General features: G+C 42.5%; 10 protein-coding genes and 1 long non-coding RNA gene across 51 annotated transcripts; 7 read left to right on the plus strand and 4 right to left on the minus strand.

Moving 5' to 3' along the window:
- Positions 1-32346: 32346 nt before the first annotated feature.
- Positions 32347-252561, plus strand: RBMS1 (RNA binding motif single stranded interacting protein 1). 5 transcript variants are annotated; one of them, XM_072121900.1, is made up of 14 exons: positions 32347-32617; positions 178536-178708; positions 204536-204594; positions 210499-210590; positions 226315-226472; positions 226683-226762; positions 233467-233573; positions 234623-234681; positions 235369-235462; positions 239718-239768; positions 243551-243661; positions 244520-244600; positions 245114-245198; positions 249945-252561. In XM_072121900.1, exons 1-13 carry the CDS (start codon positions 32543-32545, stop codon positions 245189-245191), a joined length of 1218 nt encoding a protein of 405 aa, XP_071978001.1. In that variant the 5' UTR covers positions 32347-32542; the 3' UTR covers positions 245192-245198; positions 249945-252561. The 5 variants fall into 5 exon arrangements, with proteins under 5 accessions (XP_071978001.1, XP_071978003.1, XP_071978000.1 ...); XM_072121902.1 differs by having other exon boundaries at positions 32348-32617; positions 234623-234669; XM_072121899.1 differs by having other exon boundaries at positions 32350-32617; positions 233467-233582.
- Positions 95579-101922, minus strand: LOC140074818 (uncharacterized). Its single transcript, XR_011849287.1, has 3 exons — positions 101836-101922; positions 99231-99366; positions 95579-95800 (listed from the first exon to the last, which is right to left on the minus strand). It is a non-coding gene; the product is annotated as an uncharacterized lncRNA (long non-coding RNA).
- A 5772-nt stretch (positions 252562-258333) lies between the features above and the next one.
- Positions 258334-375632, plus strand: ITGB6 (integrin subunit beta 6). 4 transcript variants are annotated; one of them, XM_072121906.1, is made up of 18 exons: positions 258334-258349; positions 260674-260855; positions 262394-262510; positions 309929-310010; positions 313825-313904; positions 321519-321735; positions 322040-322286; positions 323575-323740; positions 325324-325485; positions 327707-327802; positions 342908-342997; positions 354834-354968; positions 359590-359998; positions 361323-361545; positions 363769-363884; positions 365869-365988; positions 370693-370856; positions 372523-375632. In XM_072121906.1, the coding sequence occupies exons 4-18, from the start codon at positions 309950-309952 to the stop codon at positions 372604-372606; spliced, it is 2370 nt and encodes a 789-aa protein (XP_071978007.1). In that variant the 5' UTR covers positions 258334-258349; positions 260674-260855; positions 262394-262510; positions 309929-309949; the 3' UTR covers positions 372607-375632. The 4 variants fall into 4 exon arrangements, with proteins under 4 accessions (XP_071978007.1, XP_071978008.1, XP_071978009.1 ...); XM_072121907.1 differs by having other exon boundaries at positions 262397-262510; XM_072121908.1 differs by lacking the exons at positions 258334-258349; positions 260674-260855; positions 262394-262510 and adding an exon at positions 308995-309182.
- A 17708-nt stretch (positions 375633-393340) lies between these two features.
- Positions 393341-436196, plus strand: PLA2R1 (phospholipase A2 receptor 1). Its single transcript, XM_072121909.1, has 28 exons — positions 393341-393505; positions 396860-397018; positions 398214-398324; positions 398836-398979; positions 399072-399260; positions 400666-400826; positions 403056-403157; positions 403913-404019; positions 404550-404719; positions 405613-405821; positions 405911-406056; positions 410018-410099; positions 418170-418302; positions 419885-419920; positions 420539-420696; positions 421837-421898; positions 422621-422736; positions 423658-423806; positions 424482-424587; positions 426071-426201; positions 426689-426809; positions 428112-428350; positions 429968-430136; positions 432224-432352; positions 432441-432554; positions 434208-434378; positions 435366-435401; positions 435676-436196. The coding sequence occupies exons 1-28, from the start codon at positions 393421-393423 to the stop codon at positions 435879-435881; spliced, it is 3741 nt and encodes a 1246-aa protein (XP_071978010.1). The 5' UTR covers positions 393341-393420; the 3' UTR covers positions 435882-436196.
- Positions 436197-447362: 11166 nt separating this feature from the next.
- Positions 447363-501839, plus strand: LY75 (lymphocyte antigen 75). Its single transcript, XM_072121937.1, has 35 exons — positions 447363-447508; positions 449907-450275; positions 458934-459104; positions 460161-460325; positions 465766-465876; positions 467773-467916; positions 468011-468199; positions 469368-469525; positions 469842-469952; positions 471534-471622; positions 471704-471870; positions 472222-472418; positions 473150-473292; positions 473694-473778; positions 476201-476269; positions 478454-478577; positions 479004-479039; positions 479419-479609; positions 480779-480846; positions 482155-482228; positions 483840-483982; positions 485022-485127; positions 486534-486694; positions 486780-486909; positions 487891-488117; positions 488204-488366; positions 489334-489486; positions 489610-489732; positions 490186-490380; positions 490696-490919; positions 492043-492214; positions 492556-492714; positions 493936-494058; positions 495261-495428; positions 496129-501839. The coding sequence occupies exons 1-35, from the start codon at positions 447421-447423 to the stop codon at positions 496290-496292; spliced, it is 5160 nt and encodes a 1719-aa protein (XP_071978038.1). The 5' UTR covers positions 447363-447420; the 3' UTR covers positions 496293-501839.
- A 1930-nt stretch (positions 501840-503769) lies between these two features.
- CD302 (CD302 molecule) lies at positions 503770-514683 on the plus strand. 2 transcript variants are annotated; one of them, XM_072121941.1, is made up of 6 exons: positions 503770-504035; positions 507665-507772; positions 508469-508591; positions 511148-511315; positions 511917-511943; positions 512549-514683. In XM_072121941.1, the coding sequence occupies exons 1-6, from the start codon at positions 503909-503911 to the stop codon at positions 512722-512724; spliced, it is 729 nt and encodes a 242-aa protein (XP_071978042.1). In that variant the 5' UTR covers positions 503770-503908; the 3' UTR covers positions 512725-514683. The 2 variants fall into 2 exon arrangements, with proteins under 2 accessions (XP_071978042.1, XP_071978044.1); XM_072121943.1 differs by lacking the exon at positions 511917-511943.
- A 1569-nt stretch (positions 514684-516252) lies between these two features.
- Positions 516253-539710, minus strand: MARCHF7 (membrane associated ring-CH-type finger 7). Of its 3 annotated transcripts, XM_072121940.1 has the most exons (12): positions 536243-536389; positions 533454-533620; positions 526617-526775; positions 524858-525041; positions 523275-523421; positions 522017-522937; positions 521839-521917; positions 520716-520885; positions 520263-520372; positions 519624-519737; positions 518134-518182; positions 516253-516290 (listed from the first exon to the last, which is right to left on the minus strand). In XM_072121940.1, the coding sequence occupies exons 2-12, from the start codon at positions 533610-533612 to the stop codon at positions 516256-516258; spliced, it is 2127 nt and encodes a 708-aa protein (XP_071978041.1). In that variant the 5' UTR covers positions 533613-533620; positions 536243-536389; the 3' UTR covers positions 516253-516255. The 3 variants fall into 3 exon arrangements, with proteins under 3 accessions (XP_071978041.1, XP_071978040.1, XP_071978039.1); XM_072121939.1 differs by lacking the exon at positions 536243-536389 and adding an exon at positions 539571-539710 and having other exon boundaries at positions 521839-522937; XM_072121938.1 differs by having other exon boundaries at positions 521839-522937.
- Positions 539709-810233, plus strand: BAZ2B (bromodomain adjacent to zinc finger domain 2B). Of its 24 annotated transcripts, XM_072121912.1 has the most exons (40): positions 539710-539799; positions 543512-543626; positions 577129-577255; positions 631291-631330; positions 717580-717726; positions 735127-735306; positions 741916-742074; positions 742402-742586; positions 743308-743496; positions 745966-746358; positions 750822-751434; positions 754196-754468; positions 755174-755234; positions 763462-763570; positions 766682-766783; positions 775514-775724; positions 776798-776890; positions 776979-777040; positions 778376-778441; positions 781219-781284; positions 789066-789110; positions 790693-790725; positions 792815-792880; positions 794319-794459; positions 794582-794836; positions 795596-795810; positions 795904-795978; positions 796770-797004; positions 797783-797845; positions 797959-798103; positions 798640-799295; positions 800171-800450; positions 800962-801117; positions 801980-802137; positions 803561-803871; positions 804264-804399; positions 805257-805403; positions 805808-806076; positions 807163-807306; positions 808491-810233. In XM_072121912.1, exons 5-40 carry the CDS (start codon positions 717582-717584, stop codon positions 808642-808644), a joined length of 6591 nt encoding a protein of 2196 aa, XP_071978013.1. In that variant the 5' UTR covers positions 539710-539799; positions 543512-543626; positions 577129-577255; positions 631291-631330; positions 717580-717581; the 3' UTR covers positions 808645-810233. The 24 variants fall into 24 exon arrangements, with proteins under 24 accessions (XP_071978015.1, XP_071978013.1, XP_071978014.1 ...); XM_072121914.1 differs by lacking the exon at positions 577129-577255 and having other exon boundaries at positions 539709-539799; XM_072121913.1 differs by lacking the exons at positions 539710-539799; positions 543512-543626 and adding an exon at positions 691594-691709 and having other exon boundaries at positions 577000-577255.
- A 5479-nt stretch (positions 810234-815712) lies between these two features.
- Positions 815713-829925, plus strand: WDSUB1 (WD repeat, sterile alpha motif and U-box domain containing 1). 3 transcript variants are annotated; one of them, XM_072121944.1, is made up of 11 exons: positions 815713-815850; positions 817941-818348; positions 820735-820919; positions 821228-821320; positions 821404-821497; positions 823268-823301; positions 824887-824927; positions 825395-825501; positions 826588-826767; positions 826851-826991; positions 829368-829925. In XM_072121944.1, exons 2-11 carry the CDS (start codon positions 817951-817953, stop codon positions 829532-829534), a joined length of 1440 nt encoding a protein of 479 aa, XP_071978045.1. In that variant the 5' UTR covers positions 815713-815850; positions 817941-817950; the 3' UTR covers positions 829535-829925. The 3 variants fall into 3 exon arrangements, with proteins under 3 accessions (XP_071978045.1, XP_071978047.1, XP_071978046.1); XM_072121946.1 differs by lacking the exon at positions 815713-815850 and adding an exon at positions 815964-816194; XM_072121945.1 differs by lacking the exon at positions 815713-815850 and adding an exon at positions 816222-816924.
- A 1780-nt stretch (positions 829926-831705) lies between these two features.
- TANC1 (tetratricopeptide repeat, ankyrin repeat and coiled-coil containing 1) lies at positions 831706-970584 on the minus strand. 6 transcript variants are annotated; one of them, XM_072121948.1, is made up of 27 exons: positions 969885-970584; positions 921537-921604; positions 907065-907253; positions 893469-893573; positions 890975-891105; positions 887902-888091; positions 882319-882579; positions 874832-874957; positions 874082-874363; positions 872867-873018; positions 872468-872699; positions 872025-872191; positions 868985-869592; positions 866715-866823; positions 864306-864428; positions 859832-860068; positions 857372-857557; positions 854465-854543; positions 843072-843205; positions 840552-840675; positions 839355-839530; positions 837961-838093; positions 836445-836536; positions 836069-836215; positions 835592-835663; positions 835306-835406; positions 831706-835143 (listed from the first exon to the last, which is right to left on the minus strand). In XM_072121948.1, the coding sequence occupies exons 2-27, from the start codon at positions 921592-921594 to the stop codon at positions 833844-833846; spliced, it is 5514 nt and encodes a 1837-aa protein (XP_071978049.1). In that variant the 5' UTR covers positions 921595-921604; positions 969885-970584; the 3' UTR covers positions 831706-833843. The 6 variants fall into 6 exon arrangements, with proteins under 6 accessions (XP_071978049.1, XP_071978048.1, XP_071978050.1 ...); XM_072121947.1 differs by having other exon boundaries at positions 907065-907256; positions 969885-970583; XM_072121949.1 differs by lacking the exon at positions 835592-835663 and having other exon boundaries at positions 907065-907256; positions 969885-970583.
- A 46333-nt stretch (positions 970585-1016917) lies between these two features.
- Positions 1016918-1021778, minus strand: DAPL1 (death associated protein like 1). The gene is made up of 4 exons (XM_072121955.1): positions 1021619-1021778; positions 1020410-1020503; positions 1018734-1018794; positions 1016918-1017127 (listed from the first exon to the last, which is right to left on the minus strand). Exons 1-4 carry the CDS (start codon positions 1021674-1021676, stop codon positions 1017008-1017010), a joined length of 333 nt encoding a protein of 110 aa, XP_071978056.1. The 5' UTR covers positions 1021677-1021778; the 3' UTR covers positions 1016918-1017007.
- Between the last annotated feature and the right edge of the window lie 1551 nt (positions 1021779-1023329).

Here is a 1023329-nt window from a genome sequence, read left to right on the forward strand (position 1 = left end):
ATTGTCACAGAAATGGATTACCCTAAAGAGTTCTGTCATATCTTGTCTAATCAACACATTGGGGCTCATTTACTAAGGGTCCGAATCGCGCACTTTCGTTGGGTTTCCCGCCGGTTTCCGTTTTGCGCTGAATTGCCCTGGGATTTTGCCACACGGGATCGTATTTTGGCGCATCTGCACCAGCTTTCACACGACAGGCCATCGGACAACCCAACGGATTGGGAAAACCCACGGAATTTAAAAAAGGATTTGTGTCACAAGATCAGCACTTACATGCACAGGGACGAAGTAGGTGAACTCCGGCGGACTTCAGCACAGCAGCGACACCTGGTGGATATCAGGCGTACGGACCTTAGTGAATCACGGCAGACCCGAATCCTCGTCGTTGGATTGCGACTGGACCGGGTAAGTAAATGTGCCCCAGAAAGTTGCAACAACAGCAACCAAGAGTGTTCCCTATTTGATGTGTTGGAGTAGTTGTCCAACAAGCTTTCTGCCAAGTTATATATAATAACATTGTTCAAGAAATGAAATTAAAAATAATATATCTGATACCAAGTAATAAATGAGAGGGTTGGTCTGAAACATGCCCAACATCTTGAAAGCCGTCGTAATGGATCAGGGAAGGTTTTTCCAATGGGAAGGTGGTCATGTAGCAAGTGAAAGAATTGTCACAGATATTGATTACACCAATTACCTCTGTAATATCACTTGTGATTCTAAAGTTATCAACACAGAAAGATACAACAACAACCAGGAACGTCTCCTGTGATGCACAGCTATTTGATGTGTCAGAGAAGTTGTGGAACAAGCTTTGTGCCAAGTAATATGTAATACAATTATTCCAGAAATGAAAGAGAAAATTACATATCTGATACACAAAAGTAATAAGGGGTGGGGGTGGGGGGGATTTTTCGGCTAGGCCACCATTTTGAAAGCTGACATATTGGACCAGGGCAAGTTTTTCCATTGGGAAGGAGGTCATGTAGCATATGGGAGAATTGTCAGAAATTGATTGACCCAATGAGCTCTGTAATATTTCTTGTGATCAACACAGAAAGTTGCAACAACAACCAAGAACGTTCCCTATGATGCACAGCTATTTGACGTGTTGTAGTAGTTGTCAGACAAGCTTTCTGCCAAGTAATATATGCAGGGGCCAAACTGGAAGTGTTGTAAAGAGTGTGGTTGGTTGCATATCTGATTACGTGTTACCCGAATATTTCCGATTTGCGACGATTTCCCCTGAATTGGCCTGGGATTTTGGCGCACGTGATCGGATTGTGGCGCATCGGCGCTGGCATGCACGCGACGGAAATCGCGGGGCGTGGGCGAACAAAAACCCGACGGATTCGGAAAAAAATGCTGCATTTAAAAATAAAAAGCTGTCGCGGAGCTTGCACTTACCTTCACTCAGCCCGGCTCGGTGAACTCCAGTGCGTTCCGATGCTTTTCAGTGCAGCAGCGCCACCTGGTGGACTGCGGAGGAACTACCTTGATGAATCCCGGACGGACCCGAATCCAGCGCAGAGAACGTGCCGCTGGATCGCGAATGGACCGGGTTTGTAAATATGCCCCAATGTATCCTTATACTAATATGGTGGCCTTCAAGGAGGCGGCCATGCTACAGACATAGCCCTAACGAAAAGTCCCTTCACTCATTACTTGCTGGGGTATCAGATATGTAATTTTGCCTTTTGTTTCTGAACTTAAATGGTGTTCTGGTGTCAGTGTGTACTTTTTAACAGTAAAGTTGGGAGCCACATTTTATATTGGGGGCCAATAGCTTCAGTATTGTACGGCCAGGTGGGTCTATAATAAGATGGAAGTAATATAAGTAAAGCACTTATAATGTTTATTTTGGACAGGGGGGGGGGTTCATATGACTTCAAAAAGTGCATTTTGTACCTCAAATAGTCATTACTATTATTTTAGCTGTAAAAAAAATCCAACATATAATTTTAGCTGCAATATAAAAAGCCAACGGAGGAAGAAGCGATGACGTCAGCAGGGTTTGAGGTTCATGGCAATTTTAATTTGTCACCACCTTCACCGTTGTGGAAAAATTCAGAAATACACCGCTGTCTAGACACCAAGTCTGTTATCTTCCTGGACTTTTTCCACTTTCCTTGACAAATCCTGGTGATCAATAACAGGAAATGTACCCCCAAGCATCCCATAGAACGGAAACATTCAAGAGGAAATAGAACTTCCTTTATCAGGGCCCTGTAAGTACGGACACCATGAAATTCATAAAAATATCCATGGATGTGTTGGTATATAGACGCGACAAAGTAGTGGCCTCTAAGCTGGGCATGCTGGGAGTTGTCGGTTGCTTTAGCAGAGGTTGGAGAACATGTCCATAGACCGGTCATGAAAAGTTGGACCGTTACGTGTCAAGTGAAATTAATGTGAAGCATTTGGCCCGGACACATCCATAACCCTGTCATTACACATCAACACCTCTCATCATAAGCCTGAAAAATTATCCCTGATTCCCTGAAAATAACCTGAGGAACAAACATCCAGCGAGGAAGTCTACACACGTTTGCTGTATTAAATATTAAAGGTCTATTTGCCTGGTAAAGCCTTATGTTGCTCGTGTAAACATCATAGAATGGAAGATATGAAGATGGATACAGCCAAAAGTAACTGACTTAAGAGCTACAGAAATACCGCAAACACAAATCCAGGCCCACAGGGTTTAGGCTGATCCAGCCACATAGTAATAGGGATTAACAACTTTTGCTGCTGGTATTTGTATGGGAAGTTGTGAAGCCACAAGCGACACTATGGGGTCGAACTGCTGGTCCGGTACAACCTTTATGCACCTCTTTTATTCATTTCCTAGCATGGTTTTCTCACTGACCAAGTGGCTACCAATATTAAAGAATAAAAAGTATGGTTTTTATACTACTGTTTTGCAAAAGAAAGGGTTAAGGTTAAGGGTTAACAGTGCAAAATTTTGGCACCTTCTACATTTCGATACAGTTGAAATTTGTTTTCGAAATCCCATCGATCCCGAGCAACCACTTCTGTTAGTTGTAGCGCCCGTTATGCTTATTAGACTCTCTATTGTCAACTGGGTGGTGCCTGTCCGTCTCCTCCTGCTCGGGATCACCCACTTGACATAAGGGGTGTCTAATTAGCATGTTGAAAGTTAAAACTTAAGAAAATTTAAACTGCACCAAAAAGAGTCAGTTGGAATGGCACTTGTACATGTTGAAGCTGCTGATTGGCTGGGAAAGACATTGGGCTGTCTCTTGTTAATTTTGAAGCTACTAATTGGCTGAAGAAGTCATTGGGCTGTCTCTTGTTTGATGGTGAAGCTAATGATTGACTGAAAAAGTCACTGGGCTCTCTCTTGTTAATTATGAGGCTATTTTGAAACTGATGATTGGCTGAAGAAGTCACATGACTGACGATTCTTCTGGGAAAGTCGGGAGTCAACTAACCAACAAATCAAGGTGCAGGAACAAGAGGCAAGAGTAGGGTCAATAGACTTTAATCTTCGTACAAAATTGATTAATCCTCCACCTCTACGTTCATCCACTCCACATTTAGGAAAAAAGGTGCAGTACCTTTCCAACCAGAGATTTTTGGTACTCACGGGGACAGTCCTTAGTCCATACCCAATGTCCTCAGCGTTGCATGCCTAGGGCATGAAAAATCCTCATACAGGGTAAGGCATCTCGGCACGGCGTCCCTCCTGGGGATTCTCAAGGTAGCTCGTAGCTTCAGTGCTACTCCTAATTGTTCCCACCCGGGAACTTGTTCCTCCACTACTCGTTCCACTTTCTTCGTTCCTTCTTCTAATTACTATTAGATTTGGGAAGAGAAAGGAAAAAAACGATGGTGCAGTACTTTTTTGATCTTAAAAGTTGTTTTAATGGAAATACTCACAAGAGTAAAGATTAAAAAGGCCTTATGGATAAAACAAACACGCTCGGTATACCGCCCGACTCCGAGTTTCACCTGATATGGCTTCTTACGGGGCTTTAATCTTCAACCTCTCATATGGGCCTCTTTATTAGCTTTGTAGTTGCTCCATAGTAATGATTGAGCTGATCAGAGTCCATTCATTACAAAGCGTCCTAAGGTGACCAATGGCTGCACAATGTTTTTGGTAAAACCTTTGTTTTATGACCAACACATGGTCATACCCCAAAACATCCTCTCTCCTCTATGTTTTACCAAACCAACATGCACAATAGAGGAAAAACTGGAGCTTTTCCAACCAATCAAATCCCACCCCTCATTTTCCAATGTCCCTCTGGAAAATGAAAGAAGTGACGTAACTGGTTACAACTGCACTTATCTTTTGCTCTAATTTTGATCCATGTCCCCTATGGAGCTTTTATCAGTAGGAATACTAATTCTACTATCGGAGCTTTGCCCCCGGATGTGCAGCGCTAATAAATTCCTGTCTGATCACAGCTGCCTCTTATTTATGGGCACATTTTAATTAAAATTCAATATAGGAAGGTTAATTAATAATATTAAATAAGATTTTCTGATTTATTATCGGAGGCCTGTGGATCCCATTTGCTGTGCTGCAAAAAAATAAAACTGATGTGTCGAGTGACCGCTACAATTCTTCTATCCGAGGAGGGAAAGGTTAGGTGGGTCTGAAGTATCTGTGAGTCATCCCTTTCGGAATTACTCAACGGAGCCGGGCTGCAGGAAATCTCGGACAGAGGATGTTTATTGTAACGCAGGAATACATGGAACTTTACAGGGAATGATAAAAAAAGGAAGTACACATTGTAACTAGAATAGACTGGTTACTAATAAAAACTGCCATGTGGTCATTGTAAAAATGCCGTCCTACCACGATGACTTGTCAAGTGGTCCACGTACATCCCGATTTGTCATCTTGGCCTTTAACGATAAAATATGCTTTCTCAACCCCTGTAGCCATTAATGTAGCAGTCAAACTGCTGCTATACAGTGCCCCCTTACTAATTTATATATAGTGCCACTCCTGCCATACAGTGCGCCCTCATTACAGCAAAGCCAAATTGAACAATGCCCCCTTACTAATTTATATATAGTGTTGATCCTGCCATACAGTGTCCCCTTACTAATTTATATATAGTGCCACTCCTGCCATACAGTGCCCCCTCACTAACTTATATATAGTGCCACTCCTGCCATACAGTGCCTCTTTACTCATATATAGTGCCATTCCTGCTGTACAGTGCCCCCTCACTAATTTATATATAGTGCCACTCCTGCCATACAGTGCGCCCTCATTACAGCATAGCCCAATTGAACAATGCCCCCTTACTAATTTATAAATAGTGTTGATCCTGCCATACAGTGTCCCCTTACTAATTTATATATAGTGCCACTCCTGCCATACACTGCCCCCTCACTAACTTATATATAGTGCCACTCCTGCCATACAGTGCCTCTTTACTCATATATAGTGCCATTCCTGCTGTACAGTGCCCCCTCACTAATTTATATATAGTGCCACTCCTGCCATACAGTGCCCCCTCACTAATTTATATATAGTGCCACTCCTGCCATACACTGCCCCCTCACTAATTTATATATAGTGCCACTCCTGCCATACAGTGCGCCCTCATTACAGCATAGCCCAATTGAACAATGCCCCCTTACTAATTTATATATAGTGTTGATCCTGCCATACAGTGCCCCCTTACTAATTTATAAATAGTGTTGATCCTGCCATACAGTGTCCCCTTACTAATTTATATATAGTGCCACTCCTGCCATACACTGCCCCCTCACTAACTTATATATAGTGCCACTCCTGCCATACAGTGCCTCTTTACTCATATATAGTGCCATTCCTGCTGTACAGTGCCCCCTCACTAATTTATATATAGTGCCACTCCTGCCATACAGTGCCCCCTCACTAATTTATATATAGTGCCACTCCTGCCATACACTGCCCCCTCACTAATTTATATATAGTGCCACTCCTGCCATACAGTGCGCCCTCATTACAGCATAGCCCAATTGAACAATGCCCCCTTACTAATTTATATATAGTGTTGATCCTGCTATACAGTGTCCCCTTACTAATTTATATATAGTGCCACTCCTGCCATACACTGCCCCCTCACTAATTTATATATAGTGCCACTCCTGCCATACAGTGCCCCCTTACTAATTTGTATATAGTGCCATTCCTGCCATACAGTGCCCACTCACTAATTTATATATAGTGCCACTCCTGCCATACAGTGCCCCATCACTAACTTATATATAGTGCCACTCCTGCCATACAGTGCCCCTTTACTCATATATAGTGCCATTCCTGCTGTACAGTGCCCCCTCACTAATTTATATATAGTGCCACTCCTGACATACAGTGCCCCCTCACTAACTTATATATAGTGCCACTCCTGCCATACAGTGCCCCTTTACTCATATATAGTGCCATTCCTGCCATACAGTGCCCCCTCACTAATTTATATATAGTGCCACTCCTGCTATACAGTGTCCCCTTACTAATTTATATATAGTGCCACTCCTGCCATACAGTGCTCCCTTACTAATTTATATATATATATATATATATAGTGCCACTCCTGCCATACAGTGCCCCCTTACTAATTTATATATATAATGCAATTCCTGCCATACAGTACCCCCTCACTAATTAATATATAGTGCCACTCCTGCCATACAGTGCCCCTTTACTCATTTATATATAGTGCCGCTCCTAAACTATACAGTGCCCCCTCATTACAGCATACCCCAATGTACAGTGTCCCCTCACTAATTCATATAAAGTGCCGATCCCGCTATACAGTGCCCCCTCATTACTTATATCCAGCATACCCCAATTTACAGTGCCCCTTTACTAATTTACATATAGTGCCAATCCTGCTATCCTGTTCCCCCTCATTACAGCATACCTCAATTGAACAGTGCCCCCTTACTAATTTATATATAGTGCCGATCCTGCTATACAGTGCCCCCTCATTACTTGTCTACAGCATACCCCAATGTACTGTCCCTCCTTAACTAAAACTGCTCCCATTGCTATACAGTGACCCCATCATTAATTGTCAACAACATTCCCTGCTATACATATATAACGTTTCACTCTGAAAACAAAACCTTCATCAAAACGGGATTGCCCATGGGAGGAGATATCCATTGGACCACAAATCTACTGGATATCTCCTCCCACAGGCAATCCGTATCTGATGAAGGTCATGTTTTAAGATCGAGACGTTATATTCAACTCAGTGGCTTAACTAGGAGAGGCAGGAGCCCATTGCAGACTTCAGATTGTGGCCCCCTTACTCTTAAAAGATGCATATTACACTTATATATATATATATACAGACATTTATATACTTATACACATAAACATACAGTTCCTCACTAAGGACAAGGTCTGACTACAGGGGTTTTATTTGTAGTCTGTAACCATGGACACACAGAGGTCACAGCAGTCTTTTACACACAACTGTGTTAACACTTTGTATAGAAAAGCCTTATTTGTTGTGTTATATGTAGGAGTAGAAAATTGCTGTATAGGTGAATATATTTAGTGTACACATTGAAAATATTCAGCAGCAGGTGATTCCAGGGAGTTTATGACTACGGCCGATACACAATAAATGTAAAGTTGGTTTATTTATGTGTTGGTTTGTATATTTAAGGTGTAAATGACAAGTTCTGTTTTAGTGTTTCGGATGCTGAGCCAAACGCTGTTGTACAAATGATGTGTTCCCTGAACTATTTATTGTACATCTGCCAACAGCACAGTATATTCTGCAGGTACGTCTGGATGTTGGGAACATCAGTCATATCAACACTTGGGTAGGAAATACATTATATATTTTTTTATGATATGTATATACATGTAGCTGTGCATTGCTGGTGAAAATTGCTAGTAATAAATCAATAGCACAAAATATACAATACATGAAGTACAAATAAATACGTCTGTATTATTCTCTTACTTTACAGTTTAGCGTTGAAGTAGAAGTAATACTAGGAAAAAAGAAAACTTTTGTGTTCATTGTGATGTATATATATTGGAAGATTAATATTAAAACTGTGAACTACTTGAACCCCCTATCAAGGTCCGTTATCAACATATCTCCTTGCATAAAATTTGTGTTTTCCCAACAATACCCTTTTTTGTTTCCATTTTTCCATTTCCATTTTTCCAATTACATATTTCCCTTCTTCCCATTTCTTTTCTTTAAAAATCCAAGACTTTTTTTTTATTTCTCTGTGTATGGCACCAGGGCTGTCTCCAGCTTTCAGTAGGCCCCTGGGCGACAGAGCCTCCGTGGGCCCCTTTGCAACTCACGTGGCGGCATTAATAATTAAGAAATTAAAACAGTCTCCTTCCCTAAAATATTCCCTAGTTTATTATACCAAATAGCCCCCTCATGGTTATCTTATTTACAGCCCCCTCATGTTTATCTTATATACAGCCCCCTCATGGTTATCTTATATACAGTCCCCTCATGGTTATTTTATATACAGCCCCCTCATCCTTATCTTATACACAGCCTCTTGGGGTTATCTTATATATAGCCATCCTGATAGTTATTTTGTATAAAGCCCCTCATAGTTATTTTATATACAGCCCCCTCATGGTTATCTTATACACAGCCTCCTCATTGTTATCTTATATACAGCCCCCTCATGGTTATCTTATACACAGCCTCCTCATCGTTATCTTATATACAGCCCCCTCATCGTTATCTTATATACAGCCCCCTCATCGTTATCTTATATACAGCCCCCTCATCGTTATCTTATATACAGCCCCCTCATCGTTATCTTATATACAGCCCCCTCATGGTTATCTTATACACAGCCTCCTCATTGTTATCTTATATACAGCCCCCACATGGTTATCTTATATACAGCCCCCTCATCGTTATTTTATATTGCTGGTATATTGAACTTGATGGTGGGCTCTGTTTTTACCCCGCTCTATGAGCTCTGACCTAAATGCTATTGAGCATCTGCGGAAGGAGCTGAAAAAGGGCTATTGCATCAATGATTTTGGTCTGACAATCTTGGTCCTTGAGTTTGGACATGGGTTTGAGCCATTGGATACTTGGACCAAGTTTTTCGGACCAAAAATTTCTTTGTCTGATATCACTAACATAAAAAACATGTTTTCTATGAACTATGTCTCAATGATCCGTAGAATTGTTCCCATAGTCCACAGAACAGTGACCATAACGTATGTCCAAGTGTCATGGGGAATAAAATAAAGACAATTTTTATTCTACTTTTATGACTATGTATTTTGGAACCAAATGGTTTCTCTTGGTATTTCAAGGACTAATGGACGACATTAGACCTTTCCTTCTGAATAACGTGGACTTATTACCATACGCCTTCTGCTTTCCATAGACAAGCCAAAAAATATGTGTTCGGAGATGGAGAAATAAAATTAGCCGTGCTCTCCTCTGTAAATTACATGTGTAATTAGTATGGAAGGGAATGAACCCGCCGCGGTGGAATATTTATCAGGTTGTAAATTATTCTGTATCAGTTTACTATTGCACTTCTTCCCGGATAATAACAGTCGCTGTGTTACTCAAAGACATGAGAACCCAGTCTGGCATTTCCTCCACCACTAACATATATTGCTCCCATCACTTGACCTTTCCACGTAATAAAATAATGCTCAGTGATCCGAATCAACTGTATACATAAACCATAGAACGTTTACTGAAGGAGGAAGCTGTGGATTTACATTAGAGAGATCGTCCCGGAGCTGAATTAATATTTGGACATTAGAATGAGTTAGTATCAATGTTACACGTACTTGGAGTGTATTGCATTATTTACATGGATGAAACCGGATAGATAGCAGCCTTGTATACAGAAGTGGATTATAACATAGGCGGTATGGGCAGTAGCCCAGGGCCCAAAGCTTTTATGGGGCCCATGGCTTCCCAAACCACCGACCAAATTTTGATACTGAGAAGGACGTTCTACCCTCCCTCTCAGTGATTTCCTCTCCCTCTGCCTGATATAATCTCCCACAGTGGGAGAGGGAAGTGCTCCTGTGCAGTGTAATACCCTGTGAAGTTACAGCACAGAGGTGCTTTGGTAACACCCCCTGGCATGGCGTAGGGCAAAAAGAACACTAGCTGCAGCTCTATTTTTGGCATTAAAAAAAACGGCTGCACAACTGAAGTGAAATTTGCTTACATGCAAGTCTATGGTAGTAAATGGAAAGTCTACCATGAGTTCTAGGTGTTCATTAGAGTAGAGTAACGGATGTGATGCACGCTGGTGTAAACTTGCTTTGCAAGTCAAGAACAAGTCCAGAAAAACCCTCTTTAAAGATGCAATAAGACTGCAAAAACTATGCCGTTAACACAGGTTAGTATCTTTTACCTGGCCATAGTAAGGCGGCCCATGTGTGTGCGCGGTGTACTGCAGCCAGACGCCATAGACGTCCCCACAACGGAAGTGTGAAAGGGGCCTAAAAAAAATGTATATCTTTAAGGTGGAGAAAGGAGCTTGTGTCATAAATCTCATTTCACCAAGTAGGATTACAGAATTTACAATACTTAATGCGGTATTCTAGGAATCCGCATAATTCATATACAAATGGGTCCTTAAAATATAAGCTAATATGTAATTAGATGTTATTTAAAATTTTGCTCCCTTAAGCAGAAAAATGCAGTTGACATACAATGGGGCAGATTTATCAAGTGTCTGAAAGTCAGAATATTTCCAATTGCCCATGGCAACCAATCACAGCTCCCCTTTAAAATATTCATGAGCACTGGTGAAATGAAAGCTAAGCTGTGATTGATTGCCATGGGCAACTGGAAATATTCTGACTTTCAGACTGCTTGATAAATCTGCCCCAATGTAATGAATAATTAAAATGCTCCTGGCCCTTTAATCAGTCCAGTTATTTTCTGACACAGGACAGAAGATGGCCGCTGGTCACATGTCCACATCATATGTCCTGCACCTGCCTGGGCAGGTCATGTGATCCCCACTGGGTTTGGCTGCAGTTGTTTGGTTGCAGTGCATCCAGTATGACCAGTGTTGTGGTGAAACGTCATCTCAGTGTGTAATGTGCAGGGATGGCAATTACACATCATTACAATGGTGACAGAGCAGGACAGCCTGTTACATCATCACTGGGGGCAAAGCATGAGAGGGAGGAGGAGTTACTGACAAATAAAGGATCATGGGACTTGTAGTTTCCAGTGGCAGCCATCTTGGTGATAACTCTGGCTACTTTAGAAAGCCCATAACATTTTGTGAATCATAAAATCAAACTATTTAAGCTCCATTTTGTAACTAATGAGATTGAGTTTTGTTATATTCTATAATTTATATTATCATGGGTTTTTGTAAGAGTGTTGTACAACGGCTTGAAGGCCCCCATGGCATCTCTGGCAATTGAGACCTCTATAGTTATGCCACAGTGGAGCACATTTACTAAGGGTCCGAAAGCCGCATTTTCGGGTTTCAAATTTTTTTCCGTTTTGCCCTGAATTGCACAGGGGTTTTTGGCGCACGCAATAGGATTGTGTCGCAAGGGCGCCGGCTTGCATGCGACACAAATCGGGGGGCGTGGACGTCGGACAACCCGACTGAGTTGAACAAACCGCGGAATTTAAAAAGCAAATTGTGTCGCAAGATCAGCACTCACATGCACCAGGAAGAAGAGGGTGAACTCCGGCGGACCTCAGTATGGGAAGCGAAAGATGCAGGAAATTGGACGCACGATCTTGGTGAATCATGGCAGACCCGAAACCTCATCAGACAACGCACGGCGGGGATCGCGACGGGACGGGTAAGTAAATGTGCCCCAGTGTGATAAGACTATCTCACAAGATATTGGATAAAGTGGTTTATGTACATAGGTATAGTAATTGCAGTTTTAAATCCTCAGTCCAGTCCACTCGTCACAATTTAATACTTGAGATCATTGGTGGCGCCAATTGCAGATGTTGAGCTATCGGCAAAGCCCTGCTGGCAGTGTCTTTGTGCCGTCACTGGCACCGGCAGGGAAGAACCCAAATGCTGAACCTGAACCTTAGACTGACATCCAGTTTTGGGGACCTGAACCTGCAATGTTCATCACTGACCTGCGGTTCGGGTTCGCTCATCCCTAACAGATAGTAATGCAGTACATCCACCATGGAGTGTTGTCTCCGCTTTTGAGATCTCCTCCCTAATACATTACAGTCTATCTGAATAAATCATAAATATGCAAACTGCGTTGTGGACCTTTCCATAAAACAATTTCACCGTGTCCAGCAATGGCATTTATTTTCTTGCTTATGATGATGTTATAATGGGATTCACACATTTACTGGAAACAAGTCTCAGGAAATTAAAAACACAGCTCTTCTCCCGCCAGTTGCTTTCTTATTTTTCAGACTCCTGGTGACTAAGTCATTGCAAAATTATTCTGAAGTGTTTAGGTGCTGGACCCCGTCCATGTGACTTTTACAACTAGGTTATTCACGTAATGCTGAACCCAAAAACTGGCAGCTCCCAAAAAAGAAAAAAAATCCAATTTCTTGCCAGGTGAAAGTATTCTCGTCATCGAATAAACAGCTGTGTGTATTTAGACCAAGAACAAGCCGGTGCTAGTCAATGTATGCAGCGATAGTTCCTGAATAAATTCCCTGTCCGTGTACTGAGATCTCAATATTTTTGTACGTTTTTTGGAATTTACAAACCATAACATTATTAATGACATTCACTCCCTCGTCTCATTGAAGGCGGATCTTATTCATGTGAGAGTTTTCATTGCTTATTTAATGTCAACATGGAGAAACCATGTGTGAAAATGTATAAGGCTTGTACGGGCACGTGGTGCGGATATCTACAAAGGCAATTCCACAACTTAATGGAAAACAGTGTGAGCCCGGCATTGGGAATGGGGAGTATGAATGGTTATCTCCAATGAGGACAAGATACAACGTAATGGTATTGAGGAATTAGGGTGTAAGTCAATGAGACATATTTACTTTCCGGTCCGAGGAGTTCACAGAAACTGCATTGTCCGTGTATAATACATCTGCCGCGATTCACTAAGATCGTGCGCCCGATATCCTGCATGTGTCACTTCCCCGCTCAGGTCCGCCGGAGTTCACCTTCTTCTTCCTGGTGCATGTAAGTGCATTGTCTTGCGGCACAATTTGAAAGTTAAATCCCACTTGCGCACTAAGTCCGAATCAGTTGGATCCTCAGACAGCATGCCTCTCGATTTCTGTCGCATGGAAGCCAGCGCAGCTGCACAAAATCCGATCGTGTGCGACACATTCCCAGCACAAAACCCTGTTAAATACCTGTCAAAGCCGTGCAAACCCCAAAAACGTTGAACAGTCCGACGGAAGTGACCCTTAGAAAATAAGCCCCAATGCGTCCACATTTCACCATCAACTATTCATGTTCTTATTGTTAAAACAACATTCCCGGTAGTCCGCGTCGACATTGCATAGATAGTTTCATAGTTGATGAAGGTGAAAAAAAAACATGACTCCAATTTCTAAGATTCTACCATGATAATCCAGAGGAAGGGAAGAAATAATCAGAGCATAAGGAATGCCCCAAATTTTTGCCATTATTTGGAATACTGAAACAACAGTTACAATACGATATGATAAAAGTTTAATTATTGTGTCCAACGACATAAAACCTATCACATAGTTCAACATGAACCCTAAATTTTAGACTTTATTGATGCCTCATCAACAAAAAGCTTTGGATGCACTGAGGACATCAAACAACTAACTTAAACTATTATAATACCTGTTATCAGATTCACGGCTTTTAAGTATTCACACTTCTATTCAGTGTTTCTGCCCTTCCTCCGAATTGAAACACATAGGGCCCCATTTACTTACCCGGTCCATTCGCGCTCCAGCGGCGGCTTCTCTGACGAGCGTTCGGGTCTTCTGGCGATTCATGAAGGTCCTGCGCCCGATGTCCACCAGGTGGCGCTGCTGCGCCGAAGTCCGCCGAGGTGCCCCGGAGTTCATCGTCTTCATCGTGGTGCATGTGAGTATGGCCCGTGCAACCAATTTTTTTTTTTTTAATGCGGAGGTTTTTCCAAATCCGTCGGGTCACCGTTCGGCCACAGCCCCCGATTTCCGTCGCGTGCATGACAGCGCCGATGCGCCACAAACCGATCATGTGCGCCAATATCCCGGGGCAATTCAGGGAAAATCGCCGCAAATCGGAAATATTCGGGTAACACGTCGGGAAAACGCGAATCGGGCCCTTAGTAAATGACCCCCATAATGCAGAAGTCAATGTAGACAGGAGCCCCTGAGGCTCATTTGCATAATTTTAAAAGACCTTTTTCTCAAATATGAATTAGAGGCAAAAGGAAAAACGGATCCTGTTTCTGGAGGTACATACCAGCATGTAAGTGTGCTTGGTTTAGAAGCACTGCACCCATGTGCTGTATTTCCTTTCATTCAACCATCCTCCCCTTTAAGAAGGTGCTAATATACAAGATAGGTTTCACAGGTTCGTTCTTAAGTTGAATTTGTATGTAAGTCAAAACTGTATCTTTTATCATTGTAGATCCAGACAAAAAAATTTTTTGCCCCAGTTACAATTGGAGTTTCAAAAATTTTTGCTGTAATTGGACCAAGAATTATCAATAAAGCTTCATTACAGACACCATACAGCTGATCATTGCAGTCTGGGACTATAGTAAAGCATTAAGAGAGCTTCACCAGAGGTCACAGGGGGCAGAGGGGCCGTCTTTAACTAGGGGTTGTCTGTGTGTAGGGTGTCCTTAAGTAGGGGACCGCCTTTATATGGATCATTTTTTAGTTGTTTTTCAGCAGCAGAATGAGAAAGGCCTTCGACGCCCAGGTGGAAAGTTACCCTATTACAGACAAACTACTGATCTGGTGTAGTTTCCCAGGCTTTACATGATGAATAAGGGATCCAGCTGTTTGGAATAAGGTTCTTCAAGTGTAAGAGAAATCAGTCAGAAGAATGTGGAGAGAACCGAGCATCGTGCCAACATCTCTCCTCTATAAACCAAAGCTGGAGCTTGTTACTATAGAGCTAGAAATACTCCCGCTCCAATGCTGCGGATTGCAAGAAAAGAAAAAAATGCTACAAAAGTTCTTGTGGGTTGTGGGTAAAACATTTACAAGACAAGAATAAATCATTACATGTCAGCAATGCCAAGTATGACTCTATAAGGCGCCTACAGTACAAACTTTCACTTGAAAAATATACTATGAATTGGAAGTATTTTTTGAAGTAGGCCCCTGGGCGACAGAGCCTCAGTGGGCCCCTTTGCAGTGAACTCATGTGGCGCATTAAAGATTCAGCAACTAAAACAGTCTCCTGTTCCCTAAAATATTCCCTATTTTATCATACCAAACAGCCCCCTCATGGTTATTTATTATAAAGCCTCCCCTTCCCCTATGGATTTCTTATGCACAGCCTTATGTGCCCCCCCCAGCAGCCCTAGGCCCTGGCACTTGCCCAGGTATACCCAGTGCTTCTGCATGCTTCTGTATGCCGGCCCTGCTTCTGCATCAGAAAACTGGTAGAGAAACCACATGAATCTCCCCCTTGCCACCAGTTTTCACACTTCTCCAACCCGCACTCTACTTTGGGTGGGCCAGGGGCATGAACGCCCAGCCCACTAGTTTTACTAGAAAAAACAACAGAGAGTTTAGCAAAAAACTCTTCCAGTTCAAGTCCAAATTGGTGGAGTTTGCCCCCCGTACAGCCAAAGGTACAGGTGCCAAACCGGCAGCGGGGGAACTTTAAAGGGCATATATCACCAGCTTTAAAAATTATGCAAATGAGCCTGAGGGGCTCCAGGCTCCAGCAACACCTATGGAGCTTTGGGCCCCTCAGGCGCAATTGCATAATTGTAAAAGCCTTTATTTGTAAAAAACAGGACATAATAAGCTAAAAGATGAGCAGATCCTGCCAGAGGGGACACACATCAGTGTGTCAGTGTACTTGGTTTACAACCCTTCACCCTGGTGATAGATGTCCTTTAAAACTGGTCGTTCAAACCGCCCGTCTTAATGAATTCTCCCCATTGAACACTAAATACTCCACATACTACAAACATAAGTAAGGAGTAGGCTGTGGGTTAGAGATGAGCAACTCCTCCAAGATTCCATTTATAGAAGATTTGTCCAAATTGTCAAAATTTGCATCAGGTCCGAATTGGTCTGATCCCATGGTGCTCCAGTAGTCCTAGAAATAGGTTTATAATCCCGTCTAGTCCTCTAAAACAGGGCTATAGTACATGAATGACAGCAGTAGCTATTCATCCAAAGTGAATCATAAAATATTCAGATTCCATTTGGTGCCAGAAAAATGCCAGATTCTTACCAAATCTAGTGACCGTTAGTCCTTCCAGATTTGCTGCTTGCTAAGTTACGAGTAGCACGTTACTTGATGGTAGATGTGTATCACGGAAAGGAAAATTCATGTCACTCTTAAATTTGCTCGAATAGGGAACCAACCCGTATAAAATTAATTATAGAAATTCGGCACTCTGTTTTTGGAAAGTACAAAATTTTATTTGTGATATACAGGCGATCCAATGTAATAGTGTGTAACGTTTTTGATCCGTCGACGGATCTACTTCAGACACGGATTACGAGGAGAAATGTGATAAGGAATAAAAAAGGAGCTGCAAAGAGTTTGTATGTTCTCTCCGTGTTTGCGTGGGTTTCCTCCGGGTCCTCCAGTTTCCTCTCACACTCCAAAAAACCATACTGGTAGATTCATTAGATTGTGAGCCCCATTGGGGACAAGGACTGATTGGCAGGTTCTGTGCAGTGCTGTGTAATCTGTGTGCGCTTTATAAATAAAGGAATTATTATTAATTTGGCACAGCTTTTCATGGCATTCACCATATGGGATAGATAATCTGTTATAAATGTGTCAGTACCAGTTGCAGGCACTTGGTAATCAGCCATTGTATTGGGACTTGGGACTACCCGATAAAATTATTCTTTGGGCCTACCTTCCATAAACCTCTAGGGAGTAGACCTTAGTAGCTTTCAAAGTGGGTTAATAATAATAGTAATAATAATAATCTTTATTTATTTAGCGCTTTACAGATCATAGGGGACATATACAAATATAATATTACATTACAGAGACAAACATTCATATGGAACAATAGGAGTGAGGACCCTGATCACAAGAGCTTACAGTCTATGAGGATGAGGGGGTGACACAAGAGCTTACAGTCTATAAGGATGAGGGGGTGACACAAGAGCTTACAGTCTATGAGGATGAGGGGTGACACAAGAGCTTACAGTCTATGAGGATGAGGGGGTGACACAAGAGCTTACAGTCTATGAGGATGAGGGGGTGACACATGAGCTTACAGTCTATGAGGATGAGGAGGTGACACAAGAGCTTACAGTCTATGAGGATGAGGGGTGACACAAGAGCTTACAGTCTATGAGGATGAGGGATGACACAAGAGCTTACAGTCTATGAGGATGAGGGGGTGACACAAGAGCTTACAGTCTATGAGGATGAGAGGGTGACACAAGAGCTTACAGTCTATGAGGATGAGGGGGTGACACAAGAGCTTACAGTCTATAAGGATGAGGGGGTGACACAAGAGCTTACAGTCTATGAGGATGAGGCGATGACACAAGAGCTTACAGTCTATGAGGATGAGGGGGTGACACAAGAGCTTACAGTCTATAAGGATGAGGGGGTGACACAAGAGCTTACAGTCTATGAGGATGAGGGGTGACACAAGAGCTTACAGTCTATGAGGATGAGGGGGTGACACAAGAGCTTACAGTCTATGAGGATGAGGGGGTGACACATGAGCTTACAGTCTATGAGGATGAGGAGGTGACACAAGAGCTTACAGTCTATGAGGATGAGGGGTGACACAAGAGCTTACAGTCTATGAGGATGAGGAGGTGACACAAGAGCTTACAATCTATGAGGATGAGGGATGACACAAGAGCTTACAGTCTATGAGGATGAGGGGGTGACACAAGAGCTTACAGTCTATGAGGATGAGGGGGTGACACAAGAGCTTACAGTCTATGAGGATGAGAGGGTGACACAAGAGCTTACAGTCTATGAGGATGAGGGGGTGACACAAGAGCTTACAGTCTATGAGGAGGAGGGAGTGACACAAGAGCTTACAGTCTATGAGGATGAGGGGGTGACACAAGAGCTTACAGTCTATGAGGATGAGGGGTGACACAAGAGCTTACAGTCTATGAGGATGAGGGGGTGACACAAGAGCTTACAGTCTATGAGGATGAGGGGGTGACACAAGAGCTTACAGTCTATGAGGATGAGGGGATGACACAAGAGCTTACAGTCTATGAGGATGAGGGAGTGACACAAGAGCTTACAGTCTATGAGGATGAGGGGGTGACACAAGAGCTTACAGTCTAAGAGGACGAGGGGTGGACACAGGAGCTTACAGTCTATGAGGATGAGGGGGTGACACAAGAGCTTACAGTCTATGAGGATGAGGGAGTGACACAAGAGCTTACAGTCTATGAGGATGAGGGAGTGACACAACAGCTTACAGTCTATAAGGATTAAGAAGTGTCACAAGAGCTTACAGTCTATGAGGATGAGGGAGTGACACAAGAGCTTACAGTCTAAGAGGATGAGGGGTGGACACAGGAGCTTACAGTCTATGAGGATGAGGGGGTGACACAACTTTTATAATGGTCCAGCTATTCTTTAAAAGGGAACAGAATAAAATAATTTCATAAATAAAAATTCTGCTGCTTGAACCATCAGCCGCATCTTATATACAAAGTCCATAGAACTTCAGACAAACCTGCAGCTTGATATCTAGTGTTTTCCATATAATATTAGTTTTTTATGGGTTTCAGTTGTAAGAAATTGGCAGATTCTCGAGATGTTCTTGAGATACATACGGCAAGAGCGAGCAAGTGATTAAATAAGTGTTAGACAGCTAATATTACAGTATTGGGTTAGAGCCTGGACCCACCAGATGGTCCACTATAAGGCTACATTCACACTAACGTATGGGGGACGTATATACGGCCGACGTATATACGGCCGATATACGTCCCCCATACACTTCTATGGGCGCACGGCACCCTGCGGCACACGTGCGGCACCGTACCGTTTCCGTACCCGGGAAAAAGATAGGACCTGTCCTATCTTTTCCCGTAATACGGCGACGTGCGCCATAGGTTGCTATGGAGAGGGGCGGGGGTGAGCTGCGCTCACCTCCTCCTCCTCTCCCCGTACACTGCCGTTGCCCGCTACGGTACGGTACGGGCGGGCAACGGCAGTGTGAATATAGCCTAAGGTTGTATTTACACAAACGTATACTAATAGATAGACATGATTAATATTAGTTTAATAATATTGAAAAACAAGCCAATCCTATTACATGTATCGTATGAATTCCATTTCATGTTAATGGAAATATCAAATATTATAATAAACAATACTCTGATTCATACACTTTATCCCGCATCCATAATGTATATTTCATATGGCTTTGGACAATACGATTTTTTAGTACGCAGTCATTTCCCGTACATCCAATGCAAATGAATGACCTAAAAGCCTCCCCATCAGTATGAACTGAGCCGTGCGGAAAGATGTCATGTCCAAGTCCTGTATTCTCGCTCGTTTTTATTAAGAAAGATGCCGCAATATCCGTCTGATTTGTGGCTCCTATTTAAAAAGATAATGCAAAACTAACATGGATTTAACGCCGAGATGATGGAGGTAATTCAGATGTGAATAATCAATGCATTCGGAGGCGCGGATGATGCAGCTTGGATGAGGCGCAGGGGTGTTTTATGAACAATTCATTCTATTGAAGTCACAGATCATTAGAGATTTTACCCTCAAATGTAATATTACAAATTAAACATATATTTGCAAAATAATGGGAAAAACTTTGAAAAATTCGGTTGAAACAGAAAGACTTGGTTGAGGCTTCATTCCTTGCAGCGCTTTCATTCGTTTGTTGAGGTTTGTAGGGTCAAAAATGAAGGCACATGAGATTAGGTTATGAACAAATAGTTAGGGTACAACACCCGGTACTCCCTCCGCAATGCCCCCGGTTGACACTGACCAATGGATAGACCCGGAGTGCTTTAAAGCGGTTGTACCAAGTTATATACCTTATCTAATCTTTCAATCACAACAATGGCGGGTCCCGATCTTAGTAATTGATGGAGTAGCAGGTCATGCATGCATACTGCCGCTCCATTCAATAGGAGTGTCCGGCACAGTGCATGGCTATCTCCAGTACCTCCATTCTATTTGCGGGAATGGCTGTTCAGCCAACAATCTGGCAATATGTCTGGGTCACGTAGTCAAACCCCAGCGTTAGGTCCACTCATCTCTATCTATGAGAGTTCAGGAGGCAACTTCCGGAAATCTCATAGACAGTGAGTAGAGCGTCAGGATGTACAGTTCAATTAATGAATGGGACCTCATTCTCAGAATTTGTTGTTAGCAGTCAGACCCGCTAATCAGATTTGACTATCAACAAAATATTATGTTACCGTAAAGGAAATATAACATCAAAGTCAAGCCTGATAAACCACCGTGACTGTGATCCTCTTATATGTGTTATTCATGGCCTCCTTTCTTCTAAAATTAATTTATGCTAATTATACAAATAAGTCTGAAGGGCTCCAGGAGGTGTTAACAGAGCCCTTGCTTGCTGTAGTTTCACAGGCTGTTACCCTGTGCTTGAGCACTTCCCCGTGCTCCCTCAGTACTACCCCCTCCCAGTGAGTGCTGAAACCTCCTCTTCTGCTATGAGATTACTGCAGAGGGAGCAGAGGGGAGGAGGAGCCAATGTTAGAGAATTACATGTTTCTAATTTTTATCGCAGGGGCTAAAGAGCCCCTACATGCTGCAGTTTCACAGGCTGTTATACATTCTCATCCTCCATCTGCACTCTCAGCACATTCTCCTTCCTATGCCTGTTATAATCTCATAGGAGCATAGGAAATTACTGCACACATTGGGAGAGGGGGAGTGCTCCTGTGCAGTGTAACAGCCTGTAAAGATGGGCAACATTCAGTGAGGGTAAGCCCTTGACATTCTCCCAACCGACCAAGATGGCAGGACAGAGCCCAAAACTCGGGACTGGCGTGCCGAATCCGGGATGGTTTGGAGTCATGTAGATGCCATGAGGGGATATAGCTCATTCCTATTGTTTCATCTGGTTATGTAATTACTCTGTAATGATTTGTAAAGTTGTTTGCAATATGATGATGATACATAAATAAAGATTATTATTATATGTCCCTATATGACAATGTATTTACTTTGTAATGTCCTATTTTATTTGTACATGTCCCCCATAATTTGAAAAGTGCTATGGAATATGATGGAGCTATATAAGTATAGATTATTATTATATATATTGGTAGATTTCCTTTAAAGGCGTTTGCCAATTAAAGAAGGTTCTCAAATTTTAATCCTATAGTGATTTCCACAATCAAAGATCAGTTTTGTTGCTGCTTTTGCTCCTATCACTCAGTGATGGTCAGTGTAAGATTCAGCAGTGTTTCATGATTTATCCATTATACAAGATCCTGTGTGCTGACAATGTGCTTAGATTACAGGGTACAGGGTTTATCTACTTTTATTTAGCTTCTGAATATTCTACAAATTTTTGACAAATAGTGAAAGAGAGATGAGGCAGATCAGATTCATGAGATGGATATAAAACACAACGGGGCAGATTTACTTACCCCATACCCGCAGTTCACAGAGAGTGCATTGTCCAACAATAATGCACTGCGCTGCCATTCACTAAGATCGTGATCATGAATGGGTCGCTTCCCTGCTCAGGACCGACAGAGTTTACCATCTTTTCAGTGGGCTTGCGACACAATTTGAAAGTTAAATCCTGCGCTCAGTCCGAATCAGTCGGATCGTCTGACGCCACGCCCCATAAATTGTGCCGCATGGAAGCCAGCGCAGCTGCGCCAAAAAAGGATTGCGTGCGCCAAAATCCAAGCACAGACACTAGTTAAATACCTGTGCAAGCCGTGTAAGTGAGAAGTGCCACCCTTAGTAAATGAGTCCCAACTACACACGCTCTACTACCTCACCTAATCAATAAAACAAACAGTCAGCACTGCTATGCCTGCAGCTCCTAAATGATCCAGAGCTTGTAGAAATGAGTCGTTCATCCAGGATGTGCTCAAAAATTCTGAAAAAGTAAAAAGGAAAGCTTGTAAATATATGTACAATAAACACAATTCATTGGGGCTCATTTACTAAGGGCCCGAATCGCTCATTTTCGTCAGGTTTCTCGAAAATGACCAGTTTGCACCGTTTTGCCCCAGGTTTTTGGCACACGCGATCGGATTGTGTCGCACCAGGTTTCATGCAATGGAAATCGGAAAACCCAACGGATTTGGAAAAAACTCGGTATTTAAATTAAAAATGTGTCGCTTGACACGCAGGAAGAGGATGGAGGACTCCGCCGGACCTTGGACCTTGGAAGACCTTGGGGCAGCAGCGACACCTAGTGGATATCGGGCGCACAACCTTATTGAATCTCGGCACGCTCCGAATCAACGCCGGATAACGTGCCGCGGGATCGCGCATGGACCTGGTAAGTAAATGAGCCCCATTGTCTATATTTGGGTAACACAAGTGTCTTACGATCTCCAATATCTCCCTGTACAGGCCGCGTAGCTTCGGTTATTTTTTTTCGTGGTTGACCTGTAGCGACCTACCTTAAGACTGGGGAGAACATTAAAAAAGAAAATATTTTCGAGCAGTTGGAACACGTTCTTTGAATAAAGTCTTTATCCGTGACTCAGAGCGAGGACTCTACTCGTGGTTTCAGAAAAACGGGGGAAAAAAAACATAAACTTTACAAATCTATAGGTGGAGTTTGGCCAATATTCGGCATCTCCGCTGCGTGTACTGTGGATGTGCTGGGAAACACAATCAGCCTGTGCAGAGTTCATATAAAAATAGATAACTCCTATCGGCCATCTGTCCTGTCATTGTCAGCGGACGGCTGTCTCCGATGATGAACCTGTTAGAATGTGTGCGCCGGATAGACTCCTTGTGTAATCCGCATTGTTCAGGACCTGTCACTAAACAAAGGAGCCGGTAGAGCGGACGTGTCCATGGACGGCTGAAATCAGGGGAAAGGAGAAAAGAAATTGGGGGGTTTGATGATTTGTAACTAAAATTATTTTTTTGTGGCAGAAAATAATTGACACTATAATGTTTTGAGTTTGTCCCTTGATCCTAAAATGTTTCCCTATTTGGGAATACCGTATATACTCGAGTATAAGCTGACCCAAGTATAAGCCAAGGCCCCTAATTTTACCACAAAACCTGGTAAAACCTATATTTTTTTTACTCGAGTATAAGCTGAGTTTTGTGTTTTCAGCACATTGTTTCGTGCTGAAAAACTAGGCTTATACTCGAGTATATATGGTAATTAGCTACATACAGGAAGCAAATGAGTGCATCAAGGATTAACTAAACTTTACTACAAAAAAAACACATGTAGGTGGACTGTATAACATTATATAGTTTTCTTAAAGAAAAGTCAAAGTCATCAAAGTCAAGTATGATAAACCATGGACACTTACTCATAGATCCACTAAGCAGGGGTGGATTAAGACACCCATGGGCCCTGGGCTGTATGAGTATTATAGCTCCTACAAGTCTGGAAACACTTCCTACATATGGCACTAGAATCAGCTTCTTGGGGAAGGGAGGATGTGTCCCTTCTGCCTTCTTTCAATCTGTGGTTTGAGGACCTTTGGAGGACCTTAAAAGGCCCTAAAATGGCTCTGGTGTACATGTGTATTGAGAGCAGGAACAGATCTATGAGGATTACATGGGTGAAGATTCTTCTCATTATATAATTTGGTGGGCGGTTTGGGTGGCTATGGGGCCCCTAGAAGGGCTGGGCCCCGTCTACCACCCAAACCTCTTACGTTATAATCCACTACTGTCACTAAGGGGTGTAGTTAGTTAGCAGAGCAGCTGTGAGGAAGCAGAGGGAACTCCATCTCATGAATCAATTTTCCCGTCTACTTGAATTTATCTTCGGGACAAGAGAATAGAAATAAAACTGAATTTCAGACGAATGGGGCAAGATATAAACATCAGATATGCAAGAATTGGAAATAATTAACATGCAGAACAAGGTTCTATTTGGGGTACGTGTGTCTTTCTCAAGGTGACAGGTTCCATTTAAGACTCTTCTTAAAAGGGCTCGGCCTCAGAAAAGGCCTGTGTGCCAAAAATTAAGCTAAATTTTTCATAGTTTTCTGCCATAAACTAACCCAACTAATAGGAGGTGCTAAATACGACTAAACACGGTGGCTGAGTGAGCAGCACTTCTGCCTTGCAGCACTGGAGTCCTGGGTTCGAATCCCACCCAGGTCAACATCTGCAAAGAGTTTGTATGTTCTCTCCGTGTTTGCGTGGGTTTCCTCCGGGTCCTCCGGTTTCCTCCCACACTCCAAAACATACTGTTAGGTTGTTTAGATTGTGAGCCCCATGGGGACAGGGACCAATTTGACATGCTTGTGCAGCGCTGCGTAATCTGTGTGCGCTATATAAATAAAGAATTATTATTATTATTATTAAACAGACTCATAATAGGACAGATTTATCATCCAGCATCAGACTCTTTAATCTGGCGGAGCATAGTCTAGCCTTACCGTACGCTGACACAATTGATAAATCTGCCCATAGTCGCCAAATAAAAGGAACAAAACAGCAGGGAGGAAGGTTGTGGAGTGATGGAGACATCAGAGCAGGGCTGCACCATCTATGAGGTGAGTCGAGCCTCTTGCCTCAGGCGGCACCACCTGCAGCAGAATGGGGGGCAGCATCCGAGGCACAATCACCTGCTATAAAGCCAGACTTGACACCTTAAAATAGTGAAGCACAGCATGGAGAACTCACTTACTAAAAAAATAACCTGATATATTACGGCTGGATGGAGCGGAGAGGGCGACGCTCTATATCTTGCCTCAGGAGATTCATCCCTGCATCAGACACATCTGTGGCATATTAGAGGAACCCTATCACACCCTGGTTATGCTATAAATGAAATGTAAGGACAAAACAGTAAATCCATGAACTGAACCCCCCCCCCCCAAGGTTCCAATGTGACCACTGATATCACTGATGTACAGCGCGCTGACACTTGGCTATTGTAATGTAGCAGCAATTTGGGCATCTCCCTGCTCCGCAATGGCGAGTAGTTACAGAAGTTGAGAACTAATTGGACATCCTGAACATTCAAAGAACACAGCAATGCCCATTACAAGCCTCCATTAGGGAACATTAGAGCCCAGCTCTGGAATAGCGGGATATGGGTGAGATGGCACCGCTCCCAGCATTGCAAAAGTGCATTATTGCTACATAAATAAGTAATTGCCCTATTGCACAGTTTTCAGTATTTTTTTTTCTTTTTCTTATAATTGTCGTCTACTGGGTCTCGTTTATTATGTTATTGTATTTCTTGCTGTGAAACTAATAAAAGTCGGAGAAGTCAGATGATTTATTGAATGTTCATGTTAAGAAGTATCTTGACATCCCCCTTTTCACATGGTGCCGAAGTGGGGACTACCCTCTAATATTCAGTATCTCCAACTTTGTCGCCAATGCGACTCTAGAATTTTAGTCAATTTCACCAATCTAGATAATTTAGTGGCTATGCTGGAAAACCTTATTGGGCCAGGACATGGGTCACCAGTAGTGGATGATAAACTGATAGCTCTTGTGTCACCCCCTCATCCTCATAGACTGTAAGCTCTTGTGTCACCCCCTCATCCTCATAGACTGTAAGTTCTTGTGTCACCCCCTCATCCTCATAGACTGTAAGCTCTTGTGTCACCCCCTCATCCTCATAGACTGTAAGCTTTTGTGTCACTCCCTCATCCTCATAGACTGTAAGCTCTTGTGTCACTTCCTCATCCTTATAGACTGTAAGCTCTTGTGTCACTCCCTCATCCTCATAGACTGTAAGCTCTTGTGTCACCCCCTCATCCTCATAGACTGTAAGCTCTTGTGTCACCCCCTCATCCTCACAGACTGTAAGCTCTTGTGTCACCCCCTCATCCTCATAGACTGTAAGCTCTTGTGTCACCCCCTCATCCTCAAAGGCTGTAAGCTCTTGTGTCACTCCCTCATCCTCATAGACTGTAAGCTCTTGTGTCACTCCCTCATCCTCATAGACCTTAAGCTCTTGTGTCACCCCCTCATCCTCATAGTCTGTAAGCTCTTGTGTCAATCCCTCATCTTCATAGACTGTAAGCTCTTGTGTCAATCCCTCATCCTCATAGACTGTAAGCTCTTGTGTCATTCCCTCATCCTCATAGACTGTAAGCTCTTGTGTCATCCCCTCATCCTCATTGACTTAAGCTCTTGTGTCACCCCCTCATCCTCATAGACTGTAAGCTCTTGTGTCACCCCCTCATCCTCATAGTCTGTAAGCTCTTGTGTCACCCACTCATCCTCATAGACTGTAATCTCTGGTGTCACCCCCTTATCCTCATAGACTGTAAGCTCTTGTGTCACCCCCCTCATCCTCATAGACTGTAAGCTCTTGTGTCACCCCCTCATCCTCATAGACTGTAAGCTCTTGTGTCACCCCCTCATCCTCATAGACTGTAAGCTCTTGTGTCACCCCCTCATCCTCATAGACGGTAAGCTCTTGTGTCACCCCCTCATCCTCATAGACTGTAAGCTCTTGTGTCACCCCCTCATCCTCATAGTCTGTAAGCTCTTGTGTCACCCCCTCATCCTCATAGACTGTAAGCTCTTGTGTCACCCCCTCATCCTCATAGACTGTAAGCTCTTGTGTCACCCCCTCATCCTTATAGACTGTAAGCTCCTGTGTCACCCCCCTCCCTCATCCTCATAGTCTGTAAGCTCTTGTGTCACCCCCTCATCCTCATAGTCTGTAAGCTCTTGTGTCACCCCCTCATCCTCATAGTCTGTAAGCTCTTGTATCACCCCCTCATCCTCTTAGTCACCCAAACCACCCACCAAACTTTATACTGAGAATGACAGTCACACATGAAATTCTCAAACAACTGTTCCTGCTCTAAATACACATGTACACAATGAGGCACATTTACTTACCCGTCTGGAGGAGTACCCGAAAGTGCATTGCTACGACAACAATGCACTGTGCCGCGATTCACTAAGATCGTGCGCCCAATATCCTGCATGTGTCGCTTCCCCGCTCAGGTCCGAGCTTAGTGTGAGCTTAGTGTGAATCAGTCGGACCGACCGATTGCCCCCCAGATTTCTGATGTATGCGCCAAAATCCAATCGCGTCCGACACAATTCCCTTGTAAATCCCTGAAATCCACAAAATGTCGGGAAGTCCGACGGTAATGCGATCCACGGACCCTTAGGCCGGCACCACACAGGGCGCTTTGTTTCCATAGAAACGCCGATGCGATCGGGCCGAGGCCCACCCCGGTGGGCGCGACTTTGTCTGCGTTTGCGTTTGCAAGCGCAGACAAAGCGCCCTGTGTGGCGCCGGCCTTAGTAAATAAGCCCTAATGTGTACCTTTGGAGACCCCAAATGGAAAACAGACAGAAAGGACACATCCTCCATTCCCCTAGAACAGTGATGGTGAACCTTTTAGAGATCGAGTGCCCAAAATGAGACCAAAAACACACTAGCTCTTCCCAAAGTGCCAACACAGCAATTTAGGCAGTAATAAACTTATTGCTACCAGAATCTTTGAGCTCCAATCCGACCCTGTCCACATCTTCTCACTCTTCGGACAGGACCAAGCAGCACAGGATGGGTCACTTTAAAATAGCAGGGCACTACTTGGACTGCCTGGAAGGAGCCATGTCTGGCAAACTCTGAGACAGCCCGCGTGCCCACAGAGAGGCCTCCGAGTGCCATCTCTGGCACCAGTGCCATAGGTTCGCCACCACTGCCCTAGAAGCTGATTCTAGCACCAGATGTAGGAAGTGATTCCAGACTTGTAGGGGCTATAATATTCATACAGGCCAGGAGTCACTCTTTGCATACAAGGTGCTCTGCAGTTTCCCAATGACACCACTACAAACAGAGTATAAATAGAGCTGACTGTGCCTTCTCCTCCAGCTCTGTTCTCTGAATTATTTGAAAAGGTGCGTGTGATACCACATTTCTCCTGTAGTGGGTCTTGCAGGAAAAATGAGCAAGTAGAATCAATTGGTTGCTTTGGTCTTGATAGCTGGATCCATGATCAGATCCTTCATCAGGTATTTGCTGTATCAGCACTTGATGAGCCAAACAATTAATTCTGGAAGCAGGTTAAAAAAAATTTGTTTTTAAATATTAAAAGTTTTGTAGAGACTTGGATGTTTGCAGTACCATCAACAACATAATGTGGTCCACACAAATATGTGCAGCCCATGGGAACAGGCCATATGTGGACCCAATTCCACAGACGGAACACGTTCATGTGTATGAGTTCTAACACTGAGTTCTCAGATGGGACCACCGGGGACACTGGTATTTATCCCTCATTGACCTTGACTAACAATAAATCCTTCACTGGCTTGGACCAATAGATATCCTTCCTCTGAAATAACCCCCATCACTGCCCCAGGTAAACCAATCACTACCAGAGATCTCTAATTTTCTGTGGGAACATAGATTCTGACCCATAAGTTTTAATTATTTTTAATTATCTGAAGTCAATGGAGTGCAGAGGACTTCTAGAGTAGATAAATCTAGAAGTCCTATTCTGTATGAAGCAGCACTTGGGGCTGCCAATTGCCAGAGATCCAAGCAGTCAGACACCCCATGAGCAGACACTTAAAGTATAACTGTAAAGTATAAAAACTTTTTCCTAACTCTGCATTAAGCAAAAATAAGCAATTCTCTAATTACTCTAATTAGCTATCTGAGGATGTTTAGCAGGTAGCAAAGGTTTTACCTCCTTTGCCCCCTCAGGCTAATCTCCATTTGCCATGCTTCCTGGTAACCATGGGAAACTGTAGAGAACAGCTGGAGACTACAGGAGGCTTGTCGAGAGAGGCAGTAGTAGAGGAGTGCCAAATAGGACCTGGAGTGATGTCACAAGCATGTGACTCATCACATGCTTCAGATCGGCCAATTACAAACATTGGGGAAGATTTATCAATTTACCAATCAGAGCTCAGCTTTAATTTTATAAACAGCTGTGGGAAAATGAAAGTTGAGCTCTGATTGGTTGCCATAGGCAACTAGAACAGTTCTGCTCTAAGAGACTTATGATAAATCTCCCCCATTGTGTCCTGATTCATATGAGTGCCCTCAGTGCTGCCCTTAGCTGATGTCACAACCAGGAAATGCCGTCCACTTCAGGAATAGCTGAATATGATACGAGATATGATGATAGATATACCAGACTGTATCTACAGCTAGGAAGAAGGCAGCACCATGATACAGGTATTGTTGGAATTGTTGTCAAAGTCTCTCTCCAACTGTGCTTAATCTATTTTTTTGTCAGTAACTATCCAGTTACGCTTTAAGCTCCGTCTTGCTGTTGGTTGGGTTAAAAGGAGTTTTTCCCAAACTCTACATTTAGGCCACTTTCACACAGTCAGTATTTGATCAGTATTTTGCATCAGTATTTGAAAGCAAAAACAGAAGTACTGACCAAATACTGGACACAGGATATGAAAAAGATGACTGATTATGGGTCGTAGGACTGACGGAACCCCCAATGGGGGACTTTTAATTGAAAATGACAATAATTGTAATCAATTGTAATCGACAATATGTTCGTCTTTAAGGTACATGTACCATTGATTACTGGATGTTACTGCTACCTGCACCCTCTGTGTGACCTGCAGTTCCATTGGCTCAAATCAATGTGCTGGGCTACATATATACTGGGGGCATGTGTTGAGCTACCTATATGATGGGTGGACATGTGCTGCCTTTCATGTATATCGAGGGCAGTGTGCTGGATGCATATATACTGGGGGTGCAGTGTGCTGGCTTACATATATACTGGGGGTGCAGTGTGCTGGCTTACATATATACTGGGGGTGAAGTGTGCTGGCTTACATATATACTGGGGGTGAAGTGTGCTGGCTTACATATATACTGGGGGTGAAGTGTGCTGGCTTACATATATACTGGGGGCATACGCTGGGCTACCTATATACTGGGGACATGTGCTGGGCTACATATATACTGAGGCATGTGCTGGGCTACATATATATATATATATATATATATATATATATATATATATTGGGGGCATGTGAACCCCTACATATATACTGGGGGCTTGTGCCAGGCTACATATATACTGGGGGCATGTGGTGGGCTAGCTATATGCTTAGACGAAAGTGCAATCTGCAGACCCTAAGTAAATAAGCCCCATTGTGGACATTTTAAGGAACATATAGCTGTTATCTAGGGTTCATTACAAACTGTGGCTTTCTTTAGGGACAGAGTGTGGAAATGTTCTCCAGAGTCCAGAATTCCGCAGTGATAATTCACAAATGGGAGAAGTTGCCATGATGTTCTCTACCTGATGGAGAAGGATTGCCAACTAGGATGAATCTGCCAGGAACAAGCATGGGATGGACCATGCCAGCAAAGACATAGAATATTTTACATTGTAAGTGATGGCTATGCAACCCAGCTGTGCAGGACATTTAATGCTGGTATATATAAACATGTGTGGATATTAACTGCTGATATATATATATATATATATATATATATATATATATATATATATATATATTTGTGCTTGAGGTATATTCATTTTTTGGTATATATTTATATGTGTGGCATAGTTACAGTTATATATTTATATTTGTGGTATATACATTTCAGATATATAGTTATATGTGTAGTATTTTCGCTGGATTTTCATAGATTAATCTCCTCAGGATCACCCCTGATTCTGATGCTTTTTTGCTTGTCTGCCTAAGGCCCCAAAATGCCTCCTCTCAGCCTGACTTCACCCTCCATCTAACAGTCCTGTGATGCCAACTTCCAGCATCGGCTCATCCTGTACGACATACCTGAAGTCTATTGCACTGTTTAGGAGTGATACAGGTCACAGGACGAGCCAGTGCCAGAAGTTGGCACTACAAGGAAGCTAAGGGGGGCTTGGGGTCCCCCAATCAGCAGACATATTGGATGTCCAACTATACATTGAATATGGAATAAATCCAGGGTGTAACTACAGTGGTAGAAGCCATAGCAGCTGCTATGGGGCCTGCAGTGTCAAGGAGCCCTTACATTCAGGCATTGGGTGTGTATATGTTTTATTCGTGTATATGCTGTATGTCTATATATGGTATTGTATGTATGTATGTGTGTGTATATGCTATATATCTATATATGGTATTGTATGTATGTATGTGTGTGTATATGCTGTATGTCTATATATGATATTGTATGTATGTATGTGTGTGTATATGCTATATATCTATATATGGTATTGTATGTATGTATGTGTGTGTATATGCTGTATGTCTATATATGATATTGTATGTATGTATGTGTGTTTATATGCTATATGTATGTATATATGGTGTGTAATAACTGTGTGTGATTATAACTCCCATGTGTGAACATACAAATATGTATATTTTCTTTACTGGGAAGAGGGGCCCCATTCAGAAATCTGCTATGGGGCCCAGACTCTCCTTGTTATGCCCCTTGAAATAAATATTGGTTATGGGAACCCCCTTTATTTTCTTCCTTTTAAACATTTCTCATTAAAACACTCTTTGATGTATTTACCGCCGACGTTCCCTCCACAATTTTCCCGTATCTTCTGCTCCACTACATTCGCATTTAAAGAAAAATAAAAATAATTTTTTAAAAAACGTGTCCAGTCCAAACGCCTCCTAAAATCCCTCCGCATTGTTTGTTATTCATTAAGGAAAGTGTAAATAAAAATCCAAGGAACGGCCTCCTCCGCATCGCCCAAAATCCACGCTGCGCACACATCATTTGCATTTCAGTTTTATATGCTAATTCCTTTATCAACACATTCTGTCAATTTAGGACAAGTTATGTCAATCAAATAGTAACTCCCCCCCCACACACGAAATATGAGTCGGGAAAAACCTAATTCACAGGAGATGTAGCAGAGCTGAGTTTGTCATTTTGCTCTTATATAGGTTTTTGGATGTGTTATAGATTCATCTATAGGAGAGTTGGCATCACAGTTGGCACCACTGGGATGCAGCGTGCAGAATCCACACCTCTGGGTTTCTAATTGAAGCAGCCACTCCTATCTCCCAGCCCCCCGGTTGCCAGTTGTTCTCCCCGCTGCCTGTCACTGAACGGAAAGCTGCAGACTTTATTGATTGTTTCCTGGGGGTTTGCTTGCTGCATGAAATCAAACAGCATTACCTGCCCTGTGGAGAAACTCCTGAGAGAGCTACACTCACACTGGCTGCCAGGAGGGGAGGGGGTCCGCCAGCCCTTTCTCCTTGGGTGAGGTTTGTGTTGGCAGAATAGCAGATACCAACCAGCTGCTGCTGCACTAGGACAACCACAGAGGAGAACTTGGGATTTGGGATCTGCTCTGCGCTGCACCTTCCTATCTACATGGGCAAAGTGTGGAAACAGCAGATGTACCCTCACTACACCACCTACTACTACCCCCAATATCTGCAGGCGAAGGTAGGAGAACGTCGCTACCTGATGTTACCGTAAACCTTAGAATAGAGCGGCATTCCTGAAAGATGACATTTGGGCCAGGGATGACTATCGCGCCCCTCGCATAGGGGGGGGGTGGGAATGAGGGAGGGAGTAGGGATTGGGAAATAAATGCTTTGGCTGTACGTGGGATTTATGTCGTGTGTCATGAGGCTTATTGTCAGGGGGGTTCGTGAGAGCGGCGTGCGTTTGGCGTTTCAGAGTAAAAGTAACTGACTCATGGATGATGCTGAGGCTGCAAACACTCCGTCATCCCCGCCTCAGAAGCATCAGCTGCTGCAGAACTTCTTGGAAAAGGAGAGACGGCACTTGTCACACTTGATCACTATAGAATGTTATTTCCTGAGACATCTTCTGCTTTTGTTATATCTGTCCCTAGGAAAGCTGGGTGGCTACCAATATAAAGCTCCAGTCTGGTGACCCAGAGTACTAGCTCCATAGCCATAAACCCTAGCCACAGCACAACGGTCTGTACTACTTACCTCTAGGGGTTGCACTATCCACAATATGGACTGGACGCAATAAGGGGTAGTTGCACATAAATAAAAATACGTAAAAATACAATAAAATTAGTTGCTCCTCCTTCTGATATATATGGATCAAAGGTTTCCGTTTTCTTACAGCACAGCAAAACGAGACAAATGTACCCTTCAGTTTTCTCTGAAATCCAGATTCGAACTCGTAGTAATTATTATTATTATTTATTATAGTATCTGCAAATTTTGATTAAAAAAAGTCAGAATTATGCCGCATCATTTTACTGCGAGGGGCATGAAAGATAAGGAAAGGATTTATGGAATTGCTCTTTAGGCAGTTTTCCAGTGTAATCTTTGACCACAGCCCTGTACACACAGACACACACGCTTCTCCTTTAAATGACCCTAATCCATGGTCATGAGGTCGGCCAGCAATGTAAGGTCACAGTCCACCCTGTCCCTGTCACAACCCACATGTAAATGCAAACTTTCTGTAACCCTTTCCCTGCCTTGGGCTGGATGCATACCTACGCTCTATGCTATTCCTTTGCCGTAGCTATAGAAGGTATATAGGGGGTATGGAGACGTGGCACTAGGGCCCAGGAGCTCCTTGTACCCGCCTGAGATTGGCTTCTATTTGATAAATGATAATACACAGTCCTGGCCGGGTTGTCATGCCCAAAATTAAATTATTCAGAGAATGATGATTCAAGTCTTCCTGACCTTCAAACTAAGCCACATGACTTGTGGTGGATGAGAAACTGAGTTATATAGGAACATCTCCTACAGATTGCCGTAGTCCCAGGGCCGCCTCGCCCAGCTCATGCTGCGGGGGCCTCGCTCTCGCCCACTTTGATTTTGGCTAATGCAGCATTAGGGAGCATTGTTCATATCAGCTGCCCGGCCGCTACAATGTATTCACTATTTTCTATTGTCCGTATTCACAATGACACATTGTGGAGCTCGCCGTAGCTTAAAGGGTCCTATGTCCTATGTGCAAAACACGACTTTACTCTTTGTGTAGCATCTACATAAAATACAAAGTTGAGTAACTTTGTATCTACACAATAATAGTTACCCTCTACTGATCATTGTGATGAAGCCTGGATAATACATTTATAGTACTGCTGCTTGTTGTCAGACATTCCCCTTAAAATCAGCATAGCATAGGCTATTTGAACCTGTCACTAGCTAGAAATGACATTCCTGCTGACAGGTTCCAATAGCCTATGCTATGCTGATTTTGAAAATGCCTTTGTTAGCATTCTGAATCATTTCAATACTTTTTAATGTTTTCTTTCACATTACCTGGCTCCGTGCCAGCAGTGTGAGGTGAGACATCATCCTCCTCCCTCCCCTGCCTGCTCAATGCACATAACAATGGGGAGGAGACCGAGACACAGACACACAGGGGCAAATTTACTTACCCGGCCCATTCGCGATCCAGCGGCGCATTCTCTGCGCTGGATTCGGGTCCGGCCGGGATTTATGATGGTAGTTCCTCCGCCGTCCACCAGGTGGCGCTGCTGCGCTGAAGTCCGCTGGAATGCCTCGAAATACACCGGCCTATCCTGGATGAAGGTGAGCGACACAATTTTTTTTTTAAATGCGGCGGTTTTTCCGAATCCGTCGGGTTTTCGTTCGGCCACGCCCCCCCGATTTCCGTTGCGTGCATGCCGGCGCCGATGCGCCACAATCCGATTGTGTGCGCCAAAATCCCAGGGCAATTCAGGTACAATCGGTGCAAATCGGAAATATTCGAGTAACACGTCGGGAAAACGTGAATCGGGCCCTTAGTAAATGACCCCCACAGTCTGCTGCAGCTGCCTCCTCCACACCCCTAGGACTCACCAGACACTGCAGGGAGAGAGTCAGGTAATGTGAAATAAAGTTTTATATAGTAGGGGCAGTATTGAGAATGGTGACAAAGGTATTTTTAAAATCAGCATAGACTATTGGAACCTGTCACTAGCTAAAATGACTTTGTTTCTATAATTTAGTGGGACAGTTTATCCACATGATATTATTCTACACTCCCAAATTGTCTTCCTATGAGGTGATCACCAGATAATGAGCCAGCAGGGGGTGCTGGATGGACTTAGCTCACTCAGGTGAGCAGAGTTATAAAGGTAGATGTAGATCTCAATGGACCTTAATGTTATGCTTAAGAGGTTTCCCCACATCAGATTGTTCTACATGTCCATAACAGACACTGAACCAGCAAGGGATGCTGAATGGATTGAGCTCAGAGGTGAGCAGAATTATTAAGGAAACTGTAGATATAAATAGACTTTGCCTTGTGTTGTACTGTCATGTTCAGAGGTTTTCTAGAGCCCAAGGGGCAGTATTTCCCCCCAATCAGTAGAATGAAGGTGTCATTGCATAGCTATGCGTCACCCATGCCTTTCTATAGGGTGCCAGCCTACAAGGGGCATGAACCAGAAGCACCTGTTGAATTGTATTGTAAAGGGGTTCTCCAGGAATTGCTCCCGCTACCAAACCAAAGTGACTCGGGAGATGGAGCAGGGTAAGCCTTGGGTTTTTTTTCACTGTACTTGCTACAGCCCCCTTTAAATCAAATTAAAGCTGCAAGGGTGCCTTATAGGGTGGCTCTTTTGTGATGCAGGTGGCATATTGACATCATTGTAGAGATACCAAAGATACCGGAAATATGAAAGTGACTCGGGAGATGGAGCAGGGTAAGTAAGCCTTGTTTTTGTTTTCTTTCCATACCTTCCCCAATCCCTATGGAGTTTCTCAGAATTCCTGGAAAACTCCTTTAAATGACATTTAAGGTGCAAGGGTGCCGTACGGGGTGGCTCAGCTGTGATGCAGTTGGCACAATGACATTGTTGAACCATTGGTGCAGGAGTATGACTACAACAAGTTGTCTGACTGGATGATGCTAACAAGTGAATATTCTCAGCTGGGTCAGAAAGGGGCTCCTTGTTTTATCCTGGGCACAGGTTTTGTTATGGGGGGGGGGGGGGTCAAAGTGGGGGCATTGTAGTCTTTATAAACATGTGGCCACCCATATCCTTTAACCCCCCCCCCTCCTTCACAAGCTAATAAATTATATTAATTACATAGTTCCATTAAAAATACTACTCATCCTGAAAAAACAAGCTCTCATGCAGCATATTTAAAAGTGTAAATTAGATATGAATCTTGGAATTTATATTTTTACATACATTTTTTTAATGATGCCTGGGGGGGGGGGGGAACCAAAACTGGATTCAACACAGGACTCCAGCCAACCTATGGCTAGCCCTGCTTATAGCACCATGTACATGAATGTGGCTATGAAAGGTATTGCAGGTGATTTTCATTCACTTTGAAGTTGGACCACCAGTGATCAGTTATGATCTAATCCTCCATCCATTGGGGGGTCTCTGAAGATCATCATAGAGAGTGACTATACTGTAACCCCTTCACTGCCCTCTTTCCTGTCCGGTCCAGTGGAATCAAATTTTCATGAAGATCTTTTAAAGGTCTGAACTAAGTGGATTGTTTTAATATTTAAAATCAGTAAAATATTTCATTGTTTATTTATAAAGCGTCAAAATGTCTCTGGTTACATGGGATGGGATTACAAAGAAATCTTTCTTTCTGTGTAGGGTAAGATCCTTTAAGGTCATCATACAGAAGAGAAATCTGGCTCAGACATGTGGGATTTAATGCAATATTCCCGAATCATATAAGGTTGTCAGAAATATCAGCAGTTTACTCCCTTCTTCTCTTTATGGACACATGCATGCTTGGTCAACTTCCAGAAAGGCATCAGAAATATCCGCAGGTTACTCCCTTCTTCTCATTATGGACACATGCATGCTTGGCTAATGGATTGAAAGGCATCAGAAATATCCGCAGGTTACTCCCTTCTTCTCATTATGGACACATGCATGCGTGGCCGACTCCCAGAAAGGCATCAGAAATATCAGCAGGTTACTCCCTTCTTCTCATTATGGACACATGCATGCTTGGCTGACTTCCAGAAAGGCATCAGAAATATCAGCAGGTTACTCCCTTCTTCTCATTATGGACACATGCATGCAACTAATTTCATTAGTTGGAGAAAACAGCGCCACACCTATCCACAGGTTGTGCATGGAACTGCAGCTCATTTTCTTCCCTATTCTCTTCTGTAGTGATCAGCTGCAGGAACAGACATTAGATATATTCTAGAAAAATATCAGCCATAGAGATCTCTAATTCTTTTAAGGGGTATTTTGGCTTCACAATACTGAAGCCTGCCCTTAAAGGGGTTGTCCACTTTTATCAAATAATAGATATTGTTTGTGTAATTAAAAGTCATCCGATTTTCCAATATACTTTCTGTGTCAAATCCTCTCTGGAAATTGTACAGGAAGCTTCATTGTACTTTCTGTGGGTAAAATTTGTTCCATAGTCATGTGATATCACACGTGCACACGGCTCATTATATCTCTGGTCATGTGATGTCACACAGGTTCACGGCTCGTTATATCTCTGGTCCTGTGCTGTCACACAGGTGCATGGCTCATTATATCCCTGGTCATGTGCTGTCACACAGGTGCACGGCTCGTTATATCCCTGGTCATGTGCTGTCACACAGGTGCATGGCTCATTATATCCCTGGTCATGTAATGTCACACAGGTGCACGGCTCATTATATCCCTGGTCATGTGCTGTCACAAAGGTGCATGGCTCATTATATCCCTGGTCATGTGATGTCACGCAGGTGTATGGCGTGTTATATCCCTGGTCATGTGATGTCACACAGGTGCACGACTCGTTATATCCCTGGTCAAGTGATGTCACGCAGGTGCATGGCTTGGCTAATGGATTGAAAGGCATCAGAAATTTCTGTGGTTTATTCTGTTTTAGCCATCAGATACCTATATGCTTAGATGACTTCCAGAAAGGCATCCGAAATATCATCAGTTAATCTTTCTACTTATTATGGACACATGCATGCTTGGCTGACTTCCAGAAAACCATCAGAAATATCAGTGGTTTACTCCATTTTACCCATTATGCACTCATGCATACTTGGCTCATGTCTATAAAGCCGACCTGAATTATCATCTGTTTATTCCCTTCTACCCATTAAGGTCACATGCATGCTTGCCTGATGATAAATATCAGCAAATAACTTCCTTTTACCTATTATGATGTCAAAAATATTAGCAAATTACTCCCTTAAACCCATTATACACACATACATGCCAAGCTGACGTCTAGAAAGGCATTTACAATAGAAGTTTATTCCCTTTAACCCATCAGAGACACACGCATGCTTAGCTGACTGCAAGAAAGCTGCCAGAATTATCAGTAGTTTACTCCATTTTAAAAATGATGCCTTTGCCTGGCTCAGCACTTCTCTGCTTACACTGTTCAGGAGAATGATGTAATCACTGACAGGCAGAAGTAATCAATGGCTGCACCATCCCCTAGCTGCTGTGTATGAGTGATCCAGCTCAGGTTGATTAGTCCTGCCTGGAACAGTGCAGACAGCTCGTGTAATGTGTTTATGTACTGCAAGAAGCATGCAATCCAGCTTTCCCAAGGCCCTGAATGTCATAGTTGTTTTTTCAGCAAAACCACTCAGTTCAGGGATTAAACAAGATATGTTTCTGCATCAGTGTAGCTACAGCATTCTCAAGGTATATTTGCTTCATAATGCATCAAATGAAATAGCAGATTTCCTTTAAGGGGACTAATAGTAAATCCTGGTGACAGGTTCCCTTTAAGCTTTCAATATCGAAACATATTTTGCTGCGCTTCCAGAGATTCTAGCAGATCCTCTTTGAACCTCGTACAATCTACTTAAAAACAGGCTGAATATTTTATAATAAAAGCAATAATCAGATGACTACAAAGCGTGCCAAAACCGCTGCTTATAGATATTTATCAGATTTGAAGGAAATGTAATGGGCCCTGGGTGCGGCTGGAGATGTCTGCGGTGCCGTACCGTGCCGCCATTAGATATGCCTCGGCATGCTCCCGGTATCAGCATATTGGCATTCATATGTGCTGCCCGCCAGATATGGAGCATTTTGCTGAGAAAAGCAGAATATTCATTGTTAGCGTGTAATGAGGGCTGTGTATCTGATCCCCCCGCATGTTTTAATATTTTCGCCTCCACGCATGGGGAACCTTGCGCGCACCTAGACACGGGGCGAGAAGAAAAAAAAATTTACAATTCAACAATGCGGCGCGGTATTGGAGAAGCATATGTCGCTCATTTCTTTATCCTCAGATCTTAATCATATCACAGTTAATAAAGGAGGCGAGATGATAGAACATCGCCCCTGGCGTTTTACATAATTAGTTGTATACGGAGGGGAAAGTGCAGGAAATGGGAATTGCCGGCCATGTGATGCATCGCTAAGTAGATGTCCTTGAAATTTAACGGCGGTCTAATGGTAAGGGAAGATTACAACGGATCAGGATCGCTCATTTAAATATCATTAAATTACATTTCATTAGTTGGAGAAAACAGCGCCACACCTATCCACAGGTTGTGCATGGAACTGCAGCTCATTTTCTTCCCTATTCTCTTCTGTAGTGATCAGCTGCAGGAACAGACATTAGATATGTTCAAGAAAAATATCAGCCATAGAGATCTCTAATTCTTTTAAGGGGTATTTTGGCTTCACAATACTGAAGCCTGCCCTTAAAGGGGCTGTCCACTTTTATCAAATAATAGATATTGTTTGTGTAATTAAAAGTCATACGATTTTCCAATATACTTTCTGTGTCAAATCCTCTCTGGAAATTGTATAGGAAGCTTCATTGTACTTTCTGTGGGTAAAATTTGTTCCATAGTCATGTGATATCACACGTGCACACGGCTCATTATATCTCTGGTCATGTGATGTCACACAGGTTCACTGCTCGTTATATCTCTGGTCCTGTGCTGTCACACAGGTGCATGGCTCATTATATCCCTGGTCATGTGATGTCACACATGTGCACGGCTCGTTATATCCCTGGTGATGTGATGTCACAAAGGTGCATGACTCATTATATCCCTGGTCATGAGATGTCACAAAGGTGCAAGACTCGTTATATCCCTGGTCATGTGATGTCACGCAGGTGCACGGCTCGTTATATCCCTGGTCATGTGATGTCACGCAGGTGCACAGCTCGTTATATCCCTGGTCATGTGATGTCACGCAGGTGCACGGCTCGTTATATCCCTGGTCATGTGATGTCACTCATGTTCACGGCTCGTTATATCTCTGGTCATTGCAGAGAGTAATCAGAGCTGAGTGATATAATGAGCCGTGCACCTGTGTGACATCACAGGTTTTTATCCACAAGTAAATAATGAAACTGGACCTTAGGGGAGATGCTGAAAGCTCTGAGTTGTAGAAGGTGGATCCACAGGTTTAGCAATCACTTGCAGATGAGTGTGTGGTCTTCACCGTTCTCCGGGATGGAACAGCAGGTTGTACAGCTGCTCCATCCATTTCTATAGGGGCTGTAGGGGTATCTGTGTGCTGTACCTGCTATTTCTGGAACCAGTAGCTGGGACCTCTCTCTGGGACCAGGTTTAGATCCTCTGATGTATCAGGATTCATCAGATCACATCATTGGATCTCCTCGTGCCAATGTGCCAGTACTTCTGATTAGAATTCATTGCACTGATCCAAATGAGCCTTATGGCACGTCGGGGAGGCTGATGCCAATATTCACAGACATTAAAGGAGAGATAAAGCTTCCAAAAATCGCTCTCCATGTGCTGTAAAATGCATGACCTCATCTTTCCTGAGCTGACTGACAAAACAGCTGTGTCAACTAAGAAGCGCTCTCCATAGTCCTTCTCCTCTGTGTCTAGGACATTGCATGATGGGTCAGGGAAAGTATTTTGTGATTCCCAAGTCTCGTTTTTTAACACTCTATTGTTCTGCGCTGAAAATAGCAAATGTCAGCATTGGGTGTAACTAGCAGGGTAGCAGGTATTACAGCTAGGGGGGCCATGGAGTGAGAAAATACTTTCCAGGTGAAGGAACAATACGTACCGGGCCAGGCTTTGGGAGATGCAACCTCTGGCACATTGTTGGCTCTACAATTGAAGGCGCTTTTCTTTGTACTCACAATAAGAAGCCTCGTTCCCACATTTGGTGCCTGAATTCAATAGTTGTGTTACTCAAGCTAAATGTATTTTAAAACAGACAGATCTATAAGGATTTCATGGGTGATGGTCCTTGTGAGTATAACATTTGGGGTGTGGTTTGGATGGCCATGGAGCCTCCTAGAAGGTTGGGGCTCCGAGCTACCGCCCAAACTGCCTATTTTATAATATGGGGTTGTGTTCGGCCTTCGAGGAAGAACAATCCTTCCCGACTTCTTATCAGCATAAAACCTTGGATAACTGAATCATCTATAAAAATCAAGAATTGAAATATATTTAGAGAAAAGCAAATGATCCAAAATATTTTAGATTTGGTTTGCTACCATTGCCCTGGAAATTAGTCTAGAAGTCTGGTCCTCTAGTCCCTTACAACATAGTAAGCTTGTTTCATGAATTTTTTAATTCTCCTACACTGCCCTCCCTCCATGAACTCTAGGTATTATCTAGCCGCCATTTTAAAAGATGTGTCCGAAATTAAGCAGAAAAGATTCAACTCAGATTCAGTGCCTGAATAATGGCAAAACCGTACCAGATCTATGAAGCAACAACTAGATTCTCTCATGTGTATTCACAATGTAATGTCAAGGGAGATATTAGCGAGTCTCCATCCATGCCGAGTTCTCCAATATGTCTGGAACAACCTCCCCACCGAGTACCTTCAAAACTAAATAACCCTAATTCAGGTTTCTGGGTACTGTAGTTCACTAATTGCTTGTATTACTTTGGTTGCCCACCTTTGAACCCGCTGAAGCTTTTCTCTGTCCTTGGTGCCTAAAATGGTGCACCCTATTCCATGTCTGACTAAGAATTTTTGTGGCCGGACTCTACTTGAATCATGTGCCTGTGTGCCTTAGTTGACACTGTTATTTAGGCAATGTTCTCACAATGTATAACATCTTATAACAATATTATTTGGTAAGGTCACCCCATTATTTGATGGTTCCCATAAACACCCTTGGGAGTAATTCTGTCCACACTATAAGGGCCAGTTTTCGATATCAGTAAGCCCCAAGAAGATAAAGTCACAGTGGGCCTATTGCTTACTCCACTCTTGATCTGGTGTGCATTGAGATCTTACCGACACTTTAGGACAAGTCTGGCAAATTTAAGATGGTTGGCAACTGTGTAGCTTGTTCCCTTGAAGATGGGCAACAGCCGCGGTAGATGGGTACAAAACGAAAAGTTATAGCGAGTCGGCAAAAATAGGTCAGGGAACCTTATGGCCGTGCACATGGGGGGGGGGAGCACTACCGGTGGGAGGCCAATATATATGGTTTAGGGGTGTTTTAGTTCTGGGCATATAGATGAAGTGTACATATTACTTTATGTAGGTCTTTTTTATGTCCTAAAATCCCCTTTTTGTAAAATGTAATTTTGACCAAATGTTCAACCTCTTGAATTTTTGGCATTCTAATATGGAATTGATTTCCTGTATTACTTTTATCGACACACATAAAATGCCTCTGATTTCTAGAGCTGAACACCAGCCAAGTGCATAATAAAGCCAATCCATTCTCACGTTCAGAATTCTCCTGGCCTCCAGGCTGCAGAGAAGAATAGCGAGGAGGGTCTTGGTCGCCCGCCACTCTTTCTTAGTCTGGGTCTGTTCTGAGCTCACTTCAGTTTATTTGAGTACGAAAACGTCTCGCTCCAAGAAAAGTCTTTATGTTAACACCTTTCTTGGAACCTCGTGGAATAATATTACTCTACTTTCCCGTAATAGGAATGAAAACATCCTTAGTTCAACAATGAACCTTTTGCTTCTCAATCCGTGACCTAAATGTAATTGTCTTACTAATTTTCTTTTATAGTACTCAATTATTGAAGTGTACCATGGCTTAATGGAACAAAAGACCTAAAAAATTGGTGTAGCATCTTTCCCTACCTTGAACTTTGCCAAATGGCCTCTGAGGCGAGACCATTTTAGGTCCCAGTTGACCCAGACAGATCAAGAATCACCAGTGCGATGCACCAAATTTCAGGTGGGGCACAGTCAAGACCCATGGAGGTGGGCCTCAGCATGGAACACGGATTGACCTGGATGGATCAAGAGTCACCAGTGTGATACACCGGATATCAGGCAGGGTATGGTCAAGAGCAAGCCAAGGTCAATCCTTGACCTACAAATAATTGTCTTCCTAACCTTCTTTTATGGGTCTCAGTTATTGAAGTGTACTATAACTCAATCTTCCCCTACCTTGAACTGCACCAAATGACCTAGTATAGGTCACAGCTGACCGAGATGGAACCAGATTCACCAGTGCGATGCCCCGGATGTCAGGCAGGGTATAGGCAGGAGCAAGCTGACGTCGGAGATGTGGGACTGTTGGCAACCTTGAAGCTGAGCCTCAGCAGCCCGCAGTTGAAAAAGTTTTGACTCAGGCAGATCAATAGTCCCCAAAACTAGCTTAGTGTCAATTTTTTTTTAAAGTTTCTTGTAGATGCAAAATTAGCTATGGCATGTAAAAAGTTAAAAAGAAAAATGATGAGTGAAGACTCACTACAGCCCTCCAGGACCTTTCACACAGCTAAACAATTCATAGTCTCTAGGCTGAGACAATCAAAGACAACACACAATGATATGCATAGTAGGGGAAAAGTTGGTAACAAGGTGAAGGCCGGGGGGTTTTACAGGCTAAAAATATGAATTACCCTAAGAATAGGTCCTCAAAATCAGATTTGGAGGGGTCTAACTGTAGAGGCCACTGAGATAATGGAACAGGCAGGAGATAATTCTTTCCTTTAAAGTGGATGAATCAAGTCACCACAGATCAACTTGCCTTCAAATGAGAGCTGATCTGTAGTACTATGTTCTGACCACTACACAGCATAATGGCGCTATCTGCTTTATAGTTCATTCTCTGTTTAACAGCTAATCTATGTGTTGAAGGTTAGACCCCCACGAATTTGATATTGAAGACCTACCCTTATGACAAGTCATCAATATTTTTTCGCGTACCTAGCCCTTATTTGGATCAATATAAAAGTCAGTAGGAAAGGGTTTTTTTGGAAAAATAGTGGGACAGATCAAAGTGTCTGATGCTGAATGTTGAATAAACTTGTGTAGTTTTAGATTAAAACTTTTAACCTCCTATTATTTGGCTTAGTTTACGGCATAAAAATGCACCAAAAAGTTGGCACATGCTCCTTTTCATATAAAGCCACACCCTTTTATTTAGACCACACCCCTTTCATGGTACTGATAGTAAAAGCTGATTAAAACCTGCAGGTACTTAGACCGCTGTCAGGCACAAATGTTAGAACATTCTTTGGAATAGTCGTAAAGAGATTGATACATTTTCAAAACACCAACTTTTTTAGCCAGAGAAATTGTTACTAAAGAAAGTGGAAACCCCCTTTAAACACAATAACATACAGCTGATGCCCTGCACTGATTGAGAAATACGGGCCGCATCTGCCATGAGGCGAGATGAAAATCTCGCTTCAGGCGGCAGAATGCGGGTCCCTGTAAAGGGCGGCGAAATTCGCCGCTCTAAAGTGGGCGATTCGGGCGTCCATTAACGCCCGAATCGCCCACTAGCTAAATAAATCGCGCCTGTCTCTTTAAGACACAGGCGCGATTTATATGCGGAGCGACGCAGCGCCTTTCCGGCAGCTGCGTCGCTCCGTTCTAAGCAGTGACACAGGCGTCATGACGTCACGCGCCTGTGTCACTGTGCGGAGCCGGGGCTGCCGGAAGCGCCGCGTGAGGACGGGACCCGCGCGCCGAGGGAGCAGCTGCCTGCAGGTGAGTATGATTTTTATTATTTTTCATGTATTTAATTAATTAAATGTGGGTAATAATTAATAGTGGGGGGGCGCTATATATATATCATATGGGGCCAGAATTATTTTATACTGGGGGGGGGGGGGGCTTGATGGAATGCTATGTATTTTATTTGGGGCTATAATTATTTTATACTGGGGGGGTGGGCGCTATATATATCATATGGGGCCAGAATTATATTACACTGGGGGGGGGGGGGGGGATGATGGAATGCTATGTATTTTATTTGGGGCTATAATTATTTTATACTGGGGGGGTGGGCGCTATATATATCATATGGGGCCAGAATTATATTACACTGGGGGGGGGGATGATGGAATGCTATGTATTTTATTTGGGGCTATAATTATTTTATACTGGGGGGGTGGGCGCTATATATATCATATGGGGCCAGAATTATATTACACTGGGGGGGGGGGGGATGATGGAATGCTATGTATTTTATTTGGGGCTATAATTATTTTATACTGGGGGGGGGTGCAATATATATTTGTATTATTTGGGGCTATACCGTGATTATTTTATACTGGGGGCAATGCTACATATATTATTTGAGGCTATGATTGTTTTATACTGGGGGGATGCTATAGATATTATATGGGGCCAGAATTATTTTATACTAGGGGCAGGGGGGAGGTTCTGTATATTTTATTTGGGGATTTGGGGCTATACTTATTTTATACTGGGGGGGGGGGGGTGTTATATATATTATTTGGGGCTATACTTATTTTATACTGGGGGGGATGCTATAGATATTATTTGGGGCTATAATTATTTTATACTGGGGGGGATGCTATAGATATTATTTGGGGCTATAATTAATTTATACTGGGGGGGGGGGGGATTCAGTTTATATTATATGGGGCCAGAATCATTTTATACTGGGGGGTGCTGTATATATTATATATCACTATATCACTAAGCTGGGGAGCTGTATATCAGGTACAGTATATTACTAAGCTGCAGGGGCTGTATATGGGATACAGTATATTACTAAGCTGGGGGGGGCATATAGCAGGTACAGTATATTACTAAGCTGCAGGGGCTGTATATGGGATACAGTATATTACTAAGCTGGGGGGGGGCATATAGCAGGTACAGTATATTACTAAGCTGCAGGGGCTGTATATGGGATACAGTATATTACTAAGCTGGGGGGGGCATATAGCAGGTACAGTATATTACTTAGCTGCAGGGGCTGTATATGGGATACAGTATATTACTAAGCTGGGGCTGTATATGGGATACAGTATATTACTAAGCTGGGGGGATGTATATCAGGTACAGTATATTACTAAGCTGGGGGGCTGTATATGGGATACAGTATATTACTAAGCTGGGGGGCTGTATATGGGATACAGTATATTACTAAGCTGGGGGGATGTATATGGGATACAGTATATTACTAAGCTGGGGGGATGTATATCAGGTACAGTATATTACTAAGCTGGGGATGTATATGGGATACAGTATATTACTAAGCTGGGGGGCTGTATATGGGATACAGTATATTACTAAGCTGGGGGGATGTATATGGGGTACAGTATATTACTAAGCTGGGGATGTATATGGGGTACAGTATATTACTAAGCTGGGGGGATGTATATCAGGTACAGTATATTACTAAGCTGGGGGGCTGTATATGGGATACAGTATTTTACTAAGCTGGGGGGCTGTATATGCGATACAGTATATTACTAAGCTGGGGGGATGTATATGGGATACAGTATATTACTAAGCTGGGGGGCTGTATATGGGATACAGTATATTACTAAGCTGGGGGGATGTATATGGGATACAGTATATTACTAAGCTGGGGGGATGTATATGGGATACAGTATATTACTAAGCTGGGGGGCTGTATATGGGATACAGTATATTACTAAGCTGGGGGGATGTATATGGGATACAGTATATTACTAAGCTGGGGGGATGTATATCAGGTACAGTATATTACTAAGCTGGGGATGTATATGGGATACAGTATATTACTAAGCTGGGGGGCTGTATATGGGATACAGTATATTACTAAGCTGGGGGGATGTATATGGGGTACAGTATATTACTAAGCTGGGGATGTATATGGGGTACAGTATATTACTAAGCTGGGGGGATGTATATCAGGTACAGTATATTACTAAGCTGGGGGGCTGTATATGGGATACAGTATTTTACTAAGCTGGGGGGCTGTATATGCGATACAGTATATTACTAAGCTGGGGGGGGCTGTATATGGGATACAGTATATTACTAAGCTGGGGCTGTATATGGGATACAGTATATTACTAAGCTGGGGGGCTGTATATGGGGTACAGTATATTACTAAGCAGGGGGGATGTATATGGGATACAGTATATTACTAAGCTGGGGGGATGTATATGGGATACAGTATATTACTAAGCTGGGGGGCTGTATATGGGATACAGTATATTACTAAGCTGGGGGGCTGTATATGGGATACAGTATATTACTAAGCTGGGGGGCTGTATATGGTATACAGTATATTACTAAGCTGGGGGGATGTATATGGGATACAGTATATTACTAAGCTGGGAGGGGGCTGTATATGTGGGGCAAGATTTTATCCCTTTATAATGAAGGGATGTTTTATATGTGGGGTAGCATGCGGACAGTTGTGTTGTGAGGAGTATATATTATTTAGGAGCACAGTGTTGTTATCCAGGAGACTTTATACTGTAAGTGACTGTGGTATTTTTAGGGACGCCGGGTGGAGATGCTGCACGGAGCTGAAGATATCCGGCCATGAATTCAGCAGTGATACGTCATGGATTGGAGAACCCGGAATAAAGTCCTACTGATGGAAGAGATTGTCATCTATAAGGTACTAGATGTCACTAATGCCTCTTAGAACCTGTAGTCAGTCACACAGTGTCAGGGAGCTGTCTGTAGGGATGTTACTTGTTAATAAAGTTTAAGGATTTACTTAACAGGGAGCGGGGGGGGGGGGGGCAGCATTTTAATATTCGCCTCAGGCAGCAAATATGCTAGAATCGGCCCTGCGTAGCAGTGCAGGAGTCACATCTCTTTGTAGATGCACATTTGCATTTTCCCGGGCAATTAGGATTTTGGCTGTGCCTCTTTGCATTGGTTTCTATCTAATGCATTGGCAATTGGCTTATGTGTTGTGTTAATAATTGAGAAGGGAGATAGTCCCTAATAGCCCGCGCTGATAATGACGTGAGGATTCACAAAAAGGTTTAAGGGCCATTTCTGAAAGTCGACTTCCTGTGTAAAGTATTTACTATTGATCCCTGTTACAGTCAATGGCATCTTGAAAACATATCTTGCACTTTTTTCTCTGCAATTAGGATATCTTAAATTACATTATTCTGTATCCTTGTTACAGTGGGGAAGATTAAATGCCATGGACAGAAGCTTTGTCCTTCAAAGAAGCTAAAATTGAATGAAAATGATGTATACTGTAAAGATCTCTTGATAGTACATTGTGCTCAGCCATAGGGCATATACTTGTGAGGTGTAAAATGCGTTACAGAAGATAGAGTAGCAACTTATATATATACATATATCTGACAGTCACAATCAGAGACAAATACAGAGACAGTCAGAGACAACTACAATCAGAGACATCCACAGTGTCAGGATCCAGGGGTAGTGGACCACCACGGACAATGATACAAGCCAACACCTGGGACCGGAGTCTAGGTGGCACCGGGTCTTCACTAGAGCCCGCCGCAAAGCAGGATGGTCTTGCTGCAGCGTGGTGCCACCAGGTCATCGCACGGGCACAACTTTGTCCAAGGTGATGGCCAAGGCAAGGTACAGAGTCAGTAGGCAAGTTTGTGGTCGGAGATAGGCAGGAGGTCAAGATAGGCGGCAGTGGTTCAGGGTCAGAGACAAAGCAGAAGGTCAGGACTGGCACTGGAGGAGTGTAAACGGGAACAGGTCCATTGTCACAATGGGAGATCAAAACACAGGCCTAAGCCAAAGATACAAGCTTTTTCAACAGCATAGAGCACAAAGCAGGGAATGCTGGGAGACGCCAGCTTTTAACCATTTCCTGAAAGGACCAGCAAAAATGGCCCTTTAAATCTTCTAAAGCCGGCACGCGCACCCTAGTAGGCAGGAACGTGCGCAGGGCCGCCGGACAGGAGTCAGGAACGAGGAGAACTGAGATAGTAGTGCGGGGCACAGGAGCACACGGAGGATCACAGGTGAGCCCGGGACCTGAGACGTGGGTCACAGAGACAGACAGTGAAAACAAGACTCAGAGACAGACACAGACACAGAGTCACAGAGAGAGATAAATACATATAAAATATTTTTTGTTAACCCATTGTATTTTGTTATAGCTATGAGCAGTTATTTCCTATCCCAGGCAACGCCGGGTGCTACAGATAGTACCTATATAAAAATGCTTTTAAAAAAAACAGCACCACCCTTGTCGATAGGCTGTGTCAGGTATTACAGCTGATCTCCGTTCAAATACTACTAATCCATGGATAAGAGCGGCACAGATCCACTGTGAATCCCTTTCCCTGGCTACTAAACAGCATTTCTTATCCCGCCGTTCCGTTTTTGCTTAGCTAAGGTTAATTAGTTTTAAAATTAATTTCATGTACTTATTTTTAAATCGTGCTATGGAATATTGTATAATGGGAAATGGTTCGTTCTCATAAGCCTAAACCGTCTGCTGCCAACATAAATCTAGCAGCGGTGGCTGAGCACGGCCGGTCCTGATAACCCTTCGCCGCGCTTCGTGTCTTCATTTATATAGATGTATCATTTAATGCAGTCATTTCTTTTCATGCTGCCAAATTAGATTATGTGCAAAATGTTTAACAAGTGCAAGTAACATTATCCTCAATTTTACACTCCTCTACCTTCTTAAACATCCTCTTTAAAATGAAAGGCCGGGCAAATTACCCTTGTCTATTTGAATAACTTCAGAATAAACAGGAGAATTTCCTCCCTGGAAATGTGATTTCAGCACCCATGACCGTGATGTTCCACCACCCGAGCGTAGGGCCACCGCTTCTAAACCGCTAGGACATGGCTACGCTGCTAGCTGCATGGTAATATCTGGAGCCGGAGATGTGTAGAAACTTACTTTTCTGTCGTGCAAATTATTTTTTTGATGCTTACAGGGAATGTACAAGCTCCCAAATCTTCCTAGGAGATGCTAATTTTCTTTTATTGCAAAAATGAAGAGAGTAGGCAATGATAGTAAACTGTGTAATATACATTGTTAAGTAAAGCAGCTTCTGTGTGCTTTGTTCTGCTTCTTTCTCCTGTAGTGAGCAGTGTATCTGAAAGCTTTCTTAGCTCAGTCTACTGAAGGCAGATAAGGAGACTAATGATTAACTCTTTCCATACCTGGAGAATATTTAGCTTGGTGATTCCACTCAGGACAGAGACCAATTTACACACACTGTTTAAATATAGAAGAAAGGAAGGTAATAAAGAAGGACATTACAGTATATTAAAGAAGTTTTCACACCAAACAAATTAGGCCCTATCCACAGGATAACAGGGCCTAACTTGCTGATCGATGGGGGTCTCAATGATGAGACCCCCACAGATCATGAGAACGGGGGGTTCTATGGATCCGAGGTACCTCCGTAGGACCAATTGTCGCTCCCCGAATTGAGTGAAGCAGATGGGTGCACATGTCAATTCTGCTCCATTTACCTTGGGGAGTGACAAGGGGTCCAACAGAGGTACTCCATCGTACCCCCCCCCCCCCCCCCCCCGTTCTCGTGATCTGTGGGGATCTCATCACTCATCTGCAATATTGATTTATAAATTTCTTTCAAACGTTCAGTTACCCTTTAACTTAGCCATGTGTAGGGCACTTTATGAGCTTTTCCGGCATACCTTTCCCATTTCCCACTCATTTTAGAGAAAAGTTTCTTATTTTTATGCAGATACATTTTTCAGTGCACTAGGGTCGGTGCATGTGTTTTCTAATTTGTATGCTGTTTAACATCACTGAACGCCATCCCTTTACACAATGATTGATATCTCCCATAGAAAGAAGGTATAGAAAATAAGCCCCACCCCTCCCACTAATAAGTCTCTAGATGCACTAGGGGCGGAGCTTTGTTAGCTAGTGCACATTTTCGATTTTCTCTGCTGTACATCACCTAGCATCACCCCTTTACACTATGAGTAACACCCCTTGTAGAAACAAGGGACAGAGACATATAAATGGGTGCACCTGCAGTTTTAAATCTACCTCTTCTACTAATTAGTCTCCCAATGCATTAGGGGCAGGGCCTTGCTTGCTTGTGGTGCAGCTGCTATGGGGCCCGCAGTGTCAGGGGGCCGCGGCATCTGGGGTATTGGGTTTGTAAGTGCAGTATGTTTGTGTGTTGTGTGTATATGCTGTATGACTGTATATGATATTGTATATATGTGTGTATTTGCTGTGTGTGTGTGTATATATGATGTGTATATGCTCTATGTTTGTGGATATGTCATGTGTATAAACTAAGGTAAAACTGTGCCAGTTGCCCATGGTATCAGCGTAGCTTACATTTTATAAACAGCTGTGGGAAAATGAAAGCTGAGCTCTGATTGGTTGCCATGGGCAACTAGAACAGTTCTGCTCTCATACACTACTCATAAATCTCCCCCTATGTCTGTGTATATGATGCATGGGTCTGTGTATTGTGTTTATGCTGTATATATGTACTGTATGTATATATGGTGTGTGTGTGTATACTGTGTGCGATTGTAACTCACATATGTGAGTATATACTTATGTATATTTAAGATAGAAGGAGGCCCCATTAAGAAGTCTTAAATGGGGCCCTGCCTCTCCTAATTACACCCATGCTCTATTTCCTAAACTGACCAATATCACTGAGCACCGTCCTACACTTTTAGTGACATAAACGTGACATAAAAGTGACATGGGGTAGAAAAAAAAAATGGTTACGCCCACAGTTTAAGTCCCACCCCTTCTGCACTGAGAAAATGGAACAATTTGACAACTGGGAGTTCCCATTGTTCCTGTCAAAGTGACATATCCATACACAGTTGAAAAGTAGCACAGCATCAAATTGTGTAAGATCCAGTTATCAATTTATATATATACATTTCCAGTAGGAATAACAGAGGAACTGTACAATTCCGTGTTCTAAGATGTCCAGATATATTATGGAGAATTCATTTACTAAGACTAGGAGCTTTCCAAAGGTCACCGGTGGGGGTCCAACTTGTAACCTAACCCTTTACCCTATAAACACCTTCTTTTGTATCCCGTATAGATTCCATGTAATTCGCGGTGACTGCAGGTCCCTGTTATGACAGGGACATTAAACAAGGGATTCCTAAAATCATAATCTAGATGGCTTATATGAGAGTGCAGAACAGTAAATGCACCATTATTAATGTCCTCGGAGCGCACCATGTATACATTTCGTGACGTTCGCAGCAGCGCCATTACCCGGCGTGCCTCGCCTATGCTCGTTCTGCAAAGTCATGGAGGATTATCTAGATAAATGGAAAGAAATGGAACTTTCACATTTTAAACCCTCAGCCCTAAGCTTTATGCTTTATTTATAGAGAAAGGAATTCAGAGCAGACTCTTGGTCTATACCTCTGCACCGCATTCTGGAAAGGGGGGGGGGGACATTATGGACTCATGTAATTTCTCTATTATACATAAATATAAAAGATATTTCCAAATAATACAACCTTTATGATGGTAGAGATCTTCATCAAGAATAACCTCAAAATTATGCTAAAGGGGTTCTCTCCTCCAAAGTCATGCGAGCTGAGAAGAGTCACATTTTGCTTGAGATGAGTCACTGTTAGAGGCTGCAGGGGGACTATCACTTCAGTCCCCCTATATTTAGTAGTATAGTATGTAGAAGTATGCATTTGGTGTCAAATAAAGATTATGATCTTTAGCATCAGGTTTCCGTGATCTGAAACAGGCAGTTAGAATCATATTAAAAACTGCGAGTTGCAGATAAAGATCCAGTTCCCTCCTATTTATATAACTGACTGCATGACCTTTTCTTTAGATCACAGAACCTTAATGCGATCTTAAAGATGAGATTCTTTTCTTTATTATGACACTAAATGCATGTTTCTAAGTGCTATAAAATGGAAGATATGGGCATCTGAAGCTTCTAAAAGTGACTCATCTCCAGCAAAATATGGCTCTTTTCTCATTTTCACATGACTTTGGGGGAGATTTTTTTTAAAGGTCAACAGGCGAGATTTCACATAAAAGAGGGAATTCTACAAAAGACATTTCATACCCTACCTGAGGGGGCTAGTTTAATGGGTTAAAATCGGGTGAATTCCTTTAAATAGATAGCTGCTTCAGTGAGGCTTTTGAGTAAGTTAAAAATAAATATGGGACTTACTTTTTAGCTCTTAACTCACCAAAGAATATAACAAGTTCCCTTACAAGGTCAGTACCGTGACCGTCCCTACTCCTCTAGTGCCCCCTGTCACCTCCCTGATGCGTTTCGTGTAGAACACACTCCTCAGAATTGATGTGGGAGTATCTTCCGATCAGGTGACTAAAATAAGTTGGATGCTCACACACATTTTTTACTCCACAGTGATGGAGGTGTGAGCTCATTCTTCCATGTAGACCTGGACGCTAATGACATTAGTGTCCTGTGTGCTGTTTTTTATTCCATTTCGACCTGCTTTTAGCAGTGTGTATAAATCAGCCTTACATCCAGCCATAAGGAGCAGCAGATAAAGTTTCAAATGAGTTATCTCCTTACAGACAGTCTAATCTCTTTGCAGAGCTGAATTATCAAGTGAAATAATCTCTAGGTGTGTGAGGAGATAAGCTTTGGCCTCCTCTCCTTATCTATCAGCCGTGTATGGATTTTAAAAGGCTTTCCGATACACCATTTCCTACAGGAGAAAGAAGGAGCAGAAAAAAACTTACTGCTAGGCAAGTCTAGTACAAAGTTAACTATTTTCACAAGCACTAATCATAAGATATGTGAAAAGTTTAACAAATTTGCTTCATATCAGCAAATCCATATATGATTTTAAAAAAAAAGTTGGGATTTTTCCATTTCACTCAAGGCATTTTTGAGTGGCACCGAGAATATCTACTCGGCTGACTGCACTCTGTCTTGGAGGGACATTATTCAACAGATACTTGAATTCTGTCTCAAGAATTTAATTACACTTGTCTTCGGCTATGAATATTTCCCCTAGAACGAGACAATTACATGGCTCCAGTAATTATTCATGCTCGGATCCTTGAAGACTCCTAACAAGACCTCACGCTGCGTCGTCTTCTTATTTGTTCAAAGTTGTTGGCATGGACCTATTATACGCATTAGACATAAAAGGGATTCCCTGCATCCCCCATCCGGGTGGGGACCCACCTCCCTTCATACATTAACATTCATAAAGCTTCCTGTCTGACAAAGTATGAAAAGGGTCACTCTGCATAAATCATATAAGCCGTAGTCTTATAGGGGAAATTATTATAATGTGTGACCCGCTGGCTTCATCAGATGACTAATTGTATGCTTAGAAATGTAAATGACTGATAGGAATATTCAAATATACTTGTATCAGCACAACTAGGATAATGGAAACTAGGTCGATCATAAATGGCTTTTCTGGCCCTATACTTCCAATGACCCAGCCATAGGACAGGTCATTATTAGGATAGGAGGGGAGGAGACTCCGGACACCCCCAGCCCTGACCTCCCCCAGCATTCAGCTGCTATACCTTAAGGTCAAAGTTGGAAATAACCTTAGTGGGGCAGATTTACTTACCCGGTCCTGTCGCGATCCCGTGGTGCGTTGTACGACGAGGATTCGGGTCTGCCGCGATTCACTATGGTCGCGCATCCGAGTTCCTGCATCCATCGCTTCCGCGCCAAGGTCCGCCGGAGTTCACCTTCTTCTTCCCGTTGCTTGTAAGTGCTTAATCTTGCAACACATTTCTAAATGTTAAATCCCGCGCGGTGTCCAAATCCTTCGGGTTATCCAACGGCCCGCCCCTCCGATTTCTGTCGTGTGCAAACCGGCGCCAATGCATCAAAATCCGATCACGTGCGCCAAAATCCCGGCGCAATGCGGTGCAAAATGGAAATCGTCAGGAAACCCAGCGAAAATGCGTCCGACGGACCCTTAGTAAATGAGCCCCACTGTATTCACTCTTGTTTGATTTATAAAATCCACCTTTAGAGATAACGATGGATTATGAGATCGCTGAAGGATCAGGTCACTGCTGATCATAGTAGTCTATGGAAAAATGAGATTGAGGAAGAGGAAGCAGCTGTAGAGAGCTGAGACTTAGTCATGCAACAGCTTCTAGTAAGTATTCTATAAAACCCAAGAGATGGATTATCAGCAACACTGCTCACTACTGCTCTATAATGCCTTATATTATGCTACTGTCTTTTCTGGGCATGTGTGAAAGATATAGGGAGATCCATTGGCAGACATAGCACCACCGTGGTGTAGAGCTCAGGAGAAACTGGTAATAAAGGTTATGTGGTTTTATGATCCACCACACGTAACAGGATGTAATTAAGATTTAACTGTAAGCTCCCTTTTTCTGTATAACTTCTACTGAACTCAAAAGAAAAGTTTTATACATCGAAATGAATACATTTATACTGCATGAAGTTATGAAAGGAATGAGAAACTCTTGGTGACCCATGTGAAAAGAACTTTTGCACTGTCATGACAGTTGTGCCGAAAGTTCCATAGATGTGAATTGAGTGGCGAACAAGCAAGTGTACCAGAGCTCTGCTGTAAGTGTTGCATAAACACAATGTACACACATCTGAGTGCATGCGGATTCCTGTGCATATCATTTGTGTGCTCACACATGTCATGTGGGTCCATACGCGTATCATCTGTTCGCATACGCCTGTCATTTGGGTGCATGCATGCATCATCTGGGTGCATACGGATATCATCTAGATGCATGCATCATTTCTGCGTTTACGTGAGTCATCTGTGACCATGCATGTGTCATCTGTGTGTATACGTGTGTCATCTGGGTGCACACACATGTCGTCTGTGCGTATACATGTTTCATCTGTGACCATGCATGTGTCATCTGTGTGTATACGCGTGTCATCTGGGTGCACGCATGCATCATCTGTGTGCATTTGCGTGTCATCTGAGATCATGCATGAGTCATCTGTGTGCATACTTGTGTCATTTGGGTGCATGCGTGTAGCAGCTGGCAGGGCCGGCTCCAAGTTTTAGTGGGCCCCTTTGTGGGCCGCCCTCTAGTGGACATACTGAACCCCCCCTCCCCCTGCGGACACACTGACCCCCCCTCCCCCTGTGGACACACTGACCCCCCCTCCCCCTGCGAACACACTAACCCCCCCTTCCCCCTGCGGGCACACTGCCCCTCCCCCCTCCGGGGAAAAAAAACCTCACCTTTCCTGGATTCTCCAGAGCAGTGCCTTGCGCACCTTCTTTCTTCAGCCTGGGCCTCCCGTACACGCCAGCACTGATCTGATGACGTCATCATGTGCGCTGGCTTCAGAGCCTTCGCATACCATGCAGAGCACCGCTTCGAGGGAACGAGGAAAGGTGAGTTTTGGATACTGCTCCCGACGAGCGCAGCATAGAGGCAGAAAAGTAATCGATCCGGATAGTGATCATTTGTACCAATGTCTTATAGCGACACTGGTACAATTGATCCGGGGGCCCGAGTAGGTCTCTCCAGCACCCCGGGGCCCCGCCTCTTGCCTGGATTGGCCGGGTGCTGGCGTCGGGCCTGGCAGCTTGCTTCTAACACGCAGTGTGCTGCTCTTGGCGTTTTAAAAGCTGGAATCATCTACCCAGAATCATCTACCGCATTACCACACAGCGCATGCGCTTCCTCCTCTTTGGAGGAAGAGTAAAGTAACCATCATGGGTGAATTTTACAGCAGGGAGGCAAAGTGGATGTGGAGAGACTAAAGACTACACAATTCAGCAATGAACAGGGGGAGTAAAAGTTGACTTTTAACATAATACAGCAACTCCGAGCGATTACTTGAGGTTGGATTGGAAACTATTAATGAGCTGGAGGAGGTAGTTGTTGTTGTTCTCACTTCACCTACAAGGTCATTTATATGATTACGGAGATGCCAGATTCCCTATTCCCTATATTTTGCACATATTTCCTCTAATTTTATCTCAAATAGGTTAGATTTCTATTCCTTCTGCGATGTAGGCATTTTTCCAGCCCGAAAAACCCCAGAGGCGTGATGTTCACCAGTGTCCAATGAGGTTTCCCAATAGACAGGCAGCTCGCCAAATATGCAAGAGTCTCAACTGATTGCCCTTTTACCCTGGTATAGAATTCGGAGGGATGGAGTTCAGCTCCTGCTACTTTGCATTCCATTGATAAGAGTTCTTGCAATTAGCACTCGGCTTGGAAAGGCCATCTTTAAACATTCCAGTGCAGTAGAAAAAGCGGCTTCTATGAAGGGAGATTTATAGGAATCAAAAAAATCCAGAGAAACTGTAAAATGGCCAAATCTCAACGCTTTAAAGAGCAGCTACTCAAGTGATGTCCTTAAATAAGGCCTCCTTTGTGATGTTCAGCCTAGCAGTTGCTGATAACAAGTCTCCAGATTGTTTGACGTTTCCTGAATCCCCTTTTGTGCATGAGGTTGATTTGGTGGAAATATCAGCAGATGTCTTAGCCTGTGGTTGGCGATGGAGGTAGAAGATACCGATAAGCTCTGTACATCGAGGTAGGGGTGTAGCTATATAGTGTGCACCCTAGTCCCAATATGGTCCTATAGTGCTCCATGTTGCCCCATATCAGTTTTACATATCTATCCGACTAAGAACCTTGTGATCATGACTGAGAGCCATGGGTCATGGCTCAAAACGCATAGATCTGTAATTTTTTTTGCTTGTGGTTGTACATTACAACTTTTATTACGCTTCAATAGAGTGAAGTTTTTAATTTTTATCATCTGAAGTGCTGGAGATCCCTTTTTGTTACTCTGTTATAGCTACTTGACACCAGCTAACTCACAGATCTCATGTCAATATGGACATCAAGCTCAGGTGCAAATATTTGTTATTTTCTGTATGGCACATAAAGTTCAGAGTCACGAGATTCACTTCAGCCAACTTGGACCACCTTGGACCACAGGATTCCTCTGACCATGGGAGGTCACTTCCTTTGACCATGGGAAGTCACTTACTTTGACCATGGGAGGTTACTTCCTCTGACCATGGGAGGTCACTTCCTCTGACTAAAGGAAGTCACATTCTCTGACAATGGGACATCGCTTCCTCTGACCATGGGAGGTCACTTCCTCTGACCATGGGAGGGCACTTCCTCTGACCATGGGAGGGCACTTCCTTTGACCATGGGAGGTCACTTCCTCTGACCATGGGAGGTCACTTCCACTGACCATGGGAGGGCACTTCCTTTGACCATGGGAAGTCACCTCCTCTGACCATGAGACGTCACTTCCTCTGACCAATGGACATCAATGCTGATTAGGCCACTCATTGACTGAAGCCGTTACTGTTACCTCTAAGAATTTCTGGCTGGTCACAGGGGCAAAAAACAGAAGTGCTGAAGCGATATGGAAACCAGGATCTGTAGCAAGGTAAGTGCACATTCTTATATTTTGCCAACCCTGCCTAATCTTAGTTTATCCTGAGTTTCCCTTACTCTACTGTATTCTCTGGTCTATCATGCTCTACCACCTAAAGGGAAGCTTCATGTTAACAATTGATAATACATATAGTGATTCCATCAACAGAATGATGGTCATTGTTGACAGCTTCACATGAATGGTACGCCAAGTAATACATAGTCCTGTCAAGTCCACAAGTTTTATTTATAAAGGTGGACTAAAAGCTTAATAAGATACCTAACGTGCAAGGAAGTTATATTATTTGTCTTCCTAGTGCCAACAGATTTTGCAATGCCATACATTGTCAACATTACTGTTTTTATTTGTAAGGCTTTATAGGAAAAAGAAAATAACACTTTGCAGGTCTTTACCTTGTTTAGAATTGAACCTAGGTAACAGTGCTAACCACAGAGCCGCCCTATACATCATCAGTAATATGCAGTACTTCTATGATAAACTGTGACATCATCTATTGTCAGTAGTGATGTAATGATGGGTCTGTGTTATCTATATAGAGGTCATTGTACAGGGAGGGGGAGGGGATAATCTGTGACATCATCTATTGTCAGTAGTGATGTAATGATGGGTCAGTGTTATCTATATAGAGGTCATTTTACAGGGAGGAGGAGGAGATAAGCTGTGACATCATCTATTGTCAGTAGTGATGTAATGATGGGTCAGTGTTATCTATATAGAGGTCATTGTACAGGGAGGGGGAGGAGATAAGCTATGACATCATCTATTGTCAGTAGTGATGTAATGATAGGTCAGTGTTATCTATATAGAGGTCATTGTACAGGGAGGGGGAGGAGATAAGCTGTGACATCATCTATTGTCACTAGTGATGTGATGATGGGTCAGTGTTATCTATATAGAGGTCATTATATTATTATTATTATTATCATTGTACAAGGAGGGGGAGGAGATAAGCTGTGGCATCATCTATTGTCAGTAGTGATGTAATGATGGGTCAGTGTTATCTATATAGAGGTCATTGTACAGGGAGGAGGAGGAGATAAGCTGTGACATCATCTATTGTCAGTAGTGATGTAATGATGGGTCAGTGTTATCTATATAGAGGTCATTGTACAGGGAGGGGGAGGAGATAAGCTGTGACATCATCTATTGTCAGTAGTGATGTAATGATGGGTCAGTGTTATCTATATAGAGGTCATTGTACAGGGGGAGGGGGGAGGGGATAAGCTGTGACATCATCTATTGTCAGTAGTGATGTAATGATGGGTCAGTGTTATCTATATAAAGGTCATTGTACAGGGAGGGGATAAGTTGTGACATCATTTACTGTCATTAGTGATGTAATGATGGGTCAGTGTTATCTATATAGAGGTCATTGTACAGGGAGGGGGAGGAGATAAGCTGTGACATCATCTATTGTCAGTAGTGATGTAATGATAGGTCAGTGTTATCTATATAGAGGTCATTGTACAGGGAGGGGGAGGAGATAAGCTGTGACATCATCTATTGTCACTAGTGATGTGATGATGGGTCAGTGTTATCTATATAGAGGTCATTATATTATTATTATTATTATCATTGTACAAGGAGGGGGAGGAGATAAGCTGTGGCATCATCTATTGTCAGTAGTGATGTAATGATGGGTCAGTGTTATCTATATAGAGGTCATTGTACAGGGAGGAGGAGGAGATAAGCTGTGACATCATCTATTGTCAGTAGTGATGTAATGATGGGTCAGTGTTATCTATATAGAGGTCATTGTACAGGGAGGGGGAGGAGATAAGCTGTGACATCATCTATTGTCAGTAGTGATGTAATGATGGGTCAGTGTTATCTATATAGAGGTCATTGTACAGGGGGAGGGGGGAGGGGATAAGCTGTGACATCATCTATTGTCAGTAGTGATGTAATGATGGGTCAGTGTTATCTATATAGAGGTCATTGTACAGGGGGAGGGGATAAGCTGTGGCATCATCTATTGTCAGTAGTGATGTAATGATGGGTCAGTGTTATCTATATAGAGGTCATTGTACAGGGAGGGGGAGGAGATAAGATGTGACATCATCTATTGTCAGTAGTTATGTAATGATGGATCAGTGTTATCTATATAGAGGTCATTGTACAGGGAGGGGGAGGGGATAAGTTGTGACATCATTTACTGTCATTAGTGATGTAATGATGGGTCAGTGGTATCTATATAGAGGTCATTGTACAGGGAGGGGGAGGAGATAAGCTGTGACATCATCTATTGTCACTAGTGATGTAATAATGGGTCAGTGTTATCTATATAGAGGTCATTGTACAGGGAGGGGGAGGAGATAAGCTGTGACATCATCTATTGTTAGTAGTGATGTAATGATGGGTCAGTACTATCTATATAGAGGTCATTGTACAGGGAGGGGAGGGGATAAGCTGTGACATCATCTATTGTCAGTAGTGATGTAATGATGGGTCAGTGTTATCTATATAGAGGTCATTGTACAGGGAGGGGAGGAGTTAAGCTGTGACATCATCTATTGTCAGTAGTGATGTAATGATGGGTCAGTGTTATCTATATAGAGGTCATTGTACAGGGGGAGGGGGGAGGGGATAAGCTGTGACATCATCTATTGTCAGTAGTGATGTAATGATGGGTCAGTGTTATCTATATAGAGGTCATTGTACAGGGAGGGGGAGGAGATAAGCTGTGACATTATCTATTGTCATTAGTGATGTAATGATAGGTCAGTGTTATCTATATAGAGGTCATTGTACAGGGAGGGGGGAGGAGATAAGTTGTGACATCATCTATTGTCATTAGTGATGTAATGATGGGTCAGTGTTATCTATATAGAGGTCATTGTACAGGGAGGGGGAGGAGATAAGCTGTGACATCATCTATTGTCATTAGTGATGTAATGATGGGTCAGTGTTATCTATATAGAGGTCATTGTACAGGGAGGGGGAGGAGATAAGCTGTGACATCATCTATTGTCAGTAGTGATGTAAGGACATATATGTATATATAATGACATGCAAATATTTTTTTTTCTAAATTATCATCAAGAACTTGTGGAAATGTGGTTAAAACATCATTTTCTTTTCTTTAACGAATTGGCTTCAAAGAGTCTCTATGAATATTCATGATTGTTATTTAAGCCCCATTTTTCAGTAACCTTTAAAATCTTTAGCATAGGACTAGAATTCCCAGCATGCTCAGCCAAGCACTAAGAGCCGCCATGTCATGCTGGGAGGAGAATTTCCATAATGACTAGAAGCCGCAGATGATTTACATGCTGAATTATACAATCTATAGCGGAGACGGAGTATAAAATATATCGCAGCGTCGCTCCGGTTCTAGCTCATTTGTTACTGGGAAAAAAAATTGTGTTTAAGTGTAAATAATTGTCAATAAATTGTGCTGACAAATGAAAACGGAGAATTTCCACCCCGCTGCCGTATGGCGGCCGCACTTGACAGAGCGCACAATGTTTACAATACGGCTTGGCCCGTTGCCTAGCATTGGGGAACACACAATTAAACTGCAATGCTCAAATGCTCTTTCAAGTCAGCGTGATGCTAAAAGGCCCCCATTGTACCCCCGCGCCAGTCACTCCTGAAAGTTTTAATATAAACAATCCGGGGGCACATACATTAGTAACTGTATAGCGTTTTGTCTGAGCCCGCAGACAGCGCCAATTCTCACACTGAAGTTGATGGGGAAAAAAAAAAAAAAATCAGCCAATTCTGCTAGAACACAGTTGTGAATTAAGGAAAGCAATTACGGACTCATTTGTATTACCGTACTTAAGACCTTCATTCTTACTTTATTTTATCTGCAAAGTGGAAATTGCTATCAGGTAATAAAGTTCTTATTTTTCCGCTAATATGGAAAATGTTCCCGTAATCCAAATATTGAAGGAATGGCTCAGACCCAGAAATTATTAGTATTAGTTGCTTTGTGTCAGACTTTTGTTTTTCCCGTCATAGGGGGAGATCCATTATGTCTCCTCTGCCTGAAGCAAACGAATCTCCGCCTCCCTGACAGTTTTTGGCAGTGTCTTAACTAAATGTCTGTGCCAGGCCCCCGACTATAATGTATGGTTTATAATACTACTTTTCTCATATGGGAAAGTGATACCATAAGGGCCCCCTGAACCTCTTGGGCCCTGGTGCGACCGCAACCTCTGCACCCCCTAAAGTTATGCTCCTGGTGTTTGGGCTTCTCCGAGCACTTTGGGTGTGTCGGGGGCAAGCAGTAGTGTTAACGCCCAGCCCCCCACATATACTATAGTCTCCCTCAGCAGAGACTAGCTGGTGGAGACTAAATTAGCAGAGACTATAGCAGAAATTTTAGGTGTGGTCTACAGGTCTGAACTGGTGCTGTTTGTGCCTGTATCCTCTAATAGGCCAGAGCCTCATAGTAGACAGGGCACCAGACCCCCAAAGGGGGGAGCTATGACGCCAGTCTTAAATTAGACATGTGGAAATAGTCTGAGGCCTTAGCTGGCCCATAGATTGGTAGTTGACATTCATACACAAGCAGGGTCGGCTTCAGTAGGCCCCTGGGCGACAGAGCCTCAGTGGGCCCCTATGCATTGAACTGACGTGGCGGCATTAAAAATTCTGAAACTAAAACAGTCTCTTGTTCCCTAAAATATTCTTTAGTTTATCATACCAAATAGTACCCCCATGGTTATTTTATATCCCCCTCACACCCTATGTATTTATTAAATACAGCCCCTTTACCCCCATGGATTCCTGATGTATAACCTTATGTGGGCCCCCCCAGCAGCCCTGGGACCCAGCATTTGCCCAGGTATGCCCAGTATTGGCGCCGTCCCCCCCCCCCCCCAGTAGTTCTGGGACCCAACACTTGCCCAGGTATGCCCAGTATTGGCGGCGTCCCCCCCCCCCCCAGCAGTTCTGGGACCCAACACTTGCCCAGGTATGCCCAGTATTGGCGCCGGTCCCCCCCAGCAGTTCTGGGACCCAGCATTTGCCCAGGTATGCCCAGTATTGGCGCCGGTCCCCCCCCCCCCCCCCCCAGCAGTTCTGGGACCCAACACTTGCCCAGGTATGCCCAGTATTGGTGGCGGTCCCCCCCCAGCAGTTCTGGGACCCAACACTTGCCCAGGTATGCCCAGTATTGGCGCCGGTCCCCCCCAGCAGTTCTGGGACCCAACACTTGCCCAGGTATGCCCAGTATTGGCGCCGGCCCTGTACACAAGCATAATCATAATAAGAAGAAGAATATCTGCTCAGTCACATATACCTGTAGGATAGGTGCTCCCCTAATAGGATTGGTTGAGCTTTTGGATAAATACTAGTCTCAGTGGTGGTGGAAGATGCTGACAGTGCTGAGAGGGCAGCCATAGCAGAATAGGTTCAACTCGATTAAGTTGTTTCTGGGTAACTATAAAGTGGTAAATTGGGGAGCACTTGATGTCGAAATAAAGACAGGAACAGGCAACGTAAAGTTCATTTTACTTCAGACTTGGCAGTTACAACCTTCCAGGAGGCACAGCACACTTTACAGCTCAAAGTCTCACATAATCTACATATTGAAAGAACTACTGACCTACATCTGACCTTCTCCTCAGGCCCCTTGGAATATGGTGCTTCAATCCAGAGCCCCTGCTCTCCCATTTCACTAGTCCTTTACTGAAAACATGAAAAATCCTCCATATTATCCCTCACCTGCTACTGATATTGTAGCTTAGTTCTATAAACTCAGACAAGGTGATGCTATAATACCAAATTCCAGGGCAGGCGGCAGCACTCGGCATACCCGGGCAAGTGCCAAGGGCCCAGAGCTGCTGGGGGCCCCACATAAGGAATCCATGGTGGTAAGTGGAGCTGTATATAATGAATCAATAGGGTGTGAGGGGCTTGTATATAAAATAAACATAAAGGGGATGTTTGGGATGATAAACTAGGGAATATTTTAGGAAACAGGAGTTTTTAATGCCGCCACGTGAGTTCACTGCAAAGGGGCCCACTGAGGATCTGTTGCCCAGGGGCCTACTGAATCCTGTAGCTGACCCTGCCAAATATAGCCAAACACAGTAAACTTTTATTTAGTAATTTCACACTTCCCCTTTAAGAAAGTGTATACAGTTTCATGTCTTTCTATCATGCAGTAAACTGGTAAGAATCTCGGATTACAATATTGTTTTATCAATAGCGCTCTCAGACATAGGACTCTGTGTGAGTTTATGGATAGCTGCGATTGTTCTTGTTTATATCAGTTTTATGTTTGTTATCGGGCTGATGGTTTTGCCGTTATATTTTATGTGCAGAAAAAAAAAAGATTGTGATTCAATTTAGTTTTTGCAATAATATTGCAACGTGAAAGTGGTGAAAAATCAATATAACGCGACATAAAATAAGATTCCTGCTCTTAGTGTTTATTTCTGCTTGTCATCTCATTACCTCTAACATATGCCTGATCTCTATACTGAGAGGACAGATGGGTGACATGGTGGTGGTGATCATCAGGCGGGTGACATGGTGGTGATCATCAGGCGGGTGACATGGTGGTGATCATCAGGTGGGTGACATGGTGGTGATCATCAGGTGGGTGACATGGAGGTGATCATCAGGTGGGTGACATGGTGGTGATCATCAGGCGGGTGACATGGTGGTGATCATCAGGTGGGTGACATGGAGGTGATCATCAGGTGGGTGACATGGTGGTGATCATCAGGCGCGTGACATGGTGGTGATCATCAGGTGGGTGACATGGAGGTGATCATCAGGTGGGTGACATGGTGGTGATCATCAGGTGGGTGACATGGTGGTGATCATCAGGTGGGTGACATGGTGGTGATCATCAGGTGGGTGACATGGTGGTGATCATCAGGTGGGTGACATGGTGGTGATCATCAGGTGGGTGACATGGTGATGGTGATCATCAGGTGGGGATATGGTGATGGTGATCATCAGGTGGGTGACATGGTGATGGTGATCATCAGGTGGGTGACATGGTGGTGGTGATCATTAGGCAGGGCGGTGGTGGTCATCAGTTGGTTGAAGTGATGGTGGTGATCATGAGGTGGAGGACGTGGTGGTGGTGATCATTAGGTGGAGGACGTGGTGGTGGTGATCATTAGGTGGATGACGTGGTGGTGGTGGTCATGAGGTGGGTGACGTGGCCTATATAGCTCATACCAGTATCTAGTGTCTAGACTAGAGGACCCACATGTTACATGTATTCATAGGGTCCTCTATCCGGCTACATGCAAATATTACCTGTCTTCCCAATAGATGTTAGCCGATAGCTCACCCAGAACTGCCGCACTGCCAGGTCCAGCACTGCTACATCTGTACAGCAACAATCAAATCAGAAACAAAGCAAATGTTGTCATTAGTTCTGTGGGTTCAGACCTGCACAATGTAACTTCCATTTGTGGTGAAGGCTGAGCAGTGCAGAGAATATAATTTGTACTAATTGCTCTTCGGTTTTCTCTTCGGGGAAGTGCAGTCTCTGCAGATTAGGAATGACCCATTATTACAGGTGAGGCTGCGGATCCTCAGTAATGGCAGCGATACACTAGATAACCTGGTGTCCTCTAGGGGGCAGCGTCCCAGGTGCATAGTTGAGGATGGTGTAAAATTTGTGTAACCTCAACGTAAAGATTTGAGTTTGTTACAATGTGTTATGACCGCACTATAACGCTGCACAAGAGGCACAGCTCTGCTACATCACTGTGATGTCATCAAGGGGGCCATGTGGTGGCATAATAGACATTGCAATGTCATAATTTGTAAATTATAATCCGGCATTATGATGTTGCAATGGACCAGTGCGATGTAATAAATAAGCAATGTGCTGTCATACAGGGAAATTATGATGTCACAATGGGGCGCTGTGATGTCTCAAGGAGACACTAGAACTTCACTTCCAAATTGTTGTGTCTACTAGTAGATCTTTAGGGCCCATTATAGTATATGTGCTGGTATTGTCATGGGACAGCCAGACCCTGATTGATACAATATTTGATCATCAGTTTGGGAAATTTGGGAAAACTAGATGAGGCCACTACTACAATCACTGCAGCCGCTTTCATTGGTGCACAACAAACTTCTTTGCAGAATCATTTTGCTTAACTGAAACCCCCTTTAAGCCCCAATCTCCAGTCCACAGACCAAGACCTGGCAGTGGAACACCTGGTCCCATGCCACGGCCGAGCTCTGTAAAAAAAAAAAAACAATACTCACCTTCCCTGTTCCCCTGCAGCAGTCTTCTCTTCCTTTACTTAACTTCCATGTTAATGCACAGCTCTATTGACAGTGTGCATTGTGATGTCAGCATATCATGTCTACAGACAATAGAACCATGCCTTAATGCGGAAGAGAAGACTGCTTAAAGGGGTTATCCGGGTGTTAAAAATACTGAGTGCTGGGGTGGGTTAGTTAAACATAATAAACAGGTACTTAACTCGCCCGGCGCTGCCGATGTCCCGCGCCGCAGTCCGTCTCATCTGTGCGCTGGTTTGTATACAGGGACGCACAAGGCCGGCTGGAAGCTCCCATCCGACACCATCTCCCAGCGCTTACAACGCTGAGAGATAGGGACGGATGGGAGGAGCCATCCACATCGCGGACTGGAAGCTCCCTGTGTGCGGCTTCTGTGCCCCTGTAAACAAACAGGGGCACGGATCGAAGGTACCGTGGCGCGGGACATCGGCGGCGCCGGAGGAGGTAAGTAGATGTTTATAATGTTTAACTAGCCCACCCCAGCCCGGCCCTAGGTAATTTTTAACAGCCGGATAACCCCTTTAAGGGTAATGAGGAAGGTGAGTATTTTTTTATTACAGAGTTCAGCTGGGAAAGGGGACATTGGAAGCAGAGGGTGGGTGGCAGCCAATGGAAAGGGGACATGTGAGGAAGACATGATGCAGGGAAGGAGACATGGGCATGCATACACAAAAGGGGCCAATATAAGTGAGGGGTGCTTCTTCAGGAAAGGGGACAATATAAGTGAGGGGTGCTTCTTCAGGAAAGGGGACAATATAAGTGAGGGGTACTTCTTCAGGAAAGGGGACAATATAAGTGGGGGGTGCTTCTTCAGGAAAGGGGACAATATAAGTGGGGGGTACTTCTTCATGAAAGGGGACTGTAAAAGTGGGGGCGCTTCTTCAGGAAAGGGGACAATAGAAGATAGGCACAGAGGGAGTTATGGTGGGGTATGCAAACATACATTTTTGGCTATGAAACTAACACCACCCACCCACCGGTCCCTGGAGAAAATTTATGTTTACACCCTGTCCCTGGGCAAAAAAAGGTTGTGGACCACTGGTGTATGGGATTTAGCCCGAAAGGACTGTATACATTGGTTTCTTCTTGATTGCATCAATTGTGTCTGTTAATATATGAAATAAAGTCAGATTTTTATGAAAAGAACGGTGGAACATAGTAGTAACATAATCGCTTGGAGTAGTTCCCTTGTTTGAGCTGGGAGGTAATTATCTAGTCCAGTAATGTAGTGTAATGAAATTGTGGTATTTGAAGGGGTGTTTTTTTTCCTGTTGTCTTTAATTTCTGGATTTAGTTTTTTAATTTTTTTAGTGACATCTTGAAGGCAAATCACAGCAATAAAAGACCTAAAGATTGTGTATTGGGATTATAACATTAGAGGACGGTATTACTAGTTATGCAAGTGGTAGGACATCCCTTGGACCTAACAGATCTCGTACAGGATTTCGTATAATGTGTAAAATTGCTGCATTGGTGAAAAGATCATGCCTGCTCTGATAACGTTTCCCCCGGGGGCTCGCTTGTTCCATTTTCTTGATGCTGTACCACACTGTGCAAAACCATCACTATCTGTAGCTGTCACTGCAGATCTGCAACTATCCCGCTCTGTGGCTTCTGCTGCAGATACTGTAATTGTTGTAATGTAGTTGTAATGTTTGGTGCTTTATATACAGTATCTTATCTTTGATACCTGTGTGTAGCTAACATCAGCCTTGGGTTTACTTTTTGCTCTACTTTACACTTTAATCAAGTCTAATGTGCGCGTGGTAAATAAAAGACAGAGCAATTGTAGATGGCATGACAGAGGGGAACATTCCAAATTACTATGTCTTCGGAACCGTGAAAGCTAGGAACACAGGTCTGGTTCTGGTGTCATTTTAAAGAAGGGAATTTCTCCTTTAATATTGAAACAGGATTGTGTTGATTGTGTTGATATTTCCATTGACCCGGAAATATCCACCGTTAAAGTTGTGTCAAAAATTAACTGTAACTTTAATATCTGCATATCCACTGGGGGATTCTTCTCTTTAAATGTGTGAACAGATCCTAAACAAATGTCATAACTCTACATTTTACATTTTTTATTGTTTAATCACTATGCAAGAGAACCTTTCACAACTTCTACCAACTCCAACACTTTGCTATTTTATTAGGTTCCACTGCTCTGCTCCCGGAACAGTTGGAATGTTTGTTCTAGTCCCTACTGTTCCTGATAAATTAGTGTCACTATTCAATTTGGGCTCTTTACTGTCTGGTGGGAGGTGCCAGGTTGTCAACTTCAGCTCAGGACCACCCATCTGTCATCTGTCTTATGGAGAGTTTACTAGTTACGGTGCAGGTGTGTGGAGACTTATAGCCATTGATGCTCCACTAGGGAATTCTGGGAAATATGCAAATAGGATTTCCTATATAAGACAAGGACACCTCCTTTTCTTCCTTGTAAGGTAGACCCATTACATCAAGCATGACTTACTGAGAATCCTAAAGTAAAGGGCGTTATCAGTTTCCCAAACTGATGACATTAACTGCTCGAGAACTGAGGGGCTGGAGAAAAAACGCTGCAAAGAGCTGGAGTTGGGAAAAGATAATTTTTTAAAATATACAGGAAGTCCCCAAGTTATATAGAATATAGGTTCTATTGGTTTGTTCTTAGTTTGAATTTGTATGTAAGTGTAACTCAAGTCAAATAATTTTTGTGTCCATGTGACAATTAGATTTAAAGAATTTTGGGTTAACAATAAAGTTTTTATTGCACACACCTTGTAGTTCATAAATGCAGCCTTGGGCTAAAGTACAGTAAATAAGCAACATCCAGAGAGCATCCCAAGAGGTCATAGTGGACAGAGAGGTCGGGTTGTGACTAGGGGTCGTCAGTGTCCTTAGACAAGTCTCTGCATATATATGTACCAGTACCTTGGCTTCCTGTGAGAGATTCAGCCTTTCCCTGTTCTTCCCATGCTGCACTCTCTCTTTTAATGTCTGTCCTCATTAGCATATACAGGAAGAGGAGAAAGGGACAGAGCAGGATGAGTCATAACTCTACTGCTGCAGTCCCTACTATTCATCAGAGCTCAGACTTGTAAACAAAGAATTACGGAGAGTCTGCAAACAATGCAAAAATAAGTAGCAGGACTGCTGAATCACTTGATAAACATTCAGTGATTATTATAAAGGCCGCAAAGGCACATGGGCAACTTATGTAGAAGAGAACCCCTTTATGTTGGGGATTGCCTTTAAAGGACACCTGTCATCAGGTCTGTGTCACTATTTCTGTCACCACTACCTGTTGGAGCAGCTTACAAGGATCTCATACACACAGGCTGCAGGGGGCGTGGCCAGCACCAGGAGCCATTACACCATTATACCTCACATCATTATACAAGCTGTCAGTCATGTGTATAGGAGTATCTCATACACACACAGGCTGCAGGGGACGCCAGCACCAGGAAGCACATGGAGGAGCCATTACACCATTATACCTCACACCATTATACAGGCTGTCAGTCATGTGTATAGGAGTATCTCATACTCACAGGCTGCAGGGGGCACCAGCACCAGGAAGCACATGGAGGAGCCATTACACCATTATACCTCACATCATTATACAGGCTGTCAGTCATGTGTATAGGAGTATCTCATACTCACAGGCTGCAGGGGGCACCAGCACCAGGAAGAACATGGAGGAGCCATTACACCATTATACCTCACACCATTATACAGGCTGTCAGTCATGTGTATAGGAGTATCTCATACTCACAGGCTGCAGGGGGCACCAGCACCAGGAAGCACATGGAGGAGCCATTACACCATTATACCTCACACCATTATACAGGCTGTCAGTCATGTGTATAGGAGTATCTCATACACACAGGCTGCAGGGGGCACCAGCACCAGGAAGCACATGGAGGAGCCATTACACCATCACACCTCACACCATTATACAGGCTGTCAGTCATGTGTATAGGAGTATCTCATACACACAGGCTGCAGGGGGCACCAGCACCAGGAAGCACATGGAGGAGCCATTACACCATTACACCTCACATCATTATACAGGCTATCAGTCAAGCACTGGGGGTGTGGCTGTGCCTCCCACTCATGAATAGAGTGGACAGCTTGAATATGCTAATGACTTATTGGACGTTTCACAGGTCATTTGCATACAACTTTAGGACCTCACTGCAATTATTCCTAATAGCAGTTTATGAAAATATATTTCGTTTAGGGGGTTAATTTGCATGACGGGTTCTCTTTAATACTGTATCTGAATATTAAATTCTCGGATTTTACATTTGCTTTGTTTTTTACAGCACATCATGTGCATTTTGTGAATGGCAATTTCTTGTTGGAATTACTCTTTAAACTCTACGAAAACTACACAATTCCCAGTTCATTCGTGCTTTAGCCTCGGAGCTGTTTTAAATTTTGATGAGTTGTTCATCAGATCCCCCCCCCCCAATACTCCCACACGACGGTGGATTTTATATCTTCTTTACCTGTCACATATCATGTTTAAAGACAAAAAGAAAGAGAATCACAACAAAGCTTTTCCATTTTCATAGAAATGATTTGGCTCTGGGCGCAGGCAGCGCAGTAGCAGTCATGCTTACAGAGATTATTGTGGCAGCCAGCGAGCAACAAACGCTGAGATCGCAGAACTGATGTCATTCACTGTATATTATCATTTGTCACTTTCCAGTCTAAAGATAAGATTTTTTTTAATCTGGTGTCAAATATATATATGTATATCATTTTTTCATATTTATTCTATACAAATGCTAAAAAGGAAGTAACTTTAAGACCCGAAATGAACCCTTTGAAATAGGATACTGTATTGTATTATCTATGGATACACTTCCTGGTACTATCTGCTTCTTAGTGATGTTGGCTTAACAGTTTTATACAAATGCAATTTACCGTATCTTAGAAAAGTAAGTGAACCCTCTAATTTATTAACTTGTGGTTCACTGTTAGCAGCAATCCCTTTTATCCCTTCCCTTAAGTTTTGTACAAGGTTAAAAAGTCATTTTGGAATATTTCTGGGATGCCTTGCGTGCACGTCTCTCTTCAACTTATTCCTTTAGTGTTTTGGTGATCCAAAAAACACACATTTTCAATTATTCCTTAGGAATTTTGAGTTTTCAGTCATTGGGGGGGGGGGGGGCATATATGGTGCCATGTATACTAGTTTTCTGGCATATAAGGCATGTAAAATACCCAATTCCTGGCTCCTACTTCACCTTCATGCCAAGTGGGCATGACAGGGCAGGGCTTTGGGTAGGAATAGAGATGAGCTACCTACTAATAACTAATACCATGACCAGGTATCCCCCCTAGCCAATCACAGCCATGACTAGTAGATAGGGGCGTCAATTTGCCGGAGTGGCTGGATGGCCACCAATCCGGCAATATGACTGGTCAGCGCGGGACGTAGTCGATGCCCGGACCCAAACTTAAAAAGAAATCCCGCTCATCTCTAGTAGGGAAAGCCATGCTTTTTTTAGCTACCATGTAAGGCAGCTCCCTTTCCTTTTCCCATCCTGGAAAACTATTTGCATATTTTTCAAGAATCCCATAATGGAACATCAATAGTACTACTACTCTTACTTCCCGACTCATCTCTAGTAGGGACATCCTATCCTGACCCAGCAAATTTACTATATCCTTCTCCAGAATCCTAACACAGGTTATTGCTGAATTCTACGCCGGGAAGGATCTAGCGTACAACTCATTTAGGCACACTGGGACACATTTATCATATACTGGCACTAAGTGGTGCCATCGTTGCTAGGTTTTTCAGTACCGAAGCATTGTGTGCCTTTATGTAGTGAAACCCGCGATGCAGCTGAAGATAGAAGAGGGGAGAAGAGAAGCCGCATTGAGTGCAGGAAAGTGAGTACTCTTTTTTTTTTACTGGGGCAGTGGGCTGGTGTTCATCGTTTCTTCCACCAGGTTGTGCCGATGGCCACCGCCCGCTACGCCCAGTAAAAGAAATGGGCCTGGTTCCCACCTGCGTCGAGGTGAACGGAAAGACTCTGGTTACCTAGTTTTCCCCATAGACGTACGGAAGGCTATAATAGCGGCAGCAGCAAACTTTTTCCGCAATTTCATAATGGAAGCATGAACTGAACCAGCCGAATTTAAGCTTAGACAAGTCCTTGGTACGTTTTTTGGAGTGCACGTTTTTTGCTTTATTAGAACCGCGTCTAGGATATAATACAGATACTAAAATTCATCTGCATTACACCAGGCCTTAGGCAGCTGACACTGCACTATCACAAAAATATAAACTGCGACTCTACAAAGAAATGGTTCCATAAACTCCTAAATTCTAATACTTGTTTAACCACCAACACTGATATTTGTGAAGGCCGGAAATTGGTTTAAAATCTGATTATCATTAGAAAACGCAGTAGGAACTGTTTTATTAGCAGCAGGAAATCTATACTCATTAGACAGACAGAATGCAGATGAAACGCTGCTAAGAGAACATATTATTCCAGTAATGAGTATGGATAGACTCGCAGTGAATCTAAGTAGCAGAAAATCACGGGAAGGACTGAATGTTTATAAGCCATTATTAATAAACTTCATCTTAAAGCCAGCGGTCGCTTTAGCTGCATTTGTAGGGATCTGCTATAACTTGTGTCTTTGATTTAAAAAAAAATAGTATCGGGTGGTGTAGGACTGGAACACTGGAGGCCTGGGCCCTGGTGGGCACAGCGGTAATGAGACCTCTTCCTGTGCCCTGTCCAGGCCTTCAGTTTGTGCAAGTAAATGATACTGTAAATGATAAGTAAATGATTCTGTTGTCCCTAAATGATACACAAATTCACACTTATAGAGAGTATTTAGGAGAAAGGTTGGCTGGCCCCGCCCCCGGCCATGTAGATTATCATAAACTAAAATGGCATAATATAGTCGACATAGAAGATTATGGTTCACCACATTGAGGGGGGGAAATTGGGGAAACTCCAATCCCTACCAGTTTCCTGGATTTTCTGCCCCCCCTTGCCATTTTGGGTGTGACGTGGAGAGGGGTTGGATGGGGCCAGACGAAGGCAGATGGCCTACAGCTGTGCCCCTTAGGTTTGTTTTCCTTTGTTTGCACCTTAAAAGTGAAAAATCTAAAAAATATTGAAAAATGTAGAGAAAGAGTGAGAAGAGGACCTAGTTCTATAGGATTTTATGACTTAGTATTCTTTAAATAGTAGAATTTATCCAAATAATTCACATTAATTTAGAAAAAGATAGAGTAAACCAGAGATACATTGACAGCTTTCTACTCTTATTATGTGCCGAATGGGCTCAAGTCCTCAGTGTTATGGTTGATAGTGATGCACTACCTGACTCCATTTCATTGTATCCTATTTTCCTGAAAAAAAACGGTTTATTTTTGTTCAGCGAATTGTTGTGTTAATAATACATTGGTTGCTAGAAATCCAATGGGGAATAACATTTTCCTAGAAATTCCATTGGCAAGGAAATGTCCAGCCTAGTCAGCGAAATTATGATTTATTGTGACTCATGGAAAAGAAAACAGATATTTGACTTGGGTCTTGGGTATGTTCACATAGAGTTATTTTTTTTCTTGCTAATTGCACTCAGATAAAGTGCTTGAAATAGTAGAGAACAGCTCCTCGAATCTCCTACATCGTTTTGTTTGTGTTAGTGATTAGTGTTGAGCGGACACGGGTGGTTACCAAGCTTTGGAGGTTCGGGTTTTACCAGGCTCATCTCCGAGCTTCATTAGAAGTTCAGGGCCAAGGACGGGTTCGACTCAAACCTCCCCGCTGTTTATGGCTACGATCGGCCTTAAAACTACCCGCAGACTCACTTCAGTGCAGGGCACAACCATTTTGGTGAAAAATTGTTATTCCCCGATTACTTCATCAGGAGAAAAGACCCCCTCCCCCCAAAAAATGGTTTGGCAGCTGGTAATTAAAGTGCTGCATTTAGGCATTTAATGCCTATGATTAGTGCTAGCACTGGTTGGGGTCCAGGTTAACTCATTTCTGTTATTGACCAACAGTTTTTGAGCATGTTGAGAAAATAAGTATCTCGACATATTTTGCTGTCATTTTAGTACTGGAACAGAAGAGACACCATGGTCGGTAGCCGCACAAAAGTGTCAATGTATAGTTAAAAGCATAGAAAAAATACATCTCTTGTTCTTTTTTTTGTAATTTTTTGCTTTAAGCATTGTTGAAACTATATAGGGTAGCCATATCCTGATAATGTTGGGCTAATCAGTGTATGGAGAGTCGTGGTGGCCCTCTTCAAGTGGACCACGGATAGACCATCCAACTCTACTTTTGGCCAATAGTTTACATCTGAAAATTGCACTCTAAGGTTCGGTCATTAGTAGGGCACACAGCTTAAGCCATGTCCACTATTACAGATGTCACTCCCTCTCCTGGGTAGTTATTCCCCTTTTTTGATACAAATGTCTAGCCTACCTTTCCCGTTGGCAACGTCCTGTGCCACCACTAGGAAATTGGGGCCCCCCAACTGGCAAATGGAATGATAACCGAATGATAATCCGACCCTGACTACACAGTAAGTTCCGTGCACCTGGGAAGGGAGGAGGGTTTTCTCTGAATTGGGGCCCCCTCTGCTCCTCAGGGCCCCTGAACACCTGAACACAGCCACACTAACCCCCCCCCCCCACACCCCCTGATGGCAGCCCTGGCAATGCCCTAAAGCTGGGTAAAGTTTTGACCTAAAAGAGTAAATTCCTAAAACTCTTTTACAATTGTGCCTGATGTATCAGTGCTGATACCGTTGCACCCACCAATAAGTTGTCTCAGTTTGAGACAAAATTTTTGGTGCAAGGTGACACAACTAAGGCCACACCCACTCCCTGTGAACCAGCCCCTTCCTCTGAAAGCCACTCCCATTTTTGTAGAAGTTGTAATATTGTCTAAAAAGTAGGAAAAGGCATGTTTTTTGACTGAAGTTGCCATATTTTTCCTATTATATCCCTGATAGAAACTATTAATAAAATCCACTTCTCAAGAACGATAAAATAACGTTTGTTACTAAATACCCTGTGAGCGCGTGCCGGTGGCTGAGGCTGTGTGTACTGTTGTTATGACTAAGCATTATAATGGCAGCTATTACTCGCAGCTGTGTTAAGCACTTGTATTTTCTGATTGCATTATGTATTTGCTTATACAGTGAAATGTAATCATGGAGAATCTCTCATTGAAGCTGAAAGTAATTCTGCAATCACACAATCTGCTGCAAAATCACTGCTACACCTCTCCCCGGTCAGTGTGCACTTCCATAGGTAAGAACTGCAGCGCAGAAAGAAAAAAGAAAACATAAAATCTTAAAAATAGCAACCTCATGCCTGCCAGACGCTAAGTAAACACTGAAGAGCCCTTTGCTAGCCGCTTCAAGACCTATTACCCAGCAACCCAGAGAACAGGGCGGGTAGTGTGCAAGGCCTGCTCACAAGCGTTTCCATTAACTCATGCAGCTCATTATCCCAGCATTCAGCTCCATTTCCTAAGTGCTACCAAAATTAAAATCTTAAAGGGGTTGGTTTGACAATTACAATAATTACATAGGGGGAGTTTCTAATTTTTGAGGTTCCCAATGGATTGTAATGGACCTCTTAGCTCTCCTTGACGTATATATATATATATATATATATATATATATATATGTCATGGAGTGTTAAAAAATTATGAAGAGTTAGTCCTTTTCATAGAGACATGTGGTTTGCTGCATATTGCAGCAAACACACACCGCTAACACCTGTGATCGGTACTTGCGCCGATCGCGGGGGATAACCTTTTGATTGCCATTGGCAAAGACGGTGGTGTGTGGGCAACTCCATCTTTGTTTTGCTTGATGCTGTCGTAATGACAGCTTTGGGTCTTTAAAGGCAGATCTGTTACAATGTGCAATTTGCACATTGTAATAGATCATGTGGGAAATTCCCATATACTGCCATGTACCGTAGTATGGCAGTAGCGAACAAACAAGTTTGAGGAGCAGCACTGTGAATGGATTCAATCCAGATAGGGTGCAAGCTTCAAAGAGATCCGACTCAAGATCCTATAAGTATACAATCCTCGATGTGGAAGCAGCGCTCCAGGGTTATTGAAAAATTCTTTATTCCACCAGTGGAAATATACAACATTTCGGCTGATTCTAAGCTTGAGAATGGCTGCATAGAGTTAGCCAAAACGTTGTATATTTCCACTGGTGGAGTAAAGAATTTTTCATTAACCCTGGAATGCTGCTTCCACATCGAGGGTAGTATGGCAGTATATGGTAGGATCAAGCAGACAAACCAAGGTTAAACTACCCGAAGGGGTCTGAAACACAGTAAAAAAATAAATAAAAGAATAATCGTACCACCCCAAAGAATAAAGGGTTGGTGTCATTTGGACCGCACAACAATTGTAGTAAAAACAAAGCCCAAAAGTAAATAGTGCGACTGTATTATTTTTGCCAATTTCTTTGCATTTGGAATTTTTTTCCTGCTTCCCTGTACATAGAATATTGAATGGGTTGTCCGAGGGTATAAAAAATACCCATTGGTGCTTGGGATAGGATGGGTTAAAAAAATAAACATGTACTTACCTCCATGGTCCCTCCCAGCCTCCAGCGCTACGATCTCTCTGGTCCGTGCCCCATGTAAACAAACAGGGGAACGGAAGCCGCACTGCCTTCAGCTTCGCCAGCCACGTCCACCTGTCCTGCATGATACAACGCTGGGAATAGGACAGGTGGGTGTGGCCGGCCAGTTGGGTGCAGCGCAGCTTCCGTACGTGGGGCACGGGTCAGAGAGATCGCAGCACTGGGCGCCATGCACATGTATGTTTTTTTAAGCTGCCCCTTCCTGGCCACCCTTTAAACATTGCTTCTAGAAAGAACAATTTGTCCTACAGTAAAAAAGCCCTCATGACTTTGTAACTGGACAAATGAAAAAGTTGTGACTTTTGAAGATGTAGAGTAAAAAACAGGAACACAAAAAACAGCCTGGGAGCCTATGGCTTCTCGCTCTACTGCAGATTTATAGGATACCCACATCCCGTTTGTACAGTCCCCAAGTATAAGGCACAGAAGCTACAATATGTTATCTATTTATTTTAGGTATCTTTCCGATGTCCAAAACTTATGTTTTCGTTTATGTATATGTATCTGTGTGCGGGATTTTAGGTTTTGCCAAGAACAAGAACATGTCTTGTAAGATCTGTTTTGGTAATTTTTTTTTCATGAATTTTTTTTTTCTGCAGACTCCAAACTCCTTTTAGCTAAATAAACTTTCTAAGGAAAAATAAGCCGCAAAAACAACTGGGTAAAAATAAAAGCAATGTGTAGGTGCCTTCCCGATACTTATCCCTTTAATGGAATGAAAGGCGACATTTGTGCCCCCCATTATGCGGTTTGGACCACCATTGGTCAGGAGGATGTGTCTATTTTCCTTTGTTTGTTTCGAATGGGGAAAGTGCAGAGAGATTTGACTTATTTCCATTGTGAATTGCATCTTGGGGACAGAAGTTCAGAGAAATGTGTCCAGCAGTGACCGGTGTAAAGCGATTATTGAGTGTTAATGATAACTGCTCAGTGTAAATGGTTTGTAAATCGTCTTTTATGACTTTGTGTCCAGAGGCGTCTGCAACACATTTCACTGTTTGCAAAAACAACACTTACTGGAAATCCAAATGTCTTGGAAAAGTCTTTGATGTCTAATATGCGGAGTCCTCAAGTCAATGGCTTAACACCCCCCCACCACCACCACCACCAAAACCCCTAATGACCCCGCAGTTAACGACATTAATTAAGCCCAGAGCCAAGGACCATATGTTTGCTTGGAGAAAAACAAAGGTATACTGTATACAACAAAAGAGATAAGTGCTAAAAAACTAAGATTTCCTGACCTTTACATTTATACACTAGGATCCAGCTTCCCCTTCCTAATCCCCCACCAACCATCACCACCTTCCAACCATCCAGTTCTGTTGCATTTCCTATGAAATTCCTGGTGCATCAAAGGCAAGACTTAAATTTGGGTGAATGGGAATGAGCTGTAATTCCTTACACTGCCACTACTATGCGCAAGTGAGCAAAAAGAGGAAGCCATACCCTGGGACCCTGGATGAGTGTAACCAGAGCCATATAAACGATCATAAGGTCAGGGGGCTGCAGATACTTCAAACAGATGACATCCGCCCTCCCTGGGTGTGGAAAGGTCATCAATATCCTGAACCTAAAAAAATCCCTTTAGCCCAAGAGCATATGGTTGGAAATCACCGTCATTAGTAGCAGGATAATGGATAGTGGCTTAAATCCCATCAACATTATGAATAAATTGCAGGTGAAAGCTGATGGAAACCAACTTTTTTTTGGGAGTTTTCTTTTTTGCAATGGCAGGATGCATCGATCTACTGGTCCCCACCAGTCTTGTGTCCTACAATGATGTCTTGTGATATACTCATGTGATTATTGCAGCCAATCATTTGGCATTAGTAAGTTGAAAACATATATACAGGCACAACCACCTAGACTAAAAATATTATTGGAGGAAATCCCTCTAATCCATGGACCTCCATCCATGAACCAGACTAACTACAAAGAGTCTGGAGAACTTACCACTTTCACTACAGGGCGGTCGCCTACTTAAGGACACCCCTAGTTAAAAACAGACCCCTCTGCCCACTGTGACCTTTGGTAAAGCTCTCTGGATGCTTTACTATAGTCCCAGACTTCAATGATCAGCTGTAAGGTGTCTGTAATGAAGCTTTTTTGATAATCCTTGGTCCCATTACAGCAGAAAATCTGAAACTCCAATTGTCACGGGGGAAAAAAAGAAATTTTGTCTAGAACTATGTCACGGGTGCTCCCGCGATCCCTGTCTCGGATTGCGGACGCACCTATCTTCCTCCGTGCACCCTCGCCTAGGCAGCTCCGGACATACCGTCCTGCCTCAGGCTTCCATGTGTGTGCGTTCCCACCTCCTAGGGCGCGCGTGTGCTGGCTGAAAACCTCCACCTTATAGTCCGCCACCTCCCTTCCTGCCCTGTCGGATCTTTGTGCCTCACAGCCATAGAAAAAGTTCCTCAGCGATATTCCTGCGTTCTGGTGTCTCCTGCGTTTCTGTGTCTCCATGTATCCTGTGTTCCGGCTCTTGTGTGTTCCTGCTCCTGAGTTCCCGTGTCCTAGGTTCCCGTTCCCATCTGCCTGGACCCACCCCCCCGTTGCTGAACCCAGATTGGACTTGACCTTGCATCTCTGCTGCCTGCCCTGACCCTGTGCCTGTACCTGACCCTGAGACCATCTCCTGCTAAGGTACTTCAACCTCGGCTGCAAACGTGGGATAGTCGCACCTCTGGAACGACCAGGTAGCACCCTGCAACAGCAAGTTCATCCCACTTTGTGGCGGGCTCTTGTGAAGACCAGGTGCCACTTAGACTCCAGTCCCAGGTGTCGACTAGTACCTCCACCTGCGGTGGTCCAGTGGATCCACGCATCCCGTATCCTGACAAACTACAATGATAAAATATACAGTTTCCACTTACAAACAAATTCAACTTAAGAACACACCTGTGGAACCTATCTTCGACGTAACAGGGGGATTGCCTTTTTAAGAGATCATCTCTGGGGCAGCAATTCACCCTGCAATCATTTTTATCAGACTCTTCTAATAATAGGGGCTAAAAATGAAATGTAGATACCAATCCTTAAAGAACATGAACTGTGATGCTAGAATCATCTCTATCCATTACCTGACATGACATCTCTGAGAACCACAAGAAAAAAATTCAACATTGAATGAGGATTTCATTTTAATGGGGCCTAACATCACAAAATCCATTACGATAATTTAATATTAACCTAGAATCCTCATTATGGCTCAGTCTAATTCTCCATGTAGGTCATTAGACGGAACACTTTTTCTCTTGTCTTTTTTGTATGAATCAAACTCCTGACAATATCCGTGTAGATTATTCGGTGAGTGCTGGGGACAAGCTACAAGGACAATGCTAATATGAATCGAGTGGGGGCCTATATTGGTATATTCATAAAGTTCTGGAAACTTCAGGGGAGCCTGTCACCAGGTTTTAGCCTCCCCCATGATCCCACAGACAATTATTAGCACATCCCTAAACGGTTATTCTCAAAATTCTGTCCTTTGTTGATTAAATGAAATCTAATATTAAACTTTACCTGGCTCTCTGCCAGCTGTGTCATTTGGTAGGAGGGGCAAACAGTGACTGGGAGGAGGGGCAAGCAGTGACTTATAGGAGGGGTAAGCAGTGACTGGGAGGAGGGAGGTAGTTTTTTTTTTCAAAGTGAAGGAAGAGGAGCATTTTAAAAAGGAGGGGTCGGGGCTCGGCTCAGTGATGAACACACCCAGGGGACTCAGGGGACACAGCTGGCAGGGAGCCAGGTAAAGTATAAAATAAATTATTAATTGATCATCAAATTAAAGAATTTTGATTAAAAAAAGTTTGGGGTGTGCTATTAATTGTCTGTAGGGGCATGTCGGAGGCTTAAAAAGGGATCTCTTTTGGCAGGTTCATTTTAATTTATTGTAGGTGCTGAGCCGCAGTCAGACAACTTTTAGGGATCTAGCTAATATAGGCATGTACTCTAATTACGTTTAGAGATCTGGTTTGAGGTCTAAAGTCCAGCACCCATGGTTCTGATGGCCAGTGACAGTTTATGATGGCCAATAATACCACATCTCCAACAGAGAGAACTTATAGTAGGATAAATGGCATGTTATCGGGTAGTAACCTATTCCAGTGGGAGACAAGTTTGAGACACGTTTCCTTTGAACTAAGTGAAGCCCATATGCTCCAGTTCTCTACTCCTCCATCAGTACCGAGTCAAGGTCCATAATTCATTGTTGTGTTCTGATTTAGTTTCCGAATAGGATTAAGAGATTAATGGGATCACTTTTTAGGATCGGTTCCGTGGTTCAAGTACGGACCGCCATACCCAGACAGTTCATTGGATTGATGGCTGTGCAATTGTTGCCCCTTCCTTCTAGCCATAGCTGTGATTGTCCAGGGGGTGGGGTGTACACCTAGCAAATCACAGGCATGGCTTGTAGGTAGGGACGTCTATTTGGCGGATTGGCTCCACGGCTGTCGTTCCGGCAAAATGGACGGGTGACGTGGGACGCACCCGAACCTAAAATTCTGGTCCGCTCATCTCTAATTCTGATCCATGAAAAGCGTAAAACTACTACACTGCTTACAATATGACCACGCTCCAAAACAGGTTTCTCAGACGAAAATTTCCTTTCTGTTCTCATATACCATAAAATAGATGCTACCGATAAATGTCAGAGACAACTCAAAAACAAGTCTGACTTTTTGGATGCGAATTTTCCTCCGAGTCAGGTACAGCCACCGACCTCTTAGAAATAAATAGAATTAATGGATGTAATTAGGTTTGGGGGAGGGCAGGGAACATTATAAATTGTGGCACAAATGAGCTGTAGGAAGCAGCCAGGCATTAATGTAGATCACTGTGGCTAGTCTGAGTAAGTGCGGAGATAAATCATTGAAAATGTCTCTTAATTGTTAGAAGTATGTGATTAAACACCAGTATACACAGTAGTTTTGTTCAATGACAAGAAAACTTTGTCAACAGGTTTGGTTTCAATATAGTCTCCACTAAGTGATATCCGAGCAACCTGAAGTTGGAGTGCGTCCATGAATTTTGTGCCTTGGTAGAATCCAACATCATACAGTACAGTCAGCGGGTCGTTGCCCTATTTGGTGAGCACTCCCGCTATTGTCTTGTTTTCCCCTCCACTGTACAGGTCTCCCAGTGTCCGACTATAGCAGGTCCTGGCTAGGTCCTAAGGCATGCACGCCAGGTTTACAGATTTAAAGGGTCTAGCTGGCTAATCTTGTGACACCAAGAGGTGATGACCGGGAACCTTGGCATGACCCTGATCTGTAGCTGGCTGTCCTGACCTATAGCTTGTACATTGAGCTCTACCTGATTACTGCTTGCCCTGACCTCAGCCTGTTTCTAACATTCTCTCTCTGACCCTCCACATCTAGGTCAACTGTCACAAGTGCTGGGAATACACCAAAAGGTTTCGGCCTTGTGATCATGTTTCAGATCCCTTTATGATAGAGTGAATTGATTTGGATAAGGCCATTGGATTAGCCATAACTTAAACCAGCCTGCTAGCTCCCTGGGTCCATGTTTCTGTTCTTGTTTTACATCATTTCTTGGTGATGGACAATGGTGTATTGTGGAGCTCAGCTGTGTATTTACAATGGGGCCCTTGGAGAAAGAGTCCTGATTCTTGGGTTATTCTTTTCTCACCCTCATATGGTAAAGTTCTACTCTTTCTCTTTTTAAAGAGTTCTACAAATCTTTTGTGCACTTTTGCATTCGATGGGCACAATCTTGGTCACAGAAGATAGCCAATCTGTTGGCTATCAAGAAGTTTATCAAGAAATGGATAATTGGCTCACTTACTTAAGTAGGTTTCCCCACCCATAATTTAGGATCTCCACAGCTTTTAACTAATTCATTGGGGCAGATTTACTTACCCGGTCCATTCGCGATCCAGCGGCGCGTTCTCTGCGCTGGATTCGGGTCCGGCCGGGATTTAATAAGGTAGTTCCTCCGCCGTCCACCAGGTGGCGCTGCTGCGCTGAAAAGCATCTGAACGCTCCGGAATTCACCGAGGCCGGCTGAGTGCAGGTAAGCGCGTCCCGAGCGACACATTTTCCGTTCTTAAATGCGACGGCGGTGACTGTAACTGTGGTGTAATGGTTCCAGTATGGCACTCCTCTGCGTCAAGTAGGCGGGAGAAGTTGTGGATCCAGTCAAGCTCCCCACATCCTCATGACTGGACTGGTTGGTAAAATCCACCCTTTGGCATGTCCCTTGTGACAACCCCCAGCTCCATGTCACTACATCGTGGTTCCAGCCATTCTCCGACGTACACATTGCTGATGTCCAGTGGACTGCCTACTTCTCATACGCGTCACACATGTTACTAGAACAGTGCACCACTGGAGTCGGCCTGATGCTGAAAACACAGTACCACCATGCATGCACAGAATCTACAAACCAAGTTGTAGTGACATGGAGTTGGGAGCTGTGGCAACGGGTGGGCAGAGGGAAGCATTTTACCAACTATGAGGAGGCAGGGAGCTTGACTGGAACCAAGAGCTCTCCTCCCTCATTAACTGGATCTCAGAAGAAAATGATGGGGAATAAAAGTTACAGTTATATTCACCTATAAAGTACTGTTCAGGGTTTATTGTATGGTTTTGAGTTGGCAGGTTCCCAGTACATAAGGCAGCTCCTAATACATCAACGCCTGACTTCCAAGAAGCCTAGTGACATGACGTGGGATAGTAGCCAAACTAGTAAATCTTTTCCAAAAGAAAAATACCCCAAACTTTAGAAAGCACCACTTCAGTTTCATTACTCCTCATCAGTACAGTTTGGGGAACAGATTTGGCTAGGTGAGAGGCCATCAACATAGGATATGATTCGTTCTTTATAGAGATTACTTTTGCAGGACACCTTTTCAGGCATTCCAAGTCTTAAAGGTCATTCATGACGTGGGATAATATCCACCTAACTTTAGAAAGCACTGTGTCAATGTCAATACTGCTTGTCAGTACTGTTTATGCGATTGAGTTGGCTAGGGGAGTGACCACGGATATAGATAAGGAAGGACATCTACCACCAGGATGAAGGATTGTAAACCAAGCACACTGACATACTGGTGTGTGCCCCCTCTGGCAGGATCTGCTCTTCTTTAAGCTCCCTATGCCATGGTTTTCACAAAAAAAAACACGGCTTTTTAAGTTATGCAAATGAGACGGAGAGGCACCAGGTCCCATAGATAGAGCCTGGCGCCCCTTAGGCTAATTTGCATAACTTTTACTCCTTATACATCAATTCCTGACTTTCAAGAAGGGGACTGGGAGTTCTGAAATACAGCCGATCAAGCACACTGGCCTTTTCAGCTTGCAGAATCAATTTTGTTTCTGTTCTAAATTTGAGTCTCTGTTCTATCCATTGATGCAGGTCCACACTGTAAACTGTGAATATGTTCTAAACGTCTAAAGTCGGAAACCTATTGAAGATTTTAAGAAAAGGCTGCTGCACAAATCTGGAGTATTTCGGTTGAAATTTTTATTCCGTTTTGTCTTTTTCTTCAAGTGTTTCTTGCATTTACTTTTGGGATTCATTCTTTGTATAGTTAAATCCATTAGAAGATAAAGAACTTAAAAAAAGTAAGGTAAAGGTTAAACTGCCCGTATAGAGGGGCAAGGTCTTTGGACAAAACAATGGAACACCCAGTAAATAATAGATGGTTTTGGTTTCCATTCCTCCTGTTCCTGAACTCCTTCGATGTAAATTCTGGAGTCTCTTGTGGTCTTGATTACTTCCTGTGATTTTAGCTTGTGGCATTTCCTCTGCGGAGGCCCCATTCCCTTCTTCAAAATGCAGAGCAGTGTGAAAGAGAGTTCCTCCTACGGCAAGTTACACAAGTAGAGAGTCGGCTCGTTACCGAGAGCCGGATAGATTTATCCGATTAATTCTACGTATAACACGGAATCATAATAATAAACACATTTCAGTGGGTATCAAATAGAACAATTTTCGTGATTCAGTATATTTTTTATTTCGGGGAAAAATTTACTTTCATGAAACCACATGTGATTCAGCAACGGAGACTGGAAAGGTTTTCAAAGCGAAACCTGATTCCGTAATTGTGAAACATTTTTTTGTGTGTTTTGAGTAGAAATATTTTGAACATATGTTCCGAAAAAGCTGTCTTGGAACTTTCATGATTTGGGAAAGCTTGACATTTAGTGGGCAGAAGTTGCTTAGTTTTTGGAGCTTGGAAATTACAACTGAATGTAATTTACAACTAGACATTTTCCTCCCTTAGTCAAACATATTTCATGTAAAGTATTAGTTTGCACTTTTTGGTAGGGACTATGAAAGGATCTTGTTCTCAGGATTTTCTTTCTTGCTTCGGTTGTTGATCCACAAATGTGTTTATGAAACTAATTTAGTATATAAGATATTTGTAACAGGAGAACAGTCAGATCTGCCAAAGAATTTTGTGGTGGTATAAAAGCCACAGGTTGAAAAACCTTTTGAAGATTTTGTAATTTCATACTTGCCAAGTCCCTCTGGTTCATTTGGGAGACTTTAAATTAAATTAAAACCTCCCGAATTCTCAGCAGAGAGGACTAGTCTGACACACAGGGCTGAAGTGTAATGTGAGTTCACATATTAAATTATCATACTAGATTGGGTCAAAAAATGACATCTATCAAATCCAACCTAAAATCCTAAAATGTTTGTCTAGGGAGAAAAAAATAAATAAATGCAAATTTGCTGATAGTATGAAAAAATTCTTTATATGGCAGTCACAAGTAACAATCGCTACTTTAGTTAAGGAGGACTTTAAAGGGAGCCTGTCATCAGGATTTCCCATTTTCAGCTAATAATTATTATTACTGGCTCCCTGCCAGCAAACTTCATTGAGCCATGGGGGAGTCCCTGTGACATCCCTGGGGACACTCCGCCCCCCTGATTTCTGTGCCAAAATCCGCTCGCGTGCAACATAATCCCCTTCTAAATACCTAAAGACGACAATGCGATCCGTGGACCCTTGGTAAATAAACCCCATTGTGTCAGGCACCAGGGGTAGTGGACCCACTGGACCATCGCGGACAATGACGTAAGCCGACACCTGGGAGCAGAGTTTAAGTGGCACCTGATCTTCACCAGAGCCCGCCGCAAAGCAGGTTGGACTTGTTGGGGCGTGGTACCACCAGGTCGCTCCACAGGCGCAACTTTGTCTACGGTGGCGGCTAAGGCGAAGTATACAGAGGTTGAGCAGAATCGTAGTCGGGGAAAGGGAGGAGGTCAGGACAGGCAGCACGGGATCAGAGTCAGGGACGAAACCAGGGTCACAATGGGAATTCAGAACACGAGCACAGGGCATCAGGAACAAAGCTTTCTCTAAGGCTATGAGGCACAAAGATCTGGCGGGGGTGCAGGGAGAGCCTATGTTATGAAGGATTGTGGGAATGGCCAGCACCATTCAACGGTGCAATGGCCCTTTAACTCTTCGGGAGCTGGAAAAGGAACGGGGACAGATGAGTGAAGCTGCGGCTGCGCTGGAGCACGGAGAGGGGCCTGATAAATGTGCAATGTGTCATGGATGCTCCCAAGACCCATGTCTCGGCAAATTTTCTTTTTAAATTGCTATGAAAACCTGTCATTAGATGAAAATGTGAAATCCTGTTGATAGGGTCCCTTTAAAACCACCTCAACGAACTTCAACTCTTTCCATTCTTTAATAGGCGTTTATCTGATAATTCTGTCTCAGGTGGATTCTTTTCTTTAGTCTATAAGAACTAGAAGAAGTGCCAATAGTTGCAGGGTGAACAGGGTCAAAATGTGGTGTCAGAAACCATTCAACATAGAACAAAGCACAAATTCAGTTGTAGGATTAAATATATTAGGGGTATTTGTTATGATTTGCTTTTTATGCCAGTCATATGATTCCCACACACTCCTGCCCGAAGCGTACCTGGTCTACTAATCTTTTAGTTGATCAACACTGAAGACACACGGAAATTGTCGGAGATTGTAGCAATAGTCACTGGCCCATATTATAGTACGTAGATTGGGAGGAGGCATTGACAATTAGAAAAGGGAATCATTAATAAATGGAAGAAACACTACATGGCTAGATGACTCAATCAAACTTGATCTGGGCTCCATGCAAGATCTCAAATCATGGGGTAAGGATGATACAGGAATCAGCCCAGAACTGGAGGACCTGGTCAGTGACCTAAAGCCAGTCTCAAAGATTACCGTCACAGATTAAAATTATGGAAGGTCCCCCTTATCATGTCCACACATGTCCGGGCCCGTTTGAAGTCCCCCACTGACCCTCCGGATGATGAGGAGGTCATGTTGTCAGATAAGACCAAAATAGAACTTTTTAATATCAACTCCACTTGCTGGGTTTAGAGGAAGAAGAAGGATGAGTACAACACTAAGAATACCACCCAAAAGGGGTGGAAACATCATACTTTAGGGGTACTTTACTGCAAAGGGGACAGGACGACTGCACCATATTGAAGCAAGGGTGGATGGGGCCTTGTATCTAAGATTTTGGACAAAAACCTCCTTCTCTCAGTAAGAGAATTGAAGATGGTTCATGGTTGGGTTTTCCAGTATGACAATGACCCAAAAGACAAAGCCAGTTCAACTAAGGAGCAGCTCTGTATGAAGCATTTCAAGCTCCTAGAGTGGTCTAGCCAGTCTTCAGACCTGAACCCAATCAGAAATCTTTGTAGCGAAAACATTCTTTCTAGGAAATCTTAAAAAAATCAGCCTGGGATCAAATACTTATTTCCGCTCATTGTATATAGTCATATAAATAGAAGATCTGATATCAATATTTTGCACATTATTGCATTTTCTATTGAAAATTGGTAAAAGTATTTTGCTGCTGGTTGAATCAAAAACTGCACATAAAAATACAAAATTTATTATACATAGTATTATGTTAGTTTTGAGCAATGGCATTTGACACGTGCAGATCCTCCTCAGGTGTCTTCCTTCTTAATTAGACATGCTGAGAAAGCAGACCCCCTGCTACCTGACATAATTACACCCCAGGAGACTAAAGAAAATGCAGTCGGAGAAATTTATGAAAGAAGTAAAAAAAAAAAATGTGCCCAATCAGCCTGAAATATTAAAATAACTATAAAATTATTCCTTTATTACCTTCTGGATTCTTCATCACCTCCTCCTTGTCCATCACAATGCTCATGGGGAAGGGAGCAAACACAAAACAAAATTGTACCCAACATGGAAAACGTCTTTGTTTTCCGATGGAAAATACTTTTTATACTGGGAATTTTATAACTATGCATTCTAAAATTGTAATGATCCATGACCAATAGAAAAATCGATAACCAATGTGTTATTGACCTGGAAAAGAAACTTGTAATTGTCAGGCCCAATTATTTTCAGTTAAAGAGCTTGGTATAATGTTGAGATCCTGCACCCCACTTCCAAATCCGGTCCAGGTTCCAAATTTAGTGGTTAGCATTACAGCCTTGCAGTGCTGGGGACCTGGGTTCAAGTCCCAGGGTCAACATCTGCAAAGATTTTTTATGTTCGCAGGAGTTTGCTCCGGGTCCTCTGGTTTCCTCCCCCACTCCATAACATACTGGTAGGTTGATTAGATTGTGAGCCCCATTGGGGACAGGAACTGATTTGGCAAGTTCTGTGCAGCGCTGCGTAATCTGTGTGTGCTATATAAATAAAGAATATAGCGAGAGAACATACAAACTCTTTGCAGATGTTGACCTGGTTGGGACTTGAACCCATGACTCCAGCGTCATCTGAGGGGGGTGATAGTTTAGTTGAGTAAAATCTTGTGGCAGGTTGTGGACTAGTCTCATTGTATGAGGAAGAGGCTCCTTAGGAACCCCCTAGGCTTGCTGGGACCCCTTATTTTACGCCTTTGCTCACTCAAAACTCAATAAATACTCTGTCATTGACTCCCACTAATATTTATGGTAATTGTAGCCTTTTCCCATGTCCACAATAACAATGTATAACAATACAGGCAGTCCCCGGGTTACGTACAAGATAGGGTCTGTAGGTTTGTTCTTAAGTTGAGTTTGTATGTAAGTCGGAACTGTATATTTTATCATTGTAATTCCAGCCAGAACTTTTTTGGTCTCTGTGACAAATGGATTTTAAAAATGTTGGGTTGTCATAAGAACCATGATTAACAGTAAAGCTTCATTACAGACACCTGTGATAACTGTTACAGCTGATTATTGTAGCCTAGGACTAAAGTACAATAAATTACCAATATCCAGAGGTCCGTTTGTAACTAGGGGTCGTATGTAAGTTGAGTGTTCTTAAGTAGGGGACCGCCTGTAAACCCAAAGCACTAAACTGGAAGCAGTTCTCTTATTTTAACACTTAGATTTAGGTTTAAGCTAAATTAAGATTCCGAAGATGTAAAAAGTTTTTTTTTTTCTGTACAGGGGGACCTGGGAGGGGTTAATAAGAAAACTGTTAATTCAACCCGCGAGTAATTAGCCGCCTGATTACTAACAGCCCCCCCGCTGTGGTAATTTCTCTCTAATAGTCCATAATTAATTTCCTGAACTATTTTCTGAGTTGGTGACTTAATGCACCAATATCCACACATGTGCTCAAATAAAACAGCGTAAGAGCACGGGCCATTATGGCTGCATTTCGTTAATTGGACGGGGAAGGGGGAAGAGGATCCTGGTTTTAGTTTTACTGAAAAAAACTGATTCTAAACGGGGAATTTAAATCACCACCAAACATAGAAGCAGTGAATGTATAAAGATGTAATTACCGCTCATTATCATATTCTAATGAGGACAGGTATAACGTATGTATCCCATTGGCGGAGCGGCTGTGGTCCTATGAGAGATGGACATATTTGGAGAGGGGCAAAATCAGCCAGTTGGGTAAAAAAGATACTTAGTTGTGACACCAAAAAAAGACTTTTTTTAAAGCAAAAACTTTAGTACTTTTTGTACTAAAAATCTATTTTCTAAGAATTTATTCAATTATTTATTTTAAGTTACATTGACTATGACATAATTGTCAAGCATTTTACCATAAATTAAAAAAAATCCAACATTAATTTAAAGGGAAATCAGGTTTTTCCAATTTAACCTGATGACAAGTTCCCACAGAATTCTTCTCACAGTTTCCCGTTCAGTTTTTATTGTGAAAATCATTAGCATAAATACATTTTTAAAAAGCAGCTGGCATCTTGCCTGGAGATTCACCAGGTCACAGGGGGCTTGTTTTTTCTTCTCACTCAGCTCCCTCATTTCCCCCTCCCTCAGAAATGTATCTTCAGCGAGTCGCTGAGTGACTCATCCAACATCTCTATCAGCTCCCTCCGGAATGTGGAAGTTGATGAAGATGTCTTCTGAGTCACACTATGGGGTACATGCATCATAAGTCTGTCTTTGTCCGTCTGGTTTTTGAAACTTTTCTTGGCTTTTTTGCTGGTCAGATGTATCTTAGCAGTTTTCCTTATTGATACAGGTGGTGTTTGGTCTTGAATGAATTTGCAAATTTTTAAAATAAAATCAAAATCGCAAAAAGTCTCCAAAAGTTGCAATCAACTCCAAACTATACTCTACGCCTGGTCAGGCATAAAAAAAATGTCTCGACTTTCACATCTGGATTCAGGTGATAACTCAGGGAAAACTGCAGAAAACTAGACAATGGTGAATTTTAAAAAGAGACTGTTTTAGGTGTAAAAAAAAAAAAGTCGCAAATGAGTGCAAGTACCATGAAAAGTCTCAAACATTATAGAAAAGGGCAAGACAAAAGTTTGATATATGTGTCCAAAGTGACTTGCTGAAGAGAATTTCCTGAGGGAGGGGGGAAGGAGGGAGATGTTGAGAAGAAGAGAAAAAACGCCCCCTTTGACTCAGTAGCCTAGCAAGGTGACAGCTACTTTATTAAAATTGATTCAATAAAGATATAAATAAAATCTGAAATGGAAACCATGAGAAGACTTCTGTGGGAACCTGTCATTAGGATTAATGATAACAAGTTCCCTTTAAATTAATTTTAAAAGTATTTATAAAAAAAAATGTTAATTCCTGAACAAAAAAGGAACTATTATTTACATAAATCTTTTAAATGGTCACACAAAAAAACTTGGAAAAAATCTATAGCACAATTGACTGCAAGAAACTTTGAAATATATGTTATCACAGGAAAATGTTTCCTTCTCCACTTACTTTGGCACTTATCATCCTTCCCCATTCCTAACCTCATTTTCACTATGGAGTCTCTACTGAATTGTATTTTTCAATCAGGATGGGCAGAAGCTCCCTCCTCCTCGAGGTGTCAGATTATACATAGTGGGGAGGAGGAGCAGCTACATCTCTGACAGCTGTGAAAAGCCATAGACCTACATGACTTCTGCAGGCAATCCCTGGCCCCTGTGGTGATAATGCCATGTATCGCACATAGGCACTAATGTGAACAGTAAGGAATTTATTAGGTAAGTATTGTTTTTTTTATTTTTGGTATTTTCTTACATTTCTGACCTTTATTATAGCAGACATATTGGGGCACATCTACTTACCCGGACGTTTGAGTTCACGAGGTCCGGAGTGTCCGGCAATCATGCACTCCGGGGTGATTCACTAAGATCGTGGGCCCGATTTCCTGCATGTGTCGCTTCCCCGATCAAGTCCGCCGGAGTTCACCTTCTTCTTCCTGGTGCATGTAAGTGCTAGATCTTGCGACAGAATTTGGAAGTGAAATCCCACGCTCAGTCCGGATCAGTCAGACCGCACACACCCCAGTTTGTGTTGTATGGAAGCCAACGCAGCTGCGCCAAAAACCAATCACATGCACCAAAATCCCAGTGCAGACACTTGTTATATACAGGTGCAAGCTTCGGAATCCCCCAAAAAGTCAAACAGTCCAACAGCCCGCCACCGATTTATGTCGCATGAAAGCCGGCATGATTACTACACAATCCAATCGCATGTGACACAACCGCCTACTAAATACCTGTCCCAGCAGCGCAATCCGCGAAAACATCGCAAAACCCAATGGAAATGCGGCTACGGGACCCTTAGTAAATAAGCCCCATTGTGTCTACATTTTTGATGCAAAAAGTTTGTATGTTCTCTCTCTGTGTTTGCGTATTTTTCCTCCGGGTCCTCCAGTTTCCTCCCACACTCCAAAAACATACTGGTAGGTTGAATAGATTGTGAGCCCCATTGGGGACAGGGACTGATTTGGCAAGCTCTGTGCAGCGCTGCGTAATCTGTGTGCTATATAAATAAAGGAATTATTATTAATTATTGATGGCACATTCTTCTACACATGACACCTATTACTGTACACAAGTTTTCACTATAGACCATATGGAATATATATCAGTAAACGTAAGTCATTTTTAATGGCCCATGCATGGTGTTTTCCGGTTCTCCAGACACCAAACATAAAACCAGGCAGTTCCTCCCCATCTTTTATTAGTTCCTACCTTCCACTCTGTCTATATTAACAGGTCCACAGCTTGTTCCTACTTTCAAAGCTTTCTTTGTGCTGTAGGTCTCTCCCATGGGAAATGCAATGTTGACAAGTCTGAATTAGCACCATTAATTATTTGACCGGCTTAGAGTATTTAGGTAAACATTATAAAAGGGCCATTTGGAAGTCAATGTTTTATTAGAAGTCTTGGGGTGGCTTCCGAGAGTTTGGTTGGGAACATGTACGTATACAGCTTCCATTAGAAACCTTGAGTGTCTTTCACTCAATTTGGTGGACCCTTCCTTGTGTCTTGGATTGACTTCCTTATTAATACTAAAACCTGGTATAGCAGAATCATAAAGGACCTTTCCTTTTTCATAGAATAAGTTAAAATATATATATATTCAGTTACTGATCCTCTGAAGGTTTGCAGGTTTCCCCATTTGTTGCTACTTCCTGTTCCCGACACAGCAGACAGGAAATGACTTCTTATATCCTCTCAGCCAATCAGCCTGAGACAGGTTACAACTTTAAGAAAATAGACACCTGGGGTGTAATCTATAAGAAGTGTTAAAGAACCGAACTATTTTATTTACAACAAAGGAGAGTTCAGCTTTTATTTTCCCACAGCAATTTATAAAATGAAAGCTGAACTCTGAGTGGTTGCCATAACCAACTAGAACAGTTTTGCTCTGATTAAAGTTTTCTTATACTTTTCCTTTAGTATTAGGGTAGAGCTTGGGCTTAATTTTCATACTTTTTTTTACCTTAGGGTAGATGATTAGTCATATGACTGGGAGGAGTTCAACACCTAGACCCCACACCAATCAGCTGTTCCAGCTGTCTATAGGCTCCAAAGCTCCTCCCCTATGCCCATATTGAGTGCTGTAAAATTTAACAAAAAATCTACTGCAACTTTTACTCATAGATCCAGGCACCATGACTGTGGTTATCTTCTTATAATTGTTATACATGGCCTCCTCCCTTCTAAAATCAACTTTTACAATTATGCTAATGAGCCAGAAGGGCTACTTAGGGTGGTTCCCAGACCAACATGTTGCAGATTCACAGGCAGCCTCACCTTCTACCCTACCCGCTGAGCACATCCCCCCTCCCTCTATCTCTAATCTCTCTGCAGCAAAGAAAGTTTCAGCACACAGGGGGAAGCAAAAGTGCTCCTATAAATCTGCAGCACAGAGGGGGGAACCACCCTAGTAGCCCCTCAGGCTCATTAGCATACGTTTAAAAGTTGATTTTAAAATGAAGGAGGCAATGGATAACAAATATAAGAAGATTATCACAGTCATGGTCCGTGGATCTATGAGTAAGTGTCTCTGGTTTATCCATGCTTGATTTTGATTCTAGATTTCCTTTTATTACAGAGAGCAAAGAGCACAGCAGTGTGAGGACACATTTCATGTGCATCAAGTAAAACTACACTTTTGGACTATAAATACATTATGGCCCTGTCTTAACAACACACACACACAGATATGGGTATTAAACACCTCTGCAGGGCCAATACCTAACACTAAATGCAGTTTTGCATGACCAAAAAAGCTCATAAATTCTATTTAAAGGACATTTACCATCAGGATGAAGGTTTGTAAACCAGGCACACTGACGCGCAGGTGTGTGCCCCCTCTGGCAGGATCTGCTCATCTTTTAGCTTCTTATGCCCTTGTTTTTAAGAAATTACGGTTTTAAAAATCATGAAAATGAGCTTGAGGGGCTCCAGTCTCCATTCACATCTATGGAACCTGGAACCTTTCAGGTTCATTTGCATAATTGTTATAACTTTTTTTTCTGTAAGAGCAAGGTCATAAGAAGCTGAGAGAAGAGCAGATCCTGCCAGAGGGGGCACACACCAGTATGTCTGTGTGCTTGGTTTACAAACCTTCATCCTGGTGGTAGATGTCTTTTAACGGTTACAGAGTTTTCCAAGATAATCCATAAACAAGTAAGAAGGAACAATAAATAAATTATGGAAAAGGTGTGATATAAAAGCAGTCGGACATGTGCTCTCCTTGTAAGTAAAAAAAGTTGTATATAATAACCTAAACAATGGCATCAGCAATAATAGCCATAACATATAATAAAAGTAACAATAACAATAATAAATATTTATTTCCTTTTTTTAAAAAAAAATCCCCTCCTTTGTGTGTGGCCGCCATTGGCCTTTTGCTATTCTCTTAGTTTTCTAAGAAGAAAGATAAACATTCTCCAGATTATTAGTCGGTGAAAAGACCCTTTAAAAGAAAATATCTAGTAATTAAGTGACACTTAATTAACATAATGCGGAGCTCGTCACGCCGTCACTCCCTTTGATGTGTATAATTGCCGTCCTCTGCAATTTATTTGCAAAAACATTGAATGAGAAGGTGCGAGGCAGACTATGGAGTGAAATGTTTTTAATGGTTTCCTACTGGGTAAACTTAGAATCCGACATAATTAGGCAATAAGTCGCAGGCATGTTTCTGCTTTTCCGGTTGAAGTGCACATTTTTGGCATTCCAGGATAAAATTGTGAAGGGGTGAGGGTTTGGTGCAGAGCTCCGCATTCCTTTTTGGTTTTGTACCCTCCCCCCACTGTGGTGGTTCCACTCCCCCCCCCCTCCAGCTGGTAGACACTAATTAAAGGGATGACATTGTGACCCCTGTCTGTTTAGTAGTCACACGGAGGAGTTGTCCATGTAGGAGACAGAAATGCTCAAATCAAATGAAGTGCATCCTTGTCTGTGGTTTTCTTCTGTTTGATGTTTATGGGTCTTGCCAGGAGGACTGCTGACTGCAACAAATGCTACCGGCCTTGTCAATGGAATTCAGTTCTTGCAGTTGCGTAATGGTCATTCATTCCCCCTATATATCCTTAGGATATTGCCTGGAAAACGATACAAAAAATAAAATTTGCATGCAAAATGCAGCATGAGAATGTGGTCTTTAAGGACATCTAACACCAGGATGAAGGATTGTAAACCATGCACACTTACATAATAATAATAATAATCCTTTATTTATATAGCGCCTACAGATTACACAGCGCTGCCAAATTGGTCCCTGTCCCCAATGGGGCTCACAATCTAATCATCTTACCAGTATGTTTTGGAGTGTGGGAGGAAACTGGAGGACACCCACGCAAACATGGAGAGAACGTACAAACTCTTTGCATATGTTGACCCTGGGACTTGACCCCTGGTCCCCAGCGCTGCAAGGCTGTAATGCTAACCACTAAGCCACCGTGCTGCCCCATGCTGGTGTATGTCCCTCCTGGTAGGATCTTCTCTTCTTTTAGCTGAAGTCTTTGTTTAAAAAAAATGCTTTAAAAATTATGCCAATGAGCGTAAGGGGCTTTGGACTCCATAAGAGTTAATGGAGCCTGGAGCCCCTCAGGCTCATTTGCATAGCTTTTAAAACATTTTCTCTTAAAAATAAGAACATAAATAGCTAAAAGAAGAGAAAATCCTATCATAGAGGGCCCACACCAGCACATAAAATTGTGCTTGGTTTACAATCCTTCATCCTGGTAGATGTCCTTTATTAACAATTGCTTTATTTATATAGTGCACACAGATTATGCAACTCTGCACAGAACTTGCCAAATCACTCCCAGTCCCCAATGGGGTTTACAATCAAATCAACCTACCAGTATGTTTTGGAGTGTGGGAGGAAACCGGAGGACCTGGAGGAAACCCACGCAAACACAGAGAGAAGATACAAACTCTAGGACTTGAACCTCGGTCCCCAGCTTTATACTCTAGCAAAAGTTTCATCCATATCCAAATGCCTTTATCTTATGCAACCTTGTAGATATTACCTTAGGGTATATTTGTGTATATATATATATATATATGTATTTCAGTGTCATTATTTAGTGCCAAAAAACAAATTTCTTAAAGTCGAAAATTTCGCAAAAAGTGTTATGTGAATCCTTTTGCCTTACTTACTCCTAGATCCAGGCACCATGACTGTGATAATCTTCTTATATTTGTTATTCATGGCCTCCTCCCTTCTAAAATCAACTTTTAACTATGCTAATTAGCCTGAAAGGTTTTTTTGGGGGGGTGGGGGGGTGATAACAGAGCCCCTACCTGCAAGCTTTCCAGGCTGTTACACTGTGCAAGAGCACTTTTGCCCTCCCATGATTCCAGCTACAATAAGGGGCAAAAAACTTTAGTAATTTTTTGTATGCAGAGTAGGAGAAAAAAAATTCTGACATTTATATGTGCAAATATATCATGGGTATTGACCGAGGTGTCGGGGGTTGTCTAATGTGACATTTAACACTGGCGCCATTCTGGCCACACTGGTGCCAAGGCACAGATATTTCGGCCGCTCCATGGACGGGCTTCTTGGTGGGTTTTTTTTTTCCTTTGAAGTCTCCATTTAGTCCATTAGCTGGAGCCTCGAGAATAACTTAACTAGCAGCAGTAAATCTTCCACCTGGTGAACTTCATCCTCATGTGTCCCTCCTACTTTCAATGTGTGAAACCTTTAGGGTGTCCTTCCATGTTCTTGTAAATGGCAGTTGTGTGCGTCTTGTACAAGGTAAATAGTAACTCATTGTAGTATGTAAACTGTATCCAGGAAATGCGGGACATAGACCACAACAATCTCCAGGGTTAGAGACACCAAGCAAGAGGAGGAAGCCTTCACAGAACAAGTTTCAGAGAAAGTTTCTGAACCCTATAGTTGTAAATTTGGGTTCACACAGGACCGGTCCACTGATGACTCTTGTTCAGGTGAGAAAATTTGGAAATACAAAAAGGACCAAAAATTGTTGCATGTAATTTTGACATGGAGTAGTTTCCGGAAAGAAAATACCGGAAGGTCCTAATCCCCGCTAGAAAAGAAAAAACAAATTTCTATATCCTTTTATAAACCAGTGAAGAGAGTCCTTAGGAAAAGCGACCTTAATTGACAAATTCTCCGTATGGAGAACTCTTACTCCCTGACCCTAGTCAAAAGCATCTCACGCTAAACCAGTTCCCTACACTGTACTGAAGAGATGCAACCAGGTCATAACAGGGCTGTCTACAGATGGCAATCTGTTCCTTCTGGAATAGATATACTGGTTTGGCGATAATCTCACATCATGTCATTAGGCTGAAAGTCATGCTTGATGTCAAGGGGTGTGGTTTTCCTTGTCCCGTCTAAAAAAATGTATTTGCATATTTCCTAGAATCCCCCAATGGCGATAGAGCTCCACAGGCCTGCAAGGCGGCCATAATTGATAAACTCTCCATAAGGAGAACTCTTATTCCCTAAGTCTCCTTTTGACAGATTGCTGAACAACCCTTTGAACAAAATGTTCTGGGCTATTAACAGTTTTATAAAAAAAAAAGCATGGGGCTATGATACATTAAAGACGACACCTTATTAGGTAGATACGTGATGGTAGATTTCCTTTAAGGAGGTACATTCCCCTTCCTGACCTATGCCTATGGCCTCTCACCTAGGCAAACAAGTTCACTACACTGTACTGATGAGATTCAATGACATTGACAATTGAGGTATTATTGGGTATTATTAAGACATAGGCTTATTGAAAGTCGCCCATTGATCTATAGGGAGCTACCTTCTTTAAGGTAGCACTAGAGGTCGAAATTTCCATTCTTCCACCATGGAAAACGTATTTGCTTGTTCATTCAGCAACCAAATGATTTTAATTTCTAGTTTTTCTGTTGCCGTCAGCAATGAGTAAGTCCAGGCTGTGAATTGGGCCCCAATCCAAGAGTCATTATAGGGGCCCCTTAATTGCATGTTCTGTCCATAAAAGCTCTTATAACATTTTTTTCCTGGCCATGGACCTCTCAGCTTCAAATTCTGAATTGTTTGTGCTCATTTATAAAAAAAAAAACATGAAAAAAGAGAAAATTCTGAAAGGAAACTGACTAATAGGTTTGTGTAGCATAAATATATTATACATGACTGACCAGACTGCCATGGATTGGACTATGTTGGATGGAGACACAATGGAGAAGATAAAGACAAAAGGCACATCAAGGGCCTACAGTTCCGCAATACAGAGCTGAAGGGTCTCCATGGAACCTCTGTGGTTAGGCCTAAATATGGAAAAATTATTTTTGGGGGTAAAAATATAAAACATATATGCGATAAGACAAATATTTCAAAGGGATAGCTAAAGTGGTTGTAATTGCCATTGTATGGTGTGTCTAAAGGTCTCTGCCATGTAATAAACCAGCAGGGGCTCATAAAAAGTTGAATCCATGCCATGGATTTTTCATTAAGGCCTAAAAGTGACCCTCCACCCTAAAAAGTATGATATTTTTAAGCATGAATAGCCAACAAACCTTGTGTCCTCCATTTGCCTGGCGATGTCTCCATTACTCTAGTGTCTACTTCAGGGAATCGGTCACAGACAAGTTTCCTCCATAGTTCCAATTCAATGTAGAGGAAGGGGCCTTTTCTGCGATTATAGGCAGTTTCCTTGTAGAAAAAAGATGCCACATCAAGACAAACCCAATGAAGAGCTGAGAAGCAAAAGGAGCTCCATCTGCAAAACCGGAGACCCCAGATACGGTGACTATTCATTCCTGTATGCTCCAAAGATATTACCACCACCCCATCGATGAGTTGAAAAAAAGGTTATAAAACCACCAATAGACTCCTTTGAATATCTCCTTTAAGAACCTAAGGTTTGGGTATGTTGGATTTCCCGCGTGTTTTCTAACACCTTCTATTGTCGGAAAGTTGGTAGGCCAACATTAATCTCATATGTTTGGATTGGCCATCCTAAATTCTTCTATGGAGTAATCTTCTGTTGGATGCAGTAAAGTTAGGCTGGATTCACACCTAATTATTGCCTTAGTTTGTAAGGACACATCAGTAAGATTCCCAACGTGTCCTTACAACGTGGAAACAGATATATCCCACATTAAGATTATGCAGTGGGATACACCACCGCCTAGTTCAGGGTGTCTCTCGTGTGATGTCAATGTCCTTATGTGGACAGTGGATTACAAAAAGTGGACCAATTGTCACGGCAGGGGATTTATTACATAAACGGACGAAAACTGCCATCGGCAGAAGAGATACCCATATCCGGACAAAAAAAAAAATTTGTGTTTTATCATAAAACGTCACTTTTATTGAACATCAAATTAAAAAGGAGCAAAGTGTGGGTAGAACCATTGCTACAATTGGCTTTAAAGAGTGAGATTTAAAAGCACAGTAGAGTGGGCTCAATGGGACGATATGGGATATTCACTCCCTATTAATGTATTGCATTAGCATATGCATGTAATCTGGGATCTCGCGGACACAGTTATGGCAATTGGGCAGAGTGTCAGACTCAGCTGGATTTATAGCATATGGGGTGGCTATGAGGTAGCTTGGTCTCAAGTGTGAAGTAGGTATTCGCCTGACCTCAATTCTCACAAGGATGGTATTATATAGGTTCAGATAGAAATCTCACTGATCCCTAAATATAAAAATAGATGGACCAATTGCTACTATCCCCCTATGGGTGTATATGGGTTGGTCATATACAATGACCAAAGCCCTACACAGCAAGAGTCAGTAAGTAGATCAGCAGTACAGTTAGGCTCTGGGTCAAATCTATAGCATACAATTAGTCAGCATGTACCTCTCAGTTACAACACAGTTTGGTTAGCACTACGCTATCTACTTACTGACTCTTGCTGTGTAGGGCTTTGGTCATTGTATATGACCAACCCATATACACCCATAGGGGGATAGTAGCAATTGGTCCATCTATTTTTATATTTAGGGATCAGTGAGATTTCTATCTGAACCTATATAATACCATCCTTGTGAGAATTGAGGTCAGGCGAATACCTACTTCACACTTGAGACCAAGCTACCTCATAGCCACCCCATATGCTATAAATCCAGCTGAGTCTGACACTCTGCCCAATTGCCATAACTGTGTCCGCGAGATCCCAGATTACATGCATATGTTAATGCAATACATTAATAGGGAGTGAATATCCCATATCGTCCCATTGAGCCCACTCTACTGTGCTTTTAAATCTCACTCTTTAAAGCCAATTGTAGCAATGGTTCTACCCACACTTTGCTCCTTTTTAATTTGATGTTCAATAAAAGTGACGTTTTATGATAAAACACAAATTTTTTTTTTTGTCCGGATATGGGTATCTCTTCTGCCGATGGCGTCCGTTTTCGTCCGCTTATGTGGACAGTGACATCACTGGGGTAGCTCACTGGGTGTACGCTCTGCAGAGGCCGGGTGAGGATTTAGTACTGTTGCATCCGTCCCCCTACGGGTGCAGCCACACGTTCAGTTTTTCAGATGCAGTTTTTGAAGCCAAAAGCAGGTGTGAATCCTAATGAGTGAGGATTATCATTGAGAATTGTTACTCCTCCTCTATTTTTACTCCATTTCTGGTTTGGGCATCAAAAACTGCATCTGAAAAACTGAACTTGCGAACGCATCCTTAGGCTTTAGCGGCCTGCTCTAAGTGTACATGTTACTCAGCAGGAGGGATCAGAATGGAAAAATGTTGTACCCTGTGCAGACAGAGGCCAGTATATGTCTATGTGTACACTCACACTTAAAAGACGTATACACTGAGCACATCAAAAAGATGAGATGTGAATGTAGCCTTAACCTCCATGACTAGAGGAGAGGTTCATGGAGGATGTTCTCTTAGATAAAGTCTTTTTTTGCTGATTTTGCTTTCCTAGGAGATGTTGGTGGCTCCTCCTTAGTCTAAGACCTTTGTAGTTCCTGACCTCAGTGTCCCTTCAGCAGTTCTCTGCTTCCACCCCTCTCCTCCTAAAAAAGGCTGAGTTGCAAATTCCCTGTAAAAAAAAGCAACATTATCTGACTTGTGATATTTGGCAAAAATGCAAAAAAACTATGTTGCTTCCTATGCCAAGGCCTGGATTAGGACAGCGTTATCGTCTCCTCACCACCAGTAGGAAGGTAACTGAAGTAGCTGCTATATCGGCCGTCTAGGTTTTCCTCTCGCTGTTTTTGGAGCCTCTTTTCTCAGTAAAATGGTTTTCATCAAGGAAATGACTAAAACGGAAGCTCAGAGGAACTGAGGCATGTATGTACTCCGCCGTAGTATAGGCTCAGAGTCACCCTCTGAGGAATGTGTAAACTGCACAGGCGACACGGGTTTGCATTTCTAACATTACGTTGCATTGTTGTGTGTGTGTCACTCACAGTAGTCAGGCAGATAAGGTAACCTAAAGTGAACGCTGGAAGTAAGCGATTACTTTCTGCTATTTCATGCCTTGCTGCCCAGGACTGACTCACAGATGAAGCACTCGGGCTATGCTACAGTGTGACATCCTGCGCTCTTATGTCTTAACGGAGGGTTTCCAAGAAGAAACAAAAATGGAGCACAGCATATAAGTAGGGGGGTTAAAAAAAAGTTTTGTTTGCCAAAAATGGAATTATCTTTATAAAGTGGATTCACATTTTCCTGAATTAGAATTTTTCACATGACATGACGCAGGATAAAGGCCAAACTGGAAGCAACAGATTTCCAACTGTAGACAGCACTGTTTCAATTTGGTTGTATCTCTTCAGTACAGTATGGGGAACTGTTTAGCTGACTGAGAGGCTTGTGACTACAGTCAGGAAGTAAGAGTTCTCCTTACAGAGACTTTGCCAAAATAGGCCATCTTGCAGGCATGTGGAGACTTATAGCCATTGATGCTCCACTTGGGGATTCTGGGAAATATGCAAATATGTCTTCCATGATGGGATAAGGAAAACATTGCCTCTTAGCTACCTTAAAAGGAAGCCCCCCCTTAACATCAAGCATGACTTTCAGGAAGCCTAATGACATGATGCAAGATAAAAGCCAAACCGGAAGCAACAGATTCCCAACTGTAGACAGCGATGTTTTGATGTGGTTGTATCTCTTCAGTACAGTGTAGGGAACTGTTAAGCTGAGTGTGAGGCTTGTGAGTAGAGTCAGGGAGTAAGAGTTCTCCTTACAGCGACTTTGCCAAAAAAAAAGACCACCTTGCAGGTGTGTGGAGACTTATAGCCATTGATGCTCCACTAGGGGATTGTGGGAAATATGCTAATATGCTTTCCAGGATGGGATAAGAAAAACATTGACTCTTTTAGCACAGATATATCCGCAATCTACAGACAAACTCAATAGAACTTGTTCCCACTACATAATATCGATCAGGGGTCTGTGCCCCACCAGTTGCGGTCCCCTTTAATATGAACATATATTGAGACTAGGTAAACTTTAAATCGGGGTACACATTTAGCTTGCAAGTTTGCAATGGCTGAATGTTGCCATAGTGCCAGATAAACTTAAGGGTTACGCGGTGCAGGTCATAGGCGACAGTTGTGTAGCTTGCAGAGTTGTACGAGTCCTGTTCTCATTGATATGAGCTCCTCTCCTGTGTACACAGCTTTAGCAGGAAACTACTCAGGCTGATTACAGTTATCTTTACAATGAGATAAGAACTTTACAGTCTGCTGCATCCAGGTGCTGCCAAAGTATCACCTCTGAGTTGCTTTTTGCGCAGCGGAGTCCTGTAGTGACTAGTCCAGTGGTATTTCGTGAGTTTTTAATATGCAGATGTTCATTGCATAAAAGTATTTTAGAGAAGCTGCCGAGTCAAATGGTCACAAGAACCAAAATAAAGATATCACTATTTTTGCAATAAAAAATATCAGACTAACTCTTACTGGCCCTATGGACAGCTACGCTAGTAGTGAGTTACAGATTTTTGCTTTATTATAAGTGATGAGTGGACCCGTAAAAATGCAAATTTTAAAAATGTCTACTAGTTCAGGTTTCGGTACTGAACCAGTCCTCCACTGGTCCTCCACCGGTGACAACTGCTATAAGTGCTATCACGGGTGATTACTGTTTAAATGCTGCTGGAAAAGTCCAACGGTATTTGAGCCAAACCCACAACCTGTCCAGAACTCTAATGAAATTCCAAATCAGGTCTGGGGAACCAGAACTTGAAAAGATCAGGTCATTTTATCACTGATTATTATGTGTCTCAACTAAGTACCGTATTTTCCGGACTATAAGGCGCACTTAAAAGCCTTGGATTTCCTTGGAAATCCAAAGTGCGCCTTATAGTCCGGTGCGCCCTATATGAGGGCAGCGGACCCTACTTACATAGGTCCCCGCTACCGGAGACAGCAGATCTCCAGCGGGAACTGCAGACCACGCGGCACGAACAACTTCTGCCGCGTGGTCTGCAGTTCCCGCTGGAGATCTGCTATCTCCGGTAGCGGGGATCTATGTAAGTATTCTATTCTTTACCTCCCCCTCACCTTCCCCGCTCACCTTCCCCGCGTTCCGCGTCTCTTCTCGGCGTCGCGTCCCGTCGGGTCTCCGCTCCGCCCCCGGACCTCCGCCACGCCCCCGACCCTGCGCCTTATAGTCCGCTGCGCCTTATATATGGAATTATTACATATATAAGGCGCATCGGACTGTTGCGCCTCTAATTCCGGTGCGCCTAATGGCCCGGAAAATACGGTACTTTGAGTGCACAAGGGTGTTCTTATTGGGTTGTCAGGCTGCATTCACACCATGTTTTGCCCTCCATTGTAAGGATACATTGGGCAGATTCTTGACTTGACCTTACGACATAAGGCATATCCCACTATAGGCACATACAATGTTTCCTCTGAAAGTGGAAGGAGGAGAGAATATCTGGCTGCTGCTTATATATGGACAGTGACATCACTGGGGACTTCCCTGAGCATAAGTTCAACAGAGGCCTGGAGATAGATGCACTACTTTGTATCTGCCCTCCATTGTCTCCAGTGGCCTCTGCTGAACTTGTACATCGTTCAGCAGGAGGGAGCAGGATGGAAAGATGGAGCTTGCTGCGCCTTTGCTTCCTGTGTTTCCCACAGGATACAACATATACTGGTCAGATGGATACATCCGCTTTCCTGGTGTATTTGAACACAGTCTATGGTCATCTACACTAGAACTGAAGTCTTAGAGGGTTTTTTTTAGGTATAGTATTTATGAAAAATCCATAATAAACAGGATATGTCATAAATTCATAAGGTGGAGCCATGACCGCCACTAGGAAGTTTGGGGCGCTTGACTGGCAAATTTTGTGACTCCACACCCCCAAATAATGATAATCCAGCCCTGTGTTCACACTGAGTTCCCTGCACATGGGAAGGGAGGAAGGTTTTATGTGACTTGGGGCCCCTTCTACTCCTTGGGGACCCCTTGTACACAGTCACACTTAAACCCCCTGGTGGCGGCCCTGGATGCAGGTCTCAATTCTGGGAAACAGGCGTCAACTGACCCCTTCATCATAGCAGAGCAGCAGGGAGAAATAGCTGCACATCCGCCGCCATTCTCCATTCAAGTCTATAGAAGCGGGAAGAATAGTTTACCTGATTGGAGAGTGCCCCTGCCTGAATGCCACTTCTACATTCAGTTTGGCTGCGGGAAGAGGGTCAACAAACCTTTGTTTTAGAATATCGATTGTTATCCTTTAAATGAATTCTAACCAGGGTCGGCACCAGCACTGGGCATACCTGGGCAAGTGCCGGGCCCAGAGCTGCTGGGGGGGCCCACATAAGGCAGGAATCCATGGGGGTTAGGGGGGCTGTATCTAATTAATCCAGGGGGCTTATGTAAAATAACCATAAAGGGGCTGTTTAGGATGATAAACTAGGAAACAGAAGACTGTTTTGGTTTCTGAATTTTTATTGCTACCACGTGAGTTCACAAAAGGGGCCCACTGAGGCTCTGTCGCCAAGGGGCCTACTAACCTGGAGCCGATCCTGATTCTAACCCAGGATTGCTATACACCTGGGTCTTCAGCGATGTTTTGGCTCCCTCTTCCAGCTTCATGTGTCCCTAAAATGTGTAAATTCACCCTTATTGGGTTATGGTGGATTGTTGAGAATAGGTTTCACTAAGTATTCCTTCTTAAGAAGAACATAATTGTTGGTAACCAGACTTTCTGTAACTTTATTTCATGGACGCCGGTGAAACTCTCCTTCTCCATAAACAAAATAACTTTTGCCATTTGGTTCTCGGAGAAGTCATTAACCCAATCGTTGGCTTCTGTTTGCTCCCTTCACGGTAGATGTTTACTCAATGTGCTATAAACAGCACAATCGTTTGTGTGTTAGTAGTTTAGTTCCATTGTGTTCCTCTATAATGCAAGAAATCCAGCTAATCCTAAGGGGTTTCTCTTCTTTGTAACAATATAATAAAGCAGGTCCAAGTCAAAGCCTCAATATCTGCTCTGGATACGACACGTCTGAGAAAATAAAGAAGAGATTTGTGGTTAACCTAATAAACAGCGCTATCACCCTATCTTTTTGCATAGATATTGCATTGTTCATTCCATGAATTATCGCATCCAGAGGTGAAACAAGTCGCAACAGCCACTCACGATGGAAGACAGTGAGCCTGGGAGAAGGGTGTTGCACCTTAAATGATGCAATTAGTGCACCCAGTCGCGCACATAAACAAGATTAAAAAAAAACTCAACCCAATAAAGTTTCCTAGGCCTGTACAAAATCAGATGAAACCATCTTAGTCTGCGTGGGAGCTCTTTGTTGGAAACATTGGGGTACTGTAGGCAGGGGTGAACCTGTGTACTGCCTGAGGCTAGCTATAGAATGATGCCCCCTTTGCCCCATTCCTCCTTGGGGCCCCCTGAACACAGTCACACTAAACCCCCCGGTGGCGGCCCTGGATGCAGGTCTCATCTTTCAGGTTATTTTTTAGTAAGTGGGTTCTCCATGCAGTATCTCACACCCATGCTGACATCAGGTATAAAGAGATACTATTTTTAGTGGCAGGTCCTGTAGTAGATAGCAGAAAACTGCTACCCGCCCACCCCATCCTGCTGCAGGTGATGCTGCTTTAGGCGAGAGGCTCAACTTGCCTCATGCCTGGTAAACAGAGTGTAGAGTTGGCTGCACACAAGCTATGAGAATAATAAAAAAAGGTAATACTGCAGGTCGAGCTTCCGAAACTCAAACCAGTGGCTGTCTATGTGACGGGATATCCATTTTTAAAACCATCACATCCTATTATTTTTCCGATTGGAAATATTTTAAAGCAAACATGTCACCAGGAAAGTCATTTTTAGCTGGTGAAAGGTTCCAATAGCCTACTTATGCTACGCTGATTTTAAAAATGTCTTTTTCTGCATTCTAAATCATCTTCGTACTTTATAAAACTTTATTTCACATTAACTGGCTCCCAGCCAGGATTGTTTAGTGAGTCCCGTTAAGGGGTGGCTACTGCAGCTTGTATATCTGTGTTAGTCTCCTCTTCTCCACACTCATCTAGCTTCTTCTCCCTTCTGAAAAGGCAAGGGAGGGTCTCCCATACTCCCGGGACTCGCCAAACACTACTGGCAACGAGCCAGATAATGTGAAATGGTGAAATAAAGTTTTATAGCGTGCTAAAATGATTCAGAATACTGACAAAGGCATTTTTAAAATCAGCATAGCATAGGCTATTGGAACCGGTCACCAGCTAAAGATTACACAGAGAAAACAGATATCTCCTGTATGTACAACCAGACAAGACAAATGTTTGGTTGTCAAAATTTTAGTTGCCAGACCTGCATTAATCAGCTGATCACTGATTTTTTCAGAAGAATACCCCTTTAATCATTGAATAGGGTGTTATATATCAACCCTTTGGTTTCTTTTTATATTGCACCCAGGGGTGTAACTTGAGGGGGTGCCGAAGGTGTGATCGCAACCGGGCCCAAGTGGTTTAGGGGGCCCTATGGTGTCACTTTTCCCATAAGAGAAGACTAGTTCTATAAAACATACATTATAGTCGGGGCCTGGCACAAACTTTGCACTGGGGCCCCTCAGCTTCTAGTTATGCCACTGATTGCACCTATTATTCTATGGTCCTTTACAAACTCCAGGTGACTTGTGAATGAGTTGATTCTACAAACTGAACTTTTGACTTGTTATTACATCAGCCAAGAATATTCTGATGTGATTTATTACCTTTAATTAAAAGGAGATTTTAATACAATATTCTGCTTGTAAAAATGTGCCTATAAGATGTCACACCCGGCTTTAGAGGTGTGTTTACTCTTTAATTATATCTTTAGTATGGAAACTAAGGAAGTGCAATGACAGCGCATTATATGGATGGACGTCTATGACGTCTAAAAAATGCATTGAAATACCTTACATTGTGATCTGGAATAGTATGTGAAATCTGCTTATACCCATTCATTTGAGTAGGACTGGGCAAACTTGTGATGCTCAACTTTCCTTCTGCCGATGCACAATACCCCCCACCTCCCCCCAGCATTCAAGAGGGAGAGGGGGTCATCAGGCGACGTATCCCACTATATAGGCATACAATGGGATACGTCTGTGCCACACAATGTAAGGACACGTTGATCTTCATCAATGTTCACTCCTCCTCCCACATTCTGGGTGGGCCGAGGGATTGGAGGGAAGATCCCTCTGTATAAGAAAACAGTGGGATAGGTCCTAGACGTATGTTTGAAGGACATCTCAGGAATCCTGAATAAATGTATCATGAATCCAGTCTATTTAGAGGGGAAAAAAAAGTTGCCAAAGTCTATAGTTTTCTTCTAGTAGCACTAAGATAAGAGCCCATACACTGTACTTTCTGCTAACATTTCATGCCTGTGCTTAAAAGGAGTTTTTTATAGGAAACTAGAAAACCTCAAAATCCCAAGTTGGGCCACCTAAGGACTTTCATTATTCTACAATGCCTGGCCGGAAGATCTAAGGTGGTTACCATACTCTTTTACCAATAAGAGTCCTTCTTGTGCCTGGGCATTTGGGCAGTAGCCGGGGGGCTCAAGCCTTCCAGGGGCCCATGTCCACTCTAACCACCCACCACATTTTATACTGAGAAGGACTTTCACCCATAAAATCCTACTACATCTGTTTACCCATGAAATCCTCCAACATCCTCATACAACCCTAACCCTGAGCCATTTCAGGACCTTTGATGGTCCTCCAAAGGTTCTGAAGAAGGGACACGTCCTCCATTCCCCAAGAAGCTTGATTCTAGTACTATAGGGAGTAAATTTCACACTTGTAGGGGCTATAATATTGATACAGCCCAGGGCCCGTGGCAGTCATAATCTGCCCATGGTCAAGGGAGGTAACTTCCCATGGTCTCAGGAGGCTTTTCATAGTCTGAACTTGGCATTGAACTTCTGGCCAGGCAAAAAACAAGAAGTATCCTAGTGATGTGGGAACTGGATGTTGCAGCAGGGTGAATATGCTTTCGTTTTTCCCCTACCCCGGACCTGCACCCTGGGGGTTTTCCATTTTTCTTCAAAACTCCTTAAATATCCAGGACTATGGCTGTAAGAGAAAAGAGAGGTACATATTAACTCAACCCCCATCTTTCTTCTCACTCTGGCCATACTGTTATATCCATTAATTCAATGGACAAGAAATGGAAAAGTATTGGGGTTTCCATTTCTGGGAAAGGGCTTCTTAAAGGGGTTTTACCATGTTATCAAATAAATATAATTGTTTGTATAATTAAAAGTTATACTATGTTCCAATATACTTTTGGTGTCAATTCCTCAGCTTTCTAGATCTCTGCTTGCTGTTCTTCTATAGAAAGCTTCGTGGTTCATGTCCGGTGGACAGAAATCTGCCCATAATAATAATAATAATTCTTTATTTATATAGCGCACACAGATTACGCAGCGCTGCACAGGCATGTCAAATTGGTCCCTGTCCCCATGGGGCTCACAATCTAAACAACCTAACAGTATGTTTTGAAGTGTGGGAGGAAACCGGAGGACCCGGAGGAAACCCACGCATACACGGAGAGAACATACAAACTCTTTGCAGATGTTGACCTGGGTGGGATTCGAACCCAGGACCCCAGTGCTGCAAGGCAGATGTGCTACTCACTCAGCCACCGTGCCGCCCTACCCATGGTCATGTGATGTCACACAGGTGCACGGCTCATTATAAGACACAGCTCTGATTACTTTCCATGATTCTAACGAGCCATGCACCTGTGTGACATCACATGACCATGGGCAGATTTCTATCCACTAGAAATAAACATAGATCAGAGATCTCGAAAACCATGAGGAACTGATACAGAAAGTATATTGGAAAATTGTATCATTTTTCATAATATAAACAATAAGGTTAATTTGCCAAAATGGGAACACCCCTTTAAGCCACCATTCCCCACACTGAATATTGAATACCCAATGGAGAGAAGGGGGCATATTTACTTACCGGTCCGACAGAGTTCACAGAAAGTGCATTGTCCGACAAGAATGTACTGTGCCGCAATTCACTTAGATCGTGCGCCCGATATCCTGCACGTGTCGCTTCCCCACTGAGGTCCGCCGGAGTTCACCTTCTTCTTCCCGGTGCATGTAAGTGCATTCGCCTGCAACACAATTTGAATGTTAAATCCTGCGCTCAATCTGAATTAATCGGGTCGTCCAACGGCCCGCCATCCCCCGCCCCCCGGAAGCCAATGCAGCTGTGCCAAAATCTGATTGCGTGCTCCAAAATCCTAGCGCAGACACCTGTTAAATACCTGTCCAAGCTGTGTAATCCCCGAAAAAGTTGAACAGTCCGACAAAAGTGCGATTCGTGAACCTTAGTAAATGAGCCCCAAGGTTTGTGAGTCTATTGAACAGTTGAGGGCTGTAGTCAGGCTTCTTCTTCTGACTCGAAGGGGGAGATTTATCCAAAGTTTCCTAGAGCAGAACTGTTCTATTTGCCCAGGGCAACCAATCAGAGCTCAGCTTTCATTTTCCCACATCTAGAACTAGAACAGTTTTACCTCAGAAACTTGATAATAAATCTCCCCCAAAGCCTCTAAATGGGGGTAACACATGTTCTTGACACTCACTTCAGTCAAACCAATTTTTAGAGAAGTTGTGGCTTAGGATTCCCTTTCTTTGAGATTGTGGCATTTCAGGGGCAATATTCCTACATGTGCAAAGCCTTCAAAAGAGGGTCCATTAACGCCTATGAACCATGATCCCTCCCAGCGCGTCACCAGCCACGGCGGATTCAGAGAACGGCCATTCCTGGCATCAAACTAAGACTTATTCATCAATGTGCCAGATGGTGGAGCTTAGGTCATCATTCCAGAGTACAATAATGTTGTGCTTTATACCCGCCAATACCCAGTATAATACATCATGGCGCTCTGAGGCTTGTGTGCAGCTGCTCCGTCAAGGAAACCCTGTCCACGGATCCTGACCAAGAGTATTTTGACATGTTACACGCTCCTGCACTCAGCATTTTCATTCTGAGCTCCACTTCTTCACGGCTGAGCTGCTTTCTCCTAGTTGGTTTCACTTCACAAAAACAACACTTACAGTAGAGCGAGGTCTAGCACAGCAAAAAAAAAAAAACTAAAAAATTGGTAGATTGACTTTCCAGAAAGGTGGCATCTAGAAACCAGAGCACGTCACTGCCTAATTTTGTCTTTATAATGTTTATGTCTTTATGAAATTTTGCACCTGTGCGAAATAGGTGATAAGAAGGGTCATTTACATTGTTGTAGTCCTTTAATACAGACATAAAATCCAGAATGTGAAGCCATATGGAAGGAATATACAATAGATACCCAAGGTCAACATCTGCAAAGAGTTTGTATGTATTCTCTGTGTTTGCGTGGGTTTCCTCCAGGTCTTCCGGTTTCCTCCCACACCCCAAAACATACTGATAGGTTGATTAGATAGTGAGCCCCATTGGGGACAGTGACCAATGTGGCAGCTCTGTGCAGCCTTGCGTAATCTGTGCGCTATATAAATAAAGGAATTATTATAAATACTGTTGGGGTAGACTGTAGACATGGGATGCATACTTAAAGACATAGAAGGGCTTCCATCAGCATGTAGCAGAATGGAGAACATATGACCCTTATGGACACACATAACAGAATCACTGTAGAATATTAAAGGAAATCTACCATCAAAATCCATCATGATAAACCAGGGACACTTACTCATAGATCCAGGCACCGTGACTGTGGTAATCTTCTTATATTTGTTATCCATGGCCTCCTTCATATTTCATATTATTCTAATGAGACAGAAGTGCTATAGGGGTGTTACCAGAGCCCCTTTGTGCTGTAGCTTCACAGGCTGTTACACTGTGCAGGAGCACTCCCCCCTCCCAATGTGTGCTTAAATTCTCTGCTGCCGTGAGTTTACAGGAGGCGGAGGTAGGGTTGAAGTGCTGAGGGAGCAAGGAGACAGTGTAACAGCCTGCAAAGCTACAGCATGGAGGGGCTCTGTTAATGCCCATCAGAGCACTTCTGGTTTATCAGCATAATTTTAAAAGTTGATATTTAGAAGGAAGGAGGCCATGGATAACAAATATAAGAGTAAGTGTCCCTGGTTTATCATGATGGATTGCGATGGTAGATTTTCTTTTGCCTTTACCTTATAGCGTCCTTACAATCTCACATTCTCACATTCTTGTTAGTTTTACATTATAAAGCGCCTACACAAGCTCAATATCATTCCAGTTTCATATAAAAAAGACTTTGTTTCCAATGCATATTCCTGCTAATTTTGTTTTCTTTAGATGTTAGATTTTCATGTCTGGGCAGGACCTGGATTTCCCATTAGACACTATAGACACATGCTTGGGGGTGTTTGACTACCGCTATAGCAACTACAGTGAAGCTTGTTGCATCAGTACTGTGTGTCTTTGTGCTGAACACAATACTGGAATCTCCCCCTGCTCATAGATGACGCTTATTAATATTGAAGAAAGGCGCTGATGCAGTCATTGGTGCGGGGGACTCGGTTTCCTATATGGGTTCAGTTATTAGTCACCATTATAAAGCCATGAAGAGAGGTCCTCTGGCATCTTCATGCATTGCATGGATAGTCCATTTAATGATAGGAGGCTCATTTTAATGCAGATCAAATAGAGAAGGGGGCCTCAAACTCATATTCACCTGGGGCCATAACAGACTCATGGTCAGGGTTAACCAGCTGCCAATTTCGACAGTGCCTCCCCAGCAGCCAGTAGTCACAGTGCTTCCATAGCAGCCAGTAGTCACAGTGCCCCCACAGCAACCAGTAGTCACAGTGCCTCCCCAGCAGCCAGTAGTCCCAGTGCCCCAACAGTAGCCAGTAGACACAGTACCCCCACAGGAGCCAGTAGTCCCAGTGCCTCCCCAGCAGCCAGTAGTCCCAGTGCCTCCCCAGCAGCCAGTAGTCCCAGTGCCCCCACAGGAGCCAGTAGTCCCAGTGACCCCACAGCAGCCAGTAGTCCCGGTGCCCCAACAGTAGCCAGTAGTCCCAGTGCCCCGACAGCAGCCAGTAGTCCCAGTGCCCCAACAGTAGCCAGTAGTCCCAGTGCCACCACAGCAGCTAGTAGTCCCAGTGCCCCCACAGCAGCCAGTAGTCCCAGTGCCCCCACAGTAGCCAGTAGTCCCAGTGCCCCCACAGTTGCCAGTAGTCACAGTGCCCCCACAGTAGCCAATAGTCACAGTGTCCCTACAGTAGCCAATAGACACAGAGGGGCTTATTTACTAAAGGTCCGCGGACCGCACTTTCTTCTGATATTCCAGACAGGTTTTGGGTTTCGCACGGCAGGGACAGGTATTCAAAAGGGGATTGTGTCGCACACGATCGGATTTAGGCGAAATCGCACCGGCTTTCATGTGACAGAAATCGGGAGGCGGGCCGTCGGAGAATCCGACGGATTCGGACTGAGTGCGGGATATAACCTTAAAATTGTGTCGCAAGACAATGCACCGGGAAGAAGAAGGTGAACTCCTGCGGACCAGAGTGGGGAAGCGACACATGCAGGAGTTCATTATCGTCGGACATTCCAGATCGGGGATTGTACCAGGGATGGGTAAGTAAATGTGCCTTAGTGTCCCACAGCAGCCAATAGTCAGAGCCACAGAAAAGGGGGCATTTAATAGAGCATTTTCTCTCATGTATGTTTCACTCACCTTTCCCCCACACCCCTGAAGCAGCACCAGTCTTCTTCACTTTGCATCAGTTTTACGCGGCTCTGAATCCGGCAGAGACAAAGGGGCTTATTTACTAAGGGTCCCACGGCCGCATTTTCGGCGGGTTTTCCAACTTTTCGGGGATCACGCCGGGGATTGTGTTGCACTCAATTGGATTTTGGCGCAACAGCGCCGCCTTTCATGCAACACAAATTGGGGGGGGGGGTGCGTCGGACAATCCGATGGATTCGAACTAAGCGCCGGATTTAACATTTAAACTTGTGTCGCATCCAATGCACTTACATACACCAGGAGGAAGATGGGCGGACCTGATCGGGGAAGTGACACATGCAGGAAATCGGGCTCACAATCTTCTTGAATCGCGGCAGATGTGCATTCCGGCGGACATTCCGGATCGGGGATCGCGCAGGGACCGGGTAAATAAATGTGCCCTAATGTGATGACATCAGCACATCTGCTGCCACACACAAGAGTAAAGAAGAGGACTGGTGCAGCTTCAGTTGACAGGTGGATATCAGAGAACCCTAGATCATATGCTCCTATACAGACTAGGCCAGGGAGACAGGCCAGGACAGGATAACAAAAGGCCTGTTTGAGACCCTTCAGATAGACTAATCATGTTCGGTAAAGATCCAAATGGGTCATAACTTGGGTGTGGTTGCTACTTGGTCCTGGAGCTCTAGGAGGGGGGGGGGAGGGTTATAAGGTGCCTCTTCACCCTACGAGAAAATGAGTAATAGAAATAATACATTATAGAGTTGTTGGAGGACCTGGTTCAGATTTGTTTTGGGGTCACAGCAGCTTCACATTTTGACTTTTCTTTTTATTTCTGGTGTTTCATAATCTTACCTGGTTTCCTACAATTGGACATGTTAAAGGGAACCTACCACCCCTGGTAGCTGCGTGCCCTTGGCCGTGCAGCCGAAGGCCGAATATGCCCCAAATGTTCTTTCCCCCAACATCACCTGTCAAGGTAAAATTGCCACATCTCTAAGCTCATAAGCACCAACTGGTCCCACCAAAATCTGTAGGCTCGGCCAAAAGAGGTTCTTCGAGCAGCCATCTGTTATCTTCTAGCTTATACCCAATACTGTGCATAAATAATTGGTTATAATGCTCCAAAGAAAGCCGTTCAGGTGAGATTCATACATTGCAGGACCACACAAGATTCAGGTAGTTGAGTACGACATGTTCTATGTGGTCTGGAATATGTTAAGCTCCAGGAAACGATCCTCACCCAGTAGGTAAACCTTATAGATTTTGAATGAGTGAAAACTGAGTTAAAAAAACGGAGTCCTGTAAGGTTAAACAGTTTTTTTAGTTTTTTTGGCATACATTTTGATGCAGTTATTGAGCCAAACCCCCGTGTGGATTCAGTAAAAAAGGACTAGTATAAGTCTCTTCTCTATATTTCCATTTCCAGTTTTGAAAATAGACCTTTTCCGAAAGTTTTCTGAATTCTCCAAGCCACATCCCACTTTGGGCATGTCAGGTCCGTACTGGGAGAGTTTGCACCCTATTGTTGAGCTAATATTTTTGTATGTTTTATAACTTTTTGTTAATAGGTTGCTGTGGCCAGTTCCATGTGTTACGCAGTGTCTGTGTTGGTTATTGGGGCTTACTGAAACCTGGAACCGACCCTGGAGAGGTTGGTAGAAGAGGGGGAAAGAGAGGCGGAAAGAATGTAAAGGGAAATTGTCTTATATTCAACTGATCTGATCAAGTACAGCGCTCGGGTATCTCCGACACACACTTAGGCAGTGAACAGGAGTGCCGTAGATACCGGAGGGCTGTGCTCGACAATTTCCAACATGCCATACTATTGAATGTAGCAACAGGGTACATGCTCAACCTGTGCTCCATCCATTAACCCTCCAATCGGCTTGTTAGCATAGGAAATAGCTTGCAAACTTGGTACAAACCCCTTGCTTTGTATGTAAGGTACTCTTTCTACATTTAGAAATAATAATAATTCTTTATTTATATAGCGCACACAGATTACGCAGCGCTGCACAAAGCATGACTAAGTGGTCCCTGTCCCCATGGGGCTCACAATTTAAACAACCTACCAGTATGTTTTGGAGTATGGGAGGAAACTGGAGGACCCAGAGGAAACCCACCTCCAGCACTGCAAGGCAGAAGTGCTAACCCAGTTATCGAAAATACTCCACGTTTTCTGATGTACAGTTCTACCCACTTGCACAATAAACTGCTTTTTCAGTCAATAATCACCAGAGGTGACAGGGCTTTTTTTTACTATGAAAACTGTCAATCTTTAGAATAGCTGAGCTCAGGCGCTGGTCACAGCAGGGACAGCAGAGAGCTTCAAGAAGGGTCTAGATGCCTTTTCACACCTAAATAACATTGCTGGTTATGTTATATAGAATTGTTTCCCCTAAATCCCTTCCTCATCCAATCCCTTCCCTTCCTATGTGTCTTTTTTCAACCATATATATGTAGTACATATTTTTATACAAATTTTTTTCTTCCAAGGCAAATTTGCCTACGTACATTTCTAAATAAATCCTAAAGGGTTACCTCAGCCTCATAAGTCAGTCAATGCTCATTCATAAGAAGTTTTTCAAAAACTTTGAGAACATTGACAACTTTGTAGTGGGTTAAGCTGAGGTGGGCTGGAAGCGTTTAAATGTAATCAGCACCAAACTTTCCCGGGTTGTGCTTGAGGGGTCTTTTTCTACTCACGGCCGTGAAGGTCTGTTATTAAGGTATAAGGTAACCGACTGGACTTGATCTCTTCTCATCTGTATGACTTTGGTTTGGGGCCTGCATCACATCAGTAAATCTCCAGTAAGATTTGAGAGGAGGCACTCAGTGAAAGTGTTTGACGTGAACATATTTTCCCACTGACATAATGTGAGCAATTCTCATACGAGTCAAGTTACAGTCTGCTCGTATTTGGGAGCAATTAGGACCTTCTTTTTTTTTTTTTGGGACTGGGTTCCTGTTACATTGGTTAACATGCATCACTAATAGATTGCATGTCGTCTGTTTTATGCAACCAGGAAAAATTGTAGTTTCGTAGAATAATAATTCACTTTATATCTGATATGTTTACTTTTTTTTTTTTACGTTATACAGCAAATCAGTCATTAGTGTGCCGGCTGATTATACAATTTCTGTCATTTTTTCCATTATACTCTTTTTTATGGACTTTTTTTCCTAGTACAAAATATAAATATACAAATATGAAAAAAAAATACATGCCACCACACCCCATCCCCTTCCTCAAGTACTTTTAGATTCCCTTGTATCACCTTTTATTCTCTGTCCACTTACCGTACTTGAAAATCCTATCTTTGGAATGGATTTCTGCTTTTTAATGGTTAAATGGGTAGCACAGTGGCTGAGTGGGTAGCACTTCTGCCTTGCAGCGCTGGAGTCCTGGGTTCAAGTACTACCCAGGTCAACATCTGCAAAGAGTTTGCATGTTCTCTTCATGTTTGCATTGGTTTCCTCCGGGTCCTCTGGTTTCCTCCAAAACTTACTGGTAGGCTGTTGAGATTGTGAGCCCCATTGGGGACAGGGAGCAATTTGGCAATCTGTGTGCACTACATAAATAAAGAATTATTATTATTATTATATGTCACTATTTTTATTGATCAACTCTCATTAGGGCAAATGATCTATATCAGATCAACATCAGACAATGGGGCATATATACTTACCCGTCTGGAGGAGTTCACAGAAAGTGCATTGTCCGTGCCACGAATCACTAAGATCTTGCGTATATCCTGCATGTGTCGCTTCCCCGCTCAGGTCCTCCGGAGTTCATCTTCTTCTTTCTGGTGCATGTAAGTGCTTGGTCTTGCAATACAATTTGAAAGTTAAATCCCGCACTCAGTCCGAATCTGTCAGATCATCTGCCGGCACACCCCTGATTTCTGTTGCATGGAAGCCGGCGCAGCTGCGCCACAATCCGATCGTGTGAGACAATCCCAGCGCAGACACTTGTTAAATGCCTGTTAAAGCTGCGCAAATCCCAAAAACGAACAGTACGACAAAAATGCAATCCCATTGTAAATAAGCCCCACAGCCCTTGGTAGGGAGTGAAGATACCAGCAAGCTCTTCAAAAAACAGTCTCTTTAAAGGGGTTGTCCTGAAGTTGGTTGGTTGTTTTTTATTCCAAAAACAGCACCACCATCTGACCATGGGTAGTGTGTGTGGTATTGCAACTAAATTCCATCCATCTCTATCCAGGTGAGCTACAATACTGGCACTATCCATGGTCAGGTGCGGCATTGTTTTTGGAAGAAAGCGGCCATGTTTTTCAACCTCAGGACCACTCCTTTAAAGAGACTGTAGTTTTTGGAAACGTTTGCTGACATCTTGACTCTTTACCAAGCACATTCTCTTCAATAGAAATAAGCAGCAAAGAACATGTGACCAATTTATGCAGCATAATGTTGAATATTCCCAATTAGGAATGAGCAGACCCAAATAGCAAAGTTTATTAGAAGTGTCCAGGTCCAGCTCCGAATCCATAACTTTAGGGAGGTATAAGCTCTCCCCAATGATGTCAAGTGACGTTCCTCCACAAAATGGCGGAACAATTTAAACATTTAAACAGTTAACATCTGTGATCATTACCAGCACCCATTGTGGGTGTGACTGGGTGCATGGTCCTGCTCTGAGTTAAATACTGGAACAGGATTTTTAAGTGGGTCTGCTCGTTCCTAGTCCCAACTACTTCAATCAGTAGTGGATTATACTATGGACTATTTGGGCAATAGCCTGGGGCCCATGACAACCCACCAAATATTATAATGAGAAGTATTTTCACCCATGAAATCCTCGTACATCTGTTCCTGCTTTTAATACACAAGTGCCATTTTAGGACCTCCAAAGGTCATGAAAAAGTGGATTAAAAGCAGACAGAAGGGACACATCCTCGATTCCCCAAGAAGCCGATTCTATACTATATGTAGGAAGTGACTTCTGGACTTGTATAGGCTATATTATTCATGCAGCCCAGAGCCCAGGTCTTAATCCACCCCTGACTTCTATTAGCTGTTTGGAAGGATTGTTATCCTCTAATACCAATAAGTTATCCTCCCCTGTGACATATCCACACAATCCTTTTGCTCCTGAACTATAACCTTCATTGGTTGAAGAATGTTTTCCTAGCCCTTTCTTGAGGATATTATTCCATGCAAAAAACCTTATTGAACTACTCATATTTCACACACACACAATTACACACACACATACACAAACAAACACGCATACACACAGACACACTCATACACATGCACACACACACACATACACACACGCATACACATACATACAACCACAGACACACTCATACACACACATACAACCACAGACACACACATACACACACATACACACACATACACATACATACAACCACAGACACACACATACATACACACACATACATACATACACACACACTCATACACACTCATACACACACATACACACACATACACCCACAGACACACTCATACAAACACATACACACACGCATACACACACGAATACACATACATACAACCACAGACACACTCATCCACACTCATACACACACATACACACACACATACACATACATAGAACCACAGACACACTCATACACACACATACACACACTCATACAAATACACACACACATACACCCACAGACACAGTCATAAACATACACACACATACACACACATACACACACATACACACTCATACAAATACACACACACATACACACACATACACACACATACACACTCATACAAATACACACACACATACACCCACAGACACACTCATAAACATACACACACATACACACACACATGCAATAAAAAAGATCACAATTAGAGTTTGTAATCCTCCTCCTTACATTTTCTACTTGCAGAACAATTTGAAGTCCAACCTCTGGTCCACCAAAGGGGCATCCACAAAACACTTCATAGACCACAGTTACTTGTGCCCCATTCTACTGGACAATTTGTTAGAAAAAATTACTTTTGGTTCATGAGTTAAAGGTACATTGAACTATCTGACAAAAACATTTCAAAATAAACAAAACTAAAAAAAAATGGATTTTAACAAAGATCAGTTTTAAGGTCCAACAGTTGTCGTCGATAGTGATGATAGAGCTCTTTTAGATCTTTTCATTAAATTGGAAGCTACCACTCCCGTCGCTGAGATATGTGCTGAACCCATGTTCTTTTATATAAAATGCGCTACCTTGGCCAAGAAGATTAACCCTTTCTTTTTATAGTTTTGGAGACGTTCTGAAATTCCTCAATAACTAAACTCACTGATGCTGGATACACACGTACAAGACAGGTCAGCTGCAATGAGCTACTTGGCTATAAGTTTTGAGCATAAACTTACACACCTGGATAAAAGTCACATTGAAAACCACATCTCCCGCTGGATCAAAGGATCCCCAAACATCTTACATTGAAGGGCTCCATATACATTACAGGAAACCTACCATCAACATCAAACATGATAAACCAGGGACACTTACTCATAGATCCAGGCACCGTGACTGTGGTAATCTTTGTATATCTGTTATCTATGTCCTCCTTCCTCCTAAAATCAACTTATGGCAGTGAGCCAGAAGGGCTGTGGAGGCTGTTACCAGAGCCCCTCCTTGCTGTATCTTCACAGAATGTTCCACTGTGCATGAGAACTTCCCCCTTTCCACCATGAGAATACATCAGGGGTAGAGAGAGGGGTAAGTGCCAAGGGAGCAGGGGGAGAGGGAACAGTGCTCCCGCATAGTGTAACAGTGTAACAGTCTGTAAAACCTCCAGAGTCCCCTCAGGCTCATTAGCATGATCTTAAAAGTTGATTTTAGAAGGAAGGAGGCTGTAGATAACACATATAAGAAGATGACCACAGTCACGGTGCCTGGATCTATGAGTAAGTGTCCCTAGTTTATCATGATGGATTTTGATGGTAGATTTCCTTTAAGAGATTTATAACAATTTGGGGTACATTCACCACCAATGTCAAAATGTTGAATGAATTTTGGGGGGTGTTTATTGTCCCAAATTGCCCTGAAAACTTCGCTTTAAAATAAATTTACAAGCAAAATCAAGCATAATTAACCAGGGACACTTACTCATAGATCCAGGCACCGTGACTGTGGCAATCTTTTTATATATGTTATCCATGGCCTCCTTCCTTCTAAAATCAACTTTTATAATTATGCTAATGAGTCTGAAGGTCTCCTCCGTGCTGTAGCTTTACAGACTGCTACACTGTCCCACCCTACCCATGCTCCGTTGGCATTTCCTCTTCCTCTCTCTGATGTCATTTCACACAGTGGAAGAGAAGTGTTCCTGCACAGTGTAACAGCCTGTGAAGCTACACCAACGGAGGGGCTCTTGTATCGCGTCCCAGAGCACTTCTTGCTCATTAGCATAATTTTAAAAGAATGTTTTAGAAGGAAGTCAGCCACAGATAACAAATATAAGAAGATTCCCACTGTCACCGTGCCTGGATCTATGAGTAATGTCCCTGGTTTATCATGATGGATTTTTTTGGTAGATTTCCTTTAAGCCAATTCCTCTTAGAATAAGAAAAGAGCTCTGTCCAGCTAAACCTGGAAAATAAAACAGATGTGGATGTATAGAATCTCTTTAGGAACATATAAAGTAAATATGGTTGGACATCGCAGTATATACAAGCGCAGCTGTTGATACATTTACTGGAAAGAAACTTTGTATCCATTTTTCTCTTTGCACACAGTTTTTTTCCCGCCTCTCTTTTTCTACCTATTTAATCTCTGATACATCACGGAATAGTTCGGAAGACTTCTTATCCCAACTCCGTCATTCACAGACCCGAGAAAATTTCCTGTAGAAGGGCAGAATGTTATCTTCCTCTATCCTATCATCGGATAATAAAGTTTGGCGCTCTCATCGCTCTCTATCAGCGTCTTCCACATGAATATGTGATGATTTTTTTTTAGTGCTCTCTGATTATTAAAGCTTCCTGGCAAAAAAAAATATCTCCAAATGTGAATAACGTTATATTTGAGCCTTAGGCTCCCGCTGTGCATGGGACCATATGTGTAAACTATGCGGCCAGTTTTGTGTTGTATTTCGTAACACAGCTGCAATTGTCCCCCGGGAATCTCTCATGAACAGGATGTTGCCTGGGAAGAGACCCCTTTCAGGGAGGGGAGGGAGAGGAGGGGGGATACTTTCCTCAATCAATCTCGCTGCCAGCAGCACTACAAGCATTCCTGCTCTTCTACATCCTTATTAGCATAAGAAGCTGTCCTACAGATGTTCTCCAACCTATAATGTCACTGCCGAGCGAAGGCTGGATACACTAATGAATGTGGATGGAGGAGGCCTTCTGCAATTAGTGATGCTGCACACTGTTAATTGATACTATGGGTTCACCACATCTGCATAACATCTACTATGCAGAATATATGGGGGTTAAAGAGCAATTCCTAAAGGAATTCAGGAAGTAACATGCGCCATGACTAATTGCAGAGCATTCTGGATTCTAGTGATTTGCGGCTTCAAATGGTTGGCAGTTTTTGATACCTACGGGTGCTTGGTATCCATGACCATGGTGGCTTAAAGAGGACCTGTCACACTTGAAAATGGCACTAGGAGCTGATTATTAAAGTAATCAGCTCCTAGTGCTACAACAGTCCCAGCAGTGTTACACTGTTGGCGTTATCAGAAACCTCCAATAACGCTAGCAGACACTGCCGCAGACCGCTCTCAAAGTGGTCCGGCATATTCATGAGGGGGCGGGATTAGGTGCGGTGACGGTCACCGGTGGCCTATGGAATGGGCAGGGGGCGGTGCAGGAAAGGGGCCGCCCCCTCATGAATACGCCCAACCGCTTTCAGAGCAGTCCAGCGTTTCTACTGTACAGCGCGGCAGTGTCTGCTAGCGTGTAACACTGCTGGGGCTGTTGTAGCACTAGGAGTTGATTACTTTAGTAAGCAGCTCCTAGTGCTGTTTTAAGGGTGACAGGTCTTCTTTAAAGGAAATCTACCATCAAATTTCATCATGATAATCCAGGGACCGTGACTGTGGTGATCTTCTTTTATATGTTATCCATGGCCTCCTTCCTTCTAAAATCACTTTTAAAAATTATGCTAATGAGCCTGAGGGCCGTCTGGGGGGATTACAGACGCAAGAACACTTTTGCTCCTTCCCCCTGCTCCCTCAGCACTTACCCCTCTCTTTACCTGATGCATTCTCTTGCAGACGTGCCAGATTCATGGAAAAGCCCCCTCAGTTAGGGGATGGAATGTCCTTTTGAAAATTTTGGAAAAATTCCCTCTTATATTTCACATCTCATGTGAAAATGATCATTTTTCCTAGAGGAGAGTAAGGTTCGGAAGCTGGAGGAGGAGCATCACTTTAGATGAAAGCACATCAGGCTCGTAGTTCTGTGATCTACAGAGCCAGATCTATGGGCAGGTAAAGTCATAGTTGGAAATGTGAGATAAAGATCCAATACCTGCCTTTTGCTTTAACTTCTTGTATCTCCGATTCTGTAGATCAAAGAACCCCACTGTTTGCAAGAGAAAATTCTCTTCTTTAAAATGATAATCGAACCGTGGCTGTAGTTGCTATAGGATCCAAAATATAGGGATCCAAATTAACACACCCTTCCAACTTCTCAGCCTGACACTTCTCTGGAAAAAGATGACTCTTCTCTGCTCATTTTCACATGACTTTAAGTTTTTTTCTATAAAGAGGAAATTCTGGAATGGACATTTCATACGCTGCACAAGGGGGTTGCTAGTTTAGTTGGGTAAAATCTGGTGATAGGTTCCCTTTAAGAGGACCTTATAGTGGGGCGGCACGGTGGCTGAGGTAGTCGCACCTCTGCCTTGCAGCGCTGGGGTCCTGGGCTCGACTCCCACCCAGGTCAACATCTGCAAAGAGTTTGTATGTTCTCTCCGTGTTTGCATGGGTTTTCTCCGGGTCCTCCAGTTTCCTCCCACACTCCAAAACATACTGGTAGGTTGATAAGATTGTGAGCCCCATGGGGACAGGGACCAATTTGACATGCTTTGTGCAGCGCTGCGTAATCTGTGTGCGCTATATAAATAAAGAATTATTTTTACTTATAGTGTTAGGGTCTGTTTGCACTGATAATATGAGTCCATTCAATAAGATTTCTGATACCTCTCATAGGCAGTATAGTATAATCTTCTGGGACCTTGTACTTGGGGGAGAACAGAATTTTGACAACCCCCATTAGATGACAATGGGGTCTGGTATCAGAAAGAAAACCAGATCTATGCATCACCCTGACATGGAGAAAACCTTATATAGCAAATATGGAATATTGAACAGGGGGCTGGGGGATGCCACTTTTTGCATTATTCTGCAGCAAATTTAAAAATATAAAGACTAAAGCAAAGGGTCAAGATAAAATGTCTTAAACCCGTCCATTTTCTTATTTAGGTTTCAGGCAGGAAAGTAATGAGGTCGGTTCAGCTCCTAACCTTGTGCCGGCTGATGTGAGATCTAGAATAGCAGAGGTCACTTCCAATTGCTGACCTTATGCACAGCACGGCGGCTTCTGACTTATGAAAGGAATTGGTTATATATTTTTGTTTTTACTGTAATTCCTTTTCAGGAGGATTTTTTTTTACCAGGCAATGGAGCTACAGGTTACAAGATCCATCAGTGATACATTAATTAAGAACTTGTCTCATTTCGTCTTTTTTCCTAAAATACTAAAGTAGAGGGGTGTTCATTTTATTGCAGGAAAATGATCATTTGACAAAAATAAAAACTTTATATGGCCATAGGCTCCATATACCTCTCGACCACTCTCAGAGTTACCAATATTCAATGTGGCAAATTTGGGGAATTTAAAGGAGTTCTTCCACAAATTCCTTAAAGGACATCTACCACCAGGATGAGGGATTGTAAACCAAACACACTTACATGCAGATGTGTGCCCCCTCTGGCAGTATCTGCACTTACCATAGCTTCTTATCCCCTAGTTTTTTTTTAAAAAAAAGGCTTTTAAAATTATCCAAACGAGCCTCAGGGGCTCTTGGCTCCATTTGCATAATGTTTAAAGCTTTTATTCATAAAAACAAGAACATACACAGCTTAACAGACAGATGGGATACTTACCTGCATATAAGTGTGCTTGGTTTACAATCCTTGATCCTGGTGTTAGATTTCCTTTAAGACAGGGAAAAACCGGATGATCACTGTGGGTGCAGCTACTGGGATCATGATAATGGGGTGCAATAAACCCTATGAAGTGTTCTATGTGTAGAGAGTATAGGTGCACATGCCCGGACTAGATGCCATTAATTCCTACGGAACTGAGGGATAAAACTGTGATAGAAGTCCCACAAAATTGCATGGAACACAAGTTGGACATATATACCCCTTTACTTCTTATTGTTGGCGTCCAAGTAGTTGCCCCCCTTCACCCCTACACCAAAACCAGACACATAATGTGGATACTGTGTATACAGGATAAGTTTAATTCATGGGACAACCCGTTTCCGCCTCGACCATGGGGAATCCCATCAACCTGACCAGAAATGGGTCACTTCTAGGTGAAGTTTCCGTATCCTCCACCTTTGTAAAGCTCAAACAAACCCGAATTTGCCAGAATGGTCCCACCAATTCTGGATTGTAGACAAACAAATAGTAAAGGCTGTAACTGACTTCTAGACAACTCCAAGACGGACCTCTCTACCGACTGGTGAAGCTCTCTGGATGCTTGTAATTTACTGAGCTTCAGCTTCCGACGGCAAAGATCAACCGTAAGGGTGATCCAAGGCATCTTGTTCGTAACCTGGGAACTGTCTGTATAAGATTGGAATGTCTTCCCGATAGGAAGAGAGCAACAACCCAACATCAGATACTTGGCGGGATGGATGGATCTTGCTTGAGTTGTTGGGTCAAAGTCGGGACATTCTCACATACAATTAATTGTTTATTAAGTCCGAAAATGATCTAATGTGTTTGGTCACAATTAGGATGAGACAAAAATAATCATAAATCTTTCACTCCTGTTCCAAAAATATCAGAGGATGTTCTTCTGTTGATAATGGCCTGGGGTTACTATGAAGAATATCTCCGTGTCCTCACTGAAGATGACTATATTTATGTTTTTGCTCACTTCCCATTAGTCATATAATTACTTTCAGATTTCAACAAGTGGTGGAGGGGGATCATTAAAGCCTCTTCTTTCAGCGGTTTTCAGTGGTTTCATAGATGAAACATCTAATTGCTGTTGGAATCATGCGGATGGCCTCCAGGCCTCCAGGTTCTTAGCAATATTGGGCTGAGTGGTATTATGGGTAATGGAACACAATCTCTCACATTCTCACTTTTTTATATTACAGATGATTTCTTCGATGATGATTTTAAATGATTTTTTGTGATTAAGTTACTAAATAAGGATAAACTTCATATGTAGTTAGATTATTTTATGCTACATGATTTTTAGTTCCATCTACGCAATTATATCATGTTATTTTTTTATGTATGAATCTGATACTTTCCCGTTGAAGCCATTGGGACATCTATAACTTTTGTAATCTACTTATCTAAAATAAATGTTATGCAATATTAATTATTTTTTCTCATCTGCTTTTATTTCTAGTTTGTATATTTCACGTTCTAGTTTCTATATATATAATTGTCTGGCCTAAATTACATACAGAGATAACCTTTTTGGGCATGTCACTTTTTGGGCATGTCACTTTTTGGGCATGTCACTTGAGCTCATTGTGCAGGGAGGGGAGGAGTGGATGAGGGGTTCCCAGGATGTCCTTGGCGCCAATCACTCAAAGTAGCAACTTTGTATCGATCAAACTTCTTCATTGGTTTGTACAGTAAATTGTGTTTCGAGCCCGGTTCGGGCTCTTCATCAGTTACATAAAGCCATAAAGGGAGGGAAGGTGAGTTGTGACCGTTACCTATTGTGAAGGGAGGATCCTGTGTTATCCATCAATGGGTGTTATTTTTCACTGTAATCCTGTGTGTAGGGATAATGAAATAATGAGACGGCTGTTAAGTGATGTCTATAGAACAGATAGAACAGGTGTCAGTCTGTTATTGTATAGAGAGGAGGGAGATGTAAGATGTATACGTCACCTATAGTGAATGTTGTGATCCTGTGTTACCTTTACATACATATATATATATATATATATATATATATATGTAATTTTTCACTGTATTCCTGACTGTAGTGATAGGTGAGATGGCTCCTGATCTCCAAAGAACATGAGGTTTCAGCCTTTTATGTAACCAATTACCCCAATAAAGATCAGACCTTCAGAATATTCCTCGAAATTATCTGAATCATCTTATATGCTGTTCTATTGCCCTGCTGGAGTGGAGTGGAATGGAGATAAACCATTAAGTTTTTAACTTCTTGGCGAGGTGGATGTTGATGAGCATCCCAATAATTTTCTTAGACTAATAGTATATTATACATTTCCTTTAATAGACTTGTTAATAGAATATCCTGTACATAAAGGAGACAGCATGAAATTCAGTTTGCAATGCAGTCTAAAATACAATGTATACTACCAGTAGTTATGTATTTTCCAACGTCAAAAACAGGCAGACAGGTTTGTATAGGTACAGGGGCAGTCTGCTCCCCCCCACTTTTAAATGGTCCCTTTAATATAAACTAGACACAGGTCTTCATACACCACAAACCACCAGTGACCAACTGTAGGAGGAACCCGTCTTCAATATTCTATCCAATATTCATCGGGTGGCTGGGCCTGGGGTGGAGCAAACAGCTTGGCACCACCTACCTGACCATAGAGAGACTGATTAGCATATTAGCAGAAGCTGATTATGATATAGGTGTTATGGGCAGTAGCCCAGGGCCCAGGTCTTCCAGGGGGCCCATGGCCACCCACACCGCCCACCAAATTTTATACCGAGAAGAGCTTTCACCTATGAGTCCTGCTCTTAATACAGATGTTAGCAAGAGTCATTTCAGGTCCTTTGAAAGTCCTTCAAGTATTAAAAGCAGACAGAAGGGACCCATCCTCCATTGCCAAAGAAGCTTGATTCTAGTATCATATGTAGGAAATTACTCCAGACTTGTAGAGACTATAATATTCATATAGCACAGAGCCTCTGGAAGTCTTAATCTGCCTCTGCATATCAGGTGCTCATATGCGCCAGAACAAGCGTGTGTGTGCACTGGGAGTGTATGTATATGGTGTGTGTGTGTGTATATGGTGAGTGTATGTGCTGTGTGAGTGTATGTGGTGTGTGTGTATGTGCTGTCTGTGTGTATAAGGTGTGTGTGTATTTGCAGTGTGTGTATGTTCTGTGTGAGTGCACATGGTGTGTATGTGCTGTATGAGTGTATGTGGTGTGTGTGTATGTGCTGTCTGTGTGTATAAGGTGAGTGTGTATTTGCAGTGTGTGTATGTTCTGTGTGAGTGCACATGGTATGTATGTGCTGTATGAGTGTATGTGGTGTGTATGTGCTGTATGAGTGTACATGGTCTGTGTGTATATGCTGCATATACCGTATATATATGCAGCATGTCTGTATATACTGTACGTGTGTATGCTATACTGTATGTATACTGATCAAGCTACAGCGAATACAAAGGTATGGGCAGGTCCAAATGTCAGCATGGGCGGGATCAGCTGTCGATAGGATGATGTCACTAATCTATATTGTGTTTATTGATTTTTTTACGTTATTTTTTAAAGAATTTTTATTTTATGATTCACATTGTTACTATGATTATATAGTCACACTGTATATACATGTAAAGAATTATTATTATTACATTCTGTTTCGTGCAGCTCTGTGTAATTGTGAGCACTGCTTGTATACAGTAAATCCCCGGGGGAGGGGGGAAATCATATTTATGCACTACATGTGATGTGCATTTATTTTTCCGATTTTTTTTTTTTGTTTGTCGATTAAAGCCGGAGCCATAAATAAAAATACTGTTAGTTATGGTGCTATATATTTTCCTTGACGTTTTGACAGCAGGGCTGATGTTGGTTTCTATACATGAAGCAGCTGCTGCACTTGATTGTAATTTAATCAAATGGAGATGACTGCTGAGTTATAGAAGAACTCCGGACTGGAGCCAGTGAACCATAATTAACGGTTACGGCACGCTGTGGTGGAAGGAGACATAACCGAGTCTCTCCCTGTGACTGAAGTCCATATCTGCAGGTGACAGCTCTACTATATCATTCATCATATAGATATAAATGAGACATAGCTTCAGTCCCCACATATTGAGTCTAATCAAGTTATCCTCAACCTGTCGTATTCCAGCTGGGCACCAGAATTCCCAGAATGCCCTGCAAACTCTATAAAACTTACTATTTTTGTAGAGTTGGTTCATGTTGCTTCATTACTGGCAATATTATACTTATTTATGCCTGGGACTACTTTTATCCTTTACTGTATGTTTATGTAGTTTTTTTTGCTGATATATAGCACATAAGGTTATTGGATAATTCAGTTATTAAGGTGATCAAACACATAAGACTTGGAGAGTTTTGGGTGAGGGTGGGCAAGGAGTCCACTTACCCGGCTCCAGCTTCCAATTTGTGGTGGCCGTACCTTCACCGACACTCCCAGAACCAGTCCAGAAATTTTGGGGATCATGGGACCTGCTGCAGCCAAACAGTGGCCTTAGTGAGACCATTTCAACAGGAATCCAGAGCACTTATTTTTGCTAACCCCTTCTCCAGTGGTATAACTAGGAGAGGCAGGGCCCCATAGCAAACTAGTGAATGGGACCCCACTTACCTCTTAAAAAAATATACATTCATATATTGTTAATAGACACCATATATACATACATACAGTATCATATACACATACACAATTATAGCATATACACACGTACAGCATTATCAAATCCAATACCCAAGATGGTTGGTCCCCCAAACATTGTAGACCCGATGGCTGCTACCCCTGTAATTACGTGCCTGCCCTTCTCTGCTCCCCATAATGTTTTCCAGGATCCCTGGAAAAAACCCTTAAAGAGGACCTGTCACCCATAATTTCGGCACTAGGAGCTGCTTACAAACACCGCAAAGTGGTCCGATGTATTAATTAGAGGGCAATCCGAGGCGCTGCCTCTTCCCCGGACCGCCCCGCTCGCTCCATAGGCCGGCGGTGACTGCTGCGCGTCACACTGCCCCTAGCCACGCCCCAACTTCGCCCCCTCATGAATACATTGTACTCCGCCGTAGTGTTAGATACCAATACCGGAGGTTTATAGTAACGCTATCCTTCTAACACTGCGGCGTTTGTTTAAGCACTTTAGTAAGCAGCTCCTAGTGCCGAAATTATGGGTGACAGGTCCTCTTTAAAAGAACTTAAATAGAACTTGTTATCAAGAACAGGCACTGTAAACGTTACTCACTCCCCCCTCCCTTCCTTCCAACTGTGCGTTTGTTAAAATGTGCAGCGCTTGCGTCCAAGCTCAAATCGGCCTCCTCCCACCTGTAAAATCAGTTCCTGAACGTTTATCGCCTCGTCTATGTTGGCCGAGCTGCAGTGAGAGGGACATCATTCTGCTCAGGGCAGGAGGTTAACAGGTCAAGATTTGCAGAGACACTGAGTTGTCAATCAAAAGAAGGAGGTGTGGTTCACTGTCAGACCGGGAGAAAACGTGACTCTTCTCTTCAGAAGTTGACTTTTTTTGCACATCAGATAAAGGGCAGTAATTAAAGCACAGTGCCTCAGTGGCAAATAATTTAGGTAATATTTGGAGGGCTTCAATTCCTCTTTAAGGTCCTGAAAGTAAGCCCATGTACTGTTAATGTGCAAACAGCCATTTAATAGATTAGCACATGCAAAATAAAATGCACAGGACATCGCCCCTGATGAACTTATGGCGAGAAGTGACCTATTAACCTACTTTAATAGAGAAATGTACCAATCAGGTGATGGGAATAATAATAGCAGCAGAGGAGGAGTGTGCTGGTCTTGGAGGAGGCAGTGACCTATGGACTTCTGCAATTATGTAAGTGATCACAAGAATCCATGTGATAGACAATAAGATCATTGGAAAGGGATAGAAAATGTTGTAGGGAGGTGAACGGGATAATAACATCAGCAGAGGAATAGTGTGCTGCTCTTGTGGGAGGCAGTGACCTGTGCACTTCTGTGATCATATACTGTATTTACTTATCTGGTTATATATAGGCAGTTTAGGTTTGTACTTAAGTGGAATTTGTATGTAAGTTGGAACTGATATATTTTATATATTATATTATATTTATATTTTTTGGAGCTGGTGACAATTGGATTTTCCAACTTTTTACAGCAGATTATTGCAGCCTGGAACTAAAGTGAAGCACCCTGAGCACTTCACCAGATGCCACAGGGGGCAGAGAGGTCTGTTTATAACTAGGGGTCATCTGTAAGTCAGGTGTGCTTAAGTCAGGGATCGCCTGTGTTGCAATTATATACTGTAGCCCAGGGGCGTAACTACAGTGGTAGCAGCCATAGTAACCGCTATGGGGCCCACAGTGTCAGGTGGCCCCGGCATCCGACCAAACACACTAAAGAGTGGAGGATGTGCATCATTATATCCATATTATGCTGCTTTGTACATCATAATATGTATATAACGTATATGTGATGTATATATGCTGCATCTGTGATGTGTATATGTTGTATGTGTATACGGTGTATGTCGTCTGCATATACTGTATGTGTGTATATATGCTGTGTGTTTGTAAATGTCACTGTATGAGCGTGTATATGCTCTATGTGAGTGTGCATAAGTGTATAATTGTGTGATTGTAACTTGCATGTGTGAGTATACAAATATGTATAATTTTTAAGTGGGAAGGGGGCCCCATGCCGAAGCCTGCTATTAGGCCCTGCCACTCCTAGTTACGCCTCTGCTGCAGCCCTTTACAGTTTTGAGGTCACCTTCATAAACACGGGCAAAACATAGAAACATCCAGATATTACCTTTGGTCAGATCAGACCCAAGAACTCAGCTCTGGTTAACAGCTTAACCACCGAGCCAACCCCATTACGTAGAGCGTAAAAGAAACAAAAAATGGAAGATCTTCTGCTCCCCATAGATTTTAATGGACTTTCTCTTACGCATCCATTGTTAAAAGCTTAAAAATGATGAGCACTTTTGCGCTACTTTTTTCGCTACGAATAACGGAACGTGTGACGGAACTAGCGGAATGCAGGTGGGATCTTGCCCTATGGGATATGCAAATAAGCCCAAACCTTGCTAGACAGATATTAGAAATGCCTTTGCATAAAATATATTCTGATTTCCATAACAAAGCATTTAAAGGATGTCCTGATTTTATTGGCTCATTAAAAAAAAGTTCTTTAGTTTACAATAATTGCAATCCGGAGTCTCGTAATTCCATTCATTGTACAGGGAATAAAGTGGCTAAAAATAACCCAGAATCTGTAGATCACACACTCCTCAAAACCATTATGGTAAAATGTGCAGTGAACGGAGAACAGGATTCAATATACATTATAATTAGACATATTACATGGAAAAATGGGAAATTATTTTTCTTATATCAATTCATTGTAATCTAAATATAATTCAGGGGGAGATTCACTCAAAATGGATCTATTAGTGGTGTAGTACAGTGTTCCTCAATCACTGGGCCATATACCATTAGTGGGCTAGTAATGGTGGCAGATAAGGCAAGAGCATGGTGGCTCAGTGGTTAACACTACAGTCTTGAGGAAATGGGGTCCTGGGTTCAAATCCCATCCAGGTCAACATCTGCAAAGAGTTTGTATGATCTCTCTGTATTTGTGTGGGTTTCCTTTGGGTCCTCTGGTTTCCTCCCACACTCCAAAACATACTGGTAGGTTGATTAGATTGTGTGCTCAGCTTGTCAGGTTACTGCTACAATCCATCACTTCTGACAATCCAGGAGAGATTTAGAATATAGCACAGATACATTGCAGCTCACCGTTGCTTCCAAAAAAACCGCCTCCGTGTTTAAGATCCCATCCAGACCTGGAAGCAGGAGGCACTTTTATAACCTTAATGATCCAGCAGCGGTAACGTTCTTGTAATACAACGTAACTCAAATGGTGACACATTTGATTAAAATGACATTACATCAAAAGCCTACGCGTTTTGAACACTGAAATGCGTTCTTAGTCATGACTGACCGCCATCCATATAAACTTTTAAATATTTGTGGATCACTAATAACGCCAACCAAGACTACAGGTTTTATTTGTTTTTATATATGTTTTTCGCTAGTTTGGTGGGGGGAGGGGGGGTTGTGCTGAATTTGTATTTCTTGCAAGCTACGCTAAACAGCTGCACAATGATAGGCGCTGACTCTCAATAATAAAATATAAAAAAGATTATACATACTTCTTCAACTATTTTTCTACACTGAGGGACACTGTTGATTAAATATGTCCGAATATTTGGTGTACACAAATGTAGACTTACATTGCCATTTCCATACCTTCTGATGAATATGGTATTATAATATAGGTGGTCAGGCCTGGAGGCCATAGCCCAAGGTCTTGAAGGGGCCCGTGGTCCCCAAACCAACCACCAAGTTTGATACTGTCCCAAAGAGAAAATAAATAGAAGGACCTTATACATGGATTCCTGCTCTCAACATATGCATGTCCTTACAGGACTCCTTTGTAGGTTCTCTAAAGATCTCCAAAATGCAAAACTGAAAGAGGGCGGAAGGGAACCCTCCTTCTTTCTCAAGTAGCTTGATTTGCTGCCATATGTAGGAAGTAAATTGCACTGAAAAAAATTGACTTTTTTCGGACCTATTATTTTCATACAGCCAAAGGCCCATGGCCGTCCTAATCCACCCTTGCTACTGATCCAGCATGTATGCATTATTAGGCTAAATTCACACTACCATATGGGGGACGTATGTACAGCCATAAGCATGCGGCTGTACATACGCCCCCCATAGACACGTAGCGTTATGATGCCAGACACGTGTGTCACCATACCGCTTCGTACACAGGAAAAACATAGGACATGTCCTACCTTTCCCGTGTTACGGCCCGTACGTAGTGCATTGCTACGGAGGGCGGAGGGGTCGTCCCTCCTCCTCTCCATGGCGCCGCACGTATGCCCACCTGGCTACGGTCCGGCGGGCATACATTGGTGTGAATACAACCTTACGTTTACTCTGTACCTGCTTCTTCCTAACCCACAGAAAGAAGAAAATGGAACACATTAACGCATGACAGTAGGATCAGACTACACAGAAATTTGTTTGTAGTCTGTTACCATGGAGTCAGTTTTTCACAAGGCTACTTGTAATGTTATTACGCGAAATGTAGTCATAAAGTGGAAAAATTAATCATACCTATTAAAGTCTTTTAAGATAACACCGAACAATATACAATCTTGGCTCAATATACACTCAGTGTTGTTCTCCAAATATCAGATCGTAGTGTTGGCCTCGTGCCTGGTTTGAACATGTTGGTTCAGAGCTTCCAGTTCTGAATTTCAAAGGTTGGTCTACGATTTGCATAACTTTATGCGGCTCAACCAAAAGCTTCACATTTGTAAACGTGACTTCTAAAATGACTGATGTATACCAGAAAATAGAATTTGGCAATGTCTCATTTTTGGTGTGTTTGTTTGGTAACAGTCCAGCTTCTTTCATGTGTTAGGGGTGGAAATGAAAATACAGGCAGTCCCCGGGTTACGTACAAGATAGGGTCCGGAGGTTTGTTCTTAAGTTGAATTTGTATGTAAGTCGAAACTGTATATTTTATAATTGTAGATCCAGACCAAAAAAATTTTTGCCCCAGTAACAATTGGAGTTTAAACATTTTTTGCTGTAATGGGACCAAGAATTATCAATAAATCTTCATTACAGACACATTACAGCTGATTATTGCAATCTGGGACTATAGTAAAGCATTCAGAGAGCTTCACCAAAGGTCACAGGGGGCAGAGGGGTCTGTCTGTAACTATGGGTTGTCTGTAAGTCGTGTGTACTTAAGTAGGGGACTGCCTGTACATCTAATTGGATGAATGTAGCACTGAAGGGTTATCTGCTTAACCAGGTCTTTAGTCGAGATGAGTGGAACCGATGATCGGGTTCGGTCGGCAGAGCCAAACATACGGTCAAACAGCCAATACAGCAAATTGAGGCCCCTGGCAAATCATAGCTATAGCTCGTGATTCACTTTGCCAGATTGGCAGTTCGCCTGCCAATCTAGCAACATGTCTGGGTCCGGGTTTTCGGGCCAGCTCTTCTCTAGTGTCTAGCAGCCGGATAATAACCGGATAACTTTACTTTCAACTTTGGTATCTTTTTTTAATTTTAGCCAAAAAAAATTTTTTGCCCTCTTATCAATCCATAATATCAATTCAAAATTATAGCGCCAATGGCAGAGATGAGGTTAAAGGGAACCTGTCAGGATATTTATGGGGCCCCTACCATGGGTAGAATAAAATACCCCTGAGCTTCTAATTAAAACTATATGTAACTTTGAAATGTTACATTGTGTCAGTAAAAACAAGAACCTGGAACGAGAAGAGTCGACGTGCATAAAAAAATGGCCCCAAAGGGTTAAAAAATACAAGTAGTGATTTACTAATGCACGACTACCTCTCCCAAGCATAGTAATGGATCTGAGGCAATACCAATGAATTGTCAAACCAATCTTCATTATAGAGATTGCAAAGGGGATTCCTAGTAGAAGGTGGAGAAACTCTGCCCTACGATTACACCACCACTACCCTGGGGCTGTACTAATGAGTCATTCATTATACATTACAACTGCTGCAGAACCTCTGGGATTTCGGCAGAATGCACGCTAGCATGAACATTTTGATAAATGATTGTGGTGTTCTGCATTCAAGATCATGAAACTACAAGTGCAAATTGCTTCTGAGATAGTTGCAGGCCAAAAAAACCCCCAATCCTGATACTTATATGAGAAAAATTCAGGAATTGATTTTTAATATGGCTGGAACACATGGGCGAATTAGACAACATCCAGGAAGTCGCTTCAAAATTACTTTCTCTTGCTCAATTGCGAGTACAGTATAGATCAGTGATTTTCAACCTTTTTTGAGCCGCGGCACACTTTTTATACTTTGAAAATCCTGGGGCACACCACCAACCGAAATAGCACAAAATGACACTAAAACAGTCATATTATACATATAGTTAATACTATAGATTCTAAACCTGGGCCTGTTTCGATAAACACAAAAGGGATATCCTGGCAGGAATGGTGGAAAGACACACACGAAGCTCTTCCCCAACAGTTCTCAGTTTCTCTGTTTTTAGTATATGGTGCTGATTATTATGTGGCTCATATACTGCAAAATAAAGGGGTACAATGAGAAGTACTATGGCCATGAGGCCAGAGTACAAGTGCCGGCTTATATACTCAGCATGGGCTGGTACTTGTAGTACTCCAGCCTCATGACTATAGTATTTCTCATTTTACATTTCTCTGGGAAACAAAACACAGGGGGCACCATAGTTTGGGGAACTTTCCCCACGGCACACCCGACCATGTGTCGCGGCACACTAGTGTGCCACAGCACACTGGTTGAAAATCACTGGTATAGATACTGGGACCATACTGAGTCCTATGCATGACTCCTGGATCCACTCTATATCTGAGGTCAAGTCTCTAGTTATGTGTCTTTTCCGGCTCTATCAGAGAAGACAATGGGGCACATTTACCTACCTGTCCCGCAGAGTTCACAGAAACTGCATTGTCCGTCTATAATGCACTCTGCCGCGATTCACCAAGATCGTGCGCCCGATATCCTGCATGTGTCACTTCCCCGCTCAGGTCTGACAGAGTTCACCTTCTTCTTCCCCGGTGCATGTAAGTGCATTGTATTACGACACAATTTGAAAGTTAAATCCCGCACTCAGTCCGAATTCCGCGGATCGTCTGACGGTCCGCCCCTCCCCGATTTCTGTCGCATGAAAGGCAGTGCAGCTGCGCCACAATCCGATCGAGTGTGGCACAATCCCAGCGTAGACCCCTGCTAAATACCTGTCAAAGCAGCGCATATCCCGAAAACCGTGAACAGTCCAACGAAGTGTGATCCAAGACCCTTAGTAAGTAAGCCCCGATGAGTCAGTGTCACTGGAGTTGGACAGAGACTTTCTCCACTTGTTACAAAAAACTTTCAGTCAATTTGAAATGCAAAACTTTATTATGGCATGTGTATGGAAGGCCTAGGACTCCTGTCTATGGTGGAGAGCAACTTTAGATTCTGATGGATAATGATTTTCAACAGCTGATATATTTATGAAAAAAGTCATGGTAGACTAAAACATCACCAAATGGGTTCTACGACGGGATTCATACACATCACTAAAGCGCAAAATACTGGATTTCTTGTGTTGTTTTTGATGTTGATTTTGTTCTGGTCTAACAGTGCAAATACTATTATAATGTCCACAGTCAAATATCAAAAGGAAAAACTCTACTGCTAAGCATTTTGATATGAAATGTTTTCCTGTAGTTTTGTCCATTGGCTGCTTACGTGTGTTTAAAATGCATGTAAAAATATAATAAAAATCTAAAAAGAATAACCGCAGCAACTAATCCTATCAGGGGTGTAAAGATTGGGCCCCTGGATCACCACACAAGCCAGTAAGAGAGAAGAGAAGAAGACGCCGGGACAGATCACAGGAAAGTTAAGTATATATTTTTTTATTTTTAAACCTGTACGGGCATCATGAAAATGGGCAAAAGGAGAGGGGGCATCAGGAGAAGGGGAATCATTAGAGGGAGCATCAGTAGATGGAACATCAGGAGAGGGAGCATTAGTATGGGGGGGGGGATCAGGACAGGTGGTATCATAAGACAGGCATCAGGAGAGGGAATATCATGAGGGGGCATTCGGAGATGGAGCATCATGAGAGGGGCATCAGGAGAGGGAGCATCAGGAGGGGGCATCAAGAGAGAGGGCATTGTGAGAGGGGCATAAGTAAAGGCGGCATCATGAGAGGAGCTTCAGGAGAGGAGGCATTATGAGAGGGGCATTAGGAGAGGAGGCATCATGAGGGGTACATTCGAAGAGGGAGAATCATGAGAGGGATCATCAGAAGAGGGGCATCAAGACAGGGGGCATTGTGAGAGGGGCATAAGGAGAGGGGGAATCAGGAGAGGAGGTATCATAAGAGGCACATCAGGAGAGGGAACATCAGAAGAGGGAGCATCAGGAGAGAAAACAACATAATAAAGGATTCAGGAGAGGGGGCATAAAGAGAGGGGAATCAGGAGAGGAGGCATCAGGAGAGGGAGCATCATGAGAGGGGCATCAGGAAAGAGGGCATCAGGAGAGGGGGCATCATGAGAGTAAAGGATGGGGGAGGGAGCTCCATTAGGAAGTTTGTGCCAGGGCCCAGGGGACTCTAGTTATGCCACTGAATCCGATCTATAGACTATTGATTTTTTTGGTGTTTCTACATGAAAATTTTATTTATTATTTTTTGTATTTTATAAAAAAAAGTATATATATATATATATATATATATATATATAAAAATGCAAAGAGGTGAGGCAGCACTCGGGAAAAGTTGTAAACTCGGGTGCAATTCCCAGGACCTGAACTAAGGTCCATCCAAACATAGAACAGCAAAAAGACGGCAGCACTCCGAGGTTTGTGAAAATCAGAAAAACGTACTCGTTTATTCAAGGCTACGTTTCGGCTCCTTAGATCTGGAGCCTTTATCAAGCTTGAGAAAGGCTCCAGATCTAAGGAGCCGAAACGTAGCCTTGACACATGTGTGAATAAACGAGTACGTTTTTCTGATTTTCACAAACCTCGGAGTGCTGCCGTCTTTTTGCTGTTCTATATATATATATATATATATATATATATATATATATATATATATAATGTTGTAGAGTATTTGTATTATAGTATATACATATTGAGTGGTTAAATATTTGCCGTCTCATATTCTTAAGCACACGGATGACTTGAATACTTATTACTAAGGAGAGTGTCTCCAGGGAGGGAGTCTTCTTGCAGCATTATATCCTAGGGAGTTGGAGCTAAACTTAGTGGGTGCTAATTGTTAGGTGAGTTAGTGCAGCCGATCCCACTCTCACTGTTTCATCATCCATTATCCATAAACAGTTGTTTTGTTCAGTGAGAAATCAACCGGTGACTGATGTCTTATTTCTTTTATGTCTTTTACCTTGTCTTGCATCTTGGTTAAAACAATTTTATTTGTGCATATGTACATTTTTTGGGGGGGGAATGTTGACTGGAGCAGTACAGTGGGTTGTGATCTTGAGGTCATGGGTTTTTAAGCAAACTAGTGAAGCTCCCATCTAGATTATTCACATTCTCCATGTGTTTGTGTGACTTTGCTCCAGGTTCCTCCCCCCAGTTCCAAAAACATGTTGGTTAATTGAGCTAATATTTGTGCCAATATAACAGCATTCCCTGAACAGTGATCTGTAATATATATGTCCTTGCCTCAGTGGTGACATTGAGGCCAGTGACAGGTTGCAGGAATCACCTGAATCATGAACAAGTTGTCTTTGCTGCAGGGATGGTCAAGGACCTTTTACATGATACATAAATCTTTGCCTCTAGTGACACTCGAAAGGGGTTTTCCCAGGATAAGGATGAGGTTTGGATCCCTGAATCTCTTCCCACCGCTGAACCAAATGTATAATTTGTCCCCCATGTGCATCTGCCCTCCATTCAAGTCTGTGGGAGTGATGAAAGAGTCGAATGTAAAGGATTAACCGTTTTTCAGGCTTCCCTAGACCCAAATGGATAGTCTGCTGCGCATGCGCGTCCACTCTTCAGTTGTCTCAATCGCAGAACCCTGTTCTCAACATAGCGCTTCCCCGTATTATTTATAAGAAAAACCTTATGAATGTCATAAATGGAAAAACCTGGTGGAAGATGTCAGCTCCTAAGAATATCAATGCCTGACTTTCAAAAAGCCTTGCAAAATATCTTGGAATAACAGCCAAACCAAAAGAAACAGACACGTAACTGTCAATGTCATTGCATCAGAACAGCAAAAGGGAACTAGTTTTGGCTAAGACCATGCAACGTCATGGACATGGGTCAGGAATAGAATCAAAAGAAATGATTTTAACCAACACACTTATAAGCTGGCATGTGCCCCCTGAAACAGGATCTGTTCTTCATTTAGCTACCAATGGCTTATTTTTTAGTGAAAATGACTTTTAAAAATGTGCAAATGAGCCTCAAGGGCTCCTGTGTATGTTACAGAAGACCCGTCTGGCTCCACCACACCTTCAGCATTCCTCCTGCCTCCTCCCACCGTTCCCCTGCCAGAGAGCCAGTAACAGTACACGGAGCAAGAAGGGGCTTCTGTGGTGTACAGAGAAGCCCCTGAGGCTCATTTGCATATTCCTAAAATTCTCTTTTCACAAAAAATAAGCCATAAACAGCTAAATAAAGGATGGGTCCTGGTCCTGGTTTAAAACCACTAAATCCATTTGGCTAATTTCCTTTAAACTCCTTATGGAGATTGCTGTTTTCCTTTACTCACCCTAGAAGACTTATTTGCATATTCCTTTACCGGAATTCTCACCGAAGCATGTATGATCTTTATGGCTCTATGGGAGCATGTAGGAGACAATGAGGTACTATACATATCTATAGCAGCTTGACTTTTATCTAAAGAGTGAGTTATTATTGGTATTGGGTCCTAGGGGTGTGTAATAATCCTGCAGAGGTCTCCATAGATTCTTCCCAATATTAGGACAGGTGCATATTCCTGCAGCAGACATTTATGCATCCTATAAAAATATGAATTCGGGATTCTTACAGCAGAAGGCTGCAGAGCTGGAAGATTAATAGTTGCAAACTGATTTCCTTTTAGCATGCGACACCACAGGTATTTTTATTACCATATTATTAATATCTGACTGTGTGCGCCCATACTGTACCATTCATATCACGCTGTATTGAGACTAATCTAATTTCCAGCTTCAGTGACCTTATAAGCTCCAATAGGTCTGCTTACCAGCCTGCCCATTGTGTCTGTGGGTTTATTTTTCATGTTATTATTTATGTACTTGTATAATTTGGAGCTACATTTCTTTAACTTGCGGCATATTTTTTATTATTATTTTTTTTTTCCGGACGTGCTCCTCGGGCCACGAGCTCCTGGCAGGTTTTGGATTTGGTATGAAAGGAAAATAAAATCCTTTTTTTTGTCAGTGGATTTTACAGCGCAGCAATCCGTGTGACCTCTACTAGGGGATGGCGTGCCCTTGACAACTGATCCCATAAATCCATTTTATCTAGTCTATCCCTTATGCAAATTAAAGAATAGATCCGTCTCGGAAGAGCGGAATTGGTTTTGTTGTCATCCGCTCGGACAGGAGAGGGTTAAATTTTTTTACACTAGAAGCAGAGGCATTATGTTTAATGGCAGGTAAGTCCCTAACATATGGTGGGGAGCATCAATGTAAAGTAAACTGATAAGCTCTGGGTGACCAAGGGCAGGCTGTCCTTGGTGGTCACCGTCCCCTCCTCTGCTAAGCTAGTGGGAATTTTTTTTTGTACAGTTAGGCCCCCATGAAGACCACGTGTCAGGCACAAAGGTCAGGACAGATATTTATTTACAGCTGCTGCTAAGGTTTTGGGACATAGCTCTGATGCTATTCTCTTAATCGCTGGTTACTTTTAGGGTTAAAGATACCCTTAGGGTTAAAATTATACGTTAAAGGGGTTCTCCAGCCATAGCAAGTTAGGCCCTATCCACAACATAAGACCAAACTTGCTGATCGGTGGGGTCTCAGTGATCTGTTGTACCCCCGTTGCACTCGAGGTGCTGAGAGCAGCCGGACGCGCATGCGCTGACGAAGATTACCTAGTACGGGGCGTGGCTATCTCAATCAGCACCATAGAGATGAATGGAGCAGCTGTAGCATGCGCGACCGGCTGCTCATTGCATCTCCAGCACAACGGGGATATACAACGAATCATGGACACCCCAGATTTAACAAATTACGCCTTATCCTGTGGGTAGAACCGAACTTGCTTTGGCTGGAGAACCCCTTTAAATCCTAAAAGTGCAATATCTAACAGCTCTGTCTCCAAATTACCCTCATGCACACCAACATGTGTGCATAACGGGACGCACAAAGGCCCCTTTCAGCCAAATCCTCACCCGACCAAAACCGTGCACAATAGACCTCAATGGTGAACCGTGAGCTAGCCTAAAATATGGTCTACAATCTCCCTAAGAATGTAGAGAGAAGTTGCTTGTCATACTGGTTGTCATTTTTTAAAGACTTTTCCATTTAAAGCCAATTCATTGGATAATACATGGTCCAGGGCCTGAGGGGAGGAGCATGACTCATTTACCTTGCTAGAACCTAGAGTCAAGCTCCTCCCTTCAGACCCTGCACATGGTATTATTCAAAGAATCAGCTGTGACCTAAGTGTTCCTTGTGGTTGCAAATGTTCTGCTCATGTGTTTTGAAGCGCATTAAAACCAGAATGGGGAGGGGCTTGTGCCAATCGCATCTGCGCTTCAAAGGAAACATGTGATTGGTTACTAGTACTATGCGTTTTGTATTGTTTATATGATCTCATGAGCTTCAGTTGAAATGCATCTGGGATCGGACAAACCACTCCCCGTTCTGGATGAATTGCTTTTCAAATCTCAACGTAACTTAAACCTGGGACACTAATGGTGGTAATGCCACACATGGCGTTTTTGGTCCGTTTTTAAGCATGCTTTTTCAGTCCATCTAAAACGCATCAGTTTACCATGCGTTTGGCTGCTTACAACCTGTTTATCTATTAAGATAATTGGGAAAAATAGACAAAAACAGTCAAAAACTGATGTGTTTTAAAAATGCATGCGTTTTTTTAAATGGACTGAAAACGCATGCTTAAAAACGGACCAAAAACCCATGTGTGGCATCACCCTTCGGTTTCTGTCACACGATGCGTTCATGGTCCGTTTTTAAATGGACTGAAAACGCATGCGTTTTTGCGCTTTGCTGGTTGCATGCGTCTTCAGTCCGTTTAAAAAGTGTGATGGCACCCTTACTCATAGATCCAGACACCGTGACTGTGGTGATCTTCTTATGTTTGTTATCCATGGCCTCCTTCCTTCTAAAACCAACTTTTAAAATGATTCTAATGAGTCTGAAAGGCTACTGGGGCGCTTCCCAGAGCCCCCCCATGCTTCAGATTCACAGGCTGTTACAATGTGCTAGGAGACCGTCTAACAGCCTGTGAAGCTACAGCACGGAGGGGCTCTGGGAACGCCGCTCTAGAGCCCTTCAGGATCATTAGCATAACTATAAAAGTTCATTTTAGAAGGAAGGAGGCCATGGATAACAAATAAAAGAAGATTCCCACAGTCACGGTGCCTGGATCTATGAGTTAGGCCCCTTCCACACTAGCGAGTGTGATGCGATGAACTCGCATCACACTCGCAACGCAAGCTGCCGGGAACGCACGGCCCGAACGCTGCACCGCGGGAGTGAACTGACATGCTGAGTTCACTCCCGCGGTGCAGCGTTCGGGCCGTGCGTTCCCGGCAGCTTGCGTTGCGAGTGTGATGCAAGTTCATCGCATCACACTCGCTAGTGTGGAAGGGGCCTAAGTGTCCCTGTTTTATCCATGATTGGTTTTGATGGTAGATTTCCTTTAATAAATTTATTGATTCAGATCCATTGATCATTTAACCATAGCTGTTATTACTATTCACCTTTATGGGAATTAGGGAAACAGCATAGAACGGGCCAGTACAAAGTGCTGGTTCTTTGCAGTGAATGTTGGAAGCCTCTTCTGATTATACTATAGAGCAGCGGTTCTCAACCTGTGGGTCGTGACCCCGGCGGGGGTCGAATGACCAAAACACAGGGGTCGCCCAAAGCCATCGGAGCCACGATTTTATTGCATTTTTTGGCATGAATACAATATTCTTGTACATGGTTTGGGGTCACCACAACATGAGGAAGTGTATTGCGGGGCCCCAGCATTAGAAAGGTTGAGAACCACTGCTATAGAGGGTGGGGCCAAGCAGGAGGAAGGGGCATGTGACCATTTCTTTGATCTCTCCTGCTCCTCCCCCTGACCCATCACCATTCACTAGTCAGCACCGGGGCAGTGAGCCAATAGTATATCTAACCACGCCCCTTATAACTGACTCCTCCCCTGAACAGAGACTCCCTATAAAACTTTTAATAGGGAGCTGTAGAGCCGGTTCTTTTTAGTGAGCTGATAATTATAAGCCAGCTCGCTAAGAAGAGCCGGACTGCCCATCACTAGTGGCAGCTGTTGCAGCTGGAAAACGTATGTAAATGAGCTCTCCTTCAGAAGACGGGAGCAAAGTTTTATCGGTTTTCTTATACAAATGGGGTTGGCAAAAGCTGAGATATATTTGTGGATAAGGAAGCATAAAAGCAATGCTTCCTGGGAAAATGTATGCAAATGAGCTCTCCTTCAGAAGGCCGTAGTAAGATCCTATGGGAGTCTCTTTAAGTTTGTTTAGTACCAGATACAATTAGGGGAAAGGGAAGGTCCTGTTTTCCATGTGGAGACATATTTGGTATAAAGAAGCTTATATGCATTGCTTTCTGGGAAAATGTATGCAAATGAGCTCTCATTCAAAAGGCAGAAGTACCACTTGATGGTTTTCTTTTTTAAAAATGTTGTACTAAACAAAATTGGGGAAAGGATGGGGGGGGGATGGTTTACCCATGTGGATAAATATTAGGTGGAGGAAAGCTTGTAAGCCATTCTTTCTGGGAAAGAGTATGCAAATTAGCTCTCCTCCAGAAGGCAGTAGTAATATTTTATAAGTTTTCCATCAGAAGGCTGTAGTAAGAAATTAATGGCATTCTTTCATATTGGGCGTATAGTTTTTCCATTTGGACACATATTTGGGGTAGGAAAGGTTACACACTATGCTCTCTGGAAAAAAAAATTATGTTGATTAGCTCTCCTTCAAAAGGCAGAAGTAACATTTTTTTTTTATTATTTGCTTGGGGGAAAGCAGGAGGATAATATTTTAACACATGAAAATTTAGGAAAGTTTACATGCAATGCCTTCTGGGGAAAAAGTATGCAAATGAGCTCTCCACCAGAAGGCAGAATAGTTTATGGATTTCGTTCAAAAATGTGGGTACTGGCCGCTATTTGAAAAGGGAACGGGCGGTGTTTTTCCATGTGAAGTTTTGGCATGGGGAAACAATGCATTCTGGGAAAATGTATTCAAATTAGCGCTCAGAAGGAAGAGTTTATGGGTTTCCCTCCAAAATGTGGGTACTAGACGCCTTTCTAATAACTTTACATGTTATAAAACCCCTCCATAAACTTTAGGAAGTCAGATAAGTGAAGTTTGTGAAGAAGTTCTGCAGCAGCTGTGGAGTTGGAGGACTGCCCTGCTCTGTAGAGTGGAGGAGACTAAAGGGGACGCCCTAAATATTCCTATCTCTGTCTCCAGTCCAGTGGCAGCCATTGCCCCCCTCACACACAGCCGCCGCCTGCTGCTGCTGCTCTCTCACTGCTCAGTACAGGAAGGAGGTGATGGCTGCACTGAGGAATGTGTGGTATGCCTGCCGGGAGATACCATGCACAGCCGCGGGGGTGCCGGGGACTGCCTAGCGAAGCTTCACACGGGTTTGTCAGGGAGAGTCCGCGCTTCTTCACAGCTCTTCTAATCTGTTGCGCTATGTTAATGTTAGAGCGTAATAAAGATATGGAGTGAGGGATTAGCGGGTGAACAAAGGCCGATATTGTAAGTGACGTCCCCCCCGGCGATGTGAGGTGGTACATCCCGTGGTAGGTGGGATCGGCTCTGCGGGGAAGTCTCTGGCAGATCAATGAAGTCGCTTTGATGGCAGTGTCGGCCAATTGAGCGGAGCGCCAGGGGCACACACGATCATCATCATAATAACAGGGGCTTCCATTTGTCACCCGGTGTAACGTGCTGTGACGGGGGGACACAGCCGGGTGTGCTGGACGCCCTGTATCCCGGGCTACACGGAGTTTGGGGAAACTTACACACAAAGTTGCCTTTATATCTTCTGGAGGATACCCACGGGCACAGCAAGGGCACAGGAGCCGAGCACGGACCAGGAATGATTTTTCCAAGTAGCAGTAACCCCGTGAGAACCCCGTATAGGAAGCAGGTAAGACAAAAATCTGCCGATCTAGTCGTACAGATGTGATCTGCCGACCTGGTTGATTCATGGACTGCTTATCTCGTTACACGGATGTCTTTAAGCTGCAGAGAGGATTGTGCAGGAGGGATATCTGTGGTCTGATTGTACCAGATCTGGTTGTACAGTTGTGTTGCAGATCTGGTTGGAGGTGAATGATCTAATGGGATCTTCTGTGCTAGTCGGTATGGGGCACATCTGTTACTACAGCAGTGAGGTCATGGATGTCTCACAGATCTTATTGTACAGATGTGATCTTCTGGGGTTGGATGGGGATGAATGGGCTGTGGATGTGAGTATACTTGTACATCTCTCATCTGGATTCTATAAGTCTCTATTAGTATGTTTGGCTTGTATGGGATGTCCTATAGTGTGCGGGTATATTTTCATGTGTTATATATGCCTTTTGGGAGTCTATAGGTTGTTCAGACCTGAGGTCCTGATTGTATGGGGTCTGCTGCAGACCTGTGGTCCTGATTGTATGGGGGTCTGCTGCATATAAGACACAGCAACTTTCTGCATCTACTTCTCCTATGATCTATAGTGATGATGCTGCACAGGATATGTGATGCCCATACATCTATAGGGACATGTATGTGGAATATATGGTCTGTTGCACCCCATGGGATATATACAGCATATATAGTATATATGAGTAATATTGGTCTTGTATGTGGGACATGGAGTCTGCTCTCCTGGTTGTACTGAGTCATTGGAAAATCCTTGTGATCATATGTCCTCCTTGCTGGGTGGTATCTGATAATATTCATTATAGGAATAGAGGAGGTTGTAAGTGATCTGATACCCCCTAATGTATGTGAACAGTGATTAATATACATCTCATTATCCTGTATATGGGGCATCTGCTGCGGTCACCTTGTTCTCTTTATTACAGCATGGGGTATTATAGGCTGGCATCATGTATAATATGTCATTGGTGAATCCAATCCTGGCCAGATCCAATGCAATCTGCTACCTGGTCAATAGTATGACGCCATGCTATCTATCTATCTATCTATCTATCTATCTATCTATCTATCTATCTATCTATCTCTGTATATGTGTGAGCGTCAGTGAGATATTTTGTTGCATTCTTTAAAAAAATACAAATAAAAATTTTGTTGATCATCCTATCGCAAGATTATATCTAGACACAGCAGTCGGATTTCTCATCTATTTTAAATACTCATAATATTTAGAAAAAAATTATTTATTTATTTCTACTTTTATACATTGTATATATTTGCCTCTCTTCTATTTTGTAGATTTTATTTATTTTTCTCTCCATTATCTTTTCTTCTCTCTCTCTCTCTCTTTGTGGCTTCATTCAGTGCAACAAAGACAAAAAAAAGCTATAAAATGAATGTATGGAACACACCCTGCTCCTCTGCTGCTACAATGTAAAGGCCAAATTGTTAGTCTGGGTTGTACACACTGTTTTCTCACTCCACCTGTAACTCTTAATGAAGTGGTTCACCCTTTTTTTTTTTTAGGTTGTGGATGTGCGTGTGTTTGTTGTCAGCGCACCACAGGGTGTTAAGAATTGAGATGCAAAAAAAAAAACCTGAGGGTGAGGCCTCTTACTGGAAGGGCTGTACCGTGTGCGGATGTGAGTTTTCTTCCTAGTCTTGTGTATGCAGATAAGATTCAGAGAGCAGCACACACAGACTTCCCTATATATATTTTTGTTCATTCATTGCAGCGTGCAGTAAGTGAACGTGCCAGGGTACGAGTATCTATCCCAGGTTTGGATACAACTGTATCCTATTGACCTGCGTTTGTTGCAACAATGTAACATCCGCCGACACGTGTCCTGTTTGATACATTATATTTGATTGATAGACAGAGGATTCTGGGAATACTTGTGTTTATGTAAAAAAAAAAAAAAATGAAAAAAATTAAATCATTGTAGATATTTTACTGGCAAAAGTCACTACCTGGATATAATGGTTAATAGTAAGCGTTCTAATGTGTGTATAAGCGCCTGTTCTATTTTAGAAGTCTCCGTGCATGCGTTTCATCATTCAGGGAGAGAGAGGTGACAGCTTTGCCCTGTGCACCGCGCCTGGGAATAATGGGGAGGTCTCTGGTGACTGCTCAGATCTAAGCCATACCTACTGGAGAATGTAACAAGGCTCCAAAACGATACAATCAGCGTTATACTGGGAGGTTTAGGAGGAGTGACGCATTTCGGAGGCGACATAAATGAGGTTGCAGTAAAGGGTTCACTTTCTGGACATTATGGGTGTTGTAGGTCCTGCGGGAGGTATCAGGTTACTTTATAACCCTAATATATTGGCCCTTTTGTCTGTGGCGGAACATAACGGGTTTGATGGATAAGGTGTCCTACCATGACAGGTGCTGAGCTCGCACCAGAGGCGTCAAAAATTTTAGGGTTTAATAGCTTGTTAGCGAAATAAGAATTTAGATTGTCACATGAAGTTTCCACATATTATCCAGACAGTATTTCACTTGATTTTTGTAGACCTGTAAGTGAAATCTAAAACTTTTTTGCATGACGTACTGTAGTACTGGCTCTCGACTCCCAGAATGCAGATTGTGATGGGAATAGAGTCGTCATCCATTCCTGGAAAGACTTGTTGACCCCTTTCTGTTCTGTAGGATTTCCTGTCTTCCTTATTGATAGGAGCATATGGTTACATGGTTTCTAGTGTAAAAAAAAAAAAAAAACCTAGAAAGAAAAACATAAAAAAATATGAAAGCTAAAGCGATTTTTATGAGCCACGTTGCGCAGTTTCTATTTTTACTTTATAGCTCAATAATATTATTATGATTTTTATGGGGTTTAAAAATCTCCTTGTATTTTTTGTTTCTTTCTGTTGTTTTTAAACCTTAGTATATACAAGAACATTTTTTTTTTTTTTCAGTAAATCACCTTTTTCTTCTCCATAATTTACAATATTGTGAAATAATTGGGTAGAATTGAAGCAAATCTTGTAACATTTATTCAAACTTTCCAAAATGTACTTTTTCATTAATTTTTTTTTTTGCTATCCTTCTAGAGCAACGGTTACTCGTTTTGTTTATTTGTTAGTTGCCTAGTTGTAGATGCATAGAATTTTGGACACATGAGGTGACCCACCCCCTTAATGGGGCTGGGACCCTGTAAACATTTTGTTTTAATATTTTTTTTTTTTATTTATCCTAACCAGGATTGGATACAACAGTTGAGTTGAGAAGTACAACTTTTTGTTATGTAAAAAATTTGTACAGAAGGGTTCATTTGTTTTTTTTTTTTGTTTTTTTAACATGTACTTTTTGGTTTACTGTAGTAGTCAAGGGCAGATGGTGCCAAATTTGATGAATATAGTATATCTATACATGTTTGTGTGTATGTACAATGCTTAGATCTGTAAAAATTAACCCAATACAGGCAGATAGGGTTAATTAGGTCTGGAGGTTTGTTCTTAAGTTGAATTTGTATGTAAGTCGAAACTGTATATTTTATAATTGTATATCCAGAAAAAAAATTTTTTGGCCCCAGTGACAATTGGAGTTTAAACATTTTTTGCTGTAATAAGACCAACGATGATCAATAAAGCTTCATTACAGACGCCTTACAGCTGATCATTGCAATCTAGGATTATAGTAAAGCATTCAGAAAGCTTCACCAGAGGTCAGAGGGGTCTGTCTGTAACTGTGGGTTGTCTGTAAGTCGGGTGTCCTTAAGTAGGGGACCGCCTGTAAGTCAATTTGTTAAAAGTTAAATCAAAAGTGTTGTTTCTTTTTTTTTTAATAAAGTTGCCCTATAGATTTTTATTTTTTAGTATGTTTGATTGTTTTTTTTTTTTTTTTTTTTTTTTTTTTATAGCAAATACCTAACTGTAGGGTCCTGAAAAAAAAATGTCTGTGCATTCTGCCCTGTCTCTGTCATTGGGATTTTTCAGGAATGTACAGAGCAGGGAGTGACAAATGTAATTGCACTTATGTGTCCTACTCATCCCATTCAGTGATTTGCCCTGAAGGGCGTGAAAAATCTCCAGTATATCATGAGGTTACATCCAGGGTGACAGAGAAAGACGTCTACTCCCACCACTCCCCCTATTCAATGTCCCAGCTGCAAATGAAGCAACTGTACTCCGAGTGACTTGAGTTAATAGACAAAATATTCAGTGTCCATAATTCTGTCCCACCAGGGAGGGCTGGCGGGAACATTTGTTTGGCAGTAAACATTTCCTTCCTATACAAAGCTCTTCATACTCAAAATCCATCACTTGACATTCACGTTCGTGCGATTTTTTTTTCCAGGGAATCCAATTAGAGCATTGAGGGGGTCTAAAACTTTTGCAAACACGGGAAATGAGGTCTGCTCCATCTGTTTTTCCCTAATATATCCTTCACTCCTTTGTCGCCCCTTGCAAACATCCACTGTTACATTGGATTCTCTTTGCTCTGTAGTCTGTTTGCTTAGTTGCTGATCCCATGATGGGGGGGGGGGGCGGGGTTCAAAAGAGGCGATGAAGAGGTAAACTCGAGTAGATTGCAAAATGAAGGCAAAAACTAAAGAACGAGAGCAAAAAAATCCTGCACTAACTTAGTTTTTAATCCCTTTTTTAAAATAGAATGTTAGAATGTTGATGCTTTCTTTTATTTTGTTACTTTTTGTTTATGTTTTCTGTGTGTTTTTTTTTTTTTTTTGGCCTGGCTTTTAAGCAGATTAGCTGGGTGTCGCCACACGTGAGGAATTTAGCAGTATCTTCTAGTGTTTGGCCCTGATAGAAACTGATGCACTAAACTGTTGAATTAAGCCTTTCACACTCCCCTCCCCCTCTCATTCACAATCTGTGCCCTTCTTTAGTCGTCTTTCTGTACACACAGACCAGCATGGAAATGCTTTATTTTTATGCTTTCGAGGCAAACTGGAAGTGTTCTTGAGGTAAAGGGTGCAAAGGCCATTACAGCTAAACATTTTATTTTTTATTAGAAAAAGTTTAATTAATTTAATGATTATATTCTAATATTCTAATATTTTTTTTTTCTTGTATTTAAATTCTTTTAAATAAAAATCTAATGTTATGTTCCAATAATACAATATTTATAATATTTTATTTTAAAAAAATTTCACGCAGGATTCCAGTTGAAATTTAAAAAATGTCTAATTCTGAGAAATTATTTTTCCTCCCATATTCTATTTCCTTTTACACCAAGCTATGTATTTTTTTTAATACACAAAACTTTTTACTGTTTTTTTAATATTACTGTTTTTGTATTTATATTAGAACAATACAATATAATACAACTTTATTGATCCCTGATGAAAAAGCAATTTTAGAATATTTTATCCTTTAGTGAAAAGAGAGTAAAAATATTATTATAGTATATTTTTTATCTTGTATCTTTACGTAGAGACGACCAACTACATTGGAGGCCAATGTTTTTGAGTTGGAAGTGATTCATTATTTTTTTTTTTATGGCCCGACGTGCAATTTGTGTAAAAGCCATACAGTATTGTTATCCGATAGTTTGCTCAGCTTTGTGTGTATTTGAAATATTAAATTCCCGGGAAGTTATAATGGATGCCTCCCCAGTGCCCTATGCAATTTGTAGTTCCTATGGTAACCTGGGGCAGCAGAGAATAAAAATGATTTGTAACACTGAAACCATAACATTTAAAGAGGCAGGGAGCAGGAAATACTCAGGGCAAGACCCTGACATGTGTGTTAAACAGATAAGGGCTTTTAGGGTGGTTTACTGTGTCCGGATGTTCCGCATCTGACTAGGTTAATATTGGTATCCTGTAGTAAAGTCAGAGTTTTTTTTTTTTCTAAGGCCGCGTCCTTCTTGGAGAATATTGGTTATACAGGAAACGGGTAAGAATTGTCATAGTGTGGCTCTAATATATAGGGGTCGTAAATGTCTTTGACAAAATTAGTCTGAAGAAATTCCTGTCCTTGTCAAACTTTTCTTAATAAGTCATCCACAATTCCCAAAAACATGCCAAAAAATTGTGGCTCAGCTTTAATTTCTCATGTTTTATCCATACTCTTCCAAAAATAAAGATATAACTTATTTGTCTAAGGTTTTAAGGGAGACTACATCATTGGGGAGGGGGGGATATACCACCTTGTTGTCAGCTTTCTTGTAAAACTTTTTTAGAGATTTTTTTTGGGTGAGACGTGTCTCGGTTGAGAAAAAAAAGTATTAGTGCGGACAAAAAGAGATGTCCAAATTGGCACAAGGAACCAGACAACTTGATGATGAATCCACCGTTCTCGTTCGCTTTAATATTTCATTGACATTGGACATGTTTTTGCGGAAAGTGACCTAAAGAATCCCAAGCTGGGGGTTCAAATATATAAAACAAAAAAAAAACTCTAGCCGTTGATGGGAGTCGGTGGACTTGTATTTTTGAAAGGTGAACACACACTTAAAAAAAACAATCCAAAAAGTTAGGTCAAATTTCCAGGTCCATATGCTCCAACAATGTGTCCAAAACCTTTCTCACTGGACTGTATGCAGGACCCATTTTGTATAATTAAAAATTTAATTGCTTTATGAGTAAAAAAAAAATACTGTATATATATTTTGAGAGTTTACAATGATTTTTTCCAAAAAATTGGAAAAATTTAGTGTAAAGTCTTTTTTGTGAAAACACTTTATGAAGTCAGTTACACTCCAGGGGGGGGGGGGGGCAACTGCACCAAAAATTCTAATTGTTGGGCAAGAGAAAACTGGGTCACTATGGAAGCTCTTCATGTGATCCACATTTTGAGGAGGGACTCGTACGTCTTCCTTTCCTCGGGATTGGCTCGTTTTGTCGTCGTGTAATAAAGTTTTTTTTTTTTCCTTTTTTAAATTTCTTTGGTTCTGAAATTTTTTACTCTTCTTCTATCTGCAAAAGAAAAAATGTGTCCAAAGGTTTAGATCTAAAGCTCTGTTTTCTCTTACGTTGTGTAATTGGGGAACAGATGTTGGAAATCTCTCTTCAAAGCAGCTGGAGTTCCCACCCAGAGCAGATCATGGAAGTCGTTCCGGTCAAGAAGACCTGCAGTGTACAGAGAATTGTTTGTAGAATTCCCATAGGACTTGGCTAAAATGTTCTCATATGCAGCTTTTCCCGGAACAAGATTTTTTTTTTTTTTTTCCCAATTTGCCTTGTGAAGAAGGGAAAGGATCATCAGTTTCTCAGATACTTTCTATTCCTCAGATACACATTGAAGTACAGAGCCTTTCGTGACAATGATTTATGACGCTGTGGGTAGATACAGTACCATTTTTTTTTTTTTTTTTTGCCTTATTGTGAAGGTTCCTACTGTTTCTTCTAGACTGTGTCGTTGACTGTGCATTTTGTGCAAAAAAAAAAAGAAGAAAAAATTGATGCAGTCTTTTTTTTTTTTTTTTTTGCCTAAAGTGCATACCGTAATATATTATATTTAGAGTTGTGGAATTTGCAAGTTCCTCTTTTAGAATGATCGTTAACTTTATTGAAAATTGGCAATGAAAAACTGGAATAAAAAAAAAAAGTTCCCTTATAAAATCTTTTTCCATAAATCTTGGTTATAAAGACCACCCACATCTTCTAACGAAGATGGCCATAGTACGATAAAAAGTGGAAAATTTGTCATAAGAAAACCAAACCTAATAAGGATTCGGACTTTTCAAAGAAGTTTTATTTGTTGTTAGTTCTTAATAGTTTTTAGTGTTTTTGGCACATTTTATACCTTCTATAAAATTTTTTAAATAGTACAAGGGATGTTGTATAAATCAGCAAATCTACTTTGTAGAAATCTTTGCTGGTAGTTAATTTTGGAAACTTTTTTTCTGTTGATGTTTTATGGGGTACAAATATTATTCCCCACTTTTAATAACTGCTGCTATAGACCAGGGATGCAGGAATTACACAGAACGTTGGGTTCCACCCGCACCGTTCCAGTTCAGTAATCCCTCCCATCGTTATCATTAGAAAAATCCTAGGCATTTTGTATATCTACTCCTTGAATTTGTCAAGACCTGCCTTAGATTTTGGGTTAGGAGAGAAACTTGAGCTCAATAATGTGTCTAGTTGTAAATGGTTCTCCTGGATGTTGGGTGGCCTCTAGACTGAAGATGGTTTTGAATGGTAGAGATTTGTTTCCTTCACACAACGCACATGGCCCATTGACCGCTTCTTGCTTCTGTCAAGGATCATGAGGGTCTACTTGAAGTGAACTTTGTATCAAAAGCTTCTATGGCAAGTTTGAGACTTGTTGACACAGTAGAAGTTGATGTTGATGTAAAGGGAATATCGGTAGGTCAGGAATTTAATGGTGTTGGCTTCCCAAAACAGCTAACCTTTCCATGGGTTGTATTTGGTAATACAACCCATACCAGACACAACCACTTATGTAACGCTGGTTTTGGAATAAAACTGGTAAATCCGTTCAATATCTTTTGGGTCGCCAGGTCAAAATCTCAAGGAATAGTAGACTTTTTATGTCAGTGGAAGAGCGCTCCGTCAACCTTGCAACGAGAAGTGATCTGTTATTTAGATCAATCAGCAATCCAACTCCAACATCCTAGATTATACAAAAATATCCGGTAGAAATGCTGATAATGGGATTATATTATGTATCTATTGTGTCCACATCTGCGCATTACCGAACGTCAGGACCGAAATAATGACTAATCAGGTTTTCGGATAGTGTCTCATTCTTGGCAATCATTTTCCATTTTTAAGGATTACAGATGTAACCGATTGTATATAACGTCACCGGTGGAACTGCCTTGGCATCTTTTCAGAAGCGAAGGAGAGGGTTTTGTAAATGATGCCTGGAATCTGAGATACTTGGCAGTGAAAATTAAACCTGAAATAAGATTCTGTATGTAAAAAGTTATGGGGGCAAGGCATGTGAAATGAAGAATGGTTGACAGTCAGTAGGTAGGACTACGACTCTAAGTTATCCAAGTTCTAAGGAACATACTTCAGCCCAGTCCTATGGGTGTTTGACCCGTGCAGTCACATTGGGGGCATTACTACTGATTCGGGATTTTCGTACTCTAGTAATCCAGACTTGCATCCTTAATCCCATAACATTTTTGATCACGTTAGTAAACCATCAACAGAAAGTTCTTCACAAGTCTACTATGGACTTAAAGGGAACCTACCACCACGAATCTACCTATAAAGGTAGATCGGGTGGTAGGTGGATGTAAGGGACGTGAGGAGAGCTCTTCTTACAGCTAATCCTCACGTCCCCGCTAACTTTTGGGAAACTTTATTAACCTAATATGTAAATGTAGTTATGCGGCTACTGGGGTGTGGAGTAGCCGGCACGAGGCTACACAGCGCGGCTACTCCACGCCCCGGTAGCCACATTACTCCTCCTACCCTGTTGTGGGCGGCGCGCAGCTCCTCGTAGCTGCGCCCCCTCGTCTGACAAGCCGGCTACTGCGCATGCGCAGTATCTCCGACCTCGGAGCTGGGACTGCTCAGCCGGCGTTCTGCGCATGCGCAGAACGCCATCATATCGGACGAGGGCGCGCAGCAACGAGGAGCTGCGCGCCGGACACAACAGGGTAGGAGGAGTAATGTGGCTACTGGGGCGTGGAGTAGCCGCGCTGTGTAGCCTCGTGCCGGCTACTCCACGCCCCAGTAGCCGCATAACTAAATTTACATATTAGGTCAATAAAGTTTCCCAAAAGTTAGCGGGGACGTGAAAATTAGCTCTAAAAAGAGCTCTCCTCACGTCCCTTACATCCACCTACCACCCGATCTACCTTTATAGGTAGATTCGTGGTGGTAGGTTCTCTTTAAGGCCCGTCTCATAGATTGCCTACTTGGGTTATTTTAAGACCCCTGACCATGTTGTATGTACATTACATTGTATCAATAGCCACTTTTGTGTTACCTTCACAAGAGAGAGGTATCTAATGATAAACTGCAGAGAATTACGGCGTCCCCCACCCTTGCCCTGCAGCAGAACTAAATATACTGACTACTTCCACCGTGCATTCTCTTCTCGTAAAGAGCATGTACTGCTGTAATAAGATATTGGGAAATGGCTAAATATGACATCTTATGTCATCCTTACAGGTGTGATGACACATTGCCAGGTAATGTCATCATTTCTTGACTTGTGATCAGGTCCTACGTGAAGGACCTACTGATCTGTATGGGTAAAATTGAAGAAGCTCTGTATTGTAGGTGATCATTGAGGATGTGCCGATTTATGAAATGATGACACAGTACAACAAATCTTCTCCATAGTTACATATCACTTAGAAGGGGTTCTCCAGCCATAGCAAGTTAGGCCCTTTCCACAGGATATCTGCAGTGATGGGACCCCCGCGGATCTCGAATGGGAATCCGTTGTACCCCTGTTGCGGTTGAGATGCAGAGAGCTGCCGGCTGTTCTTCTCATCTCTATGGCAGTTGGCTATCTCCGTCAGCGCCATAGAGTTGAACGCTTCCTTTTATCTTGAGCGCAACAGTGGTACAACAAACCCCCGCACTCGAGACCACCCTAAAAAAGGACACATTTTTACCATACCAGAGATGGGCTGATAGTTTTTAAAGGGTTAAAAGCTGTTGAAACATTCACTTTAATGATGGTTCATCAAAAGTAGCTTTTCATAGGCTCCTAAATGGCTGACAATGGTCACAATTTGTTGTCTCCCATCTTTTAATGTTGCTTGATGGAACAGAATGTTAATGAATTGGAGAACAGGAGCCTTCATGATGATATGTTAGGTTCGTTTTCATCCAAATAAAAGTATATTTGTTTAGTAATAGATTATATATATTGATACAGTATTACTAATATATATCAAACAAACAAAGTATGGATCCTTCTTCTTTGAAGGAATAATGTACCTAATATTTCCATTGCAAGAATCTGCTCCGCTCTCCATTCTGGAAATGTAGGAGATTTTTTGATATACTTGGAATTGCATTAGGGGAAAATTACTATTACATCTTTTTGAGTCTGGTATAGGCAATTATGTTGTCTCCGGAAATGCTTATTGGCTTAGATGATTTCCATAGTAAGGAGCTTTCTTTGACTTGAAGAAGGATGTTTCTACAGTACAAATGTTCAGTACAACATGGGCACAACATTGGAAATCCGTGGCAGTATGTACAAATACCTTGACTTACAAAATGCTTCTCAGGTGATATTCAACCACAAGACGATTTGTGACAGATCTTGTTAGATGTTGCTTGAGGCTTATGTCGTTGGAAACAGAAGAACCTTCATCCCCCCCTCGTCAACCAACCCCAAATACATTTGTGTCCTTAGTCCAATTATTCTGTCTCGGGCGTCTGCTGTTCCCGAGAAAACCGCTGTTCTAGTCAACACCCACTACTTGGGCTCACTAATCCCGGTGCCATGGTGTCCGATCCAGGAGAGAATGTTGTCCTCATTATTGTATTGGGGTATCCAGGCTATTGGTGCTGGTTATTCGGGATGGTGGGGAGCAGAGCAAAAATCCCAAATGTGTCGATATCCATGGTCATCTCTTAAGTTGCTAACATGTTTTTTGTTGAGGTGATGAAAGGTGAACGCATATGTGGTCGTATTATTGTCTCCATGAGTTAAGGTTTTTATGTTGAAGGCAATTTTTGTTGGTTCTCTACATTTATCTTTTTAGTGGTTTAGTTGGATCTTCATAACACCACACACTGGTGACCTAAAGGCCAGACTAACTCTAAATGACTAGAGGTTAGCTTTGGCATGTCTACAGACTAATTCATTTGTTTGTACACCCAAGCCTACCAGATTTGATTTGGGGTGCAGTTTGTGCCAATACCCTACCTCCCCCCCCCCCCACCTCACTGCTTCTACTAAATTATGTTTATAGTATTGTAGGTATCTCTTGTCTGCATTGCTTCAGTAGGACTTAATTGGATCTAGGACTTGCAAGGATATGGAGATGGGTATGATATGGCGATGTAGAGGCGGCGTGACTTGTATAAGAAACCTTGTACTTCTCCTACTTTTTGGAGGCATTGCACGTTTATGAATTTGCAATTTTGTATTGCCGTCTTTTCAGTGTCATAAATGAAATATTCAAATCAAAAATCTGTCCCGTCTATGTAATCTAGGTTTCGTTCTGAATTGTCGAAAGCACATTGAGTCCTGGAAACTCCCAGCTTCCTTCCTGCTCATGCTTTTTTTTTTTGCAAACTAAAGTCCTCCACAGCAGTGAAATGCTCCTAGAGAAGCCGAATTTCCCACTCGTTGGATAATTGTTGCACGACGAGCAAGCTGGAAAAACACGTAAATATTTCTTTCATAAATGATCGGCTTGACGCCCACGCCCTCAGACTGTAGGGCTAAACATGTCCTAGCCCCGGTAGAAGAATGAAACAAATCTGCATCATCTCCTTACTAATTGCTTATTCTTCTGCCGCATTACAGGCACAATGATGTCATTAATATCCGTGTGTGGCGCTGAATGCAGGGTGATGTCATCTGTGTCATCTGTTCCTTTATACTGGGTTGATGCGATGACAAGGTTAAGATCGTGCTGCTTCAGCTATTGATTTTCCAAGGATGGTGTATAACTCATTTTTCTCCCATGTCGGTTACCTCATGTAGCATCTCGTTCACCGGTTTTATTGCCGAGCTTGGAAACTGTTACTGATAACAAAGGAATAAGGTGGGGTGGACGATCTGAGGATTTCTGCTTCCATGACCTGTGTCTCTCCTAGTGTAGAGGAACATCAACTTTCATTATGCCCTTGTTGAGGGCCCATACCGTATAATCTTCCAAAGATCAGGATCATAACAGATAATTTTGGTAGGCGGGACCTTACCTTTCCCTATCTATATGTAAAAATGGAAGCTCATTATGCATGGCTCTACTGCATTGCAGCAATGAAATTATGGATTTTATTCCAATCAGGACATGGCGTTGGGAAGCTCTCCTTATCTCGCGTGGCTTTACTATCGATACTCTGCTTTGCACAATGCATAAACATATTTAGGTTAATTGGCCTCCTATGACCTTAGCCTGTTTGTGCCTCAGATTGGGAAATGAACTTGGAACAAGATCAACGTAACTGTACTGCTGCAGAGAAACGGGATGTTAAAACCATATACCGTATATACTCAAGTATAAGCCAACCAGAGTATAAGACGAGACCCCTTTATTTTAACACAAAAACTGGAAAAACCTATTGACTCGAGTATAAGCCGAGGGTAGGAAACTCATTGGTCGCAGCCCCTGTGGTATATAGGCTGCCAGCGCCCCAATATAGTTCCTGTAGGAAAAAAACAAAGTGTACTCGCCTTCCGATGCCCCTCGCAGGTCCTCTTCTATCCATTGTGGTCCGGGCATTGGCTCTGTGTTCCGTCGCAGGCATCATGACGTCAGCCGCATGCTGACATTCTAGTGTGTGCCGTCATCGTTTAAAATTTTTAAAAACCCACTTCTTTGCCCGTTTACCTAAATGCACATATATGTTCGTTCTGTCTCTAGACCAAGTGGTCACCCTTAGTTGTCCAAGTCATAACTTGATAACCTTTGATACTATGTAGTTTGGTTACTTGGAGAGGCCACTGGATGAAACGATAGTTACTCATCAATGCCACAATCTGGCATATAGCATCCTTCTGGAGGTCGACCTAGGATGGTATTTTAGGTGAATAAGCTTTTACAAACTTGTGCGTGTATTCTCCTACAATGAGAAATGTAAAAAAAAATCCACAGCACCTCAATTTGTTTTGAAGAATTTTTTTTTTTTCCCATGGATTCCAACTTTTCTATTGTACTAGAGGTTAACAAAACACACAAATTAAAAAGTAAACCAACAAATCTTCCATGTTACAATTGTGGTTTCGACGCAGGAAAATCGGACGTGAGGAACTTATCTTCAGTCCCCCCCCCTACTAACTTAATCCCATAAGCGTTATTTCTCTATCACGTCTTGAATTGCTGTAGGCATATGGTAAATTCTATTCAGGGATTGTGTGCTGTAGGTGTCACCTCTTTGGATAGGGGCCATGTTGACAGTCATATTCTCCATTCAGAATAGTCATGGGTGGTCAGAATCCATCTCGGCATGTGGCCATTGATGTCCTGTTCTAGTTGTTGTGGCTATCCTTAGGGGTTTTTTGTTGTTTGGAGACTATTATGTTAGGTCTGTTGTCCCTGGAAAGTCTTTTTTAAATCTATTTATTTTATTTTTGGCTCCTTCTAGCGTGTCTTCTGTTGAGAGGTTGGTATAGATACCGGACTCGAGAGATTTCATTGAAGATTTCATGCAAAACGGATGTCGAAAAATCATGTGAATTGAAGGGAATCAAATTGACTTCATTAGTTCTATATTACGATCCTTTCTTAAAGGAAAAGTAGTGTCTGTTTCCGTCTACTCCAACATGTTCTTCTTGATAATCCATCTGAGAAGGTATGTTGGGTAGCACGGCACGTCTACCTTTCGCCTTTGCCTCCCAGGTTCTCGGAGAATCACAGCTTTGGTGCCATTGTATAAAAATTTTTGGCATGGATTTTATCATATGTTTGGCTTTATGTTATGAACTTTGCCGGCACAGTTTTGTCTACAATTAGAGCAAGCATGAAAAGAATAAAAGAGCATAAAAAAGAAAAAATGTGTTCAATTTGGATCTTGTAACCCTCATGAAATAAACATGTCCACCAGATTTGCTCTCAGAACAGGAATTTTTGGTAAAGTGTGGTAAAAAGTCACTATTTTCTATTTTTGTAATCATTCTCTTCAATCAAACAAAGAAGCAATGGGTAATTCAAGCTGAGTCTTTCCCTGTCTGGCCTCTAGTGCCCAAGATCTGTCTGTAGCAGCATAAGCCGGATATAAAATTGTCGTGTCATCCTGTATTCTGCTGATGGATTGAAGGACCAATGGGAAGATTTTTCAATCCATTAGTAGGAGCTATTTGGCTTTTTAAAAGGGTTTTCGGAAGACTTGCGGAACATGCAAAGTTCTTGAGATTAGAAAATATTCTAATACGGTCACACAAGGGGAAATGGGAATTTTCCTGAGCATGGAAATTGTGTCCAAATGAACGTTACTTACCTTGTTGTAAGACTTCTACTATACTTTTTATTTATCATGTTTACAAAAACTATTCACCAAACTATTTCTACCTTTTTTCTAGGTTTCTAATGCTATATATACGAAGGTTGATTGTGGGTAGATTTCCATTTGCATCAGTTAATTGGTGCTGCTCCACCGATTCTGGTGTAGTTGTAATTCTCTCAGTAGCCCCCAGCATTCCTGAATAATCTGGGTCGTTATTTTTGGATCTCTGTCCGATGGGTGGTCATAGGCTGGAGCAAAGAACCTTATTAGCATACTGTTTACTATGAAATAATGCTCATTAGGCTCTCTACCGTGAGTTGGGTTGTACTAGGGTGGAGCTTATGGCTTGGCACCACCCATTTGACTGTAGGAAACTGAAAATATTGTTATTATTTGCTTAGGCATGAGGGAGGAGGGGGGGGGGTTGCAGAAATAATTCCAGCTGTGCCTGAATCTGTGGAACAATGCCTAGTAGAGGATGTAAAGATTTGGGTTTGGTTGAGGTGGTGAAAGCTCTTCTTTAAATGATGTGTGTACGTTATATGTCATTGTATATTGTCATCTGAAGGCAAATGTCAATGTTTTTGCTTTTTTATTTTTTTAATACATTATGTATAGTCCTTTATTTTAAGAGCTTGACGTATGCCTGGACATCTCTTACAATTTCCGACTAAGGTTACTGGTTATTTCTTTTGTAATCTGCTTTTAAACGTTCACAATTGGTTACTCATTAAAGATAATCCCTAGGCCGGGTACGTAACAGTTCACCCTTCTGTATAGAGTGATCTGACATCACACATTGTGTACAATCCTTAACAACAGGTATGTGTGTACATCACTACTGACGCCACATTCCTTTCGAGGGCTTTGTTCAGTATTCAGACTATTTTTAACATTGCTTGCGCAATCCAGTTGGCTAGTAAACAAATTGGGTGGATCCCTTGTAGTAAAGCGGTTCGGGGCAGCCCACGTTCCTCAGAACACTGAAAAGTAATTTTTAAAGTCAGATACCATTAGTTGTGTAACCCTTTAAGTACAAGTAAGTTTCTTGGTGCTTATTGATACTAAATGTTATTGTTCAATCATTTTTGACCCAATATGAGATGGTTGGGTCGTTCTTCGTTCAGGACCCTTTGTGTCCATTGTTCTCAGTGTGTACTTGAAAGTCAAATGATTTCTGTGAGCACTATGTAATGCTTCATTTTACTTTTTGGTGGTGCTGCAGGAAAATTAACACTTTGCTGCTTGATCGAGCTGTGATCATAACATTTTGGGAACCGTCTAATGGAAGTCCTACAAGTTGATGGTCGAATTCATTGATTGCTTGCCCATCTGATGACACATGTTTTTTAGACCAAGTTCAAAAACTGCAACCGAAAACGCATTTATTTATTGAAATGCTCCAATACCGATACCATTGAAAGAATGAAGGGAAGTTCAGATTATCATTCTAGCTCCACGGATAATCTGGCCGTGTCTTCACCTTCTTAGGCCACCACTGGTCTTGTTAGTGATAAACAGCTATACTCCGCTTACTCTTTTTAGTGGTTATTACAATCAATTACACTGTAACTCTGAGTAACAAAGGTCAAAAGTTGGATTAGGAGACTAGCAATTATCAGTCTAAAATTTTAGACATGGCTGACTCTCCAGATGGTGTTAGTGTCAACATTTTGGCTAAAGCAATCAATCATTGCCAAATTTACCCTAAGAAATGTTAATCAGTTTATGACATTTGGTTTATGATCACCCTAACAAATGGGATTATCGAAAGCTAGAATTATTTTAATACGTATCCTTACTTCTCATATACCTGTGATCTTATGAATGAATATTGTCTCTTACCTTGTTCCCACCACTACCACTGCCACAACCCAAATGGCCCCATGCATCCAAACCTAGAACCCCATCAAACATCCATTCCACCAACATCTGGAATCCATCAACATCCTGACTGAAGATTGGAACTCCATTATGTATACCACCTCTTATCTCATACGTGCTACCTCTAGTATCCAAAATGGCTAATTTTACTAAACCTTGGCCACCATTTTTTTTTTTTCTTAAATAGAATTTGACATTTCGGGTTGGACTGTTGCTTTCATATTGTAGTGTTTTTCGAAATGACATTATTCTTCCACTTTTATTCTTGGGCCGGTATTTCATAAAAAGTAGCGCTTCGACCTGTTGTAGTGGGGAAATTGTAGACGACTTCCATCCGTTTTGTGGTTTTAGATTCTTAGTGGCTTTATAAAGTGTTAGCACTAGGGAATGTTCATGATTTATTAGGTCTTCTTATTTTTCCCACGCTGGTGAGTCCGTCCTCTTACAATATCGGTCTGTATAGTAGTGTTCTGGAATGCCCAAGCTCCAGTGTTCCCGAAATTCCCCTGGCATCAATATTCTGGAATCCCCCCCCCCCCCCCCCTCCCAGCTTTATCATACTTTAAGCATGTGGGGCATTTTTTTTTCCTCTATATGCCAAGTTTTAAACGAGGCGTAGAGTAAATATTTGACACTCGTCCAATCAACGTTCCATTGTGGTCTACTATCAGGCTACTCTTTGGAAGCCCAATATATATGTGGCAGTTTTTCCAATGTACATCCCAAGAACAAAGATCGATCAAGTCATTCTTATAATATTATTCTTTATAGTGGAACATCCGTTGGGTGCAGTTAAGGTAATAGGTGTAGAACAATTTGGGTTATCCCTGGGTCAGAGAAGTTATTGGATGTAGAACCTCCATAAAACTCTTATACTTCTATATATGAGAGAACTTCACTCGTTCTGTTAGAAAAAAAAAATTCTATTCAAGAGGTTTTTTTTCCCTACTTTTGGGCATGTTTGTTATTTTTGTGAAGTAACAATTACTTAACATCCCACTATATTTACCTCTGTTTGGCCTCACAAATCAAAGACGCGGGAGCCCTAACCCTAGCTCGCTCCATCCTGACTTTTTTTCATCTAAACTATCGGTAGATGGAATTTCATGTTGCAGAAACAAATCATTAGGAGAAAATTTATTCCGAGTCTCTGGTAGCAGATTCTTTTGACAGTTGTTCCATGTTGTGAGATCTTAAAAGAAAAATGCATTCCAGCTTGTTTTCTGACTGTGCTGCTGAACACTCGAGTAAATGGATTCACACTGTGACGTATTAGACTGACCATAAAGTGGTCGCTCTGCTCAAGTTTAACCAGTAACCAGCTGGTTGGTTGGAGATTTATTTTTATGTACAGTATATGTTTGGGGAAAAAAGCAAAAAACATTCTTTTTATATGGACTTTTTTTTTTACTATTTTTCCTTTTTTTTGAAGGACATGTGTTTTGACTGAAGTTACACGTCCAATTTCGAACTTTGTTGGCTAAACCCAATAATTTTAGACTTGGAAGACTTCCACGGACAGATGAAAAAAGGGTCCAAAAAAGACATCCTTGATACTTTGCCATATATGTTTAGGAGCTACTCCCTGATCAAAAACATAAGGTCGTCAGCTGAACCAGGACTTGTGATGCAACTTTATTTTCCACCATTTACATTGTCATTGTGACTATAATTGTTGCCATTTTATTAAAGTAAGACCTGATAGAGTGAGAGACGCTGCACTCGGAGATATATAGGGTTCTATGATTTGGGTTTTAAGGTTAAGAGTAAATCCCAACAGGACTCCTAGGAGAGAAAGTAAGAGTCCCGTTACCTGGGCTAAACCAAATGATTAACGGCCTTCTTTGTACACACAAGGATACAGGGAAAGCTATTAATCACTGTGTGCATATTAATATTTAAGTTGGGATTAACACCCCGCCCCCTCTCTACAAGAAAAAAAGTCACTATGAAATTTATTTTTGGCTCTTATCTTTTTGGATTGTTAATGTTTATGGCGACTAGTTATGTCTTGCATTGTCTCCTAGCCACAAATTTACAGTATTATGGGGAGATTTATCATATTGTACACTAATTTCTGTCATAAAATTATGGTTTAAGTGGCAAGCAGCACTTTTCTTGGCTCTGTGGCCCTCATTTTTTTGGGAAAAGTGGGAGTGTCGAGGCATAGCAGAAGGCGGCATACCTTATCGTGGTGAGACGGATTTGCTATAATTTATAACAGAAAGTGGGGTAAAATGTGCCTCCAATCTATGCCAGGTCCTATGTCGGGTAGTTTTGAGTTTGTGTGCCCCTCTGGACAATTTGGGATACTAAGCAACAGGTTCTTATGAAGTTTGTGCCCAATTGACTGCAACCACAATAGCTAACATACTTGCCTCGATCTTGGGTTCTCCAAAGCCTGCAGGGTGAGTCAATTAAGCCAACGTGATACTCAGACTCTTAGGTTAGTGTAATCTTCTCCTTTTTTTTTTTTTTTTTTAACCTGCCATGGCCATGTATGTTGGTTTATTATGCCAAATCAACACAAAAGGTTCCCATTAAGGATTTCTTCTCTCCAGTAGAGTGGAGGTCGATACGGTTGTGAATTTCCTTATCTTTCATGTTCGAGGTTTTTGAAACATCCATATTCAACCCCAACCCACTGTGATTCTACTAAACTAGAAGTCCATCTTGTGATTCTAGGTGGGTGAGACTGCATAAGTCCAAGTGAGATGTGTGTATTATAGACCGTGTTATTGGAAAAGTCTATTTTTATTTCTAGATGACAATGCAAAAATCAACCCCAAATAGATTTGCGCAATGGAATCGTATGAAATTATGATTTCAGTTTTCCTTTGATGAGGGACCTCATATAGTCTACGCAAGCAGCGGCGTCCTGGCACTCTGTAATTGTACCATCTGAAGCAATCCATTGGCACTCGCCCGCGAATCTCGCTAATTAGTCTCTCAGCTTGGCTCTTGGTGTTTTCATGTATTCTGATAACAGATGATGTTGTCGGCTGTTTAATGTTTTCTCCTTTACTTACATATGCAATGAAATGCCAATATGGGAATGACGCTTTTTTTTTTTCTGGAAATATCCAGCGAAAGCCAAGTCCTTAAGTGGCATCCTAAGTTTTTTTGTGCGTTTCATAATGGATTTCCATCCAGTCCATGCATGGGGAGAATATGATGAGTCATTGTGAAACTTTATATATTGTATTGTTCCTAGGTATCAACTATTTAAACCATTTTATTATTTTCTCCAAGATCCACACCCATAACTATTCTAGCTCACACAGAGTCCATGTTACTCCCTATTTACTGATGCGGCTCAACAGACAAAAACTGCACAATTTATGACTGGATGATGTGGGTCACCACTATGGTCAGTGATGGATGAGTGGGCATTTTCTTCAGGATGGGACCAGGATTTTGGCCTCTTGTCCACAAGCGAGTGTAGTTCGCTGTCCGTTGAAGGGATCTCCTGACTTAAACCCCTGATCGCTGGATTGAACAGACATGGAGTTCATTCCAGTGATCAGTGATTTTCATTGGCTGCACTCGCTTGTGAGCAAAAGGGCCTTACATACCACCAGGGACCCGACCAGGCTTCAGATCATGAGGGCCAGGTAGATAACTTTACAGGGACGGTTTGGCTGGATAAATAATTTAATTGTTTTCTGATGATACACATCTCTTCTCAAGATGGTGATGGAAGTCTTCACCATGTACTGTCCGTAAGTTGGTCTTCTAGGTGTAGAAAACATACATTTTTCATTAAATCTGTAGATTATAGACTATTTTATTAGTCAAATATGGCAAAGTCACAGAATTTTTGACACGCCATATAAAAATCCCCATTACTCGGCATCCTGAAACCTTTGGGGACATGGGTAATAGCATATTTACCATAAAAGGGTCTGTTGTAATAGGGTATGAAGACATGGTAGTCCCCACTATAGAAGAGTCTGAGAACCCGTATGTAACAAATTATGGAAAAGGCTACAAATTTGACTTGGTCTGGGACAGAAATGAATCCATTATATTCTACTGGGGTCTGCAGGCCGCCATTTTACACATAGAAAATTAGATACTTGCAGGTACAAATACTGACAAGTCATACATGAACAAAATCTCAGCTTTGCATTCCACCCTGTTGGAGGCTTATACATATCAGATTGGCATAATTTTTTTTTTTTTTTTTAAATGATGATGAGTAGGAAATATATTGTCAGCCAGAAAACCCATCTGTGGCCTAACCCTATGACAAACAACCATCAACAATTACAGTGACACCAGTACACAGTCTCCTGCCAAAGAACCAGATGCTCTGTCTGAGGGAGATCTTGTTCATCAGCACACTTGTTCTGTTCCTGATAGTCACAATGTATCAGGAGGAGGAGGATATGGATGGGTTGGAATGGCACCGTAAATTGAAACTGTCCTCACGCTAATATTGTCTTCCAACTTGGGCAATAGGAGGTTTGCGAGGTCAACATTCAACACAATTATATTGGGATTTGTTCGCAACGATTGTGGGTTGTTGTTCCTTCTGTAGATTGTTTATTGCCAGATTTTCCTCTTCATATATTGGCATCGGGCTTAAATTGGACTGTGCAGAAGAAAACTCTGACAACTTGAAATGCCTAATACTGCATTCAAAGAATTTTGCAATGTGGTCCCTCTCCATGGGAGAGGTATCAAAGGAAGATATCATAGAATGAGTATTGGCCACTCTTGCAGCCAAGAAATAAAAGACCATAGAAAAGGGAGACACTGTCCATATAGAACTTGGAGAAGGCTATATATTAATTCCAGTCACAATAAGTGGCCCCCTACCCACTGGAGGGGATATAACTTGCTAATCAGTGGGGGTCCTTGTGGAGTAACCCCACAAGTCAGTAGAGCGGGGGACTGCTAGTACCCCAAATTAATAGGGCATCAGGTTTGGCATGTGCTCTGTGTCTCCATTCTGTATCTATGGCACTGATGAACTCAAGTACTGCGTTAGTGCCATTAACATACTCTATTAAATTTGCCTATGCAAAAACCCCACTTCTGGTGATCTATTGGAGTCCCAATGTGGAGACCCCTATCGATCAGCTTGTTATTCACTATCCTTTTCTAACATTGACTTCTTATTCTTTAGATGGAACGTCAATGTTGGGAACCAACATGAACACCTAAAAATTAGTCCTTAGATCTGGGACATCAGTCCTATAGAAGTGGATGCACCCCCATTCTCAAATTCATAGTTTACTTAAAAACTCAAAGAATTTTATCTAATTGGCCCTGTGTGTCCATATCATACTCGTTTTGCAACAAGGACCATACAAAGCTGGTGTTTAGAAGTAAAACGTTGATTTCTACGGGTCGGAATTGTTGGCATGATCTTTAGTCATGGCCTGTTGTAAGTCTATGGTATAGTGGAATGGATCGGGCTCTTGTCCTCATGAAGTCGGTTATCTTGTGCTTGGACGAATGGTTCACAAAAGCTTCCATGGATGATGGACAGATGATGGCCAGAGGTTGAGGCTGATGACTGTTCACCCATCTATCCTGGAACTACTTTCTTGGCTGTTTTGGTCTTTTTATAGGCTATGCTATTACTGTTTAGTGGATCCTGTACTAAATAAACCATTGGTAATCATCCTCATCTCTCGAAAACACTGGTTGACATCTCAACCTGCATTGTTACGTGACTTCTCCAGGACTGGTATGTGAGTAAATGTAAGTCTGGTAGATTGGTATTCCTGGCATTCTATTCATGAAGCGTAGTCTCTGTGATCTTCACCAGATGGAGTATGATGGGGTCCATGGATTGTGGGAGGATGCAGGAAAAAAAATCTACGGTAGCTCTTACAATACAAAAATGTAAAGTCAGGTATTTTTGTCCGTGCTATAGTTGTCATCTTTATTGTCTTGTTTGCAAGTAGAAACACGACCATCCGAGCAGTTGAAATGCAGTTTTTACCATCAATCTTAATTGATTCTGTGCCAGCTTAGCGTTTGATCTCCCCCCATTGATCTTTGCGGACCTTTTTAAACAAGTTGTCATTTGTCCTTTGTCCATTGTATGTTTGAAGGCTAAACCGTGTTGAGGAAGGCATGGCCACACATCAATGGGATCATAATCCTGTTCACCCGCAGCCGCTTATCTGGAGAGGAGAATTAATCAAGCTCTTCTCAAGGCCACTAGCAGCATTTGTGTAGGCAGGAGAACTCCACTCTTCATAGGCCCTGTAGGTAGGATTTTCTGCAGTCAATTACATTTTTCAGGAGTGTATTTTCTTATGTTCCAGTTTTCCGACTTCATTGTGTGACCTTCTCTCCGATGATCTGCTCTGCAGGTGACAACTCCTAGTATAGCACAGGAGCATATCATATAGCCTTTATTTATTATGTATGTAAAAGTAATAAAACAAGTATACAGCAGATTTCTAAAATTTAAAACTGTCAATTACATTAATTATGAATGACTTTGTAATTTTAAAAGGGTTTTCTGTTAATGAGAAAAAGCCCCGGGGGACCAGGGCAAGTTAAAATAAACAAAAAATGCAAACTTGCCCCAGTCCAGCTCCCAGTTACTGCTTTGCCTGATTACTTTCAGTTTTAGGTCCTGTGCCCAATCGTCACTTCCTGGGGACCCATTTTATCCAATGGCTATCTGCCAACACAATTCGTTTTATCCTTGTCTGAGAAGGCCAGTTATTGGCTAAAACCTTAGCCCATGATGCCCAACTTCCGGTTGGACACAGAACCCAAAACCTGAAGCCCCACAGTGACTGTTCCAGGAGCAAGAGATGGGTAAGCACAGACCCATGATGCCCAAGAACTTTCGGTTGAACGCAGGACCCAGGAGTAAGAGATGGGTAAGTAGGGGTCCATGATGCACAAGGACCTCCGGTTGGATGCAGAACCCAAAACCAGAAGCACCACAGTGACTGTACCAGGAGCAAGATATGGGTAAGCACAGACCCATGATGCCCAAGAACTTTCGGTTGGACGCAGGACCCAGGAGTAAGATGGGCAAGTACGGTTTCAAGATGCCCAAGAACTTCCTGTTGGATGCAGGACCCAAAACTGCAAGCACTAGGATTAAGAGATGGGCAAGTACAGGTATTTATTTTTTTATTTTTTTCCTCACAACATATTCAGGGAAAACCCCTATAAGTTTTTTTTGTACAAACTTTTATTATACTATTATGATTTTACTGTTCTCTCATAGTTTACATTTTGAATTTTTATGTGATCTGCACCTATTTTAGTGCCTTACAATACATTTTTTTTTCTTTCCTACATTCCCAGTTCAGTGTCTCCTAAATGAGTATGTAACAGTGGGGGATCCATTGCAGTCTTGGAAATGATAGCTATTATGTTATTGATTCGTCACTGGGACATGCAGTAATTCCTACTCTTGTATCCCGTTTGTCGTGTCCTGGTGTCGGTAACCGGATAACATGATGTCATATAAATTCTAGTTGTATATAAGATTTCTGTAAGAGGAAAAAATATATTAAGCTCTTCTAATTGTCCTCCGTGAGGCTGAGACTGAGTAATTTAGTCATATGACGCCCGTGATTCTCTCAATGGAAGTGACTCATAGAAAAAAAAAAATTCCTCGGAAATAAATGTCCTAGCAGAAACTATTTAGCCTGGCAGAACCCTACAACAAAGGGCAGGCGTTTGTAGGTGGATTTCATTACTGCCCAACTAGGACCTTGTTAACGTGGAGCAGATGCTTTATAATCGGACCGTCATGCTGTCAATCATATGGCCGCCTTTGATGCTGACTATTCTTGGGAAGAAACATTTGGGGATGAAATTGAGTGTCTGATCTGCTCCTTTGTTAGGTATCTGGTCCTAGAGGGAAGGACATTAATATATGGGATTTACATGAACACGTTTTGATTGTCCTATGAATTGAATTTTTTTTTTCAACAATTTTTAGTGGGTATTTGAATCATCCCCTCAATTGCCTTTATTATGTGTTATTATTATTTTATTACTTTTTCATTCAGATGTCTGAAAGATGAAGACGCTTTCAATATATATAATATATCCAAGTCACTGTATAATGCAATATTAGATAATAACCCTTTTAGATCCTATATGGTATCTGCCCCTCGAATGATTACAGTATAGTTGGAATAGTCTATGTACCCATCACTATGGCCAATCTGTTAGTACCATTAGTTTTGGTGTCTAACGCTTAGGCTTAGATGGGTGGTCTTGGGTCACCAACCTTAACCTCCCAATGCCTAATTAGCATATCAGGACACAAACTTCTCAGGAATGCTGGGGAGGCTAGAGAAGACATCCCGACCACCCTAGTATCAGTGAAGCCTATTAGAGTATGCTGATGGTTGGTGGAGCTGATGAAAGGTCGTCTTTTTAGGTTGTGAGAAGATCCTACAAGTTTCACTGGGATGTGTTATAAGGGACTTCAGCACAATTTGTTAAGCTTAGTGCTTGTCAAATTAAATTTGGCCTCAACATGACAGGACCACCAGGTTTATTGGGATATCTGTTGAAACTTTTTTCTCAATGGGAGTAGAACTCTATTAATATAACTGTTCTTTGTTCTTGAGAGTTCTCCAAACATGTTTGTTCTGTTGTGTGTTTAGGTATAGCTTTGTACTCGGTCAAGCAAATATATTCATTACAATACAGTAAGTAAATCTATTCCGTTTATTGACCACAAGTGGTTTCACAACACGTAGTAGTCGTATAGTGGTCAGGCTAGAAGTTGGTTGGCCTTCAGCAGATAGGGCAGGTCCATGCGTTTTAGTCATGGTTCTAAAAGACTCCAAGGTATCTATCGATCTTGACAATGAGCGTGACATCTGATATATTTACACCGTACACGCCCAAGGACACACCTTAAAAACCTTATGAATTTATGATGCACACCCTCAGCATACTCTCACATGAAGCAACATAAAAATGATGACTACTAGAGTACAGCTACGACAAATAAAAATCATTTGAAGACTTATTTGAGTTATTGCTATAATAGTCTCTCTATCCGGACCATCTACTTTCTATGCAATCTTAGAGAGTCATTGTTTGATGGTCATTAAGCTTTAGTTAAGCATTAATAACCGTTTCTAGGTGGATAGCTTGTGTTAACTTTTTTTTTCCCCCTTCATGAGAGATTTTCTGTAATTTTAACATGAAATTTTGCAATTCCTTGTCGGAATCATTGATCCCTATATTGGATCCGGTCTTTGCTGCATTTTTTTTCATAAATCGTACATAGAACACGGGTCACGTAGAGTGGAAGCACGTGATATATCTGTAGCCTCAAGAGGGAAATCAATAGACAAGAAGCCTCGGATGTGGTTGAAGCCGTGAGTCTGCAGAATCTCATTTATTTCTATAATTTTTATGTCCTTTATTTCCATAGATTTTGTTTTAATGCCATTTTGTTTTTGTGTACTTTTTGTAGCAAGAACTGAAGCTTTATATCTGCGCTCCCTCTACTGACGGCATTGTTATAGACTTTATCATAGTTTTTTAAAAAAAGATGCTGTTTTGTGACTTTCCATTGTGCCAAATGAACATAGGACAGTGCAAAGCCACTTTGACGTAAACCCTACTTTTAGTACATTTTTATAGATTGGTTTTGACAAGAAGACTCAATTCATGATTAGCGACTCTTAGGCGCAAATTGACGCCACACCTTGCACTGGTCTATATTCTGTGACTTTTAAGGTCTTTTTGCAACTTTTCATAAGACTTGTCGCAAATATCATCCTCCATAGCATAAGACACTGCCAGCAGACTTTACTGAGCTCCATATGGTCTAATGGTAAATTGCCCCAAATTTTTCCAATATTTGCTGAAACCGTAGACCTAAATCTCACCATAGACGTCATCCAAACTTTGTTGTACACATTGGGGCAGATTTACCTACCTGATCCTGTCGCAATCCCATGGTGCGTTGTCCGACGAGGATTCGGGTCTGGTGCGATTCACTGTGCCACGCGTTCCTGCATATGTCGCTTCTGCGATGAGGTTCACCTTCTTCTTTCTGGTGCGTCTCTTGCAACACAATGCTAAATGTTAAATCTTGCGCGTTGCCTGAATCCGTCGGGGTGTCCGACGGCCCGTCCCCCATTTTCTGTTGCGTGCACACCAGTGCCGATGCGCCAAAATCCCGGGGCAATTCGGCGCAAAATGGAAATAGTCGGGGAAACCCGACAAAAATGCCTCCTACGGACCCTTAGTAAATGAGCCCCAAAGTCTACTTGTCCCCGTACACATGAATGAGTTTGAGCAAGTCTACAAGCTCCTAAATCGCCATACAAGTAAACGCAGGGTTGTGTAGGACACTTTCCAGACCTTTCATGTCAAATTTGCTGAGCTTCTTAGTGCACCAGCGGCATGACCTCAAATACCGGTGTACCCATTTTCTTCACCCTTCGCCTATTTCTATGAGGATGTCAATCGTTGTATGAAGAGCTGGAACTGGTTTCTTTGGTCGGCACTAAAAGTAGAAAACTAGTGAATCAATCGGCGAGACTCCTCCCTACGTGGACCAATAAGGTAAGTATACAAAGCTTATAAAGAGACCTATGCTGTTCATGTTGGGTGATTTGGGAGTTGGTAGGATCTATGTCTTAAAGAGAGCCTACCAAAATAAGCCTTGGTGATATCTAGCCAAAACAATTGAGAATTATTGCGTTCCGACAACTTTTTTTTGACGGGTTGAGATAAAGAACTAATGTTTGGCCAACAACTTTTATTTATTCGTGGACAACTTTAGTTTATCCACCGATTCCACCACATTTTCTAATGGATCTGCCAACAAGCCTCCTATTTTATGTTTTCTATAAATGTTGAACACCTCAGAAATGATGTGGACGTTGTAAATCGTGATGCCGATGTCCTTCACAACCCTAGTTGTCTCCAGCCTTCTGCTCTGTCATATCGAGTAAAATTCTAGACGTATGGGATAGAGAAACCTTTCCTAGTTCATCATGTTCAGCAAAGATTCCCATAATAGCTCATCTGCATTTACCATGGAAAGCTATTCCTAAAAATGGAAGAGCCCCAGGCAGTCATGTCGCCCCTTGGGTCTCATCATGTTGTGTTTGTAATCCTCTCTACTCCAAGTAGCCGAATCGTTTTTTTCTCCCTTGAAGAGAGGCCGCGTTGTAGCATTCATTGGCTTGTTCTGCTCTGTGATTTCTGGTAATTACCGTTAGAAGAACCGGCTGATAACGGCAGTACAAAAAAAAAACCTCCTCCCGATAGTGTTTGTGATTAAAGTTCACACATGCTGCGTACTATTCTAGTGCTCCTGTTGAATTTGTATAGGATTAGAGTTTTATCTGTCGTCTCGATTCAGTTGTTCTTCCTTTTTGTCTCTTTTTCGGTTTTGTGGTTTATCATAGGATTGTGTGAAAAATGTCTATTTTCTTGTAAGGGTTGAGGATTTATACAGCACAATCTTTCACAACTAATTTTATATTGTAATTTCTTACTTTAAGATGTTAGATTTCCTTTAAACCACTGTATCCAAACTTCTAAATCCATCTTGACAAACCACTTATAGATCCGGGTACCTTGATTGTGGTAATCTTCATATATTTGTTATCAAGGCCTCCTTCCTTTTAAAATCAACTTTTAAAGTGATGCTAATATGCCAGAAGTGCTATGGGGAGCGTTACCAGAATCCCTATGTTGTAGCTTCACAGGCTGTTACACTGCAGAAGCACTTCTTCCTTCCTCTGCCTGCTGTGAAATCATGTGTAACATCCTGTGAAGCTACAGCACATAGCTCTGATAACACTACCCATAACACTTCTGGCTTAGCATAATTTTAAAAGTTGATTTTAGAAAGCAAGAGGCCGTGGATAACAGATATGAGGATAACCACAGTCACAGTTTCTGGATCTATGAATAAGTGTCTCCTTGGTTTATCATAATGGATTCTAATAGCATTCGATACACTGAATGTGTATTTTTTTTAATGTTTCTCTTTGGGCGTCCTCCTTCTTACATCTCTATAGACGGGGCCTACTTTACACAGACTTTTATATAGGGAGTCCAGTAGGTCCATTGGTTCCTCAAGGCTAGTTCCTTCAGGAACATTTATAGATCTGTAAAATTCCAGCTGTAGAATTTTGTGGATTTTTTTTTTATAGCAGCCTCTATTCCCCCCCACCCCCCCCCCCTAATTTTATTTATTTTTTTTTTTAATTCCATTTAATATTCCACATTCCATATAACATACATTTTTCCATAGATGCATTGCTCATAGGGATAATGTTAATGCCTGGTTCTGTAGGTTTGTTCTTAAGTTTGAATTTGTATGTAAGTCAGAACTGTATATTCTATTATTGTAAACCCAGACAGTTGTTTTTTTTGTCTGTGACAATTTGATTTCAAAATGTTGAGTCGTCATAAAAACCAGGATTAACAATAAAGCTTCATTGCAGGCACCTTTCATAACGGTTATAGCTGTTAGTTATAGCCTAGGACTAAAGTATAGTAAATTACCAACATCAAGAGGTCCGTTTGTAACTAGGGGTCGTCTGTAAGTTGGGTGTTCTTAAGTAGGGGACCGCCTGTATATACATGTAAAGGTGTCTGGAGGCCAGCTGTACTTTTTCTTAGAAATCTATAATTTTTTACAAGAATCGGAAACTAAGTTCCATGAGAAAGTTCAATGCCCTCTAAGAAGGTTTTGCTAAATCATTGACTGACGCAACTGGGATAATTGAGAAGTTCTTGAAATTTGTTGTGTAATTATATTTCCGTGTTTTTTTTTTTTTTGTTTTTTTTTGAGCAGTATCAAAGGTTGGATACAAAGGATCCGCGGTGCGGTTTTGACATCATGTACCCAATTTCTATTGCCCTTGATGTGCACATATACTTGGTGTGGGGCTTGTAGTCCACTTCCTTCTTCGTTTCTATGCTAGGACCTTGCTTTGGCAGGAATACATGTCAGCAAAATCCTACTTGATGGGATCATGATATTTGTCAGCTGGTCTGGAGCGCCTCCGGCTGCAAAGGTTCTGGTTTATGGTAATGTGGGACACTTTAGTCTATTCAGTGAATGCTACTCGTGAGACGCATGTGATTACAAGAGTTTCTAGTTAAAAAAAAAAGTAGTAATTTAATGAACACACGTTATGGACCGCTAGGACATATTGAACTATTACTAATAGGGGGATCAGAAATTATAGGGGTTCATATTGGAGGATCTAAAAATAAGATGATCTTAGGGTTTCTTGTTCCTCTGAACCCATCAATCCCGGATAATCAGTTGGAAATCTGGTAATTGGTGAAATGATTATTCTACCGTGTCTATAGGATGTAATGATGAATTACATGGACCATATTGGAATTGATTAGTTGTTCTTGTAATACATGGACATGTCTGGTTCTCTAGAGAGAAATGTTTTTTTGTAGTCTCCCTCTACTCTTGGTGTAAGGTAGAAATGAGACCCTTCTTCTGTAGACTAGACTAAATTCCGTTTGTTTGGCTTCTATTATGGTGCCCATTCTTTTGCTGGACTAAAATGTCCTGCTTATCAGTTTTTTGGGTTTTTTTGCCAAGATTTTTCATGGGGCTTTTTGAAGCTCTTCAGAGTCTCCAATTGTTGGGGGGAACAATGTCCCATAATTATCTTTTAAGATTTCAACAAACCAGTCATATGGTATGTAAAGTTACGGTAAGTGCACCCCTCTGTTTGGCAGCTTCCATCTTTCCTTTTAATTATTTATAGCGGGAAAAATAGTGTTGCAACTCTTATTTCTTCTGTAATATAATAATGGAGGAAGGGAAGGTGGACAGAAGACCTTCTGCTTGTCTTCTGCATTTTCTGTGTACCACCGGCGCAAATGTGAGCTGGGCCTTACAATGGCCAAAGATGTCTGACATAAATGTCCGAAGAGGCTTCTGCACAATTGTCTTTGTGGAGAAATCCTCTTTGCAGTCTTCACGATGACTCGAGAAAGATCTGATGACTCTGTGGTCTTCTGCTGTATGAGTCGTGGTTTTCCATTCTCTGATAGAGGAGGCCAAAAATGGCCTTTTATTGATGTGATGGATTCTATACATGAAGGTCATATTAGGTTAGTGGGCCATAGGTGATGAATTTATTCCAACATTCTTGCAGTCTTTTAATGGAGGCCCCTAACTGAACCTGTCATGTGGATAACACTTTCTGGCTTTTTAGGTGTGTATTGGACTGGAGAAACAATAGGCATCTATAGATTTTGTTGGTTGTTTTGATTGACTGAAGATTCTATATGGTCTTCTCATTGGACCTGAAAACTTAATATGCTTCATGGATTTCAATTGATATCAGCTGCCAATGACCTCCTACAGACCAGTAGATTCTATTACGGAAGATACCATTTTAGGTATTTAACCTCTAGAATATATCCAGCCTTTCGCCTCCCGATAAAACATCTACTGCATATTTTATGGCCACATTAGTCATGACCAGCTTCCAGTAGCCAATTTGTCAGAGGTTTTGCTTTGCGGTCACGTAGTAATGACTTAGTACCTATGACACAGGGCTTGCAGAAATCTTTGATTGAATTTAATTTCATTTTCCAGACCTTTTTCTTCCCATAGTCCTCTCCTTGAATCTATGACATTGCGTAGACTAATGAAGTAGCCACTCTGTATAGAGCTCATACATTAAGCTTTTGCTTGAGCAGAGATCCGCTCCTCATTTCCTATCAACCATTTCTGTATTTGGAAACCTTTAAAATGGATGTGCTCTTTAGCTATGAGAAGGGCATTGCTTTTATAGAGTGGTACACAGTGTCGTTATACGTGATCGTATATCGTTTTCTTCTCATCTACTAAAGATACTACATGACTCATTCATGTTCTCCTCTTATCCTTGTAGACCTTATAGAGCTACCGTATACACGGTGAGGGCAAATAATCTTGGAGGTGTTAATTCATTGCATTTGAGGTAGCCATTTTGGAGTCTAAAGTACTATTCCGTCTATGGTCATAGGCTCTTAAAACACTATAACGAGTGGTACAGAGTGCCTTATGTCTTATTGCGGCTGTTTGAGGACTCCTTTTTGTGAGGTCACTGACGGCAACACATCCTTCCTTTGTTTCGGTTTCTTCCACTATTTCGCACATCATTGTAGTCGATTGAAACGTCTTATATATCATCATATCAAGGACTCTTCCTTTTAAGTCAGTGCAATGCTTTGGTAAGGTAGGAGTATTGAAAGAGGTGGCCATTGTAGTCTGTATGGAGATTCTATTTTCTATCAATTGTTGCAATGTTTGCCCTCCATTGGATTTGGGTTGTACTTTTGTGATGTAGATGGTATCATATATATACCAATGGCCCTTACCAAATTTTGGTTTTACTCAGATGCAGGTGGATGTAACTTGCCATTGTAGCTCCCAACTTACCCCATCATCTTATAGGGTGGCCTTGTGCATTTTTGTTATCCTTGTAGAAAACTACAAGGTCAAAATTGTGAAAATGTATTTTTTAACAAGAAATTGTTTTTGTATCCAAACACGCACTAAATATTGGTAAAAAAAAAATAATATATATATATATATATATATATATATATATATAATATTTTGAACCTTTTCAGTTATATAATATATCATGTTTTTTGTTGTTTTTAGCAACCCATTGTGCCTGCTCACCCCATGGCTCCTCCAAGTCCAAGCACGACCAACAACAACAGCAGCAGTAGCAGTAGCAGTTCTGGTTGGGATCAATTAAGCAAAACAAACCTGTATATTAGAGGACTTCTTCCAAACACCACAGACCAGGACCTAGTCAAGCTTTGCCAGCCGTAAGTATTGCTCATCGTTATTTGCCAAAACCTGTGTTTGTGAATGAAAATGCTTCATAGTGGATTTGCCAGAGCAGTGAAGTTGACCTTGGTGGCATGTAAGAATAGTGACGAAAAATGAGTTGCCCTACAAATCTCACCATGTTAAAAAATTGAACAATCTAATTGTGGTAACTATTGACGCAGTTGGATCCAGTTGTAAGTCGATAGAGTTAGTGATGTCCCTCATGAATCGAGCAGAGGATTGAAGAAGATGAAGCCATCATGTAACAGAGACCATCGCCTAAGGGAGGTTGAACTTGAGAAACACGTGTGTATGGTTACCTTTATGTATATAAGTGCCCTTAAACTCGCACAGTATTGAATTTCTGTCAAGATAAGTTATGTCGAGAGTATCTCTCAACACAAACGCTCTACTCTTACTGAAAGTCAATGGTAGAGTTGTTTTTGGTGAAGATGCTAAATGGCAGGGTGGTGTCTCTACCCATGGTGCTGGTTTTAATTTGGTGAAATCTCTAGATTCTTGTTCCTTTAGGTTTGTACATCTAAAAAGAAAAATGAAAAACATAGGCTAATTTTCCAACTTGATCACCCTGTACTTATTCTATCTAGAATCTTCTTCAACCATGATGTTCACAATACAGATGTAGACCACCTTATGAATCCAGCACTGCTCGGAGTCCTATTCCGACGCTTAGTCTTGGTTCGCGTATGAATCATTTTTCCAGTCTTTAACTTCTGGAAAGACTTTTTCTGTGACATGAATGAGTCAGAGGTCGGTTCCACTTGTTTACCTGGGCTGTAGATCCTCGCTCGGCCTTACAAAGCACGTGTTCTTCTTAATTTGTTTGTCTGAAATTTTATATTTTATTCCCAGTCGGATGATGTCATGTACCTAAAATATTTTATTAAATAAATATGAATCCAATTAAAGAGCATATTTGCCAAGCTGGTACAGGAACTTGCACATTTCAGCTCCACAAAAACGTAGTGGTGACTAGAAAGAACGGGATAATTCCAGTAGTACAACTTTATTTATTTGAGGGATAAAAAATGTGGATTAAATATTTTTTAGGAGTGAATATCAGCAGCAGACACTGATTGGCAGCTGCCAATGTTCAAGGCTTTTTCCTTATTTGGACAGTAACATCACTAGGGAACCTCCTTAAGTATATGCTCAGCAGAGCCCAGGGGAAGGATGCAATACTTTGCATCCATCCCCCATAGGCTCCAATGGCCACCGCTGAGCATGTATGTTGCTCAGCTGAAATGAACAGGGTGGAAAGACATTTGCTGTATCTTTGTATCACGCGTTTTACACAGCACATGACATACACTAGGCAGACAGACGAAAACGGATGCCCCCATCTTTCAATATATATCTATGTTCAGCACATACATGGGGGGGGGGGGCTTCCTTGTGTGCATACAAAAGACGTGATGTGAACGTAGCCTAAAAAGTGGAAAGGCAGAAGGAATAGGTTTTTAGCCTGACAAGTTCAGTTAACCTTATGGACTGCACATTTATTTTTGGGTGGCTAAGATACCTTTCTAAAAAAAATTCCTGAAAAATCTTAAATTGCTCCAAGAAATGTCCCAATAAATTGTGTTGAGATGTGTGATATTTTGGCACCCTTAACTAGCAATAGAAGTTGATAGCCGTTACCCATTTGGGAACCTATAAACTTTTATGGGGACCTAAAGGGGAAAAAAAGTCACTAACATAATGGGTGCACATTTTAGAAACATATGGTTAAGTGGCTATGAGCGTGGACTTTGTTACGGAGAACCGTCCTTTGTTGAGGTTTTGCAAAGGCTTCATTCACTTTTTTTTTTTTTTTTTTTTTTTTATGCAACCAAAGCAATAGTGATTTTATAAATTAGACTAGGAATAATAATCTTTATATAGCGCCATCAAATTCCGTAGCACTTGATAATCTTCTATATCCTTTTCAAAGTCTTTACTTTAAAGGTTTGTATGACATAGAAAACATATTTTTGTGAAAAAGGATCCCCTGAAGAGAAGCAGGTTTTGTGGAGCGTCCTACTTCATGAATCCTCGGGGATCAGCTATAAGCTCCCGATTCTGGAAGCAAGCTCTCAATTTTGTGACGGCACCACTAGAGGAGGAATGAAGCATTACATGGCTTCATTTATAGAAATGCCCTTGGTAGCCATTATTTCAAATAGCTTATTGTTCAAGGTACCAAACCAGAGTCCTGCTGGGTCGTCCATAGACCCTTCAAAGGGCTGTCCACTCTAGCAGGCCTCAAACCAGTGAACGCCTCTACCGCCCCCCTTTAGCATCTCAGAATGCCTTAATACAGTTTTTACTCGAGCAGACATTGGTTTTATTATAAGTGAAGTGCAGTCTGACACTTTCTATTGTTTTTTGGCCACAGTAGTAGGATGTGAATGTGTGTGGTCTACCCTTTAACATCGCTCTACAGTCTGGGAATCTCACATTTTGTCCTGCTTTGTGCATCTCTGTTGATGTTGAAAAATGTCTTAATTTTTTTTTTTATCATTTTCTGACAATTTAGGAGCTTTGTGTGGTTTTTGTATTGGTGTAAACTGACATCATTTGCATGGTATAAATTAAAGGACATCTACCACCAGATTACAGGTGGTGGAGTGTCCCAATTAGGCTGCTCGTTCCATCGGATGGGGAGAATGGTTTTTACAAGTTTTCTGGCATTTTTCTTAACAAAATATTAACTTTGTAAAAACAGCCTGATGCATGGAGGGAGTGGGGCATCTGCTCTCTCCTAGTTCCCTGGCCGGGAGCAGGAGGAGTGTTACAGAGGGAGGGTGTGCATAAATTAAAAGCTAGGGAAGCTGAGAGCTTAACAGAGTTCATATTTGGTTATTAAAGATGCATGAAAACTTGTAAAAAAAACAGTCTTCCCACCCCATCCCCTAGATGGAACAAGCAGCCTAATTCGGACACTCTACCACCAGTAACCTGGTGATGGAAGTCCTTTAACAAATCAATGTTAGAATCATTTAAGATTTTTATATGAAGAGCAATTTTTCATTGAAACTCCAAGAATAATTGTTCTACTTTTTGCATTTGAAACATTTTTGTGCTCCTATATGGAAAAAAAAAATTATTTCTGTACCAGAGAATCAGAATTTTGTCTCCCTTGGCAAACTTCAATTAAGATAATCTCCATTCGTTGTAATTGTAAGAGTGCAGAAGGAAGACATTTTGTTTGGCGATTAGTGATTGAATTGGTCCAGTGTTGTGTCACCTGTGTATAGTGTCTTTGTGAAAAAAAAAAATGTTTTTCACAGAACTGAAACTGATGTTTTCCTTCCAGATACGGTTTTGCAGTTTCACTTCTCTTTTAATAAATCCTATGTCAATAAGCTGTCTTCCTCCATGTGCTATACGGCTCTGTCTCGTATAAAACACATCAGATTAAATATTGAGGTTTTAACCATAGCAACCAGTTTCCCGTTACCTTTCATTTTCGAGGGGACCCGTCATCAAGATGAGAATTTCGAATTAACATGTATCTAAAGCAGCTTACTGTATAAGAAAAAAAAACTTGTCTCTCCCCGATTAGCCAGTGATTGGATGATGGGACACCAAACTGTTTCTGGATCAGAGTGGTGGATGATTGGAGAGAGGAAAATGCCATATTTGAAATGCACATTTAGAGGGGTTAGTTGCTATTAACTAGCGATGAGCCATCATTGGGATAGGCCATCAATAGTTGAGCACAACCATTTCCCTATTTTCGTCCGGTAGCTGTCATAGCTGCTGGAACGCGGACATGGAGCCAACTTCTCCCAATTTTATTCCCTGTCTTTTTACATGGACCCAAAGAGCTGATCCCTAGAGTAGAAGGTGCTTTCCCCCAACCAATTAACAATTGATGGACCATGAATAGTTAGCCCTTTCAAGCACTTTAAGAGTCAACTCCGAAACATTCTTCAATATAAAAGCATGTGATATACAGGAGCCACCACCATAGGCTTCATTAGATACTAACCTATAGACCCTCTTGTTCAAGTATCACCTTGGATATTCATTCCATTGCTATTTTGGGTACAGTAGGGGAGATTCTGGATGGTGGCGTAGATATAATCAAGACCATCCAGGTCCACAATATGTCCTACAATATAATATTTCACACACCATGTCAAATAAAAAATATTTTGATCTGTGTGTGTGTATATTTTTGGTGTGAGGGGGGGAAAACCAGAGTATCCGGAGGAAACCAAAGCAGAACATACAAGTTCCATTCAGATGTTGCTTAAGGTTGATTTATACCCAGGATCCCAGTCATGTGTTACACTGCTCCATTTTTCATAGCTCACATCATAAAATAAAAAATTACCAAAATTGGTAAAATATTGCAGAATTTTGGCCTTGCTTTACCACGTTCCAAAGTCTGAAACAATTGGGAATCATGGAAAAATGACTTCATAGAGCGTCTACAGCGGATGACCTTGCAGTTCGTCTAGACAGATAAATACGATGTTACATCCCGGCTAACACTTGAGAATTAATTTTTTTCCCTGTCTTTGCATTGCTGGAATAAGGATAATTTTTCATTTGTAATTACTACATCATAAGGGCTCGTAATTAAAGGGTCAGGAAATCATCACTCCCCCCCCCCCCCCCCCCCCTTATAGCACTTCACTAAAGCAAACAATAAATCCACCATAGACCTCAATGACAATAAAAGAAAATGAGTTTTCTCAAATTATGGCCGATACCGTCAGGTGCATGATATACGAGCGAGAGGCCAGTTCTATCTGTGACTGTTTAATCAGAAAGTCAATTATATGATTTTTTTTTTTTTTCTTCCCTTTTCTAAATCTACAACATTTATGGGTAGAGTATACAAATGGTGGTGTCATTATAAGAATGGAATTAATTATTCATATTTCCCCCTATGGAATATAATGATGTCACCTTCAAATCCTATTACTTTTAGAAAGGGGCGTGAAATATTACAACTTTGCCAGTCCTGTTTTTGTAATTTTTTATTTTTTTTTTGTAGGGGAAGTTGGGGGGGGGAGGGGGTTGTATGGTGGCCAATGCTTGGAACCAAAGGATAAGTGATGCATATCTGCAATAGGACCCCTCCAAACACAAGAGTATGGGTCCTATTAACCCCATTTGAATGGGGCACACATGTTGCCGATAGCGGAAGTCGCTACTGTTCTCAAGCATGCTTGGCCGCCACTTCAAAGAAAAGGGGAGCCTAAAATTTCCACTGCTTTTGGTTGTTGGAGATTCCTTAATTCCCTTAAGGGACCTTTTTTATTTTCACGATGGGGTCATTATTTTGTTATAAAAAGGCAAATTAGAATTTAGTTTTCCTGATTTTGTTCTCATCATCATTAGGGGCAAGTTTTGATCCTTGGACAACCCCTTTAATTGAGTTTTGCTGTTTCTGATATAGTCATGAGCTACAGTGCCTCCACACTTTAATTATTCCCACCAGTACAAATAAGGCACATGCTGGAAATCTGTGTAATGGGTGTCAAGGACTCCAGGTCCATCTGGTGCATTGTGAGGAATGTCCCCTTTCCTTTGGTTTCTTATCTGGATTAAGCAGGGATGCAATTCCCTACAATACTGATTTCCTGTAATATAAAACAGGCATTGAATGGTCATCCCATTGTTCTTCCAAAGCCATAAAGTCACAATCTGCTCCTTTAACATCAGGGTGAGTGGTTGTCTGCACAGCAGGCCGGATATTAATAGGCATCTGTCTTGGATGAACCAACCAAAAAACAAATCTGCCAACCTCTTTGGGTGAAAACTTTGAGCACTGCTCCCTTCATTAACCATTTGCAGAATATAGGCCACCTTGGAAGCAACATCGATGAGATCCTAACTGCTGATCTATTATCCATAAACTGTTCCCACAAGGTCTAATTTTTTGTACTCAATATTGATATAGAGCTCTGAAGGTAGACCTTCCCAGATCTCCATCAAAGAAGGGGACAATTTCCAACTTTTTGGCTCCCATCCTACCGAATACAAGCTGAAACCCAAGAACTTTAAACTTGATACACTATGGAGCTACTCCTTTACCTGGTACAGAAAAAGAATCCTCTTCTTGAGTTGGAAGACCAGAAACCCCTCATAATATCCATCTGCTGATGCCTAGTGCCAGCTACATTGGGACCCTTAATTGGAAATCCTAAAATTCTCCATCTGAACCATCTGCCAATACAAAGTGGTGTCAATACGAGGCTATTGTAGGAATCTTGTGGAATATTTGCTATTGTCATACCTTGTTCCTTGAGATATCAAGACACTTCACCCTATCAATGAACTTTGTGTACTCATTTACTTGTGGCTAGTCTTTCCGAATACACAGACCTTTTTCTCTAAAGGACATCTTGAGAATTCCAGTGATTTCCCATATTTACTTAGAGGTCAGGCATGTAGACACTCTACAGTGATTGTATATTGAAGCCCCAGGTAGGCATGGCTGAATATCGGAGAGCGTATTGAAGAGGAACCGGTGCTTGTGACCTTACCATGAAGCTCTTGTCTGATCTCAGCATTGCTGCAAAGCTTCCCTATTCATCCCATGTTTGCTCAGCTGAATAAAATGCCAGCTCTGACCCGCACATTCACTGCCTCCCTCACCGCAGTCCCGCTACACTTTATTATGCCTTTGTTAGAGTAAAAAACGACTGTCAATCTCTCCTACTGTTACAGCTTTGTCTTTGGTCTTTCAGGTATATTCATGAGCTTGCTTAGCCTGGATGCTTCTCTGTAAAGGTTACAAAACTCGCTAGTTAATCTTGCCGGCTTCCTTCCGAGATGTATAGGTGGAGAAACATGAATATAAATCTGCCAATCCAGGGTTTAGCTGAACAATTACTCGTATCTTCCCTTACGTTGTGGGGGCCCAGTTGTCTTGAGAGCAGTCAATATCCTTCGTCAAGTTCTGGACCCTCCAGTCGGGACCGAGGCTTGTCATTTTGTAAACTTTTGGGTTGATCATTTTTGTCGTTTTTGGTATTTATTGTTGATGTGTTTTGGCCACAAATCCGTGCACGTAAAAGGACAAACACAATGGGATATCTCCTTCTGGCTTAATTCTGCACCATAGTCCAGGTACATGATAACAAACTTGTTGTAAGATGTAAATGGAAGCCTGTAGAGATGAGTTTTTTTAGTGCAACATTTTGTCTTGGAGAGGACATTCCAGGCAGTTTTTTTGGCCGAAATCCTCATGACAGGTTCCCGGAAAGAAACACAACCTTCCTTTCAATGGAACTGCGCTACGGCCCATTTGTTTGAACTGTAAAGCTACAGTGTTGGTCTCAACCTGCAATTTCTTGGTGGCTATTGTACCACGGTTGCACGTCTCATGGAAACTGGCTTAAAGCTGTCCCATGAATGGAAATGTTGGGTAGAATGAAGTGGCATTTACTGATTTGCTGTTTCATTGTGGTGCGCAGTGATATACAATAAATTATTTCTATCATATTCTTCTTATGGGGAAATTTATAATCTAGCAGTTCCCTAAATTTCCAGTTTGAGCTCTCATGTACCTGAAATGGCGATGTGTACTAACCTTTTTTTCAATGGCTAGCATACATCCCTGTTTACTTCTATAGGCTCACAGCACACAGCTATAGATTACTTGGCCCTATGCATTAGCCAACTACCTGAGCCGCAACTTCGAGCCAGGATTAGTACAGGCTAAGGAGTCTTTTTCTATTGTAATCGATGTATGAGTGCACCTTACGTGCCGAAGACCGTCTAACTAGAGGTGAGCAGACCTGCCGTCCCGATTTTGCATTCGGGCTTGGGCGCCCAACATGGATGTATGGCCGGATTGGCTGTTGTACAGCCAGTCCGGCAAATTCAATCCCCTAGCTGCTAGCCATGGCTAGGAATGGCCAGGAGGTCAAACCGGGAAGTCGGGTTCGCTCATCTCTACTGTCTGAGACTGTCGTTTGCAGCTAGGCAGTTGGTTATTTCTTTTGATAACCCAATAGACTTGGCCACTGTCCATGTTCACTAAATAGATTTTCCTATGTGCAATATACATTTATTCACCTATTGCTAAAGAAAAAGTAAACTATCAAATCAGTGTCTGATCAGACCTTGACGGATAATAATCGTATATATTCTGTTTTCCGATAAAGTAGCCCAGTAGCCAATACTTTGCTTGAGCTTATGCTTTTTGCATGTTGCTTTATCACTGCAGTGGGTAGAAGATAGTCATTTAATTGGATTAAACTAGGACAGCTGCTGGTTGAAAGTAATACAATTAGAGATATAATTACCCCTGCAGACCATTGTGCTGTTTTAGGATGGAACATTGAATCTTCATAATGCAACAAAAGTCTTGCCTGGTTATTGGATTTCACTATATTACAGGAATAAAGGTCTCTCTGTGGTAATGTTTGCTGTCTAAGTTCATGTCTCTTCCATACTGAGAGATTTGCATAATACATTTGCGCAGTTTCGCAGCGATTTGTCATTTATCATTCTGACGACTTGTTGCTAGAAATTAAGACTAAATTACAGCAAATATCTGTAGGAGAAAGATCTCTGAACATCTGCAGGTCTTTAGTATATACTAAAAGCGCAGGAGGCGGCCATATTCAATGCGCACATATCCCGGAGATCATATTTGATCTTGAATGGGTTGAAGAAAAGAAGGAAAACTGTTTGATATATAGTTTCTGAAAACTGTCTTTTGGAAATTCTGCAATGTATACAGGGGTTAAACGTTGTGCCTTCTTGGAAGGCATCTTGAAGGATATGGAAAACCTAATAGGGGCCGGGAAAGAGGTCAGAAAAATAACCTTACTTACCCTGGTCCGGTTCCCGCATTGCTCCGTAGCTTCCAATTTTCAGCGATGTGCCTAGCCAGAAGTTCTGGGAGACACCTCTCCAGACATGTCCAGACGGACAAAAAAACACTGTGGTGGCACATCGTTAACTGAAGGAAACCACTAATTAGCCAAAGCGGGTCCCGTGATCCAACCTGGAACTTCTGGTAGGCCACAGTACCATAAGGAAAGGTGGGAACCTGGAGCAGGTTAAGTAAGCATCCCTTAATTCCCCCACCACTGCCCTGGCTTCCAGGGAAGCCATCAGCAGCTTTCCAACCTAGAATATTGATAACCGTACCAAATTGAATGGAATAAGACTTTTCCACTTTATGGCCCATCATGTCTCCATCATCCAGAAAATCAACTTTTATATACAAATTGTCTATATATAATCAAGGAGATGGTAGACCTCAGCATGGAAGTCAAAATCTGCCTGCCTCTGATCACGCCCTTTGACCGAACTGATGTCACTGAATCCAGGGTTGTCACCAGCCAGCAGGGAGAGCTTGACTTCTGGGAGGAGTTCTCCACCTTTAAGACTTCATACAGCTATTTTCTTTAGATGATGCCACCAGAAAGGAATATGATGGAGAAGGTATTTAAACAGCTTGATCATATTATGGTTTATTAGTTTTATTTCTGTTTACAGGTTCCCTTTTAACCTGAGGAAGTGCTCAAAAGTGACTTTCCTCCTTCGTATCGCTCTTTATTTTTTATACTGTTGACCTGTCCCCAGAATAAGTCATCAGTATGTGATCATAAGCAGTCTGTTACCCAGTACCCATACTTGTATATCCAGGGCCGCAACTAGGAAGTTCGGGGCGCCTTACTGGCAAACTTTGTGGGCCCCTTATCCAATAATAATCCGGCCCTGTGTGCACAGTGCGTTCCCTGCACCTGGGAAGGAAGAAGGGTTTTCTGCGACTTAAGTCCCTTTTCTCCTCCTTGGGACCCCTGAACACAGTCACACTAATACCCCCCTGGCAGCCCTGCATATATCCAACAGCTTCTTGCACCCCTATATTGTGTATGGATCCTTTTGTCCACTGTACAGTTTCCTGTTTCCAATGGCTGCCAATGCATCTGATTTTATCCTGGGATTGAGTATTGGACCCTCATGGATCACAAACCAATGACCCAACTTGACAGCCTCACCAAAACCTCCTACAACACAACTTGGTCAGATCTAACATGACAAAGGTCGGGATGACCGAAACATCGTAAATTTGATCTGTTTCTTGTGAAAAATCCTCACTGATTTGTTGCTTTATGGTGAAGGCTTTATCATGTTGAAAAATGAAAAAAGAGAAATAAGAATATAGAAGGTGTGTGTGCCATGTTTTCCGATTGGATACAGTTTGGATTGAGAATCCCACATTGAGCACCACCACTAGAAAAGAGTGTGCGGTTTCTAGTGTCTTGGATACCAACTTGAGAAAAGGTCAACAGTATAAAAAAGGTGAACCTGGAAAGCCGCTGAAAATCGATTAGTCTCCTACATCTAGAAGTGAAGGAGGCTGCTGCTACAGCCACTTAGAGCAGCATGGGGGGGGGGGGGCATGAGCTTCTGCAGTATATATATGAAATTACTTTATATACCTTTTCAAATTGTTTTTTCTTATATGAGATAAAATGGGATAAAAAGTGATTTTGTGGTAGAGGTCCTGGGATACGCTTTGCATTCCTTTCATCCAGCCATGTGCATAACACCCTACCTTCTACGTTGGCCTGGAAATGTGCCCAGCTAGAGTCTCCTAATTGGTGGGAAGGATCATGAGAAATACTAAAAATAAAAACTAAGCCTTCGTCCATAGGAAAATACCGTAATTACGTATAGAAATTAATTAGTTGCCAATAGCGACTTCTCTTGGCCACCAGCGTCCTCGGAGAGCTTTGCGCTAGTCCTATGGCCTGCATGTGGCATATCCCGACTTGTATGTGTTTCATAGCATCATCCCCCTCTACTCCCTGTCATTATGAAGGAACGTCTTGAGTAAATATTGTCTGAATTAAAGGCCCTAAATTACCGATGTGATATTCAATGACATTTAGTAATGTTTCTTCAGGGACAATTAAATTCGGCTGTATCTGCTGAAACTGTTCTTTACCCGAGCCGCCCCCACCAGTGCTTGTACTTAGTTATTAATGGAAGTCTCCGACACCCCCAACTCCTCCTGTCTCTGGCTATTATCCTCATATATTATTTACGACTTTATGCCTTTAGTGGACAACCAGGAGCTTTGTTGCATTATTTAAAGTGAATATATTGATTTCCGTATCAGAAGCACCCATTTGTTTAAAACCGGAGGGAAGAGAGAATCTATTGCGTAGCTGGGCAAGCAGTGATATACTGGTGGCTTATGACTTTGTGACGTCCTTTATGAAAAATGATGAGGTGACGGCTCATGAAAATTAAAAAGTTGCCAAAAGTTCCCTCTAAGATCTATATGGGCCTTTAAAATAATAGCCCCGGTCCTAACGTAGGACAAGAGGAGGCGGAGCATGACACAATGGACACTATGCAGTATATATACCATCATTTTCTCTTAATTTATGCAAAAAAATATTTTTAAACATTTTTACGGAAAAGGTGTGTGGTCTTGGGTAATAGGGGAGTGGTTTTTCTAGAAGGGACATGGAGACATTGCATGCCATTAAGAGTTTTAACATACAGGCGGTCCCCTACTTAAAGGGGTTTTCCCATCTGGGCATTTACATTTAACTAAATTCATTTTCCATATGGAAACATTTCTTCAATTGGATGTTATTAAAAAAAATGTTCCTGTGTGAAGATAATTTCTCATAAATGTAGTCATGTTGTCCCTTAGAAACGAGATAGCTTCCTCGGATACGACCACGTCACACTCTGGCAGCGGTGGTTAGACATGCGCTATAGAGCCCTGCCGGACCACCAGGATTCAGCAATCATTACCACAGGACGGCTGTGCGACATGTAGTAACTCTCGGACGTTACATATAGAAAAACCTTTTGTTTCTTTGTGCAATCTCTCCAGCAGAGGTGGCCGTATCCAAGGAAGCCATCTGGTTTCTAAGGGACAACATGGCTACATTTATGAGAAATTATCTTCACACAGGAACATTTTTTTTAATAACATCTAATTGAAGAAATCTTTACATATGGCAGATTAATGAATCTGTATGTGAGTGCCCAGACGAGAATACCCCTTTAAGAACACCTGACTTACAGACAACTCCTAGTTACTAATGGACCACTGGTAATTGGTAAATTACTGTACTTTAGCCTTAGGCTACAATAAATAGGCTATAACACTTATTAAAGGTGTCTGCAATTAAGATTTATTGTTAATCCTGGTTCTTATGGCAATCCAACATTTTTGAAATCCAATTGGAACAGAGGCCAAAACGAACTTGGCCGGGGTTACAATTTTAAAATATATACAGTTCTGACTTGCATACAAATTCAACTTAAGAACAAACCTATAGAACCTATCTTGTACGTAACCCGTGGACTGTCTGTGTGTATTTAAAAAAAAAAAAGTTGGACACCGTAAAGTTTAACCCACAGTCTTCCACTGCTCTAAATTTGGAAGCCATGCCCGTCTTTTTCTATTATTGTTATTGACCTCGCTCACTGACACACAGGTCGAAATTTGACGCACACAGTGTCCTGTACTTCTGCGCAAATCTAAGTCCTGCTATATTTCACAAATTGAGCAGATATCTGCCACAGTCTAAAAGAAAAATGGCCCTTTTCTGGATGCCCATAACAACCAATCACAGCCCAGCTTTCATGTTTAAGTTGCAGAGTTGAAAATGAAAGCTGTATGTTCATTGGTTGCTAAAGAAAACCACAACGATTAGTGTTTTTTTTTTTTGTAGACCTCTCATAATGTCCTATGCCATACGTCTGCTTCCAGTCTTGACAGCAATATTTTTGGCTGTACATACACCCCAGCTGGGGGCTTTGTGGGCAGAGAAGTCCTGTGTGCACTAAGCCCTATGTTTGCTTTGTGTGCAGCCCCTCCGTAAGCAGGCAGGGTTGTAAATTAAATTTCACTCCGGATGATTCACGTCCCAGGCGTAAAACCTGCATGGAAGGAAAGATGGGAACATAAATAACCTAGAGCACAAGATTTCTAATTAGACTCATCAGATATAATAAAGAAATGGGAGGATACACGACACATAATTGTGATTCCGCTTACAAATGACGAAGGGAGGACGTGTTTTTATCGAGTCTATTTGAGTCATTCATTAATTCTCTCATCGGGTTCATGTTGTTCATTCATTGCAGCGATTGCTTAAACATATGAGATGTGTTAGAGGTTCTGTCATTGCTGTCTATAAGTTGTATTTGGTCTGTTGAGCTGCAATACCACACACCACCTGTGCACAGGCGTGGCGCTGTTTGTGATAAAAAGCAGCCATGTTCTTCTTATGCCCCTTTAAGCTTTGAAGACTTGTCTTTCTACAGTAAAATTTAGATGTCTGACTCCTTGTACCCCCATTTCTGATGGTAGATGCCCAAACTTATATGGCTGATACATTTTTCTGGTATCGGGAACAGCTTTTCTAATCTCCCGGAACTGCATAAAGCATCTGAAAAAAAAAAACATATAAAAATATACTAAAGAGTGGTACACGCCCAGCCTCCCCAACCCCCACCCCCACCCCACTGATCTGCACAGCTGGTGACTGCAACGATGGGCGGTACCAGCCAACAGGGTCAGCCAACCTGAGCGCCTTAAGCTCATTAGCATATTTTATATGCTCTCTTTTTATTAGCCGCGTCCTGCAGTTCCTGGATTCTAGAAAAGCTGTTCCTGGTACTAGAAAGTGCATCGGCCAAGTAAGTTTGGGCATCTACCATCAGAAATTCAGGGGTATAACTAGGTTTGGCAGGGCCCCAGCAGGCTTCATAATGGGGCCCCCCCTTCCTTCTTAGAAATGTACATATTGCACTCCTATATACACACACGTAAACGTACATCACATATCTGTTATACATATTATGCTGTACAATGTGAAGCATAATATGTATATAATGGCGCACTTCCTCCTTTCTTTAGTGTCGGGTCAGGTGACGGGGCCCTGTGACACAACGGGCCCCATAGCAGCTGCTCTGTCTGCTACCGTTGTAGTTGCATCCCTCTGTCCTTTATTGGACTATCCACCCCTGGCCTAGAACCAGAAGCAAAAATATCCTTTGTTAATGAGAAAATTTACTGCAAAAAGTGCTGTATGTGACATTTTTTTTTTGTACTGAATGTGACAAAATAGGATATACAGACGACAGACCCCTACTTAAGGACACCTGACTTGCAGACGACCTTTAGTTAAAGACAGACCCCTGTGACCTCTGACACTCTCTGGATGTTACTTTAGTCCCAGACTGCAATGATCAGCTGTAAGGTGTCTGTAATGAAGTTTTACTGATAATCCTTGGTCCCATTACAGGGAAAAAATTTTAAACTCCAATTGTCACTGGGGCAAAAAATTTTTTTGTCTGAAGCTACAATTATAAAATATACAGTTTCGACTTGCATACAAATTCAACTTAAGAACAAACCTATGGAACCTATCTTGTATGTAACTCGGGGACTGCCTGTTTGTATTGCTCTCTACCTCTAGGGGTACCCTGTGTAATAACGCCGCCATAATCTAGCCTGTGCCTAAGATCTCACAATGACATTTTCTATTTTTTTTTTAATTTATTTTTTTTGCCCCCGTGGAGAAAACTAAAATCTAAATTTTGTTATTTTTACCACTTCTGGAATTTTTCGGACGTCATTTTTATTTCTTCACCTGTTTTTCATCTATGGTTTTTTTTTTTTTCCTTTTCCATCTGGGATGCCAGCTCCGTCTGCATTTTTACCAGAATGCCAAAAAGAGCAGTCCTGGCACTCCTGGATTAAAGCCTTTCCAATATGTAATGAGCCGCAGACCCGCTGCACAAAGCTTTTCTATAGATGTGCAATTGTACAGTTTGTTGTCCATGTTCGGGGGCATTGAGCGTCTTTTGTTATTCATTGTACGGCGAGCTGACACATTTGTGTCATTGAAACCATTCAGTGTGTTAAATGTGTACACTCCGGTGGCTCACTAAATACACACTCGAGGCTTGAATAGGCCTATTTTGCAGTGTTTGTGTTTGATTGACAAAGAGCTTTTGGTACTGGCAATGTTCTGTAACCCTTTCAACGTGATCGCGTTAAAAGAAATTAAATAGCTAATTTACTCTGCTGTCCCCAGCTGCAGAATGTCCCTTTCTCTTATAGAGGTTTTTTTTCTATCTGTAGTAGTTTTTTTCTTGGAGAAGGAGATGTCTAGCATGGGAGATGAGAAACTCTCCCCAATTATATAAAGCCGTAATATTCCATATTATATGGCATCGAAATTTAAAAATTGCACCGAAAAAACAAAATTCTAAATTCCAGGAGTCCTTCCTTAAAGTGGACCCGTCTCCTATGTCTAGTGCTACTTAAAGGGGTAGTCCAGTCACAACAAGCTATCTCCTATCAATATGGTAGTGGGTAACTTTGCCGATTTGATAGGGGTCCCCACTGATCACAAAAGCAGGGGCTTATTTTTGCCACAATGAATAGAGCATCTAGTCGCAAACCCTCCCTATAAATATTCGTATCGAGATAGTCGATCTGAATATTTAGTCATATTGGGAGATAGTCGTGCACAGTATTTGGCTACTTCCGTCAATGGCAGTGTGGATGCTCGACCTGGCGCTCCATTCTTTTGGATTACATCCAACTCTGATTCTCCAGATCCGTTGGGGGTCCCATCGCTTCGACCCCCCCCTCACCAATTCAGACCACTATTTTCTAGAAAGGGGATAACATGTCACTGTGACTGGAATAACCTTTTTCAATGTGCATTTCAGTTTTTAAAAAGTTGTCACCCATCCTAATTTGAGATTGGCTACGCCCACCACCAAACAAATTAACTTTTTTTTAAGGATCTCACCAGAATTGTAACCCAAGCACACTGACCTACTGATCTGTGCCTACTTCAGCAGGATCTGCTCTTCTTTTAGCTTCCTTTACAAAAAAGGGTTTAACAATTATGCAAATGAGCCTGAGGGGCTCCCGACTTCATAGCTGTTAATTGAGCTCATTTGTATAATGTTTAAAGTATTTAAAAAAAAAAAACATAAGGACATAAGAATCTAAAAGAGAGCAGATCCTGCCAGAGGGGGCGCACACCAGTATGTCAGTGTGCTTGGTTTATAATCCTTCATCCTGGTGGTAGATTTTCCTCTTTAAGTGCTTATGAAGCTTTAACTTCTGCTTTACAGACCAATGACTTTGCATTTATCACCGCCCTTTGTGCAGCGCAATTTTTGGGGCTAAGCTGCAGCTGATCTGCAATACCAAGCGCGGCCAGTATACTATACAATTTTTTTGCCCCTGTGGTCTTTTCACAATCCATGTACCAGACTTTCTGGGTGAAACATATTGATGACCTGTCCTTAGCTTCTGTGAACAGCTGTTTGGTTGTCGTGTTAGGTGCCAGACCCCCCACTGATGTGTCTTGTCTCCTCTTGATAACATTGAGGCATCTCTGTTTTTCTGTGCCCCACAGTGAAGTCTACTCTAAGTTATTTGAGACAATTGTGTTAAGTTTATTGGGGTACAAGACCCATTGTGGTCATTCCATGGGTAAGTTGACCCATAGCCCCACATTGTGTCATTCCATGTGTAAGTTCACATTGGATTCGGTGATTTCCCCTTTCCTTCCTCACAACCTACGTTTTCTATGTGTTTTTTTTTTTTTTTCCTTTCCCCCTCATCTAGAAGACCAAAAACCCTAAACGCCCATCAAAAATGTAAGGAAATGGAACTGCATTCTTTGCTGAGTTTCGAAATTATGATATTCATGTTTTTAAAATGGAACATTTTTTTTTAGTTCTTCATTTTTGCCCCCCGCGGATCTGATATTGCCTTCCCTTAATAATATTGTTGAACCTCTGTTGATCTATGAACTTGTAGTCTATGCCAGTTTTCAGATCCCCATCTCTCTCTCTCCGCCCCTGCCATGCTCATTAAATAAAAAGTGTCAATTACAGAGCAAAGGGGGAGACCGTTACAATTTTTGCACCAAGTGGTGACGTGTATCAAGCCTTTACACTGTAAAGTGCACGCATTCAGTTTTTTTTTTTCTATTAAATCATTTTTTTTTTTTTTTAGATATTTGTATCTAAATACATTTTTTTTTCATAGTGTTTTTTTTTAATCATTTTGATTTCCTATTTTGATTTTTTTGCACACCGTTATTCATTTATTTTCCTCCCTCTCCCCCATCGCTATCGGTGTACTCTTCAGCTGCCTTGAACTTAGTGCAAATGTGGTTTTACGATTCTTTCCAAATCTCCTTCACCACATTTCATAGCGGAATAGGGTCTATTTTGAATCCTTTTTTTTTTTTTTCTATTTTAATTGCCATGGAGCAGGTGGCATTTACATTTTTCCACATTTCATGTTCTCTAAATGACTTGCTTACATGCTCAGATGTTCTTTACTGTTTGTACTCGAGAGCAAAGGAGTCAGTCTGTTTACTGTCTGAGCACAAGAGACAGAGTGGCTCCCAGCCCTTCCTCCTCCCAGCAGTGGTTACATGCAAGAATGGCACTAATGTTTCCTAATGAAGGATATTGTGCATGGAGACGCGTTGGGTTGGGAAACAATGCACTTCTTGTGTCCAACATGGGTTGCACCAGAGAGCACAAACACCCTTCACTTTCACTCCCGCCCGTGCACTCGAGCTTGGCATCTTTGTACGGTTACGGGTGTGGTCGCAGAAGGCACCCACTGATTGTTAGGGCTGTTAAATTTAGCACAGTATGTTCACGAGTGCTCCTAAGCCATTGACTTCCTTCTTAGTTAGGGGAGTTTCTTAAGAATTCTGCAGTGATTTATGGAATCTTCAAGAAAGTTGAAGAATCCGTCAACAGGGATCTAGTCTGGGGATAACCCATTTGGATGAATCAAGGGTTCAGAAGGTTTTTCTTCTTACAGCTTAGGCAACTGTGGGCCGTTTAAAGGACATCTACCACCAGGATGGGAGACTGCATGCAAATGAGCGTGAGGGGCTCCAATAACACCTAACAGGCTCATTTGCATACAGTCCTTCATCCTGTTGGTAGATGCCCTTTTAAACTCTCTGGGCCAGATGTGCTCAATTTATAGATCATTCATCATGCAATAGATTTTTTTTTGGGGGGAGAGCAGCACTGTCGCAGCAGGCTTAGCAACTACCATATATGCAGAAGTGGGTGATCCTGTTAAAGGGAACCTACCACCACGAATCTACCTATAAAGGTAGATCGGGTGGTAGGTGGATGTATGGGACGTGAGGATAGCCCTTTTTAGAGCTAATCCTCACGTCCCCGCTAGCGTAGCATAAACTTTATTGCCCTAATATGTTAATTTAATTAAGCGGCTACCGGGGCGTGGAGTAGCCGGACACGAGGCTACACGGCGCGGCTACTCCACGCCCCAGTAGCTGCTTTCCCCCGCCTACCCTGTGATCTTCGGCTGGCAGCTGCGCGCCCTCGTCCGAGAAGCCGGAGTTCTGCGCATGCGCAGTAACTCCGGCCAAGATGCGCGATCTCGGGAACGAGGCCGGAGTTACTGCGCATGCGCAGAACTCCGGCTTCTCGGACGAGGGCGCGCAGCTGTCCACGCTCCGGTAGCCGCTTAATTAAATTAACATATTAGGGCAATAAAGTTTATGCTACGCTAGCGGGGACGTGAGGATTAGCTCTAAAAAGGGCTATCCTCACGTCCCATACATCCACCTACCACCCGATCTACCTTTATAGGTAGATTCGTGGTGGTAGGTGCCCTTTAACCCTCAATAGGGTTACATACATTGAAACAAGTGGCCATCGGGTGAGCAGCATGTCTGTTCTTCATTAGCTGTAAACCTCCTGGCGATATTACCGGAGGCGCTGTCCTCTGTGTATCTGTTCCATTTTTTTTCTTCTGATCTGGGTTGCAAGAAAACCACCTGGTCGCTACCTCTTGAAGAAGTCTTTGTTGGGTTTCAAGGCAAGTGGATTGGAACCAGTGAGGTTTAAATTCCGATAAACCAGTCATGGTCAAAGCACAGGTAGTATGAAAAGACATTAGCTCCACAGAATATATTCTGATTCGATCCTCTTGGTTCAGGCACCTTTTTGTGGAGAAAGGTGCTGGAAATGGGACAACGATGCAGGAAATTGACCAGGAGCACACAGCAAGGTGTTCAAGTTTGTAGAGGTCAGAGCACCCTATAGGTAAGGAGTGTGGAGCACAGCACCCTTGGCCAAGAAGAACATATGGGAGATCCGAAGTGTCTCGGAGCAAAACTGTTCTAGTTGCCCTTGGAAGCCAATCAGAGCTTAGCTTTCATATTCCCACAGTGGTTTGTAAAATGAAACCTGGCCTCTGATTGGTTGCCATTGGTAACTAGAATATTTCTGCTCTGAGAGACTTCTAAGAAATCTCCCCCATTTGTGTTAGGAATGCTCAAAAAAATATTAACTGCATAATATACTTGTGCACGTGTGAGGAGCCATGTAGGCCCCTTCCAGCTACACTGATTCACCGCTCAACGTCTCCTTATGTCCATTTCTGCTTCCTATTTGTTTTATCACCCGTCATTGCCCCCTCGCTCCCCGTTTGAGGGTATGCACTTCTGATGACTCATCCCACTCATGAATACGTAGGTAGGCCTCAGACGGTTTCCTGTTCTGGGAAAAACTTGAGTGAAAACATTCTCTTGTGGTGATACATTTGGACACATTTGGAATCGCTGCAGTATACGTCCACGCCTGCTTTTTATTTTTCATTTTAAGGGTTTATCTCCGGATTTTTTTTTTTCTTGTTTAACCGCTTAATTACAACACACCCTCCCTTAGCTATAACTCTGAATTTATGAGAAGTGATGAGCTACCTGGAGGTCCGGTGGGCGAGCCCCATTAAGATGACAGCAGAATAATAATTCTTAATTAGCAGCGCTTGCCAAGCAACATTGCCCTTAGGAGAGTCATATGGGTGTTTGCCTTTTGTAGTAATGTCTCTGACTGTGGTGAAACAAGGCAAACAAAGTTGTACTGAGAACAGCAACCATTCATACAGTCCTCCCTGTGTTATGGACAGAAACGGAAGACAAGTTGTTGGTTTCACGATTGTTCAGATGTCATCATCCCCAAATAACCTCCCAAGAGCTTATTTTTATGGAGGAAGGCACAGGATCGGCTGCCGGATGCCTTTGGCACTGCTCACCACCTCAAATTGATCAGGCTAAAACACATCCTACGATTTGTAGAACCCACTTCATGGACCCTATTCGGGAGTTCTGAGTTATTGGCTCAGGTTCCTCTTGCTCGAAATGGAGATCAGTTACAAAACCTCCCCCTATGGTTTTCTATGTTCTTGCAACTGGGGGCGTTCTGCATTGGTCAGCACCAAATTTGCAGCCACGGTTTTGTATATATCCCACCTTTGTCACTGAACTATTAATGAATGGGTTACACAATACCTCAGAAGATGTCCTGTAGTAGCTTGCACCAATACCTTTTAATAGAAGATCATTTTAAGGTTAAAGATTTAATGGACTTTGGTCACTTTACCTCCTGTTTTTTGTAATGTATGTGTTAAGACTGGGCGGGAGAATATTAGGTCATTTACCAATATACATCGAGTAATAGTTCTGCTCCGCTTTCTTGATATGTAAAGTGAAGCCACTGGTCTTTTACCTCATCAGCCAGAGATTCCTGACCATAAGAGTTAGAGATCACATGACCCTCCATCTGCGGCCATTTTATGGTCAGGAATGTCTGGATGATAAGTTAAAAGACAGGAGGTTTCACTTTACATATCAAGAAAGCGGAGCCAACACTTTTAAGTGGTCTGAAGAGAAAATAAGGTAATTTTCAAAGTCTGACACCTATGGGTAGGTTTCACCGTGTTTCCTCAGTTTTTTTTGACCACTTATGGTACCCATCCAGCAATACGTCTGTCACATGGCTCAACGCCGAACCCAAACTAAAACTATGGGTCCGCTCATCTCTGGGTATAGGTCTCCATTCTGCTGTTTGGGAGATACATGGTCCCAGTCCTTCATGGTTGAGTCCTAAGCCCCATACTCATAGGATGATGATCAGTGGGATTGACCTTCTTATGTGTATGGGTCTTCCTGACTCTTTCCTTCCAGAGCAGATGTTAATGCACCAATCACATACAAGGTAAAAAAAAAAAACCTACTTGTACATTTACATGAGAGAAATGTAAGATGTAGTGGTCGGCCTACAGCTTGTTCAGTCTACAATAATTTTTTGTGTATTGTTCAGATCCTGTATGTTTATTTAGCATTCCTTCGTCGTGTTGTTCTTCTCTTTGGTGTTTACACCTTGACACAATTTCTGTCGTTTCCTAGAATTTGCAGCACACAGATGCCATTGTTGGTAATATGCGGCTCGTAAATGTAATGTAAATAAATCTTTCACGTTTCCTGCCTGAGGGGAGATCAAAAAGTGAGAGCTCGTACATATGACCAGAGGTGAATCTAATGAAAGAGCCCAAGGCTAAAATGTGTGGTGGACATGTGTTAAGAGGTATTTTTCAGTAACAGGATCATGATCTTTTAAATATGGTTATGATTTTTTGTTACTTGGATTTGTGCAACCAGGAGGCAAGCTGTAGATTTTTTTTCTTCTAAATGGGGAAGACCTTCATGCCTATATTGTTATATTCTCTGGGCCCACTAATCTAAACTTGCCATAAACGGAGAACTTCGATCAACTTTCCTCAAATACAAAGATGGATTTGTAGGGTTATGTTGTAGGTGCTTTGGGGGGGTGGGGGGCAGGCTACCATGATCCTTCCAGTTGGAGCTTTCTTTGTTGGTGGGTTGGCAGAGAGACCCTGCTCTTCAAAAACTCTGTAAAGTTGCTGGGTTGCACTCTTTACTTTCACCAGATTGGGCTATGGACTAGAAACGGGTCTGCAAAATCTTTCATACAAAACGCTCTTTCAGTCAATGGACACTCTTGTGGTTCTTGTTGGACAATGAAGAGCAACAGGATCCGTACCCTCTAAGGGTTCTTCACAATTTCTTCAAAATGTTATTCTTTAATGGGGCTAGGGCAGTGATGGCAAACCTATGGCACAGGTGCCATAGCTGGCACTCGGAGTCCATTCTGTGGGCACCCAGGTTGTCTCCCCAGGACAAAGTTCACCAGAAAGGACTTGAATCTTCCTGCAGTCCCAGACAACTTTAGATGCTGCTCCTAATGCTCTTTTAAGGTGACACATCCTTGACTGATTGGAACTGCAGGAAGAGTGAGAAGGTATGAACAGGGTTCGGAATATCTTTAGAGGTCCGCTTGATGGCCCCATGATTCTTCCTATATAGAGAGACCCTGGAGAGCATGTTGTGGAAGAACAAGGAGCAATAAGTTACTGTATAAATTGTCATGTTGGCAGTTGATGGTAAATAAGTGGGTGTTGGTTGTAGTTTGGGCACTCGTTCTCTAAAAGGTTCGTCATCACTGGACTAGGGTGATATCCAACTGGTATTTTAGACCATGGCTACATTTTTATTTGTATAATAATGATGTAAGGTGGTAGAGAGTGGCCCAATAAGATGCCAACCAGTTACATGATCCCACAAGTGGCACACAGTAAAAATGTTTAGTGGAAGGTCTAGAATATTTACGGTTTGTGATCTAATACATTGCCAAATTCATCCTGAGTGTTAGTGGTGCCACAAACTACCCCAGACCTTACGATACTTATTTTATTTCATGTTCTATATGGTCTCCCATGACAGAGCTTGCAAGATTTGTTTGCAGGTTTCTGGCGAGTTCCCCCAAAATGACTGATGCTGTTCCATCTATGAGACGGGTCTGATGCATTTGTGATCTTTTGTTACTGTAATATGATCCCTGGAGGAAGGAAAAGGTGGTTTTTCCTATGTGTGTTATCTTGTTGGTCCTTGTGGCCTGGAAACAGGAGGCAGGTGTGCCCAGCTATCAATGAATCCAGCTGCAGCGGCCTCCAAAAAATCTGAGCAGGAGCCATACTCGGATGCATGGAAATGTCTGATAATCCAGAATATTTAAGATGACTTTTGCGCCGTAAAAAATGTTTATATTGAACACCAGGACAGAACTTGTCGGACTCTCTCATTAACATCCATCCCCGTATAAGTGTTTGTTTTTAAAGGGGCAGGAATTATGATGGGATTTATATTCTGTAGAGGTCCAGTACGGTCTTTTCTGTCAGCATGTGTGGTACCTGGCAGTAACCTATAACCCTCTTCCTATCCAGACACGCTATACAACGCAGTTGGCCAAATCTAGCATTTGTGTTTTGGGTTGGGGGTTATTAGAGGGGGTAGCTCTCAGCTGAGCAGGGAGCTTGAGCCAGTACATAAATAGATCCCAGTTCACACCTGCATTGGGGCTTTTTATATGTGCATAACGGAAACTAAAAATGAAATGTAAACAGAATGTATAACATTCAACTCCCGTTCCCGGTAGACTTATCTTCTATAGCTTCTGTGACGCATCCGTTATTTGTCATGGAAAAAAGGAAACCATTTCTTCTGCAATTGATAATGAAGAATGGAACGCTGGTGTGAACCTAACACATATAGCAGTAGTGGATTATATTATAGGTGGTTTGGGCAGTAGCCCGTGGGTCGATAGTCACCCAAACCACATTTTATACTCAGAAGGACCTTAACCCATGAATTATTCATACATCTGTTTCTGCTCACAATAAGTATGTACACACGAGCCATTTCAGAACCTTTTGAAGGTCCTCCAAAAGTCCTGAAACCGCAAATTAAAAACAGACGTAAGGGCTTTGTCCATTTCCAAGAAGCTTGAATCTGGCACCATATGTAGGAAGTGAATTCCAGACTTGTAAGGACTATAATAGTCATACAGCCCGGAGCCCATGGCAGTCTTGATCCACCCTTGTATATGGTCTTCTTAAGGGGGTATTTGGCTTGGCAGTTTGGAAAGCTATGAAGGTTACGAAGATGATCCAGGTGGCTGGTTTTACAGATTGTAAGGCTCAGCTCCGAGGTTTCGGTTATGACTTCCATTGTAAGAGCGTGTAATGAAAACTAAAAACAGAATATGAAAGGAAGGTCCAATCACCTTCCGTTCCTCGTTGACTTTTTTGTATTTAAAGTTGCCTTCCATTCTACTTTCATCATTAATAGTGGAAGTTGTATTCTTTTTGCCATTTGATAATGGAAGAGGGAACTGAACCTGCTGAACTCAGGTGTGAACTTGGCCTAAGGGCACAGGGTGCTTTCAGGTCTCGGATGAGGATGGGCAGTGACAACTTCTCCAAGCACATTTCTGCTTTAGCAGTGGTTGAAGCTTTTATTGTCCTACATGTTTCGCGCACACACAAGGACGTCGCAATCTCCTCCTTTACGGCGTCTTTGCAGAAGAGAGGAATGTGATGCTCGCATGGTTTGTTTGAATGGGCAGATACCCGAGCAATGTAAACAGCCCGATCGGCTTTTCTTATTGTCGTTGTATTTTAAGCAAACATTAATCACTATTGGTTTCTCCGGATTATCCTGAGTGTGGACAAGTACAACCGCGTACAAGCCATGTTCCTGTCAGTGATATAATCCAGAGTGAAGCGGCGGACATGGGTTGGGCGGCATGCCGTGGAATTTAGGGCCGGGCCTTCTATCTTGCTGAGGAGGGGTAATAAGAGGAAATGAAACCTACAAAAGGCATTGTTGATAGATTTAACCATTTCATGATGGGATGGCGGCTGCTTCATGCCGGAGCAATGTGCATTTTTTGTTTTTAGGATTTCCTTGACAGCTGTGAACATAGTTGGAATTGCTGTGTGTAGAATAGGCCAAAAATAACAGCGAACAATGAAGTTATATTTTAAAATAAAATGTGGTTATATAGTCATAATGGGTCGCATTCCAAATCATGTTAAAGCACAAAAACCTCTACTTCTCAATAGAAATGAAGTTTTATGAACATGTTGCAAAAAATCTACATGGTCCATTGGATTGGTGGACCTTCATCAAATCTGAACGACCACCATAAGGACATACTCGCATCTAGGCGAAATCTCCGAACTTGCCGCACAAGCCTCTGCTTGTGCGGCAAGTTCGGAGATTTTGCATAGATGCGAGTATGTCTTTATGGTGGTCGTTCAGATTTGATGAATGGAATTGAATTTGAGTCCTTGAAATTTTTGCAGTGTGTGAACTTGCTATTTTTTTTTATTCATATATGGTTTGATATTGGCTCTTGTTTTACATCATGTTTTAAAATTGTCGGATCCCCCAATTTTTAATTTATCAAATGTCCGTTCTGTTAGAGTAGGACCGTTTTCTCTAACCGTGTGTACAATAAAAGTCGATGGGTCAGGGGAAAAAACAGACGGCACTGTAATGGCATCTGTGAGCCGTACATAAAGAGTAGGGTTACTAGGGTACACTTTTGGGTGGGGAAACATGGAGCAACATGGTTGAAACTTGCTACAAATTGACACTCCTATCTAAATTTGATGCCAAACAGATGCAAATCAGCTGTGAAAAACAGACATTTTTCATGGCGAAGATTCTACTCTGTTGTGGGCATTTCGCCTTAGACCCTCTTTCCATGAGTGTATTTAGTTTGTAATACACAGACCCAGTGGCAGCCATATTTCCCAGTCTGTTCCGAGCCTAAACTTTTGCCATCTATGATGGTGCAAGTCTCTCCCTCCCCACGGGGCTTCTGTCCTCCACTAGGGACTTACGGTAAGTCCCAAGTGGAGGGAGTGGCTCCTCGGGTGGTGTCCATTCCATGAAATATGGAGAGACGGCCAAACCTATATATGGCGTAAATGTAAATATTATTACCACTAAGCAGTTACTGCGATCTCCATGTTTCTTTATTCAAATTATTTTCTATTTTAGGTATACATTGCCGTTTCCCAATACTGATTTGGTTCTATTCTGTTTTAATTCTAGATATGGCAAAATTGTTTCCACAAAGGCGATTCTGGATAAGACAACAAACAAATGTAAAGGTACGTCATCACAGTGGGGATAATTTGTAACGTTTATAGAATTTTTGTGAAAGAAAATTCAAGCGGGAATTACAAATCTGATTCTAAGGATAGAATGTAATGTAACACTTTTATTTTACCACATTCTGCAGACACTTGTCTAAAGGCAACACCAGGTGACATGGAATTATAGGGCCGTTACAGCATTGGTACATTTTCGTTCACAAAGGGGGCGACAAGCCAACCCACCTGCAAGTAGGAGGCTAGAGGGTAATAAAACCTCAACATGCTCTGCAGATGGTTGAGGCACACTAGACCAATGAAACCTGAATACTGATTTCCCTAAATGTAGACGTGCTATTTTATTCCATCAAATGAAAGCTCCAAAAGATATTCAGAAAAATAAAAAAAAATTCTGTAGCCGTTCTCTTCCGACCAAATATGAATTTGGCTGTTTCTTAGCCGCATCTGTTTTGTGGAGAGGACCATTATGGCTTCAACAGGGAACGGACGTCTAGGATTTCCAGACCCGTGAACAAAACAATTCTGTCTAATTTTGCAGTCATAAATTACTCCAGTAAATGACTTAATGGCGCCCATATCCAGCAAATTTTTAACAGAACGGAACAACTTAATAACCTAAAAGTTAATTTGAGAGATTTTGTGTCATCAAAGTCACCTGTGCCATAATTTTATAGAATCTCTCCTACAGACATGACTTTTTGGGCATAAATTATGGGTTCCATCATCAGGATTTCTGACTTATTTTAATATGGATTCATGGAAAACTTACTATAAACCATTCATAAATCATCCACCATCTGGATATCATGAGTAGGAGCCATGATGCACATGTGAACTGAGCCTTATATACAACTCTTGGGAGATGTAGAATATTTGAGTTTGTTTTTGCCAATTCAGACAGATCAATGCAATGTTTTCCATCAGTGGAGCATTTTAAATTTGTTTAGTTTCCGATATACATTAAAATAGTATATACCGTATATACTCGAGTATAAGCCGACCCAAGTATAAGCAGAGGCCCCTAATTTTACCACAGAAACCTGGTAAAACCTATATTTTTTTTGAGTATAAGCAGAGTTTGGGTTTTTAGCACATTTTTTTTGTGCTGAAAAACTAGGCTTATAGTCGAGTATATATGGTACTTTTGGTACAAATTGCTGAAATAGTAAATTATACACTGTATATACTCAAGAATAAGCCAAGTTTTTCAGCACATAAAATCTGCTGAAAAACTCAAACTCTGCTTATACGCGAGTTAAGGAAAAAATAGTCAAAACTCATCTTACCGGCAGCCCTCGCAGTAGTCTCTCCTTCTGTCGGCAGCGGCAAGTCCATGCGCAGCGGGCGTGCAGCTGTGACATTAGCCGCTGCTGACATCATAGCGTGCGCTGGCTTGGCTGTGTGTACGGACCCGTAGCTGACGTGGTGCTGAAGCAAGAAGAGCATCTGCCTGGGGTGTAGGAAAGGTGAGTACTCTGTTTATTTTTTTTTTTTTTTGTGCTGGGAAAACTGAGGGCTGGCTATATACTACACGGGGCTGGCTGGCTATATACTACACGGGGCTGGCTGGCTATATACTACACGGGGCTGGCTGGCTATATACTACACGGGGCTGGCTGGCTATATACTACACGGGGCTGGCTGGCTATATACTACACGGGGCTGGCTGGCTATATACTACACGGGGCTGGCTGGCTATATACTACACGGGGCTGGCTGGCTATATACTACACGGGGCTGGCTGGCTATATACTACACGGGGCTGGCTGGCTATATACTACACGGGGCTGGCTGGCTATATACTGGGAGGTTGTGACCAATGCATTTCCCACCTTCAGCTTATACTCGAGTTAATGGGTTTTTCTAGTTAGTGGTAAAATTAGGCACTTCGGCTTCTACTCGGGTCGGCTTATACTCAGGTATATACGGTACTTTAATACATTTGTTTGCTGAAAACATCAGACTTTGGTGATGTTTCTACAGGACTAAAATGTTAAAGATTTTGTGCGAGGTTTCCATCCCAAAAATTTTCACCCTTTAATGGGAACCAGGAAAGGTGATATTTTTCAGAAATCTTGTCTACGTGCTACAGTAAAAATCCATATAGAATCTTGACCTGTGGTGGAGACTTGAAATCCACAAAGTACATGCAAGAATTTTGGAGCATATTGGTGGCCATGACATACTACGATTTATCAAATGTATCAATTTCTGCACTGAAAAAAAAAAATCTGCATCGTGTACGTGTAACAAGACGATTATTGACAATGAAAATCGTCAGTTTTCTTCAATTTTTTTTCACGGATCCTCGTAAACTATAGTTTAAGAGTTATCTGTGAAAAACTGTTCTGACTAGGACATGATTGTGGCCATAGGCAATAAAAAAGATGGTAAGTGGTCGTGTACATGGATCAAATCTGGAACATTTTGCATCAAATGGTATAAGGTGCAATCTCCATCCTATGGGATTACGGCTAAACATGATGCACATTTGGCCCTAAAGATTCTTTATGTAAATATATGGAAATTTAAAAAATTAAATGTTATTTTTTTAATTTTAACTAATAAATTGGATGCATAGAGAACCTGACCACATACGGCACAGGCAGAGGGTTTTGCCGGTTCCCTGTCTCGGAGCCCGTTTAGCCGTATTAGGAATCTGACAGGATTACACATCGTGTAAATTGGCTGGGCTAATTAGGAAGGGGTCAATTTAAGCACTATTTAATTACAAGCTCAGACTCTACATTGCTGTTATGTTGTGTTCCTTAAAAGGCGAGGCAGAGGGGTATCTCCGTATCCCGACTCTTGTAATCATTCCCGACCTCTCCTTTCCCGGGCACTCATCACGTGAAAACCTCCGCATTAACCCGCTGCTCACTTTAACCATGTTTTAAAACAGATCTTGTCACAGTGACCCGGGAGGGAGACAGAAATCTGACATTGTAAGGCGTCATGTTCCTGGCTGGCTATTTGTGTCACTGCAGTGGGAGAGGGTGGGGGGGGGGGGGGTGACTGGGCAAAGGAAAGAATTCAGTCAGATGATTCTGATTTCGCCATTTACCCGTGAGTAAGCAGAAGACGTTCCAGGGGGCATCGCTGATTTATGTAGAATTTATTTTTTGTTGGAAGGAAATGCTGAATTTGTAGTGATCGGCAATAATTCTAGGTGACCAAAAAGGTTATCCCCGTTATATTATTCATGTCCAGGGCCCGTTTGGTACATTTCTTATTTTGTTCTGTATTCGATGTTTTCAGTGCAGAAAATCTGCATATTTTTTTTATACAAAATTTCCAGATTTTCTGGTTGTACCCTAATTTATACATGAGTGCCCCCAAATCAGTCCAGAAGATGTATTATTTTGTAAACCATGTAATAAGACTACTTGTGGTGATCCTTCCATGTTGCAGCTAAAGCAGCTCCATCTTCTCAAATAGCTCCTTCTACAACCATTTCTTAAAAACCATTAAGACTTTGCCGTGTAGAAAAGTGTTGGCACTTTTGTTACACCTTTATTATGGTTACTAATGATCTCTTCTGCATAGGTAGTATAATTCTCTCAGCACTTACTGCGGGAGAGATCAAGGGTATAACTAGGAGAGGCAGGGTCCCATAGCAAACGTCTGAATGGGAGCCCCCCTGAACCCCTTAAAAATGTAGGTTTTGTTTAGCATGTAACATGTAAGTTACAATCGCACACATCTACATACATACAGCATATATACATCATGCATACAGTACCGTGTATACCTATGCCTTATATACACAGACCTACAGCATATACAAATCACATATGCACACACATACAGCAAATATACACATGCAATGTCATTTACAGCATAAACACACACACACATACAAATACAGTACATACACAATACACACACACATCACATTCACACCCAATACCCCATATCTGTGGGCCCCCCCTGCTAGCCCTGTAGTTACGCCCCTGGGAGAGTTGCAGGCACACAAAGACTTTGCTGAAGTTAAATAGTAAGGTTCTATCTCGCCCCAAGTGCTTTATTTACATTTATGCTAGTTATGACTTCTGTAGAGTTTCCTTTATGACCCTGTATATGCCTCTGAATTAGAGACTTGGACTTCATGCCCACAAGAGGGTTTGGTCTGAAAAACTCTCTCCATGCACTTCTGAATATCAATTCACTGGACCGAACTCGCCATGTCCAGTCAGTTTGGGAATTTCCATGGAGCGAGCTTCTAGGGTGCAGTTGGCCTTCTGGAGCAGATTTGCCTTTCTCTGTGCTGAGAATGGGAGACATTGTAGTAGCCAGTCACCACCCACAAGATCAGGGAGGATAGAGCTAAAATTACTGAATCCATGTCTAATAATGTTTTATGCAAACGTAATATACTATTTTTTTATGTTAAAGTTTGTTATAATGTGGGTACTTTTTAAATGTTGTAAATTTGGAAGGGGACAAATCTGTTTTGACCCATTTATGGAACTAATTTTGGTCAACATAAGTGTAAGAATGTAAAGGGGTAAGTCGTGGGGGTAGGTTCCATTTTCTTTTAGTTTTCATGCCCTTCCAGTGGACAGCGGGGGCTTGGGCCAGTCTCACAAATTTGCCGTTGGATGTGGCACTGTATCTTTACCCGTGAATTGCAATGGATAGCGCACTCACCCCTCCTCCTCTCCAGCGCTTACCCCTTGTGCTCCTTCGGGCTAGTGTATTATGTTCCTTTAAAGCCAAGATGATAAAGTAAATGAAAATTTCTGGAACTTCAAGGACTTGTACACAAATACAGTTGCTTGTTTTTTTTGTATATGAAAAAACTTGTTGGGAATAGACAGCCGAGGCGGCAGATTTACACTTCCCTCTGCAGTAAATTTTCCTTTTAATTGGAATCCTCCTCGGCACCGAGATGTATTGCAGCATGTCCGTTTTCTGAGAGGAATGTTAAATATGAAGCTGCAGCTCTACCCAGCCGTATAGAGTTGGCTGCTGTCCTTGGAAATGACAAGTAATTGGCACTATGGCTTTAATTGACCATGTCAGCACCGATCCTGCAATTATTCCTGACAGTGCCTCCGCGGTGGCTTATCTTGGTCACATACATAGCCGCTCATTATGGTTGTTAGTGCTCCGAATTAGGACTCTTATGTTCCCTCCCAATATTTAGTATTTTAACTCTTTGCATGGTTATTACATGGCACGGTATATTGATTGCCCAGCTAGATCTCAATGATGACTACTGTGGTCCCCGTTCGCCCCTATCCACTAACAGTCTTGTATTTAATGGTTATTCTAACATTTTATTTAGACCCATATGTGCAAACTCAAATTCTGAAAAAATTAACCCCACTACCGGTGCTGGTTTGACCTAAATACTCAGCTATATCCCATTGGATACACAGGAAATGACACCTCAGCCAATCACTGGCCACAGGGGTGACCCAACCAAGCCAAGGATTGGTTGACTTGCATTTCCTGTAGAGTGGAAATAGGGGTCAGATGGAACTCATGCAAGAGAGAAGCAGAATCGAATTTTATAAATTAAATTATGGGCCGGTAAAACCCTATAATTGTTTACATTTTGTTTACATTTTTATACAACACCAATTTTGGAGCATTGTGCTTAACCTTTAAGAAAAAGGATCCTCATGGCCATTTGGTTTTTGTGATCCTTTCAATTGCCAAGTTTCTGTCTTCTCTCCCCCTGGCTCTCATTTTGGAATGCACTCGATGTGGGGCAGGTGTATGGTAAGTTACTCAGAGGGTCCATTTATTTTGTAGATTCGGGAGCTGACTTGTAATAATTTATTCTGCCTGGGTCTGCTCCGTCAGCCGTTAGAATTGTGATGCATGGAGCATCTGTGTGCACAGTTGTCTGCCTTTGATAGGTGTATAAATTGTCATGTTTATGATCCGCAGGTTATGGATTTGTAGACTTTGACAGCCCGGCAGCTGCTCAGAAAGCGGTCTCGGCTCTGAAGGCGACTGGAGTCCAAGCACAGATGGCAAAGGTACCTTTCAATAAGTGTCGAGATCTTTTCCTGCTGGAGAGGTGTCAGGGGATGGAGTTGCCTCTGTTTTCTCTGTAAACATGTCTCTTTCCTTGTGTTTCGTTCCCAGTCGACCCTTTTTAAATGATGTTAATGAGAGGCTCCAGTTGTTGGAGTTGAGGCTCTGTCGTTCTTCTTACTCTTCTGACTCTCCTGTCTTCCGAGATATATGACTAGTAGAATGGAAAGACGTTTGATTTTTTTTTTTTCACTGCTTGATCCATTCTCCCCTTCCGCTGTCATTTCCTACATGGATAGCAACAAGGGAAATGGATCTCGCCCTTTCTAAAGCTTTGCCTTATACTTCTGCAGCTGTTCTAAAACTACAACTCTCATCATGCCATGAAAGGCGCTGGCCAACAAGTTTGGGAGCACCTCCCCATGTCATATTTCTTGGTTTGAGCCATCACCATTGAAACATGATACACACTGGGTGCCTTCTTTATCGGTATTCGTTTTTATCCTACCATTAAAAAAAAATTGATGTCCAAGGAAAAAAATCTTCCCAACTTTTCAACTTTTCCTAATAATATAGGAAGATGAGAGCTAATCACTCCCACAACAACCTGAACCCAATGTGCACCATATTGTTTCCCAAACACTGAATATTATTAAACATATCCACAGAGCTGTGGGGAGAGAAGCCGGGGTTTTGTGGTCAGCTGTCTCTGTCTGTCTGTCTGTGTGTGTGTGTCTGTGTGTGGTCAAGCTAAACCATTGTCCTACCAAAGACTGAATGTATTTTTGGGCTATACCTTTTCTCAAAAAAACTTTTCTACATGGCTTCTTTCCTATAACCCACTAACATTCCTTAAATATGTTTAGATGTTTAGATATTCTTTCCTGTACATATATTTTGGTTTGAAGGGTTGCATCTCGAAATCGGGGGGGGGGGGGGGGGAGAAGAATTCCCTTGGTTAGATCATGTGTATCAGATCAGGGGGAGGTTAGCCAGGTCTTTTGAACACGATGTGTAGTAGAATTGTTTGTTCGATCAGTTCTTGGTTTTAAGGACATGAGGACGACCTTTGTCTATACACCCTAAAGTACATGGATATCTTATGAAATGAGTCCTCTTCTTTGGACAACCCTCCACTAGTCGGAGATCCTAACCCTTCCTTATATCACATTGATGGGCATAGCATACATCTGGATTAGTACATTTCCCATGCAGCAGCTCCTACTGTAGAGAATCTGACGCTGATGTTTGACAGGGTCACCAAGATCAGATCCCTCTCACCCCTCCCTCAAATTCCAGGTACCTCTGAGGTTCTGCAGATGGTTGGTGAATATCTATTGATGGGATTTTACATCTCTAACCAGATTTGTTGCTTACACATCAACGTACTTCTAAGCCCTTTTATTAAAGTAACCTGTCAGGTACCTACAGAATATACAAGTACCACCACCCCATGGGGTACACATAATAGGCAGAGAACACATGAGACAAGGAGAGAAAAAAGTCACAAAAGACCTCCCTCCCACCCGATTCAACTTATGGAACAGAATTATAGAGTGACTCATGTTTTTTTAAGCTCTCTATTACTTGTGTCGTTTCTTTTCATCGGAAGTCTATGTCATACATTTGTGTTGGTACGCAAAGTGTTAAGCCTCTAACACAAGAGGCATCCTTGGAGATCGGCCAAGACTGCAGAAAAGAGAACCATATGTAAGTCACTGGGAGAGGAGGCCTAGACAGATAGACTCGGATACGTGAACCCTACAGATGTGAATGCTCAGCTCTGCATTCTGCAGCCTACAGCCGCCATCTGGGGGTAATAAATCAGGGGTTGTTGTACTGGACACCGGCCTAACTTATAACAGTGGTGTGTTGTGAGATGTGGGTGCCCATCCATCTGTAAGGCAGGATCCCAGCCAGCCAAGATCTATGGTCACTCCATATATAACAATATATCAGCAGTCGCTGATTTCTTCATCTTTCCTTACTGTCAGGTTTCTAAGTGAAGGAAAACATGTTATGAACATATCTGTAATGCAAAAAGCACTTGGCATTGGTGACGTAATAAAAGAAAAAGGGCTTAGCGCCACACTTGTCCAAAGTCCATGTGTGGTATTACACCACCGCTATAATTCCTTGCTGCTTTGCCATAATAATGGTGGCCATAGAGATTGGTCCCCTCCCAGAGCTCCCATTAACCTGCACAATTGGCTCTGGGGAGACAAGCTGCTGCCAGATCAATTTGGCAGCTGCTTATCTCCTGGCAGAATAAAGAATCAGAAATATTGGAGAAGATTTACCAACAGTGTCCAAAAATTAGACGAGACAGTCTTGTATTGCTCCAGATTTATCAGCTTCTTTGGCAGAAGTTGGTCAAGCATGGACATTTTCCATGAAGCAATGATCTCAAAGTTTCTTACACTCTACCCATAATGATATAATGTGTATGGGCAGCTCTGGGTAAGGAATATGAAAATAAGTTTGCCTGACCTTTCAGAAGCCCAGTGACATGACATGGGATAATGACCAAACCAAGTTAGTCTCTTCCAGAATAGATAGACGCCCAACTGTAGACGGCACTGTTTTGTCATTACTACTTGACAGCGCACTGTAGAGAACTAGTTTGGCTAGGACCATGGACATGGGTCAGGAAGGAATTCATTCTCCTGTGCTACCCCAAAATATCAAAATGTTACCTCTTCCTGATTCCTTGCCCTTCTGCACTTCACATTTTGGTGCCTCCCCACACAGGAAGTGTTATGAGCTGCCAACTCAGCCAGTCAGTAACCATTCTCTGAGCCTGTCAGGGATGTTGGGAAACAAAAATAGGAGCGCAGTGGGGAATAGAGCAAGGTCTAGACCAGAGCATTATGGGATCAGGGAAATTCGAAGAAAAATGTTGTACTCTCAGACCTTTTTGGATTCCCTGGGAAACTCCCTTAATTAACCCATTATAGTTCAGGGCCAAAAATATTGCTGCAGAGGTGGTTCACTTCCAGTATTCAGGTTTTTTTCTTGTAATTTTTTTTGCTGTAAGATTCTGCCCGTGTCAGCATTTCCTGAATGACGGTAGTAGGGTGACCTAAGGATATGCAATCACTTCCTCCTTCTTAAGGGAATAAATGAAGCAAAAAAATTAAAGGGACCTGTAGTTCTTTAAGGAACATTTTTGTTCCTTGACACATTAATGATGGTTTTTGGTTCGTCAAACAAACAACAATCTTAACAAGCAACGCTATCGGTTGGGGGCAGCACTAAATGTCAAAGACATTGGTCGGGACCTATCCGAGTATATGTGCGGGCATGACATCTGTCTGTAGATCTCCATCTGTAGTGCAGTCCAGTGTTGCCGGTACATGCCATCATAAAGAAGTCACCAGATGCTCGTGTACAAAGCCGCTTCTCATTATATACTCTATATGTCGCTTCAAAGGAACAGCTTCAAAGTAATTGTCTGATAAACAGCAGAAGAGGAGGAAAAAAAAACTTCACTGTGCAGCACCTTTCAAGTACAAAAGTACTATTATTTCACAACTACAAATGAGTCTGTTACAGAACAATTTGTCAGAGACCACAATGTGACTGAATCCATGAGACCGCAGGCTGCAATTTCCCACCAATACAGTTTTTATTGAAATAATGCCACTTCTAGGCAACATGATTGGTGCCATGAGCCTTCTGACTCTAAGCAGGGGTGGGGCTAGAGGTGCAGTCACACCCTTGCCTTAGAGGGCACGCATAGTCTCCTGCTCAGGTTAAGAGATCGCCTATTATCTATGTCAAAAGTTGATTGGCGATTGATCTATACCTTTTTAGCTCTACTGTTTCATATATTGAGGAGTATTTCCTTTATGAAAAACTGGTTACCCGATACATTGAGTGAAGTTGTGAGTGAGAAAAGGAATCGAAATATTCAACTGATCTTGATTTGTTCCTCATTCAGTGTGTTAGTCTAGAAAACACAAGCTCAATAAGCACCAATTCCTATGTTTGATGTATTGATTTTGATGAAATTAATGGGTCAATGGGTTCTAGGCACTGGAACGCGGGTTGCAGTCGTATAGACGTGTATGTTGGATATGGTCCTGGGCACATAAATACCACACAACACGCATACTGCACAAATACAGACCAGTTACCCACTTTTTGTCCCATATCCACTTCCCATAATAAGATTTTTGTTGGTTTTTTTTTTGTTTTTTTTATCTTGTATCATTTAACGTTATCCTCGGTAAATAGTTCACCTTGTGTAGGATTTCTTTGTTGCCATTGGCAGTCTTGTCCTGGGAACCATTGGTCGGTAAACATCACACTTAGACACAACATTGCAGCTTTGTAATTTGGCCGGAGGAATGACTTCCCAGCGAGAACATGGCCGAGCAGTTTGTTATGCAATCCCATTGTTCTTCCAGAATACAACACTGAATTTGGTGGGAATGTAATAAACAACTGGAACCGCTAAGTGTAAATTCACTGTTGGCTGAGAAATCGTCCTTCCCCGCTCCACCTTTAACCTACAATCTGCTGAGTGCGGCTGATTATTTCAAGGATGGGAGATTAGTACCTGCTATGCGCTTATGCTGCATATCTTTGAAAATATAAAAAGATTAGACGGTTTCATTGTATCTCTTGGTTTCGGTAGATCCAGATTTTACCTACACCATGATGAAAAGAATCATCTTTTGGTTAAAAGCTGAAAACCTTCTGTGTGCCCCTTATTTTGAATCAAGGGGCAAGAAACTGCAGCCGCATCCCCCTCCTCCCCCCCCCCCCCTTCCCATCTATACCTCTATACCTTTTACTTCTTGTTTTACACAAATTATAATTTTTTTGAAGACTGTTTCTGTAAAAATTTGAAACTCTTTTCGACAGCGTAGACGGAAGTACAGACTGTTAGAAAGAGAAAGTATCTTCCAACACATATTGCCAAATAATGTTACTTTATTCCACTTAAAGGGAACCTATCATGAGGAGTCTACCATCAGAAGTAGATCTAATGGTAGTTTTCTCCTGCCTCTGCCCTAATCTGTAATTTAATAATCCTGGAACCTAACTTGTTAAAAAACCTTTATTTTAGTAGTAATAATATAATAATAATTCTATATAGCGCACACAGATTACGCAGCGCTGTACAAAGCATGTCAAATTGGTCCCTGTCCCCATGTGGACCCAGAGGAAACCCACGCAAACATGGATATGTAAAGTAACTACAGAGGCTACAAGGGCGTGGAGTAGCCTTGGCTCCCAGTGCCCGGCCAGGCTAGTACATGCCCCAGTAGCCTCTGTAGTTAACCTACATGTTAAAAACCTTTATTTAAGTAATAAATTAGGTTCCTGGATTATTAAATTACAGATTAGGGCACAGGCAGCAGGAGGAATCTACCATCAGATCTACTTCTCACAGTAGGTTTCCTTTTAAACGTGACTTTCATACAAAAGTTCCTTCTTTATCTCTAGTGATGGAGTCTCCCCCCTTCCAAATAACAGTGGCCATATATCTAAGACTGGACTTTGCTCTGTGACTTGTAATCCTAGCATTGTAAACCTTTGTGATGCTAGGAGCCCCTGCATTCCATCTGCCCCATAGTGAAAAGTATAGGTGACAGTAGTCCACAGGGGATGCAGGGAATCTTGGCATCGTATGACTATGAAATCAGGAGTCTTTTTCCCAGATTGAACACAACCCCCGGGAATTTGAGTCCTTTACTGAAAATTTATATGGGGCAGTAGTCCAGCAGGACTACATATACTTTGAAATCAGGATTCCGATTCCCTGGTCTGTGATTCTTATTTTACGGATTACAGCTGTTATACTGCAGTAAGTTTTTGGAGCATTCAGTTTTCAGCAATTTCCCGATGTAAATGTTTTGACATTTAGCGGCATAGGGAATTCTGGTGGAGTGATATTTTTTCACTTGTAGAATATCCCTGTTGCATAAATTAGAAGCAGACCTGTTTAGAGGGGAAGCATATTTTCGGTGTGAGAGCAGCAGACATGTCTCTTATCTCTATGGGATCTTTTCGGAGATGGTCCTCACAGGGGCCGGTAGTGATCTGGTGCTGGTGACCCTACTCCCTGACCTACTGGAAGGAGATGTTTTGCATTTGTGCCGAGTCGTTTTTTTCCTCTCTTCTTTTCCCTGTGTTTTAGGATCCATTCCACACGCACAGGGAGGTTCTGTTAATTTCTTTCAGATGACTGAGGATTATTTCTTTTTTATGTGCCATGTTGGTTCCTCCTCAGAGTGTTATCCAGAGCCATGGAGTTTCAGCTTCTTATTCTAAAACGATGATTATGAGAATATTTGCTTAGGTCTGTTTTTAATTTTTTTTTTCTTCTTGTATTATTTTCGGCAATTTTCATGACTGATGACCTTTTATCATGTTCTTCCACAACTGATGGTAGAGTAAAAGGGTGAAGGTTTTTCCCCCAAACTCCTTTACTACATATGGTTGGAGATGAGCGGACCCAAACTTTATGCTCCGCGTCCTCCATTCAATAGCTCCTCCTAGCCGAGACTCCGTGTTTGATGGTGTGTCCACCTGGCCAATCACAGCCATTCCTAGTTGCTATGGACGTTAAGCTGCCTAATTGCGGCTCTACAGCCAATCAAGTAGTGATGGGTCGTTCGCGAACGAGCCAGCTCTTTCACGTGAACAAAGCGAGTCCTCTCTCCTCGGTGAGCAGATGGCACAATAAGCCCTGCCCCTAATCAGCTGACCACACCCCTTAAACCCGATAAAATCGTGTTAAAGGTGGTGTGGAATGGGGTGACTGTCTGGCCTCAGGCTCCCTTACATACATTTAATAGGGAGCTGTTCAGGAGCCAGCACTACTTAGTGAGCGGAGACTAATGATCCAGTTCACCGGACTTCCCATCACTACCATCAAGCAACACGTCCGAGTTAGGTGGAGCTGCTGAACGGAGGACTCCGAACCTAAAATTCTGATCCACTCATCTCTACTGCAAATTAATTTGTAGTCGATTGGCAAGGTACAACCCCCAGCACAGCAGCCAATCAGCTGCGAGAATATTGGAAGTAGATGAACCTATAGAAAAGCTGCTGCCTGATTTGATGGTAGCACATCGGCATGCCGAAACGCTGCCCTAAGCTGATTGGCCGAGATGCTGAGCGTCTCCCTCCCATCGACCAGCTATAATGACCTATCATGGTGGTGGGGAGAGCTCCTTGTAAAATAAGATTCATATTATGGCTAAAGTTGCCAGACTGAACACAAATCCATTCAAATACCCCAAATACTTCTACTCGTTCGGTGAGGACATTTTGGGAAGATCTGGAGCTCCCATTCCAGAAAATAGTGGGAGTAACATCAGTCTGACATATTTGGTACTCCAAAAAGCCACCTACATGTCCCAGACCCTGATCAGGTCCTTACTCTTGGGGCATTGGGTTCTCTGCATGTTTGTCTATGAATGATTGGGTTATAATAACATTGATTCCTAGATGTTATACGTGGAAGGTTTTACTAGGGAAACCCTGCCGAATTCTTGGAAATCTGATCCCTCAGATGATTGACAGCTAGAAAATGTCCTCTGCTCTGAAGTCTTAGCAGATGAGGTCATACAATGAAATTGCCAGTCACTATGGAGGCGTCAGGGTTGTGTTTTATGTCTCGCTACCTTCATGTTCTTCTGTGGACTGGATAGAATAACAAAACGTTATCTTTTAAAGTAATCTAGTCTTGGTCTATACACAGTTCTGTCTGTGGGTAGCAAGTGAGAGAAGAACAGGAGCACTATGGACATCTATCTAGGCTAAGGAGGGTCTTTAAAAGAAACCTTTAACAAGGAATATGGAGCCTGATCTGCAGGCAGCATATTATACAGCAGGAGGACCTGAGCAGATTGTACATAGTGTCCTATCTGCAGGCAGCATGTTATAGACCAGGAGGACCTGAGCAGATTGTACATAGTATCCCTATATGTAGGCAGCATGTTATGGAGCAGGGGAGCTGAGCAGCTTGTACATAATCTCCTATCTGCAGACAGGGCGCTATGTATAATCTGCTCAGCTTCTGCTGCGCTATAACATGCTATCTGCAGGCAGCCACTTATAGAGCAAGAGGAGCTGAGCAGATTATATATCCTGTTCTATCTGCAAGCAGTATGTTATAGAGCATTATAAACTGAGCAGATAGGGCACTATGTACAATCTGCATGCAGTATATTATGGAACAGGAGGAGGTGAGCAGATTTTACATAGTCTCCTATCTGCAGGCAACATGTTATAGAGCAGGAGGACCTGAGCATATTGTACATAGTGTCCTATCTGCAGACAGCATCTTATAGAGCAGTAGATGCTGAGCAGATTATACATAGTGTCCTATCTGCAGACAGCATCTTATAGAGCAGGAGGAGCTGAGCAGATTATATACAGTGTCCTATCTTCAGGCAGCATGCTATAGAGCAGAAGAAGCTGAGCAGATTGTATGTAGTGTTCTATCTGCAGGCAGGATGTTATAGAGCAGGAGGACCTGAGCATGTTGTACATAGTGCCCTATCTGCAGTATATTGTGCAACAGGAGGAGCTGAGCAGATTGTACATAGTGTCCTATCTGCAGACAGCATCTTATAGAGCAAGAGGAGCTGAGCAGATTACATACAGTGTCCTATCTACAGGCAGCATGCTATAGAGCAGGAGGAGCTGAGCAGATTGCTGTGTAACCTAGTGGAGAAGATTTAGTCCAACTTGTATTCTCTAAAGTCATTACTATTTCTATGCTGAGGAGTCTGGTGGGTGGTCTGTAACTCGGGACCACCAACAAGACTAAAGTACAGCCAGAGCAGTGATTTAAATGAATATCATAAAAATTATCCTGAGACTGTAATCTGCCTCACTTGCTCTATACTATGATCCCTGCAGATCAGGTTTCTTTGCTATAATAGATGTATCTGTGCAGTCTATATGTCCCTGCTGTCAGACTCTTCAGGCTCGGGCTGTGGTCCTGATGTTCTTTAATGGATTTATCAATAACAAGTTCATGAAAATCTGCTTCCAATTGTTACTTTTGTCTGACATATCCGCCAGTTCTGAGAACCTCCCGTAATATGGGAACATAATAGTAATACTCTCATTACTGCAGGCACAATCCTAGCTATGACATGATGATACAAATTAGTAGAAAAACCTGTAAATACCTAAATTGCAACCATATCCTGCCCCCTGCTGGTAGGACTTGATGGTCAAGTGTAAACGGGATGACCACAGCTGATGAAGAATTCTTTCCTAATCGTACAGTTCAAAAAAAAATTTATATTCTATTTGTTGAAATTTTTTTTTTTAATATGGGTGTGGTCACGATGTTTTTGTAATACAAGAGCAATGAGTCAGGCTCTTTAAATCTCGGCATGTTTTCCAGAGGTGAGAGACTCCGTGTTTTTGTGGCTTGGCTCCCATCCTGGCAGAGGTTCAAAGCCCGCGCTTTGAAATGCTCCACACAAAGTTTAACACTTTTTTAAAACTTCAAAGTGAAGGAGGCAGTGACGCTCTTAGGACGACGGAACATGAACTGAGCTGAATCACTTGTATTTTTTTTTAATCTATTCCCGTCTTCTCTGCTGCTTCCTAAGAAAACACCCACGTAACTGTCTGCTGTTACGCTTGTAGCAAGATTGTGAATGCAGATTTGGAGCCTCCATTCATTTTAAGGGAATTTTTCTGCCTAATTTTCATGAAACAAAAATTGAGACAACCCCCACCCCACTAGAATCCAGGATCCATAACCAGATTCCACTAAATCCACAGAAAAAAAAATATTTTTTTCCGATTTTTCCAGTCTTCAGACCTGAAGTATAATGTGCAACCTCCTGTAGCCATCATATAATTTTTAGCATGTACAAGACAAGATCTTAAAAGAAATAAGGACATTTTATGCATTTTTATTTTTAGCTGTATTCTGTAAACTCCTTAGCTCCACCTAGTGGCAAATATTGGTAGCTAGAATTGTATCATTTCATGTATCTATGCAGAATAATTAAGCTCAGTGCATTCTTTATAGAGATGGCGCCACTGAATTGGGAGCAATTTCTGTAGGCCACATGGTTTTGTTGAAATTAGTGTTGTTTTCGGGCGGGCATTCTGAGGCTAGATTAGACAGTCTGGCACTTGTTTATAGCATTTATCTGTCCATGTGCATATGGTGAAAGATCATCTGAACCTCTGTAAATGTTAAACATTTTGTTTGTTTTAGTGGGGTTTTCACACATTTAATGGGGACAGTTTTCTATACCTTATGCATAGCACTGCACTAGATGTACCCCAGCACTGCACTAGGTGCACCCCAGCTCTGCACTAGGTGCACCCCAGCTCTGCACTAGGTGCACCCCAGCTCTGCACTAGGTGCACCCCAGCTCTGCACTAGGTGCACCCCAGCTCTGCACTAGGTGCACCCCAGCTCTGCACTAGGTGCACCCCAGCTCTGCACTAGGTGTACCCCAGCTCTGCACTAGGTGTACCCCAGCTCTGCACTAGGTGTACCCCAGCACTGCACTAGGTGTACCCCAGCTCTGCACTAGGTGTACCCCAGCTCTGCACTTATCCAGGTGGTGCTGACATTGCAGAGCTCAAACCTTCCTAATATGGGTGCGGACTTGCTCTGATAGAGACAAATTATCTGCCACTCCTACGTTTTATCTGCATTTGCTAAACAGTGGCCTCCGCTTTCACTTCTCTAGACGAATTTTTAGGGTTCTTGAAATTTGTTTTTTTTCCTTTAATATTTTTATCTGGAAATGCACTTCAATTGGGGAGTTCAAACATTTTCATCTCTGCTTTTCCGGTTTATGAGACAGATGTTCCAGCAAGGACACCATGTTGGTTTCGGGCATCAAACGAACTCGTGGGTTATAGGCCTTGAACTAATTTTTCACACCACTTGTTTGTTGCTAATTATAATTTCTTTATTTATATAGCGCACACAAATTATGCAGCGCTGCACAGAACTGCTAAATCGGTCCCTGTTCCCGGTGTATCAGGAGGAGTAGTAGTAGTAGGCAGATTTAAAAAGAGAGAGCGGGTGTGACCCCTTCCCCCTCCCCCCCCCCCCCCCCCCAAAAAAAAAAAAAAAAAAGAAAAAGGTTGCTCTCCTTATGCAACTGAAAGAGTCGATTATAATGTGACATTAAGGCATTGGCCTGGTGTTATCAGCCGGCAGCAGTGCAGATTTTGGATTCAATGAAGGTCAAGAACTGGTAGTGAGATGCAGAAACGGTTGTAACCACAAGTGTTTGATTGAAAGAGATTCCCTCCCCCCCCCCCCCCCCCCCCTCCCGAGAACATTAGATTATCGCATTGGTTGCATTGTTCGAAATGTTACTACTTTGGCAGTTCTGGTTGGTTGAACCATTGTACAATGACTGCCGAGCTTGGCCAACAGAAGTGGCCTCCGTATTATAGAGACGATTAGGGTCAAGGAGATGTCCAGTTGGACATCGATGTGTTTGGATTGATGAGATCATCTATCTACTGCTGATGTAGGTTGTCTAACTTTGCATTAACAGAAGACAATAGGGAAAATAATGATGGAACCTGTGGAATTTCAGTGTTTCTTACATTACTCTCTTCCCTTTAAAACATATACATGTATGGAGAAGCCAAGTGGAATAGTAGAGAGGGGACCTTTACTGGCAAACACAACATGACTGAACCCCCAGGACATGGAATAAAAAAAGCTCATGCAATAAAGGTGAAAACTGTGGCACTACTACCCTGTCTCCCCGAAAATATGACAGTGTCTTATATTAATTTTTGCTCCTTAAGAGGCACTAGGTCTTATTTTCAGGGGATGTCTTATTTGTCCATGAAGAAGAATTTACATTTATTGGTGAACAAAAAATCATCTTCTAAAACATCCTCATAGCTCTCCAAACACTGAATTATTGGAATATTTGGCCCTAACCTCTCATATTTAGCAATAGCACTTTCCTTAAATGACCACTTCATGTCCAGTAGTTGCTTGTATCTTATTGGTCCTGCAACAGTCAGTGATTTTATTCCGCAATTCTTCACCCATGTCACAACCTATTGCAGCATCTAAAAGATCTACTAATACTAATATACGGCTTGGGGGGGAGATGTAGCAATGGCTGCCACTAGGTCTTATTTTCAGGGGAGGCCTTATATTTCTAAGATTGAACAAAATTGTACTAGGTCTTACTTTCGGGGGATGTCTTATTTTAGGGGAAACAGGGTACTAGAACTACAACACAAACTGTTATAAATTTGGGTTAAAAAATTAAAATGATGCTCAACTCTCTTTTTCCAAAAAAGAAACGGTACTTTCCAACAAGTCACTCTTACCGCTCCACCATGCTCGGAAATTGATCCATCGATCCATTCACCAGCGGTAGTGAGGTCCACTCTGTCAGCATCTGTCCACTTTGTGTCTTGATATAAATTAGGACTTGTAGTAGTAGTGCCAACATATTTTTTACATTTTTTTTTTTTTTTTTTTTTCGTTCTGGGTTGAGTTTTAGCACCTATATAGTTATACGAAGCAAAGGGTGCGCCACCTGCAACCAATTTTTCACATCTGTTTATTTTAAGGACAGAACGCATTGGCAATACTTTTTTCTATGGTACATTGCCCACACCCATTGTTTTGTTTTGTTTTCGTTTGTTTTTGTCTGTCCAATTAAAAAGTAGAGAATGTCCTTGCCTGAACCGTTTTTTTTCACCGACCGCTCATGGCACAGAAGAAAACGAATCTGCTCAGTCTTGAGAATTCTTTACGTATTTCTCAGATATAATTGTCATATGAGACAAAATGGGATCAAAGAGAGTAAAGAGATTAGTGCAAGAAGCTGGGTTTTTTTTTTTTTTTAAAGTTTTTTTTAATCTTTCTTCTGCTGTTAATTCATGATAAGACGGATAACGACATAAGAATCTCTTGTTTGAGAAATAAACAGGGCCTGTTTCCTCTTATGTCCTGCGCTTTTTCATGATGACCCTCTTTCAATCCTGTAAAATGTAAAAAAAAGATGTATTAGTTATTGCTTGGTTTTTTGCCTTGCCATGCATTTAGCTGTAAGAGTGAAGAATTGACAAATTTATGCAAAGCGAAAACCGCGAGAAAATTATATATGAATTATTACCGTATATTCTCGAGTATAAACCGACCCGAGTATAAGCCGAGACCCCTAATTTCAACACAAAAAACTGGGAAAACCTATTGACTCGAGTATAAGCCGAGGGATGCATTGGTTAGAGCCTCCCAGTATATAGTCTGCCAGCCCCTGTAGCATACAGCCTGCCCAGCCCCCTGTAGCATACAGCCTGCCCAGCCCCCTGTAGCATACAGCCTGCCCAGCCCCCTGTAGCATACAGCCTGCCCAGCCCCCTGTAGCATACAGCCTGCCCAGCCCCCTGTAGCATACAGCCTGCCCAGCCCCTGTAGTAGGAAAAAAAATAACACTGTACTCATCTTTCCGACGTCCCCCATAGGTCCTCTTCTGTCTCAGACTGTCTCAGACAGAAGAGGACCTATGGGTGACGTCAGAAAGGTGAGTTTTGTCTTTATGGTTTTAGTTGACTCGAGTATAAGCCGAGTTAGGGTTTTTGAGCACAAATTTTGTGCTGAAAAACTAGGCTTATACTCGAGTATATAAGGTATATAGAAATACCATTCACATTCTAAGGGTAAAAAACATTGAAAGTAAAAAAATAAAAACACAAATATAAAAATATGTGTGTGTGTGTGTATATATGTATGTGTTTGTTTGTTTTTTTTGTTTTTTTTTTTATCACATCAATTTTTGGTGTCGTTCCCTATAACACTTATTCCAACAAAGTTGTTTTAGTGCATCAAAATCATTAAGTTGTTTTAGGTAAATCTCCTACTTTTTCTCTACTTTGTACAAGATAAATCTGTTTTATAGTTTGAATATATACAGAATCTTTATACTAAGCAATGTGATTCCAGAGACCTGTGTCTATAACACAAACTCCCCAAACCTGTTACGTGGTTATTGATCACATGCTGGTATGTGTAGTCTAGAAGCAACATTTATCTCCCTAAAATAGAAATGACTGACAGGTTATAGATTCCGTATAATAAATGTGACATTGTCACCATGGATGTCATTGCAGACACGGCAGCTGTTCACATGAAACATAATTGAATTGCTTTTGATGTATTTTTTGAGATATAATAAATGCAGAGGGGCAGGGCACTCCCTCACTTTGGACGACCATCTATAAACCATAAGCAACCATTTGCCTATTCTGGTTAAGGGCCAACAACGGCTGTTGAAGTCAATGGACACTGACTGATTTTGTAGTCCTATAATAATGGGTGGTGGTGGGAGAGGTGCAGGGTGTTGCAAATGGTCAAAAAAAACGAAGAGCTTACACTTGCTTTCACTGAATTCCCAACCCAATGCCTACTGCCCTCACCTCCTGGACAATAAGCACACATTAGATATCATCCAGGTACCACCATGGACAGATGTTAAATGTGCATTGACATTTGATTTGGCTCCATCTCACACTTATGGGTACTATTACCTTGAGCTTCCACTCTTCTTCTATGCAATCAGTGGACAAATTGAGGAAAGATGACATACAAAGATCACCTTAAGTCTTGAGAAGATCTTTCCATTGACCGTTTTTTAGACCATCCTATGATTGAATTCGGCCATTGCCTGATTACGCTAGGCCAGTGGTGGCTAACCTATGGCACGGGTGCCAGAGGTGGCACTCAAAGCCCTTTCTGTGGGCACTCAGGCCATCACCAGAGAGGACTCCAGCTATCTTCCTACAGTCCCAAACAGCCCAGGACTTGCTGTACACAGAGCTATTTTAAAGTGACAGTGCTACCTGGGACTACTGGAGGAGTGGGGAGGTGTGGACAGATCTGGATTATCATTCTATAGCTCCTACTCCGGCCCTGACAATTCTTCCTGTTTATGGGACCCTGCAGGGAAGCTACAATTGTCATCCAAATTTTTTCTAGCTTCTGTCCTCAGGGTGCTGATATGAATGAAAGCTGTGACTGAGCAGGGAGGATAAATCACAAATTAAATTTCTGTGTTGGCACTTAGTGATAAATAAGTGGGATTTGGTTGTAGTTTGGGCACTCGGTCTCTAAAAGGTTCGCCATCACTGCGCTGCGCTATGCTGTTAATTCCATCATGAGGTAATCAAACGTTCCATCATGAAAAGTTAGCTTGCCTTCAGAAGCTTCAAACTGGAGAAACCATCCTCAAATTCTTAAATTATTAATGCAGCTGCGGAAGGACTCCAGTTTTTTTTTTTTTTTACTTAAAACCTTCACGACCTACCAAACCAGACCCTCCTACTTACTCCAACCTTACTCATTTCCAATCTTAGGTACCCTACCTAAAGACCAAGGAATGTCCTCAAAATGACCATAACCTTCCTCCCAATGTAACCTGATTTTGACTGCCTCTAGGTTGTTTGAATACGTTCTACTCTTTGTACTTCCCTATTACATTTAAGTGTTGTAAGATTTAATTTGTTTAATTTTTTTTTTTTGTTCTGCATCCTGAAGCCGTGTATTTGTTGGCTAGTTTCATATGCGCTGTAACCCATTTGTTATGTTGTGTTTTTAAACTTAAAAGAATAGATTAAAAAATGAGTTACATTTTTGAATTTTCATGGCTATTTTTTATTTTTATTTTCCCTAAAGTAGGTTTTATGTAGTCACTAATCCCCTTTTTTTTTTTTTTTTTTTTCTCCGTTTAGCAACAAGAGCAAGACCCAACAAACCTGTATATATCCAACTTACCGTTATCGATGGATGAACAAGAGCTTGAAAATATGTTGAAGCCATTCGGACAGGTTATATCTACAAGGATACTCCGTGATTCCAGTGGTACAAGCCGTGGGGTTGGCTTTGCCAGGTGAGACCTCATGACTAGTGGCAGAGAAAAATGTAGAAATATATAAAAGTAGAAAATGACGGATGATATATATTTCAATATTCAGTTTATTGACGGTGCAATGTATTTGTTACAACCACATTATGAGAGATGTGTGACAGTTTTGCTTCGTATTTCACATTTTTTTGCTTCTACAACTTGATATTAGTTTTGCCTTCTCTTCCCTTTCAGGATGGAATCGACAGAGAAATGTGAAGCCGTCATCAATCATTTTAATGGAAAATTTATTAAGACACTTCCTGGTGTATCAGGTTTGTATTCTCCATCAATTATTCTACATTATTATAGATTCTAAGAGACGAACATGCAAAAAGCTGAACTAAACCGGATGAATTCATAGTCCATGTTTTGTTTTAATATGTGGCACTTGTCCCTTCCCCTTGCATAGGAACACGTGCTTGTAAAATGCATCAACTGAATGTGTTGCTATAGTAACAGACTACAAACAAATTCTATGAAGTCTGATCCCCCTCCCCCCTCCGATATATGAACATCTTTTAATTGACTAGAGAATGACTCCTAACTTCAGACTGGACAGAGTATGTGGTCGCAACCTACAAAAGCGTTGTATACAACCAAAGCTGTAGACCCAAAGAGTAGGATATATTTGCAAAGCTGCTTTGTGTTTTTCTAATGGTAGATAAATTGTTGCAAATAAGAACTTTTTAAGATCTTTAAATATTTGAGTCAAAATTTTAAAGATTTCAAAGAGAAGTCATCAGTTCATCCTCTGGTACCGGCCCATATAAACTAAAGCTGCAGAGGGTTCAAAAAAGAGCCAGCAAAATAAGGGGCATGGGGGGGGGGTCTCGGTTATTAGGAAATATTACAAGAATTATATTTATATAGTCTAGGAAAGAGCTGACTAAGACGGGACATCATTTATTTCAATTTTATAAATGCGCCATACAAAAAATACGGTGGGAAGTTGTTCCAGATTAAATTACATCAAGGGGGCGCTGTCTCCGTATGGAGAAAACAACAAGGTTTAACCTCCAGAGTCGACAATGCTTCTTTACTGTAAGATCTGTGTAATAGCTGAGCTCAGGAGCAGAGCACAACAGGGACAGCAGAGAGCTTCAAAAAAATGCCTTTTTACAGTAAAGTAACATTGATGGTTAAATGGTTAAATCGATATTATAGATTTGTATTGCATTACATCCCTTCCCCAGCCTATCCCTTTTCTTTCTTGGTTCAACTTGGATGGATATATGTCTAGTGTTTCAAAAGGAGGACATCCTAGCCTGAATACGCATATGTTCATCTCATATGTGACGTAGGACCATAGTCTTAGATATTTCATGATATAGAGCCAATTTAACGATAACTAAAATTTGGTACGAGGATAAATCAGATCATGTTTAGTTGATTATCAATGAACTGGTGAATGCGAATGTGCAGGCGACTTTGGCAAATTCGTAACATGTGGAACCTTTCCTCGAAGAGAGGAATTTGAGTGTTTACATTGCCAAGTTGATTTTGCACATTCTTCAAAGTGTTAACTCTATCATTTCGACTGATATACTTGAGCTTAAGCGAAGAGGTTACCCATCCCAGTCCAATTCGACACTGTACAAATGCTTTACGGGGCTTGTTGGGCTTCTAGAGGGTAGGAGTCTATGCACTGGGCATTCTTTCCTTTGTGAATTTTTGCAAAATCTTTTAGGATCAAACTTTATATCCAGAATTTATTGAGAGACTGTGAAGACCCCAGGCACCAAATAGGAAGTCATTTTCATATACCCTCTTGGGCCTCTCCAGATCTCCAGACCTGAACCTCTGATCACTGGAAAGAACTCGGCATGTCTCTTCATTCCACCAATCAGAGATTGGGGTTGGGAGATCCCTTCAGCAAATGGAGAGACTTTTACTGACTGCACCCACCCATGGGCAAAGAGGCCTTAGGGATGTTAGAGCGATGACTGGTTTGGGCTATTAAAGTACTATGATTGTTTTACATTTAAAGATTAACCATGTTCATGCCTTACATTAGCAGCTTACTGATTGCAGGGTGATTAGTGTAATACTTCATTTCACCTTCGGAGGCGCTGCAACTGAATAGAACACAATGGGGGTCATTTACTAAGGGCCTGAATCGCGTTTTGCCGTCGGTTTTCCTGAATATTATCGTTTTGCGCCGAATTGCCCCGGGTTTTTGGCACACACGATCGGATTGTGGTGCATCGGTGCCTGCATGCATGCGACGGAAATGGGGGGGGGTGTGGCCGTCGGAAAAACCGCCGTATTTTTAAAAAAAAAAAAAAGTGTCGCTTGACACGCACTTGCCTGCACCCAGGCTAGCTTGATGAACTTCAGTGAACTCCGACGGACTTCAGCGCAGCAGTGACACCTGGTGGACATCGGGCGCACTGCCTTTGTGAATCCCGGCCGGACCTGAATCAGCGTCAGAGAACCCGCCGCTGGATCGCGAATGGACCGGGTAAGTAAATCTGCCCCAATATCTTATAGAGTTCATCTCCTATGTTGTGACTGGGGAAAATTTTTCCAAATGGGATTAATGGATAATTCCCACTACACTCAATCAGATTATTATAATAAAATCCAAATCCGACATGTTAAAATAAAAAAATAAATTAAAAAAAAAAAAAATTCTCAATGGAACATGATTTTTTGTATGTTTGCACACCTTCCTCATGTCATTGACAAGGATATTTGTATCATGTGTTTCTCAGGTCTGTGAATCAGCAGGAAGAACGATGTAGAAATAAATTTAATTATATATGATTCACCACAGATACATCAATAGGCACACCTCCCAGACAGAGAGCCTGAGCTGCCAGTAATTATAGCCGGAGCCGGGGAAGGGGGAAGATTTATGAGCTACTCGCAAAAAAAGGATATGAAGCATCATTACATTACTCTTAGAATCACTATTGGCGTTACCCTGTCATACTGATAAGGGGTAATTTATATCGGAATTATCGCAGGACGACCTTTCATGTTTTAATACAGGTCGAGTATCTGCAGACACGCCTCTCGTGATGTGGAGATTCATATTTTAGGTGTGTTGGATATATAAAAGCTTTATAGAGTTGCTCTTATATCCTTTTGGTGTGGTGAAGCTGCTAATAATTGCACATAAAATTTTATACGTTTGAACTAGGCTTCCTATAATTGAAAGGTCATGAACCCTAAAGGGCCTTGTGCAATCTCAACAATCTCTTATCGTGATCACAAAGTGTCCCACAGCTTTGAGCTTTTTTTGTAGTGCAACTTGGTAGTAAGTATTTTGTTTCGCAGTGCCCCCCGAGGAAATGTAGAATGACACTGTTTCCATTGAAATGATAAAGTTTTCTAGGGAATGTAGAACATGACGGGTCCTCCACCACTCAAACTGGTCCCTTAGGCCTCTTGTACACAACTGTATGCCTTTTTTTGGTCCCGTTGTTGCGTCTTGTTTTCATCAGCCAAAATGGCTTGTGCGTCACTTGTATCTAACCAATAAGTGAGCTGTATCCACAAAAAGATATTGTGGTCTGGCCCCAAGTGACATGGTCTACTGGGCAACCCACCACAAAAATGGGCCACATGCAGTGGGCAACACTGTATGCAACCCATTCTTTCCTTTTTTTTTTTTTTTTGGTTCCCATAGACTACTATGGGGAGACCATGCTGTAAAACGTAAAATTATAGGACATGTTTTATTTTTGCATTGTGGACTCGTGGTCAGTCCACGGTGCAGGGAAAAATCCGGCTGTCCTATAGATAGTTTCACATATAAGTCAATAAGGCCGTGTTTTAAACTCAAAGTTGTGGTGTCCATTTCTGTGTCTAAAAAAAAAAAACAAAAACCTGTTGTGTGCACAAGGCCTTAAAATGTAATACAGACTAAGGTCACATTCACATGTCCGTCTGGGGGGCGTATATCCGGCCGGCATTATTTTTTATGGAGAGGGGAAGGGTCACCCCCTCCATCGTGCTGTTGTATGCCTGCACATACGTCCATGTGAATGTAGCCTTAGTCTGTCCCTTGCCACATTCAAGCCTAAGTGTATTGGAGTAGACACAGCCCTTGGCCAATGAATTTGTTTGGTCCAAATTTGGGATGGTGATTGTTTCTACTTCCAAAAACATAATCTTAGGGCCTATAGGTTCTTGGCTATGGGTCTGCCTTTCTTGTTGTATCCTATTGCCATAAAGATATTGTAAAAATGGATAATACTTAACTATAAAATAGTAAACCGATACCTGCCTAGAAAGACATCTGGTATGTATATGCAGTAATAACCTAAGACAATGAGATTCTAAATCGCAATTGACCTCCTTTATCCGATAATTGTTTTTGCACCGCCTCCCAATATCGGTAAATTGGAGCAGCTTTGTATTGGGCCGCAATCTAGTAATACACTCATATGCTACCCTGAAGACACAGTATTCATTCCCAGCTGCCCCTCTTGCCAATAAGAGCGGGCTCTGACTGAGCAGCCATTAGGAACGCATTGTTAATAAGATTGCAGTGGATTTTTTTTTTGTTTCCGTCGTATCTAGCAGAGCTTTAATTGTGAAGCTGTATCTGAGTCAGGATGTAGACGTCGTCTCTTCCAGGCCTTTGTTAGGAAATGAGCTTGCTCGAGGCTGCGGTACATTCACTGAGGATGAACGGAGAGGAGATAAAATGGAATAATAAGTCTGGTTGAGTTGCTATCTGCTCCCCCCGGTACACCGCTCAGCAGGTATACAGGGATCATTTCAGGAGCATTCTGTAGATGTCAGCTAAAGACTAGAGAACAGGGACGGCCGGGCGCAGGGCCGCAAGCTCCAAATTAGCCCCAAAGAGAACTGCAGTGCGTTATATGAAATAATCTTTATCACCGGCCCCCGTAACGTCAACAATTTCCGCCCACATTGCATTTTGCAAGATGAAGAATGGGTTAGATTTCACTTTTCACCCTTCATAATGAATAATGGATCACAGCTTGGTGCTGGATATTATGAGATTTATTTTTTTAGTTTTTTTTTTTTTTTTTTTTGCATATCAGTTGGCAAGACAAGTCCTAACATGATTACAGACTCTGGGAATTGACTGATGTGTTAATTGACTATGTAACAATTTTGAGTCTGATGTCAAGGGAAGCTTCTGCTAACTGACTGTAAACATCATTAAGTATGGTGACGGGCGGGCCGGCTGAATCCTACTGTCATAGTTGTATCCTTACCATGGGAGCCTCGAGGCACACAGTCCTTGGGAACCCAAACCACACATTGCTATGACATCTCCTTCAAAAAAAAAAAAAAAAATCACTCATTAAGACTTGTTTGTGTGAATGGCTCTTTAAGAAGTGCCTAGGCGAGCTCACTAACAACCTGTTAGAGATTTATATTCATATTTAAATCTCATAGGGTTTTGAAACCCGAAAGGTTTTTCCACCAAGTGATTGGCTCAGACCCAGATTGGGTTCTTATCGGATACTTATCAGTCTATATTTCCGACTAACAGGAAATGCCTCCTCGGCCAACCCCTGGTAGCAGCGTCTCTTGTAGGTTCCTGTAGTTGTAAATACTCAGGAAATGGAGACCGGGTAAGAGTCTGATCAGGATCTCTGAGGGTTTTAATTTATTGTAGAACCCACTCACACTCACTCGATAGAATTTTGTCATCAAAGACGTTAATCCATCAGATCTGGATATGAATATACACATACGTTGTTATTGAGCTAGCCTAGGCTAGAGTGGGCACTATGGTCTTAAAGGGGTTATCCGGGTTTAAAAAATTTCTTCTAGCCGGGCTGGGGAGGGCTATTTAAACACAATAAACATGTACTTACCTCCTCCGGTGCTGCCAATGTCCCACGCCGCGGCCCGTCTTCTCCGTGCGCCGGTTTCAGTACAAGGGCGCACAGGGAGCTTCCGGCCGGCCGGAAGCTCCCATGCGCACATCTCCCAGCGCTTACAACGCTGAGAGATAGGGACGGATGGGAGGAGCCGGCCACATCGCGGACCGGAAGCTCCCTGTGCGCGGCTACCGTGCCCCTGTAAACAAACAGGGGCACGGATCGAAGGAGGTAAGTACATGTTTATTATGTTTAACTAGCCCACCCCAGCCCGGCCATAAAATTTTTTTTAAACCCGGATAACCCCTTTAATGAGCCATTCGCACAAAGTACCAAAATCTGAGATCCGTAAACAGCATCTTGTTGATGGTTTATAAAAAGCAGATGTAAAAAAAAAAATCTAAAGAACTAAAGAATTGTGAAACCAGCAATAAAAGGTCATTAGTATATGGTAAAAGGAAGAGGGACAGATCCTATAGCGCTTCTTAGAGGCGGAACTTGAATTCAAAGAATAACTCCCGTGTAGACCATTAAAAATCGAAAAGGAAAAATTTAAAAAATCTTGCTTATATTTGAAAATGGCATAACTCTTTTTAATTATGGATTATTTAAATAAACAAAAACAAAAATCTCCTATCATGGCATGTTGTGCATATGATATATTTCCTTGTATTCACACCTATTCCTTTTGCAGTTGTCTGTGAGTAATAACATGGCAAAAAGTTACGCCTATGTCTAAAACTAGTACAGGATCTTTAAGTAGAGATGAGTGGACGCGCCCTGTGACCAGTCAGGGGGACACCTAGCTGCAAGTCTAGTTTATTCTTCTCATTTTTCTGAGAAGCTAGGAAAATGATCCAGCGCTCGTGGAATGGCTTGTACGTTAAAATCCTCAATCCTATATTAGTAGTAGTAAAATCCTTAACTAGCATGGTGGACAGAAGACCAATGCGTTTTGACCTTTAATCATGTCTACCGTGTGCCATATGGGGAAAATATAACGAGGGGGGTGACAATTCTCTAAAGCTACCAAATGACTTCTATCAAAGTAACCTGTGGATAGTCACATGTGGGGGAAGGGCTATGTCTTGCTATGCTGAGCAGTACAGATGAAGATATATCATCGATGGGTTATCTTTTACACTCCCGCTCCTGTTTTGCAGCTCCTACAGAAGCCCTGCTGTGCAAGTTTGCTGATGGAGGACAGAAGAAAAGACAGACCCAGAACAAATACGTCCAGAACGGAAGAGCCTGGCCGAGAGAGGGCGAGGTGAGACTTGTAAGTCTTTCCATAAAATTTAAGGGTGGGAGCATGAATGAGTAGCTTAAAACCATGACTCACACAAGACGACTTGGCTTGGAGCGAGCATGGCTTGGGTGTGTGACAGGCTGGTGCCCTTCTCTGTGCAGCTGCTAGCGCTGGGGATTTACTTGTGCTTCGCTTTCATGCTCATCCTTGACCTTTTCACATCAATGGCGGTACAAGTCTCCAAACCAGAACTCGATGGTCTGTCCTGCTCAGAGTCCTCTCGACAGGTTCACGCTTGTAGAATGAAGTGCAATACATCTATTTAATGTTACATTATCACAAATTCTGGATAGAAAATCATCTCTGTTCTTCAGCAATGTTGATGCATCTCTATTTTAAAGGGTCGAAATGATTGAATATTGGTTGGGGTGCAACACCCAGCATATCCAGATCCATATCCGGAAAAGATCAGCTCTTCTCCGAGATGGAAGCACAAACACTGCTGTTCTTGTTGTAGTGGCTGAACCAAGTCACTGCAGCTTAGCTCTTATTAAAATCAAGATCTTGTAGTAACCTAATCTGACCACTACATAGAGAACGGCACTCTGTGCTTGAAACAAATGATCTGTGGTGGCACATGGTGTAGTACGGCGGGCATATATGAACACCAGGGAGAGGAGGTGGTGCTGCTTGGCCCCGTCCCTCTCCATAGAGTAACATAGAGGCCGGTGACATGTTCCGTAGAAAGATAGGACATGTCCTATCTTTCTACAGGCTACGGAACGGTACGGTGCCGCATATCCGTATCTCTCCCGCAAGGCGTCATGAGGCCATTGCGGTGTATTGGGGACGTATATACGCCATATATACGCCCCCCTACGTTCATGTGAATGTAGCCTTATACCGGTGGATCAGCTGTAGAGATCAGCTCTCCTTTGATCGTGATCGTACAATAAACCGCTGGCTACATATATTTGAGAACATCTATTGTTAAACAGACGTCTTTTTTTACATCATTTATTCCTGTGTTTGTTGCAAGATGGTCAAATGAACCTGTTTCTTCTTCACAGGCTGGAATGACGCTGACCTATGATCCCACTGCTGCTATTCAAAATGGGTATGTCAGAAGGTGATTTTCCCAACTCTCAACTTTTTATTTCATGTTTGTTTTGTCCATATAGTAAAGTACTACATTCACAGTGTATTCGTATTCACTAGACAAAGTCGGAAATAAATACGGTCCCGCATCTGCTTTATATCACCAAGCCCCTTTTATATAAAGCCCCTCCCCCTTATCCCATATCAGAAATATTAATCTATGCTTAAAGGGTATTTAAAATTTTATTTTTATTAGAATTTATTTCTTTGATTACAATTGTGTTTAAAAAGCCTTTAGTGGTGGTTGAAGATTTTTCGTAGGAAAGTTGGTTCCACCTTCACTGCACTTGTAGGCTGATTTGAATATGCAGGAAACGATAATAATTATCTCTACTTTTATTTATTGTTATGTGGCCACAAAAATGTTTTCAATCCTTTTCAAGACTCTTAACACAACTACATACGCTATATTATATCTCTGAGCAGGCTCCGCGGGGGCGGTACATTATATAGATTTTCAAAGATCACCAATAAGAAAATCCCTGTCTCAGACACCGCCCCCTAGGAACTTGAACTGGATGCAACACTAGGCCTCACCTAGAGGGCTCCTTTATAATATTTAAAGCACTTTGATCATCCTTCTTTTGTACATTTTAATTTCTTAAGGAGTGACGCATTACTTTTATTTGAAATATTTTTATATTTTTTTTAATTACAGGTTCTATCCTCCGCCTTACAGCATTGCCACAAACAGGATGATTACCCAAACGTCCATCACCCCCTATATCGCATCTCCCGTCTCTACGTACCAGGTGAGCTGAGAGACTCCATGCGCTTCAATGTGATTGCTAATTTCTGCTGGGAAAACAAAGATCACTCTCATTAAGTCTGATGGGGCTGCAGGATTGAGTCCATTATCACTTAAATTGGTATAATTAAAGATTCGTGTCTTGTGCATTGTAGTCCTTCACTTTGATCTATTCCATGTCCCTGTTTCCTATTTCCAGAGGTATTTTTTGACCAATCTCTGACCCTCAGTGTTTTGGCTGACAGCCTCTTCCTGCGTATCGACAATTTTTCATTATTATTTTTAATAATAATTTAATAATACCGTATTTTCCGGGCCATTAGGCGCACCGAAATATCAGGCGCATATATGGAATTATTCCATATATAAGGCGCATCGGACTATAAGGCGCAGGGTGGCCGGGGGCGTGGCGGAGTTCCGGGGGCGTGGCAGAGCGGAGACGGAGCGACCGGAGAGGTGAGTGGGGAAGGGGGTCCTTTCAGGGGGGAGGATGGCAGCGGACCATACTTACATGGGTCCCCGCTACCGGAGACAGCAGATCTCCTGCGGGAACTGCAGACCGACGCGGCAGAAGTTGTTCGTGCCACGTGGTCTGCAGTTCCCGCTGGAGATCTGTTGTCTCCGGTAGCGGGGACCTATGTAAGTAGGGTCCGCTGCCCTGCGCCATACATAGGGCGCACCGGACTATAAGGCGCACTTTGGATTTCTAAGGAAATCCTAGGCTTTTATGTGCGCCTTATAGTTCGGAAAATACGGTAACCTTCATAGTAATCCTATAAACTTGTCCACAATAAGAGGATTTTATTCCTATTCATTTCTGACATATTCATGCATTTTGCTGCCTTGTATTACTAAGTTTATTTTGCTGCTGATACTCCAGTCACAATTTCACTATTTTTGCTAAATATCGGTCCTACATAATCGCCTGTTTCCACAGTTTCTCTGAAGCCAGATCTTAGATTTAAGGTTATACGCCAAATTGCAAGCAACTTTCATCATATTCTTCCTAAACAATTTTGCCACCACACAACCTGTGTAACTCCTTCACGTAGCTGGCTTTCCTGCTGAATTTAATATAAAAGAATGAAAGAATACACAAAAGGGTTTTTGTATGATATGGTGGGTGAATTATCTAGGCTGTAGCGAGTGTAGACCAACCCTGATGGCTGAAATGTCCACTTCCCAGCATTTGTGACTGTCTGGATAAGGGAGTAGAGAGACACATTAGTGGATTATAATATAGGAGGTTTTGGCGGCCGCCCAGGGCCCCTGAACACCTGATCTGAACACAATACTTGATACTACCATGTAGAGATAATAAAGAGAAAGACCTCAAGCTATGAAATCTTCAAGCTCTCAACACTTATGTATACAAGGCTCCCTCCTGGTACAAGGGACCTTTAAAGGACCTCCAAGGGTCCTTAAAATGCACAACAAAAAGTTGACAGAAGTGATCCTCCTCCTTCTCAAGTAGCTTGACTCTATAACCATATGAAGGAAGTAAATGACATTAAATAGCTTTGTAATGACCCACAGTTTTCACACCGCCCAAGTCCCACCTCCATCATGGTCTGTAAAGGGAGAAATCTGCACAGAAATCTCTGCTGCTGCATTGTAGCTAGTCAAGGCACAAACGCATACATATACCTCACATTAAAATGATTATCTGGATTTTGAAAGACATGGCTGCTCTCTTTAAAAAAAAAAAAAAAAAAAAAAAAAAAAAAAAAACAGCGCCACACCTGACCATGGTGTCTTCTGGTATTGCGGCTCAGCTGTAAAGAAATGAATGGAGCTTAGTTGCAATACCACAGACTACCCATGACCAGGAAAGGAGCATATTTTGAAAAATGGAGCTATGTTTTTGATCCTTCGGCTGACGCCTTCAAGCGTCTTCGAATGGAAGATTTCAACAACAAAAAAAGTTGGAGCATTTTACCTAAATATTTGAGGGAATGAATATTTCAGCCAGAACCTATAACCTGAAGAAACAACTGGGGAGGTGGAACCCATCACACAGAACGAGACATATCCATATGTGCATCCAAGCCTCCCCCCCCCCCCCCCTAGGGATCACACAATAATGACCTATCCTAATCACAGACTATCAGTCTGGATTCCTGGAAAGCCCCGTTTAGGAATTCCAGACAATCCATTATAGGTTACATTATGTGCAGCCAATCCAGCGATTTGATGTGAAGTGTCGATCTGATGACACAATCTTCTAAACTCTACAAAGATATGCAGAGCACGTCTTCCAGAAAACTGCATTTTCTTCAGAATTCCAAGAAGCTTCAGCAGACAATAGATGTGATTTGCGGATCTCTAAATTCAATCTCACAAAATACTGGAGAAAATATTCTTACACAAAAAAATAGTAACACTGTGAAAGCAGAGAGGGGCCTCCAAAAATTCCTTCTCGAGCCAAAACGAGAAACGTTTGTATCTGGTACGAAGACATTTCGTCCTGCCAGTTGTTGCGCTTTCAGAACTTTTTTTTTTTTTTTCTTTATAAATGAAAGCTTGAAATATTGTGCATATAAAATAGTGAAATTTAGAAAGAAAGAAAAATATATAGAAGTAATGCCTCCAAGCAAATTCTGGGCTTCAATAACCAGGCAGCTCATAAAACGGGAAACTCGTTATTCTCTCCGCTTGGCAGAGCCGAGTACATCGGGTTTTGCTCGCAGTCGCTTGGTTTGGCCGGGAATTCACGTGGTCGTAGCATGACTGAAGTATCTGGTTATGGACAATGGCAATTTATGATGTAGATGAAAAACTTCCAGAATATTTTGGGGATATACAAATTAAATTAAAATGTGGATTCAGGGATTGGCCACAGACGACCAGTTATATGTATATTTAGGGCTTCAGCCAGAATCCTTCTCATGAGACTGGGAGTTTGTCTGTGTCCTAAACTGGTGGAACTATTCTTTTGGCTAAAGTTTTTGTAGTATTTAGGCTACCTGCTATTTACCCTGGGACATCGACACCTAGAATTTAGTAATAGATTCATAACCAAAAGTATGAAAAACTGGTGGTTGCTTGTAGTTTTATATTGGTCATGGTGTTACTAGCAGTATGTAGCCTTTGCATCTGCTGGGCTGCCCCACTTAATGCATGCATGAGATTTGTGCAGTTTCCATTGAGTTCAGTTTCACCTGTATTCAATTTAAAGCACTGAGCTCCCCCTAGTGGTGTCTTCAAAGAAGCCAGTTGTATCACTGTGCTGGAAATGGGAGTTTTTGGGATAAGTGCAAAACCCTTAACCCTTAGAGCTCTGTGCTCCAGACTGTGACCACCCACAGAACAGTAGAGAGCCCAATGGCAACACAGACTGTTCGGGAATGGAGGGGTTTAAAGATGGGGGATGGGATGCGGTCCCCATACGGTCATGTGAATGGGGCCTTAATAATGCTAAAGAAGTCGTTCTAAGCCTCTTAAGAGACCTAAGGTGCAGTTCACACTACATAAAACTCCAGGGCAGATGACCTTTCCTTATGCACTACCAACAACTTTAACTTTTTTTCTGGTGTTGTTTTTGTCTGCCGTCCTAGTAACATCACTTTTTGTCTGTTATTATGACATGGATCCACATGTTGGAAACCCTCCGCTCTTTGCGTTCATTCTTTTTTCTGTATGTTTTTCCCATCCCTGCTTCAGAATCACAAAATGTTCTGTTTACCGTGTCTAGACACCGAGCAGACTCCATTCCTTCTGTTCCTCCTGCGCTATATGATCTCCAAAACAGATGGCGGAGCAGAAACAATGTATAGTGCGGCGTACATTAACACCAGGACTCCAGCGCTTCAACATTAAATATTTGCTACTATTATTGCCCATGAATTTTTATATATTTTTATAGAAATTTGACTTTTTTTGTTTTTGTAAGTTTATTAAATAAACATAATACATAATAATGCAATTCCATATTGGAGATTCCCCCAAATAGCCGGATCACCCACATACGACATTTTATATTTTAACACTGTTTAGAGACACTGGATTTACTATCCCTGCCTAAATTTAGACTAGACGGTCTTAAAATTGCACCAGATTTATCACTTGGATTGGTGCTGGATGATGAATTTGTTACACATTTAGTCCATTTAATCTGTGTTTATACCTCCTATAACTGGAATCCGCTTAAAGGGGATGTCCAACTCCGACACGTTCCTGCTTCATTGTTAGGATGACGAGAGAAGAAGCCGTCAAAGCCGTGGACTGAATGTAACCGTATGTCTTGTTGCTTTTTCTAGGTGCCAAGTCCCTCCTGGATGCAGCCTCAGCCATATATCATGCAGCATGCTGTAAGTTTTTTTTTAGAATTTTTTTTAAAGTGACAATAAAGTAATGATCCCATGTAACATAATAGCTGTAACAATGTATGTGTCTCAATGAGTTCTAATAATATCATTTAATTAGGGATCAGAGATTTAATGCTTGGATATGAATGATTCCTCTAAATCATAGATTATACTCTAGTCACATCCAGAGCTGCATTCAAAGAATTGTATCCCTACTTGGCATGCAGCATCTACTATATAGCATTACTTTAGCTTTATGCAGTGTGATGGCAATACAGCGAGGAGGACAGATGATTCGAGCGTAGGCTCCCTTACATCGGGCGCAGAGCTTAGTCCTGGATATTAGATACTATGTAATGAGGTGATGAACTGGCAGCGGGATCCCTTGTGACAGGTTCTCATTAAGGGCAGACGCAGGTGAAGAAGAATTCCCAGAATGCACCTGACGTAGGAAGGAAAACAATGGCACTGCCTCGCCCTTCACAATACTCAACATCTGACAAAGCCGTCCGCTGGCTGCGGAGCACACCGTAAATTAGGCGATTGTTTAATCTGCCCGGGATCTGTTATTTATACATGCGTCCCCTTTGTGGAGCGCAGGTTCCACACCTCTCTGAGTAAACATCATCTCCATATTTATTCATTTAGCCTCAGGACCAGTCATTCCTCACATCTGTTCTATTCGCTCACTAGAGCTAAACGATCTAAGATGGATTCTCTGGCAGACTATTAAAGGGCGACTCCTTTCCCTGAACAATGCGGGTGAGGAGGGGGTAGAAAGTTTCAGTTCAAAAGTAAAAAAATATATACCCCGTTTAGGGGGGGGTCGTCATCGGGGTAATTCTCTATCATGGCATATAGAAATCATAGAAAGACCAATATCACCTCTCTATGCACCTATAGGTCACCGGGTGGCTAAGCGGAGAGCTGCACTTTTGCCCCGTCAAGCACTTATCTTGGGTGCGGCAATGTCTTTGCATCATTTGCGGATTATGATACCCGCGGTTTTTGCTTTTGCAAAGCATATGGTCGCCCCAACCAAACACCAAGTTTAATTCTGCTCTGTAGATAGAAGTAACAATACCTCTGCAGCCCATTACTTCTCGTGTGTGTCGATACCTGACACATTTGTTTACAGCTGCCATATCAGAACCATTAAAAGGTCCTCCGAGCCGGACCCACTTCCTCTGCTTTTACCAATGATTTTATCAGTTTAGTTCTGAGACCAGACATAGACAGTAAGTGTTAAACCATTTTTCAAAAAGTAGATGGGTCGGGGCCCCTCTATTTTCATACTGCCCGGGGCCCATGTAATAAGAGACAACTATGAGGGGACATGATTAATTTATATAAATATATCAATGGTCCAAACTTTGGTGGAAAGTTGTTTGAGGTTAAATCAAATCAAAAGATAAGGGGAGCACTGTCTGCATCTGGAGAAAACCAGGTTTAATCACCAGAGGAGATAAGCCTTTTTTTACTGTGAGAACTGTCAATCTTTAGAATAGCCGAGCTCAGGCGCTGGTCACAGCAGGGACAGCAGAGAGCTTCAAGAAGGGTCTAGATGCCTTTTTACATCTAAATAACATTGATGGTTATGTTATATTGAATTGTTTCCCCTAAATCCCTTCCTCATCCAATCCCTTCCCTTCCTTGGTTGAGCTTGGTGGACAAGTGTCTATTTTTCAACCATATAAATTATGTAACTATTTGACCTGGCAGATGATAACATCAGAGCCCCCTTCACCCCCCCCCCCCCCCCTACTTCAGACAGAAGGCGTTCACTTATAGTGGAACTTCCAATACGAGACCAAATCTTTAGCTACTCGTATCTTCCTGCAAACTTTTTTCATCAGAATTCCCCTTTAACTAGTTCCTACAATCGTGTATAAAGACACAATGGTTGTGTGTGACGAGCTAACACTTGCATTTTACAAAATCACAACTTCTGCATCTGGATATTCCTTTGCATGAAAAAAATTCCCCCCTGCCCCCCTTCTCCCCCCCAAAAAAAATTAGTCGCTTCCTTTCATTCTAGACGCCAGCTTCACCTTGCATCACTAACCGCAAAACCAAGAGTTTGTTGATTTCCTTCTCGAGAGGAAGTCTTGAAGAACACAACACACAAGTATCTCGGGCCCCATTCTATAATTCTAATATCAATTTTTCTTTTCTATTTTGTGTTTCTTCTTTGGTGGAGTTACTGATTTGAATGACAAGTTTTGGTTTGCACCCTGCGGCTAATTAGCCTAAGCTTGTAACGAGTGATGCAAGAAATTCTCTTAAAGCGATAGGAAACAAACATTACAGCAATTCCCAGAACTGGTCTCCGTTATTCTGTCATATCTGTATCCGAAGACCGTGATGTCGTCAGAAGAGTATTCTGAAATCTATCGACCGGCTCCTCGCGACTAATGAGACGCAAACACTGACAAGTCACTCGCATGCAGCAGATGTATTGATGAGATAGATTGGGGGGTGGGGGGTGGACGAGCGCCTGGTGGAAAACTTTACTAGGAAGATTTTGAAAACTCTTTCTAAATTCTAGAAACTTTTACCGATATGCAGTGGGTACGGAAAGTATTCGGACCCCTTTAAATTTTTTCACCCTTGTTTCATTGCAGCCAATTGATAAGATTATTAATATTGCTCTTTAATGTACACTCTGCACCTCATCTTGACAGAATAAAACAGAAATTTGAGATATTTTTGCTAATTCATTAAACAAGAAAAACTGAAACATCACATGGTAACAAGTATTCAGATCCCTTTTAAGGATTATGGAGGCCACTGTGCTCTTGGGGACCTTGAGTGCTGCAGAAATTCTTTTGTAACCTTGGCCAGATCTGTGCCTTGCTACAATTCTGGCTCTGAGCCCCTTGAGCAGTTCCTTAGACCTCATGATTCTCATGTGCTTTGTGAGCTGTGAGATCTTATATAGACCGGTGTATGCCTTTCCTAGAAAAGTCCAATCAGTTTATTTAAACACAGCTGGACTCCAATGAAAGCATCTCAAGGAGGATCTGAAGGAAATGCACAGCATGTGAATTTAAATATGAGTGTCACAGCAAGGGGGCTGAATACTTATGGCCATGTGATTTTTCTTGTAATTTTAAGGGTTCTAAATACTTTCAGTATCCACTGTATTTGTTGATTTTTTTGGGTCTTCAGCTTTCATGCACTTTTATAGCAGTCTTCACCCTTCAATGGGAAACCACTTGTGTAGTGATGTGACTCCATTCTTGTAAAGTGCCATGGACCAAGTTTTTTGGATCCTTTTAAGCCAATGAGCTGAGGCTTAACCTGCTCTTGTTGGTTCTCCAAACACCATCATAGCCTTAACCTAGCTGTATAAAAGCATGCATTTAGCTCCCCCTAGTGGTTGCTGGACACGGTCAAAATAATATGATAGGAAATCTACCATTGGAAACCAGGGACCCTTACTCATAGATCCATTCACTGTGACTATTGTAATCTTCTTATATTTGTTATCGACTTAAAACATTATGCTAATGAGTCGGAAGAGGGCTCGCCATTTTTTATTTACTGCCTTCTAAGGTCCTGAAATGGCGTGAACAGATTTGCAAGGATTTCATGGGTGTGAAGGTTGGTGGGTGGTTTGGGTGGCCATGGGTCCCCTAGAAGGCTTGGACCCCAGGCTGCCTCCCATACTGCCTATGTTATAATCCACTACTGGATCTATTTTATCTAGCCACAACAGTTGCTTTTTCACTCTGTAATTTCTTATTTTGCGTGGTGTGATTCCTTGTAATTTTCTTGTGCAGGGGGCCGTGTTAACACCCTCCATGGACCATACCATGTCACTACAGCCGGCATCCATGATCAGTCCTCTGACCCAACAGATGAGTCATCTGTCACTAAGCAGCAGTGGAACAGTAAGTATCCTCCGAGTCCTCGGTACTTACAGTATGTGTTTATCTATAGGACAGTGCCCCCGGTGGCCACTTCTAAAAAGCTCAATTCCATGTGTCTGGCTTCCAGCTCTATCTACGCACTAATTCACTCGACACAGACGGCCTGTTTCTGAGCCCATGCTGGATCTGCTGCATATTTTAAGTTTGGGAGAAGAGGGATTTATGTGGCAAAAGGATCCATGAGCTCAGTTTCCAAAATAAGTCAGCTCGGAAATGATCAGAGCAGACGTTGTACCGTGCCTGCCGGTTTTATGACTTTTTTTTAATGCACGTTGAGAGAGGGAATCGGATAATAGGAGTCTAACTAAATTCCTCGTAACTTCCAAAATTAGACTCGCTCTCTAAGTGCCATCCAAAGCTTATCATTGCGATACCCCCTCCCCCATCTTCATGTGAATATCATCACGGCATCGGCAAGAGAAAAAAACCTGTTCGTTCTTAATAATAATAGAAATACAAAATTTCATCATTTTTGCTTTATTTTATTTTTATTTCTCTTTTATAATATCTGGCGTATAAATCAAATAATAAAAATCTGGCAATAAATTACAGCTACTCATTCCAGCCTGTAGGTGTCGCCACTTGTATAGTTATCTCATGCGCGGTATACGTAGGATAATATATTCATGGATGTTTTTGCATGCAGTGACACCTACAGGTTGAAGGAGGAATTAATAATCCTATAGAACTGTGAAACCCCTTTAAGGGTCACTGGTATTAATGAGAATTCTGATGTTTTTAGGTATTTATGACGCTATTTATTTTTGCCAAATTATGCACCAAAAAGTAATTTTTTCTCTCTCTATTTTTATTTTACAGTATATGCCCGCAACAACAGCTATGCAAGGAGCGTACATCCCACAATACACACACGTCCAGACAGCTGCAGTATCTGTCGAGGTCAGTATGGTAATTTGAGCTGTAGCAGTACAGGCCGTCCCCGGGTTACGTACAAGATAGGATCCATAGGTTTGTTCTTAAGTAGAATTTGTATGCAAGTCAGAACTGTATTTTTTTTTATAGTTGTAGCTCCAGACAATTTTTTATTTTGTGCCCCAGTGACAATTGGGGTTTCAAATTTTTTTGCTGTATTTGGAGCAAGTATTATGAATAAAGCTTCATTACAGACACCTTATAGCTGATCATTGGAGTCTGGGACTATAGTAACATCCAGAGATCTTCACCAGAGGTCACAGTGGGCAGAGCGGTCCGTCTGTAACTATGGGTTACTGTAAGTCGGGTGTCCTTAAGTAGGGGACCGCTTGTACTGTTATTGCTGTATTAACTGAAAGCGGATAAACTTAGTACCTATGTCCCACTAATTATTTGAACCCCCTAACACATGTGGATTGTTTTACATTATTCACTTTTCCCAACCAAAAAAATAACTTTTTTTTTTAAAACTTTTTGCAGGAGCCCAGTGGTCAGCAGCCGGTGACGGTAGAAACCTCTAGTGATCATTCTCAGTACACCTATCAACAAAACAAGTAACTCTAAGGTTAGGGAAGATGTTGTGTCATCCATTATGGGAACTGTTGTTCTAATGGTTTTTTTTTTTCTTATATAACGTGCCCTGTACAACAGTATAAGTTATAGTATACCTGATATGTGGATGAGACCAAATGGCAGGGAGGTTATGGTATTTCTTCCCTGTGTTGGAAATGATATTCCATAACATGAACCCTCCCCCTTTTAAAAGGGTAGTCCCAATTTTCATTAATATTCCCTATCTGCTGTATAGTGTATGACAGTCTGTGGGGGGCCCTACTGATTACAATAACGGACTGCTAGAGAGGTGGTCCTGTTTCTTACAAATTGATGGAGTGGATGATTGTGCTTCCACTCTCTTCAGTCTATGAATAGATTTGTGAAAACTCCTTTAAAGGGAACCTGTCACCACATTTACACATGTACAGCTAATGACAGGTTCCTACAGAGCCTAACTAACAGACACCCTTCTTTTAACTTGTATTTCCTGGCATCAAAGAAGGCTTGTCCTTCTCCACCAGCCACACCTATCTACTCCTGCCCATATCCCATGCCTCTTCTCAGCATGTCATGTGACCAGTAACATTACAGGTCCTTTAGCCACCTAACATTTGCAAACTGTACACCATGTATATATCTGATGGAATCACAGCAGCCTCCATGGACTTCTAGTCCTCTCTATCCATCATGAAGGCTGCTGTGATTTTATGTGATCAGATACATCTCTCTTGTGTATGTAAGAGGACCTTAGATGATGTCATACTGGACACATGACTTTAAATGCCCATACAGAGCTCTCTCTTAAACCTCCATAGAGCAGATTATCATAGCACTTAGACATGTCAATGGGGAACAAGGAGGCGGGGCAATATAAGTAAATTTTAATATGCGTGACTCAATTAGTGTCATGGACTCACATCAGCTGAGTTACAAACTTTTTGTAACATTGCAGCCATGGAAAGGAACCATTCAGGGGTACGGGCAATGCTTTTATAACATGGTTTTTTTAATGAAGTCTTTATTTTTGGTGGGTTAATTTGCATGACGGCTTCTCTTTAAACACCACATATCTCTAGAAATGGCACCAGGAGGAACCTCCTAATCCCCACAAATGTTCTGTTCTCTATCAGTATAGCTATAAACCATATGACATCATCTTATAGCCTGTGTCCTATATACAGTTAATGGACGTCTGTATCCTGCTGATTGATAACAGGGAGATTGAAATCCCCTAGGGGCCAAGTGCTGGTTACAGATCTCGCTCTAATGTTAGTGTTTTGGAAATAACACTTTATTGTCAAGTAGTTTCCCATTGTAGGAAGAGATTTGGAACATGGCAAGGCTGAATAGTGACAGCAACATATTTCGATCATCAATGTCTGATTGGTGGAGGTTCCATTGCTGGGGCCCCCACTATCAAAATAGAACCCTTGTGCCCCCATCTAAATGGACCCATCCTAACTCCATTTAGATGTATTGGGTAGGTGCTGTGCTCTACTTCATTGCAGTGGTGAAGGGACAGGAAGCAAACCTGGTCAACCACCGCTCCCTTATCAAAATTGGCTTAAAAGAAACCTACCATAAGGAATCTACTATCAAAAGTAGATCTGATGGTAGACTCCTCCTGTCCACCTCTGCCCTTATCCATAATTTAATAATCCCAGAACATAACATAACTTGTTAAAAACGTTATTTCAGTTATATGCAAATTAACTCCAGAGGCTACTGGGGCGTGTACTAGCCTTAGCTCCCAGTGCTCTGCCAGGCCAGTACACGCCCCAGTAGCCTCTGCAGCTAATTTACATATTAGCTTCCGGTATTATTAAATTACAGATTAGGGCAGAGGCAGGCAGGAGGAATCTACCATCGGATCTACTTCTGTAGAAGTAGGTTTTCTTAAATATACTCCGTTCTCCCAATTTTAGGCTTTCCGGTTGTTGAACCCCCGACGATCAGACAACTTGTACAGCTTAAGGTTTACAACACAACCCCATTAACTTGGCAGGGACCATAGGTCTATGGTGGCAGGCATCAAAATGGACTTTCATTCTTGAGATTTGAAGGATCACAGAGGTTAACTTCTCCCCACCAGTCTCGGGCCCAGCTCACATAAACATTCATGGTGTCCGTTGTTGAATTTGGCAAATTGTTGAATTTAGATTACCAGGTGTCCATTATTTTGTTCTAGAAAAGACTAACAGACACCATTACTAGTAGGGGTGTGGACGCCTTTATCACATAATCCAAAAATATTCACTAAAATTACGTGATGGTGGAGCTAGGTGAGGCCTGATATTGACTGTTGAGATGACCGGGCTACCGTATGATGTCACTGCTGATGTCAGATGGGCTCGTAAAAAGCCGGAGCAGCCGGTTCTGGAGAGGGCAAAATTCTACGATTTCTTTCTGCTAATGATTAGTATTAAAAAGAAATTAGACACCCCTTTAATGTAGTGAGTGCCACTTTAAGGCGGTTGCTTCTGCATGGTTGTAACTGTCAGCAATATATTCATCTAGGGACGAGAGGTCAGGTGAGTTCAGACACGGCTTATGTGAGCAGCATTGTCGGGATGCCTTGTACTTGATAGCTGCCGCCCCTCCTCTCGCCGCCTCTGTCACAATGGCAACCATCTGTACACAGTCACCCAACACGGCCGCTCTGTAAATAGCTGTATTACTCTGGATAATGTGAGCCGCGATAGTCTGTCTGTTCTCAGACGTGTAGTAATCCATTTATCAGGCCTGGGAGTTTGCAGCAGCAGAAAGCATTTCCAGTAAGTGACATCAGGATATCCAGCTGCTCGCCAACACCGCTGCATCATACACTGTGCTGGATACATGACATTTACTGTCTTAAAGGAAAATCCTGCTTTTTAGTCTGTATAGAGAATCAATTTAATAATCCTGGAATCTAACTTGTTAAAAAACATTATTTTAATAATATGTAAATGAACTGCAGAGGCTACTGGGGCGTGTACTAGCCATGCCGGGCACTGGGAGCTAAGGCTACTCCACGCCCTAGTAGCCTCTATTTTAGTAATATGTAAATGAACTGCAGAGACTACTGGGGTGTGTACTAGCCATGCCGGGCACTGGGAGCTAAGGCTACTCCACGCCCTAGTAGCCTCTGCAGTTCATTTACATATTACTAAAATAAAGTTTGTAACTAGTTAGATTCCAGGATTATTAAATTGCAGATCAGGGCAGAGGAAGGAGGAGAAATCTACCATCAGCTCTACTTCTCATAGTAGATTCCTTCTGGTAGGTTTCCTTTAATTACAATAGAGGTGTCACGAAGCCTTCTGCCGAAATTGTTTACTTCGCGACACTGTAAGAATGAGCTACAGACAAATGAAAATGCCAATTTATTATATGATCTCACTCCAACAAATGATTGAAAATTTGAAAATATTTATGTAGATGGTGACAATTTTATTTTTCATTTAACCATTTTAAAGAATTTTAGAATAAAAACATCAGCAGCAATAATTTCATTTAAATTTTTAATCCCGTTAAGACATTTTTGTGGATGCACATAAAAAGATGACTTCTTAATTTCATTTGCAAGACAGATGTTATCGTCACAGAGAAGATAAAATAGTATTGAATAGAAGTCAATATTTTTTCCCCTATTTCAATGTTTCATTGTGAAGTTAAAAAAAAACATTTTATTGATTTAAAAAACTAATGCATTTAGAGAGATACTGTAGATGCCAGTGACGTCGACAGGGGGTGCTAATGTTCTGTGTGGGGTTCTCTTTAAAAGTTCATTTCTGAGGATTTTCATTTGTAGAGCATTTTTGGGTGTATGCCTGTTTTTTTTTTGTTTTTTTTGCAAAAAAATTGTTAGCAATACAGTGCCATCTAGTGATGGAATCCCTCTGCATTAAAAGGGTTTTGTTGTTATTTTTTGGGGGTAGAAGGGCTGGAGAGTGGTTGCCAGTATGATTTTTAGGGCACATTTCTGTGTTTCGCAGGCACCTATTGTCTATTTTATGGAGGCCAAGTGCATGCTTTAAAAAAGTATAATAATTTCGTTAGCAACATTTTTTTTTGTTATTTTATATAACCAAGAACTAGCCTTAGTACATAAGCTGTGGACTGTAGTGTGAGTGAGGTAATGAAAGAAAAAAAAAAAAGAGTGAAACTTGCCTCACAAATTCCCTGCTGTCCCAAAATGTCTTTGGTCCCTCTCGACATGCAGAAAATGGCCATCGACTGAGGTGGGTGAATGCTGTTGCAAGTGATTGAGCGTTCAGTCACAATCAGGGAGCCACGGGGAGGGACTAGCAGGGAGCCACGGGGAGGGACTAGCAGGGAGCCACGGGGAGGGACTAGCAGGGAGCCACGGGGAGGGACTAGCAGGGAGCCACGGGGAGGGACTAGCAGGGAGCCACGGGGAGGGACTAGCAGGGAGCCACGGAAATGGAAGTAGGTATGTGCAGAGACCGGAAAAATATTGGAACTGTACAGCCAGGGAATTGGTCTAGTAAATATGTTCAGAATTAAAAAAACAAAAACAAAAACAAACAGAGAGCTTGAAGTAGAGACTAGTAGGTCCCCAAAAAGCACTGTAAAAGTAGCCCCAGGGAATTACTACAGTAATTATTACTTCTTTTTGAGATTTTTATTTATTATTTAATTGGCCAATAAAACCTTTTGGTTGGACAACCTACATGACCCGTCGTTTTAGTAAAAAAAAACTGGATATTAAACATTTTTCTAATTTTTTTTCTCTTTTCTTTTTCTCTTCCAGATAGATGACGACCTTGATTGGGGGAAATGAGGTTCAGATGCTGAAACAATCACGGATTTTTCTGAACAATCAAGCTTTATGAATTGACAGTTTTGCACAGGTTCTTGGGGAAAAAAAATTGTTATTTATAATGAAATCAACTCGAACTATTTTTGCTATAAGTTCTATGAGGTGCAGAAAAAAAAAAAAACCTTCAATTCATCTAGTGGCTGTTCCCCTGAACAGGTTTATTTTATTATGAGATTTTTTATCAAGTAACACAAAAAGAAACAGACTATTGAGTTTATATCTGGATATGCACAGGTGGCCATTTCTTTGAATACATGTGCATGTCGGAGATTTTTTTGTGTTATTTTTTTATTTTATTTCCCTTTTTTAAAATTTTTTGATGCGATTCTTTGGTTTTTAACTTTTAAGAATGTGTTTATTTTTTTTTCCTTCTGTTTTTGTGATTTTTATTTTTTGTTTCGGAAGTTTAACTATTTTACTGGCAAGAGACCAGGGAAAAGCAGGTCATTGCAGAAACGAAATATTCCTGGTTTCTCCAAATTTTTTTTTTTAATTGGTTACAATTAAAAAAATAAAAATAAAAATAAAAAAAATGGCGTCTTTTCCGGCGCCTCTGTGCTTGCAGTGTGAGTGTTGCTGTAGTGCAGTGTTGCAGTTGCTGTCCGTTCCGACTCCTTGTAATTTTTTCTCATAGCGTGAAGTGTCTTATCTTTTTCTCAATGAATTCCAATTTGCCTTAAAACTTTTAATGCTGTAGCTTTTTTTTTTTTCCTCCTCGTAATAAAAAAAATGTCAAAAAAAACTTTAAAGAAAAATCTAAAAAAAAAAGTGTAGATTTGCTTTTCGGCCAAGTAAACTGGTCAGTTCTGCCTTGTAAAACAGCAGCATAGGGCTTTTAAAGGTAGTCAATAAAATTGCTGAAAATTTGGCTTTTTAATGTGTAGATGTTTTTGATTATGTTTTTTTTTTTTTCACGTAAACATGTATGGTAGTGGAAAAGCTGCGGGCGGGCGGGGAGGAGGGATAATGTTTTGTGTGAAACACATTTTCTGACTGGGATGTTTTTAATAGGATCAATTTGTTTGTAAGGCCTTATGCCAATAAGTTTCTCTGGTAGTCTAAAGCGATTTTTAGGAAATCTGCTGTAAGATGCAATGTAAAAACTTTTTTGCTCCCCCCCAACTCCGAGATAACTTGATGTTTTAGTGTCGGTAGAATATAGGAAATGGGAATAGGGGGTTTGTCAGTGAATGTGTTTTTAAAAAAAAAAAAAAAATTGTTTTTGTTTTTCCTTCTCACTCTTTTTTTTTTTTTTTTGTTTATACAAAAAATTAATGATAGTGCTTTAGATAGTTGATTGTGCTCAAACCAAGCAAACAATAAAGTGCTGTTACAGCATCGAGGCAAAAAGCTAAAGGACTTTAAAAAAAAAAAATAAAAATAAAAAAAATAAAAGCTGAGATATAAGTGGAATTGTCAATGCATTGGGTACTAGCTCTCTATTAGGTGAAAAAAAACAAAAAAAAAATAATAATATAATAATAAAAAAAAAGACTGGGCACTTTTTAAAGGTAACATTACCAAAGAACAAAGAGCCAGTAACCAATCGTTCCAGATTATTCTCAGCGCGACATTTTTTTTTTCTGTACTCTTTTATTTTTTTGCCGGACCAGTTTGCTGTTAGGAGAATGTGCCTTTTTTTGTACATTTGCATTTTTATTTCTTTTTTAAATAGTTTTAGTCGATGTATGGACACGATATAATTTTTTTTTTAAAGAAGCATGAAGGAAGACTTGGATCCATGCAGTGCCACACTTCACGTCATCACTACAAGTATTAATTGTAAAAATAAATTTAAAAAAAAAAAACCTGTTTTTTTTTTTTTTTGTTGTTTTTTTTTTTTTGAAACTATGAAATTTCTGATTTGGCCAAATACTGCATTTGAGATATATATATATTTATGTGTGTGTGTATATATGCACAGACATATACCATTATATAGGGACACATTAGATCAGTCACTGCTTATATAACGGCTTTTATGGTTTTATTCTAATATCATATGTAAAGGAAAAAAAAAATTATGTTGTCTTCCAAAACTGTGTACTTGCCTGGTCAGCAGTGTGATCAGTTATCTACCTCAAAACTTTATTTCCTTTTTTTAATGGGACAGGTTGCTGGCACTGCCTGTTTCCACTGACCAAATCCTCCTAGCTGGAGCTAGGGCTAAGCAGTTTTAAGGACAGTTTTTTTTTTTTTGGTTTTTTTTTTTTTAATTTTTATGATTTTTTAACTACTTTTAAAAATATTTTAGTATTAAAACTGCATGTATTTGACTATAGCCAGTGGAGACATTTCATAGTTTCAAAAGTAATTGCTGCTCTAAGTTTTAGATTTTAGTAAAAAAAAATACATATTCACATGAAGTGTATTGCGTTATTTTTTTTTTTTCTTAATTTTATTTTTTTTGCAGAGGAATAAATTAAAAAAATAATAAAGTTGTGGTATAATTGGTTCAAAGCTCCCTGGTTTTAAAATTGCTTTAAAAAATTTAAAAAAAAAAAACACCTTTGCTGCTTTTTGGGGGGAAAAGTTTATACATACAAAACCCGACCCCTTAAACGGTAAAGAATGAACGTTCAGACGTGCAGCAACTTTTTTTTTCTTTTTTTATTAAATCTTCTTCTAAATTTGGTTTTAAGGGGGAAGACTTATTAGAAGTGTTTGAGAGTAGAACTGTTTTAGTGGCAACCAATCAGAGCTCTGATTGAGGTACAACTGTTCTAGTTACCCATGGAAACCAATCAGAGCTCAGCTTTAATTTTATGAGGCCTCATGCAAATGACCGCGTGCAAAGGCCGTTAGCTGGCCGAAAAAATGGCGGCTAAGTCACGGCCCTGTAGTCTTCTTTTGGGCATGTACATAACGCGGTGCATACATCGGGAACATGTTGACTGACCACACCGCAAACGATAGGGCAGGTCACATTCCTACCCGTCTTTGCACGACCCGCAGAGACTTCCTGCAGACATCGGTGGAGTGGGTGGAGCTTACCCAGCGATGTCAAACGTGCCACGAGCAACGATACTTGACCCGTGGCTTGCGGTCTATAAAAATGCACACGCTCGTTCAAATGAGGCCCAACGAGGAGACTAAAATAGTGCTGCAGGTGTCTGAACAAGGTGCCATACTTTGTGTCTGGGTAAGATTTGGAACACAAACATAACCTCTGTACATAAAAAACTAAAAGTAATCAGTTAAACATCACATAGTAGACAGCCATTAAATTATAAAAAATTAATTTATGAAGAAAGACCTTTTTGTACAGATTGAAAAAAAAAAAAAAAAGATTTTCATAGAGATATCTATATGATCAAGAGAGTTAATTTTTTATTTTTGTTTTACTAGTGCCACAAACTTGCCAGTGGTAACTTATTTGTCCGGTTCAAGACAACTCTGTAGTTATTGTTAAACGCCAAAATAAAATTTTTTGAACTGTAAATTTGATTAGATTGTTAGCTTTTTTTTCTGTTTTTTGTTTCTTTTGAAAACTTTTGAATAAAAAAGATCCAAAAGGAAAAAAAGTGTGTGTGTGTGGTTTATTTACAGAAATCTTAATATTTCCCACAGCATCTTTTACATTAGTACACTGGTAAACGGAATATACTTGTAGACTCATAGGGGGAAATTTATCGAACTTCCTTTCACCACATTTATTAAGGGTTTAGGAACATTTATGAGGAACTTTTCCAACATGCCTAAAAAAATGGTCATGGCCTCGGGAAATGAGAGTGACCTTACAGCAAAAAGCCTTGTGTGCAAAAAACTACTACTCATGTCTAATCTAAAAAAATGTAAACAAATAGCTCATTTGATATGTATAAAATATGTAAGTGCCGATCCTCTTTTATGAAGAAAAAACAATTGCATTACCGTATTTTTTGAACTATAAGGATTATAGGGATGAATGACCAGCAGGTGGCAGACCTGTGCACAGCTCAAGGCAGCTGTTGTCTGTAAGTAAGGTTCATATATAAAGTGCACTGGACTATAAAGAGCAAATCAAAGGATTTTTTTGTGCCCCGAAAAATATGGTACTTCTAATTTAATTTTGATAAAAACTGTGTGGTACTTAAAGGAAATCTATGTCTCCCAAGTTTATCATGATGGATTTTGATGGTACTCATAGTTCCAGGCACTGTGGAAATCTTCTTATTTGTTATCCATGGCCTCCTTCCTTCAACTTTTAACATTGTGCTAATGAGCCTGAAAGGCTCTGGGGGTTGTTAGCAGAGCACAAAGGTGGGGGCTGAGAGCTGAGTAGTCTGCAGCACAGACAAGTCATATGTTGTTATTTGAAAGTCATCCAAAACAAAGCCAACCCCTGGGACTACACAGAGGATTCTGTCAGGGTGCAAGGTAAGTTATAACACACAATTATATTGTAATGCAAATGCTTAGAGAAAGCAGATTGAGGTTGACACAAAATCATAATATGTGATCCTCTCTACATCCAAAAGTTTTACTAAATCGATCACAAAACATTTCATATAATACTCTGCCATTCTTGAGTAGTAATGAGCGGACCCGTTAAAATTTGGTGTCGGCCAGAACAGAATTTTAAAACCATGTTCAGGTCCTGTTCAGTACTGATCCCGAACACCCCCTCACCGGTGACGCCTACAATCAGTGTTTACTGGGGCGGCGCACATCGGCTCTCCCATGCCTGCTGCCATTTTGGGGAGGATCGTCACTTATGATCCTTCCTAAAGTGTTGGCGCCTTGTTGACGGTGGAAAAGAGTAATCTTGAGTCTGTTATAATAAGACTCTTCTAATACTAATTCTGAACTTACACAATACAAACAGAACAATAGAGAAACAGTCAAAAATTTTCAGGTAGCTTCTGGTCGATGGGTGTATGTAAAGGGTATTACATGGCAACGTTATGGTACAAAAAGTGATAAATTAAATTACTAAAATCTGAACATATGGGCGAGGTATTTACGCCCCCCCCCCATACACCCCAATGGCCTCACGGCTCCGTTCCATAGCAGGGTAGGAATACGGCGCCTGGCCCTATGTTACTCTATGGAGAGGGGTGAGGGTGAGCGGCGCTCTCCCCCTCCCCCTCCTCCTCTCCCCGCCGCTGATGTATGCCCGCCGTGCTACGGTACGACGTGCATACATTGTGTGAATGTAGCCCAATTTTATTTTACTTGAGTACAATATACGTGGTAATTTGACATGCCCTAATCATTCAAGATTCAATTTGCTGAAATTTTGCCACATTTTCAGAACATTTTAATGTATGTGGCCGGACCTAATGTTTTTACTATAATTCTAATAACGGACAATGACGTAAACCATTGAAAATTACAATGAAATCAATGGGCGTTTTAACAGATCTCAGACTTTTATTGTATATGTAAATTCATCCAAAGGGAATTAGAAAATATTCAGATTTGAATCGAGCTGGAAATTGCCACTAATCTATAAAATGATTTGATTAATTAATTTGCTTATGTGTAGTTCAGGTGTAACATCAAGGATGAAGTGTCAGGGTTGTACTCAAAGTGAGGCAGATCGGGGCGGAAGGTCTAAAAGTAATGACACTTTTTGGACACTGGGGGCTGCAAGAGACTTTCTGCTTTGTATTAGTTGAGGCGGAGATGACAGGTGCTCCTGGGTGAGAACACCAGCTGATCCGGGGGTCACTGAACGTCTCGGTTACTTTCAGGACTATAATAATTTTAAATTTTTTATGTTGTGCAGTAAGTGTCAGTAAAGAGAAATGTAAAAGTTGTAAACAAAGCAATAATTACAACTGAATATTCCATAAGAAATCCTGCAATAAAAAGGAATAAAATGCTAGAACATTTCTCTATATGGTGCTAAGACATGACAGAGGTGATATCAATGCAGGATAAGGGCAAATAAAATCAATGCTGTATAGAGATGAGAGAGAAATACATAAGAGATTAGATAGAGATATACATGGGAAAGATTAGAGATAGATATGAGAAATATAGTGTTACTATATGATGCAGGTGATGCCACAACAATGCAGAATAAGGACAAATGAGATTGATGCTGTATAGAGGTAGATAGATTAGATATTGATGCTATATGACAGGTGCAAAATAAGGGCATGTACAATGACTGGTGTATAGAGCTAGATAGATAATAGATATGAGATCATCATAATAATGATCAAAAAAAATCTCCATTATTAGCAGATAGAGAGGGATTATTTTACTTCTATTTATGGATCAAATGATGCATCCGAAAAAAATGGACATCCTGGTAATGTGACTGTAGCCTAGAAGATAACAAGACTGAATATGAGACTCTTTCCATTTGTAGCTTACAGTCTAAACTATCCTGATACCTCCAAACTAATCGGCCAATACCATCCCACACGCAATTATAACAATTGCTGCACAGAACTTGCCAAATTGGTCCCTGTCTGCCTGGGGCTCACAATCTAATCAACCTACCAGTATGTTTTGGAGTGTGGGAGGAAACCGGAGAACCTGAAGGAAAGCCACGCAAACATGAAGAGAACATGCAATCACTTTGTAGATGTTGATCCTGGGACTTGAACCCAGGTCCCCAGCACTGCAAGGCTGTAATGCTAACCACTAAACCACCATGTCACCCCATAATCTCTGTTCCTCACAGGACCTTCTTCGCCACTGTTACCATCCGCTCTTCTTACCATCGTCTCCAGGATTTCTCCAGTGCTTCCCCCATAATCTGGAACTCTCTACCAAATTACGTCACTGTCCCCCTCCTTCCGAACCTTCAACCGTAACCTGAAAGCCCTTCTGTATGGGATCACAGACTGGACTGTAAGCCCTCACCGGAGGGTTCTCCTTCCACTTGTTTCCAGATCTCTGTAGTTTGTATATTTGTACTTGCCTTTATATATGCGTAATCTGTGTGCTATATAAATAATAATTCTTTATATAGCGCACACGGATAATGCAGCGCTGCACAAAGCATGTCAAATAAAGAATTATTATTATGTATGTGATCCCCTTACTGATTGTACAGCACTATGGAATTAATGGTGCTCTAGAAATCATATATAATAGTAATCCAGATCATCTGCTACATAACCAGATCCAATGCCAGCCGGCTCTGATATCCTGGTGGTAACCTAATGACTTAGAGGGAATGTCTATTAAATTCTACATTTCTCTGCTTTCCCGGCGCTGTATTATATACCTTTTCACAAAAAGCAGATAGAAATCTCCATAAAATAGAGATCTGGTTTTACAACCTTGTAATATGAGCCATAAATGACACATATGGACGTTTCTCCTCTCCATTTAGAGAGAGAGGGAGAAGCTTCTCCACCTGTTTAAGTTCTAATAGAAATCTATACAGAGATCATTGGAATGAAAGCTATAGGACTTTTCACTTTCCCCTTCCTCTGTGGGACGTTAGTACCGGTAGTTGTATTGTCTTATTCCTTACGTTTCGATAAAGTTTTAAAAAGTTCTTTTGTTCGTTTCGTTTTCTCATCCTATCAGATGTTCCTCCCAGTCACTTTGTCCCCGCAGCTAATCCTATTGTGCTATAGTACTACATGGTCCTTTGATGTCTGACCTATAGCGGCCCTATACATGGGATGACACTGGAGGATTTCGCCAGATATGGCGGCTATTTCTGTCACTTTTGTTCAGCTGTTCTCGTTTTCATTTGAAGTGTCCACGAACATCTGAAACCTTCTCCGCTCATCTAGTTTTGTGCGTAGCAGCTACAGGGGTCACACTATATAAAAGACTATTAATCATGACACAGGGACATTAGAAAGTAACCAGATATGAAAACCACACACCCTCTGTAGGAAAGTATGTACAGGGGGGGGGGGTATTTAGTCAGCCACCAATTGTGCAAGTTCTCCTGTACTTATTTTCCACAATGTCCATAATTTGCAAATAAAATCAGAAGTGTCTGAGGTAAAACTGTTCTAATTGCCCATGAAAACCAATCAGAGTTCTGCTTTTATTTTCCCACAGCTGTTTATAAAATGAAAGATCAGCTCTGATTGGTTTCCATGGGCAACTAGAACAGTTTTACCTCAGACACTTATGGTAAATCTCCCCAAATGTGTTTTGCTGGAGTTGTTTTCCCATATTGTCTCTCATAGTTGAGGTTCTACCTATGACGTTAGTTACAGGTTTAAGTGGTGGCTGACTAAATACTCCCCCCCCCCACCCCCCACTGTATGTAGGACAAAGGAGTGGACAATATGGTGGCACGGATAGAAGTATTCCTGACTTCTGGATATGTCAATTCAGTTTCAAGAAAAGATTTTCCTTCAGTGAGGTAGAGGGACCTTAAACAAGTCTTTTTTGGCTAACTACAAACCAAAAACAATAAGCGGGTACCTATGAGGCGTATTATGTCAATTTAGCATCAGCTGAGCGTCTGGTGTTCAATGGTTATAGTGACCTGATCCTGTTCTGCTGGTTGAGGGGACACTAAATCCAAGTCGTTGGAGGCAGATGTGTTGATGAGACAATGCAGCACATTTACTAAGGGACGGAATCACGTTTTTCTCCCGGGTTTCCCAAATGTTTCCAATTTGTTCCGAATTGCCCAGGGATTTTGGCGCACGCGATCGGATTGTGGCGCATCATCGCCGGCTTTCACACGACAGAAATCGGGGGGCGTGGCCGTCGGAAAACCCGACAGATTCAGAAAAGCCGCAGAATTTAAAAAATAAATTTTGCCGCAAAAATAGCACTCACATACACTGGGACGGAGGAGGTGAATTCTGGCGGACTTCATCGGACGCACGACCTTAGTGAATCTAGGCAGAACCCGAATCAGCGTCGGAGAACTCTCCATTGGATCGCGACTGGACCGTGTAAGTAAATCTGCCCCAATATATAAGACCTAAGAGTTACAGAAAGTTGTATGGCACCTCACCAGCACTGGGAGGCACATGTAGGTGGCACTCGAGAAGACATACATTGACTGAAAGTACTTTAGGCACTTTGTGTGGAGAAAACTGTAAAATGCAAGGTTGCTACTTTACGCTATTAACCTGCGGCACCGTACCGCTCCGTACCCGGAAAAAGATAGGACATGTCCTATCTTTTACAGTAATACGGCGCCGTGCGCCATTACTTCCTATGTAGAGGGGCGGGGGTGAAATACAAAGACAAACTAGGCCCAAACCAGAATCACTGCTACAAGGCAAACTCTGGCGAAAAAATTGAGCAAATAGCCCAATGCGCTCAAAAAGTCACTGAAATACAACCAAAATCAGACTAAGATAAATCTGCTCCTCTAAGTTAAAGGTGCACAAAAAAAGTTGGTGCACTTTCTTAGAGCAGTGCAGTGGGTGACACAATTCCTGAATCTGGTGCCCTCTGCACTGTTTTCACAGTTTTTGAGAAATGTGGGCCATTGTGTGCATGTGGATTGAGAGCAGGAAGAGAGAATTTCATGGGTGAAGGCCCTTCTGAGTATAACATTTCCTGGTGGATTGGGTGGCCATGGGCCCCCTTGAAGCTTTTGGCCCCCGGGCTACTGCCGAAACCGCCTTTATTTTCATCCACTACTGCAGAAAGCATCTATTGTATCTTCTCTGTTCCCCCCTGATGTGGGCATCTTTCTTGTCTAGAGCATCAGTCCTATGACTACAGTTATAATAGTACCTACCTCCAGACCCCACCTAACGCAAGTTCTTATATGGATTTATACATTCATGGACAATGACCACCTGTCTAGAACTTGTGATGTAACCTGCAGTACGGGAGATAAAGGAACTGGTGATTTCCAGTGAATTTTACCTCACAATTTCTGGATTTTACTGAGATTAATGTGTGTTCCTATCTGGCAACAAATAATAAAGATCTTGTGTGTTCCTCTCTAAACTAATGCAAATCCCATTATGTGAGTCGGCTCATTGGAGATTTTACATCCGAGGAGGAAGTCACGGGGATTTCCCTGAACCAACAGGTACACCTGATAAATACATATTACCTCACAGCATGTGTCATCACACAATCGCTCAGTCACTGGAATTTCATTAGCTTCTAGACTGATATATTATGGGAATCGAGTGTCTTCAGGTAGGTCCCAAAAGGAACAACCCCAAAGGTCCAGCAGAATACAAGATGTTATGGGTTATTTACTCCCATACATGTTGAATAGATGTGACTGTCCAATGGCCCGTGAGTATTCCCCCTGCCAGGACCTTAAATTCATGAATCCTATCCAAAGGTCCTGGCAGGGTGATTACTCATGGACAGTTATAAATCACATGACCCTCCATGTTCGGCCATTTTTTGGACAGGAATGTCCGACTGATGAGGTAAAAGACAAGAGGCTTCACTTTACATATCAAGAAAGCGGAGCAGAACTTTTAACACACATATATATATATATATATATATATATATATATATATATATATATATATATATATATATATATATAGTTAAATGACCTAATATCCTGCCCCCTTACTAACATACACATCACTAAATACATGAGGTAAAGTGGCCAACCCCCTTTAAAGCCCCCTATGGCCACAGCAATATAATATATTTGACATATTTCATACTAGCCAATGGGGTGGTAACAATTTATTTTCCCTGGGGGGGGGGGGGGGGGTCTCTCTGTGTTCTGTAAAAGGTTACCCTTGGTTAGTACGAGCGCACATATAAATCTTGTTTTTGAAAATGCTCTCTGCAGCAATTTTTCAGTGAAACATCAAGGAGAAAAGAATAGAAGTGAAGACGTGTGATTGATTGTGAGCAGAGAGCAGAGCTCTTACATCACACCAGGAGGAAGCAGGACCCGCGGATTGCTTCATCTCCAGCCCGATAAGCAGCGGTTAGGAATGCGCCTCTTGTAGCAGACAGGTGGACTTAAAGGTTTGTATGGAGAAGAATGATATTCTCAGGTGAAGGGGCTACTGCAAAAGAAACCTGTCTAGTTATTTCTGCCGCCCTGATGGAGAGCAGGATGTGATTGTGTGTGAGAAGCTGAGTTCTGTGATATATGGGTTGAAATGGTTTGGAGAAAGTTTTCCATGTAAAATGCATTGTAATTACCCTGCTCACACAGTGATTGAAAGTGAGAGTCCTGATTACTCCTCCCACACACAGTGATTGACAGGGAGAGTCCTGATTACTCCACCCACACACAGTGATTGACAGGGAGAGTCCTGATTACTCCACCCACACACAGTGATTGACAGGGAGAGTCATTACCCAGCCCACATACATTGATTGACAGTGAGAGTCCTGATTACCCCGCCCACATACATTGATTGACAGTGAGAGTCCTGATTACCCCGCCCACATACATTGATTGAAAGTGAGAGTCCTGATTACCCCTCCCACACACAGTGATTGACAGTGAGTCCTGATTACTCTGCCCACACACAGTGATTGACAGTGAGAGTCCTGATTACTCCACCCACACACAGTGATTGACATTGTGAGTCCTGATTACCCCGCCCACACACAGTGATTGACAGTGAGAGTCCTGATTACCCCCCCCACACACAGTGATTGACAGGGAGAATCCTGATTACCCCGCCCACACACAGTGATTGACAGTGAGAGTCCTGATTACTTCTCCCACACACAGTGATTGATAGGGAGAGTCCTGATTACTCTACCCACACACAGTGATTGACAGGGAGAATCCTGATTACCCCGCCCACACACAGTGATTGACAGTGAGAGTCCTGATTACTTCTCCCACACACAGTGATTGACAACGAGAGCCCTGATTACTTCTCCCACACACAGTGATTGACAGTGAGAGTCCTGATTACTCCTCCCACACACAGTGATTGACAGTGAGAGTCCTGATTACTTCTCCCACACACAGTGATTGACAGTGAGAGTCTCCCATGTCTTTTTCATACTGATTGTTAGTGGTCTGATACTTGGACCCCACATGAAGAGTTATTCCATCCCCATTGGGGCACCGGATCCCATACAGTTGATGCTGCCAGAAGCAGAAGTCCCATTCATTGAATAGCAAAGGCAACTGAGTAGCAGATATAACTGATCAATGTGGGGTTTGGGTGTTTGGCCCCCCACTGATGGCTAAATATATGGGGACCAGAAATTAAATTAGCTCTCATAATCTATGTTATAAATAAGCTTTCTCCATGTTCCTGGTCTTACATTTCCAGATCTTCTCCTGTCTGACCCTGGGGGAGGGAGATAAGGGGGCTCACGGGAGGAGTCTAGTTCACTAGGTTGACATAACTTTGCCATTTGTCAGTCGGTGGTTTCTACTCTAGTCTAATTTTAACAGTGCACTTGGCCTGGTACTGAGCATGCATTTACTGATTCACTTGTACTTGATCCCCGCAGGCTTGTAAATGATGTGTTTTATCACCAAATCGCTCAGAAGTGAATTAAAATTAATCTGGTTTTATCTCAACTCTTAGTAGCTGAGCGCGATTAATCTGTTTGCATCAAGGTTGGATAAGAGATTACGCCAAGGAAAAGCTCAGGATGGAGACTCCGAAAAATCTGCCTCTTTTCTGATATCCGACAACTTGAAGGTAAGGTGGATCACTCCGTTTTTAATATTGCTGACGCTGCATCATTGATACCATCTGGATAGGATTTTGGCAGATACATTTTTTTTAGCAGATTTATACATTTGTTATATGATGTTAATAATAATAATTTTTTTAATTAATATTATTATTTTTATTATTATTTGATATATGATGAGAATAATATTTTATTATTGCTATTATTTTTATTATTTGATATTTGTAGAATTTTTTTTATACTAATATTTTCAGAAATCTTGTTTTTTTTCTATTTTATATAAATGTTACATTATTATTATTTGTTTTGGTGTTGGTACCAAAATACAATATTATTTGTATTTTTTTTTAATGATGAATGTAAATATTATTATTTTATAACTCCAATCCTTCTTTGGTTGAACTTGATGGACATGGGTCTTTTTTCAACCATATGAACTATGTAACTTTTCCATTTTTTACTTTTTCTATTTCTTTTTTAATATATGAATTCATACAGAATCATTTTTTTACTGTACTATTATAGTTATTTTCTGTCTGACTTCTTCTCCCGTTGCAATTTAAGTAGGAGGGTTGTGACTGTGCTTTCCTAGTTACTATGGGTGTGACTAGATGTAGGAGTGTCATCCCTTTATGTAATCCTCCATGTAGGCACAGGGTTGGGATGACAATATTAACCCTTACAAGACTGTAAACGTAAGTCGAACAGAGTGTAAGGATTAATGCCAGAGTAAAAATGAGTCTATGTTTCACTTTTAATGCATGAAAAATGTCTATAGCATATAGTATATATGTATATATTATATACTATATATAGGGGGTCATTTATCTTAGTCTGATGCCCTTTTAGTGACTTTTTGAGTACATTGGGGTATTTGCGCAATTTTTTGTGCACCTGATCCCAGATGTTTGCGCCCTATTTAACATTGATTTGCGCCTTTGCAGGCACAGATAATTGTGCAATAACACGCCAGTCCAGACCATGCTTAGGAAAGGCAATAGTATGATTTGTGCCAAAAAAATATTTAAAAATTTGCTTCTAATAAGGCACAATAAAACTTTATTTGACAAAGAAAAATTATGTGCAAAAAATAGACTCACAAAAGAGCTCAGAGAAGGGGGACATACGATAAATGGCCCCGATAGTATCGAAATGTCTCAAACCTAAGACTACGAATGCCGGCATATGATGAAAACAGCAACCGTTTGCTGTAGTGATTACTCCATATCTGGCCTCCCCCCCTCACACCCCTCTACATATAACCTTAAAGAGAACGCCAGCTTTTATCCCACTAAATTACTAGTCTGCTCAGGTAGAGGATGAAATGTCCTTTCTAAAATTTCTTCTTTTATGTGAAATCTCACAAATTTACCTACAGTAAATCTCTCCCAAATTCAGGCAAATATGACTCTTTTTACCCCATAAATGAGATGAGTCAAGTTTAGTGGTTGCAGGGAAAGGGTTATTTTTAGATGCCCCTATCTTCTGCTCTATAGCACCCAGAAGCATGCTGATGGTGTCATATTAAAGATAAGAGTCTCATCTTTTAGCTCACATGGTTCTCAGGTTTGTGGTTCTGTTAGCTACAGAATTAAACAAACAGACAGTTAAAAAAGGCAGAACTGGATCTTTATCTGGTACTTGCATTTCCAACTATGTCTTTAGCTGCATCCAGTTAGGTAGCTCACAAAGCCTGGTGTGATCTGTAAGATTAGATTCATATCTTTAATGTGATACAGCATGTTTTTAGTTACTATAGAACACAAGAGGTACGAAAGAACCAAAGATAAGGGACTAAGAAGTAACACTACCTCTGTGATCACTAAACTTGACTCATCTCACATGAATGCAATAATAATTCTTTATTTATATAGCACACACAGATTACGCAGCGCTGCACAAGCATGTCAAATTGGTCCCTGTCCACAGGGGGCTCACAATCTAAACAACCTAACAGTATGTTTTGGAGTGTGGGAGGAAACCAGAGGACCCGGAGGAAACCCACGCAAACATGGAGAGAACATACAAACTCTTTGCAGATGTTGACCTGGGTGGGATTCGAACCCAGGACTCCAGTGCTGCAAGGCAGAAGTGCTACTCACTCAGCCACCGTGCTGCCCTAGGGTAAGAAGAGTAATTTTTTCCTTGACTTTGGGGGTGATTTTTTTTTATAGGTAAACAGGGGAGATTTTACATGAAAGAGGAAATTCTAGAAGAGACATTACAGTACCATGACCATTACCGAAACTACCGTACCTGAAGGGGCTGGTATTTTATTTGGGTAAAACCTGGTCACAGGTTCTCTTTAAGTCAAAACCTTAGCTTGGACTTGGGTTTGTGTATGGAGGTCGTTCAGTTCTCCTCAGATGGTGGAAGTCAGCTGAAACAAGGCTCCTTTTATCTCAAAAATGTCTAGCGGTGGTTTATTCCCCTTCACCAGTATCGGACTTGAGTTGCTTGGGCACAACAAATAAAGTTATTCATTACTTCCTATAAAAAGAACCTAGTAACCTCTTAATTGGGTTGCTTTCTGTTGGATCTCTGGGGTCCATTATTGCATATAAGCCTGAGCCCACCTGATCCTCTGGTTCTCTGATGGGCCAGTCCAACCATGTTCTCCCTTGGAGACTTGTGCACTTGCTACCATGTTTCGAACTAGGCAAAGAGTATCCACCGCCTCCTCTTATTGGTAATTTGATAATTTAGGATGGTGTATCTTGCTCAACTAAGCTCCCTTCTCCATCATAGCTAATACAGAGACACAGAAAGGGATAGGCTTAGATGAAGAACACAACCAGCCGGCCCCTTCATCAGGTCACCAACACTAAGAAGGAACCCTCAACTTGTGTAGAAGCTACCCGAAGTAGAAAATATATCAGAATTGAATGTGATTAGGACCAACACCACATTTTAAAATAAATCCCACCTTTTAAACCCATCCGCCCATCAAAAATATCCCTAAAAATCAGAGGGCTTTCTAATATGGTTTCTGAATAGAAAGTCCTCCCAAAGGGTTCCACGTACTTCCCAGTACCGGCAGTCCCCGGGTATAAATACAAGATAGGTTCCATAGGTTTGTTCTTAAGTTGAATTTGTATGTAAGTCGAAACTGTGTATTTTAGAATTGTGGTTCCACACAAAAAAAATTGCCCCAGTGACAATTGGAGTTTCTAAATTTTTTGCTGTAATTGGACCAAGGATTATCAATAAAACTTCATTACAGACACCTTACAGCTGATTATTGCAGTCTGGGACTATAGAAATAGCATCCAGAGACTTCACCAGAGGTCTCAGAGGGGTCCGTCTTTAACTCAGAGTCGTCTGTAAGTCAGGTGTCCTTAAGTAGGGGACCGCCTGTAACATGTCCTAATAACTGAAATGGAGAGAATTTAGTTTTGGTGCTGACATTGAAATAAACCCATCACCCAGCAAGTACCTTGTTTGCTTATGTCTCTTGGTGGCCCCAAACTCTATTCTCTTGTTCCACCACTGCTACTAGATTAAACTACTTACCAGAGGAGGGAGAGAATGAAACAGGGTGAAGGAGACTATGAAAATACAAAACAAGACAGGAGAACGGAGAAAGTGATGGATTGTAAGTGGCTCTGTGGATGATGAGTAATGACTTATGTTGACTCATTGTAGAAGACAATGGGGCACATTTACTTGCCCAGTCCAATCGCGATCCCGCGGCGCGTTGTCCGACGAGAATTCGGGTCTGCCGGGATTCACTAAGGTAACGCGTCCGATATCCAGCAGGTGTCGCTGCTGCGCCGAGGTCCGCCGGAGTTCACCTTCTTCTCCTCGGTGCATGTAAGTGCTGATCTTACGACACAAATCGCTTTTTAAATTCTGCAGTTTTTCCGAATCCGTCGGGTTGTCCAACGGTCACGCCCCCGATTTCTGTCGCATGAAAGCCGCAAAACGGAAATATGCGGGAAACCCGACGAAAGTGTGGCGTTCGGACCCTTAGTAAATGAGCCCCAATGTTGTCACCACCTGCCATGAGATTGATACTGTCAATGTACCACGGGATCTCTAGATGGTTTTTTTTTTTAGGTGAGCGAAGCAATTGCTGCTAGTTCTCCCAGTTACTACAGGTCAGAGTGGACGTAGCATTAATAGTAAAACTGGTGTAAGCACCTGAGTGCACAATACACTGGATGACCCATGATGTATTGTTCAGTGTCGGCACAATTTCCTCGCTGTGTACTTGTTGACCTTCCATCGTAGGATCATTTTAGGTGATGGCATTTCACTATTTTATCGTAACTGCTGGAGTCTGACTTTTGGGACACATAGTTGGAGCTGGTTTAGCACTTCATCCTTTTCTAAAATGCTTATACCTGCATGTGATCCGCTCATATGTGGTAGATGGGTAGTATAGGGGTATCTATATGGCCCCAGATTTTACAGTGTTTTTCCATACAGCTACTCTGATGTTCAGGATCGAATATGATGCCACCTGACACAAAACTAATTTTGATTAGTTATGGTACAGGGTCATAAAACAAAATTGGTGGGAACTTGGTGAGAACAAAAATTGGTTGGAGAACAAAAATGAGACAGACAGGCTACATGAACAGCCCAAAATTTAGGCTACTACTCTGACATGGCCATTCCATCACATGTATCGATTTCATTTATGGTTGGTTTCCTTGCGTGCATTGGCTTATTGTCTTGTTGATTCATAAAGAATTTCCTCATCCTGAGTTCATGCAATGTTCTCCTTCCTCCACACATGGACATAAGATGTTGTAGTTTGTCATGAAAAGGTCTTTTGCTGTTACCATCGCGTTTTCTTTCATCACTTTAAGGCCTCTTCCACACTAGCGTTGCGTTTCACGTCAGGGTGCAATGCGTGAAAAACTGACGTTTTTGGCTGCGTTTTTGTTCCATTTTTCCTTGGAGTAATTAGTGTTTTTGCTTTTTTCACGCGCGTGTTGTTAGCGTTTTTTTGCGTTTTCGGCGCATTTTTCACGCGCGATTCAATGGGAGACTCGAGCATTTTTCAAAGGGACCATGGTTTGGGATTAAAATGTGTTATTTAATTGAAAAATAATGTCTTCTGATAATTTGCAAACATCTGCGATCTATTCTTCACTGTTCCGCGCGTATATTATCTCCCGACAATTTAGCAGATGTGAAGAACAGTGAAGAATAGAATAAAAACATTGAACACAGTGAACACAGTGACCACAGGATCATTTAAGAGAAAAACACAGTGCAGAACACAGTGCAGAATAGATTACAGATGTTCGGCACATCTGCTTACTTGTCGGGAGATACGCGCGTAACGGCGCGAACAAAATAGCATGTGAAGAACAATATATATGTGTGTGAAGAACACATTGCAGATGTTTAAATACATCTGCAATGTGTTCTTCACACATATATATTGTTCTTCACATGCTATTTTGTTCGCACCGTTCCGTGCGCATCTCCCGACAAGTAAGCAGATGTGCCGAACATCTGTAATCTATTCTGCACTGTGTTCTGCACTGTGTTTTTCTCTTAAATGATCCTGTGTTCACTGTGTTCACTGTGTTCACTGTTTTTATTCTATTCTTCACTGTTCTTCATTGTGTTTTTTTAATTAAATGCTCGATCGCGAGCAGGGAAAATAATGTTATTCTGGTCACCTAGCAACCCTTACGTTTAAAACGCATTGCACTCGCATTGCACTTGCAATGATTGCGAGTGCAATGCGTTCTTGATGCGTCTCCATAGACTTGAATGGGGCGTGAAAAACGCGCGTGACACGCAAAAATAGAGCATGCTGCGATTTTGACGCGCGTGAAAACGAACGCAAGCACGCGCGTTAAAACCAACGCTAATGAAGAAAGACCCATTGAATACCATGGGACAGAGTGCAATGCAAGTTCTGCGCGTCAAATGCACGCGCAGAACTCGCGCGTGAAAAACGCCAGTGTGGAAGGGGCTTAAGGCTTGTTGTTGTGATCTTTAGGGTGACCACACCTGAGAAGAGTCACAGTCCTGAATTTGCTTCATTTGTAGGCACATTGTATAACCATGGGTTGGTGTACACAAGGTCTTTAGCGATGCTTTTTTATCCTTTTATCCCAGTTTCATGACATGTCCTTGGGATCTTCTGAAAAGCTCCAGACTCTCTTACTGGTTTTGCTTGAGAAGAACAGATTTGTCAGTAACCAAGATTTATGTGCCGACATTATTACCTTCATTAAAATATCCTTTACCTGTTAGATCTTGGAGAAGTCTTTGACACATTGATATATAGAAAATCTACCAGAAAAAATCAAACATGATAAATTAGGGACACTTACTCATAGACCCAAGGCACTGTGACTATGATAATATTCTCATATGTGTTATCCATGTCTTCCTCCCTTCTAAAATCAACTTTTAAAAGTATGCTAATGGAGGGGCATTACCAGAGTCCCTCCATGCTGTAGCTTCAGAGGTTGTTACACTGTCTCCACCTCCCCTCAGCACTTCCCTCCTAATTGTGCATGCTGTAATCTCACACAGTGTAACAGTCTGTGAAGCTGTAATAACTCCCCCCAGAGCCCTTCTGGTTAATTAGCATAATCATAAAAGTTCATTTTAGAAGGAAAGAGGCCATAGATAGCAAATATAAGAAGATTACTGGATCTAGAGTAAGTTTCTCTGATCATGATGGAAGATGGACATCTACCACCAGGATGAAAATTGTCAACCAAGTACACTGATATACTGATGTGTGCCCCCTCTGGCATGATCTGCTCTTCTTTAAGCTTCCTATACCGTTGTTTTTAAGAAAAAAAGGCTTTAAAAATTATGCAAATGAGCCTCAGGGGCTCCAGGCTCCATTAACACCTATGGAGCCCCAAGCCCCTCGGGCTCATTTGCATAATTGTAAAGCCTTTTTTTTTAAACAAATGCGTAAGAATCTAAAAGAAGATTGGATCCTGCCAGAGGGGGCACACACAAGTATGTCGGTGTACTTTGTTTACATTCCTTCATCCTGGTGGTGGATGTCCTTTAAATTTACTTTTTGGCATTACTCAACATACATAACATGAACATTACAATTTTGTGTGTATTATTGGTTTAATCATACTGTTTGTGTCTATAATTAGATAATAATTAGTTTAGTTATTTCTGATAAATAATTGTAAGTGAGATGAGCAAATCATTCAAGATACATGCACTGATATGTCGCCACATTTTATTCGGGTCCTAACCTATTTGGTCTGTCTGAACCGACATTGCTTTTAATTGACCTGGAAATTGATATTTAACCCCCTCTAGTCATCTCAAACACAGGTTTTTACAGAAAGCTCCTCTTTTGTACATTTTGTCAATTTTCAATTCCAACTAAAACGATAATAACGGAAACCAAAATTTTAACAGATTTGTAGACTTCACTTATTCTTGCATAAACATCAATTCCGCACTGTGCTTGACAGCTACATTGATATTTACAAAGGGGCCATAATACCATAATATCAGGGAGCTTAGGGGTTAAAATTGACATTTATTACATTTTGATTTCTTTTTTGCTTTTGCCTCTCCCCTGAAAATCAGAAATTACGCGGATTCCATTCGGTCGCCCCAAAAAATCGCCGGTTTAGTACGGAATCTACGAATCGACATATAGATTCTCATCTATAATGAGAATGTTTTTCCATTTCTTCCATGTATCTGAGGGATTTAGGCTTTTGGCTATAACTTCAAAAAAGGTTCTTATAATGGAGGAGTCTATGGAGCATGTCGGGACTGATGGAAATCTGCGCCAGTGGGTGCATAATGGGTCCTTCTCTCATCACCTCTGCAGCCACAACAGGTGTTCAGTTACTCATCAAAAACAAGTGGTTTTAGTGAGTGCCCCCTCTTCCCATGAGCTCAGGAGAAGCCGTGTCTACCCAGTCATCCCATGTTCCGCTTTCTTCTTGTTGACTCATGGTAACTCCTACTCCTCCACTCACTTTTCTATCTCAAACCGCAAAACATAAAATCTGCAGTGTCCTTAACCTGACAGCTACATTAATATTTACACAGAGGCCATGGGATATATCCATGGGAAGAAGAGTAAATACAATTAAAAAATTTACATTTATTACTCTCTCGTTTCATTATTGCTGCTGCTACTCCCCTCAAAATGGTAAATTATATAATTGGGGGAAATTTAAATCAGGATTTTATTGACCTGCTGTAATGTCTGAAAATATGTACCATCTCCTCCTGCTCTATAACATGCTGCCTGCAGATAGGACACTATGTACAATCTGCTTAGCTCCTCCTGCTCTATAACATGCTGCCTGCAGATAGGACACTATGTACAATCTGCTTAGCCCCTCCTGCTCTATAACATGCTGCCTGCAGATAGGACACCATGTACAATCTGCTCGGCTCCTCCTGCTCTATAACATGCTGTCTGCAGATAGGACAGTATGTACAATCAGCTCAGCTCCCCCTACTTTATAACGTGCTGTCTGCAGATAGGACAGTATGTACAATCAGCTCAGCTCCTCCTACTCTATAACATGCTGCCTGCAGATAGGACACTATGTACAATCTGCTCAGCTCCTCCTGCTCTATAACATGCTGCCTGCAGATAGGACACTATGTACAGTCTGCTCAGCTCTATAACATACTACTCAGAGATAGGACACTATACAAAATCTCCTTTGCTCCTCCTGCTCTATAACATGCTGCCTGCAGATAGGACACTATGTACAATCTGCTCATCTCCTCCTGCTCTATAACATGCTGCCTGCAGATAGGACACTATGTACAATCTGCTCAGCTCCTCCTGCTCTATAACATGCTGTCTGCAGATAGGACACTATGTATAATCTGCTCATCTCCTCCTGCTCTTTAACATGCTGCCTGCAGATAGGACACTATGTACAATCTGCTCATCTCCTCCTGCTCTATAACATGCTGCCTGCAGATAGGACACTATGTACAATATGCTCAGCTCCTCCTGCTCTATAACATGCTGCCTGCAGATAGGACACTATGTACAATCTGCTCATCTCCTCCTGCTCTATAACATGCTGCCTGCAGATAGGACACTATGTACAATCTGCTCAGCTCCTCCTGCTCTATAACATGCTGCCTGCAGATAGGACACTATGTACAATCTGCTCATCTCCTCCTGCTCTATAACATGCTGCCTGCAGATAGGACACTATGTACAATCTGCTCAGCTCCTCCTGCTCTATAACATGCTGCCTGCAGATAGGACACTATGTACAATCTGCTCATCTCCTCCTGCTCTATAACATGCTGCCTGCAGATAGGACACTATGTACAATCTGCTCAGCTCCTCCTGCTCTATAACATGCTGCCTGCAGATAGGACACTATGTACAATCTGCTCAGCTCCCCCTACTTTATAACATGCTGCCTGCAGATAGGAAGCTATGTACAATCTGCCCAGCTCCTCCTACTCTATAACATGCTGCCTGCAGATAGGACACTATGTACAGTCTGCTCAGCTCTATATCATACTACTCAGAGATAGGACACTATACAAAATCTCCTTTGCTCCTCCTGCTCTATAACATGCTGCCTGCAGATAGGTCACTATGTGCAATCTAAGCATTTGGGGTTTGATCAATCACAACAAATCAGTTCCTGTATTCATTTTATAGATAGGGTGTCTTGTTCGGAATGGTGGGACACCCCTAATTCAGACAATGATCCCATACAAGTAGATAAGTGTTTATTCCGGGATAAGACCTTTTTATAACCCTTCTACTCTTGAACATGATACACAAGTTCTCCTTAATGAATGATATAATCTTTCAGTAGTAAGACTTCAGTCATGGGAGTTTATGTTTCTCGTGGTCTGGGCCTCATTATCTTGGAGCGTGTCGGGGTGATGGCAGGAGTCTCCCCGGACCCATGCGCTGCTCCATTCACTGACTCATCCTCACTCATGTGGGAAAGTTTGCAGCCCCACAGATTAATATTTGATGTGGTCAGGTGCTTTTGAGAAAACTTCTCCTGGAACACAAAGATTAATCCTTGAAAACATTTTCACTTTCCCTGCCAGGTATTTTCTGGATTATATTTGGCAGCGAGTGTTTCATTCAGGTCTGACACATCCATGTGTCACACACACGTATGGCTGTCATTGTATTCCTCTAAGAGGCACTTACTGCTTATTTATGGAAAATCCCACAGAATACGTCATCACATTGGATTATACTGGGCCAAATGGCGCTGATTCCTCCTGGTACCAACATGCCAGGTCTATTCCAAGTAGACTTACATCCATTTGGATGATATGCAATGAATAAGAAAAAAGTAGATATACTAAACAATATGAGGAAGAAAGCAAATAGATGATAGATAGATAGATAGATAGATAGATGTTTATATCTAGATAGATAATGTATATGTATATATATATATATATATATATATATATATATATATATATATATATATATATATATTGTGGGAGATTTGGCCCAGTAGAGACCGTGGTAGCGGGGTGCTGTGATGCAGTTCAAGACAGTGACACCAAAGTACAGTCCAAAACAGGTCTCGCCTGCGTTTATTGTAGCAGCAAAATAAAACAGCCTTTACATTCAGGCATTAAACAAACAAAATCCTACCCGTCAGGGTGCTAACTATACAGGTGTTCACTAACTCACCACTAACAAAATCACTTGGCTGCTCCAGGCACAGAGGTCAGGGCTGTGTGCTCTCCAGCCTCCTTCCAGAGAGAGACAACACTTCCAGCTCTGCTGAGCAGTTTAAAAAAGAGACTGATTGGGCTGCTCCCATCACCTGTGTCCAAGGTGCTGGACACCCAACCGCAGCACTAAGGCCTTGCATAATAGCAAAACCTAGGGGAAACATACCGCCCATCCACAGTTAACCCCTTCAGTGTCTCACATACCCTCCCCCTCTGTTTGACCCTGTGGGGGCGAACACTTTTGGCCATCAGACAGTGGGTACGGGATAGGGCATCGGCATTCCCATGCAGCTTTCCCGCTCGATGTTCTACCGTGAATTTGAAATTCTGCAGCATTAGGAACCACCTTGTGACCCTGGCGTTCCTCTCTTTGGCCTGACTCATCCAGGTGAGGGGAGAGTGATCGGTCACTAGTGTAAACTGTCGCCCTATCAAGTAATACCTCAGGGATTCCAGAGCCCATTTGATCGCCAAGCACTCCCTCTCAACTATACTGTAGTTCTTCTCCGGAGGTGTGAGCTTGCGGCTCAGGAATGTCACGGGATGTTCCTCACCCTCAACTACTTGGGACAGGACAGCCCCTAAGCCCACGTCAGAAGCGTCAGTCTGCACAATAAATGTCTTGGTGAAGTCAGGGGTGATCAGTACCGGTCCCTTGCACAAAACCATCTTAAGTCGCTGAAACGCCCCCTCAGCCTCTTCACTCCACTTTACCATCACCGCCCTGCTACCCTTGGTCAGGTCAGTCAGGGGTGCCGCTATGGTAGCAAAATCGGGGATAAATCGTCGATAATAGCCCACTATGCCTAGGAAAGCCCTCACTTGCTTCTTGCTCATAGGTCGTGGCCACTGCTGGATCGCCTCCACTTTATTTACTTGGGGTTTGATGACACCTCGCCCAATACGGTACCCCAGGTAACGGGCCTCTTCCAGACCCAGAGCACATTTTTGGGGGTTCGCTGTCAACCCTGCTGCCCTCAGGGAGTCTACCACTGCTTGCACCTTGGCCAGGTGACTCTCCCAATCGTTACTATAAACTATGATGTCATCCAGATAGGCCGAGGCATATCTCCGGTGAGGTTTTAGCACGAGATCCATCAACCTCTGGAATGTGGCGGGAGCCCCATGTAGCCCAAAGGGGAGTACCACGTACTGAAAAAGCCCATCAGGGGTAACAAAAGCGGTCTTCTCTTTGGCCCTGTCAGTAAGGGGTACCTGCCAATACCCTTTCGTCAGGTCAAGGGTGGAGAAGAACCTAGCCTGTCCAAGTCGTTCTATCAACTCGTCAACCCTGGGCATGGGATAAGAATCAAATTTGGACACCTCGTTCAACTTCCTAAAGTCATTGCAGAACCGTAGGGAACCATCAGGTTTGGGAATCAACACAATAGGACTCGACCAGTCACTTTTAGACTCCTCGATAACCCCCAGGTCTAACATCTGCCTGACTTCTTCGGATATGGCTTTCCGGCGCGCTTCCGGGACCCGGTAGGGTTTTTGGTGTACCCGGATGTGGGGTTCGGTTACGATGTCATGCTTGATGACTGAAGTACGTCCCGGTAACTTAGAGAACACATCCACATTTCGGAGCACAAACTCCTTCGCTTCCTGAATCTGGGCCCTGGAGAGGGACTCCGGGATCTGTACTTCAGGCACCTTGGCATCGGGTACACCTACCTTCGGTGTCACCTTCTTGGGGACAGACGCTTTTTCTACTCCCACGGCTATCAGGGACTCTCTTTCCCTCCATGGCTTTAGGAGGTTCACGTGGAATATCTGTTCGGGTTTCCTCCTCCCCGGCTGAGATACCTTGTAGTTAACCTCCCCCACTTTCTCCATGACCTCATATGGTCCTTGCCATTTTGCCAAGAACTTGCTCTCAACGGTGGGCACCAGAACTAGCACTCTGTCGCCTGGGTTAAAGGTCCTGAGTCTGGCTGACCTATTGTAGACCCTAGACTGGGCCTCTTGTGCCGTTGTCATGTGCTCCTTTACAAGGGGCATTACCGCCGCTATGCGGTCCTGCATAAGGGAGACGTGTTCTATCACACTACGGTGGGGGGTCCTCTCCTGTTCCCAGGTCTCCTTGGCTATATCCAAAAGCCCACGTGGGGAACGGCCATATAACAGCTCAAAGGGTGAGAAACCCGTGGAGGACTGGGGAACTTCACGTATGGCAAACATCAAATAGGGCAACAAACAATCCCAGTCCTTCCCATCCTTGCTGACCACCCTCTTTAGCATCCCCTTCAAGGTCTTGTTAAACCTCTCGACTAGGCCATCTGTCTGAGGATGATACACAGAGGTGCGGAACTGTTTAACCTGCAGTAACTTACACATCTCCTTCATTACCCTAGACATGAATGGGGTACCCTGGTCAGTCAAGATTTCCTTGGGGAGGCCTGTGCGTGAGAATACCTGGAACAGCTCCCTAGCAATATTTTTGGAGGAGGTGTTCCTTAATGGAATCGCCTCGGGATACCGCGTAGCGTAGTCCAGGATAACCAGGATGTATTGGTGCCCCCTTGAGGATTTGACTATCGGGCCAACCAGATCCATTGCAATCCGCTCAAATGGCACCTCTATGATTGGTAGCGGGACCAAAGGACTCCTGAAGTGGGACACCGGGGCAGTAAGTTGACACTCAGGGCAGGAGCTACAATACCGGTTTACCTCCTCCCACACCCCGGGCCAGAAAAATCTCAGCAGGATCCTCTCCCGGGTCTTCTCAGCACCTAAGTGCCCTCCCAGCACATGTTTGTGTGCCAACTCTAGCACCAGCCTACGGTGAGATTGGGGTACTACAAGTTGCTCAACCTCCTCACCCCGTATCTGGTCAACCCTGTATAACAGCTCCCCAACAATCACCATTCGGGGGTATATTTTGTCAGCCCCTGGTATTTGGAGTACCCCATTTATCACCTTAACATTCTCCCGTGCTTTAAACAAGGTAGGGTCCTGTAGCTGTGCAGCCCCAAAATTCTCACGGGAAAACTCAAGGTCCGGCATGTCGGCCACCTCCTCGTGGCCCTTGACCTCACCAGCTAGGACCTCTAGGGGAGAGAATTCATCACATGGGGTCACCCCTACTGCTGGTGTGGGTACATCGGCCTCAAAGGGTTCAGGGGCCAAGGCCGGACATACCTGACGTCCATTATCTGCAACAGCACCTGAGGTGGGTCTTCGTCTCCAGAGGTCCCAAAACACCGGTAAGTCTCTGCCGATAATAGCCTCATGAAACAGGGTCCCCACCACCCCCACTTCATGGGTAATAGTACCACAAGGTGTATGTAGGTTGATGACAGCAGTGGGATATTCGCGAGTGTCCCCATGTATACACAACACTCCCACTTTACGCCCACTGTACAGTCCAGGATCAACCAAAGTTCCCCGCACCAGGGTAACCAGACTCCCTGAGTCTAGCAAGGCTTCCACCGTGTGACCACCGATTGTGACCATACACACTTGGGGTTCTGCATCCGTGACTGACTCGGCAGCCAGAACCGGCCGGGCAAACAGTGACATTCGCCGGGTCTGGTTGCAGTCCATTGGCTCCACTGACAGGGGACAGTTGGCAGCAATATGGCCCATTTCATGGCATCGCCAGCACTGGATACGGCTATGACCTCGGTCACGAGCCTCACTGGGTTTCTGTGTATCCAAGCCCCCCAGTGTACCCCCTCCCAACCTGACCTGTTTCCCTTTTTCTGCAGTAGCAGTCCTACCAGATGGTTTAATGGCCTTGTCACTGGCACTGCTTCGTGTGGGAGGGATAAGTAGAAGATCCTCCGTAGCCCGATATCTCTCTACCAGGGACACGAGTTCCTCAGCATTTGTGGGACCGGCCTGTCCAACCCACCGCTGGAGCCGAGAGGGCAGAGAACGGGTGAACTTGTCAAGAACCACTCTCTCGACCATCTGTGCTGGGGTGCAGTCATCGGGTTGTAGCCACTTCCGGACAAGATGGATCAGGTCATGCATTTGGGAGCGCGGGGGTAGTTTTTCAGAGTATGCCCACTGGTGGACCCGGCTGGAACGAACTTGAACGGTGACCCCAAGACGAGCCAGAATCTCCGCCTTTAGCTGGGGGTACTCACGGGCCTCCGTTTCACTCAGGTCGTAGTAGGCCTTCTGCGATTCGCCGGTCAGGAACGGTGCCAGGACATCTGCCCACTGCTCAGCTGGTAACTCCTCTCGCTCAGCTACTCGCTCGAACACAGTGAGATAAGCCTCCACGTCGTCGGTCGCCGTCATCTTTTGTAAAGCCTTCTGCACTGCAGCCCGTGCGGAGCGCTGGACAACCGGGTACCCTTGCAAACCAGTATGGGACCCCTCAGTAGTCGTCGCTTGCGGTGCTGCCATAACGCCAGAAAACTTCTCCATCATCAGCTGGAACATGGCTCGGGACTCTGCCTGCTGTTGCTGTAGCATGGCTTGCTGCTGGCGGGACCTCTCCTCCTGCTGCTGGAGCATGGCTTGCTGCTGGCGGGACCTCTCCTCCTGCTGCTGGAGCATGGCTTGCTGCAGCTGTCGATTAGCCTGGGACTCTTCCTGCTGCTGCTGCCGATAAGCTCTGGCCTCCTCCTGCTGCTGGCGGGATCTCTCCTCCTGCTGCTGGAGCATGGCTTTAATAAAGTCCTCCATCTTGGCTTTATCCTGCAATTTGCCTGCTGCTTTCACCCAGGCCATGCAATGTTGCAGGATGTAGCGAGCCTTTCAGGTGTGTGTCTTTTTGAACTGCCCGCAATCCGAAGCACCATATGTGGGAGATTTGGCCCAGTAGAGACCGTGGTAGCGGGGTGCTGTGATGCAGTTCAAGACAGTGACACCAAAGTACAGTCCAAAACAGGTCTCGCCTGCGTTTATTGTAGCAGCAAAATAAAACAGCCTTTACATTCAGGCATTAAACAAACAAAATCCTACCCGTCAGGGTGCTAACTATACAGGTGTTCACTAACTCACCACTAACAAAATCACTTGGCTGCTCCAGGCACAGAGGTCAGGGCTGTGTGCTCTCCAGCCTCCTTCCAGAGAGAGACAACACTTCCAGCTCTGCTGAGCAGTTTAAAAAAGAGACTGATTGGGCTGCTCCCATCACCTGTGTCCAAGGTGCTGGACACCCAACCGCAGCACTAAGGCCTTGCATAATAGCAAAACCTAGGGGAAACATACCGCCCATCCACAGTTAACCCCTTCAGTGTCTCACAATATATATATATATATATATTAAACCATCACTTGGTAGAGTGATAGATGGGCAGTATGTCCCTTCAAGGCTCCTGGTCTCCATGTTATAGGGGCCATGATTTTGTAACTGGACTTTATATCCAGGGTTTAGATGTTGCAGGGTTCCTGCCTTGATTGCTCCTCTCCATACTCCATGACCTGTTATATACCTGGCCCTTTAGCTGCAGGTGTGGGTGTTCAGATTGTTAAGGAGCAAATGGACAGAGGCGAGAGTTGCTGGGTGCTGTTGTTCTAAAGAAAAGACCAACTGCAGGTCCTGGACTACACAGCGGGAGCAAAAGCCTGAAAAGCTGGGTGAGGGCCATTGTTGGACTCAGGGCCGGATCATAGGCGGGGCTCCCCGGGACCGAGCCCTGGGGCCCCCACCATCTTGCCCCCCCAGGGGGCCCCCACCAGCTGAGCATATCTGACACTGACTGGGAGCGATGTCCAGCGGCGCTGCTGCAGAGCATCGCTCCCAGACAGGCAGGGAAAGTCAGCCTCCCACATGTAGCTGTGTTACTGGGGGCGAGGCGGCTGTATGTAGATGTGTTACTGGGGATTAGACGGCTGTATGTAGCTGTGTTACTGGGGGCGAGGTGGCTGTATGTAGCTGTGTTACTGGGGATTAGACGGCTGTATATAGCTGTGTTACTGGGGGCGAGGTGGCTGTATGTAGCTGTGTTACTGGGGAGGAGGCGGCTGTATGTAGCTGTGTTACTGGGGGCGAGGCGGCTGTATGTAGCTGTGTTACTGGGGGCGAGGCGGCTGTATGTAGCTGTGTTACTGGGGGCGAGGGGGCTGTATGTAGCTGTGTTACTGGGAAGGAGGCGGCTGTATGTAGATGTATTATTGGAGGCGAGGCGGCTGTATATAGCAGTGTTACTGGGGGCGAGGCGGCTGTATGTAGCTGTGTTACTGGGGGATTGAGGGGGCTGTATGTAGATGTGTTACTGGGGAGGAGGCGGCTGTATGTAGCTGTTTTACTGGGGATGATACGGCTGTATGTAGCTGTGTTACTGGGGATGATATGGCTGTATGTAGCTGTGTTACTGGGGATGATACGGCTGTATGTAGCTGTGTTACTGGGGAAAAGACGGCTGTATGTAGCTGTGTTACTGGGTTGAGGTGGCTGTATGTAGCTGTGTTACTGGGGAAGAGACGGCTGTATGTAGCTGTGTTACTGGGGTGAGGTGGCTGTATGTAGCTGTGTTACTGGGGATGATATGGCTGTATGTAGCTGTGTTACTGGGGATGATACGGCTGTATGTAGCTGTGTTACTGGGGAAGAGACGGCTGTATGTAGCTGTGTTACTGGGGGATGATGTGCGGCTGTATGTAGCTGTGTTACTGGGGGATTGAGGGGGCTGTATGTAGCTGTGTTACTAGGGAGGAGGCGGCTGTATGTAGCTGTGTTATTGGGGGCGAGGCGGCTGTATGTAGCTGTGTTACTGGGGGATTGAGGGGGCTGTATGTAGCTGTGTTACTGGGAAGGAGGCGGCTGTATGTAGATGTATTATTGGAGGCGAGGCGGCTGTATATAGCAGTGTTACTGGGGGCGAGGCGGCTGTATGTAGATGTGTTACTGGGGAGGAGGCGGCTGTATGTAGCTGTGTTACTGGGGATGAGGCAGCTGTATGTAGCTGTGTTACTGGGGATAAAGTGGCTGTACGTAGCTGTGTTCCTGGAGGCGAGGCGGCTGTATGTAGCTGACAGACAGATGGATATCAGTAAAGTCCAAGTACGCATAGCTTGACTACTCCTCAAAAGGAGGGGTGCAGCGCCCCCACAGGTCCTGGCGGGGACCCAAATAAGCAGAAGTTGTAAAAAGCGTGTGGCACTCCAATGGTCCAAAATTCAAAAAGAGGTGAACTTGTGGCGACGTCTGGCATCAAAACGTTGGCATAATTTCAAAGTTCACCTCTTTTTGAATTTTGGACCAAAAATAAAATAGTGGTGGGTGCTAAGACACAGAATCCTTTTCTGTGAATCCTTAATATAATCCTGACAAGAAGAAGACGTTCAATATTCATAATGTGAAATTAGCAATACTTTATTCCATGTGAAAATCTGACGTTTCAGTTACAAAAAAAAACCCTTTTTCATACATAGAAGATTCAGATAAGCTTCTTATGTAAATAGATAGATAAACAGATGCTTTAGATAAATGATATATAGATTGATTGATTGAGAGATAGAGAGATTTAAAGTTTTAAAACCTTTTGCATGCAGGTTTTTACGCAAAACCACGCCAGGTCAGACTGCTGCGCGCTGCTTACACCTCTTGATGTATTCGGTGGGACACATAATATATTCCCCTCCATAGATGCTAAAATATAGATCAATGATGTCAATGGATATAGAGAGGAAAATAACCTAGAAGAAGACGTAAATCTATGTAAAAATACATAAACTAGAGATAATAGAGGTCACGCTCTCAGCAGCTGCTGCGGCCCAGCAACGGTTAAGTCATCCATGGATAAATCCTGGCGTTCATTGTTCTCGCACCTGTCGCTGAACATCTTTCTTAGCACCTACGCTACAAATTATACCGCAATATAGTGTTTATCAACTGTGTGAGGGGAAGCCTGATACATCAAAGCTGTAGTGTTACTGGTGACTTGTCTGTCTCTGAGCTGGCAGGATGATAGACTACTCCGTCATACGGCTGTCTACGGCTTATCAGATGCAGGAGCAAGAGGAGGCATGACCGGGAATGTCACCAGACTGGTTTCTGGATGCGATGTGCTGCAGTGCCTGTGCCATCCCTGTACTGAGGCCAGTGTATGATATGCATCTATCTGTGCTCTGCTCATCTCTGCACAATGCCTTGTATTACTTGTTGTAGCTATTAGGTAACAATGGGGCAGATTTACTTACCTGGTCCATTCGCGATCCACCGGCGCGTTCTCTGCGCTGGATTCGGGTCCGGCCGGGATTTATTAAGGTAGTTCCTCCGACGTCCACCAGGTGGCGCTGCTGCACTGAAAAGCATCGGAACGCGCTTGAGTTCACCGAGCCGGGCTGATTGAAGGTAAGTGCAAGCTCCGCGACAGATTTTTTTTTTAAATGCGGCGGTTTTTCCGAATCCGTCGGGTTTTAGTTCGGCCACGGCCCCCGATTTCCGTCGCGTGCATGCCAGCGCAGATGCGCCACAATCCGATTGTGAGCGCCAAAATCCCGGGGCAATTAAGGGGAAATCGGCGCAAATCGGAAATATTCGGGAAACACGTCGGGAAAACGCGAATCGGGCCCTTAGTAAATGACCCCCAATGTGTTTAGTATATTTTATTTATCTATGTAAAGAACCATAAAGAGAGATCAAAGAATACAAACATTCAGAGCGGAGACATGAGATACTACTTGTATGGAGGTAGGTGACACTGAAGGGGTTCAGGCCTAAGAATATTGAGGGTTTCTTAATTTGAATAGAAGCTGATCTGCAGTAACCTGGTCTGACCACTATGCTGAGAATGGTGCTGTCTGCTTCCTGTTCCATTCTCTGTTTATCAGCGGCTTAGAACAACAAATCTTCTGTTGCGCTAGGTGTTGGACATAAACCAATGTGAAGTTGATAACCTGTCCTTATGATCCATTACTATTTGTAACCTGGAAACCCCCTTTAAGATGTCTGCACTAAGCCTGAGAATGGTTGTAACATCTTCAGTTCAGGGATAATGCACACAGTCATGTGTCCTGACACACATTTCGCACACCTCAGCTGCTTCTAGACCCATAGAAAAAGCCGCAGTGACTCGGACACATCAACTGTTCTTGGAGTTAGGAATAGAGTAGACAATAAGGGACATTTACATAAAGTGTCGGTGTAATACACACAGTGATGTCACAGCACAGGAATAATACACACAGTGATGTCACAGCACAGGAATAATACACACAGTGATGTCACAGTACAGAGATACTACACACAGTGATGTCACAGTACAGAGATACTACACACAGTGATGTCACAGCACAGATATAATACACACAGTGATGTCACAGTACAGGAATAATACACATAGTGATGTCACAGTACAGAGATACTACACACAGTGATGTCACAGCACAGATATAATACACACAGTGATGTAACAGTGCGAACATAATACACACAGTGATGTCACAGCACAGGAATAATACACACAGTGATGTCACATTACAGGGATAATATACACAGTGATGTCACATTACAGGGATAATACACACAGTGATGTCACAGTACAGGGATAATACACACAGTGATGTCACAGCACAGGAATAATACACACAGTGATGTCACAGCACAGGAATAATACACACAGTGATGTCACAGTACAGGGATAATACACACTGTGATGTCACAGTACAGAGATACTACACACAGTGATGTCACAGTACAGGGATAATACACACAGTGATGTCACAGTACAGGGATAATATACACAGTGATGTCACAGTACAGGGATAATACACACAGTGATGTCACAGTACAGGACATGGATAAATATTGGCCCATATCTATTATTTAGTTATTTTTATTAGTTTTCAGTCGTAATTTGTACTGAAAAAGATCTTGCACATGTATTTAAGAAATGTCTGCGCCAGTTGCACCGTGTCCGACGAAGAGAAGAAATGACACCTAAAGGGGCTGTTACTGCTTACTCTGAGTTTGCAACACATGTAATACAGTGACTTTTGGGTTTTGCATGGCTATGACAGGTATTTAACAGGTGTCTGCGCTGGGATTGTGACGCAGCTGCGCCGGCTTTCATGCGACAGAAACCGGGGGCGAGCTGTTGGACACTCCGACGGATTCGGAACGAGCTCGGGATTTAACTTTCAAATTGTGTCGCAAGACAATGCACTTACATGCACCAGGAAGAAGAAGGTGAACTCCGGCGGACCTGAGCAGGGAAGCGACACATGCAGGATATTGGGCGCACGATATTAGTGAATCGTGGCAGATGTGCATTATCGTTGAACAATACACTTTCAATGAATTCTGCGGACAGGTAAGTAAATGTGCCCCTGTATGTTAAAGATGGTCATACTATGTGACAGTGGTGGCGAACCTATGGCACGGGTGCCAGAGGTGGCACTCAGAGCCATTTCTGTGGGCACTCAGGTTGTCACCCCAGGACAGAGTTCACCAGACAGGAACAAATCCACCAAATCTTCCTGCAGTCCCAGGCAAATTAAGAGATCCTGCTCTCAGCACTATTTTAAAGCGACGCTTCATTGGCCATTTGGAACTGCAGGAAAAGTGAAAAGGTTTGGACAGAACTGCATTATCTTTGGAGGTCATCCTGCTGGACCCACCATTCTTCCTGTACAGAGACCCTGGAGAGAAGCTACAATGATAGTCTGAATTTCAACTGTATTGGTGGCCTCAGGTGGCCGATACAATTGAAAGATGTGTAAAAACAGGTAGCAATACGTTACTGCATAAAATGCCATGCTGGCACTTCATGGTAAATAAGTGGATTTTAGTTGTCGCTTGGGCACTCGGTCTGTAAAAGGTTCGCCATCACTGCTATATGAGCAACGCCAGATAATTGACGTCCTGCGCCAGTATTCACCCTGCATATTTGTAAGGCAAACTGCATCTGGGCCAATATATATTGAATAGAAAATGTAAAAAAAGGAAGCAAATAATAATAATTCTTTATTTATATAGCGCCTACAGATTACACAGCGCTGCACGGATCTTGCTAAATTGGTCCCTGGAGACAAAATACAAACTCTTTGCAGATGTTGACCTGGGTTGGACTTGAACCCAGGACTCCAGCGCTGCAAGGCAAAAGTGCTACTCACTCAGCCACCGTGCTGAAAACATTACTTATAATGTAAAAATACATCAACTCAATTTCCATGCAATAAAAAATTGTTGTTTTGCAAAAAAGAAAGAGTTGTCACAACATAAATGTGTTGGGGTTGCTGTCAGGGATGTTTGCTATGCTCGCCCACACTTATTAATGAAGACTTAAGAGGATGAGAATGTTAATAGGAATTCAGAACACGGGAGCGGGAGGCAGACAACTGGTGGGTGTTCAGACACGACTGACTGCCATATGGCTACTGTATGAGAATGGCTCCTGGATGGATAATCAGCATGAGATACATACATGTAGGGTGGTGTCACACCCAGGGGTCATCAAGTGTCATCTATACCCCCAAATAAACTTTCCAAGTGAACTGATTGTAAAGGGCTAGTTCACTGGTTAAGGCAATTTCATTTGGTATCTCGATCTTAGATGCTTCTCTGCCACTCGGTACATCCATAAGTTCTCCGTGCTCCGGAATACTTCATGCGGCTATGGATTTATTGCTTATCCATCAACTTAATTGCATTGGTTTGGTAATTAGGGATATTTAGGTTCCTCTACCATAATCATCTGATAACCTCAGATTTTTAATCACATTAATATTATTTGGACATAATACTGAGATATTTTGTCTCCATATAAAAGATACTTCAATCTATTCATCTATTTTCTGGGTCAAATATGAATAAAAAGTATAAATATTAAAGTTAACAACATTTTTTTTGTGCCAAATAGATGCAGAGGCAGGAATAGCGGGGAATTGTGAAGATTCAGCTTCAGCCAATCATTGCAGAGCAGGAAGTGATGTCATATTAGCGGTGTAATTGCTCTTTCCCATGGTGTTAGGGAAATATTTGGTTATTGAAAGACAAATAAATACAATGGGGGAGATTTATCATAAACTGGATAAACTAGATCTGTTCTAGTTGCGCATGGCAACCAATCAGAGTTCAGCTTTCATTTTCCTACAGCTGTTTATAAAATTAAAGCTGAGCTCTGATTGGTTTCCATGAACAACTAGAACAATTTTGCCTCAGAAACTGGATGATAAATCTCCCCCATCATGTTACATGTAACAAACCATGGGGGAGAATTATCATCACGTTTCTGAGGTAAAACTGTTCTAGTTGCCCATGGAAACCAATAGGAGCTCAGTTTTAATTTTCTAAACACAAAATGAAAGCTGAGCTCTGATTGGTTTCCATGGGCAACTAGAACAGTTTTACCTCAGAAACGTGATGATAAATCTCCCCCATGGTTTGTTACATGTAACATGATGGGGGAGATTTATCATCCAGTTTCTGAGGTAAAACTGTTCTAGTTGCCCATGAAAGCCAGTCAGGGCTTAGCTTTAATTTTATAAACAGCTGCTGGAAAATGAAAGCTGAGCTCTGATTGGTTGTCATGGGCAACAATAACAGTTGTGCTCTGAGAGACTTATGATAAATCTCCCCCGATAACTTTTGATTAGTCATTAGAAAATTTTCCCCCCGAGTTTCACTTTAAATTTGCAGCTTGTACATTATTGATATCAATGACCAGTCCTACATATAAAGAGACCATAGATAATAATCATTTAGAACATTTAACAGAATAAACTGTGAGACAAGTATTTAATAACATGGAAGCCGTCGCCCCCATCCCTCCAGCAGCACGTAACCTCATGAACCCGCAGAAATCACACGCAGAATTATCTAAAATAACACAAAGTGAACAGCTGCAGCCATAGGATCCCCACAAACGTATTTTGGTTGAATTAACCGAGCTCAGCAAATGCTCAAAGTGGAATCAGGAGGCAAAAGTAGCGACGCCCCGGCAGCTATTTATTCTCAGAAAACCGATAAGGAAATGTCACGAAAAACGAAATAAACTTTTGGGGGTTATTTATCATACGCTCGTGCATCCGGCTCCGGACTCTTTATTTCCCAGTGGGCGGTGGCTTAATTTTAGTAATAATAATAATAATTCCTTTATTTATATAGAGCACACAGATTCTGCAGCGCTGCACAGAGTTTGCCAAATCGGTCTCTGTCCACAATGGGGCTCACAATCTAATCAACCTACCAGTATGTTTTTGGAGTGTGGGAGGAAACCGGAGGACCCGGAGGAAACCCACGCAAACATGGAGAGAACATACAAACTTTTTGCAGATGTTGACCTGGATGAGACACGAACCCAGGACCTCAACGCTGCAAGGCTGAAGTGCTAACCACTGAGTCACTGTGCTGCCCATATTTGGTGGGGGCCTGCACAGCATTTATTTCTAAACCAGGCTCCACCTGGGGTAGAAATAAATGGAACACCCCGTCCGGCCCACTACCCGCTTGCCACGAACACCCCTGGCCGACTGCCCCTCACATCATGTCCCTCCACACCACCTGCCGTGGGGGTGGCGGCAAGGAGGAAATAATCACAAGTGCAGGCATGGCAAAGAAGCCCTGAAAAATACCTCCCTTTGACTTTGTTTCTGAACCCTAAAAATTTGTTAGCGATCAAATATAGATGACCTCAAGTTACAGGCGACCCCTAGTTAGAGACGACCGCTCTGCCCTCTCTGCTTCACTTTAGTCCCAGGCTGCAATGATCAGCTGTAAAGTGTCTGTAATGAATGAATAATGAATCTGAAGCTACAATTATAAAATATATGTGTTCCAACTTACGTACAAATTCAACTTAAGGACAAACCTAAAAAACCTATCCTGTATGTAGCCCGGGGACTGCCTGTATGTAACAAGCTTTACAGTAAATACCATAAACTCCACTTTACTCTCTTATCGCCCTCACTCCTTCTCTCTTACTCTGCTGATTACTCTGAAATTTCTTCTGAATTCTCTCTTGCTAGTAAAAGACTGAACTTCATTGAGATGTCATATTACATGAAAGATCTACCTTGAACTTCACAGCCAAGGCTGCAGGGAGGATGGAGAGGGACTGGAAAATGGAGAGTTTAAGTCACAGAGTGGTCAGAGAGTGATTTCTCATATGCACACACCGGACTACTGATTTCTGAAAAACTTGTTGAATTATGATCTATGCATTAAGGGAAATCTACCATTAAAATCCATCCTGATAAACCAGGGACCTTACTCATAGATCCGGGCACCGTGACTGTGATAATCTTCTTATGCTTGTTACTTCCTTCTAAAATCAACTTTTGAAATCATGCAAATGATCCAGGGGTGTTGCTGCAGCTTTACAGGCTGTTACACTGTCACACCCTCCCCCCTGCTCGTTCAGCACTGCCCCCTCCCTTTGCCTGATGTAATCTCACACAATGGGAAGAGGGAAGTGGTCTTGCACAGTGTAACAGTCTGTAAAGCTGCCATTCTGGCTCATTAGCATAATTTGAAAGGTTAAGGAAAGGAATCAGTATTCCAAATCTTCCAAATTTGTTTAAAATGATGTAAAATTATCAGCTTTACCCAGAAACTGCTCTTCTGGTCTCTAGTGATGCAGTTCCCATGTTCCCAAATCTGATGCTGTCACAAGTAAATAACACAACTGAATGATGTCAGGAACCCCCATAGACTTTATGACACAAGCCTGACACCTGTATAGTAATTCATACACACAATTCTATCTCACTGTATTTACAGATCAATTGTATCAAAGTGCAACAATGTGTCTCAAACATGAACCATGACGTCTGGTCTAGATCTGGAGGAAATCATAAAAAAGGACAATATCAGTGCCAAGATACGCTGCTCAAATAAAGACGAGACCGAGGCGCGGATTAGAGGAACTCATGAATCTACCAGCATCCACCCACTTAGTTCCCCTGTAACGTAGACGGTGACTCACGCCTTGAAATCTCATGTTAAAGGTGAATGGATCATTACAAGGAGTGTCTTACCTGAACGTTATCCACCTCCTTACATCAGATTTAAAGGGCAACTGTTATATAAGCATATCCCAACCCAAACCTAACCTGCACTGCAGATTCAGAGGTTGTTACACTGTGCAGAAACATTTCCACTCTCCTGTGTGAGATTATAGCAGGCAAAGAGAGGGGAAGGGAGAGACACAGTGTAACAGCCTGTGAATCTGAAGAATTGAGGTACTCTGGTAACACCCCACAGAGCCCTTCAGGAATATTAGCATCATTTTAAAAGTTGATTTTAGAACGAAGGAGGCAATGGGTAACACATTTTAAAAGATTACTACAGTCACAGTGAGTGCCAGGATCCATGAGTAGGTGTCCCTAGTTTAGCATGATGGATTTTGATGGTACAGTTCCTATAAAGGGGTTGTTCCACTGTAGACCCATGATCTATCTACAAAATAGGGGGCAAGTGGCTGATCATTTGTGGTCTCATGTACACACCATGAATCGAGTGGTACTGTTAGGTCACAAGAACAGGGTTACTATATGCTCCATATAGACAGATCGGTACCGCCAAGTCTGGACCTGACTATCTCTAGTAGCCCCACAGAAGTACATGGAAGTTAACTAGTATTTGTGAGCTGTGGCACCATTGATATGGACACAACAGACCACTGTGGGGGTCTTAGAAACCTATACAGTATCCACTGGATCTATAAAGAAGACCAGAAATATCTTCTATGTATGTAAGGACTTCTGTTTCCCAGAATGTAATCAAGATTTACACCCCAATGACAGGAGGTGATAACATCAAGATATGATTGTATTTATACATTCTAAGACGGAATAACAGATGGGGGGGAGAGTTTTGGGGTATATATTGTTATTTCATAGGGAATACAGGTATTTACTAGAATTAAGTGAGCAGATGGGTCTTATTTCTAGTAAATGATATATAAAATGAACCAACAAAGCTCATACAATGTAATAATATCCGTACTTGTACATAAGCATTTTGAGTTTTTGACCCTAAAAACGACACATGATTCGGCGTCCTAAAGCTGTAAGGGCTCATATGCCGCTAATATGTGTTTCATATTAACATAAACATCTAAAAACACTATCCCTAATACTACCCGTAACACTAAGCTGCTTATAAAACAGCGATTTTCGATCTTATTTAGCTAATGCATATGCTAGACATTCCGGCGGATCACATAATTCTTCACCCAGTAGAAGCACAATGCATTAGCTGAAGCCCCCGCTTATCTCTGGGGACCTGTCACTCCTGTCTCTGCACGACTCTGATGTCTGAGAAGACTCTGTTACAGAACGAAAATTCTTAGTGATCTTTATGATAATGGAGGCGCAGGGAAATAGACGGGAGGAATATGTTAATGGGCTGAGGATGAATAGGCATGTCCATGGTATTGATGTACAATTTATTGTGCTATGATATGGCTATAAGGGGCCCAGGCAAATAATGGGTGCAAACTTATGTGCGGGCTGACCCTTATCAACTACATGCCAGTCACTGTCTGGGAGTGTGAAATCTTGGCTTATAACATAAAAAAGACTCTGTATAATGTGCAAAACTTTGTACCCACTATGGTGACATCTCTATAGTGCCCACCCCCTTCCTCTATATACCCACTAAAAATATTTTGGAATAGCCAGGCTGCAAAACATGATAATATTCCTTCTTATCTTATGCTCTAAGCGTGAAAAGAGTCAATCTTTAGCCTCCTTATCTGTCTGAAGAAGGCAGACCTTAGTAGACTTTCAGATACACTGCTCACTACAGGAGAATGAGCAGAAAAGGGTTGGGAGAAGTATAGATGCAGCAGATGATTATTATCAGCACCAGCTCAATTCAATTTTGAATAGTTATTATTGAAGGCTTATTTTGGCTCTTTGAGCACTCCCTATTTCCAGCCTTCAGTTGTGTCAGGAGACTATCTGCTATGATGTCTCCCATGCACTGCACACAGAAATTGGCGAAAAATCTGATTTATAACACTCAGTAGGAGCACATAGCATATAACAGTGATGTGAATAAAGCACTTGGGGTAAAATAGAAACTTCCTATTTTCTCACCTCACTCACTCTATAGACTTTTATGTAATCTGATGCCTCTAAGAGCTACACTCCATCTTACACTAGGATGTATTGGAGACTTCAGAATATAAGTCTATTTTGCAGCTCATAAAAGTTTCTTATCTTACAAAGTTTGTTGAAAAGTTAGTGACTATTTAAAGTTTTGGAGCTTCCCTTTAAATTTCGTTTTTCTGGATGAAAAAAAAAAATTGCAGGCAGTTTCCAGGACACAACAAACCTTTCTAAATCCTTCAGCTATTTTTGCATCTTCTATATCCCCACAAAGGCAACAAATCAGGCAGACAAAACACTAAAAGCGACTAGACCTCCATAGTCATTGACTCTGACAGAGAGATATGGGAGCGTAATGAAAGAGGGGGGTGGGTTATAGATGAGACTCAGACAGGTAGACTGCTCTTTAGCCGCATACTTATTCATGAGCTGGGACGCCATTTCCCTGAAGTGTTTTAGAAGACTGATGGATTGCAGCAACCATTTCTCACATTCTCCACTCCTAATGCTGTGGTCAGATCCATTGATTGTCTCTTTAGCAGTTCAGCAATGAAAAAAGTAAGGTCAAGGCAATGATGGCTGCGCGTCTCTATATGGAGAAGACATGGCTACGATATAGAGCTCGTACTAAATGAGGCAGCAAAACCCGAAGCATTGCCCCAGATCGATGCTTTTAACTTTTTGAGCATAAAATAAGTGTCAGGTCGGTAATTAAGTCATCAGCGAGTCCAGAGCTGAGCCGCTAGATGGAAAGCATCCGAAAGACATCATATGGCTCTGCCAGAAATAAACCCAATCCACCGTGACTTGAAGTTGTAATTTTACAATGTGAACTATAAAGAGACATGGATCTGGGGTTGTGGGTGTAGAGCCTTAAAGGGAACCTGTCAGGGTTATTTAAGATACTAAATCAGCACCAGGTCCTCCTGGATCAGTGGTTAAGTGCCCCTAATTATCTTATATTGCCATGTATCCAGATTCTCCGTGCCCAGCGCCAGTCACATGGTTCAGTACAGCTGGAATATAATTACCCCAACTTCAAGCGTTGGCGCCCAACTTTAAGCGCACACACAGTTACTCTGATGCACACTTTCCTGGCTACAATGAAACACCATGCAGATGCCACAGACACCAGATGCGAGTGTGATGTGACGTGTCTGCTACCTCTATAGCAGTGATGGCGAACCTTTTAGAGACCGAGTGCCCAAACTACAACCAAGACCCACTTATTTATCGCCAAGTGCCAACACAGAAATTTTATTTGTTATTTATACTCCCTGCTCTGTCACTTTCATTCATACCAGCACCCTGAGGACTCTAATTAAGCAGAAAATAGGTTAGTTGGATGATCATTGTAGCTTCCTTCCAGGGTCCCATAAACGGGAAGAATTGTCAGGGCCGGAGCAGGAGCTACAATGATAATCCAGATCTGTCCGCACCTTCCCACTCCTCCAGTAGTCCCAGGTAGCGCTGTCACTTTATAATAGCTCTGTGCACAGCAAGTCCTGGGCTGTCTGGGACTGCAGGAAGATACCTGGAGTCATCTCTGGTGATGGCCTGAGTGCCGACAGAAAGGGCTCCGAGTGCCACCTCTGGCACCCGTGCCATAGGTTCGCCATCACTGCTCTATAGTATGTGTTTGGGTCTTATTTATGTGTACATTGGAAATTACCTAATATCCTGTCCCCCAGCACTTACAAAATGTGAGGAAAAGTGGCCGCCCCTGTAACTTCTTAGATTTATTATACTCAGATTATGAACTGTTGGGGCCCAATACATGCCAATGTTACCAGCCACCGCCCATTGGTGGATTTGGAATACTTAGTTGACACAGATTTATTTTAGTAGTAACTGCTTCCTAGCCCTTGTCTAGCACCGTTTTGGTTCTGGAATCCCTGTCAGTAACCTGCTGACTGGCTCTTGTTTTGTACCATTTTGGTCCTGGAATCCCCGTCAGGAACCTGGTTTCTGGATCTTGTTTTGCACCGTTCTGGTGCTGGAATCCCTGTCAGTAACTTGAGGACCAGTTCTTGTCTTCAAAAGGTACAAGGAATCTCGGCACTCACATAAAGCCACCAGGTTTGGTTTAAATAAATTTCTTCCTCTTCATTCACATCTCCGGAACAAAATGCAGTTACAGCTTAAAAGATTGACGCGTTTCGACGCTTGTGCGTCTTAGTCATGATCAGTTACTGATCATGACTAAGACGCACAAGCGTCGAAACGCGTCGATCTTTTAAACTGTAACTGCATGTTGTTCCGGAGATGTGAATAAAGAGGAAGAAATTTATTTAAACCAAACCTGGTGGCTTCATGTGAGTGCCGAGATTCCTTGTACCTTTTGCTGATTTGGGACCGGCGGTGGTCTTTCCTTTTTCCTGCACCAAGGCTGATACCAGAGGACTGTGGACCATCACACTGTGGGGTGAGCTGAACACGCACCTGTTAGGGTGCTATCTGCACATGTCTTCAGTTCTTGTCTTGTGCTGTTTTGGTCCTGGAATTCCTGTCAGTAACCTGCTGACTGGCTCTTGTCCTGCAATGTTTTAGCCCTGGAAATCCTGTCAGTAAACTAACAGGATTTCCAGGACTAAAACAGTGCAAGACAGGAGATAGTTGCTGAATCGCTCTTGTTTTGTACTGTCTTGGTCCTGGAATCCCTGTCAGTAACCTGGTATTGTACTGTTTTAGTCCTGAAAATGCTATCACTAACCTAATGACTGGCTCTTGTCTTGCACTGTTTTTAAGTCCTAGAAATCCTGTCAGTAACCTGCTGACTGGTTCTTGTCTTGCATTGCATTAGTCCTTGAATCCCTGTCAGATACCTGCTGACTGGCTCTTGCCCTGCATTGTTTTGGTCTGGGAATCCCTGTCAGTAACCTGCTGACCGGCTCTTGTCTTGCACCATTTTGGTCCTGGAATACCTGCTGACTGGCATTTGTTCTGCACTTTTTGGTCCTCAAATCCTATAAGTAACCTGCTGACTGGCTCCTGTCTTGTACTGTTTTGGTCATTGAGTACCTATCAGTAACCTCCTGACAGGCTCTTGCCTTAGACACTTGCCTTGCACTGAGGCCCAGGCAGCAGCAAGAATATTGGTGACTGGATGTAGAGTTGTCCAGGGATAAGGGATACTATACATTATCATAGTCACCCAGTACAACTGCAGTATAAAAGCTAACTGGGGTCTAATCTACCCATCTTATTATAAAAATACACAAATGGTTAAAATCTTGTTAGCTGTAGGGGCTGGGAGCCCACTATTGATCTATAGGCCAGTCTGAGTCTAGTAGCATGAACTTTAATGGTGTAAATAGCCTTTATTACAATTTTTGCCATTTCTTCCATTGTGTCTCGAAGTTTGCAATTACAAAAAAACTATCCTGTCTCCTTCAAACTCTAATATGTGACATCTGTGAACTCTGGAGAGCAGCTGACACATGTCCATTTTTTCTCCTTACTGCTCCAGCATTTGTCAAAGTGAACCTGACACGCAGAGTTAAATGTGTTGGGTTTAGTCACTGATGCCTTACGGCACAATGGTAATGTTCGTCTGCGCGGCACAGTCATCCGAATGCACGTATCCAGCCAAGAGACTTCTAATATGAATGAAATGTGTGTATACCCTCTGCGCTCTGTCCCTGAAAGCAATAATGAAGAGACTGCGGCGTCTCGTACCTAGGGGAGGCCCATCGATCCATCAAATTTACAAGCAAAGGAAAACCTTATATGTGTGTTCATTACTCCATAATACAGATATATAAACCCCCAATCTATATGATAGAACCTTTGTGTCCTAAGCAAAATAATAACTTTTCCAATGTTATTCTAAAGATATGCAACACCCCTGCCAATGCATAGGCAGATAGGTAGTTGCGAATAGCGCCCTCTCCCTGTCAGGATCTATTTGGTGAGCCTGTGCAACTCACCCAGAAGATAATGCTAGGAAAACTTAGTGTAAATTGCAGCTGTAGATTCTGCCTGGAAAGACAACAGTTAAATTGGTGTAAGTAATTATCCAGTTATATGGCTGTATTGTTAGCATGAGTGTGATTGGAGAGGTGCTCCCATCTGACCAGGGGGAGTATAAAGCCCCTGTGCAGGGGGAGCACATGATCGTTCTGTCTTTTTGGTCCTGGTCAGTCAGAGTGAAGAGAGAGACTGTGTGTGCAGGACACCTTCAGTGCTGCCACAGATACTGATCCTAGGTACTAAGTCAGGAGCCTCAGCCTCCATCTAGTATCAGGGTGGCGCACCATTCTTGCGGACCACTCTCCATGACCACTACAGTACCAGAATCTGATGTTAATCGTGTTTGGTCATTGCCTGCTGTTTGAAGTTCAATAAAGAACTATGAGTTGATTTGCACAACGGTGCCTCCGTCTGATCCCTGGATATGGCTGTCTACCACCACCGGCTCCCCATCCATTACCCAGGGACATATCTTACAGACACTCAGGGGTTGCCGCAGGGAGAACTAGTACATCAGCCTCATCCTCCGTATTTCTTGCACACACCACCTGCTGGAGAGCTTCCAGGCTGTAGGTCAGCCCTCTGATCCCCATACCAAGCACCATGACCACATCATGCCTCCATCTGATCCCTGGATACGGCTGTCTACCACAACGGGCTCCCCATCCATTACCAAGGGACCTATCTTACATACACCTCAGGGGTTGCTGCAGGGAGAACCAGTACATCAGCCTCATTCTCCATATTTCTTGCACACGCTACCTGCTGGAGACCTGCCAGGCTGTAGGACAGCCCTCTGATCCCCATACCAAGCACCATGATCACATTGTGCCCAAGACCGCAATCGCCAGCCACTCCGGTATTCTGGGCCCTCCAGGCCCCAAGAAAGGGCTAAGCCCTGGTGGGGGATGTTGCAGATACAGTATCCCAGCCCCTCTGACCTTCAGGGGACCCTAATCATCCAATTTTGTCCTCCTTTTGTAGCTCTTCTATTGACCAAAGTGATAAATGATTGCCATGATATAAAGGCCATGACAGCAGGGGCGTAACTACAGCGGTAGCAGACATAGCAGCTGCTATGGGGCCCTACGTATCAGGAGGCCCTGTCATCTGAACTGACACACTAAAATGTAGAGGATGTGCTGCACATTACACAGCATAATATGTGAATGATATATATGTGTGTATATATGCTGTGTGGTGTGTGTATATACTGTATGTGTGTATATATGCTATACCTTTGTATATGACACTGCCATATGGTTCCATAGTACCTAGAAAAGATCAGCATCTGCTCTCTACAGAACTGAAGATCAGCCAATTAAAGTCATAGGGATGATTTATCATATGTTGGAGGACGTGCGTATGATTGTCCCCAATATGAAAGATCAGATTCTTATCTTTAAGAAGACTCTAAAAGCAATTTCTAGGTGCGATGGACCTAAAGATAGAGGCATCTAAAGTTACTCTTTTTTAGGATAAACATTTTTATTGTTCAATCCCTTTTTTAAGCAGTTCCTTAAATACCAGCAATTTCTCTAGCCAGGTGGAATCAGGTACCAGGGGGTAGCAAAGTGCGGCTTGTGAAAGTCTGGTCTACTCAGTGTATAGGAAATTGCCTATAGTCTCTAAACTTGACTTATCTCAGGCAATAAATGACTAATTTTCACCTGATTATGGAGAAGATTGTTTTTATAGGTAAATGGGCAATATTTTCCATAAACTAAGGAATTCTAGAAAGAACACTTCATAACCTACCTGAGGGACCGGTAGTTCCATGGCTTAAAATCTGATGACAGGTTCCCTTTAAGATTAAATTTGGACAAAATAAATGATGAGAACCTGCCATGATACTGTGGGATGGTACGGACTATAATACATACATCTGTTAGGTGCTGTTTGGGGCTTTTTACTCAACATCTGTGTAAACATCATTTATAATGCAGACAATATTGGATATTTCTGCTTGATAAACATATTTCGCTGTGCAGAATTCCGACAGCTGCGGCAGTCGGCTGCCCCAAACGTCGACCTCTAACTTCCGACAACCTTTATGAAAATGTAAAATAAAATGTCCTAGATTCAGAACAGCGATTATGACTGATGTTGGCAGAGCCTGAATCCAGGTACAAGCTCACAGTCAGTGCCCATGAAGAGCAGGAATTTTAGATCTTTTAAAATACCTAAATATTCACTAACTTTCCAAACTTTGCAGAAATCAAGTACAGGCAGTCCCTGGGTTACATACAAGATAGGGTCTGTAGGTTTGTTCTTAAGTTGAATTTGTATGTAAGTCGGAACTGTATATTTTATCATTGTAATCCCAGCCAGAACTTTTTTGGTCTCTGTGACAACTGGATTTGAAAAATGTTGGGTTGTCATAAGAATCAATATTAACACTAAAGCTTCATTACAGACACCTGTGATACCTGTTACAGCTGATTATTGTAGCCTAGGACTAAAGTACAAGAAATTACCAACATCCAGAGGTCCGTTTGTAACTAGGGGTTGTATGTAAGTCGAGTGTTCTTAAGTAGGGGACCGCCTGTACAAGAAACTGTGTAATACATCTTATCAGAGCAAAGTGCTTCTTTCTCTACTTATTTTGTCTCTTATCATATTCACTCCTAATCTGTGTCAGACACCACCGCGGACGATGTCATAAGCCGACACCCGGGAGCGGAGTCTAAGTGGCACCTGGTTTTCACCAGACTTGCTGGACTTGCTGCAGGTGGTACCACCAGGTCGCTCCACAGACGCAAATTTGTCCACGGTGACAGGCAAGGCGTAGTACAAAGTCGTGAGGAAGAATCGTGGTCCGGGACAGGCAGGAGGTCAGGACAGGCAGCACTGGATTGTAGTCAGTAGCGGAGCAGAAGGTCAGGGCTGGCAGCAGAAAAGTGTAGTCAGGAGCGGACCGAGATCACAACGGGAAATCAGTCTAAGCGCACACGGCAAGGAACAAAGCTTTCACAATGGCTAAGAAGCACAAAGATCTGGCATGGGACCCAGAAAGGGGCAGGCGGCTGTCCAGCACCAATTTTTGGCGCACTGACCCTTTAAATCTTACAGAGCCAACGCGCAGGGACTGCCGCTGGAGCCAGGGAAGGTGAGTGAGGCCACAGACTTGCTCCAGGGGGCACAGGGAGGCACACGGGTACACCTGCAACCCGCTGTTTTGCACTTTCTTCTCCTCATTGACCTGACTATAGCCTTGTCAAAACCCAGAGAGAAGGATTATACTAGATAATTAAAACTGAGCAGCTGCAGGGGGACTGTGTGTGGGAACATGAGGGTAGACTGAAGACAGGACAGAGCAGATATGAAGGAGCTGTTTCCTGTAATCTTAGCAAGATGACCCCAAGTTAATTGATGAGTCTTATTAAATAGTAGTCTGTAGAAGAGGAACAGTGAATCGCAGCAGCAATGTTCTCAGAAATAACTGCTAATCATAAATACAGTCCCCCTTTAACTACCCTGTATTGAAATCCCATGGAAGATGCAAAGAGACTTCTGGAGAGGCTCACAGTATGAGGACTTACTCTGTCCCTCGTTGTACTGATCAGTAGATCCCCTGTGATGAGACATTTATGCCCTATCCTGAGAACAGGGGGTACATGTAATTCTGCAAGGAAGGTAATGTAATAACATTCACGTTCTTGCAGTTGCAAGTTATCCAGTTAGTTATATTCCGACTTAATCTCTGCATTTTTACATCTCCACACAAACTACAGATGAAATGAACCATGAAGAGAAATCAACATAATGGAAACTTATTTCCTTCTGAGGGGCAATCCAACAAAATAATATTTGTAACTGATCACATAGTAAGAAATGAGTAAAACAACTTATTGAGTTAAGCAACCCTTATTGCTGTATTTAAAAAAAATTCTGAATAATTGCTATCAACAGAAGGAGGAAAAATACATGGGACATAACTAAGTTAGTGGGTAAAATTGAGCTGCAAAAGTTTTTACAAAAGAAGAGAGAGGGGGGAAGTGTTGAGAGAGCAGGGGGTGTGGGGGTGAGACAATCCGCAACACAGAGTAGCTCAGGTAACACAACCCAGAGCCTTTCTGACAGCATTATTTTAAAAGATGATTTTAGAAGGAAGCCACGCATAACACATATAAGAAGATTACCACAGTCACGGTGCCTGGGTCTATGAGTAATGTCCCTGGTTTATCATGATGGATTTTAATGGTAAATTTCCTGTAATCTACAATGAGATGAGTTTGGCTTCTATCTCATGGGTTTGGATAAGCATTGAATTATTGGGTCTGTACTGAAATGGATGAACGTAATATATTACTATTTTATCATATCGGGCCACAATATTACTACCACGTACAGCTTGCATAATAGTACTTCACTGTATACAAGAAATGTACAGTATCCAAATTTGGCTTCCGTAAACGGGTTTCCTCCTAAAGTATCTTATTCCCTATTCACAGGATAGTGGATAGGCTACAGATCACTTGACTTAAAGTCCTCCTGTGAATGAAGCACCGTCTTACACTTCATTGACTTCTGTGGATCTGCCTGGGTCCAAGGAAACCTTCAGACCAATGTTCAGTCAATGGATAGGGATCCAAATGGTTGAACTATCAGTACTACATGTATCTCGGGATAGCCACATTTTACTTTGGCCCTTGGTAAGACTTGTGTTGTGGATGCTGATGGACACCACTGGTCCTAATAGAAAATATAATAAGTAAAAGTAATATGTATGTGTAATGGTTCCCCTATGTTCCCTGGTATAGAGACTATTCATTATTACTTCCACATAACAGCTCAGCCAAATGAACAGCTCATGGATGCAAATAGTGGCTTTCATCCCGCATCATATTATGTTCTAGTGTGTAATCATTGCTTTGTTCTCATAGGGATTACTCAATATTATGCCGTTTTTATGAGTTGGAGCAGAGAACTCATTTGGGTGTTCCCTATAGTATATAAAGCACAATAACAGGCGGTATACTGCAATCTTCAATCATTCATTTCATATAAGTAGTAAGGAACAGATCAATCTACACATATTTATGTAAGAAGGTAAAAAACATCCATGTACTGATCAAATATACAAATGTAAATTGGCCAGGGGCTAGCGGAGGCTCCAACACTGCGAAGTCCCATTCCCTGTACAAGGGATCAGACTACATCCCTGGAAGTAACCAAAACCCATCTGGTTAGGTGGCACAGTGGATTAAGGAGAAAATCAGGCAAGTGAACAGTGAATTAATGAATGGTTAAATAGTTTGTATGGTTATATCCATATGTCATGTAAATCCCATAGATTTCTTTGAGTTAAAAGAATAAACTATAATATCACGGTTAAAGAAGCCCATTTGGAGCACTGAACAAAATTCAATACTAACTTCTTTCTTTCTGCAGCCACCACTAGGGGGAGCCCCTTGAATACAGATAAGAAAAAATTGTGTTAAGTACAATAGCATAGCCATAAATTTGCATGTTGTTAGCGCCCACTGGTGGCAGCGGAAGAGAACAGTATAACCTCCATAACTACCTTTCCAGCTTCTTTTTTTGAGTTGTTAGTCCCGCCTATGGAAATACCCCAGAACAAGCTACCAATGTCCAGCTTGTTACCTGCTTTTGGGGAAATGTGGAATAAAATAGGATGCTTGTAAGGATTTTTCACAGTGGGATCACTATAGGGGGCGCAGGGGTTGCAGTCACAGGCAAATTTGGGACATTGATACAGGTTTTGCATTGGGTCCCAGGTGTGTGATCATATTACCTTTCTACTCTCCCCATTATCTAGATCTGATCAGATCTGCTCCCTCTTCTGTTCTCACACTACTGAGGAGGGAAATTAAATATTTTTATTTCCATTGAAGTCTCATTCAAGCTTTTTACCTGAACCGTGACGCAGCGTATTATGTAAAATGAACAAGACCATCTCATCTATCAGTGTCTCCTCTCGTCTATAAACACCGCCATGTTCTCACCTTATCTGCGTTGTATATCGCCTCATACGACATGCAGCCACCAGTCAGATGCAGTATGTGATGTGCACACACCATGTATCTAACCCTATCATATTCTCATATTCTGTGGATGTGAAAAACCTATGTTTATTAATTAATTACATTTATTCTAATGTATTGTATAATTTTAATTAATTAATTTATAAATTCATCTATTAAACTCATCAGCAATCCAGTACTTTGCAGGAGAGCTGTGTACCCTATGTATTTAATCTCCCATGTACTTAGCAGTATAACTGAGGTAAAGTAGGACTATGTTGTTGGCTGCCAGAGGGGGAGGAGATTAATTCTGTCCATAGCTCGATAGGTTGCACAGAGAATTAACAATTTTAATAAAAAGGGTTTTATAATGCAAATTTAGCAATGTTTGTGAAATCTAAATGTGTGCTAAAATGTCGAAAAAGAGGATATTTTGTTAAATACACATCAGATCCAAAGTCTGAAAATAGACATATACAATATTTTCTGAAAAGCTGTCCAATGATACCAAATTTGTGCAAATAATGTAGAGCATTCGATATTTGAAAAATTTGTAGGAAACCAAAAAAATCTCCATCTTCAGAGTTTATGATCTGAGAGATCATTACGCCACCTCCGATGTGTGAGAGGCTGAGACTCACATTATACCAGCGCCCAATGTGTGAGAGGTGGGGACTGACATTACACCAGCCCCCGATGTGTGAGAAGCAGAGACTCACAATACACCAGGCCCCGATGTGTGAGAAGCAGGGACTCACATTACACCAGCCCCCGATGTGTGAGAGGCGGGGACTCACATTACACCAGCCCCGATGTGTGAGAGACGGGAACTCACATTACACCAGCCCCCGATGTGTGAGAGGCTGAGACTCACATTATACCAGCGCCCAATGTGTGAGAGGCGGGGACTCACATTACACCAGCCCCTGATGTGTGAGAAGCAGAGACTCACATAACACCAGCCCCCGATGTGTGACAGGTGGGGACTGACATTACACCAGCCCCCGATGTGTGACAGGTGGGGACTGACATTACACCAGCCCCTGATGTGTGAGAGGTGGGGACTGACATTACACCAGCCCCCGATGTGTGAGAGGTGGAGACTCACATTACACTAGCCCCCGATGTGTGAGAGGCGGGTACTCACATTACACCAGCCCCCGATGTGTGAGAAGCAGAGACTCACATAACACCAGCCCCCGATGTGTGAGAGGCTGAGACTCACATTACACCAGCCCCCGATGTGTGAGAGTCTGAGACCCACATTATACCAGCGCCCAATGTGTGAAAGCAGAGACTCACATAACACCAGCCCCAATGTGTGACAGGTGGGGACTGACATTACACCAGCCCCCGATGTGTGAGAGGCAGAGACCCACATTATAACACCCCCGATGTGTGAGAGGCGGGTACTCACATTACACCAGTCCCCGATGTGTGAGAGGTGGGGACTGACATTACACCAGCACCCAATGTGTGAGAGGCGGAGACTCACATTACACCAGCCCCCGATGTGTGAGAGGCGGGGACTGACATTACACCAGCCCCCGATGTGTGAGAGGTGGGGACTCACATTACACCAGCCCCCGATGTGTGAGAGGTGGGGACTCACATTACACCAGCCCCGATGTGTGAGAGACGGGAACTCACATTACACCAGCCCCCGATGTGTGAGAAGCAGAGTCTCACATTACAACAGCCCCCGATGTGTGAGAGGCTGAGACTCACATTATACCAGCGCCCAATGTGTGAGAGGCGGGGACTCACATTACACCAGCCCCCGATGTGTGAGAAGCAGAGACTCACATAACACCAGCCCCCGATGTGTGACAGGTGGGGACTGACATTACACCAGCCCCCGATGTGTGAGAGGCAGAGACCCACATTATACCACCCCCGATGTGTGAGAAGCGGGTACTCACATTACACCAGCCCCCCGATGTATGAGAGGTGGGGACTGACATTACACCAGCCCCCGATGTGTGAGAGGTGGGGACTGACATTACACCAGCCCCCGATGTGTGAGAGGTGGAGACTCACATTACACTAGCCCCCGATGTGTGAGAGGCGGGTACTCACATTACACCAGCGCCCAATGTGTGAGAGGCGGGGACTCACATTACACCAGCCCCCGATGTGTGAGAAGCAGAGACTCACATAACACCAGCACCCGATGTGTGAGAGGCTGAGACTCACATTATACCAGCGCCCAATGTGTGAAAGCAGAGACTCACATAACACCAGCCCCCGATGTGTGAGAGGCTGAGACTCACATTATACCAGCGCCCAATGTGTGAGAGGCGGGGACTCACATTACACCAGCCCCCGATGTGTGAGAAGCAGAGACTCACATAACACCAGCCCCCGATGTGTGACAGGTGGGGACTGACATTACACCAGCCCCCGATGTGTGACAGGTGGGGACTGACATTACACCAGCCCCTGATGTGTGAGAGGTGGGGACTGACATTACACCAGCCCCCGATGTGTGAGAGGTGGAGACTCACATTACACTAGCCCCCGATGTGTGAGAGGCGGGTACTCACATTACACCAGCCCCCGATGTGTGAGAAGCAGAGACTCACATAACACCAGCCCCCGATGTGTGAGAGGCTGAGACTCACATTACACCAGCCCCCGATGTGTGAGAGTCTGAGACCCACATTATACCAGCGCCCAATGTGTGAAAGCAGAGACTCACATAACACCAGCCCCGATGTGTGACAGGTGGGGACTGACATTACACCAGCCCCCGATGTGTGAGAGGCAGAGACCCACATTATAACACCCCCGATGTGTGAGAGGCGGGTACTCACATTACACCAGTCCCCGATGTGTGAGAGGTGGGGACTGACATTACACCAGCACCCAATGTGTGAGAGGCGGAGACTCACATTACACCAGCCCCTGATGTGTGAGAGGCGGGGACTGACATTACACCAGCCCCCGATGTGTGAGAGGTGGGGACTCACATTACACCAGCCCCCGATGTGTGAGAGGTGGGGACTCACATTACACCAGCCCCGATGTGTGAGAGACGGGAACTCACATTACACCAGCCCCCGATGTGTGAGAAGCAGAGTCTCACATTACAACAGCCCCCGATGTGTGAGAGGCTGAGACTCACATTATACCAGCGCCCAATGTGTGAGAGGCGGGGACTCACATTACACCAGCCCCCGATGTGTGAGAAGCAGAGACTCACATAACACCAGCCCCCGATGTGTGACAGGTGGGGACTGACATTACACCAGCCCCCGATGTGTGAGAGGCAGAGACCCACATTATACCACCCCCGATGTGTGAGAGGCGGGTACTCACATTACACTAGCCCCCCGATGTATGAGAGGTGGGGACTGACATTACACCAGCCCCCGATGTGTGAGAGGTGGGGACTGACATTACACCAGCCCCCGATGTGTGAGAGGTGGAGACTCACATTACACTAGCCCCCGATGTGTGAGAGGCGGGTACTCACATTACACCAGCGCCCAATGTGTGAGAGGCGGGGACTCACATTACACCAGCCCCCGATGTGTGAGAAGCAGAGACTCACATAACACCAGCACCCGATGTGTGAGAGGCTGAGACTCACATTATACCAGCGCCCAATGTGTGAAAGCAGAGACTCACATAACACCAGCCCCAATGTGTGACAGGTGGGGACTGACATTACACCAGCCCCCGATGTGTGAGAGGCGGAGACCCACATTATAACACCCCCGATGTGTGAGAGGCGGGTACTCACATTACACCAGTCCCCGATGTGTGAGAGGTGGGGACTGACATTACACCAGCACCCAATGTGTGAGAGGCGGAGACTCACATTACACCAGCCCCCGATGTGTGAGAGGCGGGGACTGACATTACACCAGCCCCCGATGTGTGAGAGGTGGGGACTCACATTACACCAGCCCCCGATGTGTGAGAGGTGGGGACTGACATTACACCAGCCCCCGATGTGTGAGAAGCAGAGACTCACATAACACCAGCCCCCGATGTGTGAGAGGCTGAGACTCACATTACACCAGCCCCCGATGTGTGAGAGGTGGGGACTCACATTATACCAGCGCCCAATGTGTGAGAGGTGGGGACTGACATTACACCCGCACCCAATGTGTGAGAGGCGGAGACTCACATTACACCAGCCCCCGATGTGTGAGAGGCGGGGACTGACATTACACCAGCCCCCGATGTGTGAGAGGTGGGGACTGACATTACACCAGCGCCCAATGTGTGAGAGGTGGGGACTGACATTACACCCGCACCCAATGTGTGAGAGGTGGAGACTGACATTACACCCGCACCCAATGTGTGAGAGGCGGAGACTCACATTACACCAGCCCCCGATGTGTGAGAGGCGGGGACTGACATTACACCAGCCCCCGATGTGTGAGAGGTGGGGACTGACATTACACCAGCCCCCGATGTGTGAGAGATGGGGACTGACATTACACCAGCCCCCGATGTGTGAGAGGTGGGGACTCACATTACACTAGCCCCCAATGTGTGAGAGGCGAAGACTCACATTACACCACCCCCTGATGTGTGAGGGGCGGAGACTCACATAACACCAGCCCCTGATGTGTGAGAGGTGGCGACTGACATTACACCAGCCCCTGATGTGTGAGACGTGATGACTGACATTACACCAGCCCCCGATGTGTGAGAGGCAGGTACTCACATTACACCAGCCCCCGATGTGTGAGAGGTGGGGACTGACATTACACCAGCCCCCGATGTGTGAGAGGTGGGGACTGACATTACACCAGCCCCCGATGTGTGAGAGGTGGGGACTGACATTACACCAGCCCCCGATGTGTGAGAGGCAGGGACTCACATTACACCAGCCCCTGATGTGTGAGAGATGGGGACTGACATTACACCAGCACCCAATGTGTGAGAGGCGGGACTCACAGTACACCAGCCCCCGATGTGTGAGAGGCGGGGACTCACATTACACCAGCCCCCGATGTGTGAGAGGTGGGGACTGACATTACACCAGCCCCCGATGTGTGAGAGGTGAGGACTCACATTACACCAGCCCCCGATGTGTGAGAGGTGGGGACTGACATTACACCAGCCCCCGATGTGTGAGAGGTGGGGACTCACATTACAACAGCCCCCGATGTGTGAGAGATGGGGACTGACATTACACCAGCCCCTGATGTGTGAGAGGTGGGGACTCACATTACACTAGCCCCCGATGTGTGAGAGGCGAAGACTCACATTACACCACCCCCTGATGTGTGAGGGGCGGAGACTCACATAACACCAGCCCCCGATGTGTGAGAGGTGGGGACTGACATTACAGCAGCCCCTGATGTGTGAGAGATGGGGACTGACATTACACCAGCCCCCAATGTGTGAGAGGTGGGGACTCACATTACACTAGCCCCGATGTGTGAGAGGCGAAGACTCACATTACACCAGCCCCCGATGTGTGAGAGGTGGGGACTGACATTACACCAGCCCCCGATGTGTGAGAGGTGGGGACTGACATTACACCACCCCCTGATGTGTGAGGGGCGGAGACTCATATAACACCAGCCCCTGATGTGTGAGAGGTGGGGACTGACATTACACCAGCCCCCGATGTGTGAGAGGCGGAGACTCACATTACACCAGACCCAGATGTGTGAGAGGCGGAGACTAACATTACACAAGCCCCCAATGTGTGAGAGGTGGGGACTCACATACACCAGCCCCCAAAAAGAACATAAAATTACTTGTATGTCCACGTTGTTGTTATTGGGTTGCACTCAATGTAGTTTCTTTCCCCACTAGGAATAGGGGGGAACTCAGGTTCAACTTTGCTATCATTGGATAGATTTTTAAGTTTTCAAATTTTTTTTTTTCAATCCGATGTGTATTTCTCGAGATATCCCCATTTTTGAACAACTTGTTTGATTTTCGGCGATTACATTTGTCAATGAACATTGGGTTGCCATTTAAGATTTTCATAGTTGCCCCCAGCCCCACCCCCAGAGGGTGGAATAAGTGGTCCGATTTTGGTACCATTGAATACATTTTTGTAAAATATTTCACACATATATCTTTAGCTTTTTGATCCAATGTATATTTCGCGAGGTATTCAACCGACCCCACCTTTTTGTTACACCCTGTATTTAAACCGATACATTGTAAAATTGTGCACATAATTCTTTAGGGACTTTTAATAAAACAATCTGTGTCTTGTGTTCCCTTGCATGAGCGCTGACTTTCTAGCGATGTCTTTCTTGTGAGAAACAGAGAAAGGTAACTGTATCTCATCCCACATGCTACAGAAAACCATTAGCCTTTCATCTTTATATCATTACCATCAGCCTAAAAGGCCTCACAACGTGACAGTCTGTTTCATCTCAGATCATTTACTGTTTATCAGCTGACAAAAAAGTGAATGGTCATCTCAAGTGAGAACATACTTGTTTCAATGGGTTAATCAAAGTTACAGCGAGTTCCTTTCTCCAAGCTGTCTTTAAAGTAAAAAGAGATCAAAATGGAGAATAACATTGTGAGGATTGACAAATAGTATCCAATCACAGGATAAAATACACTGTAGTCCCTCTAGACTGGAAGATTGACGGAAAGGGTAAATAATAGACCAGAAATACTATAGTTATGAGAAGAGATGGGACATGACCCCACTTTATTTTTATGGATTGAACCAGGGTTCGGTAAAAATAAAAGAATTTGGTGTAAGGAGCATAAGATAACAGAAAAGGTTTATATTGTGAGATCAGCAAGGCACACCAAATTTATCAAGAGATTCTGGCCCCCTACTGGAGCACACCTGTCACTTGTCCTTTTCCGCTGGTGACAGGTTTCTATGCTGATTTTAATGCTCTTCTGAATCATTTCTGTACTTTATAAAACTTTATTTAACATTACCTGGCTCCCTGCCAGGAGTGCATGAAGAGTCCCAGGGGTGAGGGGCAGCTGCAGCCTGTGTGTGCCTATGTTAGTCTCTCCTCCACATTCATCCAGCTCCCTCCCATCATCCTGTCATGAACATTACCTATAAAAAATTTCATTTCACAGGTCCTGAAAGGAAAACAATACATTTGTGTTGGGAGCCGGAACACACATGTATTACCATAGAGAGCAGAGCAGAGCAGCACTAGTCCCTGCATACAACTCAGTGTCCTAGGGACACAGACAGAGCTGAAAGCTCCTCATTCGGTCCCAAAAAGTTCCTGGGCCCTGGAGCCACTGCTCTCCTGGTACCTAAGCCTGTTTTAATAGATTTTTAAAAATGTAAACTTTTTGTACAGAATAAAAATCTTAGTTTTTCCATATTCTGCCACTAAAAACTCTTTAATACTTTGATGTATGTTCCTGTGTAAGGTGTCATTTCTTGCAGGATGAACTGATGTTTTCATTGCTACCATTTTTGGGACTAGGGTGTTTTTACCATTTAGGTGTTAACCGCCGGGAATATTGCTTTTATATTTTGCTAGACTGATGGACGCGGAAATGCAGAATAGGATTTTCTTTGTTTATCTGTATTTTTGGTCTGGGGAAAGGGAGTGATTTTAACTATTATTTATTTATTTTTTGTTTTCTTTTTACTGTTTATTTGGCCCCCTAGGGAATCGGATCGCTCATTCTACATACTGCAATGCAGCTGTAGTGTAGTATATGGTAAAAATACTGCAGATCTTTCTCTGTCTGCCATAGACAGATGAGTCTAAATGTTTCAATTAGACTCTGGGCTGACATGGAGACGGTTCGCTGCACCCATCACCCCTCGATGACACCATGGGGGAAACAGTCATTAGCTAAGATAGGGGTGCCCATGCACTGCTGACATTTATGCCTAACATGTGTATGATTTTATGTGTTTATTTTTATTTTTGATCTATGGAAATTTAATGATTTTCACTCTTATTTATTTATTTTTATGTTCCTTTTTTTTAGTGTTTTTAGGCCTCCTAGGTTATCGCAACTCTAGGGGATCTGATTGCTCATACCATATATTGCAATACAGCTGTATTGCAGTATATGGTAAAAACACTGCAGATATGTATAGGTCTGCTATAGACAGGCTGTTACAGATCTATCAAATTGACAGTCTCACATAGACTCCGGGCTGTCGTGGAGATGGATCTTCACACCCCTCAATCCATGATGATGTCACTGGGGCAGCAATCATTGCCAAGATAGGTGCACCCATACACTGCTGACATTTATACCTAACATGTTTATGATTTTCTTTGTTTATTTTTATTTCTTTTTTATTTCTATTTTATTTAAGTCTTTTTTTTTAATGTTTTTTAGGCCCCCTAGTGTACCTGAACCCTAGGGGATCTGATCGCTCATACCACATATTGCAATACAGCTGTATGTATGGAAAAAATACTGCAGATCTGTATTGGTCAATCTCACATGTGACAATGTCACATGGACACCAGGCTGTCATTGAGAAGGATTGGTGCTCCTCTACTGATGACATCAGGGGGTGGGGGTATGGGCTCCATGTGCCTCTGGCATTTAATTGCCACCAGATAAGTTTTTACCACCGAAAAGGGTTTTGAGGAGGCTAGTAGTTTAATGGAGTAAAAAGTGGTGACAGTGTCTCTTTAAGCATTACCACATATATAGCAACAGGTAAGAAGTGAGTGGGTGGTGGGTGGCAGCTCACAGGTAAGTTTTGGCCCTAATTTTCTGGTCCATTGACAGCAGTATCATGTTCACAGCCCTGATGAAGGCTGACGGAATGATAATGGTAACTTCTTTATCAGCTAAGCCTTACACACTGTATCATTTACATGCAGCTTCATTGAGATACACTGTATATGTATCAGACTTGTGGTTGTTTCATTATTATGCGCCGTGTAAACATGAACCAAGGTCTCTGTTATTATACAACTCATTGGTCTGGATGAAATGTGGCTGTGCCCGGGCAGGGTGAGGCGTAGACTCTCAGTAACTCGCAGTATCTCATGTGCTTGGTATCAAGCGGATCCCTGTGTATTTGGGCAGCGTACAGAGATCGTATTAACAACGGGCATGACGCCATCTCCAAATTAGAGCGCCATCTATACCTGGCACATCCGCTGGATAAAGGAAAACAGTAAATATCCCCCTAATCTTCTTTGGCGTATCTGTTTATACACATATTCTCGCCCGGCTCCTGCGCCATAGAGCCATCTTGCAGAGAATTAAATTGATCTGCATCACATGTTTGGGCTTATTAAATCTGGCAGGCACGGAAGCAATCATAATAGATTCATGTGCATCGCTGCTCAGGGCTTGGTAAGGGGGGGAAAAAAAAATAATATCCTTCAACATCTTGGGTTAGGGTTCAGTCTGCAAGGCGAGCTTAATGTTTAACCCTTCGTCTCTTGAAATCCTCGTCAAGTGAAAAGCACCAAAAAAAAAAAATTCTGCATTCCTACCGGGATTGTGCGGATGAAAGTGGTGTAAGAACAAAAGTTTTGACTGTGCTGATTGAAATGTGAGCCGGAGTCTTAAGACTGTGCCAAGAGGCAGGTTGAGGAAACACATGTAGTCTTTAGGACCGTGAGAAGTGTCCTTTTACCTGGCCGAGTGTCCCCACCTTCTTTAGGTAGCGTACCTGGATCCTTATAAGGAAAACGAGGAAGTGGTTACGTCCAGGTTGAAAGGTGTTTGTACCTGTTTAGAAAGTTTCATTCCCTGTAAACCCACATTCTTAGCTCCGCCAACCTGTCTGCTTAAGGGACGTTTATTTCCTGATACAAGGAATGTAAGTAATAGAATCCAATAGATACTACAAGAATATTCTAAAGACCATTGACATCTTATATCTCTTTCTTATCTCTCCATATATTTTCCCAGCCTGAAGTTAAAAAAAAACGAATGGGGATTGAATTGATTTGGCTCTTAGCTTTCTTTCTGCATGGAAAAACTCATGTACAAGGTAAGACCTGGGGGGGGGGGGGGGATAATGATTAGAGTGATGTGCTGTAGTGTTATAGTGTCAGGTACCGATGCAGCAGAGCTGAGCGGGTCATGTGCTACAAAGTTCAGCATATGTTTCCTGTGTTCTTACATAGGAATGAAGTTCTCTTGAATGGATCAACTCATTCAGCTCTGCTACATCTGCTCCCAGACTATCTCTATTCTTGACATCATAATCACCATTACTAATAAGAAGTTTGTATGGGACTGTCCCTTTGCGGTCCCACTTCTAGGAATGTAACTAGAGAATGTGAAGGACCTGACATTCTAGAATGCAGGGGGAATTTGCTAAAATAGATATTCATGCTATAATGTTTTTGCGCAAGGCAATAATAAATAACATAATGGGGTGTGTTGGAAAACTACTCTTTAAAAACTTAGCAAACTAAGAGACTTTTTTACCTACTCAAGACAATATAACCTGCATGTAATACGGCAGTACATTGTTATGCTGTGTATATTCACAGAATTGAAACATATCAAATACAGTCATCAGCATGAAGGAAAAAAGCAACAGCACTGAACAGCTCCGAAATACAGTACTTACATGATATCCAAGTAATAAAAGTGTATACAAAGTACACAAAAGTGTGGAATACAGTGCTAACCTTGTGCTGCTAAATATGCATGTTATATAATACTAGAGTAGTTAAATAAAGGTGCCATACAGTATTTAAATAATAGTGTCATACGATTGTTAAATAATAGCGCCAGGCAAGGAATGTAATAGAGACATACACTGAGTAAGTAACAGCATAATACGTTTTTAAATCATAGCAAACTACAGTGCCCTACAGGGTCCAAAATACCCATGTACTGTTTATGTTTTTAATGGCAACTATATTTTCTGTATATAAGGTAATTTACCATAACCATACAGTCCTCAAATATTAGTGATGTTATAATACTGCCATATAGTCCCAAATACTAGTGATGTTATAATAGTGCCATGGAGTCCCAAATACTAGTGATGTTATAATAGTGCCATAGAGTCCCCAAATTCTAGTGATGTTATAATAGTGCCATAGAGTGCCAAATACTAGTGATGTTATAATAGTGCCATAGAGTCCTCAAATACTAGTGATGTTATAATAGTGTCAGAGAGTCCCCAAATACTAGTGATGTAATAATAGTGCCATCGAGTCCCCAAATAAGTGATGTTATAATAGTGTCATAGAGTCCCCAAATACTAGTGATGTTATAATAGGGCCACACAATCCCAAATAATATGTTCCCATGATAGAGCCATACAGTCTCCAAATAATAGTGATGTTATAATAGTGTCACACAGTCCCCAAATAATAGTGATGTTATACTAGTGCCATACAGTCCCCAAATAATAGTGATGTTATACTAGTGCCATACAGTCCCCAAATAATAGTGATGTTATAATAGTGCCATACAGTCCCCAAATAATAGTGATGTTATACTAGTGCCATACAGTCCCCAAATAATAGTGATGTTATACTAGTGCCATAGAGTCCCCAAATAATAGTGATGTTATACTAGTGCCATACAGTCCCCAAATAATAGTGATGTTATACTAGTGCCATACAGTCCCCAAATAATAGTGATCCTATAATAGCGCCATACAGTCCCCAATTAAAAGTGATGTTAAAATAGTCCCATACGATCTCCAAATAATAGTGATCTCATCAAAAAACCACACTGTCCCCAAATAATAGTGACCTTATAAAAATGCCAAACACTAGCTGAATAATAACACCATAAAGTGTATAACAAACATATACTGGTAATAGTGCCATACAATGATTGAAATAAATAGTACAACGCAGTGATTGTAGAAAAGTTTTACACAGTTGATGAATAATAGTGTCGTACAGTGCCCTAATAATATTTGATCACATGATGGCCATTGTGGTGTCTATATAATGACTGGTGTTTCTATAATGTAGCATAGCACAGTACCATTGCTCAGTGTAATAGTCTCTCGGGGACTCATGCATGTCTGCACGTCTGATAGGAGCAGGAAAACACAAACTTGTTGTTTTTCAGTGCGGGAGTAGCACATGATGCAGGTAATGAATCATGCACCTAGAGGCCACTATATGGTGTAGTAGTACAATGTATATTGGGTGCAGTATGTATGGAGCTATTTGTTCGGAATCTGTCATAAAACATTGTTTCTTTACTTGTTTCTGTATGAAATCCTAGACAAGCGGAGATACAGTAGAGGCCAACCCCACTTACATCGCCCTGTGTTACAGCCTTTGTATTGTATTTTGTAGGGAGAATATTTGCACTGAACAGGAAGTTCCATCTTTGATAAGTAGAAAATAAATAATAGGCAGAGATTAGGAAGTTGCAGACCAACCCGGAACTACAATTTGTTTTCATGTAGAGCAGATAAATTCTCAACACATCAATAAATGTGTGTGGCAGGGACTAAGGGACTGGAGAAACATTAGTAATCCATGAGCAGTGAGTGTGGAGTATAGAAATCATGGCTAATGAATAACTCTGTAATAAAGATATGAAAAATATTGTACATAAAAAAGCGGCGGCCTTTCATCTATCCAGGGTATAATAAAGTATAATAAGTTTCTTATTGGTTGATTGTGATGACAAGGTCGTTTATCACTTAATGAGAACCCATCGCCTGTTTTTTCCCTACTAAATTACCAGTCCCCTCAGGTCGGGTATGAAAAGTAATTTCTTCATTCCCTCCAATATGCTGCATGTCAAATAACAACACTAGACTTGTCTGTGCTCCTCACTCCTCAGCTCTCAGTCCCCACCTTTCTGGGGTTATCTACTATGATACTATGTGGTCAGGGAAACCAGGAATACTTTGCCATATACTGTTCTCCCTCCATGAAATTTGATACAAATAAGCCAATCAGGGACTGGTCATTTGCGTGGTGGTCATGGCTGCGGCCTGTGATTTGCTGTGGTGGTGGTCACGGCTGGGCTCTGTGATTTGCTGCGGAAGTCGTCACGGCTGTGGCCTGTGATTTGCTGTGGTGGTGGTCACTGCTGTGGCCTGTAATTTGCTGTGGTGGTGGTCACGGCTGTGGCTTATGTTTGGCTGTGGAAGTCGTCACGGCGGTGGCCTATGATTTGCTGTGGTGGTGGTCATGGCTGTGGCCTGTGATTTGCTGTGGAAGTCGTCACGGCTGTGGCCTGTGATTTGCTGTGGTGGTGGTCACGGCTGGGCTCTGTGATTTGCTGCGGAAGTCGTCACGGCTGTGGCCGGTGATTTGCTGTGGAAGTCGTCACGGCTGTGGCATGTGATTTGCTGTGGTGGTGGTCACGGCTGTGGCTTATGATTGGCTGTGGATGTCGTCACGGTGGTGGCCTATGATTTGCTGTGGTGGTGGTCATGGCTGTTGCCTGTGATTTGGTCATGTAACGCCCCTTAGCCATGCACTAGGCATATCACAATGTGTCTGTTTTCCTAAGGGCTCATTCAGGTGGCCGTTATTGGTGAGCTGGTTGCATGATCTGCGTCCAGATCACGGCCCCCATAGACTTCTATAGCTCCCGGTGTGTCACTGTGCTGTCGCAGAGTCGGGCATCCGACAAGCAGCCGCTCGTCTGCCAATGGAGGATGGAGGGGTGAAGAGCGCTCACCCCTCCCACCTCCTCCTCCCGAGCCCCCTGCTTGCCAAGGATCTGGTCCTGGCCTCTTCAGTGTTAATTCAAAGTATAAAATTCATCCCGCATCTTCGGAAATGTTCTCAGTTGGCTTTCAACTACTATTGCTGTGGTTTCTTCATCTCACGTTTATTAGTCCCTCTCCTCTCTCTTAGGCGCTTGTTCGCTGAAAAGTACAATGACTTGTGAAGAATGCCTGAAGTTAGGACCACACTGCGCATGGTGTTCTCAGAAGGTAAATCTGTAAGCCGCTGTAGCATGACAAGAATTGTACTTTTAGATTCTGTTACCACCAGACGCTTCGGGCTCGACCTCTTTCTTTCTGTCAGCTGTCCTAGGTGCTTCTATTTTTGCAGAATCTAGATGAAGCAGAGTGACCCACAGTCTGTAGCCTCTATATCTCATTGTAATGTGTTTTAACATGTTATATATTCACAACAAGTAAACACAGGTCTCTTAACTTCTTTCATGACTAAGCCGGAAAAAAGGGCAACATTTTATCGATTTTGCTGACTTGGCTTCCCCCAAAAAAATGTTTGCATAATATTTTTTATTTGATCATCCGCAATTTTTTATTTTTTTTATTTGAGGTAAATTTTATAAAATCTAAAAATATATTTTAGGGCTTATTTTCTTTTATTTGCAAATTGACATTGTGAGGGATATATAGAAGTATACAGCAATGGCACATGTGGGTGGCACATTTCAGGACTCCAGCAGGTTTCATTAGAGGTGTAACCCAGGGAACGACTGATGGTACCCTGTATGGTCAGGGCAGGGGAATCCATTGGTGTTGTGGAGGTTTGCCATCAGCTTCTAACAGACCAACCAGCCCAGCCATCCGGCGACTACCGGAAGGCCCCACCGGCCTTCCAGTAGTAGCTCAGCAACCAGCCCAGGAGGAGTCCATTGCCAGTCCATCACATGGACCCCTGGGACCATACCCCAACCATCAACATGTCATGACTCCCTATAGGTGTAATAGCACAGGAGCCAGGAGATTGATATGGTGGGAAGTTGGGGGTCATTCAAGCCTCGAGAGGTAGCGGGTGGGCACAAGGGGAAACAAAAGAGTGCTGTCCCCTAGTATCCACTAAAGGGGGCCTCTGATGAATATATAAAAGTAGACAGCATGGGAGGACACATGTCAGGTCTTTTCATGTATCTTTTCGAATATCCCCCAACCTTATCCTAAATGCAAGCCAAATTACGTCCATGGAAGGTGCGAGTCAATTCACTCTTTGAGCAGATGTATCTGCACAGAGAAGTACCAAGGTTATATGCACAATGACTTCATGTACCAGTTATGGAATTATAGGTCATCCCAGCCAGATATCAAATGAGTTTTTGGGGTTGTGATAGTGAGGAAGTCAATTCTGGGGTCATGGATTGGAGCATAGTAGGTGGGTCATGTTTGGTCTCAAAAGACACAGGAGATCTATATGGGTGTGATGACACTGGAACAGTAGTCCTATGACCTCCCATTGAGAAGTTAAAATTCACCCCTGGCCCTGGATCTGGTCCAAGTAGGATGTGTTCCGAAACCCACCTAGGGGTGGAAGAGGTGTGTCTACACCAACCATAAAAGCAAATCAACTCCTTGGCTATAGTTTTAGTCCTGGGGGATTATTACAACACAAGATCACATCAAAAAGTAAGGAAGAATCAAAAAGTTCTGGCCATCTTATCACCATTGATGCAGCACAAGGTAATTGACTTTTAATTGGATTACTTATATTGTACTCTGCTTGTAATTTAACACTCTCTGTCAACTGTACATGTGTTCCCCTGTGTGTTTTTTTGTCTTGTGGACCCTGATGGTATTTAAATATATACATTCAACCTGTGTTGTTCTTTTATCTCGAAACATGTATCCCCACATCCGTTCTCAGTTATATATACGCTACCTGGGCTGGCTTCTGGCCTGACATAATCCTGATAGAGACCGGGCTTACATCTAACAAGAGCAGGTGGCAGAAACTACTGTGATTGATAGGGCTCTGTTTCATTGAGGCCAGTGAAAGGGAGCTGTCGGCCATTCAGGGCTGTGGGAATGTATCATAACGGAGGTGTGGACAACTCTTTCTTACTCCTTGTCCCTTTTGGAACCCAAGCTTTCAGGGAGTGAAAAACACTAACTAATTGACCTTACGTGTCTATAAGGCGACCGAAATGTCACAGACACCAAAATATATTTTCCTTATATATAATTGTGTAGTGTGCTATAGGGGAGACTATGGCAATTGTTTATGTTGTGGTGGTTGTTTTGCTTTTGTCGTTTGTGTATGTATATACAGGGTTAAAAACCCCAGGGTCAAAAGTTGCAGAAAACTTATCCTTACCTCCTGCAACATTCTCGTTGTCCTGGACCACCTCCCATCCCCGCTTTCAACCAGCTGCAAAATGCAGCAAACACCCACTGTTAGCACCAGTCATCAGTGCTGTCACTGACTGCGGGTGTTAAAAAGTAACTATAAAGTTACTTGTATGCTCTCTCCATGTTTGGGTGGGTTTCCTCCGGGTCCTCCGTTTTCCTCCCACACTACAAAAACATACTGGTAGGTTGATTAGATTGTGAGCCCCATGGGGACAGGGACCGATTTGTCATGCTTTGTGGAGTGCTGCGTAATCTGTGTGCGCTATATAAATAAAGAATTATTATTATTATTACTTGACAAGAAATAGTTTTAGCACAGCTGTAGAAAGCTTTTGACAACAATTCCAATGATACCTATAACTCATTTCTGGCATCTTCCTATCCTGAGATATAGGGCTAATAGATATATTAGACTATCTGTAAAATCTCAGGCAGGGACCTTCAGACACCATAGGATTCTAAATGACAGTAAAATAAAAAAATAAAAAATGAATAAAAATGTAAAATCTCAAATCTCCCTCCCCTTCCTTAGAACTGATATAAAACTAAATAAACAAATAAAATCCTAAAAATGTTTTGTGTTGTTGTGTTCCAAAATGCCTGATCTATCAAATATAAAAATTGTTATAAAAATGGTTCCTGGCAGTGAACCCCGTAACAGAAAATAGCGCCAAAATGTCCAAATCGCCACTTTTTTTTTCATTTTACAAAACACAAAAATTTTAATAAAAAGTGATCAAATCTTTGTGCAGTCTCCAAAATGGTAGCAATAAAAACATGATCTCATCCCACAAAAAAGCCACCTTAAACCAACATAGAATTATTGACCTCAGAATATGACAAAATGAAGATTTGGTTTTGTACAAAAGATTAAAAATGTTTTAAAACTACTAAAACCTAATAAAACCTAAATATATTTGGTATCTCCATGATCATACTGATCCAGAGAACAAGGGAGAGGTGTCATCGGAGCATACAGTGAAATCTGTAAAAATAGTGACCAAAAGAAAATGGTGCAAAAGTGTTTTTTTGTCAATTTCACCGCATTTGAAGTTTTTTTCCCGCTTCCCAGTACACGGTATGGAATATTAAATACCCTCACTAGGAAGTACAATTTGTTACACAGAAAAAGGCCCACATACAGCTCTGTGTGGAAAAATGAAAAGTTATGGAATTTCACAAGTGGGGAGTGAAAAATGGAAATGCAAAAACATCTGTTAACCTTTTTGTCCTCAAGGGGTTAACAGATTAGTATACAATACAATACTCTCATTCTAAGATTCTAAATCCATCCTCATTACCACACGGTATTCTACTTCCCAGAAGTTCATTCAAATAGCTAAAAGTAAGTTGGCATAGTGTGGACATGCTCTGGAATCGGTGTCAAAAAAACGTTTTTTATTATACTCCTATAAAAAGTAATAAAACTGCTGGACTAAAAAGCATGTTGGAATAGGGAGTAATGCCACCCAGCCACCCGACCCAGGATTTTGGGCACCGCTACAGCGTTATACCCTGTGGCAATATGATATTTCGATAAGCTGTTTTTATTACATTTTATGTGAGTATAATAAAACTTTTTAATTCCGGAGTTTGGTACACACGTTTGGATTATTCTTGCTTATAGCTATTCACATGAGAAGCCGGGAACTAGTAAACGTATTAAGAATTGGTACATTGTTCCTAATTGTGGTAAGAAGAATAGAGACTTCTTTGAAGGCATCTTCTCTCCTGACGATGAATTTAGGTTGTAAGAACAACCAGAGAGTTTTTGCTTAATATCCAGTGGCGTAACTAGAAGCTGATGAGCCCCAGTACAAAGTCTGTGCCAGGCCCCCGACTATAATGTTTGGTTTATAGTAATAATCTTCTCATATGGGAAAGTGACAACATAAGGGCCCCCTAAATCTCTTAGACCCAGGTGCGATCGCAACCTCTGCACCCCCCCTGCACGCCCCTGCTAATATCTATCTTTTTGGTCATGTGTCTGCTCTACCCATCATCACAAGTCTGTGTGGCAGCCGATGAAGGTAGCTTATAATGATGTACTCCGCCCATGGGGGGTCAGGCCGGTGTTGCTCTTCTCAACCTCTGTGACTCCTTAGGTCATTTGTATGTAGTCATTTATGCTGCATAAGGTGAAGTTCATCCTCCACTTTTATCCAGTAGGGATTTGAGGACTTACCCTTCACCTACAAAGAACAAGTTCACATCTAATCAGATATTTGTGAATCTTCTTTTATTTAATAGACTCCAGTAGAAGTGATTGGCTCTAAAGTTATCTCCAAGCCAAATTGTTTCCTGCTGGACCTTCGGGATGCTCTTCATGGGTTTCTCATATTATAATACCAATATTCTGTACATTTATCTAGTGGCACTGTCCAATATTCACACAATACTCCCGCTGACTGCAAGTTCTCCGGCAGGAAGCTCTTGTTACAGCATTTTCTGGCCGATATTACGGTGAATATCTTCAGTCAGACAAAACAGTAGGATGAATTCATTTCGCCATTTAAGGGCACTCAATGCGAGATTTACTTCCTGCCTCGGAAAAAAACATCCATCTAATACAACTGAATTAGACTTTGAGATTGCTTTAGAGATAAATGGAAAATGAATCAATATTATCGTCTGGGCGGAAGTCAAGGAGTGCCCCCGAGATGTCCAGACCTCATCAATGTAAGATCTTACCATCTCCTTGTTCTGCTGGGAAATGAGTTATCAAGGCTTGGGATTCCCTATGGCTATATAGAATATGAACATAAAAGCCTATGATCACTGAGGAGAGGTTTTTTTTTTTTTTACTTGGAATTTTGGGTATGAAGCAGATATATTGTTTTCTTTTTTTCTCCAGGAGCTCGGAATAACTTTCATATTTGTTGCCAACTCTACTGCTGCACATAACTTCACAAAATCATTGAAAATGTAGAGACAAAATAATGTAGCAGTTTTGATGCTGATACATCTCCAAGTCTTGGCGTTGACCAAGGTTATGATTTATTGTGTAACTTTTCACCTTCTTACTTTTTAAGAAAAAAAAAACGAGAACCCGTTCTCCAAGTTATGATCTACAACTCCTGGCATGGTTGTGGCGATAAAGATAAGGAAACATCAAAATTATGAGTAAAAGAGGCTGCCCCTTCCTTGAAATTCCTCTGCTTTTCACTAAACCAGACCAGGATGCTTGTGCCATAAACCAGGATCCACAGGAACCAGATACGATTATCAAACCGACCAACAGAGATCAGCAAAAGGTGGTGTCCTGTAGAGCTGAGGTCACATCTAGAAACCCTCATCTAACTGTACACAAAGAAATATGTGGCAGCAGTGTGAATAAGCGCCGCGCAGCCGCTGTGGGTGCGCCGCATCGCAGAGAGCCGGCAGCGATTGCACAATATATGCACTGCTGCTGGCTAGTCTTACAGGTCCCCAACTGACAGGGGCGTGGAGGGGCGTGGAGGGGCGTGTCGGCCGGCCCCCTCATGAATATGGCCGACTGCCAGGGGACCTGTACGAGGATCCGACCTCTTATTCGGTAAGAGGTTGGATCGATTAAAACAAAGTTTGCACACACAAATTTTAATAAAAATGTAATAAATATAAAGGGGCTGGGGAGAAGATTAGGGGGAACATATTTGGTGGAGGTATTTTTCGGGGGTTAGAGGTCCTCTTTAAATAATTCCCAAATTATTCCTACTGTTATCATATTTACTATGTATGTGGGACTTTATGAGGGAAAAGATGGAAGTAAGACCGAGCTCCAAGGATGCCCTCATGGCAAGATATCCTCTTTTAAAGATTTTGAGGGATAAAGGTGTTGGTCGTAATAGAAAATTAACATACACCAAGCCTTCCCATGTCATCACAGGCAGGAGGGCTGGGGGGGAGGGGAGGTCCATATAAAAATTGTCATTCTTTGGGGATCCCCAGCGGATAGATTGATTTTGTATTTCTGCTCCCCTAGGCACCAGATTTATAGGGGCACATTTACTTACCTGTCACATAATGTATTAAGTTCTGTTTTTATCCATTTTATTTTAACAAACTGTTTATTTGTTGCATTGTTCGTACATGTCTTTTGATTTTACATTATCCTTTTGTATTATGATCCCTTTGTAAGCTCTGTACTTTTTGATACTAAAACCTCAATTTAATAAGAGCTTTCTTGTGTTCTATCGACGTTTCATGTACTCAGATGAGACACAATTGATTGCCTAAATAGTGAGTGTAATATTGTATTTGGGCCTAGTCTCTGCTAGGTGTTTTGTCAAAGTGGTGACATCTAAAATATGTGAGACACTGAAGGGGTTAACTGTGGATGGGCCAAATGCTTCCCCTGGGTTTTCTTATTATGCGAGGCCTTAATGCGGATGTGTTTGTCCAGCTACAAACACTGTAAATCCGGGAAGTACGACTCAAACAAGCTATTTGTTGGAGCGGTTGTTTAAAACTCTCCTGCGCAGGATTTATACGGAATGGATTCTGAGGCTGGTAGTGGGGCGGTCCATTCCACTTCTCTGTTATGCTTTGTCAGGTTTTGTGCCGTCCAGCACTTTGGACACAGGTGATGGTAGCAGCCTAATCAGGCTGTATATAGCTGCTGAGCAGAGCAGCAGAGAGAGAATGAAAGGAAGGTGACAAGGTGTGCTACAGCCCTGACTTCCACGCCTGGGATGATGATATCCCTGATTTTGTTAATGCTTTATGCCTAAATGTAAGGGCTATTATTTTGGTCCTGCTGTTGGAATTAATGCAGGTGAGACCAGTTTTGGACTGAACTTTGGTGTCACTGTCTTGAACTGTACCACAAATCTCCGTAACATCAGTCTCTACTGTGCTAATTCACCACAAATAGCTTAGGTTTTGGAGGGCGGAGAGCTGTCAGAGGACAGTCCTATGTGGTCCAGCAGGTTCCCTTCCTGAACCTAAGTCTGTGATCCTGACATTTTCTGAGATGGGTAATAAAATGGAGACAATTTTATGTGTTATACCGTGTTGGCACACGAAGACTATACAGGGAATATATGACGGTTAGATGGTTTAGCATATTCTTCCCCTTACTAGGAGCTTCCTCCTACAATGACACAGAGGTAGGAAGTAAAATGTTTCATCCTGTTCTAAGGAGTACCTTAAAACTGGCAACTAAAGTTTTGCTTCTGGTGCCATTTGAAAGCTAAGATTATGGACTCTAATGTAGCTGTTCCAATTTTTTATCACGATAATGTATAACATGACTGTGAATGGGTTAATTCTGCAGTCTCTGTGCTCCTACTAAGAGTGTATGTGCACCTTTTAATGATTAAAAAAGTAAACAGCAAAGTGCTCAAAAAATATACCAAAAAGTGCCAAAATATGTTGGAAGTTTCTTCCGCTTGATAAAACATCGACGTGAACATACCCCAAACCATTGATCTCCGGTGGCACCTGGACTTAGTCTCAGTTTTTATCTTAACTCTTTATATTGGTTTATAGGTACTTCCACAGAATTTTTCATATCCTCACGAGGTCCCGATTCGGTGTGACACTCCGGAAAGGCTTCTTTCTAAAGGATGTACAGCAAACCACATTGAATTTCCAATATCTAAGCTAGAAACCCTCAGAAACATTCCCCTAACAGAAGGAGTACAGAAAAGCCATGAGCATGGGACCCAGATCACTCCACAGAAGCTTGTCCTAAAACTCAGGCCAGGTAAGCGATATCCAGGAGCAAAAGTTTGGCAGAACAGATGTACAATATCTCTAATATGTCCAGAGTAATTTTATCTTCCAGCTCCAAAGATGTCATAATAATCACAAATAATGTAACAATTTGCATTCATCCAACATTCCAGAACATCAAATAATCCAGATGTGGGACTTGAGAACAAATATTCCATAACCTCTGGTCTCATTTATTCCAGATTAAACACATTTTTATTGAAGTTGACTATTATTATGGAAACCTAAAACCGATACAGTTACTATATGATTGAGCTCTCCATTAATTCCTCCAGGAAATGCGGTTACATTTCAAGTCGATGTCCGTCAAAGTGAAGATTACCCAGTTGACTTATATTACTTAATGGACCTCTCTGCCTCCATGAGTGATGACTTGAGAACCATACAACAACTAGGATCTACACTTTCTAAGGAGATGTCCAATCTGACAAGTAACTTCCGCCTGGGATTTGGGACATTCGTAGAAAAGCCAGTTTCTCCCTACATAAAAACTGTTCCTGAGGATATTGACAACCCTTGCCAGTAAGAAGCTTACTCAGCTTTAGTCATGATGTTCCTATAATTGCTGACTGTGATTAATCAGAGGAGCGTATAATGTGTTACTCATCTGTGACTTATCGAATGATGACAAAATGAACGCAAGGCCCAGCGCCAAAAAGACATCATTACTATTCCTCTAAATAGACAAAAAAAGAGCACAAATATATTTTCCATATGGACTATAAATTACTGATACAATTGACCTTACAGTTTAGTTATCATAAAAGGAATATTATTTTATTATATATTATTATTATTTATAATTATACAATTTTATGATCATTTTTAATTATAATTTTATCATTTTTATTATAATTTATACAATTTTATTATTTAGTGCTTATTGTACTTACTATATCATATTACAGTAAAAAAAAAAAACATCAATCCAGCGTAATAGATTTTTACACAGTTATAATAATACATTATAAAAAAAAATGCCAGTAAGAGTAAGTAACTTTATGGTATAAAATACTAAATCAAATTTTTTTTATACTTTTCTGTACTGTTTTGACTTTTTTACTCTGGTTAAATTGCATCACTTTGTAGGAAACGAGTCTCTGTATTGTGAAATTCAGGATTACATTAATTTTTATTGTGTTATTAAACCAAACTTGTTACATGTCTGGATCAAGGATTGTAAACCAAGTACACTTACATGTTAGTGTGTGCCCCTTTTTTTAGCTTCTTATTCCCTTAGGTTTTTTTGTTACAAAAGGTGGCTTTAAAAATTATGCAAATGAACCTAAGGGTCTCTGGGCTTAATTAACAGTTTTGAAACCTTGAGCCCCTCAGGTTCATTTGCATAATTTATAAAGCCTTTTTTTGGTAAAAACAAGTGCATGAGAATTTAAAAGAAGACCAGATCCTTACTACCAGCATGTAAGTCTGCTTGGTTTACAATCCTTCATCCTGGTGGTAGATTTCCTTTAAGGTAACTAATTGAACTCACAATATACCAATTTTGAGTTATCTTTTCTCTTGTTTTGCTGTTTCTTCTATTATCCCACCTAAAAAATTATGAGTAAACTATACAGGAACACCCACTTTCTTAACTACTCATAAATTTCTAGGAAGAATTAGACAAGGAAAAAGATAAGAAATGATGACCCAGAATAGTTGTTTGATGGGAAATAGAAGTCTTAACTAAACTGATTTGTTAGGAAAACAGTAGGATTCTTGTTTTATTTTTATGGATTTTTTTTAGTATTCTCATTTTTAGAGTTCATGATCATTGGATATGACTAATACGAGTGTCTCCATTTTACAGTAGAGAGTCCGTGGACTGCTTACCTACCTTTGGGTATAAACACGTTTTATCACTGACTCATAATGCAGCAAATTTTAATGATATTGTGCAAAAGCAAAGAATATCAGCAAATATTGATACGCCCGAAGGAGGGTTTGATGCCATTATGCAGGCAGCAGTTTGCAAAGTAAGTCATTTTTTATTATATTAAATATTTGCTAAACCAGAGTGCACAATGGGGAAAACGATTTACAGGTGAGAACCTGTGAAACCTGAAGATATTGTAATATGCATGTAAGGGTTGATGCCCATGAATGTAGTTTTTGACCCTGTGCTGGCAGTTGTTTCAATGGAAAGCACATGGCCCCATGTTTTTCTATAGACTCATGCACACTGCCGCAATTTCCATAACCCCATGTGTGAGCTGACTGCCTCAGCCGGGAGGCAGGAGTCTTTTCTACTAACATTTTTGTGTGTAGCAAACCTCACACAATGATGACACAGGTGCTGCAAACACTGGTCCCAGGAGCAGCCTTTAGGCATGTAGCCTTAAACGGGTTGGCTGGTCTTTCAGAAAAGATGCCTGTGTGCCTTTACTGCCTTTAAAATAATCCCTGCATGTTCATTAAGTAATTGAGCACTCCTGCTACTTACTTTTGTGCTGTGTGCAGACTCTCCTTGATTCTTTGTTTACATGTTGGATAAAAAGGAGGAGCTGTAGTAGGAGAGTTATTACTCATCCTGCTTCACCTCCCCCAAACGCACACACACACTCTCTGTGAGGATGGACATTGAAAAGAGAGACACAGTGGGTGACACCATGAGGAGGGGCTGGAGTAGTGAGAGACAGGAAATTGTGTTTATATGCAGAGGGCAGCATGGTGAGAACTGGGAAAGGCTGAAACTGTAAAAGGAGGCAACGGTACAGATGGAACAAATTTATTGAAAAGTGGCCGACCCCTTTAGAGGGTAGCCATAAATGTGACACCTTTAAATAGATACAAATAAGCCAATAACAACTTCAGATGCAGTTAAATGTTATGAAGAATACACCGCATGTTGCAGCTTACTGTGCTCCCAATCACTGGGACCGGGCTCTACTTAATAAAAAATTTCTACAAATTTGATTTGACTTCATTATATGATGATATCCTACAAGCATGATTATATTTTCCATAGGGTCTTCACCTCCAAAATGAAACAAAACCTTGACATTATGGCTTATGTATATACAGGAAGCTTTGCATACAAATTATCTACTCCCTATATTATTTGGATCTCTGAGTTCTGGCCCAGTCACTTTTGTGACCGGGTTCTGAGATCACATGCATGTTCCGCCCTTTCCTTTATTCACTGCTGGTTAAGAAGTTTCTTGTCAGCTCTATAACTGCCTGGTGATCTGTATTCATGATTTCTGATTTCCTGACTACTGTTGTGACCTGGCTCGGTCATCTCCTCTTATCTGTTTGTTTTGTTTTGTCTGTGTGTCCGTGTTTTGCCCTTTGGCATAGGGATAAACCTATGGCCAATCACCAATTAGGGTGGACTGAGTAAGTAGGTAGGGCTTGTTTGGGGTTTCAGAATCAAGGCTCACAGTTCGTGAATCTGCTGTTACATCTGTGTAACGGACCACCATTTATCCAATTGTCCTGGTGTCTAATTATATTATAATAGTACTGGAGGTAACAGATCTAAAATTTGCACAAAATTGTTTTTTGAGCAACTTTTATGTGGTACAGTAATATATCAAAATGTTTCCTTTTTCTGAAGGATCGAATTGGATGGAGAAACGGATCGATGCATTTGCTGGTATTTGTTACGGATGCAGATTCTCATTATGGCATGGATAGCAAACTGGCCGGTATTGTGATTCCTAACGATTGTCAATGCCACCTAGACAGCAATAATGAATACTACATGTCGACTGTCCAGGTATAGTACAGTTGTATCACCTTGGGGTCTGGCTAAGTAATTAGAAGATTTGCAAAGTGATTGAAGCTTTACTTATTTAAATAATAGACAACACCAATAGAAAAAGGAGATGAGCATAAATTGTAATAAAAATGCAAAAATTTATTGAAGTAATTTTTTTAAAAATAGAACATAACAAAAGGGTAGTGTAGTTTTAGGTGCTGGGCAGCGAGCACACAATGGCTGACAAGGAAGTAGACAAATTTAAAGTGCTTAGTGCATAGCCAAAAGGTGCTAATTACATCACAGAAGCAGGTAATGTAGAAAAATATCACAATGCATAAACAAGGAGCGCACAGAGGGAAATAATGACCTGTACCTGACCTGGTGGGTTTGGAGTATGAGGGCGCTGAGGAGAGGATGCTGCCCAGCACCTCCCCGACACGTGTTTCGTGCGGCAGGACTTTGTCAAGGGGTGGTGCTGGGAGGAGGCTGGAAGGTTTAAATGCTGTTGGCCGGCCAATCAGAAGAGACAAACTAATTACACACCTGAATGAGAGCGACGTGTGGAGCTGAATCTCAGTGGAGCATGCTCGGCGGCATGGGCGGAGACACGAACCAGGGGGCGGAACAGCAGCAACACCCAGAGCACATCACGTGATCTGGATGATGCGGTGACCGACCCACCAGGAAGTGCAAACACCCAGAGGTCATCGGGCATGCACACACTCCTCCAACACATCAAGGCACCATATTTGTTAAGGGCAACTGTAGGGCAAAGCAAAATAGTGTGCCAGTGCAAGATGAGTTAAACAAGCATTAACATGAATAAGTGTGTGCTTAGGAACGATGTTGTAAGTCGCCAGCAAGACATGAATGTTGCTAGACAGCAACAATAAAAATAAAAATAAAAATAATAAATGAATAAATAAATGGGTGAAGTGGTGAATGGGGTATGTGAATAAAAGAAATGTGTATGAGTGGAATTAGAATGAATGAGGATGCCGTATATATAGGCAATTTTATGCGAGTGAGAAAAAGTTATATTAGAACCAAGAAAGTGTATGTATTGTTGTTACAACTGTGAATGAACGGCAAAAATGTCGATTGGAGTGAACACTGCACAAAAAAAAAAAAAATATATATATATATATATATATATATATATATATATAAAAATGTGTGTCAAAAGTGAGAAAATATACAAAAAGCTGTGGAGTGCAAAAAAGTGATTAATTGGACAATAAGAATATATCAGGTGTCAAAAAGACACTAAAAAAGTGAAAAAATGAAAGAATGGGGGTGAAGATCCGACAACTCTCTAGTTGTCATGCCCACATAAATCATCTTACAGGGACATGTGGCGTAATAAATATGATAAAGATGATTTTTTTAAAAAATGACTTCAATAAATGTTTGCATTTTTATTACAATTTATGCTCATCTCCTTTTTCTATTGGTGTTGTCTGACTTTTGAGCATCTTTTCAATATTTGTGTCCTCCTTGCATTGCATTGCGCATGTTTATGTATATGTAAATGGTCCATTAGTATTTATAGGTTTTGTGTGTTATTTAAATGTTACACAAAATTAATCCTGCAGCCATTTGTAGACGTTGAACTATAATTGTTACAAATGGACAATTTCAACTGTGAGAAATTTTTGGAGTGTAAACTTTAATGACAAGCAACATTTGTCCAAAAGATCTTCCTGTTCTATTTTTCCATCATGAAAAAATTATCCTAGAACAATCCCAATCCCAATTGTTCCTAGGGCAGAGGTTCTGGTCTCCTATAAGTATTTTGTTCACTTTCAGTTCACTGCCAGTTATAGCCCGGTTATCTTGACCTGCTCCATACCTTAATTGTGAGACACTGTTTTCTGGTGTTTTTATCTTGGCTACTGTTTAGACTACTCTTATACTTCTGTGATCTCTGTTGTGACTTAGCTTGTTGACTATTCTTCCCTGTTTGTTTTGCTTGTCATGTTATGTGTTTGCACTTTTGTGTGGAGAGTAGTTGTCCTGTACTATTTAGGGTACGTGAGGCAAGTAGATAGGATCTTGGCAAGCACTGTGCAACGCTGCGGTATCCGTTGGCTCTATATAAATAAAGGAATTATTATTATATTTTGGGGGGCTGGAATTTAGGAATTCATCCACATTACAGTGTCAGTGAAAATGTATGGCCATATGATCATTCATAAAATTGTTCTTGATTCATCATGCTGTTTGTTTATCCTAGGAATATCCCACCCTTGGACAGCTGATAGAGAAGTTGGTGGAAAATAATATTTTGGTAATTTTTGCTGTAACTCAAAAACAAGTCCCACTTTACCAGGTAAGTGCATTACATCTGTGAACATTAAAACTTGCTAAATTAAATATTGAGTATTCTACACTGAAGCCAGATACTTTGAGATTAGCACATTGCCAGCACCTGGGGGCCTAAAATATTCAAGTGGTCCCAATTCGGGATAGTTTCAATAGGGCTGTTTGAACCTTTGTAAAGTTCTATACAAATCCCTCAACAAAGATGGTGAAATCCGCAAATAAAAAATCAATTTCCTCTCTGCCAAAATGATACAATTTCTATTGCCATGCTCCCATTCTATGAGATATATATATATATATATATATATATATATTTCTGCATTTCAGTAATTTTGTCATTGTATCCTATATCTCCATAATATATAATATTACCATTTCAATCCTATTTAGTTGTGTGTATTTTTTCAGAAAATTACAGGAATCCTTTCTTTCATCTAGAGACCCCCTGTAGGGATTCATCATATCAGACACTAGGCTTCCTGGATAATTCAACTGTCTGGTCCCCACAAACTCCTGCCACGGTTGCTACTGATGATTTAGAAACACTCCTGTCACAAAGTTATAGTGCAAAAGATGACTAAATACTTATGATCTGTAGGTTGCTCTAGAGAAATGTATAACCACACTGTCCTCCCAGCAGGCAGAGATGGTCCGGTCTCTATTTGTTCTTCAGGGACATCATGGGATTAATAATATACTGCACAGAGGTAACAAAATCAAACAGTTAGGATAGATTTTGACCAAAGAAGGTCAATGAGTGTCTCTATATATTGCAATCAAAGAAGGAACTCAGGGATGGAATATGTTAAAATTTTAAGTAAGTAATTCTAATTCTGTATGGTGCCTTGTAGAACCGTCTATAGACTCCTTTACAACAGTGCATATGCGAAGTCTCATATACATAGAGGTCTGTATATGGTGGTATATATGATATAGCACCAGAACAGGTCCTGTTTATGTTCCTTTGTTTGTTTTTATGCAAAATATAATTTTTTTTCTAGCAGCTTTTTGCACAGTTTCAGAATGAGCCTTGATACTAATGGTTGGTAACCTAGATTTTGTAAGCTGTACATTATGTATTCTGTGGGGATGAATACAGTTGTGTTTCGTGAGCTGCTCTGGTGCTTCCAGCCTACACACTGATTTAATATGGAGAATTGCATTAGCCTTTGATTAATGGTGTTTTTTTTCCCTGGGACAAGCTGGGTCTAAACTGAAATGAGAATATAATGAGCAATATTTCCTGTGTCTCTGTAATCACTGGAGCTGGTCTGGGCCGTGTAGAACAAAGAAAAGCAAAAGTACAAACAAGCAGGAGTCTCATGTACATTCACAGGATTGGGCCAGGATTATAAATTGCACAGGATAAGTGATGGGTGTCTGGTTATCGGGCTCAACCTTTGGGACCTCCAATAATATATATATATATATATATATATATATATATACAGAAGAATGGTTCTTAAACTCCATTCACAAATGCATAGACAGCCTAATATGGCTACATATGTCCTAATGGTACATACCCCTGCAGATGGCATATGCATAGATATCATGACAGCGACCCACCTCAAACACCCAGATTTTGTAAATTTCCAGTTCTGTGGCACCTAGAAACACATTTCTGGTGCAATATTACAGGGAGATTCTCCTCTTTAATATGACACTAGAACTTATTTCTATCTGCCACAGTTCAGTACCCCAATAGCCTGTCAGCTGAATGCAGAATAGAGAAGAAGCCACAGGGAGACAGAGCTGACAGTCTACAGAAGTCCATGTTCACCTGGGGAAGGATTGACATCATAAATATTTTTAACATATTTTGGTAAAGGTTTTTTTCAATTTCACTACTCATTAAAGAAGTGTAATGGGAAAAAATCTTGAGAAAGCATATTTTTTGTTATTTTAGTAATTTGCAAATTCTCTAAACAAAAACATGTGATAAAACTATGAAGACTTGCATGTCATGAAAGAAAAAAACTAACTAAAAAATGTGACTCGTGGTCATTAAATGGTTAGAAAGTCCTTGATCTAAGGAGTTGCCATTAATTTGAGGAACATAATAAATGTTAAGATGGCTTAAGAGGCCTTCATGGTCAGACCCACATTAATCAAGCACTTTAGATTGATCAGAGACACAAAGATTGACAGTGAGAGTCCTGATTACTCTGCCCACACACAGTGATTGACAGTAAGAGTCCTGATTATTCCGCCCACAAACAGTGTTTCACAGTGAGAGTCCTGATTACTCTGCCTACATTCAGTGATTGACAGTAAGAGTCCTAATTACCACACCCACACATATTGATTGACAGTTATAGCCATTTAACAGCCTGTCAGCTGAATGCAGGATAGAAAAGAAGCCACAGGGACACAGATCTGACAGTCTGCAGAAGTACCTTAGCACCTGGGGAAGGGTGATGGATTGATATCATACATACAGAATGATTGAGAATAAGAGTCCTGATTACTCTGCCCACATATAGTGTTTGACAGTGAGAGTCCTGATTATTCTGCCCACATACAGTGTTTGACAGTAAGAGTCCTAATTACCTCACCCACACATATTGATTGACAGTGAGAGCCCTAATTACCCCGCCCATACACAATGATTGACAGTGAGAGTTCTGATGACTCTGCCCACACACAGTGATTGACAGTGAGAGTCCTGATTACCCCACCCATACACACACAGTGATTGACAGTGAAAGTGTTGATAACTCCACCCACACACAGTCATTGACAGTGAGAGTCCTGATTACTGCGCCCATACACACACAGTCATTGACAATACAAAATACAGGTCAAGATAATTACTTCACAATGAGACAATTTACAGAAAAATTATGAAAACATTTGTATGGCTTACATAAACTTTTCTGATTTGATTAAAATGGGTCAAAGCAACACAATAATCAAACATATATATTCAGATTGATCAAAATTAGAGATGAGCGAGCACTAAAATGCTCGGGTACTCGTTATTCGAGACGAACTTTTCCCGATGCTCGAGTGCTCGTCTTGAATAACGAGCCCCATTGAAGTCAATGGGAGACTCGAGCATTTTTCAAGGGGACCAAGGCTCTGCACAGGGAAGCTTGGCCAAACACCTGGGAACCTCAGAAAAGGATGTAAACACCACGGAAATGGACAGGAAACAGCAGGGGCAGCATGCATGGATGCCTCTGAGGCTGCATAATCGCACCATTATGCCAAAATTATGGGCAACAGCATGGCCATGACAGAGTGACAGAATGAAGCTAGATAGCATCTAAAACATGCAATAATTGACCCTGACACTATAGGGGACGGCATGCAGAGGCAGCGGCAGCAGGCTAGAGAGTGGCATGGCGACATACCCTAAATGGACTCAGGCTTCAAACCAATGGGTGGCAGAGAGGAACCAAAGGAGGTGAGCAAGAAGCGCTCAAATAATATCGCTACATGATAAAAGTTTGCCAGTATATTTTGTGGATTACACAGCAGGGTGGCGACAAAGTTAACATGGAAGCCATGAAAACAACCCAAAATTCTGCCTGACACAGCTCGTTTGATAAGGGGACCATGTATGGAGGCAGTGAACTAGTAGTAGATTAAAGGTGCTGCAGTTAAAACTATGTTAGTTGGATCTTGGCATGGAGCTGGCGCTCCGCTGCCAGGCGAGCTTTCGCCAATCCAAGCCCCTGTCTCTAGGCTATTCCCCAAACAGCACTTCTAAGAACCTTTTGTATAAGATCAAGTGTAGTAGCGTTCTTATAAGTTTAGGATATGCCGGGTGAGGGGAATGTAAACAGATGCGCAAGAAGCGCTGAAATAATATCGGTAAATGATAAAAGTTTGCAAGTATATTTTGTGGATTACACAGCAGGGTGGCGACAAAGTTAACAAGTTTGATGTGGAATGCCCTGTAATAGCTCTTGGGCGGTGTGCTTTTTATCGCCTAGGCTCAGCAGTTTGAGCACCGCCTGCTGTCGCTTAGCGACGGCACTGCTGCTGTGCCTAGAGCTACCGACTGATGGCGGCATGCCCACGGATGGTAATTCGGAGGAGGAGGAGGGTTGGGAGGAGGTATAGTAGGCCTTTGAGACCTGGACCGAGGTAGGCCCCGCAATTCTCTGCGTCGGCAGTATATGACCAGCCCCAGGGTCAGACTCGGTCCCAGCCTGCACCAAGTTAAGTGTAGTAGCGTTCTTATAAGTTTAGGATATGCCGGGTGAGGGGAATGTAAACAGATGCGCAAGAAGCGCTGAAATAATATTGGTAAATGATAAAAGTTTGCCAGTATATTTTGTGGATAACACAGCAGGGTGGCGACAAAGTTAACAACTTTGATGTGGAATCCATGAAAACAACCCAAATTTCTGCCTGACACACCTCGTTTGATAAAGGGACGATCTATGGAGGCAGCTATATGGACGACTTTTGGAGGTAGCAATGGAGACAACGTGTGGAGGCTGCTATGGAGACAATTTAATTTGGATAGTGCCTGTATGTGGCAGTCCCAAACATTTTTCAAACCAGAGGAGCAGGTAGGTGGCCCTCCAGTAAAATGGAATAGATTGAGTGCCTGTATGTGACAGTCCAAAAAAATTTTCAAACCAGAGGAGCAGGTAGGTGGCCCTCCAGAAAAATTGAATAGATTGAGTGCCTGTATGTGGCACTCCAAAAAATTGTTTAAAACAGAGGATCGGGTAGGTGGCCCTCCAGAAAAATTGAATAGATTGAGTGCCTGTATGTGGCACTCCCAAAAATTGTTTAAAACAGAGGACCGGGTAGGTGGCCCTCCAGAAAAATTAAATGCATAAAGTACTATAGCTAGAGCCAGTGGGCCCTGTCAAAAAATAGCCAGTTTCCTCTGCTTTACTGTACAAAGAGGAGGAGAAGGAGGAAAATGAGGAGGAGGAGGAGTGGATCAATTATTCAGGTTGAGCTTCCTTCACCTGGTGGAGATTGGAAATTATGAGAAATCCAGGCTTTATTCATCTTAATAAGCGTCAGCCTGTCAGCGCTGTCAGTCGACAGGCGTGTACGCTTATCGGTGATGATGCCACCAGCTGCACTGAAAACCCGCTCGGACAAGACGCTAGCGGCAGGGCAGGCAAGAACCTCCAAGGCGTACAGCGCCAGTTCATGCCACATGTCCAGCTTTGAAACCCAGTAGTTGTAGGGAGCTGTGTGATCATTTAGGACGATGGTATGGTCAGCTACGTACTCCCTCACCATCTTTCTGTAAAGATCAGCCCTACTCTGCCGAGACTGGGGACAGGTAACAATGTCTTGCTGGGGTGACATAAAGCTGGCAAAAGCCTTGTAAAGCGTACCCTTGCCAGTGCTGGACAAGCTGCCTGCTCGCCTACTCTCCCTCGCTACTTGTCCCGCTGAACTACGCACTCTGCCGCTAGCGCTGTCAGAAGGGAAATACTGTTTCAGCTTGTGCACCAGGGCCTGCTGGTATTCATGCATTCTCACACTCCTTTCCTCTGCAGGGATGAGAGTGGAAAGATTTTGCTTGTACCGTGGGTCCAGGAGAGTGAACACCCAGTAATCGGTGCTGGAATAAATTCTTTGAACGCGAGGGTCACGGGATAGGCAGCCTAGCATGAAATCTGCCATATGCGCCAGAGTACCAACGCGTAAGAATTCACTCCCCTCACTGGCCTGACTGTCCATTTCCTCCTCCTCCAACTCCTCTTCTTCTGCCCATACACGCTGAACAGTGAAGGACTCAACAATGGTCCCCTCTTGTGTCTCGCCAACATTCTCCTCCTCTTCCTCCTCATCCTCCTCCACCTCCACCTCCTCCGATATGCGCTGAGAAACAGACCTGAGGGTGCTTTGGCTATCAACAAGGGAATCTTCTTCCCCCGTCTCTTGTGACGAGCGCAAAGCTTCCGACTTCATGCTGATCAGAGAGTTTTTCAACAGGCCAAGCAGCGGGATGGTGAGGCTGATGATGGCGGCATCGCCACTGACCATCTGTGTTGACTCCTCAAAGTTACTCAGCACCTGACAGATATCAGACATCCACGTCCACTCCTCATTGTAGACTTGAGGAAGCTGACTGACCTGACTACCAGTTCTGGTGGAAGTTGACATCTGGCAGTCTACAATCGCTCGGCGCTGCTGGTAAACTCTGGATAACATGGTCAGTGTTGAATTCCACCTCGTGGGCACGTCGCACAACAGTCGGTGAGCGGGCAGTTGGAGGCGGCGCTGCGCTGCCCTGAGAGTGGCAGCATCTGTGCTGGACTTCCTGAAATGCGCACAGATGCGGCGCACCTTCGTGAGCAAATCAGACAGATTGGGGTTTGTCTTGAGGAAACGCTGAACTATCAGATTTAACACATGGGCCAGGCATGGCACATGTGTCAGTCTGCCGAGTTGCAGAGCCGCCACCAGGTTACGGCCGTTGTCACACACAACCATGCCTGGCTTCAGGTTCAGCGGTGCCAGCCACAGATCAGTCTGCGCCGTGATGCCCTGTAATAGCTCTTGGGCGGTGTGCCTTTTATCGCCTAGGCTCAGCAGTTTGAGCACCGCCTGCTGTCGCTTAGCGACGGCACTGCTGCTGTGCCTAGAGCTACCGACTGATGGCGCCGTGCCCACGGATGGTAGTTCGGAGGAGGAGGTGGAGGAGGGGTGGGAGGAGGAGGAGGCATAGTAGGCCTGAAACACCTGGACCGAGGTAGGCCCCGCAATCCTCGGCGTCGGCAGTATATGACCAGCCGCAGGGTCAGACTCGCTCCCAGCCTCCACCAAGTTAACCCAATGTGCCGTCAGCGATATATAGTGGCCCTGCCCGGCAGCACTTGTCCACGTGTCCGTGGTCAGGTGGACCTTGTCAGAAACGGCGTTGGTCAGGGCACGGATGATGTTGTCTGACACGTGCTGGTGCAGGGCTGGAACGGCACATCGGGAAAAGTAGTGGCGGCTGGGGACCGAATACCGAGGGGCGGCCGCCGCCATGAGGTTGCGAAAGGCCTCGGTCTCTACTAGCCTATAGGGCAGCATCTCCAGGCTAAGCAATCTGGAGATGTGCACATTAAGGGCTTGGGCGTGCGGGTGGGTTGCACCATATTTGCGTTTCCGCTCCAGCGTCTGGGGTATGGAGAGCTGAACGCTGGTGGATGCTGTGGAGGATCGTGGAGGCGACGATGGGGTTTTTGTGGCAGGGTCCTGGGCAGGGGGCTGACTATCAGCTGACACAGGGGAAGGAGCAGTGGTGTGCACGGCCGGAGGTGAACGGGCTTGTTGCCACTGAGTGGGGTGTTTAGCATTCATATGCCTGCGCATACTGGTGGTAGTTAAGCTAGTAGTGGTGGAACCCCTGCTGAGCCTGGTTTGGCAAATGTTGCACACCACAGTCCGTCGGTCATCCGGTGTTTCCTTAAAGAACCTCCAGACTTCTGAAGATCTAGCCCTCGCCGCAAGAGCCCTCGCCACGGGAGCTTCACTAGTTGACACATTTGGCGCTGATGCACCAGCTCTGGCCCTGCCTCTCCGTCTGGCCCCACCACTGCCTCTTCCAACCTGTTCTGGTCGAGGACTCTCCTCCGTCTCAGAAGCACTGTGTTCACCCGGCCTCTCAACCCAGCTTGGGTCTGTCACCTCATCATCCTCCGATCCCTCAGTCTGCTCCCCCCTCGGACTTCCTGCCCTGACAACAACTTCCCCACTGTCTGACAACCGTGTCTCCTCATCGTCGGACACCTCTTTACACACTTCCACTACATCAAGAAGGTCATCATCACCCACAGACTGTGACTGGTGGAAAACCTGGGCATCGGAAAATTGCTCAGCAGCAACCGGACAAGTGGTTTGTGACTGTGGGAAGGGTCCAGAAAACAGTTCCTCAGAGTATGCCGGTTCAAATGCCAAATTTTCCTGGGAGGGGGCAGACTGGGGGGGAGGAGGCTGAGGTGCAGGAGCTGGAGGAGTGGCGATTTCGGTGACATGGGTGGACTGCGTGGAAGACTGACTGGTGGACAAATTGCTCGAAGCATTGTCAGCAATCCACGACATCACCTGTTCGCACTGTTCTGGCCTCAACAGTGCTCTACCACGAGTCCCAGTAACTTCAGACATGAACCTAGGGAGTGTAGCTCTGCGGCGTTCCCCTGCTCCCTCATAAGCAGGTGGTGTCTCACCCCGGCCAGGACCACGGCCTCTGACCCCTGCAGTAGTTGGACGCCCACGTCCCCGCCCTCGTCCTCTACCCCTAGCCCTCGGGTTAAACATTTTTAAAATGAGAGTTATAGCTTTAATTTTTTTTTAACTTTTTTTTGTGTTTTTTTTTTTTTTTTGTGTTTTTGAGTTTTTAAAACCAAACGATGCTATCCTATTGCTATGGCTATTTTCTAGCCAAGTATGAAAGCACACTACTATGCCAGATGAGATGACACTGAGTTATTAAACAAAATAAACGTAAAATAAAAAAGGACAAATGGCAGACTGTGCCTAATTGAAATCCAACCCCTACTAAATTTTCCCACTTCGGTCTTTGCAATGGATATGTGCGTCACTAAGCGCAAAACACAGCGGTCGCAAGTCTCACTACAAATTGCTCACAATTGGCTAGTAGATGCACTGCAGCAAGTACAGCCACCAGCAGATCAACCAGAAATCAAATATATAACGCTACTGTAGGCGTAAGTAAGCCGTTTGGATTCTCCTATGGCTATTTTCTAGCCAAGTATGAAAGCACACTACTATGCCAGATGAGATGACGCTGAGTTATTAAACAAAATAAACGTAAAATAAAAAAGGACAAATGGCAGACTGTGCCTAATTGAAATCCAACCCCTACTAAATTTTCCCACTTCGGTCTTTGCAATGGATATGTGCGTCACTAAGCGCAAAACACAGCGGTCGCAAGTCTCACTACAAATTGCTCACAATTGGCTAGTAGATGCACTGCAGCAAGTACAGCCACCAGCAGATCAACCAGAAATCAAATATATAACGCTACTGTAGGCGTAAGTAAGCCGTTTGGATTCTCCTATGGCTATTTTCTAGCCAAGTATGAAAGCACACTACTATGCCAGATGAGATGACGCTGAGTTATTAAACAAAATAAACGTAAAATAAAAAAGGACAAATGGCAGACTGTGCCTAATTGAAATCCAACCCCTACTAAATTTTCCCACTTTGGTGTTTGAGGTGGATATGTGTGCCACTAAGAGCTAAACACAACGGTAGCAAGTCCCCCTGCTAATTCCTCACAAAATGGTACTAGATGCAAATAAAAAAAAAAAAAAGTAGAACGTTATTGTAGCCCTAAGAAGGGCTGTTGGGTTCTTGGAGAATCACTCCTGCCTAACAGTAAGCTAATAGAACACCCTAACGCTTTCCCTGACCAGCAGCAGCTCTCTCCCTAGCGGCATCCAGACACAGAATGATCCGAGCAGCGCGGGCAGCGGCTAGTCTATCCCAGGGTCACCTGATCTGGCCAGCCAACCACTGCTATCGACGTGTAAGGGTACCACGTCATGCTGGGTGGAGTGCAGAGTCTCCTGGCTTGTGATTGGCTCTGTTTCTGGCCGCCAAAAAGCAAAACGGCGGGAGCTGCCATTTTCTCGAGCGGGCGAAGTATTCGTCCGAGCAACGAGCAGTTTCGAGTACGCTAATGCTCGAACGAGCATCAAGCTCGGACGAGCATGTTCGTTCATCTCTAATCAAAATCATTAATGCTGTTTCAGGTACACAGAGGTGCGACCTTATGCCCCGGGTTAATGAGTGGCACACTCTGAACTTAGTGAGAGCCTGATGAAGTGTTTGTTCAGTGACTCAGTAATAATAAATTCGCCCACACACTACATTCGCTTACCTACTCCATAGGTTTCTGCTTTGTCTAGTCAAAACAAGGAGACGCAGTGTCCCAAATAATACACAGCGAGGAGAGACATTATTTCTTCAGGCATTCATCCAATTAAAGAAAAAAAAACATATTTGACTTTCTAATACATTATAGAAACAAATAAAAACTTCCTCTTTCCTCTGCAGTCTAAAAAAACCTCTCCCATTGAATGACATATGGAAGTGGCTGCGCGGAGCAGCTGTGATGTGAACACTCGTTGTCATGTTCAATTTCTTTTAAAGAATGTGAAACAATAATCAGAGAAATATGGTTCACGTTTGATATGTCACATACTTGGCAATTCACAATACAGAATTCTAGCTGGTTTTGTTTTTTACATCTGTCGCTGTTTCATTTGCCATTGTATGAAATCTTAGGTGAAAAAAAAATCCTTCTTCTTTCTTAAGTTACTTTTGTGACACAGTTTCTGGTTTTGTTTCATTGTTCCAAATGTGCCATTGTTTCAGAACAAAGAGTTAAAGAAAATCTACCATCAAAATCCATCATGATAAACCAGGGGCACTTACTCAGAGATCCAGGCACCGGGACTGTGGTAATTGTTTTATATTTGTTATCCATGGCCTCCTTCCTTCTAAAATCAACTTTTACAATTATGCTAATGAGACAGAAGTGCTAGGGGAGGTGTTACCCAAGCCTCTTCTTACCCCGTCGATTACCCTGTAACATTTACAACATCTGCCTCATGTATGTATCTGATCACATGAAATCACATCGTGCCTCCATGGAGGATGGGGAGGAGTGGAAGTCCATGGAGGCACGCTGTGATTTCATGTGACAAAACTTTTGGTAGACATTGCAAATCTTACTGGGTAAAAGACCATAACCGTGTTTATATGACTTGCAGAGAAGAGGCATGGGACATGGGACATGGGGAGGGGCTGCAGCCTCACAGGCTGTTACACTGTACATGGGCAGTTCCCCCTCCCATTCTGTGTGACTACAGCAGGCAGAGGGAAAAGTGCTGAGTTAGAAGACCAGGGGGAGTAGACAGTGTAACAGCCTCTGAAGCTACAGCACGGATGGGCTCTAGTAACACCCCCAAGAGACTTATTAGCATAATTGTAAACATTTAGTTTAGAAGGAAGGAGACCATGGATAACAAATATAAGAAGATTACCACAGCCACGGTCCCTATATCTATGAGTAAGTGTCCCTTGTTTATCATGTTTGATTTTAAAGGGGTTGTCCAAGTATTTAAGCTAGTGGCCAGTCAACAAGCTAGATAATAAGTGTTTGCTCATTGGATAGCCTTTACTTAGTCCCAGTACTGATTTCTTTTGGCCATTTCTAAACAAAGCGAAGGTCTTGAAGCTATAACAAAGGCCACAGCTTGTATATAAGGAAACAGGAGCTGCCAATGTATTTGCCACTTTCAGATACATATAGGACATGGAACAAATTATTCTTTGACCCAAAGCCTCAATAATACCTGGACATCCCTTCTAATGTAGAGCTGCTATGTAGGGAATAAGGGCAGTGACCAGGGTCGGCTCCAGGTTTCAGAAGGCCCCTGGGCGACAGAGCCTCAGTGGGCCCCTTTGCAGTGAACTCACGTGGCAGCATTAAAAATTCAGAAACTAAAACAGTCTCCTGTTCCCTAAAATATTCCCTAGTTTATCATCCCAAACAGCCCCCTCATGGTTATTTTATATAAAGCTCCCCTCTCCCCATGATTTTTTTATGCACAGCCTTATGTGGGCCCCAAGCACCTCTGGGCCCTGGCACTTGCCCCGGTATGCCCTGTGCTGACGCCGGCCCTGGCAGTGAGTCATAACATTGCTGTGTCTTAGTGGACTTATGTCACCACAGGTAGAGTGGTGATCTTTTTGCCCAGATGTTTTTTATGACATTTTGGGAAACATACAATATACAAAAAAATTTACAAAACTCAGTAATAAAAAATATATATTTTATAATAGGTTTTTTCCGATTGTCTGCAATGTCCATTGGGTGTCTGCAAAAAAATGTTTCAATATTGTGTCTGTGTTGTGTCCATATTACAGGGAACCTGTCACAAGGAGACCCATTTTTGGCTTCCCACTAGTCCCCTCAGAGCATAGTACATACACAACCAAATAGTATTTTGTATTTTTACAGAAAAAAAGATATGTTATATTTTCCTTACAATGCCATGTGAGCTGTTGCTAGGCACTCGTCCTCTGGGCGTGGCTATAGAGGAGTGGTTCCCCGCCCACGGTGGTTGGAACATCTATGGATGACATCTGCAGGGGGGAAAAAAAAGGGGGCAGAGTTCAGACGGAAGGTTTTTTTAATTTGAAAAAGACACATGGAGGAGAGGTTTCCCAAGGGTGGGTGGGGGAACCGGTCCTCTTTAGCCACTCCCAGGGGACAAGTGCCTAGTCACAGAGCACATGGCATTGTAAGACAAAATATAACAAACCTTTTTTTCTGTAAAAGCAATTTTTAATACAAAAACTGTTTGGCAGTGTATGCACTATGCTCTGTGGGGACTGGTGCAAGCCAAAAATGGGTCTCTGGTGACAGGTTCCCTTTAAATCCACATCCATTTTGTTCATGTCCACAATAAAAATGTATGGTTGCCTAATATTAGATTTCAAAATACCTAAATAACCAGCATCACCTGAGAAGAGAAATGGTTTTATTTCTGCAGTCCATTGACTTCTATGGATGTTCATGGTCTACAGGTGAGAATAAATTAGTACATGCCGCCATTTCTTCCAAACGTCTGGGAAAAGAAACGACATGTGAATAGCCACATAGAAAACAATGGGTCAGCCATGCTATCCACAAAAATCACAGATAGCATAAAGACGGGTAAAAAACTAGTCTGAATTTCTGTGTGATTACATTTTTTGGGGGGGAACCATACGATACATAAGCTCAAAAAAAATTAAAAATTTTTTTACAAAGTAAAAAAAAATAGTCCAAAAATATCAGACTCATATCAGTTGAAACAAATAAGACATACTATAAGTACCATATTGTACTATACCGTTTCAATATCAGAGAATTTAGAATTTCCCATCACTGATTTTTGAAGCATCTGCTTCATGGAGTCAACATTGTTTCTTTGCCAGATTGAAAGGAGCTTAACAAAAAAAAAATAAATTAAAATACAAACTTGATGTATTTTATCTCCGGCGATCCCTACCCTCATAGCCTGGCGGATGACACGCTATTATATATTAAGAAATATTTGTATTCTCAGAGTAACTTGGAAATAACTTCGGGCAGAGCTCCAAGTCAAATAGTAACAGTGTAGTTGGGATAGAATTCAAGGAATGTTGGCAGAGACAAATCCTCAGGTATTACTAAAGAGACCGACATAAGATATTTCTTTCCTCAGAAATTCTTCTTTCACAGCGATGACACTTCTTCCTCTAACTCAGGACTATGCAGAAAGCCCAATTATGTGACCACAAAGCGAACTAGACTTCACTCCAATGCAGAACCTTATCAGATATAATACAGGCCTTTCATACTTCCTTCCTAAAGAAAACCTGCCATTTACATGAACCCACCCAAAATAAAGACTTCATTAAAAACTATGATTAAAAAGCATCAACCTTATCCCTAAATGGTTCCTCTCCATGGCTGCAATGTTAGAAAATTGGAGATAGTTCTGTTACATCATTGAGCACTTTATGTCATGTGACCGGGGTGATGTCATCTAAGGTCCTTTACCCTGTAACATTTACAACATCTGCCTCATGTATGTATCTGATCACATGAAATCGCAGCAGCTTCCATGGAGGATGGGGAGGAGTAGAAGTCCATGGAGGCTGCTGTGATTTCATGTGACCAAACTTGTGGTAGACATTGCATGGTCACACAGGTACATGGGACATTATAACCTACAGCTCAGATTAGTCTCTATGATACTAATGAGCCGTGCACCTGTGTGACCATCACATGACCAGGGTCATATTTCTGTCTACTGGAATTAAACATAGAAGCTTCCTATAGAATGACGGCAAGCAGAGATCTAGAAAACCATGAGGAATCAATACAGAAAGTATATTGGAAAATTGGATAACTTTTCATTAAACAAACAATAACATTTATTTGCTGAAATGGGACCACCCCTTTAAAGGAAATCTACCTTGAAAATCCAGAATGATAAACCAGGGACATTCATAGATCCAGGCACAGTGTCTGTGGTCATCTCCTTATATTTCTTATCTGTAGCCTCTACCCTTCCTTCAAAAATCGACTAATTTTTGCTGAAATGAGAATACTTTTTAACCCCTTACCGACGCGCGGCATAATAGTACGGCAGGCGGCGGGTACATGAAGAGGGCTCACGGGCTGAGCCCTTTCCATAGCCGGTAAGTCTTTGCTGCATACTGCAGCAAAGACATACCACTAACACCAATCACGGGTGTTATCCCATCGATCGCCGCCGGTGGCTTCAAAAAGTAAAACAGTAAAAATCATAAAAACATCTATCAAAATATAATAACTGTTTTTTACTGCGTTTCACCCGTAACGGAAAATAGCGCCTAAAGTCGAAAATGGCACTTTTTTTCCATTTTGAAAAATATTTAAAAAATTAAATAAAAAGTGATCAAAAGGTCGTACAGTCCTAAAAATAGTAGCATTGAACCCGTCATCAAAATTCACATAAAATGACACCATCTACAGCTCCGTAGACCAAAGTATGAAAAGGCTATTAGCGCCAGAATATGGCAAAATCCAAAAAAAAGTTTTTGTACAGGAGGTTTTAATTTTTGTAAATGTATGAAAACATTATAGAACCTATACAAATTTGGTATCCCCGTGATCGCAGCGACCCAAAGAATTAAGTAGACATGTAATTTGGGGCGCACAGTGAAAGCCGTAAAATCCAAGCCCACAAGAAAATGCGTTTTTTTTCACCATTTTCACTGCATTTGGAATTTTTTTTCCTGCTTCCCAGTACATGACATGGAATATTCAATACCATCACTATGAAGTGCAATTTGTTATGCAGAAAACAAGCCGTCACAGAGCTCTTTACGTGTAAGAATAAAGTTATAGATTTTTGAAGGTGGAAAGTGAAAAATGGAAATGAAAAAATAAAAAAGGGCCAGGTCGTTAAGGGTTTAAGGTCAGACTTGCCCACTATATGTCAAAATCATCAGAATACCGGATCGGCATTGGAATCTCATCATAAAATTTCCCCAGATTCTGCTGCCCAGCAACTCAATATTACAAAAACTATACAGTCTGTGTTTCACTGTAGAATTATTATGTTTTCCTTGTTTATTACAGAAATATGCGAAACTTATACCCGGAGCCACCGTGGGACTACTGAACAAAGATTCTGGGAATGTATTACAGCTAATTTTATCTGCATACAAAGTAAGGTTTCAGATTCTTTGTATTATTATCTTGTCCTGATGTGATATTGTTTTCTCATGGCTGCTGCAGAATGGCACATAGCTTCAGGGTGTGTTGTGGGTAAGAGCTCGAACAATTAAATTACTATATTGCTGTTTTTTTTTTTTTAATGTAGTAATAGCGGGAAACAACATAAAATTAATTAACAAACCTTTTCATTAAAATATCATTTATCATTTCAAATAAAATATAAATTATCTGGTAAATCACTTGCCACACTGTGATCCCTGCCAGTCCACCAGAGATGGCTTGCCGATCACTGATCTGAATTATGATGCCGTCATTTCCAACACCTCCGACTATTTGCACTTGTCATTTGTAGAATTTTTTGGCAATTTTCAGGCACCGAATCCAATGCAATTTTTTCCAATTCGTCTCAAACCAGTCTTCTACATACAATTAAATTGGAAGTTAAAAATCTGTTAAAATGTCTATTGATTCTGATGGACTTTTGATGGTTTCCGTGTTTGTCCGATTCCGCCACAACAACTAGACTTCTGTTATTATAAGTGGAACCTGAAAATGAAATAATTTGTAAAAAAAAGTTTTAGATGACCTGAGGAAGTTATATGGCAGTTTAAAGGGCAACTAAAGCCGTATCGGTTCGGACCAAATAGATTTGTATTGAATTAAATCATAAAAAATTTTTTGCAAAGTTTCTATTAAGCAAATTTTGAATGAATCCACCGGTGGACCCCTGAGTTAGGTGGCTTCCCAACCCTTGCATGAACAGTGCATGGCAGAAGTCTTATGCTGCATGTGCATGTATTTCTGATTCACATAGGTAAGAAGAAGTAAGTTAAAGGGAATCTGTCATAAGGATTTCCCATTTTGACCTAATGACAGGTTCCCATTTTTAAAGGGAACCTGTCACCAGGAGCCCTTTTTCTGGAGAATAGTGTGCAATAAGTTAGATACAGGTTTACCTTTTTCTCTGCAGAGAAGTGTCCATTGTCTCATGGGAGTGGTCAGCGAGGAGCGGTCCCCCACCCCCCCACCTTGGGAAACTGCACCATCATGCTTCCATTTCCAATTTAAAAAACATACATATCCCTTTTATTTGATATAGGCGCACAAAAGAGCAGATTATTAAGGGGGCCACACTCATGGGACACAGGAAAGGTAAACTTTCATCTATCTTTTCATTTTAACAGAAAAAGTCAGTTTAATTATAAAAACACGTTTGGCAATGTGCTCACTATACTTTATAGGGACATGGGGGGAGTCAGAGAAAGGGCTGCGGAGGTTTCCCTTTAATACTAATTACACATCTTTTTTTATAATTAACATTCTTGGTTCCATTCCGTTTTATTAGTACACAAAAGTATACCTGGCTCTCTGCCAGCAAAGACAATAGAGTCATGTGGGCTTCATCATCATTATCTTCTCACAGCATTCACAGCTCTCCCTCCTCCCTTCCTCCTGCTCCCTCCTGCAGACATGAGCTGACTTAGATTTGCTTGCAGCACGAGGTCGGCTCACGCCTGCACGAGGGAAGAAGGAAGGAGAGCTATCTACCAGAGCTGTGATGACACAGGATTGTAATAGACACCTTCATGACTCCACCTCATCGCTGACATTGAGCCAGGTATACAAGATAAACCAGGTATACAGGTACATTATTTTAAATCTGAATGGAACTAACAATGTTAATACTAAAAGAAGATTGGTTATTACTATGAAAAGCCAATGGCAACATGTCATTAGGTCAAAATGAAAAATCCTGATGATGGGTTCCTTTTAAAAGAACCAGTCTGTAGGTTACTGATGGGCTCCTGGGACCATAACAGTCTGAGGGTAGGGATCTTCTACTGAATTAAATGTGTGAATGAGTTTTGGGTAATATTTGCATGTAGCTGTGTTAGGCACCAATAACGGATTTATAGGTGGGCCATGGGTATCCCAATTGAACACAGATTCTAGCTTTTAACTGGGTTTTCCCATATGAGGGACACTTTACAACCTTCACATTATCAAGGGACTATTCCGACAAGCAGACAAACCCCTTTAATTACAGATAACTGAGAATTTTCTACATTATAGTCTGTGAACATCCTCACATAATGGGATACAGATTCTTACTCGCACCATAAGTGTTTCCGCCGCTATAACATAAGCTAAAATGTTATCTCAAAGGATACATAAGGCGATATAATAGGATAACACAAGACAAATGTTGCTTCTTCCGCTTACGGTCGGACGAGCGCTCTGTTATCCTACGCATTGCTATGCTCATCACTTTGGTGAAAACTGGGTTAAAAACTCCATTACTGGACTATTTGGTTTCATGTGGATCCAGATGATACAAATCGCTTTTCTGTTTAAGTGCTACAGTGGCAAAACCAATATAGATACGTTGTATCACGCAGCGCTAGTAATGAACTCAAGCCTTGCGCGGTCCGGGCTTACATTAGCCACCAGCCCTCTCTCCTTCCTATCTTGGCTATGTAATCACATTTGACATTAATGGCTGTATAATATGACACACTATTTTATCTGCCGCAGCTGCTTAATGGGCCAGACTTACAAAATAAAGGCGGCCATGACTAAGACTATTATAATGCTGTTAAGTCAGTATGAAGCCAGGGAGAGGGGAAATTTAATTTAGCAATGCAAAGGAAAGTCACTTCTGCACAAGAAGAAGGAGAAGGGGACATTAGGCGGCTGAGTCCTTTCTCCCATAGTAAGTGTCGGAGATGTAGGAGTTGGTTTTAGAAGAGTTCATTAAATTACTTAAGTTGTAGAGCCCCCAGGTTCCTGCCATAGAACCACTGGTAAAAACCTACAATATTAAGAAATAAATTCTTCATGTCTTAGTCATTTGCTGAAGCACTGGGGTTTGTTGTAATGCACTCGGCACTAGGAACCTGTCCATAACTTTGCGGATGCTTTTGAAAACAGGAAATAAATTTTATTTTGCGTCCACTACAATTTAACTCCTCACTGAATGCCAATACGACTTTTCACCTTTTTAAAGGGGTTTTCTAGGTCCCCTTTGATGAAACATCCTTCATCAGGCTCCGTTCTGTAGCTCACAGAGCCACCACCCTGGTGCAATTTGGAAGATGAGATTCTGAGCTTTAATATGATACCAAAGCTGCTGTAGTCTGCAATGTTGGGGTACCGGAAACGATTTTCCCATCCCAGCCTCATCTCGGATGAGTGACTCATCTCAGACAAAAAGTGACTCTTTTGCATATGACTTGGGACTTTGTAGTGTAAAAAATTTGGCCCTTTAGTTAGATGCTCATCAGTAGCGTAAATTGAAGCTGTGCAGTGCAAAATGTGTGTCAGGTCCCCAATTATAATGTATGGTTATATAGTTCTAGTCTTCTATTATAGGAAAAGCAAACCATATGGGCCCCCTAGATTTCTTTGGCCCTTTTGCAACCACACCTTCAAGTTACGCCCCTGATGTTCATAAGGATATTATTTATTTGTTGTGAGAATTTGAATGTTTCGGTCCGCATAGAGACAAACCAAAACGTTACTGTTTTTTGGATTGTCTAGTCAAATTATCACTATGAATGGATGGTAACTAACTAAAGTGACAAATGTTCTTTACTATGAGTGGTATCCTAGTTGTACCCCCTGAACTTCATGGAGTGATGTGCATACCTTATATACTCGAGTATAAGCCTAGTTTTTCAGCACAAAAAATGTGCTGAAAAAGCCAAACTCGGCTTATACTCGAGTCAAAAAAAATAAATATATCTAAACTCACCTTTCCGGCGACCCCTGTATATCTTCTGTGCGATCTGTCCGGCAGTGGCGGCAGGCTATATACACTGGGGCAGGGGCTGGCAGGCTATATACACTGGGGCAGGGGCTGGCTGGCTATATACACTGGGGCAGGGGCTGGCAGGCTATATACACTGGGGCAGGGGCTGGCAGGCTATATACACTGGGGCAGGGGCTGGCTGGCTATATACACTGGGGCAGGGGCTGGCTGGCTATATACTGGGGAGACTGTGACCAATGCATTTCCCACCCTCGGCTTATACTCAAGTCAATAGGTTTTCCCAGTATTTTGTGGTAAAATTAGGGGCCTCGGCTTATACTCGGGTCGGCTTATACTCGAGTATATAAGGTAACTATTTATACTTTTTATATTGGTAAACTGGTTCCTTTTAACATAAAATAAGGAATTGATATTTCATACGTTACCTGGTTGAGTCATGTATAAGAGCTGCTGACAGGCCCTCTTTAAAGGGAACCTGTCATGAGGATTTAAACCCACACCTAATATCATCCTGATATGCAGGACAGAGTCACATCACAATGATGTCCTGCCATATTCTGCATGATTCAGCATTATGCAGAAATAGATCTTTGAACACGGTATTCAGATGACCTGTAAAGGGTCACGGGCTGGAGAAGAGTCATACTGGGATGTCCCCACTTGGCTTGTTTGATGGCCAGGTACATCATCACATGTCTAGGAGGCAGCTGTTGCATGTAGCTTATTAGGATGTGCTTGTCCTATTGTACATCAGTCAGGCCAGCATGGGGCAGTATATGTGACTCCTCTCCGCCCCCATGACTCCTTTATGTGTTCAAAGTCCTCTATAATACTGAATCTCTCAGAAAGTAGAAGGACATCATTATGACCCGGTCACTGTCCTGGACTACGGGTTCCCTGCACAGCTCAGAGATGAGTAAACAAATAAAGAGGACCTGTCACCTCTGCTGACTTGTCTGTTTTAGAAAATACTTGTATTGCGCATACAATATAAATTCTGGAACGTCCTTTCCTCTAACTCTGCATGTCTCTTATTCCTATTAGATAGTTTTTACCAACGTTACTACCAGGGTCGGCTCCAGGTTTCAGAAGGCCCCTGGGTGACAGAGCCTCAGTGGGCCCCTTTGCAGTGAACTCACGTGGCAGCATTATAAATTCAGTAACTAAAACAGTCTCCTGTTCCCTAAAATAATCTCAATTTTATAAACATCTAACTTATGATTATTTTATATAAAGCCCCCCTCACCCTCATGGATTCATTTTGTACAGCCTTATGTCGCCCCCCGCCCCAGCAGCTCTGGGCCACGGCACTTGCCCGGGTATGCCTAGTGCTGGTACTGGCTCTGGTTACTACCGTATGTTACCAAGGACTGATTGGGAAGTGTCGATTTATTTTTAAATGTCCCTCAGAAACGGAACAATTCTGAGAATTGTTATTTCACAGGGTTCTATTTACTAACAAAAACATCTCCGGAGCGGTCACAGGTCCTCTCCACAATTACAGGCTCCAACAGTAAAATACTGTAATAAACTAAGATTTTACCTTTTACTTACAGTTCGACAATCATAAAGTTGGATTCACCTGAGAAGGAAAAGTACAGGAGGCCAAAATATTTGTGTAGTGAGCAATGATAACACATGTTGTGAGTGTGAGTCACGGCCTGATCCCAGCACGTTCCCCTTGGCTGACACCAAAAAACAACTCTGACATTATCAATTGAGAGCAATTTTTCTTTTTTTTAAGTGGCGTGTGTGTATAACAATCTGTAGGTAACAAGATGTCCAAGTTCACAAAATACTGGATAGGAAAAAATAATGTACTACCGGAACGCTCCAATGGGGACCTATTTTCTTAGGGTCGCTGATCGCACTTTCGTTGGACTGTTCGCTGTTTTCTGGATTTGTGCAGCTTTGATGGGTATTTAACAGGGGTTTGCGCTGGGATTGTGTCGCATCTGATCAAATTGTGGCGCAGCTGCGCTGCTTTCATGCAACAGAAATCGGGGGCGGGCTGTTGGATGATCCGACTGATTCGGACTAAGTGTGGGATTTAAATTTTAAATTGTGTCGCAACACAATGCACTTACATGCACTGGGAAGAAGAAGGTGAACTCCGGCGGACCTGAGCGAGGAAGCGACACATGCAGGATATCGGGCGCACAATCTTTGTGAATCGCGGCAATGGATAAGTAAATGTGCCCCAATATCTCATTTGTATGAAATTGTGTTTTCCATGAATGCAAAAAATAAGAACACATACCTACCCTTTATGGCTCCCGATTCCCAAATGGTTCCAGTACATCCAGTACCCGAGCGGAAGGTCACAGCACCTGCTTCATTCACTACCCAATCTCATTGGACCAGAGGAGGTAAAGTCTACGTGTAAGGCGGAAGTAACGTCCCATGTCTGAGGAGGCCAGTCAGTGGATGGAGCGGGTCCCATGACACCGTGAAACTTCTGATTGGGTACAAAGCCCAAAACTACAAGTACTGGAGCAACTCAGTAATCGGGACCCTGACTGCGGTAAGTATGTGCTCTTTTTTTCCTCGACCCCCATGAATATGTAAAACCCCTTTAATAAATCTTATAGTCATAGTCTTTTAGTTTTATGATGTTCAAGAAGATAAAAAATGGTCATCTGTGTGATGAATGGATTATGGATACATTGGGTGCTCCATGGGGAGAGCCACCGATGGTGATCAAGACAATGGATCCTACCATTGGTAGGTAACTACCGATGGCTGCCTAGTGCAAAAGGGGAGGCGGTGTTGTGCTGGCGCCAGGAAGCCCTAGTTATGTGGCAGGAGGGTTTACTTTGAGGTGCACTCTATCTATCTTCATACCTGCACAACCAATGCAGTAGGGAGTAGACTACTCCGCACTGTTTATGATGTGGACTACGAGGCAATGACCCATCTGCTAGATTAGAAGCCTGGTAATAATGTCCTGTACACAAACGGAAAACGGGAGATTGTAAACCTATCCTGAAAGGGAGACAAAAAATATGACTTCTCAATAGATCATCATGTCCGGGTCTGGCTAAACCTTCCCCCCGTCGACATTAACAATAAATCCCACCGGCAAAATTTCTGCCGCATGCAGTCATTTTGGGGAAGATCAGCGCTCACCACTGACTGCTCTGGCGCCATTTAAACAGTTAAAGGGGTATTTCCAATTTCAGCAAATTAATGCCATTGATTGTAAGATGTAAAGCTATACAATTTTCCAGTTTACTTACTGTATCAGTTTTTTTTTACAGTTTTCTAGATCTCTGCTTGCTGCCATTCTATAAGAAGCTTCTATGTTTTCTACTTGTGGATGACAGTAATCTGACCATGGTCACAGAGGGGCACGGTTCGTTATACACATATCACATAGAGAGTAATCAGAGCTGTGTGATATAACAAGCCGTGCACCTGTGTGACCATGGTCAGATTTCTGTCCATTTGAAGCAAACGTAGAAACTTCTTATAGAAGGACAGCAAGCAGAGATCTAGAAAACCTTGAGGAATTGATTAAAAAAAAGTATATTGAAAAATTGTATAACTTTTCATCATCCAAAGAATAAGATGTATTTGCTGAAATGGGAATACCACTTCAACTCCCACAATTGGGGCCAAGACCGTTCATGGCTGTTACTGGGGACATGGACCTGGTCTTGATCCGGGTTCGGTACTGGACTCAAAGAGGAGTTTTAAAGGGTTTTTTTGGCCGTATCTGATCTTACGTTGGTCTGTTCATCCCTAGATGTAATATATCTACACAAAATCTGCCCACATAATATTTGTCCATAATTAGAATTATTTTGGTTAGTTGTGTTTGTACCTGCACTTTGTAGTTGCACTTTGTGCAGTTAATGTGACTCTTCTCCAGGGTTGTACTAGGACTCTCTGTGCTGTGGTTAGCGATGTTATCAGGCTCCCTGGGGAATGTCTCATGTGTAGTCATTACTATTCTATATTTGTTATCTCTGATAAGATAAGAATTGTTGTTCTTTGTGCCATCAGGTAATGAAGACATTTCCATGTATTTAGATGAAAGGGTATATAGGTGTGATGTGCTACATGATGCAAGTGTATTAGATACAAAGAAAACATCATTTATTACAGAACCAGCAGTGTAGACCCAAGATCCAGGCGTGAAATGTAAGAGTAAGCACTCAGCGCCTGAGCCGTACAGGAACCATTAGGTGTCTTTTCCATATAATATTATAAATTATACACAATAGTTCTAGGTCCTTCTCCATATTTGCTTCAGTAACTTCAAGTTACCCTACTCTCCGTATGGTAGATCTAGTAACATTACAGAGGCAGACACTTTTACACTTGCGTGATAACAAAAAATTTTATATTTTTGTAGCTGTTTACTATATAACTAATAACATCAAAACATAAAAGTGACTAATCTCAAGCAAAATTTGACTTTTCTCAGCTCATTTTCACATGACTTTGAAGGTGAATTCTTGTAGATGAAGGGGTGAGATTTCACATAAAAGCACAAAAATTCTAGACAGGACATTTCTTATACCCTTTTTTTCCCTAATTCCCTATTTTCACAGATTACCTATCACCTTTAACATGGGGTGTGCAACACAATTCTGTTGGACTTTGCATGTCAAATCTGGCACACGGTCCGACTGAGCACCAGAACGGCCCCTTCCATGCAGAAACTAGTGCACCCACACCACAAATATGTGGTGTGGACACTTCCTAAATACCTGTGCAAGCGGTTAGGGCCGCACGGTGGCTTAGTGGTTAGCATTACAGCCTTGCAGCGCTGGGGACCTGGGTTCAAGTCCCAGGGGCAATATCTACAAAGAGTTTGTATGTTCTCTCCGTCTTTGCGTGGGTTTCCTTTGGTTTCCTCCCACACTCCAAAACATACTGGTAGGATGATTAGATTGTGAGTCCCATTGAGGACAGAGACCAATATTGTAAACTCTGTGCAGCGCTGCGTAATCTGTAGGCACTATATAAATAAAGGAATTATTATTGTTATTATTTGCACTAGAAAGAACGTGCGAAGTTTGACATAAAAATGGATCTCGGAGCTTTGTACATATGCCCCATTGGGTTCTTTGCCTTACTCTGGATGAACCCTGCCTCACCCTTTGCCCTTACCATGACTGCTACAACCCATATGATTTTTCGATAGCCAAAAAAATCGCATCCTCACTCTACTCTGATATTTGGTCTGAACAATAACTGAACATGTCTTCAGGTTTCCTGGATTGAGAAGCTTCTTGTATGACTGGGAAGGTCACTGGTGGATGTATCTTCTATTTTTGGAGATATATATATATTATGTTACTTGATGGCCGCCCCATTGCTATGGGATACAATTACTCAGAGACCAGGGTTTTGTTCTACTCTGGATCTGCAGGAGATAACAATAAACTCTGCCGGTTTCTATGTCTTGGGGCATTACATTCTGAGCCATCTACCAGGTCAACATGCCGGAGCTTGACTAGAAATTCCTTCATTACAGATGTTTCCATAAGAAAACATGCACACTTTCCATGTAGTTCAGTGTATGTTCTCGGGCAGTACCAAACAATTGCCTCGCTTGACATTCTTTTCTTTCCTGCTTATAATAAGATTTTTTTCAGATATCTATCGGATCGTTGGAATGTGACAAGGTTTGACATGATGGGGCGAGACTTTACAGATAGGAAATGAGGTGATGAAACCATAAGTGGGCATCTCAGAGGATAGGTGTTGTGTTATACCTATAATTGGAGGCCGAGGTGATGTGCACACCTGCCAGGTGTACTCAGCACATGTCAATCATTGGGTTTGGAGGTGGGTATGACACCTTCTTGCAAAAGAGAACATTAACCTGATATAGACCCATATATTTAGCATCTTGCTCTTGTTGGAGATGAAGAACCACCAAGCCATGTAGTGTTTGCAGTACTGTATGTGTAGACATGTCACCAGATTATGACTCGTAGAAGATAAATGGGGTGTCAGAAGACCTTGCTGGGTCATGGGTTAGAGTCGGGTCAGTTTGGCGTGCTTACACATGCTTGCTTAGACATCTGAGTGTAGATATGAGGAGAAACTTCAGATAGGAGGTTACGTCTGTACATGTGTATCCTTGACAGTACAAGGGTCTTATATACTACATGGAGATGTTGTACTTCCCCAAATTCAGTCCAATTACAAACTTTTAAGTTTAGTGAAAGCAGGGATGCCTGCTGCCTGAGGCAAGCTATGGAATAGTGCGCCCTCCACCCCATCCAGTAGTAATATATCAGGTTGTTTTCATACCACCTGTGTTCTCCATACACCCATGCTGACATCTGGTGCGAAATAACACTATTTTGAAGTGTCAAGTTCTGCTTTGTAGCAGGTGACTGCTCCTGTGATGCTGCCCCCCATCTTGCTGCAGATGGTGCTGCCTGAGGCAAGAGGCTCAACTCACCTCATGGCTGGTGCACCTCTGAGTGTTACACATTCTCCACCTTTTCCTTTAATTCATTGACAGAGTAGCAGCAGTAGTATGGACTCTACCTTATAATATCCATTATAACTATGCAGGAGACAGACAGGCATTGTACATGTATGAGATGTCCTCTGGGTCATTATTGTATTATTATATCTCTGTTAATCTGCATTGCCAACATTGTCTGATAGTAAGGAATGACTGGGTGTTGGCATCTGAGTCACCGGGAATAGGGATTGATGGGAATGTAATAAGTACTTTCACTGAAGTGCTGCAGAATATTAAACAGATAATCTCATTACTTCCTGATCCAATGACTATTTGTCCGAGAAAGCCTAACTTATATTACTATACAAGCTAAATAGTTCATCTATTATCCATTATTGAAATGATTTACATGATTACATTAATAGATAGACAGGATCACATCCTTCAAAGAGATAGGTGGATAGATAAATAGACACTGTAGAAAGATAGAAAGATGGATAGATAGATACATAGAAATAAAGATAACGTAGATCGATACAATAAATAGATATGTTATAAAGATAGACATTTTGGTAGGTTCATAATAATGATAGATAGATACTGTAAATAGAAACAATGGGGGTCATTTATCTTGTTTCCCTCTTCTCTGAGTTTTATCTTTGCGCCTGTTGTGAGTCTATTTTTTGCTCCTCTAAAAAAAAAAAGGTGCAATTTTGATGCACAAATTATACCATTGCCTTTTCTTGGGCTGGAGTTCTATTGCGCAATTATTTGCACCTATATAGGTCCAAATCAAAGTTAAATAAGGCCCAAACCTCTGGAAGCAGGAGAAATATAAAGACAAATTAGGTTCAAACCAGGAGACTGCTACACGGAGAACTGCTGGAAAAAGATGCAAAAAGAAAAAAAATGTAGGGCAGCACAGTGGATCAGTGGTTATCACTACAGCCTTGCAGCACTGGGATCCTGGGTTCAAGTCCCAGGGTCAAAATCTGCAAAGAGTTTGTATGTTCTCTCGGTGTTTGCGTGGGTTTCCTCCGGGGTTCTCCGGTTTCCTCCCACACTCCAAAACATACTGATAGGTTGATTCAATTATGAGCCCCAAGTTCTGGCAAGTTCTGTGCAGCGATGCATGATCTGTGTTTATATAAATAAAGGATTATTATTATTAAAATACATGATATTCTATATATAGATACAGTATATATGTTCTGTAGATACACAGACAGATGGATATGATAGAGGTAGTTCCCTCATGTGCCTAGGTGTAGTCTGTAAATTTACCATTACTACGGGACAAACATTTTTAAACTTGCGTCTGAAAATGGATGACTTTGCATTATTTGCTATTGTATTCCCATAGGAGGACTTTTTGCTGTAGGTTAATCCCCATTATTTTTCCATGGGTTTCAATTACACGTTGTAAACAACATGACGCAGACAATGTAGAAAGTGCTTACTCTTGGTGTAAGTAATGCCATGCTAGCGGTGATTAAGGCCTCAGTGACTCACAGACACATTCACATGGGGCCGTAAGAAATTGCTGACCTTTTGGCAGATAGTAACTAAATGTTAATGTTTCTCTGTAATATTGCTGAATCACTTCTCTCTTTGCCTAGGAACTGAGGTCGGAAATTGAGCTCGAGGTGTCAGGGGACACTGACGGACTTAACCTTTTCTTTACCGCAAATTGTAACAATGAAACAGTCACCCCAAATAGTAAAAAGTGCCAGAAGATCAAAGTTGGAGACAGGGTAAGGACAAAATCAAGTTAAATGCAAAGACATGGTCTATCTATTTCTATCTATCTATCTATCTATCTATCTATCTATCTATCTATCTATGTTGTTGGTGTTGAGAAAGTTGTGGTCATCTTTATTCCATGTTTTACAGTAGCGAGTCTTTTTTTAAGCCGAAACAAAACGTCGCTACTGTAAAACATGAAATAAAGATGACCATAACTTTATCAACGCCAAGCTCTGCTGCTTAATTTTTGTAGTTTTTTGCTTAAAGGGGTGTCCCCATCTGGGCATTCACGTTTTAATCAAATTCATTTGCCATATGTAAACATTTTTTCAATTGGATGTTATTAAAAAAAATGTTCATGTGTGAAGATAATTTTTCATAAATGTAGCCATGGTGACCCTTAGAAACGAGATGGCTTCCTCGGAGACGACCACCTTACATTTTGGCAGCGGTGGCTAGATATGCACTATTGTGTCCTACCTGACCACATGGATTCAGAGTTCATTACCACAGGACGGGTGTGGGACCTGCAGTAACTCCTAGGACAATTAATATTTAGAAACTTTTTGTTGCCTTGTGCAATCTCTCCAGCAGAGGTGGTTGTATCCAAGGACACAGTCTTGTTTCTAAGGGACCATATGACTACATTTATGAGAAATTATCTCCACACAGGAACATTTTAATAACATCTAATTGAAGAAATGTTTATATATGGCAGATTAATGAAACTGAATGTGAATGCTCAGACGAGAAGGAGCATTTAAGGCCTAATCCTTGGTAGCCGACGTGCTGCTCAGACTTTCTTGATCTATCTATCTATCTATCTATCTCATATCTATCTATCATCTCTTTCACTTTATTCATGTCATATCTACCTACTGTATTTAGCAATTTAATGATAATTGTATGTATCATCCTATTCATATGTTTTATATCTACCATATACACTCACCGGCCACTTTATTAGGTACACCATGCTAGTAACAGGTTGGACGTCCTTTTGCCTTCAGAACTGCCTCAATTCTTCGTGGCATAGATACAACAAGGTGCTGGAAGCATTCCTCAGAGATTTTGGTCCATATTGACATGATGGCATCACACAGTTGCCGCAGATTTGTCGGCTGCACATCCATGATGCGAATCTCCCGTTCCACCACATCCCAAAGATGCTCTATTGGATTGAGATCTGGTGACTGTGGAGGCCATTTGAGTACAGTGAACTTATTGTCATGTTCAAGAAGCCAGTCTGAGATGATTCCAGCTTTATGACATGGCGCATTATCCTGCTGAAAGTAACCATCAGATGTTGGGTACATTGTGGTCATAAAGGGATGGACATGGTCAGCAACAATACTCAGGTAGGCTGTGGCATTGCAACGATGCTCAATTGGTACCAAGGGGCCCAAAGAGTGCCAAGAAAATATTCCCCACACCATGACACCACCACCACCAGCCTGAACCGTTGATACAAGGCAGAATGGGTACATGCTTTCATGTTGTTGACGCCAAATTCTGACCCTACCATCCGAATGTCACAGCAGAAATCGAGACTCATCAGACCAGGCAACGTTTTTCCAATCTTCTACTGTCCAATTGTGCAAATTGTAGCCTCAGTTTCCTGTTTTTAGCTGAAAGGCGTGGCACCCGGTGTGGTCTTCTGCTGCTGTAGCCCATCTGCCTCAAAGTTCGACGTACTGTGCGTTCAGAGATGCTCTTCTGCCTACCTTGGTTGTAACGGGTGGCGATTTGAGTCACTGTTGCCTTTCTATCAGCTCGAACCAGTCTGCCCATTCTCCTCTGACCTCTGGCATCAACAAGGCATTTCCACCCACAGAACTGCCCACTGGATGTTTTTTCTTTTTCGGACCATTCTCTGTAAACTCTAGGGATGGTTGTGCGTGAAATTCCCAGTAGATCAGCAGTTTCTGAAATACTCAGACCAGCCCTACTGGCACCAACAACCATGCCACGTTCAAAGGCACTCAAATCACCTTTCTTCCCCATACTGATGCTCGGTTTGAACTGCAGGAGATTGTCTTGACCATGTCTACATGCCTAAATGCACTGAGTTGCCGCCATGTGATTGGCTGATTAGAAATTAAGTGTTAACGAGCAGTTGGACAGGTGTACCTAATAAAGTGGCCGGTGAGTGTATACTCGTGTAAAATGTGCTGAAAAACGTCCCCTCGGCTTATACACGAGTCAATATAAAAATAAAAAATACTTAAAAAATAATAAACTTATATACTCACCCTCCGGTGGCCCCGATGTGCAGCGCTGCTCCCCCGATGTCCGCGCTGTTCGTCTTCAGGCTTCCGCAATGTCTTCTTTCTTCTGCTGGGCGCCGCCATGTTTTTCCCCAGGGCGACGCCTAGTATGACATCAGCAGCGCCTACTAGGCGCCTGCCGGGATGATCAATGGCGGCGCCCAGCAGAAGAAAGAAGACGGCCGTCGAAGCCTGAAGACGAACCGCGCGGACATGGGGGGAGCAGTGCTGCACATCGGGGCCACCGGAGGGTGAGTATATAAGTTTATTTTTTTTTTAATGCTGGGCTGGGCTGTATACTACTGGGGGCAAGCTGTATACTACTGGGGGCAAGCTGTATACTACATGGGGCAGGCTGTATTCTACTAGGAGCAAGCTATATACTACATGGGGCAGGCTGTATTCTACTAGGAGCAAGCTATATACTACATGGGGCAGGCTGTATTCTACTAGGAGCAAGCTGTATACTACATGGGGCAGATTGTATTCTACTGGGGGCAAGCTGTATTCTACTGGGGGCAGGCTGTATACTACTGGGGGCAGACTGTATAATACTGGGGGCAGGCTGTATACTGATGGGGGCAGGCTGTATACTGATGGGGGCAGGCTGTATACTGATGGGGGCAAGCTGTATACTACTGGGGGCAGGCTGTATAGTACTGGGGGCAAGCTGTATACTACTGGGGGCAGGCTGTATACTACTGGGGGCAGGCTGTATACTACTGGGGGTAGGCTGTATACTACTGGGGGCAAGCTGTATACTGCTGGGGCAAGCTGGGCTGGCTGTATACTATAGGGGGCTGGTTGGCTATATACTGGGGGGGTCTGTGACCAATGCATTTTCCACCCTCGGCTTATACTCGAGTCAATAGGTTTTCCCCGTTTTTGGTGGTAAAATTAGGGGTCTCGGCTTATACTCGGGTCGGCTTTTACTCGAGTATATACGGTATTTATCTATACTCCTAAATTATATGTGTCCATCTATTATCTACCCACCTCATATTCACCTCCAACTGTTCTTTCTATCTATCTAGAGATTAGAAATCCAAGGCAGCACTGTGTCAACCCATTTGACCAAAACATTGCCACTCTTGAAATAAATCTTTGCCATGGATCACATTCATTTTTGAAGTGCTGCCTGCTTCTTTACGGTTATTTATCTACGTACCTAAGCAAAAAAAGTCACAGCACTCCAAGCTTCACTGGAGAAAGGGTCTAGATCCACAGGATTCCAAACATTGTAATGGTCACTAGAGATGAGCGAACCCATTGGTCAGGTTCGGGTTCGAGGGAACGACCCCTGGTCAATCACAGCCATGGCTAGTGGATAGGGGCGTCAATTTGCCGGAGCAGCCATTTGGCCAGCATTTCAGCAAGATATGTCTGGATTGCCCGAACCTGAGTGCTGCCATTTTTTTATTTTGCTTTATATCTAGAGCCACTTTGTCTACACCCGCCCTCTGGGTGGTGGAAGGTATGTCCCTATTGTCATCTGGAAGATGCAGATAGAGTTTAATGCAATGATGATGCAGAGCGCAGTCGGCTCTCTGCATCATCTCTGTGCAGCAGAGGTTGGCAGGCGCGATGATATGACTTCAACCCACCTGTCAGCTTCCGAGCTGTACATGGAAGCAGCAGAGAAGTGGGGAGGACTGCTGCGGGGAATGAGGAGAGTCGAGTAACTGATGTTTATTACTTTTTTTTATTACAGAGCAACAAAGAATGGAGGAAGTGATGGGCCACAATATCAAGGGTAGTTGGGGGCCACAATATAAGGAGGGCCACAATATTAGGGGGCCACTATGAGGAAGAAGGGGGCCAATCTGCGGGGCACACAATAATTGGGGAAGATGGGGAGGCACGATGACAGGGGCTACATTGTGGGGTGAGCACAATATGAGGGACCACAATAAAGGAAGAGGTGGGGCCACAATTTAATGCGGGGCACAATATGAGGGGGAGATGGGGGGAATGCACTGTGAAGGGCCACAACATGAGGGGCTGCTGAGGGCATAATGTTATCATGTGATGTTGTGCTGAGACATCATGAGACTGAGAGCAAAACATAAAGGAAGAGAAAGCAGCAGGAATGGAAAACACAAGAGTCTTATGTAAAGTGGGAGTGTTAATAAAAGAAGTGCAAGAGTAATATAAAGTCAGAGGAGATGAGGGATGTAGGAAGGGAAAGTTGTGTTTCTTCTGTGGCTCTTCTTTAATACTGTCTGTATAAATCTCTATGAGCTCCCCCTAGTGGTGGATACTTATTCATAATTTTCATATCCATTGTTGTTCAACCATATAAATAGAGAATGTGTATTGATCAAGTGTACCATATTCCTCTATAATTTTTTTATACATTTAGGTTTCTTTCAATGTGACCATAAGCTCCAACTCTTGTGATAAAGAAGCAAGGAATGTGATAATAAAGCCCGTGGGTCTTCAAGACAGCTTGGAGATTGAAATTAGGTCAGAGTGTTCCTGTTCATGTACGGCAGAGGCAGAAGAGGACAGCGCTGAGTGCAGCCTGGGAGGCGGCTCCTTGGAGTGTGGTGTCTGCGTGTGCAAACCGGGATTTTTAGGAGCGCGGTGTGAATGTAACGAAGCATCACTCAACAACAGCTCCTGTCAGGAACTGGATACATGTTCCGGGCGGGGGGAGTGCTTCTGTGGACAATGTGTATGTAACCCCTCTGTATACGGGCGGGTTTACGGACCTCGATGTGAATGTGATGACTTTTCATGTGTGCGGCATGGAGGACTTCTATGTGGAGGTAAACAAAAAATAATTACGACAACATGTAATTTCTTCTTTTCCATATTGGTCACATTATTGCTTTTATGGTATAATATTGCAAATCAGGACCTGTAGAAACACAATCCAAATTTTTTTAATGATTTTGGATAAAAAATTTTAAGTGGGCCTGTTTTCTTTATTTAAGGGGTAGTCCCAATTTACCGGTGATCGCTGAGGGTTTAACTGCTGGGACTACCACAAGCATGGACCCCCCAGCGATCAAAAAGAAAAAGGGGGTCCCATACTCATACATAGTGTGCTTCCTGTCGCTCTATTCAATAATATTGCAGGGCACAGCGTTCCGGTATCACCGTCACTCCCATTTTAATGCAAGTGCTGGAGTTACTCAAACTATGTGCTGGTTTGGCTTTTATCCTGCAATATGTCATTAGGCTTCCTTATTAAATTAAATCTACCATTTGATTTTTATGCATTATAAACCTAGACTATCTTGAGAATACTGTAGCTACACTGATGCAGAAACATATCTTGTTCAATCCCTGATCCAAGTGGTTTTGTTGAAAAAACAATTCTAACATTCAGGACCTTGGGAAAGCTGGATTGCTTTAGTCTGCCATCAATAAACACATTACACAGAATTTTCTGAAAGAGTCCAGACAGGACTAATCAACCTGAGCTGGATCACTCATACACAGCAGCTGGGGGATGGTGCAGCGATTGATTACTTCTTCCTGTCCAACACAGTGATTACATGATTCTCTGGTGCAGTGCAAAACTAATGTGAGAGGAAAAACACTAGAGCCAGGCACAGGAGCAACAGAGCCGCATTATCATAATTTTATAATAGTTTTTTCAGCAAAAACACTCAGCTAAGGGATTAAACAAGATGTGTATCTGCACTAGTGTAGCTACAGCATTCTCCAGGTATGTTTGGTTCATACTGCATCAAATCAAAAGGTAGATTTTCCTTTCCTGCCTTACAAAATAGCAATGTTTTTCCCATCCTGTCAAAATATTTGCATATTTTCCATGATTTTGCAAGATCCAGCAGATGTGTGGCCACCCGGTGGTTGTGTTATGAATTGCAGCCCATTAAGTTTTTTATTTTTTTTTATATCATTATATCATTTTTTTCATATCATGTCATAATATTCTATTGAATTGGTTTATTAAGAAATTGTAGTTGCCACTTAATCGAGAACAAGTAAGTGTGGACACATCTATAGGCTTTAGAGTAATAGCTTAGTAGGAATCATTGGTAATTGGGGTTTTACAAGAGTCGTAGAGAGAGGCAGACATTGCTGACTAGTAATAGTGACCTATCCCTGTCATATCTACAGGTCATGGTATCTGTGATTGTGGAGAGTGCATCTGTCATAGTGGCTGGACCGGACAATACTGCAACTGCACAACCAATATCGACTCGTGTATCTCCGAAACTGGAACCGTATGTAGCGGGAGAGGGAGATGCGAATGCGGCAGGTGCATCTGCAACAACCCAGGGGTCTCTGGGGATACCTGCGAAAAATGCCCAACGTGTGGTGACCCCTGCAGCTCACACAGGTACTAATGTCTGTATGACCAGTGGAATAGACCCTGGAAAAATGTGATTGTATTTAAAGGAATCTTTAAAAAATTTTATGTTTCAGAGATTTGCATTATTTTATAAAGTATTCTGATACATAGCATCTACTCTCCACCTAAATGAAGCTGCCCTTTAAGACAATGTTAAACTTATTGAAAGAAATCCAATAAATCAACTTTTATAATCATGTTAATAAGCCAGAAGGGTCCTTAGGGGGCAAAAGCAGAGCCCCTCCATGTTATAGCTTCACAGGCTGTTACACTGTCTTTCCCCCTCCCTCTGGCCTGATTTAATCTCCCTGCAGCAGAGGAAGTTTCAGCACACAGTGGTAGGGGGACATACCATAAAAAGCCTATGAATCTGCAATACAGAAGGGCTCTGGTAACACCCCCGGAAGCCCCTTAGGTTCATTAACATAATATTAAAAGTTGATTTTAAAAGGAAAACAAATATAAGAATATTACCACAGTCTCAGTGCTTGGATTTATGAGTAAGTTTCCTTGGTTTATCATGATGGATTTTGATAGCAGATTTGCTTTAAAGATCTATCAAATATGACTAGTGATAATAACCCCAAAACCCAGGAGTTATTGCAGATTTTATTATCCCTCACCAGTACAGAGAATGATACTGGTTTTCTTGGTTGGATGTTGATTCAGCACTGGGGAAGGCCTCTTGTGGAGATCCAGCTGGCAATGCTCTGTGAGAATTTTATGCAAATTAGTTCTTGTACAGAAGAAGAATTCCTGGAAAACCCCTACATGACATGTATACTTGCATCAAGTGGCTGCATTGTCTGGAGCGATACTCATTGAAGAGCATAATGCCTATATAACGCCATAATGAAGAGAAATATTAATTTATTATGTAAATCAGCATTTATGTGGACAGTGGGTGTAACAAATTAGGTCCAGTGCACTTTTCGCTGCATTTTCGCTGCCCTTGTAGAGTGCATTGTCCTTTGTGGCCACACCTATGTGGCTTTAAAGTTCTTATTTGCACATTAATAAAAATTAAGGATTACTCTGCATTAAAAATGAGCAATTTTATTAGTTGATTCATAAATTTTGGATAAAATTTGCTAATTTTCCGGCACTAAATGGAGTCTGAATTTTTTCTGATTTGCTTCAGATGAACCAATGTTGCTCCAAGTGTTCTATAAATTAATCTTACTAAGTATAAACATAACTCCCTCTAGTCCTCTAAAATAAGATCCCACCTTGTTTCGTTTATTTGATTAAAATGTAACTGCAATCCTAATTATAACCCTAATTAAAGCATTTGACGAAAAATAACAAAACAAGATTAAAAAACCTGTGTTTTAGAGGACTAGGAGGCGCTATATACTAATCTCCAGAACAATTACAGCAACGTTGCTTTGAATCAATTAGATTTGGACCAAAATTGATTCTTTTGAGAAATCTTTTATAATTCACCCGTCTGCACTCTGCATTCAGGACAAAAATGTTATAAATTTTGACATTTTACCATATACAGTATTTGCTGTAGTTTATATGCTGATTTTGATAAAATAATATATTGATATAGTGAGAAAAGGATTTATGGGATTAGATTTCCATTCAACTATTAAGAGTTTGCACTGCATAGTAATAGTGCCCATGGCATCTATGGGGTCAGTGGTAATGGAGGTGACATTGGAGTTAATGCACTTTGTATAACCACAGGAATGCAGATGAAAAGCTTAGAAATCTCCGCACTGCTATGTAGTGTTTATCACCCCCCCCTTATTTATGTGACTTAAGGTCCTGTCAGTGAAAGGACTCATGTATTCCCAGTCCTGTCTAATATACAAGATCTTTTCATGAATGTGTTAAGTTGAATAACATCTGTGATGAATTCAGAGCCTCCAGGCAGTGACAAGGGCAAGGTCACAAGTCAAGACGTGACATCTGAGTTCTAAAAAATGACTATGCATAAGATTCAGGTAGATGACTAAAGCCCGATTTATTATACAGGACTGTCTGACTTGTGTAGCCTGCAGGTCTGTCTCCAAACACATGGAAGGACGCAGAGCAAAGTGAGCCATGGGGATTTATCAAGGGTTTTTTTTTTTTTAAGGACAATGAATTTTAGTAGTCGCAGGAATGTGCACTGTAGAACTTTTGACTCTTGTAGATTCACTTTTTATTGTGCTTGGTGACAGGCGGAGATGAATGACCTGTGTGTGTTACTTTACGCAGGTTCTGTGTTGAATGCCATCTGTTTTCGGGAGAGCAGCAACCTGGGGTATGTGCAGAGACATGTAACCTGATGGATGCTACAGTCAGCAAAGAGGACGGATCCAGGAGTCCAGAATGTAAGCCTATATTTGCACATCATGGCATCTCAGTATTATTAAAGGACATCTACCACCAGGATGAAGGATTGTAAACCAAGTACAATTACATACTGGTGCGTGCCCCCTCTGGCAGGATCTGCTCTTCTTTAAGCTTCCAAGAAAAAAAAGGCTTTAGAAATTAGGCAAATGAGCCTGAGAGGTTCCAGGTTTCATTAACACATATAGAACCTGGAGCCCCTCATTAGATAATTTTTTGTAAAAACCAGGGTATAAGAAGCTAAAAGAAGAGTGGGTCCTGCTGGAGGGTGCACACACCAGTATGTCAGTGCGCTTGGTTTACAATCCTTGATCCTGGTGGTAGATGTCCATTAAACAACTGCAAAATGTAAAAAGCAAGAATTAAGTAGCATCTTTTCTCAATTTTTTTTTTTTTACATTTCCACAAATCCCTAAAAATCCCACTTGGTGCTAAAAAAAAAAACAATGGGGGTCATTTACTAAGGGCCCGATTCGCGGTTTCCCGACGTGTTACCCGAATATTTCCGATTTGTGCCGATTTTCCCTGAATTGCCCCGGGATTTTGGCGCATCGGCGCCGGCATGCACGCGACGGAAATCGGGGGGCGTGGCCGAACGAAAACCTGACGGATTCGGAAAAAACGCAGCATTTTTTTTAAAAAAATGACGCGAAAATTGCACTTGCCTTCACTAGGAATAGGCCGGTGAATTTCAGGGCATTCAGAGCTTCAGAGCAGGAACTGCCTTAATAAATCCCGTCCGGACCCGAATCCACCGCACAGAACGCGCCACTGGATCGCGAATGGACCGGGAAAGTAAATCTGCCCCAATGTGTAACCACTATTCTCTGGCTTCCACCAGTCTACCGGTCACCTGTACTACCAGTTCCCAATACCAATGTGACCTACTATGGCTGATCAGTGACCTCTTCAAACCTCACTTTTCATCCCAAGTGGACTAAGGAGGCCACACCAGCATGAATGGGAATTAGGAGCTGGAGCAGGGTTTTACGCATTTTTGGTAACCCTGTCCGGGGCCCATGGAGTTTTCCAGGATTCCTGTAATATCTGTGATGCCACCAAACAAATATATAATGGTGTACAGTATATGACAGGATTCCTGGAAAACCTCTTTAAGATATGTGATTGACACTGTAGTTTAAGGGTATGTCTATCTTTAGATGTACCCTTAAATTACAGTGACAATTACATACCTTAAAGGGGTTTTCCAGGGACGCTGAAATATACTGTACACTATTATATATTTGTTTAGTGGCATCACAGATATTATATATGCCAAGATATTTTGGGATAATGTCGGTGAGAATCTGCCCTCTTCACATTCAGGATTCCATCAACACCCAGCTGCCACCAACAAGGGACCGGTGTGTTACACAGCGAGGACTTAACCATAAATAACTTTTTTTTTTTCTTCAAGCAAGTCAAATTACACCGAGCTGACATTCCTTGTTTTCCTAACTTAACTGATTCCAACTGTTGTGACAATGTATGCCAAGCCATGCATAGTAAGAGGCCGCCTCGGGGTACCACAATGCTTCCATATAAGAATTATTTCTGTCTGTACTCCAGTGTCTTCAGGTAACTCAGAAGTAACGGAGAACACACTGTTTCCTTTAAACAGAAATGAGGCCATTATGTGCCTCCAGCTCTTCACAAGAACCATAGTCAAGGTTCTTTGAATGGGGAAGCCATTTTCTCACCGTCGACTACATTACACGGTGAATGGTGACTGACATATGCTCTATACACTTAGACAAGAATAATCTAAGCTGAGGCTGAGATTCCTCCCCCCACCCCGAAGCCAAGGAAAAGACAAGAAAATATTGAACGTTCTCTGGCAATTTTGTCCGTGGACTTCTGTCTCAACCATTGGCGAGCTCGGCGTGACATGACAATCCATCAAGTCCGTTGTTTTGATGTCATGCATTTTATTTGTCCTGTCTCTTTCTCTTCTCTTCCCTTCAGATTTCTCCGAGGATAAATCTATTTTCTGCACCATGCAAGGTGAAAATGAATGTACTATTACATTTAGGATGGCGACGGATGAGGAAGGAAAGAAAGTCATTTATAACATACGCCAAAACGGTAGGCATTTAATATTGTCTGTCAGGGAATTTTTAATGTAAGGAGGGTAAAATGTGACAAATGATTTCTGGCGAACACAATGTAAGCATTTAACGCATAGATCTTGTCTCATTTGCTGCTGACACGGAGAACACAAATGGGTTTTTTGAGGTGTATTTGTTGACAATTGTAAGCAGATATTGATCTGACAGAAAAGTCAGGAAATATCAAAAAAGCTGCAGTGTACAGGCCATCCTTTACTATATACTAAAATATACAGTCATTTTATACCCCTGTAGGGGTAACTAGAGGGGCTACAGAGGGTACGAACTTACTCAGGCCTAGTGTGTCTCTACTAAAATGAGGAGACACTAAAAGTAATATATTTTGGTTATGGGGCCTGTATGCAGATATAGATCTGACAGGAAAGTTGAGGAATATCACAAAAACAGCACTGTACAGACTGTCCTCCACTACATGCCAAAACATACAATCATTTTATACCCCTGCAGGGGTGACTAGAGGGGCCACAGAGTGTACAAACTTACTCAGGCCTAGTGTGTCTCTATCAAAATGAGGAGACACTAAAAGTAATATATTTTGGTTATGGGGCCTGTATGCAGATATAGATCTGACAGGAAAGTTGAGGAATATCACAAAAACAGCACTGTACAGGCCGTCCTCTACTACATACCAAAACATACAGTCATTTTATACCCCTGCAGGGGTAACTAGAGGGGCTACAGAGTGTACAAACTTACTCAGGCCTAGTGTGTCTCTACCGAAATGAGGAGACACTAAAAGTAATATATTTTGGTTATGGGGCCTGTATGCAGGTATAGATCTGACAGGAAAGTTGAGGAATACCACAAAAACAGCACTGTACAGGCCGTCCTCTACTACATACCAAAACATACAGTCATTTTAGAGGGGCTACAGAGTGTGCGGACATATCCGGGCCTAGTGGGACCCATAAGGTGTCTGTACTGATATGAGGAGATGATAAAATAGTACATTATATTTCAGGGGCATGGTATAGATTGAATACTGCACCCCAAAAGCATTAAAGGGGTTGTCTGGGATTTTTTTTTAATATTAGTAGCCTTACCTCTCTGCTCTGATTTGCATTTCCCCTTCTAACGGCACATTTGTGGCTACTCTCCATTCACTTATGTGAGAGTTCTAACCCGCCATTCAACCCTAGCTTTCTGTGGACCCCCATCTTCTACATAAGTGTGGGCCCCATAATTTTGGTCCCCCATTTTCCTGATTGCAGGGGTATTGGAAAGAGGATAAGTTACTTCCACAAGATAACCTCTTCATAGCAGAACTCTAGTTGCTATGCTCAGCAGAGTTACCATGAGACAGCTGAGATAAATGAGGCCCTTTGTGCTATCCCTCCATTGATTTCCCACAGATACTGGGCCCAATTTATCAAAACTGTCAATGCACAGGTTCATTTGCAGGTAGCCTAAGAATGTTTTGTTGCCTACAGCTACCAATCGGAGCTCAGATTTATTATTTTTAGGGCAGATTTCAAAATGAAAGCTGATCTTTGAAAAAAATGAGTTGACTAACAAACCACATAGGCCACAGATAAGACCATAGATCCACATATACATAAACTCTATCTCGGTCCTAAAATTACTCCATTAAGCCATTGGCGAAGATGACTGGTCACAAAATGTATTTTTGGTTGAAATGGGCTATGTTTAAGCAATACCCACAGAAAAGTCCTCAAAGACTGCCGCTGTTAGTGCACAAACCCTGCCCCTTTTAGGGCTGCAACAAGCTAAATTCACCTAGCTCTGACTAGATCCCAATTATTCACTTTTGGGAGGTTACTTTATTGCTTACTATCTACGTGGTACCCCGTTCATAGCCATTAGCTCGCCATACTTCTATTATCACATTTATAGATGAACGAATCAATACATCGTTTCATATGTTTAGTACGACTGGCGATTTTCAGGCGCTGAATTAATCAAAATATTTTTGGAATCGCTTTGGATGAATTTTGTATATGCGCTAATAACAGAAGTCTAACAGTTCTGTCAACATGTTATTTGATTTCAATGAACCTTTGGTGGTTTCTGTTAGTGTCTGTCTGTACTGTGTCCGGTATTGTCGCTTTAATGAAAACTGAAAGATTTTTTTTTTATTCTGTGTTGTAGAGGGCTAGTAAGGGTTGTATACCAACTTCCAAGAGAATTAAAGTAACATTAGTTTGCACTGTAGAGATTCGGACCTAAATCAAATGGAAAAATTTGGTAAAACTTCAGTGAAACAAATCTGGAATAATTAGCTCATCTCTAATTACATGACATTAGGCTACAATGTGACAATCATACTCATTATAGGGACAATGGGGCACATTTACTTACCTGTCCGAGGAGTTCACCCGAAGTGCATTCTTCCGCCGATAATGCACTATGGCGCGATTCATTAAGATCGTGCGCCCGATATCCTGCATCTGTTGCTTTTCCGCTCAGGTCCGGCGTAGTTCACCTTCTTCTTCCCGGGGCATGTAAGTGCATTGTCTTGCGACACAATTTTAAAGTTAAATCCAGCGCTCAGTCTGAATTTGTCCGATGGTCCGATGGTCCGATTCGCATGAAAGTCGTGTGGTTGCGCCAAAATCTGATCACGTGCAACAAGATCCCCAGTTAAATACCTGACACAGGGGCGCAAATCCCAAAAATGTCGAAAATCTGACGAAAGTGCGTTTTGCGGACCCTTAGTAAATAAGCCCCATTATGTCCTGACTAATCAAGTCCATTGTAGATATTAACACTAACCACTACCTATTAAATATTTATATGGATTTCTTTTAATTCTGTTTTGTTCATGTATCCAGTCATCATCATCAGTAAGACCACCCATGATGTGAATACTACATATCACATAACGAATCCGCCCGCTAACGTCCATATCATACCGCCATAGGGTGACACTTCCATCTCATCCGATACTATAATTCCTCTGTCCCTTTATAGATTTGACGTTAATCGGGCACCTAGCTAAAGCTGCATTTGTCTCCAGAAGCACTTTGAAAAGTATTTCTGTAAATCTCAGTCCTTCCCCGGATTTTTTGTGACACAAAATCCCATGAGAAATCATCGGTCTGTTCATTTGTCAGCATTCCCCAGCTGTCTCTAAAAGCGAAGGTGTCATATGGCGCATTGATCAATTCCTACAGCTACGAAATGAGACCCTTTGAGCTCATGGAATGTTGTGCAACCGTTTCGATATCCCTGAAGGATGACGCCAGCCATCAAACAGATATTTTCTCAGTCTCGCCTTTAAGAGCTGCTTATTATATCTTCCCCAACGGTGTCCCCTGCTATGTTGTTTCATCTAATCTACTGATGAAAAGTAAGATGGATCAGAAATGCATCAATATGTCTATTCTTAACAGGACATTAACCTGAAAAATTAAAGCGCGATTCCTGGCTCATCATTGGAGTCATCATCATTGCGATGTTGAATGGCGGAGCTATTTTAAACTATTGCTAGATGAAATATAGTCCCATCATGCATCCAGCTGTTTATTCAATGCCATTATGTCATTTCATCTAGATTTTTTTTCCTAGGCTTTTAATGACGCATATGAGAATGTAAGAAATTAGCACGCAATCTGTGTCTGGTGCTGGATATGCTCCAAGGAAAGTTACCAGATAGCCATTTATGTATTAAGTGTGACTTAGCTAGTGACTGGCGACATCTAGTGCTCATTTTAGGAATAACCCGAAAAAAAAGGACAGGGTCTGCTTTACAAATTCTGTGTAAGACTATGGGGACATAATAATAATTCTTTATATATTCTTTATTATTATAATAATAATTCTTTATATAGCGCACAAAGATTACGCAGCGCTGCACAAAGCATGTCAAATCGGTCCCTGTCTCCATGGGGCTTACAATCTAAACAACCTAACAGTATGTTTTGGAGTGTGGGAGGAAACCAGAGGACCCGGAGGAAACCCATGCAAACACGGAGAGAACATACAAACTCTTTGCAGATGTTGACCTGGGTGGGATTTAAACCCAGGACCCCAGTCCCCCCATCCTCTCCTGCAGTGAATAACTCACGTGCTAGGAGAAGCTAAGCAATCATAGAAGCAACAGAGCTTCGTTATCATAATGTTATATCTGTTTTATCAGCAAAACCACTCAGCACAGGGATTAACCAAGTTTATGATCATGCATCAGTGTAGCTACAGCATTCTCAGGGTATGTTTCCTTCATAATGCAGTAAATCAAATGGTAGGTTTCCTTTAATGATTCTGGATTTCAGTGGCCAAAGCACAAAAGAGCCTGGGGATTTCAGGGGTTGTGCTCTATTAATTGCCTTCGGTACAAGACAATGTAATATTCTTGTAGCCAGAGCTGGAAACCCCAGAGAGGTTGGTGAGCTGGAAACCCCAGAGATCTTATTACTGGGATTTCCCTATTCACACATACAGATCTGACCTATTTACAGCTGCATATGAAGGTATGGAGCGCTGATCAATGGCTGAGTCACCAAATCACAAATAATGAGACCAGGACTGAGGTTTTGCTGAGTTTCCTGTGCAATTCAGCAAAAAGAAGAGGTTACATAATGTATAATGTTACTATAGAGATCAGTTACTTAAACTGGGTGACAACCAATACAGGGGAATGTATCCTATGTATTATATTATGTTTTTTCCTGATGGTTTTAATTCTGTTTGTTTTTTTTAGATTGCCCCTCCCCACCCAACATCCTAATGATCCTTGTTGGAGTCTCCATCGCTATTGCACTGATCGGCATTGTCCTCCTGTGTATATGGAAGTTGTTGGTGTCATATCACGATCGTAAAGAAGTTGAGAAATTTGAAGCAGAAAAGGCTAAAGCCTGTTGGGCGGTATGTATACGGCTATAATTATCTGTATCATATGCTGGACTTTAGATACAATGCCACAACCAAGGATCGATATACAGTGTCAGAGACATGGCCAGCAAACAGTTAAACCCCCAGTAATAGAAACCCCCAATAATTTTACAATGACTGCTACTGCACCCACAATCTGTATGATCATGACCGCTCCATATATAGTGATAACCACTTGCCTCTATATACAGTGACAACAAGGGCCCCTCCACATACTGTATATATTGGGTTGATACATGGCTAGAATCCTAGTATTTTTACTGTTAAGCTGTTTATTTGTTTTATTTAAGCCGATCCCAGAAAAGGTCAAAAATGTTATGTGTGCGACTAATAGATTAACAGCCCCCTAGGCCATTCCATATTATCCTATATGAATTATGTAGCACACTTCACCCACACGGAGCTATACAACAGTCCAGGGCCAATCCAAAAAAAGTCCAACATTAAACAAAGAACATTAAAGAGCCATATTATGGCTGGTACATTTTAGTTGCAAAAGTGGTAACCCTACATTTACAGAGGCAGTCATAACCTTCCCCCATAACCTTCAGGAAAATGTGAATCGGGCCCTTAGTAAATGACCCCACTCACTTAGTCCTATCTCCAAACAGGTAGTGATGGGTCATTTGCGATAGACCTGGGACAAATAGAAGGCTTTTCGCGAGAACGACAGGGGCCGCCTCCCTTAAGTGAGCCCATATTCACTTAACCCAGACCGGCTCACCACGCCCCCTTTGACCTGATAAAATCGGATTAAAAGTGGTGTGGAGTTGGGTGATTGACTGACCTGAGGCTTCCTTTTCTACATTATACAGGAGCCAGAAGAGCCGGCTTTTCCTTGGTAAGCGGTGCTTACTAAGAAGAGTCGGACTTCCCATCACTACAAGCAGGAGCTCAGAGACAGACCCAGAAATCCAGACAGAGAGATAATTTATAAATTCTCTGTTTTGGGGATTTCCAGGGCACCATCAATAACAAAGGTTGCAACATAACAACAAACCTCACATCTTAACCCTTCAATAGAAGGCAAATAGTAATGCAGGTGTCAATACTACATTTTGGCAGTAGGTGGCAGCTAAGGATCATTATTGGAAAGATGTAAAATCGTGGGATCTTCAGTCTTAAGGAGAATAGATGCCTGGTAGAGCTGGCCAAACCCTCTCACTCTCACTATATACAGTATAGGATGGTTATGGCAATCTCTATATATAGAGGCAAGTGTAATGTCCCAATGGACAGGTCATCACTAAATTTGGCTCAAGTTAGTCTCCTGTTGGAGAGGTGACATGGCAGAGCTGGCCAAACCCTCTCCAACAGGAGACTAACTAGAGACAAATTTAGTGATGACCTGTCCAGCGGGACATTACACTTGCCTCTATATATAGAGACTGCCATAACCATCCTATACTGTATATAGTGAGAACCACTTGCCTCTACATATAGCGTTAGTCAAATACTCTCTATATAGTGGCAGCTTCCAGTAAATGTTTAGTTTCATCAACCGGGACCTAAGAAACAGGCCTGCAAAAGAATGAAGACAGATTTGTGTCATTACTTTCATCCCCCACCTATTATGAATCCAGTAGGGAACAGCTGATGGACCTCAAACCTGTAACCTGTGTTTATTTTTCTCTTTTAGGAAGGGACCAACCCGCTGTTCCGAGGTTCTACTACTACATTTAAAAATGTCACCTACAGACAGAATAACAACAGGAATCTGTGACAACATCTTCAGCCTCGCCAACTTATGCACTTGTATTTCTGCTACTGAAAACCATAGTGTTACACTGGCATTCCCGACATCCCGAAAAAATAGGGCGGAGCAGCTGTCCCTGATGGAAGGACATGCTGGAAGTTGTAGTTTTGGAACAATTAAAGAGCCCTGGTTGGTAGTCACTGTGTTAGAGCTTGTCGACGTATATCGATTTTATGTGGCGCCCCCTATAGAGCTGCTTCTTTTTTTGACTGTACACACTTGGGATGGATGGACACACTGATGGTGTCTACCAGTAGCTTTGACCATACAAAGTTAGGGACAGTGTAAGGGATTGTCCCTGGGGACCTGTGTAATCATACTGTACCTTTGTGTGAAATAAGGGTTAATATTGCAGATATAGCTCACTGAGGGTGTGTCCTCACACTGCTGTGCAATCTGCATCAAATTTCTACATAGCCCCGCCCTTCTGAGTAGAAGCAGTAGCAGTTTTCTATTTGAGTGCTACAGCAGTGCATCAGATCTGAAGGGAGATTCTGTGCAGAGAGCTAAGAGCACAGCAGTGTGAGGACACGCCCCCAGGGTACTTGGAGAAGCTACAGTCACTGTTCTGCTGTTGCCGCTATTAACAACACACAAAGGTATAGTTACACATCTCCAGGGATAACACCTAACACTGTCTGCAGTTCAGCATGACCAAAACTGCTGACAGATTCCCTTCTGACTATGAACATTCTTCCATTGATGGTTTGATCTGTAAGATTTGAGAGGAAGAACAGTGCTGCACCTTCTCTATCGAATCTATAGAGTGATACACTCCAACAGACTTCATAATAATGTATAGAAGCTAAAGATAACCTTATACAAAGATAGATAGTGCCTTACAGAATTATTACAGGTCATATTGACCCCTTCCACTTCCGGCTTCTGGACCATACTGCCAAATTTCGGTCTACAATCTGTCATTTAATTCAGGTGTTTCCTGAGGACAGCAGTCAATTTTTATGTAATACTAAACAATGGTTTTAGGGAGAGAATTAGCATTTTATAATAAAGATATTTATGTTTTTTTTTGTCTAGACAGAGCACTTTGTTTAATATACCAAGTTTCCAAATCACCAGATATAATATTATCAATTGTTTCAGGCATTAGATGTCCATCTGCTGAACCAAACTTATCAAATTGATTTACGCAAAAAACAACTTAAATATAATGCAAATAGACCATTTCCTATTCTTTGGCATAGCCAGTACCCGTAACGACCTGTGTGTCTCCATGGTTACAGACTACAAACAGAACTGTGTAGTCTGATCATGCAGCTTTGTGTTATTGAACTCCTCTTTTGCTTGTCTTAAAACGAACCTGTCACCAGGAATGTCGGTTTTAGCTGGTGACGGGTTCCAGTAGCCTCTTCTATGCTGCTTTTACAAATGCCTTTGTCATCATTCTGAATCATTTCAGTACTTTATAAAAGTTTAATTCACATTACCTGGCTCCCTACCGGCAGTGTGTGGTGAGTCCAGAGAGTGTTGGGAGGGGGGGGGGGGGTCAGCTGCTGCCTGAGTTTGCCTGTGTGTTTGTCTCCTCCACTCTCATCCAGCTCCCTCCCCACTTCCTGTCATGTGCATTGAGCAGGAAGGGGGATGGGGTGGAGAGGAAGAATGCATAAGGAGACTGAAACAAAGGCACATGCATCCTACAGCTGCCCAACCCTCCGCACCCCCAATCCCCCAGGATTTGGCACAAGTTGCTGGCAGATAGCCTGGTTATGTGAAATAAAGTTATATAATGTACTGCAATGATTCAGAATGCTGACAAAGGCCTTTTAAAGTCAGCATAGCATAAGCTATTGGGGCCTGTCACCAGCTAAAATGACATTCCTGGTGACAAATTTGCTTTAAGGCTAGTAAGATGGTTAGTCAGAGAGAGTTTTATATAAACCCTCTCTAAGTATCTCCACCAGCTAGCAACCCCCATCTGTAGCCGGAGCAGGCAGCCTCTGCACAGTGAGGGTAATTAGAATTAGCTTGGGTTTCAGTGTTCAGTGTTCATTTGATTTCTCCTGCAGGAACCAAAGCAAGAAAAATGAGCACCTGTGTCACTATTAACTGACCAACTTTGGTTCCATTCATTCAGACCAGTGGGATATCACAAATTTCAAAGCCTTAAGCCATCTCCACATGATGTTTATAACACATGGAACCTTGATTATGCAGTAGCAGCATAGTTGATATGATTTTTCCAAATCCCATCTAAATAATAAATGTGCCTGAAATAAATCCTTAAAGGGGTTGTCTGGAGTTTGATAAACACGGCTGCTTTTTGACAAAAACAGCTCAATTTCTGACCATGGGTCATGGGTTTTGCAATTTAGTTTCATTCAGTTCTATACAGCTGAGCTGCAATTCCGGCACAAACTATGGTCAGGGGTGGCTCTGTTTTTGGAAATGTTCAATAAAATTGTGAACAACCCCTTTAAGGCAGGAGCCACAGTCAAATTCACTGCTGGCTGTCTTTCCACAGGTTACAGTAGCATTACAGTGGATTCTACAATAATCATCCACAGGAACTGAAACCTGTACTGCAGCTTTATGTCTCTTATTGCATCAGTAGTACCCATGACTTTTAACCTTTGCAATGCAAAGGTTAAAATCTGCAGGTGCGCTACTGCTAAAAGCACATCACAGTTATTTACAATGTAATAGCAACCTGAGTCTTATCTACAAAGTAATCAGTCCCTGTAAAGAACAGAGAGACAACTACGACTGGATTGTATCGATGCTAGTGAGAGCCCTCAGAGCTTAGCTCGACGTTTCACTGGACTCACTGTTGTACAGCTCCGACTACTGTGTTTTACTAGTGTGATCAGTGGATCATTTACTGTAGATGTGTTACGATTTAATTTTGTGTAATTTTGTGTAATTTTTTACATTTTGACTGGAGGCTGGACCTTGTATAGTCAAGATACTGATTTTTGTATTGTGTCTATTCTGTTTGTTGATATCTTTACTTTAAATAAACACTAAGAAACTTTTTTGTTTGTTTTGCTTGTGTTGTGTTTTTTAGCTTAAGTTAACATACCAAAGAATATTATAATCCTTAAAGCCAATAAATCCACTGGTTAAAGCTCTCTGCTTGGCCTAAATGTTAAACAGCTTTGGGGCATGTGGCACATAACTATGAGACCACAAAGGAAAACTCAGAACAGAACTCCCAATACAAACACTCTTTCAAGAGTACATTGTAGAAGGCTTAATCCACACTGCAATGTCAGAGTAGATAAGTAATAAAGACAGTGATGTCACAGTACAGGGATAATACACACAGTGATGTCACAGTACAGGGATAATACACACAGTGATGTCACAGTACAGGGATAATACACACTGTGATGTCACAGTACAGGGATAATACACACAGTGATGTCACAGTACAGGGATAATACACACAGTGATGTCACAGTACAGGGATAATACACACTGTGATGCCACAGTACAGAGATAGTACACACAGTGATGTCACAGTACAGGGGATAATACACACAGTGATGTCACAGTACAGGGATAATACACACTGTGATGTCACAGTACAGGGATAATACACACTGTGATGCCACAGTACAGAGATAGTACACACAGTGATGTCACAGTACAGGGGATAATACACACAGTGATGTCACAGTACAGGCATAATACACACAGTGATGTCACAGTACAGGGATAATACACACAGTGATGTCACAGTACAGCGATAATACACAGTGATGCCACAGTACAGGGATAATACACACAGTGATGTCACAGTACAGGGATAATACACACAGTGATGTCACAGTACAGGGATAATACACACCGTGATGTCACAGTACAGGGATAAGATGCACATTGATATCACAGTACAGGGATAATACACACAGTGATGTCACAGTACAGGGATAATACACACAGTGATGTCACAGTACAGATATAATACACACAGTGATGTCACAGTACAGGCATAATACACACAGTGATGTCACAGTACAGAGATAATACACACAGTGATGTCACAGTGCAGGGATAATACACACAGTGATGTCACAGTACAGGGATAATACACACAGTGATATCACAGTACATGGATAATACACACAGTGATGTCACAGTACAGGGATAATACACACAGTGATGTCACAGTACAGAGATAATACACACAGTGATATCACAGTACTGATATAATACACACAGTGATGTCACAGTGCAGGGATAATACACACAGTGATGTCACAGTGCAGGTATAATACACACAGTGATATCACAGTACAGATATAATACACACAGTGATGTCACAGTACAGAGATAATACACACAGTGATGTCACAGTACAGGGATAATACACACAGTGATGTCACAGTACAGGGATAATACACACAGTGATGTCACAGTACAGGGATAATACACACAGTGATATCACAGTACAGGGATAATACACACAGTGATGTCACAGTACAGATATAATACACACAGTGATGTCACAGTACAGATATAATACACACAGATATGTCATAGTACAGAAATAATTCACACAATGATGTCTGATCTGAAATCTATGTTTTAAATTAATTGCAATTATCAGCAGCACTGTGCAAACCCAGCCCAATCAGATGTAAAGGCGCAAAGCCAAATCTGCAAAAAGGCTCAAAGGTTAATTTATTTACTTTTCAAACTGTGTTTCTCTGATTGATGCAACATTGCAGTCTATACTCTGGATCTTTTTCAAGCAATTCAAGCCTCACATAAATCAAACAAATGTATCAAATGATCAAATTATTTGCATCCATAATTCTAGTCATTTACGTACATTATGCCAAGATTTACATGACAGCTAACGAAAGATATGTTACATGGAGAATCTGAAAGATTATACATTCGTTTCTATCTGCAGGCAGCATGTTATATAGCAGGAGGAGCTGAGCAGATTGTACATATTCTCCAATCTGCAGGCAGCATGTTATAGAGCAGGAGGAGCTGAGCAAATTGTACATGGTGTCCTATCTGCAGGCAGCATGTTATAGAGCAGGAGGAGGTGAGCAGATTGTACATGGTGTCCTATCTGCAGGCAGCATGTTAAAGAGCAGGAGGAGGTGAGCAGATTGTACATGGTGTCCTATCTGCAGGCAGCATGTTATAGAGCAGGAGGAGGTGAGCAGATTGTACATGGTGTCCTATCTGCAGGCACAATGTTATAGAGCAGGAGGAGCTGAGCAGATTGTACATAGCAGCAGAGAGCTAGTGATGGGAAGTACACTTAGTGCACTGGATTATTAGGCTCTGTACACTAAGAAGTGTAGGCTCATTTGGATCCTTAACAGCTCCCCATTAAATATATTATAGGGAGCCTCAGTGCAGCCAGTCCCCCATTCCACACAACAGTGGGTGTGGTTAGCTGACTAGGTTTGCGGTTAAGTGAGCCATCAGCTCACTGAGGGGAGCCGAATCACGCTGTTCACGTGAAAGAGCCGGCTCTTAGAGCAGGTTTGTTTGTGAATAATCACTTCAAGCAGCATGGTATAGAGCAGATAGAGATGAGCAGGTTGTACATAGTGTACCTATCTGCAGGCAACATGTTATAGAGCAGGAGGAGCTGAGCAGATTGTACATAGTGTACCTATCTGCAGGCAACATGTTATAGAGCAGGAGGAGCTGAGCAGATTGTACATAGTGTCCTATCTGCAGGCAGCATGGTATAGAGCAGGAGGAGATGAGCAGATTGTACATAGTGTCCTATCTGCCATGGTATAGAGCAGGAGGAGCTGAGCAGATTGTACATAGTGTACATATATGCAAGCAGCATGTTATAGAGCAGGGGGAGCTGAGCAGGTTGTACATGGTTTCCTATCTGCAGGCAGTGTGTAATCGAGAAGAAGGAGCTGAACCGCTTGTACATAGTGTCATATCTGAAGGCAGCATGTTATAGAGCAGGAGGAGCTGAGCAGATTGTACATAGTATCCTATCTGCAGGCAGCATGTTATAGAGCAGGAGGAGCTGAGCTGATTGTACATAGTATCCCTATACGTAGGCAGCATGTTATAGAGCAGGAGGTGCTGAGCAGATTGTTCATAGTGTCCTATCTGCAGGCAGCCTGTTATAGAGCAGGGGGAGCTGAGCAGATTGTACATATTCTCCGATCTGCAGGCAGCATGTTATAGAGCAGCAGGAGCTGAGCAAATTGTACATGGTGTCCTATCTGCAGGCAGCATGTTATAGAGCAGGAGGAGGTGAGCAGATTGTACATGGTGTCCTATCTGCAGGCAGCATGTTATAGAGCAGGAGGAGGTGAGCAGATTGTACATGGTGTCCTATCTGCAGGCACAATGTTATAGAGAAGCAAAGGAAAGTCCAGCTCAAACCACGAGTGGAACGCTGAATACTGGAGAGCACGGGTCCTCGCCCCAGACGAGTAGAAGCCACGAAACCAAAGGAATGATCCAGCTCAGATCCAGGTAGATTGCAGCATAAAACGAAATCTTTATTTAGACCATTTTAAAAGAGACATGGGAACAGCAAGGAAAAATCCAACGCGTTTCAGACGCTCACGGCGTCCTTAGTCATGGATAAAATAACAATTCACAATGATGGTATTTAACAAGAAGAAACATGTCATGTGACCAATAAGCCCTCCTCCGTGGAATAGAAAAAATGCAATTAAGCAGACCAGCAGCTGGTGTGAATGTATCAACGTCATGAGGCTGTGCAGCCAATCAAGATCCTCAAGGGGAGTGGTTTAGTGGTTAGAACCAGCGGCGAACAACTTCACCATGGCAACCATCAAACACACTACGCTGCGAGGTAAAAATCTGCGGAGAGTCACTATCGCATAATGGATGATCAACAGGGTAAGATTAATCATGAGCATAGTATCAGCATATATGAAGGAAATTGCTGGTAATGAATACCCCACTTTGGAGTTTAAACATAAGAGCATTTGATAGAAGAAATGTATAAAACACATATGAAATACAATGGTGATATTTACCAGGAAAATCATATTTTGTGATCACTAAGCCCTCTATCGTGAAATAGGGGAAATGCAATAGAGAAAACCAGCAACTGGTATAAGTATGTACATGTAACAAAGTAAGATTAAATGTAAACATGAATGTAAACATAATGTTGACATATAAACATAAATGTAAACATAAAAGGAAACATGTATGGGAATCCACGGAGAGTCACTGTCGCATGTGGGATATTCGGCAAAGTAAAATTAAATGTAGACTTGAAATGTAAACACAATGTTAACATGTAAACATAAATGTAAACATAATGTTAACATGTATGGAGAAAATTGCTGATGATGAGTACCCCACATGCGACATTAAGGAATTTAGGCATGGAAATATTTGATAAGAAAAACATATGAAGCATATGTGATAAAATCAATCATCATCTGGCTGAGGTGAGCAGGCGTAATAGGAAGGAAACAAAATACAGACTTATTTTAATGGAAAATAAGGAGAGGAAAAGGGGATTGTTAGTAGTGAAGCATAATTTCATTTCTAATGTTCATGCCAAAAGGTGACATAGAATTCAGTTGCATAATCCAAAAAGCTTCACGATCTAATAACAGTCTCCTAATGTCACCTCCTCTTTTAGGAACTGTGACTTTTTCTATCGCAAAAGCTGTAAAGTTACAGGTACGTTTCTGGTGAGCGGTTTTGAAATGGGTTGACGCTCCACTAATATTACGTGAGTCTGATCCTGAAATATCATTCAGGTGCTCCAAGATTCTGGTTTTGAATTTGCGTGTGGTACAACCAACATAAACGATATTGCATTCAGTACATTGAATAACATAAACAACGTTAAAGCTATTGCACGTTAAATGGTGTTTAATAAAGTACGTTTTATTCTGTGAGGTATTGTGGAATGACTTGATAGGTTTGATGTATGTGCAACATTTGCAGCGTTTAGAACCACAATGAAAAAAACCCAGGTTCTGTAACCAGGTTCTCTGAGTGTGTTGTTCATTAATCATTGATGGAGAGAGAATATTGCCTAATGTACAACCTCTGCGTGCAACAAATTTACAACCATCTTTAAGAATGTGTTCGATTTTATTGTCATCAAATAGAAGGGGAAGATGTTTTAGGATTATATTTTTTATGTCCTGAAATTGTAAGCTGTGCTGGAGGGAAAGTACCGGTGTTTTTGTAAATTTAGTAATAGTGTTATTGTGTTGTTCACAATTGAGTAAAGAATTTCGGTTTTTATTGTTGGCAATGCGTCTGGCTCTATCAAGTGTCCATCGAGGATAACCTCTATTGATTAGTCTGTTGGAGATTTGTGTGGTTTCTAAGTTGAAATCAATGTCGGAGCTACAATTTCTCCTACTTCTGACCATTTCACCTACAGGTATAGCTTTTTTGGTGTGTTTTGGATGGTGACTAGAATGGTGTAAAATGGTATTACCCGCTGTAGGTTTTCTAAACGTAGATGTAATGATTGGAGTGTTGACCACCCCCTGTAATTTCAGGTCTAAGAAAGTGACTTCACTCGAATGAGAGTAATGAGTGAAACGCAAATTGACATGATTGGAATTCAGGTAGTCTAAAAATGAGGGTATGGCAGATACATCGCCCCTCCAGATTAGGAGGAGGTCATCGATGTACCTGCCATACCACTCAATATGGGCCAAAAAGGGGTTTTCCTCAGTATATACAAACTGTAGCTCCCACCATGACATGACTAAATTAGCTAATGAAGGTGAATATTTTGCCCCCATGGGGACTCCTTGTGTTTGTAAATAAAATTTGTTAGAAAACATAAAATAATTGTGGGTCATGAGATGATGGGTAACTTGTATGATGTATTGTTTTAGATCAGGAGAATAGTTACTGTATGTGTCAAGATGAAATTCCAATGCTTTGATGGCTGCCGTATAAGGAATGGACGTGTAAAGGGAAACAACGTCGCATCCTAACCAATGATTGTGTTCACGCCAAATGTACTTGTTGAGGTTTCTGAGAACATCGGAGGAATCCTGGAGATAACCAGGAACTCTCCTGACTAAGGGTTGTAAAAGAGTGTCTAACCATTCTCCCATTCTTTCATTGACGGATCCCATCCCAGAAATGATGGGTCTCATTGGAGGTGGTGAGACATTCTTATGGGTCTTAGGTAACCCATGTATGATGGGAATCACAGGTTCCTGCACATATAGAAAATCTTTTTGCTTATGTGTGACAACACCAAGGGAAACACCTTCATTGATAATGTTGAGAAGTTTGTCATTGAAAATTTTGGTAGGATTGCAACTGAGTTCCCTATAAACATCCTGATCAGCAAGTAAGGATAAGATTTGAGTACAATAAAGAGTTTTGTCCATAAGAACAACAGTCCCCCCCTTGTCCGACATCTTGACAATTAAGTCATTGTTGTTTTTCAATTCGGTCAAGGCAAGGGACTGTTGTGATGTTAGGTTACCTTTAACATGATGAACTTTATTATGTTTGAGACTCCACAAGTCACGCATAATCCGTTCTTGAAATATTTTCATGGAAGGTGTGCGTGACTGTAATGGGTAAAAAAACCGATTGCTAAGTTTGAGATCACCAGAATAGTTAATATGGTGATTGTCGGAAGAAGCAGTGTCAAGTGATATCAAATTTAGCAAAGTAAGTTGTTCCTGGAAACCAAAATCACTGAACAGGTTATGATTGAAATTAGCATTAGTGTTAGACAGATTACATTGAGAATTAGCATTAGTATCAACTGAATCTGCATTGGTTAGGCCGGGCAAGATGTCATCCTCCATGAGGAAATGTCTCTTGACAGTGAGATCACGTACAAATTTATTAATGTCACAGACTGTGGAGAAAAGGTTGAAATTGTTGGTGGGAACAAAGTTCAAACCTAGTGAGAGTACCTCCCTTTGTTCTTTGGTTAAGTGATGTGATGACAGATTGTTATAGTTATAATTATATAGTTATAGTTATAATGTTATAGAGCAGGAGGAGCTGAGCAGATTGTACATAGCAGCAGGGAGCTAGTGATGAGAAGTACACTTAGTGCACTGGATTATTAGGCTCTGTACACTAAGAAGTGTAGGCTCATTTGGATCCTTAACAGCTCCCCATTAAATATATTATAGGGAGCCTCAGTGCAGCCAGTCCCCCATTCCACACAACAGTGGGTGTGGTTAGCTGACTAGGTTTGGGGTTAAGTGAGCCATCAGCTCACTGAGGGGATCCGAATCACGCTGTTCACGTGAAAGAGCCGGCTCTTAGAGCAGGTATGGTATAGAGCAGATAGAGATGAGCAGGTTGTACATAGTGTACCTATCTGCAGGCAACATGTTATAGAGCAGGAGGAGCTGAGCAGATTGTACATAGTGTCCTATCTGCAGGCAGCATGGTATAGAGCAGGAGGAGATGAGCAGATTGTACATAGTGTCCTATCTGCCATGGTATAGAGCAGGAGGAGCTGAGCAGATTGTACATAGTGTACATATATGCAAGCAGCATGTTATAGAGCAGGGGGAGCTGAGCAGGTTGTACATGGTTTCCTATCTGCAGGCAGTGTGTAATCGAGAAGAAGGAGCTGAACCGCTTGTACATAGTGTCATATCTGAAGGCAGCATGTTATAGAGCAGGAGGAGCTGAGCAGATTGTACATAGTATCCTATCTGCAGGCAGCATGTTATAGAGCAGGAGGAGCTGAGCTGATTGTACATAGTATCCCTATACGTAGGCAGCATGGTATAGAGCAGGAGGTGCTGAGCAGATTGTACATAGTGTCCTATCTGCAGGCAGCCTGTTATAGAGCAGGGGGAGCTAAGCAGATTATCACACAGTATTATCTGGGAGCAACATGTTATATAGCAGAAGTTCATGATTCAGTTTTGATCCTGCAGTCCATAGACTACCATAGGACAAGCTTACAAGGCAGTACTTACAGAACACCCTGGAGCAATGTGCAACACCCTCGCCGATGCAATGGCGAGTGGGTGCTTGCGAATAAGCCCCATAACATGTCACCACATCACACAGGGGAAACTGCAGTGGTTAATCCTGCCTGGCAAGGCAGAGGTTAAGTATTTTGTATAATGCAAGATGCTGTTATCCAATGATATGTGTTACATCCTGTGCTCTGTAAGCTGAGATGTGATTGGAGGAGCAGCCACCACCTGACCAAAGGGAGGTAATAAAACCTCTGGTCAGGAATGTTCTAGAGCAGTCTCTCTCAGGAGAGAGAAGAGATTCTGGATGATTATTCTAGTGTGGAATCCTAGGAGAATCAGTGAGTGAGTGAGTAATCTTAGTCTGGCCCATACCAGAGCAGGAAGAGCCTAGCCCCTGCCTCTGAAGAGTGGAGCATTAGACTAGAGTTAGTGTAGTGAGGAAAGAGGTATCATCTTACCTTTGAAGGTGATACCTGAAGCCCTACAGGACAAGCTGAAGCTTCCTACCAGGACACAGCTGCCTCCCAGCCTGCCCTCTACTTCCAGGCTGGTGAACTATCTCCTGAGGCTCCCTCCAACTCACATCTCGGCACCCCATCTACCTGTTAAAGGCACGTTTGCTGCGGTTCCTGCGGTTCAAATAAAGAACTGTAAGTTGTTTTCTTCAACTTCTGTCTCCGTCTGGTCCCTGCTAATACGGCTGCCTTCATCACCGGCACCCTGTCCATCACCCAGAGACTCACCCTCGGGACATTAAGGGGTTGCCCCAGGGAGATCCGCTATAGCAGCCTCTCCCTCATCTTTTCTTGCCAACACCACCCTGCTGGAGACCTGCCAGGCTGTAGGACAGCCCTCCGGTTCCCCCGTACCAAGCACCGTGACAATAGCGTGCTTAGGCCGCAACCGCCAGCCACTCCGGTACCGCGGGCCCCGGCTGACTCCAGGCCTCACCTCAAGGGCTAGGCCCCGGTGGGGGATGTTGCAAGTGGCGTCACGAATCACAGGATATATACTTCTGTGCCTTATCCTGGCACTAAAGACTGTACTTTATTAAGAAAAAGACTGTGCTGCCTAACCCTGATGCCATCCGGGTTTAGGCCCAAGTATTTGTGTGTTTCTACATTGAACTTTATACTGCTGCCACGTGCTGTCGAGCGCCGCTCCAGCACTCAAGAGGTTAATCCCTGCAAGAACTGTTTCAGCTCTGCTACATCCGGCGCTGCTGCGCCTGAAGTATTTACCTTAGAGGCGTGTGGCGCAGCAAGTATTTCCAGCCCGCCAAATCCTCACTGGCGGGAACTCCAGAGGCGTCACTAGGCTCCGCCCCCTGCGCGAGTGGCGCGAACTACCGTGGAGGAGGAGCTGGAGCGAGTGCGGCCGGCAACGAAGAGGGTTAATCGGCCATCTTGAATTTCGGCGCAGGCCGCGCCTGAAGCCTGCCAGCAGTGTGCGCCTCATCCGGAGTTCCGGCGCACGTGTCCTGCCCCTGGAGGAGAACACCGCTGAGCATCACCGAGCCCCTGCTGCCTGCCGGACATCGGGAACAGGGACCTTCATGCACCGAAGCTGTCCTGTCACCGCGGCTGATCCTGAGTGAGTACCGCTGGGGAAGTTAAAGGGGGGTAGAGATTGTTTCCGATGCTAGGTTATTGGCTCACCTCCCAGGGAATAGTGACTGTGTCTTAAAGTGCCCACGTCCCATTCTAGCCATCGCCCATAGCAACGGACATTGTGTAACCCTACAGGCTTCCCTCAGCTAGGCCAGTCATGTCCACCCAGGACGAAGATACAGGACTGGAGCAAGTCCCGTCCCCTGGTCCCTCCTCAGGGTACCGGAGCATGTTAAGTCCTCCAGAGAGTCCCTTCAGCCCTGCTACAACTAGTGTCCCTGGGACTCCCACCATGATGCCTCTGACTATGCCCTACTATCTGGGGGCCCCCTGGTTACCCTACTACGAGGGAGAATCACATACTCTCCCTGAATTCAGGGACAAGTTGTTAGCCACCTTCGCCTTGCTCCCATTCACAGAGGAACAGAAAGTGGGCATCCTCATCGGGCAGTTGAAAGGACCCGCTCTCCGGGAAGTCAAGTCTTGGCCCCGAGAACAGTGTCAGAACGTGGTCCGGATTCTTGATAGGCTACGCAACACCTTTGATAAGTGTACTGTCTCCGAAAGCAGAAATTCTTCGGGAAAAGACAGAAGCCCCAAGAGTCCCTCCGAGACTTTGCCCTCTCCCTACAGGAGACATGGAAGGCCATCACCTGCCTTGAGCCCAAAGACGCTGAAACCTCTGATCAAACCTTAAGGGAACAATTTATTAATGGACTTGTTGATAGAAATCAAAGGTGTCAACTAAAGATCATCTCTTCTCAACATGCCCAGGCCTCCTTCCTTGAGTTTAAGGAAATTGCCATTGACATATTAGGGGACCGACCGCCTACTGGACCGCAGAAAGAGCCTGAATCCGTGGAAATGGAGGAATCTGCTCTAGCTTGCTATCCAACGCAGTCGACATCACCTACTCCTGCGGCTACGGAAGTTGCTGACTTAGCAGGACAGGTCTCTAATCTGGCGGACACCCTGCATAAAATCCTCGATCGGTTGACCCAGTTGGAAGTGACTGTCTCCGCTATGAGGAGGAAACCTCCAGAGAACCCGGTACGCTCAGCTACTCCTCGTGAGTCTCCGACTAAACAGCGCCCAAAAGAAGCGAAGTCGTTCAGCACCTGGAGTCAGAAGAAACCCCGCCAGCGGTGCAGCTACTGCCATAAATATGGGCATGAAGAGAATGACTGTCGTCAGTTAAACGACAAACCCTTGGAGCTAAGGGACGACCTCCAAGGGAAGAACTTGTAAGTCCCCGAGATGTTAACTGGATGCCCAGGTTCGTGGGGACTCGCCCCATGGTTCATGTAACCATCAATGGAGTTACCCTACCGGCCTTAATTGATACCGGCTCTCAAGTGACCACCCTCCGGAGTGCTGCCTTCGAGAAATGCCGAGGAAAAGCATCCTTAATCCAGCCTCCCAAGGCTTACTTGAACATTATTGCTACGAACGGAAAACCCGTACCCATCCGCGGCTACTGGGAGCCCACGCTAACCATTGGAGACACTGAGTTAACCAGACAGGGCGTAGTGGTGACCCGTGTGCCCGAAAACGGTAACTTCTCCCTGGTACTGGGTACCAATGTCCTCCGCAACTGCTACCCTGAAGTGCTGAAGGCTCTCCACGACTCCCTGCCAACCGTGCCCAACGGTTCCCGGAAGGTAATTCAGGAGACTATGCAGGTTCTAGCGGCGCAACAGAAGTTTGCTGGCCCTAATGGAGAAATCTGCAGAGCCCGGATCAAGGATCCCCAACCTGTCCGCCTTCAACCTGGGACTGAGACGCTAGTATGGTGTCGAGCCTGCATGGGCGTCCAAGGTCAAGACTACCAGGCGATAGTAGAACCTCTACCAGCTGATGAAGACCTGCCCATCCTAGCCGCCCGGAGCCTAGTCACTGTATCCCGAGGACAAGTACCCATTCGATTACTAAATGTGGGAGACTCCCCAGTGGATCTGAGAAAGTACCAAGCCGTAGCCACTCTCTTCAGTGTCCACCCTGAAGACTTGGTGGAAACCTCTCTGTCTGCCTCCCAACAGTTGGAAGTGAAGCCAGGTGCTGAAGATGAGCCTGCCGAGCAATCCTGGTGGCTTGAGCTCAATATTGGAGACGACGATTTTACTCCTGCAGACCAAGTACAAGGTGTCCTGGATGTCGTCATGAAGCACCACCGGGCCTTCAGCAAACACCCACTGGATTTTGGGCAGACTACTCTGATCCAACACACCATCCCTACTGGCTCTCATCCTCCTATCAAGGAACGATACCGGCCCATACCTCCAGCCCGCTACCAAGAGGTGAAGAAGCTGGTACAAGAGATGAAGACAGCCAACGTTATCCGGGAGAGTCACAGCCCATGGGCTGCCCCGCTGGTCCTTGTGAAGAAGAAGGATGGAACCCTTCGATTCTGTGTTGACTATAGGAAGATCAACAATATCACCCACAAGGACGCCTATCCTCTGCCTCGAATCGAGGAATCCCTCGCAGCCCTAGGGTCAGCTGCCTACTTCTCTACCCTGGACCTGACCAGTGGCTACTGGCAAGTGGCCATGGCGCCGGAAGACAGAGAGAAGACGGCTTTCACCACCCCAATGGGCTTGTTCGAGTTCAACAACATGCCGTTTGGGCTATGCAACGCCCCAGGCACATTTCAACGGCTGATGGAGAGATGTTTGGGTCATCGCAACTTCGAGACCGTCCTGCTATATTTGGACGACATTATCATCTACTCCAAGACTTATGAAGACCACCTCCACCATCTGGCTGAAGTCTTCCAAATCCTGACCCAACATGGGTTGAAGGTCAAGCCATCCAAGTGCCACCTGCTACAGCCTAGCGTCAAGTACCTGGGACATGTGGTGAGCGCTCATGGAATTGAGCCAGATCCAGAGAAGATTGCAGCTGTCTACGACTGGCCTACCCCATCAACCGTACGGGACATCAAAAGCTTCCTGGGATTTGCCAGTTATTACAGGCGTTTCATCCCGAAGTTTGCCCAGCTGGCGGCTCCCCTGCAAGAGCTCCTACGGGGCCTGCCAAAAGAGAGCCAACGTTCCCGAGTATCCATTGAGTGGACGGCCGAACGAGAAGCTGCCTTCCAGATGCTCAAGCAACGGCTGACTGAACCTCCGGTGTTGGGATATCCAGACTATAGTCTGCCTTTCACCCTATACACTGATGCCAGCAAGCAAGGTCTAGGGGCGGTATTATCCCAGCTCCAAAACGGAACTGAAAGGGTCATAGCCTACGCCAGCCGTTCCCTCCGAGAACCGGAGCAAAACGACCAGAACTATAGTTCCTTCAAGTTGGAGTTTCTGGCGTTAGTCTGGGCTGTGACCGAAAAGTTCAAGGACTACCTAGCTGCATCATCTTTCACTGTCTTCACAGACAATAATCCGTTGGCGCATCTGAACACCGCACGTCTTGGAGCACTGGAACAACGGTGGGCCTCCAGACTTGCCAATTTCAGCTTTACCATCAAGTACCGGGCTGGTAAGACCAATGACAACGCCGACGCTCTGTCCCGTCTCCCTGACCAGTGGGAGGGACCCTCCACGGATGCTCAGTGGGAAGATGTGGAGATGCCAGCGTTCTATGCCCGGTTTGTGCGTCAAGATGCCCAGAGAGTTTACTCCCTACCGACAGAGGCAGAGCCAGCTACTCCTCAAGAAGAGTCAGAGCCCCCTGCGGAAAAGGACCTCTGGATGAGTCTTCAGGCTGATAGCCGTGCCATAGGAGAAGTAATGGACTATCTCTCTAGTGGGCGAGTGCCTGAAAGAATCCGGCGCAGAAGAGCTGATGGAGAACTGTCTCAATTGTGGCGCCAGAGAAAGACTCTGAGCATGCACCAGGGTCTGCTAAAGAGAAGAACTCTGGACCCTATCACTTATGATCGGATATACCAGATTCTGATTCCCAGGAGGGATGCCAAGATAGTACTGGAAATGTACCATGACCAGTCTGGACACTTTGGCGCTCAGAAGACTGAAGCCACCCTCCGAAGGCGATTCTTCTGGGTCAACATGAAGTCCGACATTGAAGCCTGGTGTCGAGAATGCCCAGCCTGCGCCATCGCTCGAGGAGAGCGACACAATCAAAGGGCCCCTCTACGCCCCATTGTGAGCCAACGGCCCTTGGAGATCCTGGCATTGGACCACGTGAAGTTGGAGCCCAGCAGATCCGGTCACAGTTATGCTCTTACGATCATCGACCACTATACCAAATTTGTGGTTGCAGTACCTGTCAGAGATCTGTCTGCAAGGACCACCGCAGCGGCCCTGTGGAAGAGCTTCATCCTCCCCTATGGCTGTCCGGACCAGATCCTTACAGACCAAGGAACAGCATTTGAGTCCCAAGTCTTCCAGGAGCTGTGCACCCTATATGGCTGCAAGAAGCTGAGGACCACAGCTTATCATCCCCAAGGCAACGGGCTGTGTGAAAAGATGAATCAGACTCTAATCAATATGCTGAGGACTCTGACCCCTGCAAAAAGGGCTGACTGGCCAAAATTATTGCCCGAATTAGTGTACCTGTACAACAATACCACTCATTGCTCCACAGGATACACCCCGTATTATCTGATGTTCGGGAGACACGGCCATCTCCCTGCTGATATGACCTGGGACATGGAGTCCCCTGATTCCCAGTCTTTACTCCCTCAGACTGACTGGGTTCACGAACACCAGAGGCGTCTGGCGGATGCCAGAGAAGTTGTGGATCTGCGGTTGGAAGAGGCCCGAGAGAAACAAAAAAGGGACTTCGATCGTAATGCCTGTGCTGAGCCTTTTGCCCCAGGAGATCGAGTGTGGCTGCGCAACAACCATCCTACCAGTAAGCTAGATGGGCGTTGGGAGCGTGAGCCATACCTAGTTAGGGACAGTCTCTCCCCTGAAGTCTACGAGATTTCAAGAGGAGACCGTCCACCACTCCGGGTACATAGGAACCGGTTGAAGAGATGTCTTCGTCCTTTTGCCCCTATGTCCACACCTCTCACCTCGACCCCCAACTTACAGACCTCCTTGTGTTCACCTACCCCCAGTTTCTTGGAACTTGTGACTGTGCCTCAATTCTGTTTTGTTTCCACTCCAGTAAGAGGTACCTCGGAGAGACCATCATCCCCACCGCAGTCTCCAATACTGCTGCCTGTGGAGGATGATCCGGCTCCAGTGTCTGCAACCCCTGAAGCATCAGAGGCAGCTGAGACTCCGACTCCAGCGCTTGACTCAGAGGAGGACGATGAGGAGGTTGTTATCTTCTCCAGGCCGGAACTTCGAAGGTCTCAAAGGGAGACAAAAGGAAAAGCTCCTGCGTACCTGCAGGAGTACCAGCTGGTGACACGCAGAAGCAGGAGGCAGGTACGTTTTTCTGACACCGAAGTACTTACCACCGAAGAAGATAATGAGTAACCCCTGAAGGGCTGTAGCCCACTTCAGGTACTGTACATATTGTATATTTCTGTCCTTTCCCTAAGGAGCCAGAGACTTTCCTGAGACTCTCATCCCTATTTATCTCAGTCAAGAGACTCTCCTTGAACTGATTATTGTCATGTGCTATGATAGCACCCCTTCCTCTGCCACCGCAGAGAATTTCTTCAAAGGACTCTGTCCCTCTCCAAATAGAGGAGACCCTTTGCTTCTTCTATGGCACTTTTCCCCACCTCAAGGGATGTACCCAGAAGATGGACTTTGTTACTAGAGACCTTCTGAGAGACTTTTGCCAGATACTCCAGGGAAAAGTTGCTATTGCTATTGACTACTATATTGCACTTAATGCCTTCCTTTTAGGTACGGACATTATGTTTGCACTTTTTATGCCTTTTCTTTGCAGGAAAAGAGACATTTATTATCGTGCTACCCTGAGTAGCCTATCTACTTCTGTAACGTTTGTAACGTTCAAGATGTGTACCCATTGGGCTCCTAAGCCAATGTGAATTAACCTGTTTGCACACTGTCATATATGCCAGTAGTCTGCATTTAACCCTTTCATAGGCTTTTCAGGTTGTAGTATGGCTGTGTCGGACCGTCTTTTTGTAAAACACTGACCACTACCTGACCCCTCAAACTGAGGTTTGCACAAGGGGGTAGTCCGTAAACTGCGGGTCCTACGGGGACCGGGGGTGTTACACAGTTAGCACCTGGATCCCAACCATACATGGGTAAGGATGCCAGTCAGGAGGTACTCGTGTCGCATATGCTAACGCAATGCAGATAGACACCTTATATATAATTGCCGCCAGGGAAGAAGCGTTGATACAACAAATATACAGGCCTTGGTGCAAGGAGTGGATTACAGGACATGACACCACACCTTTCCTACTGTACAGTTCGGTTTAATGGCGTCAGCGACCAACTGTCATACAGCTATATGTTTTTTTTTTTTGTCTCAGTCCGACACCAACCCAGGTGCCCGTCTCCAGGACCATGGGCGGTTTGTCCCTACACCTCACATAGCCTGCACTTCCTAGAAGTGCCCTTAGCCCCCTCTGTGCCCCAAACCATCTGTAGTCGAGCCGAGGGCGGCTCTTTCAATTGCCCCCGGGGTATGCAACACCCTCGCCGATGCAATGGCGAGTGGGTGCTTGCGAATAAGCCCCATAACATGTCACCACATCACACAGGGGAAACTGCAGTGGTTAATCCTGCCTGGCAAGGCAGAGGTTAAGTATTTTGTATAATGCAAGATGCTGTTATCCAATGATATGTGTTACATCCTGTGCTCTGTAAGCTGAGATGTGATTGGAGGAGCAGCCACCACCTGACCAAAGGGAGGTAATAAAACCTCTGGTCAGGAATGTTCTAGAGCAGTCTCTCTCAGGAGAGAGAAGAGATTCTGGATGATTATTCTAGTGTGGAATCCTAGGAGAATCAGTGAGTGAGTGAGTAATCTTAGTCTGGCCCATACCAGAGCAGGAAGAGCCTAGCCCCTGCCTCTGAAGAGTGGAGCATTAGACTAGAGTTAGTGTAGTGAGGAAAGAGGTATCATCTTACCTTTGAAGGTGATACCTGAAGCCCTACAGGACAAGCTGAAGCTTCCTACCAGGACACAGCTGCCTCCCAGCCTGCCCTCTACTTCCAGGCTGGTGAACTATCTCCTGAGGCTCCCTCCAACTCACATCTCGGCACCCCATCTACCTGTTAAAGGCACGTTTGCTGCGGTTCCTGCGGTTCAAATAAAGAACTGTAAGTTGTTTTCTTCAACTTCTGTCTCCGTCTGGTCCCTGCTAATACGGCTGCCTTCATCACCGGCACCCTGTCCATCACCCAGAGACTCACCCTCGGGACATTAAGGGGTTGCCCCAGGGAGATCCGCTATAGCAGCCTCTCCCTCATCATTTCTTGCCAACACCACCCTGCTGGAGACCTGCCAGGCTGTAGGACAGCCCTCCGGTTCCCCCGTACCAAGCACCGTGACAATAGCGTGCTTAGGCCGCAACCGCCAGCCACTCCGGTACCGCGGGCCCCGGCTGACTCCAGGCCTCACCTCAAGGGCTAGGCCCCGGTGGGGGATGTTGCAAATGAATGTTGTTTATAGGAAAATCCTTTAAGATCACTCCTGTGATTATTATTCCTAGATACAATCTTATTCATTGTCAGCAGAACCTCTCTATCACATGGAGGGATGTACTGGCAAAATATGGTATTTGATCAGTTTTGATAAATCAGTAGCGCCTGTCCATGAGCCAGATCCTATAAATGAAATAGGACCTGCCTTGTGTCAATCTCTCCTCCACTTGGACAATAGAGACTAAAGATATTACAAATGTTGCTACTAGATGGCGCCAGAGTTCTCTAAAGACAAGTCAATAGATCTAAGACATTCCAAATCTAATGGACTTGCTACATATGATGAGACTTGGAGAATAACAAGTTTCTATTACTATCATTAATTCATTATTATTATTATCATTATTATTAATTCATTATTGTTTTGCAGCTTTCACGGTTACATGAATGTAAAATTAAGTAATTTAGGTTATGGGATGTGGGGATGTGTTACTGTTCTACTATACTCTCCATTGAATGACCTGGAAATCTTATTGACAACCAATAATATTGATTATCCCAACTGATATAACCAATATCTGTCCAATGAAGGCTATTAGGAGTGTGATAGAGGATATCGCAGCTCCTCCTGTCCCTATATAGCTCAACCCACATCCTCTGGCATACCTCCCCTTCCCCCTACTGTCTGTGGGAAGGCAGCTGCATCTATTATAGTGTGTGTGGTTGCATTTACTTTCCCAAATTTTGCCACATTGGATATTCAGCACTATGTCTGCCCTATGGCTTCATATCATTGGATTAGTCTGTGGGATCCTGCTCCATTACACTTCTGCACAACTCTCCAGTGAGATCCGTGAGTGTGATATATACTGAAGTACATGACTTTTAGGAGTCTTTACTATTCGTAAATTTTCTTACTTTACTAATATCAAAGTTATTATAGTTAAGATGATTTATTGTTATTGCCAATACAGTCATATCCGGGGTCCGGGGACTAATGGGCCTATATACAAGGACAGACTTAGGATAGAGGGACAGCAAGTAAGGAAGAGCTCCTCTGTAGTAAGTAATTTTAGGACATATAATGCCGCCATATAGTGCCGTAGTAATACTGCCATGTAATGTGACTATATAGAGTGCCTAAATGATTTATGATCCCATAGAAATCTTGATAATACTCCAGGACCATATCCAGCTACACCATATTCTCTCCTGACCCTCTGTGCTGGATCAGAGGTAAGGAGTTAGGTAGGTATTAGTTCTTGATTATTTATAAACTACTTAGAGCCAATAATAAAAAAAAATAACTAACCCTATGAATATAATACTGCTCCTTCTGTAAATGTATAAATACATTGATAGCTAGTCATTGTTACCCCCAGAGGCGTAACAGCCGCTATGGGGCCCACAGTGTCAGGGGGCCCCATAATCCAACCTGACAATAAAGAATGGAGGATGTGCACCACTATATATATGCTGCACGTTTGTACAGTATATGGCACTGTATGTGTGTATATGTGATGTGTATGTGTGTAAGAGTGTATAAATGTGTGTGTTGGAACTGTATGTTTATGTATATAGGTATATAAATGTGTGTGTATATACTGTATGTGAGTGTAATATGAAAAATTTAAAATGGGAAGGGGGGCTCCATTCAGAAGTATGCTATGGGGCCCTGTCTATCCTATTTACACCCCTGGTTTGCCCTCATAAAATTAGGCTACACTCTGAAAGTAGCAGCACTCTGATTGGACAGACTATTACTAAATTCCTAAAAAGAATAACTGAGGAACATCCGAGCATAAACTTTTCCAGTGCCATGTGATGCTGGGGCTTTACCACACACACATCTGTATCTATTACATCCCCTATGAACATAAACAAAAGTATTTTAAAGGGGTTTTCCTTTGTTCGGGGAAAAAATATAGACTTGTGTCTCTATGAGGCCTCCTCGATATCCCGCAGCGTTTCCTCCTACATTCCAAAACATATTAAAAGCTAAATTTGGAACATAGATCATTTGTGACCCTATTGAGAAGAGATACTGATGGGACTTATGACGATCTCCATACAGCGCTGTGGAATATGTCAGTGCTATAAAGATGAGTAAAATAAAAAGAAGCATGGTAGATAATGTAGCCATATTAGGCGAGGAGGATCTAATGTTCATGGTATCAGTCAATTTTCCCCCCAAAAAACGATCATGAAAATAAAGACAATAGGAGAGCAAGTGTGTTCTTAGATAGTTCTGGATAACAGAGGGTTAAAAACATGAATATTAATTGATATTGTTCCTTATCAAAATTAATTAACATATAAAGTCAATGGGGCTTATTTACTAAGGGTCTGGGGCCTCACTTTCATCAGTTTTTACGAAGTTTTTGTGATTTGCGCCACTGTGACAGGTATTTAATTGGGGATTGTGTCGCACGAGAAGGGATTGTGGCGTGGCTGCGCTGGCTTTCATGCGTCAGAAATTAGGGGGCGGCCGTCGGACGTTCCGAGTGATTCGGACTGAGGGCGGGATTTAACTTTTAATGCACTTACATGCCCCGGGAAGAAGAAGATGAACTCCGGGGGACCTGAGCGGGGAAGCGACACATGCAGGAAATCTGGTGCACGATCTTAGTGAATCGCAGCACAGGGCATTCCGTTAGGACAATCCCCTTTCGGGGAACGCGTCAGGACGGGTAAGTTAATGTGCGCCAATATTTCCATTATCTGTGAGACGCAGCAGCTCCTGTGTGCAGCAAATTTTCCCTGTAGCCTGATGGCTAAGAATCTGGAGAGGGGGCACTTTTGAGGGCTGTATCTTTGACTCTGTGACACTTAGAATCTCACGGAGATATTGGAGCACATTTACTTACCCGTCCCATCGCGATCCCCGCTGTGCGTTGTCCAATGCGGATTCGGATCTTCCGCAATTCACATAGCTCGTGCGCCCGATTTCCTGCATCAGTCGTTTCCCCCACTGAGGTCCGCGTCACCATCTTCTTCCCGATGCATGTGAGTGCTGATCTTGTGGTGCAATTTGGTTTTTAAATTCCGCGGTTTGTCCAAATCAGTCGGGTTGTCCGATGTCCACGCCCCACGATTTGCGTTGCATGCAAGCCGGCACCGATGCACCACAATCCAATCACTTGCGCCAAAAATTCGGGGCAACTCAGGGCAAAAACGGTAAAAAGTTGGGAAACCCGACTAAAATGAGCTGTTCAAACCCTTAGTAAATGTGCCCCAGAAGTGATTTTTATATTGAAAAATCTCAACCGAAACCCTCCGTTAAACCTGAATATCCCTGACACCTAGAAGCACAATTTTATATTCATTTGAAAGAAGAGATTCTCCTCTTTCATGGGGCCCTGGGCAAATGCCCACTTTGCCTACCCATAACACCGGTATGATATAGCTAAAAAAGGGCAGTATTATAAATGGTAGGTGGGGGGGGGGGCTTTTACAGATTTAGTGTTGGGGTCCTGGATAAGGACCGAGTAAGACCTTGTATGGTCCTTATGACTTCCCCTAGTGATGGTGAACCTTTTGCAGACCAAGTGCCCAAACTACAACCAGAATCCACTTATTTACCATTAAGTAGTAACTTGTTGCTACCTGTTCTTCAACATCATTCAATTGTATTGGCCCCCCTGAGGCAACCAATACGGTTGAAAGAAGGAGGGCAAATTCAGACCATCATTGAAGCTTCTCTCCAGGAAGAGTGGTGGGTCCAGCAGGAGGACCTCCAAGATAATGCAGTTCTGTCAGCACCTTCTAACATTTCCTGCAGTTCCAAACAGCCAATGAAGTGTCACTTTAAAATAGCACTGAGAGCAGCATCTTTTAAGTTGCTTGGGACTGCAGGAAGATTTGGTAGTTTTGGCCCTGTTTGGTGAAATTGGGGCAATGGCCTGAGTGCCCACAGAGAGGACCCTGAGTGCCACATCAGGCACCCGTGCCATAGGTTCGTCACCACTGCCCTAGGGGAACAGAACAGCAGTTAGGGATATAGATATAGTGATATAGCAGTCACACTGGGGTCCTGGGGCCCATTCATCCGAGTAATAAAGGTAATACTGCGCATGGTAAATGGAGATTGTGTTACTGAATGTGTACAGGGACATAAATGCAATGTTTGTCTCTGGATGACACTATGGTTATGGTTCTTATATATATAATGTCATAATAAAGCTCCATATATTCATTTCACTCTTAGGCTGTGATCATTTATGGGAGGAGAACAATGTCTCACGTATTTGCTACCAGTTCCATTTACAATCTTTCCTCTCATGGAATGAAGCCAGAATGTCTTGTCAGGCTCAAGGGGGAGATTTGCTGAGCATCACAAATCTGGAAGAGGAGAAGTATATTTCCAGTAAGTGTCTGGCTGTGCACCGCTGTGTTCTTCCCAATTATTTGACAAATAAAGAAAATGCAAGATTTAAAAAGTGAACTAAATCTCTAAATCTCCACTGATATACAAATGTCTATATAGCAGAATGCGAAACTAAATAGTAGCATTTTACATAGCAAAACGATCCCATGATGCCATTACCACACTCCATCATATTCTGACCCCGCCATCACATCACATATTGGCCAGAACTGAGCAGTGACCCCGACATCCCCGACTAATCTACAGGAATTACATTTTTTAAGCTAAACCGAACATAAAAATTGTATGCTAGAGATTGAAACCGATTATCAGGACTCTTGAGAGTGAGTCCTGATTACTCCTCCCACACACAGTGATTGACAGGGAGAGTCCTGATTACTCCACACACAGTGATTGACAGGGAGAGTCCTGATTACTTCACCCACACAGTGATTGACAGGGAGAGTACTGATTACTCCACCCACACACAGTGATTGACAGTGAGAGTCCTGATTACTCCACCCACACAGTGATTGACAGGGAGAGTACTGATTATTCCACCCACACACAGTGATTGAAAGGGAGAGTACTGATTACCCTGCCCACACACAGTCTTTGACAGTATGAGTGTACCGAAAAGGTACCCAATCACTATGGGGTACATTTACTTACCAGTCCTGCTCATTCCACGAAAGTGCATTGTCTGTGCACATCTGCCGCCATTCACTAAGATCGTGCGTCCGATATCCTGCATGTGTCACTTCCCCGCTCAGGTCCGACAGAGTTCACCTTCTTCTTCCTGGTGCATGTAAGTGCTTTGGATGCGACACAATTTGAATGTCCAAATCAGTCGGATTGTCCGATGGCCCAGCCCCCGATTTCTGTCCCATAAAATCCAGCGCAGCCGTGCCACAATCCCATCATGTGCGACATAATCCCCAGTTAAATACCTGTCACAGCGGTACAAATTCCGAAAATTTCAAAAATCAGACGAAAGTGCGATCTGTGGACACTTAGTAAATAATGCCCTATGTGTTGGCCTGAGAAGCAGAATTCTTACTGTCACTATCATATAATGTGTTTCTTAAGGTGTTAAATCAATGGTTAGAGCTTGAAAATATATACGAGATACTGTAACCTTTAATATCTCTTTCCAATCATCTGGTGACTTGTTTGTTCTCCATGATACTTGCAGAGAAGTTGGAGAATGCGGACATCATGTTATGGATTGGTCTTAACCAAATAGATAGATTATCCGGATGGCAGTGGTCAGATGGTTCAGCTTTGGGATTTCTCAACTGGAAAGGTATGGTTTCCTGTAAAGAAAGTGATGTTATAGAGCAGAAGGAGCTGAGCAGATTGTGCATACTGTCCTACATACAGACAGCATGTTACAGAGCAGGAAGAGCAGAGCAGATTGTACATAGTGTCCTACCTACAGACAGCATGTTATAAAGCAGGAAGAGCAGAGCAGATTGTACATAGTGTCTGGTTGGCAGGCAACATGTTATAGAGCAGGAGGAAGCTGAACATATTGTACATAAGATAGTATCTGCAGGCAGCATGTTATAGGGCATTAAGCGCAGAGCAGATTGTACATGTGTCCTGTCAGCAGGCAGTATGTTATACAGTAGTAAGAGCTGAACAGATTGTACATAGTGCCCTATCTGTAAGTAGGCTGTTATAGAGCAGGGGGAGCTGAGTAGATTGTCACAATGTCCTATCTGGGAGCAGCATGTTATACAGCAGAAGTTATTGCTCTATAATATGCTTCTTGCAGCTCTCTCCACCTAACACTTCTAATGCTTATGGTTCAGATCTCCCTCCTTTTTACCGCGAGAGGAAACATTGCGGAACGTTCTATGCAGGAAGAGAGAACAAATGGCAGAGCTCCAGATGTGATTCCAAACTTCCTTATGTTTGCAAAAAGTGTCTTGCGGGAAGACACCACTTGCTCTACGGTGAGTGCTCGATATTGTAGCCTGATGATGTGTTCTACAGTGTCTCAGTTTGTAATTAGTTCTAATGAATGCACTTATTTCTTATATAATAGAGAATTGGAAGTTCTATCCAACCCAGTGTGAGCCAAACTGGATTCCGTACAACCGGCGCTGTGCTGAACTTCAGAAGAAAGAGCTCAGCTGGTCCGAAGCATCGGCCGCTTGTCGTAGTGATGGAGGGGAGTTATGGAGTGTGCGCTCACTGGCAGATGTGGAGTTTCTACTTAATCATCTTGATCAACGTAAGAATTTTTAAAAATGTATTTTCTATGTCCACATATTCGTGGCTTGGCATAGATAAAGCTGATATGTTGTACATGTAAAGTAATCTAATGCATAGCTCCTCTCTGAATGGTGGAACAAGAAGTCTCTTGCTTCCTGCTCTTCCATTAAGCAATAGTGAAGATTTCAATATGGGGCCCCCTGACTTCTGGAGCCCCAAGAAATTGCTTAGGTTGATTTATTGTTAAATCCTCCCATGTGCAGTACAGACTAAAAGTTTGGACACAACTTTTTATTCAAAGAGTTTTCTGTATTTTCATGACTAAAAAAAATATAGATTCACACTGAAGGCATCAAAACTATGATTTCATTATTATCTTGGCATTCTCTATGAGCTTCATGAGGTAGTCACTTGAAATGGTCTTACAACAGTCTTGAAGGAGTTCCCAGAGATACTCAGCACTTGTTGGCCCTTTTGCCTTCACTCTGCGGTCCAGCTCACCCCAAACCATCTCTATTGGGTTCAGGTCTGGTGACTGTGGGGGCCATGTCATTTGGTGTAGCCTCCATCACACTCACTCTTGGTCTATTAGCCCTTACACAGCCTGGAGGTGTGTATGGAGTTATTGTCCTGTTAAATAATAATTGATGGTCCAAACTAAACGAAACTGGATGGAATAGCAACTGGGTGGAATAGCATGCAAGGTGCTGTGGTAACCATGGTCCTTGCGTCATAATGTCCTTTGGTCATTGACCTGGTCTCTAATCTGAGCTGCTGTTACCCTGTGATTTCTGAGGCTGGTGACTCGGATGAACTTATCCTCCGCAGCAGAGGTGACTCTTGGTCTTTCTTTCCTGGACACTTTCAAAGTTTTCCCAATTTTTCCGACTGACTTAAAGTAATGATGGTCACTCGTTTTTCTTTCATTAGCTGCTTTTTTCTAGCCATAATACAAATTCTATCAGTCTATTCAACAGGACTATCAGCTGTGTATCCACCTGACTTCTGCACAACACAACTGATGGTCCCAACCCCATTTATAAGGCAAGAAATCCCACTTACGAAACCTGACAGGGCACACCTGTGATATGAAAACCGTTTCAGGTGACTACCTCTTTAAGCTCATCAAGAGAAGCCAAGAGTGTGCAAAGCAGTAATCACAGCAAAAGGAACCTAGAATATAAGACATATTTTCAGTTGTTTTACACTTTTTTGTTAAGTATATAATTCCACGTGTGATAATTCATAGTTTTGATGCCTTCAATGTGAATCTACAATTTTTATAGTCATGAAAATACAGAAAACTCTTTGAATGAGAAAGTATGTCCAAACTTTTGGCCTGTATTGTATATATCCCACAAGGAAGCTATGAACATAAACTCCAAGATCTTGCTACATGTTGTACATGATTCTTATTATTCCAGAAGACATCAGAGAAGCCTGGATTGGGATGAGCTCTAAGCGTAAGGCTCCTGTGATGTTTCAATGGTCAGATGGTTCATCCGTGACCTTTACAAGTTGGCAGAGACATGAACCCAACACTGGCATAGCAGACAGTGACCTCTGCGTTTCTGCACAAAGAGCAGTAAGATCATTCTTTCTTTTCATTCGCTTCTGCTTCCTGTTCTAGTGTAGTCTAAATAAGCTTAAAGGACATTTACCATCAGATTATTGCTCACGTCTCCATCACATGCCCACGTTCTCTATGCTCCATTTCTCATAACTTTTTATGGCCGCATTTTGGAGAAAAATCATTTTATACCATATGCAAATAATCCTTTGGTGCTCTGCAGAGTACCACCAGGCTCCACCCAGATATAATCGATGCACGCTCCGGGGCATTCTTAGAGCTTTCTTTTCAAATATCACACTGGACAGCAAGCAGACCGCGTAGCGAATGTGAAAATCTTGCGCATGCGCGTGGTTACCTGTCGGCTTGTTGCCAGCACAAGATTTGAAAAGAGAGTCGGTGACATCATCGGCTCTCAGAACGCTCTCAGGGCCTTACCACTGCCCCAGGGCGTGCATAAATTATATTTTGGCGGAGCCTGGTGGTGTTCTGCAGAGCACCACAGGGTACTTTGTATATGGTATAAAATGAGTTTTCTCCAAAACGCGGCCATACAAAGTTATGGGAAATAGAGTATTGAGAATGCAAGGAAGGAACGGGGAGGTGAGTGATAATCATCTACCGTAAGCTGACGGTAGATGTATTTTAAAGTATTTAATAGAAGATCATTAAAACTGAATAAAATCCCTTATAAAGACCCTCATTTTCATAGGAAGACCTGACAAAAAAGGGTAAGGGGTTAAAAACTCCCTGCTCTATAATGAGTGGCCCATCTGATATAGAGCAGGTGAAGAACAGGGGAACAGGGGTTGTACCAAGAATTTTTATTACCCCCTACTGTATCCATAGGATAGATGATGACAATGTGGTTGGTGGGGGTCCAACTGCTGGAAAAGCCCACAAGAACTAACTGAGTAAAGCTCCATTCAATAATACAGGGTGCTAACATTGCAGAACCACTCGGTAGTGAACAGGAGTAACGGAGATACCCTTGCACTGTGCTCAACAATTTCAGTATTCAGTTGGTGAGAACGGAACCTCTGTTACTTAAAATGGTGGGGATACATTCTCCTGATTGTGGAAGTCTCAGCAGTCAGACTGCCACCGATCAAATTGTTAACTCCTATTCAGTGGATCCTAGGCAGGAGTGCCAGCCATGAGGTGAGTTGAGCCTCTTGCCTCAGGCAGCACCACCTGCAGCAAGATTGGGGGCAGCATCAGGAATGGAGTCACCTGCTATAAAACAGACTTTTATACTTGACACTGTATGGAGAACCCATGTACTAAAAAAAAACACCTGATATATTACTACTGCATGTTGTGGAGGGGGTGCCGGTCTATAGCTCGCCTCAGGCAGCACAAAGTTTAGGTTTCACCCTGATACTTGATACAGCCCCTTTAAGCTTAAATCCAATGGCAACATATAAGGCGTACATTGAGAAACACATCTGTGCTCCGTATGAGAAATCTTAGGGAACGTTCCCCATTCCCGTACAGACACTATTCTCTCATTATAGAGAAGTGTACCATGACCCTCCCAAACAAGTAGCCCCAGTCTACACGCCCTGAAATGAAAATATTTTTTTAGGTCTCCTAATCCAGCTGTACTGGGGTTGTCTCCTTTCCTGATGAGAACATCTGTGCCATATTTGTAGAGTAAAGGGTCACATTCCAGTCACCGGCTCAGTGATCTGTGCCATAGGGATAAGGGGGAGGATTGGACCATGAACTCTTCACTCCATGTCACTGACTTGATAACAATTCAGACTTTACTGTAGGGTCTCGTCTTCATGTTTTTGGGACTGGCTTACAATTTTGAACCAAAATTCTGAATTAAAACCACAGTGAAATTGCAATATATGTACCAGCTCTCAATCCACATGGAGCCCTCTGGGTGAATTGTGGTCACCGGGGGTCTCATTAGGTGTCCCCTCTACAATCAGATGCCTGGCTCCATTCACTTACGTTGATTACACCCCAACAAGTAATGGATGTTTTAGGCTATGTCCATGGCCGTCATTATAAACCACCATATTGGATCAAGGGCAAGTTATTCCAAAGGGAAGGCTGTATGAAAGAAGACTTAACCCTTTGACTTTGTACACTTGTTTATATCAGGAAAAGCAGCAAAGTTTACTGTGCCGCAGGACAGATGTCCCATTCATCATTATGACACCCTTGTGTGATTTTTGGCATGCTTGAGATGTATATCTATCTATGAATGTTTCTTCTGTTCTAATTTAGGATGGAAACTGGAAGGTGAGACCTTGTAGAGAAAAACTCTTCTCAGTTTGTCAGAAACCTGGTCTGTCAAGGAACATGACGGCTGATGAATCCTGTGAAGAGGTAAATAATATGACATAAACAAGATGTAAGAAACACAATTTATGCGAGTGCTGTTAGATATAGTTCCTGGTGGTGTATGTCATTTGGGCCTGGCGATTTGTCTATTTTAGTAGTTTTAAAGGAAATCTACCATTTGCTTTTATGCATTATGAACCAAACATACCTTGAGAATGCTGTAGTGACACTGATGCAGAAACACATCTTGTTTAATCCCTGAACTGAGTGGTTTTGCTGGAATAACTATTATATAATTAGGATAATGAGGCTCTGTCACTCCTGTGGCTGCCCTGGCGCTTCTCTTCTTACCCTAATTTTGCACTGCTCCAGCCTTGTCCTGCCCAGCAAAAAGGAGAATACGTAATCACTGTGTTGTCTCAGGCAGAAGTAATCAATCGCTGCACCATCCCCCAGCTTGGTAAGGAATGTGTAAATTAATTTTCTAGGGTGAGAACAGAAAAACTATGAGGGCTGCGTCAGCCGGCAGAGTGGGTGGGCACGGGCGTTTCTGCACCATGCCTACGAACATTTGTGACCACCAGATACATCAAGGGGCCTAGGCCTCTTGATGTATCCAAGGAACGGGGCCTTTATCATATGCTGGCGCACTAGTGCTGGTGTATGATAAATTCCCTCCAAAGTTTTTCATTTTCCTCTCCCTGGAAAATATATTTGCATATTTCTTACCCAGAATCCTCAGTGAAACTTGCACGGCGTTCACACTGTACCAACTGTTTTATTTAATTATTTTTTTGCAGAATTGGGTGAGGCACGGAGACTATTGTTATGGGACCAACTCAAACAATGAAAGTTTTTCACTAGCTGCAAACGTTTCGACCTACCCCCTAGCATTTATAACTAATAGGTATGTTTTACTTCGATACAAGTGTCCACAAGTCTCCTCAAATATATTGGGGCTTATTTACGAAGGGTCCCGCTGCCACATTTCTGTCGAGTTTTCCGACGTTTTTGGGGATCGCGCCACTGGAACAGGTATTTAGTAGGTGATTGTGTTGGATTTAGTCGCACTCGCGCCGGCTTTCATGCAACACAAAGCAGGAGCGGGTCGTCAGACGCTCCGACGGATTAGGAAAACCGCAGGATTTAACTTAAAAATTGTGCCGCAAGCAAAGCGCTTACATACATCGATATGAAGATGGTGAACCCGGTGGACCTGAGCGGGGAAGCAACACATTCAGCAAATCGGGCGCATGATCTTATTGAATCGCGGCACAGTGCATTTTTGTCGGACAATGCACTTTCGGGATCTCCTCCGGACCGGATAAGTAAATGCCCCAATAGGTTTAATACTGATGTAACAGTGACATAATGTACATATAATATAGAGTCTCAGTGCATCAAATACTTATATCTATGTTTTCTACTTACCTTAAGGTTTGAGCAGGCTTTTATTAACAGCCTAATATCCAGTAAGATAATACCCGGAGAGCCTTACTTCTGGATTGGCCTGAATGACTTTATTAATTCTGGAGAGTACAAATGGCGTTTATATGGTATAAAGAAGTGGAAAGTCAGCTACACAAACTGGGGTAACCAGGAGCCACGTAAGTGAGTTCCATCAGGGAGCAAACATTATACTTACAATATACAGGATGTGACATCATATGTAAAAGATCACTACAATATTATATCAAATTACATAAAACTCTATGGAGAAGGGAGGAGGAGAGAGGGAACTTCCCAAGGAAGGCAATTGGGAGCACACAGACATGATGCTGCAGTCTAGTAAGTTTTCTATCACACCCACATGATACATTCATATGCTTATTTTGCAGTACTACTCTATAATGTTCTAGATGGTGCTGTTTCTAAGTGACAGAGAGTTAGGAAGCAAAGTCTTTGGTGTCCTCCATGTTTTGTGTGTGGGAGACATCATATCAACTATTCTCCCATTTCCAACTGAGAGATTAAGAAGGGAAAAAGCTAAAAGGCCTGTAACATCTGTATCTGCATCATCGTCTTCCTGTCTGTAGAGTATGGCTGTTGTTCTTAGTAAGTTGTTGGCTGGTGTTCTCCTGTTATTTCAGTACTCTGTATTCTGGTATTTCGACCCTTTGCTTGTATTCAGACTATCCTTCTCCAGTGTGATTTTGTACTGCTTTTTTTTCCTCTTGGTTCTGACCCAACTCTAGTGAATATTCTGTATTTGTATTGTCTTGTCTTTGTCTTTATGTTTTGCACTTTTGGTGCAGAATGGGAACGTCAACTGGTTCTTCCTTACCACTTAGAAAAGTGAGGAAGTAGGCAGGGAAGCTGGGAAGGGATCTCAGATCCCACTGTCTCTGTCTGTGTCCACTGTCCATTCCTAGAATATGCATTACTGTGCCTGGTTTATTTTTCAAGAAGTATTCCTAATTTGTAGCACCAGCACTGCCTGTAGTTCATGTTGTCATTACCATAATGTTTGTGAACGTGAATTATAATACGATTTTTTTAGGTTATAATGGAGGCTGTGTTGTTCTGAGTACTGGACCCAACCTGGGTCACTGGGAAGTGAAGGATTGTGAAATATTTTTGGCAAGATCTCTATGTAAAAAGCCTCTAAGAAATGAAATAGAAATCGATACAAAGCCACACAAGGGAATTATGAGTCAAGATTGCGTGGCACCTTGGGAAACAAAGCCAGGTCTCCAGCACTGCTATAAGGTAGGGTGTCACTTCATTGATGGACGGTCCTCTGTCTGTCATTTATGTAGTTCAAAATGGCCAGTTTTTCATATTATTTTCCAAACAAGGTTTTCCACCATGAGAAGCTAATGAGAAAAAGAACCTGGCGTGAGGCAGAAGATTTGTGCCAAGATTTTGGAGCTGATCTTGTTAGTTTATCAAATTTTCAAGAAAAGCAATTTGTAGAAGAACTCTTAAGCACCATGTATAGTGGGTAAATATATATTTTGGTATCCTATAATACCTACAGTATCCTAATGGATTCCTAAACATAGCGTGCATCAAGTTTATCTTTTTGAGATTGCTAATGTAACCTTAAAGGGGTTCTCCAGCCATAGCAAGTTAGGCCCTATTCACAGGATAAGGCCTAACTCAGTCTTATCACTAAGAACCCCACTGAGGTCTGTTGTATCCCTGTTACGCTCAAGATGTTCAGAGCAGCCAGTTGCGCATACGCCAACTGCTCCGTTTATCTCTATGGCGCTGACGGAAATAGCTGAGCACCACACTTGCTCAATAGATCAATAGAGCAGCTGGCGCATGCACGACCGGCTGATTTCTGCATCTCGAGGTACAACAGATCCCCGTTCTTGAGATCCACAGGGAGCTCATCACTGAGACCCCCACCGATCAGCAAGGTAGGCCCCATCCTGTGACTAGGGCCTAACTTGCTATGGCTGGAGAACCTTTTTAAAGTTTCCATATAAGTCATTTTACGGTAGACCAACCTTACAAGTTTTGCAAAGAATAACATGAGTTGAAGTTTGTGCTGAGGATCAACACCAACAAAAAGCCGTGGGATCATGTATGTTTAACATAAGCAGACCCAACCTTTTGTTCTCTTGTGGGACAAGCTAGGACCTATGCTCTGGCTACAATGATGCTCTTATCCCCCATTGAAAACAAAAGCATGTTCATATATAGAGAGAGATTGGAAGGAATAGCTGTCAGACAGAAGACTCTTCTTCAGCTTCAGCAGGTCTGTCAGGTTCACCCCATGGTGCAGTTTCATGTACATCGTGGAACACACTTAATTAGTGAATCCTTACATACATGTACTTGATGGTTATAGCAAAGGAACAGGTGCTTAACCCCACAGATACTATGGCCAATAGTGACCACAGAATCTTACATGTCTGTTTATGAAACTTGGCTTGCTGTAAAGCTGTTGCATGGTGTCCATGAGTGGCTTTGACTACCAAAACCCTAAAACTGACCCCGATAGGGGTTCTATGAGGTCCTGCCAGAGGCATGTCCTCATAGAAGGTTGAACAGTTGTAAAGCACAACAGTAAGGGCCTTTGCACATGATGAGCACATGACAAGATATATGGGGCCATGATTTGGCTTAAGGCCATCATATTAGTGCATTGGGCACTGGTGTTTCACCACATCATGACCCATCTGTGTGGCTACCTCACAAAAAGCTCCTTATGGTGATGGAAGGGTGAGCTGTGCCGAAATCAGACTACAAACAACTGGCCTAACAATGATTTGCCGTCTATGATGCTAATGAGCAACTCCCCTAGTGGTAAATTGATGCTAATACAAAATAATAAACTATTTAAAATGATGTAAAACATTTAAAGGAAATCTACCATTAAATTACTGGTGGTGGACCGTCCTGATTAGCTTGCTTATTACCTGTAGGGGATGTGGGCAGTGTTTTTATTAGATATAAGGCTTACAGGGTACAGAGAAAATATGTAAATGAGCCTGAGGCGCTCAGGCTTACGTCACCTGAGCGCATCCTGGCTCTGCCAACCTGATACACTCAAGTATGAGCTGAGTTTTTCAGCAGAAAAATTGTCCTGAAAAAAACCTAACTCGGCTTATACTTGACTCTATAAAAAAATTTACACTGTACTCACCTTTCTCTTCTTGCCTTGGGTGCTCTACAATTCTCACAATTACCATTCCTTGCGCTGCCAGCAGTTTAACCCCTTAACACTCTGCGCCGTAGCTCTACGGCGCAGAGGTATAAGGGATATATGAAGAGGGCTCACGGGCTGAGTCCTTTTCATACAGAGGTGGGGGTTTTTGCATTTTGCACAAAACCCCCACCGCTAATAACCGCGGTCGGTGCTTGCACCGATCGCGGCTATTAACCCTCTCAACGCCGCCGGCAAAGTCGCCGGCGGCGTTTAAAAGACGGTGCGCGCCGCCATCTTTTTTTCTATTGCCACGCCCCCGAACGTCATCGGGGGGCGGCGATCGGTTACCATGGTAGCCTCGTGTCTTCTTTTGACACGAGGCTACATGGCTTATGCAGGTTCGTTACAATGAGCCAGTGGCTCATTGTAATGTATGACCTGCAAAAATGCCATATATTGCAATACTGTAGTATTGCAGTATATGGTAGGAGCGTTCTGACCATCTAGGGTTAATGTACCCTAGATGGTCTAAAAAATAGTAAGAAAAAAAGAAGTTTAAAAAATAAAAAAAAATAATAAAATATTAAAAGTTCAAATCACCCCCCTTTCCCTAGAACGGATATAAAACATAATAAACAGTAAAAATCACAAACATATTAGGTATCACCGCGTCCCAAAATGCCCGATCTATCAAAATATAAAAACTGTTACGGCCGGCGGTGACCTTCGAGGCGGGAAATGGCGCCCAAATGTCCGAAATGCGACTTTTACACCTTTTACATAACATAAAAAATGAAATAAAAAATTATCACAATGTTGCACAGACCTCAAAATGGTAGCAATGAAAATGTCGCCTCATTTCGCAAAAAATGACACCTCACACATCTCCGTGCGCCAAAATATGAAAAAGTTATTAGCGTCAGAAGATGGCAAAATTTTTTTTTTCTTTTTTGTACACATTCGTTTAATTTTTGAAAATGTATTAAAACACAATAAAACCTATATAAATTTGGTATCACCGCGATCGCACCGAACCAAAGAATAAAGTAGGCATGTTATTTGGAGTGAAGAGTGAAAGTCGTAAAAACTGAGCCCACAAGAACGTGACGCACGTGAGGTTTTTTTTTCAATTTTTCCACATTTGGAATTTTTTTTCAGCTTCGCAGTACACGGCATGTTAAAATAAATAACATCACGGGAAAGTAAAATTTGTTACGCACAAAATAAGCCCTCACACAGGTCTGTACACGTAAAAATGAAAAAGTTATGGATTTTTGAAGTTGGAGAGCGAGAAATCGGCCGAAAAACCCTGCGTCCTTAAGGGGTTAAAGTGCAGCTGTGCAAGGAATGTTGTTTGCGCGCATGCGCAAGATTTGTAGTCGCGGCTGTCTGTGTAGTGTGGATGGGGCGGGGAGTGTGCATAATTAGTTGTCAGCGAAGCCATGAGGCGCTCAGGTGATGTAAGCCTAAGGGTGCGGTCACACGTCGCGTTTAACGCATGCGTTTAAAAACGCATTGGAATAGCTGAAGAGTGATTTGCCTAATTAAACACCTCTTAACACTTGTGTTTACAAAACGCATGCGTTAACCGCGATGTTAACGCATGTGTTAACAATGCGCTAACAGCCGCATGCGTTAACCGCGATGTTAACGCATGCGTTAACCGCGATGTTAACACATGCGTTAACAATGCGTTAACGGTTGCGTTTTGTAAACACAGGTTTTAGCAGCTGTTTAATTAGGCAAATCACTCTCCAGCTATTGCAAACGCATGCGTTAAACGCGACGTGTGACCGCACCCTGAGGGTGTGTTCACACATTGCAGTTAAAACTGCATCGCAATTAGTTTTGGGTTGGTTTTAGGTGGTATTACTTATTTTAACAAGTGAAAGACATCAAATCAACAGGTGAATGACATTTGTGGAACAGGTTTCTCCTTCAAAGTCAAATTCACCCGTTCAGTTCTTGTCTTTCATCTGTGAAATTGACAAAACTGCACCTAAAACCACCTCAAAGCTGATTGCGATGCAGTTTTAACTGCAACGTGTGAACGCACCCAGAGTGCCTCAAACTCATTTACATGTTATTACAAAGTTATTTTCTCTGTTATTCAGAAGCCTTATAACTAATAAAGAACACTGCCCACATCCGCTACAGGTAACAACACAGCTAATGAGGATGGCCCACCACCAGTAATCAGGTGGCAGGTGTCCTTTAAGAAACCCTTTTCCCCCGATAAATTATTTTTATGGCTTATTACACATACATCACACATGCATCACACGTTTTGCTTCTCTTGCAGAAATGAAACACGAAAGTTCTGGACTGGACTCAATAAACAAAATCCATCTAAAGATTCTTGGGAATGGTCCGATGGGTCCCCAGTAAGTCTGAGCTTTGTTAAAATATTGCAAAAAAAAGCAGCTTTGCTCTTTGGCCAGGGTAAAACATGGAAAATATAGTGGGGGACATTTACTTACAGTGTCGGTGTCTGCATTTGCTTTGTTACCGACCTGCTCTCGGTAAGAAGACACACATTTAATATTGTGGAGCTGTGCAGAGACATTTCTGGCGCCGAGACTATTTTCTGTCCCTGGGACAAAATCTGTCCCGAGCACCAGAAATGTGTCCAACAGTCCCTGCTAGACCAGTTTTCTTTTGGTCTACTTTCCGTCAGTTTACACCGCCCAAAAAGGGCTGCGACACATAGTAATTGTGTCTGAGTTTCCACTCCGCCAAAGCCACGCCCCTTTTCGGAGAAGAGTCGGAGCAGACGGAAAAAGGCATTTTTTCTGTCCCCGACAGCTAATAAATAGGTCGGAGAGCAGAACATGTGGTGAGAGCGCCACAAAACTGGCGGAAACGCCATAGTAAATGTCCCCCAGTGGGTCCAGCTTTTCCAATATGGCCAATGGCAGGTTCAGAGCTTTCGTCACCATTAAAACAAGAACATAAAGCTCGGATGACAAATTACCCAGAACAAGGTCTGGTTGACGCCAGCATGTATGACTGCATGCATAACTGTGTACCCCAACCTTACCAACCCCTTCATCCCCTTTAATAAAAGCTCAGACACAAGTATTATATTTAAACTTATGGTATGACATCAGGGAGTCGGCCACAGCTTTATTAAAATAATTTAACTCTTTAAACTTCTACTCTGAGGGCGCGTTCACACGTTGCGTTTTGACCTGCGTTTTCATTACGTTTGAAACGCATATGCAACAGCTGAGGAGAGGTGATTTAACCGGGGCACCTGAAATGCCAGCCTCGTTAGAGGGAATGTAGGTCCTCACCCCCTTCTAGAGAACCGCCAGCTGTGACATTTAGCGCTTAAAACCATATAAAGGGTGGGTGGGAGGGAAAGATTTCCTGGAAGAGGGTGAGTGGAATCACCAGCCCTCTTTTAAAACTTAAACCCAGCCCCCAGGTGTGGCTAATAATCGCCCAGCCCTTAGTCACGTAGCCCACAGCCCGCCAAACAATTAACCCTTAAAGGGGATGCCATCAATTCACCTCTCCTTGACCCCTAATTGCCTGCAGTCCTTAGCCCCACGGCTATACGCCTACAGGCTATCAAAACCGGCTTTATCCCTGTGGTAGATTTCACACTGGCGTGTGCGTTGTGTGTCTTTTGCGCCTTGTCTCCATTTTGTCTTAATTTTGCTTCAATTTATTTGCCCGCATCTGCAAACAAAAACGTGAGGTTTAACACAGACCTTTCGTCAGTTTTTTTTTTTTTTTTGCAGAACCAAAGCCTTCCGTGATCCACATCAATGAAAAACAATAGGACAGGTTTAGAAAATTTTTCCGCTGACAATGGAGCAGTAAAAAAATACAAGCCAATGTGAAAACACCCATTGAAAACAATGGGGCACATTTACATTGCGCCGCACTTTTGTCGGACTGTGCACGTCCTTCATGGCTAAAACGGCTTGAACGGGTATTTAAGAAGTGTCTGCGCCACTATTGTGTTGCACGCGACCCATTTGTGGCGCAGCTGGCTTCCATGCAACACATATTAGGGGGCATGCCGCCTGACAGTCCGACTGATTCGAACCGAGCACAAGATTTAACTTTAAAATTATGTTGCACACCCCATGTTAAAGGTGCACCATGAAAAAGATGGTGAACTCTTTGGGACCAGTGCAGATTAATGATTTCTGGCGCACGGTATTAGTGAACCCAGGATTATACATGGAAATAGCACTTCAGTTTCCGACTTTCTAAGTAAATGTGCCCCAATGGCTTTGTGAGGCATCCGTGGAGATCACTGAACCATGGATATAAAAAAAACAACGCCAATGTAAAAGAGTCCCTAGGGTGTGAATGTAACCATTTATAAACTTGAATACTAACCGTATAATGATAGATAGATAGATAGATAGATATGAGATAGATAGATAGATAGATGTCAGGGTCCGTGAGGTTGTGGATCCTCTGAACCACTGCGGACGATGGCACAAGCCACTACCTGGGACCGGAGTCTAAGTGGTACCCGGTTTTCACCAGAGCCCGCCGCAAGGCGGGTGTGACTAGCTGCAGTGTGGTACCAGCAGGTCGTACCACAGGCGTGACTTGTCCGCAGTGGCAGCCAAGGTCGAGGTACAGAAACGGCAGGCAATCTCGTAGTCGGGGACAGGCAGCACAGGTTCGGAGTCAGGGACGTAGCAACAGGTCAGGGCAGGCGGCAAAGGAGCGATGTCAGAAACGGAACCAGGGTCACAACGGGAATTCACAAGAAGAGCACAAGGCATCAGAAAAGCTTTCTCTAGGGCGCTAGGCACGAAGATGCGGCAGGGGCTTGCAGGAAGAGGCAGGCTTAAATAGATTCTGCCAAAATGGCCAGCGCCAATTAATGGCGCACTGGCCCTTTAAATTTCGAGAAGTGACGGCGCGCGCCCTAGCATTCGGGACCGTGCGCGCACGGCGGCAGGGAGCGAGCCGGGAGCCAGGGAAGGTAAGCAGCGCTGGCGGTGCGCTGGCGGGGGCAGGGAAGCACGGGTGAGCCCGCGATATGCGTCGCGGGACCACCCGTGACAGTACCCCCCCCCCCTTCGGCCTCCCCCTCCTCCTGGGCTGGAGAAATCCTTGCAGGAGGTCACAGTCCAGTATATTGTCCTCTGGCTCCCAAGATCTCTCCTCAGGCCCAAACCCCTTCCAGTCAACCAAGAAGAACCGCCTCCCCCTTACCGTTTTCATGTCCAGGATCTCCTTTACCTCATAGGTGTCGGTGGAGTCAGTCACTGGAGTGGGTGGAGGAACTTGCCGGGAGAAGCGGTTCAGGACAACGGGCTTGAGCAGAGAGACATGGAAGGAGTTCGGGATGCGCATGGTGGGAGGAAGGCGTAGCTTATAGGCCACGGGGTTAATTCGCTTCAGCACCTCAAAAGGACCCAGATAGCGAGGACCAAGTTTGTAGCTGGGAATCTGCAAGCGAACATATTTTGAAGACAGCCACACTTTATCCCCTGGAGAGAAGATGGGAGGAGGCCTGCGTTTCCTATCAGCCTGAGCCTTGGTGCGGGCAGATGCCTGAAGCAGGGACTGATGAGTCTGTTCCCAAATAGTCTTAAGATCTGCTACCAACTCCTCCACAGCAGGAACATCAGCAGACACGGAGAGGGGTAGAGGTGGACGTGGATGTCTTCCGTACACAATAAAGAACGGTGAAGCACCGGCAGACTCCGAGTCCAGGGAGTTATATGAGAACTCTGCCCATGGTAGAAGAGCGGACCAATCGTCCTGACGGGCAGAGACAAAGTGACGCAGGTAACAGCCCAAAGTTTGGTTAACTCTCTCCACTTGTCCATTTGACTGCGGATGGTACGCAGAAGAGAAGTCCAGTTTCACTTGTAACTGATTGCATAGGGATCGCCAGAAGCGGGAGACAAATTGGACCCCACGGTCTGAGACAATGTGCAACGGAAGTCCATGCAAGCGGAAGATATGGGTGAAGAACTGGCTGGCAAGGTGTGGAGCCGACGGCAGGCCTGGCAGAGGGACAAAATGCGACATTTTAGAAAAGCGGTCAGTTACCACCCAGATGACGGTGTTGCCTGATGAAGGCGGTAAGTCTGTGACAAAGTCCATCGCCACGTGAGTCCACGGGAAGCTGGGTATCGGCAACGGTAGAAGAAGACCAGCAGGCTTGAAACGTGATGGCTTATTCCGGGCACAGGAAGCACAGGAACCCACAAAGTCCCGAACATCCTTGGCCAGCTCTGGCCACCAGTAGAATCGGCAAATGAGGGAGAGAGAGCGCTGCACCCCAGGATGCCCAGCCACACGGGAGCAATGTCCCCAAGACAGAATCTTCCTCCGTAGAGCAGGTTTTACATATATCTTGCCAGGAGGAAGCTGACGAAGATCCACAGGTGCGACCAGTACCAGTCGATCAGGAGGAATGACATGCCGAGGAGCCGGTTCCTCCCCAATGACATCCGAGGCACGAGAGAGGGTGTCAGCCTTGATGTTCTTCTCGGCCGGGCGGAAATGAATAAGGAAGTCGAACCGGGCAAAGAAGAGTGACCAGCGAGCTTGACGAGGATTGAGTCGCTGAGCAGTCTGGAGATAGAGAAGGTTCTTATGGTCCGTATAGATGCTGACCGGAAACCGAGCTCCCTCCAAAAGATAGCGCCACTCTTCTAAGGCAAGCTTAATCGCCAACAGTTCTCGGTCCCCTATAGAATAGTTCCTCTCAGCAGGGGAGAACGTCTTAGAAAAAAATCCACAAGTGACGGTTCGGCCCTTGGAACTTTTCTGTGTCAGCACTGCACCGGCCCCCACTGAGGAGGCATCTACTTCCAGATGGAAAGGCTTCTCAGTGTCGGGACGCACCAGGACTGGAGCAGAAGCAAACATAGACTTTAATTTTGTAAAGGCCTCTTCAGCAGACGAAGGCCAGAGACGGGGGTTGGCACCCTTCTTGGTGAGCGCCACAATAGGAGACACCAGCGAGGAGAAGTGTGGGATGAACTGCCGGTAGTAATTTTCAAATCCCAGGAACCGCTGTATAGCACGCAGTCCTACTGGACGGGGCCACTGAAGAACCGCTGACAGCTTTGCAGGATCCATCTGGAGACCTCTGTCGGAGATGATGTAGCCGAGAAATGGAATACTCCGCTGATGAAATTGACATTTTTCGAGTTTGGTGTAGAGACGATTGGCCCTTAAACGATTGAGAACTTGCCGTACGTGGACTTGGTGTGTCTCTAGGTCCGGAGAGAATACCAGGATATCGTCCAGATAGACCACTACGCAGACATAAAGCAAGTCTCTAAAAATGTCATTTACGAATTCCTGGAAAACGGCTGGGGCGTTACAGAGTCCAAACGGCATTACCAGGTACTCAAAGTGTCCATCACGGGTATTAAAAGCGGTCTTCCACTCGTCTCCCTGACGGATACGGATAAGATTATAGGCCCCTTGAAGGTCCAATTTGGAGAAGACCTTGGCTCCATGAAGACGGTCAAACAATTCCGTAATCAGCGGCAATGGGTAGCGGTTCTTAACTGTGACCTTGTTAAGACCGCGGTAGTCAATGCATGGACGGAGTGACCCGTCCTTCTTGGTCACGAAGAAAAAACCTGGGGAAGAGGACTTACGTATGAATCCTCTCTGCAGGTTCTCTTGGATATATTCCAACATGGCTGCGGTTTCTGGTATGGAGAGAGGGTACACACGACCCCGCGGAGGGGACATACCCGGCAACAGGTCCACAGGACAGTCGTAAGGACGGTGAGGTGGCAGCGTCTGGGCTTGCTTCTTTGAGAAGACGTCAGAATAGTCCTTATAGCAAGCGGGAAGGCCCTCCAGGACTTTGGGAGCCACAGACAAAGCCAGGACAGGCACTGGATGAGGCACTTTTACACAGCGAGACTGGCAGTCCGGTCCCCACTGGAGGATCTCCCCGGTTCTCCAGTCAAGGACGGGGGCGTGGAGCTGCAACCATGGTAGGCTTGTGTAGAACTCCGACTTGCACGGACAGAGGCTTGGTGCAGTACCGGACTGGGTCGGAAAGGATTTGGCCACTAACCGAAGAAATGACCAATGGCTTTTCTAGACGAACCACGGGAATGTGGTGCCGCGAGACCAGGGTGGCATCCACGAAGTTCCCCGCGGAGCCAGAGTCCAAGAAGGCAGAGACCTGGATTTGGGTGCAGGTACCAAAGTTGAGACGCACCGGTATCATCAAGCGTGGAGAAGCTTTGCTTACACCTAGGGACGCTTCTCCCAAGAACCCTAGGTGCTGGCGTTTCCCAGATGCTGAGGGCGGATAGGACAAGACCCCAAGAAATGCTCAGGACTGGCACAATAGAGACAAAGGTTTCCCTGACGTCTTCTGATACGTTCCTGAGGAGAGAGTCTGGCCCTGTCCACCTCCATAGGCTCCTCTGCCGATGGTACAGCAGGAGACTGGAGTGGTCTTTGGAAAGCAGGAGCCAGGCGAGGGAGACGTCGTGGGCGGACTTGGTGTTGTTCCAGGCATGATTCTTCGGCACGCTCCCTGAATCGCACGTCAATCCGGGTGGCTAAGGTGATAAGACCACTCAGGGAAGACGGCAGATCCCAAGCGGCCAGGGCGTCCTTAACTTGAGGAGAAAGTCCCTTCTTGAAAGCTGCGGACAGGGCTGCGTCGTTCCAGGCAAGTTCCGAAGCCAGGGTACGGAACTGGACAGCGTATTCTCCCACGGAAGAATTCCCCTGGCATAGATTCAAGAGCGCAGTCTCAGCAGAAGAGGCCCTTGCAGGTTCTTCAAAGACTGACCGGAACTCTGCCAGAAAAGCTGAGAGATTAGCCGTGACCGGGTCGTCTCTATCCCAAAGTGAAGAAGCCCAGGCCAGGGTTTTCCCAGATAGGAGGCTGAGGATGAAGGCCACCTTGGATCGCTCCGTGACGAATTGAGACGGCATGAATTCTATGTGCAGGGAGCATTGGGTTATAAAGCCCCTGCACAACTTGGGATCGCCATCATACTTGCCGGGCATAGACAGCCGAAGCCTGGGTTCAACGGCAGGAAGACAAGCCGGGATTGCGGGAGCCACGGGGCCAGGCTCAGAGAGCTGTTGCTGTTGCTGGGTGGCTAGCAGCATGGTGGTCACCTGTTCCAGCTGTTCGCGTTGAGCGGCGATCTCTCGGGATTGCTGGACCACGATGGAAGCCAGAGTCGGATGGGTAGGAAGCGGAACCTCGGCGGGATCCATGGCCGGATCTTACTGTCAGGGTCCGTGAGGTTGTGGATCCTCTGAACCACTGCGGACGATGGCACAAGCCACTACCTGGGACCGGAGTCTAAGTGGTACCCGGTTTTCACCAGAGCCCGCCGCAAAGCGGGTTAGACAAGCTGCGGCATGGTACCACCAGGTCGTTCCACAGGCGTGACTTGTCCGCAGTGGCAGCCAAGGTCGAGGTACAGAAACGGCAGGCAATCTCGTAGTCGGGGACAGGCAGGAGGTCAAGACAGGCAGCACAGGTTCGGAGTCAGGGACGTAGCAATAGGTCAGGGCAGGCGGCAAAGGAGCGATGTCAGAAACGGAACCAGGGTCACAACGGGAATTCACAAGAAGAGCACAAGGCATCAGAAAAGCTTTCTCTAGGGCGCTAGGCACGAAGATCCGGCAGGGGCTTGCAGGAAGAGGCAGGCTTAAATAGATTCTGCCAAAATGGCCAGCGCCAATTAATGGCGCACTGGCCCTTTAAATTTCGAGAAGTGACCGCGCGCGCGCCCTAGCATTCGGGACCGCGCGCGCGCGGCGGCAGGGAGCGAGCCAGGAGCCGGGGAAGGTAAGCAGCGCTGGCGGCGCGCTGGCGGGGGCAGGGAAGCACGGGTGAGCCCGCGACCCGCGATATGGGTCGCGGGACCACCCGTGACAATAGATAGATAGATATGAGATAGATAGATAGATAGGGCTCACTGTTTGGAGACGAAACGTTGCTCTTTCACATGGAATAAATGCACTAAGGTATTTTTCACTACAATCTGGTGTGCTGCCTTTTTTTCCTTTGTCTCTATAACTGAAGGACCTGATGCCCGGCCTTCTTAGGCGTGCACCCGCTATTTATTTTTGTTTCCCATTTTCTGTTTTGATAGTGCTGCTTGGATCTTTTCTTACTGTAGATAGATAGATAGATACAGGGGCGTAACCTGAGGGGGTGCAGAGGTTGTGATCGCACCCGGGCCCAAGAGGTTTAGGGGGCCCTTATGGTGTCACTTTCCCATATAAGAAGACTATTACTATAAACCATACATTATAGTCAGGGGCCTGGCACAAACTTTGCACTGGGGCCCATCAGCTTCTAGTTACGCCACTGGATGGATGGATGGATAGATAGATATGAGATAGATAGATAGATATGAGATAGATAGATAGATAGATAGATAGATAGATAGATAGATAGATAGATATGAATTGTTGATTATAGTTTTCCAGTAAGTAACTATTTATTGCAGGTGGTGTCATCATTTTTGAATAATTTATATCCCGAAAATGTATCAGGAAACTGCGCCGCATACAGGACTGACATGCGGTTAGTGCCTTTAAATTGCAACACACAAGAAGAATGGATCTGCAAGATTCCAAAAGGTAAATGACTGGTATGATTATATATCCAATAGTTACTAGTTGCCTATTATGCATAGTATGTTCCTCTATAATACTTATGTACATGTTATTGCTCTATTTCCATTGCATTCATCGGTCTCTGTTGTGTTTGCTTTTCATAATTTTGCAATCATTTTTAGTCACAGTATACAGTGGTGTATATATCTGTAAGGGGCACAGTATATATCTACATATATCTGTAAGGGGCAGTGTGGCACAGCATATATCTATATCTCAGTGTAAGGGGCACTGTATATATCTATCTCTTTGGACAGGACACCGTATATATCTACCACTCTGTAAGGGGGTAACTGCAGTGGTAACAGCCATAGCAGCGGCTATGGGGCCTGCAGTTTCAGGGGGCCCTGCACCCAACCTGACACACTGAAGAATGGATGAATGAAAATGTGCACCATTAGATACATATTATACTGCACATTGTCCAGCACAATGGGGCAAATTTACTTACCTGGTCCTGTCGCGATCCCCGATCCAGACGGTCCAACGAAGATGAAGTCCGGCGTGATTCACGTAGCTCGTGCACCTATGTTCCTGCATCCGTCACTTCCACGCCGAGGTCTGCCGGAGTTCACCTTCTTCTTCCCGGTGCATGTGAATGCATGTCTTGCGGCATAATTTGAAATGTTACATGTGGCGTGTAGTCCGAATCTGTCGGGTTGTCCGATGGCCTGCCCCCCGATTTGTGTCGTGTGCAAGCCGGCGCCGATGCGCCAAAATCCGATCGCGTGCGACACAATGCCCGGCACGATGCGTCGCAGATCGGAAATCGTTGGGATATCTGACCAAAGTACGGCGGCAGGACCCTTAGTACATGAGCCCCAATATGTATATAAGAGTATGTATCTTCCACAGCAAACAGCTGAGCCAGCAGCTCAGATAAGAAATGGGAGTGGGAAGGGACAGCAGGTCTAGAAATTTCTCATCCCTACTTCCTGCCCTCTACTTTCCCCATGTGGTCTGCAGCTACTAGGCCCTGGGAAAAGAAGACTACCCGACAGTGAGTGTATACACAAGTGTTTGGAAGTGAATATACTTTATGGGGCAGATTTATTAAGCTGTCTGAAATTCAGATTATTTCTAGTTTCCCATGGCAACCAATCACAGCTCAGCTTTCATTTTAGCAGTGCACATAATTATTTTAAAGGGAATCTATATCTCTGTAATGGGGCACAGTGTATATCTATCTCTCTGTAAGATGCAGAGTAATGCATTTCCCAGCAGCAGCCTCTCCTCATTAATGCATTTCCCAGCAGCAGCCTCCCCTCAGTAATGCATTGCCTAGTAGCAGCCTGCCCTTTGGAATGCACTGCCAAGCAGCAATGGTGCTATGTTAAAGGATACGACCACCTAAAAAACATTTTTAAAAAACTATTAATACTCACCTCCGCTCCTCTTCACCTTGCTGCCAGTGCTGTCCGTCATGAAAGTTATAATTAGCAGCACGGAGTGCAGGGAGATGCTTCCAAACTTTGCATAATTCAATAGTACATGTGGACACTTTCTGCTTTCTAATCCAATAATTATCCCATCTTTGTTCTTCTAGGGGTGAAGCCAAAATCCCCCGATTGGCATCTCAAACGTACGGTTGGAAAGCTGTAGTTTTTTCTTTTATTACACTGTTGTTCCTACTATATCCAGTACATCTGAAATGTTTCAGAAATAAAAATAGCAAAAAAAGCTCATCACTTATTCCCAAACTGTTTAAAGTTGATCAAAGTATACCTAATTCCCTGCCAGCAAAGAGGATCGAGGTCAATGGGGCATAGGACGCCCTGTGTCACCATCATTATCTGCTCTAACTCCCTCCTGCAGACATGAGCTGACAGAGATTAGGAGGGAGGAGGTAGGAAGGGCTACCAGAACAGAGAGGAGATAATGCTGATGATAACACAGAGACTACAGACGGCCCTGTGACTCAGTACTCTTTTGCTATCAGTGAGTCCAATTTTTATATAACTTTTAAAAGTGAGTAGAACCATTAATGTTAATAATAAAAGCAGTTTGTGAATGAGTATGCAAAAGGCTTGAACCCGTTGAACCTGTCATTAGGGGAAATTGTGTGATCCTCATGTCTCCAGGTAAACTGACTATAAGGCACAGACATGCCCCCTTCATTGCTGTAACTCAGGATATTAGTGGTGAAAATTATGTTTAGTTACCATATTTGGAAGTAATGTTTTTCTTCTTTTTCTTTTAGAGCTTCCCTGGGTTTTTTTTCAAGGACATAATTATTTTTTCTCTCTCATCAATATGAATTTTGACGTGGCCAAGTTTATGTGTGACATGACGGGAAGCGCAGTAACGTCCATTCTTACGGAGGCAGAACAAGCTTTCATACATAAGAAAGTAAAACAGGTAAAGAAAGATCTATAAAACAAATATTAGCGAAAATCAGAAAAACTTATTTGGAGGGGTTGGGGCACAATGGATATTCATACCCTATACACAAGATAGCGTCAAGTAGGGGCACAATGGTTGCAGGAGTAGTGTGCTCCTGGCTCATACACTGTGCCACAGAAGTTATATTACCTGGGGGGCGGCAGCCATTCTGGTATTTTGAGCTCTTGGTGGTGACGGCTAGGGGGAGGGGGGCCCAGTTGTCCTGGGGCCCAGAGGACTTTAATTACACGACTGGGTGTAATTATCTAGTTGCTGGTAATCTCAGAAGTCAGGACACTGTTGACTGAATTTTCATGGAAGTGCCTCATATGGAACCGAGCCATGGTGAACATACTCATTCTCTTGGAATTCTCTTGGAACTCAAAGAAGCCCATGGAAGTTTAGAGAATTGAGATCAAGAATTTGATCTTTGCCCCAGCCGTGAATGTCATGGTAGCACAGTCCTAGTCCTGGGTGAAGCAAAGAGAGGAAGGCCACACGGTAACAAGGTTCCCCTTCAGAAACTCCCTGTATAGGTGACAGATACTATCCGATGGTACAGTTGAGGCCCATGATGTTAGTGGCTTTAGGTACAGACTCACTCATAGAAATGGAGATGATGCAAAAACCTACAGTTACTTTATTGAAGAAGTTGCAGACAGGTCAGCAAATTTCAATAAGAAAAGGAAAAGTTATCCCATTGAAAATCTTTGTTGAGGAGAAACCTGTCTAGGAAAAAAAATTCTTAGCAGTAAAGTCCAAAGAAGAAAGATTGTGCTCAAACTCCTTGAACTCAATGTCAAGGCAGAAGAACAACATAAAATGGATCCTTCTCACCACCTTTCTGGACCAAGAGTAGTAGATGAAAATCATGATCATGCCCCGGAGGAAGCCAACCAGGCGAAACCCAGGGTCTGGCGATGTGATACAGTAATATAATACAGTAATATTATAATCATGTGAAATAACATATGAAATAATAGCAATGAAGTCCCTTGATTACAAGAGCTTACAATCTATGTATCTATTCTAATGCCTTTGTACCTCTAGGTAAGATAACGTCGACCTCCATTATTCATATATACAACATAAAGATGCATAATATGTACCTTACAGATGTCAAAAGAAAACCAAAGACTGTGGATTGGACTGAAGAGTGAATCTGATGGATCCCTAAGGTATACAAGTATGTGAAAAAAAACCAAATTTTTTTATGCACTGCTATACTACACAGTGGCTCTCAAGCAATAAATCCTAGATATACAGTATATGTACATTAGATCAACAATATAGATTAGAGCATAAACAGTAGGTAATCTACGTTTTCATGAATCTTTGCAGAGAGAACAGTATGGAGAGGTGTAAATCTAGTTATGTCTTTCACAAGGTCATCAGCTTTTCAAGATAACACAATTTTGCAACATTATTTCACAAGATGTTTATCCTTATCGAGCTATGGTAAAGGTGGACACATCTGTATACTTAAAGGAAACCTCCCATGAGGGATCTACTATCAGAAGTAGATCTGATGGTAGATTTGTCGTTCCTTCCTCTGCCCTAATCTGTAATTTAATAATCCTGGAATCTAACTTGTTAAAAATCTTATTTTTGTATGTTGTATCTTATATAGTATTATGTATATTACCTGCAGAGGCTACTGGGGCGTGGAGTTGCCTTAGCTCCCGATGCCCGGCCAGGCTAGTACACGCCCCAGTAGCCTCTGCAGGTAATTTACATACTACTAAAATAAAGTTTTTAACAAGTCAGGTTAGTTTTCAGGATTATTACAGACAGGAATAATCTGCCATGAGATCTACTTCTGATAGTATATTCCTCATGGTGGGGTTCCTTTAAGAAGATATGCTAATCATACAACCTTTCTTGTTACGTTTGGCTACAGATGGGAAGATGGATCTTCTGTTGAATATACTAACTGGAAAACCCAACCACAGAGTAATATGACCAGCAGTACAGCAATGAGAGACGGGTATTGCGTCTACATGGAATCTGATTCAGGTTGGTATAGATGGCGCCATGATACATGCAGAGCTGCACCTTGATGTTCCTAGAACTAATGTAAGATTTATAAGATGTAAGAATGTAAGATTTGTAGTAAGACAATTGTAAGGCGATCGAAAAAAAAAAGAAACTTGGATCTGTGCCACATGGGTGGCACGGTGGCTGAGTGGGTAGCACTTCTGCCTTGCAGCGCTGGGGTCCTGGGAATCCCACCCAGGTCAACATCTGCAAAGAGTTTGTATGTTCTCTCCATGTTTGCATGGGTTTCCTCCAGGTCCTCTGGTTTCCTCCCACACTCCAAAACATACTGTTAGGTTGTTTAGATTGTGAGCCCTATTGGGGGACAAGGACCAATTTGACATGCATTGTGCAGGGCTGCGTAATCTGTGTGCACTATATAAATAATGGATTATTATTGTTGTAGGAGTGGGGAGGGGTAGAATCGCAACTTCTCACTTTTGTCATCACCAGGATCAATCAATAGACAACTGGGAGCAGCATTGTAGCTATCTTGAGCTCTTCTCTTCTTGTTGAGCCATTCCATTAAAGCCATTAACAGGTCAGATTCTGCCACCTAATGACAATGAGCTCCAACATCTCCAAAGTAGTGCGGATACAACAGTCGTGCTCAGTTATATGCAGCACTTACTCAGCAAAACATGAATTACGCTGCACATCAATCCCATCCCACATTAACCAGGGGGGTTTCTTCAATACTATTACACAATAAAAACTCACAAAAGTACTCACAACATGCCACATTGCTAAACTATGCTCAGTAGTATGTGCTGTGTTATTCTGGGGACGTCATATATACCAACTACATGACAACACCAATCCCGTTTTGTTGGTTACGAGCAACGAGTTAGAACTGTAGAATGTATTATAGCAGTAATCCCCATATGTTATATCTTACAGGGCTATGGGATTTTGTAAATTGCCAGTCACCATATCCAACCATCTGTAAAACCAATGTATTATTCAAGATTGAAGAACCCTACGTCCCTATGGATAATGACCAGGAATATGGGATCTGTCCCGAGGACTGGCTCCACTATGGAAAAAAGGTCTGGCATGGACTTTATGCACATTATTATTAGGGTCTGGCTTTAGTAAAGTAGCCCCCTGGCATGAAATTTTAGCTGCAAACTTGTCAGGGCTCGGAGTGTTTGCAGATTAGTGAAAAAGTTGTATAAGCACAGCAGTGTGAGGACTGTAAAGGAAAATCTACCATCAAAACCAAGCATGATAAACCAGAGGCACTTAATTCATAGATCCAGGCACCGTGACTGTGATAATCTTATTATATTTGTTACCCATGGCCTTCTTCTTTCTGAAATCAATTTGTAAGATTATACTAATGAGCAATAAGGGCTCTGAAAGTGTTACTTGAGCCCTTCCGTGCTGAAGCTGTTACACTGTGCGGGAGCACTTCCCCCTGTCACTGTGCACTAAAACTTCCTGCTGCTGTGAGATTACTACAGATGGAGGGAGGGGGAAATGTGAAGTAGGAGGAGGGAAATGCTCCTGCACAGTGTAACAGCCTGTGACGCTATAGCATGGAGTGGCTCTGGTAACACCCCCAGAGCCTTTTTAGATCATTAGCATATTTTTAAAGTTGATTACACAGATCTCCAGGGACAATACCTAACACTGTCTAACATGCATTTTATCGCTTGTTTCAATTGATTTCTTTGTAATCGTTACTTCTTTCATAATTATCATTATTTTTATTATTTTAGTGCTTCTTTGTAAACCAAGGTGCAGCGATGAACTGGTACATGGCTTCAAATTTCTGCAGAGAACATGGTGGTCGTCTCGCCACTATTAGCAATGAAATAGAGCAAGGTAAGTCTGATCAGAAAAATGCTGCTAAAAACACTTTGTTCTAACATTCAACATGCAAAACTTATGTTGTGTTTTAAGATAATTAGTCAGAGTTTGGCTCTACACCTGTCTCTCAATAACTTCCCTCAAACACCTTGGCATTTCATATCTGATTTTGGCATTGTTTACTTCTTGTTGAGGAAGCAGGGGGAGGGGGGACAGTGTAACAGCCTGTGAAGCCAGAGCATTAAGACCTTTGGTCATGGTGCCTAGATCTATGAGTTAGTGTCCCTGGTTTACCATGCTGGATTTTAATAATAGATTTCCTTTAACTTTGCTGACACTTCTTATTACCCTTCACATTAATGAATGTAAGGAACATCACTCAGTTGGGGGAAAATATTTAGGGCGATTGTCAAATAGGCAGGGAATGTTTGGGGAGTTTAGTTGTCAGGCTTTCTACATCCCATCCCCATCCTGTTCTGACATTTAGTTATTATTTGCATTCCTTTTTTGAATCAGATCATTTTTATTTTCCAAATATTTGCAAATTACAAACAATTCAATCCTTACAGCAGGATATTCGAGAAAGCCATCTACTATACACAATACAACAAAAAGAACACAAAACAACCCCCATCCCACCCCAGACCAGCTTCCCAGAGAGGACCATCCTCCCTCAACCACAATAAGCAGGAGCCACACCGAAGGGAACTGATTACACTAAAAGGGAAAGTTATTCCACCCAGCCCTAAGACATAGCAGAGGATATGAGGGCAAACCTAGGGTGTGCATCCATGTACCCCAGATTGTTTCGAATTTTGGGATTTCATTACATTTCAGATATGACCCGTATTCCAACCTAATAACCACATTCAGGCTGTCTTTATATTCCCTCAATTATCAATTATTACATAATCTACATTCCATATCCCTAGCAAACATGCCTTAGTGCAGTGATGGCGAACCTATGGCACTGGTGCCAGAGGTGGCACTCAGAGCCCTTTCTGTGGGCACTCAGGCCATCATCCCAGGACAGAGTTCACCAAACAGGACCAAATCCATTAAATCTTCCTGCAGTCCTAGGCAACTTATGAGATGCTGCGCTAAACACTGTATTGAGGCGACAGTTCATTGACTGTTTGGAACTGCTTGAAAAGTGAGAAGTTTTTGATAGAACTGCATTATCTTTGGAGATCCTCCTGCTGGTCCCACCATTCTTTCTGTAAAAAGAGAGACCCTGGAGAGAAGCTACGTTGATAGTCTGAATTTGCCCACCTTCTTTCAACTGTATTGGTGGCCTCAAGTGGCCGATACAATTAAAGAAGTGGAAGAACACTGTTTAAAATGGCACATCAAGGTAAATAAGTGGGTTTTGGTTGAAGTTTGGGCACTCGGTCTCTAAAAGGTTCTCCATCACTGCCTTAGGGGTTGTAATTCTTTTCATTCTAGTAATCTTTCATATGACCATTCTCTGCTCCTAATTTTTTTTGCTATACTTTAGCTTTTATAGTAATGCAGCTTTTCGGAGAAAAGAGAAGTTTTTGGATTGGACTTGAGCAAAAGGACTATGCTTTATGGGAAAACGGCACCGTACAATCTTACAATAATTGGATTTCAACTCAACAGATCCATGTAAGTGTATAATCTTATACGTAATATACATCTGATGCCAGATATCCTCATTGTTAAAGGGATTGTGCCATAATCAGCACCACAAACCCCCTTAATCACCTTATACAGCCGGGGCCTCATGGGATTCTGTTATGAGTCCTGGCGTCCATCCTCTGTGCCAATGATTTCTATGCATGGGGCTCCCTGTACTGTGTATAGGGGATAGCCATTTTTACAAATAAAACTGGTGTTGCTAGGGGGATGGCTGGCTGTATACTACATGGGGGCTGGCTGTATACTACACCCTCGGCTTATACTCACATAAATAGGTTTTCCCAGTTTTGGTGGTAAAATTAGGGATTTCGGCTTATACTCGGGTCGGCTTATACTCGAGTATATATGGTAATATTCTTCTTTTTCCAGCATGTACTTTCTCTGTTATTTTTCCAAATTAGTGGTTAAAAAAAACAAATCAATAGTTGATAGTTTTATTGTCTTTTACGCTTAGAATGACCAGGAACATCTCTGCGCCATATTATCTACGTATGATTCCAGGCTCCAGATTGGGAAATGGTATCTGGATAGCTGCCATTCTTCAGATTATGGATTCATCTGTGAGAAAGAACTAGGTAATGTACCATGAGAATTTACTGAAATTTACTGTATATTATAACTGTTAGTAAAAGCGACAGACAGGTGTGTACAGGGGGGCATGAGATAAGAACCGGAAGAGAAGCTTTATGTAGAGAGTATTATCTTATGATGATGTAATGATCTATATTAAAACTGTACAACATATTGGTAGAATAAATAATATTCTGACTGTTAGGACCCTCACGGAAGACTATATTTAGCATTTATATGTAATATACCAGGTTCCCTCCATCATGATATGCTGCTTGATTAACCTCTCCTTTTGGGTGTTCAGCTCATCCTGATCTGTCCCATGCTCAATATAGATAGGACACTATGTACAATCTACTCAGCTCCTCCTGCTCTATAACATATGCTGCATGCAGATAGGACAATGGGGCTCATTTACTTGGTCCAGCCGCAATCCAGCGGCGCGTTCTCCGGCAAGGATTCGGGTTCTGCCGGGATTCACCAAGGTCCGTGCGCCCGATATCCACCAGGTGTCGCTGCAGCACCAAGGTCCGCCGGAGTTCATCTTCTTCTCCAAGTGCTCATCTTGCGACACAAATTATTTTTTAAATTCCGCGGTTTTTCCGAATCTGTTGGGTTGTCCGACGGCCACACCCCCCGATTTCTGTCGCGTGCAAGCCGGCGCCGATGCGCCACAATCCGATTGCGTGAGCCAAAATCCCGGGGCAATTTGCAGCAAATCGGAAAACGTCGGGAAACCCGACGAAAGTGAGGGATTCGGACCCTTAGTAAATAAGCTCCATTATGTACTATCTGCACTATCTGTACCTCGTGCTCTATAAAGTGCTGCTTGCAGATAGGACACTGGGGCAAATTTACTTACCTGATCCAGTCACGATCCCCGATTCGGATGGACCAACGAGGATGAAGTCCGGCGTGATTCCTGCATCTGTCACTTCTGCGCCGAGGTCCGCCGGAGTTCACCTTCTTCTTCCCGGTGATTGTAAATAGGTGTCTTGCGTGTTGTTCGAATCCGTCGGGTTGTCTGAAAGCCCCCCCCCATTTTTGTCGCGTGCAAGCCGGCGCCGATGCGCCAAAATCCCCTGCTAAGTGCAGAGCAAAACGGAAATCACGGGGAAGTATAATATTCTGCCTGCAGATAGAAACTGTACACCATCTGCTCAGCTTATTATTTGCCTGCACAGTACTGTGGTGTTTACATCACTATAGTACTGACTTAGTTCTAAATTTATGTTTTATTTATTTATTTATTTATTATAAGGGTTGCAACATCTTTTCTGCACTTAAATCATTGTATTTCTTTTTAGACATTTCTAATCCTGCTTTTCATGGTCCTGATATGTACCCGGTATCAGACACCATGGAGTACGGACATAAGACATACAGAATAATATCTGGTAACCTGTCATGGCATGAGGCCTCCATCGCTTGTCAAGAATCTGGTGACAATTTGGCTAGTATTACTGACCAGTATCACCAAGCCTTTGTCACCATCCTTGTCCATCGCTTGGGATATCCTCATTGGATTGGATCTTACAGCAATAATGTGAGTAAATATAGACGGTAGTACAATAGTTCTATTATTATATTAACGCTCCATTAAGACATAAAAGGAACAAGCGTATTCAGTGCAGAACCTCATGGAACCAACAGCTTGTGTAGGGTAAGAGCCAGTAACAGGATTCAACTTTCCAAGACTCAGTGTAACAGCACCAGTTAAAGGATCAAAGCTCAACGGCTGTTACACTGTCATGCTGCCTGGATCTATGAGTACAAGACCCTGGTTTATCAGGTTGGATTTTGATGGTAGATTTCCTTCAGAAATCTACCTATTAAGATAGCTCTGATGGTTGGTTCCTAATATTCTCATTTTCGGCAGAGGCTACTGGGGCGTGGAGTAGCTTCTCTGGGCAGTGGGTGCAAAGGCTACTCCATGATAAACCTCTGCATTCCCTCCTACTTGTGCATCTTTGGGCACTCCTCATACTGCTACTGTGATCCCAGCTCCTTTTGAGCACTACTCATACATAGTAGCTCCGGCTCCAGAGCCGGCGGGAGCACTGTTACGTGCATGTACTGTAAAGCCCAAACTACTGCGCATGCGCAGAGCTCGAAGAAGCCAGGACCCCAGTAGCATTGCGAGGAGCAGGCCGAAGCATTGCAGAGGCTACAGGGGCATAGAGAAACCTTTGCTCCAAATCATGGAGAGGCTACTCCACACCCAGTAGCTCTGCCAAAAAATTATTATATGCTATTATGCTATCTGCTATTAAAATGTATTATAGTATTAGGTAAAGGTAGATAAGGGCCTACTATCACATCTACCTAAATAGGTAGATTTCTGATACTAGGTTTCCTTTAAAGGGGTTGTACCAACTCTACCTCCTGGATAAGGGATTAGGGGTATATCTTCAATACTATGAGAGTGTCAGAAAAAGCGCTTGTCTATGTCCTACACTCGCAGAGACAGTGATTGGGAGTGTCAGTATATATGAGCAATGTGCTCTGCAATTTCCAACGTCATAGAGCAGTGATGGCAAACCTTTTAGAGGCCGAGTGCCCAAACTACAACAAAGACCCACTTATTTATTGCGAAGTGCCAACACAGAAATGTAATTTGTGATTTATACTCCCTTCTCTATCACAGTTTTCATTGATACCAGCCCCTGAGGACACCAAGAAAGCAGAAAATAGTCCCAGGTACAGCTGTCACTTTAAAATAGCTCTGTGCAGAGCAAGTCCTGGGCTGTCTGGGACTGCAGGAAGATACCTGGAGTCATCTCTGGTGATGGCCTGAGTGCCCACAGAAAGGGCTCTGAGTGCCACCTCTGCCACCAGTGCCATAGGTTAGCCATCGCTGTCATAGAGTATTGAATGGAACAGCAGGATGCATGCTTAATCTGCGGCTCCATCAATTAGTGAGAACAGCACCCCCATTCACATAATCGCTGGGGGTCCCAGCAGTCTGACTCCCACTGATCTATTGTTATCCCCTATTCACAGAGAAGTGTATAACAATATGAGGTTAGTACAATCCCTTTAAGAATGGGACTCTACCAAAGGGTCAAAACTGCTAATGGACTAATGAACATTTTTAATAGATTTTTTAATCAATTTGCTGTCAGATTATTAAAGTGCGATCAGTATTTTTCTATATCATCAGAGCAGAGACGACTTTCGGTGGATAGATGGATCTTTGTCGCTCTTTGCATCGTGGGCAGATGACGCGTCCCCATCAGATGGAAGCTGCGTCTACATTGACACCAATGGCTACTGGAGAGCGGAAGATTGTGATAGTAAACTGCAAGGAGCGCTGTGTCTTCCATCAGTTGGTAAAGTAATAATAATACATCAGACCATTTCTATTAGCTTTGTGGGTTTTTTTAATTAAATGGGACATGCACAAGCAACAAATAAAACCCTACTTAATATGACCCCAAAAAAACAAGGTCTGTGGGCCAAATCCGGCCAGAAGAGGAGCATAGGGGTTAGAGTGACTCAGATACTCACCTCTCCCCTCTCCCCCGAAGCTACAGCAGTCCTCTTCTGTACTACTGTGTGTGTCTGCTGTATGCGGCTTTGGAGCCGGCTGACGTAATGATGTTATCACGTCTGCTGGCTACTTTGGGGGCACTCTTGCTGCTGGCTACTTTGGGGGCACTCTTGCTGCTGGCTACTTTGGGGGCACTCTGCTGCTGGTTCCTGTGAGAGAAAACTGGCTGCTGTGGGGGCACTTTGACTATTGGCTCCAGTGGGGGCAATTTAACTTTTGGCTGCTGTGGGGGCACTTTGGCTGCTGTGGGGTCATTCATTCTGCTGGTTGCTATGGGAGCACCATGGCTGTCATTTCCTGTGGGAGAAATCTGGCTGCTGTGGGGGCACTGTGAGGGAAATCTGGATGCTGGCTGCTGTGGAGGCACTTTGACTGCTAGTTGCTATGTGCCACTCTGGCTACTGGTTCCCGTAGGTGAAATCTATAGGGGAAATCTGGCTACTGGCTGCTTTTGGGGCACTCTGACTATTGGCTGCTGTGGTTGGACTCTGACTATTGGCTGCTGTGGGGGCACACTTATTATTGGCTGCTGTGGGGGCACTCTGACTATTGGCTGCTGTGGGGGAACTCTGACTATTGGCTGCTGTGGGGGCACTCTGACTATTGGCTGCTGCTGGAGCACTCTGACTATTGGCTGCTGTGGGAGCACTCTGACTATTGGCTGCTGTGGGGGCACACTTATTATTGGCTGCTGTGGGGCACTCTTATTATTGGCTGCTGTGGGGGCACTCTGACTATTGGCTGCTGTGGGGGCACTCTGACTATTGGCTGCTGTGGGGGCACTCTGACTATTGGCTGCTGTGGGGGCACTCTGACTATTGGCTGCTGTGGGGGCACACTTATTATTGGCTGCTGTGGGGCACTCTTATTATTGGCTGTTGTGGGAGCACTCTGACTATTGGCTGCTGTGGGGGCACACTTATTATTTGCTGCTGTGGGGCACTCTTATTATTGGCTGCTGTGGGAGCACTCTGACTATTGGCTGCTGTGGGGGCACTCTGACTATTGGCTGCTGTGGGGGCACACTTATTATTGGCTGCTGTGGGGGCACACTTATTATTGGCTGCTGTGGGGCACTCTTATTATTGGCTGCTGTGGGAGCACTCTGACTATTGGCTGCTGTGGGGGCACACTTATTATTTGCTGCTGTGGGGCACTCTTATTATTGGCTGCTGTGGGAGCACTCTTATTATTGGCTGCTGTGGGGGCACTCTGACTATTGGCTGCTGTGGGGGCACTCTGACTATTGGCTGCTGTGGAGGAACACTTATTATTGGCTGCTGTGGGGCACTCTTATTATTGGCTGCTGTGGGGGCACTCTGACTATTGGCTGCTGTGGGGGCACTCTGACTATTGGCTGCTGTGGTTGGACTCTGACTATTGGCTGCTGTGGGGGCACTCTGACTATTGGCTGCTGTGGGGCACTCTTATTATTGGCTGCTGTGGGGGCACTCTGACTATTGGCTGCTGTGGGGGCACACTTATTATTGGCTGCTGTGGGGGCACACTTATTATTTGCTGCTGTGGGGCCCTTGGACTATTAGAGTTGCCCTGAAATATCTGCTTGTAGTGATAATAACGTATAAAAGTAACTGCTAAACAGATCAAGTAGATACTTTTGTACAGTAAACAAATTACATTCTGCCTCTTTAAGGAATCATGAGAAATTGAATTTGACACCCCTGCTATAGACTGACTACAGACATGGCTGCTCTATTGTGAGATGTCCGGCCAAAGCAAAATCAATTGGAAACACTAATCAGTGCTGAGGCTTTCATGGAGGGAGATGGCACAACATCCCCTTTCACATTACACAGTCCACGTCTGACGTCTAAAATACTGTTGAAAAAATAATTTTTATAACAGGTTCTACAGACCTTCATCACCCGGGATGTCCAGAACAGTGGATCCCATTCCAGGACTTTTGTTACAGTATTTATACAGTTTTACACCTCAAAGAGTTTCATGAAGCTGAAGAAGTTTGCAAAGACCAAGGTAACATATGTCATCTCAACATCTGCGTGTGATGATTATTATGGAGGATACAAGTAACAATGTATCTTCTTTGGTGATGCAACTTTAGGTGGTGATATCCTGACAATATTCAATGAAGAAGAAGAGGCTTTTATTCATTATGAAGTGAAGACTTTCACCTCCGTCCAGTCAATATGGTTAGACAGAATCACTCCGCTTAGTAGTAAGTAGCAGTATGACGTACAACATGCAATACTGCCTCAGGTTACTTAAGATATTTACTAATGGATCCTGCAAATTGCAGAAGGATCCATTGAATTTGACTTCCTGAAAGTCATACATGATGTAAAGGGGGCTTCCTTAGAAGGTAGCTTGGAGGCAACGTTTTCCCTATCCCACACATTGGGGCTCATTTATTAAGGGCTCCGCGGCCACACGGGTTTCCTGACTTTTTCCGTTTTGCGCCGGGATTTTGGCGCACGCGATCAGATTTCGGCGCAATCACGCAGGCTTTCACGCAACAGAAATGGGGGCGTTGTCGTCAGAAAACCCGACGGATTCGGAAAAAACCGCTGAATTTTAAAAAAATATGTCGCAAAAATGGCACTCACATACACCGAAACGGAGGAGGTGAATTCCAGCGGACTTCAGCACAGCAGCGACACCTAGTGGACATCGTGAGCACGACCTTAGTAAATCGGCGGAAGACCCTAATCAGCGCCGGAGAACGCTGGATCCGGATAGGACAAGGTAAGTATATTTACGTCCCGGAATCCCCAGGGGAGCATCCATAGCCTTTAAACCTCTGTACGCATGCAAAGGTGTAATGGAAATTCTCCTTAAAGGGAACCTGTCATCAGATTTTACCCCATTAAACTTTCAGCACCCAGAGGTGGGAAATATCCTTTCTAGAATTACATCTTTTATGTGACATCTCACCTGTTTGTCTTCATTGCCTAAAATGAGTCATTTTAGAGGTTGCAGGGGAAGTGTCACTTTAGAAGCCTGTATCGTTAGTTCTATGGTATAGTACCTAGAAACATAAACTTTGTTAAATCTTACCTCCAAAATCATGTGGAAATTACCAGAGAAGATTCAGATTTTATCTGAGCTGAGTCAAGTTTAGAGGTTACAGAGGTAGTGTCACTTAAGATACCATCATAGACACCATCATAGACACATCTCTTTAGATGTGAAGAGACAATGGGGGTCATTTATCTTAGTCTGATGCGCCTTTTTTTGGTCGCATTTTTGTGATTTTTTTTGAGCACATTGGAGTATTTGGGTAATTTTTCGTGTCTTTTTCCAGCACTTCGCCGGTGTTTTGCACAGTTTCCTGGTTTGCAACTAATTTGTCTTTGTATTTCTCCTGCTTCCAGATGTTTTGCCTTACTTAACATTGATTTGTGCCTATATGGTTTCAAATAATTGTGCAATAACTCTCAAGTCCAGACCATGCTTAGGAATGGTAATGGTATGATTTGTGCAACAAAATTGCACCTTTTTTAAAAGTTTGTGCCTAATAAGGCACAAAAAAAACTTTATTAGACAGAGACAAATCAGGTGAAAAAAATAGACTAATAAAAGGGGCAAGGGGAAATAAGATAAATGACTATATTTTTAAGTATCAGGTCCTGATTTGTAGCAGGTGACTGCGCTCCTGATACTGCCCCCTGTCTTCCTGCAGGTGGTGCTGCCTGAGGCGAGAGGCTCAACTCATTCATGGCTGGTCCACCCCTGCCTACAACTTTTGCTACTAGGGTCCAACCTTAGGCAAATGCCCTGCTGGCTCTTCTCTGGCTATTTCCTTGGTGTCTACAATACTGGGTGATTGTAAATCTGTCTTCAGCTACAAATTGATTTCTTTTTCCCCTAGAAGGAGAAGTCGCTTGGTCAGATGGATCTATAGTAAATTATTCTCAGTGGAGTGAAGAGACCATGGATGGGAATGGATTGGGTGACTGCTGCCTGAGCATGTGGATGGATGATGCCACATGGAGGATTGCCCCGTGCCATGAGAGGAGAGGCTTTATTTGTAAAAAAGAAGGTACATCTTAAAAAAAGAAGGTTATCTATATCGCTCAGAGCTTTGTAGTCACTGCTCATAATTTCAGTCCAGTAGGTGGAGAAATACAAGACAGGAAGATGATATAAAGAATATTCTTCCTTCATCTGCTTTTTTAGCAGGAGGAGCTGAGTAGATTGTTCATAGTGTCCTATGTGCAAACAGCATGTTATACAGCAGGAGGAGCAGAGCAGATTGTACATAGTGTCCTATCGGCAGGAAAAATGTTATAGAGCAGGAGGAGCAGAGTAGATTGTATATAGTGTCCTATCTACAGGTAGGATGTTATAGAGCAAGATGAGTTTAGCAGATTGCATATAGTGTCCTATCTGCAGGCAGCATGTTATAGAGCAGGGGTAGCTAAGCAGATTGTACATAGTGGTGCTTATTTACGAAGGGTCCGTGGCCACACTTTTGTCGGATTTTCCAACATTTTCGGGATTTGCGCTGCTGGGACAGGTATTTAACTGGGGATTCTGTCGCACGCGATGGGATTGTGGCGCGGCTGCGCTGCTTTCATGCGACAGAAATTGGGGGGGGCGGGCCGTCGGACGATCCGACTGATTCGGACTGAGCGCGGGATTTAACATTCAAATTGTGTCGCAAGCCCAAGCACTTACATGCACCAGGAAAAGGAAGGTGAACTCCGCCGGATCTGAGCGGGGAAGCGACACATGGAGGATATCAGGCGCACCATCGTAGTGAATCGCGGTACAGTTCATTGGGGTCGGACAATGCACTTTTGGGGAACACGTAAGTAAATGTGCCCCAGTGTCCTATCTCCAGGCAGAATGTTATAGAGCAAGAGGAGCTGAGTAAATTGCACATAGTGTACTATCTAAAAAATAGTGCGTTATAGAGCAGGAGGAACAGAATGATCTGATAAAGATTCATGTTAACATTAGTGTAAACTGCTTTTTAAAGTATACAATGATCATCTATAATAATATAATGATGTGTATTCCCTAGGTCATCCTACCAGCAATGACACACTTGTCTATACAGGTGAGTCGACATTATTAACATTTTCAGTTTCTACAATTACCAGTTTTACTTATATAGGACTATATTCTTAGCAAATAGTGAATTTTAATACAATTTAATACATTTTATGATGGGGCGGCCCTTGTATGCAGAGAGGTGGAATCCAGAACCAGTGGTGCTACAGATATCATGTGCCCTCATAGCATATGTGAATATACTATACTACTACTTGCATTAGTCTGTATTATTGTATTTTTTTTTTTGTTATTTTTTATTTTATTTTTTCCCCCTATAGAAACAAATCACTTCATCATCCCCGTTGCTGTGGTGTCAGCAGTAGTGATATCTATACTTCTCATATTGTCGTGGTATCTTGTAAAACAGAAGAGATTCCTCTCAAGACCAGAAACCCAGACACTGCAGCGCACACAGCCCGGACCGCAGCCGCATGATGTAGAATTGCACATTCTTATCAAAGACTCTAATAATAGAGAAAAATGAATATCAAGACAATAACAAAAAAAAAAATTTTGGTTCCTGTGTCACCTGCAAAACTTCAATGTTGTATATAAAGACCTGATACATTGCCAAAGGTTCTAAAATATTTAATGCATTTTTTTATTATTTTTCTATATATTTTTATATTCTGTTTACCTTTTGTATAAATATATGTATTGAAGAAGTTTAAAGCCTTGTTCCACTGCAATCCCTGTAGGCACGTAAAACAATACAGTATACAGTATATACTGGCAGTGACTCAATGTAAATTGCAGGTTGTAGTAACAATGGTGACACTGACCCTTGTCAAAATTGGATGTAAATACAGTGCGTGTCAAAAATTGCAACTTTTTAATAATGGGGTTAGTTGAGGGGGTGGGGGGATTAAGGGGGGGGGGACAGCTTCTGGACAGTATATTATAAGGGGAGGGGGGGTTAACAGGCTCCTAAAAAGTATATTATAAGGGGGAATTTAACCAGCTCCTAAACAGAATGGGGCACATTTACTAAGGGTCCAAATTGGGTTTTTCCACCAGGTTTCCTGAATTTTTACGATTTGCGCCAAATTGCCCGGGATTTTGGCGAACACGATCAGATTGTGGCACATCGGCGCTGGCTTTCACGCGACAGAAATCGGGGGTGTGGCCGTCTGAAAACCCGACGGATTTGGAAATTAAAAAATTTGTGTCACAAAAATAGCACTCACATACACCAAGACGTAGAAGGTGAATTCTGGCGGACTTCAGCGCAGCAGCGACACCTAGTGGACATCGGGCGCACGACCTTAATGAATCCCGGCAGAACCCGAATCAGCGTCGGAGAACGCTCCGCTGGATCGCGACTGGACCGGGTAAGAAAATGAGCCCCAATATTTTAGGCGTAGGAGGGTTTAACCAACCCCTGGGCAGTATATTATAAGAAAAGGGGCGTTAACCTGTTCCTGGACTGTATATTATAAGGGGAGGGGGGTTAAAGGGCACCTACCACCACAAATCTACCTATAAAGGTAGATCGGGTGGTAGGTGAATCAATGGGACGTGAGGATAGCCCTTTTAAGGGCTAATCCTCACGTCCCCGCACTGTTTTGTAAACTTTTATTACCCTAATATGTTAATTTACTTATGCGGCTACTGGGGCGTGGAGTAGCCGCATCTGAGGTTACACGAGGCGGCTACTCCACGCCCCGGTAGCCACTTTTCCCCTCCTACTCACCATGTTCAGCGCGCAGCTGCTCGTAGCTGCGCACCCTCGTCCGCCGATCCTGCCGTCTGCGCATGCGCAGAACAGCAGGCCCGCGCCTGAGCGGTCACTGCTCCGAAGCCGGGGCTGCGCAGGCGCGGGCCTGCTGTTCTGTGCATGCGCAGACGGCAGGATCGGCGGACGAGGGCGCGCAGCTACGAGCAGCTGCGCGCTGAACATGGTGAGTAGAAGGGGAAAGGTGGCTACCGGGGCGTGGAGTAGCCGCCTCGTGTAACCTCAGATGCGGCTACTCCACGCCCCAGTAGCCGCATAAGTAAATTAACATATTAGGGTAATAAAAGTTTACAAAACAGTGCGGGGACGTGAGGATTAGCCCTTAAAAGGGCTATCCTCACGTCCCATTGATTCACCTACCACCCGATCTACCTTTATAGGTAGATTTGTGGTGGTAGGTTTCCTTTAACCAGCTCCTGGACAGTATATTATAAGGGGAGGGGGGTTAAAGGGGTTGTCCGAGTTCTTTAAAAAAAGCTAAAAGTGGCCGGGACAGGGCTGCTTAAAAAAAATAAAAATGTACTTACCTTCCGGTGCCCTCCGGTATCCAGCGCTGCTGTCACTCCGGTCCGGGCGCCATGTAAACAAACATGGCCGCCGGAGCAGCGCTGGATTCAGCTTCCGGCGGCCACTGTTTGTTTTTTTTTTAAGCAGCCCTGTCCCGGCCACTTTTAGCTTTTTTTCAAGAACTCGGACAACCCCTTTAACCAGCTCCTGGACAGTATATTATAAGGGGAGGGGGCTTAACCAGCTTCTGGACAGTATATTATAAGGGGAGGGGGTTAACCAGCTTCTGGACAGTATATTATAAGGGGAGGGGGGTTAACCAGCTCGAACTCAGGTTAACCGATTCTAAGTTTGCTCCGGGGCCCACTGGAGTCTTGTTACGCAGCTGGCTGCAGAGTAGAGTGGCTCTTGCTACTGTTATGTTATGCACCAGGCCGATGACCTGGGATTTCACAGAGGATCCCTGCGTATACTCAGGCTATGAGCACTACACTGGTTGCGTATAACAGAAGGTGCAACAATCGCCTTTGACCAAAAATATACACTAAATATTGTGAGGAGTGGGATCACCTGAAAAATTAGATTTGGACTTTGCCCGTGGGAGCCGAGAAAGAATAAAAGAGCCCTAGGAAAGTTTCTCGAGATTACAGAAGAATAACAAAATGTCCATAGATTGTAAAACAGACTCACCAGGTTGCAAAACCTGCACAATCCATGGTCAGGTGTGGCGCTGTTTTTGGAAGAAAGCGACCATGTTTCTCAATATTTGAACAACCTGTGGGGTACCCCAAGACTGGGGCTGATGTTATTAGATACAAAAGGGTTAAAAGTTTGGGTACTATTGCACTTTAATAGGGTTGGTGATTTGTGCCTTTAAGATGTGTTCTCATCCCTACAGGATGTGGAGGTTAATATGGCTAATGACTCAATGTTATCTCCCTCTTTGAGATGTTATGTTTTTTTGTAATGTTTTGCCTTTGTATTTTATAGTCACAGCAGGCTGTTTTGAGATGGTGGTTGCTATTTTATAGTCACAGCAGGCTGAATGGTGGAAGTTTTGAGATGGTGGTTGCTCGGTTGGCCGACTTGCCAGCTGGAACAGTCCAGCGGAACATACAGCTTCCAGAGCTCAAAAATGTGTGATTCTATCCTAAGTCCCTGATTTTTGGATATTAAGGGTTAATATATAAAAAAAATAAAGCTGTGACCTCATTTTCCACCCAGCAAGAAGTTTCTGTCATATTTTGGAAGTTAACTTATACCGTTAAAGTTTACTGATATTTGTGATATGGGTAATTTATTAAAGCGACAGGAAGCACTTAATTAGCTAAGCGACCTCTTCTCATGGTGGAACATTGCTGTGCGGCCTCTTTCTGTACAGAGAGATACATACACAGTCCATGCACAGCTAAAATGAAAGGACATCTAAGACCAAGATGAAGGACTGTAAACCAAGCACACTGATATTTTGGTGTGTGCCCCCACTGGCAGGATCCACTATTCTTTCAGCTCCTTATGCCTTGGTTATTACAAAGAAAGACTTTAAACATTATGCAAATGAGCCTGAAGGAGCCAGAGCCCCTCAGGCTCATTTGCATAATATTTAAAGCCTTTTTTCCTAAAAACCAGGACATAAGGAGCTAAAAAAAGAGCGGATCCAGCCAGATGGGACACACACCAGTATGTCAGTGTGCTTGGTTTACAGTCCTTCACCCTGGTGGTAGATTTCCTTTAAATGACAAGACTGTATTTAGGTTTCAGATAGGCTCAATTCACATTTGTGGTGAATTGTAACAAAAACTAAGAACGGAAAGGCTTTTGTTCGCCTCTTTTCCCCATTGATTTCTATGTTGCTTTCCGTTATAACAGCAGAAAAAAGCCGCTGCGCTAATTTTTCTGCTATTTGATAAAGGGAGGGGGAAAGGAAACTCCTAAACAAGTGTAATCATTATAATTAGAAGATTGAAAATTCAATAGAAACCATTGCATTTTCTGCTCAATCACTAATCAAATTAGAAAGCATGAAGACCTGATGACCCTGCAGGCGACAGTACAATGGGATCACAGGCGGTATCGCGCTGGGTGGTTACAGTCCTGCCAAACTCGTTCTTCCAGGAAAGGTTGTATATCATACTATCACTATGTTAAACTAGGTCATCCTAAATCTACACTTTACAACGTCATGCATTTACCTGACATATAATATATCCAAGTATTTCAGGAAACTAAACAGGAGAAGTATAGACATGTAGAATGTAGCAGGTTTAAAGGGATTGTCCGGAATCTTACTATTATAGCAGATTGGTTGGGTATCAGTGATTATGGGTCCATGAATACCTAGAATAACCTTTAAAGGGGTTGGACAATTTCCAATGAATCTGTTCCATTAGACATGTCTCTGCATGTATGTGTACATGTGTCCTGAGAGATTCAGGCTTTCCCTGTTCTCCCCATGCTTCCCTCTGCATATATTTTCCCCCGTCCTCATGGCGTCTTCCACTGTGACTTTCTCACAGTCCGTCTCACTGACAGACACAGGAAAAGAAGAAGGAAGGGAGCAGAATGAGTCATAATGCTCCTCCTACAGCTCCTCCTATTCATCAGTGTACAGACATGTAAACAAAGAAGCAAGAGAGTCTGCAGACAGCACTAAAGTATGTAGCAGGACTGCTGAATCATTTGATGAACTTTCAGGCATTATTATTCAGACACATTGGAAACTTATGTAAACAAGTGGCCAACCACTTTAAGACCACAAATGGACATTCCCTTTTAGATGAGTGGTCAAATTAGAAAAGAACTCCAAAAAGAAAGAATAAAAATAGAAAACAACCACATTCCCCCTCTCTACTATGACTTTTAACTTTGCTTTCCAGTCCTTCAAAATGGAACTTACGTGTTCAAACACTCATAAGAGGTTCCCAACTTAAATAAATATGGAAAACCCCAAGAGGGCTCCCATGTCCACCAACTACTTGCCTTTTTAGGTCCTTCACCCAATTAGAAATTAAAGGGGGAGGGGGGGGGGGGCGAGGACCTGCTTCATCCAATGGGCAGCCTCCTCAGACAAGGGGACAACACAGGAAGTGAAGTCACTTGGAAAACAAAAATGATGACCCTTGTCCAAGTAGGTCACTCATTGGCTGCAGTGGGTCACATGAACCCCCTATTAGACACAGGAAGTATTGGGCCAATGAGGGAAATTGTAGATAGAGCCGGACACATCTGTGTTTTTTTCTTACCCTGGTCCCTTTAACTCAAATACTTTTAGGGTCTCTGCAGTGAACAATAAATATTTGTTGGCGCCCATGAATCCAATGAGCAAATACAGACAAAACCTTCAGTAGTCATTCAGTTTTAAATTCCAGAATGTTCTGAGATCAGAGTTTGTGATAAATAATCAACTTCCCTTTTACTGGAAATGTTAAAGAAAATTGTGGTTTACTTTGTTGCCATATTAGGGTAAACTATGCTTGAAAGCGTCATTTTATAAGAATCTGGAGGAGGGAAAATAAGATTTTTAATTGAAAACATCTGGAGGAAATTTTTAGTCTACATTATTTATATTAAGTGATGTTGTATTGTTTTATTTTGATTGCTATTCCAAGGACTTAAAGGAAATCTATCACCAGGATGAAGGATTGTAAACCAAGCACACTGACATACTAGTGTGTGTCCCCTCTGGCAGGATCTGCTCTTCTTTTAGCTTCTTTTTACCTGTTTTTATGACCTTTTAAAATCATGCAAATGAGCCTGAGGGGCCCAATTCCCTTCTATGGAGCCTGGAGCCCCTCAGGCTCATTTGCATGATTTTAAAGTCTTATTTTCTTTAAAACATGAGTATAGGAAGCCTAAAGAAGATTGGATCCTGCCAGAGGGGGGCACACACCAGTATGTCAGAGTGCTTGGTTTACAATCCTTCATCCTGGTGGTAGATGTCATGGTGACTTAGTGGTTAAGACTAGGACCTTGCAGAGCTGGGGTCCTAAGTTCAAGTCCCATCCAGGTCAACAACTGCAAAGAGTTTGTATGTTCTCTCCGTGTTTGCGTGGGTTTCCTCCAGGTCCTCTGGTTTCCTCCCACATTCCAAAACATGCTGGTAGGTAAGTTTGGCAAGTTCTGGGCAGCGCTGCGGAATATGTGTGAAGTATATAAATAAAGTAATTATCGTTATTGGATGTCCTTTAGGCCAGAATGTAGACTGTGTTCAGTAGCTGCTGTGTATGTTATGAAAAAGCTCCTTTCAATCACTATACCAAATCCAAATCTTAATAAGCAATGTTTCAGTGATTCAGGCATAGTTGGAATTTCCTCTACAGTATAACAGCCCGTGAAACTGCAGGATGGGTGGACTCTGTTAATGCCCCATGCAAGAGCTCTTCAGGATAATTAGCATAATTTTAAAACTTGATGTGAAAAGGAAGTAGGCCATGAATAACAAATATAAGAAGATTCCCACAGTCCCAGTGCCTGGATCTATGAGTAATGTCCCTGGTTTGTCAGGATGGATTTTGTTGGTAGATTGCCTTTAAGTGCAAAGAGATAAGAGCACAGCAGGGTGAGGAAACCATAGTGCACAATCCCGCAATATAAATCCCTCTTTCATAGTCTTTGCAAAGCAATTAAAACTTAAGTTAAGATGCTATCTGGGGCTTGTACCAAAGACTTTATGCAGTTTTTAATGGTTTTTCTTTAAAGGGACACTGTCATAAGTTTCTTCCCCATCGGGAAGGGTATAAAATGATGTTCTAGAATTCCCTCTTTCATGTGAAATCTCCCCCATTTACCTTTTTTTTAAAAATTACCTCCAAAGCCAAATGCTAAATACGGTAGCTGAGAAGAGTCATTTATTGCTTGAAATTAGTCATTTTTGGAGGGAGAGTCTTACTTCAGACCTGTGTAACTTTGGTTCTATAGTCCCTAGAAACATTCATGTTTCAATATGACTTATGTCATATTAAAGATGATAATCACATGAAGCTTGAAGATGGGAATAGTTGGGAATGTGAGCAGCAAATAAAAATCCAGTATTAATTTAACTCCCTGTATCTCCATTTCTTTCGATCTCAGAACCACAAGCTTGATGTGATTTTTACCTTTAATATGACACCATTTACATGTTTCTAGGTACTATAGAACCAAAGTTACAGACGACTAAAGTGACACTCTCCCTCTAAATATGACTCATTTCAGGCAATAAATGACTCTTCTCACCTAATTTGCATTTGACTTTGGAGGTGATTTTTTTATAGGTCTGATATGATCTAACTTTAATATGCCACCTTCATACCCTACCTGAGGGTGCTGGTACATTACTGGGATAAATATCTGGTGATAAGATTTAATCCCTTTAATCTTCACATATTTTTCCTTGCAGTCTATTGTGATGGGGGGAAAACTCATAAACTGAAGGTCTTGTTTGCAGCCGCTGTAAATATTATGTTTGTAAATTATATTAGGAGCAATTCTTTTATGTGAATTATTATTGCTTCCTCTATGAGTGGGAATAAATCTGATAAACACGGCAGCGTAATACCCAGAGAGACTGTCATTACAATGCAGATAACTCGTATCCTGTGAATCAGCTGCTGGAATATTTATCAAAGCTGAAATCTCTGTGACCTGACATGACTGGCACTGGGGGGTCAGCGGGGTAGGAGATATATAAGGGGTAATGTGGCAGGAGCCATAATGGGAGTAAGGTGCCAGCCAGGGTTGCAGGATACACAGGGCAAACCATGCAGTGTTTGCGTGGGTTTCCTCCGGGTCCTCTGGTTTCCTCCAAAACATACTGGTAGGTTGATTAGATTGTGAGCCCCATTGGGGACAGGGACTGATGTGACAAGCTTTGTGCAGCACTGCATAATCTGTGTGCGCTATATAAATAAAGCATTTTTATTATTATTATTATTATTATTATGCAGCTGCCCTGGGCACAGAACAGGTGGTAAAGATGTAAGGGGTTCAAGTAAATAAAGGTACCAAACTGACCCGTAGGCAGATACCCACATGTTACATTGTATTCAGTGCATAGAAGCAACACAGCCTCCCTTATCAAAGCAATGAAGCCAATTTACTGGGTATTAGGGTACAATAACTGATCCCAATATGGTGTCCCCACTTACTCATAGATCCAGGCACCGTGACTGTGGTAATCTTCTTATATGTGTTATTCTTCTAAAATCGATGTTTAATTTTATGCTAACTAGCTATAAGTGCTCTGCAGAGCCCCTCCATGCTGTCTCACCCTCCGCTCCCTAAACCTCTCTTTGCCTGATGTAATCTCATGGCAGCAGATTAAGTTGCAGCACACAGCAGGGGGAGGGAAGTGCTCCTGCACAGTGTAACAGCCTGTAAAGCAACAGAACAAAGGGGCTCTGGCAACAGCACCCATAGCCCTTCTGGTTCACTAGCATCATTTTAAAGGAAACCTACCACTTGTAGTGGCAGGTTTCCGATGGAAATACCGGGCACCAGCTCAGGGTGAGCTGGTGCCGGAGCTTATTTTAGTTAGTGTTTTAAACCGCGGTATCGCGGTTTAAAACACTTTTTAAACGTTATAGCCGGCGCAGGCAGGTACGTGCTCGGCGCTTACCGTGCACGCGGCTACATAGGAAGTGAATGAGAGCCGCGTGCACGGTAAGTGCCGAGCGCGTACCTGCCTGCGCCGGCTATAAAGTTTAAAAAGTGTTTTAAACTGTGATACCGCGGTTTAAAACACTAACTAAAATAAGCTCCGGCACCAGCTCACCCTGAGCTGGTGCACGGTATTTCCATCAGAAACCTGCCACTACAAGTGGTAGGTTTCCTTTAAATGTTGATTTTAGAAAAAAGGTGTCCATGGATAACCACAGTCATAACCACAGTGCTTGGATCTTTGTGTAAGTGTCTCTGGTTTATCATGATGGATTTCGATGGTAGATTCTTATCTTTTTATAGCATAACCACAGTGTATGTCATAAATGTGTGATGTGGGTCTCACATCTAGGATGTCCGCAACCACAATCATGCAGCTGCGGTGAGCGATAAGTTGTAAGCAAGCCATAAATGCCTAAACTGAGAATACCCATCTAAGTGTAAATGCACAGGTCCGAATTTGTATTGTGTTCCCAATTCCCTAGAGATCCAATTAGTAAATAATATGGACCAGAGAGGCCGAATAGATCACATTATTTTGACAAAATAGGGGGCTGAGGGTTCCTGACTATTTCTGTTTATGGGGCAAAGATCACAGGTATTTCCAATTCTTACAAACACAATAGCCCCTTCCAATAGCAATTATTTGGGTGGTATTAGAATAACATTATGTGGTTGGTGCTACTCCACCGCGCTCCTGGATTTTGAGGAAGAAGAGAAACCCTAAGGTAAATGTTTGGGCACTGCCTGGCTGTGGTATGTGGGTAACGTTGTGTAGAATTATTATATGTGAACAACGCTGCAGTATTATTTACTGTCAAACTGTATACAGGCAGTCCCCGGGTTACGTACAAGATAGGATCCGGAGGTTTGTTCTTAAGTTGAATTTGTATGTAAGTCGAAACTGTATATTTTATAATTGTAGATCGAGACAAAAAAAAAAATTTGGCCCCAGTGACAATTGGAGTTTAAACATTTTTTGCTGTAATGGGACCAAGGATGATCAATAAAGCTTCATTACAGACACCTTACAGCTGATCATTGCAGCCTGGGACTATAGTAAAGCATTCAGAAAGCTTCACCAGACGTCAGAGGGGTCTGTCTGTAACTATGGGTTGTCTGTAAGTCGGGTGTCCTTAAGTAGGGGACCGCCTGTAATGTTCATTCTGTGTTTGCGTGGGTTTCCTCCGGGTCCTCCGGTTTCCTTCCACCCTCCAAAACATACTGGTAGGTGGATTAGATTGTGAGCCCCGTGGGGACAGGGACTGATTCGACAGGTTCTGTGCAGCGCTGCGTAATCTGTGTGCACTATATAAATAAAGGAATAATAATAATAATTATTATTATAAAAAATCTAGTCTTCAATTGTAACAACCCATTCCCCTCTTGGCATTCTCATTTCACTGGGTTCCCCCCCCCCCCCCCAGAGTCTTGTCTTCCTCTCCCATGGGGTTACAAGGAGAAGGCATAGAGATGGGTGAGAAAAAGCCTTGGGGCTCCAAAGCACAGGACAGTTGCAAATGAGGGTTGGGTGGTAATAATGTTGTTTTTTAGTCCTATGCTTATTGTAAATACAATGTACAGGAAATGTAACAGTCACCAGAAAATGCAGCAGAAAACCAGATTGAACCAATAAGTGGAGGAAAGTAGGTCAGCGACACTCAGATATGTTTTAGGACTAAGACTCTGTTCACATTAAGTTGCATATTCTTTCATATTTTCCATTCATCCCCTAAAAATGGACACATCAGAGGAACAAGACAGAGCCCACAATAAGACAGAAAGATCCATGGAGTCCACTTATATATGGTTAGAACAGAATCAGATGTGAATAGAGACGTATACATCTTGTTACTTGGCAGTAGGAAAGGAACAGGTTTGCCTCTTACGGGTCATAGCAGACTGGAAGGCTCTCAAAAAGTAGCTACCTCTTGATTTGTGGGTACAGGGCCTCCCAAGGTGAACCAGAGCTGCGGTTTCCAGAGAGTATCCTCCAGGTTGCTCGCTTACTGAAAGTCTAGGAGCAGGGGGAACAAGTCAGGGCTCTGGGAAGGAGGCAACTCCCCGGTCTTGGCATAAATTCTGCCGTGGCCAGTAAGAAGCACCAGGTCATGTTGGAAAGGGGTCCAGCAGGATAGAAAAGGCTTCCACAATCTCCTGGTTTCACCACTTGGCCCCAAACGTGTCCTATTTCAGGGAGCCAACCCTGAGCTGAGACTTAATGAGAGAAATTGGGTGATTCCAGTTTTCTGGGGCATGCTGGGAGATTGTGGAAGCCCTAACAGATCTCCTGGAGCCCATTCCAACATGATCTTGACAGTGATTACTCAGCAACTGGACAAAGGGAGCAGGTCATGTGAGAAAGGGCTCCAGGAGGTCGTACAGGTATTTCACAACCCCCCAGTTCAGATTTAATCCATTTGAACCCAAATCTCTTTTTCTTTTTAATTCAGCAGATCAGTTAAATTAAATTTTTGAGACATTCACACATCTAAATGGCATGCTACAGATTCTGCATTGGGCTGTGTTCTATGTCTTGCACATTGATTCAGTATCCAAGCCTGCAGGCTCGTACTGGCCCATAGGTGAACAGGTGGATTCACCGGTGGGCCTCTGAGCTAGGTGGGCCCCCAAACTCTGTATGAGCAGTGCATGGCAGAGGTCTGTTACTGTATACTGTATACTGTGTGCGCTATATAAACAAAGGAATTATTATGATGAATAGAGATTCCCTATTCTACCACATACAAATCCCCTTTAACATCAGGAGGAGACACTTAAAGGATTTTTATTAAGTAAAAAAAATTCAGCTATTTATTCATTACAAATTTTAAAAAACTTAACCTGCTAAATACTGGGTAATATTTCTCTTCCTATTACTAGTATTCTCTAAGGGATTTCTTGAGAAAAAGAAACTGCTTGTGGTTCTCCGGGAGTGACTCAGGGGAGCCAGCCTGTAATCTAGTCATGAAATATCTACATGGCAACTGATGACGCGTTTCCGCGGCCAATAGGAAAATAGTTGGGTCCGCCTAGCTGTCAGCGCAGTGTGATCGGGGTGGGCGGGGACTCGCAGTTTGTGTGCACGGTGCGGGGAGGAGGGTGTTGTCTGTTGTTGTGAGTGGTGCGGTCGGGTGGGATTATTATGGGTGCCGGGTGGGTGCAGCAGCTGCTGTGCCTGGCGCTGACAGTGTGGACGGCTGTGTCGGGCTCTGCCTCGCCCCTGCAGGAAGGTAACAATGTATATCTATAGCTTTCACCTCTGCTGGTAACTTCTGCCGCTTCCACTTTCTATTTCCAGTTTCTCCAGTTTCCTGGAACTTAACCCCTTTGTGTGTGTGGTGCTGCTGGATGCAGATGTAGCAGAGCTGACTGTGTCATTCATACCTTATGCTAATAGACACTTATCATAGTTATGTAACTTATTCAGCTCTGCTACATCTTCGTATTTCATTTATAGTGATTCAATGTATTTACGAAACTATGAAGTTTATAAGAAATGTCATGATTTATTAGGGTCAGAGGTCGGGTGCCGGCTGGGTGTGACCTGGGCACTGGTATGGGCGTGAGATATGGGTATATACTGTGCATTGCGCTTAAGTTTTCGCCCTAAAATGTCAAGCGCTGTCTTTGAGGGACATTTTCACGTACACAAAGTTGCGTTTGATGGGGGGGGGGGGGGTCATGTGATAGATGCCTTCTCTATTGCAAGACCTTTTTGCATCATGTGCGGTGGAGCTGAGTCATCCCTCTAACCAAAATAGTGCCGCCCCTCCATGATATTTATACATAACACCCCCCCCCCCCACCCGCTCTACGTATATATAGTTAACAGGAATGGACCCATTGTCACATTATCCGAAATATCAAACTGTCGGAATGTTACACTTGTTAGAATGTTCCTGGTATTCTGGATTATCCGAGGTTCTAGATTAATGGAATGACATTGATGTTACATTGTTTTCTCACGTCCAATCATATACATCCCAGGATTGTTGGGGGCATTGGAGTCTAGGCTGGTCCTACGGGTGGAGCCTATGGATATACCATACACTTGTCACTCTTTTTTAGTAGACGGTAGATAACAGGCGCTGTCCAGGGATTTGTAGACTGAAGAACTTGCTGATGATCCCCGACCTTTCTGACCCTGTCCTAACACACAAGAAAAGGTGAATCAGCCAATCATTGGCCCAAGTGGCCCAATTTCCCGAAAGAGGAATCAATAAAGTTGTATTGTATGATAAACCAGAGACACTTACTTATAGAATCAGGGGCTTCCTATATATTTTTATATGTGGTATCCATGGCCTCCTTCCTTCTAAAAGCAGGCTAACAAAAAGGCTCTGGGGGGCTATATTGAAGCCTCTCTGTGATCTGGCTTCACAGGCTGTTACACTGCGCAGAAACAACCCCCCACTGTGTGAGATTACATCAGGCAGAGGGAGAATTGCTGAGGGAGTAGGGGAGACAGTATAACAGCTTGTGAAGCTACCGCACAAAACCCCCAGAGCTTTTTTGACTCATTAACACAATTATACAAGTTGATTTTAAAAAGAAGAATCTATGAGTAATGTCCCTTGTTTATCATGATGATTTGGATGGTATATTTCCTTTAATCCCGCCGTGCCTGGTAGCCGGGGGGGTCAGCAGTGCCTTTAGAATCGGTCTCACAGTAGTTTGCACATTTCTACTAGAGTACACTACACGGGTCATGAACTGTGCAGGAGAGTTTCCATCTATTCCTAGAACATCTCAGAATTTAGTGGTGACATATGTTACAAGTTGCTGCCCCCGTGGGCAGGGCAGGCAGCTGTTGTGGTACACAAACCCACACATACCACCAGATAATGACAAGGCGATGACACTGTTCACACACCCATATCAACACCGCTGTACTGCTGGCCCAGGCTGGTGCGTGTTCAGACTTGTCTTGTGCTTGCAGAGTTTTTTTTATGGAGGAGGGTTGTAGTATAAGTGACATCTGCAGTGTATAGCATTTATTTATAGAGAGCGCAGGGCTGGGAAGTGTTAAATATTAACCATTGCTGATCATTGTCATGGCAGTAAAAAGAGTGCGGAATATAGACACCAGGACCACCATCAATAATCATTTTCTGACTCCACAATCTTAAATCCTTGCATTCTCCTTGAAAAGTTAGCCCGATTGCTCAGGGGTTAGCACTATAGCCTTGCAGCGCTTGGGACCTGGATTCAAGTCCCATCCAGGTGACCATCTGAAAAGTGTGTGTATGTTCTCTCCATGTTTACGTGGGTTTCCTCCGGGTCCTCCGGTTTCCTCCCACACTCCAAAACCTACTGGTAGGTTGATTAGATTGTGAGCCCCATTGGGGACAGGGACAAGTTTTGTGCAGCGCTGCATAATCTGTGAATCGTGTCGTTTTGTCTGGAAATAGGAAGGTAGACGGACAACTGGGTGTTCCCAATCCCTGGGGAGTGGACATACATAGTCTAACACTGTCCTATTGGTACCAAGTGCAATTGTAAATCCCAGTTGTCATATTATTCATTCGTTTCCAGGAGGAATAATGGAGGAACAATGCACGGCAGCACATACATTCTATGTGGGCGAAAAGGCAATTTGTACTAATCCCTCTTTCTTTCTCTCTGTAGATCACACATTTCAGATCCTCCACGATCAGTCCAGTAAGTGCCTTACAGCGGAGAATGACCGACTATCAGTCACAAGTTGCTCTCCGACCAATAATTCATTGTGGACATGGGGATCCGGTCATCGCCTCTTCAGCCTGGGAACCCAAAAGTGCCTTGGAATTGACATTTCTCAACCTCAGGATCCCTTGAAATTGGTTTCTTGTGACTCCAAGCTTATGTTGTGGTGGCGTTGTGATGGTCTGAGTGTATCTGGCGCCTCCGGATACGGACTTAATGTAAACAATGGGACTGTCACCGCATCCATGAAGACCACGGATACCTGGAGAAGGAATGGGAAATCAGAGGCTATATGTGATGTCCCATATCATGGTACGTGACTTCTCATTTCAGGACATGGAGTATGGATTAGGAAAACCTGGCGGTGCAGCGCCACACCTGGTCATGAGGGGTATTACATGATTGGTTAAAGGGGTTCTGCAGCCATAGCAAGTAGGATGGGGCCTAACTTGCTGATCGTGGGGATCTTATTGATTAGACCTCCACGGATCTCAAGAACGGGGGTCTGATGTAACCCTTTTAAGTACGAGATTCAGAAATCAGTCGGGCGTGCATGTGCCGGCTTCTCTATTTATCTCTATGGTGCTGACGAACATTGCCGAGTGCAAGGCCATAGAGATGATCAAGCAGCCGGCGCATGCACGACCGACTAATCTCTGCAACAGGGCTTTAAGAATTGAATGTGATTCCTAATTTGTTTTCTCTGCAGAACCAGACGCCTCTAATGTCTTATCTGGTACTAAATTACCGTTCTGTTTATCTGGGAAAAAAAGAGGTTGCTATGCTAAATAGAAAACAGATCTGGCAATTTGGTATTGTTCCATGACTTTGTTGCATTTGGAAAATGAATGTTTATGCCGAAATACTTGGCATTGGATATGGTCACTAGTGACTCCTCCATTTCCCAGGCAGAATGGGGCAGTATAATGACAGTGGGTTTTATATACCATCACCCTGGTCACTGTGCCCAACCAGCGCTGCGCCCCCCTGAGTACCAGGATCTGTAGATTTCCACTGATTGGACCTTTGTGATATATTTTAGCAGTCAAAGCTAAGAGGTAATGGCCATACTCTGGAACAACCTATGATCCAACATGTGAGTGGACAAGTCTTTGTGTTGTGTAATATGTTGTATATTCCATAGATTGGATCATTTGTATATTCCAAGGATTGGTTACGTTGTATTGTTTGCTACGTTGTATACTCCATGGATTGGATACTTTGTATTGTTTGCTACGTTGTATACTCCATGGATTGGATACTTTGTATATTACATTCATTGGATCCTCAGTATTGTGCATTATGTTATATATTCCATGGATTGGATACTTTGTATATACTGTGGATTGGATATTTTTGTTGTATCTTCCTTGGATACTTTGTATATTACCGTACATGGATTGGATCCTCGGTATTGTGGATTATGTTACAGTATATATTCCATAGATTGGATACTTTGTATATACTGTGGATTGGATACTTAGCATTGTGTGTTATGTTGTATCTTCCTTGGATACTTTGTATGTACCGTGGATTGGATACTTTGTATATACTGTGTATTGGATACTTTGTATTGTGTGTTATGTTGTATCTTCCTTGGATACTTTGTATTGTGTGCACTACTCTCACAGCCAGTCAGCACAGGGTTTTATTGACTGCTCCGAGCTCTATGGTCACATTGTTGGGTGTCTATATACGTGTGGGTGTGTTTTATGGGTTAGTTCACATGCTTGGTCTCGGGTGCGCAGTTTATGATAGAAATAGTTTTCTGACCTTTACACGTCAATAGTTTTTACTATGTTTGCACATTTCATAGTTAAGAAGTTTACTTTCATTTTACAATGTGGTGATGCTCCACCCGGCAAACAAGACCTCATGCCCACAACCATATGGTCCTTACTGCTCTGTATATATGGCTGTATTCTGGACGTAAATACGAGATGTATTCTAACCGTATCCGTGTAAAGTACAGTGGGCTGGCAGATGATGGCTGGCTGACTATTGGCTGGCTGACAGAATGCCCCTCCCACTGGTTCTGTATACTGCACGTATATACGGCAGCATGCGGTGCACAACCAAATGCAGCACTTATTTATCCCATATTTTATATGTTCCCATTGACTTCTATGGGGAATATGGAATGGAAATACGATGGAAAATATGACATGCTCTATATTTTTATACGTCCTGTTCAGGGTAGGTTGGACAAAAAGGTCATGTACATGGATGGCCGTATTGCCCATTGGAATGCATAGGGGACGTCAGACGTATATACAGCTGTATATATGGCCGTTTTTACAGCATTCTCAAAGTATGTTTGATTCCTAATGCATGAAATCAAATGGTAGATTTCCTTTAAGTTGGGGAGAACTGTAATGTTCAAAATTGTGTCCCAGCTTCATTTTGCTAAATATGTTATAGCTATTCCTTTCTTGAGAACTAGGATTGTCCAACCGCTGTTGTGCCTCTGCCATGAGTGGAGAGGTAGCTGTGAATATGCAGCGTCCCCCATTTACTCTAATGGGTTTATGAGGATAGTCAACCCTCCCTACATGGTGTCACACATAGTGGCCTCTGGCGCCACACTCAAGTTTGCAACGTTAAAGGGGTTGTCCGGGTGGGGGAAGGTGAAAAATATGACTAAATAAAAACTCCACATTTTATGATAGGTATTACAACTAAGCTTCATTCATTTCTACACAGCTGAGCTGCAGTACCGGCATTAGCCATGGTCAGTAGTGGCGCTGTTTTTGGAGGAAAGCAGACATGTTTTTTTCAGCCACAGGTGATAATTGGTGACCATTGGTTGGGTTTCAAGGGTTACTATATGTAATAGTGTTAGCGCCTGCACTATGATGTCTTCATACCAGGTAAAGCAAGTCCCCATCACAATGGAAAACTCGGTGCCCAATCTAAAAATACATTCCAAACCTTAACATACTTCCAATCTGTTAAAGCGCTATAACAAGTCTCTCTTAAGAAAAACAAATAAAAAAAAATACCCTTGACATTTTGCGTCTCGTAAAAGTACAGAAATGAGGCACCGGCACGATAACCTGAGAGTAAATAAACCAGGAGCCGACGTGTGGAATGAGGAACCTATAAACCGCGTCCTCTCTGCTTTTATATGTATTTATGTTTTTTTCAGTCTGGGCAAAATTTTCTAAAAATAGTAAAGTTTTTCATAAAAATGAGTCCTACTGATGTATCCTAAGAGTATATCACTAATAAGCAAAATGCGTAAAACTCGCCCTCGAGGGAATAGTTGGAGGCTCCTGAACCCTGTAATATACCCAAACAATTCATAGCACGCAATCTTCTCTTTGTGTCGGTCGTGGTACATGAGAACCCATGACTGATGATAATAATAATTTATTTATATAGCGCACACAGATTACGCAGCGCTGCACAGAGTCTGCCAAATCAGTTCCTGTCCCCAATGGGGCTCACAATCTAAACAACTTAGTATGTTTTTGAGTGTGGGAGGAAACCGGAGTACCCGGAGGAAACCCACGCAAACACGGAGAGAACATATAAACTCTTTTGCAGATGTTGATCTGGGTGGGATTCGAACCCAGGAACCCAGTGCTGCAAGGCAGAAGTGCTACTCCTGCCCTAGGCTGGAGGTGAGGAGAGCGTTATAGGTGGCACAGTCCTGGTCGGGCCTTTATCGCTGTCCCATTCACCATTGTCATGTATATAATGGTTATACCTGCGCGTCCATCACATGACCATGGACAGATTTCTATCCAGTGGAAGTAAACAATGAAGCTTCCTATAAAAGGACAGCAAGCAGAGATGTAGAAAACCGTGAGGAATTGATACAGAAAGTATATTGGAAAATTGTATAACTTTTCATTACACTATTTTTTTTAGGAGTTTTTCTTTTTTTAATTCGATAAGATACAACGTTATTAATCCCCTGGGGGAAAATTAATTTGCGCATAATGTCCTAATCCTATACAGACAGGATAGGCTCACAGATACAGACATCATTACATAAAGACATTACAGGGAGGCCCATTGTATACATACATTACATTACGAGACTAATATAAATGTTACATTATATCTCCGCACACAGTTCTTATTAAAGGGAACCTGTTACCACAAAAGCCCACATTAAGCCATGAAGAGAACCTTTAATTGTGGTGTAATGGTGTCAGTGTGGGACCTCTGCGTTCACTTTAATTCCCCATCATTATCATTTGGAACGGGACCCAGTCAGGGTGCGGTCACACGTCGCGTTTACTGCATGCGTTTAAAAACGCATTGCTACAGCTGGAGGGAGATTTGCCTAATTAAACAGCTGTCAACGCTTACGTTTACAAAACGCAAGTGTTAACGCATTTTGTAAATGCAGGTGTTAACAGCTGTTTAATTAGGCAAATCTCCCTTCAGTTGTAGCAATGCGTTTTTAAACGCATGCAGTAAACGTGACGTGCGACCGCACCCTCAGGCTCTCCTCCACAACTGTGGTTGGTAAAATCTTCCCCTTGTTGCAGTCCCCAGCCTTGCGCATGCGCTCTGTCCTGACATGTCAGTGCAATTCTTATCAGTGACTTCCATGTGCACATCAGAGCATGGCTGGCTTTCTCCCTCTCACCGGCTAGTGCACATAATACTTGCGCATGCACTGGTGTCTAGTGACTCTGAGAGTTGTGACAAGGGGCAGGGGGAGAGGAGGATTTTACCAGCCACAGCGGCTGTGAGGACGCCGGGGGGGGGGGGGGAGCCTGACTGGATCCAAGAGCTCTCCCACCTCCTTGACTGCATCTGATGATAATGATTGGGGAATAAAAGTGCTTTTTGTGCCGAAGAACACCAACGCAATGGCTTCATTACACCACAGTCACAGTCCCCTGTAAGGTACTCTCCAATTTATTGTTGGGTATTGTGATGACAGGTTCCCTTTAAGTTACTCTTTCATATGTATGGATATAGTAAACTTAAAGGGAACCTGTCACCAGGAGAGCCATTTTTAGCACTCCCCCAGTCCACACAGAGCATAGTACATGCACTGCCAAAGTGTTTTTGTATAAAAAATAGGTTTTACAGAAAAAAAGATATGTTATATTGTACCTTTCATTAGCATCTGTTGTGTGACTAGGCAGTTGCCAATTGGGAGGGGCTGGAAAGGAGCAGCCCCCCCCCCCCCCCACCTTGGGAAACATGTGACCTTTTCAAATATATGAATAACTCCCAACAATCAGGATTGGCTGTAGAGGAGCAGGGGGCGCAGTGATGGGTGTTTTCATATATTTGAAAAGGTCACATGGAGGAGCTGTTCCCCAAGGGTGGGGGGACTGCTCATTTCCAGCCCCTCCCACTAGGCAACTGCCTAGTCACACAACACATGCTAATGAAAGGTACAATATAACATATCTTTTTTTCTGTAAAATCAATTTTTTACACAAAAACACTTTGGCAGTGTATGTACTATGCTCTGTGGGGACTGGGGGAGTGCTAAAAATGGGTCTCCTGGTGACAGGTTCCCTTTAAAGAGTAACTGTAAAGGTTTTTTTTCACAAATTCATAGTTCTTGGGATGTAAAACAACTTTGCCTATTATCAAAATGTGTAAACAACTGTGACAATGTTTACACGGCTGCCTAAACTTCCAGCAATAAAGAAAAACGCTTCCAGAGTAGCCAAACGCATTGTAACATTCAAAAACGCATGCGTATAGACGCATCCAAAGCGCCAGGTGGGAACCCACCCTTAAGGTTTGTATGGGTGAGGTCACACATAGCGTTTTGGTTGCATCTTCATTGCATTTTGAAACGCGTTTCAAGGAGAGGTGATTTGTCTAATTACATTACTGTTAACATCGTATTTTGTCAGCCCAAATGTTAACGCCAGTGTGGCTCCAAACGCCCCAACCTTGAGCTGTATAACTCCTAGAACCATAGTTTGCATTAGGATAGTGGTTCTGGGTGCTACAGAACAGGAGATACAAGCGGTTGAATACATCAAAATGGGAACTTGATCTGCAGCTCGCATTCTTGCTTGTATGTTTCGTCTGTAAGATGCTAAACTTATCTTTATAATACCGCCACTACCACGATTCTAGCTGGTATAGCGGCTGAGATCCAGGCATCCGATATTGACCCCTTGCAGCCACTTAAAGTGACTCCTCTCCGGAACAAAGTGAGCATATGGCTTTGGAAGTGATTTTTTATAGGTAAATGAAAGAGATTTAACATAAAAGGGTGAGTTCTAAAAAGGCCATTTCATACCCTACAGAGGGGGGTAGTTTTGTAGTGTATAAGCTGGTGCTCCTAATTGTCTAGGCCCTGTAGCAGCAGTTTTTGCTTTTCTTGATACTCTTACAATGTATTGTAGGGGGAGGTGTACTTAACCTCTCGATGCATTGCTCAGGCTGTGGGACGCGGAGAGATAAAATGTAGACCTGCCAGAAGCGTCAGTGTTTATGAGGAAGTAGCAGCGGTTTCTGTGTAACATTTTGGCAGATACTTTATCTTTTTGTCTTTGTGCATATGAAGCGTGTTCATGTTTAAACAAAGGGACAAAAGTGACGGGCGGAACCTTTACAAGAAATGACGGCTCCTTGTCAGGAAAGTGGATTTCCATCGTAATGATGTAGATGACCAATCCATAATGTAGGTCGTCAATATTGGATCGGTGGGTCCTGACGTTCTCCCACCAATCAGCTGATTCTAACCGGGAGCAACACTGATAATGGAGGTGGAAGACCAACACCGCTCTCCGTGTAGTGACTGATCCGGGAACCTCTGATCGTCTCCCATTTAGGGTGATGCCACACGGGGCGTTTTTGGTCCCCTTTTAGGTTTAAAAACGCATGCGTTTATCTATTATGATAATTGGGAAAAATGGTCAAAAATGGGCGTGTTTTTAAACGGACTAAAAATGCATGCTTTAAAACAGACCAAAAACCCCACCTGTGGCATCACCGGAAGCTGTAAACTAACGGCTGATTCCCACTTGTTTTTTTTGTTTTTTTTTTTACTTACGTCTCCACACTTTTGGTGGTTTTGGCTCACGATAACTGATGAAATAACTCGTCTTAAAGGCGTTGTTTGGAGATCCAAAAATATGGCCACTTTCTCGCACAAATGGCTGTGATCAGATGTGGTGCAGCTGTATTATAATAATAGTAATAACTTCTGGACAACCCCTTTAAGGCTACCTCCAAATGACTGCAATATTGGGCCACAAACTAAGGACCTGCGGTCTGTTTGCAGCCCATGTGTCATGATTGTGTGAGGTTTGCTCACGTGCCAATGACAGCAGAAAAGACTGCTTGAGCCTCAAACTTGGGAGGAATAGGACCTGCTCTAAAATTTGCACCTCAGGCAGTTGCTCGCTCCTTCCCTCCCTCCCCCGGATATGTTACATGGGGCTACTTTCACAAACATTTTATAGAGTTGACACTATTTGAGTAGGTTCACACCGTATTTTGGAAACTGAAAGAAACCTACAAAAGAAACAAAAAAAAAATAAAATAGATACATAAAAAGCATTCATTTCTAAATCCAAGAGAACTTAAACTTTTTCTTTTTTTTTTTTTTTTTTGGATTGGGGTAATTTAAAAAAAAATTACTCCAGAATAAATTGCGAGTTACTGGGATTATTTTATGCATTTTATGCGGAAGTTTCTTCAAAAACATTGGGGCACTTGTATCTTAGAGGAGTTGTCCACTTTCAGCAAATATTTGATATTGTTTTTGTAGTGAAAAGTTTTACAATGTTCCAATATACTTTCATTTCCTCATGGTTTTCTAGATCTCTGCTTGCTGTGCTGCTAAAGAGGGCTTCTATGTTTGTGTGATAATAACAGCTGGTGCACCTGTGTGACATTGCATGACTATCGGAGCTGTGTGATACTAACTGAGCACCTGCCTGTCCTTCACATGACCATGGTCAGATTTCTATCCACTGGAAGTAAAAACAGTAAGCTTCCTATAAAAGGACAGCAAGCAGAGATCTAGAAAACCATGAGGAAGTGATACAGAAAGTATATTGGAAAATTTAAATAACTTTTCATAACACTATTTGTTTTTAGGAGTTTTTTCTTTTTTAATTCGATAAGATACAACGTTATTAATCCCCTGGGGGAAAATTATTTTGCATGTAGTGTCCTAATCCTATACAGACAGGATAGGCTCACAGATACAGACATCATTACATAGAGACATTACAGGGAGGCCCATTGTATACAAACATTACACTACGAGACTAATATAAATGTTACGTTATATCTCAGCACACAGTTTGCAGACGTACAATTGGTGGATCGGGCTGGGGTGCCGGTCTAGCTCACAGCGCCGCGGCGTAATTCTCCTTAACCGGTTAAGCACTGTACACAGTTGGGGGTGCCGAGGTGCAGCTGAGTTTAGGTTTTTTGTATTCTTGGATATTTTTGAACAAAACTTGTAAAAAGTCCCTATAAAGACTCAATCTACTCTATACTATTCCCTACTCCTGCAAAGAGTAGGTATAGATTTATGCCAAATTTGCCACTTCCGCGTCCGTAATTGAGTGAAAATTTGGGGAACGCTGCATAAAACTCGCCCATGGCGAACTTTGAAGGAACGATGTATTAGACGCAAGAAAAAGTCACAAAAGTGCCCATGTGCCACAAAAAATTGCAGAAAGGAAGAAAAGAAAAAGCCAAAACAAAAGTACGTGTGCCTCATTGTGTAAAAAAAAAGTAAAATAAAAATGTGTGAATAAGTGGATATTTTGACACAAAGTTCTCGGTTGTCAGGAAAAATATAATGGGGAAAAACATTTGAAATGTGTTTTTCTGAAGAAAGTGGATTTTGATTTGTATTTAAAAAAAAAATTTTCAAGAATTTTAAAAGTTTTGAACATAAAATTTTGAAATCTGTTTTGCGATGAGCAAAGGGGGGTTTTCTTGTGTAGAGCTTCTGTCTGTTTGGTTTGTGGTCAGAATTTTATTAATTTAGATCCTTTTGTTTTTTAGTTGTATATACAGTGGATGGAAATTCTGCTGGAAAACCCTGTGAATTCCCATTCCTGCATAAGGGGAACTGGTATCACGACTGTGTCTATGACGCTGAGAAAGGTCAGGAGTGGTGCGTGACCTCCCAAAACTTTGACAATAAGGTTCTTGTAGGGAACTGCTTAAAGCCAGGTAAGTGATATTCTTCTGATTTATATGTGGTTTCATAGTATCATAGTTTATACGGTTGAAAAAAGACACATGTCCAACAAGTTAAACCAGGGAAGGGAAGGGATTGGATGAGGAAGGGATTTAGGGGAAACCATTCTATATAACATAACCATCAATGTTATTCAGGTGTAACAAGGCATCTAGACCCTTCTTGAAGCTCTCTGCTGTCCCTGCTGTGACCAGCGCCTGAGACAAGCTATTCCACAGATTTACAGATCTGTATGTAGCACAACAGCCCGGAGGTCTTCTCTTAAACCAAAGCTCCTACTTTGTGCACAATTTCCCATCATGTGATAGGAATGGTAGCCACCCGGAGCTGAGACCTTTATTGCTAGACAGTATGTATACCGTGTGAGTGGATAGAAATGTACTGCAGTATTTTATCGAGCCACATTCACAATTGGCATAAATTTCAATGTGGATTTCATACCAAAATTTGTCTAAAGTAAAATAACAATCTGCTACAAAATGTTCATAAAATTTTGAAATAGATTAGTTCACAATACCGTCAGAATGTCTGTTTATTTCCCTCCGTTTAAGGACATCTACCACCAGGATGAAGGACTGTAAACCAAGTACACTGACATCCTGGTGTGCGCCCCCTCTGCCAGGATCTTCTCTTCTTTTTATTTTCTATGCCCTTAATTTATATAAAAAAAACTTTAAAGATTTTGCAAATAAGCCTGAGGGGCTCCATTAACACCTGCAGGCTCATTTGCATAATTTTAAAAGCCTTTTTTTAATAATAACCAGGGCATAAGAAGATAAGAGTAGAAGATTCTGCCAGCGCGGGCCCACAACTGAATGTCTGAGTGTGCTTGGTTTACATTCCTTCATACTGGTGGTAGATGCCCTTTAAGGCTTATGTACAAGGTATTTCTTCATGAATCTAGTTAAAATTCTTAATTGTCCTTAATTGTGATGATGAATGTGATGAATGTGGTCCGTAGCATTGGAGAAACCACCTTCTTCAGTGAATAGGAATTATATAAGCTCCTTCTTATCTTTATATTGTAGTGAGCGGCTGTAAAGGTTCCTGGACCCAGAATTCGGACCTCGAGCAATGCTACCAGTTCAACGCAAAATCTGTCCTGAAGTGGAAGGAAGCGTACATGGCCTGTGAGAGCCAGGGAGCAGATTTACTGAGCATATCCAGTCCAGAGGAACTGCAGTACTTCATTGGTGAGTGGTAAATTATGTGAACCCCCTGTGTTGGTATTTTAATTTTTTTTTTTTTAGCATTTAAAGTTTTAATGAATAAAAGAATGGAACATACAAGGTACAAAAATCTGTAACAATGATTTTAGATCCACTTGGTGAACACAGATTCAGAACTCGGTGATGTGCCATTGACTGGCAATGTGTAACGTGGGGGCGGAAATACTAATTGTGTTAAGTTGTGTGTATGTCATATCAATGCTATCACAGAAAGGGGGGGGTGGGCGTCAGGGGACCAGAGCAGTTCCTCCATTCATTGGAGATGCATTGAGTTCTTGAAACCTGGTGTTGGTATTTTATACATCTCTAGCCTTCTAGTAGAAGGGATCTAGGGCTGCCAAAATCACAGACAAAGCCTAGGATGGAAACTAATGAATCAACAATAAGGTTACCCCCTCCTTTAAGGCCATAGACCCCCTTTAAAGGGCACCTACCACCACAAATCTACCTATAAAGGTAGATTGGGTGGTAGGTGGATCAATGGGACGTGAGGATAGACCTTTTAAGGGCTAATCCTCACGTCCCTGCACTTTTTTAATAACTTTAATTTGATATTTATTCAAATTTACTTATGCGGCTACCGGGGCGTGGAGTAGCCGCATATGAGATTACACGAGGCGGCTACTCCACGCCCCGGTAGCCACTTTACCCCTCCTACTCACCCATCTTCGGCGCGCAGCTCCGCGTAGCTGCGCGCCCTCGTCCGGCGATCCTGCCTTCTGCGCATGCGCAGAAGAGCAGGCCCGCGCCTGTTTCGGAGTTGTGACCGCGCAGGCGCGGGCCTGCTCTTCTGCGCATGCGCAGACGGCAGGATCGCCGGACGAGGGCGCGCAGCTACGCGGAGCTGCGCGCCGAAGATGGGTGAGTAGGAGGGGTAAAGTGGCTACCGGGGCGTGGAGTAGCCGCCTCGTGTAATCTCATATGCGGCTACTCCACGCCCCGGTAGCCGCATAAGTAAATTTGAATAAATATCAAATTAAAGTTATTAAAAAAGTGCAGGGACGTGAGGATTAGCCCTTAAAAGGTCTATCCTCACGTCCCATTGATCCACCTACCACCCAATCTACCTTTATAGGTAGATTTGTGGTGGTAGGTGCCCTTTAAGGCTAGTGCTCCACAACTACATACAGTGGATATGGAAAGTATTCAGACCCCTTTACATTTTTCACACTTTGTTTCATTTCTGCAAAGTATTTCACCCCTGGATTTGGGGATCCTCTGCCTCTTCCTTGCAGATCCTCCCCTGTTCCCTCAGGTTGGATGGTGAGCGTTGGGGGAGGCCATTTTCAAGTCTCTCCAAAGATGGATAATTGGGTTTAAGTCAGGAATGGTCAGGTCACAGTTCTGAAGCCTCTGCTTTGTTATTTTAGTGACATTGTCTTGTTGGAAAGTGAACCTTTGGTCCAGAGCATCTGGAAGAGGTTTTCATCCAGGATATCTCTGTATTCGGCCGCATGGAGTCCACTGTGCTCTTAGTAGAAACTTGAGTTCTGCAGAAATTCTTTTGTAACCTTGGCCAGATCTGTTTCTTGCCACAATTCTGTCTCTGAGCACCTTGGGCAGTTCCTTAGACCTCATGATTCTCATGTGCTCTGACATGCACTGTGAGCTGGGAGATCTTGTATAGACAGCTGTGTGCCTTTCTTAATCAAGTCCATTAATTTTAAATCAACACAGCTGGATTCCAATGAAGGAGTAGAACCATCTTGGAGAAGATATATAAGTATAAGATATAAGTATTCAGCAAAGGGTCTGACTACTTATGACCATGTGATCTTTTAGTTTCTCTTGTTTAATAAATTAGCAAAAATATCGACATTGGGTGCAGTGTGTATGTTTAATGAGCAAAACAAAGAACTTTAAAGGAGTCTGAATACTTTCCATATGTGGTGTACCATATATTGTTGCCATCTGATAGCAAACAGGAAGCCCTGTAACTTCTGCTGCTCTATATCAGTGTGTCTGTCACTTTGGAGTCGATCAGTGATAAATGACTGATTGTTGAGGGTCTGACCTCTATAAGTGTACTTGACCAGAACCCCATTCACTTTCAATATGCAGGCAGCTCTGATGTGTGCCTCCCTTTATACTATAGTAAGCTCTGAACTTGATGCATATCACCAATTTAAATGCCATTACATGTTGGTACATTTTTTGGGGGGGCCTTTTCACTTTTTTTTTTTCCTTCCAAGAACAGTGCCACTCCTGTCCATTGGTTGTGTCTGGTATTGCATCTTAGTTAAGTTTAAAAGCATCCTGTGGGCAGATAAGATTTCCCCTTCACTTTCAAGGAACAACACCTTGGTGACTAGGTTATATAGTTCGGGTCAAGTCGGTTTCCTACATCATGAGAGAAGAAAACCGGGCCTGACAGCGCTGTAGATAATATCTTCTAATAACCTGCTTCTTGGCACCATCGGCACATGACACAGCAAGTGTGAACAGGGTGGACTCTGTCACTTGAGAAGAAATATGCGTTGATCTGTTTGCTTAAATTTTTCCGGTATCGGGTTAATAAGCAACCTCAAGATCGTCGCTGAATGTTCCCTATTGTTCCTTGTGAGTCATCGCTGACCACATTCAGGTTTGGGTTATTCCCTCTTGTGTAATACAAATCTCCCCAAAGTCGGGTATCTGGCAGGGGTCATGCTGTTGGGGTGTACATCTATACCCCTATATACAGATTCTCATGGTGCAATATTTGGACCTGGTGGCCTCATACACCCCCCTGCTGGCATAGTGGTGGGGCTCGAGATGAATGGAAGTGTCCATAAAGCTCAATAAATGCTGACACTTCAGTGGAAGCAACATTCTAGATTTATTTCTAGGTTTAGTTTCCTGAAGTGTCAACATTTATTGAGCTTTATGGTTTTGAGTGATCATGATCTTGCAGAGAACACAGGGGCACGTGTATCATAAGTCTGTCTTTGTCTTTTTTTGGGCTTTTCTGCTGATTTTCTTGTTTTTTCCTTATTGATACACAAAGCGTTTGGTCTTTAGTGAATTTGCGACTTTTGAAAACAAAAGGCACAAAAAGTCTCCAAAAGTCACAATCGGTTCTAAGCTCATTTCTACGCCTGGTCAGGGCCTGATTTGCGGCAAAAAAATTGCAACTTTTTTTTTTTTTTTTTTAAAGTTGTAATTTTAACATTTAGATTCAGGTGATAACTCGGGGGAACACTGCAGAAAACTAGACAATGGCGAATTTTGAAGGGAGACTGTCTTGGGCACAAAGAAAGTTGCAAATGAGCGCCATGAAAAGTCTCAAAATTAAGAAAAAAGTCTGAGAATTTTGCCCCACAGAGTTTAATTTCTTGCTGCTTTGTTCTTGTGCTGATGGTTGGCAGAGGGTGGGACTAAGCAAAGAGGGTGGGACTTTAGATAGGTCATAGGAGGAGACTCCTGCTACAGCCAGTTGTCTTATAGTCAGGTTTGGCTCCAGGTTTCAGTGGGCCTCTGGGTGACAGAGCCTAATGCGGCCCCCTTGCAGTGAACTCACATGGTGTCATTAAAAATTCAGAAACTAACAACAGCTCTTGTTCCCTAAAATATTTCCTAGTCATACCAAACAGCCCCCCCATGGTTGTTTTTTTATAAAGCTCCCCTCACCAGTGGCGTAACTAGAAGCTGATGGGCCCCAGACCAAAGTCTGTGCCAGGCCCCCGACTAACATTTGTATGGTTTATAGTAATAGTCTTCTCATATGGGAAAGTGACACCATAAGGGCCCCCTAAACCTCTTGGGCCCAGGTGCGATTGCAACCTCTGCACCCCCTCAAGTTACGCCCCTGCCTCTCACCCCTATGGATTCCTTATGTACAGCCTTATGTGAACCCCCCAGGAGCCCTGGGTATACCCAGTGCTGACGCCGACCCTGCTTATCGTTATATTTATCAAGGATGCCTGTCTTATGAAAAGTATAGTCCATTGTACTATTAAAGTTTTTTCAAATGGCCGATCCTCCGTATGAAGAGAAATCGTTTTTCCATGACCAGAACAGAAAAAACTAATGAAAGAAATTCCCAAGTCACATTTTACTCTGTGGTCAGATTCTTAGGAAAACTTTCCCCCGTGAGTCAGACCCTGGGCCCTGGGAATCCCCTCCATTTTTTTAATTTTTTTTTTTAAATTTGAGTTTTATGTTATGAATAACATATGTTCCAACAAGAATATGGCAGAGATACGAAGAATTAGAAGATACCTGTATATTATTTATGCTGCTTGTAAAAACCACAACTTATTCTCCATTTCCTTTACAGACATGGTCACCATTCACTGGGGCTCACAATCTTCTTTCCATGCCTGGCCAGTTTCATAGAAGCTAGTTATAGGGAGTTTACCAGTAGTTTTCCCATAAAATGCTGCAGACTGTTTCAGGTATTGTCCCTGGAGAGATGTGTAATTATACCTTTGCGTGTGTTAGTAGCAGCAGGACAGTTAAAAATATATTTATATTACAGGATTGTAGCTAGACTACACTTGTCACTGAACGCAGCACAGCCCCTCCCCTCTGAGTAACAGCAGCAGCAACCTTCTGGTTAGATAATACAGCAATGTGGATGGACTGAGATGCAGCATGAGGCTTTGTGCGCAAAACCTGTGTGCTGTTGGCAGCCCGCTTGTTATTGGTGTTAGTGCATACCTATCCCTGCCTGTATTTGCTCAATCTTTAGTGGCCCAAGCATAGATCCATGGAATCCAGCAGCGGTATCCACGAGCCCATAGAAAGACATGGGGGCGGAAAAATCTGCTAGCATGCCCCCTAAAATACAATTGTGGACAAGCAGCCTAACACAGAGATCTAAGAACACAGCAGTGTTCTCCAAGTCCAGCTACAATCCTGGAATATAACTATATATTTTTCACAGTCCTGGTGGATACACAGCTCTATTGGGCCAACACCTAACACTATCAGGCATCTTTGTATAATCAAAACTGCTGGTGGACTCCCGTTAACCTGCTCCATGTATACTTTTATCAGCTCCATTTTATAGAAGAGGAGATTGGGAGCAAGTGCAAGTTACTACCTCTTAATTTTTAGCGGTCAGACCCCATTTCAACTGTTCGTCCATAGGGATTTTCCCAAGAAGGTAAATTCTAGATGAAAGGGTTGGGCTCGCTGGTGCTGGATCCTCCCCCTCGAGAAAACATGTCGGGAATGAGGGGCCTAAGAGTAAATGGTCTCTGCCGGACAAACGATCCACTGATGGTTGTATTATGTATATGTCCAGGCAAGCAAACCCTATTACAGATCCTTACCATTTCTGTTTCTCTAGGTGTAATAAAGTAATGCTATAGGGTTTTGCATCCCACCATGTGATTCTGTATTTTGCACACACAAAATACAATATATATATATATTTTTAAACAAATTATAAAATTGTTTTATTTTTGTTTTGGTACAGAAAACGAAGATCTTCCAGATGCCATATGGATCGGCCTTAATCGTTTGGAGAGCAGCGCTGGCTGGCATTGGTCCGATAATAGCCCCTTAACCTTTATTAACTGGGATGAAGGTACATGAAATAAACGGGTCATATCCCCCTAATGCTGACCACCTCATGTATAGCTGTATAATACATACTTTTTCTTTTGGACTTCATTTTATGCTTATAACTAGTGATGAGCGAGTATACTCGTCCGAGCTTGATGCTCGGTCGAGTATTAGCATACTCGGACCGGCTCGTTGCTCGGACGAGTATTTGTCCTGCTCGATAACGAGCATTTAATTAAAAAAAAAGAAGTGAAGAACAGTAAAAAAAAATACAATTAAAACATTTAATTGTTTAATTGAAGAAAACAGTGAAAGAACACAGTGCAGAACAGATTGCAGATGTTCGTGAACATCTGCGATCTGTTCCGGAGACACGCGTGCAGAACGGTGTTCTCCGCAATAGTATTTGAAGAAAGTATTTCCAAACATCTGCAAGTTGTTCTTCACACATATTGTTCTTCAAATACTATTGCGGAGAACACCGTTCTGCACGCGTGTCTCCGGAACAGATCGCAGATGTTCACGAACATCTGCAATCTGTTCTGCACTGTGTTCTTTCACTGTGTTCGTTTAGTTTGTAATTTTACTGAAAAATGCTCGGGTCTCCCATTGATTTCAATGGGGCTCGTTACTCGAAACGAGCACTCGAGCATCGGGAAATGTTCGGCTCGAGTAACGAGCACCCGAGCATTTTAGTGCTCGCTCATCTCTACTTATAACCTCTGACGAATAGTTATTGTAGGTGATGAGTTCAATTTATAGGACGACCCCTTTAAGTCTCATGATGGAGACACAAGGCAAAGAATCATCGGCCACTAATTCTGATTCTCCCTGCCTACAGCTTTGTATGGTCAATACTCATAGTAGACTCCTTTTTAATAAACGTGATTGTATGATTTAACCCTTATTTCCCCAGGAGCCTCCTTTTTGGCATTGTGATGTAACTCTATAATAAATCTTATTCACAAAACTCTCACTAGAGTTGCTAAACCCAATCCTATATTGGCATATGCAACCCATAAGTTATGGTTTTCACATATGGCAGCCATATTGGTAGCCGTCCTAGTATTACAGGTACCAGTATGAACAAGAAACTGGATATTTTATACATATTATTTATTACTACTGTATTATTGTATCCCGTACTCACACAAGTGCTCCCTAAAGTGACTAATGTAAATGGGGCACCCGTTGAATGCCCACCCTGCGCTCCATTCACTTCCTAGATCACGGGTGGTCCGTGCAATCAGACACCTGTTTTCCCCTATACTATCATTGATATCCTGTAAGTCTATATATATATACCCAAGGTCCATCCCTTTGGCAATAGTATCACTAAACCCATTCTATGTCTTCTGCGGTACATGGAGATTCCTACCAGTGGTAGGTACAGATAGTCCCCGGGTTACATATTAGATAGGTTCTGTAGGTTTGTTCTTAAGTTGAATTTGTATGTTAGTCTGAACTGTATATTTTATAATTGTAGCCCCGGCCAAAATTTTTTTGGTCTCTGTGACAATTGGATTTTAAAAATTTCGGATTGTCATAAGAATCAGGATTAACAATACAGCTTCATTGCTGATATTGTTACAGTTGATCATTGTAGTCTGGGGCTAAAGTACAGTAAATTCCCAACATCCAGAGGTCCGTTTGTAACTAGGGGTCGTCTGTAAGTCGGGTGTTCTTAAAGGGCATCTACCACCAGGACTGTATGCAAATGAGCCTGAGGGGCTCCAGGCTCCATAGGTTTTAATGGAGCCTGCAGCCCCTTAGACTCCTTTGCATACAGTCCTTCATCCTGGTGGTAGATGCCCTTTAAGCAGGGGACCGCCTGTATATTGTTCCTGCACCATTTGTTGGACATGTGTATGGTACCAGTCTACTTCTACGAATAGAATATCTTTTTTGTTTCTTTTAGGCATCTCTGAGTTCTCACTTATAGATGGTTCCAGTTGTGGAAAACTGAATGTAAACTCAGGCCGATTTGAGATCTTTCCGTGCGATGCTGTGCTGCCCTATGTCTGCAAGAAGGCGGCAAATGAGACCAAAGCGGAGGCTGTAGGTAGGTCACTATCTATAAAATGTAAAGATGTAACAGATAAAATGGTATTATTCTCCTTGGTCGTGAAATGTTTGTGGTCCGGATTCCTCCGCAGATTTTTGGCATTATTCTGAAACAGAGTGCCCTGCAAACTGGACGGCATACAACGGGTTTTGCTTTGCGTTAAATGATATCAAAACAACATGGGAAGAAGCTGAACTTTCCTGCAAGAACGACACTGGAAGTTTACTAAGTTTTCATTCTCTGGCAGATATCGAACTGGTGGTTACAAAGTTTAAAACCGGTAAGAAATCAGATCTCTCTTTATGTGGACAAAAACCCAAATCACAGTCACTAACAACAACTAGAAAAGGTTCCAGTCACACAGTTAAAAATAAGGAGCTCATGGCTCTGCCTCCCTGACTGTATAATTATGATGAGAAGAACATAGATTGAGAGGATAATAGTAGTGCATTACCAGGGAGCAGAGCTGCTTCTATCTCTGACTAGCCACGTATTGGTGTGCTGAGGCATCATGGATTTGATAGCAAAGGAAAGAATAAGAGAAATGGTCCATGCATTGTCTATACAAATAATATGGTGGTAAGTTGTTTCAGATTAAATCAAATCAAAAGACGAGGGGTCCCTTTCTTCATCTTGAGAAAACATGGTTTAATCACCGGAGGCGACAGGGCTTTTTTACTATGAGAACTGTCAATCTGTGGAATAGCCTGCCTCAGGCGCTGGTCACAGCAGGGACAGCAGAGAGCTTCAAGAAGGGTCTAGATGCCTTTTTACACCTAAATAACATTGATGGTTATGTTATATAGAACTGTTTCCCCTAAATCCCTTTCCCATCCAATCCCTTCCCTTCCTTGGTTGAACTTGATGGACAAGTGTCTTTTTTTCAACCGTATAAACTATGAAATCTATGTTTAACTAAAGGTAAACACTCCAAACCTTAAGGTGCCCATAACCTTTAGTTTTCATTCTGTATTGAACTGATGGTTACAGAGTTTAAAACCACTAAGAAATCAGATCTCCCTTTTATATTGGACCTCCATCGATTGGGCGAAAACCCATATCACCGTTAATAAAAATTACTAGAAAAGGTTACAGTTGCTTATACACTCAGTTGTAAAGTCAGCCTCCCTGACTGTATACTTATGATAAGAAGAAAATAGATTGAGAGGATAATGGTAGTGCAATCGCAGCTAGCAGAGCTGCTTCTGTCTTGTAATGCACTGCTGAGACATCATGGAATTGATAACACAGCAAAGAGTAAGTGAAATCGGTGTTAAGGTTTGTAGTGTTGACCCTTTTAGTTAAAGGTGCCTGGAGCTTTTAAATGGATATGATACTGTGAAAAGAACTTTAGTTTGTGGAAAGTTTACAGGTTTCAAGTGTTTTTTTTAGAGATGAAAGTTTAACATGTCCATTAAGTTTTTTTTTAATCTTTTCTATTTGCTTAGCCGAGAATGAAAATATTTGGTCAGGATTTCAAAGTCGGTCATTCCCACCTTTTTTCAAGTGGTCTGATGGAACGGAGTCGCACTTCACATACTGGGATCAGAATGAGCCACTACCTCCGTTCAATGTGACTCCGAACTGTGTGTCCTTTTCAGGACAGGTAAGTTTTCCATAAACGGAGTCCTCACAGATATCAGAAATACCACAAATTCTGGGCTGGTTCTAACTTTGGATCTCTCCTTTGACCTCTCTCTGCTTCATGTGACGTCTTCCAGATCAGTTACGGAGAAGGGCCCACTTTGCCCTTGTATAGAGAGAGATGGCTCCCCTGCCGCTCTTTTTTGCGGCTGGCTAAGGGGGTCAAAACTGTGACCCTGCGGTTTTGATGGCCATTTGATGGTTTAGTACTTGCTGCTCTGTTATAAAGAAAAACCCATGTTGAGGGCTGCGTATAAATCTATTATTCTCTCATACAGAGCGGCCGCTGGAATGTGAGGAACTGTTCAGAGACCTTGAAGTCTATATGCAGAAAACCTGGTAAAGTGAATAATGCCACCCTCTCTGACACAGGATGTCCTCAAAATAAGGTAAACTGCTTTCCCAACTCTCCTTTAATTCCTGGTCCAAAACACTGTCCTTAAGGGAGCATTTAGACTCTCAGAACAACCTCTGAGTATGCAGGTTTTGTTAAAAAATACAAAAACAAAACATACTTGCCTCTCCTGGTAATGAACGTGAGCAGAGAAGAGTCATATTTGCCTGAGATGAGTCACTTTTTGCCTGATCTAGGTCTTTTAGAGACTGCAAGGGGAGGATAATCACAGATGCCCCCTATCTTTCTTTCTATAGCACTGAGAAATCTGGTTTCATATTGAAGATGAGAATCTCGTCTTTCAGGTTGCATCAGGTTCTATAGAACTGGAGATACCATTAAAGAAATAGGCGGGAACTGGATCTGTATCTGGGGCTCACATTTCCAACTACATCTTAACTGCCTGTATTGCTGGATCAGCTGCTCACAGACCCACTAAATTAAAGGGATATTTCAGGAACAGGCATATTTCATATACAAATGGCTCATTAAAATATAAGCTAATATGTAATTAGTAGTTTAATATTTTACAGAAAAATGTTGTGGAAGTACACTACAAGGAAACATTAAAATCAGTCCATTGGTTTTGTCCCTGTGGAGAAGACACAGGACAGAAGATAGTCACTGGTCACATGTCCACATCACATGTGATCATCACTGTTTGGCGTGGTCGGTTGGTTGCAGTGCATCCAGTATTGCCAGTGTTGTGGTGAGACGTCATCTCAGTGAGGCAATGTACAGTGATGATAGTCACACACATCATTACTATGGTAACAGAGTGGGACACTCTGTTACATCCTCACTGGAAGCAGAGCATGAGAGGGAGGAGCTGTTACTGAGAACTTGGGGATCATGGTAGTTGTAGACGACCATCTTGGAAATAACTGCCTACTTTACAAAGCCCATAAAATTTTGTTATAAAATCAAACTAAGCTCTGTTTTGTGATTAATCACATTGAATGTTGTATTAATTTATTTATAGCATTATGGGTTTTTGTATCAGGTGTTCATGTTTCCGAAATACCCCTTTAACTGAAGGATGAGATGCTGTCATGAACCATGTTACTAGGAACTGTAGAACCAAAGATAGATGTGTCCTAAAGTGACTCCTATCAAGCAAATTATGACTTTTCTTTGCTCATTTTCACACGATTTTGGAGGAAATTGAGTAAGATTTCAAATAAAAGAGGAAATTCTTGAAAGGACATTTCATAACTTACAATAGCGGTTTCTAAGACTGAATACTGTTTTTTTTTTTTAAACCAGCCTTATGAAAAGTAGTGAAGAATCGCCGCTGTCAGCAGATTAAGGGGCTGTGATAAAATCTTTTTGTAAATTTTTGTTTTTTACAGCCTTCTGAGTTGACAGCTTCCTGCTCATCAGATGTTATCTACAACATGTTCAGCCTTAACATTGACTGTATTACTTTACATAGAGCAGTTTGTCCTAGACTGAACATAGGGTGAGCAGGGGCATGTGAGAGTCACCCAGTGGGGGGCGCTGGTATATAGCGGGGGTAATCTTTTGGCCTCCCTCGATCAGAAGTGAATGTGAATCTATTCATTTTTCTGTGTAGGACTGGAGGAAACACGGAGAATACTGCTACCTCATTAACACGACTGAAGTGACCTACGAAGCGCGATGCAGCCTGACGATTACGAGCCGGTGAGGTCATAGTTCATGACTTATTTTTTATAAATGACTGAAAGCTGATCCTAAGGGGTTAACAGTATTTTTCTTTCTCAGGTTTGAACAGGAATTTCTCAACTCCATAATAAGAAAGCAGAATAACATTGAGGGGAAATATTTTTGGACCAGTTTACGGGATGTGAATAATACTGGAGATTACTACTGGGAGACTGCGAACGGTGCAAGGGACCCCACCTACTCCAACTGGAACACCCACCAGCCCGGTAATACCAGGGGTATTGGCTCTGCTTAATATCTCCCTGTAAATTCTAAATGGGAGAGCCTGGAAAATTTTTAAGATTTTTGTATTTTTCAAGATCCCGGGTGCCATTGTTGTGTAGATCTTCCAGTCTTCAGCACTGATAGCTTTGCCACGAGACATCAGTTCCTCTTGTGTCACAAGCCACTGATTGGCCGAAGCGGGTCGCATGAACCCCCAATACTTCTTGCTGAGCCATTCATTCTGAACCCCCACCTCCTGCGTCGTTCCTTGTGTTCATAGATATATTGAGGGTCACTTTATATTTTCTCCAGAAATCTGTTCCAACTTCTTTTAAAATGTTGTTATTTTACAGCATCAGCCAAAGGATGTGTCGCTATGGCCACCGGAGCGTCTCTCGGAAAATGGGAAGTCAAAGACTGCAAAACGTTCAAAGCTTTATCCATCTGCAAAAATAGGATCGGAGGAGCTGAAGAGGAAGACACCCCCAAACCTCCTCCCACCACGTGTCCTGACGGCTGGAAGCCTGGAACCGACCTGTATTGCTACAAAGTATAACATTTCACTTTCATTCACTGCACTTTAAGTCTGTGTTTATCCAGAATTTTGTATCCGTAGAATATTTTAGATTGCAACACAATGGGGCCGATGTAATAAAAGGTTTGAAAAGTTAGATGGACAGTATACTAGACCAGATTATACGATAGCTACAAAATCGATGTTGTTTAAGACTGTAAAGTCTAACTTTGTACCGATTTATTGTCTCCGGTACAACCGTCCCTGGTCCCTGAAACCCGGATTGCCCGATGGATGGATTTCATGGACCTACTACAGGACTCCGGGCATCATAGGAGCCCTTGCTTCCCTGTTAATCAAGTTTGCGGCTGCTGTTTTGCTGGGAAGAAGGGATTCCTTGTATCATATGATGCTCAGAGTCCCGTTCTGAGTGCCATGGTCGGTCCACGAAATCCAACCAGTACACAGTTGGGTTTTATTGGCGTAGTGACCTGTGGCCTGAGTTAACCCACACAAATTTGCCCAAATTTACTGCATTTGCATAATTTTTGTTGAATGACAATTTCCAGCAAAACTACACCCAATTCTTTTGACCACACCCCTTTTGACGTACTAGTAAAAATGTCGTAAAGTTTAGTTTAGTTCTGTGACTAAACTTATTTGTATAGTGGAGGAAGACAATCTAGTATAGTACTTTGCAGAATATAACAATGCCATTCATGATTTCTTTCAAAATGTCATGATTTGTTATGTATTCCTTTTTATAGCTGTTTCACAAAGAGAGACTTCTGAGACAGAGAACGTGGGAAGAAGCTGAGGGAATTTGTGAAGAGTTTGGCGGCCATCTTGTCAGTTTTTCCCATATGCAGGACATGAACAACATCTATGCACTTCTGAAATCTCTATTGGGGTACATCTTACCAATGTTTGTTTCCTTGACTTTAGTTAAAATCTTTAACATGGAATGCAAAATTAATAAATATAAGGTCATACCAGCAAAACCCCTATAGGAAACCAGGCACCAGATTTTACCCCATTAACCTTGCATCCCCCTCAGGTAGGGAATGAAATGTCTTTCCCGAATTCCCTCTTTTATATGAAATCTCACCCATTTACCTATGAAAAAATCTCCTTCGATGTCATATGAGCATTGCACCATTCCTTGGTTATCCTCCCAAAATCTGCATGAATAAATTAATAATTGGGTGTTACCATTTGTCTTGTCAGTAGGGTGTATCCCTTTACATTAGGACAGGTTTTTATATGTATGATATGTAGTATTTACGTGTTGTCATTTTTTCTTCTTTTTAGGACTAACAATAGTAATAAACGATGGATCTGGTTGGGGCTGAACAAAAGGAATTTGGGAAATTGGGAATGGAGTGACGGCCGTGCAGTGAGTCATAATTTATCTTTTTTTGGTTTTTGCAACTAATTTCAATGTAAGAGAAAATACATACGAAAAGGAGGGTGGTGTATACCCCCTCCTAAACCCCACTTGGTAGGTATAACAAAGAGTACAAGGAAAGTGGAGGACCAATATAAAACTTAGCTTTTAATGCAAAATATCCTTAAAAATAAATACAAAAATAGATGTGTCAGTTACCAGTGTTCGTGAGGATGATGCCGTATAATGGGTGTAGGCACCGATGATGCAGAGTGGCACTCACAATTTTCTGGGTATATGTGGTTCTGCAGAGGTTATCCCATTGCGGGATGCCGAATGTCATGCAGAAAAGATACCGTCTGTGATAATGTATCGATGCTTAAAGAAGATGTGTGGTGCGGAAACTCCGAGAGAATGAGACAATGGTAAGGGCACTCCAGGGTGTAGAGTGCGGGGTACCCTATAAGACCCTAGTATTAAAGATGAGTGGTCCCTGTCCAACCCTTCGAACCTCGCCACGGAGCCGCAGCCCTAGATGGCTGCCTCCCCGTCTGGAGCCTATCCCTACCAACGGCCCTCTGACCCTAATACAGGGGAGGGGGGAGGAGGGGGGGAAGGAGGTGTCCAGAAAAGAGTCTCTTGTGATGCAACAAGTACCCGACCTATCTAGAGGGGAAAGATAGATGTGTCCTCTATTGTGAAAATGGTGGGTATTAATGGCAATAGGCAGGTAAAAAATGTGTAGCTGCAGGGTCACATCTGGTCTTGAGAACCCTACATGTCATGTTTCGCCTCTTCAATTGGGTTCATCAGGGGCAAAAGGAGACCAGAATAACCTGCTTCAAAAGCCTATATAGATGTCTCGGCTGAAGACAGCAAAATGGTGTTAAATAATCTTGAGATAAATTAGGGCAGTGGCCGGATCAAGAGGGTCCGTTCCAAAGAATGGTTGGCATGGACCATAGGTGCCTGGACTTAGAAACGCCAGATGCTGCGCTTAGCGTCCGGCGTGGTGCCCAAGATGTCAGTGGAACACATGAGGCATAATGAAGCAGGTTATTCTGGTCTCCTTTTGCCCCTGATGAGCCCAATTGAAGAGGCGAAACATGACATGTAGGGTTCTCAAGACCAGATGTGACCCTGCAGCTACACATTTTTTACCTGCCTATTGCCATTAATACCCACCATTTTCACAATAGAGGACACATCTATCTTTCCCCTCTAGATAGGTCGGGTACTTGTTGCATCACAAGAGACTCTTTTCTGGACACCTCCTTCCCCCCCTCCTCCCCCCTCCCCTGTATTAGGGTCAGAGGGCCGTTGGTAGGGATAGGCTCCAGACGGGGCGGCAGCCATCTAGGGCTGCGGCTCCGTGGCGAGGTTCGAAGGGTTGGACAGGGACCACTCATCTTTAATACTAGGGTCTTATAGGGTACCCCGCACTCTACACCCTGGAGTGCCCCACCCCCACCCCTTCTTACCATTGTCTCATTCTCTCGGAGTTTCCGCACCACACATCTTCTTTAAGCATCGATACATTATCACAGACGGTATCTTTTCTGCATGACATTCGGCATCCCGCAATGGGATAACCTCTGCAGAACCACATATACCCAGAAAATTGTGAGTGCCACTCTGCATCATCGGTGCCTACACCCATTATACGGCATCATCCTCACGAACACTGGTAACTGACACATCTATTTTTGTATTTAATATTTTTAAGGATATTTTGCATTAAAAGCTAAGTTTTATATTGGTCCTCCACTTTCCTTGTACTCTTAATTTCAATGTAAAATGTGTCATTTCAACAATTTAACTCTTCCCCTTTCTTACTGAGGCTCAGATTTACTGTTTGGATATGGGACTTGTGCCAAAATGTACTGCATTTGCATAGTTTCCAACAAAACCACACCCATTTCTGGGAAATGGATGTCTGGACATTTTGTAGGGAGCCCTAAAAGATGTTGGTTTTACCAGAAGGGTGATTTAGGAGCTGGTAGACTTACTTTTAAGGGGGTTTGCCTGGGATTAGAAAATGTTATATTTGTGACTTGGGTTAAAAGGGATGGGGAGGTAAAATAATAAAACACGTTCTCACCTTCTCCGTCACATCTGTTTGGCCAGTGGTGGCATTGCATCAATAGTGTGCGCACCCGCTGCTGCTGTAACAGGCACATGGCTGTCAGCGCCGCATTACTGATGGCCTCTGTATACAAACAAGGGCCGGTGGTAACGGGCAGCTCAATAGAGAAGGTGAGTATGTGCCGTTTTATGCTTTTTACAATCCCTGAGTCACATATATAAAATTTTCTAATCCCAGACAACCCCTTTAAGATCTGACTTCATCTTATTCTCTCTGCTTTCATGGAGAAACATTGGTTCTGATTTCCAATACATAATTACTGACCAGCTGATTTTTCTTCCAAAGATTTCCTCTACCGTGCTGAGCGATTTTCAGGAGGAAGACTATTCCCTCCGTGACTGCGCTGCATTTGAGGTGGGTTTCTATCTGTGAGCAAAGGTTATTGTAGGACTTTTGTGGACATAGTTCTGAGATGGAATCAGAAGGGGCCACTGTAACAAGCATGTAACTGCAAAATCTAGGCAATGCTTTCTTTATTTTTCTTATAAATCCTATGAAACATATCTATGTTTTGAGTAGTATAATGGAGTAAATTAATATTACTTTGTTGAACCTCCCTTTTAAAGATTTGCTTATTTTGGAGACCCCTTGTTTACTTGGAAGGTCCCGGACTATGGCAGATCAAGTGTGGCTCACAATGACCCTACTGTTATTACTGGGGTCTGTGCCAGGATCCCGGCCAATATTTGTAACAGTAGAATATTATGTCTTGGTCTCCTCTACTTACAGTGTAACCATCGCTCTAGCAGAATTCTAAACCTAAATGACCACCCAAAGTCTTAGAATGTCTTGATATCGTTTTTTTTTTAGCTATATGTTAATCCATGTAAAAATATATCAAGTCTGTTCTCCCTGGTGCATGGAATCCATCAAAGGCTCTCATGTAAACTATTCCAAAAATAAATCTGGATCCAGCACTCACGGATCTGAGAATAACATATCTTCAGGCTTTATCTTTCATAAGTTAAAATGGTACATCCAGGGTGAAATATCAGCAATTGTTTTTTTCTTTTTTGTTTAGGGTAACTGGACTTGTTGCATTTGCCTTTTCAAAATTTCCACATGGAGAATCTGCAGTGTAATAAAGTAGCATGCAGTGTATTGGATTGATGGCGATCTTGTGCATACACTGCCACAAAAATACACAGCGGAATCGCCATTCTGCTGCAGATTTTTCATCCGTGTCAAATAAGTGATCATGTTGCATGTTTGTGATGTGAAAATCAACCTGTCCAATGCAAAGTCGCAGTTGTAACTGCAATTGCGGCTTTTTTTCAGATGCCTAATCCCGCAACCATTCCACAATCGTGTGCAAGGGAACCTGTCATCAGGAGCACTTTTTCTGGCTCCCCCATGTCCCCATAGAGAATAGTGTGCACATTGCCAAAGAGAGTTCAAGCCAAGTAAGATCAAAGTTTACCTTTCTGTATGCAAAGCTGTCCCCTGGGAGTGGCCAGTGAAGAGCGGGGAGGATGTATGATGTATAATGTCCTGGGAAGGGTGGAGATATGGGGCTCATGGGAGGTTTTTTTTTTTTTTTTTAAATTTGAAAGCAATTCATGACGGAGCGGTTTCCAAGGGTTAGGGGGGACCACTCCTCACTGGCCACTCACATGGGACTAGGGACACAGCTCAACATATAGAAAGGTAATCTTTGATCTAACTTAGCGTATATATTCGAGTATAAGCCGACCCGAGTATAAGCCGAGAACCCTAATTTTACCACAGAAAACTGTGAAAACCTATTGACTCGAGTATAAGCCGAGGGTGTAGTATACAGCCAGCCCCCACGTAGCATGCAGCCAGCCCCCACGTAGCATGCAGCCAGCCCCCACGTAGCATGCAGCCAGCCCCCTTGCAGTATACAGCCTGCCCCCGTGTTGCATACAGATAAAAAAATAAACTTAATACTCACCCTCAGGTGTCCCTGATGTTCGTCGCGGCTTCTGATCCCCATCGCAGCTCCCGGCGGCTTCTTCACTCTTCTATCTTCTCTGGCCGGGAGATCGCGCAGGCCGTTGCACACTGTGATGCGACAGCGCTGCATCACAGTGTGTGACGGACGGCAGATCGCATGGGCGCGACTCTGCCAGGTAGAGAGGATAGAAGACAGAAGAGGAGACACGGGGAGCCGCCGGGAGCCGCAACAGGGATCGGGAGCCGCGGTGAACATCGGGGACACCAAAGGGTGAGTATTAATTTTTTTTAAAATCATTGACTCGTGTATAAGCCGAGGCGAGTATATACGGTATCTTATTTTTGGAAAAAGCCAGTTTTACTATAAAAACTTTGCAATGTTTACATTATTCTCTATGGGGGAGCCAGAAAACGGAGCTCATGCTGACAAATTCCCTTTAACTTTAGACATTTAGACAGTGGTTGTGTGGGGCTGGCTACTAATGGGCCATTCTTATTGGATTGGTTGTGGTCTGATTCCCAGGCCCAATTCTGTTCAGCCTATGTTAGTGAACAGTGTTAGTGTTAGTGTACACTCGCTTCAAACACTTGTCTTTTCTTTTTTTTTAAATTACTGTACAGGTCAATTTACCAAAACGAATGTACTGGATGGGGATTATGGATTTGGCTTACCCTGAAACTAATTATAGACTGAAACCGTTCCACTGTGAGGCGCAGCTCGACTGGGTGTGCCAAATTCCCAAAGGTAAGTCTTCTAATGTTTGTCCTGGATTTCTTTCAAAAAGTTTCAAAAAAGGCTAAAAATTCATAAAACGTCGCAGCACATACACAAGCAGGGGCTGGAGTGACTATGCGGCAAGTCATGTATCTGTCTTTGCGCAGCGTTACACTACCAGTAATTCTATGTTTACACCAGATCAAAGAAGTGGCGGAAATAATCATGTGCAACTTTTTAGCAATGAAATGGCGCAAAAAACCTCTATGCAACTTTTTTACACCAAAAAAACCCAGCAAACCCCATGATAAATCTCCCCCAGTGTTTTATGACTGTTCCCAATTACAACCAGTCGGCTCTGCAATATAATACAGGATAATGGATCTTACATTACATACATTCTCTTTATTTGTACATATTATTTATCCACTCATATTTGTATTTTATGTTTTCTAGGAACACCACAGAAAACTCCTGACTGGTATCAACCAGGTAATTTAGTCATTAAATCGTTATTAAATTTATTCAACTGCTGATCCCCATTTTGAAGTCGGGTTTTGCTTACCCTGATCTTGTATCCAGACATAATAGAGATCTGGTCAATGTATTTGCCACGTACAGTAGGACTTCAAATAGCTGAGCAGACAACCAGAGCACTGGACAGGGCTCTGGAGACCCCCTACTTGAAATAGATGCTGATCTCACATGTGGGACTGACACCTTTTGGGTATTTATGACATATAATTTGGGTACATCATCAATAGCTGAGAATGTAATACCCCTTTTATTACTGACCAACACCAAAACCATTTGCAGCACAATGTTTGCATTTTTTTTCTACATAAAGTCTTATATCTTGTCTGTTTTTTAGATTGGAGAGAAAAAATGGGCGCCGCCGTTCTCATTGAAGGCAGCGAATATTGGTTCATGTCAGATGTGAAGCTTGGCTACAAGGAAGCCGCACTCTATTGTGCCAGCAATGGCAGCGAATTGGCCACTATAGATTCTCTCAGTGCCATGAAAAGCATACAGGAGACATTGAAGAAACAGGTATCAGGCCAGGTAAACAATTTGTCTGGATATTTGACATATGTTTCTGTGTTTCTGGCTGTTTATGATGTTTATGATCTTGTCCTGTCATGACAACCTCTCTGCCAATATCTTATTCAAGGGACCATTGACACATGCCAGATTTGCTGTAAACCTGTAGCTAAAAATACATATAGATTTTATTACTACATTTATTAAAATCTAAGTCTAAATCATTACACTGGAGGACATAGTTAAGGAATCCAATCAGGGCTCAGCTTCCATTTTTTAAACTGCTCTGGAGAAATGAAAACAGAGCTCTGATTGGTTGCCAGAGGCAACCAAGTGAGGCCTACTGTTAGGCAGCTTTGACAAATAAATCTTGTGTTAAACCTTAATAAAAAAAAAAGATATAACACATAAATCTTTTTTCCATTAGTGTAAATGAAATATGCAAAACAATCATAGATAGAACTGATTGATCTTTTCTGCATTTCTGCTACTGAAGAAGTATCTAGGGAGAGTCGCCCCCAGAATAAAAGCATCTAATAATTGAAATGACCATGTCAAGACATTTACACCGGTTTGGGAAATTTAATATTGGAACAGGAAAATAGGATCAATCCTGATTCATATCAGAACCATTGGATTAGATTCCCAGCACCCCCATCTGATTGAAGTGACAGAGCCACTTCTGGATTACCGGACTGTGACACCATGTTCATAAGTCACATGTCCTATATGTATCTCCATCTCATTCAAGTAAAAGGGGCAAATCGGCAATACCATGTACAGCCACTATACTTTGTATGGCGCTGTGCTGGGTAAGCAATGAAGAGTCTGCAGCTCTTGTATGAAAAGTTCCTCCAGTGAGGCTGCTGTCTATCATAGCCTCACTAATTTGATATTGTCTACCTATCCTATTGATAATGGGATTGATTCTCCTTTCTCCTTATTTTTCCTTTCTTTATATGATGAAAACTGAGGTGTGAATGTATAACATTATTTCTTTTCATAATATGCCATGTATCTATTGAACAGTGCAATTTTTTGTTTTCCGTTGATACCGGGAATATATACACCGAGCACATAACTATATATACTGCTATCCCTGTAGTTATAGTGTGTATATTACCTTTTGTATATTATTGTTCTTTTTCATAATGTGTTTCATACTTCCATCTATCTTCTATTTTTTTTAGGTTTCTGAGCTCCATGTATTAATTCAAAACTGGTGGATAAAGTCGTCTGACTTCAGAGGTTATCACCCGTAAGTGCTCCTTATTCCCTCTATTACCCCCCACCCCAAGATGTTTTTCTAGGATTCCTAAAAACCCCCTTAAAGGAAAATTACCATTGGGATTCTAGTGACTGATGTAGATCCTGTTGTAGCTTCCTCATGGTTGCATTATCCCGACACTGTTTTTCACACTTCAACCGTTGTCCTAAAAAATATTATTTTATTAATAGGCGGGTACTTGGGCGTGGACTAATCTCTGTGGCTAAGGCTACTCCATTCTCTCAGTAGCCCTGCAGAGTCTTGTCCTTGCCTCATGTGGACACGGTGGCACTGCATACTGCTTCATGGGAGTTTGCCACGTGTGCTGATGCTCCATGTCCACAGCGTGGGCCGTGCCGCCATGTTCACAATCGGCATGGAGGCGAATGTGCAGGGATTCTCGGGATGTGGAATAGCTTTATCCCCCAGAGCTCACAGAGGCTACTCCACACCCCAAGTAGCCTCTGCAGGTAATTTACATATTAATATGATAACTTTTTTTTTAGGCCAAATGCTGCATATTAGGGAATATAAAATCTGTTTTGGGATAATGCATCCGTGAGGAATCGACCACGAGGTCTTCTTCATTAAGTAGATTCGTGATGGGGGATTTCCTAGAAGTAAAAACAGTTACATGGTAACATTTGTATTTTGTGGCAAATATTCTTCTGTCTTTTTGTCCACTAAAATTTTGGGTTCGACATAGGTTTCTCAATGGGCCGAATTATAGTCCGTAAGGTCCACTGGGTTTCTGTCTCTATCAAGTATATGGCATTTCCATTATTTTAGTTGTGAAAGGAACCATACAGGTCCTACAAATTACACATCCCATAGTCACAGGATAGAGGATAAGTTTCTGTTTGTATGGGGTACAACCTTCAGGACTGGCAGCAATCCACAGATTGGGGACCTGCAAATCATTCGTGTGAATGGAGCGGGGGTTGCACACACATTTCACCATGACTATTCGCTTCTGTGGATCTGCTACAATGGACAATCTTACATTACTATAGAAGTGAATGGTGACCCATACACAACTTCATTCACACTGTGTAGGGCATTTGTGTGCCCTTTTCTTTTGACCGTCGGGGGTCCTATTGATCAGACTCTTATCCCTAATCCTGTGGATAAGAAATCAAGAAAGAGTCAAATGTGCCAAAAAACCCTTGGACATGCTTTGTTTGCTTAGGTTTGTTTTTTTATGTTTTAAAGATCCTATATAATGATCCACATACAATATTTATTTTCTGACATGATTCTCACTATTCTTCTCCTGTCTCTGTTTTAATCTCATTTTAGGTTTGTGCTTTATCGGGTCTACGGCTCAGCTGGAAGAGAATGTCATAGTATTTCTGCTTTAAGCCATTTTCCAGGTATATTATTCAGATACAGCTTATTGGGAATCTATCAAACTACGTTGTGCTGCGTGTGTTTGGCATGGGGCGTATTATTATTATTATTTAAAGCATTTGCTCTGGATAGAAGGGTCCCCTAACTACAAGCCCCACACACTGTGCCCCACTGCAGAAATCCTTAGCAATTGAAACTTTCACTGTCCAATTTTCAAGCAATTTCTTCATATAGTAATGTATGTACCCATGTATAAGCCTAGGTACCTAATTTTACCACTAAAAACAGGGAAAACTTAATGACTCAAGTATTAGCCTAGGTTGCTAAATGCAGCAATTATTAAATAAAATGTTCAGCAGTCTCCCCTTGACAGTGAAATCTCCAGCATCAGCCTTCCCTCATCAATAAAATATCTACAGCAGCCGCCACTCATTAATGAAATGTCCAGCATGGCCCCCTTAGTAATGAAATGCCCAGCATGGGCCTTTATAATGAAATGCTCAGCATGGTCCCCCTTTCTAATGAAATGCTCAGCCTGGTCCCCCTAATAATGAAATGCTCAGCATGGCCCCCTTAATAATAAAAATGCCCAGCATGGCCCCCTTAATAATAAAAATGCACAGCATGGCCCCCTTAATAATAAAAATGCCCAGCATGGCCCCTTAATAATAAAAATGCCCAGCATGGCCCCTTAATAATAAAAATGCCCAGCATGGCCCCCTTAATAATAAAAATCCCCAGTATGGCCCCCTTAATAATAAAAATCCCCAGTATGACCCCCTTTATAATGAAATGCCTAGTATGGATTTGAACCCAGGACCCCAGTGCTGCAAGGCAGAAGTGCTACCCACTGTGCTGCCCTACAAATAATGAAATGCCCAGCATGGCCCCCTTTATAATGAAATGCCCCTTTAATTGTCTCATGCAATGCAGGACAGGTCTCCCAAAAGTGCACATTTCTGTTTGTAACCACCCTTCTTGGCCAAGAAGCATGGATCCTGATTAGGGGACTTAGTCTCTTGCTTTTCTTCATACCTATTCCTTTTAAGGGAACCTGTTATGAAAAATTGGCCTAATAAACCACTATCAGTATGCTTTGGAGCAGCTGAGCAGCTTCTAGATCATGTTTCTTTCATGGCCAGGTGTGGTGGCATCATCCAGAAAATCAACTATGAAGCGAGGTGTAAATTGGTTTTATGAAGTCAAGGAGGAGGAGAGTTTAACACTGAAGTCAAGCTTTCCCTGCCTCAGAACGCCCCCTTCACTGTAATTGATGGTCCTGCATCCAGGCATATCATTGACCAGATCTCCTCAAGTCCGGCTTTATATGGTAGGAGGTGTTCAGAGATGGAGAGAGCTTGACTTCCGTGTTAAACTCTCCGCCTTCCTGACTTTATACATACAACTTTCATCTCACTTCAAAGTAGATTTTTTTTTTAATAATGCCACCAAGCTGGGCCATGAAAGAAACATCATCTATAAGCTCTTCAACTGCTGGACAACATACTAGTAGTGGTTTATTAGGCCATTTTCTGATGGCGGGTTCCCTTTAAGTGTGTTAACGAAGCAGATGCCAGTTCCTTTGTCTTATGACTTGATTACTTGTTAAAATATGTAATGTTTTAATTCCACAGACCAATTTAAAGCAGTACATTGCAATGCGAAGCTCCCCTTTATATGTAAAAGTCAAAACATTTCACTCCTGGAAATGGAGACGACCAAAGTAATCAACTCTTCTAGAAGCTGCCCGCAAAATATGACATTGTTTGGAAATAAGGTAGGCGAGAAATGAAAGACGGCTTCTTGATACTTGTGATACTAGTGGGCTGCTGGCAGTATACATAACCCAGAACATACACAGGGAAATGTAGCTCTGGGTTATATAAGGAGGCAAATAGTGATTCTGTAGATGACTCCTTTCGAAAATGTAGATGCCAGTGTCCACCATTCACCTTCTACCTTGGTCTGACCCCTTTCAGCAAGTCACAGTTAACGTATTTCAGACATTGGGCCTCATTTACTTATGTTTCCCGACGATTTCCATTTTGCGCCAAATTGCCCCGGGATTTTGGCGAAAGTGATCGGATTTTGGTGCATCGGCGCCAGCTTGCACACGACAGAAATCTCCGGTTGGGGGGGGGGGGGGCGCGGGCCGTCGGACTACCCGACGGATTCGGACAACGCGCAGGATTTAACAATTAGAAATGTGTTGCAAGACACGCACTTTTAAGCAGCGGGAAGAAGAAGGTGAACTCCGGCAGACCACGGCGCAGAAGCGACGGATGCAGGAACTCGGGCGCACGACCTTAGTAAATTGCGGCAGACCCGAATCCTCATCGGACAACGCACTGCGGGATCGCGACAGGACAGGGTAAGTAAATCTGCCCCATTGTGTCTTTAAATATGGCGCTAGATCAGTATCTGAGGTGACAGTCTCCGTTTTTTTTTACACAAAAGAGAACTGGCAATTTGGTCAGTGATCAATAAGAGACCATTAACTATTCTGATTCTGTGGTCAGATTACACCATGGCATCTAAGGGGTTGGCATAACTTTTTGTTTTAGTTTTGGCACCAGTATTCTGGCTAGAGCCCATCTTATAAATGAATCACTATTGAGCCATGTGAAAATTGCAGTCTAATGAGTTATACTTTAGCCAAACCCAAAATGGATTCTATATTTTGGAATGTTGAGGCTCTTTTCCCATTACCCATGAACTCTGAATATTTTATGGTATATAGACTGTATATGTTACATCCTCTCGGCAGTGTCCCCACACCAACCCTCTAACACCTACTGTTTGTCTCTTACTTTTAGTGCCTTATGAAGGTTCCTGCTAGATTCCTATCATTCTATAACGCTTCTTTATATTGCCACTCATTTGGGGGCACTCTTCCCACAATCTCAGACCAACTTGAGCAAGGTAAGGATTGGGTGAAATAGAAAAGGTTGTGAGACATATTGGTTTCCTTGTTACTATATTACCAGACCTGAGAGCTCAGTAATAGGCTAATGGGACGGGTGTAAGACAATCAGCTGGTGTGACAGTGACACTACATTCACGGGCTCCCATTGTGTTTCTCTGTTTAAGTATCAGAACAAAAGTAAAGGAAATCCTGAATATTTAAAATAATGGAGCTTAGAGGGACTTATTGACTACAATAGAGACCATTGGGCACCCATTATATTGTCCATAATTTTACTGAGTTTATTTTTGAGCAAAACAAGAAAATCCCTTTAAAAATTTAATACAGTTGTTTCTGGATTCAGGCTGCTGTACTTTAAGTGTATCATGATGGATTTTGATGGTAGATTTCCTTTCTTATAGATCCAGGCAACGTGACTGGGGTTATCTTCTTACATTTTTTATCCTTCTTCCTTCTAAATTCAACTTTTACAATTGTGCTAATAAACCAGAGGAGCACTGGGAGGCGTTATCCTAGCCCAGCCGTGCTCAGACTTCACAGGCTATTACACTGTGCTATTACACTGTGCAGGAACACGTCTCGCCCTGCTCCCTCAGCACTTTCCCTGCCTCTTCCTGCTGTAATCTTACAACAGCAGATGGTTTTTTAGCACACACATGCTTCTGTGTAACAGTCTGTGGACCTACAGCACAAAGGGGCTCTGGTAATACCCCTAGAACACTTCTGGTTCATTAGCATAATTTTAATAGTTGATTTTAGATGGAAGGAGGTCATGGATACCAAATACAGGCAGTCCCTGGGTTACGTACAGGATGGGTTCTGTAGGTTTGTTCTTAAGTTGAATTTGTATGTAAGTCGGAACTATATAGTTTATAATTGTAGTTCCAGACACATTTTTTTTTTTTGGTCTCTGTGACAATTGGATTTTAGAAATGTTGGATTGTCATAAGAACCAGGATTATCAATAAAGCTTTATTACAGACACATGTGATAACTGTTACAGCTGATTATTGTAGCCTAAGGCTAAAGAACAGTAATTACCAATATCCAGAGGTCCGTTTGTAACTAGGGGTCGTCTGTAAGTCGAGTGTTCTTAAGTAGGGGACTGCCTGTATATGAGTTTTGCCACCGTCACTGTCAATGTTTATCATGCTTGATTTTGATGGTAGATTTCTATAAAGATATCCAGCCCCCTCAGTCTTTGGGGGGTCTGCTGATTCACCAAAGTCATTTGCCATTTGACATGATCCTCATCCCTATAATATAGCAGCAGGCATCCAGCCCCCCAGTCACATGATGCGACTATGCTCCAACTCTTGAGAGAAGGAGACCACATGATCCATAGTCAGAATGTTGCAAAAACTTCCCGTCTATGTAACATTTTTTTTATTTTTCTCTTTAGATTATATCACATCATTGAGTCCAGACTTGCAACAAAAATTCTGGATTGGTCTAAAACTTGCCCTGAACGCTTACAAGAACACTTGGGTTGACGGCTCGGAGGTCACGTACGCAAACTTCCATCCGCTATTACATGGAAGGTTAAAGAAGTTTCCATATGATGTAAGGACTGCGTTTTAGAGGTTACAGATTTAAAAATAATTGTTTATTTTTCTGATACTAAAAGTTTTTTTTTTTTCCTCCCCAGCCTTTTAACATGGAAAAAAATCAGCAGTGTGTGTTTTTCCTGAACGATCCCAAGTCGACATTTGTTGGAACATGGGACTTTACACCTTGTTCGGAGGAGCATTACGTGTCCATCTGCCAAAGAGATGCCGGTAACCTTCATCAGTGGAACATATTATTATTTAATGGGGTCGTCCCAAGTTTTAAATTAATGATAGGGGGTAACTAGCTGATCAATGAGGGCCCGACTTCACGAGCACGGGAAAAGGGGCTCAGTTCTCACTGATGGAATCACAGAAATGGCCAAGCACGGCGCTTCCCTTTTCTGACCAATCCCATACACAGCAAATGGAGCATAAGAGCAGGATTCCTGTTCTCTGGATTGCTGGGGATCCGGTTCTCTTGAACATTAGGGGTCTCAGCATTTGGACTCTCACAGATCACCTTGTTATTGCCTATCCTGTGGCTATATTTATGTACTTTGGAAAGCCCCTTTAAAGGGGCTTTTTTTTAAGTGTGGGGTCAGTGTTTTGGCCTCAAGGTAGGTCATGTGTATTAGATCGGTACCCTAACCCAGATTGTGCACTGACTATCTCTGGGGCCAGGACTACGAAATAGAGAAAGCAGTGCATACGCTCTGTGTAGTGGCTGCGCCATTTGATGACCTGCCCCAATATTCAGCCCGAGCCTGGAACAAAAAAAAAACGTAATTTCACTGTCAAAGCTGGACTAATAGATGCAAGAATTAAGGAAGATACTGAATTACAAAATCCCAAAGTTTCTATTAATGGGGTTATCCAGATTCTATAATATATAAACTACTAAAAATATTTGTAATGCAAGAAAAAAATGTAACTGGTGGGGTGTGGATAATTTTTTTTAAAAATATTTTCAATATTTGCAGTAGTTTTTATTTTGTTTAAGAAACCTGGATAACCCCTTGTGAAGAATAATGGAAGCTACCCCTTCCAGACATGGAAGTCTATGGGGAACAAAAGGGCCATAAGACCGATAACAGAAAGTAACGGAAACCCCGATGCAGGAGAGAACTGCCACTAAGACTTCACCGACAATCCCCATATACAACTTCCAAAAAGACTTTTTAAATTTATATTGACCTTCTCTTTTCTCAGTTAACCAAGGCCCAGCTACGCCAACTAGTGTTCCAGGAGATGTAAAGTACAAGGAGCAAAACTATACATTTGTTCAAAAAAATATGACCTGGTATGAAGCTTTGTCTGAATGTAAGAGCAAAAACATGGAGCTTGTCAGTATAACCGACTATTACCAGCTCTCCTTCATCACGGCCACTGTTGGTCAAGTGGGTCAACCCATGTGGATAGGACTCTCCAGCCGTGATGTAAGTTTTTAGGGTTTTTTTTGTTGTGTATGACTTAAAGCATTTTACATGTCATGTTTTATGTTCTGTAATGTTTATTATACCAGGATGGCATCCACTACAGATGGCAGGACGGGAGCCTGGTCACTCTGAATCGATGGTCAGAAGGAACTCAAGAGGGAGATTGCACTTTTATTGCTTTGGATGGAACATGGAAAACAGAGAGCTGTGACTCCCAGATACCAGGGGCAGTCTGTTATGTCCCACTAAGTAAGCCTTTGCCTCCTACCATGAAGGGGACGGATTAGAACAGCATGGGGCATACAACAGAGGCTACTGAAGATGACTCAGTGTTGGAATAACAATAGGGAGAACAAAGGGAGTCTAAAACTGGTGTCCCAACAGGGAATGACAACCTGACATACAAGACGCTAGTCAGTTCATTCTTCTATATGAAAGGGTTTCTGGGGTCCTTGGAAAGAAGATGGGGGGGGGTATGGCCAAAAAATAATTATAAGGGAGTCAAATGACTCAGATAAAACGGGTAATGGATAACATATCATCCAGGCCTTTTGGTTGGATACAGTCCATCATGTAGATCCATTGCTCTTCCTACGGTAGGATCAGATTGTCCCAGTCAGCCCCACTTTTTGGTGGCCCACTATATCGCTTGAAACTCATTTGTACGTTAATTACGTTGATGCCTCTCCATAAATTGTTTGCCAATTTGGGTGTCTCATGTTTTATTTTTTGTATAAAAAGAGGTGCAGAATGATCAAACAAGCTGTGCTCTCCTCTCTCCAGCGTTCTGGTGTAGTGTGGCTCTGGTTGTATACATGAGCTCACTGGTTGATGCTGTCACTGCTGAGCCTCTCTGTACAAACAGATGCCGACGGTGACCAGAGGTACTGAGCAGTGAGCAACAGTGAGTTTGTTTGTCATTTTTATACCCTCTGGGGGCATATAAACAACCCCTTTAAAGTAAATCTACCACTAATCTAAAGCAAAATTAAACTATACCTTTAATTAAAAAATTAAACTATACTATACCCATCCATAATCCTCTTCTCCAGGGTCCCGGTGCTGGCCTTTTTTAAGCTTGACTTGGCAGGATCACTGCAGAAAACTACCAGTGCCATAGATGTAAAGATCTACAAAACTGCATTTACTTTAATACGTATGGTCATAATTTTTGCAATCCTAGTATAAATTGTTTTTTTTTTTTAATATTTTACAGAAAAACCTGCGGATAAGTCTCCAGACCACGTAGACTGTCCTCATACGATTGGGGACACTGTATGGATCCCATACAGAAATAACTGTTATGCCTTTCTGTTAACACACAAAAGATGGCAATCAAGTGGGAGCAGATACGCCTGCCACGCCCTGGGTACGTGTCTGTCATTTTCTTATGTTCTTTTGTCTCTTCTCGCGATATCTATTATCGACTTGTTAACCCTGATGTATTAGCGACCTGTTACTAAAAGTTCTCACCGAGTGCCCTGTATTACAGATCCGGATGCCTATGTCCTGAGCATAAGAGATGAGGATGAAAACCAGTTTGTCTTTAATCATCTGCAGCCGTACACGGACCTGGCCAAGTGGGTTTGGTTAGGACTCGTTTATGATGAGAAAGGTAAGTCTGCATCATTTGGCTACTTGCATATTGCAGTTATCATTGGGATCTGAGCTGCAAGAAGGAGCATAGCAAAATTGCCAAGAGCAAGATCTGCCAGATCAACATGCCCATCTGAAAGTGGCTTCATTGTGTACTCAAGTGTACTCAATTAATATATAATCCTACTGCATTGAATATTCATTACAACTAAGAAAGTGAAGATGTATACAAATCTGACTGCCTGCAGCCACCACTAGGTGGAGCTTGTTGCCTACATTTTCAGTTTAACTTGTAATGATCTTTTCCATCTAGTGGTGGCTTTCCATTTACTATACAGGCGATATAAATTAATATCAATCTATCTCTTGAGCATAGATAGAGATAGCCGATTTGTTTCATGATCTTTCTAATACTTTGGATCCAAAGCATTTAGTTACACTTGTAGATTAACTCTGTTTTCCCCTCTCCTAGTCAATAGTTTCCGTTGGCATGATGAGACCTTTGTTCAGTTCTCCAATTGGAGGGATGGACGACCAAATGTAACAAAGGACAACTTTTATGCAGCAATGAGACTTGATGGCTTTTGGGATATGTATCCCAACCCAAAGGATTTCCAGCTAGTATACCTTCAACAACACTCTATTGTGGCCTGCAAAATCGAAAAAGGTAATTGCTCCAAAGGTTTTTTTAAGTTTGTAAATGGGGCTTTTGTAGATAGGGTCCAGTAGAGGAATGGGTGGTTTATGATTATGACTTTTGGGGCCTTAATCTAATTGTTGGAGGTTTGACTTCTGGGACCCCCACTGGTCAGTTGAATGGAGGTTCCCATATCTTCCCACTTGGTTTGCCACCCTTAGGAAGTCCTCAAGACTGAGAACGGAAAACTCAATGCTCCGCTCTGTGTTTAGTCTCCTTTTTATGCCTTTTTGTATATCTTCAGAATTGATGTGGAACATGTAATATTCTTTCACTCTTTTTAAGGTTCTGAAGGACAGTACATTTTGCCGATGCCATCAGTTATCCCCTATTTAGATTCCTCATACTTTTTTCTGAAAAAGAAGCTGACGTGGACTGAAGCGGTGAGCGAATGCAAACAAAATGACGGTCACCTGGCCAGCGTGCACAGCGAGCACCAGCAGTTGTTGCTGGAGCGTTACGTCAGGCAGGATGGGTTTCCAGTGTGGATCGGACTGTGGAATAATGATGTAAGTATTCAGACCTTGGAAAGTGAGCCCACCACCTATAGAGCGATCCTACACACCCTTTCTCTTGAGGGCACCCACACTGTCCGTCTGCTGTATAAGATCCTTGCATTGGGCAAAGGCTTAACCTTTAGGGGGCTGTGCCACATCAGCAAGTTACAATTTAGGCTTCATTCAGATGAATGTATACCAGACGGACCATTGCCGTCTATGGGTGACATATGTCCCCCATACGCTTGTGTGAATGTAGCCTTAGGCTGCATTCAGACGAATGTATGGCCGCATGGCTACTGCCGGGCAGGCATACGTCCGCCGCAAGATGCTTCTCCATAGAGATGCACAGCGTACGGGCCGTAACATGGGGAAAGATAGGACATGTCCTATCTTTTTCCCTTGTACAGAGCGGTAATGTGTTGCACATGTGCGGCACCGTATCACTCTGTGTGGCCATTGCCGTCTATGGGGGGGCGTATGTATGGCCGCAAGCTTGTGGCTGTACATACGTCTCCCATACGTTCATTTAGATGCAGCCTTAGTCCTAGCAGTTGGACCTGTCAGCGAATCCTCCCATTGCTCTTGTGAATAAAGTGGTTTCTCCATTCATTTTATGCTTACTGCCAGAGATGGCCGAGGGCTGTATTTGGCTACTTCTTCAGTCGGTCACCTAGAGAATAAATGGAGCAGCAATGCACATGTGTGACCTACTGCTCCATTAACAAGAAGATCAATGGGGGATCTGACTGCTGGTAATGGATCATAACATAAGAGAAGACAGGACCCCGTTCTCCAGATTGGTTCTCATACTCAATCGATCAGCAAGATCCGTTATATAGATCATTACTTGCTTTGGCTGAACAACCCCTTTAAGGCGATTGTAAAATTTGTGCCAGATCCCCCAACTTCAATGCATTATTTATAGGACTGATCTAAACTGGTGTAATGTTGTCCTGTTCACCCCCTAAGTCTGGGTGTCTCTGCACGCTATGCACCCTTTATATTACACCCCTGGCCTTGTAACTATTTGTGTCGTTACGACAAATTGCACAAATAAGTTCTGAACTGATCCCGCAGGGAATCCTGGTCGGCTGCATTGAAAACTCTCACTATGAATGTTTTTGACTAATAGGGAACCGGTATGGAGTGGTCGGATGGGAGTGAAACCAACTACGCAACCAAACACTTAGAAAGTAAATTGAATCTCGGAAACTGCGTCCATCTGGATACTAAAGGAGCCTGGAAAGTGAAGAACTGTAGCGAGCGTGTAGATGGTGCAATCTGTTATAAGAATGAGTCTGCACGTAAGTTATCATATTGATCATTTATGAGAATTCTGGTAATTTATCTGGGATTTGTCAGAATTGGCAGTCGAGATTTATCCTCATGGAAGCTACTGAGTTTCCAGGTCTCACATGTGACCGCTCTGCTCCATTAATCTCTATGGAGCTGACGGTGATTGGTGAGCACGGCGCTCGGCAATTTCGGTCAGCATCATCAATGGAGCCCTCGTTTTCGCGATCTTGCGGGTCTCAGCACTGAGACCCCCTCTGATCAGCAAGTTAGTTACTTTTCTTAGTAGGAAAACCCCTTTAGGGTTTGGTTGGATATGGTTTTACATCTTGAATACTTTCTTGTTTTCTAGTGCAATCAAAACTTGCTACAAAAGATGAACAATGTCCCAAAACGCCCGGCTCCGGACACTGGGTCAGCCACAAGGACTTCTGCTACGGCTTTGATGTAAAAATTTACAACTATTCTGTGTTTAACAATACGGAGGCCAACAAAATATGTCAGACTGTGGGTACGTCATCCATTTCATGTAGATCTGCCTTATCAGTTCTTGTGCCAGGAGTTTGCACTAAATTTTCATCAGTATTTTTGAGGAATCTTTTTGGCTTTCTTTACTTCCATATTGCACACATAACCTACTTCCTTGCTACTTTCTTGCCTTATCTTCTAGATCTTCTGTTCTTTTATACAACAACACTATTATACTTCTAGTCTTACCTTGATTAACTTTTAGTTTGGGACAGAAGGAACAGGTCATCGATCTAAGGCTACCGGCAGACGGTGCAGCTGTCTATTCTCCATAATCTGCAAAAGAAATAGGTTGTGAACCCATGTAACAGGTGTAGTGTGGATTTAGAGGAGCCGAGCTGCTGCTGCTGGAATATTGAACACTTGCTGCAGCTTAGCCCAAGAGATTACAGCCTATTGCTGAGGGACAGGAAATAAATTGTGTGAGCAAAGGTAATTTGTCCTCCGTTTTGGCCACACAAAGCAGCAGACAGTGTTGGATATTGAGCCTATAGAGCTGTGTAATTATTACAAAATAGAAATAACATTACAGCTGTAAGTGGGATCTCTTCACCGAACATACCACATATGCCTCTGCTCTGAGTAACAGCTGTATCTGAATATTACAGTAGTTACTCAGGGGGGAGGGCAGAAGGCTGTGCAACTGTATACTGAAGATATCTCACACATCAGTGCGCCAAAGTACTTTAAGTCCAGCTACAATTCTGGAATTTCAATGCATTTTTCACAGTCCTGCTGTTACTAACAAGACACCCAAAAGAATGGTTACACAGTTCTCCAGGCACAATACCTGCCACTGTATACAGCTTTGTATGGCTAAGGCTGCTGACATATTGTCCTTTTAAGCTTCCGTAGTTTGATTTAGAAAACTTTCCCACGGATTAGTTTTCATGTGGCTACCAAAAAAAAAAAAATGATAAAAGTTTAACAACAGAAAATACCGGTTTCTCCTTTTGGCGGCTCAATGGGTGTTGACCAATCAGAGCTGAGCAGTTTTGACATGTGACACAACAGTACAATGTCGGATCACTTGGTTCCTAGCCTGAAGAAGCTACTAAAAAAAATGCTCTGTACCAGGTAGTTTCTTAATTTTTAGTTTTTTGCAATGGAAAAGCAATCTCAAAGCAGTTACAGCAGACTCATCCGGTACCGTGCAGCCCCTCTGTATAGTCAGACCACTGTCTAATTCTGTCCTCTCTTACAGATCCCACCGCCACCCTGCTGTCTATAAATGATGAGGAGGAAAATGACTTTGTAAGCAAATATCTGAGCAGCGATCACTATGTTACACAAAGAATTTGGCTTGGAGTCAATTCCACCTCGGCTGGTAAATCTTACAAAATCTTAATAATTTGTTTTGCCCTTACTAAAAAAAAAAAAAAAAACACTTTCTCCAACCATATTGATGGGACCGGTGTCCTTTATGTTTTTGCTTTATGGCTGCTGCAATGAGAGTTTGTTGACAGAAATGTGGGATGGGTGTGATCAGTCCCCCATCACAGGAGGGGGTGGTGTGCAGCTCCTCCTCCAGAGAGTGATGGGGGATGGGCATACAGAGCACTGACTCTGTGTAACGTCACCCATCCTGGTTATCTAGACCCCTGGTTATTGCTCTGATCAACATGTCCCAGTCTAAACAGCAACATTGACAAGTGAGTTACAATAAACTGTTAGATTTGGGTTGTGTCCATTCTGAAATATTTTGTGATTTTTTTTTTTTTTTTTTTTGTGAATAGTCTCCAAATAAATAAAAAAATATATATATTTTATATACATTTTAAATGTGATTCAAATATTTTTGCTCCTTCCATTTAAAGTGATGAAAGAATAAGTTTTGTAAATAAGTCATGTCTAACAGGGGGGAATGTATTAATGCACTGGTGCCACAATTCTGGTGGTTTTGTGCCAACAAAACTGTATAAAATGCCTTGCACCACATTTATCAAGGCTTTTAGACCTTTTTTTGGCACTTTTGCGACTTGTCCTACTAAGAGGGAGTGGTCTTTTGGAAAAGGGCGTGGTCTATGGAAAAACTTCCGTGCACCCAAAATTCTGGCGCGCAGTTTAGACCAACTAAAAGAAAGTCTAAAGTAGGAAGAGACAGTCTTATGCTGCTCCAGAATTTATCATCACAGTGATAAATCTGGCCCAACTAGAGACTTGCAGAACCTGAGACACACTTTATGAGTCCAGTGTATTTATAAGGATAGCATCCCCCCTCTTCTTCTGACCTCCCAAAACCTTATCACATTAATTTATCAGCTGCTTTTATTTAGAGACTCTGTATTCAGCTGCCAATAACTGTGGCACAGGGGGGGGGGGGGGGTCGTGCTCGTGAATACACAGGACTCATGAATCCTGCTTCCTGAATATTGCTAAATTGCTTCTATTAGTTAGAATTTTTGTGATCTGTTGGCTCACAGCATAGTGACATTATTTATAAGGTTTGCATGTAATTAAGCTGGAAGGTGGGAATGTGTAGATGAATGTAGATGCCTCGGACTGATCCTGTCTGGTCTCTCCCTTTAGGTCAGAAGTCTGTGTGGCTGGATGGCTCAGCAGTGCAGTATACAAACTGGGGGTCTCCACAGAAAGAAGGAACAGGCTTGTGTGTTATACTGTCGCCTCAGACAGGAACGTGGAGTAAAGTCCCATGTGCACCAGGCTACGGGAGAGTGGTCTGCAAATCGCCTCTGAGTAAGTTCTCTCCTGGTTACTCCTAATATGGTCCTTAAAGGAAATCTACCCTCAGTCAAGCATGATCAACTTGGGACACTTACTCATCGATCCAGGCCCCGGGAAGGTGGTAATCTTCTTATATTTGTTACCCATGGCCTCCTCCTAATATCAACTTTTAATTTATGCAAAAGGGCTCTAGGGAGTTTTACCAGAGCCCTCCTGTTCTGTGCAGGAGCACTTCCCCCTCCAGTGGTGTGAGATTACATTAGGCAGTAGCAGGGGTAGTATGAAGGGGAGACAGTGTAACAGCCTGTGAAGCTACAGCACTGAGGAGCCCTTCTGATAATGATTTGCATAATTTTAAAAGTTGATTTTAGAAGGAAGGATACCAAACATAAGATGATTACCACAGTCACTGTGCCTGGATTGATGAGTAAGTGTTCCCGGTTTATCATGGTTGATTTTGATGGGCTTTTTGGCCTTGTCATGAATGGGGAACCTGTCATCAGCTCAGTGCATGTGCAAAATACTATTCTGCTTCTATGTACTGACATGTGCCTGCACAACGGTACCGGTGAAGTCTCGGTATATGCTCCATCACTCACTACTTGCGCCCATGTGCAGGAATTGGGGAGGACTAGTAATCTAATGTAGGGGATGGAGAGGAAGGTGTTTTCTCATTAACCCCATAATGTCCATGTTTTTCGTCTTCTCATAGGATCCAGTGGTACAGGAGCTGCAGTTGCGTTTGCGGTGTCCCTGATTGTGGTCCTCCTCATCGGGTTACTCGTCTATCTCTATAGGAGGAGACATACCTTCACCTCTTCAGTCCGGTACAGGCGCGCAGAGGATCAGATGGAGTCCATGATTGATTATTCTTAAGGACGGTTTTGAACATTTTTTTTGCATCTTAATTTTGCACAAAGAATTTTTTTTTTATTGCTGTGTTTTTCTGTTGTTTTTATCTGCTCTGCAGATGCGGTCTTATTTTTTTTGTGGATGACTACTACTTAACAGAAAACCAATGCATTCAAGTTTTTTTGGATACTTGACAAATGTTTTTTGTTTTTGTTTTTTTTCTTACCAAGCCAAATTTAGATTTTAGGGTTGTTATTAGAATAGTTTTTTTTGTGTTTGTTTTCTCTAAACTTTGATACATTTGAAGAATGTTTTTGACAAAAAAATTATGGTACATTTGGTTCCATATGTAAGGGATGTGGTATTATGGAAACGTGATGCTCCAGTTAGCGTATTATCTGCACCTTAGTTTCTTGTCTGTTCTGTAGCTGCTTCTACTCTACACAACATCATCTTCTGATAGGATTAGACGTGGAATTCTAGAAGGGGGTATTCCGGAATTTCTTTTTAATGCATCTTTGGCATTAATGCCAAACTTCTGCAAGAAGAGACTGAAATCTTTTGGCTGCTTCACTTTTTACCAAGCACAGCGCCACACATTGTAGAGTGGCTGTGCATGGTATTGCAGCTCTCCCCACTTTATGGGTCTGAGCACAAGTAGGGCACATAATGATATAATGGCCCTCTAAGTAAAGACAACACTCACCGGTGCACCATGATCCCTTTAAGAAGCTTAAGATTTACATCGTTCCTTACCAGAATCGGGGAGATTCCCGAATCGGGTGTTGATATCCTTCTTAAACAGCCATAGTTAATAGATGAATGCCAAATCTGTAACGGGGGATCACCCACCTTATCTTGTGTAAGAGGGTGTTATACAGAGAAAAAATGGGTCATCAATAACAAGAGGATCCCTTTAAATAAAGTTAGATCTTCAGTAACTTATTCAGTAACACAGTGCAGATCTATCATGGAGCACTCAGCGGAGAATCAAGGTGCAGATATTTTTGATAGACATATTTATGTGTAGAATTTCATGAATGATCCAGAGGGTCTGATAAACCGCCTTTTGGTTTTTTCAGATTTGCAGTGTAGTGTTCCAAATAATGTAACAAAAGCTTATAGGAAGTATACCATCAAAATCCATCATGATAGACCTCATAACCAAGGCTGAAGTGCCCTGGGGAGTGTTACCAGAGCACCTCTGTGCTGCAGATTCATCGGTTGTTACACTGCCTCCTCTCCCCCCTGCTCCCTAAACACATCCCCCATCTCTCTACCTCTGCTGCATGTGATGTGTGATCACATCAGGCAGATTCGGCACACAATAGGTGGGCGAAGTGCTGCACAGTGTAACAGCCTGTGATTCTGTAGCACGGAGGTGGCTCTGGTAAGCCGCTCAGAACCCTTCTGGTTCATTAGAATAATTTTAAAAGTTGAAGGAGGGAGGCCATGAATAGCAAATGTAAGAAGATTACCACAGTCACAGTGCCTGGATCTATGAGTTAGTGAATACCCCCTTTAAAAGATTTCTTTTTAAAGGGCTATTCAAGAGCCTTTTAATCAAAGTAATTTAATATCCGATTGGTAGAGGTATAACATTCACCCACGCTCCTGCGCTGTAGTGTTTTGCGGCTTCTTCAGTCTACTGAGCACAGCGCTTTGCATTGTGTAGTGGCTGTGCTTGGTATTGCAGCTCCTATCCATTCTGATCTTAGGAATAAGTGATTAAAAAAAAAAACTCCTGTAATAGGCCTTTTAGATTTATTTAGATTTTTTTTTAGATGAATTCCTGATTCTCAGTGCCGGATAAAGGGAATTTTCCTGTGCGTGTATGTAATGTATAGAAAGCTGCGCGATTCTGAATGCCATGAAAATTTTCTTCTAGATTTTTTTTATTTTTTTTGGTACTATAACGGAACAGAAGGAAATGATGTGTATTTTAATGTAAAATCTGATTATTTATTAGCACAGATTTGGGATAAAACTTACTGTAATGTTTGGAGTTTGGCCTTGTGTAAAAAAATCTTAGGAGATTTGAACAAATCCTCTTGGAGTGAGTAAGAGATGTGTAATTCTTTGAAGTGCCTATAATTTTTGGGGAGGCGGGGGGGGCGGTCTGTTTCCATATTTCGGACTTCACCTTTGCAACGTATTTGTTATTGCCCAAGAGAATCTACACATTTTAGAAACATTTTAAATAGTTTTGCTTTTTAATTTTTTGCCGTTTTGTGGATGCAGCCTTAAAGGGGTTGTCTGGAGGTTGAAATACATGGCTCCTTTTTTTCCAAAAACTGGGTAATGTGTGGCATTGCATCCAAGTTACATTCATCTGTATACAGCTGAGCTGCAATACCGGCACAGACCATGGTCAGGTGTGGCGCTGTTTTTGGAAGATAACAGATATTTTTATCAACCTCTGGACGACCCCTTTAACCAAGGGGTCCCCAGATTAACTGACCTGTGACCTCTCCTCCTGCAGTCCTACTACTTGCTAAATTACCTAATTTATATAAGTAAAAAGTATGGGACAGATATGAGAGCATCACAGCAGGATCAGACTACACAGTTTGTTTGTAGTCTGTTACCATAGAGAGCAGTTTAATTTTTCTTTTTACATTCTCTGGGGCAGTTACAGAATTTGTTGCAAAGTTGGAGATGGCCTTTATTTTTTAGCATTTAATTTTTTTAATTTTTTTTTTTTTTAAATCTAGGAATCTAGGAAATCTACCAGCACGATAAACTGTAGACACTCATAGATCCAGGCACCATAACTGTTGTAATCTTATATTTGTTATCCAATTATGCTAATGAGCCAGTAGTGCTATGGTAGTGCCCCTTTGTGCTCTGTCTTTGCAGGCTGTTACACCGTCTCACCCCCATCCCTGTTTCCTCAGCACTTCCCCCCCTCCATCTGCCTTCTGCTATCTCGCACAGTGTGAAGGGAGGGGAATGCTCCTGCACAGCGTAACAGTCTGTGAAGCTACAGCACAGAGGGGCTCCGGTAACACCCCAAGAAACCTTCTGTCTCATTAGAATAATTTTAAAAGTTGATTTCAGAAGGAAGCAGGCCTTGGATAACAAATATAAGAAGATTACCACAGTCCCGGTGCCTGGATCTATGAGTAATGTCCCTGGTTTATCAAGATGGATTTTGATGGTAGATTTCAATCAAGTGAATAATATTTTGCACTGGACAGTGATTAATACCCAGCTGCTGCACAGTAAAGCAAGGTTCAGAAACTGCTGTAAACTTATACATTAAATTTGAGAAATACGATAAGAAATGTATAATGATGGACTAGGAAAATCAAAAAGTTTTGTATGACATTAGAAATTTTTTTTTTCTTTTCTGGTATTTATTACAGGGTTATTACAATGTTTTTTTGGGAAAAATATTTACATTTTTAATCACTTTTAACGCTCATGGACTATTATTATTTCTCCAGCATTTACTAGAGGAGAAGGGCTCCCACTAGTGGGCGGCTGTGAGAACTGCACAAACTTTGGAAAGCCATAACTTGCCTAAATTTGCACTATGCAAAAAAAAAATAAAAATCTGCGTTTTACTTGTTTCTCTACATCTAATAGTGTTGTAGAAAGATCTGTATGTAATAGGCGACCTTACTGCTGGTTATATCAAAGCACATGGAAACCACTCCAGTTACAATAAATCTGTAAAAACACCTTGGCCTATCATTTTTTTTTTAACCAAAACCAAAAAATTTTTTTATATGTACCGTATGTTACTGTTCAGGGACTACAAACTTATTTCATTAATTGATTTTTTTTTTTTGTCTCTGTTTTACAAAAATTTGGGCTTTACGTTGTCTAATGGCGCCAATGGGAATGTACTGACTTATGTTTTGTTAAATGGGCAATTTTTATGAATTTTTTAAAATAAATAATATAGCTCTGGGAAAATATCCCTTTAACCAAGATGAGTAGAGGAATATGTAGGGTGTAACAAAAAAAAAAAGTCGAGGTGATGGAATATCTTGGACATTGGATTGAAAAAATAAAAATATTTGTCAAATATTTTTTTAAAATATTTATCCTACTCCCCAGGGATGGGCTGGATGGCAAGTTATAAATATTAAATGGGAACCCCCATTTTTGTTGCAGATTCAGATTTAAAATTTCAAAAATTTTGATTTATTTGACTTAAGTCTTTTTTTTATTTGGTGACATATGACCAATAATCACCAAAAATTTAACTGTGTGCAAAAAGGGGATATTTTAATAAAAACACATTGGGGGTCATTTACCAAGGGCCCGATTCGTGTTTTCCCGACGTGTTACCCGAATATTTCCGATTTCCGCCAATTTTTCCCTGTATTGCCCCGGGTTTGTGGCGCATCGGCGCTGGAAATCGGGGGGGGGGGGGCATGGCCAAACGATAACCCAACGGATTCAGAGAAACCGCCGCATTTTTTAAAAAAAAGTGTTGCTGGACTTGCACTTACCTTCACCAAGTATAGGATGGTGCACTCCGGCGGACCTCGGGGAACTTCAGCGCAGCAGTGACATCTGGTGGACATCGGAGGAACTGCCTTAGTGAATCGCCGGAAAACCTGAATCCACCGCAGAGAATGCGCCGCTGGATCGCGAATGGACCGGGTAAGTAAATCTGCCCCATTGGATCCAAATTCTGAAAATGGATGTATGCAATGTTTTACTAAAAGCTGTCCAATGTTACCGAACTCCGCCTCCTATCCCCACCCCCTGGGGTGGAGCAACTTTAAAATATCAAACGGAATCCCCAAATTTTGTTACACCCTGTATATACATTTGTACAACCTTTTTGTTTTATACCCTGTGTATTGTAACATGAGCATTTTAATTTATTATAGACCTAGGAGTCACGTTGGTGGTTTTGATTGGTTGATAAATCAGACCACCCACTGGACTCCTAAACCTGTAATGAGCAGGAATTTTGATAAATCAAGTTCTACTGAATCTTTCCTCAAAAAACATATATCACTCTACTCCTGCATTTCAAATCATTGAAACTGGAATACAGTCAGAATTTGATTATTAAAAGCACTCCATCAAAAAAAAAAAATTTCTATCCTTGTACATACTTTCCCACACTTTCAGGTTTTTCAGTGATCAATATTTTTAATTCAAAATATCCCTCTAATAACATTGTGAATTTGGTGTCGCCACTAGGGGTGCTTTATGTATTGCGTACTGTTTACTATAGACTGCATTGTATAAGTAGGATACAGTGAGCTCCCCCTAGTGGCAGCTGCAGGATGTCAGAATTTTTGTTAATTCCGAATCTAGAAAACTAAAATTGTTCATCTCTACATGAATAACCAGATCCGACCTAATGGACCTAAGTCTTTTTTTTTCGACTATGTAACTATTAATTACATGTAAAACTTTTGCGGGGACAAAGAAAACCTTGATGACTGATTTTGATTAATTTATTAGTGAAATGGCTGCTTGTATATAACTTGTACATCAGACGTCTGGACTTAAGAACAACGCGTTCAGCCTGTGACTAATTCTTTGCATAATATCAATCTCAAGCCAATGCCCATTAAACATGTTTTTATAACAAAACTTCTTGTGTTTCACTTATTTCTCTAGGAAGGTATTTGAACACTTATTTTTCTTTGGTCAGTTTTCACACAGAATTTCTTTTTTTTTAAATGTGGCACATTGTGACAGATCATGTGCAAAAACGCCATATACTGCTATGTTGTAGTATGGTAGTACCGTATATACTCGAGTATAAGCCGACCCGAGTATAAGCCGAGGCCACTAATTTTACCACAAAATACTGGGAAAACCTATTGACTCGAGTATAAGCCGAGGGTGGGAAATGCATTGGTCACAGCCTCCCCAGTATATAGCCAGCCAGGCTCTGCCTCAGTGTATATAGCCAGCCAGCCCCTGCCCCAGTGTATATAGCCAGCCAGCCCCTGCCCCAGTGTATATAGCCAGCCAGCCCCTGCCCCAGTGTATATAGCCAGCCAGACCCTGCCCCAGTGTATATAGCCTGCCAGACCCTGCCCCAGTGTATATAGCCAGCCAGCCCCTGCCCCAGTGTATATAGCCAGCCAGACCCTGCCCCAGTGTATATAGCCTGCCAGACCCTGCCCCAGTGTATATAGCCTGCCAGACCCTGCCCCAGTGTATATAGCCTGCCAGACCCTGCCCCAGTGTATATAGCCTGCCAGACCCTGCCCCAGTGTATATAGCCTGCCAGACCCTGCCCCAGTGTATATAGCCTGCCAGACCCTGCCCCAGTGTATATAGCCTGCCAGACCCTGCCCCAGTGTATATAGCCTGCCAGACCCTGCCCCAGTGTATATAGCCTGCCAGACCCTTCCCCAGTGTATATAGCCTGCCAGACCCTTCCCCAGTGTATATAGCCTGCCAGACCCTTCCCCAGTGTATATAGCCTGCCAGACCCTGCCCCAGTGTATATAGCCTGCCAGACCCTGCCCCAGTGTATATAGCCTGCCAGACCCTGCCCCAGTGTATATAGCCTGCCAGACCCTGCCCCAGTGTATATAGCCTGCCAGACCCTGCCCCAGTGTATATAGCCTGCCAGACCCTGCCCCAGTGTATATAGCCTGCCAGACCCTGCCCCAGTGTATATAGCCTGCCAGACCCTGCCCCAGTGTATATAGCCTGCCAGACCCTGCCCCAGTGTATATAGCCTGCCAGACCCTGCCCCAGTGTATATAGCCTGCCGCTGCTGCCGGACAGATCGCACAGAAGATATACAGGGGTCAGCGGAAAGGTGAGTTTAGATATATTTATTTTTTTGACTCGAGTATAAGCCGAGTTTGGGTTTTTCAGCACATTTTTTGTGCTGAAAAACTAGGCTTATACTCGAGTATATAAGGTATATGGTAGTATCAATCAGATCCCCCAAGGTTGTTGAAATCCCCCACAGCCCTGGCACAAAGACATAGTTCTGGTGGCAACCTGATGGTTCCGAACCGCAATGCTCAGAACCCCTTGCAGAGTTAGCGGATGAATAACCAGTATTTTTTAGTCATCTTAGGCCCAGTTCACATCTTCATTAAAGGGCATCTACCACCAGAATAATAATTCTTTATATAGCGCGCACAGATTACGCAGCGCTGCACAGAACTTGGCAAATCATTCCCTGTCCCCAATGGGGCTCACAATCTAATAAACCTACCAGTATGTTTTTGGAGTGTGGGTGGAAACCAGAGGACCCAGAGGAAACTCATGCAAACACGAAGAGAACATATAAACTCTTTACAGATGTTGACCCTGGGACTTGAACCCAGGTCCCCAGCGCTGCAAGGCTGTAATGCTAACCACTAAGCCACTGTGCTGAATGCAGGTAGATAATGGTACAGAATTAATTTTTTTTTTATCAAAAGTTTTATATTAAAAGGTCTTTTATTTCTCCCTTTTCGCTATTAAAAAAAAATCCATTATCTTTACTTGTAGATACAAACATGTAATATCCCTTTAATACACAAATGTTTCCAAATCATTGAGCGTTCAGACTCCGTCCCCCTCCTTCCTGATCGCTCTCACAAATGGTGGAGCAGAAGTTGTTTTTCACATTGTTGTGCAATTGATATTTAGTGTAAAGGTCCCAGGTCTGGCTGTGATTTTGGAGGGACACATCTCCGGCAGCGATGAGGAGAACCTTGTGCTATCACGATGCTGAGGTCAGTAATGGACCCACAAGGACGGCGCTTCTTCTATGTCTATGCTCTGCACTCGGCTCAGCGGCCGCTCAGTCTGTCCCTGGACAAGAAGCTGGTAAGTGATACCATATGTTATAACAATGTAACATACAAACCAGAACATTGTGTATTCAGTTCTTCTGCTACATGAAAGGTTCCGTGCCATTGGTCCCAGATTCTTACCCCATTTGAACTTTTGGGGTGATACTTTTCATGTGGGTTTTCTGAGATCAATTATGAAAATACAGTTTTGAATACAAGTCAAATATTCCCGCTCCTCCAAATCTGTATACAGAACCCAGGCTAGAGTACCTACCAATCACACGCAAGGTTACAAAAAGGGCCAATAATATTACAACACAAAGCTTTAACCCCATCCCGCCGATGCCCTTTTTCATTTTTGTGTTTCCACTTTTTCACTCTCCCCCCCCTCCTTCAAAAATCTATAACCTATTTTTCCATGTAAAGATCTGTGTGAGGGGTTGTTTTCTGCGTTACAAATCGCACTTCATAGTGATGGTATTTATTCTTCCATGCCGTGTACTGGGAAGCAGGAAAAAAATGCAAATCCAAATGCTGTGAAAATGGTGAAAAAAAAATACATTTGCGCCATTTTCTTGTGGGCTTGGATTTTATGGCTTTCACTTAGTGCCCCAAATGACATGTCTACTTTATTCTTTGGGTCGATCACAGGGATAACAAATTTGTATAGGTATATATATATTTATAATGTTTTCATACATTTACTAAAATTAAAACCACCTATACAAAAAAAATTCTTCATTTTGCCATTTTCTGGCGCCAATAATTTTTTAATACTTTGGTGTCCGGAGCTGTGGGTGGTGTCATTATTTGGGCCTTTTGATGACGTTTTCAATGCTACCATTTGAAGAACCATACGGCCTTTTGTTCACTTTTTTTTTAATGTTTTTCAAAATGGCAAAAAGTGTCATTTTCGACTTTAGGCGCTATTTTCCTTTACGATTTTAAACCCCGGGAATAACCATTATTATATTTTGATAGAGCGGACATTAATGGCCGTGGCAATACCTAACATGTTTATGATGTTTACTGTTTGTTTATATTTATATCAGTTCTAGGGAATTATGTTGTTGTTTTTTTTTACTATTTTTCAGATCCCCCTAGGGTACTTTAACCCTAGGTTCTCTGATTGATCCTGCCATATACTGCCATACTACAATATGGCAGTATATGGGGATTTACCACATCATTTATTACACTGTGCAAATCACACATTGTACTGAATGGGGTAACACCCACGCGCTTGTTACCGGTGAGTAAATATGTAGCAAACGCCCACCTTGTATGGTGAGGGCTCAGCTCCCTTGCCTTCTCCATACACCCGCAGCCCAGGCCCGAGGAGCACACTCAGGCGGCGAAAAAAAAATTTGTCTGCTGGATCAATTGTACCAGTGTCGCTTTAAGACACTGGTACAAATGATAACCTTCCGGTTTGTGTAGTTACTGCCTCTATGCTGCGCTTGTCGGTAGCACAGCATAGAGGCAGAATCCAAAATTCACCTTTCCTCGTTCCCCTGATGCGGCGCTCCGCACTGTACGCGACGGCTCTGAAGCCAGCACACATCATGATGTAATCAGATCACGTGTGTGGGCGCGTACAGAGGGTGCATGCCGAAGAAAGAAGGTGGCCGCAGGCGCTGCTCCAGGGGAGCGAGGAAAGGTGAGGGTTTTTTTTTCTTTCCCTTATGGGTGGGGGGAGAACAGTGTGACTACAGGGGGAGGGGCAGTGTGCCTTATGGGTGGGGGGGTAGTGTGGCTATGTAGGGGGGACAGTGTGGCTACGTAGGGGGAGGCAGTGTGACTGTGTAGTGGGGGGCAGGGGGGCATGCTGGAGCTGCTGGTTTGAAGGTCCATCTAGCCGCTGATGGGGCTCTACAGTCTGTTGTAGTGACCACTGTCGCCAACGATACTATAGAGCAGACCACGGCAGATTGTTTGCTCCCCCCTGATGTAGGTAGCGGATTGAGAAACGGGTCGGTACAATGATTTAATTTCCATATAGACTTTAGGGGCCATATATTTTGAATGGGTGGACGAATTTATATAAAAAAAATTTTAAAAAAACACAAATTGATTTAAAAGTACAAAAAGCACCAAAACAAAACTATCTCCAAAAAGTATAATATCTGATGTGGGAAGTTCACATTGTGCAAGAGCCTGTGGAATATCACTGGATGTGTTACTGCCATCCGGGACCTTGTACTCAAATGTTTTTTCTTTTTTAAATTACCTCTTTATCAGAGAGAATATACAGAATAAAAAAAACGCAATAAAGTCATCCACATACAAGTTTCTGATCAGTAGATACTGAGACCCCAATACAGCTGAACGCAGATGTTGGGGCAGTGGTGTAACTTGATTTTAGTGTATTTTTTATAGTGTTGTCACTGTAATCACGTTGGAAAAAGATACTTCATAGTCCCCTTCAGGCTCCTGGCCTAGGTGCTTCTGAACCCCCTTAAAGTGCAATGATTAGTCAATAGTCAATAGCTCTTAGGATGTAAAACCACTTTGCCTATTATCTTGATTACCTATATCCAGCAGAGTCTTTGTTATCCTCCTCAGTTCAGCCTATTCCTGAAGTAGCGGCTACCCCTGGCTATGCTGATAATCCATGTGAGATCCTCGTGTAAACAACGGTATGGACTCACAGGTGTCTGCTGCACCCTGCTCTCTCTGGAGGGATGAGGGGGAGGTCATGTGATTGTGCTCTCTGTGTGTAGCTAAGCGGGTTCATATCTGTGGATGCAGAAATCTCCCCCATAGTACAGTGGATAAAATGTCTCCCCTGTTCCTAATCAGTCCCTCCATTCAGTGGCGTAACTTGAAGCTGATGGACCCCAGTATAAAATCTGTGCCAGGCCCCAGACTATAATGTATGCTAGTCTTCTCATGTGAGAAAGTGACACCTTATGGGCCTCATAAACCTCTTGAGTCCGTTTGTGACTGAATCCTCTCAGGTTACGCCCTCACTTCTATTCCAGTCTGTGACTCTGCTGAACTTTTTCTCACTGCATGTCTTGCTGTGTCATACACTCCTCTGCTGCCCCCTCCCACCCTTTATGCTCTCTAGACCCTTTCTGCAAAACAGAGAATTTATAAACCCTGCGTGCTAACACAGCGCAAACTATAAACTTCATGTGACTATTTCAGTGCTGGTTTCTACTATTTATTACATACTTCATGCTCCTCCATGTGATAAAAGCTGCCACACTAGTCACCATGCTGTATGTACACTATGCAGTGTTCAGGGGATTTTCTTGTAGAAATCTCACTGGATTTACTGCTGAATTACCGAATGAGAGAACAAAAAACATCATGGGAAGTGATGGCAACATCGGTTTGACACAGCTTCAGGGCAGATACTAGAAGTGGCTAGTCTCCGCCCACTTCACTGTAGCTGAATAAGATTTTGACAAGTATCTACAGAACGGAAAATGCCATAACTTTGGAACAAGGAACACAATCTGGGCCTTATTCTGTTTGTTTTTAATGGGGGATTCACATATGACATATGAGTTACACTTTAAGCAATGCTCTACTGCCAAACCACACACCATCTATAGTATAGACAGTATGCAAATATTTTTCTACAAATTTACAGCTATTTATTTTGCATGGGATTTTTGGTAAGTTGTACATTCCTCTTCTTTTCTACTGCAGAGTGTCCTGCTCCATTATGGGTCCAATTTCGCAACAGGTGTTACACATTTGTCCATGTGACGCAGTCGAATTTACTAAGCATCGAACTTGGCCGAGAACTTTGCAAAGGTAACAAACTTCATCAAAGTGTTGTCAAGGGGCCATGATTAACCAGAAAAGTTGGGGGGGACACAGTTTTGGACTGAAAGTTGATGTTTTCTGTTGTAGCTTTCAGGCCCAATATTTGTACGGGTTGTCCCACTTTTAACCTTTTGGATGACAAAGTTTGAAATCTGTGCCAGAACCTGCGACTGTGATTATCATGTTGTCACTGGCAAGTTCAAGCTCAGTTTTTCTCCCTAAATACATTTTTGGAAAAAACAAACAAATGGTTTTGTTTAGGTCTCTGAGATGGAACAGCACAGTTGGTGAGTGGCCCCAGGTCATAAACATGTTGCAATCTGGCATATAAAGAGCATGGACATTTGACAGGCAAAGTGAAAGGATTTTTAAAAAAAAATCTCATCCACTGACTGCCGCCCCCCTCAGAGTTTTGTGATCTGCTGCCTGAGGCAGGATAATCATCCTGCCTCATGGCAGATGCTGCCCTGGCTAACTGATGGGAAACAAATCCAAATGGAAAGTAATATGTATTTGAATTCCATCAAAGCTGAATTCATCTATATACAGTTTATAAGAACTGAAGTACATGTGCTCGAACCACAGACACCTCTATTGTGATTGGTGGGGGTTTCTGCAGCTGGAACCAAACTGCAATAAATCTGCAGCATTTAGCTAATGGATGTATTACTCTGTATCTCTCAGATATTGGCGCTGACATTGTAAGCATCAGTTCACAGGAGGAGAACTCCTTTTTGGTTGAAATGTTTAAAACAAAATGGAAAGGTCCCACCGAAATCTTCCTAGGCATGTTCTTTGACAGCGATGGTAAGTGACCTACCTGTATGTTATGTTGTATTATGGCTCAGTGTATAAGCTGCATATACCATAGAATAGCAATGACAAGTCTTTATTTCTATAGGGCCATCATATTCCGCAGATACAGATCATGGGGGACATATCCAAATAAAACAAGAAATTACAGATCAATAACATAATCAAATGTAACAATCGGCGTAAGGCTCAGCTTACAATCTATGAGGGTGAAGGGGTGATACAGAAGGTAACTTGTAATGTGGTCCACCCATTCATTAGGGAATAAAATAATTAAAATAATAAGTAATGGTTGAACAAGTCCCCAGTGGCTATAGATATGCCGTAAAACCAGGAAGCATCAATCTGCAGAGAAACCTGCAGGATTGGAGCAAACAAAGTGAAAGTTACATGCAGTTAGGGAATGTAATAGGCCTGCCTGAAAAAAAAAAGGACACGTCTGAAAGATTGGCAGTTATGTATTACCCTGATAGATCGAGTTAGTGCATTCCAGAGAATAGGTGCAGCACGGGAGAAGTCCTGGAGACGTGAGTGGAAGGTTCGAATTAAGGAGGAGAGTAAGATTCGATCACTGGAGGATTGAAGAGGTGAGGGAGGAGAGGTGCAGCACTGTGCAGAGCTTTGTGGATGAGGGTAATTAATTTGAATTGCATACAGAAGGTGATGGGCAGCCAGTGCAGTGACTGACACAGAGTAGAGGCATCTGTTTAGCGTTGAGATTGATAGACCATTCTGGCTGCAGCATTAATGGTACAGTCACATACTGCACTAGCGCTACGTTTCCAAACGCCGGGTGCTGTGTGTCGGCCTGATTTCATTGTTTCCAGTGATACACAAGCGATTTTTTAACATTCTCACCCATTATGACCCACACCTGCCAGGAACGTAACAGACTTCTGAATGGGGCCCCCCTTCCCCATTCGCTAGGCAGTCTTCTTATCCCATGGGGGGGAGGGGAGGGGGGGTTGAAGGCACATATCTGTCCCAATAACTGTGGGGAAATAGACGCCTAGAAGCTAGGAATTAGAGATTCTTAGTCCTGTTGTCCCCTCCCCAGACATTTCTTATCTGAGTTCTTCAGCCTTGCTGTGTACTGTAGAAGTTGTCACTGTTATACACATATTATGATGTACAAGTGGCGCATTGGCCCCCTGAGACTGCGGGCCCCATAGCAGCCACTATGGCTACTACAGCTGCCGCCTACCTGTGGCGTGCATCACCCCTGCTCTGTATTCTTCCCTGCAATAAACTGTTTTTTCGGCCCCGAAATCGGTGAGTGCCGTCATCTCTCTTCTTTATTGGCTACTACTGCTGTAGTTACGCCCCTGACACCTGCTTTTGGCTTCAAAAACTTCATCCGAAAAATTTAACACCTGAGGAGTATGTGAATCCCACCCACCTTGGTAGTGTGACTAGTTAGGCCTGATGTCAATCCCCTTTGACTATTTATTGGCAATTTGCATATGGAGAAAATCAGTAGAGTCAGTTTAGCTAGAGAAGTTTTAGCTTCTAACTGGATAGATTGTAGCAGTGTAGCAGTCACAGAATCACGTGAAACATGCGCTGGAGTGCTGCAGTGAGGGGACAAAGTATGGAACATTTTAGGTTGTAATTGCGAGTATTCCTATTTACCGTATTTTTCGGACTATAAGGCGCACATAAAATCCTTTGATTTTCTCAGAAATCAAAGGTGCGCTTTATAGTCCAGTGCGCCTTATATATGAACCGTACTTACACACAACAGCTGCCTTGAACTGTGCACAGGTCTGCCACCTGCTGGTCATTCATCCTTATAATCAGGTGCGCCTTATATATGAACCTAGACATTTTAGCAGGAATTTATTGATGGTGCGCCTTATAGTCCGAAAAATACTGTACATATGCGAATATTAGTCCTGTTGACATTTCTTTTAATACCTTCCTAGAATTGTATTGACTACTATATTGTAACCAATTTTTTTACATTTGCTTTAATCAGAGTATTTATTATACATGCGACATATTGTAACATATAAAATCTGTGCCTTAGTCCCCCTCCTACTTTGTATATGTTTTTTTAATATGTGATAATTGGATTTCACTCATGTTTAACCATAAAGGAGTCTACTTGTACTTGCGTCTTTTTTTATATGTAACTATATGCAGCGTATAATATTGATTGTAGCAGTGTTTTCTATGACTTATGTTTCTACCTGCTTCAGGACTAGTTAGGATTCTAAATTTCCCCCCCAGATGTCTTGCTCCTCTACTCATTGGATCTTTATTTTTCTAATATAAGAAATTTTGACTTCCTGCAACTGCCATTAGAGGGAGCTTGAAGTGCAAGTCACTACTGTAGCCAATCCCTGACTGTAGGTGGTTGATCCAGAAAATACACTTGATATAAATATTCCCACCTTTGAAAACATATTTACATATTTCCCAGTTTCTCCTTAGTGGAGCATCAATGGCTATAAGTCTGCACACGCCTGTAAGGCGGCCTTAATTGGCAAAGTCTCCATAAAGATTTAAGTTAGACGGATATAAATCTCATGCTCTGTCTTGTACCAGACAACTCCCTGAAGTGGTACGACAAGTCCGAAGTAACATTCGTAAACTGGGGGAAAATACAATTATCTGACAATAATTTGGACACATGCGTAAAAATGGACACACAGAGCGGACGATGGGACATCACCGACTGCGACGGCTTCACGGAATCGGCAGTCCTATGTAAATGTGAGTATTTGTATACAGATTTCTCAACCGCCATTTATTATATGTTGGATAATTTCTAAAAGAAAACTGGTTCGGTTTGATGCCTAATCCTCTCTATGAACCAGCGACATTTATTTGTACTTGGAGTCTTGTCCCTGGGGTTCGGCCACCGCAGATTCAGGGAGGGACCATGTTCATAAGTTATTGAACTTCGAGTTTTATGTATATTTATTAAAGGCTTTGCGCCAGTTTTTTTGTTGGACTTTGCACTTTTTTTTTTTTTTAGTGGAAACTGCTTGTTTGGTTTTTAAGAAATGTCCCTGACACATTTGTGACCAAAATTTTGCACTGAAAGGGGCGTTCCGGTGCTTAGATGGACAGTCTGAAAAAAAAAAAAAAAAAAAGTGAAGCACTCTGTCGGGGCTGTGCAGGGGGCGCCAGATTCATGAAAAACATGCACAACAAATCATGAATCTGGCGCCCCCTGCACTATACACAGGACACTGCACATAGTACAGACTGCACTGTTTTTGATAAATGTGGGCCTAAGTGTTAAGATATTGTATATTTCTACATAAACAGCTTTAAAACCAATTAAAACAGAAAATACGCTTCCTTTTAGATGAACCGAAAGAAAATCACACAATTGGTAAGACTCCAGTTTTTCTGAATATTTTTTTTAGGCCCTTGTAATGCTAAATGCCTGCTTACACTTAATATAATAATAGTTAGGTTTTTTCAGCACAAAATCGGCTTCTACTCGAGTCTATGAAAAAAAAAAAAATATTAACACTGTACTTACTTTTCTGACACCCCCTGCAGGTTCTCTTCTCAGAGAGAAGCCCTTTGTGCATCTCTAATAATAATTCTTGTAATTATTATTCTAATGAGTATAGAGTTTACCAAATCAGTCCCTGTCCCCATGGGGCTAACAATCTAATCAACCTACCAGTATGTTTTGGAGTGTGGGAGGACACCCATGCAAACACGGAGAGAACATACAAACTCATTGCTGATGTTGACCCTGGGACTTAAACCCAGGTCCCCAGTGCTGCAAGGCTGTAATACTAACCACTGAGCCATCATGCTGCCTACATAATTATTACGGGGACAGTAGTCACTGGCTATAGCCTACGATAGGCCGTCCATGCAACTCAATCGCTAAAGCGAAACAGAAACTGGTGGTTGCTAGAAAGTAAAAACTATTTGTCACATTTAAATCTTGGAACTAACTTTTCGATGTCTCTTCTGCAGATAAGAAAGCCGTGATGATTACATTGATCATGACATTTATCACAATCGCACTGGTACTATCCATAGTAGTAATATTACTCCACAAGAGGAGGAGTGCACTGCACAGAGCGGAGCTTCTCCCGTACAGCGATGATGCCGTCCTGGTGGACACAATGGAGAGAGAAGACTACGCCTGAAATGTATCATGAGCCGCGCCGTGTGAATACTGACCGAACGGAGGTGTCGCCTACAGAACGAAAAGTCCGATAGGGTGGATTCACACGTGGCGGAAACGCATTACAGCAGCTGAGAGGAGGAGATCTGCCTCATTGGTGTAAAATAATGCAGGCGTTTTCTAAATGTACTAACACATGCAATGTAATCAGGCAAAGCGCCTCTTCTCAGCTCTTGTAATGTGTTTGAAAACGCACACATTCACGCCATGTGTGAACACACCCTTAAAATAAGTCTCAATACTGGATTTTATAAGCAACTAGCTGTAGCTCTTGGCGTTACCTGGGATAGTAAATAAACTGCTACAACTAAATAGAATGGGTTAACAAAAATATTTTATATGTATCTATTGACTGTCTGTCGCCGGCAGTCTCTTTCAGTGACTGACTGTCTCAGAGCTCAAGTTTCATTTTTGCACAGCCTTTTATAAAATTACAGATAGTCTGAGATAAAACTGGTTTCCATGGGGCAACTGGAACAGACATTTCTGATAAATCTCCCCCTCTCTCTGTATCCCAATTCTTCTTACCTCACACATAAGAGTCATATGAATGACCTGTGGGAGAACAGCAACCAATCACAGCTCAGCTTCCATCTACCACAACAGAACACAATGGCTACTGTATATGGAGGGTAATAAATGGAATTTGGAAAGTGTGGGGTAAAAAATTCGGCAGTTTCAAAACCTGGTCTAAGCTGTTCCCTAAGTCACAGGCAACAACTCAGCAAAATTTGGCAATTGTAAACGTGATAGTCGTTTTGAGGTTGTTCCCCAATACTACAAAAACAGGCAAATCACAAGGCCCAGATTATATACACCCAGGTAAAGAGGGAACCATGTACTGTAATAAATTTATAAAGGACGTCTACCATCAGATCTACTGGTGGAAGACGGTCCTAACCTGCTCCAGAACAGACATACACATGAGAGAAGAACTTATGCTAAAGAGCCTGAGGCAAATGTCACCCCAACGCCTCGCGACTCTACCAGGTTGTAATATACTCACAGCCTCCTACTCATTATTCACCTTTGCTGATCTGAGATAAGTGGATAGGATGGAGGGGTGAACAATGAGTATGCGGACATGACTATATTACAACACAATGGAGCCAAGAGGCACTCAGGTGAGGTTGGCCTGAGTGCTTCAGGCTCATTAGCATACTTTTACAAAGTCCCCCCCCCCATGTATATAGCTGTTCAGGAGCCAAAACACACATCCTGCAGCAGAAGTACGATGAGGACAGTACCACCAGTAGATGTCCTTTAAAGGGGTATTCCCAAAGACAAGTTTCTTAAATGTACTCTTAAAAAAAATGCATTGTTAACAGTGAATTGGTGTTATAGACTGGAATTATATCAGAATAAAATAAGTCCTGCTGAACACAATTTCAGTTGACCCTAGACACAACCCTGTAATTTCTAACTTGGGGTGGGGGTAGTCAGGGAAGCCATCTTGGATTTGTGTGAGCTGAGATTGGCTCCCTCCATCCAAGCCCCACCCCCTGCAGTCCAGGCCTGAGCTCACATTGACAGACACTGACACTGCCTTCCTGCCAGCAAACATTACATCATAGAGTAGCTACAAGCAGATAAGTTCTTTGCCTGGGGCCGGAACAGATATATAGCAGTGTAATACGCATTTCATCTCCTTCTAGGTGTCAGTACAATGTTCAAAATTTATGAAAGTGTATATACACCTATACCCTGATAATCTAACCACATTGTATGATCTCTAGTTCTGTGGGGTTACAGTGTCTGCTTATCTGCGCATGTCGGTGACATACTGACCGCGCAGGTGCGAGAATGCCTGGCGGTCAGCAAGAATTCAGGACAGCAGGCGAGATGTGGGTAGGTAACATGTGCATGGGGCGTGCCAGGGGCTGAAAAAAAAAAAAAAAAAAAATTAAAGGAGGGCGGGTGAGGAGCAGGAGTATACTTTTAAAAATCTCACACATGGAGGGTCGGTTTTCCAAGGGTGGGGGGGTGGGGGGGAACTACTCTTCAGCTCCACCCAGTGGGCGACTAGACTAGTTACACAGTACATGTAACTGAAAGGTAATATAAAAGTTATCTTGTTCTCTAATACAGATTTTTCATACAAAAATGTTTATCAGCGTATGTGCAATCCTCTATGAGGACAGGGGGGGTTGCAAAAAAGGGGTCTCCTGGTGACAGGTTCCCTTTAATATCTCCGCCCCCCCCCCCCATACATTGTGGTCCACCCCTTGTCCTCTTTTCCCAGTTTCAAAAAACTAAATAGCAGCTGTATCAGCAGCTCTCCTCCTCTTCCTCTGTGCTGTGACATGGGCGGAGTCAGCACCTGGTAGGAGCAGACCGGTGGGCCAGACTGACCCTGGTTTCATACCCTACCTGGAGGGGGCCGGAAGTTTTGTGATGAGTCAAGTCCTTTTTAAAACCATATAGAAGGTTGAATTGTGTTTGGGAGTTATTAGACAAATTTATACAAGGTTCAATACAATGATGTGTATATGATGTGCTAAAGAAATAAAAGGAGTTGCCTTAACCATACATAGTTTTTATTCTTTCTATCATACAACTAAAACATCAATGTGCATTTAGAGTGATATACAGGGGGGGGGCTACAATTTTTTTCTTAGCAATTACAAGTGTTTAAAATTTTTTAGCATTTATATATTTTTGCAAATTTTTTTTTTTTTAATTGTAAAAATGTGCTATAGACCAAATCTGGAAAAAAAAAAAAGTCATCGAGTCGCAACCTCACGGCTTTGTATCGAGTTCAGTAGAAGGCGGATCAGGAAGGGAAAAAAAAAGGCTGTACAAAAACCCTTTCATATTAAACGGTCAACACTGGAGGCAAGAAGTTCTAGAACCTGCAAGATAAGGCGTGGGGGGCGTCATACCTCAATGATCCCATTTCTATCCTGGTAGAATATTTTATCCCCCTCCCCCCATTCACACGATATAGTTGTTAGTCTGTGGAGTAGTCATCACTTCCGGAGCAGAGGCAGTCGTGGTAGGTGGAATATTGGCTTGGCCTCAGTATCCTGGCGCCTCGCACCTCAGTGAGGTTATTCATGTCAACGGTTCAGATAAATGCAACTGCTGTGCAGCCAGATGAGCGCCCCCTACAGCTGGGGGAACAAGGCTGAATAAAAGGTGGTCAGCAGAAGTTACAGGTTACACCACATGTAAAAAGGAAACAAAACAAGACATGTATATTGTAGCAAAAACAGTCACAGCTTTCAACATAAAAGAAAAAAGGCAAAATCATGATTGAGAGGTTCTTGAGAGCAGACTGGGTCTGTGAGGGATATGGTTTGTTACAGATTCCAGATTAGAAATTTTTTGCTTAAGTGCAACAAGTGAACAGAGGGCAAAAAGTGTGAGCGATACGTCAGGACCGCCGAGCACAGGCATGTTCTGAAGAAACAGACAAACCAACATTGAAGCACATAGGCAAGTGGAGGGACTTTATTTCATCAGGTCCTGCATAGGACGCCCATTTTAGTTTTTACACCCCTTCATCGTCCGAGTCATCTTCAGATGCTAAAAAAAAAAAAAATTAAGAAATCACAAACAATTTGATGTAGGCCCAACCATTGAGACCGCTGCAGCCCCAATCAATCTGAAGAATGCGATTCAAAGTCTTTCCAACATGTGGAGCAGCAGGATAAGCATGCCCCTTCCCAATCCAGGTAACAGTACAGGGCACTCAGGTATATCACACAGTGAATAGGAGATGCCCAAATGCTGTGCTCCCCAATTTTAAAAACTCCCATAATATTGAATAGGGCACAAGCTCAACCCGCTGCTCCATCCATCCAGGGGTGGTACCAAGTTTGCATTAAGGAAATCTACCATCAGAACACCGGACCGCTGTAAGCGTGGTCCTGAGCGCTATGTAGTATCAGTATGTGCCAATAAAGCTAGCGATTTTATGTCACTCCCACACCATATGCCGGCAGTGACTGCCAGGCTTCATGCGGCAGTCACCGCCTCCTCGGACCGCCCCCGTCATGAATACGAAGCATACAGTGGTCCGGCGTTCTGAGTGCTTTGTAGTGCAGTGTTTGCTAGTATATCGTATGTTCCAATAAAGCTAGTAGTTTAACTGGAGTAGGGCTATGGAGTCCCTTACTTTAGTACGCAGCTCCCTGAGCCAATATTTGGGTGACAGGTCCTATTTAAGGAATTGGCAAGGAGTTCATCTATGGAAGATGTAGATAACCTATAATTCCAGGTAGTAGAGAATTTTGGAGATATGATCTTTCATGGGCTAAACAATATATTATATCCTTCTAAGTATGCAGAATCATATAGAAACTTTGGATTCACTTCCTCTAGTGATCTACCAGTACATCCAACTTGACCTATACTTCTCCGTGGATACCCATCATTTCCCTTTATAATTGGGTTCACCTATAGTCCAGCTGGCTGATATTTTGTCGTGGATGGGGATTTAAAGGCATTGTTCACCTCCAGGAAATATTTGGTATGATTTGTATAAGGAAAAGTTATACAAGTTTCCAATATACCTTCTGTATCAATTCCTCTGTTTTCTGGATCTCTGCTTGCTGTTCTGCTATAGGACACTTTACTTCCAGTGGATAGAAATCTGTCCATCTGTGATGGACACGCATGTGCACAAATTGTTATTATCACACAGGAGTAGGAGAGGTGTGATAATGGCTTGTGCACCTGCCTGTCCATCATATGGACAGATTTCTATCCACTGGGAGTAAAAATAGAAGCTTTTATAGCAGGACAGAAAGCAGAGATCTAGAAAACTCAGAATTGATACAGAAAGTATATTGGAAAAATGTAGAACTTTTCCTTACACTAATCAAATCAAAATATTTGCTGAAAGTGCACAACCCCTTTAATACTTTGTAGAGATGCTGGATAGTCCCCAGTATGTATTCTTGTGTGGATGCACAGCAACACATTCGTCACAACTTAAATTGTCATGAGCAACTTTATATCCTAAATTAATAAGCAAAAAACACCTCATCTAAATCATATGGTTCTTGAGGTTGCAGCAACACATTCAGTTTTTCAAATGCAGTTTTTGAAGCTAAAAGCAGGTTTGGATCATAGTGGGAGATTACTTGAGGCTCTACTCTTCCTCTTATGTCCAAACCAGGAATGGAGTGAAAATAAAGTCTATCTGAAAAACTGAACGTGTGGATGCACCTTAAAAACAGGATCTTCCACTGAAGAGTACAGGCATGGCTCTGAACTTTTTTTATTGGAAGTCTAATCGGGCAAAGGTGCCCAGTACCAAGAGAACCAAAGCAGTGAGAAAGACAATCTGAACAGCGCCGAGTGCCAGTACCAGGCTGTGGAAGTGTGGCTTTGGATTTGGTACCACCAGTTACATGCAACTTACTCTCAAGATCTTCCATGTGGGCTTGAAGGGTCCTAGCGAGGTTAATAAACTGAAAAGACAAGAGCAAAGAGAATTAAAGGATATTTCCATTTTATGCAAGATGAAAAAGATTTTAATTCTCTGTAATTATAGTTATGTTCTGCATCTATATCCAGAGGGAGAGTCCTGGACTCCTGTTTCTACAGATGCCAGTGTCCCAGTAGATGGATGGATGGTATAACCCACTATATACTTATGTGAGCTATGACAACAGCTTAGATCTTAAATCAGAATATAAATCTGAGAGCACATTTTCTATTGGTCTAATACTCAAGAGCCATTTGGTGGTTTTGTAATCTAGTAATTGTGACTGCATTTAATGTCTTTTGAAGCATTTTTCTTCTAGGTTCCAAAATGTGGCTTTTTTGAAGTATTACCAGATTGTTTGCAATGTGCGCTTGCATCTCAGTCCCAACCCAAAGTCATAGCTTCAATTCCCCTTCATGGCTAAACTTCCAGTAACCAATAATCATCCACTCACTAATCCTTTATGTATAACATTTACACCCAATACACACTTAGGGGGTTGTTCCAAATGTCATTGCCATCCCTAGTCTTATGGTCTGATTGGCGGAAGTAATGGAAGTTGTGTTCTGGCACTACCATAGAATTGAATGGAGCAGCAGGATGTATAATCCTGCTCTGGTTAAAAATAATGTGTTAAACTGTAGAGGTCCAAGCTGTCATAATTCTAATTCATTCATAACAAAATCAAACTTTGTTGCAAATTAGTGCAACAAAGGGTTTGCCCCATCTTCAAAATAGAAATATTCCCCAGTCAAGAGACAACCCCTACTGCTGCCCTCAAGTCTCCACTAGACTTCAGAAAATTCTCTTTGCAGCCCATGATTTATCCAGATGAACCAATGCAAAAACTAAGACAAAACCCTACCACATGGAATCTAAAACCAAGCAGCAGAAGTAGATCTGATGGCAAATTCCTCTGCCTGGTTATTTGCCAATCCTAGCCCTGAACCTAATGCTTTGAAAACTTATATATGTAAACTAGCTGCAGAGGCATGGAGTAGCCACGTTGGCAAAGGCTATGCCACACCCCAATAGCCTTTGAAGTTCCACCTCCTAGTGCAAGGTCTTCTTCGTCGAGGCTGTTTGCAAGGTCCTGCTGCGCCACTGGCTTTCTGGCACGTGGTGCCGTGCCAAGTTGATAAAAGGCGTGTGCATAATGCAGACTGCACCCGAACTTCTCTTCTCAACCTGTCACAGTAGCATGTGCAGTAGCTTCCCCAGTAGCCTCTGCGGCTAATGCACATATTACTTTAATAAAGTTTGTAAAACATTAGGTTAGGAGCTAGGATTAGCCAGGCAGAAGGTAATCTACAATCAGATCTACTTCTGATGGTAGGTTTGCTTTATCAGGAACCTTTTACCAATTAGCATGAAAACTAAATTTTAAAAAATAAAAAAATTTAATATAAATAATTCTGACTCACTCTAACCCGAGTGTTTGCTTCATTTGCAGCTCCCAACATGTCAGAAAAGCGTTGTTCACATAGATGCAGTAAGACCACTAGATAGAGGCCGGAGCTGATAAATTCATATTCAGCCTAAAAGGGGAAATCGGAATTACAAGGATTACATTGAGTAAACCCACATTACAGAGCAGAACTTGCTGCTAAATAGCTTGTTATAGACAATTGGTCAGGAATTTCAAAGGCAGATTAAGAGCCTTTTACAGGATGACACCATGAGAAATCCTCTAGATCACTATATTGATGACCAGCACTTGTTTTGTTCATTTAGGGAAACCAGAACTCAAGACTTGAAAACTGCAGCCCAGGTCCTGATCACGTCACACTAAGGTTAGGAAACGCACAGCCGTGGGTAATTTGTGAATCACTTTTGTGACCCAACCATAATGCAGAGGATGGGACTTCAAGCATCAGAGTGATATATGATGCAAGGAGTCCCTGTTGCCCCAATGAACAGAGTGAAACCTAGTATCCAGCATCAGTGTGATATATGAAGTCCCATCCTCTGCACTGTGGTAGAGCTGACCAATGTGGGTTGGGTATTCGGTCCTTTGCAAACTAAACCCCTATAAGTATAAGTTCTGCAGACAAGTCACTCACCCTCTCGTTGGCATGGGCACGGTAGAGTTCTTGTATGTCAAAATCCTCCAAGTTCAAATTCAACTTCTCTTTACACAACTCGCATGTAGTTATCGTTTCTAAATTAGAACCTGAATAATACAGGAAAAACCCAAATACACAATCAAACTTGATACAACATACAGAGCCACAGACTCCTACAACTGGGTGAGGTCTAGTTATCCTACGTGTAACAAGGTGCATTAGATTATGGAGATCTATTGCCTAAAGCCAATGCAGTGAGTGATTTGGCAATAGTTCGTTGTACCAGCAAGTTCTGGTAATACTATCCTAAAAGTAAAGACAAACGAACTGTAAACTGTAACCCTGAGGTCTTTGCTTCAAAGTTCTACCCAAGTAATAAAATCTACAGCACAAATGGGATCCAGTACATGTAATCCAATCCTGTATCTCACACACTTCAGGGGGTCTCACCAGAATTGATCTTAGCGTGAAGCCATTTCTTCATACAATCCTGGTGAACATACTGCAGACTTCCTGAACATTTGCACGGCTCGATGAAGGGATTGCTGGGAGAAGTGACACCAGTCTGGCAGATTCTACACAAGTCACCATCTTCCTCTTCAGAGTCCTCCAGAAGAAGGCTAAAGAGACAGAAGTTAGTTATTGCTTTGCTGCTTATAGGTTACTACTTGAGGCTATACTGACTGCACAAACGCCTAACCAATCTCCTATACTGAGATGAAGTTAAAACCCAATATAGGCCGGTTTCACACAGACATTTGCAAGTCCGGACATGTATACAGAGAGAGGGGCGAATGCTGCACGACCGCTCTTACAGGAAGCGAGCGCCACCGTTTTCCCAGCATAATGGGCAATAAGTCCATCGAAATGGATGGACGTATTCCCATTGAAATGCATTGGGTCACATGCTACCCATACTGCAAAGATGCCAGAACGGCGCAGATCAGTGCCACACTGCCACCATTGCCATCTATAGGAATGTATATGCAGCCACATATACATCCCTACAGACTGCCTTCTACATATACCCTTTCGTGAGAATTTGTTCTATAGAAAGACCAGAGATATTTCCTTGATAGAAAACGACAGCAAGACCTTCGCTGTGTTCCCTTGTAGCCTATATATTTTTTCATAGTTTGGGGATATAAAGTGCTTCAAGTACATATTTATAAAGCTGTAGAAGTGCCACCAGGACTGGTGGAAAAAGGGAAAAAAATATATTCAACACCAATTAAAACTTAACCACTGGTAACAAAAGCACAACACACACAGCTCTGCTACAACCACTCACTGCTAGAACAATTAGTCTTCTGGCCCCATCCCCTAGAAGTATGAAAGGGTTTGAGGACCTTAGTGAAGCAGCATGTGGTCAGTCACAGGCTTCTTACATCACTAGGTCCTGCAAGTATTTCAGAGATCAGGTGAAAGGCTTGTCAACATTTCACTTCTGACTATAAGAGGCAGGCGCTTCTCAAGTTATTTTCTAGCTAAAAGGGGAGTCTTTAGCTGCTGTTTTTTTCCAGACTAACACAGAAAGTTTTTCAACACCCCCCCCCCCCCCTGCCATACTTGCCTTTCCTGAATTTTCTTAAGCTTCTCTGGATCCCTTGAGCTTTCAGTTTTTTCACTTTCTTGTCCATCACTTGTCCTACCTGAGGGAACAATGTCTACGGTTATCATGACATTGTCTGATAAGGAGCTCCCAAGTGCTGCTGGCACTGAGAAATGCAAGAAGGAGTTAGGAAGCATGCCTGATATGCCTGAATTTCTCCGACTGAAGAGAGACTCGGCTAGAGATGCCGCCTGGGCAGAGCCGCTCAAGGACTCAGGGGACAGAGGTGAAGTGTCAGAAGATGCACCCGCTCCCTGGACAGTCTGTACGTCGTCTAATGAAGTATCTTCTTGTGATGCCCTTCTGAAGAGACTGTGCACCCTACTAGAATCGGAGGTAGACGATGCCCTGAATGGTTCCTCTCTTCCTTCCCGTCTTCTCCTGGAAAATAGAGGCGTGCAGCGATTCCTTAAAGATGAAGGAAGCCACGAGCCAGAAGTCCTGGTCTCCGAATCTTCGGACCTATAGCTCTCAGCGTCGGAGTCAGAACTTTGATTTGGAGACACTGATGACAAGCCCCATCGGCGCCTTCTAAGAAACGCAAATCCCTGAGATTGTTCTGAAGGCCTAGTTTCAGGTGTGTCCGTATTGGCAGGTGTTGTAGCTACTGGTTGAGGAGAAGCGTTGGGTAAACTTGAATGTGCTTCTTCGGCTTCTGTTGACCTTCCGCTCAGGGAGTCTTGGCTAGATCGTCGAGAGAAGAAGGTGGAAGACATACTAGAAGCAAGGCGAGACAGCAGGTGCCTTGTTGTACGTCTGCCTTCAGTATCCGGATTCTGCTCGCTTGTAGACCTTGTAGGAGTGGGGGATACTCTTGTTGAAGTCCTTGGGGTTCCTTCATTTCTACTAGAAGTATGGCGGAAGTCCAGCAAGCTGTCTCTCTGCGGGGAGCGGAGGTCTCTGGAAGTGACTGTTCTTGAAGTCCTGCTGGAGTCTCGGAGCAATGAGGAACTCTGCGAAGGCAACTGGCGGCTGATAGGCGTGTTAAGTCGTACTGTGCTTAGGGAACTCTCTTTTGGTCTTGCGCCTTGTGCATATGAAGAAACTCTATCCTGAAGATCTACAAGACCAAAAAAAAAAAATATATATAAATTATGGCTTCTGATCCATTACCTACATAAAAGATCTTGCAACAATGTAATAGCGTGCAATAACAGAACCAAATACCATCAGTTTGCAAGGGCTTTACAGCCAGTTCCAACTCCAGTCCTGACCCTATATGAAGCGTAATAGGATCAATGACGTGCCTGTATTATGGTTAAAGGCTCAGCCTTCCAGGAGAAGTCAAAAATGCAAAAAAAGTTTCTACTTTGAAGGAAAAGGTTCTCTTGCATTTTTATCCTTCAGCAGAATCTACAGTCTGGACCCAGAACCTACAATAAGATGAATGCACTTACATGAAGGTGTTGAATCGCTATTTCTATGTACATAATCCATTAGTCCATGAGAAGAGGTGTCTGTCCGCCTTTCCCTCTCACTTGTGAGATCAGAATTAAGCATCAGAGAAGAAGTCCTCGGAAACCGCCCATACCTGCTTGGCGTGTCTGAAAATTAATGGGAATTGTGTTTTAATATTGCAACGTTTACATTGTAGAACATGCAAAAGTGTGCAAAACCAAAAACTGCTGAGCGCAGCACAAACATGACGCCAGACAGAGCCCAGGGCACAATGTCAGCTAAAGAGGGTGACAATTACCATCTTTTATGGGTCTGCTAACCTGCTGCTCCCTACTAGTTTAACACAATATCTTTCAATGATCAAATGTGCCCTCACCCACAGATATTAAAGAGGACCAGTCACTAGATTTTGACCACCCTAACTAACAATGTCTGCTGATAAAGGGTTACAAGTCCCCCCTATATCACCTAAATTATATGGTCAGTGAGGCCCAGTAACTTAGATACCAGAGAGGAGTCAGAAAAGCTAATTTGCATATCAGAAAAACCTCTGACTCTTCTCTCAGGCTGGCAGTGAACCCCGCCCCATAATGACTTACAGCTCTGTCTCCAATTCACTGCCCCGCCTCCTTGTACTTGGGGACCGTCTGTTAATATTCTACTACAGACAAAGCTCTATGTACAGATGGGAAATATTGTGTCATTTTTACACGGTGCCTTGCGTTACATTCATGACTTGTGACCAGTGACATTGCTATTTTTAGAAGGTTAAAAGGACCTGCAAACTGTACACCATGTATGATTTCATGAGATCACAGCAGCCCCCATGGAGGATGGAGAGTAGAAGTCCATGGAGGCTGCTGTGACTTCATGTGGTCCGATACATGCATGGGGCAAGTTTGCGGTTGTTAAGTTAAAGGACCTGAGAGGTCACATGACATGAACTGTGACCAGCAAGAAAGCATAAGGCATGGAGAGGAGTAGTTGGGAGGGGCCGACTTAGTAGAACACGCCCCCTCTGATTCCCAGGAATATAAGATAATAGGTGATTTATGTGGATGTAAGCGAAACAATTTTTAGGTAAAAGGGGGTCAGTCAGTGAATAGAGCTCTATAGGAACCAGTCACTGGCTGTGTATGTACAAATGTGGTGACAGGTTCCTTTAAGAGCTTTCAGACATATCAAGTCTCCAGTATGTACACGACTGGTCCCACAATTGCAGACCCTTATGGAGCCCTTTTTCATTGTTAATATGTGAATACTGCAAATAAAGCATTTGGTGCAAGAGGTTTACTTGCACCTAATGCTGTCTGTTACTTGGCTCTAGTCTATTCCTGACCTCTACCTTCTTCATAGACTATTCTTGTAACCTGCAATCTTCCATCTAGCTATGAAGAGAATGGAAGTTAAAGAAGGTTTCAGCCCAAGCAAGCCCTTACTGGGGCTCATACTGATCCGAAGCCCAATAACCAGAAGAACAGGGGTCAATAGAAAGTCCTCGGAATGTTACATATTTTTCTAAGATACAACATCCATTCCAAAACAGTTAAAGTGCTCATTTTAAAGTCATTTCTTGTAATACCTGTACTGGAAGTGTAGCTTGAACTGGTGCTTCTTACAGCCGACAGAGGCGTCCGTCCAGAATATGACAGCTTTGGTCTCTTAGAATCCCAGTCTTGCTGCTGACTGTGCAATCCTGAGTAAGTGCTCTGAGACCTCTCCAAGGGGTCATACCAAGAAGGCTGAGACGATGTGGTTGCTGTGGACTGAATGGGGAAACAAGTCACATCAGTGATTTCAGGTGGAACTAGAAGCCACAGTATACATGTTACAGATGGAAGCGGATGTTCCTGCAGTACACAGGTGAACAGTGAGTCTAGAAGTCTCTGCTGTGCGTCATAATGTACATGATGTCACAATGACATCAGATGACGTCCGGACATGGATTGTGTGAGGACCACGAACCCGGCAAATGTCAGACGATGGCTGCAACACACAAGAGCAATCAGGCAACTTCTCCCCTGACCAATGTAGTGGACCAAAGTAATCCACATATTTCAGTGACCACAAACTAGCCAAGTACATGTAATATTAACTAGGACACTTGTTAATAAGAAGTTTTAGTAGTGATCTCATCCAGGGCTGCAAACCTACAGGTACTACACATCGCTCTCGTCTCTGCTCCACCAAGTCTTTTCCCTTTGCTTTATGAGGAATCCCTTTTTTACGGATCACCATCCATTTAGAAGGCATAATACGCGTGAATGTGTTTGGTTCGTGAAACCTGCACCGCATGGTTTTAAGGGACCGACCTGTGCAGAGGATGGGACTCCCACAAAATAGCATCAAAAGGAAATAAAAATTTCTGTACAACGCTGAGGTTTGAAGACAGATCCTTCCATCATACATAATAACCATGTTTGGCGTCCCATCCCCGGCATAGTGTTCGGTTCTTGAAATCCGGCCAGCGTAGTGTCGGTTTCACGGACCAAGCATATTTGCATTTTTTTATCCTTACATGGATGGTCATTATTTAAAAGACTCTGTATTGCCATTGCCAAGGGAATGTAGTGTACATGAGTCAAAAAGTTTTCCTCCAGTGAGATCAGCTGTTTAATCGACACATCTGTAGGAGGCCACATTCAGGTGGCCGTGTCCTCCCGTGGTGTAGCACGCAGCATGGAAGAGGAGGGAGGTGGAGTGAGCTCCTCGCCCCTCTCCACAGAAAGGCTAGCGTCTGATGAAAATACACCAAAATAAAGGCAGTGTCCCACAAGTAGCATCACGGATGACGTCGGGTGCTAAGGACCTTAATGGGGGCCGCAATCTCACTGCGAACAGGCGTGAGAATAAGCCCTTAGGTCTCCTGTACAATGTAGGGCTAAAAGCAACAAGTGTGAGGTCAGTCATTCACCGTTAATAAAATGGCTCTCATGTCCAAGAAAAAAAATAAATTAAAAATTTGTGTGCATGAGGCCCTATATCCCAGTTCAGAGTGGCCGTCTTATCTGATCCGCTTTTCCGCATTGTAGATAGCATTGATCAGGGATAATGGGCTACTGATACAATCTAACGTATAGTATAGCTGCATCTCAGGGTGTTGCAAGTTTCTGAGTCACAGTATAGGGGGCCCGGGCAGATTTTGGATCGTATACGAGTACTGAAAGATTCCTCATTCAGGAAACAGTTCAGATGATGTAGTGAATACAAAACTAATCTCATGGACATCATAACCTTGTCCTCACAAAGTTCTTGTAGCGCAAACCTTTGGATTGTAAAATATGCTCAATGGAAAAAGACAGAATATCAGGAAATAAAATAACCAGTTCTGTGACACTTACAATTCTACTCCTGTTTGCCAAGTAACTACTAGATATCGGGAGGTCATAGGTCCCCGAGCAGCGCTGGTAACTTGGGGAAGGGTTCTTCCAGGAAGGCTCCAGGCTATCCCTCTCCCTTATACTCCAGTCTCTGCTTGAGGTCCGCAATGTGCTTGAATCCTGGATAACAAGAGTCACACGTTACATTTCAGGAGACTTCATATGGGAAGGAAAGATCAGGATGTATAAAGATGTCAAGATCTGGCAGGTTTTGAAAAGGCAGGGAAGAAAAAAAACCTCGATCTATAAGACCATTCATTGCTATTTCGGTCGTTTGCAGAACTGACAAAAATAAACGTTCTTGTCAAAGGAATGAGAAGCATGAAGTGCGCTCCTGTACCTACACGTAGGCCAAGGAGATCATTATGCAACTATTTCGGCTTTCAGAAAACTCAAGTTATGGAGAACTATATCTATAGAGTATAGCCTCCTGTGAGAGAAGAGGGGTACAAACGGTAGCAAGGAAACAAGTTTGGGAAAGCTTATAAAAATGCAGACACATCCTATTCATTTATACACTATAACCTCTAATCCTCAGCTGGAGAGTGGAGACGATCCATGTACAGACTTGGAGACCGTATAGCAGCTAAAGACCGGAGACTTTGCTCCATAATAAAGCTTTTTCTACGCAATGGGGGTAGTCTAAAGTTTGGACTGTCCGATGCTATAGAAGGGAGAAATAAAGCCGTGTAAACTTAGGGTTGGGGTATAGGCTGCATTTGAATGGGGTTTTCCAAAGTATAGTTATCCCCCATGCACAGGGCTGCTGGGACCCCCACTCTAAGGACAGGGGTCCGATTTTAAACTAAATGGTTGCAAAAAAAAGCCTGCACCCTGCCAGTCAATTTTGTGGAAGTGATGAAGATTTGCTCAGCCCAAAACGGATTGCTCCCTTACACAAGATTTGGGCTTCTCCTGCTGATACTCAGTGTAAATGGGACCCCCCCTCCCCCATGATCTGGAGAGGTAGGTGTCCCCAGCAGTCAGATCCTCACTGATCAGTTATCCACAATAACTTATAGCTTATATACATGAACAACCCCTTTAAGTGTGCCAGGTGGAACAACTGCAGAAGCCAAAATTGCATCGCCTGTAAGTCACCAAGTCTTGGAAGCTAAAAGCCATCAGGGAAGGCAAGAACCAGAACCACGACACTTATGATTTCTCCATAATATACATTTCCCCCGTCACCTATACAGTGCCAGCTGCCAAGTGGAGAACAAAACCGCCTTCAAATTTGGAAGTTTGGAGATAAAATCTTTGTTTTAGTCTGCAGAGAAAATATGCAGAATTGGAGTAAAGTTCTTGTGCTCGGGCCAAGACTTTCCCAGCAGCGAATGTTCTGCCTCCCAAATAGTTGTAGCCTTAAATCACAATGTCTATAGGGCTTCAGTAATAAAGATCATGACCGTCCCAGTGCTCATTTACCAGATAACAAGATGCAGTGAAAATGTGTGAAAAGGGAAAATTAGTTACAAATGCTGCAGTCAGTAAAGTGTTTTAAGGGCCATAACTTCCTTTTTTTGTTCAATACCGTTAACTTTTTTTAAACTGTCCCTATGTGTCACAAAAAAAAAAAAAAACGTATAAAGTTACAAAAACTTGAGAAAAATATATTTATAATGGTCATTTTGAGTTAATTTGAAAACTGAAAAAATATGTTCTATACATTACAAAAGACAATTCTGTATAAATATTTTTTTTAAACTGGGGAATATTAATGTTTATTGTTTATTTATCAGTGGGTGGTCAGGGACAAATTAAAGGTGAAACTATGTTACACTACGTGGTCAATAACTGTACATACATGTAACATTGGGGGTGGAGCAGTTTTACCAAATGTGGTTTTTTAATGCAAAAAGGACACCTGGTGTTACATGATCCCAAAATACACCCCTGACTTGCAATGCCTGTAGGTGGGGTCTGGCAGACAAAATTTCTAGTAATGGCAAAGTGAAGCATCGCCTCTGGGATATACAGTACAACATGTCATAGGTGTATACATTTATGCTAAACATGCGCATACCCATACCCCATCCTATACCTAACCTTGCAATATGCCATCAGAAAAACATTTGACAGGAAGTGCATTAGGCTTGCAAACCCCATTCCAACTACTCCAAAAAACAATTAAAGGGGTTGTCCACTTTCAGCAGCAATTGATTTTGTTTTGTATAGTAAAAACAGATCTACGATTTAATATACTTTAATATTCCTCACAGTTTTCTAGATCTCCACTTGCTGTTAGGAAGCTTTGTGGTTTATTTTCTGTGGGTACAAGTCTGACCATGATCATGTGACATCACAGCTTTGATCACTGATAACAACATGCCCAGGGATACAATGTGCCGTGCACCCGTGGGGCATCCCATGCCCAGGGATACAACGCGCCGTGCACCCGTGGGGCATCCCATGCCCAGGGATACAATGTGCCGTGCACCCGTGGGGCATCCCATGCCCAGGGCCCAGTTATTATCCACAGGAAGTAAACAATGAAGCTTCCAATAGGATGACAGCAAACAGATCTATAAAAACAGAGGAATTGATACAGAAAGTATGTGAGTAGAATTTTTAATTTCAAAGACGATATCAAGTAAGCTATTCGCTGAAAGTGGATCTGTTGCAGCAAATTTAGGTCATCACACCAAGGTCAGGGACGATTTGCAGTCCCAACAAACGGCATAACACAGGACATTTAAATAAGGCTTAACAGAACTAATAGGAAGGAACAAAAAAACAAAAACACACATACAAGTAACATGCTACTAGAATCATTACTATACATTTGATGGAAGATTCGTTAAAGAAAAGGATAACTGGATCCTTGTAAGACCAGCGTAGAAGTAATTTGTACAGGTGAAGACTAGAAGGTGGAGAAGACGACTTACCTTGTAGGTCTCTCAGAAGACATGGCGGCTGCTCCTGATTATATGACATGAATTGGTATCTTTCAGTACAGCGCTTTATACTTTCCACACTGATGGAGAAACCAATTCATCCTTTGGAGCCTGTGGAGGGCCATAAACTTAGGGCTGTTACACTGCACCGAGCGGAAAGAGTCGCAGTCTCAATTACCTGACCTGTTTTTACCAAGAACACAATAAGAGAAACCAATTCTGTGTGTATTCTGACCTAGAGACACAACAAGCCAAACACCACGACTAGAGCGAAGAGCAAAACTTTAAGGCTACATTCACACGGCCGTTGGAGTGGGGGGGTATATACTGCCGCCATATATACGTCCCCCACTGGCCGGCATTGGGCGCACGGAGCTCTACAGCACAGTTCCGTTCCCGGGGAAAAGATAACACATGACCCATCTTTTCCCGTATTACGGAGCCGTGCAACTCTTTGGAGAGTGGAGCGGGTGAGCACCGCTCCTCTTCTCCCGTGCGCCGACATGTGCCTGCTGTGCTATGGTACGGCGGCAACACATTTGTCTGAATGTAGCTTAAGCCAATGGGAAGTGAACAATTATTTATATGACGACAAGTCAGAAGGATTTTAAAAGCAAAAGATCAATTTACAGAAACCAGCGAGTTTAGCCATGGGCACAGGAGGGAATTAGATCAAGCTGAATATTTTTTTTTTTTTTTTTTACCAAGGGTGGCTATGGTCACCAGACATCATTTAGGGACAGCTCACGTTTTGATTGTTGCATGTCCTGGTGCAAAAGAGACCTATTAATTGAATAAGGGTGATGCAACACGTCAAGTTTTTGGACAGTTTTAAAGCATGCGTTTTCAGTCCGTTTAAAACAGTGATGGCTAACCTATGACACGCGTGTCAGTGCTGACACGTAGCCATTTTCACTGACACACGGCTGCCTGAGAGTTAAGTTTCAACCTACATGATCAGGTGCAGGCTGAGAGATTGCACTGAGCTTCCGGCACTCCTCCCTCCTCCCCCGGGCCGGCCCCTCCCCATGTGTGAGCTTTGCCTAGTGTCTCCAGTCAGCACAGGTATCCGCATGGGGCACAGCAGGAGAGGTGACCCGGCCATACACCCAGGAGGCTCCTCTGCAGCTCCTGATAGTTGTGGTGGGGGGAGGATGGCAGCACAGTCAGAGGTCACATCGCTGCTACCTTGTGTGATGTCCCAGCAGCTGCCAACTCTACACTGACCATCTCCACAGCAGGGGCAAGGGAGGACAACCACTCATCATATAGTAAGTAAGGTCAGTGCACTGTATGATAGAAGACAGTCATCAGGGCTTGTGTGTCAGTTTTGTGATGTACAAGCCCAGACATTGCGAATCTTTTGCTCCTCACACCTTCTCCATGCCAAGAGGGCATGAGGGAGATGCAGACAACAGCGACTGCGCCCTCGCTATAACCTGTGAACTTTCATGACAGAAAGTTCACAGGTTACTAAGCATTTCCACACCTGTCTGATTGTAACCGATCTAGTACAATGTGCGATTTGCACGTAGTAATAGATGATTGGGAAAATCCCCCTATACTGCCATACTGTAGAATGGCAGTACATGGTAGGATCAATCAGACAACCTACGGTTAAAGTACCCTAGAAGTTAAATAGTATACATATTTGTTATTTAAACTATAAATATCAAAAAATTATGTTTTTTTTGTCAAGGTGACACACCACCCGAGTTATGCTCGGTTTTTTGGCGAATTTTGACACACCAAGCTCAAAAGGTTGCCCATCACTGGTTTAAAAACACAGGTTTCGAATGTTAACCATGTGTTTGGCAGGTTTTAATCTGTTTCCCAGCTGCTTACACTTCTAGTAATGATGATAATTGGGTTAAAAGCAGCCAAACACAAGGTAAACTGTCAAAAAAGAGTTAAAATGAGTTTTTTTAAACAGACAGAAAACGCATGCTTTAAAAACTCTCCAAAAACGTTTGGCATCACCCTTAAGCTACATTCACACTAACGTATGGAGGACGTATATATGGCCGATATACATCCTCCATAGACGTCAATGGGCGCACGGCTCCCTACGGGAGCGGTATGGTGCGGCACCGTACCCGGAAAAAGATAGGACCCGTCCTAACTTTTGCCGTAATACGGCGCCGTGCACCATTACTTCCTATGGAGAGGGGCAGGGGTGAGCTGCGCTCACCTCCTCCTCTCCCCGTACACTGCCGTTGCCCTCTACGGTACGGGTGGGCAACGGCAGTGTGAATATAGCGTTTTTAAGCAGTCCATTAAAAAAAAAAAAAAAAAAAATGAATTTTTGGCCGTTTTCCATTTATCTTAATTAAGATAATTGGGGGGGAAAAAAAAAAACAACTCAAAAACGGATGCGTTAACGGACTGCTTAAAAAACGGCCTAAAGATGGGTTCAAAATGCCACGTGTTCCACCACTCTTTGGGATATAGGTGCTAAGGGTGCATTCACACAGGCATTTAAGGAACACTTTAAAAACGCAATGAATCAGCTGGAGAGATTTCCCTAATTAAATTGAGGTTTCATAGCTTTTTGAAACAGGTGTTAAACACCACGTGTGAATGCACCCTAAACGTGTTTTGATAACCTACGCTTCTACAGACATTATTCTGATCAGCAGTGGTGGCCATGTGAATTCATATCTATATTTTACCTTGGCTTAAGGTAGATGAAATTGTAGTTTAGGGCTTAGAGGATTAGGGGAAACAAAGGTTCCTACTAAACTTCTAACACTTCCTAGCCCCATCTAAACTAACTAGTATGCAAACTTTCAGCAAAGGCTACTGGGGTGTGGTATAACCTCCATGTTGTGGGAGCAAAGGCTACTCCACACCCCAGTAGCCTTTAGAAGACCTTTCAACCCCTCACACATGTGGAAATGAGCATACCACACTTAAGGGCTAGCCCCACGTTTATGGAGATATCAGTCCCGGTATCTGACCATTATAATGTCTGTTCTGTCAGAGGAGGAGCTGGAGGTGTGCGTTATGCTAATCTTCTCTCATACTGTCCAATCAGCAGCAGGCAGTGTCAGAGAAGCTGCTATAAACAGTGAGCTGGGATTTCTCTATGCTCGTCTAGAGGCTGTGTTCACACACATTCTGCAGACAAAAAAAAAAAAAATTGTGCAGTAAACGGAATGTACACGCAATGTAAATGCAAAACCATTGTGAAAGAAAATGCAGTGATATAGCAGTAACATTGCGTTTTCAGTATGATAACATGATTTTAAAGTATTTACATTACATTTACGGAACATGACATGTATGCGGCGTTTGCATCACAACATGTAAAATTGCGTTCTTGTAAACAGGGTGTAAACACAATGTTAACTGAATAATAGAATGTTAACATTGTATAAGCACAGCATAAAGATGTGCATAGCGAGATCACACACTGCCCGCCACTGATGAGACAGTATGAGAGAAGATTAGTACAACACATGACTCCAGCCCCTCCTCTCTGACAGGGCACAGATTACAATGGTCAAATACTGGGACTGATCTCTGAAATCCACCATCATTTGTCCACTGTGGAAGCCATCAAGTAAATCTTGGTGAAGGATGAAGGATTGTAAACCAAGTACATGACATACTGGGGTGTGCCCCCTCTGGCAGTATCTGCTCTTTAATCTTCTAATTGCATCATTTTATGTAAAAACCAGGGCATAAGAAGCTAAAAAGAAGAGCAGATCCTGCCAGAGGGGGCACACACCAGTATGCCAGTGTGCTTGGTTTGCAATCCTTCATTCTGGTGGTAGATGTACTTGCAGGTATCTCACAACAGATCAAGAGCCATTCCAAAGTTTTAAAGGACAATAATTCCAAAAATGTTGATGAAATTAAAGAATTATGAAAGTATGAAAGATTTCTCCAGGTTTACCTGAAAGTCGGAGTCATGTCTTAGTGAGCTGTCTCTAACGCGATAGGTTTCGCTATGGCCGCCTAACCTGCTGGTTCTCAGCATTCGAGCACTTATGGGAGAAGATGGGGACGGCTGGACAGTTATCCGCCGGGGCAGTCTTGATGGCTTGGGTTCCATTTTTGTGCCTAAAAGACAAAAAAAGAGAAATTCTACTAAAGAGGTGGACTACTAAATATTAGAAGCTGTGGCGGCCATGAAAGACCACCGACGTGACCGATTAGCAGGACGTCATTGCTAAAGTACAGACGGTCCCCTACTTAAGGACACATGACTTACAGATGACCCCTAGTAAAATATTGAGCGACATCCCTGGATGCTACTATAGTCCCAGGCTGCAATGATCAGCTGTAATGTGTCCAATGAAGCTTTATTCATAATCCTTGGTCCCATTACAACAAAAAAAATTTAGAAACTCCAAAGTTTTTTTTTTTGGTCTGGATCTACAATTATAAAAAAATATACAGTTTCGACTTGCATAAAAATTCAACTTGGGTTCCATAGGTTTGTTCTCATCTTATATATAACCCAGGGACTGCCTGTACTAGAGAGTTTCGGGAGATTTCATGGAGTACAAAGATTGAGCCAATTTTGTAGCAAATTACATCAATTCTGGAACTTTTATAACAAGGATGGTCCCCCATATATCCAGCTCTACAGCCCCATCTACGGGACACTTAGGGACTTTGTAGCTATGTTTTCAGTGGAGCAAGCTTTACTCTTTGGTTCCTCATCAGCATTTTTCTGACCCACTTTCCATATAACTGGATCCCAATACCGGCAAAAACACCACTGGAGGTAGTAGCCCCTGCAAAATCTCCCTGCACATACTAAAAAGCCGCCCACCTCATAAAATATTCACCCATTTACAAAAATATACCTGAAGCTCATGACGCTCACCGAGATCTAAACTTAGCAGACCTAGGACGAGTTATCTAGGACACTGGGAGAAAAACAGATACTGAGACGGCCGTGTCAGTTTCAGGTTGCCTTGTGCTGAACACGTTGCATCAGCTCTTGTAGGTAGCGGTCAGAGCGAGCTGCGGGGTTACAGCTTCCAAGGGGAGGAAGTTTTAGGATGTATATTACGCAGCGTCATCGCAGTTTATGGATTGGACGAGCTCACAGTCCGGGATGACAAAGATCAAGTGAATTTTTTTTAATTTACTGAACATAAACAGATCACGCTATAGGTTCACCTTAGGCCACACAAGGTAAAGAAACCTGGACCTCCATCGTCCAAAATATCAGGGCCTGCCCGGAATTAGAATGCACGGATGTAAATGTTACAGAGGATTCTGACCCATGACGTGGTGGCCATTATATCTCTTACTAAATGTCATCAGTTACACCGAGGAACTGAAATGTTACTTCCAGCCAGTCCCATCGGACACGCCGCTCTTGCCAAATTGGCATCACATTTTATCCTCTAGACTTAAGCAAACAAACGGCTGAAGAAGTTTATTTGGCAGATAAAGGGGCGAACGGAAAGAAATCCAATAGAACTTAGAAGTGGAGAAAGCCCATCACTTGGCGGCTGTAATCTGATCCTACTGTGAGCCAGCAGTACAACTTGGAAAACCAAGATGTATTTAACTGAGGTTTAGGCTTTCACACAGCCGTATGCTGGAAAAGAGGCGAGCGCTGCTCATAGATTCCCTCTTTATATTGAGTCATGGCGCTCAGCAGTAAACATGGGAATAGATATATCATGTTCCATCTTTTTCCTGTGCACGGTACGGTACAGTACAAGTGTGCACACCAAAGCGCGGCCAGGTAGCATAGCAATCTATTGGGATATTTAGGCTATACCCTATACGTCCCCACAACGTCCGTGTGAATTGGGCCCATCACAATTTTTCTTACATTTCCTTATACAACTAAATTATACTGAATACTGGAAAATGTAATTACATATTTCCCAGGATCCCCAAGTGGAGCATCAATGGTCGAGTCTCCATATCCAGAGCTCTCAATTCCCAGCCTTTATACCAATAAAGGAAAGGCGAGTTGGTAAGGAGGTGTATTTAGAGGTCAGTGTTGATCAGTAATCTAAGCTCAAACATTACATATGCCAACACAAACCTGAGATGCAAGAGCCGGGAAGGGGCCGATTGGACAAGCCAAGAGCCTTGTGGCTTATTAGCATCATTTTAAAAGTTGATTTTAGAAGAAAGGAAGCCATGGGTAACAAATACAAGATGATTAACAGTTTCATGGCGTTTGGTTTTGAAGGCAGATTTCCTTGAAGGTGCGATACTAATGTCCTCTCCCTCTTGTCCAAACAAGAGGTGTAGGCCCCTCCCTAGAGTTTTTCCAAGGCAAGTACAGAGCCCCTTTAAGTATAGGTGATCAATATCAACCTTTCCTTTTCTACAAGTTCTCATGAACTCGCTATAACCAGGTTAAATATGAAAGCAAGTAACAAAATGCACACCCTGTGTAGGTTGTACTAGGCATTTCAGCACAGATCCGCGGCCATGCATGAACATTACACTTGCATCACGTTTGCACTTGTGTAGAAGCCGTCTACACTAACACCCGAGTCTCCCTGCTCCCGAATCCCTACTCCTGTGTTTCCTGTTCAGACACCAAACCACCATCTTATTACAAAAGCCCCGACACAAAGTAACAAAATAAGTTACCGATACAAAAACCCTAAACAGATACAAAGTTCTCCCCGCGCCCTTGAACCCACAGCCCAGACACTAGACGTGAAGCTCTCGGCCCCCTAATGTTTAGGAAATTACCAGTATGAAGTCCCAGAGCAGATGTCTTCCTGAGCGTCTTGTTGGAGCAGGGTGACAGGATTGTCAGGAATGGGGCGGCGAGTTAAATATAAACACTTCCTGGTATGAGCAGGCGCACAGCTCCCTGTACTCCGGGTAGGGACAGGCGCTCGATCAGCCTCTGGACATTTGATCTCTCGCACCAGAAGCTTCAGAGCAAGAACAAACAGCTCATTCTCCTCCCTCAGGAAGAGGCTACACAGCACCCTACAACGGGGCTCACAGGCACTACTGCCCTCAGGGTGGTGTAACCCTGCACCCGCCCCTCCTATGGCGGGGGGGGGGGGGGGGGCAGTGAAAGGATTTCATGTAATGGATGTACAAAAAGACTAAATGTTCCAAACATTCTGTGATGTTACACAGCGATGCATCCTCAGATTGTAAGCTCTTGTGAGCAGGGCTCGCATCCTTACAAATATATAAAACTATATAAAGATTTATTATTAGTCCACAGTATTAAAAAAAAATTAAAAAACAAAACACACAAAACCCCAGACTCCCACCGCTTATTTCACAAGTCTACATATTAAAGAGGAAGGCAAGAATAAACGTTTGATGGTTTATAGTTTCCTGTAAACAGTGTAAACATAAGGGTAAAGAGGTAGAAAGCTGCTGCAGATGGAAGTTTTAGCTTCAGCCAGTCACTTTCCTAGAAGGAGCCATCTCCTTCTCATATGTCACAGCTCATCCCCTCCCCCCTCCTCCCTGTACAATGACCTCTATATAGATAACACTGACCCATCATTACATCACTACTGACAATAGATGATGTCACAGCTTATCTCCTCCCCCTCCCTGTACAATGACCTCTATATACATAACACTGACCCATCATTACATCACCACTGACAATAGATGATGTCACAGCTTATCTCCTCCTCCCTGTACAATGACCTCTATATAGATAACACTGACCCATCATTACATCACTACTGACAATACTGGTTTAATCAACGACAAAGTCCACCAGGTCAGGACAACATGCACAGGGTGATTGACAAGAGTCTGTGCAGCACTTCACTCCCAATTTTACCACTAGTGCAAGATGACCTCAGATTTTCTAATGTGTATTTTTCAACACTATAGGGGTTATTTGCCGGTTATAAAACATAGCCGCTTTCTTCCAAAAACAGTACCTCTCCAGCCCATTGTGTTGCAACCAGCATAAGCCATAGTCAGGAGCGGCACTGTTTCTGGAGGAACGCAGCCATGTCACCAACCGGACAACCACATTAACCATGCTGCCTTCACAGTTACAGGGCACAAGTGCACTGCTAATGTCACAGCCAAGGCTGTGCTGGGTTTAACAAGACCCCATAGCATTGTTGTTCTGTCTATGGACAGCCAGAAATACAGGAGGGTGCAGAGCAGGGTGAAGGTTAGAAAAACAATAACAAACAAGACACACATGCTTATCCCGCTGTCTGGCTGTTCAGGCAGCTTAAAATGGGTTGCCTGGTTCCTCGCCTGCCTGTTGCACTCCCCAATGATCCAAAACTGATCATTGATCAGCAATGACGTATCAAACTCCAGATCACATTGTTCCCCTCCCAGGAACAGGCATGTCATGTCATCAGGGTCAAGCTGCCGAACTGAAGAGATCCAGCCCCCTGAGTCACAGCACTTTGTCCAAAGTTGCTAAACAGCGTTTGGAGATTTCTCAATTCAAAACAAACTGGCGGCAGAATCTGCAACTGGATTCCAACTCTTGGTCGAAAACCCAAAATGTTTGACTTTATGCTCTAACCAAGAGTAAGAGCATCACATCAAACATTTTTGGCTTTGGAGAATTCTTTAGTAAGTGGAAGCAACAGACAGGCAAAAAAAAACTCAATTTCAGTACTTTGAGTTTGATTTCTTAAGATAGCCCCTTTAAGTCACAGGTTAGGTAATAACCTGCTGGTTGATTGGGTACACTGTGGTGGGATCATGAGAACCCGCAAATGGAAACAAAAAAAAAAAAAAAAAAAATAGCTGGTCGTAAATTTGTGCTGCCGCTATAGTCATCTTTATCCGTATTTACTAACCAGTCACCTAAATAGCGATTGGAGCGGTAGCGCAGGTTTGATTTCAGGCTCCATTAATTCAGGGTACAGTGAACCTCACTTTCTCTGTTCAGCAAGTCAACCCCCATCCTGCAGGATCCCAAATTTTAGGCTGACATAATATACAACTTTTAGAACGTAACCACACGTTCCATTTGGATTGCTTTAGAAACTCAATCTAGCCGGAGCAGGGATGGGCTTGGCCAGATCTCATATGCGTTTCCACCAAAACGCCTGCGACTGCTAACACAGCAGATTTTGCTTATTTTTACATACAAAACAGGTGGGGCCCAATACTGATTGCACGTGTTAATGTTAAAACGCAAATGTGATGGAACCAAGCCCCTTCGTGGTTGGGTTGCATTACTAAACACAATCCAGACAGAACAGGCGATTGCAGCATCAGGAGCACTTATGTTCCAAAAAGCTTTGGAAGTCTGTATTAATTGTGTACCCCATAAATTACAAGCTCCGATATTTAAGCCTATAGATATCATTCCTATACATCTAAAATAGTTTCATCTTACAACCAAATTACAAAAACACAAGAAACAATCAAATACATAAATATACACGTTCAAGTCGACATCCCCTGTGAAGTTTTGCAAAAGTTTTTAGAAAGGAAACATGGCCGCCATCACACCCCATGTAGGAAGTTACAGAACTTGCAAAATTACTTAAAACACAAACAAAAAATTGCAACCACACCCTGTCGACTGTAGGGGCGGCCATATTGATCGTTACATCTGGATCTAGAAAAGTTGTGTGATAGAACTTTATTAGTTAATAGAAAAGCTGGGTGACAACTGATGACATAAAAGTCATATCTACATAAAACATGCATAAACGCCTATATCCTCCATACAGAACTATAGTAAAGCTATGTGACAAGCACATGAAAGTGCGATGTAGAGGAATCCATATTGTTGTCACTACGAACAGAAAGTAAGACTTGACAGATAAGAAAATCACTTGTATTGATTATTTTTTGTTGATTGATAACCACCCCCATGAGAGAAGAGTGGAACAGTCCAGGTCTCAGTAACAGCCACAGCTGGTTTAGCCTAAATAGAGGAAGAAGGGGGAGGGGTGCTCTGGTATAGACTCCTGTCACCATGAGGTAAACAGGAGCTCTGCAGAAGACTCACAAATTGCAAAAACACGACATTAAAGTCTGCTGCACCCCGTAGACCCCGAAATAAACCCCCCCACCCAACATTTCCCAAACAACATATGTCACCCACCTCGACCCGTCCTGAAGGAAAAAAATAAAATGGCGTCTTCGTTTTATTGTGTACGGGCCCCGACACGCCGGTCAGCTGACTCTTTCTTGATTTCTCACCGCCTTCTCCTTCTTAGCACACGTCCTGTCGTCCTGTCAAAGCCGGGCAAAGTGAGCTCTAATCCGCCATGATTGTTACTGGCAAGTACCCGGAAGTGAGAAGGACGCTCCATCCTAATCCTCTCATAATTGTAGGTGTAATACGTAACTATGTCCCCAGAGGTAACTTTCCTCCCCAGAGGTGTTACTACAGATGAAAGTCATAATACGACCATATATTGTACAAAGGAAACAAGTATCTGACAGGATTTTGTCTCCTGTGTGGGATAAGCGTAGTCATGGGGACAGGGAAGCCGCTTATCCATGATCTCTATCAACTCATCATATATTTTGGGTCACAATATGTGCACAGCTTGGTGGACTGTGGCCACAACATCATGGCAGCTAAAAAATGGGCACTTTTACAACTTGATGCGTCTTTGTTTTGATATTGTGACCAGTCATGGCTGTGTTTTATCCGTCAGCGTCTTAGGCCGCGGTCACACGTATCGCTAGACGTCCGTTCATAACGCGATGCTAGCGCACAGGGGGTGGTCCTCGTCCCGAACGCACATGCGTTTCCATAGAAACGCATGCGATTGGCTTATCAATCGCATGCGTTTCCCTGGAAACACATGTGCGTTCAGGCCGAGGACCTCCCCCTGTGTCCTAGCATCGCGTTATGAACGGACGTCTAGCGATACGTGTGACCACGACCTTATTTCCACCCAAAACGCTGATCACATCACATTTTTGGCCTGGTGACACACGTGGCGTTTTTGTTGCGTTTGAACTGCTTTTTTCCAATGTTTGCTTACATTTGCGTTTTTTAAAAACGCAATGGCAGATGTACGGTAATAGCAGGCAGCTATGTTTCTTGGAATTTGTAAAAAAGCAGTCAACTTCCTGGCGTGTAATCAAAACGCAGACCGCAAACGCATGCGTTCTCAAAAACACAACCGCTTTGAAAAACACAATGAGATCGCACCTCAAAAAGCGCAGACAGAAAAAAATGCAATGGAGAAGACGCCAAGTTAAGACACTTTAACCTAAAACCCAGCGAAAAAGCCAATATGCAAATATGATAAGTTTTTCAAGGATGCAAAAACGCAATGAAAAAAAAACTAATGAAACGCATGCAGTCGTTAACCACACAATGCATAACACCAGGAGAATACGTGATCGGGCGATCCTTACTCTTCTTGTATTTGTATTGTGTTTCTTAACCTAATGCAAACACAAAGGGGCTTATTTACTAAGGCTTGCGGATCGCACTTTCGTCAGGCTGTTCGTCGTTTCGGATTTGCGCATCTGTGACAGGGAATGCGCTGGGATTGTGTCACATCGGTTTTTGGCGCAGCGGCGCCGGCTTTCATGCAACAGAAATCAGGGGCGTGCCGTCGGACAATCCAACTGATTCGGACTGAGCGCGGGATTTAACTTTAAAATTGTGTCATAAGACAATGCACTTACATGCACCAGGAAGAAGAAGGTGAACTCTGTCGGATCTGAGCGGGGAAGCGACACATGCAGGATCTCGGGCGCATGATCTTAGTGAATCACAGCACAGGGCATTATAGACGGACAATGGACTTTCGGTGAACTCAGTCGGTGAATGATCAAAATTTGATGCCAAAGACCATAAGCTTGAGTTATGTTACTACTATCAATTTGTGAGGAGGTAGAGACCATGTGACCCTTGTTATTTTAAGGCAGTGTAAAAGCACTGCTTCCTGGTCCCCCTGATCGAGTGATGGAGGGGACAAGTTAGTAATAATAATCTTTATTTATATTGCACCATCATAGTCCTTGGTGCTTTACAAATCATAGGGGACGTATACACTTATAATATTACATTACTGAGTACAAGCAGTCATATTGAAGAGTGAGGGCCTTGCTCACAAGAGCTTACAGTCTATGAGGATGTAGGGAGTGACACAAGAGCTTACAGTCTATGAGGATGTAGGGAGTGACACAAGAGCTTACAGTCTATGAGGATGAGGGGGTGACACAAGAGCTTACAGTCTATGAGGATGAGGAGGTGACACAAGAGCTTACAGTCTATGAGGATGAGGGGGTGACACAAGAGCTTACAGACTATGAGGATGAGGGGGTGACACAAGAGCTTACAGTCTATAAGGATGAGGGGGTGACACAAGAGCTTACAGTCTATGAGGATGAGGGGTGACACAAGAGCTTACAGTCTATGAGGATGAGGGGTGACACAAGAGCTTGCAGTCTATGAAGATGAGGGGGGGGGGCACAAGAGCTTACAGTCTATGAGGATGAGGGGGTGACACAAGAGCTTACAGACTATGAGGATGAGGGGGTGACACAAGAGCTTACAGTCTATAAGGATGAGGGGGTGACACAAGAGCTTACAGTCTATGAGGATGAGGGGTGACACAAGAGCTTGCAGTCTATGAGGATGAGGGGGGGACACAAGAGCTTACAGTCTATGAGGATGAGGGGTGACACAAGAGCTTGCAGTCTATGAAGATGAGGGGGGGGGGCACAAGAGCTTACAGTCTATGAGGATGAGGGGGTGACACAAGAGCGTACAGTCTATGAGGATGAGGGGAGACACAAGAGCTTACAGTCTATGAGGATGAGGAGGTGACACAAGAGCTTACAGTCTATGAAGATGATGGGGGGCACAAGAGCTTACAGTCTATGAGGATGAGCGGTGACACGAACTTACAGTCTATGAGGATGAGGGGATGACACAAGAGCTTACAGTCTGAGGATGAGGGGGTGACACAAGAGCTTACAGTCTATGAGGATGAGGGGTGACACGAACTTACAGTCTATGAGGATGAGGGGGTGACACAAGAGCTTACAGTCTATGAGGATGAGGGGGTGACACAAGAGGTATAAGAGCTTGTATAATGGTTCAGCCATTCTTTATAAGTAAACAGTATAAAATAATTTAATGAATAAAAATTCTGCTGCTTTCCCATTCTCCTTGCCCATCATATACAAAAGCCAAGGAGAATGGGAAACAAAATCACTCAATAGTTATTACACCACGAAAAAGAAACTGCACCTAACATGACAATACTGAATGCAGTTCTCTACATTGCAGGGAAGACGCTGTGATGCTCCTGAAAAAAACAACAGGGGCGATTTATTAAGACGGTCCAGAAATCTGACATACAAGGCATGATACATAAGATTATTAGGTTCTAAACCCTAAATACAGGGGCACATTTACTTACCCATCCTGTGGAGTTCCTGAAAGTCCATTGTCCGACCGGAATAGCCTGTGCCGCGGTTCACTAAGATGGTGCGCCCGATATTGTGCATGTGTCTCTTCCCCGCTCAGGTCCACCGGAGTTCACCTTCTTCTTCCTGGTGCATGTAAGTGCATTGTCTTGCGACACAATTTGAAAGTTAAATCCCACGCTCAGTCTGATTCCATCGGATCATCCGACGGCACAGCCCCTTCCCCCCCCCCCTGATTTCTGTCGCATGGAAGCCAGCGCAGCCACGCCACAATCCGATCGGGGGCGACACAATCCCCAGTTAAATACCGGTTCCAATCAATGGCCCAATTGCCAAACCATTTCAAAGGGTCTTAAAGGAATTATTTGATACATTTTACGTAAATCGAGTCAGAAAGTGATGTCATATTCTATGACTATTGGTAACCAACCCCTCAGCAGCTGCAGTCCTGTAAGTTGTTTATTGCAGTATACTCTATCCCTCTGATATATGTGATGTCATTTTCCTAGAGTGCCCCTTTAAGTCCCATGTTAATGATAGGGAGCTGTAGTCACGTCTTTGTGTGTTGTGTTTACTTTGGGGGAAGTAGCGTCTTGCGTTGCAGGACAATTCTTATCAAACCTGTTTTGTTTCTGACAGCCACTGACTCGTCTGCAAGCTTGTGTAGGCAAGAACCACCACACCTAGAAGAATTCACACGTCTTCTACGTCAGAGATTGTGTTATGTTTGTACATCAAATCACTTATGTAACAGGTAGGAAATTGTGCCTTTCAGGGGCCTGGAAAAGTTGGATGGCAAAGCTGGCTGTAAGTTCGAGTTCACATATTGGCCCAGATTTATTAAAGCCTTTGCGCCAGTTTTCTGTCTGACTTTGCACGTTTTTTTTAGCAAAAACTGCTTGCACATGTATTTATAAATTGTCCGAGACAATTTTGTGTTGCAGTTGCATTATTCCCGACACAACACAAAATTCGTCTCATAAAGGAGCGTTCTGGTGCTCAGTTGGACCTTGCAAAATGTAACTTAAACTCAATGGGGGTCATTTACTAAGGGCCCGATTTGCGTTTTCCCGACGTGCTACCCGAATATTTCCGATTTGCGACGATTTTCCCTGTATTGCCCCGGGATTTTGGCGCACGCGATCGGATTGTGGCGCATCGGCGCCGGCATGCGCGCGACGGAAATCGGGGGGCGTGGCCGAACGAAAACCCTACGTATCCGGAAAAACCGCCGCATTTAAAAACGGAAAATGTGTCGCGGAGCTTGCACTTACATTCACTCAGCCGGCCTCGGTGAACTCCAGCGCGTTCCGATGCTCTTCAGCGCAGCAGCGCCACCTGGTGGACGGCGGAGGAACTACCTTAGTGAATCCCGGCTGGACCCGAATCCACCGCAGAGAACACGCCGCTGGATCGCGATTGGGCCGGGTAAGTAAATCTGCCCCAATGTGTGATCGTGGCCTTAGTGCAAGCAATGTTTTATATCCAGCTTAAACAGCTTTCCCAGAGACAGATAAACATCTTATGTAATAATAGGACATATTTTTAATAGAAGATGAAAATGCCCTCTTAACCCTTTATCTGACTCATGTCCTTGTCCTGTAATATTCTGTTTGTCCTCAATCCTTGACTCATTGTTCTTCTATCTATTAAACAAATACCTATGAATGTACGGAAGACAATAGGGAAAGCGGCTGTGGGGCCTTCCCTTCCCTCTGGAATCTGGAAGAGCAACAGGTTACACATAGCAGATGACGGATACATATTATTCATCTGACTCATATCTTCCTTACCAAGGCCATATGTGGATTATAGATCAATGGAACATCAATGACGGCACAAAAACAGATATCATTTATTTTGGAGAAGCTCTGGCGATGATTTCTAAGAATCTGAAGTTATTGTCTCACAATGTGAGAGGTGGAGATAATCACTGGGGAATTCTTAGCTTAAGATGTTTTCGTTTTGCAAATGCTTTGTACATGGACATTTTTTGAGTTCAGCCTTGCTGGGTTCTAGATGAATTGGACATGATGGCTTATTGAACAATTAAGGCTGGTGGCACATAGCCGGTACCGGTCCGTTAATCAAGAAACATGCACTGGGAAAATTTAGTTGACTGACCGCAATGCAGAGGACGAAACTCTGTGCATCATCTTATACTTGATGTGAAGGAGTCCCTTCTTCCCCACTAAACAGTAGCATGGTCTGCATTGTTGTACCGCATGGAAGCAAGGACAAGATGATGTCTGTCTGTGAAATCGGCGCAGCTCTAGTTCCCTTGCGAAAATAAAATGCATGCAATTGGTAAGGATCTCCATGTGTTTGCATTGGGGTGATGAAACTTTCAGCTGCCACAATATTTCCTCAAATTCCTCCAAGTGCCCAATGTGCATAGAGCAGAGCATTGGCCTTAGAGTTCAATATTCTGAAAGTCCCATAGACTTTGGATGAGAATCCTAGTAATCTCTGATATTTCCAGCTTTCGAACCAGAGAGTCGTCTCATCTTTAAATGTTACTAGTGGAAAAAAATCATTTGGAGTCTGGGAAAACACAAGTTAAGGCCCCTTGCACAAGGCTGGTGCTCTCCCAGGCTGTACCTGGATGTAACAAATGGCCCGCTGCAGGATTGAGGAGGATTGAGCACTGGACGATTTTATATGATGATTTAATAAAGAAGCAAGAATTTTTCATTAAAAAAGTGCCAGATCGTTTGAATCTAAAAGATAGGACATGACTGCGTAGCTCTGATACGGTATGGTGGGCATTACAGCCATTCATATGGATTACCATATTGCCCATTGAAGGGAATGTGGCCGCGTCCTTCCCGTATTAAAATAGTACAGGTAGCACACGGCCATGTGTGAGGAAAACGTAAAAGGGGACACCGAGCTAAATCATGTGATCATTTTTGGCCACAAATAACGGAGCCGTGGTCTTGTTTGTTGCTCATGGGTTATGGATCTGTGCGGTCCGCTCACGTGCTGATGACAGTAGAAAAGTTTGCACAAGCCGCAATCACAGGCAGGGATATAATTTCTACTCAGTCTATTATACAGCTGCATAGGACATTGTCAGTAATGGCGGCTCTCCTCAGTCACGCATCCACCTGATAATCTGTTTGACCTTCCCTGGAATCTTGTTTACCCAGCAGACTATCCCGTATAATGGCGCCATTATTACTTGTTGTTTAAAGTCACAAAAGAGAAACACAAAGGGGAGAATTCACTAAGAGCGGCTTCTCATTTGCTTGTCTTAGTAGAAACTAATGTCATTTTTTTTGCATCTTTTCCCTGAAAGTCAGATCTTTACCTGCTATTATAGAACAATTGTTGGATCTCCCATAATGACCCCCGTACAATTTTTTTAGAAAGGGATGAGTCAAACATGTCCAAATTTCTGTTCATGAAAAAAACCTGCCTTGATAGATTTCCACAATTTTTTTTAAAGGGGATAATGAACTGGAGAGTGTAGAACGGTGTAGGCTATGTGAATTACATTTAGGCTGTTGTACCCCTGCAGACTATCCCTTTAGAACAGTGATTCTGAATCTTCCTAATGCTGCAACCCTTCTATACAATTCCTCATTGCGTCATGACCATAAAATTATTTTGCTTATTGTATCCACAGCACTTGCGCGCAGTAGCCAATGATCACAGCAAGGATGCCCTTAGTAGCCAATAGTTACAGCATAGATACCTCCAGTAGCCAATAGCCACAGCAGGGATTAATCCCACCCACCCCACCCCCTAGTAGCCACAGCAGGATTGTCCCTAGTACTCACAGCAGGGATATCCCTAGTAGTCACAGCAGGGTTTCCCCCTGTAGCCAGCAGTCACTGCATGAATGCCCAAAGTAGCCACACCAGGGAGGCCCCCAGTAACCACAGCAGGGATCTTCCCAGTAGCCACAGCAGGGATCCCCCCAGTAGCCAGCAGTCACTCCAGGGATGCCCCAGTAGCCACAGCAGTGATGCCCCCAGTAGCCAAACCATGGAGGCCACCAGTAGCCACAGCAGTGATACCCCCAGTAGCCAGCAGTCACTTCAGGGATGCCCCCAGTAGCCGCAGCAGCGATGCCCCCAGTAGCCAGCAGTCACTCCAAGAATGCCCCAGTAGCCACAGCAGCGATGCCCCCAGTGGCCACACCATGGAGGCCACCAGTAGCCCCAGCAGTGATACCCTCAGAAGCCAGCAGTCACTTCAGGGATGCCCCCAGTAGCCACACCATGGAGGCCACCAGTAGCCCCAGCAGTGATACCCCCAAAAGCCAGCAGTCACTGCAGTGATGCCCCCAGTAGCCACACCATGGAGGCCACCAGTAGCCACAGCAGTGATACCCCCAGTAGCCAGCAGTCACAGTGATGCTCCACCGCAGCCAGCAGTCAAAATTACTTACCTGCCACGCTCCTGTAGCCCTTTCCAGTCTTCTCTCTCCTGCGAAAAGACGCTGACAGTGTCTGCTGGAGTCTGGGAGATGGCGGAGACATGTGTAACTGTACAGTGCCGCTTACCTGATCAAATCAATGTGAATCTTAAAGACACACTTACATCTGATTATTCAATAGGCGATCGGTGTCTTTTTCCCTAAAATATATGTTTTTCAATGCTCTTAGGCGACCCCTGTAACAGGTTCATTTTACCCCCAAGTAAGTTTAGAACGGCTGTTTTAGAAGATATCTCAAGGCAAACTCTCAAAATCAGGGCGCCATAAATCAGGATAGCTGGAGGTTATGGGCAGTGAATCTGAGCAATAGAGGGTGCACTCCTGATTTGCATGGGGCCAAATATTTGGATTTATCAGCATTCACACCTGAGATTTTCTCAAGAAAGACATCATTGTAATGCTGAAAAATCAGAGCATGACCTCAACCAGCCAGGGAGATTAGTATGACCAGTGCTCTATATCCTTATAATAAAGAATCTATAAATGTAAATGAGTTGCAGTGATTATTCCATATAAAAGATGATTATTATTTTCAGTAAGCCATGCTATTCATGTGACTGTAATATAAGACGGCTCCTGGGGAAGCTATAGCTTAGCTTTTACACTTGGTGTAGCTATTATGACAGAAGGACACTAGATGGCGGTATAGATAACAGAATAATCTAGTTTTAGGATGGATTGCACTTCACTCACTACAAAACATTTTCTAATGATCCACAAGTCCCTAATATATATATATATATATATATATATATATATATATATATATATATATATATATATATGTATGGTTCTTCAATCTTCATCTTCTGTCAGTTTGTTAAAAATTCAAGTCTAGAAAACTGGGCAACAGTTACTATAACAATAATAATACATCTTTATTTATATATCACCATCATATGCTGTAGTGTTGTACAGATCATGTTGAACATGTACAAAAAAATAAGAGCGTACACAGCAATAACATGGTCAGATGAAGCAGGTGGAAGAGGGTCTCGGCTCACAAGAGCTTACAATCTATGATATGGTGACAACTGGAGCTGTAAGGGTTTTCACACAACAATCCCATATTCCTGAATGGCTAATCTATGTAGTTATTTAGAAACAGAGAAGGTGTTACTCCCTAAAAAGGCAGATTTGTTATGCAGGTGTCTTGGAAAGCTGAGTGACTACTCATGTTAACATTTATAGGAAATCTCCCATAATAATCAAACATCATAAACCGGGGACACTTACTCGTAGATCCAGGCACAGTGACTGTAGTAATCTTCTTATATTTGTTATCTATGGCCTCCTCCCTTCTAAAATCAACATTTAAAATTATGCTACTGAGCCAGGAGGGCTCTGGGGGACATTACCCGCCTCCCACCGTGTGAGATTACATCAGGAAGAGAGAGGGAACATGGGTAGGGGAAGACAGTGCCTCAGCCTGTGAAGCCAGAGCATGGAGGGGCTCTTATAATGCCCCCTTACTAGCCTCCTTCCTTCTAAAGACGACATTTAAAATTATGCTAATTAGCCAGAAGCTTACTGTGGGTTGTTACCAGAGCCTTTCCATGTTGTAGCTTTGCTGGCTGTTACACTGTCTCCCTGATGCAATCTCACTGCAGCTGATGCAGTTTTAAAACACAGTGGGGAAGTGCTCCTTCACAGTGTAACAGCCTGTGAATCTACAGCATGCATGGGGCTCTGGTAAAACCGCCGAAAGCTCACCAGGCTTATTTACCTCAGTCCTAATAGGGCACATGGGTTTGAGTTGTATACCTCTGTGCTGATGCTCTGCAGCAGTGATATCATATTCTTTCTTATGTATTTATTACATAGAGAGCCAGTCATTGGAATAGGCAGCATTTATTATAGCATTTCAGAAGAGTCTGACCTTTAGGGTCCTCCCAAGGTAGAATCAAATATTTGCCCTAGGGTTCACATTCTGGAAGCTTAAATAATATTTGTCACTTAGGAACACAATTCTGGTAGAGGTAGTGGGAAACCGAATGATTTCTATGTAATGTGATTCTTCCTTCCAATAGATACATTGGGACACATTTACTTACCTGTCCGCGGAGTTCCCCAAAAGTGCATTGTCCGTGCCGCGATTCACTAAGATTGTGCGCCCGATATCCTGCATGTGTCGCTTCCCCGCTCAGGTCCGACAGAGTTCATCCTCTTCTTCCTGGTGCATGTAAGTGCATTGTCTTGCGACACACATTTGAATCTTAAATCCCACGTTCAGTCCGAATCAGTCGGATCAGTCTGACGGAGCCCCCCCCCAATATTTCTGTGGCGTGAAAACCAGCGCAGCGGCGCCACAATCCGATCACGTGCGACACAATCCCCAGTTTAATACCTGTCACAGTGGCGCAAATCCGGAAAATGTCCGAAAAACCGACGAAAGTGCGTCCATGGACCCTTTGTAAATAAGCCCCAATGACTTCTATGTATTGTGACTCTTCCTTCCAGTAGATACACTGGGGGTCATTTACTAAGGGCCCGAATCACTTTTTTTCTGATTTGCGCCGAATTGCCCCAAGTTTTTGGCGCATGCGATCGGATTGTGGCGCCGGCATGCACGCTACGGAAATCGGGGTGTGGCCGTCGAAAAACCAGACGGAAAAAAAATGCGTCGCTTGACACGCACTTACATGCACCCAGGATAGCTTGGTGAACTCCAGTGAACTCCGACGGACTTCAGCACAGCAGTGACACCTAGTGGACATCGGGTGCACTATCTTAGTGAATCGCCGGAAGACCCAAATCAGCATCAGAGAACCCGCCGTTGGATCGCGAATAGACTGGGTAAGTAAATCTGCCCCATTATGTTGTAACCCGTGCCCTCCGCATGGAGCACGGTGGTCTTGTCATGACTGGTGTTGGTGTGGGGGGCTTTCTCTATGTCTATTTGTATTCGGTTTTGAGCCTTGTGTCTGACCACCAACACTGATCCCGGCGCCTTCTATCTATTATTCATCCAAACTATCATTTTATTAGCGCTATATGCAAATAAGCTGCTTTGCTGGAATATTTCTCATCTGCATTCAGCACTGGCATCGCCGCGTCACCTCCGTGTCAAGGCTATTGATTTTAAATAGAAAATAAATAACCCCCCCCCCCCTCCCTTCTTTGTCGTATTTAGATTTGCTTTTGCTTTATTTACCAAAATGATTGCAGAATTTTTGTCTTTATTCTTCATAAGAATAATAGATATAATAAACAGGATGTAACATATTCTATTGTCTCAGGGCGATGTCCCACCTAATAAGTCTCATCAGTGTGTGATCATATGTCACTTTCAGGCTGAGGCCGGTGACACTCGTGGTGTCTTTATAGCGTTTCTGCTGCGATTACATACGCATTGAAAACGCATGTATTTTTCAAATGTTTGCTTGCGTTTACATTTTTAAAAACATAACGCCTGATGCAGGCAAAAAAAACGCAGGGGAGTAAATGCCACGTTAAGACACTAACCTAAAACCCATTGAAAAAGCCAGATCCGTTTTACAAGGATAATAATAATAATAATAATTTATTTATATAGCGTCTACAGATTACGCAGCGCTGCACAGAACTTGTCCCCAATGGGGCTCACAATCTACTAGTATGTTTTGGAGTGTGGGAGGAAACCGGAGGACCCGGAGAAAACCCACGCTAACACGGAGAGAACATACAAACTCTTTGCAGATGTTGACCTGGATGGGACTTGAACCCAGGACCTCTGCAAGGCTGTAGTGCTAACCACTGAGTCACCGTGCTGCAAGAACGCAATGAAAAAAAAGCAACAAAATGGCATTGTTTTGTTTTGGTAAATTCCTGCTAATACAATGAATACTTCAAAGGTTTGTCCACACAGGATGAGTTCAATGTGGGATTGCAGGGGAATCTGCAGGGTTGACGATACACGTATGTGGCGTGACTATGAAATCTGGAGCATGTCAATATTCACTTCAGATTTTCAGTCTTTGCAATGGATAGAGGAGAATCAGAGACAAGTCCACATCAATTACACTCCTAGTGGGCATCTACTACACGAGAAGTTCAGGGGTCTCCCCCTATCCTTGCTCCCTCTCTCTTCCTAATATAATCTCACACTGTGGGAGGGGGAATGCTCCTGCACAGCGTAACAGTGTGTGAAGCTACAGCACAGAAGGGTTCTGGTAACGCCCCAGAGCCCTTCTGCCTCATTAGCATAATTTTAAATGTTCATTTTAGAAGGAAGGAGACCATGGATAACAAATATAAGAAGATTAACAGAGTCCCAGTGCCTGGATCTATGAGTAATGTCCCTGGTTTATCAAGCTTGATTTTGATTTCCTGTGTGATTTTACCCTCCATTGCAAAACTAGAGCCATGCCGCTTGTGTGACTTGTAATACAGGCAATCCCCGGGTTATGCACAACATAAGGTTCTATAGGTTTGTTCTTAAGTTGAATTTGTATGTAAGTCGGAAAACTCATCTCTACATGATTCATACTCAATTCCAACCCATTTTCCCCAGACAAAAAAATTGACTGACCCCAAGGGGATTTATTAATAACAGTAATAAAAATAATAATAATAATAATCTATTTATATAGCACCATCATATTCTGTAGCGCATTACAACTCATTGGGGACATATGCTAACATAATATTATATTACAGAGTACAGTCATATGGAACAATAGGAGTTCGAGATTGGGATCACGATCCTGAATTTTACTCTTTAAATGTATTTCTAAAATTTATTTTCATGGTTTAATTTCAAAATTTATAAAAACGAAAAAATGGATGTAAAAGTTTTTTTTACATTAAGTGATTGTGAATACCGGTGGAGCATGTATTGTGTGTGAGTGACTTCCTGGAGTCCTAGAAGGCAGCAGAGTTTGTGGAAATCCTCTTGGGAACCTGAGGCAGATACCCCTGGGGGATTTGTTCACTTGTCCTCAAAGTACAATTTACATTCAAAGCAGAAAAGCAAATCACATGTCAAATGTCTGGGCCTGATATTGTGCAAAACAAACTAGCAAATACATTGCAGCGCAGTCAGGCTGGAGCTGAGGTCTGTATAGGATTAGCTGGGAAGTGAGGGGGACACAAAGGGGACAACTTTTTTTTTTTTTTTTTTAAAGATTCTTGAGCTCTTTGTGAAAGTAAAAACCTACTTCACAGGCCCCCAAATAGGAACGTTTACTCATTAACCCATACAATGCCAAAGTCCAGCCTGGTTTTTTTTTAACTACAGCTTTAAAAAATTACAAAGAATTACGCTAACACATTTTGCATTGGTATATATAGATTGTTTTGATGTTATTTTTAAGATCAGATATGAAAAGTTTATTTTTTAGAAACTCCAATGTTTCTATCAATCATCTCATATCTGTCTGTCTTCTACTTGTCTCTCATCTGTCCACATCACAATATTTGTAATTGTTTGTTTCTTATCCTTCTATCGATTGATCGCTCTATCTTTTATCATCTATATACAGGCGGTCCCCTACTTAAGAACACCTGACTTACATACGACCCCTAGTTACATACGGACCTCTGGTAATTGGTAATTACTGTACTTTAGCCTTAGGCTACAATAATCAGCTATAACAGTTATCACAGGTGTCTGTAATGAAGCTTTATTGTTAATCCTGATTCTTATGACAACCCAACATTTTTAAAATCCAATTGTCACAGAGACCAAAAAAAAGTTTGACTGGGGCTACAATAATAAGGTATACAGTTCCGACTTACATACAAACTCAATTTAAGAACAAACCTACAGAATCTATCTTGTACGTTACCCGGGGACTGCCTGTATATATATATAATCTAGCTATCCCATATCTATTTATATCTATCACCTATCTAACTTTCACTCTATCTATATATCTATTTACATTATGCTCGGTATAATCTATCTTTTACCTTGGTATGCATCTATGTTTCTATATGTCTGATGTCTATCCTTGTATTTATGTATAAGCATTGTCATCATTGTCTCTAATGTGTCTTTCTTCTGTATATATTTCTATCTATCTATGTATCTATCAATCAATCTTTATACAGGCAGTCCCCTACTTAAGGACAACCTATTTACAGAGGACCCCTAGTTAAAGACGGACCCCTCTGCCCCCTGTGACCTCAGATGAAGCTCTCTGGATGTTACTATAGTCCCAGACTGCAATGACCAGCTGTAAGGTGTCTGTAATGAAGCTTTATTCATAATCCTTGTTCCCATTACAGCAAAGAATGGTGAAACTACATTTGTCACTGGGGCAAAAAATTTTTTTTGTCTGGAACTAAAATTATACAATACACAGTTTCGACTTAGATACATATTCAACTTAAAGAGGACCTGTCAGCTATAAAAACGACACTAGGAGCTACTTACTAAAGTAAGCGGTTCCTAGTGCTAGAACAGATGTAGCAGTGTTATCGGAAACCTCTGATATCACTGGCAGACACTGCCGCGCTGTACACTAGAAACACCGGACCGCACTGGCAGCCCACTCCATAGACCAGCGATGGCTGCCACGCGTCATGCGCAGTCACTGCCCCTAATCCCGCCCCCTCATGATTCTAGTGAACATCGCGGCAGTGTCTGCTAGCATTATCAGAGGATTCTGATTACGCCAGCAGTGTAACACTTCTGCGTCTGTTTTAGCACTAGGAGCTGCTGACTTTAATAAGTAACTCCTAGTGATGTTTTTAGAGGTGACATGTTCTCTTTAAGAACCTATCTTGTACGTAACCTGGGAACTGCCTTTTTTAATTTCATATCTATCTGTTTATATTTATCGTATCTCAAAACTGTAAATTTATATGTTCATAACTATCTAATGATATTCGGATCTATTTATCTTTAGTTATTGTCCTCATTATTAGACCTCTCCACCAGGATCTAACACATATGTGACTTTTTCTTTATTTTTCTATTGTTAAAATAATATAGAAATAATAAGATAATAATATATCGTTATTTCTATATTCCATGGCACTTTACAGCACTCATCTATACAAATAGCATAAGACATTACTGAGCAATAACATGGTCAGGTGAAGCAATAGGAACCAGGGCCCTGCTCAGAAGAGCTTACAATCTATATTGATTGTATCATCATTTTTCTTCCTACTGTATGTACTGTGTATCTTCTGTACACTTCTACAATAACTACCTGTCTAATATCTATCTCTTTGGGGCACATTTACTTAGCCGTTCCTTGGAGTTCACAGAAAGTGCGTTATCCGACGATAATGTATTCTGCCACGTTTCACTAACATCGTGCGCCCAATATCCTGCATGTGTCGCTTCCCCGCTCAGGTCCGCCGGAGTTCACCTTCTACTTCCCGGTGCATGTCAGTGCTTGGCTTGTGACACAATTTGAAAGTTAAATCCCGCGCTCAGTCCGAATCATCCGATGGCCTCCACCCAATTTGTGTTGCATGGAAGCCGGCGCAGCTGCGCCAAAAGCCGATTGTGTGCGACATAATCCCAGCGCAAGCCCCTGTTAAATACCTGTCAAAGCTCCGCAAATCCCGAAAGCAGCGAACAGTCCAACAAAAATGCGCAGCACGACCCTTAGTGAATAAGCCCCTTTAGCTCCAACAAAGGAGGGAGAAAGATCGGGAGAATGAATTACATTAGTTTTCTCTTTATTAAAATGTTATTCACCATTCAGCCCAATGATGTGTGACATCCACATATTATAAGAAACTTCCGGAGACTACATATTTCCTAACCCTAAGAAAGAAGACACTGAATGTAAGGCTTCACATAATAAAATACACTCTCTGACGTCTGTTTTTGTTTCACTTACTTTGGCGCATTAAGTACTTATAAGGAAGGTTATAAATAACTTTTTCTTCACATTAAGAAACCTAAATATTTACTTTTTTTGCCTTAATCTCACATAAATGAATGACAAAATGTGCGCCTCTTGAAGTGGGCGAGAGGTGCTTCTAAGGTGGACAGATAGGCAATTATTAACCCGGAGTAATATTGTGACTGGCACATGGGCGGTGGAGGAAAACACTGGGATCTCACAATAGACCTGGTGTCTGTATGATACAATGTGGAGAGAGGGTTAAACCTTCACTAATTTCCTGGTTTATTTCAGGTTATACCATACATTACAATTAAGCGTCCCCCAACACTTTAAGTGACTGAATTGCTCCCCTATATGAGAGGAACGTTAAACTGTGCTCATCCTGAGCTTTCTGGTGTATGAATATAATGTTAGCGTCCTGTAAACCACATCCCAAGACCGAACAGTTTACTAATTACCTAACCACTAATTAACCACACTAATTTCACAGCTCCCTGCTTTCATCACATCCTCCCTTATTGGAGTCAGGAAGGGGTACATATTAAAAAAAAGTTTCAGCTCAATGAAAAGAAGTTAGATGCCTCTTATCTACATTATAGACTTGGAGTTATATGACTAATATTACAGAAATCTACCATCAAAATCCATCATGATAAACCAGGGGCATTTACTCATAGATCCAGGCACCGTGACTGTGGGAATCTTCTTTTATTTGTTAGACATGGTCTCCTTCCTTATAAAATCAACTTTTAAAATGATGCTAATGAGTCAGTAAGGCTCCTGGGGGGTGTTACGAGGGCTCCTCCCTGTTGCAGATTGACAAACTGTTACACTCCCCACTCCCACTGTGTGAGATTAGACAGAGGGAGTGCAGAAGTGTAGAGGGGAGACAATGTAACATCCTGTAAATCTACAGCACAGAGGGGTTCTGGTAATTTCCCCCCAGGAGCCTTCAGTCTCATTAGGATAAATTCAAAAGCTGATTTTAGCCGGAATGCCATGGATAGTAAATGTAAGGAGATTACCACAGTCACGGTGCCTGGGCCTATGAGTAAGTGCCCCTGGTTTATCAGGATGGATTTTGATGGTAGATTTCCTTAAAGGGAACCTGTCATCAGGAGCCCTTTTTCTGGCCCCCCATAGGGAATTGTGTGCACATTACTAAGCGTTTCCTGATAAAAAGAAACGTTAGATGAAAGTTTACCTTTGCAGAGTAGTGTCCCATGGGAGTCCCCCCACCCTTGGAAAACCGCTCCATCATGGGTCTATTTAAAAGAAAAAATATTTATTTATCCCTCCTATTTGAAATAGACGCCTGACGAATCGCTTTCCCGAGGGTCTGGGGGAAAACGGCTTCTCACTGGCCACTACCATGGGACATGGGACCCTGCTCTGCTGAGAGAAAGTTAAACTTTTCATCTAACTATTAAAAAAAAGCCAGTTTTATTATAAAAAACACTTTGGCAATGTGCACACTATTCTCTATGGGGACATGGGGGAGCCACGTAAAGGGCTCCTGATGACAGGTTTCCTGTGAATACTTGTGAGACCCCACCCCAAAAAACTATTCCCTTCAAAAAGCATAACACACATAATAATAATAATAATCCTTTATTTATATAGTGCCTACAGATTATGCAGCGCTGCACAGATCTTACCAGATCGGTCCCTGTCCCCTTGGGGCCCAAAATGTTTTGGAGTGTGGGAGGAAATTGGAGGACCCGGAGGAAACCCACACAAACATGTAGAGAAGATACACTTTCTTTGCAGATGTTGCACATGCATCCTTTCTATGAACATCCATGTGATTATTCTGCTCCACGTATACTATTCCTACACTTCCACAGCTCCGGCGCTCGACGTATTCATTCGACTCAGTCCAGAATTCTGTAAATTAGGACCAAAGCAGTGAACTAATTAGAGATAATACAGGGCAGCCAGTCAATGTACTGCAGCAAAAAGTGACAATTCATCGCCTCCAAAGAGTAATAAACCGACACGTAGAGACTGCATCTCCATAATGTTCAGACACCGACAAGGAAAACAAAGTTTTTATGGAAAATGTTACCCGCCAAATGCAAAGAAGATTCCAGACCTTTTCTAAAGCCGAGTGATGAATATAAATTTTCCGCGTTGATGACTGGTACTGTCCCTTTAAATCAATAATAAAAAAAAAAAATTGCCCCTCATGCTTCGTGTTTTTCATCTAGCACCTTTCAGGATGAATAGTTTTCTGACGAATTAGCACAAAAAAGATTGTCTCCATAGTTACTGATTTTAATAGAAAGGCCCAGGAATAAATTGACATTAAAACTGAAGCTTTTTTTCTGCAGGAAAAAAAAAATATGGATGAGTGCCCCAGAACGGCAATCATTTTACAAACATCAAAAGTTGCATCGGAAGCGACTGATCTTAACCCCTTTGGATCTCTTTCAGCAAAAAAATACAAAACCTACATTTTGCAATGCGCCTCTAGCCAAAAAAATGCCAGCAGGTGAAAAAGTATTTACAGCGCCGCGCGTATTGTGCGTGACATAAGATATGCTGTTCCTATAGCAACACTGAAAGTATTGTGACAGTTCGAATGTTATTGCACTTTTTTGGAAGATTTGGGTTCCCAAAGATTAGATCCCTAATTATCAACGATGTCGGATACCTATAGAAATAGGCCCCGCTGATGATTGTTGTTATAATAAAGAGCATTGCTATTGGTTAAGATATTTTTTGCGGAGCTGATATCAGAAAAAGTTTCCATCTAAATAAAGTACACAGGGGGCATTTATTATTTTTGGCGCTAGGGGTTGACCTTAGGGGTGGATTAAGTCTATTATGGGCCCTGGGCTGTATGAATATTTTAGCCCCTACGGAAGTCCGGAATTCACTTCCTACATATGGTACTAGAATCAGCTTCTTGGAGAATGCTTACGGTTTCAGGACCTTTGAAGCACCTTCAAAGGTCCTGAAACGGCTTTTGTGCACATGTGTATTGAAAGCAGGAACACATATATGAAGATTTCACTGTAGAAGGCCCTTCTCAGTGCTTTGGGTCGTTGTGGGCCCCCTAGAAGGCTTGGGCCCCCAAACCTCCTATATTATAATCCACTACTGAGTGTCTTTTGGCACCCTGTGGTTTGTACTGTGATGTTATATTGTGGCGCATGGCCTTAATGTACTTGGCGCATCGTAAGAACATGTGCAAAGAGTTTGTATGTTCTCTCTGTGTTTGCGTGGGTTTCCTCTGGGTCCTCCGGTTTCCTCCCACACTCCAAAACATACTGGTAGGGTGATTAGATTGTGAGCCCCATTGGGGACAGGGACTGATCTGGAAAGCTCTGTGCATCGCTGCGTAATCTGTGTGTGCCATATAAATAAATGATTATAATTATTATTATTAAGCATAAATGATCATCAAAAATGACAAACCACATTCATGTAGGGGTTTAAGTGTTGGAGACTTGTTTTTTGTTGGTCTAATTATGCACCAAAAAAGTGTTGGGAAACTAGAAGTACAGGAAAAGTGTCAGGATTCAAAAGTTGGAGCCAAATTAAGCGATGAAAAAAAAAACGGTGTCAGTTTCGGAAAATAAGCTGGGGCCGAGCTTCATGTTACTTCTCTACAAGAGTCAAACTGAGTTTCACAGGAATATAATCCATTGTAGTTTGTGATCAAATCAGTTTAATACATAGAAATGTATAAATAAGTTGACAACAGGGCGTTATCATTCCATTGGTATATGTCTACACAGTCTGGCGCTAACAACTAGGACAATGTCTAGTAGGGACCCCTCCCCTTCCCAACTGTTAATGCCCAGTTGTCTGTTTATTAATACGTTTTTAGGAGGAATAATAGAAATACAGGAACACCTAGAGACTTTTGTCACTGCGCCACATTTATTAAATGTTGGCACCACAATTTGGCTTCTTTTCTGACACTTTTTTGGGCACATCTCTTCAATCCCAGCACTTTTTTGCACTTCTACTTTCCCAACATTTTTTTTTTGTCACAACTTTTTGGTGCATAGTAAGATGAACTAAAAGCAACTTGTAAACTCCATCCTGAATGTGTTTTTATGCCCTGCCTAGAGTAATAAGTACAAATTCTCCAGAGCTGTTACCTCATGGGGAAGAAAATAAATTACTAAAATGGACTTGTTAGGAGCAGTGAATCCATCCAATAAGTTGATAGCAGAATCAGAACCATACAGTGAGTAACAGTCGCACTGGCATACAATTTGCTCCTGCGAATCAACTTAAGGACACCTGACTAACAGACGACCCCTAGTTACAGACGAACCTCTCTGCCCACTGTGACATTTGGTGAAGATCTCTAAATGTAACTTTAGTCCCAGGATGCAGTGATTAGCTGTAAGGTGTCTGTAATGAAGCTTTATTGATAATCCTGATAAAACCAAATTTTCACAGGGACAAATTTTTTTTTTCTGGGGCTACAGTTATAAAATATGCAGATCCGACTTACATACAAATTCAACAAAGCTACATAACCTGGGGACTGCCTGTATCTAGAAAGAGGAAACAAAAAGAAAGCAGAACCTACTTCACATCCCCTTTAATCCACAGAACTCCAAAATTTCAGTCAAGAAACCTGTGCTTGTGCCAGCTCCAGCTACTCATCATTTTGGCTCCGAAAGAAAAGATTTTTATTTCTATTTGGCCATCATTACAGCATCCAGTCCCAATTTTCCAACCCAGGCTGCAGAAATCCAGCCCCATCCATATCTCAGATGTTTCACAATATCTTTCCTAGCAGCAATTACATGTGAACAAGATTCTTTGAGCAGACATAAATAATGAATCCATATGGTAAAATAATCAATCCCCAAGCATCCAGCAGTACAAACAATTCTCCCCCACCCTGGGCACCAGAACTATGTGGCCTTTACAGAAACCCCCGGCCTTTGAAGTTTTAATTGTAAAACAGGGACACTTGTGTTTAGACGTTTCTATCAATCATGGCTGAGCAGAACGAAGGAAGTGACAGGGGTCCTGCGCTCTGGAGACTTATATCATCGCTACTGTAACATGTAAATGATGTTAAAATATTGAGGAAGACAATCTGACCCCGTAATTCAATAACATATAAGCTCAGTCCAACTATACATGTGGGGGGAATGTACTTAGACTTGTGTTTTGCAAGCGGGTCTTAATCTTACCCTCTCCGGCACAAAGTGACCCGGATCTACTAATTAGCTCTGGCCTCTTTGTAATTCCGGAACCCTTCTCCGCTGGATTTAGGCCTATTTAGACGAGGTCTGACTCAGCAGAGATTGCAGCTATAGTCTACAGTTTTCTGGAGGAGCCTATAGTACATTTGCAACATCCCCCACCAGGGCCTAGCCTTTTCTTGGGGCCGGGAGGCAGCCGGAGCCCAGAATACCGGAGTGGCTGGCGGTTGCAGCCTAGGCACGCTGTGGTCACGGTGGTTGATATAGGGACCGGAGGGCTGTCCTACAGCCTGGCAGGTCTCCCTGGTGTGTGCAAGAAATATGGAGGGAGAGGCTGATGCAGTGGTTCCTCGCTGAAGTGTCTGTAGGATGAGTCCCTGGGTAATGGATGGGGAAGCCCGTGGGGGTAACAGCCGTATCCAGGGATCAGACGGAGGCAACCTTGTGCAAATCAACTTACAGTTCTTTACTGAACAGCAGAAAATGGCCAAACGTTACAGCAGTAGATTCCACAAACTGGTGGGAGGTAGCTGGTCCACAGGAAGGTTACTTGCAGCCTGGTAGAAGATGCAGGCTGGGTTGATGTAGGGAAAACTGTGTCCAATAGTGGAAGCTGCAGTTCAAGGGCTTGAGTCTCCTTACTCGCCCTTAGGTATCTGGCAGCAGCCTGAGATACCTCTTCTTCCTGGTAGTGGGTCTGGACTGCGGCTCTGCAGGGAGCTGCACACTGGACTTGCTACACTTTCTATGGACTGGATTCCAAGACCATTTGCTTCCACCCAGCAGAGGCTTTTATATTCCCCTGGTCAGGTGGTAGCACTCTTCCAACCAGCTTCCAGCTTGCTTTACAGGTACCTAATTGGACAATACAAATAACAGCATTAACTGTTGCCTTTCCAGGCAGTACCTGCAGCTGCAATTACACATTGTCTAGATTCCAGAACCTTCCAAGAGAGGTGATGGGCTCGTAACCTAGAGAGGGTGCTATACGCAACTTCCCACCTGCCTATGCATTGGTAGGGGTGTTGCACAATATATACAGTGGGGTGTGACATGCAAATCTTTAGCAAGGTGAGTACAAGGCATTAATCACTAGCACTCATCTAGTACTGGCTAAGCTTTCTGTAGAGTCACTGGGAACCAAAAGCCTTCTTGACATCCTGTGTCTTGCTGCCTTCTGGTGGATGGAAGGGGGCGCCCCCTCTGTCAAAACCACTTCCATATCAGAGATCGGAGGTGTGGGCCAAGGAAGTTCACAAAGTGCTATGTGGCTGATACATAGACCCTGGTAAAGTTTGTGATAGTGAATTCCTTTAAAGGTGTTTTCTTAAAGTTAAAATGGCTACTTTTTTCCAAAAAGAGCTCCTCTCCTGACCATGAGTGGTGCTTGGTATTGCATCTAAGCTCCATTCATCTCTATACAGCTGAGCAGCTACGCCGGCACAAACCATGGTCAGGTGTGGCGCTATTTTTGGAAGAAAGCGGGCCATGTTTTTAAACCTCCCTTTAAATTTGTATTTGCTCTAAGTAGCAATCATGGAGAAGGGTTGCTGCTATACGCTATGGCAGCCATTGGTAAAAAAAAAGGATCAGGTAGTTTGAAAACAACAGCCTAAGGCGAGCGGCACATGACCATGGTCGGGACCAAAAACATGGACGACATGCTGGCCGAATTTCATCTACTGAGGCCAGACTCCAAGAATTACCGTATTTTTCGGACAATAAGGCGCACCGGATTATAAGGCGCACCATCAATAAATGGCTGCTTAAACGTCTAGGTTCATATATAGGGCGCACCGTATTATAAGGCGCACCTGGTTATAAGGATGAATGACCAGCAGGTGGCAGACCTGTGCACAGTTCAAGGCAGCTGTTGTCTATAAGTACGGTTCATATATAAGGCGCACCTTTGATTTCTGAGAAAATGAAAGGATTTCATGTGCGCCGAAAAATACGGTATAGTGATAAATGGAGTCCCAACTTCCCCACAAAACAGCAGCCAAACTGTAATCATGATCACAGCAGGGAAGCAGGGACTCCATGTATCATATAACACTATGATGCACAGAGTCCCATCTTCTGCACTGTATGTGAAATCCAGGCTAATTCTTGTCCCCCCTGACAGCTGCTGCAGAGGGTAAGTCAGGGCTCCAGGTATCTGTACACAATAGCTGTCAGCCAATCACATTAAAATTGGCAGATTTTGTTACAACAATGTATTTAACCATTTAAATGTCAAGTTAGGCAATGCTGCATCTCTATATCTTTTGTGTATGACCAGCTTTGGGCGGTCTGTTTGTAAGAGAATAGGACGGGCTAATTTGACTATGAAGGGAAACAAAAGTCAATGGATAACAATTAGGCTCATGAAAAAGGGCAGAAAGCAATGTTTTTTCCCAAGCTGCCCCTGCACCTAAAGCAGCAGAACTAGGCAAGATCCCTTCCTCTAGTCGATTCTTGGATGTGAAAAACATATGCGACTTTACGACAAACCCAAAAATTAGGGGCATAGCTAGACAGCATCTAATAATCCTAAAATATATACAAATTTAAGGAAGATAATTACAGATAATAACTAATGTCTGTTTGGGGGGGGGGGGGGTAAAACTATATTGAAAGAAAAATGTAAAACAAATTTAAATTTAAAAAAACATATTTTCTAATATTTTTTGACTGTCACAGTTAACAGTGTCTCACAGAGCAGTACAAGATAGGTTCTGCAGGTTTGTTCTCAAGTTGAGTTTGTATGTAAGTCGGAACTGTATATTTTATAATTGTAACCCCAGCCAAATTTTTTTTGGTCTCTGTGACAATTGGATTTTAAAAATGTTGGATTGTCATAAGAACCAGGATTATCAATAAATCTTTATTGCAGACGCCTGTGATAACTGTTATAGCTGATTATTGTAGCCTAGGGCTAAAGCACAGTAAATTACCAATATCCAGAGGTCCGTTTGTAACTAGGGGTCGTCTGTAAGTCGGGTGTTCTTAAGTAGGGGACCGTCTGTATATAGTTGTACAGCAGTAAGAATGTAATAGCTTATAATATTGTTATGTTTCAAATATATGCCTATATGCATATATGTTTATGTAAATTGTAAATATTTTTTTCCCCTATTATGTATTAGTTTTATTTCTTTTCTTTCTATTTCATTCTATCTATCTATCTATCTATCTATCTATCTATCTATCTATCTATCTATCTCTATTATCTATCTACCTGTTATGTTTGTCTTTAACGTTTTTCATTCTATCTGAGGATTATCTGTCTCCTGTCTATCTATATCTATCTATCTATCTATTAATCTATCTATCTATCTATCTATCTATCTATCTATCTATCTATCTATCTATCTATCTATCTATTAATCTATCTATCTATCTATCTATCTATCTATCTATCTATCTATCTATCTATCTATCTATCTATCTATCTGTCTGTCTCTTATCTATCTATCTTATGAATTTTCTGCCATCTATGTTTTGATTTACCTCTATATTCTGCTCAAAAACCTAAGCACTACTTGACCTGGACAGGGCACATGTGTTATAAATGTTTTGGCCTTTGAATTTCAACTCCAAATCAACAACTCATCACCTAAAACTCCAAGAGACCCTTGATTTATGTCACACTATGTAATAGTTATTAACTGTTTCCACATAAATATACATTCCTATTTATGTATGTATAGAAATACTGCACCACCGCTGACCTATGAACTTATGAGCAGTAGGTAGTAGCCAAAATTAGACTTATAGTGACCTCTTGTCAGGGGTGCATCAGCCATTAGTTGAGCCACTTGCCTCAGGCAGCACCACCTGCCGCAGGATATGGGGCAGCTACAGGGCGCAGTTATCTGCTACAAAGCAGGACGTGGCACTTAAAAATTGCGTCTCTTCACACCTGATTTCAGCACTGCATGGAGAACCAACTTACTAAAACAAATAACCTGATCAGGCAGGGTGGGCGCCGTTCTATAGCTCGCCTCAGGCAGCAGAAAGTTTAGGTTCACCCCTGCCTATAGTGGCATGGAAAATTCAGACAAGAGCCCCGAGTCATCCTGTGGGGCACAGTCCAGAAAAGGAATACACTACAACTCTTCAACTCTTGTCCACAACATGTGAGAGACACCACTAAGTCTATTGTACCTCTTCTAGGGACTAAAAGTGACAGTAACGGCTGTCGTGCCGTGTTGTGCCTCTCGGTGAAAACACTGAAAGGTGATTGTTATACTCCAGTGGGAATCTTTGTCTCTTTTTTTTTTGCCATTGTACCCCCCCATACACATGAGATACCGGTAATTGCCCAATGACATTGAACTTGGCAGAATTACGGACAATATTGGTGTGTAGCCCTAACCTTCTATGTTTACTGCCTAACAACATATGAAAAGCATGGATGTGATCTCCTCAATGTAAGCAGTTTTTGGGGATGAAGAGCTTTATATTACTCGCTGCCTCCTGCTGATTAATGGTGACAGGTCTTGTACGTGGACGACGCTGTCATCTTTCTTGCGTTGTGGCTCTGAGATTTATTACATTTGTGATGGTCGCTTTGCACCATTGTCAATACGTTCAACAGAACTTAGATACTGATACATATGTATGTAACGTACAAAGGGCAAGTGAAATTACAGAAGACCCATAGTAATAAAGGAATGGGGGATAAAGCAGAGGGTTTTGGGTCATGTGCCCACAAGCTATTTCATTTTCTCTTATGGATCTGTCCACACGGACACCTTTGACCTTCGCAGATATCCATTGATCGGTGGGATTATTAGTGAGGATAAATGAAGAGATGCTTATTGAAGGGCAACCAATTACATGTGAAATAGCTGAGCCTGTATACATATAGGATGCAGCATAGCGTAGTAAACCTGGCCAAGCACATTAGAGGATTGCAATGGTAACGCTCTTTCAGATGACAATTTACATCCTAGATACTTCTTACAAGGGCCTATAAATGAGGTAATGATCAGGAATGGAAGGTCTTAGAAGATTTATCCCCAATCATTGCTTGGTAGTTGTCTCCATTTACATACAACAATCATCATTCCTGTATGGGAGTAATTATTCACCCATCCCCATATACTTGTAGTTTGCATTTTTCGGCAGGGTTTCCCCATTTGGGAGCCGATCATCAGTGATTCCTAGGAATAGTCCTTTCTAATAATCAGTCCATGTGAAAGGACTTTTAGACGTGTGTGATAGATGGTATTTATGTGGGAGGTGGACACAAAAGAATAGGCTGAAATGCAAAAGGGTTAATTCATTTCTGAAGCTTATATTATGGGTGAAACCCAGGGACATAGGGTGCTAAAAGTTACTAACAGGAGCAGTACAGCTGACAAGTACTTAGCACTCCTGTGTCCTCCACTGCTCCAGGGGCCACATTGCTCTGGGTCCTGACACCGGAGCATCAGGAGTCAGGACAAAGAGAGGATAGGCAGGAGAAGACCCAGGAGCGGTGAGGACTTCTCAGCTGTACTCTTGGAATATGAGGGTAAGTAGGTGCAGGTTGCTACTGGGCTTAATAGGTCACATGTGGCCTGTCGGCCACGGGTTGTACGGCTTCTAAGCTTTTAGTTGAGATGAACGTGAGTTGCACTTTATGTACATGCTCAGTAATGAAGCTCTGCCGCTGCAGAGGAACAAGGCACTTGGAAGGAGAAGCCTTCACTCATCTTAGAACTGCTAGAGTCACCAGGAAACCAGGGCTGTGGAGTCGGAGCCTATGACCATTTTGGTGGAATTGGATTCGGAGTTGGAGTTGGGGCTCTCTCGCATTGGCGTTGTTTTTCACATTCATGGTTCAGTATTTTCAACTGATTGAGACATTGATTTCTATGGGTGTATAATCCCGTAGATTAATCCATTGTCTGTGGGTACATTATGAAGCATGTCCCTTTTTTATGGATGTGGATGACAGAAGGCAATAGAAGTCTATGGGTCCACAAAAATGCTTTTATTTTTCACTGATGATGCTGAAAAACCAGATGTGATGTTTTCAAAGCAATGTTAAACCTTCAATTTTGTTTTTGCGGACGCGGAGACACAACGGAGACAAAACGCAACAGATACTCAACTCAAGCTGAACATCAATGACAATGTGAAAGAGCCCCTAGGGAAATTGAGGAGTCAGAGTTGGAGCCAGAAGTTTGGCTTACCAACTCCAGCGCCCTTGTATTAACTCCAAATTGGGTTGTCTTCTCCTGCATCACTGGTAACTGGATGTAGAGTAGCACCTAGTCCCCTAACATATCAGCTGTTCTTAGCAGTTACCTAATAGAGAGTAAAAACAATAAGTAAACAGCGCCATTCTCTATATAGTGGCCGACCCAAGTAATAGCAGCCCAACATTTCAATCTATTCACTGCCCCGAGAACCAACCTTTCTTTTCCTGTTCAATTCTCTGTTCTCAGCAGATAATAAACAGACAATGGAACATGAAGCAGACAGCGCCATTCCCAATGTAGTGGCTAAACCATGTTACTACAGATACATTTGCATTAGAGCTAATCTGCAGTACCCTGGTTGTATCACTACACAGAGAATGGACCTGTCTGCTTCCTGCTCCATTATCTGTTTTCAGCAGATAATAAGCAGACAATGGAACATGTAGCAGACAGCGCCATTCCCAATGTAGTGGCTAAACCATGTTACTACAGATGCATTTGCATTAGAGCTAATCTGCAATACCCTGGTTGTAACACTACACAGAGAATGGACCTGTCTGCTTCCTGCTCCATTCTCCGTTTTTAGCAGATAATAAGCAGACAATGGAACATGGAGCAGACAGCGCCATTCTTAATGTAGTGGCTAAACAATGTTACTGCAGATGTATTTGCTTTAGAGCTAATCTGCAGTACCCTGGTTGTATCACTACACAGAGAATGGACCTGTCTGCTGCCTGCTCCATTATCTGTTTTCAGCAGATAATAAGCAGACAATGGAACATGTAGCAGACAGCGCCATTCCCAATGTAGTGGCTAAACCATGTTACTACAGATGCATTTGCATTAGAGCTAATCTGCAATACCCTGGTTGTAACGCTACACAGAGAATGGACCTGTCTGCTTCCTGCTCCATTCTCCGTTTTTAGCAGATAATAAGCAGACAATGGAACATGGAGCAGACAGCGCCATTCTTAATGTAGTGGTTAAACAATGTTACTGCAGATGTATTTGCATTAGAGATAATCTGCAGTACCCTGGTTGTATCACTACACAGAGAATGGACCTGTCTGCTGCCTGCTCCATTATCTGTTTTCAGCAGATAATAAGCAGACAATGGAACATGGAGCAGACAGCGCCATTCTCAATGTAGTGGCTAAACAATGTTACTGCAGATGTATTTGAATTAGAGCTAATCTGCAGTACCCTGGTTGTATCACTACACAGAGAATGGACCTGTCTGCTGCCTGCTCCATTATCTGTTTTCAGCTGATAATAAGCAGACAATGGAACATGGAGCAGACAGCGCCATTCTCAATGTAGTGGCTAAACCATGTTACTACAGATGCATCTGCATTAGAGCTAATCTTCAGTACCCTGGTTGTATCACTACACAGAGAATGGACCTGTCTGCTTCCTGCTCCATTATCTGTTTTCAGCAGATAATAAACAGACAATTGAACATGAAGCAGACAGCGCCATTCCCAATGTAGTGGTGAAACCAGGTTACTACAGATACATTTGCATTAGAGCTAATCTGCAATACCCTGGTTGTAGCACTACACTGAGAATGGACCTGTCTGCTTCCTACTCCATTCTCTGTTTATCAGTTGCTTAGAATAGCTTATCAATGGGAGGTTCCGGCTGTTGTACCTCTAAACATCTGATTGTAAAGGTCGACTACCAATATTTTCAGACTACAAAAACCCCTTTAACCCCACTAGAGAGCCAGGAACCAGAGTCAGACATCCCCCCTAAGCCAGTAAATCCATTCAATGTGTAGGGCCGTATATTTGACTGAAACCTACTGTAATGCATCTGCTTTGTGTTTTAAACAGGATTCTGCCGCTGTGGCCTTGTCATATTATCCGGTAAATCATATTTTAGAATGCGGTGTAACTGCTCTTGTCACCAGCCAAATACATGGAGCTATAAAATTTTACAGAGGCTTAAAATGCGACACGAGGTCAGGGGTAGTAGATGTTTAGATTTTTTTTGCATCTCCACGACATAACCTCCAGGTGTTTGTAGAATCATCTGTGACGGCGGGAGAGATACCTCCTTCATAAATAAACGGCGCCTCTCTAAATATTCCATGTGGACGCCCTGAACCTTGCATAAATTATGCACAAGTGGAAATAAGGCTAGTTATGGTAATGACTCTAATAATGAATATGCAAAATATGCAAAAGGGACCAGAAAATTGATTTATAGCCCTAATTCTGTATGTGATGGAAATGGTGAAAAACCTTTTTTTTTTATCTGTTATTGCAATTGCAGGACATTATAATTGTTTTCATGGAAAGATATACAAATGACAGCTTAGATTATATCTCTGCCCGATTATTAAAATTAGCATGTGCTTATAAATATTCCGGGCTCTTTTCTGTGGCGCCAGTGAAGCAGCAAACTGAAAGTGACACAAAGCTGGATATGTTATATGGGGGCATTGGTACTTACCTTAGTGAAGCTTGTGTCTTACTGGGTATAGGTGCCCTGACTTCCTCTTTATAGGACTGGCACACGTTCTGTCACATTGTCATCCAATTATAGTACAGCCAGGATTATCTAAGGCACATTCCCGTAATAGGAACATGCCTTAGCAATATGGTTCCTAGATCACTAGTGCTCTGCAAAGGTGATGTTTAAAGGGGTTGGCCACTAATAAGAAATGTTACCAGGGAAAGTACAAGACCCTAGTAGGGTCACCCACATTGTACTTACCCCGGTAAAGTTTCTCTTTAACTAGCAGGAGACACAGGATGTGTGTTCCACCAGCAGGACTCCAGACTTCCTGTGGTGTCCTGTGTCCTGCTGGCTTCTGGTGGATGGAAGGGGTTGTGCAATTACTACTGCGAATGTCCTTGGCACACCCATTCAACTACTGATATGGGAGTGGTTATCACGGAGTGGGCATGCAGACAGTAATGACTGCATGGCTCTCTTTATCCACCAAATGCCAGCAGGACACGGGACATCACAGGAAGTCCTAAGTCCTGCTGTTGGCATGTTACATAACCCTTGGCTCTGGCAGCCTACACACCAGAATAAGTATAATATGAGTGACACTATTAGAGTCTTGCAGTCACCCTGGTAAAGTTTCTTTAAGTTCCGCATTTGTACCTGAGTCTCAGGGTAACTAGGAGAGGGTGGACCCCATGGCAGACCTCTGAATGGGGCCCCCTTTCCCTTAGGCGTTATACACACAGCAGTAACATGATCTGATCATCTCGATTTTGTGGGCCCTCTCCCATGTGCCCTGACAACATAAAGTAGGGGCTGAGAGGTGCGGGAGGGAATTTCACTGGTAAATTCCCCCCATTGTCTTGTTCTTTCACTTATATCCATTAAGACACATAAGATTCCTCAACAATTACAGAAAAAAACACCGCTCAATGTTTAAATCAAAAATATTATCACTTGTGCACCTTGGACATGTATTATTTTGAGCCTTAGGTTTATATACTCGTATATTTGTTTGGTTTTTCTCCCTGAAATCCTCAATTACATCTGATTTTTAATTCCCAATCTCTATAAAAGGACAATAAGGCTTATTCCTCTTTAAATTGCAAATGAGGGTAAAAATCAATACCAATCCTGACAGCATATTTATAATCATATTGTTTTATTGTGTCCAAAAATGATTTATTCTGCATCAGTAATTTTACAATCCAACCTTCTTACCATATAATGATGAGTGTAAGTAATTTTCAGCTTTCAATTTATTCCTGACCATATAAAGACAGGCTGACATAAGCCTTTAGATGACTCTAGTATTGTGAGAAGTACATTTTTTATGTTTTATATTTTAAAAAAGGTTTTCCCAGAAACAATTTTTATATTTTACCATCAGACTTGACATATAAGTCTAGATAGACAGAGAATGAGCTGTACATTGAAATTGTCAGTTCTTACATGTGGGGTTCTTTACCGCATTTTGTTTAATTTTAGACAAATCTACCATCAAAATCTGTCATGATAAATCAGAGACATTACTCATAGATCGAGGCACCGGGACTCTGGTAATCTTCTTATATATTTGTTATCCCTGGTCTCCTTCCTTCAAAATTCAACTTTTATAATGATGATAATGAGCCAGAAGGGCTCTGGGGGCATTACCATAGCCCCTCCGTGCTGTATCTTTACAGGCTGTTACACTGTGCAGGAGAACTTCCCCCTCCCGCTTTACTTAACTAGCAGGTTTTTAGTGAAAAGTTTAGGGTTAGGGACTCCTGAGACCAGAGCCAATGCCAGCACTAGATGCGCACGGGCAAGTACTGGGGCCCAGAGATTCTGGGAGGGCCCTCATGGCCAAATCTCAGTGGGACTGTATATAGTTAAACTATGAGGGGGCTGTATATAAAATAACCATGTGGGGGCTGTATATAAAATAACCATGAGGTAACTATATATAAAATAACCATGTGGGGGCTGTTTGGGATCATAAAGTTCACTGCAAAGGGGCCCACTGAGGCTCTGTCACACAGGGGCCTACTGTAACCTGGAGCCGACCCTGGCTGAGACCCAAGTCCTTTCACTAACCACTAACTTTAGGTATATGTAAACATGGCCATTTAGGTGGTTTAAGATGGAAAATTTTAACCAAAATAATCTATTATTGAGTAACAATTTAACAAGGAATGATCAATTTAGGGGAACAGTGACAGGTTACCAACACGTGGAGAGAAGATAAATTCCCATCAGTCAGGTGCAAGTCTATGAAAGATTACTCTTGAAGAGAATGGATCCCTAAAAATTTCCAGAGAAATCATTCCTCCTTTATCTAGTGTATGGCCACTGTGAAGTACGGCAATGTCCAACATGGAGTAAAATGTGAAAGCCATAGAAGTCTATGGGTGCGCAAAAAAAAGCCTGATGAAACATCTGTTTTTTTTTTTTCACAAAACATAGAAACCAGGTGTGATGTTTTCAAAGCAATGTTAAACCTTAAGGGGTTTTTGTGGACACGGAGACAAAACGGAAGGAAAAAAAACGGAGACACAATGGAGGCAAAAGGCAACGAAAGCCGAGCACACACGCCAATGTGAAAGAGCCCTTAAGCTAAATGCACAAAAACAGCTAGTACCCGTCCCAATACCTTGCTATGGTTTCACACACGGCCGTAATTTCTATGGCCTTGTGTGTGAGCCGACTGATACTTTATAATGGGTTTGGCGAGTAGGGCAGACTTTTTTTGTTTTATCGGAACCGGAGCTCACCCATCGATGACACACAGGAAGCAAAAAAACGGTCCTCAGGAATGTTGTTTGTTGCTGTTTGGAAAGCATACTGTCATTCGCATGTAGCCTAGGGCACACTTCACACCTGCGTTTGGACCTCTGCTATTAATTTCGGACATAAAAAAATAAAGCTGCAGCTTCCATCCAACTTTCTCCCAAAATAATCTTAATGGAATTGTTGCAAATGGACATTTGAAATCAACTAACATTCTAACCGATCGGTTAGTCCATTATTGTTGTTTGAGTCAACGAATTCAAAAGCAGAGGTCCTAACGCCGCTGTGAACTGGGCCTTAAAGGTATTGTATGGGTTCCAAGATTGAACACAATGGGGCTTATTTACTAAGGGTCCGCGGATCGCACTTTTGATATTCCAACATTTTCGGGTTTCGCACTGCTGGGACAGGTATTTAGAAGAGAATTGTGTCACACGCGATCAGATTTTTGGGCAATTGCGCCGGCTTTCGACTGATTCAGACTAAGTGCGGGATTTAATTTTAAAATTGTGTCGCTTACATACAGAAGAAGAAGGTGAACTCCATCGGACCTGATCGGGGAAGTGACGCATGCAGGAAATTGGGGCGCTCAATGCATTCCAGTCGGACATTCCAGATCGGGGAACGCGCCAGGGACAGGTAAGTAAATGTGCCCCAGTGTGTTCAAAAGAAGTAACAATCTCACACCCGTTCCTGCACAGTGACTCCTCCTCTTGTGACTCCTCCTCTGCACTGTGACTCCTCCTCTTGTCAGGATTTGTAGGCAGAAATCTTTTGACCATTAGCGGTCGCGTTCACTTTGTCAGTGTCACAACTATAGACATGAGCTGAACCAAGACAACCCCTTTAAGAATGTACTGTCCAGAATCGCTTTCAAAACGGTAGGTTCTAAATTAGGTTCTTCTTTACTACAACGATTCTCCATGAATAGACAGGTTGTGGTATTAGGAATAAACCCGGACTATGCGGACGTAGATTAGGATTCCACCTCCGTCTATCATGTAGCATGTTTTGAACACAAGACAACTCATTATATTGACATCGATATCAATGGACTCCAGTTTTCAGTCTGGAAGATTATTACAAAATTTGGAGGTTAGCAAAGTACTGACCCAGTGCAATATATACAGAGATCGGCCTAGCAGTTAATTAAATATACGCTAATGACATATTATAACAAAACCGTTGTCCTTATTAAAAGTTATTAGGTAGTTAGTCAAATTATATCTTCAAAGGAATTCAGAGCATGGAAACTCGGGATTAAATTATGCATTTGAACCTTAGGCCGGCTTTTACTGGTGAGACAGTTTTGCTACTAAGAGAGGAATCGTGTGTCATTGAAATTAAATGCTTTTCCAGGGCTGGAAGGTTCCTGTTTTAATGAAATTACTGAGTGTGGTGTACTGAAATGATTAAAATCTGTATTCCGGGAATGTGACAGTGAAAAAAAAAATCAATAAATGCAAGCCCAGATGCTGTTAAGATGTGAGCAGCAAAAAAAAAAAAAAAAGTACAAAATAAATTTGCAAAAATAAAAAAAAAAATTTGTTAAAAATGAATACCATTCTTTAAATATGGCTAAATGCGCACTAGAATTTGAGATCCCATCTTGTTTTGACTAGGAAATGAGAATCTTTCTTTTCATACGACCCCATTAAAACAGGATTTGTTTTTTTTTTTTCCTTTTTTTTTTTTTTTGCCCTTCCCCCGCTTTCTGCATTGCAATCATTGTGCTTACACTTATTATGTTACAAAATGACCGAGGTAAAGGCTGACATTCTCATTGCATGCAAAAGACCTACTCTGCAAGACAGAGCTTTTTTTTTTTTTTCTAATGAAGGAGCTTTGTACAATCTCCCCATGTGCTAATACTAATGAAGATCCTCCAGCACAATTAAAATCACAGTCAAAGCCAAACAGAAAGCAACGTGAGATTTATATAATTTTTTTCTTACTATTTTGCATTTGAATACATTTAATAACATTCTTATTTATTTGAATTTTTTTTTGAGATGTTGACATTTTTTCACGTTTTCTTTTTTCATCGAGCTGTTTAAAAAAAATTTTGGGCATTGAGCCATTTAATTTTTTTTATTGCGTTGAGCCGTTTATTTATTTATTTTTTGTTATATTGAGCTGTTTACATTTACATTTTATTGTGTTGAGCTGTTGACATTCATAGATAATGAAGGCATATATATATAATGTTGATAATGGCTCTATGGATGAGCTGAAACGTTGCACCTTATTTTGCCATGGGTGAATAAAGATCACCTTTATACTTACCGGAGTATATATATATATATATATATATAATGAAAGAAAGTCCAAGCAGCACGGCAGTTATCCCAGAAAAGACGCAAAATGTAGTTATGTGCAAAGCCGTAATGGGTCTGGGCATATATATATATATATATATATATATATATATATATATATATATATATATATATATATATATATAATGGGTATATATATATATATATATACAGGCGGTCTCCTACTTAAGCCCTGACTTACAGACGACCCTTAGTTACAAACAGACCTCTGGATGTTGGTAATTTATTGTACTTTAGTCCTAGGCTACAATAATCAGCTGTAACAGTTATCACAGGCGTCTGTAATGAAACTTTATAGTTAATCCTGGTTCTTATGACAATCAAACATTCTTAAGATCCAATTGTCACAGAGACCAAAAAAAAATTGGCCTGGAGCTACAATGATAAAATATACAGTTCCGACTTACATACAAATTCAACTTAAGAACACATCCTATCTTGTAGGTAACCCGGAGACTGTGTGTATATATTTATTTATTTGTAATTTCATTAATTTGGTGCCTCCTCATTCTTTAATCCTAGGGCCTAGGGCCATGCCTTGAGTGTGAACTCCAAAAAAGAAAAAAAAAATATACCCAAGTGATAAGTTCAGAGGGTTTGACTGGGAGGTGCAGCAGTGTGTGACCTTATTTCACTAAATTGCACAAGAGATGGATTGGGAAGAGCCAGTCACTGAGGCAGGGGAATGGAGGAGGGATCATTTCCTGTTTTGGTAGAAACTAAAGCGTTATTACTGTATTTATAGGCAGTCTGGCAGGTCCACAACATTAATACACACAATAGGACAGAATGTGATCAACTTTAAAAGCATTACTCAGGGCAGCCACAGCTTTTTTGCTGATCACTGGAGTTTTTTCTCTCTCTCTCTCTCTGTACGACCTTTCATTTTATTCTCTTCATTGCTTTCTCTTCTCTACAGTATCACTTACACACAGCAGTCGTAAAAAACAGTCAAGCAGAGTGCAATCTTTATTTACGATCAAGGACATTTCAGCAAAACAAGGCACCCCAATTATATCATCCTGTCCCATGGGGTTTGTGTTTGTGTTTTTTTTTTTTTAAGTTTGAAGAAAATAAAAGTTTTAGGGCAGATGCGCACAAAAGTGAAAATTATCTCCCAACATCGACATCAACACTTAATTGTTCATCGTTATTGGTTTTCAGGGCGCTCTCACGCGATTTGTTGCGTCATGTTTTTTTATGTGTTTTTGGCGCATTCCAAAAACTTCAGCCTCGATTACACGCTAAGGCTACATTGCATTTCCACTGTATCTCCTAAAACGCAATGTAACCTCAGCCTGTGTTCAAGGCTGAAGCCTTTGGAATGTGTCAGAAACGGAACGCATCGTGTGAACGCGCCCTAACTGTTATTTTAATGGACTCAGCAGCAGAAGCGGTAAGTATCATAGCATGTCCTAGTCAGAACCGTTTTTCATCTGAAGGTTAACTTTACTTCTCCATATGGGATCCATTTTTCTGGCATTTTCTTTAACCCCTACTCGTTCTTGGGGGAGGCGGGTTTCCACATTTGACGCAACTTTAGAAACTGAAAGGATTTCATATGTATTGATTTTGTTGGGGAGTACTGACACAAGTGAATCATCCTCGTCATACCAGTATCTACTACTACTACTACTACTTAATTAACACCATGAAGCACCCAAACACTTTGGGGGGCATTTATTATCGACTTTCAAATGGAAAATTGTTGTTTTTTTCCCCTTGCTGCGCCTGTTGCACCTCAAGTGTCAGTGATACAATATCAGTGGTTTTCCGACATTCACAAATTGTTCTTTTTTTGGGCCGCAAAATTATGGCGCCGCTTGTGAGTCCGACACTTTTCCAGTGCATCTAATTTTCCGACTTGTTTCGTGGCACTATTTTTGTCGCACACTTACGCCAGCTAAAAGTCGATCTAGGGAGTTATATTTCACCTTCATGAATGGGGAGACAGTTCTAAATCTTTATGTTTGTGCAGCAAATCATTAATCCCTTGTGCCACAAACTTACATCCAACTGAAAATGATAGCACGTTTCCAGCATCACCCGGTGCCAAAATGGATAAATGCCTGCCTTCAAATGTGCCATTTTGGAAAGAAATCAGCTGGTACATATTGTAATATCCATGTGTACCAACTGCATTAAAAGTTAAAAAAATAAAATTAGAGTCCGTTTCAGGTGTCACCAAACGTAAACGCCAGACCTCACATTAAGGTTGTTGATATATATATATATATATATATATATATATACAGTATACATATATATATATATATATATATATATATATATATATATATATATTTATAATGTTTCCTGTTTATTTATTTAAACATAAAAGTTTAGAACAATGTGTATAGGTAAGTATCAGGTAAAGCCATGTATAATATCAATAAACATGTATTGTTTATTGCATTGTTTAATATCAATAAATCAGTATTGTTTTTTTTTTTAAATAGTAACTTAATAGATTCTAAAATAATTAAAAAAAAATAATAGTTTAATAAATGTGTATAGGAAATTATAAACACAATGAACTTTTTCTAAATTTGAAAAAAAAAACATGTAAGTAACAAGAGCTATGTATAAAATAAATAATTATTTTCAGTGATTACATTTTTTTAATTAAGGACTAATCCAACATTAGCATACTATACTAAAAAAAAAAAAGTAAAAAATAAAAATAGTGAGTGTCAGTACTTTAAAGGTGATATAATAAAGTGACTTTTATTTAACGTTAGCCCTAGTATAAGGAGTAGGGATAGGTAGGACATAGGGTCTTGCTATATGGCAGCGCAGATTGGGACAAAAAAATGAAATAGATAAACTTGGAAAAAAAAAACAACAAACAAACGAGGAAATAAACATTTTTTTTCCTCCTTTGCAGGCTCTCTGGTTAACAGCAAGTTTCATTGTTAGAGGCTTGTTGGCTGACGTCACTTTTGGTTCATGAAGCTTTGCCTTGAAGTGAAGCTGAATAAAAACCTTGAGAAGAATCTCCTTCAATCTGCTGCAAGGAACTAAACAGACACACACACATAGAGGGAGCACAATTACACCCTCTTCCTTTATGTCCTTTCCCACAGCTCCTGGAGAGACACACAGCACACAAAAAGAGACTGGCAAGGAAAAAGCTGAGATAACCTTCTATCACCTCTCCTTAAAATATTTACCCCCCTGAATCCCTGGCAAAGAGGAGACCCTGGGCATAAGGTGAGTGAACACTAAGCTGCATCAGGGCAAGGCAATTACTGCGAGGGGTTACTTAGAGGGGTCCCAACAAGCAGGGGAAGGATTGTTTGGATACATGGGGGGTTCCCTGTGTTGTTATACAGTTCTCTATGGGATCAGTAGGGGTGCTGTAGTCTACAGAGGGGGAGGCACATGAGAAGGTGAATTCGTGCCCTCCCTGTGCCCCTCTCCTATCTCTTACATTGCACTCTGCTATCTGCTCTCTGTTTGTTTTTTCTGCGTCTCTTCCCAGAGGCTTCTGCTTTAGCTAAATGGGACCTTGCTGTTCTGTATTCCCATGTTTAACCCTACTGCTTCCTTTCCGCCCCTTCCTCGAGGTGCCTATCAGCAAGGTATGAGGCACGCAGGCTCCCCGAACATATCAGTTCTTCTGCCGATAGGACACTTATTAACCCTTCCTGAGGCGGTCGCTGAGAGCATTGTAAACGTGTTTCAAAAAAATTCTGTGCTTTAAATTTTTTTTTTTCCGTGCCACGAATGTCCATTTTTTTTTTCCTTGTAATTCCTCGGGAATCGTAGATATCAAGGGAACATTTGTTGTCGAGAGAATCAGTCCCAGTGTTTAAGTGTAATTCAGTTTTCACAAATCCCATATGTCTTGCAACTCAATGCCAGGAACATCTGCCAGTAACCGTAAACTGGTGGTAATGCTGTCGATTGGCTTATCCAGCCCCCCCAAATGTCCCATTCATTCCCATCTATTTAAAGCAACACGTCGGAGGGTTAAAGGGGGTGTTGACTAAAAGCGTCAAACCCCACCTTCCCGCTTTGCATAGTGCTTAGTATCTCAGGGGTTAAGCGAGGTAAGCCTACCTATAAAGTGATTTTTATGCCAAAATCACCGCAACAACACCATACAAATTCCAGGCTTGATGCCAGGAGGGTAATGTGGATTGATAGGAAGGATCAGGGGGGGTGAATGAGGGTTCTGTATGTGGAGCATCTGATCACTGCTGTCTTCCTGCACTGCCCTCTTCATCTCTCCTACTCTTTTGTGTCCCTTCCTTGAACAGAATAGCAGCTGCTGACTGGTTGAGTTGTTGAAATTTATCCCTTTGTGTATATAACAATATCCTCCATTTTCCTTCTTTTTCCCCCTGCCCTCTAAACAACAAGCTACTCGCCATCTTGTATAATTTTATTTGCAAGATTCCTTAATTTATTTAATTTTTTTTTTTTTCGGGAGGCTGAGAGTTTTTTTTTTTTTGCAAACCCCCCCCATTCCAAGAATCATCACTGGTCATATTCAAAAGTTTACACCATAACACACAGTGACGTCATTTAAAGTTTAGAAATAGTTTTATAAATGTATTTTATTTATTATTATTATTACTATTTTTTTTTTATTTTATTCTAAATTTATTTATTTATTTTTACCATTTTATTTATTTTTGGGCAGAATTAATTTTTTTCTTTCTGTTATTTTTTTTGTCCTCAATCATATACAACAGGTGTACAAATGCTGCGCCATATGTGAAATTAAATTGTCCCTTTTTTTTTTTAATCTGCTTTTGCAAACCTGTCACTTTTTATGGCTCGAAAATGCAATAAGATTTGCTAATTAGCGACATTTCATTTTTTGTGTGCATGCTTTGTATTTGCCTATGTGATGCAGATGGTTGCACATAACTTTTTTTTTTTTTTAATTATTATAATTTTTTTTTTTTTTTTGCTGCTGACCTTGAATGATTTAATGCATGGCTCCAATTGTTGCATTTTATCACTGATGATGTTTTATATCAGGTTCCATTATACAAGATGTGCTATTTTTACTATCTGTTTAATTCCCCCCCCATCAGTGTTGAAATAGTTAAATATCCAACTATGTGGATAATAACTATATTCACCTCCTAGTTGTATCACCCTCAGCTTTGACAATTTTCAACACAGAGGAATCCACTTTTTTTTTTCTGAACTTCTTTAGTTCCCACTGGCACCGTAGGGGTTAATTAAAGGGTTGGTTGTTGTGAAATTAAGGAGCTGTATGCAGGATTCCTTAGAAAAACACAGCCTTACCTCCTCGGGCTACACCAGGCTTGTCAGCCCATGTGGGAAGAGAATACAATCAACTTCAGTGTTCTTAAAATTGTTTCCTGAAACAATACCTACTTTTTGTGTTATAAAAAAAAAAGAAAGAGTTCTACCGGTCACATGACCACTCTTCATAAAAAAAAAAAAAAAAAACTTTATGGCTCATCAATAAGAAGCGCTGGAACCTGGAAAATAATGAGAGTTTGCATTTGTTCTTAGCTCATTAACTTGTATATGGGCACAAATGGGATATTTATAGAAGAAAAAAATGATTTATGTTGTTCTTTGGAGTGTTTGGTTCAATTACATTGAAATTAATTAAATTAATAATGGGGGGGCGGGATTTTATATAAATTCAATATTAGAAAAAAAGCTCAGTTTTTAAAAATGAGTATGAATCCTGCTTTTTTAAAACATAGATGTATCGGTATGCCCTAAGGGTCAATAACCCAGCCATCCAATTCCAACTCTTCTATTAACCATTCACCCATGCATCAAACTAGAGGTTTCATTGGATTAAACCACTACGTAATACATAGAGGGATCTGTTTAAATATTGTATATTCTGAGGACCTTCAGTCATTTAGTAATAGCATATTATAAATGGGGGACTTTATGACTCCAGGTTGAAGCGTATTGTAAGGTTTCTGCGGTGACGATCATCTTGCTATTATTTCATTTTAAAAAAATGGGCATGGGTCGTGTATAACACAAGTTTGTGTATTACATAAAGTTTGACATATCATTAAATGGCCAATAAATCTTTAAAGTCTTTGTTTAATTTGTGACAAATGACATAGAAAAGGATACAAAATAAAAGGAGCACTACTCACCCCAAACTGTTCCCAAACTATTGGTACCCAGTTCCTTGCCAGGTTCTACATCGGGTTTCCTTTTGACACACAGGAAGCCAATCACAGCCCATAGTAGTGATTGGCCGAGCATCGTTTGCTGTGTGCCAATCGGGTTGAGGAAGTAGAGACAAAAATACAGCATCAGAATGAGGAGAAACAGTGGAGAATCAGTGAGATGAGTAGGGATTCTGTTTTATTACAACTTCTAATTTTTTTCATGCCACACAAACCCGTTAAGAAGGTCTCAAACAGCAAAACTAATATATTAGCCATTTGTTTTCTACACCTGTTGATTTTTTCTAAATGCATCATGATTAGAAATGAGTGGACCTGTTCAGGAGCGCCCCATGCGACCTGCTGTACAGCCAATCCTGCATACTAATCCCAATAGTAATTAGCCATGGCTTTGATTGGCCAGGGGTGCCTTGGCCAAACACATCCATGGCTAGTAGCTAGAGGCATTCATTTGCTGGATTGGCTGTTTGGCAGCCAATCTGGCAATGTGTCCGGATTGTGCGGGGGGTCCAATCTGGCAATGTGTCCGGATTGTGCGGGGGGTGCACCCAAATTCCACACCCGAACAGGAAGTTCAAATCCCACACCCGAACAGGAAGTTCAAATCCCACACCCGAACAGGAAGTTCAAATCCCACACCCGAACAGGAAGTTCAAATCCCACACCCGAACAGGAAGTTCAGGTTCGCTCATCTCTAATTACAAGATATATATTATGTTACGTGGTACTTGCTTTTGTCCAACCTCATGAGTTTTGTTAGTAACAGCGGGACTGTAAAACAAGCATTTATCTTAAAGGTTTGCAGCTAGACATGGATCATTGGGGTGCTGTGGTATGTGTGATCCCTTCACTGAACTCAGCATAATCCTTTTCCTCTGCTTGGAGGAAGAGGTGTAGCAGGCTTCTGGTTAGATATTATTGCATAGGGGGAGGAACACAGCAGCTTGAAGAAACTCCACAAGTGCTTCTAGTCCAGATACAAAGCTGGAGTTACTTTTGCTGTGGGAACACCTCAAGAGGTTCCAAGTAATCCTAGGTTTTCACTAATCCCTGGTTGGCCAATGTGTTTTGTATTTCTCCATACTTGGGAAAAAACTATTAATATATACAAAATGTTAGCTTGTTATATTGTAGGTTAGCACATATTGCAGGAACCATACTTCTTAATCACCTTATTCCCTGTATATAATGTCGGCATGTAGAGTGAAGAAGTATGCACAAGTCAGTAACACCTGGCATTCTTCCTTGTTCTTTTTTACCCAGGTGACCTGGTTTAGGTTACCATGTCTAGTGTTCCCTGTTCTTTCAAGTAGAGAAATTGTTTCTCAAGCAGCCTGATACACCTGTACTTCTGTGACGAGAAGTACAAAATACTCCCTCTTTTCTGTTAGGCCTCAGGCCAGGAATTAGGATAACTTACATGATACGTAGAGTGAAGTCAGCACTATTATCATTAGAAATGTAAAATTTAGTAAGGGTAGAAGTTCTTCTACGAGGACTACAAAAATACTAAAATTTAGTGAGGTTAGAAGTTCTTCTTCGAGTACTAGAAAAAAAACCCCAATATTTGGTGATTTTGGAAGTTTTTCAAGGACTAGAAAAAGGACTAAAATTTAGTGAGGCCTGGATTGGAAAAGCACTAAAGTTTAGTAAGGGGCAGAAGTTCTACGTGGACTGGAAAAGAGCTTAAATTTAGTAAGCGGTGGAAGTTCTTCTACAATGATTGAAAAGGAACTAAATTTTGGTAAGGGGTGGAAGTTCTACGTGGACTGGAAAAGGGCTAAATTTTATTAAGGGTTGGAAGTTCTTCTACGAAGACTGGTCATTGAGGATCATGCTTTTACTAATGCCATGAAAGTACAAAGTTAGAGAAAATACAAGCTTATGTTGAGTCAACAAAACATATATTGTAGCCAATAGTGGCCATTTTTTGTAAATGTGATTAGTCCTGAACGGTGGATGAACCATAATTATCTGTGCAGAACATTAACATCTGGTCGTCTGTGTGTGCATGACTTTCAGGAGACGACTAATCATGTGTGAAATTGCTCGTATCATAAGGAATTATCGAAGCATTTTTGGGATACCACGTTATTCTAACTCTATCTTCTGGCATCAGGAAAGTATATGCGAGTTCTTCTTCTACTTTTTTGGCGAATATCTATGGTAGAGTGTATTTTTTTTTTTTGAAGTCTTCAAATCACACCAGTGTTAGTTTAGGGACTAAATAATATGTGAAGAACAGACATTTTGGAATGAAAAGTTGTAGAGACAAGTGGTGCAAATGCCTGGAAAAGGCAATGCTATCAAGCGGAGATCCAGATGGAACTCAACAAGAGCTCATTGTTGACAGTATTGCTTATGCAGTGGGATCATTGAACCCAATGTGTGAAGTCCTCATTGAAAGAAGAAGTCATTTGATTGGCTCTTTACGCCTAGTAGATATCAGACATACAAAAGACTTTGGCATTCTGGTCTAACTTAGCAATAAAACCGAAACTGATTCAACGGCAAATACTCAGGCTTTGCTTTTCATATGATAAGAAGGTCTGCCAAAATCTGCTACATGAACAAGATGGAGACCCAAACTCATTATCCTACGGCAGTGGTGGCGAACCTATTGGCACCGGTGCCGGAGGTGGCACTCGGAGCCCTTGCTGTGGGCACTCAGGCCATTGTCCCAATTTCACGAAAAAGGACCAAATCCCCCAAATCTTCCTGCAGTCCCAAGCAACAGATGCTGCTCTCAGAACTATTTTAAAGCAACATTTCATTGGCTGTTTGAACTGCGGGAAAAGTGAGAAGGTGTGGACAGAACTGCATTGTCTTTGGAGGTCCTCCTGCTGGACCCACCATTCTTCCTGGAGAGAAGCTACAATGATGGTCTGAATTTGCCCACCTTCTTTCAACTGCATTGGTAGCCTTAGGAGAGCCAATACAATTAAATGATGTTGATGAACTGGTAGCAATAAGTTACTGATTTAATTGCCATGTTGGCACTTCATGGTAAATAAGTGAATTTTGGTTGTAGTTTGGGCACTCTGTCTCTAAAAGGTTCGCCATCACTGTCCTACGGGTTATGAGTAGGAGGCTGTGTAGAAGTTCACTTATCACTATGCTCAACTATATCCTACCATCAGTCTTAGCAGGTGACCATTTAGTGTTTATGGAGGTGTCCTGACTTTCCTGTTCACTGCCAATGGGTGAGAAAATAAAGATTGTGTATTAGGATATCTTATCCCTTCCCTGTTGAAAACACATGTTCAATCGAATGTATATGTGAATTTAGAAGGTATAGCCGTTGGCCACTTCTCTCGACCAAGTTGTATGAACACCAACAGGCATACCAGCCATACGTTAATCATCTAGTTGCTGTTGGCCATGTCTTAGTTTTATAGACACCTGTAGGACCACCACTCGTACGCCACTAGTCTGTGTAAACCCTTGTGGTGGGCATTCATATTATATTAGGCCGGTTGAACACGTTAATTTTGTTGGTTGCAGTTGACCTTCAAGCGGGTATGAAACTGTTGAACTAAATTCATTCATGTTGAATTTCTTCATACATGACCCATTGTATTTTGACAGAACTGAAATGTCTGGCAGTAGGTTTCTCTACTCTCTTTGCTCTGCTAAATCACACTTTGCTTTTCATTGGGTCTCTTATTTCTATTTTGAGTTTTACATTGATCTCATGTCATATTTGTTATTGCACACTTCTATTTTACTATGCTTACATCACTCTGGGTTGTTTACGGTCGTGGGGAAATCCATAGTGAGATCACCATGCGTTGTACCAGTTGACAAAACCGACCGGCAGTGCTGCATTGAGAAACCAGGACAAGCAATGTCCACTGGCTAAGAATTGTAGTTTTACCCTCCACTTTATGTTTTGAAAACCAAAATATGCGCTCTGCAATCTCCGTCAGCTTATCTCAGGGTGCAACTAGGGGTCCGATGGAGGTGCCTTAGACCCCCTGTTCTCGAGATCTGTTGGGGGTCTCATCACTGAGACCCCCACTGATCAGTTCCTGTGGATAGGGCCTAACTTGTTTGGTGGGAAACCCCTTTTATAGAAAAGGTCCTCAATATCATATAATACTGGTACAGTTCCAACACCCAGCACCCCCACATATCAGATTCTAAACAGAGGATGGAACAGTTGGAAGTAGACAGCTCAGTTCCCTGTGTAGTGGCTGAATCGAGTCACTGCAGCCTAGCTTCATTCAAATGAATGGCAGCTGATCTGCAGTAACCTGGTCTGACCACTGCACAGAGAAAGGAGCCGTCTGCTTCCAGTTCTATTTGCAGTTTATCAGTTGCTGATCTTTGGGAGTGCTTGGCGTTGGACCCCACCAATCTGATATTGATAATCTTTTCAATGGATATGTTATCAATATTTTTAGGGTCTACTAGTAATGTCAATGTTGTACTTGAGGCAACACAGAGCAGCTGAGATGTTTACCATGGCATAATGGTGCCTTTGGGGGTCTGTGTAGCCTTAACCCAAACCAAAGTACAATTTGACACCTTGTAGTAAGTGATGATGTGTTAAGTCTATAATAGCTTTACTTCTGGGTTTACAAGGTCTAATATGTAACTGGTTGGCAATAGCCACCACTATATTCCTTATACATTGGCTTTTTAATGGCCTTCCTATTGTGAATTTGCGATTCTAACAAAAAAATAAAAAAATTCACATGAAACCAGCAAAAATATTAGCAGAGATTAGGTTTCTTGCAGAAGAAGCGTCTGACATTCTTAAATCCAGCCCGATGTATTTGATACTCCATTTTAATTCCCCGTTGAGTGGAGAAAAACAGAGAATATCTTTTGTTGCAGAAACAATTTTTCTTCTGTCAATTATGTGAAATTCTAGATACAAGAAAATGTTTAAATAGTGAAATATCATTTGAAGCAGATTGTTGTGAATTATACATGCAGGAAAATCTCACTGATCTCATGACAGAATAAAAGCGTATAGACAATCGCATCCGAGAGATAACAGATTGTGTTAAATCTATCGGAGGATTAGTTATTGTCATAACGCTCATTTCAGAGTCTGTCACTATTGAGTCTCACCCTCTGCACCTGAAACCAAGGTCAAAATGCTGAATGATACAACTCATGTGATTCCCTGCATCCCTGATACATTTAGTGTTTGTTTTATTTATATCCATTCACCAATTCAAAAGATATGGCCTCCAGGAGTATATCATATAATAGCCAAGGGGGTGGTAACCTTAAAGCACAAGGACATCCCCACCCCCAGAAAAAAATAAAAGGTTACCGCCTCTTTGTCTAGTATGAGTTACCGTAATTCACATATAAACCTTTAGGGGCCAAATCTTTTGAATGGGTGTAAGGATTATAAAGTATTAAACGCCAAAGTAATTGGAACACAATGGGAATCAAATATTTTATTGCATTTAGCATTTTGGACCTAGTTACAGGTCTTCTTTGAAGGAAATTTACGTCATGGGTGCAGTACTTCTAAACCAAGGACACTTACATGGTGGGGTGTGCCATACTTCTTTTTGCTTCTAAAGTCTTAGCTTTTGAATAAAAAGACTTTTAAAATTATGCGTATGAGCCTCAGGGGCTTCTGGCTCCATCATCTGCTAATTATTCAAGCCTCCATTCAGGGCAAAATGTAGGCGGGCAAAAGCAGAATGGAGGTATGAATAATTAGCACTTGAAGGGGCTTCTGTGACATAGCCAGGAGCCCCTGAGGCTTATTTGCATAATTAAAAATGTTTTTCTTCTAAAAACTCAACTATTGAAAGCAAAAAGAAGAATGGATCCGTTTTCAGGAGGCACACGTCGCCTTGTAAGCACGCTTGGTTTCGCAGCAATGCACTCACGTGACAGATTTACTTTAAAGGGATATTCGCATCTCAGCCACTGGCTGAAGTGAGAATAGACCTGTCTCCAGGGACGTGTTTGGAGTTGCAGAAACGGCCAAATGCGTCCACTTTATGCTTTTTCCGCAACTCCCATAGTGGTAAATGGGAGTTACGGAAACAATGTAGCACATTGAGCTGTTTGCGTAACTCCCTTAGAGGTAAATAATAGTAGACATAATGTAACTCTTCAGGAGAGTGTGGTAACATCTAAATGTTCTACATCATTTCCATTACTCCTATTCACCTCTACTGAAGTTACAGAACCAGCTTAGATTTTGGCCACTTTTGGCTGTTTTCACAACCCTGGACTGACTCATTGTAGTGGATTCAGGAAGCCTAATTACATGATGCAATATAAAAGCCAAACTAGTATATTTATTGCAACTAGAGAGCGCTGTTTCGATGTCTTTGCACCTCATTATTACAGTGTAGGTAACTGGTTTGTGAGAGGCTTGTGACTAGGTTTAGGAAAAAAGAAGGCTCCTTAGGGTAGTGAAAGTGTGGTCGAGACATGAATCCTGACATCTCAGTTGAGAATGTTAAAACAGCCCTTAAAGGGTATCTTGGCAATCTCAGCCAGCGCCATAGAGATTCATGGAACAGAACAGACATGTGCGGCTATCTGCTCTGATCATCTTTACCTTGGACCTCATCCCTGAGAATCCCACCAATCAGCAAGTTAGGCCCTATCCTGTGGAACAGGCCTAATTTGTTTCCTGTGAAAACCCCTTTAAGATTTCCAACATGCTAAATCTAATGCTATAGGACAGTGATGTCGAACCTTTTAGAGACAGAGTGCCCAACCTACAACCAAAACCTACTTTTATGTCGCAAAGTGCCAACATGACGATTTAAACAGTAATCTATTGATCCCAGCTGTATCACAAGTTACGATCGTGTTGGCATCCTGAGGACACCAATACAATAGAAAGAAGATGGAGAAATTATAGCGTCCTTCCAGGTTCCCATGAAGAGAAATAATTAGGGGACCCAGAGCAGGAGCTCCAATGATAATCCATCTCTGTCCACACCTTCTCGCTTCTTGTGTAGTCCTGGCAGCCAAGGAGGTGTTGCTTTAGCATGGCATGTCCATGGCTGTCTTGGACCGCAGGAGAAAGCTATTAGTCACATCTAGCAAATTCTGTGCTGGGGAGAAGGCCTGGGTGCCCACAGAAAGGGCTCTGAGTGCCACCTCTGGCACCCGTGCCATAGGTTCACCACCACTGCTCTAGGAAGTCAATTAACCTTGCAGTTTATTTATGAAGTAAGCCCATAACAGATGATATAAGCCCTGCAGATTTCAATGTAAAGTGTAAATTAGGGAATCCTTTCTAAAAGGAAGATCCTATTAGTGAAACCTATTAGTGAAACTCAACGCACTTGGACCTCAGTTTGCTACTCTACTTTGTAAAACTTGTCCAGTTCTCCATCACCTTATTCTCAGTACCTCCACTCTGTAATCCAGAGTTTGGAACATTCTGATCTAACTACTTTTAGACATTCAGACGAACGTATGGGCGACGTATATACGGGCGACATATATATGGCATATATACGTCCCCCCATACACTTCAATGGCCTCACGGTGCCGTACAGCACATATACCATTCCGTAACCCGTAGAAAGATAGGACATGTCCTATATTTTGACGGGATACAGCGCCGTGCGCTGTGTATTTCTTTGGAGAGGGGTAGGGGTGAGCAGCACTCATCCCCTCCTCCTCTCCCCGGCGCCGATGTATGCCCGCCGTACTACAGTATGGAGGGCATACATCATGTGAATGTAGCCTTACTTTGGATTCTAAAAAGTTTAGACAATTTATTGTTAATTGTGAGAACGCGGCTGAGGTTGTCCTATTAGCCATGAATTAATACAAGCAGACAGTGACTAAATCTAAATTAAAGTCGGCGAGCATTTACTACGTTTCCTGGGTGCAGTTTGGAACGGTTTGTCTGTGTAAATAATTAATCACAAGAAATTGTGTTTATACTTGAGAATCTGAAATGGAATTGAAAACTCAATCAGAAATAGCAACTAAGCGACATCAGTCTGGTCAGCACAGCAGCCAATATAATGAAGACTTGTTTACTAACTAATCTTTGGGGGGATACGATTAGTTAATATGTAGCTATACCTGCAGTATCTGTGAAAATCTGTTGTACATGCGGATAAATTGTGGATTTCGGAAAGAATGTTGCTGCTGGTTCTTAAAGGAAATCTACGATCAAAATCACAGAGTCTCGCCCTTCCTAAGCTTCAGACAGTAGGGAGTGCGACCTCCTGACTCCAAAAATCTTTGACTTTAAACTTTTATGCTTAATACCGAAAAGCTCAATATATAGGGGCACATTTACTCACCTGTGTGTTCTCCGCTGTGCGTTCTCCGACGAGAAAGAACTTGGCTGTGTAATGTGTCGCTTCCCCGCTCAGGTCTGACAGAGTTCACCTTCTTCTTCCTGGTGCATGTAAGTGCATTGGTTGCGTCACAATTTTAATCTTAAATTCCGCGGTCAGTCCAAATCAGTCGGATCGTCCGACACGGCATGCGCCACCCCGATTTCTGTCGCATGAAAGCCGGCACCGATGCGCCAAAATCCGATTGCGTGTGACACAATCCCCTTCTAAATACCTTGTCGAAATTCCGTCAAAAGTTCGATCCGGGAACCCTTAGTAAATAAGCCCCATTATGTTTCTATTTGCTCATTGTTGTACATTGTATCCGTTATGAACCCGTGTTAGTTTAATAAAGTAATGATACAAAAAACAACAACCTTCCACATGTATACACAGTAGTGGATTTGGGATGGGGTAATGACTGTCTCATAAAAGTCCACTTTAAGGAAAAGTAGGTTCTGCAGCTTCAGTAGGAGTGATAGGACACAGAGCCTGCAATCTGTTCCCAGACTATGAATGACAGATGCATCCAGCAAGCCCAAAAGGTGACTGTGCGTCTCGCTGAACACACCTAATAAAGTAATCCAGGCATTTCCTGAACTTTCTTTCCTTTTTCTTTCACTATTTTTGAAGAGGAGAGTGGGGGGTGGGGAAGGAGGCGGCTGTAGATCTACTGCAGGGAACACATTATGGAGATAAAAAAGTGTGAATAAAACTTGTGGATGATAATATTGGGACACAATTTTGCAAGACCATCGGATTCCTCTGATTTCCGTTTTGCGTCCCCTAACTGTAAAACATGTACATTTCAAATAAATTTTCCATCAAAATCCAGCATGATAAACCAGGGACACTTACTCATAGATCCAGGACTGATATCCCCTGTACAGAATCCATATTTTTCACATTCCCATAGAAGGGAAGTTATGAGCCACAAACACCTGCAAGAATAATAATAATAATAATAATAATAATAATAACAATTCTTTATTTATGTAGCGCACACAGATTACGCAGCGCTGCACAAAGCATATCAAATTGGTCCCTGTCCCCATGGTGCTCACAATCTAATCAACCTACCAGTGTGTTTTGGAGTGTGGGAGGAAACCGGAGTACCCGGAGGAAACCCATGCAAACACGGAGAGAACATACAAACTCTTTGCAGATGTTGACCTGCAGTTTTCTACAGCCTTCACATGGATCACAATCATGCATATGGGTCTATTGAAAGTAATGTGTCAGTGTGTTATCAGTTCCAAAAAAACGGGTAGACAAAAGAATGAACGACAATGCCCATTGTCCTGTGTCATGGACTGACCATAGTGTTCCACAGGACTCCAAACACCGTAGTCATATATGATACAAGGAATCCCATATACCACATATCATTATGATGCTTGGAGTCGGGATACCGATTGGTCCATGATTTACGGACCAATCACAGTCTTCTGAAGCCGCCCTAAGCTATCATCTACACAAACATTGGTTTTGTCCGTCGGTTTTACAAAATTATAATAAATTCTGATGAAGTGGCTTTATTGGTTTTATTAATACAGATGAGAAGGGACTGCAGTCCCAAAACATCCATCATTGGTATTGGAAATCTAAACCAGCGCACCACAGGATATTGATCAATAGAGAATAATATTATCATCATTATTTTTACAACTGAAAACGAGGGGAATTTCTCGCTTTGTCGATGTGTTATTATTGTCCAATAGGATCGGATGGAAGGTTCAACCTCGAGAAACAGTATCTCCTTTGTAATGTCTCCTATGCAGTGGGGAATAGCTGCAGTTTTAGACAGTAGAAATGTTTCTACATCATGAAATAGTAAAAAACATGCTTAAAACACACACAGTTCAAACCTAGGTGTATCCATGGTTACAGAATACAAACAAATATAATGTAGTCTGACCCTGCAGTCAGGTGCTATTGCCCCTGCTCCATCTTGTTAATATAGAGACACGATAATTACATGATTATACACAGCACTCTATATCATATAGTGGCCATACTTGGTATCACAGCTCAGCCCTATTCACTTGAATGGGTCTGTGCTGCAGCTACAATAGATTTCACATCACAAGGCCGTGTAGTATGAGCAAAAGTCACTTGATTGCTGGTGGTGGCAGTAGTCAGACCCCCAACATAGGTGATAAAGCTTTGTTATAATACCTCTTTAAAGGGCATCTACCACCAGGATGAAGGACTGTAAGCAAATTAACCTGAGGGGCTCCAGGTACCATAGTTGTTACTGTAGCCCCTCAGGCTCATTTGCATACAGTTTTTCATCCTGGTGGTAGATGCCATTTAAGCTACTTATAAATAATAGTATAATATAATAATAACATCTAAATAGTCTTCACATGCTTTGTCTATAGAGTATCTATAACCATCTATATGTCCCCATGGTAACAGACTACAAACAAACGCTCCGTCGTCTCATAGACTCCCAAGTATTTACATTCCTTGTTGTCTGAATTATAAAGTGCACTATATAAATACAAATTACGCTTTCCATGATCTATTCCCATCCTATTGCTCATCTACTAGATGCTTTTGTAAGGAGTAAGGATCAGATGAAAGAGGGTAGAGGGACTCCGCAATCTGACTACACAGAGTTGGTTTGTAGTCTGTCACCATGAAAACACATAGAAACTCCATACACAAAATATTAATAGCAAATCTTTATTTATATAGCGTCAACATATTCTGCAGATTTTACAAATCATGGGGGACGTAGAGAAACAAAATAAACCATTGCTCAGATAGGAGAGAGGGTCCAGAGATAGTAACAGAGATAGTAACAGAGATAGTAATAGAGATCTTTATGTGCAAAGTAGTGCAACACTTGTAGGGGTCCAACCTACCATCATGGTAAGAGGGCCTCCAAGTACAAATACGCTCCACATTTCATTTGGACATCTTGTAGACCCCTTTCTGTTGATAGTTGGACCATTAGTTATAAGTGTAATTAGAAGAAGAAACCCTTTTATTTTTTGTCTCTTAAAGGAGAAGTCACCAGATTTAACTATATAACACTACTAACTCTGTACAGGTAGGTTATGTAATATAACCCATTTATCTATAAAAAATCTCCTCCAAAGACATATGCAAATGAGCAGAGAAGAGTCATATTTTATCTGAGATGAGTCATGTTTAGAGGTTGCAGGAGGAGAGTCACTTCAGACACCCCTATCTTCAGTTTAATAGTACCTAGAAGTTACTTCTGTTAGCATATTAGATCGTATGAAACTTGCGGTTCTGTGATGTACAGGACCATAGTTACAGACAGTTAAATACATAGTTGGATATTCAAGCTGTATCTTTAGTTCTGTAACTCACAGAAACAGAAGCGTGATACGATCTGGAAGGTGAGATTTTAATCTTTAATACAAAATCATAGCATGGATCTAGGTACCATAGAACCGAAGATATGGAACGCCTGCAGCCTCTAAACTTATTACTCATCTAAGGCAAAATATGACTCGTTTCTGCTCATTTTCACATGATTTTGGAGGAGATTATTTATAGGGAAACCCCAAAGAGGGAATTCTAGAAAAGATATTTAATTCCTGAACCCGAGGGGGCTAGTAGTTTTATAGAGTATATCTGGTTCCCTTTCCGTTCTAGTACTTTTATACCCAGTGGAGTAACTCGGAGAGGCAAGGCCCCATAGCAGGCTTCTGCATGGGGCCCCCATTCCCACTTATAAATATCCATATTGGTATTCTCACACAAGCAAGTTACAATCACACATTTATACACTCATGCGCACACATAGAGCATATTCACACATACAGTGCCATATACAAACATGCACACACACAGTATATACACACACCATACAGTGTATACACATACAGCATATAAACATCACAGATACAGCATATGTACATCACGTATAAGTTATATACCATGCTGTACAATGTGTATATGTATATAAAGGTGCACATCCTCCATTCTTTATTATGTCAGGTCGGATGCCGGGGCCCCCTGACACTGCGGACCCCATAGCAACTGCTATGGCTGCTACTACTGTAGTTACTCTGTGATTTGGGATCACGGGGGGGAATATTAATTATTATGCATTATCTTGGTACCATCGACCCGAACCTACATAACTCGTTGCAGATCCGATCTATAGATGTTTCTTTATTTTTTTATTCCATTGCTGCCTTTGTTTTTTTGTGTCTATGCATTGTGATTCTGCAATGGAGAGGAGCAGATGTTTTGCCAAACATCCTGATGTGTTGCTTTCTCTTATGGGAGAGCATAACCGCTCCTTGTGATGCATTGACTTGACAGCTGCTAGATTTCAGGGAGCTGCTTAGAAGCCATTAGTGGTGTCATTGAATTGAAACAGAACAGTCACTCCCAGCTTGAACTGCAATTGTTAATATCTTGTTGCTATTTTTTTATTCTGTAGCAACACAAGGCCTGGAAGATCACATTCTAAAGTAATGATCTTTTCTTTCCGGCTGATGGCCCTGGTTAGAACAAAGAGGTGTTAGGACTTGTTAGGATTCTTGTTTACTGATCGGAGGCAGCTAACGATTACAATTTTTTTCTTGCAACTTACTTGACTTCATTTTGAGATTTTTTGCAAGATTTAAAACGGCAGCGGTCCATCGGAAGGTTGTGTTATATTTTCCTAGTATTAAATACAGGCAGTCCCCGGGTTACGTACAAGATAGGTTACATAGGTTTGTTATTAAGTTATTTTGTATGTAAGTTGAATCTGTATACAGGCGGTCCCCTACTTAAGGAAACTTGACTTACAGACGACCCCTAGTTAAAGACGGACCTCTCTGCCCACTGTGACCTCTGGTGAAGCTCTCTGGATGTTACTATAGTACCACACTGCAATGATCAGCTGTACGGTGTCTGTAATGAAGCTTTATTCATAATCCTTGGTCCAATTACAGCAAAAAATTTTGAAACTCCAATTGTCACTGGGGCAAAACATTTTTTTGTCTGGAGCTACAATTATAAAATATAAAGTTTCAACTTACATACAAATTCAACTTAAGAACAAACCTTTGGAACCTCTCTTGTACGTAACCCAGGGACTGCCTGTATTTTATAATTGTAGTTCCAGACTATTTTTTTTTTTTTGTACCAGTGACAATTGGAGTTTCAAAATTATTTGCTGTAATTGGACCAAGGATTATCAATAAAGCTTCATTACAGACACCTTACAGCTGATAATTACAGTCTGGGACTATAGTAACATCCCAGGAGCTTCCCCAGAGGTCACAGTGGGCAGAGGGGTCCGTCTTTAACTAAGGGTCGTCTGTAAGTCGGGTGTCCTTAAGTAGGGGGCCGTCTGTATACAGATGTAGACCAGTGCTGAATAGCTCCAATGTTTTCTATTGTTGAGTTGTGGGCTCATTCAGACCAACGTTTTTGACATATTATCCTTTTTTTGACAGCGTACTGACCCTTTACCGTAATTTTTCGTGTCGGACCCCCCAGCTGCATATTTTTCTTGTATCTTATCTGTGATGTAAGTGTGGTATACCACGGTTTGTGGCTATTTGATAATTTTTTTTTGCTTACATCCCAGTGTCTCCTCCTATACGTTTATATATACATTTATTGATTGATATCTGTATAGGTGGGATTTAATATTGCATATTTTTATTGGCTTATATACATCGGGGTGGTCCTTCACTTGCCGCAGGTAGTATCCTATGTAGGGTATTTTAATTCTCCACATTGGTGTCTGATTTGAGTCATTATTGTATTTTATTCTCTATTGGAATTTGTAATAAAGATTGTGATATTTTTATGACTTTAGTGGCGTTTTCCCCCCTTTTTCTTTAGATGTTTTTGGCTTGTTGCATTAATTTCTGATGGTCTGTTCACATGTCCAGTATTTTGTCACAGATGTGCAGAAAAATTGCAGCGTGTGCTATTGTTCTATTTTTGTCACATGGGGAGCACAGATCTCCATAGAAGTCAATGGATTACCCACCCTAGAAAAACGCTAGAACATGGATCCCATTGTCCCTAATGGATATAGCACGAGGTCCAGTTTAAGAGCTGACAACATATAAATAATATTTTGTAATGTCAGAGAATATTGCTACAACCCCTATAAAGATGTACAGGCGGTCCCCTACTTAAGAACACCTGACTTACAGACGACCCCTAGTTACAAACAACCCTCTGGACTTTGGTAATTTACTGTACTTTAGCCTTAGGCTACAATGATCAGCTGTAGGAGTTATTAATGGTGTCTGCAACTAAGCTTTATTGTTAATCCTGGTTCTTATGACAACCCAACATTTTTAAAATCCAATAGTCATAGGGACCCAAAATTTTTTGCCTGGAGCTACAATTATAAAGTATACAGTTCCGACTTACATACAAATTCAACTTAAGAACAAACCTGCAGAACCTATCTTGTATGTAACCCAGGGACGGCCTGTATTTGTGTGTTGGTGCCTCATGTAAGTCTATACAGAGAATGTACAATATAAAATTGTGTTGTACTCTGTGTTTTTTAGCAGTGGGGCCAACGTGGGTTACTTGAATTTTGTGTAGATGATCTGCAAGTGAGTTGATTGGTTTTGTTGAGATTTCAATGCCATAAAGAAAAGGAGAAAAGACAATTGTGACTCTATAGAGAGCAACCTACCAGCCCTCTCTGTGACATATTGGGAAACATTTACTAAGGGTCCGAACACCGCATTTTCGTTTTCAGAATTCCCCCGGGTTTTTGGCGCACACGATCGGATTGTGGCGCAACGGTGCCGGCTTGCATGCGGCACAAATCGGGGGGACAACCCGACTGATTCGGACAAACCGCGGAATTTAAAAACCAAATTGTGTCGCAAGATCGACACTCACATGCACCGGGAAGAAGAAGGTGAACTCCGCGGGACCTCAGCGGGGAATCGTGCAGGAAACATGCAGGAAATTGGACGCACAATCTTAGTGAATCGTGGCAGACCCGGATCGGCGTCGTCTACGGGCTGGGTAAGTAAATGTGCCCCATTGTCTGAATTTGGGGGATGCATACCCCTGCTTCATGTACATTGATGTCCTTGAATTTGTATAGGCTACTGCTGGTACATTCCCAATTCAGTCCTGTGGATTAAATAACGTACAGTACATCTATTCAGCACAGATGATTATAACCAATATTTACAGATCCAGACAAATGAGTCAAGTTTTTGCAGGAGCGACCTCTCCAGAATTGCTGCTTTGTAAGTAATTTGACTTTGCTGGTGTTTTGCTGAAGTCAGCGAGGGTGGGTGGGGATCAATGCATAAAAGTACATTTTCAGTAAGTGCTGTTGTTTCCAAGTAATTTGGCACACAACTGGGCCGAAATGGTGTTTTGTTTGTTAAATGGCTTAGAAATCTGCAAATCTCTCTATTACGGGAGAAGGCAGACAGCGCAGGCTATTGCTGCATGTATATTCATGGACACAGCGAATTGTTGGCGTTTATCGCACAGCGGAAAATAAGATAAAAAGTCTGGATTTATTGAAAACAAATGGAAAGTAGCACAGATTACAGGGAAGTGATAGCAAAGAATCAATATTAATGTATATTCTACAATAAATTCTGTTATTAAGGCTCTGTTCACACTAGGGTTAGGTCGGCAGCACAAAACTTTGGTAGGTCCATGAATTAGTGATTGGCTGCATTTCACAGACAACCACAACATCCAGGACAAGACATGATATATGGTGCCAGGAGAACCATCTTTCCTGAAAAACAGCAGCACCAAACTGTAATCTTGCGTTACGGGGAAGGGACTTCTATTTTAGAATGAACCTGTCATCAGGAATGTGATTTTTAGCTGTTGATAGGTTCCAATAACCTATGGTCTGCTGATTTTATAAAAAATGCTTCTGTCAGCATTCGGAATCATTTCAGTAGTTCATACAAGTTTATTTCACATTACCTGGCTCCCTGCCAGCAGCATGTGGTGAGACCAGGGGGAAGGGGGAAGCTGTAGCCTGTGTGTGCCCATGTCAATCTCCTCTGCTCCATACTCATTCAGCTCCCTCCCCACTCCTAAATTCCTGGCATGTGCATTGAGCAGACAGGGAAGGGAGGGGGATGGTGTGGGGTGCAGATAGAATGTATGAAAAGACTGAGACACAGGTACACACAGGCTTCAGCTGCCCCTCCCCCTGGACTCATCACGTGCTGCTAGCAGGGAGCCAGGTAATGTGAAATAAATTTATATAAAGCACTGAAATGATTCAGAATGCTAACAACGACATTTTTAGAATCAGCATAGCATAGGCTATTGGAACCTATCACCAGCTATAATTGACATTCCTGGTGACAGGTTCACTCTAAGACGGTCTATTTGTCTTTTTTTCTCTACGCTTCAGTGTATACACATATGTTCCTTACAGTTCCATGTCCTCAATGCAAAATCTGTAACAAATTCTCCAATCTATAATATGTGACCTCTAATTGGTGAAAGTGGTCCCCCTTAGGCAGCGGGTCCCAGATGTGACTGTAGCCTCTGCCCCCCCCCCTCCACCCATTGTTACTATAATTTCTTCCATCGTTGAATTAATATCCAGTATAATCTGTGACTGCGCTGTTGCATCAGTTAGATGAGAATCCTGTAATCTTATCAATATTTTGGCTGACATTTCGTTCTGAAACCCCTTGTGGCTCCTGAAGTGGTTTAGTAACAAAAACTAAACACCTTGTAAACACAGAGCCCTGGAGCTTTATGTGCTGCTGCCTTACAGCGTTCACTATGAGCGATACTAAAAAATATATACAAGTCTTTTATGACTGTTCTAAATCGATCCTTAAAGGGAACCTGTCACCAGGGACCTCATTTTCACTAAAGACAGGTTGCAGAAGCCCATCACACCTGCAGTGCAAAAATGCCTTTCTGCCTTTTATATGCATTTGCATTACAATATAATTGTGTGTTATAACTTACATTGCACCCTGACAAAATCCTGGGGTAGTCCCAGGGGTTGAGCTTTGGTTTCGATGCATTTGAAAAAACAACATATGACTTGTCTGTTACTCACTCCTCAGATCTTAGCCCCTACCTCTGTGCCCCTGTGCAGCTCCTTTCTAGAATTCCCTCTTTCATGTGAAATCTGACCTGTTTACATATAAAACAAATCAGTAATTTGAAAATGATCAGATAAGAGTCATGTCTTGCCTTAGATGAGTCACTTTGGTTTGGATGCATTTCAAAAAACAACATGTGACTTGTCTGTGTTACTCACTCCTCAGATCTTAGCCCCCGCCTCTGTGGTCCTGTACAGCTCCTTTCTAGAATTCCCTCTTCCATGTGAAAATCTGACCCGTTTACATATAAAACAAATCAGTCATATGAAAATGATCAGAGAAGAGACATGTCTTGCCTGAGATGAGTCACTTTTACAGGCTGAAAGGAGAGTTTGACTTTGAACGCCCCTATCTTTGGTTCTATAACACCTATGAACATGCTTCTGGTGTCATATTAAAGATAAGAATTTAATACATAGTTGCGAATTGAATTTGCATGTAAACATCCAGTTTCAGTTATTCATTTAACAGGATTTTCCTACTGGCACAGACTATCAGGACACTAGAGAAGAAGCTGGTGTGTCCCAGTTCTCTTTCTATTCAAGGTCAATGTATTGTCTAAGCGGCACTTATTGTGATAAATACCAACGGTGGGGGTTATTTTTGAATACACATTTAAAATATTAAAACTAGGCCTCAGCAATGGATAAAGATGACAACATCAGATACAGCTGGTTCCGTTTACGTCTTATCCATATGTGACGACGAGCCATAGGAAGTGTTCTGTGCACGTCAGTTTGCAATTATTATAAATAGCGTTTCTTTTTTTCTTCATAATTATGTTTATAATTCGGAACATCTGTAAATGAGTCTTTTTGTGCAGTGCCGGCACGCTGACCTAATTTGTTGCAAAATATAGAAGCGGAAGGAATTTATAAACTGAGGTTTGTGTGAGTGACCAAGAATGTCATCCGAGGGGGGGAAAAACATGAAGAAAATAATAAACCAGCGTCGGGAATCAGACTGTGTTGTTTTGATCAAGATATATCCTTTTTGAAGCATTAAAAGGAGCGCTTGCCCTTTAAGTAGTTTACATTTAATGCACAGTTATATTATTTATGGGGCTGTGTTTTAGATGAGAAAGTGCTTGCATGAGAATCCCCCATTAATTACTTGTCTGCCTCTCCTGCTTGTTTTACTGCTGAAATGAAATTCCACAAAGATGCCAGATGTAGCGATACAAAGAATAATCAATAACAAATGTATCAGTAACAGTGCAAGGCTTATACCAGCACCACCGCTCCATCTATCTATCTATCTATCTATCTATCTATCTATCTATCTATCTATCTATCTATCTATCTATCTCATATCTATCTATCTCATATCTATCTATCTCATATCTATCTATCTATCTATCTATCTATCTATCTATCTATCTCATATCTATCTATCTCATATCTATCTATCTATCTATCTATCTATCTCATATCTATCTATCTCATATCTATCTATCTCATATCTATCTATCTTATCTATCTATCTATCTATCTATCTATCTATCTATCTATCTATCTATCTATCTATCTATCTATCTATCTATCTCCTCTCTATGTTATCTATCTATCTATCTCATATCTATCTTATCTATCTATCTATACAGCTATCTATCTATCTATCTATCTATCTATCTATCTATCTATCTATACAGCTATCTTATATCTATCTATCTATCTATCTATCTATCTATCTATCAATATATCATCTATCATCTATGTATCAATATATCATCTATCTATCTATCTATCTATCTATCTATCTATCTATCTATCTATCGATCAATCTATCCATCCGTCTATCTATCTATTGTCTATATATCTATATATCATCTATCTTTTTATTAATCTATCAATATGCTATATCCTATACATTTTATCTATCTATCTATCTTTCTATCTATCTATTTATCTATCTATCTATCTATCGATCAATCTATCCATCCGACTATCTATCTATTGTCTATATATCTATATATCATCTATCTTTTTATTAATCTATCAATATGCTATATCATATACATTTTTTATCTATCTATCTATCTATCTTATCTATCATAACTATCTATCTATCTATCTATCTATCTATCTATCTATCTATCTATCTCCTCTCTATGTTATCTATCTATCTATCTCATATCTATCTATCTATACAGCTATCTTATATCTATCTATCTATCTATCGATCAATCTATCCGTCTATCTATCTATTGTCTATATATCTATATATCATCTATCTTTTTTATTAATCTATCAATATGCTATATCCTATACATTTTTATCTATCTATCTATCTATCTATCTTTCTATCTATCTATTTATCTATCTAATCTATCTATCTATCTATCTATCTATCTATCTATCTATCTATCTATGCATCATCTATCTTTCTATTAATCTTTCAATATACTATGTCATATACATTTTGTATGTATCTAACTATCATCTATCTAAATATCTTTCTAAAAATCTATTTTTATATTTTTTTTATCTATCTACTATATCATGTCTAGCTACTATTTTCTGTATACTATTGCATATACATATACTGTATACTATCTATGTATCTACTATTTCTCTATATTTCTATATACTATTTCATACTGTTCATACTATATCTATCATCTATCTACATATGCATCTACTATATAAATGCTTCACATGTATTTAAGAAGCGTCCAAGACACATTTCTGACACACTTACCCCTTTTGTGGCGCACCCGGAACTATACCCAAAATTCTGCTCATAAAGGGGTGTTCCGGTCATCAGGGGAACTGTGTGACACATTTATCATGCAGTGTCTTACAGAAATGTGCTGCACGGCCCATGTTAAAGTTGCACCAAAAATGGTGCACTCGGTCGGGGCAGTGCAGGGTCACCAGTATCATGAAGAACGTCACTACACAGTCAACTGCACCTAGTACAGACTGTACTGTTCTCAGTAAATGTGGGCCTACGCTCTATCATTTCCCATGTCTCCCTATGGAGAGGGGAGGGGTGAGCAGCACTCACCCCTCCTCTCTCCAACGCATGGCTGTATGTTACATACATTTGTGTGAAATTAGCCTCAGATTGTAGATTTTATTCTGCAATAACAAAACAAGAGCCGTCCCAGATACAAAGTTATAATACTTAGTATGTTTGACCCCTTCCTTTGTACTTGGGTAGTTGTAGACCCTTCTCCTGCTTTCTAATCAAAGAGCTGAGAGTGGGTAGGAGGGGGATTCCTCAGACCACCATAGGATATAGAGTAGTAGTAGATAGTAGTAGTGTATACAGTAGTGCAAGTAGCTGGCGGACAGTTTACAGAAATGAGGAGGCGACTGGGAATGGAAGGAACAGTCCCATTATGATCATTACAATCATTATGAGATCCATCATCAGAGATCGGACCCCACCAGTTATAAAGGCCATATGCCTGATCAGCCAGTAGCTAAGTCTCCCAGCTCATGTGTAAGAAACTTATCTCTCAGGGAACAAAGGATAAGAGCAAAATACATCATGGCCAATTCTTCTAGGGTTGTAACTAGGACAAGCTGGACCCCATAGCAGATTTCTGAATTGGGACCCTCTTCCCCTTTAAAAATATTACATTTTATACACTCAAACACACATTAATATACTTCTATATACAGTATATAGACATGCAGCATACGGTATACACACATACATACAATACCATATACAGATAAACAGCATATACACACACATACATTATATACACACCACACACAGATAAAGCATACACTCAATACACACCCAATACTGCAGATGCCAGGGCCCCCTCATACTGTGGGCCCCATATGGCTGCTACCACTGTACAGGCAGTCCCCGGGTTATGTACAAGATAGGTTCTGTAGATCTGTTCTTAAGTTGAATTTGTATGTAAGTCGGAACTGTATATTTTATCATTGTAACCCCAGACAGAATTTTTTTGCTCTCTGTGACAATTGAATTTAAAAAATTTTGGATTCTTATAAGAACCAAGAATAATAACAAAGCTTAATTGCAGATAACTATTATAGCTGTTTAATGTATCCTAAGGATAAACTACAGTAATTTAACAATATCCTGAGGTCCGTTTGTAACTAGCGGTCGTTCGTAAGTCGAGTGTTCTTAAGTAGGGGACTGCCTGTAGTTACACCCCTGCTCAGAGGAGAGTTGTAGGCCCATATCGAATTAATCCAGTTGTCCTGGAATTTACAAATTTGGCCAACATTTATGTGTACAGGGGTCCTTAAGACAATCTCTTATGAAGATCCCCCAACCACAGTCTGGAGCGCAATGTATAAACTAGAAACACAGGAACATAAATACAATAACAAAATCTAAATAAAACGATACATTGTATCCACATTTCTGAGTCTCATCTTGCAGCTTTCAGAAAGCTTTTGAGATTGAATAATTGACTAGAATGTTTTTAGTGGGATTTTTTTTTACATCGTGTGCTTCTTTGTCCTGTTTGGCATCTGGATGTACATTGTGATTATTGAGATCAAACCTCTCGATGAATGAAGGTCTGCAGGTCTCTTATTGATTGGTAAAGGTCTCTGGATATCTGCTCTGGATCAATATCGTATTTAACTCAAAGCGCAATTCTACTGACAACCATTTCATTTTAGAATAGGAATCAGGAAGGCAAAAATGACAGGAGCAATGGAGCTGATAAGGCAGAAAATGTAAATGATCCCTTCTTGGTTTTTAACCAGTATGTGCACATGGTGGACTTTAATGGATCATACTGTATGTTGTAAGGAGAGGGCAATAAATAGTGCACTAGGAAGTGATCGTTACAAGGTTCTCTTAAAGGAAAAGCAGCATCTCAATGCTCCCAGCCGGGGGGGGGGGGGGGGGGCACTGTACGGGTTTGCAAATGAAAGAAACTTATCCTCTTTGCACAGGACAGTGCTGGTCCAAGGGTTAATGAGGAGAACAGGGGTCATTTGTGCTTGCTAACAGGCAAGCATCCTCCTTATTCTATGATACTGCCAGAGGTGGCCTAATACCTGTGCGTGGCTTTGATGGCCCCGTAGAAATGAATGGGGTAGCAGTACCCCAAGGGGACCACCACATGCTTCAGATGAGACAGCATGTGCCCCCTGTTCTCTTGATCTTATTGCTTTTAATTGGCTTCTTGAGCCATGTTAAACTGGATTGAACCCCCCACCATCACCATCACCACTACTATCACCACCATCACCAATACCATCACCACCACCTCCACTACCAACATCAACACTACCATCACCATCAATACTACCATCACCACCACTATCATCACTATCACCACTACCATCAACACCACCACCATCATCACTATCAACACTACCATCACCACCACCATCATCACTATAAACACTACCACCACCACCATCATCACTATCACCACTACCATCAACACCACCACCATCATCACTATCACCAGTACCATCACCACCACCATCATCATCACTATCACCACTACCATCATCACTATCAACACTACCATCACCACCACCATCATCACTATCACCACTACCATCACCACCACCATCATCACTATCACCACTACCATCACCACCACCATCATCACTATAAACACTACGATTACCACCACCATCATCACTATAAACACTACCATTACCACCACCATCATCACTATCACCACTACCATCACCACCACCATCATCACTATCACCACTACCATCACCACCACCATCATCACTATAAACACTACGATTACCACCACCATCATCACTATCACCACTACCATCACCACCACCATCATCACTATCACCACTACCATCACCACCACCATCATCATCACTATCACCACTACCATCACCACCACCATCATCATCACTATCACCACTACCATCACCACCACCATCATCATCACTATCAACACTACCATCACCACCACCATCATCACTATCAACACTACCATCACCACCACCATCATCATCACTATCACCACTACCATCAACACCACCATCACCACTATCACCACCTCCACTACCATCACCACCACCACCATCATCACTATCAACACTACCATCACCACCACCATCACCACTATCACCACCTCCACTACCATCACCACCAATCTAAAGCTTTTAGATTTTTGAGGGCCAGGTTGCAGGGGATTGAGGAACCTAAGGGTCCATTAATTAATTCCCTGGGCTGTATAAAAATAGTACCCCATAAGTTACATTATATTATTTTTGACTTCTTACATACAGTACCAGAACCAAGCTAACTGTGAAAGGAGGATAGGTTCCTTCTGTTGGCTTTTGGGTCTGCAATTTGAGGACCTATGGAGGACCTTCACAGTTCTTGAAAGGGCTCTTGGATACATGTAGAGGCAGAACCCAAGTATGAGGATTTCATGGCCTTAGGCTGCTCTCTTTGTTTTCTCTATAGAGTTGGTTTAGGTGACCTCCCCTCCCTAGAAGACTTGGGCCCTGGACTGCCACCCAAACTGCCCACTTCTTCCCATACTAATCCACTTCTTCCCATACTTTCAGAATGGACAGCCTATATGGCTGTATAAGGCATTATGTATAGTCCTAGGGATAAACCAGTGTGTGACTAGTCCACCAGAGGATCCTCCAGGTGCATAGATGGATCAGATGACAACCCAATGTACTGGCTCTAATAGGATCTATTTCCTAGGGAGTAATTTTATCTAATGGGCCTAAGGAACCTGTCCAGTCCCAGTCCAACCATCTATCCCTATGGAAAACCCTAATCTTAAACACTGACCCTAACAAAACCACAGGAAGGCACTGGGACCCTTGAGATGACATCAGCAGAATACATAGATGTCTGTGCACTCTGCCGGGGGACATTGTGCCTCCCCTGATGGTGACCTCGGCATAACACAGGTATTGTTGCTCCATTTTCTGGAAACCTGCGCTCTGTCAATTGACCTCTTATAGAAAGTGATGCAGAGTGGTGTTTTGGATGTAGTTGAGCTGAGCTTGCTAGTTGGCACAACCCCTTATGCTCTAAGCCTGGGTTATTTGCCGACTTCATATAGCACTTCCAGCGCACCTACTATATAATACATGGCAGGAACAAAGCAGCCTCAACAAATGAAATGATGAGTCAGCAGATTTCTATTGTTGATCATGCAGAGGTCTAGTTTATTTATTACATTTTTTACGTCTTTGCTGATTATAATACGGGTATCTCAGACTAGTGGATAGGAGGGACAGGATCCTTAATGAATAGGCACTTCTAAGCCTTCTAAACACTGTACTGTACCCTCCTAGAGATCTCTAGGATTACTTGACACTTGCTCTGAATGAGATTGTCTGCAAATTGTTATCTGCATGCAAATTATAGGTGCCACCAAATTTTCCCCTTAGGACAATGGGGGGGGGGAGGGGGGAAGGGGGGGTCACTGTTACAAATAAGCCTTTCCAGGTGGCTCTGTAGCTTAATGAGACATCATTTCCCGTGGACTCTATAACATAAGGAGTCTATATTGTTAAAATCGTCAAGTTGGCTACAGATAAATGCAAAAGAGCAAGCATCTAGTGGCCTTAAAGGGAACCCGTCACCAGATTTTATGCCGATAAAGAACCAGCCCCCTCAGGTTAGGGATGAAATGTCCTTTCTAGAATTCCCTCTTTTATGTGATGAGCCCTCTCCATAGCCGGTAAGTCTTTGCTGCATATTGCAGCAAAGGCTTACCGGTAACACTAGCTAGGCTAGCACCGATCGCGGGTGTTTTCTCCGCGATCGCCGCCGGCAATGCTGCCGGCGGCTTCAAAGAGATGGCGCCGCATGGGTGCCGCCATCTTGTCGTGGATCGCTGCTCCCCGATGACGTCACGGGGAGCGGCGATCCGTCGCCATGGTAACCTCGGGTGTTCCGAACACCCGAGCCTACTTCGTTTTAACCCATGCATTACAATGTGCTAATTGCACATTGTAATGCATGGGGAGTAAAATCCACATATACTGCCATACTGTAGTATGGCAGTATATGATAGGATCGATCAGACTACCTAGGGTTAGAGTACCCTAGGGAGTCTGAAAAATAGTAAAAGTAAAAATAAAAAAAAGTTTAAAAAAAAAAATTATAATAAAAAAACCTAAAAATTCAAATCACCCTCCTTTCCCTAGAACTGATATAAAAATAAATAAACAGTAAAAATCATAAACACATTAGGTATCGCCGCGTCCGAAAATGCCCGATCTATCAAAATATGATAATGTTTTTTCACTATGTTTAACCCCGTAACGGAAAATAGCATCCAAAGTCGAAAATGGCATTTTTTTGCTATTTTGAAAAATATAAAAAAATTAATAAAAAGTGATCAAAAGGTCGCACAGTCCCAAAAATTATAGTAATGAAAACGGCATCAAAATTTGCAAAAAATGACACTATCCACAGCTCCGTACACCAAAGTATGAAAAAGTTATTGGCCCCATAAAATATTGGCAAAATAAAAAAAAAATATTTTGTACAGGAGGTTTTAATTTTTTTAAATGTATGAAAACATTATAAAACCTATACAAATTTGGTATCCACGTGATCGTACCGACCCAAAGAATAAAGTAGACATGTCATTTGGGACGCAGAGTGAAAGCTGTAAAATCCAAGCCCACAAGAAAACGTCACAAATGTGGTTTTTCACCATTTTCACTGCATTTGGAATTTTTTTCCCGCTTCCCAGTACACACCATAGAATATTAAATACCGTCACTATGAAGTGCTATTTGTTACGCAGAAAATAAGCCATAACAGAGCTCTTTATGTGGAAAAATAAAAAAGTTATAGATTTTTGAAGTTGGTGAGTGAAAAATGGAAGTGAAAAAACTAAAAAAGGCCAAGTCGTGAAGGGGTTAACTATAGTAAAAATCTCCCCCAAAGTTGTAAAAGGGAGCAGAAAAGAGTCATATTTGCCTGAGATAAGTCAAGTTTAGAAGCTGCAGGTAGAGTGTCACTTCAGACGCCCCTGTCTTTGGTTCTGTAGCCCCTATAAACATGTTTTTGTGCAAATAAGGCCTCTTATGGCACCTGGGCACCTTCTACACCCCTTCAAGTCATGCCTATGGTCTGTACGCATAACTCATACGTTTATAGTCTAGCCAATGGTCTGGAGTATCTACGTAGAAGATATACCGGCTCATATTGGCCCTCCACTGGTGGGCCCCGGAGCTAGGTGGACCCCCCGCATCTGCATGGCAGAGGCATATTACTGTATGGGCATGTATCCCTGTCTCTCAGAGGCATATGGTCAAGGCTACAGACTGTCAGCAGGATACTGACAAGCCTCCAGGGACAGGAAGGTGCCAAGGCAAGGCTAGCAAGCAAAATATTACTACTGAAAAAATGTAAGAGTTCATTTTAGGAATTTGTTGGTAATGTGTCTGGTAATGTTTTCATGTAGCGGTTTAAAGGTGGTCCCCCACAAAAGAATTTATAGGTGGGCCCTAGGCATCCCAGTTCTACCCTCATGTATATAAATAAGTACATTGACTATTCAATATTTGTCAAACCAGTATTATTTATGGAACAGAATTGTGTAAGTTTGGAGAATTCCCCCTTTATACCTATGGATTTGTATACTGCATAGGCTGCATTTTAGGCTTTTTTTTCCTTTACATTAATAATAAATAAAAATCTTTATTTATATAGCGCCATCAAATTCCGTAGCACTCTACAAATCATAGGGGACATATACAAATATAATATTACATTACTGAGAACAAACAGTCATATGGAACAATAGGAGTGAGGGCCCTGATCACAAGAGCTTACAGTCTATGAGGATGAGGAGGTGACACAAGAGCTTACAGTCTATGAGGATGAGGGGATGACACAGGAGCTTACAGTCTACGAGGATGAGGGGATGACACAAGAGCTTACAGTCTATGAGGATGAGGGGGTGACACAAGAGCTTACAGTCTATGAGGATGAGGGGTGACACAAGAGCTTACAGTCTATGAGGATGAGGAGGTGACACAAGAGCTTACAGTCTATGAGGATGAGGGGGTGACACAAGAGCTTACAGTCTATGAGGATGAGGGGGTGACACAAGAGCTTACAGTCTATGAGGATGAGGGGGTGACACAAGAGCTTACAGTCTATGAGGACGAGGGGGTGACACAAGAGATTACAGTCTATCAGGATGAGGGGGACAGAAGAGCTTACAGTCTATGAGGATGAGGGGGTGACACAAGAGCTTACAGTCTATGAGGATGAGGGGGTGACTCAGGAGCTTACAGTCTATGAGGATGAGGGGGTGACACAAGAGCTTACAGTCTATGAGGATGAGGGGTGTGACACAAGAGCTAACAGTCTATGGGGATGAGGGGGGTGACACAAGAGCTTACAGTCTATGAGGATGAGGGGTGACACAAGAGCTTACAGTCTATGAGGATGAGGGGGTGACACAAGAGCTTACAGTCTATGAGGATGAGGGGGCGACACAAGAGCTTACAGTCTATGAGGATGAGGGGGTGACACAAGAGCTTACAGTCTATGAGGATGAGGGGGTGACACAAGAGCTTACAGTCTATGAGGATGAGGGGGTGACACAAAAGGGTCAAAGCGATTGTATAATAGTCCAGCCATCTATATAAGGGAACAATCTAAAATTATTTAATAAATAGACATTCTGCTGCTTGAACCAGCCATCATTTACTGTTCACAAATGTAAAGCTGTCATTGTAAATTCTCCGATTTAACGAAGTGTCGAGACCACAGACTCCCTCGAAGGTAAATTTGGTAAACGACGGGTTAAGCCATTTCACCGTATTTAAATAAGCGAAAATGATTTTTAAAGCCAAAGTATTGCATTGGCCCAATGAGTGCGGAGAGAAATAATTGTGCGCCCCCCCCCCCCCCCCCCCCATCGTCTTCTTGCCTTGCGTCCTTACACTCTTCCACCAGCATGCACTCATTAATCAAAGACGCTGCACTCCTGCTGAGGGCAGAGAGGTTCATCAAATTGGCAGCCGGTTTGGTGTAAAGAACGGTGTAGTGAAGCTCTTAACGCACTGGGACATAAATAAATCTAAGGTCTTTGTATGCAAACCCTGGAGGTTAATACTGTATAATTCAATGTCCTGTCTTTGTTTTTATGATTGATGTTTTTAAATGTTTGAAGCTCCACGCGAGTCTTTCAGCGGGTCAGGGCTGACACAATCTCATTGGCTGAAGCGGGGAAAAAAAGCATTAGGTTGGCAGAGGCTGTAAGTCTGCTGCGGAGATTTAGAATTTTTTTTTTAATTTTTTTTTTTTTTTCCTCCCGTCTAGAAGATCATTGTCATTGCCTGAGATGTTCCAGTGATTGACAATCCCCGCTGTGATAATGGGGCCTCGGCGTACGAAATGCCAATACTCCACTCCTGTTTGTTCTAAAGCTTTTCCTGACTATTCGTATCTTTAACCAAGATAAGGGATTGAACAAACAAAAAGCCACTGGGACCCAGTGTGGGGAAGATAGGACGGGGAGTCGGCTCTTTTACATGAATTGGTTGCATATTCATAATTTAAGAACAGCTGCTTAGGGCGAGCACATAGTGATTTGCAACCTATTATCAACCATTCCGCTCACACATTCCCCCAGCCCTTCTTCTTCTTCTTCTTCTCTCTTCTTATATTGATCTACCTGCATTTACAGTCTGGTCACTGCCGCATCGGAGAGGTCTTTTTTAATTTTTTTTTTTTTTAGCTGCGTCAGCAACATAGGACGGCTCTAATTTTTAAATATTTAATTTTGACTAAACGCTGCGCCAAATGATACAGGCTTTGAAGAAGTAACATGTAAAGGTCAGCGCGACACATTCATCTCTAGCTGCAAAAAAGAGAAAAGGGATAAGGAGGAAACAGTCGGAGACGCGGCTCAGGGACCTTTGCGCAGTCTGACGGCGTCCGGCTTCGTATTTTTTCTCTGTTTTTGAAAAATTGCACGGGAGAAAATTGTTTTCACGAGGATCATCTATGGGGGTAGCGTTTATAATTTATCTGTAGCGATCATGGGGTAGGTCATCTCTGATAATGGAACGCAGGGATTATCCGGTGATTTAGATTTGGTTGTAGTTCTGTGATATCTGACACCTGGGCCTTGTATAGGTTGTGATATCAGATATAGAACAGTGTAGGGTTAAAGGAAATCTACCGTCAAAATCCATCATGACAAACCAGGGACATAACTCATGGATCCAGGCACCGTGACTGTAGTAATCTTCTTATATTTGTTATCCATGACCTCTTTCCTTCTAAAATCAACTTTTATAATTATGCTAATAATTATGGGTCATTAACAAGCCTCTCCTTGCTGTAGCTTCACAGGCTGTTACGCTGTGCAGAAACACCATTCCCCTACAGCTGTGTAGGATCAAGAAGAGGGTGGGGGAGAGAGAGACAGTGTAACAGCCTGTGAAGCTTCAGCACAGCTCTGGTAACGTCCCCAGGAGCCCTTTAGGCTCATTAGCAGAATTTTACAGGTTCATTTCTTGTTGTTCCAGATGATTTCTCCTTCTTCTAGCAAAAACCAACATGCGTAGGAAAGACAATGGTATGAGTTGTGCAAAAATGTGCGCCTTTTTAAAAAAATTTGTGTTCAGGCACAGGCTATGGTTCAATTCTCCACCAGGTCAAATCTGCCCTGCCAAGTGCTGTCGCTCTACGGATTTATTATGAGGCCAAAGCTTCCTGATAGATCTGACGGCTGTCGGGGACACCATCATATGATGGTGTCCCTTAATGTCCAAAAAGAGCACAGGGAAGGGGAAAAAAATTAAATGACCCCCATAGTGTATGAGATAAAAAGACAATGGGGAATATTTACTAAAAACTGTATATAGGGGGCGCCAGATTCAGGATTTCTGGCGCCTGTTCTTCTTGAATCTGGCGCTCCCTGCACTGCCTCGACAGAGTGCACCAACTTTTTTTGGTGCACCTTTAACAAGGAGCGTGCAACACATTTCTGACTGACTCTGCATGATAAATGTCGGCGCACGGTCCGGCTGAGCTCCGGAATGCCCCTTTCAGGGACGCAATTTGTGTCACATAAGGATTGCGCAGCCGCACCACACAAAAGGGTTGCGTGCAACACATATGTGGCACCAACACTTCTTAAATACCTGTGCAAGCGGTTTTCACATGAAAGAACGTTCAATGTCCGACAGAAAACTGGTGCAAGCACCTTAGTAAATGTGCCCCAATGTATATATAGATGCCATGTAATAAAAAATATACTGAATGTAGACAGTATCTCATAAGCGATATATAACCTCCATCAGAACCTCAGGGTCAAAGAACAACTCTGCTCCTCAGTGTTTGTCATGATAAAATTTAGCTGCAGGTGTTAATAATAATAATTCTTTATATAGCGCACACAGATTACGCAGCACTGCACAGAGTTTGCCAAATCGGTCCCTGTCCCCATGGGGCTCACAATCTAATCATCCTAGCAGTATATTTTGGAGTGTGGGAGGAAACCGGAGAACCTGGAGGAAACCCACGCAAACACGGGGAAAACATACAAAATCTTTGCCGTTGTTGACCTTGGGACTTGAACCCAAGTCCCCAGCGCTGCAAGGATTTAATGCTAACCACTAAGCCACCGTGCTGCCCAATGTGTAGAAAGCTTCTGATAAAACCTCCCAAAATATGATGATTTTTCATGGTGTCATTTCTACAGGATTCATAGTAGGTTTTTGGGCGCTTTTTATAGTCACATTGCAAAATCAAAAGCCTGCAAGCTGAACCCGCACCGAAAGTGAACACAGAATAATTCGGGTGAATTCACACTCATCAGATTTTTGGAGAAATATCTGAAAATGTCACATTCACATGTAGAGAACTTGTCCGGATTAGGCGATATTCTGTGATATACAGTATAAACCAGTTGGGGTGCCGCCATTGTAAGATGTAGGACAAACATAGACACTGAGAAATCCACCTAACACAAGGATAGAATTTCCTGGGGATTGTGATGGAATTTTGGAGCATCAGGGATACTTGGACAATTTGAGGCACAGGGGTTATGGATTGCAGGCAATGCTGCAAGGGTTTCCTCTAAACAGCTGCAGAGCCACAAGTTTATCTACCTTTGTTCTGGAAACATTTATTCCTGAATTCCTACAAGTCAGCGACCACTCTGCTTTACATCAGACATAATTGTGTCAATGACATTACTTCCCCCCAAGCTGATTGTCATGGCGTTACTTGCACATACATCTCTTAAGGACTGGACAGAAAGCATCCATTTTCCACATCTAGAAATGCAAGAAATTATCTTACAAATAAAATTGCAAACTGCAATCAGATCCTCCTGCTACATAAATGCTGCCAGTAGATAGGACACTGTCAGCTCTAACTGCTCTGTAACATGCTGCCTGCACATAGGAAACAATATGCAGTCTGCTTCAGCTCCTCCAGCTCTATAACAGCATGATGTTTCATATAAGACTGTATGTACAATCTGCTCAGCTCCTCCTGGTCTATGCCATGCTGCCTGCAGATAGGACACTATGTACAATCTGCTCAGCTCATCCTTGTCTATGCCATGCTGCCTGCAGATAGGACACTATGTACAATCTGCTCAGCTCCTCCTGTTCTATGCCATACTGCCTGCAGATAGGACACTATGTACAATCTACTCTGCTCCTCCCGCTCTACAACAGCATGATGTTTCATATAAGACTCTATGTACAATCTGCTCAGTTCATCCTGGTCTATAACATGCTGTCTGCAGATCGGACACTATGTTCAATCTGCTCAGCGACTTCTGCTTTATAACATGCTGCATGCAGATAGGACACTATGTACAATGTACTCAGCTCCTCTTGCTCTATAACATGCTACCTGCAAATAGGACACTGTACAATCTTCTCAGATCATCCTGCTCTGTAACATGCTGCCTGTAGATAGGACACTATGTACAATCTATGTACAAATTATGGACAATCTGATCAAAGATTTATTCCACATAATTATTGCTACCTGGCCTGGTCTCAACTTCTATAGGTGAGCTGTAGTGAAGACCACCTGATGCTAAGCATTCCTTGCTGTAGACGTATATGCTGTATATTGTGCAGGGATCTGGCTTAGGAAGCAGATGGATTGGCTATGGGTCCATAATTCAGCCAGATGCAGTTTTTGAAGCCAAAAGCAAGTGTGGATCATAGTGGGTGAGAGCATATATTGTAGAGGTGCTACTACTCCCCTTTTGTCACTTTACTCCTAGTTTGGACATCAAAAATTGCATCTGAAAAACTAAACATGTGAATGGAGCCTAATAATGTGGCGCTTCATGGCTTCCCATGTTCTCACTCTCCACTCTGTAATGTGTACTGTGCTTGTGTGAAGTCCTATTCATGAAGTCAGATCTCAATGGGGCACATTTACTTTCCCTGTCCTGTCGGGATCCGCAATCCGGACGGTCCAACGAAGATGAAGTCCGGCGCGATTCACCAACATCGTGCACCTGAGATCCTGCATCTGTCGCCCGCCCTCTGATTTGTGTCGCGTGAAAGCCGGCGCCGTTGTGCCAAAATCCGATCGGGTGCAGCAAAAATCCCTGTTAAATGTCGCGCAACACCGAAATCGTCGGGAAACCCAACGAAAATGCGGTCCGCGGACCCTTAGTAAATGAGCCCCAATATGTGGAATTTTGGGATAATACAGAAAATGGTACCTTAAGTAGTAAAACATGGCAGTCGTCAGACACCAAGACATTGTAGTCCCATCAAAGCACACTTTAAGGGTTAACCCATTTAGCAGTCATTACTTTTTGAAAAACAAACATATAGTATGTATGACAACAGATGCGGGGAAATTCGTGGTCATTTGTCCTCCAGATGCTCAGATTCTCGACATGTCATTTATTTTTATTCCTTTAAAGCCTGAACAATACTTTATATCCGTCATTTCATTTAATTCGTGTTTACATCTCATCCTACGTTTGTGGATGTACGTGACTTTTGAGTCGCTGTTTATGAAAAGATCATAGTCGTATTCAGATGAAAAAACTGCATATGAGAAATGTATGTAGACAAGCAGTGCTCTGATGAGGCCATATGGCAGAATACTTGTATATACAATGGAAACTGTGGAGCTCATGCATTATGTAACATTACTGTATCACTGTGTAGCAAGATTGTTTCTCACATTTAAATTTTTGGACTGAGGCGAAGTACACAATCAGGGCCGGCATTAGGGGGCGGCAAACTGGACATTTGCCCAGGGCCCACTGAATTAAAGGGGCCCCCTGCATGTGGACAGTTTGTGGGCAGAGGATGTATTGATCCTTTAATACCCCTTGGTTTTATGCCCGGGTGAAGATTCTGATCATTTATCTGCTGTCTATATATCTATCATCTATCTCCTGTCTATACATCTATCATCTATCTGTCTTGTTATCTATCTCCTATAATTTGTCTATTTCCTAACTATCTATCTATCTATCTATCTATCTATCTATCTATCTATCTATCTATCTATCTATCTATCTCTTCTATCTATCTCGTAGCTATTATCTATCCATCTATTAATCGATCTTCTATCTCTCTTCTACTGTATCTATCTCTCCGATCTATCCTCTATCATCTAACTAGCAATATTTATGCATCTATAAACCTATATTATCTTTCATATTTATCTTCTATCATCAATCTCCCTATCACCTGTCTATCAATGCAGTAGTAAAGAGAATACGGCACTTGGAGCATCTGTTCTATTATTTAATGATGGAGCACTTAGTGATAATACTAAGTTTTCCTATACTGAGGTTCAGTGATAATTGCCCTTTGTTGGGTGGCACCTTTAAAGGGACAGTTTTGACCATACAGATCCGCAGACAGTGTTAGGTTTAGACCGTGGAGAGATTTGTAACCTTTGTGTGTTTAGAAAGTAGCAGCAGGACTGTGAAAAGTATACCTTCATCCACTTTTTCAGCTCCTGCACGTGCTCTGGTTGGGTTTTTCAGCCTGAAGAGCTTTCTGCATTTTGGAAGGAACTGTTCCACAGACCCTCCCCTCTGCTCTGAGTGGCTGCTGTAAGTGCCCAACCAAATTTCTAATACAGCTCCTATTCGTAGCAATTGGGAGGGATTGAGTAGCAGCACAGTGCAGAGAGGAGAAAGCTCTTCAGGCTGAAAGACCCACCGCGAGACCCTTATAAGAGCTGCAGAGCTGGATTATAACTTCATTTTTCAAAGTCCATTCACTACTTTTAGCACACACTGGTATGGTCACACAGATCTCCAGGGCCAATACCTAACACTATTTGCAGCTTTGTATAGTCAAAACTGCTGACAGATTCCCTTTAAGGTTGAATTCATACATATCAAATTTCTGTATCTGGTTTTGCCAGGAGAACAAACCAATTTTTCAGTTGCAGAAAATTCTGCGACCAAACTGCCGTGTGTGAACACCTCCTACAGCTCCAGATAGGGACCAAAGGAAGCCATGGTTGGTTTCCGACTCTTACAGTCTTACAGGACTTGATTTTTTTGGCTTCTCTATGCGACGAGCAGAGTATCTTGCATGTTAATTAACCTGGCTGCTATTGTAATTGCTACCCTGACCAGTTTTATGCGTCCCCACCTTGTCCTGTCAGAACACGAGGCCGGCGAAGTGCACTAAATTGGACTTGATTTTATTATACATAAAAATGATTACATTTATCCTTTAGGATGTCCCGCTCATTAACACAACCCGAAGCGAGCCTATTAGAAATACTGCAGCACCTTCTTGCCGGAGAAGAGGAGCCATAATAATTGGATTTACTGATAATACTTTGCTACAATGTGCAATATTTTTTCCCCCCAGCCCCTAAAATAACGCCAGCAGCATTAATATTTGTTGCAAAGATTTTCATCAGTGATAAACACCACAGGCCATTAACCGTGCTCATTACTCTGGTTTATGCCGTCGCAGGTAGGCAGACATTAATTCTTGTTTTTGCGGTAAACCGTTGATTATGGAGTCGCTAAAATCAGCAAACATTCGCCGTAGTGATTTACTTGTCTTTCATGCTTTCAGAGGTACGAGTCTCTTGTGAGATGTACAAGCGGCCATACAGTAAAATACAGGCTCTTGATGTGCGGCTTTTCAGCGCCAACGCTCTGTATTAGTGTTCTTGGTTACCCGGAGAGGATTGTTTAATCTTTTCTGAATATATTTTGACCTGCAGAACGTAAGATTTCTTTTTAGTGTCATAGTTCTAGGCACTTTCCCAAATTGTCTGTTTATCATGGCCATGGGTGGATTAAGACCGTCACGGGCCTTGGGCTGCTTGAAAATTGGGGCCCCAAAAAGTATTTTTTTTTTATTTTTATGGTTCCCTCTTTCCTGCCCTGCAGAACTAGAACCAACTTTTATAGGAAATGACGGGGAGTCCCTTCTGTCAGCTTTCAGTGCTGCCATTTAAGGATCTTTGGAGGATCTTCAAAGGTCCTCGAAGAGGTGTTGTATATTGTACATGTGTGCCATGAGCCACAGGGCAGGCGTCAGGCAGGGGCGTAACTAGGAAAGATTGGGCCCCATAGCAAACTTCTGAATGAGGCCCCTTCCCCCTATGCTAGGCAGTCTTATTATCCCAGGGTGAGGGCACTCAAGTAACTGTAGGCCACATGCGGGAAGTAGACGGCAGGAAGCTAGAGATGAGAGAGTTCCCAACTGTGTACTCACTGTTATACAGTATTTCACTGTTATATACATAATATTATGTACTATACTAGCATTATATGTATTAAATGGTGCACATTTGCCATTCTTTAGTGTGTCAGGTAAGATGCCGGGGCCCCCTGACACTGCAGGCCCCATAGCAGCCACTATGGCTGCTACCACTGTAGTTAAGCCCTTGGCGCCAGTACTGGGCATACCCAGGCAAATGCCAGGGCCCATAGCTGCTGTGTAGGGCCCAAATAAGGCTGTACACAAGGAATCCATAGGGGTTGTATCTAATAAATCTATAGGAGGTGAGGGAGACTTTATATAAAATACCCTTGAGGGGTTTGGTACAATAAACTAGTGAATATTTTAGGGAACAGTAGTCTGTTTTAGTTTCTGAATTTGCAATGCTGCCACAAGAGTTCACTGCAAAGGGGCCCATTGAGGCTCTGTCGCCTGGGGGCCTACTGACACCTGAAACCGACCCTGGAGAGTCACCACACATGTATGAGGATTTCAGAGATGGAGGTCATTCTTTAGTGGGTGCTTTGGGAGTCTATGGCGCCTCCCAACAATAAAAATGTTTATCTTGGCTGCCCATTATTATTTACTATTGTTTGCCCATTGTCTTTATTTTGTTTGTACAGTATTTGTGCTAAAAAAAGTGCAAAGTCTTAAACACAGACCTTTGCATCACAAGCAGTTCAGAGTGGGAACTAGAGATAACCTGCTGTATTATAGGGTAGTCTTCCTCTTTCAATGGCGACTATACCTACTATCTGTATTATATATATATACATGTGATACATTAGTGTTTCTGTTTGCACAGGTCTCCTGTAGCCCGTCTTCTGAGACTCACACTTACCCCAGTGCACAGTCCTGAGTTGCTAATGTCTTAATATGTTATCTTTGTAATAGAACAAGATTGTTCTTGGCAGGAGGACGTTACTGGCGATGGCGTAGATGTGTTTCACATTTATGAAAGCCCAAAACAAACACTGGGTTAGAAATCCATTATTGACCTTCTGGCACTTACTAGTTTGATACCTATAAAGCATCAGGGCTCATGGCATTCGCTTATTAGAGTGCCATGACCCCCTTTGTAAATCCTGAGGGTCCCATCTCCTACACATCAGCTATTTAAGGATACTTTAAAGAGGATTTGCTACTTCTTCTTATATGTCTGTGTCTTTGTTAATAATTGAATTACGATAAAATATCCAATCCAAGCATCCTTTTTATAGTTCTGCGTGGTGCCATATTTTTGGAATTTTTTCTACAAATTTACAAAGTTGACAACCAATTTTTAATTGTTGGGGGTGCATCCAAACACAGACACTGTCCAATCAGTGCTGAAAATTTAAAGGGCTATACCAGACGAGAGAGGTCGGTCCGCGAATCATGTGAATCTTAAAACAGAGGAGCGTGGTCAGTGTATGAATCATGTGAATCATAAATCAGACAAGCGTAGTCAGTGTGTGAATCATGTGAATCATAAACCAGATGTGCGTGGACGGTCCGTGAATCATGTGAATCATAAATCAGACAAGCGTGGTCAGTGTGTGAATCATGCGAATCATAAACCAGATGTGCGTGGACAGTCAGTGAATCATGTGAATCATAAACCAGACAAGCGTGGTCGGTGTTAATCATGTGAATCATAACCCAGACAAGTGTGGTCGGTCCGTGAATCATAACCCAGACAAGCGTGTTCGGTGGTAATCATGTGAATCATAACCCAGACAAGCGTGGTCGGTCCGTGAATCATGTGAATCATAACCCAGACAAGCGTGGTTGGTCCGTGAATCATGTGAATCATAACCCAGACAAGCGTGGTCGGTGCGTGAATCATGTGAATCATAAATCAAAACAAGCGTGGTCAGTGTGTGAATCAGAAACCAGACGAGCGCTGTTGATCCGTGAATCATGTGAACTATTAAATAGATGAAATGGGTCACTGTAGGAATCATGTGAATCATAAAACAAATGAGCGTGGTTGGTATGTGAATCATGTGAATTATAAAACAGACGAGTATGGTCTATATGTGAATCATAAAACAGATGAGCATGGACCGTCCATGAACCATGTGAATCATAAACCAGACGAGCATGGTCGGTCCATGAACCATGTGAATCATAAACCAGACGAGCATGGTCGGTCCGTGAACCATGTGAATTATAAACTAGACGAGCGTGGTCGGTCCGTGAACCATGTGAATTATAAACCAGACGAGCGTGGTCGGTCCGTGAACCATGTGAATTATAAACTAGACGAGCGTGGTCGGTCCGTGAACCATGTGAATTATAAACCAGACGAGCGTGGTCGGTCCGTGAACCATGTGAATTATAAACCAGATTGGCGTGGTCGTCTATGAATCATAAAACGAAAGAGAGTAGTCGACCAGTGAATCATGTAAATCTTAAAATAGACGAGCGTAGTCGGTCGGAGAGTCCTAAAACAGACAAGCTTGGTTAGTCTGTGAAACGTGAATACGTGGTCAAGTAAATCATATTTTACCAACAGACCACAATCTGAGACTAATGTTGTCTACTTTTCACCTTAATTGATCAGTGCCCGTGGTCATCATTATAACCGACTGTACAACCGATTTGTTACACTGTACAGCACGTCGTAGTCAGAACCATTTTTCATGAATCGCTCATGTGAAACACAGATGTCAGACTGTGAGAAATCTACTGTGAAAACGCACAATATCCTCTGCCGATTATTGCCTCGTTTGTGTGCAGGTAGCCTTCACAATAGAAATGGTGGCACCCTGTTGGTGGCAAGATAATAATTAGCTAAATGGAACGGCAAAGCATAAAGTTATAAGAAAAGATGCTCCATAGTCATTATGTTATGTCCAATGCATGTATATACTAAACATATAAGTCATGACTAGCTAATGTGTGTGTGGGCCATGTGTCAGCCCCCATGATCAGATACTGATTGCCTCTTCAATCCTCTTGATACCACCCTGTAAATTGTCTCCACAAGTCACATGGCACACGGAGCCACACTGCTCTGATCTTACATTAAGCCCACTTGGAAACCTCGGAGATCCCCTTACAGGAGAACCTTCTTGGTGGACTCCAAGACAGGATTCAGGCTGGAGCGTCCATCATACACAGCAGTGAAAGTTCAAACCTCAATAGTAAATTTTGGCACGCGGGAAGATATTTGTTGAAAAGACACGGAAATGCAAAAGCATGCTAATGTTTCACAGCTGTGAGCTGAAATGGAAAAATCTCTTTTGCCCGAAGAAACTTTCTTCAGCTTGGAAAGCTATTCATTATTCATAAGACCTCACTTGTTTTTCTAAAGTTGAGGCACCGCTATTGAAGGAGAGACTTTGAGGAGAGGGATATAGTCCGGATACCCCCCTCAATTTAGGGCTCGCCTAGACTGTGCAGTCATTGCAAGAACATGGAGTACATTTAAATCATTGGTAATAGAGGATTTTATTTAATTATAATAAATTGGAATTGAAGAGGTTGTCCAAAATTGTAATATAATTATGTACAAGTAATATAAAGGAGTAACCTAGAAATTACCCAATTCTTGCACCAATGTTCAGTCCTACAGGGATGACATTGGGTATATAATTTGTATGACTACAGCCAGAAATTATGTGTAAGTGCTTGGGGTGAGTACTGAGGCCATATGGAGGTCATATGGAGCCGTTATACACCATGCACGTGAGCAGTACACAATACTTTCCACCCAGCGTTCATGATGTGTTCAAATGTGGACAAGACTAGACCAGGCCAATACATAACTTGGAGACCGGGAGCATTGCTGCGAACCCTATGTTGGCCATACAGCTTAGGCCCAGTTCACACCTGCACATGGACCTGCGTCATTGTCTTCCGTCTCCAAAACGTTAGAAAAGTCCAATGGATCCATTAAAATGTCCTTTAATTTCAATGGACTTGCAATGACTTTCGTTGTTTGAGTGGAAAACGGAATCTTCTTCTGTCTCAGATAACAGAAGTGATGAACATGGACACCAATAGAACCGGATCAGACTGCAATCACACATTCAGTTTTTCTGATGCAATTTTTGATGTCTAAACCAAGAGTGGAGTAAAGCTTTTGGCTTCAACTGTACCTGCAATCAATGAAGATAATTTGTAAAACTGTGTTTTTATTGAAAGTTTTTTCCATCAAGTAGCATGTAGGATAGACATAGCAATGGTAAGCACATCCAATAATCAAAAAACAAATTTGGAAAGAGAAGAAGTGTGATATATAAACAATATGCCGTTAAGAATAAGTCGGAGCAGGAGGCATGAAAAACAGTGAGAAGAAAGATTCATTGTGAAACAACAACCTTAAAGAACCTTAAGGTCTGTTTAATGGATCCGTTAGACTTCCATTAAAAAAAGAGTATAATGAATGTACAGTGAACTGGTCCATAGATGGCTATTCCTTCTGACCCCACTATACACACGTAGGGACAGCTTGGCTAAGCAGGGATGCATTTTTCATCCTTCAGCTAAATGATTGATCTCGTTGAAATCCAACATACCTGAATTTGTTTAACCCACCACCATCCCCACGCCCAGTATCCACCATTGTGCAAGGGTCGGAACCCCAAAATACATGTGTGATGTACATCTGGTTGAATGGAATTGGTGGAATTGTAACAAAATGTATATTATGTATAATAATGTATACTCCCATTTGTATAAGAGGACTCAACTCTAAACCAACTTTTTCCTTAGCCCTCTTGCAGAGGAGTGTCATTTTTGTCCCTTAATTTAACAGTTAGCACATGGAAAAATTAATTCCTATTGTCTGACACATGGGGTCATGGATTCCACGGTACCAAGCTTGACACTTCCGGTACCAAGTGTGACACTCCTGTCCGAGCTGCAAAATTCAGCACAGGTCTGATTCCTGCATGTGTTTTCATCTTGGCCAGTCTTTATTGATTTCCTCAGCACGTGAGTGGACTTCACATGTCTATGACACTTGGGGTGCAAACAATGGACCATGGATCGGTTGCTTGCAGCCCATGAAATGTTCATGTGCCTTACTCTCTGCATCGGTGGCAGTCCTATAGATTTAGACCCTGCAGGAAGGAAGAAGGAAGAGTTTCCCCATTTGTCGAAATTACTTTACAGATGAGAGAACTTGAAAAACTTTCAAAAACCTGAAAATGTTCTTTTCAAAACAAAATTTTGGAGCATGAACCCTCCATTAAGTTAATGGCAGCTGGCGGGATACCTTGGCTGTAGTGCCAGGCTACTCTGTATACCTCGCCTCCTCTGGGCCACAAGATTGTTATAAAGAGTCTGAAACCCCCGGGGACAGGCATAAAATCCTCAGCACCACAGGTCAAATCCAACATGTTCCAGGCACAAAAAAATGCTATTTAGGAAGCTTTGAAGCTGAGCTGTTGGCCAATATTGAAATTATTACCCTCTTTTTTTTGCAGCTCTGGGCCTCCATGTTTGTTCTAAGCCTCATTCATTCCAGCTGAAGTCAGGGCCCCAGCTATCAGCACTGTCGAAATTGTTCACTGGCTGTGCGGCTGCTTTTTGCATAATTTAAGCAAAATAGACAGGCTGAAGAAATGTGAGCGAATTTAATTGCAAATGTCTGAGATCAGATTTTTACTGGCACAGATTTTTTTTTTTCAATTTTTTTTTTTTTTTTTGCAGTTTCCAGGACCCAGAAAGCTCTTTCTAAACAGCCATAGAATAATAAGATACATTATTGCTTATGGTAGTCGTATCTTCAAGATATGCAGTAATGTATTCACAGAAAGCTCCTAGATCCTTATACAGTTCTTAGAATTGCAACATAGTTTACAATCACGTCTTTTTTTACCTTTGACCTTGTTTACCTTTAACCTCCAGCCCTTGTCGCTTCTCTTGACATGTCTGTTTTAGTAATAATTGTATTCCCTATACAGGCAGTCCACTGTTTACGTACAAGACAGTTTAGGTCTTTAGGTTTGTTGTTAAGTTGAATTTGTATGTAAGTCGGAACTGGTATATTTTGTAAGTGTGACTCCAGACAAATTCCTTTTTTGTCCCTGGTATTTTCAACATTTTGGGTTGTCATTGGATCAAGGATTATCAATAAAGCTTCAATGCAGACACCTTTGATAAATCTACAGTTGATTATTGCATCTTGGGGCAAGTAAGTTCAGTAAATTACATAGGGTGTCCTTAAGTCTTGGACCCCCTGAAATGTAACAATACGTCTCTTCTTAGATCTATACTTTGTTCACACTAGTGGCATACAAAGCCACAGAAAACAGAGAACAGAGTGCGTTCACATATATCATGCCCTTATGGTGAAGGGATGCACCCATCTCATATGCCATGGATCCCATAGAAAATTATAAGGTCCATTCTGGAATCGGTTCCGTCTACAGTAGCAGTACTTCCCCATGCTGGGTTGAAACTGATGTTGAGACCTTATATATTGCATGTGAGCCTGCCCTTACGTACCAAAATCCAATGCACATCAATAGAACCCAATGAATGGGTCCTATCTGGATTTCACATTTTTAGCAGAAATATTAGGGTAACAGAGCACTGTTCTTATAGTCCAATAGACCGGATGACAGATCTCCATTCTACTAATAGTCCTATGAACAAATGGCAAAATTCATCTTACAGCCCTTAGGAGCTACCCACATTCCGGGACCGGTCCAAAAGGGTCCCACATAAAATCAATGAAAAGGGGAAAAAAATCTGTGTTTTAGGAGACTAGAGGAGCTTATATACCAAATTCCAAAACAATTGGTGCAGCATCAGTTTGCGCAAATTGTATTTGGACCTGAATCTAATTTTTCGAAGATTTTGGCAGAGCTTCAACAAATTAAATCTTGAATTATTTGCTCAAATCTAATAGCCAAATACATTACTTGACTGTCTTTGGCAATCTTGGTTATTTAAATGGGGGGGCATGGGACCCCCCATTGTTGCGATTATAGAGCTAGTGAGTCACTCCAGCAATTAGCCATCAGTCTGCTGTTCTGTGAGTTGGTTGTGATTGTAAAATAGTGAAATGTGATTGTGAGCGTCATTAGATGCAGAGACCAGAGAGTCTGTTGTCAGTACCTAGCGGCAGTATATGTTAGCACCATATAAATGTTTGGTCATGAATCATTAATTCTTATATTTTATGACACTTCTCTTTATGAATATTTCGCTCATTTGCAGTCGAGGCATTGTTTACTAACACTTTCCAGAACCGTGCTAAGAAATATGCACATTTTATGCACCGTGAGCTCATTTACATGATAGACACACATATTCCAGTATTTCAGATGATTTGTGCTGCTGAAGAAAAACACCATCATTATCTAGAGATTGGTAAAACTATTCCTAAAACATTAGGGGTGATGATACCAATAGTGTGTCCTAGTAATCTCTATGTTATGGTTAGCTGGGGTGTGGAGTATCCATTGTGTGTTCTGCATCCTAGTGATGACATTATACCCATAAAATGTAAGCCATATAATAGACCGCGGTCACTGTGTGTTTTTTTTTTTTTAACAATACAGATTTTGATGAAATTCAAAATTGTAAAAATTCAAAAAACAGTAAAATTGCAAAAACAGATTTGCCGACTTCAGCAGAATACAGAAAAGTATCAGTTCATGGAGCGTGGTGTGTCCACACTGTGATCCTAAGTAGTAATGAAAATGCCCCCACTGACTGTATCACAAATAAAAAGGCTTACTTTCATCTAGTAAAACCAGCATGGAGCAATTGGGCACTATATGTGTACCCTGCAGCTCAGTGACCACACAGGTCCCGCATTACTGAGACCAGCCATGATATGGAATTTTGTGAATATTTGCACCCATCTCTACAGCGATGAGGAATATGTTGGCGCTATAGCAATAGTGGATAATAAAGTAGCTTTTCGACAGCTGATGGTTGCCCAGACTTGTCCAAACCACTAATATGTATTTTTTAGTATTTCCCCAGACATATGATTAGTACAAAGAACGATCAGTGACTTATTTAAATGCTTTTACATTGAGAGCAGCCACCAGCTTCAGCAGAATACAGAAAAATATCATTTCAGGGAGCGTGGTGTGTCCACACTGTGATCCTAAGTAAAAATGAAAATGCTCCCACTGCCTGTGTCACACATATAAAGGCTTATCTTCATCTAGTAGAACCAGCGTGGAGCCAATGAGCACTGTATATGTGTACCCTGCAGCTCAGTGACCCATATTACTGAGTCCAGCCATGATATGGAATTTTGTGAACATTTGCACCCATCTCTACAGCGATGAGGAATATTTTGGCGCTATAGGAATAGTGGATAATAAAGTGACTCTTCGACAGCTGATGGTTGCCTAATCTTGTCCTTACCACTAATAAGTATTTTTAAGTATTTCCCCAGACATAAGATTAGTACAAAGAACGATCAGTGACTTTATTTAAATGCTTTTACATTGAGAGCAGCCGCCGGCTTCAGCAGAATACAGAAAAGTATCATTTAAATTGAAAATGCAGACACATCCAAACGGTGAGGAATGGAGCCGGCAATGTCTATGATGATCCAATTATATATTATCTGTGCTAAGATCGGCATTAACCATTTCACTGGCCTACATAAAAGGATTATTAGGAAAACAGAGGAGAAATGTCGGGGAAGAATCTTTTTAATATGTAGAATTGTAACCTTCAGTTCCATGTCGTTGAATTGATTCCATAGAGTTACAATGTAAACACTGCTTTGTCTGCATAGTTACAGCTCAGCTTTCGGCTCTTACCACACTCAACTTTTTTTTTTTGTCTTTTGGCATATGTATTCACAGGCCGGGCCAGGAACAGTGATGTATACATTCCCCTGCAGTACAAACAACCGATCACATTAACCTCTTACAGGAAAGACCAATAAAAGATATAGACAGTTTCTAGAGGAGAAATTCCTTGCTGCGATCAATCACTTTCTTTTAGAGACTTAATTATACTGTATGGCTGACTTGTCTTTGTGCTTGACTTTGTTACACTGCGATACTTACCAAGATCCCAAGCACAATTAAAAGTCCTCCATAGAGTATAATTAATTCCATACAACAAGGTTTTAATGACTAGTGATTTCCAAAGGGTGATCAAGCTCCAAAAATTCTCCTGTAAAGCTTAGACTGTAAGACCAGACTCTTCACAGTTCTATAGAGCTGAACTTCGATCACAATAAGAGCCTTTAATAACCTGAATTCAGTATCACCAGGGGGCTCCTGGTACTATTGTACCTTGGGAGTTACACCAGCTTTATAACAAATTCCCTTGTTTTGTTTCATACATTTTGGGTTAAAATGTATCTGTTGATTGATGTGGAGCTAAAATATTGGGGCACATTTACTTACCTGGTCCGGAGGATTTCCCGAAAGTGCATTGTCCGACAACGACAATGCACTGTGCCGCGATTCAATGAGATTGTGCGCCCCGATTTCCTGATTGTGCCGCATTATGTCCACCAACCTAAGTTAGAAAAAAAACATTGAAAATGACACAATCCAGTTTAGAGCCATAATGCCTATTTTAGAGCTGTGTGTATACCTGACACTGGCCATGGGTCATATGTAATACCCATAAACATGACAAAACATCAAAAAACAGATGATATGCATATTCTGAAATTTGGCAGAGCCAATGGAAAGTACTGCTCAGCCCTAAAAAAGCAAGCCCTCATACAACATACATACTTTTTTACATTCTACATTCACACGAACGTATGGGGGACGTATATACGGGCGACGTATTTACGACGTATATACATCCCCCATACACCGCAATGGCCTCACGGCGCGGTACGGGAGTGGTATGGTGCAGCACATGTGCGGCACCGTACCAATCCATAGCCCGTAGAAAGATAGGACATGTTCTATCTTTCGACGAAATATGGCGCTGGGCCCTATGTAACTCTATGGACAGGGGCGGGGTGAGTGGCACTCTCCCCCTCCTCCTCTCCCCGGTGCCGATGTACGCCTGCTGTACCGTAGTATATCGTGTGAATGTACTAAACATACTTAGCACCAAAATTATGCCATATAGAAATACAGCTCCTCCCATAAAAACCAAACTCTCCAACAGCTACAGGAATGGAAAGGAAAAAGCGTGTCTGTAATAAATTCTTCCACTAATGTGATCATTCAAGGAGAACATATAAAAATAAGCAAAACGAATTGTAGTTTTGTGTATTAACAAATAGGATACTACACGGCGCGCCCCTATAAACAGAAAATAATATTGATACTGGTGAGACGCAGCATGAATGTGATTATTAAGTAAATCTTCCATTGTCTCTGCCAAAAGTTCTCAAGACGACGGCATGACATTTAGTTTTGATTTCCCGTTGCAGAGCTGAGATTTGGCGGATGTTCAGTAAAGGCTAAATTAGGTCGCCTCTACATAAAGTTGTTCAACAGATAAATGAGCCTTTGGTGTCCACTGAATTACAGACGCCGCATTGTAAGAATATTTACAGTAAAATTCCACCTTCAGAGCTACTTTTTGGAAACTCACTTATCTTTAAGGTCAGACTTCCACATCAAGTTGCTGTGGAGACCTGATTTGCACTGATTTAGATGGGTTTTCTGATAGAAAGCAGCCATAAATTTGGGTAATAGACTTTATATATCAGCCATATGAGGGCTATTCTCCCCTTTTAACCCAATACGGGATATACAGTGTAGGTGTGTAAATTTATGTCAATAGGGTTTGGCCACTTATAGCAAACTTTTAACAGGGTAAGTATAAGACTCCAACAGAATCAGTTGTGGATTATAATATAGGTGGATTGGGCGGTAGCCGGGGCCCAAGCCTTTTGGGGGGCCCATGGCCACCCAAACCACCCACCAAATCTTTGGTTTCACCCATGAAATCCTAATGATCTGTTCCTGCTCTCAATACACCTGTACACAAGAGCCATTTCAGGACCTTTTAATTGAAAGCAGCAGAAGGGACTCATCCTCCATTCCCCAAGGGGCTTTAATATTCATACAGCCCAGGGCCCAATCCGCCTCTGTCACCCATATTATAGTTGCTCTGTTGAAGTTTGCAGCTCACCGCCAGGGGTTTCAGGTCTTGTGACCTACGTGCAGCGGGACTTGGGACTTCCTGTGACATCAACGATGTCCTTCTGGCTTCTAGGAGATGGAGGAGGCCATGCAGCCTGTATTGTTTGCACATATCAGTGGTTGGAGGGGGTGTGCACAATCCATGTTTACAGTCCGTCTATCGGAATGTAAGAAATACAGATGCCACATTGATAACACGCAGGATAGGACTGTGTGTGGTCTGTACATGTAGATCAATTGCTATTTAACACAATCATGTGATCCTTCAAGAAGTTGGGACAAGCTAGTGATATTATTTCCCAGTCTTCCGTTTTTTCGCCGGTCCACAAAAATGGATGACATATGGATTACACACAGGTAATTTTTGCAGATGTATGGCTCAGAAGCGGTTTAGACACTGGTAACACATGCGGTGAACCAAAACACTCTCCTGCTTGAGGCGAGCTATAGAATGGCGCCCCACCCCATCCCATGCAGTAGAAATATATCAGTGGGTCCTTCATGCAGCATTTTACACCCGTTTCCACATTGGGTGTGAAGAGACACTAGGGCACATTTACTTACCCATCCTGACACGTTCCCCCGAAAGTGCATTGTCTTACTGGAATGCACTCTGCCGTGATTCACTTGTGCGCCCGATATCCTGCATGTGTCGCTTCCCCGCTCAGGCCCACCGGAGTTCACCTTCTCCTTCCTGGTGCATGTAAGTGCTTGGGCTTCCAACACAATTTGCATGTTAAATCCCGTGCTTAGTCTGAATCAGTCGGATCGTCCGAAATTGTATCGCATGGAAGCCAACACAGCTGCGACACAATCCCTAGTTAAATACCTGTCACAGCAACGCGAATCCCGAAAAATGTCGGAAAGTCCGACGAAAGTGGACCTTTAGGAAATAAGCCTCAATATTTTTAAATGCCAGGACCTGCTTTGTAGCAGGTGACAGCACCCCAGATGCTGCCCCCATCTTGCTGCAGTTGGTGCTGCCTGAGGCGAGAGGCTCCACTCGACTCATGGCTGGTGCACCCCGGGAAACACGAGCCACAAAAACGGATCACAGATCTGTGATCACAGCACAGTGTTGAAAAAATGTATACATAGAAATGTTGCAGGAGCTGCTGCACTTCCATAAAACATCAAAACTTTATTTTTATAGTAGTTTAAAAAGCAGCTGTACAGAGGTTATGGTCACACTGGTCGGTGCGTTCCGAACCGGCTGACTAAAATAAATTGAGACTAAAATAAATACAATTTAAAAATTACATTATTGTACCCAGTATGAGACCATTTTGCCCCTTTCATGGCACCACTTTAAGAACTTTTCCACCATTGTCCTTGCGCCCTGCACAGTGAAATTGACAATTTCCGGATTCGGACACTTTCTCTATGTTATGATAATCAGCCATAGGAGACGGAGCGGGGCCCGGCCACCGCTGCAGCTTTATGCCCCGGCTAACACACAGCAGATGTACTGGGAGTATTTATGGCATGCTCTACAGCGGATATGTTGGCTGACAAGTTAATGGTGCACCCTAAATGTATTGTTTTGCATAATAAAATGTATCATGTGGGCGATTTAACCTCCTCATTGCCAGAGAGATCAGTAGTCATTTGTCACATAGAAGCGGAAGCCTTGGATACGGTTAAATCGGAGACGTTGTGCGGATCGGTAATTAGAAAGAACTGATGTCAGCTCGGCTGTAAGATCAGTTAGTTGAACATATTAGTCACGCCGCTATGTAGCTAGGGAACAAAACATACAGTAGGTTGAGAATTGTATCATTTGGGTCCACATAAATGAAAGTATTGTTCCCAAGAGCTGGCAATCATCTTCAAGCTATTTGAATGGGTTCTTTTTTGGTGTGTCTGAAAAATGAGAATTGGATCGTCCTGATTTCTTTCTGTAATCCTAGCAGCTTGGTTATTACTTGCTCCCTTTGTGTTGCTATGGGTAAAGCCATAGTAAAAAGCATCAGGATAAATTGACAAGCTATGGCCTGCAAACCGTATATACCCTGCGCCGTATTCTTGTGTGCACTCTATGAGTGATATGTAATCTCATCCACTTTACTGCTGCCGTACAAAGCCACTGGCAAATCCGTATCCGCTTCTCCGTTGTGAGTACGAGCCGGATAAACATTGGGGTATTGTATTTCAGCTCCCACAACAAAAAACTGATTAAGGGGCAGCAATGGTGAACACCCTCTGTCAGGGGAACTTGTAACTTGCGCTTTTTTGATGTGACCCCTGCATGGAGTGCCAGATATACTAAGACTATCTGCAAACATTTCGGATTCCACACGGATTTTGGCGTGGAAAATCTGCAGCATAATAGTAGCATTAATGGAGTTTTTCCACGAAACAAGTTAGGCCCTATCCAAAGGGGCCTAACTTATCCCCACAGATCACAAGAACAGGGATTCCAATGGGGTCCTCGGGGAGTGACCAGAGGGTCCGACGGAGGTACGGTGATCTTGTGATCTGTCTGTTTTGTTTCATCATCGAGACCCCTCACTGATGAGCAAGTAAGGCCCTATCCTGCGGGTAGGGCCTAACTTGTTTTGTGGGAAAAGCCCTTTAAAGTGAATGTGATTTGGAAAATTTAAAAACATTTTTTTTTCAGCACTGAAGTTGTTGCTCAGTGCAGAAAATATAATAACGATCATGTTACTTTTTTATGTATCCTCGCACAAGTCTATGGGAGAGTGAAAATCTGCATCAACTTGTAGTTTTTGGTCTCAGAAAAAAGAAGAACAAAAAGGCATGTGGAAAATCAGCATTAAAAAATGTACGAAAAAATGCAACACAAATCTGCACATAATCAGCACCAAAAAAAAGCACCTAAAACCCTGCATATTGGATGCAGATTTTCATGCAGCTTTTCCACGTGACAATCCAGGAGTTGGGCAGATCTTGCTGGCCTCCTTAGTATGTACATTGCACTGCTGTGCAGCTGGATATTCCCACTCCAGGCCCTGCCATGCCGTCCGCAGTCTGGTACAGCGCACTACGCACCACTCCAGGCCCACTTGGCTTAGAGGTGGTGTAGTTGCAATTCCTTGCCCTTCTCCAGGAATCGCCAGTACAAGCCTTAATGAATCCCTCCATAATTTTAGTGCTGGAAACATTTCCAAAATATGGAAAAGTTCCCTTATTGTTCCCTTTTCCTTAACGTGGATTATGGTTAATGACCATTTGAGTCATTTTCTCACTGAAAGAGTAGACAAATTTGACAAAATTTGGAGTAAATGGCCATCACTATGGCAACGTATATACGGTAATATCCTCTTTTTTGAGGATGGTTTCTGGAATGCCTGGGGGTAGGTTGAAGAGATCCCGCCAATTCATCTCCCCCTTACCTTTTCCCTCTTACCTTCCCATTCCAATTCCCATTTGGAGGTCTAATTTTACTTTTTTATTGATATTCTCTATATTTCTTGGTTGTTCCAAGAGATCAAGTGGAGAAAAAGTTATTTATTATTTCTAGCAGGATTCTAACAATATGATTTATAATTAAATATTTTGTCGACCCCTCTGTGATGTCACCTTGAACCCCATGTATAAGCCTTGGTTTGCTCTGAAATACATTGTATTGCTGTTATCCTAAGTTACAATTTACCTCCAGGTTGGAGGAATTTGTCCTGTAATACAAAAACATTGTTACCTTAAAATACATGAGTTCAAAACTAAATATGAGATTTTTTAAAGCTGAACTAAACTAGTTGCATAAAGGAAAATAATAGACTTTGTGATATACTTTAAAAGTGTCCTTCTTTTGCCCCTCCCTTTCTTCCTTCTATTAGCATTGTGTACCAGATCAGTTTTTCCTCATCTACTTACAGCTGATAGAGAAGGAGAAGCTGATAAAGTGTCAAATTACTTATCTCCTTACAGACAGTCATATGGGGGAGATTTATCAGTGCTTCTAAACCAGTTTTCTGGCGTACAATAAATTCCCCCCACAGTTTTACAGAGCTGAATTATCTTGAGAAATATTCTTGTTCAGTTATTTAATCTGTTTATGTTTTCATTTCAGCTGCAAAAGTGATGACACAGAACTGACCACATTTTTCAAGGTAAGGCATAATTCACAGGAAAACGTATATGCTCATGAGGTACACTTTGTGTATTAACCATCCAGTTGGATAAGCTCAGTAAAGTTTTGGTCATGCTCCAGACAGGAGGGTGTAGCAGATCAACTTCGATCACAAACAGTGGCGTAACTAGGGAAAGCAGGGCGCTATAGCAAACTTTTGAATTGGGCTCCACTTACCCCTTAAAAATATGCATACAGTATATACACAACATATATGCATACATTACAGTATATTCATATCCAATACTCCAAATGCCGGGGCTCCTGACACTGTAGGCCCCATAGCAGCTGCTATGGCTGCTATCCTTGTAGTTACGCCCTTGATCACAAACCTCATTATTCTTACCATATAGATTTTTGCATTGTGCCCATCCCAGTGATTTCCGCTTCTTGTGTAGCAGCTGTATGCAAAGACATTTACAAAATGGAAACTTGCTAAAAAGTGCTAATGCACATGCCGAAATTTTCATTAGTGCAGAGGATAAGGGTCCGATGGCTAGAGGTCTGACCATAGGAACTACAGCAATGATAATAATTATAATACTGGTAAATCTTTATTGATATATAGCGCTGAACAGATCATGGGGGACACATACTAATACAGTACTAAGTACTAAGACAGCACAGAGCAATGATGTGATCCAGTGGCGTACATTGGTGATGCAGGGCCCCATAGCAGACTTCTGAAGGGGACCACCTGCCAGCTTAAAGGAAACCTACCACTTGAAGTGGCAGGTTTCCGATGGCAATACCGAGCACCAGCTCAGGGTGAGCTGGTGCCGGAGCTTATTTTTGTTAGTGTTTTAAACCGCGGTATCGCTCGGCGCTTACCATGCGCGCGGCTCTCCTTCATTTCCTATGTAGCCGCGCGTGGTTTAAAACACTAACAAAAATAAGCTCCGGCACCAGCTCACCCTGAGCTGGAGCTCGGTATTGCCATCGGAAACCTGCCACTTCAAGTGGTAGGTTTCCTTTAAAAATATACAGATATTACATTCCTATATACATAAACATACAGTTCATCACTCATACATACACATTTATACACTGTTACACACATATAGAACATATACATCTCACATATACACACATACAGTGCCATATACAGACATACAGCTTACATACACACATAACGTACTGTATATATACACACCTTACACCATATACACATACAGCATATACACATCACAGGTACACACACATAAACAATATATATATATACCACAATGTGCAGCATAATATGTATATGACGGTGCACATTCTTCATTCTTCAGTGTCAAGTCGGATGACGGGGCCCCCTGACACTGTGGGCCCCATAGCGACTGCTATGGCTGCTACCGCTGTAGTTACGCCCCTGACGGGATCAGATGGAATAATACAAGTCAGGGCCCTTCTCCCAAGAGCTTACAATCTATGAGATCACAGGAACGGCGTCTCCAACTCTTGAGTGTGCTACATGTGAATTCCCAGTGTTCGATCCATTCCAATATAAAGCTTCGAAGAAGTAAAAAAGTGCATGTTATGATTTGTGTGTCTGCATGATCCGAATTTCTACTTGTCCTACTAGGACGCTTCAATATTTTGATAAGAAACCTTTAAAAGGCCGACATCTTTGGTGCTGCTTATGGAAGTTTTGTAAGATCCTGCTGAACACACAGGGACGCCCCAATAAAATAGTTTTGTCTATGGGCAGATTAACCTGAGAGCATTGATATTCTAAAGCGCTGATCTATAGACAAAGCGAATGTTTGCCTTGGATCTTGGGAGGATGATACACCTCTCCCGGAGCTCATTTAACTGTGTTGAAATTGCATCGCAACCCTCATTTCCGAAAAACAATATTTTGTCAGATGATGATATAAAAAAGATATATCTGAAAGGAGCCGTTCTCTATAATTTGCCAGTCCTTTATATATCCTTCAGTGTTGTTGCTTTTTCGCTGTTTGCGTTTTCTTTTATGTGGATTTGTGCCAGCTCAGTGCTTGCTTCATTGTGAGCTGAATAAGACAATCACAAGTCAGGCATGTAAGCCTCCTAATGCAAAATAGATAAAGGGGAGTGTTCAGGGAGATCGCTTACTCTATATGGGGAGACAAGATGTGTGCTATATAGAAGGCGAGGGAGGCCATTTTCATGTCAGGGTCCTGTATAGGAAGACAGGATTTTACAGTTTTAGCTGCAAAACAAAGCTGCAATGTCTAATATTCCCGAAGGATTTGGGATGAATTTTTATCTTTTCTTCTTTCTTGTATTCCATTAGCTCTAAGTCTGTCCATACTGTACATATAATAGATGATGGACAGACACTAATCCGAAAGCATATACACAAGTGTGATCCACTAAAGAGGACGTGTAATGGGTGGAGAGAGCCACTGCTGGAATCAGATAGTTGAATTCTAACTTTCCTGATCCTTTTCTTCCTCGATATACACTGTCTGAAGACCCCATACATATTAAACAGAAGCCAATCCCGCTGTGTGAGAGTTCCAAAGAGAACCCTTACCAACGTTTTTAACTCTAGGGTGAACTAAAATCACTCTAGAGTAGCACATGAAATAGTCATTTCTAACCTTAAAAGAGTTACTTTCGTTAAAGGGTGTACCCCTGTCTTAGGCTCCTTAGTACTTAGAACCATGCTAGTATTTTAAAGATCAAAAACTTGGCTTTAAGAATGTACCAAGATTTTGGTTGTGTGTGCTATGGAATGATATGATATATGAATGCCCTGCCGTTGCTATTGTGCAGCCCAATACATCAAGAAGCTTCAGCCTCTTGATGTATCCGGCAAGGGCCTGCATAGCATTTATCTCTACGCCAGGCCCTGCCTAGCATAGAAATATACGCAGCCGGCGTCTTTTCACATGTGAAAAGTTGCTGGCTGCAGGGAGTGTGCAGGCATGGGGACAGTAACACCCTGCTCCAGCCCAATCCCGGCTGCCCGCGCCCCCCCTTCACGCCCCTTCATGGCGCACTGGCGTGAAGGTGGCGGATTGGGGTAAATAATCACAAGGACTAACAATAAGGGCTGTATCAAAGGGCCACTATACGGTTGTGTACATGAGGCCATAGGGTGGGATTATCAAGTAATCGCGAGTCATAACCCACAGGTTGCATCGGATAACCAAGATGCTCTGGCCTCTTAGCTTATTCAGCTTCCAACCTTGCGTTTGGACAATTCTACAGCAGGTCCTGTCTGATGTAGAACTGTGCTGTAACCTGTGCCAGGAACTGGCACATACTTAAGTTAGAGGAATCATACGGGGGTGCACGGCCAGGAATTGCATGGTTATGAAGGCTTGTACGCCACTACAAGCCATGATGAATATCCCTCATAGTTGGGGATGTAATCTATGTCTGATTCTGTGTGTGTTTGTAAACAGGAGGATCTCATCTTCAAAATGATACCAGAAATATGCATCCAGGTGCTATAGAACCCATGAAAGGAGCAGCATCTGTGTGATACTTTCTATATAAATTGCATACAGAATGAAGGTTTTTTTTAATAGTTAAATGGGTGTTTGTTATCATAAAAACAGAGAAGTTAAAAGAGATTGCTGGAGGTTTAGTGGTGAAAAAACACTGGTGTAAAATTTTCATTAAGCTACGCCAAGATTTAGTGTTTGATGACTACTTGTCCTTGACCATGGTACGGCGTTATGGCTTAAAGGGATGGGGTTAGGCTAATTGTTATTTGTTCCTTTAAGCACTTGGAATGCATAAACTTCAATTCCCAAAATAACAAAAAAATTAAGCAATAAGCGTTAGTAATCATTTGCCAGATCTTGATGGATTTAAGGCATTTTTGTTTTATCCTAATTTTTTTTTTAATTCTCTTCTGTTAATACGCTTACTTCCAAGAAATAGTTTGGATCTTGCCTAACAATGTAGTGTAAACTACAGAACCGTTCTGTTAATAAATGGGAGTTCAGATAAGGCGTCTGCCAATTGTGATTAAATCTCTTTGAACAAAGAGACAGCGTTCTTACTCTCCCAAAACAATAAAATGTTTATGTGGTGAACGTCCGTATAATATCTGATAAAAAAAACACAACCGAAAATGGAAATTACTAGGACATGTTCTAAAAAAAAGTGTTTGGATCTGGGTAATAGGACAACCATTTTCTGTTTTTGGGTTCATACTTTCATGTTAGTGGCTCCATGGAGAATTGTTAAAGTGCAACTAATACAGTGATACCTCTCCAGGAGACCATCCTTTGATAATCCAGATAGGCAGAGCCCTTCCTTAGTCATAGTCAAACAGGTCCCCCTTAGTCAGTTTTCATATAGACAGTACCCCCCTTATTCAATGCTCAAATAGGCAGAAATCCCCCTTCAGTCAGAAATCAGAAAGGCAGCCCCACCTCCTTTAGTCAGCAATCATAAAGGCAGAGCCCCCCAATCTTAGTTGATTAGCCCCAATGCAGCATAAAAAAAGTGCTCACCTCCCACCCCAGTCTTCTCTGGTGTCCTCCACAGCTTCATGCTGGCGGTGAGGTATACATGCCAACATTGCGCTCCTGGGTCTTCAAGAGGCCATACAGAAGAGGGAAGAGGTATGTATACCTCACTGCCGACACCGGCTGCTGAATCTGGGTCATCATTTTCACTCTTAGAGCACAGAGCTCCAGCCTGGAGTGCCAATGATGACCCAGTTGGCTCGGTCTCTGGTAGCAATACACTGCTGCAGTGCCTCTACGCCACACTCACGTTGCGGCTGGTCGAGGCCTCTGGTAGGGGCCCTGGGGTGTGCGCCCCAGGAGCCATCACCATAATCTGGCCCTGAATCTACTACATTTTTGAGCTGTAGAACAAGACAAATGAAGCTGAAGTTGTAGTAAATATTATTTTAGTACGCAGAAGGTGGAGACAAAGGATCCTGATATATGGAGAAAGAGGTCCTGTTCACAAATTGTTTTTGTTTTTATAGTCACTTGTACATTGTTTTTTGCAAATGCATATGTTTACAAGTTAGTAACCATTTAAAGGAAATCATCCAATCTATAACAAAGGGACAGTTACTCATAGATCCAGGCACTGGGACTGTAGTAATCCTCTTGTGTTTGTTATCCATGGTCTACTTCCTTCTAAAATCAACTCTAAAATTATGCTAATCAGCCAAAAGGGCTATGGGTGTGTTAAAGAAGCCCTCTGTTAGATTTCCTTTAACTCAATCCAAATGCATTTGTTTATAGGAAGGAATAAGCTATAACTTGTGGAGCCGTCACCCGGTCACATCGATCTCCACATGGGGAGAGGTCTATAGGAGAAAATAGCGCTCTGTCACCGGCATATTGAAGACACATGGATTCTGCTCTGGTTTTCTTTCACGAATGCTGACAAATGTAGAGCAGGCTCAGGACTGGGGCCCAGTTAATCAGGGAGAGACAAATAGCACATTGCTCGTAAATTACTCTCAGGACCTTGCAGGCAGCCACGGGGTTAAAATGAGCTTACAAGGAAGAACAAAAGAATATGCTAAGGAATGCAGCATCTAGAGGGGAATATGGACTGTATGTATGTACTTTCTATGCTTTCTTATAGAAAGTATCAAGGGCTCTTCAGAATGTCTCAAGGATTCCGGCAGGGATATTTGTACATAGATTTTCATGCAATTCTCTGACACTGGAATGGAATGTACTGAGAAGTTTTATGCTTTCTATACAGGGTAAGTTTAATAAAAAATAAAGGGGGGGATTGGGTGTATTCTGTGACAGTCGTGATACCACCACCATCAGCGCACGACGCCCTCAATCTAATAAGAGGCTCCGGTGTGAATTTACAGGATCCTGGCCCGCACTATAGAATATGGGCCAGGCCCGCACACTCTCTTCCTCTCTCCCTGACTTGGCGTGAAGAAGGCACAGGGAAATAAAAAGTCGCAATTTCTGCCCTTGGGATTTCATGGTTTAACTGATAAATTACCCCGCTATAGGACGCTAAGGTGCTGACCGTTTTTGCGGTCCGTGTGTCATCAGGGTTTAATCCATTTCTGAGCCGTATGTCTGCATAAATGTGGTATCCATTATTTTGTGGATCCGGAAACTGAAGCCTTATCCCAACACCTTGAAGGGTCAGATGATTGTGTTAACTTGCAAACGATCTGTAAAGACAGCTACAAATATTTGGCTATGCTGGAATACTAATCGGAGAAACAGTATGAAGAGTACGTAGATTGGCAAATATAGACCGCACACGGATGACACCCATTCGCCGTTAATATTTTTTACTTTGACATACGTTCACCTTCCAAAGAAAGGCCTGGGCTGTAAACCCGGGAAGGAATAGAACCGACTCTGAGTTTTCTACATTTGTACAGTCGTGAAAAACACCTTCATGAGCCCTTTGAAATGAATCAGTATATCGGTACGCCATTCCTGGCGAAAACAACGTTCATGTGCATGTAGACTAAATCGGAGTTTGCTATGAATCTGAAGGGTCAAAATACCCAATGACAGGTGATATATCTCCCGCGTAAAACTGTCCTTCCATGCAGTCGGGCACCAGATATACTAAGAGGCCTGATCGTCTTGGAATATCCAGTGCAACCTGCGTAGTTGAGGGAACATCAAGCACGATGCGCCCCATGATGGTGTGCCCCTAGAAAGTGATTCCCAGTGTCATAGCCAAAGCATCTGGCATAACTTATCTCCCAGGAGAACAAAGCATACAGTAAGCCATATGGGGACTGTCATGCTGTGCCTATAAACATAAAATTGCCGGCCACTCCAATTACACTTTATGGGTTTGCACAACATTTAAAGGAAATCTACAGTCTGGAAACTACTTTTTGTGTACCATGTGTTCATCATCCCTGGACGATATTTTATTATTTCTTAGCAAGTGTTATAAACTTTCAAAGCCTTTCAGACCTTCATACTTTCAGACCTTCAGGGGCTACTAGGGCCGTTGAGTAGCCTCTGTGAACTCCGGTGGCTAAGGATACTCCACACGCCCCTGTGCATCCATGCCGACTGTGAATGTGGCGGCACAGACCACGCAAGCGCAGTGGCTTTAGCTAAGATTGCAGGCCAGAGGGAACTTCTGTGTATGCTCTGGGTCCTTGACTGAAGCCACTTTACTTCTGAGGTCCATTGCAGAGGCTACTCAGGCCATGGAGTAGCCCTAGCTCCCAGATTTTCACAGAGGCTACTCACCGCCCGGAGTAGACTCTGAAGGTAATTTACATAATGTAATAAATTTTATTGTGCCTTTATTAGCAGCTTGTTAAGAAATTATAAAATAAAAATTATTTATAAAAGGGAAGATGCACACATGGGCTTTCTACCTCCGAAACTACTGAAAAAAGTATTTTCCAGAAGGTAGATTTCCTTTAGTGTGTTAGGCCAAGTTAAAGGGGAAGTCCACCTGACACTTTAAACTACTCATCATTGTATTTAAATATTATAAAAAGTAAACTAATGCAAAATAACAAAAAAGTTCACATCACCAATCCTTTCATTCACGCTAAGAATTCTTTTCCCCATGTTTCTTCTTTCCGATCCAGTGTTTTCGTACGGGCCTATGCTGCCCCTATACTACCCTGGCTACCACATTTGAGCGGATCACATGCAGGTACAGGCGGTCCCCTACTTAAGGGCACCCGACTTACAGACAACCCATAGTTACAGACGGACCCCTCTGCCCACTGTGACCTCTGGTGAAGCTCTCTGGATGCTTTACTATAGTCCCAGACTGCAATGATCAGCTGTATGGTGTCTGTAATGAAGCTTTATTGATAATCCTTGGTCCAATTACAGCAAAAATTTTGAAACTCCAATTGTCACTGGGACAAAAGAAAAAAATTTGTCTAGAACTTCAATTATAAAATATATAGTTTCAACTTACATACAAATTCAACTTAAGAACAAACCTCCAGACCCTATCTTGTATGTAACTTGGGGACTGCCTGTATAAGCATTTTAGAAAAAGATGAAGTGCTTAAAGGAAACATACCACTTGAAGTGGCAGGTTTCCGATGGCAATACCGGGCACCAGCTCAGGGTGAGCTGGTGCCGGAGCTTATTTTAGTTAGTGTTTTAAACCGCGGTATCGCGGTTTAAAACACTTTTTAAACTTTATAGCCGGCACAGGCAGGTACGCGCTCGGCGCTTACCGTGCACGCGGCTCTCATTCACTTCCTATGTAGCCGCGTGCACGGTAAGCGCCGAGCGCGTACCTGCCTGCGCCGGCTATAAAGTTTAAAAAGTGTTTTAAACCGCGATACCGCGGTTTAAAACACTAACTAAAATAAGCTCCGGCACCAGCTCACCCTGAGCTGGTGCCCGGTATTGCCATCGGAAACCTGCCACTTCAAGTGGTAGGTTTCCTTTAACCAGCTCCAACTATAGATCTGAGATGTCCCACAATGTCAGACCCCAGCAGTTGCGATAAAATGGTGATATGCCATCACTTAAAAAGATCCTACGATGGAAATGGATCGAGGAAATGGTGCCGACAGCGAGGAAATGGTGCCAACACTGAACAATACATCATGGGTCATCCAGTGTATTGTGCACTCAGGTGCTTAGACCAGTTTTACTATTAATGCTACGTCCACTCTGACCTGTAGTAACTGGGAGAACTAGCAGCAATTGCAATTATTTCAGGGCTTATACTCAAGATTTCGGCCATAAATGTGCCCCTTGATGGCCCCCTCCCCCAGCGGCTGCGCCCCTTTACGCCCGCTCCACGCCCTAATGGTGTGAAGGTTGCGTAGTCACCAGTGCTTAATAAATTGCAATTCTTTCAGTGCATCTACTCCAGAAAACTGGGGAAGAAGCACTGATAAGTCTCCCCTGATATTTCTGAATGGGAATTTTCTTTGATCTGATCTTTAACACTGTTGATTTGTACATCTTCTATCATAATAACCCTGAGGATTATATGAGGATTGAGTCCTGGTGACAAACATGTGACAGAGCAATGTTTGCTTCATGGCAATGAATAGAAACACTTCCTTTAAGTAAGGTATAGAATTGGGGAGAAGGTCATCCTTAAGGGGGTTATGCACTTTCAGCAAAAAATAGATATTGTTTGTGTAATAAAAGTTATACCGTTTTCTAATATACTTTCTGTATCAATTCCTCACAATTTCTAGATTTCTTCTTGCTGTCATTCTATAGGAAGCTTCATTGTTTACTTCCTGTGGATAAGAAGTGGTTCCTGGTCATGTGATGTCACACAGGTGCACAGCTTGTTATATCCCTGATCATGTGATGTCACACGGCTACACGGCTCATTATATCCCTGGTCATGTGATGTCAAACAGGTGCATGGCTTGTTATATCCCTAGTCATGTGATGTCACACGGCTACACGGCTCATTATATCTTTTATCGCTGTATTTCATGAGCCGTGCACCTGTGTGACATCACATGACCAGGTATTTTTTTTATCCACAGGAAGTAAACAATGAAGCTTCCTATAGAATGACAGCAAGCAGAGATCTAGAAATTGTGAGGAATTGATACAGAAAGTATATTGGAAAATTGTATAACTTTTAATTAAACAAACAATATCAATTATTTGCTGAAACTGGAAAGATTCAATTCTGCTGGTGTCTACTGTACTGTATTTTGCACAAAATGCTACATTTTGTGCATTTCTAAAGGGGTTGGCTCGAGATCTTATGTTATCTTCTGCCTATCTGGACAGGGGAGAAAGTGTAACAGTTTTGCTTTCTCCACTGGATGATGCACGGATGGAGAAAACAATGGTCTAAATTGAGCAACCGGTCAAGCGCACACACTGTCACCTCTTCTCTACTCCCATAGAGATATCCAAACTCCTTCTTGATTATCATTTATGCTGCAGTGTTTTATGTTTTTCACATATGTTTTGGCGTCAGGAGCGTTTTATCATACTTTGCGCTATAGTTAGTTAAACCATAGATAAAAATAACGCACATTTGAAAAGCTTAATTTTTAATTTTTGACTTCTGCGAATGTTATTAAGCTGTTAGGCCATAATTCTCACTTTGCCTTTGTAAGAGCAGCGGAGTCTGTAATTATTTTAGCAGGGTGTAGTAATTGTATATTTATTTAAACTTGTAGAAATACATTATGCTGCAGCGAGAAGGGTGCAATTACAGCTTTCATGAAAATATTCTTAGCAAAGTCTTTTTAGAACAGAACTGTTATTTCGGCAAAGGTGTTGTTTAAAAACGGGTCTATGTGTTTATCCACTAAATGTAGTTGTTAACAATACAGGAACATTCCAGGCAAATCTTATGCACTGGGGCTCATTTACTAAGGGATTCGCTGCTCACTTTCGTCAGACTTTGTACCCCTTTTGGGGATTACACGGCTTGGACAGGTATTTAAGAAGCTGAGATTTTGGAGCACACAATCATATTTTTGGCGCAGCTGCACTGGCTTCCATGTGACACAATTGGGGGCGTGCCGTCGGAAGATCTGACTGATTCGGACTGAGTGCCGAATTTAACTTTCAAATTGTGTCACAAGACAAAGCACTTACATGCACCAGGAAGAAAAAGGTGAACTCCGGCGGACCTGAGCGGGGAAGCGACACATGCAGGATATCGTTAGTGAATCACAGCACAGTGCATTATCGTTGGACAATGTACTGTCGGTGAACTCCAGTGGACGGCTAAGTTAATACTCACATTTACTTAAGTACTCACATAAAACTCACATCGTAAGCTTGTCTCAGCATGCCTGCAGTTCAGTTCCAGGTTCCAAGCATTTGGGCTTATGATGAAAGTCCAAGGCGAGTAAAACGCATCGCACTCGATTGGGGGCAATAGGCTATATTTAGTGTAATCATAAGTGGGCGGAGTCTCTGGCCCCACCCACTCAGTCCCCACCCTGCTACAGGAGGTGGGGATTGAGGAGGGGGTGTAGCTTAATGGGAAAGGAGTGGTTTGGTATAAAATATAAAAGGGGTGTGGTTTAATATGCAACAATGCGGTTGTACCTGGGGGTGGCGACTAATATGGTAGAAATTTACAAGCTTCAATGGTGACTTGTCATAGTGTAGTTGGGGTAAATGGGTTTTATTGTGAATTCACAACAGATATCCACACAAAATCTATGTCCTATTTATTGTAATGAGAATCCATGCTCTAGTTAAAACATCACAGGTTTTTGGACATAGTAAAGCAGCTACGACACAGAACAGTATTGGGTTACCTAGAAGAAAAACTCATTGAATGGGGTGAATCAGTGGATAGATCTGTAGCCCCTCAATGTACAAATCTGTGGCACAAATACCAGGTTCAGTCTCAAAGTTGGATTAGAAACATTTATGCGAAAATAGAAGAAAATCCCATACTTACCCCTCCAGAGGGAGGCCCTGGAATCATTTTTAGTGGTGGATTTGATTTGAAGTAGTGGAATTGTTGGCCACCCACAATTCTAGTGTTTCATTTACTGTGTACATACAGTACCAGAACCAAGCTTCATGAGAAAGTAGAGGGGACTTTTAAATCGGCAGTGCTCTTGTATACATGTATGTTGAGAGCTGGCATATATATGAGGATGTCATGGCTGGAGGTCCTGCTCTTTATTATCTCTGCAGAGCAGGATGGTTTGGGTGGCAATGGGCCCTATAGAAGACTTGGATCCTAAGAGGGCGACCAAACCTCCCCACTACTGATGACTTCTGCTCCTCATGGGCTCTTGATGATGACGTCACACAGTCACTTGTCTGCACCGATCCCCAACCTTTATACCCGACCACTGAAGCCACAAGTTGGCCCAAATTTCACAAGCGCAAAGAGCATAATGCCATCCCCTAGTCTAGTGCCACCTGGAGCAGAAGCGCCACAGACCTGTGTATTCATGATAGAGAATTCAACCTTTCACACTAACAAACGCCCCCCTATTTTTAGCTTTACGACTGTCTCTGTGAGTGTTGGGGAAAAAAGCTGGTAGAAAAAATGATCTGATCCTCTTTCTGTACCAGGAATCCATCTTATCCAAATGTTGTTATGATAAACATGGTCGCACATCGGGTATCCTGGGTATTGGGTGTTCATACACTCAGCTTGGTGCCCGGGCTCTGTGTTTGTATGTTTTCTACCTATACATATGCTACTCTTAGCACCATCACAGGGCGTCTGTTTGTGGTGTCAGATTAATATGCGAGTCACATTAGCTGAAAGAAAACACACACTCTGCTTAACCAGAAATGTTACATTGCAGGGAATTGTTAATTTCTATTCATGTCAGAAAATAATATCTCCAGCTTTCTAAGTGACCTTTATGAATAAGACTCTCAGTATTTCCCTATTTGTGGTTGTGGGGGTTTGGATTGTCCATCATATAGTCATTAATTTTGGGGGGTTTATTTAAATATATAATTTTGTTTCTTTTCTTATTTTACTGTTTTGATTTCAACAACCCTTCCCGTAATCTGAAATACAACCTTACTAGTCACTTCTATTAGATTTGAACACATGCCAATGCATGTATCTGGTTAATAAATCTTAAATATCATATAAGCGTAACAGAAAGGGTATCTTTTTCTCCGGAGGACAGCACCATGCAGTACTTAAGTTCCCCTGTGGGGGTGCTGTAGAAAAATCAAGAACTTGCAAATAGGTTCCTCTGCAGATTGCAGTTAATTTCTCTAAATTCTACAACTTCTGCAGATATGATTTCCATAGGACCAACAAAGGAAATGGCAGAAAGTATCTGGAAACTTCAGAAATACAAATACATGTAGATGGGGATACGATTGTTCAACTGATCATTGGGGGACTTGGTGGCCAGAATCTCACTGATACACAAGTTATTCCCTATTTATCTGTATTAATCTAATTAATCTAAGAAAACAGTTCAGAAGGAAATATTTTTTTTTTCCTAATGAGTTTAATGGGCTGGAAAACATGATATTAATGATATTTATAGAAAGTGATACTTAGGGAAAATCTAGGATTTTATTGGATTCGCACCAATATACATCCTTAAATAAGTTACGGAACAATTTGGGGCATTTACTGATCTAGTGGCACCAGAAATCTGTGGTTTCAATCTGAGATGAGTCTGACTGCCCCATTGATGTACATAGAGCGACCATCATTCATGTGCAATGTTACTCACAGGGGGACTTTCCGTCTTCAGTTCTGCCAATCTGCCTGAACCCAAGAGATTTGTGATTTATTCTCTTTGAAGGGGTTGTACCAAGTTCGATTGTTATGCTCTTACACAGAATAGGGGATAACAATCTGATCGATGGGGATTATCAGACTGCTGGAACTCCCATTATCATGAGAACACATCTTCATCGATGGAGAGAGAACAGATTGCCTTCAATCAAGAGAACAGATCGCATTCAATCAAGAGAACGGATTCCCTTCAATCAAGAGAACAGATCCCCTTCAATCAAGAGAACGGATCGCCTTCAATCAAGAGAACGGATCGCCATCAATCAAGCGAACAGATCACCTTCAATCAAGAGAAAAGATTGCCTTCAATCAAGAGAACAGATCCTCTTCAATCAAGAGAACAGCTCGCCTTCAATCAAGAGAAAAGATCCCCTTCAATCAAGAGAACAGATCACCTTCAATAAAGAGAACAGATCCCCTTCAATCAAGAGAAAAGATTGCCTTCAATCAAGAGAACAGATCCCCTTCAATCAAGAGAACGGATTCCCTTCAATCAAGAGAACAGATCCCCTTCAATCAAGAGAACGGATCACCTTCAATCAAGAGAACAGATCCCCTTTAATGAAGAGAACGGATCCCCTTCAATCAAGAGAACAGATCCTCTTCAATCAAGAGAACAGCTCGCCTTCAATCAAGAGAACAGATCGCCTTCAATCAAGAGAACAGATCGCCTTAAATCAAGAGAACGGATCCCCTTCATTCAAGAGAACAGATCCTTTTCAATCAAGAGAACAGATCGCCTTCAATCAAGAGAACAGATCGCCTTCAATCAAGAGAACAGATCGCCTTCAATCAAGAGAACGGATCCCCTTCAATCAAGAGAACGGATCCCCTTCAATCAAGAGAACGGATCCCCTTCAATCAAGAGAACAGATCACCTTCAATCAAGATAACAGCTCGCCTTCAATCAAGAGAACAGATCACCTTCAATCAAGATAACAGCTCGCCTTCAATCAAGAGAACAGAACGCCTTCAATCAAGAGAACAGATCGCCTTCAATCAAGAGAACAGATCGCCTTCAATCAAGAGAACAGATCGCCTTAAATCAAGAGAACGGATCCCCTTCATTCAAGAGAACAGATCGCCTTCAATCAAGAGAATGGATCGCCTTCAATCAAGAGAACAGATCGCCTTCAATCAAGAGAACAGATCGCCTTCAATCAAGAGAACAGATCGCCTTCAATCAAGAGAACGGATCACCTTCAATCAAGAGAACGGATCGCCTTCAATCAAGAGAACGGATCACCTTCAATGAGCAGAACAGATTGCCTTCAATCAAGAGAACGGGTCGCCAATGATCATGAGAATGGACCCCAATCGATCATGTAAATTGGGGTCCTGTTGTCAATAATTGAATGAAGCTGATGGTTGAGCATGCATACATCTGCTCCATTCGATACTATGGGAGCGTCCGCCAGAGATATCCGTCCCTGTGCCTGGGTAATTCCAATACTCCCATATTTTTATATGGAGCGGCAGAATGCATGTTCACCTACACCTTCATTCACTGAACCCCTGTTCGTGTGATCGTCAGGGACCTGTTCCCGTGATCAATGATGGTCTATTCTTGTGATAAGCAGTCGGACCCCACTGATCAGTTTATTATCCCCTAATGGGGTAAAACCATTGAACTTGGTACCACCCCTCTAAGAAGACCCTTTAAAGTCTGTGTAAATGTGTTTATTTAATATGCAAATATGTCAATTCATATTTATATATACTGTACATGTGCATGATATGTGTGATATATGCGTGTGTTGTCTGTCTTGTCTATATATATTGTATGCATAGATTTATCTATATGTATATAAGTATTTATATATATATATATATATATATGTATATATATATATATATATATATATATATATATATATATGTGTGTATGTTTATTGTGTGTATATATTCTTTATGTAGAAATAGTTTTATCTATATGTGTATATATGTGTGTGTCTATGTCTTGTCTATATATACACTCACCGGCCACTTTATTAGGTACACCTGTCCAACTGCTCGTTAACACTTAATTTCTAATCAGCCAATCACATGGCGGCAACTCAGTGCATTTAGGCATGTAGACATGGTAAAGACAATCTCCTGCAGTTCAAACCGAGCATCAGTATGGGGAAGAAAGGTGATTTGATGCCTTTGAACGTGGCATGGTTGTTGGTGCCAGAAGGGCTGGTGTATTTCAGAAACTGCTGATCTACTGGGATTTTCACGCACAACCATCTCTAGGGTTTACAGAGAATGGTCCGAAAAAGAAAAAACATCCAGTGAGCGGCAGTTCTGTGGGCGGAAATGCCTTGTTGATGCCAGAGGTCAGAGGAGAAGGGGCAGACTGGTTCGAGCTGATAGAAAGGGAAAAATGACTCAAATCGCCACCCGTTACAACCAAGGTAGGCAGAAGAGCATCTCTGAACGCACAGTACGTCGAACTTTGAGGCAGATGGGCTACAGCAGCAGAAGACCACACCGGGTGCCACTCCTATCAGCTAAGAACAGGAAACTGAGGCTACAATTTGCACAAGCTCATCGAAATTGGACTGTAGAAGATTGGAAAAACGTTGCCTGGTCTGATGAGTCTCAATTTTTGCTGCAACATTCAGATGGTAGGGTCAGAATTTGGCGTCAACAACATGAAAGCATGGATCCATCCTGCCTTGTATCAACGGTTCAGGCTGGTGGTGGTGGTGTCATGGTGTGGGGAATATTTTCTTGGCACCAATTGAGCATCGTTGCAACACCACAGCCTACCTGAGTATTGTTGCTGACCATGTCCATCCCTTTATGAGCACAATGTACCCTGTAACATCTGATGGCTACTTTCAGCAGGATAATGTGCCATGTCATAAAGCTGGAATCATCTCAGACTGGTTTCTTGAACATGACAATGAGGTCACTGTACTCAAATGGCCTCCACAGTCACCAGATCTCAATCCAATAGAGCATCTTTGGGATGTGGTGGAACGGGAGATTCGCATCATGGATGTGCAGCCGACAAATCTGCGGCAACTGTGTGATGCCATCATGTCAATATGGACCAAAATCTCTGAGGAGCTTCCAGCACCTTGTTGTATCTATGCCACGAAGAATTGAGGCAGTTCTGAAGGCAAAAGGGGGTCCAACCCGTTACTAGCATGGTGTACCTAATAAAGTGGCCGGTGAGTGTATATTGTATGTATAGATTTATATATATATATATATATATATATATATATATATATATATATTTATATGTGTGTGTGTGTGTATGTTTATTGTGTGCGTATATATACTATATGTAGAAATAGTTTTATCTATATGTATATGTGTGTCTTGTCTTATCTACATATATATTGTATGTATAAATTTATCTATATGTTTGTATATATGATAGATTTACCAACATATATAAGTATATATTTGTGTGTTTATTGTGTCTTTATGTCAATGTACTGTTTATGTATTATATGTATATTTGTTGCTAGTGTATAAATGTATAGATATACATGTAGCTGTTTGTATAGAATGTCCATCATACAGACAATATAAGCTAGAGTATCTCGTCCTGTACCCCGGCACACACAAATGGCCGGCCTCTAAGCCCTTCTATTCGCCATCTGTACGGTAAGCCTGATAAACGATGTATTTGCCAGCAGAAGCGTCTGACTGATGTCACCACATATTCCAGCCGCAGCGGCTCTCGCCCTTGATTGGAGATCTATGAGCTGGGCTGATAGTCACAAGTAATTAGCTGCACTAATTAAAATGGCAATTTATGTGTATATGTTTGCGCAGACAGGACACAAAATAAAGTCATTTGCTTTGACACTGATTACTGAAATCCTGCAAGCAGAAAAAATATGGCTTAACCTCATTTTATAACAATATTTCCTCCACAACATCTTACAGAGATGAATGTGCTCCAGAGAACATGCACAGCGGGCAATTACATGTGCAAGACAGCTACACAATGTATATATCTATCTCTCCACACGCTGCACAGTTATATATACACTATACAAGACCTATACACATCTATACATACACTCATGTAAAGATTACATATATTACATAGACATATACATGCAGTTTGACACACACAAGGCAGTCCCCGGTTTACATACAAGATAGGTTCCTTGGATTTGTACTTAAGTTGAATTTGTATGTAAGTCGGAACTGTACAATATTTTATAATTGTAGCTCCAGTGACCATTGGATTTTCAAAATTTTATGCTGTAATTGGACCAAGGATTATCTATAAAACTTCATTACAGACATCTTACAACTAATCATTGTAGCCTGGGACTTAAGTAAACCATTCAGAGAGCTTCACCAGAGGTCACAGTGGACAGAGAGATCTGTCTGTAACTAGGGTTCGTCTGTAAGTCAGGTGTCCTTAAGTAGGGGACCAACTGTACTTTATAGCTATATATTTATTATGTATACATATGACTTTACTGTACAATATAAAGTAGATCTATATCATGTATACTATGTGTATATAGTACATATATATGTGTCTATATTGTATCTTCTATGCTACACATACATATATACAGGGGTGTAACTAGGAGATACAGGGCCCCAGAGCAGGCTTTTCAATGGGGTCCAACCTAGCATAGTTTTGCGTAAAAACCAGCGAAAATTCATGTAGTCGCCCTTCTATGTCCCCCCATGTCTACATGGTGTGGAGGTGGCGTATTTGCAGTGCAAGAATTTGTGTTTATTTCACTGCTTCTACACCAGAAAACTGGTGTATAAGGAGTGATAAATCTCCGCCATTGGGATGAGAGAGAATAGATTATTGTGCATATACATATGAAATATATAATAGATGATCAAATCATGAAATATGCGCTTTACGGATATTTTTCGACAGTTTTTGTCCATGCCCGCGTCTACTTGATCCAAATCGATGTTGTTTCACTTGTCCTGGAAATTGGCATATAATCCCCTCTAAAACGCAGATTTTTTCACTTGGTTTTGTGCTTTTGTTACAATTTTGTTTTTATCTTCCCTCGGCTGTCTCCCCTCTTGGAGCTCTGGGATGTTTGACCGCAGTAGATAGCCACCATTTATAAAAGATTTGTCCGAAGAGGCACAGAAGAGATTCAGATGAGAGTTGGTGCTTGGAAAATGGCAGATACATACCGTATCCAATCTATGAACCAACAAATACATTCACCCATCTCATATATACACACACACCTAGTTATATAAACTGTATAAAGACAGTAAAGACAGATAGATCCTACCAAACTGAATCAGAATCTTTTCTGCTTAACTAAGGTACTAATTATATACATAGTTATCTATTCTATATATACAGTACCTAAAAATATATATACACATACATGCACTCACAAATACATAAACATATAAAACCAAAATATACATATCTACATCTACACATAAACATATACATTATATAGCTCAAATACATATTATATAGATCTGTATACATACACATATATATATATTATGTAGCTCTATATACATACACATATACATTACATAGCTCTGTATACATACACATATACATTACATAGCTCTGTATACTTACACACACATATATATTACATAGCTCTGTATACATACACACATATATAATATAGCTCTGTATACATACACATATACATTACATAGCTCTGTATACTTACACATATACATTACATAGCTCTGTATACATACACATATACATTACATAGCTCTGTATACATACACACAAATATAATATAGCTCTGTATACATACACATATACATTACATAGCTCTGTATACTTACACATATACATTACATAGCTCTGTATACATACACATATACATTACATAGCTCTGTATACTTACACATATACATTACATAGCTCTGTATACATACACATATACATTACATAGCTCTGTATACATACACATATACATTACATAGCTCTGTATACTTACACACACATATATATTACATAGCTCTGTATACATGCACACATATATAATATAGCTCTGTATACATACACATATACATTACATAGCTCTGTATACTTACACATATACATTACATAGCTCTGTATACATACACATATACATTACATAGCTCTGTATACTTACACATATACATTACATAGCTCTGTATACTTACACACACATATATATTACATAGCTCTGTATACTTACACACACATATATATTACATAGCTCTGTATACATACACACATATATAATATAGCTCTGTATACATACACATATACATTACATAGCTCTGTATACTTACACATATACATTACATAGCTCTGTATACATACACATATACATTACATAGCTCTGTATACATACACATATACATTACATAGCTCTGTATACTTACACACACATATATATTACATATCTCTGTATACATACACACATATATAATATAGCTCTGTATACATACACATATACATTACATAGCTCTGTATACTTACACATATACATTACATAGCTCTGTATACATACACATATACATTACATAGCTCTGTATACTTACACATATACATTACATAGCTCTGTATACATACACATATACATTACATAGCTCTGTATACACACACATATATATTACATAGCTCTGTATACATACACACATATATAATATAGCTCTGTATACATACACATATACATTACATAGCTCTGTATACTTACACATATACATTACATAGCTCTGTATACTTACACACACATATATATTACATAGCTCTGTATACATACATACACATATACATTACATAGCTCTGTATACATACACATATACATTACATAGCTCTGTATACTTACACACACATATATATTACATAGCTCTGTATACTTACACACACATATATATTACATAGCTCTGTATACACACACATATATATTACATAGCTCTGTATACATACACACATATATAATATAGCTCTGTATACATACACATATACATTACATAGCTCTGTATACTTACACATATACATTACATAGCTCTGTATACATACACATATACATTACATAGCTCTGTATACTTACACACACATATATATTACATAGCTCTGTATACTTACACACACATATATATTATATAGCTCTGTATACATACACATATATATTATGTAGCTCTATATACATACACATATACATTACATAGCTCTGTATACTTACACATATACATTACATAGCTCTGTATACTTACACACACATATATATTACATAGCTCTGTATACATACACACTTATATAATATAGATCTGTATACATACACATAACCATTACATAGCTCTGTATACATACACACATATATAATATAGATCTGTATACATACACATAACCATTACATAGCTCCTTATATATATTATATAGCTCTGTATACATACACATCATTTACACTTGATTGTACATAAATAAACAAATGAATAGATGCAAATAAATTTGTTGTAAAAGACACAACCTCATCAAGGAGACAGAGATCTTTAATCAGAGAAAATGCAATTATTTATTTACACAATTTATTTGGAGCTGGAGCTATTTTATTAATCATGTAATGTTTAGTTTATCGTTTGCCCCAAGCTAACCAACTAATTGAGGTTTCCAGCCGTGTTAATAATCATGCACATAATTACTACACGTTGGTTCTGGCTTTTCTGTTTTGTTGTTGCTAACGTACAATATTCCCAGAATGTTGCAGAAATGTGTCTGTCTTTATACATTGTGTTTGCATTCATGTACTAATGTACTATAGTCTGCAGTGCCCCCAGTAAAGGTATTAGTGCACCATGTACAGGTATACATAGGGCAATGGGGTTCCTGGCCGACCTGGTGCTCTTTATACTTAATTTTAGGAAAAAACTTGGTTACAGAGGTATAAAATAATACACAATATACCATGTCCATGACTGTAGCATTCATCTGGGGCTTCCCTGCTGCAGGTTACAAGAAATGAAGGTGGACTTGCCAGTAAAGTCATTCATCAAACTGAAAATGCAGTTAATTTTATAAGGCAGCATGTTCAGCAACTGAGCAGAAGGAGATTATCAGATCATATAGATTATGTCCTATATGTAAGAAGCGTGTTATAGAGCAGGAGGAGCTGAGCAGATTATACATAGTGTCCTATGTGCAGGCATCATGTTATAGAGCAGGAGGAGCTGAGCAGATTATACATAGTGTCCTATCTGCAGGCATCATGTTATAGAGCAGGAAGAGCTGAGCAGATTGTACATAATGTCCTATCTGCAGGCAGCAAGTTATAAAGTAGAAGGAGCTCAGAAGATAGTATCCCAAATCAAAGAAGCATATTATAAAGCAGGAGGAGCTGAGCAGATTGTACATAGTGTCCTATCTGCAGGCAGCATGTTATAGAGCAGGAAGATATATCTATCTATCTATGTTACCCATATCCCATATCTATCTATCTATCTATCTGTCTGTCTGTCTTTCTCATATTTATCTATCGATCTATCTATCTCATATCTATCTATCTATCTATCTCATATCTATCTATCTATCTATCTATCTATCTCTGTCATATCTATCTATCTATTTATATCATATCTATCTATCTATCTCTGTCATATCTATCTATTTATCTATCTATCTATTTATCTATCTCATATCTATCTATCTATCTCATATCTATCTATCTATCTCATATCTATCTATCTATCTCATATTTATCAATCAATCAATCTATCTATCTATCTATCTATCTATCTATCTGTCTATCTCATATTTATCTATCTATCTCATATCTATCTATCTATCTATCTATCTCTGTCATATCTATCTATCTATTTATATCATATCTATCTATCTATCTATCTCTCTCATATCTATCTATCTATTTATCTATCTATCTATCTATCTCATATCTATCTATCTCATATTTATCAATCAATCAATCTATCTATCTATCTATCTATCTCCTATCTATCTATCTATCTATCTATCTATCTCATATCTATCTATATATCTATCTATCTATCTATCTATCTATCTATCTATCTATCTCCTATCTATCTATCTATCTATCTATCTATCTATCTCTCTATCTCTCTATCTGTCTGTCTATCTATCACACTCTCATCCATCCGTAGCCCCTAGTATGATGATGGATAAATGTCTATGTGTGTACGCGCCTCTGTAGATGTGTATGACACTGAAATCCTCTGTCTGCCAGATAAAGCCGCTGCCCAGAGCTTGATGCAGAGCCTGAGCTTTCTGTGTATTTCAGAGGTGATGTCAAGGTGAAAGCAGACGAGCAGAATGGTTAGATATCATTGATATTCTGACTCGGAGGCCACAAATGGGTCTGTGGCAGATGGAGTCTGTGTCGAGGAAGAAAAATGGCAGCTTTGGATGTCGGTCGCTGTATTTGCTCGCAGCTCTGCTCACTGCCTGTGACCTTCCCGCGTTCCCGAGTCCTCCTGCGCTTTAATAAATTGTCCTTCCTTTCTATCACCTAAAAGTAGAGAAATGGCAGCCCCATAATTCAGTACAAATTGAGTTGTTTCATTACAAAGCGGCATAAACATGTTTTACTGCCACTATTTTAAGAGTGATCTTTTACAGCCCCCGGTATTTGTAGAAATACACCGCGCCGAGGCTTTTAATAGGATTTTCTCTTTAAATGGAAAATATTAGCCGCCGTAAATGATTTATTCCCACTAATGTACAATCCTAATAAAGTTGTTGTTTTTCCGCCATTACCGTAACAATTCTCTATGGTTATTGCTGATTTAGCAGGAATGGATTACACGCCGAGCCCTTTATTCTATGAATATCTTAATGATTTGTTCTACGGAAATATCTGTCAGTAGATGTGAACGCAAAATATTGGGCCTAATATGATTAAGAATTTTATCTTTTACAGTATATACGGTATATGAATATTAGGTAAATGTGTATATATCTATCTATATATATATATATATATATATATATATATATATATATATATATATATATATATCTATATATATATATATATATATATATAAAAATATATATATATTCCTTGTTTCTCCAAAAATGAAACAGGTTTAATTTGAGGAGATGCCTTATTTTTTTAACATGAGCAAATATCTACATTTATTCTTGAATAAAAAAAGTGAACATTCAATTATTCAAATATAATCATGTCTTTATCTTCTTTATCTCCTATATTCTATTGTGAATTCCTTGTGAATCAGTTTCTTATGTCTAGCAATGGCAGCAATATCTTCTGTACTACGGCCTCTAGAAACACGTTATCACAAATCTGACATGTTTGTTGCACTCCAAAAAAGTCTCATGTCCGTAAAATGCACAATTTTCAGAGCTAAAATGCCACAGTTATGGAAATGCATATTTTGGGCAGAAAAATGAGCACAACAGGGGCGTAACTACAGCGGTTGCAGCCATAGCAGCCGCCATGGGGCCCACAGTGTCAGGGGGACCCAGCATCTGATCTGACACATTAAAGAATGGAATATGTGCACCATGATATACATATCTTGCACATTGTGCAGCATATTTATCAGTGCATAAATGTGTGTAAGAGCGTATAAATGTTATAAATGTTTGAGTATACAAATGTGTATATTTTCTAAGGGTGTACGGGGCCCCATTCAAACATCTGCTATGGGGCCCTGGCTCTCCTAGTTACGCCCCTGGAGCACAATAAACCTGTTAGAGTTGTGATAAACCCCCCTCACAGTGGTTCTAAGTGCCATAGCCACAGAGCTATCCTATGCTCAATTCATAGTAAAACAGTCCTCGTGTGGTGTCAAAGGGAAGATTCTCCTCTTCAAAATGACACCAGAATTGTTTAGGCGCCACGGTTCACAAGATATAGTCAGCTGTACCTAGGGTTGTTAATCCTGGTTCTTATGAGAATCCAACATTTTTAAAATTCAATTGTCACAGAGACCAAAAACAATTTGGCTGCAGTTACAATTATAAAGTATACGGTTCAGACTTACATACAAATTCAACTTAAGAACAAACCTACAGAACTATCTTGTAGGTAACCTGGGGACTGCCTGTATATAGATACAAAGTATATATACAGTCGCTCATCAATCAATCCATCAAATATTAGACTTTGAAATTAGATATATAATATTACAAATATTTAGGCTGGGGATGCACATTGGGGATAATATATATATATATATATATATATATATATATATATATATATATATATATATATATACTATGCCTTCTGCACCAGTTTTCTATCAGAGAAGTCTCCAGGTTTTGTGGCTTTCTGCCCTGTAAACACTGGTGAATGATATAGCTGGAATCTATGCCAAGTCAGACCTGGTCTAAACCGTTTTGATTTGTATATAATAAGAGGTCAGATCCTCTTAGTAGTTCTAACACGCTGTATGTTTGGGGAAAATATTAAGATTATATTAATATTAAGATGTTGTTCAAAACACAAGTCATAATGTATTCCCCGGAAAGTATTTACCATTATAGGGAACGCATCAAATTGAACATACAGTCCATTCTTGTTATAGAGCAAAAAGAGCTGATCAAATTTGACATAGTGTCCTATATAAGGCAGAATATTAGAGCAGGAGGAGCTGAGCAGGCAGCATGTTGTTTAGCAGGAGAAGCTAAGAAGATTATACACAGTATTCTATCTGCTGGCAGCATGTTATAGAGCAGGAGGGGCTGAGCAGATTTTACAAAGTGCCCTATCTGCTGGCAGCATGTTATAGAGCAGAAGGAGCTGAGCAGATTTTATATAGTGTCCTATCTGCAGGCAGCATCTTATAGAGCAGGAGGAGTTGAGCAGATTGTACATAGTGTCCTATATGCAGGCAGCCTTTTATAGCGCAGGAGGGGCTTAGCAGATTTTACATAGTGCCCTATCTGCAGGCAGCATATTATAAAGAAGGAGGGGCTGAGCAGATTTTACATATTGTTCTATCTCCAGGCAGCATGTTATAGAGCAGGGGGAGCTGAAGAGATTATGCATAATGCTGTTTCAGCAGATAGCCTGTTATAGAGCAGGAAAAGCTGAACAGATTGTACATTGTCATATTTGCAGGCAGCATGTTATAGAGCAGGAGCCGCTGAGCAGATTTTGCTGTTTGTAGACTGTAAACTGCATTTATTTTTGAGAATATCTGTGAACATATGTCAACATATTAATAGGTTCAGCTAATTTTGCTCTAAAACATACTGCTGGCAGATTAGACTGCCTTTCAAATGTGACAGGTTCTCTTTAAGAGCTTTTTACTGAAGATGTCTAAAGTATCAGGTATCCTCACATGTATGATTTATGGCAGTGCATGGCCATATTGTGCGAGCATTGACATAATACGTGTGGACATATGGACTTTGTGAGGCTGAACATATGGGCCTGGGAGGCCTAACCATGCAACTCTGTCATGGCAGCAAATCTGTTGTCTTCTCCTGCACTCGCAGCCATGGAGGGGATCGCCGAAAACAGGTGATCAGGTAATGAAAAAGAATGTAACCTGTGACAGTGTCATCTATATGGAATGCGGAGATGCGAATGCAGTATCAACAGTCGCTACATTTAAAGGGGTTCTCCATTAATATAGAAATATCTACTTGGAAGTGCTAAAACCTCTCTATAAGAAAATCCAAGTTTTTCCAATGCCGTCCGGTCCTCTTCCACTTTTCTCTTCCTGGTCTATATAGATGATGCCCCAAAATGGGATTCTTATTAGAGTAGCCAATCAGTGTAGCCAGTGATGGTCTGCAACAATGACAAGGACCCTTTATCAATAGAAATGAAGCCGCAGTATTTTTTGAGTATTTTTCTCCTTTCTTGGGGCTGAGCACATTTAATTATAGTTTTAGAAAAAAAATAAAACTTCTAAAAAAAATTACCGTATTTTTCAGACTATAAGGCGCACCAAAAATCCTTTGATTTTCTCAGAAATCAAAGGTGTGCCTTATAGTCCAGTGCGCCTTATATATGAACCATACTTACAGACAACAGCTGCCTTGAACTGTGCACAGGTCTGCCACCTGCTGGTTATTCATCCTTATAATCAGGTGCGCCTTATAATCCGGTGCGCCTTATATATGAACCTAGATGTTTTAGCAGGTATTTATTGATGGTGCGCCTTATAATCCGGTGCGCCTTATAGTCCGAAAAATACTGTAGAATAGGAAAAAAACCCTCTGAAAAGTGATGATGTCATTGGATGATTAGACTGAGACCATTGATACGGATAAATTGTCCACATCCCACAACACTTTGCGCCCTGATTCCCACTTATTATAATAATCAGATCATAAGTCAGATCCTCACAGAAATCGCAGCAGGTAATTTTTCCTAAATACTTGATTATAGGTTACAGGACCATTTAATAGTCTGTGTATGAATCACATTGACCTAAGAGAGAAATGGCGGCTCATTCTGACCTGTAGTAATTCTCTCTCTTGTTGCCATCATTAAACGTATTATCCGCTGTGTAGTTATCTTTGACTATTCAGTATATGAATATCTCGATATAGCAGATACCAGGCTTACATGGGGCTGTCACCCAGCTTTCTATAGACACTGAACACCATAGAAATTTGACATCATTAGAGCCATTTTGGAAATATATATATATTGGGGGAGATTTATCAGAAGTGTCTGAGGTTAAACTGTTGTAGTTGATCATGGAAACCAATCAGAGCTCAGCTTTAATTTTATAAACAGCTGTGGGAAAATGAAAGCTGAGCTCTGATTGGTTGCGAGGGGCAACTAGAACAGTTCTGCCAGTCCTAGGCTAGCAGAGATTACATCTAACCTGTGTCAGTTTTCAGGAAATTGGCCGACCAAGGCAGATCTATACCTATGATCTCCCTGTGCCCCACCTGCTCTTTTCTTAAACATGGAGCAACAAGGTCACATAAAGTATCAAAAAATACAAATTGGTACTATGCTCACAAACAATTGTAAATATTAAATAAATTTTATTAGTTATGCAAAAAATTATTAATAACAGCAAATTTACATAGCATGGTAGTTATACAATGGGAATACATGATTAAAAACAGTGCATAGCCACATATAGAACAAGCAAAGTGCCATAGGGAATAAAATGAATCAGTATGGAGTAGGAGACCTAGTAACTAGAGGTAGAAAACAGCTACCGTATTTTCCGGACTATAAGGCGCACTTAAAAGCCTTGGATTTCCGTGGAAATCCAAAGTGCGCCTTATAGTCCGGTGCGCCCTATCTATGGCACAGGGCAGCGGACCATACTTACATAGGTCCCCGCTACCGGAGACCGGAGATCTCCAGCGGGAACTGCAGACCACGCGGCATGAACAACTTCTGCCGCGTGGTCTGCAGTTCCCGCTGGAGATCTGCTGTCTCCGGTCTCCGGTAGCGGGGACCTATGTAAGTATGGTCCGCTGCCCTCCTCCACCTCCCCCTCACCTTCCCCGCTCACCTTCCCCGCGTTCCCCTGAGTCTCTTTCATGTAGGGGAAGTAAAAGATTGGGTAGTTAGATTTCAACCTGCCCGATCCTTTTATTCTTAAAGGGGCTTTCCCAAGTTCGGGAAGTTATCCTCAAACCACAGGATTGGACATAACTTCCTAATTGGTAATTGTCCGCCAGTTGGGACGATTCTCATCATAAAACAATCTCCTCCTCATCATAAAACAATCACTACTAACTGCTGGGGGTCCCGTTCTCAGGATAAGGCTGTCCCAGTTGTTGGACCCTCACCTATCCTATGGATTTGGCTAACTTCCAAAACGAGGTCAACCCCTTTAAGCAATAGTCACCAGAGGTGACTATTATTCCTTAAAGGGGTTTTCCCACAAACAAAAGTTAGGCTCTATCCTGTGGATAGGGCCTAATTTACTGATCAGTGGGGGTTCTCAGTGCTGAGACACCCACAGATCACGAAAACAAGGGGTCCGATGGAGGTACATGGGACCCCATCGGACCCCTCGTTTTTGTGATCTATAGGGGTTTCATCACTGATCAGCGAGTTAGGCCCTATCCCTATCAAGTTAGGGCCTAACTTTTGTCTGTGGGAAAACCCCTATAAAGGGGTTAATTTAATTTAGGAATTAATTTAAAGGTGAACAGTTTACTCACCTCTAAATTTAAGAAACATGCATGCTTGGCTGCGCCCAGTGTGCATGTGTAGAGAATAGCTGTTGGCTCCATCACCATTTGGAGGACAGTTATGAACCAATACTTTATGTGGCGGCTCAACTTCTCCACAGATGCCCTGAATAATGAAGAGGTGGAAAATTGGCCGATTCTCGAGTTTATTATTTTCAGTCCAGTTATTCGTATAGAAATTATACCCAAAACTAATATTAATAACTCCTTGTAGCTGACTGTAAACTATATGCATCTGTACAAACAGAAATTAAAGGGATTCTTCATCACTTTCTGGGCCACAACTAACCATAAGCGTTGGCCTCTATGGACACACACCTAAACACACACAGGGCACTCTAAATCCATCCAAAAATTAGAATTTGGAAACCAAAACTGAAATGTAACCACTTCTCATCACCAAACTCGATATATACAGCCCAGAGGAACCACAATTTCAGATAGAATAAAATATATACAAAGTAATAAATAAATCTTCATTTCTATAGCGCCATCATATTCCGTTGTGCTGTATAGATCATGGATATATATACAGAGACAATAAGACATAATAGAGCAATTACATGGGCAGATGGAACAATAGGAGTGAGGGCCCTGCTCACAAGAGCTTACAATCAATCTATGAGATATTCTTTTATTTGTTTGCACATTTTTAGTTATTTATGTTGCATTGATTGTTACATTGTTTGGTTTGTTTCATTGCTTTCTCGCTTGAGGCATCAGATAAATAATCCAGAGTGGTAAAACAGGGGTTAAATGACCTGTCACTTGAGCACTGCTCACTACATAACCCAGATTTGGGCAGCATCTTGACCCTCCCCCAGTGCTCCTCTCAGCCTCCATTGTTGGTATTTCCCCCCTGTCCCCCTCCCCCATCTGCTTACTATTTAACTGCAATATGCATAAATACAATTGGCAATTTTGTCCCTGTAAATGTAGAAAGTCATCCACTCGCTGCCTCCACAAAATGTCTCGCTTGGAGCAATAGAGGTTGATAGAGGCAGAAATATTGAAAGGTTTGGAGGAAAAAAAAAATAGAGCGAAGAGAGAAATGATGCAAAAAGAAAATGACACCGAGGTCTTGGTTTAATACATATGTATTCCAGGTTGATGGTTGATTTCATTAGCAAATCTCATTGTTATGCAATGTCTGTTCTTCTGCAGCAAAATGAATATTGTATTCTCAAAGGCTGAGTGTGTGCTCCTCATTTATGTCAGCACATAGACTCCCATGTCCTTCTATTTAACACTCTCTTTATTGTAAGAAACCAAATAAGCCACAAATTATCAATTCTTGTATTCTATCTATCTATCTATCTATCTATCTATCTATCTATCTATCTATCTATCTATGTTATAAGTCTACGTGTCACTAATGATTATCCTTTATCCACCTATTTATATATTTATATATTTATATCCATCTATGTGTAAATCTATGTAAATGAATGGATACATGGATGTATATTAATTTATACATGTATCTATAGTGTTCTGTACATCACCATATTCCATAGCTATGTATCTATCTCAATCTGTATGTCTTATATCTATCTATATATCTATCTATCTATCTATCTATCTATCTATCTGTCTATCCATTTATGTATCGCATATATATCTATTTGTCAATCTATCTATCTCTTGATCTCCTATCTATCTACCTATGTATCACGTATCTATCTAGTATACGGTGTATTTGTGTATTTCTCTGTCTGTTTTCTATCAATCTGTCTATGTTCTAAATATTTATATATCTATCTATTAACAAGTGTCAGAAGCAGCACTGCCAGATACTTGCCAAAAACAGTTGTGGCAAAAACTCCTTGTAATATCTTTTTATCCATCTACAGTATCTATCTATCTATCTATCTATCCATCCATCTATCTATCTCATATCTATCTATCTCATATCTATCTATCTCATATCTATCTATCTATCTATCTATCTATCTCATATCTATCTATCTCATATCTATCTATCTCATATCTATCTATCTATCTATCTATCTATCTCATATCTATCTCCTATCTATCTATCTATCTATCTATCTATCTATCTATCTATCTATCTATCTATCTATCTATCTCATATCTATCTCATATCTATCTATCTATCTATCTATCTCATATCTATCTATCTATCTATCTCATATCTATCTATCTATCTATCTATCTATCTATCTCATATCTATATATATCTATCTATCTCATATCTATCTATCTCAGTGGTGGCGAACCTATGTCACGGGTGCCAGAGGTGGCACTCAGAGCCCTTTCTGTGGGCACCCAGGCCTTCACCCCAACACAGAGTTTGGCAGATAGGACTCAAGGCTTCCTCCTGTGGTCCAAGACAGCCATGCTCAGACCTATTTTAAAGCGACGCCCTTGGCTGCCAGGACTACAGGAGTATCCAGAAGGTGTGGACAGAGATGGATTGTCATTGGAGCTCCTGCTCTGGTTCCCTTGATTCTTCTTCTTCAGAGGACCCTGGAGGGAAGCTACAATCCACATTTCTCCATCATCTTACTATTGTATTGGTGAACTCGGGACACCAATATGTTTAAAACCTGTGATACAGCAGGGATCCATAGATTACTGTTTAAATTGTCATGTTGGCACTTTGCGACATACAAGTGGGTCTTGGTTGTAGCTTGGGCACTCTGTCTCCAAAAGGTTCACCATCACTGACCTATCTCATATCTATCTATCTATCTATCTATCTATCTATCTATCTATCTATCTATCTATCTATCTATCTCATATCTATCTATCTCATATCTATCTATCTCATATCTATCTATCTATCTATCTATCTAACTATCTCATATCTATCTCCTATCTATCTATCTCATATCTATCTATCTCATATCTATATATCTATCTATCTCTATCTATGTCATATCTATCTATCTATTTCATATCTATCTATCTATCTTTCTATCTATCAATCAATCAGTTTCACCACTATCAATCATAAAAGAAAGTCCAGAGCAGCGCAACTGATGATGTGTGCAAAGCCAGAAAAACCCTTGGCAAGGTTCAGTCATATAATTCAAAGAAGAGGCAGCAGTCCTCATGGTAGTCAAAAAGCCGGGTGTCTTTATTCCATCATGGAGTGCACCAATAGAGTGTATGAAGCAGTGAGTATTGAGCCGAAACCAAACTTTTGTCTGATGTCCGATTTTGGGCTGGAGGACCTGATCCTGCATAGATCCGAAAACATTGGGTTTCTGGTCCGCTTATCACTACTCACTAGTGCTGCTGGGACTTTTCTATTGTATCTATAGATTCATCTATTCCCTATCTCATATTCCACAGCAGTGTACACAGATTGTTATTTCCTATCTTTCTGGTCTACCACAAGTTGTAAGTTGTAAAGTGGAGGATTAACCGGCGCCCTCCAGTTTTGCTGGCAATTTATCCAATTTATACCTTAAACTATCAAATATGTTAATGTCTTCATGGTTTTGTGGATAAAAGGTGAAGCCCTTGACCCATGTCATATAGTGGGATACTATACATGTCATTGAGGTCTATGCTAGTTACAGAAACAGACTTATAGCCGTGATACTGAGAAGAAGCAATAAGGGCAACACTTTCCGTCATCCGAGGAGAGGCTGATGTACAGGAAAATTGGCGCCATTGCACACTTTAGTTTTGCGTCACCATTTTGGACAGTCTTACCCCTCTCTTACAGAATAGGTATAGTAAGTACTAAGCCAAGAACAACCTTAAGGGATACACAGATAAAGCATAATCCTAATAACTGCAATATCACCTCATACACCTAAGAGCTAAGACCAGATCGTTACCAAAAAAAACCCTCCTCTATGGCCACATTTAATAAAGGGGTTATTGACGACTGAACCTCTCATTCAACAAAAAAATGTCTGCCCGTGTGTTTCCAGCATAGATTTCCTTATAATTACCCGAGGCCCTTAAGAGCTGATCACAGCTGCTAGAAAAATAGAATATGTGCTTTTTTAATTTGCACCGATGCTGCAGGGAATTGTATGCATAGCAGGCAGCTAGATGTACTCCGAGACATTCATGCTTAAAGAGCAATTACACAGGATGGTGTATGCTTGATACCACGGTGCAAATATTGTAAAGAAGGAGAGGTGGCTATAATAGTAATGGGCCACCATTTGGTTTCTTCAATTTCCCTTTACAGTAATACATGCAGCATTATGCCCCAAAGTATAAACATTTACAATAATATCGGAGCATGTGATATATCCATATCTATATAGATACTGGAAACATAACTCTACAGTATGGGGATCTATGGGAATGAGGAAACTCCTAGCATCATGTATAACTACCCATCCCCATAGCCCCATAGATCCCCATACTGCAGCCTATACATGTTACTTGTTTCATTGACCAAGCATCTTCGTGTGAGTAAGAGAGTTGTAAAATCACAATGGACCCAATTTGCCAATAAATAGAGCCAACAAAGTCTTGTCACCATTGTGGCTCTGGCTAAAGATTGTAGCAGCTCCACAGCTCGACTTTAGTTATGCTGTGCGGGTTTATGATATCTACACTTGACACAATCACCAATGGTCAGATACATAAAACGGCCTTGAGCCAAAGAGTGATTTGGCCGACATTTCGAGTGCCCCATCTTACACATGCATGCTCAGCTTGACCAATCCTGAGCCATTACACATGCATGCTCAGTTAGATCAATTAGTGCATATGTTATCAATGCAAAAAGTCTCTACTGGATGTTTTTTGGAAGGTGGATTGAAATCCAGCTACAATACTTGTACCAACCACAACTTCAGGGAAAATTGGGGGTGACCAACACACATTAGTCCAGGATGCACATGGTACAATGTACAAGATTTACACTTTCAGATTTGAGTAAATCCCATATCATGATTTTAGTGCAAAGGTTGTAGTTGGATTGCAAATCCCGCACTGCAGGTGTCTTTACCCCCGGCCTTGGATGGTCTACCGGCATCAGTAATATCTGCCAGTATACATCTAATGTGAATGACCAGCATCAGCCTGAGACAATCTGAAAATATTAAGCCAGCGATTATGTTTTCAGATCATTTTAAGGTAACACATAAAATCTCATCTAGAAGGTGAAATCCGCAGAACCTGGAAATGAAAGATCTGCAACACCTCCGTCATTAATCATTTGTCATTTTATTTGCAGCCTCTGACTTCGTCTCCGTGGAATTGGTTGTTTCTTTATGAATTAAAGATTAAAAAAAAAATGTCCTCCCCTGTCGGTAATGCCTTTAATTCTTCTTACTGCTATCTTTATGCGCATCTTTTTAAATATACTTTTTGCATATGCAAATTGCTGCAATGCTTTGAGGTTGCGAATGGAGGGGGGGGACTTGGCTTTCCGTTTGGTATTGACCTTTAGGAAATTGATTGTAGGTGATATGTCTTCCAAATGGATTCTCATTTGTGCTTTGCACGTTTTCGATGTCACAGATCACATTACTGCCAGCTAAACAGAGCTTCTTTGCATTCTATTTATACATTTGTCCATCCATATCCATTACCTCATCAGGGCAGTAAGTGTGGAGATAAATTAACACAATTCCCCGGTAGCCGGCTTTTTTCTTTCTTCCCATCGGATAACGGATCTGAGCAATATTTATCAGCCGTCGTTTTGTCATCTTGGCATCTATGTTATTGCTGTTAGGGCTGATCCACCTCCCTGCAGATGCTAAGCATTTATCCTTACTCATCTGCTGCCTTTTGTGTTCAAGATATTCAAGATATCCTAAGCGCTTCTTTAGGCTAGATTCACACCTCGCCTTTTGTATAGCTCAGCAAAGCTACTGGCATATACACTGAACGTATACATTTACATATATTGGCATACAGAGGTATAGTTTTTGCTTCCGTTTGACCAGTATACATAGGATACTGTGGATGCATCAACCTACATCTTTCCAGCCTCCTGCTGAGCGAAGTGTACTCTCAATGGAGGATATAGAAGTATATGGGGGACAGATATAGCTGTATTGCATCCCCCCCGGCCCCCACTGAGCGCATACATCGCTCAGCAGGAGGGAGGTCCCCAGTGATGACAATGACATCACTAGGGAAACACCCCAAACATTGTTGTTCTTCCATTCATGGGGAGAGGAGGAGGCCCCTAACGACGTATCCCACTGTATGTGCATACACTCAGATACATCTGTGCCCTCTTCGTATCCCCTCGAACAGAATGGGTCTCCATTGACGTCTATGGTGCCCGGTCATGGTGCGGTGAGCACCACACGACATGTCCATGAATGGCAAAATACAGGACATGTCTTATATTTTGCCATGTTATGGCGCGGGCCCTGCACTGCTCTATGGAGATTGGAGGGGTGAGCAGCGCCGTTTGTGTGCATGTACCCTAACATGGACATGAGAGCCTTACACTACAGTATACCAAGACAATCGGAGCTTGTAAAAGTGGTGGCAAGTTTTGAAGAACCTGCTTTGTTCTGGCAATCCCCATTTACATCTATGTTGTTCTCCATTCTCCTTCCTCATGCTGAAATAATTAGCAACAAAACATCAGCTGTATCCCCCTCCAACCCCCAATAGACTGTAGTTATATTTGTGCATTACTTAAAACATGTATAGTGAGAATGTGTAGGTTTCTAAACATTAACTGAGTGCTTGCAGGCTATGGAAGCGAAACTACGTTCTGACAGTTACCCACCGGATAGCGGCTAACTTGATAATTGGTGGGAGTCTCAGTGATGGGACCCCCACATATCATGAGAACAAAGGTCCATTGTACACTTGTTGCAAACCAAAAGAATGGAGTGGCCGGTCGCACATGCTCGCTGCTTTTCCATTCACTGTTTATCGAACTGATAGAGATCCAAGTACGGTTCTCAGTCAGTCAGTGCTATAGACAGTAACGTCGCAGCTCGATGTTCTTGGCTATCTCCGTCAGTTCCAAAGACAATAAATGGAGTGGCAGCGTGTATGTGCCACCGGCTGCTCCATTCTTTTGGGGTATAACGGACCTCCTCATAATCTGTGGGGGTCCCATCACAGAGACCCCCACCAGTGAGTAAGTTAACCTCTGTCCTGTGGGCCTAACTTGTCGTGATTGGACAACCCCTTTAAGGTTAGACTACATATGGTATACATCATCCATAGCAGCAGGAGCATTTCTTGATAGGATTTCTGAGTCCGTGTTCTGGAAGCCTGCGCCAACTCAATAACAACTGACGTAGAGTAAATCACCACCAATGGTACTTAGATATTATCGGTGGCCGTAGACGGCAAATTAATTTCCACACTTTAAATTTGGAAGACAAATCCCCGACCAGTGATATGGTTATGTTTTACTATTGTATTTTTGGCTCTGGATATATCTGTTCTGATCACAGTTGCGATGAGGGATAATTTTCATCACTTCCCCCTATGTGTTTATGCCAAGACAAAAATCTGTGTTGTGATGGTGATTAATAAGAAATATGAGCCACCTGCCCATGTATGTGCCGGGCCTCGCAAAACACTTTGACCAAATTGTATGTATTCCTCCCTGAGGAGAAGCCTCGGAGGAGGCCGACTTCTCAGATTTTTCCCCATTTTTTAATGTTAGTTTTACTATATTGATTTAATATGTTTTGGGGTATTTGTTCTTATGTTGTGTGTGTAGTTATTGCGTTGCTATCTGAGTATTTGGTCAGGTTTACATAAGGAACAGATTCAATAATATTGCCATAAATTTCCCAATTTATGGTTTTACCTATAAAAAATAAATGAGTTTATAGTAAATTTTACAGAGTTGCTTGTACGACGCACAGAAACCCAAGGCGTTGTGCATGATGGTTGTACAGAGCCGTAGGCATTCCATCTCCTGCCTTGTGGTGCTCAGTATGGCGCCATATTATTACGTTATTCAGAAAGAAAGAAGAACATTAAGGGGTCGTCCAGCAAAATAGAGTATACTCGAGTATAAGCCTAGTTTTTCAGCAAAAAATTTGTGCTCAAAAACTCTAATTCGGCTTATACTCAAGTCAACTAAAAAATAAAGTCAAAACTCACCTTTCTGATGTCACCCGTAGGTCCTCTTCTGTCCGAGACAGTCTGAGACAGAAGAGGACCTATGGGGGACGTCGGAAAGGTGAGTACAGTGTTATTTTTTTTCTACTACAGGGGCTGGGCAGGCTGTATGCTACAGGGGCTGTGCTGGCTGTATACTACAGGGGCTGGGCAGGCCGTATACTACAGGGGCTGGGCAGGCTGTATGCTACAGGGGCTGGGCTGGTTGTATGCTACAGGGGCTGGGCTGGCTGTATACTACAGGGTCTGGGCAGGCTGTATACTACAGGGGCTGGGCAGGCTGTATACTACAGGGGCTGGGCAGGCTGTATGCTACAGGGGCTCGGCTGGCTGTATACTACAGGGGCTGGGCAGGCTGTATGCTACAGGGGCTGTGCTGGCTGTATACTACAGGGGCTGGGCAGGCCGTATACTACAGGGGCTGGGCAGGCTGTATGCTACAGGGGCTGGGCTGGTTGTATGCTACAGGGGCTGGGCTGGCTGTATACTACAGGGTCTGGGCAGGCTGTATACTACAGGGGCTGGGCAGGCTGTATACTACAGGGGCTGGGCAGGCTGTATGCTACAGGGGCTCGGCTGGCTGTATACTACAGGGGCTGGGCTGGCTGTATGCTACAGGGGCTGGGCAGGCTGTATACTACAGGGGGCTGGCAGGCTGTATTCTACAGGGGGCTGGCAGGCTGTATACTACAGGGGGCTGGCAGGCTATATACTACAGGGGCTGGGCAGGCTGTATACTACAGGGGGCTGGCAGGCTATATACTACAGGGGGCTGGCAGGCTGTATACTACAGGGGGCTGGCAGGCTATATACTACAGGGGGCTGGGGCAGGCTGTATACTACAGGGTCTGGGCAGGCTGTATACTACAGGGGCTGGGCAGGCTGTAAGCTACAGGGGCTGGGCAGGCTGTATGCTACAGGGGCTGGGCAGGCTGTAAGCTACAGGGGCTGGGCAGGCTGTATGCTACAGGGGCTAGGCAGGCTGTATGCTACAGAGGCTGGGCAGGATATATGCTACAGGGGCTGGCAGACTATATACTGGGAGGCTGTGACCAGTTGCATTTCCCACCCTCGTCTTATACTCTAGTCAATAGGTTTTCCCATTTTTTTGTGTTGAAATTAGGGGTCTAGGCTTATACTCGTGTCAGCTTATACTCGAGTATATACAGTATACCTAAAGGGTCTCTACATGGGGCCACCGAAATTTACAGCTCCCCATTACCGACACTCATGATCCCCCTACATTCAACTCCCCGGAGCTGCTATTGTGAGTGTCTGTCACAGAGCGGTAGAGGAGCGTTTAAGGAAATCTACCTTCAAAATCCATCATAATCAGCTTGGTGGGGGACACTAATAAAACGCCCATAGCCCTTATGACTCATTAGCATAATTTTAAAACTTGATTTTAGATGGAGGCCATGGATAACAAAAAGATTCCCACAGTCACGGTGCCTGGATCTATGAGTAAGTGTCCCTGGTTTATCAGGATGGATTTTGGTTGTAGATTTCCTTTAAGTAAAGGTAATTTTTTTAAATTATTCTACGGGCACCCTGTAGAGCCTCTTTATTTAGAATTGTATCCTTTGGGACCATTGAAGGTCTTGGGGGATGAAACGGTGCAGGGGATTTCAAAATGGCACTGGTGTGGTGGTAACCTGGCTTCCACTAGTGGCATCAGTGGTAGTGGACCAGGAAGTAACGACCAACTGGGATTCAGTAGGCATCGGAACATATCATAGGTCATCAAGAGATGGGTAATACCGTTTGCATGTTTTTTTCAAATTTTCCCAAAAATTCTTCCTGACTCTTAAAGTATGACACGCTAGAGAAAATGTGTTGTTTTTATTCATTTTCATTTTGTGCTACTCAGTTCATATCGAGCAGCAAATTTTCCATTTGAAGTGATTATTCATTTATTTTTAGAAATACCTGATTAATTACTCACCCCCTGATGGGGAACGGCATGGCGAGACTGCTGCCAAGCTTCTTCTCTGATGTTAGCACAGTGCCAATGTAGCGTTGACCAGCTGAGTGATATCTGACAGACTGGTTTCTAGGGTACACTGCCTAACAACCATGGCAGGTCGTCAGGCACCAACTCCCAAGCAACCAGCCTGTCCTAGGACATGTCCTTTTCTACTTATAGGATGAATTGTGAATTATCCCATTGTGTATTGTGGACTCTAGTGAACAATGGCTGGCACCTTTGTCTTCTTATCTTCTGCTGGGTGACTCCAGTTCTGTGTCTGAGCTAAAACCTACTGGGCACCCTTGGGTTCTCCGGAATATCTTGGGTCTCTAAGCTTGCATGTGCATTGGCCTGTTCTACCTACTACCTAAAAGATCATAGGTACAGTAGATTTACACATGGCAGATGTGTTGTAAAAAGCTGTATTATGTACATTGACTACATTGGGGCAGATTTACTTACCCGGTCCATTCGCGATCCAGCGGTGCGTTCTCTGCGGTGGATTCGGGTCCGGCCGGGATTCATTAAGGGAGTTCACCGAGCCGGGCTGAGTGAAGGTAAGTGCAAGCTCCACGACAGATTTTTTGTTTTAAATGCGGTGGTTTTTCCGAATCCGTCGGGTTTTCGTTCGGCCACGCCCCCCGATTTCCATCGCATGCAAAAAATAAGGGGGCCCCGACATCTGGGGTATTGGGAATGTTTATGCTGTGTGTGTATGTTGTATGTCTGTATATGGCATTATATGTATGTGTGTATTTTCTGTATGTGTGTATATGTGATTTGCATATGCTGTATGTGTGTATATAATACTGTGGGGCAGATTTATCAAGCAGTCTGAAAGTCAGAATATTTCCAGTTGCCCATGGCAACCAATCACAGCTCAGCTTTCATTTCACCAGTGCTCATGAATATTTTAAAGGGGAGCTGTGATTGGTTGCCATGGGCAACTGGAAATATTCTGACTTTCAGACTGCTTGATAAATCTGCCCCTGTATGTATATTTGATGTGTGTATACTGTATGTATGTTTATGCTGCATGTGTGTATATATGATGTGTATATGCTGTATGTTTATAAATATATAAATGTGTGTATATGTGAGCGTATAAATATATAGTATTATATATGATTGTAATTTACATTTGATATACAAGAGATATAATAGAGGCTAAAGATCTTGCATCAGAACCACAGCAATGGGAGCACCAATACACTACCATCCAGCACATCATCATCTGTGCAACAAAGTTATAATTACATATAATTGTTATTCAATAGAGTAAACATATCGCTTAAGATACAATGAAACAATATAATACAAGGCTGAGAAGCGTTCCTGCTATAACGCTGTATAAATCCAGGGTTGGTGGAGTTGCAGGTGATCTTTCATACACCAGTGTTACATAATTGATGCAATTCAGAGCGTATGAGACTCTTGCAAATGAAAAAGCTTTGTTTTCAAAGTCTGTGTGAGCCGTGGCACCCAAGTAAATTAATCGAGGTCCAGGATGGGAGCTTATGCAAATTTTTAGCACACATGGGAATTCTTCACTGTGATGGACTGCAAACCATTATAGTCTGGAATAATTCTACATACCTGAATGCTTCATTTCTGACCCGCCTGTAGTGGTTTGGACCAGATGCGACTTTACCTAACAGATAATCTGCCCATAAAGAAGCTTTAACCAAAATCATATCTATGGCACAGTATGGGGTATGTCCACGAAAGACGTATCGGCAGCAAAGTGCATGAGATTTGAGCAGCGCACTGCACCCAATGATACCTAGAGTGATAACCCATTGAATACTGCTGCAAAAACATCTAATTTTCCCATTGTGATACAACAGAAGTGACAAGGATCCATTGAAAAGTAGCACGTATTCCATGGTCAGAAGGACCTACAAACTTTTTATCGTAGGTGCCATAAAAATGTTCAAGAACAATAATGCAGTAAAATGATGGAGGCCATGACAAGAACCTTGTGATGGTGACTCGCCATATTTTGTGCCTTAAATGGTCTTCAAGTTTCCTTCAAGGTCTGTTGGTCAAGGTCAGTTGGATCCTTTTGGCAGAGTTGGTCGTGGTCAGTTATGGATCCAACAGAGCTGTGATCTTCATTGTTCTCCCCCTATGATGAAGCAGAAGAGATGTGATAAAAGGCCAAATAAATGGTATCACTAGAACAGTATAATATAACCTTTGCAAAGTTAACAATGTCACATGAGAATGTATGCATCAGAAGGGACATCCCTCAAAGAGTTACCAGCTTTTCAATCTATGGGTTATCTGAGTTGTACCATATGCTGGCTCCAGCTGACCACCATGATTGTTCCCAAAATTTAAAGGGAACCTGTAATCAAGAACAGGCACAAAAACCTTACTGCCCCCTCCCCCACTGCGCCTTTGTTGTAAAGTGCAACGTCGGCTTAAAACCACTTCCTTTTCCCCGAATGTTCCCCACCTTTATCTAAGATGGCACCACCCACTGCCGCTTGGGCCCACCCATCACCCGTGAAATGTTGAGAAGATCTGCAGTTTCCCACACAGTTCTCACTGCTAAATACACCATGCAGTGAGAGGGACAACATTCTGGTAAGGACAGGAAGTGGACAGGTAGAGGACTTCCTGCCTACTCAGATCGAGATTTGAAGAGAAACTGAGCTGTCAGTCAAAAGAAAGAGGTGTGGTTCATTGGGAGCCTGGGAGAAGACATGACTCTTTTCTTGAAAAGTTGATTCATCTCTACTCATTTACATATCAGAAAAATGTCTGCCTCTGGGGGCAGATAATTTTAGGTGATACGGGGAGGACTTTTAATCCTTTCCCAGCAGGTACTACTGATGTGAGGGATACAATTCTGGTGACAGGTCCTCTTTAACACCAAACAATGCAATAGTTTACCAAAAAAGAAACACACATAACATTTTTGTAATTTTTGTAATTTTTTTTCCTCCTACCTTTTTCTATTACATTTGATTTACATAGCCTCTTCATATTACCCACCCAAGCTGTCATTTACATCGACATCTGCCGCCTACAGAGCTGAGATGTAATTTGCCAGCCCCCACACAGATATTGGCATGATCGGATTTAAGCCTACGAAGCATTAGTGATGCCCTCTACGACCAAGGGCGCAATACGTAGATGGTTTTTGGGTCGTTTTTGCCGTTTCTTTTCCTGCACTAAGAGATGGAAGACTGGTGGCAGTAATGAAAATCTGTTTGGGGATGGACTTGAAGAATGAAGAAAGCAAAGCGTGATTTGAATATTCATATACCTAAGTCCTTCATTGGCAAACACTGCTATCCTTCAGCACATCTGAGCGTTACAGCACGATGCTGGGAGGTCGAAATAATCAGCCTTGTTTTTAGGTTGCCAAGCAATAGCAGGGAATCCGGTACGAGATAAAACACTGATGATACGGAGGCAGCAGCAAATCACTATAGTGTATATAGCTAAGGATTGATTATAGATAAAACCCCAAATCAACTCAGAAATCGTATATTATTGGCTTCATTATAGTTTTTATGCAGCATTTTGGTGCATTTTGGTGAACAGAAAAAAGAGAAATATAAGTCTCTCTCCAATTTCAATTTGTAAAAAAATGACCTTTAGGTTTTAGTTGATATCTTTCCAAAACTGTTAATTTTTTTTTTTTTATTGCAATAGTTATGCCAAATTGTGTTAGTAGGTCTTCTGTAATATCACATAGGTTAAGTTGGGATTCCATCACTCCGTGGTTTAATTGCCGCAAAACTGATGCGTTTATGCAATTTTATTGTAATTATTGGAAAACCAACAAAAAACTTCAACAAAACCACAACATAACCGCCACATGGACACCCAGCCTAAGAAATAATTTGGCTGTAAAATCCCATTCACCTGCGGTTATTATACAGATTTAAAAAGTTCATACATATAGGGCTTAGTTACTCCTATACTGACATCTATATTCATCTTTTTGTAATCGGAGGGAGAAAATAACATGGCATGCCCCAGAAGTAGGGGCGGATTAAGACTGGGCTGTATGTATATTTTATCCCCTACTTCCTACATATGGTAGTAGAATCAGCATCTTGGGGAATGGAGGTTGTGTCCCTACTGCCTGATTTCAATCTGTAGTTCCAGGACCTTTGGAGGACCTTCATATATACAGTACATGTGTATTAAGAGCAGGAACAGATGCAGAAGTATTTCATTGATTGAAGGTCCTTCTCAGTGTAAAATTTTGTGGGTGGTTTGGGTGGTCATGGGCCCCCTAGAAGGTTTGGTTTACCACTCAAACCACCTATATGATAATCCACTACTGCCCAGAAGTTATAACTTGGGGGACCCACAAAGTGGCATAAAGTGCCCAAGTGTTGGTTGAAAACTTGTTTAGTCAACAGCAGTCACTTTTTTACAAGGCGAAGAGGAGAGCAATGGCAGTTTTTCATGGGTCGGTGAGTTGGGTAATGATTGGATGATTCTGGAAGCTGATTTTTTTAAGCGGCTACTGGGGCGTGGAGTAGCCGGACATGAGGCTACTAGTCGCGGCTAATCCACGCCCCAGTAGCCTCGTTCCTCCGCCTACCAGGTAATCTTCGGCGTTACCCGGCCTCGAAGCTACGGCAGCGCAGCCGTAGGCCTGCGTTCTGCGCATGCGCAGAAAAATTCTGCATAGTTTCAGGGAGTCTTGGATTATTCACTCATATCTATACAGTAGGAACACCACCATTAAAGGGGCTGGCTACTTTACCTCATGTTTTTTGTATTGTGTGTTAGTGTGGATGGGGGGTAGAATATTAGGCAATTTTTATATGTATAGTGAAGCCCTTGGTTAAGAATTTTCTTTTACCACATCAGCTGCCATTCCTGTCCATAACATGGCCGCAGATGGAGGGTCATCTGATCCTAACTCTACATTACCAATTGACCTTCTAGGACAGTGGTGGCAAACCTATGGCACGGGTGCCGGAGGTGGCACTCAGAGCCCTCTCTTTGGGCACCTAGGCCATCACCCAGCACAAAGGTCACCATTCAGGACTCAAGACCTGAATCAAGGAGGTGTGGACAGAGCTTGATTATCATTGCAGCTCATTCTCCGGACCTGTGATTCATTCTGTTAAGGGGACTTTAGAGGGAAGCTACAATAATAATAGAAATTTCTCCTTCTTTCTCCTGTATTGAAGTCCTCAGGGCGCCAATACGTTTGAAACCTGTTACTTTAAATTGGCCTTTATGAAAAATATATGGCTTTTGGTTGTAGTTTTGGCACTCGGTACATAAAAGGTTCGCCATCACTGTTCTAGGCCCTTAATATTTATATTCATGAATTCTGTTATAAGGTCCTTGCAGGGCGATTACTCGTGGACAGATAGAGATCACATGACTCTCTGTCTGTGGCCAATTTATGGTTAGGAACGGCAGCTGATCTGTACCAGGAACTGAACTTTTTTGGTTATGTTTAAACCCCCAAGGCATGTACTGACCCTTCAGTCCCTCAACTACTCGTCGGGGTTCAGTTTTGCCACAAAAAATTTGGGTATCTAAATGTCACTGCTAGTGAGCGGGCATCCAGCGTCTTAGAGCAGTGATTTCTTTAGCATGAAGGTGGCGCTATTGCAGCCGCCATGGCTCTGGTGTGAAATAAGACAAATTCTTGTGTCGGAACTGACTATATATATATATACTGTATACATTTCCTGCTCTTCATTTCCATGTATTTATCTCCACAGGAGGAAAACGCTATTAAACCCGTGTTTAATTTATTTTTCCTTTCATCTTTGCAAAAAAAATTAAAAATGATCAGTAATGTATTTAATTTAACTGAGAAATCTGGTATCAGTGACTTTCCGGAGACTCCCTATAGTGTCTTGTTAGGTATTTCATTGCAGACAGTAGTCCCCAGCCAAGCCGGATAAAAATAGTCCTTCCAGTGTTCTTCTCCCGGTAGGTCGTTGTTATTATCATTTAATCGTTAGCTGGGATGTGATCAGACCTCAATGAGATTCCAGATAATTAAGTAGCGAGGGCCTCTGTGTTATTACATCTCAGATACTCACAGTGTTTTCTGTTTCTTTGTTTTCTTCCCCCTAACGGGTCATTGTGACCACCATCCCCCATGCAATGGCTTCCACAACCTCTGTGCTGTACAATGTGTGAGTGATTCCTGTTTGTGGGATGTTTTATGCTTTTACTACAGCTTAAACACTAAAATCATATCATACTAATTAGCTAATTATTGGTAAGAAGAAGAGAAGTTCCCTGCGTGGGGCTTCTAATGGCTGGAGACACATCTATTATAGTATGGAGTACTCACAGGATATCCAGAGAAAATAATGGACAGGGGGGCAGGCCCGGCTCCAGGTGTCAGTAGGCCCCTGGGCGACAGAGCCTCAGTAGGCCCTTTTGCAGTGAACTCACATGGTGGCATTAACAATACAGAAACTAAAACAGTCCCCTGTTCCCTAAATTTTTTCTTAGTTTATCATCCCAACAGTCTCTTGTGGTAATTTTACATACAGCCCCCTCATAATTTCATTATATACAGCCCCATCATGGTTCTATTATATACAACCCCCCATGGATTCATTATATACAGCCCCACATGGTTATATTATATACTGCCCCCCCCACCCTCGCAGCCCTGGGCCCTGGCAGTTGCCCAGGTATGCCTGGTGGTGGCGCCAGCCCTCCATGGGGGGGGGGGGGCACATACTTACAAAACACATCCCATCATACAATGGGACTATAAAAAACTTGAGCACAGCTGTCTTTAGGAAGACAAACCGTATGATCCGCCAAATATTATACATTACACAGTTTGACCTGATAAAGCTCCCAGTAGCTGGCGCGAAACACGTTGTCCTGTTTTATAATTTTACTATCTACTTTTTATATGCATTTTAACTTTAGTCACATAATTAAAAGTAATAATTTTTGAGCCATGCAACTTCCACTCTTCGGTTTTTGCGCTGCAGTAAGTCCTTTTCTTCCTTTTGGCATCCATCGAGGAAATTGTATTCCACTATCTATGGGTCTTTCTTTGGTATTAAATATTATACATAGAACTCATTCCAGAGATTAAGGAATGAGACAGACAACATTTAACAATATTTAACAAATTAGAGTCGCTTAGCAGTTCATGGATATTATATTAGTTATCATTAAAACACGGAACCATTGGACAATCGTAGATCATTGAAAAAAAGTTAGCAGAGTTGCCTTGTCGAACCAGGTCCGGGGATCGAATCTTAACTCTGTGAAGTTTGTATGTTCCCCAAAAACATAATATAGAAGTTTTTTGTGATTTATAGATTTTGGATAATTAATAAAGACAAGTTGTTTACATCTATTTGGCTTTTCAGACATCTTTCCTCTCCTTCTGTCTGCTAATATAGAAGTTACACTTTAACGGGGACGGGGACCATGTACAATGCCCTAAATATTTTTTGAGCTAAGTATATATAATATACAGGCAGTCCCCGGGTTATGTGCAAGATAGGTTCCATAGGTTTGTTCTTAAGTTGAATTTGTATGTAAGTTAAAACTATATTTTATAATTATAGATCCAGACAAAGTAACAATTGGAGTTTCAAATTTTTTTGTTGTAATGGGAACAAGGATTATCACTAAAGCTTCATTACAGACACCTTACAGCTGGTCATTGCAGTCTGGGACTATAGTAACATCCAGAGAGCTTCACCAGAGGTCATATGGGGCAGAGGGGTCCGTCTTTAACTAGGGTTCGTCTGTAAGTTTGTTGTTCTTAAGTAGGGGACCGCCTGTATATAAATATTTCCGGATTAAGGCTGCATTCAGTAGCACGTCACGACATGTCCTATCTTTTCACGGGGGAAGGAGCGGTACGGCCTATATACACCCCCCATACGGCAGTGTGAATGCAGCCTAAGTTGCCGAGTATTCCATTTCAAAAACTTTTTCCATAAAAAACTCAAACTAAAAAAGAAAAGCTCAAATTACCAAAAACATTGTCATGTACAAATCCAGTGTACAAAAAAAAAAAAAACCGTCCTAGAAGCAGATCTGTGTAACCCGAGCTGCCCCTGGCATGTCAAATACACAAGAGCAGACAGAAGGCAGAGATAGAGGGCTGTAAAACACACCCAATTACCAGCTCGCTGGCTTGGAGTCTATACAGACTGTGTCACCATTGTCTTGCTGTGTCCTGAATACACCTTCCTGCTGCGAGAACCCATCATATATTTTTTTTTCCCTTTAATTTTTAATTTTTTTTTGCCTTTTTTTAACTCGTTGAGACGGTAGAAGGTATGAGAGCGGCACACTTGGCCACCTCGCCCGTGTCGCTGAGTTGTGCTGATGTGAGCACTATCCCTTTGCAGCTAATCCTACTGCTCCACCTGCCTTTCAGTCTGTTTACCAGGAAATCAAGATGTGTAAACTGCAGGAAGCACTATTTGACCCTCATCCGACAGTGTCTCATTACAATAATTGCTAATCTCTGAATAAGACAGCCATGTTCTGAGTGAGAGAGAGACACACACAGGCAGGGAGATACAAGAAGCGGATTGCATTAAATGCATACTTGTTGTGCAAACAAGCTGATCATTGTCCATGGCTCCCGCTCTCATGCATTTAATATAACGCTCCCTGAGACATCTGCTGACCTCTGGGGGGGTCAGGAAAAAAAAAAGCAGGACATAATAATAATATGTGTTCTTTCATCCTTCCTTCCTAACTGAAGACCTCTCTCGCCTTGTTCTGGAGGGCTGCTCAGTAATGGCTACTTCCTGATTAATCCACTGGCCACAGTAAGCACCACAAGAAGTTCAATCTTTATTCTATTTTGTCTTCCATAAAGGGGGGAGGGAGTCGCATTCTCGTTTTTGATCTTATTTGACTGGAATGTTTTTGTTGTAGTTTAAAGGGACCCGGTGTGTAGTGTTAGTAGTGTGCCGGAGGTGGAGACTTTCTCTTCCCCCCGGAATGAAAGTTTTTGATTATTTTAACTACAAAAGTTTTGATATTTTGTTTTCTGTTTTTCTTTTGTGTGTTTTGCGATGTTTTAACTAGTGTAGTTACAATTGCCCTGTTTTATTTTAGATATTATAAAATAATAATTTTTGGAATTTGGCATTTTAAAGAAGCTAATAAGTGCTAGATTGTTATATATTAGGGATCATGATATCTGTAGTTTTTTGGGGGATTCGAAGACGGAAACTGACTGGGTAGGAGTGGCCTTTCTGCTCGCTATTTGTTCATCTTCACAGAAAAATGTACCTCTTGATTCTGAAGACTTATCACTGGTTGAACCTGTGACGTCACGGTGGAATCCCGGCAATGTGGCCGGTGATTGGTCACCATGATCTTTTGACATGTCATCACTATAGATGTACAGATGGACAACCTGGATCAGAGACCATAGTAAATTCAGAAGTTTTTGCACTTTTGAGAACAAATATATAGACGGTTAACGAAAAACCTTTCATCACCTTCACCAACTCCCTGCAACCTTTGTAGTTCCATAAATTCCAGTTGGGCTAATTTCTCTAGTCCCCACCATTCCCAAACAATCATTGAAGTTGGCTTTGGTACCCAGAATGTCAAGTAGGTTCCTTACTGATTGGTGGGTGGTCTGCTCCAGATCAGGACCACCCTCCTGACAGTATAGAGTGTAAATACCAATTGGGTGTTGAAATGAATGAACTCATTATAACAATAGGGGCTAAAGAAAATATTACACCTCCACCTGAATCAGTGGAACAATTCCTATTTAATAAAGCAAATAGTTGGAGTTGGCATTTGTGGTGAAGGGCCCTCCTTAAATACTCAATCAAAGGCTTACTTGCTATTCTATAGTTGTAAATTTATGGTTTAATCAAGTGTAGTTGTAAATTTAAATATATTTTGAGGCAATGTCTACAATCATATATGTGTAAATTTGGAATGTTCCAAAAATGTAAAAAAAATGTAAGTTCTGAAATTGTTGGAATTTTTTGATAGATGCGGGATCACTTTTTACCCCATAGGGTATAATGGAAGGGATGTTTTGACAGCCGATTTTAGTCATTGTGCACCCTAAGTGTGACATGGACGGGGCATTCTATAACCAAGTCTTAGACATAATGGGGGTCTTTCACTAAGGGTCGTGCTGCTCACTTTCGTCGGACTGTGCACCTTTTTTGGGGATTGCACGGCTTGCACAGGTATTTAACAGGTATCTGCGCTGGGATTTTGGCACATGCTATGGTTTTTTGGCACAATTTTGGGTCGGGCCTCGGGGGATTCGACTGATTAGGACTGATTTAACTTTCAAATTGTGTTGCAAGCCCTAGCACTTACATGCACCGCAAAAAAATGGTGAACTCTGTCGGACCTGAGCGGGGAAGCGACACATGCAGGATATCGTGCACATGATCTTGGTGAATCGCGGCACAGTGCATTGGAGTCGGACAATGCATTTTCGGTGATCTCTGGGGAAAGGGTAAATAAATGTGCCCCAATTGAGCAATCTGAGATGGATCTTACATGGCTCTGGCACCATTGTTAGCTGTCTGATGTGGGCTCAAGTAATGGCCACTTCCACATCATGGGCCATTGAGGACACGTTCATTGACGACATATCACGTCAGTGTGTGATTGGTAGGAAGGAAAGAGATCACAAAAATTATAAGGTAGTCCTCAAAATCTGAGGAAAGACAGAGCCCAAAACGCGTTATTTAAAGATGTTACTTTTAACAGATTTTTTTTATAGAAATGAACTAATTTCTTTTTACTAAATATTGGACTTTTAGATTTAACTTTGTGGGGATAACATGGCAGAAAATGTTTGGTTGCATCCTGCATGGTCTATAGGGTGTTTTGGGGCTCTTGGCTTAGCAGAAGTTTTCCCTTTTTTGTGGGTAAGAGTGGATATGCATCTGCCCAAGTGGTCATAAGGTGAGCAGATTTATGATGTGGGGCAGGTACTTTTACACTCTGATTACATCTGTGTTCCTTATTTGACATTATTACTCCGGGTGTCGTCCTCCTTTGTTCTGTTTTTATGTTTTGGTATTTAGTGATGTCACTAGTTCCTAGTGTTTTTTAATGGTTCATCTTTAAGCCATAGATTGGGCGCTATGTGAAGTTACCACACAATACCTATTATTTTTTTATAATAATGTTACAATGCAATAGATAAAAAATGAAAGAACGATTACCGGTTGTATTCCTCAAAAATCCGCTGCACGGAGCGTACATTGTCATCATTTATATCAGTCATGTCTCCATTAAGATACAGAAGCGGGGAGGCCTCTCTGCATGTTAGATGGTCAGACAGCTCCGCAAAATTGGTGGATTCAGCTGGTAGTCATGTATTGTGTCATTTACCATATTTTTATGGGTCTTTTTTAGGATTATTTGTGTTGATTTTTGGTCTTCCACAAGAAATACTTTGCAGAGTATGCTTTTGACTTAAAAAAAAAATTAAAGGGCATCTACCATCAGATTGACTGATGGAAGACTAGTAGTATTCACATACACGTTATCTTTCTCAGGTCGCGGAGCTGCTCTGATTTTATGTAGGAACGACATGATTTTCCCACCAGTAGACCTTAAATAGAGCCAGTGACCTCACTCAGCTTTCTGCAAGCTCTACTGGTGGGAGCAGCCAGGACTCCTAGAGCGCGGGGTGTGAGCTTACTGTAAGCTGTATGGCAGGATCAGCCAGGACTCCTAGAGCGCGGGCCGTGAGCTTACTGTAAGCTGTATGGCAGGATCAGCCAGGACTCCTAGAGCGCGGGGCGTGAGCTTACTGTAAGCTGTATGGCAGGATCAACCAGGACTCCTAGAGCGCGGGGCGTGAGCTTACTGTAAGCTGTATGGCAAGATCAGCCAGGACTCCTAGAGCGCGGGCATGAGCTTACTGTAAGCTGTATGGCAGGATCAGCCAGGACTCCTAGAGCGCGGGCGTGAGCTTACTGTAAGCTGTATGGCAGGATCAGCCAGGACTCCTAGAGCAAAGGGCGTGAGCTTACTGCAAACTCTATGGGCATGACCAACTGGGACGCGTAGAGTCCGGGGCGTGAGCTTACTGCAAGCTCTACAGGCAAGACCAGCCGGGACGCATAGAGGGCAGAGCATGAGCTTACTGCAAGCTCTACAGGTAGGACCAGCCGTGATTTTGAGAGTGCGGGGCTTCCACAAATAAAAAGACGGCAGAGCCGAAAGGCGTTCGAGTGACATGAGCCTGAGCACCTCTAGCTAAGTTGCATATTTTAAAAAAAAACTCTTTTTCACAAAAACCATGCTCTTCCTGCATGTAATATGTTCCGGGATCTGCTAATAATAATAATTCTTTATTTATACAGCGCCTACAGATTACACAGCGCTGCACAGAGCTTGCTAAATTGGTCCCTGTCCCCATGGAGCTCACAATCTAATCAACCTACCAGTATGTTTTGGAGTCTGGGAGGAAACTGGAGGAAATCCAGGCAAACACGGAGAGAACATACAAACTCTTAGCATATGTTGAGCTGGGTGAGACTTGAACCCAGGACCACAGCGCTGCAAGGCTGTAGTGCTAACCACTGAGACACCGTGCTGCCCTAGCTACTACTTGTCTACCATCAGATGTCCTTAAAGCAAAAGACACCGGTTGGTTGAAAATAAAATTGAAAGTTGATGATATTACGGTTGAACCACAGCCGAAACGGTTACAATCTGGGCAGAGAGTGTGCTATAGCCTCTTGGCTTCTCTGTTTGCCAGAACTGAGGGGATTCTCATGTCAACCATATAGAAAACCTGCCAATACATAATATGGAAGCGAGGAAACACAGCACAGTCTGGGCTTACACCGCCTCTGCGCAGCACGCAGCACAGACCCCTGGGGGTAAAACAGCAATACATCTATAATGAAACTAAATCCTATAATTAACTGTTTTAAAAATCTTACCATCCATGTAAGGTCATGGCATTTTTTTTATTTTTAACTGGGAGGAGGTACATGTTCAGTACAGTCATTATGCATGTGAGTTATATCAATAGAAATAGCCGCGTCAGGATTTCCTGTTCCATTTAATGACATTATTATTCATCCACAATAACGCTGTGTACATTCTGGATCTGCTCTGCTAAAGATTTTTCACACAGGTTTTTCATACAATACATTTCCCTTAGCAAACCGCATACAACACAGAAAGATTATTGAATTCTACGGTAGACCCAAAGTCGACTTTGTAACACGTCTTAGTGGAGCAGAGTCTGAGTTTGGTCAAAACACTGACCCACAAAGATGTATTCACACCAGGAAGCGCATTCTGGATTATCAGACATTACTGTACAGCCAGGGTCGGCTCCAGGTGTCAGTAGGCCCCCAGACGACAGAGCCTCAGTGGGCCTCTTTGCAGTAAACTCACATGGTGGCATTACAAATTCAGAAACTAAAACAGTCTCCTGTTCCCTAAAATATTCTCTAGTTTATCATACCAAACAGCCCCCTCATGGTTATTTTATATAAGCCCCCCTCAAAACCTTTAGGTCCATAAGATTTATCCCTCCTCACCCTCGTGGATTCCTTATTTACAGCCTTCTGTGGGCCCACCAGCAGCTCTGGGCCCCTAGCACTTGCCCTTGTATGCCCAGTTCTGGTGCCGGCCCCATGTATAGATGATAATCGCTAATGAGCACACATGCATAATATAAAAGCATGTAAATATTGTAGAAGACGCGTTTCGGGTATGTAATGATTTGCATGGCCTTGTGATACACTGAAAGTCTGGGGGATATGGGAATTCATAGGAATTCATGTCTCAGGTAATAGCAAATGCCCCGCCCTGGCCCACTTTACCGTAGCTCCCCCTTCCCTCTTCACAGCCTTCCACTTACACTAAAGGGAAAAATAATGGCAGTGCCTGTGTGTTCCAGCTCACCAGCCTCCCAAGTTGATCCAAATCGAGCACGGTCCACCTCGCTGTTAGGGCAAAGTAGCACAAAAAAATTAATTTCCAGGTCCAGCTCGTCGGTCAAGTTAAAACTCCTCTTTATTGGTGCATATAAAACAAATCCAGGTTGCAATAAAATCCAAAAATGTCAACGCGTTTCAAGCAGGTGAACAGTCATGATTAAGAGCATTTCACCTGCTTGAAACGCGTTGACGTTTTTGGATTTTATTGCGACCTGGATGTGTTTTATATGCTCCAATAAAGAGGAGTTTTAAAGAATTTTTGTTAATGTAAAAGCCCTTTTTGACTCTTTGCACGGTCGATATGTTGGTATTTGATCGCGAATAACATTGTACCAGTCCTCCGGAAATAGATATTTGAACGGGTTTTCTTTTTTTTCGTCGCATTTGGATTGAAAAATAACACTATAATTATTTTCATAGGAGAAAGAATAAAACTGCTCCTCTTGATTTCATTTCTATAACCTTCGCCTTAATGTTTTCCTCTAATTAGTGGTTACAGTGAATTTTAATGGTTCAGAGCTGCCGATTTATTTTATCTCACGTTTCTATGTTGCTTACACTTATAATTACTCCATATTTAATCTGCCCACTTTGCTGTTCAGCTTTTAATTTAATAAAGCAACGTAAGGATTTTTTTTTTTTTCGTGAAGCCTATAACGTTTCCCGGCTGCGGATTGTCTCCTGAGGTCACACTGGTGACATTGTTATACTACATTTCATTTATTATATTCTGTAGCATTTGCTGTTCTGAGTCTTGAGGACTGCATTTATCACTGGTGGTAGCTATCGAGTAACAAGATAGATAGCGCTACCAGTTACAGCGGATACATTGCACCTTATTGCCAGAAGGTTGTGTACCATCCATTTAAGGGAACGTATCATCATTTTCTTTTAGCTTCAAGGGGGATGGATACTTTAGATTCCGCTTCACTTTACAAAGGGAAAAAAATCTAATAACAATAGTCACCTCATACGGTTACAGTTTGTGCAAAACAACCTTTATCCATTCCGTAATATAACTAAAATCTATTATTTTTATAATATTCTTAATCTTTGTTTATTTCATGGTGGCATCATCCAGAAAATGAACTTTTGATGTGAGATGTAAATTGGTTGTATGAAGTCAAGGAGGTGGAGAACTCAGCACTGAAGTCAAGCTCTCCCTGCCTCAGAATGCACCCTTCACTGTAATTGACAGCTCTTTGTCTTGGGACATCACTGATCCGCTCTCCTGACGTCTGGTGCATGATATAAAGCACAACGGAGGGGCCGTTTTGTGACAGGGGAGCTTGACTTTAGTACCAAGCTCTCCGACCCTATCACTATTCAGCTCTCCTGAAGTCTGGTGCATGATATAATGCATGACAGAGGGGCTGTTTTATGACAGGGGAGCTTGACTTTAGTACCGAGCTCTCCGACCCTATCACTATTCAGCTCTCCTGAAGTCTGGTGCATGATATAAAGCACAACAGATGGGATGTTCTGTGACAGGGGAGCTTGACTTTAGTACTGAGCTCTCCGCCCCTATCTCTAATCAGCTCTCCTGACGTCTGGTGCATGATATAACGCACAACAGAGGGGATTTTCTGTGACAGGAGAGCTTGACTTCAGTGCCCAGCTCTCCTCCCCTATCACTTTATAAAACCAATTTACATATCACTTCAAAGTTGATTTTCAGGATGATACTACCCTGGGCCATGATACGCTCTAGAAGCAGTTATTCTGCCTCACAACCTATTGGTAGTGGTCAATTGTGTCAATTTCTGCTGACAGTTTCCCTTTTAAATTTCAGTCAATTTTTATTGAGATTTTGAGATGCCAAGAAGATGCGAGGGTCGTAATAGAACATGAAGAGGACCATAAATGGTCTCTCACATTATACTGAGGTTAAGCAGAAATATTTGAAGTGCAAGTAATTCATCAGTTATACTGCAGTATTCTTACATGTGCCATATATATGGAATACACAGCTCCCTCCGCCAATCCCTATTTCTCTGTTTTAGTAAAGGTCCCCGTATCTACTCACTTGAGTGTAGCAGTCTTTTGGACCCAATACTCACTTGAGTGTAGCAGTCTTTTGGACCCAATACTCACTTGAGTGTAGCAGTCTTTTGGACCCAATACTCACTTGAGTGTAGCAGTCTTTTGGACCCAATACTCACTTGAGTGTAGCAGTCTTTTGGATCCAATGCTCACTTGAGTGTAGCAGTCTTTTGGATCCAATACTCACTTGAGTGTAGCAGTCTTTTGGACCCAATACTCACTTGAGCGTAGCATTTTTTTGGACCCAATAACAGGAATGGCGCGTTCCTGAACCTGTTATCTGTTAATACAACCCAATCAATACGGAATTTCAACCATATTTAGCAGGGGGTCTGTCTACCTGGAATTTTCAAACACACTTTCACATTTGTCATATAGAGGGTGAATACCCCAAGGTTTAATTGGAATGAATGATCTTAACCTAAGATACACAATTAATAGTCCCATTTTACTCAGGGTGCGGTCACACGTTGCAGTTAAAACTGCATCGCAATTAGTTTTTGGTTGGTTTTAGGTAGTATTAGGTGAAAGGCATCAAATCAACAGGTGAATGACATTTGTTGAACAGCTTTCGGCTTCAAAATCAAATTCACCCGTTCAGTTCATGTCTTTCACCTGTGAAATTGACAAAACTGCACCTAAAACCACCTCAAAGCTGATTGCGATGCAGTTTTAACTGCTACGTGTGACTGCACCCAATCAAAGCTCTTATGCTAGTTCATACGAAAGAGCAAACCCCTGCCACCTGGTTTGCCCATTTTAATTTCATCTCATTACTATAGTGATATCAGTTGTACAACATAGTTAGTGTTGTCAGTGACTATTTGCCATAGAAATGATGTTCATGTTATATCCCATTAATTTGTTGCACGTTTTGTACAGCCTCTACATAATACTTTTGAAATATATATATACTAATTTATACATTATATTTGTGTATAATGTATACTCTTCTTCCAGAGATGCTCTATTTTAGCATTGCGTTAGAGTTATCATATGAGGGCAGAGTAATCAGGACTCTCACTGTCAATCACTGTGTGTGTGTGTGGGGGGGTAATCAGGACTCTCACTGTCAATCACTGTGTGTGGGAGGAGTAATCAGGACTCTCACTGTCAATCACTGTGTGTAGGTGGAGTAATCAGGACTCTCACTGTCAATCACTGTGTGTGGGAGGAGTAATCAGGTCTCTCACTGTCAATCACTGTGTGTGGGAGGAGTAATCAGGTCTCTCACTGTCAATCACTGTGTGTGGGAGGAGTAATCAGGACTCTTGATGTCAATCAATGTGTGTGGGCAGAGTAATCAGGACTCACTGTCAATCACTGTGTGTGGGCGGGTTAATCAGGACTCTCACGGTCAATCACTGTGTGTGGGGTAATCAGGACTCTCACGGTCAATCACTGTGTGTGGGGTAATCAGGACTCTCACGGTCAATCACTGTGTGTGGGGTAATCAGGGCTCTCACTGTCAATCACTGTGTGTGGGAGGAGTAATCAGGGCTCTCACTGTCAATCTTTGTGTGTGGGCGGGGTAACCAGGACTCTCACTGTCAATCACTATGTGTGGGAGGAGTAATCAGGACTCTCACTGTCAATCACTGTGTGTGGGTGGAGTAAACAGGACGCTTGATGTCAATCAATGTGTGTGGGCAGAGAAATCAGGACTCACTGTCAATCACTGTGTGTGGGCGGGGTAATCAGGACTCTCACTGTCAATCACTGTGTGTGGGCGGGGTAATCAAGACTCTCACTGTCAATCACCCTGTGTGAGTGGAGTAATCAGGATTCTCATTATCAATCACTGTGTGTGGGCGGGGTTACCAGGACTCTCACTGTCAATCACTGTGGGTGGGCGGAGTAATCGGGGCTCTCAGATATGGCTCAATAAACCACTTTACACGTTGTCTGTAATTGTGTAGCCAGTTGTATAGTATTATGGATATTTATGTTCGCTGGCTCTTCCTTGAGGGTCTACATTTCCATAGTAACAAGAAGCAATAGCTAATAACTAACCTTTGGTAACTTTTCACAGTGTTAATTTGCAAAAATGTCAGGAATTTGGCAAGGAAGAAGAAAACATATTCTCATTGGAATAAATACAGGGTAGCCCTATGGAAAACAAAGCTCTAGGCAAGGAATGTGAAGGATTAGAAAGCTTGTCTGTAGTCTTCTTTCTTTCCTTCCAGGTCAGTCAATTAATTGCTAATTAATTAGAATTTGGTAAAAATTTACTTTTCCAATTGTTTAATCAATTAATTAATATTTTAATGCAACAAACCTAAATAATTATAAAACATGCATCTTGTCTAGCTATGTTCAATCTCAGCTCCTCCTGCTCTATAACATGCTACCTGCAGATAGGACACTGTGTGCAATCTGCTCAGCTCCTCCTGCTCTATAACATACTGCCTGCAGATAGGAGACTATGTACAATCTGCTCAGCTCCTTCTGCTCTATAACATGCTGCCTGCAGATAGGACACTATTTACAATCTGCTCAGATCCTCCTGTTTACAACATGCTGCCTGCAAATAGGACACTGTGTACAATCTGCTCAGCTCTTCCTGATCTATATCATGCTGCCTGCATATAGGACACTATTTACAATCTGCTCAGCTCCTCTCCTGCTCTATAACATGATGCCTGCAGGAAGGACACTATGTACAATCTGCTCCGCTCCTCCTGCTCTATAACATACTGTCTGCAGATAGGACAATACGTACAATCTGATCTGCTCCTCCTGCTCTATAACATACTGTCTGCAGATAGGACAATACGTACAATCTGATCTGCTCCTCCTGCTCTATAACATGCTAGTAGATATGACACCATGTACATTCTGATCTGCCCCTCCTGCTCTATAACATGCTTATAGATATGACACCATGTACAATCTTCTCAGTTTCAGTTCCAGACATTTCACTGATGTGAAATCTTGATACAAATTACGAGTTGAGATATTGAAATATACCGCACATTCCCCTTTAAAAAGTGTTCTTTTCTCTTGGACTGTTTGTTCTGTGAGTTGATCTGAGAGGGTGTTGTCTGTGAGAAGCTTCTACAGTGATTCACCTCCATGAAGACACAGAGTTCCCTGTACATTTGGGCAGGTCACTTACCTTGTTTATTATATAAGTATTTGCCATTCAGCGCCGAGCCGTAGACATAAGCTGACATAAATCTAGAGGGAGCTACATTAATGCCTGTGAAGCGTAATTGCAAAGTGCTTTAGTAAACGGGCGATGGTATATAAATACTAAATATTATTACTATTAATAGGCGCACCGACTGTTAAGTCAAAGCTAAATCACCGCGCACACCTCCGCCGTCACACCGGCAACGCAAAGGGAACCTTTTGTTCAGCATCTACATCAAGAAGGAGTTGTTTTTTTTTTTAGATTTTGATTGGTTTTTTTAAGGGTTTTTGAGCACAGAGAATCGCTGCTAAATCTTAGGTATGGCCTTTAGAAACAGGAAATGTTCTTTGTTGTGCCTTCCTTCACTAGGACAATAGCTACAAAGATATTTCACAATTTAACTGTAAAACTGACACGATTTCTTTTCTTTCAATATTTCATTTGGCATCGAGTCACATCAGCCGATTGTCAGGAAAGGGGGGGGGGGCTGTTGCAACTTGTATAAAGTAAAAAAAAAAAAAAAGTAATTTAAAGGGGATGGCAACTTTACTTTATGCTTTTTCAAATGTGTGGGGGGGTAAGAATATTGAGTAATTTACTAAAATACATCTATAAAAAGTTTTGCACCGCTTTCTTGATATGTAAGTTGAAGTCAGCAAGACGTTCCCTCAGGGGATTGAGGGTCATGTGACCTCTAACTGTCAATGACCAATCAGCCTACCAGGACCTTATGATGTTATTCATGAATACAATTTTAAGGTCCTGGAAGGGAGACTGGAAGTTAATGATCACATGACCCTCCATCTCATGCCATTGTGCAGAAAGCAGTGCAGAGTTTTTAAAAGACGTTTATTAGTAAGTTACTTAATGTCCTGACCCCATCACATTATGGAAAAATGTAAGTAAAGTGGCTAACCCCTTTAAGGTACTTACTATACATATATATATACACACAGTATATAAATACACAGTATATATATATATTTTGCAGGGGCATGTAAGAAAAGAAAAGGTCACTCTGGTGCTTGGGGCAGAGACAAAAATTCTCTAGAGACAGTTGTCTCTAGGAAAATTTTTGAAGTTTTTTTTAATTTTTGGTTGAATTCCGGGAGAAAATATTTTTGTGATGGTAATAGTTTGTAATTGTTCTAAAGACCCTGAGACATATCTTAAAGGGAACCTGTCAGTCACATCTAGCCCCCCAAACTGTATGTCCTACCTAATATACTCATACCTCATTTGCTCTGCAAGGTGATATTGAAATGAGTCCCTCAAAATGAACCCCGCTACTCTGCATTGTAATTCTGTAAATGGAGTCATCCGGGTGTTCCTGAGCTGATCTGAGTCAGGCTGCAACAGCCCCTCCTCCCCTGTCTTTTGATAAACACGCCCCCTCTGCATGCCTCCTGCACATATCATTCACACCCATTACTGTGTTGCACCTTAGCAGGGGGTATGCAGGAGGCGTGCAGGGGGGTTGCCTTTACACTACTTTCCATTTTGGCAATATTTTTTTCTAGTCTTTTGGAATATTTCCTAGAATAGTTGTGTATTAACATGTCACATTCCACTTCACAGGATACAAATCACCATTAGCTGCTATTAAGCACTATTCAGGTGATGAGTAAGTGTTCTGTGCTGCCACAAGATTTAGCCTGAAATTAATTCATTTCACTGTGGAGACTAGTGATAAGCTGCATCGGTCACGTGAGGACAATGTGACTACACAGCCGCAGACTCTCTTTGTGAAATGAGACTGGTTATGGAGGTGCAGGGGTGGTGCGAAGCAGTTACATTGTGGTTCCTTGGGCCCACCAGATAAAATTATTTTGTAGGCCCAATTCTTCATTATGCACCAGGAAATAAACTCTAGAAGCCTCCAAATTGGATTGTCTTCTGCTGTATATATAGGGTCCAGTTTTAGGCCAGAGCCTGGGCCCACTGGAGAATCCTTTGCTTCTCTGGTGGGCCCATCCGACACTGGTGGAAAGTAATTACTGTATTACTAATTTTGTTATTTTATATTAGCCCTTGCTGCCCCGCAACTCTTTTAACCCTTAAGAATTAAATTGAAGGATCATAGATTGGTGGAAGCAGCAAAAGTATTGGTACAGATAGATTGGGGTATGGCCTGGACCCACCGGAGAATCCTTTACTTCTTTGGTGGGCCTGTCCGACACTGGTGGGAAGTAATTTCTGTATTACTTCTTATGTTATTTTATACGCCCCTGATGCCCCACAACTCTCTTAATTCTTTCTGCCTTAAATTGAAGGATCATTATGTTATTTTATACACCCCTGATGCCCCACAACTCTTTTAACCCTTTCCGCCTTAAATTGAAGGATCATATATTTGCCAAAGCAACAAAATTATTGATACAAATAGATTAAGCTATAGCCTGGACCCATCGGAGAATCCTCTGGTTCTCCGGTGGGTCCATCCGACACTGGTGGGAAGGAATTACTGTATTACTTCTTTTATTATTATTTATCAGCCCCTGCTTCCACACTAATCTCTTAACCCCTTCAGCCTTAAATTAAAGGATCGTATATTAGTCAAAACAACCAAAGTATCGTGCAAATAGATCTGTAAGCTTGTAACCATATGGTTGGTCTAGGTATTGGTGTCGTTCTTGGTACCATAACTCTTTTCTTTGCAGCAATACATTTCTTAAAACATTAGGAAGTGTCACTATCATTCGTCTTCTCTTGGCTCAGCAGCAGACATTCTAGTATGAATTGTGCAACATATGTTCAACACTGTTGGGGTGTTGTGCAAATATTTTCATACCTTACAAATACATAAGTTTGACTTAAATCTTTCAGGAAGTTGGTAAATGCTCACATAGAGGTTTATCTAGTTCTTCTCTAAAGAAGACAGTCAATGAGTCTTTTTCTCCCTGCTCTCTCTCTCTCTTAGAGAAGGGGGTAAAGCCCCGAGCCCCCCCCCCCCCCCCCCGGACAGGACAACTTTGAAGCTCCTGCACTGAACTCATGAACATGTCTCAAGTGCTCATGTAGGATTATCATGATACAGTAAGTATCATTTGATTTATCATTTGGAAGAATGAACCATTCTCTACTGATCATATGTGTTGCTAAATCACATTTACTGTGTAGCTTCTTTGAGCCGTTTGCTGTCTTTTCGGAATTTTTTGACCTATCTGGAAACTATAACATCTATATTACCTATTAGGCTTCTCTTAGGGTTATTCTCTTTTGCAGGGCAATAACTTTACCTTCTCTATATTTCTCCAGATCATAAACTGCTTAGAACTCTAACTCTAACTCTAAGATCATTGCTCTTTTCCGTTTTGTTAAATTTTATCTATATTTATTAAGAAGACTGCCCTAAAGGCAGGATAGGTTGTGAGCAGATATAGATTTGTACAGTTGGTCCCCGACAGTTGGTAGGACTTACAGACAAACCCTAGTTATTCTGCCCCCTGTGACCTCTGGTGAATCTCTCTGGATGCTTTACTTTACTCCCAGGCTGCAGTGATCAGCTGTAAAGTGTATGTAATGAAGCTTTATTCATAATCCTTGTTCCCATGTTCGCACTAAATATTGGAAATCCAATTGTCACAGGAACAAAAATTATTCTGTTTATAGGAAACCTACCACCACGGATCTACCTATTAAGGTAGATCGCGTGGTAGGTGCATCTATAGGACGTGAGGAGAGCCCTTAAAAGGTCTATCCTCATGTCCTACAGATGCACCTACCACCCAATGTATCTTTATAGGTAGATCCGTGGTGGTAGGTTTCCTTTAACTACAATTATAAAATATAGCAGTTCTGACTTACATTCAAATTCAAATTAAGTACAAATTTAAAGATCCTATCTTGTACATAACTGTGCTATTTTCTATCTACCAATAAACTGTCAAGAACTTGCTAGCTCCTCCCCACACTGTAATCCCCACCCACATAACTCAGGATCAACAAAATGTGGAACTTAGTTATCTAAAAAAATACTGGTTCAAGATCTCTGTCACTTAAAAAAATGTATGGAAATACAAAACAAGAATCATATAGATTTAATACAAAGTCAAACACGGATCTACCAGCTCCTGATTACTGCACAAGTTACTGCACTTTTATAAGTCTTTCATGCGTACCCTCATAGTGATTCATTATTTTAGAGAAAAATTAGATTTCACTTTATGTAAAGCAGCCGCAAGGTGCACTGGGGGTGTGGTCATGTCTGCAGGTGCATCCGTATGAAGAGTGAAGAAATCAGGTGATATGTTTTTGGGGCTAACTGAGTATACGAAAATAAGATGTTCCTGTATTTATCAATCTGATGTTTTAAAGTTTTTTTTTTCATATCCTTTGATGATCACTGCCTGGTGTGAAGTTTCACGCATAATATTATGTCTGACAGATTTATGGATGCACCTGCAGACAGGACCACACCCCCAGTGCACCCAGCGGCTGCTTTACATAAAGTGAAATCTTATTTTTCTCTAAAATAATGAATGGCTATGAGGGTACGTATGGAAGGGACATCTAATTTATGACAGGACAGCAATAAACAGACTAAAAACCTGTGAGAGCCCTGGCTCTTATCTGCTTGTGGCCTCCAGGTCAGAGATAGGATGTCTTAAAGCTGCATGAATGTTAAGACCACTTTGTAAGGTGTTGAATCTCCTCATTAATTTATACTCCCATTCTTTCCTTTCCCTCTGTGTCTTAAAATGTCCCATTAAAATAGTAATCTGCAAATCTTCCATAGTGTGGTCCTCTCTGGAGAAATGTGCAGATATGGAGCATCTGGTGCATCCATATAACCTATTTCTATGATGCCCATTGTTATCTAGTGTAATGATTGCCATTATGCCTAGAAATGGATAGGTAGATAGACAAGTGCACCGGCAGGCACGGCCCCTCCCTTAGTGCACTAAGAAGCTGATATCCAAAAATGTAATTTTCTCTAAAATAATGGATCAATAGGAAACAGGTAAGGTATGTTTGGAAAGGTTTGTACTGGGCAAAGGTGCACCATCCAGAGAGTTGAGCCTCTTGCCTCAGGTAGCACCACCTTTAGCAAGATGGGGTGCAGCAACATGGGAGCAGTGTAATGCTAACACCTAAAAATAGTGTGTTCTTCACACCTCATCAGCATGGGTGTGCAAACAGATCCCACTTACTAAAAACCTGATATATTACTTCTGTAAGGGGGGCGATGTTCTATAGTTTGCTTAGTTTAGATTCAGACCTACTACTATGCCCTACACAATGCTGACTTTACTTGTGGGAGGATTTGGTAGAGGGTAGACTCCCTTTAAAGGGATATTCCATCTCTGGGACCCCGGTCTTCCCCCCCTTCCTGCGGCCGGGCTGATCAGAGAGTTTACCACACATATACCCCCTCTCTCCATTTAGATCTATGGGAGCACCAAAAACATTAAAGGAGTCTAAACTCTGCCTTCGTTCCAGTGACAGGAAAGGGGTCAGCAGTCCCTAATTCTTGAAAATTCTTGTGCCCCCCATGGGTATTTTATTTAAAGCCCCCCTCACACCCTATAGATTCATCAGATACAGCCCCCCCCAACTCCATGGATTCCCTATGTACAGCCTAATGTGGGCCCCCCCCCCCAGCATTTCTGGGCCCACGGCACTTGCCCAGGTATGTCCAGCGCTGGTGCCATCCCTGGTGGTCCACGTGGGGATTACATTAATATAGTATTAATAGAGTGTTAAGTCCTATCCAAGGAATGAATCTCATATTCTTCACAAGCCTTTTGAAAACTACAGAATATTTTTCTTGCAGTTGTCTTCAAACCCATTGTCTTGAAATCAGTCAAAGCTGTCAACTTCCTGAGGCTTGTCACTTGTGCAAGAGAACCTTGATTTTACTCTGTCCTCAGATTAACTTTCACAACACTCCACAAGTCCTGGGGAGGGACACGTGCAGAGCTGCACATCTTGATGTATTTGTCTACATTTGTTCCAGGCCAAATGTTCAGTACAACACCATAAACATAAATACATTGTTTCTGAAATAGGGGACATCCAAAAAACTGTAGGCAATACATGTCACCGTACAGGGATAATACACACAGTGATGTCACAGTACAGGGATAATACACACAGTGATGTCACCGTACAGGGATAATACACACAGTGATGTCCCAGTACAGGGGTAATACACACAGTGATGTCACCGTACAGGGATAATACACACAGTGATGTCACAGTACAGGGGTAATACATACAGTTATGTCACCTTACAGGAATAATACACACAGTGATGTCCCAGTACAGGGATAATACACACAGTGATGTCACAGTACAGGGATAATACACACAGTGATGTCACCGTACAGGGATAATACACACAGTGATGTCACAGTACAGAGATAATACACAGTGATGTCCCAGTACAGGGATAATACACACAGTGATGTCACAGTACAGGGATAATACACACAGTGATGTCACCGTACAGGGATAATACACACAGTGATGTCACAGTACAGGATAATACACAGTGATGTCACCGTACAGGGATAATACACACAGTGATGTCACCGTACAGGGATAATACACACAGTGATGTCACAGTACAGGGATAATACACACAGTGATGTCACAGTACAGGGATAATATACACAGTGTTGTCACAGTACAGGGATAATACACACAGTGATGTCACAGTACAGGGATAATACACACAGTGATGTCACAGTACAGGGATAATACACACAGTGATGTCACAGTACAGGGATAATACACACAGTGATGTCACGGTACAGGGATAATACACACAGTGATGTCACAGTACAGGGATAATACACACAGTGATGTCACAGTACAGATAATACACATAGTGATGTCACAGTACAGGGATAATACACACAGTGATGTCACAGTACAGGGATAATACACACAGTGATGTCACAGTACAGGGATAATACACACAGTGATGCCACAGTACAGGGATAATACACACAGTGATGTCACAGTACATGGATAATACACACAGTGATGTTACAGTACAGGGATAATACACACAGTGATGCCACAGTACAGGGATAATACACGCAGTGATGTCACAGTACATGGATAATACACACAGTGATGTCACAGTACAGGGATAATACACACAGTGATGTCACAGTACAGGGATAATACACATAGTGATGTCACAGTACAGGGATAATACACACAGTGATGTCACAGTACAGGGATAATACACACAGTGATGTCACAGTACAGGGATAATACACACAGTGATGTCACAGTACAGGGATAATACACACAGTGATGTCACAGTACAGGGATAATACACACAGTGATGTCACAGTACATATAAATAAGTCATGTGAGTGTCGCCTTGTACAGATCTCCAGGGCCATAAAACTGTCTGCAGCTTTGTATGGTCAATACTGACGGCCAACTCCTGACAACATACAAGCAGCAGTTTTTTAGCTAAATTACTGATTATTTACTGATATATTTATTAGGAAATATAAAGGATTACGGTATTTAACGCCCACAAAGCACTTCTGTATGGTGGTCACTAAGAGGCTTTACAATGCCAGACAGTAGAGAGCCTTGGGGGGGGGGGGGTTAAGGAGTTTAACATCCCCCTATGTAACCTTTGCCGAAAAAACACCCGGGACAAGCGTCTTATCCTAAAAAAATAGGACAATGCAGCCATCTTTCTAATTACTCCTAATTATAAGATTGCTGTAGGCTTACAATAGAGTACAATAGAGTCTGCAGCGTTCTCGTGCCCTCTGGCTATGAATGGGATAGCGCTGTACATAGAAATCACAGTTTTTGGGCCTGAGTTATCTGTATGGAACCAAATTATTTCATATTAAAACTCCAATTGTTACTGGGGCAAAAAATTTTTGGTCTGGATATACAATTATAAAATATACAGTTTCGACTTACATACAAATTCAACTTTAGAACAAACCTATGGAGCCTATCTTGTATGTAACCCGGGGACTGCCTGTATTTGGGCATCTTTGGATCATGAGAAAATCTGTTGAATTGTCATAAATTTTGTAACCCAGGCTAAGAACAACCAAAGTTTTACAGCTACTACAGTCTTATTCCAGATCCTACAACACAAAGATGACTTTTTTTGGTAACAAAAATAAAATAGTTCTAAGAGAAAGAGATACTTCTCAAGATCTATCTTTAGGATGCGAATTCTTAGCTCAGGAATACATCTTCACTTTTGCATGAATTTCTGTGTTTCAATTCATGGGAAAGTTGAATATCCTTTAGGAATTTCAAGGGTTCTCGACCTTAGATAGAAGAAGAACTCATTCCCGCTTTAATAGATTTTGAAAAATTGTAAATTAAATTCACTAAATTGTAGTTAAAATTATTAAGACATTTTAAGGGTCAGGATATAATTTCAGGTTTTCTTAAAGGACATCTATCACCAGGATGAAGGATTGTAAGCCAAGCATACTGACATACCGGTGTGTGTCCCCTCTGGCAGGATCTGCTCTTCTTTTAGCTTCTTATGCCCTGGTTTTTACAAAAAAGGCTTTTAAAATTATGCAAATGACCCTGAGAGGCTCCAGGCTCCATAGGAGTTAATGGAGCTCATTTGTATAATTTTTAAAGCCATTTTTTCTTAAAAACAAGGGCATGAAAAGCTAAAGCAGATTCTGCCAGAGGGGGCAGTGTGCTTGGTCTACAATCCTTGATTTGGTGATAGATGTCCTTTAATGTAATTTTTTTTTAAAGCCACAACCACAAAAAAAGAAGTAGCTTCACTACTGTGTATCATAAAAGTTTTGTCTAAGAACAGTGTAGACGCTTGTCACCCTAGAAAATTCTGCCTAAAAAGACTCTTGAAGGCCTTTGGAATGGGACACACAATAATGCTGAGAGTAGTAAAGTATGATAGAGGAAGATTAACAGACTTCTGTGATTCATGTGTTTATATGATTTGGAGCAAGATTTGCATATGGAATCCTAATAGGATTCATAGAAGAAACATTGAGAGCCCTGATTGCCCCACCCACGCACATTGATTGACAGCTCTCCCTGTATCAGTGTGTGTGTAAACAAACGACTGATGTATGGAGTAATCAGGACTCTCACTGTCAATCACTGTGTATGGGCGGAGTAACCAGGACTCTCACTGTCAATCTCTGTGTGGGTGGGGTAATCAGGACTCTCACTGCCAATCACTGTGTGTGGGCGGGGTAATCAGGACTCTCACTGCCAATCACTGTGTGTGGCTGGTGTAATCAGGACTCTTACTGCCAATCACGATGTGTGGGTGGAGTAATCAGGACTCTCACTGCCAATCACTGTGTGTGGGAGGAGTAATCAGGACTCTCACTGTCAATCACTGTGTGTGGGCGGAGTAATCAGGACTCTCACTGCCAATCACTGTGTGTGGCTGGTGTAATCAGGACTCTCACTGTCCATCACGATGTGTGGGTGGAGTAATCAGGACTCTCACTGTCAATCACTATGTGTGGGTGGAGTAATCAGGACTTTCACTGTGTGTGGGGTGGAATAGTGAGTCTTCACAAGGTCATGGAGATCTATCAGTTTGTGTCACCCGCTAGCTGTGACGTCTTCTACTTAGCCACATTTCTCAAAAAATGAGTCTGGTGAAACAATGAGAAACCTAAGCAGATCATTCATCTTTATGATCACCGCTCTTCCTCAACTAAGTGGAGCACATACAGTATGTTAGCTAATTTATTGTACTTTATTCTTTTTTCGATGAGCGCCTTCTATCTTTTCAGATTTGTTTCACATTATAGAATTTTGCTGTAAGTGCCTCATAAACACCAAATTATAATTAGAAACAGCAAGTTGGTATCTGGATCTACACAGAATATATAAAATGTTCTTTATGTGACTTGCACGAGCGGCACTTCCATCAATCACACGTCGTGACACGCTCCGCTCCCGTTATCTGGTCTATCTGACTATTGGCTAATGGTTTGTACTATGGAGACTGACAGGCCTGGAGCTCCGCTGACTGACATGGGTGCTGAAGTATGCAACCTTTTGTCTGTCCGGGTGTCTGAGTGACAGTGACATCTAAAGATTGTGGGCTGGTTAATAGTGAATGATCTGAAGGACTTTAGTGAAATGGATATAATCCCAGATATTCCCAAATTATAAATATTAACAATCATTTTAGAATATAACATACAGTAATTGCATAAATCCTAAGCATAGAGAACTGTTTTTTGTTGTTGCTGCTGTGAACTCTTAACAGTATCAACCATATAACACCCTCAGACAACTTCAGGGTCAACAATATGGGGGATATTTATCAGGACCTCTGCGCACCGCACCGCTTATTGCTAGCTTTTGTGATTATTTTCCCCAATCCGCCACCTTCACGCCAGTGGGGCGTGAAAGGGGGGTGCGGCCGGACGGGAGTGGGCCAGCGCGGGGCGTTACTGTCCCCGCGCCTGCGCACTCGCTGCTGCCGGCGACTTTTAATACGTGAAAAGTCGCTGGTTGCGTTTTTTTCTACACCAGGCCCTGCCCATGTATCGGGCTGCGAATTTGCAGCGGCGGGGCTATCATACGCTGGCGCACGAGCGCCAGCGTATGATAAATATCCCCTTATGTGTATATTGTATCAAGTTTCTTGTCTTGTCACTACAGAAATACAATCAGGACATTAGTTAAAGGGTTGTTCCGCTAGTGGTCCCGCAGGGATCATGAGAACGGTGGCTCATGTGCACCATTGAGAGTCCAATATGAATCGAGAGATTATATGCTCCATTGACTTCTCTGGGACTGCAACTGACAGCCAACCAGAAGGGCCGGTGTTAGGGGGCGGCAAAGTGTGCATATGCCCAGGGCCCCCTGCATGTGGACAGTTTGTGGGCAGAGGATGTATTGATCCTTTAATACCCCTTGGTTGAATTCCCGGATCAAGATGCTGATCATCTATCTCCTGTCTATACATCTATCATCTATCTCTTGTCTATACATCTATCATCTATCTCCTGTCTATACATCTATCATCTATCTCCTGTCTATACATCTATCGTCTAGTTATCTATCTCCTATAATTTGTCTATTTCCTAACTATATATCTGTCTATCTAACCATTTATCTATCTAGCTTTTTGTCTATTTATCTGTAAATGTACTATCTACCTTTCTATTATACATCTATCAATCGATCTTCTATGTCTCTATTTATTTCTCATATCTATCTTCTATCATCATTCTGTATGTAATCTACTTGATATTTATGCATCTATAAATCTTATCTATTGTCTAAAACCGGCCCTGCCAACCAGGAAGCGCAGTAAAAGTGAATCGAAAAGTGGCTGATCCTACAAGTAGTGAGGACTCCTGTGGACTTCTGTTATCCTGATCCTAATGGCTAGAACCTCAGTGATCAGGTATTTATGTGCTATCCTTAAAAAAAGTCCATTGTGGAAAAGTAGCATCCTTTAGTCTCCCAAACTGATAAGAGAAGAGTCACCCAAAACCGACCATTAACATAGGACTTGTCAACTTGTCTTAAGAGTATGGGACTTTCTTACTTTGTCTGACAGATGATGTTAAGTGAAGTTATTGAAGTATTTTGTTTTATCATTTCTGAGGCAGATTCTGGCGGGGGTCACTTCCCTATCTTCCTAAATTTTCACTTGGCCAAGTAGATGTGGTGCCCATAGCCACATGAACATTTCTAAAAAGGTTGTTCAATGACAACAATCACAGGATAGTGGCTTACTTCCTGATTGGTGGGGATGTCAGTGATAGGACCCCCATAGATCACAGAGAACGTCTTTTGTACCCCCCTCGTTGTACCACAGATGAATAGAGCAACTAGTCAAGAATGCTACGCCTCGATGTATCACTATCTCCATCAGTTCTAAAGAAAGTAAATGGAGTGTGACCGGACACTCCATTCTTTTGGAGTGCAACAGGGGTACAGCGGACTATCAGTGGGGTCCTATCACTGCTCAGCAAGATATGTCCTATGCTATGGAAAAGGGGCTAACTTGATGTGACTAGACAACCCCTTTAAAGGGGTTGAACAAGGTTAGATAAACATCTCCACCACTATCAATTGTTTGTGCCAAATACTGAATGTGTTTGAACCGCAATGCCACAAACTGGGGACATACAAATTTATGGCATAAGACTAAGTGGTAGGAAATCATTCAACTAGTAAGTAAGTAAAATTTTGCAGATTATCCAAACTAGACTGGAGTGCCTATTTGCATATTTTTACCAGGAAACACTGGGGATTATTTACTAAGGAACGCACTTTTGCCGGATTTTGGAAATTTTCGGGATTTGCGCTGCTGTGACAGATATTTAGAAGAGGATTGTGTCGCGCGGGATCGGATTTTGGCGCAATCACGCCAGCTTTCATGCAGCAGAAATCGGGGGGGGGGGGGGCGGCCGTCACACGATCCAACGGATTCGGGCTGAGCGTGGGATTTAACTTTAAAATTGTGTCACAAGACATTGCACTTACATGCACCGGGAAGAAGAAGGTGAACTCCGGCGGACCTGAACGGGGAAGCGACACATGCAGGATATCGAGGAGCACGATCTTAGTGAATCGCGGCAGAGTGCATTCCAGTCAGACACTCCAGATCGGGGAACCACAACACAACCTTGAAGTACACCCAATGGGGCACATTTAATTATACGCCTGCTGGAGTTCACCAGTTCAGTGTGTAACATCGTGCGCTCGATATCCTGCATGTGTCACTTCCCCACTCAGGTCCGACAGAGTTCACCATCATTTTAGTGATGCATCTAGGTGCTTGGGCTTGCGACACAATTTGAAAGTTAAATCCCATGCTCGGCACGAATCAGTCATATCGTCCAACGCCACGCCCCCCAACACAATCACCCGCTACTTAAATCCCTGTGCAAGCCATTTTCCCATTAAAGATAGGGCGCAGTCCGAAAAAAGTGTGCAAAGCCTGAGTAAATGTGCCCCAATGTATCCATATAATGGATACATAGAACAGCCAATCAGTGGGCAGACAGAAAATTGTTTCATCACTTGTTCCGTCTCAAAATCCAACATGTTTTCTTCTCTGCTCACCAGTTATCGGGAACTTCATTTTCTGGTTTTCTTCAGTGGAAACTTGGAAATCTAAAAATAACAAGAGAGAAAACATTGATATAAACAAGTTAGCAACACTCAGTAATGATTTCCTGGAATTCTGTTCGCATTACGTCTCGCCGGCTCAGGTTTGTTTGTAGTGCTGATTTGGCATTTGCAGATAGAGAAAATAAAGTGGCACATGGCTCTGCAGATTGGAGATGGACACATTTGCCGGAGTTTCATCCGGATTTTCTTAAGAATATGTTTGTTTTGTTTTTTTTCTCCATGACTGGCGCAGGTTTTGTGACACCGAGAAGGGGAGCGGAGAAGACGACTGAGCTTGTTCTGACAGAAAAGGCTAGTGATCGAGAGACATTTGGTCTAATGTCTAATTACCATTCATCCTTACTAATTACTGCTGCAGGGATTATTTTGGTGGTGACCGTCTGTTCTGATTTGCAATTTGCCAGAGATGAGGAAAAAATACAACTTCTACTTCTAAATTAGATGTAAAACACTACAATCAAATGTGGTCCTCGTTCTGTATTGTTATGTAAAGCCTCAGATTTAGGTAAAATAATCAGACGTGTTAAAGCCCCCGATACGTGTCTGTATCTTGTCTGGAGAATCTTATGCTTTTACATAGTGTCAGACAAGAATATACTAGGGGCATATTTTCATGAGTCTTTCACCCCAGGAGATCTTGATCAGGCGTCAGTGCCAGGCTTCCAGTCGCGGTACCATGTGTGGTAGCTATTATTTTTGTAACCCTTCAAGGCAGAGCTTGTATGCTTCATGGGTGAGAAACTAGATTTTTATTTTATTTAAAAGATATCAATAACTTTATAGGAAATCTGTCAGCAGTGCAATGTAAACTTGCTAACAGTGTTAAGTAACAGCCCTGTGGAGCAGTGTAATCATACCTTTGTGTATGTTCTTAGTAACAGCAGGACTGTGAAATATGGATTTATATTCCAGGGTTGTAGCTGGGTTTGTAGTGGCGTGGATTCTAACACTGCTATGATTTTAGCTTTGTGTATTGAACTGCGTCACAGCCCCTCCCCTTCACTCTGCTTTGACCAAGCACTTTTGTAGTCAGCCACAAGCCTGGCATAGGAGTTGCTTTGAGCAGAGGGGATGGGATGTGGAGCAGTTCATTGCACAGAGTTAAAAGCACAGCACTTGGAGGACCTACTCCAGGAATATAAATATTTTTTTTTCACAGCCCTTCTGCTACTAGCAAGATATAATTAAAGGGTTAAAAAAAAATCTTTTTTCCTAAAACTGCTCCACAACTGACCACAGTTTGTGCTGGTTTAGAAAATCATCTTTAAGCTACTTTCACACTTACATCTGCTCATCCGGCTGTAGCCCTGGCAAGTACGCTACGGTGTTTATGGGGAAAGCAGGTTCTATCTTATCTCCCGTGAACGGTACGACCAGTACCACCGCCATCATGAGAACATATATCCATCCGTAAACTTGCGGCCGGACATACGTCTTCACACCTGTTGTGTGAAAGGGGGCTTAGGCTGCGTTTGTTTGTGTTTAACGCATGCGTTTTCAAACAGATGAAGAAGAGAATAGCCTAATTACATTGTTGTCAACATTTTAATTACAAAATGTTAGCGTTAACACACGTGTTTACAAATACATGTGTCAACATTGGGGCTTATTTACAGAGGGTCGCAGATCGCACTTTCGCAGGACTGTTCGTCCTTTTTTGGGGATTGCACGGCTCAGACAGATATTAACAGGTGTCTGTGCTGGGATTGTGTCGCACACGATGGCTTCCATGCGACAGAAATTGGGGGGCGTGCCATCGAACGATCCGACTGATTTGGCTGAGCACAGGATTTAACTTTCAAATTGTGTCGCAAGCCCAAGCCCCCGACAGACGCTCAGCTTTCTATGGAAAGGGATGAGGGGCACTCACCCACTCCTGCCTATCACCGGCCATGTGCTTGTTCGGGTAAGGGCCGGGGCAAGCAGACGCTCGTATACAAGAGCCTTAGGAGGTTGACCAGTCCCTGGAACTGGCAGCTTCAGATGATTTCCATCTAACACTAAAATGAACACATCCCCATAGTAATCTATGATCCTATATGAGACTTGATTTTCTTTTTTATTCCTTTAAAATGTTTGACTGACAATTTGGAAAAACTCTCGCGACAAACTGCATTTTGTACTGACACATTATACTAGACCTGCCTCTCATGAGACATTTAGCTTAGCTAAAATGTATTCACAGTTATGTTACAGAAATAGGATCACCAACATTTAAAGACATTGTATGTAGTTACATCTGCTCTCAAGATCCTGCACAGTTCCCATTAGTTGCCTGGGGAAGAAGACTACAATTACCCCTGCCATTACTTTATAACAATCTGTCTGTCTATATTATCCCTTCGTTCTGCTACGATGAGATAAGAAACGATAGGAAACATCTTAGTTAGGTTTCAAATAGAGGATCTGTGGCCATAAATAGGAGAAGGGGATGAAAGGTTCCCGTGTATACAAAGTTAAAATGGGGCTCTCTACTAGTTGAGTAGGTTATTCGTATGACAGGACATTATCCTGATCACGCATAGCCTGATACTTGTTACTAGTTGATAGTTCTTTGAGTTTTTGACTGGTGGCCTGTAACTGGTTCTTTCACCTAAATCATGGGAACGTTAGTCTTGCCCCCATCCCAATTTGAACAGAGCGGTAGTCAAGCATATATACTTCCGTTCAAGGTTTATAAGATTTGGCTATTTTTGGTTAGGTGGAACAGGTGAAGCTTGGATGGTACTCAACTAAATCTACAAAGATTTGGGCTTCTATTTTGATTAATGGAGATCTCAGTTAATGGACCTAAAGTAACCAGAAACCTTACCCGGTAAATGGGGCTGCTCTAACATGGTTGCGTGTTTCGGACTGGGGTATGATGGGCCCAACAGAGGTTTCGCTCTTAAGAACCTGCCCTCCATCCATAAAATCCCCATGCAGGATGTATCATCAAAAAGATCTTATCTAATCCATAACAAGACAAGTTTTTCATACCTGGATTTGGGGATCCTATGCCATTCTTACTTGCAGATCCTCTCTAGTTCCCTCGGGTTGGATGGTGAACGTTGGTAGAAGCTTAGAATCTACACCAAACAGTTCAATCTTCGTCTCCTCAGACCACAGAATCTTATTTCTCAATGTCTGGGAGTCCTTCATCTGTTTTTTTGCACACTGTATGCGGCTTACATATGTCTTGAACTGAGGAGAGGCTTCCGTCGGCACACCCTGCAATAAAGCCCCAACTGGTGGAGGCTGCAGTGATAGTTGACTTTGTGCAACTTAATCCCATCTCTCTACTGCATCTCTGGATCTTTCTGTATCTTTCGGGTTCTTCTTTACCTCTTTCACCAAAGCTGTTCTTCCATGAGTGCTTAATTTGGCTGGACGGCCAGGCCGGGGAAGAGTTGTGGTCATCACAAACCTTTCCATTTAAGGATTATGGAGGTCACTGTGCTCTTAGGAACCTTGAGTGCTGCATAACTTCTTTTGTAACCTTCACCAGATCTGTGCCTTGCCACAATTCTGTCTCTAAGCTCCTTGGACAGTTCCTTAGATCTCATGATTCTCATGTGCTCTGACATGCACTGTGAGATCTTATATAGACAGGTGTGCGCCTTTCCTATTAGTCCAATTAGTTTAATTAAACACAGCTGGACTCCAATGAAGGCGAAGAACCATCTCAAGGAGGATCAGATGGAAATGGACAGTTAAATATCAGTGTCGCAGCAAAGAAGCTGACTACTTATGCAATATTTCAGTTTTTTCTTGTTTAATAAATTATCTAAAATATCTATATATATTATATTATAATATATATTTCTGGGTGTTTTTTTCTGTCAAGGTGGGGGCAGACTGTACATTAATGAGCAAAAAAAAAAAAATGTTTTGATCTTACCAATTGGCTGCAATGAAACAAAGAGTGACAAATTTTTATGGGGTCTGAATACTTTACATACCCACTGTATATAGATGTTCATTCGATGAACATATTTTAGTTAAAGAATAAATTTAAAGTCAGTGTTTTTGGGAGGCGACAAGAGCACTGAAAGAAAAACACAAAAAAGTAAAATCCTACCTAAAAAAAAAAAAGCCTCACATCATGAATGCAGGCACGCAGAGGTCAGCTCTCCATTTACTCGAAAGTGATGTCACACCGCCCCATCCTGATAAGCTTCATCCACCTCTCCGTCAAGTCCAGATTGCTGCATACAAATGACATTTTGTTTGGCTGAGAATGTTATATTTCCATTGACCTTGACAGCTGTGCACACTTGGACTTAATAATATTCATTTGAAATGTGAGTGGAAGAAAGTTGAAGCTTGTGTGGAATATCATTGGTAATGCATGACGTTACCGGCTTATCCGGCCCGTTCTGTAAAGACTGGAACGGTTTATTTTCTCTTGGAGATGTAAGGGGGGCGTGAGAGAAGGATAAGGGGTGTTAAGTAATAGCTTGTCACCCAAGCGTACTAGGATCCCTTTTATGATAGTTATTTGGAAGGAATCTATTTTGTACATAACATTTACATATGTATTCAAAATATCACATATTCCTATGACCCCTTTGGGCCAAGAAAAAAAATATTGCATTGTACTGTATATAGATTTAGTTGCTAATTTACAGTTTAAGACTCAAATTTGGATTGGCCTTCTCATCGTCATGACAAAATATGTAGTGCCTCCAGTGGTAATGGAAAATTAGTGTAGGCCTTGCTTGCGATTTAAATAAAAAATATTTAGTTAATTTATTTAATTTCATTAAGTTTAAGGCGATGTTTACTTCTGTGTAAAGGGTTTATTAAAAAAAATCATGTCCGATATCCAATAAAGAAAAAAATCATCTCCCATAGCCAATATAAAATTGTAGGATCATCCTTCTTTTACTTTGTCTGAATTATCGAACTTATTTAAATCTACCTCTCCTTTCTTACTAGTTAGCTTGTAGGATAGAGGATTTTTAGAGAATGAGGTAGTAACACATTTACCTCTGGTTCCTGGGTACCAAGAATTACAAGATATCTTGCAAGATCCATGAGTATGGAAGTTGTAGGACAAAATTTGTACTATATAACATACTGCCCCAACCTCAGCCTCAATGGGATCTTTTTGTCCATTTAGGGTCTGTCATTTGAAAAGCCCATTTCTCCTAAAACGGAGGAGAGCAATCGAATAAATGAACAAAAATAAACCTTCTTTCTGATTTTTTTATTTACCTATATTTACCATTCAGAGATTTATTTTTATTGTATACAAAGCTCCAGGTTTTCTTTATATGCATATAATTTATTTATACTATATGGCTACCAATTGCCACCACTAGAGGGAGCTAAGGAGCATAGTGTATACTGCTGCTATATTAAACTCTACAGTTAGTAACCTCACTTGCTCCCTCTACTGGTGGCTCAAGGCTACATATATTTGTTCAGTGCCTCCTCTATTTGAGCGCCATATCTGTAAAACAAATTATTAGGATACATAAAGAAAAAAACTATCACGGAATTTTAGACTTTTTTCAAGTTAAAAAAAGGAAATAGCGTTCAAATTGCTCATTTTCGGTTATTGGTTCCTGTTACAGATCCCATATTGTGTATATACTGAGGTCATAGATAGGTGTACAAATACTGTGTACAAATAATAGCGTTCACATTATATTCTTTTTTTTAATATATTTTTGTACGCTTTTTTTTATCCAACCTTTTTGAGATATTTATTCTTTCCATTTTCTGGCTGACAAAAATGTTCTAAAATATTTTTTTCCTTTTTTTTTAACAGATTTAGAATTTTAATTATTTTTTTTTTTTACTTTCATCCAATCCATTTTCGACCTGATGTTTATAAACCAAATCCCCCAACAAAAACCCACAAATAACCTGTGATGTGACCGAGGTTAGTAAAGGACGTGGGTTCAATAAGTTCGGCTAGTAATTAATTAGACATGTGTTATGTTGATTAAGAGGAAAGCAAAGCAAAATCTCTAGTGAGCCATCTGCCATTGCAACCACAAAGGGGGAGAAGTCCTTCCTCGCCCCGTCTCGAGCTGTCATGTCCTTCTATTGTTAATTATTCAATTTAAAATTGATAGTCAAATCCAATTTCTTGTCCGGCTCCTCTTTTATCCGTGCCTTCCCCCAGCCCCCTTTGTAGTGCATTCCACCATCTATCCTTACAGTGAACAATCCATTCTTTTATTGGCAGTGAAGATGTGTTTCTCACGGTTGCAGTCAATTGGACAGTCCTTGGTCTGATTAGTTTGTCAGGCTAATTCTTTTGTATTATCCTTGGGTATATTTTTAGACAAGATCACCTCTAAGGCTCGTTCACATTTAATTACTGTTCCCGTTTTTTTCTTTTTTTTTTTTTAACAGATTCTAGAGAAGCACAAACAATAAATGTAATTAAAGGGACTCTGTCACTAGATTTTACCCCATTAAACGACGACACCTCTTAATGTTCTTTCCAAAATTCCCTTTTTTATGTGAAAACTTACCTGTTTACCTATAAAAAAAAATTTCGGACTAGAAGGCGCACAAAAAATCCTTTGGTTTTCTCAGAAATCAAAGGTGCGCCTTATAGTCCAGTGCGCCTTATATACGAACCTTACTTAAAGACAACAGCTGCCCTGAACTGTGCACAGGTCTGCCACCTGCTGGTCATTCATCCTTATAATCAGGTGCACCTTATAGTCCAGTGCACCTTATATATGAACCTAGACATTTTAGCAGGCATTTATTGAGCGTGCGCCTTATACTCCGGTGCGCCTTATAGTCTGGAAAAAACTGTACTCCAAAAAATATACTCATTTCTAATTGAACAGAGAAGAGTCATATTTTGCCTGAGATGAGCCATGATTAGAGGCGGGACATGTTATTTTAGATCCTCTATCTTCAGTTTTATAGCACCCAAGAACAAGCTTTTATTAAAGTTAAGAATCTCATCTTTTAGATTGCATTAAACTTGTGGTTCTGTGAGCTACAGGACCAGAGATATTATTTATTTAACTGCTGTATTTCCAGTTCTATACAGCAAAGCACCACAGGGGATCTAATTCTTATCTTTAAAGGGAACTTGTCATCAGGAGGGTCATTTTTAGATAATATCAGGTTCCAATAGCTTCTGCCATTTTTATTTACAAAATGCCTCTAAATTATTCCACTGATTTTTAATTGTTTCTTTAACATTATCGTCTTCCTACCAGCAGTGTGTAGTGAGTCCCTGGGGGGCAGTTAAAATGATACAAGTCGTCTTCTCCTCAATTCCTACTCCCCCTTTCCTCACTCACTGTCTCCCCCTCCCTCAGCCTCTCCCCTGCTCCCTTCACTCACTAAAGTCAGCTCACTGCCTCAAGCTATTCTCATTTGAACTGCCCCCCTCAGGACTCGTCACTCAGCTGGTAGGGAGCCAGGCAATGTTAAAGAAACAATTTAATAAGCATTGGAATTATACAGATGCATGGCAATAGCATTTTTAAAATCAACATGCCAAAGGTTATTGGAACCTGTCATAATGTAAAAATGACTTTCCTGATGACAGGCTCCCTTTAATATAACACCACAAGCATGTTTCTAGGTACTATAGAACCAAAGCTATGGACATCTGAAGTGACGCTCCCCCTGCAGCCTCTAAAATAGACTAAACTTTGGCAAAATATGACTTTTCTCTGCTCATTTGCATTCAAAGATCTATTTTATCTCATACAAAGCTCCAGTTCAGCATCCAAATGCATTGTCTACATGCATCCACTAATAAAATACAATTTTATATTAATTTGAACCTGTTACTCTGTTGTTTTATTCTCTTTTATCTTTGCACCATATAATTTAAATGGACGCCAGGTGCCACCACTAGAGGGAGCTTAGGTGCAAATTGTATACTGTATAAATGTCTCCCCAAAAAAATAATAGTGGCGTGTAGATGCCTTTTAAAAGGAGTAGAAACAAACCTGTGTTATCAAAACCCAATGAAGCAGTGCAGAGGTAATCATCTTTTTAAAGATATTCTAATTTCAGTTTGAGGCTGAATATGTTAACATAAGGGCTACATTTTCAGATTAGCGCTGTCTATTGCTATATAAGGCCCTGAATTTCTTCTGTCCATCATTGTTCTTTTGCAGGGCAATGGGGTATTTGGTGGCCACTGGGTGACGCACACCCTGTACTAGTCCTCCTTACCATAAAGCATCCAGGTAATCCTAGTGGAACAGGAGGGATTACTAGAGTTAACAGCCAGATTGCCATAGCATTTTATAAGGCAGCGACTCGGAGCCCCTGATGACTTTGAGAATCTCTCTAAAAATATATAAGGTATCAGAATGCGTGATATATCTCTGGATATCCTGGCAGGTCGGCTAATGCGTTCTGATTTATGTAGCAGAAGTGCTGAAATTGCAATCACTAACCTGAATCATAAGAAATGATGAGTTTGTGGGCTAAGGGAGGTAATGTATCCGCACGGAGAGCAGGTGCTTAAAGGAGAACGACGAGATGCAATATAGAAAAAGCCTTCAAATATTGCTACATGGTGCCACAGGCCTAGTGACCTCTGTACAAGAGCCTCACATCTGCAGAGTTCACAGCTTTCACACAAAACCTCTATTTTTCTGTCCAAACACAGCTTGGGAGAAAAAGATGGTATTAAATGGGAACTATGGGTGGTGTTATACGGGCGCTGTGTACATCAGTACTATATGGATGTTATATTTTGTACATCTGCCATCAAAATCCATCAGAGGACCCTTATTCATAGATCCAGGCACCGTGACTATGGTAATCTTCTTATATTTGTTATCCATGGCCTCCCTTCTTTTAAAATCGACTTTTAAAATTATGCTAAGGAGAAGGCTCTTGGGGGGCATTACCGGAGCCACTATGTGCTGCAACTTTACATGCTGTTATACTGTGAAAGAAACATCTCCCCTCTCGCAGTGTATGAGATCAAGTAGAGGAAGGGATGAAGTGCTGCTGAGAGGGCAGTAAGGAGGGTGAGACAGTGTGACAGCCTGTGAATATACACCCTCTGAGCTCAATAGCACCCAAAAAGCGGTATTATTTGGGCAGTATACAGCAGTATTATTTGGGCAGTATATAGCAGTATTATTTGGGCAGTATTCAGCAGTATTATTTGGGCAGTATACAGCAGTACTATTTGGGCAGTATACAGCAGTATTATTTGGGCAGTATACAGTAGTAGTATTATTTGAGCAATATATAGCAGTACTATTTGAGCAGTATACAGCAGTATTATTTGGGCAGTATACAGCAGTATTATTTGGGCAGTATATAGCAGTATTATTTGGGCAGTATTCAGCAGTATTATTTGGGCAGTATACAGCAGTACTATTTGGGCAGTATACAGCAGTATTATTTGGGCAGTATACAGCAGTATTATTTGGGCAGTATACAGTAGTAGTATTATTTGGGCAGTATATAGCAGTATTATTTGAGCAGTATACAGCAGTATTATTTGGGCAGTATACAGCAGTACTATTTGGGCAGTATACAGCAGTATTATTTGGGCAGTATACAGCAGTATTATTTGGGCAGTATACAGCAGTACTATTTGAGCAGTATGCAGCAGTATTATTTGGGCAGCATACAGCAGTATTATTTGGGCAGTATATAGCAGTATTATTTGGGCAGTATGCAGCAGTATTATTTGGGCAGTATATAGCAGTATTATTTGGGCAGTATACAGCAGTATTATTTGAGCAGTATACAGGAGTATTATTTGAGCAGTATACAGCAGTATTATTTGGTCAGTATGCAGCAGTATTATTTGGGCAGTATATAGCAGTATTATTTGGGCAGTATGCAGCAGTATTATTTGGGTCATATACAGCAGTATTATTTGGGCAGTATATAGCAGTATTATTTGGGCAGTATGCAGCAGTATTATTTGGGCAGTATATAGCAGTATTATTTGGGCAGTATACAGCGGTATTATTTGCGCAGTATACAGCAGTATTATTTGAGCAGTATACAGGAGTATTATTTGAGCAGTATACAGCAGTATTATTTGGTCAGTATGCAGCAGTATTATTTGGGCAGTATATAGCAGTATTATTTGGGCAGTATGCAGCAGTATTATTTGGGTCATATACAGCAGTATTATTTGGGCAGTATATAGCAGTATTATTTGGGCAGTATGCAGCAGTATTATTTGGGCAGTATATAGCAGTATTATTTGGGCAGTATGCAGCAGTATTATTTGGGCAGTATACAGCAGTATTATTTGAGCAGTATACAGCAGTATTATTTGGGCAGTATGCAGCAGTATTATTTAAATTATGCTAAGGAGAAGGCACTTGGGGGGAATTACCGGAGCCCCTCTGTGCTGCAACTTTACAGGCTGTTATACTGTGAAGGAGCATCTCCCCTGTCGCACTGTGTGAGATCAAGTAGAGGGAGGGATGAAGTGCTGAGGGGGCAGTAAGGAGGGTGAGACAGTGTGACAGCCTGTGAATCTACACCCTCAGAGCTCAGTAGCATAATTTTTTTGCTATTTTGAGCCCCTCTGTGCTGCAGCTTTACTGGCTATTATACTATGAAGGAGCACTTCCCCTCTCGCAGTGTGTGAGATCAAGTAGAAGGAGGGATGAAGTGCTGAGGGAGCAGTAAGGAGGGTGAGACAGTGTTACAGCCTGTGAATCTACACCCCCAAAGCTCAATAGCACCCACAAAGCAGTATTATTTGGGTAGTATACAGCAGTATTATTTGGGCAGTATACAGCAGTATTATTTGGGCAGTATACAGCAGTATTATTTGGGCAGTATATAGCAGTATTATTTGGGCAGTATATAGCAGTATTATTTGGGCAGCATACAGCAGTATGATTTGGGCAGTATATAGCAGTATTATTTGAGCAGTATACAGCAGTACTATTTGGGCAGTATACAGCAGTATTATTTGGGCAGTATACAGCAGTATTATTTAAGCAGTATACAGCAGTACTATTTGTGCAGTATACAGCAGTATTATTTGGGCAGTATACAGCGGTATTATTTGGGCAGTATACAGCGGTATTATTTGAGCAGTATACAGCAGTACTATTTGGGCAGTATACAGCAGTATTATTTGGGCAGTATACAGCAGTATTATTTAAGCAGTATACAGCAGTACTATTTGTGCAGTATACAGCAGTATTATTTGGGCAGTATACAGCGGTATTATTTGGGCAGTATACAGCGGTATTATTTGCGCAGTATACAGCAGTATTATTTGGGCAGTATACAGCAGTATTATTTGGGTAGTATATAGCGGTATTATTTGGGCAGTATACAGCAGTATTATTTGGGCAGTGAATAGCAAGGAGTTACACTATATTAGCTACAATTGCTAAGCTTCCACTTTATTCTGCGCCTTGGGTTAATCATTCTGTGATGCGATTGCTATTTATGTAATTCTCTCTTCTATGTAGGTTAAAAAGTGAAAATAACGTTTAACTACATTAATAATGTATCAGGCCCCTTGTGCTCACTAATGCTGAATATTAATTGCATCTTTTACTCAAAGTGTCAGAGCGCAGAACTTAAGCGTAACCCAGAGACCTTTATTATGCGGTTATGGTTAGTGGGGTGCGGTTTTCTGGAACATTTTTACTGTTAAGTACAGTCCCACACATTAACCACACGCACACAGCTGGTAAACCACACACTCACTGATTTCTATGGTTTTACAGTGTATCTATAAACCCCAACTAGTATTGAACTTGTGAAGCTTTTAAAAATATGTGACGTTTGAAGGTTTTTCTTTAATTTTTGAAAATTTTTAAATAAAAACTGCAGCAAAACAAACCACAAAATTATGCATACAGTTGGTCCCCGAATTTTCCCTACTTTATCATCCCAAATAGCCCCTTCAAGGTAATTTTATAAACAGACCCCTCATGGGTTATATTATATACAGCTCCATATTGTTCAATTATATACTGATATTTGGCCATGAGGCCCCCCCCTCCGGAGCAGCTTTAGGCCTCCGGCACGTGCCCAGGTATGCCTGGTGCTGACACCGGCCCTGGGGGCTGCTACCTTACCCGTCCACAGCTTTGTATTGTCAAAACTGTTGACAGATGTTTTGGCAATCGAGGTCCCAACGGTGAAGCCCCCACCGATCGGAAAACCATCACTTAAACTCTAGATACGTAATAACCTTTTACCTCAATCCATTCCCTTAACAGAATGATCTCATCCCCTTTATGTAGATGCCAGGCGCACTTACCATCACTAACAAGTATTTGTGAGTTGTTGGGTCTGAGAGTTGCTTCTCGCTCGTAGGACTTTACAAGGTGAGAGCCAGTTTATTGTGGATGAAAAGGAAGTTTCATTTCACCTTCCAAAGTCCTGTCTCGTCGTTCTCCACACGGCAGCCATATGTTGAGCTATCAGGCGGCATGACGGATGTGTTAATGTTCTCTATAGCATAAACATCTGCTGGACACCGCACTTATATATACTGTGGATATAGTACATTTATCCTGCTTTATATGCATAACATGGTTTATATCGTCTCAGTTAAAGACATAAGAAAAAATGTGCCAGAAGGGGAAATGTTATTATATACAGCAATGGAGATACCTGCAAATGATTACAATCTATGGTCAATGAAACAGCGGGTTGGGTTCTACTAAGTAGGTCCTAGCAACTAGGACCTATATCAAGCATACTTTTATGGCGCAACCTAATTATAACTCTACGTTGTACTTTTACTCTATTTTTTTTTCTAGTATTTTCTGAATAAATTGACAACTGGGTGTTACCATATAGGGATATATCACAAAACCATCCAACCATAAGTTAGGGTCTACAGGATAGGTCCTACTAGGTAGGACCCACATCGAACAGACATTTATGGCACATCCTACTTCTAACTGTATGTTGCACTTTTACTATCTTATTTTTTGCTAGAATTTTCTGAATAAATTGACAACAGGGTGTTACTGTATAACGTATTACCACTGGACAATATGATATGTAACACTCAACTACTCTCAGGTAGGGCCCACATCTATGAGACATTTATGGTGTATCCAATTTTTAACTCTACATTGTACTTTAAATATATTATTTCTCCAAGTATTTTCTGAATAAATTGACAATTGGGTTTTATATAGCTATATATCACTGGACAATCCCATTTGTAATACCCGACCATGAGTTATGGCTTACAGGGTACACACACCATAGGAGATAAATACTCCACCTCTATCAGATTGGTGCATCCTACTACTCTGTGTTGTACTTTTACTCTGTTTTTGAATAAATTGACAACTGGGTGTTAACCTATAGGAATGTATCACTGGACACTGAAATGAATAGCACCCTACGGTCAGTTATTCGTAAATTTCGAGGAAGAATTACAGAAGACACTACAACACCGTATTGTAAGGAAAGATGACCCAGAATTGTTACACTTAGTTTGTACCAAGTTAAAAACAAAAAAAAATCATCAACAAGGGCAAATATTTCTAGGTCACTTTTCCCCTGCATTGGATCTAATCGACTTGGATACAACATGGTTGCTTTATCACTGCAGATAGGAAGCTACTCCCCCTGATGACACAGCTCATGATGGCCAATCAGAGCTGAGCAGTTTGAACATGTGACACAATACAACCGCTTGTGATAACTTGGTACCCAAACTGAAATAGGTACCAGGTACTTTCCCACCCCCCTAGAATCATTAGGCGTTGTTCCAGTCTGTTTACCATTGGAGTAAATTATGTGATGCGCTGGGGTTGCTTTCCCAGGGACTGGTTAATAGAGGAAACATCAATACTGGATTTTACCCTCTCCGTTTTTTTTCTTTGGTTGACCTGGATGGTTATATCATTGTAAAATCCATACGTATGGCTTTGGGCTACATTATGGACAGGGCCACCACTAGGAAATTTGGGGCTCTTGACTGGCAAATTTTGTGCCCCCCCTCCCACAAAATGATAATTGGTCCTGTGTGCATAGTAAACTCACTGCACCTGAGAAGGGAGGAGGGTTTTCTGTGACTTGGGGCCCCTTCTTCACTTTGGGGCCCCCTGAACACAGTCACACTAAACCCCCCTTGATGGCGGCCCTGATTCTGGAAGACTGCATGCATGTGGGTGAATAATATCAAACTATCTGAGCACACTGGATGGCCAGCTACTTTATACTATCTGTACTATATACTTTACTATTTCTATACTTTATACTTTTGGTTGTAGGGGTCTAATATTTACTCATCCGATACACAGTCACAAGATTTTCCCCCATTGATTTGTAATGACAATGGTTGCCGTCCACAGATGGATCACAGAGTAATTTCGCTATTACAGCTGCGCTACACAGTACGGTTTCATAGGAAGCCAATAACCCTAAGTGCTGGATGTTTTAAGAGTCCGCAAGGAAAGTGGATTATCTGGAGGAAAAACACACAGACATCAGGAATATAAACAGCGGCACATACCATGTCTGTAGAGATAATGGTGCAGCAGACCACACACAGATAGCCACATACCTGGAGATCATCTGCCCACCTAATATCACGGTTCCGATAATATTCATCTTAATTAATGTAATGCGGCTCGTGGGCCGAGCAGTTTATTTTTGTTTTGCTTTTTTATGTGGTGATTAATTTGTGACTGCATTTTTTTTAGTATGGCCTTGCAATGCGATACGGTGGTTTTCGATGAATCATAAGTCACCCCATCAAGTCAATCTCGTCACGTGTTTACCGACATGTGTTTTATTATTTGATAGTAATAAAAAATTGGCCGTATGATCAATGAAACAACAGGGAACGTCTGAACAGATACCAGATACTATTTATACTTGAGTATAAGCCCAGTTTTTCAGCACAAAAAATGTGCTGAAAACCAAAACACGGCTTATATTCGAGTAAAAAAAATATCAAAACTTACCTTTCCGGCTTCCTCCGGTGCTGGCTATATACTGGGGCAGAGGACTGGCTATATACTGGGGCAGGGGGCTGGCTATATACTGGGGGGATATGGGCTGGCAGGCTATATACTGGGGAGCAGGTGCTGGCTATATACTAAGGGGCATGGTCCGGCTGGCTATATAATGGGGAGGCTGTGACCAATGCATTTCCCACCCTCGGCTTATACTCGAGTCAATAGGTTTTCCCAGGTTTTTGTGGTAAAATTAGGGGCCTCGGCTCATACTTGGGTTCGCTTATACTCGAGTATATACGGTAGTTGATTTAAAACGCACAATTTCGACAAATGATGTAGGTTTTTACTGTAGCGGGACATGGAATAGGCGACCTTTAATTTTTGGATTGATTTTGTTTTCGGCTAAAAAACATCACATGGAAATCATCACTGTTGGGATTATGGTGCTCTTGCTGCACCCTTAACTAATTTACAACTTCTCCAGTCTTCTTATATATTAAGGATGTGCCAATGTTTAAAATGTAACCCCTATTCGGTCAGAGACACCGGGGCAAAATTTGATGGGGTGCAGTATGTGTGGTTGTACCAAGGAAACCTATTAACACATACTATAAACTATATATTATAGTTGAAGACCTGGTCTACATTTTGCCTGAAGTTACCCCTCTACATATACATGAGATATTTTGGTTGGATCCCACCAATATCAATGGGATAAGTTTCGAATCTAATGTCGATGAGGCTACCAGTAGGGATTTTCTTATGTTTAGGCGAAGTGTTTGACCCACCCTCCTTGACGTCTTCACTTTGTCAATGTCAATCTTTACTTGTTCTTCCTCCTTCGACTTGCTTCAGTTTATTCATTTTACCTATATGTTATTTTGGGGGTTTTGTATTATGTAATAACATTTTTTCTCGGTTTCTTTCAGACATGGAGTCTGCAGAGAGGATAACAACATCAAACTCGTCGTCAGTGACTTCTTCTTCGCCTTCCACCCAATCTGTAGCATCAGTGGTAACTAAAGGAGGCCTTCCCACAGGAATCACCCCTCTGAGCTCCTCAATCACGGCTTGTGGTAAGTGATCTTAGGTCACCATTAAGGTTACGGAGGGTCTGGCCTCCCAGGTCATTGTTATACAATGCGTTGTACAGACTGTTGTGGAGTTTTCTTTAAAAGGTCACTTCCTGCGAAGCAATAAAACAATAATAATGATAAGTAAGAAGTCAATATTTTCACTTTCTGCTGTTACATGGACAGAACCAGACCGTCTGCTCCAGCCAAGGACCACCCACCTGACAGAAGGGAGAGTCTTATTCAAATAGTTTCAGTACACATTATGCTAATTATATCTCTCCGTCAGGTGGGTGGCCCTGAGCTCGAGGAAACCGCTTAGCTCCACCCATATGACAGTAGAGATCCAAAAATAATGACATTGATTACTCTGGAATGCTCGATCCAACTTCACCAGAATTACTGGAGTAGAACTATTAGGGGATGTACGGACTTGGAGGTTATTGCGTTTTTTCTCTTAAATCTATGTCTATGCAGGGAATTTTGACCATAAAAAGAAAGTTGTAAGCATAGATAAAGATATCAACATATATAATGAGATGATAACAAAAAGTTGACATTCACTTTATAGCTAAAACCATGTAAAAATTTACTGTAAATGGCCTGGTCCATTGCCGGCATGAGAAGTCATCTCAGATTGCAGCTCCTGGGCATCTTACTGTTCAGTACTGCAGACTACCCAGATGTTAAAAGGGGTTCTCCAGGAATCAGGAAACCCCCCACTTTGCTGGAGTAAGAACACATATATGCCTGGGTTTGGCTTCCGGTTCCCGAGTACTGAGGTTTCTTCATTACTTCTGGTTTTGACCCAACCAAAGTTCCAGGGGTTCTGGGGACCTTCTTGATCCATTGACTGGCCTTCTTGGATCTGGGACAACGAAAGAAGTGAAGTCCTGTGACCTCCCAGAATTTCTAGTCTGGTATAGTATGGTCAAAGTATGTGTTCCTTTTTCCTCTTACCGTGGGCCAGCCTCCTTGGATGTTTTTCCATCTTCATATTCAATACTATCCCCCAGTTCTTGGGAAATCCACCATCAAAATCCATCATGATAAACCACTGACACCTACTCATAGATGCAGGCACCGTGACTGTGGTAATCTTCTTATATTTGTTATCCGTGGCCTCCGTCCTTTTAAAATCAACCTTTAAAATTATGCTAATCAGCCTGAAGGGTTCATTGACTGTTAACTGATCTCTTTGATCTGGCTTTACAGCTTGTTTCTTACACTGTCTCACCTTCCCCCCTGCTCCCTCAGCACTTCCCCCCCTCTCGACTCTGCCTGCTGTAATCTCACACAGTGGGAGATGGAAATGCTCCTGCACAGTATAACAGCCTGTGAAGCTACAGCATGGAGGGGCTCTGGTGATGCTCTTCTGGTAAAGCCCTTCTGGCTCATTAGAATAATTCTTAAAGTTGATTTTTTAGAAGCGAGGAGACCATGGATAATAAATATGAGACGATTATCACATGGGGCCTGGATCTATGAGTAAGTGTCCCTGGTTTATCAGCATGGATTTTGATGGTAGATTTCCTTTAATTTCTGATATATTATTATGGATAATAAGCGCTGGCTGTGTTTCTCCTTTGTGCTGCATGTTTTTACTTGTATTTGGTTTTCTACCTCTCATCTATCACACAATGCCATCTATTCTCCATTTATTTACCTGTATTTATGTATATTTCTGTGCGTGCGCCGCCTGTTCACAGTGACATTTCAGAAGGGAATAAGTCTCATCAACATTACAGGAAAAACAGTATTTAAAATGTCAGCTCTCTTCTAGAACATTAATCATGAGCTTAATATACCTATTGAGAAGTAAACTCTGCCCACAGGAATGGGTTTCACCGGGGATTATCCGGCATTTTTCAATAGTTACATTTAAATAAAATGTTTCCGAAACGGAACGCCTGGGACGGATAAGTGCAAACATCACCCTGGTTAAGGAAATCTTCTAAAGTGTTTAAAGGGAAAGCAAAGTTTTTTTTGTATTCTACTCATATATTACATTGGTTGGAGTACTCCACATAATGAAAAGCCTTATGGCAGTAGGGCTGGACATAAATCTTAGATCAGGGGTGTCAAGTTTAGCCAGAGTTGCCCCCACAACAGCCAGAGTTACCCCCCCCCCCCATAGTAGCTAGTCTCCGAAAACAGCCAGAGTTACCCCCCCCCCCATAGTAGCTAGTCTCCGATAACAGCCAGAGTTACACCCCCCCCATAGTAGCTAGTCTCCGATAACAGCCAGAGTTACACCCCCCCCCCATAGTAGCTAGTCTCCGATAACAGCCAGAGTTACACCCCCCCCCATAGTAGCTAGTCTCCGATAACAGCCAGAGCTTCCCCCCATAGCAGCCAAAATGCCCCCTATCCTGAAGTGGATTATAATATAAGCGGTTTAGGCGGTAGCCTGGGGCCCGAGCATACAAGGGGGCCCATGGCCATCCAACCCATCAACTACATTTTCTATATTTATCTATAGGGGTCTCGCAGCTGGGGCCCTCCATCAACATACTTTTATGCAGGAGCTGTATCTCTCCCTGGAGCACTTCACCCTCCTTTCCTCTGGGTCCTCCGGTTTCCTCCCACACTTCAATACATACTGGTAGGTTGATTAGATTGTGAGCCCCATTGGGGGCAGAGACTGATTTGGCAAGGTCTGTGCAGCGCTGCGTAATCTGTGTGCGCTATATAAATAAAGGAATTATTATTATTAATTATTACTATATACACCCAGGTCCTCTCTAAGGTGCTCTATACATTCCTTGTGTGCTTGATGTCACCTATAGTCTTTGAATAACTTCACAGAAGTCTATAATCAAAAGCGCATCATTTTCAGGTTCCACTGGTTCTCCGGCTGACACCAGGCGTGCCGTCATACTTCTCATTTCGTTCTGGGTAAACACTCCGGTGATTAACTGATGTATTAAATTTTTTGGTTTCCTGAAGGACCCTTGATGAAGTCTGGCCTGCCTGTTATCTTGGATGGTTGTAATGTACCCAGAGACAGCATTTTTCTCAGACAAGTACATTGAAAGCCAAAAAGCCATTCATCATTTTCTGCGGAATTTCTCATTATCTTAAAGGGGGTGTTTCGTTTATTTTGGGTTAATATAGCAGGATCTTTGTTCAGGATCTTTTAATGCTATACTAGAGTAGAAGTCAGGTACATAGAGCAATTCTTTCTCGGAAGGGCCTGTCTTGTATTACATAATCAGTGTGGGCATTGTGTAATGCCACATATCCCCTGTAGGGGCGCTGCCCTAAACAGCTAATCACTTTGATTCCCAACAGAATTCTAAAAGGTCCTAACAGGTCTGACCGGGCCATGAACTGCTGAATGGGTGCAGGCTATAGGCAGTGTGCAGACATGGGGCAGGAGCGCCAGTGATGGTCCACTGCACTGCCGCCCGTGTCCCACTCACACCTTCTAGACATGGAGGAGGCGTAATGGGGGAATTGCGGCTATTTCAGGGCTTGTATGCACAAGCAATAGTGTGCATGTAAACTAACATTGCGTTAATATTGTATTTTTACATAAATGCGTTGTTAATGCAATATTAACACAATGGGGCTCATTTACTAAGGGTCCGAATCGCGCAATTCCATCGGGTATCCCGTCGATTTCCGATTTGCGCAAATTCTGTCGGGAATTTTGGCGCACGCGATCGGATGTTGGCACAATCGCACAGGGTTGCATGCGACGGAAATCGGGGGCGTGGCCGTCACAAAACCCGACGGATTCGGAAAAACCGTGGTATTTTTACCTGCATCAAGAAATAGAAGATGAACTCCGGTGATCTCCAGCGGACCTCGGCGCAGCAGCGACACCTAGTGGATATCGGCGCGCGGACCTTAATGAATCCCGGCAGACCCGAATCAGCGTCAGAGAACCCGCCGCTGGATCGCGACTGGACCGGGTAAGTAAATCTGCCCCAATGTTATCGCAATGCAATCGGCAAAGCTCCTCCCTGTCATCTTTAAATTGCGTTTCAAAAAACAATTCAAGAGCTACACTCACCGGCCACTTTATTAGGTACACCATGCTAGTAACGGGTTGGACCCCCTTTTGCCTTCAGAACTGCCTCAATTCTTCGTGGCATAGATACAACAAGGTGCTGGAAGCTCCTCAGAGATTTTGGTCCATATTGACATGATGACATCACACAGCTGCCGCAGATTTGTCGGCTGCACATCCATGATGCGAATCTCCCGTTCCACCACATCCCAAAGATGCTCTATTGGATTGAGATCTGGTGACTGTGGAGGCCATTTGAGTCCAGTGACCTCATTGTCATGTTCAAGAAACCAGTCTGAGATGATTCCAGCTTTATGACATGGCGCATTATCCTGCTGAAAGTAGCCATCAGATGTTACAGGGTACATTGTGGTCATAAAGGGATGGACATGGTCAGCAACAATAATCAGGTAGGCTGTGGCGTTGCAACGATGCTCAATTGGTACCAAGGGGCCCAAAGAGTGCCAAGAAAATATTCCCCACACCATGACACCACCACCAGCCTGAACCGTTGATACAAGGCAGGATGGATCCATGCTTTCATGTTGTTGACGCCAAATTCTGACCCTACCATCCGAATGTCACAGCAGAAATCGAGACTCATCAGACCAGGCAACGTTTTTTTCAATCTTCTACTGTCCAATTTCGATGAGCTTGTGCAAATTGTAGCCTCAGTTTCCTGTTCTTAGCTGAAAGGAGTGGCACCCGGTGTGGTCTTCTGCTGCTGTAGCCCATCTGCCTCAAAGTTCGACGTACTGTGCGTTCAGAGATGCTCTTCTGCCTACCTTGGTTGTAACGGGTGGCGATTTGAGTCACTGTTGCCTTTCTATCAGCTTGAACCAGTCTGCCCATTCTCCTCTGACCTCTGGCATCAACAAGGCATTTCCGCCCACAGACTGCCGCTCACTGGATGTTTTTTATTTTTCGGACCATTCTATGTAAACCCTAGAGATGGTTGTGCGTGAAAATCCCAGTAGATCAGCAGTTTCTGAAATACTCAGACCAGCCCTTCTGGCACCAACAACCATGCCACGTTCAAAGGCACTCAAATCACCTTTCTTCCCCATACTGATGCTCGGTTTGAACTGCAGGAGATTGTCTTGACCATGTCTACATGCCTAAATGCACTGAGTTGCCGCCATGTGTTTGGCTGATTAGAAATTAAGTGTAAACGAGCAGTTGGACAGGTGTACCTAATAAAGTGGCCGATGAGTGTATGTGTGAACGCAGCCTCAAGGACTGGAACAAGATACTTACCTACTGATGACACCCCCCATCCCTATTTAGTGTCCCAGGATGCATTCGATTTTGCTTAATGCTCCTGAGATTGAAACAAGCTTTATGATCAGGGCGCATATAGGTTGAAGTAGCGGGATGTCGCTTACTGCTCTCACTACTCAGGGCCAGTTCCCATCTGCCTTGTAGCTTCAGATCTGCTGCTTCCCTTTAAAAACGGATGAATAATCCATTTTTTTTCTCATCAATTTCACTAGACTTGCAATGGTGTCTGTTAGTATCCGTTATTACATCTTCCATTTGACCTTCCATTATTTGAGTGGATAGTAGCAATAACAAAAACTGATGGCTATAAAATAACGAAAAATGGAAACTAACTGACACTAAGGCCCCTTCCACACTTGCGTTGCAGATCACGTCAGGGTGCAATGTGTGAAAAACTGATGTTTTTTGCTGCATTTTTGGTCCTTTGTTCCTCGGAGTCATTAACGTTTTTGGGTTTTTCACGTGCTTGTTGTTCACGTTTTTCTTGCATTTTCGGTGCATTTTTCACGCACGTTTTTTTAAAAATCACATGAGTGCAATGCATTTTTTGATGCATTTCCATAGACTTGAATGGGGCATGAAAAACAAACGCATGCACTCATGTGAAAAAAAAAAAACACAAGTAAGGACATGCCCACTGGAAACAATGGGACAGAGTGCAATGCAAGTTCTGCGCATCAAAAGCACGTGCTGAACACGCGCATGAAAAACGCTAGTGTGGAGGGGCCTAACGGAAAGCAAAGTATGCAATGTTATTAAATGGATCTGTTAAAGGTATCCTTAAAAAAATCTGATACTTTCATATTAATGTATCTGTTCAGACATCTGTTAAGTTGATAAAAAATTGCAAATAGGAACTGACCTTAACAAAGCAAAACTACCCCCCATTTAGCTAACCCCCGCCCTTCAGCCATTCTAGAGGACAAGTAAGAAATACTACACAGTTTTCTCGGATGTTTACGAGACGGTTTATGGAGCTTCTACGAGATTGCAGGCGGATTTCTATGTAAATGTTTGCTTTGTTTTTCCTCCTAATCATTTCAATGTCTAATATCCCTTTAATTCTTCACAAAATATGTGAAAAGTGTCTTTAGTTCCCTGAATCGTCAGCTGCAGGAATAAATATATATATAGGATAAAACATACAATTGAGCCGGTGACGGAAAGCTTCCTCAGTGACACTAAGTGAATTTATGCTGTTCTTCCTCTGCAGGGAGGATGTATATTAATGGCTATTTCCATTAAGGACTTCTGCTGACATCAGTAAGCACTTTGCACATGTCAGTATAAAAAAAATACTCTGAGCGGCTAACCGGTTTCCTCGAATGGAAAGCAAAAATAAAAACATCAGGACAGAATCGCTTACGTTTTCCTTTTCGCAACACTTTATAAAAGCCACAGCGTTCCGGAGGCGCAGAAAGTTTTTTTGCTTTTGGTATTTCCCATATTAGTTCCCTGTGTGTCGCCGTTTACCGCTGGAGTAGTTTAATGACATGTCAATAAAATGCTGTGATGTTTCATATACAACGTCTGTCGCTGAAAACGTCCTTGGAGATTAAATAAAACTGTGTTTACTCGTAATATGAGTAGTCGCAGAATGACAGAACAAAAACGGAAATACACAAGGCAAATCACATATAACTGAAATCTATAATCAGAGGCGTGGAGGAAGAATTAAAGGGATAAGGGCAGTCCCCGGGTTATGTACAAGATAGGTTCCATAAGTTGAATTTGTATGTAAGTTGAAACTGTATATTTTATAATTGTAGATCCAAACATAATTTTTTTTTGCCCCAGTGACAATTGGAGTTTCAAAATTTTTTGCTGGAATTGGACCAAGGATTATCAATAAAACTTCCTTATAGACACCTTACAGCTGATCATTGCAGTCTGGGATTATAGTAACATCCAGAGAGCTTCACCAGATGTCACAGTGGGCAGAGGGGTCCGTCTGTAACTAGGGGTCAGTCGGGTGTTCTTAAGTAGGGGATCGCCTGTATTCCCATTTCAGCAAATTAATGTTATTGTTTGTATTATAAAAAGTGATACAATTTTCCAATATATTTTCAGTATCAATTCCTCATGGTTTTCTAGATCTCTGCTTGCTGTCCTTCTATAGAAAGCTTTTATGTTTACTTCCAGTGGACAGAAATCTGACCATGGTCACACAGGTGCACGGCTCATTAGTATCACAGAGAGTAATCAGAGCTGTGTGATATAACAAGCCGTGCACCTGTGTGACCATGGTCAGATCTCCCTCGACTGGATGTGGACATATAGGGCGCTTTAGTACGTTCCGCTAGCGTCGCGTTCACAGCGGACGGGTCTCGGGCCGGTCGCATATGCTTCTCTCGGGAAACGCATGCGATCGATAACCCGGGATAACCCCCTGTGCGCTAGCATCGCATTATGAACACGACGGTAGCCGAATGTGTGAACGTGCCCAGAGGCTTTCTATAGAATGACAACAAGCAGAGATCTAGAAAGCCATGAGGAATTGATATTGAAAGTATATTGGAAAATTGTATAACTTTTTATCATAAAAACAATAACATTAATTTGCTGGGAGTGGGGAATACCCCTTTAAGTCTCATTCTCTGCATTGCTACGTACGGGGTTGTCCCATGTGGACCACCCCCCCAGTAGTGAAATAATAATTCAGCGGTCTGACCCTGTAGTGGAGGGGCACATAACCAGTTTATACGAGCAGTCATTTTGCAGACAGTCCTGCTTTGTGTAAGACATTGACATTTTGGACTAGTAATGAGTGATTGCTTTGTGATCTAAAGCTGATTTCCTCAGCTGGATTCGCAGATAAACCTGATATGTCTTTTCTGGTACACGTCTTGGCTCACTGTAGCGTATTCATCTTTACACCAACAAATAATTTATGAGTTGACAAAGAAGAGATTCTTTCATCCAGTGCAGACAAAGTGACCTCGAAATTCTTCCTCCTTTACACCATTTAATGGTCCTGCATGTGTTTTTAGCAGATGCAGTCACCTTTAAAGCTACATGGCATTTGTATCCTCTCTCAGAATTGATGTTTTCTCGTCCTTTAGCTCCTTCGAGTGACTGCATATCGGCTAATTAAGAATCCGCGTATGACTAATGACGCCATTTAAATTCTGTACACATAAAGATCAAAGCAAACCGGCAACTTATTTGTGACAAATTGTGATAGCGCAGGGAGGGGGGGGGGATGATGTAAAATACAGCACAATGTGTAAATTCATTCATTTGGAGGATTGGGATCTAGATGATATCTGCATGAGAGATGATCCCGAGTGTTTACTGGACCTTATTTTAGATACTTTATGCAATAAGAACAACCAATGCAGGGCCGGCGCCAGCACTGGGCATACCTGGGCAAGTGCTGGGGCCCAGAGCTGCTGGGGGGGCCCGCATAAGGCTGTACATAAGGAATCCATGGAGGAGAGGGAGCTGTATCGAATGAATCTCTAGGGTGTGAGGGGGATTTATATAAAATAACTATGAGGGAGCTGTTTGGGATTGTGAACTTGGGAATACTTTAGGACAGGAGACTGTTTAGTTTCTGAATTTTGAATGCTACCATGTGAGTGCAAAGGGGCCCACTGAGTCTCTTTCGCCCAAGGGGCCTACTATAACCTGGAGCCAACCCAGAAGCAATGTAATCATAGAAGGTCACTGTAGGAGAAATGAAGCATGAGATATTATGGCTCCACTGAAATCACTGAGTTGCATTTAAAGGTGTTGTCTAGGTCTACATTTTTTTTAAGGACTGGCTATGATTTTAAGGACTGGCCATCTTCCATCAGTGCTGGTCTCTGTTGGTGTACAGAGGCTCAGTGGTGACATAGTGCATACCCACAGAGCCGTAAGCCATCCTTACACAGGTTCTATTCCTACCAAAATTTGCAGCCTGGACTGTCTGTATTGGGGTGATTGGTGGGTGAGCAGACTTACAGAAGACACATAAATTTCAGACAATGGCCTGCAGATCTGCTTTTTGCTGCCTACGTTCTTACAACACCTTTACCTGTATTAGGTTGTAGTGGGTTGACGCTTAGGTTGTGATGTCAGCTCTGAGCCTCTGTAGACCAACAGAAACCAACGGTGACGGGAAATGCACCTATATCAGAGCACCAGAGAAAGGTTATTTTAAGTTTATTCTTGTTTTTAGATCACCCAAGGACGTTCCTCAAAAATCATAGCATATTTGGGACATTACAGGGTGGAACTTCTCGTATCGGCCAGTAGTAAGTGTCATAGACCTAAGCATTGAAATTATAACAATAAGAAGACTTGTATGACCAACCTTTTAGTTTTCTTTACAAATTTTTGGTGTTGTTGGGGAGGCTCTCAAATCAAGACCAACCACATGTCACATTAGGTCAATGTTGGCTTAACCAAGCAGCAAAATACACGTATCTACAGTGTTTTGGGTTTTCCCAACATGAGATGGATTGTCCACGAATATGACCACAGGTGAAAAGTTGGCAAACTAAGATGTTCTTAGTTAAAAAGTGGAGAAGAATAGACAATATGAGGGGGGAATAGAGTAAAGTATAAAGAGTAGATGGATATAACAAAGTTAGGATCATGTCTGAAGGACTTCCAAGTACATCAGGTAGTGAAAGGTTGGTAAGTAATTGTTATGTTAATTAACAATCAGTTCTTCCACCTGCATTAATAGACAGAGGAGGTCGATAAATTGTATCAAGGAGGGAGCAAGGAGTCATTTCCATTGTCTGGGTAGAGCCGCATTAGAACGGTATATCATTGGGTCATGTTTGGACTATTTTATTCACCAATCACATTTAAAAGTACTAACTCTATGGCAGTAATCTATCAAACCCTTCACTCCAGGAATCTATGTTAAAAATTATAAAATAAATAATATGTTGATTTTTTTATTTCTTTTTTTTTTTTAATTCCACATACACCATCAGATTTCTGGAAGCTGAATATGATTCATCAAAAATTTTTAAAAAACTTTTGGAATTTCCATCCAGTAAGCGGTTGACGTAGAACGGCCAGTAACATTTCAGAACAAAAGTTTTTGACTTGCAGAGAACATGTCACTAGGTTTGAGGCTCCTGATCCAAGTAGTTGTCCTCTGTAGAATCTTCTTTTGGGGGCTTAATGATTAGTTTTTGAGACCATCTACTATATGAGAGTGAAAAAAAAAATTATTTTTAGGCAAATATTCCCCTGAAAGAATTATTATATATAACCAGTCATCTCCAATTATAGCATGATCCTGGGTTAGTCATATCCTGCAGTGTGAATATGTCTCAGAAGTGGTGAATAAGCTCCAGTCACTTTACCTGTTTTATGCAAAGGACATCATGGAAATTGCCATCCTTACACAAGCTCAGGCTTTCATATGGTGGCAATGAAATTAGGAAGCAGTTTTTTTCATCTAGGTAAGGAAGTGCTCTGGGTGTGTACATGGCCCCACCTCTGTGAGAAGAATAACTTGGTGTATAATCGCTCGGCTTCAACCAAAGTTCTGTATTTCACGTGAAACTAGGAAGTTGCAAAACAAGGTTCTCTTTCATTCTTCACCTGTATAATACTTCATACATTACGTCAGAGACCAAGCTGAATCAAAGGTTTTTTATAGCTCTAAAGCTTCAGGTGTTTGTTACATGTCCCTATTATAATTAGAGGATTTGTAGAGGATCATTACATCTCGGAGGGAGAAATTGTACTCGCCTTTATACAGATGTTACAAGGGTAAAATTAATGGATATTGTTTATAGTTAAATCTGGCCCTATAATTAGTCATTTTTTTGTATTTACACTCATTAAAGTGATTGTATCCCTAGATATTACAAGAATAATGTTAGTATAGCGCACATGCTCAGTACTCTCCGCTGCTTATGTAACGTATTAAGATGTGGTGAGTCCATTACTTTTGAATCTAAAGTTTCTGCTCTACTTGTCAGAGAAGATGCTGAGAAAATGTAATTTCATTCTTCTCACTTCCACTGGATGACCACACCAGCGATCCTCTTGTAGACTACATATCCCCCTCTGCACATTCACTGAGGAGGACACACAAAGGCAGTTCAATCGAAACAGCAGAGGGCGCTATTCTGAATGTGTAAATGTACTATATAATAATATCTGTAATGATAGGTTAAATTCAACTATAAACAATGTAAATAGAATTGTATATATTGCTTCAGCCTTGTAGTAAAGTTGAAGTGCATCTCATGTTGTGAAGTGGGAAAAAGTATGTATTGTGCAGTATGATGTGAAGTCAGTGTCAAGGACTACGCAAGCGAAGCCTTAGTAGATTAGAGAGTAAGGTAATTAATAGACACTTATCCACCACTTGGAAATGCAGAAACCTAAGACTGCTTTACTCCTGTCCTTCCACTCACTCGCCTATTTATATGCATATAGCTTAGATTTAAAGGGATTCTGACAGCTCATAGGTCACATATAAACTAAACATACTGGGGCACATTTACCCGCTCCAGTCGCGATCCAGCGGCACGTTCTCCGACGAGGATTCGGGACTGCTGAGATTCACTAAGGTCGTGCGCCTGATATCCAGCAGGCGTCGCTGCTGCGCCGAGGTCCACCTGAGTTCACTTTCTTCTTCCCGGTGCATGTAAGTGCATGTCAAGCAACACAAATTCATTTTTAAATACCGCACTTTTTCCGAATCCGTTGGGTTTTCCGACGGCCACGCCCCCTGATTTCCAGGCGCATGCAAGCCGGCGCCGATGCAACACAATCCGATTGCGTGCGCCAAAAACCCGGGGCAATTCAGGGAAAAACGGTGCAAAATGGTAATATTCGGGAAACCCGGCGATTCGGCCCCTTAGTAAATGAGCCCCATTGTTGTGTAGTTGAAACATTTTGTATTGTAAGCATACCCCTCCTGAGAAAATATGTGCCCTAAATGCAGAGAAATCTTTATTTTCATTTATGTCAAATAAGCATCCCCAGGCACCTTGTCTAAGGTCCAGTTCATCGTCTCTTCACCATCGACGTCTCATCAACTCGTCCTTATGGGTTCACCATCCAATGATGGCCATGATTGCCAGTGAAATCTGCATTTCTTGTGAAACTGGACTACAGAGGGTGCACTGGACCTCAAGGCCACGCCCATAGTGCACCAATCATAGTGCATCATTTACACATAATAAAATTTGAGATTAATCTGTATACAGGTCATAGATTTTCTTGCAACAGGGATTCTTATGATGCTGTAAATGTCTCCTGGAAAGCCAAATCTTTAGGTTATAGGTCACTGGGGAACTGACAGGATCCCTTTAAATTTTTTCTTCTGTACATTGCTTGGTTTACCACAGCTGGAATACCACAAAATGCTCTGTAACACATTTGGTAAAAGGGTTATCCATTTTCAGCAAATAATTGATATTGTTTGTGCAATGAAAAGTTACACGGTTTTCCAAAATACTTTCTGTATCAATTCCTCATTGTTTTCTAGATCTCTGCTTGCTGTCATTTTGTAGGAAGGTTCTGATTACTCGATTCCTCTCTGTGATATAACGAGCTGTGCACATGTGTGACATCACATGACCAGGGATTGGTTTCTATCCACAGGAAGTAAACAATGAAGCTTCCTGTTGAATGTCAACAATCTAGAAAACCATGAGGAATTAATACAGAAAGTATATTGGAAAATTGTATAACTTTTCATTACACAACCAAGAGCAATTATTTGCTGAAAGTGGATGACCCCTTCAAATAACATACCTCCTGATTATAATGAGGCTAGTGTATAAGAGTAGGCTAACTCTTCTCCAAGGGTCGATTGAGAAAATTGGATTTTAGCATTTCCAATCCTATGGGAGTTATCAGGCAGTAGCTCACCCCTTTTCCCTATCTGAGGACACACAGCTGATCAGAAGGAATCGTTTTTTGGCCAAACAAGCACATAACCACCATTTCAAACATCACTTTTCTACATCTATGCAAATACATCTTTACAATAATACATTTTCTACTAGGGGCTAGAGAGAGGCAGGGCCACATTGCAGATATCTGGATGGGACCCCTTTCCCTCTTAAAAAATATACGTATTTGTATACTCAAACATGCAAGTTACAACCACACATTTATACACAAGAAAACAGTTATTCGTAGTGCACAGATTGCCCCTTAAGGAGCTACTCACGGTATAAGACCGGTCCACACATATACTGCATTTATACACATGCAGTATATACACACACCATACACCGTATACACATACAGCATAGACACATCACAGATACAACATATATTTATCACATACATGTTATATACACATTATACTGTGTAATATGGTATAAATAGTGTTGTTGTAATGTGTAATGTGTAATATGTGTAAATGTGTAATATCTAAATAATGGTGCACATCCTCCATTCTTTAGTGTATCAGGTTGGATGATGGGGCCTCCTGACACTGTGGGCCCCATAGCAGCTGCTATGGATGCTACCACTGTAGTTACGCCCTGTTTTCTACGATTATCATCATCTTGTCATATACTATAAATGACACTATAGATCAGTGGTGAAGAACCTATGGCATAGGTGCCGGAGGCGGCACTCAGAGACCTCTCTGTGGGCACTCATGCCATTGCTTCTGCCATGGTCGGGTCCAGGTTTCAGTAGGCCCCTGGGCAACAGAGCCTCAGTGGGCCCTTTTGCATTGAACTCATATGGCGGCATTAAATATTCAGAAACTAAAACAAACAGTCTCCTGTTCCCTAAACTATTCCCTAGCTTATCATCCCAAACAGCCTCCTCATAGCCCCTGTCACATCCATGGATTCCTTATGTACAGCTTTATGTGGGGCCCCCCTGCAGCTCTGACCCCTGGCAATTGCCCAAGTATGCCTAGTGCTGGTGCCGGCCCTGGCCTCAGCACAGAGTTGATCAGACAGGACTCCCAACCACAACACATTCGCGGCTGCCTGAGACTGGGGGATATTTCCCTTCTTTCTTTTAACGTATTGGCGCCCTCAGTGCGCTTATACGATTTAAAGCTGAGGCAGAGCAGTTACAAATAAGCTACTGCATAAATTGCCATGTTGGCACTTTACACTAAATAAGTGGGTTTTGATTGTAGTTTGGGCACTCGCTGTCTAAGAGGTTCACCAACCACTGCCCAATTTATAATGTGGACTGCGATACAACAGTCTCATAGCAGAATTCGCACTGTTTAGCGCCATTTTGCAGGTTTTCCCGGGATCATATTCCATATGACAAATCCAGGCGCTTTATTATATCTGCAGAATATTCAGCTCTGGCAGTGGAGCGTCTTGCTGAAGCCGTGTTTGTGCCGTTCTGTCTTATTGTTCCATTTCCTGGGGATGTTTTATCTGTTTTGCAAACTATAAATTATAGCAGGAGAAGAGCTCTACAGGAATACAGCGAAGATGAAAGCTAATTGCTATGAAAGTTAAGTAGGTATTTTCTTTGTCACCATAAATGTATAACTAGCATTATCTGTAATGCTCTGCAACGTGGGCAGATGGACAGAAGTATTAAGAGTCCATGGTATAATTAGTGTTGTTGTTTTGTAAGGATTCAGCCTATGCAAAGACCTCTGTCTAGACATGCCATAAAAGCTGCCGTGAAATTAACAGAAGAGGACAAGCAAGAAAAAGGGAATAAAATGGATTTTTTTTTTCTCTTCGGGCTTTTTCGGAGATGCTACATGGGAGGTGGGGGCCTGGTAACAGATTCTGTAAGAGGGCTCAAGAGCCTGCAGGAAGAGATTTGGGGTACAGAGTATGTATTTTGGGGGGAAAGTACTAATTATCCGTGGTTTGTTCTGATAAAATGACCATTTTCTACAATCCGGAGGAAGGAAGAACCTAATAAAATCTATTCCATTTCTATTAGTTTGGATCTTATGGGGGTACTCGGGCTGTGAGTGTGTTGTGGATGACACTTATGGGGTCACCTACTATATGTGTATACGGGACAGGGCGTTAGACGTTGCAGTTGCCACCACTAAATCTCAGGGATTCTAGGTCTTAGACAAACAGACTATAGAACCTTGATATTGTAACTAATTTATATACAGGCAGTTCTTAAGTTGAATTTGTGTGTAAGTTGAAACTGTATATCTTGTAATTGTAGTTCCAGACAAAAATTTTTTTGCCCCAGTGACAATTGTAGTTTAAAATTTTTTAGCTACAATAGGACTAAGGATTATTGATAAAGCTTAATTACAGACATTTTACAGATGATCATTGCAGTCTGGGACTAAAGTAAAGCATATAGCGAGCTCACAGTGGGCAGACGGGTCTGTCTTTAACTAGGGGTGGTCTGTAAGTTGAGTGTCCTTAAGTAGGGGACTGCCTGAAGATCCTATATAGCACTAGTGGTAAATATATGGCATAGATGCCCGAGATGGCATTCAGAGACCTAAATGAGGGCACACAAAGGGATTAATGAACCCGTTGAATTTTGGCCATGCCAAAATGATGTTTGGGTTTGGGTAAGGATCACAGACATTACTTCAAATGGCACTGGTGGCATTTAAAAGGCCGGGGGTATATGTGCGCATTTTGCAGAGGATCGTCGTTCCCTGTGACTTTCACCGGGGAGCGATGATCCTCTGCAAAATTGCAGGGTGCATGTGGTGCCGACGTTTAAATAGTTAACACCCCTGATTGGTGCCAGCACCAATTGCAGGTATTAAATGGCGGTGGGGAAGGGGGGAGCTGAACTGGTGACTGAAGTACTAGTTTGCAATGCTGGGGTCTGCTCATCACTACACACAAGCCGCTGCCCCAACACAGACTTTGCCAGACAAGACTGAAGGGATCCTTCTGCAGGCCTAAGATATCCCGTGTTCAGTGCCACATCCTGAGCTGCCGGGGACTGTGGGAGGAGTGAGAAGGTGCGGACAGGGTCGGCTTATCCCTGGAACTCCTGCTCCAGGCCCGACTATTCTTCCCTGGAGGTAAAGTACAATGATAATCCGAATTTCCCCTCCTTGTTTCAATGGTATTGGTGAAAAAAAGAATAAATGGGTTTTGGGTTGCAGTTTGGGTACTTGGTCTTGGTAAAGGTTCACTATCACGGTATGATATCATTCTATATCGCCATGCTTACGTTTTTTTAGACGGCATCGAAGACTCAGTTTGGATCTTACGTGTTTCAATCATAATCGAAAAATGCTACAATAACCAGACAAACCCCATTATGAAGTTGTGTTTGGCACTGGTGGTATCCGTCCTGATGTGTATACACACACACACATATATATTTGTAAATAATAAAGAAAAGCTACAATTCACATGTATATATAGTTGGTGGACCACAGTATAACATTCAGCCCTGTAGCTTTAAGGGACCTAGTGGAACTACAAGTTCCATTTGGCTACTCTCTGTTTGTAGGTCACCATGAGATTTTATCATAATCCCACAAGAGCAGGGAATTCATTTGTTTCCTTAAAATTGCATATGGAATAGAAAATGAAATATCAGTAGCCTACAGCTCTTCTTCATCAGCTAACCTACTCCTTTCAGCGTGCCAGGCAAGCATTTTACTTTAGCATTTTAGACAATGAGCTTCAATTCCCAGCATGCTTATCTGGCATATTATATAATAAACTATAACCTCAGCACACTTGGCGAGCGTTCAAGACGATGAATGTTTAATCCTATTAAATCTGCAGATTACATCGCTGTTTTCTTTAAGCAATGTATACCTATTTTCTAATTCTGTATGTCCAATGAAAGCATCCTGCAGTTTACTGTCCGTATTGGTGAAAACTAAATCTACTTGGTGAGAAATAAAATTAGAATGCACAATATATGGACAGGTTTTGTCGCAGTGGATACATAGCATTTCAGTAATTCCACATTTCACCTGTAGTGGCCGCTGTAGAGAAAATGAGAAGCTGATTTCAACTTCCTCCAAGAAGGTTGAAGGTGATTGGTGGAAAGATTTTATAATGGGAAATACAAACAAACATAAATGTAATTTTTCAATTTTTATGACCTGACATCATCTCTGTATAAATATGGGAAATTTTCTCCAGTTGGGAGGGCTGTAGATTGAAGGCTAAAGTTTGTATATTTATGTAAAATTATATTTATTAACGCATGATTTATTTTCTCTTCTTTCCTAGGACACTTGTTCAGAGCTTCTGGAGATCAAGCATTCAATCTGTCCAGTGCCTTTCCAATGATCAGCCACCCAGTTTTCGGCCTGCACGCAGCCAGCTCAGGACATTCCGAATTTGGTGGTTTGGGAACGCTCGGTGCACCCACAGCCTTAGCAGCACATCCCCAGTTAGCACCTTTCCCAGGTAAAGACTTCTTCAAAACCTCTGCAGATCCTGCTCATGTATAGAGAATTTACTTCTAAAATGTGGAACTAAATCAAGGAGAAGACAAAAATACAAGTTATTTCTATTTATTGCTAAAGGAGATCCTTTAGAGCAACTACTCCAGCTAGCTTCTCCTGGTCTATGCTCTGCTGGTAGCAAGAAACGGGTCTCCAAGTCTCGAGTTTTTAGGGGTCAAAGCACCATTTATGAGCTATCCATGGGAAACTCACAAAATTTATGAATAGAAAAATGGACTCACCACCCCCTATCCCCCTCCCCTCGACTTATAGACCACTAAAAACTGTGTCCATGAATTAGGGACTGTTCCGACAAATTTGGTACAGTTGGCTATTTCATGCAGTGGAAAATTCATACCTTGCAGGATTCCAGCTGCCCAGAGATTCTTTGAGCCTCAATTAGAAGAATGGGGTTTCTATGGATCCATTTTGGGCTAAACAGATTGGTAAAGCTTTGAAAGAATTCAAAAGCCACCTGTACATGACCAGGTCTTTGCAGTTTTAATGTAAAGATCCAGTGTGGTTCATAAAGGGAGATACAGGTATATCTACAAAAGCTCAGGACAACTGGCAAGTTTTTCAGTGAAGTTCGAAAGACAAAGGGAGGACATTAACCATGGCTTGAACAACAGTTCTCTGGCATTACAAGCAGTGAAAAAGTCACAATTCCTGGCCCACAGCAAGGAATTATGACTTTTTTTCCCTACGTCACTTCCATGCAGGAGGGTGGTGATGAGGAGGTGTAAAGGGGTGGGGAGTTATCAAGTCGTGGATGCCCTGGCTTGGAGAATTTACTATCGCTTTTGCCATAATATTGCACTGGCTATAGCGAAATTCTATGCCAGGTCAGATCTGGAATAGAAAAGGGTCCCAGTTGTTATAACTTCCATCCAATGTGCCCTTTATATGGTCTTATGTTTTTTCGATCCACACCTGGTTTTGGCTTCAAATACTGCATTAAAAAACCTATAAAGTGTGTCCTTACCCTTTGTTAAACTGCAGACCTAGGAATTGAAATGACAGTAGGATGCGATGCTTTCAGCTTCTGCAGTTCTGATTTTCAATGAGCGCCTACAGAGCGATGCCAGTCACCAGGAGGCAGTCAGACATAAACCTGTTGTGTTCCCGCTGCTCGTTTTCCTCATCCTTGTCCTCCATGCTCTTTTAGCATGCCAATAACCTCCCTGCCTCAGAGACTTTTACATGTACAAGAAATGCAACCTGACCAATTGCTGTTCCGTGTTACAGGAAAGAGGAGCCTCCACGAACAATAAAAATATACAAACACACATAGGTATCAGTACCTATTATTTCTTAGTGATGTGTTAGTAGTCTACGATACAGTTCCTATAGGTTACCTCAGCTTTTTTATATTCGTACAACAATGGTGATGGTAGAACTGCCTCTCCTCTAGGTGTAGAGGATGCCCCCTGTCTACGGTGATGGTAGAACCTCCTCTCCTCTAGGTGTAGAGGATGCCCCCTGTCTACGGTGATGGTAGAACCTCCTCTCCTCTAGGTGTAGAGGATGCCCCCTGTCTATGGTGATGGTAGAACCTCCTCTCCTCTAGGTGTAGAGGATGCCTCCTGTCTACGGTGATGGTAGAACCATCTCTCCTCTAGGGGAAGAGGATGCCCCCTGTCTATGGTAATGGTAGAACCTCCTCCCCTCTAGGTGTAGAGGATGCCCCCTGTCTATGGTGATGGTAGAACCGCCTCTCCTCTAGGTGTAGAGGATGCCCCCTGTCTATGGTGATGGTAGAACCTCCTCCCCTCTAGGTGTAGAGGATGCCTCATGTCTATGATGATGGTAGATCTACATTTCCTCTAGGTGTAGAGGATGCCCCCTGTCTATAGTGATGGTAGAACCTCCTCTCCTCTAGGTGTAGAGGATGCCCTCTATCTATGGTGATGGTAGAACCACCTCTCCTCTAGGTGTAGAGGATGCTCCCTGTCTATGATGATGGTAGACTTGCCTCTTTTCTAGGTGTAGAGGATGCCCCTCTCTATGGTGATGGTATATCTGCCTCTCCTCTAGGTGTAGAGCATGCCCCCTGTCTATGGTGATGGTAGATCTACATTTCCTCTAGGTGTAGAGGATGCCCCCTGTCTATGGTGATGGTAGATCTACATTTCCTCTAGGTGTAGAGGATTCCCCCTGTCTATGGTGATGGTAGAACCGCCTCTCCTCTAGGTGTAAAGGATGTCCCTGTCTATGATGATGGTAGATCTACATTTCCTTTAGGTGTAGAGGATGTCCCCTGTCTATGGTGATGGTAGAACCTCCTCTCCTCTAGGTGTAAAGGATGCCTCCTGTCTATGGTGATGGTAGAACCTCCTCTCCTCCAGGTGTAGAGGATGCCCCCTGTCTATGGTGATGGTAGAACTTCCTTTCCTCTAGGTGTAGAGGATGCCCCCTGTCTATGGTGATGGTAGATCTACATTTCCTCTAGGTGTAGAGGATGCCCCCTGTCTATGGTGATGGTAGATCTACATTTCCTCTAGGTGTAGAGGATGCCCCCTGTCTATGGTGATGGTAGATCTACATTTCCTCTAGGTGTAGAGGATGCCCCCTGTCTATGGTGATGGTAGATCTACATTTCCTCTAGGTGTAGAGGATGCCCCCTGTCTATGGTGATGGTAGAACCGCCTCTCCTCTAGGTGTAAAGGATGTCCCTGTCTATGATGATGGTAGATCTACATTTCCTTTAGGTGTAGAGGATGTCCCCTGTCTATGGTGATGGTAGAACCTCCTCTCCTCTAGGTGTAGAGGATGTCCCCTGTCTATGGTGATGGTAGAACCTCCTCTCCTCTAGGTGTAAAGGATGCCTCCTGTCTATGGTGATGGTAGAACCTCCTCTCCTCCAGGTGTAGAGGATGCCCCCTGTCTATGGTGATGGTAGAACCTCCTCTCCTCTAGGTGTAAAGGATGTCCCCTGTCTATGGTGATGGTAGAACCTCCTCCTCTCTAGGTGTAGAGGATGCCCCCTGTCTATGGTGATGGTAGAACCTCCTTTCCTCTAGGTGTAGAGGATGCCCCCTGTCTATTGTGGTGGTAGAGCTGCCTCTCCTCTAGGTGTAGAGGATGCCCCCTGTCTATGGTGATGGTAGAACCTCCTTTCCTCTAGGTGTAGAGGATGCCCCCTGTCTATGGTGATGGTAGAACCACCTCTCCTCTAGGTGTAGAGGATGCTTCCTGTTTACAGTGGTGGTAGAACCACTCAGCATAGAGGATTCCCCCTGTCTACAAAGATGGTTGAACCACCTTTCCCTTAAGTGTACAGGATTGTCCCCTTGTCTTGGCCACAGAGCTAGGTACAAAAAGTTAATTGAAAAGATCCCAGCTCCCTGTACTGCCGATTCAAGTATTAATAAATTGCAATGAGATCTCCACCTGTCTTTTTTCTAAGCTGAATAACCCCAGTTTTTGTAGTTCTATTTTGTAGATTTTAGGCCAAAAAGCTCTGCTTTGAATTGAAGTGATGGTTTTCCAAAGGGCACAAGAGAGAGAAATTATTTACTCCGTAATTTGGGAATGTACATCCTACATCAAAGGACACGTCAAGGAAATATCTTCCCGATGTAGAATAAGACGGTGTCTCAGTGGCTGTAAAGAGCATGAATACGCTAGTATCGGTTACCCAGGAGAAGTCTTTTTTTTCTAGCTTCCTCCGAGACAGCTTATTTTAGTTTGATAAGTTATATAAGAAAGTTTAGTTATACACGGAGATGTTGTTCTACCTCGGAGGGCATATTATGTTGTGCCGTGGGCACCCCAGAGGTTTTCCACATACAATCTCTGAAGCTATCAAATCTCCAGCTGTTGTTGCTACTTATTTCGTCTTCTTTGGAGGAAATGAATGGTACTTGTTACCGCGGTTCTCCAAAGACATTTGAAATCATTGAGTATATACTACCCTTTAGGGAGCCATTCCATATACTGTAATCTACAGCCGCGTTCTAATAGGCTTTACACAGTGGCTGAATCTATGTGCTATACCGTTATCCTCCTTTATATGTACAGAAAGCCTCAGAGGCGTCTCGTCTAATAACCAAGCCCTGATCAGCAGTCATTGCCAGCCTATTTTAGCAGGAAGAAAAAAAATTATTATGGAAATTGTGATCTCTCTGTCCACATTCTGCATAGAAAAGCACTCCGGCTCTATTAGAGTGTCACAAATCACATGCCGTTATGATGCATCCAGTCCTGGAATATCAGCAGGAAACTTACTTTGATGTAATAATAAAATAAAACATGCCAAGTCATCACAGCCGCTTCATGTGAATTCTCTTACTTGCCCCTCTTTCAGTCCTCACTCAGATAAAGTAATGGGTCATAATTTTCAACAGAATAGTAGATGGAAGTCTCAAGTTCTTTAGATTTGGTTCCAAAAAATCATAAAAGGCCAGGGAATATCACTGGTCAGGGGAGTCACCTGAGGAGTTTCAGAGGGCAAATCATACCAGGCTTTGGTAGAAAGAAGAAAACGAGTACAGAACCCATGAAGGACCCATGGAGGACTATCCATGGTTTGTTGTGACTAGAAATAGTTTGGCCAAAACTTGGCTCAATGGAAAATGGTTTGCATTAGGTAACTAACATGGACCAATTCTCTCTGAGGTGTTGATCTTTACAATGAGTATTCCTCTCTTACAAGTATCGGAGTGGTAAGGGTTCCTTCCATTAGAATCCTCACCACCAAAGTTCGGTCACAAGTAGAGTGAGATGACAGTTGTCTACTCTAAAACTATGATGGTCCAAGAGCCACCATATTGGCAGTAGCTTCTTATCAACTTTCAGCTGGAAACTCCAATGCCCCATTTATATATACTCTCATATCATTAATTTAAACATATCTTAGGGCTGCTTGAGCCGCATGTATCACTCTCCATTAACAACAAACGTATTCAGCTTTATATAATCCACCAGTGCTACTTAACGCCGATACGGCTACACAAATGGGCTGCATTCCTTCCCCTAGTTGCCATAGATGTAGCTTCACATCCCCGCTTCCTTTTGGCACATGATCTGGGCCTGTCCACTTCTCCAAACATTTTGGAAAGAGGTGATATATTGGGGCACATTTACTAACCTGTCCTGCACGATCCCCGAAAGTGCATTGTCCGACCGGAATGCACATCTGTCACGATTTAAGAAGATCGTGTGTCCAATATCCTGCATGTGTGGCTTCCCCGATCAGGTCCGCTGGAGTTCACCTTCTTCTTCCTGGTGCATGTAAGTGCTTGATCTTGCGTCACAAATTTAAAGTTAAATGCTGCGGTTTGTCCGAGTCAGTCGGATCATCCGATGGCACGCCCTCCGATTTGTGTCGCATGAAAGCTGCCGCCGAAACGGCAAAATCCGATCTCGTGCACAATACCCTTTCTAAATCCCTGTCCCGGCGGCACAATCCCCGAAATGTCGGAAAACCTGCGGGAAATGTGGCCGCAGGACCCATAGTAAATAAGCCCCATTATCTTATATGTTGGAGTCCCTGGTTGATTTCGCACACCCGCAGTCTGGTTATTTGGACTATTGAACCAGGAACTACGGGCACATCAAAAAAGATTCTTCCTCCGCGCTGTTCATGGCCCGTAAGGGGCTGGCACTCACGTGGATGGATCTGCGACCCCCCCAGATGCTCCCAATGTAAGTCCATGGTTAATGGTGTTGTTCCATATGAGAGGATAGTCTTCCTACATAGGCAGCACCCTAAGAAATTTACAAAGGAATGGGGTAGGTGGTGTGACTCCCCCCTGACTCTATATCCTTCTTTGGCTTTGTCCTCCTTGAAGTTCTGTTATACGGCACATAAGTTGTAATTGTAAGTACTGTACATGCTTTATGACGCCTGTATGTGCCCTATTTTCTTGTTGAATAAACGTGTTTTAAAAAAACCAAACATATCTTAGAGACAAGATCACAATTTAAGCGCATCAGGGAGGAGTACCGCTCAAACTCACTTGTGTCTAGTGCTAAATGTTCAGGGACTAGCCAAAAACCCAAAGTAAAAAAAAAAATGCATGTTTAGCTGACAAAATACACGTTTTAGTTCCCAAACACAAATATTTAGGTGTAAAGTATCCACCTTTGGCAGTTACTCCTCCGCAATGCTCTTGAAGTGTGTTTAAAAATGCAATTCAATCAAAACGTGGATATATGTACTAAACAGCTTCTGAAAGTGCTCTGTGGAGACTGTGTATCCTCTAATTACCCAGGGCACCAAAGAAAACAGGTTCTGTTCTGCTTTCTAGTAAAAGAATGCAGGAGGATGGTGATGTGTAGAGAGGGGGAGCCACTGTCAGCACCTGGGCCCCCTGACACTCCGGGCCCCATAGCAGCGGCAAAAGCTGCTACCGCTATAGTTATGCCCCTTTATTATAACATAACTATCAATGAAACTTTTGAAACTCTCTCCACTCCCTGCTGTGACCAGTTCCTGAGCTCAGCTATTCCACAGATTAACAGTTCTTATAGTGAAGAAGCTTTGTCTCCGCTGGTGATGATGTCCTTGTCTAATGTATAATATAATGTATAAATAATTTAAAAGCGTTCCCTTTTTTTTTTCGAGTTGCAGAATGGTGGAGAGCGACAGATCCGCACACCCGCGCTGCTTTCTTCCCCCCATTGCTTGGAATCCCACCCATATTTACACCCCCATCCCAGAATCACGACTCCTCCTTTCATCTACGAGGCCCTGGGAAAAATAACCGTTCAGGAAGCGAGAAGGGTATGTATGGCGTGAGCACTGCATGTGTCTTAGTCGGATGGGGATTCTGTGTAAATTATTGAACCTGATTAACAATTTGGGGGGTTTAGTGAAATAAACATTCATTATAATTACAGTTCTCGCTGTTTTATCAGTCACTCGTTAGCATGCTAATTACAGTTATTAGTTAGTCTATACAGATGTAATTAGTGTTTGTCTTGAGTACATTTCATTTATTTCTTACAATGTAGAATTGTACTTGGTATATTTGTTTGTTCTTTTGTGTCGTGTCTGGTCTTTTTTTTTATGTTTTTTTTTTGTACAGTAGCTTTATTTTTTTACCAACAGGTGTGAATGGATCTATTAATGGAGGTAGCCCTACACTAGTGACTAGCAACTGCACCTCTGTGTTATCAACCACTACTACTAACAGTCCGGGACAAGCGAAGAGTGCAAGCTCCGGGGCGGGAAACCGTGCAAGTAGCCAGGAACAAGGCAAATCAGATGGCAGAAGTGAAAAGAATAAAGATAAGGTATGGAATAATCTTAGGGGGGGGTATAAAAATTGTATATTTTTATATAAGAGCTTATGACATAAGTCACCCCAGTGGACGAATACCGTAAGGAAAAGATGGAAATAGTCCTAACATAGTCACTTTTTATAAAGGTGTAAGGGTTTTTTTTTCTTTGAAAATGTCCACAATTACCAATGATTTTCAAGTTTCTTTGGATGCACTTGTTTTATTAGTGGGTGCCAGGTCATAAAAATACTAAAATGAAACTACTACATAATAGCGACCTGTGATGAAAAATGGGGGTCAATTGTCTTGTACTCACAGCATCATTTGAGTAAGGGACAATTAAGAATGGATGTTTTCCTTTTTGACTCTTTTAGTAACCACCAAGGTGTGTAGGACATGGTCGACAAACAATGATCCCATGGTGCCTGGTTTATGGCCCAACAGTCATTGCCGTGATTGCGCGGGCAGGAATAGGACCTGATCTGAGTTTTTCGGCATGGGCAGTCAGCTCTCAACCGGAGCTGTGGAAACATGAGCCCATAGAAAAGACCAGGGACATCTGCTAGCCGTAGAAACAATGGCTAGTACATGGCCAAAATAAACGTCCGTGTGAGGGTAACCTAACCCTGTGTTAACCAAGGAAGTCAGACTCCTATCCCTTAGATATTTCACTAATATCATCTGGAAGTATTAAAGTATTAAGATAAATCTATCTTTTTTATTGTTTTTGAAGCAAAAACAAAGGAAAAAAACTGTGGAAAGTTCTAGCTCCAGCGACTCCGGTTCTTCATCCGATACATCAAGTGATGGAGCCAGTAGCAGTGACTCTGATGACTTAGAGGAAGAGGAACAAAGCATGGAAGAGAGCGATGATGATGACTCCGAATCTGAGAGTGAAGCACAAAATAAAAACAAGAGCAAGGTACATAATGAACTATCTTTTCCGATTCTACTTTGCTATTTGATCTGAAATTTGGCTAGTGATCAGGCCTGTCTGAGAACAGTGTGATAATGACACTCTCTCATGTCTTGCTTCATACATAAAAAACAACTCACTTGGGTTAGACCTCATTAGTTTATGTCGGATGTATGCAGCTTCGGACTGAGGCTCCTTGGGCCCACCAGAGAAAATCATGCTCTGGGCCCACCCTCTACCCTTTGTAACTTTTAACTGCACTTCTGGGGCTTATTATTGGATTAGACCATGGGCCCACCGGAGGATCTGGTACCCTGGTGGGCCAGTCCTTTTCTGGGTGTATGGCTACAGGAAGCATCTAGCTCTGACTCACTACTGCTAAGACCACTAGAAAGAAGATCGATCATAACTTCTAGATTATCTTGGGAATGAACAACGAAATGAGCAGACCAAACGTCATGGTTCGGGTTCAGCCACACGACCTGGACATATTGCTGGATGGTGATTGAACAGCCAATCTGGCAAATAATCTCACCTGGCCAATTATAGCAATGGTTAGTTGCTGGGGGTTGTCAATTTGCTGATTCCCTCAATATGTCCAAGTTGCAAATGGCGTCAACTTGCCGATCCGGCATCATGTCCTTGTCGCACAGCCGAACCCTGAACTCAAATGCAAACGTATGGTCTGCTCATACTAGCCAGGAATGCTTGGACTGATCTTCCGCAGGTGTTTCCCAAAATAGTTGTTTATGCTTGAAGTACCAAAGGCATTGGCCTACTGCGGGAAAATGAGGATTCAGGTGGCACATCCCAAAGGCAATGACTGGACAGGTCTGTATTATATTGAGAAGAGCACCGAGTGTGTCGAAAATCACCCCTACTAGGGCATATGACAATATGTTGTCTATTGTATTAAATATCTTCACATGTACTATAGCAAATTCCTTCAAGTCACCGGTTCTGCTCCAAGATCGTCTTTAAATCCTTTGCAGCAGCTACTGATTTATGACCGCGCGAGTAAACTTTATACCAAATAGACACATAAAGACATTACCATTTGTTTCAGTAATCCAAGTGATGTGTAGCGTAAATTATCAGCCGCCAATCATAGCGTCCAGAAGGCAATATATGAAGTTAAACGCTGGTACTGTCTCTTGTCTGCTGGTCCATTAGCAAGCAAATCAATATTGAATTTAGCAAATTACCTTGATAATGGTCCGCGGCTGGCCCCAATCGCTTAATCAATTCACTACCATTTGTTAGTTAACTTCTTAATCCAGGTCTGCGGATGGAGTTCAAGCTGACAAAGTCATTTAAAGAAAATGCCTTGTAAATTAATATTAATAAGTCATTATTTGGTGCACTTTAAATAGAGTAAGTATTTCGGAGCACTTGACCTTTCGCTGTATCTAATCTGCTCCCATACAGTAAATTGAATCTAGAAAACTTCTAATCTAGAATTAATTTGTTATATAATATCCCAAATGATCGGGTGAACTTTAAAGGAATTGTTTCTGAAGAAAACCCTGGTCCATTTAGGTTATATCTGGAGAGGGTTAGGTCACCTGCTCGGGACCCGCCTCTAATAACTAGGAAGGGCTCAGAACAAGTTGGCCAAGTATTATAACAATGGTCAATATCATTCTACATTTTCCCATTTTCCATGGCTTCCCCAAGCAAAATATTTTTTTGCAGTGGTGCCAGGAGTAAGACAACTAATGTACTGATCTCCCTGGGGTTCCAAATTCTGATGGGTCTCTCCCTTTAAGGACCCTCCTTTATTAACAAGAGCAGATTGAGGAGAGCCATTTATAACATAAGGTTGAATCCCATGTAACACAACCTTTCCCCTCCAGACAAGACTTCCAGTGATATTGTATTAAACGCAGGGTTTTACAGGAGTTGGACTGCGGACATGAGATATCTATTATAAATCAGTTGTCTTCTCGACATTAAGGAATATAGGAATGTCCTGTGGTGTTCCCTGAACTCTTAAAGGGGTTGTCTAGTCACACCAAATAAGCCCCTTATTCAGAGGACTAACATGCTGATCGTGGGGGTCTCAATGATGGGACCTCATTATGCCCCAGAAAAAAAAAAACAGAGCAGCCAGTTGCTCATGTGCCCTAAATCTGCGCAAATGTACCATATCATATAGTTCCAAAATACATGAATTTTATTATTTTATTTGTTATGATCAAGTCTGGTAACCCATTACAAAAACCAAAAGCCAAAGTCAAAACCACACAGCTTTGTAACATTTGGGAAATCACTTGCCCACACATGATTCTTATTTTTGGGCAAAAGTGTTGAATCCTCCTAAAACTCTATTTCTTTCCTATAACATAAATACAGGAATGTTTCATTTACTGCTGTTTGTACAGGAACCAACCCGGAGGCCGGTGGAAGGAGCACAGCTGTGGATTGGTGTCGCTATTTCTTAAGAAATATGACATTTCCTTTATTTATTTTTAGGTGCTAATTCATAACATCCCTGACCTGAAAACAGATGGAAACCAAGCGGAGAAGTTGCCGGAAAAACGTGTACACCAGCAGTTACCTCTTGTTCCCGACTCCCAGAGCCGCTCACCATTCCAGTCCCAGCAAAAACATCCTCAGGTTTTGTCCCAGCATCTTCCTTTTATATTCCAAAGCTCTCAGGCCAAGGAGGAGGCTGTGAACAAACACACAAGTGTAATACAATGTACAGGACTGGTCTCTACTACCAAACCCTCTAGTTTGCTTAATCAATCCAGTAAGGATACCAGCTTGAAGCTTGGAGCCCCATTATCTGATGGACTCAAACCAGGGAACAAAAATACCTCGGAAGAACCCATGCCACAACCCAGCGACCTGAGAATTAAAAGGGTAGGAAGCGTCATTTCTTTTTAACATTACTATAAATTTGTATCTTAAAGCAGACAAGCAATTAATACAATGGGGCTTATTTACTAAGGGTCTGCGGAGCGCATTTTCGTCGGGTTTCCCGACGATTTCCGTTTCGCGCCGAATTGCCCCGGGATCTTGGCGCACGCGATCGGATTTTGGACATGGCAGAAATCGAGGGGAGGGCCAACGGACAACCTGACGGATTCGGGCAACGCGCAGGATTTAACGTTTAGAAATGTGGCGCAAGAAGCGCACTTACAAGCACCGGGAAGAAGAAGGTGAACTCCGGAGGACCTCGGCACAGAAGCGACGGATGCAGGAATTTGGGCGCACGAGCTTCGTGCATCGCGGCAGACCCGAATCCTCGTCGGAGAACGCACCACAGGATCGCGACAGGACCGGGTACGTAAATGTGCCCCAAAGTGTCCTTCATAGGAAGGAGGGATAAATAGCTGATTGTTCAATCAACAGTTATAGAAAGTGTATGGGCACCTAAAAGGGAACCTTATGTAAAGCATTCAGCATTTTGCATAATAGTCCCAAATGTGAGAAACTCAAAAACTCAAAACTCAAAAATCCTCCCAAAAAGGTGAACATCGGGTCACGGTTAGATTAACAGGCTGGAATTTACTCTGTTCTACTTGTAAGCGATACTAATACGTGTTACCTGAAGACCCGTTGTGGATTTCTAACCAATGTTTAACTATAAAATGACATGTAAATTTCAAGTATGTATTCTCTCTTTGTAGCTCTTAAAAATACAAATGTTAAAAATGCAGCGGCGCCACAAGATATCTATAACCGCGCACTCCCTTTAAAATAGCTCAGAGGCTCCTGCTGTGCCCTTCAATGTCTCACAACAGGACACTTGGTGAGCATAGAAAAATAGCTTCTTATCCTGGAAATGGGTATCTCTGATATTTTCAGTGCAGAAATTTCTGTATGTATTAGTCAGTGGTCATAAAAGATAAACCAAGCAGGTCTTTTTGGGTAGTCCATGAATTTTTATAAATATGCATCTTGCAGATTTATCCTAAATTAATTCAGATCGGACCCAATATTAGATTGTTAGACTCTAATCTCATCAAGCCACAGACCACTTACTAATTCAGATCTCAGATCAGACTCCTAAAATTATTCAGACCCCAGATGAGAGTCCTAAGCACAATCACACGTCACATCAGGCTCCTAAGTTCAATCAGACTCCAGATCAGGTTCCTAAACTCATTCAAACCTCATATCAGGCTCATAACCTCATTCACACCCCAGATCAGACTCTTAAGCTCAATCAGACCCCAGATCAAGCTCCGAAACCCATTCAGACCTCTCTTTAGACACCGAAGCTCATTCAGACCCCAGATCAGGCTCCTAAACGAATTCAGACCCCAGATCAGGCCTCTAAACTTATTCAGACCCCAGATCAGGCCTCTAAACTTATTCAGACCCCAGATCAGGCCTCTAAACTTATTCAGACCCCAGATCAGGCCTCTAAACTTATTCAGACCCCAAATCAGGCTCCTGAACTTATTCAGACCCCAAATCAGACCCCAAGTAAGGCTCCTAAACTCATTTAGACCTCATATCAGACTCCTAAACTAACTCAGACCCCAGATGAGACTTCTAACCTAATACAGACTCCTATCTGGCTCCTACGCTTATTCAGACTCTAGATCAGGCTCCTAAACCCATTCAGACCATAGATTAGACTCCTAAACTCATCCAAACCCTAAATCAGACACCTAAACTCATTTAGACCCCATGTTAGACTCCTAAACTAACTTAGACCCCAGATCTAACCTAATACAGACTCCTAATATTATCTCATTTCAACCCCAGGTCAGACTCCTAAAGTCATTCAGACCCCCCCCCCCCCCCCCGATCAACTTCCTAACTCATTCAGACCTTATTTCACACTCCTGAACTCATTCCTTATTGACAGCTAATGTCATTTTCCATGCGGAAATATTCTTCAACGTGTACATGGGTAATCTATCATCTATCAGAGTAATGCATTGTTAGGCTCAATTTCTCAATCTTTAATTGAGTTTGAGCCTAAAATCAGGATTCAGGATTTTAACAGACGTGCCATACATTTTGGAATTCTATATTCCTGAGAGTATAGGCCATGCCATTTAGTTTTTTCAGTGGCATTCGGGTATTGCCTCTCGTAGAAAGATGACCAGGAACTGGCAGACACTCATTGGTCTTAATGGGAGAAGGAGTTTGGCACAGAACTTCTCAGAAGACAATCCTCATTTTTTAAGTGACTCTTAAGAAGTAGGAAGATGCTGATAAAACCTTATGTAAGTTCCCAGCTGAATTCAGCTTGTAATTTGGTGTAAGTATTATAACTAGGCCTTAGAAAAGCCTTGTCTTGTAGTAGGTGAACGTCCTGTGATCATGACACGGCTGTTGCACATTCCTGGCTTAGTCAGGCCCCGGAGAAGACAATATTTAACCTGAGACGTTGGTATCTGTGTCTTCTTAGCATGAAGTCATTGTTTGTCTCATGCAACAGTCTTGAGAAATCAATACAAATTCCTAAGGGTTTATTCAGATTCTTAAAAAGAGAACATTGGACTTTTTTTTTTCCCCTGGAATTACAAGAATGTTTTGAAGTCTCAGCTCAGAGTTCATCTTGAAGAACATAACCATCCCTGTCTGCAAACGCGTGGGGATGAAGCCGGAGAGAAGTGAGCACTTTATCTGATTGCCCTTTGTCCCGAGCCAATAAAGCAGAAAGCTACCTCATTACCGGCCTCCTATTACCATGCTGTTCCTGTGCTGACACCATGCTCCAGGAGCGGCTTGCTGCAACTTCTCTCAAAATGGGAATTATTTGCTGAGGAAATGGCTGTATTGCCTTCATGGGCCTGACACTCTCATAAATCATCACAATAATCTCTACAGATAATGACTCTTGAGAAAATCATCTATTCAAACATTGTAAGAGATAAACTGAATTGGACATGGTGTTACCTCAAATTACCCCACGGGAGACATTTTGTGTGTTAGCCCTAACCAAGCCTGGCCTCTTCAGCGCTGTCAGAATCGGTGAGGAGGCTCGTCCAAGCTAAGTGCAATCATGTCCCACAAGCGGCCTGGGAATTAAGAGTCACTATATTCATCGTGAGGAGTCATTCATCTAAGATGGATAACATGTCGGGGGGGGGGGGATGATATTTGGTTTTGAAACACACACAATTTCCTCATACTATCTGAAGGGGTCTTCCTAACTGAGATTGTTTCAGGATATTTAAAGTAATCGATTGTTTCGATAATTACACCAGAATTTTTACCAGGATGCAGAATATATGGGGATGGATACGTTTATTCTAGTAATTATGTAGGTCCAGCTGTCTGTAGGACCGAGGTCGGCTCCAGGTTTCAGTAGGCCCCTGGGCGACAGAGCCTCAGTGGGCCCCTTTGCAGTGAATTCTTCTGGCGGCATTAGAAATTCAGAGACTAAAACAGTCTCCTGTTCCCTAAAATATTCCCTAGTTTATCATACCCTCATGGTTATTTTGCATAAAGCCCTCTCATGTTTATTTTATATAAAGCCTCCCTCACCCACTATGGATTCATTAGATACGCCTATGGATTTCATATGTACAACCTTATGTGGGCCCCCCAGCAGCTTTGGGCCCCGACACTTGCCCAGGTATGCGCTGTCCCTGTATAGGACCCAAAGGTCTCTCAGCCTTATGAGAAAATAACAATATTGTACATGACACATGGTGGATGGTAACCATGTTAAATGTGTTGTCCAATAGTTTAGAAAACTTTCAAAGACCAAAAAATCATATGAAATTTTAAAAAAACAACCTTACTCAACTGTAAAATTAGTCACCACTTCATCTCCAGTGCTCCCCGCTAGTCTTGCATGTTCATCATGTACAGCAAGAGCCACATCAACCCAATGGTTGGTTGTATTTGTAAGACTTGAATCTTTTTCTAGTATTCAACTACTGCTCTTTCCTAACGCCTTAAACCCAATCAACCTACCTCTACCCCTGGCTGGAAAATTTGGAACATGGGGGTAGGGTGACCATATCTAAACTTTATTTCCTATAGATACGGTGGTGCCCAGAACAGGAGGTCCAGTAAAGATCCACCCATGGCTATTGTGGCATTGAGTCTAAGATTTGAAATAGGGTGGTGGGTCGGATAAGCGTGTGTTTGAATTGTGTGATTTACATGATCACTATAAAAAATGGCCTCATTGTTGACTACGGATGGAAGGCGTTTGACCGCTTAGGCCTTTGATTGGATGTACCACTTATATGCCACAGTATTAATACTGGATATCTCATGATCTATGTACTGTTCTAACATGTGGGTCGATATAATTAATATTACTAAATATGACTTTGTCCAGAGTCGTAGAGTGATGTTTGTCAATCTCATGGTCTTTACATATATTTTTCTCTCTTGACATACAGGATCACCACAAACAGACATTCCCTGCACAACTACACAAGCCACAAGACGGCTCCAAGCACCAGAAAAAGACAATGGTGTCCCCGCCAGTATCCAGTCCCAAATCCATCAGTCACCAACAGAAATCGTTAGAGAATAATCACTCCAATCCCTTCTTAACAACCGCTCTATTGGGAAATCACCAGCCAAATGGAGTCATCCCTTGTGTTATCCAGGAAGCCCCCCTGGCACTCACCACCAAATCTAAGCGGGAACATAAACTAAGCGATAATATAGCAGTTTCCACCAGCGCACAGTTTTCCACTCCAATCAATCTGAGTTCCTGTGTGAAAAAGAATTCATCGGGCAAATCGGTCCTGGGGCCGAGCGGATCCCCTTTATTACACAATCTTTGTAAGGAGAAATCTCTGGACAATAACTCACCAGCAATAAAACCTCCCCATCATGGAAACGCTGCAAAGTCTTTACTAGATAAGTTTCGAGGAACGGACTCTGATATCCCCAGCAGCAAGGACTCCGAGGACTCTAATGAAGAAGACGACGACGAGGACGACGATGAAGATGACGAAGAGGAGGATGAAGATGATGAAGACGATGATTCTGACAGTCAGTCTGGTTTGTGACTCGCTTATATTGGGCATTGTATTGCTGGTTATACACACAGCCTTATGAGCCCTAAGCATCTCAATGGCAACCGACGGCAAGCAAATTTTGGTTTAATATGATCCTGCCCCATACTTTCTTACGTGTTCCCCAAATTTATGCCAACGTACTTTTGGTAGATTAGTTAGAAGTACAAAAATTCAAGATCAGACTACACCAAGAGTGTTGTTGTCTGTTACCATGGTGACACTTGGTCCAATGAGAACTCTAACATTAGCAATGACAAAATCTAAAAAAGGTCAAGTCGACCACTAGGTCCTTCACTAGGATTTACCTATCTTAACTCACCACTATGTTATGTAGGTCTATCCCGGCAGATGCCAACCATACCTTTGTTGTTTTTCCATGCCAAAACTTGAGAAAAATGCACATTAGACTGCAGTACTCCCAGCATTTCAGGGCTTCGGCTCCACAGCTCACTGACCCAGGAGGGACATATCAAAGGGTGAGGATTGCTGTGGAGCTGGACACCTGAGATGCTCTGCTAATACCCCCCAAAAGCACTCCAGCCTCATTTGCATATTTCTAAAGTGAAGTTTTGGCATGGAAGGAGCAGATGGAAAATGAAAACAATGGCCTCCTTCCTTCTAAAATCAAATTTTAAAATTATGCTTATGAGCCAGAAGGGCTCTGGGCGTTACCAGAGCCCCTCTGCGCTGTCTGTACTTTCCCCTCCTTCTATCAGATGTCATCTTACTCAGTGGGTGGGGGAAAGTGCTCTTGAACAGTGTAACAGCCTGTAATTCTACAGCATGGAAGGGCAATGGGAACACCCCCAAGGGCCCTTCTGGCTCATTAGCATAATTTTAAAAGTTGATTTTAGGAGGAAGGGGGTCATAGATGACATATATGAGCAGATTATAAGTATAAGTGCCCTTGGTTTATCATGATGGATTTTGATGGTAGATTTCCTTTAAATTGTGCGCCTGGTGATTAATTATAAGTGACCTTCGAGTCCAAGACCTAATCTTTGTACTTTGTAAGGATTGATTGACCTCTGGATCGCACAGTCCTGCTAATTATCGAGGTCCATATTTATCAAAGTATAGGAACCTCTTTGATGTGGAGCAAATGGTGATTTATTTTTACCAGTATTCCACATTTCTCGCTATTTATAATAAGTGTTCCAGAAGAACCTGAGAAGCACTGAGATGATTCTGTCCATTGCTTTCCATTTTAGACACCACTATAGATAGATAGTCCCTGCTACAGATCAATCTGGTCTTCATCGAAAGCTTTCTGTTGCTTTGAAGTTCCTGCCCATGATGCATAGCCTTTTGTATAAATCCTGTGGATCAGTGGGGGTCAGACCACTGGGACCCCCACTGATCAAGAGAACAGGGGTCCCTCTGCCAACGATTGATGGAGATAACTGGAGATAGCGGAGCGCTGTTCTAGGCTCTGTCATTAGCATAGACATTGCGTGGAGCCGCACAATGCACATTTTATGGGAAATGGCGGGAATGCAACCCCGTTATTTTGATAGTTTGGTGGTCCAACTGCTATATCCCAATCTGTCCATAACAATTATAGGAAATCTACTATTAAAATCCATCAGGATAAACCAGGGATACTTATTCATAGATCCAGGCACCGTGACTGTGGTAATCTTCTTATATTTGTAATCCACAGCCTTTTTCCTTCTAAAATCAACTATTAAAATTATGCAAATGAGTCTAAAAGGTGGGGGGGGGTTACAAAAGCTTCTCTGTGCTGTAGCTACACAGGCTGTTACACTGTCTCCCCTCTGCTCCCTCAGCACTTACCCCCTCCTAGTGTGTACTGCTGAAGTGAGAAGGAAGAGGGAGGGGGGAAGGGGAGACAATGTAACAGTCTCTGTGGTTACAGCATGGAGGGGTTTTCGACCGCCCCCCCCCCCCCAGACTTCTTCTTTCTCATTAGCATAAGTGTAACAGTTGATTTGGAAGGAAGGAGGCCATGGATAACAAATATAAGAAGATTATCACAGTCATGGTGCCTGGATCTATGAGGAAGTGTCTGGTTGTGATGGTAGATTTCCTTTTAACATGGGACAACCTCTTTAAGAGATATGACAATTTTGATCTATGCATTAATTATGTATTGGTGCAGTCACACGTACCTCTAGCGCTACATTTTCAAACGGGCCGATCGCATACGCATTTTTATGGAAATGCAAGCGATTGGTAACCAGAACCCACTGTCTTGCATTGTTTTAATGCAAGACTCCGGGTTCTGGTTCCATAGAAATGCATATGCGATCAGCCCCAGACCTGTCCTTGTACGCTAGCGCTGCATTTGACCGCACCCTAATATTTTTCACTGCTACTTACAAAGTAACAGCTCCACACCTGTCAATGGTTTGTATATAGTATTACGGCTTAATTTTAATTGACATGTTAATCGCTCTGTTTGCCATTAAGGAAGGGGCTATAGAATAATAAGGGAGAACAGATCGCTATAATAGTAGTAGTTGAACATATTGAGTAATGGAAATACATATTGGCCTGATAATGTATAAAAGGTAATGTAATACTTATAAGCTGCATTGTAGAAAGTCCTATAGAGCAGGGTACACAGAGTGCGGAAATAGCTAGAGATGATAGGAGTAGTTATCAGGAGACAGCTGCGAGGCGCAGCTTGGATGTTCTTGACAGTCAGTGTCACCATCCCCTTCTCTGACTATGAAGAAGAAAGTTTGACATGTTTTTTTGCTTTCTTTTTCCCGATACAGAGTCGGATAGCAATTCGGAGTCTGATTCGGAGGGAACAGAAGATGACGATGACAAAGATGAATCGGACACTGACACAGAAGGGGAAAAATTGAAGTTCAACAAAACGACTCCCTCCGCGAACAGCACAGCAAACAGCACCGCGTCTCACTCCACACCCCTGAACCTGCAAGTGATAAAGAGTCCAAGCTCCGCTCCTGCCGCTCTGTGCCCCGATACACAATCCTCCGACTTCCACAGCTCCTCTGCCACGCTCAGCCCCAACACGCCTTGTGGTATCTCATATTCTAACCTCTCTATCGTCTGCTTTACAATTTATATGGAAAACTTTACAGTGGAATAAGTAAAAGGGGAAGTGATTTTTACCTCCCAGAAGGATAAGGCGGTTATGATGGGGGCAATTGTTTGCAGAATTCTTAGCATTTCCTATGCACGTTTAATGTAGCAAAGAGATATCCATTGCTAATTCATTCCAAATCCGCAGCACAGTCTTCAGCAAAATCTACATGCACATTGTGCAGCTGATGTGCAGTGGTTATCCTGCGACGCTGTGACCTATAGCCGCAACATACAATTTAAAATAAGCTTATACGGTATAGAAATGACCTTTTAAGTTTTACCTGAGTGCGTGCTTACATGCTCAAATATACTCATATAGTATGCATGACGGACTCCTGTAGTCATGTTTAACTACTGGAAACAACTCTTGGTCATTTAACATCATTTCCAACTCAAAACAGTCAATTTGAGTTAATTTGGGTTAAATTTATTAGCGCAGTTATATGGAGCTTCAGTATTGGCTGCATACGCCCTCTGCTGGACACCTGCCGTATGGTAAGGGAGTCTGGTTATCTTAAAAATTGGTACGAATGACAGTGAGAAGTAAAGTCAGAACCAATATTAATTGTATTAAACTTATGTGAAAGAATAAAAATACATACATATAATAGTAACAGAAAAGTTTTACTTTTTGCATTAAGGTTCTGCCAAGAGACGAAGAGTCACGGATGAGCGAGAATTGCGTATTCCACTGGAGTATGGGTAGGTTACATAAGGACCTAGACAGTTTTTTCTTGTTTAAGGTGATTTTACTTACCTATGTATTTTTTATATCTTACCTGATGTTAAATATGAAATATTGTAGTTTTATTATTGCCCACTAGATGTCATCATATGAGACTGTTCACCTTACTCATAGCAGTGTCTTGTTTTACACCCTGCTGTGAAAAGGAATGTATTCACTTCATCACTGACTGCCAGACAACAGTTAGGGTCTTATTATTCTGCAGGATGAGAAAAAGCGAAAGAGAATCACCTCCATCACATTCTGCCAATAATCTTGCACCTTAAACCCGCAATGTAAATGATGCAGTAATCCAGCCCAGTTATGAGAAACCAACATTCCTATGGATACTTGTTACCAATAATTTGCCTGGTAGACAAAAATTGTAAATAGGTGGTAGGTTTATTATTTATGATAAGCGGGGAAGATTGTGGATGGCTGTGGATTAGAAGCCTTTAACAGTCAGTAGGTTTATGTGTATAGGGCAGTGGATTATGTGTATAGGGCAGTGGGTTATGTGTATAAGGCAGTGGGTTATGTGTATAGGGCAGTGGGTTATGTGTATAGGGCAGTGGGTTATGTGTATAAGGCAGTGGGTTATGTGTATAGGGCAGTGGGTTATGTGTATAAGGCAGTGGGTTATGTGTATAGGGCAGTGGGTTATGTGTATAGGGCAGTGGGTTATGTGTATAGGGCAGTGGGTTATGTGTATAGGGCAGTGGGTTATGTGTATAGGGCAGTGGGTTATGTGTATAAGGCAGTGGGTTATGTGTATAGGGCAGTGGGTTATGTGTATAGGGCAGTGGGTTATGTGTGTAAGGCAGTGGGTTATGTGTATAGGGCAGTGGGTTATGTGTAAAGGGCAGTGGGTTATGTGTATAAGGCAGTGGGTTATGTGTATAGGGCAGTGGGTTATGTGTATAAGGCAGCGGGTTATGTGTATAAGGCAGTGGGTTATGTGTATAGGGCAGTGGGTTATGTGTATAGGGCAGTGGGTTATGTGTATAGGGCAGTTGGTTATGTGTATAGGGCAGTGGGTTATGTGTATAGGGCAGTGGGTTATGTGTATAGGGCAGTTGGTTATGTGTATAGGGCAGTGGGTTATGTGTATAAGGCTGTGGGTTATGTGTATAAGGCAGTGGGTTATGTGTATAGGGCAGTGGGTTATGTGTATAGGGCAGTGGGTTATGTGTATAGGGCAGTGGGTTATGTGTATAGGGCAGTGGGTTATGTGTATAAGGCAGTGGGTTATGTGTATAGGGCAGTGGGTTATGTGTATAAGGCAGTGGGTTATGTGTATAGGGCAGTGGGTTATGTGTATAGGGCAGTGGGTTATGTGTATAAGGCAGTGGGTTATGTGTATAGGGCAGTGGGTTATGTGTATAAGGCAGTGGGTTATGTGTATAGGGCAGTGGGTTATGTGTATAGGGCAGTGGGTTATGTGTATAGGGCAGTGGGTTATGTGTATAGGGCAGTGGGTTATGTGTATAGGGCAGTGGGTTATGTGTATAAGGCAGTGGGTTATGTGTATAGGGCAGTGGGTTATGTGTATAGGGCAGTGGGTTATGTGTGTAAGGCAGTGGGTTATGTGTATAGGGCAGTGGGTTATGTGTATAGGGCAGTGGGTTATGTGTATAAGGCAGTGGGTTATGTGTATAGGGCAGTGGGTTATGTGTATAAGGCAGTGGGTTATGTGTATAGGGCAGTGGGTTATGTGTATAGGGCAGTGGGTTATGTGTATAGGGCAGTGGGTTATGTGTATAGGGCAGTGGGTTATGTGTATAGGGCAGTGGGTTATGTGTATAGGGCAGTGGGTTATGTGTATAAGGCAGTGGGTTATGTGTATAGGGCAGTGGGTTATGTGTATAAGGCAGTGGGTTATGTGTATAAGGCAGTGGGTTATGTGTATAGGGCAGTGGGTTATGTGTATAGGGCAGTGGGTTATGTGTATAGGGCAGTGGGTTATGTGTATAAGGCAGTGGGTTATGTGTATAGGGCAGTGGGTTATGTGTATAAGGCAGTAGGTTATGTGTATAGGGCAGTGGGTTATGTGTATAGGGCAGTGGGTTATGTGTATAAGGCAGTGGGTTATGTGTATAGGGCAGTGGGTTATGTGTATAGGGCAGTGGGTTATGTGTATAAGGCAGTGGGTTATGTGTATAGGGCAGTGGGTTATGTGTATAGGGCAGTGGGTTATGTGTATAAGGCAGTGGGTTATGTGTATAGGGCAGTGGGTTATGTGTATAGGGCAGTGGGTTATGTGTATAAGGCAGTGGGTTATGTGTATAAGGCAGTGGGTTATGTGTATAGGGCAGTGGGTTATGTGTATAAGGCAGTGGGTTATGTGTATAGGGCAGTGGGTTATGTGTATAAGGCAGTAGGTTATGTGTATAGGGCAGTGGGTTATGTGTATAGGGCAGTGGGTTATGTGTATAAGGCAGTGGGTTATGTGTATAGGGCAGTGGGTTATGTGTATAGGGCAGTGGGTTATGTGTATAAGGCAGTGGGTTATGTGTATAGGGCAGTGGGTTATGTGTATAGGGCAGTGGGTTATGTGTATAAGGCAGTGGGTTATGTGTATAGGGCAGTGGGTTATGTGTATAAGGCAGTGGGTTATGTGTATAGGGCAGTGGGTTATGTGTATAGGGCAGTGGGTTATATGTATAGGGCAGTGGGTTATGTGTATAGGGCAGTGGGTTATGTGTATAGGGCAGTGGGTTATGTGTATAAGGCAGTGGGTTATGTGTATAGGGCAGTGGGTTATGTGTATAGGGCAGTGGGTTATGTGTGTAAGGCAGTGGGTTATGTGTATAGGGCAGTGGGTTATGTGTATAGGGCAGTGGGTTATGTGTATAAGGCAGTGGGTTATGTGTATAGGGCAGTGGGTTATGTGTATAAGGCAGTGGGTTATGTGTATAGGGCAGTGGGTTATGTGTATAGGGCAGTGGGTTATGTGTATAGGGCAGTGGGTTATGTGTATAGGGCAGTGGGTTATGTGTATAGGGCAGTGGGTTATGTGTATAGGGCAGTGGGTTATGTGTATAAGGCAGTGGGTTATGTGTATAGGGCAGTGGGTTATGTGTATAGGGCAGTGGGTTATGTGTATAGGGCAGTGGGTTATGTGTATAAGGCAGTGGGTTATGTGTATAGGGCAGTGGGTTATGTGTATAGGGCAGTGGGTTATGTGTATAAGGCAGTGGGTTATGTGTAAAGGGCAGTGGGTTATGTGTATAAGGCAGTGGGTTATGTGTATAGGGCAGTGGGTTATGTGTATAAGGCAGTGGGTTATGTGTATAGGGCAGTGGGTTATGTGTATAAGGCAGTGGGTTATGTGTATAGGGCAGTGGGTTATGTGTATAGGGCAGTGGGTTATGTGTATAGGGCAGTGGGTTATGTGTATAAGGCAGTGGGTTATGTGTATAAGGCAGTGGGTTATGTGTATAGGGCAGTGGGTTATGTGTATAGGGCAGTGGGTTATGTGTATAGGGCAGTGGGTTATGTGTATAAGGCAGTGGGTTATGTGTATAGGGCAGTGGGTTATGTGTATAAGGCAGTGGGTTATGTGTATAAGGCAGTGGGTTATGTGTATAAGGCAGTGGGTTATGTGTATAGGGCAGTGGGTTATGTGTATAAGGCAGTGGGTTATGTGTATAAAACAGTGGGTTATGTGTATAGTGCAGTGGGTTATGTGTATAGGGCAGTGGATTATGTGTATAGGGCAGTGGGTTATGTGTATAGGGCAGTGGGTTATGTGTATAGGGCAGTGGGTTATGTGTATAGGGCAGTGGGTTATGTGTATAAGGCAGTGGGTTATGTGTATAAGGCAGTGGGTTATGTGTATAAGGCAGTGGATTATGTGTATAGGGCAGTGGGTTATGTGTATAGGGCAGTGGGTTATGTGTATAGGGCAGTGGGTTATGTGTATAGGGCAGTGGGTTATGTGTATAGGGCAGTGGGTTATGTGTATAAGGCAGTGGGTTATGTGTATAAGGCAGTGGGTTATGTGTATAAGGCAGTGGGTTACGTGTATAGGGCAGTGGGTTACGTGTATAGGGCAGTGGGTTACGTGTATAGGGCAGTGGGTTATGTGTATAAGGCAGTTGGTTATGTGTATAGGGCAGTGGGTTATGTGTATAGGGCAGTGGGTTATGTGTATAGGGCAGTGGGTTATGTGTATAGGGCAGTGGGTTATGTGTATAAGGCAGTGGGTTATGTGTATAGGGCAGTGGGTTATGTGTATAGGGCAGTGGGTTATGTGTATAAGGCAGTGGGTTATGTGTATAGGGCAGTGGGTTATGTGTATAGGGCAGTGGGTTATGTGTATAAGGCAGTGGGTTATGTGTATAGGGCAGTGGGTTATGTGTATAGGGCAGTGGGTTATGTGTATAGGGCAGTGGGTTATGTGTATAAGGCAGTAGGTTATGTGTATAAGGCAGTGGGTTATGTGTATAAGGCAGTGGGTTATGTGTATAGGGCAGTGGGTTATGTGTATAAGGCAGTGGGTTATGTGTATAAGGCAGTGGGTTATGTGTATAAGGCAGTGGGTTATGTGTATAGGGCAGTGGGTTATGTGTATAAGGCAGTGGGTTATGTGTATAGGGCAGTGGGTTATGTGTATAGGGCAGTGGGTTATGTGTATAGGGCAGTGGGTTATGTGTATAGGGCAGTGGGTTATGTGTATAAGGCAGTGGGTTATGTGTATAAGGCAGTGGGTTATGTGTATAAGGCAGTGGGTTATGTGTATAAGGCAGTGGGTTATGTGTATAGGGCAGTGGGTTATGTGTATAAGGCAGTGGGTTATGTGTATAGGGCAGTGGGTTATGTGTATAGGGCAGTGGGTTATGTGTATAAGGCAGTAGGTTATGTGTATAGGGCAGTGGGTTATGTGTATAGGGCAGTGGGTTATGTGTATAAGGCAGTAGGTTATGTGTATAGGGCAGTGGGTTATGTGTATAAGGCAGTGGGTTATGTGTATAAGGCAGTGGGTTATGTGTATAAGGCAGTGGGTTATGTGTATAGGGCAGTGGGTTATGTGTATAAGGCAGTGGGTTATGTGTATAGGGCAGTGGGTTATGTGTATAAGGCAGTGGGTTATGTGTATAAGGCAGTGGGTTATGTGTATAAGGCAGTGGGTTATGTGTATAGGGCAGTGGGTTATGTGTATAGGGCAGTGGGTTATGTGTATAGGGCAGTGGGTTATGTGTATAAGGCAGTGGGTTATGTGTATAGGGCAGTGGGTTATGTGTATAAGGCAGTGGGTTATGTGTATAGGGCAGTGGGTTATGTGTATAGGGCAGTGGGTTATGTGTATAGGGCAGCGGGTTATGTGTATAGGGCAGTGGGTTATGTGTATAGGGCAGTGGGTTATGTGTATAAGGCAGTGGGTTATGTGTATAGGGCAGTGGGTTATGTGTATAGGGCAGTGGGTTATGTGTATAGGGCAGCGGGTTATGTGTATAGGGCAGCGGGTTATGTGTATAGGGCAGTGGGTTATGTGTATAAGGCAGTGGGTTATGTGTATAGGGCAGTGGGTTATGTGTATAGGGCAGTGGGTTATGTGTATAAGGCTGTGGGTTATGTGTATAAGGCAGTGGGTTATGTGTATAAGGCAGTGGGTTATGTGTATAAGGCAGTGGGTTATGTGTATAAGGCAGTGGGTTATGTGTATAGGGCAGTGGGTTATGTGTATAAGGCAGTGGGTTATGTGTATAGGGCAGTGGGTTATGTGTATAGGGCAGTGGGTTATGTGTATAGGGCAGTGGGTTATGTGTATAAGGCAGTGGGTTATGTGTATAGGGCAGTGGGTTATGTGTATAGGGCAGTGGGTTATGTGTATAAGGCAGTGGGTTATGTGTATAGGGCAGTGGGTTATGTGTATAAGGCAGTGGGTTATGTGTATAAGGCAGTGGGTTATGTGTATAAGGCAGTGGGTTATGTGTATAGGGCAGTGGGTTATGTGTATAAGGCAGTGGGTTATGTGTATAGGGCAGTGGGTTATGTGTATAGGGCAGTGGGTTATGTGTATAAGGCAGTGGGTTATGTGTATAAGGCAGTGGGTTATGTGTATAGGGCAGTGGGTTATGTGTATAAGGCAGTGGGTTATGTGTACAAGGCAGTGGGTTATGTGTACAGGGCAGTGGGTTATGTGTATAGGGCAGTGGGTTATGTGTATAGGGCAGTGGGTTATGTGTATAAGGCAGTGGGTTATGTGTATAGGGCAGTGGGTTATGTGTATAGGGCAGTGGGTTATGTGTATAGGGCAGTGGGTTATGTGTATAAGGCAGTGGGTTATGTGTATAGGGCAGTGGGTTATGTGTATAAGGCAGTGGGTTATGTGTATAGGGCAGTGGGTTATGTGTATAGGGCAGTGGGTTATGTGTATAGGGCAGTGGGTTATGTGTATAGGGCAGTGGGTTATGTGTATAAGGCAGTGGGTTATGTGTATAGGGCAGTGGGTTATGTGTATAAGGCAGCGGGTTATGTGTATAAGGCAGTGGGTTATGTGTATAGGGCAGTGGGTTATGTGTATAAGGCAGTGGGTTATGTGTATAAGGCAGTGGGTTATGTGTATAGGGCAGTGGGTTATGTGTATAGGGCAGTGGGTTATGTGTATAAGGCAGTGGGTTATGTGTATAGGGCAGTGGGTTATGTGTATAAGGCAGTAGGTTATGTGTATAGGGCAGTGGGTTATGTGTATAGGGCAGTGGGTTATGTGTATAAGGCAGTGGGTTATGTGTATAGGGCAGTAGGTTATGTGTATAGGGCAGTGGGTTATGTGTATAAGGCAGTGGGTTATGTGTATAGGGCAGTGGGTTATGTGTATAAGGCAGTAGGTTATGTGTATAGGGCAGTGGGTTATGTGTATAGGGCAGTGGGTTATGTGTATAAGGCAGTGGGTTATGTGTATAGGGCAGTAGGTTATGTGTATAGGGCAGTGGGTTATGTGTATAAGGCAGTGGGTTATGTGTATAAGGCAGTGGGTTATGTGTATAAGGCAGTGGGTTATGTGTATAAGGCAGTGGGTTATGTGTATAGGGCAGTGGGTTATGTGTATAGGGCAGTGGGTTATGTGTATAGGGCAGTGGGTTATGTGTATAGGGCAGCGGGTTATGTGTATAGGGCAGTGGGTTATGTGTATAGGGCAGTTGGTTATGTGTATAAGGCAGTGGGTTATGTGTATAGGGCAGTGGGTTATGTGTATAGGGCAGTGGGTTATGTGTATAAGGCAGTGGGTTATGTGTATAGGGCAGTGGGTTATGTGTATAGGGCAGTGGGTTATGTGTATAAGGCAGTGGGTTATGTGTATAGGGCAGTGGGTTATGTGTATAGGGCAGTGGGTTATGTGTATAGGGCAGTGGGTTATGTGTATAGGGCAGTTGGTTATGTGTATAGGGCAGTGGGTTATGGGTATAAGGCAGTGTAAAATGTTCATTTATTATTTCCATACATTATACTGTTGCTGAGAGTTTCCTATTATAATCTGTATGCTAATTAGGCAGTTAGTGCACTAAAATAAAGGCTTGAGCATTCAGGGCACTACTACTCCTACCTGGATATTCACTGCCATTCCTGCATGGACTACTACCCTCTCCATGGTGTGAAGCAAGGAGCAACACTGGAAGAAGAATGAAGTGATTTAGACAGAAATAGCAGCTCTTTGTGGGTACAATCGGGGTACACCAACTGCCTCATTAGCATACAGATTAAACTGGGAATATCTTGGGAACTGGATATTCCACAAAAATATGTTGGAAATCACAGTGCTTTTTGCTACAACATGCTGCTAACAGATGATAACGCTTGGTGGAGTTGGTAGACCCCCTTTAATGTCACTGCTACTTACATGGTAAATACTATGGCAAATACTCTTGTTTCTAGCAATTGCTGAAGTCACAGTGGTTGACTCATATATAAACTTAATTTCTGTTTGGATACAATAATATATAATTGTGCAGCGTAGCCCTATATTGTCCAGGATAATTACATATGGCTGAGATTGGGCACAATATGAGGAAGGTGAATTAATTTCCATGTTATACAATCGATGATATATAGTTACTGGGAGCGAAGATGGACACGTCTGTAGTTGACTCGTCTGCTCCTTCATTAATTTGTGAAGATGTAAGGCTGAGTTATCTTCGCCTATGACCTGCTTTAGGTATGACACCTCTGCATCTTATGTAACGCTATGATTCATTTCCATAGCTGGCAACGAGAAACGAGATTAAAGAACGTCAGCGGGCGGCTGCAGGGAGAAGTCACTTATTTTGCCCCGTGTGGAAAGAAATTTCGGCAGTATCCAGAAGTTATGAAGGTAAAACTGTCTGGGAAATGAAGGAATAGGGGACACCCGTATCTGGTCAAGTTAGAGAGCAACTCCATATGTACATGTCTGTGCTGTGCTGTCTTGTTGGATATGGATGTATTATGTGTGAGTCTTTATCACTGCATACACCCTGAAGAGTATATTCATTACCTATGATCAATGGAGCCCCCCATATGTCTACGACTTGGGTCTGGTATTGCTGCTCATCTCCATAGAAGTGAATAAGGCTGAACTGCAATGCCAGGCGCAACCTGTGGACAGCTGTGGCGCTGTTCTGGGAAGAAAGCAGCCATCCTTTTCTAATATTTCAGAGAAAAACTACCAGAAATTGGTATTAAAGGGATTAGAAAATTGTTAATTATTGAATATTGATTAAACTCTGCTGAGAGTCTGAGTTGTTTTCACGGCCATAGGTCTGATAAGTGAAAAAAATAGCGCATGGGTGTAAAACACGGCTGTGTGCATGAAGCTAAAGATAAATGTTGGAAAACATTGATATTATCGCAGTGCAAACTTCCCAGATATTGTGGATACAGATATCCAAATGGTTTCATTACCCACAATGCACCACAGTACTTCATCCCAGTGTTATGGCAGTTTTGTGGTCCCATAGGGACACTTATACTCATGGTAACCAATCAGAATCCAGCTGTTATGTGTTTATCATAGTTAGAAACATAAACAAAGTGATCTGATTGGTTGCTATAAGGTCCAACGTTGCTATGATAAGACGGCGCTGCCGGAGACACTTGGAGGAAGAAGTATAATCTGGGGGGTACAGGTAAAGAAACGCGATATATAGGTGGCTCTAACCCTCAGCAGAGAAACTATACTATATATATGCATCAAAGTAACATAGGATTTTTGGTAGTTTTTCTTAATATAAGGCCGCCCTTCATATTACATATATATCTAAAAACAGATATTGTGCTATAGTTCTCAGAGGCCTTATAGCTAAATAAACAGATGTATTCACGGGGAACTACAAGTCCCAGCAAACACAGGGGAGAGCCGTAACTATGACCTCAAGTATGATGGCTGCCTATCTAATAAAACAGGTAGGATATACATTCATAGGCTGCAGTCCAGTTTTTCACTGAATCAGAGAATCCAGACCAGTAACAAACTAAGGGCTCATTCACACGGTCGTTCCAGGGGACGTACATGCGGCCGCAAATATACGTCCCCATAGACGGCAATGGTGGCACATGTGTGCCACCGATCAGCGCCGTACACCGCAAAAAGATAGAGCATGCTCTATCTTTTTACGAGTGTGCGGCCGTGCGCCGCTGTTTCCTATGGAGGGATGAGGGGGTCACCTCCTCCTCCTCTCCAGCTCACGGCTTGTGAATGTACCCTAAACTGGCTCCAGTGTAGAGGTAGTAGCTACACCTGGGCCCTGGTGCCAGAGGGCGCCCATAGGTCCTTTGGGTACATAAGTAGCCTCCATAATAGCCTGGGGCACACTACCATATTGGCAAAGTGTGGCCAGATCCAAAACTCCACAGAGGTCCATGACACCCGAGCCCGGTGACAGGCAGACACATTGTACATTTTTGAGCATGTCCTGTTTATGCACTGATTTGAAGTAAGGCTGCTCAACTTTCGATTTGGAGTGGAGGGTGAAGAGTGCTCACCCCCCTTTTCCACGTGCTTTGCCCTTGTTATGGCCTGGTGAAAAACACAGTCATGTGTATGAGGCTTTAGCATTAAAGGTGTTTTCCTGGGACTAAAATATTGATGACCTATCCTTACCTGAGGATCAGACACTCACCATCAGATCAGTGAGTGTCTGACTTTCGGTCACCCTACTGATCAACCTTCATTCAGAGTCACCTCGGCATCCCAGACCTGGGACCGAGATACAATACTAAGCAATGCAAATTCTCTAAACATTGGCAATATCAAACACACATTGATCAGTCTTCAAATTTGGCAGGTTCACCCGAACTGTTCACACATTTTGCAATGGATTTCCGTGACAAATCCGTGACAAAATTCTTCTCCCATTTAAATCTAATGGAGGCAACCAAGTGGCCACACCCAGAATCTGCGTGTATTCTGTTTGGTCAGTGTGAACTGACCCTAAAGCCTGCTTCCCACAAGCGGGGTTTGGTCAAGCTACCTCTCTCCATTCACTTGCGAGATTGACTTTAGTGAACCCTAGAATCACTGAACAGACTTGTTGAGCTCAATTCAATGATTCCAGGTTCTTCTTTTTGCTTTACTGAATATAGGAATTTCAAATTAGCAATTGAGCCTGAGGGGATCCGGGCTCCATAGCTGTTAATTGAGCCTGGCTGGCTCATTTGCATAATTTGTATAGCCTATTTTTCTAAAAACAAATGCATTAGAAGCTAAAAGAAGAGTTTATCCTACCAGAGGGGGCACAAACCACCATCTAAGTGTGCTTGGTTTACAACCCTTCATCCTGGTGGTAGATTCCCTTTTAAAGGATTTTCCCATGAAACACAGGATAGGGCCTAACTTGCAGATTGATGGGGGTCTCAGTAATGAGACCCCCAAAGATCACGAGAACGAGACCCCCACTGATCAGCAAGTTAGGCCCTATCCTGGATAGGACCTAACTTGTTTTGTGGAAAAACCGTTTAAGGTGTATGGCAACCTATGAACTCATGGAGTAACGGGTCTATGTTAGTGTCACACAACGACTTACATAAACTGAAGGAACCTGCGCAGCTAAGGCCTCATGCACACAAGTGTACATGGTGGACAGCAGCTACCTCATGCCTGCCATAGAGGTGCATTTTTGGTGCATGGGACCCCAAAATACAGGGCTATTCCTTTTCCTATTCCTTCACTGGTTTTGCAGCAAGGCCACAAACAGTTTTTGCACAAGGCCTAAATATAATATTAGGGGCCCTCTTCTGGGATCTCCACCAATCAAAATAGAAGTATACTCAATACTCCCCTGTATGTCACATTGTAGTCCAAATAAGTTTGGTTCTGTGTTCCATCCTGTCCTGTATATGTGGGTAAATGCGGAAACCCTCCAGCCTTAGTGTTACTGTGTGTGTGACTGGGAGAAGGGCAACAGACTGTGAAATCCTGAAGTGAAAAAATCTGTGATTTTTTCAGTATCTCAGCAGAAATGGAATAATGGATATCACAAGGGACAATTTCAGCTTCAGTGCAAAAATAAGAGTGGGGGACTTCTATGAAGCCAGAGAAGGACCACAGGTATCCCCTTACAAACACATAGTTCTAGTATAAATGTAGGCAAAAAGTCATATTTCATAGAAATCTGCCTTTTAACCTGCTGCTCATTGTCACTGTCCCCTCCGAGCTGAACCATCTGCAGATGTTGGTGTTGTAAACCAGGTGATCGGCTAACATCACACTTTTTAGGGATAATTTTACCGTTCTTTACCGTTTTTACAATTTCTGGATTGATCGGCTCAGAGGGGACACTGCTCATGTATTGGAGTATAAGCTTAGTCGTGTGACATTGTGATACATGACGTAGTATCACAATCTCTTCCGCTTGTCCATGTGTGTAGTAGAATGTGCCGTTCTTTGTGTGTCTTTAGTAATGTTTTGTGTCTATGTTTTCTTTGGTGTTTGCAGTTTTGTTATGTACCTTTAATAATAAGAAATGGCGTCAAATGTATTTTTTGATGTGAAAAATATTTTATTTTAAATTATTTATAAAAGTCTCCATTACATTATAATGGCCTATAGGCAGTAGCATAAATATCCATAGCAAATATCCTTTCTTATTGCTGCAACCTCTTCCCTTGGTCTGGCTTGATTATTCACCTTAAAGGGAAGTTCTAATTTATCTGGGATGGTGGGATATGAAAAGCTACTTAGGCTTGTGGTGCCCATGACACAGTGTCCACTCCATCTGTCCTCACTCCTTACTGGTCACACAAGCTGGTATGGTCATGTCACTGTCCTAACTTTTTTGACTGTGGCCAACGTCCAACTTGAACCCCAACCTGTTCCATTTTCTAAGACCCATTAGTTTCTTCAGTAAACAGAGAAGCTGGAATGGTCAGATCACAGCTCAACGTCTAAGTCGTCTCTAGCTTTTTCCATACTTTTTCCATACTGCTTCGGATTCTGTGACCGACAAAAACAGGAATGGTCAGGTCAAAGCTGGACGTCTCCATCCTAGATTTTGTCATGCAACCTCTAACATTTCAGTTCCAACCTGACTGGTTCGTCTTCTTCGACCATTCTACCCCATCACTGTTCACATCAGTCACAAAAACTGTAATGGTCAGGTCACAGCTGGACATCTCCATCCTAGATATTGTCACAGAACCTCCGGCACTTCAGCCCCAACCTGACACAACACAACACAAAAACTGACCACTGCTCAACATCTCCATACTAGTGCAAATCCTTTGTTGCAATACCATACACTACGTATGGTCATGAGCGTAGCTGATCTTAGAAGCAAGTAACACCAGACATCCCCTTTAAGTAATCCACTAGTGACTGGGTTTGGAAGAAGCTAATTTATTTAATTTAAGTTGTTAAAAAAAAAAAAGTGAAAATTAAGAATTTTATGTAATAGGACTATACAATTAGCAGGTGGCATATGCATGCGGATTTTAATGTGTATGATAATTACTTGCAATATCTCGTTGGGTCATATATTAGGATAAGACTTGAGCTTTTCCTAGTGAAAGAGACTGCCATTGCGAAAACATTGAAATATCCATAATTGCCTGTTACATAAGTTTATGCTTTTCATGTATCTATGGAGCAGATGGTGCACGTCGTACGAGCCATGCATGGAGGTTTTATTGAATATAAACAAGCATCTGTTGGGAGCATCGATGGAGTATAGGGCCCCTTCTGCGCGCATTCCCTTCCATCCTGGTACTGGATAACCCCATGTGTATCACCCATAGCCATGTGGGAGTTCTAGCCAACTTGGCACCTAACTCTCTTCCAGACCTTAAAAAGTTTTGAAAACAATTGGACTTCCGGTATTGCATAGCGGCTAGTAAATCAAAGTCCCTGTAATAGTGAACATAATCCCTTAGATCTCAGACCCTATAAATAGCGTTGATGCCATTTCTTCCGATTCCTACACTTTTCATTACAATTAATAACATTCGGTCAACAGACTCAATTACTCGGTGTACTCTACTCCGCTGGGTCCCCCATATAAGGGGCATCATGAAATGGTTTATTGAGATTTCTTAGAAGTTGGAAAAACGCTGGAGGATCTGACAAGGAACTATCAGAATAATAAGAGGCAAAACTAAAGAAGATATATTGAAGACATCTAAGCGAAACGGAAGCTTTAAAGATGGATGCAGCGCCTTTGATTCCGGTCCTGATTAGAAGGCTACTAGGGGGAAGATGATAGGAGTTCACGTTTTGATCTTCAGTTTATAGTTTGTGAGCGGCATCGTTAGTGGCTTGGCTTATTACTGCCGAGACCTTGTAAAGTAGAAGAAGTTGAGTTCTGCCTTCTTGCATCCTTCTTAGCAGAACCGGTACGCTCAGAACATATTCCATTCATCTTACAATGACACAGTAGGATAGTTTCTTGGTTAGAGACTAGCGAGTTGTTGTGGTCATTTAAAGTGATTGGTTTTGACCATGCAGAACCGCTGAAAGTGTTAGGTCAACTACCTGAGAGGGATCTACTATCTACATTGATGTATTTTCCAGTATAGTAGTACTGGGAGAATAGTATCACACTTCTATGTGCTGTGCTGTAAGGCTCCTCCCCTGTGCTCTGAGTAAAAGCAGTAGAAGGCTTCTGGTTGAATACTAAAGAAGAATGAAAGAGATGAAAGGAGTAGCCATGGAACAGAACAGTTAGGTAAGAGCACACCAATGAGACAACCTCCACCAGTCTCAAACCATATGGTTTGAAGGACCAACAGGGTTCCCCATTATTGACAACAGTTGAGGTCTTCTGGGCAGATATCTACTGATATCTATTTAGTGCGGATAGGAAGTTAGTTGTAAACCAAGCAACCTAACAATTTTTTGGAAGTACTGCGAACAACGCCGACATCCAAGCATGACCATTTTCGGGCAAGTGATGCCCAATAAATAAAAAGATTGAGAGGTTGTAGACTTCTCTTGAAATATAAGATAATTGGACTATGCTAATGGTGAACATAAACCTGTTCAATGATAGGACCATTAATAGATACGGGAGACCAGCAGGATGATTATCATTGACGCACATATTATGGGGGTAGAGAAGACAACTCAGCCGACAGCTCCTTAGACATTGACTAGAGATAAAACCTTTCATGTCCAAGCTGCAGTATATTACTCATGACTTTAGATGTCGGACGACCATCTGCCAGCCATATGGACACGGAGGAAAGTCACCAAGATCTGCAGACTATTATTTATTGACTACGAGTAGCTCATATTAAAGGGGGTTGCCCATGAAAGAAAGTTCTCAAATTTCAATCCCCTAGTGATGTTTACAATAAAAATAATTTGTAACATCTTTACTTTACAATTTTACTCAGTTTTATTGCTGTTTTAGCTCCTATTACTCAGTGATGGTTAGTGTAAAATTCCAGAGTGTGGGTGGGGACTCTCTAAGCAGTCACATTATGATCCCTCTAGTGCTGTGAGATGCTGTGTGCTGGCAATATGCGTAGATGATCAGGGTACAGGTTTATCTACACTTTTATTTAGCTTCTGAATATTCACTAGTATTTTATACAGAGAAAAAGAGAGATGAAACAGATCTGAGATGATGAGATCCATGAAAAGGATATAACACACAATGACACACTGTCAGCACTGCTATATCTTAGCCACACACACACACACACAATCTCCTTCCCGTGCTATGAAAAAAATATTAATGAGAAGAATCTGCCCTGCCTGGCCCTAAGTCAGAAAATTTATGGTCAGATCCAGGCACAACCAAAATTGTGTACACCAGGACTGATAGAGACAGGTTGGAATTATATCTGTAAAAATGCTGTATTTTTGTTAATAACAGTGGATTAGATAATGTGTTATTTTGTTATCCTGAGTGTATTTAAATTGGTATTCCCATCACAGCAAATCAATGTTATTGTTTGTATTCTAAAAAGTTATAACATTTTCCAATATACTTTCTGTAACAATTCCTGACAGTTTTCTAGATCTCTGCTTGCTGTTCATCTATAGAAAGCTTCTATGTTTACTTCCAGTGGTCAGAACTCTGGTCGTGGTCACACAGGTGCACGACTCATTATATATTACACAGTTCTGCTTATTCTCTGTGACATAACGAGGTTTCTGTTCACTGGAAGTAAGCATAGAAGCTTTCTATAGAATGACAGCTAGAAGAGATCTAGGAAATCATGAGGAATTGATACAGAAAGTATATTGAAATATTGTATTACTTTTTATCATAAAAAATTAACATTAATTTGCTGAAATGGGAATACTCCTTTAAGAATCTTGTCTTCTTGTGAATACCTCTTTAAGGGTGACCAGGGTCAGGATTCAAAACGTGTGTAGAGAAACCTACTGTAGGGTGATAGTTCTCACCAATACTGTGTAGACATATGAGACCTCTTCAGGTCAAAAGACCTGGTGTGTTTTCTTTTTGTGCAGTACATAGTAATAAGTTATTATGTGCAATATTTGCATTTTCAGCATGTTGTGCCTTAAAAGGTTACTCCTAATTTGTAAAGTCTCTTGCAATGTACGACTCACAGTCCTTAATTTTAATAGGAACTGTGTAATGCACCATTCTCTTTCCACAGCCAAGAGATAACACTGACCCATCATTACATCACTACTGACAATAGATGATGTCACAGCTTATCTCCTCCTCCCTGTACAATGACCTCTATATAGATAACACTGACCCATCATTACATCACTACTGACAATAGATGATGTCACAGCTTATCTCCTCCTCCCTGTACAATGACCTCTATATAGATAACACTGACCCATCATTACATCACTACTGACAATAGATGATGTCACAGCTTATCTACTCCCCCTCCCTGTACAAAGACCCCTATATAGATAAAACTGACCCATCATTACATCACTACTGACAATAGATGATGTCACAGCTTATCTTCTCCCCCTCCATGTACAATGACCTCTATATAGATAACACTGACCCATCATTACATCACTACTGACAATAGATGATGTCACAGCTTATCTTCTCCCCCTCCATGTACAATGACCTCTATATAGATAACACTGACCCATCATTACATCACTACTGACAATAGATGATGTCACAGCTTATCTGCTCCCCCTCCCTGTACAATGACCCCTATAGAGATAAAACTGACCCATCATTACATCACTACTGACAATAGATGATATCACAGCTTATCTCCTCCCCCTCCCTGTACAATGACCTCTATATAGATAGTACTGACCCATCATTACCTCACTACTGACAATAGATGATGTCACAGCTTATAACCTCCCCTCCCTGTACAATGACCTCTATATAGATACCACTGACTCATCATTACATCACTACTGACAATAGATGATGTCACAGCATATCTCCTCCTCCCTGTACAATGACCTCTATATAGATACCACTGACCCATCATTACACCACTACTGACAATAGATGGTCACAGCTTATCTCCTCCTCCCTGTACAATGACCTATATATAGATAGTACTGACCCATCATTACATCACTACTGACAATAGATGATGTCACAGCTTATCTCCTCCTCCTCCTTGTACAATGACCTCTATATAGATAACACTGACCCATCATTACATCACTACTGACAATAGATGATGTCACAGCTTATCTCCTCCCTCTCCCTGTACAATGACCTCTATATAGATAACACTGACCCATCATTACATCACTACTGACAATAGATGATGTCACAGCTTATCTCCTCCCCCTCCCTGTACAATGACCTCTATATAGATAACACTGACCCATCATTACATCACTACTGACAATAGATGATGTCACAGCTTATCTCCCCCTCCCTGTACAATGACCTCTATATAGATAACACTGACCCATCATTACATCACTACTGACAATAGATGATGTCACAGCTTATCCCCTCCCCTCCCTGTACAATGACTTCTATATAGATAACACTGACCCATCATTACATCACTACTGACAATAGATGATGTCACAGCTTATCTCCCCCTCCCTGTACAATGACCTCTATATAGATAACACTGACCCATCATTACATCACTACTGACAATAGATGATGTCACAGCTTATCTCCTCCCCCTCCCTGTACAATGACCTCTATATAGATAACACTGACCCCTTATTACATCACTACTGACAATAGATGATGTCACAACTTATCTCCTCCCCTCCCTGTACAATGTCCTCTATATAGATAACACTGACTCATAGTTACATTACTACCCGCGATGGATGATGTCATAACGTATCTCCTCTCCCTCCATGTGATGTCCTGTGGTCCTGTAAAGCATATCACTAATTGTTGTAAAGATAGCAAGATGGTCGCCCCCAAGATCATGCACAGAAAATAAGTTTAAATTATCTTCAGACAGAAAAATATTCAAATGAGAAAAAAAACTGAATTGTTTCAGAATATTAAAAATATATGTGATACATTTACAAGACTTAAAGGGAATGCAGGACATTTTGTATTCCCGTTATTGCATACAGATCACAGTAAATACATACAGGACACCGGAATCACTTCGCATTTTTATGTCCTGCTAATTCAGTGAAAAAGAACAAGTCACTGAACACTAATTAACTGCGTAGACAAATCTTATTTAGGAAACACAAGTCAGCTCCCCTGTGCGTTACCATTCAGCGCACAAATTCATAAAGTGGAAATTAAACGGAGGAAAAAAATTATATGATAACAGGTTAACTAAAAATAAAGAATAACAAAAATAGGACTGGGCCAATATTGTAACCAAGAGGTGACATTTTTTTGAGAGGAGAATTTATTTTTGTACAGATCACATATGATTGTCAAATTTTTGGTTGGATATTTCCTATATTTGGTTGTGCACGATCACACTGAGGTGCTAACCGCACAATGACCGGGTGCCACAGACGCCAATGGAGACCGATATGTGGATGCATATCGGTTCACATTGGGGCACATTTACTTACCCAGTCCTGTCGCAATCCCCGCTGTGCGTTCCCCGATGATCATGGGCTCCAGCGCGATTCACCAAGATCGTGCGCCCGATTTCCTGCATGTGTCGCTTCCCCGCTCAGGTCTGACAGAGTTCACCTTCTTCCTGGTGTATGTAAGTGCATTGTCTTGCGACACAATTTAAATGTTAAATCCCGCACTCAGTCCGAATCCGTCGGAACGTCCAACGGCCCGCATGAAAGCCAGCGCGATTGCGCCAAAATCCGATTGTGTGTGCCACAACAGCCTTTTAAATGCGGCGCAATTTGGTAATCGTTGCAGAGTTTGTGTGGTCTGCGAACCCTTAGTAAATGAGCCCCATTACGTTCGTGTGATACCCAGTATCTGTATGTTACTACCAAAATTTGTTCGCTTACAGTGGGCATCAATGACGTCCTGACCTCTAACATGCTCCTTGTGTAGCATTGGTTCCAGGCTGCAGTAGGCACACGGCTGTGGTTGGGGGTAAACGGGAGCATGGAGAGAGGTGAGTATAATAGGTTTATTATTTAACCCCCCCCCCAGTTTTGTCAAAGTAGGGCCAAAAACCAGGCAAAGATATCTGTTGCACTCTATGCATTTTTTTTAGAAAAAGTTATTAATAACTTTTTTATTTCCCTTATTTTTTTTGCGTCAAGAGACATTTAAAATGGGGACATTTTATCTGTATAAACCTTACTTTGTTTTATGATTTAGGATAAAGCCTTTAAAAGAAATCTTCTTTCCAGATGAAGGATTGTAAACCAAGCGCACTTACATACTGGTGTATGCCCCCTCTTCTTTAAGCTTTTTGTGCCCTTGTTTTTAAGAACACAAGATTTGAAAAATTATGCAAATAAGCCTGAGGGATCCAGACTCCATTAACAGCTATGGAGCCTGGAGCCCCTCAGCCTTATTTGCATCATTTTTAAAGCCTTCTTTTGTAAAAACAAGGACATGATAAGCTAATTGAAGAGTGAGCGGATCCTTCCAGAAGGGGCACACACCAGCATGTAAGTGCGCTTGGTTTACAATCCTTCATCCTGGTGGTAGATTTCATGGGTTTTCCATAAATATCTAAAAGATCCAGGGGGCCGGTGTCAGTAACAATAAATAGAACCCATATTTACTCCGCTGTGGCTCCCGCTTCCTGTGTCGATCTGGTACTGTTTTGGGTTTTGGGGCCTGTGCCAGGACAGACGTTTCAGGGGGCTTCATCCAATCAGTGGCCTCTTCAGGAATTCCCCTGAATTGTGGCCGTTTATTGGATGAAGCAGGTCCCATAGCCCTGAGAACTTCTGGTTTGCCGGAGTGACATGGAAACTGGTTTCTTGCTTCGGCCGCACCTATGCCAATAAAATATTTGGCAGCTCCTAGTACTCGACGATCAGAATAAATCTAGTTTCCATAACCCTTGATGATGATATGTTCAGGAGAGGCTTTGGATGTAAATGTCAAAGCAGGTATTATTTATTGGACTGCTGGAGCCATAGAGAATAAATAGTGGTATTCCAAATTTGTGAGAATAGTTGTGCCGATCTCTTCTAGAGATTAGAGGACCCTTGGATAAGCCATAGGCAGCCTGACTGGATTCACTACATGGTACATTGTTAAAGCACAAATCACACTTTTTATTATATATATATACAGTGTTTACGTGAAAATTTACAAAGGAACATTAACTATTGAATACAACAATCCTTTCCAGTATATTTTACATATAAGATGAAAAGTTGCCTGCTGCAATAAAGCAAAAACCTGAGCTGTATCTGTATGTGCCGGTAGATGTGGAGGCCACGGGGCTCTCCTATGGTCATACTCATCCCTCTTCATTTCATTTTAAGGGCCTGCAATGGTGTCTTCTAAACGAGGAAGAAATCGTCCCACGTATAAGAGCAATGGAAGGGCGCAGGGGGCGTCCGCCTAATCCTGAGAGGCAGCTGGCTAGAGAGGAAACAAGGATGAGGCGCAGGAAAGGAAGACCCCCAAATGTTGGAAACCCCGATTTTGCTGTGAACGATGAAGCCAAGCTCTTAAGAAAGCTCCAAGCGCAAGGTAAGTGTTTTTAAATTTAGCTCCCTCAAATACTATGTTAAAGGTACGCATATGTAATATTTACCCTTGTGTGTGATACCATACGTTGCATTCAGGGATTACACTTGTCACACCATATAGTGACCCGCCACAAATATGTCAGCATTGCTGCTAATTTTTTAAAACAAAAATTAAACCCTAAACCTGTATTGTGCCATAGAGTAGCCAGAAAAGGAATTCATAACTGCATAAATCATTCCTATAGATAGTCCATGCAGTGCCTCCATAAAAAGTGGTACAAACCAGGATCATCTTCTGGTTAGATTTACCCATAATATGATCCAGAGATCAGATACAGCCCATCCTCCCAAAACTGTTAAAAAAAAAAGTAAATAGGAGGTCATCACACACACTTCAGACTGTTTTGGCATCCCCAGGATACAGATACAGTTTGAAGCTACGGCATAGAGCAATAGGCTTCTTGTTTTGCCATTCGGTTCAGTTTATTTCGGGTCCCCCCCACCACCACCACCATACGAAAGTTTGCTCAGAGACCCAGTATATCCAGTCTACCTCTGCTGGTTTGTTTCGTTTGCACAGATATTGCAGGCTGGCCTGATGATATCACTTACTACTACTTACTACTACTTACTACTGATGATATCATAGTATCATAGTTTATATGGTTGAAAAAAGACACATGTCCATCAAGTTCAACCAAGGAAGGGAAGGGATTGGATGAGGAAGGGATTTAGGGGAAACAATTCTATATAACATAACCATCAATGTTATTTAGGTGTAAAAAGGCATCTAGACCCTTCTTGAAGCTCTCTGCTGTCCCTGCTGTGACCAGCGCCTGAGGCAGGCTATTCCACAGATTCACAGTTCTCATAGTAGAAAAGCCCTGTCGCCTCCGGTGATTAAACCTTGTTTTCTCCAGACAGAGACAGTGCCCCCTTGTCTTTTGATTTGATTAAATCTGAAACAACTTACCACCATATTTTTTGTATGGACCATTCATATATCTTATGCTTTACTAACTGTATACGGATGTATGGATATGTCACCGTGCCATCTTCTTTTGTGGTTTACAGAAATCGCCAGACAAGCCGCACAAATAAAACTTCTGCGGAAGCTTCAGAAACAAGAGCAAGTACGAGCGGCAAAAGAAGCAAAGAAACAGCAGGGTACAAATACATAGAGCTTTTCTGTTTCCTGTTTCAACCTATTTCATTGTAAACTTCTCCGCTAAACGTTACTGTATTTGTGTTCCAGCTATTATGGCTGCAGAGGAGAAGCGGAAGCAAAAGGAGCACATAAAGATGATGAAGCAACAGGTAAAATCATCTCACTTATTACATTTTGTCAAAAAAAGAATAGCAATGAATGTAAAGACTTTTTCTCCCAGCAAAATGACAGACCCTTACCCTTAAAAATCAGTGGTAAATCTGCATGTAGTTCAAACAGATTCACAGCAGATTTCAGTCTATATTTAAAGGGAACCTGTCAGCAACAATAAGCATATACAGTCATCTTACAAGCTTCCAAACAATCAGCCTGTTGGGTCTTGGCATTGCTGCAGCATCCTAAAATAGACTTTTATTCTCCCTGGTCATTCTCAGTATAAAGTCACAGAGTGGGGGGTAGCTCAAGCCTGAAGTCAAGCTCTCTCGGCTCCCTCTAACAATACTTCCTATGAAGTCTGTCTCACTGTGAAATCTTGTTCATGCGCTGTGTGTATAGTATCATCTGCCTGAATCACAGAGTGAGATACTTCACAGGCGGAGGCGAGTGGAGATGAGGTGGTGAGAGCGAATGGAGGCGTGAAGAGAGCTTGACTTCAGGCTTGAGCTCCCGGCCTTTGTGACTTTAAAGTGAGGACCACCAGAGGGAATAAAAGTTTTAGTCATTGCAGAAGTGCCAAATTCTAAAATGCGGATGGAAGGTTATACAATGCTGTATAAGGTAGTTGTTCAGGTTTTATATGATTGTTGCTGCTGACAGGTTCCCTTTAACAAGCCCCCATTCTCCTTTCCCTTATACAGTTACCCTTCAGGGTTTATAGCAATAAAAACATCACCTCATCATGGACATTCAGACACCAAAAAGACATCTTCATAAATAATAAGTATTTGTTACAACTAGAAATAAAATGAGATATAAACTAGTAAAACAAGTCAATCAGCGCGACATTCAATAGGTTTAAGGTACAAACCAAAACCAGAGACAAAGATTAATGGAAACTGGAGCAGTGTTAATTCATAAAGCTGTGCCGATCCCACAGCCGCCGATGCCGACATCAATCACACAAGCTCATGTCAAGCAAAGGATGTCGTCTATATACCCCTAGGGATACCAGAGTCAGACGGCTCCTTATAGGACATTTGTCTTAAAGCTAATGGAAAATTGTATATTTACATCACTACCCACTTCAAGTCCCTATTAGACAGCATTGCACGGACTGGGAAGACCGGGCGACAGTCCTTATGGAAGCTATAATGGCCGATGTATTGGTTTCTATGAAAACTTTATCATGAGCCTATAGTGGTGTTGGATTTTTCTAAAATTTAAGAATAATTTTTGGAATTTTTTTGTTATATTTTTTTTATATGCTGTAAATAGAGATTTATATGTGTATATTATAACTTACAATGTTCATTCCCAACCATTAGGAAAAAATCAAGAGAATTGAACAGATCCGGATGGAAAAAGAACTGCGCGCCCAACAAATCCTAGAGGTATTAGGGAGTATCTGCCGCTTTCTACTGCACTGCATATTTTTTAATAATAATATTTTTTATGACTTTCTGTGATTTGCACTTCCTTGAAAGGTGTCAATGTTGCATGATGGTGCTTAAAGGAAACCTACCATTTAGAATGGCAGGGGTAAGCTGTAAGTACCGAGCACTGATCGTGCGCGCGCCTACATAGGAAATACCGGATATGTTGCGCGCGCACGATCGTGCGCACGCAGCGCCGAAGCCTCTTCTTCTATAAAGTTTAAAAAGTGTTAAAACCGTGATACCGCAGTTTATAACACTAACGAAAGTAAGTACCGGCACCAGCTCACCCTGAGCTGGTGCTCGGTACTTACAGCTTACCCCTGCCATTCTAACTGGTAGGTTTCCTTTAAAGTACATGACAGATGATGGTATATACTTCAGTGCTTATTTTGCTGTATACATTATTATATGCCCTATGGTGCCCCGTGAAGCAGGACACAAATTATTTTCTTTAGGCTTCTGACCCTGTTGCAGTGAAATTTGGGAAATATAGAGGCACAGTAAGTTCCATAGACGTCTACTATGCATTAATTAGTGGAATTGCATGTATATTTTTAAAGTAATATCTATTTTATAATATGTGTTTAAACCAGCAGGGGGGCAATTACATGGGTCGTCCACTTTTTAACCAATAAAAGGTTTGATTTGTGTAATGGTAAACTATGCAATTTTCCAGTGTACTTAGTCAGTGGCGTAACTAGGAAAGACAGGGCTCCTTAGCAGGCTACTGTATGGGGTCCCCCTTCCCACTTAAAACATGCAAGTTACAATCACATATAAATACACTCATGTGCACACACAACATATACATACATACAGTGCCATATGCAACATACTCACATACAGTGTATACAGACACCATATACACATCACAGATACTGCATATATACATCACAGTATATGTTATATACATATTATGCTGTACAATGTGCATTATACGTATATAATGGTGCACTTCCTCCATTCTTTATTGTGTCAGGTCGGATGACAGGGCCCCCTGACACTGTGGGCCCCATAGCGGCTGCTATGGCTGCTACCGCTGTAGTTACGCCCCTGTACTTAGTGTATCGATTCCTCATGTTTTTCTATATATCTACTTGCTGTAGGTCTATGGGAAACTTCATAGTTTACTTCCAGTATCCACGATCATGTGATGTCACACAGGTGCAGGACTCATTAAGTATCACAGAATAACCAGAGCTATGTAATATAACAAGCCGTGCACCTGTGTGACATCACTTGACCAGGTATAAAACAAGCTGTGCACCTGTGTGACATCACATGACCAGGGATATAAGGAGCCGTGTTCCTGTGTGACATCACATGATCAGGTATATATCGATCTGTGCACCTGTGTGACATCACATGACCAGGGATATAACGAGCTGTGCACCTGTGTGACATCACATGAACAGGAATATAACGAGCTGTGCACCTGTGTGACATCACACGACCAGCTATAGAACAAGCCCCGCACGTATGTTACATCACATAACCAGGTATAGAACAATGTGTGCACCTGTGCGACATCACAGGACCAGGGATATATAATGAGCCGTGCACCTGTGTGATATCACATGACCAGGGACTGTTTTTTTATCCACAGTAAGTAAACATGAATTTTCCTATAGAATGAAAGTATATTGGAAAATTGCATAACTTTTTATTACACAAACAATATCAATTATTTGCTGAAAGTGGACAAAAGGCCATACTAACATTTCAGGAGGTCCGGCTCCAGCTTCAGTGGTCCTTAGAGGACACAAGTGATTAAATAACATCCCTATTACATGACTTGATGGATCATGAGTAGCTGCTCGTGTATGAGGTTGGAGATCATAACATCTTGACATAACTTGAGTGCACTTTATACGTTTTGAACAAAAACACAAGTCGATGCTGCCCCATTAGGCACAATTAATATAAGTCGTTTCATACTGACCTTAATGTGTTTACCCTTGTTCTGTGTAACTATATATTATAATAAGCATTGAGACAAACCAATTACTAGTATATGGTTGGACTTCACACCCTGCCCTTGAGCCGAAAAGGTCAAGAGAAATTTGGGTTGTGTGGTTAACAGGTGTGCTTAAAGAAAACACTGGACTCCTAGTCATGAGTCCAGTGTATTCAGCAGGTAAGCACTTTTCCCGCTCAGAATTGGTGGCACTGAGCCCCATTCTCTACAGGGCCCCTATACAGCTACACATATGGAATATCCATACCTGGAAAGAAGTCATAAAAGCACTCATTTTATATTGGTTTATTTGCTATTGAGAGATGGTGGCCAGACTCCTATACTCCATTGTAGTTCTCTGTTGGTAGGACTAGGTGGGCAATGTGCACAGATATGATTCATTTAGGTTGCAATCAATGTAAGATACATTTTTTTATTGGTGATTAATTATGACTTATGATGCCAGGACAGGGTTATGCCATAGAAACACATTATATCTCTATCCTCCCATAATATTTAATGTATGATTTATGATGATGATCCAGTGCCGGAGTATTAGTATGAAGGGTGCCTGACCTTCTAGCCCCACAGCCATCACTTCCTTGGCAGGAGGACTCTATACATTATCATGCAGGAGATGTGCGGCTCCATTGTGCACTGTGTCCTGTATTGTTCTGTCACCGGCTAGGGCACGAGGCTTTCTCTAGCATCTGATAAAGTGTTCAGATTGTAGTTGTGCTGTTGCATGACCTTGAGACCTGTTTTGCATGCACAGGCTAAAAAGAAAAGGAAAGAAGACGCAGCAAATGCCAAAATATTGGAGGCCGAGAAACGGATAAAGGTTAGTTTAGATAAGAGCATCATTTGCTACCGTTTTCTGTCTGACTTGCTGTGGTTAGGCCGCTTAGACTGAGTGACATGCTTTTGCTAGAATCTAGAGCATGGATGCACAAGGGCCCAGGGCCACCGCGGTCATACTCTACCGAATTACTGGCTTTACTTACTATAGATCCTAAATTTTGTATTGACTAGTTTCTAAGGGTAGGGTTCCACATCTCCTGCCTTCGTATACACAGACAAAACGATAAGTTTTATAAACCTCGGGAAAAAAACACTCTTGCCACACCGATCCAGGAGCAAGGACACGTTAAGGTGAAATCACTGCTTTCTAATCATCTTAGATCAAGACACCGTAGTGCAAAAAGGATTCAAAATTTGATCATGCATTAGGACAATTCTGCACAGTGATAAAAATTTGGCTTCCTTTAGTCACCACTAGGGGGAGCTCACTGCATACAGCTCTCCAGAACTGGGAGTCAAGGTCATTATTTTACAAAGAGACAATGGGGCACATTTAATTACCCGTCCCATTGACGCAGCCGATCCGGAATGTCTGACGAGGATTCAGAGCTGCCGCGATTCACTAAGATCGTGCGTCCAATTTCCTGCATGTGTCGCTTCCCCGCTGAGGTCCGCCGGAGTTCACCTTCTTCTTCCCGGTGCATGTAAGTGCTGATCTTGCGACACAATTTGGTTTTTAAATTCCGCGGTTTGTCCGAATCAGACGGGTTGTCCGACGTCCACGCCCCCAGATTTGTGTCGCATGCAAGCCGGCGCCTATGCGTGGGCCAAAAACCCGGGGCAAATTGGGAAAAAAATTGCGAAACCCGACTGAAATGCGTCCAACGGACCCTTAGTAAAAGTGCCCCAATGTCTCCATCCTGTAGAGTAGAGGAGACCGTGAACACATTGACATTCTCCATTAGGTCTATGATAGCATGCGATCTACTGAAGTATCCATAATCTACAGCCTAGTTTGAATCAGGGTCCTTTCGCTGATTGGCTGGAGAGCTTAATTGTAATTTTAAGGAAATCTACCATCAAAATCCACCAGGATAAACCAGTGACATTACTCATAGATCCAGGCACCGTGACTATGGTGATCTGCTTATATTTGTTATCCATGGCCTCCTTCCTTCTAAAATCAACTTTTATAATTATTCTAATGAGCCAGAAGGGTTCTGTGGGGTGTTACCTGTGCCCCTTTGTGCTTTGGCTTCACAGGCACTTCTAATAGCTGTATTTCATGGATATGTATAAAGGACATTGCTGAAGGTTTAAAGGGGTTTCCCCATATTAGAAATATATTAGGTATAGGGACCACTTATTAGGAGCATTAAGACCCCCTAACCCCTGCCGAATGAGGAAACCTCCTCTCCATGTATCCCCTACTTGGATGTTGCAGTGTAAAGCATATGACCAGGCTGATATCAGGGTCCTGTGTCCTCCGGGCAGAGGGGGGCGCGGGCAGTGACACATTCACTGTGTATTCTCTAGTTATTGGGCACAAGGATTGTAAATATAATTGTTCTCTTCTGGTGATGGGATCAAGATACTTTTACCACTTTCCGGATCTCTGCTGTGAGTTATATATATTAATAGGCTTAATAAAACCAACAGTATATACACCATATACTTCTCATAGCTGAGTATAGGAAATCTATGGAACAGTAACACAGATCCCTCTGTAAGGCTACATGTACACAACTGTGTGCTGCTCTCAGGACACTGACAATGGGTTTTGTTGTACATGTCCAATAATAATATTCATTATACATATAGCACCATCAACGCATAGGAGACCTATACAAATATAATATTACATTACAGAGTACAAACAGTCATATGGAACAATAGAAGTGAGGTCCATGCTCACAAAAGCTTACAGTCTATGAGGATGAGGGGGTGACACAAGATCTTACAGTCTATGAGGATGAGGGGGTGACACAAGAGCTTACAGTCTATGAGGATGAGGGGGTGACACAAGAGCTTACAGTCTATGAGGATGAGGGGGTGACACAAGAGCTTACAGTCTATGAGGATGAGGGGGTGACACAAGAGCTTACAGTCTGTGAGGATAAGGGGGGTGAGACAAGAGCTTACAGTCTATGAGGATGAGGGGGGACACAAGAGCTTACAGTCTATGAGGATGAGAGGGTGACACAAGAGCTTACAGTCTATGAGGATGAGAGGGTGACACAAGAGCTTACAGTCTATGAGGATGAGGGGGTGACACAAGAGCTTACAGTCTATGAGGATGAGGGGGGACACAAGAGCTTACAGTCTATGAGGATGAGGGGGTGACACAAGACCTTACAGTCTATGAGGATGAGGGGGTGACACAAGAGCTTACAGTCTACAGTGATGGCGAACCTTTTAGAGCCTGAGTGCCCAAACTTCAACCAAAAGCCACTTATTTATTGCAAAGTGCCAGCGCAGAAATTTAAGCAGTAATGTATTTCTCTTTGTACATTGACAACTTTCAATCTTTCAGCCTCCCAAGGACACCAACCCAGTTGAAAGGAGGAGGGCAAATTCATCTATCATAGTAGGAAGGTTCTGCAGGAAGATTCTTTGAGTTCTGTCTGGTGAACTTCATTCTGGGTTGATGGCCTGGGTGCCCACAGAAAGGGTTTAGAGTGCCACCTCTGGCACCCGTGCCATAGGTTCGCCATCCCTGGTCTATGAGGATGAGAGGGGACACAAGAGATTACAGTCTATGAGGATGAGAGGGTGACACAAGAGCTTACAGTCTATGAGGATGAGAGGGTGACACAAGAGCTTACAGTCTATGAGGATGAGGGGGTGACAGAGGAGCTTACAGTCTATGAGGATGAGGGGGTGACACAAGAGCTTACAGTCTGTGAGGATAAGGGGGGTGAGACAAGAGCTTACAGTCTATGAGGATGGGGGGATGACACAAGAGCTTACAGTCTATGAGGATGAGGGGGTGACACAAGAGCTTACAGTCTATAAGGATGAGGGGGGGACAGAAGAGCTTACAGTCTATGAGGATGAGGGGGTAACACAAGAGCTTACAGTCTATGAGGATGAGGGGCTGACACAAGAGCGTACAGTCTATGAGGATGAGGGGATGACACAAGAGCTTACAGTCTATGAGGATGAGGGGTGACACAAGAGCTTACAGTCTATGAGGATGAGCGGGTGACACAAGAGCTTACAGTCTATGCGGCTGAGGGGGTGACACAAGAGCTTACAGTCTATGAGGATGAGGGGGTGACAGAAAGCTTACAGTCTATGAGGATGAGGGGGTGACACAAGAGCGTACAGTATATGAGGATGAGGGGGTGAGCTTACAGTCTATGAGGATGAGGGGGTGACACAAGAGCTTACAGTCTATGAGGATGAGGGGGTGACACAAGAGCTTACAGTCTATGAGGATGAGGGGTGACACAAGAGCTTACAGTCTATGAGGATGAGGATGTGACACAAGAGCTTACAGTCTATGAGGATGAGGGGGTGACACAAGAGCTTACAGTCTATGATGATGAGGGGTGACACAAGAGCTTACAGTCTATGAGGATGAGGGGGTGACACAAGAGCTTACAGTATATGAGGATGAGAGGGTGACACAAGAGCTTACAGTCAATGAGGATGAGGGGGTGACACAAGAGCTTACAGTCTGTGAGGATAAGGGGGGTGAGACAAGAGCTTACAGTCTATGAGGATGAGGGGGGACACAAGAGCTTACAGTCTATGAGGATGAGAGGGTGACACAAGAGCTTACAGTCTATGAGGATGAGAGGGTGACACAAGAGCTTACAGTCTATGAGGATGAGAGGGTGACACAAGAGCTTACAGTCTATGAGGATGAGAGGGGACACAAGAGCTTACAGTCTATGAGGATGAGAGGGTGACACAAGAGCTTACAGTCTATGAGGATGAGAGGGTGACACAAGAGCTTACAGTCAATGAGGATGAGGGGGTGACACAAGAGCTTACAGTCTGTGAGGATAAGGGGGGTGAGACAAGAGCTTACAGTCTATGAGGATGGGGGGATGACACAAGAGCTTACAGTCTATGAGGATGAGGGGGTGACACAAGAGCTTACAGTCTATAAGGATGAGGGGGGGACAGAAGAGCTTACAGTCTATGAGGATAAGGGGCTGACACAAGAGCGTACAGTCTATGAGGATGAGGGGATGACACAAGAGCTTACAGTCTATGAGGATGAGGGGTGACACAAGAGCTTACAGTCTATGAGGATGAGCGGGTGACACAAGAGCTTACAGTCTATGCGGCTAAGGGGGTGACACAAGAGCTTACAGTCTATGAGGATGAGGGGGTGACAGAAAGCTTACAGTCTATGAGGATGAGGGGGTGGCACAAGAGCGTACAGTATATGAGGATGAGGGGGTGAGCTTACAGTCTATGAGGATGAGGGGGTGACACAAGAGCTTACAGTCTATGAGGATGAGGGGGTGACACAAGAGCTTACAGTCTATGAGGATGAGGGGTGACACAAGAGCTTACAGTCTATGAGGATGAGGATGTGACACAAGAGCTTACAGTCTATGAGGATGAGGGGGTGACACAAGAGCTTACAGTCTATGATGATGAGGGGTGACACAAGAGCTTACAGTCTATGAGGATGAGGGGGTGACACAAGAGCTTACAGTATATGAGGATGAGAGGGTGACACAAGAGCTTACAGTCAATGAGGATGAGGGGGTGACACAAGAGCTTACAGTCTGTGAGGATAAGGGGGGTGAGACAAGAGCTTACAGTCTATGAGGATGAGGGGGTGACACAAGAGCTTACAGTCTATGAGGATGAGGTGGTGACACAAGAGCTTACAGTCTATGAGGATGAGGGGATGACACAAGAGCTTACAGTCTATGAGGATGAGGGGGTGACACAAGAGATTACAGTCTATAAGGATGAGGGGGTGACAGAAGAGCTTACAGTCTATGAGGATGAGGGGGTAACACAAGAGCTTACAGTCTGTGAGGATGAGGGGCTCTTTGACAAGAGCTTACAGTCTATGAGGATGAGGGGCTGACACAAGAGCTTACAGTCTATGAGGATGAGGGGATGACACAAGAGCTTACAGTCTATGAGGATGAGGGGTGACACAAGAGCTTACAGTCTATGAGGATGAGCGGGTGACACAAGAGCTTACCGTCTATGAGGATGAGCGGGTGACACAAGAGCTTAAAGTCTATGAGGCTGAGGGGGTGACACAAGAGATTACAGTCTATAAGGATGAGGGGGTGACAGAAGAGCTTACAGTCTATGAGGATGAGGGGGTAACACAAGAGCTTACAGTCTGTGAGGATGAGGGGCTCTTTGACAAGAGCTTACAGTCTATGAGGAGTAGGGGCTGACAAAAGAGCTTACAGTCTATGAGGATGAGCGGATGACACAAGAGCTTACAGTCTATGAGGATGAGGAGTGACACAAGAGCTTACAGTCTATGAGGATGAGCGGGTCACACAAGAGCTTACAGTCTATGAGGCTGAGGGGGTGACACAAGAGCTTACAGTCTATGAGGTTGAGGGAGAGACACAAAAGCTTACAGTCTATGAGGATGAGGGAGAGACACAAAAGCTTACAATCTATGAGGGTGAGGGGGTGACACAAGAGCTTCCATTCTATGAGGATGAGGGGGTGACACAAGAGCTTACAGTCTATGAGGATGAATAGGTGACACAAGAGCTTACAGTCTATGAGGATGAGGGGGGTGACACAAGAGCTTACAGTCTATGAGGATGAGGGGGTGACACAAGAGCTTACAGTCTATGAGGATGAGGGGGTGACACAAGATCTTACAGTCTATGAGGATGAGGAGGTGACACAAGAGCTTACAGTCTATGAGGATGAGAGGGTGACACAAGAGCTTGCAGTCTATGAGGATGAGGGGGTGACACAAGAGCTTACAGTCTATGAGGATGAGCGGGTGACACAAGAGCTGGCAGTCTATGAGGATGAGGGGGTGACACAAGAGCTGGCAGTCTATGAGGATGAGGGGGTGACACAAGAGCTTACAGTCTATGAGGTTGAGGGAGAGACACAAAAGCTTACAATCTATGAGGGTGAGGGGGTGACACAAGAGCTTACAGTCTATGAGGATGAGGAGGTGACACAAGAGCTTACATTCTATGAGGATGAGGAGGTGACACAAGAGTTTACAGTCTATGAGGATGAAGGGGTGACACAAGAGTTTACAGTCTATGAGGATGAGGGGGTGACAGAAGAGCTTACAGTCTATGAGGATGAGGGGGTAACACAAGAGCTTACAGTCTGTGAGGATGAGGGGGACACAAGAGCTTACAGTCTATGAGGATGAGGGGGTGACACAAGAGCTTACAGTCTATGGGGATGAATGATGGGTGTTAGTTTCCATCCTCTGTGTAGGGAGGCAGAGCAGGTATTATCTGAATGCACTGCCAGCAATTAGTGACCTAGACTTTGCATAGGTCATTACTACTTTAACCTTTAAAGGGCTATTCTTATATCTGAGATGGAAATATGTAGTCCTGACTACACAAGTCTGGAGTTACACTGATTCTCACCTACAGCATTCATACAGAAGAGAGACATGAGGCCCTGATATTGATATAGGTAGGTGTATCTATCAGACCTTTATAGCAGTGCACACAGTAGTGGGCTATAATATAGGCAGTTTTGGCGGTAGCACGGGGCCCAATTCTTCTAGGGGGCCCATGACCACCCAGACCACTCACCCATAAAATTCCCATACATCTTTTCCTGCTTTCAATACACATGTACAAAAGAGGCATTTCAGGACCTTTGAAGGTCCTCCAATGGTCCTGAAACCGCAGTTTGAAAGCAGCAGAAAGGACTTATCCACCATTCCCCAAGAAGCTGATTCTAGCACCATATGTAGTAAGTAATTCCAGACTTGTAGGGGCTATAATATTCATACAACCCAGGGCCGTCTTAATCTGCCCATTAATGCACATTTATATGTAGACGCTATATATAGGCACACACAGGGTATAAGGTGATCTATATGCCATGGGTATGTTGGATGGATCTGTGTGCAATGTACATTTTCCAGTTTCAATGATTTACTCGTACGAATGGACTAGACTCCCGTGTGACCTGGAAGTCGCCCTGAATAGTCTAACTCACTGACCAGATCACACTCTATACTATAGGGTCTACAGGATTTAGTTAAGTGCATCAAAGTTAATGAAGACACATGAATGGGAATAGCAGAGACCTTGCATTTCTTAGGTCCAACTAAATTTGGTGTGGACTCATTCTCCTGAGACGTGAGGTCAAGCTGTCAGTACATCCGAATATATTTGTGTCAGATCAAGAGCTGAAAAGAACCATAGATTTTAGCAAAGTTTACTTTGAATTGAATCCATCTATTGGTGCAGATGTAGCAGAGCTGAGTTTGTAATTGATGTGTTTTGTAAGTTGAATACTTCAGTGTCTATGCAGATATATAGGACAAGCTTCCTTCCATCAGTATGGAGAATGTATGTAATGGGCAGTGCCACCTGCTGGTTAGTAATGGAACAGCAGCCGTTACAAATGGGATTTGGCCCTAGTTTTAGGGGGTGCTTGTAGCCACCACAGTTTCTTGACTCTTCCAAAAGCATGTTATTTATTCACCTCTTCCATCTTTCAACAACGAAATATGCAGAATGTCTTAAGATTTTAAGATGTTAAGATTGAGCACTGAATATTTTTGATGTTTTTCTTAGAATGGGATATTTTTGTGTTTATGGACAGATTTGCGTGAAATAAATAATATAAAATTATTTTCTTTTTTTTTTTTTAAAGGAAAAGGAAATGCGACGTCAGCAGGCTGTTCTCTTGAAGCACCAGGTCAGTACTTTTCTTATATTTAATTAATACTCCCTAAGAGGGACACTGCCACCAGCTTTTCCCCAATAAACTAGCAGTTTCCTCAAGGAGGGGATGAAATGTCCTTTCTAGAATTCCCTATTTTAGGTGACATTTTACATGTTTACCTTTAAAAATTCAGTTTCAAAGTCATGTGAAAATTAGATTAAATTAGGTGAGAAGAGTCATTTATTGCTTCAGATGAGTCACTTCTTCCATTCTATAGTATCTAGAGCTATTTTGGTATCAAATTTAACAATCACATGCTTCAGATTACATCAGGCTTGTGGTGCTGTTATCTATATAACCAGAGATACAGGTAGTTGAATGTGAGCTGCCGATAAAGATCCAGTTCCCACCTATTTATTTCACTGTCTGTATCTCTGGTAGCCCCCAGAACCACAAGCCTGATTCATTCCAAAAGATGAGATTCTTATCTTTAATTTGCTAGCATGATTCTAAGGTAGTAAAGAACAGCAAATAGAGTTGTCTACAGTGACTCTCCCCTTGCATCCTCTAAAAGTGACTCATCTCAGGAAAAAAAAAAACTCTTCTTTTTACATGACTTTGTAGGTGATATAACAAAGTAAACGGAAAGAGGAAATTCTAGAAAGGACATCCCGTGTGTGAGGAAGCTAGTAATTTAATGAGGTAACATCCAGCGAGAGGTTCCCTTTAAATTACATATATATATCTTAATACTGTTAAAGTGCACCCCTTGTGTAAATGGACTTGGTCAGCAGATTTTACCCCATAAATCTACCAGCCCCTTCAGGTAGGGTATGAAATGTCCTTTCTAGAATTTCCTTTCTATAGAAACTGGAGATATGGACAGTTAAAGGCATAGATGGAAAAATGTGATCTGCAGATATAAATCCATTTAGCTGCCTGTATCTCTGGGTCTGTAGCTCAGAGAAGCACAAGATCTGGTTTGATCAGAAGGAAGGATGAAAGCCTTATCTTTAATATGACACCAAAAGCATTACTGAAGCAGAACCGAAGAAAGGGGAGTCTCTGAAGCCTCTAAACTTGACTCATCCCAGGAAAATTTGACTCTTCTCTGCTTATTTTTTTCATATGTAACAGGTGAGATTTCACATAAAAGAGGGACATTTCGTACTGTACCTAAAGGTGCTAGTAGGTTAATGGGGTAAAAATCTGGTGACAGGTGCCATATAGATAAATCAGTATCCATGTGATGACATCACTGTGTCGCGTGTACATTTGATGTAAATTAGTGTAAAGCAAAGCTACCAGTGATTTGATTGGACGCTTTGGACTTTTTGCGCTTCTTTATATACCGATGATGTCGCTATGACCCAGACCACATTGTATATATACCTAATGTAGAGCATATTGCTCCTTCTTGAGCTGCTCTCTAGCAGCAGTACTGTATACTCTTAGTAGTAATATCCTGCTTACGTATTACCTGCCTTGCTTTGGTTTTGGGTTCTGCTGGGGGTAATTTTTTTTTTTTTTCTGTTCTTTCTACACAAATGGTAATTTTTTTTTGTAATCTGCATTTATTTCTGTTTCATAATGATGTGCCAACTCTTTCTCCCAGGAGTTGGAGAGGCATAGACTAGATATGGTATGGGTATGTTTAATTTTTGTACGTCTTAACACCGCATCGTGATTTTTTTTTTCTTTTGGTTGTGATATGGTTGTCCTAGCAATGCATAAAGTGTAGCACTGGCTGCTGTCGTATGACATCTCTCCCCCCCCCTCTGCATGGCTTAACAGCGCAGTGCATTGCCTACATCCGCTCATTAACCCACGTCACACGCTGATCTTTAGGCTGTACCCCCCCCCCCCGTTACCCCCATCCCATAAGCTGACAGGCGTAGATTTCAACTATCCTGCATATTTGCAGAGAAATAAGTCGTATCTTTCCTTTCTAAATTCTCTTGCATTGAATCGAGAGGCCTACGTGCAGTAAAGGTGCAGCGTCACTAACTTTATGCAGTGCATCAAAGGAGCGTCAATTGGATAATCCTTTTATGTTTACATCCATGCATGTGTATATTCTTCATGAACAGGCCTCATGTGTACACAAAACTATTTGCTGATGTAAGATTATAGATCACAGACCCATCAGCAGAAACATCCATGTGGTCTGCTGACAGATCTGACGCTAAAGCAACAATTCTGATCCGCAACATTCCGCTCATTAGCATATTCTTTATAAAATGACATTTAATATAGTATAGGTAGATATAGATGAAAGGTCCCAGACTAGGGTTTGCAGAGGACGGTCACCTTCACTTTTATAATAATAATAATAATTATTATTATTTATATAGCGCACATATATTACGCAGCGCTGCACAAAGCACTTTTTTTGTAAATATCTACATGACCCATTATCTAAGCAAGAAATATCATGGAGGAATCAGCTTATGTGATTGTTGCTGGACTGACGTCCATCTTTTAATACCATTTAGAACCTCTACCGATTCTGAGAAACAGAATGTATTGCACTCTAGAGCTGTATTCATAATTCAAGACTTCAGAGGTGAAATCACGAGAGTCGGGAGCTGTATATTAAAATTGCCCTATTAACAGTGGAGATATTCAGCTCTGTGGCAAATAGAAACACAATTATCTTATGTGGTAGTAAGGGTGAGATTTTCCACTTTAAAATAACGCCAGAACTGTGCTTCTAGGTGCCACAGTCTAGGGCTTTTTTTTTTTTTTTTGCGGGTAGGGCAAAAAAGGCTTATTTTCGGGATAGCTCCTATTTTCAGAGTAAAGACATTAGTCTTTGGACCAGGCACTGGGAAACTATACATTTTACATATTAAAGGTGTTTTCCAGACTTAAAATGTTGATCCTAAGGAAAAGTTATCAATATCAGATTAGTGGGGCTAGCACTTCTACAGATTCTCTGTTCTCAGGAGCTGATAAAGAATTGAAAGGAAGGAGGACAGTGCCGTTCTCATTGTAGTGGCCAAGGCGAGTCATTGCAGCTTATCAGCCATTTAAATAAATGGGAGCTGATCTGTTGTAACCTGGTGTGACCACTACCCTGGCTCAATTCTCTGTTTATCAGCTGATCTACAGGGGCTTCAGATGGGCGTTGGGCCCCCTACAAATCTGATATTGAGGACCTATTCTGCGGATCGGTTATCAAAATTTTTAGAAAAACCCCTGTTAGAAACATTTTGCTGTCGATGAGTAGTAGAGATATAAATGCCGCAGGACTACAATAGAGGATTATATATATATATATATATATATATATATATAATATATAATCTCTTGTGTCCCCTGTGAGTGGCCCTTTCGCACAGCTATGAGGTGACCGGCACACGTCATCCCCTCTCCATATCCCTTACAGCGGATCATCACCCTGCAGCTGACCATAAGTTAAACCTTGTGCAACGTAATGTTTTTTTTTCTGTTTTTTTTTTACACCGTCTTCATTTTTCATTGCTTTTACTTTTACCGCTTATGATTGTTGTACCCGCTTTCTAAACCTCGACTAAAAAAAAAACCGCGCACAACTTGACCTTCCGTGCCTTGTATTTATAGCCCTCACTGTGACTAGTGTCAGTCCTGATTCTGCAACTCTCAGCCTCATGTTCATCAAATGCCCCGTCGTATTTTTATTTTCTTCTCTCCCCCCCTCCCCCCCAAATGGTGAATTTGGCTTTTTGCGTCTTATTCTACTTTTGATTTGCTAGGAACGAGAGAGGAGGAGACAACACATTATGCTGCTAAAGGCTGTAGAGGCTCGTAAAAAGGCCGAGGTAGGTAAAGGGAGAAGGAAATTAAAGGAGTTTCCCCCTATGACAGTGATGGCGAACCTATGGCACGGGTGCCAGAGGTGGCACTCAGAGCCCTCTCTATGGGCACTCATGCCATCTCCCCATGGCAGGCTTCGCCAGATAGGACACAAGGCCTCTTGCAGTCCCAGGCAGCCCAGGACCCTAGAAGGACGCTGCAATGATAATACAAACTTCTACTCCTTCCTTCTACTGTATTGGTGTCCTCAGGTGCCTACACAATTTAAACATGTGACAGAGCAGGGAGTAATAAGTTACTGTTTAAATTGTTGCATCGGCACATTGCGAAAAATATGTGGGTTTTGGATGTAGTTTGGGCACTCGGTGTCTAAAAGGTTTGCCATCACTGCCCTATGAGGATGAGGGGGGGGGGGGGACTCAAGAGCTTACAGTCTATGATGTCATTGAGGGAACACCCACATTGTATGTTCGGCGGAGGCCGGGGATGCCTCCTTCTGCTGAATGTACGATGTGGGTGTTCCCTTAGTGATTTATCTGTCCATATATATAAACCATCTGATCATCGGGAGCTGCCAATCACTTGCTTCTGTGAATGTTAACTCCACCTCCCACCGCGAACCTGAGGACGAATCCTACTATCCCTCTATTGTAAAAATATGTCTGAGATCCTTTCAACAGGTCTGTGCAATGGACACTAAAAACAAATTGTGAGCGTAGCCATAGTTGTTTTTGGGATCCTATAGTAGGGACTGATGAGAACTACAAATTCATAGTGAGCATGGGACTGATATCCATGGATAGTCCATAAATGCCCTCGATGGGAAATCTAAAAGGTTATCTAGCACCAGGCTGAAGGATTGTAAACCAGGCACACTTTCCTGCTGGTGTGTGCCCCCTCTAGCAGGATCCATTCTATATTTAGCTTCTTATGCTCTTGTTTTGACATAAAAAGGCTTTAAAAACGTGCAGATGAACCTGAGGGGCTCTGGACTCCATAGCTGTTAATTGAGCTCGGAGCCTCTCAGACTCACTTGCATATTTTTGGGTAAAAAAAACAAGGGCAAAAGAAGCTAAAATAAGAGCGGCTCCTGTCAGAGGGGGCACACACCAGCATGTAAGTGTGCTTGGTTTACAATCTTTCATCCTGGTGGTAGATTTCCTTTAAGTCAAGATTTTGTATTAGTGGGGATTATTATTAGTGGGGATCCAAATTCTAGAACCCATACAGATCCTTACAATTTACCGAGTTCCCCTTTGGATAATTTTTTGTGTAATGTTTCTCACAACCACGTTCAAGACAATGGGAAAACATACAGTTCACAGCCCTAGCCCTATATATAAATACCTTAGACGAGGCAGGGAAGATTTGGGGCTCCCATAAAGACAATATGCCCCTAGAATGGTAGTAGAATATGTTACATTTTACTGTGATTCCCTTTAGGAAAGAGAACGTTTAAAACAAGAAAAACAAGACGAGAAACGCCTGAATAAGGAGCGTAAACTTGAACAGCGCCGCTTAGAGCTAGAGCTGGCCAAGGAGATGAAGAAGCCAACAGAAGACATGTGCTTGGCCGACCAAAAGGTAAGTACCCATACAGATCTTATGTATTATGCATATGTGTCTCTTGAGTCTAATCTCATTCTTTCATTCCCAATTTTTAAGCTATTTAAAAAAAAACATCTTCTCATTTTTTCTCCTTGTAGCCCTTGCCAGATCTGCGACGCATCCCAGGCCTGGTCCTGTCCGGCGGCACCTTCTCCAACTGCTTAATGGTGGTACAGTTCCTACGTAACTTCGGAAAAGTATTGGACTTTGACATCCATAATGATATCCCATCCTTGAACGTCTTTCAAGAAGGCTTATTAAATATAGGAGACAGCCTGGGAGAGATTTTAGATTTGCTAGTAAGGCTTCTATCTGCAGCCGTGTGTGATCCCGGGGTTCCTCCAGGATATAAGGTAAAATATTACAGGCTTGTTAGCAATTGGGTGATTAATATATTATTACGCTAGATTTAAAGGGGTTTTCCCACGAAGGAAAGTTAGGCCCTATCCACGGGATAGGCCCTTACTTGCTGATCGGTGGGGGTCTCAGTGCTGAGACCCCCGCAGATCGCGAAAACGAGGGGTCCACGCTGTGCTTGGCGAGCTCCGTCAGCTCATAGAAATTAATGGAACAGAACGGTCATGCGTCGCTGTCTGTTCCATTAATCTTACGGAGCCACGAGGGGTTCGATTGAGACCCCCCACTGATCAGCAAGTTGGGCCCTATCCCCTGGATAGGGCCTAACTTTCCTTCGTTGGAAACCCCCTTTAATTGTAACCAATTAATTATGTATTATCCATTCAGACACTCTGATCCAAACCTTGTTCCCCACACCAAATATTACAGAATTTTGATTATAATCCCTAATGTAACATCACAATGTAATACATATAGGCAGTGAATGTAATTGTAAGTAAAAGTAGGGCAGATGTATTGTCAATATGTCAGGGTTGCGAAGGCGAACCTTGAACCTGACCGCAAACGTCAGATCCGCTCATCTCTAATGACCAGTATTACATTTGCCGGACCTTATCAATATTATCAATGCCCATGTCTCCCAGTGTCAGGGAAGTATGAAAGTTATTCATGTTCCATTGGATGTGATTATGTATTGCTGATTGCAGATTTATAAAAATATATATAAAAATATTTTTTATGTTTTTCTATCAAAGGCTAAAACTGCTCTTGGGGAACATTTGATGAACATCGGCATCAATCGCGACAACGTGTCCGAGATCCTTCAGATCTTTATGGAAGCGCATTGTGGGCAGACGGAGCTCACTGAGAGCCTAAAGACCAAATCCTTCCAAGCTCACACCCCGGCAGAGAAGGCATCAGTATTCGCTTTTTTAGTTAATGAACTTGCCTGTAGCAAAAGTGTTGTTAGGTAAATGCTTTTTACTCTTCTGTTTCACTCATTATATTTCTATTATTTATAACGGATTAGAGATGAAATCTTTTCTAATGTTTCCAATTTTAGTGAAATTGACAAAAGTTTAGACCACATGTCCAATTTGAGGAGAGACAAGTGGATGGTCGAGGGAAAACTTCGCAAGTAAGGCTATTGTAATTTTATTACTAATTGATGGGGTTACTCATTTTGGGGAGATTTATTATCCCATCTCTGCCAGTCTAGAGAGTTTTCTGCTCCGTAGGGCAGTTTGGACGTGACAGGGTGGGGAAAGGGGCAGGAAGAGGCGTGAACGATCCGACCCACCACATTTACTATAGTCTATAGTAAATATATATTTAAATAAATATAGTAAATATATAGTCTAGAATCTAGACAATACAGATGGTCCCCTACTTAAGAACACCTGACTTACAGACGACCCCTAGTTACAAACAGACCTCTGGATTTTGGTAATTTGCTGTACTTTACCCTAGGCTACAATGATCAGCTATAACAGTTATCACAGGTGTCTGCAGTGAAGCTTTAGTGTTAATCCTGGTTCTTATGATGATCCAACATTTTTAAAAATCCAATTGTCACAGAGACCAAACATTTTTGCCCGGGGTTACAATAATAAAATATACAGTTCTGACTTACATACAAACTCAACTTACCTGCAGAACCTATCTTGTACGTAACCTGGGGACTTCCTGTAGTTAAAATCTCCAAGATGTCAGACCTTGTCTAATCAGGTCCGGCCTGGCGGAGGTCACTTCTACATCTTCTCAGAGGCCATGACTCAGATACATCACTTGTAATAGCATGAATGACTGGTCCCAAATTATTACATGTAATTAACGATCAGAAAATCCCCATCAGTAATAAGTTCAAACATGTAATAAGTTCTGCTGGCATTGAAATAAAACATTAGTAAAATATTATTATTTCCAAAGGCTTAGAATAATTCACGCAAAGAAGACGGGAAAGCGGGACTCCATTGCGGGCCCTGAAGGTGCAGAAGAGAACACGTCCCTGGGCACCCCCACACCGGGCAGGAAGCGCAGGCGGAAGGGCGCAGACAGTGACTTTGACGATGATGATGAGGATGACACCGATGACCCAGCCGATGAAGATGACGAAGAAGATGAAGATAAAAAAGGAAAGAAGTCTCAGAGTTGTGACGATGAGGTTTGACATTTACATCTGTTATAAAATTTCCACTGTAATTTTGACTAATAATTTGGCTCCTGTCTATGTGGAGAAGAGGACTTTATGTCCCTTTAAGTGCTTGGGTGCTACCTCTACCTCTGCACCTAATATAACTGTTAAAGGGGATTTCAGTTATTTTGATAGGGGTGACCTCGATCAGTGGTGGTTTCAGGAAGTAGGAGGGGTGACCGCTCCTTACCACTCAGCTCTTCATTGAAAGCCATGCGGCCTCTTCTGTAACATGGAATATTATAGGACATGTCCTATATTATGCATGGCGGCTGCCTGCTTGCTCATGGTGCCGTGAGATGGTGTGTGATGCACCGTGACCTGGTGCCACCGATGTAATTTGGGGTGGAGCAGATGTTATGAAGCACTGGAAACTGCTGCACCCCCTTCATTGGTTACTAGGTACAGCACAGTACACATTGCAGTGGCTGTGCCTGGAATTACAGCTTTAAAGTGAACAGACCCATTGCTGTAGTATTAGCCCTACAAACTGTATGGCGCTGTGCCTCTAAAACAGTGAAGGGGACACTGTGCTCAGCCCCTTATATCATCTAAACTGGAAGTCAGTAAACGTGTGTAGCATACTGTAGTATACTTTGATATTTGATGTATTGGTGGAGGATGCTGATTGACAGTGCTCACCCGGGGGATCTACATGATCAGATCCCATTGGGAAAAGTCTTATCTGTGCAGCTCCTGTTGGATTGTGGAAATGTAAGATCCATTCTCTTTCTAATTATACCTGTAGGACGATGGTGATCAGACGGCTACTGTAGAGGAACTGGAAAAGCAGATTGAGAAATTACTGAAGGTAAACTCATTGCATATTATAATAACCCTGTACACACCGGCACTTTATATGTCTCCTAGTCTCCACATGTTGCTGCCATACAAGTTCTTACAAAGTTTTTTTTGTCTTCTCAGCAACAAAATCAGTACAGGAAGAAGTTGTTCGAATCATCTCATTCCTTGCGATCTATGATGTTTGGGCAAGATCGCTACCGGCGTAGGTACTGGATCCTTCCTCAGTGCGGTGGGATATTTGTGGAAGGCATGGAGAGCGGTGAAGGTAAGAGGCCAAGCTACAATCCTAGTGTTTGAGTATAAATAGATTTTTAGCTATTTGGGCATAACGTTACGTTGACATCAAGGAGAAGCCTTCCACCCGGTGTAATTTTCAGGAATGTTTAAGATCAAGGGTCAGCATTCACGTTAAAGGAAATCTACTACCAGGATAAACCAAGCATCCTTACATGCTGATGTGTGTGTGTGTCCCCTGGCAGGATCCACTCTTCCTTTAGCTTCTTTTGTACTTGTTTTTTTTTTTTTAAAGCTTTATAAATTATGCAAATTAGCTCATTTTTTCCCTTAAAAATAAGGGCATAAGAAGCTAAAAGAAGAGCAGATCCTGGTGGAGGGGCCAGTGTGCTTGGTTTACAATCCTTCATCCTGGTGGTAGATTTCCTTCAGGTTGTAGACACCGATTAAATAGTCTCCAACAGATAAAGTCACCCAGAAGACTAAGATGTCACAAAATGATTCATCAAATATTTACTCCAGTACTTACCATCCATATGGTGTCTACATGTATTTACCCCTTTGTAGGTCTAGAAGAAATGGCAAAAGAAAAGGAAAGGCATCGGCAAGCGGACAAAATCCAGATCAAAGAAGAAGCCATTGAAAGCTTTGATGAAAAACCCAACTGTGTGGACACGAGTGTAGGGGAGCAGAAATGCCTCAAGGATAAAGACAGCACCAACCTGTTCCTACAAAAACCTGGATCTTTTTCCAAATTAAGCAAACTGTTAGAAGTAGCAAAAATGCCCCCTGAGATGGACCTGGTAAACTTAAAACCAAGCGTTTCACCAAACGGTTGCCCTGTGCCTTTCCAGAATAATGCCAGGAGCACTCCTATCAATCTGCAGGCCAGCACTTCCCAATGTAACCCCGAAAAGACAGACTTGAACCCCTTCAGTCCTATAATCAGTGGCTCTGGAAAGTTTTACAATTCTCCCATAATTCCCAATGAACAGCTGCTGAAAACTCTTACCGAGAAGAGCCGGCAATGGTTCAGTCTTCTCCCTCGGACGCCGTGTGATGACACCTCGGTAACGCATGTAGAGTATTCCACGCCATTAGCTTCTACCAGCCAGTCTCAGCAACTTTCTCAGTCTCCTTCACCAGTGCCATCGCCCGTCATGAACTCCTCTTCTATACAGAATAGTTTGGGACTCAGTCCGTTCACAATGTCTCCACTTCAGGTCAGTAAGACATGTACTAAATGTAGAATCTCCTTTGCCTCTGTGTCTCCAGTGCAGTACACTGGAACCAGCAGCCTTGTAAAAGTAGTCAGTAACTATGTGTCAGGCCGTAGTCTGTGGCCAAGTGTCTGTGTGTCTGTTGCTAAGGAGAATGTAATAGTTTTGTTTAAATCTCTATATAGTTGTGGCACGGGGCCATATAGGCAAATGTTATCTGATGACCTGTGGCATGACAAAACCCTTTGCCATCGACATCATCAGTTTTGCCTGAAGTATTTCTGCATATACCAGGCATTTATCCAGTAGTGTTCAATACATGGGAACACTTACACGTTAGGGAGAAAGTATCTGATGGAGAGGGATATGTGGTTGACCCACATTGATCACAGGAAGGGGACCACTGACTCCTCACACGTGGGCAAAACTCCATGTACACAGGGATCCTATTTAATAGGGATGAGCTGACCTGACCGATTAGGTTCACACATTCCTATTGATGGGGTTTCCATCAGTGAATAAACATTCATCAACCACCAAGCTGTTCTCTACATTTATGTTTTAAGGAGTTGTTAAAAATGGCTTCTTTTTTTCCAAATTCAGCTTGGAGCTTCTTTGCCATACCATGGTCAGGTGTGTACTACTCATGTTCAGGTGTAGAGCTGAAAGAAAGCAGACATGTTGTAAGTGAGTCCTGTTGTCCCTTTAAGGGAGTCCTGTTGCTATATGGACTCACATAGACGGAAATAGAGAGCGCCACTCCTGGATGCCATTTCTCAGCATCAATGAAACGAGAGATCACAGGGCTACTTAGAATAATAGAACAGATACTTATCTCTCAGGTGTAATATTATTGTCAAATTATATATACGTTATAGATGAAGCATGGTTTACCTCTGATGGGACTTCAGTTTTGCGGATGGCCATCACCAGTTGTGCCAGGAAATCTACCTTTCTCTTCGCCAATGCCGAGCCCAATGCCGAATCTTTGCCTTGGAATGTCCGAAGGAAACGGCCACGCTTTCATCACCCCGAATGCCCAAACCATCAAAAGTGAATCCCCTGTGCCACAAAGTGAGAAATCTACCTGCACCCCATCGCCTGCTGTGGAATCACCCAAACAAGTAGATTTTCCGAGCCCTCGACCAATTCCTGACGGTAATTTATATTCCCGGTTTTACCTTCTTCTCTTTCCTCACACACTTAGGCTACATTCACACACATGTATGAGGGATGTATATACGGCCGACGTATATGCGGCCGATATACGTCCCCCATACACTAATATGGGCTCACGGCGCCCTACGGGAGCAGTACGGTGCAGCACACGTGCGGCACCGTACCTCTCCGTAGCCCGGGAAAAGATAGGACATGTCCTATCTTTTCCCGTATTACGGCGCCGCGGCCTTATATCGCTAAGGAGAGGGGCGAGGGTGAGCGGCGCTCACCTCCTCCTCCTCTCCCCGCGCTGCTGTGTGCCTGCCGTGCTACGGTGCGGCGGGCACACGGCAGTGTGCATGTAGCCTTACATACATATCCTGATCAATGTTTTGTACATTCACGTTTTGTCCATTTTGAAGTCACTTCCCGCAAAGTGTAGTCCTTCAAAACAGGAAACAAAAATGCAATAATAAAAAATGTGGAAAAATGTTGCTATGTTTTATTATAGAAATGCAGTTTGGATGGTGGAGAATCACAGATCCAGATGATCTGAAATCTCTACTGAAAGTATTGAACCCCCGCGGTATACGTGAGAAGTCCTTACAGAAGCAAATTCAGAAGCACTTAGACTACATCACCCATGCCTGCATAAGAAATAAAGATGGTAAGTGCTGTGATCTCAGACACCGGGTAATATTATTACTTAATGGAAATCCACCATTACCAAACAGGGGCACTTACTCATAGATCCTGTGTTAATCTTCTTATATATACTATCTATGGCCTCCTTCCTTCTAAAATCAACTTTTAAAATTATGTTAATGAGTCAGAAGGGCTCTGGGGGATAATATCAGAGAGCCTCCGTGCTGCAGATTCACCGGCTGTTAATGTGTGCAGGGGCATTTTGCTGAAATTACATCAGGTAAAGGGAGGTGGAAGTACTGAGGTAGCAGAGGTAGGAGGAGACAGTGTAACAGCCTTTGAAGTAACATATACTAAGAACAACAAGATACCAATGAGGGTGGGGTAGGGCAATGAGTGAGGATGAAGGGAGGGGAAATTGTATGCTGACAGGGATTAGGAAATGTTAAAGAAACAACTAAAATGCACTGGAATTATTCAGATGCACCACAACGGTATATTTGAAATCAGCAAGCTAGAGGCTATTGCCACCATGTATAAATGACCTAGCTGATGACAGGTTCCCTTTAAGTAATAGAGGGGATCTTACCCATCATTGGTGGACAGTCGGTCGCGGGAGCCCCGAAGTGTGTTTCATAGATGACTTCCATAGGGGATCCTGGAATATAAATCCATTTTTCACAGTCCTGCTTCTACTAACAACATAAAAAGTTCTCTCCAGGTCCAGGTCTCCAGGTCCTATACATAACACTGTCTGCCGCATTGTATGGTTAGAACATCTGCTTGACTCCCTTTAAATAATATGTCAATTCACCCGTTGTAACCTTAAAGTGTCATTGTTGTCCTCTCAGCGTTCTGCTCTATTTCTGTCGTTGTTCTCATAGCGATCATAGATACAAAGGGACAAGATCACGGCGACGTGACAAGAGACGTAGTGGAGAACTGGTGCTTGGAGGAGCAGGAGATGGAGGTGGATATCGGGATTCTCCAGCAGGTGGAAGACCTGGAGAGGAGAGTGGCCTCCGCTAGTCTGCAAGTGAAGGCAAGGGGAACTGTAACATCTACCATGATATAAGGGTTCAATTACTTTTTGCTACACTAGGGAATCAGAAACCAACAAAAGCTTGTTTCTGTCTAAAATGAAAAAGCAATAATAAATGATCTTCATGTCAGGGGGGGACGTACTATATAAGTAACCAGAGACTCGCTACCATCCAGAAGGTTTCTTTCTGTTATCTAATAGATTGCATGTCAGATAATGGCTCACAGTCACTGCTAGATATTTAAAGAGACATACTGTAAGACTAGGTTCACATTGCGTCTTTTTGACAGGTTCAATGTGTATTCCAGCTCCAGTGTACATGCTGAACGTGTCCATAGGCATCTACTGGCAGATAGGTGGCTTCCTTGTTGCCTCTGTCTGCTCAGTATACGTCGCATCCAGCAGGAAACACTGGATGAAAAAACTCAGAAGTCTCCTCTGTATCATCCTGCTTCCTGCTGGAGAGAGCTGTATACGGTCAGCGGAGGGAATAATAGCTTATGGGGGACGGATGCAACTTTATAGCCTCCATCCCGAGCCTCCTCTGATTGTATGCTGTGGGTGTTTCCCCAGTGATGTCAGCTTAAAGGCAGGGAGCCTAACAAGAGGACATATCCCGCGCTATATATATATAATATATATATACAGTTGCTCCCCTACTTAAGAACACCCGACTTACATACAACCCCTAGTTGCAAACGGCCCTCTGGATGTTGGTAAGTTACTGTACTTTAGTCCCAGGCTACAATGACCAACTCTAAAAGTTATCAAAGGTGTCTGTAACTAAGATTTATTGTTAATCCTGGTTCTTATAGCAACCCAAAAGTTTTAAAATCCAATTGTCACAGAACAAAAATGTTTGGGTGGGTTACAATTATAAAATATACAGATTTGACTTACATACAAATTCAACTTAAGAACAAACCTACAGAACCTATCTTGTATGTAGCCCGGGGACTATATATATAGCCCTCTGTTGTAAGGATACACTGGGGATCCTCCTGACGTATCCTCACAATGGAGGAGAAAATGTGATGTGAATGGAACCTAAGCTGCGCTATCAGTAAAGAAGGGGACCCGTATACTGTTCTTGAACATCTGAAACATAGGTCAATGAGCGAACATGTCCGAACCATTGGGGTTTATAAGAGCCAACAAATTTCGCTGATCCCTATTTTACGTTGACCACATCGGCTGACCCTGTTGATCTCAACTGGTTCAAGCAACGTCTGATGTACATGGGGGACCCCGACTCTCCCCTGTTTGAGCCATATAAAATGATTGGGCCGGTGTATACTCCATTTATGTATTCCAAATTGTACATTATGACCCCAGGTTACCCTTTTCCCCCTTTGCCGGCTGATGAAAATGTAACGGACAACGAATTGTAGAATTTTCTTCTAACATCTCTCTTGCTGCTTAGGGCTGGATGTGCCCGGAGCTCGATTCTGAAAGGGAAGATTTGGTTTATCACGAACATAAACCTGTTGCCAAATGGCACAAGGAACAGAATGGAGACCACACAGGAGATGAAGGACGCAATTCATGCGCTATAGAGCGGAAGAGTGACAACCCGCTAGATATAGCCGTAACCAGGCTGACTGACTTGGAGAGGAACATTGAGAGAAGGTATCTGAAGAGCCCCTTAAGTACCACCATTCAGATCAAACTGGATAATGTGGGCACAGTTACTGTCCCTGCTCCTGCACCATCTATTAGTGGTGATGGTGACGGGTAGGTCATTGAAATTAATATATATATATCTATATAACCAATCACTGTGTTTCTTTGCTCTGTCGAGCTTGTTTTTTCCTGCCTGTTTTTTTTTCCCTGTGTCTTTTTACTGATCCTGCATGGAGCTTCTGTACTATAACGTATGTTCTGTATGTCAGTAATCCCGCATAGTCAATGCTTAGCCTGTACCTTACGATTATCACTAAAGCTTCTCGGCTTACAGTCGACCTGTGCTCTACATACGACTCATTCGCTTTAATGTTGTATATATTGGCTTTTATCTACGTTTTGTCATTGCTTGGCTTTTTCAACGTGATTGATACTTACGTGCGCTTCCCAGAAAATTCTGTCGCTTTCAATAATTTTTTTTATGTTAATTATCTTATCTGCAGGACTGAAGATGACATTGCCCCAGGTCTGAAGGTGTGGAGGAAAGCGCTGTCAGAGGCCCGAAGTGCTGCACAAGTGGCCCTGTGCATTCAGCAGCTGCAGAAATCTATCGCATGGGAGAAATCCATCATGAAAGTTGTAAGTTATCACTATAGTTGCTGCAGATAGAATGTTATTTTATTCGGAGAGGAAAAAAATGCACCCAATCTGCTACTGCTCCCCACCTCATGCTTGTATTGTGACCCCAGTCCCTAATTTTCTACACTACTTAGAGGAATTATTCCACATTTTTAAGTTATCCCCTATCTTAGTGATGGTGAAACTTTAAAAAGCCAAGTACCCAAACTATAGCCAAAAACCCACTTATTTATCACAAAGTGCTGGCACAATATAATCAGCAAACTATTTCTCCCTGCTCTGCCACAGCAATCAATCGTATTGGCATCCTGAGGACAGCAATACATTATACAGAAGGAGGGGAAATTCAGATCCTCATTGTAGTTTTCCTCCTGTAGGGTCCTCTTGAACAGGACAAATTGTGGGGCAGGAGCTCCAATGATAATGCAGCCAGTTCCACACCTTCTTGCTTCTACTCCAGTCCCAGAAAGCCCTGGAAGTGTTTCTTTATAGGGCTTGTCTGAGAGTTTGGAGCCAGGGTGGGCTTTTAAAAAAAATAAACATGCTCACCTTCTCCGTTGCTCCTGATCTCCCGCATCGCGGTCCGTCTGATCGGTGCCCCTGTTTCTTTACAGGGGCAATGAAGCTGTGCTGGGGGTAACTGTGCTGGTAGAGAGGGGATAACTTGAAAAAACATGGGAAAACATCTTCATATAGCTGTTGAGGCCACTTATTGGCCACAATGGCCACCTGACCACAGGCACTTTACCCCACCCCAATTAATTTGATTATTCCAAAGAATAAACTTTTACTGCTGGTATATCCATATTATCCATAGGCCTAGCATTTTATTCTGATTTATGTTCCGTGTTTTGCAGTACTGCCAAATATGCCGCAAAGGGGACAATGAGGAATTGCTGCTTTTGTGTGATGGTTGTGACAAAGGATGTCACACCTACTGCCATCGGCCCAAAATCACAGCTATCCCTGATGGCGACTGGTTCTGCCCGGCCTGTATTGCTAAGGTAAGAGCTATTCCCGTAAGGATCACTTAGTATCAGTACCTGCCAGTTACAAGAACCCAGTGTTATATCAACCATAATGGGGATAGGTACAATATATTCTCTATATCCATCACTATATACAGTACATATAGGCCCACTGTGACCTCTGGTGAAGTCTCTGGATGTTATTATAGTCCCAGTCTGTAATAATCAGCTGTAAGGTGATTTATTGATAATCCTTGGTCTCATTAAAGCAAAAAAATTTAAAACTCCAGTTGTCACTGGGGCAAAAAAATAGATTTGTCTGGATCTACAATTATAAAATATACAGTTTCGACTTACATACAAATTCAACTTAAGAACAAACCTACGGACCCTATCTTGTACGTAACCCTGCCTGTATATAATCTGCCTCTATACCATAGGCAAGTGGACACACTTTAAAAATGAAGAAGGCCAACCTCAAAGGGAAGAAGGGCTCCGATCCGAAAAAAGGAAAGAAAACGTCAGCGGATGCCGAAGATGAAGACACAACTGTAGCAACTGCAGCCCCCAGCAAGAAAGGCAGCAAGGACTCCAAAAAAAGAAAATCAGACGAGAATAACGTCAGTCCTGCCAAACAGGAGAGTCCTCCGCCCTCCAAGAAATGCAAAACCTCAGCCAAGGATGACGTCAAGGACCTGGCGCTTTGTAGGTAAGAAATGGTATCTGTCTGTCCCCAGACACAGGACAGGATGTCATCGCTTTTTCTTTTTGTATTAGAAGTATAATGTATAAAGGAATCCCAATATCTTTATAAGGGGTCCCCCTACCACTGTTATGCTGGATGAGACAGCCATTGCATCCAGGTCAGGCGCTGGGGACCTGGGTTCAAGTCCCAGGGTATACATCTGCAAAGAGTTTGTATGTTCTCTTTTGTATTTTGTGTTTGCGTGGGTTTCCTCCGGGTCCTCCGGTTTCCTCTCACACTCCAAAACATACTGGTAGGATGATTAGATTGTGGGCCCCATTGGGGACAGGGGCTAATTTGGTAGTTCTGTGCAGTGCTGTGTAATCTGTGTATATAAATAAAGAATTATTATTGTTATTAATAAATGGACACCCAGATGCAGTGATTGGCGGGCGGGGTCACACATTTGGGGCTTCCCTTAATGAATACATCACAGGGATTTTGTTACAAAACAGGTTAGGACCTAACTTGTGAATCGCAGGAGGTCTCAATGAAGGAGACCCCCACAGATCACGAGAACAGGGGTCTGATGTACCCCCCGTCTTACCTCTCCTCATTCCCCGAAATGAGTGGACCAGCCAGCTGCCCCATTCATCTCTACGGAGCTGACAGAGATTGCTGAGCACCATACTCTCTCATCTCGGGGAGCAGTCAGGGATCCGACAGGGGTACATCGGACCCCCCAGTCCTGGTGATCTGTGGGGTCTGAGTGCCCCACCGGTCACCAAGTTAGATCCTTTCCTTTGTATAGGGGCTAACCAGTTTTGTGGGAAAACCCCTTTAATTTGAAAGCCCTTCATTAAATGATGACATTGTGGTTTCTGGCAGCCACTAGAGGGAGCTCAGGAGTTTCCTGAAGAACAGATTTCTTCTTATGTTCAGTGGAAGCTGTTTTGATACTACAAGGAAGTGAAATTTGGTTAATATGTAACTATATCGTAAAGATAAGGCGCCTCTAGTGTCCCAGCTCCTTAGGAGTCATTGCTGTATCAGGATTGTGCGAGTTCTTGTACCGCTGTCACATGAGGATTTATTTTTGTGTTTTTTCAGCGTGATCTTGTCTGAGATGGAGACTCATGAAGACGCTTGGCCTTTTCTGCTTCCTGTTAACTTGAAACTTGTTCCCGGTTACAAAAAAGTCATCAAGAAACCTATGGACTTCGCAACCATCAGAGAAAAGCTGAGCACTGGCCAGTACGTATGGTCCTAGCTGTATACACAGAGCAGGCAATAAAACCTATACACAAGTATATGTTTTTCATGCTTTGTGCAGCGCTGCATAATCTGTAGGCGCTATATAAATAAAGAATTATTATTATTATGGTCTTGTATCTGCACCATAATTGTGGCTGAAAGGGATGTTCCTGGCCAAAAATATTGATGACCTTGTCCAAGTATAGGGCATCAATGTCATTTGTGGGAATCCAACACCCAGTCCTTCAAAACTGATACACAGGGAATAGAACAGGAATCAGGAATCAGCTCCACTCTCCGTATAGTGGCTAAATGCAGTTACTGCATCCTAGGTCTCATTCAAATGAATAGAAGTGGATCTGAACGTTCACTACACAGAGTACGGAGCTGTCTGATTCTTGTCTCATCCTGCTCATGAGCTGAGCTGTGGGACACTTCACCAATGTGATAATGTTATATATGTTATCAGTATGTTTATCCTGGAAAATCCCTTTTAAATAAATCTATGATCAAAATGAAGCATGATTATCCATGGACACTAACTCATAGCTCCAGGCACTGTGACTAAGGTAATGTTTTTAGAAAACCAACTTTTAAAATTATGCTAATGAGCCTGAAGGACTCTTGCTTTAGATTCACAGGCTGTTACTCTGTGCAGGAGCACTTCTCCTCTCCTACTGTGTTTACAGCATGCAGAGGGATGGGTGAGACAGTGTAAGGGTCTATGAAGCTGTAGCACGGAGGGGCTCTGGTAATGGACGCCCAGAGCCCTTTTGCTTCATGAGCTTGATTTTAAAAGTGGATTTTAGAAAGAAGGAGGCCGCGGATAACAAATCTAAGCAGTCACGGTGCCTGGATCTATGATCTAAGTGTCCCTGGTTTATCAGGCTGGATTTTCATGGTAGATTTCTTTTAACTCACATCACAAATTTGCATCCATGCTTTTCAACACATCCATTATATGTTTTTTTGATCTTTGCTTGACAGGAGGGAGTGTCCTAATGTAAAAAGGGTGGAGCCCAGTTAACATCCCGAATATGGGACATATTAAGTCTTTCTGTTCTAAGTATAAGAAAGCAAAAATAAATCTGTCCACATCAAATCTCCAACCACCACGGACCCATCGCTTAAAAAACCCCTTTAATTCATGTCGCCTGGTGATAAAATATTGTCTATTTCTGCAGATACCAGAACTTTGCGGCTTTCGCTCTGGACGTCAGACTCGTCTTTAACAACTGTGAAACATTCAACGAAGACGACTCCGAAATCGGTAGAGCCGGACACAAAATGAGGACACATTTCGAAAAACGATGGACGGAAATTTTCAACGTGACTTGAGACCATCCAACGATTTCTATATCCTGATAACAGCGAGACCAGCAATGTGATCCGCGCCTGAAGCGTCATCTACACGAGTCATAGGTCACGACATCGACCCTACGATGACCTTAACCCTTTTTCCAAATTTTTTGGGGTTTTTTTTTTGTGTCGGTGTGTGCGCTTCATCAACTACTACTGCTTTGCAGAGCGGGGGAGGGGGGCGCACACCCAAGAGTCCAAAACCTAAAAAAAATATAAAGGGGTATCATAGTGCAATAGGTAAGAAAATATATGGAAACGCACTGATTCTTCATCCACCAGAGCTGTACTGAGGAGAGGGTGACCCATCCCTTTTCCATAAATATCTATTTTTTATTGTTTAATATTATTATTATTATTTTGTTATTTTTTTTTTTTTTATTCCTTTGTAGCTTTACTGTTAGTGAATGTATTTAATTTTATGAATTATTTATGATTAAACCGCAGACCTGAAATCTTCGTTTTCTGTGAAAAGGAAGACTAGTAAAAAAAAAAAAATAATAATAATAATAATTATAAAAAAATATTGCTTTAAATCTTGAAAATACAAGAATGTTAAGAAATAAAAAAAAAAAAAAAATACAAAAATAAAATAATAATAAAAAAAAACAAAAAACAAGCCAAGTAAAACTGTTTACACAGACGCGTCGGAACGGCGCCGAAACGGAACTTTACTGTAAAGTTACTAGTACATTTATATAAATCTACGTTGCTGCATCAACTCATATAGTTAAATTGTATTTCAAGATGGTGAAGACGAACGGAGAACTAATGTACATAGTGTTCACTATTGTTTATATTACGTCTTGTATGATGTGTACATATCGTCGGCAGCCGTCGCGTATGGCGCCTGTTCTAGAAGGATTGTAGCATTTTATTTTAGTTAGTCGAATATTAACCTATAACCTGTACAGTATCCTCTACCGACACTGTGGCGTCTCCCGAGCATTGGTAGTGCCTGCCTTCAAAACAGGGTTGTAGGGGATATGACGATATTGTGCTTTGTTTGTTTTTTTTCGTGTTTTATTTTTTTTTTTATATCGATTTTTTTCATGTTTTTTTTAATAATTATTATTATTGTTATTATATTGTTTTATTTTATTTCCATTTTTTTTTCTCCTTTTTTTTTTTTTGTTATATCATTTAAAAAGCCAAAAAGGCTTGGAGAGAGAAAAAAACAAACTTAAAAAAAACAAAAAAAAAGTATAATCATTTGTATCCATGTGAAACTTAAACGTGTGACAAATTTCCTACACGCAGTATTTTTTCATAGATGCATTTCCCTTCCCGGTCATTCGCCTCGCCACCGAAACGAAAGATTATAAAACCTAATTAAAAAAAAAAAGAAAAGAAATAATAATAAAAAAATACAACAAAGACATTTGTAACCACTGTGTTTTATCTACTCTGTGTTGTGGTGGCCCCGTCAGAGGCAAGGAGATCAGATAATTTTTTGTACCAATTGTACTTGAAGTTGTTTTATTTAAAGCGAAAATGTTGTGAAAAGGGTAGTTTTTTTTCACTAGTTTGTGTGGCACGGATACAATAAACGACTGTTTTGCAATAAACTTGGTGTTTTTGTCTGTTTTTGGAAAACGTGTCCACAGAGGCAACTGTATGCCGAAATCACTGTGATTAAAGGACATCTACCACCAGGATGAAGGATTGTAAACCAAGCACACTGACATACTTTTGTGTACCCCGTCCGGCAGGATCCGCTCTTCTTTTAGATTGTAATGCCCTTGTTTTGACAAAAAAAGGGTTTAAAAGGGTATGCAAATGAGCCTGAGGGGCTCCATAGCTGACTCAGGCTCATTTGCATAATTGTTAAGCATTTACTTTTGTAAAACAAGGGCATAAGAATCTTAAAGAAGAGCGGATCCTGCCAGAATGTCTGTGTGCTTAGTGTACAATCCTTCATCCCGATATCTTTAAAGGAAATCTACCATCTTACTCATAGATCCAGGGGCGTTACCAGAGACTCTCCAGGTGCAGTCAAACATTGCAGTCAAAACTGCATTGCATTCAATTTTGAGGTGGTTTTAGGTGAAGTTTTTTTTAATGTAACAGGTGAATGACATTTGTGGAACAGGTTTCCCCTTCAAAATCAAATTCATCCATTCAGTTCATGTCTATCACCTCAAAACTGAATGCAATGCAGTTGTATGACTGCATCCTCTGTTCTACAGGTGCACAGGCTGTTCCCTAAGCATTTTCACACTGTTTTCCCTCCCCTCTCAGCACTTCCCCCTTCCTTATGTAATCTCACACAGTGGAGGGGAATGGAGGAGTGCTCATGTACATTATAACTAGTGTTGGGAATTCCGGCTCTTCTTTGTGATCTGGCTCATTAGGCTCTGCTCACTAGGAAGAGCCGGCTCTTCTGGCTCCCTATTAAATATATAATAGGGAGCCACAGGCCGGTCAGTCAGCCCGCTCAGCCTGTGAAGCTACAGCACAAAGGGTCTCTGGTAACGGTGAAGCTACAGCACGGAGGGTCTCTGGTAATGGTGAAGCTACAGCATGGAGGGTCTCTGGTAATGGTGAAGCTACAGCATGGAAGGTCTCTGGTAATGGTGAAGCTACAGCATGGAGGGTCTCTGGTAATGGTGAAGCTACAGCACGGAGGGTCTCTGGTAACGGTGAAGCTACAGCACGGAGGGTCTCTGGTAATGGTGAAGCTACAGCATGGAAGGTCTCTGGTAATGGTGAAGCTACAGCATGGAGGGTCTCTGGTAACGGTGAAGCTACAGCATGGAAGGTCTCTGGTAATGGTGAAGCTACAGCATGGAGGGTCTCTGGTAATGGTGAAGCTACAGCACGGAGGGTCTCTGGTAACGGTGAAGCTACAGCACGGAGGGTCTCTGATAATGGTGAAGCTACAGCATGGAGGGTCTCTGGTAACGGTGAAGCTACAGCACGGAGGGTCTCTGGTAATGGTGAAGCTACAGCACGGAGGGTCTCTGGTAACGGTGAAGCTACAGCACGGAGGGTCTCTGGTAACGGTGAAGCTACAGCACGGAGGGTCTCTGGTAACGGTGAAGCTACAGCACGGAGGGTCTCTGGTAATGGTGAAGCTACAGCACGGAGGGTCTCTGGTAATGGTGAAGCTACAGCACGGAGGGTCTCTGGTAATGGTGAAGCTACAGCACGGAGGGTCTCTGGTAACGGTGAAGCTACAGCACGGAGGGTCTCTGGTAATGGTGAAGCTACAGCACGGAGGGTCTCTGGTAATGGTGAAGCTACAGCACGGAGGGTCTCTGGTAACGGTGAAGCTACAGCACGGAGGGTCTCTGGTAACGGTGAAGCTACAGCACGGAGGGTCTCTGGTAACGGTGAAGCTACAGCACGGAGGGTCTCTGGTAACGGTGAAGCTACAGCACGGAGGGTCTCTGGTAATGGTGAAGCTACAGCACGGAGGGTCTCTGGTAATGGTGAAGCTACAGCACGGAGGGTCTCTGGTAATGGTGAAGCTACAGCACGGAGGGTCTCTGGTAATGGTGAAGCTACAGCACGGAGGGTCTCTGGTAATGGTGAAGCTACAGCACGGAGGGTCTCTGGTAATGGTGAAGCTACAGCACGGAGGGTCTCTCGTAACGGTGAAGCTACAGCACGGAGGGTCTCTGGTAACAGTGAAGCTACAGCACGGAGGGTCTCTGGTAACGGTGAAGCTACAGCACGGAGGGTCTCTGGTAACAGTGAAGCTACAGCACGGAGGGTCTCTGGTAACGGTGAAGCTACAGCACGGAGGGTCTCTGGTAACAGTGAAGCTACAGCACGGAGGGTCTCTGGTAACGGTGAAGCTACAGCACGGAGGGTCTCTGGTAACAGTTGTCTTTAAGGCTCATTAGCTTCATTTTAAAAGTTGATTTTAGAGAAAGGAGGCCATAGATAACAAATATAATATTACCACAGTCACAGTGCCTGGAGTACGGTAAGTGTCCTTGGTTTATCATGATGGATTTTAAAGGGTAGATTTGGCAATGTTTATGGCTAGCTGTGTTTGAACAGATGACTGGACTCAAAAATTGCAATCCAACTTTTTTATATATCAGAAATATGGAGTGACATAAAACACATGTACATCACCAAGCCTTCGGCGAGATGTGCCAATTGTCCACAAGAAAGTTGCACGCTAGGAGACCAGGGCCTTTCACTGAGATGCTAACGCCCGTATAGTCCTGTGTGACGTTTCGGAGGTGTGTCCTCCTTCCTCAGACATGCGTGGTACTGGCTGGGTGAGGATTTAAATACTTTCATACACATTTCTTATTTTCAGTAACTTATAATAATATTATTAAATCTACTTTAACCCTCACCTACATAGAAACATAATACAGGCGGTCCCCTACTTAAGGACACCTGACTTACAGACAACCCATGGTTACAGACAGACCCTTCTGTCCTCTGGTGAAGTCTCTGGATGTTACTATAGTCCCAGACTGTAATGATCAGCTGTAAGGTGTCTGTAATGAAGCTTTACTGATAATCCTTGGTCCCATTACAGCAAAAAAAATGTTTAAACTCCAATCGTCACTGGGGCCAAAAATTTTTTTGTCTGGATCTACAATTATAAAATATACAGTTTCGACTTACATACAAATTCTGTCATGTCCCAGGACTTGTTTCTATTCATTGACATGTATATGTGTTATACTGCTTTGCTTTTTGACCCTCTTGTCTTCCTGTCCTCTAGCTGCAGTATTGTAACTCCTCCCCTCTCCCTCATGTTGGCAGCCATCTTTCATGTCAGAAATAGAATATACCTCTATGTTCCTGCTACCCTGGCAAATTATATCCTTTTCACACCATTGTAACCAGCATTTCTTCAAGATTTCTGCACCAAATAAAGCTGGAATCTTCCCACATGCTTCTTCAATGGAGTTGACACTATCTGACAATAAGTGATTTTGGTGTGAGTACTGGTTAAAGCAAAGATATATATAGTCTTATATATAAGACTATCTATAAACGACTGCTTACAGCCAGGTTATTGAGTAAGAATAAATTCAACTTAAGAACAAACCTCCGGACCCTATCTTGTACGTAACCCGGGGACTGCCTGTACAACAGATATAAACACTTACAAAAATACGTTAAAATGACATTGTTCGTTCAGACCGCGGGGTTAAACGGTGTCCAATGCTGAAATCCAATACACTTCACGTTGAAGTAATCTCTTCTTTAGAGTGGTCTCCTCTTTTATTTCAATACTCTAATATTAACCACCGTAGGAGCAATATAGCACGGAGGCCACTTTTTGTAAATATGGCTAGCTGTGTTCAGTCTATGAAATATGCAGTGGGGACCGGAGCTGACATCTTTGTCAGTCATCCATGCTGTGATAATGCTTGTGGTGTAGTCCCAAGGAGCAGAAGTGAGTCAAAGTATAAGTGATGACTAAAATGAGAAAATGTGTTATGCCCTTTCAGCTCCTAATGGTAATACTCACTGACTTCAACTGCTGCTCTACTGCATAAAGCGATGAACAGGGGAAGAAGACTTGCAAACGCAGACAAAGTCGCGCCCACCAGGGCGGGCCTCGGCCCGATCGGGAACGAGCCGCCGATGTTTTGCGTTAAATTAACGCAAACGCAGTCAAAGCGCTACGTGTGGCGCCAGCCTTGTCGACTGAGTTGATATCCCACAGCGATTCCAATGGCTGCAGGAAACCCCTGATAAGGGAGAGTTTCTGACGTAAGAGGCAATTGTGGTGCCCGGAGCCCCTTTGGCTCACTCCCATAGTGTTTAAAGCCCTTTTTAGTAAAAACCAGGGTGTAAGAAGCTAAAAAAAGAGCAGATCCCTGCAGAGGGGGGCACACACTAGTATGTCAGTGTGCTTGGTTTACAACCCTTCATCCTGGTGGTAGATTTCCTTTAAACTTTGTAGTGTTATATTCTAGAGAACGCACCCCTTCAATGATCATAGAGTAAAGGCATATGCTAAAAAGGGATCCATTAGTGTTTCCATCAGTTAATCCATAGATCACATTATGCAAACGAGCCTGAGGGGCTCCAGGTTCTTTTGACATCTATGGTGTCCAGAGCAGCTCAAGCTCAGTTGCATAATTTTGAAAGCCTTTTTTTGTAAAAACCGGGGAATAAAGAGCTAAATGAGGAGCGGATCCCGCCAGAGGGGGTACACTCCGGTATGTGAGCCTTCATCCTGTTGGTTGATTACCTTTAAACTGCATTGCATGCAGGTGGGGACTCGCTGATCCCCAGGACCCAAAGCAATTATTTGGATTGATTTATGCAGTTTGTACTGCAGCTAAAGGGGGGAGGGGCGGCTGCAGCTTTGCTAATCATATTTTCTGTTGCACTATGTAGCACCAATGCCATATCAGAACCCGGGCTACCTGGACACATATGTGCAGTCACTGGTCGCCAACAACGAACCATGTGTGTATGATGTCCGCTCACATGCTGATGTCACATAATTTCCAACCGTTGCGGATCTGGCGGGACAGATTTCGGGTTCTATCCCATCCGGCCGGTGGTTTGTCCTCTGATATCAATTCTATGACCACAATCTTCTATTGCAGCGATGGCGAACCTATGGCACGCGTGCCACAGACGGCACGCGAAGCCGTTTCTGTTGGCACGCGTACCGTCGCCGGTAAGCCTCTGCCCGCTGCCCGTAAAAGTTTGTCTATGTGAGCGGCGGAACTACGCGCCGCTCCATAGACAGAACTGCAGAGAAATAATACAGCTCGTGCCCCCTTAGTGCCACCCATCTTCCCACCCATCATTCCCCTCAGCAACTCCCCTTTTTTTTATACCCCCACAGCTGCCCTAATGTCAAAGTCCACTGATTTAGAAACATTGTAAAAAAACAAAAAGAAGACTATATGTATAAAAATGTAAGCCTACAAAAATATATATAAAATAAAATATTGTTACAAAACACTGCACATCGCACCAGACATCCCTTTAAGTGTATTAGTGAACCGCTTATTATTTATCATGGAGCTGGAATATCCAATCAGTGTTAAACATCAGGAAATTTCCATAGAAAAGAGATTCCCCATGGATCCGTCAGCTCCTGTGTCTTTTCTTTCCACCGGGGGAGCGAGTCACGTGACTCTTCTATCACGGACAGACACAAGCAGCGCGCAAGGAGGCGTGGGAGTGACGTTACCGCTGCACGCCCCGCCCCCTGCCGGTCAGGACCTTTGTTATCAGGTGAGCGCGCGGTTTTATGGTGGTCTGGACTGTCCCACTTGACGACGTGATACAGGGGGGGAGGAGATATGCGCGAGTGACACGTTCTTTCTCTTGTTATCTTGAATATTTCTTATTTCCGGGGTCAGGATGCATTGAATTACCGCAATGGATGTAAACATCACTCTGTATCTGCATTATGTGGTGAACTCGGGTTTATTATAACTTATTATCCCCCCCCCATATTCCTCAGCAGTGTGCAGCGCCAGTACTAGATGCGATTACTAAGCGACAATGACGCTGCACAGTGAAAATACAGTGGCTGTTGTGGGGCTTCTTGTACATGGATAAGTTCACACCTGCAGGTTCCATTGTGGAGTTTTTTTGTTTCCAATTTCAGGCAGTGCTGTTTCTGTGTAATTACAGCTGGTCAGTGCAGTGCAGGGAACTGGTTTGGCTGGGTGAGAGGCCATGGATGTAGGTCAAGAATCTGTTCTCCTTATATAATAATTCCTTTATATAGAGCACACAGATTACGCAGCGCTGCACAAAGCTGCCACATCAGTTCCTGTCCCCAATGGGGCTCACAGTCTAATCAACCTACCAGTATGTTTTAGAGTGTGGGAGGAAAAAAGAACCCAAGACCCCAGCGCTGCAAAGCTGTAGTGATAACCACTGATGTCCTTACATGTGGAGATCCCCTTTGCAGACATATGGAGTTTTAGGCAGGTATCTATGGTGGCACTAAAGACATTTTTTGTTCCTAAAACCAGACTACGGCTTATGTAGGCTTTCTAAGGACTGACTTTAGGTTTCCCCTTTGTAAAAAGATGGGTATTTATGGCTTTTGGTCATTTTACCTATGACCTGTGTTGTCAGGTGTGGATCAGTTAAAGGGGCAGTAACGGGAGTTTCTTTGGACCTAAAGAAATCAGAAGCACATGGTGATTAGTATATGTGGGGGATACTGGTTTAGGCTCGTGTTATGTGGCAGTGGTGGTCACGCATCATTACCACGGCAAACCCCACCTCTCATGTCTCCTTACAGAGAATCTGGTTACCCAGAAATCTAGCAACTATCGGATGATGGGACTTGTAAGTGTAGCCACCTTTCCTATCATAAGGCTTCTTTTACACGGCCGTATGAGGGACGTATACACAGCCAACATATATATGCCGTATATACGCCGCCCCATAGCCAGCAATGGGCGTACGGCGCCATACGGAAGCTGTGCCGTGCGGCACAGTACCATTCCGTAGCCGTGAGAAAGATAGAACCTGTCCTATCATTCCCCATATTAAGGCGTGGTGCGCCATATATCACTATGGGGAGGGGCCCCTAATACAGTACGGCAGGGCCTCCTCTCCCCGGTGCCAACGTGTGCCCCTACTACAGTACGGTGGGCACACGTTAGTGGGAATACAGCCTTAGGCTACATTCACACTACAGTATGGGGGACGTATATACGGCCGATATACGTCCCCCATACACTTCTATGGGCTCACACCCCTGTACGGGAGCGGTACGGTGCAGCACACGTGCGGCACTGTACCACTCCGTAGCCCGGGGAAAGATAGGACATGTCCTATCTTTCCCCGTATTACGGCGCCGTGCGCCGTTAATTCCTATGGAGAGGGCCGGGGGGAGCTGTGCTCACCTCCTCCTCCTCTCCCCGCGCTGCCGTGTGCCTGCCGAGCTACGGTGCGGCGTGCTCACGGCAGTGTGAATTTAGCCTTAGTATGTTGCCATCTTACGTCAAATAACATCCACGTAGACCTCACCTTATCATGGAGTTCAATGTTTAGGCACATGATGTGTGAATAACAGTGTGACACAGACCGTAGTCTTATCTCGTCTCTTCCGGTGGCTTTTATCGCCCGCGATAAGATATCGGGTACTAGGTGATAGCGTTGGCAATTAGCGTCAAGTTAAGCATTGCTCCAGGACTGTAAGATTGACTTCTGGTACTGTCCGGAGACTACTGGAAGCCTATAGGAAGTCAGATAACTGCTTGGCATGGAGAGTCTATATTGCAGGGGCTTCAGTCTTGGAAATTATAAGACAATGTTGCGCACCAGGATCCAATAATATTTTAAAATTTTTATTCCAGACTCAATAAAATGGTGGAATTAGTCCGGACGTTGGCGGATCACATAGAAGATGTCAACTGCTGCTCATTCTCGGACTCTCTCCTTGCGACCTGTTCTTTGGATAAGACCATCCGTATTTATTCCTTAAAGGACTTTCAGGAGGTTTCCTTCTCTCCGTTGCGAGGACACACGTACGCCGTGCACTGCTGCTGCTTCTCCCCTAATCAGACCGTCCTGGCGTCATGTTCAACAGACGGTAAAACTATTCTCTGGAACACGTGCAATGGGCAGATTTTGGCGTCTTTGGAGCAGCCGAGCGGGAGCCCGGTCCGAGTCTGCAGGTTTTCACCGAACGCTGTGCATTTAGTATCTGGGGCAGCGGATGGCTCAGTCGTGTTATGGAACGTCCCGTTGTTGAAATTTCACAGGTACGCGTTATGTACAGATAAATTAATAATGGTTTATTTTGGTGAAAAGTAACTAAGTAACAAAAACTTGATGCTGCTTTATGGAATAACAACCCCATTGTAAAACGTTCTACCAAATACAGTTATAGCACATTGACAGGGTGCACCAAAACCTTTGAAATCATAGAATGCATGGGAAATGAATTGTTAGAAACACTCAGTTAAGCTGATTTATATTTAGTCTGATAAGTATTAAGCTTGCATGAGTGTTTCTAACCACTTAGGAGTTGACACATAAGTGATATGCTGAGACATCAGGCTGCTTCTCTGAAGCTACAAAAGAGAAAAGTTTAGAAAAATTTGGGGAAATGTTTTTTTTTTTAAATTTTAGATACATTAGTGATACAGTAATAAAAAAAATGTCTGTAGATGTCTATATAATTAAGTATTTAAAGAGGTTGGCCACTAAACCTAAACTCAGGTTATTAGACCTTAATTGGGTCACCCATATTATACTTGCCCTGTTAAAATTTCGGGTTCGCCAGGAAGAACCATAGGTCACATGACCCCCCGGACAGCAGGACTTACTACATGGCCCCAATCATCCAAGCCTGCAACCTGAACATTAAGCAGTTATAATATGGGTGACTCTATTAGGGACTTATCCTGTTAAAGTTTGGGATTAGTAGACAACCCACTTTTAGGGAGTCCTTATAAATAAAGAAGCCCATACACATTTGATGAGTATCTGATAAACCTGTTGCTCTCCTAAGTGTACACCACTCTTTCCTGAGAGCAGGGGGTGTTGGATTGTAGCACACCCAATCCTTTGTTATTCAGAGAGATAACCCTCACCCAAATGAGAATACATGCACTCTTGGTCAAACCGAAGTGTTTCGCCCAAAGCTATCTATGAAGTATGTGTATTTTTATCAGCCCTGGTCTGAACTTCAAGGAGTCATTTAGAGGATTGACTACCATATTTTTTGGACTTTTAAGACCCACCCCTAGATTAAGTCATGCAAAAAAATATATTTCACACCAATTTTTAATTTCACGCTTTGCTATATCCATACACTCACACACACACGCTTTGCTATATCCATACACTCACACACACACACACACGCTATGCTATATCCATACACTCACACACACACTTTGCTATATCCATACACTCACACACACACACACTTTGCTATATCCATACACTCACTCACACACACACACACACTTTGCTATATCCATACACTCACTCACACACACACACACACACACACTTTGCTATATCCATACACTCTCACACACACACACACACACACACTTTGCTATATCCATACACTCACACACACACACACACACTTTGCTATATCCATACACTCTCACTCACACACTTTGCTATATCCATACACTCTCACACACACACACACACACACACTTTGCTATATCCATACACTCTCACACACACACACACACACACACTTTGCTATATCCATACACACACACACACACACTTTGCTATATCCATACACACACACACACACACACACACACTTTGCTATATCCATACACTCACACACACACACACACACACACACACACTTTGCTATATCCACACACACACACACACACACACACTTTGCTATATCCACACACACACACACACACTTTGCTATATCCACACACACACACACACACACACACACACTTTGCTATATCCACACACACACACACACACACACACACACACACTTTGCTATATCCACACACACACACACACACACACACACTTTGCTACACACACACACACACACACACACACACACTTTGCTATATCCATACACTCACACACACACACACACGCTTTGCTATATCCATACACTCACACACACACACACACGCTTTGCTATATCCATACACTCACACACACACACACACGCTTTGCTATATCCATACACTCACACACACACACGCTCTGCTATATACCCATTCTCAGCCACAACTTCTTCTGTCTCCATCCTGCCCTATTACTGGCAGCATGAAAGGGTTTAAGCACCTTGGAGTTATGCAGGCAGCATGTGATCAGTCACCTTCCTGGTCCTGCATTAGTCATGTCAGGACAGGCAGAGGGAGAGAGCAGTACAGAGACCCTGCTCTATCAGAGATCGGATGAAGCGCTTTGTCAGCACTTCACCCGATCTCTATTACAGCGGTCAGGAGGGTCCGGCAGTGCTGAAACCTCTCGATCTTGGACTATAGAACTTGGGCACTTTTTTGGGAGATTTTTTCCCCCAAAAATATGGAACTTTTTAAATATGTTATGCAGAGTCCATGTGTGTCCAATTCATTATATATGTACATACAATGAGGCTTCCATGGTGACTCCTCCGTGTCTTCCTCCCTACAGGTCGGGCCTGGTGAAGGATGGCTCTCTGGTGGCTTGCGCCTACTCCCCTGGTGGAAATATCTTCATCACCGGTTCCTCGTGTGGAGACCTCACAGCCTGGGATGAGAACATGCGATGTTTGTACAGTGACAAGGCTCACGATCTGGGAGTAACCTGCTGCGACTTCTCCTCCAAACCAGTAACTGGTCAGTAGAGAGAAAACATCAGACCCTGTACAGACCTAGAACTTACATCCACTGGTTATCATAGGACATGGAGCCTGAAGCAACTGCAGTCCCTTATATAGAAAGTGGCCAATGAAGGGGCTACAGCGCCCCCACCAGGGCTCTACCCTATGTTCTCTACATCTACTGGGACTTCTTCTTTTCCCCAGTTTTTCTAGATGTGGCCTTACACACTATACACATAGCGGTCACACTATGGGCTCGCTGTGCTGTATACTAGTAGGGTGCTTTGTGTACATCACCCATTGTTGTTACTTCTTTGTTCTCAGACACTACCCGCGGCACCGAGTGCTACCAGATGGCCTCATGTGGTCAAGATAACGAAATCAAAATCTGGCTGGTGTCCTACGGCTCTGGGAAAGGTAATGGTGACCCATGTATTATATCTATGTAGCGGCGTCCCGTGATGATGACATTTATAGAGGATTTTCTCTTTGTAATACAGGATTTCACATCAGGTGCAAATTAACCCTTAGTGGACATTCAGCCCCCGTCCTGACCTGCGCGTTCTCCAGTGACGGGGAGACCCTCGTCTCTGGGTAAGGATTCCTTGTAATAGTTGTATAAGGTCTCCTCCGTGTACTCTTCATAGTTACATATGGAAAATGTGAACTATATGCAGATTCCCTTAGAAGAGACCTGTGTGTACCAACATAGGCAGCCCATGTACTCCTGAGAGCACGAAGTGACGAGACATGGATCAAATATTGTGTATTAAAGGGAACCTGTCAGCTAAACTACCTCCAAACTAATTAAACCTGTATGTTGAAAACTTCTATTATATAGCAATACAACTATCCCTATATTGTTCCGGCCCATGCCTGTAAAGTTCCACATTCCGTTTGTAAAGTTGGCTCACAATCTACCCATATTCATGTTCTTCCAGCTCAGCCGCGCCTCCAGCGTCCTGATTTACAAGTGCTTTCTCTTCAGCTCAGCTCTTCGGCTCTGCTACATCAGTCACATGCTGTGTGACTCACTGAAGAGAGGAGGGGGGAATGAGGGGGTTGAGAGAAACACTTGTGGGATGTGATTGGCTGAAGATAAATCAGCAATTCTTGTCAGTGAGGGGAATGAACTGGAGGCAGGACTGAGCAGGAAGGTCATAAATATGCCTGACACGGCTCAGAGAGAATATGATGATTAGACTCACATGGGGTCATTTGCCCAGATGGTGAGTCGACTTACAGACTGTGGAACTTTTCAGGCATTGGGAGGAACAATATTGCGATAGTTGTACTGCTGTATAATAGCAGACTTCAAAGTTATGTTTAGTTAGCATTAGTTCATTTAAGGGACCGCTTCACTTTAAAGGGAACCTGTCACCAGGGACCTCATTTTTCACTAAAGACAGATTGTAAAAGCCCATGACACCAGCAGTGCAAATCTGCCTTTCTGCTTTCTCTAAGCATTTGCATTACAATATAATTGTGTGTTATAACTTACTCTTGCATTCTGACAAAATCCTGGGGTAGTCACAGGGGCTGGACTTTGGTTTTTATGCATTTCAAAAAACATGTGACTTGTCTGAGCTGCAGGCTGCCTCCATCTTTGTGCTCCTGTACAGCTCTGTCCCTCCCCCACTGATGTCAGGCTGACCAGGCTGTGACCTCTGAGAAGGAGCAGGAGGTGGAGCTATACAGGAGCACAAAGGTGGGGGCCAAGCTCTGAGGAGTGGGTAACACAGACAAGTCACATGTTGTTTTTTGAAATGCATCCAAACCAAAGTCCAGCCCCTGTGACTACCCCAGGATTTTGTCAGGGAGCAAGGTAAGTTATAACACACAATTATATTGTAATGCAAATGCTTAGAAAAGGCAGAAAGGCAGATTTGCACTGCAGGTGTGATGAGCTTCTGTAACCCGTCTTTAGTGAAAATGAGCTCCCTGGTGACAGGTTCCCTTTAAAACCTAGAAAAAATTTTGATGTAATTTCACATTAGGACACCAGGGGGCAGTGGACACTTTGTTTTGCATTTATCTTAAATGTAGCAAAAATATAAGGTATAAAGAACTGGAAAATGTAGATCATATATCTTAACCCTAGAAAGTTGTGTATATTCCTATTAGTTCCTGAAAAGGAAATGAGGAGAAAATTAGCTAATTATACGTAACATTTTATTTTTGTAGTGATGCTTTGACTTTCAAAGCATCTTGCTTTATTTACTATGATGTGTAATGTATAAATGTAACAAATTGTGCAAATATGGAACATCAGAATCCGAGCACAATATGTCCCTGCACCACACATTTGTCTCATTTTATTCAGATTTTTTTTTATTGTAGTAATAATTATATTATTATTTACAGGTCATTGGACAAGTCTGCTATTATTTACAGAGCAGTAAGTACTTTTTTCCTTTTGTTTATACGAGATAAAATTATTGATGAAATATCCTTAGAATATGTCTTTAGTAATCAGGACTCTCACTGTGTGTGGGCATGGTAATCAGGACTCTCCCTGTCAATCACTGTGTGTGGGTGGAGTAATCAGGACTCTCCCTGTCAATCACTGTGTGTGGGTGGAGTAATCAGGACCCTCACTGTCAATCACTGTGTGTGGGTGGAGTAACCAGGACTTTCACTGTCAATCACTGTGTGTGGGTGGGGTAATCAGGACTCTCCCTGTCAATCACTGTGTGTGGGTGGAGTAATCAGGACTCTCCCTGTCAATCACTGTGTGTGGGTGGAGTAATCAGGACTCTCATTGTCAATCACTGTGTGTGGGTGGAGTAATCAGGACTCTCATTGTCAATCACTGTGTGTGGGTGGAGTAATCAGGACCCTCACTGTCAATCACTGTGTGTGGGTGGAGTAACCAGGACTTTCACTGTCAATCACTGTGTTTGGGAGGAGTAATCAGGACTCTCACTGTCAATCACTGTGTTTGGGAGGAGTAATCAGGACTCTCACTGTCAGTCACTGTGTGTGGGTGGAGTAATCAGGACTCTCACTGTCAATCACTGTGTGTAATTGGTTAAAGAGTAACTGTAAAGCTTTTTTATTTTTCACAGATCAATGGTTACTTTGCCTATTATTTTTATTACCTAATATATAGCCCTCAGATTACCTTTTTGCTGCAATAGCTGCCTCCTCTCCATGTGCTGCCTTATGAATCCATATGTTGTTCACACTTTGTTTGTGGTCGTTTTCCTGGGAGGAGGGGAGGAGCTACTGCTCCCTGCTCACAGTGGAAGAGGTCAAGTGTCAGTGAATGTAGCAGAGCTGGAAGCGTGCAGAACAGTGGATGCAGATATCCCCTGCATAGAATAGTGCACAGAATTCCCTATCAGTCCCGCCATCCCAGTCTCTGATTCTACAGAACTTTATCTGTCTGTCTCTGCTCTTCTCACTGCTCACTTCCTCCACCTTGTCCTAGGCAGAATCAGCTCTGCCCAGATAAGCTATTAACCCTTAGTGCTCACAGTGCTATAGACTTCATGTTACTGGTGTACTAATGATTTCTACCACTTATTACATGTTCCCTGCTCCTCCATGTGATGGAAGCTGCCAGGCTGGTCACTATATACATTCTGTATGTGCACTATGCAGTGTTCAGTGGAATTACTTGTGGGAAACTCAATGGATTTAATGCTAAATTACTTTGAGAGAGAACACAAGGCATCATGGGATCTGCGGGCAAGCTAACTGGCCTCAGCTTGAGGTCATAGACTGACTGACAGACATTAGTCTCCTCCCACTTTTCTTCTGGGGAGAAAGATTTTTTTTTTTTTTTTATCAAACACTTTCAGAACAGAAAATGCCATAACGTGGGAAAGAAAAGGACGAGCAGCACAAAGTAGGCATCGTTGTGTTTTTTTTCAAAGGGGGAATCATATGTAATAATTTGGTTTAATAACTACAGTTACGCTTTAATTATACAGCATTCCCTAAAATGAAGGTAGAAATTATATGTATTTTTTTTGTAGAAAACTGGCTGCATTCTGCACATCCTGACACATCACAAACGGTGAGTTTATAATCCTTTAGCCCTGGTGATTGTTTTCAAACCACATAATGTGATAATTCAAAGTTCTGTATAGTGAAATTAAACCTCTGTAACTATAATACTAGTAGTAGTGGGATTTATTAGGAGAGAGGACTGTGCTCCTAAATAACATATACTCTGTGGGGTAAGTGTTAGAAGTAAGAGACGTTCTTCTATGAGCGCAGTGCTCTGTACACAGGGCGGGTGGACGTCTCCAGCGTTGACCTTGGCCTGTGTCCTGTCATGTCAGGAATGTGCACTAGGTGCATATTATAAGCTCCCGGGCCCAGCTGCCAAAGGAGGAACAATGGGACACAGTGTTCTGTGTGTCATATTTTCCTGTATTGGGAAAGAGAAGCTCCGGAGAATCAGGTAAACACGCGGACAACGCTCAGACCGGCCGGGCTGTATCCCTATAATATAACCAAGATGGTTTCTCTCCTCCTTAGGTATGTGACAGCCTGTGCACTCGCTGCTAACCTACCTCTGCTGGCCACAGGATCTATGGACAAGACTGTTACCATCTGGAAATTTGGACAAACAAGTGATTCACCAGGCAAGTTCATGCCAGGTCTTCCCATTGTGTTCCTCCCATCATGCTGTGAATTAAGTGGTCACTGACTTTGTATACGTCCCGAGTGGATATGAGAAAGAATGTCATGTGACTTATCAGAGGAATGTGCTCCTCTCCTGCTTCCTCCTTTCCTGAGAAAATGGACTTCACTGAATTCCAAGAAACTCATTCAGTTGTCCAATTTCCAATATGGAGAGGTGAGAAGGAGTGAGTCACAGCAGCTAGGACTCCATCAACTCCCCCCCCCCCACCACCACACACACCCATCACCTTTTAGATGTCCTTATACATGTTTTACTGATTCCTCTATCAATGAGATTAGAGCAGGGTCGGCTCCAGGTCTCCCTTTGTACTAAAAGCATGTGGTGGCGTTAAGAATTCAGAAACTAAAACAGTCTCCTGTTCCCTAAAATATTCCCTAGTTTATCATCCCAAATAGTTATGTTATATAAATCCCCCCCCTCGCCCCAAGGATTCTTCATGTACAGCCTTATGTGGGCCCCCCAGCACCTCTGGGCCCCGGCACTTGCCCAGTGCTAGCCCTGCAGTCGGCCCTGCATTTATGCTACCATTCTTCTAAAAAAAGACACCCCATCCTCCTCACTGATCCCAGTCCCTGGGTTGTCTAATTTCCTTACAAAACTGAATTATCCTGTGAAATATTCTCTAGGTATGGAAAGAGTTCACCTTTAGCCTCCTTATCGATCTGCTGTGGATAGATTTTAGACTTTCAGATGCATGACTCACAAGAGGAAAAGAAAGGCGAAAAAAACCTTTTTGTTTTTCTACTCAGTTATGTATATTACAAAGTTTATTATCATTACCAAATCTTTTCTCTATTGAAATAAGAAAATGATTGATTTCAAGTTGTAGTCAACCCCCAATGAGCATAAAGTAACGGCAGGTCCTAAAATGGGATCCATTGGCGTTTCCATATGTTAATCCGTAGACGATTAATATGGTTCAGCATCAGGAACATCTTTAGGCCACACTGTTGTTGTTATCTCCCATCTTTTACGTAGAAATCTAAAGTCTCCACATTATTTTGGGGTTTGTCTCGTGTTGCAGCTGCCAGGATAAGAAGTAAAACAGAGTTTGATATTGAGTCGTGGACAGAGGACGATGTGAGAACGTGGCTCAGTAACGAGGGGCTGGCAGAGGTAGAGCGTCACTTCACCACCAACAACATTGATGGTAGAGAATTACTCTGCCTTACCAAGGAGATGCTGCTCCAGGATCTCAAGATCGGTATGACGTCAGGATGACCTTCTGGGGTTGTGTTGGACTCTTAGTCTCGTGACCGACGCTGATCCTTGTATTTGCTTTAGCAGAATCCTTAGGGCTGAGGAATAAGATTCTGAGGAAAATTGAGGACCTGAAAAGCAAAATGAAAGCGACATCTTCTAACGTCCCAGAGGAATTTCTATGCCCCATCACGTGTGAAATCATGAAGGAGCCGGTCATTGCATCAGGTAACACGGTCACTTTTATACACTTGGAAGAAGTTCTGAGTTGTGTTAATACAGTCATTTTATTAATAATCCAACATGTAAAAAATACCAACGCGTCTCAGGTTTACATCCCAAGGCTCCACTGCCCATTTCTGCCGGGTGGAGATAGGGGGTGTGAGCTGGGGGGCCGCACTGCAATATAGACAGGAACAGGGCCTGCTTTATGTTGTGGTGCAGCCGCCTGGTTTGGACCTTGCATAATAGACCTCTACAGGAGCCCCCATATATGTTCATGTGCATGAGGCCTTATCAGTAACGTGTGAGGTGTATACACTAAACGTGTCAATGTAAGGCTGGGATCACACCACGTTTTATGTGTACGCTAAGCGTATAGGTCGGGAAAGCACCCGACATGTACATTGACAAATAGTGGCAGACGGAGGCATAGCTCTATTCCTCCTGTACACCAAAAAAAGCAGGATAGAAAAATGTAGCAAATAAGGTCTGAGAGTGATGTGTGCACTTAGCAGAGGCGATATGGGGAGCAGATCCAGCGTATTGCATCCCTCCCCACAGCCCCGCCAAACGCATACGTCACTCGACAGGAGGGAGGACCCGGTGATATCACTAAGGAACGCCCCATTCGGTAGCAGCCAGTCCGATGCACACTCCTCCCCCAGCATTCAGGGGGTAGGGGGCGTCCCTCAGTGATGTGTCCACTGTATAGGCAGTGGGATACCTCTGTACCATACAATGTGAGGACATGTCGGAATCCTCCAACATATGGCACAAAACGTGGTGGGAACCCAGCCTAATCTCAATGCAATAGTTGCCGACTTGTTGGATCTTTTATATAGCATCTAATAAGAACTTCTGCTTTCTGTACAGAGATGAGTTAATTGTCTTCACCCATAAAAGGATCTGTAGCGCCCCCTACTGGGAAATAATTCAGGTCACAGTGGAGGGATGTCGGCTCCCTGCAAGAACCATGGGTCACTTCATATTTAATCTTTCATATTTCATCTTTTTAGAGTTCACATGTCCCAGTTTTACTCAATCCCAAATTAAAATCTGTGTTACAAGTGGATTTGGGGAACATTTTGTAGACCCCCACCCCCCATGTGTCACTGTAATGGTGGAGTCCTATTGATGAACAGCTTTCTCCAATAGATGTCGTATGTAGGAGACATAAGGAGTTAACTTACTTTTTTTTTTTCCTGGCAAACAGGAAAACCTAAAGGAAAAGATTGTCAGCTCCAATTAATTAGCAAGTCACGTCCCTGTTTCTGTTCTTCCTATTTACACATGAAAGCGCTCGGCCGACCGGGGACTTCTGAGAGCATCTTAGATTAGTGCAGTGACAGATCTGTGATGAGACTTCACAAAACAATTTCAGACTCTCGCTGATGGTCCGTATACACTAGACGACGTTACTTGTATCAAACACTGAATGGCGCCATGAGGGAAAAAGTGATTTGCAGAATTTCTCGGTAAATTAATTTTAGAGTGCTTAAAGGGAACCTGTCACCGGAGGGCTGACAGGTTTCAAAAGAGACTGAAAAGTGTTTTTAAAGCATCTCTAAATTACTTTGTTTCAGTAATATCCACTAATCAAATGTACCTGGCTCCCTGCCAGCTCATTGTTTAGAGTCCCATGGGTTGTGCCTTTCATACTGTAGAAGGCACCTGCTAGTTTATATCTGCGCTCCACTTGTCCTCCCCGCTCATTAGTATTCACCCTCCCAAAATCTTCCTCTATTCCACCTCCCACCCATGCCTTGGGCTCACTGCACAAGCAAACGTCGGGTTTGTGAATACTGATGAGTGGGGGGGGGGGGGGGGCGCGAAGTGTAGGCACAACCCACGAGACTTTGATCCACGAGCTGGCAGGAAGCTAGGTAAACCTTTATAATCGGATGACAAGCGCTTTTCAGTCTCTATTGGAACCGGTCACCATTGAAAATTGGTACATCTGATGACAGGTTCCCTTTTAAGGGGTTTTCCATGAATACCATGGGTCACTTTGGGATTTCTGGCTTGGGCGACTGCGCTTTGCGGGGAAGTTCCACCTTGGGAACCACTTCATTCAATGAGTGTCCTCCCCAGACGTGGAACGTCACTTCCGTTTTCAAGGGCCTTTACTTCCTGTGTTGTCACCTGGCCCAAGGAGGCTACTCATTGAATGAAATGGGTCACATGATCGCCCCAGAACTTCAGGTTGGGTACAGGCCTTAATTTGGCTGGAGCCACCAATCCATCAATATGTCCAGGTCGCGAGGCCGAAAAAGAACACAAACGTCGTCACTCCTGCCCAACAGTGATCCGTTACTGACCCCTTTAAGGTGGAGGAGTCGCCTCGCACACTCCATTAATTCTTATTTTATCCTGATAACGCAGATGGATATTCCTACGAGAGAAAAGCTATTGAGAGCTGGATCAGTACAAAGAGGACGAGTCCCATGACCAACCTTCCCTTAGAGAACCTCCTCCTCACACCAAACAGGACATTAAAAATGGCCCTGAACCGCTGGCTGGACACCAGCAGCAAATACATCTCATCATGAAACATTACTGCCACGTCCAGAAGTGACATCAATAGCGCAGGACGCACGTGGAAGCTGCTTTTATTGATGGAAAAAAAGAAATGTACATATAATGTTTTATTTTGGATCATTCCTGCACTGGTAAGACGTGCGCTCTGTTTACCAGGTGTAAACTATACGTAGAACTTTGGTGAGTCCTCGCTTACTACAGTAAAAGTGATGTAGGATATGGGACTGGTGTCTGTACAGCATCCTATGAGGCTGATGTATTGACGTGTAATACCGCAGTGTAGATCTGTATATAAAGCGGACAGTTTAATTATTTTGAAAATAAATAAAATTTTAGTTTGGAGCTGCAGAACTATGAAGCATGACTGGATATTCTCTGATATTTTGGTGGAGACAATAGGGAATTCTAAATTCTGCGTGAAGTTCTGTCCTATAAATTGATGAATTGAGACCACTTCTTAGAGCAGCTCAGAAAAAAACAGGTCAAAGAAAATTTACCATCAAAATCCATCATGATAAACCAGGGACACACTCTCATAGATCCAGGCACCGTGACTGTTGTAATCCTTTTATATTTGGCCTCCTTCCTTCTAAAATAAACTTATAAAATTATGCTAAGACGACTAATTTCTGGGTTAACATGCTGTTAGACCTTGCAGCAGCACCTCCCACTGTATAAGTTTGCAGCAGGCAAATGGATGGGGGAAGTGCTAAGGAACCAAGGGAGACAGTGTAACAGCCTGTGAAGCTGCAGCATGGAGGGGCTCATTTAACATCCCCCAGGAATACTTCTGGCTCATTAGCAAAATGCTAAAAGTTGATTTTAAAAGGAAGGAGGCCATGGGTAACAAATATAAGATTTCCACAGTCACAGTGTCTGGATCTATGAGTAAGTGTCTCTTTTGATTGTAAATCTCAGTGATGATGTGACAACATATGGGCTGGAAATAGTGAGATTCCTTGTCAATACTGATTTTAAATGAAATCTACCATTTACCCACATTACTGTGGTGGGTCTGGGGAAAATGCTTGCGTTTCCTCGTGCCTACATGCCCATCTGTGGAGCGCGTTTAAAGGGAACCTGCCAGGGTGATTTGGGAAACTAAACAACCCAAAAAGTTTCTATCTGGACCTGCAAAAGGATGGAAAAAATTAAAATAAATTAAAAGATTCTTAACTCGGTCCAGAGCTCTGCAGTGGCTCCATGGTTCATTGAAGCCGTTGTAGTACACTCACATGTGCCATAGGTATAGTGCATGCACAATGAAGCTGGGGGACTACGTCGGTTTCAATGAAGCAACACGAAGGAGTATCACAGAGTCTTATTTGATTCATCCCTCGGGCAGTATAAATGTTTGCTTTTTTTGATAGTGGCTGATATGATACAGGAATCATCCAGCAAGAAATACTCCTGACGTATATATATACCCTGTGTGTAGTGCAAGAAGACATGGAGACTCGTTCCCGGTCAGTGATGAAACAAATACATAACACAGTAAGTAACTATTATGATGGGATCTCTTCCCGTGTATGAGAACCTTCCTGGCTTCCCACCAGAGACAGAAGACATCATCCAGACACAGAGTTTTATCATATAAAATGATATTTTTAATTCCTTAAGGAAATACAGTAGATGTGCAAAGGACAGTTACAGACCGAATGAAGAGAAAGGAAACCATTGTAAAAAATAAATAAGCTATATAGGTACACGGTTACTTACTGGACTGGAGAACGTCTTGTTAACATTTTTACACTGACCCGACATTGTACAGGTACGTTCTGTCCTAACAATGTAGCAGGAACCTTAAACAGATCATCTATGTACATACACAGAGAGCCAGCAGAGAGGACACTGGGAAGCGACTTTCATGGGCTGGAAGGAAACACTAGTCTTAAAGGGGTCTTCTGCTCCTGCAGAAGGAGTGGAAGGAAACCCGGGAGCCAGCGACTCCCTCTGCAGGGGCAAGTATATTGTTTAATTTCCCCCAAAATGCAGAAAAACCTCTAAGAAGAATGTTCTGCCTGAAGACATCTCTAGTAAAACTTACTGGTTTGATCTACATTTAGTCCACCAAATACAGACACTTAGATAAGGCTTTGCCCTTCCTTAACTATATCCACAAGTGGATTCAAGTGAATTTCTACCCAATAAACACTTACATTTTTTTTTTTTTAAATCTAGATTCCATTTTCCTGCTAAGAAACTCCAAATCCCATGAACAGCATTACAGCAAAGTAAAAAAATGAAAGATCTAATTCCTCATATTCGCCACTAGAGGGAGCGTAAAGTCTTAATGCATACTATCTATACATAGAACTCAATGGTAACAGTGTATGCAGTAAGCTCTTACGCTCCCCCTAGTGGTGGCTTTCTGAACTTTTTTGTTAAAGTCCAGCTTATGTAAAGGATTTGGAGCTTTATAACAAAAAAAAAAAAAGAGAAATAAAACCAATTGAAATATTCTTAACATATTGTACAGAATACTGGCCCTTTAATGTGGACATTAGCTATAGTAACATAGAGGCTTTAGAGAGAAGACTGGTATCTCGTGAACCAATTAGATATTAACAAGAGTTAAACTCACAATATGTCCGCCCTCATGTTTCCTAATGGGAACATCTTACTGTATAAGCTTATTGCCCTCCTAATAATATCCCCCCCCCCCTGTACATTTTAATACTCCTTGTACCATTTTTCATTCAATTTACAATTATCCTCTAAGATAGCACCTTAAAGGTGTTCATATAAAACAAGAATAAAGTGCGATAAATGTTAGGACTGATATTTTGCCATATTTATATATTAAACTCAGTGCAAAAACCAGCATGGTAGAAGCCTTAGAATGCATGCTATATATATGGCAGGTATACATTATATACATGTGAAAACACTAATTCTGGCTATTTTATAGAAAAAAAAACAGCTACATGGTCACAAATTATATTACAGCGTAATATGACCCTCTATATAGTAATTCATGTATATGACATTCATGTATAGGGCCGTGGCCATAACCCTGATAGACTACAACCCTCATCACCTACAGCCCATATTTATAACCTTTGGATGGGGACAACCTAGAATTGGGGTAACGTTGTCCCTTTAAGTGGTAATATAAGGCACCAGTTGAACACACAATAAATATGTCCGGCTATTTGATAATCTTACAAAATTAACCACAGAAAAATAAGTATATTTTATAAAGGCACCAATGACAATATTGTATAACACTGATATTCCAGTTATTAGGATCTGCTCTATACTTACCTACATGTGAGTGTAATCCCTACAACCATGTACAGTAGGTATCTGCAACTTTCCCATGTGAGAGTCCCACATTCCTACCTACCAGCTAATGCAATTCTCACCTGTGCCCCCAGCCTCAAAAGTGACAGCATATCCTTAAGAACCATTCCCCGCTACATGGTTGAGCATTGTGCCCCAACCTTCATTCTAAAAAAAGCAGTCGACCAAACACCCCCTATTACACATTCAGCACTAAAATTGGCGAGTACAGCTGCAAGTAACCCAATGTGCAGGACCAGTCTCCAGCTCCTGACCGAGCACTACGTGAGAATTGATGGGGTTTTACATAATTTGGATATTGGAATATTGAGTTGTAGTAACTATGCTCAGCCACTATACATTGTATGGAGCTGTTTACTCCCTGATCCATACACAATCTGCTGAGTCTCAGACCCCACCGTGCTGATGATCAACAATCAACATTAAAATCCTGGAGAGCCCCTTAAATGTCCCATATTACCCTGGAGAACCTATATTATTGTTAAAGGCATAGCGCGTGATTTATTATAAATCGTCTCGGTCTATATTGTCCATTGTCATTTGGTAGTGTCCTGATGACCAAGTATCAGTAAGCTGCTCCGGAGTTATTGGGAGGCTTTATGCTGCACCCGGCAGTGAAATTGTAAATCGATTCCAAACATATCGAGTTTATTTCCTATGAATCCGCACTTCAGAGACCTATCCCTCGACACTGACCAGCAGCCTCTACTAGAATTATTTGGCTACGTCTCCGCTCCTGCTTCAGCCATGTTCATATAAAAGATAAAGCCAAGTTAATGTCTTATTTCCAGGATATGTTTTCGTTATGACGGCCAAGTGTAATGACCAGTAATGATCGACGCTTCTCCAAGGGAATTGGAGATTAAGCAGCAAACGGTAAATTGTGTATATCTTATCGGTTACATGAGTGCAGCCATTTGTACAGCGTAGTCACCGATGGTTCCTGCAGAGTGGAGTCGCCTCCGTGAAAATATAAAATGTACAATGCTCCCGAGTCTGTCGTAAAGTTGTGGATCACACATTGGATTCTATGAAAGATCTCTTTGGTTTTGTAGAGGACAATGAGCTTATATTCGAGTCTTTAACCAGAAGAGATTGTGACCTCATCATGGCTTCTTGGTAGGACTGGTTGACCACCTTGGACGATTGGGTAAGGCTGGATGTTTGGCTCTTCCCTTCCTCAGTGTCCTTAGGGTAAACCCCATTTTGGGTAAGGCCGCCAAATACGTTTGGCATGGTTTTATTTTGATTTCCGTAAGTATTTGCCTGTCTGGTAGAGAACTTCTCAAAATTTCCAGGCTGGACAGTCCCGGGAGGGTTGGTGTTTACATCCATCGTCTGGTTTTGCCAGCTTCGACTAGGCGGAGTGGTTTGCTGGAAGGATCTGGCGGTTTTATCCATAATTCCCATAAAGGGTATGTTACGTGCCCGGTGCTCAGTTGCACTAAGAATTTGGTTGCTTTTGTTTTCTTTGCTTCGCACATCGGGTCCTTTAACACCTTCAGAAAAACTACTGCTTGAAGTCAAGCTATGCGAGGCTACCCTTCTGCTTTCCGACGCAAATGGTTTTTCATTGGTTGGCTGAGTCTCCCGGGGTGGAGAGAGACCCACATATCTTTCTGCTGTTTTAGATACAAAGGAGCCAGAGGACTTGTATGGCTGCAGAAGTTCCCCCGGCTGCTTGTGGGCGACACTCGCGGATGGAAGCTTCTCACTGTACACTGGAGCGTGTGTCACATCTGCACTATGACCTCTTAGGCTTGCTTGGTTGGAAGACGGTCTCAGTGGAAGTGGAGTTGTAGGTACCAAGTTTGAAGAAACCAAATTCTTTGGAATAGAAAAACTGTTCCCAGATCTGGACATGGATTGCAGGGAGTTCATATGCTGGTTGGTTTTCACGATCTGTGCCTGCTTCGTGGGTCTTTGTACCAGAGCTTGCTGTAGACATATATTTTTACCTTGAAGCTCTTCAGAAGATTCAGCATTGTGTTTCTGGTTGCTTTGATCCTGCCCTCTATTGTTATTCACCACATCAGGTGGTTTTACGTTATTGGAGGGTTTGTCATTAGTTGGACATTCTTCCTCTTGGATCTCCTCAAAATGAAGATGGCCGTCCAGCGTTTCTTCAATAGCCTCGTCCTCCTGATCAGAGTCGTGGCTGGGTGGTGGCGGTGGCTGGAATTGTTTCTGTTGTTGTGACCTTTGATGTTGCTTGAACTCTTCCTCTATGCGGGATAAAAGTCTTCTTATCTCCTGGTTGTTCGGACACAGTTTCAGGGCCTCGTGAAGGTCAGCGAGAGCAGCAACAAACTGCCTGCAAAACAGCACAGAGGAAAAGATGTAATCATCATAGCTTACAAGACAATATAAAAATACAAGGATTGAGCGGCCAATCTCACAGAAGGCGGCCATAGTGGTAGCCCATGGATGGGACCATTGTTCGAGCTATGAGTTAATTCCTAGATACAAGACCTACCTGCTGTTGCGTTTCGCTCTGGCCCTGGCGTAGTAGGCCTCATAGCACTTTGGTTTCAGCTCTAGCGCCTTGGATGCAAACTCTTCGGCCATCCCAAAGTCCTGCACAGAGGAGAAGACGCTCACATTATAAATCTGGTTTTTCATACTTGAACTCAACCAAGGTACAAGGTACATTGTTAATGTATGGATTATTACAGAACACATATTAGTCGGGTACTGTAAGGTGTATTAATGTGCAAACCAACTCCGAACAAGGCAAGACCAAGGGCACAAGGATCTCATACCTGAGGCCCCTTCCCATCACAAAGTATAGGGGAGAGATCCTGTAACTGGGAGAGTGCTGTACCTGCTTCTTCCTGTAAGACAATCAGCATGACCTTCACCTGCCCTTCCACAACGAAAACACTTGACTATGACTTGACTTGAATATGGCTATTTAAAGGGGTTGTACATATGTCTGCTTTCTTCCAAAAATAGTGCCCCAGGCTGTGGGTGGTATAGACGCTCTACTTCCTTGAAGTCAGAAACAACCTTGCTTCTGTTATAGCGCTGTATCTGGAAGAAATCAGCCATGTTGGGATTCTGGACAATCCCTTTAATAGCCAACCATTGAGCCATGTATTTCCTCTTGTATGTTTTCACCCCCCAAATGTCATTCATATACACTGTAGATCCAAATGAACCTCTCAATGGATTCCTATGGACTCCTTACACTGCCATGAGCTTCAAATCACTCAAAAGCACAAAACTATTTCACTTACATTCATTTTCCGTCGACATCTGGACATGTTCAAGTAGAGGGAGACGCGCAGCTCATTAAAAGCTTTCATCTCTTCTCCTAATCCTTCTCGAGGAAACTTTCTAAGTGCGTACTGATACCTCTGCGCCGCCTCTTTCATCTTTCCCTTCTGCAGGAAACAAAATCAATGTCAGGAAGAAGAAGCTAAATATACGCAAAGTTTGGGTCTGATTGTTCCTCTACACACATAGAAGGTCCTTCCTTTACACCCGTCACCTATACACCTCCAAGGGTTGTCCTTGTAAGAAGGGTCCCGAAAAAGGAGAGGACTTTGCTTCATGCTGGTTTTGGAAAACTAATCCTGAACAACCCCTTTTATATACAGTCAGACAACTTACTCTGTACAGTATATTGCCTTCATCCATTAACTTCTGCAGGAGAATAATTAGGATGTCTGGTTTGGAAGTGGCCATGGCCCAAGCTGCATTCCCTATAGATGGAGGAAACCAAATAAAGAAAATGTTAGAAAACCATAAGAACCATGTAAGAACATATAGTGTACACAGAATGTGTATGGTATAATTCAGCAAAAGTAATCTTGAGACAGTCCAAAGTGTCAAGAAACCTTTTTAAGGGAATCTGTCAGCGGATTGATGCGGCTTCATCTTAAAGCAGAATATGATAGGAGAAGAGAAGCAGAGCCCTTAGATATATGGGTTCATACGATTTGGAAGAAGAGTTCTGAAGAAAAGAACAGGACTTACAGGACTCCTGATTATCCCGCCCACACACAGTGATTGACAGTGAGAGTCCTGATTACTTCGCCCACAAACAGTGAGAGTCCTGATTATCCCGCCCACGCACAGTGATTGACAGTGAGAGTCCTGATTATCCCGCCCACACACAGTGATTGACAGTGAGAGTCCTGATTACTCCGCCCACAAACAGTGATTGACAGTGAGAGTCCTGATTACCCCACCCACATACAATTATTGACAGTGAGAGTCCTGATTACTCCGCCCTCACACAGTGATTGGAAGTCAGAGTCTTGATGACAACCCCCACATACCGTGATTGGCAGTGAGTCCTAATTACCCCTTCCACACACAGTGATTGACAGTGAGAGTCCTTATTACCCCGCCCACACACAGTGATTGACACTATGAGTCCTGATTACTCCACCCACACACAGTGATTGATAATGAGAGTCCTAATTACTCCGCCCTCACACAGTGATTGACACTGCGAGTCCTGATTACTCCACTCTCACTATCAATCACAGTGTGTGGGAAGGGTAATCACTACACACTGTACATATATGTGGATCTATCATCAGACTTGAATACATAACGTTTCCTTGAAAACACGGGAGGTGAAGAGGGCACTTCTGTAAGTAGAGTAGGATACGACAGATGTCCCTAATACAATAAGGAAACCTGAGAAGGAAATGACATCAACTTCCTCCATATGAATCTTGGTGTCTGGCTAATTCCAGCACTTCCAGAGCTTAGAGTGTACAAGTATAAAGGGCACATGGAGTATAATGGAGCGATCCGCATGTCTCAGGCCCTGATAAAACATCTTTCAGCAGGGGCTGTAGACCATGACAGGAACCTGGGCCATAAACAAGCATTAGTACGGAAAGATTAACGCATCTTGGGGGTCATTTCTATTTCTCCTTTGTGCCGATTTCTGCTGCTGAACACCAGAAGGAAGTCTAATGATGTCCAATAATTAAACCTGGATTGAAAGATAAAATATAGGAGAATGTATTGTGTATCTGAATGGGGTTTTATAAATCCAGACCATCCCTTTAAGAGGACACATACTCTGAATGTGTTGGGTAAGTGGCAGATACTATCTTACACTCCTCCTATAACAATGTCTAGATTACAAAATTTACAAAAAAAATACCTAATTTGGCTCCTTTTCTCAGCAAAGTCACAACAACCGCGGTGTTTCGACAGCCAATGGCGCGATCCAAAGGTCTCATCCCACTGTAGTCCATATGTTCAATCATAGCTCCACTATCAACCAAATACTGCACCTGACCAGGGGAAAGAAACATAAAGGTGAAAATATACTGCTGTCAGACTGTCTCAGCTCCAATGCATCTTGTGTGTCACCATGGGAACAGACTACACATAAACATGTGTAGTCTGATCCTGCATTCACGCCTATTCTCGACAAAAATAGGCAGATGGACGGCAACTTCACTGTATGATCAGACTACATGGGTTTGTTTCATTTAAAGGAAATGTATTTTCTTTTAGAGATCGGGTCACCATCAATATCGCTTCCCTTATTAATGGAAATCTACCATCAAAATCCATCATGATAAACCAGGGACACTTGCCTTATCACCGTGACTGTGGTTGCTACCCATGGCCTCCTTTCTTCTAAAATCAACTTTTAAGTTTATGCTAATGAGCCATAAGGGCTCTGAGGGTGTTACTAGAGCCTCTCCGTGTGAGATCACAGCAGGCAGAGGGAGGGAGGGAGGAAGTGCTGAGCGAGCAGGAGGGATAGGAGTAGACTGTAACAGCATGGAGGGGCTCTGATACCACCCAGACTCATTGGAATAATTTTAAAAGTTGGCTTTAGAAGGGGATAACAAATATCAGCAGATGACCACAGATGTCCCTGGTTTATCATGATGGATTTTGATGATAGATTTCCTGTAAGGGGGCGCTATCAGCTAGAGTCTCTCTTGTTGCAATATTATAAAGCTATGGAGAACACTTTACTTCTTTATCTCCTAACGTGAAGCAGGCCGGGTACAGGTGATGGATATCCTGAGCTTTCCCTTCCTGGGACCGGTCCATGTTCTCATATGTTGGCATGAAATAAAAGTGAGAAAGCGTCGTCCATCATAACGTGCGATGGGCCAAACATTTGTAAATATTGTCCAGATTTATTAAAAGCGGCAGAAAATTCCACTTCTTATCACCCCAGCAGGAGAGGGAGGACGTCATGTGAAAGCCGCTGGACGTGTGTGTGATGTCAGCGGGGGGAATGCGGAATATCTGCAGCTCCCACATCAGCCGCCAGCAAGATAAACCTCCATCAGGGATAACATCCCCGGGAACATGAAGGGAACCACTTGTGGTACCAGTGGAGCTATTACAGCAGGAATGCGGAGGGTTGGCAGCGGCGCACTATGTAAATACCGGATTACTCATGCCTTCCAGTAGCGGGATCCGGGTGTTTATAGCACCGGAGTTTTGCTTCAACAGCAGTGAAGGGATCATCCATCAAGCAGAGCTTTCAACATATCTGTAGGATTAAATATTTAGCCGTTCACTTACAATCTCAGCGTCTCCGTAGAAAGCGGCCAAATCCAGCGGCGTGCGGCCATTCCTGTCCATCTGGTCAATGGTGGAGCCTCGCTCTACTAGGCACTGGACGGCGGCTTTGTGGCCCTTGAGGCAAGCCCAACTAAGAGCGGTCAGTCCTTCTTTATCCAGCGCTGCAATGTCCGCTCCTGGAGAGAGAATATCACATTGTCTGTGCTTATAGGACGGACCTTCTCCCGAAAACACCGGGGGATGGCCATGATTTACAAATGATTGCAAAACAGAATAAACATGCTAAAAAATATACATAAAAGGTAATATTATGACTGTCATATTGACTCAATTAGTCTTAAAGGGAACCTGTCATCAGAAATTGAGCTAATATTTCACCACCCTTATGTTGTCAAGCAGTTGAACAGCTTATAGATCAGTTTCTTTCATGGCCCAGCTTGGTGCCATCATCCAACAAATCAACTTTAAAGTGAGATGTAAGTAAGATGTATAAAGTCGGGGAGGCGGAGAGTTTAACACTGAAATCAAGCTCTCCCAGTCCCTGGACACCTCCTCCCATGTGATTGACATCATTCACCAGACTTCAGTAGATGTGATCAATGATGTACCTGGACACAGGACCATCACTTACAGTAAAGGGGGCATACGAAGGTAGGGAAAGCTTGACTTGAGAGTGTTAAACTCTCCGCCTCCTTAACTTCATAAAATTAAGGTTTCCACAAAATGTACATTGGTAATTCATTTGGCCTCAGAGATTTTCTGTGTAACATGTTAAAAGGTGACGTGTTTATAGCCCTACACCTATCCTTTAAGAATGTAACCAAAAAAACTCAGAGAATCCCAGTCATCAATGTATATAATGAAACACCTTTTCCCATATTAAATGAACAGAACATCCCACCAAACCTATGCGCACATGACCAAACATTTTAATTTCCTGCATGCAATACCAGTTTGTTGCCAGAAGGTGTCACTCCCTCTCACAAGAGAATAACTCTGCTTCTGCAGTGAATAGTAATTATTGTGTTCACATTGTAAAGTTCTGCTCTCTGTGACCCCATGCAGCATATTAGAACTTGTAGATTTTCCCACCGTGACCCTTCTCCTTCATTTGCTTCCGAGGCTGCGGCTGACTTTGGATTTTTAAGGTATTGTACTTTCGCTTTACATTTCTTTACAAAGAAGATATTTTCTCACCCTCCGACAGAAGGAACTCCACGGTACCACAATGCCCCTCACACGCAGCGACCATCAGAGGAGTCCTGCCTTGCTTGTCACACAAATTCACATCACAGCCGTGCTGCATGAGGAGCCTGGCAACCTGCGGGGAAGGAGCGACAAATCAGAAGAAGAGCTGACACTCTGCAGCAGGACATACTCTATTATAGAGCAAGGCCCCACAGGATTCAGCAACCTTAGGAACGCTGCTAACAACACGTCTAAGGCACCACAGGAGGATTACATGAAGCCTTGAACACAGGTTTATATCTGTATATAAAATCACAGCCTCCCCACTGAAATACAAAGGTATAAAAGTTGTGCTCAACAGCAAATCACATTCTATAGGACCTATAGGTACTTGGTAGTGAAATAGTTAACTGCTAACTTTCTAATACACTTTTTATGAGAAGAAATTCTCAGCATCAAGATCTCTGCTTGCTGTGAGCCAACAAAGTCATTCCGGTTTACATCCAGAGGCTGTAAACTTACTATCCGATTGCAGTTTGCAACAATGTATCAGTGCAGGAAAAAAATATATCACTGGGGATGAAGTTCAAGCTGTTCTGCAAAGCACTGGCTAAGCTGGATCCCTCCGAGACTCTTTGCAAACACTAGGACGCCTCAAGTCACTGACAGCAAGCAGCGAGTTTGAAACCGTCGAAGAAGTGCAACACAAAGAAGATCATCTCCATATGGATATTTTCTTAATTCATCCCTTACGACCTCCTGCGCATATTTTTATTTATCTCCCCAAGTAAAAAATATTCTTAACAACAGGAAATTAAAGTTTTACATCCAAGCGGAGCAAAACGCCCTGAACGTGGCACGCTGCAGTGTGACCTGGCCGGGCGCCCGATGCGAATCTCATCCTATAACATGGTAGGCGTTGTATGGCGGCATTGTGCATTGTCCCGGGGCCGGGATGAAGTGTTGTGAAAGCCGTCTCCACTAGGAAGGGAAAAGGCAAAGGCGACACAAAGGAGCAGACTATCTCATTAGAATTTCTATGGAAGTGTCTTCCAGGGACCAAAAACAGTCTTTTCAGAGACCTCTTGTGCTAAATATTATTTGACCACTTTTTAGTGGAGCTTTCAGGGACCCGGAATACATTAGTTCCTCTTTAAAAGACTAAAAACTAAATACTGAGGTTACTTTTCCAGTATTGGACAGAATTGCCCCACTGAGGCGGTGCTGTGGTGGATAGGCCATCAATGTCTGGAAGGAGGATTATTTCGATAAAACGGGTATTCCCTACTTAGACATGGATGGGAATGACACCAGAGTATCATGTCCAACTGCTGGGTGGCTCATTGCCCCCGATGCCCTTCTCAGGCGTCCATGTGGAGTAATGAAAGTCACCACCAATAGAAGTCCCATTCCTTCCTTTTCAGTATTGGGCTTGGGCCTTGATGTTTGGAGGGAGGGTTCTGGTTAATGATAAAAATATCCAACTATGTGATAAAAAAGCAAAGCGAACATCATACTTCCCTTACCGATTCCATTGTAATCTCCCACCACTGGGCCCAACGCTCCCCTGCTGTTACTATGCATCACATTTCATCTAACTAAGGCTACATTCACATGAACGCGAGCCAGCCGTACCGCAGCACAAGGGGCACACATCGGCACCCGCTCACCCCCACCCTTCTCCATAGGGATCCATGGCGCATGGCGATATATAGGACATGTCCCATCTTTCTCCTGGCTACGGAATGGTACGGCACTGCGCTGCACCGCAAGCCCATTGCCGTGTGAATGTAGCCTAACTAAGATGCGGACTGTGATAGCACATCCAAGTCAGAGGCAGTTAAAAGGGGTTCTCCAGTGACCAACAAGTTAGCATCTATCAACAAGATAGGGGGGGGGGGGGGGTCATGAAGACGGGTCGGTTGTATCCCAGATGAACAAAGCAGCCAGTTGCACATGTGCCCTGTTGTTCTATGCCGTCCTTGTCCCAGTGCACGAGGGTAACACAACACTGATGGAGGCGCCTGAGTCCAGCAATGGAATTTTCCTTTTCTAATCCCAGAAATATATTGTAAGATCTCGGAAAATCGTTTTTAAGACCAGAGTAAAATTCCTGTAATCTGAAGAATGCTGGAATTTTATCTTTTCTTCATCATAACTGTAATAGTCACTAATTATTTTTACTTTAATGACCACTTGAATACCGAGGATAGAAATTCCTTCATAAATTTATGCCCATTAAAGGAATATTCGCAACCCACGTATGACTGCTTCACGCCCTAAGATAGAAGCAGATGCATAAAACGCATCTTGTGTATACATTAGGGGGGCATACAATCTCATTTAGGTCCATCCCTGTTGGTGACTCCCAACTTCATGGAAACTACAAATATCATGGTCCTGGTTCCATTTTGATCTTGTTAAAGGATCATCACCACTTATTTTAAATCTGAAGACCCTCATTAAATACTTACTCTTCTACTGTATGTAATGGAAGCACAAGACGTGTAGCATTCGGCATTACTTTACCTGCCAGTGTCCTTGGCGCACGGCACAAAACAGCGGAGAGATGCCGCGTCTGTTCACTCGGGACAAGATGGCTCCATGGTCGAGGAGCAGCTCGCACACCTCCAGCTTCCCCCGTCCTGCAGCTGCTGTAAGAGCTGACCCACACAAGAAGGATATTATAAGTCGTCATAAAACCACATCTTCTATTACAGGCCTGTATATACTACACATACACACTAACTATATATACACACTACACCGGATACTGTATGGTTTCCTAAGCCATGAGATGACCATTTTAGGGCTTTTGCGCTGAATACTCTGTATAGGGTCCTCATGGGAGGTCACGTCTGAATAAATCCTAGAAGTGTGAATGTGTCTGGCTCTATGAAATATTGAATCCCACAATCCCCTGGTGCTAAATAAAAGCCATAATGTGTTCTACTCAAACACATTACAAGTGCGGATGAATTAAACATGTTTGCTGAAAGTCTGTAATTTACTCACAAAACAAGACGTGTACAGGACTAGACTTAATGGGGGAGATTTATAAGAAGTGTCTGAGGTAAACTATTTTAGTTTCCCATGGGAACCAATCAGAGCTCAGATTTCATTTTAAAAACAGCTGTGGGAAAATGAAAGCTGAGTTCTGATTGGTTTCCATGGGAAACTAGAACAGTTTTGCTCTCAGACACTTCTGATAAATCTCCCCCAATGTGATAAGTACAAGGAAACGTGTGGCCTTACTGGTAGAGACGCCACAATCCATTTGACATTTTAATATGATGACACGTTACTAGAATGGCCTACCACAAGGTATGGGCAGATATTGATCCTCTGTAGACAATTAAATTGTAAACTGATTACAATAGCAGAATAGTTCGCCGATTTTGCAGGAAGCAGTGACCTGACTACTCTTGTAGGACTATCAGGTGAGAACAGGGCAAAGTGGAGGAAAGCAAATGACTATGAAACACTCCATAAGAGTAAAGATTAATACAGCAGCAGGAGAGGAGTGTGTTGATCTGATGGGAGGAAGTGACCTGACAACTTGTATCAGTGAGGCCTGGGCAATGGGACAAGAGCCAGGATCAGTGAAGGAAAGTGAACGACTATGAAACACTCTACAGTAAAGGAGATCAAGGCAGCAGAGGAAGAGGAGTGTTCTGTTTTTGTAGTAGGCAGTGACTTGACTATTCTTGAAAGACAGTATTAGCGGGAACAGGCCAATGGGGCAGGTGGCAGGTGCATTGAAGGAAAGCGAATAACCATGAAACACTCAATAGGCATGGAGATCAAGACAGCAGTGGAGGATGAGTGTGCTGCTCTTGTAGGAGGCAGTGACCAGTCCATGTTTATACTAGCTTAATTACTGTACATTCGCAGCAGGGCTACAGCACAATTGAAGTGAACAGAAAACTACCAACACAGCCAAAAGATCATAATGACAAGCAGCAGAGGCAGTCCCCAGGTTATGTACAAGATAGGTTCTGTAGGTTTGTTCTTAAGTTGAATTTGTATGGAAGTCGAAACTGTATAATTGTAACAAATTTTTTTTTGCTCTCTGTGACAATTGGATTTTAAAAATGTTGGGTTCTCATAAGAACCAGGATTAACAATAAATCTTAATTACAGGCGCCTGTGATAAATGTTAGAACTGTTTATTGTAGTCGAAGGCTAAAGTACAGTAATTTACCAACATCCAGAGGTCCGTTTGTACCTAGGGGTCGTCTAAGTCGGGTGTTCTTAAGTAAAGGACCGCCTGTAGTGATGTTGCCAGAGGCAATGACTGGAGTAAAAACTTCCATAATAATTCAGTGTCTTTCCATGTTAAACAAAAAAAACCATAATAATTTTCAGAAAACCTACAATAAAGTCATATTATAGCACAGTGGTGGCAAACCTATGGCACGGGTGCCAGAGGCGGCACTCGGAGCCCTTTCTGTGGGCATCCGGGCCATCGCCCCAGCACCCCAGACCGGACTCAAAGAATCTTCCTCCAGTTCTAAGCAACTTAAAAGATGCTGCTTTCAGTCATATTTTGATACTTGCTTCTCTACTTAGAACTGGAGGAAGAGGGAGAATGAGTAGACAGGGCCGAATTATCTTTGAAGGACCTCCTGCTGGCCCCACGATTTTCTCTATACAGAGGGACACTGGAAAGAAGCTTAAATGATGAAAATTTTCCATCTTTCTACTGTGCTGCTGTCCTCAGGAGGCCAATATGATTGAAAGTTGTTGAACAGGGAGCAGTAAGTCACTGCTTTAATTTTTGGTTGGCACCTCGGATAAATAAGGAGGGGTTTTGGGTTGCAGTTTGGGCATTCGGCCGCTAAAAGGTTTGCCATTACTGTTATAGCATGAGTCTTCCCTACCCCCATCTTTTGCTGAAACAAAAAGTCCCAATTTTTCTTTTTACATTTTTATGGAAACCCCCTTTGCCACATTTTCTGAATCTACGGGAAACAAGTGAATGGATCCCTTGTTATATGGAAAGATGGGAGTCAATGCACAGATAATAAGTGATTCTGACTGTAATAAGACAGAAAGAGGGCTAATTCCTCCCACTACTTGTGTATTTGGGGTACAAAAAGGTCTTTCTGCCTTTTGTCTTAGATGGTGGAGAAACAAACATCAGATGTCCCCTTCTCCGAATACTGGGGCTCTCATCTTATTTCACTTTCAATCTAGTTCTGGTAGATTTTACAGCTGGAAGACATTTTTCTACAATAACCTCCGTCAATGGAGGCCAAACATTTGGAAACAAATGATCACAATGCAATAAGAAGCCATTTATCTAAGATTTGGCCGCGGTACAAACGCCCCTAGCGGTGCCAAGTACGAGTGCACCATTTATAGCGGCATTGTACAGAGAGATGAATGACACCAAGTGTTGGCCAAAGACAAATCGACTTGTTAATGTGTCTGACTGCAGATTATTTATTCATTTCCAGATTAGAAAACCTCAGCCTCATAGAAGTGAATGACCTAAAAGACGAGGAAGAGGGGAGGGAAAATTTCTGCAATTTGATACTTTTTGAAGTCAGTATTTTTCTTCAAATTTATGTCCTAATGCATTGGATTCTAAGACCGGCCCAGGTAGTAGAGACACATTTTGGAGATGACAACTGCAATCCAAAGAAAATATGGTTGGATTTGAAGGAAATCTACCATCAAAATCCATTATGATAAACCAGGGACACTTACTCATAGATCCAGGCATGGTGACTCTGGTAATCCTCATTTATTTGTTATCCGTTGCCTTCTTCCTTCTAAAATCAACTTTTAAAATCATGCTAGAATCGTAGTGGTAGGTTCCCTTTAAGAGTTTAGCCACACTTTATCACACTTTATATATTAAGCTCATTAAAGGGGTTTTCCCACCAAACTAGTTAGGCCCCAACGTGCTGACTGGTGGAGGTCTCTTTGATAAGAGCTCCACAGATCACAAGAACGGGGGGTCCACAGCGCTCGGCAATCTCCGACAGCTCCATGGAGATGAATGGAGCAGAGTGGACATGCATGGCCGTCATCCACATTCATCGCAGGGAGTGATGAGGGATCCGACAGAGGTACCTCGGAGTCCATCATAACCCCCATTCTTGTGATCTGTGGGGGTCTCTGCTATGTCTGCTACTGCTGTAGTTACACCCCTGATATGTAGATTGTGTGATGCAATTTAGTGCAATTTCTGCATCGCTGGGTCATGTGCACAGGAGCTTCCTATCACACCGAATGCAACATGTACAGAATGCAGGAAGCAGGAGGACAAGGAGGGAGGTGTGTGTGTGGGGGCAGCAATAAAGTACAAGAATGTTCCCGATAATTATGGCCTGTTGTTTACCATGGATGATGGCGGCAGCCTGTGAGTTCCACCCTGAATCCAGTTTACCATATTCGGAAACTGGCTTACCCACAGTGTTCTTAAATAAACAGTATCATGGCAAAGTTATGCTCAGGAATTCCGGCTATTTTCGTGCTAAGGACTCGCTCTTATCTGATACTCTCTTGGCAGGCGTATTCCCACTAACCCTTCTCCTGCCAGGAAAAACCTACATTTTTTTAAGTCAACATAGGGTTATAGCAATTTGTTAATAAAAAAAAAAAATTAGGCCACAAGAATAAAACAGACATTAAAATACCTCAACATAATAAACTGCAATCTGTTCAGTGACTGCTAACAGGCCTTCAAGAGGAAGCCATTAATCTGACACATCTTTCATCTCGCACCAACAAACCTGACGGATGCATTTGGAAGAAAGAAAGAAAAAACTCATGAAAAATTTAGAGGATGCGTTTGTCTGCCAGAAAGAAAGGCGTAGAGTTTGACAGCAGGATTAAGAGACGGTAATAAGAAACCCAAGGCTGGTATCCTGAGTAGGCCCGAAGCCTAAGAAGGATCGGGAGTGAGGCGCTCGCGGCCGTGGAAGACGTCTTATGTAAACAGGGGCGATTAGCGCCATAGAAACCATCCCCTCCATCACAAGAAGAGAAGGACTCGCTCACACAGTGTTTGCCAACACATACGGTTCTCCTTCTCCCCCTCCGATCCAGAGAAAACATTGGGCTGAAGTGCAAACTAAACATGAATAAATACACGTCTAAAGTCTGTTTAGATCACGGGATTAAATATGTACATTAAGGGATTAAATGCATTAGACCAATCGCCAAGTACTGGGAGGGGAGACGAAACGATAAACTAGAAAAAAGGGTCACAGTCGAGGAGGGCGAAAAAGTAGAAAAATCACTAATGGTCAGCAGTGGCATAAAAACATAAATAAAATAAATTACTAAAGATCTAATACCCTTGTAGGAAAGATAGGTCACCTCCACTATGGCCGCCATTAAAGCCTCAGGTTGTTAAGGATATTTGTCCAAATATCAGTAGACATTTACTTACCCGGTCCTGTTGCGACCTCCAATCCAGACTGTCCGACGAGGATGAAGTCCGGCACGATTCAATAAGATCGTGCTCCCGATATCCTGCATGTGTCGCTTCCCTGCTGAGGTCCGCCGGAGTTCACCTTCTTCCTGGTGTATGGAAGTGCATGTGCATGGATTTGACATGTTAAATCCCGCACGTTGTCCGGATCCATCGGATCGTGCGACGGCCACGCCCCCCACGATTTGTGTCGCGTGAAAGCAGCAGCCGATGCGCCAAAATTGCATGCGACAAAAAGCCCTTCTAAATGCGGCGCACATCGCAAATCGACGGATATTCCGACGATAGTGGGGTCCGCGGACCCTTAGTAAATGAGCCCCATTGTGTCTTAATGCCAGAACAAGACAAGGAGAATAAAGTGATGTCTATTGAGAAGCCCTGGTTTGGGCTCAGCCAGTGCCACCATCAGGGGGGGTTTCGTGTGACTTTGTTCAAGGGGCCCTGAGGAGGGGAAGGGGCCCCAAGTCGCATAAAACCTCACTGTGCACACAGGGCTGGACTATCATTCTCTGGGGAGGGGGGCCCACAAAATTTGCCAGTCAGGGGTCCCAAACTTCCAAGTGGCGTCCCTGGGCGTAGCTCCAAGCTACTTACAAGTAGCAAGTGGTGAGGAGACATTTTTATGGGGTTGAAGTTTCGCTATACAATGGTATGGATGATAGTAAGCACTCAGGACCCCAATAAAGTAGAGTGATAACCGATAAAAGATCAAAAACTGGAGACGTATCAATTCAGAATAGACTAAGGATAGTATCATATGGAAAGATTTAAGTGTATAATAATAGGAATGGGTGCGATGCTCTGCAGTACAGCCACAGCCCTATAATTACATAAGTTTGCCTCTAGCTGTGGGGTCTACAGTCATGCCGTGTCTGTTATAATTGGGCGCCCAACGATAAATTCTAATTTATTTCACGCAAACTAAAACTAAGTAAAAAGTGTAAAAAAAAATTATAAAAATTTAGCACATTGCCAGCCGGACTTCCTATTAGATAACCGGCGATTTCTCTGTTGATCTACAGACTAGAAAGAGGAAGGTAACTAAACTAAAATATAAAAAAATTCAGACCATAAGATCCCATTCACTAAACATGGAACATGTGCAAGCGATCGGCAGATAAATGATCAAAGCCCGTACAGTACACGACTACAGAAATAAAGGTCAGATGGATCCTGAAAGCCTTTGTTTTTACGTGAGGCAATGTCAGCCCCATGATTAGGAAACATTTTCCTCCTACAACAGATAAATGCCCTACACTCCGTCCTGGGTGATTGTACATTCCACATACAGATGTTTTCTATAATCCAGATTACCCTCATTTATAGCAACTAATTCAAGACTTCAATGGTAAGAAGTTGGTTTAGATATATTATCCACAAAAAGAATGAAGAACATAATAAAAAATCTTTTACTACAGTATTTTTAAGACTATAAGGCGCACCGGATTATAAGGCGCACCTGATTATAAGGCTGAATGACCAGCAGGTGGCAGACCTGTGCACAGTTCAAGGCAGCTGTTGTCTGTAAGTACAGTTCATATATAAGGCGCGCAGGACTATAAGGCGCACCTCTGACTTCTGAGAAAATCAAAAGGATATTTTGTGTGCCTTATAGTCCAAAAAATACGGTAATCAAAAAGACTCATTTTCAGGCACATGCTGTAAAAACTAGGATAACAATAATATAAGACTAACAAATATTTCTATAGCCCCACCATACTCATATTCTAATATCGTCTGGCTGATGTTGTGGTTAGAGGCTATGGAAAAGGGGGAGGAGCTAATTTTCCGGCTCATCTGAATCCACAGCAATTAACTGATATGCAGCAGATTCTAAATTCTCAGAGGAATTCCAGTGGGGGCTTGTAGATTTACCACCAGGATGAAGGATTGTAAACCCAGCACACTGACATACTGGTGTGTGCCCCCTCTGGCAGTGTCGACTTTTCTTTTAGCTTCTTATACATTTGGTGAATTATGCAAATGAGCTGGAGGGGCTTCGGGCTCTATTAACGGCTTATGGAGCTCGGAGCCCCTCAGGCTCATTTCTATAATTATGAAATACTTTGTTTTGTAAAAACAAGGGCATAAAAGAGCAGGCCCTGCTAGAGAGGAAACACACCAGTATGTCCAGTGTACTGGGTTTACAATCCTTTATCCTGGTGGTAGATGTCCTTTAAAATCAGTACTAAAAATCTTCACTTAATCCAGACCATGTGCCTTTTTTTGGCCAGATTTTGTCAGCAGCAGACAACCTTGGGTCTCAATCCTGGATGCACAATGTTTATAAATGGGGCTATCTTCATATGGACACCTTCCACTATGTTAACTGTAATTCTTCTGTGGAAATCGTGGTGAGATTGGACAGTTAAAAGTTTTGGAACAGGTTTGAAGGAGGGAAAAAAAACTCAAATTTTACCCAAAAACACTGAACACTACAAACATTCCAAACCATATGCGAACGAGCAGAGATGAGTCAATTTTAGAAGTTGGAGGGAGAGTGTCAATTCAGATGACCTTATCTTCAGTTCTATAGTTCCTAGAAACATTTCTGGTGTCATATTAAAGATGAGAATCTAATCTTTAAAAAGGATTGTGGTTCTGTGACCTACAGAAGCAGAGATACAGGCAATTAAAGACATTACTGTAGTTTGGAATGAACTAAGGATAGAAATTCAGTTTTTAACAGAAAAAAGGGAATTTGAGAAAGGACATTTCATCTCTTAACTGAAGGTGCTGGTAGTTTAGTAGTTTTAGATGGTGAGAGTGTCGCTTTAACCTTTGTACACAGAATCTTAAAGGACATTATCACCAGATCAAGAATTGTAGACCAAGCACACAGACATACTGATGTGTGCCCCCTCTGACAGGATCTGCTCTTTAAACATTATGCAAATGAGTCTGACGGGCACCAGGCCCCATTAACTTCCCCTCAGGCTCATTTGCATAATTTTAACAGCCTTTAAAAAAAAAAAAAAACGACAACCAGGGAATGAGAACCTAAAATAAGATAAGAGCCTGTCAGAGGGGGCACACACCAGTATGTCAGTGTGCTTGGTCTACAATCCTTGATCTGGTGATACATGTTTTTCCCACAAAACAAGTTAGGCCCTATCCATAGGACGGCACGGTGGCTGAGTGGGTAGCACTTCTGCCCTGCAGCACTGTGGTCCTGGGTTCGAATCCCACCCAGGTCAACATCTGCAAAGAGTTTGTATGTTCTCTTCGTGTTTGCGTGGGTATCCCCCGGGTACTCCGGTTTCCTCCCACACTCCAAAACATACTGTTAGGTTGTTTAGATTGTGAGCCCAATGGGGACAGGGACCAATCTGACATGCTTGTGCAGCGCTGCGTAATCTGTAGGCGCTATATAAATAAAGAATTATTATTATTATTAGGACTTGCTGATTGGCGGGGGTCTTGGTGGGCTCAGTGTGATTGGTGGGGGTCTCCGCGCACTCGGCTATCTCTGTCATCTCTATAGAGATGAATGGAGCAGCACAGACATGCACAGCTATCTACTGCGCTCATCTCGTGGACCCCCCGTTCTCGTTATCTAGGGGCCTCATTGCTGAGAAAGGGCATAACTTGTTTTGTGGGAAAACCCCTTTAAAAACAGCCCTTTGGAGGCAGAATGTCAGCAGTGGATGATTTTCCAGACTCACCCCATGTGCCCCCAGACTTAGCTCCCAATTGCTTTGGTAAGTTTCGTCTTATCTGCTTACAGTCCAAATATGTAAATCAGGGAAAAATCCCAAATTATGATGTTGACTCGTCCTGCTGCCTGGAGACATGGCATTGCTTGCTGCTGTCCAGTCCTAAAATAGCACATGTCTGCCTCTCTAATAAAGCATCTTCATAATATTAGGCCGGCCATAACCACAGAGTGGATTTCACCCGTAGCCATTCCATTACATGTAAAGTTGTTTCAGCTGTACAGGAAATACACGTCAAAAGCAAGGACGACGAAGAGGATGAAAAGAAACGGGAAGGAAAGATCTGTGCTGACCCTCATTACTGTGATCACATGGGGAGAGCTGCAGAAATTGACAATTATAAATCGGGTGGTGACTAATTAGAGGAAAGAAATAAGGACCAAAATACAATAATCGGTGAAAGTCTTTCCTCTGAGCCTGTTGTTTGACAAAGGAACCAATCGCTACACAGCTTTCATTTCATATTCTGCACTTGAAAAATGAAAGCTGTGCTGTGATTGGTTGCCATGGTCAACAAAGACTACGAGACAGATGAAACTATATAGTACACACGTTCAGGAAAGAAATGGCCGCAATGACCTTAGATTATGCTACTAGGACTCAGTGGAGTTGAGGTGCCGATTCTGGTGCTCCAAATATAGTGTGACCAGAGTCAAAGATGATTTTGCAAACTTATACAAATAGTTATTTTAATTGCTATGCGTTTCAGCCATGGACAAGGGCCTTCAGCAGACAACAAATCACATAGAGGCCTAAATAGAAGAGATATAACCCCGTTATGACTGCCATACGTCTTAATTGCACATACCCCGTACAGATAGCATGAGCACAGACGTCATGACAGTGACCCACTTGAAACGGATGCATCTTCTGAACAGTTCTGGTGCCCTTTTAAAGAGGAAAATCTCCCCTTTAATATTGAATCAGGATTATCTTTCTAGGTGTCACAGAAGCAGAAATATTCACTGTTCACTTTAAATGGGGGGCAGATAGTAAAAAAAAAAAAAAAAAAAAATCTGATTGTATACGGTTTAATATGTTTCATATAACAGTGAGATATAAAATTTGCTCTCGGTATCATTACTTTAAGTGGCGTCACCTTTTTGTATCCCTGACATAAAAACATGAAGGGAAGCAGCACAATAAACGCACATTACAGGGTGTAGGCAGCAGTTTAATCGCTTGCTCCCGTCGTGTTACAACAGAGGTATCAGCTGATGTTATCGCCATTCATTCAGCACAGCGCTCCCGATCAAGGTGCGGCCTGGGAAAAGTTCTGTTTTGCCAGCCATGAATATTAAGAGACAAAGTCAAAGGATGACCTGGATCACAGAACATATTTCCTTTGTTTCAGCTTGTTTGATGGGAGAAACATGTGTGGACGGAGGGAACAAAACACAGATTTACAGCGCACCTGCTCCACATACAGACGGCAAAGGAAGCCGCTCCATAGGGGGAACCAGTACTCGCTAGCATGTGAATTATCACTTGGTGACATCGCGTCCTACATGATGATGTCATCGCTATCACCATCGCTTCCTGACTTTGAACAGCAGCATGACGGGGAATCAGCTGTAATGTCCCTTGTCCGATAGGAATCAACCCACATTATGTTTTTGAAGGTAGTCAAAACAGCTATGTACCATATTTTTCGGACTATAAGGTACACTGGATTATAAGGCGCACCATCAATAAATGCCTGCTAAAACATCTAGGTTCATATATAAAGGCGTACCGGAGTATAAGGCACACCTGATTATAAGGATGAATGACCAGCAGGTGGCAGACCTGTGCACAGTACAAGGCAGCTGTTGTCTGTAAGTACGGTTCATATATAAGGAGCACTGGACTATAAGGCGCACCTTTGATTTCTGAGAAAATCAAACGTTTTTTTGTACGCCTTCTAGTCTGAAAAATATGGTAGGACCTTTTACATGGCCAATTACTGGCCCAAACGCTTGGGGTGATTGTGCCGACAGATGCAAGATGCATGTGGTGAATGATTAACTCATCCCTATAGAGCATTTCCTAGAAACTTTCATTCCCAATCCTTATCGATTTATTCTTATGTCCTAAGAATAGGGAAAACATAAGAAATATACACAGTGGTGCAGCTTTAAGGGTGCAGCCATACCTGGTTCTGTTCGCTAGGCCTTTACTATAAATTTGGGTCCAGGTACTAATTATGCTTCAGGGCCCCATTGCCTTTAAGTTACGTGTCTAATAGATAATAACCACTGATTCCAACATGTATACTTACAAGGCTCAACATGAATCTTACGTTATCTGGTAAAAGGAGATAAGCTGCTGCCAGACTCTTCTGGCAACATCCAATCTCATGAAAGAACAAAGGATTTGGGGTCCAATATAATCAGTTTTCCAATCACCTGATGGCAGACATCCAGACTGCCTCAATAGACATGATATCAGGGGCTGATCTTATGCACGTGGTCAACATATGGCTAATGTGTATGTGGAAAGGTCACTGCCTGTGACAGGATCAACACACTCCTCACCTGCTGCTTCACCATTCCCATCATCTAATGGGTCAGACAAGATTGTAGGCAAAGAATCAGAGCAGAATAAAAAGAAAATTGGCTTCCAATGATATGCTGTAACCATGACAGGCCCCCAAACTTATTTACAAAGGTTCCAAAAAACCGACACAGAACCATAAAGTCACGTTAATTCCATCCGGTAAACAGTAACACAGCAACACAGATAAGTATGTAACCCGAGCAATATAAGGATATTACCTGTCTCTCCCCACAGCGTGTCGTTCTCATTGATGTCTATGGGGTAATCTTTATCATGGACCAAAAGGCATCTCACCACCTAGAGAGTAAAACAGGATAAAAATAACATGTAAAAGGAAGTCATAATATCCAAGTGATTCATTGCTTCATGATAACAATAAGAGCTGCTATATAACCATAAACGCATTTGCAGAACTGAAGAGAAAGTTCATCTATGGGCAATTTCCTATATTTGGTCACTCTGTTGTAAAGGCAGTCATTTATATATAAGGCAGGCCCCAATGCGGTATGGTGTCCTGTTATATGGCTGCATCACAGCCCCCATATAGGTCTATGGTACCCAGTCACGGTGCCGTGAGTACATAGTGTCACCGCGCTAAATAAAGGACATGTCCTATATTTTGCCATTTTAGCTTTCTATGGAGAGGGGAGGGGTGAGGAGTGCTTACTCCCCCCTCCCTTCTCCGACCAGCCTAAAGGCTAATTGTTCCAGTAAAGTAAATGTCTATCACTTTAAAGGGAACCGGTCATCAGGTTTTAACATATCAACCTAATGATAGGTTAGTAAACACTGAATCCAAAAGGGTTTTCTAAAAACAAATGAATAAAAAGTTCTCAGCTCCATTTAGACGGAAAAACATAAGGTTGGTCTTCGTCTGGTATTCGCATTAAGATAGTGAACCCAAGTTGAATACTCCATTGCTCAGCGCGTGTCCAGAGCCGGAAGAAAGCCAACCTTAAAATTTCAACGGCACATCCGACTGTGTGACCGGTGTGACTCTCCATGAACCATACCCAGGATTTGGGGGCTTCTCTGGCATGTAGCCAGGTTTTCAAACTTTTTGATTGGACAAAACGGAGTGCTTTTATATAAAAAAAAAAAAAAAAAAAAAAGAACCAAGTGGTTTGGGTTCATTGTGTAGTGAGCTACAGGAAAGGTTGATATGTGAAAACCTGATGACAGGTTCCCTTTAACTCCACATTCTGTCGCTCCATATTTCACTGTTGTTACAGAGCAAATGTACTACAGTCACTGGAAAAAAAAGAATCAAAATCAGTGACTTTAGTGCAGAGTCCTTGATAGCAACCCCCCGCTGTGTAGTAGAAGGTCACCAATTAAGCCATTTGTTACCTACAACAGCTGAGACCCACCACATTCCATGTGGAAAATATTCCAGGATTTTGCTACACCTTCTAACCATTAATACCCAACTGTAACTAAAATAATGTAAGAAGCCTCTATTTATGTCTGGGTGGAATGGAAACAACTGTGCTGCATAGTTTTCCAACTCGTTCCCGAGGACACAGTGCTGTGTTTTCATGCAGGTCCGATGCCGTTCTCTGTGCTATGTGTATACATAAGGACAGTCCTGCTCCGCAAGTGCTTATCCATTGGATGTCCTATAGGCACTGGCCTAACATTTCAGCCCATATGAGCTACATATCTTTTAGTAACAATCCTTTTATAACTCGCTATCACAAGCTTATTCTTGGCTACGGTGATCGGCTATGAAAGTCTCTCTTTAATCTGCGCTAAAGCTTACACAATCTCATGGGATCTTCAGAGCAGAATCCAGGCGTGTCGTCCTGAAGCCTATAATACACAGCAGCCACCACCATTATAGTCATTACATTGTTATAATTAAAGGCGCCGTATCAAGGTCAGAAGACAGAAGGAAAAGTAGTATAAAACAACAAACATAACCAGACTCCTGAATTCTAGGGTCTGGACTGTTAGACGTCTCCGTAAATACCATAAAATCTCAGGGTTTTCTGATTGCTGTGTTAAATATCTTGCAAATTACTTTGATGTATCCTTAAAAGCCAAATGATCTCTAGATCATCTCTAGGGTGCCAGGCTTGCACAAATAAATTAAGGATCGTTACCCTACTTAGATACCCAGTTCCCATAGCATTGCCCCTGTTCCCATTGTTCACAGGTAAAGTTGTACTGGAACTGTTGAAATACACATCAATGACCTCGGCAGTCACATGACACGAGCAGTGACATCACTGTGTTTGCTCATGTGACCACAGAAGCCTTAACAACTCAGCACGACTGTAAACGTAGGAAACGGGAAGCTGCACCACAGGAACAGGAAGTTGGAGGATGCCGTGTACCCGTTACATATTTTAAACTTGACCAAAGGTTTTCCAGTAAGCCCCAAAAATTAAGATCAGATTTTGAAATATTTGAAAAGTTAAAGAGAACACAAAAACTACCCCCATACTATAAAACAAGCAAATTAATGAAAACCATCAAGGCAATGTCACACATAGGACACCCCAACACACCAAAACATCTATAAAACTCAATCAAATGAAACAAAGTGTCCATTGTTTAATCCCAGCCTGAAGATCTAGAGAACATGTGCTGTATTACACTTCATTTTTTACCGTCATGCCCTAATAAATATTGTTAATCTTGTTTAGCCGGTAAAACCATGATTAAATTGGAGCATTGGGGCCTTTGTGCTCAGTGTAACTGCATCTCGCAGCATATTGAATGATACAACTCTGAGAGCCGGGCCGCCAGCGTCCATGAATGTTCAGAGTCTCCATCCCAGTCCTACTGCGAGAAATACGACCCCGACGCTTAATGGTTGTCGTGAGCACTGGGGAAAGACCTGTTTTCTGTGTTACACTCCAGACTAACTTGCTCACATAATTTTATAAAGAACTAATGCCTTGCTCTATGAAAAGAATATACGGCAACATTCTCCGGTAACCACGTGCAGTTGTATCCTCCAATAAAAGCATGAAATTAAAGGTAATAACTCATGATGAGACAGTTGCAACCATGTGTGGCCAAAACCCTGGCCCCCCTCTGTAGCCAATGCCTTGTCCTACCCTCTCTTGCCCGATTTATAAGCAGTAGTGAAGTACAGAGAGTGGTTAATACTGTACCTCTGTGTGACCCATGCTGGCCGCTGCGGTCAGTGCCTGCTGTAGAGCGTGACTTCTTCTCACATAATTCGGCTGCTGGTTGGAGGAGGCCCAGTCACAATTCAATAAATACTTGAGGATGTCACAATAGCCTCTCAGAGCACTGTGCACCAGAGCGCTCTGCCCCTTCTTGTCAATGTGATCCACCTGAGTTGGACAAAAAATGTAAACACATGAGTGAAACAAGATGAAAAGGTAGAACATGGCTAAAAAAATATTCAGGAAATCAAGGCTATGGAGGACATTAAAAAGTACTTTTACGATCAATGTCATTTAGTTTTAAAAACGTGTCTAGGCCTTATTGAAGCTCCCTGCTCTCCCTGCTGTGAGCAGCTCCTGAGCTTAGCTATTCCACAGATTAACAGTTCTTATGGTAAAGATAGGGGATAATAATCTGATCAGTGCCACCCCCCCTGCCCTCGGTCACAAGAACTAACACCTATCAGGAGGGTGTACTGTTCTAACTAATTGAATCAAATTGCAGGTTTAGGGTGCGGTCAGGTGGTGCATTCTTGGTGCATTCTTAAATGCAGTGAAAACACGCGTTTTAAAACACATGCATTTTTTCTGTATATTCAACATGTGTTTGGCTGGTTTGTATCAGTTTTTCTTCATTTGTGGAAGTGTAAGCAGAGGTGTTAACATTTTCCCAGGTGCTTACACTTCCAGAAATGAAGGAAAATGGATTCAAAGGATCCAAATGCATGGTAAATATGCAAAAAACACATCATGAATGCACCGTGTGACTGCACCCTGTCGTACTATGGCGGCGGCTGCTCAACTTTCAGTGGAGATAGGGAGGGGTGAGGAACGCTGACCCCTCCTCCTGCACGCTGGTGAGCATACGTTCATGGGCACAAGACCAAGCGGGGACTGACAAATACATGGGATGTGTCTACTGAAAGTAGGCCGGATTTGCCAGGTTCAAGGGGGTTGTCTCAATTGGGAAACTTATTATGTTCGCTTGCCTTAGATGCAAAGTAAATCTCATATGCTGAAGAAGTTTGCAAAATATACCACCAGCAATATGCTCTACAAGCTAACAGACACCAGTTAAAGTCATCATGGATGTCAGTATGAACAGAACCTGAATTGCAACACTGCAGGCTGAAGCCATAAAATTCTACAATTAAGTTGGCAATGGAGTCCATACTACCAAGAACTGAAATAATATCTGGAACACAGCGACACCAGTGCAGGAAGTCAGTCTTCAATGAGTGTCATTAAAGAGGAAGTCACAACATCTGCTGATTATTATGGAGGAAGGGGCGCGTAGTGATCCAGAAACACAGTCAACCACAACGCCTCATGGGGCAAGCAGCGAGCCAGCAGCATAGACATGGGATGTGGACCCTGCACGCTTCAATTACTGCATGTCTGGTGTTGTAAACATCACAATGTTGTGCGGGAGGAGACCACGGGCAAGCATATAATTACCCCAGAATATAATCAGCTCAGTGGTGACACCAGTATTACAGTCACAACACTTGGCTGGCGCTCACGGTGGTGTCACATTCCACATTTCATATACTACATAAACCACAAAATAAGTGTAATCGTTCATCAGTGACTCGTTTATTGGCAAAGTACAATTACAGATGGTTTCCCTTTACATAATTCTTCTATTATTCTCTAGTATTGCTGTTGTAATTAGAAAAACATATTAATTCAACTATAAGAATGTAAATATGGTTAAACAAGTCTTTGAACAGGAGTAAAATATAATAAAAGGGCCAAGCAATGTTAATTCTCAAATTCATCTAAAAGGAAGAATTTCTGTTAGTAGTTTTAGATACAATAATCTTAAAGGAAACCTACCACCACGGATCTACCTATAAAAGGTAGATCCGGTGGTAGGTGCATCTATAGGACCTAAGGATAACCTTTTTAAGGGCTAATCCTCACGTCCCCACAATTTTTTATTAACTTTTAATTCCCTACTATGTAAATTTTCTAAAGAGTCTACTTGGGCGAGGAGTAGCCGGAGCGGAGGGTACACGGCGCGGCTACTCCATGCCCCAGTAGCCTCTTTGCTCATCCACTAAACCTGCCGCCTGCGCCTGCAGAACAGCAAGCCCGCGGCTGTGCGGTCACTGCTCCGAATCCGGAGCTGCGCAGCTGCGGGCCTGCTATTCTGCGCATGCGGGCATAGGTGGCTCCGAACTCCATGGTTCCGGTGGGTGACACAAGCCGAGCGGTTTACAGACTCATTACTTTGTATGGATCTATATACCTGCAGAGCCAAACACTATGGAATGTGAACTGTATGAAAAGCTCAGCTAGAGGAAACAAAAACCTGCCCATTCACTGACTGCAAACAGAAATCTGGATCTATGGAAGGCAACATAAATTGAAAAGGGAAGATGGTCTCCATAAAGACATAACTATGACCACAGCAAGTAGATGGATTGTAAGATTTACCTTGGCTCCTTTTTTGCAAAGCAGAGACATAATGTTGTAGTGTCCGGAGGCCGCGGCGTAGCACAGAGGTGTCATTCCACTTTCCGATGGCCCATCGACAAACGCACCATATTCCAGCAAAAGACTGACCATCTCCTCGTGGCCAAGGTGAGCCTGGACACAGACTATAGGGGCGTTGTTTAAAACCTCTGTCCTGTAGTTGACGTTGGCGCCGGCTAAGATCAAAAGTCGGCTCACCTGCGAACAAAATCAAGACAAACATTAAAGTAGTTGGAAACATAAATGATGCATGGAGCTCCAGCTAATTAACTCCAGCCAAATCTTTCATAAAATCACCAAAGGCACATGGCGTATGAGATCCTCAATGCAACCAGATACGGCACTTTTAACCTCTTTCATAGAATTGTGAATAGATTTTAGTCTATTAGGGAGACCTGACAAATGAGTCCCGCACAATGCAACAAAGCCAATATACGTGTAGAATGTTACAAAACTCCCAAAAGTAACCGGATCCTCCCCTGACGGACTAAAGAGCGATGCCAGAGCTTCTGGAGAACACATTAGCCCTTCTAAGTAGCCATATAACAAGTGTAGTGCTCGAACTATGAAGGGATCATCTAGGAAATGTCTGACCAAGTTCACACAACTCAGTTAAAGGCAGGCTAAGGGGGCACTTTTAGGAGGTAAGGGTTGTAGCCAGGGCCACATTAGCTATAGGGAGAGTAGTGCTCCAACATGGTGGCGAGGGGATTCACTTAACTGTATCTGAACCCTACTAGAGTTGAGTTCAATGGAACAGAGCAACATCATCACGTTCCCCTCTACAAATCAAAGATGTCTGATAGAGGAGGAGATTTGATGGGAGGGAACCAGGGCAGTAGAGTGTAGCCTTTTATAAAAAAAATAAAAATAAAAAAAAAATTGGATGCCTTCTGTATGGGGGTTACAAATGGAGGCCTTATAACAAGAGCATTGAGCTACAGCATTACACAAAAACAGGTGCTATTTTTAGGGATACAAAGGGACTTCAAAGGGTCAAATGAATGGCATTGGCTGCAAAGCTATGGCTCAGGTGCCAGAGGTTACATGGCCAGAGGTGCCAGGCCACCCCCCCCCCCCCCATTACAGAGTTTACCAGAAAAGGCCTCCCCCTGAAGTCTGAGGAAGGCCAGAACCTGCCATGCTGAATGCTATTTTAAAGTGTCTCATCCTTGGCTCCCTGGGACTACAGGAGGAACTGTGGACAAAACGGGGCATTCTTGGCTCTTTGGGATTACGGGAGGTGGGAATTGGTGTGACGGAACTGGATTACGGCTGGATCTGCTCTGGATGCCCCAATTTTTCCATCCAGGAGAACCTAAATGGATGCTACAATGAGCGCCTGAATTTCTCCTCCTTTCTACTGTATTCATGTCCTCAAGATGCTGATACAATTGAAAGCTGCAACACAGTTTGGGCACTCTGGCTCAAAGGTTCACCATCACTGATTTATGAGGTGGCAGTAAGGCTTTGCTCGGCAGGAATGTAGGCCTACTTTTGTAACCGACGTACTTGGCCTGGCTACAGAACAGACAGCTTTCATGCAGGTAAATACATTATATTGTAATTTTATTTAATAGAAGATGACTTTAAGGATCTGAAAGGAGGCATCAAATTGAATGTTAAAAAATTTCAGCCATCAAGGCAAACCCAGAAATCGCAAGTTCTCCAAAACTCTAGGAAGAGGAACGACAGTGTACTTCCATAAGTATGGATGACTGTACTTAGTTGGAGACTGCCTCGCAAGTTCTCACAGACTATATCCTTGAGGGAGTCTGGAGGAGTGCTAGCCGGATTTTTCCTCCGATATGATTAAATTAAAGATCCATTTATTACCTGAAGCTTTAGAGATTATTATTGCAGGCGATGGAATAAGCCCGGCAGTGGAGGAGACTGATGGCTTTACCACCACCTTCTACATTTCACTTCTACACTGCTTGGCAGATGATACTGATAAAGGAATGTAAAGTATGATTTGTGAGAGTTTATACTTAAAAAGCATTTTATTTTCCGTAAATTACGGAAATTCTTAGGGCTGGAGCCACACACAGTTATCGTTGCTGTTTTGGGGAAGATTTTGCTGCAAGTTTTCCAAGCCAAAGCCTCAAGCTTCCTTTATAGTCCACACTTTTTGTTGACAAAATTTGCATCAATAAAAGCACCAAAAATGTAATAGTTTTGGACATTTATTACTTATTGTAGGTATCCCTTGAAGTTAGGTTGATCACAAAGTGCCTCCCTCTTAGGAGCCACAGAAATTAGCAGTAAATTCAGAAGAATTCATACACAAAATTTGTTGTAGATGCATTGCAAGTTTTACACTTAGGAAGCATTCAGATGGCTGTGTACTTGGGCGGAGCGGGTCAAGGGCGAGCACAGGGCCGGGAGAGGTGAGCAGTCTTCACCCCTCCTCTTTCCATAGGCAGGCAAGCGGCTGCCCTACTTGCTGAGGGTGCAGTGACACACCGTGTGCTCACCGCAGAGTCACCGGGAGCCAAAGAGGTCTATGGAGGCCAGATCATGGCACCCGTCGCGGGCATGTGAATGAGCCCTTAACAGGGTTGTCCCAAGGTTGGCTTCTTTCTTCCAAAAACAATACTTCTATGGGTTGTAGTATTGCAACGAAGCTCAATTCATTTCTATACAGCTTGTTATGTGTGGTGCAGTTTTTGGATGAAAGCAACTATGTTTTTCAACCTCTGACAACCCCTCTGTCTACGCTGAAAACACGCAGTATAACTGTACACACCCAGAATTCTTAGTGTTTATCTATAACATATAGATACAATATGGTTATGTTGGTCCCAAAGTGTATAGCGGCAATGACTGGTCCATTTCTTATGCTACGGAGGGCTAGGGCGAGTATAGATCTATGTGGAACACATTTCATCAATATGGGCTGGAGGGTAGGTCACTGGTTGTGCCACCCTATGTGTAAAAATGGGACATCAGAAAGGCGCTGGTCATCAGGGGTAAAAGATTTGCTTTTATTCAGAGATATTTTGGACAACGCGTTTCGCAGGTCTAGGCTTCCTCAGGTCTAGGCTTGTTGTGCTGGAGTGGTGCAAATCAAATCATTTGCACCACTCCAGCACAACAAGCCTAGACCTGAGGAAGCCTAGACCTGCGAAACGCGTTGTCCAAAATATCTCTGAATAAAAGGAAACCTTTTAACCCTGATTTCCAGCGCCTTTCTGATGTCCCATTTTTACACATAGGGTGGCACAACCAGTGACCTACCCTCCAGCCCATTTGCTATACGCCCTTGTTACCCAAGTGGCAGTGGTTACTTATCACATATGCCTGACCCAGCGTTGTGCCTGTCTCTAGCACAACCAGCAAAGGTGAGTACCCAATCTCACCCAAGAGCACCCCGGAACTAACCAAGGATAATCTCGCACTAGGTAGCGCTGTTTCTCTCTGTCCCCCTCCCTTTTTCTCTGCATATCCACAGTGATTTCATCAATATGTAATAACAGCAGAACTCTAGATTCTGTGCTCGGTCTCAATGTTCCCCTTTCAGACAAGTGAGGTCCTTTTCTGCAGCGACAGCTATTAGATTCCTACAGCCGATCCCCAACTCTGTTATCTGATGAACACAAAGTATAACCAGTGGAGTGGAAGGCATCTCCTTTGCCTTGTGAAAGCCCCGCTTGTTCAGTTCAGCTAATCCGGCATAAAGTTTCAGATGCCGCTAATCTCCAACCGATGAACAGAAAACGACAAAGCTCAGCAATTAGCGCGCAGTTGGAGAGTTACCCCCCCTGTGCATAACACCATGTTATTATACATCCTATACTATGACATGTATGCAGCGCATAGGGAAATATGGACGAGCAGTGAATTAATGAGACAAGAGACGCTGAGGTCAGGGGGCGAAAACAATAAGGCAATAGTGTACAGAACGGAAAGGGGTGTAAAGTGCGTTCTCTATTCTATAGCTGCAGGGCCTTGTTAGAGTAATGAAGATACTAATTAAATATGTACAGTATATCCTCTATGTAGAGCTGAGTAATATACAGTAACCTATTCCTGAGGGTCCCCTCCACGCTCCGGTGGGCCCTCCTAGCCAACATCTTTTGTCTACCCCATTCTTTCCATTTTATTCTATAGAAATTGTCGCCTCAATCTCCTATATATCAGTCTTTTACACTCCTAATTTAGTTGCCACGCATCATGTTGTTCTCCGACTTCCCGGACAAAAAGCGCTTGTAGAGTTTAAGGCTTGAGTGGCCCCGTAATGATCTCACACAGTTCATGCTCCTCTGATGTCATGTCTTGACCGTGTACTAGGCTATTGTTAAGTCTCTTCACTTCACTGCCATCCAAAGAGCACAGGCCCCCAAATCTGGGTTTGTGGCGGAGGGTCCGGCTGCTCTGATCTCCAACTGTGCGGCAAAGTTCATTTATGGCAGATTAACTATGACGTTATTACCTTGACATTTGGGGTGTACAAGTTCCTCAGAGAGGCAAGTGCTGCCGATAACCCATCCGTGCTGTAACCGATCCACAGGGCCTGCAGCGTGCTGGAGGAGATCCCGTGCTTCTTACTAAGCCCCTAATATAATGACAAGGAAGTTGTTCATTACACATCAGAACATTTCATAGAAATTCTAAATATAAATATTGGATAAGTTATTTACAAAATTAGATATTGTTGTACTAATATTATATGCATTAACCTAGGATGGTCATCACCTCTCCTGAAATATCTGTAGAAAGTAAAAGTAATTCTCATTGATCCATCCTTCCTAAAAGTGAATGAATAAATTGGTAAGTAGGTGTTACCAATAGAGATGAGTGGACCCGATGTTCAAGTTTGGATTCGGCCAACTGACTGCAACCTTTTGCTGGATTGGTGGCCGAACAGCCAATCCGGCAAATGGAAGACACAAACAACAAGCCGCCAATCCGGCAATATGTCCGGATCAAGCGAAACACCCCTGGCCAATCATAGCCATGGCTAGTTGTTAGGGTAATCCATTTGTCGGATTTGCTGTTCGGCCACCAATACAGCAATATGTTCGGGTTGGGGGGAATGCACCTGGCCAATCATAGGCTACTAGTTAGGGTCACCCATTTGCGCGCCAATCATAGCCATGGCTAGTTGTTAGTTTTGTTCGTTTGCCAGATTGGTTGTTTGCTGCCAATCCACAATATATCTGGGTTGGGGGGATACCACTAGCCAATCATAGCCAGGGCTAGTTGTTAGGGTCATCCTTTTGTGTGCCAATAATAGCTAGCTGTTAGTTTTGTCCATTTGCTGGATTGGCTGTTTGGCCTCCAATATGACCCGGTCAGACGGCAGAACCTGAACTTGACCTTTAGGTCCGCTCATCTTTACTTACCAGTTGTTTATGTGTGTGTAGAGAATGAGATAAGAACTACAACCAAGTTGTCTTCATCATATTGAGGACACCTGCACCCTTGGCCAAGCATGCACGTATATTAGGAGGTCAGAAGGGCTAGCTATTAGCAGAAGCAATGTTCCGATGAAACAAAACTCAATTAACATTATAATATGGTACAAGAGGTCTTACTATCAAATATCTGCTCCCATATGATCTCCATATAATCACTGTAGCAAACTGTATTCTGTCTGTATAAAAATTACATCCATGTTATTGGCCTAAACAAGACTATGGGCACAGTGTTCGTTGGTGCATGCAGTGGCATAGACCTACGTTTTTATAGGAATATTAATGTAAGTCATATAAAGTCAAACTAGAGACTGGTTTCTGGTTCTCAAACACAATATAAAAAGGAAAACCCCACTTACAATACAGTCTCTACTACAATAAAGAACAATTAATTGATATACATGTTTCAGCATTGTCCATTCATCCCCCGTCATTGTGCCTTCTTGAGAAAAGAGGTAAAAATGGAAAATGAGCTTCCTTTATTGAGAATTACTACATCAAGTACCTGAGAGCCATTCAGGTTTCTAGACAAAAGGATGGTTGTCTGCCAGGAGGGAGTGCCGCTCTTATGAAGCCTCACCGGCGGCCCGCCCTGACTCCCTGCCAGCATTCCTACATAGGTTAAAACAACTGCATATTTTTCTATATAAAACTTTATGCTAATTTACCAGGATGACACCTAATAAAATAGGTTTGGGAGCCAAATAGAGATGCCATACATATACAATATATAAAACACACATAAAAAAGTTCAAAAAGATTAATACAGAATAGGATGGGCAATCTTGCTGTAGGACTGGTGAAATCCTCGGATATTTGTGACCAATAGATAAAAATAAATGTCCTACATGTGCACAGCCTACACTGCATTTTGTAAGATTTACTGAAGGGGTTGTCCCATTTTCTCCAAATAAAACCCCTCTGGTGATCAGCTGAGGGTTATGGGTATGATTCAACAAAGCTGCTGGTGGGTTGGCAGATAACATATGTCGGGACCCGGCTCTTGAGCTATGGCCCTCTCTGTAAGATGCCCAATTGAATATGATGGACGAGAGTTGTCATAATGGAATTTACTAGGCTTTACTAACGACTTTGCAATTGTTACGGGGTCTGACCTCTGGGACTCCAAAAATCTTGAAAGCAAAGAGACAGCATCCCCTTCTTAGTTTACCCCTTTCTTCAATGCCAAGCTGTGCAGAGTACTGGAGCCAGTATTGGGGGAATGTGCTGTAATCCCAGCGTAACATTATGTGGAGAGGACACAGCACAACACCAGCATTGTAGCCTCCTTATAGTCAGGATCAGTGGAGATCTGAGAGGTCAGACCACCATGGGACAAAGTGGTCGCACATTTCTTGACATCACTTTAAAAGATGAAAAATCCCCCTTTAACATTCCAGAAAGTGTGAGAAAATGGAAAATACCTTAAATATGTGCGCTTTCAAAATATGATGGCCCAGCTCCATGGTCTGTTGGCGATTTAATTTCCCTTCTTGCCGAGAAAACATGAACGCCAAGAGGGCATGTCCACTTCTAAGTAAAGGGTAAAAACAAATACAACAATGAAATACATCAAGGACGCAAAGGTTGTTTTAATAAAAGGTACAGTATATTCTCCAAAAAGAAGACTCCACGGGTAGAATCCAACTATGCTGGAAAAAATAGAAATGGCAACTTCATGAATGCAGGATCCAATCACAAATTCTTTATTCCAGAAGCATTAAAACATACACATGATATACACATGAGAGGATCAAATTATCTGACGCGTTTCGAGTCTGAACGGACTCTGAATCATAAGAGAGACAGTTCGGACTCAAAATGCCTGAGGACCTGAGGACACCAATACATTAGAAAGAAGGAGAAGAAGTTTGGATCATTATTGTAGCTTCCTTCTAGGGTCCTGGGCTGCCTGTAATTGCTAGAGGCCTTGAGTCCTGTATGGCGAGCCCTGCCCTGGGGTGATGGCAAGGGTGCCCATATAGAGGGCGCTGAGTGCCACCTCTGGCACCCGTGCCATAGGTTCGCCACCACTGCTCTACCATGTGTATATCATATTGGTTGTACATATTTTTATACTTCTGGAATAAAGAATTTTATTGGATCCTACTTTCATGGAGTTGCAGGTTTAAATTTTTGCTTTGGGATTAACTATGCGGGAACCTTCCACTGATGATGTATCCCTGCCATAGGTTGCTATAATTACAGTGCTTGGAGTGCTACTTACACTACCTACACTCTTAAGTCCTTTAATAGAGTGAACCGAAATAGTTCCATATATGTTGTGTAGTGTTAAAGTTAAGTGAATAGGACTCAACTTGAACTGAATTTATTTAACGGAAGTAAGTTTGGAATTTCAAAATTTTAAATTAAAAACGTAAAATGTTTAAAACTCAACTAAAAAAAACAGTAAAACATACAGCAGTTAATATTATGTATTATTACAGATGTAAAGTTGTGCATACATGACCGGGATAAGCCTTTTACCTCCCAGGACTCACTTTATGAGATAATCTTCTCTAAACTATTTCCAGCAAAGGAAATGAAAACTTCGAACTGGAGATGACACTGTGACTTTTTAATGGCTGCCGGAGCCCCAGACGTGATGGTTTCCTAAATTAGCTCCACAAAGCTTCAATAGGAAACATCTTGTGAACTACAGTGGAGAGGGGGCAAGCCATCACACACTATTACAAGGGGCCATAAAGCTTTACAACAACCCAACCTGAAGGCCAGAGTGTCTAACAGTCTCTTCTATGTATATCACAGCCTCATGGTGAAAGTTCATAAAGAGAGTTGTTGTCAACCCCAAGTAGGAGCGTTCTACTTTAAGCTTGTTATCTCTTCATTTACAAGTAACATCATTGTCTGGCAATAGGTACTGTACAGTAACTAGAAGGGATGCAGAGGGCAGGGTCGTCTGAGGGGCCATTTGGTTGTCTTTTACTTGTATGAGCAAACGATTTTGCTTTAGAGTCATCAACTTATACCTTTGGTATTGTACATGTCGTTAAGAGACCTACAGAGCCTTAGTTGGATCCCATCCTATCATGGTAATCAATTGGCACCCTAATATCATTGGTGACAAGGGCTCTCCTTACATCAAACTTCTGATATTCCACGGTCAGCACTATACAGTGACTACAGTATATATGTGCTGGATAAAAGTTTCCTCTGATGCCAGTCATTATGCAAATAAATATATAGTCAAGCTGGCACCATGTATGGTCCAACTTGAATGATTCTAATGTAATGTGGCAATTTCAATCCAGTCTTAACAGAATACAGATGTATCAAACTACGGCCCTGGATCCTCTATGAAAAGTTACTTCCTTCTCGAAGCCTGCGAGGGTGAAGAGTTTTATTTAAAAAATTAAGGCGTTAAAGAAAAATAAAAGGAAGCACAAAGCCTATTTACCTAAGGATCATATATAAACACAGAACCAATTCTACACTTCTAGTCTAGCTTAGTTTACAAAAGCTACAGAGACACACCCATTGCTAACCAAACTTTATCCTAAAGTGGGAACAAGTAAACTCTCTCACTTCGGAGGACCAGGGCAGTGCAATACTTTGCTTCCCCTGTGGTGGTGCTCCACACTTGCTGTCACATTCTTCCACCAGGGGCCATCCTGTGATCAGCTTATCATTGGAGGGACTCATTATACTTTACTTGGATGACTTCTGCTCTTACCGGGGTTCACATAAGAACTGTGTGCTCTCTCCGTCGGCGCGCCATACCAGCCATTCCCTAAAAGATGGGTGACAGAACATTCGTGTCTTGTCTCTCCTCTTGATTAAGAAGCATGATAGTAGTTCCATGCGCTGCTGAAAGTCTTTCCAGTTATGTTCAGCATATACACTGCCGGCATTAATGGCCTGGTAGATCTGCTCATCGGTCATGGGGTGCAGAGAGGCCAGTGCCAGATTCAGTATGGGAAGAGCTTTCTCAAAGGCGGAATTCGTCATGAACTTCATGTTACACTGAAGCAAATAAAGCTCGGAGACAGAAACCGGCACCACCTTATAGCTTGAGCTCTTTATCACCAAGTGGCCCTTTTCGAATAGATCCAAGGTGAGCTTCAGGTACAGATAAGACCCTTGGCTCCTCGTCACCAAGTGGTCGCACAGTTTACTGAAGCTGGTGGCATCTGTTTTCCCATTCAAAGAGATATTGTTAGCAATTTCCTGGCTGGTGCTGTGTCTGTATTGTATATAGGCCGTCAGGTCATTGTAAATGTCTTTGTTCTCGGGGAAATCATCTAAGGAAATCTTGGACAAGGGCAGTGAACTTGTTATTTCCTAGAATTAAAAAAAAGAAAAACACACATTTGTTAAATGACTTATTATAGATGTCGAGAGATCTTAATCGGCCATGAAGAATGCACTACAAGTCCCAGCGTGGACGTACCGGACACCAACAGCTGCAGGTTGCAAAAAAGTTGGCTTCTAGTCATGGCAGATGTCTGGCTGCTTTTACCACATGAAAAATTAATCTGTTGGATATCAGACATGTGACAGACCCGCCTCGTTGTGCCTGCTGTCTGCTCCAGGACTGCGCTAACCGTTTTCCATTCCCCTCAAAGTGTACTTAGTAAATTGCCTGGCAGCCAAACAGGAGACATAATGTAATCGGCAGGATCAGCAATGACTTAGAGGTATTCTGGCAACTGAAGCAGGATTACCAATGACTCTCATATCTGCGGCTGATACAATATTACAAAGATCTCTACTTAGAAAATGATTTTGCAGGAATTAACTAGATGTGATGTCTGTATACGAGACATTTGTATTCTTTTACTCTCCCTTTTTGTAGGATTTGCCATTACATTCATCTCCTGCTTTGTTCAAATGAAGTCAATATTAGATAACTGTTTGTAATAGCAAATCAATAGAAGAGTCCTGGAGCTTCGCTATGGTATAAGGTTCTGAATAAATCATCTAACCAACAGGTGTCCGAATCCTGGCACTTCTACCCTGCTCTTGTTTAATTAGACCAAAGCTTTTACAGAACATTGTAAAGTGGTCGTGCTTAGTACTGCAACTTAGCCCCAATAAAGGGATGTAGTACGTTTGCATGTTATCTCTAGCCACGAGATGGGAGATAACAAGCTGATTGGCAAGGGTCTACTGCAGGAACCTCCACAAATCACAAGAACAGACTCTGAAGCAATTTAGAGAACAAGGGTCCCACAAAAGTGGATTATAATATAGGAGGTTTGGGCGGTAGCTCTGCAACCAAGCTTTCTAGAGGGCCCATGGCTACCCACCACATGTTATACTCAGAACGACCTTAACCCATGAAAACTTTGTACATCTGTTCCTGCTCTCAATACACATGTACACAAGAGCCATTTCAGGACCTTTGAAGGGCCTCCAAAAGGTTTTAAAACTGCTGAATAAAAGCAGGTAGAAGGGACACATCCTCCGTTCCCCAAAAGGCAGATTCTAGTTCCATATGTAGGAAGTCAATTCCAGACTTGTAGGGGTCATAATATACAAAAAAAACAGGGCCCATGGCGTCTTAATCCACCCTTGGGGTCTGATTCTCACCGATGGGTCCAGTGTGCGCCTGCCACTCCATTCAATAGGAGTGCCAAAGATAGCCAAACACTGTAATTACAAACTTACGATCCTTCCATTCAGATAAATGACACTTGACCTGCCGCTCTTCCTATTAGTGAGAACGGTACTTTTGTTCTAGCTGGAGGTCTCTTTTCATGATCAGTGAAGGTCCCAGAAAGACATTGAGGGACCCTCAACAATCAACTGGCCAATGAATGTGATGCTACAGTGGTGCTCACTAGCGTGCTACTACTGCTACAAGTAGCCGGGGATGCCTGGCCACACCCATTTGATATTGATGATCCTTTCCTAAGGATAGATCATTGATATTTTACTCCAGCAAAAGCTCTTCCATGTACAATTGGATGAATTTTGGTTCATCCAGAATCAGCTGGAATAGTATGGAAAAAGGTTTACGTAGACATAGCTAATGTCTCCATACTAAACAGAGCCACAATACAGTCATGTGCTGTATACTCGTCTGGATGTGCTGTATACTCGTCTGGATAAGCACAGGCTGCTAAATTAGTGAGAATCCGACCACCAGGACCATGCCCAATTCGTAGACTGCTCCCAGATTCTCTCCAGCTGCAAGGATGGAGCAAAAATGTGTTTCGATAGAGAAAAGGTTGTAACAAAGATTCATTAAAACTTTTCATTTTAGACTAAGTCTATATGATGAAAAAAAATCTAACAAGTAGGTTTAGCTGGGAAACGTCTTCAACTTTCAGTCAGACTAATAAAACTTTGTGCTGATCTGATTTCACTTTTCTGGTTTAGCAAGACCAACCTCTACCTACATTAGCGAGCGCTAACATGTTACGGTTAGTGGGTGTTACCCTGTAAACAAATAACCTCCTAATGACCTCGTTCACAAGGAATATGTGTATTAAAAGAACAATAGTCAAGTTAAGCAACAGATGCAAGACTAGGCACAGACCAATAATAGCTGATCTATATACAGATGTAGTAGATCTTAGCTTGTCAACAGTCTTAACTCATTGTGACAACATAAAATTTTCCCAGTAACATGAAATATGTTCATTAATTATCCCACCACCTGTTAATTTACCCTATAAGGGAGCTTGGATCTGGACCACAGAGAAGGATCCAACATTTGTAGACCCTCCTTTATGGCAAAAAAGAAACAAAACATAGCATTGAATTACCTGAAAATTGGATCGCACCGTCACAATGAGCTTCATCCACAATGGAAACGATGGAATTATATTCCCTATGAAGGAAGCAATGGTGTCGCCATAGTCTGGCTTGTGGAATTCAGCTTCATTTAGACCATCCACCAAGATAATGAGTTCCTCCTCTGGAATCTTCCTCTCTATATAGCAAAGCAGGTTACAATTATTACCCAGAATTCAAGAAGGTAACAAATACATCGAGAGCAAGTCCATGTAAGAAGTAAACAGGAAAAATGTGCTGCAACATTTGGAGCAAATTTTTACATTTTGAAAGCTTAAAATTTAAAATCGCAAGAGTTGGGACAATTTGGCATATTTTCATGGATTTCACAGTCTGTGGATCAGATGTGCTATAATTTTATCCACTTTGCTACAGAACAATGAAGATACTTTATCATTTTCAGTTTCCCACCCACCTCGACGTAGATTGGCCAATGGTTCCAGGACTCCTCTTCTAAAGGCAGTCAAAGGGTCCTGCACACAAGACCGTAGGCTGAGCATGCTCTGCAGATGGGTCTCCCTGATGAGAAGGTCTCTGTAAGCGGTCAGCTGATGCGAGCGGCACAATAGTGCTGCCACACTGTGCACAAACTCAGGCACCAGGCAGGTGTATGTGTTATCCGCCTGACAGTAATGATAGGCAACTACCTGTGGACAGAGAAGGATGGAGGAACAAGAGTTACCGTTACATACCCATAATGAAATGTCTTCTCCACAAGGGTCTCCATGGACAACCCAACTCTGTTTAAAAGATTCCACTGCTCATATATTTGGGAACAAGTCAAGATTGTAGAATATATTAAAAATGGAGATACCTTAGAGGCCAGATGTTTAAGTGAATCGTCCATCATCTTCTGGTGATCCGGACTTCCACGAGAGCCTAAAGTTCTCATAGTGTTTGCACCACATAAACTAAGGCTCAAGGGAGATGTCTGAGACAGGGGGATCTCCGGGGCATGGTCATTACCTATTTAGAGAAGGATGAAGAAGAAGCAGTTCTCAGCCATGACGGAAAAGTGGCAAAGTGCTAGTCTCTAGCATTACGTAAAGATCACATCTTGGACGACCTCCATCCAACACCAAGTGAAATCAGACACTGGCAAAAATAGAACGTTGTATGGTTACGTGGGACTGGCAGTTAATAAATCAACCCCCTGGCATTAAGGAAAACATACAAAACTTTTTTTCTTACAGATCTGGCAGGAAGGACTTGGGCTGTTAAATAATCTAAAGTAAATGGCCTGGAGGTTGAGCAAACACTTGTGCCAAAGGAACGATCCCAAAACGGAGAAAGTCTAACTTGTCTTTTGGCAACTGGATGTCGTTTCCATGGAGAGATTTCATTTATTTACAGTATGAGAATTTCCTGGCAGAAGCAGATGCCTCCGCAGCAAAGCTTGGTACCTCCAGATTATGCGTGGATAGGGATACAGGCGAGAAGAAAATATGTGTAATGCAACAACTTGTATATGGGTCAAGAACATGTCTCCATATATGGAGAAATCACTTTAAGATTTAGGAAAAACAAATAGGGAGTAGGACGAGCCAGTCCTAATTAAAGGGGTTTTCCCAAACCATTTATTATTGATACCCTATCTGCAAAATCAGTGTAGAATTCGTGAATGATGGAAATCTTGATCTTGAGTGATATCAATGGCACCTATTGCACCCTACTGAATGATGGAAATCTAGATCTTGGGTGGTTTCACTGTCATCTACTGGACCCTACTGACTGATGGTTTCCAACATAGTGTTACTCATTTTACTAGGAAAAGAATGGTTTGGTACTTGCTATGTTCTCTGTGATGGAGGTCCCCAAATAATAGAGAACCCTCAGTGCCATCTTGAGAACTTCAAAGGTGATATAAAATTATGGAATTGGTGGTACATTTTTGGCATATATTGGACTTGCCAAAGAGTAGACAAGGAACCACAAGTTCTTCAAGAATATGCCCCATTCTAAGAGGTTTTAGAGTATCAAGAAATTTATATAATTTATTTAGAAATAGTTAAGACAGTTTTTAACAAACCTTTGGGAGATGTACAGGGACTATTTGAGGCAATTTGCCTCATTCGAGTTCCATGACAGCTGAGAGCCACCAACTTAGAAATTATCGCCGTCTTCCCAAATCCGACACTGCCGGCAATCACGACTCCGCGGTTCTCCGGCAGCTCTGCACAACCCAGCTTTTCCTCTATCTCCTGAAAGAGCCAGCCCCTTCCAATAAACACCGAGTCTGTTGTTATACTTGGCACCTCGAACAACAGCGGCTTCAGCAGAATGTCTTGTGGCTTGTAGGGGACAAAGCGAGCTGCAAAAAGGATACAAATAATCTCAGGGGAGGAAAAGGTAACCCTTTACTCCCCATACAAATAACCAGAAAATTCAAAGAGTAAACGCAGTGTGTGAAGCATCCAAAGGTTAACTTAAAATCAGGGAATATGATCAAACTCCAACAAATGACCCAACATTTAAAAAGCGGACTACAGGGGCACCGGCACATAGCGCCAATTTATTTTGTGACTGCCAAGAGCAGTCAAGTGCAAGAAAGGCATGATGTGTGAAAACTAACCTAGTTACATTTGCCAAGTTGCTTTTCGTTCCTAACAAGCTTTCCTTAGACGAACATCTCCAAGTAGAAGGATGAGGTAGATTTTTTGCAATAAAATTAGACTCAATAGACAATAATTGCGCTATTCACCAAACACTGATGGATCTCAGAACTACTACTTTGCAAAAACACAGCGGACATAAAGTACGGACATATCATAAAACCAACCTTTAATTTCCTGCTGTACTCGAGTACCCGCTGTGTTGTGCCAGGGCATTCGTATCGACGTCCTCAGTGGCGCATTTCTCTGAACATCTAAATAACTTAGGTCTTCCAGTTTTGTGGAACTTGTAGCTGGAAAGAAAACATTTGAACTTTTTACTTTTCAATTCAAAAGTATTATTCAAAAACCAAAGGAGTTTTCCAGATACAGGACCAATGAGTGGTGACAGAAGTTAGACTATAAATGTTTAAAAAACAGGCATTGGTCAACCATATAAAACGGTCTCTTTTTTTTTTTTGGTATGATTTTCTTAAACGTTTGATTAGTACTAAAATATTGATGCATGCTTGGAATAGGTCATCACATTTAGATCGATGAGGGTCAAGCACTTGGAGTGGTGAATACTCCCTCTGCCACCTATACTTTATCTATGATGTCTGCCATTAGGAGAAATCACATGGGCTGGTCAGACCGATTCAAGTGTTGTCCTTATTTACAGGATAGGAGTTAAAAGGCAGATCAGCGAGGGTCCAAAAGGAACTCACCACCAATCACTACTAGATAGGAGAACCCATGCTATTGTTAAATGCAGAACCCATCCTCACTAATTGATGAAGTTGCAGCACGAGTCCTATTTCGGTCACCCTCAGAAAACTGAATTGAGCAGCAGGACAACCATGCCCATTAGTGAGAACAGGAAACCTGTTTGCCGAATTGATGTGGATCCCGCTCTAGTGATCAGTGGTGTTCTGCGCAGTCAGACACCCATGAATCACCTTGTTTTAACCTGAAAAGTTGAGACAAACCTTTTAAAAGGAGTGAAAAGACTGCAATGCTCAATCGAAACCCAGTAGTCTCTACAGTGTTGATCGGTAGGGGTGCCGTCACTATCTGTGTCATGGAAAACTCCTTGGAGAGTGTATGTTTTGACAAAACCTCTACCCTATAACTATCCTGTATCGGTGTTACAGACAATTGGTCAAACATTTTTTCTCAGGATCAGAACTGAAAGGTTAAACCTCAGTTTTCTACCAGACATGCAAAAGTATTTGCACCATTGATATTTCATTATTAATAGTAATGCATACAACAATCTATGCAACGGTCTATCCATAATCACACGTTATTCTATACATTATCAGTAAAAACCAGGAATAAAAACTAATAATGATAATAGGGTTTTCATAGCCAACATTACATTTCTAACGTCAGTACATATTAATATGATTTTAGCCATCAGCCAAGACAAAGAAGGAAAATGGAAGACCTGGAGAAAGTGAGTACGGTAATTTTCTGCTATTTTATTGTCAACCAACTTCACCCAAAACCATGATTTTGGTTTTGGGTGGGGAGAACAGAAACATTTTTAGAGCCACTTTAGGATTTCTAAATCCAGAGACCAGCATGTCCTGCACTTCTATTCCTCGCTAGTTCCCCTTCTCACCCATGTGTGGGTGGGTGGTCTGCACGGGCTAGATAAACCCATTATCTTTCATCACATCTCCTCTGTTCTCATGGCCGGCCTGTCATAAGTGGTGTTATTCCCATCCTCCGTCTGAAGAAAGCACGGTTTATTATTGTATTAGCTAGGTGGCATTACGTCTGTTTGATTTGCGCACGTTCCACAGATATTTATCAGGCTGACATCGACCTCAGCTACCCTGTGATCTTGGTCGCTGTTCACAAAGGCAAACATATGTCCATAAAAGTATGTATCATGCGTTCTGTTTATTTCAAGGGATAAATGTTTTGATGTGGTCGAGCTCCACAGAACATGTGCCCCTCCTGGGAACTCAATGATATTGCAGTCGGAAAATGTAAGCAATTCCGATTAAGATTTTTCAGCACAAGGCCCAGCCAGAATATCAGACCATGTTGTAGATGCCTTGAAGCTTTGTAGGCCATGAATCCTCAACCTGGAGGCCATAGAGAGATTTGGAGAATGTAAAGGGTGTTAAAGAGGTTCCCCAGTCACAACAAGTTATTACCTATCTAAAGGAAAGGGGCTAACCTGCTAATTTGTGGGGTCCCATTGGTGATCATGAGAATAGGGGACCATTAGACCCCCAAATGAACAGAACAGATGGTTGCACATGTTCCCTCTATGGTACTGACAGAGATAGCCAAGCGCAGTGCTACGTCTGTCAGTATGATGGGACAATGAACAAAGTGGCAGCATGTATGCTTAACCTGCAACTCCATTAATTTGGGAGTACAACAGACCCCATTCTCGTTATACATGGGGTCCCACCACTGGTACTCCCACCCATCTGCAAGTGTAACCCCTATACTGTGAAAAAGGGGTGTGACTGGACTATGCCTGGGCAAAAAAAAACCTGCAATCACTGACCTTGCACTAGGTTACGGACCCTGGACGATCAGATCATACATATCGAAATGTCATCTACGTACAACGGTCTTGACCAATGGCTAAAGTCATATTAATATGTACTGAAGTTAGAAATGTAATATCGGCTATTGAATCCCTATAATCTTTTTTTTTTTTTCTGATTTTTACCAATGGTCTGGTCTGTTTCACAGTTTGGATACAGAAGACCTATCCACAGGTCTGGGTGTCAAGGTGTCGGCCCCTTCCTTAGCATAGGTCTTCTCTGCATCAATTAACCTTGGTTGACCTAAAGGGGTTTTCCCACACCCCGCATGGCAGTCTCCATCAGCTTCATAGAAATGAGTGGAGCAGAATGGTCATGTGCGGCTGTCTGCTCCATTAATCTTGGGGAGCGACAAGGGGTCCAACAGAGTTACCTAGGACCCCAACAGACCCCTCGTTCTCGTGATCTGTGGGGGTCTCATCAATGAGGCCCTCACCGATGAGCAAGTTAGGCCCTATCCACCGGATAGAACCTAACGTGTTTCATGGGAAAACTCTTATAAAATTTATTTCAGCCAAGAGAATGTTTTCCTCAAAGACAGTAGGTGGCTCTTAAAAAGAAGAAACCACCTCCAGGGAGACAGTGATCCATACCTCTTTGGCAATGATATTAGACCTTCTGTGTTTGGTGAACTAAAACCTGCATTTATGTAATTTCATCTTCCATTAAAGGGAACCTGTCACTACATTTTTTCACAAATACAGCTAGTGGCAGGTTCCCATAGAGCCCTAGTAACTAACCAAAACCTTTTAACTAAAATGTGTTCCCCTCCTATATATTCAACTTCCTTATTTTACCTGGCTTCCAAGGATGTCTATAGCGAGTTGAGATGTGTGGCCTCAGGCTGAATCCAGAAGCTCCTTCCCATGCTTTTTCTGCATGCAGCAGTAATGTCATGTGACCAGGGTGACACCATTGCAGGTCCTTTAGCCACCTAACATTAGCAAACTGTACGCCAAGCATATATCTCATGAAATCACAGCATATCATATCACATGAAATCACAGCAGTCTGCATGGAGAGGAGTATTAGTCCATACAGGCATGCTGTGATATTTTATGTGGACAGATATGTGCATGGTGTACAGTTTGCCAATGTTAAGAGGCTAAAGGATCTGTGATGATGTCACCCAGGTCACCTGGCCCCCTGACTCGATATATATAGATCTCTAGATACCAGGCAAGTTTATAAATGATTTTATGGGGATCTTAGGGAAACAATTTCAAGCTAAAAAACGGGTCAGATAGTTACTAGGGCTCTATAGGAACCTGCCAGTAACTGCATTTCTGAAAAATGTGGTGGAAGGTTTCCTTTAAAGGAAACCTACCACCACAAATCTACCTATAAAGGTAGATCGGGTGGTAGGTGAATCAATGGGACGTGAGGATAGCCCTTTTAAGGGCTAATCCTCACGTCCCCGCACTGTTTTATAAACTTTTATTACCCTAATATGTTAATTTACTTATGCGGCTACTGGGGCGTGGAGTAGCCGCATCTGAGGTTACACGAGGCGGCTACTCCACGCCCCGGTAGCCACATTACCCCTCCTACTCACCATGTTCGGCGCGCAGCTGCTCGTAGCTGCGCGCCCTCGTCCGCCGATCCTGCCGTCTGCGCATGCGCAGAACAACAGGCCCGCGCCTGCGCAGCCCCGGCTTCAGAGCAGTGACCGCGCAGGCGCGGGCCTGCTGTTCTGCGCATGCGCAGACGGCAGGATCGGCGGACGAGGGCGCGCAGCTACGAGCAGCTGCGCGCCGAACATGGTGAGTAGGAGGGGTAATGTGGCTACCGGGGCGTGGAGTAGCCGCCTCGTGTAACCTCAGATGCGGCTACTCCACGCCCCAGTAGCCGCATAAGTAAATTAACATATTAGGGTAATAAAAGTTTATAAAACAGTGCGGGGACGTGAGGATTAGCCCTTAAAAGGGCTATCCTCACGTCCCATTGATTCACCTACCACCCGATCTACCTTTATAGGTAGATTTGTGGTGGTAGGTGCCCTTTAAGGAAAGATAGAGAATCTGCACACATAAAAAACGCTTCTCGAAACAGGTTAAAATCTAAATGGTGATGAGGGCCCAGACAGCAGGATGAGGGGACTGCACTAAGTACATGTAATTTGACTTTAAACTTTCCCAGGACTTGTATGTCTTCAGGGCACAACAGAAATAAATCTGAGCCATAAGCCATCTTATCACTTGCATCTGTTGAGAAGAATGCTAGATCTCATCTATGGAAATCAGCGTCGCATACACGACATTCTTATACATTCCCGGGTTGTTTAAAAAAAATAAAAATAAAAAGGACAGGTGTCTGTGAAGGTAGTGCAAACATGTGTTATACAACATTTTAACATCATGTACATAGTGTCCCAACTGCAGGCAGCATGTTATAGAGCAGGAGGAGCTGAGCGGATTGTACATACAGGTCTATCTGCATGCATCATGATATAGAGCAGAGGGATCTAATGTAGATTGTACATAGTGTCCCAACTGCAGGCAGCATGTTATAGAGCAGGAGGAGCTGAGCGGATTGTACATACAGGTCTATCTGCATGCATCATGATATAGAGCAGAGGGATCTAATGTAGATTGTACATAGTGTCCCAACTGCAGGCAGCATGTTATAGAGCAGGAGGAGCTGAGCAGAATGAACATGCAGAGCTATCGGCATGTATCATGATATAGAGCCAGAGGAGATGAGCAGACTGTATATAGTGTCCTAATTGCAGGCAGCATGTTATAGAGCAGGAGAAGCTGAGCGGATTGTACATACAGGTCTATCTGCATGCATCATGATATAGAGCAGAGGGATCTAATGCAGATTGTACATAGTGTCCCAACTGCAGGCAGCATGTTATAGAGCAGGAGGAGCTGAGCAGAATGTACATGCAGAGCTATCGGCATGTATCATGATATAGAGCCAGAGGAGATGAGCAGACTGTATATAGTGTCCTAATTGCAGGCAGCATGTTATAGAGCAGGAGGAGCTGAGCAGACTGTATATATCTGCATGATATCTAGCAGGAGAAGATGAGTAGACTGTATATAGTGTCCTATCTGCAGACAGCATGTTACAGAGCAGGAGGAGTTGAGCAGATTGAACATAGAGTCCTATCTTCAGGAAGCATGGGAGCCAAGCAAACAAAAGGTTTGGAAACCTACACCATAAGATTGGGATCTTAATGGCACTATCATTGTCAGTGGCACAGCCAGCAAATGAAAACACACCCTAATGCAGGGAGCTCTCGTCAAGCTTTGTTTCCTAACACTTAGCAGGCCTTACATCTAAATCTACTAACACATGAATCAACAGAGGAAGTGGCCACATCCTATCCCAACACTCCAGCACCTGAACACCTCACTCATCTCTTGTGTCTACAAGCCGCCCAGTACCGGAGCGACAAGATGTGTCCTTTCATATGTTAGCAAGTTGGAGAAAACAAACAGGGGCTGACACACACCTCCTCAGTTCTCATCCTCTCCCCGGAGAGACACTGAATCCCAGTAATGCCGGCTCACCCTGGAGGAATGCGGGACAATTAGACACAGCGGAAAAAAAAATGCACTTCTAGCAACCGCATAACTGTGTCAAAATTAAAAACTGGGCAATAAGACAAATTCTGCTCCTCCATCACCTCCCTCACCCCCCTCCTGTCATTACATTGCAGAAGGCAGACGGCGTGAAATGCCAAATTTCGGAGAATGCATTATCTCATATCAACCTGAAGAAGCTTCAGCTATTGTTCCGGGAATAGCGGAGATAAAAATCAAGCAGCTTCATGAGTATTCATTCCGGGGAGCATATTAGAAGGCGGATGGAAATGCGGGCTGAGGCTTCATTGTTAAATAAAATAAATAAATGGTAAAATCTGATAAAACTCACAATACAGGACAATTATGGATGTATACATTCTTCTGTGAAGGAGTAGAGTCGCCGTATAGATCCTAAAAGGACATCACTCTTTTTTAAGAGACATGAGATTTCAAACTTAGAGAACTGTGAATCACTAGCTAATATTTTCTTAGGAAAAGTTTCCCCCTTTTCAGGTGTCAAGATGTTTTGGGACAATACACCTTCTCAACCTTAAAGGTGCTTAATAATGAGCAGGTGCTCCAACAATAACTCGCCAAGGCCTTCAGGATGTATTACAAGAAACACATTTGGAGGAATATCCTTATATCAGGAGGTTATTATAATCAATGTATAAGTATAAATCACAATAAAAGGATTGTATCAATTAAGGAAGGATCCTAAAGGATTCTTTACTGTAAGAGTAGGGAGACTATGGAGACACCTGCCACAAGATGTCCAAATAGTTGATACTTTGTATATGTTCAAGAGGGGCCTGGGTGCCTTCATCAGAGCAACAATATTATGTTATGGAAACTAAATTCTTAAAACTTTGTATCCCGGGATTTGTTTTGGCCTCCACATTTTAAGGAATTTAAAATATTTTCGCCACTAGTTTCAGCTGGGCATTTGCCTTTTTCCAAATCAACACTGTGCGGTTATAGGTTTTTATTTTAGGTCTTTATTAAACCCAATCTACTATGACAGTGATGGTCAATATTTCAGAGACCGAGTGCCCAAACTACAACCAATACCCACTTATATATTACAAAGTCCCAACACAGCAGTAACTTATTGCTAACTGCTCGGCCACATCTCCAGCTCATCTGCATAATTTATAAAGCCTTTTGTAAAAACAAGGGCATACGAAACTAAAAGAAAAGTAGATCCTGCCGGGGGGGTGGGGGACGGGGGGCACACCAGTATGCAAGTGTGCTTAGTTTACAATCCTTCATCCTGGTGGTAGATTTCCTTCAGAAAAGAAAATAATTTCTGTTTCGCTCAACACCACACAATTTATCCAAAAGCTAATTCTATGGATTTAACAAAAAAAAAGAAAAAAAAGAAAACAGGGAATACACATGAATCCAACATAATGGCAAGTACAAGGACGTCTTTGCACATGTGAAGATATAAAGAACCTGATGGAATACAATGTAATTACATAAATCATGAAGGCCTGAAGACCCAAATACAAGATAGGACCAACCTACCATGACCCATAGATAAAGATGTTTTGTCTTTACCTGCCACAGAGTTTGGTCGTTGCATTACTAAAGAGCTGGAGTTCTGCATGTAGGACACTGGGCCTTCCCCGGTAGACGGGTCTGTCTTTGGAAGACTTTCTCCTGCAGCACAAGTTTCCTCCTCCACCACTGGTGAGCAGTTGTCTATTCTCCGCTCATGAATAATTCCTGGGTGACCTCCCGTCCTCAGGCTGCCATCTTTGCTCCATTCCAGACTGGAACCACTGCGGTCGTCGTTCTCCGATGAACTTGTGATTGTTGCTAAAATAGAGTAAGTGGAAAACTTAATCAATGGAGAATCTTAGTTCTATTCCAGCAAATTATCAAGACAATATCCAGTCCTCCGCAACTGATAAGTTGGCGGCAAGACGCGGTGGTGCTGGATGCCAAAGTGTTTTGCTTAGGGTTGCAGCGCCTGTAATACCTGCAATCCAGGGCTGATGTAATCATTCTAGAGATAGAAGGACTAGTATTCAGAAACTCTCTCCAGAAACTCATTCACATCCGACTCCTCCACAGCGATACGACCGGCCTCACATCACAGGAATGTAAATAAATAAAATAAAGGCTGTGGCTGCTACACGCTCACTCATCATACGAGTCGGACTGTCAGGGAAGGCTGAAGGCTAATGCAATAAGTACACAATATGTAGGGCTGTTTACACCCAGGTGACTCGCCCCGGCTTTAAACTTCTCTCAGATCTTCACGGTGCACATCTAGCACAAGTTGTATGGCCACTGAGGTCATGACAAATGTAGTATACACAATGCAGAATTCCTATATGTATTCTGAGGGGCCAATTCCGAAGGCCATAATGAATGGACAGTATGAAAAGATTCCTTCCCCAGATGCAAACACAAAATGAAAAATCCATCCACATTATGGTTGTCTGAAATGGACATTAAATAGCAGAGACAGAAACACTTGCACTGTGAAGATTAGTGTAAATTCCATATGATGCAGTCAATGGTGGCAACCAAGGACAATGCTATATAGGTTTATATACAATTCAGAAAGGAAGGTTAATTTCTTGCTGGACTACTAGCTGAGATATTGGGAGTAGCCAATTGCCCCACCAATTGTCACACAGTGATTGACAGCGAGGTTCCTGATTAACCCACCTACACACAGTGATTGACAGTGAGTCCTGATTACTCCACCCACATAGTGATTGACACTAAGAGTCCTGATTACCCTTCCTACACACAGTGATTGACAGCGAGAGTCCTGATCACCCCACTCACTTAGGGATTGACAATGAGAGTCCAGATTACTCCATCTACATAATGATTGACAGTGAGAGACCCGATCACCCTGTCCACATGCATTGATTGACAGGGAGAGTGCTGATAACCCCGCCCACATGCAGAGATTGACACAGAGAGTCCCGATTACCCCACCCACACCGTTATCGACAACGAAAGCCATTATGAACTCTTCCCCACACAGTGATTGACAGCTCCCCCTGTATTATCGGGTGTACAGATAAAGGTGTCAAACACTACATATGAAAGGGACAATCAGGACCAAGGAATTTATCCTTATTTGCTGAGACAAAAACTTGTCTAAGCAAAAAGTGTACTGTTTCTATGCGACATCTCTCATTAAACCTATTGTATAAAACTATGACTAGGAATAAAGCACTGGCACAGCATGAATTCATAGAAAGGACTAGGGTTAAAGCTATTTGGACTACAGACAACAAACTTCGGGCAAGGAGACTGAACAGCAGTCTTGTCTCTTAAACAAGGCCGCCCTTGTCTGCCTGACACACTGGCCGAAATAGTTGTACTTTTATATCTCTTAGTAAGTGCATGTAAAGGAGTCTGTATTTTAGGCACTTGTTGGAAAGACACAGGCTGAATTTAAGGCATATAAAAACCTAATAATTGCCAAATATATAAATCATTGACTTTCCCGATCCCCTGCTACTCCAAGTCAACCAATCACTGATTCCTGTTGACATACAGTAAATACTGCTCAGCCAATCAGTGGCAGAAGCATGTTATCTCTGGAGTGAGGGATTTGTAGTGATGTAGTGATGTGTCTATATTTTAACTGTAATGAAGCTGTAATTAACAGGGGGGTATTACTGTACCACATTATCCCTCCAAAAGTTCAACCAGGTGATATGCGATGCCAATGGGTATATGGAAGTCGCTTGTACCATTCTCTATATGTCATCAACTGGATTTGGGCCTCATAATAAATCATATACATATTATATACATATTATAAATTATGACTTGGAACGAGGAGAGAACTGGATAGTGAGGACCCTATGAACTGTTGATTTTCCAATGATCCAGTCCAGAACTTTGCCCTGATTTACATGAATAGTTCATACAGAAGTGTGAACACCGCCTAGGGAAAATATTTCTAAGGTGATTGAGCTTGGCAGGATGGAGGATATGGGGAATTCCAGAGATATTGCAAAACTTTATGGCTTCTAACATCATTTTTTTAATGGTTATGTTTTCTAGATCAATGTCAGCCATTCACAAAAAAAAATTCATCATTGCACAATAAACCTGTGCTTAAAAATGATACCTCTACACGTCTACACTGTATGCGCCCCCCTTCCTGTTACGTGCACAGAATGGCTTTCATTCCTCAAGTTTTTATACATTTTTTTACGCTCCTAATATATGGCTTACATGTGCCAAATCCCCAAACATAATCTTCAATTTAGGCAGTCTGGCCAGATAATCCCCTGTGCTCTATATCCTCGCTTTGTCAAAACCGGCAGAGAGATTTTATGTGCAAATGCTCTGCCTCTTTCCATGCACTTTAGAGGGGGGGGGGGGGGGGTGCTATAATATCACAAAGGGGAAGGGAGCCCGCATTTATGAAGGGTCAGACATATACTGGTGACCTGTTCAACCAGAACTGCCTGGAAGAAGAGAGGGGTCTTGTTCCAGAAGCCATAAATTTAGCTGTAGGAATGTTTCACAGCGAGGCTCTTGGGGGTCTACAGAGAAGTTATTTGCTCTTGCAAAATGTAATATGTTCCTTGCCAGCAATAATTACAGATAAGGTAAAAGAACATAGAGGTGATAATTGGCTTTTTTTAAAAATATCTAATGAAAACTTGCTCATCTCAGTTTTAGTTATCGCTTATGAACTAGACGGCTAGCACTGAGACTCCCAGTCCAATTTACATAAGAGCCGTAATGTATTTCTAATGAGAAAGAAGGCACGAAAACATGGCAGGAGCTAAAAGGACTAAAAGGATAACACTGTATTTGTATTGAGGGTATCAGTCTGTATTCATCAAGAACCATCAACCAACTGGAGACAAATAAGCTACTGGCAATAACGTAGGATAGCAGAAGAACACAAGTACTGGAAGACTTCTGCTGAGGAACCAGATCATAATTTGGGACTCTGGAAAATATCAGACACACTCCACAGAATCAAATAAAATCCAGATTAAAAGAGAGAATCCAGGCAGGAACTAGATCAGAAACAATGAGGTTGGAAGATAGAAGGCCACAGGTTAAATAAGACTTCAGCTGAGGGACCTGGCTGATGTGGGTTTCCAACCAATAGTTACAAACCAGACCAGGGGTGAGAACCTCTCAAGAATCAGATTGTAACCAGGGCCCCGCAGTTATCAGAGCAACTCCAAAGAACCTGGTAAAAACTAGATTAAAAGCAAGAATACGTGCAGGCACTAGACCAGGGTTAGGAAGGTAGCAGACCACTAGTAACAAGACCACCTCTGCTTAGGAACCTGGCTGATGTGGGCACCCAGCACCAACAGTGGCAAACCAGACCAAGGGTGAGGAACCCCATAGGAATCAGATATAAAGCCAGGATCCTGCAAGTATTAGACCACCTCCACAGAACCTGGTACAAACCAGAATAAAAGCATTCAGAATCCAGGCAGGATATAGACCAATAGCCGTGAAGTTGTAAGGCAACAGACCACAAGTAACATCAAGACCAATGTTGAGGAACTTGAATGATGTGGACTTCTAGCAAGTCCAACAACTAGTGAACAACTGGTGCCAGATCAGAAGCCAGGGCCCTGCAGATATCAGAGCATTTCCTAAAAACTAAATTAAAATTCATAATCTGTGCAGGAACTAGACCAGTGTTTATGAGGTTGGATTGCAGCAGACCATAAGTAACAAGAAGACCTCTGCTTAGGAACCTAGCTGATGTGGGCCAGTACCAACCAATGGTAACAAACCAGACCAAGGGTGAGGAACCCTAGCTGGGGCTTCTAGCAAATACAACCCAAAAGTAAAAAACTGGTGTGAAACCCCTTAAGAATTAGATTTAAAGACACACTATGGAACCTGCCATAAACCAGATTAATAGGGAGAATCCCTGCAGGAACTAGACCACTAGCAAGAACCTCAACATAAGGAAACTCAAGCATCATACCAAATGCATGTCCCTGGCAGAAACCAAACTGATTGGAAGAAGCAACAGGAATCCAACCAATAGTGAGGACCAAGCACAAACCAGAACATTTTCATGCACCCTTGGTTGAACTTGATGGACATGTGCTTTTTTTCAATCGTATAAACTACGATACTAGTACCCACCAAAAAAACATAAAACCTTGATAACACATCACTTAAAAGATCACAATCCGGACTATAGTTGGGATATTGTACACATTTTAAAGGGACAATCTTTGATGCAAAGTGCAAATAGGCAAAAATCTGCTTTATGAACACGATAATAAAGCACCAAATGTCTAGAGGACTCTCTATAAGAGATCCCCGTGCCCTAAAACTGCAGAATGAATTCGCTTTTTTTCGAGACGACTCACTGCAGAGACCATGAATATAACGAACAAAGGGAGAGTCTATATTTCTAGGATCTACAGTCTAAGGAGATAAACCGTATAAAATGCAACATAGAAGACTTGTTTCATAAGTGCAAGATATTTAAGGCCTTGGATTGAATGCAATCGATGTGTACATTTCACTGGTGGCCCTGGGACATTATGCATGACTATACTGTGTGGTTACTGAAGCGCTTCCGTTCTCAATAATACATGAATAAGCATAGACTTAAAGGGCTTGTACAAAACAAAAAATTAACATGGACGGAATCCTTCAGAAACAGTGACACCCCTCTGTGCAGGTTGTGACAGGTATTACAGCTCGGTTATATCAAAAGGCATAGCATTGAGCTATAATACCACACTCGATCTGTAGTTCGGTGTAGCGCTGTTTTGGGAAGATATCTAATCCTGTACATCCTATTCTCTTCTTTAACTCAGATAGGTCTGAATATACAGATGTAGAATATTTGCCAGAAGTGAAACATATAAAGTCATTCTACGAGTCTGTCTTCGTACACAGGGGTAAAGAACGTACTTGAAGGTAAGTTACTATGGTAAAGATGACCTGCATCCCTGTGGAGTGTGCACTATCCAACCCAATGCAAGATATTCACCACCTCCTGTACAAAACTATCACAATTTCTTCAATTTTCAATGCTCTGGTCCATTTACCCAAAAAAATGGAACTTTTGTGCTATGTGATGAAACTATAAAAACACACGGAAATCAATCATATCCCAGTAAATGGCAGGATAGCAGTGCCGGCTTCTCTTACCTATGATGCCGCTGTCCTTGCTCTCCAGGGTGGAGCTGGGGCTGCTGATGGTCCCGCTGGGACTGGTTCTGTTCGGGGCACTTTTACTGATGCAGCTGTTGAGTGTGGAGCAGGGACTGGCAGTGCTCGGGGAGGCCGTGCTGTTTGTCAGCGTTGAGCAGGGACTTATCCCGTGACTTGTCACTGTACACTGCAGGAAATCAACAACTCATTACCATGGTATATACACAAGCTAGTAACAAAGATCCAATTCTCCACTCGTGTCATCGTGTAATTAGCACCGACATATCACCTAGGTTATTTTTGAGTCGTAATTTCTTATTTCATATACAACACCGCACGTCTGTTCCTAGTCCCTGCAGGCAACTGCAGAAGATTGCGCTTTCATTTATATTAATTGTTTGGGTTTTTTTATCTTATATCTGTTCTTTGGAAAGCTGGGTGGAAATATCTGTCAGTTGGGTTCACCATGAAGAATCCACATAATTTTCCAGCCTCTTGATAAATTAGCCTAGTTGTGTAGGGATAAAGTCGTGGGGTAGCACAGAGTTGACATTCAGGAATCTAGAAAAGTTTCTATATGTATGATATATGATAAAATCTAATCCACTTTGAGGCGAAGGATATCCCCTAAAGTGGTTTCCAATTCGGCAATTTAAAGTTGTCCCAGTAATCACGTCAATCAGCTGCAATCTGCAGGGGGAAACTGGCAGGAAATGTTCAAACTATAGTGCCACCACAGGGGAATAGAGGTATTACACAGTACCCCCTTATATCAATGGTTATCTTGGGTCCTCCAGGACGAGATAGTCCCGGTTGAGGCTGATAGTTTAGAGGTACACAATAGGGTTTTTATCCAAGGGGCCATTTTTGATACCAATTACCAAATATGGGGATAGATTATCAGCATTAAGTCCATGAGGATCACACACCTGACTGGAGATCGACTATTCCAGGCAGTCTCCATTGCTGAAACCTACAGAGGGGAGAGAGCTGGATGATAAATCTCCCTCCATGTTCTTCCAGCCTCTTCCCCTCTATAGCTTTTCGTGCCAAAAGCTGAACAGCTGATTGGTGCAGACTCCTGGTTACCGAACCCTGACAATCTCACATTAATGACCTCTCCTGAGATCAGGTCATCAGCATCATTGTTGGTCCCCAGTCCTTTAAACAACATTATAAATGAAAGGGGTCTTTTCATTAATAAAAACTTTAGATAAGTTGATGTTAACTACATAAAAATTAAAACGTCAAACAAAACAAGCCGATAGAAGCGTCTAAAATAAAGATAAAAAAAAGTTACATAATAATAAAATGAAATGATGTAAAAATTGTGATATCACTGGAAACTCTGTCCAAATATACAAAGTAACTTGAAGGTCAAATTCTTAGTCCTCCTAACAAATGAGACTTGATCCGATAAGTCCTATTATCTATAGCCAGGCATCGCATGATATATCCCCCGCTGGACATTAGCGTGCAAATTCTGGTTTAATTTTTCCAAATCCTCCTATTGGATTAAATAAATCTAAAGACTCACTGGACTGATTAGTCGTGATAAATGATCACGGTCACTAGTGCAATGCAGATTCATCTCCATCCCTGTAATTGTATTACACCCAAGTTGTGTTATGTAGATGGGTTCTATGTGTAGACAGAGGATTTTTATAGACATCCTTAGAATAAGCTATCAAAATCAGATTGCTACAGGTCTCAGACCCCAACCAATCAACATAGACCTAACAGCACCAACACTGTGTAGTGGCTGTTATCGGTTACTGCAGCTTGCATCCCACAATCTGTTGTGGTATCAAGCCAGTAAACAGTTCCAAGATTTCATGGATCTTCACACGTCATGAAGCTAAGATAAGACAGAATCTGTTAAGAGACAGTTACTAATTTATTTATATGTTTCCAGGTGGAATAACAGAGGGATGGTGCGCCATACGTTATTCTGATGTGGAGGCAGTAACTCACTAAAACAGATCGGCAGAAGAGGTCACTTTTAAAGGAAATGATCCATCACGATAAACCAGGGACACTTATTCACAGATCCAGGCACCATGACTGTCGAAATCTTCTTATATTTCTTATCCATGGTCTTCTCCCTTCTAAAATCCACTTTTTAAATTATATTAATGGCAAAGAAGGGTTCAGGAGGTGTTACCAGAGCCCCTGTTTGCTGCAGATTCACAAGTTGTTACACTGTACTAAAATTTCCTATGCATTAGGTATAGGGAGGAAAAGAAGTTCTGAGGGAGCAGAAGGGGTGGCGAGACAGTGTAACAGTCTGTGAAGCTGCAGCACAAAGAGGCACTGGTAATGCCACCCACAGCCATTCTGACTCAATAGCATAATTATAAAAGCTGGTTTTGGAAGGAAGGAGGTCATGGATAACCAATATAAGATGATTTCCACAGTCACTGTACTTGGATCTACGAGTAAGTGTCTCTGGTTTATCATGATGGATTTTGTTGGTAGATTTCCTTTAAAGAGTTTATATAGAATTAGAACTAAAGTTCCTGCCTTTCCACCCCCTGCGAACAGAGCCACTCATGTATGTGGCAGTGCCTGGTACTGCAGCTGGCTTCCAGTTACATCCACATCTCCTTGTTGCACGTTTATGTTTTTATGTGCATCTTTGGTAATGGTTTTTTTTTTAACCTGGATTTTTGTGATGGATTTCATGTGATATTTTTTTCAATAAATTGTTGGATATATAACGTTACTTTTTTGCTATGATGGAGGTTCGATAGATATAAGTTGTGGCTTTCAGACACAGCCCATGTACAAGTGTGGCACTGCTTCTGGGATTAATAATTCACTTATCACTGACAGATGTAATTCCCATTTTACAGATGAATCAATCAATGTTTTTTTTTTTTGGGGGGGGGGGGGGATCTTGCTTGTGGAACTCCTTTGAATTGGATTGTAGAGTATAAGCCATGAGAAGAAATCTGACAACCAATCTACAACTTTGCTTCCAGAAAACAGGGGTAGAGCAAGATGGGTAAAAGGGCAAGTCATTACCAATGGGTCACTTGGTCTTAAGAAGGCAGAGTATCCGTCTTACCATAGCGTCATTCTTCTCGTCCATGGATACTCGGGCAGAGCTTGGAATTCCTTCACCCAACAAGAATCCCAGCCTGGTCATGAGCTCCTGAGCCGCAGGGGAACAGCCAGAGCTTTTATCCAGAGCCGCTTCTAGATGGAGACAGAAACACAAGGTAAATCTGAGATCTTCTCTAGCAGATGACAATCATGGAATTTAAAAGGAATTTCTGAGTGGACAATATTCCATAATTCACATAACCCCCCCCCCCCCCATCAAGACCTAAGGAGAGTTTGATCTCCATGTTAATGTCTAAACTTCTGAGTAAGTAGAAGTCCTTCTTTTGATGGTAAGATTATAGGAGACCTATTTCCGGATAGTATGGGGTCCGCGGCTCCTTCAAGAACTGGGGCAGCCTCATTGTCAACCCCGTCCCGGCCTGCTCCCCACTTATCCATTCAATAGCTGTAGTCCAATTACGTCCGCCCTCCTGTCAGATCTGGGGATGCTGGCGTGGACCAGTGTGCACAAAGGCAAATTAATTAACCCTCGAAAACCAGGACTTCAAAGCGGCCGCAGAGAAGACGAGACATCCCGGGCTTGTCACCAGCCGTCATTTCATATTCACTGGGCACAGATTAAGGCGTACTGACAAATTGGTCAGAGTTTCCACTAAATATGAGTCCACAGGGAAAGGAGAGGATATAAAAATAGCCACCATAGGTGCGCAGGAATCAGGGGGTATCATTTTATAAAAACAATAAATATGAAAAGTTACTTCTAATATTTACATGAAATTCTGAAAGATGTGTGCGATCTCTCATTGCAGTTGATTGTAGTCAAGATGAAATGGCTGATAACAGGGAACAATAAACAGCGCACCAAGACACAGCAAGTGTCCCCTTTAAGAGCAGATTCCAGACACAAGTAGCTGTTTAGATGGGAAACAGCCAAAGATAAAAGAAGGGAGGATGTATACAACATAATTCATGTTCCGTTTGAAGGGTAACAAGTAGCAATATACAAAAATAGAGACTGTATACACAGGGACTGTCAGCAAGTCATGTTTCCCACACAAGGACTTGCGGTACTGAAGTGCTCTGAATCGAGATGTGCTTGTGGGATATGAAGCTATAGATAGCCTCTTATGTAGACACGTCTCTCCAGCTGCTGCGGAACACACAAAATTCCAAACCTCTCTGGTGGTCCTGTTATCTTCTGGCCACCGATATACAGATGCCCCCTGTTCTCCAGTGTGCCAGGGGGTTGTTATATCATTGGGACTCCCACTTCTGTAACCCCTCACTTCATAGGAGGCTTCCCCGGTTCCAGCACCAGTGCTCTGGTCCTGTAAATGGTGATGTCACATTCATCGTACATGTGGATAAACAAGCACAATGATCAGGATGTCAGCACATTCAGTTCCGTTCTGAAGCCTTGATGGGAGAAGCACTGACAGAGGAACCTGGGGGCTCAAAACAAGTTAAGAAAAGCACCCTACCCCCCTTTTATTAGGGTACCACTGTAACCAAAGTGACTGTGAATAAGCTGCAATACCTCATACGTCCTGCAGGCAGGTGTGGCACTGTTTTAGCACTTATGCAGAGAACAGCATGTCAGAATCAGCCCAAGGGTAACATGGTTTACATTTCTGCAGATAAGCATTACATTTCTATGCATATTAACCCTTACACTATAATTTAGCCCCCCTCTTTTCTGTCATATTTGCTGACCTTACCTGAAAAATAATCCAAAAATTGCTATATTATTTGCTGCTTTACCATCCCCTTTCATGATCCCAACCCCGAAGGCTCATATTAACCTCTGCAGCCCCAGAGACTGTGCTTTCCCATGGGAGTAAAGATGATAGCAGACGCCTCCTTTGGAGGAGAGGAAGCCGGGTTAACCCCCTCACTGCTCCAATGCCAACCACTTAGAGGAACCCAAGAATCTCCCTATTACTTCTGTTGCCAAGGTTAAGTTGTTAGGTAGTTCCCGGGCAATACCCTAGAGCTGTGCCAAATTCTGCTCAGAGTCTGATCCATATTAGCTTAACCCTTCCCTGAGAACGCTTCTCCATGCCAGTCAGCAGTGTGATGGTTAACCCACCGAATTAACCCCTTCTAGAACGTTTGCAGCAACAGCTGGTCGCGACATTAACATAAGTGCGGAGTTAAAGCGGCCAAATTGGTTAATGCGACCGTGGCAGTGAGAGGGTAACCTAATCCCTTCGCGGCATCCCTGAACTGACAGGAAAAGCAAGTTTTTCTCACAGTTTACAATACATGGGGTGTCGCAGGTTGAGGTGCTGACGGAGCCAAATAAAACACTGGATAATGTGTATTGAATAAAACAAAGAGCCATGTCTATCCTTTGCCAACCTCCCCGCACACCCTTTCACTGCCGCACTGCCTACAAAACACAAGAGAAGGATAGAAGGCGGCTGTCAACTTTTACAAAGTCGCCTGCAGAACTTTCTACTGTACATGTAACGAGACAGAGGTAGGACACTCACCATTCTGGTTGGAGTCGGGTAACTCGGAGACTTTTCTCAATGGCATCACAGCTGCATCTCCTGGCACTCGCGGACTCTCCACATACTTGGGCTTCCTCATTGGCCCTGCAATGAATAAGGTTTGGGCATGTCTTATTCTTCCCAGATGGGATGTGTGAGAGCTCCGTGACGCGTCGCCTCAGTTCTCACAGTCAGATTAAAACTCAGTAAGGGGAAAAAAAAAAAAAAAGCAGAGGAGGAAGCTCCTCACCATCCACTGACAGCTCAACGCCGGCCACAGGTTGAGTCCATAGTCATCCCTGGTATGTCCCCGGCACAATGACAAGCCCTTACATTGCCTTCCCCTAGATGGAGAGCCCGGACACATTCCACAAAAGGGCAAATGTCCAAGCTCAACGCTTCAAGGAATTGGACATCCCTGAAGCTGCAGGTCCTTGTACAACAACTATGATAGGAGTTGTAGTGTAACCAGTCGCTACATGGTATTTAAAAGTCCTACTGAGGTAACAAACACAGAGGCTCATTCACCGGCCGCACACAATGGAATAAGCGTATCCAGTAACCCAGCAACCGATTATTATCCATAAAGAGTAGTCATGGATGGCTCGTTAGGGATTTACAATAGTTAATAGCCCTACTGGTAATAATTCAGCAGTAGTAGTATATACACGCAACATAAAAGACAACTACCGTACTATGTAAGACACTGCAGTTCAAAGCAAACCTGTCAGCATTACAATGCAGTCTAAACCGTGAACAGCAAGTTATAGAGCAGAATGGGATGATTGGATATAAAGTTTTATGGGAAACAATTTAGTATTGTCATTTATTAGGACCCCTAAGCATTGATATTAATCTACTCAGCTCCTCTTGCTCTATAACATGCTGCCTACAGATAGGACACTATGTACAACATACACACCTCCTCCTGCTCTATAACATGCAGCCTGCAGAGCGGATACTATGCACGATCTGCTTAGTGCATCCTGCTCTATAAGATTCTGCCTATAGATAGAACACTATGAACAATCTGCTCAGCTCCTTCTGCTCTATAACATGCTGCCTGCAGAGAGCACCCTATGTACACCCTGCTCCACTACCCCTGCTCTATAACCAGCTGTCCTCGGATCAAAGTGCACTTTTCCCAGGACAGGTTCTCTACCAGCAATCTCTATATCTGTACACCTCATGTAAATATAATCATTGCAGTTAATGAGTTACAATTTATGCAATCCTGAAGTCTCACATGTGGTGGAAAAAAAGAAGTTTACTATATTTAAAAGTATGGTGCTCTAGATAATGAGTATATTTACAAAGCACCATATCATATTTCTACCTACACAGACCCCATCTCCTGTACGGAATCAGGTAAGGCTCAGGTCACACTTGCGTCAGGGGTTTCCTTTATACTCTCCTAAAAATGTGAGTGTACCAGAAATTAAGAACATTGGGTGAAGGGGAAGTCTCCATTCACCTTCTCTATTGACTTTAGTGTATGGAAGGTTGCTTTCCATATTCCGTTAAAATACTGGGGGTTCGGTGCTGACTGCTGAGCTATTTAACAAAAGGGGGTAACAGAAGCTGCCAAACGCAGGTGTGAACGGAGCCCAAGATGTGACAATTTATCGAAATCTATCACAACTAGCACTGCAGTGCAATTAACTTACAGCAATTCAGAATGGGCAAAGTTTTTAAACTTATGCATTTAAAAAAATTATATATAGACACTATATAATAAACTTTACATATAAAACATCTCTTCATGAATAGCTAAAGGGAAACAAGAGAAAGACATTTCTTACTGCAATACAGCTGCACCGGCCACAGAAATGGTTAAAAGTTTACTATTCTTTGCTTTATGTGACTGTGTCGGAAGGACAGGAATGTGAAACAATCGCTGGAAGCAATTAAATGCAGCACAAAAGAAGTCTTCCTGCATGTGCTGCACAGTCCAGTGAGTAGCACTGCCCCCTACTGGTCATGGACAGAACTTTAATAACTAAATGAAGTGTGTGTGTGTGTGTGTATATCATTATATTATATCCCATTATAGTCTACTCCAAATGGAAAACTGCCACACTGTGACCCAAGATGCGGCATAATATAATACAGTGCCACACCAGGACATGTCATTTCTATATTCCCGAGGCACCCTTGCAATTGTAAGTCTGAAAAAATGTCACCCCAAAAAATGTATTTTACAAAATGGATCCAGGTCAGTTTGTGCAGTTCCGTTTAGAATAGCATTAGATATAACAATTTTTTATTGTTTTTTTTTTTATCATGACAAAAAGTAAATTTGAATCAGTCTTTAGAAAAATATGTTAAAAAGTTATACAGTGTCAATCTGTCCCCCTTTCTCCTGGTTCAGCTAGAGGTGCAGAGAGTGCACGTACATAATTTCTGAGGGCGATGGACCTGTTTTTGGCCCGTTTTTAAGCAGTCTGTTAAAAAACGCATCCGTTTTTGACAGGTTTGACTAATTATCTTAATTAAAACTGGTCAAAAACGCATGCGGTTTAACAGACTGCTTAAAAACGGGCCAAAACGGGTTCAAAACGCCACGTGTGCCATCACCCTAACACCTATATATACACTAAACTGTGGTATCTAGAAACCAGCTCTAATGTCATATCAAAGAGGAGAATCTCCCCATCAGGATTGTGTTTCATGTTGCCAAATAAGCGAAAATATCTTCGGCACCTAGAAACACTACCCTAATGGGGAGATTCTCCTCTTTAAAACCACATCAGAACTGTATTTCTTGGTGTCTTCATTCAAATGTTATTGGTGTTTTTATGTGTGCCTCTGTCATGACATCTACACACATGGGGTATGCCGTTAGAATGTGTATATATCGCGGTATGGCAGTCATGAAGGGGTTAAGAAAACTTGACACATTCCAAGTTCCTCTTTCCCTGCACTCCGCTTAGATCCATCATGTCTGCCATGAAGACTGGTTGCTAAGGACTCACTGCCTAGCAACCTACAATAGAGGCCTAATAGTTTTTGTCACTTTTGAAGTGTTTTTTTTCTCCTTAAATGCTCAATGGCCATTTGACTAGCAAACAATATTTGGTTTCCGAAAACCTCAACAATTTAAATGTGAGATTTTTTTTATAAAGATCTGTTCTGGGGATGATTTTTCATCCTCCCATTCAGATGACTGAAAGGCAGATTTTGAAGCAGATTTTGCTCAGAAATCACCTCAAATTCTTCTCCACAAAACTATGTGAACGTGTGCCAAAATGCAGGCTTGGGAACACAATTGGGGATTGCTTTCATAGCCTCCTTCATATGGTTCTCTTTTCTGAATGTTTATGAGAACAAAGCGGCCATGTAATTGCCCCACTTGTTAATATTTGCAGTTGCTGAAGCTCAAGTAACCCACACCTGGCCCTGCCTGTAAAACACACCACAGACCACAGGAGTGATGGCAGAGGGGCTCTCAAGATGGTGCTTAGTGTAACCTAAATAAATTACCACAGGAATGTCTTCCCCTGTACACACGTTATGGGGGCAGCATTTATCCTTGTAAAATCTAAACAATTTTATTCAGATTTTTTTCATTGACTGAAATAATTTTGAGCGGGGCCCACACTATTCCTATGTCTTATGTTGTTTGTATATGTACCCCATGATTTTGTACAGTGCTGTGGAATATATATATAAAGATATATAAAGTTTATGGATGCACAAACTGCTGCTGTCGTGTCCATTTTGTATGAAATAATTCTGACAATATGTTTCCATATGGTGCGTCGTAAAAACATGGTAGGGGGATATAAATTCCCACACTGTGGATTTGTTCCGGATTTAGAGGGCAAATTCAGCATTGAAAATGGACCACAATTAGTACAATCCCACTCACAGCACCATATGGATGGACAGGGTATCAGGTGGCGGGAAAATATCTGTACAGAATTCAGATCAAACTTCAGATTTATTAATACAAAATGGTTAATACAAAGAAAAATCCTAATATACAGGGGTTGGACAAGGATAGAAAAAGAGGTCTGCTTGCTCCTAGAAACAGCCAAACACTGGTTTATAGGTGCCACACTGTCTAAACCTGCCATTTTTTCCCGTTAATACTAAATTATCACAACACCTACGTTAAACCCTGTGTAGTTTAGATGCAAAATCTGAGGTAAAAATGGAAGAATTATTTAAATTATAAGTTAATACAAGCAGTATGTTTATAAGGAGTTGAGATAGAGGGTCAGAAAACTCAAATTGATAAAACTTCTGCCATATTACTTTTAAATACTATTTAGAACTGCTACCAAGAGGAAATACAGTTAATTTCCTACCAGCAAGCAGAGGTATGTTAGGTGGGTGGGGGTTTATTTGTACACATTTGCCTCAGTGCGGTGCAAGGTTAAAAAAAACATAAAAATGATTCACCCTGTGGAAAACACAAAGGGACTCTGTTACTAGGTTTTACTGCCCCAAAACTACTAGTACCATCAGGTAGTATGAAACATCCATTCCAGAATTCCTTCTTTTATGAGGAATATCACTCATTTACATATAAAACATATCTTCCAAAGTCATATGTAAAGGAGGTGAGAAGAGTCATGTATTGCCCGAGATGAGTCACTTTTAGAGGTGAAAGAGTCGCAACAGATTCCCAATGCTTGGTTATAGGTACTACAAAGCTCAAGATATGGGAATCTGAAATGATTCTCCCTCTGCAGCCTCTGAGGTGAAAAAGTGACACTTCTCAGCTCATTTTAATATGATTTCAGAGGGAATTATTTTATAGGTAAAATTTCACATAAAAATGGGTGATATAGAAAGGACATTTCATACCCTGTCTGAGGAGTCTGGTAGTTTAACTGGTCAACACGGTGGCTTAGTGGTTAGCATTACAGCCTTGGAGCGCTGGTGACCTGGGTTCAAGTCTAAGGCTCAACATCTGCAAAGAGTTTGTATGTTCTCTCCATGTTTGCGTGGGTTTCCTCCAGGTCCTCCGGTTTCCTCCCACACTCCAAAAAATAGTGTGTCCCAACCAAAAAGTGTTTCTCTCTGAATAAAAATATGATCCTGGGCCGTTGCATATGACAAACTGCAGTGGAAACAATACAAAACTGTAGTGCTGGTAAGATACTATTTGTAATAGTCTATTTTAGTAAAAACTTGTATTTTCTATTAAATAATTCTGGAGGGATGTACCATAGGTTCCACCCTATTAAATAATTCTGTTGAATCTTTTCTCATAACTCCACATTGTCCCTTTCCTCTGTTGATCCTCCTAGAAACTTAGAACTGAATTGTCAAGTAGGTGTTACGAATTGGGGGTGTGTGCCGCAATATATACTAAAACTGTCAGCGTTGACTCTGTAGGATCACTTGCTCAGTTGTCAATTTATTCATGGATTTAGATTGGGAATATTTTACAGTATACAGTTATTTAGACAAACAGACAAGCAAGAAAAAAAAGGTGTCAGTTCTTCTTGCACCTCTGTTTTGCAAGATGCTATAATACTACTATAAAAAAAAAATATACACTTTTAAAAAAAATTTAATTTATGTTACATTACTGATAAAATGAAATATAATAAAAAGAAATAATTGAATAAAAATTCATTAAATTATTTTTAAGGGACTTCCTAAATGTATTCATTCATATAAAAGATTTAGATAACATATATTGCCAATTTTTATGCTACATGTAAATTGGGTGTTCATATCAGATATGAGTGGTCCATGTGTTATAATATACCTTGACTAGTAGCATCTTTCCTTTATAAAACATTATTAAAATTCCCAGGGCTCCTCAGGACATACAAGATGGCGGCCACAAGATGGCAGAATTGCTGGCTCTTACGGACCTTACAGTTTATTGCATATATTCAGGAGAAGAATCTATATATATTGTAGAGCAGTGTTTACATAGCAAACTCCGTGTAGTACAATACAAAACACACATAAAAAGTGCAGTCTATAGTAAAAGAAAAAAATACACACTCACCTTTTGAAATGCCACACAAGGTCAAACTTTTTTTTAAATACATCATATCTGTTCACTGTACATAATAACCCGTCCTACACATCATACACTGAACTGAATATAGACTTTTTTATTTAATTCTAATCCCCCTAGTGATAGATGGAGCCATTGGTGTAACACTAAATACAGGGGCTGTCAGCAGCTGAGCCCCTACAGAAATCAGCCGTCAAATACTGACCACTTAGAGGGAAAACTTGATATGACCTTTAATTAGATGGCCGCCCACTTCAAAGAACTAAGTGTGAGTAATCTTACCTGGGGTCAGCCCCTGTACAGGACAGGACATCTATAGGACACTAGTATAGGACGCTCTACCACTGATGGTGACGGGGCTGCTGCCTGTTTGTGGCTGACACAGCAGGACGAGTTATTCTCCAAGCCAGCTGACCAAACACATAGATGTCAGGGGCGAGCGGGGTAAACAATGCTGACCCGCAGCTCTCCCCGTACACACATACAGCAAACACACACCATCAAAGGGACACGCTATGTCAGCGCTGACCATGGAGGTGATTGCCCTTAAAAAAAATGAAAAAAATCTGGAAGCAAATGAAAAAAAAAATATGCACAAAATCTGGAATCAAATTCTAAAAATATTCAAGAATATAAAAACAACAACATTGTTTATATAAGGAGAGATAACGTGCTGAATGCAATAGTATTGTGGGAGACTGTTTTGGGGGGGCATGGATGTCATCTGGTACTTGAGTTTCAGAAAGCCAATGAATTATAATAATTATTAATATAGCGCACACAGATTACACAGTGCTGCACAAAGCATGTCAAATTGGTCCCTGTCCCATGGGACTCACAATCTACACAACCTAACAGTATGTTTTGGAGTGTGGGAGAAAATCGGAGGACCCGGAGGAAACCCACGCAAACAAGGAGAGAACATACAAACTCTTTGCAGATGTCGACCTGGGTGAGATTGGAACCAAGGACCCCAGCGCTGCAAGGCAGAAGTGCTACTCACTCAGCCATTGTGCCCCCCTAATTATGGGTCAAACCTAGAACAATTATTAGGCCAGGTTAGGGTTAGGTTTACCTAAACAAGTGAGGTCATTTGGACAATAATAAAGTGATATTGGGATGACCTGTGATGATGTAGATGGGATCAAGAAAGAACCAAAAGAGATGTTCACTTTGTCTTCATCCTCAGCCTTCATGCTTTTTGGGTTATGCGTTGTTGTGGCTTAGTATTTTTTAGAAAACCATTGTTCAAAAATGTAAATTATTTTTTCTTGTCGATACTGTGTGATGCCAGAAAAGTGGAAATCGAAACGGGGAAGTTCCATGAAATGAGACGAACATATCCTGATGGACCCCAATGACTGTAATGGGGGTCCATCAAGTTTCTCTTGGCATTAGTGATTTTTGATGGTATCTATCCCTTAAAGGGGTTGTCCTCGTAACTTTCACAATTTTTTCACTTTTGGCTCCAGTTGGTATAAAAGAACTTGTACTTACCTTAGTCCACCATGGTGGACGCAAGCAGCACACATGGTGTCACCTTGATAGCATCCTCCCACTACTACAGCACATCCATGGTGCTGATCTCCGTAGCAGAAACACGCACCTTTACTGAGGCACATGACTTGCAAATCCAGACTTTTCTGCCAAATATGAGACACATGGAAAATATGCTGCACTGATATAGTTGCCTGTATTTTAAATGGAAAGTATGAAGAAAGCTTTTCCCATCCAAAAATATATTGGCAGGATAATTGGCTTCAGACTCACTAAACTGGTATGTCTTATAGGAATGTACCACTATGTGTGTGTAACGCCCACGTGGCAAATATACATCTCACAGCACTGTCCAGGGGCGGTATTTGCAATTTTGGGTCCTTTCCCTACAAAGACCACAACCTAAGTTATTACACAAATCTAACATATGCTGGGCCATATGGGTTGGGTTTTAACCTCACTGATGTCTTTAAAGGGGTTTCTGCTATTCAGGTAAAACCCTCAAAGAGCAGGTTTTATATAAAACTAATGAAGGAAAAACACAAAATACCCAACAGCTCAACGACCAGAGGGGCTTCTGGTTCCATTCTTCTGGAGCACAAGTGTAAAACATCATGTACATTGTAAATTTGACAACTTAAAAGGGGTTGTCCACTTCCAGCAAATAATTGATATTGTTTGTGTAATGAAAAATTCTTCAATATACTTTCTGTATCAATTACCGTATTTTTCGGACTATAAGGCACACAAAATATCCTTTGATTTTCTCAGAAATCAAAGGTGCGCCTTATAGTCCAGTGTGCCTTATATATGAACCGTACTTACAGACAACAGCTGCCTTGTACTGTGCACAGGTCTGCCACCTGCTGGTCATCCATCCTTATAATCAGGTGTGCCTTATAGTCCAGTGCGACTTGTATATGAACCGTACTTGGAGACAATAGCTGCCTTGAACTGTGCACAGGTCTGCCACCTGTTGGGTCATTCATCCTTCTAATCAGGTGTGCCTTATAATCCGGTGCGCCTTATATATGGACCTAGACGTTTAAGCAGGCATTTATAGATGGTGCGCCTTATAGTCCGAAAAATACTGTACTCACAGTTTTTCAGATCTCTGCTTGCTGTCCTTCTAAAAGCTTCTATGCTTACTTCCACTGGATAGAAATCTGTCCATGTCCATGTGATGGATGCGCAGGTGCATTAGCTGTTAGTATCACACTGTAAAATCAATTGACATGTGATACTAACGAGCCGTATACCAGCATCTCCATCATATGACCATGGACAGATTTCTATCCACTGAAAGTAAACATAGAAGCTTTTTATAGCAGGACAGCAAGCAGAGATCTAGAAAAACATGAGCAATTGAAAAATTGTATAACTTTTCCTTACACAAACCATATCAATTATTTGCTGGAAGTGGACAACCCCTTCAACCAATTACTGGCCACGGCAGTATAATATATAAAATATATATAAATATTCCCTATAAGGCTCCAGGCATCTAGAAGAAGACGCCAAAGATATTCTTACTGAGAATGGCTAGAACCATTGGTGAGCCATGAGAATTTTCCATCTAAAAAGGCAACAATTTATTTTTAAGCTCAGGAAAATAATTAACTCTGATAGAGAGTCCGGCGGGGGAATGACTGGATCAACACAAACCATTTCATAAAACATTAAGAGATTCCACCACAGATGAGGAACAGACAAGGAAATAAACCGCTCGCTACAAACACAAATAAATAAACTCCATCTATCGCCCGTCAGATCCATTCTGTGATTTATTAAGGAAAACTCGCTGTGTTCATCCAAAACAAACACAAATGGCGTCATGTTCTCCGTTCCCAGCCCTTCCTCCAATGTTATACAGGAGCAGGGCAAAGTCCAAGCAGAAAAACTCAGATAGTAGCGTGTTCCCTTCTGGGTAGATTATCTCACAGCAGCCCTTATCCCTGATAAAAGCGAACATCAAAGCCAAGTCTTTATTATGAGGGTCATTAAGACTAATATCCAATCCCATAATTACACAGTAAAGTGGCCAAAACACATAAGGCAAAGCAGTCATCTACAATATCAACATCAAGGAATATCAAGAAAACCTGCTCCAGGTGGTTGTACTCTTTGGATGAACATCAGTTAAATTTGCTGGTGTCAGTAGTGTCGGACGACCATCTGAAGTCTATGGCGGGGCCTAAGAGAAGAATTGGGCAAGTAGGATTTCAACATATTTGATACCCCTGACTTTAAGAAAGATGGATGAGAAGAAGCGGCTCCCAAAAACTTGACATGCTTTGTTGAGGATGCATTTGCAACACCCCTCCCAATGCATAGGCAAGGTGGTTGTTGCGAATACAGCCCTCTCCATGTGAAGAGCTGTTAGGGAGACTGATCACTTCACTAGGAGGACTCTAAATACTCTGGAGAACTTTGTAATTGCAGTTGTAGCCACTGCCTGGTAAGGCAAGAGTTAACAATATGAAATGTTGTTGTCTAATAAGAATCTCTATACTATTGTAAAGCAAGCTGGAAGCTGATTGGAGAGTGCTACCATCTGACCAAGGAAGTATAAAAACCCTTGGTGGACGGGAACACACGGTCTTCAGACTCAGAGTAAAAGCTAGACAGAGCAGAGACTCCATCTTGGAGCACATGTCAGCAAAGCAAGCAGAGGAGAGTGCAGCTCCTGCAGAACAGCACCAGCCATTGTCCTAATACCTGGAACCAGATGTGCCTCAGGCCACTGCCTAGCACCCAGGGCAAGTCGGGAGACTTAAGCCCCAGAGCAGAGGTCCACTATTCGCACTCGGCTCCATCTTTACCTGCCCAGCCTGAAGTTACTACCGGGCTGTGAGTAAACTTTCCTGCGGACCAGCTATCTTCATAAACCTTCCAGCTCGCTAGATCTGCTGCTGCTGTTCTGTCGTTGCCTGCCATTTGAAGTTGAATAAAGAACTGTGAGCTGATTTGCACAACGTGGCTCAGTGATCCAGGATTTACACAATCACAGGCGCGCCAACCTCCATCATCCAGGGACTCCTATATACACCTAAGGGATTGCCCCAGAGAGAAACCTATTGCATCAGCCTCTCCCTCCATATTTCTTCCACACACCACCTCCGGTAGACCTGCCAGGCTGAAGGCCCATCCTCCAGTCCCAATATCAAGCACGTTGACCACAGTGTGCCTGAGGGCGCATAAGCCGGCCACTCCGGTATTCTGGGCCTCAGTTGTCTACAGCCACCAAAGAAAGTCCAGGCCCCGGTGTGGCATATCCGAAGGAGTACCTGTCAACTGAACAAGCCTAATAATAACTAGCACTTGGGGCGTTTCCAGAGCCCCTTCGTGCATTACAGACTGTTACACTGTGAGCAGGAGGTGCTGAGAATGCAGAGTGGAGGGTGAGACAGTGTAACAGCATGTAAAGCCATATCACAGAGTGTTTAGGGTAGCCCCTGAGGCTCATTTGCATAATTTCAAAAGTTGATATTAGAAGGATAGAGGGCATGGATAACAAATATAAGAAGTTTACCACAGTCACGGTGCCTGGATCTATGAGTAAGTGTCCCTGGTTTATCATGATGGAGTTGGATGTTGCCAAGATTTCCTTTAAGAACAGCCAACCTACAGGCAACTCATAGTTACAAACGGACCTCTCTGCCCACTGTGACCGCTGGTCAAGCTTTATGGATGCTTATAATTTACTGAAATTTAGCCCCAGGATGCAATGAACAACTGGAAAAAATTATAAGGGAATATTAAGAGCAAACGAAAAATGTGGTTACAGACTAGAAATTCTCCACCAAAATAAAAAAAAAACTAATTTACAAAAACATCAACAACATTTCAATCTGCAAGACAGTTGCCTCTTCTGGGACCTGGGTACCTTGTGCAATATATTTAAAGTCCAGCAATCCATCTGTAGTCATAATAATACGGACAATTAACAGCTGACAATTCCAATCCCCACAGGCAAATTTACACGTAATCCAAATCCAAAACAATCCCCTCATCCCCGAGACCTTCATGAACATCAACGTGTTTTATGAACTCAGCAAGCGACTCTCAGGAGAAACCCAAACCTCCAGCGCAGATTAATGGCCCAGTTCATGTTTCTTGTGGATACATTTTTCGTGTTTTCACTAAAAACAAACTGAAATGAAAGTTTTGACTTTTTCTCTGATTGAAGTGATCCCACAAGAAGATAAAAATACTTAATACTAAAACACATCCAGATTTGGATAATGAAATATCTCATCTGTTCACTACATAATTAAAAAAAAAAAACATGCTTTTGGAATCCATTGATATAATTTGGGTCTCAAGTTGCATAGATTGTAAGCTTATTGTGGGAGTGATGTATCAAAAGTGTCAAAACCGAAATGTTTGAGTTGCTCATGGCAACCAATCAGAGCTCAGCTTTCATTTCCCATTGCAGTTTATTAAATTAAAGTCGAGCTCTGTTAAGTAAAACTGGAAACCACTCAGAGCTCAGCTTTAATTTAATAAACAGCTGTGGGGAAAATGAAAACTGAGCTCCGATTGGTTTCCATGGGCAACTAAAACTGTTCTGCACTGATAAATTCCCCCATTTCTATTGTTCTAAAATTATGCTAATGCGCCAAAAGGGCTCTGGAAGGCATTGCCAGGGTGCCTCTGTGCTGTTACACTTTTAAAATTATGCTAATGAGCCTGAGCGGCTACCCTAGCACCTCTGTGATCTGGCTTCACACACTATGAGCAGGAACTGGTCACTCAACTTAAGAAGCAGTTGCGACCTCATGTGCCGTATTTATCACGCTGTCTGAGCGGCTATGGCAAATCTGACCAACAAAAGACACCTATAGACTCTAAAAAACATGAGCAAGATCCTGCTTGATAATAATCTTGCTCCACAATATATGTCTCACAGAGCACTGTCCAAACTAATTTGTTGAAGGTGTTTAGAAATTGAAACAAAAAGAATATTGGGAAATTGTAGAACTAGTAAATACGAAAAAAAAATCCTTTGAACTTGATTCATTTGGTTGACACCTCACAAGGGAATGGGTCTTCCCTCTTAATACAGGCCATTAAGAAAATCTGATCTGTCCATGAAAACCTCTAACTTTATACACATGACCCAGAATGGTGTAGGGTTACCCTTCATCCATCATCACAGCAGCACATATGAAATAAACTCACTTCATCTCAAGGTTGTGTAACACACGAGGAGAGGACAAAGCAAAGATGTACTTTACTACTCCCAAAATAAAGTAGCAATTAGCTTTGTTCAAAAATAAACAAATTCTTATTTGTTCTTGCACAGAGCTGAGAGAACAGCAGTGTGAGGAGAACCCCTCCCATGCTATAGTATGGCAACACTCTCAGAACAAAGTTAGGCCCCATTCACACAACCATCATCGGGACGCATATCCGGCTGCAAAATTACAAGTCCCCTTAGACGGCTATGGAGACCCCACGGCACCATACATGTGGAAAAGAAAGAGCTGTGCAGTGCTGTTTCCAATGGAGAGGGGATGGGCGAGCAGCACTCACTGCTCCTCCTCTCCAGTGTGACGACTACAGCCGGGTGAGCATACGTTTGTGCGAATGTAGCCTAAATCCAATTTTTACAATCTTGCAGCTACTAACAACATACACAAAAGAGTAACAGGTTACAGAAATCTCCAGGAAAATGTTAGACTAGAGACCTACTTGATTTTTTTATTTTGTGGATGTGAAAAAAATGGATGGTAAAAAAAAAAAAAAAAAAAACGGCCATCACATGTGAGCATTTTTTTTGCAGATGCACAGTGGACAGACCCCGCCTAATGATCCCTTACATTCAGAAACCAAATTTCTTTCTTGTCCAAATCTACAACTGGACATTCCCTTTAACCCAAATAAAGGTGCTTTATGCCCTACATTATAAAACGTTTTCCATCGTTGCAGTTACAGTGGTGCATTATGGGTACAGTCAGAACAGAAAAACCATATGTCTTTCGAGACAAAAATGTTGTTTTCCAATTGGAAAACATTTAAGTTGCCCACAAGGTGAATAATTTGGCCACTTCCAGTAAGAAATAAAAAAAAAAAATAGAATTGAATAACCACAGAAAATAATATACCTGGCGACTTCTTTGGAGCCCTTTGCTGCATAGCGTACGACTGGCGAGGGAGCAGAGGAGATGATGGTAAAGAGACAGAGACTCCTTTGGTAAAGCCCATTTTGTAGAGGTCACTCTGGATCCCCGGACTGGATGAAACTGGATAATCCACATTATTCCCAGTGAATAAAATATGTTGTACATTTTCTTCTGCTGGAAAAGAAAAATACATTCAAATAAATAAAAAGGATTTATAAAAATTTTCCATAATTTTTATAAAATTGGACAAATTGGTGTTGGTTCAATAAAAAATAAAATTATTGCTTTACCAAATATTGATTTTTTTTAATGTATTTTATTTCAGACGTCAGGCCTTGGGCTAGAAGGTTTACATCAAGCGCTAATGACAAGTCGATGGTTAGAGTGGATAAAGGCATAGAAAAATGTATACATTATATTGGGACAGACAGTTTTTCAAGCCGAAAGATGGAAGTTTCTGTTGTTTGCATTGCACATGGAAAAAAAAGTGAGTTTAAGGACTTCTAGGAGGACTGTCACATTAGCGCACCCCATGTATGGTGCTGCTGTTTGAAAGCCATGGAATATGGGTGTGTGTGACCCCCATGGATGGCAATGTCTTGGAGACTCACATAGGGCCTACAGGGTATCTATAAACTTGAGAAAAAAGTTATTAGAAGCCCCCAATAACCTAAAAAAACTATAGTGGCCATCAAAGTCATCAATATTGGGAAAGTAGAAATTTGCCCAAAAAGACAAAATAAATCTAATCTGATCCATCATTTTTTTTTCCAATCCTTAGTACTTGCATTAATTGTCTTCAACTCCAGAAACTCCCATTTACTGTATCGGGAAGACCATGGCGGGGGAAACACGGCCGTCGCCTTTCAGAAGTGCTACTAAATCTCACTATGGGCCGTCCCTGGTATTTTAGCTCCATAAACCAGAATAGGCCATAGATGTAATACCACAGGAAACCTGTGGACAGATGTAGCGCTGTTTTTGGAAGAAATGTGCAATGTTTTCCTAATTCTGGAGCCTGATGTTTGTGGACTGCGCTCTCATCACTAAGAGGTCACAGTTATCTGCTTAAAGCATCGCTGCTGGCGAGTGGTTTGGCCTTGAAGAATTAATCAATTGACCCATCTAATGTAACCAGAGAATTCGCAGAAAGCTTACGGCGATTTTCCAGCCTATCTATAGCAGTTGTATTGATCTGTCGAGTGCATTACTTTACGGTTGACTCTATACTCAGGTAACTCCGTGACTGACATCCCCAAGGGATGGGTAGAAAACCTTGTTCAAGATCTGCTTAATATGTTAAGTTGTAAAACCTTCAGTCATGTCTTAAATTTTTTTACTTCATTCCCTGGTGTTGAGTAGTCACGTTGTGGATGAGGTTATATAAAATAGTGGGATTTTGTCTAATGCCTTGACCATAGTACACCAGTCTGCCATCGCCGAGGTCTCATGGCTGCTAAGGCACTAGCACTTTCTCTATATAAAACATATGGGATATAAGAGATTAGAGGGAAAAAAAAAAATAAAAAACTAAACTAATACAAAATTCAACCCGTGAACAAAAGTGGTGCCATTTTTTTTTAAGTTGCACCATTGACCCTTTGAGCATCTAGAATATATTACATATAAAGTATCGATATTTCTAAAATAACCATTTCATTAACCTATCGAAGGAGCGTTAAAGACCTATACAAAACATCTTGTAAAAAGTCACCATGACTTACCATATGTATACTCGAGTATAAGCCAACCCTTATATAAGCAGAGGCCCCTAATTTGGCCACAAAAAACTGGGAAAACCTATTGACTCAAGAAAAAGCCTAGGGAAGGAAATGCATGCATTGGTCACAGCCTACACCCAGTATATATCTAGTCAGCCCCCCAGTATATATAGCCAGCCCCCTGCCTCCTTTATATAGCCACTTGCCGATCCCATAGTCTGTGCGCCGCTAGCTCGCACGGACCTGGTGCTGCAGGCGGACAGAGGAGGAGGTGAGTACAGAGTTTATTTTTATATATATCCAAGTACAAACCGAGCAGTGCTTTTTCAGCACAAAAATTTTGCTGAAAAACTTGGCTTATACTCGAGTATATACGGTTTTTAGAATAAGGCAGCCTTTGCCTTTACAAAACTCTTCCTGAAACGAATCTCATAAAGTCATGGTTAACATCCCAAAACAACAGTAAAACAAGCAAGGATGGGAATATAAGACTTTGCAACGAAGAGGAAGAAAATAATGGCGGGGGGGAGAAGGGAAGCGAACGGGAAATCGGAAATCCATTTGTATAGAAAGACTAATTCAGCCCGGGATTCATGGGAAAGCATTGAAAGAGAAGACTTTCCTATGAACTTGGACGAAGCGGTGAAAGATTTACAGGACTGGAGTAAAAAAAACGCGGAAATAAATAGCACTTAATGTAAAGACCTTCTCTGCATTACACTCGTGTTGTATTTGGCTTCACAATGACATTCCCACTACAATACTCCGGCCTGTCTTCACTGTGTAATATATGATCCACCTTTGTGGGGTTTATAACGTGGTGGAGGGCAATAAAAGAAACTTCTACAGGCGAAGACGGTGACTTTTCATACAGAGGGAAGGGCGGACTCTTTTATAAGCGTGATCTTGACCTGTAAGACAAATCATCAGTGAAAAGGTCATTGATATCTAAGACACCTTCAACCAAGAAGAAGAATTGTGGAGTTCAAGGTAGGAGGAAGCGACACCATTACTCACACCACGGAGCAACGACAAGGGCCCGGGTCTCATGCTACAAAGAACATCAATCTTGATCTAAGGAGAACTATACTATATGAAAAATGTATCATTCAAAAAGGAAATCTAAAATGTAGTGTAAGCCAACGGTTTTTGGGTTTTATTGGGTTGATTAGTATCGGTCCATAATCACTTTGTCCGATAAATCTAAATTATGCATAATCAATATAATTAAAGGTGCAAGTAAAATTTGGGGGTATAGTGTGGATATTGAGGTCATTACGGAATAAAAAAAATTGTCAGTTAAAAAAAAACACCCACAAGTACCACCCAAGAAGTGGACAAACCCTTTAGGAGTACATCATCATGTGTCCACACATAATACCTTTACTCTACAGATAGGTCAAAACTATCAGATTGCTAGCCGTCAGACAACCATCCCTGAACCAATGATCTGTTTAGGCTCTGGCGCTAGAACTGCACAATGAAGGGAACTCCTGACTAGTGGTAGAGACAAGGAAAATCCCCCTTGACAGTCAACCCGTCAGTGGAGCCTATAGCAAACCTCTAATCTATTAAATTTAGTAATCTGTCAAACTTGTATAAAGGAAAGATAACCCCCAAGTTAAATCCAAAGTCTCTGTCTTTTCTCTTGCCATTCTGCAATGTTTTATAAAGTCTTATGAACTGTTAGGTCCTTTGTTCAGTCCGTCATGACTTGATCCATTACATCCATATCCACCCACGAAAGTGCAAAGACTGGAAATGTATAAACTACTCTGTGATTTAATCTCGTTGATGCTCTCCACTTCATTTGGGCTGACTTTTATTTTAGCATGATAATTCCATCTCGTGGGTGGCAGGGTCAATGGGCCTATGCCCCGATGACGAGATCTCAAAGTGTTCTATTCATGCCCTTCAGAATTCTAACTAAGCAGCGCCCCCTGGAGGACAAACAAGTGCTCAACTTGGTATTGAAAAATCCATAACATGGTCATAATAATTACGGGAGCTCAGCAAAATTTACAAACCCTTTATTTGAAGAGGTTGCACCAGAAAGACACTTATCGACTATTCACCAATAATGTTGGAACTCCAGACGATCACCTGCTTTCCGTTTAATATAGGACACGAGGGGATTTTCAGTGCCCCATTTTTCCTATTGCTGGATGCACATGACATTGGATCTCCATGAAATGAGCCCCAGTAAATTAGCACCCTAGCCATAGGGAAGTGATGAACCTACCTCACCACTCCCATCCCTCCGCTTCTTCCCTTCCCACCAGGAATTATAAGAAGTCACAATCAAACAGGTTGCTATGAATGACCCCAAACGCTTGATACAGCAGAAATTTCCCAAATATGAATTCATTGTAGATGACACAGCCATTCGCAACTCATTTACGTGCCTTTTGTGTCCTGCTAGGCGCCTCTCCATTACTTTTTCCTGCTGACAGACTGATTGTACTTGACGGCTACCTCATAAATTCCACTGGCGTGCCTCCAGAAACTGGGATGTTTCGTCTCTGCTCGCTACATCCGCTCTGATATCTCTGGGTACTCTATCAGTGCCCCCATTCCTCTACGGCAACAGGAAAAGAATCTCCTGAGCAACGCACCCTGCAAACATCTCTGGAAACAGAGTCAATATTTTTAGACCCACACGCAAGTACAATGGCGTCCGCATTCCCTTTCTGTCCGGTGAATGGAGGAGCCGGCACTGTGTGCTCAGGAGGCGGATGAACTTGTAGAGACACCGGGCTGTCAGCTTCCTTCTGAAAAGGAGAGCCACATTTTTCTTACTATTGCCGACAATGTTTTCTCTTGAACACAACAGTAAAAGAAATATGGGACAACAAGACACACAGAAATAGGTCAATTTCCAATGTTTATCTCAGAATTTAACGTTTTCCATACAGTGAGGATGCCCGACAACCAAAATAGCAACAATCCTGGACCGGCATGTCATTGTCCTTTCCTCTGCTTTAAAAAGAGAAATTGCCTATAGGAAAACATATGGAATCTGAAAGCATATATAAAACTGTAATAAAACACAGAGTATGCACTAACAATTATGCGCAACTATATATAAAATAGAGAAATGGTATAAATCTGCCATTTTTCAGGCACCAACGTTAATCTAAAGCTTTCCTCCTCTTTTAAAAATGTGGAAAGATACTCAAAGTCATTCATCCCATCTTGGACAACGGAAAATGAAAAAAATAACACGCAAAAAAATAACAAAAGGAGATAGGAGCTTTTCATGAACAATCTGTTTTAGAATACTACTGTCAGGGTTATTAACCTCCAGAACAATTGATGCCACATCCGTTTGGACCAAACCTATTTGGACCTGTTCCGAATCTATTGAAAAATTCAACAAAGTTTCAGCAAATCCAAACCTGGGACATTCCCTCATCTCTAATATCAACTGATCATATAAAATTGGTGGTAGAAACTAGGTAATACATAAAAAGTGATTCACTGTAAAATTGCACGCAAACTCAATATTTCCCCAAAATTCAAGTGTTATAGCCTTAGGGCTGCCTTGTAATAAAGGTAGCATGGTTTCTCTGAAAATTACATAAATTAGTGAAAAATTACAGTTGTAAGAGATTTTAATAATGCAACCTGTGTCATTTTAATCAAGAATGAAGATAACATTTATTAATTTGGTCAAGAATTTGTAGATTCATGGTCAACTTGAGAGTCCTGATTACTCAGCACACACACACTGATTGACGAGAGTACTGATTGCCCCTCCCACCCACAATGATTGACAGTGAGAGTCCTGATTACTCCTCCCACACACAGTGACTGACGGTGAGAGTCCTGATTACCCCGCCCACACACAGTGATTGACAGTGAGAGTCCTGATTACCCTACTTAGGCTACCTGCACACAAAAAGAAAATGAGGAAATTTGCTAGCTGTATTTTCTATTGCTAGCACACATCCTCATTTGCTTATATGGGCTCATTTACAAGAACCATAATTTCACAGCCTCATGCATGTGAGGACTGCCTGAGACGTAAAAGATAGAGCAGGTTCTATTCCTGCCTGTGTTTGCATCCCTGGCAGTGATTTTCACAGGTCATCGGTCTGTGATGACACAGAAGATGCAAACAAAAGGTCCACCGGATGCTTTTTTGAGATCTGTATATGTTCTGTGCAGGTAGCCTTACACAGAGAAAGTCCTGATTACCCCGCCCACACACAGTGATTGGCAGTGAAAGTCCTGGTTACCGCGCCCACACACAGTGATTGGCAATGAGAGTCCCGATTACCCCGCCCACACAGTGATTGGCAATGAGAGTCCCGATTACCCCGCCCACACAGTGATTATCAACTTTCTGTACTCCCGCCAATTTCTATAAATATATTTTAAATAGCTCAGCCTCTCTTACCCGTCTCATCTGATTTTCAGACATGTCTGCAATAATCACCTGACAGGTTCATTTTAAGCAGATCCTACCATTATAAAATGGTCCCTCATTAGGCATGCTATTTTTAACTTAGGATTCATCACACAAAACTGAATTCTGATCCAGCAGATGATAGACCGGAAAGACCCACTTAACTAAAGGCTCAGCAGATCTCCATAATAAGTGCTTTTTCATAACTCCTGAAGGAAATCTCCAGTCAATGACCCATAGACCTAGTGGTTGTATGAGGCCCAAACAAGCATGAATCCATAAGGACTAAGAATGCTATAATGAACCATCTGACCTCCTGCCAGACCCAATAAAAAAGGGAACATAAAAAACATGCAAGACGTGTAATTTAAGCCGTCTGCCAGAACGTAGAAGTGCTGGATTAGACTTTAAAAGGGAAGAAAAAAAAATCATGAATTACGTATGATCAATAGCAGCTCATTCTACAGGGGTCTGTAATACAGATGTGTTGAAAGTCATTTTACATTTCAAACTTCATGGTGTTCCATGTTACAAACCGGGACACGGAAAGACTTAATGAACTTATTCAGAGACTATATTGAGCCATTCCTTTTATCCTCATGTGTTAAAATAATTGCCAACAGTAACTGAATGTGTCCAGCACTTGTGCCTAGGCTTCTAAAATAGAAAATGAAGCAACTTTTCAATTAGTCTTGCTTAAAGGGGTAAAAGTCTGCTAAAAGAGGTTCTACTAGGTGGCAGTAACATTATAAAGCTGTACATACTGCTTGCTGTTACACAGATCACGCTATACTCCTCTTCCTGTGTCTCCCAACATCACAGGAAGTACTAAGGCTGATCAACCAATCGGTTACCGTCAATGGTTACACAGGAAGTGGAGTGCGGCAAGAGCCAAATATCTTACTGGCACCCAAAAGATGCCTTTTGTAAAATTATACAACTTTAAAAACTAAACCTTACTCTAGATCAGCTGAGATGTCTCGGAACAAGTGCCCTCAGCCTTTAAGCAATCCATACACATTTAATAGCCACTGCCCCAAAACATCTTGCTTATTTTCAATGAGAACAAAATATGTTGAAATCCAACATGGCCGATTCTTCTTCAAGGAGACCCCCATATGCATTAGGTAAATGGACCAGTGCCGAAACGGCATAAAAATAGTGATTTATGTAACCATTTCCCAAAAACAGAGCTCCAAATCCACTACAGACAGTCCTCGATTTAAAGGGGTTTTCCGACGAACCAAGTAAGGACCTATCCACAGGAACAAGGGGTCCGGAGATTAATGGAGCAGATGGCCACGCATGACCGTTCTGCTCCATAAGTCGCAATGGAGCTGATGTCAATTGCTGATCGCCGCCTGCTCCATTTATCTCTGGGAGCAACAAGGGGGCTGACTGAGGTACCTGGGACCCCATCGGACCCCTCATTTTCGCGATCTGTGGGGGTCTCATCACCAATACCCCCACCAATCAACAAGTTAGGCCCTATCCAGTGGTTCGTCGGAAAACCCCTTTAAGGACACCCAGCTTAGACGAGCCCCTAGTTACAGACGGACCTTTCTGCCCTCTGTGACCTCTGAAGCTCTCTGGATGCTTTACTTTAGTCCCAGGCTGCAATGATCAGCTGTAAGACGTCTGTAATGAAGGTTTATTGAAAATACATGTTCCCATAATAGCAAAAAAACTTTGAAAATACAATTTTCATTGGGACAAAAAATAAAAATTTGCCTGGAGCTTCTGTTATAAGAATATACAGTTCCAACTTACATACAAATTCAACTTCTGGGGACTGCCTGCAGTAAAATTCTTGCAGTTTGGTTCTTGATGTTACATGATGTCATGTATACAAACAGCCTCCCCCTGGTGGTGGCCACAGGAAATCATATATTTATCAATTACCTCTATGTGACAGATCACTATACATCACATATGGTCTTCAAGGTTGGGGACAATGGAGGCACCAGTGTCCTATAACAAAAACTTTCCCTCCACGTATAATCAGGTCAGCTACATGTTATATAAGAAAGCTTCTTAGACTTCCTATATAACAATTTTAGGAGGAGATAATTTTAAGAAGTCATTTCATGCTTTATAGGTAAATTATTTAGTGCATGACGCTATGACGCGTTTACAGGTTAAATTAATCATCAGGCTCATTCATTAGTTCAGATCACCCGAGGCTGCGGGCAAGTCATGAGTGGTACCATGCTGTGTCTTTATGCCAATGTGAATGTCATCACCCAGAATACATTACAATGTTTTATTACACAAGACATAGAAATATATAAACTCCCTATGATGATAATCAACTTTGTTAATAAAATATCTGCTGTAGCACGTCACTCATTACCCCAGGTAAGGATTCTGTGGCTGCAGTGCATGCTGGGACATGCAGTCCAAGAGAAGCTGAAAGCCAAAGAGGTGGCTTAAGGTACACATCATAAAGAAGAGAGCAACAACTCCTAAAACAGGAGCAAAACACATATCCGCAGGGGAGATCTTTGATGCCAGCAATATGATCATCACAATTGTTTCACATCTGTAGAAGCCTGAGATATAATTGTTGTGTCGTCCCCGATAGCGGCCAAAGAACTGGGCAGAACATCACACGGCAAACCAGAAACAGTTGAGACGTTCTTCTTGTTAGACAAAGGAAGTTTTGTTTTGGCGACATCATTTTTGTTTCTCTCCCTAAAGGACAAAGTCTTAGTCAAGATTGCAGGGGCTTGAGGAAAAGGTCTCAACTCCATTCATAAGGCGGGAACTGCACGAGTTTATCGGACTCATGGAAACTCGGGAACACGTTCATAACACAGAGGGTTCATTTAAAGGGACAATCTGTGAAAAATGTAAATGTGTCAGGTCTAGTGTAGCGTGTTGAGGCTTTGTATTAATCAGAACAGCAGTATTTGTCTTGTGGCTTTTCCTGCATAGATTGTCGGTATTCAAATATCTCTTAAAATATGTTAAATTTACACAAATGCATGGGGGGGGGGGGTTATGGGTAAGCATCATAGGCACCATCAGCAGTATAGAGGGCACCATGAATTTGACCACTTATGCCTAATGTCATGTCTTCATCACTGATCACAGACCCATAGGACAGGTGATAAAGGTCATCTGTGACCAGCCCCTTTAAAAAAAAAAAAATTTGTATAATTTCTGCTTAAAGGGAACTTGTCACCAGGGACCTCATTTTCACTAGACAGATTGTAAAAGCCCATGGCACCTGCAGTGCAACAATGCCTCTCTTGCATCCTGAAAAAATTCTGGGGTAGTCACAGGGGCTGGGCTGGGCTTTGGTTTGGATGCGTTTTAAAAAACAACATGTGACCTGTCTGAGCTGCAGGCTGCCTCCATCTTTGTGCTCCTGTACAGCCCCTCCCTCCCCCACTGTGTCAGACAGACCAGGCTGTGAGAAGGAGCAGGAGGAGGAGCTGTACAGGAGCACAAAGGGGGGGGACAAGCTCTGAGGAGTGAGTAACACAGACAAGTCACATATTGTTTTTTGAAATGCATCCAAACCAAAGTCCAGCCCCTGTGACTACCCAATGATTTTGTCAGGTGCAAGGTAAGTTATAACACACAATTATATTGTAATGCAAATGCTTAGAAAAGGCAGAAAGGCAGATTTGCACTGCAGGTGTAATAAGCTTCTGCAACCTGTATTTAGTGAAAATGAGGTCCCTGGTGACAGGTTAAGGGGAACCTGTCAATAGATTTTACCCCACTTAACTTCTGGCACCTTAAGCTAGAGCAGGAAATGTAATTGGTAGAATTCCCTCTTATGTAAAATCTCGGGCAAATATGACTCTACTTACCTCATTTTCACATGAGACGAGTCAAGTTCAGTAGTTGCATCAGACATCCCTCTCTTCTGTTCTATAGGACCTAGAAACATGCCTAGATCTCATATTTCAGATCACATCAAGTTTGTCTTTGCGAGCTACAGATAAAGATCCAATTCCCGTCTATTATTTGATTGCCTGTATGTCCAGCTCTGCAGCTCACAGAACCGTAAGTTTGATAAGGATCTGAAAGATGAGATTCTTATCTTTAAAAACAAACAAAGCTTGTTTCCAGGTGCTTCTAGGACAGTGGTGGCGAACCTATGGCACGGGTGCCAGAGGTGGCACTCAGAGCCCTCTCTATGGGCACCTGCGCAATCGCCCCAGCGCAGAGTTTGCCAGACAGGACTCAAGGCCTCTTGCAGTCCCAGGCAGCCCAGGACCCTAGAGGGAAGCTACAATGATAATCCAAACTTCTACTCCTTCTTTCTACTGTATTGGTGTCCTCAGGGGCCAATACAATTTAAACATGTGACAGAGCAGGGAGTAATAAATTACTGCTTAAATTGTCGCATCGGCACTTCGTGTAAAATATGTCGGTTTTGGTTGTAGTTTGGGCACTCGTTGTCTAAAAGGTTTGCCATCACTGTTGTAGGAGAAAGGGGCTTCTAAAATGACACTACCCCTGCAGACCATAAACTTGACTCTTCTCATGTTAAAGGAAACCTACCACTTGAAGTGGCAGGTTTCAGAAGAAAAGACCGAGCAACAGCTCAGGGTGAGCTGGTGCCGGAGCTTATTTTTGTTAGTGTTTTAAACCGCGGTATCGCGGTTTAAAACACTTTTTAAACTGTATAGCCGGCGCAGGGAGGTACGCGCTCGGCGCTTACCATGCGCGCGGCTACATAGGAAGTGAAGGAGAGCTATACAGCTATACAGTTTAAAAAGTGGCACGGCTACATAGGAAGTGAAGGAGAGCTATACAGTTTAAAAAGTGTTTTAAACCGCGATACCGCGGTTTAAAACACTAACAAAAATAAGCACCGGCACCAGCTCACCCTGAGCTGTTGCTCGGTCTTTTCTTCTGAAACCTGCCACTTCAAGTGGTAGGTTTCCTTTAAAATGAGCTAAGAAGAGTCATATTTGCCCGACTTTGCAGGAGATTTTTTATAGGTAAACATGTAAGATTTCACAAAAAAAGAGCAAATTTATTAAGGACATTTCATTCCCTAACAGAGGGGGTTGGTAGTTTAGTTTGATAAAATCTGGTAACAGGTTTCCCTTTAACTAGTAAATTCCTATATTAGAGAATTACATGGACAGCGATTCCCTAATAAACCGTAATATAATATACACTTTCAATATTATAGTCAGCTGATATATTCGGAGGACGTAAGCTCTAAGTTTTCCATGGCAGCCTTTATATTTTTATAGAAAGGCGTAAATCTTTGTGTAAGCTTCATTTGCCGGCCACTAAAGCTCCAGGCACAGGCTGCCATAAAACTACCCGTGTCCGCCAGCAAGCTGTGGGGAGTAAAATTATAATATATAATGAGACCAATAAGACTAGAATACAATCTATTAAACATTCGCTGTTGATACAATTCCATAATAAAGATGAAGCGACACAGGTTTATTTTTGTGCATGTTTGTAGTGCGGCCCTCTGACACATTGACGCCAGGCCGTCACATGGTATAATTACAGGCAGCCCTCTTTGTATTGTGCTCTGTGGCCCCCAGCCATGTTTAGCCTTCATCTTTCTTGGTGGGCCGAATGACACGACCAAATCCTTTAGTAAAAGGACAAATATATCTGCAAAGTTTCTTCAAAAGGATTAAAATTTAGACTAGATGGTCCAACGATGTTAGCAATTATTACGGTGCTCCGGTGCCCCAAGGCAACTGCCAACATCGGAGCGATCACCTGAGTATCTGGTCTGAGCTGCTGAAAGGGATGAGTGGAGGGGGGTGGATAGGATAGTCATGTGTGGTCAAAGGGACGGCTCCATGCGGAGGTGCCTTAAGATTTTTGTATCAAGGACATCAACCTTCAGAACCTTAAGAAACGTTACATCACACAAGTACAAAAATATGTGAAGATGGCCCCTGGTCTGGTTACCAGATTTGGCAGCTTGTATAGTATGTATGTATGTATGTATGTATGTATGTATGTATGTATGTATGTACTGTGCCTTTAGTTTCACTGCCTGATGAAGACCTTACTACGGTGGCTGAGTGAGTAGCACTTCTGCCTTGCAGCACTGGAGTCCTGGGTTCGAATCCCACCCAGGTCAACATCTGCAAAGAGTTTGTATGTTCTCTCTGTGTTTGCGTGGGTTTCCTCCGGGTAATCCGGTTTCCTCCCACACTCCAAAACATACTATTAGGCTGTTTAGATTGTGAGCCCCATTGGGGACAGGGACCGATTTGTCATGCTTTGTGCAGCGCTGCGTAATCTGTGTGCGCTATATAAATAAAGAATTATTATTATTTTATTACAAGGCTGAAACACGTAGCACATAAAATACCAGTGTTCTTCACCTTATATACTGTATTCACCACTCACACCTGACAATCGCAATCCTTATAGCTTTTACACAAGGCTTTTGCACTCTATTTTTGTGACTACCACCACAATGGGATTCTTGCATTGACCATCCAGGTTATCCTTCCCATATAATTTCACTGTGATATCCTGTTTGTACGTTGCAGCTATGGGCAGATCTATCAGACAAGGGTTAGATTGGGCAGGTTGTCATGCAATCTTGGGGCCGGTGTTGGAAAAATTATATTGGGGAGTAATACAATTTTTTCCATTGAAAATTGGATGATGGCATTCTTGAAAGACACAGAGTTAGCTGGCATCAGAAAAGTGATATATGACTGGCCTTGTGTGACATAACCTAATCCTCAATCTAACCTGCAAAGTGGTGCAGCAAATAGAAGAATCAGAAGGGGGGAGTTAAAGGACATCTACCACCAAGATGAAGGATTGTAAACCAAGCACTTTGACACCCTGGTCCTCTCTGGCAGGATCTGCCCTTCTTTTAGCTCCTTATGCCCTGGTTCCTATGAGACTCCGGGCTCCAAAGGTCTTGACTGAGCCTGGAACCCTCAGTTTAATTTGCATAATTTTCAAAGCCATTTTTTCTTAAAAACAACGGCATAAGAAGCTAACAGAGGTTGTCCGACTATTTTTGAAGATCCAGAGTCGGGCTGGGGAGGGATTTTTTAAAAAAAAGCAAAGCTGTACTCCCCTTCTCCGTCACTCCTGGTGTCCCGCACCGCTATCTCGCATGGCCCTGTCGTTTTTTCACACGGGCACGGAAGCTACGCTGAGATACAAGGGCAGGTGGAGGGTGCCGGCCAGAAGCTGAACTCAGCGCAGTTTGCATGCCCTGCCCAGAGAGACGGCGGTGCAGGAGACATGGAGACATGGAGACATTAAGTCCCTCCCCAGCCTGCCTGCAAAATTTTAAATACAGACAGACAACCTCTTTAAAAAAAGAGCGATCTTGCCAGAGGGGGCACAATCTTTCATCCTGGTGGCAGATTTCTTTTAAAAGTGGTTCCATGACAGAACTCTGAGATGCTAGACAACTATCAAGCGGTGAGTGTTCTGGATCACCATTGTATACTACTTCCAGAAACCAGTGATGGGACATTAATTATTAGAATTCAGCAGTTTTCCCCTAAAAAAGTTTGAAATCTTATCAAAAAGTCAAATAAAGAAAAGTAATTTTTAAGTGAAACATACCAAAATTTTCTTCTATCTTTACACAATGTCTGACTACTAGACATAGAAAACGGGCCGGAAAAGCATATGTGGTCATTTATGAGTAGGGGCGAGGGTCAAAGAAAGAAAGTCTCATTGATAATGATTTATGGCTTCGACATTACATAGAGAAGTAATAAAAAGCTCAGACAGGAAAAGAAATTTACAACACAAAATCCCAGATATGTAAGTTATGTGAGAGTGGGAGTCATGACTGTGCAGTCTGGAAAACAAGATCAGAAAGCGGACAAAATTCACTAGAAGGGATAAGCAGGGGGTGACAAACTGGACGTCACTGATCTGGTAGGGAATACACTTGCCCACATTAAGTGAGCACTGGCCTTCCTCAGAATCAGGTGGCCACAGCGCCCCCAAGCGGGAGTCAGGCTTCCACAGCGCCCCCAAGCGGGAGTCAGGCTTCCACAGCGCCCCCAAGCGGGAGTCAGGCTGCCACAACGACCCCTAGATAAGAATCAGGTGCCCAGAGCGACCCCTAGATAAGAATCAGGTGCCCACAGCGCCCCCAAATGAGAGTCAGGTGCCCAGAGTCAGGCAGCCACAGCACCCCCAGACGGGAGCCGGGTACCCACATCAAAGCCAAACAAAAGTTTTGTTTTAGTTGTGAGTAGGTTATAAACGCCATTAGTCCCTGCTGCATGCACACAATCCAGATAAAACAAATGCACATGTGCTTTGTAATAATAAAGCCAATCATTTCACCCCTTATTTAAAAAAAAAAAATCTCAAAACACCAACCTTGATTCTTGTTGTTCTTTACACTCTCCCGACTCTTCTTTAAAACGGCTTTCAACATTTTCTTTGTCCTAAAAGATATAGAACAAATATTAGACATCTGGTCCTTGGTGTCCAACATGTGCAATATTCAGCATGTAAAAACGTGACCAAAGATTACAAGTAAGTTTAACAAAACATAGAAGGAAGATGGCGTCCAACACCAAACTAATAGGAGCAGAACCCCAACATGGCCACTACAGAGTATATGGAGTGTTCCGCCTGCAACACTCTACAGCAGTGATGGCAAACCTTTTAGCGAACGAGTGCCCAAACTGCAACCCAAACCCCCCTTATTTATCATGAGGTGCCAACCAAAAATGAAAGCAGCAAGTTATTGCTGCCTGTTCTTCAACAACTTTCAATCAGATTGGCCTCCTGAGGACAGCAACACAGTAGTAAGATGGAAAATTTCCATCCACCTCTGTACACAGAGAATCATGGGGACAGCAGAAGGTCCTCCAAAGATAATTCGGCCCTGTCTACTCATTCTCCCTCTTCCTACAGTTCTAAGGAGAGAAGGAAGTATCAAAATAGGTCTGAAAGCAGCATCTTTTAAGTGGCTTGCAACTGCAGGAAGATTCTTTGAGTTCTGTCTGGTGTGCTGGGGCGATGGCCCAGGTGCCCACAGAAAGGGCTCCGAGTGCCGCCTCAGGCACCCGTGCCATAGGTTCGCCACCACTGCTCTACAGTATCGGAGGCCGCTTATATCAGCTAATAATTGGGGAGCTGGACACTGGATCCATGTTTGGATATCGATGACCTATCTCTTGGAACCAATAAATAAGAAAAAAATAAAATAACAAGATTATTATTATCATTAGTGACTAGACAGTGTAATACAAAGACGTATTGACCAGGTACGCATGCTATGAATACCGCCTCGAGGCTCACAGTCCAACTATAGAGGAACCCATGGCTTCACTATTCCTCGATATCACATTTCATTTTGTCCAATGTGCTGTTTAACAAAGGAAATATCCCCTATATCTGCCACAAGGTCAAAGACTGAATTACTGGGGATCATCATATGGAACCATAGAGGACATCTCTGTATAAGGCCGATAAAGTAGGGTTAGTAGTGCCGCACCTCAATCAGTAACAAGCCAACCTTAATTTTTGGTGAAAATTTTCTAACACGCTATGCTATGTCAGGCATTACAAATAAAATCAAATGAGATAAAGCTGCCGATCCCATTTCCATCTACAATTCCCAATAGAGCAAATCCATCCAGACATCGGCAGAGTACACACCGTCTATCCTCGGCCCCCCCCCCCCCCTCCATGCGCCTCTTTCTCTTTTCTATAATTATCTTGCAACAATTTTTTTTTTTTTTTTTTTTTCCTCGGAGAAGGGTGCAGCTTACAAAAAAATAATCTGTATACCACATGCCAGCAGAGTTTCAAGGCTAAAGACGGAGACTTTGAAGTCTTGTGCTTAAGAAAGGATGTTAAAAAAAAAAAGTTGGGTTTTGTTGGCAAAACACCAAAGCTTTAGGGAAAGTAAATAATACAATCAAAACCTTATGGTAAAAATATCTGGTTTATATTATGTCAAGCAAGGGGGTATAGAGAGAACAATGTTAAAGTGAAATAATTTTTCAATGCTTTGTTAAAAAAAAAAATATATATATATTTTTTTTTTACATTTTAAATAAAAATGTATTTTAACATCAGAACTTTAAATTGTACACAGTAAAGGGAATCATGTTGATTGATCGATAAAAACTCGCCATACATGGTATAGTTCTAGAACCCAAAACAATTCTAGAACCATAGAATATTTCTTTATATTTCATCACTTCATAGACTTGGCATTAATATTCTACAAGTATATGATTAAAACATTACTAGGGGCAGCGTGGCCCCACATTACACGGGAGAGGCAGGTGCTGGGCTCGAATTACACAGACGGCCTGTCTTCTATCAGCGAACACCTGCTCCAAATTAACGAGAATTCAACCGCGTCTGGCTTGGCACAGTGACCCGGGCAATGCTGGCAGGGAATTTACCAAACACCTTGAGATTACGTGAAATCTTATTATATAGCAGACACGAGCCCCGAGAATGCCCATACATGGGGTGGCCTGGATACACATGGCCGCACCTGTACTTGCTATTCGTTCTAAAGTATGTATGGATACAGTTCTGCAATGCTACACCGCTGAGCTACACCATGTATGGGCACTTTTAATATTTCTTGATGGCCTATGACAATGATGGCAAACCTTTTAGATGCAGAGTGCCCAAACTACGACCGAAACCGACATATTTTTCGCAAAGTGCCAATTCAACCATTTAAGCAGTAACTTATTACTCCCTGTTCTTTTACATGTTTAAATTGTATAGGCACCTGAGGACACCAATACAGTAGAAATAAGGAGAAGAAGTTTGGATTATCATTATAGCTTCCTTCTAGGGTTCTGGGCTGCCTGGGACTGCAGGAGGCCTTGAGTCCTGTCTGGCGAACTCTGTGTTGGGGTGATGGCCCAGGTGCCCATTGAGAGGGCTCTGTGTGCCACCGCTGGCACCCGTGCCATAGGTTCACCACCACTGGCCTATGACCTTTAATTTGCTTTATACCCGTCAATGGCCAATTACTTACATATAATTTGCTGATTGATGAATCCAATGACATATCATATTATAGGATAGTCCCTGGACTTCAATATCTTTCTTGTCGATAGTTACGTAAAAGTAGAAAATGGACATTGTTAGTCCAAAACGATAGAAAAGGAATGTTCTCCAATGATGGACCACACAAGGTATTACCATCTGGTATCTAGCATTCGGCTCGATAGCTCTGACCATGTCATGTTTAGCTGCTCAGGATCATCTGTGATTACCCCGCAGCCTGGAGCAAGTACATCTGGATGCAACCCCCATACAAGTGAATCAGTGCTTTATCCTGGTGGTAGATGCCCTTTAAGAGTCTAAATGTAAGGCAAACATCATGTGTGAACGCAATCTGAATGGGTCTACAATATTTTAAAGGAATAGGTCATTGTCTGGATGATTAGATTATCCATTGCAGGTGTAATAATAATAATGATAATAATAATTCTTTATTTATATAGCGCACACAGATTACGCAGCGCTGCACAAAGCATGTCAAATTGGTCCCTGTCCCAAAGGGGCTCACAATCTAAACAACCTAACAGTATGTTTTTGGAGTGTGGGAGGAAACCGGAGGACCCACTCAGCCACCATGCTGCCCCAGTTGTGAACAAAGCCCAATATATTAGTTTTGTAGCACCATCCCAAATTTTTCTATTTCCCTTCTACAATCTGTACAGGTTCATGGCCACTCTATACCTGCATATAAATGCTATCAGGACAGACAATGCAGCTCTTTAGTGGGCCGTATGCTAGAACGCTGTCAGGTACGTCTTAGCCTCAGGAAGAATTGCTCCTTTAACTCAATAGCAGGAGCCTTGGCAGAACTCTCTCACACATTATAATTAAAGACGGCGGGAGAAGAGAATTATAATTACAAGAATTCCTGAGGTCCGGACGGGAAAAAAATGAATGGAGGACACAAGTGACAATAAGGCTGGTTCAGCAAGGAGCTCCGAAACGCGTTGTATTATTATGTTTTTATGCCTGGCAACTGCCCATCAGTACAAGGAGAACTGTAATTCATGGGGAGAACACACACTAATCTAATTTAGACTTCCCAAGCCAAACCTGATCTGGTTTTAGGGGACGCACACAACGAAACGACAATAATATAATTTCAGTGAAGTATTTTCCGGGCATTATATGGCTGCCACATGACTGCTGGACCAGTATGATGGGTATTATACATAATTATATTCTAGCCGTCCAGATAAATAATTGGTGGATGCACTGAGAGCAGGAAGGACAAAATTATTTTGTGTACAGTTAAATGCACTGCTGGATATAGACCTTTTTGACCCACCTATGGCATATCCTGGAACAGTACATATAAATATACCGATGATTAATCAGAACCAAAGTAATTTATTCCGAACAAATTTCCAAAAGCAAAGTTTTTACGAAGCCGTTAGGTCAATGCTTTGGCAGAGCAAGAATCCCGTTATCGTGTTCTTAAAGGCCCAGTTCAAATGGCTTTACAATTCTATGTGGAATAACTAAATTAAGTACTTATCTTCAACACTATAGTAACTTTCTAGTGCTGAGCAAAAGTTTTAGACAGGTGTAAAACTACCCTATCAATAATATAATTATTAGTACCCAGCAGCTTGACAACATTCCAAAACATCCAGACAACATCATTAACTATCTGCAGTATAAAGAAGAACAAGGAGTGCTTAAACTGATGATATTGCCCCTACAGAGCCCGGATCAACATGATCCAGTCTATCTGGGATTACATGAAGAGACAGAATGCAACTAAACTTTCATCAAAGTTTATAAATCAACAGAGCAAATGTTAATAGAAAGCTTGGTAATATACTTTTATTTAGAAAATTACGTTCCTCTGTCCTTATTTTTCCCCTGCCTTTCATCTTTATTTTTAAAAAAAATCGACAATCAATATTAAGCAGGGGCACTTACTCATAAGTCCAGGCAGTGTATATTTGTTACTCATGGCCTCCTTCCTTCTAAAATCAACTTTTAAAATTATGCTTATGAGACGGATGGGTTTTGGGGGCGTTACTAGAGTCACTGGCTGTTACAATGAGCAGAACAGGTCTCACCTAACCCCCTTCTCTCTCCCTTCATCCACCTGTGTGATTTAGACACATCAGGAAGACCTTCTCTGTCCATTGTAGCAGCCTGTGAAGCTACAGCACTGAGGGCCTCTGGAAACACCCACCTGAGCCCTTCTAATTAGTTTAATTTTAAAAGTCGATTTTAGAAGGAAAGAGGTCATGGATAACAAATATAAGATTATATAAGATTACCGCCGTCACAGTGCACAGTTTTTAAGTACTTGTTACACAATGAAGGGCAATAGGATTGATAGGAATGTAGGAATCTGGAGTTCGTTTCTTGGGGGCTTTGGAGAGTGTCCATGTATAGGGCCAAAAACACAGGTGCAATACTGAATCCCAGTTTCAGTGATTTCAGTGAACATCAGCTTAAATTCCCAGGTTACACGTGCACAACCACTTCATCCCCTTCCATAGGTCTCTTTGTGATGGTCACCTAGCAATTAATTAAGGGTACAAAAGTCTACCATTCTTGTGTACAGTACGGGTCTAAAGTATAGATTCCAAACATCAGCCTTACAGTGTAAAATACCAAAAATTATGGGAATACTGCCTTATCCTTGGAAGCAATCACATGTTTCTCAGATTCTATACTTAAAAAAGGGAAATTAAACCGAAAAACAAAAGAAAAACCAAAAGCCGGGCTCCTTTTACACATAATAAAACAAAAAAGTAGCTTGTTAAAATTTTATGACAAACAGAACTCAGAGGCTTATGATTTGTGGGTAATTGACATCACAATGGGGCCTGGCTATAAATAAGGGTCTGATGACAGTTCTGCTCAAGTGCCTCCTATCATTAAAACACGACTTGATGATTAGACAGTGAATCATGGGACAAGGATTAAAAGAAATAAAAAGTTCTATGAAAATATAGTTCTAAAATAACCCCATTTCCGAAACAAGCCGAGATGGCCTGAAGCACTGAACATGTTAAGTCAATATCCTGTTTCCTATCTGCAAGTCATCATAAACTTACATGAAAGAACAAAATGTGGAGACTGAGTGGAGTTTTTTTTTAACCCATAAATGGTTAGTGTTTTGGGAAAAAGTATAAACAACAAAAAATGGCCGAACAAAGAAAAAAAATTGTAAAACATGGCCAAGGGAAACACCAATTAGAGGCCGTCGGCTCTGAAAGTTGTCTCTTGGTGAACATATTGTCCATAAGACGTATGGTTCATTGCTTCAACCGGAATGAATGCCAAATTCAACCATAGGTTAAGATTCATAGGACATCGGGGCACGGTCGGCTACAGGTTTAGGTGCCTGGGCGACAGATTCTCAGTAGACCCCTTTGCAGTAAAAATTCAGAAACTAAAATAGTCTCCTGTTCCCTAAAATATTTCCTAGTTTATCATAAAAAACAGATCCTCATGGTTATAATATAAAGTTCCCCCTTACCCCCCAAGGATTTCTTATGTACAGCCTTATGTGGGTCCCCCCAGCAGCTCTGGGCCCTGGCACTTGCCCGGGTATGCCCTCTGCTGGCACCGACCCTGCATCAGGGACATGTGGGGATCAAATACTAATTGTAAAGTTTGAAAAATTGTGGTGCCAATATAAGGGGGGGGGGGGACACCAAAAACCTAATTAGCCTATTGACTAATCTAGAAGGAGATCTACAATGGCAGGATATGTCGGAGGACCTACTTGTTACAGAGGTTAGAAATCCTATATACTATATTTGTAAGGTTGCTTATATGTTATGCTCCTTATTACATTTTCCATTCTAAAAAGAATGGTGAGGCAGAAGTATTAATCCCCAGTATGCGTATGACGCACCACTGGACCAACAAAACCACTGTACAGGTCCATAGGTCATAGCATTATTTTTGTAAGTACATCACTCTTTGCCACAATTATCCATTTACATCCAGGAAATAGAGACATGTCATTGTAGAGGTTGACCGAAAGTGGTTTAGGAAGCAATAATGGAAGAAAAAAACTATGGTAAGTAGTCCCGAAATCGGAATCTTTACAGAGGCGGAAATTGCATTAGAGACTGAATGTAAACAAGGCTTCACATCAGGGTGGACGGATCTCTTAACTTCTTGTACATATGTCCTCAGACATGATATAAGATGTACGGTCTAAATTTTTGAGTTTTAAGATCAAGAGCCAGAGACAAAACATGGTAAAGATACAAAGATCAAGCAAGATCAGTCAATATCAATGATGGTTCTATAAAAATCATGCAAAAAAATAAATAAATAAAATGAAGTTCGTAATTTGAAAATTCTCTCCAAGTGTTCAATGATTACCCCTGTAGACTGCCATTAAAGGGAAGGTTTAAAAACATAGCTGACACCTTCCAAAAACAAAGCCGCACACAATCATGGTTTGTGCAGTTATTACAACTCAGCTTTACAGAGATGGATTGAGCCGAGTTGCAATACTGGCCCAAACCATGCTCAGGTGTGGCGCTGTTTTTGGATGAAAGCAGTTATGTTTTTCAAACTCTGGACAACCCCTTTTAAGAGGAAATTTACCAACAAAATCAAATCAGCACCAAAAACTCTGAATTGTCTCTCCAGTCTAACAGAGCAATAGAAACGTCTGAACCCCACTTTTATTACTACCATTACATAATATAATAATTGTATGTTTATATCTGTGCCCCCTCTCTGTATATTCACTCTATGATAACATAGGTAACCCTCCTAACTTTAAAAAAAATAAATTCTTACATTGTCTTTGCAGAAAAAAAAATCTCGCTATTTTTACAGATTTCCAGTGACTTCTTGTTTTAATAGCAGAGGGTCCCCATCCCTACTGTGCCACTTCCTTTTTAATTCCATAGGCTCAGCAAGTCCAATATCTGCCCTGATAATCTCTCATTCCATTCTTATCATCACTAAAAATACATCCAGACCACACACCGCCCGGGTCTGCTGATAAAAGGGGACCTGGACTATTGCACACACACAGTGACACGGAAAGCAGGCGACTGCCGACTACTGTACAAGTAATGTAAGCAGCAGTTACTCCGAGAGAGACATCATAGAGGACCAGTGTATACATACTAATTGGTTGTATAACTCACAGTAGTTTTATACCTCATAGTATTTAAGTAGTAAAAATTGTTAACAAAAATAAAAAGGGGTAAAGGAGTTTTGCCACGAACAAATCTTAGGTCCTATCCACAGTCCTATCATGCGCGGCCGTCTGCTCCATTAGTCTGACGGAGCAACGAGGTGTTCGACTGAGGTTTCAGAGATGAGACCCCCACAGATCAGCAAGTTAGGCCTAACTTTTGTTCGTATGCAAACCCCTTTAAGTAATATGTCATCCAAAATACTGACCTGCTGTCTTCGACCAAATCAGGTTTGGACTAACCCCAAGTCAAGTTGCACAGAACCAAGCCAACACTGGTTCAGCTTCCTTTCTTCAAGACCAATGTGCATGAATTTAGCATCTATTTTGGATCCGTCTGTCAATTATTTAACAGACAATCCCTACATGAAAGCCCTACATGATTTGGAAGCCTTTTGAGAGTAGCACTCCAATAATAAGCCTTAGTAACAAACAGCTGTGTCTTCTGAACAGAAGCATCTAGAAATATTGGTGTCATTTTAAGGAGGAGAATCTCCACTTTAATATGACACAAGAATTTGAAGTGTGACCACCCAGCTGAAGGCAGCATGGAGGAGGGAGGGAGCTGACAGATGTTATGATTACAAGCATCTACATGGAGAAGAGTAAAAATGGAGAGGAAAGTGTCATTGCTAGACTGGAGAAATTGGGTACAATGATTCTAAAGGCAATACATTCCCAAAGGAATCTAGGATCTGGAGAGCTATGATAATATTCCAGAAAATGAAGATTATACTTGAATATATTAAGCATGATTAACCATTGATCCAGGCACAGAAAACACTGGTAATCTTCTTCTATCCACAGTCTGCTTCCTTCTAAAATAAACTTTTAAACTTTACGAGACAGAAGGGCTCTGGGGAGAGCCTCTCCGTTTTGTAGCATTACAGTCTGTTACAGACTGCAAGGAGCACTTCCCCCCTCACACTGCAGTGCAATTACATCAGGAAGAGGGAGAGGAGTGCTGAGCAAGCAGCGGGGGAGACAGCGTAATAGACTGAAGCTACAGCAAGGAGGATAAGGTCTCTGGTGAAAAAAAAAAGCCGGTCAGACTCATTAGCATATTTGTAAAAGTTGATTTTAGAAGGAAGGAGTCCATAAATAAACACATATAAGACCATTACCACAGTCACAGTGCCTGGATCTATGAGTAAGTGTCCCTGGTTTATCATGATGAATTTTGATGGTAGACTTCCTTTAACACCAATGGGTAATTCCCAGCTGTGTGATTGTAAAGATATTTTTAATACGAGCTGTGATTCGCTATTATACTAAAAAACAAACGTTCTTTAGTTTAATGTAAATTAAGCTCCGGGGAAGGGGCGTAACCAGAGCCCCTTTGAGCCCAAAGGCTGTGGCACATACATGCCCCATTGAGGCCTTCTCCTCCGCCTCCCTGCTCCTACACTCGCTCACCCCTCCCAAAAACATTGCATCTGCAGTGAGGATCTCCACTGTGCTGCCGCAATATTTTCAGCACAGAGCGGGAGGGGAGAGAGCATGGGGAGTAAGTAGCTGGAGGAGAAGGGCTCCGGAGCCCCTGTGCTTAATTTACATAAAAATAAAGATTTTTTTGTTAAGTAAAATACCGGAACACAGCTCTTAATAAACATCTCTCTATAATAACGCTGCCACATTGTCAAAAAGGTTCATCTATTCCACAATCTTTGAACGTTTAACTTACTTATAGGAGACGAATCATTGATGTTCTATGGGAGGGAAACTCATGGAAAGAGGTTTCAAATGAACCCTCAAAAGGGGCCCCCATCTTCACACTTCACAGCTCTCCCATAAATAAACCAATCCCCTAAGGACCACCATTCAATGCCCCTAAATCCTTAGTCTAAATATTTGCCATTTTTCCCCTAAAACATAAAGCTTTGGGCAAGTGTAAAAGTTCATGCGTCGTCTTTCAACTGTTAATTTGTTTACTTAGGATGAGAAATGTTGTTTTTAGGAACGAGAAGTAAAAAAAAAAAATGAAAAAAGGATGGCAGGCGGAGGCTGGAGGCACATGAAGGAGAGCAGAAAGTTCTTCTGTTTATAGAATGTCAAACCTGCTCATGAATCCTGAGAAGGTATTTTACTATTTGCATTATTCCAGGACATCATTAATTTCACATATCAAAAGTAGCAAGAAAATTAAACGTTGATCCTGGCACATTTGGACATGCACTCGTGAGCTTACAATAGGCCCATTTTACTGCTCTGTTAACACAGCAATAATTGGAAAAAATATTTAATGAGTATTATATCATATTTCCATGACAATAAGTCCTCTGTTAGGAGATCACCGATGGAACGATCAAGTTACTCACCAAGAGCCAAGCATCTTCAACAAGTCTTAGAACCAATATCATACAATGTTCCCGTCTTAATCCTCATACATGCGACTCAAAGATGCTAAAACTTTACAGATACAGGCAGTCCCCGGCTTACATACAGGATAGGTTCTGTAGGTTTGTTCTTAAGTTGAATTTGTATGCAAGTCGGAACTGTATAGGTTATAATTGTAACCCTGGACACATTTTTTTTTTTGTCGCTGTGACAATTGGATTTTAAAAATGTTGGGTAGTCATAAGAACCAGGATTAACAATAAATCTTAATTGTAGACACATTTAATAACTGTTACAGCTGTTTATTGTAGCCTGAGAATAAAGTAGAGTACATTACCATTTACCAGTGGTCCGTTTGTAACTAGGGGTCGCCTGTAAGTCGGGTGTTCTTAAGTAGGGGACCGCCTGTACTTTAGGTTTCATTCTTAACCATTTCTTGGGGTAAGATGGTAGTTGTCATTTTAATATGATTTTGTCAGTCTTTTTTATGATAAGGTATGATGGGATAGTGCAAGATGGAACCACCATAAGATCAGAAGACGATCATTGGCCGATATCTCAGGACTCGTATTGAACAGCTAATTTTGCAAAAAGGAAAAAAAAAACCTTTTAACAAATATGAAACAGGGTGCCATAGTCCTCCGTCAAGGTCAGCCTCTAAGATAATTTCCTTAGTTTCAGACTGTGGTGATAAAGTACCAGTATTGTCGGACTCCAGAAAAATTAAAGTAGGGTTTGTGTATAATTTTTGTTCAAATAGGAAAGCCTCCTCCAGCTTCATACAATGGATGTCCTGTATAAATAAGGGGAGCCCTCCAGGGCACTGACACAGCATGACCTGTCACAACACAATCCGGAATTCTCCCAGGGAGAGTCCAAAGCAAACTGTGAAATATCTTCAGGATTTGGTAAGAGCTGAAAGCCTGGAAGCAATTTCAAGGTCCACTCACTAAACAAACACATTTAGTAGAACATATGGAGCCCTCTACCTCCCGGGGATTGACAATCACAAGGTAATCCGTTTGTTAAACCTACTTCTATACCCCCATTATCAACACCTTCATCCTCTCCAGACTAGGAGTTTTTCCCATATTATGGATGAATACATAATAGTCTAAAACCCAGATTTATTAAAGCCCCTGCGCCAGTTTTCTGTCAGATTTTGCATGCACTTTTAAGTGCAAGCTGCTTGCACATGTAAATAAGAAGTGTCGGCACCCCGCTTTGTGTCGTGGCTGCACTAATATTTATGAGGATTTCCGGTGCTCAGTTGGACTGTGCTATACATGTATCATCCAGTGTCCGACAGAAATGTTGCACGTCCTATGTCAGTGGTGGCGAACCTATGGCATGGGTGCCAGAGGCGGCACTCTGAGCCCTTTCTGTGGGCACCCAGGCCATCACCCCAGAATGAAGTTCACCAGACAGAACTCAAAGAATCTGCCTGGAGAATCTTCCTACAATGATAGGTGAATTTGCCCTCCTCCTTTCAACTGGGTTCGTGTCATTGGGAGGCTGAAGGATTGAAAGTTGTCAATGAACAAGGAGAAATACATTACTGCTTAAATTGCTGCGCTGGCACTTTGCAATAAATAAGTGGCTTTTGGTTGAAGTTTGGGCACTGAGGCTCTAAAAGGTTTGCCATCACTGCCCTATGTTAAAGGTGAATCAAAAAAGTTGCTGCACTCTGTTGGGGCAGTGCAGGGGGCACCAGATTCATGAAGAATGTGCCCACAATTCCTAAATCTGGTGCATCCTGCACACTAAACAGATAACTGCACATAGTACAGACTGCACTGTTTTTGATAAAGGTGAACCTAAGACTTGGCTTCTGGCGAGTACTAACAAATAATATTCCCCCATTAATACCTCATTCTGGGAAAGTTTAGGGTTAACCAATTTGTCTGCCATTTCTACCAAATTCAATGTGTTATAAATTGGAACTCAAATCCAAAACTTGCATTTTTTTCAAAAATAATTTCTATATATTTCTAAGCTTCCTTCAGGGTAGGGCTGGCCTCCTCTTTGCATCTTCTATAATAGTATGAATTTCTCTGGAATGTTCTCTATCATTCTTAGAGGAGAATTCCCCTATGCAGGTTGTGATTATTAAAGAGAGATATTGAGGCCGGGTCACGGTCCTGTTGTTACTGGGTGATGACTTTGACGTTACGTTGGCAGAGGGCCAGCTATTCCCATTCATTATTTTTTATTCACATACATGGAAATTCCGAGACCTGAAAGTAGATATTGTGCGATACTCCCCAGTGTAGCCTATAGATATAGTACAGTCAACCTGATAACTATACAGAATTAACAACATTGTTCTTGCTGCTTTTGGGGTTATCTGGGTAATACACTGACCACTCACAGGTTATCTGACAATCAAATGAGAACAAAGATTTACTGAAATAAAAGTGGTGGGCAGAGGGGAGATAGCAACGGAGGACGTCCAGGATAGCAAAACGCGTATTGCTTCCATTTTTTACTCATTCTTTTATACTCCCGTTGTTTTTACCATGCCATTGGTTTTATGAGAATTTCATTCTATACGAAATAAAATATCTTATTGAGAAAAATCTGAGAAGAGTGTCCTGCGCCAATACACTTTTGGGGACACCTTGGAGACTTCACAATCTCCACAAAAATTAGGCGGAGGTGAGAGTCATTAAAACCTATTTGTGCCCAATTAATGGTGGACATGGCCGTTAACTTCTTTAAAGGTCATGTTTACTCAGAGCTGGATCAGTATCCGAATAGATTGATATGGAGCCCAACGAACGTCAGTCAAATATAATGGGGCCTCTTGCGTTCGACACAATGTCTTCTTGGTTTGATACAAACCAATGGAACCAACACCACCAGTTTACTGGGTGGTTTGATCACTTTTAAGGGCAATAGCTGTGTGGCATGAACAGGGCTGCCATCAGGGGGAGTTTAGAGCAACTGTGTTCAGGGGGCCCCAGGGAGAAGGGGCCCCAAGTCACAGAAAATCCTCCTCAGGTACAGGTAACTTACTGTGCATAGGGCCGGATAATTATTCTGTGAGTGGGCTCACAAAATTTACCAGTCAGGTGCCCCACACTTCATAGTGGTGGCCCGGGGCATGTAGAACTATTCTTGCCATCAAAAGGACAGAACTGAAGTGAAACCCCAAATAACCCCATTATAAGTTAAGGGGGTTGAAAGGAGACACCATAGATGGGTCCTAATAGATTGATGGGTTCAGCACAGTGTGAACATTGCCTTAAGTAGATACTGACAGCAATACAATGAAACATATAAAGTTATCTCCTAGCTTAACACATTATATTTATAGACCACACTTGGGCGTATCGTATAATATCTACTTTCAGCTCCTGGAATTTCTATCTATATGAAGAAATAAGAATGAATAGGAATAGCTGGCCCGCTGCCAATGGTCCTCAGGCACTAACAAGACCATCATCAGGTGTCAATAGCTCCTTTTAATAATCAGAGCAGTACAGGGGAGAAATCCACTAACAAAGATAGAGAACATTCCAGAGAAATTCATACCATTATAGAAGCGGGAAGGAAGAATAGGCAATCCCTACCCTGAAGGAAACTCAGAAATACATAGAAAGTGATGGAGAGACAGAATACAGGTTTTGAGGTTGACATTTTTTTATTCTTTGGTTTAGAAAGTCGCAGAATCTGGTATTTTGTCATTAGTGGTATTTATCATACTACAAAGCCCCACCCCTTATGCCACGGCAGATACATCGGGGGGCTTAGACATCCTAATGTATTCAATGGTCGGCTGCTCCATGGCGTAGATTTGCAAAAAAAAAAAAAAAAAGAACATTCAACCTTGTATTCAACCAGTCCGAATCAGTCGGATCGTCCAACAACGGTGCAAAAAAACGGTGCAGCTGTGCCAAAATCCAATCCGATAACTGGTGTAGTATCACGATTCTCAATACCAAAACAATAGTCTAAAAGTGGTTTAATATGAGACATGGCAATATCAATTACAAGGGACAGGTCGAAACGTATTGCAAAAATGACCTAACTGCGATACTGTCACTTCTGCCATAGTTGTTGTAACTTTAAAGGAAATTGATAGACATGACAAGAGAGATCTACATGAAAATGATAAACTCAGAGCTTGCACATTTGACACAGATACTAGAAAATAACACCTATTTATGGGTTTTGCCTCTGGTGACACTGTCTGACATCTGCGTTCTTTTTTTTTCTTACTGTCAGCGGCCGGGAACTAATGACTTTCATGCAGAAGATGAGTCATGGACCTTGCGATACCTCAAAGTTCACACTGACATGCGGAAAGTGAAGGACGGAGACGCGTCACATTCCTGATCAACCCTCAGCTGCGAGCCCCTTCCAGACTGCAACTTCAAAAAGAAAGAAATAGACAAATAATTAAATCGAGGTCCTGCGTGATACACCCATCACATCGCCTCACATCACAAACTCAAAGGCATGATGCCAACTCTGTCTTTTGGCCACCTGCTGTGAAACAGTAGAACTGTAATACAGTACTGTATTCATCCCGTATCACATCTAATAGGACGGGCACTGTACCATGTGGAGCGGCCAAGACAAGAATTGCGATGTTTCTAAATTACATATTAACTTTCCATACAATATGCAAGAGAGAAGTTCTCTCATCTCCCAACACATTCCACGTAACCATTGTTTTTACTGGTACATCCACAAAGAACAAAGCTAAAATAACCCACGTTGCATAATGCCTACATATTCCATAGTAGATAATCATTTTTCTTTCCGCTTATCTTATGTTCTAGTAAATTCTTGCATTCACTATCGAACATCTGTTTGAACATCAACTTTGAATTGTGCTTTTCTTTTGTTATTCCTCTTAGAAACATAAAAATAAAAATAAATCCTGCTTTTTAAAGCAGACACTGATAGCAGTGCAAAACCTATAGAGAACCTGCCAAGTAGATTTGTTCATCTGCAACATCCATGTTGTATAGCGGAACCAAAAGGCATCGCTTCATATTAATGTACGATTCTGTGAGTTCTAGACTACTGGACTCCTCTCCTATAATGAAATGATAAGTTAGACCCACAAATAAAATTTAGACTGACACATTGTGAGCCAGTATGTCATCCTAGTACCCGTCGTATGACACATCGGAATTACTGAGCTGTTCCGGCTTATTCCATTCACAGGAAAGGATAGGTATGAAAGGTCTATACAGGTGCCTGGTGGTCCTATTACCACTGCACCTGGTTAGGAGGTCTTCTTTTAAGCGGTCTAATCCCTGTTTTGGGTGGTTTATTGCAGAACACACTTCCTATAGCACATAAATAAGATAGAGCCATGTAATATTTTGCCCAGCAATTATCTTTCCACCGGGTGGGGGGATGGGGGGGGGGGGGGAATGTAACGTCTATAGAATCTTTTGTATACCAAATGTATCCATAGAGAAGATAAACACATCCATGCAGCCTTATAAACCTGACGATTTGAGAAGCATTTGTTCTCTGTCATGCCAATATGAGACTTTCCCAAATGGAAAGCATCTCCTAAAAATTGTGTGCATTGGCTATTAAAGTCCAGTATTTAGATAAGGTCTTCAAAAGACTGTTCGAAAAAAGAAAAATCCAAGGAAGACGCAGGCCTGGGGCCGGAGGATTCTGTAAAAATCGATTTATGCGAAGAAACACAGAGTACAGCATTGTTTCACTCTGCAAATATTTATCCTTCCTGTTTGATTAGGTTTTTCTTTCTCTGTTTTGGTTTTATCTCGATTATTCGAAGGCCGGTGACTCACCCGCGGAACATTCATCTCAAAAATAGAAGGGGGATTTTTCGATGCACCGCGGTGAAATGTTTATTTTTGAGCTGAAAATGTTTAGATCTTCTACAAGAGCCAGTATGGAGCCCCTGGGAGCTATTTTAGACTGGGATGCGGGGAGATTCTTGCTCTACAATTTATCCTGACGCCAGTCGACATCCTAAAGTTTTTCAAGTCAGCAACCAGAGATTTCGGGTGTGTCGGTTCTTCAAAATAGAGCCAATAAAGTCACAGGCAGCTGCTGCCTGACCATTATAGTACTGCCACAGCTGCTTGTAGAAAGGGAACTCTCACAACAGACAGTAAACTTATTTATTTGGCTACCCCCCCCCCCCACCTCCCTCCCCCTTGGATGGGAGACTTTGCTACTGTGGAGGGGTCGTCAACATTTTTTTCCCTGTAGATTCGCAGATGTTAATAAGTGTAAAGAATAGAAGTATTTTCCCGAATATAATAAGCAGCAGCTGCAGAGAATTCTTTTCTCGGTGGGAATGCTGGTGTCAGGTATGGCTGTGGTTTCATGGGTCATGAAGACAATCACCTTGATTGTTTGCTTTTTATTTTAAGGCGGTCAAAGAAATTACATAGCTGGGTCAGCAGCCGTCAGCTAAGGACCTATTATAAACCTATAGCTTAGCCAAACCTGCGCCTTGTTCAATACATCTTGTAGAAGCTGCTGCCTCTGTGCTACTTATCTCCACATCTAGTATTTTGGAAAAGAAAGAAAAAAAAAAAAAACATCCTCTCTGACCTACTTTCATGTCCGACAGGCCTCCTGGGGCATCTGGTTTACTAGAATATCAAAAGACAGACTTTAGGCACAGTACTTGCTTCAAAGTTTACAGAAGGTGCATTGCTATCTGGCTTTCACGAAACTTGAGTTGGCCTTCCACATCAGATGAACGTTGGTCTAACTGGCTGACATCTGACAGGGGTGTCTGGAAGCTGCTTATTCTCTTCTTTCATTTGCAAACACAGACATACTCAACCAAGGTGCGGATGAATGTGAATCAGAAGGAATAGGTGTCGGTGAACAATCATTTAGTCAATGGTCAAGACGTATAACCACCTTGATGGCCAATGCTCTCAACATAAAGTTCTAGTCTATAAAAGTCTGGACCAACAAACTTGGTGAGTTGTCTAAATCGGCCAGCTTGAAAAAGTCTTAGTTGAACTATAATGCCGTGTTAGGTTGCCTAAAATACCAACTTTTTGCTGAACCAAACTTTACCAGGTTTTGATAGGGTCCTCTCCACAGGTTGCCCCTCTATGAACCACTGCACATAGTTCATTCAAGCTATTCACATCTGAATAGCCACCTTGTTATGTAGTAGGTCATATTTGCACCACTGACCTCGTCTATTTCACAACCATGCTGGTTCTTCAGAAAGTATGGTAACTGGTTAATCACTATGTCAAGGATTTAGTCTCTAAAAGCCATGTCAGACGTGAATGCATGGTCCTGACTTGCACGTGCTGCGGTTCCAGCTCACCAGTTGTGCAATAACTTGCACTATTGTTTTCTTGGTATCTCAGACTTGAGGCCCTCTGTTATAACCTGTGCAAACAATGCTGCTCCGGGGAGGGGGCTTATCATGTGTTTACATGTCCAATAATAATTTCCTTGCTTGGGCTTTTCACAATGCTCCATAATTAATCATGTTAGAGGAGGTCATGGGGAGCCGTGTAGACAATCTGTATATACAGGCGCATTTCATTTTTCATTCTGCATATTCTTACCTTGGTGTTTGCACACATCTTGTCTGAAATGTGTACATAAACTATGATGTATGTATGTATAGAGGGATTTTCCATGTGAAAGTATTTGGTCATAAAAAGTTGTGTGGTAGAAGCTATTCTGAAAATGATGTAGCCCTGAAGTAGAATTAAAAAAATTTTTTGGTCTACCAATGTCTTCACTTGCCCAGATTGGCAGATATTGTAGTTATCTCGAGGAGATAACCAGGTTAGATGAATTTCCCTAAACTTGAAAATCTACTTAAAAAGTTAGGTTCAAGCAGCAAATTCCTACGTATATGCCTTACATGGGCACTTGGATTTGTCCTCTTCAGTCTTTAACTCTGAAGGTCTCTCCCTCTAGATTCAGTTGGAGGCCCCATCTACTTGGGGTTCTTCTGCTCTCCTTGTTTGTGGGTTTTCTCCAGGTGGTCTGGACTCTTTCCAAAGAATTAACAACATTCTGGAAAAACCTTGCTGAAGTTCAATGCTCACAACTGCCACCAGTGAGAACTTGTGGGGGTGCATAGCAGGTGTGAAAACAGAAAAGTTAAACTTAACCTCTAAGTCAATGACCATTTATGGCCAGCATAAGTAGTGATGAAAAAAAGACGGATCTCTACTCTACCTGTTTAGCTAAATAAAATTATAAAACATGGTTTGCCTGGTGGTCACCTAGTCATAGTTGCCCAACCATTCCAAGAAAAATAGATATTGGCATGGTAAGATTGGACACAATGTAGACCTTTTCTTTCTGTAATTACCATATGAAGCATGCATTTGTGCGGGAGTCAGAAGAGATGGCGGTAAGCTACTGTAATTTATCCAATAATAAGAGTCATTAATTATGTATGACCAGCTTCATGAATGGTGTACCTCCCAACATGCACTGCAGCAATATGGCGGCCTAGGTAAACAGTCGACAGGTTCTAAGCAACATACAGGAGAGTTCTTAATGCCTCCTTAAAGACCTAAAGTAATGTCACGTCACATTATATGGAGCATTAATCTGTAAGAAAATCCTCAGTACTGAGACCCCGCTTTATAGTCAAGCCAGAACCTCAATGAGATTTAAGAACTTCTTTCTGATGTGAGATTGGTTACATAGAACGTTGTGAACCATCATCAAGTGCTGCCAAATTAGCAGATGTTCCTTGCACCATATGTATTAGTGAGTACTAACTGATTAAATGTATAACAGACACACCAGATGTTCTGGAAAATTGAGATGTTTTCAGTGGCTGTTTCTGTGCGGACACATATTTCTCAATCACTCCTAGTATTCAAATAGCTTTTTGAGCCTGTAGGACGTGGAAATTAAATTCTGAACGGGAATCGGAAATCAGAGTTTTTGATGCTCAATATCAGAAAGGACCATGTGTCCTGGAGAATTGTATGGTGATATACATGTATGTAACCAGGGATACAATTACAGAGGTTATCTCATGAAGATAATCCCTGGTCCATATACTCTATTAGGGCATATGGATTGAATGTAGGGGAACGGAGATATGCTATGAATTTGTGGTTTTCAGTCTGTAGGACATCACCTATAAACCCACCAGGTGCGATTTTTCTAAGGCCTAGTTTACACCTGCGCTGGGGCTATAATTTATACGCTCCGTTTTTGGAAACGTAAACGGAAAACAGAAGGTGAACAGATAGACTTTTGCGTTTGGAAGGTTCCATAATTTATGGCGTAACAAAGACACAGACCCACAATAACGTGCAGTTTGCATTACTATCATTCAGCAGGTGATGCATTCATGAAGACCGAATCCTGGTCTTCATGAATCTGTGCCGAAAATGTGTGCACCAGATTTTTTTCTGGTGCACTCAGTTCAAGGGGCGTGCGCCATATTTCTGTCAGACTTACTGACATAAAATGTGGCAGCCGGTGGAAGTACGCACTGGAAATCCCCTTTCTGTGATGCACATTGTGCCGGTATTGTGCTGCACTAACACTTCATAAATACATATGCAACTAGTTTGCATATGTATTTATGTGCAGAATTCTGGCGTACACTGCTTAGTAAATGTGCCCCACAGTCTGTTTCAATATTTTTTCCCGTTTTCTTTATCAGATTGGCAGCAGGCGCCTGTCAACCCCATTAGATTAGATAAGATGTTTGAATCGTTTGCAGTGCTCTAATAGACTGTGATGTCAAAACCATTCCCTCAATTGACTTTTTGAATCTCCGTACCAGTAATAATGAGTGAAATGAACTGAGCTGCAATACCAAGCTCAGCCACTGCACAACGGACAGCACTGTGGTTGGTAAGTTTTGAAGAAGCCACAGCAATATTCTGATCTCTTCAAAATCCTGATTGATGAAGGTGCCAGGCTCCAGATCTTATACCGATCCTAAGGATAGTTGATCTGATCAATAAAAAAAATAATTACCAAAATACCTCTTTAACACCATTGGGCAAGATATCAAAATTGAAACACCATTGTGGTCCCAATGGTATTATTTCAGTTACAAACATAACTACATTGGAGTAGGCACCATCGAGGTTCAGATCTTGGCATACATTTCCAATCATTCCAATACAAAATGACGGCAGAAATGCTGTCACCTCTCAACCGCCGGCCAAGACTGGCTCCTTCCCAGTATAAATGAGGCTTTTTATGTCAGATCTGATGCCTTATTAGTCAAATAGGTTTCCATGTAGCACTGGTTAAGGACAGCTTAATTGGCCTTCTAACATCATCCATGTCAGTGTAATTAGGTCAGGACTTAACACAACTTCTCAGGCTAATTTTGGCAAACGCATTGGACTGTGACCAATAGACTGTTCTGTTAAAGTTATTAACCTTCTCTGGGATCATGCATTCTTAGTTTTCTTTCCAACTGCATTAATGGTGAAATCTAATTTCAGAAAAATCACTTTCACATGCAAAAACAGCAGCCCCCATTTATGTCGAAGAAAAAAAACAAATACTGGTGAACATGAAAGATCCCTTTAACTATAGGTGACCTATAACAACCTAGTGAAGGGGGAAAAAAGACAAGGAGAAGATTGCACTTAAAGTGCCCATGTACAGGGACCTTAATAGAATTTTATGCGTGGCTCTACCTTGCCCGGCTCCTGTCCTTTGCCCAGCCCCAGGTCAGCTCCTGCCCGGCCCTAGCCCAACTTTGGCCCTAGCCCGGCTCCTGTCTGGCCCTAGCCCAGATCCTGCCCTTGCCCGGCTGCTGTGGAGACTTACACTACCGACGGATCATGCAAATCCTGTTCGGAAACAAGACTGTGGAAGCCAGAGATTGGCACGGAAGTCAATTGCCCAATGGATATCACATCATTACCGAAAATTGTCCTTTATGGAAGCTCCCCGCAGGAGCCAGAAATGCCCTCGAAGAAGTAAATTTTTTATTTTTTTTTCTACAGTGGTTTTTCCCTTCCTTAACCGGCATCAAGTAATTACCATGCTGCGCCACATTACATTGTCATATGAAAATTCACTCCACCTAGTACCGAGATCGGGGACACTGTTCATCTAGTCATCCAATCACTGCGCTAAATGACGTCCAGTAAGGTGTTATGACCCGATATCGTCCATCACAGCCAAATCTTCAGTAATGACTGCAGGACTAGATGAAGCAGTGCCCCGCCCCTGTGACTAGTTAAGTAAATTTACATATGAATATTTTAAATGGTCTTACCTTAACATTAACAGAACTTAGCAGGTTTGGATCCCTAAACTCCAGCAGCATAAAGAACTCCTTTTGGTGTGGCAGGTTCCCCATAAGATACTTAAAGAACTTTAACATCCTCAAGTTAAACAGAACCTGTTTTTATTGAACCGCAAAGAAACAATCAAAGCCCTGACCTCTGAACTGCGGATCCCACACATCAAACAAACTTTCCAGCGGAGCTAACAAGTTACAGATTCTGCAAGGAAATTCCAATTAAGTTGGAAAAAAAGCCAATTTAGGAAAACCTTCCCTCTGCAGAACTTGATGACGGAGTCAGAACTCAAGCGTCAGGAGTTACCATGATGTACAAAGAGTTAAACAACAATCCCAGCCCTGCTACATCTCTTTCGGTCCATGTTTTTACAAGGTATCTAGATGTAGCCACCGTGTGCGGCTTTCACTATGGCGTCACCAGGTCAGGAGAAATGCAAACAACTGGTTGTAGATTGTATCAGAAGCCAAGAATTTTCCTTACATACCGTACAATGTACGACACTCCAGACGTATCCAAATTACATAAATAGGCTCAGCGAGGCTCCTTTCTCTCGGAGACAGGTTTACGGGGCATTTGTCTGCAGACAAGACCCATGAAACGAGAATCCACTGGTTTAGTTTAACCACCAAATGGCACTCAGGGCAAGGCCTAGTTACCAACTATGACCCCGATGCCACCACGTGTGTCTTTTTGCACCTGCCTAAAGGAGTTGGGTGCATTGACCACAAGAGAGTTTGTTCCAAATGACGCGTTCCATGCGCAGGCTGATCTACCAGACCGAACCAACAACTGCTGAACTAGACTCCGTTCAATAATAACATGTACAATTACTGAACATCGCATTGAAAAGATCCCAAGCACCAGTGCAGCAGTACATTGAAGAGATCTCACACACCAGGACACCAAGTCCAGTTACATTCCTGGAATATGAATCCATACATCACAGTGCTGCTGCTACACACACACTCTAAGGCAGTGATGGCAAACCTTTTAGACACAGAGTGCCCAAACTACAACCAAAACCTACGTATTTTTTCGCAAAGTGCCGATGCGTCAATTTAAGCAGTAACTTATAACTCCCTACTCTGTCACATTTTTAAATTGTATAGGCACCTGAGGACACCAGTACAGTAGAAAGAAGGTGTAGATCATTGTAGCTTCATTTTAGGGTCTTGGGCTGCCTTAGACTGCAAGAGGCCTTGAGTCTGGTCTGGCGAACTCTGCGCTGGGGTGATGGTGCAGGTGCCCATAGAGAGGGAACCTCTGGCACCCGTGCCATAGGTTCGCCACCATTGCTCTAAGGTTTCATAGATCTCAGGAGCAATACTTAACATTGGTTTGCAGCTTTGTATAGTCAAAACTGCTGGTAGACTCCCAAATCTTTGCAGATACCCTTAAAGGAATTATACAAGCAGGATTAAAGATTGTAAACGAAGCACACTTACATGCTGGTATGTGGCCACTCTGACAGGAGCCACTCCTCTTTTAGCTCTATATTTACTTGTTTTAACAAAAAATGCCTTCAAAATTATGCAAATGAGCCAGAGGGGTCTCAAAAGCTTTTTTTTTCCAAAAACAAGGGAAGAAGAGCGGATCCTGCCAAAGTGGGTGCACACCAGCATGTAAGTGTGCTTGGTTTATAATCCTTCATCCTGGTGGTAGATTTCCATTAAACAAGTCCAAACTTTGCAGGCTTTGCCAACTATAGATGCATTTTAACACACAAGGAGTTTTATCAACCAGTGACATTAATCCCCTTTCAGCAGATTTGGGGATAAGTGTTTGATCACTAGGGTCCAGCGGTCAGGAAACCAGGAATCTAACATTGAATAGAGTGCCGGTGCACATGCTCAGCCATCACTCCAAGCAAGGGAATGAGTCACATAGAAGTGGACTGTGTAGTGGCCAACTCTGTATTCATGTGGAGGAGCTGGAGGCGCTTGTGGACCTTTGTTTAGATTTGATAGAACTGATAATCAGGAACTATATTTCCCAACATTTCTTGATATGCCGATTCCCCTACTTCAGGGAGATACTGCATACTGCTGCATCCTGTGATCCTTTGTCTGACTTTTGCCATATAATAATTACCATTTCATGACTTCATGGAGTAAAAATAGAAAATATGCACAACCAAGAGCTATGGTAATGGATACCATAACAAAAAGTAGCTATTTCGGTCACTAGGAATTGAAGATTTGCAGGCAGAAAAAAATGTGTGCTAAAAAAAAAAAATTAAAAAAAATTAAAAAAAATTAAAAAACACAGGCAAAAACTTCATTCTTCAAAAAAAAAAAAACATACTGTACGGTTATATAAAAGAGTGGCCTTAATACCTTACAGGCCTGGGGAAAACTGTTCCCTTATGAGGTCACTCGTCAATCACAAATGAAACTTTAAGAACTTTGAGACTTCTGAAGTAAAATCTGTCAATCAACACTTTACCAGGCATCACTATGATGGACATTACAACTTCCTGAGAGGTTTGGAAAAATTCCAATGACATCAGCGGCCTAGAATGAGGGCCCCAATTGCTCTCCGGATCCAGTCATACACCACCTGCATATGATCCAGCCACTGTCTATAGTCTATAAATGTCATATACAGACACTATATATTTATTATACATCAGCGGTCCACAAATACTTGGCTCAGGGCCAATACCAGGCCATGGAGCAAAATTTAGGATTATTGGGTCAGCCACGTAAAAGTCTGTCCCGGCCCTTTACAATATGCCCTTGTACGGCTCTGATGCATCTGACACTTCCCACTACCACCCGCCATGGGCACCTCAAGCCAGTGCGAAACATCCTGTCTAATGGTGTGGAGAAGACGCCCAGGAACTGCAAATAGTGGAGCTGTGCAGGTGCTTAGGTCAAAGGAAAGGGGGGGCTGATTGAGCGACTTATTTTTTAAGACAATTGTGTTGAAAAGTAGTGGGATGTCCAATGGTCCAAATGTGTCGGACTGCAGCGACATATAGTAGGATCTGATCAAGAACTCATACAGTTAGTTGGACACTTCAGGAGACGTAGTGCTAGATCCCAAGACCTTTATCTCGTACCAATTAGGAATAATAACAGCAGCAGGATTGGAGTTAGCTACTTGCTAGCAAGTTTACTAATGTGTGTATGTGAACTCTGAACCACCTCTAACAATTGAGCATGTGTGACTGCGAGCCATAGAGAGGTTGAGCAATATGTACCACCAACTGCGTGACTGCTAATTATAGAGGACAAGCAACATATCTCATCAACTAGTGGTTCCCTTTGTGGACACCACTGCCCTTTGGGATAATCTTAGAGGTCCATATTAGCCCAGCAGTACCCACAACCAGAGTCGGAGAGGCATCTCCCTTCCCTGGTAGAGGCAAAAGAGTGGTCACCAACACACACTCTATCGTCATAGCACAGTACGTTCTCCCCATAAAGTGTCATAACACTTATTATCACTAACCCACTACCACCACAAAAACTTTTAAGATTGTTCGGTTTAGCATATATACCCCAGTAAAGTGATAGCCACAGACTTTACTTTTTTTTAAAAAAAATGAATACAATAAAAGTTAAATTTTATATATTTTCCTAATTTGGTCTAAAGACCTTTGCTTGCAGAAATGTAAATTGAGTAAATATATAGGTCAAAGGAAAGTACCAGAAGCTACAGGCAGTGACCAACCCCTTTAAATTGGTTGGATGCATCACAACTGGGCACATCATGCCAAATGTGATACTCCCCGCTGGCACACGAAGTGCCAGATATACTAAGGGACTTGGCATGAGGGTGGTGTAGTGGGATAAAAAGTCGCAATACCTGGCCGATGGCCAGCAAATACAACTTTTTTGTCACTTGTACACCAGAAAACTGTCTGACAAGCCATGATAAATTCCCTCCGAGACGCCTCCGAGCAATGTGTGTGTACTAAGCTTTACCTTGAGCTGAAAGGTGCCTGCTCCAAGGAGAAAGCCGGAGCTTAAGAGGCACAAAAACAAATCTATTAATTGTCAGTCGGCGGCTATTTCTAGACCAGTCTCTGACAAACTGCATCCAGAGATTTTCTTAGGACGAACAGTACAGGAACAGACAGAATCCCTGAGTTATCCATTATCAAATTACAACATGGAAGGCATGTTCGTCTCTTAAAGGGACGAGACCAGAATCAGACATGATGCTGCTGTGTCAGTCTAGTGCCGTTCCCTTAGGCTGTCTGACATATATGATGAAAATTAATACTAATCATTCATACAGACGATGGCTATTCCCATATTGTTATAAGAGGTTATATTCATAGCAGCAGTTGACCAGCAGTGTGACCAAAGTTGCAGCCATTGTTCGGTATTTCCCCTGAAGATCTGTGTAACCATTCCTGGGACTGGGAAAAATGCATTTCTATTCCAGAATTGTAGCTGGTTCACTGGTGTGCGAGATCTCTTCACTGAATGGCTGTTCAGCTCCTCCCCTCTGCTCTGAGTCACTGCTGTATCAGTCTTCTGGCAAGATATCACACCAGAAGGGAAAAGCTGTGAAGCAGTTTTAGTACAGAGGTCAAAAAAAGAGCAGAGTGAGGACAATCCAGCTGTGCACCAAGTCCAGCTACAATCCTGTAGTGTAAATGCATTTTCTCAGTCCTGCTACTACTAACACACACAAATGTATGGTTACATGGGTCTCCAGGGCCAATACACAAGTTTCAAAGCCCCAGTACAAGAAAATAAAGAGACTCTCACACGTGGATGCCTTTCTCATTAACGTGTAGGCAGTTTTGGAGATTCAGGTGAGGCCTGCATTCATTGCTTGTCCTATGGATATAGCAATAAACTGGAACATTCCTTCTAATGGTTTGTCCAAAATTCGAATCTTATCTACAGAAAAGGAGATAGTGTCTATGCACTAAAGGTTATCATGGCCAATTTATGCCCCATCCCTTGCTCTGATCTACCCCCATCCAGCTGATGATACTTTATAGCTATAGGTGGAATGTGGCATTTTAGATATTTCTAACTAGACAGCAATAAAAAATCTCCTTGACATCTTTGAAGTTTCTTGCAGACTCCTTTCACTGCCGACATCTCCAAGTAACCCAGTCACCCAGGAAAGACTTCACATACCAAAGGGCAAAACACAGCGTCTCTGGGGGTTAAGGTATTTCTGGCATAAAACGCAGAAGGACCCTTTGTTCTTCTTCAGATCCCAGCAACGAACATTAAAAAGCTTTTTCTTAGATGTATCATCTGCACAGGTAAAACCTTATCTGAAGATAGCAAAATCTGCCCTGATTTCTAACATGTGTCCGCTATGCCACATGTGCCAGACACCATAAATGAGAATCAATTTGGACTGCAACAACTTATGGAGTCAAAAATATTCCCAAATCATTTTATAAAAGGAGAACTAAATGTTAAAAGTACAAAGCAAAGAAATAAAAATCCCAATAATACTTCACAGTGGGGAATTTATAGAGCCAATAAAAGAAAATCGAAAAGTTATTAGTGACTTCTTGGTCTTAATTGTGCAAAAAGTTTACAATTGCTCCACTTATTCTGCTTTAGAAAAATGGGCGCGAGCTAATGAAGGGCAGAATCATAAACCGTGAGCCTCCACCAAAACGGCCAGATGGGTTTCAATGTGCTACCCTGAGAGGTCTCTGGCAGAATACTTGGCCATGTATAGTGGGGACTCGTATTTTCAGTGCCATTTTCCATATGAATTTGAGGGCAAAAAAAAGAAAAAGGCTGACCAATGCAGACATTCCTCATGCCGAGAATATACTACGTGATGGTGGCACATAGACAAAGGGGCTATAGATGCCTACACAGTTTGGGGATATGCAGAAGCCCTTTTACCTTCAGGCACTGGTGGCAGCGGTGCCACATCTTAGCTCTCCCTGTCGACTGCCAGGTCCATCCTGTCACACTGAATTCATACAGCGAATGTGGGCCCTGCTGCTTATAATGCCAACTTGGCACATACGCTCCTTGTTTGTTTATGGACCATCATGTTCATCCAGTACTACTCAAGAGGTAGATGGTCATTGCTAATTAAGGGGTTTACCACTAAACGCCAAGCATTATCTGCTTGATGTTGTAAAGCAATACACAATGGGGCATGTTTAGTCACTCGTCCAATGGAGTTCACCTAAAGTGCATTGTCTGTATATAATGCACTGTGTCGCGATCCACTAAGATTGTGAGCCCGATATCCTGCATGTATCGCTTCCCCGCTCAGGCCCGACAGATTTAATCAGACACCTGTTAAATACCTGTCAAAGTCGTGCAAATCCCAAAAAAGACAATAGTTTGACAAAAGTACGATCCACGACCCTTAGTAAATGAGCCCCAATGATTCTCATCAGCCCTTCTTTATTTATGTCCCTTATGGCATTTCCAAGATAATCCCAGATGATAATATGATAATGAGGAACTGTGTGCACCATGTCATGTCCTCAGCCTGGAGTCCTTCAACTTTCCTCTTCTTGCAGTGTCGCCCCATGCTTCTCGCAAGATAAATGTCTTGCTAATCCCATGGAGCGCATAGTAGTGCATCCAGTATGCTGACGACATCACCTTGGTGCAATAATTTGCTTTATTAGCATACGGATTTAACTGGGAATATCTTGGAAATGACATAAAGGGACAAAAATAATAAAGGTATGATGGAAATCACAGCACATTTCTCTACAAGATCCTGCTGACTGATTGTAATGCTTAGGGAGGTGGTGAAAAAAAAAAAAAAAAAAAAAAAAAAAGGAGAACCTCCAAAACTACATGAATTTTAGTGGAACGGTGGGTCCACAACTGCTACACTACTCACAACATTCACACTAATGTTCTGGAGATCCATTCTCTAACCACTGTAATTTCATCACTAGCAGGATCATATCCCAGCACAGCGGGCAAAGGGAAATATTCACAAACTTCTCATTTTGGAAACTTTCCCTTTCTTCCATGTGTTGGAAGTAGGTTTTAATCGAATGCCAGCACTGCCACGAGTTTGGTTTTTCGTGAAATGTAGACAGTGTGTTTTTAGCATTAACGTCCTTTTATTATTTCACAATTGGAAGTGGCTTTACATTCCTGTTGTCGTTTCTCACCACGGAAGATGGGGCTCCACCAGTTCGCCTTCACCAGGTTCCAGTTTCTGTCTACGCAAAAATGCATTTATTGTACTCAAAAACAACATGAATAAATTTGCTCCGCGGAGACATCACAGGGGATCACATTTCTTGAATAATAATTAAATCAGATGTTTTTACAGTAAAATGTTGGCCGCGGTTAGCTGGCCATGGACATGGACTGCGTTAGCCAAGGCTGTCATGTGAGGAGCTGGCAAAGCGTCTGTTGACAACATAATTGACTCTGACCAAAATCTCTTCCATTCCTAGAAAAAAAAATTTTATGACTATTTTTTTGCCCATCAGTTGTTCCAATTGGTTTGAGTTCCCTGCATTGTTTGCCTTCTCTATCCATATTGAGATGCGCCAGTAACAAATATATATTGACTGTCCATCCATTGGACAGGTTATCCAATATCAGATTGATGTGTGCAGAACATGGATCCCTACCGAGCTCAGCTTTATGGAGAGACCACACTTTATTGTATTTTATCTCAGCAACATTGACTTGAACAGGACAGAGCTCCAAATAGTCCATGTGACTGATGAACTTGACGTTACAAACAAGAAAGTTGCTTCGGGTAGCAGACTGGTGGTGGCGGTATTTGGTGTCAGACCCCAAATAACCGGATCAATTAATTCACGAAACCCCTTTACGAAGACTTCACAGTAGGGCCCCCATATGTTATAGGTCCAATACTTAAAGGTCAGTGATGGCAGACCTTTTAGAGACAGAGTGCCCAACCTACAACCAAAACCTACTTTTATGTCACAAAGTGCCAACATGACTATTTAAGCAGTAACCTATTGATCCCAGCTGTACCACAAGTTTCAATTGTATTGCTGTCTTGAGGACACCAATGCAATAGAAAGAAGATGGAGAAATTTGGATTATAGCATCCTTCCAGGGTCCCTTGAAGAGGAAGAATCAGTTGACCCAGAGCAGGAGCTCCAATGATAATCCATCTCTGTCCACACCTTCTCGCTTCTCATGCAGTCCTGGCAGCCAAGAAGGTGTCGCTTTACTATAGTACTGAGCATAGCATTTCCATGGCTTGGACCACAGGAGGAAGCCTTGAGTCACTACTAGCAAATTCTGTGCTGGGGTGAAGGCATGGGTGCCCACAGAAAGGGCTCTGAGCTCCACCTCTGGCACCCGTGCCATAGGTTCACCACCACTGTTCTAGGTCATCAACAACAACTAATATAACTAAACATTACACCATCAACTTGACACAATCGAAGTCTTGGACTGCCGTCTCCACATCCGCCCTCTAAGTTTTTATGCAGAATCATATATCTTCATACAGTATAAAAGAAGCATTATTGTCATAATTCAGCGAGCCCGGTAATCTGATTACCGAGGAGAGAGGAAGCCAGTAATCATTCCGTGTATTATTGCGAGGAACGAGCTCATACAAACGGACTATAGGAGATTGTAGAGCTGGCCATGATAAGTGCCTGATTTATGCGTTTGTTTGGGCCCCGATCCATACCATCTGACGTAAATGTCTGACAATGGTACTAATTTAACCATTAATTGTCCGGATTACGTGCGCCTTATAGACTGTGGTGCTCTTTTAAGCCATTTTATATAACCAAATAAAAGCTTGTGCCAAAATGCATAAAGGCTTAGGCTTGCTTTTTCTATCTAAATGACCTTTACCCCAAGCTTATGGCCGCACAAGCCACAGGATTTCACAGTTGACCCCAAACACATGCTACAAACATTTCCTCTCAATACAAGTTCATCTCTGGAGTCAACTTCTGACATGACCTTTCTTGCCTTTTAAAAAGACCCTATTCAGTATTTTACAAAAAAATTAGAATGGAACTTTACAATTTGAGATAACTCAAAAGTCACTGGCCTTAAAATTGGGCAAAAAGTCACAATTAATAAAATGTGTACTTAGCTATTAAATCAAGGTCATGACTTATGAAGCCTATATGCTGGCCCGGAGATTTAACTGTAGGTTGTACAGCTACTCACAAACCCCAACCTTCTTTGCCACCACATTTCAGGAGAAGGTATGGGCAGGGGATACCACTAAAATCGGTAGTCCATGTGACCAACAGAAATGAAGTCTCATGTCATCCGTACATGAGCCTAGGTCAACATAATAACCAAATGCAACTTAAGCAGCATTGAAGATACTATAAAGGACAGATAGGACTATACACTATGCCGGTAGTGGCTTGTTATAAAGTTCTGGTTCTCAAAATTTTACATGAAGGCTTTTGATTTCACCTCCTTTGCGTTAAAACAGACATGAAGGGGACTTGTAGATGGCAGCTCATTCTAAAGATAAACTACAGTAAGTAAAGGCAGTAAAACTAAAGAAGAATTTTAATGATACAATGAAATGTCTGACATGTAGACAGCTCCAAGTCAGCCGAGTGCAGCTGTCACTGGCTCTGACAGCAACACGTGTGCACGTTTATAGCCGGTCATCAGAGTAGGCGAATGCTATACCAAAGTACAGGCAGTCCCCGGGTTACATACAAGATAGGGTCTGGAGGTTTGTTCTTAAGTTGAATTTGTATGCAAGTCGAAACTGTATATTTTATAATGGAAGTTCTAGACAATTTTTTTTTCTTTTGCCCCAGTGACAATTGGAGTTTCAAAATTTTAGGTGTAATTGGATCAAACATTATCAATAAAGCTTCATTACAGACACTTTACAGCTGATCATTGCAGTCTGGGACTATAGTAAAGCATCCAGAGAGCTTCACCAGAGGTCACAGTGGGCAGAGGGGTCCGTCTGTAACTATGGGTTGTCTGTAAGTCGGGTGTCCTTAAGTAGGGGACCACCTGTATAAGAAACTAGTGTAACAATAACTCTACGCTAAAATAATATTGGGTTTCCTTACAGAAGAATCTTCATAACTGAAGATGTGAGGTCGTCCTCCACCCAGAAAACTAAATTTGCCTATAGATTACTCATTACGTAATATATTAAACATACCGAGTGTCCTATGTTCTCCAGGAAGGGCCTCAACTAAAAAGGCTGTTGACTTTTTTTTGTGGAAGCAAGTTACAGGCTGCCGAACTGGCCTGAGACGGAGCAATGGAGAAGACATGTCTACTGTGCCGGGCAGAGTAAGAGGTGTCTACCATAAATGGTGATTGTGAGGACCAAGTCTCCATCCATAAAATCCATAATTTATGTTAATCTGCCTATATAGAAATAGACCATGTTGTCAAGCAAGAGCTCCATTCACTTCCAAATTGGTTTGTCTGATGGATTTTTGTGGCCCATTATGTGTCATAACCTGGGCCCATCAGAGGTTTCTCTCTGGTTAGCCGGTGGAACAGTGGATAATGGGGGTCATTTACGACGTCGTTTTCCCGACGTGTTACCCGAATATTTCCGTTTTGCGCCGATTTTCCCTGTATTGCCCCGGGATTTTGGCACATCGGCGCCGACACGCACGCGACGGAAATCGGGGGGCGTGGCCGAATGAAAATCCGACGGATTCGGAGAATCCGCCGCATTTTAAAAAAAAGTGTCATGGTACATGTGCTTACCTCCACCAAGTATAGGACCGTGCACTCCGGCGGACCTCGGCGGGCTTCAGCGCAGCAGCGACACCTGGTGGACGTCGGAGGAACTGCCTTAGTGAATCGCCGGAAGACCCGAATCCACCGCAGAGAACGCGCCGCTGGATCGCGAATGGACCGGGTAAGTAAATCTGCCCCAATGTGTTTCTATTACCTAGGCCTCATGCACACTATTGTGTATTTAAAACAAGCTGCAAACAGGCCTCATTCACGGCCCGTTTTGGCTGGTGGACATAGACGGGGGGGAAACGGTACCCCTCCAAGAAAGGAGGAAGCCAGCACACCACTGGCCACAGTCACGGGGTGGTGACCATGTGCAATTGAAGTCTATGGGGGCTATACAGTCACAATAGAGACACATTGTCGACTGGCCCACCGGGTAACGATGGGCCCATGTTCTGATATACATTTTAAAACCCAATGATGGACCCTCATTTAATTCTCATCTTCAATTCTGAGTTGACACCTTCACAGACCCCCTACCGTGAACCCCAAGTGTTCCCCACCAAGGTTTGCACCAATTTCTCTCCCTTCCGGCTGCCCATACTGCCTACCGCCCACAGCGCAGGAGACACTTAAAATTCTTGAAGCAACAATAATCTCGACTTTGTATTTACAGGTTTAGAAATGGAAATAAAAAGTAATTAAATACATTTTTTCCTTGTTTTATTTTCAACGTTTTTCATAATTGTCTCCAGGTTCGCAAGAATTTTTTCGTTCCTGTGGGCTAAGTACTCCCTAGAATCTTAAAAATATTACTTCAGTGTGCGGGTAATGAAAAGCAATCATCGTGAAATGTCTACGAGGAATGTGGGACATGGGTTTTACTGAAAACTGTTAAGATTTCCTTTTTCTCTTGGTCCCATATGGTTTAGATTTACCGCATCATGTGTTGTTACGCTCTTTCCGTGTCTGCCTCATAACACACCGTAAATCTCCCTTAACCCTTTACCAGGCAAGTACAAATGGCAAGTACCAAAAGCTAATAGGGGAATCTAGATATTCAGGCTTAGAGCTTTGCTACCAATATTCAACCAAAAACAACTGCCGTTTCAGGTTTTGCCATTGAAAATGGCTTTAATACCAGATCTTACTAGTTACATTTTCAGGATATTAAGGAGTTTACCGCAATGAAAAATAATATGGGCTGCAGGCTTCCCTCTCCTTCCCATTTAGTACCCACCCACCTGGTCCACACGACACTGCACTTCCCAGGTGTCCACTAGGGGAGGCAACTCAGCCAAATCACTAGATGGAGTGGGAATCGGGCTCAGCCAGTGATTGGCTGAGCTGCCTCCGCTATAGTCTCCTGGTAGTACAGTGCAGCGGGGACTGGGAATGGTGGTAGAGGCGGGACAGGGCGCAAAAAGTTCTGTTTTATTAAGTTGTTGGCCACAAGCAGATTTTTTATATTTTTATTTGCTCTTTATGACCCTGAGATCAAAACAAGACATGGATTCCTATGAATCAAGATTGTCGCAGTATAGTACTAGTATTACTGACACATTAGAGAATGAAAGTTGAGTCAGGTAAAGCCATGGTCCTAAACCATTTTTTAACCCAGACACCAGTCGAGTACATGTTAATTTACCAAGGGAATGGGGGGAGGGGGGAGGAGATGTAATGGGTTGGTGGTTGTGGGCCATTGTAGGGTAGGGGTTGTGTGTTAGGAGAAGAAGGATGAGACAGGAGCAGCTGCTGACTCAAGTAGTCGTGGAAGTTCCTGGAGGCCCTTCTACTCCTAACAACCACCCATTGCCCACAGCTCCGTAAGCCACTGGCAAAAGGTATAGTGGAAGTGCTTCGCAGAAGTGGTAGCATCTATAGTCAGCTGCCACTCCCGACTCATCTTCCTCCTATGGCCCAGGACTAAATAATCCCAGGCCCAGCACAGGGTCTCAAACCAGTGGTTAGGGGACACGGAGGTAGAAGGTTCTTTGCCAATAAAGCACATTTTGAGGTCAGGTGACAATTAAATAAAGTCATGTCAACGTGGTTCATGCTCCTTACCCAGTAGCCCCCCCACTGAGTAGCTGTATAGTGGTTCTTTCAGGCACAGGGCTCTTCAAAAATTGAGATAGGTTGGAGCAATTTAAAAAGTAAAACCATAAAAAAAAAAAAAAAAAATCAATCTCTATAACCTATGGCTTCCTGCCTTCTAAACTCAACTTTTAAAATTACTTGAGTGAGTCAGAAAGGCTCTACCAGAGCCCTTCCGTGCTTTGGCTTCACTGCCTGTTACACTGTACTCAGCGTCCCCCTAACCCTGTCACTTCCCCCTCCCTCTTTCCTCTTTCTGCTGTATCCTCATGGCAATCACAATAAATGTAAATTAACAGAGGGGGTCTATGTTCAAAGACTAACAAAAAGATTTGGAAACTTACCAAATTGTGGTTATATTCACCTTCTATAAGAATACTTAATAAACTATGCAATAACAGGTCATAAATTTAACCAAAACAATTATTTTTCGGAATACATATTTACTTAGATGATAGCACCAACTTGTAAGTGACAACACATGTCAATGCTTAGAGCGCAGATACAATGACATCATCGTTGGACAGGAATACAATGACATCATTGTGTACAGAAGAGGATTTGCTTTCTTGGCACCGAGTACCTTTCCCGGGTTGATCTCATGGGTATGTAAAAAAATGCAGGTAAACAGTGAAGATCAATCTAATTATCCCCCGGGGTCTGATTTTTTGGACCTTTTCATCACCCTGGCACAACAACAAGGATGTGTGTATTAATCTGACATTTATATATTGTTCATTGGTGGTTCTTTCGGGCACACCTGTTGGCTCCTCATTAAACAGGCCTTTGTTTAGACAAGGTACAGGGATCTTCCGTAATTAACTAAATTAAGACAAGTAGGAGCCATAGGAAGAACAGATCTGGATTTGCAACTTTGCAGTGCCATGGTGATGGATACTCCTCTCATGGGCAAACAAACTGTGGGGGTGACCGGCAGGGGCGGATTATGACTGCCATGTGCCCTGAGCTGTATGAATATTATAACCCTACAAGTCTGGAATCATCTCCTACATATGGTACTAGAATCAAACTTAAAAGAAATGGAGGATGCTTCCAATTTGCCTGTATCAATCTGCAGTTTCAGGACCTTTGGAGGACCTTCAAAGGTCCTGAAATAGCTCTTGTGTACATGTGTATTGTGAGCAGGCACAGATGTACAAGGATTTTATGGCTGAGTATAATATTAGGAGGGTGTTATGGGCCCCTTAGAATGTTTTGGCCCCCAGGCTACCGCCCAAACTGCCCGTATTACTACTGGTGAGTGAGAGGCACGGGACCACTGTTCCCGTAGTTGATGGACTAAGAAAGAGGCCTCACTACATTATCAAACTGTTTGCTGGAAGGGCGATTACTTGGTTATTCCAGGTGTATCAAGTTATCAGTTCAAAATCTCCGCTTGCTGTCCATTCTTGTATTCTACACCCAATTACAAACATTACAACAATTGTATCAAGTCTGAAAGAATTCACTGCAAGCTGAACACATCGGCAGCACAGATCTCTCTACTGACCTGAACAGGGTTCACATACAGGACTTTTGGATCTGATCATCCCATTGGCTAAAATCAGTCTTTCAGTAAAAATTGGATTTAGCCAACAAATATGTTCTCTGTCAATCTGTCGGCAAACCCTGTGGAAGTAAACGTAGACAGTGGAACAGAAATTTACCGAGCTACAGATAAACAAGTGAACTTAGAAGAGATACAAGAAACTATGTAAGTTAACCCAGACCACCGGTCATGTGCTAAACACGCTTCATACACGTGACAGGCGTGACTGGGTGCACCTTTCATGCATCAACCACAGCACCCAGAAAAGTGTCCCTTATAGGTGCTCACACACACAAAGTCAAGACAGGAGAGTCTTATCATCTTGATGCCGAAATGAAAGAAGGATTGGGCATGTTGAACTGAACATGCTCAATAGGCTTTCACAAAAGGTTGCACTTGTAGAGATATGCAAATCAACTGCAAGTGCAACAGAGGCGGGCTTAATTTGAATAAAGACAGATGCCAAGTGCTCCTCTTGTAATATCAACCAACGCCACCCTTTAAGCCACCCTCTGCAGGCATATTGTGGCACACCTTTGGTGCACTTACGGGATGACTTCAACATCAATAAGCCCTTCTTCATCAGTTGGTGGCCACAATTTATTATTCTGCTCCTATTGAAACTTCCTAGACTCCAAAATCATTGATTTGGGAGGGCTTTTACTCCCTGAAAGTAGTTGTCTGGAGGTTGACCACATTTGACCATGGATTGTGCTGGTATTGCAACTCAATTGCATAGAGATGAATGGAGCTGAGTTGCAATACCGGCACAGACCATGGTCAAGTGTGGCGCTGTTTTTGGTAGAAAACAGCCTTGTTTTTTAACTTCCAGAAAATCCCTTTAAACACAAGAAGTTTCCCTGTAAAGTGGTTACATCGGAGCCTCAGCACATCATCAAAGCGATGCTCAGAAGCCAAGTATCAAACCAAAAGTTAACTTGTAATTAGCAGAACACAAACGACACCTTGTAATTATCAAAACTTTCAACTTTTCGCCCTTTTTCCTCACCCTCTGAATTCATCTCCAGTAAGTGCAGTCCACAATACAGCGACCGGCGCAGCTCCGCACGGGGTGCAGTATCACGGATCGCACGATTTTCCAGGGAAATCCAGTTACTTTAGACACACTTTCACCGAATACGCAACAAGCGTCTCTATTATGAAGGGTTTCAATTATTCAGAAACTCCTTTGAAATGACTTATGCCTCCACAATATTTACAGGAGGTGGCCACCCACAGGACTCCCAGCATGCACTGCTCGCTTCCCTGAGCTCCTAAAATCCAGAAACAAACATGGACTATGCAGTACATAACTTAGCGATGAATTCCTATTCACAGTACATGATGTACTTTATCTTAGATCTCTATTCTGTAATGTCCCTCAGTTATCCCTCCTGGAAACGTTAATTGTCAATTGGGTTTATTCAGAGTCCAACATTGCCTAACCAATTCAGGGTCAGCCACAATGTCGGGACTTACCCCATTGATAAGAGGAAGTATTACACCCAATTATCAGCTTATTTATATATTTTAAAGGAGAACTAACAAAGGAACAAGACACCCCAGTTCTAAAAATAAACAAAAAACAAAACAAAACAGGAAGCAGGAAGCAAAACAGGAAGCAGACAGCTCCATCTCTGTGTAGTGGTCAGAGCCGTTAACTGCATATCAGCTCCAATTAATTTAAATAAGTGCCTAGCCGCAGTGACTCTGTTCAGCCACTACACAGAGAACGGCGCTGTCTGCTTCCGCTTCTATTATCCACTACTGAGAACAGTTGGGGGTGCTGGGTGTTGTACCCCCACCAATCCGATATTGAGAACCTATTCCATGGATACATTAACAATATTTTTAGACTGCCCCCCACCCCTTTAAGAATGTCCTCAGATTCATAGTCAGACATCACATGCAGCAAAGTGACCATCGCTGGGTATTTACTGTGAGCTTCTGCGTGTCACTTGGGTGGGCAAATTGGATTTAGAACGAGAAAACAAAGTCTATCCCGGGAGGTGAGGAGGCGGCTTTATTTAATCCACTTAGGACTAAAATGGTCTGCGATGTATTTATCCCTGGCATTGTAATCCGCTGCAGGTCACACATACTGGTGTCATATCCTTCAGACATTCACAGGAATTTATTTAAAGGAAATACTTGTCTGGGTTTTTATTTACAGAAGATCGAGTCTCAAAAATGAACTTGATTGTTCAGAGATTATGATTAAATGACAGTTATTGTGTTTGTAGCATTTATTACATCCAAAACACATAATTTAGGCTTATTATTGTTAATCTGGACTTTTCTACAGCTCCGATGATTTTCCTTTATCATAACTGGAATTAGGATGTGGCTATACGGAATTCCAATATGGCGTCCCACGTCACCACCCATTTCACCTAGGATGTAGTTTAGCTGTGGTCAAGGGCATACACACCACAGAGGCAAATGTGACTTCTAAGTGGCCCTTTGAGGGGGAATCCCATCAAAAAAAAATACTCACAAATAAAAAAAGTGAGCCAAATGATTACAGCAAAGGTCCTTCAATGCTGTGTGGCAAAACCTCCTTCCTTCCTAAATCATCTTTTACAATTATGCTAATGAGCATAAAAGTCTGTGTAATAGTCTGTGAAGCTACAGCTTCGAGGGACTCTAGTAACGCCCCAAGAGCCCTTCAGCCTCATTAGCATAATTGTAAACATTGATTTTTAGAAGGAAGGAGGCCATGGATAACACAAATAAGAAGATTAGCACAGTCACGGTGCCCCTGGTTTATCACGATGGATTTTGATGGTTGTTGTCCTTGAACTTCTGCCTTGGGTACAAGGCTTTGCCCGTGTAAGGAGAAGTTCCCTCTCAGTTCCATGTATAAAAAGGGAAGTGAAAACCTCGGAGAACATTTATTTACCCATCAAAGTCACAAAAAAACAGGCAAAAGGGCGACACCTTCTAACGGATTTCCTTAAAATGACATGTTTGCGTGTTAAACGTTGCAGACGAAGAAAGAAGTGATACATTGTACTGCCACCAGTTAGTTCATGAATATTTTAGTAGCGAGAACATAAACATAATTCACACACCGACCGCTGGAGGGGTTTTTTATGGGAACAGACCTTATTATTATTGGTTCGTTGAAAACCAACTGTGACAAAGCTGTGATCTTGTTGGTACACGTTACTGCAGAGCTGCACATCACAGAGGTCTACCGCAGAGCTGCCTACCCTACACCCGAAAGTCTCCAATGACTCAATACGTAGCAGACAGACATCGTCACCAGAAGTGATCATCAGAAGCCGATGAGGAGACCTGAATGATCTCACCGACAGACCTGATCGTTAAGATTTAGATACTTGCCCTCCATATATCAGAACTTCTGTCTACAACGTGACGGTCTTCATCCAAGTCATTTTACCTGAATCATTCTAAGAATCTTTCCGAGAAGATGTAAACTCTGCAGGTACCTGTATAGAAGAGAGCCGTGAAGAACATCCTTCAGAGGCTCCTCAACAAAAGGGGCACAAGAAAAATGGAAACCATCGACTGTTACAGCACAGAAGAGCACTCCAACGTTGGCTGTAGAGAAACCGCTAGGCCTCCACAAACATAAAAAGATGTCCAAAGGAGAGAGAGCCTTAAAAACGGAAATATTTCCATTGCCGCCAATTGTGGAGTCAATAATGAATGGAGTTTCTCTTAAAGGAGAACAGCACAAGGTTACTCACTGGTGATGAGTGGACCTTAAACCTCAATGTTTGGGTCCATGCTGAAAACTGTCGGTTCAGGTCCGAGCAAGAAGTTCGGGTTCAGCTCACAACCACCCCCTTCCCTCCCCGCTAAAACCCGCGATCGGTGCAAGTACCAGTGGTTTTAGTGGGAGTGAGCACTTATCACTATTACTCCTCTCTACCAAATGCTCCGACACTCCAGAACAGGCACTGTCTGGGTTCTGGCTGAAGTGTCTGGAGAAACAAGATCTATTTGGAGTTGCAAACCTACCCTAGTCAGTAATTGAGCAATCATCTCGAATCAACTCTTGTGTTTTAAGACACAAAGTTTAGGACAGCAGAGACCTGCACAATGTTTAGAGGACATCTAGCACCAGGATCAAAGTTTGTAAACCCAGCACACTGACATACTGATGTGTGTCCCCTGTGGTAGGATCTGCTCTTCTTTTAGCTTTTTATGCCCTGTTTTTTTACAAAAAAGGCATTAACGTTATGCAAATGAGGGGCTTCGGACTACATTTGCATAATTTTGAAAGCCTTTATTTCTTAAAGACAATGGCACAGGAAGCTTGAAGAAGAGCAGATCCTGTCAGAGGGGACACACACCAGTATGTCCGTGTGCTTAGTTTACAATCCTTCATCCTGGTGGTAGCTATCCTTTAATCCAGAGCCACCGGAATCAGCAAAGAGTTTGTATGTTCTCTCCGTATTTGCGTGGGTTTCCCGCGGGTCCTCCGGTTTCCTCCCACACTCCAAAACATACTGGTAGGTTGATTAGATTGTGAGCCCCATGGGGACAGGGACCGATTTAGCAAGCTCTGTGTAATCTGTTGGCGCCATATAAATAAAGGAATTAATTATTAGTAAAGAAATGTTTGTGGATTTTATCTGCAGTTTTTAACAGTAACATCCTCCATGACCAGTTCTTCAGCAGAAAGGACCACAAACATGTCGGAATCTTTTAATCTTTAAAATAGCACCAGAACCATGGTTCTACCTGCCCTAGGGCCCAAGATAGGGGCATCTAAATTAATGTTCCCCTCCAGCCTCTCTGCATAACAACTCAGCCAAAAAGTGACTTTTTTTTATCTCATGTGGATATGACTTTAGAGGGAATTTATAATAGGAACATAGGATTTTTAACTCTAAAAAGGTGATATCAGAAAGGATATTTACCATAACTGTTTACTGGTGTAGAAGCAGAGGACCACTTCCCTTTAATTACCTTAAGGACCACTAGAGATGGTACTAGCCAACATAATCACACAAACTCACAGTCACAATATATGGGAATGTCCATGGGCCCTTATAAAGTAATGTCAATGAAACATGAACACAAAAATGATAAAGGTCTGTATTTTGGATGGTGTTCAAGGTCTTTTATTATGCATCAAAACAGCTTTGAGAAGAAGAACATAGTCAATCTACTGCTTCTAGTCTATGGGAATACACTCAGACAATTCAGATACAAAATGTAGACAATAAAGTGTTCTGCAGATGGTTCCCATGTCTAGAGTTTATCTAACGGCACCAGCCAAAACATGACATGAGTATGACTAACACCGAGCCCGTGTCTGTGACTCATATCAAGGGAAAGTAGAGCAAAAGCAAAAACTTTTATACTCTATTTAATTTGGTGTGCAAAATCGGAAACACATGATGCTGACAAATAGGAAAACAGTCTGCAAGGAGCAGAAACTAAGAATGGGTTGACACATCCCATGTAGGTTACAGGATAATTTGTTGCATAAGTACAGGACAATGTAAGTGAACAGCTTAAAAAAAAAAATTCCAGTGTTTTCTTTGATAATCTTCTGAACTTCACTTTACGGTGTGGTAAAATAATAGATGAATGGTTCTGACTACACACCGGATCACTTAATGATTCCCATAGGACTATCACCTTTGTAGGATCCTGTACCATTTTCACTCAATATTAACATTGAGTATTTGGTTATGACTAATTACTCCTCTTGGGAAATGCGTAAATACGTTTTCCAGGATGGGAAAGGGAAAACAATGGCTCTTTTTGCTACCTTAAAAAGGCAGCCCTCTTAACATCACACAAGAAGCCTAATGACATGATGAGGGATTAAAGCCAAACCAGTATATCTACTCCAGACGGAACAGATTACCAAATGTAGACAGTGCTGTTTCAACAAGGTTGCATCTCTTCAGTACAGTGTAGGGAACAGGTCTGAGAGGCTATTGACTAGGGTCAGGAAGTAAGAGCTCTCCTTATGGAGACTTTGCCAATTAAGGTCACCTTGTAGATTTTTGGAGACTTATGAATTTCCCCTAGTGGCGCATCAATGGCTACAAGTCTCCAAATGCCTACAAGGCAGCCATAATTGGCAAAGTCTCCATAATGAGAACTCTTACTTTCTACTCCTTTTGAGTCCTGCATGACCAAACACCATAATTTACTACACTGGATTTTCATTGTAACATTATAATAAAAACTTTAATTGAAAAAAAAAAAAAAAAAAATTCAGTGGTTTCTAGTTATGTCCTGACAGTTTTTGAAAATCACAACAGCTTTGATCCATCAGAATGCAAACACATTACCAAAAAAAGAGTATGTGTAGCCAAGAGCAAGAGCCACTACCAAAGTCTTTTGGCAAAACCAGACTTCTCAAGAAGAGAAGGATTGTAAAGATTAATTCCTGCTTGCCAATTCTTATCCCCCCCCCCCCCCCGATATCGGCGAAGAGTTGGGAGGTCCAATATACATCAGATCATCACCCACACCCACTAAAATGATCAGATACAGCTAATTTATCCAATGTGGATTGGAGACTTAACAGATTTTTGGTCTATAATACGGCCCGTGACCATAAAACACCAGACCATAAAACAATAGTCGAAAAATAAGGTAACTCCCAGGGTCACAATGTCAGACCTGGTAGGAGGCACCAAATACCTCAATGGTGAACTTAAGATACAAGGGTTATGTTTGCTCCTTTTTGTAAGCGACCTCCACAACTTGTCAGGGCAAGACTTCACACAAATTTTAGATAAAAGGGACACAATGACCTCCTCTCAATGTTTTCAGTAAACAGACACGACAGGTAATGACACCTTAGCCCCTCATGCGACTTCTCATGCTCCCTCTGCCCGTCAGGACATCGGTTTAATATGCGTTGACACCTTGATAAGGCAGATACACTCCCAGGTCTGGCAGAGTTCCCATGGAAAGTTTTAGTCAAAATGAAATATTGTTCTATGACTCAACATCACGGCGTGATATCAGACGATTCTGCGTGTCACCACTACATCGGGCCTCCAGGAACACGTCTAAAGGGCCGAGCAGATAGCGAGCACGGATGCACAAAATATTTTTGCAGTGACCGGAGGATGTGACGTCTGTTACTGGAGCCTTTGATTGTAAATGGATCAAGAGCAAGAAGTGGACATCAACAAGGCACTGCTTTATGGTTAAGAGAGACGCACCATTGACCTTTACAAAGAGCACCCTTCATAATAGGGCTCCCTTATCAGTGGAACTCAGGGTTGGGACACAGAGGGGTGAATTTGGAGCAACTACCCAACTACATACACTGCAAACATATACCACATGTTCCTGGCTGATCGCTGCCAAAATCCAACAGTAATGGTGACTAATCTAATGCACTTAGGGTCTCCCTAATGTCCCCAGGCAGAAAACACCTTTAAAGAAAAACCCAACTAAACTGAAGCGCCTTCACGTATGGTATGAAACGTCCTTATCTTTGCTCCTATAGTACCTAGAAACGTGCTGGTATCGTAAAGATAAGAATCTCATCTTTTAGAGCAGTGATTTTCAACCAGTGTGCCGTGACACATGGTCAGGTGTGCCGCGGCGAAAGTTCCCCAAACTATGGTGCCCCCTGTGTTTTGTTTCCTGGCAATGCGCAGCGATGCGCAGTCACGGCTTCTTACAATGTAGGAGACGTGTACAATAACACATGCACAAGCTTTGAAACTTGCGCGACAAAATGACGTCACCGAGGCCGGCGCATCATCCTGAGAGCAGAGAGACTCTCACATTTGCCCACCGCCAAGGTAATGCCCACCAATAATGCTGACTAGATGAGCTTTTGCCTGAGTATATGAACTGTTGGCAGAATACTCAGCATATGAGCTGGTACTTTTAGTACTCCAGCAGTATACTGCATATAACAATGAGAAATGTAACATGAGAAATACTATAGTCATGAGGCTGGATACTACAAGTACCAGCCCATGCTGAGTATATGAGCTGGCACTTGTACTCTGGCCTCATGGCCATAGTACTTCTTATTGTACCCCTTTATTTTGCAGTATATGAGCCACATAATAATCAGCACCATATACATAAACAGGGAGAAACTGAGAACTGTTGAGGAAGAGCTTCGTGTGTGTCTTTCCACCAATACTGCCAGGATATCCCTTTTGTGTTTATCGAAACAGGCCCAGGTTTCACACTGAGTGAGTAAAATAATCTAGAATCTATATTATTAACTATATGTATAATATGACTGATTTAGTGTCATTTTGTGCTATTTTGGTTGGTGGTGTGCCCCAGGATTTTCTAAGTATAAAAAGTGTGCCGCGGCTCAAAAAGGGTTGAAAATCACTGTTTCAGAGCACATCAGGATTGTGGCTTTCCGAGCTACAGAAGTGGAGTTACAAGTGGTTAAATAAAAGTGAGAACTTTTTTTTTAAGTCTCTATGTCTCCGTTTCTGTAGCGATAGGACCACAAGTCTGATGTGATCTGAAAGCTGAGATTCTTTTTTTTTTTTTTTTAATATGAACCAAAGATAGGTGCGTCTGGAGTGACTCTCCCCTGCAGAATCAAAACCTAAGGGCACATTCACATGGCCGTCTGCGGGGACGTACATGCGGCCGCAAATTTGTGGCCGCATGTACGTCCCCATAGACGGCAATAGTGGCGCGGCGCAGATGCAGTGCCACACATGTGTGGCACCGATCCGGCCCGCACACCGCAAAAAGATAGAGCATGCTCTATCTTTTGGCGTGTGTGCGGCCGTGCGCCGCTATTCTCTATGGAGGGAGGAGGGGCTGCCTCCTCCTCCTCTCCAGCACACGGTGGTATGCCCGCACGGTGGGCATACCGCTGTGTGAATGTACCCTAACTTATATTTTTACCTTCCTTTACCTTCCTTTAACACCTCTGCAAAATTTGTGCAAGAACTTTCTAAAACATAGACCATGGGACAACCTGTTACAGTGCCCACAGCCAACTCAATGACAAGACTGTGTGACATGTCACTGGGGCCTATTGTATTTCTGCTAAATAAATTCTAAAACACTAATAAGGATTTATTAAACTGTCTATGTCAAGCATAGCAACACATCACAGCCAAACTTTCATTTCCTACAGCGCCTTTGAAAGATGAACGCTGTGCTGTGATCGGTTCCTATGGGCAACAAAACAGTTTTTGATTTTGACAGTTCTAATAACTCTGCGCCAATTTTCATCCAAACCAAGGGGATTTTTGGGAATAGCTTGGCACGGCTGAGCATGTAAATGACCTCCTATGAAGGAAAGGGACTAGTGAATGGCTGCCAGCTCCGGAATCTGCCAACGACGTTACTTCCCCCTGGGAGCAGATGCCTAATGACCTCTGGCCGCCCAAATACACATTTAATATTCTATGCATCCTGCCAGTGTGGGAGGTTTGAGTGCGGCGAGTTTATTGAGTACATACTGACTGAGAAAAGCGGAAATACCTGGCGCTCAGAAGGTGCCATTTGTAAACGTTTGCCTACGGAACACATGTCAGAGAAGTGGCACAACATGACAAGAGCGACGAGGTGCAACATTCCAGCACCTCGGGTCTCGTTGTAGACATCAAGCTGCTGTTCTCTGTTATCAGCTGCTTGCTGCCAACCCTAGTATGACAATGAAATTGTTTGAAAGACATCAAAGAGGACGTGTCAGACATAATGACATCTTCAGGCGCATCTAACAAATAATTATGTACATAATTTGTACTTGTTCTATGAGCAAGTCAATGGCGCCTTGAGGCTAGGGCTAGATGGTGACATGAAAATTTGCCATCGCTTTCCAACACAGTTTATGACCGCTAAGAATATAGGGCATGTTCATGGAGTAACACCCAATGCCTTCAAGGGGAGAGGGATTTTGGCACAAATTTCTTGAATGTTCACTACAGTGAAAGGCAGTCGGATGCCGTCGGTTTCTTCGAAGGGACAACAAAATACTTTTTAATGGATCATTGCCCATTGCCGTTATTTTAATGGACCGTGCGACTAATCTGTTTAAAATAAGAGCATATAATAGTTTGGACCGTTTTTCACAGATCACTTACAGACTATAGTTTAGGAAGATCCATGATAAACAAATGGAAATCTGATGGGCGTAAAAAGCAACGAGCATCGGCTCATTCACGGATGTGAAACTTCTATAAATTCCGCATACTTTCAATCCTGTAATATCAGCCTTTTAAAACTTATCAAACTTTTAAAACAGATACATTTCAATAATGCTGAATTTGACAAGGATTTTCCACCAAATCTGCAACAAATTCTGAAAGGATTGCGGCCAACATGCCACCTATTTCTAGCAGAATCCGCTCAGATTCTGCTCAGACTATATGGAACAACGCCTTTGCTTTATCTGAGATGTGACGAACGTCGATTTAAGAAATTGTAAAAAGTATTACCAAGCGCTACAGAATTTGATTGTGCCATATAAATAAAGATTATTATTATTACTGGTGTCTGCTATCCACAGGACAATCTGATTGGTGGGGGTCCAATTGTTGGGAACTCCACTTATAGCAAGAATATGGCTCTTGTTTTCAATTATGGGTAGAATGGCAGGTCAAGAGCATGTCCTGATGTTCAGGGCGCGTTCACACGATGCGTTGCGTTTTTTGTTATATTTTTGACACATTTCAAAGGCTTCAACCATGATCATATGCTGAGGTTACATTGCGTTTCCATTGCATTTGCAAAAACGTACTGTAACCTCAGCGTGTGATCATGGTTGAAGCCTTTGGAATGCGCCAAAAATGTCACAAGAAATGCAACGCATCATGTGAACACGGCCTCAATTCAATAATGCGTTGCCAGTATAGATGAGTGGACCCAACGTTCCCATTCAGTGTTCGGCCGCGCAAGCCGGACGTATTGCCAGATTAACTGTTCGACCGCCTGTCCAGCAAATTGACGCCCCTGACAGGGGGACACCCAATCATAGCCATGGCTAGTTGTTAGGGGGCTTTAATTTGCCAGCCAGGTACATCGGGCCCGCTCATCTCTAGTTGCCAGTGTTACTGAATGAATCGACAGGCCACACGCTCAACCTGCCACTATGCTTACAGGGAGTCCGACTGCAGAGATCCCAAGTGATCCTGAGAATGTGACCCCCCCCCTATTTTCAGGATTTTTAGGGAATAACATTAACACTTGGTACAAGACTTTTAATTTCAGTGTGAGAGAAATCTCTCTTATTTTATCATTGCATTGCTATTTGACCCCTGCGGTATTACACATAGGAAAGTATTATTTATTATTGTCTGTATATATGCAATACTGTAAATAACTCACAATATGTTGCTGCTTCATATAAACAAAATACAAGAAAAAATGTATCAAGCAAAACAAATTTAAAATGAAATATTAGACCGGATGAGTTTGAGCTTTCCCTAGGTGCGGCGTCACTCACGTGTGATACAGCAACAAGTCGCCAGCAGTTAGGTCAGCGCAACGTAATCCGAAACCTCCAGGTTATAATCCAACAATTGCACAGTTCAGCCATTAATCAACTTCCATTCGATGCATAAACCGTGCGGTTCCCTTTAAGCGCTTAAACAGGGCAATTATATCTTCAAAAATATTAACTGGCCACTAATCATCATCATCACCGGGGAGGAATGTCAGGAATCCACAGCCGGGGATAAAAGACTGAAATGTCACACTTACTACAGAGATCCCTACCTACAGGCAAGAATTACTCACCTCTCACAGCAATTAACCTGTGACTAGTGATTAACCCCTTGTGCCCGGAGGTCAGGCATAGAGTGATGGCAGGGATTAGCGGTGAAAGGGTTAAGGAATGAGGTGTAAAAAGTCAGAAACAAAATGTCATTAGGAATAATTATCCATATCTGAAATCCGGATACAACCAAAATCACTCCCCACATGCAGTATCTAATCACTGAAAAGTAGACCAAAAATCTAAACATTGATACAGATTGTTTCATACTTGGTTTTGCTAAATTTGATACTTTCTTCAACTTTACTATCCCTTAGTATCAGTCTATACATGTCCTTGTTTCAGATATTATTACCAATTACGAATTTGTTACTTTCCCCCCCCAAAAAATAGCGCCTCTCTATGGTCTGTATCTGGTACTGCAACGCTCCTAGATGTAAGGGGAACTCCTAAAGCATTTATAAGCCATCCATGGACGGCAGGGCTGGGGGACCCCACCAAGTGCCAGCACTAGGGACCAGCTAGTGAGTAGAGAACAAGCTCGTCAGCAGGAATTCTGGCAATTTGTGGGAGTCCCAGCACTAGGAACCCCCGAGGAATTTAGCATTTATCACCTATGCAGTGTACAGGTGATGCCTCTGGCTAAAATAATTATTTAAAGGCGTTATACCCCCAGGATAATGGGTGACAATCCAACTGCTTGGACCCCATCGATCATGAGAACAGGGGTTCTGTCCCCAGTAATGGGTGAAGAAGCCACCCCATCCAAAACTATAAGACTACAACTCCCAGCATTCCCTAAAACGTAAGAATACGTCAAACAATCTGTAAATAAGTAACAGAAACAATGTATCACTAAATCTGGTCACCCATAGTAACCCCCATACAGAGTAACCACAGCTCCTGGCCCCCCATGCGGACAGATACTGTTACAACCTGAGGATCCGCAGGAATGTGCCCGGACAAGGCACCTGCCTGGGACATGGCGGTTACACACAACGTCTTACCTGGGGCTGGAGACTTAAGAAGCCGGATACGGATGACTGGAGCAGGGAGGGTCACAGGGAGGAGGTAAGAGAGGTGCAGACGGAGTTCAGCCGGGGCATGGCTCTCCTTTCCAGCTCTTGAATGGTGATTTTTGGGGTGATGCTGGTTGTAGGTCCACAGAAGACGGTCAGACACCCCAATAAATTCTATAGTCATATACTGCTCCTAGGCACTGGGGAGGACTCACACCCAGTAATGAGAAATCCTATAGCAATGTCTATGAAGATGAGGAGAGGCTTGTTGGGGTGATGCTAATAAGGGGTCCACAGCACACACATAAGGGGTGTGATGTCACCTCTGGGTCACTACCTGCAATAAACTACACTGTAAATTCTTCTATGCAACTTCCCTGCAAACTTCCCAGACACTTCATGTGTGTCCCTGTACTCACAGCCCTCTGCTACCTCCAGACTCCTTGTACACTTCTTCCTACACCTAGTAATGGGGATGACCTCTGCCCCCCCTGGATCCTGGCTCAGTGTCCGCCTCGTGGAGCTCCCAGTCCCCGGCAGCGCAATGCACAGACCCGGGGATCCCGCACAGTCCTCCGGTAGCTCTGTCCCTGCCGCGCTGTGTGATCAGGGCTTTCTCAGCACCGCCTCCCTGCAGTTACACCCGGCGGCCGCTAGATGGCGCCGTGTGTGAGGGGAATGGAATGAAGAAGGACACGGGAAGAAAAGTGCCCTCCCTCCTGAGGAGTCCGACTGTCAGAGACAGCAGCAGACAGTAGGTGTTCTCCTTAAGGAGACAATGCCAATTAAGGCCACCTTAAAGGCATGTGGAGACTTAAAGCCATGAATGCTCCACCAGGGAATTCTGGGAAAAATGCAAATAAGTTTTCCAAGGTGTTACATAGAAAACAATACCTCCTTTTGCTACCTTGAAAGGCAGCCCCCTTAACATCAAGTATGACCTACAAGAAGTCTATAAACATGATGTGGGATTAAGCCAAACCAGTATATCTATTCCATAAGGAACAGACTCCCAACTGTAGACAGCACTGTTTCGACCTGGTTGGGTCTCCTCAGTACAGTGTAGGGAACTGATTTGGCTATGTGAGAGGCTATTGACTAGGATCAGACAGTAGGTGTTCTCCTTAAGGAGACAATGCCAATTAAGGCCACCTTAAAGGCATGTGGAGACTTAAAGCCATGAATGCTCCACCAGGGAATTCTGGGAAAAATGCAAATAAGTTTTCCAAGGTGCCTTTCAAGGTAGCAAAAGGAGGTATTGTTTTCTATGTAACACCTTGGAAAACTTATTTGCATTTTTCCCAGAATTCCCTGGTGGAGCATTCATGGCTTTAAGTCTCCACATGCCTTTAAGGTGGCCTTAATTGGCATTGTCTCCTTAAGGAGAACACCTACTGTCTGATCCTAGTCAATAGCCTCTCACATAGCCAAATCAGTTCCCTACACTGTACTGAGGAGACCCAACCAGGTCGAAACAGTGCTGTCTACAGTTGGGAGTCTGTTCCTTATGGAATAGATATACTGGTTTGGCTTAATCCCACATCATGTTTATAGACTTCTTGTAGGTCATACTTGATGTTAAGGGGGCTGCCTTTCAAGGTAGCAAAAGGAGGTATTGTTTTCTATGTAACACCTTGGAAAACTTATTTGCATTTTTCCCAGAATTCCCTGGTGGAGCATTCATGGCTTTAAGTCTCCACATGCCTTTAAGGTGGCCTTAATTGGCATTGTCTCCTTAAGGAGAACACCTACTGTCTGATCCTAGTCAATAGCCTCTCACATAGCCAAATCAGTTCCCTACACTGTACTGAGGAGACCCAACCAGGTCGAAACAGTGCTGTCTACAGTTGGGAGTCTGTTCCTTATGGAATAGATATACTGGTTTGGCTTAATCCCACATCATGTTTATAGACTTCTTGTAGGTCATACTTGATGTTAAGGGGGCTGCCTTTCAAGGTAGCAAAAGGAGGTATTGTTTTCTATGTAACACCTTGGAAAACTTATTTGCATTTTTCCCAGAATTCCCTGGTGGAGCATTCATGGCTTTAAGTCTCCACATGCCTTTAAGGTGGCCTTAATTGGCATTGTCTCCTTAAGGAGAACACCTACTGTCTGATCCTAGTCAATAGCCTCTCACATAGCCAAATCAGTTCCCTACACTGTACTGAGGAGACCCAACCAGGTCGAAACAGTGCTGTCTACAGTTGGGAGTCTGTTCCTTATGGAATAGATATACTGGTTTGGCTTAATCCCACATCATGTTTATAGACTTCTTGTAGGTCATACTTGATGTTAAGGGGGCTGCCTTTCAAGGTAGCAAAAGGAGGTATTGTTTTCTATGTAACACCTTGGAAAACTTATTTGCATTTTTCCCAGAATTCCCTGGTGGAGCATTCATGGCTTTAAGTCTCCACATGCCTTTAAGGTGGCCTTAATTGGCATTGTCTCCTTAAGGAGAACACCTACTGTCTGATCCTAGTCAATAGCCTCTCACATAGCCAAATCAGTTCCCTACACTGTACTGAGGAGACCCAACCAGGTCGAAACAGTGCTGTCTACAGTTGGGAGTCTGTTCCTTATGGAATAGATATACTGGTTTGGCTTAATCCCACATCATGTTTATAGACTTCTTGTAGGTCATACTTGATGTTAAGGGGGCTGCCTTTCAAGGTAGCAAAAGGAGGTATTGTTTTCTATGTAACACCTTGGAAAACTTATTTGCATTTTTCCCAGAATTCCCTGGTGGAGCATTCATGGCTTTAAGTCTCCACATGCCTTTAAGGTGGCCTTAATTGGCATTGTCTCCTTAAGGAGAACACCTACTGTCTGATCCTAGTCAATAGCCTCTCACATAGCCAAATCAGTTCCCTACACTGTACTGAGGAGACCCAACCAGGTCGAAACAGTGCTGTCTACAGTTGGGAGTCTGTTCCTTATGGAATAGATATACTGGTTTGGCTTAATCCCACATCATGTTTATAGACTTCTTGTAGGTCATACTTGATGTTAAGGGGGCTGCCTTTCAAGGTAGCAAAAGGAGGTATTGTTTTCTATGTAACACCTTGGAAAACTTATTTGCATTTTTCCCAGAATTCCCTGGTGGAGCATTCATGGCTTTAAGTCTCCACATGCCTTTAAGGTGGCCTTAATTGGCATTGTCTCCTTAAGGAGAACACCTACTGTCTGATCCTAGTCAATAGCCTCTCACATAGCCAAATCAGTTCCCTACACTGTACTGAGGAGACCCAACCAGGTCGAAACAGTGCTGTCTACAGTTGGGAGTCTGTTCCTTATGGAATAGATATACTGGTTTGGCTTAATCCCACATCATGTTTATAGACTTCTTGTAGGTCATACTTGATGTTAAGGGGGCTGCCTTTCAAGGTAGCAAAAGGAGGTATTGTTTTCTATGTAACACCTTGGAAAACTTATTTGCATTTTTCCCAGAGACAGCAGCAAGGACACCAATTGTCTACAGACTCCTAGTACATTACCAATAAAGATTGTCCTCAAGATTGGCCAACCTTCGGGTGGTTTCACACCTAGCGTTTATTTTTGGAAAAAAACTAGTGCGTCAGATTGTGGTGTCATCTGCACCAAACTGAGTTTAGGTTTGAAATTGCGACTTTTTAAACAAAAGTCACAAAAAAATGACACCCACCCCACCTAATTTCCTAAGCCTAGCAAGAGCAGGTAAGGATTTGCCCCAAATTTGAAGGGAGGCACAAAAAAGTTGCAATAGTGCCACAAAAACTTTACCCGCACTACCCATATAAACACAGTATGGTACAGGTAGCAAACGGCTGTAAAAAAAGAAACACAGCCCTGCCCCAACCCATTTAGCTGCTGTCTAGAAAAAACGTATGATGAAAGAGATATCCCTGTCCGATCAAGACTTTCGGGGAGATTTATCATCAGATTTCTGAGGTAAAACTGTTCTAGTTGTCCGGGGAAACCAATCAGAGCCCAGCTTTACTTTTATAAACACCTGTGGGGAAATGAAAGCTGAGCTCTGATTGGTCGCCATGGGCAACTAGAACAGTTCTGCTCTAAGAGACTTATGATAAATCTCCCCCATTTGTGTATAAGAACTGAAACACATGTTAAAGGACATCTACCATCAGTTCCGGATGAACTTCTTTTATTATAACTTTATATACCACAATTGCGGCCAAAATATTATGCTAATTACTCTGCGGTGCTTCGGCTACGTCACCATAGCGCCTCAGAGGGCCTCCTATTTTGATTTATTCACTCCTTCACATTTAGCTAGCAGCCTCACCAGGTCCCTCCTGTCACCTGCTCCCAGCACTGCTGGTGTAGTGCCCTGGATCAGAGAAGCATTGGCAATGGTGAACATTTGAATATTTCCCATATGCAAACTCAGTACTTCCTTCTTTATGTTACATCAAGGGTTAACTTGCATTAATCTATAGTGTTTTACATTCTGTTTATTATTACTGTATCTGTATAGACTAGTAGAAAGGGTTAATGAACACAGAGACATTTCCAACTTCTGAGTCTCTATCTGTTAGAGAAGTCACTCATTTTTTCTGAAGTCAGAAGTTGTTTTACAGAAGAAAAACAGATTTGTTTACCAGACAAGCAGATAGTCTGACCTTTAGAATGACAGGTGCTGTCTGGAAAGTTGTTTACCCTTTAGAACCCCAGAATATTATGGGGACTTAATGTAAGTCTATGGGAAAACACTTTGTCATTGTGTTTGTGCAAAATCTAATCACTCCCCCTGTGGTAGAAAGTATTTAAGGAGAATAGTCCCAGTCCTTAGGGTCTTGCAATGAGGGAACAGAGCTTGAAGAAGAGGACTGCCAGGCTACCTGAACAACCAGAAGAAGAAGATGAGACGGGGATCCTCTGCCATAGACCTGGGCTCCTAGTCTGTGACCAGGGTATCAGTCTGAGAGGGGGAGGGACAGCTTTTCCTCAGCATTAACCCTTCTTCTGCCAGGGAGGAGATTGGAGAAGTCAGGCCCTTATATTTGCTTTTATTGTGTTGTACTCAATTTTCTTCAGTAAATATTGAACCTTACCTGGCACGGGCATGGTAGAAGGCTATAGCAGAATTCTTCCTGTAGCAGGACCTGACCTAGAATTCATCCGGACGTTGGGGCCTTTAAGTATATTGGGTGCTTCATTCATCAAGCATTATAACCAGGGACACTTACACATTGGGGCTCATTTACTTACCCAGTCCTGTTGCAATCCAGTGGTGCGTTCTACAACGAGGATTCGGGTCTTTCAGCGTTTCACTAAGGTCGTGCACCCGATGTCCACCAGGTGTCGCTGCTGCGCTGAGGTACGCCGGAGTTCATCATCCTATTCCTGGTACTTGTAAGTGTGTGTCAAGCACGTTTTTTTCGAATCCGTCAGGTTTTCCGACGGCCACACCCCCCCCCCCTTTCCGCCGCATGCAACCCAGCACCGATGCGACACAATCCGATCGTGTGCGCCAAAAACCCAGGGCAATCTGGCGCAAACCGGTCATTTTCGGGAAACCCGACGAAAATGAGCAATGTGGGCCCTTAGTAAATGAGCCCCATAGATCCAGGCACCATGACTAAGTTGTGCTGATGAATGTTTCCAGAGCCCACCCCCCCATGCAGCAGCTTCACAGGCTGTTACATTGTACAAGAGAGTCAGAAGGGTCAGAAGTACCATGGCAAGTTATGGATCACAGATGTTCACTTCTAATTGATTTTTCGGTAAGGTTTGCAGGACGAGCTGATGCTAGAAGTTTTTCATACAAGTCAATTGCTGTAACCACTCTGCCGATCTTTAGATCATGGCCAATTGTCATTCGTGGAAGTGCAGGTTCTGAAACAAGACAGCGGGTGCTTCCATGGACACGCAAATGCGATTGGGCCAGGACCCGGCCCCAGGTGCTTGTGTTGCGTTTGTAAACGTAACACAAGCACCACCTGTGACCGCACCCAAAACCTGATGTTCTCAATCTGGCAGAGACCTCAGTGCTAAAATGTCATGTTTTCCTGAATGCAGTACATCCACACATCCATGCAGACTGACATGTCTGAACAATGCCCCCTATGTATATGGATGGTGTCAAAATTAAGACAGTGGGTGGTCATTGTCTATCATTGCTCAGAGTATGGGTCACACAATGTCAGCAGTTCGTTGCTCCTAATGTACGGGACTAGGTTTAAAATCTCAATATCTAACATTATATTGTATCATAAAGCCTTTGGCTGATGTAAAGTATATAGTTAATAACTAATACAACACATTATCAGGCTCAATGCACTTTTGTAAGAAAGAAAAATATTTAGCAAGTATTTACTCAACAGAGTAGTGTACAAGTGGATATCCTCATTGGAGTGATATCAAACTGACCCAAATTTTCAAGCATGTGGTCTGTGTGATAGTAGATGTGGCACTTGAGATGTGTATTGACGCTTCCGCCTGTGCTGGGTCAAAGGCTACAGAGGATTATGGCCAGAGATGACTTAGCGCAGGCGGACGCATGACCACATTTTGCCTGCGTTGAAGCTCTGGCATCGGAGGGAATACATTGGGCAAGAGAAAAGAGAAGGTGCAGAGAGGGACAAGATCAGTATGTTTACATTTTTTATTTACCATACGCTGCTGGGGGCATCACTGTGACTGGTGGCTACTGTGGGGAATCTCTCTGACTTGTGGCTACTGTGGGGCATCACTGTGACTGCTGGCTACTGTGGGGCATCACTGTGACTGCTGGCTACTGTGGGACATCACTGTGACTGCTGGCTTCTGTGAGACATCACTGTGACTGCTGGCTTCTGTGAGGCATCCCTGTGACTGCTGGCTACTGTGGGACATCACTGTGACTGCTGGCTACTGTGGGACATCACTGTGACTGCTGGTTACTGTGGGGCATCACTGTGACTTCTGGCTATTGTGGGACATCACTGTGACTTCTGGCTACTGTGAGGCATTCCTATGACTGCTAGCTTCTGTGGGGCATTACTGTGACTGCTGGCTACTGTGGGGAATCACTATGAACACTGGCTACTTGGGGCAGGCCCTGTGACTACAGGTGGCATCACTGTGACTGCTGGCTACTGTGGGGAATCCCTGTGACCACTGCCTACTGAGGGCAGGTACTGTGGCTACAAGGGGCATAACTGTGACTACTGCCTACTGTAGGCATTACTGTTACTCTTGGCTACTGGGGGCAGGTGATGTGACTACTGTGGAGGTCACCTTGACTACAGTACTGTGAAGGTCACTGTGACTACTAGGAGGATCACTGTGACTACAAGTACAATTCAGAACAGTAGCAAAATTACAGTTATGAAGTAGCAATTAAATTAATTTGATGGTTGGGGGCCACTACAACATGACGAACTGTATAAAAGGGCAGTAGCATTAGGAAGGTTGGGAAAAACTTGCGTAGTGGAAACCTTGTTGGTGGTGCCATAAGTGTTGAAGCTGGACTACTCCTTTCAGCCGCTTTATGACATCTGATAGGACACAAGGACAGGGGCTGGCCACCTGCCATTTGTGACGTAAAAATTAATGGATAATAGAACTATGGAAAAGTACAGAATGCCAGTGTTCTGTTAATAACCGTGAACATCTAAACAATGAACTTCTCAGAAATAGGATATTATATGCCTCAACAACAGCTGGAGAAGACATAGATGCTGGTTTTGTGCCTCTACTGGCAACCAGGAAGCTGCTGCATTGGATTATTTACTTTATGGCTTGGTTATAACACTAAAAAGTCTAGATTTCTAAAGTTTCAAAAAAATTCTGGGTTTTATGGTTCGTATTAGAATGTTTTAGACATTTAATGCCAAAAAATGTCATCACAATACATTTAGCTGGAGGAACTTTATTGTTCCTGCCAGGGGTGCATGTGTCATGTAAGCAGCCCAGACATCTGCTATGGACCCCTTGAGATTGCGTTTTAAGAGAACCTGTCATCAGGAATTTGATTTTTAGCTAGTAACAGTTTCCAATAGCCTATGCTATGCTGATTTTAAAACTGCCTTTGACAGCATTCTGAATCACTTATGTAGTTTATAATAGTTTATTTCACATTACCTGGCTCCCTTCCAGCAGCATGTGGTGAGTTCCTGAGCAGCTGCAGCCTGTGTGTGCCTATTTCAGTGTCCCCCTCCCCGCTTCATGTCATGTGCATTGAGAAGGCAGGGGGTGGTATGGTGGAAAAAATGCATGAGGAGCCTGAGACAAAGATACACACAAGCTGCAGCTGCCCCTCCCCAAGGACTCACCACATGCTGCTTGCAGGGAGCCAGATAATGTGAATTAAACTTTTATAAACTACTGTAATAATTCAGAATGCTGAAAAAGGTATTTTTAAAATCAGAATAGCATAGGCTATTGGAACCTGTCATCAGCTAAAAATTACATTCCAGGTTCACTTTAAGCGATAAAAACCTGTACATGGCCTTTACCTCCACATTGTTTAATGGGTGTTCATTTTTCAGCAAATAATTATTATTTGTATATTGAAATGTTATGCAATTTTCCAATATACTTTCTGTATTAATTCCACACCAGCTTTCTTGATCTCTGCTTGCTGTCATTCAAGGAAAGCTTCATTGTTTACTTCCTATGGATGAAAGCTGATGTCTCAAAGGTGCACGGCTTGTATATATCCCTGGTCATGTGATGTCACACAGGTGCACGGCTTGTATATATATCCCTGGTCATGTGATGTCACACAGGTGCACGGCTTGTATATATATCCCTGGTCATGTGATGTCACACAGGTGCACGGCTTGTATATATATCCCTGGTCATGTGATGTCACACAGGTGCACGGCTTGTATATATATCATACCTCCCAACCGTCCCGGTTTCGGCGGGACTTTCACGGTTTTTCAGCTGTGTCCCGCCGCCCCGGGAGGTTAAGAGGTTATCACGCTTTCCTCTGCATTGTCCCGGGCCAAGAGACTTTGTCCCGTCTCCTGGTCCCGGGACACACCGGCTGCAGAGACAGAGGAGGCAGCGCGGAGGCTGTGAAGGCAGAGCTCACAGCAGTGCACGGCCCCTCCTTCTCCTCCCCCGGGCCGCCCCCCTCCCCCTGTGTGAGCTGCCGCGGGATGTCTAAGGAGGAATCAACAGGGGGGAGGGGGGGTGTCACCTGGAGATCGTGAGCTCCCAGCACAGAACATGGCACAGCAGGGTCCCTCCTCCTCCTCCCCCCCTGTGTGCTGCCACGATCTCTGAGGAGGAATCTTCAGGAGGGTCTGCTGCTGTGTGACCCGGAGACCTTCTGCTCATGAAGCTGTGGAGGTGGAGGGGGCACCCTGTGTGATGTGCCCCCCTCCAGAGGCTACAGACATCCATTAGGAGAATCTGCACAGCAGGGATGAGGTAGGACACAGCCTGACCCCCACAGTAACCTGTAGCTGTGTGTGCTGTGTGACAGGACACCTCTATCAGGGCTTGTATGGCAGCTTTGTGACATACAAGCCCTGAAATAATCGCAATGTCTTGTGAACCGCCAGACATTGCGATTATTTTTCCCTTCTCCACACCAAGGGGGATATAGCCATCAGTGAGCTATTAACCCCTAGGCGCACCTGGACGTTATACCACGTCCCTGTGGCTAGATACTTAGCGCACCGGGACGTAGTATAGCGTCCCGCTTCTGGCAGCTGTCTATCACAGCTGACACCGCGCTGTAACACCCGCGATCGGAGCTGACTCCGATCGCGGGTGTTAACCCCTTACACGCCGCGGTCATGCATGATCACGGCGTGTAAGGCTGTTCCTCTTCTGGGCAGCCCCGAGGACTGCCAAGTGCCCTGGGGCTGCACAATCTCCCTGGAAGACAGTTTACACTGCTCTACAATGAAGAAGTATTGTAGAGCAGTGTATTGGACTTGAATAAAAAATAAATACATGAAATTATAAGCCCCTAAAATGTCACTTTCCCATAAAAACACTTAATAAAGTATAAAACACACAAAAACACAACCCCCACACACATACATATACCGTATATTCCGGCGTATAAGACGATCCCCTACTTTCCTGTTTAAAATATAGGGTTTAAGATATATTCGCCGTATAAGACTACCCCTTTTCCAACGCATACAAAACACAGATAAAAATTTAAAAAAAACTGATTTGAATTTAACATGGTCCTTTTTTTAATGTAAATTCTTATGACATGCAGGTATATAGCAGGAAAACTGTCGCTCATAAACATAAGGCATACAACAACAACATTACAGCACAGCCCCCAGTAGTATACAGCACAGCCCCCAGTAGTATACAGCACTGCCCCCAGTAGTATACAGAACAGCCCCCAGTAGTATACAGCACAGCCCCCAGTAGTATACAGCACTGCCCCCAGTAGTATACAGCACAGCCCCCAGTAGTATACAGCACAGCCCCCAGTAGTATACAGCACTGCCCCCAGTAGTATACAGCACAGCCCCCAGTAGTATACAGCACAGCCCCCAGTAGTATACAGCACAGCCCCCAGTAGTATACAGCACAGCCCCCAGTAGTATACAGCACAGCCCCCAGTAGTATACAGCACTGCCCCCAGTAGTATACAGCACTGCCCCCAGTAGTATACAGCACAGCCCCCAGTAGTATACAGCACTGCCCCCAGTAGTATACAGCACAGCCCCCAGTAGTATACAGCACAGCCCCCAGTAGTATACAGCACAGCCCCCAGTAGTATACAGCACTGCCCCCAGTAGTATACAGCACTGCCCCCAGTAGTATACAGCACAGCCCCCAGTAGTATACAGCACTGCCCCTAGTAGTATACAGCACAGCCCCCAGTAGTATACAGCACAGCCCCCAGTAGTATACAGCTTGCCCCCAGTAGTATACAGCACAGCCCCCAGTAGTATACAGCACAGCCCCCAGTAGTATACAGCACAGCCCCCAGTAGTATGCAGCTTGCCCCCAGTAGTATGCAGCTTGCCCCCAGTAGTATACAGCACAGCCCCCAGTAGTATACAGCACTGCCCCCAGTAGTATACAGCACTGCCCCCAGTAGTATACAGCTTGCCCCCAGTAGTATACAGCACAGCCCCCAGTAGTATACAGCACAGCCCCCAGTAGTATACAGCACAGCCCCCAGCAGTATACAGCACAGCCCCCAGTAGTATACAGCACAGCCCCCAGTAGTATACAGCACTGCCCCCAGTAGTATACAGCACAGCCCCCAGTAGTATACAGCACTGCCCCCAGTAGTATACAGCACTGCCCCCAGTAGTATACAGCTCGCCCCCAGTAGTATACAGCACAGCCCCCAGTAGTATACAGCTTGCCCCCAGTAGTATACAGCTTGCCCCCAGTAGTATACAGCACAGCCCCCAGTAGTATACAGCACAGCCCCCAGTAGTATACAGCACAGCCCCCAGTAGTATACAGCACAGCCCCCAGTAGTATACAGCACAGCCCCCAGTAGTATACAGCTCGCCCCCAGTAGTATACAGCACAGCCCCCAGTAGTATACAGCTTGCCCCCAGTAGTATACAGCTTGCCCCCAGTAGTATACAGCACAGCCCCCAGTAGTATACAGCACAGCCCCCAGTAGTATACAGCACAGCCCCCAGTAGTATGCAGCTTGCCCCCAGTAGTATGCAGCTTGCCCCCAGTAGTATACAGCACAGCCCCCAGTAGTATACAGCACTGCCCCCAGTAGTATACAGCACTGCCCCCAGTAGTATACAGCTTGCCCCCAGTAGTATACAGCACAGCCCCCAGTAGTATACAGCACAGCCCCCAGTAGTATACAGCACAGCCCCCAGCAGTATACAGCACAGCCCCCAGTAGTATACAGCACAGCCCCCAGTAGTATACAGCACTGCCCCCAGTAGTATACAGCACAGCCCCCAGTAGTATACAGCACTGCCCCCAGTAGTATACAGCACTGCCCCCAGTAGTATACAGCTCGCCCCCAGTAGTATACAGCACAGCCCCCAGTAGTATACAGCTTGCCCCCAGTAGTATACAGCTTGCCCCCAGTAGTATACAGCACAGCCCCCAGTAGTATACAGCACAGCCCCCAGTAGTATACAGCACAGCCCCCAGTAGTATACAGCACAGCCCCCAGTAGTATACAGCTCGCCCCCAGTAGTATACAGCACAGCCCCCAGTAGTATACAGCTTGCCCCCAGTAGTATACAGCTTGCCCCCAGTAGTATACAGCACAGCCCCCAGTAGTATACAGCTTGCCCCCAGTAGTATACAGCACAGCCCCCAGTAGTATACAGCACAGCCCCCAGTAGTATACAGCACAGCCCCCAGTAGTATACAGCACAGCCCCCAGTAGTATACAGCTCGCCCCCAGTAGTATACAGCACAGCCCCCAGTAGTATACAGCTTGCCCCCAGTAGTATACAGCTTGCCCCCAGTAGTATACAGCACAGCCCCCAGTAGTATACAGCACAGCCCCCAGTAGTATACAGCACAGCCCAGCATTAAAAAAAAAACTTATATACTCACCCTCCGGTGGCCCCGATGTGCTGCGCTGCTCCCCTGATGTCCGCGTGGCTCATCTTCAGTCTTCCGCGCCGTCTTCTTTCTTCTGCCGGGCGCCGCCATTGATCTTCCCCGGCAGGCGCCTAGTATGATGCGCCGCTGCTGACGTCATACTAGGCGCTGCCCCGGGGAAAAACATGGCGGCGCCTGGCAGAAGAAAGAAGACGGCGCGGTAGGCTGAAGACGAGCCGCGCAGACATCGGGGCCACCGGAGGGCGAGTATGCGCCCCGATGTCTTTTTGAGGCTGCCGGCAGATTTTTGAGGCTGCCGGCAGATTTTTGAGGCTGCCGGCAGATTTTTGAGGCTGCCGGCAGATTTTTGAGGCTGCCGGCAGCCATCGCTGTGAAAACCGGTGTTTTCGCTGCAATATGCAGCAAAGACTTACCGGCTATGGTGAGGGCTCAGCCCGTGAATACACAGAGGGCGGTCGGGATTACCGGCGTATAAGACGACCCCAGACAAGACAGAAGATTTTTCTGTCTTCAAAAGTCGTCTTATACGCCGGAATATATACGGTATTTTGGTATGTAACAATCTGTAAAAAAGAATCGTTACTGGACCTGCACGGTAAACGCCGGAGAAAAAAACGCAAAAAAACTTTCCAAAAAAAGATTTTTAATTAATACCTTTTAAAAAAATGCTCTAAAAAGTGATGTAAAAAATGTTCTGCACTCTAAAACAAGACCACTAAAAAGAACAACTTAGCATCAGAAGATGGCAATATGAAGAGGAGGTTTTAATTTTTGTAAAAGTATAAAATCATTATAAAACCTATAATTTTGGTATCCTTGGGGACAGGAGAAGGAAACTGGAGGAGGCTGGGGTACAGGAGGAGAAGGCTGGGGGAAAGGAGGCTGGGGGGACACGATGATGCTGGAGGAGGCTGGGGGACAGGAGGAGAAGGCTGGGGGACCGGGGGCTGGAGGACAGGATGATGGATGCTGTGGTACAGGAGGAGGAGGCTGGGGGACAGGATGATGCTGGAGGAGGCTGGGGGACAGGAGGAGGAGGCTGGGGGGACACGATGATGCTGGAAGAGGCTGGGGGACAGGAGGAGGAGGCTGGGGGAAAGGAGGCTGGGGGGACACGATGATGCTGGAAGAGGCTGGGGGACAGGAGGAGAAGGCTGGGGGACAGGAGGATGGAGGACAGGATGATGCTGGAGGAGGCTGGGGGACAGGAGGCTGGAGGACAGGATGGTGCTAGAGGAGGCTGGGGTACAGGAGGAGGAGGCTGGAGGACAGGATGATGCTGAAGGAGGCTGGGGTACAGGAGGAGGAGGCTGGAGGACAGGATGATGCTAGAGGAGGCTGGGGGACAGGAGGCTGGAGGACAGGATGATGCTAGAGGAGGCTGGGGAACAGGAGGCTGGAGGACAGGATGATGCTAGAGGAGGCTGGGGTACAGGAGGAGGAGGCTGGAGGACAGGATGATGCTAGAGGAGGCTGGGGGACAGGAGGCTGGAGGACAGGATGATGCTAGAGGAGGCTGGAGGACAGGATGATGCTAGAGGAGGCTGAGGTACAGGAGGAGGAGGCTGGGGGACAGGAGGCTGGAGGACAGGATGATGCTGGAGGAGGCTGGGGGACAGGAGGCTGGAGGACAGGATGATGCTAGAGGAGGCTGGGGGACAGGAGGCTGGAGGACAGGATGATGCTAGAGGAGGCTGGGGTACAGGAGGAGGAGGCTGGGGGACAGGATGATGCTGGAGGAGGCTGGGGGACAGGAGGCTGGAGGACAGGATGAAGCTAGAGGAGGTTGGGGGACAGGAGGCTGGAGGACAGGATGATGCTAGAGGAGGCTGGGGGACAGGAGGCTACAGGAGGAGGATAGAGGACAGGAGGAGGATAGAGGACAGGAGGCTACAGGAGGAGGGTAGAGGACAGGAGCTACAGGAGGAGGATGGAGGACAGGAGCTACAGGAGGAGGATAGAGGACAGAAGGCTACAGGAGGAGGATAGAGGACAGAAGGCTACAGGAGGAGGATGGAGGACAGGAGGCTACAGGAGGAGGATAGAGGACAGGAGCTACAGGAGGAGGATAGAGGACAGAAGGCTACAGGAGGAGGATGGAGGACAGGAGGCTACAGGAGGAGGATAGAGGACAGGAGGCTACAGGAGGAGGATAGAGGCCAGGAGGCTACAGGAGAAGGGTAGAGGACAGGAGGCTACAGGATTAGGATGGAGGACAGGAGCTACAGGAGGAGGATGGAGGACAGGAGGTTACAGGAGGAGGATAGAGGACAGAAGGCTACAGGAGGAGGATGGAGGACAGGAGGTTACAGGAGGAGGATAGAGGACAGAAGGCTACAGGAGGAGGATAGAGGACAGGAGCTACAGGAGGAGGATAGAGGACAGAAGGCTACAGGAGGAGGATGGAGGACAGGAGGCTACAGGAGGAGGGTAGAGGACAGGAGGCTACAGGATTAGGATGGAGGACAGGAGCTACAGGAGGAGGATGGAGGACAGGAGGTTACAGGAGGAGGATGGAGGACAGGAGTTACAGGAGGAGGCTGGAGGACAGGAGGCTACAGGAGGAGGATAGAGGCCAGGAGACTACAGGAGGAGGCTGGAGGACAGGAGGCTACAGGAGGAGGCTGGAGGACAGGAGGCCACAGAATGAGGAGGATAGAGAACAGGAGAAGGATATAGGGAAGGGGGCTACAGGAGGAGGATGGAGGACAGAAGGGAACAAAATGAGGAGGATAGAGAACTGGGACTACACCATGTGAGAAGGGGTAGGTGTAGGAGTTCAGATAGTATTATGTGTAAGTTTGGGGAGATAAATAAAAGTGCAAAACCAAATGTAAAGGCAGAATAAAATTAAAGAGGGGTCTTATATGGTTTACATGTTGCAGAGTTGCATTAGGGGATATTATATTGGTCCACGGGAAGGGGGGGGGGCAAATTAAGGGGTGTTGTACCATGGGGGCAAATTAAGGGGTGTTGTACCATGGGGGCAAATTAAGGGGTGTTGTACCATGGGGGCACCATCAAGGTATATATTATACTATGCCTGTGGGTGGGACAGTGGGCGTGGTTTAGAAAAAGGGGGAGGGGCTTTGTGTCCCTCTTTCTCTTGCCCAAAAGTTGGGAGGTATGTATATATCCCTGGTCATGTGATGTCACACAGGTGCACGGCTTGTATATATATCCCTGGTCATGTGATGTCACACAGGTGCACAGCTCAATATGTCACACAACTCTGATCACTCTCTGCATGATACTAACGAACCTGCTTGGCATCAGATGACCATGGACAGGTGTATATCCACAGGAAGTAAACAATGAAACCTCCAGTTGAATGACAGCAAGCAGAGATCTAGAAAACAGTGAGGAAATCATAGAGAAAGTATATTGGAAAATTGTATAGTGTTTGATTGCACACACAAAAAATGTAATTGCTGAAATAGGAACACCACTTTAAAGGGGGTTTCCCATGAAATAAAAGGCCTTAATAGCATAGCTCCCAACCGTCCCGATTTTGCCAGGAAAGTCCCGTTTTTCTTACCTCTGCCCCGCGTCACGGGCAGCTATGAGATTGTCACGGATTTTCCCCCCAGGTCCCGGCGCTGTGTCCCTATAGTAAATACTTTGAAAGCCAGAACCCATAGTACAGAATGGCTTCTGTACACATCGGGCAGGGAATCCTTTTCAGAGAAGTGTCGGGTTAGCGGAGAGCAGGGACCATGTCATCAGGTTCAGATCTCTATCCATATATGGTCACTGCTTCTCCTAGGCTTCCCCAGAGCAGACATCGGGCAGGGAATCCTTTTCAGAGATGTGTCGGCTTAGCGGAGAGCAGGGACCATGTCATCAGGCTCAGATCAGCATCTGTCCATATATGGTCTCTAGGGCTTCCCCAGACACAAGCTCTTAAATTAAACAAAGTTTTGCCCAGGCTGAGATTCAAACCTGGGACCCTCTGCACTGTAGACAGGAGCCTTAGCTAACTGAGCTATAAGCCCAGTGATACAGAGGATTTCTGGTAACTAAGAAGTGTAATCTGCCACTGTTACACTGTGACACAGACTTAATGCACTGATAGAGAGGGATCTTCTCAGAGATTGTTATTGTAATTATTGAGACTATTATTATTATTATAAATTTTATTATTTTTATTATTATGGAGACGATTATTAATAATAGTAAAAATAATAATAATCTCCATAATAATAATAATAGTCGCAATAATTACAATCATCTCTGAGAAGATCCCTCTCTATATACCAAGGCATTAAATCTGTGTCACAGTGTAACAGTAAATAAGAACAGAACAACATGTGTAAAGTAGCAAATAAGCACAAAATAACTTTATTGAGAAGCTTGGACAAAAGACAAACATCAACAGGACAAAAATAGCATAAAATCATTTAAAAAGGAATGCATCCTAGTGCACCCATACATACAAAATCCACTGGAGCCCGACACCTGATAATGTCGGGTTTAACCAGACCTGGGCCTCACAAAAACCATCCCACTAAAAAGTAAGTGTATGAGCCGAGCATGCGTCTGTGGGAAAGAAGATGTGAGCGAAATAGCTGTCAGACAGTCCAGCCCGAGGATGCCGCGTAACGCGTGGGGCGACTTGTCCTGGGTCCACATCTCCACCTCACATCCCCTGGTAAATATTGCAGTTTAGATCGGTGTCTAGTGGGTACGCCATTCACTTTCAGCCACTCCAGCGCAGAGGATTCATATGCACTTTCGTGCTCCTATTCCCACACATCCTCGGGCTGGACTGTCTGACAGCTATTTCGCTCACATCTTCTTTCCCACAGACGCATGCTCGGCTCATACACTTACTTTTTAGTGGGATGGTTTTTGTGAGGCCCAGGTCTGGTTAAACCCGACATTATCAGGTGTCGGGCTCCAGTGGATTTTGTATGTATGGGTGCACTAGGGTGCATTCCTTTTTAAATGATTTTATGCTATTTTTGTCCTGTTGATGTTTGTCTTTTGTCCAAGCTTCTCAATAAAGTTATTTTGTGCTTATTTGCTACTTTACACATGTTGTTCTGTTCTTATTTAATGTAGCCCATTTTTGCATGTGTGTAGCCCATTGATTGGGTGTTATCTAACAGTACAGATCCCAATTCTGTATACATACAGTGTAACAGTAGTCATAGTTCTTAGTTACCAAAATTCTAATCCTTGATAATCACAGAGGTTATAGCTCAGTTGGTTGGGGCACAGTGTCATTATTGTTCATGGACACTGCAGGTTCTAGGTTCAAATCCCAATGAGGATATATATATTTTTTTTTTATGAGATGATTTTTATTATTATAATATGGCTAAAATTTGGGGCGTGGCCAGGGAGTAATTGGGGGTGTGGCTTAGGGGATCACTACGCGTGCCGCCATTTTGTCCCTCTTTCCCTTTCACAAATGTTGGGGGGTATGTAATAGGTAGATCCGTGGTGGTAGGTTTCCTTTAATTTCATTTAGCTTCTGAACATTTCACTGGAATCTGACACATAGAAAGAGAAAAGAGACAGATCAGAGATGATGAGATCCATTAGATGCCTATTACACACAGTCAGCTCTCCTACATCACTGCTATTCCACACTGTATCTGCTGTGCTTTCCTACTGTGCCTCCCCAGATAGACAACTTATCTGTCTGTAGCTTGTAGTTCTCCTCTGGCTGCTGCTGCCGGCAGGAAGTCAGTGTCTGTGTCAGTGTGAGCTCCATCCTGGACTGCAGGGGGCGGGCTAGAGGCAGAGAGAGAGAGGCACACAAATCCAAGATGGCGCCACCCATCCCTAAAGTCAGAAGATACAGGGTCGTGTCTGGGGCAACTGAAATTGTGTACACCATCACTGATAGAGAGAGGTTGGACTTGTATCTGTGAAATGCTGTATTTTTGGTAATAACAGTGAATTAGAGAATGTGTTATTTTGTTATCCTGAGTACAGATAAGAAACTTGTCTTTGTGGGGAAACCCCTCTAAGAATGAAATAAGGGGGAACTGGACCATTGGGATATTCTGCCCATGTCTTGAAGGTAACGGTTGTCAGAGGATGAGCAAGAATGAACTTCGAAACATGTGAAAAACTCATTTTCACAAGATTATTACAGGGTCAGCATCTGCAAAGAGTTTGTATGTTCTCTCTGTGTTTGCGTGTGTTTCCTCCGGGCCCTCCGGTTTCCTCCCACACTCCAAAACATAATGGTAGGTTGATTAGATTGTGAGCCCCATGGGGACAGGGACTGATCTGGCAAGCTCTGTGCAGCGCTGCGTAATCTGTGTGCGCTATATAAATAAAGGAATTATTATTACTACAATAATACAAAGCAAGGCAGCACCCCAAAAAATAGTGATCCCCCATTTTTTCACAATTTTTTGGATTGCTGCCTTGCTTTGGATTGTTGTATACCTGGACTCTTGGGTAAGGGTACAATAAGGGTATAATTCCCTTTCCTTACTGATCGGGACTGTGCTGCCTAATTGTTGTTCGATAAGATTATTAGTTACATGTTACCATGTCTGTGGGGGGTGGGAAGGGTCTGTGTGTGACCTGGCAGAAAGTTTTGGATTGTTCCCAAGTAATGTTACTATTGTATCTGTTGTTATTGTATATTGTTTTCATTCTATTCTCTCTTTTATGTGTCCTTGATGTATTTTTGACCATTTGTAAGCGATCATTTCACTTGTTATTAATATTTCAAAGCATTCTTTAGGATTAAGCGTTACATTAAACTCATGAATTTATGCTATCTCTCCGGATTAGCGTGATGTTTACTGCTCTGCTCCATATGAAGAAGCCACATAGATATTACACATAAGGTTTCTTTTAGAATACCACATGAGCTACACTGTATACAGAGAGGAGATGCAGACGCCATGACTACTCTCCTGAAATAGACTGCCGCCATATGGGGGGGCTACAGCTGTTGTGGGTACACATTCTCAAGTGTTTTCCATGTGTGTTGCATGCTCCGTAGACCTGTGGTGTTTCCTCAGGGGTCACAATGGTCAGTCTGGGGTGAGATGAAGGCAACTTGGGAAATTTCAAAAATTCACTCTTGACAAAATATTACTAACACAAGAACTCTGTAAAATCTTAACTCAAAATCAAGTGATAAACCAGGGACAATTACTCATAGATCCAGGCACTGTGACTGTGGTTATCTTCTTATATTTGTTATCCATGGTCTCCTTCCTTCTAAAATCAGCTTTTAAAATTATGCTAATGAGTCAGAAGGGCTCTGGAAGGTGTTTCCAGAGCCCCTCCATGCTGCAGCTTCACAGCCTCTTACAGTGATCAAGGGACCTAAGGGAGCAGAGGGGAGGATGATATCAGTGCAATAGCATGTGAACCTACAGCACAGAGGGACTCTGTAACACCCCCAAAAACCCTACTGGCTAATTAGCATAATTAAAAAGTTGATTTTAGAAGGAAGGAGGCCATGGATAACAAATACAGCCCCTCCCACCTGTAGCTTCACAGGCCAGAATGTGTCGCCAAAAAAGAAAAGATATGTTTTACTGTAACTGAAAAGGAACCTATCAGCAGAAATTGAGATAGTAAACCACCAACATTATGATGTGAAGAAATCCAAAAAAATAAAAATCTAAAAATAGATGTAAATTGGTTGTATAAAGTCAAGCATTGGGGCCTGCAGTGTCGGGGGGGCCCGGCCTCTGTATATGGTATTGTATGTATGCGCTGTATGTGTGTGTGTATAAGATGCATACAGCTTTATATGCTGTATGTATGTATATATGGTGTATGTATTTACTGTGTTTGAGTAAACAAATATGTATATTTTTAAGAGGGCCCCATTCAGAAGTCTGCTATGGGGCCCTGCCTCGCCTAGTTATGCCCCTGGAGAAAAGTTTCCCAATTAGGTGATTCTCTCCTAGCCTTAAAATGCCTCTTCTGCTTGGATATCACTTACCAGCTCAGAGGGGTCATTTTGAGGCAAAGAAAGATGGATATAATTGCTAAACTCTCCACCTACATGACTTTATATAACACCTTTACATCTCACTTCAAAGTTGATTTTCTGGATGATACCACCATGCTGAGCCATTAATGAAACATGGATCCGGAAGGTTTTGAACTACTTGAGATTCTGGTTGTGGTTCCTTTGAACATAATTGTTATTGTTGTTTTTTACATTTTGTAATGTATAGAATTTTTTAAAAAATATATTCCACTATTTGCCACTAGGGGGATCCTCATCTGTGTACTGATACAAGGAACAGCATAAAACATTTTTACCTGGTAAAGCAGCTTTTAATGAAGACTGAGTGTCCTACTCTGTAACAGAGTACAGTATACTGTATATGGCGATGTACAGATCAGTACAGATTCCTGTCAGGCAGACGCATGGAGTGAAACACATCCCTGAACACAAATGTTCTTTGACTGAGAACGGCCCCTTAAAGGAAATAAATTGCTAGGCATCACCTGTTTAAATTATGGAGCCCCCCCCCCCCCCAATGATTCATCTAAACGTATGGGTCACTTAGCTGAAGGACATACGACACTACACTTGTACCTTGAATTTGTAGTTCAAAGGTCCCCTCAAAATCAGATACATAACACATCTTGGTATCTCAATAAACTTATTGGCGCCGATTTACTTCCCCTGTCCTCTCGCGATCCTGCAGCGCGTTATCCGACGAGGATTCGGGTCCGGCGCAATTCACTAACATCGTGCGTCCAAGTTCCTGCATCCGTCGCTGCTGCGCCGAGGTCCGCCGGAGTTCACCTTCTTCTTCCCGGTGCATGTGAGTGCTTGATCTTGCGACACAAATCCTTTTTTAACTTCCACGGTTTGTCCGGATCCATCGGGTTGTCCGACGGCCACGCCCCCCGATTTCTGTCGCATGCAAGCTGGCGACGATGCCCCAAATTCCGATCACGTGTGCCAAAATCCCGGGGCAATTCACCGCAAAATTGAAATATTCGGAAAACCCAACAAAAGTGCAGCGTTTGGACCCTTAAAATGAGCCCCATTGTTGAAATACCCTAAAATGGCGTCAGGCGTGATCAGTGTGTATGTATAGGTTCTTTGTTCTCTACCTCATGTGCGTAGCTATACTATCAGTGTTAATAGGTGAGGAGTGTAGGAAGAGGTTCTGTGGCAGCAAAGGTATGCATGTAGAAGTTCAGTGACAGCTGGGGTGTGTATGTAGAAGTTCTGTAGCAGCTAAGGTGTCTATGTAGTGGTATATATGAAGAAAAAGTCTGTAGAACTATTATTTTTACTTCATTAAGAATTTACTTTATTTTAAAATCAAGGAATTAATTAGTGACCTCCTCCAGTTTTTGTGTCCAGGGGCCCCCACTACCATTAATCCGGCCCTGCTCCCATCCCTCTACCAAACATTGTTTCTGCTTATCCCAAGGCAGGAATAAAATATTGGAGTAAATGCCACTGCTGGAGCCGCCTCCTGGACTGAAGTCAATTTGGGAATTTCCTATTAAAATCTTAGTACTACTTTTGTTCATATGTAATAACTAAGCACTGCAAGGCAACCTATATTATATATCTATTATATATATATTATATATCTATATATCTATTTATCTATTTCACTTCCATATGCCCTAACAGTACAAATGACTTATTTTTATCCAGAGCCAAGGGGAGGTGCTCAATGCAGATAGCTAAGAGCACAGCAGTGTGAGGATACTCCTACACGGTCCAGCTACAATCCTGGAATATAAGTGCATTTTCACAGTCCTGCTGCTACTAAAAACACTAACAAAATTATGGCTACACGAAGCTCCAGGGTCTATACCTAACATTGTCTGCAGCTTTCTATGGTCACACTGCTGAAATAAAAATACATTTTTATAATCCTTGACAACCTGTTTTGCAGTTGTTGACAAATTCACTAACCTATTCTTTACCATGTAAGCCACTACACATACCCATTTATTTACTTGTAGATTCTTGGTGTAATGTACATTGCAAATTGACTTGACTTGGCAAGTTTTTCAGGGCTGTCCAGGCATTCAGGATGGTTGGGCACTTGTCCCGGTTGCCCCGCTTTGTCCCGCACATCTTCTCTGCACATCCCACCTCCTGGTACTCTCCTGTCAATAATCTCTCATTAGGACCAGGAGGTGGAACACAGAGGAGATGTGCAGGACACCGCTGTTACCACCCTCCCACCATGCTCTTGTTTCGTGGTGTCCCATCCCTGTTCCTGAGGCGACAGCTGCAGATTAATTGCATAGGGATTGGGACCAGCAGAAGGGATAAGCTTGCTGCCAGCTCCCTCCACAGAGTTTGGTGATCCAGCAGCTCCCCCTATCACAGGTGAGCTCCACCCCTCCTCCTAATAAGACTGTGCCAAAGTGGGGAACAGAGAATGAAGGGAACCTGCTGAGGGGGGGACACATTATGAGCTGGGCTAAATATGAGGTAGCCACAATGTGACAGGGAGTTGGGAGGGCACAATGTGAGGAGAAGATGGGTGGGCACTTAGGGGGAACTATAATGTGAGGGGTGGTGTAAGGGGTGGGGCTAAAGGTTTCCAAAAAATGTTGTCTTTTCTCTTTCGGCGTCTTGAAAATTGCAAGGTATGAAAAACAACATATTATAAATTTCCCTTTAAATGATCACATTGGTGCTGCTCTTGTTACATACAGCAGATGTCTATGATCCATATACTGACAGTGAGGTTTATCCTGTGAGCTGCAGGATTACTAACTGAGACAATGGAAAAACAAGAACAGAGTAAACACCGGCATAGAAACGCTTAAAATCCATCAGCAAAAGCTGCGTTATTTTACTAAATATGGAGAACACAGATAGGACTTGTTTACAGCAGTGAACTGAGTTCAAAATCTCAGTTTATGATCCATTTTATTTAGTTTCTTGTACTATGTCAGGACGGGGGTTGTTCAGGGCAGCTGGGACATGTCCCACACTAGTCCTAGAGATCATATAGATCCCATAGGTCAGTGGTGGCTAACCTATGGCACTGGTGCCAGAGCGGCACTCAGAGCCCTTTCTGTGGGCACTCAGGCCATCACCAGAGAGAACTCCAGGTATCTTCCTGCAGTCCCAGACAGCCCGGGACTTGCTGTGCACAGAGCTATTTTAAAGTGACAGTGCTACCTGGGACTACTAGAGGAGTGGGGAGGTGTGGACAGATTTGGATCATCATTGTAGCTCCTGCTCCGGCCCTGACAATTCTTCCTGTTGGGACCCTGGAGGGAAGCTACAATGATCATCCAAATTTCTTCTATTTTCTGCCTTATTGGTGTCCTCAGGTGCTGATATGAATGAAAGCTGTGACAGAGCAGGCAGTATAAATCACAAATTAAATTTCTGTGTTGGCACTTTGCGATAAATAAGTGGGTCTTGGTTGTAGTTTGGGCACTCGGTCTCTAAAAGGTTCGCCATCACTGCCATAGGTCATACAGAAGGAAGTAGACTTCCAAAAACTGAATGACAATGTAAAACTGTATAAATGATATAATACTGTATAAACTGATAATGTCACACGCAACCTTCTCCTCCGCTTTCCTACCATTCGCTCTTCTAACCATCTTCGTCACAACTTCTCCAATGCTTTCCCCAAGCTCAAAAATTCTACCAGAGCATCTCAGACATCCCAATCCATCAAACATAACCTGCAAATCCTACAAGGCACAATAACACCACTGCTACACCTCCTTTACTAATGTCTACATCTATCCACCCATATATAGGGCGGCAGGATTCTGGACTTCCTGTGACGTCCCATGTCATGTTGGCTTCCGGCAGATGGAGGGGGCTGCAAATCCACTCTCCTATCACAGTGGTTGGAGGGGTGTGTATATGTGATGTGCACATGCTCTATATGTGTATGAATGGGTGTGTATGAGTGAAGAACTGCATGTTTATGTATATAGGTATATAAGTGTGTGTATATATGAGTGAGTGTAATATGTATATTTTTAAGCGTGATGGGGGGCCCCAGATGTCTGTTATGGGGCCCTGCCCCTCCTAGTTACACCTTTGCCCCTCATCCCCTGGAAATCAGCAGGACAAGGAAAATGACAGGAAGTCCAGAGTCCTGCTGTCTGGAGGTCTTGAGATCCCGGTGGCGAACACTGTACTTTAACCGGGTAAGTATAATATGCGTGACCCTATGAAAGGCTTACAATTACCCTGTTTGGGATTAGTGGCCAAACCAGTTGTGATAATAATGCCCCATGTATATATGGGGCTTGAGAAAGGATTCTGAATAGGATCCGAAACGTTGCACCCATTCTTTTTTTACATATATATATATATATATATATATATATATATATATATATATATACTGTATGTCATCTATGTGTGCTTTCTATAGCTTCTTCTCCTCAGGCGCTGAAGCTGTGCACATGTGCCATGAATTGGTCGTCTCTGCCTAATGACTTCTACATCTGTCAGTGCAGACAGGGCCTCAGCGCACATTGGAGGCGCTCGGTGTGTTTACTACCTACGCTTTGTTAGATAAACAGCCAGAAGCAGATAACTTGTAAGGAGATCAAAGTACGTCTCTGCAAATAAAAAAAAAAAAACTATAGAGCTATCCCTAAATCCTGCTGTTTGAGCTGCCAGTCATGCCGCAGTGCAGCAGCTGGAGCTCCCAATATGGCTCTCGCGGGGATGAAAAACAGACTAATGATTGCGTTTTATAAACTTTGTTACATCTTACCAGTGCAGACGGCCAGCCCATGATACACAATACAGACCGACATGTGACTACATTGTATCATAACACATCTCTGCAGCGAGTATTTGTGTAGTGACGCAGCATCTCTGCCAAGCAATCTCTAATGAGGGAACTGGAAAAACAAACACAAAGAGAAATGTGCTTGCAAATCGTCTTCTTGGGGCGCCAGAAATTAGCTTTCTGTCTGATTATTCGGAGGGTTAGGTACTGTAAACAGAAGATATGGAAGGGGGAGGTTAGAGGGAGACATTAGTACTGTATAAACTCGAGTATAAGCTGACCCGAGTATAAGCCGAGACACCTAATTTTGACACAAAAAAATGGAAAAACCTATTGACTCGAGTATAAGACAAGGGTGGGAAATGTATTGGTCACAGCCCCCCCCAGTGTATAGCCTGCCAGCCCCCTTGAGTATATAGCCTGCGAGCCTCCTTGAGTATATAGCCTGCCAGCCCCCTGGAGAATATAGCCTGCCAGCCCCCTGGAGAATATAGCCTGCCAGCCCCCTGGATTATATAGCCAGCCAACCCCCTGGAAAATATAGCCTGCCTGCCCCCTGGATTATATAGCCTGCCTGCCCCCTGGATTATATAGCCTGCCTGCCCCCTTGAATATATAGCCTGCCTGCCCACTGGAGATTATAGCCTGCCAGCCCCCTGGAGTATATAGCCAGTCAGCCCCCTGGAGTATATAGCCAGTCAGCCCCCTGGAGTATATAGCCAGTCAGCCCCCTTGAGTATATAGCCTGCCAGCCGCCTGGATATTATAGCCTGCCAGCCCCCTGGAGAATATAGCCTGCCAGCCCCCTGGATTATATAGCCAGCCAACCCCCTGGAAAATATAGCCTGCCTGCCCCCTGGATTATATAACCTGCCTGCCCCCTGGATTATATAGCCTTCCTGCCCCCTCGAGTATATAGCCTGCCTGCCCCCTGGAGATTATATCCTGCCAGTCCCCTGGAAAATATAGCCTGCCAGCCCCCTGGAAATTATAGCCTGCCAGCCCCCTGGATTATATAGCCAGCCAACCCCCTGGATTATATAGCCTGCCTGCCTCCTGGATTATATAGCCTGCCTGCCCCCTCGAGTATATAGCCTGCCAGCCCCCTGGAGATTATAGCCTGCCAGCCACTGGATTATATAGCCAGCCAACCCCCTGGAGAATATAGCCTGCCTGCCCCCTGGATTATATAGCCTGCCTGCCCCCTGGATTATATAGCCCGCTTGCCCCCTCGATTATATAGCCTGCCAGCACATGGGTTTTTCAGCACATTTTTTGTGCTTAAAAACTCGGCTTATACTTGAGTATATACTAAGTAAGTACTAAGAGGAACAAATATGGCAAAATATAACCTATTGTTCATTATGTTCTTATGCGTGGGTGGTCTTTATGCCGGTGGTCACTTTACATATTACATATATATTACATATATATATATACCCACACATACAATCTTTATTCATAGACAATAACATTTAAAAACACATAGAAAAGCATGTATGTTGCAAAATCACAAATACCTAAATAATTGTATAGTACATGTAAAGAAGGATAAATTCATAGGTATAAATTGCACATAGATAAGTAATAAATATAGATAAGGCCAAATGCTTGTTGGGGGGTGGGGGTGGCAGGAAGCCAAGTTTGATATCATTGGATAGATTTTTGTAACTTAGAAGCCTCTTACTAACTGTTACTGTTCAAAATTTTTTTTATTTTTTTGTTTACTTTTAGTTATGCTCTGGGCCCCACTGTCTAAAACCGGCCCTGACGTCACGCCCCTCCCCCCCCCCCCCCGCACAATCCGATCGCGTGCGACACAATCCCAAGCTAAATACCTGTCTCAGCCGTGCAAAACCCAAAAACATCGGAAAGTCCGACGAAAGTGCGTTCGTGGACCCTCAGTAACTAAGCCCCTATATGTAAGAATCACCATATAGAGATGCAATAGGGTGTAAAGCATCCAGTGGTTGGAGGGGCACTGCTCAAACATTGACCTCTGTACGAAAAAATATGTACAGCGGGAAGGGAAAAGAAAAAGTATAAAAAAGAGAAAAAGCCGGATCACCACTGAGCACTTTGTATTCCTCTTAATCTTGTTGCATCCCATAAAATCATTGCTTGGGGGTATATAGGAAGTATAAAACAGGTGAAACCAGCACTCGGAATCTAGGAACTCCAACGTTAAAATGTTACACTGTATTCATGTTTCTGTGTCTTCTATAGTTCATTCTACATTTTATTGACCTCTATACATCATGACACAGGCCCATTCCAGTGGGATCGGGCTATGCATATCTTGTCATCCTAGGTGGGCATAAAACATCACAGATTTGTTATATGCACATCAGCCTCATGGTAGCCTTAATAAGGCTGAAAGTAATTTTATTATTGTATAAATGCATCTACTCCTTAACAGTTAAATGAGCTGTTAGTCCCAATTAAACAGTATTACTATTACAATCAGCCCTTTGAGGGCAGCCAAGAAGCTATGCATTTTGTTAAAGAAAATCTATCATTTGATATCATGCAGTATGAACCAAACATACCTTGAGAATGCTGTAGCTACACTAATGCTGATATATATCTTGTTAAGTCCATGAGCTGCATGGTTTTGCTGAAAAAACAATTATAAAATGATGATAATGAGGCTCTGTCGCTTCTGCGCTGGGGCTTGGCACTTCTCCTCCCACATTAGTTATGCACTGCACCAGAGAATGATGTAATCACTGTGTTGTGCCTGACAGGAAGAAGTAATCAATCACTGCACCATCCCCCAGCTGCTGTGTATGAGTCATCCAGATCAGGTAGATTAGTCCTGTCTAGACAGTGCAGAAAACTCTGTGTAATGTGTTTATCAAATGCAGGCTGAAGCAATCCAGCTTTCCCAAGGTCCTGAATGTTATAATTGTTATTTCAGCAAAATCACTCTGCTCAGGGATTAAACAAGATATGTTTCTGCGTCCGTGTAGCTACAGCATTCTCAAGGTATGTTTGGTTCATAATGTATGAAATCAAATGGTAGGTTTCCTTTAAATAACCTAAGTCTCTTCAATGGCCAACATGTGTCCCTAAAGAAGCCAATAGTCACAATGTTCCACGCAGCAGCCAATAGTCACAGTCCCATCACTGTGCCCCCCACAGTAGCAAATAGTCACAGAGTCAAACCAGTAGCCAACAGAGTCACTGCCTCCAATAGTTACGGATATGGGCCACAGCCCTTGTGTTTGTCACCCATGCATTATACCAATTAAAGGGATATGCTGTAAGTACAGTTTTAATTGCTATAAATTCTACTTTTTATGAAGATTGTAGCTTCAGGATAGAAATGGAAAATTCACTGCATCTTCCAATAAATGATTCATTCCTGGGCTTACACCACAGGATTATCTGTCTTCTGCCCGGTAGATTGTTTGCATATTCTCTATTTGTAGAACTTCTTACAGAATAACCTCACAGCTCTCAACATGAAGCTTCGGAAAAAAAAATTCTATCAAGAGGAAACAGATTTATGTTTGCTCAGAGATACGATCTGTAACTGGACTATCATTGGAATTTGTGTTGGCCAAATCTTCAAAGCCGTACAACAAGGTAAACTTTGGGACGCTTCCTAGTAAACAGAGCTGTGCGGCCGCCACTCCGTGCACCGCTCCTTACTGTAAACAGAAAATCAGAAATCTCATTATTGCAGCGTCTGTACTGCTAACACACGAGCCGGATCATTCCAGCCTTTGTCCTCTGGCTTTCCCGGATCACTGGTTATTGAATGCCCTATTACACTGCAGACATCCCAATGTAATGCTCCATCTGGGTTTATCCAACTCAGTGGTGCTCAGAGCTTTAGCTTAGACTTGGTGGGTTGTTACTGTGAACAAGGGATCATAATTTGTCATTCTTATTAAAGGGGTTGTCCAAATGTGTTAAAAATTATAGGTACCCTGGGGAAGGGGGGGGGGGTGTAGGCCACCTGCAGTTTTAGTCTTAACATACTTCCTTTTAGATATACAACCCTTTTAAACACAAGGCATACCCCAGGATATACTGATGGGAGGCTCAGGCTTACATCCACTATTTAGTGTTAGGATCAGTGGATCCTCTGGACCACCGTGGGAGATGTAACTAGCCAACACCCGGAACCGGAGCCTAGCGGCACCTGGTATTCACCAGAGCCCGCCGCAAAGCGGGTTGGACTTGCTGCGGCAGGATACCACTAGGTCGTTCCCAGGTGTGACTAGCCCACGGTGGCAGCCGAGGCCGTGGTACCTTAGCGGATGACAATCTCGTAGACTGGTCCAGGCACAGGGTCAGGGCAGGCGGCAGAGGTGCAACGTCAGGTCCAAGTCCGGGGTCAGCAACAGGAGGTCCAGGCAGGTGGGAACGGGAACACAGCAACACGGAGGAACTCGGGTAACACAGGACACAGGAGTGGGAACACACAGGAACGCAGGAATACACAGGAACGCAGGAATAATCGCTAGGAAGCTTTCTCTAAGGCTATGAGGCACAAAGATCCGGCAAGGGAAACAGGAAGAGGTAGGCTTATGAAGAATTGGGCAATATAGCCAGCGCCAATTAATGGCGCGCTGGCCCTTTAAATTTGGAGAAGGTGCCGCGAGCGCGCTCTAGCAGTCGGGGACGCGCGCGCACAGCGGAGGGGAGCGAGCCAGGAACCGGGACGGGTGAGATGGCCTGGCGGCGCGCTGGCGGGGGCAGGGCGGCATGGGTGAGCCCGCGACGTGGGTCGCGGGACCACCCGTGACAGTACCCCCCCCTTCGGCCTCCCCCTCCTCCTAGGCTGGAGGAACCTCTGCAGAAGACTACGATCCAATATGTTGTCCTCTGGCTCCCACGACCTTTCTTCAGGCCCGAACCCCCTCCAGTCAACCAAGAAGAACCGCTTCCCCCTCACCGTCTTCATGTCCAAGATCTCTTTTACCTCATAGGTGTTGGTAGAGTCCGCCACTGGAGTAGGAGGAGGATCTTGCTGGGAGAAGCGATTCAAAATGACAGGCTTGAGCAGAGAGACATGAAAGGAGTTCGGGATGCGCATGGTGGGAGGAAGGCGCAGCTATAGGCCACAGGGTTAATCCGCTTCAGCACCTCAAATGGACCCAGATAGCAAGGGCCAAGCTTGTAGCTGGGAATCTTCAACCGGATATATTTTGAAGACAGCCACACTTTATCTCCTGGAGAGAAGATGGGAGGAGACCTGCGTTTTTTATCGGCCTGAGTCTTGGTGCGGGCAGAGGCCTGAAGCAGGGACTGACGAGTCTGTTCCCAAATAGCTTTAAGGTCCGTTACCAACTCTTCCACAGCAGGAACATCAGCAGACACGGAGAGAGGTAGGGGTGGACGTGGATGTCTTCCATATAGAACAAAGAAGGGTGATGCACCAGCAGACTCCGAATCCAGGGAGTTATATGAGAACTCTGCCCAAGGTAGCAAAGTGGACCAGTTATCCTGACGGGCAGAGACAAAGTGACGCAGGTAACAGCCCAAAGTCTGGTTAACTCTTTCAACCTGTCCATTAGACTGAGGATGGTACGCAGAAGAGAAGTCCAGTTTTATCTGCAGTTGATTACACAGGGCTCGCCAGAAGCGGGAGACAAACTGGACCCCTCGGTCCGAGACGATGTGCAACGGAAGTCCATGTAGGCGAAAGATGTGGGTGAAGAACTGGCTGGCAAGGTGTGGAGCAAACGGCAGGCCTGGCAGAGGAACAAATTGAGACATTTTGGAAAAGCGGTCGGTTACCACCCAGATTACGGTATTGCCAGATGATGGTGGCAGATCTGTAATAAAGTCCATAGCCACGTGAGACCACGGGCAGGTAGGCACGGGTAACGGTAATAGAAGACTAGCTGGTTTTTGTCGTGAGGGCTTATTACGAGCACAAGAGGTACAGGACCGCACAAAATCCCGAACGTCCTTGACCAAATCAGGCCACCAATAGAATCGGGAAATTAGGACCACAGAGCGCTGCACCCCAGGGTGCCCAGCCACACGAGAAGAATGTCCCCAGGTCAGAACCCTCTTTCTAAGTCCAGGTCGCACATAAGTCTTGCCGGGAGGTAATTGCCGGAGGTCCACCGGCGCTGCCAGCACAAGTCTCTCAGGAGGAACGATGTATCTCGGGGCACAGTCCTCCCCCATAACATCCGAAGCACGGGACAAGGCGTCAGCCTTGATGTTTTTCTCGGCAGGGCGAAAATGGATTTGGAAGTCAAAACGGGAAAAGAAGAGAGACCACCGGGCTTGACGCGGGTTCAACCGCTGAGCCGACTGTAGGTATTGGAGGTTCTTGTGGTCAGTGTAGATGCTGACTGGAAATCTGGCTCCCTCCAACAGATGACGCCACTCCTCCAAGGCAAGCTTGATGGGCAGAAGCTCACGATCTCCAATAGAATAATTCCTCTCTGCAGGGGAGAAAATTTTGGAGAAGAAGCCGCACGATAGAGTTCGGCCCCTAGGCCCCTTCTGAGTAAGGACTGCTCCAGCTCCTACGGAAGAGGCATCAACCTCCACAAAAAAATGGCTTCTCGGTATCTGGTCTGGTAAGGACAGAAGCAGAAGAAAAAGCAGACTTTAGTCTTGTGAAGGCCTCGTCAGCCTCTGGGGGCCAGGCACGAGAATTGACACCTTTCTTCGTTAGCGCCACCATAGGAGCTACCAGAGTCGAGAAGTGAGGAATGAATTGTCTATAATAATTAGCGAAGCCCAGGAATCTTTGAATAGCCCGTAGTCCCACTGGGCGTGGCTACTGAAGAACTGCAGATAACTTGTCAGGATCCATTTGCAAGCCTTTATCGGAAATAATGTAGCCGAGGAATGGAAGGCTTTTTTGATGAAACAGGCACTTCTCCAGTTTGGCGTAGAGATGGTTGGCCCTGAGGCGGCTGAGCACTTGCCGTACATGGGAATGGTGGGACTCGAGGTCAGCAGAATACACAAGGATGTCATCCAGGTAAACCACAACACAGCGGTACAATAAGTCCCTGAAGATATCGTTGACAAACTCTTGGAAAACGGCTGGCGCATTACAGAGTCCGAAAGGCATAACTAAATATTCAAAATGCCCATCACGGGTGTTAAAGGCGGTCTTCCACTCGTCGCCCCTCCTGATGCGGATAAGATTGTAGGCCCCACGAAGATCCAGCTTGGTAAAGACTCTCGCACCCCGTAGGCGATCAAACAGCTCCGTGATCAGCGGCAGAGGATAGCGATTCTTAACGGCGACTTTGTTAAGACCGCGATAGTCAATACTGGGGCGGAGAGAGCCATCTTTCTTGGTGACAAAAAAGAAGCCGGCGCCTGCCGGAGAGGTGGATTTGCGAATGAAGCCTCTTTGCAGATTATCCTGGACATACTCGGACATGGCGGCTGTTTCAGGTACCGAGAGCGGGTACACCCGACCCCGAGGAGGAGAAGATCCAGGCAGCAGGTTGATGGGGCAATCATAGGAACGATGTGGAGGAAGGGTCTCAGCTTGTTTCTTGGAGAACACATCCGCGAAGTCCTGGTACGGAGCGGGAAGCCCCCCCAAAGGCTTAGGAGACAAGGTAGAAGTCCCGACAGGGAGCGGATGTAGAACCTTCATACAGTGTGATGAACAATCCGGACCCCAGCGGAGAATCTCCCCAGAAGACCAGTCCAGAACAGGAGCATGATGTTGCAACCAGGGGAGGCCCAGCAGGAGAGTGGAAGTGCACTGGGGCAGCACAAAAAAGGACAGACTTTCTCTATGTAACGCTCCAACTTGCAGGAGCAGGGGTTCTGTGCGAAATCGGATGGGCACGGAGAGAATTTGGCCACTGACCGAGGCAATGGACAATGGCTTCCTGAGACGAACCACCGTGAAGTGATGCTGGGAGACCAGGGCAGCATCCATAAAGTTCGCTGTAGAGCCCGAATCCAGGAAGGCGGAAACTTGGATCTGGGTGCCAGTGCCAACGCTGAGGAGTACGGGGAGAGTCAAGCGTGGAGAAGCTTTATTCACACCTAGGGACGCTTCTCCTGAGAAGCCTAGGTGCTGGCGTTTCCCGGACGTTGGGGGCGGACAGGACAAGCCCCGACGAAGTGCCCTGGGCTGGCACAATACATGCACAGGTTCTCCTGACGTCGCCTGGAACGCTCTTGTAGAGAAAGCCGGACTCGGTCCACCTGCATAGGTTCATCAGCAGAAGATTCAGCCGGGGGCTGAAGCGGCTTTTGGAATACAGATGCCAGGCGAGGAAGACGTCTAACCCGGCCTTGGGGGTACTCTGAGCGTAGTTCCTCAGCGCGCTCCTTAAACCGCACATCAATTCGAGTGGCCAGGGTGATTAGACCACTCAGAGTTGACGGCAGGTCCCGTGCTGCCAGCGCGTCCTTGACCTGCGCAGAAAGTCCTTTCTTGAAGGTAGCAATGAGGGCCGCATCGTTCCAGGCAAGTTCAGAAGCCAGGGTGCGGAACTGAACTGCGTACTCTCCCACAGATGAGTTACCAGGGCGCAGGTTCAATAATGTAGACTCCGCAGAGGAAGCTCGGGCCGGTTCCTCGAAGACTGACCGGAACTCTGCCAGAAATTCCGAGAGGGTAGCAACAACCGGGTCATCCCTGTCCCAAAGAGGAGTAGCCCAGGCCAGGGCCTTCCCGGAAAGGAGGCTGAGGACAAAGGCCACCTTGGACCGCTCTGTGGAAAATTGCGACGGCATAAGTTCTATGTGCAGGGAGCACTGGGTGATGAAGTCCCTGCACATCTTGGGATCCCCGTCATACTTGCCGGGCAAAGAGAGACGTAGCCTGGGTTCAGCATCAGGAAGATAAGCCGGGGTAGCAGGAGTCGCAGCGGCCACCTCAGGAGACTGTTGCTGATGCTGGGTAGCTAGCAGCTGTTGCAGCATGGCGGTGACTTGCTCCAGTTGATTCCTTTGTGCAGCAATCTGCCGGGACTGGTGGATCACGATGGTGGCGAGATCAGGCTGACTGGGAGAAGGAGCCTCGGCGGGATCCATGGCCGGATCTTACTGTTAGGATCAGTGGATCCTCTGGACCACCGTGGGAGATGTAACTAGCCAACACCCGGAACCGGAGCCTAGCGGCACCTGGTATTCACCAGAGCCTGCCGCAAAGCGGGTTGGACTTGCTGCGGCAGGATACCACTAGGTCGTTCCCAGGTGTGACTAGCCCACGGTGGCAGCCGAGGTCGAGGTACCTTAGCGGATGATAATCTCGTAGACAGGTCCAGGCACAGGGTCAGGGCAGGCAGCAGAGGTGCAACGTCAGGTCCAAGTCCGGGGTCAGCAACAGGAGGTCCAGGCAGGTGGGAACGGGAACACAGCAACACGGAGGAACTCGGGTAACACAGGACACAGGAGCGGGAACACACAGGAACGCAGGAATACACAGGAACGCAGGAATACACATGAACGCAGGAATACACAGGAACGCAGGAATACACAGGAACGCAGGAATAATCACTAGGAAGCTTTCTCTAAGGCTATGAGGCACAAAGATCCGGCAAGGGAAACAGGAAGAGGCAGGCTTATGAAGAATTGGGCAATATGGCCAGCGCCAATTAGATGATCCCTTTCACAAAAACATGCAACTATATGATTAAATGTGATCAACGAAAAGAATTTCCTCTATATGGGGTAACAGATTTCTTACTTCCGTCCACACTGGAAGTCACCGGATATATTTCAGGCATTTCTGGGTTTCAGAATCATTATTTAAATGAAATCTACTGTCCAAATCAAGCATGATAAATCAGGGACACTTACTCATAGATCCAGGCACAGGGGCACCCGGCTGTTACACTGTGCAATAAGTACTGAGAAAGCAGGGAAGGGTGAGACCGCCTAAGTCTGTGAAGCTTCAGCACGGAGAGGCTCTGGTAACAGCCCTCAAAGCCCTTTCGGTACATTAGCATAATTTTTAAAGTTGATTTTAGAAGGAAGGAGGCCACGGATAACAAATATAAGAAGATTACCACAGTCACAGTGCCTGGATCTATGAGTAAGTGTACCTGGTGTATCATTTTAATGTGATTTACATTAGGTAAAGTGCTGGTATCTAAAATTTTATATCACTGGGTTTTTAATCAAATTCACAAACTCAGTAGTGTAAAATTTGCAATACCCTGGCTTTGTGTGAACGCTTTGTGTGAACGCCAGATAGTGGTGTTTCTAGTTAGATTAGGGGTTGTGCACAGGGTGGGTTTAAATACCCCAATTTTAATCAACAAGTACAAGGGGTTGTCCAAACTCAGGTGTTTATGACATATCCAGAACTTATGTCAAATACATAATAGTTATACCAATGGGACCTGCAACTATTTTGAGAAAAGGGTCTGGTGACCTACACCCAATCTCTGTTCTGAAGATAGATGTGGATTCTAGAAATGGTTTGGATATGTCCTAAATACCCGACCTCTTTAAGCACCTGTTCTATATTAAGGTATTCTTTACATAAAAGCATATTCATGGCTCTGTTCCAGTCACAATGCACTACAGGCGGTCCCCTACTTAAGGACACCCGATTTACAGACGGACCCCTCTGCCCACTGTGACCTCTGGTGAAGCTCTCTGGATGTTACTATAGTCCCAGACTGCAATGATCAGCTGTAAGGTGTCTGTAATGAAGCTTTATTGATAATCCTTGGTCCAATCATAGCAAAAAAATTTGAAACTCCAATGGAAAAAATTGTCTGGATCTACAATTATAAAATGTAAAGTTCCGACTTGCGTACAAATTCAACTTAAGAACAAACCTGTGGAACCTATCCTGTATGTAACAGAGGTGATGATAGCTTTAATGATTTCTTGCCCTCTGTTGGTTAAAATGTATATAGCATAACATTACAGTGTGGTTCTCAGTTATAAAGTATTACGTACATTATAGGTAGATCCATAAGGCTTTTGAGCCTGGCATACATGTATATAGAGTTTCTACTTCACTATTATTCAGCGCTCACAGCTTCTATAGGTGTGAATGTAACATCACATGAGGCTCCTGAACAGCAGATACCTGTAGTTACTCGCATTTACATCTCTTTCCCTTGTGTGATAGTATAATCAGACTTAGAGTTATTGTTCGTAATAGTTTCATTGCAGATATTTCTACAACTGAAGATGACCTCCGTTTATCTGGATGAGGCTATTTGGCAGCCAACACATCTGGAAAATCCCTCTGATCAGGGGCGTAACTAGGAGAGGCAGTCAGCCATGGGGCCCTAAGGAATGGGGCTACCTTCCCCCTTAAAAAAAAAATATGTATACAGATTTGTATACTTACATGTTAGTTTCAATCACACACATTAGATACACACAATATATACATATATAATCATATACACAGGCATACAGAATATGCACATCAGATATATACATATGTACATACATACATACATACAATAACATATACAGACATACAGCATATACACATCACATATATGCACACATACATACATACAATACCATATACAGACATACAGCATATACACATCACATATACACAATTCCATATACACACCTAATAGCCCAGATGCCAAGGCCCCCAGTCACTGTGGGCCCCATAGAAGCTGCTATCACTACTACTCTTGTAGTTACGCCCTTGCTTCAGATGAATTGAACAAAGTTGTCAAAGTTTCTGCAATAAAGTAGTTGTATGTCCCAGCCCTATAATTACATTAGAATTGGGGCCAATTTTTCTTTTTAGGTTGAACATCTAAGAATATTAACCTAAAGTTAAATTAATTATATTGTTATCCAAATCATAATATAACATACAGTCACATTGTAGCTTTATAGAGATTCTTCACCCTCAGGCTAATGACAAGGATGGGAAGTATAACCCCTTCTCACCATCATGAGATTTGTTTGATTAGCTCTCCCTCTAGTGGAAATGTGCCATCATTACATCCTGAAAAAAAAATTACCAATGTAACAATTTACAGAGATTCTATATAAATCAATGGATATGGCCTCATATCTAGACATTTCCATTAGAATCTTGTAAGTGCTTATTCATGCAGCCGGAGAAGAACAGAAGTATATATTTACCGTTGAAATAAATGTAAAAATTACAGGATTATTGCACTATGACTTCAGTGTTTACATTTTGGGCACTATATAGTATCCCCAACACCATGATGTAACTTAACAGCCCATCAATTTATACCCCTGTGATCCAACTTTGGTTATCCCCGCTCTATAAATGATCCAGGTGGTCCAGGTGTCCTTGTGCTCCATTCAATACTATGGGAGTGGTCAGAGATTGCAGAGTATTAATACTATGTATTTATATACAGTATTCAGGTGTCACTAGTGTTAGAGTTTTAAACCGGACCGGGCCGATCGCATAAGCGTTTGTATGAAAATGCATGCAATCAGCACCCAGTGTCTAAAATGCAAGACACCGGGTGCTGATTGAATGCAAACACGTGCGATCAGCAATCACATATGTGCGTTTTGATTGTTACAAAACACAAATGTGTGACAGCACCCGTAGTATCAAAATCAAATCTGTGTGATATAAAGGGTCGTGCACCTGTGTGACATCACATGACCAGGGGAGTAAGCAGCTGTGCACCTATGTGACATCACATGACCAGGGGAGTAAGGAGCCGTGCACCTGTGTGACATCACATGACCAGGGGAGTAAGCAGCTGTGCACCTGTGTGACATCACATGACCAGGGGAGTAAGGAGCCGTGCACCTGTGTGACATCACATGACCAGGGGTACAAGGATCGATTTTTTTTTCTGCATAAAGTAAACAATGAAGCTTCATATTGTAGACAGCAAACAGATCCAGAAAACTTGAGGATTTGATGCATCAAGTATATTTAAAAATTGCATAGCTTTTCAATATACAAACAATACCATTTGCTGAAATATGAAAACAGACCACGTACAGGTTTCTATTGCTTAATGCAAACTCTTCACCAGGAATGTCATTTTAGCTGGTGAGGGGCCCCAGTGGCCTATGCTATGCAGATATTAATTCACACTACATGGATCCATGGCAGCAGTGTGTGGTGAGTCCTGGGGTAGGGGCAGCTGCAGCCTGTGTGTCCTCATGCATTCTTCCTCTACTCCACACCATCCCCCTTCCAGCTCAAAGCACATGACATGTAAAGGGAGAGAACGGTGGGGTGAAAGATCTGCACGAGTGTGGAGGAGACTGACAAAAAAAAAACCTCTGCTCTGGTCAGGAGTCGGGTAACGTCAAATAATATATTTATAAAGTGGTGTCAATATTCAGAATGCTGACAGTTTAAAATCAACCTAGCATAGGCTATTGGAACCTGCCACCAGCTAATTTGCAAAATGGTGGGTACACTTAAAGGGACTCACCATTTTAAGACACCCTTATGTAATCATTCACCACATCACAGTAATATGCAAATGAGCAGTCATTTTTGCCTGAAATTAGTCACTTTCAGAGGCTGATGGTGGAAGATCACCCAATCTTTGGCTCTTAAGTACCTAGAACCATGGTTTTGGCATCATATTAAAAGATGCTCAACTTTACAACTGGATTTTGTTTGTTACAGAAGTGGAGACTTACATCTAGAACATAAGTAGAATATACTGTAATCTACATTCTACCATCTATATAAATTTAAAAAAATATAAGATATATCTCCCTAGATAAGGGGCTTTACTAGGAGACAGGGCCCCATAGAAAAAGACTTCCCCAGGTTTTAGCACTGATATATACATTTAATGGTGATGCCACACACAGCGTTTTAAACCAGTTATTTTTGGTCTGTTTTTTAAGCAGTCCGTCCAAAAACGCATGTGTTAAAAAAACGCATTTAACGCATGCGGTTAACTGATTTCTTAATAATGGACCAAAAATGGGTTCATGTGTGACATCACCCTAAACAGATCGGTCCCAGTAGCTGCTGACCACATTTGGGGGTGGGGAGCAGGAGTTAGAGTTCTCATCTGAACTGCTAATTCATGTAGTGTACGATTTGCAGGGTCATATACTGCAATATAATATGTATACGAAATGGTACACATCTTCCATTCTTTGGGGTTTCAGCACAGATGAGCTACTGTTAAGGAGGTCTCACTGGTTTCGGACGCCATCTTGACTACTGTCTGCCATCTTAGATACAGCGGCCACCTTGAGGGGGGGGGGTATGCTTCCCTTTTAGAAGCTATAGAGTTAAATGTTTTAATTCAGCTATTTTTCTCATTTAAACAGTTGTTTGCCTTTTCACAATATCCTTGGCATTTCTTACCGTCCTTCGGGCCTCTGTATTCTTGTTATTTATTTTGGTTATGAAGAAGCTTCTAGGAGCCATTGTGTAGATAAGCATGGCTGTAAACAAGGCCTAGTCATTTTTCCCAGAATGTGCTGGTACAAAAACATAATGGCCAATAGAATCTAAGTGTCTTATCTCCATTCATACAACACCCCAAATGCTGATCTCTATGTGTTAAAATATAGCTGTATCTGTTTGAAATAAACAGTGTGATTTGAGTGCATTGGAAGACCGACTGTGTTTTTCATTTACTCTGTCAGCTCGCTGCCGGCAGCTATCTCATCCTCCCTCAAAGGGTTAATTAGGACTCACCTTACAAAAGTCAAGAGGGCTGTTGGGCCCTGCATAAAAATCCCTAACAATATTTGGCGTCCCTGGGTGGGCTTAGGAGTAAACAACAACAACACCAAGACAGCCTCCGTGAAGGGTCCCCGCCGGCTCGGTGAACAGAACTGACCAGAGAGCTCTCAGGGTAAGATATTAATTTTTCTTGTCTACCTTGATATGTCACTTCTGGTTCACTGGTTGGACGGACCGGGTAAGACTGTCTCTGTGTTATGTATTTGCCACTGTTGTTCACTGTAACCTAAGCTCAGAGTTTTTGGCAAAGAACCACTTTGTAAGGTGATGGACAGAGACTGGACAGAGACGGATGGTCAGACAGTCTGTGATGTTAGCTGAAACTGTGGGACGGGAGGGAGTAACCCTTAGAGGTCCGCACTGCTAAAGTAGAAGATACTTTGTTGTGATTGTCAGATTATCATAGTGTCTATAGTACTGTTTGACTAGTGTCAATAGGGTTACCCACAGAGGTAGAGAGCTCAATTTGTGCACGTGCAGCGGAGACCCACTCTGATCAAGTGTGCGTTTAGCTTCATTTTGGAGTCTGAACGACTTTGTGGATGACTGTAAGAACTAGTAGTGACTTGGTAAAGAGTCAGTAAGAGAGTTGACTTGGTTAAGAGTCAATAAGGGAGTAGTTCAGTAAAGAGAGTTGATTTGGTTAAGAGTCAATAAGGGAGACTTGGTAAAGAGTCCTCTGTGGAAGTCTGGTATCTAGTTTCTTTGGGGTCGGTCACACAAGGTGTCGGATTCGTTGTATCTGTGGGGGACAGGTTTGGCAGTGTTGCAGTTGTAGACATTTGTGATGGGAAGTAAGCAAAGTAAAGTAAGCCAAGGGTGCAGACCTAGAAAAGCTACTCAGATTGTGTCCCACATGGAGGGGAAAGATGATGTAAGTAGACAGAAGGTTGTTGAGTTAAGTAGGACTGATGGAAAAGTGCAAGTTGACATGATCGGACATAAGGGCTGGTAGTTTTGTGTTGAAATGAAAATTGATATTGAAGGTTTGAAGGTTTTGGGATGTGTCAGATGATCTGATGATTGTACAAGTGAGAAAACTTGATCAGATTTGCAAAACAGACACTTAGAGCCTCTGACTGACGGACGGACCAGGACAGAGTGACAGGAATCCTTCAGAGTGCCCAATGAAGAAAGAGACAGGCGATAAGGGACATTTCAAAGTTTTTGATGTGGAAAGAATTTGAGAAAAAGAGATTTTATTATATTTTCCTTGGAGTGAAAAATGGCCCCTGTAATGCAGACTCCACCCCTGTATCTGGTGGTTAGAGAAGATGACACGCCCTACCGTCCTTCAGTGGGGGCCATCTTAAGACAGTTTATTTTTCCGTGGCGGCCATTTTAAGTTATATTCCCTTCAAGTCCCTGAAAGTTGATTGCTGTTGGCAGCCATAAAAGCTGTTGTGGGGCTTTGTAGGAAAACAGCTGACCATGCTTGGGGCGTCTGCTGGGGGTCTTGGAGTGAGGGATGGAGGTTGTTTGAGTATTATTCAAATTTATTGATCCCGACAATTAGAGAAAAATTACTATAAAAAGTGTTACAATGTCTCCGGTACCTGCTTTCTGGCATTTAAGGGGTTAACAAAAGGGTGGGGGCTGTTGGAGCTGCGTTTTGTTTTGTGTAGACATGTACATGGCCTTGACGCTGAAGTTCTCCAAAAATCTGGGGCTCTGTCTGAGCTGTGTTATCACTTTGTGTTCTGTTCTGACCTTGACGCTACAGTAAGCTGAAGTTGTTTACAGAAGGGGGCAGATCGCTGCATTTAGACTTCTCCCTGACAATCTAAAAAAGACTTGAAGGAATTTATTTGGTTGTGGAACAAGAATACAGTATGATGTGATGTCCTCCTGTGTACCCCATGAACAGACTAAGCAAGAACAAGCCCCCCAACTGTATTACAGAGCCTATGACTGACTTTTGTTCCTTTTTGATTAACAACCAACATAAGTGTACCTGGATTTTCTTGAGATGTTGGAGTCTGGCCAAAAGTTTATAGATAGTTAAGAGAATCCTATATGTCTGGATGAGAAAAAGCACACGGTAATGGAAGAGTCCCGTGGGAACGGTTTGCAGCTTTGGGACACATGGGGAATGACCTGACAGTGTAGTGTAGCGGGTTGTTACCAAAGGTGTTAACGGACTGGAGACATCTCTACCAGACTCTCGTATACAGGGATTGATAAGATTGTGACTGAAAGCCAGAGGGAAACAGAGACCAGTTTCACAGACCACGGCAAAGTGACACTGGCAACATTTCCAATAGTCTCAACCGACCGACCCAAGTGGGCGTGTTTTCGACTGTGGGGAAGAGACATTACTATAGTGAGTGGCGGAGACGCCCCCAACAGGGCAGGACAAGGGGTGGTGGTTATGGACAAGGATGTCAGCGAGAACAGTCCCCCTTCTGAACGGCCCCCCCAAACAGAGTTAGTGCCTTTCATTGTAGAACTGATGTGTGACTCCCCTGCTAGCCCGATGATGATTTTAGCCCATTCCCGGTCAAGAAAAGACCCAGAAAGAACAGCTGGATACATGTAGGATGGTCCATGATCTCTAAGCTGCCAATGAGTGTACTGAAGCCCAGTGGTCCCTAGCCCAGACTGGCAGCAGTCCCTGAGAGTGACATATTATTCACTGTTATTGATTTGGCAAATGTTTTCCTCTCTTTGCCCCTACATGAGGATTGCCAGTACCTATTTGCCTTTACCAGTTCAGTATTCCAGTATACCTGATGTAGATTCCCACAAGGGGGGTAAAACTCACCCAGCCAATACCCCACGGCCCTACAGGGAATAGACTGGCAGACTAGCCCCTTACTGGATGTTCTCCTTTTCAGTATGCGGATGACCTACTGTTTTGTTTGCCAGGATGCATTTATTGACCTTATGTGTTTTCTGTTCCAGAAGGGTTGCAAAGTTCCCAGAGACAAACTCCAGTACTGCCAGGAGAAGGTGGTCTTCCTAGGCCACTGCTTCTCAGCCACAGGCAGATACCTGACAGAGGGAAGAAAGCTGGCAGTCCAGAATGTGCCCCTGCCCTGAGGCCCTAAGCCTCTTTACATGTTTCTAGGACTGGTCAGCTCCTGCAGCCTGGGATAAGGTCTGCTACCTCCAGCCCAATGCTGCCCCTTTCTGACTGAATTGCCTCTTCCCCATTTGCCCTTAGTCAGGAGGCAGTTGATGCATTCCATAGCCTTAAGCTGAGAAATCCTGTGTGCACCGGCCCTAGGCACATCCCACTGAGCCAGACCTTTTATTTTATTTTGCACGTATCTAGGAGTATCTAGGAGACAGGTGTCTTAGCCCAGGAACGTGGTGGCCTCCCCAGTGACCTACTCTTAGGCCCGGTTAGACTCAGTCTTGTGGGGAGCCCCTCATGTGTTAGTAGCTGCAGCCAGCAATCTGCTCAGCAAGGCCAGTGAGTTGATCCCAGACCCTAGATCACTCAGTTACTGTGCAAACCCCACATGACTTGCACAGTGTCCTCACCCAAGTACAGCCCAAGCATCTGAGCAAAGGCCAGACAGCTCAGACTCTAGTGTGCACTCCTGATGCCCCAGGATACACTGATAAGGTGCACAGCTCTGAATCCTTCATTCTATCGCCAGTCTTCCAGGATTCAGAGGGGGGAGAGAAGGGTGATTAACCCAGATGTTGAGTTTTTTCTCATAGATGGCTCCAGGTCTGCAGGAGAAGACAGACGGTTCTACACTGGATATACAGTGGTCAGTGGCGCACATGAGGTAGTACAAGCAGAACCACTCCCTCCACACAGGTCAGCGCAGGAGGTGAAGTGATGGCACTCAGGGAAGCGCTACAGCTGGTGTAAGGTAAAAGGACGAACATCTATACTCAAGGTATAGTTCTGGGGTCTAAACACGACTATGAACCCATATGGAAGGCTAGAGATTTCCTCACCTCTGCAGGGACCCCCGATAAGCATGGCACGCTGGTTAAAGAGCTCATGGATGCTCTCTTACTTCCATAAGAGGTGAGGATAATAAAAGTAAAAGCACACACAATTTGGTAACTCCACAAGCCAAGGGCAAGGATGTGGATGACGGGATGGCGAAGGCAGCTGCGCAGATGGAGCCCAGAGACTGTCCTGAAGTCTCAGCGGGGAGTTCTGAGCTAAAAGTTTGATCCACAGGTGTTCCAGTCCCTGGTGGCCCGAGTGTCATCAGAAGTAAAGGGAGTGTGGAGGAAAGCTGGAGCCCAGATGCCGATGGGACCTGGATGCTGGGAGAGAGAGTGTGCCTGCCCGGAGCCCTGCACCCGACAGTAAGTCAAGTAGCCCACGGACACACACACATATTCCAAATGGCCATGCTAGTGCTCATAAACCACCAGTGGTTTGCCCCGGCATTACTACCCCTGTCACTAGACTAGTGAAAGCCTGTATAGTCTGTGCCCGCCACAACCCGGGTAAGGTGGAAAAGACCCCACAGAAGGTGACACCCAAGCTGCTGTATCCCTTCCAGAGACTGCATATGGATTATATCCAGCTACCAAAAAGTGGTACGTAGGAGTACGTGCCTGTGTGCATTGATCTCTTTCCAGGGTGGCCAGAAGCTTCTCCCATGACCAAGGCTACTGCCAGAGCTGCAGCCAAGAAGTTGGTGAGTGAGATTTTTTCTGCAGGTTTGGACTTCCAGAGACCATAGAGTCCGGTCGCAGAACCCACTTCACTGGACAGGTAAAGACCTGAAACCTTGTCCCTCCTGGGTATAGAACAGGCCCTGCACACCCCTTGCCTTTCCCAAGTTGGTGGTGCGTTTGAGATACTTTATATGGCAGTTAGAGATGTGGGAGGCCATGGAAGTAACAGAGAAACCATGGTGCGAGTGCTTTCCTGCTGCCCACTATTCAGTTAGGACCACACCCACCAGAAAGATGGGATTGCCCCCCTTTGAAGTACTTTTTTTTGGCTGTGCACCCAGACTAAGCCCCTACTTCCCACAGACCCTATAGCTGATGGCAGGAAACCAGGTGGAATATGCCATACAGTTGAGCCAGGCCTTGGAAAAGGTCCGCAAAGTGTTTCTGATTCCTTTTTCAGATGCAGACAGAGACCTCAGGATGCATAACCTGAAGCCTGGAGACTACGGGTGGTGAAGACACACCAGAGAGACAGTCTGGAGCCTCGCTACGATGGTCCTTTCCAAGTCCTGCTGACCAGTGCCACGCATGTGAAGCTAGAGGGAAGTCAGCATGCTTCCATGCTTTCTATTGTAAACTTACTTCTTGCTAGCTGGTCTCGTCTGACCGACTGTATGCTCAGGGACACCCCAACCATGACTATCACTGTATCTATAGGGGTGACCAGGATACCCCCAGGGTAGGAGACTTTACCTACGGTTGGCGCAACAAGACAATGACCTTCTATAACACTGACAGCACAGGTAACCCTGTATTAGCAGTGTCTGATGTGTACAGGATTTGTGGGGATAGGAGAGTCAGGTCAGGCCTAGAGGCTGGGAAGGTGAGTGTGCTGTGATAAAATTTGCACATTCCTTCCTCGTGATCCCCAGGGATAAGGTTGATCAGACACATAAAGAAAAGGTAGAGAATCCCAAAGGATTCTGGAGGTCTGAGAGGAGCACCTAGATGACAACGTTTATATAGATACAGTGGGAGCACCAAGGGGGGGTTCCAGATGAGTACAAGGCCCACAATCAGATATGGGCAGGTCTTCCCCAGATCATTATTCCCCATGACATATCATTATTCCCCAGAGAGCTATGAGCAAAGATGTTGGTTGGGTTAACTGTTTTTTTATTGTAATCAACAGAGATTTGTGAATTATATCGGAGATGCTTCCCAGAACCACATGGCTTTGGACATGATCCTTGCTGAGAAGGGAGGAGTCTGTAAGATGGTGGGAGTGGCTTGTCGCATATACATCCCAGATGACATCGCCCCCTATGGATCCATTACCCATGCTCGTGAAAAGATTGAAGGACTGTCCAGGGAACTCAAGAGAAACTCTGGGGTGGACACTTTACCCTTCACTTTGTGGTTGGGGGATTGGAAGGGTTTCCTTTAAGTGGGGGTGATATTGGGGATTGTGATTTTGCTCTTGTCACTTATGGTGTGCTGTGTGGTCCCCCTCATCAAGTCCACCATGTCCCAGATGGCCGTCCAAGCAGTAAGAACCACGACAGGAGAAGTGCCCGGAGCGGAGGATGATGCTGCCTGTTTACAAACCTATGGACTATGGGGACTCAGTGATGTGATTTGAGTGTGCGGGCCTGTAACCCCTGAGTGACCAGCCTCCAGGGGATCTGGTGAAGAGTTAACAAGTCCAGCAGGTACGGGCTTAGCCTACCTGTGGGTACCTGGAGCTTGAGGAGGTCGCTCAGGATGGAGTTACAGGCCAGCAAAGCTCAAAGGGGGGAATTGTTAAGGAGGTCTCACTGGTTTCGGACGCCATCTTGACTACTGTCTGCCATCTTAGATACAGCGGCCACCTTGAGGGGGGGGGTATGCTTCCCTTTTAGAAGCTATAGAGTTAAATGTTTTAATTCAGCTATTTTTCTCATTTAAACAGTTGTTTGCCTTTTCACAATATCCTTGGCATTTCTTACCGTCCTTCGGGCCTCTGTATTCTTGTTATTTATTTTGGTTATGAAGAAGCTTCAAGGAGCCATTGTGTAGATAAGCATGGCTGTAAACAAGGCCTAGTCATTTTTCCCAGAATGTGCTGGTACAAAAACATAATGGCCAATAGAATCTAAGTGTCTTATCTCCATTCATACAACACCCCAAATGCTGATCTCTATGTGTTAAAATATAGCTGTATCTGTTTGAAATAAACAGTGTGATTTGAGTGCATTGGAAGACCGACTGTGTTTTTCATTTACTCTGTCAGCTCGCTGCCGGCAGCTATCTCATCCTCCCTCAAAGGGTTAATTAGGACTCACCTTACAAAAGTCAAGAGGGCTGTTGGGGCCCTGCATAAAAATCCCTAACAGCTACCATGTACACTACTGCTGTAGTTATGCCTCTGGTGCTTACATGTTTGCAGATTTTAGCGGCGGCACATACAGCCACTTCACATAGGAGTAGGAAAAAAGGCTGCTGCAGCGGGAAATTTCAATTCCTGTGCTCCCTGCTCCTATGCCCTATATTGTTCCACACAGCAAAGAATTTTATGCCAACAGCTTCACAAACTTGACCAGAATAACTTATGTAGGCGAGGAAAATAAATATCCAAACTGTTCTCATTTGAAGTTTATTATTAACAAATACAAAACCATTTATACAAAATCCTGGCCCCATAGTGGATCACCACAGTGTCAGCAGGCGATCTAACATCTGCGGGGCTGCTGGATAATGTACAGTCTTTTTGGAGGGATGACCTTTTCCACGGTGGGCCTGGGCTTCTGGTGAGCGATCTGAGCCGCTTCTGCAGGGAATTCATGGCTGAGCTGCAGGAATAAAGAAGGAAACAAGCATTTTTATCCATAATGGTCTGGTACACATCAGCTTCCATAGCCGCTTTGTATACATAGTATTTTTCATGAGGTTCAAGGAAATCCACAATAATCCTAGAACACTTACTCAGAAGACTCACACCACAGACAGTGCCTGGCTCTATATTTGTTATCCATGGCTTCATTCTAAAAAGCAACTTCTAGTTATGCTAAAGAGCCAGAAGGGCTCGGGAAGGGGGGGGGGGTGGTGTTGGTTGCCACTTCATAGACTGTTACACTCTGCAGGAGCACTTAACCCTCCATTGTGTAAAATTACATTGGGGTGCTGTTGCATAGCCCTTCAGGTTAATTTGCATCATTTTAGATTGAAAGGCCATAGATATCAAATTAAGAAGGTTGCCACAGTCAAGGTGCCAAGTTTATAATTATAGTAGATTTTCTTTAAATTACATTATTTTGGACACCAATATGGCAGCTTTCCAGTACAGAGCTTAGGAGGTTCTGGATCAAAGGAACAACTTTGTCACAAGCAAGCCACGTGGTCATATTAACACACTACCACTAACTGCAGACACTCTTGAAGAGCACTTGGATAAAGCTAATGTGCAAGATAAAGGAGCAGTTTATGATGCTACACCTCAGTTTTGTATAGACCTGGAGACCCAATTTTTGGTAGTGTAGACCCCCACACACACACATTTTATTAGGCATCTGCCTGCTGGGACTACCACTAATCTGCTGTAATTAGTGTAAATCCAGCAGCAGGAACTTTATCCACCACAGGACAAGTTATGCATTACATTCTATAGTATTCCAGGGAACAGATGGTTTATGGGCACCCTAAGGTGCCAGGCCTTTGAAGACCCTCCACTTGCACTTTGTTACACCGCTTGGTTCGTGTAGGTTGCAGCGTTGTGTCTGTTCCAGATGTACAGTTGACTATGAAGACATCTCCTCTGTACTTGTGGTGCAAGTGTTTACAGCACAGCAGTTGTACGCCATCGTGTACATGAGAATAACCAGGCGCTGTTCAGACAGGCGGCCAACAAAGCCTCCCAGAGCAGGCCCCCGAACCACAGCTCCGAGACAACTAATATAAGAGACTGGTTAAGTCATTCGCCTTCATTCCCCCCATTATACACATCTTTCCAGCAGCTTCTCCATTCCACCGAAATAATGGAGGAGCAAAGATTCCCCTTCTTTCCATCAGTAATACATTACACTAGACAGGACCCAGACAGCTCACAATGAAGAGACTTCTACATCAGAGCAAATCCAATCTTCTCTGGGTGACGGGCAGTGAACCCGGGTGACAATATAATCTGTTTTACAGCAGCAGTGCCGACTACTGCAATATACATCTAATGCACCAGCTGACACAGGTCTCTTATAAGCCCGGATATTGCTGGAATTACAGGAGACAGCGCCACATCAGGCCACAGGTTGTGTGCGGTATTGCAGTTCAGGCCCATGCAGAAATGACTATATAGAAGGGGGTAGCCACGCTTTACTATTGCTGGACAACCCCTCAGAGGCTGCAAAAAAAAGTGATAATCCACGACCTCTTAGGAAAAGAAAGAAATATACTGCAGCTACAAACCTTCTCCAGTGCCCCGGCTAGGAAGTTCATGGCTTGCATCTTGGTCAGGTTCACATTAGAGCTGTCAGGGGAGGGAGAAGAAGACATTTTGTACTAGATTTTAGAACAGTTTTTCTCCAGCTAATAAGATTCAGCGAACTGTAACGTCTCAATGTGCAGTCATGATAAATCACCATGTGGAACAGACATTAAGATCAGAACTTCTCCGGGAGCTAATTATTAACACAAGAACTTTTTGAGACAGGTTTTCAGACAATCAGTGGACGTGTCAGAATTTACTTCTGCCTCGTTTCTTTAGAAATCTTTGCCAAATCATAGAAAATACATTAAACCCCATTGTGCAATTTTCCCCTCATCTTCTGATGTTCTGCAGCAGCTAAATCCCAATGGAGATTTGGTTAGTGAGGTCTCTGGATGCAGGACGATCAATTACATTGAAGGAGGCTTTCTGTAGGAGAGAGCTTGACTTCAGTGTTAGTCTCCACCTCCTTGACTTTATACAACTAATTCACTTCTTCCAAAAATACCTTTACATAGGGGCGGATTAGGACTGCCCCTACAATTATGGAATCACTTCCTACATATGGTACTAGAATCAGCTTCTTGAGGAATGGATGATGCGTCCCTTTATTGAGAGTGGGAACATATGAGGATTTCATAAGTGAACTTACTTCCGAGTAAAACATTTGGTGGGTGGTTTGGGGGTTACTATACCATATATTGTAATCCACTACTACATGGGTAATGCTAGGAATTAAAATCAGATCCATTCATTTTTATAGCACTGACCTGCAATAAAAGCATGCTTTTTTTTTTTTTAAAGCCTCTGGACAACCCCTGTAAGGGCAAATGCATACAGTCTACATACCATCCCAAGTTTAATCTGCATGTAATAATTATTAGCCAAGTTTGACACTGGTTACAAACATTCCAAAAGGAGCACATGGTTAGAGGGGTTGACCCCTTTGAGCAAATAAATGTGTATAATGAAAATATTTAGTCCTATTTGTATTAATTCCGAAGTGTTTTCAAGATCTCTGCTTGCTGTCATGCAATAGAAATCTTCTAGGTTTTCTTCCAGTGGACAGAAATCAGACCATGGTCATACAGCTCGCTATATCTCTCTGATACCAACAAGCCGTGCACCTGTGTGACCGTGGTGAGATTCCTGTCCACTGGTAGTGAACATAGAAGATTTATTGCATGACAGCAAGCAGAGATCTAGAAGACCCTTCGGAATGGATCCAGAAATTTAAAAGTTGTACAACTCCTCATACAAACAATAACATTAGTTTGCTGAAATGGGAATACCCCTTTAACTAGGAAATCAGATTCCAAAACTAATCATGATTAGATTTTCTTCTCTAATCTTCTGTGGATCCTTAAGCTGTGCATGGCCCCCAATTCTCTAGTTAATGTGAAATGTTTATTCACACTACCAGTCTTGTATATGAAAAGGTTCAAAGAGGCCTCTTCCAAAACCAGCACCGCACCTGTCCATTAGTGGCATCTGGTCCTACACAGCTCTATTCAGGAAAAAAGGTTAAATGCAATACCTCAAAAATCCTGTGGACAGGGGTGGCGCAGTTTTTGGCAGAAAACAGTGTTTCCAACACTGGACAACCCCTTTAAACAAGAAGTACAGAGTCCATTCACATAGTTTAGAAGCCCCATACCTTGGTTTTTCAGATGTGGTTTTCTTGGTCTTATCTGGTGTAACGTTTTCCTCATTTCCTTGTTTTTTGGAGACGCGCATGCCGCCAGCTTTAACTACAAGACAGAAAGATAAAAGGGCCAATGATGGTCCACTGTGAGCCCCTACTAGCCAGGCCTCTTTCACACAGCCAAAGATTGACTACAACTTGTGTAGTATTCAGCAATATTTATTCCTAGGTGGATGGGATTCATTGCAGAGAACAGCAGTGTCAGGACACAAACTTTGAGAATCCATTTTTTTTTTGCACTTTCGGTGACATACACAAGGGGAGGAGGATTAAACATCTCTCGGGACAAAAAGTGCTGCAAGACTCTCGATCGAACCAAAGTAAATCTTTATTAGACACCATCAATATTGATAAGCGGTGACAGTTACATTACTTTGAAACCATTCCGTTTGTTAGATACATTGTTTCACATAGTCCCTGGATACAGAACATTCTTATATCTGAAGAAGAAGTGTATAAGTTTGCCCTGCAGGCGCCGCATTACAGAAAAATTGCAGATTACATAAAAGAAATGCAAGCTATGGAGACTTGTGACTTAGGAGATGTATAAAAACACAAGAAGGAGCCAAGTTATGAAACATGATAGGACTTTGACCCATCGCTTGCAACTGGGTTCATAGAAATATAACCCAGCGCTGACCCCCACACCCCCTCCCCTCATGTCTGTCTAGATCCGCATCAGCAATGCGTGTGAATAGGATTCACTCATCTGATAAAGTGATAGCGACAGATGGCCGCCACATTACAGCCAGCGATCCCCAATGTGGGACTTGTTTACATGGCTGTATATATCAGGAGAGAAGCTCCTTATACCAATTAGGATCCCTTATGCTGTGACCGAAGCCTGAAAAGGTGACTACAAGCAGAATTCAGCTAAAACTACATTTGTGCAAGACCATCCAGTCACTACATGCACTTAGCATTGACCCCCCCCCCCTCACCCTCCATGTGCCTAGAAGAATGGGGTCACCACATGCAATGCCCACCAGTTAAAGGGGTGTAATATATATTACATCAGAAGGTGAGATGACCAACACATTAGTAAGGACCTGCTCAGGTGACCCAAAACTTATAGATAACAATGAGGTGAGTCTACAGCATAAACTAATCCCTGCAGTCACACAATCCAAAATAGTCATAACACCACCGCCACCTACTTACCCGCAGGAGGGTGACCTCCCTTCAGCTCAGCAACTTGCACCCCACCTTCCTTGGCCATAGTCACACAGAGTCTTGTTACTTCTCTTACACTTTGTTTACTGCTCCCATTCAGCTCTGCCCCCGGCTTTTATACAGGAAGGGTGGGGCGCCAGGGGGATTGCGGACTGGGATTTGTTTTGATTGTATTTCACCCTCAGCTGATTCCTTTAATCTTCACTTCAGTCTGACACAAGATCACAAAGGCCCTTAACCTTATAATGCCCAGAATACAATGTGACCTGCTTACTCTCTATAAACATTTCACATGGATTTGGATGTAGGAATCCCCCCTCTGCGGGGCCCTGCTTGTTTTGATCTACAGTAGAGCAGATGAAGATACAAAGTATCACATCCAGGAAATAGGGGGCGAGGTGAAGTGGTGGCCGCAGGTGAAGGACTGAGCTCAGGGCTGCAGGTTATTGTTATAAGGAGAAGGTTTTATCGTGGAGTTTTATGTTACAATATTTTTACACATTGTCATATATTTTAGTCACATCTAATAATCATCACAGCATGCGTTTTCAAACGCATCACAACAGCGGAGAAGAGGAGATTTGCCTAATTACATTGCTGTAATCATTGCGCGTGCAGAACGCATGCATTAATGTGACCTTAACACGTATGTGAACATTTTGTGTGAGTTAACATTAAGTTAACATATCCGTTTACAGTGTGTTAACACTTGCATTTTGTAAATGGAATGTTGACAACAATGTAATTAGGCAAATCTCCTCTTCTCAGCTGTTGTGATGCATGTGAAAACTTGTGTATTGGGGCGCATTCACACGATGCGTTGCGCCGCGTAGTGCGTTGCGTTTTTGACGTATCACACTGGCTTCAGCCTGCTAAGGTTACATTGCGTTTTAGCAGATGAAGTGGAAAAGCAATGTAACCCACACTAGCGCATAGGGGGCGGTCCTCTCATGTGAGTGTTGTGTGTTCAGTCTAGGTTCACACGTGGCGTTAACGCATGCATTTTCAAATGCATCACAACAGCTGAGAAGAGGAGATTTTCCTAATTACATAGCTGTCAACATTGTGTTTACAAAATGAATGCATTAACAATGTTAACAAACACATGAATTAAAGGGGTTATCCGGGTCCCTTCGATCCGTGCCCCTGTTTGTTTATAGGGGCACGGAAGCCGCGCACAAGGAGCTTCCGGTCCGGGATGTGGCCGGATCCTCCTACCCGTCTCTATGGCGCGTTCACACGTTCCGCTAACGCCGCGTTCATAACGCGACGCTAGCGCACAGGGGGCGGAGTTTGGGGCAATCGCATATGCGTTTCCAGAGAAACGCATGCGATCGGGTTATTAATCGCATGCGTTTCCCGGGAAACGCATATGCGATCGGCCCGAGCCCCGCCCACTGTGCGCTAGCGTCGCCCCAGCCCGGCCCTCAGTTATTTTTAAAACCCGGATAACCCCTTTAATACATGCATTTTGTAAATATAATGTTGACCACAATGTAATTAGGCAAATAACCTCTACTCGGCTGTTGTGATGCATGGAAAATGCATGTGTTAATGCATGTGTGTCACCAGCCTCACAGAAGGAAGAGAGGAAGTGCAGGAGAGAGGAGGAGGCTGCAGGGAGTGCGGGTAAGTGAGTATACATATTTTTTGGGTTTTCTTTTTAGGCTGCATTCACACGTGGCATTTACATTGCGTT

This window comes from Engystomops pustulosus, chromosome 8, assembly GCF_040894005.1.
Source record: "Engystomops pustulosus chromosome 8, aEngPut4.maternal, whole genome shotgun sequence".
Lineage (NCBI taxonomy): Eukaryota > Metazoa > Chordata > Amphibia > Anura > Leptodactylidae > Engystomops > Engystomops pustulosus.

What these genes read in the sequence shown, in the direction of transcription:
- LY75 (XM_072121937.1), top strand. Translation starts at nt 447,421, where the DNA reads ATGGGTGCCGGGTGGGTGCAGCAGCTGCTGTGCCTGGCGCTGACAGTG. An exon ending in GGTTACAAAGTTTAAAACCG is followed by an intron (nt 468,200 to 469,367) that starts GTAAGAAATCAG and finishes CTATTTGCTTAG; the next exon opens with CCGAGAATGAAAATATTTGG. An exon ending in CTGGAACACCCACCAGCCCG is followed by an intron (nt 471,871 to 472,221) that starts GTAATACCAGGG and finishes GTTATTTTACAG; the next exon opens with CATCAGCCAAAGGATGTGTC.
- MARCHF7 (XM_072121939.1), bottom strand. Translation starts at nt 533,612, where the DNA reads ATGGAACCCAAGCCATCAAGACTGCCCCGGCGGATAACTGTCCAGCCG. An exon ending in CTTAAGAAAATTCAGGAAAG is followed by an intron (nt 520,886 to 521,838) that starts GCAAGTATGGCA and finishes CTGTCTCTTTAG; the next exon opens with CCTTCTTCTGGAGGACTCTG. An exon ending in CCACATGGAAGATCTTGAGA is followed by an intron (nt 516,291 to 518,133) that starts GTAAGTTGCATG and finishes TTTTTTTTTTAG; the next exon opens with CATCTGAAGATGACTCGGAC.
- WDSUB1 (XM_072121944.1), top strand. Translation starts at nt 817,951, where the DNA reads ATGGTGGAATTAGTCCGGACGTTGGCGGATCACATAGAAGATGTCAAC. An exon ending in GTCCTACGGCTCTGGGAAAG is followed by an intron (nt 821,321 to 821,403) that starts GTAATGGTGACC and finishes TTTGTAATACAG; the next exon opens with GATTTCACATCAGGTGCAAA. An exon ending in GGAGCCGGTCATTGCATCAG is followed by an intron (nt 826,992 to 829,367) that starts GTAACACGGTCA and finishes CTGATAACGCAG; the next exon opens with ATGGATATTCCTACGAGAGA.
- RBMS1 (XM_072121899.1), top strand. Translation starts at nt 32,543, where the DNA reads ATGGGCAAAGTGTGGAAACAGCAGATGTACCCTCACTACACCACCTAC. An exon ending in CGTGGGGTTGGCTTTGCCAG is followed by an intron (nt 226,473 to 226,682) that starts GTGAGACCTCAT and finishes CTTCCCTTTCAG; the next exon opens with GATGGAATCGACAGAGAAAT. An exon ending in GACACTTCCTGGTGTATCAG is followed by an intron (nt 226,763 to 233,466) that starts GTTTGTATTCTC and finishes CCTGTTTTGCAG; the next exon opens with CTCCTACAGAAGCCCTGCTG.
- TANC1 (XM_072121947.1), bottom strand. Translation starts at nt 921,594, where the DNA reads ATGTTGAAAGCCGTTTTAAAGAAGAGTCGGGAGAGTGTAAAGAACAAC. An exon ending in ACGACCAAACTCTGTGGCAG is followed by an intron (nt 874,958 to 882,318) that starts GTAAAGACAAAA and finishes TTTTCTTTCCAG; the next exon opens with CTACAAGTTCCACAAAACTG. An exon ending in TCCCTGTACATCTCCCAAAG is followed by an intron (nt 873,019 to 874,081) that starts GTTTGTTAAAAA and finishes TTCTCTAAATAG; the next exon opens with GTAATGACCATGCCCCGGAG.
- BAZ2B (XM_072121914.1), top strand. Translation starts at nt 717,582, where the DNA reads ATGGAGTCTGCAGAGAGGATAACAACATCAAACTCGTCGTCAGTGACT. An exon ending in CTGTTCTCTTGAAGCACCAG is followed by an intron (nt 789,111 to 790,692) that starts GTCAGTACTTTT and finishes TCTTTCTCCCAG; the next exon opens with GAGTTGGAGAGGCATAGACT. An exon ending in GTCGAGGGAAAACTTCGCAA is followed by an intron (nt 795,979 to 796,769) that starts GTAAGGCTATTG and finishes TTATTTCCAAAG; the next exon opens with GCTTAGAATAATTCACGCAA.
- CD302 (XM_072121941.1), top strand. Translation starts at nt 503,909, where the DNA reads ATGAGGAGAACCTTGTGCTATCACGATGCTGAGGTCAGTAATGGACCC. An exon ending in CATGTTCTTTGACAGCGATG is followed by an intron (nt 508,592 to 511,147) that starts GTAAGTGACCTA and finishes GTCTTGTACCAG; the next exon opens with ACAACTCCCTGAAGTGGTAC. An exon ending in GAAAGAAAATCACACAATTG is followed by an intron (nt 511,944 to 512,548) that starts GTAAGACTCCAG and finishes TCTCTTCTGCAG; the next exon opens with ATAAGAAAGCCGTGATGATT.
- ITGB6 (XM_072121906.1), top strand. Translation starts at nt 309,950, where the DNA reads ATGGGGATTGAATTGATTTGGCTCTTAGCTTTCTTTCTGCATGGAAAA. An exon ending in TGTCCTAAAACTCAGGCCAG is followed by an intron (nt 321,736 to 322,039) that starts GTAAGCGATATC and finishes TAATTCCTCCAG; the next exon opens with GAAATGCGGTTACATTTCAA. An exon ending in TTATAACATACGCCAAAACG is followed by an intron (nt 365,989 to 370,692) that starts GTAGGCATTTAA and finishes TGTTTTTTTTAG; the next exon opens with ATTGCCCCTCCCCACCCAAC.
- DAPL1 (XM_072121955.1), bottom strand. Translation starts at nt 1,021,676, where the DNA reads ATGGCCAAGGAAGGTGGGGTGCAAGTTGCTGAGCTGAAGGGAGGTCAC. An exon ending in GGGAGGTCACCCTCCTGCGG is followed by an intron (nt 1,020,504 to 1,021,618) that starts GTAAGTAGGTGG and finishes TCTGTCTTGTAG; the next exon opens with TTAAAGCTGGCGGCATGCGC. An exon ending in ACCACATCTGAAAAACCAAG is followed by an intron (nt 1,018,795 to 1,020,409) that starts GTATGGGGCTTC and finishes CTCCCCTGACAG; the next exon opens with CTCTAATGTGAACCTGACCA.
- PLA2R1 (XM_072121909.1), top strand. Translation starts at nt 393,421, where the DNA reads ATGTCTGCCCTATGGCTTCATATCATTGGATTAGTCTGTGGGATCCTG. An exon ending in TTAAGCACCATGTATAGTGG is followed by an intron (nt 406,057 to 410,017) that starts GTAAATATATAT and finishes CTTCTCTTGCAG; the next exon opens with AAATGAAACACGAAAGTTCT. An exon ending in CCCCGATTGGCATCTCAAAC is followed by an intron (nt 419,921 to 420,538) that starts GTACGGTTGGAA and finishes TTTTTCTTTTAG; the next exon opens with AGCTTCCCTGGGTTTTTTTT.